Consider the following 1,140,644-nt stretch of genomic DNA (forward strand, 5'->3'; position numbering starts at 1 on the left):
AATAGCAATCTCTCACCTAAAAGAATAAGACAAAACAACAACAAATTCCTGTAGAAGGAAGGATATAATAAAGATTAGAACAGAAATAAATGAAAGAGACTAAAAACACAATAGAACAGATTAATGAAAGAAAAGATCAAGACAATTGGTAAACTGCTAGCTAGTCTTATCAAAAGAGGGAGGGAAGAAGAGAGGGACAGAAAGAGAAACTCAAAAATCAGAAAGGAAAGAGAAGAAATATCAATCAACACCACAGAAATACAAAGGATTATACAGAATGTTACAAAAAATTATATGCCACCAATCAGACAACCTAGAAGAAATGGATACATTCCCAGAAACATAACCTTCCAAAATTGAATCAGGAAAAAAATTTAACAAATTGCTCATTATCAATTTATTTGCGAGCCATCAAAAACTCCCAACAAACAAAAGTGCAGGACCAGATAGCTTCACAGATGAATTCTACTAAACATTTAAAGAAGAGTTAATACCTATTCTCCTCAAATTATTTAAAAAAAAAAAAAAAAGAGGAAGAAAATCTTCTAAACTCATCCTATGAGTCCAGCCATTACCCTGATGCCAAAACCAAATACCCTCCCCCCTCCCCCCCCCAAAAAATATATATGCCAATACCCCTAAGAACATAAGTGCAAAAATTCTCAACAAAGTATTTAGCAAATTGAGTCCAATTGTACATTAAACACATCATTCACCACATTCAAGTGGGATTTATTCCCAAGATGTAAGGGTTCAATATTTGCAAATCAACCAACGTGATACATCACATCAACCCCGAGAAAAGATAAAAACCATATGATCACTTCACATGCAGAAAAAAAAAAAATTGACAAAGTACAGCATCCATTCATGATAAAAACCCTCAACAAAGTAGGTTTAGAGGGAACATAGGGAACTCTTAGCCACAGTGCGCCTTAAGAAAGAACAGGAAATTGCCTGCATAGGCCATTTGAGAGATACTGAAAAGCCCTCCGGCTCCCATGAAACTGTAGCAAAAGCTTTGCTTTTTTTAATTTATGATGAGAATCCTTATAAACTAAATAATTCTGAGGGCCTAATACTCTCACCTGATAACTATTATTTGTAATTTGCATGAATCAAGTCTCTGAAAACAAATTTGCTTATCAAGGAAGGAGTAAGGGCTAATGTTTTAATTGAGTATTTGAGAGAAAAGTGAGGAATGTGAGGATGGGAAAGAACGTGGGTCAAAAACAAATACCAAAAATTTCATAACTTTATTCAGGGCTATCACTAACAGTTCATCTAAAATCAGTTACTTGTGGCAACCTACCAACCCTCTGCAGATGCCTGAGAATTCAAATCCAAAGCCTAAATACTGATGGAGCTAATATAGAGGATTTCCAGTCATGTTTTCAGTTTCACAGTCATGACACCATGAGAACATTCTCATCTGCCTGTGTCAAGAAGGGTGTCCTGTGGATATAGGATTTTGCCAGTGAGCAGCTGAGGTCCTGTGCTTCTGCCTCCTATATTAAGTCCAGGATTCCTGAACATTGCTTGGGGAGCACATTTGGAGGGGAGTCCCTATGAACTTAGATGTGTCAGCATGCCACTGAACACCAGTCTGTATGTGGAGCGGGACAAATTGTAGGTAATACAAATCTCTTAAGAACGATTTCTTGGGACGCCTGGGTGGCTCAGTGGGTTAAGCCACTGCCTTCGGCTCAGGTCATGATCTCAGGGTCCTGGGATCAAGTCCCACATCGGGCTCTCTGCTCAGCAGGGAGCCTGCTTCCTCCTCTCTCTCTGCCTGCCTCTCTGCCTACTTGTGATTTCTCTCTGTCAAATAAATAAATAAAATCTTTAAAAAAAAAAAAAAAGAACGATTTCTTAAATGGAAGAAAACTATCTGCTGAGTTAAAGTCACATTTCCCAATATATCACTGGTTTGTGGCCTTAGAAAAAACAGCTAGAATATGAAGGCAGAAAAGCTGCATAGTAGACACAGGAATACTTCCTTCACATGTAAGGAATGAACACTACAAAGGAGGTAGGAAAATACTTGGATATTTTTTTTTTAATTTTATAGAAATAATTACTGTTTAGAGGAACCTTAAGATATATCTAATCTGGTCCTGTTATTTTATACACTGGAAGTATAATTTATTCCCTAACCACTAAATCCCCAAATGGAGAGCAAAGCTATTTTTATCATTTAAAATTTAAGGAAAGCAATATAAAAATTATGAGGCAAGAAAAAATTTGATAAACCTGATTTTATTAAAATTAAAGCTTCTGTCCTGCATAAGACACTATTATAAAGTCAAAAGACAAGCAACAGCCTCGGAGAAAATATTTGCAGAACACATATCTGTTAAAAGACTTGTATCCAAAACAGACAGAGAACTCTTAAAAGACAAGAACAGAAAATCCAAAAAATCGATAAATTCAGTCAAAAGGTCTGAAAAAAGTACTTCTCAAAAAAATATGCATAGATCTCCAACACAGGAGCTGCTCAACATCATTTGTTATTAGGAAAATGGTCATTAAAACAATATGGTATCATAGGATACTTATTACAATGGCTAAAAAAAAAAAAAGGAAAAAAATAAACTGACAATACCAATTTCTGTTAAGGATGTGGAGCAATAAGTTCATAGCTGGGGTGAATGCAAAGTGCTACAACCACTTTGGAAGACAATTTAGTAGTTTCAGATAAGTTAAACAGCTTCACCATAGAGTCCAGAAACCGTGCTCCTTCATATTTAACCAACTGATTTTGAAACTATATAAGTACAAAAGCTGGCAGATCAATGTTTATAGAACCTTCTATAATAATCACCAAATCTGGGGGCAACCAACATGTCCTTCAATACAGGAACTGATAAATGATGGTATAATGATAAAATATGATATAAATATATGGATAATGGAATATATTCAGCAATAAAAAGAGTGACCTATCAAGTCACACAAAGATATGGAGGAAACCTAAAAACACATTGCTAACTAAAAGAAGGCAGTCTGAAAAGGCCACAGCCTGTTTGACTCCATTTATATGACATTTTAGGAAAGGCAAAATTATAGAGTTGGTACACAGATCAATGAATGCCAAGGCTTCTGGGAGTGTGGAGGGAGCAGGAATTGAATAGATGAAGTACGGGAGGTATTTTTAGTGTGCTGAAACTATTCTGCATGGCATTATGTCATGATTATAGGTCACTCTGCATTTGTCAAAACCCATAGAATTTACAATAAACAGAACAGGTCTTAATGCATGCAACTGAAAAAAGTATCATCTAGGAGGCTGGGAGATCTGCAGGATGGAATGTAACATATGACAAGATCCTCTAACTGTATTAGAAATACATGAAACTCTGAAGGGGTAGCAGTAAAAAGTTGCTGACTTAAATAACTTTCAAAATGAGTGGAGTCTGTAAGACTAAAAGCAAATGGAACTGACACAAACCCTGCTGTAGTTGATAAAGTGGTTTCCCATGGAAGTACAGGTTAATAATTCTGAAAATGCATTGCATGTGTACTAGAATTGAACAATTAAGAAGATGGCAAATGGTGGGAGCCTTTTCACTGTTGGAGTAGGAATTTACATAAAAGCAATGGGTGGAGACTACGAATTCCATGCAGTAGTGTATTGGAGTTGGAGACAAAAGTATTAACTCACCTTTAGCTTAATATTAATACAAATGGAGGTGCCTGGGTGGCTCAGTGGGTTAAAGCCTCTGCCTTTGGCTCAGGTCATGATCTCAGGGTCCTGGGATCGAGTCCTGTGTAGGGCTCTCTGCTCAGCAGGGAGCCTGCTTGCTTTCTCCTCTCTCTCTGCCTCTGCCTACTTGTGATGGCTCTCTCTGTCAAATAAATAAATAAAATCTTTAAAAAATTAATACAAATGGTTACAGGTAGAAATAGTTATAGATGTGTGTATATACATAGGTTAGCATACACATATGTATTTATTATGTCACCTGAGATAACTTAAAGAAATGATACTCCAGTAGCAAAGAGCACAGGTAGTGCCCAGATCTTGGTTTCCAATATCATTCTCTGCTCGAAGGAACTAAGATACTGACTTCCAGTTATGGATTGAATAAGTCATGGGAAAAAAAGGCACAGCATAGGGAATATAAGCAGTGGTATTTTAATAGTAATATATGGTGACAGTTGGTAGCTACACTTGTGGTGAGCACAGTATAATGCATAGAGATGTTGAATCACCATATTGTACATCTGAAACTAATGCAACATTGTGTGTCCACTATATTCAAATTTTTTAAATTATATTTTTTATTTATTTTTTTTAAGATTTTTTTTTATTTATTTGACAGAGACTACAAGCAGGCAGAGAGGCAGGCAGAGAGAGAGGAGGAAGCAGGCTCCCTGCTGAGCAGACAGCCCGATGTGGGGCTCAATCCCAGGACCCTGGGATCATAACCTGAGCTGAAGGCAGAGCCTTTAACCCACTGAGCCACCCAGGCAACCCAAAAATTAATTATTTTTTTAAAGGGAACCTCAACTCCTTAGAGAAATGGCTTATTCCAGTCCTGGGGCAGGGAATATGGAAGGTGAACTTGGAATATCTTGCAGTGCTAACAAGTAAGAAAGTGCTCAGAAAACAAAACAAAACAAACAAGAAAACTCGATCCACATGGGTAGAATGTCAACAGAAAAAGGAACCAGAAAAATTTGAGGAATAAAACATCTAAAGTAGTAGTGGATCATTCAAAACTTAGAGAAGGCAAAGATATTAAATAAATATCCACAAATTCATACTGATAGCAATTATTAAGTAAATAAATTGCAGTAGATAGACAAATCTCCTAGACAGAAGAATTCTTTGGAAATAGAAAAATAATTTATGTAGATATGCTATTCTCAAGGAGAAGGATCATAACTTCTCACTGTTAAAGTCTGGGTTGGACATAGTGACTTCCTTCTAAAGAATGCATACATGGTGTAGCTTCGCAGTGGAGAAATTGGACAAACACTCACTCAGCCATGGGATCCAAAGGATGGCATCCACAGCGACAAATTAGTTTGATAGTATATAACCTTGATGGCATGTGATGAGAGTGGCACCTTATCTCTATGATCTTTCTCCCAAAAATGAATAACCCAGTTCTAATCATGAGAAAGTCATCACACAAATTCCAATAGATGAGTATCCTACATTTACCTAGCCAGTACTCCTCAAAGCTGTTGCAGTCATCAAAAACAAGGAAGGTTATGACGGACTATTACAACCCAGGGGAGCCTAAAGAAACATGACAACTGAAGATAATGCCATATCCTGGAAGAGATTCTGGAACAAAAAGGACATTGAGAAAATACAAGAAATACTAATAAAGTATGGATCTTAGTTGATATTAATATATCAAGATAGGTTCATTAGTCGAGACAAGTGTACCATATTAATTAATGTAAGATGTTAATAATATAGAAAACTGGGATTAAACACATTGAATATTCTGTATTATTTTTGCTATTTTTTTGTGAATCTGAAGCCATTCCAAAATTGAAATTTTATTTAAAAATCAAACCTAGGAATGCCTGGGTGGCTTAGTCTGCCTTTTGCTCAGGTCACAATCCCAGGATCCTGAGATCCATCCCTGCATCAGGCTCCCTGCTCAGTGGGGACCCTGCTTCTTCCTCTCTCTTTCCGCCCCTCTGCTCTGCCCTTCCCCCAAACCCTAACCCCTGCTCTTGCCTTCTCTCTGTCTCTTTTTCTCAAATAAATAAATAAAGGAATAAAAAAATAAAAGAAAAATCAAACCTAGAAGATATTTTTATTGGGCAAGCATATGAATTCAAGACCCAAGTTTCTACATCTGTACATCTAGAATTTATATCAACATTTTATGATTACCTGGGTTACTCAAATTAATAATGATTTTTACTTTTAGTAAAAAAAAGATGGTGAAATATAATGATTTTGTTTTTAGAAATTAAAAATTTGCTCCCAAAGAATAAGAATATCACTAAATAACCTAGAACATTTTCCTTCCCATGTTTATAGTAACCTTTTTTCCAATTGTGATTAGAGTACCACCGGCAGAAGGATTACATAGGGTGCATGCTAGAAAGATTGATTCCCTGAGGCCAGCCTCAGAACTATTTAATAAGAATCTCAGGATAGGAAAGTATGGACAGCAGGGAAGAGGAGACCAATATAAATCTTTAACAAGATCTTCTATTTAGCCACTTGTCATCATGATTTCTGTGGTCAAACATTTAGTATGGAAGAAGTAAATTTTGAAGATCTCTTAGAACAGTGAAAGGTACATTTTGTTCATACATGAGCATCATAAATTAATTTTTCCTTCTTTTTTCCTTGAAGTATCACATAATTAATACAAAGCTTGTATTTGCAGGTAGGCATGTAAATTTTGATCAATATCGTCCTGCCAGCATACTATTTGCTAAATTAATTGATTTTGTTTTTCTAATTTGTTTTCTGTAAAGACATTCACTGAAATTGTTTTTAGGAGTTCTATACATTGGACTTCTTTTAAAAAAACCATTTTGTCACTTTCATGTGTTCATGCATCATATATATATATATTTTTTTTATTCAGGAAGGGTTTTAAATAGCAATTTTAGATAAATCCTAACAAACAAAACATGCATTACTCTATCAAACAATTAATTTTCGATAAGCTCCTATTTTGATAACAATTGGTAAATCACTTTTTTTGGTACGAGGGTGTGTGTTTCTTTTTAATTTAGAAATGTTTTCATTCACTGTTTCTTTGGCTGAATGGTATTCCATTCCTATTGAAAGTCTAGCAGAGGCTTGAAAGTCCTAAGCTCAGTTCTTGGTTCATTTTTTACTGGGTTTTTATTTCTCATATTTGTTTTTTATCGGGTTTTTTTCATCATGATAAGTATACTCTTTAATCCCCATCCCCTATTTCCTCCACCCTCCCACGTACCTCCCCTCTGGTAAGCATTTGCTTTTTATAGTTAAGAGTTGGTTTCTTGGTTTTTCTCTCTCTCTTTTTTGTCTTTGCTCATTTGTTTTGTTTCTTAAATTCCACATATGAGTGAGATTATATGGCATTTGTCTTTCTCTGACTGATGTATTTGGCTTAGCATTATTTTTACTAACTCCTATCCATGTTGTGATAAATGCAAGATTTCATTCTTTTTTTGGCCAAGTAATATTCCATTGTATTTGTGTGTGTGTGTGTGTGTTGTGTATATGTGTGTGTGTTTATGTATATATATACATATATAAATAATTTATATATTATATATATTCCATCTTCTTTATCCATTCATGTATTGATGAAAACTTGTTTTTACTCTTTTTATTTAGTTGTCTCTGATTTTTTTCTCCAACTAAATTTTCAACAATTCAGATGTGTTAAATATTTTATATTTTTAAAGCTTTTGTTTATTTATTTGACAGAAAGAGAGATATCACAAGTACAGAGAGGCAGGCAGAGAGGGAGGGGGAAGCAGGCTCCCCACTGAGCAGAGAGCCTGATAAGGGGCTCGATCCCAGGACCCTGAGACCATGACCTGAGCCGAAGGCAGAGGCTTAACCCACTGAGCCACCCAGGTGCTCCATGTTAAACATTTTAAATTACAACTCTACCCATATCTTAAAATGTCCTAGAATGAGAAATTATTCATTTTGTTCAGAAGCATATCATTATTAAATCAGCATCTTCTTTAGTTATACTTGAGTTATAAGGGCAGTAATATAAAGAGAGATTATTAACAAGTGGCACTAATCATGGAAGGTAAGTTTTTAGTATTGTGATACATAGAACTTTCTATTTCTCTTATGTATTGTTATAACTTCATAAAATATCATAATCACAATTTGAATTTTAGACAGAAATGAAAAGGTATATTTTTGAGGGTAAATGAAAAATAAAGCCAAGGCTAATGGGTGAGAGCTATGTAGAATTCAATATAAGAACCTTCAAAGAAGCTGAGAGCCACCCAAAGATGGCAAAACTATGTTACAAAGTGATGACACTTATCCCTGAAAGTGTAATCTGAAGTTGAACAATTAGGGCACCTGGGTGGCTCAGTGGGTTAAGCCTCTGCCTTCAGCTCAGATCGTGATCTCAGGATCCTGGGATTGAGCCCCACATTGGGCTCTCTGCTCACTGGGGAGCCTGCTTCCCCCTCTCTCTCTGCCTGCTGCTCTGCCTACTTGTGATCTGTCTCTCTCTCTCTGTCAAATAAATAAATGAAATCTTTAAAAAAAAAAGAAGTTGAACAATTACTTGGTGCAGTTAAGAGAGTGATTGAAATGAATGTTCTAAGACCTAATTTAGCTATAGCTCTATCTTGTATTAAGCCACCTAAGAAAAAAAGAGAGAGAACATTAATATAATACTTTAGTGCATTTGTTATGACATATGGATTTTTAAGTTTTTACTATGTAGATATAATGATTTATATATAGATTTGCGTAGAGAATATTTGTATATGGAATCTATGCATAGAATTATATATAGAATTTATATATAGAATGTGGCTTATAAGCCAAATTTAGAGTCTTAAAAAAGACATTTTATTTTGAGCATGAATTTATGGATTAGGAATGTGGGAAGGACACAGCCAGGAGGTTCTTCCTTTGTGATTTTTCATGCAGGGAGATCATGGCTGGGGCTGCAGTCATCTGAAGGTGAAATGGGGTAGACATCCAAGATGGCTCACTCACATGACTGATGGCCATTGGCTGGGAGTTCTGCTGGGTTGTCAACTTGAGCATCCATTTGACCTCTCCAGTGTGGTGGTCTCAGATTATTCAGATCTGTGTTTCACTGTTCCAAATATAAGTATCCATTTTTAAAAAAAGGCATAAATTACAACATTTTTTATGACCCAGCTTCTCAAATTACATAACATCACTCTTCTTCTACTGGTTTCAAGCAGGTCACAAGTTACATGATAATTAGAGTTGAAGATGCATTGAGCCAGATTCCTTTAGCCAATTTGGATTGGGAACCTTAACAGATAAAGGTAGTTGACATCTCTTGACCATGTTCTTGAGTAGTTACCACTTTTTAACTCCCATGTTAGAGCTCAGCCTTTATCTGAAGAATAGGTTTATAGTTGTTGCCTACTCTTCTAATAGAATATAGAGTCACAGAGTCACATGGAAGATGTTCATTTTCTATTTTAGTCATAAAAATGCCAAATGGTACAATGACCTTGTTGCACTCACCCATACAAATAGAACTCTGTTAAATTTTGCCCTACTGCTTGGTATATGATTTGAATCTGCTGGCTGAGATGGAGATAATGCAGTATAGATGTGTCCCTGAAATTTATCAATATTACAGAACAAAGTTATATGGTTTTATTTATAAGTAAAAATAGTTTTCTCATTAAACAGAAAATCTATCCTTAAAAATGCAAAATTTGGACAAATATGTATCCATAGGGCATTATTCATATTTAAAAAAAAAAATCAGAAACATCTTAAATGTCCAAAGTTAGAGAGGTCCCCTGAAGAATGTAAGCAAATAAGTACATTTTGAGGCATCTTTAAATCACAGGGGACACCATATGATAAAATGCCTACAAAACTGCTTTTCAGTAAGTCAGAATACAAAATTACATATGCTGATTTCAATTGTAAATAGAAATATAGAAAAAGCAAAAAAATTAGAGTCTAAGACAATTTATATAGAGCTTTAAAAAGTGTGTTTTATTTTTACTGTGTATACATTTTCTTTTGATGATCAAGGAGACCTAAAGCAGTGTTTTTTTAATTACTGAATGTTAAAAAATAGAATGTATTTTCATATCTTCTATACATATCCCTTCAGACAATAAAGGACTTACTATTTCCTTCTTTCATTTACTTGTACTAAAGCATTATCTGACTCATCTTCTAATGATATCAAGGCCATATGAAGTATTATTTCTTTTTGTTGCTTTCTCTGATATACCTCAACAAAATTCTATACTCATAAAATTGTGTTCACATAAGACATTTTTAGAAATTAAGATTCAACTTAAAATAATAAAATTATCCTATCAAAGCATACAGTTTAGCGTACTTTGCTATATACTTTAGTAAACTATTTCAGTAGTTTTTAGTGTATTCATAAAGTTGTGCTATTATTACCAGTATCTTAATTTCAGAACATTTCCCTCACTTTCTGAGGAATCCCTGTACCTCATACCTCATTTGTACCTCCCCCACAGACCCTAACAATGACTAATCTACTTTATGTCTCTATGAGTTTACCTATCATGGACACTTCATAGAAGTGGAATCATATAATATGTGGCCTTTCATATCTGGCTTCTTTCATGTGGTATAATGTTATGAAGATCCATCTCTGTTGTAGCATCTATCATCACTCTATCCATTTTCATGGCTGAATAATATTCCATTTCACAAGTATACCACATTTGCTTATATTTTCATTGATCAGTGGGTATTTGGATTGTTTCCATTTTTTTTAACATTATGATTAATGTTTCTTTGTATATTTTTGTACAAGTTTTTATGTGAATATGTTTTCCATCCTCTTAGGTATAAAGCTAGGATTAGGTTTGCTGTGTCATGTAGTAAATCTGTTTAATTTTTTGAAGGACTACCAAACTGTTTATCAAAGTGAGAGCATAATTTTACATTCTCACCAGCCATATACAATGGTTCCTATTTGTTTACATCCTTGCCAACATGGAATAATTTGTCTTTTCAATTTTAGCCATCCTAGTAGGTATGAAATGGTACCCGATGGTTTTGAGTTGCATTTCTCTAATGACTAATGATCTTTGCATGTGTTTATTGGCCATTTGTATCTCTTCTTCAGAGAAATGTCTATTCAAATCCTTTGTCAATTTTTCAGTTGTGTTTTTTACCACTGAGTTCTAAGTGTTCTTTACACATTCTGAATATTAGAGGTTTATCATATATATTATTTTCAAATGTTTTTCTTCCAGTTCTGTGGGTTGTCTCTTCACTTCGTTGATAATGTCCTTTGAAGCACAGAGCTTTTTAGTTTTGATAAAGTCCTATTTTTTTCTTTGCTTTTGATGTTATATATGAAAAACTATTGCCTAGTTTAGATCCACACCTGTTTTTCCCTCTTTTACAGTTTTTAGTTCTTATCTATAGGTTTTTTATTCACGTTGTGTTAATTTTTTAGATGATGCACGAGGACTTTATAAAGATCTTCTTATTACACCTGACACAACATCATTCTCTACTGAATTTATTCTTTCCTCTCTTCCTCCAGATTTTGATCTCCTAGAATACTACACACAGTAACTGGTAATAACAGTTCCTGAAAAAAATAATTATTTTTTCAAATTGAATGGCTTTCCACAGATTAAACATTAGCATTGATGTGTTAACCCAAAGTATTTCATTTTGTTCATCAAAATAATTCTGAGTATCTGTGTCACTAATAGTTAATTTCAACTTCAAATTCACCTTATTATGATATTTGCCTTGTATGGAAGGTGGTACAAAATTCATCTGAGTTGAGATAATGATGCATTTTTATACTTTAGGTGATTTTTGTGGTTTTATTTTTGTGAATTTATATTTCAAGATTTAATCTTAATTAGTTAATATATAGTATAATGTTAGTTTCAGGAGTAGAATTTAGTGATTCATCACTTACATATAACACCCAGTGCTCATCACAAGTGTTCTCCTTTATACCCATCACTAATTTAGCTATTCCCTCACCCGCTTTCTCTCCAGCAACCCTCAGTTTGTTCTCCATAGTCAAGAGTCTCTTGTGGTTTGCCTCCCTCTCTTTTTCTTGTTTTTCCATTCCCCTGTGTTCATCTGTCTAGTTTCTTAAATTCCACATATGAGTGGGGGCACCTGGGTGGCTCAGTAGGTTGAGTATAAGACTCTTGATTTTGGCTCAAGTGATGATCTCGGGTCACATTTATGGAGTGCAAACCATATGCCATGTACCAGTCTCTCCTCTTATGCTATGATTGTCAACTGTGGCTGTGGGATCAAGCCCTGTGGTGAGCTCTGTGTTCAGCACAAAGTCTGCTCCAGATTCTCTCACCCTCTCCTACTCCCTTCACTCCCTCTCTCTTTCTCTTAAAAAAAAAAAAAAAAGAAAAGAAAAAAAAGTCCACATATGAGTGAAATCATCTGGTATTTGTCTTTCTCTGACTGACTTATTTTGCTTGGCATAATGATTTTAGTGGTTTTATTTGTTTAGTGGGTTCCTGTCTTCAAATCTTTCCTTTATCCCCAAAGATAACTCTAAACAGAACAAAATAAACATAACATTAATAATTTCTTTTTCTTGTATCAATGGTATTCTATGACTAACATATACATTTCAATGATTTAAAAAATTCTGCAAACTTCTAAGACCATGCCAGATACTTGTAAGTGGCTTTGCTCTCAAGAGAGTGAGAGATTGTTTTCCTTTAGCATCCGTAGTGATGGCATAAGAAGCACCAGAAGCTAGAAAGTGTGCATCAAAGCCATGGGGTAGATATGAAACTGCTCTGTATCTTCTGGTATGCAAATCAGAAGAAAGATTTTGATAGTGTTAAAGATTTGATGTCAGAGAAGGAATCTGGTCAGATAAATTACCAAACATTAGTTTGAGATTCATGGTGTTATTTTCTGTTAATCAGTTGTTGGGTATCAGTTGTTGGGTATCAGGAAGCCCAAATAAACTATTGTCATTCACTCCTTTCAACAGATAAGGAACTCAGTTAAAGTGCCAATGCAAGACGAACTACCAGAACTGAGGCCTGATGGAGTACGAGCCCCAATATGGGACTATTTTATGTGAAATGACCTATTTTATGTGAAAGGGAAGATGTTCTGGGAGGAGGAAAAAAGGAAAAAGACAGAGTAAAGTTCTCTAAGTGGTGATCCAAATAAGAACCTAGACTAGATGAAGAGGCATCTATAATCTCCCCCAGGAAGAACAAGGATTTGTAGGTAAGTGCTTGGAGTCAACCAGATGTTCAATGACAGGTTAGTAAAGAAGGGTCAGGTGTCTCAAGCATGCGTGAGAATGATTTTAAGTGGACAGGTATAAAAATAAACTTTTAGAAAATGGAGCACATCACAATTAAGTATTGAGAAGTATATAGGGTTTGTACTTTTTTGTTTTTTGTTTTGTTTTAGATACTCACTGATGGGGTATATTAAGCTGTTTATAGATAAAAAATAGAAATTATAGCTATATGTGCTTTTAAATTAATAAAGACATTTTTATGAAATCAAAAACAACTAATAAAAATATTTGCAATGCAAAGTAAATCATGAACCAATTGTAAGAAACAACACTTACCTTAATGGTTTCCATCAATTATATGTGTTGATAATTTCAGTTTCTAAAACAATCATTAACAACAATATACTTAATGGCATTAACTGTTGCTAAGAAAAGCCTGTGCTGTTGCTGGTAGCAATAATTTATGCATTCACTAACAGGGGAAGGAAGGGCATAACATCAATTTCCTTCTTTTTCTGTTGACAAAGTAAAATTTAATATCTATTCTCCATTCAAGCATTTGTTCATATGTATGCCTGCAATGTTAAAGAAATACAGGGCTTTTTTCAATAAAATATTCATTTATTAACACTTATGGAGTGCAAACCATATGCCATGTACCAGTCTCTCCTCTTATGCTATGATTGTCAACTGTGGCTGTGGGAATTTAAGATGAGAGCATGATAAAAAACAGGTTAGGTTCTTATAAGCACTTATTCACATGCATTTTGAGGAAAATTTTTATGTAGAGGCAGACCAAATCCGACTTTTTGAAAGGTACAGATTTCCAGAGATTGTTGAATGTGAAGGAATGGGTAAAGATGAAGAACATTGTATACAGGTGCTCATTTAACTAGTACTGGCAAGTACTGGTCAGATTTCCTTGGTTATTTAGAGCAGCCCCATTGGAGAGAATTACCCTGAAACTGGTGGCACTGGTCGTAAACCTGGGTAACTAGCTGTCACCCCTTCATCCCCTGCTTTCTCTCCTAGAGGTCTAAACAGCATTAAAACACAGGGTAGTCACAAGTGAGCTTACCTTCCCCTACTGCAGGGCCATTCTCTCACATTTTCAGTGTTAGCCATTGATGACAACAGTTACCTTGTCAGAGAATACAGAACTTGGGACTTAGCACAAACTGAACACTGGCTGTCTTTACACTTTAACTTTCTGTCGTGATAAACCTCTACCCATGGTTGAGTCAAACTCTTTAATAACCCAGTCACCCATCCCTTTGTTCAACCTTTAGTATGACAACCCTTGTCTTCCCATTTTGGACTGGAATCATGGGGTTTCCTAATCTCCAAGCTTCATTGCTTTCAAGTATCTTTTACCAGAATAAAATTACATCAAATTACAAACCTTCCTATTACTCTCTCACTTAAATTTCCCCACAGCTAAAATCTCACAGAATTACGTCTCTAAGGCCTACCTTAATTGGACTCCTTTGTATTTCCCCAACTGTTTCTCCAGCTTCTTCCACAATATCAAATGACTTGTCTTTTTCTAAGCATAATAGGTTTTATTTTATTGGGACTTCTCTCTCCCGACTTCCCTCATTCTTCATATCTCCCTTGCTAAGTCTTATTCATCCTACAGTCCTTCAGTTCCATGTTCAAGTATATCTCTGTTCAAATAGTGATCGATTTTGTGTAACTGGAGAATATGGTCATGTGTGATGGGCAGTGGCAGAATTTATTGGGGTCAGATTATAAAGGATCTTATATGACAAGTGGAAGAGGCTCATAAACTAGTTAGAAAGTCAGAGCCTGACCTTCGCAATGGCAGATTGGAGGACACAGTTCTTGCCCTCAGAAAAGCTTTTGATATTCCCTCCAATCTGCCACTGCTTAGGTCAAGTTTGAAATTGAGAAACTGGGTAGATAGTGACACTATTACTTGAGATAAAGAATACAGGATGTTAACCAAAATGAGGAGTTTTTTTTCTAGGTAGAGGATTTCAGATATTTTTGAAGGGTATAGAATATGGCTCTTAGTCTCATACATGTGAAGGTTGAGTATGTTAGGACATTACTACCAGTGACATAATCTGAATTTAGAATTAGACAAATTTCACTCAAAGATTAGGGTGAACTCCCTGTATACCAGAAGGAATTTTGAAAAGCAGTAGCTATATTGCCTCCTCTGTCCTAATATCACCCTTATTTACTTTCTTAAAAAACATCGACATAAAGAAAACATGATCTGAAAGGCAGCTAGCACGACAGCAACATATTGCCCCTCTCTCTGTATCATCAGGAGACCAAGACTTGTGCTGAACAAGAGAAGGAATGAAATTAATGTGCTTTTGTGGAAGCTCCTGGGAATCACTTAGACTAGAGTCATTGTTACCAAATAGTTAACTAAAAGATATAAACACCAAACAAAATCATGAAAATCCAAATACCAGACAAGTACCTTTATTTTAGTTGAAGACCAATCTGTTAACTCTGAATAATCCTCTGTGGAAAAGGATACAGCTATTCATGATTTCATTTATCCAAGAGGCTTACTCACTGAAATTGTTTCTTAAAAAAGGGTGGGGCACTTTTTTCTAAGGTCTGACTTATTTTTAGTGTCATAAGACAAAAGAAATAATGTTCCAACCAATCACAAAAAAGCAGGTCTCAAATCAAGATGAGGAGTAAAAAACCATGAGATGTACTTATATGTCAAAATTTTAAAAATCCTCTTTATCTTAAAGAAAGGTAAAAGCTCTTAGACGTACCTCTGTTTTATATGCAACACATTCAATCTTTCCGTAAACATTTGCTGACAACTCTGCTGGGCACTTAAAATACAAAACAAACAAGTCCTCTGTCTTCTGGACTAATTGCTCCTGTGATTTTCTTTCTTTCTCTTATAATATGGGTTCCAGTCCTGGCGTCATTCTGCTTGCACTACTCTGAACATATTTCAGTCTCTTACCAAACAATCTGAAATATAACTAGCAGACTGAATTCTAACCATTCAGCTATTGACTGAGATAAGCTAGAAACAGGAGAAGCACAACTCCCCAGATCAGAAAGCTAGTATGTCTACTAATGAAATTGCATCTTATATTCAATTTTAAAGGAGACGTGCTTACTTTTGGTTCATACTGAGCTTATTAAGCTTTGGGGTTTTTGCATAAATTGTCAGTTTGTCAATGTAGTGTGGTGTGATTCCTCGGAGTGCCATGCATTATCGGCTTTAATCAGCTTGGGTTCTTTATTCAATCTAGTGACAAAATTTTAAAAAAGGACACAGGAGAACTCTGTTCTATACCACTATTGATTTTTCTGCTTGTCATCCTCAGTGACAGACACAGTGCATTAATCAACAGTTCCAGGATAAAATTGTTCAAATAAATGATTTCAACTAATTGGACTATAATATAGTTCTCATTTTTCAATCTTGGCTGCTGGATATGAGTGACTTATTTACATAGATTTACATGATATCTTCCCATATTTTTAAGCCTCTGGTCTAGTCAATAATCCTATCTTGTTACAAGTTAACCTATGAGAACTTATTTCTTATATTTGTATATTTATTTGTAACAGTGACCAGTTTCTTGGTTTGAGACATTTATTGAATTGTCTTTTTCATAAAAAGTTCTTGAAGAACTTTTTTGGGAACTAATAGATTTGGCAATATTTAATATCAGAGTTTTTCTATAGTTCCTTTTGAAAAATATATTGAGATTGGTATAACTAAAGTCACTCCTCTCCATAACCAGGATTTTTTTAAGCTTATTTGCAATATTTCCTTAATTATATCTGCAGTTTCACTCAGTACATTTTACTGTAAGTACATTTTACGTACCTAAGACTGTCACACTGTATCTCACCTCCCTAGGGCTTCAGGTCTCTCTTGGGTTTTAAAACTTCTCTACATTACAGAACTTTCTCTCTGATTAAAAAAAAATAGTAACAATAAAAAGGACACTGAAAATAAGTCAAGTCGTTTGGTAGCATTTTGCCATCTAAGCATGGTGCTTAGACTGTCTTTGGTCTTATTCCAATTCTGTTTTATAAAGTCCTATGCTTTATACTAAAATCTTTTAAGTCCTTTTCTTTACACTAGAATCATAAGAAGGGAGGTTGGTCATGTTTTCAGAGATATCCTTGGTTCTAGGTTTTTTCTTTCAATATTTGAAATTGTGATTTTCAAAACTGGAGCTTTTTGAACATCATTTTATTATTTTTTAATTTAAATTCAATTTAATTAACATATAGTGTATTATTTATTTTAGGGGCAGAATTTAGAGATTCATCAGTTGCATACAACACCCAGTGCTTATTACATCATGTGCCCTCCCCAATGTCCATCATCCAGTTACCCCAACCCCCTCACTTCCCCTGCAGCAACCTTCAGCTGGTTCCCTATAGTTAAGTCTCATGGTTTGCCTCCCTCACTGTTTCATATTTTTTTTTCCTTCCCTTCCCCTGTTTCATCTGTTTTGTTTCTTAAATTTCACATATGTGTGAAATCATATGATATTTGTTTTTTCTCTGACTTATTTCACTTAGCATGTTACCCTCTAATTTAATCCACATCATTGCAAATGGCAAGTTTCATTCTTTTTGATGGCTGAGTAATATTCCTCTGTGTGTCTGTGTGTGTGTGACATCTTCTTTATCTGTCATTTTGTTTTTTCAGAAGATTTACTCCCTGTCAATTTAGAATAATTGTGACTGTACTAACTTTTATAATTTTTTTAAGATTTTATTTATTTAACATAGAGAGAGAGAGATCACAGGCAGAGAGACAGGCAGAGAGAGAAAGAGGGAAGCAGGCTCCCCACTGAGCAGAGAGCCTGATGCAGGGCTCGATCCCAAGACCCTGAAATCATGACCTGAGCCAAAGGCAGAGGCTCAACTCACTGAGCCACCCAGGTGCCCCTGTACTAATTTTATAATGTTTAATTCCAGTTGAATATCATTCCATTTGAGAGCTTCTCACTATCAGATCATATCTGTAATCTCTATGCATTTTGGGAGTAAGAGAGCAATGTCTGATTGTACTTAATATCTTTTCTATCATTATAATTCTTCCTATGTCATTTTTATTTAAAGAATTCCAGTTTTGTTTCTTGTTTCGCTTATTTGTATCAAAGTAACACATGCACATAGTAAAAATTAAGTAGCATTAAATAATATATGGTATTCATTTCATTCCTTACCACCTCCAGCCTTTCTACTGAGAAGCAAGCATTTTTAGAAGTTGTTACAGTGATTCTTCTCTTACTTAAAAGTATAACTTTAAAAAATATTTATTTATTTATTTATTTTAGAAACAGAGAGTGGAAGGGTGAGAGAGTGTGAGAAGGGTGAGGGGCAGAGGAACAGGGAGAGAAGTCTCAAGTAAACCCCCTGTTGATCAAGGAGACTGCCATGGGCAGTCCCACAATTCTGTGATCATGACCTGAACCAAACCAAGAGTTAGATGCTCAACCAGCTGTGCCAACCAGGTACCCCAAAACTGTAGCTCTTAATAATATGTAGATATTACTTGATTTATCAAACACATTTTTGATTCTTCTATGAAAGGTTAAGAATTAACTCATTTCAAATATCTCCATCTGGCTGCCTTGTAATGTTCTCAGTTTTATTCACTATATTATTATTTTAGTTCAGTTATTATTCAGTTTTATAAATTTAAATATCTGTATTTATATAAATATTTTTAGATGTCTACATAGATATAGATATATTTATACAGAATATGATATATATTTGTATTAATACAAATATACATTTTAATTGAGATATGATTAACATATTATCAGTTTTGGGTATACAGTATAATGATTTGATATCTGTATATATTGAGAAATGATTACCGCAAGTCTATTAACATCTGTCATTCATACATAGGTAATTTTTTTTTCTTTATTAAGATTTATTGTCTTAGCAACTTTCAAATACACAATACAGTGTTATTAACTATAGTGATCATGCTGTACTTTACATCCCAAGAATTTACTTATTTGGAACTCAAAGTTTTCATCTTTTGATCACCAATTTTGCCTATCCCCTACCCTTATCTGGCAATGACCAGTTTGTTCCCTGTATCTAAGTTTGATGCTAAGTAACTTAATGCTAAGTAAGTTTGAGCATTTTTAGATTCCACATGTAAGGGAGATTATATGATAATTGTCTTTTGTTGTCTGATTTATTTCTCTTAACAAAATGCCCTCACAGTCCATCCATGATGTTGCAAATGGAAATATTTACTTATTTTTTATGACTGAGTAATATTCCATCATATACATACTATATTTTTTTATATATTCATCCACCAATGGATACAGGTTACTTCCATATCTTGTGTATTGCAAATAATGCTGCAGTGAACTTGGAAATGCCTGTATCTTTTTGAGTTGGGGTTTTCATTTACTTCTGATGAATATCCAGAGGTAGATTTGCCAGATCATTTTATTTTTAATTTTTTTAAAGATTTATTTATTTGACAGAGACACAGCAAGAGAGGGAGCACAGCAACGGGAGTGGGGGAGGGAAAATCAGGCTTCCTACAGAGCAGGGAGCCCAATGCAGGGCTTGATCCCAGGAGCTTGGGATCATGACCTGAGGTGACTGAGGTCATGAGGTGACTGAGCCAACCAGGTACTCCTAGTTTTAATTTTTTGAGAAAACTTCATACTGTTTTCCAAAGTGGCTACTCCAATTTCATTCCTACCAACTGTGCAAGGATTCCCTTTCACCTACATCCTTGGCAACACTGGTTACTTCTTATGTTTTTGTTACTAGCCATCCCAACAGGTGCGAGGTGATATTTCATAGTGGTTTGTATATGCATCTCCCTAATGATATTGGGTACCTTTTCATGTAACTGTTAGCCATCTGTATGTTTTTTGGGGAAAAGTGTCTATCCAGATCCTCTATCCATTTTTAAATTGGATTGTTCCTTTTTTTTCTATTGAGTTGTATGAGTTCTTTATATATTTTGAATATTATCTTCTTATTGGATATATGCTTTGCAAAATTTTCTTCCAATTAGTGAGTTGCTTTTTTACTTTCTGAATGGCTTCTTTTGCTGTGAAGAAAGAAGCTTTTTATTTTGATTTAGTCCTCTTGTTTATTTTTGGCTGTGGTTGCCTTTGCTATTGGTGTCATATCCAGAAACTCATGTGCACTTGAAGAGAATGTGTCTTCTGTTCCATTTAGATGGAATTTTCTATATATTATCTGGTAAGTTCATCTAGTCTAACATGTTATTTAAGATCAATGTTTCCTTATTGATTTTCCGTCTGGATGTTCTATCCACTGGTGAAAGTCAGGTATTGAAGTTTCCTACTATTATTATATTACTGTCTGTTTCTCCTTTTCGTCTGTTTATATTTGTTTTATGTATATTGGGTACTTAGATATTTACAAATGTTACATCCTCTTGTTGGATTGATCCCTTTAACATTAAGCATTCTTTAATTTAAACTCTATTTTGCCTGAGGTAAATATAGCTATCTTAGCATTCTTTTGACTTTTTGCATGGAATATTCTACATATCTTGATTCAGCAATTTGAGACAGTCCATCCTTTAGTTGAAGATATTAGCTTTCCAACTTTCCTTCCTTATCTCCCTCACATCTGCCCTCCAAATTCTGTCAGGTATAGCTTTTTCTTTAAAATAGCAATAGTGATAACATCTTATGTTCTTCTGTAGCAATAACAAAATATTATATATGTTGATTCTTAAAATTCAGTAAAGAGTATTATCCAGTTATAGCTGTGTACCAAAAAGAACAACATGCTTGTTTAAGATAGTATTTTAATCTCTGCATGCCCCATGTCACATACACAGGATCCATTTGAGAAGAATGTTGCTTAAATGTATTTTCTGTATACTTCTCAGTTGTAGGAAATGGTGCTTTACTCCATTTTGTTTCATCAACTCACCATAGGTTTTTATTAAAGTTCCTTACTTTTCCTAGGATTTCTCATTTTTCATACATTTTCTGTCTGAGAGAATAAATATATGCAATCCTCGATATAACACTAAGAATCTCCAGTTCCCTATTTATTTCACATATTATTTGGAATTTATCCCATTCTTTTTAAAGATGTGTAACATTCTGCATTCCTTCTTAGAGTCCATTAACTTTGAGATCTAATTTGAACCAAGGACTTTCTAGCCTTATACAGATGAGCCATCCCAGGATCTGTTCCATTACATTCCTAACTCTGCTGCACTATTCCTCTTTCTTGATTATTATCCTTGTTTTGCTGGAGTACAATCTCAAAAAATTTCTTCAGAAAGGTTCCATCAAAAGTAAGCTTTCTTGGGGTGCCTGGGTGGATCAATCAACTAAGCGACCAATTCTTGATTTCAGCTCGGATCATGATCTCAGGGTCGTGAGAGGGAGCCCTGTGTCAGGATCTGTGATGGGTATGAGGCCTGCTCAAGATTCCCTTTCCTTCTTTCTTTCCCCTCCCCTGTTCTCTCTTGCTGAAAAAAAAAAATAAGAATAAGAATAATAAAAAATAAATAAATCCATTTTTTCTTAAAGTAAACTTTTTTATTGCTGCAAGAATTACATTGGCTTTATTTTGCACCTATAACTAGGTATAGAATTTGATCAGGTATAGAATTGTATATTAAGTGTTTATAAATTTGCTGTGAGATTTTGAATTTTCTTTTAAGATTTTATTTATTTATTTGACAGAGAAATCACAAGTAGACAGAGAGGCAGGCAGAGAGAGTGGGGGAAGCAGGCTCCCCATTGAACAGAGAGCCCAATGCGGGGCTTGATTCGAGGACTCTGAGATCATAACCTGAGCTGAAGGCAGAGGCTAAACCCACTGAGCCACCCAGGCACCCCCTCACTGTTTATACATATCGTATCTTTTTTTAAAACTTGTTTTGACTCATTTTTTAAGGTTTATATTTAAATTCCAATTAGTTAACATATAGTGTTACATTGCTTCAGATATACAACATAGTGGTTCAACACTTCATGCATCACTGGGTGCTTATCACAAGTGCCCTCCTTAATCTCCACCAGCTATATACCCATGTCAGCCCCTACCCTCCCCCTCACCTCTGGCAACTGTCAGTTCTGTTATGAGTCTGTTTCTTTATTTCTCTCTCTCTTTTTCCCCTTTGCTCATTTGTTTTGCTTCTTAAATCCCATATATGAGTGCAATCATATGGTGCTTGTCCTTGACTGACTTATTTTGCTTAACATTATACTTTCTAGCTCCATCCATGTTGCTGCAAATGGCATATTTTCATTCTTTTCCATGGCTGAATAATATTCCTATCTCTATCTATATATCTATATCTATATCTATATCCTTCTTTATCCATTCATCAGTCAATGGACACTTGGGCTGTTTCCATAATTTGGGTATTATAAATAATGCTACTATAAACATAAGGATACATGTATACATTTTCATTAGTTTATTGAATCTTTATTGAATCCAATACCTAGTAGTGTAATTGCTGGATCATAAGGTAGTTCTATTTTTAAGTTTTTGAGGAAGTGCCATACTGTTTTCTAAAGTGGCTGCACCAGTTTGCATTTCCACCAACAGTGCATGAGGGTTCCTTTTCCTTCACATCTTTGCAACATCTGTTGTTCCTTGTGTTGTTTATTTTAGCCATTCTGATAAGTGTAAGGTGATATCTCATTGTAGTTTTGATTTGTGTTTCCCTGATGGTAAATGATGATGGACACTTTTTCATGTGTCTGGTAGCCATCTGGATGTCTTCTATGAAGAAATATCTGATCATGTCCTCTGCCCATTTTTTAATTGGATTTCTGTTTTTGGATGTGAGTTTTATAAGTTCTTTATGTATTTTGGATATATCATATTTTTTTATCCATTTGTCATTGATAGACATTTAGGCTGTTTCTATATCTTGATTATAATGAATAATGCTGTGATAAACATGGATGTGCATATATCTCCTTAAATCCCTGTTTTAATTTCCTTTGGGTATACACTCAAAAGTGAAGTTGCAGGTTCATATGATAAATTTATTTTTAATTTTTTGAAGAACCTCCATACTATTTTTCCATAGTGGTTGGACTAACTTACATTCTCACCAACAGTGTATGAGGGCTCCATTTTCACCATATCCTTACCAGTACTTGTCTTTTGTCTTCTTGATAATAGCCATTCTAACATGTAAAGTAATATCTCATTGTGGTTTTAACTTGCATCTTTCTGATGATCGGCGATGTTCAACATCTTGTCATATGTCTGCTGGCCATTTTGATATCTTCTTAAGAAAAATGTCTACTTAGTTTTTTGCCCCCTTTTTTTAAAACATTTTTTATTTTTTATAAACATATATTTTTATCCCCAGGGGTACAGGTCTGTGAATCACCAGGTTTACACACTTCACAGCACTCACCAAAGCACATGCCCTCCCCAATGTCCATAATCCCACCCCCTTCTTCTAACCCCCCTCCCCCCAGCAACCCTCAGTTTGTTTTGTGAGATTAAGAGTCACTTATGGTTTGTCTCCCTCCCAATTCCATCTTGTTTCATTGATTCTTCTTCTACCCACTTAAGCCCCTATGTTGCATCACCACTTCCTCATATCAGGGAGATCATATGATAGTTGTCTTTCTCTGCTTGACTTATTTCACTAAGCATGATACGCTCTAGTTCCATCCATGTTGTCGCAAATGGCAAGATTTCATTTCTTTTGATGGCTGAATAGTATTCCATTGTGTATATATACCACATCTTCTTGATCCATTCATCTGTTGATGGACATCTAGGTTCTTTCCATAGTTTGGCTATTGTGGACATTGCTGCTATAAACATTTGGGTGCATGTGCCCCTTTGGATCACTACGTTTGTATCTTTAGGGAAAATACCCAGTAGTGCAATTGCTGGGTCATAGTGCAGTTCTATTTTCAACATTTTGAGGAACCTCCATGCTGTTTTCCAGAGTTTTTGCCCACTTTTTAATCAGATTTTTTATATATTTTGGATATTAACCTCTTATCCAATATATGATTTGCAAAAATTTTCTCCCATTCTGTAGATTGATATTTTATTTTGTTAATTGTTTATTTTGCTGCGCAAAACCTTTTGAATTTGATGTAGTTCCATTTGCTGATTTTTGCTTTTGTTATTTGTGCTTTTGGTGTCATGGCCAAAAAAATCATTGCCAAGACCAGTGTCAATGAGCTTCTTCCCTATGTTTTCTTCTAGGAGCTTTATGATAACAAGTCTATGTTTAAGTATTTGATCCATTTTGAGTTAATTTCTGTTATTGGTTTGAGATAAGAATCCAATTACGCTGTTTTGCACATGTCTCTCCAGTTTTGCCAGCACCATTTGTTGAAGATAACATCCTTCCTGCATCTTGGCTCCCTTGTGAAATATTAGTGGCCCATATGTGCCATTTAATCCTAGGCTCTCATTTCTGTTCCATTGGTCTGTGTGTCTATTTTTGTAATCATACCAAACTTATTACTATGGTTTGCGGTAGAGTTTGAAAGCAGGAAGTGTAATACTTTTGACTTTTTTCCTTTTCTTAGGATTGCTTTGGCTATTTGGAGTTCTTTTGTGGTTCCACACAAATTTTAGAATTGTTTTTTATATATCTGTGGAGAATGACTTTGGTATTTTGATGGGGACTGCATTGAATCAATAGATGGCTTTAGGTAATATGTCCATTTGATAATATTTATTCTTTTGATCCATGAACACAGATATCTTTCCACTTATTTGTATCTTTCAGCATAGTCTTGTAGTTTTTATCATGCATATCTTTTACTTTCTTGGTTAAATTTATTATTAAGTACTTTATTGTTCTTGATGTTGTTGGGATTGAGATAGCTTCCTTTTTTCTCCCTTTTCTCTTTTTTTCTTTCTTTCTTTCTTTCTTTCTTTCTTTCTCTCTCTCTCTCTCTCTTTCTTTGCTTCATTATTAATGTAAAAGAATGCCTCTGGTTTCTGTAAGTAGATTTTGTAACCTGCTATTTTATTAAAATCATTAATTAATTCCAAAAAATTTTGTATTGACTCTTTGAGATTTTATTGTCAACAAATTACAACAGTTTTACTTTCTCCTCCATGATTTGGATGCCTTTTATTTCTTTGTTTTGACTAGTTGCTCTAGATGGGATTTCCACTACTACACAGAATAGGAGTGGTGAGTATAGACAGACTTGTCTCTTATTCCTGATCTCAAAGGAAACCATTTTGACTTTTCTCCATTGAGTATAATGTTGACTGTGAGTTTGTCATTTATGGCCTTTATTATGTTGAAGTATGTTGCTTCTATACTAATCTGTTCAGTGTTTTTATCATTAAAGAATGTTGTATCTTGTCAACTGCTTTTTCGGTGTCTATTGAAATGATCAGATAATTTTTATCTTTCGTTTATTGATGTAATGAGTTGCATTTATTGATTTGCATATGTTGAACCATCATAAATCTTACTTGGTCATGGTGCAAAATCCTTTCAATGTCTTCTTGAATACAATTTGGTAATATTTCATTGAGAATTTTTGCATTTACATTCATCAGGGGTGTTGGGCTATAATTTTCTTGTGGTATTCTTATCTGGCTTTGGTATCAAGGTAATGCTGACTTCACAGAATAAGTTTGAAATAGGTGAAGTGTTCACTTATCCTGATGAGCACTGAACAATATATGGAATTGTTGAATCACTATATTATATACCTGAAACTAATGTAACACTGTTTGTTAACTACATTGGAATTAAAATGAAAGAAGGAAAGAAGGGAAGGGGGAAGGGGAAGGAAAAAAGGGTCAGTTTCCTCTTCCTTGATGCTATGGAAGAGGTTGAGGAGGATTGGTGTTAATTCTTCTTTAAACATTTAGTAGAATTCCCAGTGAAGCTATCTAACCCTGAAGTTTTCTGTGATGAGAAATTTTGACTAGTGACTCAATTTCTTAATTCATTATTGGCCTACTCAGATTTTCTGTTTCTTCCTGATTCAGTCTTGTGGGTTTGTGTTTGTAGAAATGTATCTGTTTTTTTCTAGGTTATATAATTTGTTGGTATATAATTGTTCATAGTAGTCTCATAATTTTCTGTATTTCTGTAGTATCTGTTGTAATTCTCCTCTTTCACTTCTAAATTTGAGTCTTCTCTTTTTCTTAGTTTAGATGAAAGTTTCTCAATTTGATTTATCTTTTCAAAGAAGCATCTTTTAGTTTTATTGATTCTATTGTTTTTCTGGTTTCTATTTCATTTCTTTATTTTATTTTAAGATTTTATTTATTTATTTGACAGACAGAGATCACAAGTAGGCAGAGAAGTAGGCAGAGAGAGAAAGGGAAGCAGGTTTCCTGCTGAGCAGAGAGCCTGATGTGGGGTTCGATCCCAGGACCCTGGTATCATGACCCATGCCGAAGGCAGAGGCTTTAACCCACTGAGCCACCCAGGCACCCCTCTATTTCATTTATTTCTACTTTGATTCTTTTTTTCTTTCCTTCTGCTAACTTTGGGGGTTTTTTTTTGTTTGTTTTTTTGCTCTTTTAATGTCCTTAAGGTGTAAACATGTAAATATTGGTTGCTTATTTGAAATCCATCTAATTTCTTAATATATTCTTTATTGCTATGAACTTTCCTCTGAAAGCTGCTTTTGCTACATCCCACAAAATTTGATATGTTGTATTTTCATTTTATTTGTTTTGAGATAATGTTTTAAATTCTCTTTTGGTTTCTTTTTTGACCCATTGATTACTTACAAATATGTTTTTAAATTTCCACATATTTGAAGATCTGCTCTCTTTCTTCTTTTTGATTTGTTATTTCTCACCATTGCAGTCAAAGAAAACAGTTGGTATGATTTAAATCTCAAATTTGCAGGGGCCTGGGTGGCTTAGTCATTAAGCATCTACCTTGGGCTAAGGTCATGATCCCAGGGTCCTGGAATCCAGCCCTGCGTCCCCATGTCAGGCTCCCTGCTCAGTGGGAGGCCTGCTTCTTCCTCTCCTTCTGCCTGCTGCTTCCCCTACTTGTGCTCATTCTTTCTCTGTCAAATAAATAAATAAAATCTTTAAAAGAAATCTCAAATTTGCTAACATTAGTTCTATAGGTCAAGATATGATCTGTCCTGGAGAATGTTCCATGTGCCCTTGAAAATAATGTATATTCTCTGGCGGTTGGATGGTATGTTCCATATGTGTCTGTTAAGTCCATTTGTTCTAAAGTATGGCTTCAGTTTAAAGTTTCCTTGCTGATTTTCTGTATGAACAATCTATCCATTTCAGACAGTGGGGTAATGAAGTCCCCTATTATTATCATATTGTTGTCTGTTTCTTCCTTAAGATCTGTTAGTATTTGCTTGATATATTTTAGTGCTCAGATGTTGAGAGCATATATATTTATGATTGTTATATCTTCTTGATGTATTGACCCCTTTTTTATTATATAATATATAGCCATTTTTGGCTTGAGGGTCTATTTTGGTTGGCTTAAGTATGGCTTACATCTGCTTTCTTTTGGTTACCATTTGAGTATCATTTTCCACCTTGTCACTTTGAGTGCCTGTCTTTGCAGCCAAGATGAGTTTTCTGAAGGCAGCATATAGTTGGGTTTTCTTTTTTAGTCCATACAGCCACTCTGTGCCTTTCAATTGGTGAATTCAGTTTAGTGCATTTGATATACATTTAGTGCAATTGATATATAGGGATTTACCATTGCCATTTATCTTTTGTTTTCTGATTGTTTTGTATCTCCATTGTTTCTTTCCCTCTGTGTTTCTCTTTGCCTTTTTAGATTGGTGGTTTGCTATGATGATTTGCTCAGTTTCCTCCTTTTCATATTTTGTCTTCTTTTGCTCTAAATTTTTGTGGTTACCATGAGGTTTGTATAAACTTCTCTTAGATAAAATCATCCTTTTTCTGCTGATAAACATTTGCCTTCATTTGCCTATATAACTTCTATCATTTATCCCTCCCCTTTCATGTTTTTATTGTACCAATTATTCCTTTCTATGCTACGAGTTCATTACCAAACTGTAGTATCATTAGTTATATTAATGCTATCTTTATCCATTATGCTGTAATTGTTTAATACCTTTTTCTAAAATAGTGTTAAGATTTTCTGATTATATTTATGACCTTAGTCAAAGTTTTATGTACTTCGTCTTTTTGTTTCAAACAGAAGAACTCCTCTCAACATTTTTTGTAAGGCAGGTCTAGTGGTCATATATTTCCTCATTTTTGTCTCAGAAACCTTTATTTATCCTTCACATCTGAGGATATCCATTGCAGGATAGAGTATTCTTGTCACATAATTTTTATCTTTCAGTACTTCAATACATCATTCCACTGTCTCCTGGTATATAGAGTTTCTGCTGGGAAATTTGCTGATCGTCTAATGGGAGTTCTTTTTAGGACTTTCTTTTTTCCCCTGGCTGCCCTTAAGATTCTTTCTTTGTCATTGGCTTTTAACAGCTTCATTATCATGTCTTGGAGAGGGTCTTTTTGCATTGAGATGGTAAGGTAATCTATTAGCTTTTAAGGAATTAGATGTTTAGTTATTTCCCCAGGTTTGAGATGTTCTCAGCAATTACTTCTTTAAATAACCTCTCTACCCTTCTCCTCTTCTTTTGGTATACTCATTATTCTTTTTTTTTTTTTTTAAGATTTTATTTATTTATTTGACAGACAGAGATTACAAGTAGGCAGAGAAGCAGGCAGAGAGAGAGGAAGGGAGGCAGGCTCCCTGCTGAGCAGAGAGCCAATGTGGGGCTCGATCCCAGGACCCTGGATCATGACCTGAGCTGAAGGCAGAGGCTTTAACCCACTGAGCCACCCAGGTGCCCCAGTATACTCATTATTCTTATGTTGGCTTTCCTAATATAGTCTGATAGCTCTTGTAGGGTTTCTTCAGGTTTTTTGTTGTTGTTGTTGTTTGTTTTTTAATAATCTCCATGGTCATCAAGAAACCCAGTGTGAGGTTTGAACTCATGACCTTGAGATCAAGAACTGAGCTGAGAGAGAGTTAGATACTTAACCAACTGATCCACCCAAGTGCCTCAGGGCTTTTTCACTTTTTGAAAAATATTAGTTCTCCTCTTCCATCTGAATCATTTCTAGATTCCTATCCTCCAGGTTACTTATTCTCTCTTCCATCTGATCTGTTCCATTTCCAAGCATTCTTCATCTTATTTTCTTCTACTCCAGAATTTCTCTTTTTTTCAGAATTTCAGAAAATTTGGTAAAATACTCCTTTGTTAATTAATTTCTTTTTTAAAGATTTTATTTATATATTTGAGAGAGACAGCATGCAACTAAACATGAGCAGGGGGAAGGGCAGAGGTAGAGGGAGAAGCATGCTCCCTGCTGAGCAGGAAGCCTGACATCCATCAGACTTGATCCCAGGACCCTGAGATCATGACCTGAGCTGAAGGCAGATGCTTAACTGACTGAGCCATCCATTAATTTCATTCCAGAGTTCATCTTTTTCCTCTCCTTGGGCCTCCCTATTCTCTGGCACATAGTATTGAAATTAAGTCAGCTAATAATCCTACAATGGATTCTATGTTCATATGAAAGGAAGAGTTACACATCTCTTACTTTAAATCAAAAGCTGGAAAGGATTAACCTTGGCAGGGAAGGTATGTTGGAGGTTGAGATAGACTGAAAGGTATGTTGGAAGCTGAGATAGACACTAGAGTGCCAAACAGTTAGCCAAGCCGTCAATGCAAAGGGAAAGTTCGTAAAGGAAATTAAAAGTGCTATTCTAATGAACATATGAATGATAAGAAAGCCAAATAACCTCATGGCTGTGTGGAGAAAGTTTTAGTGGTTTGGATAGAGGATGAAATAATATTTGATCAACAGAAGATCAAACAATATTCCCTTAAACCGAAGCCTAATCCAGAGCAAGGCCCTGACTCTTTTCAATTCTGTGAAGACTGGGAGGTGAGAAAGATGTAGGAGATAGGTTTGAGAACAGCAGAGATTTAAGGAAAGAAGCCATCTCCATGACGTCAAAGTGCAAGGAGAAGAAAGAAGTTATCCAGAAGATATAGCTAAGATAATTGATGAAGGTGGCTGCACTAAACAAGATTTTCAGTGTAGATGAGAAAGTCTTCTACTGGACAATGTTGTCTAGTCTTTTCATAGTTAGAGAGGAGAAGTCAATGCCTGGCTTCAAAACTTCAAAGAACAGACCAAAAATCTTGTTAGAAACTAATGCTGCTGGTGGCTTTAGGTTGAAACCAATGGTCATTTACCATTCCTAAAATCCTAGGGCCGTTAAGAACTATGTTAAATTTATTCTTCCTGTGCTCTGTAAATGGAACAACAAAGCGTGGATGACAGCACATCTGTTTACAACATGGTTTACTGAATATCTTTAGCCCACTTTTGAGACCTGCTTAGAAAAAAGATTCCTTGCAAAATATTACTGCTCATTGACAGTGCACCTGGCCACCCAAGAGCATTGATGGAAATGTATAGTATAATGATTGTTTTCATGCCTGCTAACAAGAACAACCATTCTACAGCCCCTGGATTAAAGAGTCATTTAAACTGGCAGGTCTTATGATTTAAGAAGTACACTCTATAAGTCTGTAGCTGCCATACAGTGATTCCTCTGATAGATCTGGGTAAATTCAGTTGAAAACCTTCTGGAAAGGCATCATTCTAGATGCAATTATGAATATTCAAAACAAGATCACCTGAGTGGTTCAGTTGGTTAAGCCTCTAGCTCTTCTTGGGGTCCTGGGATTGGGCCCCACGTTAGGCTCTGTGCTCAGCAGGAAGTCTGCTTCTCTCCTTCTCCCTCTGCCTCCCCCCTGCTTGTGCCCTCTCTCTCTCAAATAAATAAATATTTAAAAAAAATATTCAAGACAAACAAAAATTGGAAGTATCACAATTACAGACTTCAAGTTATATTACAAAGCTATTATATTCAAATAGTATGGCACTGACACAAAAATAGACACATAGGTCAATGGAGCCGCACAGAAAACCAAGAAATAAACCCACAATTATATGATAAATTAATCTTCAACAAAAGAGAAAGAATATACAATGGGAAAAATACAATCTCTTCAACAAATGGTGTTGGGATAACTGAATAGCTACATGAAAAAGAATGAAGCTGGATTATTTTCTTTCACCATACATAAAAATAAACTCAAAATGGATTAAAGACTTCAGTGTGAGACCCCAAATGATAAAAATCCTACAAAAGAGTAAAGGCAGTAATTTCCCTTACGTTGGTCCTTGCAACATTTTCTAGATAGGTTTCCTGAGGCAAGGGAAATAAAAGCAAAAATAAACTATTGAAACTACATCAACATAAAAGCCTACACAATGAAGAAAACAGTCAACAAAACAAAAAGGCAACCTACAGAATGGGAGAAGATATTTGCAAATGACATATCTGATAATGGGTTAGCATCTAAAATATTTAAAGAACTGATACAATTCAATATTCAAAATTGAATATTTGAATGGTATTGATACAATTCAATATTCAAAAACCAAATAATCCAATTTAAAAATGGGCAGAAGACATGAACGGGTGTTTCTCCAAAGATAGCTAACAGACATATGAAAATATGCTCATCATCACTTATCATTGAGAAAAATGCAAATCAAACCAGCAATTAGATATCACCTCATACCTGTCAATTTCTATATGTAGAAAAGTTTATATCCATACCTGATGGTAACTATATATATCAAAAACCACTACCAAACATATGAAAAATGAAGAAAAGGAAATCCAAATATACCACTAAAGAAAATCAGCAAAGCATGAAAGAGAAAGATAAGGAAAGATCAGAAAAAGTCTCCAGAAACAACCACAAAACAAGAAACAGAATGGCAATAAATATATATCTATCAAAAATTACCTTGAATGTAAATGGACTAAATGTTCCAATCAAAAGATGTAGGGTATCGGAATGAATTTAAAAAAAAAACAAGATCTACCTATATGCTGTCTACAAGGCATTCATTTTAGACCTAAAGACACCTGCATATTGAAAGTGAGGGCATGAATAAACATTATCATGTGAATGAATGTCAAAAGAAACCCAGAGTAGTGATACTTATATTAGGCAAACTAGATTTTAAAATGAGACTATAACAAAAGACAAAGAAGGGCATTAAATAATAATAAAGGGAACAATGCAACAAGAAGATATAACAATTGTATATATGCACCCAACATGGGAGCACCCAAATATATAAAAGAGTAATAAACATAAAATAACTCATTAATGATAATACAATAATAATAGAGGATCTTAACATTACTTACATCAATCGACAAATCATCTAAACAGAAAATCAACAAGGAAAGTATGGCTTGGAGTAACACACTGGACCAGATGGTTGAGCCTCCAGCTCTTCTTGGGGTCCTGGGATTGGGCCCCATGTTAGGCTCTGTGCTCAGCAGGAAGTCTGCTTCTCTCCTTCTCCCTCTGCCTCCCCCCTGCTTGTGCCCTCTCTCTCTCAAGATACACAAGATACATTCAGAGCATTCTATTCTAAAACAGCAGAATACATATTCTTTTCCATTGCACGTGGAACATTCTTCAGAGTAGATCACATATTAGGCCACAAAACAAGCCTCAACAAATTCAAAAAGATCAAATTCATATTATGCACCTTTCCTGATCATAATGATATGAAACTAGAAGTCAAGCATAAGGAAAACTCTGAAAAGACCACAAATACATGGAGGTTAAACAGTATGCTACTAAAGAGTGAATGAGTCAACCAGAAAATAAAAGAATAAATTTAAAAAAATAGAAACCAATGAAAATGAAAACACAATGGTCCAAACCCTTCAGAAGAAGGAAGTATAGAGCAATACATGCCTTTCTCAAGAAACAAGAAAAATCTCTAATAAACAACCTAACCTAACACCTAAAGGAGCTAGAAAAAGTACAACAAATGAAGTGTAGGGCCAGCTGAAGGAAGGAAATAATAAAAATTAGAGCAGAAATAAAAGATAGAGAAACTGAAAAGACAATATAACAGATCAATGAAATCAGGAGATGGTTCTTTGAAAAATTAATCAAATTGATAAAACTTTAGCCAGAAAAAGAGTCCCAAATAAATCAAATCATAAATGAGGGAGGAGAAATAACAACCAACATCATAGAAATACAAACAATTATAAATAAATGATAGGAAAAAACTTTGTCAACAAATTGGACAACCTGGAAGAAGTACCTAAATACCTAGAAACATATAAATTACAAAAACTGAAACAGGAAGAGATAGAAAATGAACAGACTGATAATCAGAAAAAAAAAACATTGAATCGTAATTTTAAAAATAACTCCTCCCAAAATACAAAATCCAGGACCTGATGCCTTCAAAAGCAAATTCTACCAAACATTTAAGGAAGATTTAATACCTTTTCTTTTCAAACTAATCCAAAAAACAGAGAAGGAAAGGAAATTTCCCAATTTATTCTATGAGACCAGCATTACTCTGATATCAATACCAGATATAAAGACACAACAAAGAGAACTCCAAGCCAATATCTCTGATGAACAGAGATGCAAAAATTTTTAACAAAATATTAGCAAATTGAATCCAACAATACATTAAAAAACAGCATTCACCACAATCAAGTGGAATTTATCCCTGAGTTGCGAGCCTGGTTCAATGTTTACAAATCAATCACTATGATATATCACATTAATAAAAGAAAGGATAAGAACCTTATGATCATTTCAATAGGTACAGAAAAAACATTTGACAAAGTGTAACATCCTTTCATGATAAAGACCCTCGAAACTCTGAAAAACAATCTGAGGGGTTTGAAGTGGCGGGGGGGGGGTGGGTGGGAGGTTGTGGTACCAGGTGGTGGTTATTATAGAGGGCACAGATTGCATGGAGCACTGGGTGTGGTGAAAAAATAATGAACACTGTTATGCTGAAAATAAATTAATTTAAAAAACTAAAATTAAAAAAAAAAAAAGGACCCTCGAGAAAGCAGGGTTAAAGGGAACATACCTCAACATAATAAAGGCCTTATATGAAAAACCCAGAGCTAGTATCATCCTCAGTGGGAAAAAACTGAGACCTTTTCCTCTATGGTCAGGAACAAGATAGGGATGTCCACTTTCACTGTTGTTATTTAACATGGTACTGGTAGTCCTAGCCACAGAAATCAGACAACAGAAAGAAAGAAAAGGCATCCAAATCATCAAGGAAGAAGTGAAACTTTCACTGTATGCAGATGACATGACACTATATATAAAAAACCCTAAATACTTCACCAAGAAACTGGTAAAACTGATACACAAATTCACCAAGTCATAAAATACAAAATAATCCTAAAATTTGTATGGAACCACAAAGACCCTGAATAGACACAGCAGTTTTGAAAGGAAGAGCAACACTGGAGGCATCATAATTCCAGACTTCAAATTACATTACAGAGCTTTCATAATCAAAACAGTATGCTACTGGCACAAAAATAGATCAGTAGAACAAAATAGAAAACCCAGAAAAGAACCCATAATTATATGTTCAATTAAACTTCGACAAAGCAGGAAAGACTATGCAATGGATAAAAGACAGTCTCTTTAACAAATGGTGTTGAGAAAACTGGACAGCAAATTACAAAAGAATGAAACTGGGCCATTCTCTTTCTTTCTTTTTTTTTTTTTAATTAAAGATTATTTATTATTTATTTGACAGAGAGAGATGACAAGCAGGCAGAGAGGCAGGCAGAGAGAGGGGAGGAAGCAGGCTCCCTGCTGAGCAGAGAGCCCAATGCGGGGCTCGATCCCATAACCCTGGGATCATGACCTGAGCCGAAGGCAGCGGCTTAACCCACTGAGCCACCCAGGCACCCTGGGCCATTCTCTTTCACCAGACACAAAAATAAACTCAAAATGTATTGAAGATCTAAATGTGAGATCTAAAATCATGAAAGTCCTGAAGAAAGCACATGCAGCAATTTATCTGACATAGACCATACCAACCTCTTTCTAAATATGTCTCCTGAGATAAGAGAAACAAAAGCAAAAGTAAACTATTGGGATTTCACCAAAATAAAAAACTTCTGCACAGCAAAGGAAACAGTGATCAAAACTAAAAGGCAACCTACAGAATGGGAGAAGATTTGCAAATGATGTATGTGATTAAAAGTTAGTATCCACAATATATAAACAAAAACTTATAAAATTCAACTCCCCAAGAAAAATTAAATAAAAAATGAAAAGAAGCCACGAGTAGACATTTTTCCGAAAAAGACATCTAGATGACCAGCAGACACATGAAATCATCAGGGAAATGCAATTCACAACTACAATGAGATATCACTTCCCACTGTCAGAATGGCTAAAATCAGCAACACAAGAAACAACAGGTATTGGCAAGGGTGTGGAGAAAGGGCAACCCCCTTGGCAGTGTTGGTGGAAATGCAAACTGGTGCCACAACTGTGGAAAACATTGTGGAGGTTCCTCAAAGAGTTAAAAAAAGATCTACCCTACAATCCAGCAGTTGCACTACTAGATATTTACTCAAAGAATACCCAAGGAATGCATGCCCCCTGATGTTTATAGAAATATTCTCTACAATAGCCAAATTATGGAAAGGGCCCAAATGTCCACTGATTGATGGATGGATAAAGAAGATGTGATATAGGGGCGCCTGGGTGGCTCAGTTGGTTAAAGCCTCTGCCTTCGGCTCAGGTCATGATCCTGGGGTCCTGGGATCAAGCCCCGCATCGGGCTCTCTGCTCAGCAGGAAGCCTGCTTCCTCCTCTCTCTCTCTCTCTCTTTCTCTCTCTCTGCCTGCCTCTCTGCCTACTTGTTATCTCTGTCAAATAAACAAATAAAACCTTTAAAAAAAAAAAAGAAGATGTGATATATATGTCACACACACACACACACACACACATACACACACATGCACACACAAGCACAATGGAATATTACACATGGAAAGAGCCCAAATGTCCACTGACTGATGAATGGATGAAGATGTGATATATATGTATGCACACATACATACACACAATGGAATATTGCTCAGCCATAAGAATGAAATCTCACCCATTGCAGAAGTTCTTGGAACTAGAGAGTGTTTTACTAAGTGAGATAAGGAATTTAGAGACAGACAAATGCTCTATGATTTCACTCATATGTGGAATTTAAGAAACAAAACAAATGAGGAAAGGGAATTTTAAAAATGCACAGAAAGAGAGGCAAATCAAGAAACAGACTCTTTTTAAAAAATATTTGATTTATGTATTTGACAGGGAGACACAGCAAGAGCGAGAGAGAGAGCACACAAGCAGAGGGAGTGGGAGGGGAAGAGGGAGAAGAAATCTTTGGGCTGAGCAGGGAGCCCAATGTGGGACTCAATCCCAGGACCTCAGGATCATGACACAAGCCGAGGGTAGATGCTTAACAACTAAGCCACACAGGCACCCCAAGAAACAGACTCTTAACTATAGAGAACAAACTGATGATTACTAGAAGGGAGGTGGGTGGAGGGGCTGGGTTAAATAGGTGATGGGGATTAAAGTGTGCACTTGTGATGAGCACTGGGTAATGTATGGATTGAATCACTGTATTGTACATCCCCCATATTAATTGTAATTGTACACATATTATACCATATGTCAACTATCTACAATTTAAATGAAAACTTAAAGTAAAAAAGAAATTGACACAGCCACCTCAACCTTTAGCCATCACCACGATGATCAGTCAGCATCCATCAATGTGGAGGCAAGAACCTCCACCAACAAAAAATTAGAACTCGCTGAAAGCTCAGATGATGGTTAGCATATTTTAGCAATGAAGTGTCTTTAATTAAGGTATGTACATTTATTTAGACATAATGCTCTTGCACACTTAGTAGACAAGTATATAGTGTACATGTAATTCTTTTTAAGATTTTATTTATTTATTTGACAGAGATCACAAGTAGGCAGAGAGGCAGGCAGAGAGAGGGGGAAGCAGGCTCCCCACCGAGCAGAGAGCCCATGCGGGGCTCAATCCTAGGACCTTAAATCACGACCTGAGCTGAAGGCAGAGGCTAACCCACTGAGCCACCCAGGTGCCCCTGTACGTGTAATGTTTATATGCACTGGAAACCAAACAATTCATTTGACTTGCTTTATTGTAATATTCACTTTATTGCTGTGATCTGGAACTGAACCCAGAACACTTCTGTATCTGATGCAAAGCATATTTCAGACTTCTGTTATTTTTTTGGACACATGAGTATCAATATTAATTCCTTTAGTGGGACTCATTTGAGAGTCAATGTTTCATTGTCTTCTTGCTTCAAGGGCTGCTATTTTAGAAGGGTTAACACTATTTGTAGGCTAAGACATGTTTATTCTTTAGAGAATAGTGAGATCTTTCTCTTTATCAGAAATTTCGATATTTCAAAATTTTATGAAGATATTCTCTAGTTGTTTTAAAATGTTTTGATGATATACCCTAGTTTGAGACTTTTAATTTAATGAGCTAGATACTTGGTTGGGGACAGCAATGGAGAAGATATTTCAAGAAAACCGTGTTGGCAGGTGAAACGGATTCCAAGATGCTCTGGGCCAGCACATCCAAGGTATGGGTAGGAGTGAAGGAGTTAGAAGAAGAATAAACAAGAGAGATGAAAATAGGATGGATGAAAAGCCTGGCACTTGGAGTAGATGCTTTAGATAATAAGCTTCCCAGAAGAAATTTCCTAGGCTCTTTTCAAAAGAATTGAGCCTCATTCTCTGGGAGAACTGGAGCAGTTTATTATCTTCTTATTAGGGGTCAGGGCTCCTCACATAGTACTCTGCAGAGTGGGGCAGAGTTTTGTGCAGAACCCGATCGAATGGTCAGTTCTTGACCATCCTAAGTTCTCGAAATCTGCAGATGCAGCTGTAGGATGGAGAGAAAATAATAGACTAGGTAGATATAGTGGGATAATTGGACAGCAATAAGAACCAGTTTGGTTTAGAGATCTTTTTTAAAAAAATATTCTTATTTATTTATTTGACAGACAGAGATCACAAGTAGGCAGAGAGGCAGAGAGAGAGAGGGGGCGGAGCAGGCTCCCTGCTGAGCAGAGAGCCTGATGCAGGGCTTGATCCCAGGACCCTGGGATCACAGCCAGAGCCAAAGGCAGAGGCTTTAACCCACTGGGCCAACCAGGCGCCCCTGAGATCTTTTTTTAAAGCAAGATAGAGCAACAAGGCTGTGTTTGCATGTCCAGCCACATTCATCTGCCCAGTGTGAGTACATTACAGGTGGAGAGTGGGAGTCTTGCTCAGTACAATTACCTATATTAAGTTCTGAAATCTCATAATCATCCATTGCAACTATCTACTTTGTTCTCATCACAAAACTTTCACTCCAGTTGTTACCCAATCTCTATTTTAGGATTTTCCCAAACCTAGTCTTTATTTCAGGGTTTTCTAGAACGCTCCACAAATGAATAGCCCTCTCATCTGTTCATGATTTTGCCTCCTGTGTTCTTATTCCCCACCCCCACCGGCTTTTCTTTTATTTTGTCATTAATTTTGGCTCTTTTTTAAATTTAATTTTATTATTTAAATTTAATTATTATTATGTTACGTTAGGTACCATACAGTACATCATTAGTTCTTGATTATTTTTTTAGGTAGTGGAGCCCTTTCTGAGGGGAAAGGAAAAGAAAGGAAAATAGCCACTGGTTGAAGGGGAAGGCTGCTTCCCAGACAGATCTTGTTGGACCCACTCCAATAAGAAAACTGGAAAACTGTTCAAGATGAGGTCTCCAGCAGTATCTAAAACACACCAGCCTTGATGCTAGAGAGCAAGTTGCTGGAAGGAGCCAACTCAGTCCCTCACTTGACAAGGGAAGTGAGATGAATGACTGATTATCTGAGGAGGGGTAGGGCTGGGGGGGGGGACTGGTAGGTTCTGGATAAGTGGCATCAAATACCCCACTGAATGCCTGAGAGCCATTTGAAGAATACTAAAAACAGAGGGGCGCCTGGGTGACTCAGTCATTAAGTATCTACCTTCAGCTCAAGTCATGATGCCTGGGTCCTGAGATCGAGCCCCACATCGAGCTCACTGCTCTTTAGGAAGCCTGCTTCTCCCTCTTCCATTCCCTCTGCTCCTCTGCTTGTGTTTCCTCTCTCGCTGTGTCTCTCTCTGTCAAAGAAATAAAATCTTAAAAAAAAAAAAAAAAAAAAAAAAAACAACAAAAGACAAAGATAGACTAGAGCCTGAATGATATTCCAGAAGCATGCTCTCCTTTGCACTTTAGTGGATCACTTGACCTACTATATGTATATGACTAACCTTTTGACCCCTGTGCTCCTGATCAACTTCTCTAAGAAGTCTGTGAACTGGAGCTGGTCTGCAGAATATCTGATGCTGGTTCGTTGCAGGGAATAAGAACCAAAAGTAAGGAAGCGTTAAGAAAACAAGTATGAGTTTGATACTGCTGTGACATTCAAACACATTTTATATTTTATAAATTTATTGGTTCTTGACAGATTAGGATTTTTTAAATTAAATCTGTTCTGTTTACTAGAGCCCTGTTTGGGGGGGAAGTGCATTTTTCAGGCTATTTTAAAGTTTAAAATGATTTTCTATTATACTTTCTTAAAAGGCAGAAAAAGGAAAAAAGAGAAAATATTCTGCCAAAATGACATAAACTCATTGTTTTAAGGACCAACCTCATTCAGTTTTTCCTTAACTAAGGCCAGCCCAGGTGTGACTATCAGTTAGAAATGGATTTGCCACTGGTTGGTGTTTTGTTTTTTTGTTTTTTTGTTTTCAGTCCTACCAGAATTCTCTCAGGAGTGAGAAGGTCTCCAACAACCCTTTTTCTGATTTGATTTTTTTAATTCTCTATTTTGTATCTCCTTGCATTTTCCTATTATTGATGAAAGGAGCAAGCAAGTTGAACATTTTTGGGGACCTTCTTTGGATGGAAACAAATTCTAAAGAATGTCCCTTTTTAAAAATTTGACTTCTCAGGATGCCTGAGTGGCTCAGTTGGTTGAAACATGGACTCTTGGTTTCAGCTCAGGTCATGATCTCAGGATCGTGAGAGCAAGCCCCCTTGTCCCTCTCCCTGCCCCTCTGCTCCTCCTCCCTCCCCCCAACTTGGGCTAGCTCTCTCTCCCTTTCTCTCTCAAATAAATAAATAAAATCTTTATTTTTTTCATTAAAAATATTAAAGTTTGATTTCTCTCGTCTCTTGGTGCTGCCATCAGTAATACCTGATTTTTTCAGTGTCCCTCACTGCCAGCGAAAATACTTCAGCAACTCCCTATTGCCAGCTACATCAAAGCTTAATGTATCTTGCTTAAGGAGGCTGAGACTGTGGCTTTCCTAACTCTGGTGAGTGTGTGTATGTGTACCACAGAGACAGATAGCACTCTGGCACCTCTGTTACTTGACCCTCTTGTTTCCCAGAGGTAGCGGTGAGTGAACAGAGTTGAGAGCCATGTGGCAGCGAAGTCAAAGGTGTGATGTTGCAAAATAAAACCTCAGGAATTGAGCTTTGAAACATAAAATATTCACACTTCCACCTGAAACCTTTTCCCCAGCACCTGTACAGTATTGGAATGTCTAACTCAGAACCGCACAAAGTCTAAATTCCCTGAATTACTTTTTTTGTGACCACTTCATTATTCTTACCTTGGGTATTATCAACCAATAAGGAAAAAAAAAAAGGAGAAAGGAATTGGCTGAAATATCAGGAGGGTTCATTTTAATTAAATATCTTTGAAGAGCTGAAATCTTTGCTACTAGATGCAGACTTGACTAGAATGGGCACCTGAGATTCTAAAACCGAAGAATCAAGGAGACAGGCAAGCAGCATGTAAGGGGTAGGAGATGCTTTAAAAGTGGAACATGCTTATCTCATTGGTCTTTTTTTTTTTAAATTTATTTGACAGACAGAGATCACAAGTAGACAGAGAAGCAGGCAGAGAGAGAGAGAGGGAAGCAGGCTCCCCACTGAGCAGAGAGCCCAATGCGGGGCTCGATCCCAGGACCCTGGGATCATGACCTGAACTGAAGGCAGAGGCTCTAACTGAGCCACCCAGGCACCCTTGTTCATTGGTCTTTTTAAGCAGAATCTTTCCTTTGGGGAAAGAGTCCTCCATTTATCACAAGACTAATTAAATGAAAATTACCGTATTTCCAGTAGAGTAGCAACATTTATCTAGTACCTACTTTGAACAGATTATCATCCTAGCACTCAGAAGGATGCATCTCTATTAAGTTTAATTACTCCCACTTGCCAAAGCAATGCTTCTATAGATTGAACATACATATGTATATATACATACATAAATATGTGTGTGTATATATATATATATATATATATATATATATATATAATTCTATCTTATATTATCTGCTCCTATTTTTTATTTCTCACTAGGCTGCAAATTGTTTGAGGGCAAAAGATTAAGTTTTACATGTCTCTGTAATCCCTCAGCATCTATCACAATGCCTTCTATATACAAGATGCTCAAATAATATTTGCTCAAATGAAATATTGGAGGAATAATGCTCTAGTGCTGTGGGGTTCAGATGGAGGACGTGACTATAGTTGAGAGGCAGGGTTAGTTATTAATTAACTCATTTAGTTCCAGTATTTATCTTGTACCTACTATGCACTAGCACACTTAGATGCAAGAGCTATAGCTACAGAAAAGGGTACAGATCATGCAGTCAATGCTCCCATGGAGTTTAGACTTGATTTGGAGCCCAGACCTAAATGGCTTGACTTCCTGTGTTGTGCCTGATGTAACTGTGTCACAGGTATTTATGCTTCTCTCCATCTCACCCCTGATCCCTGACATGTTAATCCTGCACCCAGGATTCCTAGAATTCTTCTTTGGTTTCTGACAGATGTGAAGGTAAGAGTACCTGATTACCATTCTCTCTATACCCTGATAAAATAAAGGCCCAAAATTTTTCAGAACTATATCACTCTTCCTGGTGTCGGGTTTCCTCCAAGATTTGTTGGTTTATACAGGACCACTAGCACACAAACACAGACCAGAGTCAGCACCCCGGAGGAAGGCCCCAGCATTCAGTAGAGGGCAGTGCAGAAGAGTCATGGAATATAGAGAATGGGGATCTGGGTTCAGATTTTGACCACAATGCGTATTAGCTATGTGTCCTGCCAGTCTCTGGGCTTTTTTGAGCTGCAAGTTTCTTAGTTGTGCCTAGAAAATAAAGATGCTCATAACAAAACTAATTATGAACATGATAGAATGGAAATGGTATAATTTTGAGTATCAGAATTAACTCAAAGTGAATCATAAGCTGAAATAGAAAACCTAAAACTCTGTGACTTCTTAAATAAAACAAAGGGGGTTCAATGCACAGAAATCAGTTGCATTTCTCTACACCAACAGCAAGACAGAAGAAAGAGATATTAAGGAGTCAATCCCATTTACAATTGCATCCAAAACCATAAGATACCTAGGAATAAACCTAACCAAAGAGACACAGAATCTATACTCAGAAAACTATAAAGTACTCATGAAAGAAATTGAGGAAGACACAAAGAAATGGAAAAATGCTCCATGCTCCTGGATTGGAAGAATAAATATTGTGAAAATGTCTATGCTACCTAAAGCAATCTACACATTTAATGCAATTCCTATCAAAGTACCATCCATCTTTTTCAAAGAAATGGAACAAATAATTCTAAAATTTATATGGAACCAGAAAAGACCTCGAATAGCCAAAGGGATATTGAAAAAGAAAGCCAACGTTGGTGGCATCACAATTCCGGACTTCAAGCTCTATTAAAAAGCTGTCATCATCAAGACAGCATGGTACTGGCACAAAAACAGACACATAGATCAATGGAACAGAATAGAGAGCCCAGAAATAGACCCTCAAATCTATGGTCAACTAATCTTCGACAAAGCAGGAAAGAATGTCCAATGGAAAAAAGACAGCCTTTTCAATAAATGGTGCTGGGGAAAATTGGACAGCCACATGCAGAAAAATGAAATTGGACCATTTCCTTACACCACACACAAAAATAGACTCAAAATGGATGAAGGACCTCAATGTACGAAAGGAATCCATCAAAATCCTTGAGGAGAACACGGGCAGCAACCTCTTCGACCTCTGCCGCAGCAACATCTTCCTAGGAACAACGCAAAAGGCAAGGGAAGCAAGGGAAAAAATGAACTACTGGGATTTCATCAAGATCAAAAGCTTTTGCACAGCAAAGGAAACAGTTAACAAAATCAAAAGACAACTGACAGAATGGGAGAAGATATTTGCAAACGACATATCAGATAAAGGACTAGTGTCCAGAATCTATAAAGAACTTAGCAAACTCAATACCCAAAGAACAAATAATCCAATCAAGAAATGGGCAGAAGACATGAACAGACATTTCTGCAAAGAAGACATCCAGATGTTGGTGGGAATGCAAGCTGGTGCAGCCACTCTGGAAAACAGCATGGAGGTTCCTCAAAATGTTGAAAATAGAACTGCCCTATGACCCAGCAATTGCACTATTGGGTATTTACCCTAAAGATACAAATGTAGTGATCCAAAGGGACACATGCACCCGAATGTTTATAGCAGCAATGTCCACAATAGCCAAACTATGGAAAGAACCTAGATGTCCATCAACAGATGAATGGATCAAGAAGATGTGGTATATATACACAATGGAATACTATGCAGCCATCAAAAGAAATGAAATCTTGCCATTTGCAACAACATGGATGGAACTAGAGCGTATCATGCTTAGCGAAATAAGTCAAGCAGAGAAAGACAACTATCATATGATCTCCCTGATATGAGGAAGTGGTGATGCAACATGGAGGCTTAAGTGGGTAGAAGAAGAATAAATGAAACAAGATGGGATTGGGAGGGAGACAAACCATAAGTGACTCTTAATCTCACAAAACAAACTGAGGGTTGCCGGGGGGAGGGGGTTTGGGAGAAGGGGGTGGGATTATGGACATTGGGGAGGGTATGTGATTTGGTGAGTGCTGTGAAGTGTGTAAACCTGGTGATTCACAGACCTGTACCCCTGGGGATAAAAATATATGTTTATAAAAAATAAAAAATTTAAAAAAAAAAAAAAATAAAAAATAAAACAAAGGGGGAAAAAAGGCTGTGTGACCTTGGTTTAAGCAAAGTTTTCTTAGATACAACGCCAACTGTATGGCTCATAATAAATAAAATAATGAACTGGATTTCATAGGAATTAAGAATTTCGGCTCTTGGAAAGACAACTGTTTAGAAAAATGAAAAGACAAACCACAGTCTGAGAGAAGAGCTTTGCAAGTAACATATCTTATAAAGAACGTCTACCCAATATCTATAAAGAACTCTCAAAATTCAATAATAATAAGACAGACAAATTAGACAAATTTATAACAAATAATAAAATAATAAATATATATAATACATATAAATATATATTTTATATAAATTATACATATTTATATATAATATAAAATTATAACAAATAATAAAAATAATACAATAGACAAATTAGACAAATAAAATAGACAAATAATTTTAAGAAATTTTACTAAAGAAGATACATGAATGGCAAATGGGCACATGACAAACATGTCCAAGATCATTAGTTTGTAGGTAAATGCAAATTAAAGCACCAAGGTAATACCTTTAAAATGTCTAAAATTAGGAAGATTAAGCCCACTGAATATTAGTGAGGATATGGAGGAATTTCCATTCTTATCCACTGATGGCAAGGATGCAAAATGATACAAACATTTGGAAGACAGTATGGCAGCTTCTTAAATATTAAACATACACTTACCATATGACCAAAGTGATTACTCTCCTGTGTATTTTTCCAAAGCATATGTCCGTACAAAGACTTGCTCATAAATGTTTATAAAAGTTTATTTTGTAACAGTCAAAACCTGGAGAAAAAAATAGCCATCAATATGTGAGTGGATAAACAAATCGTGTATGGACTCACCAGGCAAAACCGCTCAGCATAAAAAAGAGTGAATTATTATTATCAGTACACACAGCAGCTCACATGACTCTCAGATACACTATATTGATGAAATAAGCCAGAGGGGGGAAAAAGTACATGTTATGTGATTCCTAGAAAGGAATGTATGGTGTCAAGCGGGGGAATAGAGTTTGCAGGGAAAGAGTGGGTATTGGGAAGGGTGGGAGGCAATCAAGTGACAGAGGAAAATTTTGGCGATGATGCCTATATATGTTCATTATCTTGATTCTGATAGTGGTTTTATGAAGATTTTACATATATACCACACACACACACACAGATGAAAACTGATCAAATTGTACAATTTAACTTGAGGTTTATCATCTATCACTTCTATTTCAACAAAGCTGTTCATAAAACTGCATAGTCCTCTGCCATCTTAAACATGTAAAATTTCCTGGGGCACCTGGGTGGCTCAGTTGGTGAAACATCTGCCTTCAGCTCAGGTCATGACCTCTTGAGTCCTGGGACTGAGCCCCGAAGGGGCTCCCTGCTCAGTGGGGAGTCTGCTTCTCTCTCTCTCTCTCTCTCTCTCCCTCCTTACTTCTGCCCCTCCCCACTGCTCATTCTCCCTCTCTCTCTCAAATAAATAAACAAAATCTCTTAAAAATAAAATTTCCTTCTTTGTTCCAACTTGGGAAAATTATTGGGTATATTAACCTTATTTTAGGACAGTAGTAGACAGGTAATGTCAGTATCTCTTTTTTTTTTTTTTTTTAAAGATTTTATTTATTTGTCAGAGAGAGCGTGAGCGAGAGCGAGCACAGGCAGACAGAGTGGAAGGCAGAGTCAGACGGAGAAGCAGGCTCCCTGAGGAGCAAGGAGCCTGATATGGGACTTGATCCCAGGACGCCGGGATCATGACCCGAGCCGAAGGCAGCTGCTTAACCAACTGAGCCACCCAGGCATCCCAGTATCTCTAAAGCAAATTAGACCCATTCACCCACACAAACGGTCCTGAGCCTCTATAGTTAGTGAATTTTTTTTCAGTTTTATATGTTATATATTGTCTATATGTTATTTTATATGTTATATGTCATATGTTATATGTTATTTATTGTCTATGATTTCAGATACCAGAATTACTATTTTTCTGTTTTATAGCCTTAACCTGTCATAAAAATGGAACCCTGATCATGCAGTTGTCAAAAGTCAGCCGAGGAGTCTAAGGATGTGTTGCAGAAAATACAGTCTTTGAGGTCAGTAAATGCAAGTTCAAGTTCTTACTCTGCAACATAGTGGCTGAGGATCCCAGGGAAGTTATTTAATTCAAGCCTCAGGTTCCCTGTCATATAATGGGACTCTTTTGGCTAATTCATAGGATCAGTTGGGAGAATAAATAAAGTAGTGTGTATGCAAGCTCTAGTACACAGTAGACACTCTAAAAACTTTCCACTCCTTATCTCACTATTTTATTAGATGAATTAACACTAGCTCTGCAACTGATAAACCTCCAAACCTCAGTGGCTAAATGCAATAGAAATTTCCTCCCCTTTCATAGAATATCCAATTGGTAACAAAAGAACTCCCACCTGGGAGTTCTTTGAGGCCTGAGGGGGTGGGGGGTGTCTGCCATTTTCACCACAAGGTGAATATCTTGTTATTCATGTGTTAATATCCAGCCGGCCATGCTGCGTGAGGTACTGGAAGATATTATAAGACATTTCTATGGACCAGCTTTGGAAGTAGCATCCGTCATTTCTACCAGTATTCACTTGCCCAGAATGCAGTCGTATGGTCATAACTATAGGGTGGTCTGGGAAAGGCAGATGAGCTCTGTGACCAGGAAGAAGTGGGAATCAAGTTTTGATGAATAGCTAGCACGTTCTGCCACATTCCTCCTAAAGATTAAGAATGAATGAGGAACACTCAAATGAGCTTTAGGATATAGCCTTAGAAATACCCATTTGTTATGCAGAGCTTATGTTAAGGTATGTCTCAGGCAATTCTGGTTGCTGGAATGTGACTTCTAATGCAATGTGTTCTGACTCTAAACATTAATGCTTACAAAACTGTAGTAACAATAGTCATTGTGCTGATCATCAGCTACCATTTCTTTAAAGCCAACTTTCCATCAAGATCGCTCTATGTATTTTATCAGTTATATTTCTGCTTTAGAATGAAGAATTCTTAAGGACTGAGACATACCTTGTTTTGTTTTATTTTGTTTTGCTGCAAGTCTCCTGATGTTGAACAGAGTAAAAACAGACTGTAACATTTTTTTTAAAGATTTTTAAAAATTTATTTATTTGACAGAGAGATCACAAGCAGGCAGAGAGGCAGGCAGAGAGAGAGGGGGAAGCAGGTTCCCCACCGAGCAGAGAGCCTGATCCAGGACTGGATCCCAGGACCCTGAGATCATGATCTGAGCTGAAGGCAGAGGCTTAACCCACTCAGCACCTCAGGTGCCCCAGACTATAACATTTTTTGAAAGAAAGAATATCAGAAACAGAATCTTAACCCTTAGGAACTCTACCTCAGTCATTCTAGCTTCCCAGACAGGAATGTACACTACCCAGTTTTAAATTTATCTTAAAATTTCTTAGAATGGGGAGATATTCTATGCACTATTCAATATTAATAGTGCATGTCTGGAGGTTATGCCTCTGGGGATTCAATAAATTATATCTTATGAAAAAATTGTATCAGAAGAAACTGATTCATAAGAGAATATGACTTATTCACAGGATTTTTTGTGTTTAACTTACCCAACTATTCATGCAATCACTGGAAATTCACTGCTGACAGCTTTCCCTAAATTACACCTTCTTTTGCAGGAAAAGGAAGATGTTTTCCTTCTAAACCTGCTGCACACAATAGTAAAAGCAAAATAAAACTCTATACTAAATATGTGCATACTTATTGTTTTAGTTACTAGTTTATGTTAATTTCAGGTCATTCCAGTTTTATTAATTATTCTTTACTCTAGATTCTAACAAGGGTTATGTTTAAGTAGCATTTTCCTCCAGAGAAAAAAACCCCATATCTATCTTTATATGAAAAGATGAAATATGAACTGGTTTGAGAGAGTCAAATTAAGGGTAATGCAAAGACAAAATATTGAAATTAATAATGTAATTATTTACTCTTTCAGTTGGCTGGATATATTGCATATAAAAGTAAAGGTCAAACTCTAGTCCCATTATTTGTTTTTTAAACAATTTTACTTAATGTAGTCTGTCAAGAACATTTATGTTTCTGGAGAAATGAGACTACTACATAATTATGAGCAATTTTTTGAAAGGGTAAAATGTCTTGCTCAATTAAAATACTTTAAAGGAGAACTCTTTTTTCCAGCTTTACTAAGGTATAATCGACAAAAATAAAATTGCAAGACATTTAGAGTGTGCAAGGACTCCTCTCTTCTGGTTAATTAACACATCCACCGCTTCCCATATTTTCTTACTTTTCTCCCTCCCTCCCTCCTTTTCTCTCTCTTTTTTTTTTTTCTTTCTGGTGAAAACATTTAAGTTCTATACTAGCAAATTTCAATTTTAGAAAACAGTGTTATCAATTAGAACCACCCGGTTTTTTTTAATATTCTTTTTTTTTTAATTATTATTAACATAGAATGTGTTATTTGTTTTGGGACCACTGGGTTTTACATTAGCTCTTCCCATCCTCCAGTCTTATTCACTGTATAACTGAAAGTTTGTAGCCTTTTACTAACCTTATCTTATTCCGTCATTCCCCACACCCTAATTTTTTTTTTCTGTTCCTGTGAGTTCACTTCTTTGTAGATTCCACATATTACTGATGCCATCATGTAGTATTGTTCTCTGTCTGGCTTACTTCACTTAATAACACAATACCTGCCCATTTCATCCGTACTGTCACAAATGGAAGGATATCTTTTACAAAGGCTGAATGATATCCTATTGTATATATACACCATATTTTCTTTATCCATTTATCTAGGATGAACACCTCGGTTGTTTCTGTGCGCTGCCTATTGTGAATAATGATGCCATCAAACTGACCCAAGCTCTCAGTTGTCTCTCAAACTTTTGTGAGTGTCCAGGCTTCCTTCTTTGTTCTTAGTGGCTCCCAGTTAGTTGAGTGTGTGAAAGACCTCTGTGTCCCAAAGGGGAAAATTATAGTCAGCACCTAAATGCAGGTTGTTTGGAAGTTGGACCCTCAGACAGCATCTGGGATCATATATAGATAAGTCCCTTTCAGGGGGTAAATGGGAGATGGGGATTTTACCTGCTTCCTCTGTGCTGGGCCAAAGTATCTAGCTACAGAAGGGGTTTGCTGCACTTGTTAAGAACTGTTTGTTGTTAGAGTCCTGGCAGACTCATGAATACAAGCCCCATTGACTCTTAGGGTCAGGAAATCTGAGGCCCTCACTGGATAGCAGCTGCAAAAGCTGGGGTTGCAGATTCCTGTAAAGACTCCTTCCAGGGAGATAACTGGAACCTTGGTGTGGTTGTTGGAATGGCTGGAGGGAGGAGGTGGGGAGGAATCCACCAGCTTCTCTGGTCTCTGAGGAAGATCACAACCAGTCCCTTGTGCCTGCTAAGTTAGAAACCTGACCATCAGACAGTGGTATCTATTTTTGTTAAGATTTGATTGATTGATTGATTGATTGATTCGGGGGTGTAGGAGAGAGAGAGAGTGGGGCAGGGACACAGGGAGAGGGAGAAGCAGACACCCCGCTGAGTAGGGACTCCAAGCACACATGGCTCCATGGACGGATGGATGTAGGACTCTATCCCAAGACCCTGGGATCATGGCCTTATCTGAAGACAGGGAGTTAACTGACTGAACCACCCAGGTGCCCCAGGCAGCATTTTTTAAAGTATGTAGGGAAACCTCTTTTAAGGAAAGACTGGGAAATAGAAGATAGAGGCCAAGTGAGAGCTCATGCCCATTAAAAATTGGGTTGGTTTTTTGTTTGTTTGTTTGTTTGTTTGTTTTGGTTTGCTGTAATCTTGTGAATCTCATGGATGTAATCCCATTGGCCTTCAGAGCTAGGCAATTTGGGAGCCCTTCCTCTGATGGGTGTCTTAAAAGTTGGAGTACCAGCTGTGGGGTTCCACCCTTCATTTCACAGGGAGAAGCTTGGAGCTGGGGGTTCCTTCTTGATGGTGTGCTGGAGTGCCAGGCATGGGGTTTATTGTAAGACGAAGTCTCAGCTCTTCCTACCCATTTTGATGTGGACATTTTCTCATTCATCCCGTGTATAGGAATCACTCATCTGATTTCTGGCTTCTTCTCAAAGAAGATTGCTCTGCACATAGCTGTATACTCAGTCTATCTATGGGTGAAGGGAGGCTCAGGAACCTCCTATGTCACCAACTTGGTTGACTCTTTCAATCTATGCCTTATTTTCTGTTTTAAATTTCTTGTTGCTCCTCCATACTGTTTTCTTTAATAGCTGTACCAGTTTGCATTCCTACCAACAGTGTAAAAGGGATTCCTTTATCCGTAACCATATGAATTCCTCGTATATATTGGATATCAACCTCTTGTCAGATATGTCGTTTGCAAATATTTTCTCCCATTTCATAGGTTGCCTTTTCATCTTGTTGATGGTTTCCTTTATGGCATGGAAGCTTTTTAGGTTGATGTCATCTCACCTGTTCTTTGATTTTTTTGCCTTTACTCTTGGTGTCAAATCCAAATAAAATCACTCCTAAGTCCAATGTCAGCTCACTCCCTGTGGCTTCTTCCAGAAGTTTTACAGTTTCAGACTTAACATTCAAGGCTTCAGTCCATTTTGAGTTGATATTTGTGTATGATTTGATAATGGTCCACTTTATTTCTTTTCCATGTACCTTTCCAGTTTTCCCAGCACTGTTCATAGAGAAGACTATCCTTTCCCCATTGTGTATTATTGGTACTTTTGTCAAGGATGAGTTTACCATAATGTGTGGTGGGGGTTTTTTGTTTTTGTTTTTCTGTTCCACTGATCCGTATGTCTGTTTTTATGCCAGTGCCATACTTTTTTGATTACTTTGGCTTTGTCATATAGTGTGACACTCGCCCCACCCTGGGGCATCAGACTTTATTCTTTCTAGAGATTGCTTTGACTATTCAGGATCTTTTATACTTCCATACAAATTTTATTTTATTTTATTTTTTTAGATTTTATTTATTTATTTGACAGAGAGAGATCACAAGTAGACAGAGAGGCAGGCAGAGAGAGGGAGGGAAGCAGGCTCCCTGCTGAGCAGAGAGCCCAATGCAGGACTCGATTCCAGGACCCAGAGATCACGACCTGAGCCAAAGGCAGAGGTTTAACCCAGGCACCCTCTGTACAAATTTTAGAATTGTTTTCTCCACTTCCGGGAAAAATTCTGTTGGAATTTTGAAAGACATTATATTGAATATGTAGATTATTTGGGGTACTATGGACATTTTAACAATATTAATTGTACAATCCATGAGCATGGAATATTTTTCATTTATTTGTGTTTTGTTCAATTTTTTTTTTCTATATAATTTTTTATTTTTTTATAAACATATATTTTTATCCCCAGGGGTACAGGTCTGTGAATCACCAGGTTTACACACTTCACAGCACTCACCAAAGCACATACCCTCCCCAATGTCCATAATCCCACCCCCTTCTCCCAAACCCCCTCCCCCCAGCAACCCTCAGTTTGTTTTGTGAGATTAAGAGTCACTTATGGTTTGTCTCCCTCCCAATCCCATTTTCTATCATTTATTCTTCTCGTACCCACTTAAGCCCCCATGTTGCATCACCACATCCTCATATCAGGGAGATCATATGATAGTTGTCTTTCTCCGCTTGACTTATTTCGCTAAGCATGATACGCTCTAGTTCCATCCATGTTGTCGCAAATGGCAAGATTTCATTTCTTTTGATGGCTGCATAGTATTCCATTGTGTATATATACCACATCTTCTTGATCCATTCATCTGTTGATGGACATCTAGGTTCTTTCCATAGTTTGGCTATTGTGGACTCTAAGCCCAGCAGGAGAAGAGAAATCATAAAGATCAGAGCAGAAATCAATGAAATAGAAACCAAAAAAACAATAGAACAAATCAACGAAAGTAGGAGCTGGTTCTTTGAAAGAATTAATAAAATTGATAAACCCCTGGCCCGACTTATCAAAAAGAAAAGAGAAAGGACCCAAATAAGTAAAATCATGAATGAAAGAGGAGAGATCACAACTAACACCAAAGAAATACAAACTATTATAAGAACATACGGCAATAAATTTGACAATCTGGAAGAAATGGATGCATTCCTAGAAACATATAAACTACCACAACTGAACCAGGAAGAAATAGAAAGCCTGAGCAGACCCATAACCAGTAAGGAGATTGAAACAGTCATTAAAAATCTCCAAACAAACAAAAGCCCAGGGCCAGACGGCTTCCCGGGGGAATTCTACCAAACATTTAAAGAAGAACTAATTCCTATTCTCCTAAAACTGTTCCAAAAAATAGAAATGGAAGGAAAACTTCCAAACTCATTTTATGAGGCCAGCATCACCTTGATCCCAAAACCAGACAAGGATCCCACCAAAAAAGAGAGCTATAGACCAATATCCTTGATGAACACAGATGCGAAAATACTCAACAAAATACTAGCCAATAGGATTCAACAGTACTTTAAAAAGATTATTCACCACGACCAAGTGGGATTTATTCCCGGGCTGCAAGGTTGGTTCAACATCCGCAAATCGGTCAATGTGATACAACACATCAATAAAAGAAAGAACAAGAACCATATGATACTCTCAATTTTTTTTCATCAGTGTTTTATAGTTTCAGTGTACAGATTTCTCAACTTTTTGGTTGCATTTATTCTTAAATATTTTATTCTTTCTGATGCTACTATGAATAGGATTATTTTATATTTTTAAATTTTTTTATTTATTTGACAGAGAGAGAGATCACAAGTAGGCAGAGAGACAGGCAGAGAGAGAAGGGGAAGCAGGCTCCCCACTGAACAGAGAGCCCAATGTGGGGCTCGATCTGAGAACCCTGAGTGAATAGGACTATTTTAAAAAGAACTCTTAAATATACTACTTCCAGGCCAAAAAAAAATTCTGGAGTTTTTTCTCAAAATGTATACAGTAATACATTGACTTATTTTTGTGATCAGGATGTTCTAATTCTTTTTCTCCCATTTACTACTCTGCTGATAGGTAGTTGGCCCAGGATCAGCTACTATTAGCAGTCTCTACTATATATGGGTAAATGTATGGACTTCATTGTATTTCTTGTTTTAAGACTGATTTATATTTATTTTTAACTATGAGCTATTTTCAACCTGTTAAAACTATTTAAAAAAAACATTTTAGGGGCACCTGGGTGGCTCAGTGGGTTAAAGCTTCTGCCTTTGGCTCAGGTCATGATCTCAGGGTCCTGGGATCGAGCCCTGCATCAGGCTTTCTGCTCAGCAGGGAGTCTGCTTCCTCCTGCCTCTTTGCCTACTTGTGATCTCTGTCTGTCAAATAAATAAATAAAATCTTTAAAAAAATTTTTAAAATCCAGACTGAAAAGTCAACCTACTCAGGTTGATTATTTTGACAATTTAATGAAGAATCAGATTATGAATGGTTTTTCATGCCTTATCTGAAGTTTTAGATTTTACCTTGAAGGTCAAGAGAATGTTCTGAAAAATTCTCAACTTTATAGTGAAATAGATAGCTTATTGTTTTAGGAATTTGATAAAACTTGATGACTAATTAGATGTAGTAGATAAGGTGGGAGGAAGAGTCTCAGAGTGCCTTCTATATTTCTGGCTTCAGTATCTGGGTACATGGTGAAAGGGATTGTCAGTGGGAAGGCTGTGTGAAAAAGTGGTAACACAGAATGGAAGATGGCCCATTTGGTTTGCATCTACTGAATTTGTGAGATCTATACATTTCTTGCAGGTGGACATGTTATGTGTGTAGAAATGCTAGTTTGAAACCTAGCATCCAACAGTCTTATCTCCTAAAATTCTTTCATTCTTCCGTTTCCATAGAACTTCTGCATTCACAGCTCTGCTCCTCTGGGTTTCCTTCCACTATGATGTTGGGCTTTTCTACCTTTACCCGTGGGTATAGCAGAGACCCTCCAGGGTTTTGAAGGAGAGCCCTATCTCTTGAGATTTTACCTTCCCCAGTGGCCTCAGCTACCATATTGGGGGCATGATAATTGGAGCTTAGGAGAGATGTTGAGAAAGCTTGGGGACTGAGAGCTAGAAGGAAAGCCAGGTGACCGTCAAGTAATGGAAGTTTCTAGTGGGAAATTTGAAAAATCACTTATTTGCAGTATAATACTGTAATAGAGATCAAGGAAAGGAACTGCAGAGGGTCTTTTGTTGGGAAAATTAGGCCACCTTTATCAGAACAAAGTCACATTGCAGTGCACAGTACTCTTACCACATTGCAATGGGTGAGGGCGGGGGTGTGGGGGAGGTGACAAGAAGAGAAGATAGTGTACACAGATTAATTTGTGAACAAAAATAAAAGAAGGTTTGGGGCAGAATCTAAAGAAATTATATTCCAGCATTTATATCTTTAATACGAATGTAAAGCATAATGCAAAAATGTTCATTGAAAAGCATTCGAGGGTGTGTCTGGGTGGCTCAGTGGGTTAAGTGGCTGCCTTTAGCTAAGGTCATGATCCCAGGGTCCTGGGATCCAGCCCCTGCATCAGGCTCTCTGCTCTGCAGGAAGCCTGCTTCTCCCTCTCTCACTCCCCTGCTTGTGTTCCCTCTCTCTCTGTCAAATAAATAAATAAAATCTTAAAAAAAAATAAAAGAAAGAAAGAAAGAAGAAAAGCATTTGAGAATGACACACTATTTTATTTCACTGCATTAAAAAGAAAAAAATAGTTGTAATGTCTTCATATATCTCTCTTCAGTATTTTTTGTTGTAGTTTAGCATGGAAAAGATACCTTTCCATTTTTTAAACTTGGTTAATGATGGGTTTTCTTTCTTTTTTTTTTTAAAGATTTTATTTATTTATTTGACACAGAGAGATCACAAGTAGATGGAGAGGCAGGCAGAGAGAGAGAGAGAGAGAGAGGAGGAAGCAGGCTCCCTGCTGAGCAGAGAGCCTGATGTGGGACTCCATCCCAGGACCCTGAGACCATGACCTGAGCCGAAGGCAGCCGCTTTAACCCACTGAGCCACCCAGGCGCCCCTAATGATGGGTTTTCAAAGATGGCTACAGGTTATATTATATCACATGCAGGCTTCCACTAAATTATATTAAGATATATATACTGATATCACAAAACATTCTCAAAGCAATTCAGGTTAATTCAGTCCCACAAATATGTACTGATTTCTATTGAGAGAAGTATGCTGGGTAAGGGGATCTGAACTGGGATAACTACAGTCCCCAAAATACAATGCAGATAACCTGAAATTTTTAATATAATGTGGCAAAAACCAAGAGAGTAGTAGGTACTATGAGCACTGGCAACAGTTAATCCAACCTAATGATTCGAGCATGAGGAATGCTGAAGCAAATCTTGAAGAAGAAGTAAGTATTAGCCAGCAAGAGCAGAGAGAGGGCATTCAAGGCAGAGTATAATATGAGAAAAATACAGATATACTCCAGAGTATGTTACATGAATGGTGTTACAAGCAGAGTCTGATTTACTGAAGCATAATGTGTAAATCATGGAGTAAAATCTGAAGAAATAGATAAAAGCAAGTTTATGGAAGGTTTGTACGTTATTATAAGAGGCTAAATTTTATAACATATAAGGAATAAACTGTAGGTAGAACACTGGAGAAACATGGTTGGAGTTATGTTTTTAGAAGACCACTTCTGTTACAATGAAGAGCAGGAAAGATGATATGGTGGGAGTTAGGAAAGACATTAGGAGGATAATAACCCAGGGGTGAAATGACAAAGCCTCAGGGGTGTGTGGTAGAAATGGAAATGTAGGAAGGATTCAGGGTGAATTCAGATGGTAAGCAGAGTCAAGAGTGTTTGGTGATGGCTGAGAGGTGATAGGTAAGTGCAGAAGTCCAGAATAATTTACAGGTTTCTCACAGGAGTGATTTAGTGGAACACAGTGCTGTGAGCCCCTATAGGATAACAGGAAAAGAAAGAAAATCTGAATGGAGGGAAAGGGCAGAACGTGATGAGTTTACTTTGGACTTCTTGAGTTTGGGATACCAGTGGAAGTTTCAGGTGGATTTGTCTTTAGATTCACAAATATGAAACATTCACAAATATGAAACTTAGCCTAGAAGTCAAGGCTGAAGATACAGATCTGAGATCACCATTTAAATGCTATTTAAAACCATGCGAATGAGTGAGAGTGCTTTATTATTGCAGAAGAAACTTCCATGTCTTTCAAACTTAACCATTCATTTTCCCATCCAGTTCTTTTTTCTTCAACAACTCTACTTCATTTTAATGGACTTTTACCTGTTTGACCATGTTGTGGTCTAGGAGGAATGCACCCATTTTGATTTAGCCAAAGACATGGAAACTTCTGAATAGGAATCCTATCTCTCCATGATATCTACTATTCCATTCTTACCAGCATATTACTGACTCGGCCTCCTTTAAGTTATCTATTCCAAAAGTAACTATACCTTTCTGTGTTTCTTCTATAGCCGCGGCTCTCATGCTGCCTGCTACCATCTCCCATCGGGGAGGATGCTATCTGCATTAGTTTTCTGTGGCTGCTGCTGTTACTAATTACTCAAAACTTGGTGACTTAAAGCAACATGCATTTATTATTTTACAGTCCTGGAGATCAGAAGTCTGAAATCAGTTTAACTGGACTAAAATCAAGATGTTAGATTCTTTCAGAAAGCTCTAGGTGAGAATCATTGCTTTACCTTTTCTAGCTTCTAGAGACTATGTATTTCGTTGCTCATGGCGTCCTTCCTCCATCTAAGTGTGGCAGTCAACCCAACCACCTTTGCTTCCAGCATCCCATCTTTTTCTTCTGTCTTTGACTTTCTTGTTTCCCTCTCGTAAGGGCCCTTGTGATTACATCTGGCCCTTCAAGGTAATAGAGGATGACCTTTCCATCTCCAGATCCTTAACATAATCACACCTGCAAATTGTCATGTAGGATAAAATTTCCGGTTCCAGAGATTAGGATGTGGGCATTTCTCCAGGGCTTCTATTTAGCTACTACACTGCCTATGACTAGAAATGAACACAGTCGCTAGCCCTGGACTACAGTAGTACTTAGAGGCACTATAAATATAAAAAGAGTAACTAGTCATACATATATTTAAGTAGCATTCCTTAATTTAAAAGAAACATATGTACAATAACTATAAAATAATTGCTCTCAGTTTTATTTGTACAGTATCACTGTTTATTTCAAAGTAATTCTAAAAATTACATGAATTTTGTAGCCTTTCAATATAACAGACATTTTTCTTCCTTTCCTCCCTCCCTCCCTTCCTCCCTTCCCTTTTTTTTTGGGGGGGGGGTGGATCTCAGCATAAAATTCTCTTTCTTTATAGCTCCCTGAAATTGCACTTGCCGGTTATGTGTCCTTATAGAAGGGTGATAAATCCAGGTACCTGCCTTCCATTCTGGAAGTCAAAGAATCAAATGTTTTCTCTCCATCTCCTGGTACAGCCAGGGAGTTACTGCCTGACTGAAGTTTGGCCTGTCAATTGTTCTACCCTGTGACTTGAATCTTGATCAAGTAACGTGAGGTCAGAAAAAACAGTTGGCATTTACTCATGTTGCCCTTGTAGCACCAAACCAGATGGCTTCTGTCTTTCAGACCTCCTAGACCTCCTGTATTGCCTTAAATCCTGCCTGATTCTCAGACTGCTTTCCAGCCCTCCCCTCCATTCTGGAAACTTCTAGTATCTTTCCAATGAATTACTTTCTCCTAAGTTAGCCAAATTTGGTTCTGTCGCTTATGGTTAGAAAATCCTAGTAATTGTAGTGGTTCATAGATATTATCATTGCTGGGTTCAATCTACCATAAGAATTTTGTAAGAAAATTGATTTTCCGCTTCAAGTAATTTTACTCGCTAATGTCACATAGTCTGATTTAAGGAATTCTTATTTATGTGACCTCATTAAAATTCTATGGATTAAACATCTTTACAGATCTGGAAAGGCAACATAGCTGCTTTTTCCAGATCAGGAAAGCTATTTTTTTTACTTTGCCTTTTCATGGAATCTTAGTTGAAGTGTTAAGCGCCTCTATATAACCATTCTTGAATGGCTGGGGAGTATCTTTTAAAGTTTTGTTAAAACATTGGTGATCATGGTACTACAATGCTGAGGATTTACCTCCATTTCTTTGGCTGTTTTGTGGTTTAAAGATTTTTTTCTTTAATGGAAAATCACTCAAGTGAAATTGCGGAAAAGCGAATATTTATCTGAGTCATATTTTTTATGGAAACCGTTTTTCACTTCTCTGCATTTTTAGAAGTGTTTCTTTAAAAAGGATATTCTATTAATATTTATAATTAGATATCACACAAAGCAGATGCTAAATCTTATGCTATCACTTTATGGGTAAAATTACATAAAGAAGATTATATAGTCTTTGACATAATGTTCTCTCTGGGAGCTGTAGAACAAAGGATATTCTCCATGAAGACGCCTTTTTTTTCTTTTTCTTTTTTTTTTTTTTTTTTAGTAGAGAAAAACAGGAAGACGGTGATTAACTACGATTATTTTAACTAGATTATCTTAACTATTATCCAGAACATTAGTAGTTAACTGGGTAGATCAGGAGCTCAATAAATAATTGACTTTTTTCTCTTTGATCCACATCTCAATTCACCTATTCACACTATCTCTATTCTTACTTTGAAGCCACGTGGATTCTTCCTATTTTCAGAGCACGTTAGAGGTGGGGTCCGCCTGTGTGAACCCCCTGGCTTCCAAAGATACATGGGGGGGGGTGCGGTTAGTGGGGAGTTTACTGAGGTCAGAGGCCAGATGGGAGGAAAAAAGGGATTCCTTTTTCTGATTACCGTTACGTCAGTGCCAAGAGAAACCAATGGAATTAATATTGTGCAATTTAATCCACACAGCCACCCAAGAGCCATCTTTGTACAGATGGGGAAACTGAGGTTCCGAGGAATAAATGTTTGAAAGTAATGGCATGGGCTTTGCACGTCGGTTCTCTGAGTCTAGCCTCTTTCCACTACCCCGTGTCTTCCCTGGCAATTACTTCAACAATTCTAGTAGGGACCCCGAGGATGGAGAAGAGAGGAGCAAACCCTCTGGCCGCCAACTTGATCTCCTGTGATCATAACTGTTAGATGAGTTCTGATTCCCTCTCTTAAAAAGACAAGGTTAGGACAACGGCTGGCAAGATAAAAGGCAAGCTTCATTTCTCCGGAGACACTGCACCAGGGAACGGATGGGGCACGCCCACTAATGGGTGGCCGCCTTTCGAGCCCATCCCAGGGATTCGGGGCTTTCCCCTCGGTCCAGGTTGAGTGTGTGTGAGTGCACTTGCCACCGGAAGCCTGAACGGGCAGAACCCGCAGGCCTAGAGCAAGCTCGGGGAGACGCCGGGCGCCTCCCCGCGGCCTCGGCGCACGTGCCTGGGCTGGGGCCAGGGCTAGTGGCCGCGCCGTAGTAGCTGGGGCGGGTGGGAGAGGCTGGCTCCCGGCCGCGGCCGCCGCCCGCCCGCCGGCTCCGGTGGTTGGGCGGAGGAAGCGCGGGACTCCTCCTCCCCACCGTATTAACATGCACCCAGGGGCGGGTGACCAGCCCAGCCTAGCCGCCCCAGCTCGCCGCGTCCCGGCGCTCAGCCTCCGCGCCAGAGGCGAGCGCTGCGCTCCGAGCGCCGCAATCCCGAGGACACGGCCTTTCCGACACCTCCAGTCTCGGAGAGTAGGCAGCATCATCGGCGGGAGCGGCCGCGGCCGCCTCGGCTCCTCTCTCGAGTCCTTCCCATCACCTTGTTGAGACCCTGTCCCGGCCGCGGGGACACCCCTTTTCGTCCTCCCCCCGAGGCTCGCGGGACCGACGGACGGACGCAGGGATCCAGGGCCGGACTGCGGGCAGCGGCAAGGTAACGCCGGGCTGCGCTGCGGGGCTGGGGCGTGCGCTCTCGGCGGCGGCAATCGAAGCCCGGGCCGCCACCACCACCGCGATCCCGGAGCGCTGGGTGTCTCTTGCCCGTCGCTCGGTCGCCGCTCCTCTCGCCCGCGGAGGGACGATGGGCTGGGTTCCCCGGCAGCTTCTCCTTCGCCATCCGCCGCCTGCGGCGCACTCCCAGATCCCTTGGGGACCCCGGGCACACGGGGGCCAGCGCGCCCCTCTCGGGGCTTGCGGTCCTGGTAGCTCCCCATTGGGGCCCTGGGAGGGGACAGATTTCTAATTGCGACAGGGTCCTGGAAGGGGGAGGGGAGAAGAACACTAGTTCCCATCATCTCCACCGGCCAAATTCACATCTCCCCTGCCCCCAACCCCCGTTACACCTTGTAGGGGAGGAGGGGACTGCTCACTGCAGGGGAGTTCTCGACAGGCACCTGGGTCGTTTGCAAAGCAAGTTGTTGCACTTGCTTTTTAGGTGACATTTTGGTTGTGGAGAGAGCCTTCTCCCGTGTGTGTGTGTGTGTGTGTGTGCGCGCGCGCGCGTAAGAGAGAAAGCCAGAGAAAGAGAGACACAAAGAGAGACAGAAGCACGCAGGGGGAGATCGAGATACAGAAAGAGAGACACACACAGAAGACGGGATTCAAGGGGGAGGTCACTGTAGAGTCGCCCCCCGCCCGCGGCGGGGGCCAATTCCTGGCGAATCGCGTGGCCAACCTTGAGACGCGGTATTCAGTGAATTGAATGAGCGGGTCTGGAGCCGAGACCAAACGGGGACTTCTCCTCGGGGCTGGGAGAGATAACAAATTGCACTTTCATTGAGGGGCGGCTGCAGCTGCGGGAGGGACCTTCGGAGGGCCGCGTGGAGATGAAGACCCTGCATTCAGGACTCCGGCTGCTGAGCTCTTCGAGGAAGGCGCGTTGTCCCGGCTTCACCCGGTGGCCCCCGGGAGGCCGTGGGAAGGGGCGACCCTCGCCGGAGACACTGAGTGCCTGTGCCCGAGTGCGGCTCCCGCCCGCGGCTCCCGGGCTCGCCTTCCTCTCGGCCAGTGGCGCTGCGGAATTTTCTATTTGAAAACCGGGGGTCGTGCGGAGGGGAGGGGTTTGAAGTGGCCGGAGGGCCGGGACAGGGACAGGGACGCGGGTGGGTAGATGTTATTTCTTTTATGGACTCAGGCAAGACTACATTTACACTCCTGACACAGGGAGCCTGGCTTGAGTTCGTGAGAGATCGATGCTTCCGGTCTCCCTTGTCATAACCTGTAAAGTTATGGAATTACAAGAATGAACGATATATAATAAAAGTAACAATTAAAAACATCTTTATCTTTTATAGTCTTCATGAATGGCTCTGTAAAGTGGTGATGGATCAGTCTGAGTTGTAGTCAGACACCGCGATGAAGAATGTTTGGAACTAGGAAACCGATTTTAGGACCGAACTCAGAAACATCTTGCAAATTATTTTTACCAGGAAGAAGCTAACTGCCTTTTGACTGTTATTTATAGCAGAATTTCAATTTCAGGAAGCAACTTTCTATTGGCCAATGTAATTTTGCATATATAGCAATAGTCGTTCTTCCAACTTCGACGGAAATGACATGGAGGCAAGAAATGTTATAAGTATCCCAATTTCTGTAATGAGAAAAGGATAAAGTGTTTTTTTGCTTAAATTTTTACAAAGGAAATTCAAAGGCACAAAAACACTGAATATGTATTTATGCAAAATATGTGAAATTTAAATGTCCATTCAGGTCATAAAAATTACTCGGTTCAGAAAAATCTATATTCTGGCATAAATAGGAAGTCAAAAATTCAGAAATCTTATGTCAGTAGCTATGTTATTAATGTCATTTGGATTTATCACTTCAGGTTAAAGTTGCAGCAGGGGAAGTCATTGCTTTGAAATATTACAAGTTTCAGATCTAAAATTCCATAACTGCTTTTGAAAAAAAAAAAAAAACCCAAAACCAGAAAAACAACACTCACTTAAGAGAAAATGTTGCTTGAATGAAAAAAGACTTGAGCACATTTGCAAATATAGGATATTTAAAAAAGCCTGACCTATCTCTGTTTCTCTGTTTCTATCAAGGTTCCTATTCAGAGATTAGTTTGCCAAATAAATTATCTCAAATATTATATGCAATATTGGAAACTCAACTGATTAAGAGATTCCTTAAAAAGTTGTGAAGGAATTTTCTGACAAGACTCTTCAAATAACACTGGAGCACTTGTGCTTTTGAGAGATAATGTGTGCGTGAGTTTTCCCTGTGGGGAATTCTCATGGGTTAGTATCTTTAATTTCTCCTTCACCATAATTTTTTTTCTGCCAGGACTAAAACCTTGATGAAACGTATCAGTAATAATTGAAAGCAAGATCTTCTTAAAATATTATGGAGCCCATATAGAGAAATAGCCTAAAATGAAGTGGTCTACTTTCTAAATCTTTCTAAGCTTAAGTCTCCTATTGAATTCAACTTGAAAATATAAATTGCACACACTTTGATTTAACTCTTTTAGATGTCTGTGTCTTTGTTCCATATAGCCACCTAGATTCATTATTATTTTTTAAATCTAAAATTAAAACTGGAAGGGAACTGAATTTTTACTAACTCCTCATTTAGAGATATGTAGCATAGTAATAGTTTCAGCTACAACTTAATTGTGGCAAGTACCATATTTGTATAGAAACTTCTAGAAACAAAAAAAAATCAGCATTCTGATTTTGATTTCAAATAGTATTTTGAATTGGGAAAGAGTAGTAAAATGCTATCTAAATGTATGTTTTTATAGTGAAGTTTATATGATGGAGTCCAGTTCCTCTTCTGGTGTCTTCTTCATCCTTCCCAGAAGTTGCTCCGCCCTTTATCAGATCCATTGTGCTCCCTGCAGAAGTTTTCTGTTCCTTTCTGGAAGCACTGAACTGGAGAATTTTTATGAAGATTGCATCTCTATAGAAACCGCACTTGCCTCTCTTTGCTTAATTTCAGGAAACAATGTAGTTGTAAATTCTTTTGTTTCTTTTCTCTTTTTCTTTGGTAATTATTTCTAGCTGGTAGAGGAGCAGCACCATTAAAGCAGAAAGACTCCAAGGACTTTTCAAAAATCTCAACACTTTGCTCCACCCCTTACCTCTCACATTTACAATCTTTGCCTTACCTCTGTGGGATGTTGTTTTCTTAACAGATTTTCATTTTAAAGAAATACAATCACAAGAAGGCCCTTTTCTAGCATTCCAAAAATTTTTGTGCTGCTGAGATGCCTGGAACTTCAAAAGCACCTGTGTCTTATGCTGTCTTTTACTTCCAGAAGATGCTAAGGGCTTATAATTCTCCATTTTCAAAGAGAAGAATCTTTTCACTGGCCCCCAAATTACTTTCTCCTCCCTATACACCCTTTTAAAATCATGGTGAATTTGTAGCCTGATTCCTGTTACTGCCTAATAAAGGTGTCTGTGGATGTGTGGTGTATTAGAAATTGCTAGAGCTGCTGTTCCTTCTTCTACCACAGAGCAGGATTTAGAACTAGTCTTAAGGCATGTACTTTAATTTATTAAACATCCACTGATAATTCATTGTATGAGATTCTGCGTACCAGTTGGTTTTCTTTTAACACATATTTTGTTTATGCAAAATAATAACAAATATCCCATTAATACATAAAGCATTAAACCATTTATGCATATTTGCTACACACACCACCCCCAGAAGTTGGTATTGCGTGTGCAATGTGTTGACCCACCATTTTTACCTTCTTCATTCTAATAAATGTCAGGGACTAGACAAGTGGTGTACAGGTGAGAAGCTAGCTTTATTCTATTTATCGGCTTGAAGGTTGGTGTGTATTGTTTTCTACCTCCTGTAGGAGTTTAGGATTGCAAGGTAAGTGGATCCCACTTCAGAAGACCAACTCATACACAGGAAGCCCTCTGGACATACAGCTGTAGATCTTTGGCCCAGATTCCTGAATCTTTTCTTGGGTAGCTGAGAACCAGTAAAACTGGGATATGAATGCCCTACTTGGGGTTGTTGTGAATGAGATATCAGTGCTTTGGGATCTGCCGTGAAGATGCAAACCCACTTTCCTCCTGGAATTTGCCCAAAACTCAACTGTTTGTTTTTATATTTACTTATCATCGTTTGCTCACCTGTTGTCATTGATAATTCCTAGATCTCTCAACATTTTGTGAGATTTGTAAGCAGCAACACAAAAGCAAGCCACGAAGACTGTGGTTGGGCAGTGTGTTAACTCTCCAATCCAGCCAGATTTTCTTAGTGTTCAAGAGAGTAGGGGCTTGGTGAAACCCTGGCTAAGCAATTAGGAGAGGCAGGTTTGTGGTAGGGCAGGTTGTCGCCCCAGCTCCTGTGTCCCTGGCTGCTTGGGGAGGGCTCAGAGGCATTGAATTGGCTCCTTCAGGCGGCCTGTGGGGAGGTCTCTCTCTCTCTCTCTGGGCATGTTTCCAGCCCTGCCGCTTTACTCCGTGTGTGACATGGTTTTGGCTAATTTGAAAACTTCTGCTAGAGTAACTTCCCTTTTAATTCTACTACTGGAGAACATTCATTAGTATATGATAGGATACTCTGACCTCAAGATCATACTCTTTCTCTGGAGACCCTCTCTTGGTTTCAGTTTCAGTGGAAACTCAGAGTGTGGTCTATTTCTGGACTAGAACTTTCCCTGCTAGATATCACTGAGATTTCTTTACAAAACACATGCTGCAGTTTCAGAGACAAATGGCATTTTGATCTTGTCTCAGACTTTGCAAACAACCATTCTGTGATATGATTCATCCTACTACTCTAGTAAAAAGGCAAGGTAGAGTCACTCCCTTGGAAGCTTCTTTCCCAGGCATTAACCTGGCATTAACCCAGAAGGCTAAGGAACAATTTCATTGTTTCAAACAAGGATGCCTTCCCCCCGCCCCCATTAGAGCCTCAGGGTGAGTCGGGTGGGAGGGGTGGGAGTGGGGACAGGATCTTGAAGCAGTAGACACATTCGGTAGTTGTGTGAATCTTGCCTAGGCAATTTAGAGGATACTCACCTGATTCTACAGCTTCTGTGAAGCAGGATAAGATGTCTTACCCGGCTTTCCCTGCAACACTGTTTCTTACTTTATTTCCTCTTCCCTAGATCTCAGCTGAAAAGTAATTTAATCAGTGAGGCTTGCCAGTTGAATGCAGTTTTAGTGCTTTATACTTTTTTTCATGGGCCTTTCACAGTAAATAACGATGCTCTTTTGACTTTTGTGATTATCCTATCAGCTGTCTTCCCCACTGAACTGCGTATTCCATGAGATCAAGAACTAAATATAGCCTGTTGACCAGATATCAACAATGCTGAGCACGGCCCCAGGCACTTAGTAAGGGGTCAGTAAACGTTGGTTAAGTGAATGAGTTAATAAACAAATGAGTGAACGCAAATCTGTATTCAAACGGTGTAAGGACCTTAACTCTGAGGGTAGTATGCTGTGGCTTTTATAGCCCATCTCCCCTGCTCCTTGAAATTTTTTTTTTAAGATTTTATTTATTTATTTGACAGATAGAGACTACAGGTAGGCAGAGAGGCAGGCAGAGAGAGAGGAGGAAGCAGGTTCCCTGCTGAGTAGAGAGCCCGATGCGGGACTCAATCCCAGGACCCTGGGATCATGACCTGAGCCAAAGGCAGAGGCTTTAACCCACTGAGCCACCCAGGTGCCCCTGCTCCTTGCAATCTTAAATTCTGTATTTTCTACTCCAATAATACTTGGGAAACACAGGGCTGATCTCAGGGTGGCCAACGTGTGAGAGGGTAGGTTTTGCTACATTTACCAACTAGGGAAACTGCAATCCACTGGAAAACCAGAGGAAGTTTCCGAAATAAGAATTTTAAAAATGGTTCACAGACCTGTACCCCTGGGGATAAAAATATATGTTTATAAAAAAAAAAAAAAAAAAAAAATGGAATAAAAACAAACAGAAAAGTCTCCTGTCCCTTCCTCTTCCTCCTCTTTTTTTACTCAAAAGAAGCATATGAATAACTTAATCAGTCCACCTGCCAGTTTATGGTTCATGGAGTGTCCCCCTCCCCAGGTTTAGCACTGGCTCCTTTCTTACTCTCCAGCCCGAAGGATTGAGCACTCCTGCCTACGGTTCCATGGAATCTGATACATATTTATTTCTTAGTTTTGTATTTTATTTTCTGTTTATGTGCCTACTTCTGTGACACCCTAAGCTCAGAGATAATGGCTAGCATAGGACTCACGTATGGAAGGGATACAGATGTTCAAAGGACAGTGAAAGATTGAATCAGCTCACAAGGATAAGAGACAACTCACCAGGGATGGAAAGAAGTTGATACAACTGACTTGGTTGCTTGAGGCTGATTTCTGTTATAAGTACTTAGAACCTACGTGGGATGGCTCTCACTCATAAGCCATGTTAGAATCTGCCATTTAACATTATATGGAATCACAGCCTTCTAAGAAGTTCCGTGATTTTTTTTTTTGTATTAGTTTCTGGACAGGCATGTATATATTCTATCCCGCTCTGTGCTTCTGAGATACTTGAATGGTGCAGTGACGTGAGCTTAACCTGCCACTTGGCACCCTGCTTTAGTTGCTGGATCCACTATTCAGCCTTCAGTGAAGGAAAGTAAGACTCAATGTGGACATTGCTCATGTTATTATAAATTCTGATGTGTTATAATTTATCTAGATTTGCTTTTCTTTTATTGGTAATTTAAAATATCTTGCTTTGATGGTAAGAATCCTAAGGGACGTAGATGATTGATGTAGATATTGGCATGATGTCACCCCCAAAGATGAGCAAACAGGCAAATAAAATTGTTATCTCCTGTGTACTCATTAGCGTGGAGAATACAGAAATGCAAACATTGTTCAGATCCTTGGGTGGCTTAAAATCTAATCCAAAGGATAAGATTAAAATGTAGAAAATAATTAGTAAGAACATGTTACAGAATAAATGTAAGGGCTCAAGTATTGGGACCTGTAATACTTACTCCGGGCTTTTATGGAGTGGCAGAGCTCCACAAAAAATAGGATCATTGTGGAACCTTCCCGAGAGAGGAAGAAAGTTTTAGACTGGTCTTCCCGGATGGGTAGGAGTTAAATGGAAGAAGCGATAAGGCAGAACATTTACAAAGACATGGAAACACAAATCAAATCGGTTTGGCATATTCCTGGTTCAAGGAGATAGTCATCAGCTCTGGTTCCTCTAGTGCATTTTCCTTAGACCTGGACATGAATTTGATTGAGAAGGGTGGAGAATGTTTTAGCGTTGATAGGAACATTGAAGGATTTTGAATAGACAGTGATACAGAGAAGTGGTCTCTTCGGCTGATGGAAGTGGATCTACCAGACTGGAACAGAGAGAAGCATTAGGGGCTTTTCATTAATTGAGGCATAAATGATGAGAACCAGGTCTAAGGAAGTAAAAATTGGGGGAAAAGAAGACAAGAAATATTTTGGAAAAATTTTCAAGTAATATTTGACCCCTTCCTTTCTCTTTTACTTAGACCTGTGTCGCAAACTATTTTTTAACTCTTTATTATTAATTAAAAATTATTGTAAACTATTTCAGTAACACCAAAACATTAAATATTAAAACACATGCCTGTGTATCCACTCTTCAGATTATGAAATAAGTCATTACACGTACTGTTAATACTCCCATAGTACTCTTTTTCCAAGCATATCTCCCCTCATGGTACCCTCTCTAGAGGCAGACTTCAGAGATAGTCCAAGTTCATTGCAATAAAGTGAGTTGAAGGAATGTTTTGATTTCCCAGTGCATTTAAGTTATGTTTACACTATACTGTATTCTATTAAGAGTGTAATAGAATTATTTCTAAAATAAATGTATGTGTATAAGCCTTAATGAAAAAATACTTTATTGCTACAATATACTAGCCATTTTCTGAGCTTCCAGCAAGTTGTCATCTTTTTGCTGAGGGAGGTTCTTGCCTCCTTGTGGCCGCTGAGTAATCAATCAAGGCGGTGGTTGCTGAAGGTTGGGTAGCTGTGTCAATTTCTTTTTTTTTCTTATATATTTATGTTCATTTTACACAGTTTAAAAATATTTCATTTATTTATTTGAGAGAGAGAGCGAGTATGTCAGAGATCATGAGCACGGGGAAGGGGTAGAAGGAGACGCAGACTCCCCGCTGAGCAAGGAACCCAATGCAGGACTCATTTCCAGAATCCTGACCTGAGCTGACCACAGACACTTAACTCACTGAGCCACCCAAGTGCCCTGTGGCAGTTTCTTAAAAGAAGGTAGTTGATGGGGTGCCTGGGTGGCTCAGTGGGTTAAAGCCTCTGCCTTTGGCTCAGGTCATGATCCTGGGATAGAGCCCTGCATCGGGCTCTCTGCTCAGCAGGGAGCCTGCTTCCTCCTCTCTCTCTGCCTGCCTCTGTCTATTTGTGATCTTTGTCAAATAAATAAATAAAATCTTTAAAAAAAAATAAGAGGAAGGTAGCTGATGAAATTGGCCACATTGATGGACTCTTCCTTTCACTGGACGGCTTAGAGGTCATTGTTAGGTTATTAACTTTCCTCATTTCAATATTTTCTTCTTGTCTCAGGGAATAGGGGGGCTGGAGGAGAGAGAGAGAAAGACAGGGAATGGCTGGTCAGCCGAGCAGTCAAAATGCATGTAACATTTACAGATTAAGTTTGCCATCTTTTATGTGTATGGTCCTGGCACCCCAAAACAATTGCAGAGTAACAGCAGAGATCAGTGATCACAGGTCACCATTACAGATATACTACTAATAATAATGAAGAGTTTGAAATATGGCGAGAATTACCAAAATGTGATAGAGAGACATGAAGTGAACAAATGCTATTGGAAAAATGCTGCTGATAGTCTTGCTTAATGGAAGGTTGCCCCAGACATTGTTTGTTAAAAAATTCAATAAAGTAGAGTGCCTGTACTAAATTCTCTGTTTATATTCCCATGCATTTCATTGTGCTTTGCTATGTATTTATGTGTGCTTAAGCAAGATAGTCTAATTTTGCTCTTTTTAAACTATTTAAATAGTAACATGCTCTGTAGTCTTTTTCACCTTACTTTAATTGATTAGTATTCTGTTGATATATGTAGATCCTTTCTAGTCATTTCTACTGCAATATGGTATTCCATTGCATAATATATCATGATTAATGTACCAGTCATCTGTTGGTGGACAGTCAGGGTATTTTCCAACAAGGCTGCTATGAACATTTATATGCATATTTCCTCTTTACGAGTGGAATTACAGGAGAGCGGGATTTGTACCTTTACATGTAGCAGATAATACCAAATTACCAAAAAAGCAGACTACCTCTTTATACTCCCACCAGCAATCTAGAGGAGCCCCACTTTTTTTCCCATATCTTTGCCAATACTTGGTGATACATTTTATTTTTTGCCAGTCTTATGAATACAACATGATAGCTTTTTTAGTTTAAATGTGTTGTTCCGGGGCACCTGGGTGGCTCAGTGGGTTAAGCCGCTGCCTTCGGCTCAGGTCATGATCTCGGGGTCCTGGGATCGAGTCCTGCATCGGGCTCTCTGCTCAGCAGGGAGCCTGCTTCCCTCCCTCTCTCTGCCTTCCTCTCTGTCTACTGTGATCTCTCTCGTCAAATAAATAAATAAAATCTTTAAAAAAAAAAATAAAAATAAATGTGTTGTTCCCTGACTGACTGCTAGTAACGTTGATTATTCTTTTCCTCTCTTAATTAACGTTCAGGTCTCTTTGGAATGCTTATTCATATGTGTTGTCCACTCTCCCATAGTTTTAAAAAAAGTTATTGATTTAAAAAAAAATTTTTTATAAAAGATTTTACTTACTTACTTGACAGAGAAAGACACAGCAAGAGGGGAACATAAGCAGGGAGAGTGGGCAAGGGAGAAGCAGGCTTCCCGCGGAGCTGGGAGCCCAATGTGGGCCTTGATCCCAGAACCCTGGGATCATGACCTGAGCTGAAGGCAGATGCCTAACAACTGAGCCACCCAGGCACTCCAAAGTTATTGATTTGTAGGAGTTACTTATATATTCTGAATACCAGAGTTTTTTCTGTAATATGCATTTCAATGATCTTTTCCCAACTGGTGGCTTGTCTTTTAATTTTTATGATGTCTCTGGGTGAAAAGATTACTTTATTTTGAATTCGAATATAATTAGCATACAGTGTTATAGTAATTTTAATATAACATTTAATATGCTATTAATATTTTATATAATTAATAATCATTATGATTCATTAATAATGTAAATATATTATAATATGAATATATAATATAATATACATAATATAATGAAATATAATTAAATATTAATAATATTTAATAAATATAAATTTATTAATTCACAAAATATAGTGATTCCACAATTCTATACATACTCGTTGTTCATCACAGTAAGTGCACTCAATCCTCATCACCTATTTCACCTATCCCTCTGCATGCCTCCCTTCTGGCAACCTCCAGTTTGTGTTCTGTATTTTTTTTGGAGTCTTTTTTTCTTTGTTTTGTTTCTTAAATTCTATGTATGGGTGAAACCATATGGTATTTGTCTTTCTCTGGCTGACTTATTTCACTTAGCTTTATACCCTCTGAATCCATCCATGTTGTTGCAAACCGCAAGATCTCATCCTTTTTTATGGCTGACTAATATTTCACTGTGTATATACACTGCTTCCTTATCCATTCATCTATGGATGGCCACTTGGCTGCTTCCATTTCTTAGTCATTGTAAATAGTACTGCAATAAACATAGGGCTGCATATATCTTTTAAATTAGTGTTTTTGTATTCTTTGGGTAATACCTAGAAGTGTGATTGCTGGATCATAAGGTAATTCTATTTTTAAGTTTTTTTTTTTTTTTTAAGATTTTATTTATTTATTTATTTAACAGAGGGAGACATAGTGAAAGAGGGAACACACACGGGGGGAGTGGAGGAGGGAGGAGCAGGCTCCCTGCTAAGTAGGGAGCCTTATACGGTGCTTGATCCCAGGACCCCAGGATCATGATCTGAGCTGAAAGCAGAAGCATAACGACTGTGCCACCCAGGTGCCCCCTATTTTTAAGTTTTTAAGGAACCTCAGTACTGTCTTCCACAGTGGCTGCACCAGTTTGTGTTCCCCCCCAACAGTGCACAGGGGCTCCTTTTCCTCCACATTCTTGTCAAGTGTTGTTGTCTTCTTGATATTAGCCATTCTGGCCCTTTCAAGGTGATATCTCACTGTGGTTTTGATTTGCCTTTCTCTGATGGTCAGTGATGTTGAGCATATTTTCAGGTGTCTGTTGGCCATCTGCATGTCTTTGGAGAAATGTCTATTCATGCCTTCTGCCCATTTTAAAATCAGAGTATTTGGTTTTCTTGGTTTTGACTTATGTAAGTCCTTTTCATGTCCTTCTAGATAGTTTGAATGCTTTACAACAAGCAAGAATTTCTTTTAAAATGACTATTTCAGAGCCTTCTCTATCCTGGGAGGCTGATCAAATCTCATCTCATAGGAAGTATCTTATGAATACTCTAGGCCAGGGTAAACTCTTTTCTGAATTCTAGTTGCATTTTTCTGGTTCATTTACTCTGTGGTTTACATTTTAAACCTTTTATGTGACTACTCCTAGATTTTAAGCTCCTTTAAGGGATTCATTGGCTTAGGTACTGCTCTCTTTCTCCAAGGACTAAGCACAAGAGCCAGAAGAGTGGGTTTTCAAAGGGTCACAGTTGCTTTCCTGATGATTGGTAATTAGTTACTGGAGATGACATTGGCTGAGTGGGGATTTGGAATGGGACATTGGGATTAGTGACAGTGCTGGAACACACAAGAATTTGGGATAGGGAGCTAATTCCTAGTAAATAAATTGAACTCTATTTTGTTTATATTAACTTTTGAGACAATATTGGACATGTCTCATCAGCAACTTGGAAAATATTAAAACCAAGTTTTAGAAAATGACAAAATTTGAGGTGTTGACTAGGGAGTTAACTGCTGGCAGGTGATCAGTACATTCATGGTGCTAACAGCTATTTCTGTGTTACAGATAAGGATGTTTCCCCAACTCCAGTTTTTTTTCTATTTTATTTTATTTTATTTCTTTTTAGTGTTCCAGCATTCTTTGTTTATGCACCACACCCAGTGCTCCATGCAATACGTGCCCTCCATAATACCCACCACCAGGCTCACCCAATCCTCCACCTCCACCCCTCCAAACCCCTCAGTTTGTTTCTCAGAGTCCACAGTCTCTCATGGTTTGTCTCCCCCTCTGATTTCCCCCAGCTTCTTCTATCCATCTCGCAATGTCCTCTGTGTTATTCCTTATGCTCCACAAGTAAGTGAAACCATATGATACTTGACTCTCTTTGCTTGACTTATTTCACTCAGCATAATCTCCTCCAGTCCCATCCATGTTTATACAAAAGTTGGGTATTCGTCCTTTCTGATGGCGGCATAATACTCCATTGTATATATGGACCATATCTTCTTTATCCGTTCATCCATTGAAGGGCATCTTGGTTCTTTCCACAGTTTGGCTACTGTTGCCATTGCTTCTATGAGCATCCGCCAATGTCCATCTTGATTCTACTCTCTTGAGTCATCTAACTAGATAGATGACTTTGTCAAGTTACTTAATTTTTCTGAGCCTGCTTTTCTCACCTGAGAAATGAGCATAATGATATTTTCATAACAGTTTTTGAAAGGATTAAATGAGCCAACCTATGTGAAGTAATTCAATGGTGGTCAACTATTAAATGCTGTTATTAACACCATATTTTATCCAGGGGTGCCTGGGTGGCTCAGTTGGTTAAGAATCTGCCTTTGGCTCGGGTCATGATCCCTGGGTCATGGGATTGAGCCCCACACCGACTTCCTGCTCAGCGAGGAGCCTGGTTCTCCCTCTCCCTGCTCCGCCCCACTCCTGCTCTCTCTGATGATATCTTTCTCTCAAATAAATAAATAAAATCTTTTTTAAAAAAAGATTTTTAAAAATTTATTTGACAAAGAGAGAGCATAAGTAGGCAGAGTGGCAGACAGAGGGAGAGGGAGAAGCAGACTCTCCACTGAGCAGGGAACCCGAGTGGGGCTCAATCCCAGGACCCTGGGATCATGACCTGAGCTGAAGGCAGCTGCTTAACCGACTGAGCCACCCAGGTGCCCCAATAAATAAAATCCTAAAAAACAAACAAACAAACAAAACAATATATTTTATCTGTAAGAACTAATCTGCCAGTCATTTCTTTTACATCAAAATAGCATCAAGAATTTAAAAAATACTTGTCTACTCATGAAATATTTCTTCTCCTATAGAAAATTTCTACATATTATTTCATGTTCCTGTATTTTCTGACACTGGTGACAGCAATTTGCTGAACAAGTTCAGTAATAACTAGTATTTATTGAGCACACACTGGTCTTGGGGTCTTGCAGGATACAACTTTCACTATTGCCTGCATGCTCCCTGTGCTGCATCTGTAGGGAAAGAAGCCTCACCCCTTATAGTCCAGCCTCGTCTGATAAATCAGTCATCCCTTTCTTCCCAAGGAAGGAGACTGTGAAACAATTCCGTTGTGAAACAATTCAGTGCCTTTAAAGCTACATTCAAAATGTGAATTTTAATCTACTCTGGTCAGAATATATGATTTGCTTAGGCATATTACTAGGACAAGGAAAAAAAAAATCTGAAGGCTAACCAGAAAGAGGAAGTTGCACTGGCTCCTTAAAGACAAGCACCTCCTAAAGGTCCTGGGGAGCCCTAAGGTCATTGTACATTGAAGGGTAGGGCACACGTGTCTTCTGGTTGCATCCACCTTCCCTGCTCTGTGGGGTGTATTGTCTGCCTCCCTGGCACAGTTTCTCCTAGAAATGGCTCATCAAGGGTGTCTGGGTGGCTCAGTGGGTTAAGCCTCTGCCTTCGGCGCAGGTCATGATCTCAGGATCCTGGGATCGAGCCCCGAATCAGGCTCTCTGCTTAGCAGGGAGCCTGCTTCCCCCTCTCTCTCTGCCTACTGCTCTGCCTACTTGTGATCTCTCTCTCTGTCAAATAAATAAATAAAATCTTTGAAAAAGAAAAAGAAGAAAGGGCTCAGCAGATGAAAATCGTACAAATCAGGATTAGAAATTTTCTCATTGATTAGGTGGGAAAGTTCCATTGTTTTTTCATTAAAGGACATGTTTCTAGGCAGTTAGATCTAGATGATTGGGGTTTTATAATTTTTTACTCCAATACATAACACAATATTTCTTGTCTTTGTGATTTAGGTTTAAAACCTCACAGAACATCATACAAAATACTTTCTCTCAGGTCTTTATTCTTTCAGGAATTCCTTTTGGGTAGAAATGTTGGCACACATGAAATGGTTTGGTATGCTCCATAGAGAGATGATAAAGTCACTTTAAATGTAATTTAAATGTTGGCAATACTAATTTACAGATAAGGTGTGTTCCAAAGATGTGCTGATAAGATGAATATTTTTGGACACCAAACAGGATTACCTCACAAAAGTTGTGCTGTCTGACGGTGGCTGGCTTCTAAATGTAAATTTCTAAGGTATTTTTTTAAATTTTTAAATTTTTTTTTTAGTGTTTTTGGCCCATTTTCTACAAACAGTATTACTCTAATGAATACCACATCTATCTAAAATTCAGGACTCTGTATCTATTAAAAAAGTAATTCTAAATTTTTTTAAAGATTTTTATTTTTAAGTAATGTTCTGCCCACTAAGCCAGCCACAAGGAATTCTGTATTTTGACTAGGGCCATACATTCCTCCTTCTACCCCAGAATTAGGAACTCCCTGCTTCTGCTAGTGGTTAGAGGCTGGATGAAGCTCAGGCAATATTCACAGTGCTATGGTTTCCATTGAGCCAGGATGGGAATGCAGTGAGGGCATAAGAGAACCAAAAGTTCTTACTCATTCACACTAATAATTCTTAATGGTCTACATTTATATAAACTATTTACTTAAATTTGAATAAAGGAAGAAAACTCTAGAATAGATCAGGACATGTATGTTATTTATAAGTTAGATGTCAGTAGGTTAGGAGTAATGAGTAGAACTGTATTTCTTTGTACGTAGGTCATTTTTTAAAAAAGATTTTATTTATTTTTTTGACAGAGATCACAAGTGGGCAGAGAGGCAGGCAGAGAAATAGGAGGAATTAGGCTCCCCACTGAGCCACCTAAGTGCCCCTGTATGTAGGTCATTTTTGCCAGACTTTTTCCCCTATGCATTTCAGATCCTGAAGATGGCCACTGTTGGATGATGGGAATTACCAATTAATTTATTCACTCATTTAGTCAACAATAATTTTTTGAATAATTAGTGTATGCTAGGCACTCTTCTAGGTGCTTTGAATTTGGTCCTGCACAGCACAGACGAAAGAGGCGTGACACTGAGGAATTTGCAATTGAGGAGGAGGAAACAGACAATAAACAATAAGCATAATAAATATTTCATTTACAATGTTAGAAGAATTAACAGCTATAAAAAAGATTGAATCAGTTGAAAGAGATCATTGAAGTACTGTTCTTCAATAGATTTCTGGTATAGAAGGAAATGAGGTTTTTGTTTGTTTTTTTAATTCAGACCTTCACTTGAAATGTTCTAGTTCTAGGATTTGACAAGTCTCTAAGAGAGATGTATGATTACCTTCACCGTTGAGTCATTCTTTTATCCTTTCTATTTTAACAGTTGTGTGTATATGCCACAGATACAGTATCTCCCGTTTTGCAGTATAGTTGTGTTTTTTAATCTCCCACTAGACTATGAATTATAACTTAAAGCATGTTTCTTACAAACTTACCTTCCTGCAATAAGAGTGCTAATAATAATAATAGTGATTCTATATTTTACTGAATGCTTGCTATGTACTAACACACTGAGTGCATTCTGCCAGCATTATGTGGAAAGTGATATGCTTTATAGAATATCTTCTTTTTTATTTTTTAAAGATTTTATTTATTTATTTGACAGAGAGAGACAAAGCGAGAGCGGGAACACAAGCAGGGGAGTGGGAGAGGGAGAAACAGGCTTCCCTCAGAGCAGAGAGCCCGATGGGGGGCTCGATCCCAGACCCTGGGATCATGGGTTCATGACCTGAGCCAAAGGCAGACAACTGAACCACCCAGGTACCCCTAGAATATCTTCTTAGGACACAGAACTACTGTGGGTAGAGCTGATAATTGAGCTGAAGTCTGTTAGCACTAAGTTCTTTTTGGTTTTGTTTTTGTTTGGTTTTTTGTTAGCACGAAGTTCTATACTCCCCTGGTGCCTAACCCAGTTCCTGGCACTTGGTTGGCATCCAAGAAATGTAGAGTGAAGTGGAAATCAAATATGCCACAATCCGGGGCACCTGGGTGGCTCAGTGGGTTAAAGCCTCTGCCTTCGGCTCAGGTCATGATCCCAGAGTCCTGGGATCAAGCCCTACATCAGGCTCTCTGCTCTGCGGGGAGCCTGCTTCCTCCTCTCTGTCTGCCTGCCTCTCTGCCTACTTGCGATCTCTCCCTCTCTTTGTCAAATAAATAAAATCTTAAAAAAGAATATGCCATAATCCTATGAAACTCCTAAATCTCACAAATATGTCTCCAATTGCCTGCAAGTTATACCTTCCTTTTTTTTTTTTTTTTAAATGGTTTGACTTCAAGGCCTTGCTGACGTAAGAGGTGGTTATTTGGAAACTTCTTGAAGTGACACTGCTTATTTTTCTTTAATTTCTTCCTCCTGCTTCCATATAGCTCAGATATGGAGAACACAATAGAAATAGAATTGCTTCTGTTGGAATCATTGCCCTGTAGTTTGAAGGCAGAAATACTTTGCCCTATAATGTCTGTTGTGATGAAGAATCTCCATAGATCCTTTTTTCTTCTCTCAGTTTTACCTTGATTTTTGCTAGTATCTGCTTCAGTGGGTTCTTTCAAGATGCAGGCATTTTAATGGCATCAAGAACCAAGTGCATAAACAGGTTGTGTTTGGCTTGATATTTGCTCTCTACCTGTTTCTTCCTACTCGTCAGAGAAATTTTGTGTGACAGAGGTGAATCTCACTGGGACCTTCTAGGGGTGTGACCATCTGCTTGTTCTGAGGAAAATCAGTCCCTTCTTTCCAGGAAAGGGTCTGTTGGCTGCAAGAGAAACTTGAGCTGTCTGCTTCCCATTGAGTAATCTATTTGAAAAGATAGATGAGAACATTCCTCAAAGACAAAGAAGCACAAACACAGATGAGGTCTTCCATAAGGAACACAGTTTAGAGAACACAATTAACAAACTTGACACATCTTTTGCAAGGTTCAGATTAGGACTTTGGTGGCAAGGGGAAACAAATCTGTTAGATCATCTCCTACGATATCCCTGAGAGAAAGAGCCTCTTGCTTCTTTCTTAGGATTCTCTGCAATCCAGCATGATGGAATTAAAAAACTTCCAACTGCTTAAAGACACATTGCTAAATCAACATTATTATAACTTTAACTATAAGGTGATTCAAGTGACCTGCAAAGCAGCAGAATGTTCCTATAGTTTTTTAGTTTTTGTTTTTTTTAGCTTTAATTTTTTAAGAAAAAGTCATGTTGATTGTGTAAGTATCTCTGCCTCAGATAGATAAATGTTGATACAGGGCATTTAGCTCAGGTGAATTAAAAAAAAAAACTGAAATGAAGAAAAGTGTAGATAAAACTGAGTGCCTTTTATGAAGTCCTTGCAGTTGTGATAGTGTTACAGATAACAAATGCATTTTGTAAAGGAAATATCTTAAATCTTTCTTCCCATGTTTCTATATAGATTATTTCTAATGCTTTTATTCAGAAATTACATTCTTGACCCTAAATGAATTTGAATGTCTAATTGACATAGAACATAAACTTAGTAGAATTCTAGACAGGTACTAGATTTTTGTTTGTTTAAGATTTTATCTATTTGACAAGAGAGTAAGAGAGGGAACACAAGCAGGGGTGAGGGGGGAGAGGGAGAAGCAGGCTTCCCACTGAGCAGGGAGCCCGATGGTGGGCTTGATCCCAGGACCCTGGGATCATGACCTGAGCTGAAGGCAGACACCACCCAGGTGCCCCCTAGACAGGTACTAGTAAAAGTAATGTACTAATAGTAATCACGGAGTTGTTGAAGGAGAAAATAAATGGCCAAAGGCTGGGCTATTTTTCAATCTACAAGTGTCCTACATTGAAATTCAAAATTCAAATTCTATTTATATTACATGTTCTTAAAATTAATTCGTATATACACGTATGGAATATACATGAATCAAAACACTTTATTAGAAATTCTGTAATTGAGGGGCACCTGGATGGTTCAGTGGGTTAAGCTCTGCCTTTGACTCAGGTCATGATCTCAGGGACCGAGGATCCAGCACCACATCAGGCTCTCTGTTCAGAAGGGAGCCTGCTTCCCCCTTTCTCTCTGCCTGTCTCTCTGCCTACTTGTAATCTTTCTCTCTCTGTCAAATAAATAAGTAAAATCTTTTTTAAAAATTCTGTAACTGAAATTGAGAAATTCACATTACACAGTCACATATGTTCAGGTAAAGGTATAAGAATAACAAATATTTTCTAAGATATTTGTTCCATCTGTCTGGAATTTTGCCCCGTTCCTACTCGCAACTCCTTTTCTCAGGACTGCTTTTTGTCCCCCTCCTTGATGCCACTCATGACTACCATTTGAAAAATGCTTCAGCCTGTTCCCATTATTCTCTTTCTCAGCATCCAACCATAGAGTTTCTCAACAAGTATTTGCCAAATATTGGTTCTTAATAAAAGTTTTTCCAGAGAATGAATATGAAGTAACAAATTCTCAGTAATTAAAATTTCTTGCTGGTAAGACCATGGCATGTTTGAACACAAAATTTCAGTCATTATTAGTTGAAGACATGGAGTTAAAGTTTTGGTTTTAAGTCTGAGGCCAACGAATATGTCAACTCCTTATATGTGTTTGGAACTCATCACAGCAATAGACTCATTCCTATCTCAGACAGGCTAATGAGAAAGAAGGTCAGAGTCAGATCAATCTGCTGAGGTTAGTAGGATGATGGGGTGTTATAGAATGCTGAGATAGGACAGAGAAGGGTCACTAATGCAGCAGGTGAGTACCAGGGAAGGAGGGTTTCTCAGAGCCGAGGATCAGTGATGCAAAGGAAGGGATGGAGTAGTTCTTGTAGTTCTTGACCAAGCCTTTTAAAGCAGCTCACAGGAAGCTCCTTCTCTTCCTACCATAACCTTGCCAACAGAAGTGCTCTGTGGCATGTAACGCACCTCTCTCAAAGTTTGTTTATCCTTGTGTCAGCTGACAGGGATGATTATGTGATTTTGAGGTTCTTTTAAAATACTTATATTCTATGCACTATAATTTCAGATGAAACTGGTGTTCCATGGAAGTTTCAGTGAAATATGAAATACATACTAAAGTTGAATGACAAACCATGGGATTATAATGATGAATAGGCTAGGTACCCAGCAGTTTAATTTTGAAACACCAGGAAACCTGTGGAGGAAGATTGAGTATGTTTTATGTAAACTAGGTAGGTAGTAAGTGTAACAAAGGAAGCTGAAGAACTAAATGTCTGTAGGGAACTATTGGATATAGTTTTGAACAGGGAGACTGATAAATGTGATGAAGGGAAAGTGGGAGAATGAGGGAAATGGGGTGATGTTGGGGCTAAGTATTGGGGTAGTGTTGGGGGTAAGTAATGGGGTGGTGTTTGAGGGATAAGTAATGGGGTGATGTTGTGGGTAAATGAGCAGTGGTGTTGGGAGTAAGTGAGCACTGAGAGGGAGCATGAGATATTTTAAACAGTTGTGTGGGTTGAAAATCTTGGGAATAAAATGCCTTACGAAGGATTTATAGAGGGGTGCCTGGCTCAGTGGGTTAAGCCTCTTCCTTCAGGTCAAGTCATGATCTCAGGGTCCTGGGATCGAGCTCCCCCCTCCCCCACCTATTTGTGATCTCTCTCTCTGTCAAATAAATAAATAAAATTTTTTAAAAAAGGATTTGTAGAAGTTTTCTATGTCATACACTATGTAAACATCCTACAGAAAGATTCACATTATTCTTCATAATTTCTGGAATCATTTTTTAATTCATCAGATGGAGTCAAGTCATTATAACTGTGTATATACTAAGAAGAATGAATAAATAAAGGCTGTGTACTTTTAAGGATCATAGACTGAAACATGATGGCTAGAATTGTTTCAAATAGGGAATTAAAGTAATATGGGACCTATTAGGTGCTAGCATCAGTCTAGTATTTCAAAAACCTTTATTGGTGATTTCTTTGCCATGTACTATGTATGGTACTGGAGTAGAAAAGTACCAGGTCATGGAGGGATCAGCATATAAGCAAAATTCAGCAATATGTTGTAATAAAGTACAAAAAAGAGATACTGGCAGAGCCCAGGGGAAGTGTTATGTAAATCTTCCAAAGGAAGTACGTAAGCTCTTCAGTTGTTTTCTGAAGGGAACAGTCCATTATTTTGATGACAAAAATTAGCCCTAGTAAAAGGAAATAAATACCCTTTCTCTGGTAATTCCCATTTCTCTACTTCAAAATATCTTCCAACTCTGTGCAGTGGGCAATTCGAAGGTTGTAAGAAGCAAGTGGAAATGCCATTTCAGTATATAATTGTTTTAAAACCATATTTACTGTGCAAGAAAGAGAAATTGGTCAACAAAACTATGATTATAACAGCATAGTATTATTTTAGCTCTTGTTAATTGATCAATTACTAGTGATTCTGAAAAATGCAAAGAGGTTGCAAATGTTATCCCTAGATTCAAGCATCTCCCCTAGTTTGCATGTTAGAAGGGACTTGATTATTTTCCCTCTTCTCTAAAGTTGCATTAAAAAATCTTTGTCAATGTTTCAGTCAGTCGATATTCTTCATAAAATTTCAAAAATGAAGTAGCCCATCTGTTCCTAGAGCACTGTCATTTCTCGGCAACTTTATTGGATTTTCCTCTTGGCTGCTTTATTGTTGTTTTGGAAAAATTGTTTTTCTTCTATATCTTGGAGACATGGATGGAGAAAACCAAAGTCTTCCTTCCATTATTAGAGATTATTCCTGTGTTTTCTAAAGATAAATTGAACATTTTATAGTGGTTTATAAATTATTGATGATATTCCCTAAATACTTTATGGGCATAAATTGGACTTTGAATGAACAGGAACTGTTAGTAAAGTGCTTTTGGTAAACATAACCATTATTAGATCTCATGAATTTAAACCTATGGGCCTAAAGAAAGAAACTAGCTCCCCTTCAGAAAGTTGCCTTACTGAATCCAAATTAAGAACTAATTTGTCATCATGTAACTCTATATGTACATGTATCAGTAATCCTTGACCTTATCTAGATACTGGAATTATGTACATGCCTTAAAGGAAAAAAAAAAAAAGTCTGATCTCAGGTTCTATCCTAGACCACCTCAATCTCCATGTCTAGGTTCAGGTATGAGCATTTACCAAGCTTGTCTAAGCACATGAGTCTGGAGCACATACGTCTAGGGATAAAAACAGATGACCAATAGCAGCGGTTCTCACAATTCAGTCTCTGAGCCAGCAGCATGACATCATCTGCAAGTTGTTAGAAATGCAAATGCTGGCCCAACTCAGACTTCATGAATCAGAAACAGAGCCATGAGACTCCGACCCCAGCCAGGTGCTGCTATTTGTATGTCTCTCCCGGCAAGTCTCAGACAAGCATGCTTGGGAATTGGCTCTTTTGATAAGAGGAAAAGGCGTAAAAGATTGCTGCTGGAACCAAGAGCTGTTTAGCAGTCTCCCTGGACTTGGGCCTGTTGATCTGTTCTCAGATGACTTCCCTGCTTACGTCAGAAATACTTCTCTGAGCTCCTGACCTTCTCTTTGCTACCAAAATAATCTTTCCCCTTTTGAGTTTCTTTGCTGATTGTACTGGCCATCTTTGGTATAGTCTACTCATTTCAAAACACCAAAATTATGATACCTGCATGTACATCGACTTGACTTTAAGCCACTGAGCACCCCTTCAGCTCTTCATGAACTCACAACCTGTCCTCAGCTCCCGTGCCCATCCCTCCTGAATCTGTGACCTGTTGCTACCCTGGCTGTGGGATCTATGCAGTTTAATCTTTTTATGTACTGGAGAGGGGAGTTAAAAAAAATTTTTTTTAGAAATTAGGCAGTTTCCATCTCTTCAGAAGTACATTTTTGTAAAGGGATTTTATTACTGTGATTAAAGACATGAGTTTGTAGAACATCTGGAGCAATTGCATTCAAATAGACCAGAACCCTTTCCAGAGTTAAATTATGGATGCAGCTAAATCGTGGTAACTTTGCATCAGTCCCCTCCCTCCAGTGGTGTGGGGGCTGACAGATAATTGAACAGTGCTGGCTCTTCGTTGACCCTTTTAATTTCTCTACTTGTACTCTTTCCACTTCTACCTTATGCAGTGTATTCTGGGATGGTAGGAGTTACCCTTCCTGAGCCCTATTCTCTCTCTTTGCTTTGTACCATACTACCTCTCCATTACTTAAAATGTTTTGCCAGTACTTTTATGTGACTGTATTTTATGTTTCACGTACATTATACATCGAGTTGCACAGGCTGGAAGTCTGAGGCAGTTTCTGAGGTCGCCTTCAAGTAAGTCAAAAGTGAGGTAGCCTGCACTTCCACTTCCTCACATTCACTCACCAAATTCTACCAACTACCCACCTTTCTCTCAAATAAACATCTGCCCACAACACACACAACCCAGGAACCTCCGCCTACTTCATCACCTTCATCACTTTTTTTCTCTGCTAATCTAAGAGCCTCCTTATTGCCCATTCTATGTTTCCTCCCACATTCCTCCAAACGGCCCTCTAGTAATACTAGATAAATCATTTTATAATGTTTTTATTTAGCTAAGTTTCCCAATTAAATCATTTGATGTCTTGTCCTGGAACCAAGAGCTGGAACCCTTCAGCTCTTCATGAACTCACAACCTGTCCTCAGCTCCCATGCCCATCCCTCCATGACCTGTAAGATAGAGTTGCAACTTGGGGTGGCATTTAAACTCTATTATGACCTGGTAAGTGTTATTTTCTGGTCTTAACTCCAACACCTGCCTATGTCATGTGGTTTTATGCCTCAGACTGTCTTCTTCGTCTTTTCCTAAATGACATCATGTTTCATCATGTTTCTCTTTAAGTCTTGCCCCTGTGGTTTCTTTCCCTTGGGATATCCTTGCTTCCTTTCCTGCATGGCAGACCTTTTACCATTGTTCAGGAGAGCCTGAGGCTTTGGCAGCTCACCTTGGAAGGTTTACATTTCCTCTCACTCCAGCAGTAGCTCATGTGTATGTATTACAATATGTTGCAGAAAATTTTGCCACCATGCTAGTTTCCCGTGATCTGGTTGAAGAACTAACTTCTTATAGTATGAGAAGAAGGAAATGTTATTTCCCTCCAGAAAGTTTAGGAGTTGGGAACACAACAGGATACTGTGGGAACAAACAGTAAGTTTGGAGGACTCAAGGCGGGTGAACTGGGTGATGGAGTCCAAGGTGCATGAGAGGAGGAAAGAGAATAATCTGTCGACTGTTTCTATCATTTGGGCAGATTCAAGAAGAAAAAAGATTTATGGGGAAAGTTCAGAAAACAGGGTATAGCTCAAAAAAAGCAAGAGAAAGGAAAATGTAGAGAAAGTTAGTGTATCAGTTATCTCCGGTTGCTTAAACAGTTACTACAAAACTTAGTGATGCAAAACAACTATTTTATGGCATTTGCAGATTCTGTGGGGCAAGAATTCAGGCAGAGCATAACATTCTTGTTGGAGACACATATGGGGATGACCATCTGTGATACAGAGCAGCAGAGGAAAATGCCGTTGTGTAGGGCCACAATGCTTTGGGGGTAAGAAACAGGTTTTAATTCATAAAATATAAAATAGGATGGAGAAGACTTTATGAAAGAGTTACTTTTGTGATTGGCTTTGAAGGAGAAGTTACATTGCCAGGCTCAAGCTCAAGATCTGAGTGAGTACCAAAAGGGCTAAATATGTTTAGGCAGGTGCATAATTTGTGGTGGCTGAAACATAGGGTGTGTGGCCGGATATAGATCCTAGAGAACCTTGGGGACATAAACTAAAGAGTTTAATTTTATTAGTCTCGCAGCAAAAAAATCATTGATTTTTAAATCTCATTAATTAGCAGTATTGTCTCTTCTAGAGCCCAACCAGATTTCAATACTAGCATATTCTGGAAATGACTGAATAGGAAATAGACTCAAGTCAAATAGATGTATACTGGGGTTTATGTTCCCAAATCCCTAATAGTTAAAATGCTTTAAGGTTCTGGGGATGAGTTTATGGAGTAAATGTTCAAACGGATGAAGAGTATCCTTGTTCTACTCTCCAGTAGTCTTTCAGAATAGTTACTTGCTTGGTTGGGACAGGAATCTAACCTTGGTGAGGGCTGCTCTATTTATAGTAGTGAGAACTGTGGCCAGTGTATTACACGTGAATTAGAGATTTTTTTTTAATGTGTCTCCATCAGTATGGAGGTTAACACGTGAATTAGAGAATTTTTTTTATGTGTCCCCATCAGTATGTACCCATTTCCCTTTAACCTCTTCAAAATCAAGATATTCCGGTAGAACTATGTGGTTTTGGAAAGTTTGGTTTTGGTAGCTGAGAGCTATAAGCTATTTGAATGCTTTTTGTTAACAGTTAATTATTAAGTCAAAATAGTTTCCAAGAGCAAACTGAAATTATGTAGAATTACACTATGCTGGAACAGAAAATGTTTCCAGAGAGCTTTAGTCCGTTTCCAGCACCTTATTACAGATGAGTAAATTGAGACCTAGAAATGTTAAATGACTTCACCACAGTTACCCGACTAGTAAATGTCAAAGCCAAGGTTAGGAGTAGGCTTCTAATATGCAGTCTGGTGTTATTTTGATTCCATAAAGCTGTATATCCCTTTGATTTAAAAGTCAAATCTTAGCTTGAACTGTATGAGAAAAAAATCTCCATCTGGTTTTGCTGAATTTCCAGAAGGAGAAGCCACCTCATGTGGCTGTTGAAAAATTTAAATCTTAGGGTGGAGGAACTCAGGAGAGGAGAGGAAATTAGCAGTATGGTATAGTAAAATAACTTCTGTTTGAAAAGGCCCATGAGGATGCTTGTACATTTGATTAACTTCTTCTGGGCTTGTTTTCCAGAATTGAATTCAGGTCGATTGGATTTTGTCTAGAGTAGAAGGCTCAATGACTTATAGAATTATAAATATAATAGATACCCTAATGTGTTTTCTTTTTTAATATAAATTCAATTAGCCATGTATAGTACATCACTAGTTTTTGATATAATGTGAAATGATTCGTTAGTTGCACATAACACCCAGCGTTCACCACATCACGTGCCCTCCTTAATGCCCATCACCCAGTTAACCCATCCCCCCCCACCTCCCTTTCCACAATCCATAGTTTGTTTCCAAGTCGAGTCTCGTATGGTTTGTCTCCCTCTCTGATTTCGTCCCTTTCAGTTTTCCCTCCCTTCCCCTATTGTCCTCTGCACTATTCCTTATGTTCTGCCTATGAGTGAAACCATAATTGTCTTTCTCTGATTGACTTATTTAACTTAGCATAATTCCCTCCAGTTCCATCCATGTCAATGTAAATGATAAATAGTCATCTTTTCTGATGGCTGAGTAATATTCCATTGTATATATGAACCACATCTTCTTTATCCATTCATCTGTTGAAGGACATCAGGTTGCTTCCACAGTTTGGCTATTGTGGACATTGCTGCTATGAATATTAGGGTGCATGTACCTCTTTTCACTACATCTGTATCTTTGGGGTAAATAACCAGTAGTGCAATTGCTGGGTCATAGGGTAACTCTGTTTTTAATGTCTTGAGGAACCTCTGTACTGTTTTCCAGAGTGGCTGTATAAGCTTGCATTCCCACGAAAGAGGGTTCCCCTTTCTCCACATCCTTGCTAACATTTGTTGTCCCTGTCTTGTTATTTAAGTCATTCTAACTGGTGTAAGGTGGTATCTCATTTTCCAAAGAATATAAAATATGCTCTCTAGAAAAGACCTATTCATAGCAGCAATGTCCACAATGTCCACAATATGCTACCTAGGACCTGTATTTTCAAGTTGGAAAAAGATTCCCAAAGAGATTAAGAAACAGGTCCAAGGTTACAAAACTATTAATGAGGTATCAGAACTGGAAACCAGAACTCTTAATTTGGAAAAAGTAAGTACTGCTTTTCAGGTATAAAATGCACATCCTTAAAGGAAATATTTGGGTTTAAGATGATGCATTCAAAAAAAATTTTTTTTTAATTTCTTTAAGATTTTATTTATTTATTTTATGGGGGGGGGCACACATGTCAGAGAGGAGCAAAGGGGGAGGGAGAGGGACAAGAAGACTCCTGGCTGAGTAAGGAGTCTGACATGGGGAACCCATCCCATGACCCCAAGCTCACGACCCAAGCCTAAACCAAGAGTCAGATGCCTAACTGACTGAGCCACCAAAGCACCCCTAAAACTATTTTAACTTTCTGATATCCATTTATGATACGAAACATAACAATTAAACAAATACCACCAAGCATGCTGCCCATAGATGATAGAACATCATTACCAGCCATGAAGTACTCCATGTGCTGATTTCTTAATGTTTGGTCCCCTTTCATTTTCTGCAATGAACTGTTCTTCAGAACTTCACTTGTTGTTATGCTCTCATTGTTTATTCTTATATCATTATATGCCTTATTCCTAAACAATCTGTTTCTTTGTCTTGCTTTTGAACTTTGTCAAAATGGCAACAAAATATTTGAATTCTTCTGTAAGTTGCTTTTTTTGTTTAACAGTATGCTTCAAGGGGGGGGCACCTGAGTGGCTCAGTCCGTTAAGCATCTGCCTTGACCTCAGGTCATGATCCCTGGGTCCTGGGATCGGGCCCCACATCAGGCTCTCCGCTCAGGGGAGAGCCTGCTTCCCCCTCTCCTTCTGTCTCCCAGTTTGTGCTCTCACTCTCTCTGTCAAATAAATACATAAAATCTTAAAAAAAAAAAAAAAAGAAACCAAAACAGTATGCTTCAAAGATTTGTTTGTGCTGATGTACAGTTAATATATTCTCAGTGTTGTACAAATTCTAGCTTATGACTATTCTGTTATTTGTCCATCCATTTCTGTGTATTTGGTTTGTTAGACAGTTGTTTTTGTTTGTATGTTTGTTTGTTTTTGCTAGTACCAACCAGTCTGCCACATACATTGTTATGCACGTCTCATGACAAATCTATGCTAGAGACTGGGCTATGCAGTGTCCCAGTTTCTCAACATAATGCCCAACTGTTTCATCCCATGGCAGCGCCAATTTGGAATCCCACAAATGGTGCATCCAAGTCCCCAGGGTTCTCAGTCTTTGCCAGTACTTAGTCTCACCAATCTTCTTAAGTTTTGCCAATCTGCTGGGTGAATATTAGCATTCACATGTTATTTTTTAATTGTGATTTGTGGTCTATGATATTTGCATAAGAAATACACATATATACAAAACTACCAGGGATTCAAAAAGAAGACATTTTATAAATACTTACTTGAGACAAAATGGTTAAGGAAGACACAACACATTTACATGAAGAAAATCTATATTGTTTGTGTTAGAGGGAAGATATTTTCACAAATTCAGAGTGATGGTTGTTGACAAATTCAGCAGTAACACCTTCATGTTCATCAATATTTAGTGGTAATCTTGAACTAATTAAAGAAGTTCAATTTATTCATAGTTATTCATCTTATCCTGTTTTAAATCATCCTGGAAAAGAATATAGCAAGATATAACAAAAATAAAAGAATATATATGAATATATGAATATAGTAAGAATATACATATAAATTGTATATATGTGTATATATATACATATATATATATATGACTCAGGATGAAGTCATATATTGACTAAATAGATTATGTTGCAGGTTGTAGAAGTAATAACACTACTTCTAAAAGCCATTGGAGAATTTTGCAATTTAATCTTTTGAAAACCCTCTTAGGTCCTTGGTTGAAAATGCTCTGGCTATACTCATTACATGACATTTAATGACTGTAGTGATGTGATGCAGGCTTTCCGATCTCAAGTTATAGGTTGGGATTTGATATTGTGGCACCAACTTCCTATTTAAATGCTGTGGTGAAGCATTGGAAACCATAATACCCACTCCCACCCTCTGCTGAGTCAAGTAAGGCACCTTTGCTATAATAACTTGTTACCAAAAATAGAGGAATATACTCAGAGAAATGGAGCAGATGAAGAAGACCTGGTAAGTGCCCAAAGTTAAATGAGATTTAATAAATACCTCCCTCTGATCACACATCTGTACAATATACATTCAGGGTTGGCAGATAAGGTTGTGTTTGTAGTATAGAATTATTTTGTAATGAGATGCTAAACGTTGGCCCAACAGGGTCATGTCATGCACTACTCTTGCCATCAGGATTAGGGATGGTTGCATATCAATAACCAGAAGGGATGGAATTAGAAGACCAAGTTTACTTTAGGATCCACTGGAAGCTCAGCATTTCCTCTCTAACTTACAGTTCAAACCTATGAGCATCCCAGAACATCTCGTAACAGTGGATGACAGCAGCAAATGTTTTTTTCTCACTGAAGCTGGCTTGAACAGGCCTAGTCACTCTTGTTTCCTGTCCACCCCTCCTACACTCTCTAGGTGGGTTCCAGCCTTTGGTGACAGCAAGGATCATGATCTAAAGTTCAAACTGAAGATAGTCAGAAGCCAAGTCAAATTTGTCAAAAGCTCCCAAAAGAAAATCTCCACTAGTCCAGATGTCCCTCATTGCATTATGAGGCCCAGTAGAAAAGCTCAGGTTATGTGGAGTCCCAGCCACATGTTTTATTTGTATTGACAGATTTGTAGGACTTAAGAATTGACAAGTTCATAGCCAAGGATGTCCCTTCAGGTCCCACCCTTTGTTCATTATATAACCCCCTTCCCTACTCTACCTCCAAACTTCACCCAAGGTAGCCCTAACCCATTTGCTTGTTGCTCTGTCCCATTTATTTTTCACTTCCTCTGCATGTGGTTTTTGCTCAATATGATATCACTAGTATGGGAAAGCAGTCTCTCTGCTCCATTTGGTTAATTAACCTCCGACTGTGTCTATGGCTCACCTTGTTCTTATGTTTGCAAGATTATAAGAACTCTGAAACTTTCCCTTCTTAGTTTTCTTTATATATCACACCAAATTATAACTTCCAAATTCCACTGCCTTAAGGTCTTCTATTTCTACTGACTCAGAATATATAATACCTCAAACATTAATAATGTCACAATCATATTAATAAATGATCTCCTGAAACAAATACATTTCATATACTTCTGGGGTTTTTTTTTTAAAGATTTTAATTATTTTTATTTAGTTGAGAGAGAGAGAGCTCATGAGCGGAGGGAGGGGCACAGGGAGGAAGAAGCAGTCTACCTGATGAGAGTCCATCCCAGCACCCTGGGTCATGATCTGAGTTGAAGACAAATGCTTAACCAACTAAGCCACCCAGACACCTGCTTACTTCTGTTTTTTGAGATAATAATAATGGACCACTTTTACTAAATAGCCAGACATTGTCCCCAACATTTTACATCAGTTAAGTCCATTACCATATCTCCAAGCTGTGGGTGTGAAAACTGAAAGAAGTTGAGTAAGTTGCATTGACAGACTATTCTTTTCGAAGTGTAGTGCAAAGGAAGAGAAGGTACAAGAAATGGATATGGAGAAGGTGGGTTTAGTTTATCATTCAACTGAATTCTTATCTGAACCCTGTCCTCTTTTCTGGAGAAGAAGGTGGCTGTGTGCCTGGCCCAGTGTTGGGGAAACACTGGAGAGGAATAAGAGGTGAAAATGGTAGCTTCCAGAACACTGGGTGGTTCAGTCCATTAAGCAGCTGCCTTTCTCTCAGGTCATAATCCCAGTGGCCTGGGATTGAGTCCTGCATCCGGCTCCTTGCTCCACGGGAAGCCTGCTTCTCCCTCTGCCTCTGCCTGCCGCTCTGCCTGCCTGTGTTCTCTCTCTCTCTCTCTCTCTCTAACTCTAACAAATAAATAAATAAAATCTTTAAAAAAAAAAGAGAGAGAAAGAAAATGGCAGCTTCCCTAACTTGGAGATGCTTATGGACTAGTTGATGAAGCAAGAAATAAACACTTAGAAAAATAGAGTTAAGATGGTGCTTTTAAAGCTGAGTTGTGAGGAAGTTGGAACGTGGAATACATTTTATGTCAGGAACTTGCTAACAATAGGTATTTTTATAGCTACATCTATAAATCCAATCTGTCCCTTGACACAGCTGAAATGCTATGTGTTTGTTATGAAAATTGGTATGAGAAATAATGTGGTACTAATAATTCAATGAAATGAACAGTTGAATTATTACAGTTGAATAAGACACAGGTTTTAATACCGGTATGTGAAGAGAAGCTGACCTAATTAGGAGTGGGATAAGGTAAGCGAAGCCTTCAGTGGAGATTTCTGAATAGGACTTTGGTGCTTTCAAAGATTTTTGAGGAGTCTGTATGGGTTCTTTATCATGTTTAGTTTTACTCTAAAGCTTTTGGCTCTTTGTTCTTTAACTTGGTTAGATCCACACTACTCTTAACACTCATCAACCATTACTGGAACTTTAGGTTGAATCATGAATGGAACAAAATAGAAAATCCTAAAGTCACCATAGATCTTTGACTCCCTAGGAAGCTTTTCACCTCCAACACACCTGGCCCTTAGTTTTCATCTGGCTTGTTTCTACAATACAAGGAACGAGTCCCATATCTTCCCCAGTTTCTGCTTTGTTGTTTCCCCCCTCCAGACTTCCTTTACTCCATGCAGAGCTCTGGGGTGCCTTCTACACATTTTTATACCCAGCCTCTGCCCTCTCTTATACGGTCCCCAAGTGCAGCCCAACATTGACCATAAGATGATTGCTGCTCCCATTTTCCTTCAGGTAGCAGTATTTGTATCTGTCACGTCCCACTCTTACCCATTTTTAAAAAATGGGTATCTAATTGACATAAAACATTATATTAGTTTCAGGTGTATTTCATAATGATTTGATAGTTGTTTATTTTGCTGAATGATCACCGCAATAAGTCTAGCTGATGGGTGGGGATGTCATTGTTTGTTTGTTTATTTATTCATGTAAGTAAGCTCTATACCCAACATGGGACTCAAACACATGACCCTAAGATCAGGAGTGACATAATCTTCTAACTGAGCCAGCCAGGTATCCCCAATATCTTTTTGTTTTGATTTGCATTTCTCTGATGATTAGTGATACTGAGAGCCTTCTCAAATACCAAATCAAATACTTTTTTTTTTTTTTTTAGTAGGTTCCATACACACTGTGGAGCCCAGCATGGGGCCTGAACTCAAGGCCCTGAGATCAAGAGTTGCTTAACCAACTAAGCCACCACGTGCTCCACCAATTTCATTTACTATTTTTTTCTTTTTTTAAAAAAGATTTTATTTATTTATTTGACAGAGAGAGAGCCATCATAAGTAGGCAGAGAGGCAGGCAGAGAGAGAAGGGGAAGCAGGCTCCCTGCTGAGAAGAGAGCTTGATGTGGGGCTTGACACCAGGACCTTGAGATCATGTCCTGAGCTGAAGGCAGAGGCTTAACCCACTGAGCCACCCAGGTGCCCCAATTTCATACACTTTAACTTAACCTAATATACTTCCTCTTTCATTGCAATGTGTTTCCTTTCTGATTAATGCTACTCAGTATTTTTGAAGGTACCCAGTCACATTTTTGTTGATTTTACATGATTTCAGAACTAACTGAGTAGATTTGTATATAACTAAAACATAATAATTTAATATTATCTAGAATATATTAATATCTTATCTTGGCCTGGGCAGATGGTACTGTGCTAAGTATGTTCTTTGTATTCTCCTTTAATTCTTGCCATGTGTGATATAGTAGTAATATTATCCTCATTTTATAGATATGGAAACTAAGTCACAGAATTGTCCATGGTTACAGAGGAAGTAACTTATGCACCCCATAGAGAGAGAATGTAGACACAGGAAGTCTGGCTGTAGACCCAGCATACTTCATCACTAGTTTCCACTTTTTTATCAATATACATATTTCATCCTCTCTAAATCCTTCCTGAATAGGATGGGTTTTTAAATATTTTTACTATTATTATTGTTTAAGATCTTATTTTTAAGTAATCTCTGTACCCACCATGGTGCTTAAACTCACAGTCCTGAGATCAAGAGTCACATCCCCCACTGACTGAGCCAGCCAGGTGTCCCAAGATGCTTTTAAAACATTTTAAAATTTATTTTAGGGAGGAGGGGCAGAGGGAATGAGAATTTTGGGCTTCTGGGATATGGCACCTTGCATGTTGTTAACTCAGTTGTTTTTTGGAATCAAGTAAAATTAGAAGTTTGCTGAGGTACCCTTCCAACCTCCTTGGATCTCACTGCATCCTTCCAACAAGTCTCTTCACCAACCTCCCCCAAGTGCATAGTAAATTTGAATGGCTTCGAATTCCCTGCCCTCTTCTTCCTTCTCTCAGGAGAGAATTTCCAGAGCCCTACATGGGGCTCAATCCATAACCCTGAGATCACAACCCAAGTCAAAATCATGAGTTGAACTCCTAACCAACTGAGCCACCCATCTGCCGCTCAAGATGGGTTTTTTTTTAAATACATACATCTTTTTCTTGTTCTAAGAGTATGGGCAGATGGTAGTACAAAAATTCAAGAGCCAAAGGAATCACAACCAATATTTTTGTTTACAAAGAAAGAGACTTTGTGGACTTAAAGACATGAATGGGATAGGACCTTTAAATGATATATCAAGACTATTTGGGGAGAGATTTTTAAGGAGAGGACATCTGCTTCTACAGTGGCCTCAAGCCAGGCCAAACTGATTTCCTAAATGCACTGAAGGTGTGGAGATGGGAGTCAGGGTGGTGAGGGGACCAGAAGTGATGGGCAGCTGATGTGCACGTGGAATGTCAGTTGCATTGTTACATGACTAACACAACCATCACACAGGCACCCTGATCCATTGAGAAGTTTTACCATATCTGTGTTTCAGGGTTCTGTAACTTCCCTTTGCTATTGCATTTTCCTGGAAGATAATACTATTTTGTAGGAAAAATGTTTCAATGGGAACAACTAGGCAATTAGGTGTTCTAGGAGGCCATAGAAATTTCTGTGATGTAGGGTTCCTGCCCTTAAGGAATTTGTTATCATGTCAGAGAGAAAATACTAGTGCAACCAAACTCGCCAGGGGGAAAAATTAGTGGAAGACTTTATGGAAGTAACTATCAAACCATTATAATGTGATGATGTTATGGGGCTTGCAGATGCAGAGAGGAAAGGAGTAGAGTTGTCCCTTTGCCTTCCAACCTCCCCTCGGTGAATCTTGTTGTTTAGATTACATGAAGGGAATGATCATGTCTACCTTGGTCATGACAGTGTCTTCATTACCTGGCATAATGCCTAGTCTTGTAGCAGATGTTCAATAAATGTTTGAATGCATGAATGAAGAAGCATGTGATGGTTGAAAATATGGGGGTAAGTTTTCTGCATGCCTGAAAGAAGTGTTTATAGAGAATTGACTATACTTTGTGTCTTTTTGTTGTTGTTGGTTTGTTTTGTTTTTTTAATTCTCTGATAGTCACATTTTAAAATTAACATATAATGTATTATTTGTTTCTGGAGTAAAGGTGTATGAATCATCAGTCTTACACAATTCACAGCACATACCCTCCCCAGTGTCCATCACCCAGCCACCCTATCCCTCTTACCCCCCTCCTCTCTGTATACTTTGTGTCATTAAGTAGATGGGTAAGCATCCTTGGCACAGGTTCAATTCTACTTGCAAGGTTGTGTTAAGTATGCCCTGTCTTAGCTGCTGTGCCATCGAGCCAGTCTCTAGGAAGCAGAGCTGACACCTTCTTTCACCTTAACTTCAGCAATGGGACAGAAGTTGGCTCAAATTAAGAGCATGAACTTGAGCAGTCACTGGTGTCCAGCTTCAGTACTTGTGGCCAAATATTAAACAGTTTTACAGGTGAATTTCAAAAACAGTGTACAATGTATTGTTATGCTCAAATATGACTTAACTGTGTTGCTAATGCTCTTTTAGTAATGATTTGTGAAACCATTTATTTTTTTTAAACTTAATACTTGTGCTGGTTTTGAAAGAGTTTCCTAGAGTTAGAGCTTGAAAGAGTAACACCAAAATGAAATACAATGCCAGTGAAGAATATGTAGTTATCTTTCATTTCCCTGGATACTTGCACAGAGTTTGCTATATATTATGCATTACAAATGTGTGGGGGTGTATGGGTAGATGGACATAACTATATTTTAGATTCAAAAGTTTTTTCCAGTAGAATAAACAATAGCAGTAAATGTTAAATCCATGCTGCTAGGGTAATCTACCAATAAATTGATTTGGGGAAAGTATGTGGAGAATAAGGTGAATATTTTGTTGTCAATTTCAGCAGCTCTTATATTTCACTTTCCAAAAATAAAAAGGAAAGAAAGAAAAAGGAAAAAACAAAGTCTTCCAAGAAATAAATACTTAAGCAAAACTGCTGTTTCTTTTTTTCTTTTTTTTTTTTTTGTAAAGATTTTATTTATTTATCCGACAGAGAGAGGGATCACAAGTAGGCAGAGAGGCAGGCAGAGAGAGAGAGGAGGAAGCAGGCTCCCTGCTGAGCAGAGAGCCCGATGCGGGACTCGATCCCAGGACCCTGAGATCATGACCTGAGCCGAAGGCAGCGGCTTAACCCACTGAGCCACCCAGGCGCCCCAAAACTGCTGTTTCTTTTACTTTTTTCCAATTGGTGATGAATAACTTTGCACTTTCAGATATGCAGTGAATTGAATCAGAGTCTCACAGAGAACAGTATGCTCAATATTTGGTCACAGTTTGAAGGCATTCCCAGATGGCTTTAGAGAAAAACTAATTTTAAGGGAATGCAGTATAAATGACTAATTTTATCCTTGAAATTATTAAAGGTCCCTTTATCTCAATGACTTTAGTTACCTGGTATTATCTTCATATGAAATGTAGATGAATTTAAATTTGTGTTAAAGAATTTAGATAATAATAAAACTGGGAAGATGGTATTACAACAAGAAACAGAAGAGATGGATAGTAGCAAATGTTTATTAACATTTTAAACTTTCTCCAAACTGGAATGAAGATTTTGGGCTTCTGGTATACAGCACCCTGCATGTTGTTGACTCTGTTGTTTTTCTGGAATCAAGTAAAATTAAGCAGAAGTTTGCTTAGGTACCCTTCCAACCTACATGGATCTTACTGCATCCTTTTAATAAGACTCTTCACCAGCCTCCCTCAAGTGCATAGTAAATTCAAATGGCTTCAAATTCTCTGCCCTCTTCTTTTCCTAGGCATTGGTAAGATCTTTTCTGAACCCTTCCCACTTGCTACTGTCCCACTCCCTCAGGGGCCTGTGGTGTATCACCTTTCCCAGGATATCTATAGATGTTTCTGGGGTGAACAATTTTTTTTTTAAGATTTTATTTATTTATTTGACAGAAAAAGATCACAAGTAGGCAGAGAGGCAAACAGAGAGAGAGAGAGAGAGGAGGAAGGAGGCTCCCTGTCGAGCAGAGAGCCTGATGCAGGACTTGATCCCAGGATCCTGAGATCATGACCTGAGCGGAAGGCAGAGGCTTTAACCCACTGAGCCACCCAGGCACCCCAGGTGAACAATGTTTTTAAGAATCCTATGAACTGAAACAATGAAATAGAGATTTCATGATTAGCTTTTGTGTTAGAAGAGGCTCATTTAAGAAGCACCGATTTCTCTCAATGACAAACAGAGAAGTGAATGAACATTTCTACCCACATTTTCTATCAGACCTTAGAATTATCTAGCAACTTCTATTGATGAAATATGAATTTGGAAAAAATTTCTGTTAGGTAATTTATGATGTGAACAAAGTTGAATTATTTATGATAATAAATAATGTATTTTATTTTTTGTTTGTTGTAGAAGGTTGAGAATAACCAACCTACAGTAACAATTTAGGCTAACCATTCTGATAGCTTGATGTGAAATGCTTTGCATTTAGTAGGCAAACAGATAGTCCTAGAGTGAATTAAAAAAAATTAACAACCTAATCATTTTCAGTTGTTAGATGAACTGTGCACTACTTCTTACCTTAGTATTAATGCGAATGTTCTACTAGTAAACACTGCGCAATTTCCATTATTCATTTTATGGAGAGCTGCATAAAGTTCTCCATAAAGCCTTAAGAGGACATTTTTTGATTAATCCATTTTCCAGATGAGGAAGCAAATACCAGTGGAAGTGAATATTTATTGGTTTTGGAAGAATTGGTGGATCACATTTAATGATAGCAAAAGAGCAATTTCATGATTTTAGGTTTGAGCTATAAAATATACTCTGTACTAGTAGTATATAAAAATGATTCTTTTATGAGTTAAATATAAATCAAATTAAATCTTGAAAAATCGATTTTGTGGGCAACCATATCAATAATCATGACACTTAATAAGATTAGAGCCTCTTCCAAAACAATTAAGTTTCATAATTTATGTGTATAATTTCAGTTTATAGATATAATTCATTCACAGTTTCATTTACCATACATACATATATAATTGGCTTTTAAATGGCTTGTAGAGTATATTTACAACTATAGGCTAGTTTTTCTTAAATAAGGAATTTATTTATTTATATACTCAGGAGTAAAAGCTTTATGCCTTCTTTGTTATGACACAAAGATAATATTAATATTTTTACATAGGTGGTTCAAATTGTTTTGACATTTAGACTCTATAATATTTAGAAAACAGATATTTGGTTTTTTATGAATTCATTTGTAAGTATATATAGTTTTCTTTTTTATCTATCAGTAGATAATTTATGGCTAAATTACTTTGAAATACCTGAAGGTTTAAGAAGGATTATATATGGGCGCCTGGGTGGCTCAGTGGGTTGGGCCGCTGCCTTCGGCTCAGGTCATGATCTCGGGGTCCTGGGATCGAGTCCCGCATCGGGCTCTCTGCTCAGCAGGGAGCCTGCTTCCCTCTCTCTCTCTGCCTGCCTCTCCATCTACTTGTGATTTCTCTCTGTCAAATAAATAAATTAATAAAATCTTTAAAAAAAAAAAAAAAAGGATTATATATATATACATTTTTAATTTTATTTTATTTTTTCAGTGCTCAAGATTCATTGTTTATGCACCACACCCAGAGCTCCATACGATATGTGCCCTCCTTGATAATCACCACCATGCTTTTGAAGAAAAATTAATACATGTCTTAACAAATAAATTTACATTTTGGTGGCTTACAAAAATATTGTAAATAAGGTAATTGAAGAAATAAATTTAAAGCATAGATAAAAATGAATAAAATTGCATTGATCTTACTAACATTAATATATGTATGATCAACTCATCCAGATTTCTTTTCAAATTTTATTTATTCATTTATTTAGAGATTTATTTATTTATTTATTTTTATAGAGGGAGAGAGGGTGCATGAGCAGAGGTAGGGGTTGAGGAAGAGGGAGAGAATATTATGCATGCTCCACAAGCACAGAGACCAACACGGGAATCCATCTCAACCCTAAGATCATGACCTGAGCCAAAGTCAGGAGTCAGACGCTTAACTGACTGAGCCACCCAGGTGCGCCTAAAAGATTTTATTTTTAAGTAATCTCTACACCCTGGGTGGAACTTGAACTCACAACCCTGAGATCAAGTCACAATGCTCTACCTACTGAGCCAGCCAGTCACCCCTCATCTAGATTCTTTTAGATGTACCTTTACACTAAAATGTGTTCCTACTATATATACTGTTTTATAATCTTTTAATTTGATGATATTGTGAGTCCTTTTACATGCTATAAACATGGAATTATACTACCAATTTTAATGGCTACACATGATGTCATTGTATGAATCGAATACATGAATGTATGTATTACATACATTATGTATATGTGTGCACATATATGTATACATGTATATATTTCTATATGTTTACATACATATATAAAAATATAATTAAAACCCATTCTAACCCCTATTGTTGGGCTTTTTAGGTTAGCTCCAGCTTTTCTTTTCGAATATTAAAAAGATTTTTTTGAACACACTTGCATGTTCATGTATGATCAAATATCTTCTTGGGATAGACTTCTAAAGTTATAATTACTAAATTAAAGGCAATATGCACATTTGTAAAGACTTTTTCCTGATCTTGCTGAATTGCCCTCCAGAAAGATCATGCCAGTTTGTCAATAGTGTATGAATACCCTTTTTCTCAGACCTCTCCTTTTTCTTTCTTTTTCTGTTTTAAAGCTTTTATTTATTCGTCTAGGAGAGGAAGAGAGAGAGAGAGTATGAGCAAGGAGGAGGCAGAGGGAGAAGCAGACTCCCCACTGAATAGGGAGCCAGATGTAGGACTCCATCCCAGGACCTGGAGCTCATGACCTGGGCTGAATGCAGATGCTTAACCATCTGAACCACCCAGGCATCCTTCCTTCAGACCTTTCTAACAGTGATTTTTGTTATTTTAAAGTTTTGACAAAGCACTTGAAGTAAACTGAATAGTGGTCTCTGAAAACACGAGTCTACATGCTAAACCTAGTGCCTGTCAATATCATGTCATATGGCAAAAGAGTGAATGTGTCCTTAAGTTGATGCTCTAAGAGGAGTTTATCTTAGATTATGTGAACTCTTAAAAAAAAAACCCTACAATCACATATATCTTTATAGGAGAGAGGCAGAGGAAGTGTTGAAATAGATACTTAGGAGGGGAAAGGTAATATGAAGGCAGAGAAGAGAGAGATGCAGCAATAAGTTGATGAATGTTGACAATCCATCACTAGAAGCTGGAAGAGCAAGGAATGGATTCTCTCCTTGAACCTCTGGAGGGAATGTGGCCCTTTAGACACCTGCCTGGCCTTCAGAACTGTAAGAGAATAAATTCTTATTGCTTTAAATCATTTACTTATGGTAATTTGCTACAACAGACCCAGGAAGTTAATACAGCGCCATGCAGAGCTCACTATTTATGAAGAGACATTGTTACAGATTGAAGGGAAATTTTCTGACCCAAATTCTTAAGTATCATCAATACCTAGTCAAGTTCTCACTTTGTCTTTAATATCTGTTTATAATTCTTTCTTCTTATCACCTCAGTTGCCCCCGGCAAGTCCCAGAGCTTTGGGTTACCTCATTGGCTCTTTCCCGGGTGAGTTCTCCTCCCTCGGAAAGCCTTGTTCGTGGTCAAGGTTTGAGTGACTACTGTGCACTGTTAAGTCTCAAATTCTGATTTCTGCTTCACCTCTCATGGGTCATATGTAGACACTAGACAGTTACTTTCTGGACCCCTTATTAGTACCTCAAACCAAGCAAATCTATTGCTAAACTGCACATCTTACTCCACTCTATTTACTACCTACTAAGGTGATTCCTGTCTCCCTGCACTTACTTGTTTAAGCCAGAATCGTGCATCTTCTCATGTATAGCCTCCATGTGAAGTCATTCCCGAGGCGTTCTTGGAATGACCAGGGAGGTCTTTGAACCTCTTATTCCTGCCTGCATACCCATCTGCCATGCTGGCTTTGGAAAACTGTGCTCTAGTATCGGAACCAGTAGCAGCTTTCCAGTTCTCGTGTGCTCTCATAGGTTCCTGCTTTCCACAAACCGTTCTCTTCCTGGATGTTTCCTTTAACTTAGATTAACTACTAATTCTTTAAATCTTAATGAGAGGCCTACTGTATCTGAGAAACTTGTTTAATTCTCTCATTCTCTCAGTCTGGCACAAGGAGCTATTCTCCGTGGTCTCCATTTTATGTTGAGTACTAATTTTTGTAAATCCTCATTAGACTATGAGGTTTTTAAGGGTAAGGACAGTTTGTCCTCCTTATTTCCAGTTCCTACAAAAATGTTTACTAATTATTGGAAATTAACAAGAAGCTTAGATGAGATTTATTCGATATTTAACATATGCCAGGCATTGTGCTAAGAGTTCTACATAATTCTAATCTAATCTAATTATAATTTTTACTATACCCCTAGGAAGTAAGAATTATTGTTGTCTTCATGTTAGGAATTAGGAATTTGATCCACTGAGAAATTAAGCAAATTGCCCAAGAACATATCTTTAGTATGAAGTGAGCCCATATTTGAATACTGACAGTCTGACTTGAGAATCATTATTTTTTCTGATATAATCTTTTTAATACTGTACTTTTCTTTCGAGAGTTGCTTTAGCTGCATCCCACAAATATTGCCTTCTTGTATAAACTGAGTTTTTTATATTTCCATTTATCTCTTATAAACTTGCTATTTGTTAATCTGTATTAATATTTAGTGTTTACCCTGTGATACCCTCCCAGAGAGGGAGGGAGGAAGCAGGATCCCTGCAGAGCAGAGAGCCTGATGCGGGGCTCGATCCCAGGACCTGGGATCATGAGGTGTACACCTCTTAATTAGAGCCTACTTGCAGAGATCTTTATATCACTTTATGTACCATGTAAGGACCTTCTATATATTCTCAATGCTTCCCCCTCTCTCTTGCACTATTGTTGTTACAAATTTTACATTCTTTTTAAAGTCTATTTATTTTTAAGTAGTCTCTATATGCACCATGCGTCTCAAACTGACAACTCATGATTAAGCATCGCATCCTCTTTTGACTAAGCCAGCTAGGCACCCCTTTACATTTTACTTCCACATACGCTTTAAACACATTAACATGTTGCTACTGATTTGCTTTTGACTGTCAGTTAAATATTTAATCAATTCAAAATAGGGAAAAAAGAATTTTATTTTATATTCATTGGTTCCATCTTCAGTGTTCTTTTTCTTTTTTTTCGACCATGTGAGAGAAGTTTCTCTTGCTCTTGCTTTATTTTTCTACAGACCCTTTACAACTTTGTATATTAATTCAAGTTTTTTCTTCTACTTTCCCCTTTCTCGTTCTGGAACAACATTGACTGATTTCAGATTGCAAAAGATGATCTTATTAAAGCATGGAGACAGAACCCGTGAGTGGAAAGAGCTATTGCCCATTCTAGAACAACATTTAAGTAATCTCTGAACAACTACTTTAGGATTAAACTATTATTTTTCCTCCTTTATAAAAACATATTCTACATTTCTTAAATACTTTTTTTAAAGATTTTATTTATTTGTCAGAGAGAGAAAGAGCCAAGCAGAAGTTGTGGGAACATCAAGCTCCCCTCTGAGCAAGGGCCCAGCGTGGAACTCTGATCCTAGTACCTTGGGATCATGACCTGTGCTGAACAGACTGAGCCACCCGTGTGCCCCAATACTTTTGGTGTGTGTGTGTTTGTATGTGTGTGTGACCTTCAATTTTCTTTTTTTTAAATTTAAATTCAATTAATTGACATAGTGTATTATTAGTTTCAGAGGTAGAGTTCAGTCATCCATCAGTCCTATATAATATGCAGTGCTCATCGTGTGATCTTCATAATGCCCATCACCCTGTTACCCCATCCCCCACCCCAGGCCCCTCTAGCAACTCTCAGGTTGTTTCCTATGATTAAGAGTCTCTTTTGGTGTGTCTCCCTCTCTGACTTCATCTTGTTTTGTTTTTCTCTTCCTTCCCTTACAATCCTGTTTTGTTTCTTAAATTCCACATATGAGTGAGATCATATGATAATTGTCTTTGACTGATTGACTTATTTCACTTAGCAGAATACCTTCTAGTTCCACCCATGTTCTTGCAAATGGCAATGTTTTATATTTTTTTATGACATTTTCAGCATTTGTCATTTCTTTGTGTAGATGCAAGTTTCTGTTTGTTGTCATATTCCTTCTGCCTAAAGAACTTCCTTTGCCATTTTTTGTAAGGTAGTCTGCTGACAATGAATTATCTCAGTTTTTTTGTTGTTTGTTTGTTTTTTTAAGAATATCTTTACTTCTTTATTTTTGCAAATATTTTAACTGGGTATAAAATTCTGAGTTCATTTTTTTTTCTTTTAGCATTCCATTGTCTTCTTGCTACAAGTCCACTATAAGTTTTGTCTTTATATCTCAGCACATAATGTGTCTTTTGTAGCTGCTTGCAATTTCTCCTCTTTCCTATTTTTTTTTCCTTCAAAGTTTGAATTTGATATTGCTAGGTGGATTTTGTTAGTTTTTTTTTTTCTTTTTTTCTTTTTTTCCCCTGCCTCATGTTCTCTGAAGTTCTTGAATTTGTGCCTGGGTGCCTGTTTTTACTTTTGGAAAATCCTCAGCCATTATTTCTTTAGATATTTGTTCTGTCCTTTCTTTTTCTTCTCCTAAGATTTTAGTTACATATATGTTAGAGCATTTAATATTGTTCCACTGATCTTGGATATTCTGTTGTGTTTTTCTTTTTTTCTTCACTCACTTTCCTTTTGTATTTTAGTTTGAGTAGTTCTATTGATGTATTTCAAGTTTCTTGAGTCTTTGACTATGTTGAGTCTACTAATAAACAAGTTGAAAGCATTCTTTGTGTATTTTACTGTGGATTTTTTTTTAAGATTTTATTTATTTATTTGACAGACAGATCACAAGTAGGCAGAGAGGCAGGCAGGATCTGGGATCATGATCTGAGCTGAAGGCAGAGGCTTTAACCCACTAAGCCACTCAGGCGCCCCTGTGGATTTTTTTTTTTTTTTTTTAATTCGAGCACCTTCATTCGATTCATAATCGTTTCTGTCTTTCTGGTGAACTTTTCAATCTGATTTTATATGCATCTTCTTTTAACATTAGAATCTTTAATACATTAATCATAGATATTTCAAATCCCTGTCAGTTCCAACATTGGTGTCATAGTTGAGTCTGGTTTTGCTAATGGCTTTGTTTATGGGGAGTGTTATCTTTCCATGTACCTTGTGTTTTTTGTTGTTGTTGTTGAAATTGGACATCGGTGTAATTCAATAGAGATTGAGATAAGCAGTTTTTATGCTTAGAAATGAGCATGCTGTTACTTTTTCTGGTTCTTCAGTGCAGTGGTTTGAGCAAGTCTAGTTAGGACTGGGGTTAGCTTTGAAGTATGCTGTCACTGTCATTAACCTCAGTGGACTATATGCTTCAAATCCCTCTAGTGATATCTTGGGCTTAGGATTGGGTCTGGGTTTTCTGAGGTTTTTTTTTTTTTCCTCTCAAATATCTGCTTCATTTTTAGTAGTAGGTCTTCCTTTTGTGCTGAACCTCGGAGAAGCTATCCTCCCACAGTTTTGTTCCTCTCTGAGCAGTGTTTTATACACATGTAACTTGAGATGTATTAGCATGACAGCAAGATGTGGTGACAGTGTGTTTTCTGTTGTATTCATCTACCCTTACCGTTGGGCAGATACTATATTGTTGGGAATTCAAGGTGTGGCTTCCTCAGTTCTCTGGCTCCTTCCCTATCTATAATTCTGAACCTAGCATATATATTTTCCCCCTTTCTGAGTAGGTTGTTCATTGTTTTGTTTCTATTTTCTTCCCATAGCTGCAGTGGGCTTTTTTCCAGTGCCCTAGGGTGTAAGTATTAGTTGCCTTTTCCCCAACAGATTAGAGCTTTAATTCTGGGAAGAAGGTTCTGGATGGAGTTCTGTGACCCTTTCCTGCTGTTCCCCTTCCGCAGGTCTTTTCTCATCTCTCCTTAGATGTTGGGATAGTTGTTTGCACAACCCACAACCTCAGTTGTCCAGTGGATAGAAGTTCATGAATTTTCAACTTGTCTGGTTTTTCATCTAAGTTTAGGAGTGATCTCTTCCCAGCTTTCCATGTACCTAGGTGAAAGTTGGAAGTCTCCAGAGGTCTTATTTTTTACTAAATTTTACAATGAGGTAGGTATTCAGGACCCCTTTACACAAAATTTATTGAAAACTTGAAAGATCTTTTGTTTGTGTAGGTTATATATATTAGAAATTAAAGCTAAGATATTTTTAAATACTGTATTAATTCATTTAAATACTGTATTAATCCATTTAAAAATAAAAAATAAGGGGTACCTGGGTGATTTAGTCGGTTTAATGTCTGACTCTTGGTTTCTACTCAGGTCATGATCTTGTGGTCATGAGGTTGAGTGCGGCATCGGGCTCTGTGCTCATCTTGGAGTCTGCTTGGATTCTCTCTCATTTTGCCCCTCCCCCAGCTTGTGTAGCTGTCCTCTTTCTCTCTCTCAAATAAATAAATAAATAAAATATTTTTTAAAACTTATGTTAATATGTAATGGACTTACCTTTTTAAAAAGATTTTATTTATTTATTTATTTATTTTTGAGAGAGGGAGTGTGTGCACACAAGACAGAGCAGGAGCCAGGGGGAGAGGTGGAGTGAGGAGCCTGATGTTGGGGTTTCATCCCATGACCTGAGCCAAAGGCAGATGCCTAACCAGCTAAGCCATCCAGACACCCAGTATTAACATAACTTTTTTGAAAATTAAATATATTTTATAGAACAAAATATATTTAGTTATATTTTTCAATTGCTTTATAGTTTTCCTAATCTATTTACTGTCTGGTTTAAGACATAATGCAGCTGGAGTCTCATATCTCCTTTCTGTATTTGGTGGATTGCAATGTCATATAATATAACCTCTGGAAAATTCCACTGTACACTCATGAGAGAATGAGAATAGAAGGTGGAAATAATGTCTTATTTCTTAGTATTATTATGAAAATAGTTTTGGTCTTGCAGACCTCCTGAACAAAACAATGGTTGAGCACCTCCAATGGGTATAGGATCACTGAAATAAGTAATAAATGCAATTATGCCCTTGACTTCTGACCCTCACACTGGTGAGTATAAATCAAGTCCCAGGGTGTTAGGAAGTTTTAGTTTTCTTATACTATACTACACTTTTGAAGTTTTGAGAAGAGAAACATATAAAGGCAAAACTAGGTCTAGTAAGTGACTGATCTCATGTTTGAACCCAGGGAAACCTGACTGTAAATCCTGTGTCTGTCTCTCATGCCATTATATTTTGGATGGATTGAAAGGCAAATCAAAATGTACTTTGCAATTAGTGCATATTTCCTATAGCATCTTATATTGGTCTTCCAAAAACTGATAACACTATCTCTTACCTTCTATAGTTTTAAATAAATACTAAGAAGATTATTGGATCTTAAAGAAAGTTAAGTAATGAGCATTACTTTTAGGCATTTAGAGTTACATAGATGTATGTGTATATAGGTAGTTTGTAGACTTCTTTATGTTTCAGATATTAACCAAACATGTTTAATATTTTTCCAAAGGTCACATTTTATGTTCCCCAAATGTCTTCTGGTAAAATTCTTACTTGAATTAGAAATGGCTCATATCAATAAGTAATTCTTTACATTTCATGAATGCAAGTGTAGATGAAATGTCTCTATTCCAATATTCCCTTTTATGTAGTATAACTCAAATTAGCAGCCTATTAACAGTCCTACCTTGGTATTAGCTCATCTGTGGAATTTGAAATTATAATTTATCCACAAAGGACACAATTGCCAGGACACCTGACAATAAATAATGACAGGATAGACAATATTTTGTGATGAAGTGTGAACACATGCTTTGTTCTTTCTTAAAGGCCACTGCATCTTTGTAGACTTTCATGATGTATTAATATGTCCCTACACATTTAGGTTCTGAAGCATAAAATATATTCTAGCCAGAATGCTTGCCAAGATACTAGTGCCAGCATTGAATACTGTAATGTGTTTATTGAACGGCATAAACATAATGAATAGGATTGCAGGTTTGTATTTTACTGTGAAACCTCAAAGCAATTAGAAGAGAAAGAACTGACAAGTTCTATAAAAACTAAAACTAAATCAATTCTCAGGGACTCAGCAATAATATAATTTGTAATGCAACACTCATGATACAAAACCTCCCTTTATTAAATTCCTACTGCATTTCAGTGTGTTTGAATTTGCTTCTTTTTTCACAACTACCCTTGGAGGCAGGTTCTACTTCCATTTATAGATGAAGAAACTGAGGCTCAGATAGATAAGAAACTTAGCTTAAGACAGAGAGCTAGTAAGAAACAAAACTTATATTTGAGCCTGTGTCAGCTGAAGGGCAAAATTTATACATATCATTTACATTCCACCACACTTAATTTTGCGAAAGTAGAGTAAAGGTAAACCAAATTTATAGTATAAAAATAAAATTACTGGGGCGCCTGGGTGCCTCAGTGGGTTAAAGCCTCTGCCTTTGGCTTGGGTCAGAATTCTGGGGTCCTGGGATCGAGCCCCATGTCAGGCCCCCTGCTTGGTTGGGGGGGGGGCAGAGCCTGCTTCCTCCTCTCTCTCTCTGCCTGCCTCTCTGCCTACTTGTGATCTCTGTCAAATAAAGTCTTAAAAAAATAAAAAATTAAAATTAAATTACTATTTGTTCTTGTAATATTGAGTTGTTATTCCTTTGTTAAAAGACATTTCAGTATGTAGGATTACATTGTAATGAACTTTACAAATTGGTAACCTAATTTATTACACACGTTTTCTTTTTTTTAAGATTTTATTTATTTATTTGACAGAGAGAGAGAGATCTCAAGTAGGCAGAGAGGCAGACAGAGAGGAGGGAACAGGCTCCCTGCTGAGCAGAGAGCCCGATGCGGGGCTCAATCCCAGGACCTTGGGATCGTGACCTGAGCTGAAGGCAGAGGCTTTAATCTACTGAGCCACCCAGGTGCCCCTACACACAAGTTTTCTGATTTTAAAAAATGTAATATTAATGCAAGTAATAAAATAAATTTCAGTATTACAAAATAATTGTCACATTATTGCATTTAAAAATCAATTTCATAATTCAACTTGTAAAACACTAATTGGGAAAGTTGTTCAGAACATGATACTGTGGTCTAATTATGGATTCCATTTCCATGCAATTTTTATCTCATCCATTATAAACATTAGGTAATATATTATTACAAGTCTCTGTGCTGCTGGATACTAAGGTTTATACTGAATATGAAACATGATACTTAATTTAAAATTTTTTTGGGAAGTATTTATTGGTGAAAGTTTCTTCCTCTAATATCTGCAACCATCATGTAAACATGTCCCTTGACCATAAGTGGGAATAAGAAGGAGACCCATTACAATCAACCCAGTGTTCTAAGTGCAATGTTGTCTTATATAATATTACAGAAAATCCCATAGAGTGATCATCATCATCTTTTTGTTTTATTTATTTATTTATTTATTTATTTTTTTAATTTTTTATTTTTTATAAACATATATTTTTATCCCCAGGGGTACAGGTCTGTGAATCACCAGGTTTACACACTTCACAGCACTCACCAAATCACATACCCTCCCCAATGTCCATAATCCCACCCCCTTCTCCCAAACCCCCTCCCCCCGGCAACCCTCAGTGTTTATAGCAGCAATGTGTACAATAGCCAAACTATGGAAAGAACCTATATGTCCATCAACAGATGAATGGATCAAGAAGATGTGGTATATATACACAATGGAATACTATGCAGCCATCAAAAGAAATGAAATCTTGCCATTTGCAACAACATGGATGGAACTAGAGCGTATCATGCTTAGCGAAATAAGTCAAGCAGAGAAAGACAACTATCATATGATCTCCCTGATATGAGGAAGTGGTGATGCAACATGGAGGCTTAAGTGGGTAGAAGAATAAATGAAACAAGATGGGATTGGGAGGGAGACAAACCATTGTTTTATTTATTTTTGAAGATTTTACTTATTTACTTGAGAGAGACTAGGAGAGAGAGCACATAAGCAGGTGGAGGCGCAGAGGGAGAGGGAGAAGCTGACTCCACACTGAGCAGGGAGAGCCTGATGTGGGGCTCCATCTCAGGACCCTTGAGAACATGACCTGAGCCAAAGGCAAATGCTTAACCAACTGAGCCAATCAAGTGCCCCTCATCTTTACTTTAGAGTTGAAGAACTATAGATTCAGAAGAGAAACAACTTGTGCAGACTATTGCAGCTAGTAATTGGCAAAGTTAGAATTTGAAAATGAGAATATCAAATTCTATAGCCTATGTTTATTGGATAATATAAAGATGACATTGACTCTCATTTTGCTGAGAGAGAATATAGTCTGTCTGTTACCACAATTCCTGTAATGGACTAAATAGATGTCATAGTAACAATGATTATTTATAAACTGAGCACCACAAATATAACTCTTCAGTGTACTCTCAATCAGGTAATTTCTATTTATTTTTTTATGGCTAAAACAAAACAAACTATCTCATATTTATTTTGAAAAGCAATTTCCAGGACATGTATTAGAAATAGTTTAGACACATTTTAATCCCTTTATAAAAAGGGACCATGATTATTGACATGTTACTAAAAGTTTACTATATTCTTCATCGTCTGTTCTTTAAAGGAATCATCTTTAGGAATTCACAACAATTCCATGCAGTACTATTTTCATTCATAGGAGAGATGATAAAACAGGGTTAACAGAGTTCAAAATCCAACCAGTTCTACATGCTTAGTGAGTATCTAAGTCTGGCATTGAATACAGATTGTTGAATTCAGAGCTTAAGGATGAAGGGTGATAATTAATATTTTCTTGATCATCTTATGGCAGAAATGAATTCATTTCTGAATTGTCAAGGATTGTGAAGTGTGGCTTTCTAAAAAACAGTATCTTGAAGTATAGAATATAAATAAAATGTTAGCAATCATAATTTCCTAGCTTGATGAGTTTTCAGTAACCATATCCATGTCATTAGCCCCCAGTTAGAAATAAAATCTTATCAGTTCTTCAAGAGCCTCTTATCTCCTCTTGGAGCCATTGCTGCTCTTAAAAGGAAACCACTGCCCTGAATACTAACACTGTATTTTATTTTTGCCTGTGTTTGAGCTTTGTATAAATATGGTTATACTATGTATATTCTTCTGTGTTTGGTTTCTGCTTTTTATTAGCTTCCCTAGAAACTGAGATGGAGAATGATATGCAGGAAGTTTACTGGGGAGTCCTCTTGGCAATATTACCTGTGAGGGAGTTGGGAAATTGGGGGTTCAGTAGAGAAGGAAGTTGAATTGAGATGCTGTTGCACCAAAGGACTCCAGAGCTAGGTGACCCAGATAAGCAAAGGGACCAAGCCCTTGTTCCCCTGACCTTGATCATCTTCTTGTAAAGGAGATTGAAGAGGTGCACTTGGTATCTACTGATACACACACTGGACCAATGAGATTCACTTCATTCATTTAATCTTATAGGGGAATTGTTCTTCCAGGGTTTTAGTTGGTCTATTTCCCTGGGAAACCTTGCAAGAAGAGGGCTAGTCAGGTGAAATAAAGCCCTGCTACAGCAGCTGGTCTCTGGGTCACAGTTAACACTCATCATCTTTCCTACTAGGGTTCCCTCATTCTCAGTACCTCTGCTTGTCTAGGTCTATTAGCATGTAAAATGATCCAGATCATCTTCTCTAAGGAGTCTGAGCTCCTGAACACCTTGGATTTCTCAGGTTTCTGCACTTCACTGATTATCATCAGTCAGGAGGTTATCAAAAATGCCCTAGTGAGTTACCTGAGTATTAAACATGACCTTCACTGCCCCCTCATGACACATCAGGCTTATCTCCTCCTGATGATCAGAATTCCTGCCAGAATTGTGATTTCTTCTTTGTTGGTCTGTTGATACAAGATGCTCAGAGTCACTGGGTGGCAGCTTTAGTTTAAAATTTCATTTTCCTTGGGGTTCCTGGGTGGGTCAGCTGGTTAAGTGTCTGCCTTTGACTCAGGTCATGATCTCAAGGTCCTGGAATTGAGCTCTGAGTCGGGCTTTCTGTCCAGCAGGGAGTTTCCTTCTCCCTCTCCCTCTCTCTCAAATAGATAAATCTTTTTAAAAAATTCATTTTTCCTGATGTATCCTCTTCGAAAGTGTTTCCCCTCTAGGAACCAGACTTTTAGACCTTCAAGACCTAGGGTTTTGAGTATGGGAAGAATATTTTTCCTACATGGATCATTGGGAAAAATGGTAAATGAACCACTCTTATATTTGCCCTTGGCTCTTAAACAATCTTGGTGTATACTGTATCTTAGAAATAACGTACCCCATGAAGGCAAAGTATCACTCTGAGTGGGCACCTCAGTTGTGAATTCAAAAGGCCATACCATCACTGTTAGGCTAGCGGTTTGGGGTGGTGTGACCTGTGATAGCAATGGTGATCCTCATAGTCATATGTCCACCCCCATACTTCATTTGATGTAGATGGTGCCTTGGTTCAATGCAATGTTCATTGGACCCTATGCCAATAGGTTAAGCACTTTGTAAATCTTTGGACAGTGGTGCTGGCTATGATCCTTTGGGCAGCAAAAGCAAACTCATACTTGGAATATGTATCAATTCTGGTTGAGATGAATCAATGCCTCTTCCAGGGTGGAAGTTTTCCAGTTATTTCGGCTTGCCAAGTGTCTGGTTGTTCTCCCTGAGGAATGGTGCCAAATCAGGATATTAGTGTTTGTTTCTGTAGCTGGCAAATATGACATGTGGCCTGGGCAGGAGGTAGATCAGTCCTAACAAGCTGGAGCCATATGTTGGACTTATTCATAGCATCTGGTTTTCCTACCACAGCCACTTTGTTCATGCAACCATTGTGCTTGCTACCACTAGAGTGGTCAATGGAGGGCTGGCTAATATCAGCTGACTAATCTGTCTCTCTGATTATGTCTGCCTTTTCTGTGGTGGCTGCTCTATGGTAGTCTCCAACATGGGATAAAACGTTCTTCAAGCTTTTCATACGTCATACTCCCAGAAGTTTTTCCAGCTCTCTCTTCCTTTAACCTCCTTCCTCTCAATCTTCCATTCATTCTTTCTCTCCGGGACTTTGACTAACCAGGCAAATCATGCACTTCTGCCTTTAATTTTTGTATACTATGTTCAGCAGTCCTTTACATGTGTTTATTCCTCTTTTCCTAGTTTGTGGATACTTAAATAAGTGTCTGTAAGCAACTTTGCAGGACTGTGGGAAACATTAACACATACGTGTGATGAACTTCTGGGTCCTTCTTCATGGGAAACCTGGTTTTGTTGTTGTTTGTTTTGTTTTAGTTTGTAGGCTTGGTACCTAAAAACTGGCTCAAGTTCAGAAATTAGGCAAGAGATCAGGAATTTTTATTGAGGCAGCTCTTCTCAACTTCATGACCATTCTCTTTTGATTTGTTTTGAGCATATAACTGGGAATAATACCCTTTTGGCTGCCCATCTATCTCTGCAAAGAATGCTGAGTTTTATTAACCATCTCCATTAACCTATATGGGTCAACAGTCTGGGGCCACCATTCTGACTTCCATTCTTGATAATAACTGTGTTCATCACTGCTGTCATAAGTATTGCTCTGTAATAGCATCTCCTATGATCAGCCCTCGCCTTGGAGGACAGCACCACTGAGGATATCAATGTAATTCATGCTTATTTAGTACATTTCTTATGACTTTGGCAAGTCATGTCCTCTGGGATCTCCCAGAAAAATGGTAACCTAGTGGGTTTTTTTCACCTTAGTGTATCCTGGAATATATACTATACCATACTTACTTTTCCGCACCATTCTTTTTTTTTTTTTTTTTTTTTAAAGGAAGCTCTATGCCCAACCTGGGGCTTTAATTCACAACCCTGAGATCAAGAGTAGCCTGCTCTATCGACTGTGCCAGCCAGGCACACCACTTTTCTGTACCTTTTAAACTTGTTTTGTTGTTGTTGTTGTTTGTTTGTTTTTTTACTGTCTGCCCTGGTGTACACATTGCTCCCTCCAAATTTCCAGAAACCATCTTAGCAACATGTTAGCGCTATCTTCCAGGGTTTTTTTCAGGGAGTTAAAGCCTATATTTTGTAGGTGATTACTCTCATATCAGTAAGCTGACCCTTATTAAACTTTATGTTCCTCTCCACTTGGTCCGAGATCCTCAGGATCCAAAGTGAACCCATTCTCTCAGCTCTGGCCATGCATGTTAGCTTGGTCCCACACTTCTTTCAGTAAACAGGCCTTCTACTCCTTAGTACTCAGCTAGGTTGTGTTGTGACTTGACCTAGTAATTTTTCTGGCAGGTCAGAGGAGAAATGGGCTATATTCCAAAGGTGACATTGTTTTGCATCATCTTTCCTTTTTTAAGAATTAATTAATTAAGCAAGCTTATGTATTTATTAATTTTTACAAAAGAGAGAGAGGGAGAGAGAGAATGTGTGGGGGGAATGGGGCAAAGGGAGAGGGAGAAGCAGACTCCCCACTGAGCAGAGAGCCTCCTGCAGGGCTAGCTGCCAACACCCTGAGATCATGACCTGAGCTGAAGGCAGATGTTTAGCTGACTGAGCCACCCAGGTGCCACTTGCACCATCTTTATACAGGGAGTGGTACCACCCTTAGAAGAATGGAGTGAGCCACTTGCTTAGGCCCAGGAGCGTCAGGGCAATCTAATGATAAAAGATTTTCAAGTGTATCAGTGAAGATATTTATCCTTCCCAACAAAGAACCTAGTCTTAGTACACCAGACCTGCTGGGGGTGGCCAGGAAGTCAAATTTCCCATTGTATTTAAGCTCAGAAGCTCATCATTAGCCTTTTCTGCTGGCTACAGGCCAGCATGATACCAAAACTTTTTTAACCAATTTCTACTATAATAATTTATGAGTTTCATTATACAGTTTCATATTCCATTTTAATTTTTGGAAATATACTTTATACATGTTATGTACTTTATGTATGCATACATATGGATATTCTTATAATTCTCAATTAGAATGCTATATTATTTAGAAATATTTACAATGCATTAAATTTCAAAAAATAAATTACTTTTATTTGGTTGTTATGATTATGTAGTATTGAAAATCTAGCTGGATTTACTGAATTTTTCAACTTAATTAATTTTTAGATTATATTTATTTATTTGAGATAGATAGAGCATTAGCAAGGTGAGGGGCAAAGGGAGAGGGACAAGCAGACTCCCCACTGAGGCGGGGCTTCTTCCCAGAACCCTGGAATCATGACCTGAGCTGAAGTCAGAAGCTTAACCAACTGAGCCACCCAGGTGCTCATCAACCAATTTAATTTTTACCTCCTCAAAGCTTGAGCATAAAAAACTGGTGGATTTGTTTTTCCTTTCAATAATGTTAATTTTATATCTTATGATCCCTTCAAAGGGAGATAAATCTGTTGTAATGTTTTCCAGATTTGATGGAGGTAGGACAACCAAAAAGTTATTATTTCCCAACATGACATGTTTCTGTGAGGTGCCTAAATTCATGGATATCGCTCTGTGGTCGATTACCTTCCACTTGTGAACTTTTCTACAGATTTTAATTTACTTGAAAAGAAAGGATTATGGAAACTAAAGAGGAAAGAAACAAATAAGAAATATCATCTTTTTCAGCATTTTTTTTTTTTAAGGAATACTCTCAGTAACCACATTTCCTCACCTACGTTTTATTATGGTTATTTTCTTTGTAAAAAAAAAAAAAAGCCTGTATCCTCATTTAAGTTATTGTATATATTCTGTGATATAGATATATCATTATTTAAGTGCATTATTACTGGACATTAGGGTTGTTTTCAGTTTTTCTGCTCTTTTCAAAAAGCTAACGTACAGCTTTTCATAGTAGTTTGACTTGTTGCCTAAACTTAAATTCTAGAAGGAATTGCTAGGTGGGGTTAAAGAGTTTTACTAGATATTGTCAAATTACTTCCCTTAATATTTTTATTTGATAATGTCTACCTTCACTGTTGAGTATACAGTTTTCTTACACTTTTGCTGACAGTATTAACAGTGGGTCATCTTTGACAATCTGATTTATGAATAATATGCTATTGCTTTAATTTTATTTCTTGTTTACTAGCGAAACAGTACTTTAGCACAGGTATTTTGCTATTTCATTTGTCAGTTGTCTCTCATCCCTTTTTAATTGCTCATCTTTTATAAGTTACTATCCAAAATGAACTCTTTGCTATCCCATATGTTAATATGTCCTATAAGCCATATCCCACATGTGAATGTCATGTTTATATCTTGCCCTTTCTTTTCAGCTCTTACTGTAATTTTGACAAATACTCTTTTTGTTTATGGTTTCTGTTTTGGCTTTATGCTGATACAGACCTTTCTAAAGCTCCTCTCTTTCCCTGATTTAGGTCTTAAGTTGGACCTGTCAGTCATAGTGGACTGCTTACTTTTCTATTTCTGTGCTCCTTCGTGGTATTTTTCATGCCTAGTAGAGTGCCACCACACTAGTCCCATACATATTAATACACACACCATTATCACAACTACCAAGAATATGCACCTGGTAAATACGGACCCTTTCGTGAAGACTTAGACCAAGGACAACCTTTTCTTTGGCGACTTTTCCGAGTGTCCTCCTCTCATCCCTCTGTAAAGTTCGTTGCTCTTTTTCTTATCCTTCCTCTGCCAGTCCAAAGTAGCCATCCTAATACCTCCAACACTTTAAGGCTGTAACTTGGTAGGATTTGTATGTTTTTATTGAACTGTAAGTTCTTTGGACAAAATTCATATTATGTTCTCCAAACCCCCAGCAGTGTAGTGTAGTTACACACCGATGTCTGTTGGTACCCGTTGGGTACATTCAGATACACAATTGAAGGAAGTGATTTGGCCAGGCTCAAGCTCAGAGAGCTGCCAAGAAGGCCAGCCGAGCTTAATCCTAACACTCTATTCTTTTGACTGCACTGTTGCAGTAGTAGACTGTTTGACTGCACTGTTGCAGTTGTAGACTGTTTGTCTACCTGTAAAGTAATAAGGACCAGTAATGGATATCTTTGTGCAGATACTTAATCCAGAAAGTTCAGATTCAGGTTTCCTCTTTCTCTTATCTAGTTTTTATCCAGCTGGAACTTATTTAATTTACTTGTATACAGAGGACATCTCTTTCTCTTATATAAGGGGAAAACTTGAGCAGCCAAATTGTACTTTGGGGTGGTTTAATGGAAGGCTATTCCATTTTCTTTAGAATTAAATTTCTTCCCACCCCCAATTTTCTTGTTTCTTGCTGCAAATGTTACTCCCCCCACCACCCCCAACTAAATTGTGTTTTGCCCATTCTTTTTTCTGGTTGGTAAAATTTGTATTGCTGAAGTGAGATTAAACTTAACGGTTATTGTTTTGTGGCTAGAATTGCATGGAATAAGCCCCTTCTTACATAAAGTAAATGGATTTCATGCTTCAGCAACTAACACAAAACTAATTTAATGTGACAGGAGAACACAGTTTTAAAAAGTAAAGATCCAAATGATCGTATCATCGACCTCTTTTGAGTTGGAAGCAACCAACAAAAATGGTTGGCTCTGTAAATCACCAAAGTCAACACCTTAAGAAAGATTAACCCAGTTTCGGACTAAATCATCCTCTTTTCCCTTTCTCAAAGGCCACTTATTTCATATAGTTCTAGTCATTAATGGGTTTCTTTCTATTTCAAGTTTTGTTGGCCCCCTTATCTCTCCATTAAGTACCTGTTTGGGCATGTCCTCAGTGGCTCTCATGCTTGTACTGTTGCAGTCCTCTTTTGACCAGTGTGCTTGTTCCCATGTAATTCACCCTGTCCCACAATGACTTCCAATCCATATTCCACATGAACTGCAGTGTGTTTGGGGTGCAAAAGGACACCTGTTTACCAATGACTTTCTTCCCAATTAGTGCAAAGGTATTGCCCTCTTCCAGGCGCTGTGACCTTGGACATTTATTGAACTTCTGTTAACCTCAGTATTCTCAGTTAGGAAGGATGAAAATAACTCTGTCACCTCACAGAGTGGTTTCACTGGTTAAATGGCATGTTCAAAAATCACCACTATAACTAAACAGACTTTATGGTAAATAGCACAATGTCCCAGAGTTCTAAGTCTGTTCGAGGGAACTGTCATCAGAAATGTTTAATCCTGCCTTAACATTGTCTTGTGAATGTTAGAGACCCACTTGTGTGTCTAAGTTCTTCCCCTTATGGACTCTGTCTGAGTTCAGTGTCCACAGTCTGTTCACTGCTCCTATTCATGTGCTACTTACTGATACTATAGTTGTTCTTGTTTATGCTCCTTGAGAGCTGTACATTTTGGTTCAATCCCCTATTCTTTCCAAACTCTCAGGACAGTGTCTTTCATGGGGGAAGTCTTGGGTTGGCAGCCAGTCTATTCTTTTTTTTTCTTTAAAGGTTTTATTTATTTATTTGAAAGAGAGGGATCACAAGTAGGCAGAGAGGCAGGCAAAGAGAGAGAGAGGAGGAAGCAGGCTCCCTGCGGAGCAGAGAGCCCGATGCGGAACTCGATCCCAGATCCCCGGGATCATGACCTTAGCTAAAGGCAGAGGCTTTAACCCACTGAGCCACCCAGGGGCCCCGGCAGCCAGTCTATTCTTTAAAGCCAATTCAGGTTCCCAGTGAGTGACACCATTGATTCTGCTGCTGTAAGTGAAGTCACTGTACCCAGTCTCTGTCCTGAGAGAAAATCTTCTGAACACACGACATAAACCAATAAGGTAAGAAACTATAAAAGCCACTTTGTATTACCTGTGAGGGTGTGAAAGGTCAGCTGTGAGAACTATCATGCTCCCTTTCTACCATTTCTTTTTGTTGTTTTGTTTTGTTTTTTGTTTTGTTTTGTTTTGTTTTTAAATTCTCAGAAGGCAAACAATTTTCTGAGAAAAAGAGAGAGAGTGGCATTTTGGAAAATTATTTATTTTATTGTTTTTTGAATAGTGCTGGACCAGTGCTAGCCTTGAGGAAATATGAGGTCTTATCCCTTCCTTCCTCTCAGAGTAATGGTGGCCATTTCTATGTGGTGTCCAGATTACAGGGAGTATGCAGAGAAAATGATCTCGTACATGCTGCTGAACCTACCACCTATGTTGTCCACCAGTGGGAAATGGACCAGGAATTTGTACTGTGGTTTGGATCCCGTCAAGAAATAGCTGTGACATTAACACTGCTGCTTTGTGACAGCTCCTTTCTGGGCACTGATGTCAATCCACTTTCAAGTTGTAGTTAGTAACTGCATGGAAACCCCCTTTTCTTTTCCAGCCAGTAACTCTGCCAATGGCTGGAACCTCACTTATGAATGTGAACATTTTTCCACCTGTGTATAACTGGATATATTTAATCATAAGCAGATCTCTGCTATTCTTGTTCTTTTTCTTTGCAGTGAAGGTACCATTCTCTACCCCACTTATTCTCTGTTTCAGCAATTGGTTCAAAAACCTGGTAGATTATAGGTGTTTCTATTTTTAGCTTTTATTTCAAGATTATAGGAAGGAATGGGGAACAGTCCCTTTTTAATCATACCGTGGATACCCTACATCATGTCCTCTGTAAACCACGCAGGGATGTTTCCTTCTCCTGACGAGTCTCCTATGGCCTTGTTGTGTTTGCAGTCCCTTTTATGTTTTCACATATTATGCATCCTCTGACTTACCAGGATTTGGTATTTATATTGCTGTTTTTCCTTTGAGGGAATTTGAAAATAAATAGACATATGACAAAATTATGTAGAATAAGAAAATATAGAGTCCATTCCAACTCATTAGATTTATTTGAAGCCAGAAAGTTACATCCCAGGGAGTGTATGTGAAAGTAAATTATGGTTTATCTATATGTTATATTTTATGTAGTAGTCAACCAATCATATTTATACTTAGATTATCCACCTTGTGTACTACCTGTGACAGGTATATAAGTGTATAAGCTATATTTTAACTTCTTCCTCCTACTTGCCACATTTTCTTAGTACCTCACAGAGCAGTTGATATGTGCTCAATAAATCCAAACTCACAATAATTTTTAGGAAAGAACAGCCTTACAGGAAAAAAGATCAAAGTGTATTTCAAACTAAGCTAGAATTGAATTTTGGTTTATCTTATGCTATTAAATGATATTTCATTTGCTTACATTCCTAAGTGCATATCTTCAAGAGTTGTGTATTCTTTTCAAATAAAATGTAGTAAAAACACTCAGGTGCATGTAGAGACAAGGATGTGGGGCATCTGGGTGGCTCAGTTGGTTGAGCGACTGCCTTCAGCTCAGGTCATGATCCTGGACTCCTTGGAGAGTCCTGCATCGGACTCCCAGCTCCATGGGGAGTCTGCTTCTCCCTCTGACCTTCTCCCTTCTCATGATCTCTCTCACTCTCTCTTTCTCTCAAATAAATAAATAAAATAAAATAAAATAAAATAAAGAAAAGAAACAAGGATATATTAGATATGGAACATTTTCTCCACCATCTCCAAACCTTTTCCCGTTCCTTCCTCTGGAGTTCTGACTTTGGTGTTTGGCATAAAGCCTCCCTCATCCAACACTGGCCATCTGTGGGATCTCTACAGGCCCTGAACCTGAAAGCCTTTAGTAGAGGTGGAGTTTTGACTGGGATTGAGACACTTCAAGGTTGATGACTGGATAGTGTGGGAAGGAACAGCAGGATGGAACAAGTGGCTGCAGAAGGGAGCTCGAGAGAAAAAATAAAAGCAAGATTGGATTCTCTTTAATATTGTGAAGCCTAATAGACACACAAAATCTTCTGCAGAATCACATCCATCCTACGAACAATCCATAGATTCTCCTCCACTAGAGTTTGGCAAGAAAAAAGAGAAAGGGAGGAAGGAGGGTGAGGAGAGGAGAAAAGGCTATTTCCATTTCAAGAGACAATCTCTGCCCCTTGAGTAACTTCTGCTTGAACATGAGAAGGTTCCTCATTTTACAATCTAATAAAACATTGATTTGCATAACTGAAACACTTCTTAAAACATAATTTAGAATTTGGCAGAGATATAGACTTAATGGGGGAGGGAAATTTTATCATCAGAATTTTTGTATTTTACAGCGTGGTGTATTTTGTATTTTACAATGTACTCCTCATTTAAGAAATTGTTCTCTTAGGAGAATTTTCAGCTAAAGACATTGATTTTTCTTTTCCTTTTACAACATGATAGTATTAAACATCATTATTATAATACTGAGTTGAAGAGATGGAAAGAATTAAATAATTAGAATTGTTAATGTCCTGATCAAATTACATTACATTTTCTGAATTTAAAAGAATTCAACCTGTATGTTCCGGGTATATTGCAGCTGATCATGGAGAAATGGGCTTTTTTGGCAAAACTTAAGTACTTTGTTTAAAGACCAAATGACCATTACATGCTCTTAATTCCCCCATAGTGACTGACAGCTCATACATTACAATGGAGACTTTTAAACTGCAGTAGGGCTTATGATTAAAGCTAAATTATAATGTACCAACTTTAAGATTTGCTGACATTTCCAAATCAGTACTAATTGTACCTTATGTGAATTTATTTAGGAAAGAAACCTGTGGTTTGCAATATTATTTAGTAAAAAAGAAAAACAAGTGGTATCGATTCCTTTTATTCTGATATAGGCCGAGGCCTGTCTCTACCATAACTGATACATTGAGCCATTACCTTTTGCAGTATGATTTTAAGTGAGGATTTCAAGGTATGCAGTAATGTTGGAGTTAAGAATGTCTAAATTCACATAGTCACTGTCAAAGCTGGCTTGACCTGGCATTTGATTTGGCATTTCAAATAATTTCTCTGGGGGGATGAAAGAGATAGAGACAAAGACAGAAAGACAGAGAGACAGAGAGATGTTCATGGGGACTGTGGTGAAAATAAGCCAGGCCACATTTTCTGCCGCCCTGACTTTTCCTTATGGCTTCTAGCAGTCCTTTTCACTTTCTTCTTTTTCCTTTCTCTAATACTGCTTGTGAAACTTTGCCTAGGGCAAACCACTTCAAAATAGAAGTATTGCATAGAGGAGGAGTAAAGTGAAAAGTGAGTATAATTTACAATATATAAAAGACCTATCTGACCCACAAACATACGTACAAAAGGGCTTCTAGGTCTTTAAGGGTGAACTTTCTCTAGGCAAGTATATGACTGAAAATAATTATAATTATAATTATTGTAGAAAGATTAATCCTTTTACAAAGCAACTTTTTACCAATTCAGTGCTTTTAAATAATACCAAATAGTATAGTGGTGAAGTCTTAAGATCAGAAAAGTTGGCTTTGGGGTCTGATTCTCAGGTTCCTGGGCAAACTGACCTTGGAAATGTCATTTTAATCTATCTAACTTTTTATCCTCTATAAAATAGAACTAACAGTGTTGGTCCTCCCATAAGTTCTTAAAAAACAAATAAGGTAATACTTATTGTTATTTAGAAGATAGCTGCTTTAAATCAATGAGGTAATTATGATATTAGGTCCGAACATTAATAAGGTAAGTGGAAATATCTGTTTCTGATTAACCTGTTTTGTTCCTCAATGTAAAAATAATTTCCTCAGTTTTAGCGGATTTAGTAAAACATTGTAATCACATAATTGTGAGTGCAATTGTGATCCCTCATTCATCTTAATATCCTCAACAAATATTCAACAGTTAGATAACACAATTATTGTAGCTGGATAACACAAAATAATTAATTTCTATGTAGGTTCTTATTGGTGTAGAGTAGCAACTTCAGCTATTGATCTGTGGATGATAAATCTTACTGTTCTCTCAAAGCAACAGTCAGTGGCCCCTTGCTAGTGAGCTGTGTAAGTCTGTGGTTACTTTCTTTCAAGGGGTTCTGGGCACATTACTCTTTCTTGTCTTCACCCCTCGGTCCGATACTTAAATCACCTGGGCTCTCGTTAAAATACAGATTCCAGGGCCCTTTCACCAGTAAGGTTTTGGGATTATTAGTGTAGAATAAGACCTCCAGGTGCTACCGATGAACACGAATGATTATGCATCTCTATTTTTTCTGATCACTAAATTCTGAGTGTCTGACAAATTAGTAATTATAATTATTCTAAACTATATACAGGGAAAACTCAGGGGGAGAAAATCTTTATCATGCCTAATATAATGACCAGTATTTTTGTTTTAGACCTTCTTAACCACCACTGATGTCTAATCATTCTGGTTCCATTCAGGATGAGTGGCCTTTTTTGGGGAAAAAACTGCAAATATGAGGTTTAAAGATTCAAACTCCTTCGGCCCCTTTTGTTCGACGACAGCCTGTTAGTGTTCACTGCGAAATTACAGAGCCCATTTTGGCAGAAGATTTTTGTATTGTCAACTGTAACAGGCATTGATTCGGTTCAAGGTACAGCTGGAGTAAATGGTTGAAACTTGTCATCTGACCTATGAGCATGTGGGAATTCTTCCCCTGCCCTGACCGACAGGGTGGGACTTGAGTTCCTGCCTTTTTACATGACTAATCCACCCTGATATTATTCTAGCTATCCCGATGCTGTCTAGACTTCAAAGTAATTTGGAAAATTTTGCCATTTTTCAGTTACTCCAGTGCAGAGTTAACTTGTGGTACGTGCAGGGCAAAGGGACATCTGGTGTTTTCATGAGTAGTAAACTCGGTAGGAGGAGGTAGATGGGGGTTGGGGGAAAGGGCTGGTTGTTCTATGGGAGTGATTCTTCTAGTGTTTGCACTAACCAGGAGGATCCCCCGGACACACTGGAGCTTGTCAAACATGCAGAGGTTCCGGCTTCACCCCAGAGATACTTAGTCCAAGACTCTGGGTGGCAGGGGAAGGGGGAGTGCTGGCCGTCTGTGGTTCTTCTACAGGCTAAAGCCTGAGAACTGCGTCTCTACAGCATGGTTCCTGAGCCCTGAGGGGCAGTCCAACTACACACCCTTTCTATATTCCCAACCTAAAAACAGCTCCCAGTAGTCAGGTATGAAGCCAGTCGCACAAACATATGCATGCAGGGCACCTAGGTGGCTCAGTCGTTAAGCATCTGCCTTCAACTCAGTGATGGTCCTGTGATCGAGCCCACATAGGGCTCTGTGCTCCCTGGGAGACCTGCTTCTCCCTCCCCCACTCCCCTTGCTTGTGTTCCTTCTCTCACTGTGTCTCTCTCTGTCAAATAAATAAATAAAATCTTAAAAAAAAAAAAAAAGGTATGCATGTGACTCAGGAAGCCCTGTCCTCATGGTTTAACTCAACTGATTCGAGTCAGTGCAGCTGTGGTCCGACCTTCTCAGAAGCTCACGGCATCCCCTGTCACGAGCAGATGCTGTAGCAGCAGGTTAGAGAGCTCTGCCCATCCTTTCTCTGTTCAGAGCGACAGCAGGGGAATTGTCCTTTGTGATACCCATAGGGCCAAACTTGCAGGATTTTACTGAATAATCCAGGTCAGTTTGTCTCTCGCCAAAATCAAACCCAATCAACCACCTGTTAACATCTGGTCAAAAATCTTTGGTGGTCTCCAGTCCTAAAAGCCACCCCTCCCTCATGGGATAGGTCCTGGATTTGTTGGCAACCCAGGATCTTTCCTCGTTATGAAAGTGATTCCCTCACGGCCATCCTAAGACTGGACATATCTAGCTTTCTGTCCAAATCAAGTTACTTTTAACTATGCAAAGTAAGTCGGCTGTAGGTATGCACACAATTATGGAAGGAGAGAATGCGGGTCTTTGGAAACCCAAGCTACACACGACCTGAGGGTTTCTTCCTCTTTTCCTTTTTTTCCCTTTCTCATAGCTGGCTCTTTCTATGCCTACCTGCATTTCCACCCGCCTCTCTTAATAAATGAATCCTGCCTTTGTAGTTTGTAAGAAAGTAGTTAAGCATCACATAATTTGGGACTAATAGCACTGAGTCAGAATGCTGGCTTTACCCTCAACAACCTCAACAAAGAATTTCTGAGATGGGGATAGAGCTTTCCTAAACACAAAACAAAACCAAGCATTCAACATCAGTTATTAGGTTTACATTTTTGTTTCTCTGTGCATTAGCTGTTTAAGTTTAGGCAAATAGTTTGCTGACCCTGTTTCACCACCTGTAAAATAATACTTTTACAGGATTTTTTGTGCCTCCTATAATTAATATAAAGTATATGCACATAAATGATGCTTAAAACCTGGTAGCTGTCATTTGTTCCTGTTGTTATGGTTAGAATTTCCTGTTGGTATCAAAAGATTATTTGCAATGCAGAAAAATGCTAGTTTAGAAAATAGAAGTACATTCTTTCTTTTTAACAATTTGACATTGAAATGAGTTATCAAAAAGATGTTTTGAAATCATCTTCCCTGAAGGTCTTTAAAATAGGTCACATATGATGTAGAATCCTCCGGCTTGTTTTCAGTGACTAAAGTCTAAAACTTCTTCCCCATTCTGAGGTTTAGTGATGTTTGCCTGGCCTAATGGACACACAGAAAATTGATTTAAGTGACACAGATGAAAGCAAAGGGATAACAGTTGCTCTCAATTTACCAATTTCCAGTGTTTGTGAAGTGGTTCCTATATTTATCTTTTTGTAGCAGCAATAATGCTTTCAACTTTCATCCCCATAATCACCTCCTATCAGTTTCAAAACATTTTCAGTAATAGCTGTTCAGATAATAGACATTTCAGACTTGGTAAATAATTTTTCCAGGATAGAGAGGGGCCAGGCATCTCTAATTTCAGGCTAGATCATTGACAACATATTCACTGAACATAAATGCAGTTTCCCCTTTTACTCTATTTGACTTTAATATTTAAGATAATTGAAAAATGTGAAAAATATTTCTAATGAAACAAATTTGATTTAAAGGTCTTCCCCCCCCCCCCCAGTATTCCTGCAGAAAAGCTGAGTGGGCTGTGTTATAATCAGAAATATATATTTGGTCTTGATTCCAGTTTCTGGCATAGAGTTCCTTTTCCAATTCTCCAAGTGATGAAAGCAATAAAAGTGGTTTTCGTATGTTACTCAGGTGATTTGGAAAGTACTGAAGGATGGGGGGCTGGTTGCAGGTGGAGCCAACCAGAGTTCGGGGGCATGGAACTTTCAGCCCCACCCCTTGACCTCCAGGGAGCTGAGGCTGCGTTCAATTGCCAGCGACTGATTAAATTACAGTGGTTGGTAATTTAATCAATCAGGCCTATGGAATGAAGCCTCCATAAAAACCGACTTGGGCGGAGTTTGGAGAGTTTCTGGGTGTTTGTGGTAGAGGGCTTGCTCGAAGCACATGGAAACTCCTTGCCCTTTCTCCATACCTTGCCCTGTGCGTCTCTTCTGTCTGACCGTTCCTGAGTTATATCCACGGTAATAAGTGGTAAGTAAAATGTTTCTTAGAGTTCTGAGAGTTATCCTGGCCAATTAATCAAACCTGAAGAAGGGGTTGTGGGAACCTCCAATCTATAGTTTGTCCTTCAGAAGCACCGGTGTGAATCTGGATGTGAGATTGGTGTCTGAAAGGGGGGAGCAGTCCTGTAGAACTGAGTCCTTATTCTGTGTAGTCTGACGCTATTTCCTGCTACATGGCGTCAGAATTGAATTTTAGGACATCCAGCTGGTATTGAATGAAGAATTGCTTGGTATGGGATTGGAATTAGGGTGCAGAATCTTAGGGACAAATTGGAAAGTTTAGGTTGCTGTCTACTGTTAAAACAAAATTCAGCTTAAGTGAATTTTAGAAATCCTATTGGTCTTAGTCAGTGATTCATGAATCGGGCAGTATCCAATCTTGCAGACTAAAAAGGAGCTCTGAGGACCTGTACAAAACAAGAGACATTTATAGGTAAAAGGGAAAAGGAACAAGGAAGTTACATACCAGGCAAATATGCAGGTTGGTTTTTTGCAAAGTTACTTTTCTGTAGGGACTGGCTGGGGTCTGTCATACAGACTACCTCCCTAGTGCTAGTCGGGTGATTCCTGACTGCTCTAAGGTTCCTGTTCTGGGGCAGCCAGAAATTATAACTGAGTTAAGCTTTGGTTTGGTGATGTGGGGGGTTGGCACAGTGATGCCAATTTTTGGCCTGTTTACTTGTATTTAACACAAATGTGTTTAAATGCTGAAACATATGCTGTTTTTTTTCCCACTACTTGCATCACATGAGTATACCTTATTTCCCAATATGATTTTATATGCCCCATGGTTCTGAACACATAGTGAAAATTTACAAGTATTTGCTGACTTTAAATTACTATTAAGTATCTAGTGATATTTCTAAAAAATTATATATGGCAGAAACAACACAAATTTTGGTGCATATACCATAACAGATACCGTGGTGTAGGCTCCGTTCTTTGTTGAGAATTGATGCCTTAGGAATCATTAAACCTTAAAAATAAAAGCACACACTAAATTAGAGTAACATATTGATGAATAATCTATAAAACAGACGTGTCTGCTCATAAACCCAGCTTAATGGCCAGATAAATATGTTCCGAAAAAGTAGAATTAAGAAAATCTTTACCTTGAGCTGATTAATTTAAAATTTTAAATACCACTGGCTCTTAGATGGGAGAGGATTGAACTACAAAATTACAATTTAGTTTATCCCCATGCATCCTACCCTTCTATTAAATACAAATTAAAGGTGAAATTTACTGAATAATTCCAGATCTGTGACAGTTTTACCCCCACTAAAAGCTGTGAGTTTGGGGCATTATGGTGGCTCACCTGGTTGAGCATGCGACTCTTGATTATGGCTCAGGTCATGATCTCGGGGTGCTAGGATCAAGCCCCACATTGGGCTCCCCACTCAGTGGGGGGGGTCTGCTTTCTCTTCCTCTGCCCCCCAACTCTCAAAAAATAAACTTAACAACAAAAAAACCCCATGGGTTTTGTGGTATACTACTTAGGGAGCAAAGGGCTTGGTACTTTTGGAAACGTAATCAAGAACAAAAGTTTTTGAGAAAAAGTATTTGGGGACTTTTTAACCTATTCTTTTATAATAAATAAATGGATATTGATAATTTCAAGTGAATGTTCTCTGTTCAAGGATGGTGAGTATAGGACCCAAGAAGTACTATGATGTAAGTAAAGTGTGGTTTCTAAATATACAGAGAAACAAAATTTCTAAAAGTTATATGAACTTTTGTAATACAAAACAGTCTGTTTTAGGATTGGTGCTCACTCTTTGACATTGAACAACCGCCCCAGACAGAAATCGGTCTCCTGAAACTGAGGAAATCTAGCCTTCTGATGACTTACAAATCATGGTTATTGAGAAAACTACTGCTAATGATGATTATAACAACCTGTTAGCCTTGGTGCTTATTAGGTATTATGCTGAGCCCTTGAAGTGTTGATGTCCTCACAAGCACACTAAGGTGGAATACTTAACCACACTCACTTAATGGGTCAAGTCATAGACCCTTTGTGTTTAAGTGACCTGCTTTGGTCACACAGCTAGTTAATAGCAGTGGGATTTGAACTTGATTGTGTCTGGTTCTGGATCCCATATTGGTACTGTTTGGCTCAAAATTTTATGGCAGCTTTACCTCTTTGCTGTAGTTCTTTCCCCCACTTGGAAGTATTGTACAGATGACATTCTAAATAGTTAAGGGAGCAAATTAGTGCAGGTTATGCAATTGAAGTTTTGGAAACAATGAGCGAAACCTAGGCAGGACTCCTTAATTCAATGAACCACAAACCCTGTGCTCCAGCCCACTGGCCCTCTTCACTGGTCTATAAGATTTATTCCTTCTGATTTAGGGAACGAGAAGATGAAGGACATGTTGCTCTGCTGATCTTCCTGTTGGGCCTCTTTTGGCCACACAGCCCGCAGCATGAGTTCCTGTCTCCCCAAAGGAACCAGCCAAATTGTTCTTGGAAGGAGAGCATGCTTAGATTTCTGTCAGAGATCCCCGATACCAGTGCTACTGTCTGCTCCAGTAGCACTGGAGTGGTTGGCTATATGGGAAACCTACTTTGTTCTTTGGTTCTCGGTAAAGTCTTTTTCTTGGTGTCCTTGGACCTCAGAATGACAGAAGAACATAATTACTAAGAATAACCCTCTTTAATTTTGCTACTCTGGAAAAATGCTTGGTCCTCCCTATCATGAAGGTCCCTGCCCTTGGGGTGGCAATGGAATTCCACAGTCTCAGTCTCTTTCACAAAGTGAGGAAGATGGGCCTTCAGATGATATATCCCTATGTGTATCTCAGGATTATCCTCTTTGTGTCTTTGTAAAACAAACTTAGTATTACGGAAGTTTCAGTTTTCTTTCCTTACTGTTTTTCTTTATATTTGGAATCAAGTGTTAAATTTTTATTTCTTTTTGGGAGTAGCTGAGACCAAATTCTCTATTCCAGACAAACTCAGCGTGTTTCATATATTTACAACCAATCACTCTAGCTCTCTCTTTGCCTGAGAACTATGGAGTGGAACTCTGCTAATCTTGGTTAAGCTTAGGATGGCACTCAGTATGTCTGTTTTATAAGATTCATGTTTCTTGAATAGAAAAAGCCTAAGTTTGACTCCTATGATCTGTCACTTTTCCTATAGTCTAGGGTCAAAGTGCAAGTGATTGTCAATTTGTCTTTATCCTGGGGCTTAGAAACATTGTGGTAATTTCGACTCACATTCGGTGTTAGCTGGGCTATCAACTGAGTGATTTTTGCAATTTTTGGTATTCAAGAGAAGCTGTAAAAGCATCCTTGCCTTGTTACAAATTGGAAGGCTTATAATTCAATGGGTATTGACTTAAGCAGTTTGTTATAAACTCTTAGGGTATTAAAAAATCGTTAGGCTGTAAAAAAATGCCATTTGGCCTTCAGAGTATGCATTGTATTTCTCTATATTTGCCAGAATAATTCACCTTTTAATCTTTCCTGCATCTGTCTCCATCCTTACACTTTAATTAATGGCAGATACTTTTAGTGTACCTACTTTATGCCCATTAGAATTAGTAAGTTAAGGAATCCTCATCAGCTTGGAGATCATGCCATGAGTTCTTTCACTGACACAGTAAAAATAGGAATCTTTAAAATAAGACAAAATTTATATTTTAAACTTGCTACTTGACTTCAAATGTATTTATTTTGATTTCAACCCAGGAGATGGCAATACTTGCCTCCCTAATTTTCTAAAGACCATCACAGCGGTATAAAAAGAAAAAAGGTAAGATTAAATAAGTTAGTGCTCATTTAGAATTTCATTTTATCCTTCTCCATAATTCCTATGGCAAGACAGGAAAAATAGCTCAGATAGGAAATTGCAAATGCAATATGCTATCTCTCTTAGAACATGTGTTTTGTGTTGGAACACTTCGGGGTTAAATATAAAACTCAAATGAAAGACTGAATCAGAAACTGGAAAATTAATATTGTTCCTTGGTAAGTAACACTCAACTTTTTTGACACTACTGAATACTATTCTAAGATTTTACTTGGACTAGTGGATTATTTTCAGCATACATGATCCTAAAGATGGTATTCCCCATGTTTATCTCAAGACTATTGTTACCAACTGCGAGCTGAAACCCCTGTAAATCCATTTATGAAATCCTTTATGATAAAAGAAATGTTAAAATGTCACTGTTGACATCAGAACCTTAGTAATTTTTCTCATCAATCTTGATTGCCAAAAATAGATTTGTTCCCACCTGCTTAAAACTATTTGGTTCACTGGGAGAAGAATTTAAATTACAAAGAAGAGATATTTTAACAATAAAACTGAAACTTTTATTTAGGAGCTCTAGTTTCATGAATAACTACTTTGAAAAAACAATTTAGGACAGATTTGGGGGCTTTCTGTTTTGGAGTTTTGTTTGTTTGCTTGTTTTTTCCCAAGAGAATCTTTCCATTTACAAGTGCATTTTTCTGTGCTTAGATTGATATTGCCATGCTTCGACTGAAGTTAGTTACTTACAAATGCCAATGAAATAGTGAAGAAAAAGGAAATTTCAATTCTCACACTTTCAGTAGCTCCTTGTTTCTTCCTGATTGAAGAAATCTTCCTGATTAAAGAGATGTGATAATACTTCTGAAAATTTCAAAATTTTTTTATGAATTCATATCCTTTAGTAAATGGATACTTGAGGATCATGAGTCTCAGTGGGCCTTACTGTGGCTTTCTCCTTTTTCCACATACATGAAGAAAGTCAAACCTTATTGTCCCATTATTAAATTCAGCCTTGTAGCCACTTTTGTGTTCAGTGTTCATTTCACACTTTTCTATGTGTGTTATACTAGGTTATACTAGGGGATATGACTCATGGGCAAGTGAAACACTGTGCTTACCCCCAGAGTTCATGAGCCAGCAAGCGAGACAAAAACCAATAGAGACGAAAATGTTAGTAAAAATTGGGTCCTCAAGTAAGCAAGCTGTAGATGGAGGTGAAGAATGGGGATAGATGGTACTATTCAAATACATGGGGTAAGAATGCCCTCTTTAAAGAAATGACATTTGAGAGGGGACTTAAATGGTGAGAAGGAATCAACCACATGAAAATAAGAGCTACAGTATATTCTAGCTATGTGCAAATACATGCAAAGGCAATGGGTGGTAAAGATGGGCATGCTCAAGAAACAAGGAGCAAAAGGACTGCTGAGACTGAAGTGTAGTGAGAGCAGGGCATGAAATAGGATAGAAAAGTCTAGCTATACAAATAGGAGTCTAGGTATAATTTTCAAAGGCCACAGTAAGGGGTTAGAATTCTAAGTGTGAAAGGCACACAAGAGAATGGAAGGACACAAATGACAATCTCATTCATGTCTCAAGACTCTTCCTATTACTTCAAGGAAACCCCATCTCCTGGGAGTTTGAGAATCATTGTGGGATCTGCTCTTAGCCACTTGCTAAAATGGGTCCCAAAGTATACAGTCATCGACTGAAAGGGAGGGGAGGGGCCAAGGGCAGCTCAGATGTTTCTGGTCCATATAATTACTTCCTGTTGCTTTATCAGAAGAGGGAGATGTTTAGGACACGAAATAAATGAAGGTCAGGCCATTCTAAGTTTGAAACCTTTTTCAAACACCTAAGATGTCAAAGAGGCAGCTTGAAATATTCAGCTGAATCTCCGAAGTGAGACTTGGCCTGAGGATGAAAATGTGGGAATCATAAAATATAAAGACATTTAAATCCATGGGTCTGGGTGAGATCACTTGAGACTATACAGTTATTTTAGAGAGATCAGTAGCTCATAAAACTTCCTATCTTAGCCTTTAAGACTTAAGCAGGTTGATCAAGTAGGTGATCAGCCAAGATAACACCTCAGCAGTCTCTTTTATTAGTTGTCCTCAGGAAGGCATTTTAAGTATAATATGATACGCAGCCAAATTCCTTTTCTTCCTGGAGCATCAGAAACTTGGCTGTAGTCTCAGTATAAATGACAGTCTAGTAAGTGGTCTATTTTGAGGAACTAATCCCTTGATACCTGAGCCAAACAGTTAAGTTTCTTTTGTGTTTGTAACCAAACTCCACAACAAATCCGTAACAATAACAAAACCAACTATCTCACTCTCCATTGATATATAAGCTTTTTTTTTTTTTTTAATTTCTTTAGATCAGTTTAAAGAGGACCTGGTATCAAAACCACACACAAATGTGGTGAGATCGAGATCAGAATACTTGTCCATTTCTGTGAACTACTGTCTGGAATGTTGAGAAACCCCTTTGGCCCCAGGGAGCTGATTGATCAGCCTGACATCTGTTTCTGGGTGCAGACTTTAATAAATCTGCTTCTCTGTGAAACAACCTAAGGGTCCCTAGTTCTACTTCAGCAACTCTGCAAGTTGTTGCTGTGGGGAAAAACTAGTTAACTTAAGTTGGAAGCTATGATTCAAAGGGGCCACTGTTGGCTATGTGATTGTTCTGTCAATTGCCTTCAAGCTGAGGGGCTTTTCATCAGTCAATGCTGTAGAAGTCCTCACATAGGTGAGACTATTGCCATAGCCTGCTATTGGTTGGGACCATCATCACTCATCATTTAAAGTTTGCAAAGTTGCAAAGAAACAACTGATGGCAACTGTAGAAGATGGTGTAACAGATAAATGAGACTTAATTGCACAAGGAATTGAGACTCTTGAAATGTAAGATGGTAGCTCAAGTTGGCCAAAGGCAAAAGTACAATTAAAGAAAGCAAATTTCTGAGTGCATACTTAGCAACTGAACTCTGTCTTTCTTAAATGAAAGAATGGGGAAAATAAGCTAGGTAAATTTCCCTAGTTGAAGTCTCCTGCCCCTTGTTGTTGGGGTGGGGGTTGGGGGGAATAAGTGTCTGTGTTTCAGAAAGTGAACACAGGAGGAACAGACTTCTCTAGGAAATAGTTCTGTGGCATAGAGAAACTGAACATGTTTCTCTCATAGAGAAACTGAACATGAACCATTTGAAGATGGTGTATATCTAGTTTAAAACAAACTTGTACACAAACTTGACCAACTGTATCAGTTGGGATAGGCTGAATTAGTTTGAGGTGACAAATATTGCTATTGAGGTGTGCATTCTGCACTATGTTGTCCTGCACCCAGCTTCTTTGTGCCTGGATGTATTCAGGCTAATGGAACTGGCCCAATGTAGACCACTTAGGGATCAGAGCAAAAAGAACCTGGAGGCACCACGAGAGAGGTCTTACAGATTGGCTTGAAAGTGCCTGTACACTAGGACAGCTTTATTCCTAATTGGCAAAACGTGGAAGTAAACAAGATGTCCTTTAGTAGGTGTGGATAAATAAATTGTAGTATGTCCAGACAATGGAATATTATTAGTAAGAAAAAATGAGCTATAAAGTTATGAAAAGTCATGGAAGATACTTAAATGCATATCACTAAGTGAAAGCTATTCCAAAGAAACTACATATTTTATGATTCCTGCTATAGAACATTCTGGAAAGGGCAAAACTATGGAGACAGGAAAAAAGAATTAGTGATTGCCAGGGGTTATGAGGGAGGGAGAGATGAATAGGTCAAACACAGAAATTCTAGGGCAGTGAAGCTGTTGTGTATGATACCACAACGGCAGTTACAACTCATTATACATCTGTCAAAACCCATACAGTGTATAACACTGAGAATGAACCGATATGTAAAATATGGACTTTGGGTGCTAATGATGTGTTACTGCAAATCCATGAATTGTAACAAGTGTACCACTCTGGTGGGGGGTGCTGTTAATAGGGTACATATGAATGTGTGGGGGCAGGGAGCTTATGGGAAATTTCTGTACCTGCTTCTCTATTTTGCTGTGAGCCTAAAACTGCCCCAAAAGAACGGTTTGTTGTAAAAAGGGGTTTCTTGTTTTCCCAACCAAAATGGTGCAGAGAAGTCCATTTCCTCCATAAGGAAAAACAATATTCTAAAGAATAATACAGTCTATTACAACCTACTCTTCAAGATCAAAAGCTCTGTGATTTATCCCTGTGTCCACCATAGTAATTGACATTGTACCTTCTGTGTAGATGGTGTTCAGTCAAGTAAAATTGAATTCTCCTTGTAGAAGTATCTTAAAAATAGGAAAGAAATAGACTTCTAGGTTAAATAATGACTATTCACCAGTAATATTTAAATTATCCATCATTGATTATAGGTTGTAGTAATTGTGCATCTTAGTGGGTAGTCATTGTGTGCCATCAGCGGACTCATGATAGAGTATATTTCATAATTCAGTTGATCAGAAGGCATATTGAAGAAACTTTTTCAATATGCATGTATTAGGTGGTCTGGACTTATTGATTGTAATAGTCTCTGTTTTGATTATAAAAGATAAACATCCCTTTGTAGTAATTTTGAGTAATACATGGGAACCCATGATAATCATTTAATTCAATCAATAAACGTTATAGTTTGTCAATCCTTTTTACTATCACCATTTAGTTGTTTGAAAAAGTTATGGCAAAATACATATAAAACTTACCATCTTAAATTTTTTTTTAAAAATTAAAGATTAAAAAAATTTTTAAATGATTTTTTTAAAAGTAATCTCTAGGGGCGCCTGGGTGGCTCAGTGGGTTAAGCCGCTGCCTTCGGCTCAGGTCATGATCTCAGGGTCCTGGGATCGAGTCCCGCATCAGACTCTCTGCTCCGCAGGGAGCCTGCTTCCTCCTCTCTCTCTCTGCCTGCCTCTCTGCCAAATAAATAAATAAAATCTTTAAAAAAAAAAAAAAAGTAATCTCTATATCCAACATGGGGATCAAACTTAAAACCCTGAAATTTAAGAGTTGCATGCTTTACCGACTGAACCAGCCAGATGCCTTCATCTTAACCATTTATAGGTGTTTGGTTCAGTAGTGTTAAGTACATTCAATTACCCAATCTTCAGGAATTTTTCATGTTTCAAAACAAACTTTGTACCCATTAGAAAACTTACCACTTCCTTCTCTCCCCAGCCCCCGGTAACGACCATTGTACTTTGTTTCTATGAATTTGATTACTCCAGCTGACTTATGTAAGTGCGAGTCACTTACATAAGTGTAAGTGTATTTGTTCCTTTGTAATTGGCTTATTTGTCCTTTTTACAAGTATTTGTCCTTTTGTGATTGGCCTGTTTCACTTGGTATACTGTTCTTGAGGTTCCTCTGTGTTATGGCGTGTGTCAGAATTTCCTTCTGGTTTAACAATAAATACTCCGTTGTTGGTGTATACCACATTTTGTCATCTGTCGATGGGCACTTGAGGTTCTCTCACCTTTGGCTGATGTGAAAAATGTAGCTATGAATGTATGTGTATAAATACCTCAAGAACTTGATTTCAATTTTTTTAGATATATACCCAGAAGCGGAATTGCTCTATCATACAGTAATTCTATTTTTAATTCCTTGAAGAACTGTTTCGCAAAGTGGCTATCCCATTTTACATTCCCACCAATAGTGCACAAATGTTCCAATTTCTCTATATCCTTGCCAATGCTTATTTTCTGTGTGTTTGTTTGTTGTTGTTGTTGTTATTGTTTTTATGGTAGCCTTCTGGTTGGTTCATTTGCATTTTTGATGCATTTTTGAGATCTATTTTTTTCTTCCAAATTTTATTTAAATTCTAGGAAGTCTGTTTTGATATAGTTGTATGAAATAACTTTATAAAGCTTTATTGATTAAAATGTCTTTGGCTATAAGTAAAGTATAACTTTACCTCAGATTTACTGAAACAGAAGTGTTGAAGGTAACTACTTTGGGGAAATCCCACATTATGGTTTTGAGAAATTCTGCATTAAAGGTCTACTTTACCCCAGATAATAAGAACATCTATGGAAGAGATGTTTCAGGTAATACACATAAATGCTCTTAAAGGCAGCAGAATGGTTTGCAGAATTAGGACATCAGGATTCAAATCCCAGTTTTATCTCTCAAAAGCTGAATGGCCCACAGATCCATTGACTTTATTAGACCATGAAATATTTCTGCAGTAGACAAATTACAGTTATCTAAAGTCGAACTGAAATGTCTTTATCGCTGTCCATTATTCCTGTTTTTGGACTTTATTTTGTTTTTTCTAAGATTTTATTTGTCAGAGAAAGTGCATGGGTGAGCAAGTGCACACAAGCAGGGGGAGCCTCAGGCAAAGGGGGAAGCAGGCTTTCTGATGAGGAAGGAACCCAATGCAGTACTCGCTCCCAGGGCCCTGGGATCATGACCTGACCCAAAGGCAGATGCTTTACTGACTCAGCCCCTTGAGAGTCCCTGTTCCTGATTCATAAATATATTCATCACTGAGTTCTGATTCAGGCACCATTCCTGTGATATTTGCTAGCTATCACTCTCTGCTATCTACTCTGAAATACCTTATCATGTTCTTAAAACTTCCTAATGTTTAAGTCGTCCTTGTGTTGTCTGCTGCTCACAGGATGACTAATGACTAAAGAAACGTGTTTTGTGGGAACAGTCTATAATGCTGTTATCAGATGAGAATGGAGAAGACATGAAGTCGGGGAGGCTAGTAAGGAAAGAACCAGGAAAGGAAGGGTCTCTCGTGCCAAGCTTGGGAGATTAGACATTTTTCTATAGGGTTTGAGGGCTTACGTGGGAAGTATTGGGGTATACTGTATGGAGCGTGGATCAGAGACTAGCTATAAACAACAAGATAAGTTCAGAGATCTTTGCAATGTTTGGAGAGAAATTAAGGTGTATATTCAGGTAAGAACAATACTAAAGAGCCATTAAGAAGGGGAATAGAGAGGACATAGTAAAGTAAGGTATGGGGAAGGAGAATGACTTTGGAATTTGTGATCGGGAGATAGTGGAGCTAATGACTAAAGAAGGTTTTGAGGAAAAGAAAAAGTCTTCCATTTTGGACATGTATGCATGAAACATCTAATTTAGAGATACATAGGAGTATATGGGTATGCAGTTAGAGAGCCCAGGAGACCTGGACGTAGAAAGCTCTGGAGTCTTCAGTGATATGGCAGTGATTGGACCCATGGGAATGAGGGGAAAGGATGAACTTGCCTCGTGAGAGCATGTAACTCAGGAAGAAAACTGTGGTCAGTAGCATGCCAGGGATGGACAAAGGCAGAGAAGACAATGAAGCATATTAGGGAGGTGTAATGAAATAGTGAACTACAGCAGACAAAGATGACTGTGTTTTTCTTAAGGGAAGTCTTTATTAACATCAGATACCACATTAGCAAGGAAAAAATTAATTTCTCCAAACTTCTTTTAATTGTAACTCAAAAATTGTATGGATTTGACACTCTGGATGCCTTCTCTATATCTGGTTGTAATAAGAGGTAATATAAAACACAAATGTTATATAAGATATATTAAAGATGTAATATATATATATAAGATGTAATATAAAACCCAAATCTTGAGAAGAACTCAAAAAATTGATGCAGAAGAGTAACCGTGAGATGTGGTAGAAAGACCTTGAGAGAGTTGAAGACCTGGGAGTGCTAGTTGAAATTTTGGCACTGAATAGCTATGTGATCTTGAACATCTAATTTAACTTACCAGAAACTCGGTTTTATCATCTGAAAATTTGATGTTTTCTTCATTTCCTTCCTGCTCTAAAATTCTATTTTATTACTTTAGAGAGAGCATGTGTGTGAGCAGGGGTGAGGAGGGGCAGAGGGAGAGGGAGACAGATTCTTAAGTAGGCCCAATGGGGGGCTTGATCTCATGACCCTGAGATCATGACCTGAGCTGATTGATATCAAGAGTCAGACACCTAAACCAACTGAGCCACCCAGGCAAAAAAAAAAAAAAAAAAAAAAAAAACACTTTATTTTAAAATAAAAGCCATAAATTGTTTTTATTCAAGGTCAGAGAAATGTGCCCTAGAAGAAATGATATATTAACTAAAATTTCCACTAAGGAAATGTTCATCAGTTATTTTCTATAATTTTTTTTTAAATCTACTTAAGCACTAAAAAGCAGTTCAGCCTTTTTCCCACCCTCCAGCCCCATCTGACAACCACTAATCTGTACTCTGTATCTGTGAGGTCCTATTTTATATATATATACACACAAACACACACATGCATATATGTATATATATTAATGTGTGTTTATATAAACCATATGTAAGAGATCATACAATATTTGGTTTTTATTTTCACTTAGCATAATGCCCTCAAGGTCCATATATCTAGCAGATAGCAAGATTTTATTCTTTTTAATGACTGAATAATGTGTGTGTGTGTGTGTGTGTGTGTAGGTGTGTGTAGTCACCTTTATTCATTCATTGATGGACACGTAGGTTGTTTCCATATCTTGGTTATTATAAAGCTACAGTGAACAGTGCAGTGCAGTTTGTTTTTTATTTGTGGGTTTTTTTGTTTTTGTTTTTGTTTTGAGTAAGTGTTTTGTTTTCTTCAAATACTGAGAAGTGGAATTACTGATCATATGGTAGTTCTTTTTTGATTTTTTAAAAATTTATTATTTATCTAATTAGGAAAATCCATGCTGTTTACCATAGCGGCTGCTTCAATTTACATTCCCTCAGCAGTGCATAAGGATTTCCTTTTTTCCCGTATCTCTGCTGACATTTGTTATTTCTCTTGTTTTTGACAATAGCCATTCCAGCAAGTATAAGGTGAGAGATTACTGTAGGTTTTCGATTTGCATTTCCCTGATAACTGAGGTTGAAAATTTTTTCATGTACCTGTTGGCCACATGTAGGTCTCCTTTGAAAAAATATCTAATCACATCTCTTTTTTTTCTTAAGACTGAAACTCCAAGAACAATGGCTTAGGTTGGAGTAGGGGCTTTATGACCTCATCAAGGACCCAAACTTTGTCTGCTTCGCTCTTTGGCCTTTCCAGCTGTGGTCCTTCTCTCCTTTTCCAGCACTCCGTGGTGCTGTTCTCTTGTCATCTAGAAGAGTGGTTCTCAAGTTGGCTATACACAAAGCACACCTAGAAGACTTAGAAAACAACAAACTCAACACCTGCGCTACATCCCAGAACAACTGAATCAAAACCTTGGGCGTTAAGGGGAAGGCAGGGTGGGACCCAGGCATTCTGCCTATTCTAAAGCTAAACAATTTTACTTACCCACCATGGTTTTGTTTCTAATGTCACATTTTTCTTTATCATTTGTATCCCTTAACTAATTTTGTAATCAGTCAATTTTATTTTTTTTCTCTTAGCCTTCATCCTAGTTTTATAGGTGATTAATCCACTACCTTTGTACTTATGGTTCCAGTGAGGTTTATTCTTTAGTATGTATTAGTGATTACTTTATATTTTTAAGGTTTTATTTTAACTCCAGTTTTAGCGATAAATTTAAAATCACCATCAGGTCAATGATATGACCTTGCTTTAATATCTGTCACATATTTTTATAAATGTAATTTTTTTTTCACTCATATGTCTATTATTTCCCTATTTGGCTACTTTATTTACTTACTTTTAAAGATTTTATTTATTTGAGAGAGGGAGAGTGAGAGAATGGTGGGGGAAGTGGGGAGGGACAGAAGGAAAAGCAGACTCTGCTGAGCAGGAGCCCAAGGCAGGGCTCTATCCCAGAACCCCGAGATTCTGACCTGAGATGAAGGCAGTGGCTTAACTGACTAAGCCACCCAGGCCCCCCTCTGTTAAAGCACTTCATTCTCTTCTACTCCCCAGAGAGGCTAATAACATGCCTAGTTGACCTGTTTGTAATAAAGGCCTAATAAATGTCTTGTAACTGTTTGATATCACCCACCTTTCCATTCAACCTTGCCCCATCATTTCTCTTTTCCACCTTTTTCATCTATTCCCATGGCTTTTATTACCATTCCAATGAGGATTTGAGTAGTTAGAGCACTGTGGGTGTTCCATAAATATTAAAGAAGACTGGCACACTTCCCATTCTAATTTAAATCGTGTTTCATTTACAAGACAAGTTAGAATCGGTCCTTTTACTCTTGCTTATCTGAGTATTACAGAGGCAACACTTATACCCCAAATACTCTTTCTCCATAGATTTTTATCCCCTGATTATACCTATTATGCATCTTTGGTGCTTCACTTTTTTTTTTTTTTTTTTGGCCTCATTTCCTTTGTTTTAACTGGCATCTCCTCTATTCTAAGGATAGCCTTACCTGATGCTTGTTTTCATTCTTGAATTCTAATTCTTACCATGTTGGTCTCCCAGTTAGTGATCTTCTAAAGTTCTCTAAAATTGTGTCCACTACTCAACTTCCTCACAAATGCTATTCATACAAGATCCTTTTTATTAATACAGGGATCCAGAGGTCTTTTGCCCATCCTTTTTCATTCCCACCCATATGAACTTTTAACCACCTCTTTGACCTTGGGGAAGTCTACCTGTCTGGGTATGGCTACCTGGGTATGGTTAAGTTCAGAAGGTGTGACGACTGTAAGGCCTGCTTCTCCATATTGCCAGTGCAGCATTCACCATGATGAACTGCAGTTATAGTTGGTAATTTGCCATATGCAGTGAACTATAAACTCCTCAAGGGATGTTTCAGTTCCCAGAGGAGGTCAAAGCTATCATTGTAATCACCCTGCAGCTCAGCTCTGGTCATAAATGTGCTTAAATATTTAAGTAAATGACCCCTTTAAGACACTTCATCAGCCCATATCAGCCCATTTCCTAAATCCTCGGGGCAGTGTTTAAAGTTTGTGATTCGTATTTTATATGTTCCTTTGTGCTTTTCTATGCTTGGAAAGCTTTCATAAGCTTTCCTCTAAAGACCTACAAAAACTTTATATTCTCTACAAAAACGATTTGAGTAACAATATGACATTACTGTCAGTTGAGGGGCATATTTGCCGCAATTCTCTTCCACATTGCTCCACAATTAATATGGGATTATTCATGACTTAAGTGATGAAAGTAAAATATGAAATAAATCAACTATTATCTGTATGTTTCTCTGTATGTTTGCTGTATATATTTTGTATGTATGTTATTTGTATATATTTTAGAAGTCCTCAGATGGCAAGAACCCTGAATATGCAGATTTTTACTGGAACAGCCTGTCAATTCCAGGATACCCTGTAATTTTTTAAAGGTCCATATGCTAATTCCCATGGTTATTATTTTATTATATAATATGGTAAATGATTCCTTGCAGCAACAAGCAATCTGCATCTCTTAAATCAGATGCTGCTTGATATCACCTGGGAGTACATATATGAAAAGAGTGAATAAAGGAAAGGGAAATCTAGTGGTCTAATGGCTCGATAAGGGAGTAGTTGTTAGTGACAGTAACACAGTTCTATTTCTGGCTCTACTTTCCTTTCCTGGCTATAGTACAGGCTGCCAAAGCTCTCATTATTACTTACTTTATTGTATTGTATTGTTTTTTCAAGTGGTTATTTCCATGGCAACAAGGCACAGTTCCAGGCATCAGGGAGGCATGACAGCAACAGTGGAGTTGGGAACCAGCAAAGATAAAGGGGGTGGAGGAGAAAGGAGTGGGGGTATAAAGAACTTTGAGGGCAAAGATGTAGGATGGATCTGGCAAAACACCAAAGATGTCCTAATTTGAAATGTCATTTAATGGAAAATTTTGGTTTCTTCATGTTTACTAAGTCTAGTGAGTAACCTAGCTGTTTTTATTTTTCTAATAGTAAAAAAATAATAGAAGACTACCCTTAGATGATATTGCTGATGCAATTATAAGGTCACATTTCTAGACAATAGTGGTTAGTCTTTCTTGATCTAGATATCATTCTTTTTATGAGTGTCCCAATGATCAATGATAATGGGATAATTTTAGCTATGTCAGAATGAGGGAATATATAGAGTACTTGAACTAGAGGCAGACTTGATGTGTTTAGAAGGGGAGGGAAAAAAAAAAAACCAAGCACCTCGCATTGTTGCCATTGAGGTTCAACCTGTTTTCCCAAGGTGAAGGCATAAAACTCTTCTGATCAATAAGACGTGGTATATGAAGATGGATAAATCCCCGCCATTGCATTCTGACATCAGAGTGAACTGTGGTGGTTCCCCAGAAAGACAAAAATAATTAACAAATCAGTGAGAATAGTAAAGATCTCAACTTCTTGAGCCTACTAAGATCTAAGCACTGGTCTAATCAATTTAAATGCATTAACTTAGTAAATTCTTTGATAAGAAGGCTATATTCTGAAATCTTAGTGTGTGCAGTTAGCTTCATAATGAAAACTTAGTTCTTAAATGTCCTCACTGAACCCCAGGAAACCTAGATAAAGATATTAGCTAGGTTAGATATTTCTTATGATTTGGCAGAATATCAAATCATACATTTGATTCCATCATTAGTACCCACCTTAGGAAACATGTACTAAGACCCTGTTGACAAGAAGAATTGCTTCAAGGAATTTTCTGTTTTAAGGTACTATTGTAGAACATTAGTGTTTAAAAGTTTTTGAGGGGCACCTGGGTGGCTCAGTTGGTTGGGCGGCTGCCTTCAGCTCAGGTCATGATCCTAGGATCTGGGATGGAGCCCCACATCAGGATCCTTGCTCAGCCAGGACCCTGCTTCTCTCTCTGCCTGCCACTCCCCCTGCTTGTGATTTCTCTCTCTCTCTCTGACAAAGAAACAAAATCTTAAAAAAAAAAAAAAAAAAAAAAAAAAACTCTAAAAGTTTTTTGAACTTTTGTATGTCATATTGGCAGAGTGAAAGGGCATTTTGTACTAATCTTATCCTATTCACTGAATTCCAGAAAAATGATCCAGACTTAATTTACTAGATTGAGTCACTGAAATGATTATCAGTGAACCTTATTTGCAGACTTGCAGATTGTATGTACAGGCACTGCAGGTTCAAATGGAAATGGCAGGATTTAGTTTCTTCCCTTTACTATGGGGTTTCTCCATTTGGTTACTTAAAAAGGATACGTGGACCGGGGCACCTGGGTGGCTCAGTAGGTTAAAACCTCTGCCTTCGGCTCAGGTCATGATCCCAGGGTCCTGGGATCGAGCCCCACATTGGGCTCTCTGCTCAGCAGGGAGCCTGCTTTCCCCTCTCTCTGACTGCCTCTCTGCCTACTTGTGATCTCTGTCTGTCAAATAAATAAATTAAAAAAAAAAAGGATACGTGGATTAAAAAAAATAATAATCCATTATATTTGAGTACTTTTAATTGTATTTAGTATAGTCCCAAAACAATTCTACTTGATCCTCATGGGTAAATGTTCCTTTGAAATATTCCTTGTTTTATGAATTGGGGTAGAAGGGTGACATTTTCTGCAAATCCATACATAGTTCAGTAAATGACTAATCCATTTAGAACCCAAGTCTCTTACGTCCCAGTCTAGTGTTAATTCTAGCACAGCTTTCTGCTGCTGAATCAGAGATATCTTATATCCTGATTTTATTAAGATTATATTTTCAAAATTTAATTAGATAGAAAAAAATGAATGCTAATAAAAACCATGATAATCTCGTTAGTACACTGACTATTTGGGGTTCAAGTACATAATCTTTTACTGGTTAATAAATATGCTTACACAGTAGTTGAATTTTAAAAGTTAAAATTCCAAAGATAACCTTTCAATTAGATGAATATTAGAACATTATTCCCCAGGTGATGTTATAATGTTTTGTTTGTACTTTGGTACTACTGAAAAGATAATTCAGTAATTCTTAATACATTCAGCCTTTCTAAGAAGGAGTGAGGCTAATTAACATGTGATTTCATTGCTAAATTCTGTTAGAAGGCATATCAGTTACTTGATCTCTATTAGGCAAAATATGTGGTGGAAGGACATAGCCAGGAATCCTGTTAATTTTATTTTATTTATTTATTTTTAAAGATTTTTTTCATTTATTTGACAGATGGACAGCGAGAAAGAACAGAAGGAGGTGGAGTAGAAGAGAGAGAAGCAGGCTTCCCACCACATAGGCTTGATCCCAGGATTCTGGGATCATGACCTGAGCCAAAGGCAGATTCTTTATGATTGAGCCATCCACAAACCCCAAATCCTATTACTTTTAAATACTGTTGCTGAAGTATCAGCTAGACCTATACATGTTACTGGTTTCCAGGTTATTTGGTCACCTTGGTTTTGAAAACTTCATCAAATTGCCATTTAACCTACATTGCTAGAAGGTAGTGTCAAATTCATATTATATTTAAAGAACTTTAGGAGTTCCATTTAACAATATTTATTACCTTGTTGGATTTTAAAGACTGCTGAAGTGAAAATTGTACACGTGAGATAAGGTGCTTCTATAATATTTTATGTTAAGTGCCCATCATTAGATGAATGGATAAAGAAAAGGTGGGGTATGTGTGTGTGCGTGTGTAATGGAGAATTACCTAGCTGTTAAAATCTTGTCATTTGTGACAACATGGATAGAGCTAGAGATTATCATGCTAGGTAAAATAAGTCCAAGACAAATAGCGCATGATTTCACTTAGATGTGGAATCTAAAAAGTAAAAACAATAGTTAATTTTTATTACCCTTGCTGTAGGAGATCTATCTAGAAAAGTGTTGCTACAGCCAATGTCAGACATTTTTTATTTTTTTTTAAAGATTTTATTTATTTATTTGAGAGAGAGACAGTGAGAGAGAGCATGAGCGAGGAGAAGGTCAGAGAGAGAAGCAGACTCCCCGTGGAGCTGGGAGCCCGATGTGGGACTTGATCCTGGGACTCCAGGACCATGACCTGAGCTGAAGGCAGTCGTCCAACCAACCGAGCCACCCAGGCGTCCCAATGTCAGACATTTCTGATTGTGCTCCCTTCTAGGACTTCATGTCTCACATTTGGTCTTTCATCCATTTTACTTTTTGGATAGTGAAATAGAATGGTCCAGTTTCATTCTTTTGCCCATAGTTGACAAGTTTTGTTTGAAACTTCAAACCATTTGTTTGAAGAGATTGTGTTTTCCCATCGGATAGTCTTTCCTCCTTTGTCAAAGATTAATTGACCATATAGTTGTAGGTTCATTCGGGGTTTTCTATTCTGTTCTGTTCTCTTTTTGTGTCAGTACCATACGGTCTTGATTCCTACAGCTTTGTAATACAACTTGGACTCCAGAATTGTGATGCTTACAGCTTTGCTTTGCTTTTTCATGATTGCTCTGGCTATTTGGGGTCTTCTGTGGTTCCATACAAATTTTAGGATTATCTGTCCTAGTTTTATGAAAAATGCTGTTGGTATTTTTGCATTAAATGTGTCAATTGCTGTGGGTAATATAAGCATTTTAATATTTGTTCCTCCATGGGCCTGGAGTGTCTTTCCATTTCTTTCTTTGTGTTGTCTTCAATTTCTTTTACTAGTGTTTTTATAGTTTTCAGAGTATAGGTCTTTAATCTCTTTGGTTAGGTTTATTCATAGGTATCTTAGTTTTGGGTGCAATTGTAAATGGGATTTTTTTTTCCTTTTTCTTAAGATTTTACTTTTAAGTAATCTGTACACCCAACATGGAGCTTGAATTTACAACTCCGAGATCAAGAGTCATATCCCCTATGGACTGAGCCAGCCAGATGTCCCAGGATTGTTTCCTTAGTTTCTCTTTTTGCTCTTTCTTCATTAGTATGTAGAAGTAGAAATGGAACCTATGTCAGCATATAGATTTTTTGTAAATACATAGAATTGTTGATTCACCATGTTGGATATCCGAAGGTAATAACATTTATGTCACCTATACTTGAATTTTTAAAAAATGTAGAAAAGATCTCATTTTTCGTACAGACTCTTCAAAAAAAAAATCAGCATTCCTATATTTGAGGGTTAACAAGTAAACATTTTATTTAAACATGGGAGCCACCAACAGAAATTACAAAATAGGATTTTTGAAAAGTTGTAAAATAATTGACTCTCCATCAAATTGTTAGTACAGTTTTAGTCATCCTAGATGGAGGAACTTTAGAAAATAATTTTATAAAAAGAAGTAATATATTTTTTGTATTTTTTTTTGTTTTTGTTTTTAATTTTTATTTTTTATAAATATATATTTTTATCCCCAGGGGTACAGGTCTGTGAATCTCCAGGTTTACACACTTTTCAGCACACACCATAGCACATACCCTCCCCAATATACCCCTCTTTTCCCAACCCCCCTCCCCCCAGCAACCCTCAGTTTGTTAGATTAAGAGTCACTTATGGTTTGTTTCCCTCCCAATCCCATCTTGTTTCATTTATTCCTCTCCCGCCCCTTTGACCCCCCCATGTTGCATCTCCATTTCCTCATATCAGGGAGATCATATGATAGTTGTCCTTCTCCGATTGACTTATTTTGCTAAGTATGATACCCTCCAGCTCCATCTAATTCATCGCAAATGGCAAGATTTCATTTCTTTTGATGGTTGCGTAGTATTCCATTATGTATATATACCACATCTTCTTGATCCATTCGTCTGTTGATGGACATCTAGGTTCTTTCCATAGTTTGGCTATTGTAGACATTGCTGCTATAAACATTCGGGTGCACGTGCCCCTTTAGATCACTACGTTTGTATCTTTAGGGTAAATACCCAGTAGTGCAATTGCTGGGTCATAGGGTAGTTCTGTTTTCAACATTTTGAGGAACCTCCATGCTGTTTTCCAGAGTGGTTGCACCAGCTTGCATTCCCACCAACAGTGTAGGAGTGTTCCCCTTTCTCCGCATCCTCGCCAGCATCTGTCATTTCCTGACTAAAGCTGTCATCATCAAGACAGTACAGTACTGGCACAAAAACAGATACAGATCAATGGAACAGAATAGAGAGCCCAGAAATAGACCCTCAACTCTATGGTCAACTAATCTTTGACAAAGCAGGAAAGAATGTCCAATGGAAAAGGGACAGCCTCTTCAATAAATGGTGTTGGGAAAATTGGACAACCACATGCAGAAAAATGAAATTGGACCATTTCCTTACACCACACACAAAAAGAGACTCAAAATGGATGAAGGACCTCAATGTGAGAAAGGGATCCATCAAAATCCTTGAGGAGAACACAGGCAGCAATCTCTTTGACCTCAGCTGCAGCAACATCTTCCTAGGAACATCGCCAAAGGCAACAGAAGCAAGGGCAAAAATGAACTATTGGGATTTTATCAAGATCAAAAGCTTTTTCACAGCAAAGGAAACAGTTAAAACCAAAAGACAACGGACAGAATGGGAGAAGATATTTGCAAACAACCTATCAGATAAAGGGCTAGTGTCCAAAATTTATAAAGAACTTAGCAAACTCAACACCCAAAGAACAAATAATCCAATCAAGAAATGGGCAGAAGACATGAACAGACATTTCTGCAAAGAAGACATCCAGATGGCCAACAGACACATGAAAAAGTGCTCCATATCACTCGGCGTCAAGGAAATACAAATCAAAACCACAATGAGATATCACCTCACACCAGTCAGACGTAATACCTTTTAAAAAAAAGTATTATGCTATATTTTTATTGTCCCCAAGTTAATTATTTCAATATTTTGAAATTTTGCCTATAGGGGAATCTATTAACTGACCATGAGAAAATTATTTTGCATTAGTTTCATTATCTAGTAATAGCAAACCTTAACTGAATACTTAAAAATTTGAAAGGGCTGCAAATCTGAGAGGTAATTCCTATGATTTCCTATAAAAGATTACTCAGGTAGGCTGTAAAATGGAATCCAAATGAACTTGACTACAGAGCTTGGGCTTAGTCACTGCATTCTACTATGTGAGATGTGAACAATTAGAAAGTTAAACAAAGCCCGAGAAAGTTTGGAATAGAAAGAGCTGCTCTCATTACGGAAGGACTCCAGAATGATCTCATAAAAATGGCAGTGCTTTAGTGGGGTTTTGGAGGGTGAATAAGATTTGAATATTCACATGTTAGTGTTAAAAATCAGATTGATCACAATTATAATAAGAGTTTGTTGTGCATAGAAGAACAGTTTATGGACTGGGAGTCTTTACACTGAAAGTAAGATGAAGCTTAAAGATGTGTTGTCACAGGGCCTCTTAGAAATATGGAAGCTATGTAATCTTTAAAGTGAGTGGTTTTAGCAGTGGAGGTTTTCAAATGGCAGAGATATGGGTAGAGTGCTTATCTTAGACCATTTTAGAAAATGATTTAAATCTTGTTAGGTTATTTCTTATAAATGCCTCTAATAAAGAAATGTTTGCTTGTTTTGTAGAATATACTATATTAGGTTGTGCTTATGTGGGTTAACTGGCTAGGTCCGTGTGGTAGATTGTAAAGCCCAGTGTCCACTTTAATTTAACACAGTGAATGTAGATTAAATGCCAAAGGAGTACGAAATAGGGTTCACCTACCCAAGTGGCTTTTATCTGTTACAATGTAATGAAGAGTAAGACAAAGGTAAGAAGCACATTGTGGAGGTATGTAATAATAGGAAGGCCTAATAGTGCCTCCAATGTGGGAAACTTTGACTTTACTCCTTTGGAGATTATTTTGGAAGATTCAAAGAAAATCAGATTGATCAAATATTACCTGTGGGGGCGCCTGGGTGGCCCAGTTGGCTAAGTGTCTGCTTTCGGCTCGGGTCATGATCCCAGGATCCTGGGTTCGAGTCCCACGTAGGGCTCCCTGCTTGGCAGGGAGTCTGCTTCTCTCTCTCCCCCTGCCCCTCCACTTCAGTCGTGCGTGTGCTCTCTCTCTCTCTCTCTCTCTCAAATAAATAAATAAAATATTTAAAAAAAAATATTACCTGTGGACTGACATTTTTAAAAATATGTTCCTTACAGCTTATAGATTGGTTATCATTGTGATCCTATTTTATGGTATAAATACAAATCCCAACTATTTGATATTTCATTTTTGTATGTCTATATCTGAGAACAATTATAGGCCTAGATAAAAGAATGACCATAGAAGGTCTTAAAACTTCTAGGTCTTAGCAGAAGCACAATGATATTAAAATGAGAAAACCAGTAAACCATAGGTCAACCATTTCAAATAGTATCTATAAATATAAGAAAACAGGTATAACCTTTGAGTAGTATTTACCATCTGAGAAATGCTACATGGCAGGCTGGCAGAAACTAATGAATATTTATGGAGAAATTAAATAAATTAGTATTCTCGATTGTTGGCTAGCCCTCCTTAAATCTCACAAGTCAGCAGTGAGGATGTTGGGAAGTTGTATGTATATGTATAGCAGAGTAGAATTTAACTGGTATCTGCATCCTTTGCCTTCTAGAGTATATCTTGAGAGGCTGAGTCTTGATGCCAGAACAATGGATTAAAGACAAAGACCTATCTCATCAGTCCCATGTCCAAGGAAAAAAGATGGGTCACCTATACACATGGAGTGAGATGAGATCCTGTAAAATGAGAATGGATCAGACAAATAGGGAGTCAGAGTTTGGGTAAAATGAAGAGCTAGTTTATCGTGAATATCTGCTAGATTATATTCTGTTTTTAGTGATACTTCTTTATACTCATTTCAGTGTGCTTCCTGGGATTGGGAGCAGGTCTATAAAGGGATCAACTTGCACATACATCATCATTAGTGATAGAAAGAAGGACTGGTTTGGGAGAAAAAAATAGAGATAAGTTAATATACATCTTACTTTTTTTATTTCTCTTTGCGCTCCATTTGTATTCTATTGGTAGGCTGACTTTCTCCACTTAAGGCAAATGCTTGTCCTCCTGTTGAGCTTGTGGAATTGTCAGGCATTTAAAAGTCATTGTGATTTTTTTTTTAAGATTTTATTTATTTATTTGATAGACAGAGATCACAAGTAGGCAGAAAGGCAGGCAGAGAGAGAGGAGGAGGCAGGCTCCACGCTGAGCAGACAGCCCGATGCGGGACTCGATCCCAAGACCCTGAGATCATGACCTGAGCTGAAGGCAGAGGCTCAACCCTCTGAGCCACCCAGGTGCCCCAAGTCATTGTGATTTTGTAGGGTTGGTTATTAAGTTAAGAAAACTAGAACAAGAATAATTTTCAAGATATAAGTATATCCCTTTTATTTTGTAACGTATTTGAAAAATCTTCAAGGACTATATGTTTGGGATGTATTCTATTATCCACCTGATAGGACTCCCTTTAATAATCATGAATGTAATTTTACTTAAAAAAATCTATCTTATTTATTCTATTCCTGGAAGAATACTTGTGTGTAAGGTTTATAACACACCAACAGCAATATTTTATTTCCATTCTTCTTCCATGAGGTTGCATCTGGGTTTTGAATATGAAATTGGTGCTTATTACTTGTACTTTAAAAGTGTAAGCAGGGATGCCTGGGTGGCTCAGTGGGTTAAAGCCTCTGCCTTCGGCTCAGGTCATGATCCCAGGGTCCTGGGATCAAGCCCCGCATTTGGCTCTCTGTTCAGCAGGGAGCCTGCTTCCCATCCTCTCTCTCTCTCTGCCTACCTCTCTGCCTACTTGTGTTCTCTGTCAAATAAATAAAATCTTTTTTAAAAAAGTGTAATCAGTGTATATTGGCTTAATTATTTTTTCAAAATTGCCATTTTCTGGTATATAAAATTTCTTTAGAGACTTCCCCTTTCATTTAAATATTTTATTAGCTCTCAATTGTAGAATATACTCTTTAATTATTAATCTTGAGTGAGCTTCAGTTATATTTTTTAAATATAGGCTCAGCAACTTGGTTCACCTATTTGGCAAATACCTACTGAGTGGTCAATATACAGAAAGTATATTGGTGGTCAGTATACAGAAAGAAATGGAGGAGTTTACTTCTGTTATAAAGAAGGTTTCAATTTAGCTACTCATAACCTGAATGTCATTGCATCAGAGGTGGATATTGGTCCCATCTAGGCTTACTTGTAAGGCACAGACTGTGTGGTATATTCAGGGAAGGTATAATCCGTATAAATTGAAATTGTGTTCTTATCCATTCATGTGATTCAAGAAAGAATTTAAGCCTTGAAAGATAGGTGGGTAGATTTGGAAATGATTCAGGGATAATTGAAGGGACATTATTTATCAGCTATCTAAAATAAGACCCTGTCATGTCGGCTTCACTAACATATTTATTAAATTTACAGTGGTAGGCAGTGAAACCAAAAGAAATGAACTATTGGGTTTTCTCAGGGTACAGCTAAAAAACCCTTGGGAAGAAAGTAGCTGTGTTTGTCCCTTTCTCTGGTCCTCTCCTTCTCCCTCCACTCTTGTTTTTGCTGTCCTCATTTGGTTCTTTTTCTGCTTCTACGTGCCTGCGATCTGAATCGCCTGCATATTAATAAGCACAAATCGCCCCAAGGGCTGCCATGGCTCCTGAGTCTGCATGATTTCCAGCTACAAGATCAACTAGTAGTTGATTGGGTCTTGGTGGCTATATTGCTATTTTGGTGAAATTCTTCAGAGAGGATGTAATTGATACAGATGATGGGTAGAGAGAGGTTGGACTCGGTCCAAAAATTGTGATGGTACAGGATAGGAGATCACATGCTATGAATATGAAATTAGGGACCCTCCCTCTGGGAGGGAAATTGTGGATGTGGAGTTGTCCAAGAACTTTCAGAAAAAGGAATGTTAACTGATGAGGTAACCCAAGTACATTAAATACAGAGAGTTACATGGTAAGAACAGCATACTGTTGATGGAATTGTGAGACAACCAAGTCTTGAGGAGATGAGGTCTGTCTTTGGGAAGAGTAGGAAATAAAAGTGGAAAGATGGGTTCAAATTAAACGACAATTTAAAGCTCACAAGAAGACAGGATACTAGCACTTATGGAATGCTTATTATGGAGACTGTTAGGTGCTTCCATATTGTGTAGACTGCTTCCTCACCTCCTACTAAGCCCACAAGCACATGAGGAGCTGCTTTTAATTTTGTTTTTTCTTTTGAAATAAAACTCAGAGTACGGATTCATAGTAAATAACTGTTGGTTTTTGTCCCAAGCTGTCAGACTAACTTACCAATACTATAGGACTACCACTCCTTTCAGGTTGGGTGTTAATTCTGTTTTCTCAGCATACTTCATAGACGTTTATGTTGAATTGTAACTGTATGATTTTGTGATTAGAAAGTTAGAGTTTATTGCATGGCTCCTGAGAACTTGTCCTTTAAACTTTGAAGAAAGACAGGATCCATATTTGTTGTAAAACATTGAAACAATACAAAAGGCTAAATGTGAAATACAAAATGTAAAATGTGAAAGTTCCTTTTCTTACCTATTTCCTGGCCTCCACATTCCCCACTCCTCCTATTCTACTGTCTTCACTACAGATAACCATAGTTTGTAGTATCCTTTAAAGCTTGCTTCTAACATGCACACACAAACACATAAGTTTAGGCAGATAAATTGATAGTCTTAGTTTTTACATAAATGAGATCATGCTGAATATGTTCCTTGGTAACTTGGCCTTAGATTCTTTCTTTCTTTAAAATTTTTTAAAAGATTTTATTTATTTATTTGACAACAAAGATCACAAGTAGGCAGAGAGGCAGGCAGAGAGGAGGAAGCAGGCTCCCTGTCGAGCAGAGAGCCCGATGTGGGGCTCAATCCCAAGACCCTGAGATCATGAACTGAGCTGAAGGCAGAGGCTTTAACCCACTGAGCCACCCAGGTTCCCCTTGGCCTTAGAGTTCTTTTTTTTTTTTTTTTTAAGATTTTATTTATTTATTTGACAGAGTGAGAGACACAAGCAGGCAGAGCAGCAGAGGGAGAGGGAGAAGCAGGCTCCCCACTGAGCAGGAGCCCGATGCAGGGCTTGATCCCAGGACCCTGGGATCATGACCCGAGCCAAAGGCAGTCGCTTAAACTGACTGAGCCACCCATTCGCCCCTTGGCCTTAGATTCTTAATTGAACAATGCATCTTGAATATCTTTCTCTGTCAGTAATATGACTCTACTTCATTTTATTCAACTGCTTCATCCTCCTAAATTCATTACCCATAAAAGCTAAGAAATTATTCTATTAGTATTAATGCAGTGATATATCTTCATATATTTTGCATATGTCGTTATGTTGTTTTGTGCCTCCATAATGGATGATGGATTCCAAACTGTAGAATTTTGGGATCAAAGTATATATACTCCTTAAATTTTGATATAGCCAAGTTGCCTTCCCAAAATGCTATACTATCATAAGCTCCCACTAACAGTGCATGAGATTACCTGTTTTCTGTACCCTCAACAGTTCTACAGAGAATATTTTCTTGGTATCCTTTCAAAGGAATCATGATTGTATGCATTAATACCTTCGTGTGTGGGTTATACTATATTTTATAAGAAAGTGATATATATGTCACCATATAAGGACAATGTCACATAACTTTAAGTAATTGAAGGTGAAGTTAACTTAAAAATTCTAAAGAATGTAATCTCTCAAATGAACTTGTTTATCCATCAGAAAGAAATATTTATTACAACAAACTCCATGAGAATGAAATAGACTTCATTTTTTATTAAACATGAAAAAGGTATCTAATGACTAAAGATTTTAACCTTTATAAATAAACATTTTTGAGCAATACATTTGCATAAGAAAAATTAGCTATAAGAAAAATTAGCTCAGAGTCTAGAAATAATGAACTTAGGGTAATATGCCAGTTAACTTCTATTCTAAACTTGAATTTTCTTGACACCTAGAGTGGTAGTAAATGCTCTCTCCAATTGCAGAAAGCAGAATATATCATTCACCAAAATATCCTCTTCTGTATTCAGATGTGGAAGAAGCATCATCTACAAATGCAGTCATTTGCCAAAACTGTGTGTGTGTGTGTGTGTGTGTGTGTGTGTGTGTGTGTAGCAATGGCAATAGGATAACAAATGTAGTCCTCTGAAATCCTGAACATACATGGCATCCATAGCAAAGTCCAGACCTTCGAAGATCCCTTATGTTGGAAAGGGAACAGTTCTTCCCTGGATTCACTAGATGGAGTCAGAATTTATGGGATCAGAAGGTTCTGGCAAAGTCCAAATGACCTAATCTGTAAATAATCTATATAACCATTGCCAAGGAAATTATATATTAAGTGTGCTCTGGATGGTTCTGGATGAATCCTATCGTGCCCCAATGGACAGTGCCAAATTCCAAACACTTGAAAATCTAGGGTGCTACTTTGTTTCCAATAAATGTTTAATTAATCTGTTAAATAAAATTTGTTTCACCTCTAGGATGAAAGGAGAGAAATATTGCCAGCTAAGAGTCACTGACCAAGTGCTCAGAATCCTTCTTCAGATAAACCCTGACTTTGTTGTAATATTGTCGCTTTAAGACTAAGAACCATTTATTCTCCTGCCTGAGAAGGTTTCATGTTGACACTAGTTATATCTTAGCTAGAGCTAATATTTCCTAAATCAGTCAGTTTCCTTCATAAGAAGTGACAAAGATTACAATCCTCAGATAGGAATAGTGGAGTTCCTATCAGTTGAGATTGTGGTAAAGATACATCACTTTGGTTTCCAATGAAATGTAATAACCATTTATATGAAATAAAGCAGAAGGAAAAAGGATACAGAAATTGGCCATATGAGTGGATTCCAATAAGGGAGTTGCAATTTTTACATCATGGAAAGTGCAATCAGATTGAAAGCTCTCGATATAAAAGAGAACACGTTATAGAAATGGAGTATATTCCAGAATTAATTACTGGATACACTGAAAAATAATTTTAGTATGTTATGTAGGAGAGTATAATGACATTAACAGCTATTTATTGCCTTAACCGTATACAGTATTTGAAAAAATGCCATTATATATGCCAACTGTTGTTTATGCTTATGGTAACTTTAGGGAGCTATTTTATATATTTTGTGATCGAATATGATCCAGTGTTTTCAGTTTGTTTTCCTACTCCTCTGAAAGTTTTTCTTATTTTAGAATCTACAGATTTTCCTTTTCATATACATAAATATAAGTGCATTATAAACTAAAGCTACCCATTCCTGCCAAATTTCACTATATTAACATTTATAAATGAGTTTAACCTGATAAAAAGTTGTCTTTGTATAATTATAAACAATGGGATGGTCTTAAATACTAAAAATAAGACTTGCTCTTTGAAGAAAGTGTTTATTCTGTACGATAAATTCAACTCTCAAGTTATAATTAAAGGATTCTATTGTGTTGCTGTTTATTCAATGTAGGCCTTTGCACACAAACATACTGAGATTTCATTTCATGCCAGGTGCTGTCCTCAGTGCTAGGGTGGGCATGAAGAGTCCCAAACCTTGTCCTCATGGCATGTTCAGACTAGAATGATGCCCAAAGCATATGACAAAGACCGTAAAATAACATTGCTTATTTTAATTATAATATTGAATTAAATTGACCTTGGGGACCCTTATAAATAATGCTTAGAAAAGCATTTGCTTAAGAAAGAAGAATGCAGCTTTGGTCTAATGTTGATTTCAGTTTTAAATACCAAAATCTATCTATCAGAAGGAGAAAACTGGCTCCTAGGACAGTATATTGTTGTGGAAGGGTCCTGAGCCAATGCCGAATTCATATGTTTGGTTGACTAACATCTGACTGAATGCTGGCAATAAAATGTCTTGATGACGTTCAAATGGGGTGAAAGTATTGTGAAGATTTAAGTTTTTAGACTAATTTAATCCACTTAACCCAAATACTGATATTGACCTTAGAATGCTGTACTCTCATTTCACTTGGTTCCTTATCAGCATCTATTTATATTTCTTTAAAAATCATATTTAAGACTCTTTGGCCAGTGGGAAATATTAAGAGTACACTGACAAGATTATATCTGACAAAAAAGAAATAAGAACTCATAGTCAAGGAACACCCAAACACAAATTAATTTCTGGATTTTCTCCCCGAATTATGTGAATCAAATTTCTTTTTTTGTGAACTATGCATAAATTGTTTGAAAAGTCCTCCATTACTAGAAGAAAAGTGATATTTTAATCTTTTCTGATGTGTTTTATTACTAAAGTCATGTATTTTTTTTTTACCAGTCCAGTAGTTAAACTACAGATTTACGAATTACTAATAGTTATATCACGCTGAACAGTATTTTTAACTCTCTAATATGATGAATGTGGAAATCACTGCATTTTCAATTTTTTTTAGGTTCATTAATGTTTACCTTTTTACTGGTAAAAACACTTTAAACCATCATTGTTCAATTTAAATGATCTGTTGTATTCCTGAGCTCTAAAGCAAAGAAAATGAGAATCTTTTGACAGAATTTTCAGACCATTTTTTAACTTCCCCTCTGAATTTTGGTGACAGAATTTGCATTCTCTTCTATTACCATAATCCAGAATTCATTTTAGCCTTAGTTTGTATGGTTGAACAGATTTAATGCCCGTTGGTAATCATCAGTTGTACTTTTTCCATTCATCTCTTGGATGGCTCTAATAGTTTTGATTATAAATGTTCGTGGAAAGATGTTAATAAATACTTTTGCTTATTAAAACATACAGGTATGGGTGTGCCTGGATGGCTCAGTGGGTTAAAAGTCTGAGTTCAGCTCAGGTCATGATATCTGGGTCCTGGGAAGGAGACTCACACTGGGCTCCAGGCTCAGCAGGGAGTCTTCTCCCTCTCTGCTCATGTGCGTGCTCTCTCTCTCTTTCTCAAAACAACAACAACAAAACAAAAAACCCATAGTGGTTTTTTTGTTTTAGTTTTGTTTTACCCACATGCTACTTGGCAACACTCCTGTTTTCTTTTTTGTGTGTACGTATGTTTAATGAATCTGGCAAGCATTTTTACATCATCGTTTAGACTATGATCTGAAGTAGCCCGTGACCAGCCACCTCATTTTTTCCCCTTAATATTCCTTCCTGTGTATCTTACCAAATACTCTTTTCTATTTTTACAGTATTAGCTATCATGCTCTGTCTCAGTGTTGACTATTTTCCTGAGTTATTTTCCTAGAAAACAATTTGCTCTTTGAACCTATAGAGTAAAAGATATTTTCTTTCAATATCCTTGAATTACGTTGCTAAATATTTTCTGGTTCTTCTTGTTTATTTTTTAGGAACTCCAGTTACTGCCCTTTCTGAAACAAGACTCCCAAACAAAAATAGTTAACTTTTCTCATATACTTGCTCTTTGTGACAAGATATTTGTTTAAATATTTGTTTAAATATTAAGTCAGGTATTTATACTGATCTCTCTTCTCTCCAGACATGGAAGAAATGCAGATCTAGGGGGGAATCTGTTCTTTAGATGAGTGGAGTGATGGGAGACACATTGAAGAAAAAAGCCTAATAACTCTAAGAAAAGGATAACCAGAAAGCCATAGGAGCATTGAAAGGGAGAAGATAGCAAAGAGGAACAATGGGAGACTGATGGGCATGTGTGTGCGTGTGTCTGTGCAGTGAGGGGCAAGGCTTCCCAGAGAGGGGCACTGTGTACAAGCAGTGGATGCAGTAGATGCCTAGTTAACATTTAGTATTTGGATTCTCTTTTTTGCATCCAAGTTAGAACTCAGGGAATCTGCTTGAATTCTTCCCATTTCCTCACCTCCACTGCCCTATGAATAAGCATCTATTTTCTGTTGTTTCCGTTTCTGATCTGGCCTTTCCTGTTAATTACCCCTACTTGTCTTTAGTTCCTACCTTAGTTAGGCCTTCATCCTTTACCCTTAGGTTGTTGCTGGGGCCATTTTATTTTTTCTTCCTCTATAATCAATTTTTAACACTATTATTAGAGTGATCTTGCTGAAATTCAAATGCACCTTTCTCCCTATTAAGTTTTCTCAGCAGCTCCCTACAATCTATACTAAAGAGGATAAAGCCCAAGCACTTTGGCATGGCATGCGACCTGACTTTAGGTTCTTTTTTAACCATCTCCCACACACTCCCTATGCTGTAGCCATACACAGTTGTAGGTGTTATTTTCCTACTTTATATATTTGTTCTTTCTTTGATCTGTACCTTTTCAGATGTTTTCCTCTGCCTCTCCCTCCCTCTGGCCTCCTGTTTCTTTAACACTCAGCTTTAGCAGCTCCTGAAGCTTTCCTTCATGTTGGCACAAATAGCTACCACCAAGGACATCCAGTGTGGGGTAGATGACCCTCCTAGTCCTCTTTATACCAGACCTGTATCTCCACCATGTACAGTTTTGAACTCATTCCTGGAAATCTTCATTGAGTATCAGTACCATCTGATGACCCAACGGAATCTTTCAGAAGGTCCTTGGCTCTCCCCACACTACTGCTTTCCATAGCATATAGTAAGTGATGGATATGTAGTAAAGGCTTATTAAATGAGGTAGTGATTAGGAAGTACTTGTGTTTATTTACATGTGAATAATGTAAATATTAATATGTAATGTTAGCTAGAAAGAAACCATATATTCTTACCCTTAAACTAGATCTACCCCCATCTCATAACATTTTGTTAAGTACATTGAAATTACATGGTCTTTCAGTATATTGCTGATATACAATTTGGACTGCTGCTCGAAGTCTGTGCTGTACTCTGATTTAAAGGAAGAGATTATTTTCTGTACCTGAGAACAGCAACCTGATCTTAATAATACGCTTTAGACAGATGGAATATTTCAGGTTAAAAATGTCCTCCTTCGTGATAAGAAATGAAAACAACAGCACTTTTTTTTTTTTTTTTTTTTTTAAGATTTGTTTTTAGAGAAAGACCATGAGTAGGGTGAAGAGCAGAGGGAGAGAGAGAGCGGGATAGATGCTGACTTCCCATTGAGCCCAGAGCCTGAGGTAGGGCTTGATCTCATGACCCTGACATCATAAACTGAGCCAAAACCAAGAGCAGATGCCTAACCAACTGAGCCACCAAGGCACCCTAAAACAATAGTACCTTGATCAGAATTATATCATTAAAGTCTTGGGACAGTATTGAGTACACTGAGAGGTCCTACTGAAAAGGACAGAAAGGGGGATGATATATCAGAGACATATTTTATTTCTGGTTAATAACAGACCAAATATTTACTCTGTGCCAATCCCGCCTATATTTGTAGTCTTCCTGCATTTTCTATTCCTTATTGTAATAGAGGCACAAAGCCTGATTTTAATAGACAATGACTGAAGACTCAATAATTAAAACAAGAAGTTGCAAGGGTAACTAAAAAGGTTTAGGGCAGTGATGAAATAGAGTGGGAGAAGATAACAACATTTGAAGTGAAGCTGGGTTTGAGTAATCTAAGTCTTTGTGGGTTAAGAGGGTTGTCTGTTTAAATCACAAATGCATGGGATAGAATCTGCCCTACTAAATGATACATGGATAAGTGAACAAAAGGCAAGTTTTAAAGGCAAGATGCTTAAACACAGGATGTCATAGTGCTTTGGCACAACAGAGCTAATGGAGTTTTCTTTGGCTTCTTTTCAATTACCTCCCTCCCCTGGCCTTGCTCTTGGCCATATACGTTGTACTTAAGTAGGCAATTACAATAGAATCTGTTTGCAATACTAGACTGTAAATTCCTTAAGGATATTGTCGCTCTTATCCACACATCTCTGTATCTAGCAATGTACCTAATACAACAAGATGGGTTCTTAAGGGTTTTTGTTTGGTTTGGTTTGGTTTTTGTATTTTAAGATTTTATTATATTTGAGAGAGAGAATGAACACAAGCAGGGGGAGTGGCAGACAAAGGGAAAGAAAGAAGCAGATTCCCTGCTGAGCGGGGAGCCCCACAGGAGGGTCGATCCCAGGATGCTGGGATCATGACCTGAGCTGCAGACAGACACTCAACCAACTGAGACACCCAGGAGCCCCAGGAATTTTAAGTTTTAACATACAGCATATTATTAGCGTGAGGTGTACAATACATAGTGATTCAACACTTCCATATAACACCAGGTGCTCATCACAAGTGCCTTCCTTAATCCTTACCCACCTCCCCTCTGGTAACCCTCAGCTGGTTCTCTATAGTTAAGAGTCTGTTTTTTGGTTTGTCTTTTTTTGTTGTTGTTTCTTAAATCCCACACAGGAGTGAAATTATATGGTCTTTGTCTTTAAGTTTTTTCATTTTGCATCAAACTTTCTAGCTCCATCCATGTTCTTGCAAATGGCAAGCTGTCATTCTTTTTTATGGGAGATTAATAGTCTGTTGTATAAGATAAATAACATCTTTTTAAATCTGTTCATTAATCGATGGGTGCTTGGGCTGCTTGCATAATTTGGGAGTTGTAAATAATGCTGCAATAAAGATAGGTATATATATATTCCTTCAATTAGTGTTTTTGTATCTTTTTTGTGGTAAATACCTAGTTGTGTGATTGCTGGATTGTAGGGTAGTTCTAGTTTTATCTTTTTGAGGAATTTATGTAAAAATAGATGCATAGATCAATAGAACAGAATATAAAACTCAGAAATCCATAACTATATGGTCAACTTATCTTCAACAAAGGACAGAAAATACAACAGGAAAAATATATCTCAGCAGATGTTGTTGGGGAAACTGGACAGCTACATGCAAGGCAATGATACTAGATCATTTTTCATCATCCACACAAATAAACTCAAAATGGATGAGACCTGAATGTGAGACCTAAAACCTTAAAAATCTTAAGATGGAGCACAGGCAGTAATTTCTCTGATACTGGCCCTAGCAACATTTTTCTCAATATGTCTCCTGAGACAAAGGAAACAAAAGGAAAAATAAACTATAGGGACTACATCAAATTAAAAACCTTCTGGACAGCAAAGTAAACAATCAACAAACTAAAAGGCAGCCTATTGAAAAGGAAAAGTTATTTGCAAATGACGTATCTGATCCAAAATATATTAAAGAACTGACACAACTCAGCAACCAACAAATAATGCAACTTAAAAAAAAAAAAAATGGGCAGAATCCATGAACAGTCACTTATCCACAAAAGCACACAGATTTTTAAAATTCTAGGCCTTAAATCCCTCTGGCTGTATGAATTCAGGAAATTTGGCCCCTTTCACTTTCAAAGCGGAATGTTATGGGGATTGGTCTTTCCCTTGTGGGCTCTCTGGCATTATAGTCTGTTTCTCACCCTTCTCCATAACTCAGCTCCTTCCCAATGGCACATAGTCAAGGTCTATTCCACTCCCAGATCTCATCTCTGCCCTTCTGACCTTCTATGTGACCTCCTCACTACCTTTAGTTCTGCCAGTCTCCCGGTTGGTTTTTAGGTTTTTATGCTGATGTGACTTTTCTAGTTGTGTCTATGGACAAGGTAAGCTCAGGGTTCTCCTACTTTGCCATCTTCCCAGTGTCTTCCTAGATTCTGTTATTTTAAACTAAAAATAAACAGTTGACCCTGGAACAACCCAGGGTTTAGGGGCATCACCACCTTGAAATGTCAAAACTCGATCTATGACTTTTGTCTTCAAGGTCCACCTGTGCACTGTGCTGACTGTTGTGGAATTATCTGTTAAATAGTTTGTTGATTACTTCAGATGAAGAATGCAGAGGCAGATTAGCATTCTTTTTTCTTTTTTTTTGTATTGTTTTCCACAGATATCACAAGCATGCCTTAGTTTTGAAAAACATCAAAAATACATATGCATATACACATACAAAAGAATTAGCGAATAGAGAAACACAATGGGAATAAGAAAACAACACTGTACTTAGTGCTACGGTTTCACCTTTCTGTCTGAGGTTCCTAGCAACGTTCCTCTAAGGGAGACAGAATCCAAGCTCTGTTTCCATTCTCTGGCCAGAGACGTGAAATTGAAATTAGCTATTGGTGCCATTAAGTCCTAAAATAAGAGACACTCCATAAGAAGCAAATTTTTAAAAAGATTTATTTATCTTAGAGTGTGACTGTGGACAAGTTGGGGTGGTAGGCAGAGGAAGAGGGAGAGAGTTTCAAGCAGACTCTCTACTGAGCATAAAGCCCCACAAAGGGCTTGATCTCATGATCCTGAGATAAGGACCTGAGCCAAAATCCGGAGTTGGATGCACAACAAACTGTACCACCCAAGTGCCCCCCCCACCCCAATTTCTCTTAAAAATGGTGCTTTGGCTGAGTGATCTCATTAAGTACTATAATTTTAACTACATGTTTACCTTTGGTGCTCCATCTTCTGTTTCCACCATGACTTTCATGAGTTCCAGGCCTCTTATTCAGTAGATAAGTGAACAAACTAATGTGGCTATTCCACAGGAACTTTGGATTCATAATGTCATGGCCCCCTCTTTCCTCCCCACTCCAGATTTGTTTTTCTGTCTACCTTCTCAAGCTCAGTTCAAATCTTTATATCATTCTTCACCCCAGCCCTTTCTCCTCCACACTTGAGACATTTTGTACATCCTGCCAATTTTGTAATTTGACGTTATTTTTCAAATCCAGTCCCTCCTTCCAGTCTGACTACCATAGTCCTGAGTTTCCAGTTAGTTTTTCAGCCTCTGGTTGTGTTCCCTGTCCAGTCCTGTAACAGCAATTGTGACAACCATGCCTTCCTGACTTTATCACTCCGACTAATAAGTCATCCCAACTCCATCTCATGCCCAGTCCTTTGCATGTCCACATCCCTGGATTATTCTAGTTCATCACCTCAGCACCATTCTTTTTTTCCTTTCACTAAGGCAAGAGTGGAGCCAGTTTTTATTTCCTCTGAGAAGTCTTCCCTGATACCATTTGCCAGACCCCCAGCTCCATCTATACACTTCTCCCTTTCACTCTGGGCAAAACTTCTGTCCTGTTCCCCTCTTGGGCAAAATTCTCTGTCACTAACTATGGTGCTGAAGTGAAGCATTTGTTCCTCTTCCAGCTTGGTACCTGGCTGTTCAGTAGGTATTTTAATTTTACCACAAAAAATATAAGATAGTGTCCTTAGATGGGGACCTTAATTCTAGGATAATCAAACAGTATTAATTTACTTGAATTACAATAAGAAATAAATATGGTAGGTAACTAAAGGATTGGTAATGATTCTAGTTTTTTTTCTTTAAAGATTGTATTTATTTATTTTAAAAAGGATTTTATTTATTTGACAGAGATCACAAGTAGGAAGAGAGGCAGGCAGAGAGCGAGAGGAGGAAGCACGCTCCTTGCTAAGCAGAGAGACCAATGCGGGGCTCAATCCCAGGACCCTGAGATCATGACCTGAGCCGAAGGCAGAGACTTAACTCACTGAGCCACCCAGGCGCCCCTAAAAGATTTTATTTATTGAGCGAGAGCAAGAAAACACAGAGGGAGAAGGAGAAGAAAACTCCCCACTAAGCAGGGAGCCCAAAGTGGGGCTCTATCCCAGGACCCTGAGATTATGACCTGAGCTTGTGGCAGGTTCTTAACCAACTGAGCCACCCAGGTGCTCCTGATTCTAGTTATTGATTATTATAATAACAGCAACATCCAGAAGTTAAGACTGGGGAGCTCTTGTCAGCCAGGGACAAGGTATAACAACAGTATTTGGTTTCTCAGTAAAATATACACATGCACATACACAGAGATGCACACACATACACAAAATTAGGAAGAATTATTGCAGCTGAAGAATACATCTCCAATATAGGGAGAGGCAGTTCTATTTCTGGCTCTCAGATCAGATGATTTTGCTGACCTTACAGATCTGTTTGCTTATCTGAACCTGTTTCCTTCTCTTGGAAAAACAGCTTCCCATCTCTGTGTTTTCTTATCAACTCCCCTTTCCACAGAGAAATGCACATTTTAATAGCAGTTGTATTTCAAATAACATTTCACGTAATGAATTTTTAACTAATCTCAACCTGTCAGTAGTATTTATGCTATCCTTAAAAATGAAGGAAGCATTATAAACCTGTAGCAGTCAAGATTTTCCAAAGAAACAGAATTACTAGGATACAGGGTATATGTGTGTGTATGGAGAGTGAGAAATTGATTTTAAGGACTTGGCTGATGATTGCAGAGACTGGCAAGTCCAAAATCTGGAAAACAGAGCAGCCATCTGGAGACTTACAGAAGAGGTGATGTTGCAGATGGAGTTCAAGGCTGTCTGCTGATAGAATTCCCTCTTTCTTGGCCTTTTATGTAAGGTCTTTTATGTGAAGTCTTCAGCTGATTGGGTGAGGGATATCTACATTATTGAAAGTAATTTGCTTTGGTTGATGGTCTCATCTAAAAATCTCTTCACAGCAACATCCAGGCATGTTTGTCTAAATGTCTGGGTATCATGGCTCAGCCAAGTTAACATGAAATTAACCCTCATGATATCTAAATCATAAAATTTAAATACCATTGGCAAAATTGGGAGAGAAAATGTCATGGGTAGGAAGGACAGTTTTGTTAGAAAATTCCTAAAATTAACAGTCGAAAATTTAACTATGATGGTTTACCATCATTTAAACTATGCCTTAGGTCCTACATTTAAACTTTTTTCTCATGAGAATCAGGAATTTTCCCCTTTGTGGTTGTATTGTTTCTTGCTCTGATTTAAAGGTTATTAAAATGAAGCCATTGCTTATGTTCTTTGTACAAATACAGGTTGATAAAACAATATTGATTATTTTTTTTTAGCCTTTTGAGCAAAATATGTGATCAACTAAATACTAAAGTAGTACCTTTTTTTAAAAACCCACTTACGATTCCTGAAGAAACTGATTTACTATTTCTGAATATTCCTTCTGTTTCTGTAAATCTTTTTTTTTTCTTTTTTTAGTATAACATTTGGTAGAATTGCTGAATTTCCTAAGGAATAATTTGACTTCTTAGGACTTCTGAAAGAACTGCATACATTTAACATAATTTGGAAGCTTTGCAAACTTTTATTATAAGAGAAAACTTGGTAAAATGAAAGCAATTTGAAGCTGAAATTAGCAAAGTGATCATAATGGATACATTGTTGAATCTAAAAATATTGAATGAAATAATTGGGTTTATTTTTCAAATAGTTCTGAAAGCAATATGCCAACTAATTCTTCTGAAATTGTACTACACTGGTTTGTCTAATGTATCTACATTGTGACTTCTGAATAAATATAGGATGTGTTTAGATGTAATTAGTGCTTAAAATTAGTTTGCCTGATGGTCTTGAAGTCAGTCCTTTGTAATTTAGGTCAGCTAAGAAATGCCAGTGTACTAGATTAGCACAGTTCTTCCTGTTTTTGTTCAACAGCTGCATGGTAAGAAAACTGAATACAAGATAGCGCTGTATACCAAATAAGTATTATAGAATTTACATATTATGAAAGTAAAGAGTAAAAAAAATCAATTTTTTCCATGAGAATATTGGGCTGTCTGTCTATATTGTGTTCGACTTATGGCATGAACTATCAGAAATACATTGACATTTTTAAATAACCTCTAGAAATATGCACAACAAGTGTTTTTGCATTCGTAATGTTATTTCACATTGTTAGGTAAAAAGAGTTCACTTTTATATGGATATCAGACAGGCACTTAACTGTAATGAAATGTTTTAAAAAATGGAGGGGAGAGCCAAATAAATTATTTGGAAACTATCTGTTCTTTTCATCATTGCTCCAATCTTGTATAAATATTTTTTTTTCTAATTAGTGTCCCATGAAACTTTAATATCACAGATACATGTATCCTATTGATGTTCTCTGGTTCTTGAAACAAAAACCATAGTAACATCTAAGATTTCTCACTGTCCATGAGAAACAGACCCCTTGTTGAAAATATAGGATTTAACCCTTTTAGCACTTCTCCATCAGATTCAGAAATAGACTTTTAAAGGGATTCAGATTTTTTTTACCTCAGAACTCTTAAGTTGTTATGAAAAACTCAATTTCCTCAAAATCCCTTAAGATGGTTCAAATTTTTCAGTTCTGTTACTTATATCTGAAAGCAGCACATGAGATTGTTGAGTAATTATGACCTAGATAGACTGTTTTCAGAGTTTCAGAATGATACAGAATCATTTGATAACTAGAATTTTGGTTGGTGAAATCCGTATTTAGAGCAATTTTATTGGAGAATGTCGCCCCTGATTATATCAAATAAATGAGTCATTTTGATGGTATCTATATATGTCTATAAATGTTTGGCCAACATTAGGATGATTTGTTACAATTAAATATAATTCCACTTGAAAAATCAGACTTTCTTGCTAAAGATGAGAAATAAGATATATTAATACTGATAGGCAAGGGTTTTGTTGTTGTTTCTTTTTTCCCCAAATAGCCAAGCTATTCACATCATTGTGAGAACAAAGACCTAGCTTTTGACTTAATATTTTAGAGGTAAATAAAATTGAGTTTTTAAATAGAAATTTTAACTTGAAAATTTAAGACAATGCCCAAATAGTTTTATCCACTAAAAATGAAATACTTAACCTATGAGGGTATTTTATTGGCTATAAAACTATAAAGAGCAGGATTAAATAAATCTCATTTTTAAGATTTTTTTACACATTTGTATATTTACAAATACAAATTTACAAATACATTCGTATTTACACATCTGCATATTTTCCACTGCTGATTAGGACAATTATTTTTTATTAGCTTTACTGAAGTAGAAACTGAAGTAGAAATGTAGTAAACTATTGAATTATACAACTGCAATTATACAACTCCAGTCCAGTTTTAGGACATTTTTCTATCACCTTAAAAAGATCCTTCTATACTGTTCGCAGGCAGTTGTTGCTCCCAATTCTAAGCAACAGGCAACCACTGTTCTGCTTTCCATTATCTATAGATGGGCCTTTCTGAACTTTTCATAATGAGTCCAGGGGCACCTGGGTGGCTCAGTCGGTTAAACATCTGTCTTTGGTTCAGGTCATGATCTCAGGATCCTGGGATAGAGTCCTGTGTTGGGCCTCCTGCTCAGCAGAGAATCTGCTTCTCACTCTTTTTGCTGCTCCCCCTGCTTGAGCTCGTTCTCTCTCCTTCTCTCTCTTGTCAAATAAATAAATAAAATCTTAAAAAAGGAGTCAGTTTGCTTTGGGGGTATGTTTGCCTTTTTTCTAGTTTCTTTAAGGTGGGAATTTAGGGTACTGATTTAAGATTCTTTTCTAATACTGGTGAACGAAGGTATAAATTTCCTTCTTAATCTTGATGTAGCAGCATCCAATAAATTTTGGTATGTTATGCCTTTGTTTTTATTCAGTTTACAATATGTTCTGGGGCACCAGGGTGGCTCAGTTGATTAAGCGTTCGCCTTCAGCTCAGGTCATCATCTAGGGTCCCGGGATTGACCCCTGCATTGGGCTCCCTGTTCAGCAGAGAGCCTGCTTCTCCCTCACACTCTGCCTACTGCTCTGCCTACTTGTGTTCTCTCTCTGTCAAATAAATAAATAAAATCTTTAAAATATATGTATATTCTAATTTTCCTCATATTTTCCTCTTTGACATTCAGAATTCTTTAGTTATACTTGCAAGTATTTGGGGATTTCTCAGATTTCCTTCAGTTGTGATTGTAGACCATACTGTATAATTGTTGTTCTTCTAAATTTAAATTTATCAAGATTAATTTATGGCCTAGAATATTGTCTATCCTGGAATACGTTCCATGTGAGCTTGAAAAGAATGTCTGTTGTTATTAGCAGGTGGGGTAATCTATAATAAACAGTTATTTGATGTTGACTGTATTTGAATCTTAATGAGCTTGATTTTTCTGTCTAGTATCAGAGGAAGCTGAAAATAGATGTAGTTGCTTCCAACCAGCTGTATTTCATGCTGCTCTCAGGCTATGGAATCCCCAGGGATAAGAGAGCAAATAGGCTTTGCCCTCCAAGGGGGCTCTGTTTGTTATTGAGTGGACAGGTCTGTGACTGTGAAGCATTTGGTCATCTGACTGCCAGATCTTGGAGAGATGAGGTGATGTCTGCTGTGCTTGCCAGGGCTATCAGGCATAGAGCACATGGGATTCTCTGTAGTCCTTCAGGTCTTCAAGAATTCTTACAGTCCATGCTATTCCAAATACTGCAGGTTTCTTCCTATTTGGAAGTAGAGGATTATTTGGATAATTACTTAAAAAATTAATCCTGTGACAGTTGAGCCTTATGTGTTCCAGACATGCCTTAGACAATGGCAATAAACAAGTGTAAAAATGGACAAAAACACAAATTCTATAGAGTTTGTTTTCTAGTGAGAATCCACAGATGACAAGGAAATGAATGGAAGATCATATGATGATAGAAGAGGTGGTAATTTCTATGGAGTACAATAAGGCATGGAGTGATAAGGATCCATCTTAAAGGTAACATGTGAGTACCTGAACTGGGAAGAGAGAATGGCTTCCCATGTTGTAGAACAGCAAATTCAGAGGCTCTGCAGCTGTGTACTTGGTATGTACTAGAAAAAAACAAGAAGGCCAGTGAACTAGAGCAGAGTAAACAAAGGGTCTAATAGTAAGGCATGAGGTCTAGAAAGTATGGGTCTTTGGGGGCCAGATGGGTGTCTTGAACTAACTATAATTTAAAAGGATTACTTGGGTCATTGCACTGAGTATATACTATAGAGATCACGGCCAGAGTAGTGATTTAGAAAACCATTCGAAGAATCCAGTGCAAATATAATAGTGCACTCAAATAGATGGTAACAGTGAAAGCTGTGGGAAGTGCTTAGTTTCAGGGTATATTGTGAAGGTAGAGGCAATGGTGGTTTTGATTGGCTATGATGTATGAGACAATGAAGGAAGAAAATAATGGGATCAGATGGGCTTGGTTTCCCCTCAAAAACCACTTGTATCCCTATAGTACAATATTAAAACTAAGAAATGGATACTGGTACATCCAAAAGTTAAGGTTTCATCAGTTACACATGTACTGTGTGTGTGTGTGTGTGTGCGCACGCGCACGCACACGTTAGAGTTTCATCAGATGTGTAGCCACTAGAACAATCAAGATCCAGAACTTTGCATAATCATGTGGTTCCCTTGTGCTACTACTTTAAAGCTATATATCTTTCATCCCTGACCCATTGCATCCACTGTTCTCTACTTCTATAATTTTGTTATTTCGAGAATATTACGTAAATAGAATCATGCAGTATTTAACCTTTGGGATCGACTCTTTACACTCAGCATAATTCTCTTGAGAATCATACAAGCTGTTTTGCCTAATGGTACTGAATACCTTTTTATTGCTGAATGGTGTTCCATGGCCTTTTATACCCATTGAGGAATATTTAGGCTTTTCCTGTTTGGGGTTCTTATGACAAAATCACTATGAAAATTGTGTAGGGCTTTTTTTGTTTGTTTGTTTGTGTGAAATATGCTTATTTTAGAAACAATGAGCGCAAGCAGGGAGGTGGGACAGAGGAGAGGGAAATAGTCTTAGGCAGAATCTGTGCAGAGCATGAGCCCATCACAGGGCTCCATTTCATGATCCTGATACCATGACTGGAGCTGAAATCAGGAGTCAGATCCTTAACCAGCTGAGCCACTCAGTTACCCCAACTGTGCACAGGTTTTTAGGTGAACCTAGCTTTTCATTTCTCTGAGACAAATGCCCAAGAGTGCAATTGCTGGTTTTTGTGTTAAGTGCATGTTGAGTGTATGTAGTCGTATATGTATGGTTTCATTTTAAAATTTATATTCTAATTAGATAACATAGAGTGTAGGATTAGTTTCAGGAATAGAATTTGGTGATTCATCACTTACAGATAAAACCCAATACTCATCACAACAAGTGCCGTCCTTAATGCCCATCACCCATGTTGAGTTTGATGAGATACTGCCAGATCATATTGAGAGTGGCTATGTAATTTTACATTCCCACTGGCAACCTATGAGTGACCCAGGTTCTCTATACCCTGGCCTGCATTTTGTGTTGTCACTGATTTTAGCCACTCTGATGAATGCATTAGGAGACATTTCTTTTTTTCTTTTTTTTAATATATTTTTATATTTTTTATAAATGTATAATATATTATTAGCCCCAGGGACACAGGTCTGTGAATCGCCAGGTTTACACACTTCACAGCATTCACCATAGCACATACCCTCCCCAATGTCCAAAACCCCACCTCCCTTTCCTTCCCCCCTCCCCCTAGCCACCCTCAGTTTGTTTTGTGAGTTTAAGAGTCTCTTATGGTTTGTCTCCCTCTTGATCCCATCTTGTTTCATTTATTCTTTTCCTATCCCCCAAAGCCCACTTCTCATATCAGGAGGTTGCATCTCCACTTCCTCATATCAGGGAGCTCATATGATAGTTGTCTTTCTCCGATTGAATTATTTCACTAAGCATGATACCCTCTAGTTCCATCCACGTCGTTGCAAATGGCAGGATTTCATTTCTTTTGATGGCTGCATAGTATTCCATTGTGTGTATATATACAACATCATCTTTATCCATTCATCTGTTGATGGACATCTAGGTTCTTTCCATAGTTTGGCTATTGTGGAAATTGCTGCTATAAACATTTGGGTGCTCGTGCCCCTTCGGACCACTACATTTGTATCTTTAGGGTAAATACCCAGTAGTGCAATTGCTGGGTCATAGGGTAGTTCTATTTTCAACTTTTTGAGGAACCTCCATGCTCTTTTCCAGAGTGGTTGCACCAGCTTGAATTCCTACCAACAGCGTAGGAGGGTTCCCCTTTCTCCGCATCCTCACCAGCATCTGTCATTTCCTGACTTGTTAATTTTAGCCATTCTGACTGGTGTGAGGTGGTATCTCATTGTGGTTTTGATTTGTATTTCCCTGATGCTGAGTGATGTGGAGCACTTTTTCATGTGTCTTTTGGCCATCTGGCTGGAGACATTTCTTTTTAAGGACCGTAATTGCAGAGTTGGGAGCCCACCTATATCTCCAGACTCTTCTTAGGTAACATGAATATTATTAAAACCTAGCCCATATTTTGAAGTTTTGAGTACGTATGCAAATAGATGTGATGTTGGTTTTAAGAAAGGTTATGCTTAATAGATAAGGACGTATGGAGATCTTTTTGCTCTGTGACATGAAGACCAGTGAGCTAATGCTTTGTGCAGAGCCTCCACACTTGTCACCAGTGGGAGCAATAGAGAGTGAATGTTTCTATTTCCTTGCCTGAAAACTTAATACATTTGAGTAATACACATCTGGGCACTAAAACTGCTCAAACTCTATGTAGGGTGAAATGTGTGATATTTGGCAACAACCTAAGAATTACAAATTGGAGTTCATGTATTTTAAGATTTATTATTTGAGATGGGTGGGCAGGGTCAGAGGGAGAGAAAAAATCTTAAGCAGTCCCCACACCCAGTGTGGAACCGGATGTGGGGCTCCATCTCACAACCCTAAGATCATGACCTGAGCCAAAATCAAGAGTCGGATGCGTAACCAACTGAGCCACCCAAGCACCCCGAGTTAATGTGAAAATTTTTTAATCTATAGATCTTTTTGTCACAGGGACAGAGAATATATAACTTCAGAGTGCCTATACATTGATAGAAGCTCATTAAAAACTGGTGAGCCCACCACTAAACTGCATGACAAAAAAAAAAAAAAAACTTGAAAAACATAGTAGGGAAAAAAGATTTAAGTACATAAACTGTATTAATATATAAATATCTAAATATAAATTTAAAATACAAAGTTTCAAGGTTTCCACATCTTAGGACATAAAATGTTTTTCATTTTTTGTCTGAAAATAGGTTTCTTTAAGCCAAATTTGTTCATCATAAAAAAAAGGGGGGGGGTGCAAAAAGCTGCAGAGAGAGCCTTTCACAATGAAGAGGGGATTTCCCTTTCTCCTAGTGATGGAGAAAGGGAAATCTGACAAGTGCCAGTAGCTGGATCCTGCAGCCTCTTGGAGAACCTGAAGGAGGCTGTGCTGTGGTTTTTTTGCTCCACAAGAGGGGCTCCCTCTTGATGTTTCTTGTAATAACTTGACTGAACAGATGTAGCCACTTCAGGTCATTTGAAACATGTCAGCTCCGCAAGGAAGGTTGATCAATGAGGCATTGTGACTTGTTGCCCCCTGCTCCAGGGGAAGCCTATATTGAGCCATTGCAACCTCTGAGACCTAAAGAAAGGAAAAACAAGACAAAACAAAGCAAAACAAAATAGGAGATGAGCAGCCAAGTGTTCTGGAAGTAGAGAGCAAACAGTTAAAAACCAGAAAGCTTTGGTGTGTGATGATTTATAATTTAAATACTATCAACTCCTGATTTATAATAGAACATTTAAAAACAGAGTTTTCTGAGAGTGCAGATTGTTATTCAAATATTTACTTTCTTGCAGTTCCTTCCCCTGTTCTTGATACACGGCCTTTAGTTGTGCTCAGAACACTTAACAGGAATGAGTAAAGGAACATCTCTAATTCCAGGCAGATAATCCTCATAATCACAGAGGACATTAATGTTTAATTGTGCCAAGGACTAAAAAAGTCACAAGGAGCCCCTCTTCATGAATCTACAACCACCTATACAAAAATAATGGAGAGTGACATACAGAGCATCATTGATAAGGAAACATAAAATCAAGTAAGAAGATGGGCTTAGACATTTCCATGAAATACTGGTCATGAGCATATGTTTTCAGGGAAAAGGCAAGAGTGTCCACAGAATTCTAGGTGGTGGTTATTGGGGAAAGGGAATTTTGATTTCTCTTAATTCAAATGGAAATCTTAAGGAAAAGAGAGATGTCCTGTGTAGGTAAGTGGATGTTTGACTGCCAGGAGACTTCTCAGGCATCAGGGGCTACTTTATAAAACAGGAATCACAGGGCATTTTTCTTTGTTTAAAGGAAGCTGCCCTGTGATCTGTGTGTATGTGTGTTCATCACAGCCATTTAAGAGCGGTGACTTTGACTTAGCAGATGCTAACTGAATGGCATTAGCTTGATCAATAGGACTTCTAGAAGGCAGAAAGGATGGCTTTCCAAGGCATGGTAAGAGAAAGAAATGTTGAGAGAGACTAACTTTGCACAAACAGGAGGGTAAGGTGCTGAGGAAATGGAGAAATATGGAAACACTTTTCTCTGAAGGCCACTGTGTTTGGCATGCATATTAAAATGGGCCTGGAATATTGCAGAAAGAGCCTGGAAGCATAAGATTCTCCTTTTAAAAGTTCCATGAGAGAACAGCCAAAGTCGGGTAAGAAAGAAATCTGGCAGGAGACAAGAGGTGTGTCTTCATTTTGATGAAGTTGGCAAATGCCTCTGAGTGATTAAATATGTGGTTTGATGTTATTGAAAAAGTTGGGCAAATTTTTCTAGAAGCAGCACTATAAATATTTTTCTTCATTGGTGATCATACTGTGTGCACCTTTCAGGACTTCATAGGTTTTTTGTTTTGTTTTGTTTTGTTTGTTTTGTTTTTTAGAGAGTGTGCAAGTGTGGGGAGGGGCAGAGGGAGAGAGAGAATCTTGTTTGTTTGTTTATTTATTTGTTTGTTTGTTTTTGAGTGAGAGAGAGAGAATCTTAAACACGTTCCACACTTAGTGTGGAGCCCAATGTGAGACTGGCTTGCACAACCCAGAGATCATGACCTGAGGCAGAAACCAAGAGTCAGCAGCTTAGCTGAGTGAGCCAATCAGGCTCCTCTAGGTTTTCTTTAAGATTTTATTTATTTGCTAGAGTGAATAAATGAGAGTGAGCTTGTGCAAGAGACCGGTGGAGAGGGATAGGGGAGAGGGAGAAGCAGACTCCCCACTGAGCAGACAGCCTAACACAGGGCTCCATTCCAGGACCCAGGGATCATGACCTGTACTGAAGACAGACACTTAAATGACTGAGCCACCCACGCACCCCAGGACCTCATAGTTTTATTTAGGATTTGTGAGTAAGTGCAGCAATTGGTGATATATGATTCTACTTAAAATAGAATGAAATAAAGAACATTTCAAATATGCTGACACAAACTAAAGGATAATTAGTTTTAAATCTTACCATAGTCAAAAGAAATGCATAAAATAAAATTTGAATCTAGTATCTAACAGTTCCATTTGTACATTAAATCTAGGTTATTCAGAATGAGATTCATATTTTGATATACAATTAGCTGCTCAGATTTGTCATTATTTAAAGGAAATCAGAATAAACTGGAGCAGAAATGCATGATTTTAGATACATATTTTTCTTCAGTTTATTTTCAGTTGGTATGGATTTTTAAGTATTTTGCAGTACTGTATGTATATGTATCTTTTAAAGCTAGAAACCAGTCTATTTACCTAAGCGACAATTAGCTAGATTTTAAGTGAGAATGACCTAAGATTTTAATTTTAGCATGTGTAATAAAATTAAATTTATCTCAGAGCTACTAAGAACTTACAAATGTGACCCTGGAATGAATAAGTATGGCTATTTTTGTAAATTCTTACAAACAGAAAACTCCTCCCCCAAATGTGTCAAGCTTAATTTTCTGCTCTGTGGAGCACAGCTAGTAGGGTAGCAAAGCCCAGTGACATTTCCCACAGTGTGAGTTGCCAACCACTAGAAGCCTGTGGCAGTGTTTAAATCTACAGCAAACAAGCTAACAACTGGTTGAAGAATGGATTATGTAATTCTTCAATATTTCTTTGTGTTGTGTGTACATCACTCTCAGAATCCTGAGGCTAGAGCTTGTGACTATCTGCTGAGGTAGAATTTTAATATAGTTACGAACCAGTGTAATCTTTTGTTTTTGCACAGGCAATTTCGGTTATCTTCCCCGTCTTTTGCTAAAATCCTACTAAGAGAAATGGGTATATGAGTGTGTTCACTTAAGTGTGTATTAGGGCTGTGATTTCAGTGGTCGTTTTTTCTGTAGCATGGTCAATACTAATTTCTAAATCTCTTGAAGAGCATTAGTTAGTAAGATAATATGGCTCTATTTGGGTTCTGATCATGCTTCAGTAGTTAGATGAAACCTACAAATTGAAACTTTGGTAATAGCAATGGGAAGAGTTAAATTCAGAGGAACGGAGAATATTTATTGTATGATTAGAATTAAACAAAAGTCAAAAAGGTCCTGTACCGTATAATGGACAAAAAAATACTTGTACGTCATAAAACTTTATTAAGGTTCTAAAAGAAATATGACTATGGTCCTATTGCAGTACCTCTTTTTTTTCCCTTGATCTGTAAATGTCATTGTATGCATGTGCAGTAATACCTCATTTACTTAGAAATGGTGTTAAACAGAAAGGTGGTACATGAGGACATTCTCTAGATAATTGGAACATATCCCAATTGCCAGATTTAATTTATATCATTTTGCTTTTTAAAATTGAATATATATGTATTTTCCAGCTTTCTCTTAACACAAGGTATTGTCATAATTAACATTTTTCCTTTGGCTTTAAGGGTGTTACCTTTAGAATTTAGAAAAACAATATATTGATAACTGGCCATACAGGTATTATAGGCCCTGTGGGCAGTGTAGTGGCTAATGGAGATCCTAAACATCTGACATTCTATCTGTAGAAATCAGTACTTGTATGGCTAGTACTCATGTTTCATATGTCAATTATGATTTAGTTATAATTGTCTTTCAGAACAGGATATGAAATCATTAAAGGATGGTATGTTCATTGTTTTTTAAATGGGACTTTCAGGGAAAATTATGGATGATGGCAGTTGAGATTTCAAACTCACTATTGCTAGTTGATTTTGTTAGAGATGGAAAATTCTAGAAATTCTATCATTATTGAAGGAAAATGTTATTGTCATTGCAATTTGATGTTGAGGAAAATGGAAATACATGGTTTTGCATTAGCACCTTTGTATAGCTAAGCTGGAAGTATATTGTTAGTTTAGAAAAATACAATGCCTCATTAAAATGTTTTCAAAACAATCAGTTTGGTACACAGAAATTAAAAATATTTTTCTAAGCTAGTGCTAAGTCTGCAGTATTTACCAGTATCTAATATCTCCTGCCATTTTTGAGAAGAAATAAACACTTTGTAACAGAATAGTCAGCATTTATAGTAAAAATCAGGATATTATCTTTTCTTGCTCTACAAAGTAGTAAACGGATAACTAAAACATCCATTTTCAGCAGAGGGGTTGAAAGATAGAAAATAGTGCTTTTCCTTTCTTCTGTTATTTTATGGAAGAATGTATTCTCATAAATTAATACTTGGTTTTAATTGCCTCCTTTGGAAAGCTCTGTCTGAGAATATAGCATGTTTAATCTATGAAAATTGAGATAAAAGGATACATTCAGGACAAAGAAATTCACTGAATTATTACCTACACAAAGTAAACCACATGAATCTTAAGTGTACAGCCTAGTGAAGATGATGGCTGCTACCCAGCCATACTTTGATACCATAGAGAGGTACAAAATATTATCTCTAGCCCAAAGAACTCCTGTGTCATACTTCCTAATTAACGTCCCTGGAGGTAATCACTATAAGACATTTTCCCACTAAAAAATTGGTATCACCAGTTTTTTGAATTTTATATAGATGTAATACTCTATGCTCAAATTTTTTTTAAGATTTATTTATTTATTTGACAGACAGATCACAAGTAGGCAGAGAGACAGGCAGAGAGGAGGCAAAGAGGAGGAAACAGGCCCCCTGCCAAGCAGAGAGCCCGACATGGGGCTCAATCCCAGGACCCTGAGATCATGACCTGAGCCGAAGGCAGAGGATTAACCCACTGAGCCATCCAGGCGCCCCTCAATTTTTGTTTTTGTTGTTACTGAATATTATCTCTGTAGGATTGATGGTGTTATAGGCAGCAATATTTTAATTCCCTTTGTCTAGAGAGCAGTTTTCCAAATGGAGCATAATATATTAATCAGTTCTATTATTGATGAAAATTTGCTTTGTTGGTGGTTTTTGGCTTTCAGGAGTCAAAAAGCTATGAAGATTTTTTTTTAGAAAATTTTTATTTATTTATTTATTTATTCACTCATTACTTTTTTTTTTTATTTTTTTTTTTTTTTTTTTTTTTAAAGTACATTTACTTACTCCTTTTTTTTTTTAAAGATTTTATTTATTTATCAGAGAGAGAGAGGGCGAGAGCAAGCACAGGCAGACAGAATAGCAGGCAGAGGGAGAAGCAGGCTCCCTGCTGAGCAAGGAGCCCGATGCGGGACTCGATCCCAGGACGCTGGGATCATGACCTGAGCCGAAGGCAGCTGCTTAACCAACTGAGCCACCCAGGCGTCCCTTAATTTATTTTTTTATAAACATATATATATATATTTTTTGTTTGTTTTAGAATCTTTATGATATAATATGTGCCATTAGCATAGTGTTTGATAAAAGTAAATATTACATCGATACTGCATTTAAGTCATGAAAGTATGTTAGGACATAAGGCAATCTTATAAACATATATTTTTATCCCCAGGGGTACAGGTCTGTGAATCACCAGGTTTACACACTTCACAGCACTCACCAAAGCACATACCCTCCCCAATGTCCATAATCCCACCCCCTTCTCCCAAACCCCCTCCCCCCAGCAACCCTCAGTTTGTTTTGTGAGATTAAGAGTCACTTATGGTTTGTCTCCCTCCCAATTCCATCTTGTTTCATTGATTCTTATTCTACCCACTTAAGCCCCCATGTTGCATCACCACTTCCTCATATCAGGGAGATCATATGATAGTTGTCTTTCTCTGCTTGACTTATTTCACTAAGCATGATAACTGTGAATATTTTGATTCACATCTTTTGGTGTGCACATTCCCTAGAATGTACATAGGGGTGCAGTAGCTGATCAAAGACTCTGCATTTGTTCCCCTTTACCTACACAATGTTTTAAAGAAAGTGAACCAGTTTAAACTGGACCAGTCACATGTGAATTTCGTTTCCTGTATCTGCTAACGCTAGGGTTTAATTTGAGCCATTTTTCTAGAAGCTATCTCATTTTACCTTTCGTATTAGTCTATAATCCATCTGGAATTATTTTTATGTTTTGGGTAAAGCATGAGAAAATGGTCAAGACCCATTTCTTTTCCCATATGCATTTTCAACTTATCAAGTTATTTATTGAAAAGATCCAGTTCGTTGTTTTTCCCATTCACTGAGATGTCATCTTTGTTATAAATTAGGTAGCTGTATATGTGTGGGTGTTTTTCCCGAGTTTTTTCAGTTTTGTAACTTACTGTCCTGAAGGTTTTTTTCCTGATATTTATTGCAGAGATGCCCTTATTTTCATGTGATACTGCTAAATTTCTCTTTTCCTAATGTCTTAAGAATTTCTAGAAAGTTTTTTTTTTTTCATTATAAACCTGGTTTCAACTCAATTGACTTTTGTATTCATTTTTATTCATTCTTTTTTTAATCTATTATCTTTGATAATATCTTTGACTAAAGACTAGTTTGCTAGTCTTTTTTCTAGATGCTTCTAGGATGTCTTGAAACATTCATTTCGAAGTAAGTTGAATTTCAGAACCTTACGCAAAGTATTACTAAGAGTTCTTATAAACCCATCACCCAGGTTCACTAAGTGTCAACATCTTATATAACAACTGTGGTACAATTATAAAATTGTGAAATTGATATTGATGCAATTCATAAGCCTTTTCAAATTTTGCCAGTTGTGCTATAAATATCCTTTTCCTAGTTGAGGATCAAATCCAAGATTATACATTGAGTTTAGCTGTTGTATCTATTCTCCCTTGAGGTGGGGAATTTACACTTCATGTATCTTCATAACCTTGACATTTTTGAGGAGGGCTGACCATTCAATTTGGGGAATTTCTCTGAATTTATGTTTGTCTAACATTTGTTCATGATTAAATTAAGGTTCCTGATTTTTTTTTTTTTTTAAGATTTATTTAGAGGGAGACCGTGTGATTGGGGGAGGGGAGGGGCAAAAAGAAATGGAGATAACCAGACTCCTTCCAGAGTGAGGAGCCCCATGCAGGGCTCTGTCTTAGGAGTTAGAAATCAAGACCTGAGCCAAAGCCAAGTTGGTCACTTAACTGATTGAGCCACCCAGGTGACCCTTAGGTTCCTCCTTTTGGCAGGAATACCAGAAATGATGAGATAATCTCAGTGCCTCATATCAGGAGGTATATAATGTTGACATGTTTCATTCCTTGTGATACCAAGGTTGATTACCTAATTGAGGTGGAATCTGTCAGTTTTCCCCACTGACATATATATATATATATATATATATATATATATATATATATATATGATTTTTATAGTTAATAAGTATATTGTGAAGAGACCGTTTTAGACTATGTTAAGTATCCTGTGTTCTCACAGACTTTCCCCAGTAACATTAGCCTCTATCAGTGATTCTTGCTTCTATAATAGTTACTACTCTTTCGTGAGATGATTTTTTTTTTTACTTGCATCATTCCTTCTATATTCATTTGAAATCTACTCAATAAGTTGCCTCATCCTTATTTATTCACGTAATTACTGATTTATAGTATAGACTCAAATATATTTATTTATTCCAGGAGATCAAATTCACTCTAGTTATTTCACTTTATTCTAGGTTTGGCCATTGGAAACTCCTTTAGACTGGGTCCTTTATTCTTTTGACCTATCATCAAATGTTGAGCATTTGCTTTCTTTCTGTAATTACAAGATTTTGCTGGCTGCTCTTGCCCCATTCTGTTATTCTTCTCTCTGCATCATTCCTGAAATCAACCATTTCTCCAAGGATTTTTGGTTCATTTTATTGAAGTAGGGTATTGAGAAACCAAGATCTGGGTGCTGAGTGTGCTCATTGAACTTCATCATTTCTTCTAGGGCCTCTCACCTAACTGAGCTAGGACATATGTACATCTATGCAAACAAGCATATACACACATGTGTTGTTTTTATACCTATTTATGTCTATACATAAAATCCAAATATGATTTCATTGATATATCTGACTCCATTCCAAAAATCACAGGGTTCATTCTGGCAAATCCCTCCATTACCAGTGATTTTTAACAGTGAGAAACCTCACTCTCATTATCATCAATAGATTTCATTATTTGTCTGTAAATACACATAAAGTACTTCAAATTGCAATTTCATACCACTATGAAAAACAAATCTCAGGACGCCTGGGTGGCTCAGTTGGTTAAGCACCTGCCTTCAGCTCAAGTCATGACCCCAGGGTCCTGGGATTGAGTCCTACATCAGGCTCCTTGCTCGGCAGGGAGCCTGCTTCTCCCTCTGCCTCTGCCTGCCTCTTTGTCTGCCTGTGCTCGCTCTCTCTCCCTCTGTCTCTGGCAAATAAATAAATAAAATCTTTAAAAAACAAAAAAACAAAAATACCTCTTACTACAATAAAGCATGTGCATAACCTTACAGTAAGCAAGCAAAACACTTGTTTAACAGTTACTTAGGTTAACTTTCTTTCCTTTCCCTTTCTGTTTGGTTATATTATCAATTTATAATGCAATATATGTGAAAGGTATCTGAATACTAATTTCATATTCTATCACTTACTAAATCTATTTATTGAGGTACTACTGTTACTGATTCTTAAGCATTTTCCAGATGTCACATCATTCGTAAGTAAAGTTTCACCCTCCTTACCAATTCTTATAACTTTAATTGATTTTGTGTAAGTTCTTTTGCTGGTACTTTTCATTACAATAGTGAGTAATGACCTCCTATACATTCTCACCTTATTTAAGGTCTGAGTATAAATGCTTCTAGGGTCACCTGAGTGACTCAGTCGGTTAAGCATTGACTCTTGTTTTCGCCTCAGGCTCTGTGATCAGTGGGGAGTCTGCTTGAAGTTCTCTCCTCACTTCAACATTACACTGGCATAATAACAAATTTTCTTTTGCTTCAAATTTATAGTGTTTGAAACTATGGGGGCAATTTATAATGTTGGGACTATTTGGTCTTTGAATGCTTTTTAGATTTCAACTGTGACATTGTCTGCCTGGTTGTTTTTGGAGATTGACTTTTAATAACTTCCTCTTTAGTCTCTTTAACCTTTGGTAGTACATCCTTCCCAGAAAATTGTCCTTTTTATCTATATTTTAAAACTTAAAGCAAAGATGTTTTTTTATAAGATATCTTTTATAAGACTACACTGTAAAGTAGTCCCTCCTTATTTTTCGCCTTTTTTCAATAGTTAATTCATCCCTGTCATTCCTTAATTTGCACAATTTTGCTTTTATATATATGTGTGTGTGTGTGTGTGTGTGTGTGTGTACACACACATATATATGAAATAAAAGACTCCTTTATGGATGATATAAAGAAACTCAACAACTAAAATAACTTTAAAGTGGACAACCTATTAAAAAGTTATAAACTTTGCATTGGAAATTTAAAATAGGGAACATCCACATAGTCAACAAATTTAAAAACTTCACTAGTTATGGAGAAAATGCAAATTGAAACCACAGTGTAATGCTGTGATATGTCGGTGATATGTCTCCTAGAAAAGTGAAAAAGACTAGGCACCTGGGTGGCTCACTTGATTAAGCATCTGCCTGCAGTTCAGGTCATGAACTCAGGGTCCTGGGATTGAATCCCACATTGGGCTCCCTGCTCAGTGGATAGCCTGCTTTTCGCTCTCCCCCTACTCCTGCATGTGTTCTCTCTCAAATAAATAAAATCTTAAAAAAATAAATAAAAACAAATAAAATGAAAAAGACCGAAAATCCCATGTAGTGGTGATGACGTGATGAAATGGTGTTTTATATACTTCTGGAATGATACATTTCATACATACTTTCACACACACGCCAAATACTCATGCAGGGCTGGCTGAAAAACAATTGAATTGGTTCTCATCTCCAGCTTATGTTGCTAGATTTTTTTTTTTTTTTTTGAAGAGGATTTGAAAGAGAAATTGCTTTGGCTTTTCATTCTCTCTAAAGCCAAAGGTTGGCAGAGGTGATGAGAAAGTACCAGAGGGTTGGAGTGTTAGATGAATTCTTCACATAATGATCAAAATTTATTCCCTCAGTCAACAATGAAAAATGCCTGTGATTGTGGTAGGTGACCAGAATGAGCAAAACATTAGAAAGCTCAAAGGCATGACCTTCATGGGCTGGAGTCATTGAAAGGCCCAATTGTTGGAGATGTGGGATGTTTCTGACTCAGGAGAAGCTGCAATGGAAGAAAAGAGGGACAGATAAGGGGCATCGGGGCAGCGATGGTTGGAAATCAGGCCATTCCAGGTTGTTTGGGCTTTGAAAGAAGAGCTCTTCCAGATGCACAGGCCTCAGAATTACCAAGGTTCTCCCACAGGTGTAAAACAGCCAAGGCAGATGAGTATACCGACCAGTCCCAAGCAGGACCATGCAGGTGCGCATAAGGAACAGGAAGATACCAGTAGACAGTAAGTAGTATGTCTAACTAGGGAAAGGGTGTGCAAAGATAATTGAAAGAAAAAACAAACATGATAACAAAAATATGCAAACATTTTCATCATCACGGTCACAAAAGCAAGTCAAAATCAAAGCCAACCATAAAGTTAATTTTCTTCACCTGCAAAGTATGAAAAAATTGAGAATGAATCACAACCAATGACAGCAATGAAATCAAACTGCTTGTTCTGTGTCATGACTGGCACAAATATTCTAAGAAGACAGCCTATCCATACACATTGAGATCTTAAACATGTTGATGTCTTGGTTCTACTTCTGAGAGTGAAGCCAGTGTCTAGGAATGTTGCCTTGGGATGCAGGTGCTGGAGTCAGGCTGTCTGGATTCAGGCTGCCGGTCTGTTATTTCCTATCCATGTGAATCAAGCAAGTTACTGAGGCTCCTTGTGCCTCAGTCTCCTCTGTCTCCTCAGTTTCCTCTCATCTGTAAGAGGATATTCATGATGGTATCTACCAGAACACTCCAGTGGCTCAGTCATTTAAGCGTCTGCCTTCAGCTCAGGTCATGATCCCAGGGTCCTGGGATCGAGGCCCCCATTGGGCTCCCTGCTCCCTCTCTTTCCAGTCCTGTGTTCTCTCTCTCTCAAATAAAATCTTAAGAAGGGGCGCCTGGGTGGCTCAGTGGGTTACGCCGCTGCCTTTGGCTCAGGTCATGATCTCGGGATCGAGCCCCGCATCGGGCTCTCTGCTCCGCAGGGAGCCGAGCCTGCTTCTCTCTCTCTCTCTCTCTGCCTACTTCTCTCTCTCTCTCTCTCTTTGCCTACTGTCAAATAAATAAATAAAATCTTTGAAAAAAAAATCTTAAGAAAAAAAATATATATCTAAAAGCTACCTTGTTTTGGGAGGATGTTAGGAGGCTTATTATATGTAAAGCAGTTAAAATAATATGTCTGGCAAGTGCTAAGCACCACATGAGACCCTGTTACTATTTTAGGTCCATAACTGCTCATCAAAAATTCTAAAGTTTTCGGAAATCAGACCTTGTTAGATTTTAGAAAAGTAACAGGAGGTTATTTAGGCTATATTACATAATGCCCTCCCCCCATAGCCAAGGTTTTCTGGGGTAGGACCCCAGAGTTAAACCCATTCATAACTTCATTGTGAATTATAAGAATATTCATATTGAGCATTCTAAATAATAAGTGGCTTCATATCAGTTCAGATCAGATTTTCCTACCAAATGAGAAACAAAAAAATCCTTAAAAGAATTTTTGGAGTTTGGTATTGTCATAAGGGATTATAGTTTTACATTCCATAATTTTAAAAAATGAAATTTATCTAAAATGTACAATGCATTTTTTAAAAGATTTATTTAAAAAATAATACCTTATATACTTTAGATAAATTTCACTTTTTTAAAAAATTTATTTTAGAGAGTATATGCATATATGCACGCAGGGTGAATGAGCAGAGGGAAAGAATCTCAAGCAGATTCCCTGCTGAGCACAGAACCCAACTTGGGGCTCAATCTCACAACCCTGAGATCATGACCTGAGCCAAAATCAAGTCAGACGCTTAACCAACTGAACCACCCAGATGTCCCTGTAGTGCTATTTAATAAAATAAATAAATAAATGTTTATTAAATAAACATTTAATAAAATGTTTACAAACAAAACTTTGAACTGCTTGTTATAATGTTAAATAAATAAACAGAATATAGTATCGTTATATATCTAGGAAAAATCTCAGCATAGAGAAATAGTCCGGAAAAGATAACCGTATTATTAGTGATGGCAATGATGATGTGCTGGGAATATGACTAAATATTTTTCTGTTGGCAGATTTTTAGAAAAGATACTATTATAATGAAAATCTATCAAATGGTCCTTAGTACACAGCTTTAATTCTTCTGTAATTTTGACTATAGGAATTTGAACAAGTTGTCTTTCATCAGTTATCTTTCCATGGTAGTAATCGTCAGTATAAATCAATCTTTCATGTTAGAGTTAAATAGAAAAATTACTTTGAGGGGGTGCCTGGGTGGCTCGGTCAGTTAAACATCTGACTCTTGGCTTCAGCTCAGGTAATGATCTCGGGGTCATGGGATCGAGCTCTAGGCTCAGCACAAGTTTGGGTTCTCTCCCTTTTCCTCTCCATCCCTCTTCTGCCCTTATCCCTACTGGAGCACACAAGTGGACAAGGGCACACTTGCTGTCTCTCTAAAATAAATAAAATCTTGAAAAAAAATTTCTTTAAATGTTCTAATGTGTTTCATGTGCTAAATTTCATTGGCTAATTTTAGTTGCATTCAATCTACTAAAACTCAGTGTAAGTAAACTTAAGGGAAGTTTATAAAAAATAGTATTTTATATGAAAACAATAGTAAGAGTTAAATTTCATACTTTTGCTGTTTTGCTCTGGATAGCATCAAAATACTCCAAATGAGCCCTCCAATATGGGGGTTCAGCAAAGACTTTGGAAATCAGACAGACCTAGTTTAAGTCCCAATTATACTGTTTTCTTGTTGTCTAACATGGATAGATTACTAATTCCCCAGATCTTGGTTTCCTTATTTGCAAAACAGATTTAATAGCATGTCATCTGAAGATGAAGTGAGATAATTTCTATAAAGTACCACCCACTGCTTTATATTATGTGTTCAATAAATGGGTGTTCTGTTTTCCTTTCACTGAGAACAGTGAAAAAAGGGGGGGGGGATAAAATAACTACTCTTTACTGAGCCCCTGTTAAAAGCACTTGTATTAATTTGTCCTTTTCACAGTCTTCTGCAGAGGGTGTCCATAGCTTGCCCAAGAGGCAGATGGGTGGCTGAGGTGTAACGTGAGGTCTTGGTGTTGGACCCAGAGCTCACATTCTTGATGACTAGAGTAGCCTGCCAATGAACTGTTGTTTTGAAGATAGGATGAGGCTGAGGCTGTTGTGCATGTGGTTTAACGTATGTATGTTTAATACTGAAAAAAGTAACTAAGTAACTGTGCAGCTCTGTTAACAGATTTGTGCTTGTTTTCTGTTTCCCTCTGTTTCAGTACTTTGTGAATTGGTACTCTGGAGCACTTTCAGTGACTGCTACTGATATCTCTTCCTGGGACCCGCAAACGTCTGGTTTCCTCAGATATAAGCTCCGATTAATGGAGTTGGGGAACAGATTACGCTCGTCTCACTAAGATCAGGTAAGACTTTCAGAATAATTTACTCTTTGCTGATGATATCTGACATGACCTGCTTAGAAGTATTTCTGCCTTGGAAGGTTATAACTAAAGAGACACATGGTGGAGGGGAAAAAATAGGCTCCCACAAAAAGGCATTGGTATATGGACTGAAATGTTTATTATTAGCTAAGCATATGCTGATGTATTTAGAGATATTTTTATTACTTGCGTAAAGTATAGGGACTTATCATTTAGTATAAGGGGAGTTTCATGACAAGCATTCTTCTTGTAAAATAGAACTGCAGTACGGTTTTATGAAACCTGTAATTGCTACAATCTACATTATTTTTATTGCTGTAAAATAACTGTGAAATGGAGAACGCTATCCCCTGGAAATGGGTTATGATGAAAATGTACCTATTGTGATTATCTTTATGCAGATCCTTCCCTAACTGTGAGCTTCCCTTACCTGTACTTCAAATGCATGTAAATTTGCTTCTGATATCTTTTCCTCAATGTCAAAATTTTCTGCTCCAATATATGAAATTGCCAGTCATTCCAGTTGGGATTAATTAGAAAAATAGAACTGGGATTGTAAGAAGAGAGTAAAGTTGAATCAGAAGGCAAAATTGAAGTAGTTACTGCAGGAAATCAATCCCAGAGGGGGTTAAGTGAGCATAGGTGACGTGCCATCTCTTAGAAGCTCCAGTAGCTGCCATGAAGACACAAGCTAAGTGATGAAATGGTGCTTTGGCCATGATGTGAATTTATCTTGGGTAGATAGGTGTTGAGAAATACAGGTCATCCAAAGGTTTTGCTTCTCAAGCGTTCAGGTTACTCTGAATCTCACATATCTGAGACTCCAGGTAAGTTAGTACCTCTTAGACATAAATGGAAAGATGTTGCATATTTAGATGGAGGATTTAGACCCTTCGATTTCTTGGAATGTGTGTTCACCTTCAACCTGTAACAACTTTTCAAGTATCTTACGCTCAGTGCAGGGAAGGGATAGCCCCAAAGTTTCCTAGTGAACAAAACCTGGTAAATGGAAACTGGGAAGACCGAAGCATGTAAACGCCCCATGATCATAGCATTGTGGCAGAGAATATGGGCTGTAGGAACAATAATCTGTGGCTAGAACTTGGACTGTGCCAACTTTTGGCCATGACTTCGGCCAAAGAGCTTATTTACAAAAAGAACTTAGTACTAGACTTAAATAGAAGTTGTTCAATAAATGACTATACTTAAGTGATTGTGCAAACATTTTTAAGGGTTTTTATAGATTCGCTAGTCCTTGATACTATTTTCTCTGAGGATTTACATTTCTCATCTGTAATTTCTCCTACCTTAAATTTTCCTTATCTTATCTAGTCAACCCTAGGAAGACATTACTATGATTTTTCAAGAGTAGAATTTTTTTTTAACATCTGGCATGTATTATATTTTTGAAGATTCTTGGTATTTTAAACTATGATTTCACATCTGCCACTTTTGTAGCATTTTGATATTGAGTAATTTACCTTCCAAATATTTTCATCTTTGAAATGAGAATAATAGAATATCTACAATAATTTTTGTGAGTATTAAATGATGTCTACTATATGATACAGAAATAACCAATGCATGTGAACTATTACCAATACCTCTACTGTTAGTATTGTAATTATTCTTCGTAAATACTTTCTCATCTACCTCTGGTGTGCTTGCTGCTGTTGTCTTTAACTGGTGGACCTTGAAGCAGAATGTTCTATGGAGTTACTAATAAAATATTAATATATGCAAATTCTCAGGTCATGGTTTAATTCTTGGACATAATTCATTATGTTTATCATTTTATACCCATAAAATATATAAATTTAGTTTAAATGCAAATCTTATTTCATGATGTTACTAAATTACCTCCAGGACAACCACTTCTAAAATTCCCAAAGTTGATTCTTTCCAGAGGAATCTACATAGCGTCTATTTTAAATTGCTTCACATTTTGGTGATTCCTAATATCAGAGATTGCCATTTCAACTGGAATTTGTGTTTTAAACTGCTGACCAAACCTTCTGAATCTGTGAAATTGTAAAATACTAGGTAATAAGGATACCATGACTTTCTACTAGGTACTCCACCTGAACTTCGAACTTCATATGCAGGCTTATCTCTAGGGCTAGGGAGTGCTTAGAAGTTAATTCCTTAATCCAATCTTTTTTCCATCATCCAATCTTAATGCTCAATTCTGACTCTGATATTATTCACCATAGTATAGTACTGGGTTTCGAATGACCAGTGAGATTTAGGAAGAGGAAAACTTGGGCTGTGTCTCATGTGGAGACTTGATACTGACCATGGAAAACTATGTTCTAGGCATGATGATGTTCTTAATGAATTGTTGAAAACAAGAAAATGAAAACTTTTTTAGTTTTTTCTATCCATTTGATTGTCTTCACTTTTTTTCCCCAAGGTGTTTTAAAATAAGTTAATTGTTAAACAAAAAAAAATCAAGAATAAAAAAAGATCTTTCAATATGCATATAAAGATTTATGGCATATATAGGATTAACCAGTAAAGTAAATTATTAATATATCTAATATACCTTTTTATATGATCAGGGCTTAAGCCAGACTTTTTTTTTATAAGAACAGTATAGTTATTTTGCTGAAACATTTGCAACTATGTATACCATAATGTATTTCAGAGAGAGCAACAAGGCAATATTAGACCTTAGAACATATTTTGTAACTTCGTTTTTCTAGTCACTTATAGTTTCTAGCAGACTAAAAAGTACTTACGTAATTTTGCAAGAGTTAGAAACTATGAGTAGAGAAAGCAAAAGTTTAAAACCATTTAGCCTTAGTGGTGTAAAATATTTCTTCAGTATTTAAAATGTAAGATCTTTGAGAGTATCCAAATATTTAATGCATTTTTCTATTTATAATCCTTGAACATAATCTTGTATAGTGCAAAAATATATATAACAGACCCAGAAATCCCATTGCCTATCATTAGAATTTAAGCATTATCAAGTTCAGGGACTCTGTTTTAGGTGACTTCTGTGTTACTAGAAATAAATACTCTGTGTTAATGTAAACACTCCACTGCCACAGTTGGTGCATAGAGGAGACTATGGCTTTTGGAATACTGTGCATTACCAGATACTTAAACTTGTGGCTTTTAAGACTTGTGTGCTGGGAAGGGGAAGTAATATTTATTGTTCACCACATGCTAAGAAATTTATCCAAATTCTGGAGATGATCTTGTGAGATGAGTCTAGATATTCCTGTTTTATTTATAGATAAAATGAAGGTCAAGGAATTAAGTAACTTGCTCAAAGTCATACCCCCAAGAAATGCACAGAGGCGTCATTGGAGTAAGCATAGAGACTAATCTGTATCCATTTAAATTCAAAACTACCTTCCATTTTATCATGTTTTCCATGTTATTATTTTATCAAAGACTCTTAGAGAAAAAGTTGCCTTCAGAATTAGGAGCAAAAATCTGTTTTTTGTCTGACAGAAATATGCAATGTCAAGAACATTAATAACACTTTTTAGAAGTTCCTAGATTATCCTATTTCTCCTATAGTTTCTGAGGACTACTTCAATTCTTGGGCAGGAGTAGAACCCAGGAGTAGATGTGTAGAATGGTGAAGTCATAAGGGGGAACTTCAGGTGTCTGATTACATACATCTAATGTATTCCAGGTGAATTCCTGAGAAGAAAAATGCCATTCTCCAATGCTCTAAAGGAATCTAAGCATTTGTTTGCTATTAGTGATTAATAGAAATTTAAAGCCAACTTTAATTGCTATGACCTTTCATTAAGTCAATACCTAATCCTATTTGGTATTATTTACTGCTGTGTTCAATAATAATATAATTGTCTTGTTTAAATTTTGTGGGAAATCTGCAGAGATAAAAAGCTCTTAGTACAAATGATATTTTTTGTTTTTCAAAGTATATAATACATTATTTGTACTTAGTGTACATTCTTAATCTTATTTCTACTTTATAAGAAAACTGAAACTTCTCTTTCTTATTCACCTTTTCCTCATATTATTTGCATATACTCATCCTGAAAATATGAATAATAGCAATAATTCACAATTCCTGTATGAATTGACAGGAAGGAGCATAGACTTTCATACAGGTCTAGAATTAACTAGATTATAATTAGGACACATTTAGATGCACCTGCTCTTAAATAGTGTTGAAACTCCACTTCAGTATTTTAGAGATATTTTTATAGAAGAGTCATATTAGAGATATTTTTCTAGAAGAGTCATTTCATACATAATCTTATTTAGGTTCACTTCTATAATATGATTTCAAGAAGACTGTGGTCTAATGAATTTTCCTACCCTCCCCTTTTTAAAATAAAAGTCACTTTTATCTAGAAACAGCAAAATGTTTAGTGTGTTTCTTGGCAAATTTACTAAGAACTACATGGGTATTTTGAAAACCTGACAATATAATTAAAAAGGATGGTTGTCAGGCAAAGAATAAAGTGGGTACACAAATACCTTCTACCTCTTTATATTTACATTAAAACTAAGTGTGTGAAAGAAAGTGCACATAAAGTTAGACGACAAGGAGACTTCACTTACTGTGAATTGTGGCTACTTTCTTGTCATCTTGAGATTTATTTTTTTGTTTGTTTGTTTCTTTATTCTAGGGAAAAAACAAACTTTGTTGAGTTGTGAGAATTGAATGAGATACTGTTTGGAAATATTCTAGAATTTTAAGACTCTATAAAAATGGTACATGTGAATGTTGCTATTGCCATTGGTGTAACATGGAAACTTTAAATGTAAGAATTTTAAATGTAAAAGTATTTCAAATCTTGTTCAAAAAATTCCGAAGCTAAGCATTTTTAGTGGACTTGTGATCACACTTAGAGTATTTACTTTGTCAAATCATGTCTCCCTTAGCATGCAATATTGTTTTATTTTTAATTGACAGAACATGTGTCTTTTGAATAAATACTCAATATTGACATTCGGTATTTTATTTTTGTTAAATAATAAACCCTTGTTGGATTATTGAGTCATGAAGTTTTGGAGGTCCTTGGTACTGGTGTCAGAGAAATTTTATGCAAGGAATAATTATGACTATAATTTTAGCAGTTCTGATGAAGTAAGTTAGAATTATGTATATTCCATAACATAAATTGGAAACTGGAGTGAATTCATTAGTAAGTGTGATTAGGAAAGATAATTTATAATAAGCATCCCTTTCCCCCTCTAGGCTGTATTTTTTTACTGTAGTTATGGACTTGTCTATGTCTCCTTTTGGTTCTAACAAATTTTGCTTCTCGTGATATGAGGCCCTGTTAATATGTACAGACCTACTAAGGGTTGATGAATTGACCTCTTTATCATTATGAAATGTCTCTTTTTTCCCTGGTTATATTCCTTGTTCTAAAATCTTATTTGACCTTACTACAGCTTTTTTGGCTTTCTTTTTATTAGTGTCTGCATAGAATACAGAATTTCTATCTTTTTACTTTTAATGTTTTACTTAAAAACTACCACATGGTTGTGTTTTCACCACTCTTCCTCTAATGCACCCCCTCCCATTTATAGACTGTGTGCCTATGAATGGAACAACATATACTCAGTTGCTCAGGACAGAAACCAGGGAAATAGCTCAATTCCCCTTTGATCTGTCAGATGTATCCTAATGAATCTCAAGAAAATATGACACATTCATCCACTTTTCTCCCTTTCTACAACATGAACCTAAAGAGGTCAAAATTTCACTCCTCTAGATTTCCTGACTTCACCCCTAGCTGTCACCACCTGCTTTCACTCCATGGCTTGCACAGCGGCAAGAAGTGATCTTTGCATGCATTATATCATATCAAACCCCGTATAAACCCTCCAGTCTCTCCCATTGGACTTAGAATGAACTCCAAACCCTTTAGAAGGCCCTGTGTAATTGATGTCCTAACTCCTTCTTGAAACATATCTCATCTTGTGGATTACCCCGCTTTGATCCACCTGGGTCTTTCTGTTTCTTGATCCTTGAATCTTTTTTCTGTTTGGGACCTCAGCTGTTGCATCTCCCTGGAATAAATTGACTTCAGCAGTTTGCATTACTAACATTTAAACTGAGACCTCATGCATGCAAAAGAAAGATCTCTTCATTAATTCATCCTTTCAACAAATACTGGTTCAGTGCATGCTAGATGCCAGACACTGAGCTCCATGCAGAGAATAAATTTGGAAGTCTAAAGATACTTGGTCTTTGCACTCAAGGAGTTTACAAATCCGTGAAGAAGACAGACATCATTCAGTGCAAGTGCAAATATTCCCTGACAGAAGTCCCATAAAGCGAACACAGCTCTATGAAACCCATAGTAAAACTGAAATAGACTGAAGTTGTAAATAGGCTCCCTTGCCGTATTCTTTAACAGTGAGCTGAAGGGGGAGTAAGAGTGAAATGGCACTTTGTAAATTCAGTAGAAATGAAAAACACATTAATTGAAATTGCAGCTCATATACAGAACTGTTAGCATGTACATTATGATCATTTTTGATTGGACACATCATGATTAGTAATTAGTTACAAGCCTCAAGTTGGCACAATCTGATCCTGTATCTAAAGCAAAGTTACAGGTTTATTATTTCAAATGGAGAACAATGATATTTTGTGCAGCATGAGATAGAAAAGGTAAGAAAAGAGTAATGGCTTAACATACACTTTGGATTTCTTTTTGTAAACTTAATAAAATAAAAATGATTTACATGACTGTAGAGATTATTTTGATGAAAGCAAATGCTTCCTTTTCCAAAAGCACATTCAAATACCTGAATATAATTCAACTCTTTCTTTGACCTGGTCTTAAACCTAGATGCATAAAGGACCAATATAAAGGACAGGACCATCAGAGTGTTTTGGTTTTATTTCTGCTTCTGTCACTTCTTTGTCCTGGGTTGAAAGTAAAGCCAGTAATCTACTTAGAGGTATGACATTTCATATATTCTGTCAAATTGACTGAAATGTAAGAACTTGCTCATAAGTTCCATTTTCCTTCTGTTCTTTCAGCTGTGCTGACATTAATATTCTCATCTACAGAGTTTTTTCTGCTTACCTCTATTTACCCAAATTTTATTTATTTTTATTTTTCAAAGTTAAGCTTTAAACTTCCTCAGCATCTGCCAACTTTATAGAAGTTTCTCTGCCAGCAAATTCTGGTAATCTAAGCTTCATAATATTGAGCCATATTACCCTGCTTTCCTATGAAACTGTTTTAAAAGCCTCATTATTTTCCCATCATGTGTCTGTTAACCCTTGAAGTTTACTAAACCACCCAAATTAAATGGCTGAATACAACAGCCATTTATGTGACTGCAAATTCTGCTGTTCTGAGTAAGGTTCTGCTGATCTCTTAGGTTAGCTCTTGGACTTGAGATCAGTTTGAGATTCAGCTGGGAGTGAGTCCTGGACGGCCTCACTAATAGATCTGGCAGTTGGCTGATAATTTGTGCTTCTCATCTCTAGCAAGGTGACCTCTGCCTTTTCTTGGGGATATCAGGTGTTAAAAGCATCCAGAGGGAAGGCTCCACTGTGTAAGCATTCTTCAAGACTTTGTTCACATCACTTATGCTAATGTTGCATTGACCAAAGCAACAGACTTCTAGAAGGTTGAGAGGATCTGTAACATCACTATTAACACAGAGAGGGGAAGAATTTTTGGTCATTTTTATAACTACCATATCTTCCAATTAAACAACAAACAAAAACATGTTCTTTGAATCCTTCAACCAATGCTACCCATTTATGAAAAATAATTTCCAACTGAATATCTAAATTGTCACAGATGAAGCTATTAAATTCACTTAAGTATCAATTGACATTTTTAGTGTTAGCACATTGATGCCATTTCCATACAAGTTGAGAAGAAGTGGGATAAGACAAGTTCTTGATTGAGCAACTTGAAACCTATGAATTTCCTTTGATTTCTGAGCCTGATTTGTTGCTGCAAAAGCATCTCTCTTACTGTATGTGGCCAAGGAGTCCTGCTGTCATGATGGCAGGAAGCTTCTTGACTTCTGTGCAGAAGTGTTTGCAAAAAGGCCCTAGTCTGAGTTTAGAGATGAGTGTACAGTCTCAGGTCTTAGATTTCATCTGTAAATTGCATTCCACAAGGGATCAACTCTATAGGATTACAAAATGCAAGAGAGTGCTGAGGTTTTCATTTGCTTAGGGCACGGTGGAAAGATGTTTGAAACTACTGCAATTACAGCCACTAATATACCATTTCTCCCTTTCACATCTGCATCTGAGTCAGAATCTTAGGAATGCTTTTTTTAAAAAGGCATGTTCCTTTGATTTTTCATTTTGTCTAAATTATGGGAAGTTTGCAGTAGTCATAGTGATACTCCAGATCTTTAGGAAAAATCGAAGGACCAGTAAAGAATTCCATGAGAACTTCAAAAGCTCTGTAGTGTTTGACTTTGAATAATTAAAAATTGAACACAAATTATATATTTAATGTAATAGGTGGATTGAAATTCTAATACTATTAAAAACAAATTGGCTCAAGAATCTCTCTCCAAAATTGTTTGAGGGTTGCTGAAAGAGGGATATAAGGGTGGGTAAATGAGTGAATGGGGCCAAAAGGTACAAATTTCCAATTAAAATAAGTCAGGGGATGTAATGGAGATATAATGTGTAGCATGGCACCTATGGTTAATCATACTCAGCTGCATGTTTGAACGCTGCTTAGAGAGTAGATCTTAAAAGTTCTCATCACAAGAAAATTAATTTGCCGTCAAATATTTAACAGAATCCATAACAAACTCGAAGCAAATACAAGGGAACCACTTCAGCCTGAAAAATGACATTGTCAGAAAACTTGTGGTTAATGTCAGATTTAACAGTGAAAAATAATAGTTTCTCTCTAACATCAGAAACAAGGCATAGATATCTAATCTCCCCTTTACTCAGTATTTTACTTGAGGATGTTGGCAGTGCAATAATGCAGGGGGAAAAAAATTGTGAGTTTGAAAAGGAAGTGAAACTGTTGTAATCAGATGATTCAGTGTTCTTTGTAGGAACCTCTAGGAATGTGCAAAAAAAAAGCCTTTTTAAGTTCAGGAAGTTTTCAGGAAACACAAAAATTCATTGTATTTCTCTATACTGATAAACAATTGGAAATTGAAAATTTAAAAACAACATACTTTATAATAGCATAAAAAACATTACTTGGGAATAAATTGAGCACAATAAATTCAATATCCGCAGGCTGAAAACTACGAACCATAACCAGGAATTTTAAAAAGTAAACCGAGAAGTAGTCTCTTTTCATAGATTAGAAAACCAATATTAATATTATTTACAAAGTGATCCATAGTTTCAATGTAATCACAGAGGAGAACCCATAAAATATCTTAGTAGAATGACCAGGTTATTGTAAGACCAATGAGAGATCAAAGGAAAAGAATAATTAAAACAATTTTTAAAGAAAACAAAGTTGAAAAGCTTACAGTATTTGATATCAACTCTTACCATATACTACTTTTGAAAACTATAATACATTAAGACAGTGTGGTGGTCAAGTATATTTATATAGATCAATGAAAAAAAAGTCTGAATATGGTGCACTGACTTTTGATAGAAGAACCAAAGTAATTGGATACGGAAATGCTACTTTTTTCAATAAACATGCTGGAAGAATTACATATCCTTATGGAAAAAAATAATTCTCAATCATTACATCACCTGTAAAGAAAAGTAATTCAATCTGGAGTATAGACTTCTAAATTATAAACTATATCACATAAAAGAAAACAAAGGAGATTATTTTTGTGACTTGAGGTGAAAAGTATTTTTCATAAAAGGAAAATGATAAATTGGACTTTGTAAAATTAAGATATATTGCTCTTCATAACATACTACTTAGAAAACATTTGTAAAACAGATAATAAAAATTGCACCTAATAGATATAAGGGCTCTACAACTTAAGCTAATTATTTGAATAGACATTTCACCTTAGAATATATAAGGAATGGCAGGTGAGCTCATGAATAGATGCTCAACATCATTAGATACATGTAAATGAAAATCACAAATGAAATCATACCCAGCAGGATGAGTAAAATGAAAGCCTGACAATAACACATTCTGGCAAGGATGTAGGGCAACTAGAAATCTCATACACTGCAAATAGAAATGCACAATGGTCCAGCTGCTTTGTAAAATAGTTTCTCACCAAGAAGGCAAGCCCTTTCCTGTGGCTTATAACTCCAACACTAGGTAGCTCTCCAAAAGGAATGAAAACACAAGTTTATACAAAGACTTGGTTTCAAATGTTTTGGAAGATTTATAATAAAAGCTGGAACTACCCCCACCACCACCACCAAGTGTCCATCAACTGGTAGAGACATAAACTGAACAATAGAGATAGAATGGAATGCTGTCAGCATTTAGAAACAGATTATTAATTCATACAACTTGGATACATCTCAACATCATTTTCAAAGTGAAAGAAGCCAAACACAAAACTTTGCATAATGTACAATTCTACTGATAGAAAATTCTGAAGAAAGTAAGCTAACAGTGACAAAGCAGAACAATGGTTTTTAGCAACTGGGAGTGGAATGGGAGTATCAACTACCATGGGCACAAGGGAACTTTCTGGGGTGTAAAGAATATTCTTCATCCTGATCTAAGTGGTGTTTATGCAAGGGTATATAATTTACAAATACTAAGTTATGTATGGTTTTATTGTATGTGGCTTATATTTTAATGAAGTGCAGATAGAAATATTTGATTTTCTATAGAGAACATAAGCATGATTCATATTTACAATCTGGAGTAACTTCTGTTACTGGGTTTCTGGATTGAGTCAAAAATTACAGATTTTAAAAGTTTTTGATTACTTAAAACTTTGAAGTGTGAAAAACATTGGATAAATAGAATTGCCAAAAGAAATTGGGTTTCCTGCATAAAAATATTCATTAAAAAGTGTTTCAAGGTATATTTAGGGGGTATAGCTCAGTGGTAGAGCATTTGACTGCAAAGTATATTTAATTCCCTGCTACATCTTCATTTTTATTGCATAATACCTAGAATCAAGAGATGTCCTAACTGGTAAAATATAGGATGTTCTTATAACAGTTTTCAGATTCTCATTATTTTTTCCAATTATTGAACTGACTTAATATTTTCCCCAGATGACCTATTGTTCTGCTCTGGCTTTTCTTGGAGAGCTCAAAAGCTATGTTCTGTGTTCAGATGGATGCTATCAAATTTGGAAATCATTAGTGTCCTTTCTTAGAGTTTGATTTTAAAGTGAGTGTGATCTGTGAGGTAGAAGCTACTTTTGCTTGGAAGTTTCTAGTGATAAACTCTCAGTATCGTATGAAGGAGCCCTGTTATTCACCGAAATTAAAAGGTCACTGACAAATGACTCCCATCTCTAGACCTGGAGCTGCTGAGTGTTTTGCCATAGTTGCTTCTTATGTTATCAGTCTATAACGCTTCTTATGGCTAACACAAATTGACCCTGTGTAAAGTATTTCTACCAACTTATTTTATGTTAGTTAATATTTATATTCTATAAGATTGTAGCAAATATAAATGTCAACAATATGATGTGAACATGATTGACACAATATGTCAATTGCTTCTGCCCATTGAAAATGACTTATGTATTCAACTGTGTAGTCCTCAAACTGAGATAAAGACATTAATGATACTGCTGTTTAAAATATCTTCTTTTATAAATGATGACAAAGTTAATAACCATGTTTTTTAACTGTATCTAGTGCTGCTTGTTCAAAAAGGGCTACTTTTCTATCCTAAAGTTCTGCAATTAAAAGTGTTATAAAGGTTATTTTAATGTTAGCACTCAAAACAACTTCATTAATTTCATAATACATAATAGATCTAAGGAGAGGAATGGTCTTGGTAATTTTCACTTCTTTTAAACAACACCTGAGAATTATTTTTCTGTCATCAGTCTTCTATTTCAATCTTAGGCGTTCGGTTTTTTTGCAGTAGTATTTGTGTGTGTGTGTAAAATTAAGGTTTCCATCACAGATTTTTTTTTCTTAAAACTTAAAAAGGGCAACTTTAATTCATTACAAATACAAACAACAATGAATTAAAATCATAGCTGTTGATGGTGTTTACAGGAGAGAAAATGGAGGGGTCTTAGACCCATTGATTATCAAGTCCCACATTTGACAGAGCTCCTGCTGGCATTATGTATTTGCCTCCTACTCTCTTTTGTTACTGCTTTGGCTAAGAAGAGAGTCAGAATGTATTGTGGGGGTGTGTTCAAGAGAACAAAAGAATTTTAAGATTCTCTAGACTGTGACAATATATCATTTATTGAGCTATAATAAAAGAATATATATATTTAATTCAAATAACCTTTAAAAATTAGGTCCAGTTTAGCTGTTCAGTTTTAATGCATCTAGAAAGAAAACAGAGCTTATCAAATAGTCATCTTCTTCCATATTTGAAGTTGTTATGGTCGCTTCCCCTAACCCAGCTAAAATGATTCAAGCAGCTCTAAAATTGTGGGAGGGACAAACACTGGATATATGAGCAATACTATACTACCTCAGTTTCTCATAACTGCCTCTTTTCAAATCATGCTCTGTTTAGGGGGGAAATGCCCCTAGGGCTTTCAACTGTGCTCCATTATTTTTTTGAAAGTGTTTCTTCCGGAATTGAATTACTATTTGATAATGACATTCTTACCAGGCAATGTTAATGGCAAAGACAAGATTGAAAGTAGAGGGAGAAGAGACCAGAGATGGGTCAAGTTCCCTTTGTGGATTCACAGACTGAGATCTGATCAGGCGTGGATGGATTGGCCTCAAAATTGGAAGAAAAGAAGGCAAAGATACGAATGGATGAGTGGGAAGTGTTGAAAGTTTCTCCATCTGCTGCCAAGTTTTGTTTCTAGAGTTCAAGTGTAATTTTCCTACTTGGAAACTTTCAGTGGCTACTGTCTATAGTATATAAATCAGATGGGGATTTAAGGGCACAAATGGCCAACGATCTCCTCTCTTATCAACTTGTCCTCCTTCTTGTTTTAATCCTGTCCATTAAAATGCTGTATCCTGAGTGCACCCAAGTATATTTGAGGCTTTTCAAAATCTCTTTCCTTACCATGTGTTCCTGTTGATTTTTCACAAAATATTCAGACTTAGTTGAAGTACTTCCACCTTTCTCTAATACTCTGTGATGACTACTGGTAAGAGGTAAAATTAATTTCTTCTCCTCGGACCTTTGTGTGATTTATTAACATACCCACAGTAGGGCTCGTTTCATGCACTAGGTTTATTTGTTTGGGTTTCCAAATAGAATAATGCACTACTTTGTCTTCTTAGTCTTCACATTTGTAACCTTTGTCATATAGCAAAATTACATACCTACCAAATGGCTAAATTTGATTACACAGAAGAAGAAAACTTAAGATGATACAGCACCACGTTGAGAAAAAAAAAAAAAAAAACCACAGAGCCTTAAGGGCTCTGTAAAATCAAATACTATTACTGTTCGCTGTTCCACTGATGATGCATTTAGAACTTTAAACTTTTATAGCAGAGGTAACTATTAGTAAAACAAGCAGATGCTAGTAATTTGTTAAAACACAAACCAAAAAGACTCTTGGATATATCTTGATGAAAAATTCTGTATTAATCAGAAGTTCTGTAAAGTACTTTGAATATTAATAATAAAGTACTTGGATATTAATAATAAATATAAGATATTTTAAGAACTAAATTATGGTATAATGCTCTTATTTAGGCAGGTAAATAAACTGAGCTTTTTTGTTATTATTATTATTATTAAAATACGGTGACTTAAAGTGGCCATTCCTAATGAACTTGCAAATTAAAAATTACATTTTTGAAAAACGGAGACCTTGCTCTTCCCAGTTTTCTTGGCCTCAAGATGGAACTCTAGTGTTTTCTTCAAGAAAGCCTTGGTAAGTATATTCTACTGATACTCTTGGAAAGCAACTGTACTCTGCAATAAGACTCTCCTTGAGAATTGGCTTAAGGCCTTGTTTTAAGTTTTGCCTGCACTCGAATTGGGCTTGATTTTAATATGTTAACAACTTTCAGATTTCCTCCTGTCTTCCACACAGCACAGTTCTATGGCTCAACAGTACATGTCTTAGTAACTCTTATTCTCCATAAAGATTAGGAAATTTTGCTATGTGAAGCAATAGATATGACCTGAATTTTCCTTTAAATGAAGAATGGAAAAGCTATAAGAGAGAAGTTGCTTTAATGATATATGGAATACAATGAATCCTGAGAGGTATTTGAGCCATTCGTTATGTCAGGATGCTGTGATAGGTCTTCTTTCTAATGAGGTCTTTCCTTTTTAGTACCACTCGCTCATAAGCAGAGACCTATTCCTTTTAAAAAGACACCTTAAAAAAATGATTTTATTTATTTATTTGACAGAGATCACAAGTAGGCAGAGAGGCAGGCAGAGAGCGAGGAGGAAGCAGGCTCCCTGCTGAGCAGAGAGCCCGATGTGGGACTTGATCCCAGGACCCTGGGATCATGACCTGAACCAAAGGCAGAGGCTTTAACCCACTGAGCCACCCTGATGCCCCTAAAAAGATACCTTTTAGTTCTTTTTTATATATTTTAGTCACTGTTCTATATGTTTGCAACTACAACAGCTGTTAAAATCCGTGTGTGATCATTTGTGGGATCAAATTATAATTACTCTTTAGCTTCTTCCCTTCTATCCTATAATCGCTCTTGAGTCTCTAGGGGGGAAAAGGGGTACTTAAGGAAAAACACAATCATGGGTGAGTAGGGAATATACAACTCACTTTGGGGGAGCTTGTTAATTTGTCAAGTTTTTAGTATCAGTAAGTACAGTGCAAGAATTATTCATGAAATACTGACCTTGGAGCCCTGGAAAACATTTTTCCCTCCAATTCTTTTGATCTCAACTTGAGGAGCATAAAATAGAGCAAGAAATAGACTCCTTTATTGCTAGAGTATATAGGAAACTCCATTGAGTACATTTTCAAAGGAAATTACATGCCATGGTATCTTCAAAAAATATATGGCAATCGTTTTAAAGCAGTAGTATATCTGTTTCTATGTGATGTTATGGTCGGGCATGGCCTGTACAATGTTATTAGAGCAGAGGAAACGTGGTGATAAGCCCAGTGAGCAGACGCTATGATTCAGAAAAGATGGTACCAGCTGAAGATTGTGAAGCTTGTGAAGGTGTCAGTGATAGAGATCCAACAGCAAGTCTTGAGCGGGCATTCTAACTGTTGGTAGAGCAAAGCAGCAAGAAATCTCAGACTCATATCATGTGTATGAAACAGAAATGTGTGAGGACTGATCTCTATTTCCTATGCTCTTTCAAATTTTGTATGGAAATGGTAAAGCCTGAGCAGATTTTAAAGTAGACAAGTGTCCTCTCCACTTTGGGTATCTCCTCTCTTGGGTTTGTAAGTGTGGACCTTGCCAGTAGGCTTGGGTGTAGGGCCTGCTATGAGATCAGTAGGGTAAGAGGGGAATTGGTAGTAGAAAATGCCCCTCCCCGCCCTATCTATAATTTTTTAAACCCACTAATCCCTAGAAGGGGGTGGTGATAATTAATAAGACCCCTGTCCTAAATAAACAGGAAGCTTAGCAGGGATATGGGCATGGGGAAATTCATGAATCTAAGGACCAAATTGTGGCACGGGGAAACCAACAGGGCTCAGAGAAGGTTGATCCTGATCATTTAATCATAACTTGGGCACAGAGTAGAGCCTTAACTTGAGAGAGCTCAAATGCCTTGAGTCCTTCCTAACGTAGTCAGGACACAATTGCAACCATGTAGACAGCAGTGACAGAGGACTGCACAGAGGCTGACACCATTCATCATTGGTTGCTGTCTTTGTTGTCAGTTGTGCTGGGAGATCCCTCTGCGAATCCACGGTGCTCTGGGGCACAGCGGTAGTGGGGGACGATAAGTACAGTTTCTAGGATGTCCCTGAGGAGGACTGTGGCAGTTAAAACAAGGTTGCTACTTAGATCTCTCCTAGCTCTGACTGATTCCTGTCTTCTCCAAACACCCTGAAATAGCATTTTACCACAGGAATACGTAGAGGCCAGAGGCAGGCTGCTTTTCTGTATCCTACACCTGTGCATAGTACATAGAACCTGAGGTATTTTTATACCAATATAGAGTTTAAATACTACATAGTTATTTATTATGATACTCACGTGAGATTGTTATTATGTTCAGAGTGCCCTGTACTATATAATACATGGACAAACACTGGCTACCCAAACTTGATGAAGAATATTTAGATGAGAATATCAATATGATGGGTTCATTTGGGCACAGGAAATATGTTGCTTCTGATTTCCCTTTAATCATATTTTCAACTAGTAGCAAAAGAAGTCCTAGATAGTGATGGAAAAAGATTTTTAATTTTTTTTTTCCTGGATCACTTCTACATTTTTCCTTCTATTCTTATGCCCAGTACCTATGTTGCGGTTATTGGTAATATGTTTAGTAGTGACAGATCCTAATCATTCTACAAGCTACTTAGCCCATCACATATGAAATATCATCAGTTCAGCCATTTATTCATTCAATCAATATTTATTGGTCAGTTACCATGTGCCTAATACTGTATGGCTTAATTCATTCCTACTTCAGAGTAAAAATATTACAATCTATCATATACATATTAGAGACACTGAGTATTTATGAATTCTGTTTAAAAGGTTTGTGTGTTTTATTCCTTTTTAATATCTGGTAACTGGGCTGAATTCAGTTTCATTAATTTAACTTTGAAAATCACTTTGTTTTAAAGTTAATTGATTGTCAGCTTGATTTAAAAGGTATAATTACAATTAATTTGGTAATTATAAGCTTATTAATAGTATTCAGTGCATAATACCAGAAGATTATAACTTTTCATTTGTCTACTTAGACAAGGAATTTGAGGAAATGTACTGTTATAAAGTGCCTCTAAAAAAGATGTATCAAAAGCTCATTAAGAGGAGAAAGAGAGACTTGCCAAGTACCAGGTATATTTGTTGGGGGCAAGGAAGCCTTTAATTCATTATAACATGTTTAGAAAGTAACATGGTAGTAGGTAGAGTCGATATCATCAAAAGTATATAGATAACAAAAACAATAATGTATATCCAACTTACCTTATGCCATGTCCTCTGTAAGCACTTCACATACATAACTACATTCTTACTATTATCCCTATTTTGCAGGTGAGGAAATTGAAATTGAATGACTTGTCCATTTAACAAGGGACAGAACTGGGAGGCCACCCAAATGGTCTGATTCCGTGTTTGAGGCTCATAAGCCCTCCCTCAAATTATTAAGTTAATGCCTCTATTATGGATAATTTAAATCACAGAGAATATATTTTAATTTAATTCTCCAAATTTAGTTTTTGGGGATAAATACAGATACCATTCTTCACGTAAATGTTTCCTATATTGTCCCTCTGTAAACCATGAAAGAAGAATAATGTTTTCAATTATTGAGATCAGTACATTTTCTTTATTTCTACTGACATCAGGTCTTTTGTTACCTCCTGCCAACTATTTTATTTTTTTTCTCTTGACCAAGCTCCTGTGTACATCTTACTAAAATAATTGGCTACATTTTATGTCATAATCACTCTGAGGCTCTGTTTTGTGAATGCCCTCATTTACTCATTTGAGGAGCATTTATGGTGTTCTTGTTTTATCCAGATACTAGGCTAGGTGCTGGCAAAATAATGGGAAATAATTCCAACAAACCTTGGTTCTTGGCCCAAATGAAGCTTTTATCTTAGAAGGAGACACATGCTGTAAATCACTCTTACATAATTACTAATTCCATTACAGTTCTAGAAATCTTATGAAATTGTAAAGCCAGGCAAGTTTATAGTAGATTTGGAAAGACTTCTTTGAGGAAGTAGTAATTTGAGTTGAGAAATAATACAAATTTAGGAGCTGGCTTCTGAAACCACGATCTGATCCCTGGCCCCTGGTGGGGGAAGATGTTCTCTGTCTGGGCTCCAGACACTGCTGTCCTCAACTGCATTTCTCTAACAGATCCGACTTTGTCCATCATGGAAGTCTTGCTGAGTACTGCTCCCAGCAAGTTCTAGTCACTTCTTTGTTTTCAGTTTCTTTACTGCCTGTCCCCGCAGCATGCTCTCTAGCCATTTGTAAGAACTAACCTTTGGTGAAGTTCTATTTGTTATCTAATTTTATTCAAGTTATTTTAATAGTAAATGGCATCAATTCAGGAGCCCACCTGCTGAGGGTCTTCTTATTCTTATGGTTCCCAATGATTTCTCTTTTGGTTCAGAGAGAAGCCTGGTGAATTTCTTACCTTAGATATGCTACTAGCCAGTGCCCATTTGCAGAAACGAAATGATTACCATCTTGGGTGCTTGAATGATCAACCTAGTTTTTTACAATGGAAATTTTCTCTAACAAAGATAAGATTGTACAATCAGTTTTAAGGAACAAAAATATCCTTGACTGACCAAGATGCTCTTCCCTCCTATTGCTGCATGGTTGACTCCTCCTCTTTCAAGTCATCTTTCTCAAGGGTACCTGCTTGGGCCACCCTCTTCAGTGTTCCAGGTTACATCAACTTTCATTGTCCAGTACTTTCTGTCAACCAACCCCGTCTATTTTTTTATTCCTTATTCCATGGCACATGTCACTTTCCAAACTACTAGAGAATTTACTTATTCATTTTATCTATTGTTTGTTGTCTGTCTTCTGATACCAGAGTGTAATCTCCATGTGGAAATTGTTTTATCTTAACTGATTTATGCCAAGCATTAGGAAGGTTGCAATTAACAAGTAGTCACTGGATGATTGAATACAATATACAGAAAACACTACAAACAATTCTTCTGCTAAAGAATAAGGGGTCATTTTTTTAAAAACCTTTAAAAGGCTAGGAAGGAAGTGAAGTAAAATGTGGAAAAGCAAAACTTAAATGAGTTTGTGTGTGCATGGACAGGAGTGCATGCTTGTCTGGTTAATACCAAGACATTGCTATGAAGATTTAGTTAATAAATTCTTTTTTATTTTTTCCCTAAACAAGTTTTCCAAGGACATTATTGTACATTAAAATCACTTACCCATACATGGGTTAACAAAGTTTTTCAAAATGGCAAAATTCTGTATGTTGGTATGGAATTTATTATGTTATAAAATTAAGCAGGAGGTTGGTAATGAAAAGTGTTGAAATAGAACTGAAAGATAAATCTAAGCCTATAAATACTACAATTAAGTTTAATAGTTTTGATAGGAATTTAATGATTTAACTCCATTTCTCAAAATTGAATTACCTCCTCACTTAGTGTAGAATAAACTTCGTATAGAATGTATTGGTTTGGACTCTACAGTCTGGAATCAATGTGTTCAATTCCTAGATTTGCATCTTCTTTAGTTATGAAAATATGGCTTGATTTTGTGTGTGTGTGTGTGTGTGTCATTTAAAACAATACCTAACAGGGGCGCCTGGGTGGCTCAGTCAGTTAAACATCTTCCTTCAGCTCAGGTCATAATCCCAGGGTCCTGAGATGCAGTCACACATTGTGTTCCCTGTTCAGTGGGTTACGTGCTTTTCCCTCTGTCTCTTCCCTGCTTTGTGCTCTCTCTCTCAAATAAACAACAATTTTTAAAAATACCTGATAATCTGTAAGTACAAAGAATACTCTTACTACTGAGCTAGCCCTTAGAAAAAATTTTTTTGTGAAGTTATTGGCATTGGATCTAGAGAAAACCATATATATGATTCAAATGTAGGATTAAGTACCAGTCATACACTTTTGAAAATGTTCGAGAAAATTCTAAATGATACACCAATGGCCTATAATTTCTCATGTTGGAATCAATATAGATATCTCAAGAAGAAAATAAACAGAACTTGACTCTAATGCAGCCCCTAGACTATTCTAAGGATTTGTTACAAAAAGACATTAAGAACCTAGTATTAATATTTCACAAATGTTCATATAGATTGTATTCAGTGCTATAGATAGAAATTGCAAAGACATTCCTGGCCTTTGGGCTTATTATCTAAATAAAGCAGACAGAAGTGAAATAACCACTGTAATTATCCCAGTGGGCACTCCAAAAAAGTATGGCTGATGTGTAAATTAGGAGGTTTTATGAATTAGAGGGTAAAAAGATTTTGCCTTTGTCAAAGTATAGCTGTATGCAATAAAATGCTGAATGGTTCCGCTCAAGTTGGTACCCAGGAGCGCTGCTACAGATGGATTTTACCCAAAGGGAGAACACTTCCTTATTAAATAGGATGCTTGGTCCCTACGCACTGGAATTGTACTTTGACTCATACCGAGGCTTCCTTTGTTTAATGCGGAGGATCTTCGGAGTTGTTTTCTCTTTAGACTTAAACTTTAAAGGAAGAAATAAGTCAGCATTGTTTACATGCAAGCATAGGGTAAATGTGCATTTAATGAGTGAAGTAAAGAACTTGAAAGAATTGAATCCACGAAAGAATTGCTAAGATGGTTTGTGGGGCAGAGGATTGGAGAAAGCTTACATGAATTAAGAACTGGGACAGGGAGGTGCTTAAATTTGAGAATAAGTTGCGGAAGCATTGAAGCAAGAATGAATGAAACCTTTTGTTTGATACATGGAATAATATTTAGTATTTAAATGCTAATGTTGCAAAGGGTGATGTTTTTGTGACTTCTAGATAAGCATCTTATGTCCTTATCTACTGAGCACCTCATTGCATGCCAACTAAACCCAGGATACAAAGAAGAGAATCAGGTGGTTCCTGCCCTCAAAGAACTTACTGCCTGGTGCAGGAATCAATATACAAACACTATCCTGGGGTACACACAACACTAAAGACCTGTTCAAAGTATTAAGGAATCACATAAAAAGGGACATTAATCTAATTAGAGGAGTAGAATGGGTTGGGGAAGCCTTGAAGATGGGGCAGATGAACTGATCAGAAAGAATGAGATGGGAACTTTGCTGGGTAAGACGGCAGATGAAAATTGATGGCAGATTTTCAACTTGGAAAACACCAGATTAACTAAATACACATGTGTACTCATAAACATGAACACACATAATAGTGTTAGAGAATGAAAACAAAAAATGTATCATTGAATGCAATTTAGAAAAGAAATGACAGCCAAGGAAATGAAGACCAAATGAAGACTCATTCTTCTGAATGAGAACCAACCAAATGGTTGACTCTGGGCAAACCAGACCTGGTGTGGACTTGGAGCGAGGTGTCTCACAAGTGAGAACAGGGTCCCAGGAATTCTAACAGGGACAGCAAAATGCCTCAACTGACGCTTTCCCACTTCTCCTGTCATTTAACAGATTACAACAAATATGAATATGTCACAAAATATTTAGCCCTCAAGTATAACTTGGGGTGAGGGGAAGGGGGCCAAATCTGATTTCACATATCTGACAAATGTCCAAGAAACCACTCCTACCGTCTCAGAGCCAATACTCAGGTCCTCCTTCTCTAGACTTTGAGAAGGGCACAAGAAGAAAAGGAGCTGAGCATTACTGTAAAAATTTCATTTTCAAAAAGGCTATGAATGGAGTCTTAGTGCCCCAACCTTACAGATAAGAAAACTTACCTAGAGGTTTAGAAATGCTAAATAAGTTGCCCTAGGTCATAAAAGTAAGAAAGTTCCTGAATGAGAATGGGCCTTCATTCCTTGTGAGCCAAAGCTGTTGATTTTTCTGATACGACCTTGCCTCTTCTCTCCTCCACTAATCTTGAAGGTATTGGGTAAGGAAATTAAGACATGGTCAACCAATATTGTTTAATTTTTAATTTGGTGTCTCTCAGTTCTGTGATTCAAGTTTTGGAGAAGTCAGAGGCTAATTTTTAGAATAAAGTGCTTAGTTCAGTCTGAGTCTTAACCTTTCAGAGTTCACCCACTCATCCATGCCTGCTCTTAGACTTTCACATCCCATCAGAACCGCTAACCTCAGTGCAAATTCTCTCATTCCTCTTGCCTTTGAAATGTACGTCAGCATTTTAAAACTTCTCTCCTCTGACCCACGAAATTCAGCGCTGGCTTATCCTCTCCCATATTTTTAATAATTCTTCCTGCAGACATTATTTTCTTTTCCCTAAGTGGTTTAAAGGCCCATAAAGTATATATATGGTTAGGCTGTAACTTTCTCCTTGAGCGCTCAAAGCCCAGTGCTGAGCAAACCGCATTCTTAGTGAATGCAGTCGTCAGAGAGCATACTGGTCACCAGGTCCTGTGTTGAGAATGAAACCATGCATATTGCCTCTTTTGGCTCCCTACGTCTGACCTGATCACTGTACATGTCTGTGGCTTGTGGAATGTTGCTGTGCGCATTATTTTACCTTACATGGCATCACGCATATTTCTATGACTTAGTCTTAATGATCCAGAGGTGTTTACTTTTTGAGTCACCTGCTAATGAGTGAAGCAATTACACTTGTTCTTCTGGCCTCTGTGTCATTAAAAGGCTTGAATTTCACATGTCTTACTGTTTAATAACTTATTTTACATTTTAGCTTAGTTGGAGCTTTTAAAAAGTGAAGTTCATTTTGTTTGGCAAAGAGTGTGATTGCCGCTCTTTTGCCTGGGTCTTTGTTTGGTTAATTCAGTTTGTGCTCTTTTTTCACAGAGAAATGGAAGCTGTCCCTTAACTGTGCACCTCCTTTTTTCTTTCCTTACCTGAGGTTCAGTAATAGATCAGTTACTATCTGTACAAACTTAAGCCTTTTAATTTGTAAACACAGCCTGATCTTACTTTTGTAATTTTTTGTTGAGTACTCTCAAGGTCGGTCCCTACATTTTTGTTCATCTGATGGAAAGATTTTATGATTTTCCCAAACCTGAAAAAAAGAGTAAGATGTTTAAAGTTATACATAGGGCAGAAAAGTAGATTATTCTCTCCTTACTTAGGGTTTTCTAGTTTGATTTACCTTCCATAAAATTGGAAACATCACTGGAGGTAACTATTACAGTTATGGTGTGCAAATTCCTTTACAGAGCAGATATAGTCATTTTAATCACTATTTCACGCTTTGGGTGTAGTTATTAGCTACTTTTTATGTTGTTTCAAATACATATGTAAAAAAATACATAAAGTATGTAGGATATTGTGTAGTATTTAGTAAGACTTATATGGTAGACTCTTAGATCACGTGTGTATAAGAAGCAACGTATTTGCCAAATGAATGCATTGATGCATTTCAGTGGTGGAAACTGGAGATGGTGCTGCAGAGAAACACTTGCAGACTGGAAAGTCTGTCCTTGAAGTGACATGAAAGAGAAGTAGGAGTTTGCTGCCTGGCAGTGGCTATCCCAGTGGTGGGGGAGGGGAGGGGAGGGTATGGTAGGTGGGGACATCTGGAATATTTCAAACACTTGTGTCTCTTTACTCTGCAACATGGAGGAAGATTCAGTTCCACTGTGTTAAGTTTGTCTGTAGGGATGCATTCTTTCCAGGACTGACATTCTGAAAGCATTCTGGTGCTCAAAGAGAGGCCTCCTGCGTCGGATCTAAAATTACCAATTTATTAATTTGGGTGGTTTTACTGATTAGCATGGCTCTGAAATGGCTCTATATTTGCATCTCTTGTGATTCTGTCATGAAGTCAGCTGGTATGCCTTTTCAGATTAAAATTACAAGTTACTGCAAGAGAAAAACAAACAGCTCCCTCATTCTCTAAAGAATCCTTTGCCTATAGTATAAGAACATAAATAATCTGCTTCTCTAAAATAAAATTTAACAAACTTAAAGTCTCATGTAAATTATTTAAATTGCCTTCAGGTAGATAACTCACATCCTAGGTTTTATAGTAACATGCAATTTGAAACAAACATACCAAATCCCCAAAAGAGGCTGAGAAGAGAATTTCGGTAAATTAAACAACTAAAAATAGTCAAGTCCCTAACTCCTCTATCGTTTAGGAAACTCATTATAAAGTAATTATAAAGACGCAATAAGTTATAGCACCCTTTACATTTAATATTTAATTTTTTCAAAGCTATTTAAGGAAATAAAGCCAAATAGTTTTATAAGACTTCCATTTTTCCCTCCTCTTCACCTCTCCTTTGCACCACCCCCATCTTCTTTCTCTTTTTAAAATGTGCTTATAATATTACATCAAGATTTTTGGAATGACAGGAGCCTGATTGTTTGGAAGGAAACTAACTGTTGGTCTCCCCGCTTCCTACACAGGCTTTCTGTCAATCACTCTACTTGGAGCTCTCCTAGGAATCTGGCTAGATCTGACATGTGAATCATTGTGCCACTAAACTACCTACCTACCTAACTTTCTTTCTTTCTTTCAGATTTATTTATTTATGAGAGAGAGAGAGAGAGAGAGAGAGAGAGAGAGCAGGTGGTGGGAGGGGCAAAAGGGAGAGAGGGAATCTTAAGCAGGCTCTGACTGAGTGTGGAGCCTGATATGGGGCTTGATCCCAAGACTCTGAGATCATGATTTGAGCCAAAAGCAAGAGTTGGACACTTAACTGACTGAGCCACCCAGGTGTCCCACCACTAAGCTTTCTTAACATGGAGTTGAGGCAGTCACTTTCTTCCAATCTGATAATGCTATCACCCATTGTCCGTCAGTTTTCCAGATTCAAAATCTTGTTGCTTTTCTTTCGTCTTCTGTAACTCTCTCTCCATGGTGTTTCAGAAGTGGCACACTAATGAGTCTGATATTATTGTACTCAATACCTTGCCCCAAAGGAAAACCTAAAATTTATCTGACAAATAAATAATGGTCATGCCAAGTTTTACAGTACTCTCCCAGTTTCCACATGCTGTCTTATTTCTATTGTATTTTTTTTTTTTAGTTAATTTTTTTTTTTAGAGAGAGAGAGCTCCAGCAAGAGCGAGTGCCAAGGGTGGGGTGTGGGTAGGGGCATGGGAATGTGCAGAGGGAAAGAGAGTCTAAAGCAGACTCTTTACGAAGCATGGAGCCCAACACGGGGCCTGAGATCATGACCTGAGCTGAAATCAAGAGTTGGACGCTTAACCAACTGAGCCTCCCTGTGTCCCTCTGTTGGACATTTTTGTTGGTTTTCTTTCAGTATTGAAAGTGATACGTATTACTAAAAAATGATTAAAAACACGGGCTTTGTAGTCAAAAAAGTCTGGAAATGGTTATGTACTTCAGATTACCAACTCTTTGATTCAGAGAATAGTATGGAACCTGTCTGCACAAGACTTGATCATCTGTAAAGTTGGGACAACAACAGTACTTAGAAAATTGCTAGGAGCATCAGGTGGGACAGCATAGACAGGGTATGCCGTGATGAACTCAGTGTGACCTGTGCTGTTTCTTGTTACTGTTTCTTCTTGGACATTTGCTGTCTCCCTTCCCTCTTCTATCTCTGTTCGCCCTGTACACCCTTGCACCCCACCCCAGACATGCTCACCCAGATCATGAGCTTCTTGGATTCAGGGTCTCTCCTGTGTCCCCACCACAGGGCCTAGCATAGGAGAAGAATAGAAATATTTGTTGAATTAATTGAATAAATAAATGCAGAGATTCAATAATGTGAAGGCTGCAAGGAATGGGTGAGGAGAGAAGTCTGTAATGTTACAAAGAACTTTGGATGAGTTATGGTAGCAAATAAACAATGACTACACATAGCAAGATAGTGATTTTAGAATATGTTTGCTTAAAGAAGCTTTTGCAATATTAATGGGAAAACAAAATATGGAATACCCAGAAATGGAGTTGCTGCATCATATGGTAAATTCTACATTCAATTGTTTGAGGACTCACCATACTATTTTTCCACAGCAGCTGCACCTGCAATCCATAATTGTTTCAGTTTCTCCACATCCTTGACAGCAGTTATTATTTTGTTTTTTTGATAGTGGCCATCCTAATGGGTGTGAAGTGGTATCACACTGTAATTTTGATTTGCATTTCTATAATGAGAAGAGATGTTGATTATCTTCTCATGTATTCTTTGGCCACTTGTATATCTTCTTTGAAGAAATGTCTGTTCAAGTCCTTTGCTCATTTTTGCATTAGGAATTCTTCATACACACTGGAAATTGAGTTGGGTTTTTTTTCTGATATATGCTCATTCTATTGACAGTACATTTATGAGATGAATACAACTTTAAAATCCTCAAAATTGGGGCGCCTGGGTGGCTCAGTGGGTTAAGCCGCTGCCTTCGGCTCAGGTCATGATCTCGGGGTCCTGGGATCGAGTCCCGCATCGGGCTCTCTGCTCAGCAGAGAGCCTGCTTCCCTCTCTCTCTCTGCCTGCCTCTCCGACTACTTGTGATTTCTCTCTGTCAAATAAATAAATAAAATCTTTAAAAAAAAAAAAAAATCCTCAAAATTAAAAGTATGTATATATTTGTGTATGTGTACACACTTACATACACTTATGCATACATACATACTCTGTCCTCTCTTCTAGACAAATTACTGACATATATTGGAGTGTGATTTATATATAAGTATATGGGTGTGAGTGTGTGTTTCTGTGTCTATACACACACATATATATGATAGGCCAGCATTGCATGCTGATGTTAATAGAGTTGATATTATAGACCTGATCATTAGCAACTAACTAGCCCATTCTTAGTACACAATTACAACATAAATTGCAGTTGACATTATCATAATCAGTTTCTCAATTCTGTGAATTCAAAACTAAAGATTGTAAGGTTAATAGCTGCTTGCCACAAAAATGTTTGAACGAGGAAAATTTGCATTCTCAATTGGAAAATAGTTAAAATACTTATAATTTTGCTGAGAAATAGCATATGGGTGTTCCTTTCATCTTGCTATTATTTAACTCATCTTCTCTTGTAGACTTTCAAACCAAATGCTAATATCCCACCAAGAATGTCATTCAAAATAAGTCAGAATTCCCAGGACTCAGGGGGTATCCTCAGCCCATTTGACTTTGTACCTCTCCTAATGTACTTCAGAATAGACTCTACTAAAATAATGAGGAACATTTCTTTAACAGGCATGGAAACATGAGAGCATTCTACTTTACATAATTCTGTATAGTTCTAGCAGAAATGGAATGGTATGCCACACCAGTGTCCTTTCTCTACGTAGATTTAATTGGGGAATAAGCGGGGTCCTATTTTTATTATTCAATTAACATTAGCTGGTTTGGAGAAAAAACTGGAATTCCAGAAGCCTAAGCTCTCACTGTTCTAAAAGATGAAAAGCTGACCAGAGACCAGAAGAGGTTTCTGCCCAGGCCACTCTCAGCTATGGGCTGTCAGTACAGACATAGGCAAATATCCTACTCTGATGCATGGAGCTCCATACTTGGAGCTGTGTGGACCTCTGCTTCTGGTTTGGTTTCTTCTCTATGTTCCCCTGGACTCCCAAAGTTACTAATGAAAATACAGAACAAAACCTTTCTCTTCTTTTGGCTCAGACAAAAAGAAATGAATATAAGCCATTCAACTGAGCTGCCAAGGTTGGACTAACTAGACCCATTGATTCATTCTTTGGGTCTATGGACCAGAAACTATTCTGAGACCTAGGAATCTAGTCAGCAGAAGAGGTTCCAGCTCTTAAATTCTAGGATGAAATAAACTGTAAACAATTACATGGATGAGATCATTTCACTCTGTGGAAGGTGCCATGAAGAAAATTAAACAGGATAAAATGATTGAGTCAAATAAATATCTTTGGATTGGGTGGCCAGCAAAGAAGGTGACCTTGGATCTGAGAATTGAATACCAAAAAAAAAAAAAAAAAAAAAAAAAAAAAAAAAAAGCCTAACTTTGGCAGTGGGAGTTGAGAAAGAGGGGTATGTTCTCAAAAGAGAACAGTACAGAGACCCTAATGTACAAAAATAAAGAATTCATACAGATCAAGAATAAACCTATCATTTGGGGGGATGACAAAAGAAAACATGTTTTGACATGTCAGGACTCAGCGCATATAACATTTACATAGATAATACCATAAATCACACATCTGAAGAACTATTTCACCTGATCTAAACATTCCCTGAAAGGGAAGACATTTTAGAGCAGAAATAGCGGTGAGCAGTAGTAGTGTTAGAGGTCAGAATCAAGAATAAGCCGGTATTTCAGCATCTATTGAGAGTATCATATGGTTCTTGTTCTTTCTTTTATTGATGTGTTGTATCACATTGACTGATTTGCGGATGTTGAACCAACCTTGCAGCCCTGGAATAAATCCCACTTGGTCGTGGTGAATAATCTTTTTAATGTACTGTTGAATCCTATTGGCTAGTATTTTGTTGAGTATTTTCGCATCTGTGTTCATCAAGGATATCGGTCTATAGCTCTCTTTTTTGGTGGGATCCTTGTCTGGTTTGACAAAGTACAACATCCCTTCCTGATCAAAACTCTTCAAAGTGTAGGGATAGAGGGCACATACCTCAATATCATCAAAGCCATCTATGAAAAACCCACCGCAAATATCATTCTCAATGGAGAAAAACTGAAAGCTTTTCCGCTAAGGTCAGGAACATGGCAGGGATGTCCATTATCACCACTGCTATTCAACATTGTACTAGAGGTCCTAGCCTCAGCAATCAGACAACAAAAGGAAATTAAAGGCATCCAAATCGGCAAAGAAGAAGTCAAATTATCACTCTTCGCAGATGATATGATACTATATGTGGAAAACCCAAAAGACTCCACTCCAAAACTGCTAGAACTTATACGGGAATTCAGTAAAGTGTCAGGATATAAAATCAATGCACAGAAATCAGTTGCATTTCTCTACACCAACAGCAAGACAGAAGAAAGAGATATTAAGGAGTCAATCCCATTTACAATTGCATCCAAAACCATAAGATACCTAGGAATAAACCTAACCAAAGAGACACAGAATCTATACTCAGAAAACTATAAAGTACTCATGAAAGAAATTGAGGAAGACACAAAGAAATGGAAAAATGTTCCATGCTCCTGGATTGGAAGAATAAATATTGTGAAAATGTCTATGCTACCTAAAGCAATCTACACATTTAATGCAATTCCTATCAAAGTACCATCCATCTTTTTCAAAGAAATGGAACAAATAATTCTAAAATTTATATGGAACCAGAAAAGACCTCGAATAGCCAAAGGGATATTGAAAAAGAAAGCCAACGTTGGTGGCATCACAATTCCGGACTTCAAGCTCTATTACAAAGCTGTCATCATCAAGACAGCATGGTACTGGCACAAAAACAGACACATAGATCAATGGAACAGAATAGAGAGCCCAGAAATAGACCCTCAAATCTATGGTCAACTAATCTTCGACAAAGCAGGAAAGAATGTCCAATGGAAAAAAGACAGCCTTTTCAATAAATGGTGCTGGGAAAATTGGACAGCCACATGCAGAAAAATGAAATTGGACCATTTCCTTACACCACACACAAATAGACTCAAAATGGATGAAGGACCTCAATGTACGAAAGGAATCCATCAAAATCCTTGAGGAGAACACGGGCAGCAACCTCTTCGACCTCTGCTGCAGCAACATCTTCCTAGGAACAACGCAAAAGGCAAGGGAAGCAAGGGAAAAAATGAACTACTGGGATTTCATCAAGATCAAAAGCTTTTGCACAGCAAAGGAAACAGTTAACAAAATCAAAAGACAACTGACAGAATGGGAGAAGATATTTGCAAACGACATATCAGATAAAGGACTAGTGTCCAGAATCTATAAAGAACTTAGCAAACTCAACACCCAAAGAACAAATAATCCAATCAAGAAATGGGCAGAAGACATGAACAGACATTTCTGCAAAGAAGACATCCAGATGGCGAACAGACACATGAAAAAGTGCTCCATATCACTCGGCATCAGGGAAATACAAATCAAAACCACAATGAGATATCACCTCACACCAGTCAGAATGGCTAAAATCCACAAGTCAGGAAATGACAGATGCTGGCGAGGATGCGGAGAAAGGGGAACCCTCCTACACTGTTGGTGGGAATGCAAGCTGGTGCAGCCACTCTGGAAAACAGCATGGAGGTTCCTCAAAATGTTGAAAATAGAACTGCCCTATGACCCAGCAATTGCACTATTGGGTATTTACCCTAAAGATACAAATGTAGTGATCCAAAGGGACACATGCACCCGAATGTTTATAGCAGCAATGTCCACAATAGCCAAACTATGGAAAGAACCTAGATGTCCATCAGCAGATGAATGGATCAAGAAGATGTGGTATATATACACAATGGAATACTATGCAGCCATCAAAAGAAATGAAATCTTGCCATTTGCAACAACATGGATGGAACTAGAGCGTATCATGCTTAGCGAAATAAGTCAAGCAGAGAAAGACAACTATCATATGATCTCCCTGATATGAGGAAGTGGTGATGCAACATGGAGGCTTAAGTGGGTAGAAGAAGAATAAATGAAACAAGATGGGATTGGGAGGGAGACAAACCATAAGTGACTCTTAATCTCACAAAACAAACTGAGGGTTGCCGGGGGGAGGGGGTTTGGAGAAGGGGGTGGGATTATGGACATTGGGGAGGGTATGTGATTTGGTGAGTGCTGTGAAGTGTGTAAACCTGGTGATTCACAGACCTGTACCCCTGGGGATAAAAATATATGTTTATAAAAAATAAAATAAAGTAGAAAATAGAATTAAATAATAAATGAATAATAAAAAATAAAAAAATAAAAGTAAAAAAAAAAAAAAGAATAAGCCAGTATTATTTTTAATGTGGGTATGAAGTTTTTGCTTTTTATTTAAGGTTTGTTTATTAGAGGGAGGAAGGAGGAAGGAGCGCTGACTCTGTGCAGAGCATGGAGCTGAAGCAGGGCTCGGTCTCACCACCCTGAGATCATGACCAGAGCTGAAACCATGAGTTGGGTGCTTAACTGACTGTGCCACCCAGGAGCCCTATGGGTGTGAAGTTTAATGCAACTTAAAAAAAGCATTTATGGAGAAAAAATACAAGATTTTTAAAACTGTATAGTCAGGAGGGGTATGGAGGCGTGTGTATGTGTGGGCATATTTGTGTGTGGGGTGGGAAGATGTGTGAAGAAAGCAATGTATAAAATGCTACTCAAAATTTTATCTTACATGTAATATTGATAGCTTTTTAATTTATAGATAAATCATAGTAGAATATAACTGGTATGCATAATTTATAAGTGGCTGAGGAATTTTTTTAACTTATTATTTTAGCAAAATAAATCAAAAAGTGATGTGCTAATAACAAAGTCATAAATAAGATGAAGACCAGTTATTGTCATTTTTGTGAATGCAATCCCCCTATTAAAAGACAAACCCTCTTTAGAATGAACCAAAAAGCAATACTTATATGCTTTGTATAAAAGGTTCATCTGAGGGGCGCCTGGGTGGCTCAGTGGGTTAAGCCGCTGCCTTCGGCTCAGGTCATGATCTTAGAGTCCTGGGATCGGGTCCCACATCAGGCTCTCTGCTCAGCAGGGAGCCTGCTTCCTCCTCTCTCTCTGCCTGCCTCTCTGCCTAACTTGTGATCTCTCTCTCTGTCAAATAAATAAATAAATCTTAAAAAAAAAAAGGCTCATCTGAAACAAAGAACACACTTTTTGCAAATGAAGACATAGGCAAAGCTTTATCACGCAAAGGAAAAAAAAATTGCTGTTACAGATGAGGTCATTTTTCTTTTGAATGGTCTGAGAGGATTTTGTTGGTACATAGGAAAGCTGTTGGTTATTGGTAATTAAACATTTACTGATCTATTATTAGTTTCAATAATTTTCAAGCTGAATTTATCCTAAGGAATTACTTACACCACTCTGTAATGTATTTTGCAATAAAAAGTTTAAAAAAAAAAGTTTAAAAAATATAAACTATCGTGTATAATAGAGGATGGATTAGTTATAAACAAATTATAGTTTATAAGAATATTATATAACTATTAAAACCTGATATCTGATATTATCCCAAAGTAACTTCTTTTTTTTTTGTAAAAACATTCTGGAAGAATACAGATGTTAATAGTTTTTTTTTTTCATTCTTTTTTGACATACTGCATTTTTTATGATTAATCACAACTAAAAAGTTACCTTTTTAAAATCAAGACAATTCAACTTAAAGCCAATATGACAAAATATGATTTTCATTTTCATAGATGCTCAGTATATATTATTAACTGGATCAATTGAGTGATATAGTTGAGGAAACTCTTCTGAGTAGTGCTAAATCATGGCATGAATGTAGAGTTTGCACTATGTTAGAGAATTAATAAAAACTCAAAACACATAGGAATGATTTCTTCTAAGAAATCCAAAATGTTTTAGAGATCTCTTGGGTGATCTTTCAAAATGAATTTGTTAACAGGACACTGTCAAATGGAATGGTCATAACTGGAAATAAAGTATATTTCAGTGATTCATAAATTTTATTGTGTGTCAGAATTACCCAAAAGGCGTATTAAAGAGTAAATTGCTGAGCTCCAGCCCCAGTGTTGCTGATTCAGTACATCTGGGCAACATCCAATAGTTTGCTTCTCTAACAAGTTCCCTTGTGGCGCTAAGGCAGCTGATCCAGGAACCCACTTTGAGAACCTCTTGTATTCTGAAGCTAGGAAGGCTCTCAAATTACCTTGCTTGCAAGTGAGCAAGTCAGCCTGACAGCTTTATGCACATACAATAAAAGAGGACAATAGTCTCTACGTTAGAGGTGCATGGTTTGCATGAAAGCTTCAGCCAGAGCTCTATCTTGGCTCTGGTTCCTGTTTCCCATGGCTCAGGCTCCACAGAAAGATGCCGTAAGGTCACATGTTTACCTGCCTTTGCAGCTGGTTTGCATAATAGAAGAGAAATACTAAGATTAGGAGACTCTAAGCTTTCATTGACTGCTACACATCATCTTCCCCCCATTATCCTGGAATGTAAGCAAGTCTCTTCCAGGAAATTAGGAAGGAGATGGCTTGGTCTCCACATCCCTCCAGTGCTCTCTATTCTAATGGAGCCTCTGTGTGTAGCTTTGAAAGCTGTCTGTTATGCAAAGACCCTTCCAGCACTCTGCTCAGAAGGCTGGGGATCATATGGAAATGTGAGAATAACCAGCGATCATGATTTCTCAATGATGGGTTTAGAGGATAGGCTAAAATGACAGCTATCTTACAGTCCAACTAAGTAACATTTTCATTTTTCTCTTCATGACTTTAATTTTCCCATATGTATATTATACTTCAATAACTTTTTGCCCGTGGCACAGGGCTTCCTCAGCACCACTAGGCAATGGTATATTTCCTTCAGGTCACAAGGCTGCATGGTGGAAAGACAGGGGATTGTCAAAATTGGATTCACCTACATAGATTCCCTTCATTGCTCCTTGTTAAATCTTACCTTCATGCTAACCCTTACTGAACCTCTCCGAGTGTGTTTCCTCACTTAGAAAGTTGGCACGCTTTCCTCATTCTATTGTTAGAAGATAAAAAATATGTAATGCTTTGTCTAGCACCTACTCCAGAACAAGTCTTCACAAATTGTAATTATGATCAGGTGTGCCATAGCCAAGCATCCCCTGTAATCCAGAGTCCTGCAGAGGCCTGTTCCATGCCTAAGTTGGGAAAGTACGAGTGTCATTACCAGGAAGATACATCCAGATGATGCACCATTTATGGTGAAGTGCTGCTTGGTGATTAAAGATGGTGGGAAGGTAAATCCATCCTCTGAGCAGGAAGCAACTACTTCGCCAGGTAAAGGAGAGCTGCTGGAACAGATGCCGCCTGTTCTACCAATAAGTTCCCAGGTGATGGGAGAAGATAGGAAAATAAGGTTTCCAGTGGTGTTAGCCTGGTGTCAGGAATGCCAGTCCAGGTGGTTGTTGAAGTTCTGGAAGCTGAGGTTGCCAATATATAGAGGTAAAGAATTGCTTTTGGAACACAAAATGTTTCGTCCAGCAGAGAATGCAGACATTACGGAGCTATTAATTAAAGCATCCAAGCAGAAAGTGGCATTAACTGCAGGATTTAGGAGAGAAGAGAACTGGAGTGAAGCTATAAAATGATGCAAGATTGGAGGTTGAAGGAAGATAAACCAACAGAATGACAGATTTTAGGAATTCTGAATGTGTGTCTGCATTCTGTTGGGGGTGGTCTAGTTTATCTGCTCATTGCTGATGTTTCAGAGGCTAGCCTTTCCCTTAATCTGCTGTGCCCTCTCCACCTTGACCTGAAGGCAGTTTGTCACCTTCCCTACATTTGTGTGTTCTGACTCTGTGTGTGTGTGTGTGTGTGTGTGTGTATACACTCCAATTTTGAGCTATGAGAACTAGCAAGGTGAATGACACGATCTTGGTCCTGAGTGACTTCACAGTTGACTAGAAAAGTAAAGGAAACGATAAGGCAAAGTCTAGCCAAATCCAGACTCAGGGAGACTGGGTCATAATGCATGGCTGTCTTCAGAGAAATTGGTTTGAGGTTTGCCTGTTTGGTAAGAGCCTAGATAATGAAGTGAGAATCTCGGTGTTTTTTTTTTTTTCTCCCTGATTAATCTTTAGACTCTTACTGTACTATTTTAACTTGTGTTTTCCTTGCAACACTATATACATTCCTTTCTCCTTCCCCCCCTTTCTTTCCTCTGTGTATGCACTTGTTATCTCTCCATTCCTTCCTCCTTCCTCCCTCCCTGCCTTCCTTCCTTTCTGCCCTCTATGTATGTATCTGTTACCTATCTATTCTATTATTCTGTCCCCACACTTGCACACTGCTAAAAAAATCAATCTTCTGGTTATCTACAACTATCTATTCCTACTAAATGCTAGACATGGTCCTCTGGGGAGTGAGAGACAATCCCTGCTTTGGAGACACAATACAATGCAATGGCAAAAAAAATGTTTATCGAGACCCATCTAAGATCAGGCAGTGAGGCCACCATTAGTCTATGGGGGAAGCCAGACATAAAACCAGGTCATCACAATACAGTGTGGTAAATGCTTGTCAGTGGGGTGAACATAGATTCCTTTGGAACCACAGGGACGGAAGAGTACAGAAATGGAAATGTTTTAATACCTGTACAGTGTTGGATGCTGCATATACCTCATCTCGTTCACTCCTCACACCCAGCTCTGGAAGACCACGGAGGACCAGTGTGGTCTTTACACAGAACACTGACTCTTAAGCTGTGGAAACAAGGATACTGCCAGGGAGGTTGGGACATTGGAGCTGTGTCTTCTAGACACATCTTAGCTGGGAATATAAACTAACAACTATGGTTTGTCTGGGAAGAAGGCAGTTTGGTCTGATTAAAAAATAAGTATTTTTCAAAGGATGAGCAGAAAGTGAGATGGGGAAAATTTAGAATAAATTGATGAAAGGCTTTGAATGTCATGCTGGGGAAGGCTCTTGATTCGCTAGTGAAAAACAAAAGCATGTCCCACCGGATAAAAAATTATGGATATGAGATACTCCAGTGTTTGTCTCAATTTAAAACCTTAGGATTTATAATTCACTGATGTCTCATGCATCTGATGTACTCTGATTTTATTTTATTTTTTTTAAAGATTATTTATTTATTTGACAGAAATCGCAAGTAGGCAGAGAGGCAGGCAGAGAGAAAGAGTGAGGAAGCAGGCTTCCTGCTGAGCAGAGAACCCAATGCAGGGCTCTATCCCAGGGCAGAGGCTTAACCCACTGAGCCACTCAGGCGCCACAGGATGTACTCTTATTTTAGACAGTTGGTAGAAAAGGAGTATAATTATATCATTTTTAAGTATATGGGGATTTTTTTCAATAAGTGTTTCTAAAGTGGGTTAGGCTTTAAGTAAGTTTGTATTTGATTTGTCTTTTTGAAAATGGACTCAAGGTTTTGCAGTTTGACCCACTCTAGTAAAAACTTTTCTGCATTAATCTGTTGGTCTGCTCTTTCCTGGGAATTTAGGAAAGTCCTCTAGACTTGGATTAAATTTAGGAAGTAAAGTGGAATGTATTACTTTAAAGTGATCCATCTTATTCTTAAAACCTTGGATTTTCTCCTTGGTAGGATGGAGGGTGAAGGATTGAGGGGGCTATAACTGGACTGCAGAGAAACATTAAAATGCTTTTAAAAGCAGTAAGGGTTTCTCTGACCTGAAGTGTTTTTGTCATTATGATATTGATTTTAGTATTCGGTAAAACACATGCAAACATAACCTCTTTAACAAATGCCGAATGGTCTTGTACATATCGGAATAAAAATGAGTATTACGAGTGACATGTGGTCTAGAGAATTTGGTATCCTGTGACCTGTGTGTTTTGTATTTGTGTGCAGAATCCTGCAAGAGGTCACTGCACTTTTAAATGAGTCAGTATTGTTTCGGAGCCTAGTTTAATCTGATTTTGCCAGCAGCAGTGTTCTTATTTTAGTCATTGCAACTATGATCGCTCTTTAATACAATTGAATTTCACATAGAGACTAGATCTTACCTATTCTTTCACCTAGAAATTAGGAGATTAGTTTCTGAGTCAGAGTTGGATCTATCTAATAGACTCTATCACTGACATTTTTCAGAGGTTATTATTGCAGGAAATGTTTTCTGTATTCCTGCGTGGCCTGTGTGTAATAATTGCATGCCTTGTAATTGGAGCCAGTCCCTACCTCTGCACATTTGTTTTGACCATCTTGCGCTATGCAGAGAGAAGAAATTTCTGTAGAATCTTCCAAACGTTAGAATCATCATGAACTTCATCTTTCAGCAGCATCTTGACATGCCTTGGATTCTGTCTTTATTTCCCTTTGTTCTTTGGAATAATACTGTGTATACTGTAATCACAGCTTCGTCCAATTGACCAAGTAGTAATGCTAGGATTTCCAAGTGTGTATATCCGCAGGGGGCCAATACAGCTCTGTGCTCACTCCTGCTGCTGGCACTCGCTAGCAACACAAGGACAGAGTTCCGCTGATGCTCCCAAGCAGCTCTGAACCTCTTCTACAAGGGGTTCGGTCCATGTCATGCCATCCCTCACTGTTTTTCTAGCCTGATTCTCCCTTCTGCGACCTCTAGTTCCCACTGGAGGAGAAAGATTGTCCTTGAAATACTCTCTGGCCTAATTTTTACTTGCTCTTAAGAAGATGTAATATATAAGTGTGTGTGTATGTGTGTGTGTGTGTGTGTATTTAACCTCTAAGCCATTTTTTGGAAAATATATTAAGAGACATAAGAAAAAAATTATCCTAAGCACCTACTCAAAGAGCAATATTTTAATGGATATTTTCTTCTAATTTGTTTAAATAATGAGAAACTAGGAAGGTGTATGATAGACAAACATCATAAAATGTAGCAAAACATCATCTGACAACATACAAAATGATCATATCTTGCTACATAAAAAACTCACTAAAATACTGTTTAATGATCTGATTTTAAAATAGGTATATGAATAATATATGTGTATATATGTGTATGTATATCATTATATATATCATATATATATATATACTCAAACATTAAAAAGAATACTTTCACAACATTGACAATTGCTGAACATTTTGGTGATGGGTGATTATTTAGACTTCTTGTTTTTATTTTTTCCAAAACAACTTAGTCATATATTTTCTATATCATTCAAAAAAATTAGAAATGAGAAAATTTGATTTCCATAAGCAGGATCAGTTTCTCATTGCTCTGACCCACTTTTATGATTGCTAGATCTGCTTAAGGACAATTCCATGTTATTTAAGCTATTCTGCTTTGAACATTGAGTATTAATGATAGAAAATACATTTTAAAAAACTGTTCATACTGTTGTAGATGGAAGCCATCTAGCAATGATTTCTATATATTGCTGGGGTTCTGATAAAAATATTTATCAGTCACCTACTGAATCAGTCTGTATGTGAGTCTCTGACAAATGTCTTTTAAACAGTGCCCCAAGCAGTGCCTGGATGGCTCAGACAGCTGAGCGTCTGCCTTTGGCTCAGGTCATGATCTCAAGATCCTGGGATCGAGTCCCACATTGGGCTCCTCACTCAGCGGGGAGTCTGCTTCTCCCTCTGCCATTCCTCTCACTTGTTCTCTCAGTCCACCTCTCTTTCTCAAATTAATAATAAACAGTGCTCCAAATTATTCTGATGTACAGCCCCAATTTGGGAACTATTAGTTAGAGGCAGCTTTGACAAAATACTTTTTCTAATTTTAATTTTATGCAGTTTAAACCATTTTGCTTTTGTGGTCGTCTTCCTTCAAGATCAGCGCTTTATAATTTTTCTCAGATCTACAATTACCAATATTCATTAAAGTTCTGAGTGTGTATAGGGCTAGTACCTTTTAAGGCTTCCTTTGCCAAGTGAAATTTTAATAACAAACCTCAATAAAAATTACCAGTGAGACCTGCAGTATTACATAGCATCATATTTGTGTTTCTCATGGTAGCTAGAACTGTACCTACATTATTGTAATAATGGAAATCTTTTGGTGGCATTAAATATGTGATTGTATATGAAATAATTTACAGTTCTTTTTAAGGAAAAAATACATATATTCACACCTTGAAATAACTGGAAGTTGGAAAGCCAGTTTTTAGTTTTAGATCACTGGGTCATCTAGTTGTGGAAAGTTCTAAACAATGTGCCTACATATGATAAGGACCACACTTATATGCACAATGCCAAGCAGAGAAAGTCCCAGCGTTACCCGCTCCCTTGGACAGAACTAGAGAAATGGAAAAAGCTCTGTAGTTAGTTGCACAAAGACCTTTCCTTCCCTTCTAATGAATCTTGGCATCTTCTCAGTCTGTGTTTTGATTTCCTTTTATATTTATCTGAACTGGACCGAGGGCAGGAAGCCTGATGTCCTCATCACTACCATCACATGTAATGTAAACATTTGAATTCGATTCCTTGTATTTTCCAAGTCTGACATCCTGGCTTGGGCTCAGAGCAAATATTTGTTTTAAAATGAAACCTTGATTCCCACATCTTCCTATTTCTCCACTTACTATGCTTTTGGTTTTTCAAAAGATTAATTATATATATAACTGCATTTTAGTTTCTCATTTCAAATGTTCATTTTGTTATTAACAGAAATAAAAAATACCAAAACATATTGACAACTCCCAGTATAGCTATTTTAAGGCCTTGAAAGTGCATCATAGATCAAATTGTTAATAAGATACACCACATATATGGTTTTCTTTTCACGTTTCCTTAGAAATCTTCGTTTGGCCCTTCCCTTTTAATATTCATTTTTTCGTTGTAAAAAGTTTATGGGGGGAAGCTGCCTGGGTGGCTCAGTTTGTTAAGCAGTTAAGCATCTGCTTTAGGCTCAGGTCATGATCTCAGGGTTCTGGAACTGAGTCTCAGGTTAGGCTCCCTGCTCAGCAGAGAGTCTGCTTCTCCCTCTCCCTTTGCCCCTCCCCCCACTCATGCATTCTTTCTCTCTCTAAAATTAATAAATATAATCTTTTTTAAAAAATCATGGGATTAGGAATGTTAACCTTAAAAATCTGGGTGATTACTGATTAGAAGCTCAAGTAATGGCTTTCTGTTCATTTTACTTATCTTGGATTTTCATTTGCAATTTACATCTTCACCATTGGAAAACCTAAGGTATGACTTAACCTGGCTGTCTTGAATAAATTCTAAGAGGTAGCTCGAGAGGAACAGAGAGCTTCACTCGTGCCTGCTGTATGATGACACTCAGAGGAACTGCCTTCTTTGTCAGTGGGTGCCTGTGCCTTTGATCTCCAGAGATACTGTGTTTCTGTAAGAAAGAAGGGCTGGTGGTTAGATTTCATAGATTATCTCAACTAAAAACCAAGGTTTATATAATGGCCAATTCTCTGTTTTACACTTACATTCGATAAATTTCACCCTCAGAATACTTTTTTATTTCAGTTTTTAATAATATATATTTCTCCTAATACCATGTTTGTCCATTGGTTTTAGATATTGTAAACCTGTAGTATATAAATATTACCTGGTATGTAATACAATAATGACATAGTCCCTAGTAGAGAAATAAGAATGAATAGCGATATTTTTTTTGTAAGATTTGAAATGATCATCATTCCTCTTTCTTTGTTACAAGAGCAGAGACAGTAGGTCAAGCCGTTGTATTTGGAAAGCCTAACTTTGGTAGGATGAAATATAATGGTTTACCTAGTAGAATAGCACTTTTTCTCAATAATGCCTGACTTTCTTTCCATCTTACATTTAAAAAAATGTATGAGAACAATTTAAGGAGAATAGAATCCGTCTTGCATATTTTCTGTCACCTTCCCTAGAATGGAAGTCCTATAAAAGCCAAGTTTTCTGTAGGCTTTGTTCTTTCCTGTATCCTTAATATCACAAATAGTGATGTTCACTGACCTCACTAAATATTTCTAAATGAGCAACTGAAGTGTGAATTGCCAAATCCTGCTCTTCGGTCTCATCCCATCACCTGAAAGATCCTACAACAATTTTTAGGTAAATGCCCACATCAGATTCTTTTTCCTGCCCTGGATTCTGGGAGCCCAAGAATCCTGTCTCTTGGGGTGGCTTCTTCCTACACCTACCTTTGGGGTCATTTATGATGCCTTCACTGAGTTACTACTAGTGGATCTTTTTCACAGCCTATGCCCTGAGGGACTTTGGACACCTTGTTCTCAGAATTATACAGGCTTTGAGGAATAGTCCTTTTTGCCCTATTTCCACTTGCAGTGAAGTTTCAGCTTCTGGTGTTCTGTTGCCTTTCAAATAGGCTCACCTGGCCTTGCTTGGTTGCTTTTAGGTTGGTTGTTTTGTTTTTAAAACTGCTTATTTTTTCCCGTTTCTCCTCTATCATACAACACTGTTTCGCCTCAAGAAATAGAAGACTTTGTTTGATGGATCCTGAAATTGTTGTTGTCAACATTTTTCTTCAGACTCTAACCCTTGAAGTGTCTGTCAGGAAGAAGTATAAATAATATAATATATATTATATTATATATATTATATTATATTATATTATTATATCATAATAATATAATATATATTATATTCTTATATCATAATAATATAATATATATTATATTCTGGGTTGACCAAAACATCATTTTTTTTAAATCAATTTTGTCCACATTTCTTTATCTGAGCAGAGTGGTTTTACCCTCAGTCCAGGATCAAGCTACTTTAGAAGTCAACGGGATGTACTAGTTGCTTTCTCCCTAAAGTCTGTCAGAACTGCCCTGTATGTTCTTAACATTGTATTAATTTCTCTTGCCCTTCTACCAACATTGTATCTTCTTTTCAATTTGCTTCCTTGCCTCTATTCTTCCTTTAGCCTTTTGTTTTTAACTTGTCCATTTCTCTTGGAGTTTCCTTGGGGTTCAGGATCAGAAAGATACCTATAGCATGAGAGCTTTTGATTTATTTCTGAGCTTCAAGTCTGTAATAACTGCACTGAATTTTTCATTGTGTAGGGTTACATGGTAAAAAACAAAAACAAACAAACAAACAAACAAAACATTGATGTGATGCCTCCTCACCCTACTTTGTTCTTTAGCATTTGGGTCCACCACTCACAGTCTGGGACCCTGGGAACCAAATGATCAAGGCTTAGAACAACCAGGGTTACTGGAGGACCTCAAAGCCATTTCTTTCAAAAGCCCCGTAGATCTAAACTGTGTCCTTTAGGAAAAGGGCACTGATACTTCTGACACTGAAGGGCTTTTCTCAACTTGGATGGCCACATGGAATCTTTAACTGGACATGACCTGTGGCCAAAGCTTTTGAATCCCATCCATATGTTCTTATGTGTTTCCTTTAGGAAGAGGATCATCTGTGTTTATTTCCACATTCAAGCCCTTGAACTTTAAATCTTTTGGCCTGCGAGGAACCTGGGTACTGGGTTTCTTGGGTCATACAAAAGCATGTTGATACTTTGGTTTGATATAATTATATTCTGCTTGAAATTCAAGTTTGTTAGAAATAGTACTTTTTTTTCTTACTTGTTAATTTCATTGACTAAAACCTTGTGCCAGTATGTAGATGACTTCTTGTCAAAGTCTGTTTACTAATTATTTCTCCATTGTCATGGTTAGTATGTTTGAAAAGATTCTTTACTTCAAAACTACTTTTTTGGGCACTTGGGTGGCTCCGTGGGTTAAGCCTCTGACTTCAGCTCAGGTCATGATCTCAGGGTCCTAGGATCAAACCCTGCATTGGGCTCTCTGCTCAGCAGGGAGCCTGCTTCCCACTCTCTCTCTGTCTGCCTCTCTGCATACTTGTGATCCTTCTGTCAAATAAGTAAATAAATAAACTCTTAAAAAAAAAAACTGCTTTATCTTTTCCAAAACTTATAAACTCTACCACTGATAACACGTTTCACAGTCTGCTATTTAATGTGCACAAAAGTTTTCTTGAGAAAGTAAAAAGACATATAGAGTGAAACATAACAAAATTACTTTTGCCAGAGTTGACAATCCCATGTATTATTATGTTTATTTTTTAATTTATTTTTCAGTACTATTTACCCTTTGGTGGCAACTAATATCTTTAGGTGTTGGTACTAGTTTCAGGAAATCAAAATAACTAATCCCTCTGCTCTCATCTCAAAAATATTTCTCTGTCTCATTTTACATATTAAGCATCCTCATTTTCCTTATTACTCATATTGGCAAATTTCACGAGCCTTTTCTTCATTTTCAAAGCACTTTAACTCATCAGTGTTTCTTTTGAAAAGTGATTCCCAGAAATAAGCAGCTTGTATATATCAGGTGGGTAGGATTTGTGCAAAGACCCGTGAGATTATAATTTCTTTATTCTACTTCAGTTCTGCAACCTAGTATTTTATTAGCTTCCTTTAATAGCCATGTATATAAGAGAGAAATATTAAGCCTGCAGTGCCACCTTCCTATTGCTTGTCCCATTCATTTTGTCATTTTCCACATGACCCAGTGTCAAAACAAATTTTCCCCATCCCGTCTGGCTAAAGTTGACACAATGAACAAGCTCATTACTATTTTTGAAACTACTTATTATAAAATGATGTGACTGAGACAAAACAGTCCAGACAGTTTGTTATAGTGTCTGCTGATGTCTGACATATTTCCTGTAATTATTTGCTATCATCCTATGCATAGTCTATACAATTTCACTTTAACTTGGGGGCATGCTGTCATGGCGTAACTGAAAAATATGTTCCTTTCTTTCAATGCTGGCCATGTTCTTTGATCACAGAACATGTTGTTTCTACTTTTTAAATACATAAGTTTAACAAGACTTTCCTTTCTTAGCAAATTTAGTTAAGGATTTGCTAATGGTTTATGGCATTAATCCCTTCCACAGCAAACCCTATTTTATAGGTCTAAAACATTTCACTATGGTCTGAAATGATACATCGAATGTGCTACTTTACTTGGATGGAAATGCAAACTGACAGATTTAGTTAATAATAGTTTATGGCTTTGTATGTATTTTCAGTTCTGCAAGGGATTAATTTATTAGAATACATGTTGTCATCAGGTACCTTATCTGTACCAGCTCAACATTTTGTCTCGCCATTAGAAAAATCTATTGTATTTATTCTTTTTATCTGTATGTATTTATAGCAATTAGGGATACTAATCATGTGGATTATTTCTATTATTTTAATTTTAATTAACATAAATTAACATATAATGTATTATTTATTTCAGGGATGCAGGTCTGTGATTCATCAGTCTTACGCAATTCACAGCGCTCACCATAGCCCATACCCTCCCCAACGTCCATTACCCAGTATGGGGGATTATTATTAAAAAGCATTAGACATTTCTTAGTGACTCAAGTACTCATAAAGTGTAGAATGATTCTTAGAGTTTACTAAATCACTACCCTTATAAGGAGTTTCACTCAGAAAATCTCTATGATACGTGGAATCATAAATATAGGACATACATATATTTATTTGTATGTATTGTGAATGTCTGTAAGTAAACCAAAGGAAATTAAGAATTGAGTTCAATATTGTGTTTTCCAGGAATCCATGAATATTTACCTTAGAGAAAAATAACTGTAATTCTCTTCAGTTAGTGATAAAACGACAAGCAGTGTATAGGAGGAGTGTGTGGAAGCTAATTATAATAATACAACCGACATCAGTGGAAGCTTTGTAGATGGATCACATTTTAAAATATTTGAAAACAACAACAAAAAAAAACAAAAAGTATGCAACTGTAAGACACTGACATTTCCCTAGCTTTTCCTTACCTCAAAAGTAGCTGTCTTCAGGTCATTGGCCTAAAATGGATATGTGTTAGTGCTCAAAGGTACCATTATTTTATAGGAATTTCAAAGAATGAAACCTGAAAATAGAACAAATTCAGGCAGATAGTTTATTCCAGAATTAGCAAGCATCATTTGTGTATTTCTTATAGGATATCTCAATATCTAACCAAAGATAATACAGGGTTAGAGAGAAATATTTTTGCTAAGGCCATAAAAATAAAAATAGGTGCATTTTGGGAGGAGATATGAAGGATGGAATTAGTAACAATAGGACAACCATTTTCTCAGAATTCTTTATCAGAAGTCATCAGTTCCTGAGTATTTCATAACAGTTCTCTGCCCAGTATTGTCAGACTCACAAGTTATAAAATATGATGATTGCTTATGTCGTAATTGGGAAGATAAGAGACATGGAGGCCTCTCCATAGAAAGGTATCACAAAGGGAAAAGTGTCACTGTAAATGATATAAATTGGATTGTTTCTAATCAGACTGTAGAAGAGTCTAATGCCAACATTTGGTAAATTACTGTTTAAAACTTACTATGAACCAATGACGGGATGGTGGGGTAGGAAGTGGAGGGACAGGCTGTGGAACTAGGGAAATAGGCCTCGAGCCAAAGACAGAAGACATGGATTTTCAGCCCAGATCTACCGTTAACTAGGTAAGCGATGATTTGAAGGCAGGAAGTAAATACTTAAAAATATGCCAGTCGTAGGCTTTTAAGCAAGTAATTCACTCATGCTAGACCTCAGTTTCTTCATTCGTTTCACACAAGAACTTGAAGACGGGGGTTTTATCTGTTGTGTTCATTGATGTATTCTAAGCACTAAGAACAGTGTCTGGCAGGATTTTTTCAATACGTATTTGTTGGAAAGATGAATGAATGAATAATTAATTTTTACCTTGAAGGGTTGGCAGGACTTACACACATGAGAAAAAAATTCTCAAAACTCACTTGTATAATGAAATCGTCATACAATTATTGAACATCAGGAATGCAAAACACATGTTGAAGCTAACTAACAGCCAAAAACTAGGGTTGTGCCATATTTGATAAACTAGAGAAATTTTAACCATGTTATAAGAAAATAACCTTAAAATGACAGTTTCTTTCATTCTAACTGAAAAGAAATTGGGAAGATAATGACATAATGACCTTTTTATGAATAAATCAAATTTTTGGTTAAATTTTGGTTAAATAGTCATGAATATCTTGATAATTTTCATGGTAGTAATAAGAAAGAACATCAATAAAATTACCTGGCATGGTTAGTGGAGTGCATACAGTTAATGAAAACCATGGTGTTGAGATGATATGGCTAAATTTTACTAATCTTCAAACAGTTGAAAATTATTGTTTTAATACCAGTAAATTTGATAAAAAAAATATTTCTGATTTATAAGAAATATTTAGTTAAGAACAAAGCAAAATATTTAGAATCCTTTTAATATTTAGAATGTGAAACATATTTAAATCATTTTTTAATTAAAAATATTAGCACTCTGTGAAGTGTGTAAACTTGGCGATTTACAGACCTGTACCCCTGGGGCTAATAATACATTATATGTTTATTAAAAAAATTTTTAAAAATCAGCACTCAAGTGTTTGTTAAACTGTATGATGATTTGTTTACCTACAGTTACGTATGAATTTTATCTCTCAAAACTTTTGCCAGTAGGTCCAAGATTCAGTCGATGTTTTTCAAGTTATTTTTAAAGACCATTTAGTCTTTGCCAAATAAGAAGGCCCTTTGACTATTACCTTACACCTACTCTAAATACTCACAGCATTTTTTCGTTCACTAACCTTGTTATGGTAGACATTTTGCAACATACACATATATCACTTTGTACACCTTAAACTTACACCATCTCCTATGGCACTTATCTCAATAAATCTGGGAAAAAATAATAAATACAAAAAAATAAAACAAAAACAAATTGATGAATACAGCCTCTTATAATCACTATACATACACATGACTTGCTGTATCTTAAATGCCCAAGACAAGGGATCCTGGCCAAATAAAAATTAGTAAATGCCAGGGCTACTTTTGTTCTTAATCTGAAGTTCAGAAAAATGTATGGATGTTTAAAGTTTTCCATTTAAAATATATTTTCATGAACGTTATTAAGATTACTCTGTGAAATGTTATTGTTCCTATTTCATTGAAGAAGAGACACAGACAATGTCAGTGACCTAAGTGCAGTTACTACACAGCTATAAAGAACTTTTAAGGCCTTAAATCCTGCTGTTTCCTACTTGAAGGCTTGTTCTTGTCACTGTCACCCATGTCACTACGGCTCACAGCATCATTGCCTTCGTTAGGATTCGAGCTCATTTGAGCCAGCAGGTGTTGATCAAAGATAGTGGTGTTACAATGCTGTCCCCCATTAAGTAATACTTTTTGTTTTGGGGAGAAGAGATGATAGGACTTTTTTCTTATTGTTTGCTTAAGAGGATTATAACACTCTTTCAGATGATCATTCTGAGACTAGAAGTTGTATATCAATATAAAAATGGCCTTTCCATATGCATATATAACCGACTGAGCATACCAGATTTTAAAAACTACAGATCTGCGCTGAGAACATTGTTACCAAATATTAAACAACAACAACAAAAGAATAATAAAGAGCCAAAAGTATGGGAGGGCCTTTTTTCTCTCCTGAGTCAATGTGGACATGTCCAGGAGTTCCCAAAATACAGAGCTGTCTCCCACTATCATGCCTCCTAATTAAAGTGTTCTGTCACAGTAGGTTTTAAGAAAAAGTAGGTAGCAAAAGAGGCTTTTAGAGGAGTGGGAACAAAGTGAGGACAGAAATTCTATTTCCACCAACTGAAACTCCATGAAGAATAGGATTGAATGCCAATATTCTTGCTATTTGGGCAAATAAAAATTCAGCAGCCCAAATACATAATGTGAGAATAGACAATAGCTTTGTGCAATCCCTGCTGCGCTCCATCTCAGTGGTAACTCTGGAAACTGTCTGGGTTACAGTAATATGTGATAACCACCCACAAAAAATAATTTGCACTAAATCACCCCCCAAAAAGATAGTTATAGCAAGTGCAGTTACAATTTATACACACACACACACACACACACACACACACACAGCTACTTCTGGGCATGTTCCTTTTAAGATGCAAAACAGTCTGTGGTCCCCATACTAATCTACTAGATATCCTTAAGAAACGTGTGACCTACAACTCCCCTCACATACAACCCATACCCACTATTCTTACTTTCTGAATACTAGCTCACCTTGGGTTCAATGTCACATGACAGCCTAAAGTGATCAGAACTGGAGTTACAGCTCAACAGTGCATGCTGGCTTATATACACACACAGACTCAGACATATACACATAAATTTCCCTTTTGTGAAATGGGATTGCATATAAAAATGAAAGAGTTCTGTAAATAAGCTTTAAATAATATCGTGTAATTCCATGTGTTTATTAAGCTTCTTTCTGATGGAAGAAACTCATAGCATTATTGGATCCTGAAATCTCCACTGCTCATGATCTGCAGTTGGAGTGTCTATTTTTCCCATCCTCTGTGTCACCTGCATGCACAGGAAGATGATCAAAAGGCTACTACTTTGGGAAGGGAAAGTACTTCTCCTATTCTGGTGACAACATTTTATTTCAACTCTTTCTCTTTTTTGAAAAATCAGCATGAACCAAGTTACTAAGGAAACATATACTTGAGTTAGAATCTACAGTCACTAAAGTCTAACAATCAACTGAAATGTGAAATGAATCAGTAGCCAATATTCATGTACATTTAATAATGAACTTGAGATTCACATTCCTTTAATATAGATGCATTTATATTTATGCATCCATACATAGCAGTGGCCAGATACACAGGAATTGTATTTCTTATTTAAGTCTGACTTTTAGGTTTAAGGTATCACATAGAATTTAGGGTGCCAGATATTCATTACTCAAGTTTCTCTGACTATAAAATTTAAAAACACATTTTTAAATTTTTAAATGCTATGCATATGAAAATTACCTATGGTAGTATCATACTGTAAAACATATTGTACTTGTATCATGAAACTCTCTTAAATATGGGAAAATACTGTTACCATTTATTTTAACCTCTGCATACAATTAGAAACTCTGAACTGATCCCAGAAGGTCAACAGCTCATTATAATTCCGCAAGCTATAACCAAAATAATCTGACGATAGCATAATTATGATCATACCTGTTATGTTTCCTTCCTTCCATCCTCTTTCCAGAAAACCCCTGTCCGTGGTTTCCATTTGTCCTAGATAATGAGCAAAGCCATCATAGAGGGCTTGACTGTGCAAGTTCTTCCTACCCTCCTGCAAACACGTGAACTCCTCTTGCTATGTTCCTGCAGCCTGCAGGATATTTGCACATGCTCTTTCCTTGTAAAAATCTCCTCTTTACTCTTTCCTTGGATACTCATACTTATAGTTCATATCTCAGTTCAAAAATAATTTTCTGAAATTTGAACAAAGGCTTTCCTAACCAATGAATTCTATCTCCAAATATAGAAGTTGTTTCTTCATCATCTTTCCATAGGAAATTTTTTTATCCTTCAGAATACTTATGTATCTCAATTGACAGTTTGTTAGGGGTGAATATTGATTAATATACATTTCCCCCACTCAAAGGTAATGACCGCCAGAAGAGAGAACAGGTATGTTTTTACACACAATGTAATAATTTGATTAGTACACTGGGTAGCATGTAGTAAATGCTCAGTAAATATTTCTTGTGAGAATGAGCACTGTTGTGGCACTTAATAATATTCAAGAGAACAAGAACAGCTAAAATCCCTGCTTCCTTAGGATTTACATTCCAGCAAGGGGAGAAAGATAAAAATAGATATAATACGGAAGTAAATGATAGAGTCTGCTAGAAAATTATAAGTGCTAAGCAATATAGAAAATTTATAGGAATAAGGAGATGAAGAGTTCCAGGGTAAAGACACATATGGAGGCAGGCTGAAATTTTAAATAGAACTTTTAATAGATACTCCTCTTGAAAAGGTGACATTGACACCTTAAAAAAAAAAGTGACATTTGAGAAGAGGTTGAAGGAAGTGACAAAATTCACCAAGTGGATCTCTGAGCATTCCTGGGAGAGGAAACACCCAGGGCGAAGGTTTAGAGGGCTGCTGGAATAGCAATGTGGCCTGTGTGACAGGAGTAGAATGAGCAAGTTGACCGTAGTGGTCAAAAACATTAGAGAAATTATGGGGGCCAGACACATTAATAGGAATAATGAAAGGTTTAAGACTTTAAAATGCATTTAGATTCTATCTCATTATTACTATCCACAATTTGTAATACTGAGTATAATCTGTTACCGGATAGAGATAGGTTTCTTATATCTTTCCAGATGAATTCCCCAACTGCCCAAATTAGAAGTCAGTCTTATTTCAGACAAATTCTTTGGAAGAAATTTATCTTAAATTTTGGAACTATTACTCAGTTGGATGACTCCAATGTGTTCATCTTGAATGATCAGTGGAATCTAATTTATCTTGGAATGTTCATGTTAGGAACTGGCTTTATCATTTCTGCTTGCTAGGCACTGAGATCTCTGTTTAAATACTCAGTAGTAGTTGGGGTTTCCTGAGTTATAGCTGTAAGAATGAAGATTATATTGAATTGCAACATTTGCTGGGTCCTACACTGATTTAAAATAAAGGAAGCCTGCAAGAATGGGTTGTCTATGTCTACCTTTAAAAGTTTTAAAAGTTTCCTTTTAATTTGAGTAAATACAGCCCAATCTTAATTCCAAAGACTCTTTCATATCCCAATAATCAGTTTCAAATTACTTGTTTTAATTTACATGAAAAATGTTAAGTAACTATTGGACTTTCCAAAGTTACAGGGAAATGGAACATTTTCTGGGATAATATAAGCTAGGCCATAAATCAAACCTCAGTAATTTCAAAGGGTAGAAATAATGTTTACTAAGCTCTCTGAACTCGATGGAAATGAGAAATCAATAGCAGTAAAGATTTGGAGAACTCACAAATCTATGGAAATTATATAACCTATTTCTAAATACCAATGAGCCAAAGAAGAAATGAAAAGGAGGGGTGCCTGGATGGCTTAGCCAGTGGAACATGTGACTCTTGATCTTGGGGTTGTGGGTTCAAGTCCCACATCAGGCATAGAGATTGCTTAAAAATAAAATCTTAAATGAAAAGGAAAATTAGAACATAGTTTAACTTGAATAAAAACGAAGACACAACATATTAAAATTGGTGGAAGGGAGATAATGCATTACTGGAAAATATGTAGCTATAAATTCTAACTTCAGAAGGAAAAAGGAGTTTAAATCAATAACCTAACCTTCCACTTCAAGATACTGGGAAAATAAAGAATGAATGAAATCTAAAGCAAGGAGGGAGAAGAAATGAAACAATTAAGATTCAAGCGGAAATTAAGGGAAAAGAGAATAGAAAACAACAGAGAAAAATAAACTAAAAGCTGGTTGTTTGAAAGATAAACAAAATGGACAGACCTATAGCTATACTGCCTAAAAAGAAGGGGAAAAGGCTGAAATTGCTAAAATCAAAAATGACATTGGGATGTTACTGCTGCCTTTACAGAAATAAAAAACATTGTAAGAGAATCCTATGAATAACTGTACACCCACAAATTGGATGTGGTAGGATCTTTATTTCATATCATATATATAATTAAAACGCATCATCGTTCTAAATTTTAAAAGCTAAAACTGTGAAACTCCTAGAAGAAAACATTAAAGTAAATTGTCATGACATTGGATTTGGCAAAGGATTCTTAGATATGACATCAAAAACATGAAATTGCCAACATTACAGGAAAAAGTTGCAACAACAACAGAAATAGGTAAATGACACTTTATCAAAACTAAAATACTTTGTCCTTCAAAGAACACCATAATTTTCTTATGTTTGTTACCATACAGTACATCATTAGTTTTTGATGTAGTGTTTCATGATTCATTGTTTGCATATAATACCCAGTGCTCCATGCAATACATGCCTTTCTTAATACCCATCACCAGGCTCACTCATCTCCCCTCCCAAAACCCTCTGATTCCTAGAGTCCATAGTCTCTCATGGTTCATCTCCCGCTCTGATTTCCCCTCCTTCATTTTCCCCTTCCCTCTTCTGATGTCCTCCATGGCATTCCTTATGTTCCACAAGTAAGTGAAACTATATGATAATTGTCTTTCTCTGTTTTACTCATTTCACTTAGCATAATCTCCTCCAGTTCCATCCATGTTGATGCAAATATTCAGTATTCATCCTTTCTGATGGCTGAGTGATAGTCCATTATAGTCCACATCTTTATCCATTCATCTGTTGAAGGACATCTCGACTCCTTCCACAGTTTGGCTATTGTGAACATTGCTGCTATGAACATTGGGGTACATGTGGCCCTTCTTTTCACTACATCTGTATCTTTGGGGTAAATGGTAGTGCGATTGCTGGGATATAGGGTGACTCTATTTTTAAATTTTAGAGGAACTCCATACTGTTTTCCAAAGTGGCTGCACCAACTTGAAATCCCACCAACAATGAAAGAACGTTCCCCATTCTCCACAACCTCTCCAGCATTAGCTGTTACTTGTCTTGTAAATTTTTGTCATTCTCTTGTAAGGTGGTATCTCAATGTGATTTTGATTTGAATTTCACTGATGGCTAATGATGCTGAACATTTTTTCATGGATCTGTTAGTCATTTGTATGTCTTCTTTGAAGAAGAGTCTGTGTTCTGCCCATTTTTTGACTTGATGTTCTACATGTGTTCTTCCCATTTTTTGACTTGATTGTTTTTTGGGGGTTGAGTTTGAGAATATTTTTTATAGATCTTTGACTAGCCCTTTATCTGTGGTGTCATTTGCAAATATCTTCTCCCATTCCCTGGGTTGTCCCTTTGTTTTGTTGATTGTTTCCTTTGTTGTGCAGAAACTTTTTATCTTAAGTTCCAAAAGTTCATTTTCACTTTTGTTTCCTTTGCCTTGGAGATGTGTTTTGAAAGAAGTTGCTGTGGTCAGTGTTGAAGAGGTTACTGGCAATGTTCTCCTCTAGGATTCTGATGGATTCCTGTCTCACACTGAGGTCTTTCTTCCATTTAGATTTTATCTTTGTGAATGGTATGAGAGAATGGTCGAGTTTCATTCTTCTGTACATAGCTGTCCAATTTTCCCAGCACAATTTATTGAAGACTTTTTTTTCCATTAGATATTGTTTCCTACTTTGCCAAAGATTAGTTGATCCTGGAGTTGAGGGTCCATATCTGGGCTCTCCATTCTGTTCCACTGATCTGTGTGTCTGTTTTTGTGCCAGTACCATGGTGTCTTGGTGATCACAGCTTTGTAATACAGCTTAAAATCAGGCAATGTGATGCCCCCAACTTTGTTTTTCTTTTTTAACATTCCCTTGGCAATTCGGGGTCTTTTCTGGTTCCATACAAATTTTAGGATTGTTTGTTCCAGCACTTTGAAAAATGCCATTGATATTTTGATCAGGATGGCATTGAAAGTATAGATTGCTCTGGACAGCATAAATATTTTAAGAATGTTTATTCTTCCAATTTGTGAACATGGAATGTTTTTCCATCTTTTTGTGTCTTCATCAGTTTCTTTCGTGAGTGTTCTATAGTTTCTAGAGTATAGATCCTTTACCTTTTTGGTTAGGTTTATTTCAAGGTATCTTAAGTTTTTTGGCGCTATTGTAAGTGGAACTAACTCCTTAATTTCTCTTTCTGTAGTTACTTTGTTAGGGTATAGGAAAGCTACTGATTTCTGTGCATTGATTTTGTATCCTGACACATTACTGAATTGCTGTATGAGTTCTAGTAATTTGGGGGTGGAGTCCTTTGGGTTTTCCACATAAAGTATCGTGTCTCCTGCAAAGAGAGTTTGACTTCTTCTTTGCAAATCTGAATACCTTTTATTTCTTTTTGTTGTCTGATTGCTGTTGCTAGAACTTCTAGTACTTTGTTGAATGATAGTGGTGAGAGTGGGCATCCTTGTCATGTTCCTGATCTTTTTTTTTAATTTTTTATTTTTTATTAACACATAATGTATTATTAGCCCCAGGGGTACAGGTCTGTGAATTGCCAGGTTTACACACTTCACAGCACTCACCATAGCACATAGTTTCCCCAATGTCTATAACCCAACTTCCCCTCCCTAATCCCCTCTCTCCTTAACCCTCAGTTTGTTTTGTGAGATTAAGAGTCTCTTATGCTTTGTCTCCCTACCGATCCCATCTTGTTTCATTTTTTCCTTCCCTACCCCCCAAATCCCCGACTTTGCCTCTCAACTTCCTCATATCAGGGAGATCATATGATAATTGTCTTTCTCTGATTGCATGTTCCTGATCTTAAGGGAAAGGCTTTCAGATCTTCCCCATTGAGAATGATATTCACTGTGGCTTTTCATGGATGGTTTTCGTGAATTGGGAAATGTTTTCCTTTATCCCTAAGCTCTGAAGAGTGTAGAGTTATGTGTCCCACAGTAGCACTCTCAGCTCTCACTTACAGGTGCGGGCACATCACTGTCCTTTGTGCTTCTAAAACCACCAGCTGCCCCTGGTTTGCACGTGTACCTCCAAAGCCCCAGGTCTCAGTTTGGGGGCTGCTCTAAAGTCCTTTCCCCGAGCTACTGGTCTGTGAGTCTGTGCCTGAGCTCCAGCATGGGAGGCTTTGCATGCTCTTGTGATATTTCCACTTCCCAGCTCAGGTGCTTATGGCAGCACCCTCATGTTTCCATTTATCTTCTGGTATCTATCTGCAGAATCACGGCTCCCCACTGCATATCTCTCGACCAGCCACTGGAGAGATTCTCTTTGTGGAGATCTTCTTACACCTCAGGCTGATTCCGTGGGTGTTAAGAATGGTCTCGTAGATATCTAGTTTAATTCAGGGGACCAGTTGAAAGAGGGTTCCCTTCTCTTCCACCATCTTTTTCCTCCACCCAAAGGACACCATAAATTAAGTGAAAAGACAAACTGTAGACTAGAAAAAAAAATTGCAAATCATATATTTGATAAAGGGCTTATACCTAGGAATATAAAGAACTCTTACAGCTCAGTAAATAAAAAGATCATCCAACTAAAATTGGACAATGGAGATTTCCAAGACAGGTGTATAAATGAGCAATAAGCACATGAAAAGATGCTTAATACCATTAGTCATCAGGGAAATGTAAATGAAAAAGTGTAATGAGATATGACTTCCCATCTGCTAGGATGTTGGTACATAACATTACAAGTCAGATAACAACAAGCGTTAGCTAGTATCTAGAGAAATCTAAACCCTCATAAACAAATTGTGGGAATCTAAAATGGTAAAGCTGCTTTGGAAAATAGTCTGACAGTCCCTCAAATGATTAAACATATGACCCAGCTAGTTTACTCTATTTATGTATCTAAGAGAAGTGAAAACATATGTCCATACAAAAATTTGCACACTTAATGTTTATAGTGGCATTATTTCTTAGAGCCAAAAGGTAGGAAAAACTCATGTTGGTTAGCTGACAAGTGGATAAAGAACAAAATGAGTCCTATCCATAAAAGAAAATATTAGTTGGCAATGAAAAAGAGCAAACCACTGCTACATGATACTGTACCATGAACTTTATAAACAATATGCTAAATGGGGTGTCAGGGTGGCTCAGTTGGTTAAGCATCTGCCTTTGGCTCAGATCATGACCTCAGAGTCCTGGAATCAAGCCCTGCATTAGGTTCCCTGCTCAGCAGGAAGCCTGCTTCTCCCTCTCTCTCTGCCTGCCACTCCCCCTGTTTGTGCAAGATATCTCTCTCTCATTCTGTTAAATAAATAAAATCTTTTTTTAAAAAACTACACTAAATGAAGGAAGCCAGACAGAATGGACTATACATTATATGGCTCCTTCATATGCAATGTTCAGAATAGAGAAATCTATACAAATCTACACAAACAGAAGGTAAATGGCTGCTTAGGGCTGGGAGGCACAGTGATGAGAGGGGGTGGGATAGGGAAGGTGTGAGCTCAAAGGGTACAAGGTCTTTAAAGAAATGATGAAAATATCCTAAAATTGATGGTAGTGACAATTGCACATATTTTGGACACACTAAAAACCACTGAATTGTACAATTTAAGTGAGTGAATTGCATGTTATTTGAATTATCTTTTAAGAAAGCTGTTTTTTTTTTTAAGTCATAGGAACAGGGATTAGCATAGATAATTGGACTCACAAAATCACAATAGCTTTAAATCTCAGTTTAACCAATAAGATAACTACCCTAATATTATACTGGGGGCTATTGGTAAAATTAATGTGTCTGGGTTTCCTTCCTTAGAAGAGAATCCAATGAATAAAGAGGAAAAAATTAACCAGTAGACAGACAAAGAGGAAAGTCTACCAATCCCCATCCATGTGGTGTAACTATTAGCGAATCAGTATACTAATAAAGGCCTGGCATGCTCTGATCAGTCAGGACCACTTGGTCTTGCAGAAGACATTCCTTGTAGTGAATCAATGCTACTGACCAACTGGTAATTCAAGGCCAATCTCAGTTCGACTGCATAAATGTGTGAGTGTCTTAGCTAAGCCTCTACTGAGTTTTAACTTTTTTCTATTGGAATATATTCTTAATAGTTGTTGCCAGAAATTTGGGCATAAATGCTGTCTAGAAGATCCACTGTCCTATAAGAATATCCTTATACAGTGTAGAACCAGGTATGCCTTGGAGGATAGTTTGTGTTCCATCCCACAATGGTAGACAGTCTTTTCCTGAGTAGTGGCCATTCTGGGAAAACTAAAAATGTTTATTGGTAGCACTTCTCTTTATATTTATTTAAAATTGCAAAATACAGAATTTGCAGTCAGACTTACATAAGATTTTATTATCACGAAAGCACTTCTTTTTCTGGGGGGAAAAAGATACCATAAAATCTAACTATAGTCTGCAGATAGGATTGTGATGCTCTATATCTGAAAATATGTCAGGTAATAACTGGTGGTGTTGGGTCAAGTGTTGTAGGGACTTCCTGGCAAACCAAGACTGGGAAGAGAAAAGTGAGCCCCAAGAACAGACCCGTGGATACTAGGGAGACAAGAGGGGGCAAACTGGGTTGGAATGGATGGTTAAAGAGATCAAATCCTTTCCCAACATGGTAGGAGGTTAACCAGTGATCATTTTCTTTCTCTATTCCCCAACTTGTTAGAATGGAACATACTCATTTTGGTGCTTTCTTAGTTTCCCAGGACTAATATAACAAATTGCCACAAACTTAGGGGCTTAGAACAACAGAAATATATTCTTTCACAGTTCTGGAGGCTAGAGATCCAAGCCCAAGTTGTTGGCAGGTGTTGGCACCTCTCTCTGTCTCTCTTGCTTTCTTCCCTCTTCCTAGCTTCTGGTGGCTCTTGACAATCCTTAATATTCCTTGCCTTGCAACTTTAATGTCTGCTTTTGTCATTACATGCCCATCTCTGTGTATCCTGTTATCTATAAGGACATCAGTCACTGGATTTAGGGGCTACCCCAATCCAATACGATCTCATAACTAATTATATCAATAAGACCCTAACCGTGAATGAGGTCACATTCACAGGTACCAGAGGTTAACATATCCTTCTGCGGGCATAATTCAACCCACTCCAAATGCTTTCTTTGGAGAAGGGTTGGGATAAGCAGGGAACCCTTTTATGTATACTGAATCAGTGTCACTCTCACTCTTTACCTCATTTGCTGTTGGAATGAGTACCAACCTGTCAAGAGTTATATCACACCTTGGGCTACTGATAGCAGAAGAGTAGCCTTGAATTACAAATAGTAACTTGAGTACTGAGGGAGGAACCAAGTGGGGTTATTTGCTTAACTTTAACATTTTTAGATGTTTTGTAGATGAAATGACTTCACAGGACATATAATGATACTAGATAGAACCCTATAGACCGTGGGTGCTGTGTTTCTCTGTATGTTTATAAAGAATTTTGCCACATGGATACTATTTTGTGAAGATATAGAGTCAGGTCATATTGCATATATATTTCACATATAAAAACCTCTACTGGCTTTAATGCAAGCCACACAAAAATGTAGAATGCACTGAATCACTCTACACTGTGACTTTTTGGTGGATCCGTCTAAAAGGCTCCAGATGATGAAACCTTATATAAGCTAACAAGTGAGAGTTTTTCAGGGGTGCCTGGGTGGTGCAGTTTATTAAGCAGCTGTCTTTAGCTCAAGTTATGATCCCAGGGTCCTGAGATTGAGTCCCACATCAGGCTTCTTGATCACTGGGGAGACTGCTTCTCCCTCTGCTTACCACTCCCCCTGCTTGTGCTCTATTTCTCTGGCAAATAAATAAAACATAAAAAGAAAAATAAAAAGGAATGAAAAGGAATTACAAAAAGAAAATTGGTAATAGTGTTCACATGCTTTCCTTTGCAGGAGAACAGACATCACTCTGTTCTTACAGCAGAGCCTACTGATCATGAATTACATGCATCATTGAAGTATTGATTTAATAAGCATGATTACCTGGTCTTTCAGGCTTTCAGGTCTCCTCAAGTTACATTCAGCCATTTCAGCATAATCAATATTGGCATTATTAGATTAGAAGCAGGAAGGGCAAAAGCAAAAGGAAATGGGTGGGTGAGGTCAGCCAGTTAAAGATACTAAGAAGTAATCATTGAGAGTAATGGATGACAAGAATCATTACTTCCCAAACTTTTGAAACTGGGACCATTTAGTGGAGATATCTAAACATCACAGAGATAAGATGGCACAACCATAGATGCCTATAATGATGACATTGAACCATCAAGAAAATATCAAAGGACATTTAGTACATTTTCTCCAGGCCAAGGAATTACATAGTATTTATTTAAAAGATTTCTAACAAAAGTGTTTAAATTTTTACTATCTCGGCATTGAAACACCAGATTTCTGTTATCTGTAGAATTCTTTCATTCGTAATAATTGTTCCCCAAGGGTAGCAGATAAATGATGTGTTTCTCTAGGATTGCCTTATTTCCCGTCAACTGATATATGTGAAATTATATACTATTTTAAAAGGCAGGATCACCACGGTAATGTCTTTGTAAATCTCATTTTTGCTAGAAGTTTGCAACTATGGTTGCATATTAGAAACACCTGGGGGGCTTTAAAATACTGCCCACCCCCTTCCCGACTCCAGACCAATTAAATCAGGATCTCTAAGCATTGGGTCAGGGCTTGAGTTCGTTCTTTCTTTCTTTCTTTCTTTTCTTTCTTTTTAAAAAACACTTTATTTATTTGACAGAGACAGCAAAAGAGGGAACGCAAGCAGGGGGAGTCAGAAAGGCAGAAGCAGGCTTCCCACTTATTAGGAAGCCTGACTCAGGGCTTGATCCCAGGACCCTGAGATCATGACCTGAGCCAAAAGCAGATGCTTAACAACTGAGCCACAAAGGCACCCCAGGGCTTGAGTTTTTTGTAAAATTTTTCCAAATGATTCTAATATGCAACTAGTTTGTAGAAGTTCTGTTCTAAATGAATAAAAATCTTACCATACCCCAGGAATCTCAGATCACTTTCTAAATTGGGAAGATCCCCAATTAATGGATGGAGTTTGGAGACAGCTAGTCTTTATACCTTCTGGAATGAGTCAGGAAGAGAGCTGCCTCTGAAACCCTGTGTCTATGCTTAAGAAAATAATCCACAGGGAAGGGAAGATTCTCTTATGAAAACTGTTACTTCATAAATGTTAGAGGGATCAGATCAAACAGTAAAAGGACATGGCGAATAAGGAGTGTTATTCACTGTGAAAACTTTAAGGTCTAAGTCAACATCTGAGGACAACATCTGAGACCAACCGAATTAAATGCATGACAACCATTCTACAGAAAACTGTTCTCGGAACTTTACTTTTGGAAAAGTAAAACTTACAAATAAAACATCTGATGACTGAGTAAAAAACCCTAGCCAACTACTACTAGCCACTGAATTCTCCTCAGAGAGTTTCAAAGCTCAGTTTGGGGGAAGGAGGCAGGCAGATGTAACAAATAATCTGAAAGGTATTTCTTTTATTAGCAAGGAAAAATACTGATTCCCTTTGTCCTTCATTTTCAGTAAGAACTCCTCTGAAGAAAAACCTATTACAAATCTTTTAAAAAGTGTTACTTTTGTGGGGCAACTGGGTGGCTCAGTCCTTAAGTATCTGACTTCAGCTCAGGTCATGATCCCAGGTTCCTAGGACTGAGCCCCACATCGTCTGCTTCTCCCTGTCCTTCTTTCTCTGCCCTTCCTCTGCTCATCCTCTCTCTCTCTCTCTCAAATCAATAAATAACATCTTTTTAAAAATGTTACTTTTGTGTGATAAAACTACCAAAATATTTCATTTTGGTAGAATATTAATTTATCACAAGATTCATTGTTATAAAAAATAATCCCGGAAGGTTTTTTTTTTTTTTTTAAGATTTTGTTTGTTTATTTGTCAGACAGAAAGCATAAGCAAGAGGAGTGGCAGGCAGAGGGAGAAGCCGGCTCCCCGCTGAGCAAGGATGCAGGACTCAATCCCAGGATCCTGGGATCATGACCTGAGCTGAAGGCAGATATTTAACTGACTGAGCGACCGAGGCGTCCCTTCCCTGCAGTTTTAAAGATTTTTTTTAAATATTTATTTAACAGATAGAGATCACAAGTGGGCAGATAGGCAGGCAGAGAGAGAGGAAGAAGCAGGCTCCCTGCCAAGCAGAGAGCCCGATGCAGGGCTTGATCTGGGATCATGACCTGAGCCGAAGGCAGAGGCTTAACCCGCTGAGCCACCCAGGTGCCCCTTCCCTGTAGTTTTAAATTTCAGATCATTTATCCTATGTTACATATTTTGTACTCCCTTGAAACGGTGCCGTTTGAGATGTTGAGACACACACATGACACTGGAGCTTCAAGGAGGAAACCGTTTCTGAGAATAGATGTGTCCCTCCAGATGTCTCCAGGATACTAGCAGAATGAGGTTTTGCTTTGCATCTTACTTCACCTAGGCTGTAGCCATGAAGAGGACAAAAAGAAATAACCACTGCAAATAGTCTACCAGGAGAGGTGCCGCATGTTAATGGATCTGTCCAGCATTAGTCACTCAGTAATGCTTGTTCAATACAGCAGCGTGTCCCATCTGCAAAACTGATTTCCTCACTGAGTGACATCTGGTTCCACTGGTGAGAGAAATGTTGACCTTTTTGTCTAAGACTAAATTTTAACACAGAGCTTTTGAGCAGTTAAAATTGTATTATAAGATGTGAAGGGTTCTATCATGAATAACATATTTGTATTTTAATCATGATCTTGCTAACATGAAATTAGCTGCAATAGGGAAGCCAAAATTTCAAAGGAAGAGCTGGAAAGAAAACATTAGAAACAATTTAAATAGAAGTTAGTTCAGAATATGATTATTTCAGAAGCCAGGTTTTCCATCTGGTCCTCGAGTTTAACCTAGAATGTTCCAGATAGATGAATGCTTTTGTAGAATATCCCTGATGTTCAATACCTTGACTTATAACTTGGCATTCTTCCTTCATAACTGAGGCAGTAATTCTAGACTTTGTCAATGCTCTGTTCTAATGTTTCTATTTCTGGGTGAAAATAAAATACTAGAACATGAATGGCATTTTTTTTAAAGATTTTTATTTATTTATTTGACAGAGAGAGATCACAAGTAGGCTGAGAGGCAGGCAGAGAGAGAGGAAGGGAAGCAGGCTCCCCGCTGAGCAGAGAGCCCGATGCGGGACTCGATCCCAGGACCCTGAGATCATGACCTGAGCCGAAGGCAGCGGCGGCTTAACCCACTGAGCCACCCAGGTGCCCCATGAATGGCATTTTTTAAAAAAAATTTATTGTGTTATGTTAGTTACCATAAAATAGATCATTAGTTTTTGATACAATGTACCAAGATTCATTGTTCATGTACAACACCCAGTGCTCCATGCAATATGTGCTCTTCTTAATATCTACCACTAGGTTCACCCATCTCCCTACCCTCCTCCCCTCTAAAACCCTCAGTTTATTTCTCAGAGTCCACAGTCTCTCATGGTTCATCTCCCCCTCCAATTCCCCCTCCCTTCACTTTTCCTTTCCTTCTCCTAATGTCCTCCATGTTATTCCTTATGCTCCACAAGTAAGTGAAACCATATGATAATTGACTTTCTCTGCTTGACTTATTTCACTCAGCATTGTCTCCTCCAATCCCATCCATGTTGATACAGAAGTTGGGTATTCATCCTTTCTGATGGCTGAGTAATATTCTGTTGTGTATATAAACCACATCTTTATCCATTCATCTGTTGAAGGACATCTCGGCTCTTTCCACAGTTTGGCTATTGTGGACTTTGCTGCTATGAGCATTGGGGTATCTATGGCCCATCTCTTCACTACATCTGTATCTTTGGGGTAAATACCCAACAGTGCAACTGCTAATGAATGGCATTTTGTTTCCCAAAGGGAAATTTTTTCTACTATCAACGTGTTCACATGATAGTTAATATCACATGAAAATTAAATAGGCATGTGGAAAGGTCAAGCTGGTATTTCTTGGATACCCTTAGTAAGGCATCTTACTGCAATTTACTATGCAGTATATTAGCAATAGACTTATAAAAAGAATTTACTAATATAATCATTAATATTTATTATGACTACAATTTACCAATTTTTAATCATTTATCAATCTTATATGTTTTTAGCATTGCTGAAAACCTTGTTCAAATTATCTCCAAATAACTGGCAATCACTAAGCAAGACAAAAAATTCATATAACCCAACACTAATGAAAGAACTCTTTAAAAATCATTACTTGTATCATGATCTTATTTTTCAGTGACCTCTCTAATGTTTAATTTCTTAATAATTGTCTTAATATTTAATATCTCAAAAATACTAACAGATACTAAACAATTTTGCCATATTTGGGTACAAATGGAGATGGAACTGTACTCCCAGCACAGGAGAATGAATCTGACTCCAACCATTACTGCTAACACTAGAAATGGAAGGTTAATCCATACTGTGAGAAGAGAAAGGGGGAGAGGTGAACTGTGGTCAGTGTGGCAAGCATAGTGGGCTAAATTCTTATCTTAACACCCAGTTCAGCATCGAATAAGGATTTACTTCTCTGTACATCCATCTGTCTCTCTCCTTCATTAGTTATGTCTTCTTCCCTGGTATATTTTCTATTTAGCCATGTTATGGGGTAAAACTATTCAGGGCATTTGGGTGGCTCAGTCAGTTGAGCTGCCCCAACTCTTGATTTCAGCTTGTGTCATGATCTCGGGGTCATCTCAGAGTCCCTTCATAGCTCCATGATCTACACGGAGTCTCTTTGAGATCCTCTCCCAAATAAGTAAGTCTTTTAAAAATAGAATAAAATGATCTAAAAATTCTGTGTTCCCTTCTAAGAGTTTCAAAATCAGCAAATTAAAACTTTGTATTCTAATAATTATATATAATTATCATATAATTAATCATATGAATAATAGTCTTAATATATAATTATATATTTATAATTGTGATATATATTCTATATTATGATTATAATAATTATATATGTTTATAAGCAATTAAAATCAAGTGAATTATACTTACTTCTGTCTCTCCAACTCTTAGGAAGGTGAATTTTGGTCTCTGAAGTATTTGTCTAACAGTTTTATCTGTACAAAAATGGAACAGACTGCCCTATAGAGGTGGTAATCATCTTGTCAGAAGTTGAACAAACATTTGTGGTAGCGAGCTTCCAAGATAGCCTTTATGTCACAGGAGCTGTCACAGGAGAGTTCCATATACAGAACAATTGAGTGTTGATTCTACTAACTGGTTTGAGGCTTTGCAAGCATCTTAACTCTTTAAGAGAGAATCTTAACTGAGGCAGAGGGAGAAGGAAGAGGAATGCGAGTATTTCTATGGAAGTATTTATTGTACACCCAGCAGAGTTTTGGAAAGCAAGTGAAAAGCTCAAAGGGAAATCCAAAGGTGAGATTGGAAGATTCCATAGACAAATTCTGCCCTCTTCATGGTTTTACCTGGGGCCATGATCACAGCTGGTGAACCTGGAGAAAACCCTACCATCTGCTGCCTTCCTGTAGCTTCCAGCTTGCCTGTGCTGGAGGTGAGCTTCCAGAAGCAGTTGGGAAGACGAAGAACCTTAGGTTCTCTTAATTCAGCTCAAGGTCCCCAAGGACTAACATAATTGAATCTAGATTTAGCAGATTGGCCTACATTTCCCTATATATTTCTACTCTTCACTTCTAAGAGTTGAAGGAAAAAGAGCAAGTGAAAGAAATGAGTCATACTGGGGTTTGGCTCAAGGCAGGGATTATGAGCAGCCAGGTGGCAGACAACATGGGCAGAAGTCCAGACTTGGGGGAGGCAGGGGCAAGGTGGAAGTAGATGCTGAGGTGAAGTGTAAATGCAGGTGGGAAATGAGTCTTAGGAACCAGTTACCAATGCAAAGGCAGTAATCTAGCTTCTGAGAGGGAGAACATCTAGGACCAAGAGCAAGGCTTATACAGTCCTTCCCGGGAAACATTGAAATTGGGCTTCCTTCCATTTGTTGGACTGGATCTCAAAATATGAGCTCATTGTGGAGTACAGACATGGGATGGCATAGAGGGGCTCTGAGAATGGAAATGAGAAAACAGACGATTGCCCTGGAATGATTTCAGCATGTGGATGTACTCCCCACCTCTTCTTTTTTCCTCTATTTTTAGTTCAATGTACTAGGATTTCCCTGGCTCCAGAGAATCCTCACAGCTTTTCCTGAAAACACAAGAATCTGCCAGACAAACTTTATGGATTTTCCACTTTATAATTCATTTTGCCTACAATAACCATGGCCCTCCAGAAAGTAATTTAACAAGGCATATATGACCCATTTATAAGAAGTTGTGGGAAAACATCTTCGTGTGTGCTGCTTGGAGAAACTTTGCTTTGTAAATGAGTGTTCACTTTCATTATGATGTACTATGTCTTAGGCAGTTCTGCAACAATAGGACCATAGACAGAGTGGCTTAAAAACACCCACCCAAACTTATCTCTCAATAGCTGTGGAGATTCAGAAATCCAAGGGTAGGATGTTAGCCAATATCATGCCTGGTGAGGACCTGCTTTCTAGTTCAGTGGCAGCCATCTTCTCACGGTGTCCTCATATGGAGGCAAGAGAGCTCTGTGGGGTTTCTCTTAAAAGGGGACAAATTTGATTCATGAAAGCTCTACCGTCATGACCTTATCACCTTCCAAAAGCTTTCCCTCCTAATACCATAACACTGGGGATAACGTTGCACCATAGGAATTTGGGGCAGACACAAATGCAAACATCTAGGCTGTAGCATCACAATTGATTCAATATTAACCATGCTATTTTTAGTAAGTAGTTATTTTATTTGTAAATCATTTTCTGTGGTTTATATAGTTGAATGTTGTGAAGTAGCTACAGTCTATTTAAAGGAAACAAATCATTAAAAGAATATGAAAGGTAGTGTACAAAGAACACCTTCCAAATATGGTAGCAAATCATTGTCATAGGACATGTTGAGATAAACCATGATTGATTCATTTGTAAATATTTAAGTTCAAGGCACCAGGTACCAAGATAAAACGAGGAAGATCAGCAACAATCCTGCCTTTATTGAACTTAGAATTCCAATGGAAATGAAAGTATTTTTCACCTAAAACTTTTTCTCTTCTTTAGCCATGCATTTTGCAGTCATTCGAATTTTAGAACCATTTACAGAATCTTTGTCTTTCTTTAGTTTTGCACTTTACTTAATATTTAAGCATTATTTAAATATAATACTTAAAATAATTTTTAACAAGAATGCACACTAAAGAAAGACTACTAATCCTCCAATAAGGTGTAATTGCATATCAGATAATTAAAAGCAATGCAAAAAGATGCCTGCTCTGTTCCTTTTCTGTGTTTACTATAATAAATTACCACAAACTTAGTGGCAACACAAAGTATCATGCAGTTCAAAAGACTGGAAGTCTGATGTGAGTCTCGTTGGGCTAAAATAGAAGTGTCAGCAGGGCTTCACACCTTTGTGGAAACAGTAAGGGAGAATCCATTTCCATGCCTTTTCCAGTTTTCTAGAGGCTGCCCTCACAGCTTTGCTGGCGGCCCCTTCCTCCTTCCATGAAGCCCGTGGTGGCTGGCTGAGTTCTTGTCATGCTGCCATCTCTCTTGATAGTCTTCTGCCTTTCTCTTCCACTTTTCAGGACCCTTGTGATTACACTCGTTCATACTAGATCACCCAGGATAATCTCCCTATGTTAATATCAGCTAATTAATAGGTTTAATTCTGTTTGCAACCTTAATTTGCCTTTGCCACATAATGCAATGTAGTCACAGGTTCTGGGCCTGAGGACCTGAGCAACTTTGGAGCTTTTATTCCACCTCCCATAGCTACTAATTTTCTGTAAGTGCAAGAAATGACCACCCAGACTAGTCCATACCTGTTCCCTTCAGGAGGACAGTCCATCACCTGTTTGAGTTACTTGCTTCCATTTGTATTAATATTTTTCCAGTTCCCCTGTGCTTAATCTGAAGTCTACCTTGGACTATTTGAGGCCTTTCACTTTTCCCTACAGCTCTGGGAGTTACTAGGCATTATTCTTCTCCATTCGGAAACAGTTAATCCTAACAACCTAAATGTCCATGTGTATCTCACATCTTTTATAACGATAAGGAGATGTGAGATACACATACACACACATTAGTGGAATATTACGCAGCCATACAAAAGATGAGGTCTTCCCACTTGCAGCAACATGGGTGAGTCTAGAGGATATTATGCTAAGTAAAATAAGTCTGACTGAGAAAGACAAATACTGTATGCTTTCACTTGTATGTGGACTCTAAAAAACCAAAAGCAGAATCAGACCTAAAAATACAAAGACCAAACTGATGTTTGCCAGAGGGAAGGATAAGAAGGGTGGGCAAAATGGGTGAAGGAGAGTGGGAGGTACAGGCTTCCAGTAATGTAAGTCAGTGGTAGTCAGTGATATTGTAATTGTGTTGCATGAGGACAGAAGGCAGCCACACTTGTGGTGAGCACAGCATAACTACAGACAAGCTGAATCACTATGTTGTATACCAGAAACTAATGTAATATACTCAAGTAAAAAATTTTAAAAATAACTTGCTGCTTTAAAATCCAAAAAATAAAACCCTTTCACAGTTTAAAAAAAGAAAGAAAATAATTCATCTTTAACAACTATCATGCAGTCAACTTAGTTACTGACATGTGGTAGAGATGAACAAGATTGGCTTTATGTACAATATTAAATATGTTTCTCTTACAGCTTTGATAAGTGGGAATAATAATAATGATAGCAGCTGAACTCTGTCATTATTAATTCATTCAATTATCTTAACAATGCTGTGAGGTAGGTACTTGCCCTAGGAACGAAAAGCTTGATGGGAAGGAAGGAAATTTCCCGTATGTCTACCAATCATGATTCCATAGCCTTTATATCCAGCCCTGCAGATAAAAGCTATTAAGTATTAACAATTTCCTTTTTATTGATAACTGTGGAGCCAGTTGGTATGAAATTGTGTCCTGGTATAATTATTCCAGCTAATATTTGTGCATACTTAACTGTGAGCCAACGCTGGTCTGAGCACTTCAAGGGCACATCTCTTCCAGTGCTCCTCACAGATTTGTTAGGCAAGTGACACTGTCCTCATTTTACAGATACAGGAACTGAGGCACACTGAATTGAAGTAAGTTGTCCAGGAACAAGCAGGAACAGATTACCAGTCCTTGCCCCAGGAAGCTAGGGACAGAACGCTCGCTTCTTAACCGCTCTACTGGGCTGCCCACACATTGCCTTCATATTGCTATGTCTGTGAGACTTTTAAAATCCATTCCTTTTCTTGTCTGCACCCTGGATCAGTAGCTCATTTGAACAGTTTTATTCTTGTTACCTTGCATGCTGTTAAATGCTAACAATTACTCAGTTTTGCTGTGCTTAGTATAAAATGCATTCGTTACTTTTGTTCTTAAGTGGGGTCACTGTTCCATGATATTGCAAGACTACAGTGTGAGTATTCAGTGGTTTTTCTTCATTAATTTCTGTTAATAGAACCCAATTAGGTAAATATACACCCTCCTGTCTGTGCGATTGCACGTGTGTGCACATGAACACAGAGAGTGCACAGGAAATACTTTCACTTCATTAGTTAAGGAAAGGAGAAGGGCTGAGGACCAGTTCACATTTTCACAGTTTTTCTGGCTGTGTGCTGCTAGTCTGTGCAAAAACTTTCTTGGAATTGCTTGAATTTTAACTAAATGCAGAACTACATAGCTATTGATGTATAACTTAAAGATAAAAATGGATACATTTTTCTCACCTAGGGCAAGGAAAAGAGCTAGAAGAGAAGAGAAGATAGAATCTTAATGTTGGAAGGGATCTTAGACAGTACTTAATGATCTAATACATCCTCCCTAGTCATTAGTTAGCGTCATTGGTATTTGTAATAATGGTGGACAAACGTCTTTATTCATTCCATCCTAATTATAAGCAGATCTAGTTACTAGAAAGTTGTTCAACTACTGAGACGAGTTTCTGCCCACTTGTTTCTTCTTAGTATTGGATAACTTAGCACACTGCTTCACTGCTTGGCCCTTAATAGGAGTTCAGTATATATTTATTCAATGTATCCTTGTTCATTCAGCTTCTAACACAATGGACATTCAGGTCAATTTAGTAAAAGTCTGTTCACAGCCACTAGCAATTAGATAGACTCTCTTTTTCCTAATTCACCTGCTGCAAGAGACCAAGTCACTTAAATTAAACATATATTAAAAAATATGCAAAGGATGCCTCGAGATTACACAAGAAGAATTTTGGATGGGCCAGGGAGGTGGAAAAGAGAGGAGGTGGGTCACAAAATGTTTTCTGGAATAAATCAGTTTGAGCTGAGTTTTAAAGATGAGGAAGATTTACCCCTGATGGAGGAAAGCAGAGGTGACAGGACCCTTTAAGAAGAGGATAGAAACAAAAGAGCAAGGAGACGTCATGGTGTCAGAACAACAGAGGAAACTCCATGATGCAGGAGTATATAGATTAAAGCAGAGAGCACACCGTAGGCTGGAAGGGTGGTTGAAGCCAAGCCATTGAAGGCCATGAGGACTGTGGTCACTTTCTGGTTGTGACAGGTGGTTATCAAGAGAGGTACAGGGACACACATGCACAATTATCCTCTTTTACTTAATTTGACTTCTTTTCAAGCAAAGCAGCTAATCCCTTGACCCCTCATTGTCTAGGATATATTTTCAGTCCTGTTCCCATCATGGGCATTGTTGAAATATCTCCTAGATACTATGTACTACTCGAAATGGGGAGCCCGAAACTGAACTGAACATTCTGGTTGTTTCCTAACAAAATCAGAGTATAGAGAAATTCATGTGTTTGTGTGTGTATGTGTGTGTGTGTGTGTGTACTCTAATCCCATTAACCACAACCTATTTGCATTAATTTTTTGGTTACCCATGTCATGCTGTTGATTCATTTGAGTGTGTAGCCAATTAAAATGCTAGGTCTTTTTCAGATGGCCTGCTTTGTAGGTAGGACTTTCTAATCCTTTCTTGATGTCTTTTTATTTTATTTAACCTTTGTGCATTTCTCTGCATTATTAAATTTTATCCAACCCACCATGCCTTATCTTTTTGATGAGATCATTGGAATCCAATCTATGTGTCCTATATAATCACAGATTTCGCTTTTTGCCATTAACCTATCTGATAAGCATGCTTTGATATCTTGGGGCAAAGCAGCATAGATCTATTTGTTCCTAAGAATTGGGTGCTTTGTAAAAGGAATGAGAAAGATTCTCACTCATCTTGCCCCACATAAAATATATATGTAACATTTTTTTAGAAATATGAGTTGTTTCTTAAATTTTTTATTTCTTTTCAGCATAATAGTAGAAATGAGTATTAAGTATCAAGTGTTTTAACCATATGAGATATTCATTTATACTTCATAAATCCATACATAACAAAATAAACTGAAACACATGCCCCTAAAGAAGATCATGCTCCTTTGTTTTCTTTCCTGTTTCAGACAAAGGTAGAGACATTATTAAATATTTAACCATAAAATAAATGATCCTTGTTTCAAACTTACATGACCCTAAATTTATATGTACTCATTCCTTGATTTTTAAGATCCATGTCCTCTTTATTATATGGAATGGTTTTCATTTTCAAGAGTTCTTGTCCTTAACATTATAGACTGGAAAGTATACAAAGTAACAGATAATTTATTACATAAAATAGAAAGCATCCTCCACACCTGCATTCTGTTTGTTCTGTGATCATTTTCATTTCAGAGTATGCACTAAGATAATGGAGGTATTGCTGTAATGAAGTATCAGTTGGGAAATTATTCAAATGAAGCCAATTAAATTTTATTAATTTTTTCCAAGTGATATTACAATTCAGTTGCTTTAATACACATATATGTTTCAATATACATGTATATTATTTTAATATATATTAATATACATATATTTTACATATAGATATATTTAATATATATGCATATATTATGTTTTAATAGACATGTACATTTTTAATATATATTATTTTCAGTTTTCCCACTTAATTTTGGTATTCACATTATTCTTCCCTTTGGAGAAGAAAAGGAAAAAGTCATGGTTGATAAGTCTTTCTGGCCGAGGAATGAAAAATAAAACAATGTGAATCTATCTAGTCCTTCGAAAATGGAATCCTTAGACAGAGTAATCTATCAACAGATAATCTTGACAGTTATTTTGAAAATGGAAGCCTTTACGGGCATCTGGGTGGCTCAGTCAGTTAAGCAACTGCCTTCAGCTCAGGTCATAATCTCGGGATCCTGGGGTCAAGCCCCATTTTGGGCTCCTTGCTGAGCAGGGAGTCTGCTTCTCCCTCTCCCTCTATCCTTCTCCTCTCGCTCATGTGTGCTCTCTCTGATAAATAAATTGTTTAAAAAAAGAAAAAAAATGAAAATGGAGTCTTCATTTTGTCTAAATATATATTTAATTCTTCTGGAGAATATTCTCAAGGCTAATCCTAGCCCTGAATTTGGGGCGATAACATGGATTGGGTGAGTCATGTGCTTCTCCAGTGGGGGGGGGGGAGTCCTCTCATTTAGCTGACAGACCTTGACAGTTTTTTTTTTTTTAATATATGTATAGCTCCTGTCACATTCCATAATAATTGCTTAATAAGGAAATGGAAAATGAAGTGGCTGATTTATAATTTGCTATAATTCCCTTTCATGTTGACAATCATATTAATTCCTAAGGGTTTACCTATTGCTGGATTAGTTTATCTTCTGGAGGGAGGGAAGCCAGTGGGTATCTTAGTAACACAAAATCCTGAAAGTAAATCAATCAAGGAGAGTAATAGAGCTTTGGGTCTTTAAACTAGAGTATATAAATATTCTAGGAGACAGCTCATTAAAAGAAGCAAATGATTTGACTGTCAAGTTTCTTTGATGAATATGGTTTTAAAGCAAGTTCTGTTTTAACAATTCTGAAATGCAGCCATTTCCATGTTAAACTCTAACAATGTAGCAAGATGTTGCCAAGGAACGGGCTCTATATGTTAATGTATGACAAACTCCAAGTTGCAGGTTTAACAACCTAACAACTTGACATCGGACTCTATTTTCCCAACCAAAGAGACTTTAGCTGAGTGCCCTCCTCTAGCTCCTAAGTCAGATAAGGGTCCCTCTTGCCATGTTGATGACTTTGGCATCCCACATACTACTTGGATGTTTTGCTCAACGTTTCTTTCATTTTCTTATTACGGATCATGACACCCTTCTTATGCTGGCAGTTCAGTATCCTACACTTACAAGGTTTTTGAAGTGTCAACATGACCAACCCCTATACTCTGCTTTCTGCAGGCTTCTTTCCTTGAAGAGTAAGTACATACACAATCAGGGTCCTTGGCAGCATGTTATTTCTGCTCTGTTAGCTGGTCAATGCCCAACAGCACCTTGTGGGAGCTTTAAGAGTGCTCTTCCTACCCACTCTGTCCTGGGGAAAGGACCCACACATTGCAATACTGCTCCTCCTTTCTGGCCATCCTCATTCTTTCTTTTGGTCAAGACTCATTTCTTTGTGTCTTCGCGCTGCCAAGGAAGCTTTGCTTTATTGAGCAAGAATAGTCCAGTTGTCTCTGTAGCACACTGTTTTTTTAAGGAGTATACTTTTTTTAATGATTTCTACAGTTTTAGTACTTAAAGTTCTCTCTGGAGAGAATAAAAGCCAGAATATTGGTATAATCCAAAATACTTCTTCAGGGCTTTTACCATAAAAGACACTCATATAATAATAAAATGAAAACAGTGGTTCATCATGATATATGTATGAATACATACACACACACACATGCACAGGCCCACAGGCATATTATTCCCCTAAGGATTCTAAGTTGAGTAGGTCAGAGTAAATGTTAAAAACATGTTGGAGTAAAACTAATTTTCTTTTGAAGAAGCTAAAGTTGTGTACTAAAGTATGATTTTTATTCCTGGTAATGCTTTTTACCAGGTGTTGCTGCAGGGCTGGCCAGAAGAACAGCACATCAAGTCATTTGCTTGTAGTAACACAGACAGTCAGTGGTCCAGCTTGGCTTAGCATCTGTGTGCCTGCTTGTTGCCTTGAGTGGTCAGAACGCTCCACCTCACACCAGTTCTTATTCTGTAATGTGCATATTAAATAAATCATCGGGTGGGACATTAACATCTGATCTCTATTAATTCTATTGCTAAAGAAACCAAAGAAAAATTACTGACACTGAATTACCTTGGGATTAGTTGAAATTTTCTAGGTCAAAAGTCCATAGTATTTTATATTAAACATGGTTGCCTCTGTAGCTTTATATTTAGCTTATTTGGGGTAAAGTTTAAATTATGTCACCTTGATAGAGGCTAAAGGAGTAGTGCCTCTCAGCCTTAGTTTTAGAGCTGAGGCATGTAGGAATGACTTATAAAAAAAAATAACCCAAACTTCAGGATAGGTCTAACTGTGGCAGAAAGATGCTGGGTTTCATTGGGAGGGCTCTTTCTCCCATGCCCAGAGCTGGCACTTTGCTGAATATGGTAAATAGTTGTCGCTAATGGGTATAGTTAAATACATACACACACAAGAATAAATAAAGTCAGCTTGAAAGAACCCAGAGCAAAAGGTGAGGAAAGACAATTTCCTTGGCAAGATGGTAGAGAGGTGATATTCTGTTGAATAAAGGCTTGAGTCGAGAGCCCAGAAACCTGCAATTTAGGACTGCTAAAAGGCAAGTTTTCATAGTCATTTGTCAGCCCTCTTTTTTTGACCTCCACTTCCTAAACAGGTTCAGTAAATTGAGGCAAAAGGCAATTTAAAGGATAAATGACCTTGAATGTGTACTCTGTCCATAATGCATTGAGTCTAAACCTCTGTGCAGGGGCTTTAAGCTGGCATGTCTGACTCTAATTCCCACAGTATCTCCCACTATGCCCCAGCACCTCTTCTCTGCTTTGACCAGGTTGGTTTGATTTCTTCACTGTTCCAAGTGAAGGCTGTGCCTTTGTTTGTGGTTTCTCTCTCTGCCTCTTAAAGTCCCTGCATGTCTTCCTAGATTTTGTTCCACTGAATTCCATGTGCTTCCTCAGAGTGTAGGACTTGATTCATCCTTCTGTATGTTCATCTTTCTTCTTCACGTAAGCTGCTTCAGGTTATGGCTGACTCATTTGTGTTTTTACACCCATCAAAGTACCAAGGGTCACTGCAGAACAGTCCTTGATTAAGAGATAGAGTCAGATGAGAAGAAAATGTATGCACTTCAACCTTTCCTCAGTGTTCGTAAACTGGGACAGGCCAAGATACATGTATTTATGTTAAAAAGATGATAAAATTTTGATGCCTTTTTAGTGACCTTAGAATGTGGCCTGCTTGTCTGCTGGAAAACATGAACAATGTGTTTGGAAGCATTATTTTTTTGATTCTGGATGTGCTTGCAGGACTAGAGATGGGAGTGATGTGTTAGATGAGTCAAGATGGAGTCTAATAAAACCTAGATATTAGACCTGCCTCAGTTACCAGTGGATAGGCACCTCTAACATCTCGAGTTACTGATTTTCTTTCAACAAGCTGGGTGACCATGGTCATGGTATTTTTATTTAATCGGAAGCATAACAATTTTAGAAAGAGATTGACGGGGGACTGGCTCAGAGGTGGTAGATGGAGGGCCAAACCTGAGAGCAAGGGGAGATGGAAACAAAAGACCAGTACAGATGTAGATGGAGGAGACTGCGTGAATTTCACTGAATTCCAAAGGAGTTTAGTCTTGTCTTGAGCACAGTCCACCAGAGATTGGATAGCTTTTTATACTTTTTATACTTATTCTGGCCCAAAGCTATTAGTATCTTTACCAGCCTAAATTGCGATCACCTCAAAAGTAGGAATAATGTCTTTTGATAGTAATAACCCTCTGTCTTGTTTGCCATGTTCATATATCTTGGAACATTAGTTTCTTGTTCTCATTGAAACTTACCTTTGAGGTAAATCATACTCATGCTGCTTATTCTTTTGTAACTTCAAGATGAGCTGCAAAAGGTCAGTGAGGGCTGAATAAATGGACTCGATTGGCCACAAAATCGTAGTGCGTAGAGCGTTCATGTATTTCCTGGGATTTTTTTCCTTCAAGTGACTTTGCTGAGTTAATGAAGGATCCCTTGCTACTTGCCCAGAAGCAGAGCATGCCAGGGAATAGCTGATCTGTCACTCCCTGCTGTTCACACTGCAGCCATCGCCTACTTCGTCGTCTTCCAGGGATTCCAAATGCCAGCCTACTGGTAACAATCCATAACAGCGACAGTCCTTGGAATCTGAAGATCAATCTCCATGTATCTTAAAAGTATTCAGCTTCAGAAATCCTTGAAAGTGAGAAAGATGTGACTTTGTTTCAGAAAGAAGAGTGACCCATGATTCGTGGCACAGCCGTTGTGATAGATAAATCGGTTTCTGATGTTCAGCTCTGTGGTGATGAACAGCCCTGACAGCTGGGGCAATGTTCTCTTGTCTCATCAGCAGCAAAGGTTTTATCCTCAATGGCTGCATTTGAATTTGGAAAACAACAACAACAAAAAAAACTATTATTTTTGGATTTGAAAGTAAACCTAACTGCTCTGTTTTGTTTTGAATGTGTAGCTTTCCCTTTCTTAGCTATTAGATTAAACGAAAAGCACAAACGCTTTTAAAAGCCCATTGCTGGGAGAGAGTTTGGAGTGCTCTTTTGTCCAAAACAAAGGAGTCTACAATTCAGTGTTTCATAGGAATGTTGCCAGTTTTTCTTTTTTCCTTTCTCACTCGTCAGTATAAGTGAGCTCAGCTTATTTCCAGTGGATACAATGCAGCCGTTGCCAACCCCAACTTTAATTATCTTTCCCAGATCCCCCTGTTGATACTGACACGGTCAATATTTCAGAACCTACTCCCTCCAAACTGCCCTTGTGTCAGCCTCCATTTACAGTGGTCTAAATGAATAGAATTGTGAATGGCCCATTCACAATAACAGAATGACAAAGATGAGGCAAAACAGACTTGAGACCCACTCAGAATTCCACAGCACGCCTTCCTCTCTGTTGAATGTGAAGGTGTCGCACTCCACGGGACGGTCTCCAACTTGGTTACTAAGAAAAACATGGAGGGCAAAATAAGGACCCCCCCTTGGTCCCCTCTCACGTGACCATGACTTAGTGTGTCCCCTCTGGGCTTAGTGCTCCCTTCTATAAGGTCGAGTTCCCAAACTAAATGAAATTGACAGACTTCCCACTTGAAAAGTTATACAGTCCCACACCTAGAAACCTTTTTTGGTAGGATTTATGTCTATGAGGTTTCTAAAAAGAAAGTCAAATATCCGTCCCTCTCGTTCTATCTTTCAATGCACCTAAATGTGTTTTCCAGGAGGCTGGGGCCCTCTTAAAGTCCCTTTCGTGTCTGTATTTTTAGAAAATATTTAGTACTCTAACGATCCAGTTGAATTTGGTTGCCTGGGGCTATATAGATTTTACTTGGGTAACTTGTACCCATGGTTTTGTGTGATCTCTTTCAACCAGAAGTGGTGCAAGATGGGGGCTGGGGTGGGGGACAACTTGTGTTTTTATTTTTGTGTGTAGGTGTTTTGAGTTTTTTTTTTTTTTTTTCAGGATTTTTTTTCAGGATTGAATATATTGGATATGGTAGCTGGCACAACTTGTATAGTTAGATTCTTCCTAAACCCATGCTTTTAGGATTTTGTTGTATTTTTTCAGTATGACATGGATCTGCTTTTTAAAAAAAATTATTGCAACAATCAACTGTTTTTTAGCTCAGGTCTACATGGGGAGTCTGTATGATAGAAGTGACATGTTGCCACTCCCCTTCATAGTGGTAGTTATATTGAACCAGTACAAAGACTTGGCTTTTCTCCTTATTTAAATGAAGTTTCTCATTAAAAACGCAGCTTCTGAATGATGGTGACAGGCACAAGAAGGTGCAATGCCACTAAAAGTGAACATAAAACTATGGGGAACAAATATTTCTGGGCTGAAAAAAAAAATCAGCTCCTCAGCAATTTCATGAAACAAATTAAAAAGAGCAAAGTATTCTTGAATGGCGATCTCCAAAATCGTTGGCATCAGGACTTTCTCAGGTACAGAGAAACAGTGTGACACTGCAGATGACAAGTTTATTTTCTGCTCCTCTGAACTGTTCAGGGAGGTGACAGCTATGAGTGTTGTACCTAATAGCAGGTGTGAGCTCACCACAAATTACAAATATCTGAGGTTAACCTAGTGATAGGTTCTCCCACCTAAATATTGTGTCCTCTCAAATAACAAAATCTTCTGTTCCTTCTAAAGTGTAACTTTTTCTTTTGAAACTGCTATGTGGGCCAAGGGCAAAGAAAGCCTCTTGGAGTAGAAGGGAAAAGAGCAATTTCCCCCGGACACCTGCAGATACTGCCTCTACCGGGATTGAAACTCCAGAGGAGTTTCTGCCAGATTTGGATGTGCAGTTTGCTTTTTCTCTCCAAAGAGCCCAAGCAGGTAAAGTTTCCCGCCCACAGGCATGTGGCTGAAGGATATCAGCTTAGAGACTTTAGATGCAACTATGGACGATAGACTAGAAGGACGAGATAAGGAATGTTTGCAGATGTCCTGTGGATACGGGGAGATTGAAAGTTGAAAACCAAATACTAAAATCCCTCACAACTGACAGCTACTGACTAGACTTACACAGGCTCCCCGTGTTGCCTGACTCCTTTGGGCAAGGACATCTAGAACCAGTATTCACTGTTACTTATCTTTGCCACAACATCCAGCCACATCAGGCCATGAACTTGAGAGTCTCCTTAGTGCTCCCAAGTGGTCAGGAGCACATCATTTGTCTGTTTTCCTTATTTTACAAAATGAAATTCCATTTGTACTTCGTTCATTCACTCCTTTATTCATCGATTCAAGAAACACACATGGAGCATTTACTATGTGCCAGGTGGTATTCTGTGCATTGGAAAGAGAATGTCGACAAAATGGATCAAGACTTCTCCTCATGCCCTTGACACTGTAGAGTAGGGAGCAAACAACAAGGAAAAGAGTAAGTTCTGACAGCACAAACAGTGTCTGATACGGTGATAGGGGCCCTGGAGGGAAATAAAGCAGGTGGGACAGAGTTGGAATCAACAGTACCAGAGTACAGGAAAGAAAGCCTTGCCAAGCAGGTCATATTTGTGCAAATATAGGAAGTAGACAGGTGCTCTGTGGACATCTGGATGTTCCAGATGGAGACAGTGCCCAGGGCCCTAAGTGGGAGGCTGTCTGGCAAATCTGAGTGTGCTGACACAGCAGGGTGCTGGGGAAGGCTGGGCTCAGAGGGTACAAACATCATGCAGACTTGGAGCCCACCATGAAAATTTCAGCTTTACTCTGAGGGGGGCAAGGAACCTACTTGGTAGGCTTTGAGAAAGGAGTGACATGATTTCACTGACATCTTTTTTTTTTCCCCTTGAGGTATAACTGACAGAAAATTTATATTAGTTTCAAGTGTAATTGACTGATTTTGTAAGAGTCTCATTCTAGCTGCTGTGTTGAGAAAAGGCTGAGAGGGAGGAACGAGGGGGGTCATTTGTAAGCTTGGGAAGGATAATAGGCATCCAGGTGGAGATGAAGGACAGCTTGATATATGAGTCAGGAGTTCAGGGGAGCTCTCCGTTGATATTTCTAGCTCTCCTTTTTCTACATTCATGGTAATAATGTGTCTCAATGTCTCCCCTCTTCCCCCTTGAATAATTAAATAGATTCAGCAGTTTCTGTAAGAAAATGATATAAATGGCAGTTAATTAAAGTAGAAAGTAGAGAGCCATTTGTGAGCCTGATTTGCGGGAAAATAATAGAGAAGAAAAGAAAGTTTTACTTCAGGATAAAATAAATCCTTATGCAGCGAAATATTGACAAATATTGCAGACTCCAAGGAGTAAATATCCTTAAGGAATTGAAAATACAGTTAGGGCTCCTGGGCTGTGTTCTTCAATTCACTGTGAAGGTCATTGTTAATTGTTTCCTTTGAGTTTTAAAGTCAACACTGATGCTTGTTTCTTCGGTTGTTGCTGGGTTTTTTTTTTTTTTTTTTCTTCCCCCTGCTAGGCTAATTAATGCAGTTATATAGGAATCCAGGACAGGCTTGTGGAGAGTCAGCATGAGCCTGCAGCTGGAGCCCCTGTGTGAAGGGCAAGGAAGCCAGGAGTGCCCTAACTCTGACATTTGAGGGTGACTTTGATTAAAGTCACCAAGGCTTTATTCATCTCTCTTTCCCCTGGTGCCAAGTTAATACCCCAGGAATTAAAGTAGTTTTGCTCTGTTTGTCACTGGACTATTCAATTTTGAGACCTCTGTATATATTGAATTCTCAGATAATAGGGATTTAATTATACAGTAGAAATAAAAGTGAAAACTCTGTTGATACTCCCACAATTATCTCTGAGGGACCTTGGAAGAGGCATTTTATCCTCTTCACTGCAGTATCTTTATCTTTAAAAACTTTGCTAAGAAAAAATTAGCAGGATGACATTTCTGAGGATGCTTTCACAGGAATGGGGCATAGAAATGAGGTAGGAGGATCACAGTCATTAAAAGCCCGAAAGCTGAGTCTAGACTCTCTGGTTCCAGTTTTGGTTCTATTCCTTACTAGCTAGGTGAATTTGGCCAAGTTTTTAAACTGCTGTGTGCTTTAGTTTTGTCATTTGAAAAATGAGACTGATAGTATAATGTCTCATTTAACAGGCAATTCTGAAGATTAAATGCCTTAATCCATACAGAATGCTTACAACGTGCCAAACACACAAGAGTGCTCAGTAATGGTTTGCAATGACTATTCCTACAGTGGCTGCTGCTATGTTCCTCTTCCTCTACCCACCCCCAGAACTATTATAGGTAAACTTCTAAACATAACCAAAGCTTTGTAGAGGGTACTGGAATCCCAACACATAATTTTTGGAAGAAGAGACTTCATCTCATTGGGCTTCACAGCTTTGAAAGAATTGGTATTTCTCTCTTGCTCTTTTTTTTTTCTTTTTTTCTTGTCCCCCTTGAATGGAGAAATAAAGTTCCTATAAGTTGAACAAATGCCATGGGGAGTTGAAAAGAAACCTAACTAACCTGGAGCCTTCTCACTGCAAATCAGTGAAGAGACTTGACCATCTATTTTACAGGTTGCAGTAATTCTTAGACACTCTTGGTTGCGTGTTCCTCTTTTTCATCCTGTGATGAACTAGAAGAATCTTGTTTTCTCTTCCAAATAATGACTTTAAAGACTGAAATCCTGACTTACAAGAAGGAGATGTGGTGTAGGCAAAGGGCAGATGTGCAGGGACAAGTGCTGTGGACTATGGGACCAGTCCCACCAGTGTGGGACCCACGCTGGTCAGCTCCTCACTGGAGCAAGAGACTGGCTGGGTTTACTGTCTGCTGCATCCTTGGCACCAGATTTATGAAGCATGGAGCAGACATACTCACTGCAGGAAAATGGGAATTAGAGGTTTGGTGACATCCTAGGTACTGCTTTAACATCTCACTGATGGAAATGTTCTCAAGCTGTCTGTTCTGAGCAAACAGACCACTTTAAAACAAAGGTTTAAAAGCAAAAAGCACCCTGAAGCAGAACAAGGGTAATAGGGACATTCTAAGTCAGTGAGTAACAAAAAACAAGGGTGGAATGGTTTGAAATAATAGATACATAGTACTTCCTTAAAATTAAACATATATATAATGGGGTGGGCTGTGTACATACAAGAGCTAACAACACAATTAGTGTGTACTTTTCTGTTACTGCCAAATCATCTGGTTGTTTCTCTTCTGAAACTGTTATACATAAATGCTTTGTCCTAAAAATTCTGATTAAAATGCCTTTGGCCTTCTAAAATAAAACCTGCTGTGACAGGTTTTCCTTCTTTTTTTAAAGAAGGAAAGTAAAAAAAAAAATCATTTAGAACATTTTCTTCCCATTGTTAAAAAAACTCAACTGAGTAAATTTTAGAGATCTTATTGGCTTTATTCAATGATTCATGAATTGGGCACCATCCAATCCAACAGACAGAAAAGAACACAGAGGAGCTGTACAAAATGAAAGAAGATTTTTATAGACAGAAGGTGTAACAACCAATGTGAGTTCGCTCCTTGGTGAGTCAGAAACCGTACCAGCTTAAGCTGTCATGCACAGAAAACTTCCCTTTGCAGCAAATAAGTACATCTTCAGGAATGCCTTCCAAAGCTATGACTCTCCAAGCAAGGGTGAATGGGGGTGCCTTTGGTTTACGGTTAGGATGCCTTGTCCTCATACCTAGAGGCAGCCCTAAGGCTGTGCACATGCCTTGAAGAAACATGCTTTACATATATTATGTGTTATGTGAATGAGGCTTGTGCTTCTCCTTAGGTAGAGATTTTAGTATTACAATGAGGTAAAGATGATTGTAGGTCATTCTAGAGGTCACTCCAAGCTCCATTTGTGGAAGGGTTTAGCTCCAAAGGTATGGGTGACCTGGCAGCGGGAGGTCTCCTCAGAGCCCCTACCATCGCCTGAGGAATGGTTTTGGGTTTCATTTGCCTGAGTTAAGAGGTAAAACTGAAAGAAGAGCCTAAGGAAAAAATGTAAGACAAAGGTTAGCATGAAGCAGGTGAGCAGTACAGGTCAGGTCTTGGGGTCTAGCTTGCAACAGAGGGAGGCGGAATAAGGAAGTTATACTAGCAAAAAGCAGGTTGGTTGTAGCAAGGTCACTTTCCTTTTAAGCAGGTTCTCTCTCTAGTGCTGGTCAGGTGATCCCTGATTGACTGCTTTAAGATTTCATTTCTGGGAGAGCTAAAACTGTAATTAAGTCTAGCTTTGGTGTATGGGACTTAGCATAAATGACTCCATTTTGAAACTGTTGTCCTCTTTTAAACAAATATCTGTGTTTAGAACTTCATAAAAACCTAATGATGCCTTATTACATTTTATAATTTTGTCATGCTCTGCTCTTTCTGGGGAACATCAGGTAAATATCCTCTAGATACACATACACACAAACACACTATCACACACACACACACACACACACACACACAAAAACTCATAAACTCTTTGGGGCGCCTCAGTGGCTCAGTGTGTTAAAGCCTCTGCCTTCGGCTCAGGTCATGATCCCAGGGTTCTGGGATTGAGCCCCGCATCGGGCTCTCTGCTCAGGGGGAAGCCTGCTTCCTCTTCTCTCTCTGCCTGCCTCTCTGCCTACTTGTGATCTCTGCCTATCAAATAAATAAATAAAATCTTAAAAAAAAAAAACTCATAAACTTTTCAATAATAAGAACTAAGACAACAAAATACAGGGGAGAGGTTTTCTTCCTCTTCCTCAAGTGATGCTAAAATTGCAGGTTTTCAGTGGAAATGTCTGTATGTGTATTTAAGGCTCTGGATTTTATGAAAACGTTCTTCCATTCCATAAGGATGACTTAAAGGGAAGTTTTGCATATGAAAAACTGGATGAATCTGACCCTGCCCCCAATCTGGCTTTCTTTTCAGTAGGTAGGTGTGATCATGTTAGGTGAATAAAAGAGCATGTTTGCATTTCATTGATATAAACGCTCTCGGGCTCTCTAGAAATAGCAGCAAAATCAAATCTTACTTAAAAAGGAAGCCTAATGCTTCTTGGCAAAGTGATACTGCCCAAGCGGATTCTGATGATGCATCATTATTCCCTGCTGTAAGGTCAATGAATTGCTCTGGGACTCTGTGTTATCTCTGTGCTGCTGTTCTCCGGAACTTGCTGCTCATTTTGAAATCTAGGCCTATTGCTTATAAAGAAAAATAGCTTTGCTAGGATTAAGACTTTAAAGCCATTGGAATGTTTGTTTTATTGCATTTAAAAAAAAAAAAAACACCCAAAGCAATAAAGCTGCAAAAACAGCAAGCTTTGCTTTTCTTTTTTTTTTTTTTCTTTCCTAAAATCCCTTACTTTACAAAGAAATGTGCTGGAAAAAATCTCTTCGTGATATTAGCTCTTGAATGAGAACATATGTCTTTTGTGGGTTTCAGGTGACATTTGTAACTCATCACAATAGACGTCTCCATCATACTGTTGGGAGGAGGGGTGTGCATCAAATGTTGGAGCACCACCAGAAATTAATATGGAAATATTTGGACTTGTCAAAATTAATGGCCACAGTCCTAGCCCTCATGAATGCCATGTGCCAAGTATTCTCCTAAGCATGTGTAGGAGCATACCCAGTTTGAATACTGTGGTGATATTGTGAGTAATAACAGCAGTTAAAATAGTAGTAGACTGCAGCTATCACAATTGCCAGGTTGTACCAGAGGAAATTGCTAATATTAGATCACTTTTAACCTATGAAGTGGTAATTGCTTATAATTTAACATGACTGTACTTAGAAAAACGAAGAACTGGATGTTTACTGAATCTTACAAACTGTTGAGAACGTGTATTCCAGACACTTGCCACATCATAACAAAAGCTCTAGCGCTTTGTACTGTTGTCCCAGTGTGCTTGGCTGAGACCCATTCCGTTATACTGGAATACAGCAGAAAGGGAGATGCAAATAGCTGGAATTTACATTGTGCCCTTTGGCCTGGGAAATGAAAGCAATTTCACCCTACATTCTTTATCTTCCTAATATCCTCTGGTATGGATAGTGATAGGATCCTTTTCGGTTTATGGTTGGAGGAAATGATGGAGAGATCAAGTAACCTACCTTGAATCACTCAAATGTATTGGCTTGGGAGGGTGGACAACATTTGATACAGAATCAACAAAGAGTGAGCAGTGATATTTGTTGTACTGTCATGACCATTTCTCTTCTCACTAACTTGGTGACTCATAGCAATATGATTATTCTGTCATGTTTAAAACAGTATTTACTCCCAAAGCGGTACCACATGATTTTTACCACATGATTTTCTATTAGGTATATTGTGTATATTAGGTAGTTTTAATTTTTTTAAAAGGTTAATTTATTTCAGAGACAGAGTGAATGAGAGAGAGCAAGGGGAGGGGCAGAGAGAGAGCAAATTTCAAGCAAACTACTCCCTGAGCACAGATCCCTAAACGGGGCTCAATCTCACAATCCCAAGATCATGACCTGAGCTGAAATCAAGAGTCAGATGCTTTACTGAATGAACCACCCATGCACCCAAGTTAGTTTTTATTTTTCAGAGATTGATTTAATGTTATGGTGATGTTGAAAATCTCAAATATCAACATCTAGGAAAAAGGATATTATCTGATGTATATTTTTTTAATTAAAAAACTAAAGTTGGGGTGCCTGGCTCAGTGGCTTAAAGCTCCTGCCTTTGGCTCAGGTCATGATCTCAGGGTCCTGGGATCGAGCCCCATATTGAGCTCTCTGCTAAGCAGGGAGCCTGCTTCCCTTCTCTCTCTGCCTGCCTCTCTGCCCACTTGTGATCTCTGTCTGTCAAATAAATAAATAAAATCTTCAAAAAAAAAAAGAAAGAAAACTGAAGTTACTTGTTGAATTCTTAAGAAGTGGCATATTAATCTGATGAAAGCAGGTTCATCTTAAGAATTATCTCTACCTACAGAGTCTTGTTAGCCAGACTTCTGCTGGCATTCTTGCCTATAAAAATACATTTCAATTTATGGTCCTAACTGCATATTAGATAATATTAGTGTATTAAAATGGCATTTTTAAAAAATTTATTTAATCTCTACACCCAGTACGGGGCTTGAACTCATGTCCCTGAGATTAAGAGTTGTATGCTCTTCCAACTAAGCCAGCCAGGCACTCCTCAAAATGACATTTTGGATATACTTCAGACAGTATGATTATGTAGGAGAATGTCTTAGTTCTTAAGATATGATGCTGACATATTTAAGGATAAAATGTCATGATGTCTGCAATATAGCAAAAAAGAAAAAGATAGCAAGAATGAGCAAAATAATAATTGGTTAAATGAGATAATGGGTACAAAGGTATTATATTACTAACTTTTCTGAAGATATGAACAATTGGGAAATATCAATATAGAGAGAAAACATTCCAAAATATAGATGTCCTAATTTAAAGAAAAATTTTTTTTTTTACTTATTTGACAGAGAGAGAAAGATCACAAGTAGTCAGAAAGGCAGGCAGAGAGAAAGGGGGATGCAGACTCTCTGCTGGGCAGAGAGCCCGATGTGGGACTCGATCCCAGGACCTTGAGATCATGACCTTGAGCTGAAGGCAGAGGCTTAACCCACTGAGCCACTCAGATGCCCCTATAGATGGCGTAATTTTTAAAGTTCATTTGCATGTTGCTGACCTTTAAACCACAGTGTAGGGTAGCCCATCTAAGAAAAACAAAAACAAACAAACAAACAAAAACACAAGATAACCGGGATTTCTTTTCCCAAAAAATGAAAACTACATACCTGAATGTGATATCTCACTTTGCTTATTTTAAAAATGGTAAATATTTCTGATACCAAGGGAAAATCCCCAAGTGATAACATTTATCATCTAAGTGAATAGACTTAAACATAAACATTGTGAGATGTGGGGGTATCGTGGAGAGCACATTGCTGTGGAATTATGTTTGGTATTTAAATTTGTGTTATCATGGGTTTTACAATGAAATCTAAACATGTAATCATGTAATATAAAGTGACCTTGAATTACCTCTCAATCTGACAAGATCAGGGATGAAGAATATCTTCACCCATGGGGATGGATTCTCTTCTTCTCATGATGCCCCCACAATGCTGGGACTTGGGAGAACCTGGCAGTAAGTTGACTGAAGCAAAAAACAAGGGACAGCACTGCCCTAGTGTTCTGTGCCCATCAGTTATCAATTGCCTTCCCAGCCCTGAGAGATGATCCCAATAATGCTACTAATTGCTTCTGCTATTGTAATTTAAGGAACACTTACTATACACCAGGCACTTCCTACTGGGAAGGAGCTATTACTAGATTCATTTTACAAATGGGGAAATTAAAACAGAAAAATTTTAAATAATGAAGTCCAAGAAACTGTTTAATTGTTTTAGACAGACTTTGAATGCATGTGGGTATGTGTCCAGAACTACCCACTTGGCCATTACACCGAGTGCATGAGCTTCACAAAGTGTTGCCTCGTGGCAATTTCATCAACAAAATTAGTTCTGGGTTTGGGGCAGCCGGGAGGGCAGATGTGTTGGCAGGTGTGTGCATATTTTCCCTTTTTGCTCTTATGTCTTGTTACCATGCTCTCACGCTCTGCAGCAGCTGAGCTGCTCACAGGCACATCGCATCAGTGCGTCTCTAACATTGTGTATACTCCATCGTGATTGCAGGTGGCTACCTGATTCCTAATGTTACTGCCTATCCTTCTCCCTTTGTTTTCAGCCAAGGTGTCCTAATGTTTCCGAAAAGAGTGCTGGAATGGTCATGATAGCAAGCTATTTGCTCTGCTATTTCTCAAAGGAATTCATGACTTGTTTCTAAAGTAGAAATGTTTCTTTAAGTTTGGACTTCCAAGACCAGATCTACCCTCAGACTCCCCCAAATGTCTAGCTACTTTCATTCTCTTTCATTTCAAGTCTCTCTCCCAGAATGCGGGGCATGCTTGCCAATACATGCTGGAGCAATCAGCTGTGACAAGGGATAATGTCCTTGAAAGGGTGATCCATGAGCAAAGTTAATTCCTGCGGATTAAAAAAAATAGAATGCATAAAATATTTCCAGATGAATCTTGATAAACTTGTCATATTGGAGAATACTCCGTTGGCCTCTAAAAATACTGGGAAGGAAGCTGGAATCTTCCACAAACAATGAAAGAGAGTGCACTTTATAATTATGGGAAGACATATTCTGCAAAAAATCAGAATCAAGCATGAATAGGTCAAAGGCTGTGATGAGGGGGAGCCGCTTTGGAATAGCAGGTGTGTCTGGCATGTGATGGTTTCCATGACGAAACTAAGATAATAATGCATCATTTTTCTATATAATGACAGATGACCATCTCACAAAAATAACTATAAGGGAGAAAATGTCAAGATAGTGTCACTGGCGACTAAATATACAAACAGAATCATTGGTGGGTTTCTTTCCAAAATATTCAGGAGCATAGCAATGTAGGACAATATAATGGCAGTTTTCAAAACCCATGTTTTTGTGGGTTTTTAAAGATTTTATTTATTTATTTATTTATTTACTTACTTACTTACTTACTTGAGAGAGAGAGCATTAGAGGAGAGAAGTCAGTGGGAGAAACAGATGAAACAGACTCCCTCCTGAGCAGGGAGTCAGATGCAGGACTCAATCCTGGGACTCCAGGATCTTGACCTAAGTCGAAGGCAATCCCTTAACCAACTGAGCCACCCAGGCACCCCAAAACCCTTGGTTTTTAAAAAAGGAATAAAGTAGGAAGATGGAGCTTCATACTTTCTGCTGGAAGCATCCAATGTCTAATAGGCAGGACTTGGGGATTTCACATTTATACTTGTTTAAGATGGGTGGCAAATTTTCCACACACATCCATTCAACAAAGATTTACCTCTTTGGAGGCACTGTGTAACTTCCTTTTTTAAAAAATTACTTATTTTGTTTTGGGGGGCTGCTTGTGTAATTTCTATCATATATTCGTATTTCATATGAAACCATTCTTTCAAAGGTTGTTTTCTTCTTCTTCTTTTTTTTTTTTTTGGTTTTGGTTTTGAGATTTTTTTTTAATTTTTATTAACATATAATGTATTATTGGCCCCAGGGGTGCAGGTCTGTGAATGGTCAGGCATACACACTTCAGAGCATTCACCATAGCACATACCCTCCCCAATGTCCATAACCCAACCACCCCTCTGCCAGCAACCCTCAGTTTGTTTTGTGAGATTAAGAGTCTCTTATGCTTTGTCTTCCTCCCAATCCCAATCCCACAATCCCATTTTGTTTCATTTTTTCCTTCCCTACTCCTCAGATCCCCTATATTGCCTCTCAAATTCCTCGTATCAAGGAGATCATATGATAATGGTCTTTCTCTGATTGACTTATTTCGCTCAACCTAATACCCTCTAGTTCCATCCACTTCATTGCAAATGGCAAGATTTCATTTCTTTTCATGTCTGTATAGTATTCCATTGTATATATATACCACTTCTTTTTATCCATTCATGTGTTGATGGACATCTAGGTTCTTTCCATAGTTTGGCTATTGTTAGACATTGCTGCTACAAACATTTGGGTGCATGTGCCCCTTTAGATCACATTTGTGTCTTTAGAGTAAATACCCAGTAGTATGATTGCTGGGTTGTAGGGTAGCTCTATTTCTATCTTTTTGAGGAAACTCCATGCTGTTTTCCAGAGTGGTTGCACCAGCTTGCATTACCACCACAGTATAGAAGGGTTGCCCTTTCTCCGCATCCTCACCAGCATCTGTCATTTCCTGACTTGTTAATTTTAGCCACCCTGACTGGTGTGAGGTGGTATTTCATTGTGGTTTTGATTTGTATTTCCCTGATGCTGAGCAATGTGGAACACTTTTTCATGTGTCTGTTGGCCATCTAGACATCGTCTTTGCAGAAATGTCTGTTCATGTCCTCTGCTCATTTCTTGATTGGATTATTTGTTCTTCAGGGTTTGAGTTTGATGAAGTTCTTTATAGATTTTGGATACTAGCCCTTTATCTGATATGTTGATTGCAAATATCTCCTCTCATTGTCTCAGTTGTCTTTTGGTTTTGTTGACTATTTCTTTGCTGTGCAAAAGCTTTTGATCTTAATGAAGTCCCAGTAGTTCATTTTTGCCCTTGCTTCCCTTGCCTTTGGCAATGTTTCTAGGAAGAAGTTGCTGCAGCTGAGGTCGATGAGGTTGCTGCCTGTGTTCTCCAAGATTTTGATGGATTCCTGTCTCATATTGAGGTCTTGCATCCATTTGAAGTCTATTTTTGTGTGTGGTATACGGAAATGGTCCAGTTTCATTTTTCTGCATGTGGCTGTCCAATTATCCCAACATCATTTGTTGAAGAGACTGTCTTTTTTCCATTGGACATTCTTTCCTGCTTTGTCAAAGATTAGTTGACCATAGAGTTAAAGGTCTATTTCTGGGCTCTCTATTCTGTTCCACTGATCTCTGTGTCTGTTTTTGTGCTAGTACCATACTGTCCAGATGATGACAGCTTTGTAATAGAGCTTGAAGTCTGGAATTGTGATTCCACCAACTTTCGCTTTCTTTTTCAACATTTCTCTGGCTGTTTGAGGTCTTTTCTGGTTACATATACATTTTAGGATTATTTGTTCCATTGTTTTAAAAAAAAAAAAAAGGATGGTATTTTGATAGGGATTGCATTAAATGTGTAGATTGCTTTAGGTAGCATTGACATTTTCACAATATTTGTTCTTCCAATCCATGAGCATGGAACATTTTTCCATTTCTTTGTGTCTTCCTCAATTTCTTTTGTGAATACTTTATAGTTTTCTGAGTACCAATTCTTTGCCTCTTTAGTTAGGTTTATTCTTAGGTATCTTATGGTTTTGGGTACAATTATAAATGGGATTGACTCCTTAGTTTCTCTTTCTTCTGTCTTGTTGGTGTATAGAAATGCAACTGATTTCTGTGCATTGATTTTATATCCTGACACTTTACTGAACAAGTTCTAGCAGATTTGGAATGGAGTCTTTTGGGTTTTTCATATAAAGTATCATATCATCTGCAAAGAGTGAGAGTTTGACTTCTTCTTTGCCAATTTGGATGCCTTTAATTTCTTTTTGTTGTATAATTGATGAGGCTAGGACTTCTAGTACTATGTTGAATAGCAGTGGTGATAATGGACATCCTTGCCATGTTCCTGACCTTAGCGGAAAAGCTCTCAGTTTTTCCCCATTGAGAATGATATTTGTTGTGGCTTTTTCATAGATGGCTTTGAAGATATTGAGGTATGTACACGCTCTCCCTATGCTTTGAACAGTTTTGATCAAGAATGGATGCTGTACTTTGTCAAATGCTTTTTCAGTACCTATTGAGAGTATCATATGGTTCTTATTCTTTCTTTTATTAACTTTTTTTATCACACTGATGGATTTGCTGATGTTGAACCAACCTTACAGCCCTGGAATGAATCCCACTTGGTCGTGGTGAATAATCCTTTTAATGTACTGTTGGATCCTGTTGGCTAGTATTTTGGTGAGAGTTTTCACACCTGTGTTCATCAAGGATATTCGTCTGTAATTGTCCTTTTTGATGGGGATTTGTCTGGTTTGGGGATCAAGGTAATTCTGGTCTCGTAAAATGAGTTTGGAAATTTTCCTACCATTTCTGGTTTATTTTTTTGGAAAAGTTTCAGGAAAGTAGATATTAATTCTTTAAATGCTTGGTAGAATTCCCCTGGGAAGCTGTCTGGCCCTGGGCTCTTGTTTGTTGGGAGATTTTTGATGAGTGCTTCAATCTCCTTACTGGTTATGGATCTGTTTAGGTTTTCTATTTCTTCCTGGTTCAGCTGTGGTAGTTTATACGTATCTAGGAATGCATCCATTTCTTCCATATTGTCAAATTTGCTGGCGTATATTGCTCATAATATGTTCTTACAATTGTTTGCATTTCTTTGGTGTTGGTTATGATCTCCCCTCTTTCATTCATGATTTTATTAATTTGGGTCCTTTCTCTTTTCTTTTTGATGAGTCTGGCATCAATCTTAGTAATTCTTTCAAAGAACCAGCTCCTAATTTCATTGATTTGTTCTACTGGTTTTTTGCTTTCTATTTCATTGATTTCTGCTCTGATCTTTATGATTTCTCTTCTCCAGCTGGGTTTAGGCTTTCTTTGCTGTTCTTTCTCCAGCTCCTTTAAGTATAGGGTTAGGTTGTGTATTTGAGACCTTTCTTGTTTCTTGAGAAAGGCTTGTATGGGTATATATTTTCCTCTCAGGACTGCCTTTGCTGTTCCCCACAGATTGTGAGCAGTTATATTTTCATTATCATTTATTTCGATGAATTTTTTCAATTCTTCTTTAATTTCCTGGTTGACCCATTCATTCTTTAGTAGGATGCTCTTTAGCCTCCATGTATTTTGGTTCTTTCCAACTTTCCTCTTGTGGTTGAGTTCTAGCTTTGGAGTATTGTGGTTTGAAAATATGCAGGGAGTGATCCCAATCTTTTGGTACTGGTTGAGACCTGATTTGTGACCCAGGATGTGATCTATTCTGGAGAATGTTCCATGTGCACCAGAGAAGAATGTGTAATCTGATACTTTGGGATGGAATGTTCTGAATAGAATCTGTGATGTCTGTCTGGTCCAGTGTGTCATTTAAGGTCTTTATTTGATCTTTTGCTTGGGTAATCTGTCTATTTCAGTGAGGAGGGTGTGAAAGTCCCCTACTATTATTGTATTATTGTCAATGTATATCTTTGATTTTGTTATTAATTGGTTTATATAGTTGGCTGCTCCCATGTGAGGGGCATAGATATTTAAAATTGTTAGATCTTCCTGTTGGACAGACCTTTTGAGTATGATATAGTTTCCTTCCTCATTTCTTATTATCATCTTTGGCTTAAAATCTAATTTATCTGATATAAGGTTTGCTACCCCACCTTTCTTTTGATGTCCATTAGCATGGTACATTATTTTCCACCTCCTCATTTTAAATCTGAAGGTGTCTTTGGTTCTAAAATGAGTTTCTTGTATACAGCATTTTGATGGGGTTTGTTTTTTATCCATTCTGATACCCTGTGTCTTTTGATTGGGGGCATTTAGCCCATTTACATTCAGGTAACTATTGAAAGATATGAATTTAGTGTCATTGTATTGCAAGGTCACTGTTACAGTATAGTGTCTCTGTTGCTTTCTGATCTACTACTTTTAGGCTCTCTCTTTGCTTAGAAGACCCCTTTCAACATTTACTGTAGGACTTATTTGGTGTTTACAAATTCTTTTAGTTTTTGTTTGTCCTGGATGCTTTTTATCTCTCCTTCTATTTTCAGCGATAGCCTAGTTGGATATTGTATTCTTGGCTGCATGTTTTTCTCATTTAGTGTTCTGAATATATCAGGCCAGCTCTTTCTGGCCTGCCAGGTCTCTGTGGATAAGTATGTTGCCAGTCTAATATTTTTACCATTGTATGTTACAGACTTCTTGTCCCAGGCTGCTTTCAGGGTTTTCTCTTTGTCATTAAGACTTGTATGTTTTACTATTAGATGGCAAGGTGTGGACCTATTTTTATTGATTTTTAGGGGGGTTCTGTGTGCCTTCTGGAATTTGATGCTTGTTCCCTTCACCAAATTAGAGAAATTCTTCACAATAATTTGCTCCAATATACCTTCTTCTCCTTTCTATCTTTCTTCTTCTTCTTCAATCCCAATTATTCTAATATTGTTTCATCTTATGGTATCACTTATCTCTCAAATTCTCCCCTCCTGGTTCAATAGTTGTTGGTCTCTTTTGCTCACCTTCTTTATTCTCCATCATTTGGTCTTCTATATCACTAATTCTCTCTTCTGCTTCATTTATCCTAGCAGTAAGAGCCTCCATTTTTATTGCACTTCATTAGTAGCTTTTTTGATTTCAGCTTGGATAGATTTTAGTTCTTTTATTTCTCCAAAAAGGGCTTTTATTTCTCCAGACAGGGTTTCTTTAATATCTTCCATGCCCAGTTTTCGAGCCCAGCTAGCAACTTGAGAATTGTTATTCTGAGCCCTAGATCTGACATATTACCAATGTTCGTATTGATTAGATCCCTAGCCTTCGGTACTGCCTCTTGTTCTTTTTTTTGTGTGTGGTGAGTTTTTCCACCTTGTCATTTTGTCCAGATAAGAATATATGAATGAGAGAATAAAATAGTATAAGGGTGACAAAGGTCCCAAAAAAATGTATGCTAACCAAATCAGAAGAGACCCCAAATCGCAGGGAGAAGAAAGGGGATAAAAAGAAGTTTAAAAAAAATTAAAATATATATATTAGACTGGTGAATAGAATAGAGGCACCCACTTAATTTTGGTGTATTTGGGTCTCTTAGAAGAAACTACCTCCCAAAATTTTAAAGAAAGAAAAACGTTTGTACACACACACACACACACACACACAAATAAGGCTAAACATGATGAAGGGATGGAATATGATTGTGAAGATGAAAATTTTTTTAAAATTTTCTAAAAAAGGAATTGATAAGATAAGTTGGTTGGAAAAAGAAAGTGGAGAGAACTTGCTCAGCCTGGAGACTGGAACAAAGCTCTGTGCTAGATTTAGGGTATATTTTGATCTATTAGAAGAAATCGTATCCCAAAAATTTTTTAGAAGAAAAAATCCTATATGTATACAAAAAATAAAGTTAGATACAATGAAGGATAAAATATGACTATAATGATGAAGGTTTAAAAAGATTTTTTTAAGAAAGGTATTGTTAAGATAAAGTATTTAAAAAATGTTAAAAGAGGAAAGAGGAAAATTTTAAAAAATTAGAATATGAAAAAATAAAATAAAAAAAAATTAACTTTGCAAGACTAAAGAATAATAGGGAGAAAGCCAAGAATTCCATGCTTTGCTTTCCCCTTCTCTGGAATTCCACTGTTCTCCTTGATCAGTGAGCTTGGTCTTGGCTGGATGTTCTTGCTGATCTTTTGGGTGGGGCCTATTGTAATGATTCTCAAATGTCTTTGCCTGAGGCCTGGCTAAGAAATCTGCTTGGTTTTGCTCTTGGGAGCTTCTGTTCCCTGAAAGCTTTCCATAGAGCTCTGGAGGATGTGAATGAAAATGCTGGCCTCTCAATTTCCAGCCTGGAGGAGCTGAGAGCTTGGGCCCCCACTCCTCAGTTCGCCCTTGGAGAAAAGTGCTCAATCACTGCTGTTTCCCTGGTCTCTGGCCATGCTTCGAGCTCACCTGGCCTGTGATCAAGCATATCTGTCTCTGGCACACAGTCCCCTTTGGAGTTTACAAAGCCAGCATATTCTTGCTGTTCTGCTCTTCCAGCAGATGAAGTTGGGTCTCCCTGGATCTGCCACTTGTGAGGTCCCTGCTCAAAGAGTAGTGGTCCGATTGTGCCATGGATCACAGTTTAAGGTAACCCCAAGCTGAGCACTCACTCTTTGGCTCCATCTCTGTAACTGGCTTCCCCACTCTGATACCTGCGAGCTCTGATACACTCAGACAGACACCCCCCATCCTTCTGTGACCCTGTGGGACTGATACCAAACTGTCCCTCCAAGGCCTCCACCCCCGCTTAGCCTCTAGAGTGATGTCCCTCAGTGGAGCAGACTTTCAAAAGTTCGAATTTTGTGTTCCGTTGCTCCACCGCGTGCCAGGAGCCGAACCCTCCCCCTGTAGTCTATCTTCTGGTCACTTCGGATTCACTTCTCCACATGTCCTACCGTTCAGAAAGTGGTCGATTTTCTGTTTCTAGAATTGCTGCTCTTCTTCTCTTCGATCTTCTGTTGGGTTTGTAGGTATTCGGAATGTTTTGATAACTATCTAGCTGAATTCCTGCAACCCGATGTCATCTCAGTCTGATACTCCTCCACCATCTTGACTCCTCCAATTTTTCAAAGAGTTGTTTTCTAAGCTGATACTGTGTATTTTGGTCTAATTTTCTTTAATTTTGGTGAGATTTTATCATAATGACATAATGGAAGTGAAAGGCAGTCTATGAATATTCAGAGATTGATTCACTCACAGATGCCATAACCAGAGTGCAGTTCCCAAGTCGTAGGATTCGCCTCACCTGGAAACCTGTTAGAAATGCGCATTGAGGGCCTGACCCTAGATCCATCGAACTAGGCATCAGCAGTCAGTATTTGAAGAAACACCATGCATCAGAATCCGCTAGAGATTTCCTCCATCGCAAAATACTGAGCCCTACCCCTGCAAATCCTAACAGAAAGAGCCAGGAACAGAGGAAATTTTGAACAGTGATGAAAGACATGACCCAAGGCCTGATAACTCATTGCTTTGGCTTTTAATAGACCAAAAATGAATTGCTCAAGTTAACCAAGAGAAGAAATGAAAGGCCATTGTTTTTGTTTGCTTTACTTCTTGGCATCTTCATTAAAACAGAGCAAAGTGATAGTGAATGATGGGCCCATTAACCGTGAGATCAAAGGACATATGTATCTTCTTTATACCCAGTATCCATCATCATTGAGCGAATATGAAATTGTGTAAGTTTGTATGATTGCATGGAAACCACATGGTACTTACAAGAAACCCATCAACTGTTGATCTTTTCAACAGAAACACAGCATGCCATAAAACAGATCTGAGAATTTTGCCAATTTCTAATAAAAGGATTTTATATTCCATTGTTCTCAGCAGCTCAGTTCATGTAGATGTAGAAATGTTGGGGTTCAGAGCCAATGGCCAAGAAAGAATTCCTGAGATGTCTTCGGTACAAAAAGGTGGTTTTATCAAAGCACAGGGATAGGTCCCCTGGGCAGAAGAAGCTGCACTGGGGTGAGGAGTGGCCAATTATATATTTTCAAGTTGGAAGGAGGTTAGGGATTGCCTAAGCCTCCAAGGAATTTTGGAAGCAAGGTTTCCTGGGCCTTGAGGGGGCTAGCTATTTTTAGGAAAAAGTCATTTATTACTGCTTAGTAAAAACTCAGTCAGGAGACCTTTCAGATGTCTTCAGTGGGTCATATGCTTGGAAGATGATTGCCAACATATAACTTGGGGTGTAGAGATAAAGGAAGTTTCCAAAGGAATTTCTATTTGTTAAAGTGGACTGAAAGTATCCTGGGGTAGGGGAGTCAGACTAAGATGGCCTTTTGCCCTTAGCTATGTGTCAGCATTGAGGCAGCTCAGTAACTAGCAAAAGGTCACTCTACCTGTTTCAAGGACTTGTCAATGGACTCTAGCAGTAAGGAAATTCAGGTTTTTTTCTTTTATCTTTTTTCCCACATGAACATCATAAAAGATAGAGTTATTCCTACGGAGCATAATGAGAATTACCCAGAAGGCTCTTTTTTTTTTTTTTTAAGATTTTATTTATTTATCGGGGGGGGGAGGAGAGCGAGCACAGGCAGACAGAATGGCAGACAGAATGGCAGGCAGAGGCAGAGGGAGAAGCAAGCTCCCTGCTGAGCAAGGAGCCTGATGTGGGACTCGATCCCAGGACGCTGGGATCATGACCTGAGCCGAAGGCAGCTGCCTAACCAACTGAGCCACCCAGGCGTCCCACCCAGAAGGGTCTTATTATGTGAGTCATGTTAGGACACTTATGATTCTATTCTATTGGTTTCATTTTCATACTTCTCTATATATAGGAAGAGAAAATTATTATACAGCTTAATCATCTTTTTTTTTTTTTAGGTTTTCAATCTGATTTTAAGTAATTTCTACTTTACCAGACAATTTTATTTCTAAGAGATTACTGTTAATCTGATATTATCTAGGAACTTCCTATCATCAAAAAGGGTTATTTGGTGAGGATCCTATATCCTTTTTCTCTCAACTTTCATTTTTTCTAAGATAAGTTTATTTTTCTATAATAGTGTATTTAAATACAACTTTTAAATTTAGTAACACTTAAATAATAATAGTATATTTATAGAAGTATATAATGAAGTTACCGCATCATGGGGCTCATTCTAACTGAAAAAATACACCAGCTAGATTTTGATGCCTTGATACATGTCATCATATACATTGCCAAGGCTATAAGAAAAAGAAAGTGCACATTTTTTTTTCCTAAAAAAATACATATAAATACTGTGGAAATCAAGTAAACAGGAATCATTCACTGGGATTTCCTTGCCTATTGAAAACAACTCCTATCCAATAACTGATACTGCATTTCATAAAGAACTATGTGGTTACTTAAGAATTTCTAACATAAGTAAAATACAGAATATAGGAAACGTCTCTTTAGAGGGCAAACTTGACATGCTTGAAGGAATAAGAAGATGAAAGAAGATATGTAAATAGAGTATGGAAAAATGATAAAAGATATGGGTGAGGAAATGATATTAAGGCAGTCTTAATGGATTCATTGTTGATTTGCTGAACCACATCCAAAATTGAAAAATATGCTCTTGAAATTGTATCAGCTTGGGTGATCGGCACTGGGGAAGGTGATGATTTCACTTTTTAACCTTCTGGAACAATAACATTTTAGATTCTATTACTGCAAATATTCATGAACATGCTGATAACTATGAAGACTCATATAGTTTGCTTTTATTTATTTATTTTTTAAGATTTTATTTGCGAGAGAGAGAACACACACACATAAGCAAGAGGAGCAGCAGGCAGAGGGAGAGGGAGAGAAGCAGGCTCCCCACTGAGCAGGGAGCCGGATACAGGGTTCCATCACAGGACCCTGGCATCATGACCTGGGCCGGAGGCAGATGTGTAGCCCACTGAGCCACCCAGGTGCCCCTTGTATAGTTTGTTTTTAAATTGAAGACACTTTGCTTAACATTTGATTTGAGAGAATTGGTGTTGACATGCTACAATTCTGATTGTCTCTTGCTGCAAGCCCTCACTCTGATTATCACTCAACTATATACCATTGGCTAATTTTTATAATGTGAGAATATTTTCTAAAGAATAAAATCAGGTTTTGGTACTATTTCCAAGAAAGAAATGGACTTTTTAAAGAGGTGTTTTTTTGTTTTTGTTTTTGTTTTTCCTTCAGGGATGTTCTAAGTGTATACTAAATAACTACAGACCAAAGACTGATAATTCTCATTAGGACTTTTTCTTCTGTAGTTCCTTGGTTTAAAAACCTAGACTCCCATCAAATAAATGATGGAACAAATAGAATTTTTCAAAGATTTTAATAATTTATGTATTATTTAAGGCATAGATCAAAATATAACTCGTCGTACATCTCATATTTAAGGACGTTGATAACAGGCTTTGAAAGGTACCAATGGAATGGATTCTCTCAGTCACTCTTTCAGTAACTACTCCTTGGTAGCTGGAAGATATGAATTAAGTCTTGCAATCAGAACTGCTGAACTTAGACTGTGACATCAACAACACCCTCCAAAGTTGTCCAGTGTACAACTCCAGCGTCACATAGTTACCTTACTTTTCCTTCTGTCTGCTCAGTGATAATGTCTACCTAAGCTATTGTTCTCAAATTTTGATGTTCATGAAAATACATGGAACATGTGTTATCAGTGTTCTTTTTTCTTAATGCCTTAAGAAATTATAATTCAGTAAATTGGAGGGATGAAGGAATTTCACAAATCCACTCTATTAAACTGTTGCTCCTAGTAGTAATTTGGATGTAGGTGGTCCATAGATTACTCTTGGAGAGATCTTTGCCTAAGGTTACACATTTCCAACAATGTAAAATCATTAAACAGCCCCCATTGTTGACTCGTTTGCTTACAGCATCTTGAAAGGACAGTTACATATTATGATTAGAATTAATGGTGCCACTATTAATGTATAATCCCTTATTATCTTGTATCATCATGTTCTTTTTTTTACTGAATAAATCAGCTCAATAGTTACTGAATACATTTTTTGAAGGACAGATACCAAAAATGAAGAGTGACAAAGGATGTAATTTTTCAAACCTCTACTCTATATTTACATAGTAGAAAAAAAATTTTTTTCTCAACACTAAGAATGCTTTTCTGCTTCTATTTAATTAAAAGAAAACAGTTTAGCAAAATGTTGTCAGAAAGTTGTCAAATTGGCTTACATTAAAAAGCTAGATTTATTCTTTTATGTGTTCCAAATGACTTCAGATTTCAGTCCCTTTTTCCTACTTAACAAAGGCGTAAACTTAACCTTTGGTTATCAATAGAACATAGTTTAGAATTGCATTTAGATTTAGGTCATAACTTATGGAAAGTCTTTGGACAACTTTTATAGCTATAATCTCATTTCACTCATGATACTATAAGAAGATGGCATTCTCTTTCACAAATGAAACAAAATGAGAGGAAATCTACCTTCTGCAAATAGAGGCACATACCCGAATACTTTACATGGTAGGTGCCATTTATAGATTGTTTCTGTAGGTAAGGAACCCTAGTGAGTTCTTCATTTTGCATGTATAACAATCTTACATCACATATTTTTATTACAACTTTACAACTCACAACAACTTGACACTAGTTATGATCAGTGATGTGAAGTAATATAAAGAGATTGATGTCAACTCAGTTTAAGAATTCATGTGTTAATGCATTTGTACATAATGGGTTTCATCTACACAAGTCAGGTCACAGTTTCTTCCTTTATTTCCCATTTCCAAATGGTATCTATTATTGCTGTGAACAGAAACTAACTCTGTGTAACACAGACATATCAGTAAATTATTAGGAGGATCTTGGGGAAACTAAGAAATTTGAGAGGAAGGTGACAGATCCAGTCTTAGAAAAGGCAGGAACTGAGACATGGATACATGGTGGCAGGAACAGTGTGACGATGTACCCAAGTACTCACCTTGAAGCCAGACAGTAACTCTAACCAGGCCTTCTGTCTTTGGTTTCTCCACTCAGTTCAAATTCCTAACAGAAGAATGCTCCGGGGACCCCTCTAGCTTCCAGAACTTGTCTCCCCCAAGAGTATACCTCTTGGAGAAAAGGGATTTCTACAAAATGAACTACGTTTAGTTTTGAGAAGGGTGATGCGTATTAGCTGACAAAAAAACTGCAAGAGAGCAAATCACTGTCAGTTTGGGGGGAACAGTAATGATGTGGTTCAGAGCCCATTGCTAAGAAAGAATTCTTGATGTGTTTTTGGTGCTTGGGCAGGACCTATAGGCAGAAAAATCTGCCCTGAGGTTGTGAGGAGCAATTGATTATATACTTTAGAGCTGAGAAAGGGAAAGAAAAAGTGAAGTTTCCAAACAGATTTTCTTTCTCTCTTTCTTTTTTAAGATTTATTAATTTCAGAGGTGGGGGTGGTGGGTAGGGTGGAGGGGCAGAAAGAGAGGGGAACTGCAACCTCCCTGCTGAGCAAGGGGCTGATGCAGGGCTTGATCTCCTGAGTGGAGATTATGACCAGAGTGGAAACCAGGAGTCCCACACTCAATCCCTTCACCTACTGAGTCACCCAGGGTGCTTCTCCAAAAGGCCTGGCTATTGTCATGTTAAGGTTGTTTTCCCCTCTAGCAACTCACCTACATTAAGAGACATTTAGATTGGGAGTTCCTGGAGGAATGTCATACTCTGCCTGCCTCCAGTATTTGTCAGTGTGCTGCAGGTTATAAGGAAATTTAATTTTAAGTACATCTCTTTCTGCCTTTGTTCCCCACATCAGTGATACACCATTTCCCTACTTTTCCTGAACTCAGTCATTCACTCATGTATGCATATATACCCATGCACACACATACACAAACACCTATAAACAGAACAAGAGATAGTAGAGATGTCACTTCTTTAAGTCACAGTCGGACTGGAGAGTGGGGTGTTAGAATTGCATCCGTTTGGGTTTGTCAGACTTGACCTCTTCCTGAGACAGGCTCATACACACAGGACTGGTACAGCTGGGGCCTCTGTTTCCCCTGGGGGAGGCCCCTGACCAAATGGCAGCCTGCAGTCCCGCATGTGGTGTTTTCCCTGACGGGCAAATCCCTGAGAAAGATTCTGACCTGAATAGGCTCCATTCTTTCTATCTCATCACCCACTAACTTGCCTTGGCAGGGGAATAAAAAGACCAGATTCTAGCATAAATGTCTTCCTAAAAACACAAGGTAGGTGAGTTCAGAGCCATCCACCAAACAATGTCCATTATAGCTTTAATTTTTGTATCATAAAGGTAACTCTTACACAGTATAAAAATCCAGTCAATAAAGAAAGGTGTAAGTAAAAAAGTTAAATTTCCTAGCACCCCCACAAAACCTGTGTTATTGTTTGATGCTCATGGTTCTTTCATTCCAGACATTTATGTACATATGCAAATCTATATACTTTTACTTATATTTTAACACATACATCTTAACTCCCATGTCTTAATACACACACTTAAGAATGAATTCTTTTTTTAAAAAGATTTATTTATTTATTTAAAGAGAGAATGTGCATGCTGAGACAGCAGAGGGAGAGAATCTCAAGCAGACTCCCCACGGAGTGCAGAGTCTGACATGGGTCTTGGGACTCGATCTTTCCACCCTGGCATCATGACCTGAGCTGAAATCAAGAATTGGTTGGTGCTTAAGTGACTGAGCCCCTAAGTGCCCCAAGAAGGAATTTCTTTTTAAGATTTTATTTATTTGACAGAGAGAGATCACAAGTAGTAAGAGAGGCATGCAGAGAGAGAGAGAGAGAGAGAGAGAGAGAGAAGGAAGCAGGCCCCCTGCCAGGCAGAGCCCGATGTGGGACTTGATCCCAGGACCCTGAGATCATGACCTGAGCCAAAGGCAGAGGCTTAACCCATTGAGCCACCCAGGTGCTCCCCAAGAGGGAATTTTTAACTAAACTTTGTGTATGGCTTTTTGGAGAACATTTAATGACCGTATTTTACCCTTTGTTCAAGATGCTGGTGGTATAGATATCCAGAGAGAAACACCCAGAGGGTTTCCAAGAATGATTACTGAGTTCCTGTAGAATTCCTATAGTCTGGCAGGACTATGACATTATACTGGAATTCATTCCACACATTTCTGAATGTGGAAAAATGAAGAAGAGAAACCTTGATTCCTTACTCCTATCTGGAAGAGATATCTAGCTGCTAGTAATAAGTCAAGAAATGCTAGTCATTGTTATGCTTTACATTTATGATATTATTTGTCTTTCTTATAAGTCAACAAATTAGAACATATAATCATCTGGAGCAAAGAGATTAAGAAATTTCCTAAGGATGAACAACTAGAGAATTCAAGAGCTGTGCTAGAGTCTCCCAACTTTGCCTCTCAGCTCTACTGGTAAAGTGATGTTTCAAAGCAGATGCTTCAGCAACTTATTGATTTTAATATAAATTGAAAGACTTTCCAGTACAGGAACTATAAGCATCTTGTCTTATAGTTAACAAAGTGGTGAGGATCATAGCCTAATTTGGTCCTTGATTGGTGCAATCAGGAGCAATAACAAAGCATGTTCCTCACTAGGGCTTCCTCTATCTCAAGACCAAGCCACTCACTTGACTGTGTCTTCTGGGAAGTTTAGTGGAGTTTGCATAGTCTTGTCTCGCTTCATGTAGGGTAAATATGTTTGGACCAGGAGGAGAAGTGGACATGATTGACTGAGTTTTCAAGGATAGGAACACTACTTATATTTTGGACTCTCATGCTAAATTGCACCACAAAGCAAATCTCTGGGAACTTCTCAATACATGTTTGCTAAATAAAAACGAGGAGAAAAGAATAAGGGACTCGTATCCAAAAAGTTGATTATTCAGTATTTTAGAGAGGGGTAGGAACATAAATCTTACATGTTTATAAATTGTTTAGAACAGAAATTGCCTAGATAGTGGTATTTTCTTTCATGTAGTAAAAATCATTTCCTCAAAATAACTCAACATTGGAAAGAAACAATATTGTTTTTAAGTGTTAAGATAATTCATTTTAGGGTATGTGAGGGGGTGCTACAATTTATTTCTAAAACATAGAGGTTCAGAGCTATAAAGTACAGTCTGAGAATCATGGAGTCATTTTTGACTGGTTTTTAAAAATATTTGCTATGTACAGCCAACAATTTCTTGGGCATCACTAGGAAAAGATATAAAAACTCAAGTGAATATATTATAACACTCTTACATCATTCCAAGCTTTGCCATTCTATGTGCACTTTGTATACTGTCCCTCCAGGAGACCTCATGGACATGAGGATTCGAGAAAGGAAAGTTTCAGTGGCTAAAGGCAATATGGCATTTTTACAAAAATAATTATATTAATTGTATCCAGCACTGCCTTAGTCCTTACTTGTATGCCGGTCCAAGGTTGGCGGGAGGGTGGGGCTTTACATGTATTTATGGATTGGATCCTCGCAAAATCCTATGGGGCAGGTAAAAGTATTTTCTTCCATTTTACAGATAAGGTTACTCATGATCACAGAATGTCAGTGACTCACCCAAGTCTTCCAACTCGTAGTAAGTGGCTGAAGGAAGATTTGAATCCAGGGAAGCCTGGTCCTAAAGTCCATGCTTATAACCATGACACTAAAGGGAAGGTCATGGATTCTGTTATGGGAAGAGGAAGGCAGAGAAAAGACATTATGGATATTTATAAAACAGTAAACCATGCCGACAGACTAAACTTGGATGTGTCCTGTATCTATCAAAACACTGAAAATCAGTTATATTTTCAGACAAATTAGAGTGTTCATTTAGACAGTGCAGACAAAAACAAACAAAAACTTTAACACATTATTCTAAATAATGCTAGGAATAAAATACCAGCAAGTTCAAAAAGGACTTCAATAGTTTCATGGATTACACATCCATAGACAGAATAACTGCTATTTCACCAACAAACATTAAAAAAATTTTCATGTATTCCACATGATGGGAATGTCATGATGTCACTCCTGGCCCCCTATTTGAGGGAGGAGAAATGCACAAGTTCAGAGCCTTGTGTTGCTCTTCTCCCTTCTTAATGGGTGACTATCATGGGCAATAATGTCATTTACTTTCCCTTCACTCCTACCTCATTTTAACAATTTTTTCATACTGGTGCGTCTTGAACCTTTCATTACACAACTCCGTGTGTGAAATTGCTAATTGACAGTAAATCATTCTTTTTTTTTTTTAGATATTTTTTATTTATTTGACAGAGAGAGAGAGAGAGACATGTCACAAGTAGGCAGAGAGGCAGGCAGAGAGAGAGGAGGAAGAAGGCTCCCGGCTGAGCAGAGAGCCCGATGGGGGGCTCCATCCCAGGACCCTGGGATCATGACCTGAGCTGAAGGCAGAGGCTTTAACCCACTGAGCCACCCAGGTACCCCGACAGTAAGTCATTCTTATATTAATGTTCTTCTTTATTCTTATTGTCCCTCATCTTTTGAAAATCTGAGTTCCCCATCCCCGTTACTCAAATCTTTTTTTTTTTTTTTTTCTGGACTCCTAGTCTCTGAAATTATCTCTGGATAATTTCATTCATTACCTTGATTGGTCAGTCATTTCATTATGATTTGCATCAGTACCTTCAATTCCTTTACCCCAGTCACTGAACTCACTATGCTGGATCCCAGCCTTAAATCCAATCAAAATTTCTCTTCTGCTTCTGCTTTTAGCCAGCTAGAGAATATCCAACAAAATATAGTTTCTAATATTTGACATGGAGATATTAAATATACGGTAAATCAGTTAATAAACGCATGAGACATTGAACATCTCTTCTAAGTAGCTGTCATGCATTTGTGATTTCCAACCCCAGATGGTTCATTAATACCCATTGGCAACTAGCACTTCCAGCCCTTTACAGTATCACATACTGGTTGAGAAACTGACACCGGAGCTATAATCTTGAGCGACTTAACATCTCTAAACCTCAATTTCTGCATCTGTAAATGGGGATAACAATAGTGCCCACCTTTTTTTCTTATTGTGTTTCCTTGGTTTTCTTTATTGGATCTATATAATTTTGAATTTTTAAAAGAAATTTTTAAGATTTTTAAAAGAAAATATGTTTTCAAAATTTAACAAATATTTAATGGATGTCTACTGCGTTTTAGAGCCTATGAGGGTACAAGATGAATGTGCTCTGCCTTCTGTGGTTCCAAGGTCAGCTTCATCATGTGGCAGAAGATGATGTGCTTCTAGTGAAAATAGTCTTATGTAGGATAAGTGTTACAAGAGAGGGACAAAAAATGTTCTGGGTGAAGTCTATAAAGGGAACAATATTGACCTGGGCAGAGGTCAGGAAATTGTTTACAAATGAGGTTTAAAAAAAGGCTCTAAAATTGTCTTTTCTAGGGCTCCTGGATGGCTCAGTTGGTTAAGCGTCTGTCTTTGTTTCAGGTCATGATCTCAGGGTCCTGGGAATCAAGCCCTGTGTTGGGCTCCCTGCTTATCAGGGTATCTGCTTCTTCCTCTCCCTCTAACCCTCCTCCTGGCTTGTGCATGCTCTATCTCTCTCTTTAAGTCTCAAATAAAGGAATAAAATCTTTAAAATAAATCAAAAAATAAGATTATCTTTCTCATCCTATTTTAAGAAAAAAAAGTTAAAAAAATAAGTTTTAGTGTTACCATGCTTTTTTGTTACTTCTTCAGTAAACATCTTAACTCTTTCTGATTTATTTTTGTGAGTCAGAAAAGAGGCAAAGATTGTCTAGATCTATCCATATTGCCATGAGTAGAAAGGGATGTAGTGAGACTGGAGGCTAAGGCTGTTTCTCCCTCTTATATAACTACTAGTTATCAGAACAGCGCTAAATTTGCTCACCTATCATAATTCTTCTAAAGGAATACATATTTGCTAAAATATGATTCAGAGAAGTGCTACTGTTTTGATAATTTATAGAACAAAAGAACTGGATTATATAAAGTATTTTCCACTTGATATATTCTCTCAATCAAGGTTAAAAACCTTAAAGATACCTTCTGAAGGAAATTATTGTTCTCGGAAGGCAGAGTGGAAGAGTTTATGATTTGGAAATTAAATTGGCTAGGTGAATAAGAACAAACTGGAAACTTACAGCACTTGAACTGGGTGGTGTTATCATACCAAGTCACACGTTTTCCTTAGATACTGTCAAATGGAAATAGAAATTAAAATTAAACAGAGCTTATTAAGAATTGTTAGTCTGAAGAGCACTTCATCAGTTCTGAAGTATATGTGAGTGTCATGGCCAATTAAAATTGAATTTTAGTGCTACTAATATAATCTGCAATCTTAAGAGTCTGCTATCTGGGAACTTATCCAGTATTTTGTCAAAATGTTCTTGGTACCATTATTAGTATTCATTGGAGACCATTATAGTTATATCTAGTTGACCTTCCATCCAAAAAACTCCATAACAAACCAAAATATGAAGCTTCACATACCTTGTGTATAGAGAACAGATTTTTGGTTTAACTGTAGATATTTGGAATTCTCAAAGTGAATTGGGGTAAGATTGAAATATTTAGGCTTTTTTTTTTTAAAGATTTTATTTATTTTTTGACAGAGAGAAATCACAAGTAGATGGAGAGGCAGGCAGAGAGAGAGAGAGGGAAGCAGGCTCCCTGCCGAGCAGAGAGCCCGATGCGGGACTCGATCCCAGGACCCTGAGATCATGACCTGAGCCGAAGGCAGAGGCTTAACCCACTGAGCCACCCAGGCGCCCCAATATTTAGGCTTTTAAACCATACTTATCAAAACCTTTTTTAAAATTTTGATGTTGTACATTTATGACAGAAGGAAAATGTAAGTTATGTGGATTATTTTTACTTGTATTAAATATAGGAATAAAGAAATAGTGACAGACTTAAGAGTATTCCGAAGGAGAAATATTTTGAAACAAAAATACTTTCTCAGATGTCCTCTGCAATTCTTTATTTCTATCAAAAAACTATCTTCTATCTCTAATCATTAACTATCTGAGCACTGTGGTGAGTTTCTTTTCTTTTCTTTTATCTTTTCTTCTTTCTTTCTTTCTTTCTTTCTTTCTTTCTGAGTCAGAACTGAGGGTGTGTGAGTTGGAGGGGCAGGCAGAGGGAGAGACACTTAAACAAACTCTGCATTGAGCCCAGAGCCCAACACAGGGCTCAATCTAACAACCCTGAGATCATGATCTGAGCCAAAATCAAGAGTCGGACACTTAACCAACTGAGACACCCAGGTTCCCCCGCTGTAGTGGGGTTAATATATATGCACAAATTCTTTGATAGTATTCCCTCTAGGTGGTGGATCTTAACTCCTCTCACCTTGAATGTGGGCAGCACTTAAAGACTTGTGTCTAACAAATAGAATATGCAAAGGAAAAACTGGTAACTGTAGTAGAGAAAAATGGCATGCATCATTTTAACCAGGTTAACCACACTACTGATAATTCATGTCAGTATATGTCATGATGTGATAGGTGATAAGGGCATTTCACCTTCTTCTAAACTCATACTTCCCATCTGCTTGTGAGAAAAATACCAGAAAATTCCAAATGGAGAGGTATTTTATGAAATACTTGATCAGTACTCTTAGATATTTTTAAGGTCCTTAAAAACAAAGAAAAATAGAGTAGAGGAGACCAAGGAGAAAAGACAACAAAATCCAATGTGCTTTTTCTGGCATAGATCAGGACCAGAAATAGAACATTAATGGAAAAACAAGAAATCCAATTAAAGTCTCTAGTTTAGGGACTAGACTATTGTACCAGTGTTTCTTAGTTGTTAATTGTGCTGCAGTTATGTAGGATAGCTTCAAGAAAACTACATGAAGGGTACAGGAACTCCTGCACTAACTTTTCAACTCTTTTGTAAACCTAAAATCATTTCATAATAAAAATTTTTAAAAACAACTAATTCATGGGGCACCTGGGTGGCTCAACCAGTTAAGCATCTGCCTTTGGCTCTCATCACAATCCCAGAGTTGGAGGATTGAGCCCTGTGGCCAGCTACCTGCTCAGCAAGAGTCTCCATCTCCCTCTTCTCCTCCCCCCACTCATGCTCACTCTGTCTCTTTCTCACTCACTCTCTCAAATAAATAAAATCTTCTTAAAAAAAAATAACAAATTCATGAGACATCATGGTTCTTGTAATTAGTAACTCTGGTAGACATGTTCCAAGATGGTTCCCTATAATCCTTGCCTTCTGCATTATCACACTTGTGTATGTCGCTTTCATACTGAATCAGGACTGACCTGTGTACCAGAATACCGCAAAAGGGATCTTCTGTTATTACTGAGGCTGGATCATGAAAGGTGTTGTGGCATTCACCTTGTTCTCTTAGGTCACCCAGTCTGGGGCAAGTGAACCTCCATGCTTTGAGAACTCACTTGAGGACCAAGTGAGTGGATAATCCCATGTAGGTGGGAATAAGATCTACTAACAGCTAACCACACCTACAAAGCATGTGTGTGGACCACCTAAGAAATGGATTTTCCAGCCCCAGTAAGGCCTCCAGATGGCCATAGCCCAGTCAACATCTGACTTTACTATCTTGCACCAAAAATACCCAACTGATGATCATTGTTATTTTAAACTACTGAGCTTTGGAGTTAAGCTTTGGTTATACATCAATAGATGATCAATAAAATAATTTAAATGATAATATGAAAGTTCATCAAATACCATTCTGATCAAGGGGGTAATGCTAAATATTATAGACAACTATTGTACCTATTTCATGTTACTTAGAATGTTTTACTTACATCAGATGATCAGCAATAATATTAGCTGGGGAATTTGGAGTTTAATGAAACATGTCCTTTTTTTCAAGATATCAGTAAGAGTAAGCCAAAGAATGCAAAAATTTACAAAACTGAAGGATGATTAAATTGAATTTTAAATATTCATATTCCTTATATTTGCCCCCTCCTTGAAACTACTATTTTTTTCTTTACTATGAATGAGATACAATTCCATTTTTGGAACATTTAAATTTGACTTATTCTAAGACTCTAGATCTTCTCTAGACCCAGCTTCTGAAGAAAACTCCTAATAGTTTTACACATCATCAATTATATTTAGTGTCATTTGGGAGGTGACCTATATTTATTGACTGCCATATATTTTTTTCCAATGAACTATATCAGAAATTTATCTTTGACCTTTTCCTTGCATTTAGTTACTCTCCAAAAACCAAAAATTGCTCAATGTCTAATATTTGTCATGCTGGAACTTTGTTTTCCTATTCTAAATATCTGAATTTTAAAGTTGATGGTAAATTCCAGACTTTTGATGTTATCTCTGCAAACCTGGCCTTTATAACAGCCTTGTCTATTAGTTCTCTTGCACTATTATAATCTTTATGCCTTCATAAAGTGGAACAACCAGCAGACTCCTTCAGGTTGCTGATGTATTGTAAGAAGAGAATCATTGAGAAAACAAGTTTAACCCTTTCTAAATCATCTCTCCTATATGTCCTGGCCCATCAATTAGTGTATTTGCATCTCCTGAGCAAGTATGCATACCTTCAGTCACATTTAAATTTAGTTTTAGTTGCTTTCAAGTATAAAGTGTACTTTCAGATTTTTTAATTACCTAGCAATAGAGCAAGATAATTTTTCTGTAACTAATGTTGCATTCCTGACCAATGGTATCTGGCTTTGTGTTGGGTGAAATTCTGGGGGTAGTTTTTGGGTTTTATGCTTAGTTTTTCTGAGAAACTGATGTATAAAATTAATAGGTCCAGGTATGACTAAAGGAATCCTTGATTTTAGTAATAACTTATTCTGAAAACATGAGGTGACATCTTGGTAAATTCCACATTTTAAAAATATTCATTAATACCACCTGTTGTTAAAGGACACAATGGGCTATCATGGAAAAGTAGCTACATAGTTCATCTACAATGCTTATACCTTATCCTCTGTTAACTTCTATATTTTATGGACATTTAATGTCTACTTCTTGTCTACTTATATTCTGTCTTGTCAGTTGAATATTTTAGTTATGGCTCAAAAACTTTTTTTGTCATTGTGTCATGTGTCATTCATGGTCCTGGCAGGAAATAAGTTGCAGTCAGATGCTTTCAATGAAGAGACTCTTCTTAAGAAGAGGTTTACTTACTAGCAGTACTAGCAGGACTAAAACACAAATTAAAACTAGAAAACAAATTAAAAGTTGTTGAATAACCCAGAGAATAGCAATGGTAAGGAAAAGTTATTTCCATTAAAAACCAAGGAACAGGGCGCCTGGGTGGCTCAGTGGGTTAAGCCGCTGCCTTCGGCTCAGGTCATGATCTCAGAGTCCTGGGATCGAGTCCCACATCAGGCTCTCTGCTCAGCAGGGGGCCTGCTTCCCTTCCTCTCTCTCTGTGATCTCTTCCCTTCCTCTCTCCTACTGTGATCTCTCTCTGTCAAATAAATAAATAAACTCTTTAAAAACAACAACAACAACAACAACAAAAAAAACAAAAACCCAAGGAACAAGGGAATAAGCCCAGAGAGGACTGGAGCCCTAAAAGGGAGATCATTCAATGGAAATTAGAGTCTTCAAAAGTTAAAATGGTTCCTGATAATTTTGCCAAAACAATAAAGACTGGGAGAAAAATATCTCAGTATCTATCATCCTACTTTGCTGATCTCCTGCTTTCCTGAAGATGTTTCCTGTAGACAAAATCGAATCAAAAGCCTATTTGACAACATGTCCTAGAGATTAGCCACAAAGGTCTGCAGAACAGGGCAGAGCAGTATAGAGAAGTGATCTTGGAGAGGTAACAATGGAGAAAAAACAACGTATCTACATAATATAAATTAAAATAATTACAGTATTCCTGAATATGACAGGGCTCTTCTTCTAAAATAACATATCTGACAATAAGTATGGAATAAAAAGGACCTGGTTGGGGCACCTGGGTGGCTCAGTGGGTTAAAACCTCTGCCTTTGGCTCAGGTCATGATCCCAGGGTCCTGGGATTGAGCCCCACATTGGGCTCTCAGCTCAACAGGGAGCCTGCTTCCCGCTCCCCCCCCCCCCGCGCCTACCTCTCTGCCTACTTGTCTCTCTGTCAAATAAATAAATAAAAATCTTTAAAAGAAAAAAAAAAAGGACCTGGTAGATAATCTCGAAATTAATTTGTGCAAGTACAGACCATTTAATGAAACAAACACTAGTAGGTGACTTCTTCAGGACCATGGACAGATTTCCCCACTGTTGTTTTCATGATATACTGTTTTCAACAATATATTCTGCTTTTCCTACTTCTCTAGATAAAATCTCCTACTTCTCTAGCTAGAATTTCCTAAGTTATATTGAAAGCTATGTATTGAAGCAATTATGTTACTGATCCTATAAATATCATATGAGATTACAGCTAAAAAACTTAGTTAAAATAATTAGGCTCTTTCATTCATATAGCAGCCCTTATGAGCATCTCTGCCACAATGATGCTCTTAAGACTAATTCTCTGTCCTCTCTGTGGGATGGGGAAGGATGACGTTTTATGTTACAGAACTAGATGCTGAAAACAGTGAGTCTCTCACTACTATGGCTTTAAGAAAATTTCCATTTCTGGCACAGAAAAGAATAATCGAGTAGCTTTTAGAATTACAGTAATACCTTTAGATATCTATTGACCTTCAACTGTTGTTACATAATCTTGAAACTTATTAAGATCATTACAGATAGTGAAATTCCAGATGATCTCACAAGCCACATTTCTTCAGCTATGTCAACTAGATCATTTCCTTAAAACAGAATCCATAGTACTGTGGGTTTCGGATTTTTTTTTGTTTTGTTTTGTTTTGTTTTTGTTTTTTTGCTTCTTCTTTTTTGGGGGGAGGGTGCTTTTTGTGTTTTTTTTTGTTCTTGTTTCTGTTTTGTTTTGTTGCACTTAATACATCTTGTTCATATGTCAGAAGCCCCCACTGATACCTCAGACTGTTACATAAAAGGCTATATCTTTTTTGGTGCTGAATCACAGATTAAGCCACTACACAGCATATCCACTAAACATGGTTCTTGGAATGGTTCTACAATTTAGGATATGTGAGGAACAATATACTAGGCCAATCTTATTCTCTAACAAATTATAAATTTTACTTCTTCATAAACCTGTTTCATGCTCAGCTGGAGATAAGAAAATACATATTTATATTTTTATTAAATATTATTTAAAAGAAGGCAATACTTGTAAAGCGTTTGTAAAGTGTAAAGAAAATTAATACACTGAGCACCTAACTTACAGTTTTAAAGGAAAATGGTAACAGTATGCTGAATGTGTATTATCCCCTTCATGTTCTTTTTGTTTCTCTTGAATTATGTCCTTTTATTTTCCTTCTACATTTTAACTTCTTGAAATTAGACATTCTGGTTTTATTCAGTGAATGTTGTATAAGTTTACCCACATATTTTCTACTTTCTTGTCCCTTACTATTCTTGAATATCAGACTTCCATCTGTTGTCATTTTCCTTCTGCCTAAATTATATCTTATGGAATTCCCTTTAGAAAGGAGCCATAGCACTACACACTCATTATTTTTAATATGTATGAAAAAGTTATTCTGTTTTGTTCTCGAAAGATATTTTTACTAATACACATTTATAAGTTACTAGAATTTTCTTACAGCCTCTTAATGTATTATTTCAATAACCTCTGGCTTCCAATGCCAGTTCTGAGCATTGATTATAATACTATAGTCAATGCTTAAACTACAAACTACCTTTTCTTTTAACTTTCAAATTCACATCTTTATCTGTAGTTTCACCCTAATATGTGTAATTATTTTTATTTATTTATTTACTTATGTATCTATCTATCATACTTGGAATTTTGGTACTTTCTAACAAGTACTGTAAGAATCAGAAACGGGCCCAGGCTATGTGTAATAAAGCTTTATATGGGGGTGAGAGAAAATGAAACAAACACCAGAAACAAGGCAGGTTTGGAGCAAAGGGTTGTGCATTACATTTTGGATATTTTGAATATGAAGTGTCTTTAAGAAATTTAAGGAAAGACACAAAGTAGACAATTTGACTATCTATGTCAGTATCTCAAAGAAGTCAGTATCTCAACTGAAGATATAAGTTTAAACATCACATAAGTGAAGGAAGAAAATAAAATTACAGATTCATTGGAATTTCCTAAGATTAGACTGTAGAATGAGAAGAGATGAGGTCTTAGGATAGAGTCTTGAGAAACTCCAGTATTTAACGACCAAGGAATACTGGTTTTTAAAACTATCACTACTTACTATCAGAAATAGTAGGTTCACAGATTGCAATAGGATCTTTAAAAGAAAAAGTTCCCCAAAAAAGAGAATGGTCACCTATTTGAAATGCTGCTTGGAGGGAACTTAATTAAGATAGTACTGAAAAATGGCCACTTAAGTTATTGCCATATAGAAATGAAGAGATAGCGCTGAAGTCAGATTAGAATGGGTTGAGAAGTAATGGACAGGGAGAAAATGCAGGCAAGAAGTCACGTACAAGTCACTGTGAGTTAGAATGTGAAGTGGTAACAACCTGAAAACTCCAAAGGTAACATTATCAGAGAGGCTGATTTTGTGCTTAAACTATTTTCCACTGTGGATTGACATCCGCTCTGCTGATGCGGTATACCATTTAGGACTAAAGGAATTGCAGCCAGTATCTGACACATGAGAGGTTCTTAAAGGCAAAAAAAAAAAAAAAAAGTGGCAGGACCATGCAGTTACTCTAAAAGCTGATACTTGAAAGTGACATGATCATTTCACATATATTTCACTAACTAAAGAAAAGTCATGTGACCAAACCTAATGTGAATGACACAGCATATAGGGAGGAAATATTTTAATTAAATATATAATCTATCATTTGTATAGAGAGCTTTTTTCATTGTTTTTACTGTAAATGACAAGAATTGGAAATGAGAGAGTGGACAGATTAGTTGATTTTTTTAAGGGAGATAAACTATAAAAGGGAGACAACTATAAAAGAATTATTGAATATATTGGGGAAAAGGTTGATTGATATTTTGAGGTTTCTAAGAAATAGAATCCAAATCATGAGAGGTGGACCTAGCACTACATAGGAAGAAATTCTCCCTCATTAATGAAATAAAAGTTTAAAAAAATATATAAGAGCTTATCTAAATAGATTTATACTAAATGGAATTCCAATATCTATGAAGGCTTCTTTTTGTGAAGTAGAACACAGGAAATCCATTAAGATGAAAAAATTAAGACATTTTTCAAAGGTCAAGGAAAGAAGCTTTGAAACATTCCATGTGGTGAAGAGAGGGTGGAACAAAAAAATATAGTCAAGTTCCTTAGTAATCCTGAGGGTCAATTTTATTTTGCTGATTATAAAGTTACAGCATCACCATCTGCCCTCTTGTGAATTCTCCAGCTGTATTTGCTCAGATGCAGGCAAAATAAAACAGTTAAGTTGGATTCATCCATCATTTCAGTTTTGCCCAGTGGAAATGAAGAAATAAGGACAAAGATAATAAGTTGTAGGCAAAAGTGTAACTGAAGTTCTGAACCATGAAAATTAAGGAGAAAAAAAGAATGAAATGAAGATGAGAAAGGTCTGTTTTACTGGAGTAAAGGTAGATCAAATTGGAGATCTTGATGAGGGAGAAGAGGAAGTCATTGCACACAGAAGGCTCCAAGGAGACGAAGTATAGGGAGTGAGTGCTTTTAGAGTTAGTTACGTGGGATTTGAAGAGCTTAAGGTGTGACAGGTTTGGGAATATGAATGTGGAAGTAGAAAAGGGTAGATTAGGTAGCTTGGAGAAGGTGGCTGAGAGGTTGGATGGGTTTTCTACTTGTGTGCTGAAGAAACCTTTTGTCATAGAAGGAGAGAGAGACTACATGTTGGGGCCAACAGCTCTGATAAATAACCACTGATCTGATTATATGTAGCTTCTGGAGACAAGAGCAACAGATGGAGGCCTACCAAAATATGATCCTCAATGAATATCCTTTCTTTTTTTCTCCAAGAAGGTAGGAATAGTAGAGGTAGATAAAAATGGGGAATAAATAAATCTAATCATCAGGAAAATCATTTGATGAAAACCAACACTCATTTCTGATAAAAATTTTCAACAAACTAGGAATGTAGAGAATCTCTTCAACTTGGTAAGCAACATCTGTAAACATCTTACTATTAACAATAGACTTAATGGTTAGAAAGAAGAAGATTTCCCAAGGATGTCCCATCTTGCCACTTTCGTTCAATATGGAACTGGAAGTCCTAGCTAATGCAGTAAAACCAAAAAAGAAAGAAAAGATAGAGGCAATTGATATGTTCATAGATGTCATGATTATCTATGTAGAAAATCACAAAAGAATTAACAAAAATAGTACGGAAACTAATAAGTAATTATAGCAAATTTACAGGATATAAAAACACAATAGCATTTATATCAGCACAAAAAAAAAAAAACCTAAAATACTTCCATGTAAATCTGTAATAAAATATACAGGATTTATATCAGGAAAACTATAAATCTGATGAAAGAAATCAAAGGTCTAAATATAGGGATATTCCATGTCCATAACTAGGAATAGTCAATATCATTAAGATGCCAGTTCTTCCTAATTTGATCAATAGATATAGCACAATCTCAATAAAAATCCCAGCAACTTTTTTAGTGAGTACCACAAACTGATTCTAATGTTTATATGGAATGGCAAAAGACTCAGAATAGCCAATACAATGCTATAAAAGAATAACAAAGTCAGAGGACTGACTACTATACTACTTGACTTTAAGACCTAATACAATGCTACAGTAATTAAGATGGGATGATGTTAGTGAAAAAATAGAAAAAAAATAGTTCCATGGAACAAAATAGAGACATACTCATACATTTATCATCAACTAATCATTGACAAAGGAGCAAAGGCAATTCAGTGGAGAAAGGATAGACTTCTCAACAAATGGTGCTTAGAACATTGGACATCCATTCTCTCTTTTTTTTTTTTTTTTTTTGTTAAGATTTTATTTATTTATTTGACTGAGAGAGATCACAAGCAGGCAGAAAGGCAAATGAGAGAGAGGGGAAAGCAGGCTCCTCGCTGAGCAGAGAGCCCTGATGCAGGCGATCCCAGGACCCTGAGACAGTGACCTGAGCCAAAGGCAGAGGCTTAAGCACTGAGCCACTCAGGAGCCCTGAACATTGGATTGGACATTCTTAGATAAAAATAATTTTTGAAGCCACTACACTTCTCACAAAAATTAAATCAAATGGATCATAGACCAAAATGTAAATCACAAAACTATAAAACCTCTACAAAATAACATAGAAGAAAAAATATAGGTGGCCTTGGGTTTGATGATGAATTTTTAGATATAATACCAAAAGCACCATCCATGAAAGAAAATACTAAGTTAGGGCTTATTAAAATTAAAAACTCCTGGTCTGTGGAAGGCACTGTCAAGACAAAAATAGCCACAGACTGGGAGAAAATACATGCAAAAGACAAATCTGCTAAAGGACTTAACCAAAATATAAAAACTCTTAAAACTCAACAGTAAAAAAACAAACAAATTTTTAAAATGAGCAAAAGACTTGAACAGATACTTCATGAAAGAAGATGTACAGATGGCAATTATAATATGAAAAGATGCTCCACATCAGCTATCATTAGGGAAATGCAAATTAAAACAACAATGAGATTCCATTACAAACCTATTAAAATGGCCCAAACCCAAAACACTGACAACACCAAATGCTGGCAAGGATGTAGAGCAATAGGAAAAATCCTACATTGCTGATGGGAATGCAAAGTGGTATGGCCACATTGGAAGACAGCTGGGCAATTTCTTACCAAACTGAACACATTCTTATCATATGATCCAGCAACATGCTTTTTGATTTATCCAAATGAGTAGAAGACTTACATTTATCCAAAAACCTGCCCACAGATATCTAAGCACCTTTCTTCATAATTGTCAAAACCTGGAAGCAACCAGGATAAGCAACCTGGATAAACTGTGGTACATCTAGACAATAGGATAATATTTAGCACTAAAAACAAGTGAGCTATCAAACCATGACAAAACATGAGCAAACCTTAAATGCCATATTATTATGTGAAAGAAGCCAATCTTAAAAGGCTGCATATCGTATAATTCCAACTATATGCCATTCTGGAAGAGGTAAATCTATGGGGAGAGTAAAAGATTAATGTTTTCCAGGGATTCCTGGGGAGGGAGGGAAGGATGAATGCGTAGAGCATAGAGAATATTTAAGACAGTGAAACTATTCTGTATGATACTCTAAAGGTGGATGTATAGGTTTACATGTTTGTCACAACCCATAGAACTGTACAACACAAAGAGTCTGTCCTAATATACACTGTGATTTTGGTTAATAATATGTCAGTATTGGTTCATCAGTTACAACAAATGGACCTTCCTGATGCAAGACATTAAAGTAAGGGAAACTGGAGTGAGGAATGATAAGAGTATATGAGGGCTTTTTATATCCTCATTTTTTTTCTGTAAACCTAAAACTGCTCTAAAAACAAAGTCTAATAATTCAAAGAAATTTTGTATTAACCTAATTCTTTAACCCTCCTCTGTGGAGGATTCAGATAGATGTTATCTGTTTAAGCATCCTGTGCTTATCTTGATAATTGGATCTCACGATGATAGATGCAAGGTAAATCCACAGACTCCTTCATTGTATAGATATAATACCAAATGTTTATTAATTATTAATATGTTTATTAATTCTTGGCAAAATGTGAATGTGTCTATATATGCGTGTGTACGGCATGCACACATTTTTCCTAAGCATTCAAAATAGTATTTAAAAAATTTGACTATGAACACGGATCAAAGTTAATAAGGAAGAAAATTAAAGAGAATAAGTCAGAATCAGTTGGTAAGAGGTGGTAAATTTAAAGGCTGCAACATGTTTGTGTATTCTAAAATTTCTTCATGTTTCTTCCATTTCGTCTCTGCTTCTTCAGTGCAAATGTTGACTTGTTCCCATAAATTTCCAACATCATCTTCCTTCCGAAAAGCATTCCTGCTCACATTTTCAGCAAGGTCTATCCACTGCCAGCAGTGTGTTGGTCTACGCTTGCTATGAAAACTGTATTACCGATTGTTTTAAAAACACACTAAACCATTACTTGAGTGTCCAATATCTGCCAATGTCCACGGCAGAGAGTATGGTCCAAATTAATGCTGATCCTCCTACATTTGGTCAGTAAGTGAACCAATCTGTTTTAATGAAAGGAGGAAAAATGTCCTTTTTACTTGTCACCTATACCCCCAAAAATGGTTGCTGTGTTTCCAATAGTATTTATTTTTAAAGTTCATTTGGTAAGTCAGTTCAATAAAAACATAGCAGTGAGACACTGAGACCTGGATCATATGAAAGTACTAATCAAAGAATGAAACTCTGTTTGCTCCTTTTAAGTATCTGTTAATCTGTTCCCTCTTTCTCTTGAGACTCTTGGAAATTGGGTGAGCCTGTCTTTAAATACAGACATGTCATTCATTGGTAGCAACATAAATGCTACATGAAATAGCATTTTATCACACATAACATTTATTTTAACATATTTCATTGTAGTATCTCCCACTTAATGTACATCTAGATAAACCCACTGTGTTTTCACCCTGAAGAAGTTTTTAAATAATCAAGGATGCTATTTGAAATATAAAATAAAAATGATTTATGCAAATGGGAGAAAGATTTTTTATTCAAGATTTATTTGAAAAAGAGCACACAAGAGCAGGGGGAGGGACAGAGAAAGAGGGAGATAATCTGAAGCAGATTCTCCACTGAGCATGGAACCCAACAAGGGGTGACTCGATTTTAGGACCCTAAGATCATGACCTGACCTGAAACCAAGAGTCAGACATTCTACCCAGGTGCCCCCAAAGTATTTTAGAGTTTATCACATTCTTTATTAGGTATGTAGAATACGAGTGGTACCAGAGTATCTTGCATTTTATATAAAGGGAAGTTGTTACAAAATAAAATGAAATAAATAAGAATAAAATAAGAGTAAAAAAAATAAAGTTAAGAATAAAAAAAAAAACTTTGGTATTAGAATAAAATATATCTTAGCTTCCCTTATAAATTAGACCATATTTTTCATTTATTGTTTTCCCTATTTACAGAAAAAAATGCCATCTTCATTTTATGGTGCATTTTCTGATCAGAGGAAGGACACAATATATCAAAACTTAGATTATAATCCTAATAATTAAGGTAAAAGTTTTGGTGTTTATATGTTTTGTTCTGTAGGGGTTCTTTCCCTAAATGAACCAGTTAATTAATCATGTTTCCCGGAGTGGAAAATTGGCCTAATTAGACCAAGGTCAGAATGTAATTCACTGCTAAGGTTAATTAATTCTGGTCTCTTGGCTCAGATTAATAACTAATCTAGCCATCTAATGGTCAGTTTATGAGATTGTATTTTACAATTATATGAGAGTAGGTAGACTATTTTAATATGGGCTTTCACATCTAAGAGAAAGGTATACATGATTTTGCTGTACCCATTGCAAGCTACAAATAATTGCTAAGATTATCACAGGTTGCCTTGGAGTTAGAAATGTCCATGTGCACCGTCTGCCTCCACCCCACTCCTAAAGCAGTGAGTTTCTTGAGATGGAGACCTTGTCTGATTCACCATTAAAACCTCTGTGTGCCTAACTCAGTGTCTGAACAAGGTAGACCTTTGATAAATCTTATTAAATGAATAGGAAAAATGGGCCATTCTGGGAAGGAAGTCACAGTCACGTAAGCGGTTTTATATGCTTCCCCAAATAAAACAATAATATGTTGGACAACTCTGCCTCCTTAGCTTGTAACTGTATGCTCTGGTTTATCTGTGATCCAGTACCCGATTCCCATCTCCATCCACCCCTTCATCAGTTTCCCTCACTTTCCTTTCAATCTCAAAATCACCTTTTGACCCTTTATCTGTTGTCATGCTTTTTCATAGTCTTTACAGTTAGGTTTCTTGGAGGCCAGAGTATCTTGCTTCACTTAATGTCTTACTTTTCTTATCTTCTGTGGCAACTACTCATTTCAGGGCTCTCTGGCGCACAATGAAAATTCTTTGGCCAAGGTCTTCTCTTTGCTGCTAGATCAAGATGTCTTCCTACCTGGACTCTTCTGAAAGAGCTGATGCCCTCTGCTATGTTTTCTTTCTTTGCCTTTGGTTTCCAGGACGTAGATACCACTCACTACTTTGATTTTCCTCCTGCTGGTGTAATTTCCAGTCTCATCAGGATTTTCATTACCTAACTCTTAGGAGCCCAGGGCTTATTCTTACCTTTGTCTGGTTACTCTCAAAAACATTCCCTGGGATGGAGGAATGGGTCCCCTATGGTTTTCTATGGTTGTTAGATGCTGTCGATGCCTTTATCTATGTGCTCTCACTTAAAAATATTCCCTGAGCTTCAAGGGGAAACCATTCCTATTAGAATTTCCCATTGACATTTTCAGTATAAAATACCCAAAATGTATCACATAACTTCCCTGTTATTAAACCTGCTGTTCTTTCTGTGTCATATCTCTGTTAGTGACAACATCATCTCTCCAGAGACCCAAATTAAGGCTTGGGTATAACCTCCCCCATCATTAGTCCTCAAACTATTGGATTTTATGGTCTTAATGTCTCTCCAGTGCATTTCCTTCTCTCTCTTCTTCCCAGTGACTCTGTGTTGGTTCAGGGGCCTACCTGGTTTTCTTTCTTGCCTGAATTACTTCAATGGCCATTTAGCTGGTCCCTTCCTATCATTTCCCATACCAATCTAAATGCAAATCTGGTCAGATCATTTCCCTCCTCCACACCTGTTGATAGTTCTCTGCTGCCCTCAGTGTAAAAATGAAACCCCTAGGATTGACACTCATGTTTCAGCCCTATTTACCCTGGAATCAGCTTCAAAGAAGAGCAGAGATTATGTCTCATTAATTTTTATACCCTCAAAAATCTACCTTAGTGGCTTATACCTAATTACTGCCCAAAATGTATTTGTTCAATACATAAGCAAACAGATGAAAATACAAATAAGTGCTATCATTATGCTTTAAGACATGAGAGAGAAAGTACCTTATGAAATAACATAAGTGTAATTTATTTGCCACTTTATCACCCATAGGTTTCCTATAACCTGGCTTCCCTCATGATAAATATAAATATTTATGTTAATGCTGATTATTGGCAAAAAAAAAAACAAAAAACCTTCCTGAAAAACATTTCGAATGATTAGAAATTAATGAAGTTATATTAATTTCCACGATACTGCATTTTTTATACTCATGAAAAAGTAATGATTCATGGATGATATATTGACACACTATTAACATAAATATTTGTATCATTAATGATATTATTAAGATCATGTGACACATCCATTAGGCTACTTAATTTTCATAAAGGTCTTATGATGAGGTGTGATTGTCCCTGTTGTAAGGCACTGTGTTCCATTCCCTTCTCTTACTTTTTTAGATTAATAGAATCAGTCAGTTTGGGAGTTTTGGAGAGAGCTGATGTATTTTAAGGACTCAACTCTGGCAGCATCCTATGATCCAGCAAGACCATCTCAAAGTCATCCTGTTTGATGACATGAGCTCATTGTCCTTTGCCCTTTTGTCAGTACCATTCATTAGACACAAGCTGCCTGCCTTCCTGTCACAGAATTAAGTGATGTACACTTGGAGGTTTGCAGATTCTAATACTCCAGGGAAAAATGCCTTCCTGTTGGGAATAGCTGCTCTTACAAAAAGAAACCCAGGAAAGAAGCAGTATATATAAAATGCAGTAAATGAGCATGATTTTAAAAATGTATACAAAACATGTATATGTTTATATTTTTGAAGAAACTTAGAACTGCTGAAACCAGAAAACATGCTTGTACTCTCTTTTTCTTAACTGGGTGAGTGAGCTGTGAATGATCAAAATAAGAGAAAGGATAGGAAGGAAAGCTGAAATAGAATGGAGAAAAGCCTCATTAAAACAGTAACTTATGTTACCATCACAAAAATAGCATCCCTACACTCACCTGAAGTAATACAGTCATTTTATATGGTGATTCATTGCTTCATCTTGTCTGGAGACATTAAAGGAAGATCTTGACCATTGTTTTTCTGCAGAAGCATATTGAGTGATTGCTGATATTTCTAGGTAAAATGAAGAGAAAAATGATTTATCACCAAATCTTTCAAGCAGGATTTATGCCAACGGATACCAGTTCTGTTGGGGGCTGTCTAGGATATTCACTGAGGAAGCACTTGAAAGGACAGAAATCTTACTAGGCTCTAATGAGACATCAACTCGCATTACCCTTTGCCATTTGCAATGAATAAGCCCTGCACCCAAAAACTCTCATTAAGCAATGTCTTTTGATAACTCTAATAATAAAAGAGTTAATGCATACTTAGGACAAAGTCTGTAACACTGTAATGTTGGTCCATCTTTTTTCTTCTCTGGATGAATTGTGAGGAAAAGATGTTTATCATTCTCTATAAGCTGCTCATGAATAATGCCATTAGTAACTCACCACCACCACCACCACCACCACCACCATGACCCCCCTGCCCCCCACCATAAAGCCCCCTGCCGTCTGCAGGCCCATTGTCATCACAAATTTAGAAAATGGGTGAGATTCAATGTTATCTTGATTCACTAAGCAAAGTGGCTACACCAGACAGCATGGGCCCTTTCTCACTCTTTTACCTCAGTGCTCCAGTGGAAAAAACTAGTGTCTACCTTTAACTTCCAAAATGTGTTATTATAAGAGGATTAAGCTACATTAGCCCCATCGAATTTTATTGTTCCAACTTCTGGCCAATTCTTGTGCTTCTTTGTTAATTCTAACTAATTCTAGTTATTAATGCTGTGAGTTCTGGCCTCCAGGTCAAGAAGTTGGATTTGTGGTCTTAGTTTGGCCATTACTGGCCTGAGCAATGCCAACAAGTCTCTCTTGGGGTCAGTTTCCTTATTTGTAAATGAAAGAGTTGACTCCATCAGAGTTTTTCTTTGCATCTAAATACTTACCCAATACATTTTAATTACGTACACTTGATAGGGAAATTAATTCAATGGTAACCCTAACTGAAATGGTGCTAGTTCTCAGGGAATTAATAGGTTTATGAGCTATACAAACAGATAATGACTTGACATGTAAAAAATGTGTGTACGGAGTGGTAGAGGTCATAGGGGCATGCCGTGGGAAACACGTAGGAGGATTAACTTACCCAGTCCACATGGTTAGGAACAGTTTTCAAAGGAAGCAAATTTTAAACCCAGGCAGAGCTGCCAAAGAGAATTTAATCTGAAGGAGGACATGCTCAAGTCCAATGAAAAATTACCCATGAAGACTCAGAATTTTAATGGGGTAAAGCTGAAAGCAAATGGCAATAAATAGAACAGTAGGTGGAGGGCTAGGAAGCATAGATATTGGATATTTTGTCCTTTCTGTTCCTGTCAATCTCCCCTCTCATCGCCTCAGTAATAGGCTGACTACATGGTAGTGGTCAAGTGCTTCGAATCTATCTTCCCCAGCTACGAAACTATGAGCTCTTTGAAGGCAAAGGTGATCTTATTGTTTGTATCTTCAACCTCTTAGTGCAGTACATAGAGTAACTATGCAAAGTTGCCTTCGGAATGCAGCCTCCCTCTGTCTCTGCCTCCATCTTGGCTTCTCTTCTGCCACCGCCCTTGTGCACACTGTGTTACCACACATCTTTCAGTTATCTTGACCCCAAACCTGTCCTCCTACCTTCCATTCTTCTACTTTATAACAGAAACAAGTTCCTTTTTTTTTTTTTAAAGATAAATATATTATGTCTGGTGTAAACCCTTCAGAACAGAGATTTCCCACATGGATTTTCTCCCATGCTTTCTGTATCTGGCTTCTTCACACTTTTTACATCATCGTGTTTTCCACAGCAAGTATAGGAATGCCTTCCTTCAAACTTCCCTACACAATGAAAAAATCACCATCTCACAAGTCAAATTATAGAAATAGAATGGTTTCTAGGCTCCACATACCAGGGTTCCAGCTTCACTTCTTTGTAAAGAGTCTGGCTCAGCCTTCCTCAATGTAATTCTTCATCCCTAGTCTGGTAACAAAATGGCTGTAGGAACAGGTCCAAGTGTCCAGTTCCAACTTGACCATGTCCAGAAGAAAAAGCAGGACTTCTGTATCTCTTACGCCTTTCATATGATTTTTCCAGGGAAAGCCCAGTGATTTACTCTCATGCTTATAATTCCAAAATGAGAAAAATGGAAATTACTACCATGATTGATGTGGTTTAATTGGGTTGTACCTGCTGGTCTGGGGCTGAAGTCATCTTCTCTTGAGCCAGGAGGGGCGGATGTGTGACTGAGGTTAGGGTTCTGTTGGCAGCCAGACATGGACAATTATTGCTGGATAAACATCTATCACTGAAAATTTCCCTCAGTGCTTTCCTGAACTCCCCCACACCACTTCTTCTCCCAGGAATAAGGCACTCTCAATAACCCAAGTATCCTAGTGCTATCTGGAAGTTTCTTCCCTACTTCCTCTTTGCCTTCCCTTGGCTAACTCCAGGCTATTTTTAGACATATTCTTCTCTCAAAAAATGATTTCAATTTGATATGTCACCATCATAAATATATTTAAATATGAAGCATGCAATTTTTCTTAACTTTACTAAGTCAAAACAGAGAAGTGTACATTTCAAATGTCTGATGGCTGAATTGGTATAAATTATTCAAGTGTAAGACTTAATAAAAAGAAGAGTACTTTGAAACAATCAAAGCAAATATGTTTGTCAAATATTCAGGATTAAAAAGGAAGCATGTGCACACCTGGCTACAGTTCTTTAAATGAAAATGTTGCTGGGGTGCCTGGATGGCTCAGTTTGTTAAGCATCTGCCTCTTGATTTCAGCTCAGGCCATGATCTCAAGGTCATGAGATCTAGCCCTATGTCTAGCTCTGAACTTAACATCGATTCTGTTTGAGATTCTCTCTCCCTCTCCCTCCCCCTGTTCTCCCTCTCTAATAAATAAAAAAAATCTTTAAAAATAACAACACAAAAAATAAAATGTTGTTTCCTTTTGTGACCCTCCTATTGTCTAGCAAGAACACTTTAGTTTGCCTGTTTTGGCCTCTTTTTATGGCTCCAGTTCCTTCTTTCTAGCAACTCCCAGGTTACCCTGTGATAATTCACCACAGCGATGACCCTAATCCTCCTTCCATGGGCACCACGGCCCAAGGAGCCTCATGTCTCCTGCCTTCTGTTGCTGGTGACTGTAGGAGCACCATCATACTCATCAGCTTACTTCAGTGTCTGCGCAGTGATTCTTAACCCTTTCCTCTCCCCTTTGAAGGAGGCAACAGATTTTGTTCCCCCGTGTTCTTTTCCCTGTTTTGTTTTGTTTTTTTCCTCCGTTAGAGAATAGTTACTATTGTTTATTTTTCTTCCCACTACAAGCAACAGATTCCCTGACTGTTATGGCTGCCATTTTGGCTTCCACTGAGTATATGTTTGGATAACTGGCTTGTTCTCACAGCTGTCATTCATATTCTTTCTCTCTCTTTTATCTACCTCTCCCTCCCTTTCTCCTTTCCTCCCTTCCTCCTCTCTTCTACCATTGGCCTTTTTGTGAGAGAGGAGCCATCTTGATTACTTGGGATCTAAAGGTATTGGAAATCAAAATTTCTTCCCTCATTGCCACATTCCTCCTAAATTCCAATAACATGTTAGATTACTGCATAATGAAAATAGACTAAAATGAGCCCCCAGCTCCACCTGAGGCTAAGACTCCAGAGTTAAATTAGTCAAGCAAGTCAACAGTGGGCTTTGCATTGCTTCGGAAAGTATTTAAATGTGTGTAAAAGGAAAACAAACCATGATTCCATATGCTATTTTCTATTATTTCATGCAAACTTGTGATATTTCAAGTGTATTGTGTCTCATATTTGCTTTTGAGTTAGAGTGGAAACCTAATTACAATTTGTAATATTTTTACTGTAGGAATTAGAATCTATATTTCAAGCACACAGTTTATAAAGTGAACTTCCAATCACAGCCTGCAACTAAGGTGGAGATAGCTTCTGCAGGAAATGGTAATGGCAGAGATGTAATCTCTTATTTCCTCTTTGATTGTTTCAAGAATAAGAGCAATTTCTATTTTAAAGTTTGTGTAATAAAATGTCTCTATGTAGCTAAGTGTTTACTGAAAATTATGAAGAATATTTCACAGATACAGATCCCCATGGTCAATTAAAATTCTAAGTATTTGAACTGAAGCGGATACCTGGAATCATCATTTGAACTAGAAAAGTAGCATGATCAGTCCTGCAAAATATGTTCATGACTTCTGGTTAGGAACTTAAAATTTGGGGCATCCATTCTGCTCTACACTTACCAATGATTTAAAACAAATAATGAAAAAAGGAAAGCTTAAAAGACAGAGTTAGGATTCCAACCCAGATAAATACATCCCTGGGCAGAAAATGAAATACTAATCTGGGATCGGGTCCAAAAAACAGGTATTGGTGGGTGACAATTTGCTCTTTTGGGGTTACAAAGATTGACACGTTCCGTGTAGAGGAAGGCATGGACCAAGGCTGTGTGTTTGGTATCTCTCAAAGCCAAGAAGCTGCTCCTGAGCTCTCCCAGAAACCATAATATTTATGGAGCCTTCCATCTGTAGGAAGGCTTGGTGACTACCCCTAATGGATAATTCCTTTGAAATCTTTAGGATTCAGGTTAGATGTTTTCCCAGGGTCTGCATTCTTGCCTCCTTTTCTTCTGTGATGACAGAAGGGCTGTCCTTCTTCCACTTCAGTGCTCACCCGCCCCCTGTGCTTTGATCCCATCTACCCCACCTTTGTAGGAGATCACATCAGAGAGTCTTTCTCTTCCGTATCTTCAGCTCCTGGGTCTTTGAAGCCTCTTTGACATAAACATTTAAACATATTCAGTTGACCGTCATCCTAAAGAAATTATTTCTTATCTACATGTCTCCCTCTTTTGTTAATCAATGCCTTCTGTGGATCTTCTTATAAATCAGCAAATAGGAATGCCTTGTGATGAAATAATCAGGAAAGTTATTGAAAGGAAGGAAGGTAGGAGTAACATTGGAGTTGGGATATTCCTCTTTTGTAAAGTAGGTGGCTTATTCAATAGGTAAAAATAAAGAGAATGGAAAAGAGAATTTGGGGTATGGTGGCACGGCACGAAGAACTAAAAATTACAATACTGGTGCTTTGAACAGTGGTTCACAAAGGATAACCTTATCCGATAGTAGAAAGACTCAAAGGTCTTATCTGGAGCCTATCCAGGCTCCAGGTGGCTATTAAGGGCTGGTGGTCACAGTTTCTCTCCTCTGATCCTAGGAGCCCCTCAGATATGTGGGCATCACCGATCCTCAGACCTTAACAAGGGTGACACTGGGGAGCAGAAGCTATTTCCTCCTACCCTCAGCTGGTGTGTATCTTTTATGCTGCTTACATAGTAAAATAAAGTGCAGAAACCCTGAAACTAACCTATGTCATAATATTTATTTTATTTATTTATTGCCAATTTGAGTCTCAACTCTCCTTTCTTATTTAACCTACTTAGCAAAGCTGAAGAGTCACGTGAAAGCTGAGAATGCCTATTTTAGGCAATTGTGAAAGGAAGTCCATTGTAAAGGAAAAATAGTGAGAAATTACTTCTCAGATACCTATTGACCCAAACCTTCTAAGTCCCCAGGTGTCTACAACTTGACAGGTCAAAAAATTAACTATTCTCTGCTCTCTAGCCCACTATCATTTCCTCTGGTATGTTCCAGTTAAGGTGTCACCTTCCTTCCAGGCACCCACACTAGGAATTTAGCCCACGGCTCTTGGTTCAGACTCCTGAAATAGGCAGCTTCCTTCACATTCCCACAGCTACAGTTCTAGTTTTGTCTCTCAAAAAGTTCCTTCTTATCGGCACTCGGCATCCAGTCCCATCATCCCTATGGCTATCCTTCCCACTGTATGAGTTACCTGTTCAATCAAGTGCAGTTTTATTCAGGTCAGTCTCTTGGTTTAAAATTCACAGTTGGTTGTGGTTTCTTCTTCTTTCAGGCTGCGCTGTCCCCTAGTACTTTCGGGGATACAGAAACATTCTGGATCTGTGCTGTATAGTATGGTGGCTGTGAGTTACATGTGGTGATTGAGCGCTTGAAATGCAGCTGGCACAACTGGGGGATTGAATTTAATTTAATTTAAATGTAAACAGCCACACAAGGTTAGTGACTATCATATTGGGCAGTGAAAGTCTAAAGGATGAAATCCAAAGTCTTCAGCATGGTAAGATCCTCCAAGGAACAACCACAGCTTTGGTGGCTTCCCTTTCCCCTCCCATTCACTCGGCACCTGTGTTGCAGACTCACACAGCTGCTTATCGCCTCAGAACGGGAAAAGGACCTCATGTTCTGAATTATTCTTTGTATATGTTGGTTTGTGTACATTTTGTCTGATACATTCTTTTTCTTCTTAGCCTCCATTGAACAGCTATAAATCCCATGAGACTATGCTCAGACAGCATCAAGCACAAATTGACTTCCTTTTCAGGGTTCCCATCCCAACTTATATGTTCTCTAATAAAACATTTAATATACAGCCTGGCAATTATTTGTTTCCTTGTCTATTATCCTAAGTCTCATTTTTCCCCTTAAGTGGTCAATTAGAAAAGAAATTTCAAAATTTATGACCTATGATAGATAACTAATATATTGGGGGGAAAAGAGTAAATTTCAAGGGAATTATGAGAGAGAAGAATGAGAAATAGAGTGGGACTAGGCTCACCATGGTCACCATCACTATATACTTCAATGCATATAGGTCTTTGGAAGGAATTTAAGAGAAAGAGTCGACTTTGACCTTCACAGAACATCTAACATTTTCCTTTACAATTCTAAGCTGTATTCTTTTACCTCTTACTTGGTCTATATTTCAAATGTGTCTATTTAATCTCTTCAAACTAACTAAATGATAAATTTTCCATTGAGCACACCATGTATCTTTCAAGGTTAAGCAAGAGTAAAACACTTTTCCTGGATTTTCCATTGTGAAATTGACTGGAGGGAGGGAGTGATATTTTTGAAGTGATGCACTATGGTAGGGGAAAAAAAAAACAATTGTCAGTTGAAGCTGCTAAATACAGCCAGTCTTATAAATGTTTTATAATCATTATAAAAAATCAAAGTGAATTAATGATATTTTTGAAATTTCCTGGGAAAATAACTTCCTGCTCATTGAAATATCTTGGCAACATTCCCATGTTTTGAGCTCACTGGAGGGTGAAGAGAATAGCATCTTTCTTGTCCTGATTTTATGGAAGGCAAAGCAATCTGCTATGTTTTTGAGGATGATATTACCATTTTTTTAAAGTGATTATTTAAAAGAGTCTGCTCCAAATTATTTTGGTTTCATTGACACTATTATGTGCAGACAGTTGAAAGAATTATGGCTATTAGACGAGTTTAATGTTATAGGAAATGAATACATAATGACTGGGTTTCTGTTACTTTCTATTTTTACTATGAAGTGTTTTATAGTCAACCAGATTTAAAACTATAAACCATGAGTTATTTGACAGTCAAATCTAGAAATGCTCATAATCCTAAGCCCCTTGTTTTTTGGGGAATGGTATCAGGAAAGAATTTTGAGAGTGCCTAAACGTTAACGCAGCTACCTCCTCTGTTTATTCCTTTCTGACCTCCTGAGGCTGAGGAGGTCAGCCTCTGTGTACATGTACATTTATCACTTAATTTACCAGGTTACATTGCAATTAAATGTGTATATTTCTGCATCCCCACTGGCCTGAACTCATTGAAGCTAAGTACCATGTACTATGGTACTCATCATCATCTTAATATCTAAATATTAAGATACTTAATATCTAACTTCATTTTATAAAACCTATTCTGAAACATCTTAGCCTGTATATCTCTTCAAGCAAAAGAATGGGATGAAACTTTCTGGTCAGAAATGATAAAATCTGACTTTAAAACTATTGTTATCTTTGTTCTGCAAAACAGAAATCGATATCTGAAACATGATGAATTGTGTTAAACATTGGTAAAGCCATCGGGATTGAAAAAATTTTAAGAATGAATACTTGCCAGCATTGGTGTGATGTTGCATTTTCCACTTTTGTCATTATCAAGTACAAATTCGTACTTATTTTTTTTCTTGTAATCTTTTAGAAATATTTTCTAACTTTTTCCTGGCTTGCCATCATGTGTTGTTCTTATCACTATTGGTTTTAGCAGGATTTTCTTTTTCTAGTGGATATGGTCTTTCTAATCTAATTTTACTCACAAAGTCTAATAGAATTGAGCAGAGCAGATTGTCATTACAAAGTCATCATGATAATAATGAAATGACCCCAATTTTCCTAAGACCTTCATATTTCCTGCTTTTCCTACCTCTGTAGCATTCTGAAATAAATCCTTTTGAAAGTGTAGCTAATGAAATGGTAACACTATTGTGGGAATCGTAGCCAATCACTTGCCTCACACATAGCAACAATTAATTAAGGCAACAAATGCCCTCCCTTCAATATACAGATTCCCTCCCCACCCATCCAAAAGTTGATGTTCCAATGAGACCTTTCTTAAGACAAAATGGTATAAAGACGCAATTACCATTAATTAATGTGAAAAAATTTCTAAGAATTCCCAGACCAAAAAGTAACTTCTTTTAGGCTTTTCTGATACTTTGGGGGCACATCTTGCTAATAGATACACAAAATCAAATCATGTTAAGCACAGATGATGGCAGACACAGTTCAAAGCTATGATGGCTTGATGCGGAAATGCTGGGTGTAGTTTCTGGGGATGGACCTTGGCAGGGGCCACCCTTGTTGCTTGAGGACCTGCTACTTCTCTAACAGCTCATTGAAAGACAAACACTGAAAGCTGTTTTCACTTTTTTGCTAAACTCCCTTTCAGATTTCTTTCAGTTGGCAAAAATAGGTAATAATGTAGGTCTTTCATAAAACTGAAGTGTCTGAATGTGAACTTTCAAAAATAGGAGATATCTGTATACTAAAGTTAGCCAATTATAAGTTACCTATGATCTACTGGAGGCATTTGTCTTAAAATAATTACAATAATAGTGTCTAATATTACCATAATTATCTAATAGTGTTTTGAAAATTCTGACTAAAGCAATACAAAAAAGAGAGATCTGTAAATATTAGAAATAGTATAATAGTGATTCTTATTCTTTATAATTCATATATTTTTTTAAGATTTTATTTATTTATTTATTTATTTTTATGGCAGACAGAGATAGATACAAGTAGGCAGAGAGGCAGGCAGAGAAAGAAGAGGAAGCAGACTTCCTGCTATGTAGAGAGCCCAATGCGGGGCGGGATCCCAGGACCCTGGGATCATGACCTGAGCCGAAGACAGTGGCTTTAACCCACTGAGCCACCCAGGCACCCCTATAAGTCATATTCTTAAATATCTTTTAGGTCAAGAAGAATCAATTGAAGAAAATTCATAAAATGTTGGTAACTTGGCAAGATAGGAGATTCTGTAATCAATTTTTCTGAACCTCTCGAATTGGAAATATCTCATTTATCTTGGCAAATTTTATGATATAGTTAGTAATCACTTAAATAAGAATTACATATAATCCATGTAAATGAATTATAAGAAACAATATATTTCTAAAAGAGAATGTTACATTTATTGCAAGCCTAACAAAAACATCTTTTTAAAAAAACTTTAAATATTTTTAAAGTTTTCCAGAAATATTGAGGAAGAAATAAAACATAAAAATGAGTAAGGAGGTCACAAGTCAACATTGAAAGACATTTGTCCAACAGTAATTAACATCATGTGTTATCTTGAGAATGGACAGAGGGATTTGTTAGCCCAGAAATAGATGCTGACATATATAGAAATTTAATGTATTATTAGAATGATCATAAATCTGTGAAGAAGAGAAAAATTTTTCAATACTTAATATTGGAATACTTGGCTAACAAGAGAATGAAATGGGTATAAAACCTCATTTAATAGAATGCAGAAAAATAAGTCCCTAAGAATAAAAAAGTTATTTTTTAAAAGAGCACTTGAAGAAAGTTTGATGTAATAGTTATCAAATGTGTGAATGGTAAAAAAAAAAATCTTATGCTTTCAAAACATATAAAAGTAATAGAAGAATATTTAATATAAAATTTATTCAGTTTCTGGGTATCAAAAATCTACCTATAAAAAAGGCGTAATAGAATTTTGCATATTTATTATGCAAAATGATCATAACAATTGAGTGAGAAGACTAAAGTAACTCAATATGTAAACGGACACAGGCATGGATTCACAAAACAGGATCAAATATGTAAGAAGTTATTCAGCCTTACAATTAACAAAAGAAATGCAATTTGGCTTAATTTCTCATCTATTTAAAAAAAAAAAGCCCACAATAAAAGTAAAGCCATTCATCATCACTAACTAGAGTACTGTGCAAATAGAATCTATATTATTATATTTAGTATACAAATAACTAATATACTTATTCTACAAAAACCATAATAAAATGTATACCCATTGATGTCCTTAATCTTATTGTTTATACTCTGCCTGAAGAAATCTTTCACAATACATCATCCTTATAGCTTTATATTTCCAAATTCTGGAAATAGTAGGGAAAACCACTATAAATTACAGTACGTTCATTTAAGAAACTATTATGCAGCCATTAAAGAAGACAGTTAATAAAGGCTGGAGAGCACTCAGAAAATACTTGTAATCCTATTGTAACCAAATAGGCACAAGATACAAAATTGCATATACTTACAGTATAGAATATGGTTATTAAAAATAGAAGAAAATGCATCCATAATATTAACAGCTGTGTTTGGGTAATGAGACTCTGAATTTATAACCTGGACAATTATAAATATATTGAAATTCAGGGCCTTTCGAAGAAGGAAATTATTTATCTAGATAATCAAGCTTTCACTATGCTGCTAAATTCCATGTAAAACTCTTAGGGAGATGTTTTTCCAACCACAGTGAGACCATCACATCCTCATTTTGATATCAAGGATGCCAACACCCTCAGGAGGAAGAACTACAATTGGATGGGGGGAACCTTGCCTCCCCATCTTTTCCATGGTCTTAAAGCTAACTCATTAAAACAGTCTTCTTGTAGTTTTCCAGAAATGACTTGATACCTAACGGCAAATCCAGAAATCAGAGATTGTCCATGTATACGTGCTGATTATTTTTAGGCAATGATTATATGGGAGAACATTTCCTCCCAGTTCAGACATATCAGATGATATTAACATGCTCAAACTCCTGAGCCACTCAGATGCCCCCGAAGTTATCACAATTCACCAAATCTGACACCAGTTGTAAAATACACTGTGTGTACCACTGAGTCATAAAAAATATATATATATCTAAGTTCATAAACTATGATGTGCCATTGACTATAAGAAACAGCCTTGTCTCGGGGCACCTGGGTGGCTAACTGGATTAAGCCTCTGCCTTCGGCTCAGGTCATGATCTCAGGGTCCTGGGATCAAGCCCCGCATCAGACTCTCTGCTCAGTGGGGAGCCTGCTTTCTCCTCTCTGTCTGCCTCTCTGCCTACTTGTGATCTCTCTCTCTGTCAAATAAGTAAATAAAATCTTCAAAAAAAAAAAAAAAAAAGAAAGAAACAGCTGTGTCTCATAGATGTTAATATTTTTAAATGCATTTTAAAATTGATGAAAATAATGATGCCAACATGCTTGCAACCACTTCTCCTTTATCCTAATCAGGAAAAAATGTCTGACAGCAAGAAGAGACAAGGCTGTTGACCTCCAGGGTGGGTAGGAGGTCTGAGCAGGTGATCAGGTGCCTCTGTGCTGCTTCCATGAGCAGCTTGCACACGGGCTCAGTCTGGGTTTCCGTTCCCCCCTTTCCTGGTTACAAAAGCTCATTACCATTCACTGCCAATAAACAAGAAGGCAGGTATATGGTAGGACTCTGATTTAGAGCACCACCCAGGTATATGTGTGCCTACAACTCTGCTTGGGATGATGAGGACTTGAGCCAGAACATGCCTCTTACTGACCTTCTGCCATTGAATTTCCTGTTCCTCCTCCCTGAGCTTGCTTTTTGCTTGAGCCGCAAGATGCTGTGGTATGTGTGCACCATTCCAGTGCAAGTGAGAATGGCATTGTTATAAGGATGCTATCAAATGTATCTTTTTTTAAGATGTATTTATTTGTGTGAGAGAGAGATTGGAGAGGGAGGCAGAGGGAGAGGGAGAGAATCCTCAAGTAGACTCTGAGCTGAGTGGGGAGCCTGACACAGGGCTCAATCCCAGGATCCTGTGATCATGACCTAAGCCAAAACCAAAAGTCAGATGCTTAACTAAATAAGCCACTCAGGCATCCCAGTATTGTATGTATCTTAATTTATTTTAAGTATATCATTGAAAAGTTGAAGTGTGCAACAAACCATTTGATACACACCAAGGAGTTTGGGGGAAAAGGTTATTTGCAGATTGAAGTCAAATACCATAAAAATCCTGTCCTTATTCATGTTAAAATTCTAGCAAAGTACAGCATGTTAAAGATATAATTTAAAAAAAAAAAAAAACAAAAAAACAAACAAAAAAAACTTCCCAGGGACTCCTGGGTGGCTTAGTTAAGCGGCTGACTTCAGCTCAGTGAGGAGTCTGCTTCTTCCTCTCCCTTTGCCTCTCCCCCTGCTCATGCTCTCTCGCTCTCTAATAAATAAAATCTTTACATAAACAAACTGCATAATGGGAAACTTTACTACAATATGGTAACTTGACTCTAACCATTTGCTGATATTTTTGGCAACTCTTTCATCCTATTAAAATTGATGGACTTCATACTTGAATTTAGAGAGTTGTTATGCTATTATCAATGACAATCCTCATATATTTTTAGAGGATTGGAAAGGATGGTATTTGTCTGAGGTGTTATTTAAATATGGATTATTCAAATATATTCTTGAATGATATCTACTAATTGTTTACCAGCCACATTACAGTACTGACAAGAAGAAAAATACACATTGTCATGGCATTTATGTGGGTAGAAGCTTCTGGCTTTCATTGCTAGAACACTGATTCGAATTGCCCTGGAGCCTGGTTTCTTTCCCAGATGTGAGTTATGTCTAAAATAAGTCATGACCCTCTCTTAGAAATACAAGAATTGATTTCAGCTACTTTCTCCTCAAAGCTTTTCAGATGGCCACATACTGCCAAAACCTGTGAGGCCTTGAAAATAAGAGCTGGCTCCCTGCTCTTCTTAGGCATTGTGTCTTCAGTATTTTAGAGGCTTCACCTGACACCTGAACGTAAATGATCTCCAAATCTTTGCATCCTCTCTTCTCTTAGAAATTCCAGTCCTATATACTCTGCTGGTAGCTTGAACCCTACATGTCTAAGGTAGAACCCATCATCCCCCCTCCAGGCCTGTCCTTAGTCTCTTTTGTATCTCATATAACACATTGGGAACCTCCTTAACTTGTTGCCCTACCCGCCCCCCCATATTCAATTCATCACAAGTCTTATCCATGTCCTCATGCTGTGCCGCTTCACCCTGCTGCCAGAATTATCTTCCTCAAATACAGTCTTGATCATCGCTGCCCTGACACTGCCAGAGATTCACACCTGAACTCCTAGAATTCTACCATGTGGGTTCCTCTGCATTTTGAGAGCAACCTATTTCTGCACTGTATCCTCCCAAGAGCCTTATAATCCACTTTGCCAGCAAGTCCTCCTTCCCCACATCTTCTATATTTCCAGTCTCTCTGCCTCCTTCCATATTTGGAAGTTCTTCCAGTTCTTCCAGAGTTCTTCCAGTCTGGAAAGCCTCACTCTGGAAGGGGTGCAACTTCTGTTTTACTTCTTGTTTCCCCCTAATTTTCTCCTAATATCCATTTACTTGGGACTCTCCTTGTGAAAAGCTTTAAGATGGCTCGCAAAAAATGCATGTATTTGCAATACTGTGAAATTACATAAAATGGAAGTCATGAGGGGTGCCTGAGTGGCTCAGTTGGTTAAGCATCTGACTCTCGGTTCCAGCTCAGGTAGTGATCCTCATGGGTGGGGAGATCATGCCCCAGGACAGGCTCTGAGCTCAGCAAGGAGTCTGCTTGAAGATTCTCTTTGTCTCCCACCACCCCTCCCCAGACTCGCTCTCACTCTCTCTCAAATAAATAAATCTTAAAAAAAAAAAAAAAAAAAGATGTCATCAGAAAAATGACATAAAAGTAGGCACCTAACACAAAATCAGAAACCAGTTTATTTTTTTTTAAGATTTTATTTATTTGACAGACAGAGATCAGAAGTAGGCAGAGAGGCAGGCAGAGAGAGAGGAGGAAGCAGGCTCCCTGCTGAGCAGAGAGCCCGATGTGGGGACTCAATCCCAGGATCCTGGGATCATGACCTGAGCCGAAGGCAGAGGCTTTAACCCACTGAGCCACCCAGGTGCCCCAGAAACCAGTTTAGTTTAAAATTTTTTTAAATGACAGTAGATCCCAGAGGCAGCTTCATCACTAGGACAGCCTTACTTGTGCTCCGTCTGGTTCTTTCTTATTTCTTTCTCACATTCAACACATTCTACCTTGTACATTGTAATACGTCTTTTTGTCCAAGTAATAAATCAGCACATTGGAAGTAGAAGTTCTGTCACATGCATATTTGTATTACCGACAATCTGTAGGCACTACTCATGTAGGAAATGTTGTGTTTTTATAAATGAAAAACAAATAGTTCTCAAATAAGATCCAGATGGCAAGTAGGATTGTTCTTTCTCTTCTTCTCAAGTTGGGAACAAAGAACTTTCATTTTACTCCTTAAACACATCATCCATAGAAGCTTCGCCTGTAACAAGGTAGGTTTGCTGTTTTCCCTATTTCTCTTTTTCTTCCCTTTCTTTTACAGACCATTTCTTCATGGCTCTTTTCCAGTTTGTACTAATTTACACATTAGCATGACCCTTGATAGCTGTCTCCTTTACTGTAAGGTTCGTAAGAAGAGACTCCTGAGGGCACCTGCGTGGCTTAGTCAGTTGAGCGTCTGCCTTCGAATCAGGTCACAATCTCAGTGTCCTGGGATTGAGTCCCCATGTCAGTCTCTTTGCTCAGTAAAGTCTGCTTCTCCCTCATTTCTCTGACGCTTCTGTCTGTCTCAAATTAAAAAAACAAAAATCTTAAAAAAAGAATGGACTCCTGACTGTTCCTTTGCCGGACGCTTGCTAGGTGACATCGAGTACTGCATCATTGGATATCGAACAAAGCACTGAAAGGCACTGGCTGCACATTGCCATCACGGCCCTCTTTTTTTGTTTCCTCCCAGTTTTTTTTGGCTTTTTGTTTTTTGTTTTTTTGTTTTTTAATGAAGGACAGTTGGTGCACAATGTTAAATTAGTTTCAGGTGAACAACATAGTGATTTGAAAACTCTGTACATTATGCTATGCTCACAACAAGTGTAGCTCCCATCTATCACCATACAAAGCTATCAAAATACCATTGACTTTATTCCCTATGCTGTGACTTTTACCCCTGAAAGTTATTTATTCCATAACTGGATATCTGTACCTCCTACTCCTCTTCACCCATTTTGCCCATCTCTCCATGGCAATCATCAAGTTGTTTTCTGGATTTACAGCTTTGTTTCTGCTTTTATTTGTTTTGTTTTGTTTTGTTTTGTAGGGGCCACATAAAAGTGAGAACATATGGTATTTTTCTTTCTCTGTCTGACTTTTTTCACTTAGCATAATACCCTCTAGGTCCATGCATATGGTCATAAATGACAAGATCTCATGCTCCCCATGGCTGAGTAATATTCCACTGTAAATGTATACACCATATCTTCTTTTTCTACTCAAATATTAGTTGGCACAGTTTGCTTCCATATCTTGGCTATTGCAAATAATAATAATGCTGTAGTAAACACAGGGTAGCATGTAGCTTTTTTATTAGTGTCTTCAGTTTCTTTGGGTAATTACTCAGTAGTGGAATTATTGGATCTCATGCTACTTTTACTTTTAATTTATTGAGGAGCCTCCTTTGTCACATTCTTTGCTGCCCTAACAGTAAACCAACAACCTGTTAAGGCTGATCTGTTCTGCCTGTGTCATGGGGCTTGAAGGACAACCCACCAGTGGATAATGGCAATAACAAAGATGCAGGCCGAGTACAGGTTTTCTGTGTTCTCATTTTCTTATTCCTAAGGTTCATCTTCTGTTTGCAAACTGGCTCACTCATCTTTGAGTGTGACATCCGCTGTACAGAATAGGGTTGTCCTTATAAAACCAGTCTTCTATGAAAAAAAAAAAAAACACTTCTATCTGATCTTATAATGATTGAAAAATAAAGTCCTCGGAGGTAGCACACAACTTTCCCTCTTTCATCATTTTTAGAATGATGCAAACGTAATGGGGGCAACAAGCACAACATATTTAAAGCTTCTGCTTACTGCTGGCTGTAGGTTTAGGAGTTGGTAAAGATGCATTTGGTCCCTCCAATGCCTTGTTTTTTTCATGGGGTTGTTGTTCATGAGGTAAAAAGGATTTTTATACCCTTATATTCTATGTCTCATGAATCTTGGATGGAAATTGCTTAATTTAAGAACTTTCAAATGCACAATAGATTATCTGTGATAAAACTTTGCTACATTTCTATACCATATTATTGTTCCTCTAAAAAGTTAATCATTAGTGATGGGGGCAATTTTTTAAAAATTTTTTTCTTCAAATGATCTTTGTGAGTTAAGTAAAGTAACCCTATAAATTGTTACATAATAGAAGCCATCCTAAATTCTTAAAACTGGCATATAAATGAATTTTATTAAATATAAAGGCAGAGTTACAATTTTTTTAAAAGATTTTATTTATTTACTTGACAGAGACAAGTAGGCAGAGAGGCAGGCAGAGAGAGAGAGGAGGAAGCAGGCTCCCCGCAGAGCAGAGTGCCTGATGTGGGGCTTGATCCCAGGATTCTGGGATCATGACCTGAGCTGAAGGCAGAGGCTTAACCCACTGAGCCACCCAGGTGCCCCAAGGCAGAGTTACAATTTAAAATGGCTAGACATGGAGATTTTCATTGCTAGATGTTGACTCAGAGATAATATAAATCTAGATAATATCAAGTAAAATGCTAGGACATGTTTTATATATATTTAAGAAAAAAATATATATATATGGCCTTTGGTATCAGTTCTAAACAATGTTAAGATTGTATGGGCTTGAATTTACAATTCCAATTTGATAAAATTTTTTATATGCAGCAAAGCTAATGGTTTAGTGATTGAAAATCACACACACACACACACACACACACACACACATACACGTATCTTAATCCTTTCATTTTCTATATTTTTCACCATTAGGAGCTTTTTCCAAAACTTCAGCTTCAGTTTCCATCTTTGAAAAGTAGAAACCAAGCAAAACTCCTTAAAACAATAGTTGCTGAAAATTAAGCTCCTCTACATTTGTATTATTCTATTAAATTTCCAGACTTTCACATTCACTTTTGGTCCCGAGCCATCGAAAATTCTTTTTATTGATGGGGATGTTTTTGAGTTTGCCTGGACTTCATAAATGCGCTAAAAACAAAAGTCAAGGAACCAGTATAGAAGAGAATATACAAGACTCTGGCTTTCAGCTTTGTTTCAAACAAATTTCCCTCCTCACATTCACTCATTCTTTACTTAACCAGTATTTATAAAACAGTAGCAGAAGAACATCTTCAAATATCATCAAAACATCCATTTATAAAATCCTACAAATATAGTTATTGCTATAATCATGTCCTTTTTTTTTAAATGAAAAACTGTATAGCTATTTAATTTTATTGTTGTCAAATTAATCTCTTCTTAGATTCTAGGACTGAAATTGGTGTTAGTCCAGTGTTTGAGTCTTTTTTTTTTCCCCCAAAGCTCTTGTTTCTGGGCAGTTTCACAGTCATAATATTGGCTCTACTCTAGTACAAGTACAAACCCTCCCTAAGCCTTTATATTTGGATGGAACAGATTGAAGAGGTGAGTTATTAACGTATCTCGACTGATGTTTTCATTTTTGACCTAGTTCTGATAATGTACGCATGATTTGGAAAACATGGAAAAAATGAGATAAAAATGAATCTACCCAGAGCTGGCGGGGCCCCAATACTGAAATCCAGGCCAGCCTGCATCCAGCTCAGGCTGTTCTATGCAGTGTGCCCCCAAGAAGCCATATTGTCAGAGCGGAGAGCATGGCGACCACGGAGCCCTCAGCACTTCTCCCTGGATTCTGACGATGCTGTTCCCTGACTGGCTCATCAGTGCAGGCAGTAACCTGCACAAATGCCACACAGAAATTCAAAGTGAGCATCCTAGGGGGAAATGTGAAAATCTCCTGTACTTTATAGCTTTATATCAGCTTTCAAGGGTGAGCTGATTAAGAAGTTTTTTCCTGGAATTGGATCATTAGTGCCTTTCTTCAGTGAGAAGTTGTTTCCTGTCTCTGCCTTTCTTCTCACATGCAGCTCATTAACAAGTTCAGTCCACTCTTAGTCCAGAATATAGTCTGAATTCCTCCCAAGCCTATAGGACCCATGATCTGGTGTCTGCAACACCTTTAACCCCGTCTCAGTTTACAGCAGCTACATTGGCCTCATTTAGTTCTCTTTTCTCACTTTAGGGAACCCTGGCTTTTCCCTTCACCAGCAGCTTGTGTTCTCCAGATCTTCCCTTGGCTGCCTTCCCTTGGCTTCAAGGTTACTTCCTCTCAGGGGCACATAAAATGTTATAGGATCATAGAAATAGGGAAGATCCACAGCTTCTCTTTTTACAAAGTCTTTTCCATCTGTGTCCTTCTAATAGGATGCAATGCTTTAAGGAGCAGTGTCAGAGAACAAACTTCAAATTTGTTGGGGTTACAGGGTAAATGTGTTCCCATGTGCTTATAAGGATTAAATTTCTTAATGTTACTCTGTTACCGTATCTAAGAGCTGGCTGTTTAGGGGAGAAGAACATGTTGCAGTTGTTTTCAAATGGTATGTTTCTAAAATCCGCATTCCTTCTCTGAGTGGCACACTTGAGTGATCCGTGAGTGTTCAGGCTGAGGACCACTCTGCTTTCTCTCAATCCACTGACTCATCAGGCACTTTAGAATGAAGAGAAATTCAAACCAAATCTTGTGGGTATTTTAATGTCCCCTTTCCCCCAGACAGTAGGAGATGGATTATGACACAGAACGCCCCTCCCTCCCATGTAGGAAATATGATGAGAGCTTTTTAACTTTCAGAGAAACAATGCCCCAAACTAAATATGTTGTTGAAGTTAATTTAGTTACCTAAAGTTGATTATTCCTCCCCCTCTGTCTTTATGATGAATTCCTGTTTTACTTTTTGTTTGGTGATGATTTAGAAATATCATCAATAAGTAAATTTAAAAAATACTGAGCATCTGTGTGCTGTGCCCTGAGCTAAGATTGGGGATAGATACAAACTTGAGGCATCCATGGAGCTTGCTTTCCATTGTAAGAGGTGAAAAGCAGATGGGTAATACCATAGATTACTGTACCACTGTTGGCTAAGTGCTCTAGAGGAAATGTGGAACATCGTCATCTTAGCAGAGTGTAAGAGGTATCCTAACCTACTCTGCAGACCTCACAATGTGCTTCCCTAAGCAAGTATCATATAAGCTGAATCCTGAAGAATGAAAAACAAAAAGGGGAGAATAAAGTAAACTTTGTGTTTGGAGCCTTTGAAGGATTTTAAGCACACATGTGACGTGATCACATTGCACTTATGGACGATTGCTATGGGGACTCTGTGGAGAGTGGATTAGAAAGGGGGAAAATGAAAGCAGAGAGAATAGCTAGGAAGCTATTAAAGTTGCCTGGGAAGGATAGAGTGGTGGTTTAGATAAGGTAAGGGCATTGGAGATGGAGAGAGCAGATATATTTTCTAGTTATAATTAAATCTGATGGAAGTACTATATGGGGACTTGCAGAATCCTGATTAATAGTGTATCTTTGGTTTTCATCATTTAGCATTCAGGCTCTATTTAAAGTTAAATTTGTATAAAAACTTCTTTGATATGAATTGTTAGGTTGAACATTTAGAAATACGCTTCAGTTATTGGGTCTCATGGAGGAATCATGGGATTCATGATGCAATCATGAAAGGCACAGAAGTAAATGTAAAACTGAGGGAAAATATCATTTTCCATCTGTCATGGCATGTGTATTTTGATGTACTAAGTGTAAAAAAAAAATAGTTGTTTAAAGAAAAATAATTCCAAATACACCTCCATTAGGTTAAAAAAAAAAAAACAGAACATTTGTAACTATTGATAAGAAGGTATATGATAAGTAGATTCTTTGTAGATATTTCCTCTTTCCAAATTAAGAGAATAAAAAGATTTTTATACACTATTAGTTTCTTATTTAATGTTTTTCACATAAGATTAATGTGCTTTGAAACACTTCAAGTGAAAATAGTTATTCTCAAATAATTTTCTCTATTCCAAGGATAATTTAGCATTATTTCTAGAAAAAAAATTTAAAACTTTACTTGTATTTTATTTTATCATTTTTTTAAAAGATTTTATTTATTTATTTGACAGAGATCACAAGTAGGCAGAGAGGCAGGCAGAGAGAGGAGGAAGCAGGCTCCCTGCTGAGCAAAGAGCCTGATGCAGGGCTTGATTTCAGGACCCTGGGATCATGACCTGAGCGGAAGGCAGAGGCTTTAACCCACTGAGCCACCCAGGCACACCACTTTATTTATATTTTAAAGAGAAGAAAACTTGATTCCTTAGAACTTCTGTGATAGCAAACTGACTGCTCTTTCTTCATAGCTCCACATCTGGAGACAAATTTCACTGAAATTTGTTTCACTGAAAATTCATAACCTATGAAGTAAGCAACAATTTTTTTTAGTTTTTTTTAAGTTTTTATTTAAATTCAGCTAACATACAGTTTAGTATTTACTTTTTACATATATTTTGCTTTTTTAGAATAGTTTTAGACTGGCAGAAAGCACAGAAAGTTTCCATACAGCCTCTGTTCCAAACACAGGTTATCTTTTTATTAACATCTTGCATTAATGTGGTACATTTTTTCACAATTGATAGCCTTTTTTGATACATTAATATTAATTAAAGTCCATAGTTTACACTAGCGTTCACTCTGTGTTGTACGTTATGAGTTTTGACAAATGTGTAATGTCACATATCCACTGTTATAGAATCATACAGAATAGTTCCACTGCCCTAAATATCCCCTGCATTCCATGTACTCATCCCTTACTCTTTCCCCCTGAACTCTTGGCAACCACCAGTCATTTTACTGTCACTATTCATTCTGCCTCTTCCAGAATGCCATATAACTAAAATCATAGTGGCTTTTTAAGACTGGCTTCTTTCATTTAGAGATATATATGTAAAGTTCCTCCATGTCATTTTTGTAGCTTCACCACTCATTTCTTTTCATTGCTGAGTAATACTCCACTGTATGGATGTACCACAGTTTGTTTATCCATTCACCTGCTAAAGGACACCTTGGTTGCTTCTAGTTTTAGCACTCATGATCTTCTGTGAAGGTTTTTGTGTGGACATTACTCTTCCGCTAATTTGGGTGGATACCTAGGAGTACAGTTGCTGTGATGTTTTGTGAGACTATGTTAAGTTTTGTAAAGAATTGTTAGACTTTGTTCCTTTTTAAGGAGTGGCCAGTCTGCATTCTGTTCAGTAATGAATGAGAATTCTTGTTATTTCATAAGGTCTGTGTCTAGATACATTTTTTTGTGCATGGATGACCAGTTGTCTCAGCACCATTTGTTTAGAAGTCTGTCCTTTCTCCATTGAATTGTCTGTGGTCTTTGTCAAAAATCAGTAGACTACCTTTGTGCAGGTCTGTTTCTGACTCTGTTCTGTTCTATTCAACTGTTTATCTCCTCTTTCAGGACTACCACGCTGCTTTGATGCCTGTAGTTTTATAGTAAGTCTTCAAGTCAGTTAGTGTCATTTCTTCAATTTTGTTTCTCCTTCAAAATTGTGCTTTCTGTGTATTTTGCATTTCTATATAAACTTCAGAATCAGCTTGTCACCATCCATAAAATAATTTCTTAGGATTTTGATTGGGATTCTGTCAAATCAATAGATGAGACTGGGGAAAACTTAACACCTTAATATTTTCAGTCTCTTATTTATTTAGCTCTTCTTTGATTTCTTGCATCAGTTTTATAGTTTTAATGTTTATATTTTAGATGATGTATTACAGAAGTTAAAATTCCTCAACCTAAAAATGATAGAACTTTATTAAGACATACTTTTAAACTACTACTATTTTTTTTTAAGTACTACTCTCCAATAATCAAAACAAAGTCAAAAGAACTAGTTGAAGTATCTGGGGAGGTCTAATGGTTAACAAGAATTAGCAAAAACAGTTTCAGTAATTTTTATGCATGAAATACTCCTTAATTGATGGCAAAAAGTCTAGTTGTGTAGCATTCATTATATGAAGATGTCTTTCAGAAATAATGCAATTTTTTATTTTTGGTAATAAGATTCCTGAATATTTATAATATGTGATCCCCTACAAGGTGGAAAGGGACCCAAAATAGAAAGAAAAAGTAATAGTTCATAATTTTTGAGAATCTTTATAATGAGATAAACTTTAATATAACTAAATTTGAAATAGCAAATCATTGACAGCATTGTCATTTAAAAAATATCTGCAAAGATATTATTTCTGCCAAAGAAATTCAGTGACTAAAAGGTCTACCAAGTGAATTTATTTGATTTAACTTACCCTGTCAACGACTTTAAATGATGTTTTTGCACTGTTGCAAAAAGAATCTGAAGTAACCTATATGAATAAATCCAGTTGGAAAATACTGCCTAACATAGGTTGGTTTTGGATAATTTTTTTAAATTGAATGAAAGACTGTATTTTGAATTAACAAGTAAATGAAGACAAAAGAAAGTAATGACAGTTTTAAAATGAAAAAGATTAACATATGGAAATAAGAACTAAAAAATGCATACCATATTTTTCTGAAAAATTACCAGAATTATCTTTTTATTGATCAGAACAAGGAAGATCATTGATCAGAACAATGTCCTTTAGATGTGAAGCCTAGTTACATAATTTATTCTAAAACACAACTAAATTGTTGATTTAATTTAAAAGTAACTTTAGTTATTTCATAAGAAGGGTTAGTCTCTTCTTTCAAATTTTAAGGAAAATAATTGTGCATTAGCCCAAATTTCAGAGCAACTATATAGAAAATGAATGGTGAGAATTATACTTTACTTCTCATCTAACTGAATTCATATATTCATATGAATATATATGTATGTATTGTGTGCATATTTAAACACAGTTTTCTATACATCATAAGTTATAAATTACATATATATTTATACATATAACATGTATGTTTTGTATACACACATTAACATACTGAGACTTAAAAAGGGGAATTTCTCTAAAAATAGTTCTAATTCTTAGTACTCAGCACCTAACATCTCCTTATAAAACATAAAGTAAGACACTTTCAAGAGAAATAAAACTTTGAACATAAATACTTGTTTGGTTACATATATGGGAGCATTTGCAGGATGCAAATATATATATGAGGGGTGAGTGAATGCTCACCCCTCATATATATATTCATTAAATATTGAAATAATAGTATCCAAAAGACACTGTTCAGGGCCCTGGGAATAAAAAGATAAATAGGGAAAGGATGTCTAGGAGAATATACAATCTAGTGGGAAGACAGAAATATACACAGATCATCAAAATAAACTGTGAAAATAAATTGAGTGATCTGATATGCATATGTTCACAGAACATCAAAGGAACCAGGGAGTTGTCTGTAGGGAAAAATCTGTGAGTGACGGTACTGGAGTGGACTTTGAGCACACATGTTCAGGTCTCAAAATATCCCTGACTTTTGCAGGGTACTTAGAATTACACCATTAAAGCTGCATATACATGATAGCTTGCATTAAAGCGTGATGGGACCCCAGGAAGAGAGATCTCTGTGGCAAAATAGGTAGATGCCACTCCTAACATTAAAAGGGGGCACTTAGGTGGTACTTAGGTGACTCAGTCATTGGGTGTCTGCCTTTAGCTTGGGTTTTGATCCTAGAGTCCTGAGATCGAGCCCCACATTGGGCTCCCTGCTCAGCAGGAAGCCTGCTTCTCCCTCTCCTACTCCCCCTGGTTGTTTCCTGCTCTCACTGTGTCTCTCTCTGTCAAACAAATAAATAAAATCTTTAAAAAAAAAACGCAGGTGGTTTCCCTTTTATATTAAAAAAGAAATGACAGAGGACTCTTGATACTTAGCAACATCACCATTGAACAAAATCATCATGTCTGTTGTTGAGGGTTAAGTATGATCCCAATTTATGTGAATCCCAATTCATTGTTTGCATTGAGAGGTTTGTCTTCTCTAGGTAAAGTAAAATTATGGCCTGCCAGAGTCCAGTGGGAGAAATCTTGTCTTCTGAAAAAAAGTCTTATTTTCGTGTGCCATGAACCAGTAAAGACAGTTATCTGGTCTTCCCCTCCCGCCTCAATAAGATCCTCGTCTCCATATTAACAAATATAAATACTTATTCTGCCATTTGGTACTGTTAGGATGGCTGTGAATTTTCTTCCCCCAGGGTTTTGCTTCCGGTGTTTCATGTTGCACTATAAACTATGCAGAAGCAAATTTATGTCTTGATCAATATGAACAATTAAAAAGTCTTTGTAAAGTGGCTAAGCCTTTGAGTTCATTTAATTATTTTAGATTAGATCCAATGGGAAAAAAGAAGTTACTTTTTCTCAAACTGTAGCCAGAATTATTTCAAACACTTGAAGGAATTTGTTCTTTTTGCTGTACAGATTTGCTTTGCGTAAACCAGTTCTATTAGCCTAAAAATAGATTTTTTGTAGAATATTATTAACTCTTCTGTGTGGGCACCTATGCACATTCTGTACTGTCACTCCCTGCAACAAGATGAGAAAGTACCTCTGTCTCTTTTTTGCTGTGAAAGCTTTCTGGAAAAATAAAATTATGACTCCTCAGACCATATTTGATTTGATGAAAACTAAAGTGTTTTCAGAATACTAGTAGTAGACTAAGAGGCAGAATGAATTTTCACATATGACTAACACTTAGCATTATTAAAGAAATGATTCTAGGTGAAACACATGTAAAGATTATTTGACTGACTTCCAAGGAAACCTATATGGAACTTAGTTCTTCTTGGATTCTAGAAGAAAGGATGAAATCCATGAATCTTACATTTTTTAAGGAATGAGGATGTGGACTACCTAAGGTAGCCATGGAATTTAAAAATAATGGTTTACAAAACTAAAAAAACAAGACAAAAAGCTCAAGAAAGTGAAATGACAGTGCAAAAGGTATTGGAGACTTAGGGTGATAATATGGCTTTTACCTTGAAATAATTTTTTGTTTCTCTAAACTGCCTACTTTGGGTAAATATGTACATACATATACATACACAAATATATAAAATATATATAAATATATATCCTATAAGAACATATAAAATATAAGTACATGCATAGTATGAATAATGGATAAGGGAATCTTTTCTTTGATCTGTCTGTTCTCATACATCTATGAAACCTTGATAAGGCCCTCTTCATTCTAATTTTTTTTTTTAAAGATTTTATTTATTTATTTGACAGAGAGAAATCACAAGTAGATGGAGAGGCAGGCAGAGAGAGAGAGAGGGGGAAGCAGGCTCCCCGCTGAGCAGGGAGCCCGATGCGGGACTCGATCTCAGGACTCTGAGATCATGACCTGAGCCGAAGGCAGCGGCTTAACCCACTGAGCCACCCAGGCGCCCTGCCCTCTTCATTCTAAATACATACTTCTTCAGTTAGCTTTTCACATTAAATCAATTAACAGTCATTCAACTTTCTGCTTCAGTTAAAGTTGTCTATTAAAAAAAACAATTAGGAAAAATCATTTGCTTGGTAAACACTAAGTTATTTACAAAAGGAACTGATGGCTTTCAGCATGGCGTGTATTCAATATTCTTGCCTAATCAGCTAGCCGAGAATTTGATTTAGTGTATATCTATCTTGCAGTTTGTGTTTCTGTAACCATTAGCCGTTAGTATGTCTGTGAAGTAGTAGAGATTTGTTTATAGCTGCTCTAAGGACCCCAACCTTGATCATCTTGATTTGAAAAATCCCTTTCTCCAAACATTGTTCTCTTCCTCTTACTCTTTATGGCATGCATTCGGTGTTAACTCTTGACAGGTAACAGCTTATTGACAGAAAATAGCTCAACACTCTTATTTTCTCAATGCCCTCCCTGTTGTGATCCAGTATTCATAAAGCCAGAATCATAACCCAAAGATCTTGTGCAGGCAGTGATTTGCTGGTAATGTTTCCTAACCAACTTTCTGAATACTATGTATGGTATTTGCCTGCATCTGTGGTGTGTTACTTTGTCCCTGGTCATCTTCAAGCTACACAGATCCCTGCTCTGGAAAGAGAAGAACATAATCTCTCTAACCACTACCAGCAGGTCCCAGACCAACCCTAGAAAATAATTTCAAGCAGGAGGTTCTGCAAATCCCTACATCATCTCTTGAACTGGCTCTGCTTAGAACCACATATTGCGATATATGTGTTGTTCTTGGCGTTTCTTCTAAAGGAGGAAAAGAACCCCAGTGTTATTATCACTACTCTCATCACAGTAAGAACTCCCCTGATCTCTTTCTTTGGAGCAAACAGGACAATATCTCCCAAACTGGCCACTGTAGATGTGTTTGTTTGTTAGAAGAACACATCAATAAGGCCCATGTGAGAAGGAAGAGTGCCAAAATACCAGATACTTAAAAAGGAGGAAAAATTCCAAAGAGATTCTAACAAGGGACCAATAAACTAAATTAAAGGGTTTTTTTGTTTTGTTTTGTGTGTGTGTGTGTGTGTGTGTGTGTGTGTGTGTTTGTTTTTTGTCCAGATACAATAGCAAAGATGCTGAGTGGACCCTTAAAGTTCTATAAGAAGATGATATAGAGGAGCTTTGGAGTTTGTTATGCATAAAAATGTTTTTGACCAAGATGATAGTGCTGCTTCTTGTTTGTTGATATACATTCTTACGTCCCAGATAGCCGTTACTGAATTTTCTCCTTTATACTGTGGTAGTATATTTTTCACCCAACTGTGAAATTAAAAAATTCTCCCTGTAGCAGTTGGATACAGTTTGTTAGTTTGTATCTTATCAAAAACTGCTTAAATGTACCTCTGGTGGCATTTCAATGATAATTAAAAGCAGAATTCCAATGTTTCAGGAGTGAAGAATACATTCAGTTACTTCTTAACTCATCTGGTGAAAAACTTGTCCATCACACAAAGTAACAGAAATCTTGTTCTTTCCATGGTCTTTAATTTTGTCCCACCATTTGTAAATAACCAAGGTGAGAGAATGGATTTGATAAATGGGGTCTGTATTTTTTTTTTAGAGGTGAAGAATCTAAATCATCTTATTAAGTTAGGTCAAACAGTCAAGAAAAAGGCACTGTTATCTGACTTGGGCAGTAAAAGAATATTATTTCATTTTTACTCAAGCCCACCAGTAGCTTCTGTCCATCAGCAAAGGCTCTTGGTGCAAGCACCACTGGGCACCCTGCAGAATATTCTCTATCTCCAGACTTTTCTTCTTTCTAGACTTCATTGCACACCCTTGCAGTTGCCTCCTAAAGCAGAGGTCAGAACATTTAACTTCCCCGTAACTATCTGCATAAAACCGGTCCCTTCATTACTACTTTCTGGTTAGAGTGATTTCTCCTGTCTCTGAATATACCTAGACTCTGTTAATTAAAAAATTAAAAAAAAATCACCATGTAAAAAAATATATATGTGTGAGAGAGAGGAAGGGAGGGAACACAAATGATAAAGCAAAGGCAGACCTTTATACAGGTGAACCTGGGTTAAAATGTATGAGTATTCTTAGTACTATTTGTATTCTTGCAACTTTTTTTGGATTTAAATTTTATTTCCAAGTAAAAAGAGTTAAAAAACAAAACAAAACAAAAAAATCCCTTGAGTACTTGATCCCAGTCCAATGAATTCAGTCATAATTCTCCTCTGGGTGCCATCTGCTCCATTTACACCACGTGACCCAGATGATGGTGATGTTGTGTTTGGGTTAAGCCTTGCAAGGTGTCCACCTCTGGATAGAGCAATGCAGGGGAAAAAGCCAAATATGTGGGGATTTGAGAAAGTGTGAGTCCTCTGAGGTAGGTTGACCAACTTTTCTAGTTCCTTTGGGACAGAAGGGTTTCCCAGACAGAAGAATTTCAGGGCTAATCCCAGGTAAATTGGAATGAGTTGGTCATCTACCTTACTTTGGGGGGACTCTGAAGAGATGAGTTTAGCTGATGCCAAGAACAAGTTTCAGGAATGCTGGGAATTGAGGCTTGAGCCAAACCTTGAATTCCAAATGAAGGCATTTCAGCTTCATTCCATGCATAATGGGAAACCAGAGAAGTACACTGAATTCTGACAGAACAGAGTTGTATCACAGAAAATCTAAGTTGTGTTAAAAGAAAATTAATCATTGATACACATGTGACTGTTCAGACAGGAAGACTATGTCAGAGATCTGTGTGGCTTTGTCGTTCAAAGATTCCCATTGTCTATTTAGTGAAGTCCCAATTCCTCAGCTCAGAATGAAAGAGTTATTTATAGTAACTATTGTATATCCAGGGCTGTATTATTGAGTCTCCCAATAATTTGTAAAGTTTGTGTTATCATGTTTAGTTTGCATATATGGGAACTGAAGATCACAGAGATAGTATTTTCCCCAAGGGCACTCAGCAGCGTGTGGCAGAATTGGAAATCACACCAATATCTGCCTCCAGATTCTTGCTGTTCTATCTTGGTTAATCAGCCACAGCCTCGCCATAGAAGGCCATGTCCTCCAGCCCCATAGCTCTCACCCCACCTGATTGGATCCAGCCTCTCCTCTGGTGGGTGTGTTATCCTGAGGCTCCACCCATCTCAACCCTATCCATCCTTCAGTGATATTCCCTCCTTGCAAATTCCTTGATATTAATCCAGATAGAATTTATTTATCTCAGCCTCTGGACACCTGGCATTGTACCATTCATGTAGCCCTTACTTCTGGACATTAGGTCAAAAACAGTGTATTGGGTTACAAAGTATAGCTCCTGTTTTCAGACAAGACCTAAGTTAAATTACTGATCTACCCCTTTCGTAGGTAGTATATAATCTTGGTCTGTGACCCTGTGCTATTTGAGCTTCAGCTTCCTCCTGTATAAAATCAATATAAAATTACATTATTTATAGGATTACCATAACAATTAACAATAGAAGTGTCTGCAAGATGACTTAATGTAACATCTGACCATTGTCACCAATTAAATTTTAAAGCTACTAAAGGCAAAATTCCCCTTGCATTTTTTTTGTTTGATTCCAAGCCCTATGTTTTAAATATATAAAGTACTCAATAGGAGTGCCTGGGTGGCTCAGTGGGTTGAGCCTCTGCTTTGAGCTCAGGTCATGATCCCAGGGTCCTAGCATCGAGCCCCGCATGGGGCTCTCTGCTCAGCAGGGAGCCTGCTTCCTCCTCTCTCTCTGCCTGCCTCTCTGCCTACCTGTGATCTCTGTCTGTCAAATAAATAAGTAAAATCTTAAAAAAAAGTAAAGTACTCATTAAAGTGTTTATTTAATAAGTAAAATAAGGGTTTTTTATATAGGGTGCTAGCATTGGAATGGAAATGATTTTTCAGGAAGAATATTGGAAATAAAATTTAAATATGAAAATGTTACAAGAATATGAATAGTAAAAAGAATACTCACATACTTTTTATCCATATTTACCTAGATAAATGTTACTATATTTCACCCCCTTGCTTTATCATTTGTGTCCTTTCTCTCTCCTTGTCACACATAATATTTTTTTTTTTACACAGTGAAGGTTTAAAAGAATTAACAGTACAGATATGTTCAGAGGCAGGAGAAATCACTTCTAACTAGAAAGAAATGATGGAAGACCTGGACTTAAGAGATTTTATAAATGGTTTGATATGTATTTGATGCGGCAGCTAGGGAAAGAATGAAACACCTGAAGTCTTGATTCTAGGAGTTATGTACTAAAAGGAACTGTTACTCTTGATTTTATTAAACATAAAATTATCAAGCTTTTAAAGCCAGATCAGAGAGGGTGAGGCTTCTAAATGTCAGAACTTGGCCTGCATGTCAGTCTGAGCCAAAGTGCTGGTCATAAGAGCAGTGTGACTTCAAATAAATAACCCTGGACCTCTGTTGCCTCATCTCTCCTAGAATGATTCCTATAATGAATGTAAAACATTTACCACCGTACCTGCTGTGCAGTCAACACCAAATCAGTAAGAACAACAAAAAAAGTTAGGACTACTTTAACATTAAAGGGAAATGGTCTAGGAGTTGGCAGAGAACCGCCTAGGAAGTTTTAGCCCTGGAGCACTTGGCCTTGAGTGTTATAGTCAAAGTGGCTTTTACCCAACACCAAAGCATTTGCAGCTGCTAAGGAATCGTATCATTTAACACATGCACTCTTCTAGGCTTTTTTGTTGAAGGAAAATGTCATATTTGACTTTAACATGGATTACACTTTTTTCCAAGAATATTTCTTCTAATTTGTCTGTGGTGAAGCAGCTGCTGTTGCCATGCCATCAGCTCTGTTGCTATGGGGAATGCCTTGGGTGTTTGCCAGATTAGGATTGGTTATTTCAGCTCCCTTATGTTCACAGTTGACATTTTTCTATGTTGAATCATGCTGTTTTATCTTAATTCGATGGGTAGGCTCAATAATGGTGATCAGCTCTGAAAGAACTGAAATTAGTTATAAAAGAATCAGACCATGTCTCTCCATGGAAAACTTAGATTAACAATTCAAGTGGTACGTATAGGACACATGCACTTACACACGTACGTGCGAGACTCAATGGGGAAATATTGAGAAGCTTGCCTCTGTTTAAGACAGGTGACTCTCAAGTCATGAAATTCTGAGAAATCAAAAGGGATTATACACTGGCACTTAAGGAGTTACCGTGAACAGAGGAATTACTTCCAATTGGAGGTGACCACATCTTATCAACTTCATTGACAATGGTCAGGATTCACATTAACTGCCATCTGGGAGTCATTCTCCATAAGAGTAGTTCTCTGCATATGCTTTCAGGATATTTGTCTTTGGTGAAGCTTCACTGCCATCAGATCAACTTTCTAGTGAGCTGTCCTTGCCTCTGTAACATGGTGATGTCGATTGACTAGTTCAGACAGTCGCCAAACTTCAAATTGCCAAAATTTGAAACTCTTTGAAAAGAAAAAAGAAAGTCATTACTGCGATGATTGTCTCCCTTCTTGATCTTTATCTCAAATGCAAGGAGAAGTAATCTTTGGAAAATAAGATCTAGGAGCTTCTGTACCCGAGTCACTTAGTCACTAGTCTATTTAAACAGGACAAAACATGCATTTGTAATTTTTCCAAATATACGTTCACAAATGGGCTTGTAAAAGGGATATAAGTTGGTTTAATACTGGAAATCAATATTTTGCTATTTAGAAGCATATAATGAGCATATTTTGTAATATTTTACGGCACTCATCAATGTTAGAAAACACTGAAAGCTGGGTTCATGAACGAATTTGACATTTTCACAATAAAATTTATTTTAACAAATAACTTTGAATTATTTCCTGAAAGAGCTTATTCTCAACTGCTGAGTGGAATTGACTGAGGTATCAATTGTTTATCTCAATAATTTGGTTATTGATTATATTGATTATCTCAATAATTCCTCTCCTAAAAAATACTGTCTTTACTCTTAACTCTAGAGAACAAACTGATATTTACTAAAGGGAGGTGGGTGAGAGAATGGGTGAAACGAGCAATCAGGATTAAGGAGGGCACTTGTGGTGAGCACCGGGTGATATATGGAAGTGTTGAATCATTCTATAGTACACTTGAAACTAATATACTGTCTGTTAACTATACTGGAATTTAAAACTTAAACTTAAAAAAAATACTGCCCCTCTGTGAGTAGGGGCACCTGGATAGTTCAGTCATTAAGAGTCTGCCTTTGGCTCAGGTCATGACCCCAGGCCCCCGTTGAGCTGGGCTCCCTGCTCAGTGGGGATCCTTCCTCTCCTTCTTCCCCTGTTTGTGTTCCTTCTTTCGCTGTGTCTCTCTCTGTCAAATAAATAAATAAAATCTTCAAAAAAGAAAAAAAAAAAAGAAAGGTGAGTGTAAGGTACAGTGGGTAGATTTTTTTCACATTTGAAAGGTAAGGACTCTGAGACACCAGGAGTTTGACTGTGCATAATAGAATGAGGATTTGCTCTATTCCTAAACTCATGTTCTGTTCACGTATGACAACTGAGGCCTGTAAGGAGTTAAGAGGCATGTTTACAAGGACTACCTATATGGGAAGGCCAAGGACTGGAACTTGAGGTAGTGTGCTGCCCATCCAAGAATTGCATAATTCATGCAGTGAAACAAACACTAAGGATGCATTTATTTTGACTAATGGCTTTTTAAAATAAAAATATGCCTGGGAGTTCAGCAAATTGAGCTTTAGTTAATTCTCTAGGGAAACATAAACCTTTCTTTTGAGAACTGAAATTAGGTCATTGAGAAAACTGAAATTTTTTAATGTATTTTCACAACAAACAGTACATGTTAATAACAGATGCAACAACAGTAGATACATTGAATTTTATATATATATACACATATATATTTTAAAGATTTATTTATTTATTTGACAGAGATCACAAGAAGGCAGACAGAGACAGAGCAGGCTCCCCGCAGAGCAGAAAGCCCGATGCAGGGCTCGATCCCAGGACCCTGAGATCATGACCTGAGCCAAAGGCAGAGGCTTAACCCACTGAGCCACCAGGCACCCTTCCATATATATATTTTTAGGGTTATCTTCCTTGAGTGTGACTCATATGCAGACATGTATTCCATTAGATTCAGTGGGTTTAATGTAAGTGACTCCATATTGGCCTGTTTTTTTTTTAATTTTTAACAACTGAAAAAAAAAGTGCATTATTTATGCATTCTTTATTTGTTCAGAATGCCTGTAAGACATTCAGAGCTGTCTTAAAATATATTAATAGAAAACTTGAGTTCTAGTAAGACCAACAGATCAGATGATCACCATTGAAAATATAGCTTGTTTTTTTTTTTTTTTAAGATTTTTTTAAAAATTTATTTATTTGACAGACAGAGATCACAAGTAGGCAGAGAGGCAGGCAGAGAGAGAGGAAGGGAAGCAGGCTCCCCACTGAGCACAGAGCCCGATGCAGGCCTCGATCCCAGGACCCTGGGATCATGACCCGAGCTGAAAGCAGAAGCTTTAACCCACTGAGCCACTCAGGCGCCCAAATATAATTTGTTTTTTATGGTACCCAAGAGAAATTTATGGTACCCAAGAGAAAGGGTTGTGCCATGGGTGAGAGCATACAAGAAAGCACCCAGATATGTCAGGAGGCAGAGATAGAGAGGAAGTGTAGACAAGAAACTTTACTGTGATTTCTAAATGAAGTATTGAAAACAGGACAAAATGGAGTCACAAGATGGTACCAGGCCCCATGTCACCAACCAAAACTTAATTGCAGTTTTGTCTTTACCAGAGGTGGAATCTTAAACCAGTTAATCAGGAATCACCGGTCACTGCTGGTGAGATAATCTGCTTTATAGATTCCTGCCATCCCTTGGGGAAAGTGACCTTGCTTACACCAATCCACTTTTGCTAGGATAACTTCCTTGTTCCTATTTCCTTTGGACTACAAATGGCTCCTTCATTGTACAACTCCTGGGAGTTACTTTCTATCTCTAGATAGGATGCTAATTGGCTTGATGAATTGTTGAATAAGACCAATAAGATCTTAAAAAAAAAAGATTTAAAGTAATTTATTTTTCTAATCATAAAGGGTAGAATAGGTTGTCCTCTTTTAATACTTAAATAAAAAAATTATTGGCCACAGTAGGGAAATGCAAATCCATACCATAGTGATGGATCACTTCAAACCCATTAAGTCAGTGGTTATTTTGTTGTTCTTGTTTAAGGAATATAACAAATGTTGGTGAGGATGTGAGGAAATTGGAAATCTTTTCTATTGTTCGTGGGAATTTGAATGGTGCAACCACTATGGAACGTCATATGGTTGTTTCTTAAAAAGTTAAACACACTTAGCATAATCTCCTCCAGTCCTTGTGAAATAAGTCAAGCAGAGAAAGAAAATTATCATTATGGTTTCACTTATTTGTGGAACATAAGGATAGCATGGAGGACATTAGGAGAAGGAAGGGAAAAATGAAGGGGAGGAAATCAGAGGGGAGACGAACCATGAAAGACTATGGATTCCAAGAAACAAATCGAGGGTTTTAAAGGGGAGGGATATGGGGGGTGGGTAAGGCCAGTGATGGGTATTAAGGAGGGCACATATTACCTGGAGCACTGGGTATTATATGCGAACAATGAATCATGGAACTACCTCAAAAATTAATGAGGTACTCTATGGTGACTACCATAACATAATAAATAAATAAAACAATTGTATATACAAAAAAAAAGTTAAACACAAAATTAACATATGATACAGCAATTCCACTCTAGGTATATACCCAAAAGAATTGAAAGCAGAAACTCAAACAGATACTTGTATACAAACATTCATACCAGCAACTCTCCATAACAGCCTGATGGTGGAAACAACCCATGTGTCCATGAACAGATGGATGACTGAAAAAAAAAAAAAGTGGTTTATGCATATATAGGAATATTATTTAGCTTTGAAAGGAGCTGAAAGTTTGATACATGCTATTTAGCATGGATGATCCTTTAAAAAAATACCATGCCAAGTGAAATAAACCAGACATAAGAGGGCAAATACTGTATGTTTCCACTTATCAGGGTATCTAAACTGGTTAAATTCATTAAGACCATAGTGAAATAGTGGTTATTAGGTACTGAGGAGATGTAGGAATATGGATTAAAATTTATAGGTAGAGAATTTCCATTTGAGATGATGAAAGTGTTGTGGAAATGGATAGTGGTGATAGACAACATTGCAAGTCTGCTAAATAACCATGAATTATACACTTAAAAATCATTATAATGATACTTTTATGTTACATATACTTTACCACCATGAAAGGTATGATTCAAGAAAGAAATTAAAATGGAAATCAGAAACAGTGGCTTCACGATGAGCTTCTTACATACTGTATTAGAAATACAAATTGTTGTATGTTTTGCTGTCTTTTGTGAATATTACGATTTTCATTTCACCTTAAATTTACTAACAAGTTAATGTGTTTTAATTGAACATCTTCTTGAGATTATTATAGATGCACATACAGCATTAGAAAATAATACAGAGCGATAACCACACATGTTTTACCCAGTTTCCTCCAACAGTTCAAAAACCTGTAGTATAATATCACAACCAGGATATTGACATTTATAAAATCCACCAATTTTAAGACTTCCACAATTTTACTTATATTCATTTGGAGTGTACATGTCTATATACTTAGTTCTATGCAATTTTATTACAGGTATTTAGGTTCATGTATCGACCATTACAGTCAAGATACTGAACAGTTCCATCTCAGAAGGATCCATGGCTTGACCCTTCTGTAGGCACACCCACGTCCTCCAGAACCTTCTCTCTCTGCTTATCCATTCCCATACCCATCCCTAAACTCTGGCCAAGCATTAATCTGTTCTCTGTTTCAGTAATTTGACTTTCAAAAATGTTACATAAGTGAAATCATTTATAAATGAGGTGCAATTTTTTCAGGATTCGCTTTTACCACTCACACAATTCCCTAGAATTTCATCCAAGTTGTTGTTTGTATTAATGTGCATTCCTTTTTATTGCAAAATAGTTTTTCATTGTGTGACTGTTTATTCACCTCTTGAAGGACAAAAGGTCTTTTTCCAGCTTTTGGCTACTTTGACAAAGCTGCTATAAACATATTTTGAATTTTTGTGTGACCATGTTTTTATATTTTTGTGGAATAAGTGTGTAATTGCTGAGTCATGTTATAATTGCATGTTAGTTTTATAAGAACCTGTCAAACTGTTTTCTAAAGTCCTGATGTCATTTTACCTTCCCACCAGCCATATGTGAGTGATTCATTTTCTTGGCATCCTCTTCAGCATGTGGTGTGGTCACTAGCACTTAATTTAGCCATTCATTTATTAAACAGTATTATTATTTTAATTTGCACTTCTGTGACCAATGATTTGAGTATTTGCTTATGCACTTATTGCCATCAGTATACACTTATTGGTAAAATACTTATTCAAAGCTTTGCACCATTTTCTAATAGAATTGTTTTACTACTGTTAAATTTGAGTTATTTCTTTATTCTAGGTACCAAGCCTTTGTTGGATATGTGATTTGCAAATATTTCCTCTTAATAGCTTTTCATCCTATTCACACGGATGTTCACAGAGCAGTAATTTTTAACTTAAACCGTATCAGTTTGTCAGGGTTTTTTTTTCCTTTTATGGCTCATGCATTTAGTATGAAGTCTAAAAACTATTTAGTCCTAGATCCCAAATATTTTTTCTTTTTTTTTTTGAAAGTTTTATGTTTTGACACTTATTTGAGTTCATGATCCATTTTGAGTTTAATTTTGTTTCAAGTGTGAGATTTAGGTCAAGTTGTTTTTTGTTTTTGTTTTTGTTTTGTATTGTTTTTTAATTTTTTTTTATGTTTTACCGATGTCATCCACTTGTTTCAACACTTACTTATTGAAAGCTATCCGTTCACCATTGAATCAGTTCTTCACCTTCATCAAAAAAATAGCTCACCATATTTGTGTGCATCTATTTTGGGGCTCTTGTGTTCTATAGAATTGTCTCTTTACTGAAATTATATACTAAGGTTAGTATGAGTAGATTGATTTCTCATTTTTATCCTTTGTCACAATTATTTTAGCTGTTATAGGGTCTAGTCTAGTCCCTTCTATATAAATTCTAGAAAAACTTTCTTTATGTCTATAAAAGACACTGTCAAGATTTTGATAGGAATTGCACTAAGCCTATAGGTCAATTTGAGAAGAATTGACATCTTTACTGTATTGAGTCTTTCAATACATGAATGCAATCAGTGTCTTTCCACTTACTCTGATCTTTTTTGATGTCTCAGTATTTTGTCATTTGCAGTATATAGATTCTGTATATGCTTTCCTAATTGTTTCATTTTCTTAGCTATAGTTTTACATCTTTTTTATTTGCAGGTTGTTCATTGTTAGTGTATAATAATGTAATTGGTCTTTGTATGTTGATCTTGTATCCTGCAGAATTTCAGAGATCACTTATTAGTTCTAGGAGTATTTTTGTAAATTATTTACATAATCGTCTCCATATAGAGACCATTTGATTTCATCTTTTCCAGTTTATATCTACTTATCTCTTTTTTCTGGCTTCATATAGTAGCTAAAACTTCCAATACTATGTTGAAGAGAGAGTGGTGAGGACAGACATCCTTGCCTTGTTTCTGGTTTCAAGGAAAGCAGCCAATATTTAAGTATAACCCTGAAGCATGATATTAGCTGTAGATTTTTTTTTTCTGGATATTCTTTATCAAGTTGAGGTGATTTCCTTCTACTCCTAGCTTTCTAAGAGTTGTTTTCATAAATCTATATTGGATTTTGTAAAAAAAAAAAAAAAAAAAAAAAATTTCTCTCTAAAGTTGATAGAATCATGTGATATTTTCTTCTTTAGCTTTTCATACATTGATTCACTGATTTGATTTGATCTTTTTTAAAGATTTTATTTGTAAGTAATCTCTGTCCCCAACATCGAGCTCAAACTCAGAACCCCAGGATCAAGAGTCACACATTCCAGTGACTGAGCCAGCCAGATAGCCCACACTGACTCTTCTTAGAATGTTGAACCAACTTTGCACAACTGGTTATGGCATATACTTTTGTTTATGTGTTGTTAGATTTAATTTACCAATATTGTGTTGAGCATTTTTGCATTTAAATTCATGGGGGCTATTGGTCTTTAGCTTTGTTATTTTGGGTTTCTGTCAGGTTTTGGTTTCCTAAAATGAGTTGAGAATTGCTCAATTCTATTTTCTAGAAAAGGTTATGAAAAATAGTGACAATACTTCCTTAAATGTTGAGTAGAATTCTCTTGTAAAACCACCTGAATTGGAAGATTTTTTTCAGGACTTTTTAAATTGTCAGTTCATGTTCTTTGATAGTTATAGGGCTATTCTAATTATCTATCAGACCCTGGATGAGTTTTGGTAGTTTGCGGTTTTTGAGGAATTGGTCCATTTTTCCTACATTGTCAAATTTTTGAGCATGAAGTCTTTTTTGTAATGTCCCCTTATTATCTTTTTAACAGGCAGCACAAGATCTATAATTATGTTCCTTATTTGGTTTCTGCAATTGTGATATGCATCTTTTCTCTTCTTAAAGATTTTGTTCATCATCTCCTCCTTACTTTAGGTAGGAATGGAAATTATTGATTGGAGATATTTCCTCATTTATAATGCTATAAGTTTCTTTCTTACCATGGATTTAACTGCATCCCATGTATTTTGAGTTTTCATTTTCATTGCTCTTTGACCCATGGATTATTTTAAAGTCTATATCTTAATATCCACATATTTGGAAATTTTCTTGTTAACTTTCTGTTACTCATTTCCGGTTAGATTCCATATGGTTGGAGAACACATTATGTTTGATTTCAATACTTTTCTTTTTGTTGAGGTTTGTTTTTGGCCAAAGAACTATCTTGGTAAAGGTTCAGTGGGTATTTGGGGGAAAAAAAAAAAAAATATATATATATATATATATATTCTGCTATTGTTGGGTATGATGTTCTGCATATATCACTTAGAGTCTGTTGATTGTCTTCTATGTCTTTGCTGACTTTCTATCTAGTTGTTCTATCAGTTTTTAAGAGGAAGGTGTTGGATTCTCTAATTGTGGATTTTCTACTTCTCCTTGAAACTTGGTCAGTTTCTGATTCATGTATTTTGAGGCTCTATTTGTATACATCTTTAGGATTAGTATTGTTGTCTTCTCAGCATACTGATCCTCATATCCTTGTTATGTCTCTCCCTTTTCTCTAGTTACATTTCTCGTTTTGATAACTATTCTTAATCTGTTATCAATACAGTCACCCCTGTTTTCTAAAAATTACTGTTTGCATGATTTTTTTTTCTGTGAAGTTGAAATAATTTTGTTCTAAACATATTTGGGGCCATGCTTTATTTCATGTCACCAATCTCTATGTTTTAATTCATGCAATTAGGCCACTTATATTTAAGGTAATTATTGAAATGAAGATGACTACTTTATTATTTGTTTTCTGTTTGTTTTCTCTAACCCTTTTTTTTCTGTTTCTCTTTTCTCACCTTTCTATGGGTTACTTGAACAGTATGAGGGAGTCTGTGTTGATTTGTTTTTGATGCTTTTTATCACAGTATAATACACATAACTAAACATGCCATTTTAACTATTTTTAGTGTACACAGTTCAGTGGCATTAAGTACATTTTCAGTGTTGTGCAGCTATCATCACTGTCACCTCCAGAACTTTTTCATCATTCTAAACTGAAACTTAACAGTAATTCCTCATTCCTAGTTCCCAGTAACCACTATTTTGCTTTCATTCTATACGAATTTGTTTATTCTAGGAACTTCATTTAAGTGGAATCTTGCAATATTTTTCATTTTGTATCTGGCTTATTTCATTAGCATAATGTCATCCGGGTTCACCCATCTTATGGCATGTATCAAAATTCAAAGGTTGAATAATATTCCATTGTATAAATACTATGTTTTGTTTATCCATTAATCGGTCAGTGAGCATTTGAGTTGTCCCCCCCTTTTGGCTATTGTGAATAATGCTGCTATGAACATGGGTGTACAAATATCTCTTTGAGTCCCTGCTTCCAAATACTTTGGCTATACACCAGAAATGGAATTGCTAGATCATATGGTAATTTTATATTTAGTTGTTGAGGAAGCACCATGCAATTTTTCATAGTAGCTCTGTCATTTTATATTATTTATTGTATTTTTTGTATTTTTTTCTAGATTTGTTGAGATAAAATTGATATGTAATATTGTATAAATTTAAGAAGTACAGCAAGTTGATTTGATGCTTATATATTGCAAAATGATTACCACTGTAGTGTTAGCTAACATCTCCATCACATCACATAATTACCATTCTTTTTTTGTGTGTGTGTGAGAACATTTAAAATCTACTCTTTCAGCAACTTTCAAACATACCATATAGTATTGTTAACTATAATAATATTTTACATTTTATTCATCTTATAACTGTAAGCTTATACTCTTGTACCAACATTTCCCCATCCCTTTCATCCCCGGGCCTTGGTAATATATAAGTTTTTTATAAGTTAGGCTTTTTTACATTCCACCTATGAGTGATATCAAATAGTATTTGTCTTTCACTTTCTGACTTCTTTTACGTAGCCCTTAAGTTCCATCCATGTTGTTACAAGTAGGATTTTCTTCTTGTAGCCACATATATTCTGTTGTGTTTGTATTTGTATGTTTGTGTATCACATACATACCATTTCATCATTCAGCCATTGATGAACACTTAGGTTATTTTCATTTTTTTGTTTATTGTGAATAAACAGAATTGTTTGTGCATTGTGAATAGTGCTGCAATAAACCTAGGATATCTCAAAGATACCTTCCTGAGATCCTATTTTCATTTCCTTTGGATATACAGCCAGAACTAGGATTAGTGGATCACATAGACATTCCATGACTAACTTTTTGAGAAACTTCCATACTATTTTCCATAGTGGCTGTGCCAATTTACATTCCCACCAACAGTGCACAAGGGCTCCTTTTTTTCCCAATTCTCAACAACACGTTTTCTCGTATTTTTGATGATTGCCATTCTAACAGGTGTGAGATGATATCTCATTGTGGTTTTGATTTGCATTTCCCTAATGCTTAGTGATGTTGAACATCTTTTCATGTACCTGTTGACTATTTGTATGTCTTCTTTGGAAAAATGTCTATTCAGTGCCTCTGCCTCTTCCTAATTGGATTGTTTGTTTTTGTTGTTGAGCTATACCAACAATGCACAATAATTCCAGCCCTTCCACCTCATCATGGACACATTATTTTCTATTTTATTTGTTTTATAATGGGAAACCTAATGGATATGAAATTATATCTCATTGTGGCTTTGTTTTGCATATCCCTAATGATTAGTGATTCTGATCATCTTTTCATGTGTGTTTGGCCATTTGTATATATTCTTTGGAAAAATGTGTATTTGAATCTTTTGCCCATTTTTTAATTGGTTCATTTGATTTTGTAACTATTCATTTCTAGGCATTCTTTCTTTTTTCTGGATATCAATCCCTTATCAGATACATGATTGGAAAGTATTTTCTCTACAGTGATTTGGAGTATACCTGTTTGCATGGTTTTCATAGTGGTTGCTGTAAGTATTACAATATATATGTGACTTATCACAGTTTGCTGGTACCAACATTTTACCACTTAAAGTATGGAAACCTCACTTATGTTTTAAGTCCTTTAACTTCCACACTTTAAGATATAATTTTCTTAAGTATCACATTGCTGTTCTATTTCTTTCTCAATCATCAGATTAACTTATGAAACTCATAAGTAAAAGGATTGTATATATCTGGGTATCGGTTCTTTTCCTTATTCCTTCTTTCCTTATGTGCTACGATTTTTCTTTTTAATTTCCTTTATGTTTGAAGATTTTTCTTGAGACAGCCTTTAAGGATAGGTTTACTAGTGGCAAATTCTTTTAATTTTTCTTTGTACAAGAATGCCTTTATTTCCTCTTCTTTCCTAAAAGACAGTTGTTTTTTTTTTAATACAGACAGAATTTGCAGTTGACATTTCTTATCCTTCATCATTTGCAAAAAAAATGCTTTGCCACTTCTTTCTGGACTCTGTGGTTTCAAATGAGAAATTTGCTGTTATTCTTCAAGTTGGTGTTTAAATACTTTGAAATGCTTATTTCTCTCTCATTGCCTTCAAATATTTTCTTTCTCTTTCATTTTCAGAAGTTCAGTTATAAGGTGGATAGGTATGTATTTCTATGGCTTGTATCTGTTAGGAGATTTCTCAGTTCTTTTGATCTGTGGTGGTGTCTGTTTTACCAAATCTGAGAAGTATTCAGCAACTATTTTTCTCATCTCATTCAGAGACTCCAGTGATAAAAATGTTGTAATTTTTGTTATTGTCCTACAAGCATCTGAAGTTTCTGTTCATTTTAAAAATACCCTATTTTCTCCCTGTTCAGACTGGGTGGATTCAATGGATCTGTGCTCTGTCCTCTTCACTCTTCTTTTGAATTTATCACCAAATTGGTTGTTTTTATTTATATTATTATCATCATCATCATTTCTGTTGTATTATTTTTCAGTTCTCCATTTTCCATTTGGTTCTTTTTATAACTTCCAGTTCTTTGCTGAAATTTTCTATTTTTTCTTATATTCCAAAAGATTTTGTAATTGATTGTTGAAACAGCTATATTGTGGCTGTTAAAAATCCTTGTCAGATGTTGGAACCATCTCAATGCGAACATCAGTTGATTATCTTTCTCATTTAAGTTGAGATTTTTCTTGATTTTTTTGGGATAGCTAGTGATCTCTTATTGTATCCTGGACATTTTGTCTGTTAAGTTAGGAGACTCAGGGTCCTGTTTAAATTTTTTCATTCTTGTAGGCAGTCACAGATTTAGAATGGCTACTTTTGTGGGCCGTGATTCCAATGGCAGTTTATTTTTCACTGCCTGTCCCTTGTTATTTTGGTTGGCTAGGTTTACCTAATGCCACTAGGCTTTTTCACTGGGCCCTGCTGGCACTGCCTAAGAGAGCTGAATGGATTAGTATAGGCAAGGCTTTACATGCCTCCCAGGGAGGGAGAAGTGGGGAATCTGCAGGGACAAAGAGACTTTCTGGGCTGGGCCACTTACTGCCAAGTGTTAGAGTTTTAATGAAGGGAACTTGCATAACAATATCTGAAAAAAGATATAAAAATGGAAAGTAAGTGCGGGGGGAAGGGGGGGGAAGGCACAAGGTGCTGAAAACCAAATGAGTGTCCTTCACAGCATTTTCTAGGGATGGCCCTATGTAATTCCCATCCATGATGGGCGTGAAGGAAATAACAGAGGGTCCCTCCCGTGTTTCTGTTCATTGATTTTCTGGAATAGACTGTCTCACCTAATTATCATGACAACTAGCATTATTGCGCTGTATTTTAGCAGACATTATTGTGATGGCATTCCCTATGGGGAGGATAAGCACAATTTAGTTCTACTGAAGTAACCAAAGAAGAAACCAAAGAAATTAAGTTACCACAAATGGCATTATTTGGGTTGTTCTGTACTGTTCATGGCATACTTTCATGTAGGTTAGCTAACCTTCCCAGGTGAAACATGTTTTCTTCACTGGGTCTTGTAAGGGCACCATGAGAGGGGTTTCTGTGTGGCTCAATCAGTTAAGCCTCTGCGTTAACTAACACTTCCACTTTAGTCATGATCCCAAGGTCCTGGGATTGAGCCCATTTAGGCTCCATCTCAGCTTGGAGTCTGCTTCTCCCTCTGCCTCTGCCCTTCCCTTAACTTGAGCTCTCTCTTTCTCTCTCTCTCAAATAAATAAATAAAACCTTAAAGAAAAATAAAGGCACCATCAAGAATGTAGGTATGAATAGTAAAAGTAGTAGTTCACCTAATTATTAACCCTTTAGATTTTTGTCCAACACTTGTCATTCAGAGTATTTTCTGAGTGTGAGTTCTTATGTATTTTCCTCTCAGAAGTTATGAATGGTGGATATATACATATTAGCAGATGCATCTTTAACAGTTCAGCATTTAAATACGTATATGAGCAAAGATGGTTATAAATGTGTAATGGTAAATCATATTTTGGGTTCTTAGGTCTTCCTATAGCTGGATTTTCATTAAGCAAAGTCTTCAGGAGACATGATATCATCTACATCTACTTGACATACTTATTAAGTGAGAGAGTCAGAATGAAGCATTTAATATCTTGGACAACACTAAAGCATAGTTTGTTATCAGCTCAAAGCATTTTTAAGTATTTTTTTAAAATGCTGGTTATTGCAGATAATGGTGTGTATTGAAAAATATTATAATTGAAGAATAGGCTTAGTATAGTACTTTGAACTGCACTGCTCTGTGTTTTCCATTATGAAATAGCTTTAGGGTGACTCTTTCCATTCAGACTAAAAGCAAATGCAGCCAGCCTTTGTGACCAAGAGCTCAATTTCATTACTTCATTATAATAATTATTGACAAGAGGATGCAGATGTATATTGATTTAGAGACAACTTACATTTTATTATTGTTATTTCTCTGTCACTGGATAAGTTGACACAGACTATGGTATGCATCATTTAAAGAAAGACTGGGAAAAGATCAATTTCAGAAAAGTTAACCAGGGTTTGGGAATTTCAGAATATTCATTTAATTATAGTTTTAATTCTTAGCTATAGAGAATGATTTTTAAGTGTCACACAGTAAAAGACAGTTTTTCAAACGTTATGGAATTTGCTTAAAGAAGTTTAAATTGAGGGGAAATCATTCCCCTCATTTACATGACTCATAATATCTCAAGCCTAAGCTGTTGGGAGCCTGGACCTTCCTCACTTTCTCCATCTTTCCATGGGTACCACAAAACCCATGCCACCCCTATTAACAGAATGACTGGGCTTTGATCATATGTATAAACTGGTATATGTAATAATAAGCTCTTCTATGAGGCATTATAGTTTTGGATCATCCATATTTTAAGCCAGTGATTCTTAAATAGCCAATTTTTTACTAGTGATTAAATTTAAAGTAACTCAAATTCATATGACATTTTTCTCATTTAAAACTTCAGGACATTTTACCATCACAGTGCCAGCTCGTAAAGCTCCATGAAGGTAGCAATTTTTTTGTTTGTTTACTGCATTTTCCCTAGCAACCTAGAGTAATGTCTGGGATACAGTAGCCACCCAATATCTGTTGAAAGTATGAACACTATTTTTTTCTTAAGATTTTATTTATTTGACAAAGAGGGAGCACAAGCAAGGGGAGCAGCAGGCAGAGGGAGGGGAAGAGGGAGAAGCAGGCTCCCCGCCAAGCAAGAAGCCTGATGTAGGACTTGCTTCCGGGACTCCAGATCATGACCTGAGCTGAAGGCAGACACCTAACCAACTGAGCCACCTACGCATTCCTGAACACGTTTTTTAAGACACTGAAAAAAGGAGCCATTATAGGTAGTCATTGTTGATGGGATGAAGACCTCAGATTTAGTGTCAGGTAATCTAAATAACTGTCCTAGTTTTACTATTGATTTTCTGTGTGATCTCAGGTAGTCTACCAAAACTCTCTGTACTTTTTATCTATGAAATGAAGCAATGAGATTTGATGAATGATGAAATGCAATCCATATTTAAATGTGAGTAATTCAGGGATTCACGTTTAGCAGCATGCAGTTGGGAAGGGGCTGGCTGGAAGCAAAGTTACAGTTTGTGGCCATGGAACCACTGTTGCCAACTGGCATATCAACTTGGAACTGAAACTCTGATCTCTGGCTACTGAAATTTGGCTCCACCATTGAACTCATCCCCAACATCATCATCATCATCATCATCATAATGCTTTTCTATTCTTTGGCATAGAAAATTTACTTTTAGGAATGAGCAAAATGAGATCTGACACAGAAGAGTGAAATGTAACATAATGATAAAAAGAACTAGACTTAAATTCTGGATCCAAAATTTTCTGAGATTCTAGCCAAGTAATTTAAATCTCTTTGTGTCTCAATTTTGGCATCTGTAAAAGGGGATAATGATAATATCTAAATGAAGCAACTTATTTCAAGTTCCTAGGACGTGGTAAGCTTTGGAAGCCTTAGAGACTAGCTGATATAAATGAATTAGATAGGTGAGGGAAATGAATTCATGAAAAATAAATCTGTGTTTTTGGCTTTAAACAACCTTGAAGAGATGAGCAAGCTGGAGAGTATAGGGCAGAGACAGACTGCGGGCTATGTCATGGCGCCCCCTACCGACCAGTTATCATAATTTGGTCCATCTCTTATCTCTGCATCTCATTCTTGTCATCTGTAAAATGTTGATGATAATATCATCTACCTCATAGAATTATTGAGAATTTTAAGTGAAACAATCTTAGAACAATGATGGCATACAGTAAGCACTCAATTAATGTGGCCACTGTTAACTGTGTTTCGTTAAGTTCATCCAGGGGAGTTAGGGCTGGAACTGAAAGAGATGTGGAAGACTCTCAGCCCAATGAGTGAAGAGAACACAGTGTGAATTCACTAGAACCAAATAGGTTAGGATAGTCTACCTTGACTTGAGCTGAGATCAAGAGTCTGTTGCTTAACTGACTCAGTCACCCAGGCACACCTCTACTGTAATTTTTTTTAAGAAAATTATTTTAAAACATATTAGAGCTTTGAGATTATTGGAAAGAAAGGCTATACAGATGCAAGATGTCGAAAGTCCCCACTTTAGTCATTGACAAAAAATAACGTGGTCCCTAGTTTATTCTCTGACAATGAGTCTTCCTTTTAACCAAAAAGATACGCCCAAGAGAACAGGTCTTTTAGTCTCCTGCCACATGAATTAGAAGATATTTCTATATAGTGGTCTCAACGTTGTAAATAGATTGTCAATCTTTTTGTACCAGGGCAACAGCTGTGATATCTCAATGAGTCACTACCCACCTTCTGTTCATCTGGAAGCCCAAAATCATCTTGTCTGTAGAAAAGTGAGTTGATGTGTGTTGGGGCAGGGCGGGAGGTAATGCCTTAAAATTTCTGCACAGTCTTTTAGCTAAATTCCTGAAACAGCAAATTCACCACAGGCAGACTAATATAAGACAGAATTGGGAAAACAGAGGTCAAATTCACAAAGACAATGAAAGGAAGGCTGTCTCTACTATATGTTTCAAAGTTCATTTCTTTTTAGTGAGCTATAAAGAGAAATGAAATAAGCCTATATAGTTCACAATTGCGAAGTCTTTTTTAATTGGGAATACCTTGGTACATAAGACTATAAGATAGCTCATTTAAAAAAATCATGTGTGGTTGTTGAAAAATAGAACATAACCCTTTCTTTCAAGTGCACTGAGGTCTGATGGCCCTCTTACCAGAGAGGAATGGAAGTTTTCTCTTTAGAAGCATTGTTTCTTACACACTAAGGTCATTTAGACTGAACTAAGTGCTTCTTTAAAATCTAAATATCCCCCAAAAGTGTCAGTTGGCTTTATTACTCATACTTTAAAGTATATTACTTTTTTCTCCAACTTTTCTCTCTTCATCAACTGCGGATTTGACCTTGAAGTTAGTGGAATTTCAAATGGAAGATTAAATTAAATTAGAAATTAAATCAAAAATTGAGGGACTTCTGAGGTAGGTTAGCTCAAATTAGGAACTTTGGTCAGATGTCCAAGGAGTCATTTGGGAAGGAAGGAGAAGACATTAGGAGATTTGATGAGAACAGAGACTAGATTAATTTAGTTTGTAATTATACTAAGATTTTCAGAAGTAGATTGTCCATTTCCAAGAATCCTATGTATTATATTTAAACTGTAAATAAATAATGCTTGAAGCTGTTTCTAAAGTCTGTGCTAGTTAATTACAACACAGGGTGAATGTTAATGACTACAGATTTAGCAGGGCTCAGAGCAAAATGAAAATTCAGGCCTCTTGTTCAGAAAGCAGGACAGAAGAATTGTTAAATGTATTAAGTATAAAACTACTCTTTTTCTGACATCTCTCAACTGATCATAGTGGTTTTTATTTACTATTTAATATAGTTCCAAAAAAAGAAAAAAGGTTTAAATTATTAGCGTTCATTTTACTGTTCATCTTTATATTATATTACACAAATATAGTAATATTTAACTTAAATGTAGAATTGCCAAAATTATAGTAAAATTTAAATGTCATAGATCATGTTATTCTTACCAAAACAGCAGCAACACCACACAAACCTTCTCTACCATTTTTATTTCACTTCTTAATATATGCACAGTGTACCAACACACTCTCCCTCTGGCTCATTGATGAGTAAGGAAGGACTACAGCAAAAAGAACTATGGCATTCCCTTTCTTTCTCTTTTTATGTCTTTATTTTCACCATCAGCAACCTGGTAATTCAAAGGAAGAAATGCAAAAAATAAAGTATCTGATAGGATTTCTTGTGTTGGGGAGGATAATTTTTTCTTCTTTCTATTCTAGGTTCTTTGGTCTAATAATTAAATCAACATAAGACAGAGTAGCAGGAGAAAAACAAGTTTAATTTCATACAAATAAGAGCCTATAAACATATGAGCCTCAAAGAAGAAACAAAACCAGGCAGCTTTTATGTTTTAGACAAACAATAAGTTTGTGAAAAATTGACCAAAAAAAGTTCAGGCTTTGAGTAGTAAATTAGTGAAGAAATAACAGGGCTTTGTGATATAGCCTTCTCTGAATCCCCCGTCTCTAATGGTAAGGTCATCTCTTTACCTCCTGTACGGGACAGGTATCATTCACATGGGAGATTTACTTCCTGCTTTCAGGGGACAGAAGAGCTTCAGAGAGTTCTTGTACTGGCTGCTTCCCAAGTAACTTTAATTCAAGATAATATGCCAAAGTGGCATATTTTGGAGTGGCCATCCTTGAACCCCATCAGTTGTCATCCATGTTTCTTAGAGTTAAATTGCCTTCTTGTGAAGTTCAAAGCAAATTCTGCTTCCATGGAAAGCATGGCCTCTTGGGTTGTCAGCTTCCCCGCTTAGCCATAGACAGAGCATACTTAACCTCACTCATACCAAATCTCACTGAACTCCCAGGAATTGTGGGTCTACCAGAATTCACCATTATATGCACATTATATGCAGATGAGGCCATAAGCGATGGCTGGGGCATGCATGTGGTACAGATACCTCTTCTCACTCACATGTTCCACTACCCCATTGGATTTAACCCACAAAAACACTGGTTGAAATTATAAAAGAATTAAAGCAAGGGGCTATGCTGAGCATGCGCTCCTGGGCAGTTGCCCAGGTTGCAGACTCATGCATCCAGCCCTGCCTTGAAGTTTTGTATAGTTTTGTATTTTTTTTTTAATTACACAAATGACATAATTTGTAAAAGTGGAAAATGACTAGTCCTCCTTTTTTATGTGCACTCACACTGTCTCAGACATATAGAAAGTCAGGATAAATTCAGACCTTGTTCTGAAATTCTTTCTTCATCATCTGTAGGAAGGAGGAGCCCAGGAGGCAGATAGATAGTTTAACTTTGTCTTCAAACAAACACAATGTTTTATGGACTATAACATTTCAGTAAAATGTTAAGATAAGACATGAGACTTCAGAGAAACAATACTACTTATTAGTGAGTGGAAAGACAGCTATACTTAGATTTAGGGGTTATAGGTCTAGTCCTGGCCTTGCTATTGGCTAGCTGTGGCCTCAGGCATGCCACTTCACCTCCTTAGTCCTTAACCTCATCCATAAAAAGGTTCACACTCTGATGGTTTCTAGGTTAAAACTGTTCAACTGAAGACACATTTATAGAGGCAACTGGGTGGCTCAGTTGGTTAAGTGTCTGCCTTTGGTCATGATCCCAGGGTCCTGGGATTGAGCCCCACTTCAGTATCTCTGCTTGGCAGGGAATCTGCTTCTCCCTCTGCCTCTGCCTCGTGTCCTCTCCCTCTCTCACTTTCTGTCAAATAAATAAATAAAATCTTTAAAAATAAAAAAAAAAATGAGGATACATTTATAAATTAGGAAACCTACTTTAAAGATAAGCTTTTAGACTTTAGAGAATTCTTTCCAGAATTTTCAGAGGTCCCCAGATGTGCCACATGGGCTTCCTCAGATGTATGCTAGGGCCTGCAGTTTGAATAATCACTTTTCCCACATTTCTGCATCTTCTCTATCCTGAAGAACTGTTAATCATTGTCAAAAATCCAGAGAGATTTGGGAGACATTGAAGGACTTATAAGTCCTTAGATTATTTCAGTCCTGTTTTCATTAGATCTTTTAGCTCATGCCCAAATCAAGATTTACCTTGCTAACTGAAAGTTCCACTTCATGACTTATTGAGTAGTGTTATTAATATTTTATTATAAGATTATTTTGATATATTTTTAAAAGGAGTTCCAAAATATAAAATATAATTTTTATTATGTCTTGTGGAAAATTGACTTTTTTCACAGAAAAATAGTCTCAATGCTATAGCCAATAGAGAACTAAATATTTGGGAATAAAGGTGGGAGACAGAAGGGAATTATAGTATGTTGAGTTCCTGTTATGGACCAGGCATTCTGCTTTCTGTATATTATTTTGTTTAACTCCTTCATAATCACTACGGTAGATGGCAATAAGAATATCAGTCATCATCTATGCTAGACCAGAAAGTCTTCTAGAAGCTTTTAAGACAAACTCCAGCCACACTTCTCTTCCACATTCCAGTACTGCCTGACCAACTACCTGCATGGCAAGCCCACTGGGCATTGACCTTTCAGAATCAATATGGCCAAAGTAAGTTCATCCTCTTTCCCCAAAACCCTTTTTGTAGCCATGGCCCTTCTCATCTCAAATGATGGTGAAGGTTCTCTTCCAGTTTCTTTGGCTGGAGCCTTGGGGCCTTCCTTCTCTCCCTCTTTTCTCTCCATGCAGTACGTCTGGAGATCCTGTTGCTCTCACTTCAAAATAAGGGTAGCCTGAATCTGACTGAGCACTCCTCACCAGCTCCTCCTGAGTTTGAGCCAACATGGTCTCTCTCTACAAGCTTTCCTCCTGCCTCTATCCAGACCTCCCCTGTGGTCTGTTTCCAACTCACGGCCAGGAGGAACCTGTTAGAACATGTCTCATTCTGAGTTCAAACTTCTATAGTGGCCCCCATTTCACACAGAATGAAAGCCAAGAAGCTGAGCCACCCTTGGTCCATCCCTCCCTCTACCTCCCCACAGCATTCTCCACTGCACTGCCTTTTTCTCCTCTACTAATCTCCCCTTTCTTGTTTCACTCCATCCCCACTGATCTCAGAATTCCAAGATCAATCTCACACACTCCCACCTTCCGGCCTTAACCTTGATGGTTCTGTCTGCTTGGAACACCTTCCTCTTGCACATGACTTAGTCCCTCACATCTTCCACGTGTTTGGTTACATATACTTTCTTAGTGAGGTCCCCTCACCTCCTAATGGCTTCCAATCCGTGTCCTCTCAATACCCCTTAACTTGATCTATTTTTCTTATCTTTCTTACATCAGTATCATGTTTCATGTTCTAAGATACTCTATGCTTTATTCCTTCAGCATGGTTATTGTTTATTTTACACTTACTCACCTTCACTGAAATGAAATGTTCGTTATTCTAAGCACCAAACATACTGCTTGACACATGATAAATGCTCAAAAAAAATCTTTGGGACGTGAGTGAGTGAGTGAGTGAATACACAAATGGTCTCATTTATTCCTCATAATAACCCTGATTAAGGTTTCCTTGCCTCCATTTTAGAATGAGAAAATTGAAACACAAAGAGGCTAGGTAACTTTCACAAACCAGAAGTTCTATAAAAGGAAGAGCTGAGATTAAGAGAGGACTCTCTGATTTGGACTTTTCCCCCTTATTTATCACACTGTAAAACATGTACTTTATGAAAATATCAGTATTCCATAAAATGTGATGCATTTACAGTCTCTATCTCCCTTTCTCCACACTCTCAGCCAATATTTTTTCAAATGAACCTCTTAAAAGAGTGTAACTAAAGTGACGGGCTTATAAAATAACTTACATGACAAGAGTGATAGGAGATGGATTAGTTAGGACTCTGGCTGCAGAGTCATAGAAGCAAACCACTTGAGCTAGTGTGAGGTAAAAAATTAAAACTAAATGACTTGAAAAATATCAAGTAGAATGTGTCATAAGTCTATATGAGCTCATGAAAGCTACAAGAAAAAATAAAGAAGCAAGAGCAGGAAGCAGATGAGTTTGGAGAGCTCTCACTCCACTTTCCATAAGTGTCTTTTTCACTTTTCTTTTCCACAGATTACCAGTATGTGCTCCCTCTGTCTATAAGGGACAAGGTGACCATGCTCCAGACATAGGTCTTTCACCTAAATGAGACTATAGTCTCCTAGTCCCAGATCAGAAGCTTACCCTAGGTGAGGTCCCCCTCCCTTTCCAAGCAACAATGGCCAGGGATCAGGACTCACTAACAAGTGACGAGGACAGAGGATGTCTTTGGAAGTTGGGGAATGTAGAGAAAGGGGCTGAGTAGACACTCCATGAGCAGATGAATGTAGCACCCATTGGAACCTCGGAAAGCACACTGTGGAATTAAACAGTTTAAGTTCGAATTCCCGTTTTGGCTTTTTGTTGATTTTGTTTCTTTGTGTTTACTTTCACTCTTGTTCTTGGGTGTAGGGAGTAAATATTGGTTACTTGGTGATAGGAAAAAGGACGAAGAAAAAGAAAAGAAAAAAAAAACCCTTGGAGTAAAGGAAAGCAAGAAAATAAAAATAAAATAAAATACTAGAGAATTCAGAAATTCTGCATTCTAACTTCAGTTCTGCAACCAAAGAGTAAATGCCTTGGGCAAGTCATTCCCTGGTCTCAGTTTCCTTATCCGTATAAATAAGAAGATGAGCAAGAATCAGTAGGTTTATAAAACAAACTTGATCAGCAGAATGAACCTGTTCAAAACGCAGATTACCCTGACTCTACTAATGAATATTCTGATTTAATTGATCTTGCATGACATTCTATAATTTGTATTTTCCAGCAGCTTTCCAGACAATTGTGATGATCAACCATACTTGGGAACCACTAGACTAGATGATATTTGAAACACCTCCCAGTGTTTCAATATTTGTTTACATTAAGATTATCTAACTTACAAAACATTGCAATTGTAATAAAATTGATTGCTTATTGTATATCTGGGTGTGTTTGTGAGAAATTCCATAATCTTTTCATTTTGTTTCTGTAGAAAATTAACAATATCCAGCACAAAATAGATTCTCAATAAATAATATGAACAAATAAATAGTTCTCTGTTTTAAAAATCAAAAGTTTTTTGTTATTTATTTAAGTAATCTACTTCTCATACATGTAGGGGAAAAAATCAGAATTCATTCAGTTTACCAGGATATTAAAAAATATTTAATAAAACAATCATATATAAACCAGGGCTCATACCTAAAAGCTCTTGATAATAGAGTTTCATTTTTGTCTTTTGTAATGTGGATAAAGAGATATATATATAAATGTAATATCCCCAACATGTTTTATGTGCTATGAAAATGCATATTGTTGTGTTATTGTAGTTCTTCCATTTTACCACCCATAGCTTCTTATTCTCAACCTATCAACTTTGCCAGAGTCAAAATATTGCTCAGACAAGTTCTGCAGAGAATTTTATTAGCCCTGATCTTTTTGAATGCCAGGTATCCTTTTTGGAAACAAATACAGTGTTATGGGTTTCTAAAGGGGTTGAACTCAAGGCAGGGATTCTGGAATGTCATTCTGCCTTTGTGCCTATTAGCTGAATAAAAGTGGGCAAAACACATCATCCCTTTGGGTCTCCAATTCCTCTTCTGTGAAATGAATTCCATATTAATTCAGGCACTGTAATTTCTAAAAATAATTAGGAGGTAAGAAAAATTACTCACACCAGTGTCCTTAATTCTGAATGTTACTCTAACTCTGCTTAATACTTAGATCTACTGTTTTTCTCATCCCCTATCGATGCTCTGTTAATATGCTACCTAGGGCCACAAAATGATATTGCTTAAGCAGAATTCTGCTGATACCTACACTTTCCAACACCAGATAATTTTTGTGTGTGACACAAGTCCCTTTCCATGTGAACTTTCAGAAGAGAAAAATCACAGCTCAGCAAAAAACATGTGATAGGATTGGAAAAGTTACCTCCCATGACTCTGGGCCTAGTTACAATTCCATGTTGTTAATTTCTTCAGAAAGCATCAATAATGAAGGGTTATGGTTTGTTTTGAACATCAGCAAGCCTCTGGTACTGTGCTTGGGAAGATTGTGCCCTGATTTGTGTCCTCCTGTGATGGTAGAAAAACCACCCGGTAAAGAATGATACCTTTCAGCCCTTTATTTACAGCTGCTTAGTTGCAGTGATGATAAAAGAATGAATCACAGGAAATGGATACTGTCTTGTGTGTGGAGTGTATACTACAAAATCAAAACACCATGCATGAGTTTTATTGATTTTTAAAGAAGATAAAATCATTACTATTACAAAAGTATATTTGAATATACTTTTGAATATGTTTTGGATATATTTTGAATATGTAGAATATCAAACCTATTTATTGTGATGACATTACTTTTCTTGTGGTAGGTTTTATTTTCTGGAAAGCATAAAAATATAAAATGTAACATATGCAAGAACACATTCATGTAAATTTTCTATGGAACTCCCTTCTCACATCACTGAATTTAATGTTTGTCAGAGTAGTTCCTAAGAGATCTTAAGTATCTTTTTCTTTCAGGCTAGTTTTTACATCTAATTATTATGTTTTGTTATGTTTCAGAACAGCTGAGCATCACATACCAAGAGTGACACCCAGTTTAAAAAAAAGAAAAAAAGGCTGCAAGGTTTGGATCTTTTCCTGCCTTAAAAGCAAGAAAAATGGAAAATTGATCATCAAAGGTAAAATTGTGTCATTTCTCCTTATATAACACAACCCTACAGCTTCTTTTCCAGCTATGTTATGCAAAACAATTTCTTTTTTTTATAGCATGGTATATTCAAGTATAAATATTTCTGGCTTGTAATTCCAGTCATATTAAGAGGCTGCTGAGTTTAGTCTGTGAGTTTTAACTCCCTAGTTGCTTGTTACAGAATGTGGATGAGATGCGTTTTATATGCTCAATCTGAATTCTTGCTATTAGCCTAGAATGGCAGATGAGGCAAATGCCATTTTCCTGACTGTGGACCAAAATAGTATACTTTACGGTAAGCATAGGATTATGAAAGTGGATGGCATTGCATCAGTTTTAAATTTTTTTTTGTGTTGAACAGGTTTGAACTTATCTGGGGAATGTGTTCAGCAAGATCTACATGCTTTAAGATAGGCAGAGGAAATGCAATGCTGTGATCTCCACTCCTTTCCTATCATTATGGAGTTTTGAGAAGGGAAAAATGGAGGGTCTTAATGATGTCCAAGTCTGAAACCCCACATATGGGGTGTCTGATCAGAAGGGGGTTAATGTTGCTCAATATATGAATAAGCTGTCATCTTTCTTGGGGTCGCTTGCTTGAGACAATGATTTGGGTGTGGTTTTTAACTGGGAAGCTCATCCCAAGGGTGGGAGCGTGAACTGGGGAAGAAGTCACGTGCAAAATAAGGGGGGGGAGTAGACAAGTCCTCGGTGTGGACTATAGGAGCACGATTCCCTGGGATCTAGAGGAGAGTGGGAGACTTCCCAGAATTTCTGCCTGTAAGACATGTGGCAAGAGGTTTATCTACTGGCTTTCCCCTGTTGGATTGCCCCCCAGGGGCACTGATTTCCCCCTGTAATGAATGCTGGGTTGTTCTGGCCCTGCATGGGGCTGGAAGACACTCAGTGGTCACTTGGGGCTGGACACTAGAAAGGTGAAGAGAACCCAAGTTGGTACAGAACCGTCTGTCTGTGCTGATGTGGCTGAAACCACAGGTAGACCAAGGGGCGTGATGCAGGGAACCAGAGGCATCTCTTATACATTCTTTTACTTTATTTTAAATCCTAAAATAAATCACATCTTCCTCCTCAATGAACTGTCTCCGGAAGGAAAATGTTTTGTTTTAAAGACACCGAAAAGTTACCTCCAAGTGTCATGGAATCAGAAGGAACTCTGTTTCAGAACTAATTTCTTCATCATAATTTGTCTATGTTCAAAGTGAGACATATCTCTTGGTCAACAGGTACATTTGAGACATTACGTATAGAAATTTGAAGTATGACCCAAATGTTGGAATAGTTAAAGACAATAGCATTTCATTTTATCTGTCCTGACTATGCACCGTTGATGGTTTTATGTACAAGAAGGTGTCTGATACACAGAAAAACAATTATCGTCTTCTCTGTTTGGAAACCACCGAGTTAGCAGTGTCATCGCTTGTGTGAAAGGGGTCACTTAAATTATGCATGTCTGAGCATCATGGTACAAGGATCTTCAGCCTGTGAAATAGATTTAACACATGAAAGTGAACCCAGGGGGGTTTGACAGATTTAAGGAAAGTCAGGTGAAGGCTGCTGTTCTGTTGTGACCTCATAGATCCTGTGTTCAGAGGAGGAGTGCCATGTGTGAGCTCTCTAAGTAGCTCTACAGATAACCAGCAGCAAAAATTTAAATCAATGTGTGCATTTGCATGCAAATCCCTAGTGAAGGAGAAGAAATGTGGGAGAAGAGGAGAAAGAGCAGCAGAGAGACTTCAGGCAGGGGAATGAGGGAAGTAGTGGCAGATGGCAAGGCAGAAATAACCAAGGGTAGACTGTGTCAGACTACAGGATCAAGAGGGCCCTGTGGTAGTGGAGAGAGATCTCTGAGAACCACATCCTGAGCCCAGAAGGCAAACTGAGTGAACTGAGTGACTATTTGAGGCTGACACATTGGGTGAGTCATCAAAGATAAGTTACTTTGTCTTCTCACCTGAACAATGTACTTGCCTCTCTGTGGTCTCATTAGGCTCTAAAATCTTCCAAAATCAAAGCTCTGATCATGCCTGTGCTTTGCTCAGAAAATATTCGGTAATTCACCAATCTGCCATCGTCCAAACTTGTTAACGAAACCTATAAAAGATGCCACTCTTAAGTTCTCTGACTTACTTCTTCTTCCTTGGCTTCCCTCACCAGTGTTCTAGAGCATTGTGGAGTCATGCAGATTCTGTAATTTATCAAGTCTTCCAAGTGGTAGTGACATACTTTGGCTCTCAAACAGACTGGCCAGGTACGAGACCAAAAATTTGCTTTTCTAATAAGTTCCCAGGTGATGGTACTGGTCCGGAGACCTTACTTTGTGAGCCACTCTGTAAAAACAAACAATCTAGGCTGGCCACCACTAATTCCTATATGGCAGTTTGAGTCAAAGACAGATTACAGGACAAGGGCTCACTTGTCATCATCACCATTGTGGGAAGGTGCTCTAGTTTAAGAACAGAGCCTGAGTCTTCCAGTCAAATATTATCATCATGTCCTAACATTCCCAATAAAAGCTTTGTGATACATTTTTATTTCCCCTCCTGGGTCATACAGACATTGTAGAACTATACATACTGGATGGATGGATGGATGGATGAATGGATGGATGGAAAGAAGGAAGAAAGGAAGGACAGATGGATAGGTCTGGTAGCCAAGGGTTGGTTTCAGCAAGAAATTTATCTCCTTATCTCCTTTCAAAGAAATTGCATATGCCATTAGGGAAGGACGAATTTCCTTCTCATGAAAACCTTCTTATCGTGTAAGACTGTACTCAGTATATAAAACATTTAATTAGTGGATTAACTCTATGTCTTCGAGCCTGAGTGTCTGGCATCAATCGTATTGTGCTTCTTAATAAGCAGAGTCTTTCACAAAAGACTTTTTTTGCTATTTGATTGAGTCCAACAGGGGGCAAATGTCATTTATATCAAGGAAAATTGTACATTTTACTTTATAAAAGAACCACTGGGTGTGTGAAACCAGGAAATCACATCTATTTAATAAAATTCTTTGCAAATGTCTCTTCCTTGAGTTTAAATTTTGCAGCTGCAACATAATTTGAGTGTTTATTCACATGTAGGACAATTGTGTTTTCTGGGTCTTGTTTTCTCGCATTCAAATGTGTTCATGTATCAGCATTGCACTTTTTCCCTCCGTGTCTCTTATCTGCGCACATCATCCCATCATTGGCTTAGTAAATTTATCCTACTTTTCTTGCTAAAATAACTGTTCCTGCTGTCTGTTTTCTGCCTACTCTTTGATTTATTCCAGAAATTGGGCTCAATGCCGACTTTTATAGCTCAGTGTGAAATTTATTCTGTATGTTTTTAAACCAAGTTCCCACATATTTTTTTTCTGTTATGTGTTCTATAGCGGTGTCAACTTTGAAATGCACCCTTGAAAAAGCATATTAGGACTATATGTTAGCATAAATAAGAACAATAAATGATGACAAATTTTGAAAATTTCTTTTTGAGGATTTTTTTCTTAATTCACTTTAAGAGTAGAAAATTCAAATTTTCATGTCATGTTATGGCATGCCTAATGTGAAGCTTAAAGGAAAAGTCTAGTTTCAATTTTATTACTTTGGTGCATGTCCTTGGCTGAGTCCTGACACTCATTTACCTCCATTTTAAAAAGAAAGATTTACGATTACCATCCCTGGGATGGACTCCAATGTCTTACCTTGCAATGTCAGGATGCAGATCATATGAAATGCTACTTAAAATCAGGCCCAGAAGTACAAAGGAGTCAGTCAATCAATTTGCAGCACGTATGTGGCAATGAGGTTGAAGGACCAGGATTTTGGATATGGAAAGATCTGAGTTCAAAACCTAACTCTCTCCCTTATTACCAATATGAGCTGGAGAATTTCCTGAACCCCTCTACGTACCTTAGAATTATCATCTGTGAAACAAGGGCAGACATAGCAGTACCTGCAAGGTTGCAGTCAAGGTTAGAGATAATCCAAAAAATATCTATCACTTATATGCTGAACACGCATAGCTCTAAGGATCTGGGCAGGCCTCTAAGCTGGCCAGAGCCCAGACCATGGTCTTAAAGGTTAACAGAAGATCACATTCTTTTTCTCCAATATAATTCAGCCAGGCTAAGAAATTTTATTTGTGACTGAAAAAATAAGTGGAGTTTAGAGAAGTGTATCCATAATTTAATCACCTGAGACTGACAACACTAATGGGAAATTTCAACATAGCTTTGCATCTAGCCAAGATACCTGGTTCTATACACTGAGAATAATTACACACAGCAAGCAAGCCCCTTGTCATCAAGAGTGACCTCTTCAGGGTCAAAACATGAAGTCTGCAAGTTGCATTCTGTCTCCTGTCTTGTTATCTAGACACATTTTGGGCAGAAACTAAAATAAAGATTCTTCAAGACATAGGTTTAGGCTGAAGGAATAAATGTTCACACACTCTTGATTTATAACTGATTCCGGTAAGTTAAAAGGTATTCCTTTTTTTTCCTTTCTTGTCCTCTAAAAAAGAATTTTTATACCCAATTTGCATGATGCAGCCTTTAACACAGAAACAAAAAAAATCAAATTTTAGTCTACAGTTGATTCATTTACTACAGGAGTCATGCAAATATTAAATATTTTTCTGTTCTTTGTGTTTTTGAGTTTGAGTTGTCATTTTGATGTTGATGAGCCACTGTGATTTCTCAGCAGTAATTCAGATCTGCCTACTTAATAGGAGTAGATCAATAAAATTTGGGGGAAGTATTTCATCAATCTTAGAGAAGACCTAATCCTATTATTGTTTTTCTCTATTTCAATACTCTGTAATTCCTGTGCAAGCTGATGCATTTTGAGATAAATCTTACTATTTACTCTTGTATACTTTTTATGTCAGAATAATTTAAGAGCTAAGATCTATTGGTACTATTTGAGTAACCTGATGATTTCAGACGTCTTTAAGATAACAAAAATCTAATTGTGGAATGTTGTATTTATTTGTCATATCTTAGAGACATGTCATAGTCAAGATGAAAATCATCATACTGATGAGGCTGTTTCAAGCCTAGGAAGGAGAGAGTAAAAGAGAAAAAGAGAGAGACCACACACACACACACACAGTACGTGGTGATCGTGGTGGTGGTGATGATACTGTTTACTTAGATACTCTGGTCCTTTCATGGTAGTATAGTTATATATACTAGCTATAATTAGTTATTAAATATATTGCATATACTTTATGTTAATACATAATTATATAATAATATTAAATGTTAGTATTATGATTAATAATGTTAATATTATGATTAATAATATATTTCTCTATAAACCAATTATTACTGAAGACATGTTTAATGAAATGACCTATTAAGTACTCTTGGAAATACATATAAATATTCTTTGCTTTATGATAGAATAACTTCAAATAGAATGTAATAGAGTTTATCACAACTCATATTTTTGGATATTTGTTGACCCTGTAAGAAAACCCAAGGACAGTGCTTGCTATGCAGTAAAATGATACAGCTTGACAAGAATTATTTTAAAGAAAAAAAGAGGAAAGTCATATAGGCTGAATTTATTTGACTCTTGTTGTATTATCCTCATATGCTAGAAGTTTTCACCTAAAATATCTTATTTATTTAAAATCTAAGTTTTGGGAATAGATAATCCTATTTGAAACGACCCAGCATGAGCAATGGGATCCTTTTATCCTCCTCTATAAGCTAGGAGCTGTAACTCAAATAAGGTACAGATTTGAGAAAATAATCATGATGGCGATGCACACTGCCCATTTCTCTAGCAATTCTAATAATTGAGGCCATTCTTGGTATTTCTTTATGATTAAAAACATAATAGCAAGTGTAGATTAAATACTTACGTATGTGCCAGTGTGGGGAGAGGCATAATTTTATCTCATCCCTCTGAAGGTCTTCCCTTGGGTCTGAGAACTAAATTGATATAAAATGGATTAACAGGAGAAAAGCACTCCAATTTATTTATATTTAATGTGACATGGGAACCTTCAGAGGGAAAAGAAGAGCCAAAGAAGCAGCAAGACCTCAACGCTTTTAACCGTAGTTTGAACAAAGAGAGATAGTTGTGGAAACGTTACTAAAGTGTATGGGGAGGTAAAAGGAAGATAAGAGGTACTTTAGCAAGGTCTGTTTGTACAGAATTCTTTCTGCCTCCACTCCCTGCTTTGGTGATAAGAACGTTTCTCCTGGTGCAGGAAGGACATCTTTCACATGGGCGTTGTATCTTGTATTTGAAGAAGCAAAGAGGAGGTCAGAATGCAGGATGTACTTCTCGTATCTGTTTTTCAAGTGCCTTTGGTTCCAAGTAATCCTTATGCCAAGGTGGCAGGGTTGGGGGCAGCATGTTCTGCCCCCCTTCACCAGGTATTGTTTTAAACTTTACCTGTGTTACTTCAATTAATCCTTACTACAATCCTGTTGGGGAAAATTGTGCACAACCATAGGAAGAAATCAACAAATCCACCACCATAGAACCGATACCAGGATGCTTTTCTCCATGATCGATGAAGCTCTCAGAAGATTCCCTAGCGGCAGTGAGGTGTTCACATATCCTCTCTATCACGTAGAGGATATGAACAACACACTAAGTGTCATTTAGTGATTATGTACAGGCATCTTCATTTGACAGCTGGAGAATACCATTTCTTCCCAAGTGAATGTGTCATATTTAAAAATTCTGTACCAAGCCATGAATCAATTCTAAAATGTACTTTCCATGTCACATGAAGACACTGAGATATGGAGGGACTAATTAACGTGGCAAAGAACACAGAGCTAGTACGCAGCAGAGCAGGACACAGACCCAGTCTGCCTCAGAGTGACTCAGCTCTAGTATTATCTGTCCCTGCTCGTTGTCACACAGGTAGAAGACAGGGAGCTGATCTTTAGGACATAACTTAAATATCAGGAGAAGAAAGGCAGAGAGTAAACCCAATTCATTATGTAATGTTTTGAAGCAAGGATGTTGTCAATTTGGAATTAACCAATTAGAATGTGATGCCACGTAGGAAGCTAGACTTAAAACAATCCAAACCATATATTAAAAGTAGATTTTAAAAGTTGCTAAATGTTCAAAAGCTAAAGCAAAGCAAAAATGGCACAATTTAAGTTATTACCTGAAGTTGATATCTTCAGAACTCAGACCTGAATTATTGATCATGTTTAGGGCCTATGTAGGAAATGTGAGGGCATCCACTGGTGTTTTCACGATCACATCAAATCCATGATGACCTCCTTTTACTACCCTCCCCCTTACCCACAGGGCATACATCCCAGGACCCCCAGTGAATGCACGAACCACAGATGGTACCGAATCCTATCTCCACTATGTTTTTTTTCCTTAAATATACACACCTATGATAAAGTTTAACTTATAAATTAGGCACGAAAAGAGATGAGCAATAATAACTAGAAATAAAATAGAACACATATAACAATCTAATATAATAAAAGTTATGTGGATGTGGTCTCTCTCTGTCAAAATATCTTATTGTGCTGTACTCACCCTTCTTCTTATGATGCTGGGAGGTGGTAAAATGCCTACGTGATGAGATGAAGAGAGGTGAATAACCGTAGGCATTGGGGCACAGCGTTAGACTACTATTGACTTTCTGACAGTAGGGCAGGAGGATCGTTTGCTTCCAGACCACAGTTGACCATGGGGAACTGAAACCACAGAAAGCAAAACTGTGGATAAAGGGGACTCCTGGATTTCCAAAACTGAACTCACATACGCCCCCTCCCATCTGCTCCTCCCTCTTGTGCTATTCTCCGGCCCATCTATGGTGCCACCACCCACATACCCAACTGCTTAAGTTAGAAACCCGGGAGTCATCTATGAAATCTCTTTGCCCCCCCCCAACCCTTGGTAAATTTGAATGAATTTATTGAATGAAATTCCGTATTTTCCATCTAATATTTTAATGCCCAAGGCATCAGATGTTGACCTTCAGAGAGAGTGTAGGGATGAGACTTGAGGCTGTTCTGATGGTTTCTAATGTGTTTTGGTTTTCCTACCCACACTCTTCAAGTCTCCCATGTGGGGACTTTTTGGGTTTTGAGAGGTTTCTTTGCATTTTGGTGGTGGTGGTGGTACAGCTGTTGAGTGAAAGCACATTCATGGAGGATCCACGACAGAGCAGCTGAGATGTTTTGTCTTCTCCATGAAGTATTGTGTCTGTTGATAAATTATAGCACTTTGCCTTTGGCATGCACATGCTCTCAGTGGTATTGCCCTCTTTAATTGTGTCTCCTGGGGGAAAAATCAGTTGCCTGGCAAGGCAGCTTTCCTAATCAAAGACTTCCTGGGTCTTAAGTAATAAGAAACCTTAATGTTTCCAACTGAAACTTACACTGGGGCTTAATTGGGCATGTATTTTTATCTCCTTTGGGGATGAAAAAACTTTAAATGTTACCTATTTAGAAAATATTTCATGGGGGACACAAGGAAGCTTTCCCCCATTTTGATTCGTTTTTATTTAAGAGAAGTTTCTGGTAAATAATGTATGCATTTTTTTAAAAGCTTGAATAAATTACCTCTTTCTTGACTTTTAAATGACTGCTTTCCAGATAATTTTATTATCATTTTTCACTTGAACGTGTGTCTAAGTATGGAAAATTTTGCATTGATCGAATATGAAGGAAGGTGCCCTGGGCAGGTAAAGTGGAGACCTGAGTTCCAATTGGAATTTAACAGTAAGGTGAACCCTGCCCCTCATCCTTCAGGAAGAAGGAATTAGCTAGGAAGTCCAAAGAAAATCAGAGCTTAACAATAGTGAAATGGTTACAGACAGATTCTACTCAGGGCTATAGCAATAGGGGAAAAGAGACCCCAATAGAGAACAGGGTTCAATTCCAGATATACCACAGACAAGTAGGGATTCATAGCCAGAGTGTGTAGTATGGGTCAGAGGATAGAAATGACTAAGGGGAAACATCAGGAATAAGAGAGGATACTGGTGAATCAGACCTAACAGGATCCTTGCTAAAGGCAAATCAGGATGATCAGATATCAAGGATAGAGAGTAAAGAATTTGATCAGAATTGAGAGTGACCAGTAATGGAGGGTTAGGGGCTCTCTCTAAACTGATTTAAAATTCTTGCTACAACTAGGCAATGCAAGCCCAGCAAGGACAGACACAGAGCCTGAGATGGAGGCCCAGAGGGTCTCAGAGGAGCCTGAGAAAACTTCGTCCAGGAGACAGTCTGTCAGAAGGACACACGGCCAGGAGAACAGGGTTGGGTTTTGTCATGAAGGCTAAATACAAAGTTCTAAGATTCAGACTAGCAAATTTAATTTAAAAGGCTCATATCGTAATTTTTCTTTCACCTCTGACATCCGTTTGATAAGTTCTTAGGATTATAATTTGTAAAATTATCAAGTCAGTCATCCCACCTCACCTCTCTAAATTCTCTTCCTTTTAAAAATAGGACCAACATTACCTTAGTGTCAAAATCTTGGTGTCATCTTTGTCTCTTCTCTCATCCCATTCTTACAAATGCAGCCCTTCCTAGGTCTTGGTGGTTTTCCCCGGCTGCCTTCAGAGCCTTCCCTTCCCAGCATCCCCTCCACCACCCTGGGTCAGGCCCTCACTGCCTCACAACCCAATGGCTACAGAAGCACCCCCAGCAATGTTTGTGCCTCACACTAACCCCATTCCACAATTCCATTCCACAAGCCATCCTTAGATTAACCTCCCTAAAATGCCATTTCTAATATATTTGTAACAATTAGTGTTTGTTGAGGCCTTATAGACCAGACACTATGCTAAGTGTGCTATTTCATTTAATTCCTAGAATCCACTTTTGCTTGTTTGTTTTTGGAGAAAGAGAGAGAGCATGGGGGTAGGGGGCAGAGGAGAAGAGGAGAGAGAGTCTCAAGAAGGCTCCACGCCCAGCACAGAGTCTGACTCAGGGCTTGATCTCACAATCCTGAGATCATGACCTGAGCCAAAACCGGGAGTCGGATGCTTAACTGACTGAGCCACCCAAGCACCCTTAGAATCAATTTTAAACAATAGGTTTTATTATTTTTACTTAGCAAATGAGCAATAATCTTTAGAGAGTTTGAATAACTTACCTAACTTTGCAGCAGTTAAGTAGAAATTCTGTCTTACTCCAAAACCTGAGCCCTTAACCATTGTCACACAGTACATTCCATGGCCACGTGTAGAAGGAATGCTGGCCACTCCGGGGAGAAACAGCTAGGTGAATTACAGTTAGATTGGGAGCAATCCCCTTGCTCTCACCAAATGGACAAAAGCTATTCAAGATCCGTAAGCAGGGGATGGGAGGAACACATTGAGATGGTGAATGGATTAGAGCATTTAGAACCTGAGGAGTGAATCTCTACCCACCATAAGCCCTGTCATGAGCCCTGGCCTCAAAGCATGTGCTGTCCACTCTGCATGGGATGTTCTTACTGAATTTCTCTGCCTCACAAATCTGCTAGACATTCCTCTAAGGTCCCCTTCCTGAAGACACAGTGTGTCTCTCCTCCGTACCCCATAGCCTTTACCCAAAGCACTTGGAGTGTAGGGAGCCTATTGTGTTGCAGACCATTGTGCAGTGATTCACATTTGAGTCTCCCAATCTTATCAGCATGTTTCTACCGTTATTTCCTAGGTGAAGAAAGTAAGGCTCATGGATTTTACATGACTTGCCTTCTGAGATTGTGTCTAAATCATCTTTGTGTTACCAACCCCTTGTACCAAGTAAATGCTCAATAAATGTGTAAGGAGTACATCAGTTACCTTTATCTGTTTATATATTTTATTTTATTTAAAATACTTGAAACTCCTTGATAATAGGACTTATCTTTTCCATGCTTTTGTATTCCTCATAATACTTGGCTATGTATAGTGCACAGAGCAAATATAAGCACTTCATTTATTTATCTAGGCAGGTCTTCATTTTTCATTATTCCTATAATTTGATTTTTGGATGCAACACACTTTGGAATAGGGTTTTAGGTGAATACTGTTTTGTCAGAAATTAGTATAATGTCAGGTTCCCTTGGTAGGCCATTTCTGCCCTAGAATTACATAATGTTTTTATGCTAGGTAACTACTATACCCAGTAGATTGGAAGCAGAGGTAGAAATATTACCAACTTTTATTGAAACTTGACTGTGTAACAGGCCATTCACTTGCCATACAATATATCATTTTATTCTAGTGAAACCCTATGGAGTAGATACTATTTTTAGCCCCACTTTATCAATGGGCAAGGAAGACACAGAAGGTTAAGTCATTTCCTCAAGGTCACACAGCTCATAAGCTGCAGACTGGAATTAGAACCCAGGCACCATGGCTCAGAGTCAATATTAACTCAATTAATAAGTATATTTGTACTTTCATATATAGCAGTCTTGATTTTAGTCTCTAATAGATGGTCAGTGAATGTGTATTTGATTATATGAGGTCTAGCAAGGGCATTCACTGACTGATGTGTGAAAGTAGAATTATTTTTTAGTGGTCTATGACTCATTTCAGTGAAAAAATTTTTTGCCTAAAGCATCCATTATTAGTTTTCACATTTTACATGCTGTACCAATTCATCCTCAATTAAAAGAAAGCACTTGCAAAGTGACTAGGAAATAGTCAATTATTGTTTCAGCTGCCAAGCTTCAGGAATTAGCATCCTAGAATTTGCACAAATATTAAGCCAGGAAAAAGAAGTCCTAAAACACCATTTCAACTGCTTTTGAAATTCTGTCAGATATTGGTAATTGTATTATAATTTAAATTTTGGAATCATAGAATTTTAGAGTTGGATGGGAACTTTGAGATCATCTGTGCCAACTTTCTACTTAATGCCAGAAGTGTTCACACTCATTTGGAAAATAAGACATTTGATAAATGTTCCTCTAACATTTGCGTAGAGTTGATGGAAACAATCCAGGGAACTTTTTTACACTATTATATAACTTTGTGCCTTTGGCTAGTAAACTACTACAATATTTAGGCAATCCAGTACAGCAGGGGCTCTTGCCACTCTTTTCTGGGCCTGTCCCATCCTTACACCTGGCCCTGAGAAAACGCTTGCCAGCCTCTGCTCTGAAGTACGGGCAGTCTTTATGTTTTATTTTTAAATCTTACTTCTCATTTCATCCATCATGTGGAATAAAATGATTGACAGAATAAACAACGCAAACACAAAGAACCTCCACATGGCTTGACTTTCTTCCCACTCTGTCTCATGAGTAATTGTTCTTTCTCACTCCCTCTCCTACCTCCAACCCGCCCCCCATCTCCCTCTCTCATACACCCACTTTTTTCTGAAGCTGATTAACTGGGCACAGTCATGGTCTTTCTTTTTGTGACATTCAGCCTGAATGTCATCAGTTGCTCTAGGATACAAATGACATTGTTGCATAATATATTTCTAAAAAGACATAGTAATGCTGATTATGATCATTTAAAGATATAATTTATTGGTATCACGTGTGTATGAGACGATGGTTTTTTTTTTTTTTTTTTAAATAGAATTAGGTGCAAGTAGGCACCCGTTTTCAGTAAATCCTTCTCCATGTTGCCCTGCCCTCTTGCTTTTTCATGATCCTTCCCACTGCCTATCTTCTCATCAACCAAGGCAGACAGCTTTTTGACAGGTTTTACAAAAGGCCACCTCTCACTACTCCTTCTTCTCTCTCTCTGGTCTTTCTCCTGCTTCCAAAGCCCTCCTTGAGGTCTTTGTTACAATGTCATCATCTCCACGTGGCCTTCAGTGACACTCTTTAATGCCTGCCTCAAGCTCCTTGTTTGTGACATTCACGACCTTCATTATAATATGTAGTTTTCTCATTGTTTACATTTGGGTTACATGTGCGCATGTGCATGTCTGTGAGGTAGTACCAGCCCTCTCTACTGGAATGTAACATTCACAAGGTCAAGGACTGGATCTGTCTTGTTCACTATTGTTTTTCTAGTACCTAATATAGCACTCAATATATAAATGTCAAATAAATGTCCTAAAGTTATGTATCAAATTGATAAGAGATACTAATGCATATCCAAGTGTCATTGAGACTTTTACCCGATTTTGCTAATGCCATTTTTTGCATTTTTTAACTAATAGGTTATTTATCACTGAATGGTCATTATTCTACATACTATATACATATATCCCTTTCTTCTTCACCAGCAGTAAGGTGGGTATATTTGCCTCAGTGATGCCTCTGGAATTTACATATTCATAACATTTGGGAAATTGGAAATAGTCATCTGTCTATATAACTGAGAAGCGTTTCTTTGATTACACAGAATTTCAAGAACAGCCTGAAAAACCAACAGGAAGGGAAGGTATTTAATATTTTTATAATGAATTTGACTGTAATAGTTTTTATCAGAGTGTTCAGGAAGGCTTATAGTAGAAAAGCAGTCAAAAAGACTGTGATTAAGCTTTTCTAAGAAAATATGGTGAGACATCAGTTCAGCACGCCCTGGACAGTGTCTAGAATGTCCTATTCACATATATAATAAGTAGTTCGGAATGGTACTGATTATGTAATTGTTGGAAATAATTGTTTACCTGGCAGTTAAAACTCTTAGGAACATTATTTTACAGATTCTTACATCATTCCTTCCAATCACTATTTTGCAAAGAGGAGATTATTTGCCTTATGAATCATAACTGTTTATTGAATTGCTAGAAACTGAGTTCTGTAGTTGTAGTGCTCATAAGAAAGCCTTTGCCAAAGTTGGCATTGGGTTGACTACTCATTGGGTGGAGTGGTCAAAGGCATTTTCAAGGACTCCACAACTTCCCATTTATCCTTCCTTACCTCCCTGTAAACCAAAGAGAAGGCTGCAGCATTCTTTGTAGTCATGGAGAACTAGATCTCTGAGAATACAGATGGACCTCTGAGAATGATGGACCAGTGTACCTGACAACTCTCATTCCAGGAAGCACCCCTATTTCCCAGCCTCTTCTTCATGATTGGGGAACAGTAGGAGATGTGTGATGTGACCTGACAGGATTTTTATATGAGGGACAAAAGACTAAGATACTTACGATAAGTATCCTTGGTCAGATGCTTGTTTGCCCAACTTATAATATATGTAATATTCTCATCTAGACTGGAAATCACAAGGTCTTCATGGGTTCCTCTTAAACATACAGAAATGTTAAAGGCTCTTTTTTTTAATTGAGGTATAATTGACATACAGTGTTATATTAGTTACAGGTATACATCATAGTGATTTGATATTTTTCTACACTAAAAAATGATCTCCACAGTTAATGGAGTTACTGTGAGTTATTACAAAGTTGTTGACTATGTTTCCTGTGCTGTACTTTCCATCCCTGTGATTTATTTTATGACTGAAAATTTGGGCCCCTTATTCCCTTCACTGGAATTGAGATATTACTCATTCTTCCCAACTCCTCCCCCTTCTGGTAACCAACTGTTAATTTCTTGGGTCTATGAATATGTTTCTGTTTTATTCTGTTCATTCGTTTTGTTTTTCAGATTCCACATACAAGTGAATTCATGTGGCATTTGTCTTTTTTTTACTTATTTCACTTTGCATAGTACCTTATAGGCCTATCCGTGGTGTTGCAAATGGCAAGATTTTACTCTTTCTATGGCTGAGTAATATTCCATTGTGTGTGCGTGTGTGTGTATGTGTATACCATGTCTTTTTATTTGTGTACTTTGTGAAATAGTCACCACAATAAGTCTAGTTACAATCTGTCACCTTACAAAATTAATACGATATTATTGACTGTATTCTCTATGCTGTACATTAAATCCTTATGACTTATTTATTTTATAACTGGAAGTTCGTACTTCTTAATTCCTGTTACCCCTTTCACCCTTCCCATGACCTTCCTCTGGCAACCACCAGTTCTCTATATTTATGAGTCTAGGTTTTGACTGTTTTATTTTTCAGATCCCACATGTAAGTGAAATCTTGGGGTATTTGTCTTTCTCTATCTGACTTATTTTACTGAGCATAATACCCTCAAGGTCCATCCATGTTGTCCCAAATGGTAAGATTTCACTCACTTTTATGGATGATAATATTCCTTTGTATCTATAAAATACATCTTCTTTACCTTATTCATCCACTGATGGACACTTAGGTTGTTTCCATATTGGGTATTATAAATAATGCCACAATGAGCAAAAGGATCCATCTGTCTTTTCAAATTAGTATATTTATTTCTTAAGAAATACTACACCCAGTAGTAGAATTGCTGGATAATATGGTAGGTCTATTTTTAATGTTTTAAGGAAACTTAATACTGTTTCCAATCCTGTATGCACCAATTTATGTTCCCACCAGTGTATGCAAAGATTTCCTTTTCTCCACATCCTTGACGACACTTGTTATTTGTTGTCTTATTGATAATAGTCATTATGAAAGGTGTTTTGATTTTGATTTGCATTTTCCTGATTAGTGATATTGAGCATCTGTTCATGTGTTTGTTGGCTATCTGTTTGTCTTTGGAAAAATGTCTATTCAGATCCTCTATCCATTTTTTTTTAAGATTTTATTTATTTATTTGACAGAGAGAGATCACAAGTAGGCAGAGGGGCAGGCAGAGAGAGAGGAGGAAGCAGGCCCCCTGCTGAGCAGAGAGCCCGATGCGGGACTCGATCCCAGGACCCCGAGATCATGACCTGAGCCGAAGGCAGCGGCTTAACCCACTGAGCCACCCAGGCGCCCCCCTCTACCCATTTTTTAATTGGATTGTTTGATTCTTGTTATTGAGTTATATGAGTTCTTTATATATTTTATATTAACCTCTTATTGGATATATGATTTACAGATGTCTTCTCCCATTCATTAGGTTTTCTTTTCATTTTGTTAATGATTTCCTTTACCATGCAGAATGTTTTTAGTTTGATGCAGTGCCATCTGTTCTGGCTTTTGTTGCCCTCACCTGAGGAGTCTGATCCAACAAAAGCATTGCTAAAACCAATGTCAAAGTGCTTACCATTTGTATTTTCTTCTAGGAGTTTTTTTGGTTCCAGGTCTTATTTTCAAGTCTTTAGCTCTTTTGAGTTACTTTTTGTATATGGTATAAAATAGTGGCCCAGTTTTATTCCTTTGCATACAGCTGTCCACCTTCCCAGGATTATTTAATGAAGAGATGTCCTTTTCCTGTTTTGTATTCTTACTCGCCTTGTCATGAATTAATTGGCCATATATGTGTATTTTTTTTTTTCTGGACTCTATTCTCTTCTGTTGATCTGTGTGTTTGCTTTTATGCCAATACCATACAGTTTCAATTACTACAGGTTTATAGGGTAGTTTGAAACAGGAAACATGATACTTCTGGCTTTGTTCTTTTTTTCCCCAAATTGCTTTGGCTATTCAGGCTTTATTTGGTTCCATAGAAATTTTAGAATAATTTGTTATAGTTCTGTGAAAAATGTCATTGGAATTTTCATAGGCATTATATTAAGGGGTACCTGCGTGGCTCAGTCTTGATTTTGGCTGAGGTCATGAACTCAGGATCATGAGATTGAGCCCCATGCCAGGGGTCGTGCTGGGTGTAGAGCCTGCTTAAGAGTCTCCCTCTCTTACTCTTCCTCTGTCCCTCTCCCCACTGCTCACACTCTCTCTTAAAAAGAAAAAATATATATATATATATGTGTGTGTGTGTGTGTGTGTGTGTGTGCACATTAAATAAATAAAGATTGCTTTCAGAAGTATGGACATTTTGGGCCGCCTGGGTGGCTCAGTGGGTTAAGCCTTTGCCTTTGGCTCAGGTCATGATCCCAGGGTCCTGGGATTGAGCCCTGCATCGGGCTCTCTGCTCAGCAGGGAGCCTGCTTCCCCTTCTCTCTCTGCCTGCCTCTCTGCCTCCTTGTGATCTCACTCTCTGTCAAATAAATAAATAAAATCTTAAAAAAAAAGAAGTATGGAAATTTTAACAATATTATTTTTTCCAATCCACAGCATGGAATATCTTTCCATTTATTTATTTATGTCTTCAATTTCTGTCATCTGTGTTTTATACTCTTTCACCTCCTTGGTTAAATTTATTCCTAGGTATTTTATTCTTTTTGATGCAATAGTAAATTGGGTTATTTTCTCAATATCTTTCTGATACTTTGTTATTACTGTATATAAATGCAGTAGATTTTACCTATTAATTTTGTATCCTGAAACTTTACTAAGTTGATTTATTAGTTCTAACAGGTTTTGGTGTGTGTGTATAGGAGTCTTTGGACTTTCTATATTAGTTTTATGATATTTACAAATAAAAAAACTTTCTATATGTAGTTTTATGATATTTACAAATAGTTTTATTTTTTCCTTTTCAATTTGGATGCTTTTTCTTGCATAATTGCTGTGGCTAGGATTTTCAGCATTGTTGAATAAACTTAGAGATAGTGGGCATCCTTATTTTATTCCTGATCTTAAAGCTTTTAGCTTTACCCAACTGCTTTTGATCATAGCTCTGTGTCATAAGGCCTTTATCATGTTGAGGTATGTTCTGTCTGTACCCATTTTTTTGAGAATCATTATCATAATTGAATATTGAATTCTATCAAATTATTTTTTCTGCATCTATTGAGATGAACATAGGAGTCTTATGTTTCATTTTATTAATAAGGTATGTCACAGTAATTCTTTTTGCAAATGTTGAACCATCATTGTATCCCTGGAATAAATGCCACTTGATCATAACGTATGATCCTTTATTGTATTGTTAAATTCAGCTTGCTGATATTTAGTTGAGGATTTTTGCAGCTATATTCATCATATTGGTGCTTTTATTTTATATTATTTTATTTTATTTTATTATCTTTGCTTGCCTGGTTTTGGTATCAAGGTAATCTGGATTAAAGGAGTTTAGAATAAAACTCCTTTGGAATAAAATAAAAGGAGTTTGGAAGCTGTTTCTCCCCTTCAGTTTTTGGAAGAGTTTGAAAAGTATAGGTACTAACTGTTCTTCGAATGTTTAGTAGAATTCACCAGTAAAGCATATGGTCTTGGACTTTTACTTGTTGGGAGATTTTGATTACTGATTCAATCTCTTTACTATCAATTTGTCTATTCATATTTTCTATTTCTTCATGATACAATCTTGGAAGACTGTGAATTTCTAAGAATTTATCCATTTCTTCTAGGCTTTCTGATTTATTAGTGAATTAGTGTTCGTTGTAGTCTCTTATCATCCTTTGTATTTCTGTGTAGTTGTAACTCCTCTTTTATTTCTGATTGCATTTGATCCCTTTATCTTTTTTCTTGATGAGTCTAGCTAAAATGCTGTCAGTTTTTTTAATCTTTGTAAAGAACCAACTCTTAATTTCACCGATCTTTTCTGTTGCCTCTTTGGTATCTGTTTCATTTATTTCCACTCTGATGTTTATCACTTCTCTACTGACTTTGGGGTTTTTTGTTATTCTTTTTTCAAGTTTTTTAAGGTGTAAAGTTAAATTGTTTATTTGAGACTTTTCTTGTTCCTTGAGGGTAGACCTGTGCCACCACAAACTTCCCTCTTAGAACCACTTTTGCTGCATCCCATAGATTTTGGTATGTTGTATTTGTTTTCATTTTCCTGTATTTTTTAAAATTTCTTCTTTGAAATGACCCAGTAGTTGTTCACTAACATGTTGTTTAATCTCCACATATCTGTAGTTTTTCCAGTTTTCTTCTTGTAATTGATTTCTACTTTCATACCATTGTGGTCAGAAAAGATGCTTGATATGACTTCCACCTCCTTGAACTTATTGAGATTTGTTCTGTCGCCTCACATTTGATCTGTCCTGGAGAATGCTCCATGTGCACATGATAGAATGTGTATTCTGCTTTTGGATGAAATACACACACACACACACACACACACACATATAATGTCCATCTGGTCTAATGTCCTGTTAACGCTAATAGATTCCTTATTTTCTGTCTGGATGATCTATCCACTGATGTAAGAGGGTGTTGAAATTCTCTACCATTATTGGTTTACTATAAATTTCTCCCCTTAGGTCTGTTTATATTTGCTTTATATATTTTGGTGTTCCAATGCTGGGGGCATATATATTTACAAATGTTATATCTTCTTGCTGCACTGACACTTTTATCATTATGTAATACCCCTTTTTGTCTTTTATTACACTGTTTTAAAGTCTTTTTGTCTGATATGAACATGACTACCCCAGCTTCTTTTCATTTCCATTTACATGGAATATATTTCTTTATCCCTTTACTTTCATTTGTGTATGTCCTTCTTAAGTGTCTTACAGGCAGCATATAGATTTTTTTTTAATTCAATCAGTCATTCTGTCGTCTTTTGATCAAAGAATTTAGTCCATTCATACCTAAGGTAATTTTTGGTAAGTATATACTTATTGCCATTTTATTCATTGTTTTCTGGCTGTTTTTATAGTTTCTCTGTGTCCCTTCTTTTCTTTATTTCTTACCTTGTGATTTGGTAACTTTCCTTAATGTTGTATTTACATTGCTTTCTCATTTTTTTCCATATTTACTGTATTTTGTTGTTACCATGAGGCTCACATAAATCATCCTAAGTATATAACAGTCTATTTTTAAGTTGATAAGTTAAATTAGAACACATTTCAAAATTCTACATTTTTATTCCCATTTTTTACGCTTTTTATGTTTTTGATGTCACTTTTTAATCTTTTAATTTTATGTATCCCATGACAAATTATTGCCATTTTAGTAATTTTGCTACTTTTGTCTTTTATAGCTTTGTTTTGTAGCTTTATAAGTGATTAATCAACTGCTTTTACTATATGCTTACATTTGTCAGTGAAATTTTTACTTTCATATGTTTTCTTTCTATAAGTTAGTTCCCTTTCTTTTCAACTTAAAGAGATTCCTTTCATATTTCTTGTACCACAGGTTTAATAGTGATGAACTCCTTTATCTTTTGTTTGTCTGTGAAACTCTTTATCTCTCCTTCCCTCTGAAAGATAACCATACTGGGTAGAGTATTTTTGGTTGTAGGTTGTTTTCCTTTCAGCATTTTGAATACGTCATGCTACTTTCTTCTAACTTGCAGTTTTTCCTGATAAACCTGCTTAAAGTCTCACAGGGATTCCCTTGTATGTAACAAGTGATTTTTTTTTTCTTGCTGCTTTTTAAGATTCTCTTTTTTTCCTTAACTTATGACATAGTAATTGTGATACTTCTTTGTGTCAATGTGTTAAGGTTTGTCTTGTTTGGAACTCTCTGAGCTCCCTGGACCTGGATGTCTTTTTCCTTTATTAGGTTAGGGAAATTTACATCCATTATTTCTTCAAATAAGTTTTCTGCTCCTTTCTCTGTCTCCCCTCCTTCTGGGGCTCTTAAAATGCAAATGTTACTGTATCTCATATTGTCTCAGTGCTTTTTTAAGTTATCTTCTTTTTTTTTTAATTCCTTTTTCTTTTTGCTGCTTTCTCTTGGTGAGTTTCATTGCTTTATCCTCCAGTTCATTGATCCATTCTCCCATGTCATCTAATCTACTGTGGAACTCTTCTAGTGTGTTTTCAGTTTGGTTATTATGTTCTCCAGGTCAATAACTTCTCTTTGGTATTTTCCTATGTTTCTGTCTCTTTCATTAAATTTCTCATAGTTTTCATCCCTTCTTCTCCTGAGGTTAGTGAACATCTATATAACCATTTGAATTTTTCATTAAGTGTATTAACTCTTTCCATATCATTAATACACTTTTCTGAGGTTTTGTCATATTCTTTTGTTTGGAACTTATTTCTCTATTTCCTCATTTTGCTTCACTCTCCATGTTTGTTTGTACATATGAGACATAACAGCTACCTTTCTCAGTCTTGAAGAAGTGCCCTTGTATAGGTGATGCTTCTCATTCAGCCCTGCCCCAGCTCTGGTTGTTTCTCAAGCAGTGATTACCTAAGCTGCCTGATTAAATCTTTATAGGTCCCCGTTTTTGAGAGTATGCCAGACCTGTCAGTGATCCAATAGGAGGAATCTCATTTAGTACCTAGTTTCAGGCTGATGGAAGCCAGAACCTAAGGCAGCAGCTTTTAAAGTGTGCAAAAATATGCAGTCCTGTGGGGCTAAACTTGTAATTCCTGCAGGCCCCTAAACCAGGAGATCTGAAGGTACCCCTCCAGATCACAAGTGCAAAATCTACATGAGTGTATAAATTACTTTCTGGGAAATTTCATCAAGCTATAGCAAGGCCAAGGGGTATGTCCAAGGATAGTGTGCCCCTATTAACATTCCCTGGGTAAGTCTGCTTAGCCTCTAGATGTGTGGGAAGCCTGAAGCCTGTCCCTCAGGCTGAAGCTTCAGGCTATGTAAATAGACCTTTTTCACAGGAGGACTGGAGTTGGTTTCCTTCTGCTATTCATGCAGTGCCCTGGGTGTGATGTCATGCCAAATACTGTCTTTCTGATCATTATAGATCCATGTATATCTGGAAAAGCAGCCCCCTTGACCACAAGGGCCAGGCAATCTCAGAGACATCCTTGTGTAGAATGTGCATACCCAGGGGCTTTAGCTAGGCAGCTGGAGAATGTAAGGGGTGGGGCACTCTCGCTGGCCTCAGTAAGGCAGCAGAAAAATGTATTGGCTGATATCTATGGCCTTCTACAATGCAGTATGAGAGCCTTGTCAGTGCAATCACTCTGTCTTTAGGCTGGGACTGGCAGAATACCACAACCACTCATGCTCACCAGCTCTAGTCAGGGAGTAGGGGAGTATCCCAACTACCAGTGCTGGCAGACTTTAGCAAGCCAGCAGAAGAATGCTGTGGCATTTCTTGCTCACTTGCCCCAGAAGCACAATAATCACAGGTCCTCTCCAGGGTCACCCAATCCCAGGAGCACTTGCCTTCACCCATTCTAGCAAGCTGAGGGAGGATGCCCCATCTGAGCTTGTCCACCTGTGCTAACAGACTATGTGGAGAGTATAACAATGGCACCCACTAGGCCTCAGTCTCTAGGGAATATCTCAACTCTCCCCTACCCTCCAGCCAGTGCCCCCACATCAACAAATGAATCTCCCCACATGTAATCCAGGTGATTTTCAAAGCACTATTTTTTCACTGGGTCTTGAGTGAGCAAGACCATATGTAAGCCCTGTGAGAGAGGAAATTTAATTTCCTTTAGCACTTTGGGACTTCTGAACATCAGCTTCGGTGCTTTTCCAAACAGGCATTCTGGCTTGTCCTCTCAGTGTATTTCCCAAGGGCCAGGGTATCCCATGTGGAACACCAACCCTTCACTCCTCCAGGAGAAGCACCTTTCTGGTGAGCTCCCTCCCTATTATGTATACTGTCCTGCGGATAGGATTTTCTGTAAGACCATATTTCTTCCTCTCCTATTCATTTTGATATGGTCATTTTATCCTTTTTTGTGGGGGGTAGTTCATCGAGTTTCCAGATCTTTTTCAGAGCAAAATTATACATATGATACATGAGTTCAGGATCTCCCAATGCCACATTTTGGAGCACCTTCTGGGTTAAATATCTTTAAAACCTATCTTTCACATCTTGATTTTTTAGGTGGAGGAGGGGTAACAGGACAGAAAGAATCTTAAGCAGGCTCTATACCCAGTGCCAGGCTCAGAGCTCAATCTCATGACCCTGAGATCAAGACCTGAGCCAAGATCATGACCTGAGCGGAAATAAAGAATTGGACTTAACCAACTGAACCACCCACCCAGATGCCCCTCACATCTTATTTTCTAATTTGCCACCATGTTAGAAGAGAAATTAGCAATAAAATAGTATTTTATTTTAAAGATTTTATTTATTTGTCAGAGAGAGAGAGAGAAAGAGAACAGAAGCAGATGGGGAGGGAGGGGGGAAAGCAGTCTCTCTGTTGAGCAGGAAACCTGATGTGGGACTCCTTCCCAGGACCTTGGGGTCATGACCTGAGCTGAAGGCAGACACTTAATCAACTGAGGCACCCAGGCATCCTGGCAGTAAAATAGTATTTTAATATCTTCTTTCTAGTTTTGTAGCAAATATGTGATTCTTACAGTTGTACTTAATTGTGCTGTATAGACAATACATTTTTCTCTGAAACTCCATTATCAAATCAATTCCTAATGAGTACATAAGTCTAGTAGTACCAACTTCGCTTCTTTTTAAAAAATATTATTTATTTATTTATTTATTTGAGAGAGAGCAAGCACAAGTGGAGGGGAGGGGCAGAAGGAGAAGGAGATGCAGACTCCCCACCAAGCTGGGACTCAGTCCCAGGACCCTAGGATCATGACCTGAGCCAAAGGCAGATGTTTAACCAACTCAGCCACTCAGGTGCCCCCCCCCCGCCAAATTTTGCTTCTTGATGTCAATAGACATTTTTTTGTTTCATCATTGAATCAATTATATAAATGTTACCAAGTGTTTTGTCAATTCTCGTTCCTATGAATCTGAGATCTTCCTTTTACTTACTTTTTTATCTCCCTCTTTCCCTGTTACACTTCTTTGTTCCTCCATTTTTGCAGTAAAATTTGGGTGTCAATAGTCAACACCTTGATATATCAGGAAGAAGAGATTAAATGATGTTTCTTTTTATTTTTGACAAATACCCTTTTGAAAATATACTACTAGCTTCTTATCTATTTTCTCAGCTATAAATTACCACCTCCTACTTTGCAAAGAGTGAATGTCATAGGTAGGTATATAGCTTTGGAATAGTCTTGAGGATGCATGGTAGCCTATGTTGTCAAAAATTTCACCTTATTTATATGTTTGGATTAGATGGTTCCTTTTTGTTCCTCTTCCAAAATGAGTGTTCCTAGAAATTTCAACTAATAGTACAGTATTCGGAGTCAAATGACTAGAAATACTAAAGTTTTGTTATGCAAATATGTGTCTTTGAAATGGAACCAGAAGGCTACGCTGTAAATGGACAGAAAATGCATGTGAAGGAAATTCATCTTCTGGACATACTGTTATGCTACCTTTTGCTATTTCCTGTAGGATGTTCCTATTTTCCCTTGAGAGGAAAAAAAAAATGTTTTCATTAATCTGGGACAGCTATCTGTAGAGGTTTTATCCATTCTAGGTGTTGTCTTTGAAGTTTCTTTGATATCTATATATTTGGGTTTCTGTGATTTAAAAATAAAAACTCTTTCAACACCATATGCAACCACTGTTAGAGTATGGGGTTGCTGCTGTGAAATTGCAGAACAGACTAGTGGCAGGTCAGGGGAAGAAAAAGCCATTTCAGGGTGTTAAGTATCTTGTATATCCTTAAAAGTATCTTTCAAGAAGAGGAAGTGTCCCTATTTTTTTAGAACTATATATAAATGCATGGCTGGAATATATAGATGCATATAAACATATGACATGTTTATACTATATGTATATGTATATGTATGTGTATGTGTATATGTCTATATTTACATATACATGTATATATATATATACATAGATATAAATGCACACACACATATATTACATTTGGCAACTAGATAGTTGAAGCAAATAGCTATGGAGATGTTTAAAACTATGCTATGTAAGTACTTTAACCTATGCACTTGAGCTTGGTAGTTAACGGGTTCACCTGAGGCTAGGTCTTTTGCAAGCTTTGTATTTTACAGAGATTATTCTAGAAGTCATCCCTTTGTAATTGTTGAGCAAATGAGTTTGTGCACACACAGCTGAGATCCATACTGCCATCTCTGCACGCGCACGCAGTGCAAAGTCAGCTCAGAGACAAAATATTTAATAATGGAAGAGAGATCCATGATATCCATCTTGGCAATAGACTTCATTTATTTTTTTAATATGCTGCTCCTCCCCTACCCATGAGAGGATTCACTTACGAAAAGCTACAGCTGTGTCCCTGCTCTGTGTGCACTGTCTTAGCCAGGTGCTTCTAATTGCAAGCTTCCGTCTGGGAGCCTGAGCCCAGCTGTGCTGGGATTGATTCCTGCCACACAGGAAACTAAAGAGAAAGCCTGAACTAGGTCAGAAAACTGCCTCACTCATCAAGTCTCACCAACACTGCTTGTGCCTTTATTTCCTTGTGTGAGGCTGCCTTGGACATTGGTCTCTGTGGTTCCCTGGTCTTCTGGCTCTGAAAAACTTAGAGCATCCGCCTGTGGACCCAGCTCTGTGCTCTGACTTTGGGGCAAGTTCTCGGGCCCCAGAACAAGACATGAAAAGCCATACATCTCTGGCCAAGAAACAAGTCCCTCTGTATCTAGTCTCACTGTTTTGTCAACTTGAATCTAGTTTCTTCAGTGCTCCTCAGTTTTCCCTGTGATTAGACTTCATGGCCTGATATGGCTGACTCCTTTCTATTTTTGATTTTTGAGTCCACAGCTTAACCTTCCTGGGGTTACCGTACTGCCCTAGTCCTGACCATGAATGATGTTTGCCTGCTGCTTGAATCTTCATTATTTCCACGCCGTTAGATATAGGGTCTGAGTCTTCTTCTGATATTGTTTGGGTCTCTACAATGTATTGCAACACAGTTTGAGACCATTCTGTCATCCCTAATGACTGAATTCTCCTTTCTGTGCTCTCAATTGCTCTGCACCTCTTATGACTCAGCTCAGGTAACAGTTCATGAAGTCTTCTTTGGCCTCACTCTATACCCCCCACAGTCTCATTGTTAGGCGGGGCTAAATATCCTTTCACAGCAATCTCCTAATGGCTTGGGCATATTTCAAATATATACATTAATTTATATTTATAATAATCCATTTACATATCTTTTACCTCTTCCTATCCCTGGACTAGGAGTCTACTGATGCCTGGCACTGTATGTGCCTTTTCAGTGTTTCTTGGATGAATGAATGAATCTTCAGATTTATGTTCCTTTGTGATACATGTACACATGGTAGCCCCCCCAAAACTTGTCTGAGGGGGATATGTTCCAAGCCCCCCAGGGGATGCCTGAAACTGTAGATAGTATGAAACCCTATGAATGTTGTGCTTTTTCATATACATACCTACCTATGATAAAGCTTAATATATAAGTTAGGCACAGTAAGAGATTAACAACAATACCAATAAAAAAGAACAGTTACAACAATACTATAATACAAGTTACGTGAATGTGGTCTTTCTCTCTCAAAAAATTTATACTATACTTACCCATCCTCTTATGAGATGTGAGATGATGGAGTGCATCCATGATGAGGTGAAGTGAGGTGAATGATATAGGCATGTGACATAGGCTACTGTTGACCTTCTGACAATACATCAGAAGTAGGATCACCCATTTCTGGACCATGGTTGACCAAGGGTAACTGGAACTGCAGTCAGTGAGACCACAGATGAGGAGGGATAACTGTATGATTGTAACCCTTTGTCTTGCTACTTGCTACTTGCTAGAGGTTAATATATTAACCTGTAAAGCTTCATCTAACTATCACAAACCTTCACTGGCCATTGTCTGTTCTTAAGCTATACTGTTCAACCTCTGTCCTAGACCACATGCTTGCTTGCCTGGTGCCTTATAACCTGATTCTCATGGGCCTTGTCATGCTCATTAAGTGGATGGTCTCCAGGAAGGTCCACTGAAGTATCTAATGTTATTGACAATGACTACAAGCTTAGGTAGGATAGATGTGTTCTCTTTCTCAAGCTGGGAAATAATCTATGTCATGATAATGTGGTTCTTGGGAACTCTGAACCTTTGAAAGAATATGCCAACCTCTAGAACTTTCTTCTTAAAAAGAAAATAATAAGTATTGAATAAATCACCTTTAACACCTTTCATGATGATTAACAGGATTTCAAAGTATTTTATGGTGAAGGGTTTCTAAAAATTCAAGGCCATTGTTTCAGTGTGAGTGCATGGTGTCTGCTGAGACCCTAACTCTGTCTGAAATCAAAAGCTGGTTTGGACCTTGTGAACCAGAAGCTCTTTTCTTCATTGTGTCAAGTTATGGGAGATCTTGGAATGCTGGATTTCTTTTTTTCTTCAACCTACCAAAATTCAATATTCTAAACTATATTTGGTGAGGGATGTGGCTATTTTAGAGACAGTATTCAAAGATTTTTTTTTTCCCCAATAGTACTATATTTTGATAATATCCATTTGGGGGATAAAAATCATCCCATACATTATCACCAGAAATCTGTCTTATACACAGCATTCTTTTGGGATTTTGCTCAAAATGGTTGTGAGAAATTGTGCTTAGATTAAGACGATAAGGAAGAGCGAGAGAGAGGTCTTCCCTTTTGATATCCATAAAGCAGTGGCTGACATGGGTCTGTGGCCAAGGGTCCATGGTCATCTCATAACTTTTAGATCATAATCTGTTGAGTTAGTGACTACAGTTATTTCCTTCAAGATTAAAGAGCAGAATCAGCATTTCTAATTGCTCCACCCCCCTGGGCATTTAGGATCATTTGATGTTGTTAAATAGGCATTACTTAAGATTATCATTTTTTGATACATTCGTGGCAGAACATTGTTTCTCTCTCACCTTCTGAGTATAAATCTGCCTATGTTTTTGTCAGTCCCTTTCAGGGATTTTGGTCTTGATGTTTCCTAGCCTATAATGTTCTCATAGGCAATGCCTTCTAACTCTCTAGTTTCAGATGTACATCTTCAAAAAACATTCCCTAATGGCCCTCTCTAAAGTGTCCCCAGTGTTCACTCCACCTCACCCCACCCCACCCCTGTTATAGGCACATTCTGTCATATCAGCCTGTTATTTCTTACCACATTGTAGCCTGAAATCATCCTGTGTTTACTTGTCTATTTGCATCTCTTCCAACAACCACCATTAGAATGTGAGTGTTGAGGATGGGGACTGTGTTTATCTTGTTCTCTGCTCTATCCCCAGTTTCTTTCAAACTTCCCAGCCTATCATAGACATTAGTACATATTTGTTCAATGAATAAAAGAAAGAAAAATAAGAATGGATGGATAAAAGAAGGAGGGAGATAGGAAATAGAAAACAGAGATGAAGGAAGAAAGGAGTGAAGGAAGGTAGCCAGACATGATGAATGATTTGTTTGTGTGATCAAGTACTTTAAATTCGAAAGAAAAGGAACCTGTGGAAATGGTGACCAATTACTCTGCCATTTTTTGATCTCTCCTTCTATCAGGAGACACGTTCATACCTCTCTCGCTGCTCTGAGCACAGACTTCATCCTTACCTATCTATCATTGCTCAACTGACACTGCAGATTTTATAATTACCAGTTATCTCTTATGAGTCACTTCAAGATTAAACTGTGGACAATGGTTATGAAAAGTCAAGAATGGTGTGAAATTCACCTTTTCATATTGGATTTCTGTCATGACATGAATTACATACAGAACTCCTATTGTCTGATTATTTCCTTTGCAATGAAGGCTTTTCACCAGTCAGTGACGCCATCTGATGACCTGTAAAAATTTAATTGGGCACTCTGATATATTTAGTAGCAGCTCACTGCTCTTTTAAACAGTTGCTAACATTATGTGAACCACTGGGTGCTTAATTTTATGGGTGTTTTTGAAACAAATGATGGGTTTTTTAATGGTCTCTTAAAAATAGTATTATAATTAATCTTCATTAGTTTTCAGTCAAGATAAATATTCATGTTAAAAACAGTGATTGTGCTGAAGAGAATCTGTTAGACTGAAATGTAATCCAGTGCATTCTTCTTTATTAATTCAGCCAGCCCCCTCTGCTGTTAAAAGGTATTTCATTTTTATTTTTTATTTTTTTTTTTTAATTTTATTTATTTATCAGAGAGAGAGAGGGGGAGAGAGCAAGCACAGGCAGACAGAATGGCAGGCAGAGGCAGAGGGAGAAGCAGGCTCCCCGCTGAGCAAGGAGCCCGATGTGGGACTCGATCCCAGGACGCTGGGATCATGACCTGAGCCGAAGGCAGCTGCTTAACCAACTGAGCCACCCAGGCGTCCCAGGTATTTCATTTTTAATAGCTTTTTTTTAACCTCAAAGAGATACTTAAAATTCAGTCATTGTATCAAATAAAGAATAACTGCGTATGTCAAGTAATTTCACCAGTGAGAATATTTATATATCCAAATGATGTCTCATTTCATAGGAAATCTTAGCAAAAGCACAAGTTTCATCACATTGTTACTGAATTAAAATATGGTAAGAGAAAATTTCCAGTTTAATAATGATCTAGATCTTTGTGGGTAGATAAGCTACTCATCCAAATGGAAAATAAACAGACTTTTTTAAAAGGTACTTTTTTTAATGAAAAGAGTAAGAGTTGGAATTCAGAAAGAAAAAAAAAAATCTGGATTCCAGTGTAGCTCTGCTACCAATCACTTGTGTGCCTTTGGGCAATTATTTTCATTATAATGCCCTTGTTGATAAGAATGTCGCAGCAACCTTCCAATGAGTACAGTGTTTTACAATCTTAGCATTGTGAAACAAAAAAATGCAATTTAAATGTAAAGCAATTTCAGAGGGTATAAGCTTCTCCCTGTCCTAGAGTATATTAATTATTGGTGGGTCTATCATTTAAAATACTAACATAAAATTATTGGCATTTAAAAACACGTATAGGGGCACATGGGTGGCTCAGTGGGTTAAAGCCTCTGCCTTCGGCTCAGGTCATGATCCCAGTGTCCTGGGATCCAGCCTGACATCGGGCTCTCTGCTCAGCGGGGAGCCTGCTTCCTCTATCTCTCTGCCTGCCTCTCCACCTACTTGTGATCTCTGTCTGTCAAATAACTAAATAAATAAATCTCTTAAAATAAAATAAATAAAATAAAAAATAAAAACATGTATAGAAGTAATAAAAGTTACCGCTTTGGTCATTTAATTTAAAAAAAAAAAAAAAAAAAGGTTATCCCAAAGAAGGTATCAGTATTTGCATTTGCATCATTTACAATGCAAAAGGAAAAGGTGTTTTCCAGAATGGATTAATGCAGATTCTCTTCCCAATAAGCAATCACTTAATTGGATAGAATTACATTTTTAAATAATTATTTAAAAATTATTTAAAGAGAATTGTCCTAAGGACATGTAGTAAATAGAGAAGTGTCCATTCATTTTCTCACTTCTTGTACTAAATCTCCTTTAAGGCAGGAGTCTGTAGCATTTTGACTGTGACCCTACCTCCCACCCCAAGATTAAACTGTGCTCTGATCCAGGTAAATTCAACTACGACCATGAGGCTCTTCCATCCCCCAGCTCCCATTCTGGGACCACAGTTTCATCTTGGAAAAAACAGCCTGCCAGTGTTCTCATTTCTTCCATTTTTTCAAAAGTTTTGTCCTAGGCAGGTATGTCTAAGAGGTCCAGGGCTCTTTTCCTGTGCTTAACCACTATTTGAAGACAGAAATTCTGTTCTAGGCATAGCAAATGAAGAATACTAGTGCCCTGGTCACTCTCAACACAGCTCACTTTTAAGGCCAAGGTTCCGCATGGCAGAAAAGCAAACCAAGAAAATGGGTACCACCTCTGCTACCATCCATTGGTGAGCAGGGTATCACTCTGAGAAAAGTGAGTCACAGTGTTCTGCCCCCAGCTCTTAGTGGTGGTACAGAGGTTATGCCAGGAGAAGAAGTAGGTCTCCAGGGATGATGACATCTACAGCTCTGCCTGAAGGAGCTGACTTTATTTGGAACAGAGCATGGAGAATTCTATACCTAAGGACATTGTGAAAAACAATGAACATCTTGGTATAGTACAATTAGGAAGGCACTCATAGCTTCATGATACAAGCAACAACAGGCAAAGTGGCAGAGCAATCAGAAATTTAACAAGAGAAATAATGGAAAGAGACAGCCAAGTCGATCATGGTGGTCAGGAAGACTATGTGCAAATTCTAGGCTGTACTTACCCAAGAGCAATCAGAGCTGGATGTGGACAGACTTGAAAATACCTCCTAAGCCATACCAGATCAGTAAACACGAGCAGAAGCCTTACTGGCACTAGGGGTTTTATCAAAAAACTGGGTGAACAACAACCTGCCTTAACCCAGAGGCAACTCCTAGGAAAGGAGGCTTAAGAATGAAATCAGACCTGTCCTTGGCAGTGGGAAAGACTGTGTACATGCCTACAACTCTTGCATTTCAGACAGAAAACAAATCACACCGGAGTACGATTTGAATATACATGAAAAATAAAGTGCTAACAAAGGCAATTATGTAGGTAAATATAAAAGACAGTATAATTGAATGTTTATTCCCTTTTTTTCTCTAAACTGATTTAAGAACAATTAAATAAAACTATGCATAACATGCTATTGTTGGATTTAAAATATAGAAATTTAATATATTTGATAATAGCACAGAAGGTGGATAGAAGCAACGCTGCAGTGGAATAAGAAGTGTCACGGATGGTGGTTCAAATCCACAGAAAGAAATGAAGAGAATTACAAATGATATTGAAGAAGGTTAATATAACAAACCATATAAAAATACAATTGCTGGGACGCCTGGGTGGCTCAGTTGGTTGGACGACTGCCTTCGGCTCAGGTCATGATCCTGGAGTCCCGGGATCGAGTCCTGCATCAGGCTCCCAGCTCCATGGGGAGTCTGCTTCTCCCTCTGACCTTCTCCTCGTTCATGCTCTCTCTCACTGTCTCTCTCTCAAGTAAATAAATAAAAAAAAAAATCTTAAAAAAAAAATAATAATAATAAAAATACAATTGCTTTCCTTTTCTGAATTAGTTTCTTTAAAAAGTATAACATATAAAGTAATAATTATAACAATAGAATTGTTTGGGTATTTTTACCTATATGTAGAGATACACACACACACACACACACACACATACACACACACACATGCATACTGGAATTAAGTTTGTATAAGTCTGAAGTAGATTTTGGTAAGTTAAAATGTACTTTGGAAGCACTAGATCAATCACTAAGAAAATGATACAAATATATGCAGAGAAATAAAAATTATTAAAATGAGTAAAATATTACACTTAAGATATCAATTTAATACAAAATAAAACTGAAGGAAACTGGAAGAACAAAACAAATATGAGACATATAAAAAAATAAAATGGCAGATAAAAATCCAAACATTACAATAAAAATATATAGACTGTCTTTAATTACATTTTGATTTCTTAGTTTTTCTTCCCATGAATGAAGAATTTTTTTTTTTTTTTTTTTAACCAGGGTAGGGGATAGTAGAGGGAGAGAAGGAGAGAGACTCTTAAGCAGGCTCCACACCTAGCATGGAGCCTGAAGCAGGATTCATTCTCACAACCCTGAGATTGTGACCTGAGCTGAAATCAAGAATCAGATGCTTAGCTGACTGAGCAACCCAGGTGCCCTGAAAACTTTTGCTCTATATTTACCATTGGGACTTAACACATAATCATAGTAATACAGATTCTATATTTAGATGTGAAAATTGAATGGAATTAAGGTAGTAGGTGGTTTGTGTTTGATAAAATACTATCTACTCAAATTATGCTCTTAGTGTGATCATAGTATAAACAGAAGACTTAGCAAAATTTATGAAAATACTAAACAGTTTTGTGTTTAGTGTTTTTATTTTGCTCACATGGACAGTTTTCTCTGCCATGGAGCCAGAGGATTTTGTCACTGACATATCATCAATACATATATAATTAAATGATTAGTTCTGGAAACGACACTTGGGATAAACTAGAAAAATTTAAATATAAACAAGATAGTCAAAAGGTGGAAATTATTAGATTAGATAAAAGGATAGTTCCAACTCTACACTCTAAGAGACACAGTTTACATTCCAAGGTTCAAGTAAGTTGAAGATGAGTGATAGAAAAGGAAATGCCATGCAAACATCAACCTTAAGAGACCTGGAGTGGCAATATTAATATAAGACAAAATAAATAGGCTTTCAAACAAAAATGTCAATAGAGATAATAAGGGAAATTTTATAATGATAAAAATATCAGTCCACAAGGAGGATATAACAATCATAAACATATATGCAACTAACAACAACAGATCCCCAAAATACAAACAGAACTGACAAAATTGAAGGGAAAAATAGAAAACTCAGTAAATAGTTGAATACTTCAGTACTCTACTTTCAGTAATGTTTAGAACACCTAAACAAGTGATAAACAAAAAAGCAAAGACTTTACCAACAATATAAACCAACTAAACCTAACAGGTATCTATCAAACACTCCAGCCAAAAGCAGCAGAATAAACATTCCTCTGAAGTGCACATAAAACATTCTCAGAGATGGACAATGTGGCCCATAAAGCAGACTTTAGTAAATTTAGAGGATTTAAAATATGCAAACTATTTTCTCTGACCATAGTGTAATTAAATTAGAAATCAACTACAGAAGTAAGTTTGAGGAATTCATAAATATATGTCATTAAACAAATATCCTAAATAATTAATGGGTCAAAGAAGAAAAATCACAAATTAGAAAGGAATGAAAACTGAAATAAACGAGAACTTATAGGATGCAGTTAAAACAGTGCTCAGAGATAAATTTATAGCTGCAAATGCTATATTAAAAAAAAAAACAATCTCAAATCAAAAACCTAAACTTTCACCTTATGACACTGAACAAGGAAAAACAAACTAAATCCAAAACAAATAGAAGGCAATAATAAACACTACAGCAGAAATAGGAAAATAGAAAATAATAAAGAAAAATCAATGGAATCAAAAGTTGATTTTTTGCAAAGATCAATAAAATTGGTATCAAAAACTAGACTGACTAAATGAAGAGAGAAAACTCAAATTGCCAAAATAAAAAATAAAAAACAAAAACATCAGTACCGATTTTACAAAAATAAAAAAGAAATATAAGAAAACAATATAAATAATGTATGCCAACAAATTAGATAACTTAGATAAAATGACCAATGTCTAGGAAAACACAAACTACTGAACCTGACTTAAAAAAAAAATAGAAAATCTAAATAGACTTATAATAGATTGAATTATTAAATTTTAAATGTTCCCATAAAGAAAATCCCTGCCCAGATCCTTTCACTCTTGAATTCTACTAAACATTTTATGAAGAACCAATAGCAATCACTTATAAGCTCCTCCAAATGATTGGGATAAAAGTAAATTAAAGAAATATACAGAGAGTGTTTGAAAGGTATCAAAAACTTTTTCAAAATATTCCCTCAAATAACTCAACTAAAAGGAAAAGAGGAGACAATTTTATTTTCCTTCTCTCCTTCCTCACATTCTCAAGGTCCTGATTACTTGTACTATTACTACTATAATTTAGTTTCAACTGTGGGCTACATAAATCTGTAGGATACCTGGACATCTAACCACCATGATATATTATATTCCCCCCAAATATAGTATCTCTGGGACTGGTCACTAAACAACTGACTGAAATGAACTTTGGGGACCCGACATGATTTTAATTTGGAGACTGCTTGTGTATAATTTTTTAAGATGATTTGTTTTCCTAATTATTGTTTATTAAGCTTACTTCTACAGTCAGTTTCCAGTCCCTGAATATACATTGGGGAAATAATTGATAGTAACCACCGTAGGCAAATACACACACACCCACACACAGAGTACCTTTTTTTTTTTTTCCTGGACACAATAGAAATCTTCTAAATATGTGAAATATGCAGTTGACCCTCAAACAACATGAGTTTGATCTGTATGGGGCCACTTAAGTACAGATTTTAAAAATAATACAGTGCAGTACTGTAAATATGTTTTCTCTTCCTTGTGGTTTTCTTAACATTGTCTTTTCTATAGTTTCCTTTGTTGTAAAAATACAGTATATAATACATATATGAAATTTATGATGATTGCTTGTGTTATCAGTAAGGCTTCTGATCAATGGTAGGCTGTTAGTAAGTTTGGGGGGAGTCACAAGTTGTACATGGATTTTCAACTGTGCCATAGAGGCAGCTTCCCTAATTCCTATGTTGGTCAAGGGTCAACTTTGTGTATTTAACATTCCAATGCTTGAATGATTCCCTCCAAAAACACAATCTAGGAAAGTAAAAAAGGAATTAAAGGGTAAGAGCTTAAGAAGAAAAATAATTTTCAGAGGGGTCTGAGTTAAGATTAATGGTAGTTAGATTCATTTGAATTGGATTAGTCCTGAACTTGCTGTAGGCTGGGCATTTAGACAGGATTCCAGGAGTGAATCTAGGGAGGTGAGAAATGATTTCAAGAGTAGCCAGCTGCTCAGGAGATTCTCTACTGGCTTCTGACTAGCAACTGTGTCATTAAGTTGGAGAGGGCCTTCTTCTGTTGTTCAGGAAAAAACAATGTAAGTAGCCAAGTAGCAAAGCGGGGGTGGGGGGGTTGTCTAAGGTCAGTTGGCATTTTAGCCTTCTCTGAACATTACAGTAACCATGGAATATTTTAACCCCAGGTATCTTGTGATAGGCAGATTCCTGTGCATGACCCCCCCCATGAACCCTGATCTTGTGTAATGTCTTTCCCTGTGGATGTGCCTGGGACCTGTGAGGCTAAGAAATACTGCCCCTTATGTGGCAAAAGGGATATGATTTCGGTTGACCTGGTCTAATCACATGAGCCTTTGAAAAGCAATCCTCAGTGTGATCTGGCAAGATGGTCCAAGCCCCAACTCGTAGCTCAGTCCATCCACATCCATGGCCATATTTTCAAAAGCGCACCCTCTTAACATTGTGGATGGGGCAGGAGGTTTTCCAGCTGTGAGTCACAAACCAGGCCTGGAATTACCATATCCCTTTTCACAACATAATCAGTGATGCTGAATCCAAGTCATAAAAGCAGACTTCTCCAATACGAGCTCACTAATGAGGTAACTCACCCCCCTTTGGACAGTTCCAAACAACACAGAGTTCTTAAACAAGTCCCTCCATAATTCATACCTGTTATACCATTTGTACAACAGATACGATTTTGTACTCTAAGAGCTATGTTACTTGACAGCCCTTCAGTTACTGAAGATAGTTCTCCATAGGTTTCTCCGTGGGCTTTTCCTCTTTCCTCTGGAAGTGCTCCAGGCTACAGTATTTAAGGCCGAACACAAAGTCCCAGATATGTTGACCAGTATCAAATAGAGGACCATTTCCTTCTCAGTCTTAGCACTTTTCTGTAAGAAATGCTGCCTAAAATTGCTTTAAAGTACTTTGCTGTTGCATCACATGGGAAACTCATTTTCCTCTAGTAGGAAGGTTTCTCCAGCCCTGTTTTGCACAGAGACACATAATGAAGACGTCAGTTAAAGAAAGTTCTAATATAAAACAAATACAAGATATTGTTGGATCCTTTCTTGGATTGTGTAATATGTTTTCAATTCTTTGTAAGTAAAGGGGGGGAAAAGCCTAACTTTTAATCAGAACAGAAGCACTAAAAGGAAAATCCTGATAGACAAACACATATATTTATACCACATGGAGATACAACAACATGGAAAGGAAAGAGAATTCAACAGCTAAATTATGTTCCTCTGACCCTCATTTTCATTGAAAGGCAAAAGAGGTCAAACATAGCTATCTGCCATTCTTATTATTATTTTTCACCGGCAAGATAAGAGAAATCCCTTTTTTAAAAAAATTTATTTGAGAGAGAGAGAGCGCGCACCCGCTCATGAGTTGGGGGAGAGGCAAAGGGAGCAGCAGAGGGAAGGAATCTCAAGCGAACTCCATGCAGAGCACAGAGCCAGGTGCAGGGCTCAATCTCACAACCTAAGATCATGACCTGATCCAAAATCAAGAGATGGACACTTAACAGACCGAATCACACAGGCACCCCAAGAAAAATCTTTTCATTTTTTAAAATATTTTATTTATTTGACAGAGATCAGAAGTAGGCAGAGAGGCAGGTCAGAGAGAGGGGGGAAAGCAGACTCCCTGCCAAGCAGAGAGCCCAATGTGGGGCCCGATCCCAGGACCCCGAGATCATGACCTGAGCCGAAGGCAGAGGCTTAACCCACTGAGCCACCCAGGCACCCCAAAAAATCCTTTTTTCAACAGCTTTATTAAGAATTAATGCACATACCACACTACTCACCCACTTAAGAGGTACCTTTCAAAGTTTTTAGTATATCCATTCACACTGTACAACCATCACCATCACCTGTGTCCCCCAACCCCTCTGCACTGGAAACAAACCCTGAAATCCCTTTATTTGTAATGGTGAGGAAGAAGACGCTGCCATCCATTTGGGGTTGTGGAAACATATAAACTGGAAAAAGGGAAGGGATGAAAGGGGGCGAGGGAGGCATCGAGGAATGTCTGTCCTCTCTGCAGGTCTGGACTCCAGGGCCTCTGCTAGAAGGCAGGCATCTTCAAATCCCTTTTCCCTGGTAACAACAGCTTGTAGAACATTCCCTGTGTGATTCCATTTAAACCTAATGGGAGTGTCAGGGCTTATAGAAAGGCTGAATCGTGAATTACATTCCATTCCCCACTACTGGGCTCTCCCTTTCCTTTCAGAAGGGGTTCAGGCTGAAGTCGACTCTAAGTGCAGTGTGTGTTTTGCTTCAGCAAAGAGGCAATTGTAATCGAGTGGGGCCGTGTTTTAGGCAGGCAGTTTTAAAACAAGTACTGGCATTGGGTTGCTTTTAATAAAGCCTATGTGATTTTCTTTCTAAGTTTCAGGGGCAGGAGTGTTAGAGGAAATCTAGAGCATCTTATTTTGAATTACTAGAACGTGACTGGAATATGCATTAAAAACAAACAGCGATCACAAAATGCACAAATCTTGTTCTTCCTGAGAGCTATGAACTCTGAATCCATCTACAAATTGACTCACATTTGAACCTTGGCCACACACATTGGCCCCTCCTTTTAGACCCAGTTTGGGTCTGTCTGGAAGTCTTTACATCAGAAATATCAAGTCCTGAATTAGATCCGTTTGTTCTGATAGCATAAGCCCTGGGAAATGTCTTTCTTCAAAAATGTTATTTTTCTAGGTCTATTTTTTTAAAGAAATGAAGGAAAATAAGGAGTTCATTTTGGGTTTTTGTCTGTGAGGATAAGCAATGCATCCCTAGATCTGTGAAATTCTGTTCTTCTCTTCCCTCTGCCGGCTGAAGAGAAGTATTGCTGGTCCTTCATGTTTTCTTCCTGTAAGAGTGGGAGCACACTTCTGGCCAGCATGATTCAAAGAGCTAAAGGAAATGCAATGGTCCGTTGTAAGATTTCCAGAGACAAACGAGATTTCCTGGTCTCTTTTCCTGGTTTCTTACGACAGCCTCAGGATATAGAAAGTTGACACATGCAGGACTTGGGGACACCACAGCTGAGAAGACGACTGATTTCTTCCAACAGGACGTTCAGAGAATGGCTGTAAAAAGAAGTGAATTCAGAGGAGGACGGTGTGTGTGTGTGTGTGTGTGTGTGTGTGTGTGTGTGTTGGGAGGGGGAGGGTGGCTCTCAGGAAGTTTCACCATTCTGTACAACCTATAATTATGTCAGTAATTTTTTAATATTGTAGCTACCTGGGCACCGAATAGGCTCATCTCTGTGTTGACATAAGGAATCTATTTCTTTTTTCTGTCTTATGCTACCACTATTCTTGCTTTAAAAAAAAAAAAAAACTTTGAATTTTTTTTTTAAGTTAAGCATGTTTTTTGGTTTAATTACTGCTTTTAAATCTTCCATTACCTTGATGTTTGAATATTGGGGTTAGAGAGGCAATGAACATAATAAGAAATAGGTTGTATTTAAATTATTTTAAGTATCGATAACTTTCTGTCATCTGCGTGTTTCTTTGGGTGAAACCAAAAGTTCAAAACTAAATCCAAATTGCTGAGTTGAATTAAATACATTGCACTCACAAATTCAATAATAAATGACTATAATTGACTTTAGGAAGCGTGGCTAAAAGTCTTGGAAGTAATTTAAAACTCAAGATTTAATTTACAGTTTAATTTAAACGGCCTTTCTACTTCTGAAACCACAGGCTTTTATTTCATATCATCTATTCTTAAGCATTATTGGTTCCCCTGTCCCCCAAGAAGTGGTATCTAAAATTCACAAGCATATGTGACACTGGGGACTCATCATTAGCATTTAGGATTTACCCTGCCTCCCTTACTGTGTCATGTTAAAGCCAGATGAAGGGTGCACTACACATGGTTATGAACTAAGGCCGTGTGCCTGAGCACCATTTCTATGCTTGGTACTTGTTTCTTCCACCTTTTCCATTGCTTGGTTCCTCAGGACTATAGTGGTGCTTCCTGAGTACCTGTCCCCTGATAGCTCGTCTTGGTTTTAGGACACTGAGTATACCCCTTCACTGAAAGCAGAGTCTCAGAACATTCTGCCCATGTGTGTTCTTCTCCACCACCCCAGCGGAGGCTCCTTTTATGGAAGGGCTTTGTTTCAGTTGCTTGCAAGTCCCCCAGCACCCAGTGCAGTGCTAGCTCTCAGGATGTGTGTGTGTATATGTATTTCGACCGTTGTTCACTGAATGAGTAAATGTCCAAGAGCTAGATAAGTTGATAGTCTGTGTTATGATTTCTTTGTTGGGAGTTAAAGCAAAGGAAGGGAAGAAGATTGGACAAATCTAATAGAAATAATTGTAATCACTAGGAAGACTTGCACCTTAAGCTATTTTACGTAAACAAGAGAAGGGAAGGGGTGCCTGGGTGGCTCAGAGGATTAAGCCTCTGCCTTCCACTCGGGTCATGATCTCAGGGTTCTGGGATGGAGTCCTGCATTGGGCTCTCTGCTCGGCAGGGAGCCTGCTTCCTCCTCCTCTCTCTCTTTCTGCTTGCCTCTCTGCCTACTTGTGATCTCTCTCTGTCAAATAAATAAAATCTCTAAAAAAAAAAAAAAAAAAAGAGAAGGGAAAAAGATCAGTTGAGTCATCAAGACTAAGCTCTCATAATTATATTCTTATTTTCTACTATATATTCTGAGATAACTAGACAGAGTAGATACGAATAATATATATAATCTGCGATCTAAAAACAGAATGTATCAGAAAAATAATGTTACCATAAAGTCAGTATATTTGAAGAATTTTCAAAACTAAAAAGCAGAGGAGATAGCAATGATCAGAACAGAAAAATGAACAATAATAGATTTGGAACAATAAAACAAGCCTGGTTCCTTAAAATGCCCAGTAAAAGTGAAACCCTTGCAAGGCTGATCAAAAAGAAAAGGGAAACTCTAAAAATAAATTATGTTAGAAATAAAAATAGGGATGGTGCCTGGGTGGCTCAGTCAGTTAAGCTTCTTACTCTTGATTTTTGGCTTAGGTGATGATTGCGGGGTCATGAGATGGAGCTCTTGGACTCTGTGCTCCCTACTCATGCACAATAAATAAATCTAAAAGATTAAAATAAAGATGTAAATATTTGGGGGGTGGATTGAAGAAAGCATAAAAAATTACCTTGTATACATTGGACAATTTTGGATGCAATTATTATTTTTCTAAAATAATAAATAAATAAATAAATAAATAATAAATAATCAATGTTAATATAATATAATATTGGTAATATATATATATATATATGATGTTTATATAATTATGTTTATATAATACAAATAATAGATGTTTATAAGTTATTTCTGATATAAAACCATATCTAGATAATAGAAAAAGATTGCAAATATCTTGGCTAGTTAGGAAGAGCAAGCAAAACTCTATACCAAACTAGAGGAGAGAAGACACATTCAAAAAGAAAAACTGTAATCCAATCTTGTTCATAAACACTGACACAGGAGCGCCTGGCTGACTCAGTCAGAAGAGCATGTGACTCTTAGTCTTGGGGTCGTGAGTTCGAGCCCGACATTGGGTGTAGAGATTATTCGAGTAAATAAATAAACTTTAAAAAATATATATGGATATTAAACTCTTAAATAAGCTATTAGTAATTAAAATATAGCAATGCACCTAAAGAATTAGATATGTTAAAAAAAGAATTGAGTATGTTGACAAAGTGTAGTTTATATTAATTATTCTAAGGTAGTTTGATTTAGATATCTATTGTTATTTCTCATGTTAACAAAGAAAGGAAGAAAAAAATGTATGGTTGTTGCTTAAAAAAAAAATTAATATAAAACCCACTGCTGATTTTGAAAGAAATAGTGAACAAAGAATAGAGAAAATGTTACCTAACTTGCTGGAGCAAGCATCATTATCAACGGTAGGACTTAAACTGCATATCAGTGAAAATTATTAACACCAGGATGTATTGGCAATTAATCCAAGAAGTGTAGTGGGATGAGAGGAATGAACTTTGATTACTTAAGATAATATTATTGTATTTGTGAAAATCAAAGGTTAATAGAAAACTAAGAATTAAAACTAATAAAAGACTTAATCACATTGGCCAGACTAGAAATCAATAAGCAAACAGTAGTTTTCCTATACACCTTCTAACCTCAATTAGAAAAAATTTCTTAAATTCCCTTCACCATGGTAATCAGTATCCTAAAATAACCTAGGAATAGATATACAAAGACTCATAAAACTCATTGAAGAAAATTATTACGCATTTGGGAAGTACATAGACACCCTGAGTAAATAAATATGTGAAGCTCCTGGCTAGGAAAACTCTATTTAGGACACCAGTTCTTCTAATGCTACTCTTTAATTTAACACCCTACAATCCCAATAAAAGGCCCAGGAGGAGGTCTTGGGTTTTTTTTTTATTAAGTTTTATTTTATTATTTGAGAGAGAGTGAGCACAAGTGGGAGGAGGGCCAGAGGGAGGGCAGGAAGTAGACTCCATGCTGAGCAGCCTAGGACCCTGGGACTATAACCTGAGCCAAAGGCAGATGCTTAACCAACTGAGCCACCCAGGCACCCTCTAGAAGTTTTTGTCAGTTCTGAAAAATTGGCCTGAAAATTTTTCTAAAAGAGGAAATGGGCAAGAAGAGCTAAGAAAATTGGAGGGAGAAGTAGGAAAAAAAAAAAAAAAAAGAAAGAAAGGAAGGAAGGAAGGAAGGATACTTTCTCTACCAATTCCCAAAACACACTGTAGATGGTTTTCAACACCAACCCCCAGGCATCTTTCCTAATTGTGAAACAATTGTGAATAAATTCATGAGCTGGTTAAGAATTAAAATACAATTTCCTTCACTGGCAATAAACCCAGAATGAAGAATGCAGCCTGGGCTTCCTGGTTCTTCCCTCAAATTTAACTTACCCACTGGGTCACAGGCAGAACAACTGGGGAAAGTGCATCGCGGTGTCTGCAGAGCTGGAAAGCATTACCAGGACTCTTACCTCGGAAGGTAGCTGAGAGAGAGGTCACCTGCTTGCAGACTCTGCAAGTTCCAGACACAGAGACAAGAGCTTCATTTGATCAATCAAATAAATCCCTTCTCTTCCCAAAGGAAGTGGTAAGTTAGTATAAAGAGAGAGGAGCGGGAATCCGTGTTAGGAAACATGGGACTGAGTAAGAGTTTCCTAACATGAAGGATAAAGCACTGAAACTGAAGCCATTTAATGTTGACACAAGAATGGACACAGTACTTGCAGGAACAAAAATGAGTACCAAACACACTCAGGTATATGTCAATGTGCATTATATGATGAAAATAGCTATGTCAGTTGTGATCATTTCAGCTGCAAGTAACAGAAAATCTAATTCATATTAGCTTAAAATGTAGAAGAAATTTTTTGGCTTGTGTAACTGAAAAATTGAAGGGAAAATGAAGGCTACAAGTAGGACTGAAAAATAAAAAATTAAAAAATTAAAAATGGAACTACCATAGGATCCAGTAATTCCACCCACTTCTAAGTATATATTTGAAGGAAATGAAATTATTGTCTTAAAGAGATATCTGTACCCCCGAGTTCATTGCAGCATTATTTATAATAGCCAAGACTTGGGGAAAATACCTAAGTGTGTATTGACAGATGAATGAATAAAGAAGTGTGAAGTGTTATCCAGTGAAATATTATTCAGTCATAAAAAGACAAGAAATGCTGACATTTGCAACAACATGGATGGACGTTGAGGGAATTATGCTAAGTTAAATAAGTCAAACAGAAAATGACAAATACTATATGATCTCACTTATGTGTAGAATCTCAAAAAAAAATCTACAGAAAGTAGATCTGTGGTTGTCAAGGGACAAAGAGAGGCCGAGCAATAGGTCAGTGTGGTCTAAGGGTACCAGCTTCCAGTTATAAACCAAATGAGTTCTGGGGAAGCATTATACAGTGGGGTGACTATATTTATAATACTGTACTGTATATCTGAACATTGCTAAGAGAGTACATCTAAAATGTTCCCAACACACACACACACAAAAATTGTAACTGGGTGGATTGATGGATATATTAGCTAACCTTATTGTCCCTATTGTAGCCATTGTGTTTTGCAGTATATACATACATGAATTCATAACACAGTGCACCTTAAACTTACACAATATTATATGTCATCTACATTTCAACAAAGCTGGAATAGAAAAACCACACTACTAAATAACAGTTGGTCAAAGAAAATGTCCCTGGGGCAATTTAAAATCAGTTTGAATTGAATGAGAATAAAAACCCAACACATCAAAACTTGTGAAACACAGTTAAAGCCATACTTACAGGAAAATGTATAGCACTAAAATGCTTATATTAATTGAATGATTAAGTTACTGGTTAATTCAACTAAGTTAATTAGTAACATCATTTTTTTTTAATTTTTAATTTTTTATAAACATATATTTTTATTCCCAGGGGTACAGGTCTGTGAATCACCAGGTTTACACACTTCATAGCACTCACCAAAGCACATACCCTCCCCAAGTAACATCATTTTTACTTAACATTTTAGAGTGTAGAGAACAGTTTTACTCACACTTTGTTATTTGGGCTTTGCTCTAAAGAGACAGACAGCAGTTGAATGGAGAAATCAAACCTGATTAGGTGGATGGCAGACAGCCTATATTCTTCAATGCGCCGTGTTCATTGGAAACCTCTCTGCCTTCTTATCCTAAGCTACATGCAGCAGCTTCCGCACCCCACCACAGGGCATCACATAGTGTCCTTGCACTGTTTCACAGTTCAGATGGCCCCCAGCAGGGAAAAGGAGGGTGAGGCATTCTCCAATCTCTACCTTTCAAAAATAAACAAAAGGCAATTATTTAGCACAAATGGCCTTCTTTTCCGGTTTCTGCCCAATGTAGGTTTCGTTTAGGTTACCAAATTATTCGATCAAACCAAGCTCATAGCAAAGTCTGTAATCACTTTCAAAAGAAATTCCTTCAGTAAGCACAATAGAGCTAATCGAGAATTCAAAAGGGAATGGAAATAAGAAAGAAGAGGGGATCAGATCAGAATAAATTGCAAGACTTAATTTCAGGTTGTTTGACTGGACCAGGTAATTATGGTCTGAGGTCATCTGAGAAAAATCCCTCTGTCTTTAAATGGAAAAATCCATTTTGTTTTCTTTTGGGACAGGGACTGAGATGAAGCATGGTGAATTCCGAGGAGGAAGCCCCATGATATAAAAGAAACAGCAAAGTAACACAGCTTGTAAAGTTTGTAAAATAGAAATTGACAGAAGGCTTTGCTCTCAAATGATTTCCTATGTTATTAAATTTATGTGTATGGATGGAATTCTAGATCTAGACTAAGTATAAACAGAGAGTCTTGTCCTAAGTGTAAAGAAGTTTCTTCTCTGATAAGGAGAGGATCAAGGTTTTCTGAGTACCAAGCTTCTGATGTAAGCTGGTTTTGCTGAATTAAACAAAGGAAGCAGATTCTTCAATGAAGATAAAGCCTCTAATTAGCATGTAAGTGAATTGGATGCTGATGCATATAATCACTGCTTGGGGAAAATAATCAAACCTCAAGAACACCCATATTTTTTTTTTCTGCCTTGGTGACTTGTCTGTGCAGTAAATAATTAGCTTCTTGATTTTTAAAGAGGCTGACATTTGGAAAGATTCTGCAAGTAGTATTTTCCTTCTCTTTTCTTCATTTGCCCATTTAATTCTACCATGCAGTTATACCAAGACTGCCTGGACTGCCACAGTAATTTTCTTCTGGTATATATAGAACGATATAGAACGATCTTCTATATTTGCCTCCTGTGAGTACAGAAAACCCTCTAGATTTGTAGACGTGTAACCTACAGTTTTGAGTGTGCGTTGTGTTTGTTGGGTCAATGGTCAAAGGAGCGAGACTGATAGAAAGCGAAGGTCAAGCAAAGCTTTATTTCGCGCCAAGCATCAAGAATCAAACTGACCGGCCAGGGCCGTCTCTTGCAAAGAGGCGACCCCTCCCAGTCTCACAGACTCACTTTTATAGAGTAAAGGCCATGTGGTTGAGCCTGGTCACACACAGGTGGCCAATTGAATTACAATTGACCCTATAGTAGTTATTTGAACTAGCCTATTACTCTGGTCAGAATTGGTGCCCAAAAGGCAGGGCCCACATTCTTGGATGGCTAGGGAGGTATTTTCCTGATTGGATGTGGCTCATCCTTGTATTCTGGGCTCTGTCACCTCCCCCTGACATGACACGTCCTGGTATATGGGCTCTGTTATCAGGGGCTGGTCAGTCATATTTTACTGGTTTCCCAGACTTGTTTCTAAGTAAGTTCCTCTGGGGGGGAGGGGGCAGGGTCAATCTAAGTTTACTGCATAAACAACATAATGGCTCGCTCTGGCTAAGTAGGCCCTTACAGTGTTCTCCATTAACCATCCTGATACTTGCCCCTTGCCTTGATAGTCAATTATATAAAAACAAGTTTTAAAAAGAACAGAACATACCTAATTTTAGCAAAGGAGAGATCGTTAAACAGGCTCTTGTGAAGAATCATTTTTCCCATAAAGAAAATCTTTAGGATAAATTAAATGAAAAAAAGAAAACACCTGGATTCAAATTCAAATCATGAATACTGTGATTGCAAAGACATGATAGGTTTGGGAGAATCCTAAATGGAAGCAGGCCATGGAAGGGAAGCGAGTGATCTGATTTGCAGGGCCTGGTGCAAAATGAAAATGAGGGGCCCCTTCCTCCAAAAGGACTAAAAATTTCCAGGCATCTACAGCAGAGCAAGAGCCCGAGCGTGGGGGCCCTTCCAAGTGTGTGGCCCCTGGGGAGCCTGTGAAGCCAGCCCCAGATAAAGTATATGCTCCTGGAACCAGGCAGTCTCCATGGGAATCTTGTTCTGATGCCATCTGCCTAACTGTCCCAAGCCACTAAATCTGTCAGAACCTCAGTTCCCCCATGTGCAAAGCTGGAGGCAGTCTACAGAGGTCTTACATGTGAAATCTAGTGCCATGCCTACTGTCAAGATAAACAAAACTAGACACTAGCTAACACGGTAAGGATAGACTTTATTCAGGAATATGGTATTGCAATCAGGAAAAGAGTCCCGTGTAACTGAACTCAGCTTCAGTTTGTACCAAGCTGCCTGGTCATTTTAAAGGAAGAATGAGGGGGTAAGGAGAGGGTAAGGAGGGTTGTGTACTCAGGGAAGTGAGAACTTATAAGAGGTTGGTCCATGTGACACCTTGTGGTTTGCTGATACTTATCAACGTTAAGGTGCTTCTGTCCTCCAGAGGCTAGGACACTGGGGCCCTGTCTTCAGGTGTCACTGGAACAAGCCGTCAGTTCTTTGGGTGGTCTTGAGTTTTCTCAGGCAGGCACTCTCCGGCGTTCTGATCACTTTGGGAGGCAGGCTTGAACAGTTAGAAACCATCCATGTTTGTTCAAGTCTTTATAGGCCAAGGTTGATGCCTACGGGGGAAAGGATTCAAGGGAACCTGGCTGGAGTTTGGACAATCTCTGTCACTTTCTACTTCTCCAAACATACATTTCCTCCATCATATCAAAAGACCGAAAACCAGAAAAATAGCCATCTGGAGAAGTCCTGCTCATTTCCTTCATTTATGTTTTACTTTAAATAATTCCAGTTATCTTTAATAAGAAACTTCACAAAGAGCAACAGTGTGGCACAGTGAAGTGGGATTTAAAATTAAATCCAGGTTCCTCAAAAGCAAATTTTATAGAGGAAAGTATTGCAATATGTCTATTATTAGGCATAAAGAACTTGGAGTCTATTGTTCCTGGGAAATAGGAATGTAGTTCTTTGACTAAACGTCATAAAGCATTTCTCATAGAACCAAATCAAATCAGAAATTTTCCTTAAAACTGTAATTAAAGGGGAAAACAAATGACTCTTCATGCAGCTTAAGGTACTCACTTTATTTTTGTCTTGTTTCTTAACGTTTTTAACAAAGAAGAATTTGATGAGCATTTAATTAAACTATGACAGGAACTTCATATGAGAGGTACATCTGCTGGTTGGTGGTTGATTTGGGCCCCTGTTTTTTCAAAATGTTTAAGGCGCCCTCAATGGAGATTGTTTAAATCATAGATTCCTGGCTCCACTCAGATTTACAGAATTGGAGACCTTGGCGGTGAGTTTCAGAAATCTCATTGTTAATAAGCTAGTGAATCTCATCTACTTCAAAGTTGGACAAACACATTCAATTTACTTCCGATTCATGTGGAAGTAGATGATAGATGAAATTTAGTAAGGACTTCAACATGTAAAACTCAGAAGGGCAGCTTTCTTTCTGGTTGTTTCCTCCCCCTGGCTAGAGCTGTCTACCTCTGCTCCTACCACTTCACCACATATGCAGGATTTTTCTTCTTTAAGGACCAGATCCTAGAGCCGGGAGCAGGGGTGGGGAAGAAAGAAACCCAAAAGTGACCCCGTGGCTCATATCTGCGGAAAGCATTCCAACACACACACACCTGCCACCAAAGTTCTCTCTCTTCTAGATCCCTTCTGTCCAAAAGTCACCAGAGGCTAGATGGTGAGCATATGCCTGAGGAGGCAAAGAGCTCAAATCTACCCCTTCCACCTTTGGTTTGCCTTGAATTTACATAGGTAATGGATGCTTCTAATTGGTCCCCACAAGTACAGCTCTATTTCTGGTGCCTTCATGCAGTGATGATGGTCTTTTCACTTACCAAATCATATTCCAATACCTAAGCTTTATGAACAAAATGACTTCTGCAAAACAGCCGAAGTTTAGGAATATAATGTGTGGCCATAAAATAAAGAACTGCTAACCTGTCCACAAAGGGATGGAATTGGGGGTCTTTGTCACGTTCTCACAGGCCTCTAAACCTGGGCTTGGCAGACTGGTGTTCCATAAGGGTCCTCAGGATGTAAGGAAACACATATCCATACTTCCATCCCCATCTCCACCTTCCTCCCTTAAACCTCCATTCCTCCTGTCAGCAAGCATCACTGAATACGAGGTCACCAGCTCATGTAAAAGTACTTCCGAGGAAGTTAGAGAGACTATCTTTGTCTTTTAAAATTGTGACATAGGTACCACCAAATTGATTATATAACCTCCTTGGTGCACCATTTTTCCACCTGAAAAATGGAGATTCAGAGGAATCAGATCCAGTCTGTGAAACATGACTAGCTTTACTTCACCTTGACACTTTCAGCTACACTGGAGATGGTCAACCTAGGTTGCTCATGAGTCTTCGTGGGGAGAGATTGAAAATACCAAACCATGGGCCCCTCCTCAGAGATTCAGAGTGTGCTTCATGACCACTGGTCTTAAACTGGGCTAGCTATTCAACTGATTTTTTTTACATATAAATGAGTGTAACTTGGCAAGTGTGTCCTTCGGAGCTTCGTTAATGCTGTCCCTTCTTGCCTCAGTTATTGATTGGAGGAGTTTCAGTCTCTCAACATTGCAGTGTTAAATTGCATTACTTATACAGAATAACCTTTCTGGAAGGATCTGTGTGAGGGTAGTAAAGATTAGATTTCACTGTAACAGTCAAGTCTCAAGCTTTTGATAACTTATTTCCCTGAAAAAAAATCATTCAGCTTCCCTTAAACTTAGAAACCTAAAAAGCACCCAGGGAAGTATATTGTTTTCAATGCATAGGAAAACTTCCAGTGTTGAAAACCCTATGACCCATTTCACAGCCGTCACACCATCGCCCTCAGTGTCTAGCAGTAATCCACCATGGGCGGCTTCTCATTCTGTGTGTTTGTATGGCCTGTTTAAACTGGGATTAGGTAAACTTACCACTTCTTACAGTTCAGAGCTCTTGACCAAATGCTTTCCTTCACAGAATCCCTAAATGACCTGCAAAATTGATCTAATAGCTAACTTAAATTTCCATATGGCTTTGGCATCTATATACTCCTAAATAGCTTGCTTTTCCTGGTATCATCTATAAAATCTAGGGAGTTAAACATCAATGGGAATGTTGATTTCAATCATGGCTCTTCTCTACTTAGAATTGAACACCTTTTAAATAAGTGTTACAGAAATATCACTGGCTACTTAACTGATTTATTTAATTCATTCCCTTGACATATTTGCATTAGTTATGCATTTAGATGATAAAATACCTAAGGGAAAAAATCTCACTCTTTTTTAAAAAGATTTTTATTTATTTGATGGAGAGAGAAAGCACAAACAGGGAGAGTGGGAGACAGGGAGAGAGAGGGAGAAGCAGGCAGGGAGCCGGTTGTGGGACTTGATCCCAGGAATCTGGGATCATGACCAGAGCCGAAGGCAGTCACCCAACCAACTGAACCACCCAGGTGCTCTCATTCTTTTTTAAAATATTATTCTATTTCCTTAAGTAGTCTCTACACCCAATATAGGGTTCAAACTCATGACCCCACAATCAATCAATCGTCTTGGGCTCCACTGACTAAGTCAGCCTGGTACCATGGGACCAAATCTCATTCTTTAACCATGGCTCTTTGGGTAGCAGAGCATAAAAGTAATCCATTCATACATTAATTCAACCAATATCTACGGGAGATCTGAACTGAGCAGAACCAGTTCCTGCCCTCACACCCTCCTTCAGGAAACGGACATCAGCAAACAAGCACTCGCTATATAATAACAAATTGTGATAAACACTATGAAGAAATAAAGAGGACAAAAGCGTGTGAGAGAGGAAAATGGGCAGATGATGTAATATAAATGCAGAGAGCAGAGTATTTACGTAAGGGTACAAGATTTTAGAAATGACACCTTAAGATTATGAAAGACCTGTGTTTTCCAAAACTTAGCTCTTTCACTTTAGGATTTTTTTTCTTTTGTTTTTCTTCATCATGTTAATTCCTCATTTTGCGTCTATTCTACACATGAAAATACAGTTTTAACACTTGCAAGGTATAAATTAGGTTTTAAATACCTTGGTAGATGAGGTCTTTATTGTACCATTGTTAACTTTCAGTTCTGGCAAGTTTATGCCTGATCCAGTCAAATGTACCAACTACAGTGAGCTCTCTTCATTACACATAATTAAAAAAAAAAAAAAAATACAAGGTGATGTTGAAGGCAACAAGAAAAACAGCATATTTGGGGGAATTTCACGGAGCTAAGAAACAAAAATGAAGGTTTGGCTCTGTCTTCTGTACCTCCAGACCTGTGTCTTCACTGCAGTGAGTCCTCCACTCACGTCTGAATGCAAGAAGAGGAAGAGGGGAGGGACCAAGAGAGAAGAGCCTGGGTGGCTCAGTTGTTAGGCATCTGCCTTCTGCTGGGGTCATGGTCCCAAGGTCCTGGGATTGAGCCCTGCATCGGGCCCCCTGCTCGGCAGGAAGCCTGCTTCTCCCTCTCTCACTCCCCTACTTATGTTCCCTCTCTCTATGTATCTCTCTTTGTCAAGTAAATAAATAAAATCTTTTAAAAAGAGAGAGAAGAGAATCTCTGGAATGCAAGAGTCTTAGAAATTAAGGAGGCACTGACGGCAAGGAGCACTGGGTGTTTACGCAAACAGTGAATCATGGAACACTACATCAAAAACTAATGCCGTACTGTATGGTGACTTACATAACAATAATTTAAAAAAATGCAGTAGCTCTGTCAGGGAAAGGGAGAGGAAGAGGAGGAGAAAAGGGAGGAGGAGGGAGAAGCAAAGAAGAGATAGTGGAAGGAATCTTAGGGCTATGGTGTGTTCGGATCTATCAGTAAGCTCCATTATTAGATACAGATTGCAGGTTCTCTTTAAAAAAAAAAAAAATACCCTTTAGATTGTTTTTAGATAATCAACATATGTCTTATAAGGCATTATAAACTCATGTTTCATTTAAATACAACCGAACAAAGAACAGCTCTATAACGAGAAACAGTGCTTGACTTGTTGCTGTTGGAAAGAAATAATCAAAGTTAAATCTGTTGTCTCACTTAATGAAATTATTAATACTTAGGCCCTAAATAATAAATAGCATTCTAAGCTTGCTGTTGTTTTCCAGTCGAATGATGACAGACCGATCAAGCTGCCTCTGCTTTCATTCCATGAGATCCTTGTCATTCATTATTAACTGTACACATTTTAGAAACCGATGAAATAAACTAATGCCAATGAAATAAACTAATCGGGGGGCCCAATCACATTCTTCACATGTGACAGTAGCCATAAGGAAACGCAGGTGCCTTCAAATGGTGTACAGTTGCTAAAATTCTCTCTAGCTGTTAGAGAGTCAGGTCATTTTCTATTCCAGTTGGTTGAGTGTTTTTTATTTTGTTGTATTTGTTAAGAAAAGAAGAAAAAAGAAAGTGTTTTCATTTCCTAGTTATTTCTTATTACACAGTAAGAAAAAAAAATAGAAATTTGACCCAGTCACAGCCCAGAAGCCTAGAACTAGGAATCTTATTAAAATGTTTGGAGATTTCTTGATATTATGCATTAGCACCATATGGTATTGAAATTAGAAAGCCTATCTGGAGAAACCATTGCCATTGATTTTTTTTTTTTTAATGTAATGATGTTGGGAAAGCTGTTTAATAGCAAGTGGCCACCCCCGTGAAGTAAACAAGAGGAAAATTCCCACTGGTGAAATGTGGGGAATCTGAAGTGGAAAAGCTTTAAAGTCCTTTTACTGTCAAGAAAACTAATGGAACTAGGATTTACTTTTAAAAGTTTAGACGACGGAAAAAGGAGAAAAATGTTCTGAGTAAGAGACAACGTCTCTAACAGAATCTGGAAATTTTAATAGCCTGATGTGTCCTGTGTGTGTTAGGTGTGGTGACTCATCAATTTATTCAGGAAACATTTTCTGAATGCCAACAGTGTCCCGAAAAAAGATGTGCTCAATGAAAACTAATGTTTGCACTGACAGGACAAGAAAGGATAAGCTTGATGACACGAATGGTTTTTATCGGAGGTTTTCAGAAACCTGCATGTTACACTGGTTCAATCAGGAGTTTATGATATTGGTTAAGCTTGGTGAACATAGATTAGCTGTGATTGGATACTTTTGATAAAATGCTAAACATAATTGCTTGCCTATGGGGGGAGAAGACATTTGGCATAATAATGTAAGTAGCCAAACTATTTTTAAGTAAAATATTAACTTTTTTAGATGTTTTGTAATCGATTTGCCTTCCAAAATTAAGACTAACATTAACTCATTAACCTGAGTTTCTGAGGGTCATGCTGAAATTCTAGGAACTTCGCAGTGATGGAACTTTAAATTTATTTCTGTGAAAGCAGGTTCTCCCTCCCTTCCTTCTAAATAGGGCAGACAGCCATTTTTATGGAAATTTTAGTGATTAAAAACTTGCTGAACAGTGTGTTTAGCTGGAGTATTAGAGGTAGAAAGAACTACTCAACGATCTGACCTACCAAGAGATGACTACCTATGTCAGTTTGGGCATATAATAGAACTAGATCTAGAATACTATCTATTAGCTCCTACTTCAAGGATTATTATTTCACATGAACCATTTTCTTCTTAGCTTCTGCATGCATATCTCTTCATAAGTATTTCAAGTTTTGTAAGTATTTGATTGTAGGGAAAAGATGAATTTCATTTATTTTCTTCAAAATAATCTGTTCCTATAAATAAAGTTATTGTCTCATAAATAAGTTCTAAAGAATGCCCTTTAGGGACAGCTGGGTGGCTCAGTCGTTAAACTGGTGCCTTTGGCTCAGGTCATGATCTCAGGGTCCTGGGATTGGCCCCTGCATCGTGCTCGCTACTCAGCAGAAAACCTGCTTCTCCCTCTCCCTCTGCCTGCCGTTCTGCCACTTGTGCTCTCTATCTCTCTGTCAAATAAATAAATGAAATCTTTAAAAAAAAAAATGAATGCTCTTTAATGTCTTTATTATCACCTTTTTGTTGAAGACTGTTGAAGTTTTCATCTCCAAAAAATGTCTTATTGGATTGTTGTATTTAACCTCTGGAAGCTGTGAACTAAGAAAATCTTTGCTATAAATAACCTGGTTTTAGTTGACTCATTTGATAGGAAGTCTAAAATCGGGTGATAGCTAGTATCTAAATGTCATTGCCTCTTAGGGTCAGAGATTTTTTTTCTATTTCTAATGAAGCAGCTGATGTTGAAAGAAAATCATTCATGGGACATTACTAGAATTTCTGTCCACTTAGTTTTCTATGTGTTAAGAATCTCTTCGCTTATTTATTTTGTTTCTGGCTCACATTAAAATAAGGTCACTTTGATTTATGCATTAAAACACTTGTGTCAGAATTTTTAGATTTGCTTCTTCCCCACCCCCCTCTTCATTATCCTCAGATAGCCCTGCCTGAAGGTGACTTTCTTGATTTGAAAGTGTAAAGTTGGAGGATTAAAATGAATAAATCTTCTCCCTGGAAAAACATGCTATCTCAGTGATGACAGGATATTTTAATATCTTCGTTCTCTGCCACCAAAGTGTGAACTCTTAATTCCATTTTCCTCTCAGATAAATAGCTGTGTCCTCTCAGGTCTCTATGGTTTACCCTGGAGTCCACCTTGTGTCAGAAACTGGCATTCACCAAACCCTGCTCTTTATTTTTGTAATTTGGTTATGTGTTAAGAACCTGGTAACTTCGACATCTGTGGGTAACAGAATGTGTAGAAAAAGCACTTATGCCATCCAGTTTGCCCAGTCTTGCCTCTTTCTACTTGATATTTCCCTTCCTTCCCCTCCCATATTAATCTTCACGGTGCATGTCCATTATTATGCATGCTTTTAAGGATGAGGGAACGAAGATGCAGGGACGTTAAGAAACCTGCCTTCAGTCCCACTGTTTGTAGTGGGGAAGCCGGATTTCAAATACAAGTGGACTTACTCCAAGTAAGTTCTGAGCCCAAGTTCTGACTCCACCTTTACTAACTCTGTGAAGATGCCAACTCCCTTAAATGTCCTTGCCTTAGTCTGATCTGTCAATTCATGGTGTAATAATAATAATACCTCCCTCATGGGGTTGAGAGAGTTAAGAGAGTTAACACTTACATGTAACTCATAATGATAAAAATAACTACAAAGAAAATGAAAATTATGAAAATGATGTTGATGATGACAGTGAAGGTGAAGAACATTGATTTCTAATGTGATTAATATGTTGATGACTTAGGACTGATCACATCTTAGAGAGGCCAATCTCTGTCTGCGCAGGGGGAGGTTTTCATCTTACCAATGAAGTCAGATTTCAGTTAAAAATACAGTAAGGACTTCTTTCTTGCTTTGTGCTCCTAAAATATCTTGGCTCAAGAGAATTGTTCTAAAGAAAAAGTCTGCAGAAAAACATTGATTTGGCATCTTTGTTCCATGACGCTGAATGTCTACACAGGACCAATGTACCTGTTTAATATTCATCATCTGTTCTTCTGGGGCGTGTAAGCCAGACAGGCAGAGCATATGCCCTCAGTCTTTCCAAGACAGCTGTAGGAACTGAGAGATAATGAAAATTTAGACACAGGTGTGTGAACACACCCTTAAAAGCATATAGGACCTTAAGTCAAACTGAAACTCTTCTCTTGCATTGCAGGTCAGGGCTCCAGTATACTTAGGAACTATGGAAATTTTGAATTCCTAAGTTGACCATTCTTCCTGTAACATGAATAGCTATTTGAATGGAGAGAAATCATAATGACAGCCTGCAAGTGAGAAGGCAGTCATTGCCTCTTGGTCTTCACCTCCACCTCCAAGATAGCTCCGATAAGCAGTCCCATCTTTCGGACCTATTATGATGTCAGAAAAAAAAAAATTCTTGTAGAAGGGATTTTGAAGTAGTGTTATCATTATACATTATGAAATAGTAATCACTAATATGATGAGACTATTATTAGAGGTATTATTAGAAACTATTATTAGAAGTCATTATTACAGGTACCTTAGAATGTGTTGGCAGCCAAGTCATTTTCCTGAAATAGTGCCGATGGATATTTCTTGGGGGTTCTGGGAATGAGAGCCCTGCTGGTAGTCCCAGATTTGGATGGTTGTGCTTCACATCATTAAATTATAAAGGATTTGAAATAGCAAATGGGTAACTGACCGGGAGAAATTTAAATAGTAATAAGATTTATCAATTTATCATTTAGATGTGCATATTATTCTCTCCTTTTTTTTTTTTTAAGTAATCTTTACAATCATCATGGGGCTTGAACTCACAACTCTGAGATCAACAGTTACATGTTGCACTGACTGAGCCAATCAGGCACCTCTGTTATATTCTTATGGGAAAATGTTTATATTGATATTTAATTGTCTCAAAGAAATACTCAAATAGGAACTAAGGATTTTTCAATAATTTTGCTTTTCCAAGAAATATTTTAATCAGGTGTTTGAGTATATATATCACATGTATGTGTGGATGCATATATATATATGAACACTAGATATATAATATATATACACTCAAACATACCCATGTGTATATGTGTATATTTAGAGTTTTCAAATTAATACTTTTCCATTTCTAAAAATCATTCCTGGAAAAAAAGTCAAATATTTATGTTCATAGTTAAGTAATTAGGCATAACAGTAAATTTTGAAGTATCTAAAATAGATAAAAATAATCACTCTCCCACCTTAACTTAAAAAATCACATTCCTGATAAATTATTAGGGGTCCCCAAGGAAGCACATCTTGATTGAGTAGAGATAAGAATAAAGATTATGTAAGACTAGTTTCTTAGGATCTTATAGTCACTAAAATCTGAGAAACAGTGCTTTTATTCTTACTTTAAAAAAATTTTTACGTCACTTTTTAGATAGATTTTGAGAAGCATGCATTTAGGGTAACCCAACAGGATTTTTGACTCCTTATACCTATTATTTTTGCTTTATGTATTTAAAAAGCTCTATTGTTCTTTTTATGATTATTATACCATCTTGGTGCTTTAAACCTTTTTGTCTATACAGATGTATCTCTTTTAGTTTTGTTCCGTGCTCTTTGTCATGCATTGTTTTATCTCATATAGTTTCCTTGCCTTCATTCTTGTTATTATTAGTCTGGTTTCCTTTTTTTTTTTTCTTTTTTTTTAAGATTTTATTTATTCATTTGAGAGAAAAACAGAGAGTGAGCCAAGAGAGGGTCAGAGGGAGAGGGAGAAGCAGACTCCCTGCTGAGCAGGGAACCCAATGCAGGGCTCTATCCCAAGACCCTGTGATCATGACCTAAGCCGAAGACAGCCAACAAACAGACTGAGCTACCCAGGTGCCGCTAGTCTGGTTTACTTTTTAAATCCACTTATTATAAACATTTCTGTTATCTTGTTTTAGATATGTCAGTTGTAACCTGATGTTTTGTTGTTTTTTTTTCTTTTCTTTTATAGTTTTCATCAATTTTCTTTTATTTTCTTTTTTTTTTCCTCCTAATGTTCAAGCATGTTAGTTCCAGCCTTTGAGGAGTTGTGTTTAAATCTTTAGCATACTGATCGATATATTGATTTGTCAGTATCTATATTCCTCCACAATTTAAGATAAGAATATTAACATGTTTTCACTTTCTTCCGACAACCTTCTTCACTCCCCCTGCCTGCTTGATCCCACACTGAGATCATCTGGGAATCTCACCTCAATGACCCTCTTGTTTTACATTGTATGCCGATTACTCATAGTTATGTATATTTAAATACTTGTCACTATTTTCCAGAGTTTAATGCTTATTTTAATTTTATTTTTCATAGGTACATGTCTTGCTTCACCAGAATACAGATCCTGGCCTCTTTCAAGATAAAGGTTGCTTTAGCTGGCATAAAATCATAGTTTCAGTGACAGTTTCAATCTGAATTTTGAAGATACTGTTCCCTGTCAGTTAGGACCCTTAAGAAGGAAATCCTATAGAACTGATTGTCCTTCTTAAGTCAGAAGCCTACCAGAGTGCATGTTATCCTTACTTCCTGAAACATCAAATGAAATATGTCATTTCAGACCCTTTGGTCCCTCTTTTTGACACTTAGAAGATACTCTTGGACTAAACCCCCTTAAATGACTCGTAAGTTCTGGATATGCTGATTAAATTCTTTACTCTCCCACTCTCCTCTTTTATATGATTTTATAAAAAAGATATTGGAGCTTGAAGAACTATTTGCAATTCTCTTATCTTTTCTCTTACACTTTTTATCTTACTGTTTATTAATGTTATCTTTGGGGACATTTCCTCCCCTTTATCTCCTGTCTCATTAATACACTACTTCTCTTTCATCTCAGTTATAAGACCTACTGTACAATAATGTTTATCCACACTATTGATTCTTTTTGATACTCATGATTTAAATGTCTACGATTTCTGTATTTATTTGTCTAGTCAATGTATTCTTGTGTAGTGCATGTAATATTCTAATGTGTATAAAGATACTAGTCATTTACTATAGCCTTTCCTTTGCTCTTTTACACTTGTCTTTTAGGGTATTCTCTTTATTGTGGAATTTTGTCTTTCTCTTTTGATGGTGCTGATTTTTAGCAATGGCTTGATTATTCTCTGTGGTCTGCTCTCATTTGCATTTTTCCAGTGTCTGTTTCTACACCTAAGGGTACAAATTCTGATTATGAGATCTGGCTTATGGGAGACACTCAGGCTCCTTAGAATCAGGTGTGCCTGCCCTCTTGCTTCCTAGCAAACACTAGCTACCAGGGGCCTTTCTATTCCCAGAACCTACATTCACTACTTTATCCTGGAGGCTAAACATGCTTACATTGAACCTCTCAGCCACTGCATAAATAGTTGCCCAGTTGATCGGTCTGGAGAATTTCCTTCATGATTCCTTGTTGATCCTGCCTCTATTAACATAGGAAACCCTCATTCTCATTTCTCTCAGCTATGGGATGTATTTATCCAGCCTGTTTCCTTCCCTTTCTAATGACTTATGCTTTATAGCTCTCAGAGATTTGGTAAATTAACTGTTTTCTGCTAGTGGTAGTCTTTCCTTCCTTTTCTCTTCATTTTCTTTTTTTTCCTTTTTTTGGTGATTTTAGTGGAGGCTTTAAAAAATATATTGTTTCCAAAACTTACATACACACACACGCATGTGTATATACATATACACACATACATGTGTACATGTATACATATACATGTATGTGCATATACGTGCACATATACATGTATATACTTATACATGTGCGTACATGTGTACATGTATGTGTGTGTGTATAAAAATGATGTTTCCATAATTTTCCAGGGCTTGAAGCAAAAGAGATTGTAGATGAATATGACAAGTTTACCATCAATACCAATTTCCTGTCCATCCTTGACAATTTGCTTTAAAGGGTATAAATTCTAATTTTAAAACCCTAATAATATAAAATTCTTTTCCAGCTGTCCATTTCTCATTTTATAAGCAGTCTTCTGCTTACTCTGTTCTTAAATACGTCATCAAATTTAATTTTAGAATCCATAAGGAACCCACAGAATAGATCACAAGATAATATTACTCATAACAAAAGAAATAAGATTAGAGAGGGACAAATCTTGTATCTAAGATGCTTACAGATATTCTGTCACCATTCACTGCCATCCTCACTGTCTTCTTGCTGTTAATGACCACAAGTGTTTTAACACCTGTATTGTTACTCACTAATTACTAGAGATTAGTTGATTTTTCTAACTGGGCTCTTAGCTTAGAGTTTGGAAAATGAGGAAGGGTTTCATAAACCATCTTTATAAGTAACTTAGTTTTATAAGTAACTTTCATATAACTTCTCAGTATCCAAATCACATAATTTTCCAAGACTAAAAGTCTTCTTTCAGAATTATGAGTCATCGTAAACATATGGTTTCTGTGGAGGTACTAAACAAGTCTGATATTTAGCTGTTGTGAAAGAATTCGGGGTGGAAAATGGGGAATTAAGCATTTGCCTGTAAACTCTGTTTGAATCAAAAAGTAGTCAATATGAATATTCTGAAATAGAACTAGAAATTATGAAACACACATTCACAGGTTAGGGCACTTCATAAAAAGCAAATGAAGAGATAAATTGGTCAGTATAACTTGTACTTCACAACAAAAATTAATCATTCCCAATATATGATTTCCAGTGTAATTTGTAATGAGATTTGACATCTCCCTCTTTCTTTTATTCAAGAAATATTTTTTAAAATATTTATTAAGTACCTATTATGAACCAAGTACTTCAGACACTATCTCACTGGGAATTTGAAGACAAAATACCTTTGCCATGGACAAGCTTACATGCAAGCAAGATAATAATTTTTTTTTTTGAGAGAGAGAGAGAGAAAGGGAGTATGCATGCACAGTGGGGAGGGGCAGAGGGAAAGAGAAAAGGTCTTAAGCTGACTCCGCCCAAAGTGTTGAGCCCAATGCAGGGCTTGACTTGGGAATGGATCTCACAACCCTGAAATAAGATCTGAGCCAAAACCAAGATCAGGTGCTTAACTGACTGAGCCCCCAAATGCTCCAATAATAATTACTGTTTTGTAAGCACAGCAGTCATGTGTATGGCAGGTGATATAGATATCCTATATCTATCACATTTAATTCTCATGTAAATCATATAATGTAAATATTATTAACCTCAAAAGACATTAAGACTTAGAAAGACTAAGTAACCTGCCAAAGGCCATGTAGCCAAAATGCTAAACTAAGTCTAACTCCAGAACTAGTTTTTGCCACTGAACAGCACTCCCTGCTCTTCTAATAACAAAATAAACAACAGATTTGCAAGTCACTGAGTTTCTCCTGTCTTTTTTTTTTCTCAGCTTTACATATGAAAGTTGATTTCAGGTGGTCTCTAGGGTCTTTCCCAGTTGTCCGGTTTTAGACATTTGAGATGTTCGCTGTTGTGTTACCAACACAACAGCAGATGGCAGTAGAGAGTAAAGACCAACTAATCCAGTTCTCTCTATTTAGGCTTCTCTGATTCCAAGGATTCTTTTTCATTTCTGTTACTAGATATTCCACAGAAACTAGAACTGTAAAAATACTCTTATCCTATAGTGTATACTGTGAGGAATATTTTATCGTATGTGTTAAAAACACATAGTTGCTCATCATAGTTATCAATATCTGCAAATAACCCAAACAGCTAAATCAGTCTCTGTTACCCATATTTTATATGTCTGGAAATTCAAAGACTAAAGTAATGGTTTCAAAATGTAAACACACGTGAAAAAATATATATAGTATATCATACATAGGATATGCATATAAACGTGAACATGGAACACATTAGTATGTATGATTTAAAATTTATACCAGAACACAAAAGTATATGATGCACTAATTCACTCAATATTTATTAAGCAGCTGTTAAATAGGGCACTATTAGAAGCCTAGAGATGAAGTGGTAAACACATACAACTAATCAGACCCTGGCCAAGCCTGTGTTACTTTGAAGAGTCAGCAGACAGTTACATAAAAAGAGAGGATGCTAACATATATAGTGTATCAGATGGTAATAAATGCAAAGGAGAAAAAAAATCAGGGAAGAATATGATTATGGGTGGAGGGAGGGTGTGTGTGTATATGTACCTATACTGATTCGAAAGTGTAAAAAAATACAAAATACTATCTTTTACTCCTGGTGGGAATCAGTTGGTGAGAAAACCAAGGTAGAACATAGATACCAGAGGTGTGGTGTGAAAACATCAGATCAAGGGCAGCAGGGCTGTGAAATGCTGATGCTAACCCTTAAAAGAAAGGGTAAATGTTAGGTTCCTAAAGGTGTTCCAAGTGGGTGAGATTACATGACAAATGCTTGAATTCGACAAGGAATACAAAAATCCTCTCTCTTCTGCCCCTTATTTATTCAGATAAATAAAAGAGAATTCTCTCCTATGCAACATTGTGTTACCCAGGTTTATATACAGGTAGTCTTCCAAATCTTTGGACTTGAGATATGCAGTGCATATCCTGCATGGCAAAGCCAAAAACCATCCCCTTGTAGCTTGTACAAAAATCCAATCCTAAAAACTGGTGGGGGGGGGTGAATGGAGTATTGCGTCAATGATGTTACTCCATTTTCTGTATAAGCCATCGGTTCCTCCATGACAGCAATTCTGCTCTTGTTTCTATCACCAAGAAACTTCTGTGTGCATATCACATGTTCTTAATGTACAGACTCTGACTCCCTAATTTTCTATTTTTATTTTCTAGAGGTTTGGGGGTTGATTTATTTTTCTACACTTAGAGAAGCATTTAGTAGGGGCACTTGGCTGGCTCAGTTGGTAGAGCATGCAACTCTTGGTTGGATGTGACTGTAGGACTTGCTTTGGCCATTAAATAAGAACAGAAGTACCATGTCACTGCTAAGAAGAAACTTTAGGAGCGGTGTGATGTGGTTTTGGAATATAGGTGGGGTTCACTGGGGTGAGGTCCCCAGCTGAAGACCAAGAAAGAATTCTTGAGACATCTTTGGTGCAAAATGCTGGTTTATTAAAGCCCAGGATAGGGCTTTAATAAGCTGCTGCCCTGGGGTCTTGAGGAGTGACTGATTATATACTCAAGAGTTGAGGAGGTAAGGAAAAAGGGAGGTTTTGAAAGAACGTTTATGTATTAAAGAAGACACACAGGGGGCGCCTGGGTGGCTCAGTGGGTTAAAGCCTCTGCCTTCGGCTCAGGTCATGACCTCAGGGTCCTGGGATCAAGCCCCGCATCGGGCTCTCTGCTCAGCAGGGAGCCTGCTTCCTCCCCTCCTCTCTCTACCTGCCTCTCTGCCTACTTGTGATCTCTATCTGTCAAATAAATAAATAAAATCTTTAAAAAAAAAAAAAAAAAAGAAGAAGACACACAGGATCCTGGAGGCTTTGCTATTTTGTCAAGTTAAGGTTGTTTATCCCTCTGGTAAGGCATTAACACTAAGGTAGTTAGTTGGGAGCTTCCTGGAGGAAGGTTACATTTCTCCTATCATGCATCCTTATCAACAGGCTGCAGGTTTAAAAAAGAAATTTAATTTTATTTACATTTCCTTCTGCCTCAGCCTCCCTCAATTTTATGGAGGGGAGGGTGATGTTAGGGCCTCAGGAAACTGAGTTATGGGTCTCTGGAAGTTAGGCTATTGATAAGAAAGCTTTTTCCTTGTGAATCACTAGGACATTTATAAACAGGGAGACTCCGGTCTTGCAGGATTGTGATCTCTATAAGTTAACTATTTGTTTTTCCTTTAGGACAGCCAGGAGTGCCTGAGGAATGTCACATATATCCCATGGGGGGAGGGGGCGGTGTCAGCCTCTGCTTTACCCTCAGTTAACCTTCTGCTCCCTCATCAAGTGTGTGGTCCCCAGTCTTTTCCCACTATGCTCTGGTGAACTTGGAAGCAGGTGTCTAGACGAAGTCCTGGTCAGCCTGTGCCCCTCAGTGACTACTGGAAACAGAGGGCCTTCTGTCAACCTCACTGGTCATGTTGTGTGAGCAAGAAACAAGCTTGTGGTGTGTTAAATCACTGGATTTTAACAATTATTTTGGAGTTATTGTTTCCATAACATACACTGACACAAACCTCTTCCTCAAGGACTAAAAACTCCTTGAGAACAAAAAGCATCCTTATCAACTTTTTGGTCCCAAAGCACATAAATAATACTTGATGATAAATAATTATTGAAATAATGTTTAAACCATAAAATCCAATCTGCACTTAATTTAAGGTTTTGGTAGCTAACCCTTAAATATGAAAGTTTTCCTTTAGCCATTTGAGGAGTAGGCATTTCCAAAGCCAATGCTCAATATGAAAACAATATTCGTTTTCTTTGAGTAAAATGTTATTAAAGAAGAGATGTTGTGAAGGATTTGATACTGTGGCTGAAAATTGAGCTAAATTTTGCATGTTACCAAATATGAACCATCCCCACTCAGACTGGCACCATCTTGCAGGATCGTCTTGGGTGTGTTTGGGTCTTCTACTTTTAGAGTGATAGTTGAGACAAAGAAAAGAATAAAGTTACATAAGACTTTCAGTCAATTAAATTCATGCTAATACTTCAACCAGTGTTTGTTTCTCCTTCTAAAGGAATGATACATCCCTGTGTCTGGGTGTATTATTGTATAGTTGTGATTTATACTTGTTGATTTCCTGTAGTGATTTACATGGAGCTATTACATGAACTGATCAAATCTATACAGAATAGAGATTCTTCTCAACCCCAAAGAAATCGCAGTTTCAAAGATAGACGAACAGCTTACTTTGCCAGCCTGAGACGACCTTTGATTAAATCCCTTGAAGAAAATTTAATTTTAAAAGAGCCATATCATAGGAGATAGTAGCGTTTTTTTTTCTCTCTCCCTTTCAACACAGTATCCCCGACAGGGCTTCATAGGTAACAAGTTTATATACTATCCCTCAGAAAATCTTCAGAGAATGAATATTTATACCTAGGGGATCAGAGAGCAAGTGAGAACCATCAGGAGAAAGTGCTCCATGCTATAAAACCAAGCGTCAGGATCACCTGAGGAAAAATGGCAAAGAAGAAGCAGGGTGACAGTCATGATTCCCTTGGACCTCACCCCAAAGGCTGCACTCTGCTCAAAAGAACTGAAGAGTTATGAAATGGCTTTTTAAATTTTTATAATACTTTTGGTTCAAAGTGATCCTGATGCCATAAAATCACTTTTCAGGTTTATCTGCAAATGCAGAATCTACATGAAAGTGAAAAATCCCATATTTTATTTATTTTTTTAAGTTTCATTTTTTTTTAAGATTTTATTATTTATTTATTTGACAGACAGAGATCATAAGAGGCAAGCAGAGAGGGAAGCAGACTTCCTGCTGAGCCGAGAGCCCAATGTGGGGTGAAAAATCCCATATTTTAAATATATTTTTAAGTATACAATGCTGAATACCAGACTTTTCTTGTCATTCCAGAAATAAGGCAAATAGAAAACTAGATTAGCCAAGATGTGGTAGTGTAGGACACCTTTGAATGTTTCCCCGTAGCTTGGCATCATAAAATCTTACAGACTGTGGTGAACTCAAGGAAGCTGACCCTTTTAGGAAATTCTTAACTGCAGTTTCAAGGACACGGGCTGTTTGGAGAAATAAAAGTCATGCTGGTATATGAATTTTAAAAAAGAACCAAACCACATATAACAACATATTCTCATGACTCTAATTAAATATGATAACAGATGAGAAAGAGATGAGTCTTTGCCATGAAGGGTGGCAAGAGGAAAATGCCACAGTACAGCTTTAGCCATGAATCAAAGTTTCCAAGTGTTCCTTGGAACGTTTCAAGAGCTACCTGCTGTTTTTGTGAGGGTTCAGTAATGATCTCACATCTTTCAAAGACAAGAGACAAATGATTTCATCTCTCTACCTCCCTATTTGGGTTCATAGATTAAAGTAATAAACATTTAATGGAAGATAGATCAATACTTTAGAGTTCGGTGTGTTATTTTTTGTCACTTTTTCAGAACAGGTGACATCCAAGGCTAACCTCTGGGCATTTAGCTGTTTCAAAATGTAGGTAATAAAACCTGGACCTGGCATTACTGAGATGTTAGAAACTGTCCCAGTCTCCATTGGATTATTAATAAAGTAGATAGTGTTTCAAATTAGCATTTAAAAGGCTTGTTTTTAGTGTCAGCTTTAAACTTTGCTAAAGCTGCCTTAACTTCTATGAACCTTAGTTTCTTTTCCATAAATGTAAGAGAAAATAATAAATTCATACCCTGCCTGCACCTGAAGATGGAGTAAGATCTGTAATTGAAAGAATTGGTATGTGGCAAAACACCTTATAAATCTGAAGGCTTATTATACTAATATGAATATAATATTAGTGCTTGCTTTTCTGATGTGAAATGATATTTTCTCCCCGAATCTTTCAGTAATAGAACCAGAAATATTAGCCTCTTTGACCTCAGCAGGGTTTAGCTATATGCCCACAGAGACACAGGGCCATAAAGAATGTATGAGAACTTGGCATTTGACCCACCTGCTCAGGTAGGTGTGTAGAGAGCCACTTATCCCACTTCACTATACATGTTTAATTATCTGTCTCCCCGGCTGGAACAGGGGTAATGCCTGTCTTAGGAATCACTGGGTCTCTAGCACTAGGCATAGGGCCCAGCATAGAGTAAGCCCCTAATAAGTAATAATGAATACATGAATACAATGATGGATGGATGGATGGATGGATTGATGGATGGATGGATGGATAATCCCAGAAACAATTATGACTACACTCAGAAAAAAAGCCAAAACTTAGTCCAAACCCATGGTTACAGTAGGGTATCCTAGAAGAGAACAGGGTTGGCATTCCCCATGTGGGCCGTCTGTCCTTGGGTAATATGCCGAAGATGGAGACTGACCAAGAGCAAGGCAAGGCCTCTGACAGAATACAGGTTAGCAAAGTCAAACTCAGAAATAGGACTAAGGCAGATAGCCAGCTCCCAGAAGGGAGTTGGAATGCTTATCAGTTTACCAGAAAAGGATTTCCATAATTGGACTCGGGCAAAATCCCAGACTAAGGAATGAAAGCCATCGGGGAGCTCAGGTTTGGGCCAAGCAAATAATTTTGAAAAGAGGGAGATGATGGAAGACTGGAACAGGAGAATCGTTGCAGGAGCATATGCCCTAGATAAGACAACTGGCCTGGGTAAATTGGCCAAACAGCAGGAGGTGACCTGCAGCCAGCCTGCCAGGACTGACTTGGGAATTAGAATGGCACTGGTACGGTATGCCAGCAGCATCAGTGAGCCCAGTGACACTGAACTAAATATAGCCCAGGCACTGGCTGTCTTCTGTGTAGCATGATCATCCATCCCCATGTGCATCAAGTTTTTAATTTCTGTATGAGACTAAAGCTTACATGTGGACTAATGCTTGCAAAGAAACATTTTAAAGAACTCTGTATACAAGTAGTTCTTAGAGTCTACTCAGAAAGGTGTTGCTATAGAGAAACAGGGACAAATGTCAGTTCTTTTTCAATTCCCTGGCAGTTTTTATACCTGCTTTTGTCTTGACAATTAATACTCAGATTTTCCATAATTGTTGGCATTTACCGTCAGAATGGTCCCCTCACCCTACCCTGGTTTGGTGCAGGATTGGCCTAGCAGAGACCATTCATCTATCACAGTTTCCAGTTTCTATCCATCCACCCACATTCTAGAATTTGTGTGACTGCCAAAGGAAGAAAAGAATAAAATTATCCAAGTCCCCCTTAAATCTTAGATTTTTTATACAATATGGGTGAGCAGGTACTGCTTGAATGATGGGACACATCAATATCAATGCTACTTCTGAGCAAAAAAAGATTTGCCAAACTGCACGCTTCATGCTTTGTCATGCTGTGAAAAACTCCCAAGTAATTTAGAATCAATATGGTACAAGATAAGTATAAAAGGCAAAATTTGAATTTCATTACTTTAAAATGTCAGAAATGGGCTCTGTTGGCTTAGATTAATGTTGCAATTCTTCCTCCTAAATGTGAGTAATCACATTTCTTCAAAGACTAACACATTTCTTGAAAATGGCTGAATAAGAACTTTTGAATATCTTTGGTATGAAGAAATTCACCAACTTTCCTTTCTGTTTTTCCTAATAATCTATCCAGCCGCATGTGGGATAGGTGGGATGGACTGTGCCCTTCTGATTCAAATAGGGGTTTTGGTTCCTCGTCAAATCTCAGTGATGTAATGGAAAAGCTATTCTATAGGTGATAAGCAGATGCATGCAATTGTAATGACTCAATTCTTGATTCAGATGAAGGTGATGGACCACCATTTTTTTCTCCAGGTAATGTGTGTCTTCAGACATGATACAAATGGACTAAAAGTAACTTTGACATCCACCCCTAGCTACTACGCCGAAGCCATGTTGGACTTGATTTCTAGTCTGTCAGCGAACCCTGATCCCAGGGTCAGATCAAGCCCTGTGTTGGGCTCCCTGCTCAATGGGGAGTCTGCTTCTCCCTCTCTACCCCCCAGTTGTGCTAGCTCTCTCCGTCTCTCTCTCTCTCTCTCAATTAAATAAAATCTTTAAACAACAACAAGAAGTATGCTTGGTAGCTAGTCTTCGTCTCATAAATAGGGTCTGATCTGTTTCTTTGTATTGCTAATGGCTTCCTATTCATACGTAGAGCTTGATCACGATGTAAGCAAACAAACACAGATTGGGGATATAAACTAAGTGGTGACGTTATATTCACCTTGGTAGTATTTATAAAATATCTTTCTAAATAAAAAAAGGGGCGCCTGGGTAGCTCAGTTGGTTGAGCATCTGCCTTTGGCTCAGGTCATGATCCCGGGGTTCTGGGATTGAGCCCCACATTGGACTCCCTGATCAGTGGGAAGTCTGCTTTCCCTCTGCCTGCCCCTCCCCCTGCTTGTGTGTGATTGCGTGTGCGCACACACACATGCTTGCACACGCTCTCTCTCTCTGTCTCTGACAGATCAGTAAGTAAAATCTTTTTAAAAAATGTTCATATAATCTGCAATCTCTTATTCTGCTATTATCCATATGCAGATTAATATGCTAATTGTGCATATGTTATGATAAAGTAAGCTATTTTATTTCCCTGTAAGATTGCATGAGCATTTCTTATAAAGACAGGGAGCTCTTGGAGAATTTAGAAATGGTTACATTACAACAAAAATATTCATTCTGCTTTACTTCAGAAGAACTTAAGGAAGATTTGACTTTAATTTTCTCTTGAAAATCAAACATCGGAATAAGTTGCTAGAATAGGCTAGAAAATATCCTTTATAGCCAAGCATCCCTTGTCCCAGGATCAGGTACCTGGAGTAAAAACTAAGGGTCATCAGAATCTCCGTCTGGTCATACCTCTGAACTCTGGCCTTCTGGACCTGCTTAGCTTAGAGACCAAAGGTGAAGGCACTGTTGTTCCCAGACTCATATATCAAAATGTCTTCATCTGTATGTTCCACAGATACTTAAACTCTCTGTCTCTTCAAGAAGGGACTTTGTATCAACCTCATATCCTACAAGGCTCTATAGTCCCAGTACACTCTTTTGATTACTACTGATCTAAAATAATTTTATCAGTCATTTTTATATTATTTTTCTTTCAAGAAAGATTTACTGAGAATACTTCAGGTACTGTGCTAAATGCTAGCTAGGGATACAAATAGGTAATGTTTTGATACACCTAATTAAGCATTTCCTTTACTTCAATCCCAGCATGGTACACAGACCTATTTTTTAACCATTTATAATTATGTTAATCTGCATGATTTCTCATGAGGCTCTGAACCCCCTGGCAAATTTAAAAATTTCATTTTTAAATGTTCCAAGAATTATTCAACCAACATTTATTGGATGCCAAGATGATATGGAAAGACACCCAGTTTTGCTAGGCTGGGAACAGTAGGTCTGATGAATCATTTATAAGCATACTTACCCCAATTGATCTTGCTCACTTCGGGTCTATGATTAGGTAAATATTGTTATTGAGATTTGGGCAGTAGTTCATGTGCAATCTTTAGGTGCTCTACCAGTAAGTCAACAATTGTACAACCAACCACAAGGAGTAAAGTTTACAAAATTCCATGTATGATTTTATTCATCAGAATTGAAAATAATCAGCTTACCGGTCAGTTCTGTTGTGGTTAGTGCCTTTGTACAGTCAGTAGTCAAATGTCAGAAGGAGACATACAGATTGAAGGTAAGTGGAAGTTCTGTGTGGAATCTTCTGGTGTTAGTGCTCTAAGGTCAGTATGGTTCCTATGAGGTCACCACCATTCTTAATAACTGAAGTTGTGTCTGTTTACATATATGTTTAAAAAGTCTCAAAGATTCTGAAAGAATACTAAAGGATTAACCTTTTTAAACAGAGAATACTAAAATGCTTAAATGTTATAGGAGGCATGATCAAGAACAAAGCATTCTAGTTAACCTATTCATTGATTTAAATAGTACGTAGGAGATATAGTTATCAGATTATGAAACTGGGAAGCCTGGGTGGCTCAGTTGGTTAAGTGTTGGATGCCTAGGTGGCTCAGTTAGTTAAGTGTCTGCCTTTGGCTCAGGTCATGATCTCATGTCATTTGGTTAAACATCTTCCTTCAAGCTCAGGTCATGATCTAGGGTCTTGGGATCAAGTCCTACATCGGCTTCTTGCTCAGTGGGGAGCCCGCTTCTCCTCCTCCCTCTGCTGCTGCCTGCTTATGCTCTCTCATTCTCTCTGTCAAATAAATAAAATCTCAAAAAAAAAAAAAAGAAAAAAAGGTTATGAAACCAAAAATATTGTTCTTAATTATGCAGTATTTGCTACAATCTGATCTCTACTTCCTAGAAACTCAAAATATAGGTAACTCTAAAAACTGGAATTCAGTTATCAAGAATTGTTGAAAGGAGTTTGTTCCCTTTTTCTTTTATTTTAGATACATATAAAACTAATGGTTTTTTTTTTTTTCCAGTGGTGGGGGGGAGATGATTATAAGACAGTTTTATGGAGAGTGACTAAGTGGCTAAGCCTTGTAGTGAAGGGGGACAAGGTAGGTACCTGAGTGAGGTAGGGCTGTTAAGTCAAGAGATGAATATGCCATTCTGGAGTACTGGTACCCAGTACAGTAGACCCATCCCTTAGAAGGGATAAAAATACAGTGTCGACTTAGGAAATCAATTTGTGTTATTATAACACTTTCATTATTTACTCATCTCTTGTGGATACTGTTTTTGTTTTGTTTTGTTTTGTTTTTTTACTTATAATGGTGTTTACTGCTGTTTTTTTCTTTGTGAGGAGAGGAGGGGTCACCGTGCAGAGTTTCCCCAGAACTGCCCCATGATAAGAGGCAACAGGACCCTTTCCTAAAGAGCACTACAATCACTACAAGAGACACTCTTCATTTTACATGAGGTTGAGACTTGGAATTTGCATTTTTGTCCAGTGTGACTGCTGACTCTCAACATTGGACTATCTGGGGAAATGTCAGCTTGCTTAATTGTGTGCCCATTGATTGCAGTGTTCAAAAATAGGGGTGTGTAGATATGTTTCCCATGGCTTTTGTCTATTGGAAGTTACACCCTTTTGTGGGGCCCTAACCAACATTTAGAAAGAGCCCATTCACTCTTGGGTGTCTCGACCATGAATATCCCAAATAACAGGAATTGAGTGAATTGATTGACCTCTGTAGGAAAAAAAAAATCAAGCTTTAGTAGACTCTGTGTAAGAAATACCATGAGTCCTTTGTACTTTGCCCTTTTCTCTTATAAGAAATTTGTTGTCCTTTGATTTTTAGTTGTTTGAAAAATTCTGGTTTGCCAAAGATGAACTTTGCATTCTTTTTCTCATTTCTCATCACTTATTTGTATTCACTGACAGTGCCTGCTACATACCTCGCTAATTATCTGTGAAGTTTCTGCATTTAATGTACAGAAGAGGTATTCTCTATTACTTGGTTTATGTCTTGTGCTACTTTTAAATACTTTATTAAAATATATAGTTGTGACATTTTTTAGTCTTCTGTACTCCCTGATAAGACAGGGTTTAAGTGTCATCTCAATTAATCCCCACTTAATTGTTGTTGTTGTTGTTGTTGTTTTCATTTACTAACACTTAAGAAATAATAACTTAAAATCTCACCACCAAGTTTCTGATCTAGCTCTTTTTTCTCCCCTCAGAAAGTTTCGCCAGAGATTTACTAATCCTGTTGCTCCAATGTATCCTTGAAAGATACATACAAAGGGAAAAAACAAATTGCTTTTCTGAATACTAAAAATCAGAGTAGTGGTCCATAAAAGCTTAGTGCAATTGACTGCTTTAACTTATTCCATAAAGCTGGGGATGTTTTAGTATAAACTAGAAAATGTGTCTGCTTTTCCAAGACAGTCTTCAGAAATGAAAGGTACAAAATAAGATGTAGGTTACATCTAAACTGATCAGACTTTTGAAATCTTCCCCATAGAGAATATTCTCCACCTGGGGATTTTACATGACTGAGCTAAATATAAGATATGGTCTGTTGGAGGATTTTAATATCAATAAATGCCAGCTTCATCAGAACACAGAAAGGGATCTGCCCAAGAACCATGGAATTAGATACTGTTATGACTCATACATTTCTGCCTTGACAAATTTCTGTTTTAATGTCAGAGGTTTGGTGATTAATTCCAGGTTTGTCATTTTCTATATTTGCTTAAGGTCCAGCCAGAGTGACTATGCAAATGCTTTTCTTTAATTGAATTTGACTGTATTGCCTATACTGGTGTAAAAAGTATATTTATAGTAAATATTTCCAGTAGAAATTAAGTATCTGCAAATATTACTGCAGTAATGAAAATTGTATGAGTAAGTCTACCTGTTCCTTCTGCTTCTAAAGACAAAAGATCAGGAGAAAAACCCAAGTTAAAGTCTAGATTTTTGGTAGAGATATATATACGTATACATATATATGTGTGGTTAGAATATAAAATGCTACATTTTGTGTCAAATTATTTCAGATGTTTTGAATAAATCTTTCAGAAGGAAAAAATGATTCTCTGTTCTGCCATGAACTATTAAACTTTGAATATTTTATGATATTTCTTTTATCCAGTAGTCCAAAAGCTATTAAAAATTAGAAAACATAATACTGTTTTTCTGAAAATAAATTAATTAAAAAAAAAATTAGAAGAAGTGCTGGGGTACCTGGGTGGCTAAGTTGGTTAAGCATCTGACTCTTGGCTTCAGCTCAGGTCATGTACTCAGGGTCATGGTATCGAGCCCCACTTTGGGCTCTGCACTCAGCGCAGAGTCTACTTGGGATTCTTTCCCTGTCCCTCTCCCTTCTACCCTGTTCCTACCCACCCCCTGCCGCTAGTTCTCTCTCACGCTGTCTGTCTCAAATAAGATAAATAAATAAAACCTTAAAATTTTTTTCAGTATAAAAAATTAAAAGAAGTTTTTACATTGTTGTTTTGAACCATATTTTTAAATGAATTAACTGATAATCATAGGGGTATCAGGACCTATCTTAGTTTTGTTTTGTTTTGTTTTTAATCATGGCATAACAAATTACCACAAACTTAGTGGCTTAAAATAATACCAGTTATTTCAGAGTTCCATAGAAGTCCAGGTAGATTTGGCTGGGTTCTCTGCCTTGGATACCACAAGACTAATACTGAGATAATATCAAGGTATCACCTAGCCTCGGCTTATATGTGGATGACATGGAACAAAAATCTGATTCCAGGCTCATTTACATCATTGGCATAATTTGGTTCCATACAATTATAGGACTGAGGTTTCCACTTCCTTGCTAGCTGCCGCCTGGGGCTGTTTTCAGCCTCTAGAAGACATGCACATTCCTTCGCCCATGGCCACTTCTATCTCAAAACTAACATTGGCATGTAAGATCTTTCTCGAGCTTCCAGTCTCCCTTGCTTTCCCTTCTGCCTTTTTCTCCTGCCTTTTAAAAGGACCATGTGATTCGATCAAGTTTAGATGATAATGCCCATAGCTTAAGATCACCCTCATTGGGACTTTAATTACAACTGCAAAATTCCTTCATGGCAGCACCTACATTAGTACTTGACTGAATAACCTAGGAACCTGGGGGCCATCTTTAGAATTGTGCCTACCACAGAACTATTGTAACACAGCTCGCTGAAGGCCATCTTCATCTTGGTGACAAACTGCCTGTGAATTCTAGTCTTGCAGATATAAACATCATTACATTTCAGCAACTATCATGCAGTACAACATTAAAAAGGAATTTAGAAGAGTTTGAAATGTTTTCTTGAGGCACAAATGTGAACTAGGTTACATTTTATGGAGTAATGATGAGAATATTACTCACCTTAACTACGACTTTTAAGGCATTTGACTTTTTTTCCAAGTGACATCAGTGATTACAATAGTACACTATGAAACTCACTAATCCAAAACTGTCACCTGTATTGTAGTACTATGGGAAGAATGGCAAATCTGTTTTAAAAATCAAAAAACAAACAAACAAAAAGATACCAAAAAATCCCACAGAAAATGCACATCAATTATAAATGGAATAGCTATTTTATCTTTCATCAAAGAGACACATGATTGTTAGAAATATAGGTCTTATCAAGACATTTATACAACACAGTGGAATTAAATATATTATTTTCCATTAAAAATCAGCTCATTTTATTGATGCTATTTGACATACCTACTCAAGGCCACAATTAGATCAATCTGTATTTCTAATACTTTTATTTGAAAGAGACTATTCACAAAATAAGATTTCAGGGGTGCCTGGGTGGCTGAATAGGTTAAGCCTCTGCCTTTGGCTCAGGTCATGATCTCAGGGTCCTGGGATAGAGCCCTGCATCCGGCTCTCTGCCTGCTGCTCTGCCTACTTGTGATCTATCTCTCTCTGTGTCAAATAAATAAATATCTCTTAAAAAAAAAAATAACAAGATTTTAAACCCTTTTTGTCAACCCCTTTGTACTTAAATGCCCTTTAATAAGTTGAGAAATTATTATTTAAATCCCTGATAGAGATGAAGAGCAATTAGTCATCCTTTGTAGGAGGGCCCTAAAACGAAAACAATTCTTCCCCATGAATAGAACCACAAGATAATGGAACTAGTAGACTCCCTGCTGTTAATGGTACTGGTGGAATTGTGGGATATTAAAGAAGGGAAGGCGGCAAGACTGAGAGGTCAGTACAGCCCCAACCTTTTTCTTTCATTGTTTTGTCATAATAGCTATGCTAATATAATAATGCCAGCGGGGGTGGGGGTGTTAATGTAAAAATACAGAAGATACTTTCAAGTTAGAAATAGGATAATTGTAAAAGAATATTGCTCAAACAAAAAACGGACCATTAGATAAAAAGACACCCTGGCTGGGGATTCCATAAGGATGCCACATTTTGACACCAAGAATGTTTGTTAATCTTGTAATTATTTGACCTCTGTACCTCTAGTCCCATTCTTTCCCACCTATGTTCTTCATCTACACAAAGTTCCAAGGACTGATATGACAAACCTTCTGTAGAAGAATTAACCTTCATCCTCCAGATGAAAGAGGCTTAGTAAATACCATGTAACATTACGATGACTCTGAATGTGGATAAGGATTGGATAAGGATCTTAAAACCCATTGGATGTGTCCCTTTATAGTCTTTGAATCAGCCAACTAGAGGGAAATCAAATATATTTTACACTGCCATCTTCCCCCAGTTTGATTGTAAAGGCAGATTTCCATAAATTTGGGGACACCCTTTGGGTGCTCCATTTGCTCTGTTCTATTGCTGTTTCCCCCCTGCAGTTCATGAGTAGGCACCCACAGTGGGGGAAAGGGAGACCCTGTGTCTATTTGGCCATACCTTTAAAAGCTCCTCTCCGGGCTTCTGTACTGTGGAATGAGACATATGGGGTTTGATTAAGTGAAGGTGTGGAGCTCTGAGAATGACAGCTATCTCACTATTAACATCAAGTCTCATGGGAGCAGACCTATGGCAGGTCACTCACTGGTGAGCATGTGTGGCTACTTTTAATCACAATAAGTAAGCTGCCCCTTGTTACAGGGAACCGAGCAGCTCTTTATCTTGATGAAACTTGTCTAAAAAAATTGTTCAAATCCGAAGCCCATCAGATTCCAGTTCTGTGCTATAGCCCCCTGCCATATTCTCATGTTGGCTTCTCAAATAATAGACATTTTCTTCTTGAACTTCATCTCCCAAATGATCAGCTGGTAGAGCTCTGTATTATTTCCAATCTGTGATATCTTGCTGAAACCAGTCAAGTCACACAGATTTTTTATGTCATGTCAGGATACGTATGAGAGGGACTAAAGAGAAAAGAAGCTATACTTAGAGTTTACTTGGTACATTTTTGCCCCATTGTGAAAATGGGGGATTTCTTTTTTCCCTTTCTTTGAGTACAGATAAAAATCTCTCTGCTCTTAAATGAATTCCTAGATTTTTTTTATAGATAAAGTGTTTTGAGAATTGTAGAAGAAAAAGCTATCCTCTGAGCTGAATTAAACTCCATTTATATTGTATGCATTATAAGTATTTTTTTCAACAACAAAATCCCAACTTTATCTTTTTAAAATTTCATTGTGATAGAACACCTAACTTGAAATCTATCCTCTTAGTAAGTTTTAAATGTACAATACTTTTTTGTTGATGATAGGTACACTGTTACACAGCACATCTCTAGAGTGTGTCCTGTATCTCTAGAGCATGAACCTGTATTGCCTCTTAACTGAGAACTCTGTATTTCTTCTTCCCTAACCCCTGGTAACCAACTTCCAGCCCTCTGACTTTGTGAATTTAACTATTTAGGTACCTCACGGTAAGTGGAATCATACAATACAGCACTTTCCTTTCTGTGTCTGGTTATTTCATTTAGCATGGTAGCCTCGAGGTTCATCTGTGTTGTCATAATTATAGAATTTCCTTCTCTTCTAAAGCTGAATAGTATTTCATTGTATGTATATATCATATTTTCCTTATTCATTCATCTGTCATTGGGCATTTAGGTTGTTTTCACATATTGGCTCTTGTAAATAGTGCTACAATGAACATAGAGTGCTAATATCTCTTCACGATCCTCATGTCCATTTTTTTGGATATTCGCCCAGAAGTGGGATTGCTAGATCAGATGGTGGGTCCATTTTTAATTCTTTGAGGAACTTGCATACTGTTTTCCAGAGTGGCTACACACATTTACATTTCTACCAACAGTGCACAAGAGTTCTCTTCCACATCCTCGCCAACACTTGTCTTTTTTCTATTATCCATTCTGACAGGTGTGCGGTAACATTTCATTGTAGTTTTGATTTTCACTTTCCTGATGATTAGTGATGATGACTACACACACACACACACACCTGATGGCCATTTGTGTGTCATCTTTGGAGAAATGTCTATTCAATTCCTTAGCCCATTTTTTAATTGGGTTATTAGGAGGTTTTTGTTAGTGGTTTTAGTACTGAGTTGTATGAGTTCCTCACATATTTTGGAGATTAACCCCCAGCCAGATTCATGCAAATATTTTCTGCCATTCTATAGGTTGCCTTTTCACTCTGATGGTTGTTTCTTTTCCTGTGCAGAAGCTTTTCAGTTCAATACAGTACCCCTTGTTTTTGCTTTTGTTTCTTGTGCTTTTGATGTCCTATCCATGAAGTCATTGCTAAGACTTGAAACTTCCCTCCCCCCACTCCGCTGTTTTCTCCTAAGAGTTTTATAGTTTCAGGTCTCAGGTTTAAGTCTTTCTTCCATTTTGAGTTGATTTTTGTGTATGGTGTAAGAAAGGGGTCCAATTTTTTCTGTTATATATGAATATCCACTTTTCCCAACATCATTTGTTGAAGAGATTATCCTTTCCCCATTATGTATTCTTGGCACCTTTGTTGGAGATTAGTTGATTACATGTAAAATCCAAGTTCAGTTTATAACGACTATAATTACGGTAGCCAATATCTAGTGACTGCTTATTGGCACACTGGTCTAGGCTCTTTATATATACTAACTTACTTAATCCTTACAATCACATATGAGAATATTACTGCCAACAATTGATAGATGAGGAAACTGAGGCACACAGAGGTTAAGGCACTTGTTCAAGGTCACACAGATGGCTAGTAGTAGCTTGCAGTTTGAGCCCAGAGAGTATGAGCTGTTATCCATTATGCTATAGTTGTTATGAAAGGCATATTATTCTAAAAGGTCTTTAGGAAACAGTTATGGGTACTCACTTGCCCCAGCCAAGAGTTCTTAAATATAAAGCTCTTGTCTAGATGGGTGGAAAGGAGCTAAGATGAAGGAAGACATTTTTCCAAATCTTTTTTATGTCACAACATGTGAATTTATTATGCTAACTCAAAACTAGTCTATTTCTAATAATAATTACAATTAATGTTTGTAGCATTATACAAAGAGATTTCAGGTACAGTTTAATTCTAAGGTTGAAATATCAAATGCATGAAAAATAGCATGTGGTTAATATAGTGGTTCCTACTATTTTGTCATTGCTTCTCTTGTTATTATTTAGCTATCTTGACAAATAAGTAATTAGTATTATTGCCATTACTACTTTACATTTGAAGAGTTATACTCCAGGTAGTTAAAAGACTCGTGCATGTTTGTCATACCTTCAATGGTAGGAAGGCAAAGGAGGAAGAAAAATGAATGTTCAAGAGGAAAAACAATGCATAAAATATTTTGAAAATATCTCCTGTATGTGTCTTGATGATTCAGTCAATATTAGTTACTATTTGTGGACCATCTAGACCCTTAAGTATTCCTTTCCTCTCTTTTCACACTCATTTTCTGGGTCAATTTTAATGCTCATTAAAGAGTATGAGAAGATGAAAAGATTAAACAAACCTACTTTATAAAATAGAAGATTCAAAATGGAGGAAAAGAAAATTTTAAACAGAACTATCTGTAAGTTTTCTTCATTCTTCCTCTACTGTTATGCTTTTATAAGCTTCTACAATTGACTGTGAAATACGAAATGAATTATTCATAAGCCACATACATGGCTGACGGCCCATACATATGCTGTCAAAGGTGTGTGTTTATGTGAGTACATATGAAAGTCAGTTAGTCAAAGTTACCAACACCGACTGAAAAAAGTGACATAAACCAGCATTTAAAAAAAAGAAAAGAAAAGCATTCTAGTGTCCAAAAGTCCAAGTGATAAACAGGTATATATTTGGAGCTCAAGTAGGACAACCTGATATTGAATCACAACCAAACTATCTTCCAAAGGGAATTTAGTAAGCCAGCAAGGATTCAGGAACTCAAAGACTACTGATAGTGAAAACAGCCAAATCGAAACCAGGTGACATGAGAAGACAGAGACATAGCAGCTCGTCCTAGGTAATGACTTCAGGAAGCATGCTGCAGTTCCCCCATCCTTCTGCACCATATATGAGATGTGTCCATCAATGCCTAAGGCAACAACCAAAATTAGCTGAATGAGTATGCATCATAAATTGGAGTTAATCCATGTTTAGATCATTATTTAATGTTGATTGAAATTTGTTATCGAGTCTCTTGTCCTGATTTGCTTCTTTATAATTGTAGAATTTAGAATTCAGAAATCCTTTAGGTCTATGGGGAATTATGCTTAAGTTGCTTAATTATGCATCTAGAGTTATCAGAATGAGAAAATTTAACAATGAAAGACTTTCAGGAGAAACTGAGGGATGTGATAGCCATGTTTTTGTCTCTCCCATGAAAGGGTAAATTCAGTCTTCTGTTCTCTGTATCTGAAAAGCTCTGTCTAAAGTTTCGGACATCTGTTAAACCTTATCCTTGCTACATAGCCTTCAAGAGAGAGAAGGAATGGCTAAATGCAGAATAAAAGAAAAAGTTGGCTTAGTGATGAGCTTCTGCCTTTCCAAAAGTCATGTTCATATTTGGTGCAGTGATACAATATGTTGCAGCTAGTGTGGCTTTCACCAAGTCTAAGAAGTTTAAAAGGGAAGTCTCCATAAAATGCATACAAATGAAAATTAAATTCCTTCATTCTGGAAATGAACTGAAACAATGGAAACCACCCTCACTGCCTTTTTTTTTTTTTTTTTCCCACATGCTGACCATTATTCTAACATAGACTCTATATCTATAGATCCATATTAAGAATATACATTATAGGGGCACCTGGGTGGCTCAGTGGGTTAAGCATCTGCCTTTGGCTCATGTCAGGATCCCAGGGTCCTGAGATCTAGCCCAACGATGAGCTCCCTGCTCAGTGGGGAGCCTGCTTCTTCATCTCCCTCACTGCTCATCTCTATCTCTCTCACTGTCCCCCCAATAAATAAATAAAATCTTAAAAAGAAAAAAAAAGAATATATATTTTAAAATGTCTGTAACCACAATTGGAGAAATTTACTTTTCAAATTGACCCTAAAACATTGTTTCAGATCCCTCTAACCAGGTGGATGTAATATTTTACAAATGACACCTTGTTGCCTTTTTCCTCAGTTATTGTTCTCTTCTCAAGTACAATTTTGCCTTCTAGTATTTTAATACCAGCCAATGATGAGTTCTCACAATTCAGTAAACAAGGAGAGTTTGTGGCCCTGTACTGTGTGCAATCTGTTAGTAATGAACTGACAGAAATCGTGATTATATTTCCAGGATTCCCAAAGGAAGTTATCAGGAAAAAGCAGTTTCATACAACTGCCCATATTAACAGGGAAAATGTGACCAGAGTTTGTAGGGTAGAATATACTGAAGAAAAAATAATGCCACTTTTGTTTTAGTGACTACTTATATAGAGCTTTATTTTGGTACTGAGTTTCATTTTGATTTTTTCCCCCCCCTGTCTCATCCTAAAGCATAAGAAATTTACAACTCCCTCTGTTCTGGGGAGGGGGGTGCGGATTTTAAATCATAATGGATTGAATGGTACCCAGCTGAGGCTTTAAATGTGTAATCTGTATTGAGAGAGTAAGCACACTGTTTGTGTTAATGTGACAATCTTAGATTCCTCTTGGAAAAAAGTATTTAGAACAAAGATGTGCAGTGATGCAAATCACATTTGGGGAGGGTGGAGGTAAAGAGTCTATGAGATGGCATCCCTCTAGTTTCTAAGGGTTCTTGACAAGGAAATACTGATGTGGAAATAAAAAATATCTACTCAAGTTCAATGAACTGTAAAATTTGAGGGAGAGGCCACTATAGCAATTTTTTTTTTTCTCCCTGTGTCTCATGTCAAGACTCATGTTAGCTTGTTCATTTGCATAAGGGAGAACTGAAGTTAAACTCTGGGTAGGGTCTGTCCACACTCCTGCAATTCCAAGTGCAGTGCTCTTGTGCCAAGATTAATTTGCATGTTCTCCTTGCACCTGCTTTGAGTTTTAACACATCTGCTTTTAAAAGACACCTAAACTGATAACCAGCTGTGTTCCTTCCAGCATTACCTCATATCAAGGACTTGATGTGTACCATGGTATCTAATCAGCTTTATTATTATATTAAATTTTTTTAAGCTGTCAAAGAAAGCTACTAGCTTTAAAGGTATCTGGCCTACTTTTCCATGACTGAAAGATAAACAAACCTTTTCCAAGTGACATATGCATAATGCCTTTAGGTTTTCCAGGTAATATGAGTCGAAAAGTGGACATGAATTGTTAAACTATGGAAAACATTGGATCAGTTGTCACCCAAATTAGGCTGATCCTATGCTTAAGAATTTTCGAGACAACAGAGCTGAGGGCTGCATTTTAGAAATCAGATTAGCTAGTGGACTGTAATGGGTTTGGAAAGAGGTGATCCCTTGGAGATGAAGACAATCAAATCCTTAGGCAGAAACCATTAGCTGATTCAGTGTCAACTGAGTAGGTGGCTCTATGGCAGCAGGAAGGCTTTTGAAGTGTCTAAGTGGCAATTTCCTGTTGTTCTCAGTGCTACAGATTTATTTCTGGAACATTCCTAAAGCCCAGAACCTAGTGAGATAGAGGTACATGATCTCCCCTCATCTAATATGAGATATTATTTTCTGTGGAGTAAATGACCACTCTTTGTGTCTTTCCATCCCCTGAAGATTTTTATTTTTTAATCATTTTTTTTTCCATCATGAGCCTTAAAACCTGAAATAGACCCCCCAAAACAGCCCTTGGCTTACATTCTTCCACTTAATGGCATTTCAGTATCTTTACCACTATCTTTTACCTGTAATTTAATAGGTATTCTTTTCTCTGTAATTGCAAAGAAAGTAAATTTTAATTCAGCGGAGTAAGACAGCTAAATGGAAATTCGTGTAGAAAACAGAAATAGTCTCATCCCCATTACAATTATAAGCACAATATTTGTCTCCAGGTAGACTGGGGCTCCAACCCCCATCCCAGGCCCTAAGGCCTCCACCCCACACTCCCTGGGACATCCCTGGAGGCTCCTGGTCTTGTAAGAAAGAGTTCAAGGACAGACCAGATGCAATGGTTGATCTTGCAAGTAGGAAAGTTTATTGAAGTGAGAGTCCATGCTTGAGGTCAGAGAGGAGGCCTACTCAAACAAAAGCTGTGCACCCTGGGGTTTAGGCCTCTATCTTTTATTGACGGTTGTTAACGAGGGGGTGGCGTATTTATTATTTGGGAAAGGGATTGGGAAGCAGAGTTTGTGCCTTTTTTCCCTTACTTGGTCAGGGTTTCTGACCTTCTTGGTCTTGCTCCAGCTTCTCTAGGCTTTGACTGGGAGTGCAACTGTCCCATGCCTAATAGCTAGCCCTGAGGCCGCCTGGCCTCTGGGTGCACTGGGAAAGCCTAACTAACTGCCTACTGCAACATATTGAGGTGATATGGGGTATTTAGGAAAGAATACCATAAGGATGTAAGATAAGCTCCATACAAAGACAAATGGGAAATAATGGTAGAGTATAAATACTGCTAATAGAAGTTCAACTTAAAAACTGGCTTCTAAAAGCCAACATATTTCACAATCTGCAAATAGCAAATATTATGTAACCATGTGACTAGTAGGTAAAAAATAATGGTTTGTGTTATTCAAGTATGTATCTCTGATCATGCTGAAAGTGCCCGAGTAAGGACTAGGATTAATAGAGTCTAAAGACATGTAATATTCTTTCTAGTGGCTTTCATCTCAAATATAGTAAGGCTGTTTCTCTCTGATAATTTCTGTTTTTAAGCTTCTTCAAGTCACTTTGCTTTATTTAAGTGCTGATGAAAACTGTTCAGAATTTTACAGATTCCTATCAAAACCTAATACGAGTCACAAATTCTCCAAGTGGGTACAAAGGCGTAGTATCAGATGGCGGAGGCTGTGTTAGCTCCCAGCCTGGCTCCTTCCTCTTTCATTTTTACCCGCACTCTATTCTTTTATTTACCTAATGACTTTTCGCCTCCTTTGAAGCTATTCCCCTGCTTTCAATGCTTAAGTTTTCCTTTTGTCTCTTGTCAAGATTTAAAAAAAAAATTATATTCAAAGTCAATCTTTGAAACCAGGAAGATTCTTTAATTCTGTAGGCTTCTGCACCTTTTATGTAAAATGGAGAGTTTTGTAAAATAAATGCCATAAAGAGGCTATAGACCTTCTCCTCAGGATAGTTGTGTTGCTAGCTCCACCATCCTGTCCTGTGATTCTCCTTGACAGCAAACTGGTGGGTTGCCACAGGCTGGGGTCTTTAGGAGCTATGCCTGAGTGGAGAATTGGACAACACTGGTCCCACTGTAACCCAAAAGGAATCCAGAATCCTGTCCTTAGTAAAGCAACCTAGTAGAGAAAGGATTACTAGAATTTCAAGTCTACCAGGAGGGTGAGGAATAAAATCTGGTAATGAGGAGAGAGTATGAAAAGATGCTAAGGTTAGAATGATTGAGTTGTTGCAGAGGAAGACCTTCTTCTCCCCTTCAAGGTCCTTCTAGCTGGAGTTAGAATCAAGTTGACATGGGACAGATTAGTAGGAGAAAAACAAATTTAATAGGTGTACATACAAGGAATCCATATTGACATAAAATTCCGAAGACGAGGCAACAGGAAGCTTATATGAGTGAAGGAGATGGGTCTAGTCTGAAGATACAAAGTAGAGGAAGGCTATAGCAGGAAAGTAAAAGGAATTGTTTTTAAAAACAAAGGTTGCTTATTATGCAGATAAGTTTCTCAGGTAAAGGAGAGCCTCCATTACTAACTGCCTTCTTGGTACAGGCTCTCCTTTGCAATGTAAATTCAGGCAGTTGAGGATCTGGAAGCGAGCTTTTCCTGCAGCTCTTAACTCCAAGTGGTGCATCTTGGGGCATCCTGCCCTTGGCCCCTACAGAATAGACAGGAAAGGTAAAGCTTGGAGAGACCTGAGAGGCATTTGCGTAGGTCAAAGGCAGAAGTCTTCCAAAGAACCCTGTAACTGAGTGTCTGTGAGAAAGAGGAAGGAGACATGAAGCTGTTGAGTCAATTTTGACACCTTAAGCTGAGTCTTTCAGGATATTGTACCAGTAAGTCCTTTGTGTCCTCAACCTTTTGGATTTTAGAACATAAAAATCTCCGTAGACTTTTGTCCAGCCTTTAGCTGACACTGAATGAGTATAGGGTCTATAGCAAACAAATATAAATAAATGGAACAGGCCAGGTGAGGCTTAGGTGAACTGAGATGTCCATACTCCATACGTGGACAGGTGTGCTGGTGGTTAAAATGTAGGACCCATGGACTCATGGTGCCAAATAACTCAGGACTTCAAGAAATACTTGCAATATTTATTTTCATATAAAAACCTCTAAAATAAATCTTAATTTTGGAAGACAATTCAAGGAAATTGAGATTGCATCTCTTAGTCTAGCCAAAGTCATTGTTTTACTCAATGAGACACAAAAGTACAGAAAAACAATCACATAAATTCTATCAGTGACACACAGATATTTAGTGTCAGAGCCCTGATAGGAACACAATCTCATGATTCTCAGTAAAAGCTTTTCTTCACATGATTAAGAAATTCAGGAAGGTTTTTTTTTTTTTGTGAGTGATGGAGATTGAAAGAATTTCAAGTTAAATCACACAGTAAAATACAGTTTTCCAAAAATACCTTAAGACAATTTTTCCTCAATCTGAAATTATCTCATTTATTTTCCTCAAATCAGTGAATGAGTGATATCCAGTAAATTTTTCTTATGCTTTACTAATTGAAAGTTACTTTGACAGAAAATAAAAAGGAAAATGAACTACTTCAGAGTCTAAGCATTAGGTTGGCATACAATGGAATTTGCATTCTCCTTGTTAATGATCTTTTACTGAAAAGCAAACCCATTTCTTTAAAAAAAAAAAAAGGATTGTTCATGCTGAATATAGTTTGAGAATAATTAAGAAGAGCTGTAAGTTTCTTTCTGTATCCCTTTTCTTACCTTACTAATCCATTTTCCAAAAAGTTGAGTTCAAAAAATATTCAACAGTATGTCATGGGATTGCTATTGAGGGTGTGTGTGTTTGTGGGTGTGGGTATGGTGTATATTTAAAGTACTCTAACTAATGTCTTTGTCTCCGGTAGTTCTTTTACCTAAGCACTGTCTGTACCATTTAGTTTTTCTTATAAAAAAGAGAAATTTTTACATGCCATTATCATCAGATAACCCAATGGATAATTTTTTATCATTTGATCACCCATAGTCTTTCCTGCTTGTCATTGTGAGTATGCTACCTCGTGGCATAAGAAGATTCTGTCATTTCTTTATTCTTTTCTTTTTTTTATCCCCAAATGATGGCAGAATTAGAGTTTAGTGTGGGGGAAATAAGACCAGCTTGTTAAATCCATTACAATTATAATACATTTGTTGCTGTGTAGCTAACACTGTGTTAGCTGCAAAGGCTACAGAATTATAAAAATGTCTGTCCTCAGGAAGCTACTGTTAGTGAAGGACATTACAAAGCACAAAAAGTGATGTTTCCTTGAAGTAAGAACTGTTTGTCCAGAAAAGTGACCACCTCGGTTATAAATGTGGTGACCATTGCAGCCCCCTGCTGAAGGAGATTATAAAACACGTAATGCTACAGATCTTTTGGGGAGCCACATGAAGATCAGACAATTGTATGTCCGTGACTAATTCAAAGGTACAGTTTCGCTTCCAATAATTTGTAACAAGGCTAGATAATTCAGAGCAATGACCCGTTTGGGATTGTCTTTTTATTTTTCTTATTTTTAAAAAAGATTTTACTTTTCATTTATTTGAGAGAGAGAGAGAGAGCACAGAGGGGAGAGGAAGAAGCAGATGTAGGCTCCATCCCAAGACCCTGGGATCATGACATGAGCCAAAGGCAGATGCTTAACCCACGGAGCCACCCAGGCATCTCTGTTCTATCTTTTTTTAGACTGGCTAAAATTAATCCAGTGACAAATACTACATGGAAGTTGCTAATCTTCAGTACTGATCAGGAAAGGACAAAATATGATACCATTTTTTCACTGAAATAATTAGAAACAAATTAAATTTGATAATAAAAATATTTTGGTACAAAGGAAAAAATATTTTGGCACAAATACAGAAAATACATATGCTTGACATTGCTGGTAGGAATGTAGATTTGGTGAGCATTTTTTTGGTTGACAATTTGCCAGTATTTCTGTCTTAAAGTTTATGATTAAACAGTTTTGTTTCTCAATATCTGATCTAGGACGGAAGGATGTTTGTTGCTGTATTTCTCATATAATAGTAAATCTTGGTCACATCCTAAATGTCTGCCAGTAGGGGGAAATTAAATTTCTTATGTTATAGCCATTTTATGGAACACTCTGCAGTTACTGAAAACAATTTTAAGTAATCCATATTTTTCTAAAATAGACCTCAAAAAAAACCATGATCTTCTGTGCTCAACCAACTATAAGGTCTCCATACTAGCTGTTGATAGTTAGGAGAGGAGTTAGCTTTTTTTATTTTTTTTTATTTTTTTTTCCCCCAGTGGTAACAAAGTTTAATTTCCTATCCTGAACATGGATCACTTTTGCAATAAAAATGCAAATCTAGGAAAATATTTCAAAAGTATGTCATGTTATTGTAGGCAATTTGGAAAATATGAAAGGTACATTTAAAAATTAAATCATCTGAATTCCCACCATGAAAATAACTATCGTTAATATTTTCATTTTCTTTCATATGTATATGTGAGTTAGCTTTTTTTAAAATGTCTAAATGTTTTACAATATCCAGTATTATGAAATTAAAAATAAATATGAATTTTAAACTAATCACAGTGAACAGTGATCCAATGGTTAGAAAATTATTAAGGTTATAAAGGGAAAGGTTGAAAATTATTCTTCTAGTACTTTCTAATCTGGAAATGTAGGAAATATAGAAAGGTGATTTAGAACCTTTTATTGAAGAGCTACCCTTGGAAATAATTTGAGTTCATTGGTTCCAACATTCTGTAGAGCACAAGAACATTCAATCATTCATTCATTCATTCACTCTTTCTCTTAATTCAGTGTGCATTAATTCAGCACCAATTGTGGTTACAAAGGTGATAATAATAGTTGCTGTCATCAAGCAGCTTACTGAGAAAGGCAGAGAGAGGGGCAAGCAAAAGGAGGGAGGGAAGAACCTCTTGGGAGCAATCCCTAAGAAAATTAATAACCCAGTACCTGGGTTCTGGAAACTTCCTAGTAGTTCCTAACTCCATTCTATAATCCCTAAGACGTGGGCTCATCTCCCTATGCAATGGACTCAGGCCTGCGATAAAGGTCTTTATGGACAGACTTTAATTTAGCTGCTTCTATTTTTTTTTTAAAGATTTTATTTTTTTTAAGTAAGCTCTGTGCCCAGTGCGTGGCTCAAACCTACAACCTCGAGATCAAGAGTTACATATTCTACCAACTGAGCCAGGCAGCTTCTATTTTTGGCGAGAAGTTTCCTTTTTACCTCCTGATTCAGCAGTTAGACGCACGGTTTGTCTCCCTCAGACAGCTTTCCGAGATAAAGCAACTTGGACCCGGTTACTCAACTTTTTTTTTTTTTTCCCCTTGATTTCCTCTATTTTTCCTTAGGCTCAAAGCTTCACTATAGAAAAACCAAGATAGCTCTGTAGAACAGTGGTCTTTCTCAGGATATCCATTGGTGGACTAGGAAAAAATGGCACTTGGTCAAATAATTTGGGTAAAAAATAAAGTGTAATTGAACTGTTTATTTTACTACAGAAATTTTTAGAGCCTCAAATTATTGTATCATAAAGCTTCAATAGGAGCAAATCTTGTTTAACCTCACGTTCCTTTTTGTGGGGGGGGATGGCACAGCTATTACTATCTGGAAAAGCATGAAGACATAATTTGGGAAATCCCTTTTGAATGTTAGTCTGAAAACATCAGTAATTGCCTCCCATCTGAACTGACTTTTCCTTAGTTACCGCAGGTAAACTGCTATCACTTTTGCTCAATAGTCAATACATGATTTTATGAGTTATAACATGATGTTTCAAACCTGGGAAAAGAGAGAAAATAAGTTATTTTGCTTATTACTCATAATGCCACACTCGTTTGTCCACACACATAGTTTTACATGGTCTCAGTCACCACATGTGGTTTCTGACATGGGAAGAATCGAGTAGTATTTCCTAAACTTTTCTAAGTTGCTCTGTGTTCTCAGAGTCAACTTTTTCACTGAAACAACATCTTCCATTCAGCAGTTTACTTATTTCCTTACTGTTAAACCTTAGGTTCCTGCCAATTACCTCTTACTATAAAGCTGCAGAGAACTTCTTAACATTCATTATAATTTTCATCATTTTTAGACAGAGTCCTCAAAGACTCACCTGTCTTTGAAATTCACTGTTGTGAAGCTCTTTGATGTACCCTACTGAAGAGAACGCTTTAAACTCCCCAGCTACCTTGAGGGGTTTTATTAATGGTTCTAAGACACTGCTGTTGACTTCCCATCAACTAGCTTTAACATGAGCTCCCTGGAGGACAAGCAAGGCCACTTTGGGACAGAATGACCAAGCACCAGCTAGGTACACTTAGGGTCTTCATAAGTAGGTCATTGTTTTAAAGATTTTATTTATTTATTTGATGGTGGCGGTGGGGTGGGGGGGTGGGTTGTGGTGGGTGGCGGGGAGGGCAGGAGCATGACCAGGGGGAGGAGGGGGGAACAGGGAGCCTGATGCAGGGCGGGATCCCATGACCCTGAGATCATGACCTGAACTGAAGGCAGATGCTTAACCAACTGAGCCACCCAGGCGCCCCAGTAGATAGGACATCATCGTAGTTCAATATTTAGTTTTCACTGGTGCTACAGTCATCGATGCCTTCAAAAGTTTGGTACAAATACATTTGTAAGTGCAATGTATATTTTATTATATCATCTATAAAGGAATCAACTTTATGCTACAGATTAACCAGCTAAAACTCAACATTATGTGTTGTTTCTTAACCAGAGGACTTACTTTAACAAGTAATTTTTTTTTTTAAGAATTTATTTATTTATTTGACAGAGATCACAAGTAGGCAGAGAGGCAGGCAGAGAGAGAGGAGGAGGAAACAGGCTCCTTGCTGAGCAGAGAGCCTGATTCGGAACTCGATCCCAGGACCCTGGGATCATGACCTGAGCCAAAGGCAGTGTCTTAACCCACTAAGCCACCCAGGCGCCCCAACAAGTAATTTTTTAACCTTCTCTACCAACATCGAAACAGGCCAGAAATACCCATGTTATTAACATGATAGCACCTGGCTTATTCAGAAATCAAACTTCTGTGGAGTTTAATCATCCAGACCAGTGATTTCTTTAATGAATATTCACCAAGCCCCTATTATTTGCTAGGCACTGTTTTACCACTGGGGATACAGTCATGACCAAAACAGACAAGAAACTTTTCTTCACAGAGTCTGTATTCTAGTGTGAGGAGAAAGACAATGACGAAAATTAAGTAGACCCCATGTAAGTAAGGTTAAAAGGTGATAGATGCAACAGAGAAAAAATAAATAAATCAGAAAAAGTGAGAGCAATGCCAGGCAGATGGAGGGTTACACGTTTCAATAGGGCCATGAGTGAGGAACTTACTGAAAAGGGGACAGTTGGGTAAAACCTTAAATAGGTGATAGAATGAGGCATGTGTGAATCTAAGGGAAGAAATGCATAGCAAGGGAAGTGACAAGTGCCAACAGAAATGGGAATGACCTTGTGCAAGAAAGAGCAATGAAACTCCAGTTTAGCCTAGATTTTAAGGTGAGCCCTTGTGGAATGTATCTAGGTGTCTGTTAGCAAGTCACTCAGCATCTTGAAGTTCAGGTATAAAATATGGCATGAGCCTGGGGAATGAAATCATGTCTGAGTTTCTTACGTACTCTATTTGCTAATAACGGAGTCCTTAAGAGGTTAGATGGCATTTGGTATATTTATTCCATGAGGCATAAAAATACACAGTGCATTCAAGAAAACTCTCCTTCACAAACGCTTACAGTAAAAGGGTTCAGTCCTTAAATGTTAAACCTCAGTAATCTGGAAAACAAATTTACACCCAATATCTCATTCCCTGAAACTGATCGATGGGAATGATACGAGCGAGAAGTGTGAAGGGGTGCTACAGTAAAAAATTTCACTTTTCATATACTAGAGCCACCAACAATTTCACTGAAGTTCCTATTTAGTTTGATATGATGCATCATTTCAACACGTGTTGTGGTGTGCTCTGCCTGCATTTTTTTTTTTTAAGATTTTATTTATCTGAGAGAAAGCAAGAGAGAGAACTTGGACGTGCACATGAACAGAGGAGGGAAGGGGCAGAGAGAGAGAAGCAGACTTTCCAGTGAGCAGGGAGCCTGATGTGGGGCTCAGTCCCAGGACTCGGGGATCATGACCTGAGCCAAAGGCAGATGCTAAACCGACTGAGCCACCCCGGCGCCCCACTGTCCATGCATTTTTTTTAAAACTCTGCAAGATCTGATCGTAATTTATTTGCTGCCAATTGAAATAGGAGGTTGAATTCAAGTAGGAGACTGACATTCCATAGAAGAGAGCAAGGTAATATGTTCACTGTGTTAAATTTATGATTTGCCATGGGCTTTTTTTTTACATTTCCTTAAAAAAAAAACCTGCATAGAAACACAAAAGGAATAGATATGTATGTCAACACAAAGAGATGGTTTCCTGTATATTTACTTGCTTTGGGTGAACTCTGGTGGTGTCACAGAGGAAAAATTTCCTCTGCCCTTCAAGCTGGAATTAAATTGATATGAGACACATTACAAGAGAAAAGCAAACCTAATGCTGTAGGTACGGGGAATCCACAGAGACATGGAAATTCCAAAGACAGACTATATGAGAGAAGTAGGAGTCTGAGGATACAAGGCGGAGAATGACCAGGAGCAAGGAGGTATGTGGAAAATAAAAGTTGTCCTATTACTTAGAGTTCTTAGGTAAAGTAGAATCTCTGTTGTTAGCTCTCTTTCTGATATAAGTAGGCAGTTGGGGGGGGAGGTAGAGAGCTTTTCCTGAATCTGCTGGGGTTTAATTGCTTTTCGGTGACAATAATGTTCATGCCAAAGTGGCCTGTGTTGAGGTGGCCTGCCCTGAGCTCCCACAATGGTTAAAAATCCACAGGCCTTAGACAGTCTGCATGGATAGCATTTCATAAGGGAAAGGAAGAGCTATATTTTTAGAATCTTCTCAGCTGCTTTGGGTTAATTTCTAAATTTTTATATTTGGTTCCAGTTTACAGCTGTTTCTAGGAAAGAGGCACACTTTCTTCTTCTCCAGATGGAAATGACTTTTTTTTCCATTTTTATTGAACCAGATCAGACTGAAACAGATTAGCTTATCAAGAACCATTTAGGGAAGGCATGGTCATCACGTGCTACTACGTAAGCAAAAGCATTAGGAAGGCACCACAAAGAATAGTTTGCAAGTTCAGCTCTAAGTGAAATGAATGAGATCCAAGGTCATTTATTGCTCATGCTCTGCCCAATGCTGCTAACCTGGAAAGTAAATTACTTTTGTCACCGTAAACTGAGGTGTGTTTTGTATTTTGCCAGGTGTTTTCCCAACAATGATAGGCTAAGTTGATCTCAAATCAATTAAAATTTTATATAACAAGTGAATCTGTATTAACACAAACTGTACGACTTACCTCCTCCTATTTAACTGAACTAATGTGGTTTCATTCCTTGGTGAGTCACAGGTAGAAACTACATCAGATGAGTGTCACATAAAGGAAAGTTTATTTGCAGCAAAGAAGGAAATCACATGGAGTTACTTCCAAAGCTGTGACTCCCTTTTATTTAGGGTTAGAATGAATATTTAACATTAAGCTTGATTTTCTCCTGTAATGTGTCTCATATCAATTTAATTCCAGCTTGAAGGGCAGAGGAAATTTTTCCTCTGTGACACCACCAGAGTTCACCCAAAGCAAGTATATATACAGGAAACCATCTCTTGGTCACCATTTGTAGAGGGACCCGTAAGGTCACACAGGTAACTTAGGGAAACATGGCTGTATATACACTGTACCTTATGGAAATGAGGCTTGTGTTCCTCCTTGAAAGGGGGGGTGAGCGTTTCACTCTCATAATGAGGTCAGGTAAATGTCGGTCACTCCATGGGTCACTCTGTGGTCTGTGCAGGCATGAGTGCCAACTGGTCTGGGTGGTCTGGGCCACCGAACTCTTTGTCTAGACCATCCTTCTTGCTTGAGGGGTCGTTTTGGTTTCCATCATGGGATGCTATGCTGTTGGATCTTTTGCCTGAGTTAAGAGATAAACTGGAAAAAAGATCTTAAGGAAAAATATGGGACAAAAGTCTGTGAGTGCAAACAGGGGGGCAGTAAAGATCAGGTCTTAGAGTCCTGCTGATGACCCCATGGAGAAGGGAGGGAGTATGAGGGAACTAACTCTTTTGAATACTTACTGTGCTCCATATTCTGGGCTACAAAGTTAAATACATCATTTCTTCCGTTTTTTTTTTTTTCTTTTTAGATTGTATTTATTTATTTGTCAGAGAGCACAAGTAGGAGGAGTTGCAGGCAGAGGGAGAATCGGGCTCCTCACTGAGCAGGGAACCTGGACCCTGGGACCATTCCTGACCAAAGGCAGGCACTCAACCAACTGAGCCATCCAGGAATCCTAAAATATCCATTTCATTTAACCTTAATACAGTATATTGTTATTCTTATATTTAAACAGGGAACTCAGCCTCAGAGAAGTCATACAGTCAATGCATAGTAAAATCTTCATACCTCGCCCAAAGAGAGCATTCTGACTTCCCTTATCTAGCCAGATGGCACTGATATAATATGCCTTTGGTGTTAAACCCAAGAGTAACAGTGAGGTTGCAGTAGAATTGGGATGGACCCAGGAAACAGGGTCCTGTTTCCACACTGCTTAGGCAGCAAGCTATTTCAGGCTGAGTCTCCCTGTGGCTGAGCCACCCCTACAATTCATATCTTAATGACAGTTATTATTATTAATAATGATGCCCTGGGAAGTAACAAAATTCTCAGACTCCTGAGACCAAATGCGAAGTGATACATGTATTTTGTGGGCTATTCTAGGACTAAGATCAAGGAAAAGATGTTTGCATCCCTTTCCTAAGAGATAGTTTCACTGACTGGTCTGTATCATATCCCAGAAAGTCACTCTGTAACCACAGAATCAGAAATAGGGCAATAGGCACTTCTAATTGGATAACAGTTGAATTAGAAGAGTATGGTATGATCTCCTGGTGCTTTTTCCATCTGAACCACCAGAAAATCAGAGCTCCTTCCTCTAGATGATGTATAGACTCAGAAATTCTTATTCTCTCAACTATTCTCTTTCATTTTTTTTTAACCTTCTGGTAATACTCAACCCCTAAGTATTTATTACCCAGTAGATTAAGTATTTTACCCTGAAAAACTCAAAAACTTGCAAACTCAGGAAAGTAGATTTGGCTTCATTATTTTCTTGGTGTGGCACACTTAATCTTCTTTACTTCCTGTTCAGAATGGCTTGTGAGAATCTGGACACCTCAAAGTGAGATGGCTAGGGCCGTTGTGTAACTCTTTTAGCCAAAAGCCACCAACTCACCCCTAGAATATTTTTCAACAATTTAGAAGCCTTACCCTAGCATTTGTTAGGCAGAATTCATCTTAAGCTAATTGATGTGTGTACATCTTTTTGTGGGGCGGAGGGTGATAGAGGTCAAGAGGAATCACTTTGAGAACCATCTTTGCCTTTTATAAAACAGAAGCACTGTTGAAGCCACACGGACCTGACAGTGAGTTTGTTGTTGCTGTTGTTTGGGTTTTTTTTTAAGATTTTATTTATTTGACAGAGATCACAAGTAGGCAGAGAGGCAGGCAGAGAGAGGAGGAAGCAGGCTCCCTGCTGAGCAGAGAGCCGGATGTGAGGCTCAATCCCAGGACCCTGAGATCATGACCTGAGCCTAAGGCAGAGGCTTTAACGCACTGAGCCACCCAGGAGCCCCCTGACAATGAGTTTTGACCTAACCTTGTCACTGCAGAAAGTCTGGAAGAGCAAGCACTCTCTTGACACTAAGACTCACTTCCCACAACAAGGAAGCAGATTCAGAGTTACTCATCTTGTGGCTGCCTGTATTGGGCTATTTTAGGGATGGGACTGCTTGAATCATAGCAAGAGGTTGTTTCAAATCAAAGTAACAGTTTTCTAAAAATACTACTGATTTCCTTGGTAACTGAAAATGTCAGTTTGAAGAGTTTTAGTGGTCATGTAAAGAATCCAAGGACTATCCTATATGTATAAGCGAATGAATGAATGGACGCCTGCATGCATGCATGAATGAATAAGGTTAGGGTTAGATTAATGTTCTATATATAGTTGTGTTCATTTGTAATTGCCAGCTCTAAATTGGACGTGGGTGCAAAATGCCATCGGTAGAAAGTAAAGATTTAAATTCAGGAAGCTTTTAATTTTGATATTTGTGTTCTGTTGGGAATGACCATGTCACAGTCTAAAAGTAAAGTGAAAAGGGCCTCTGGAGTCAGAGAACCAAGACCTGAACTAATTATGTGACCGTAGTCCAGTCACTTTACCCTCTGTGGAACTGTTATCACATTGGTAACAACAGCAATACTCACCCAAGTTCCTGCATGTATCAAATGAGATGTGTGGATAAAATGCCCAGTGCCATGTAGAGGGCACACACTTGACTTTGGATGGGGTCATCACTGTCTCCCCATACATACTCCAGGCCTCAGATGTCTTTTCTGTCATTTTCCCTCTGGTTGTCTTATTCACTGCTAAGTCTCTAAACCCTAGAATTGTACTGCTTATTAGTGCACAAGAAGTAATTGTGGAGCACAGGAAAGCAGGTGGGTTAGGTGGTGATCTCATCCAGTTTGCCCAGTGTTTGTGTGTGTCTCTCTCTCTGCCTGGTCCTTTCACATTGATAACTCAGTAGCACTGAATACCCCTCTCTTGGTTTCTGTTTTATTCCTGGATTATAGTCTCATGGCTCAGCCGTCTGGGTCTCAGACACTAGAGCCCCCAGTCAAACCCATCACCTTCTTCCATATCCAGATCTGCCCTGCGTGCTCCATGATAAGGCACAGCTGTACTCTGTGAGGACGGAGGACACTGTCATCCTCAAACCACCAATGGTGAGAATTTCAGAGTGTGATCATCAGTGGTGTACTCTTGATCAAATTCTAGTCTCCCCTTTCCAGTACACAAAGTATTTTACTCCTCTAGCTGCCCTGAGTTAGCTGTGGCCACATGAGATGATTTGGCCAAGGACATGTGAACATGATGGCTGTGTGGCTTCTGTGCCAAGCATTCAGAGCCAGAGAAGAGTTGGACAAATTCCTTTTCTCATCTCGGTGAATACAGAAGCAAATAGCTTAGTGAGAAACCTTAATGTCGCCATTGCCAGGGGTGATATTCACTTGATCCAGTCTGAAATAGTGGAAGCCCGCCCAGCTGTGTTGTTTCCTGTCTGCTCCAGCCTTATCAGAGAAGCTGGGGCTCCACAGGGACAGGAAGTCAGGGCTCCATCATCGGAAGCTCCAGACTCAACCCCAACTTTCCCTTCCAGTCCTAAAATTGAGCAAGAATCTTCCCGATGCAGATATTTAATCTAGAAAAGGAGTAATCTGTGTGTGATTTAAGAACAAAGCCAACACCCAAATAAGTACCAAATAGGATGATATTTGTATATACGGACTATCTCAGAGATAACCAAAGAGAGGAATTTAAATCTAACTTCCCAAATAAATAAATACAACTTCCAAAGCATGACTTGTAATTTTACATTTCTAGATTAGATTTAAAATTTGTAAAAAGCTTTTGAAAGATGGTAGAGGTACAAGATCAGAAACCTCAGCACAATTACATAGAGATAAATGCCAAAAGGTAAAAAAAAAAAAAAAAAAACTCACCAGTTTTACAAAATACACACTTTCACAAATCTGTACATACACATGAACGTTTGTCCCTATTTTTTCACCTTTTCTATTAAGCATAAAAAGCAAAATAATTTAAAAAAATAATTTGATAAATGAAAACCACATGCGGTGCTAGGCTTTTCCTGTTTTGTCCCTACCAGTACAGCCTTAACAATGTCAGATGACTCTACCATCCTCTCTCTCCTACCTAAAATGGGTGTTGGATCCAGATGCTCTCCAGAGCCTTATAATTCTAATAGCCTCTTGTCATTCCACGTGAGTCAGAACATACTCTGTCATAGGACGGATAACAATTAAATCAGTACATTTTTCAAAAATAAATGTATTGATTAACTTCTGCCTGACTCTTTCAAGACATTTTTTTGAGTTAGGTTATGACAAGAAACAAAGAAGGCAATAACACTGAAATAAACTGGGTACAAAGAAAATACGAGAATACAAGTACACTCACTGAAAGGATATAGGAAGCTGTGACTACATATTAAGTGGCTAAAAGCCATGGCAAAAAGTTCACGAGGAGAGTTGTATAGCTTTCCTAGTATTAAAGTCTTAAAGAAAAAATTTTCTACGTAACACATTTTAAAAAGGAAAAATTGGATAATATTCTTGGTAGACGCCATTATGTCAGTCTTCCTCCTACAAAGTGAGAAAAAGCAAAATGGTAAATGGGCAATGTTTCTGAATAGGCACTTCACGGTAAGAAAACCTTAAAAGGGTAATAATTATTAAGGGACGGTCAAACTGTATAGAAATCAAGAAAATACTAATTAAGCCACCAGTAAAATGCTGATCTATAATCATAACACTGATGGAAACTAAAAAGTCATGCAATACCAAATGCTGGTGAAGATAAAGAAAAATGGGAGACCCTAATGAAGTTATTTGGGAAAAGAATTTCACTGAATTTATTGAAATTAAGTATGTACACTTCTAACAATCATGCACACACAAGCAATTGTGCTTTGGGATAGTTTTTCAATTAATCAGGTACTCAAGGAAAAAGTTTAGTGATACTCCTGACAGCTGCTATCATTGGTAAAGTTACCAGTGTACAAATAGGCTGGCATATTATGGAGTATAAAGCCAGTAACTTAGATGTTGCAGTAACATGAGAAGATCTCTAAAAACCACATTAAGTGGAAAAACTTTGAAAGATATTTATACCACAGTATCATTTATGGAAATTAAACATACTCTGTGCCAAAATTGTTCAGAGCTTCTGTGTGTGTGTGTGTGTGTAAAAGTAGAAGAAAAGAACATACTTTAAATATATCAAAAAATGGTCTAAGTGGGAAGGGGGTGTGATTAGTGACCACCGATAATAGAGAAAGAAGTTGAACTGCAGGGAAATATATAAAAGGGCATTTTGTGGATTGGTCATGTTGTAAATTCAAGTCTATGACCATCTTAAACTCGCTTATCCAAGGTGCATATTTTAAAAAATTAAAACTTTAAAAGTTGAGAAAAACAAAATTAAGAACATTTGAAAAACAACAATAGAAACACCAGCTCTATTCAAGAGCCTTCATGAAAGCTGGGCTTGAACCTCACACACACAGTCAAGTTCCCATGGTTTCAAGGGTTGGGCATTCTCATTTGGGGAAAGCAAAGGCCATAAAAACTGGCTGTAGCCACAGTAGTTGAGGATCGACAGTGTACCTACTTCATGCCAGGGTCCCCTGCCCCAGCACAGGATGGGGCATGACACCATAGGCAAGTGTGTAGAATGAACAAACTCATACTTTCAAAAGAAGTAATATTCTTGTGGTGAAGCCTTGGGACAAATCTGAACACGAGAGAGGTTTTTCCATTAAGTAAACAGTGAGGGTTGTATCAGTAGCACTCAGTCCTGCAGATAAGGGGCTCATCATCACCATCCCTGCAACTGGTGACCAGTGCTATTGTTTGGGCCCTGATTTATATTACCTTTAAAATCTTTCAGTCTAGGAATCCAGGTTCTTTTCTTCCTTTAGACTGAAGCTGGACTCAGAGCAAGGTTTAGCCACACAATAACTCCATTAATGCTGAAAAAGAAAAAGAAAAAAAAAAAAGGAATGGGCCTATTTTAAGACTTTATCATTCTCGCACTTGAAAATAGAGTGCAGATTACTGGCAGTAATAGGAAAGGTAAAAAAATCAACAAAATTGTGAAGTGAAGTCACATTGCTGTATCAACAATTATCTTTTATCCCTAGCTTAAAAAAAAATTGTATTGTGTGCTTTGTCTGTCTGTAAAAAATAATGTTAAGTTTTCCATTATTACTTTTGCATTACTTTGGATTATTCTAAATTTCTTTCAGGGCTGATTCATGCATCAGACCTGTGTCTTGGCAAAATTAAGCACTTCTTTCCTCTAATGCAGGAAACAGACCTATTACTGTGCCTCTGCCTTCCCCCATCACTTTAATGATACCCTGTTTAGGAATATTTTAACAGGGACCATGAGAAGAGCTAATCTTAAAAACAAGTGGTATATAATTTACTTTGGCAGAAAGTCAGGCTTTGGGGGAGAGGCACATGCATGTTGGTGGGTGTGCAGGTGGGTTCCCGTGGGTCTCCTGTCCTAGATAATCAGGGATCCTGGCTACCTGGTCAGTCCTGCAAGACAGAAGCATCTTCTTTAATCACACATATATAGTGTAAAAATGCCAGGAAGAGACCTGATTATCCTTTAAGCTAATATAAACTAATTCATGAGGCAGCCAAAAAGTTAGGTTTGTACTTGTAGACAGAATATTCTTCCCCAAATATTTTGAACTGAAGAGTTAAACAGGCATGTCTGAAAAATACCCATTTTACATAATAAAATTAAAAGCATTTCTTATTTGAAGAAACGAGTTGCTCTCACACAGAAATCAGTTCTAAATATATTTAATATGTTTATATTTTTTAAAAATAGCTTATTTGAAATATTGGGATTCTTTTAAAATACTTGGAGATGCCAGGAGCTTGGTGGATCTCCATAAAAATGATTTAATCTTCATAGGAACAGATTGGTGAGTCATAATTGAAAATTTTTAGTTAGCACATTGAACTTATGCATTTGGGGGAGTGTCATGATAGCTTAAAGATAGTTAATAAATTGTATTTAAGTCATTCACTGGATAAATCTTGAGCCACAGAAATGCTTGTGGACTGTTAAACAATCTGCTTTAGTTTGAAGACTCCTGAGAAAAGGTGAAGCATCTTTGCAGTTACCATGTAAGTCCGTGGATAAAACTTCAGTGCAAGCATCTTATTTTCATCCCTTTTTTCTTTTTCTTTTTCTAAGGTGGATGTTGGGTAAAGTAAGGGGCATTATCTAATGCAGGAATGTGTCATGTTGGGGAAATGTCTTGGTGATTAAATTGCTGGCTGCAGGGTGAGGGGGTCCTGACACTCAGAGGAAGGTGCTAGATCATTAGATTGTGCTCAAAAATGACCTTCAAAAGGAACTTTAGGTGATGATTATGTTAGTTGAAAAGGGCTCCACGCAAAAAGAGTCATTAATTTTGGAAAGATTCAATGATGCTTTTCACTTCACTCTGCTGCTTCAAAAAGACTGAATTTTAAAGGTGGGGAGGTAGGGATTGGGTGGCTGAGTAATGGACATTGGGGAGGGTATGTGCTATGATGAGTGCTGGGAAATGCGTAAACCTGATGATTCACAGACATGTACCCCTGAGGCAAATAATACATTATATGTTAATTTTTTAAAAAGACTGGATTTTAAAGATGTGAAATTTCCTATCAGACTCACATAGTGGAATAATCGTTATTTTACAGTATGGCAGAGGGGGGCTCACTTAAACCTTGATTCTCTACATCAGAGTCCCTTTTGGAACTCTTCCTTCTACTTTCCCCCCAAGGGAATCATTTTAACGATTTAATGAAGTGACAGAGTCACAATACAGATATCTGAGCTAGAAGTTCTTCGGGTTTCTACATGGTCTGTTATAATTCTGTATTTTCCTGTAGCCTTGTTTAACTCCCTTCTGATGAAATTTAAATCCATTGCTTATCATTCTTCCCTCATAATAACCACTCTTCATTCAACAAATATTTATTAAGTGTCCCTTACATACAAATTATGTCAATTACTCTTTCTTAAATATATTGTTAAACTTGCCAGTTTTAAATAAAAATAGACAAACTTGCTAGTTTTAATGGATGCTATAATGAGCCATCCAAATACCCCTTTAGAACCAAGGTCTTTATTCCACTCCATGGTGGGAGTGTTGGCATGATGCCTCTCAGCCACATCCCTCTGGGGAATCGCCTTTGACTGAAAGCACCAGCCTCATTGCCCTCCTTTCCAGGGCAGTCCACATCCAATGCCTGGTCAGTGATGGGGATACGAAGGCCCAGCCCCTTTCCTTAATTGCGGAAAATTCCAAAAGGCCATCCCACTCCAAAGTTCAGCATTTTCCTTCCTCACCCAATCCTTCTTCCCTGGCTACTTCAGTGGTGGTTTTCCCCAGTGCACCCCCCCCCCCACCAACTCTCCAGTTCTCAAATACCCATCTCAGAGTCTGTCTCCAGAGAACCCAACCTAAGACAAGAAAAGCCATAGGGATTCACCTATCAACCATTCTTCACAGTCCTCTCTTGTTTCCATCATCTGTGTTAGTAGCCAGAGCAGTACTGTATTTCTGGTTACCAGAATTTCCACTGCTTATCAGATGCTCGCTGTTAAGCAGTCATATTGCTGCTGCTTCATTATCAGCACTTGCATCGTTATTCCTACAAATAAACATGAATTCACATTATCTTTTTGTTATTGATGTCTAGTGTTGGTAATTCAGATTGTCAGTGTGTTGTATTATATAAGACAATATTGAGTAGGTACTGACATATTCATCTTTTAAGCAGATGATATAACATGGTATCAGTAAATATAGGATAGTACTGTAAATATAGTTTCTCTCCTTTCTGATTTTCTCTTCACTACTTTATTGTAAGAATAGAATATATAACAGCTCTACAAAATATGTGTTAATAGATTATTGATGTTATTGGTGAGTTTTCTGGTAGGCTATTTTGGGGAGTCTACAGTTAAATGCAGATTTTCCACTGCACATAGAGCTGATGCTCCTAATCCTTACATTGTTCAGGGCTCAACTGTACAAATAATCCTACTGAAAACATAATGTGCTACACCAGAAAGCTGAGTCGTTAGATGAGCCAACTGAAAATACTCTGCTGGACCAGTTAATGAGTGTTTGCTTTATTTTTTTTAAGATTCTATTTATTTATTTGAGAGAGAGTGCACAGTGGGAGAGTGAGAGGGAGAAGCAGACACCCCACTGAGCAGAGTGGCCGATGCAGGACTCGATCCCAGGACCATGAGATCATGACCTGAGCTGAAGGCAGATCCTTAACCAATTGAGCCACCCAGGTGTCCAATGATTGTTTGCTTAAAACAAACAAACAAAAAATAACCTAGCATAGAGAATCGCTCTTTTCACCCTCTTTAAGTATAATGTGGACATACTGGCATGCCACCAGTTAGACTGCACAGTAAAATCCAGTAACTTCATTGTTGTTTTATGGCTAGTATCTGAGAAGCAGTACAAATTTTGGTAACTAGAAATACAGTGCTGCTCTGGCTACTAACAGAGATGATGGAAACAACAGAGAGGACTTGCAAGAATGGTAGACAGGTGATGCCCTATGGTTTGAGGGATTCTCTTCTAGAAAACTGACCATGCTTTTCATAGAGTATTGTGTGTAATAAGACTTAGAAGTCCTTAAGACTGCTCTAGAGGCTAAATTAGAGATGTGTTTGAGGGCACATAGACCACTTGACACCTTCAGTGTTGAACTCATGGAGGCTCTGACCGGGCATTGTGTTGTCCAAGATCAAAAATACTTTAAAAGACAGTATTTTTTGAAACAAGATGGGATCTGGAGGGAGACAAACCATCAGAGACTCTTAATCTCACAAAACAAAATGGGGGTTGCGGGGGGAAGGGGGGTGGAGGGGAAAGGTTGGCTGGGTTATGGACATTGGGGAAGGTATGTGCTATGGTGAGTGCTGTGAAGTGTGTAAACCTGGTGATTGAGAGACCTATGCCCCTGGGGCTAATAATACATTATTTGTTAATAAAAAAAATTTTTTTTTAGTATTTTTTTTACTGGCAAGGTACTTTCTGACTTCAGAAGATAGCACTGATGGATCCATTTCCAAAAAGGGTTCTCATTGTCTACAACTTCTTGTTGTACAACCAAAACTCTGGCAGTTGGTGTTTATCTTTTCCCGTCAAGGCTGGAAAGTTAGCAACTTTAGAGATTAGGGCAGTACTGGTCATAAACCCAACTGCATTTACGCAAAGCAGTAGAGGTTGCCTATCCATTTCTTGCCTTAAAACTGGTGCTTACTTCTCTCCCTTACCAATAAATCTTTTGTGTGTGGCTTTTTTTTTTTTTTCTTTCAGAACAGAGTACTTTTGTCTGCCTTGAAAATCTGTTTAAGCAGATATCCTTTCTTGTCAATGGTTTTCTTCATGGCATCTGGGAACTCATCTGCTGTCTCTTGGTTGGCAGAAGCTGCCTCTCCTGTTTTCTTGACTTTTTTTTAAGCCAATCCTTTCTCTAAAGTTTTCAAACCATCCACTGCTGGCATTAGATTCTCCAGCTTTAGATCCTTCGCTTTCCTTTTGCTTTAAGGGATGCCTTTCTTAGAACAATCCTGCATTTAAAAATAAATGAGCTGCAATTTAGGTCAAAAAGGTATTTCACAAAAAGTGCAAGGTTTTCACTCCTGCTGGTATAGCTACAACAGCTTCTGAATTTTCTTTTCTTAAAACGGTCCTGGGGCTCCTGGATGGCTCACTCAGCCAGGTGGCGGACTCTTGGTTTTGATTCAGGTCATAATCTCAGGGTCCTGGATGGAGCCCTGCCTTGAGACTTCATGCTCAGCTGCGGAGTCGGCTTCCTCCTCTCTCTCCCTCTGCTCCTCCCCCCAACAACACGCACACATTTTCTCCCCCGTGGACTTTCTAAGATAAATCAGTCTTTAAAGAAAGACTGGAGGGCAACCACAGCTGCAGACCTTGATCTAGAGTACCTATCAAACTACTCAAGTTTTTCTTGTAATGTCAGGATTTCTCTGCGCTTCCTGGGAGCACTTCCGGCATCACTAGTGGCATCTCATAGGAGTCCTGTGTGGTAATTCAAGGTTTTTGGTATTACACTAAATGTGATGAACAATACATGAGAACCAGGAGACATCCCTTTTTACTGTGATACTTAATTTACTAGCCAGACTAACTGCTCCTCTGGAGAGGATTAGCGCCCTACGGTGTTTTAAGCAGATACTCACAGCACTAGAGCTCACAAAGGCAACTGGAAGGGGCCACGAAATTGTTATAGTAGTACAGTATGGACTACGTTAATTTTAGGCAGTTACTAACTTACTACTGCATTTTTACATTCGATTCCATCTCTCTTGACTGCAGATGGTACCATATAGGGTCTGTATGTTTATAAGTTTTGATAAATTCTAACTTTTTATATTTTATGCATTCGTGACATACCTTTTTCTCAATCTTTTTTTATATTTCTAGGCTATACAGTTCATCTGCAGGGCTTTGTTTTTGTTCTTTTTCAAATTGTCACAAACCTGAAAAAAATTCCAATACATTTATTCAGAAAAATCTGCATATAAATAGACCTGTGAACCTGTGCAAAAGTGTAGAGTGTTTCACCAATCAGCAGAGCAAATACTCAGTACAAGCAACTCAGTTCCCCTGAGCACCTGTGTTTACAATGTAGAAGATCTGCTTTGGTGATGCCTCAGACACCGTGCCTTATACTTAACTCCAAGCTGGTTCACGAGAGTACAAGAGTCCTCCTAACTGAGGAGAGAACAGTTTCTGCAAGGCCACTCCTGGCTTGATCTATAACATCTGGTTACACTGGGGTTGCAGAAGCAGCCTATAGGTGTCTGGAAAATTAAAGACTATCTTCTGTTGCTTGGTAGAAATAATTATTTTTGTCCTTGGACCCCAGGGAAAACAATATTCAATTCCAGAATCTTCCTATCTTCTTTCTCACTATTCAGTTATATTTATCAAATATTTATTAAACATCATTAACTCCTATGAGCATCCTGGGATACGTACTTGGGATAGATCAGTGAAGAAGATGGGCACAACTCATGCCCCTAAGTTAGTACCTTTGTTCATGCTCTTGAACCTACTGCCTACCTAGAGGAAGAGAAAGAGAAGCTGGGAAAGGATGTGGTGGATGATATGTAACATATTTTCAGGTTTGCTGCACACACAGGCCTTCTTTTAATTCTCTTTTCAGAGCATGTGGCTCATTCATTTGCCTATATTATATGGCCATTTTTAGTTTAACTACCAAAATGTGATTTTTGGATGAGATTCAAACTGAAAATTGTTAGCTCTTTTTCATCATCTGTAAATATTCCTGGAGTGATGAGGGGCTGGGAAGATGAAGGGAGGAAATACTTACTGAGCATTTAGTACACTCCCTGGGCATGATATAGAAGATAGGGCACTGAATCCACAAAATGATTCTGGCAGTTGGATACGGTGTTTATCTTTATTTAGTGTATGAGAAAATAGAATTTGCAAAACTTCCTAAAGATCACACTAATAGTAAGTGACTGACCAGAACTGAATCTGCATTTACCTGCCTCGTCCCAACCACGCTGATTCTGCAGGTAGAAACAGCACACAAAGGCCTACTTAACCTATCATTATACCCAGAGCTGAAGAAGCAGTTTCCCTAATTCAGTAAACATTTTAAATATTTTGGAATGAATGCATTTAAGACAAATTTGAGCAATAGAGTTTGGTGGGTGTAAGAAACTCTGAAAAAAAGTATTGTGAAGATTGCTGTAGGGGCACTGGCTGGCTTAGTTGTTAGAGCATGTAACTCTTGATCTCGGGGTTGTGTATTCAAGCTCCACACTGGGCATAGAGACTGGTGTAACACTTGAGGCCTTCTCCATGGAGAATGCCACACGTCAGCTCACAGGTCATCTTTAAGTATGAACTCTGGCTATATTTCCTCACACATGTGCTCATCTCAGATTCTTCACACAGAAGCTTCTCCAAGAGAACTACAGAGAAGTTTCTGTGTAACCTGTTCCTCCATCCACCTCTGTCTCATATATCTTTGAGATGGGAATCATTGCATACTTAAATATCAGTCGAGGGGGCTCGGGCAAAGATTGAAGACTCCAAGAAAGCCAGATCGTTGCCAGCCATCTTTGTAGACCTGTGACTCTTGTTTTGGAGAAGTTATTTGAACCAGTGATTTGTTTCTATTAAGAAGAAACAAAATCTGAAAACCACTGTAAATTTACACTGGTTTTCTTTAAAAAAAAAATTATGTTCTGTGTATATATTTAAGCATTTATAAAATTAAAGTCTTAAAGTGCTGGTTTCAGCCTGTCAGTAACAAATGTGGTTGGACCAGCCCTTGTGGTTCCTACTATGATTGCACGGTGTCCTTCAGTGAAACCATCAGGAAACTATTAAAAAATAGAGGTTCGGGTGCCTGGGTGGCTCAGTGGGTTAAGCCGCTGCCTTCGGCTCAGGTCATGATCTCAGGGTCCTGGGATCGAGTCCCGCATGGGGCTCTCTGCTCGGCAGGGAGCCTGCTTCCCCCTCTCTCTCTCTCTGCCTCTCCAACTACTTGTGATTTCTCTCTGTCAAATAAATGAATGAAATCTTTAAAAAAAAAAATAGAGGTTCATTACTTAAAAGACCTGGCAATTACACAGCATACCTGCGGCTACAGGTTTGCAGATAAAGGGAGAACATGCAGAAGGTGGGGGTTCTGCTTTTATTGGGGCCGAGGGGCGGGGCCTACAGTTTTAGGGGCTCACTCTTCATTGGTGAATTTAAAGCACGAGACAAGATCAGTTATCAAATCAACCAAAATCTCTAAAACAGAGGAGCGTCAGTGAGGCGAGGCAGCCTGGCTCTATCTAGCCCTTTGGCTGATGTGTGCTTATTGGAGATCATCATCTTTGAAGTGGATGCTGTAGTAATTAAAGCTTTAAATCAGGCACTTGCATAAGGGAAGAAAGAAAGAAAGAAGAATTGTCAGGGCTTTATAATACAATCTACCCTGTAGTGCCTAGGTAGTTGATAAACTCAAAGTCAGGGGTAGGGCATGTTGTAACTCAGAAAGTAAGGATAGATCAAAGTAGGATTATAGGAACAAATCCTATAATAATTACATAAGCAGTAGTCTGAAATCCACTCAGTAGCTATTGTCCCAACCTTGAAGGGTCCCACAATGAAATGAAGACAGTGACTTTGGAGGCCCTAGGAATCTGGGCCAAAGTTTGGGTAATACTGTGAAATATTTTAACATCCTGGGATGTCTGGTGTAGGTAGATAGGATTCTGTCCTGACTTGGTAGATCCTCACCTATCTAAAACAGTTTCTTTGTCCTCAGAATAGGTCAGTTCAGGGAAAGGTTGTGTTTCATTTCAGGAGACTTCCAAAGTTATGCCTATGTGGAACAAGTATTTGCATCAGGCATTTAATAAGAGACATTTCTGTGGAACAAAAAGCAAAAGTAATGATTGTAGCAGATTATAATCCCAGTTTCTGAGTTCTGAAAGCCACCAGTCGAAATTTTGAGACTTCAGGCTGAAAGCGTCCTCAGATGGAGGACAGATGGCGGCATTCTGATAGAATCTGTTGATTTGCAGTTTGAAAGTCTCTGGTGATCTTCCTGAGGGTCTGCCCAGCAACAGGCATGAAGACCATCTGTATATGAGTTAGGGTGATTTCTCTGATGTCTGTAGCATGTTCTCCCCCTTTACATGGCTTTGGGTAAAGGGTAGTTTTAGTTCTTAATGTTGCAAGTCAGAAGTGGGAGGAAATTGGAAATGTTTAGAGAGTTGTAGCCAAATATTGGAGGAAACTAGTAGAATGCACCATCCAGTCCAGTTTACAGGTAGAAAATAAAACCTCAGACAGTTAAGAGCACTGGAATCTAATATACACATGTGTGTAATTATTTCTCCTGAAACACAATTTTTCCTCTCTACAGTTACCCCTATTTCTGTCAAAGATAACCACAGTAAAACTAATTTGTGTGCAAATTTAGTCTAGGTTCAATGAACTTGACCTAATTGTTTACATTAGCACAGTAAGAATAGCAGCTGACCATACAGAATTATTTATTTTGTATTATTATATTTTAAATTTTTTCAGTGTTCCAAGATTCATTGTATATGCCCCATGCTCCATGCAATATGTGCCCCCCTCCTTAATGCCCACCACCAGGTTCACCCAACCCCCCACTTCCTTCCCCTCTAAAACCCTCATTTGATTCTCAAGAGTCCAGAATCTCTTGTGGTTCATCTCTCTCCACCCACCAATTTCCCCCAATGCACTTTTCCTTTCCAATGTCCTCCATGTTATTCTTTATGTTCCACAAATAAGTGAAACCATATAATAATTGACTTTCTCTGCTTGACTTATTTTGCTTAGCATAATCTCCTCCATTCCCATCCATGTTGATATAGAAGTTGGGTATTCATCCTTTCTGATGGCTGAGTAATATTCCATTGCACATATGGACCACATCTTTTATCCATTCATCTGTTGAAGGGCATCTTGGCTCTTTCCACAGTTTGGCGACTGTGGCCATTGCTGCTATAAACAATGGGGTACAGATGGCTCTTCTTTTCACTACATCTGTATCTTTGAGGTAAATACCCAGTAGTGCAATTGCAGGGCCATAGAGTAGCTCTATTTTTAATTTTTTGAGGAATCTCCACACTGTTTTCCAAAGTGGCTGCACCAACTTGCATTCCCACCAACAGTATAAGAGGGTTCCCCTTCCTCCACATCCTCTCCAACACTTGTTGTTTCCTGTCTTGTTGATTTTGGCCATTCTAACTGATGTAAGGTGGTATTTCAATGTGGTTTTGACTTAAATCTCCCTGATGGCTAATGATGATGATTTTTTCACATGTCTGTTAGCCATTTGTATGTCTTCTTTGGAGAAGTGTCTGTTCATGTCTTCTGCCCATTTTTTGATGTGATTATCTGTTTTTTGGGTGTTGAGTTTAAGGAGATCTTTATTGATCTTGGATATTAACCCTTTGTCTATATGTCATTTGTGAATATCTTTTCCCAGTCTGTGGGTTGCCTCTTTGTTTTGTTGACTGTTTCCTTTGCTGTGCAGAAGCTTTTTATCTTGATGAAGTCCCAATTCATTTTCACTTTTGTTTCTTTTGCCTTTGGAGACATGTCTTGAAAGAAGTTGCTGTGGCCAATGTCGAAGACTTTACTGCCTATGTTCTCCTCTAGGATTTTGATGGATTCCCCCTCATGTTCAGGTCTTTTATCCATTTTAAGTTTATCTCTGTGTATGGTATAAGAGAATGGTCAAGCCTCATTCTTCTATATATAGATGTCCAATTTCCCCAGCATCATTTATTGAAGAGACTTTTTTCCACTGGATATTTGTTCTGTTTTGTCGAGGATAATTTGACCATAGAGTTCTGGCCCCATTTCTGGGCTCTCTACACTTCCACTGGTCTATGTGTCTGTTTTTGTGCCAGTACCATGCTGTCTTGGTTATGACAGCTTTGTAATAAAGCTTGAAATCAGACAACGTGATGCCCCCAGCTTTGTTTATCTTTTTCAACATTTCCTTTGCAATTCAGGGTCTTTTCTGGTTCCATAGATATTTTAGGTTTGTTCCACACTTTGAAAAATGCCAGTGGAGTTTTGATCAGGATGGCATTGAAAGTATAGATTGCTCTGGACAGTATAGACATTTTAACAATGTTTATTCTTCTGATCTATGAGCACTTTTTGTGTCTTCTCCAATTTCTTTCATGAGTGTTCTGTAGTTCCTCAAGTACAGATCCTTTACCTCTTTGGTTAGGTTTATTCGCAGGTATCTTATGGTCCTTGGTGCTATAGTAAATGGAATCGATTCTCTAATTTCCCTTTCTATAGTTTCTTTGTTAGTATATAAGAAAGCAACTGATTTCTATGCATTGACTTTGTATCCTGCCACATTACTGAATTGTTATATGAATTCTAGTAATTTCAGGGTGGAGTCTTTTGGGTTTTCCACATAAAGTATCATGTCACCTATGAAGAAAGAGGGTTTGACTTCTTCTTTACCAATTTGAATACCTTTATTTCTTTTTGTTGTCTGATTGCTATTGCTAGGTCTTCTAGTACTATGTTGAACCAATTGCAAGAGTGGGCATCCTTTTCATGTTCCTGATCTCAGTGGGAAGGCTCTCAGCTTTTCCCCATTGAGAATGATATTCATTGTGGGTTTTTCATAGATAGATGTTATGAAGTTGAGGAAAGTTCCCTCTATCCGTATACTTTGAAGAGTTTTAATCAGAAATGATGCTGTATTTTGTCAAATGCTTTTTCTGCATCAATTGAGAGGACCATGTGGTTCTTCTCTCTTCTTTTATTGATTTGTTCTATCACATTGATTGATTTGCGAATGTTGAACCACACTTGCATCCCAGGGATAAATCCCACCTGGTCATGGTGGATAATCTTTTTAATGTATTGTTGGATCCTATTAGCTAGGATCTTGTTAAGAATCATGGCATCCATATTCATCAGGAATAATGGTCTGAAATCCTCCCTTTTGATGGGGTCTTTGCCTGGTTTGGGGATCAAGGTAGCTGGCTTCATAGAAAGAGTCTGGAAGCTTTTGTTCTGTTTCTATTTTTGAAACCGCTTCAGGAGAATAGGTATTATTTCTTCTTTGAATGTTTCATAGAGTTCCCCAGGGAATCTGTCCTGGACTCTTGTTTTACTGGATATTGGTCTATTCAGGTTGTCAATTTTTTCCTGTTGCAGACTTGGAAGTATATAGGTTTCCAGGAATGCATCCATTTCATCTAGGTTGCTTAACTTATTGGCATATAACTGTTAATAATAATTTCTGATGATTGTTTCTATCTCCTTGGTGTTAGTCATGATCTCTCCCCTTTCATTCATAACTTTTTTTTTTTTTTTAGAGTTTATTTACCCATTTGACAGAGAGAGAGATCACAACTACGCAGAGAGGCAGGCAGAGAGAGGGGGAAGCAGGCTCCCTGCTGAGCAGAGAACTGGATGTGGGGCTTGATCCCAGGACTTGAGATCATGACCTGAGCCAAAGGCAGAGACTTAACCCTCTGAGCCACCCAGGCGCCCCTCATTCATAACTTTTTTGTGTTCTCTCTCTTTTCTCTTGGATTAGTTTGGCCAGTGGTTTATCAATCTTAATTTTTTCAGAGAACCACCTTCTAATTTTGTTGATATGTTCTACTATATCTCTAGTTTCTAACTCATTGATCTCTGCTCTAATCTTATTTCCCTTCTTGTGCATGGGGTTGGCTTAACTTGTTGATTTTCCGGTTTTTTAAGGTGTAAAGAGAGTTGGTGTATTCGGGATTTTTCAATTGTTTTGAGTGAGGCTTGGATGGATACGTATATCCCCCTTAGGCCCACCTTGGCTGTATCCCATAGGTTTTGGACTGGTGTGTCTTCATTCTCATTGGTTTCCATGAATTGTTTAAGTTCTTCTTGATTTCCTTTGATCTAAACATTCTTGAGCAGGATGGTCTTTACTTCCAGGTGTTTGAATTCCTTCCAAAGTTTTTCTTGTGCTTGAGTTCCAGTTTCAAGACACTGTGGTCTGAGAATATGAGGGAATAATCTCAATCTTTGGGTATCAGTTGAGCCCTGATTTGTGACCCAGTATATGGTCTATTCTGGAGAAAGTTCCATGTTCAGAATGAGTATTCTGTTGTTTTAGGGTGGAATGTTCTGTATATATCTATGAGGTCCATCTGGTCCAATGTGTCACTCAATGCTCTTGTTTCTTTATTGATCTTCTGCTTTGATGATCTATTGCTGAGAATGGCATGTTAAGATCTCCTACAATTAATGTATTCTTATCACTATGACTCTTTACTTTGATTAACATTTGGCTTATGTAGTTGGCTGCTCCCATTTTGAGGGCATAAATATTTACAATTATTAGATCTTCTTGGTGGGTAGACCATTTAAGAATAATGTAGTATCCTTCTGTATCTCTGACTCCAGTCCTTAGCATAAAATCTAATTTATCCAATATGAGAATTGCTACCCCAGCTTTCTTTTGAGGCCCATTGGCATGAAAGATGCTTCTCCATCTCCTCACTTTCAGTCTGGATGTATTAGGCTCAAAATGTGTCTCTTGTAGACAGCATATGGACAGGTACTTTCATTTTATCCAGTCTGCAACCCTGTGCTATTTTAAGGGAGCATTTACATGTTGAGAGTGATTATTGAAAGATAAGCTTTTATTGACATCACATTGCCTGTGAAGTCGTTGTTTCTATAGATTGTCTCTGTAAATTTATGTTCTATGTCACTCTCGGGTTCTTTCTCCTTTTACAGAACCCCCACCCTTAATATTTCTTGTAGGGCCAGCTTGGTGGTCACATGTTCTTTTAAACCTTGCCATTGACGGTACAGAATTTATAATCTGCTTTGCTGGTATTTTCATAAGGAATCTCAGATTGAACTTGTATCAGACTTGCCTGAAATACCTATAGACTTGGCTCAATTCCTCTCTTTTTGAGGTCCCCAAAATATCCTGAGGTTCCTGCACCTGCCAGGAAAGAACCTTCTTTACTTAATGGGTAAAGCTGCTGGAAACCCGGTAAGCAAGGTGTCAGGTCAGTACTTACCCAGTGTCAGGGCTGGCTTCTAGCAATTCAATCTTAGTCCTGAAATCGTGTGGTTATACCTGAGTCTATGTATGTCTCTGTGAGATAAGACCAAGGTCAAAGCCTTTGTGGATGGTACCCATCTTTCCAATTCTGTCCTGTTTAAAGGACAACTGATTCTTATTGGACTTAAATAAATTGCCATAAAAATAAAAATACTGTTTCTGAATTCTGGAGAGATCAGGTAAGCGGAAAAGATAACTTTTAATTCTGCTTGGAAAGGTATAGTTTACCAAATTACTATGAGAGTTAGCCTATTTTCCTTATATCTGGAAAACAAAATATTAAAGAATGAGAAAAAAAGGTATAAAAAGGCATAAAAATTATAATCTTCCTCCTCCATTTATTCAGTCCCATGTAACTGATTCTTGTGCTGCTTGAATTCAGTTTTTCCATTACTTTTGGAATTTTTTTCCCAGTTCAGTTTTATGATCCTAAAGTTATCAGAAACCTGTATTCTAGGGTCTTTTTCAAGAATCTCCTTAAAGATGATAGATTTTTGCAGAACTCTTCTGTAAAAGAATCTGAGTCAAAAAATAGCTGTCTGTAAATGATTAAAAAACTTGAAAATGGCATGGTTAAAGGTCAGAACAGAGTCCATTACAATCCAGTTGATCAAAGGAAGTTTTGTTATTTCTGTGACATACAACATTTTTTTAAAGTTTTTGTTTAAATTCCAGTTCACACACTGTATGATATTAGTTTCAGGTGTACAATAGAGCGATTCAACACTTCTGTACATGACCCGGAGCTCATCACAAGTGTCCTCCTTACTCCCCATCCCCTAGTTCACCTATCACCCTCTCTGGTAACCATTAGTTTGTTCTCTATAGTTAAGACTGTTCCTTGGTTTGTTTGGTTTCTTCAATTCCACATGTGAGTGAGATCATATGGTATTTGTCTTTCTCTGACTTATTCTGCTTAGCATTATACTCTCTAGCTCCAGCCAAGTCATTGCAAATGTCTTTTTTTTTTTAATGACTGAATAATATTGTATTGTGGGTGGATATACATACACACACACACACACACATACACACTTTATCCATTCACCATTGGACATTTGGACTGTTTCTATAATTTGGTTATTCTTGGTAATGCTGCCATAAACATTGGGGTGCTTGTGCTCTTTCAAATCTAGCATTTTTGTATCCTTTGGGTAAATAGCTGGTAGTATAATTGTTGGATGAAGGGCATGTCCATTGTTTAACTTTTTGAGGAGCCCCCAAAATGTTTTCCAATGGAGCAGCAGGTTTTCCCTTTCTTCATATCTTAACACTTGTTGTTTCCTTTATTTTATTTTATTTTTTTTATTTCTTTTCAGTGTAACAGAATTGTTTATTCTTATGTTGTTCATTATAACCATTCAGACAGGTGTGAGGTGATATCTCATTGTAGTTTTGATTTGAATTTCCCTGATGATCAGTGGTGTTGGCCATCTGTATGTCTTCTTTGGAGAACTGTCTGTTCCATGTCTTTTGCCAGTTTTTTAATTGGATTATTAATTTTAAGATACTAATTACAAGTGGTAACATACAGGGACATATTAGGTTGCTAGGAGTTTCATAGAGTTCCTAGAATATTTTAATACCCTATATCCAGATACATGTAATCTAACAAAGTTTGGCATCTCCTGTTTGATGATGCTTCCCATATAATTTGACATACATACCAAATAAGCTTAAGGTCTAACAAGTCTTTCAAGATGATCCAGGAACCCTCTGGAATATCCTAAAGGTCTCCTGATCCCCAGATCTAAAATACTTCATTTGGAATTTGGGGAAGTTTGTCAAAATACCAAAAAGGTTTTAAAACCGTTAAATAGAATCATAGATCACTATGAAACAATACTTTGTTATCTGTTTAACCAAAGTGACACGGACTTCACAGGCAAATAATGAAGGTTACATACTTCTATGCTAAACTCAAGTCTTTCAATATCAAGAAGACTGGGGTTATTTTAGTAATCAAAGACATGATCAAACAAAGCAAATTATTTTGATAAAACACAGCATCACAGAATCCTTTTTTTTTTTTAGGCAGATAATTTTTAGAGATTAAAAAAAAACCCTTTATAATCTCTTATCAAGAGCAGACCAATAATTCAAGAAAACTTTGTCCTTTTAACAAAGAAAAAAACCTAATTTCATATTTGCATCAATGTACTTTCAGTATTAAAACTAATTTACTTAATCAAATTTATTCCACTCTTAGCCAGTCCTGACCACACATAAAATTCCTTCCCAAAGATTCCTTTTCCATAAATCTTCAACAGTTTTCTTTTTTACATTCAGATTTTGTTCTGTGTTTTCCCTCTTTCCTTGCCTCACTGTAACACAATATTACTTTTCCCTCAGGAAGAATACATGTCCATTCCTCAGACCATCTTTTACCAAAAATATATACCTTACTTTGCTTGCATACAGCAAAGTTTCCCTTAACCACTTACATTAATTAGAATTCTTAATTCTTAGGAAGCTTAACTACGAAATACAGAATTATGAACTTTTTACATTAGTGTTCTGTGAGTTGGCAAACCGAGAAATATTTTGTACTATAAGAAAGCACGTATTTCTAGAATTCAGTCTTTCAATAAAGCATGGAACATGTGCTAACAGACCCAAATTTTATCTTTAGCTTCTCTAAAAGTAGAATAAAACACCAAAAGTAAATAAACCTATGTACAGTAATTAATGTTCATTATTCTATCTTACTTGGAAATGATCTCGATATTCAGTAAATTTAACTCATCATTTAACTTAACAAACTTAGCTTTAAGGCTTCAGATTACAAAAAAACTTTGAGACATTAAAAAAGTATACCATTATTCTAAATTTGCCTGACCCATTTTGCAGCAGAGATAACATGAATTCAACTAGTAAACCCATATAGTTACTAATCTGCCTTATATTTAATACTGATAATTTTGAAAACATGTCTGTTATAATCAAACCCACAACCTTAAATTAGCTTTGCTACCAAATGTTTTCCCAGATCATAAGACTCTGAAATTCATTTGCATTGTTTTCATTTTATTTTTGAGAATTTTTATGAATACTAAATTTACAGATGTACTTAGTTTTCTTAAAGCCAATTAAATAGAGCTCTTTTACAATATAATTTTGGTAATATCATTCAGAGGTAGAAAAATACCATACATCTACAATGCATGAACACACAGGCAGATGCATACAGAGATCTTATAGTTATGGCTTTTTAAAATGTTTAGCCATGGGGTGCCTGGGTGGTTCAGTGGTTAAGCCACTGCCTTCGGCTCAGGTCATGATCCCAGGGTCCTGGGATCAAGTCCCGCATCTGGCTCTCTGCTCAGCAGGGAAGCCTGCTCCCCCACCCCCTCTCTGCCTGCCTCTCTGCCTACTTGTGATCTCTGTCTGTCAAATAAATAAATAAATAAAGTCTTTTAAAAAAATAACATAAAATGTTTAGCCATGAGACGGATACAATAATGTCCAGCTCACTAGTTTACAAAAGAACAGTTGGACTCCAACTGTTTTTCTGGAATAAGTTAAACTTACCTGTTCATGTGGCTAACCTCTTTCTCTATTTGTAGAGAAGACTTTTACCATTTGTATTTGTCCCTGGAAGTAATCTTAAGGAGACAGTGATCAAGAGTCTGGGCAAAAGAGTCTTTTTTGCAGCTTGTATCTTTCTTTTCCTTTCTTTCCTTCTCTTCCTTCCTCTCTCCCTCCCTCTTAGGACAGTGTGGGCGTCATTTTAGAGACCTCCTGGGCATTTACATTTCAAAGACATGGTAAGACTTACATCTTCAAGGGGCAGAGAAGAGTGCAGGTTTTCTCTTAGGAGTTTGAGTGCTTTTCGGAGAGTTTTGGCAGCCCCAGTTAAAATGTGGTTGTGCGGTCTTGTAATTAGGTGGTGTGCTCTGTAAAGAATAATTCTCTGAACTCAAGGTCCAATAGGGCCTCTTCTGGATTGGAAATGATGATGTGGCCTTGGGGGGTCACTGTGGTCTGGGAAATGATAAACTCTTTGAATTCTGCCAGTTTTGCACAGGAGGAGAGGAGCCTCGTCTTAATGTTTTCTACCCACTGGGAGCCTTAGCCATGATCACTGTGATAGAAGGAAATGAGCATTTGCCTAGATGGATCTTTAAGAAAGTTACAGATTTCAGAGTCTTTGGAGACACCTACCAACCAGTTGACCCATTTTGGCAGCTGTGAATAAGAATCCAGAGCCCTTTTAATCAAAAAAGAAAACTGACAGGAGCCATTTAGTTCCCCTCTCTCCTGCCTGTTGTATATTATCTTTAAGAAATGGTTGAATTTCAGTTAGGATATGTTTACTTTCAGTTTTTGTTCTTACCTTAATCTGGGGTGTTGTTACTGGAAACTTTTAGATGACATCACTACGAGGCCTCTTCACAGGTAGCTGCTTTTCTTTCCCAGGTCCCAGGAGAACCCCTCTGGGATTGGGCTCTGCCTCTGCCAGTAATGAGAAAGCCACTGGGCCGCTAGAGTTTAATGGCAGGGTCTTAGCATGCTGGTGTGCCTGACATTGAAAAATACCCAGGAAGCATCCCTGAGGCTTTGCATTTACTGAGCAGCTGCTAGACCTCCTCAGGATCCTTAGGATTAGATGTCCACAACATTTATAGTTCTCCATCAATTTTTCTAACTTAGGACACTGGTAATTGGACCCCTAATATTCTATTGGATCAAGGGATGAAGAGTGACAGCAGTGAGTGAAGTGGTGACCCAGAAACCATGGCCTCTGTTGTGCTTTCCCTCTGGTGGTGTCATTGGTTTCTTACTGCAATAATGGGCTTGCAATCCAATCTGTCCTTCTTAGCTCTCTTTGGCCTTAAGGTGGGGTAGACCCTTTCTCATGTTAGTCAATATATCTCGTCAGACCATATGACCTTGATCACACTGCTTGGGGAAAACTGTTCATGATCATATCATGATTCTTTGGGTTGGATACTGCAGGTCACATATTGCAGGGGCAATACATCAGAGTACATAGCAGTGCCACAGACCCCCAGCAAACCCCCCATAGGGGGTTACCCTGAGTTAGGCAGCAGGTAAGCAAATTACAGGTAAAGGGCATTCCCCTTAGTTAATTTCAAGAGCAACCCGCAATCCTGCTGACTGCTACATCCATTGTTTTGTGCAAATCTCGGCCTATCGATAACTAGTCTTGTAGTTGGACTGGCCCTTCTGGTTCTTATGATTGCAAGATGCCCTTTGGCAACAATCATCAGGACACTTTGGGAAAACAGAGGTTTATTACTTACAAGACTTGGAAATTAGAGTGAAAGCATGCACGGGCTAGAGGTTCTGCTTTTACTGGGGTGGAAAGTGGGGGCCTCGTGTTTCATGGGCTCACTCTTTAGTGGGGGATTTTACAAACATGGGAAGAGAAAGGCAAGTGCCCAAAGGGTCAGTTATTGAAGTCAAGATCTCTCCACAAAGGAGCCTCAACGGGGTGAGGTGGCCTGGCTCTATCTCTGTGGCTGACCACGTAATAATTGGAGATTGCCATCTTTGATTCCTTGGCAACTAAAGTCAGGCACATGCATTATTAAAAAAAGAAAGAAAAATGTCAGGGCCTCGCACTAGAGTCTGTCTCTAGAAAAAAACTTCAGTCATACTGGAGGGAACAGGAGACAGAAAGAAGACCCTAACTGTATACTTGTTACTTAGAGGGATATAATAATCTATTAATCACATGTGTTTACTATTCTTTGGTCTGAACACTGTAAAATTAATGATCTGAAGCTAAAAGAGGAGTGCTGTTTATTTTTCAATATCCTCTTTTGTTCCACCAATGATTTGAAGTGGCCTATAAGGATAGTTAGATCCACGGAGAGAGATGGATAGATCTAGATAGATCAGTAAAAAATACTATTATTGTTGCTGAATTTAGGCCCATGGATGATGACTGACACTGGGCTGATATTTCTAAAAGCTGAAGCAAAAAGGAACTATTATGTCACTGGTCTATATTCATGGTCGTGAAAGATAGCATTCTCCAGTGAATCAAAGATTTTCCTGACACCTCAGTTTGACAAGGACTTCTTATCTGACGTATAGTGGCCAGTATGTTTTTATGACATGCTGACAACAAAAGTTTAGTTTTAAGCAGGGCCTCACAGGAAACTTTAGTTTTGAGGGGTTTTATTCCCCTTTAATATATGATGAGGGCATAACGCCCAAATCCAACTCAGTGGAAGCAGTTTGCTGGAGAAATGGGAAAGCCTGTGGACAACATCCACAGCTTGCTGCCCATATCCTTTTGTTGCCAGAAAAAGGCCACCACAAGCATAGTTCATTACTGGCCCCAGTGCTTGCCTCACCACACATCGTGTGTGCACAGCTAGGTCATCCAAGTCTTTTCTGCTAAGACCCAAGTGGGCTGAGGTTTTTGAAACAAGTGCTCTTGGCTATCACTACGCATTTATTAGAACTGACAAAACTGAAGCCTATTTGTCATCAAGGGCTGGACTTTCTAGGGTCAAATATGTGCTTCAGAGAGTAGTATTATAGACACCATTTTCTGTATGTTTCTTTAAGTGTATTTTTCTAGGGAATGACTTCAGAGCTTTCAATCCATGAAAGGGTCGCAGTCAGGAATGCATTGACCACAGGTCCTTTAAACACTCGTCCTTCAATATTTCTGTCAAGAGCTTTCAATAAAGGTCAGCAGCAGACCGTTCAAAGGCCTACTCTCTGGCAAGGACCTGGGGCCCGTGTTCAGCACTGCTGATTAAAGGCAGAGCCATGAGCACTAATGATCAAAACCACAGTCGGCCACGCAGTCTGTGAGAACTAAGAGCCTCGCCCACCTGGTACTGCCACTCACCTGGACACTGAAAAGGTGAGGCAGAGCCTGTCAAAAATATTTGAGTGTCAGCTGTATGTCAGAAAATGAGGACACAGTGTTGAACAGCTTCCTGTCCGTATTGTGCTTATTCTAATGGTTAGACAATAACTAATTACTATTTTTCTTATTTGCTGTAAAGGACAGGAGGGCTAAAATTGTCCTTAAAAAATGAGCTGAGGGGCACCTGGGTGGCTCTTAAGCCTCTGCCTTCAGCTCAGGTCATGATCTCAGGGTCCTGGGATCGAGCCCCGCATTGGGCTGTCTGCTCGACAGCGAGCCTGCTTCCCCTCTCTCTCTGCTTACTTAATAAATAAAATCTTTAAAAAAAAAAATGAGCTGAGTATTTTCTAGAACACCAAAGAGAAAATGTGTCTCAGAGTCTCACCAAGCATAGGCAAGGATGGAGTATTTATTTTCAGAGTTTTTTACAGATCTAAACTTATCACAGGAATTTAGGGATATAGAAAATCTTATAATTGGGCCTAAATTCATTTTGTTAGCTTAAGACTATAGACATACTGTTTAGAACTTTGACCATAATATAGGTTACGCAGACAATAATTACAAGTAGCTTCATTAAATCTGTGTACATATTTAATGTCCACCCTAAAATGAAGCCACATATTGACACCTTTTTTTTGAGGGAGGGAGAGAGAGAACCTTAAGCAAGCTCCATGCCCAGCACGGTGCTCCATTTCACAACCCTGAGGGCATAACCTGAGCGGATTTTTTTTTTTAATATACGATAACTTCTAACGATTCTCTTCTTGATTTTGTGATCCGTTACCAGTATTCTGTAGAATTGTACAGTGGCTCCCATCAGAGGGCTTCTCTTTTTCCATGAACTCTGAGGAAACTGCATGGAGAATGGAAAAGGAGAAATGTCACAGTAGAGCACACTAAAAATTATTGTGGTTTGAGCTCACTACACAAAAGCAGAAGAAACCTCTACAGACTACCTAAATTAATCAACATAATGCTTATTTTTAACCAGGAACAGATATCCAAAATGCATTATACATGTGAAAAGTAGTATACCCTCAGATTTGCAGCTCAGAATGTCAGGATTCAAAACTCGTGAACTAGCTGTGTGATCTTGAACAAGTAAATTAGCACTTTGTGCCTCAGTTTCCTCATCTGTTAATAGGACCTACCTTAGAAAGGTGTTTTAAATAAATGACAGATATATGTAAATGCTTATGATACCTGATACATAGTAAGCAGATGTTAAGAATAATTATTAAAGGAAAACCCCTAGCACAAGACAGTAAGGCTCAAATGAACATTAAGCACAAATGACCCTAATGGAAATGAATTTTTAAAAATTAAAATTAAGAGTACCTGAGTGGCTCAGTGGGTTAAACCTCTGCCTTTGGCTCAGGTCATGATCTCCGGGTCCTGGAATCGAGCCCCGCATTGGGCTCTCTGCTCAGTGGGGAGCCTGCTTTCCCCGACTCTCTCTGCCTATCTCTGTGCCTACTTGTGGTCTCTGTCAAATAAATAAATAAAATCTTTTTTAAAATTTTTCAAATTAAGAACAAATCCAGAAATTAGAATTTAATATTACTAAATTAGTATTTTCAAAAACAGTTATGATTATGAAATAGGAGCAAAGATAATTTATAGCGTAAAAAGTAAAAAGACAATGCTGAAAAAGATTTGTAAGGCAGATTTCTTGCTGCTCAGCCAAACTGTCTTTCTCTTCCTCATATGCTCCAGCCCCCTTTGCAGTTTGGTGTGGCTGAAGGGGTGAGTTCCGATGTGTGTCCCTCCCAGCCAGCACATAATCAATTCCCTGGCACGGTCTCTGTGCTGTGAGACATGGCCAGTATTTCACCGTGTTGGTGTGTGTCCCTAGCAACACAGGGGCTGAGAAAGTGGACAGAGATATTAAGAACCATCTATACTGTGATAAGGAATTTGAGCTTTTTCATGGAAGCTATAGGATCTCCAGAAGTGTCTGTATTGTATAATCAGGTAAGTCACTCCTTTGGCTGGGTAGAGGATAGACTCTGGAGGGCAGGAGAGGTGGGCTGGGGGCCAAGACTAGAAAGCAGTTAAGAGACTTGCATAACCGCCCCTGTGGGATGGAAGGAGGCGATGGACTTCAAAGGAAATTGTGGAGGGACAGTCAACAATTATATCGGGTGTGGGAAGCTGAGATACCAGGGTAAGAAATAAAGGTAGATAGAGATGGGGGTGGGGGGGCGATGGTTATGCCTCTTGATCTCTGTGTTGTCTGAGAGGTGAGAAAATCTTCATTAGCAGTTTCTACTGTCACATCTTATACAATCTGTCCTTCTCAAACTATGTGCTGGTGGCTTCACTCATCCCAGTCCTTTCCAGTGCTGGGCTCTGCCTGGAAGACAGTCTAGAAAGCTTCTGAACTATATTCTCCCCACATCCAGCAATACCTCTTCTCTGAAGGCTTCTCTTCCTCCTCAAGATATGCTTGGTTGTTCCTCCTTTGTGCCTCTCTCCCCTTGAGCACTTAGGAGAATGTGCTCGACATGCCCACTTGACATCTTTGCAATGATGTCGGAAGGACACTGATGGGAAAGATCTATTTTTTATCATGGTTTTTCTTATTACTAGCAGAAGGCCAGATATAATGGGTTCTCGATAGATGTTTAATGAATGAGCTAATGGCTTGAGAATAAGAGGACAGGGGGAAAAGTAGGGATCTTAAAATAGCACACCCCTTACCTTCATTCCCTTAAGAATCCAGGAGGCTGCACAGCAACACCTGTGTGGACCGACAGCATTGAAAAAGATTGTAGTTAAGGTTGAAGGAGAAAACCCAAGCAGTCCACACAGTGGTAGGACTCTTGTTCCTTTAGGACCAATTTATCCATTTATGAGAAAACTCCCCTAAGAAGGAGCATGTAAACACACTTGCATGTGCAGCATAGAGGAAGGAAAAATTATACCCACACTTTTCTAACCCAGCATTTTCCAGAATTGTACAGATAAAGCATACTCAAGTGACCATCACCCTCTCCTTTACACAGTGAAATGAATGATGGGTACTTTCTACTCTTAATTGTATACAGTTTTCCACAGGTTGTGGAGTTGAGACTTCTAGTTGTTTGCCTAATATAATCTCTCCCTTTTTCTTAGTATCAGAATTCCAGTTTTATTTTAAGTAGCAGTCTGGCAAGCTGAGAAAGCCCACATCTACCAGCCTGCAAGCTAGTGACATATAACCATTTAAATAAATTCTGGTTATTATTAGGGAAGGGTAGTATGGAACATTACCTGGCTTTTCAAAAAGTTGACTCTGGGGGCACCTGGATGGCTCAGGCATTAGGCGTCTGCCTTCGGCTCAGGTCATGATCCTGGGGTCCTGGGATCGAGCCCCACATTGGGCTTCCTGCTCGGCGGGAGGCCTGCTTCTTCCTCTCCCACTCCTCCTGCTGTGTTCCCTCTCTTGCTGTGTCTCTCTGTGTCAAATAAATAAATACAATCTTTAAAAAAAAAAGTTGACTCTGCTGGGAGATTTGCCCCTTTACCTCCTAATTACCTTCCTCTGGTCTTGTGGCTAAGCACTGGCACTCCAGCAGCTATTTTGGAACATGAGGTGGCCTTAAATTTGGAGGTAACTCTAGAAAGAAGAACATAAAAATAGTAAGCATTGGAGTCCCTTACTACCAAAGAATCGAAATACCAGCACTGAAATACTCAGCTCTGAATTGTTTTTCTTGAAAAAATTTACATCTCTATGTTTACAATAGAAAATCCGGTGATGTCCTTAAATAAACAAACAAACAAAAACAACAACCAAACCTTATATTGCGCACTGGGGCTTAACTTCTCGTAACTAACGTAGTGCACTAATGATTCTTAATCTAATTTTACTATGATTGCCACATAGTTTACTGCAGTGTAGGCTCAAGTGGTTACACGTTTGTTTTACCTCCATGAAAAAGCTAGAGAAATGGTGTAAGTCTGCATCGTGTTCTGCAATGTCTGAAAGAGCCTGCAGGTCAAAGATAGCAGAGTCATACTCCCTGAATATCACAGACAAGCACACATTCTGGGATGTGGTGTAGATCATTTGCCTTTTGTACATCTTCAGTCTTTAGAGAGTCAGTCTGACATGGGAGTCCAGAAATCCTTTGGTCTCTTGTAGTGCTTCTCTTCTTTTCCACCACCCTGGCCTCCCTACCTGCTACAACTTCTTGAGGTGTCATGGGGATACTCATGTGCCCAATGGCTCCTGTTCTTGGGAGGCCAACAGTGGATCTTGGCATGTTTTCCCCCAGCTGTACTGACATATGAATAACCTATAACACTCTAAGTTTAAGGTCTATAGCATGATTATTTGATATATGTGTACACTGCAAAATGATGCCACAATATTTTATCTTAAATATTCTCACTAAACACACACACACACGTTATTTATATGGGGGGGGGGTAGAGGTGTAAATATTGTGGTAACTTTCAACTATATAATGCAGTGTTTCTGACTAGTCACCATGCTGTACACAGCAGGCACACCTTAGAGATCTTGCAGGTTTTGTTCCAGACTACTACAGTAGAGTGGGTACCTCAAAAAGGCTACCAAAATGAATTGTTTTGGTTTCTCAGTGCATAGAAAAGTTAATGTTTACACTATAGTCTATTAAGTGCAATAGCATCATGTCTAAAAACCAGTATACATCCTTACCAAAAAAAAAAAAAAAAAAGTTAACCATCATCTAAGCTTTTAGCAGGTCTTCATCTTTTTGCTGGTGGAGAGTCTTGCCTTCATGTTGGTGGCTGCGGCAATTTCTTAAGACAACAATGGAGTTTGCCATGTCAATGGACTCTGATAGCATTTTACCCACAGTAGAACTTTTTTCAAAACTTGGGTCAGTCCTCTCTGACCCTGTCACTACTTTCTCAAGTTCAAGGAGTATTCTAAATCCTTTGTTGTCAGCCATCTCACACAACCACTTTCTTTGCTCCTCCATAAGAAGCAACTCCTCATGCATTCAAGCGTTATCTTGAGTTTGCAGCAATTTACTCACATCTTCTAGCTCCACTCCTTATTCTAGTTGTCCTGCTATTTCCACCACCTCTGCAGTGACTTCTTCCACTGAAGTCTTGAACCCTCCAAGACATCCGTGAGGGTTGGAATCAACTTCTCCCAAACTCCTGGTAATGTTGGTATTTTGACTTCTTGCCATGAATCATGAATGTTCTTACTGGCATCTAGAATAGCGAATCCTTTCCAAAAGATTTTCACTTGACTTTGCCAGAGCTATCAGAGGAATCACTATCAAGGGCAGTTATAACCTAATTACATGTATTTCTTTAATATTAAGACTTGAGAGTCAAAATTACTTCTTGATCCACGGGCTGAAATGTGCAATACCCACATTCAGCTCATTATGCTTTTCTGTCAGAGCTCTTGGGTGACCAGGTGCATTGTCAGTGAGCAGTGATATTTTGAAAATCTTTTTTTCTGAGTAGCTGATCTCAACAATGGGTTTAAAATTTTCAGTAAACCATATTGTAAACAGATGTGCTGCCCTCCAGGCTTTGTTGTTTCATTCATAAAGAAAAGGAAGAGTAGATTTAACATAATTCTTAAGCACCCTAGCATTGGCTTCAACTTAAATTCACCAGCTGCTTTAGCCTCTAACTAGAGAGTTGGCCTGTCCTTTGAAGCTAGGCATTGACTTCTCTCTAGCTGTGAAAGTCCTAGATGGCATCTTTTTCCCATAGAAATCTGTTTTGTCTACATTCAAAATCTGTTGTTTACTGTAGCCACCTTCATAAATTATCTAAGCTAGATCTCTTGAATCACTTGCTGCAGCTTCTACATCAGAACTTGCTGCTTTACCTTGCATGCTGATGTTAGAGAGATGGCTTCTTCCTTAAACCTCGTGACACAACCTCTGCTAACCTCAAGCATTTCTTTAATATCTTCCTCACCTCTCTCAGCCTTCATAGAATTGAAGAGAGTTAAGGCTTTGCTCCTGATCAGGTTTTGGCTTATGGGAATTTGGGTGCTGGTTTGATGTCCTTTCTAAACCACTAAAACTTTCTCTATATCAGCAATAAAGCTGTTTCACCTTCTTATCACTGTATACTCACTTGAGTAGCATTTTTAATTTCCTTCAAGAACTTTTTCTTTGGCACAAGAGGCCTAGCTTTCAGCCTATCTTAGCTTTCAACATAACTTCCTCACTAAGCTTAATTATTTCTAGCTTTTGATTTAAACAGAGGTGTGGAACTCTCACTTTCACTTAGGCCAATTAATAACTCTACAATGACCTCTAATACTGTTGTGTCTCAGGGAATAGGAGAAGGGGGAGAGGTGGGCAGCAGTCAGAACACACACAACATTTAAGTTCGCTGTCTTAATATGGGCACAGTTTCTGGCCCCCCAAAACAGTTACCATAGTTACATCAAAGATCACCATAGCAAATATGATAATGAAGAACAGATTTGAAATGAGAATCAACAATATGTGACCCAGAGACATGTAGTGAGCACATAATGTTGGGAAAATCTGAAAGACTTGCTCAACAGAGGGTTGCCACAAACCTTTTCATAAAACACACAGTTATCTGTAAGGGGCAATAAAGCGGAGCATAAGAAAACAAGGTATGCCTGTACACCCTCGAACTTACTCATGTTATAACCAGAAGTTTTCACCCTCTGACCAACATTTCCCCACTCCTCTCACCCTCTGGAGCACAACTGTACTCTGTCACATACAGTTCATCTTTTCTAAATTTCCCCTGTAAGTAAGTAGTTGTCTTTCTCTGATTTATTTCCCTTAGGATGACTCTCAAGATCCATCAATATTGTTGCAAATGACAGGACTTTTGGGGTTTTTTTTAATGGCTGAAAATATGCCATTTTGTATATGTATTTATGTCACATTCTCTTTATCCATGAATTTGTTGATGGGCACTTTGGTTTTTCTATGTCTTAGGTATTATAAATATTGCTGCAGTGCACTTGGAGGTGCAGATATCTTTTTAAGATCATAATTTCATTTCCTTCAAATATATACCTAGAAATAGAATTGCTGTATCTTAAAGTAGTTCTTTTTTTTTGAGTAACTGCCATACTGTTTTCCATTATGACTTAACCAGTCTACATTCCCACCAATAGACACTGTCTTTAAATGGGAATAACTATTGGCCAGTCCCATTTCTATCATGAGAACATTACACACATTCATAGTATAACTTACATATGCTGTTATACAACAGTTTTCCATTCTTAAGAGTGAAGAGAAGAAAAGAGATGAACAAAAAGTGAACCCTATTCAGCCCTGGGCATGTTATTATTTGTATCTTTCATTAGGCCTTAAATTCCTTGAGGGAAAGTACTCCTCTTTATGTTCAATATCAAGCATAATGATGGGCACATTTTAACTGTTTTGTCATTTATTTGTTGAATGAGTGAGTGTGTGATAACTAGGCAAATGTTTACTGCTGGAATGGTGGCTGTCCTAGCATCAGCTGCAACACAGAAGGAATAATGGATGGCAATGAATCCTTGCTCTGCTTAATGCAGTTCAAAAAAGATTACTAATGCCAGAGAGTAAAATAGGGTCCTGGCCATCTGCATCCACACATTCATGGAAGGGGTCAAAGTGGGGGTGGAGCATAAGTGGAGTTAAAAGAGAATAGGTGGGGCACCTGGGTGCTCAGGGGGTTAAGCCTCTGTCCTTGGCTCAGGCCATGATCTCAGGGTCCTGGGATCGAGGCCCACATCGGGCCTACATAGGGCTCTCTGCTCGCCTCTCTGCCTACTTGTGACCTTTCTCTCTCTCTCAAATAAATGAAGTCTTAAAAAATTCAAAATAGAATAAAATAAAATCTTTAAAAAATTTTGGTGGCTAGCACTCCATTCCCATTTCTGACAGAAGGCTTCATCACCATTTGTTCTTTTAAATAACCCAGCTTCCCATTTTGTAGCATTGGCTCAAAAGTCAGAAAAGTTAAATAGAATCATAAAAAGCAGCATATTGAACACTCATGCTATCTGAATGAAAAACATATGGTAATGATATAGAAACTGTGATCATTATTTTTCCCCATCACTAGTTTTGGTTTGTCTGCCTTTCACAATGTAAGAATGAAACACTTTTACAGAACAATTCAGAAAGTTAGAAGATGCTGGGTATGAAAAATGACTTTCATTTTTGGGCAGATGTGATATATCTTCAAGAATCTATTTATATCTGACAGCTGTCCCTGTCTTTGAAAAACTTTATTTAAAAAAAAAATGTAGCATGATGAAAGACTCTACAGGTTTCTGCACAGAATCTTTGGTAAGACTTTTGCTGCTTGGATTTACAGATAGTAACTAAGAGAACAACCAAACACTTTGTAAAGATAGCTATTTTTATTTATTTAACTATACTTGAAAAAATATAATTAGGTGTGTGATTTTGTAAAGAGATGACAAGTTACTATCTTCATTTCACCCAAAAGCTGGACATTTGTACTTATTCGATCATAAAGTTCTCCTGAAAAATCCTAATGAGTGGCCCAGATAGAGGAAACTGTGTAGGATTTATTAATAACTCCACTTTTAAAAATGGTTTGGGTGACAGTTAAGCAAGTGAATAGTCAAATTTTCAAAATTTGGATTCTTACCATTAACAGAATGAGCAACAGTTAAAAAAAAAAAAAAGGAACCATAGAAGTAATGGTTAAGCAAACTTAAAACAATCTAAAATTAAAGATAGAAAATAATTTCAAAGAATTCAACCTAAGTGAACATTGACTCAGATTGGTATAATTTATATATGTGTATTCCATACGTCCTTGAAATAAGTCTGTAATGACAGAATAGCAAACCAACACATAATCACAAAATATATTACTATGATGAAAATAATAATAATGTGCTATTGTGATTATTTTTATATTGAGTACATGCATAAGCCAGGTGCCATGCTGAATGTTTAACACGTCATTCCATTTATTCCTCAATAAAGCCCTATTTCCATACAGTAATTGCATGTTTTTCTAATTGAATTAAACATTGCCACTACCTATATTTCATAGAAGAGGGAAGAGCAGGGTGGTTCTAGTTCAAGGTGAGCATATAGGAGGATCCTGGACATACAGCTACATATGGAACATTTTTCTTAAGCAAGAAAATACTAGCTGAGCAACTTCTACACCATGGACATATGGGCGGGGGGAGCAGGTAGGAAAGACTCAGACAAAATCTCACTGTAAACTCAACCCTAGCTCAGTGACATGCAATCAGGAAGGAACTCACCCTGATTTTCTCCTTGCGGAGCAAATGGTTTGAACTGAACATCTGGCACCCTAACTTTTAAGACCTGCACTTGAGAGACAAAGCATCCATCTTTGAAAGCCACAAGGACTTGCATCCACAAGATTCACAAGGTAATCACAAACTGAGAAATCCAAAGAGATTTTTTCAGACTCAACATTCCAAGACTCAGTGCACAGACAGCCCAGTCTTCTGTGAAAGAAACCTTCTTGCTTATCTTAAAGCTTCAGCTGGAGAAACAGGTATCTAATTTAACAGACATCTAGAAACCTACTGAAAGAGGACAGGAGTCCCCACTGCCTCATGCCAGCTGCCTGGTATCTCTTGGAAAGGAGCTGTACACTCATCTGGCACTCCCAATTTTTTCCACTCCAATCCAAGGGATACTTCTAAATCACCTGGCTTTGGTGAAAAGTGGGTCTTGCACATGAAGGTCCTTCAGTGCTGTTACAAATGGAGAAACACTTCTTAACTGGCTTCCCCACCAAACGCACAGCAGAGACAGCAGACTTAAACAGATCTAGGGGCTGACTACAATCCTCTCCAGAAGCCTCAGAAGGTGGGCACCATCTTAACACTATGCCACTGCCCTGGCCCACACGGTTGATATCTCCATAAAAGGAGCCTGTGGCTGGTGGCCAGCCAGGCTTGTGTTCAAGGGTTCAATGGATAGTAGCAAAGAAAGAGTTCCTAACTGGTTATCAGCCAGGGCTCAGTGCAGAGGGAACAGACTAATGTCTATCTCCCAGTTTTCTCCTGAATCAAGTATGTGTGCCTACATTAAAAGATGCTGACTTCCAGTCAGCCTGAAACTAGTTGCTGACTGAGAGCTTCCTATTTGGAACTCTGACAGGACTTAACACAATCTCAACTACTGGGAGCCACTGAAAACAAAGTAGATTGCTTTTATAATCAAAAAGGTCTGAAAGACAATGGAAAGCTAGCAGCTGAATGGTAAACTCCTACACAAAGCCAGTTCTCAGAACTGGGAGGAATGGCTATTGTATCTAATGCATAGAAACTAAATAGAGAATCAAGGAAAATATAAAACATCAGAAAAAGTCCTAAATGAAATGGAGATAAGTGATTTCCTGATAAAGATTTCAAAATAGTGGTTATAAAGATGCTCACTAAACTCAGGAGATGAATGAATATGGTGAGAACTTCAACAAAGACATAAAAAATATCTAAGAGCACCAAAAAGAACTAACAGAGCTGAAGAAATACAAAAACTTAACCAAAAAGTACAATAGTCGGGATCAATGACCTTAAAGATGGGTCAGTAAAACTCATCCACCAAGAGAAGAAAAAGTTTTTACAAAGGATGAAAAAGAGTGAAGACAACTTAAGAGATATATGGGAAAATAGCACCTAAGCCAGCATTCATTTTATAGTGGTTCCAAAAGGAGAAAAGAGGATATAAAACTTCATTGAAATAATGGCTGAAAACTTCCTTAACCCAGGGAAGGAGACATCCAGGTCCAGGAAGCCCAAAGAATCCCCAGTAAGATTACTCAAAGAGACCCACAAGACAGATTATACTTAAAATGGCAAAATTAGAGGCAAGAGAAAAGCAACTTGTTACACACAAGGGACATCCCCCTCCCTAATAAGATAGAAACGTTGCAGGTCAGAAGAGAGGGCATAATATATTCAAAGGGCTGGAAGGAAAAAAAAAAAGTACCAAACAAGAGAACCCAGCAATGATGTCCTTTACAATTGAAGGTCTGAAAGACAGACCTCGCTTGAAAGAGCTTGTTTTCCAGACAAGCAAAAGCTAAAGGAGTTGATCACCCACTAGACTGGCTTTATAAGAAATGTTAATGCTAATTAGTAACATGAAAGCATAAAAATGTAAGTTTCATGGCTAAAGGTAGAATATACAGGAAAATTCAAATTAATCTTATGATGTAAGGTTGTTAGATTAATCACTTATAAACTGTTATGAGGATTAAAATTAGTAAATGTAACTATAATAAAAAATAATTTGTTAAGGGACACATAAGACAGAAAGATGTAAATTGTGATATCTGTAGTAAAAATATTGAGCTTTAAATACATTTAGACTTAAGTTGCTATCAATTTAAAACAGAATGTTATCAGTAAGTTACTTATGTAACTTTTGGGAACCACAAAATAAAATCCCATAGTAAATATGCAAAAGTTAAAGAGAAAGAAATCTAAGCACGTCATTTATAAAGATCCATCTTAGGAAGAAATCTTACCATGCCACTTAGAAAGAAACCATCAAATCGTAAAGGAAGAGAGCAAAAGAGGGAGCAAAGAAACTTAAGACAGCCAGAAAATAATTCACAAAACAGCAATAAGGACATATTTATCAATAATTACTTTCAATGTAAATGGACTAAATTCTTTAATCAAAAACACATTGAGTGACCAAATAGATAAAGACAACACCCAACTGTCTATAAGAGACTCACTTCAGATATAAAGATACACACAAACTGAAAGCAAAGGAGGGAAAAAGATAGTCCATGCAAACTGAATACCAAACGAAAGCTAGGTAGCTACCCTTACATCAGATAAAATAGGCATTATGACAAAGATTTGTAATATGATAAAAGAAGGTCAATCCAGCAAGAGGATATACTGTTTATTAATAATTGTGCAACCAACATAGGAGCATCTATATGTAAAGAGTAAATACTAACAGACATAAAGGGAGAAATAAAAAGCAGTATAATAATAGTAGGGGACTTTAATCCCTCACTTTCATCAAGAGCTAAATCATTCAGACAGAAAAACAATAAGAAAACTTTGATCTTAAGTGATATATTGGACCAGATGGGCTTATGAGACATATAGAATATCCCATCCCAAAACAACAGGACATGCATACCACTCAAGCACACATGGCACTTTCTCCAGAATATTTGCAGGTACAAAAGAAGTCTTAATAAATGTAAGAATACTGAAATCATGTCAAGCATCTATTCTGACCACAATGGGAAGCAGCTAGTTAGAAGAAAACTGGAAAGTTAAAAAGTACATGGAGATTAAACAGCATGCTAGTGAACAATGAATTGGTCAAAAAAGAAAAATTTTTAAATTACCTTGAGACAAATGGAAATACAACATACCAAAACTTATGGGATGCAGAAAACAGTTCTAAGAAAGAAGTTCATTTCAGTGAATGCCTATATCAAAAACAAAGACCCTGGGTTTATGCCTCAAGGAACCAGAAAAAGAAGAACAAAGTTCAAAGTTGGTCAAAGGAAAGAACAAAAATCAGTGCAGAAATAAATGAAATAGAGACTAAAAAGACAATAGAAAACATCAATGAAGCTAAGAGCTGGTTCTTTGAAAAGCAAACAAAATAGACAAACCTTCAGGTAGACTCACCAATTTAAAAAAAAAAAAAAAAGAGGACTCAAATATTTTCAAAAATGAAAAAGGAGATGTTAACTGATATCAAAGACACACAAAGGCTCATAATAGACTACTAGGAAAAATTATAAATCAATGAAAAGGACAACCTAGAAGACATGCTTGAATTTTTAGAAACATACAACTTACCAAGACTGAGTCATACAGAAATATAAAATCTGAACAGACTGATTTTTAGTGAGGATATTAAATCAATAATCAAAAATCTCCCAAGGAACAAAATTCTAGGATCACATAGTTTTAACAGTGAATTCTACCAAACATTTAAAAAGAGAGAGAGAGAGAGAAAGAAAAGAAAGGAATTACTGGCAAACTGTTCCCAAAACAGAGGAAGCAAGAACACCTCCAAAGAGTTTTTATGAGGCCAGCCTTACTCTGATACCAGTACCTGACAAGAACACCATCAAAGAAGAAAATTATAGGCCAACATCCCAGATGGACATAGATGCAAAAATCTTCAACAAAATATTAGTAAGCCAAATTCAGTGATACATTACAGGTAGCCCCTGCTTTCCAGAAGTTCATGTTACACCACCTCACTTTTACAGAAGACCTACATTAGCACCTATTTTATTTTAAAAGCCATTAACATAGTAATATAGGTCTTTCATAAAGTCAAAGTGGCTTAACACAATATTTTGGAAAGCATGAAATTCTCCATTTTACTCCATTTCAGCTTATGAAAGGTTTTATAGGAACGCTCTTTTAGAGAGTGGAAGAAACCTATAAAAGGATCATATACCCTCATCAAGTGGTATGTATTCCGGGTTGCAGGGTTGGCTCAACATTTGCAAATCAGGGTGATATAACACATTAAAAAAGAAAGGTTAAAAAGGTTAAAAATCTTATGGTCATCTCAATAGATGCAGAAAAAACCCTTGCAAAATTCAACATCTACTGATGATGAACTCTAAACAAAACTTTCAAAACTTAAAAAATTTTTGTAAGTTACATAAGTAAGCCCATAGCTAATTCATACTGTGGTCAACAGGTGAAAGTTTTGACTCTAAGATCAGAACAAAACAAGTATGCCCACTCTTGCCACTTCTATTCAACATAATATTGGAAATTCTAGTCAGTGCAATTAGGCAAGAAAAATAAAAGGCAAGGTTCCTTCTTAAATTGGAAAGAAACAAGTAAAATTCTCACTATTTGCAGATGACATCATATATATAAGAAACCCTAAAGTCCACCAAAAAAGATAACTGTTAGAACCAAAACAAACTAAATAAAACTGCAGAACACAAAACCAATATACAAAAATTGGCTGCATTTTGTACACTAATAAACTAATTATCAGAAAAGGTGAATTAAACAATCCCATTCACAGTCATATCAAAAATTCCTAGAAAATACCAAGGAATTTAACCAAGGAAGTAAGAGATCTGTACACCAAAAACTAAGAAACTGATTAAAGAAATTGAACAGGATATCAGTAAATGTAAATATATTCTGTGCTTATGATGAATTAAAGTCATTAAAATGTCTGGAAAACATTGGGGAAGTTATGTGCTATGGTCAGTGCTGTGAAGTGTGTAAACCTGGCGATTCACACACCTGTACCCCTGGGGCTAATAATACATTATATGTTTATAAAAAAATAAAATAAATTTTTAAAAATGTCTGTGCAACCCAAAGCAATCTAAAGATTCAATGCAATCAAAATTCTAAATTTTATCACAATAACAGTGGCATTTTTTTACAGAAATAGAACAATCCTAAAATAGGTATGAAATCACAAAAATGCCCCAAATAGGTAAAGCAACCTGAAGAAAGAAAGAAAAAACTAGAGGCATTATGCTTCCAGATTTCAAACTATATTACAAAACTGTAGTAATCCAAATAGTATGGTATTGGTGTATTAGACACATAGATTAATGGAACAACAGAGCCCAGAAATAAACCCATGTTTATATGGTCAAATAATTTATGACAAAGGAACCAAGAATATATAAATGAGAAAAGACATTTTCTTCACTAAATGGTGTTAGGAAAACTGGACATATATATACAATAAAACTGGACCACTCTCTTACACCATACAGAAAAATTAACTCAAAATAGACTAAAGAATATAGATGGTAAGCAGCTTGATAATGAGCTTGGCCATGATTTTTTGGATTTGTTACTAAAAGCAAAAATAATCAAGTGGGATTACATCAAACTAAAGAGCTTCTGCACAGCAAAGGAAATGAACAAAATGGAAAAGCAGCCTACAGAATGGGAGAAAGTATTTGTAAATCATATATCTGATAAATGGTTGATATCCAAAATATATAAAGAATTCCTACAACTCAACAACAAATATCCCAAACAATCCATTAAAATATGAGGAGAGGATTTAAATAGACATTTTTCTGAAGATATGTAGATGGTCAGCAAGTACACTAAAAGGTATTCAACATCACCAACCATCGAGAACCACATCAAAGCATTCAGCAAATCAAAACCACATTGAAATCATCTCACACTGGTTAGAATGACAATCATCAAAAAATACAAAAATGCTGGCAGTGATGTAGAGAAAAGAGAATGCTTGTGCACCACTGGTGGGAATGCAAATTGATGCAGCCTCCATTGGAAAACAGTATGGAGGGTCCTCAAAAAATTAAAAATAGAACTATTGTCCAATCTGTGATTCCATTTCTGGGTAAATGAAAATGAAGGTAGGTTGAGATCACAGTTGTGAAGCTGGAAAATCCTGAGCTCATCTCCTCCCATGGAAACATCAAAACTACAACTACATATGTTTCTCTCTGGAAATGACATATAAACTAACAAAACAGTTCTTCCACAACTGAATGTATAAAGATGAAGCCACACCGAGATAGGTAGGAGGGGCAGAGAGGCATGCTGTTTAGAATCCACTCCTCCAGCATAGGAACTCACAAGTGGAACCAGATATCACAAGTACAGAGGTCCACCCTGAGGAGACAAGGGTTGAAGGCTCACATCAGGCATTCCTATCCTGGGAACCTGCATCAAGAAGATCAGCCTATAATTTTTGAAAATTAGTGGGGCTTAACTATGGGAGAGCCAGAGGGCTACGGAAAACAGAGATTCTGCTCTTAAAGGACCCATGCACAAACCCAATCCTAGACTCAGCACAGAACCCTCGGTTTATAAAGTGCCAGGGCCTTATATGAAGGAGATAGACTAATTTTTAGAGTGTGTTCTGGAGGGGTAGATCTTTTCCCAGGAGCAGAAGCACAGACTGATACCATTTTTCTTAATCTCCTTCTATCTACCTGGCCCAGCACTAGCAGACACCATTTCTGACACTCTCCATTTACCTTACTAGTACCATTCACTCTGCCCACCAGGATCCTGCAGCTTTTTTTACAGTAAGGCATCACAGCCAGCCAGATTGGGGCCAACCTCACCCACCAACATGCCTTGGGCATATGCAGCCCAAAGAGGACACCACTGGAACCCCTGGTTCTGGTGACCAAAGGGAATTACATGACTGGACCCTACAGGACACCTTCTATATAAGGCCAGTCCTTCAAAACTGGGAAATATAGCTGATCTACCTAACACAGAGAAACAACCATATAATGTCAGGCAAAATGAGGAGGCAGGGGAATATGTTCCAAATGATAAAACAAGACAAAACCTTTTTAAAAAACTAAATGAAATGGAGAAAAGCAATGTACCCAATAGAGTTCATAGTAGTAGTCAAAAAGATACCCAACTCAGAAGAAAGGGTGAACCCAAAAAGAACTTCAAAAGAGAGAATGTTAAAAAAAAAAAAATTAGACCTGGGGTACCGGTGTGGATCAGTTGGTTAAGCATCGAACTCCTGGTTTCAGCTCAAGTCGCTGTCAGGATTGTGAGATTAAGCCCCACATTGGGCTCAGAATGGAATCTGCTTGAGATTCTTTCCCTCTCCCTCCTCCTCTGCTCCTCTCCTCCACTTACATATTCACTCTCTCTCAAATAAGTAAGTCAATAAAATCTTTTTAAAAATTAGAAACCAGACCTGAGGAAAACAATGACTGAAATGAAAAATACACTAGAAGGAATCAACAGCAGATTTCATGATCCAGAACACACACATTAGCAATCTGGAAGACTGAGTAACGGAAATCACCCAAGCTGAACAACAAAAAGAAAAAAAGAAATTTAAAAGTTGAGGGTAGTTCAAGGGAACACTTGGGACAAAGTCAAACCAACATTTGCATCTTAGGAGTTTCAGAAGAAGAGAAAGGGACAGTAAAGTTGTTTGAAAAAGTAATAGCTGGAAATTTTTCTAACCTAGGGAAGGAAACAGACACCTGGGTCTAGGAAGCATAAACATTCCCAAACAAGATGAACCCAGATCCATACCAAGACACATGATAATTAAAATGTCAAAAATTAAACATGAAAGGAGAATCATAAGTCAGCAAAAGAAGAGCAATTAGTTAACACAATTAGTTAATACAAGGGGACCCCCATAAGGCTATTTCAGTTGCTTTTTCAGTAGAAACTGAATATCTAAGGTGACTTCCTTCTAGCCTACAAAGTGTTGAAAAGGAAAAACCTACAATCAAGAACACTCTATCAGGAAAGATTATCATTCAAATTTGAAGGAAAAACAGAGCTTCCCAGACAGAAGTTAAGAGTTCATCCCACTACATCAGACTTACAAGAAATGCTAGAGAGACTTCTTTGAGCATAAAAGAAAAAAAGAGACGTTCTTACTGGTAAAAGCAGAATGTGGGGGCACTTGGGTGTCTCACTTGGTTAAGGATCTTTTTTCAAAGATTTTATTTATTTATTTGATAGAAGGAGCACATGAGTAGGGGGCTGGAGAGAGAGAGAAGCAGACTCCCCATGGATTAGAGAGCCCAACATAGGAATGTGACCCAAGGACCCTGGGACCATGACCCAAGCTGAAGAGATACTTAGCTGACAAAACTACCCAGGTGCCCAAATATCTAACTCTTGAATTCTGGGTTCAGGTCACGATCTCAGGGTTGTGAGATCAAGCCCTGCATTGGGCTCTGTACTAGGTGAGGAACCTGCTTAAGATTTTCTGTCTTCTACTTTTCCTTCTATTTCCCCACCCCTCCTATCTTAAAAAAAAAAAAAATGCAAAATATGGCAAAGGTAGTGGATCAACCACTTATGAAGCTAGTATAAAAGTTAAAAGACAAAATAAAATCAACTATATCTACAATAAGTAAGGGATGCAAAGAATTAATATATGTAAAACATGATGTCAAATATATACACTATAGGGGTGGAAGAGTAATAATGTAGTTATTTTTTTTATTAAATTTATTTTTCAGAAAAACAGTATTCATTATTTTTCCACCATACCCAGTGCTCCATGCAATCTGTGCCCTCTATAATACCCACCACCTGGTACCCCAACCTCCCAAACCCGCACCACTTCAAACCCCTGAGATTGTTATTTTTTTAATCTGTTCAAACTTGAGTGATCAACAACTTAAAATAGACTGCTATATCCACAGGGTGTTATATATGGACCTCATAGTAACCACAAACCTATAATAGATACACAACATATAAAAATAAAGTAATCCAAACATACCACGAAAGAAAGTCCTCAAATCACCAGAGAAGAGAGCCAGTGAAGAAAGGAATAGAAAGAACTACAAAAACAACCAGAAGCAATTAACAAATTGGCAATGAATACATACCTATAAATAACTACTATAAATGTAAGTGGGATAAATTCTCTAAGCAAAGGATATAGGGTAGCTGAATGGATTGAAAAAACAAGACCTGCATCTATGCTGCCTATAAAAGACTTGCATCAGACCTAAAGACACATACAGACTGAAAATGAAGGGATGGAAGAAGATATTCCATGCTAATGGAAACAAACAAAAGTAATACTATATGAAACAAAATAGACTTTAAAACAAAGACTGTCCAAGAAAGACAAATACCATACAATTTCATGCATAGGTGGAATTTAAGAAAGAAACCACCAAAGTGGGGAGAGAAAGAGAGAGAGAGAGGCAAACCAAGAAACAGACTCTTAACTATAGAGAACATACTAATGGTTACCAGAGGAGAGGTGAGTAGAGCCATGGGTTGGATAGGTGATGGGAATTAATGAGTGTACTTGCTGTGAGCACAAGATGATTTGTGGAAGTGGTGACTCACTGTGTTTTGCACCTGAAGCTAATATTACACTATGTGTTGACTACCTGGAATTTAAATAAAAACTTTTTGAAAAAGATAAATGAAACAAAGATTGCAATAAGAGAAAAAGAGCATTACATACTGATAAAGTGATCACTCCAACACAATATAAACAATTATAAATATGTATGCATCCAACATAAGAGCACCTAAATATATAAAGCAAATGTTAAAAGACATACAGAAACTGGCAGTAATACAATAATAGGAGGGAATTTTAACACACCTCTTATATCAGTGGAGAGATCATCTAGACAGAAAATCGATAGGGAAACATTGGCCTGGAATGACACATTAAATGTACAAATACAGAACATTCCATTTAAAACAGCAGACTATTCATCCTTTTCAAGTGCACATGGAACATTCTCCAGGCTAGATCACACGTCAGACCATAAAACGCATCTCATAAATTTATGATAGAAATAATATCAAGCATCTTTTATAATCTCAGTAATATGAAAGCCAAAATTAATTATAAGGAAAAAAATAGGAAAAAAAACACAAACGTGGAGGCTGAACCAAATTAAACAATACATTGAAAGGATCATACACCATAATCAAGGAAGATTGTTCCAATATCCACAAATCCATTAACGTGATACACCACTTTAACAAAATAAAAGATAGGGATGCCTAGGTGGCTCAGTTGGTTAAGCAGCTGCCTTCGGCTCAGGTCATGATCCCAGCGTCCTGGGATCGAGTCCCACATCGGGACTTGCTCGGCAGGGAGCCTGCTTCTCCCTCTGCCTCTGCCTGCCATTCTGTCCGCCTGTGCTCGCTCTCTCTCTCCCTCACTCTCTGACAAATAAATAAATAAAATCTTAAAAAAAAAATAAAAAAATAAAAGATGAAAATCTTAAGATCATCTCAACGATGCACCAAAAGCATTTAACAAAATTCAGCATCCATTTATGATTAAACAACAACAAAAAAAAACTCATAATTGCTCTCTGTTTCTTGGTTTGCTAATATTACACTATGTGTTGACTACCTGGGCGTAGTGGGAACATTCTTCAACATAATAAAGGCCACGTATGACAAAAACCACAGCTAACATCATACACTATGAAAAGTTCAAAGCTCTTTTCTAAAATGAGGATCAAGACATGATGCCCACTCTCACCACTACTATTTAACATAGTCCTGGAAGTCCTACCCATATCAATCAGACAAGAAAAAGAAACAAAATTAGAATAGAAATAGAATTCCTTACCCAACTGGTAAGGAACAAGTGAAACTGTCACTATTTGCAGAGGACATGATCCTATATATAGAAAACTCTGAAGACTCCCCCCCCCAAAAAACTATTAAATTTAATAAATGGATTCAGTGAAACTGCAGGATACAAAATGGCTATATATATATATATAAATGTATTGTTTCTATACACTAACAATCAGGAAAAGAAATTAAAACAATGTCATTTACAATTGCATCGAAAAGAATAAAATACCTACAAGCAAATTTAACCAAGGAAATGAATGGAACTTGAGGGCATTATTCTAAGTGAAATTAGATAAAGGCAAATACTTTGTGTCATTTATAGGTGGAATTAGAAAAAAGAATTCATAAAACAGACTGGTGTTGCCAGAGACAGTGGGTTGGGGAGGTGAGTGAAATGTACAAAGTTCTCATTCTAAAATAAGTCCTCAAGATCATATACAACACAGTGACTATAGTTAATAATACTATATTGTATTTTGAAAGTTGCTAGAACAGTAAATTCTGAAAAATCTCATCCCAAGGGGAAAAAACTGTAACTATGTATGGTAATGGACATGAACTAGACTTACTGGGATAATCATTTTATAATATACACAAATATCAAATCATTATATAGTACACCTGAAACTAAATGTATTATATTTCAATTATATCTCAATTTTTAAAAACCACAAGGAGGTAACAGAGGCACTAATCTTTCAGGGCATATAATTTGAGAGGGTTGATAGGTTAAAATGTTGATAATTACAACTACTCCTTCAGTAAATATTAAAATATTTATTAATATTTTAACATATAATTAAATTAATATATATATGTAAATATATATTAATTTCTATAAATATTATATATTTATATATAATATATAGCTATGTATATATAATTTATAGGTGGAATTAGAAAAAGAATTCATAGAACAGACTGGTGTTGCCAGAGACAGTGGGTCTGGCAATATATATATATATATATAATATATATAATTTATATATTTATATATAATTTATATTTAATATATTATATATAGCTATATATAAATATATAAATTTATTATATAAATTAATATATATTATATATAATAAATATAATATTTATATATAATATATAGCTATATATAGTTATATAATAAAAATATATAATATATAGCTATATATTATATATATTTATTGCTTTATTATATATTTTAATATTTAAAATATTTTAAAAAATTCAGCTAGAGTAGCATTCTCCCAGTGTACTCCCATTCTCATTAAGGAACTGTATTAACTTTATGCAACTGGGTGGGACTAGGGTAGTATTTTTCTTGGGGGTGAAGGAGAGAATGTGAAGAAATCACAACTGATCAGGGTCATTCCCATGGAGAGAAAGGAATATTGGAATTCAGGTACTTCTCAGACATTCTGTCATAGAATATTGGAATAACTCATTTTCTGTCTTTTAAAGTACATTTTAGCCCTGCTCTTGCCCTAGAAGACAAAGAGGGTGCGGGAGCTTTGTTAGGCCCTAATAGTTGCTATTTCCCCTTTCTCTGAAAGGGCAAGACACCAATACTTGATAAAAAGAAAATGCCTAAGAATTCCCTCTGTATCATTAGGCATTAAAGATAGGGCAAAAGGAATCAGTAGTAATCACACACAGGTGAGTCAGGTAACATTTCTTGGCCCCGTGGGGTTTTCTCAGTCTAGCTGAGGGGTCAGAGTTGTCCAGGAATAGTGGTGTAAGCAGGGAAGCTAAGCATGTCGGACAACAGACACACAGTGAAGCCAACCATTGTCTAGGAGCCCAGGGAAGATAACATTCAGAGATTACATGGGAACCAACCCAAAAAGATGAAGGAAGCTTTTCTGGATGAAAAAGGTGGCAAAGTATGTTCTAGAAGGAGTTACTTGAAGGGCACACAGATGTGAGAGAGGCAAGGCTCATTCTCAGAGCCTTCAAGTGCTCATAAGTGGTGGGAGCATCTGCTGCTCAGAAAGAAATGATGGGAGAGGATAGAGAAACAAAAGACGGGACCCAGATTTTGAAGCGCTTTGTGCATCATGTTAATCGTTCTTTAATTGTGGTCACTGGGTACTATTGAAGGCTTCTAAGTGGAGCTCTGATACACTGTTTTACAAAAATTAACACAGGCTGTAGAAGGAAGACAGACTGAAAAGAGAAGAATGGGGTCCTGTGCTGAGGGAGGAGGGGTGCAAGCACAGCACAGCACAGCCGGGGGAGGGGTGCTGCTACGGAGTATTTGCTACAGGAGAAGCAGTGCTGGTCCTGTGTTCGATGCCTACCAAACCACAGGCCTGAAAACCACATGTCAGGCACACACCCTAGAGCTCTGTCTCTTCCAGGCCATCATGCTAGAATCTCGAGCTGCAGAGCCCAAGATTATCTGAGATATTACCCTGTTCTAGCTGCAGATACTCGAGCTGGGCTATCCTGAGAAACCACTTAGACTCTACAAACCCCAGCATTTTTTCAATCTATAAAATAGGAAATATCATATCTCTTGGCCCTTTGGAGAACTAAGTAACATTTATGAATTTCTTTTACAAGTTATAAAATGGATTCCATTCCAAATATAGTGTAGGCCTATTACATAGGGATTTCCACAAGAACCATGACTTTAAAGGATACTCTGGAGACAGGGACTCAGTTCCTGAATTTTAGGAAGAAGGACCAGGCAAGGGGGTTAAAGGCACAAACTCTGATACCAGCCTACTGAGTTGAAGCCTGTCTCTGACCTGCACATGCCCAGGAGCCCAAACCAATTAACTGGATTCTCTGTGCCTTCCTCTCATCTATAAAATGAGGTTTAAAAATACCTCCCCTGCCCAGGGTTCCTAATAAGGTTAAATGACTTCATATAGTTAAGAACTATGGCTGGCCAAGAGCAACTTCTTGGTAAGGGGTAGCTATCACTGTTCTGCTGTGATTGAAATTTAGGACTTGAAATTTTAGGATTTAGGAGTTCAGTCATTATCTTTACTATCATGGATACACAGTATGCAAAGTAAGGGCTGTCCACAGACACCAAGTCCTTATCCCCAGAACCTGTGAATATGGGACGTTACATGACAAAAAGCCATGTAGAGGTTACAGATGGAATTAAGGTTCCTAATCAGGTGACTTTAACATAGGGAGATTACTCTGGATTTTCTTGGTGAGCCCAGTTTCATCACATGACTCCTTTAAAACAGGATTTGACAAGTGGGTAACAGAGGAGATGTAGAAAGATTTGGCCTGCCATTACTAGCCTTTCAAGTGGAGGAAAGGGGCCCAGAACTCAGTGAGACTCTTGGGTGCCATGTAAACTCTGATGTGCAAGGGAGCAAGAAACTAAAAGGTGTTCCCTATTCCCAGTGAATATACAAAATTAAAGTGTAATAGAAAATAAAGTAACAAGGGAACTTAAACTGATTCCTTGAGGGGTTCATTTAAATATGAACTTACTTGTTCAGATAAGGGTGAGGCTTCTAAAGACTTTAAAACCTGAAGTATGAAGACTTGAAGCATTAAGGAGAAGGTGGGATTTAAGCAGAGCCATGCATCTGTGGGGTAGCGGGGAATAACTGTCAACTCTCCTAGGTTCAGTAGCTGGGCCTATGAAATAAACTTACAACAGGCAGATTAGCGAAGATGTTTACTATTACAGTCAGGCGGCATTACAGGGGGAAAAAATGAATACCCTGAAAAGATGTGCAATTTGAGAACTTAGAGAATATAAGGCAGGGAGATGAGGGAGGTATAGGCCATGTAAGGGACTGTAAATGATTTTTAGGAAAGAAGAATGGGCTCTCAGAAGAGTAGACGGGAGGTCTGATAATGTGTGCCCAAGTTTATCTTGGTATAGCATCTACTTCTAATCTCCTCTTCTGTGGCAAGAGTCAGTTTCCCTATGATAAAACTCTAGGGAAAGGATGGAGGACAATAGAGTTCCTTTTTGAAAGACCTGTCTTTAGGCAGGTAAGGAAAGTTGGGAGAGAGTCTCTCCCTGTATCTGCTGTTTTTCAAATGGCTTCAGCTCAGAATAATTCTTACACAAAAGAAGAATCATTTAGGATGGTATATTTCTCCACCTTTCACCTTCAATAAGTAGTTCTTAATCCCTCCAGGAGTCAGAGATGGATATGGTGTGGTGTCTGCCCTTGGCACTGGAAGGAAGAGTTGAGAGCTTTGAAAAGAGAAGCACTAGCTGCTGAGTGGAGCACAGAGGCAGGGGTGTTGTGGCATTTGTGATGAATAGTAATTGTGGATATGACCAGGTTGCACGAGGTGAAGGTTCACACAAGCTGACTGATAAGACACTATGTCAGTCTTTTCAAATCTGGCTGCACGTCGGAAACCCCAAAGGGAACTTTACAGAATCATCTGCTGTACAAGTGGTTCCTAGATAGCTCTGTTAAGAACAAACTGACCAAATACAATTACCAATGGATCTTGCCACACAACCAGAGTTGAGAACAACTGGAACAGGTCACACAGTGGACACTGGATTATAGACGCTCCAAATATCAGATGACCTGAAGCCAGTGAGTGGTAGAGTGCTGTGGACCAGGCAAAATGGAGGGGCTCCCTATCCAAGTGGCTAAGTATCATGGAAAGTAAGACATGCTTTCATGTGCTGACATAGTCATGGTGAAGGGGTAGGAAGGAAAGAGTATGCAAACAGGGACTAGCTAAATTGTCAACCCCTGAGGACATGCCGATACTCACTGCCTCACCCCGGGGTACCCAGAACCTCACCTCACGCAACGTAAGAATGGACAGGTATTTGTTGAATAAATATATGGAAAAAAATCTAGAAAAGTGGAAGCTGCAGAATATGGTATAACCAGTTTCACAATATGGAAACTCAAGAGGATAAATGTTTAGAGAAAAAGTGTGAATTCAGTTTTAGACTTACTAAGTTCAAGGAAACCGATGTGATAATAAGGGTTCCAACAGTTGACAAGCCTATCTGGTATATAACGGGAAGTCCTCGGGCTCCTGAGTTTCTGTAAGTTTGTCACCCCCTTCATTTCATTTGGATGTGACCAGGGGACTAAAATATGCATTATACTGCTAAAAGGCTAACTCTACCCTGAGATCCACTGAGTGCCACTAGAGGGTATGACGTCTGCTACAGAGAATTGCTGACTGACAAAGACACTAAGAATAGTCACAATGGAGAAGCAACATGGAAACCACGGAGCCTATGCTGTGCAGCCATCCTAAATTGAAATAGGACAAGATTAAGGCTATAGGGAATGTATATAAATTTCAAAGCAATATGCCTCCTCAATCCAGCATATCCCACCCAACAAAACACATACCCCTAAAGGCAATCATGGGTCCAAAGAGCCTGTGTAGTTCATTCCTGACTTTTGTGGGAACCATAATATCATATGCCAAAGGGAAGATGTCGATGCAAAGTCAGAAATCAACACTATCTCTGATTTCTCGGAGTTCAACACTAACATTTTAACTTAAAAAGTGTTCTCTATTATTGGGACGCCTGGGTGGCTCAGCAGGTTGAGCATCTGATTCTTGATTTTGGCTCAAGTCATGATCTCATGGTTGTGGGAGCCAGTCCACACACGGCTCCGCACTTTGTGAGAGGCTTGCTTAGGATTCTCTTTCTCCTCTCCCTCTCCCTCTGCTCCTCTCCCCACTCTTGTGTACATATGATCTCTAAGATAAATAAACATTTAATAAATAAAATGAAAATGTTCCCCATTATTTATAGCTTGATTTTTTTAGTGATTTCCTATAGATTATTTCGATGAAAGCTGAAAATCTTGGTTATTCTATACTATGTAGCTAAAATTAATAAAATAGACCCTCTCTTTAGTGAGTCATCGATTTTCCTTTCATGGTCCCCACGCAATCTGGATCAGTTAGTAGTCCGGTGGTCTAAGGCGTGTGCGTGTCAGGGCTAAAAACAGAACCTTAACACTGACTGAAGGGAGGGCCGGCCAATGCTACCATCTAGGTGAAGAACAACAGGTTAATTAACAAGGCAAGAAGGGAGAAATGGGACTATGGAGAGGGAAGAGAGAAGTCGACCCAGCTTTTCAGTACTTAACCCACCTGCCCCATTCATCATATTCAGGAAATGAGGAAAATAAATATTAATACCATAGAGAGGAGAACGGATTTTCAGTTACCTCCTAACCTATGATCCCTCTTTACCTTTGGAAGAAAAAGCATCTGAAGCTGAGAAAACAAAAGTGACTCAGACCTATAAAGCTACTTATCCTTCTGAAGTCAAAATGATCCATAGTCTCACTTACAAAAAAGTCTACTTACTACTTTATGAACCATTTTTATGAATTATTTTATGAACCATTTTTATAACCTTAAGTTACTGATGTTCCCTGGGAACTGTAGATACAGAATTCCTCAAAATCTATCCTGAACATTCTATGTGATTATCCTCTTAATTCATCCACCAGAACTTGCCAGGCCATCAGTTCTTTTACCCTTCTGTTCCTTCAAACCCTGTTACCAAATACATGGTGATCTTCCTTCCTAGAACCAGAAGCACTACCAGCCCTGGCATCCATCCAAATGATTAATGTGCCCACACAACACTTCTGTTTGTGCAAATGAAGATAAACACATTTATGAAGTTGTCAGGACGTATGGCCCTTTCCATTGTCTGTTTGCTGATCCCTGAGCTTGTCTTGGGAACTTTCTTCATACTTCTGATATCCTTCTCCCAATCTTTCTGTTTCCCTGTATTCTCTCCCTCTGTTAAAACAGGAACCGATCTGCTGTCATCAGTCTGTCTTTGATAGAAACACTTTGAGACAAAATGCCACCTCTTTTAAATTATCCCATTCAATGCCTGTATGAACCAATCTCTACCTGTGTAACAAAGAGTTTTGTTTTCTGTTTAGAGTTGAAAGAGTTTCTCAGCTGAATATTTAAAAGGGATGACTTTAAATGCTTTGAAGATTGATTAAATAAATAAATGCCCAGAAGATAAATATGCTTCAGATGTTAAGCTGCCTGAAGAAAAGAAGAAAGCACCCCCCTAAAGCAATTAGATCTTTGGACCACAACCTTTTCTTTCTTTTACCCCATCTCTTAACCTCATTTTCATTCTATTGCTCTGCCCACAGCTGCCTCTATGGTCTAGGGCCACAGCCAGTTCTCATGGTGCCCTCTGTCACACCAAGAGCAGAGAGCCCAAGTACAACCCTATTAACTATCTATTAGAATCTCTCAGGAGGCTCTTTATCAAACTGCTACTTCCTTCTGGTGTGTTTCCTCTTCATTTTTCTACATTCCCACTGGCACCATGCTGCTCTAAGCCTTATCTTCTACCACCCCAGTTAAGAATCAGTGCTAATACCCCGTTGGAGGAAGAAAGGAAGAAGGGATGTTTATGACCATTCCCCATCCTGGTGACCATGCAGGAGCACTTCGGAAGAGCAATCGTGTTAGCATCCGGAATGCTCAGGACTGTATTGAGAAGGAGGTGGTCAAGAGATTCTGCATGGACTGAGGACAGGGAGCTTGCAGCCTGGCAGTGTGAAAAGGCATCGATCTCTGACCCACCGAGATACTCATCACTGGGAATTCAGGTGTTAATACACACGGACACCAATACAACCAGCATGATTAGAGTACATCAGAAAAACTGCCAACATACACAGAGGCATACACGTGCTTCCTAATGAAGCAAAACTGTTTAAAAGTTTTGGATGTTTAAAAGTAACCTGAGTGGGCCCTGGGTGGCTTGATCGGTTAAGCTTCTGACTCTTGGTTTTTGGCTCAGGTCAACATCTCAGGGTTGTGAGATGGAGCCCCCGCTTTGGGTTTGTGCTCAGCAGGAGTCCTCCCTTTCACTCCCCCTCTGCTCCTGCCCCCACTCATGCTCTCGCTCGTACTCTCTGTCGCTCTAAATAAAAAATAAAAAGTAACCTGAAAAATGGTGACAAGGTGGCATCATTTTTGACTTCTCCAAATCACCGCCTAGGAACAGAGCAGCTAGACAGCAAAAGCAAACTCCCACAAACATTTTCATTAAAGTGGTAGGAAAACATATCCGTACGAACCCCGAAATATGTGTGGGTTGCACTCAAGTACTGATGATACTAAAAATCTTCATGGTATCAGCAAACGTGTTAGAGGAAACAGAAAGAGATAAGTGCCCTTCTGGTGGCCCTGAGAGGCCGGGAGTCTGGCCGGCTCCCTCTTGAGTGGGTAAACACAAGAAAGAGAACCAGTTAGGTCAGATTGTACTTGAACTGCCTGAGGTCATGGGCCCTGAAGAGAGACCCTGAACAGACAGAACTGACCTTTGTCTCCAAGACAAAGCCCCTCATTGAGAATAAACAGCTGCAAACAGAATCCAAAGGAGCAGAGAAGAGACCAGGGGCAAAGAAAAGAGAAGATCCAGATAAAAGTGGGAAGGGCAAAGAGGCAGCAGATCTCACACATGATCTGTCCTATTCTGAACACTTTCCAAGCCATAGATGCAGTTGCTACCGAGCAGGGATGCTGAGACTATCCTGGCCCACCCTTCCTCTCTCAGTGCACAAGAGAGCTCTTCCCCCTCCAACATTAGTAAAGAAAAAGCCACATAGCTGTTATAAGGACAAAAGGCCTGAGAGACACAATAATGTCTCTGCAGACACTAAACACCTGCCAGAAAGACATGCCAACCAAATTGTAATCTAATACTTGAAATAAAAAAAAAATGGAAAACAGTGATAGGAGCTTTGGGGGGGGGGGGGGGACACCAGCACCATCCAAGTTTTAGAAAAAGTCAAAGGGAAGCTAACTGGAGAACACAAAGACTTAAAAAGGGAGTTTGTAGAATTTAAGAAACTATTTGAGGAGAAAAATTCATCTTAAAATTTCAGACTACACAGGAAACAAAACCATGAATGAAAAACCACAGAAAATGCCTTTAAAAAAACAGATGAGGAATCTTTTAAACAAAAATATTGATATATAAATTATAAATACATTTATATAAAATATATAATACATAGTACATAAATACATATATTACTTATATAAATAAAAACATTTTATATGTATAAAAGACAACGAGATCCAGGATAGACATAAAAGAAATCCCTTAAACAAACAAGAACAAATACTATCAAATATAATTCAAAACCCCTTTTCTGAGATTAAAATAAAAACTTGTACTACATATTAAAAGACACACGTGGTAAAATTGACCCAGAATGGCCTACACCTAAACATAGTCAACTACAAGTACCTATTTTTAAATAAAAACTTCTCTTAGGAGATGCCTGGGTGGCTCAGTGGGTTAAGCCTCTGCCTTCCACTCAGGTCATGATCTCAGGATCCTGGGATGGACCACAGGGAGCCTGCTTCCCCTCCCCTCTCTGCCCACCTCTCTGCCTACTTGTGATCTCTCGCTTTGTCAAATAAATAAATAAATAAATAGAATCTTAAAAAACAAATTCCTCTTGGCACACAATTAAAAGGTCAATATCCTTTACAAAAGAAAATGAGATTGTCATCATACTTTTATATAGCACTGCACTGTGCCAAAAGACAATGGGGGTAGCAAATTTAAGAAATATGAGGAAAATGAATGTCAGCTAAGGATTTTTTATGCAGCTATAATGATCTGTAAATACAAATGGTCATAATTTTTACACATATAAGAACTCAGGGTGTATTGTTCTGACGAGATTTCCTCAGAAAATTACTGGAGAACAAGTTCAAAAAACAAAATGATTAAAAAGACCTGACAGTAGAACTGGTAGTAAACATTAAATACGTATTTATTTGTATCACCCAGAACAACTGTATATTCTAAGGGAGAGATTATAAAATGTAATAGTAATTTGCTATGTATACATTGAATTAAATTATCTAAAAATAAAGGAAGGAAGATTAGAAAAAGAAGACAGAAAGTAGATATTTTCTGATTGTCTCCAAGGTGTCAATGGGGGCTAAAAGATACTAGTTGAAAATAGATTCTGGGATCTGGGGGACAAGGTGAAGAATGGGTCACTTAGCCAATCTCAATTTTATTCAGAGGATGCTAAGAGAAAGTACTTAAAAGGAAATTCAAGTCATCATGTAGATATTAATAAAATCATAAATCATAGCTCTTATAAAGAAATAAAAAGCCACCAGAACAAAGAATCATCAACTTTTCTCAATACAAAAAAGTTATGCAGAATAGAGTACAAGCAAATAACAGAGACAGGGGGTGGGGGGCGGGGGGTGGTCGGAGAGACAAGTTTTTCACTTTTCCAGTCAATTGCACCTTAGTTTTTGGCAAAGTACAAAAATCACATGCTTGGATTTGTCATGCTTAGTGGCATGGCAAACTAAATATTTTCAAATGTTTTCTTTCACTTTCTGCCCATATACTATGGCTTGGTAACAAGCAGTTCATGGACAAGCACTGGTTTAGACTACACAGTGAAAAAATAGGAGTGTAAGAGCAATATAGACACAAATAAATAGATGTGTGTGTGTGTGTGTACATACACATACTTATATATAAATGGAAATGTGTGTAACAAATATAACAAAACTAATTTAAATAAATAAGCAGGTCATTAGACTGAGTAACTAATTCCATAGTGGCCTATGTAAGCCAACCAAAATCTAAGCCTGTAAATATCTCAAGGTTACAAAATTGAAACCTAAAGACAACTAATCTGCCAATCAGCAGTTTCCTTACTTTGCTTCCATCTTTACTGTGTGACAGTCTCTCTTCATGGTCCTCCTGAAGGCTCTTAACCTCTTCCACCTGGGGGCTGCCAACTTAGAATCAATTGTTGCTCAAGTAAACTCTTAAAATGTTCAATCTGCCTTAAGTTCATCTTTTAACACATCAACCATTTAGAGCCTATCAAAATATGTAAAAGAGCTTAATTCACCTATTTTTTAAAAAGGATTTTCAGGTTACCTAACAAAGCAAAATCCAAAACTCCAGGCTATTCAACATATTTATATTTTATTTTTATGTTTTTATATATTTTCTATAATTATATATATTAGCTTATATGTATTTGTTTTTGCTTGGAATAATATATGTAATTGTTTCAAGTGGAGAGAAGTCTACAAATCATGTTACCATTTATCTAATAAAGAAGAGGAGAGATATTAATTTTATATACTTATATATAAGCATATATTAAAATATTGTTACAGAATTCCTTTTCCTTCAGCGCCCAGGGTTCTTGGGCATGCTGCTTCAAAGAACGAAGAGGTAGATCAGATGAAGAGTGGTGGGCAGCAAAGCAGTTTACTGAGTGGTAGTACGAAGTTCCTGAACAGGGAGGGGACCCAAGAGGGTTCCCACCAGCGTTTCTTAGTCTAGGGGTTTTTACAGGCTTGTTGGTGGGCTGTTTAAACCTGATTAACCCTCCATGAGTCTGTCACCCAATCAGATTTTTGTCATCTACCTATCACATGGGAAAGGGTGGAGGGCTCCTTGCAGGGTGGTGTGAAATCCTTCTAAGAGTGGTTTCCTCTTGGGGCAGGCAAACTGGGGGTGGTCCTGGTCCCTGCCTGCCTTTCATCCAACTATCATTCATTAATATAAATCAAAGAAGAAATCACAGCATTTAAAAAACAAAATAGGGGCGCCCGAGTTGCTCAGTGGGTTAAGCCTCTGCCTTCGACTCGGGTCATGATCCCAGGGTCCTGGGATTGAGCGCTTCTCTGCTTCCCCCTCCCTCTCTCTGCCTGCCTCTCTGCCTACTTGTCATCTCTGTCGGTCCAATAAATACATTTTTTAAAAATCTTAAAAATATATATATATATATAAAACAAAATACTTGCCTAAAGGTAGAGACAGGAAATAGGACAGAGGGGACAGGAAAAGAAACTAGATTTATGTTGTAAATTTGACTTTAGAGTCATATAAAACTGTGCATAATTATAAAACAAGATTAAATTTTAAATGAACCACTCCCTAAATATCAAAAGCCAAAGGCAACGTGGGAGGCTTAGGGAGTAAGAAAGAAATAAATGAAACAAGATGGGATCGGGAGGGAGACAAACCATAAGAGACTCTTAATCTCACAAAACAAACTGAGGGTTGCTGAGGGTAGCGGGTTGGAAGAGGGTGTGGGGTTATGGACATTAGGGAGGGTATGTGCTATGGTGAGTGCTGTGAAGTGTGTAACCTGGTGATTCACAGACCTGTACCAAGGGGATAAAAAATCATTATATGTTTATTAAAAAATTAAAAATAAATAAAAATGAAGTCATAAAAATTAAAAAAAAAAAAAGCCAAATGAAATGACTGTGTATCCAGTAGGTGGCGTAACAACACTAAGAGGACTATTCCAAGTGACTAAAACACAGTGATTTGACTCTTCTTAAATGGAATGTTATCAGAAGGACAAAATAACTGCAAAGAAACTTCAACTTTTTAAATTACTTTTTTGATGGTAGCCTTAACTATTGAGACTGTTGTTAAGTGTGTACTATGAATCAAGTGAGTGAGTAGTTACACCTGTGATGTGAAAAGCTTTAGTGTTTAACCTGGAAGAAGGACATTAAAAAAAATTCCCTTACACCTAGAAAGAACCAAGGGCTTCTTGAAGAAATAGTTGATTACAGATCTGTGGCAGGAAATGTACAAGATAATCTAGAATATCAAAGGCTGTTTTGGTAATACCAAGTTAAAAACTCTCCCAGGGGCCAAAGATGGGAAAACTTAAATAATAAATATAATAACTACAGTAGATCAAAACACACCAGATGGGTTAAAATTCATGAATTCCTAATGATACCATGAAAATAAAATACTAGTGATTATCCTTGGAAAATCATTATTTTACAAGCTAGCAAATAAAGGGATGAGATCATTTATTCCGCCTTCTCTATACAGACTATTCCAAGCAACCAAGTAGTTGATGAGAAGTTTCTCCAATAGAAGTATTCCATATAATAAACGAAGGAGTTTTTAAATTCCAATATCACCATTTTACAATCTTGAATTACTAGATCTAGACAATGATAATCAACAACAGTATCACAAAATATCACACACACAAAATCACAAAAAGCCACCAGACAGGTACTTCTGGAGGGAGGTATACACTATCTACCACCTATGGCATATTTGTGCCAAAAATTGAACCTCAATCTGAGGACATCCCTAGAATTGTCCAACACTAACCACATGTGGCTACTGAAAATGTGAAATGTGACCCATTCACATCAAGGCGTGCTGTGAGTGTAAAATACATACCAAATTGCAAAAACTTAATGTATATTTAAAAAAATGTAAACTACCTCAATTTTTAATATTGACTACATACTGAAGTAATACTTAGATATAGTAGTTTAAAAGTTATCAATAGAACTAATGCCATCTACTTTTTCTTTTTTAAGATGTCTTATTTTAAAACACTCATGGTTCATATTCAATTTCTGTTTGGACAATAAGTCCTGCTCTAGTTCTAACTATGATTTCTAGGAAACACCTTGGACAGAAGAACATGGTGGATGACACCAGAAGAAAGGAAACAGAAAGAATGCAGGCTTTCAGAAACTCTGCAATTTGTATTTCTCATTTGTTTTAATGAGAGAGTCAAAGTAACTAAAAATGTCTGAGGCAGAGCACTGTGGTTCATGTGTAAGGTAGTTTTAAATATTAATATCTATGGAATCATGGATTTGTGGTTACATTTTCTCCATTACTTCTAACAATAACTGCATGGCAATTAAAAACATGTATCTTAGCATTGCATAAAGTAATTTAATCATCTATGGCATGTGCACTGCATTGTGGAAAATAAATACATGGTTATTTCTTACATTAGAAAACCTTTGTTTAATATTTCCTGTATTCTAAAACTCTAAATCTCACTTCTACCTCTCATGAGAATGAACTTACTTTAATTTTCTTGGTTAAAATCTAATAAAAAAACAACTTGGATATGTAAAATTTTTAAGTCCTCCCTGGTCTCTCTTCTATCTTGACTATTTCCCCCAAATTAGAGATTAAGTTGATAATTGTTTTATACAATTTTGGAAACTGCGAAAGTTAAAATTAAGTTTACCCAGATTTCAGTTTTTTTTTTTTTTTTTTTTTTTTTTTAATTTATTTATCAGAGAGAGGGGGGGGGAGAGAGCGAGCACAGGCAGACAGAATGGCAGGCAGAGGCAGAGGGAGAAGCAGGCTCCCTGCCAAGCAAGGTGCCCGATGTGGGACTCGATCCGAGGACGCTGGGATCATGACCTGAGCCGAAGGCAGCTGCTTAACCAACTGAGCCACCCAGGCGTCCCAGATTTCAGTTTTAATATGGTATTTCTTACATACCTAACATAATAGACACCCAGAAATCTTAGATATTTGTCTCTCCGTTCATTGAATTAGAAATTACATAATGGTACCTCAATTTTTACTTCTATTTTTACTCTTTTGTAAAATTATGTGACTTTAGCATGCTTTAACTGTTTATCCGCACAAATATAATAAAACATCTAATTAACCCACAGAAAGATATATTACACATCCACCTAGCAATACACTAATACATATATATATATACATATAGAGTGTGTGTGTGTGTGTGTGTATAGAAAATAAATCTTAAGAACTTGTTTCCCCTTTACTCACATTGCATGAAAGCGAGAGAACACTAGGGGGCAGTGCTGTTAGCTCAACCATCTCCCCTGGGACTGGAAAGAACAGTTCACATCAAATTACCAATCACTACTGTGATAAATGGGGTGTAATGGCAACAGACCATTTTGTTTAACCTTACTTTTTTAAAGTTATATGGACTATAATACACACACAAATTAAATATTCTTTTGGAAGAGACACTTTACTTGAACCCTGAGCCCATTAGCATGGTGACAATCATTATAACATTACCAGTTCAACTCAATTGAATTCCAAGTCAAGAAAAGTGTATTAAGAAATTAATCTCTGGGGCGCCTGGGTGGCTCAGTGGGCTAAAGCCTCTGCCTTCAGCTCAGGTCATGATCTCAGAGTCCTCGGATTGAGCCCCGGCTCTCTGTTTGGCAGGGAGCCTGCTTCCCCCCACCCCTTCTCTGCCTGCCTCTCTGCCTACTTGTGATCTCTGTCAAATAAGTAAATAAATAAAATCTTTTTTTAAAAAATCCATAATGCCACCTACTACCTACAAGACAACTAGGGTCAAAATTAAAAGATCAAAACTGAAAAAAAAAAATCAAAATCTATGAATGCCTTTTTATGTTTTCTAAAATTAAAATTTTTTTAAGGGCATAAAATCCTTGTGAACAGTGACTTAACAGTAATTTTGTGGCGTATTGGGCAGAGTCTACAGATGCTAATATATGGTAATAAGATAAACATTTACATGCCAGACTTAGAGGAGATAGCAAGTCTCAATGCCTTTTTAATATATAGTGAATTTTCTAATAAGCAAAAAATCCTTTTTTTTTTTAAATATTGGAATCTATGAGTGCTATATGAGCTATACTCTGAAGAGTGGGTTTGATCTACTTAAATTTTTACAAATCATTCTACAGAAAGCACATTATTTAGTTTTGAACAATTCCTGAAGCCTGTTTGGAATATACAATCTAGCAGCAGGTGGTTCAGGTGATTATAAAAGTGCATGCTTAATATAATTAATACTAGTTGATTCTGATTCATTTCTTCAGATCTTTTTGACTTTGAAAATTGTACCTGGAATTTCTATAGCCTATTTATTTTGGGATTTTATGAACAATAAATGGCTCACCCTCTTTTATACAGTGGCAATCATCTAGCTTTTGCAACTAGAAATTACAGCTCGTTGTTGTTTCTACCAGATTTGAGGTATTTTTAGTCTCTTATCAGTCAGAATCCCATGGGAAAGAGACCTCACTTCAAAGCGTTGAAATGAGAATTTAGAGAAACGGCTATTTACAGAACTGTGGGCAGGGTGAAAGAAAGCAGCCACAGAGGTTGAGCTACCCAGAAAAAAGCCCAGTGGGAAGTGGGTCCAGCCCTAGGCCTGAAGGGAGAGAAGAGGGGAGAATACTGTTTCCTGAGCCTGTACTAACTGGAGTTGTAGGGAAAGCTACTACTGCAGAAACACTGGTGATGGGAGGAAGTGGGCCAGAAAGACCCAGACCCGTGTGCCCCTCACCCTCTGTGCCTCAGCCAGTACCTCACTGGACCACCCAGGGCTGGGCAGGGACGTGTGGCCAACTTGGGAGTGGGAGTGGCCACAGCAAATGAAGAATCACAGGACGGCTCCACGTGCTGACTTAGTAATACAGTTTTCTTACCCAGGTTGTCTAACACGATTTCTTCCTTAGCTTTTTATGTCACTCACCACGTTCTTACCAAACAAAAGAGAAAACATTATTTTAAGGAAATTCTTCTTACAGATATCAAGCTTCTTGATGGAACTCTGTATTCCCTACCTCATGTATCTTGACTTTTGTGTCATTCAAGAGGAAGCACTTACCAGGATATAAAAATCTAGAACTTTTTTTTTCTCATCATCTCAGTATGACAAGCTTTTGAATGGATTCAGAGAAGTCTCTGTTCCCTGAGTTTGGAGCGTTGAGGCAGTGATCCAGCAAGAAGGGAGACTGGATTCATCCTCTCCTGTATCTAAGGAGTTCCTGTTAAAACCCCAGCTACCTTAATCACCCCCGGCCTCAACTACTGGAATCTCACCTTCTTGTGTGGCTAATTTGTAGCTTTTCCTTCCTTCTTATCATCCATTTTAAACTTTAGCAGAAAAAAAAAATCAAATGCAAAACATGTTGTCACTTTCATAAAATATTGCCTCCCCACCTCCCTTTCCTGATTTTTTTACTGAAAGGATAAAATGAAAGGAAATCTTGGTGGTTTTGTTCTAATTACACTAAAAATTATTAAGGGACTGTGATTTTTGGCCCAGATGTATAGACAAAGCTCTTGAAGAAAGTAGCTGATTAAAGCCAACGACTTTCCTCTCAAAACAATTTCCCCCGTAATTTAATCAGTGAATGAAAATTTATACTGTTATTCTTCTCTTTCCTGAGAGTCCTCTACATTATTCAGAGAGCCTTGTCTTATTTTGTTCCCAAGGCTCCCTTCCCTTTTCTTTCCCCTGCACTGTTGATTCCTATCTTCTTCCCACTTGCAATACTGGTACACTGAGTGGGTCCTGGGCGTGTGGGCTTTGCACATGTAATCTTTGCTTCTTCACCTACTTGCTTTTGAAGATAAATCCTTCACAGAAATTCAAAACAAATGGCTTTGTACATTTTTGCCAGGGGTGAGGCTATTTTGCAATATTTTACAGCCTTCCCTATATGCCACTGAATCACAAAACTGACTTCATTATCTTCTGACTGTTCTGACCAAAATTAAAAATGAGATTCCGTTACCTGCATTGACTCAGATTTTAATATTGCCCAATCCTCTTGCGATTACCAGGGTACACTTCCTCACAGCATTTACAAATAGGTCTTAAAGGCCTCTCAGGGACCACTTGTTAGCTAAATAATCTTAAGAGTTATTACAAAGAAACTTTAATTTTTAAAAAATGTGTGCAATTACCAATGCCAATGTTTATAGTTCAGCTTATTTGTACAGGTTGTATAAGTTACGAACAATAAGACCTAATTTAAATAAAGTGGCAGCTTTTAACTGAATTTTTATTTTTGGAAAGAATGGAAAAAAAAAAGCTAACAGATCTGTGCCTTAAAACCAATCCCTGTAACCTCAGTTTTAAGGAGCAAGGATTGTAACCAGATTTCCCTCTTTTGCAATAGAGTTACTTGGCCATGGATCTTCCAAGCAAGAAAGCATTTGAAAAGAGATTTTAAATCACTATAATAGGAGAAACAAGTCTAAGGAGATAAACCAAAAAAAAGTGGGAACTTTAATGAACATTTTTAAGGCATATAGTAATTGCAAAAAAATAAATGGATTTTTTGGGGGCACATATTGTCTTACTAAACCAGATTTATCCTATTAATTTTGGAACTACATGACTGAATTGGCCATCAGGGAGAGAAGTACTCTGTGATACAGAAGCCTAGTATCTAATTTTTATTATAAAAATTAATATTAATATTTTAGAAATATTAATATTTTGATTCTAATATTTTAATATGAATAATAAAAATAAATATTTTTGGAAATATCACAAAGAAATGCAGTTTTCCATAGTCTTCAGTAGAGTGATATGTTAAGGCGGGGGGGAACGGGACGTTAAAATGGCTAGTTATAATGAGATAATCAACCACTGTTCTAAAAAAAATCTATATGTAATACAGTGTTTTTTTGTGGGGGAAAGAGTAGATCTTAGAACCTATTCTGGAAGTTAAGTGTAATTTTATCATGTTAAGCAGGAATATGCTAAAACATGTGCTGTGTATGGTCGGCTGTCTGAGCCCAGATGAAACTAGATGTGGGGAGAAGGGAGAAAGACAAAGCCAACCAGAAGGTATCTCCCAGATTCTCTAGGGTGCTCTGTCTGTAGCCTCCAGGAGAGACCCTCATAGGGGTCTAGGTGCCCCAGGCACTGACTATGGGAGTAGACAGGGCCGCTCACTGCTTCTACTGTGTGGTTTCAAGGATCCTGGCCCCTAGATTCCCATGGCCCCCAATGCTGGAAATTCCCCGGACAAAAGCTTTCTCGTTAGCTTAAGGCTTTGACTCCTAATATAAACCAACAATGCCTCTTATCCCTTCTTTTCAACTCTACCCCATCACTGAAAATACAGAAGGAGACGTACCAAAACAAGTGTCTAAGAGTCTGATTTAATTCTGGTCATTTGGATATTTATTGCAAAAACCTGAGCAAGCTCTCCAGGTAAAATTCGTGAAGTCTCAGAATGGACTGATGCTTTAGAGATTCAGGAAATGAGGTTTTTAATCTAAAACCAGGACTATGATAAGTCAATGCATACTTTGGGGATTAGTGGGACAGAATAATGGAAGTTGGGAGGGATGGTGAATGCTGTGTAAGGCGCATCTGGTCCATGCACACATCCTATTTAAATTCATTTATCATCTTGGGCAAGCTTTCATACGGCCTGTGTGGCTAAGTCCGGCGGCCAGCATTCTCTTCATCCAGTGACATCCAGCTGCTTCTCAGCTTCATTCCTGCCTGTAGGAGCTGCAAGAATCCATGTGGTTCCTCTCCTGTGTGTCCCACCACTTCACCAAAATACAAGAGCCCCTGGAACCTTCTCCTCACCCTGACCAGCTGTAGTTTCCAGTGGCCTCCTGTGCGGGACTCAGAAAAGTCCATGCTGACTGCCAGCATGGGCCTGAGCAGCCCTGATGGTAGAAACCACAGCCAGACTCCATCCCTCCCAGCCAGAAGCTGATGTGGATGGAGCCATTGGAAAGAGAAGCACAAGAAGATACAGAGCACCCAGGGACCTAAAAAGCGCTACAGTGGAGGGTAGAGGGGGTGAGCGGCGGGTCCAAAGTCTCTTCCATCAATTCAGGGGGAAAGGGCAGCAAAGAACTTCATACCAAGGTTTGCATCCAGTCATTTACCCCAAGTACATAGTGAGAGACCAGAATTGGTGCTCAGGAAATTCCCAAGCACATTAAGAGCTCCCCCAACCCATGTCCACGGACTGTCATTAAAAATGGTTGAAAGGGAAGGAACACTGTACAAGCTATAAGGAAAGTACATGCGCAGTTGCTAGTCTGTTAGTCTAATGATATCCATGAGTTAAAGACAAAATGTTCTTTAAAATGCATCTAGAAAATAAATAAATAAATAGATAGATAAAATGCATCTAGAAACCTGTAGAGAACATAAAGACATTATCATGATTTATTTTTCATTAGATGGTCATTGTAGGATTTTTACCTTTGAATAAATTATGATTTGAAATGTATCTAAGGAAATTATAAAAGTGAAAATAGATACATTGGAATATACTTTTTAAACTTTAATAGTTATAATAATAATTATAACACTAGCTCATATTGTTGTTCTGTGGATTAAGTGAGTTTAAATATGTAAAGTACTTGGAACAATGCCTGGCCCAGTGGAGGGCCAATGTATGTACTTGCTATTATTAGGCAGACATAATTTTTAATAGTTTTGGTTATAATTGGATTTTAGAAATGTAAAATAGGATGAAAGATTAGAAAGATTACTATTCATTTGAATCAGTGGCTTCTGTTTCTTTTTTTTAGTAACAAAAGCCATTTTTCAAAAAACCCTTTCTTTTTTAAAAATTTTTTTAAAGATTTTATTTATTTATTTGACAGAGAGAGATCACAAGTAGGCAGAGAGGCAGGCAGAGAGAGAGGGGGAAGAAGGCTCCCCGCTGAGCAGGGAGCCCGATACAGGGTCGATCCCAGGACCCTGAGATCATGACCTGAGCCAAAGGCAGAGGCTTAACCCAATGAGCCACCCAGGTGCCCCCAAAAATCCCTTTCTTGTGAACAAAGAAAGCAGAGTTGGATCCCTATGAGTAGGCCAGATACAGAGGAGCCTTCTCTGCTTGAAGTGGAGCCCAGATCTCTTATCAGCAGTCTCCCCATCAGGCAATTCCTGGAACCCAGTCTGAAAACTAAGCCAGGGTACCCTACCATTTCACAGATGAGGGAAGTAAACCGTAGGGAGGAAAGTGCCCTCAGTCTCAAAGCTAGCACATGTGGAATGCTTTCCAGAAAATAAATAATACTTCATCCACCTGGAAACAAATGCTCTTTGCAGGACAATACTCAAAATTTCTAACCAGTAACCAGTAAGAATATCTCTGCCTCCCACCAGCCTGGTGCTGTCCCAACACTCTGGTGTCAGGCATTAACACTTTTGTTGCCAAATTAGAGGGCATTTTTATGGGAGACAGGCTGTTACAGTGGAAGGGATGGGCATACAGGAGGCTTAGGACAGTAGTAGACAACTGACACTAGTCTTCATACCCAATGATTTTAACATGTAGCATAATACTGAATCCCAGCTCTGGGGGTTTGAGATGTCTTCTGCAGGCTGGAAAAAAGCTACGTTGGATTGGAACCCTATTGAGTAAAGCTGTACTATAAATGGAAACTGTGGAGAATGGTATCTATTTCCTCTCATTTGCTCTTTCTAGAAATTAAAGTTCTGTTCTCCTCTTCCAAAACATTTAGGCATGTATTGTCTTCCAAAAGAAGGAAGTCCTAATGCTGTTCACCATTTTTTAAATAAAAGTAACAGTATAGATCACCTCTCTTCAATGGGACAGAATAATGTAAACCAAGTATCCATTGCCATAAATGAATTTGTACTGAAGAAGCATTGTTAAGTTAAAATAAAATTCTTAAGCCAGGTCTTTGCAGGCAGTTGAACACTAGTTGTCTGGGATAGAAATTGTAAATGATTCCTCTGTGCTTATCAGCCAAAGTAAGTTGAAGAAGCCAAAGTGATAGCTGAAAGCTACTAATTATAAGAGTTGATTTATAGCTCTTTTTTAAAAAAATTATAAAAGTATATGTCATTTCCTTATACTTATTGAAATGATGACTTCTGCTGGTGGTTCTTGACACAGACCACCTCACTCAGGTGAGGGGCGCCTGAGTGGCTCAGTTGGTTAAGCAACTGCCTTCAGCTTAGGTCATAATCCCAGAGTCCTGGGATCAACTCCTGCCTCAGGCTCCTTGCTCAGTGAGAAACCTGCTTCTCCCTCTGACCCTTCCCCCTCATGCTCTCTCTCAAATAAATAAAATCTTTTTTTTCAAATAAATAAAATCTTTAAAAAATAATAATAATAGGCAGGTGATAGTGATGGGAGAAAATAAGAACAAAGACCCTGCAAGTGTCCCAAAGGAAGGAATGGGTAGGTTCAATGTGAATGAGAAGGAGGATGTTCCAGAAGGGAGTTTCTTGGGGAGAGAGGAGAAAGGGGAGACTTAGCAATGTATGTGTTAGTGGGACAATCAAATTATACACAAAGACCTTATAAATTTGAGCTAGATAGCTTCCTTGCCACCTCATGAAGTTTAGACTTCCCCATATCAAAGGCAGGTCTGTACCTCTTTACTATTCCAGAAAAATGTCTGTACATTACTTTCTGGCTCCTGGGGGAAGGAGAAAGGCATGGGAGAAAATTCATTTAAGTGTATGACTTAAAATGAAGAGCATTTGGCTAATGAGTAAGCAGCTGTTGGGTGAAGCAAATGACTCATCCTGGGATATTTATGGAGCACAACTATTTTTCAAGCCTGTAAAAATGTGAAGTAAAAAAAAGTCTCCCTAAGATCCAAAAACAGATGTTTTTGCCTTTATGAAAAAAGTACTACTGAACAGTAAGCCCTTCCATCAGGTTTGTCAACTTATCTATGAAAACATGGGAGTGTTCTTAAGAAGCACTACATTTATTTTTGCGGAACAGAGAACATTTACAGTTTGATTATTTTAAGCCAAGCATTATTATAAATGAATGAATAAGACAAAAGTCCCCTTAAGGAGTAAAGTCTTATAGGAAAATTATATATCCCCAAAATATAATAATGAAAAGTGATTTTTTAAAAACACCAAAAAATGAAAATGACAGCATATATGGCCATAGGCTATAATTGACCTAACATTTTCTTTGCTTATAATATATATATATATATATATATGTTATATAATTACATATTATATAAAATTATTATATATTAGTTATATGTAGTTAAATCTATATTAATATTTAACTGTGTATATTAATATAATAATATAGTTATTAATCACTCATAATTAATACTTGATATTTACTGAGAGGTTACCATGAGCCAAGCCTTGTGCATCTGAGGCCTTCTGTTAGAAAAGCATATGTTGGGGCACAGGGGTGCCTCAGTAGGTTGAATATCTGACTCTTGGTTGTGACGCAAGTCACAATCTCATCGGTCATGGAGTTGGGCCCCACGTCTGTCTCCATGCTCAGTGTGGAGTCTTCTTGAGATACGCTCTTGCCCTCTCTCTACCCCTCCCCATACACACTCTCTCTCAAATAAATAAATAAATCCTTAAAAAAGAAAAAAGAAAAGCATGTGTTCCAGGGCACCTGGCTGGCACAGCTGGAAAAGTGAAACTCTTTACCTCGGAATCATTAAGTTCAAACTCCACTTTGGGTATAGAGATTACTTAAATAAAACTAAAAAGAAAAAGAAAAGCATGCATTCCAAAGGAAGTTTAAAATTGAACTGAAAGAAACAGAAATCACATCGAGGAGAGAAGTGCAACTATAGCCTGAGATAAGAGATGGCTCTTGGGATGGAGCCTTGTATTTGGCTCAGAGGTACTTGCTAATCAAGATAGAAAAGGAAACAGGATATGTTACAGAAGATCAAACGGGCAGATCATCTAGCTGGTATCTTTGAATAAAGGTCCACATAGGAATTAGATCTGAAATTGCCTTTGAAGAATGGGTAATATTTGAAAAGTAGACAGGATCTTTTAGGAAGAGAAAAATGGCTTGAGCAAAAACAGTGAGGCAGAGGGCACCTGGGTGGTTCAGTAAGTTAAGCATCTGACTCTTGGTCTCAGCTCAGGTCTTGATCTCAGGATTGTGAGTTTGAGCCCGGTGCTGGACGTGGAGCTTACTTTAAAAAAGAAGATAAAAGTATGGGGTGTGGGGAGAAATTCCCCACATGTGGGGAATAAGGGTAGCAAGAGTAGTTAGGAATCAGAGGCTGCAGGGCAGGAGAAAGGCTCAAAGACAAATGGAAAGGTGACAGGAAGATTATCCTGGTTGAGCACAGTGTGCATGGCTACATGATTAAGTCTGGAAGTTAGATTCTGGTTAGGAGCTTACAGTAGATGGGCCTGGGGAAAAGGTGCCACAGAGCTCACCAAGGTTGAGAAAGATAGAATGACGATGATTGCTATGCTGTGAGATGCACTGGAAGAAAACAAAGATGTTTTAGTGTCTGAAGCCTTGGTGAGCAGATGGACATGATAGGAGTATATCTGTCTCATTGGACAACCATTATTTCAGACATGGAACTCAGAGAGCCAGATAGTGCTGGACACATCAAACAGTCTCTCAGGCATCTAAAATATGTGGAACTGCACCTCAGTAGCTACATGGAGGCCTGGGATACCTGAAGTGATGAGGTATCTGAGAAATGTTGAGAAAAAAGCCCATTGACTTGAGGGGGACTGAAAAATTACCTGCACTTAAGAGACATAGCACTTTTCTAAGCCTGCTGTAACCAGGAACCATAAAATAAATGGCCTAAACAACATCAATAGATTTTCTCACAGTTCTTGAGGCTGGAAGTCCAAGATCATGACATTGTTTCTCCTCAGCCCTCTCCTCTCTTGGCTTGTCGTCACATGGCCTTCCCTCTATACTTGTCTGTGGCCCAATCTCCTCTTACAAGAACACAAGTCATTTGATATTCGGGCCCACCCATATGACCTCATTTCAAACCTAATAACTATTTAAAAGCCTTTCTCCAAATACAGTCATATTCTGAGGTACTAGGGGTAAGGATTTCAATATATGAATTTTAAAGGGACACAATTCAACTTGGGAGGTAAGAGAATTTCTAAATGGGGAAAAGAAGGAGCATTAAAGATTTAACAGAAGGAAAGGACCAGAGAAATGCACACTCCTCTTTTTGTTTGTATTTTAAGTGGTACCAGAACTGGCATTCTCTGAGATCTTGCCCAATTAAACATCTCTCATTATATAATAACATTGCTAAGTTAATTTTTAACATCACGTTTTTTCTCAGTTCTGCATGCCATGCTACAGAGTGCTTACATTGAGCCAAGAATGACCTAAATAGACTGGCATGGAAAGATGGCAGAGTAGGAGGATCCTGAGCAAACCTCCTCTCACAGACACGTCAAAGCTTCAACTACATGTAGTACAAGTCAGTCTGAAAATGACCAAAACACTAGGAGAACAGCTCTTCCACAGCTAAAGATATAAAGAAAAAGCCACATTGAAAAAGGTAAGAGGCGCAGAGACACAGTGGGGAACTAAACCCCTAGTACAGCAGTCCACAGGTGTGGATATACTACCTGAGGATTAGGGGTATCACCCTCCCCTGGAGATCTATGCCAGGAACATAAGCCTCTATGATATCTGGCTTCAATAATCAGTGGACCAGGAGAGCCTCAGGACTGTGAAACTGAGAAACTGCTCTTAAAGGGCTAATGTATAATAGAACACACTCCAGGATTCAGCACAGAGGCACAGTTTGAAAAGTTTGTTATATGAGAAAGAGACATAAGAAAGATTTAATTAGTTTTAGGACATGTCCTGGAGGGACAGTGATCCATGGGAGTTGTGCATAGGAATGCAAGTGTTGACAGGTGCCATTTTTCTTGCCCTCTTTTAGCCTAGCTGTCCCAATGCTGGTGGAAGCCAGTTCTGATACTCTCCATCTACCCTGCTAGCACCATTTGCCTCATCTTGGATAGTCCCTGTGGACTTAACTCCCACCTACACAGTGGGCAGACTTGGTAGAGACCAACTATCCCCCAAAGAAACTACCAGCCCATTATATGGGGCAGGCAGCATTGGCTAAGACTACCATAGTGTTTCCTATCCTAGCGAGGGTAGGGGCTGGCCCTGCCCATCAGCAGGCCCACATAGTTGTGGCCAGGCCTCTCATCCAGCTGCACTGCTGGATGTTAACTGGATGTACTCTTAACCCCATCCACCAGTATTTCAGCAACAACTGCAGCTGGACCTTTCAGCCAGCCCTACCCACCAGTGGCATTGGTCACAGCTGGCCATTGCTGAGAGCTGGGCTGGGGGCCAGCTTTACCTACAGTGCTTGCAGTCATGGTCCAGTCACAACAGAAAGGTGCACACAGCCCACACAGAGGATACCACCAGAGCACCTGATTCTGACTACTGGGGGATGCACTAGAGGGCCCAAAAGAAAGACCTTCATATTAGGTCACTTATTTTAACACCAGGAGACCTACCTGACCTACATAATACATAGAAACAAACAAAGAGAGACAAAATGAGAAGACAGAGTAATCTGTTCTGTATGAAAGAACATGACAGAACATCAGAAAAAGAACTAGATGAAATGGAGATAAGCAATATATCTGGAAAAAAATCCAAATTAATAGTCATAAAGATGCTCACCTAATTTGAGAAAAGAGTGGAAGAACTAAGACTTCAAAAGGAGAAATATTTTAAAAGAACATATCAGAGCTAAAGAATACAAAAACTGAAATGAAAAACACACTAGATGGGATCAATAGCAGATTAGAGAATGAAGAAGAATGGATCAACCATCTGGAAGATGGAGTAGTGGAAATCATTCAAGATGAACAACAAAAAGAAAAAAGAACTTGAAAAATGAGGTTAGGTTAAGGGACCGCTAGGACAACATCAAGTGTATTAACATTTGCATTCTAGATGGTCCAGAAGGAAAAGAGGGAGAGAAAGGGGCAGAAAACTTACACCAAGAGATAATTGAAAGAAACAAAACTAATTTGGGGAAGAAAACGCATCGAGGTCCAGGAAGCAAAGAGAGCTCCAAAAAGATGAAATCCCCACGAAGATACATAATAATAGAATAGCAAAAATTAAAAATAAAAAGGGAACCTTAAAGGCACGAAAGAAAAGTAACTGTTACATACAAGAAAATGCCTATAGATTATCAGCTGATTTTTTTTTTAGGAGAAATTTTGCAGGCCAGATGATATAGTAAAAGTGTTGAAAGGAAAAACCTACAACAAAGAACTCTATTTGGCAAGTTTATCTTTCAGAATTACAGGAAAGATAGTTCCTCACACAAATAAAACTTAAAGGAATTCATCACCACTAAGCTGTCCTTATGAGAAATGTTAAAGGGACTTTTTTAAACAGAAAAGGCCACAAGTAGAAGAAAATGATGAAAGAAACAATTTCACTAGCAAAAGCAAAAATAGATAAAGGTAGTAGGTCAATCATTAATTAAGCTAATATGAAGGTTAAAAGACAAAAGTAGTAAAATCAACTTTATAATAACCAAGATATATAGAATAAAAAGCTGTAAAATAGCATATAAAATATGTCATATACATAAAAGGTGAACAGGGGATAAAAATGTAGTGTTTCTTAATGTGTTCAAATGTCAGCAACTATCAACTTAAAATAGACTATTATTACAGGATGTCATATGGTGTCATATGGTCATGGTGACCACAAACCAAAACACCATAAAGTTACACAAAAAAATAAAGAGGAAAGTATCCAAACATAACACTAGGGTAAGTAATCAGGTCACCAGGGAAAAGAGCAAAAGAAGAAAAAAGGAATGGAGAAGAACTACAAAAAAAACAAAAACAAAAACAAAAACAGCCAGAAAACAATTAACAAAATTGCAGTAAGTACCTACCTATTAATAATTACTTTAAATGTAAATGGACTAAATGCTCCAATGAAAAGACATAGGGATACTGAAAAACACACACACACACACACACACACACAAGACCCACCCCTAGGTACAAGAAACTCACTTCAGACCTAAAGATAAGCACTGAAAGTGAAGTGATAGAAAACAATATTCAAAATAAGGGGTAGCAATACTGAGAGCAGACAAAATAGTCTTTAAAACAAAGACTGTAACAAGAGAGAAAGAAGGATATTACATAATGATAAAGAGATCATTCCAACCAAAGGATATAATAGTCTTAAATATCAAAGCACCCAACATAGAGCACCTAAATATAAAAAGCAAATATTAACAGACATATAAAGGGAGAAATTGACAATAATGCAATAATACTATGGGGCTCTTACATCCCATTTGCATCAACAGAAAGATTGTCCTGACAGAAAATCAATGAGGAAACAGTGGCTTTGAATACCATATCAGACTAGATGGACACAGCAGATATATACAGAACATTCCATCCAAAAATAACAGAATACACATTGTTTTCAAGTGCACATGGAACATTGTTCAGGATAGAGTACAAGATAGGCCGCAAAGCAAATCTTAACAAATTTAAGTACATTAAAATCACATCAAGCATCATTTTCCAACCACAACTGCATGAAACTAGAAATTACAAGATAGAAACTGGGGAACAAAACCACAAACACTTGGATGCTAAACAACATGCTACTAAACAAGGAATATGTCAACAAAGATAACATGGAGGAAATAAAAAAAAAGAATCTTGAGACAAATGAAAATAGAAACCCAACAGTTTAAAATCTTAGGACACAACAAAAGTAATTCTAAGAATGACAGTTATAGCAATACAGATCTACCACAAGAAACAAGGAAAATATCAAATAGTGAATCCTTAGATCTTAAGAAATTAGGAAAAGAAAAAAAAAACAGATTTAATAGAACAAAGGAAATAATAAAGATCAGAATAAAAATAAATGAAGCAAGGACAAAAAAACCCCAGAAATGATCAATGAAACAAAGTGCTGGTTTTTTTTTTTTAAAGATAAGCAAAACTAATAAGGCTTTAGCTAGTCTTATCAAGGAAAAAAGGGGAGAAAGTGGACTCAAATTCAGAAATGAAAGAAAAGAGGTTACAACCAACACCCCAGAAATAGGAAACATTATGAGAAACTACTAAAATAAATTATATGCCAACAAACTGGACAACCTAGAAAAAAAAAAACAGATAAGTTTTTAGAAACATCCAATCTTTCTAAACTGCATCAGGTAGAAATAGAAAATCCGAACAATTACTAGTAATAAAATTGAACTAGTTATTAAAAAAAAGAATCTCAAAAAATGAATGTCCAAGAACAGATGGTTTCACATATGAATTCCACCAAATATTCAAAGAAGACAATACCTATCCTTCTCAAATTATTCCAAGAAATGAAGAGGAAAGAATGTTTCCAAATTCATTTTGCAAGGCCAGAATTACTCTGATACCAAAACCAAACAAGGACACTACAAAAAAAGAGAAAGTATAAGGCAACATACCTGTGAACATAAATGCAAAAATCCTGAACAAAATATTAGCAAACCAAACTCAGTAATACATTAAAAGCATTATTCAACATGATCAAGTGGGATTTATTCCAGGGATGCAAAGATGGTTCAACAACCACAAATCACAAGATAAAATTAACAAAGGATAAAAATTATATGATCATCTCATTAACAAAGGATAAAAATCATACTCAATAGATGCAAAAAAGTATTTGACAAAATTCAACATCGATTTATGGTTAAAAACTCTCAACATAGTGGGTTTAGAGGGAACATACTTCAACATAATAAAGGCCATATATGGAAAACCCAGAGCTAAAATCATACTCCAAGATAAAAGCTGAAGCTCGTTCTTTAATAACAGGAACAAGAAAAGGTATACCCACCCTCACCACTTTTATTCAAACTTCTACCAGAAGTTTTCTAGCCACAGGGTTTAGAAATAAAAAGAGAGAAAAGTCATCCAGATTGGTAAGGAAGAAGTAAAACTGCATCAGTTTATAGATCACATGGCACTATCCATAGAAAATCCTAAAAAGTCCCTCAAAAAACTATTAGAAGTAATAAATGAATTCAATAACGTTGCAGGAAATAAAATTAACATGCAGAAATCACTTGCATTTCTATACACTAACAACAAATATGCAGAAAGAGAAATTAGGACAATTTCAATTATAATTGCACCCAAAAGAATAAAATAACTAGGAATAAACTTAACCAAGGAGGTGAAAGACCTGCACTCTGAAAAATATGAAACTTTTATTCTTATTATGTTATGTCAGTCACAATACAGTACATCATTAGTTTTTGATGTAGTATTCCATGATTCATTGTTTGAATATAACACCCAGTGCTCCATGCAATCTGTGCCCTCCTTAATACCCACCACCAGGCTTACCCATCCCCCACCCTGTCCCTCCTAAAACCCTCAGTTTGTTTCCCAGAGTCCATAGTCTCTCATGGTTCATCTCCCCCTATTCCCCCCCCCCTTTATTTTTCCCTTCCTTCTCCTAATGTCCTCCATGCTACTGCTTATGTTCCACAAATAAGTGAAACCATATGATAATTGACTTTCTCTGCTTATTTCACTTAGCATACTCTCCTCCATTTTCATCCATGTTGATGCAAAATTTGGTTATTCATCCTTTTTGATGGCTGAGTAATATTCATATATATATATATATATATATATATATATATATATATATATGGACCACATCTTCTTTAACAATAGCCAAACTGTGAAAAGAGCCAAGATGCCTTTCAACAGACAAATGGATGAAACACTGATTTAAAAAACTGAAGATAACATGAACAAATGGAAAGATATTCCATGCTCATAGATTGGAAGGATAACATTGCTACAATATCCATACTACCCAAAGAAATCTACAGATTCAGCACAATTCCTAATAAAATACCAATAGCATTTTTCACAGAAGTAGAACAAATTTGTATGCAACTACCAAAGACTCCATGTGGCCAATGTAATCTTGCTAAAGAACAAAGCTGGAGGTATCAAAATTCTAGATTTCAGGATATACTACAAAACTTCAGTAATCACAATAGTATGGTACTGGCATAAAAAAAAATAGATAAATGTAACAGAATAGAGAGCCCAGAAACTGACCCACACTTATATGGTCAGTTAATCTCTGGCAAAGAAATGAAATGGCCCTTTCTTACACCAGACACAAAAATAAACTCAGAATGGATTAAAGACTGAAATGTGAGACCTGAAACCATAACTCTCCCAGAAGAGAACACAGTCAGTTATTTCTTTGACATCAGCCACAGCATCATTTTTCTAGATAGGTCTCCTAAAGGAAGGGAAACAAAAGCAAAACTAAACTTTTGAGACGACAACAAAACAGAAAGCTTTTGCAGAGGAAAGAAAATCAACAAAATGGAAAGACAACCTACTGAATGGGAGAAGATACTTACAAATGATATATAAATATCTGAAATAATGGGTTAATACCCAAAATATATAAGGAACTCCTACAACACCAATAAAACAATCTGACATAAAAAATTAAGTAGGGCACAGAAACCTGAATGATATTTTTTCAAAGAAGACATATCCAGATGGCACATGGAAAGATGCTCAACATCACTACCACAACGAGCTATCTATTACCCTACAGGTGTCAGAGTGGCTAGTTGCAAAAAGACAAGAAATAGCAAATACTGACAAGGGTGTGGGAAAAAAGTAACGCGCATGCACCGTTATCAGAAATGTAAGTTAGGGCAGCCTCTGTGGAAAACAGTATGGAGATTCCTCAGAAAGTTAAAAATAAATGATCATATGATCCAGTAATTTTGCTTTTGGGGATTTACCCAAATAAAATGAAAACACTAATTGGAAAATATAGATATATTCACTCCTATGTTTATTGCAGCATTATTTACAATAGCCAAGATATGGAAGCAACCTAAGTGTCCATCAGTATTTGAATGGATAAAGAAGTGGTTTATCTATTTCAATGGAATACTATTCAGCCATAAGAAAGATGGGATCTTGCCCTCTGCAAAAACATGATGGACCTAGCAGGTATTATGCTAAGTAAAATAGTACAGAAAGATAAACACTGTATGGTTTCACTTAAATGTGGAATCTAAAAAACAAGTGAAGAAACAAAAATAAAAATATAGGAAACAAACTTACTAGAGAGGGGAGGAAACTGGGCAAAATAGGTGAAGGAGATTAAGAGATACATATCTCCTGTTATAAAATAAGTCGTGGGAATATAATGTACTACATAGGGACCATAGTCAGTAATACTGAAATAACTTTGTACAGTGACAAACTAGACTTGTGGGAATCATTTTGTAATGTTTAAGAATATGTCATCACGATGATGTACACCTAAAGCTAATAGGATATTTTATGTCAATTATATTTCAGTAAAAAGAAGAATGAGGAGTGTGTGTTTCAAGAACTGAAAGGGGGGAAGCATCATTGGATTGGGATGAATAAGGAAATTCTTGTGAAATATAACCTGTCACTCTATCATATCTATATATGGTATCGTATCATTACATATATCATATGATAGATATATCATATCTATATATGGTATAAATTCTCCATTCACCCTAGGAAAACCAGACAGTATTCAATCAGTTCCTTATTTCAATTTCAAGTTCTTTATTCCGGCCCATACAAAATCTGAAGGGCGCTAAAGATTTAGAATAAGCTTTTCTTACCTAGTCACTTCATTCTCTATGCTCTTTTCCAGGCTCTTGCTCTTAGCTCTTGGAACTTCTGGAGCATGACAGGCCACCCCCAAGCATGGGGTGGAGAACATTCCCAGGGAATGTTCCCTTGTGGTTCCTTAATCCTTTTGCAACTCTTTTAATTCCCTCATGCCAAAGCCCTGCCTCTTCCTGTAGAGCGTTCCAGTGTGGGCTGTCATCTCAGCCACGTCTGAGTTATGCTAGCATGTTCATTTCCCTGCTAGCTTTGAGTCATATCGCAAAAAGTGACAGAGGAGGAGGAGGTGGGGAGGAAAACCAAGACTTCTCCGTAAACAACTGTGATCCGAGTCTTTTAAAAAAGTGTTCCAGGTTAATAAAGTACATTTTGCCTACAGGGACAAATGGCCTACACTTGGCCTATCCAGAAATATGGGGCTCTTGAGGCAGGGATTTCTCATTTTTAATCTTCTTATATTTTGAAATTTCACAGCTTCCAATCTGGACATCTTTTTTTAAAAATGGGAATATATATATAAAAGTGAACTAAAATCTTATCTTTTAAAAATAACCTCAGAAAATGAGTAGTGAACATAGGGATTTATTATCTGGACTCTAGAGCAAGAACAATCCAATGAAAATTGCAGAGACTTTTTTTTTTCTCCCTCAGAGAGGAATAAGAAAGACAGTGGCAGTAACACCTGCACATCTAAGGCAAAGCTCAATTATTCTACTAGAAATCAGTAAAATATCTTTCCTTTTGCAAACACAATTTAAATCACATTTAACAAAATCGTGATGGGCCCAGATGAAAATCCTATCTCATTTTAGACAGAAATTATTAAGACGTAAGCACTTTCTGCTCCTGCTCATCAGGCTGTACTCCAGAATCCGCCATCTCCAATTTGGCGAAGTCTTTCTTATCTAACTGAGGTTCCTGTTAAAGCTGGGTCCTTTCTCTCAGGTCTTGTTGCCTCCGATTAGCCAAGACCCGTTTGAGGTGGTGTGTACCACCCCTGGGTGGGCTGTGATGCAGCAGATCAGCTGCTTTTGCTCATTCCTCTTCTCTCTTCTCTTCTCATCATTTGTACCTCTCATTTTATCTTCAATACTCAGTGCAATTACCCCACCCAGACAAGCGCATTTACGTTCCACATATCCTCCATTTGAATCTACTATTAAAATTCTCCTGTGCTGTTCCCCCAGTTAATATGCCCTCCCTTGCCTCCCTGCCCATCACAATCTGTCCTTCATGTATCACAGTAAATTCCAAATGGAAGAGGAATTCAGGGTGTAAAACTAAACCCTAAGAAAACCAGAGGGAAACGAATAAAATGGTCTTCAAAAGTTCTCAAGTGGAAAGAACTTTTCATTTTTGGAGAAGAAACCATAATGGATAACAGGACATTTTAATATCATCTTTTAAAATAAATTGTTAATAAAAAGTTAATAATAAAGTGTTCATAAAAAGCTATGTAAAAATATCAATACACATCAAGACAACTTTTTTTTTTTCACCTTATAAAATATTTATTAATCAGGAGGAAAAGGGAGCTTTACTGTGGAGAAACCTAGCAGACACTACCTTAATCAAGTGACCAAAGCTCAGCACTACCAGTAGTTGGACAAATTGTTAGAGCACAATGAGCAGAGCAAAGGATCACTTTTGTGACACTGTAAAAAAGGCATAAATTGGGTATACTAATGAGGAACCACTGGGCCCAAATTGAGGGACATACATGACAGGCCTGTTATCTTAAAAAATACCAAGTTTGGGGCACCTGCGTGGCTCAGTTAGTTAAGAGTCCGCCTTCAGGGACCTGGGATCACGCCCCTGCATTGTACCCCCCCACTCAGCAGGGAGACCACTTTTCCCCCTCCCTTTCCCCCTGCTTGTGTGCTTTCTCTTTCTGTCAAACAAACAAAATCTTGAAAACAAAACAAAACAAAACCCCAAAAACAACATCATGAAAGGCAAGGGAAAGATCAAACTAGAGAGACATGAGAATCAGGTCTATGGTGTGATCCTGTACTGGATCCTTCTGCTACGAAGAACATCATTGGGACAAGTGAAGAAATTCACATCAAGACAACTTTAAGGAGAAAAAAATATAGATATTAAAGGGTAATATATGAACATATTAATGTTCAGTGTCACTAGTAATTTAAAGAAATATAGGCTTAGGGGCACCTGGGTGGCTCAGTGGGTTAAAGCCTCTGCCTTCAGCTCAGGTTGTGATCTCAGGGTCCTGGGATTGAGCCCTCTGCTCAGCAGGGAGCCTGCTTCCCCCTCTCTCTCTGCCTGCCTCTCTGCCTACTTGTGATCTCCCTCTCTGTGTCAAATAAATAAATAAAATATTTTTAATTTTTTTTAAAATTATAAAAGAAAATGGAGGGAAAAAAATGTGATACACGCACACACCCCAATGGAATATTATTCAAATATATAAAGGGAAATCCTGCCATTTGCAACAACATGAATGGACTTTGAGGGCATTATGCTAAACAAAATAAATCATATGCAGAAAAACAAATGTATGATCTTGATTATGTGTGGAATCTTTAAAAAAATGAGCTCACATGGGTAGATCTTGAAGACATTATTTTAAGAGAGATGTGTCAGACAAAGAAATACTGAATGGTATTACTCACATGTGGAATTTAAAAAGCCAAACTCTAAAAAAAAAACATAAAATGGTAGTTAGAAGGGAAGAGGGGTGTGAAGAGAGGTAAGTCAGATGTTGTTTAAAGGTATAAGCCTGCAATAAATAGCAAGCAAGTCCTAGAGATCTAATACACCATATAGTAAATATAAGCAGTATTGTATTATAATTATCAAACTTACTAGAAGAATAGAACTTAATCATTCCAACCCCTAAGAGGACATAATTATGTAATATGAAGAGCTGCTAATGATTGCTTCAGCGGCAATCATTATTATATGTAAATGTATCAAATTAACATGTTGTACCCCTTAGACATTTATACAATGCTGTATGTCAACTGTATTTCAACTTTAAAAAAAAATAAAAAACACTGAACTCATAGATACAGAAAGATTGGTGGTTGTCAGAGGTGTGGGATGGGCAAAATGGGTGATGGTGGTCAAACTGGGAGTTCATGAGATAAGTCCAGGGGACACAATGTACAGCATGGCAACTATAATTGACAATACTATAGTATATACACATGCTATATTACTTAAGTGCTTTTACACTTTTTATTTATAAATTTTGGAATCCTACCCAGCTATATAAATCTCATACTGACCTCTCCTCTGTTTCAACGATTTATACCCCCTTTTCTATAGTAGGCCTTTTGACATTGAATTTATTCAGTGTCATGCTCTCATTTACCCACTTAATAGAAAGGTCTTAACATCTCACCTTTAAACCAAAGCAGGAGCTCAAGGACAAGGACAATCAGCCCAAGAAGAAAACAACTGTGATCATGCTGGAAAAGAAACAAACCCCTGTAGCTCCTGACCCCTGACCCAGACCATAAAAGCTCTTTGCCCTAGCTCCCTCTCCTAAAAGAGAGATCGATCCCCAAACCAGGCTATTTGATCACTGGTAAAAGGGGCACAAAGGTAACATAGCTCTTCCTAAGGGAGAAGAATCACAGCTTCCAGGAGTGAAGTAGCCAGTAGCGCATTACTTGTCAGTGGTCCCAGCAAAATCTTACAGCCTAATTAAAAACAAATTTATTGCCAACTTTTTACAAAGGGCAATGTGACGGTTAATGCTATGTGTGAACTTGACTAGACCACAGTTTCTAGGTCATTCCTAGCCTAAATAACATTGGATATATTTTTTAGGTGAGATTGACATTTAAATTCAGTAGACTTGGAGTAAAGTAGATTATCCTCTATAATGTGGAGGGGCCTCACCTAAGCAGTTGAAGTCCTTAAAAGAAGAAAGATGTAGCTCCCCAAAGATGAGGGAATTCTGTCTCCAGATTGCTTTCACACTCAGGCAACATTCCCCAGATCTCCTCTCCTGCAGATTTGGGACTTGTCACAGCCTCCACAAACACAAGCCATTTCCTTAAGATAAATCTCTATGGATGAATGTGTATATACATACTCACTCATTCACTCACTCACTGATTCTATTTCTGTGGAGACTTCTAATATAGGAAAGAAAAACCTGGTCATTCTTTTTGCTGTGTCTATTCTCTTCTACTGAAAATTCCTTTTTCCAAACTGGATATAAGCATTTAAAGGCAGGACCCAGTAATCATGTTTCTCTGTGTTCTTTACAGAATCAAGAAAGGACTTTGAATGTAGTCAGTATTTAATAAATATTTGATTACTCTATTTAAATGAAGAGCCTTAAGTCTTCCTGGGCAGTAATTTGTTGAGGTTTTTTTCTTTTTTCTTTTTTCTTTTTTTTAATTAACTGTTAGATGTGACAAGATGGCTTACTTCAGTACATGGTTCATTGTTATCCTTTTAGAGCACCAAACTTAATTAATGTCAAGGCCCAGCGTCTGGTTGAAATTTTGGGTCATTGCTACAAACTGAAACCTGGGTAAGGAAAAGCAACTCAAAGAAAGAAGGTGGGTGAAGGTAGCTTGCTACTGAAAGAAGGTGGGTGAAGGTAGCTTTTCTTTAGTCACAATACCTGGAGCAGCTGTGGGGTACAACAGGAGGTCAGATGTGGGTCAAAGGCTAATGCAGCCATCCCAGTGCTTGTTTAGGCCTGAAGCCTGTATTCCAGCTTTCCTAGATATGAGGAAACAATGTACAGTTTGACCAAAGAGTAGAATGGAAGCTAACCCCATAGGTCCAGAGTACAGGACTTCTGCAGGTCCTCTGACCAAGGGAACAGGCTTATATTTACTTTCTGAATCTTAATTTGAAGTGAATTTTAGTCACATTGGGAAAAAATCTTTTGCATATTTTAATGTTAATATTACTACCGAGATACCGCTAATAGAATAAAATACCCTTGCTTCTAAATTGCATACCTGTTTGAGGGTTAACAAATTAAAAACAGACTAAAAATTGTAGTAATACTGTCAGATTGAAAACAGGCCAAGATATTTATTTCCTCCTTTGCTTCCCTTAAGATTTTCTAAAAGGTATACCACTTAATGTGTTTCATTGATTAACCTAGTACTTCTTCCTCATCATCCATATGTTTGCCCAACATATTTGCTGTAATCTCTAGCAACAACATTTGTGTAAAACAGCTTTTAGCAGTTGTACCTGAGTTAAAGTACGAAGTACGTTTATTATCAAGGTGGTCCTTCTCAGGAGGACTTTTTATTGTTACTGCTACATAATCGCATCTAATGGCTCCAATAAGAACACTAAGTTGAAGTCTTTCTGTAGTTACCACAATTTTCCTGGAGCCCCAGGACTTGAAAAATGCAAACAAATGATCTCATATTTTCCCTGTGAGATTTGAAACTAAAGTGCTGATCATTTAGCCAAAATAAAATTCAGTGAAATCATATTTTATGTGAAAGAAGGGAAGGTTAAATTGCATAAGTACAATAGCATTCAACTCATCTTAAATACTGCATTTCCATTTGTGTAATATGTTTGCTTCTTCCTGCTCAGAAAAACTGTGCTTTCTTCCTATAATGACAAACATTAATCAAACTTGCCATTATTACCTAGCACTGATTAAACGCCCACATCCCAACACAACAAATCTGCCTGCTTCTCTACATGTGCTTTCCATCTTAATGCATATACAAACAGACTTCAGGGGACCTTTTATCAGAGATATTTACCCCTAGAGCCTTCCTCTACATATTCTCCACATGAAATCCCCTTTATATGAAGCGCCTGTCATTGATTTAATGGAACAGAATGTGCAGCAGGATACTTTATAAAAAAACAATGGTCACTATATAAATGGGACACCTCATTATACTTCTCCACCATTTGGTCTTCACAAAGGGGTCATTAAAGACTATTTCTTTCTTAGGTGAGAATTATTGGATGTTTTGACCAATAATAAGGACATTTCTAATATAGCTCCATAATATTACGATACGGTAAAATTTGGTGCATGGAAATTAAAATATTTAATTTAATTTAATAACTGGAGAGTTAAACCACCTTAATGATCAATGTTTCCTCTAAACCCTTTCATACTAACAAAATGATTATTTTCTTTGAATATTATCAGAAAAAATAGTATTTCTCTTTCAGAACATATTCATATTCCCAATGCTATCCATCACTTCTTTCTCCTTGTCTCACTGCAACACAGATCTCTTAAAAGTTGAACCTGGGGCACCTGGGTGGCTCATTGGGTTAAGCCTCTGCCTTCGGCTCAGGTCATGATCCCAGGGTCCTGATATCGAGCCCCACATCGGGCTCTCTGCTCAGCAGGGAGCCTGCTCTCCACCCCCACCCCCACCCCCGCCTGCCGCTCTGCCTGCTTGTGCTCTCTCCGTGTCAAATAAATAAATAAAATCTTTTTTTAAAAAAAAAGTTGAACCTGAAAGTGGTTCTTAAAAAAAAAAAAAATCAGTTGTTTTATTACTAGTTCCTGTTCATTACTTGTCTTCTTGATGCAAAATGTTATCTAAGTATTAGCTCAATAAAGTTGGGCAAGGAAAATAATTTTTTTTAAAACTTCCTTTACATGGTATTACTTATTAGCTGTCCCAGTAAAGGTTTGATTAGGCGCAATGATGTAAAGTTTTAAGGAAAGGTATTTTCTTTGAATTTCAATTATCTCTTTTTCTATATAGTATTTGCCCAAGTAATTGAATACCAGTTCTAAATCATCCTCCAAACATTATTCTGCTCTTTTCAAAACTTCAGGAAATTGTTTTGTGTCTTTTGAAGACCAGGAACATAAAGCTGTTAACTGCCTAAAACTTCCATGACGGCTTTATTGAGGTAAAGAGATGACAAAGGATGTTTGGGGGAAACTTTCTCTATTTTCAAGTTTTAGGGTGCATATTGAGCCATTTTAGTCAGTAAATAGTTGACTGCCCACCATTGACCAAAATGACAGGGATACCCAGGTGCTAGAAATTTTACTGCACAAAATAAAAGACTGAGATCAACAGTTTGAAAATGATATAAAGTTAAGACAAGATTTGGTTTTTCCTTTAATAAGAGCCCCTCACATGTTTAAATCCTTAACAAAAGATGACTGATGGGGGTGCTTGGGTGGCTCAGTGGGTTAAAGCCTCTGCCTTCGGCTCAGGTTATGATCTCAGGGTCCTGGGATCGAGCCCCACATTGGGCTCTCTGCTCAGCAGGGAACCTGCTTCCCCCCACCTCTCTCTCTGCCTACTTGTGATCTCTGTCTGTCAAATAAATAAATACATAAAATCTTAAAAAAAAAAAAAAAGATGACTGATGGACAGTGAAGGATTTAGGATTACAGGAGAAGGAAGAGGTGGAGGCCTTGCAAACTTGTGCTCCCATCTAGAGCAGTTCCAGCTCCTTCATGGAAATGTTGTCAAAGAAGGAAAGATGTATAGGAGTTAGGTAAATTTCCAGGATTAGTGCAGGAACTTTCTCTAGTAAGTCATTTTACCTGTGAGGAATAAAAGGTGTGCTCATTAGCTGGGAATGAAAAGCAAATAGGCAAATGGAATGTTCAAAACAGCTACTGGGCAAACAGGTGGAAGGCTTGATGAGGAAAACTTGGGGCTCCTTCTTGGCCTCTAGTGTCCAGGGCCATTGAAAGCCATACATTCATCCTGAAACCAATTGGCACAATTGGATGATTTTCTCAGAAGGGCTCAGTTTTACTTACACAATGGAAACAAGTAAACCCCCAATTTTTAAATAGCTCCACATAGTCTGAAGCCAAAAGTAGACTCAAACATGCCTTAAGCCAAAATAAGTACAGGTGTCAGAAATGGAACAGAGAGTGAGAAGTACCACCACTACCCCTATATGTGTTAGCTTCTCTGGAAACACTATAATTTTTAAGTGGAGCTTAAAGGAGCAAACCCTCTCCTTACCAGTAGTTCTCAAAATTAAGGATGCATTGGAAGCCTCTGAGGAGCTTGTTGAAACAGATTGCTGATTTGGTTTGTGATTCAGTGGGTCTGGGGTAGGGCCCTAGAATTTGCATTTCTAGTAAGTTCCTAGGTTCTGTTGAGGCTGTTGGTCAGATGCCATGGCTCTCAGTCAACCTCTAACACCAGGATGAATATGTGCAATTGTTCGAGTCACTGAAGCTCCTAGGTTCTAGATCTCTTCTTCATTCATTGCTGATTCTGCCCGTGCCTGTCACAGTGCCTGGCATATAACTGGCACCCAGTAACTCTTCGGAGAAGGAAGGTAAACCAGCTTTTCCTGAATGCCCTCTCTGAATGTGGCAGGCACAATTCCATGAACGCAGAGAGGCACTTCCATAGACATGAAGATGTTAACTGGTTGATACCTCTCCGTGCCAAAGGTATAAAATGGTAAATTACTGATATACCCAAAACTCAACTCATGGCATTGGCTTCAGATTATAATCTTAGTGCTAGATAAAGATAATAAAAATCACAACTAAAAATGTCAATCTATGGAAACCATACAGTTTCAAAAAGTGTATTATTTGCTCCCATAACCAGGGCATTATCTTTAGTAGGATCCCCATTTTAGGGAAAATCTTAAGTAATGTATGCATGGCTACTAAGACTAGGACCACAGTCTCTTAATTCTCATCAAGTCACCATGACCTATGTCTTGCCAAGTCCCTGTGACAGTTTTCTGTGACTTATACAGTCATTCAGCACTTCTGAGCCAGCTGATTAGCCCTTCTTTTTTCTCAGGCCACTTTCTTGAGGCTCTGTGCCACCTTCCCTCCTACTCTCCCTTCTGCTTCTTTTAGAAACCCTTGCTATCTCCCCCTCACCTGGACCTTGAAACACTGGAATGCCCCAGGGAGCTCATTTCCTGGCTGCCTCCTCCTCTCTCCCTGGATGATCTCATAGATCCAGGGCTATAGATAACACCAGCATGCTGATATCGCCCAAATCTGCATCTCCAGCCTGGACTCAGCTCCACGCTCATCTATCTAACTGCCAACTGAGCATCGCCACTGGAATACTTAATGAGCATCTCAAATGGAACAGGTCCAAAACAGAATCTTTAGTTGCCTTGAACCTCCTTCTCATTTTAGTAGATGTGATCCCCAAATATCATTTGTTCGGGACGAAATCTCACGAGTCATCTTGGATTTCTTTCATGTGCTAAGTCTCCACCAACCCCTTGGACCAGTTTTTGCACCCAAGTGGTTTCTGGACCAATTCCTTTGTACCATCTCTCCTGTTGCCTGCCACAGTTGAAGCTGCCTTGTCTCTTCCCCTAATTCATGGCCATGGCTTCATCTCGCAGTTCCCACTGTCCCCTCCATCACTTCATTGTCCCACGGAGCAGGTGGAGTGATCTGGCTTTACAGTGAATCAGACCTCGGGAATTCTCTTACTATAACCTGCCAGACGCTTCTCTCCACAAATAGGACAGAGTCCAACCTTTAACCATAGGATGTCTAGAGGGCCCTACTTATCTACCGCGTCATCTTCTACCACTCCCCTACCCAGCCACTCATACCTTATTTCTCCCTCTTGGCTATAACAAGCCTCTCAAGCCCCTCTTTATAGCTGCTGTTCCCTTGGCCTCCAGTGTCCTCTACTAACCCAGGCCTTTCTTAACCGAAGTGTTTATGGTTCCCCACCATTGCACTCTCTATCCCCTATTGATTTCCTTCACAGTACTTATTTGAAATTGTTTATATAGTTTTTTTTTAATTTATTGATTTGACAGACCGAGATCACAAGTAGACAGAGAGGCAGGTACAGAGAGGGGGGGGGGGGAGCAGGCTCCCTGAGTTATATAGTTTTTTTTAATGGTTATCTATATCTGGCAACTAGAATGTAAACTCCAAGCAGGTGGGGATTTTGTATTCTTCACTGCAAGATTATTTAGAACAGTATTTAGAACATAGCACATCACACAAGCATGTTTACTTGGTGAACTTTAAATCTGTTGTTCTACTACACCACATTGACGCCTCCTCAGATACCACTTTGTAATCTGATCAGAACCTACTCCAATGTCTGCACAATGGATTGTTCTAATCAGTGACAAGTACATAACTCAGATCTGTTATTCTTGAATCCCAGAAGCTATAATTCCAAAGACAGATGCTTGGGCTGCTTAAAAGAAGTCTCATGCCATGGCCCTGATGTTGTCCTAGGTATTTAATTTTAATCCAGATCACAGACTTTGCTTTTCATGCAACATGAACTCCTTGTGGCTAGTATTTTCCAAAATACTACAAGCAAGGTCAAGTTTTTCAATTCCTCTAGAATATTTTAGATAGACTTCCACTTAAGAAGTAGTGGAAGTTTCGGGTACCTGGATTGCTCATTGGTTCAATGCCCAACTCTTGATTTCAGCTCGGTTCATGGTCTCAGGGTCATGAGACTGAGCCCCATGTCAGGCTCTGTGCTCTGCAGGGAGTCTGCTTGAGATTCTTTCCCTTTCCCTCTCCCCCACTCCCTCCCCCCAGTTGTGTGTGTGTGTGTGTGTGTGTGTGTGTGTGCGCGCGCGCGCGCGCGCGCATGCGCGTGCACACACACTCTCTCAAATAAATAAATATTTGGGGAAAAATTTAGTGGAAGTTTCCATATTGACCCACAGCCTCCATTCAAATGTATTTGAGAGTGTTTATGTACTTTGTGGTGGTGTTCAGCATTTTGTGTACCAAATATAGGCCACAGGAAAGAAATAAAGAGAATCCATGCCTCAAGCTGTTTACAAACTTGTTTTTCCCCCATGTTTAAATTCTGTTACTGTAACTTTAAAAACCACAGGATTCTCTGCTTGGCCAGGGACTAAGGATTTGAAACATCATTGTACTCTGCTTCAGTTTGGAGTTAACTTAGTTTTGTCACATTTCCTGCCAGGTCCAGCTAATTTGTAAACATGCAGAAATAGGAGCAAGATCCATTCTTCCTCTAATCTAAACTAAAAAGAGACTCCCTCGTTTCCATGGCAAACACCCTGTGTTCATAGGTTTGCACTTCCTTCTCATATTTATATGCCATCTCTTAAAAGCCCTGGACTGGTACAAGCTTCCACAGGTTAAGCTTCCACACTGTACTAACTCCTGAAACACCAAGTATATTGAAAGCTACTACTGGTACCTTAGAAGTTCAATTACACAAGTGACTACCAGAAGCCTACTTTGTACCATCACTATGCTAGATTGTGGAGGATACAAATGTATCGAGGTTCCTCTTGCCAATACCCCCTCTTCCTCATCAGTCCACTTGTAAATGGTGGGTTTTCCAAAGCACCACCATTGATGTGAATACCGCTGGGTGATTTTACCCACCACAATGACCACCTCCATCTACTTATCCCTACCCTCACATTCCTTTCCCAGCATTGCTCCTGCTCCCATCTACTGGACAAGAGGATAGCCCAGCAATGCCTCAAACACCACAAATCCAAAACCAAACCTGTTAACTTCATACCTCCACTGACGTATCTGCTCAAACTCCTTTCTTCCTGTTTGAAGGTCCCAATTCACAGCATTAACAGGACCATTACTGATCCATTTCCCCAAACTGGAAACATTTCTTTCCTGAGCTCTCTACCCAAAAGAAACTGACTTCTAAATCATAAACCGTAGTAAAGAATATACCTCTGGTCTGACTTCTCTTTCCATCCACACTTTCCCTTTAGGGACATAATTTATCTCACTCTTTTGGTGTTTGTGAGATCTTGAGCATGGATGGGTCATCTATATACTTATTCAGTTCATCAGCTTGGCCCACTCCTCCAGATTTTATGTTAGGAATGGCTCCTGCAGCGGTAAGCAGCACTGTCCAGTAGAAATGTAACATGGGATATGTGCAATTTTACATTTTTCTAGTGACGTTATATACGTAAGAGAAAAGTGAAATTAACTTGAAGACTATTTAAGCCAGTACATATAAAATATTAGCATTTCAAACTGTAAATAATATGAAAATGTTTAATAATGGATATTTTACATTTCTTTTTCTTTGTACAAAGTCTTCAAAATCAAGTGCTAGTGCCCCCATTTGGCTATGAAAAGGCTCAATCCATGACTACACTGAAAAATAGGAAAGGGAGCTATTAACAGATAACTTATAAAGCACTCAGAACCAAGTTGGGGATAAAACCACAGCCCAAAGTGGGGAGATTTTTAAGGGTACAAACTTGCAACTACCAGAAGCATGAGTTCCCGAGATCTAATACACACCATAAAGATTATAGTCGATACAATAATATATACTTCAAAATTGCTAACAGACTAGATCTTAAATGTTCTCATCACAGAAAAGAAATGGTAGTTATGTTACCCGATAAAGGTTTTAGGTAATGCTACAGTGGTATTCATGTTGCAATATATGTGTATCACATTAACATGTTGCACACCTGAAACTAACACAATGGTATATACCAATTACATCTCAATATTTAAAACAAACAAGCAAACAAATAAAAATTACACATACAGCTCAAAATACAAAGAGAATGCACCTTCACAGGTAAAGTAAAAAATAAATAAATCCCATTCGAGAAGCTCAGCCACCCAAACACAATCAAGGGCTCAGGGGCAAGGGCATCAGTAATTCAGAAATGGCCCTCAGAAAAGGTAAGTAAGGCACCTTATCCTCATGCACTCAGGTCCCCACGCAGCTGTGATCCTTTCCTCCAGGTCAATGGCCTAAGAATTATTTGCTCGACAAAGGGAAGGGTCCTCTGCTGGTTTGTCTTGGAGAGAAGCAGATAAGAACATATGGGGGGGGGCGGGGGAGAGGCAGAGAGAGAGAATTGGTTCCCAGGGTAGGGCCCTAAGTATGTATTCTGAAGTGGAGACTCCAACAAGAGAAGCTCCCAGGGCTATGCTGCAGGTAAGGAAACATTCCCTCTTCTCTACCTCCCAAAACAAGGCAGCTCCACTCATCCTGTCTTCCTCACAACTGTGGCAGCAGACTGCAGAGATCAGAACCCACATTAATAGAAAATTTAATAGGGTTTCTGATTTGAGCTGACAAGATTCAGTCTTCAATCCAGTCTTTTAACATAAGTGTGAACAGACAGCCAAGAATTGCCAAACTTTGAAAGAAAAATCAACACCTTCAAAGAGAAACATCAAATTCAACCAACTGGAAACCTAACCCCCAAAAAACACTGTTAATAGAAAAAACTAAGACAACTTAATATATAAAAATATGTCATTCTTATCCTCAAATATTCAGTACTTAATAGGAAGATAATTTTCTTTTTAATTCTCAGGAGTTAACCATACGACCAGGAAACAAACACACGCTTTCAGTCTAAAGACTGAACAGCAGAATGAACCCAGGTAAAAGAATGAATGTTCTAGAAAAATTCTCTAAAATACCATGTAAACAAAGAGAAGGATGGAAACCATGAGAAGATCAAGATGTAGGAACACAGAATAGAGCCAAATCTCAAACATCTGTCTGATAGGAGTTCTAGAAGAACAAAAACTGAAGGAAAGAAAATACTGAACAAATTAAAAGAAAATTTTCCGGGACGCCTGGGTGGCTCAGTTGGTTAAGCAGCTGCCTTCGGCTCAGGTCATGATCCCAGCGTCCTGGGATCGAGTCCCACATCGGGCTCCTTGCTCCGCAGGGAGCCTGCTTCTCCCTCTGACTCTGCCTTCCACTCTGTCTGCCTATGCTCGCTCTCGCTCGCTCTCTCTCTGACAAATAAATAAATAAAATCTTTAAAAAAAAAAAAAAAAAAAAAAAAAAAAAAAAAAAAAAAAAAAAAAAAAAAAAATTTTCCTGAAGGACACAGCATGTGTCCAGAACATTCAGACATAAAAAACATGTGAATATATAAAAAGTTCCAGGTTGGGGGAGAAGGGTGAACACAGATTACATACAAAGGAGTGCAGAACAAGTAAGCCAGACATTTCAGTGATTCTTTGCACAGCAGATGTGAGATCCATTTGCCAAACTGCTGATGGAAATTGAACACTAGCTTGTATATAATTCATACTTATATTTAATATGGGAAGAGAAAGGATCCTTTGAACCAAGTTTACCAGATGAAGTCCTTTCTGAAAAGATAACCAGGAAATTTCAGCAAAGGAATCCAAGGAAGAAGAAAGAGTAAGATACTAGAAATGATACTAAAAGAAAAATCTTACCACTAAGTTTCAATGCCTAATTGCATATAAAACAATAAAAAATAACATCTCAAAAATTCAGATATTTTCAAAAAAGCAATACACTAGGGCATTATCTCATCCCAAAGAAGGATCAAGGTATCATACATGGCCTGTTACTATATAGCCATGGAAACCTTCACTCTATGTGATTCAGTCTAAGAATCCACTCAATCATATTAGCATGGCTCATTCTGTTCTAAGACCTAAACAACTGGGGTCCCAACCCTGGGGACCCTGCTTTCAAAGGCCCACTGTGGCCCTTCTCTGACCATGCCCCTCATAGCAGCATGACGCTGGAGTTCCCCATCAAGTACCCTGAGCCCACTTCCAATGCCTGCCTGGCTCCTTCCCGAGTCTGCAGAAAGCTCCTGTCTTTCTACTGCCTGCCCTCCTGAGGCTGACCAGGCATCAATCAATGTGCGGATACTCCTCAGATGAAGGAAGGCCAAGGGGTGTGGCTTGCATGGAGTTGGGGGTTATGGCAGAGCTCGGATACCATCCAGGTATCTAGGTGCACGCTGCTTGTGGCATGGCACAATCCAGATGTGGAAGGAGAAATGGGTAAGGCCACACAAGCTAGGACCCTTCGGTTGTGTTCCCGACCTAAACCTCAAAAATATTAGAGACGGACTTGTCCTCATCTTTGATAGTAGAAAGACAGGAATGGAAGAGAGAATTCAGTAAATAAAGAAGTGGGGTCAAAAGCTGACTAAAGAATAGCACCCAACCATGGGGCGCCTGGGTGGCTCAGTGGGTTAAAGCCTCTGCTTTCGGCTCAGGTCATGATCCTAGGGTCCTGGGATCGAGCCCCGCGTCGGGCTCTCTGCTCGGTGGGGAGCCTGCTTCCTCCTCTCTCTCTGCCTGCCTCTCTGCCTACTTGTGATCTCTGTCAAATAAATAAAATCTTAAAAAAAAAAAAAAAAAAAAAGAATAGCACCCAACCAAACATAGCAACTGGTGAGAGAAGAAAGGAAACCTCTGAGAGAGAATGTCCTGGGGTTTCTGCACTAAGTGACAGAAAACTCAGTTAAAAGTGGCCTCAATGATTATTGCTCATATCTCAGAAGGAAGGCCTCAGAAAGGCTTCAGTGAAATCTCAATAACCTGTCTCCTTTCCATCTTTCATTCCTACGTCCATGGTCAGTGCGCAGCTTGGTCTCTTTGGCCATTCCCCTCAGGGGCTCAGGATGAGGACCATCGTTCTGAGGGAGGCACCTAGTCAGTGGTGTCCAGAAGCAGGAAAAGAGCAAGCCTATCTTGTATCCTTTTTATAGAATATGAAAAGCCCCTGAAAACTCCTCTATCCCCTTCCTCCCAGGTCTCATCTTCTAGAACCCCTCACTGGTTAGAGGAAGTGCATTTACCATCAGCCAGGATGGACTCAGGCTGATACAATGTCAATACTGACACCTCTAAGGGCCAGCCAAACCTGAACCAAACATGGACTCTGTCGGCCAGAAGAGGGGGCGTGGCTGTTGAGCAGACACCTTTGCAGAGAAAGGCTAGAGCGCCAAGGACTGAAACTTAGAATAGTGTTCCTCAAAGTTGGGTCCCCAGACCAGGAAATTTATTAGAAAGGCAAATTCTCTGGAAGTAAGGCCCAGGATTTAGTGTTCCAACAAGTCCTCCATGAGGCTCCAAAGCATCCTGAAGTTTGATAACCACTGCTTGTCCTTGATTCTCCTAATAGATGAATCCACAAAGGAGAAGCCAGGAGGGGAACAAGTAGATAGCTGTGAAAGCAACCCTGGGTGGAGAAAGAAAGAGTTGACAGCAGTGTCTAATGTACTAAAGAGGTCCTAGGTTTTATTTAAAGGGCTTCTCAGAGATAGGAAACGGGGAAATAGAACTTAAAGCAGTTACAATTTGAGTGAAGAGCTTTCAGGGGAAGCCTGAACAATTTAAAGGCAGAGGGGTAAAAATCCAGTGGAAAGCAGAAGCTACTGGAAATAAAGTAATACTCAGGGGAGGAGTTTCCCTGAGGACTATCAAGAGAGATTAGACCACACTTGCCAGTATGTGACCCACCTGTCGTGTGTGGCTCTGAGCACTTGGAATGAGGCTTCATCTAAATTGAAACATGCTGTGGATGGAAAAGACACACTGGATTCCAGGCCTTAGCATTAAAATAAAGGACAGATGATAATCCAGTAATTATTTCACATTGATTACATATCAAAGTACTTTTTGATATATGGGGTTAAATAAAGTATTAAAATTAATTTCACTTTTTCATGCAGCCACTAAAACTTTTAAATTACACTTATGGCTTTTAATTACACACTCTATTTCTGAAGGAGAATTCTGGTATACAGCAAAAGAAAGTCTAATAGGTTTGGAGAAAAAGTAAGTGAAAGAGTTAAGAAGTTTCGGGTCCATGTAAGGGCCTGAGGAAAACACCACATGCGATTCTTCCAAGATTCTTCTCATGTTAAATTGGGTCTTAAAAGAGTGAGTGAAAAGATTTCTGCCCCTTGGGGGGAAAAAACTCAGGAAATTATAAAGATACAAGTTAGCCTGTAAAAGACGGACTACAAATTTAAAACTGACAAGAATAATTGAGTTCACGGAGTGAGGATATGATTTGGTGCTGAAATTTCTCAGTCTGAAAGAAGTCTTCAGTAGGTTGTACTGAACTTTTGGTGGGTGAAGGAAGAAAAAGGACCAAACGTCATCCCTTGCTTTTTTGGTCTCGTGCTTGAAAGGAAAAGGTCAAGGTATAAGAATAAGATGTTGAGGTCTCCCTTGCGATATGATTTCAGAAATGCATCAAATATCTAAACCCAGAACTTGTCTAGGAAGAATCTGGTACTAATGACTAAAGCAAACAGGAGGAGAGTGCTCAATGGAGACTTTCAAAAAAGGCCTCATGTTACCTCCTGAGAAGCTGTCACTCAAAAAACTCTCAATGCTTGGAGCAGTACAGGTGAGGGAAATACTGCTGAAAATCCTATTTATAACTCCATATTCTTAAATTCCACAAAACCTGCCACAAAGGCATCTTTCCTAAAGAAGATTAAACTGCCTCAGACCTTCTATTTCTAAAATTGTAAGTGCTCTTAATTGCCTTTTTTTAATCTTCATTTGGTTTTTTTTGGCCAATCTTAAGTACTTGTTCTAGCTATGAAGACTTCTTGTTCATTCTTTTTGCCTCCCCCAGATTGCATCCTCTTAACAATAGCATTAAAATCCCAGCTACAAAACCGACTGCCCCCACTCTCCCACTTCCTCTACCTACTCTTCCCATATAACACCATCTTCCTTATGGTCTAAAAAACAAAAAACAAAACAAAACAAAAACAAAAACAAACCAAAAACGTGAAAGGGGCAAGAATATAACAATGACTTCACTGGAGAATGTGCTCCCATCAAATACAGATTTTAATATCATCCTACCAGATTCCACATGATTTAGTATGAAGAAGATGAATGACTATGCTAGCAAGAAGGAAATTCCTTTCATTAGAACTATGAATTTAACTGCTTTGCTTATAATGGCAAAAAGTGTTCAAGAGTCAGATTTCAAATTTTCAAGTAATCAGCATCCAAGAGAACTTGGAACCAAAATACATTGAATACATTTTCAAGGTTAACCAAACAGAAAGGAATTATCAATGTGCTTATAAATGAATAGGTAAAGGTTTTGGAAATACCTGACATATGTAAAACTTACCTGGTTAGTCAATTACAACACAAATGTCATCCCCTGAACATAAACACATTAATTTCTTATTGCTGCTATAACAGATTACCACAAATTTAGTGGCTTAAAACATCACAAATCTGTTATCCTACATTTGTTCCGAACTCCAAAATGGGTCTCACGTCAAGGTGTTAGTTGGGCTGTTTCTGCTGGAGGCTCTAGAGGAAAGTCCTCTCTCCTGCTTTTTCCAACTTCTAGAGGTTAGCTTCATGCTTTGGCTCATGGTCCCCTCCATCTGCAAATCAATCTTTCTGTTTCCCTTTTACTTATAAGGATACTTCTAATTACACTGGGCCCATTAGTAATCCAGGATAATCTCCTAATCTCAAGATTTTTATCTTAATCCCTCCTGCAAAGTCCCTTTCACCATGTAAGGTAAACCAAATGTTTGTGTCCCCCCCCCCAATTCATATGCTGAAATTCTGACCCCTAATGTGATAGTATTAGGCAGTGGGGCCTTTGGAAGGATGGGATTTGTGCCCTTATAAAAGAAACTCCACATAGCTCTCTAGGTCTCCTTCTGCCATGTGAGAATACAGTGATTAGTTAATAATCTACAACTTGAAAGAGAGCTCTCACCAGAACCCAACCATCCTGATCTCAGACTTCCATTTTCCAGAGCTGTAAGAAATGTTTTTTATTTAAGCTCCTAAACTATGATATTTTTGTTACACTAGCCTGAACTGACAGTAAAATTCTCAGATTCTGGGGATTAGGACATGGCTATCTCTGGGGGCCATTACTGTCTATATGGTAGGGTTCTAACAATTTTACTTGCTAGAAAAGAAATCAGTAAATAAATATTAGAAGAATTCCTTTAGGGTGAAACATCTTTATTTAACCTTCACTTTTGAAAGTTATTTTCTGTGGGTATAGATTTCTAAGTCGATAATATTTTTCCCCTTTCAGTACTTTGAAGATCTCAGTTACATTGCTTCCATGAGAAATCTGCTGTCATTTTATCTTCATTCTTCTGGGTATCGTGTCTGCTTTCTTTGGCTGCTTTTAAGATTTCCTCTATTACTGGCTTTATATGATTTGATTATCACGTGCCTTGATATAGTTTTCCTATTTCTCATGTTTATAATATTTCTCATGTTCATTGAGTTTAGTGTTATCGTTTTCATTAATTTCAGCCATAAGTTCTTCAATAGCGCCTTCAGGGATTCCAATTACACATATATTAGTCTGCCTATAATCCCAACTTGCCAATTCTAGTTTTTGAGGGATTCTTTGTTCTCTATAGGTTTAATTTTAATAGTTTCTATTTCTAGGTCTTCAAATTCACCAATCTTTTCTTCTGCTACATCTGACATTAATCCCATCCAGTGTATTTTTCACCTAACACAGTTTTGTCTCCAGAAATTCAGTTTGAGTCTCTCTTATATTTTCCGTGTCATTAACTTTTTTTTTTCAACCAGTTTGCTTCCTTTATTTCTCGGATGCATTTCTACTTATTAAAATACATTTTTAAGTCTTGGTTAATTAGCGAGGTCATGGAAATATTACAACAAAAGATATAATCAATTTCAGAAAAGTCCTACAAAGCCCACTAATTTAGTCAATAAGCTTTTTACATTAACTTTTTGATGTGATTTTATCTTGTTGGGTGATAGATTTTTTTATTTTTATTTTTTGTTCCTATAGTACTCCTGAGCTTTGCTCCCTGAAACAGTTAAATCACTTTGAAACAGCTTGATCTTCTTTGGGTCTTACTCTTATGATTTGTTAGGCAAGTCCAGAGCAGTGCTCAATGTCAGGCCAGTTATTCCCACTACTGAAGCAAGACCTTCCTGACTCTACCCAATGTCCCATGAATTCTCAATTTTTCCATTCTGAGAGGTGTGAATAGGTACTACTCCCAGCACTGAATGAGGACCATCTACCGTTTGCTCATCTTTTTTGCTGTGTTTCCTCTAGCCTTGGGTAGTTACTTCACATACATTTACTGGTCAGACTCTTTGCAGATCTTTGGGATTCTCTGTGTAGCTCTCTCCTCCTAGAGACTCTGTCCTGAGATCTCCATCTGTCTTGGTCTCCCTTGACTCTCTCTCCTAAACTTGGATTTGTCTGGGCTCTGCCTGGATTCTTCTCCCTGCACCAGAACATGGAAACCTCTTTGGAGTAAGTGGAGCAACTGGCAAGCTCACTTCCTTTCTTTCCCATCTCTCAGGGATCACTGTCCTTCCTTGCCTGATGGTAATGCTCTGAAATCTGTTTCCTATATTTTATCCAGTGTTTTTGGTTGTTTCCAGAAGGAAATAAATCTGGTCCCTTGTGACTCTACCTTGGGCAGAAGTACCTCATTCCTTCAGCCAGTTGTGGTCTCTGAGAAGATGCTTAACTTACATGTATTATTATCTCAAAAAGCTCCTTCACATGTATTTTATAGGCAGTTGAGAACTTCCATTTATTTGAACCCAACACTGTGGCACTAGAGATAATTATTCTAAAGCAAAAATTTATTTGACTTAAGTATGACTGGAACTTTCTAGTGTGAAATAGTTTATTATACTTATTAGTAAAAATATTAACTTTTATTGAAGTACATTCACTGTTTGATCCTCCACTCATCCTATTACCATATTCAAATGTGTCAACTAAAATAAAATATGTTCACACCATTTAACATCAAAAGTTGTATTTTGACAGTTTAGAATCAGAGACTTCTGAATGGAGACAGTGCCCAACAGAGACTTTCATTTTCATCTCTTGAGTGGCATCATATAAACATGGTTCTAATTTATGGGAAATGGGAAATGTTATTAAGGTATCTGTTTAGGAAGATAACTTTATCCTAAAATATATTTGATCTTTTAATTCTGTAAGTCTTTATCTTTTCTACATTAAACCACTTTCTTCCTTCAAATATTTGTTTATTTACAAATGATAAACAACTGCCTATAGCTTTTACATATTGAAAAAACAAATATCAGTATTTAAACAATACTAAGGACAGAAGATGAAGTATCCTCTAATAATAATGTTAAAACTAATTTTCCTTCTTCAGTACAATCTGACAATGGTAGAGATAAAAAGTTTCAAGCAAAAAGCCCTGGATGAAATAACTTCATCCAAACCATTGAGTTCCCTTGGTTATTTTTTTTTCCCCATCTGACTAGAGCCTAATTTATCAGAATTCCCAAGAGATGACTGTAGGGTTCTAGACCCAATTTCAATATGGATGGGTCGTGGGAAATGGAGGTATCCCAACAGACCAAGCAATTCTCTGACAGCTGGGTGTCCTACACGTTTGCTCAATTCTGACACCATTAATGTAGAGATAGCATCAGACCCCACAAGGACTCAGTCCTACAAGACTACCCGCCTTCTTCCCATGTTTCGGATATCAATTCCTAGCTACCTGTACTTCTTTCTGACTAATTGGCTATAAATCAGAGGTTCCCACAACCCCCTTCTTGAGTTCGAACATGGAACTCAGGAAACCAGTTTACTCACTAGATTACCAGTTTATTATAAATGATATTAAATGGAGCCCAATAGGCAGATAAAGTGATACACAGAGCAAGGTATGAGGAAAGGGTGCAGAGATTCCATGCCCTATCCCAGTACTCTCATTCTCCCCAAACAGCCATCCTGTCCTTTTGGGTTTCACGAAGGTTTCATTACAATGGCACGATTGATTAGATCATTGCGCACTGATGATTCAACTCAATCTCCAACCCCTCTCTCCTCCTTGGAGGTCAAAGGTAAGTCTGAAATTTCCAACCCTCCAACCATGTGGTTAGTTCTTCTGTCAACCAGCCCCCATCCTTAGGTGCTTTCCAAAAGTCACCTCATTAACATAACAAAAGACAGCTTTATAACTCTCATCACTTAGGAAATTCCAAGGGCTTTATGAGCTCTGCCAGGAACAAAAACCAAATATATATTTCTTACTGTAAATCACAGTATTACAATGACATAAAAGTTTACTGTGTGTTTTATAGTGATTGAAATATCAGACACATTACTATCATTTAAACACTAATATTTCAATGGTTAAAATGTTTCCATTTGGAAAACACAGAATAGAACACTAAGGATTGTTTATTCAAAAATCTGAGATAAAGCAATTTTTTAAAGATTTTGAGAGAGAGAGCACACACAGCCACAGAGGCAGGGGTAGGGGAGAGAATCTCAAGCAGACTCCAGATGGGGACTTGGTCTCATGACCCTGAGATTATGACCTGAGCTAAAATCAAGAGTCTGATGCTTAATCAACCAAGCCACCCAGGCGCCCCAAGCAATGTCTTAGGACAATTAACTGAAAAAAAATTTAGCTTATTTTCTAGGCTGTGTATTTGGTTTACAACTAAGACTTGGAGGAGAGGACCTTCATTCTTCTAATGGCTGAACACAGAGCCTAACCTGTATGTAGATAAATCTTTTCATGGTTAAGTAGGTCAGTGCCCTGAAGATCAAAAGAGCAACATGTTGCAATCTGTCCTGAATGGTTTAAAGAGATTTCAAGTATTTACTTACTATAAACTCTGTCCTGAGTTTAATTTTATTCCATTGGTTATGATTCTGTGGCAATCAAGACAAATTGCTCAGTATCCTGCAAAATCTTTCATATATTTAAAGGAGTGATTATTGATTTACCTGATAGCCATCTTTATGTAAGATATCTCACTGAAGTTTGATAAATGATGCTATGTTTACTTAAATAATCAACATTAATTTATCCTCTTCTTTGTAAACATTTTAAGTTTTTTGGGTTTGATTTGTTTTGTTTTGTTTTTTGAGTTTTGTTTTGTTTGTTTGTTTCTATTTTAAGCACACTCTTGCATACCTCTCAACTCAGTTGAAACACAAGACTGATGAGGTCCAACGTCAGCCAGTTCACTCAAGTGAAAAATCAGCCCCCTGAAGTGGTCGTAGGGCTGCCAGTTACCTCCATTCAAGTTCCTGGTTATAAGTAACAAGGGAGACTAGACACAGTGTGGAATTAACTGAGAACAGCCTTTGCCACCAAAGGGAAAACCTGCTCTAAAGGTGTAGAATTGGTCACAAGGCCAAAGCAACATTATTTGACACATCATGGTAAAAAAAAAAAACAAAAAAAAAAGAGCAGAGCTTAAAAGAAACTTCCTTGATATTTTCCCATCTGGCATTAAAAAATAAAAGCAAGAAAAAAATTCTCAGGGATAATGTAATTCCTAGAAAATTATGATCTGAGTCAGTATTAGTTGACTTCAATCAAAACCTCCACACATGGCACTGGAATCCATCCTCAAAGTCAACTAATCATTAACAAAAATGTAATATATCATTGGAAACCGTCTCACTGTAGTATACCAATTTCCCTATGTTTTTCTACCATCCTGGATTTCCTATAAAAGATCTCAATTCTAATCATCTCAATCTTCAAGAAAATTCACACTCCATTAATAAGTTTCTTCTTTGTAAACCAGAGATTTTTGGAATTACAAAAGATTTAAGTGAAGACATCTGAAATTAAATTCAGTTGCAGAGTTGGACTAAATGATAAATCAACAAATGAAGAATATTTAAAATGAAGGACCTGTACACCAATTTCAAGTTAAACAACTACGCTCCAAAAATTTTCTAATATATTTGTCATGAGGCACATTTTACCCTAACATTTAAAAACCAACCATTTAAAAATTATAAAATGCCAACCTAAGTGTATAGATGTCCATTTCCACTGCATTATACTGATTTCCTCCCCCCTTGAAATATTTTCATATGTATTTGTACATGTGTGCAATTTGATGCTTTTTAATACCAAAAATGCTGAACCACTGCAAAACCACAGTCAATCACATTTTAATTCACTTGTTTTGTTCTAACTGGAACATTAATGCTTGAATAAAATCCAGATAAATTGCATTTGTCTGATAGCATGGGGCACATATGTGGGAACTCTGAGCTTTCTTCTGTCGAGGGTCTGAAAACACTTGATTTTTTTAAATGAAGGGAAGATAAGGCAACTTACTTGAATAATTATTTGCCTTCATGTGCTGCTGTTTAAGGAATACTTTTTTTTTAACCTTTTCTTCCAGGTTTGGAGTCCTTACCAACCTTTCCATTTCTCAGACATAGAGAGCTGTCATCCCATGTAATTCACCACATTGATATCTATTTTTTTTAATATTGGCTTACCAAAATTCTTTCAGTTTTAATACTACAACTGGAAAACACAGGGAACAAACAGACCCTTTTGAGGACTGGTAGGAAGAAAATCCATCTTTTCCAAGTGAATTTGTCTCAGGCTAGCATAAAAGAAAGCAGTGTTAAGCAGACCCATCTGAAGCCTCAAGTAGAAGTTGGGGTCAGTTTCAGTGCCATCACTACTTCCTAAGCATGAGAAGTTCTGTGCCTATTCTTTGTTCATTCACTCATTCGTTTGGTCGGCATTAAGCATAACTATGTGCTATTCACTAGAACAATAAGCATACACAACATTAGAAACAGCCCCTGCCCTCACAGAGCTTCCTGTGTAGTGGGAAAGAGAGAGGTTTCTGAAAATTCAGCAAACAAGTATAGTGTGATGTTTGCTACTGAGGGCAGGCACAGTCTGTGAGGGGATTTGACTCCATGAAGTGGTACCAAGTGACTGTAGATTTAAAGGATGAGAGGAGTTAACTAGGCAGAAGTCAGAACATCATTCCAGGATAGTGAGCTTACCCCTTAATTTGGGACCAACAAAGATGGGCACATGACTTTCCACAAATGATGAAGTAAGTGGCCTCTGTCTCATTTTTGGAGTGTTTGCCCTGTAGGATTTAGTAACTAGTCCTATAATGTCTTTTAGGGATGCTCAAGCAATTGTGTTTGAAGTGGTAAATCTAATAGGCAAAAAGCCCCCATCAGCTTGTTCCTGAACATGAAAATATTTCATTAGTAGCATAAAAAATAGGAGTAATGTGGGATTCACATCTCACTGTGCCTTCAGATCTCAGATATTGTTATAAAGCTGCATTTATTCTAATGTTTTTCCTAGCATATACCATCTGTTTAAGATTTAAATAAATGAATTTGTTTCCCTTAAAGAAACAAAATATCATGTGGACTACAAAACATGCAGACAGGTGTTCTTCAGTAAGATACGTTTTTCCCTAATGTGATTTATGCTTACTATTTAGTCTAATTATTACTAACACCTCACCCATCTTATGAATAATCTTTTTAGAAAGGTAAAAAATAACAGCTTTCTTTTTGAGAAAAAAGAATAAACTAGTATTTATGCCAACTGATTTATCTATGTGATATTAAATGCAAGCAATTAAATGTTATATTGGGCAGCTGGTGGCTCGGTAAGTTAAGCCTCTGCCTTCGGCTCAGGTCATGGTCTCGGGGCCCTAAGATCAAGCCCCACATCAGGCTCTCTGCTCAGTGGGGAGCCTGCTTCCCCTTCTCTCTGCCTGCCTCTTTGCATACTTGTGCTCTCTGTCAAATAAATAAATAATCTTTTTTAAAAATGTTAAATTGGGTCAACCACACACATCAATTCAACCCTACGTAACTCAGGAGGTGATGCTGTCCTATATTTAAAAGAAAGAGAGAGAGAGAGAGATTACCTAATAAAATACAAGAAAACATGTTCTGACCAGTAAAATTCTCCAGAGTAAGACAATGGAGAGATACAGCCGCAGTCCTATGGGGCACCTGGATGGCTCAGTGGTTTTAAAGCCTCTGCCTTTGGCTCAGGTCATGATCCCAGGGTCCTGGGATGGAGCCCCGCATCAGGCTCTCAAGTGGGAGGCCTGCTCCCCCCACTCCACCTGCCTCTCTGCCTACTTGTGATCTCTGTCTGTCAAATGGATAAATAAAATCTTTAAAAAAAGAAAGAAAGAAAGAAAGAAAAGAAAAGAAAGCCGAACCCCAACACATGACTCAATGGAGGTAATTTAATATATAGAATTGGTTACAAAGATGGTGGTAAGAGTTGAAAAACAGTAGCAGGAGGAAGCCTCAGCATAAGAGAAGGAAACAGAGGAAAGGGAGAAGGAAACATAACCCAAAGCCACAACTGGATTCCTCAGCCACTGAAGTCCCTTGAAACAAAAAGGAGAAATACCCTGGCTTCTTCCTTGCTCCTGCCCTTCAATTTCCCACTGATTCAACCTACCTCAAGCCCATTGTAAGGGAGACTCAGAAATAGAGTTTGAAACCAGCCCCATGATGCAGAGCAGGGGAAAAGCAAGAAACGAACCTGAAGGCAGACAGATGACTGGCACAGAGCCAGAAACCAATGCTGAATGGCACCAGCATAGAGATGCGGGGTCCTACGACCATTGGTGCTTCTGTTCTTAAACTTTTCTTCAAAACAAACTTTCCTCAGAGCTATTGTTAACTGTTCCTTATTGAATGTTTTATTTTTCCTTCTACACTTTCACCAATGTCAGACATTCATATTTGGCTATTCCCCTATAAAAGATACCACACTAATAAACTCCACTAACCCAGTGCTTGAGAAGCCAGGCTGTAGGCAACATACACAACCACATACCATCTGTATGTGCAAAGAAAGAGTTCTGGGAAACTAACAGCAAGATGGAGGGTGGGGAGGATGACCTAGGAAATCAACATCTTACCTATAATAAAATATATACCTTCCCAAAGTGTGTAGACTAGAGTGCAATGGTTGGCATGGGAGAAAGAATGGTGGGACAGTGGGTTTAGGCACTGGGGGTGGGGGGAAGCGGATGACCAACCTAGAGGCATCTCTCCTACCCTCCAGTCTTCCTTATTATTGAAGATCACCTGGTGACTCAGTGAGTTAAACACCCGGCTTCGGCTGAGGTCTGATCCCAGGGTTCTGGAATCAAGTCCTAAATCCGTCTCTTTCCTCAGTGGGGAGCTTGTTTCTCCCTCTGCCTGCCACTCCCCCTGCTTATGTTTTTGTTCTCTAATAAATAAATTCTTTTAAAAAAGAAAAACAAAGAACAAACAAGTAGCTTTATCCCATTCATGACATAAGACTGATTTCTAACACTATCAAGAACTTAGTATGAAAACCTTATCTTCAAAATTAAAGAAGTCCAAAAGCATGTCAGGGTTTAAATAAAATAAGACAAATGGGATTCTTTTTTTCAATCAAAATTTGGTGTTAATTTTAGCAGTGACTCAGCTCATCGCTGGCATCCTTTATTAGCAACAAATCAGAACCATCCATTACGAATAACTTCAGTACACAAAGAAAACGATAGGATTTTTCCAAAGAGGTTTTCATCAGTTAGAGACCAAATCATCCTAATGCTTGAGAGTTTTTTCTTATTAACATATATTATTTGTTTCAGGAGTACAGGTCTATGAATCATCAGTCTTACACAATTCACAGCACTCACCATAGCACATACCCACCCCAAGGTCCATCACCCAGCCACCCCAACCCTCCTACCTCCCTCCACTCCAGCAACCCTCAGTTCATTTCCTGAGATTAAGAGTCTCTCATGGTTTTGGACAATTTTCTTCAATAGAGAAAATATTCATAAGATTTTTGTCTGTTTGCTCGTTTTAGATCTGGTAAATTCCCAGGGAAAAAAAGCTCTCTGCCGATATAATAATGTAAATAATTTGAAATTTGACCAGGCAATAAAGCACATATAAAATTGATCAATCTGTTTTGATTTGGCATGGGAAATGATCTAATTTCTTAATGTTTGGCTTTATATGTAAGATTCTGATTTCCTTTTCATTGATTCCTGTTGCTTGTGGAAACCAAACAAGTGACACATTAGTTAAAGCCCTGGACTAATCTGGTTTAGTGACTATTATGAAGTGTGGTGAACAAATGAGCCAAGCCAGAGTTTTAATTCATATCTACCCACGACATTGTTAGACTGGGCCATTCCACTGGTCAGAGAAAATCCAGCTACCCTGCCATCTAAAACAGCAGTGGAGAATCAAGAGGCTTTTGTAAGAGAAGATCATTACTTTTCATTCTTTTTAAGTCATTGGTGCAACCAAAATATTGAAGGAAAAACAAGGGAATAAAATAACCTAAGCTTTGAAATCCCTCATCAGACACATGACATGTTACAACCTTGTACCATTACCCAGCATTGTTAAGATTCAAATTTTGAGTCCCATTTCCTAGAGAAGGAGGTTGCTGATAGTACTGTCCTTGGTCTTGGCTCATCTGATAATTTTCATCTACAGAGATTATAAATAGGTAGCCTTCAAAGTATCCTCAGCATCCATTCTTGAAACTGTGTTAATATATTCATTATACATGAAGGAAACCTCATTATTTGAAGCCAGTGCTTTGGAGAACATATTAACTCTTGAAATTCCGTAAGATGCTATTGTCTTTCTTTTGTATAAAAGATCCTAACCAAGTATATTTAAGAACTCTTGGAAATGTTTTTTTTTTTTATTCCCTTTAACCCTTTGATCTTTTTTATTTCTATTTCTGTATTATAAATTTTAGAACCAAACCTAGTGCTCAGTGATACTTCCAAGGCTTGGATCCTGCTCCAAACAAAACAATTCTTATAATCGTATATATTCCCAGTGAGATATACAGAGATCAAAGAGTGGTATAGATTTGTTGCTTCAAGTTTGCTTCTGTAAGATGGCTCATACTTTTGCTGGTGAGTTCTCTTTTCTTCTTAAAGCACACTATTTAATTCAATTGAACATGTTCTCTCTGAAGTAATGTTAGTCAACTCACATTTCAGGGACTGTTCTAAGGAAGTTATCTGTATTAACTCATTTAATCATATCAATCTGATGGTGTAAATATTATTATTCTCATTTTAGAGACAGGCAAACCAAAAACATAGATTAGTTAAGAGCATGTGGGTCAGACCCATTCAGACCCATGCTCTCTCCCTGCACAGCCTGGCCTTCAATAGCTAGAGAAATGCCTAAGACTGAGATTCTTACCCTAGATACAAGGAATTCAAAGTATTCTTGAAATGAAAACAAAGTTAACAAAAGGCCACCCAATTGCATATTAAAAGCAACCAAACTTGGTTATTAGAGCACAAGCCACATTCACCATTTTCTCCAGGGATACCATGGATAGGTTTCCAATCCCACCTCATCAGGGTAGAAGGCTTGGCAGGTCCCTCTGTCCACCCCAAAGACCCAAGAAGCACAGCAGAACCTTCTCAATGAAAAGAGGATTCTTAACTTCTTGATGCCTTCACACCCTTCTAAGGGGAATGACACTTTCTTCAGTAGCTGTGTTCATTACAGACAATAATTCTTAAACCACAGATGCCCAGAGTCTCTGGAAGTGGCATCTGTCATCTCTCCGTCTTATGCAGCCTTGGTGTCAGCTCACACCATCAGCAGAAAGTTGGCTGGGGCAACTAGCTTTTGAAGGTCAGCATTAGAAATGTTCTTAGGGAAGGGAGCACTCTAGCTACCAAAATCTATTTTTTTCTTATTTGCAGTTTGGGGTTGGGGGTACTAAGCAGGAAGAAAGGTAAAGACCTGTTTGTTCCATCTTCTTCAATCTGTGTGTGTGTGTGTGTGTGTGTGAGAGAGAGAGAGAGAGAGAGAGACACAGACAGACAGACAGACAGAAGTGACGAAATATGCATGGTAGACTATTAGTTGGCTGGGGCTGCCAAAACAAAGTACCACAGACTGACTTAACAGAAATTCATTCTCTCACAACTCTGGAAGCTACAAGTCCAAGATCAGGTTGCTAGTAGCAACCTTGGTTTGTAGATGGTCATCTTCTCCTCTGTCTCAAACGTGGTCCCATGTGGTGGTCTGTGCCCTAGACCCATCTTCTTATAAGGACATTAGTTATATCAAATGAGGTCCCCCTTCATGACCTCATTTTATTGTAATGACCCTTGAAGGACTATTTCCAAATACAGCCCCTTCTGAGGTACTAGGGGTGAGGACTTCCAACATGTGAATTTGGGAGGAATCCAGTTTGGTCCACACCAGACACCTCAATCCAAGCACTGTGATACTGAGGCCATAGGAACAACACCTATAAGTTTGAGATAATTATACACTATCACTTTATTATATTAAATGGGATCACTTAGAAGAAAATTGGGATATTGGTTGTTATTTGAATTGAGGTTTATTTTTAATGTCAGTTTTTTTCTTAAGTACAGGTTGCAGTTGGAGTTATCTCCCCTTTGCAATGGTTGAACAGTCATACTGATTGGCAAATTCACAAAGGGAATAATCCTATGGTAGGCCCAAACTGTTTCCTGGCAGCAATGTCCTTTTGCTCATGCCAGGGGGAAAAAAAAAAAGTCTTTCACAGTAGATAATCCTCCATCTTTGTAGTATATCACCTTTAAAACTTTAACATGAATAAGTTATTTGATGAGCCCAAAAATCAAAATAGCATTTCATAATTAAGTTAGAAAAGCCTGACCATCTATGAAGCCAAGCCTCCCAACATCCAAGTCAAGCTTGTTTTTCCTTTTTTTCCTTCCTTCTTAAATTTGTATTCATTACTTTAACCTCTTTCATCCTTGGAAAATGAGGGGGTCAGGTGGTCAAACAAGGTGGTCAGAGTCAGAAATGGGAAAGGATAGGACTCAGTGAATTAAGACAGAAGATTGATCCCAGAGAACTAAATAACCAGAAAAGAGATGTGGAATAGAAACCTGACTAGAGAGCAAGAAAAATGCTAACTGACTTTCCTTGAAAGTGACTGGTAAACAAAGTTGAAAATGAAATCCCCTCCCCTTATTTTTAATAGCAGTATCAAGAAGTCTTAGGTAGAAAAAGCCCAAGGGAAGCCTGGGTGGCTCAGTTGGTTAAGCTGCTGCCTTCGGCTCAGGCCATGATCCCAGGGTCCTGGGATGGAGTCCCACATCGGGCTCCTTGCTCAGCAGGGAGCCTGCTTCTCGGTCTGCTTCTGCCTGCTGCTCTACCTGCTTGTGTTCTCTCTCTCTCTCTCTCTGACTGATAGATAAATAAATAAATAAATAAAATCTTTAAAAAAAGAAAAAGCCCAAGAATGTGACCAGTCTCCCGTCATTCTCATCCTTAGGCTGAATCACTCCTGCTTAGGGGCCACATCTCCCAATTTTTACCCAAACTGCACCAGCCTCATCCAATCCATAGAGAGTATTTTAAGTGTAGAAAAAATTTCCTCATAGTTTGGACAAAACAAAGAACTTCATTCAAATTTTGAGAATAACACATTTCCATTCAAGAGATGTTAATGATCTGCTACATGTTAGATACTGTATAAAATGAACTTCTGCCCTCCAGGAGAAAAGAGGTCCCAAACAGATAAGGTTTCTGGCTTGTCTTCACTCTGGCTGCAGACCATCCTGGTCCGCCATGGGGGTTGCTGGTACCCCTTCCTCCTCTTCAGGAAGGAGGTGACCCACAGAGTCCCCAGCACTTTCTTTAGGCAGACTTGGTGATCACAGTTTCAGATCGAATACATTTGTTCCATTCTCATTCTCCAAGAACTCAAGTCTGAATAGGAAAATTCCAAGTCTGAGGAATATTTTTCCCAGATATCTTTTCTGTCTTCAAGTCCTGTAATACTTAGTATTCCCTGTAGCTTTCCCATCCAGGGCAGGGCATCTAACTGATACTGAGAGTTCAGTCAGATGCCTTTGAACATGTGCGCTTCTAGTTCGGAGTCATTGGGCAAGTGACTTAGCTGCTGCTCTTTTAGTCTCCGTTTCCTCCCTCACAAACTGGGAAGATAACACTCAGAGGGTTGCTGTCAGAATCCAACACAGACGTGTGAGCAGATCCCTGGAAAAAGAGCCTGGCTCCTGTTACTATTAAATGGATGGATGATCCCTGATGACTCTGCTCGTGGGTAAAGAAGGTATTTCTCTCTCTGAACCTCCAGAGTCTTCCAGGCTTCTGATCTTACAGCTCTCCCCTTCACCCTTTCTAGAATTGTCTCTAGATTCTGGGGATTCTGGGGATCAACCTTGTGTCTTAATCTGCTTCCCTGCAGCCTGCTGCATTTATCATCCAATTGTGAAGACTCCTTCCACCTCTGCTCAGTTTGGCTCCTGCCCCCAGGCTCTCAGCCAGCATCTCCATTTAGGCCAAGGGGCCCCATGGGAGGAGTAACACATCCCTGGAGCCTGAGCTTAGTACAGAAGCCAGGGCACACCCCTCACCCTTGTCTCACTAGGCTCCCTTTCCATTTTGAGCCTAGTGTTCTCCACCATGTTCCATGTCTGACAAGTGCAAATCAGTAGAAATCACTGGCAAATTCTAAGTTCAGTCCAAGCTAAAGGATTTTACCCCAGGTTACAAGTTCCATTTATATCTTCATCTCTGATTTACTAGAATTTAATCATAGATTTGTCTTCACTGTACATTTGACGTGTTATGGTGAACAAGTAGATAACATTTCCAACAAGGGAAGAAAATGCTCTTCCCACTCCATAGCCTGTGGCTTTCTCCATTGTTCCTGACAAGTTCCTTAATAGACTAAAGGAATCTTATATACACTGTTCTGTCATTCTCCTCTCTCTCTTGCTCTGTGGGAAATTTTTAAGTCCTTACTAAAAGTCAGGAAATGCAAAATTATTTCACTCATTCAAGTGCATCTGTTTATTGTGTTCTATATATCTGTCTTAAAAAGCTCTATAAAGAGAACAAACAGAAGACGTTTCAAAGCCAGGTGAGGATTTGTCCGAAATCTGGATAAAGAAGAGGAAGCTTTAATGAAAACAACTGTGTAATTTTAGGATTAGTTTGTCTGTTTAAAGATACTAAAGTTGACTGCAATGCCCAACACTTCATTTATAGAGAACGATATTATAGAACTTGATTGAAACACATAGTTTTGTTTTGTTTACTTAAGTTATTGCTTTTATAGGTGGGAAGGAGGGGATGGCGAGAAGCAATCAATCCATCCCAAGCTACATGTGATTTTTACTCCTTAGCAACTCTTTCTTTTTTAAGATTATTTATTTATTTATTTGACAGACAGAGATCACAAGTAGGCAGAGAGGCAGGCAGAAAGAGAGGAAGGGAAGCAGGCTCCCTGCTGAGTGGAGAGCCTGATGCGGGGCTCGATCCCTGGATCCTGGGATCATGATTTGAGCCAAAGGCAGAGGCTTTAACCCACTGAGCCACCCAGGGACCCCTACTCCTTAGCAACTCTTCTTAAGACAGTTCTCAATGAAAGTTCAAGGTACTGACTAAAATAGGATCAGTCAATTTAACCTATCGTTGTATAACAAATTACCCCAAAAGTTAGCAACTTACAATAACAATAGCCATTCAGTGTCTACATAGTTCCTGGGGACTAGGAATTCCAGGAGTGTTTTACCTGGACATTCTGGCTCAGTCTCTGTCAAGGTTGCATTCAAGGTATTAGCGCATATAAGTCATCCCTTAACTTCACAGGGACAGCGGGATTTGATGCCAAATCAAATCATGTGACCATCAAGTTCTTTCTGATTATTGGCAGAAGGCTTCAGTTACTGGCCATGTGAACCTCTCCATGGAGCTGCTTGAGTGTCCTTATGATAGCCAGCTTCCCCTAAATCAAGTGATCGAAGCGAGCAAGGCACAAGCCCAAATGTTGTTGATCACCTAGCCTCAGAGTCAGATCAGGCCATTCACCCGATCCCCGCCCCCAGCAGCCTCCTATTTTTCTTAGAGCCATGCCAAAGTTCCTGCGATGGAGCAGAGGGCCTTACGTGCTCTGAACCCTATTTTGTGGACTTTCTCCTCACTTCTGATATGCCGAGTACATTGAATACCTTACATTCATTTATTCATTACAGATCATTAATGCATCAAATAGTACGTGCACAACATTGTCCTCCTAGGTCTCTGGGATAGAGCAGTGCACAACACAAACAGGCCTGCCTCGTGGAACTTCCGTTCCAATGTCTGAACACCCACCAGGCACACCAAGACTCCCTGCCTCGCACCCACTATTCCCTCTGCCTGGAATGTTCTGCTCCAGATTTTCAGTCACTTTCTCACATCATTTAGGTCTCAGCCCAAGTTCTCCTCAGAGAGGCTTTCTCTGATCCCCTCACCACTTTCTCTACACTCCACTTTGTTTTCCCTCAAACCACTTATCATACCTGACATTCTACCATCATTTACTCAAAGTCCAGCTCCCCTGGTCATACTGAAAGATCCAAGAAGACAGGGCACTTTTTCATCTTTTCCAGTTTGGGGGCCAATAGCCCAAAGCATTGACCTTTTTAAGGTGTGGGTTTTGTTTGTTGCCCACGTTGCTGCCAAGACCTCAGCTGACTGCTCTCAACACACCTGCCTTAGTACCACCATCTCATTTCCTGCTTCTACTCCACTCTGAGCTTAGATGCTAGAAAAGCACCCATTACAACCAGTGCCTGTCCCACTCTTCATTCCCACAACAATCCTACCTGTTGGGGGTCTATTATTCTTTTCCATTGAAGAGTTCAGGAAACTGAGGCACAGAATGTAAGTACCTGCCACATGGTGATCCAGGTACTACATGTCAGAGCCAGACTAGAATGAACGCAATCTGACTTGAATGTCCTCACCCTTCGCCACATTAATACCTGCCTGTCCTTTTCTAGAATTGCATGGAAGACAAGGCTAAACTAGCTCCACGTGTCTGAGGGGACCTCCTAGGAGTGAAGGGCATAAATGCTGATGCATGGATTTGGGGATATACCTGTTTTGGTTCCTTCGGATCTAGCACTGCATCTCAAAGAGATGGAAGTGTTAGGTGGCTAAAATCCAGATATGCAAATCGTTAACATATTCTATAAGCCGGGATTACAACAAAACGCACACAACTAACTTGAAAGCATATGTACAGCGCAGTCTAGATCATACGCTTCACTCCCTCGGCACATTATTTCAGAAGCTGGCCTCTCCAGGGCATACCCACCTTTCAACCTCCGTTCACAGCTCGTTTGTGCATTCTTTTCATTCAGAGCTCATAAGCCCTCCATGTGCTCCCTCCATGACTTCCCTGCAAGCTTGTTTTTATTAAGAGTGGAGGCCTGTAGCTCACATGTCAGAGCTGACAGACTTCAGATGCCCATGCAAAATCAATTCCCTCCCACCCCCACCCCACAACCACCTTCCACCTTCGCTGGCTTTTAACATGCAGATTAGGACTCTCAGTCAGGGGTCGTCATTCCTGTTTCTCCGTTCTTGGATAATCTAACAATTGCCACATCACCCCCTACAGGTCTCCAAATTGTGAATCATTTTATACATAGTGAACAGTGGTTCACAAAGGTCTCAACATTCCAAGAGTGTCTTATTCACTCACTCACTCACACATATTTAAATTCTTACTGCAGACCAGAAATTTCACAAGGGTTATCAGACAACAGGGCCTTTTCTCAAGGAATTCACAATCTAACAGAATGTACCCAGATTTCAGTACACTATTGGGGAAAGAATGGCAAAATGCATATGGAATCCTGGAGACATCAGAGGGAACAAGAACCTCTCCTGGGACAAGGGGAGTTCGGCGAGTGAAAAGAAATGGGATAAGAAAGCAAAGGCCCACCACCAGCCGGAAATAACCACAGCTGACATGCCCCCAGGGGGAAAACTACAGAACAAGAACGGGGATGAAGTGGAGAAAGGCATAGGTCAGATCCTAGACGCCTTCACGCAGGGAAGGCACATGGACCTGAAGGCTCTCGGCACATTCACATCAGGAGGAGATCAGGGGTTGAAACGTGGTCTAAAGTCTGTGTGGACTTGCAAAGGGAAATTGATAGGAGGAACCCAGGGAGGGTCAGCGGTGCAGGCTCTGAGCCCATCAGGGAGCCCTCTAAGGCAGTGGCTTGACCTCTAGAGGATGAGTCCAGGAGAACCCCAAGCAGAGAACTATGTATTGTGGGCTGGTTGTGTCTCTCATCGAAGTACTTACTGAAGCTAATATTGAATATTTGATTCTGGCATAAGGTTTGTATGGATAAAACCTCTTCTTTGGCTTTGAAGACAACCTCCTAAACCCTGCTGAAGAAAATGGCAGAATAGAAAAGTCTTGGACTTTAGATTGAGCGCTGGGCTCAAATCTGTGTTCTAACACTAGCTGTGTGACCCTAGAGAAGGTCTCTCTTGGATCACGGCAATCCTCCTCAGTTACGTTTTGCCATATATGCACAGTTCTAATACGCTGTTGGTACTCAGACGTGCAGTTACCATGTCATTTGTGTTACTGTTATTGTCACCACTGTTACTTTGCAAAGAAGGGGTAGGCAGGAGCAGCAGATGGACAACTGTACCTGTCTTGTTGATAAGAGGAAATGTCCAATTGTGTCATCTGCCCATCCTTTGGTGTGGTAACCCGTTATTCTATAAGCAACAACAAACACCAAGATGCTTGCTTGAGTCATTCTTGAATGAGTGCTTACTGCCCGATTAACCTCTCCCAAATACTGCTATTCCATTTCGGTTTTAGAATGTTCACTGATATCTTATTGCCTATAGAATTAAAACCCCAGCATCCTGGGCGCCTTGGGTGGCTCAGTCAGTTAAGCACCTGCCAGTGGCTCAGGACATGATCCCAGGATCCTGGAATCAAGCCCCGCATCAGGCTCCCTGCTCAGTGGGGAGCCCGCTTCTCCTCTCCCTCTTCTGCTCCCCCTGCTTGTGCTTTCTCTCACTCTCTCCCGCTTTCTCAAATAAATTTTAAAAATCTTAAAAAAACCAAAACAAAACAAAAAAAATAACAACATCTCAACTACTCCTCAAGTCTATGTTTGAGCTAACCATGGCATATGGTTGCATTTCTATTTCCCTAAGGAGCCGTGGCATAGTAGAAATCTCATAGGACCTATACAGTAAGGGTATTTGTACCTGCTTTTTCCACCTCACACAGCTTGTGTTAAGGATCACATGAGACAGTATCTATGGAGTGTTTTATAAACTGTTAAAAAAAATATATATAGCACTTGCAGAGGGCCTACCAAATGCCAGGCAAGTATGTTTTCTTATAGTCATTATAGTAACTCTTAGGGTATTTTTTTTTTTTGTCCCATTTTCAAAGATTAAAAATAATCTGAGGCTGAATGAGATTAAGTCCCTTGGGTAAAGATGCCTGGCTCTCAGGAATGAAATGGCGGTTTGAATTCAGAATGGGTTGTTTTTTTATTATTATTATTCCTTATTTGGTTTCATGCGTTCAAAAAAGAAGACCCCCTTTCACTCTAGCTGGACGAATCTAGTTACTGCTTCATGAATGCGTGTTCTCTTTGCCGTTTTATCCCAATTATACCCTGTCCTCATGGTTCTGCTTTGGACCTGTGCTGGCTGGACCCCAAACAACCAGTCATGTCCGCTTTGCCTCCCTCTTTAGCACGAACTCCTAAAATGGACAGCACGAGCGATCTTTTTTACTACTGTTTTTAATTACTTAATTCTAAAAAGCTTATTTTACTCTCTATATAATCTTATATCATCAGTAAGTCTCTAAGCTTTTTGAAGGCAGAGAAAAGACCTTTATCTAGAATATCTAGTGGTTCGAACTACTGATCCATTCATCTTCACCCAACATACGGCCCATGCCTTAGACACTGACACAGGTACTGAATGAACAGAGGAATGAAGGAATTGGTGACATGAGTTTCAATAACCTGGTCTTTGTAAGCCTCCTCTGGAAGGCCTTCTCTTTCCAGGGAGCCTATTAGCTCTTCTCCTGTATATAGGCCTTGAAGGCATTCTGTTCAGGCTGGGAACCTTTGGGAACTTCACACAGCTACAATCTGCTTTTACAAGGTCCCAGGCATGCTGCTAATTCAAAAGAATGAACTGCAACAGAAATGCCCATACTTTGTCACTTCCTCCTTTTTTAGTAAATGCAGTTCCATTTTTAAGTGACCAAATAAAGTTGCTCAATAAAAGTAACACTTAGCTAGCCTATGTAGCCCAGAGAGACTGTCCCTCCCACACAGCTGCTCCCTGCCTGGGACAAATCCTGGATCATAACCATAACTTAGTGTTTAAAAGCAGTCTAATGGCCTCTTAATGACTTCAAATGACCAAGATTCAGCAACCTGTTGTCTTCAGATCAATGGATCTATGGGAGACAGCTTTGGAATCCTGTGCAAGATTTTTTTAAGGTTTTATTTATTTGACAGAGAGAGACAGAACAACAGAGGGAACACAAGCAGGGGGAGTGGGAGAGGGAGAAACAGGCTTCCTGCCAAGCAGGGAGCCCAATGTGGGGCTCAATCCCAAGACTCTGGGATCATGACTTGAGCTGAGGCAGACGCCTAACAACTGAGCCACCCAGTTGCCCCGGAAGATATGATTTTTTAAGATTTTATTTATTTTTTGGAGAAAGAAATAAAACAGAGCACTTGTACAAGTAGGGGGAGGGGCAGCAGGAGAAGCCAACTCCCTGCTAAGCAGGGAGCTCCATGCAGGACTCCATCCTAGGACCTGGAGATCATGACCTGAGCTGGAGATGCTTAACTGAGTGAGCCACCCAGGTGTCCCTGACACAACCTCTTTTTAAGAGACTCATGTGAGGAGTCTCCCAGTTTTTCTGTATAATTGTGGCCCCTGCGAAACATTATACTGGGTCCTCTCCTTCTAGCCTACCTGCTTCACATGTCTCTTGATTCTGTCTGAATAAGAGAAAAGGTTCCAAACCAACCGAGTTATGAGAAAGGAAGCACTCACACCAGGTTTTCAGTTCCTCTCTCAGGGGGGCTGGACACAGAATGAGCAGGCTGTGATGAAGGCCAGTAGCCAAGGACCAGGAGGTCCAGCTCTCAGAAAGAGCATGGTAAGCAGGTGGACGGAATAAGCTCCAGGTCAGAGCCGTACTCTGGCATCAACTTCTCTGCTCCCAGAAGCAAAGGAAGATTGGGGGAGATCTTTTCCACTGAAAGAGTAGAGTTTAAACTTTGAATTCAACTTGATTTCTAAATTAACTAGGAAATTACCAAAAAGGTTGTGAAAAAGACTCCAACTCCTTAGAGGAAACGGGGTCTTGAGAACAAATGGAGTCCAGGTATGGAAAAACAACATGGCATTTCTGCCACCAAAATTGTGGCTGCACTGCATGTATTTAGTGATTTTATGCATGTCCATGTCCCTCAGCAGACTATTGGCTACAAAGATGACAAAGGCCATTGTATTTTCCTCTCATTTTATCCTCCACTCTGAGCTCACTGAATGCTCTCCAGAGTAACAAGAGACAGAGTGATAAAGATTACAGTCTCTGAAGATGGAGACTGGAGTCTTAGAATATTTGTTGCATAAATGAATGAATTCCCAAGTACAATGCATCACCCAGTGATCTATCTTGAACCCATGCCAACTCCCAAGGTCAAATGTTTCCCATTCATCATCTATATGTAGTAGAGCCCAACCCACACAGCATGCTGAACCCCTAATCTGTCCTACCCCCAATCCTCATCACCTGCCTGCCTTTCAAATGTTCCAGAAGAAATCAGGCTGAGGCCCGGCTTACTTTACCTGACTTCCACACTGTGTCCTGGGTGCATGTTCTTGAAACTGGGTCTTTTTTCCTAGTGTCCTATACCACTGATTTAAGTATTTTCTATTTCTGGCCAGTAAGTGCATAGCATCAAGTGGTCAAATGGATATGGAACAAGAATTTAGGGATAGTCATAGCCAATGCTAAAGTGATTTTGTTCAGTGGCCCTACTCCTGTTCCAGTTATGCCCTGGATTCCATTTTTCTGAACAGAGAGGACACATTCCCCCAAATGTGTCTCGGTCCCTGCTACCCCTGTCACCGCCCATACTGTAACTTCATTGTCAGTCATATCCTTTATGCCCGCTCAGGGATCCCAGGGGATGCAGATTTGCCAATTGCCAGGGAGCAGAGCCTGAGCTCTTCCCAAGGCTATTTCTGTGTCATTCCATCTTAGAGGTGGATACCACAGCTTCAGTCTGGCCTAAACCCTTGGGAGATGGTGGGTTGCTCCCACCTGCAACTGAGCATATGAAGAGATACTTTTTGGAGATACTTGTTGTTGTTTTTGGCTAGATCTACAGGGGAGGGAACGGGGAGGCAAAAATGCATATGATGACTTTTTGACCCACAGTCTGTAGGAGGTGGGATGTTGTGAATTCTTTGGTCTAGGCTGTATCCATTCATTCACCTACCCACCTTGAGGTACTAGGACAATCTCCATCTGCCCAATAGCTTTTTTTTTTTTTAAGATTTTATTTATTTCTTTAATAGAGAAATATACAACGAGAGAAAGAACACACGCAGGGGAAGTGGGAGAGGGAGAAGCAGGCTTCCCGCCGAGCAGGGAGCCCGATGTGGGGCCTGATCCCAGGACCCTGAGCCGAAGGCAGATGCTCAGTGACTGAGCCACCCAGGCGCCCCTGCCCAATAGCTTTCAAATGGCCCTTGCCAAAGGGACAGGGAGATGCCAGATCCATTTAGATTTAACCATGTGGGAGTTAGGAAGGAGCCTTATTAGGCCGTTTAAGTGCATTCTGGATACTCTGATGCAACCTTTCTACATCTATGACTGGGCCCGTGGGTGTTTGGGGTCTGCCATAGCAGTTCTCATTAAGAGTGAAGTGCACATAAGGAAGCTGTCTGAGCAGCAAGATGGAAGGGAACGCTCAGAGACCAGGGCACGCTCCCAAGGGCACCTAAGCTAGAGGGCGGCACATAAATCCACTCTGCCATTGTTGGAAGAGGAAATGAGTCACAGGGAAGGCCAAGATAACATATGAGGCAAAATGTGAACTCCTAAATGACTTCCTGACTTCCTGTATGTTGCATTTATAGTCTATCCCTCCAAAAAAACAAACCAAAAAAAAATATTTTTTTAAGTGCAATTATTGCCATAATCACTTTATATTTTGAAAGACAATCCTTTATCCAAAAGTAACACTAAACTGCTGTTAAGATTTGTGGGAAGAAGACATTCAAAGCGATGCATGTCTAGATTGCTTTGGGTAGGATGAATGAATGTTCCATTCTGCCTCCACTCTTTGCTTCCCAAATTCCAGACGTGCTATATTGGAATTACCTGGGAATGATTAAATTACAAACACAAGACTCCCAGGCCCTACCCTTTTCTATGCAATAAAAGGGTAATAGGGCACAGAAATCTAGATTTTAATAGGTATCCTATTCATTCTGCATCACATCTACACTTGACAACTAATAGGTGGCCACAGTCCAGCCCTGCCTCTCACTTCCAGTCCCTGGGGAAGACACGTGCCTAGAGAGGAAGCTGGTGGCTCATTTCCAGGTTTAGACTGAATGAATGGGGCAGGACTGCAGGAGGAGCACATTTTGAGTTCCATCCACCCATGGAGCCAGAGCCAAAGTAGACAGAAGAATTGCTATTGTCTATTTCAACCCCAACCCCTAAGCCCAAAGCTTGCACTTGCCTCTCTGTGCAAGGAAAGGCAGTATCTACCAGTAAGATGCTGGCATGTGTCTGAAGGGAGCACAGGGAAGAGTGATTTTGCCACCAAGTCAGGCCTCAGTGAGTGAGTGGGGAGTGCAATTCATGGGACTGGTCCAATCTTTAGCTTGGCCCAGTGTCTGTACCCTGAAGCCATGTTGTGTTCTTAGGTCTTTCTTAGGGGGAGATAGGGCAGACAGTAGAGAAAATGGTGAACGCAGTTGTTAGGCCCCTTCCAAGAAGCTTACAGAGGGGCCATTTCAGATAAGCTTTCACATAACCATGACAACAGGGTGGACAGTCTCCAAAACCACAAAAAGGAAGCATCTATCTCGTGATATTTCAAGGGCCCATGGTCATTGCTGTTCTTCCTACAAGTGCTGGGATAAAAGGTTAAGAGCTCCCTAAACCATTCTTCTCCCCATTTTAGTGTCCCTGAAAAGTGGCATCATGATCACCTCATCACACCTGCTGTGATTGTGTCCCTTTGGGATCCATGGGATGTGCACCAAGTGTGGAGGACCTAATTTTAAGGTTACTGCCAAGAGTCCCAGGCCACAGCATCTGGGGCAATGACCACATGTGCACCCTGTCGTGCCAGGGCCTTTCTAATGAAAGACTTGTTTGCAGCTGCAAAAAACTCAGGGGCAGCCTACACAAGCTCTGTGCCTCAGTCCCCCACTCAAGATGTTAAATGCTAAAAATGAACAAACGCAGACTTCTAAAACAGGCTGCTCCAAAAACTGCCTCAAGAAATGGGAGTCATGATTTCATTAGAGTATTTTAAAATCTGAGCTTCCTGGGAAAACGTTGCTGTGCTGTGGACTCAGCACAGTGCCAGGCACAAAGTAACTACTTGAAAATTTCTATTATTTCTGCCCTTAAAATAAAGCTTTCCACAAGTCAATAGAAACACAGGAAAAGGGTGTTCATGGCAGACCATTCACAGAAGATGTGGCCACAAAGCATAGGACTCAGCCTCATTCAAAATCAGATAGAAGTTGAAATAATAAAACACATTTCCCCACACATTGAATTGGCAAATTTGGCTTTCTGTCCAGCGTTGGCCAGAGGATCAGCCAACCTTTCCACAGTATCATCTGCCAATTCATCTTACAAGATTGCAAACTTCAGAAATGCTCGTGTATACATTGATACAGTAATTCCACTGCGAGGGGATTCAGTCTAAGAAAAATATAGAACACACACAAATATTTATCTATAGAACGTTCCTCACACTGTTTATAAAAGCAAAAAAATAATTAAATATGCAACAATAGAGATTTGACTAAAAATATTATTGTACAAGATAGTAGATCTACTTACATTGTCTAAATAGACATTCTTGGGAAAAGGAGCTTACAAAAGTGTGAATTAAGGTGTAAGAAAAGGTAACACATAGTAACTGTTTATTCTTGGTAAAGTTAGAAATTTATTGTTTTGTTCTGCTTAACAGCATTTTCTAATTTTTCTGTTGTCCATTATACTGCTTTTGTATTAAGAAAGCGATAAATAATTTTGCCTTTTAAGACTTTAGGACATAGTCCCAGACTTAAATGCATGTCTGAATTAGCCTGCTACTTTCATCCCACTAGTATTTAGAGTACTTATATATGCTCAACTCTGTGCTGGCACTAGAAATAGAAGAATACATGTTAGCTCTTAACTGCTGGCTTAGTACTTGTTTTACCAAGTGTAAGTACTTAGTACTTGTTTTACTTAGTACTTAGTAATTAACTTAAATAATTAACATCATTTGCTTTTGTGCTAGCATTAAGATAAATAGTACTATTATTAACGTAGTGACTATAAATATATAAACAGGTCATTGCAGCATAATAGTTCAAGCACAGGGATATATGAGGGAGTCACTAACCCAGACTTCAGGGGCCAGCAAAGGAAGGGCTTCCCAGAGGAAGGAATAATTGGATGTTTAAGCCAAGGAGTGGCTAAAGGAAGGAAAAGAGAAGGAGCAATGTTGCTGCCAAAAGGAAGAGCACATGTAGACGAGTCAGTAACTGAGCTATGGGACAGTAAAGAACCAAAGTTTTTAGCTCAGCTTGGATGCTGAGAGTTATGAAGGGAAGGAACTGGAGATGGGGCAGGAGGACTTGTCACCCATGTTAGGGACTCTGAACTTGACTCAGAGTTCTTGGAGAAGATCTGCTCTATAGACATGGTCCTTGCCATGTGAAGGAGGAGCTTGAGGGCAACAGGACTGGAGTCATGGAGGCTGATCTCTCATCTTCTCCCTTCTACTCTGCCATGTGCCATAGGTTCCTCATCTACACATACGTGGTCCACCGAAGACGTTAGTCTTTGTCAGTTCAAGGTACCACTGTTGCTGTTCCATTCTACTTCAAACTGTCTAAAGAACCCAGTACTACAGTTGAATTCAGATAACACTGCCCTGCCCAGATTCACTGTTATTTCCCTTAAAATTCCTTCCCACTTCTCTGGGGAGAGATCTTATTACTGAGCCCATGGGAAGTATTCCAACTCATTAGAAGCTGCATGATTCAGGTCTCTCCTCTACTATTCTGTGCCATGTTACTGCTGGCTCTCCCAGTCTATTTCTTTTATGGTTGTTTTTTTTTTTTTAATATTTTATTTATTTATTTGACAGACAGAGATCACAAGTAGGCAGAGAGGCAGGCAGAGAGAGAGGAGGAAGCAGGCTCCCTGCTGAGCAGAGAGCCCGATGCGGGGCTCGATCCCAGGACCCTAGGATCATGATCTGAGCCAAAGGCAGAGGCCCTAACCCACTGAGCCACCCAGGCGCCCCTCTTTTATGGTTTTAAACCAATGTTACACTCTAGACTCTTGCTGGGCCTTCCTTACCATCAGCTAAACACTTTCCCTTTGCAAAAGAAACTTTGATAAACACAATAAGGCAATTTTGCTCGGGGTAGACAACAAAAATCCACAGCATAGAATTTAAAGTTCAGAGAAAAGTAGTTTGGTCCATATTACTGTTTCTTCTGCTAAAATACATCATAGTGGTAGAAAATGTTTATGTGGATTCATCTGTCCCAGGGATAAATCTAGGGAATCTTTTCTCAGCACACAACTGGAGACTGTGCAATTCTGGGAGATGGCCTCCAAGTGACACACAGCAAGGCCCCTCACAGTCTCTAAACATCTTAAATGGACAAAAAAATGATTATGAGAGCAGTTCCTAACGTTGCCATCAGTTTTTGCCCTTAACTAGATTTGTGGGTTTCTGCTTTGATTTAGGTGAACCACACATCTTTGCCCAATGGCAGCGGCGGGCGGGGGCGGGGGGGGTTATCCTCTCTTATGAAACAGATGTAGTGACCCTAAGCCATTGTTGGAATGATCAGGACTGTGGGATATGTTTTGTCAGCTTACTTCAAATTCATTTATGAATCCATGGGAATAATAGGCTATGCCTTAATAGTCCCAGACTGCCATGTCTGGCTTAGAGTGATTAGATTAAGTGAGCAAGATCACTTTACTCTGAAGTTCCTTCTATTTAAAAATGAAATCATATACAAAAACAACCACAAAACAGTTAACATAATGGCCATAAGTGTGTACCTATCGATAAATACTTTCAATGGAAATGGTCTAAATGCTCAATCCAAAGACATAGGGTGACAGAGTGGATTAAGAAAAAAAAAAAAAGGCCCATCTATATGTACAACAGACTTATTTCAGAACTGAAGACACATACAGACTGAAAATGAATGATGGAAAAAGATGTTCCATGCAAAGGAAGCTGGGCAGCTGGGCGGGGTGTGTGTGTGTGTGTGTGTGTGTGTGTGCTGCAGAAGCCAGAATAGTAATACTTGTATCAGACAAAATATATTATAAAATAGGACTGTAACAAGAGACAAAGAAGGATATTTCATAGTGATAAAGGGACCAATACAAAATGAGGATTTAACAATTATAGATGCCTATATACCTAACATGGGAGCACTTTAATAAAGCAGATATTGGGGACGCCTGGATGGTTCAGTTGGTTAAGCAGCTGCCTTCGGCTCAGGTCATGATCCCAGCGTCCTGGGATGGAGTCCCACATCAGGCTCCTTGCTCAGCAGGTAGCCTGCTACTTCCTCTGCCTGCCACTCTGTCTGCCTGTGCTCACTCTCTCTGACAAATAAATAAATAAATCTTTTTTAAAAAAGAAAAATAATAAAGCAGATATTGAACATAAAGAGAGAAATTCCAAGTAATAATGGTAGACTTCAACACCCCACTTGTATCAGTAGATAGATCATCCAGGCAGACAACCTATAAGGAAACAGTGTATTTGAACAGCACATTAGGCCAGATGGACTTAAATATATACAGAGATATACAGAGCACTTCATCCAAAAACAGAACACACATTATTTTCAAGTGTGCATGGAACGTTTTCCAGAATAGACCACATGCTGGGCCACAAAACAAGTCAAGAAATTTAAGGTTGAAACTGTATCAAGTGTCCTTTCCCATCACAATGGTATGAAGCTAGAAATCAATTAGAAGGAAAAAAAAAAAAAAACGGGAAAGAAATCACACAACCCATGGAGACTAAAACAACATGCTATTAAACCACCATTGGGTCAATAAAGAAATCAAAAAGAACTTTTTTTTAATGTGGAGACAGATAAAAATGAAAACACAACAGTCCAAAATCTTTGGGATGCAGCAAAAACTGTTCTAAAAGGCAAGTTTAGAGCAATACAGGCTCCCCCAAAAAAACAAGAAAAATCCCAAGCAATATAACCTTACACATAAAGGAACAAGAAAAAGAACCATCACCAAGACCCAAAGCAAATGGAAGGAAATAAAAGATTAGAGAAGAAAATAAAGAGAAAAGAAAATAGAAAAGAATAATGAAATCAAGAGCTAGTTCTTTGAAGAGGTAAATAAAATTAATAAACCTTTAGAAAGACTCCAAGAAAAAGAGGACCCAAATAAATATGATCAGAAATTAAAGAGACATGATAGTCCTTTGTATCTGTGTGGTGTCAGCATACAATTTTTCATTGTCTCTTACAACGAAGAAATTGGACAACCTAGAAAAGAAATGGATAAATTCCTAGAAATGTGCAATCTTCCAAAAGTATATCAGAAAGAAATCGAAAATCTGAATTACTAGTAACAAAATTAAACTGGTAATCAAAATATTCCCAACAAAGAGAAGTTTAGGACCAGATGGCTTCTCAGGTGAATTCTACCAAACATCTGAAGAAGAGTTAAGAGCCATTCTCCTCCAACTGTTCCAAAAACTACAATATGAAGAAAAGCTTTCAAGTAAGTTCTACAAGACCAGAATTACCCTGATACTAAAACCAGACAAAAACATTTCAGAAAAGAGAGAGAGAGAGAAATTTGGGCCAATGTCCCTGATGGACATAGATGCAAAAATTCTCAAAATATTAGCAAACCACATTAAACAATACGGGCACCAGCATCATTCACCATGATCAAGTGGGATTTATTTGGAGATGCAAGGATGGTTCGATATCATTATCAATGCAACACAATAACCAAATGAAGGATAAAAATCCTATGTTCATCTCAATAGATGCAGAAAAAGCATTTAACAAATTCAACATCTCTTCATGATTAAAATTTCCAACAAAGCTGGTTGAAAGGGAAAGAGAGATGTTTGCAAAGCATAGATATGACAAGAGGTTAATACCCAAAATGTAGAGAAAGAACTAATATGTCTCAACACCAACAAAACAATCCAATTAAAAGATGTACCATGGACCTAAACAGACATTTTTCCAAAGAAGACACAGAAACACAAAAACATGTTAAATATCTAGTTGTCATGGATATGCAAATCAAAACCACAATAAGATATTACCAAACATTAGTCAGAATGGCTAATACAAAAAAAAAAAGAAAGAAAGAAAGAAAGAAAGAAATAGGGTTTGGTAAGAATGTGAAGAAAAAGAACACTCGCACCTGCTAGTAGGAACAGAAATTGGCACAGCCACTGAAGAAAACAGAATGGAAGCTCCTCAAAAAATTAAAAATACAAAAATTATACAATCCAGTAGTTCCACTACTGGGTATTTGCCCAGTGAAAAGAAAAACACTAATTTGGAAAAACACATGCACCCTTATATTTATAGCAGCCTTATTTACAATAACCAAGATATGGAAGCCAGTCAAGTGTCCATCAAAAGATGAATGAATAAAAAAAAAAGTAGTATAAAGATACACAGGGGAATATTATGCAGCCATAAAAAGGAGATCTTGCCATATATGACAACCTGAATGGACCTAGAGAGTATTACACTAAGTGAAATAAGTCACAGAAAGACAAGTATCATATGATTTCACTTCCATTTATAGTCAAAAGAAACTGAAACATATGAAACTGACCCATCAATACAGAGAACAAACTGGTGGTTGCTGGAAGGGAGGTGGGAATGGACAGAATGAGTGATGGGGAGTGGGAGGTACAGGCTTCCAGTTATGGAGTGAGTAAGTTACAGGGATGAAAGTCACAGCACAGGAAATATAGTCAATGGTATCTTAAGAGCCTTGTGATTTGACAGATGGCAGCTACATTTGTGGTGAACATAGCATACGCACATAGAAAGTCTCTATGCTATAAACCTAAAATTAATATTGGGTGTCAACCATACTTCAGTTAAAAAAAGGGGGGAATAAAAATGAAGTCCTTCAGAAGAGCAAGAAAAAAAACTGCATGGAAATCATAACATAATTTGAGAGACTTTAGAGCCAGATGCTTGTATTTAATCAAGGTTCCATGACTTAAAAACTTTTGTTCTTGAGAAACGTTACTTCTCATAGCTCAGTGTCTTCATCTGCAGTGGGAGATAATTGTACCTACTTCGCGGCACTGTGGAGGTGACATGAGCTTAATGAATCTCAAGTAGTTAGTTCCATGTCTGGCATATAGGAAGGTCTCTATAAAAAGCAATTCTCACCCTCCTCCTCAAGTTATCTGTAATAGATGTCTTTATTTCTCTTTTCATTTTTTATAAGGTCATAAGTTAGAGTACTTAATTCCAACCTCCTTTCCTGTCTCTTTAGGAATATTTTTAAGGTACACAATGAACTTTCAGCATAATGACTGAAGAAACACTTCTCTACACTTAAATGCTCCTCCAAGAAGAAATGCTTAAGTACATCAACATGGCAACAATTTCAATGTCATGGGGGTTGTCAAAAGGTCTTGTTCCCAAAACTAGACACTCAGCTCAACAATGAAAAACTCCAAGTGTGTCCTTACCATCAGATTTGTTCAACAAACCTCTTGAGCAGCAGATGCTGTGCAAGATACAAACACAGACAGAAGATGGGGCAGATAGGCATCGGGAAGAAGAAATGCAAATGGAGGATAGAATGAAGTGATGTGGATGGGGGTAGAAGGAAGGGAAGATCCAAAACATTCACCCAGAGGAAGAGGAGCTGCTAAATTAGAATATAGGGAAACGGTCACTGGCAGGCATGTCAATCTGCAAGGTCCTTCTGCTTTACGCGACTGGTTTGTAAGTCAGATCATCCCAGCTTTTTGAAAACATTATAATAGGGAAGAATGTTCTCATTGGTGTACAAGTCAGCAAAAATCAAATTATTCTAACATTACATTTTTAAAAATATAATCATACTGCTTAATGATGTGAGGTACAATGTACATTTATAATGTGTATTAATTAATTGCAGTTGCTGGTATTCCCTATCAATTATTTCAGTGGACTTCATATTAAAAGACCGAGTACAAAGTAATTCCAATTTGCCTTCCTTATCACATTATCAGAAATGATTTTCAGGGTGCCTGGGTGGCTCAGTCTGTTAAGCAACTGCCTTTGGCTCAAGTCATGATCCTGGAGTCCTGGGATTGAGTCCCACATCGGGCTCCTTGCTTGGTGGGGAGTCTGCTTCTCCTGCTGACATCTCTACTCTCATGTTCTCTCTCTCTCTCTCTCTCTCAAATAAATAAATAAAATCTTAAAAAAAAAGAAAAGAAAAGAAATGCTTTTCAGTATCAAAACTAAATCATACATGTAAGCTAGAAGCCTAGCATTTAAACTTCCATGCTAATGTGAGGAAAATTATTTAGGCTAAAAAAAAAAAAAAACACACACACACACAACTGGCTGCTTCCCTCATATGTGACAATGGCACATTTTTTAAATTCCTACATTGACGCAACAACTATATGTCATACTTAATGCGGATGCATCATTCATTCAACAAGTATTTATGTGGCCAGACACTGATGCCAAATGTAATTATATATGCTCATTTGAATCTGGAATACACCGTAATTTAGAGTTCTTTCAACGTTTCAATAAAATCATTTACACAAGAATTCACTTACATGCAATCACAACCAATCAAGCCATCAGTTTTCCAAAAATTTTAAGATGAAAATATAGTGTTACACCGTTACTCACCTACTTCTGTCCACTAGTTTTAGCAGCCATTAATTATTCTTGCCTGAATCATGACCAGCTTTTGTGGTTTTCAAACAGAAGAATCAGCATCACTTTTAGATTAATTCATGGATTCCACCAAAAAAAAAAAAAAAAAAAAAAGCTTTCTCTTTAGTATAAACTGTGTATTCTTATTTTACTCTACCATTTTGTTGCTCTGATTTTCTGAATCTGTTACCCCAGATTTAGTCTGAGGAAACACCTTCAAGCAAGCTGTTTTGATAGGTCCAACATTTTTTTGAGCTTTCTCTTACTTTTTCATATAACAAGATGTTCCAGGATCAACTTGTATTTTCCCAGCCCCAGACCTGGACATTTTTCCAAGGAGCCAGGATTCCTTTTAGTCAAGAATAGTAGTTTTAACCCAAGACCTGCATGTTAGATGTACTCACTGCTCCTACTGATCATTGCTCCCAAGTCTTCTCAATAGAACTAGGAAATACATATATGTGCACATATCTCCATACATACACATACATCTGTATCTCAAAAACCATCATCTTAGACAAACCATCCTCTACCATGGAGATTTTGGTCTTGGAGGACATTTAGCCATTTCCGAAAAGATTTCTAGTTGTCAGAGCTGGGGAGGGTACTATTCACATCTGGTAAGTCGAAACCAGAGATACTACTAAATATCCTACAAAGCACAGGAAAGCCTTCCCCAAATGTCAGTAGTGAAGTTGAGAAATCCTGGTTTATATGGTTACCTCCAATTTCAATCCAGCACCACAACATTTGGCTCTTGCATTTCCTTCCATGACCATGACAAATATGGCCTCCTGTGTGCTTATTTATATGATCAATCCCCAAGCACACAGAGAATGCTTTCTGATTTTGTCCCTTGCCTCTGCAGAAAAACAAACCAACTTACTGAAACTATTTGTTTAAATGGATTTTTTGTTGTTGTTGTTGTCTTTGTGTATTTGTCTTTTTTTGCTCTTTAAAATAGCTTATTCAAATGTTACTTGGGTTGTCCACTCCCCCACTGCCCCAAATCTAATTTTTTTTTTTAAGATTTATTTTAGTGAAAAAGAATACAAGAGAGCACTGGAATGGGGGGGGGGGGGAGTGCAGAGGGAGAGAGTGAATCCCAAGCAGACTCCCCACTGAGCATGGAGCCCAACACAGGGCTTGATCTCACAACCCAGGGATCATGACTTGAGTCAAAAATCAAGAATTGAGGGGCACCTGGGTGGCTCAGTGGGTTAAGCCGCTGCCTTCGGCTCAGGTCATGATCTCAGAGTCCTGGGATCGAGTCCCGCATCGGGCTCTCTGCTCAGCAGAGAGCCTGCTTCCCTCTCTCTCTCTCTGCCTGCCTCTCCATCTACTTGTGATTTCTCTCTGTCAAATAAATAAATAAAAATCTTTAAAAAAAAAAAAATCAAGAATTGAATGCTTAACCACCTAAGCCACCCAGTCACCCCACCCCCTCCTGAATCTAATTAATGCTTGAGATCAATTTGACCTTTATTGGTTCCCTCTTCTCTATATGTGTAGCTTTAAAAATAAATTAGGTTTTACCACCAGGTCTTTATTCCTGGAGTATGGAGAGCCTTCTAGAACTATAGCCCTATTGGCCTATTCTCTGGTTTAACTTCTTATATGAAGGGAAGTTATTTTCCTAATATTATTCTTTCCTCATACATTTGCCTTAGAAGAGCAGGTTAAAATTTGATTCATGACAAATTATACGTACACCAAAACTATAACAGGCAGAGCTAGGGGTCCTGGGGCTGAGCCTAAAAGTGACAACTTGGGGTTAAAAACCAGTGATCAGCCTTCATGTGTAAGTTAGAGGTAGATGGGCCCTCCTTAGCATAGACATGCTACTCTTAGGGCTACTGGAGAGGAGGTACATAATAAAATTTCCCCATTTGCAGATGACCTGGTTTGGGGGATCTTAGTTTTTTAAAAAATACCACAAATCCTATTAAATAGAAATGTAACAGAAGAAATGTAAAGTGATGCTGCGGGCCACTTTCCTCAGGAATGATGTACTTTGAACTCTCATTTACAACCCAAGATTTTAGATCACATCCGGAGTGGGACCAAAAGCAGAGAAAGCAAGCAAACAATAAAAAAAATAAAAGCAAGATTTATTTCTAAACCTAGATTTCTCAATGGACCACTCTACTAAACTCCAGAACCTCAAATCTAACTCTATGCTGGATATTTTCACCAAGGACCCCAAGTCACCTACCCTCACCAAAGTAGATTGTGGTAGAGTTGACTCCAACTTACTGTCAGGACATGTGGTTACAATGCTAACTCAGAAGACTAGAACACGTTCATCTCCATAGCAGGGCTCAGAAATTAGGTAAGGAGGTACTGAGTATCACTTATTTAATTCACTAGCAACATGTGTTGATGTGCTCATGACCCTCAATAAAGACCTACATGGGTTTTTCTATTTATTCTGACATTTACATATTCACAGTTAACGGTGTGGACTGACAAACATTTGGTACTGGTCTCTGCAAAAATCCATCTAGTCCCTTGTCCACCTCCTTTTTAAACAACAACAACAATAAACAAACAAACAAACAAAACACCTCATTAAGTTTAACAGAATTTGCAGATTCACACAGACAGAAATTTGAGAGAATCTAACTTCAAACATGTTTCTCCTGGCTTGGAAGTCCACATTCTTTCCAGCACATCTGCTTTCTGAAGTCGTGCTTGCAATATCCACACAGTGAAGTTTCCCTGGTGGTTATTTTACCATTCTGCATGGAGAAACAGTGCTTGTGTACACACACGTATCTACGGTTTTTCTCAGATTCTTACAACACTCGATAGTCATCCTGTTTTATAATCAGGGACACTGATTCCAATAGTGAATTATCTTGCTCATATACCACAGTTAGAATATGACAAAACCAGAACAACAAATAAGATATTACAATTCCTACTTCAATTTTCTTTCTTTACATTTGTGGCTTATGAAAAAATAAATAAATAAATAAATGCTTTCTGGTATTTCTCTTGGGCTGTACAATCATCCCAGATTGCATCAGGATACTGGGAAATCAAATCTTCCCTTTCGCCACATAGTGATTACAAATGTAGCACTACAGTTTTAGAAAACAAGTTAAATTTTTGATGGTTAGAGCCATTGTTGAAAATGCAAAAAAAAAAAATCTTAATAATCCTTTCTAGCAGTTATCAGCCCTGGAAGTTTAACTTTCACCAGAGGAAATAAAGTGACCTATTCTTTCTTACATGAATCAGAATGTAGCACTCAGTGTTTAGTCAGATTCTTGGAAAGGGGAAGAAATGGACAAGAAGTGATTTCCTCCTTTAAACAGGATGTGGCTATTGACTGTTATCTGGTCAACAAGATCTTTTACATCAGTAGACATTTTTCCTTGTGTACCTGGCCATGGATTCTTGGGTGGGGTGGAATGGGACAGGAGAGTGCTATGCTCGGAAATGCCAATACAATACAAACATTGATCTCAGAGCTATCAGAGAGAAATTCAGGAGTGAGATATGTGGCCACAGGCAGCACTAAATATACCCTGGAGAAGAAATGGGGTTTTAACTGGACATGCCAAGTGGCATCAGTGGGAAAGCACAAGAATTCAAAGAAATGCACTATGATTTTCACAAGCTTAATGGTAGCCTTGCTTATAATGCATCAGAGAAATAAAGCAACCAGCATGATAGATCTACTCCATCCTACTAGCTCTGCCTCAAAGCATTTGTAAAAGATTAAAAAAAAAAAAAAAAAAAAAAAAGATTTCTTGTCTCTGGCCATTAACCTCTACAGCAAAACCATCTCCTCTCCTGGGCAGCTTTAATCTGTATGCCCTCCACTCCACAGTGCTTCCTGCACTAGCTCTTCTTTATCAAGGTCATATTCTTGTTTACTGGTGAAGAGCACAGGTGTGAAGTCGGACAGGTCTTTGTCACTTACTAGCCATGCAGCCTTAGGCAAGTACCCTAAGTTTTCTGAGTCTGTTTATTCTTCCATATAATGTGCGATGAACTTGTAACATTACTATGAGGATTCAGTGAGAGAATACAGTTTAACCACTATAGTACAGTGCCTGGTGTGTCAGAACATTCAATCACCGCTATTATACTCTATCACCTTAGATCTAGCACATTTCAGCCAGTTTCTACTTGATAGCAGGACTCAAGAAACCTACCACGTTTCCACCACTGCCTTATTAGCTTGCTAAAGGAACACCATAACTATGGTATTCTCCTGTGCAAAACCCATCGATAGCTTCTCCCTTCTCAATCCCGTGAATTCACTATTTAAACTCATTCACAACCTAGCCTGCCAGGAAGCTCTATGATCTGTATCTGATAGAAGTGTGCAACTTTCAAACAAAGCTAAGTCTGGCAGATGTGTGAATTACAGGTCTTTCCAAGTGCCTACCAGGGAGACCAAAATTATTCAAGATGCCTACAAAACTCAGTACCAGAGGAAGGTCAAGGCCTTCATCCGTCTTTCTTGTCAATCAACTTTATGTCCAGGATTCTTCAATAAGGCATGTAGATTATTTTGGCCAAACTCTCATTGAGCTGGGCAGGTCACAGATTACCCAAATTTGTGGAAGGGTGTGGAGAATTAGCCAGTCCTTGTGGGAGGGAGTGTTATGGAGAAGAGGGTGGGAGGGGCAGGAAGAAAGAGCAAGAGAGGTCAAGGCTTTCATCCCTTTGCATCTCTAAACGGTTCATAATTCTGGAGAACCCTGTACACTGCCTACACTGGTTGGCTACACTGCATACAGGTTCCTGAGCTGTCCACTGCCAGTGTTTGCAACTTCCTTTCTGAGCCTGGCCTTTCTCCTAATTCAGCATCACAATATTTCTTCCATCTCCCCTTCCCTTCCAGTCCTCCCCTCTTGGCTGGCCTAGTTCAAGGCCTCATCACTAATAACTACTAATTGTAGTCATTTGCAATAGACAACCACCCGTTCCCCCACTCCTTTCAATTTTTCCTATTATCCCCATCCCCCAGGAAGGGTGGTTTCTGCTCAGAATGCCAGTTTCTGGAATAAGCTACAACATAGGTGGAAAGCACTCTTTCAGAGAAAACTTGTAGAGCAAGGTCTCAGAGACACCTATCCAGTGCTCTTCCCAGAGTGCACCTCTGGTGCCTGAGCCCAGAGCTCTATGATCCAGTGCACTGGGCAGCATTTTCTCATTTAATCCCCTTTCATGCCTGCGTTTGGTTGGTTAGTATATGCTGGTCATCTCTTCCCAGCTAATGGTGAGAGACTAAAGAGAACCTGGGACACAAATCTGAAGAAACAGGCTCAGAGAGGCAAAAGGACTTATTTGGCATATATTCACTCAAAACTAGAATTATGTTCTGTGTTGGTTTCTATTGTATGCAGCTTGTGTATTTCAAATCTGAGTCAGGCTGTGCTTTGTTTTCATCACAACAGACACGATATTAGAACAACAGCAACAAAGCCCACAGCTAAGTCCATGAGCCTGATAATAACAGGTATGGTATGTCTCACAACTCAGCTTGAATAGAGATGATTGGGAAGAGCCAAAGGAATGCAAATGTATAAGCAGCCTCCTTGTCCTCCAGAATGTTAATATCCCAGCACTTCCGACTCTATCCTATCCTTTAGCTTGTTGTCAGAGAGGAGGAAACTGGGACCACTGTTTCCTTCTGGTACTGACTTTTCTATATAGACAATTTTTACAAAATTTGTAGGATCATTATTCCTCTAGCAGAATATTTGCTACGTATTCTTACATATATAAGGCTGCATTAAGAACCACCCTAAGTATGCTTCTTTGTCAAGCCAAAGTCTTACTTTACTTATGCTGTCCAGTAGCAAATGACAGGTCAACGGGGCAGAGCCTGGATATTGGCCAGATGGGTCTGCCTAAAGTCTTAACAAACTCTATAAGTACTGGTCTAGCTCCCTCTTCCGTAACATGATGTAAAATAATATATATCCTGCTTTAGAAGATGCTCCCAGAAAAGAGGACATCCAGTAAAACAATACCAGTAAAACAATACAACTAACAAATAGATATTTGACAATTTGGACCGAACTCCAGGGCCTCCCCCATCTTCTCCATTGGTACAAGGGGTGAATGCTGCTGGCCCCTGTCTATGGGCCCCCAGCCTCTAATGCAAACCCCTTGTTCTCGTAAGACACCACAGCCCTTCTGTGGGAAATTCACTATAGTGTGTAAGAAACAGGGAACATGTAGCTGTAGATCCTGTGCTTTCTTACTACCCTTCCCACCCTCTTCTCCAACCAGGATCCCTCCTACAGGGAGCAACAAGTTTCCCACCCTTCCACAAATGTGGCTCCTCCATCAGGGGTAGACAGTGATGCCTAATGGTTTTAAGACTCCAGAGCCCGCTTTTCTTCACTGGCATCCTGACCCTCCACTTACTGTCTGCATTACTTGGGACAAGCTCCTTTACTTCTTTGTGCCACGATTTCCTCATCTGTAAAAAGGGGGAAATTAATAGTACCTATACCATAGAATTGTTATTGGGATTTGAGAGATTCTGCTATGTAAGTAATAACAGGTCATTTGAAACAAATGTAGTCTTTTAGGGTATTCTGCTTAAGAACTGGACTTTGAAAAATAAATAGCTCAGAGGAGTTTCAGAGTGCATAATGATTAATTTAGACAAGATTTTAATAGAAACCATCACCATAACCTCATTGGGCCATCTATGACCATCTCCTCTCAAGTTAACTGTAGGTGTTTATATGTTTCACTTGGTCATTTATAGATGCCGGTCCAAATCAGAAGAATGGGTAGGATTTTCAGGTAGATAAAGGGCGGTGCTGGAAAAGTCAGGAATCTTTTGTTCCTAATTAATAACAACAAAACACAAAAACCTCCCACTGTCATTTTTCTACTTTACTCGTTGGATCCCAGCAGAAATGGAAGAGAGTGATACAGTGGGTCTCAATTTCACTAAGAAGGAAATCACACTGTGCAAGTTTTTAGAAGTTAAATGGGAGTTACTAGACAGCAGCTCTGTCAATGTGATTATAATTTACAACAATCATATAGCAAGTGAATGAGTGTCCAAGTTCTGTACACATTGAGCAGTGGGTATGCTTTTGTCTCCCCTCAAAGTCCTATAGTTTGACCCACAAGAGCTTTGGGGAAGATCTGAGAGGCGAACAGGGTTGTTTCTGTTGTGTGGCTTCTTCCCATCTGAAAGCTGTTCTTATCAGAGGCCAGCAGACCCTTCACTGTGAAAAATTGCTATCTCCCAAGCCTTGGTGCCAATTGGGATTGCATGTGCCATCCTGCCCACTCTTGACAGATGGCAAGGAGCCCAAGCCTTCCATATGTTCCTCTGTTCCCTGGGAAGGCACGGGCGCACGAACAGATTTGGCTGGTGCAGCTGTGACCGTGGGTGTCTCTCAAGCAGTGTCCCTGTCCTTAGGTTATTTAGCACCAGACGAGGCTCTAGCAATCTGAACATATTCTGTGGTTGATGGCAGAGAAAGAATGAAGTTCTCAGATGTTTGGCTACAAGTCTACAGATCTCTCCAGGGGAGTTAATTAGCTCCCTAGAGCAAGGGCTATAAGGGTTTACGGTAGCATCCCTTCCTACAGAATTTTTTTGGGCATCTTGCTATAGTGGACTGTAGGGAATTTTCTGTTCTCACCAGCCTATTCTCACGTAAGATCTAAGTCTTGTCAGAACTCCCTATTCCTTCACAATGGCAGTAAAAGGTCTTCAGAAGACGACATTCTCCCAACAGAGAACTTTGCAAACTTTGGATCTAAATGATATTTCAGAAATAGTCTGTTCTGGGCTTGGTATGCTGTTTTCCTTGATTTATCTTTTCATCCTCTTTGTGATCATTATTTTCAAAACCCTAAAGCTTAATTGAGTTTGAAACTCTCCAAGTTTACAAAAGAATTCCCAGGAACAGATCAATCACACGTTGTGTTGTTGTGTTTGTGATTCAGTTCTACAATGCCTTTTTCAGTTGCAATTAGCAGTTTCAATTCTTTGTTCTTTTTTCCTTTCCAGTTTTGTTCCTTTTTAATCTTTTTGATTACCTCCTTAGGTTCGGAACTGGGCTACTCATTCCTTAAGCTGTGGCGCTGTGAATTGCCATTTTATTCATGGGGTCACCCACTACTTTACATGAGGTTCACTTCAAAAGGCCCCTGACTGGGGCTCAGTTAGTGGGCTTTAAGCATTCTCAGTTATCCTGGCACATAATTGCCATAGCTGAGCTTATTACACTCTGCTTATCAAACTACTAAAATCCTTTTAAAAGCAGCCATAGTGACCACTGGAAGGGTTCTTAATTAAAGCAGAGTTGGTAAGTTGCTATCCAACAAAGTATGAGGGTTTCAGTCCAAACTAGTTCTGCATTTCCCATTGGTCATTTGAGTACTATTCCCTTTGTTTCTGTTTGGGGAGAAAAAAAAATCTTTTATTGTAATGTTTTTAAACTATCAAGATATATGTTAAATTAGGGGGAAAAAACTAATTTCAGTCATTATATATTCATGACTAGACTTGAGTAGAATTTAGTTTAACAATAAGACCTTGAACTTGAAGACTTTTTTCAGTTGGGATTCTGATCTATTTTAAAATTTCTGTCCACATCCATAATGGTCTGTGTTTCAAGTCTGCCACTGAGAAAGTGTTCTGTTCTTAAATTGTGACAGAAAGTAGAAAAGGTAACTACACGCCTCTTAACGTGGATCTGGAGTTTTCTTTTTCTATCCCATTGAGTGATAAATAGGAGGTGTGTTTAATAGAAATACCATTTCACCCTGATATTCCATTGTAACTTCTGGCAAACTATTGAAGATACCTCATGCTCCCCATGAATCCTCCCAGGACGTAAGAAGTAGAGGCCATGGAACCATAGAGGGCTGGAATAAACCTGAGATCATCTAGTTCAGAAATCGGTTTTTTTCCTTCAGCTGTGGAAGCCCTTTTTCAAACAAAAAGTTAAATGGAGGCCTGATACATAAACAGAGAAAGAATGGGCTTTTCCGAACCATAAGGCACAGAGTTTCCCCAGTTTGGCTCCCTCCAATCCCCAACCCTGTAAAGTCAGCAAGGGGCTTTTTCAAATCCCAGTTCTTGCCCCGACCTCAGGCTATTTTAGAAGGGGTGGGTTGCACAGCAAAGGCACAGAAAGGGGACTGGCTTGGATTTGGGCAAACTTGCCTGCCCACCACGGGGCTGAGGCTTTCCAGTCTGGTCATGCCCTTGTAGGCTCCCAGAGCATATGTGGTTCTATTTAAGGCTCAGCCCCATTCCCTCCCTGGCTCTGCCTTTCTCCATTCATGTTATGCATTTGTAAGTTTAATTACCCTCCCCACCTAGACAGTAAGGCCCTGGAAGGAGAGAACTGGCGTTACTTATGTTTGCTTTATATAGAGCAGGTGCTCAGGCCAGTTCTTGGTGTGAATTGAAATGATAGTCTCTGCGATGAAATAGCACTAGACTTGCTAGGAATGCATGAAGTTGAGTTTAGTTGGTTCAAGTTTAGATATCCATACAGAACAGATTAATAGATAACACTCATTCTCAAAATAAAAGTGGCCCTAAGAAGAATAATCCCTAGTCATTAATTGAGTGTTAAATATCCTAGATCATTGGTTTCAAGATATTAGCAGGTATCTGGGGCACCTCAGAGGCTCAATCAGTTAAGTGCCCGACTCTTAGTTTGGGCTCAGGTCATGAGCTCAGGATCCTGAGACCCAGCCTGTCTTGGGCTCTGCTTGTCCCTCTCCCTCTGCTCTCCCCCCAACCTCACTTGCACTCTCTTGCCCTCATGCATGTGTGCTCTCACCCCCTAAAGTAAATATCTTTAAAGTATTAGCAGGTATCAGAATCACCTGGAGCACTTACTAAGAGTTTCTGATTCAATAGGCCTGAGGTGAGGTTTTTCATTCTAAGAAGTTTCCGGGTGATGCTGAAAGTCCGGTGATCCCCTCTGAGAACCAACCAGCACGGACTTAACATTGAGAACAGTTTCAACCTCTGCAACATGCGGAGTCTGTTACAGCTAAGTAGAGGTTATCAATTAACCTCTTTGGCAGTCCAGTTACAAAAGGAGAAAAGAAAAGTACTGAGATTTAGTAAAAGGAATCAAGACTTCTTTCAATTCCTCTAAAAATTTCACAGAGGAGCCATCAGTCAGTTCATTAAGAAACGAACCTGAGCTGCTGTTCTGCAGGGCTGAAAAGGTAGGTCATTTCCTTGCTAGGTGATTCAGTAAGCTGTAACACATAATCGCTTTATATACCCCACCATGCCTGATACTTCGGTCATTGAACTTGCAAATTACAACACCTTGCTAGCTGTCTAACTCTTCTAATCCTCGTACCAACAGAGCCTCTAGAATACGTGCCTCCTGATAACCGTAAAATGAAGGGAAAAGAAAAGCTTGCTTTCAGCAAGGATTCAATCTTGACCTTCTTTGCGTGCTTACTACAGGTCATCCCCTACACCATCAAAACAAAAACAAAAACATGTTCTTTCCTATTCAGGAGTTAATTTATGCAAAAATCAGTTCAGTGTGTACTGACAAGTCAATCACTGTGCCAAGAATCCTCCAATACGTGGAAGATCTAGCCTTCATACTGAAGGTCTACCCAGTACATGTAAAGATATGAATTTATCCCCAGCATGACTCAAAGTAGGTGCCCCATAAATTCGTCTTCAGAGAGAAAGCAAATTTACCTGATATTTACCATCCACAACTTCCTAATGGGAGTGACGCATTTATTCTCTTTGTCCTCCTCTAATTAAGCTGGGTCTCTCAGCTCCCAGGTAGAAGAAATACAACTCCAGAGGGTTTAACTGTCTATCCTCCAACCATTTGTGGGCTAAAACCGGGATTAGAACTATGACTCCTGATTCCCAGCAAGCAATCATCCTGGCTGGTTTTGTAGAAATTCGCCCACTTCCTTTTTGTTAGCACTGATTTTTTTTAGACGCTACTAATGACATCAGAAAGATTCCTATTCCAATTTTCTTCAATATTTTCATATATTTAGAAAATGAGGTATCCCTTCTCCATCCCTTATTTCCACCCAGGAGAGGAGGTGAGTCACCCCATGAAGCTTGCTGCAAATACACATCCCTAGCCACCAGCCCCCGGACCGCAAAGGCAGCACTGGCAGACAGCAATGATTCCTAATCACCAGTTGCACCCTTATGACAAGCAGACAGTTCTAGAGTTTTAATTGCTCCAGAGTCCACTGAGAAGATGGTACAACTTGACTCCACCTGTAGTTACTTACCCCAGCGTTTTATGTTGTTCTATCTACCTGGCTACCCAATTTGAATTCGGCCCGTAGGAAGCAGCAGATTTTAATGGATGAATTTTGGTCTAAAACTACCTGATTTAAAACAAAGAAAAACAAAAAACAAACCCCAGTCTGCATGCCTTTTCTTCAATCACTACATTTCTCTCAGTTTCCTCTCATTCGCCAGTGGATAACACCACAGAAGCTGCAAGTAAATGTATTAACATTTTCACTTCTTTGAAGATGGGGGTGACAGGGGAGAGCTCTCCTGTGGACAGAAGATAACCTCCCCGTGTTACTCCTTTCGTGACTCTAGCATTTGCCTAAGGGTACAATCCCCACGCTCACTGGAAACATGTTTTAAGTATTTCTTATTAACTAGGAATACTAGATAGCAGACACCAGGCACTCAGTTTTATAGTCCAACTTGTAGAAGTTTTTAAACCATGAGAAGAAAAAAATAGCAAAGAATTACTTCATCTATGCCACTGAAAGTGAGCTCCCAGACCCTCCAATTGAACCCATCAGAAAATAATGCTAAATCATGAAAGCCGCATGAATAAGCCTTGAAGCAAAGTGGACTTAAAATAAGCGGGGGGGAGAGAGGGGTGCCTGGGTGGCTCAGTGGGTTAAAGCCTCCGCCTTAGGCTCAGGTCATGGTCCCAGGGTCCTGGGATTGAGCCCCTTATCCGGCTTTCTGCTCAGCAGGGAGCCGGCTTCCTCCTCTCTGCTACTTGTGATCTCTTGGTCTCTCTCTGTCAAATAAATAAATAAAATCTTAAATAAAAAAAAAATAGAGAGGTGCATCTGGTGGCTCTTGGTTTCAGATGGGGTTGTAATCTCGGGGCCCTGGGACCCAGCCTTGTGTTGAACTCTGTGGTGGGGAGGGGGCCTCTGCTGGAGAGTCTCTTTCTTTCTCTCCCTTGCTTCTCCTCCGCACTCTCTCAAATACATAAATACATAAAACCTTAAAAAAAAAAAAAAAGAAAAGAAAATCAGTTGAATATACAACAGCTATCCAGGTGAAAGAAAATCCTGTATAGAGTATCTACCTCTAGTAGAGAATTTTTAGTGTTCTGGTAAAGAGAAAGGCAAAATTACAAAGAAAGTGTCTTTCAAGGCAGGCAGTCAACAAAAACTGAACACCTTCTGTTTGCAGTACACCAGAGAGACGCCAAACACAGAGCATATGTAAGGTCCCAGCTGTTCAAGGAGTTTCCTATTAGCACTGTTTACCAGAAGAACCAAGGGAAAGAGAAGTCTCTCAATTTTTACAGTTCCCACTGTTTTTCTTTTTTATGCAAACCCTGGCAGAGAAATAGAATAATCACTAAAGAAAAATCAAAAGCAAGAAAAAGTTCACAGTCAGGAATAACAGACTAGTGTCCTGGATTCATGGGGGTCACCACTAGAAAGTCCGTCCCTTTACGATTCAGTCTGAGACTACGACAAGCTGCAGTTCCTGGTTCATCGAGGGGGTGTGGCCAACCAATGACAGTAACTTGACCCCACAATGTGGATGCACTTTGTCACTGAAACCTCAATTTCCATCCAGTCATTTGGGTCTTAAGAGAGTGTAGGTGCAGACCTCAGCCAACCAGTGTCCTCTGCACCCAAGGGGCTGGGGCACATGCCCCAGAATGCACACTTCAAGGTCCAGACTCAGACTTGCCGCTCTGAGTCACCATTCAGAAATCAGGATACGTCCTGATTTAGGAGGATATTGTAACATTCTCTCTATGGCAGGAAAGTGAAATCAATTGCTTCTCTACCCAGAGCAGAATTCTGCCTTTTGGAGACAGATAGATGGTTAGATCCTGAGAACAACACCTATTTGGAGAACACAGTGAAACTGGCACTCATTAAAAGTGTTTCAGTTTGTTTCTCAGAGTCCACAAACCCTCATGGTTCGTCAAACTGAGGATTTTAGGGGGGAATGGGGGTGGGGGGATGGGTTGGCCCTGTGGTGGGTATTAAGGAGGGCACATATTGCATGGAGCACTGGGTGTTATATGCAAACAATGAGTCTTGGAACAGTACATCAAAAACTAATGATGTACTATATGGTGACTAACATAACATAATAAAAATAATTTATTTTTTTTAAGTGAAAAAAAAAAAAAAGAGAGAGAGAGAGAGAGCATGTAGGCTCTGTAAATTTGTAAGCCAGGACTCCAGCAAGTCATTCCTGCTGATGGCCAAAAACCTTGCTTGCTAAACACCTTAAGCAATTGGTTTCAGCTGTTTCAGACAGGACCTGCTTCACCACATTTCACCTTCAACAGCAAAAGGCTGTCAGGCGAGGAACTCCCAGGTGGTTTTAAGTATAGAATTATCCCGTGGAGAGAAAAGTTCATTTGTGACTTGTGCTCCCAGATACCACCACATTTTGAGAAAATATGCTTGGTACTGTCTGGTTTCAGCAATTCATGCCAGGATGACCTAAGCAAGCTCTATCTTGCCCCCTGAACTCTGAAAAACGGGAGGCTTCCCGTTACTGGGGGGTTAAGCCTCTTTAACACTGAAAAACACAAATCTTTGCCACAGAGCAGTCACTCAAGATTTAGGAGTGGGCTCCCCCTAAGCATAGGCTTTGGACACGTTTTTCTGAGTTTATTATTTTTCAGTTCATTAAAGTAAGTTCTAATTAAGGCAGAATTGGGAGGTCATGTGAGATTTAAGCATGTTTTCTCACAGAGAAATTTTTGTGAGCTAACCTAAATGATTTTTCCTAAGGATGCCACCAAAGATCATCAGACACAGAGAATCTATACAAAACACCTATAGCTTTCTATGGCAATGGCTACTCCCAGTTGGCGCTTCCGGGCAGAATCACCAAGGGAACATTCTGAAAATACAGATGGCCCAGCAAAACCCCAGGTTTTCAGGAGGGGGGGGGCAGAAATCTTTTTCTGGAGTGTGGCAGCTGATTCTGAATCACAGCCAGCCAGAACTGCCCCCCACTATGTCACATGTTTAATCAAGGCCTTAGGAGGGCACAATTTTCATCCCGTAATGATCTCTAAATAACACATATTATTTATACTTCCTAAACATGCACTTTCATAAGCATGCATATGTCCCTTCCCCCATCCCCGGCGCTTCGTATAGTGTGCTCTTCCCATTTTTGTCTGTGAGCCAAGTGAACAGAGAATTATGTCTGATTCAGTGTTCAGTACAGTGTCTAGAACATTGGCACCGAATGCGTGTTAAAAAAAGAGAACCAATAAGAACTACATGTTGCTTTCATACACCATTCTTCCAATGCAGGTTTTTCAGGTTTAAAATACACTGTCAACAGATCATATGTTCAGAAACAAAACTTATTATTTTCCACAAGTAAGTTAAGCTTACCTCGTGAGACCCCAACTCCAGTCAAGACCGAGAACGTGTATTACGGGAGTCGAGAAGGGAACAGTCGCTCCGTGAGAGGTTTGCTCTTTGAAGCGGATATTTGGTCAAACGAAACAGTCTTTCACCCAGCCAAGAGGCTCACCTGGCGTCTGGGTCAACACTGTCTCCTCCCAGCCCAGCCTTGCGTCTTTTAGCTACAGCTTATCCCTCCTCATCATTGGTGTCCGCTGAGAAACAGGCACACGTGCCTCATGTCCCCTGTGCTGCAATTGTTGCCGACACCTGTGGTCTCTTCCACAGCCTTCGGTCAGGAAAGCGGTGCACCTGTGTCCTCCACACCCCAACTTCAAGCTTCTCATTCCTTTAGCACCTCTGCAACTGTTTGGGACGGTCGCCTCTTTCTCCCTCCCTGAGCTAAGGGAGTGAGGGGTCTCTGAGGTCACTTGTCCAACAAGTCAGCCCTCTCCCTTACCCTCTAGGCTCTCTCTCTCAAATAAATAAATAAAATCTTAAAAAATACTTTCCTCAAACTTTTAGTTTTAACTTAAAATATGTACATGTATATTCGTTCACTAACATTTTCATGAAGTACCAAGGCCTTTTTTTTTTTTTTTTGAAAGTGAAACTATTGGTTGGAGTTCTAAGTTGTCTTTCTTGCATGAGCCACATTCCAACTATGTATCTATAAATTCAAGCTTCCGTTTTCTTTAGATTTGGACATGCAAAACAATCTGAAGGCAGACCCTTCGAAGTTGTCGTGACTCTTCTCCTTACTTACACTTGTCTCCCTCACAACTCCTTTGGCCGCCATTTTTACCATCCCTGTCTATTCAATCTTCACAAAACTTTCTAAATGCAAAGAGGAACACCTCCTTTTAAAAGAGATTTTAGAGAAATGACTCTTCTGCCCTCAGCCTATGGTGTTCTGTAATATTTAATGAAATGACATCATTGTAATTCCAAGTTTGGTTAAAATAAATAGATATAAGGAAAAGTCTCGGAGAGTTCTAGAGTTAGCTTCAGAGTGTGAGGATTCTTTGGGCTGCCGTGAGCAGCCTGGCTGTGTTGACAGAGAGAGCAATGGTGTCCGTGAAGCTGGGGCGTGGGTTAGGTGGAGTTTTGTTAAAAGGGCCTCCACTGTACTGAGAAAAAAAAAAAAAAAAAAGGCCCGACATCAGGTAAAGCAAAATGCAAGGTAAAATAATTTCAGAAAAATGCACTCATATAATGGAAAGAGCACTTTTTTGATGGGGAAGGAAAAGGCAGAAGTGAGGAAATTCTAGATTCTAGACAAAGACACTGCTAATTGGGGACTCTGGGTAAATCAATTATATTTCCTGGAGTTCATCTTTTTTCTTTTATAGAGGTAGGCTAAGCTGTCTTCAGCTTCAAAGCCTTTTATCCATACTTCCCCACGGTTCCTGTGGGTAAGTAATGGGGTAGGTGAGAGTGACAGTAAATCACGCTTAACTTCCTCATCTGTAAAATGAGGGAGGAACTTAAGCATCAATCAGCAATTCCTCAGCTATGTTCTTCAGAGAGGCCCTCCTCAGAAAGGGCAAGAGATAGTCTTCAAAAAGCTCAGTATCAGACAGTTTTACAAAATGCTAGGGTACAAATATTAAAGAAGGTTTCTTTACTGCAAAACTTCACAATCTTTAATAGGTGAAAGAGTATTGTGACTCTCTAAGGAGAAAATATGACAGCCAGCTTCCACAAAATATATTGCACCAAATCTCTCTCTCTTCTCTCTTTCTTCTCTGTCTCCTTCTTGCTCTCTCTCTGTCCCCCATAAAATCTCTCCTAGGACTAGAGATCCACAGAACACACTTTGGGGAAATTCTAGCCCAGCTATTTCTTTGGTCCTTTCTAGCTCCAAATTCACATTTTGCTGGGGCCTGCATCATTGACTCACTGAGACTTAACAAACAAGGTGTTGGAAATGACCAGAGAGATAATGGAGTCATTTTTAAAAGACAAATCTTTGAACAAGGTCAGGAAGGGGAAAGCTACCAGAACCTTCTTTTGATGTTTTCCTTGGCACCAAGTAATCATGACCACTAAACTATGTCATTATAAAGAAATCTCTGTACAGCACTGGTATATGATGGAGGTGACTTTCAAATTATCTTTATGCATGCTTTGGTCCCTCCCTTTATGCACATACATTTCAACTCAACTGATTTATTTTTCTACTATCAGTGAAGGGACTATATACAGAAAATACAGCAGAAAGTAAAGATAGTAATAATGAATAATAATAATGAATAAGAGAGTTGGGCCTTTCTATCAAGAAACCTTGCTGCAAATTCATGCACCTTCAGTGTACTTACCTGTGCCAAATGCTCTTTTTCATTCAATTTATATTTTATGTACAACGTCTAAGTGGGCAAGAACAAAAGTGTATCTCAAAAGACTGAACTATCTTGAGACTGCTTAGGGAGTGAATAACATGTTAGTACTTCATCAGCTAAGAACTGTATAAATTATACTCATAAAAGTGACCCACCTCCCTGAGAGATCATGCAAATAAAGGTCCACTGAGGCCAGTTGCCTGCCACAGGTTTGTCTCTTTTGTTTTTGTGTGTGTGTGTGTGCGTGTGTTGTTGTTGTTGTTTTGGTTGGTTTTTTGTTGTTGTTGTTGTTTTTTGCTGACTACTGCTGGACATATTAATGTTACTAACATTACTGTCTTTACTAATGTCACAACATTTCATTATTGCCATTTTACTAATGAGGCATCTGGTATGAAACAAAATAAGTTCAAAGTTAGAGGCAGCTATTGTAGAAGGATCTTCTCTGAAATGTGTTCCATGGTAATATCACTTCACCCTGGAAGGGATGGTCAACGTGAATAGCCTCCCGACAGCTTTCTCCATCGTTTCTCTAACAGCCAACATATATTAGACCCAGTGGAGTGGACTACGTACTACAAATATGGCTCTTGTTTATGGTTGTATCTGAAATTTAGAGAATTTTAAAGGGTGTAGTTCCTCTGAGGTTTGAACCATATGCTGCAAAGAACCAAAGGACTGTTTTTACCCATGCATATTTGCAGTGTGAACATAGCGCTGGTCACGTATAAATTTATATATGTCTATGCATTATATTTGTAGGGTTAACTCCATTTTCTTGCCTCTACGGTGGAAGGATTTGGACTAGACTGTAAATAATATTAAGTTGAAAAGTCATTTTTAAAATTATTACAGATCATTTTTTTTAAAGGACATAGGTTTCCACACATCGGGTGAATTACCACATTCAAATTCCCAATGAGCTTACCATTCTGTGAGTTTGCAGTCCATTTCTTCAGCTGAAATAGCGTTTGTAAGCAGTGCACTGGCTTCCTACATTTCTTTCCTGCAGAATATCCCCAAATATCTCCACTCATATATTAATTCAGACAGTAGGTATTTAGCCAATAAAAATAGAATGGGGATAGAAAGATGTCTAAGAATTGGTTCTTGCCTTCCCGGAGCCTGCAATCTGAAAGAGAAAACAGGACACTTATAAAAATACTGAAGGAATGCCTTCAATATAATATACACATGATGAATATTTTCCCACAGTCGAAGTGCTGCTGTAGCTCTAAGGAGAGACACATCACCCCCAGATGGAATGAACAAAGCAGCCTTCATGGAGGGAGGAGGATTTGAATAAGACTTGCAAGAGATGAGTAGGATTCTGAGGGCTTTCCACGTAAGTCCTGGAGCCAAAAAGAAACCAGGTATTGCCTAGGATTCATACATGTCCACGTGGTCTATGCAGTGGAACTTGGGCTGATACGTTTGGAAGGACAGATCTGAGCCAGCTTCTGGGGAATTTGAACCAGCTTTTGACGAATGTCCAAAGTCAGCGCTGGCTTGCTAGGAGAGAAGGAACCATGGCACATTTATGAGTAGGTCGTGCTAGTGCGTGGGGGAGCTGGGCGGAAGGTAGAGGCAGGAAGATAGCTCCAGAATATGAGATAATTGCAGTAATACAAACTGGAGGCAAAGCCAGACCAGTGTGGCAGTTAGAGAAGCCAAAAGAAGGGAGAAGATAAAAGAGACGTTCACTTATCCATTAAATTAACATTGATTGAGTCACTGTTTCCCAAACATCCTTCATTTATATACGACCGTCGTGACTTTTGCCACATCTGGCTCTCCTGGTATCATTTTTTTTTTTTAAATCTAATGCTTTTCTAACAAATAGACTCATTTTTTATTTAAACGCATTCAGTTAGAAAACAACAACTTGGGATCCCTTCCATTTGCCTTGCCTCCGGTTGACATTAATCACAAAAACACGAACAAGGAAAACAAAACTAGTCGCTCAGGTAGATGTTATGCCTGTTGAATCCTGCTTACGAGGGAGGAAAAGCAAAAAGGGGTGTTAACATCATATCGTCAAGAAAACAGGGAGCTTTCCTCTTTGATTAAACTAAATGGGTTGGAAGAGAATTGAAATGGAAGGAACTTTCTTGCTGTGCTATTCAAGGCAGCCACAGCTTGGGGACTTCGCTCCCGGCCAGCTACCGGGCGGGGCTCCGGGAACGCGGAGGTGAACTCGGCGTACCCGCTGCCCCCCAAGAGCCTGGCTCATAGGGAAGGTGGGCATCACACCGACGCCTACTGCAAAGCGGCAGAAGAAAAATCTAGTGCGCCTCGGACACCTTTGGGATACTGCTGGCCCCTTGAAAACTTTCTCTCGGACGTCTCCCAGCTCATTATTATTTGGAAATTAAATTCTTGTTGTAGGGTTTAATTTCATTCTGACTCTGTATGTGCAGGCTGTTTCCCCCTAGCTGCCTAGAACAAGCATAATAGCCTACCTTTATTTTCGGAGAAAACAAAAGGGAGAGATTTCTTAGGCGAAGCAGACGTGTTCGGGTACATTGGGAAGACTTCGATGGAGACAGTAAAATATCGCTCCTGCTGAGGATCTAGGAGGATGACGGTCAGGTGTCAGAGGCATCTGGGTCGGAGACCTACCCGAGATGAATCGACCTCCTTGAAAGGTCCAGGATCATGTCTCTGATAGCTGCAAACATGGCGGCCACTGTCCCTAGGCAACCAGCTCCTAAGTTCCTTCATGAGCTTTGGCATTTATGGTTTTAGGAGACTGTAAATCTTATTATTGATGAACAGCAGCCTGGAGGGTAACTAGAAGTGTATCGGCCTTAAGTGTACCCATGACTGCCTCCCAGCACAAGGGATCACTGGAGAGGAGGAAGATGGCAGAGCTTCGTTGGAGGTGATGCGTGAAAGGTGAAGGGGACACCGTGCCGTTGCCAGAGCAACAGCATTTTGAAGGACGAGGAGGAATCACGTGGCCGTGAGGGGCATTCTCCCAGCAGAGGAAGTCATAAAGAATGGGGGGGGGGGCGGGTGGGCAGCAGGTGGATGAGGAACCTGCAAGTGACCTAGTGGCTGTAGCCTGGGATTTGAGGTGAGAAGAGAAAGAGGTGAGGCGGGAGGGGAGCTGCAGCAAGGCCAGCAGGGACTGCACAGGCTGTGCAAGGAGCAGGATTTTATTTTTAAGGAACTGGAGAATATTGAGCAGGGAAGGGGTGTGATCAGATGAGGAGGTTAGAGAGTCGTGGAGTATCCACTCAGAACATTTATGGGACATGCAAGTGAGCCAGCAAGCTGATGGGGCTTTTTTCCTCCTTTTTTCTTATGCATTTAACATTTAACTCGGTGCCTGGCATTGGGCTAGGTGCTGAGCAATCGAGTCCCTGAAGGAGCTCACATTTGGAAGGAAGACAGACTAGTGTGCAGCTTAACTACTCTTCAGTGAGTTAATGCTTAAAAAGTGCTACAAATGCTGTTCTTTCCAAAGGGCCATGAATGCCCAGATCTGGGAAACCGTGGTGGACGGGGGAGAGACAGCAAGGGATCCTGAGCTGGGATCCACGGCTTCAGTTGAAGAGTAACAAGGTCCTATAAATTACCTTAAACTGGTAAATTACCTCACACTTGTGGCCTCCCACAGGCAGGATGAACTATGGCACCCGTAAGGAATTGCCTCTCTATCTCCCTTTCCGGTTCTGTTATCCTGCAGAAGTGCAGAAGTAGATCCCCCCAGCTTGGCCCTCCACAACCCATGGAGCCATCCTTACACTGGGTTCCAACCCTGCGTGTGGAGGTCATGCTTGTGCTTAGAAACGTTTTTCTCTCCCATTTATTTTTTCAGGGTTTTTCTGCCTACATTCAGGGACCCCGAGTAATTCTCGGAGTCTAAAAGTGAAAAAGAAATCTTGATAGGAAAGCTTAAGTTAAACAATTCTAAAGGGATTTCCTCATCCAAAGGACACAAAACGCTGATTTGCTTAAACCGGGATGTAGCTGGCAGTCACATGCCAAAGACCTTTGCAGGAGAACACTTGCACTTCATGAAGCCAATTTTTCCTTAAAGAGCATCTCAAAAGGAGAGAGAGGGAGAAAAAGAAAGAGAAGGAACAACATATTTCAAAGACCACACAACCCGACACCTGGGTGGCTCAGTGGTTTAAAGTCTCTGCCTTCGGCTGAGATCATGATCTCAGGGTCCTGAGATGGAGCCCCGCATTGGGCTCTCTGCTCAGCGGGGAGCCTGCTTCCCCTCCTTCTCTCCCTGCCTGCCTCTCTACCTGCTTGTGATCTCTGTCTGTCAAATACATAAATAAAATCTTAAAAAAAAAAAAAGACCACTCAACCAATAAGTGGGATCGTTAAGGGAAGATGCCCATTTCTAGTTAAAGATGCTGAGAGCTAGATGGAAGATGGGCTGAAGCTCGAGGCGTCGGGAAGGACATTTGCTGAAATCCGATCAAGCCTGGGCATCTTGTCGACAGAGAATAAGAAATAGGGCTGATGCATCCTGGCTTTGAATCCCACCTCCTAAGTAAGAATCCAAAAGTTTTCTTCAAATCTCAGGTGAACTGTTTCCCTACAGCCAACATTCCTTTAACATTCCTGCCCTGTTTGAAGCCACTTGTCCTCCATCTTACACCCTGAACTCACACTCACCACCGGTTGCTCCTGCCTGGATCTGCTCCACTGGGATTTTAGGCTGCCCATGTACTTTGGCTGGGAAATGACACTTATAACGCCAATTACGTGGAACTGTCTTGATACAGATTTGGGAAAAGGAAACAATAATGCTCAGTAGTCAGAAGAAATCTGCCATGGACAGTGGTCCCAATAGGAAGGGCAGACTGTTCAATGGATGCCCTCCTGGTGAAGTCTTTATTGTGGCTTCTCTCCCCACACGTCTTTCTTTCATTGGCTTCAGGTCCTTACTTAGCACTGTAGCAGAAGATGGTTCTCTGAATGGTGTGAATTACCCCACAGTCCATGCCAGCATTAGCAGATGGTGAGGAGAAGGGACTGTGGGGAAATTGAAAATGTCCAGGTTCAGTTCAGAGAGGTGGAGAGGTGAAAGAAAACAAAAACGCGTTTTGTATGGAGGGGTTCCTAAATTCTTCTAGGTTTCTAGCATGCTCCCCTTTAAACAGCCTACCTAAATGTATAGCTGAGGCTATGAATACATGTCTATGTCCCTGAAATATGTCATTTCAATTATGGTTTTATTAGGTAATAGTAATATAATAACAGGCGAATAATCCTATTTCAATTTGATGTCAGAATGCATGGTTTTTCTCCAGTGTCTTCTTTGTAATTTGGCTGATATTAACTGTTTGAAATGGAAATACCTTCCTTTTGACCCCTCAGTAACAGCAAAGCAACAGAGCCGCTGCCCCACCGGTCAGCTTGCCCCCTGCAGTTGTGCTTGTGCACAGTCTAGGCAGTCATATGCCACAGCCTTGCTGGTATCTCATCAAGAGGGTGAGTGACAAAGACAAACTTTGTCATTGATAGTGTAGCAGTGCCTAGGTCGAGCTCTGGGGTCGGACTTCCCAGATTAACTCTGAGCAAAGTGTTTAACCTCCCTCTGCCTTGTTTTTCCTCCTCTGGGAAATGCAGATAAGAAGTACCTACGTCATAGGGCCGCCATGATAATTGGGTGGGAAAATACATATAAAACGCCAAGGATAGGGCCTGGCATGCAGACATATTTTACCTAATACTTGCTGAAATATACTAACAGCTACACACTTTACAAAACTACCTCTTTGGGCACCCAGATGGCTCAATCAGTTAAGTGTCTGGCTCTTGAGTTCGGCTCAGATAATGAAGCCCTACATCAGGCTCCACACTCAGGGAAAAGTCTGCTTAAGATGCTCTCCATCTGCCCCTCTCCCAACCTTGCTTACATGCTCTCTCTTAAAAAAATTTTTTTCCTAATTAAAAATAAAATAAACTACCTCTTTAATAAATGAGTCAGTATTTTTTTTTATAATTTTCAATGTGTCTAAGTCAGCAAAGAATTTATAAAAGACTAGTTAACAAAAGACATTCTATATGCCATCACCTGGCCGATTATATGATACAGTCACCATCATTTTAGACATTATATATTGGTTTGCTGTGTCCCCACACAAGAATGTACTTGCCATGAAGGCATGGAATTTTTGAGTTGTATACCTGTCATTTGGTAGATACTTAGTAAATATTTGTTGGGAAAACAGGAATCCATAAATGTTAGCTCCTTTGTAGATAACTGGGAGGTGACAGTCTACCTTGGCTCACTGCTATTTTGAGGCTAAAAACACTATACACATTTTACATAAAGGCCTATGTGGTAGGAAGAAAAGCATAGGCATATCTACAATCTTCAGCTGAGCAGCATTTATAGGCCAACATCTTTGACGTGTACAATGTCAGAGTTATAAACAAGCTCTCAGGGTCACCTATGCATACCTAAGGACATGCATTCCCAGGAAGCACTCTGCTTGGCAGCTTATTAAACACTTAGGCTGGGGGTGTCTTCCTCTATCAAAAAGAGGTAGTACAGGGCACCTGAGTAGCTTAGTCAGTTAAGCATCTGCCTCTGGCTCAGGTCATAATCCCTGGAATCAAGTCCCATGTTCTACCTCTCCTCCTGGCTCACGCTCTCTTTCTCAATACCTCTCTCTCTTTCTCTCTGTCTCTCTCAAATAAATAAAGTTTAAAAAAAAAAAAAAGGTGATGTGGCTAAGTATGGTGATATTATCCTTTGGGTTTTTTTTTCCCCCATTTTTTCTTTTAACAGCTAAAATTTTTTTCAAAGGAAAGTCCAAAAGCTGTGGATTGGAGGGTGGTCCTTGCTGGGCTGCCTCCCAGCATTCTGAAGTTTCTTGGAGCTACTGATGGGGCAGGAAGAACATGTGCTTTAAGTCTTACAGACCCTTCAAATTCTAGCTTACCTGCTACACACTGTGCTCCTTGGGCAAGATATTCAACTTCTGTGGACCCTAGTTTCCTTATCTGTGCAAAGAGAAGAGAGCATGCCACACTTGCAAGGGTTCCAAAGAGTGTATATTGAGTTCCTGACCCATAATAGGCAAACCTTGTATTTCACTGGATTCAAAAATACCACTGAGCTAATGCCAGAGCCTAGCAAGAGCCCTAGAGACCACTGCAGAAAGAGAAAACATCCTTCCTTCATGACATCAGTTTATTGGCAGCCAGGTTCCAACGAAAAAGCCTCCCTGTCTTCAGAGATGTGCCAAGAATTTGACCCGGAGTCATCTTTGGTTCTACAAATCATTGCCACCACTGCTTGAGAGACTCTAGTTGCTGAGAAGCCTTTAAGAGAGATAAATGGGCCGCAGGACAGATGCAACCTGTGAGCTGTGGATGAGACAACAAAGCAGGCTTCCTTCAGCAAGCTCCATTTGGCACCACTCAGCTCCTTACCCAGGAGCACAGTGCCTATGCTGAAGAGGCATTATTCCTGGGATAAAGATAGTCATATTATTTCTTCAAATTACCACATTTACTCCATGAAAATACCACGTTTCCCAGGCAGGAGACTTCCCATCCGTGTATTTATTTGGCTACCATTCATCAAGTGTGTACTCTCTATCAGGGACCTTCCCAAGAGATGGTAAGATGAAAACGAGAGAGGCGGTCTCCTGGGACAGGGAGGCATGTGACACAATACATTACAGCAAGCCCTTCCAGTGCCCAGTGGGGTTACGAATAATGTGCTGCAAGAACACATAAGACGGTCGTTAACTCTCCCAACTGGGTTCCATAAAGGTTTCTCCCCAAAAGTGACAGCAGAGCTGGGGTGTGAAGGAAAAGTATGAGTTTAAACCTAATGGAGGGAAGGAAGAGGTACATTCTGGGAAGAATCATAAGCATAAGAAATAGACAGTCCAGTTCAGTAGTTCTCAAAATGTGGTTGTTGCGTCCGCATGACAATTGCCAGGGAATCTGTCAGAAATACAGATTACTGGGAATCACCCCAGAAATTCTGAAGACGGTATCCACGAGTCTGGGTCTTGGCAAGCCCTCCAGCTGATTCTTAGGCTCACTCAGCTTGAAGAACCATTGTTACGGTCAAGTGATGGTATCGAGTAAAAGAAGAACTACATTAACAAAGTATTTATCTTTACATGATACAGAGCTATCTCGGTAGACATAGATTTTCCACCCCTACTCCAACTTTTCCACAAAGGATGAGTTAATAAGATTATGTAGCTCACAAAAGGACAAAAAGGATATAGCCAAGGGAAACATAGCAGAAGTAGAATAAAACCATTATCATTTTGTCATACATTTCCCAACAAATGTCCTAATACTCAAAGCAGGTGTGGAAACACGTTTGTCTTCCAAGGGTCACAGTACCTGCAAGATTAGACGGCAGCTGTTAAACACACAGCTTTGTGAATGTGAAGCCCGGAGAGGCGTCCCTGCCACAGCCCCTCATTCAGAAGCTTCATATCAAATGGAAGAAACTCAGACAGCAGCCTGAATATTGAGGCCATGCTTGCTATTCTCAGGCAATCCAACTCACATCTGGATAGTATCATCAAAGACAAAAGAGAGCGGAGGCAGAAGAGCCAGAGGGGAGATGAAATAGTCAGATTTGAACAACAACAACAACAAAAAACAGAGTAAGCATTATACATCACCCTGAGAACCTCATCTTGGAAGGAGGGGCTTCCCCAGACTGCCTGAACCTCCTAGGCTGAGATGGCTTCACACTCCTTACGTCTAGCAACTTCTACATGTGTTTTTTTCCAAGAGCTTTTTCCTTGGTGCATTACAGGTGCAACACGTCTCACGCCATCTAGGGCTTGATTAGCATGTGACTTGTATTCTTTTCTGACTGTTCACGCTTACATCGTTTATCTCCTCAACTAGGTCAGAAATTAGAAGAAGGTCTCTCACTTCCATGCTTCCTTTAGCACAGGGAAGATTTTAAGAGGAGGCTGTCTTTGTAGCTCTTCTGGAAGGAGGAATGAGAATTGGCTCCATGAGCAGAGATGAGTGTTTGAGAGAACACAAGACACAAGGACCCTGGAAAGCGAGGCATGTGGGGAAGTGTGTGTGGAGCCCAGGGCTGCTGGCGTAAGGGCCGGGGGTGGGGGGAATAGAAGACAAGGCCGTCTGGTAGTAAAAGTATAGATCATGAAAATCTCCCATATGCAAAGGTTTAGATTATATTATAAAAGTGTAGGAAGTATGGAAAGAACGTAAAGTGAAAAATGGCCTGATGAGTTAACAAATCATACTGTTAGGATTATGCTACATGCTGCTGGGGCGGGGGGGCGGGGTGTGTGTGCAAGCTGTGCATGCGCATGCGCTAGAGGGGGTGGGAACAAAGTCATTATGGCTTCGTGTTACCAGCAGAGTAGGTTTAAATTTTACTAGCTCTATTATCTCAGAAACTTGTTTAATCTTCAATAGCCTGTCTTCTTATCCAGAGAATAATCTCTATCACATATTGTTTGAGGATGAACTGAGCTAACTCATTTAAAGTCCCCAACATGTGCCTGGAATACAGGAGCTCAAAAATGTTTCTAATGATTGTGGTTATTAGAGGCAGAAGGACCACTCCTTTTTTATTCACTTAGCATTTGTTGGTTACTGTCTTTGTTTTTCCAACCAAGTCCAGATGAGACAAGAGAAAGGGAGTCAAGGGCTTGGAAGAGCAGCAACAGAGGCAGGAGCCCTGCCATGTTCTTCCCATCCAGCTTTGAGATTGGAGGAGAGTTTGGACCCTGGGAACTTGGCATGGCACCAGTCCCATCCCCAGTGACATTCAGCAGCCCCTGTATGGAAGAACAGAACAATGGTGGTGTCACACCTTGGTTTTATGTTGTTCAGAATAGATGAGGCAGAAAGAAGAATCGTAGAGCAAGGGGCAGAAGGTGCTTACAAAAGAACCTTTGACGTGATATGTCTCTCGGGCCAGCAAGGGAAGAAGTGAGACTCTGGGTGCTGACAGAAATAGAGAAATGGAAGTCGTTGAAGAACCGGATAACAGAAGAAACTATCCAAGAGCCATCAGAGAGCCACAGGGGAGAGAAGGGAAGGAAGAAACGTGAGACATAGGAGGTGGGGTTGGGAATAATAAGAACCCTTAATTCTTTTTATAGTGCCCAGGGCACTTCATGTAAACGACAGTTATTCAATAAATAGACATCGAATTAAATTCATATGCCTACATGTAATTTGACTCCGCGCCCAGTACATTGAAAGAATATAGTCTGCGGTCTTACAGGCTAACACCCTTACCTGTCAAAACTAAGAGATTTTCATCCAGGCACCATGATTGTCATCATGTTTTCTTCTCTGTCACAGCAACAGTGTTTCAGAAATCTCTGTGGAGAAGGATTTGTTTGTTTAAAGTTTAAGATCTGGTGTAGAAATCCAGAGGGGAAGGAACAACTGGTTCTGAAATAAACAAATAATGATAATAAATGAAAAAGAGTCTCATTGCTATATATGTGAAGAGTAAGAATAAGGTCCTTTAAAAACTATGTGAACAGGGAAGCAGCAGGTGTTTGAGAAATTTCTAATCTCATGCCCATCAACAGCAGCCATCACGGGGGCTGGGGGGGGGGGCAGGGAGGGGCGGAGAATGGAGACCCACCTGCAGAAAACACTCCAGACACATGGCATTGACAATGGTTAGCTGCAGAGGCTACCTATCTCCCCCTCTGGGTGCTGACCACCTCACTCTTGTGCAGGCAGGAGCTGATGGTAGCACTGAAAGAAGGAAGGCGAGATCTGAATGCGTTTCCGTAGGCTGTTGAAGCCAATACGTACTTACAGTGGTCAAAGCCATTTAAAGATGCCTTAGCAGTTCTGAATGGGCCACTTCTGAGCCTCACATCTGGGGCCTGTGGGACACAGGACACTTCGGTGGTGCTTCTCTTATGCTTGCCGTTGGCCCAGCTGGGCAGGAGGGTCTCTTTCCTTGCATAAGGATGCTTTGGGGGGCCTGCCATGGTTCTACCACAGACCGCTGGGCCCTGGCCATTCTGGGCAGGAAGCTGGCCTGGGCTAGATGTGGAAGGTTGCTGGGCAGCTTCTCTGTTTCTTCCCCTGGGGCTACGTGGACCTGCTTCTCTCTGCCTGTTTACTCCTCTCCCCTCCCCTTCCATGTTTCTTCTGCAGCGCCCTGGTCTCTGAGGCCCCACCATTTCAAATAGCACTTGACTTTCCCTTCTGAGGTGCCAACACTGGCCTTTCCTCTCCTCCACTTTGCAGATAAGCTCATGAGGGTTCAGGGACTCTAGGAACGTTTCCATTTGAATTTCTGAGAGCCAGCATCTGATTTAGTCAGGTAGGCCTATGCATGGCCCTGAGTTGGGTCTTCAATCCCGGTGCAATGAGCTCAGAGGAGGGAGTAATCGCCTTCAACATTCCTGGCCAGGACAGCAGCAACAGAAACTGTGGGCAGAGGGAAAAACTTCCCCAAAGCAGGTGTCAGCTGAAAAGGCTCCCACAGAAAGGACCAATGGAGGTCCTTTTGGCGCCTCAGTGCTCAGTAGATTTGTATAGCAAACTTGGGAAGAAAAGCAAGCAGCATATGAAAGAAGGAAATATATTGATTCAGGTAAAAAAATATACATATAGTCTGGCTCTGAAGCAAGTTGTCTAGAATGTGCCAGAACGTGTTCACGGGACTATTTAGCTGGCTATGAGAGATGTAGACAGAAATAACCCATTCTCATCAGGGGCGATTTCCGCTACTTCTTTTCAAGTTGTGCTGTGCTGTTTTGATTGTCACCGGCTTTGCATTTTCCCGTTCTCCACCAGGGCTGTCTTTATAGCCCATGGAAGAGTTTTATTCTGTCATCATTCCTGTTTCTCCTACATAGATCAGCGGCTTGCATATCTTTCCCAGCATTGTTTTGTTTTGTTTTGTTTTGAATAGACACTGATGGTCATTGCTCTTTTCTGTGAAAATTCGGCAGACATGTGTTTTTGCCCATAAGACTGGGTCTCCCCCTGCCACCATGCCTCCCTAAGAACTATTGGCCATGGCAGGTCAAGGCAAGCACGTTCTCTCCCAGGGGAATCCATCTGTAGGCATAGCTGAGGTGACCAGACCCTCTCCTAGAAATGCCAATGAGATCAGTTCCACAGAGAGCACATCTCCAAGGAGTCAGATAGTCAGATAGTCACATAGAGTCAGAATTGTCACCTTCCAAAAATCACCAGTCCAAAATAATGCTGTGAGGTTTTTATAATATACTAAATACTGCCTCAATTATCTCCACAATGAAAATCCCCTCCTAAGTTCTATGAGATTTACTCAACTGGCAATAAGTGTATACCAATATTAATGAGGACTTATTGTTTCTCAAGAAATATCACTGTCCACCTTTTTACGCTTAAAAGTCAAAATGAAGCCCCTTTTTGAAAGCTTTATCTGAAGACAAAGGCAGTTGGAATTGTGCTACCTACTGGGACCAAACTGGAGGAGGTATGGGTTGTTGCTTTTGTGTTTTGTGTTTTGTATTTTTTTTTTTTTGGTACAATATCATATCTTTTGAAAGGAAATGCTTGAAAGGGACTTATTTGTAGAAGCAGACTGACTGAAGGAGTTATTCACAAATAAAATCCAACTGCAGATGATTAGGATAGCAATAATGTTAATGAAAAGGCAGAATACATTCTGGGTATGTAATACGGCTTAGCAGTGTATTCTGAATAATGTAACTGGTGTGTTTCAGACTGTGTTTGTTTAAAGGTGCTCTAACGGTATTTGTATGACTTCAAATACAGAATACATGAAAATCGTTGAGTAGGGAAATCTGAAAAACTGAAAGAGAATGGCATTCAGCCATCTGAAAAGTGGGCCCTTAACTTTGGGCAACATTAACTCACACCCTGACTTCCTCTAGGTTTTCTGTTTACTTTTATCCTAAAATGGCATAGCTTTGTTTTTCAGTAGTATATTAGTGAGAATCGTTCCTCTGCTTTTTATTTAAAATCACAAGCCCATTAAACATTCATAAAGTTCTTCCTTCTTGATCCCCATAGAATTGGGTTTTATTACTGAGAGTAAAAAATTGCTGATAGAAAACCTGCATCCATTTGTTTATTTAAATTCAGTTATTTAACATATAATGTATCATTAGTTTCAGAAGTAGAGGTCAGTGATTCACCAGTCTTATATAACACCCTGTGCTCATTGTATCATGTGCCCTTCTCAATGTCCATCACCCAGTTACCCCATACCTCCACCCACCGCTCCTCCAGCAATCCTGTTTATTTCCTATGATTAAGACTCTTTTATGGTTTGTCTCCCTCTCTGATTTTGTCTTGTTTTATTTTTTCCTCTCTTCCCCTATGATCCTCTGTTTTGTTTCTTAAATCCCACATATGAGTGAGATCATATGATAACTGACTTTCTCTGATTGACTTATTTCTCCCCTTATAATGCCCTCTAGCCCCATCCATGGTGTTGCAAATGGCAAGATTTGAGGGGCTTCTTTGATGACTGAATTGTTGTTCCTCGTATATATACACCGCATCTTCTTTATCCATTCATTTGCGAATGGACATCTGGGCTCTTTTCCTAGTTTGGCTATTGTGGACATGGCTGCTATAAACATTGGGGAACCTGCATCCATACTCCATAGAGTTTTGTTCTGTGCAGAAAAAGTGCCCTATGTATTTAGACAATTAGTGGAAACACACGTGTGTGAGCAGAGAGGCCTGCAAAAGGAGGCACCGCCCTACTGGGCCACATTCTCACCTTCCTTGGAGGTACTCTTTCCTCCTTTTCAGTGTCCTCCTGAACAGCCCAAGCAAGAAATGATTGCTTCTTTTAGATTCCCTTGCCTCTCTCCTCCCCTAGATCCAGTCTGTAGCTATAGCCAGGGAAATCTTGAGTACGTGGATGGCCATGTCACTGTGTCTTTTAAATCACTCTCACAGAGTACCACCACCTGCAAAGCCAAGTCCTGGGTACTAGGATAGCTTACGAAAGTTCCTGGGGATTTGGCCTTGACTGACCATCCTGCTTAAGCATCTCGCTTAAGGTTCAGAGGCAAGCATCAGAAAACAAAATAACAGTGGCATAGGCAAAAATAAAGGTCTGTTTCCTCCGGCATAGGCAGGATGCAGAGCTGGGCTGCCATGCTCCTCCACTTTGGCCAGCTTCTTCATCTTGTGCCACTCCAACAAGGAGTAAAGAAGGATGTGCTTTGCACTTTAGAGACATTTCCCAGAAATTGCACATGCCATTTCCAATCATATTCCATTAGCCAGAATTAGTCACCTGTGCACATCTAGGGAGACTGGGAAACATAGTCATTATTCTGAAACTACTTTATAGTCTTTAATAAGGGAATCCTTTCTCTCTCTATTTCATTGAATGTTACAATCTGACATGGGCAGGTTGCATGAAGGAAAGCCAAAAAGGCCACTTGACCCTGAAACGACTTGCGGAGATTTCTTCATCCCAATGTGCCCCCAAATCAGAGCACAGTGCTCCCTGTTCTCCTGGACAAGGTCCCTTGCGTTGTCTTTCTAAAGCAAGTCATGATGGTCTGGTTGTCAGTCTTCACTGAATGAGAGAGTAGAAGCCCTTCATTTGGTTCTTCTATCTGCATGTAAAGAAAAATCATGAACAGTAGCTCTAAATAAAGACATGCAGAGAAATCAAAGTGAAATAAGGACTTGCCAGCTTTGCAAGACTATTTTCCCCTTGTCAGCATCTTCTAATATATGGTTGGGTTGTTTTTCCCTCAGGTCTAATAAATTACCTACCTTGAGAAGTTCCTTTACAGTGCTGGATCGTTCTTGCTTTAGTCATCATTGGTACAGCAATGCTTTTGCTCCAGGTGTGGGAACTCTAAAAACCAGGCACATCTCAGGTACCTGAGTGGCCCAGTCAGTTAATCCTCCAACTCTTCGCCTCTGCTCAGGTCATGATATTGGGGTTGTGGGATCAAGCCGCACATTGGGCTCTATGCCCAGCATAGAGTCTGCTTAATATAGTCTCTCTCTCCCTTTGCCCCTTCCCCACACTCCTGCACTCTTTCTCTCTCTCAAAAATAAATAAATAAGTCTTTTTTTTTTTTATCAGATGTTTTGGGGGGGAAAAAAAAAACAGATGCTTTCACACCTCAGAGCTCATCTCATGGTGACCAATATAGTCAAGAAATTTTCCAAGCCAAAAATCAGAATGTATGGTCTGAGAGTAAAATCGAACTTAAGAGGACAACAAAACACAATTTTGAAGTCATAGTGAAGAAAAATATCAGAGATAATCGCCATAGTCATAGAAACCCTTATGAAGGCATGTTGACCCACACTTCCCACTCCTGTTCAAAAAAGGAAGGCATGAAAGGCAATTTCCCTTTCCATTTTGAGAAATCTTTTATGGCCACTTAAAATCTAATTCAGGGGCTAACAGCTTCCTTTCCCAAAAATACAGAAGATAACAGGAATTGTTATTCCTCTTTTTTCTTGACTAGGTCATGTCTCTCTGAGCACATTATAAGTCTTTGGCCATTACAGATTTGCTATATGCATTTGGTTGCCCAAGGTATTAAGTTGTTTATTTGGCCTGGACCAGAAAGACAGATTGAGCATTTAGAAATGTTTATGATTGTTTATTGCCATTTTTTCATGACCCTGTTTGCCCACATCCTAGAGAAAAGGGAATAAGATCTCAGTATCCTTTTACAAATATTAAGAAAAAGGAAAACTAAGTTATTTATCCTTGCTGCGATGTATTACCCTCTAAGAAAATGTAAGCGCTTGACTCTGTGCTGAAAATCATCCACTTATATTTTAGTAAAACTTACGCTGTGTCTGCTACAAAAATTATCATTTAACTAATTCACCACAAATGGCTTTGTAAAAGCTCTTCATTTGCTCTGCTAGTCCTCAGGTAATATTGTTTTATGTCAAATGCTGTTGTTGTAGTAAAGATAACTAAATACTGAACAGTGAGTCAGTTTTGTTCATTTTGGGGTAAATATGTATAATTCATGTTTTCAGCTCTTGCCAGTTTCACATTTTACTTTGTAGAAAGTAGCTACCTGAGACCCGGGTACTTCAGAAGGAAAATTTTGAAGTATCATATCATTATTTCACAGAGATTCTAATATGTGTAATCCTAAGACTTTTTCTGTGACTATAACCCTATTGGGTTGTTATTTTTTGTGGGGTTTCTTTTTTTCCTTTTAAGTCCATATTTAAAAGCCAAAAATGTCGGGCGCCTGGGTGGCTCAGTGGGTTAAAGCCTCTGCCTTCAGCTCAGGTCATGATCCCAGGGTCCTGGGATACAGCCCCGCATAAGGCTCTCTGCTCAGCGGGGAGCCTGCTTCCCTTCCTCTCTCTCTCTGCCTGCCTTTTTGCCTACTTGTGATCTCTGTCTGTCAAATAAATAATAAAAAATCTTAAAAAAAAAAAAAAAGCCAAAAATGTCTTCAATGGGACCGGTTTTATATAGAGAGATTCCCTCATGCAATGGATTTTTCCATCTAAATTAGTTTGTGCCACAGTTTTGCCAAAAACATGTTTTTAACCCTCTTAAATCCTGCCCTCCCACAAACTAATCACAGGATCATAATGTCATGCAAAGCAGTCCCAAAGTATTTTTGCAAAAATCTCCTTCCTCATTAGTCTCTGTTCAGTGGGAAAGTTTTGATTTACCTGACCCACAGATATCATGAGTCCTTCTTGCCTTTTTATCTCTTCAGGTGTCAGTTTCTTTCTGTCCTTCAGAACAGACTGTCTTCTGTCTAGACATCCTATAGTCAGTAGGGCAGGCAAGCTCCTCTAGACTTTAAGTTCAATACAGGTAGAGAACATCAAAAGGTAGTCCCTTCCTTGCACACGCCCCTTCTCTTGTCACACAGTCATCTTTTCACTCAATACACTTCACTCAAATCACAGTCTGGACCACACTGGGAATTTTTGCATTGATGCATTAATTCATTGAATAAATATCTTACCCAGTTTGCACCATCATCCAAGCATTTGCTGGGTACTGGATGGGTAAAACATAGTCCATACCCTCAAGGAACTCATAATTTAGTAAACTAACCAATTTCAAAAGACTCCAGTGATTAAACTGCCTTGATAAGTTTTGCTGATCCATTAATGCAGACGCTGAGAGACTAAGAGAAAAACAGAAAGTCATAAAATCTGGATAGGGATTTTCAACATTGTCAGGAACTCCCTTATACAGTACAGCCCATGGAATAGAAAGACCTGACCTCTCAAAAGTATGCAGTTTTCTTCATTAGGCCATGTATGTGTGTTTTATTGTGTTGTGGTTGTTTTTAAAATAAACCATTTATCTCTCCCTCTCTGAATATCTGAAATGACATTAGTGATATTTTGGACAGTAATGTTGGCTTTTCAGGACAATTCTTATTATGACAATTTTTGTTATGGGAAGCTTTCAAAATAAATCAGACTGTTAACAGGATCTCAGTCAGTTCCCAAAGAAGTTAGAGTCGAAAGAAGATACTCTGCCCTGAGGAACAGCAGCCTCTGCTACTAAAGCACAGGGAAGACCTGTGCTTGGAATGAGCTGAGTTCCCACAGGTGGATCTGTTGGGGTCACTTCTCTCTGAGGCAGATCTGCTCTCAGGCCCAGGCCCTCTGTGTCCTCAGGAACATTCCCAGGGCCTTTCCTTTGGCCATCTTTCTATCACTTTTGAACCTTTAACTAGAAACCTTTAAACCAGGAAGTGAGATACCACGATATTCAAACTAGTTAATTCAAGCTCATCCTTCAACCACTCTCCATTTGTTAAGGAAGAAACTCTTGGTGCTCCTGGGTGGCTCAGTCAGTTAAGAGTCTAACTCTTGGTTTTGGCTCAGGTCATGATCTCAGGGTTGTGAGATGGAGCCCTGGGTCAGGCTCCACACTCAGCTTGGCATCTGCTTGAGATTCCCTCCCTCTTCCTCTGCCCCTTCCCCCCATTCTCACCTCCACATTTGTCTCTCTCTCTCTCTCTCGAATAACTACATCTTTAAAAAAAAAAAAAAAAAGGAGAAGGAGAAGAAGAAGAAGAAGCAGCTTTTTATCCCTTTAATGACAGAAAACAGGGGCAGATTTTCTCTACAGCTCTGATTTATTTGCCACCATCACTATTTTCCATTCTAATTACTATGGTGCTGGGGTGGGGGGTAGTTATTTGCGAGCTGTAATTGTTACTACAGAATTCTAATGGGAAGGCATGTGACAGAAGATAGAAAGATAGATCCTGAAGTTATAAGGAGCCAGTTACTTCTCTCGGTTTTTTTCCACCCACGTTTATTTTATTTACATTAATGGAGTACTTTCTGTGTGTTTACCTAACTGGCCTGGAGCTAGCTAGAGAGATAGAAAGGTGACTAAGAGGTAAGCCCACCTACAAGAGATGAACGAAACTAGCCAGGGAATGCCTGAGACAAACAATTCCATAGGAGCTGAGAGACTGTGCGGCAGATGCCATAGAAACACAGAGGGGAACTTATTCTCTCTGCAAGCAGGGATCAGCAGAGATTTCCCAGAGAAACTGAGCCCTAAGGGTGTGCATGCTTTACTTTGTTATTAACAGACAATTAAGACTAAAACCAGAGAAGCAAGGGAAAGAGCCATCCATTTTACTGGAATCCTAGAGGGAGGGGGTTTGCTTTCAGGTAATGTTGAAACAATTTAGCATTTTATGGTGAGTGCTATGAATTGTGTAAGACTGATGATTCACAGACCTGTACCCCTGAAACAAATAATACATTATAAGTTAATTAAAAAAAAAAAAAAAGAATTGCCTGGAAAAAAAAAAACTATTTAGCATTTTTATAGTTTCCTTTTCCGGGTTCACTAGCTTTCACCCCTACCATCTCGGGGTATCTGACTGGAGTGGGCTTTCCCACCTACAGAGGGGATAGAGCTTATCCAATAACTATTAAAACTGCTTTCAAGGACCCTGATGAGTTCTTCTGCCAGAAAGGGAACATAGTAGTAGACACTCAAAAGTGCAACATCTATTTACCAAGTGTTAACCATCATCTCTCTCTTATTCTTCGTTACCCCCAGGTCTTTGCAGAAGACGGGTCTGGAACCTAACCACGGGGTGTCCATGACCCCCGAGGTTGCCGCCCATCAGCAATGAAAGGGTTATCGGGCAGCCGCAGCCACCACCACGGAGTCACCTGTGATTCGGCCTGTGACTCGCTGTCGCACCACTCCGACCGCAAGCCCTACCTGCTGAGCCCGGTGGAACACCACCCCGCGGATCACCCCTACTACACTCAGCGGAACTCCTTTCAGGCAGAGTGCGTGGGCCCCTTCAGCGACCCGCTGGCCAGCAGCACCTTCCCGCGCAGGCACTACACGTCGCAGCAGGAGCTGAAAGACGAGTGCGCCCTGGTGCCGCGCACTCTGGCCACCAAGGCCAACCGCATCCCCGCCAACCTCCTGGACCAGTTTGAGAGGCAGCTGCCGCTCAACCGGGATGGCTATCACACGCTGCAGTACAAGCGCACCGCCGTGGAGCACCGCAGTGACAGCCCCGGCCGCATCCGGCACCTGGTCCACTCGGTCCAGAAGCTCTTCACCAAGTCGCACTCCCTGGAGGGCCCATCCAAGGGCAGCGTCAACGGGGGCAAAGCCAGCCCTGACGAGACGCAGACCGTGCGGTATGGCAAGCGCAGCAAGAGCAAGGAACGCCGCGCGGACCCCAAGGCCCGGCCCAACACCTCCCCGGGCTGGTGGAGCTCCGATGACAACCTCGACGGCGACATGTGCATCTACCACGCGCCATCGGGAGTGATGACCATGGGCAGGTGCCCTGACCGCTCGGCCTCGCAGTACTTCATGGAGGCCTACAACACTATCAGCGAGCAGGCGGTCAAGGCCTCCCGGAGTAACAACGATGTCAAGTGCTCCACCTGCGCCAACCTGCCTGTCAACCTGGACACGCCGCTCCTGAAGAAGAGCGCGTGGTCCTCCACTCTGACGGTCAGCCGTGCCAGGGAGGTTTACCAGAAAGCCTCGGTTAACATGGACCAGGCCATGGTGAAGTCAGAGTCTTGTCAACAAGAACGCTCCTGCCAGTACCTTCAGGTACCATTTATGTCAAGTGATGGATGCTTAGAAATCATACCTGCTCATTGTGTGGTGTTTTCTCCTGAGTCCTAGTCTTGGCTTGGCTGTGAATTGCCTGCATGAACCTGAGAAAATTATTTAGCATTTCTCTGGCCAATTGCTCCTATCAGGAAACAAACCGGCTACCCAACTCCATCCAGTTATCTTGAGATACTAGATATAAAAGTGCTTTGAAAAGCACGCCTACATAAAGCCAAGGAGTTATTAATGTTTAGTATTCCTCTTTTGTCTGCGGGAACATGGGATAGGGAGGCAAGAAAAGGGGAGTCAACACAGAATTTTAAAATAAATCAATTTTTTTTCCACAAAAGTCAACAATGATCTTTTGAATTTTGGAAGGAGTTTAATTAGATCTATCCAGAGGGTTTTTGTTTTTATTATAAAATTCTGCCTTAAACTATTTGTTTGGAAAACTTGATCTATATCCTCACCATTGCAATTGTTATCACCACCTCCAACACCAACCATACTCCCACCTGAACCCCCAACCCCCAGGACACAGGGAATTGGAATAATGCCCTGGGCCCTGAGGAGGTGGAGATCAAGCCAGTTTGGTGACCTGACAAGCACAGCTGCAGAGACCCAGGACAACAGAGAAGAGGAGGAAAAGCAGGGGGGAAGCATCCATGCAATAAAATGCAATTAATGTCAGCGTGTAAATCCCACACACGTATAGACCCAAGGCAAGCTGCTCCTCCTCTTCCAGTCTCCTCATGTCTCTCCCTAATGCCCTTCCATTCACTGAACCTAGATTCCCCTAGATAAAAATGTCAGCAGCAGAGTCTTTTTTCTTCTCCCTCTCCTCACCACCCCCACCCCCACCCCCCCACCCCCGCCTGGGGCCAATTCCTCTATCTGGTAATTGTCATCTTCCCCAAGATATAACCATCCCTTAAAAGTACCTTCATATTTTTCCTGTTCATGGTGTCTTTTTTTTCTCTCTTCTCTCCTGGTACACCCAACCTTTTTTTTTTTTTTTTTTTCTGTTGGACTATAAAGGCATGACATAACCATTTCACACTCCCATCCTAAGAAGAAGTACAAGAAAAAAGTCTTCCACTGAGAATTCAACTTTTTGCTCTCTGAATTACTCCTGACAAACCTGGTTCCCTTGAAAATGCCTATACCTGGCCCTGAGAATATGCCGGGCTGGCAGTCACTGGGCAAGGACAGTGTCAGAGTCCATCCGAGGGTTCAGAAGAAGCCACCAATATGTGGATAGTTTTCACAAATAGCACACAATTCCATGGTCAGTTTTTCCCACTCAGAGTGGTACTATAAGGTTGCTAGAGGAGTGAAGCCATCAAGAATTTTTAATGGAATTTTTAGAGCTAAAGAGTACATTTATTCCAACCTCCTCATTTAGCATATTAAAAAACTAGCCTCTGCCTTCGGCTCAGGTCATGATCTCAGGGTCCTGGAATCGAGTCCCGCATCGGGCTCTCTGCTCAGGGGGGAGACTGCTTCTTCCTCTCTCTCTCTCTGCCTGCCTCTCTGCCTACTTGTGATCTCTGTCTGTCAAATAAATAAATAAAATCTTTAAAAAAACAAAAACAAAAAACTAGCCTCTAAGAAAGGTAAAGGCTTAGTGGGTTATACTGTTGTACTGTTAGTATAGAGGGAGGAGAGAATCCAAGTCACTTAATTTATAGAAATGACCATAACAAGGGTTACAATTGAAGGCTTTAGAAATTCTTTAAGCATATCAATCTTACCCGCCACCTAGAATAAAGTATTTTAATTAGAATGTCTGTCCCAGGGGTACCTGGGTGGCTCAGTGGGTTAAATCCTCTGCCTTTGGCTCAGGTCATGATCCCAAGGTCCTGGGATCGAGCCCCGCATCAGGCTCTCTGCTCAGCAGGGAGCCTGCTTTCCTTCCCCTCTCTCTGCCTGCCTCTCTGCCTACTTGTGATCTGTCTGTCAAAAAAAAAAGGGAATGTCTGTCCTGAAGAAAGGATGGGTAATAAGATAGGAGCCCTAGAACAGGATAGTTTAACTATGAAAGTTCTGAAATGTGTAGAAAAACAAACAAAAAAACAAAAACAAAAAGCAAAAAACCCCCACACAACAATAACAACAAAAAACCCACAATGAATTTAAAAAAAAAAAAAAACTGGACTTTAATAAGTAGTGATAAGATTAGATGAGAAATATCAGATTAAAGATGAAAACTCTGCAAGGATCCAGAACTAGCCTTTGTTGTGACAAAATTAGTATCTTTTAACCTTTTTATGCTTGCATGATTGCCTACGTTCTTCCTACCTCAAATTCATTTTTCTTTCTTTTTTATGCCTTTTTGCAGTAAAAGGCTCAAGTAGTGGAGAAAAGTGGAAGGATAAGGAAAGAAAGAAGGAAACTGCTATTGACTGAAAAGCTACAATGTATCAGAAGCTGTAGCAAATGTTTTCACATTTGTTATTCCATTTAATTTTCAAGATAATCCTGACAGCTTGATACAATAATACTCTGATTTTACAAGAAAGGAAACTGAGATGAGAAATGTCAAGTGATTTTATTTATTCTTTATTTTTTTAAAGATTTTATTTATTTATTTGAGAGAGAGAGAGACAGAGTGAGAGAGCATGAGAGGGGAGGTCAGAGGGAGAAGCAGACTCCCCATGGAGCTGGGAGCCTGATGTGGAACTTGATCCCAGGACTCCGGGACCATGACCTGAGCCACCCAGGTGCCCTATCAAGTGATTTTAAAGCCACGCAGCCAAAAAGTTGAAGAACTAAGAATTAGACTTACATCTATTTGAGACAAAATAGCTCTTTCCACTACATCTCATCACAGCCCTGGAATCAAGGGCATGAAAATACTGAACAAGAGGAAAAAAATCTGTAGAGTAAACATATTATTATTAAAAGCGTTTCAGTAAAATGAGAAAGAAAGCGTGAAAATTTAAGTATGAGATTTAGTATCGTAGCATTATTACAGCTCATATTCAAAGGTTTGGGAATTCTATTTTTAAGTTATTTAACTTCTTTTAAGCCAGTTTTTTAATGAAATATTTGAGGCTTACAGAGAAGTATAAAGGAAAATAATAATAAAACAAATACCCAGTTATATGTAACCCAACTGGAGAAATAACACATTAACTACAATAGATCGCATATATGCCTTCCCAATCCTATTTCTTTTTTTTTTTTAATTTAAAGATTATTTATTTATTTATTTATTTGACAGAGAGAGAGAGATCATAGGTAGGCAGAGAAGCATGCAGAGAGAGAGGGAAGCAGGTTCCCTGCTGAGCAGAGAGCCCAATGTGGGGCTCGATCCCAGGACCCTGAGATCATGACCTGAGCCGAAGGCAGAGGCTCAACCCACTGAGCCACCCAGGCGCCCCCCCCAATCCTATTTCTGTCCATTCCTCCCCAGAGTAACAGTTAATCTGACTCACTACCCAAAGGATCTTTGTTTTTAATTCTGAAGTTATTGAAAGATTGAAAGAAATTAATATTTTTTATCCTACAATAACTGCAATAATTAACACTGCACCAAGCTAGTTAAACCCTTTAAATATAAACTGAGCTCAAAGGAACACCTTCTTTAATAAATATTGACATTTATTGAGCTCCTATTCTGTGCAAGTCTTTCACACTGGGGGAAAATATTCTGTATTTCAGTGTGAGAAGGTAGTGTGTCTAGCAGATAAACCAAATGTAGAACAGTGGGTTCTTCCCACCCACTGTGCAGAGATTAAAGTGCCCCTGGTAGGAAGGGAAAGAAGGAGCCGGACACTCGCAGGGGTGGGAAGAGAACAGGAAACTCCTGAACCGGGACATTCTCTCCAGCTCTGTTCTTTCTTTAGAAGAAAGAGAGACTCCACCATTCTGCCAAAGCTCCTCTCAGGAAGACAGGTGTAGCCAGCCCCTGCCAACTCCCATGGAATGATTTCATTTATAAGCTCATTCTTAGAAGCATATTTGGGGAAATGAAAAAAGAATTTTTTTTCCGGTTCTATTATCTTAATTACCAGTAGTGAAACTGGATTTACAAATGTGTTTGACCTCAGCCTCACAAAGTTTACTGGATAAAGCATTGAACTTCAAAGGAGGAAGTCTGTGTTCCAGCCCCTGTTTTCCACTAATGTGTTAACTGTCACTCATTAACCAGTGACCATCATCTCAGCTCTCTGGGTCTCCTTCCTCTGCTATAAGATGAGGCATTTGGCCTAGAGGACCTGTGATCTGAGTTCACATTTTTAAACTCCTTATATACATATGAGGTGTACTAATTAGAGCAATTTTTGAGAGTTGCAAGGCCTGGAAACTCTCATTTAATACATGTCTACCAAGAGTACATGTTTTTCCAGTGTTTCTAATTTGCTCTGTAAAACTCTGTGAGGTATTTTACAAGTGAAGAAACTGAGATTTAGTAAATTAGGTTAAGTAACTTGCCTAAGAGCACACAGTCAGTAAGTGGCAACAGAGCTGTCCACCTTGAAAGTCTGGATTTTTCTATCTACCATGTCCAATCCCAACCCCTTCCAAATATAAAACAGAGGGAGGGAGTGGCACGTAGCAAATACCTGCTATGTGCCAGAAAACACACAGTATCTTATTTAGTACCTGAAATAACATTGTAAAGTGTTATGTTTACTCCAGTTTTGCAGGTGACTAAACTAAGGCAAAAAAGATTAAATCACTTCCCAAGGAAGGCATATAGTAAGTAAAAGAGCTAAGATTTGATCCTAGATCCGTCTGAGTAAAAAATGTGCTCCATAAATGGAAATAAGTGCTTTTTACTTTCATTTTATTACCTGTTTTATTCTGTAGCAGATGTATGTGTTCCTTTGACCTCCTCTCTGTGAATGTAGCTAAGAATGCATGTATATGAAATGTGACCTATCTTAGACAAGCCATGAAGGATCCATCTGTCCCTAGTTTGATTCAAGACTGCACAAAGGTTAAATTAATATTCACCAATAATAGAATCTCACTACTAGCAAAGTTCTGATTCTCTCTTTGGAGAATTGCCACTTGGAATTAATTTAACTTAAGCCATTGCCATTTCTGTTACACAGAAAAGGAGAAGTCTGTAGGTATTTGGCCTCTGTCTGACATTGACTTAGAAATAAAATACTGTAGCTTGAAATTATGGCAAGATCCAGCTAATACATCAATTGTGATCTGTGCTCACTCACAAGCTGTTTGTAGTTAATAATGATTAAAAAAAAAAAAGACTCCCTTTTTCTCCCAATATTGTTATTTTTAAATGTCAAGAATCAGATGTCTGCTGTTTAGAATCTTGTACCACTGCCAGTGACTGTAACAGGGTTTGGAGCAGGGACATGGATTTGAAGACTTTAAAACTGTTTAATTCTCAGTTGAGATGTGGTTGGCTTTTATACATTTGGAATAGAGCATTTATGGCACATCTCCGGGTAAGTGCTAATAGTCAAGTAAATAAAATAGGAATGGGCTCGAAGGAGTAAAAGGAGTTTTTGTTGTTGTTTTGGTTTGCTTTAAAAAAGCAGGATTTTTGGTTCTGTATATGCCTCTTTATGTGAACGTTATGTGTTGAGTGACTAGCATATAAAGCCATTCAGAGGAGCAAGATTTTAGATTTCCAACTGTTAACCTGAAAAAAAAATCCCTTCAATCATGTATTTTGCATTCATCCAGCAGCAGAAACAGGAAAAGGGAAACAAAACGCTCTCTCCGGTAGAAGTAGAGACACACACAGGGAGAGAGAGAGAGGGAGAGAGAGAGAGAGAGCAAGACAGAGACGGAGAAAGAAAGCCACTCTCAGAGATGAAATTTTAGGAGAGCGAAATGATCGACCTTTTTAAGGCTGAGTGGGTTTCTTCAGTTTGTGTGCAAGTTTCAAGAAATGGAAGGACTGACCAGGTTTGGGTACAACTCTTTTATTACTTTGTATTTGGTGATAGTGTGTTGTTGTTTTGAGTGGGGTTTTCTTTGGGGGGGGAGGGATCATTTTTGTTATTTTATGTCTTCTCTAAATAATAGCTAGTGAGACTGAAAGATCTAATAAACTAATGTATGTGCAGATGGTGAGTAAACAGGTTGAGACACTGGAAACACTGGATACCTACAAATCAGTGTCTCCACAGAGGCTTCCTAAAATCTTTCATTGACACATTTGATCTAAGGAGCAGGGTGCTATTCGAGGATATTGTGTGGCTAGTGATTGAAATGTGATCAGTTGTTTCCCATGACAAGGATCCTGAAAGCTTCCTCAATGCTTACGTTCCTTTGCAAATTAAAATTTCTGGACAGCTGGGGTTGGTTTTTTTTTTTTTCCCCTTTTGCTTCCTTTTCCTTCCTTTCTTCCTTCCTTCCTTCTTTCCTCCTTCCTTCCTTCCTCCTTCCTTTCTGGGGTTTTTTTTGTTTTGTTTTGTTTTTTTGGTTTATTGGTTAAATTAGACTCCACAAAAGATCACTGAAGAATCATTCATAACAAGCATGAACCCAGGATTTTTTTTTCCCAGTGCAAGTACAACTATTTTTCAAAATTTTGTTCAAGATTATTTCAGTCTTTGCCTAGTGGGAGTTTCTCCTTCCCTGGCCAAGGTTTTCTTTCCTCTTGTTTTAGAACAATTTAAATTATATTAAATCAATGAAAACTACTTTATGTGAAATGTGTGACAATGCTGAGCAATTCTGCGAGTGACTTTGGTTACTTGGTTACTGCAATGCTTGCTTGCTGCCTTTAAAAAAAAAAACATCGGCCACATTAATTAATAATTTTCTTTATTTTTAATTTAAATTGTTTTGATAATCCATTAAGGAGTGTCAAGATTCTTGAATGTATTTCCTTCATGGCTTGCACAATCTTCTATTTTTTTTTCACTGATCTTAGTAAATATACCCTCTGTTGGTAGAAAAATGAGGTTACTACTGTCTGATCCTAACTTTGAAGGTAGAATCAAGTGCACAGCTAACAGAATCCTGGTAATTCTCTCTCTGATTCTAATTCTCACTATTGCCCAAATAGTAGTGAAGATGTGGGGAAAACCATTGGCAAAAGATTGTCAGAAAGCTGGGGTCCGGAAAGAGTCAGTGGTAGCCAAAGGAAGCTCGAAAAAAAAAAAAAAATAGGAAATCCTTCTTGAAATCTGTTGAAGAAACTTTACGATTCTTGGTCTGCAATTTCATTATTCTAAAGTACTTGGCTAGCCACAATCAAAGGTTTCATAACCTGTTTTCTGATCAGACCGAGTTCAATCTACTAAAGGAAGGTATAGCACTGGTTAGCACAGAAGAGAAAAAAACCAGCCTTGGATCTCTTCGTGGACAGTGGCCTTTATTTCCTCTTTCTCTGTCCTCCTTAGAAAACAGGTTGCTTCGTTGCAAATTAAAGGCAAAAGCTCCAGGTAATCCTTCACATTCTCTGGAGAAATAGTTACTCATAATCTCTTGTCCACTTGGGATCACAGCTTTACCCAACTTTACATGAACAGTGACTCGTGAATGCTAGGACACACTGGTCTTTTGTTTGAGACGTTATAGGGGCTGCTAAAATATACGTACAATATTACCAAGTTGGCTTTGATTTGGTGATTAGGTTTTCACCATTTTGTTTTAGTTTCAAAGGCAACAACCTCTCTTATTAGGTTAGTGTGCTCCCCGGTATGCTGTTGAATCATGGGGAAATTCCATCTTTCAGGTCTAAACAGTTGAAACCAGAACTTTACTTTTCAAATCATAATACTCCCTGGTCCGATTTTTTTCCTGTCATTTGCCAGCTTGGTAGAGAAAAATGAAAATTGGCCTTTTCAGGTAAAACCAGGTTACTAATGATATCCACAAAGAATTATGCGACCTCACTGATTTGTATTACTCATTTGAAACTTTGAACACATAACTTTTCCCACTGGATAAAAATAACATGTGTGTATAACTTCCCATCCAGGGCTCACTTACCTGATTCTCATATCTCTGATTCTCATCTTGCCTATCTCCTATCATTCCATTTTGTCCTTAGTAACTGACATCTGGAACACTTATGGCATGGGGAGATTTCTTTTACTTAATTTTTATAAATGCATATTTAAATGTTTTTATAAATTCTTAGACAGAAACAACAGTGGGGGTGGAGGGGTGTCCCTTAATTTTTTTTTTTCTCCTTCAACCCAGTGAATGATTTTTTTCTCCTTCAACCCAGCCCCCTCTCTAGCTAAAAGGTAAATATAAAAAGAATAAATTCATTGTTGTTATACAATTAGCAAAGGTAAAGGAGGGAATAGAGTGTAAGGAGAAGCATGTCATCTCACTCCTTCTGTTGCTTTTGACCAGTTTTTAATTTCTGTTATTTTTGAACTCTTTTCTCTCTTGGAGAACATTTGTATGACCAAGGAAATTCTGATTCTTCGGTCTTTTAAGTATAAGACTATATAAAACTATCTTTAAAAATGGTTGTTTTTTTATTTCCTCAAGTTAAGCAATATACCCTAGTCTGTTTCCACTTCCAAGATAAAGAAACTTCTAATTACATTTGCAAAATGAGTTGTCTAGACAAGTAGATTTTTCTCTTTCATGCACATTAAGTCACTATTCTCTATCAGTTGAAGTTTCTACTCACTGTTCTCACAAAAATAGGAAATTTCCTACAAATTCAGTCTTGTGATATCACAGAATTGTCTATGAAGCAGAATCATGTGGATTCCAGAGTTACCACACATAGTATGCATGTGTACAGGTCCGTCTCTACTCATTACATCTGCATAGACATCCCCGCACCCATACTTCAAAATTTGCATTTATATGTACGCTTTCTTTGATCTCTGATTCATGACATAAGATCCCACACAATTTCATAATGTCCATGGAAGAAGAATGACTATAAAGTGGGGAATCACATTTTTTGGAGATCTCACTAGAAAACTCATTGCTTTGCCTTTACACTGATTTTATTGAACTTCATCTTAGACCATTAGTATAAACCATTTAGGGGTACCTGTGCCCTACTTCCCTGGTGTGAGGAGAAATCCCTTTCATACAAAGAGACATACAACAAAAATGAAAGGAAATGACTTCTGCTCCACTTGCTTTTTAAATCTGTGTAAAGAATCAAGCAGGTTTTGTTTTTTTGTTTTCAGAAAAATGATAGTGTTAGCATTTTAGAACCACCTCATTGGAAGGCCATCTGCTATACCTTCTCACAAATTTCTCCTTGCAAGGTGGATATAGCAACTTCCTGCCTACCTAATTCTCATCTAATAATCATCTTATGGAAGAATTCTTTGAGATTATTTAGTCCAACCCCCTCTTTCTAAAAATGACAAAAATAAACCCTAGGGAGACACCTTGGCTGATACCAGATCAGTCATCTTGTCGGTAGCAGGCTGAAACCAGCATACTCACTGTCCCTGTTCTTTTTCCCATTATGTCTCACACATCTATGCAAACCTTTAAGGGTCTTTCCAAAGACTAGCTTACCCATCCTCAGCACATCCTTTTAAGGCAGTGGGGTCAAGGCACAAGGAGGCAAAGGGAGGAAAAAACTGATCTCAAAGTTAGATTCGAAGCATGTTTGTGGCTTAAAAGATTCACAAGAGATGAAAACAGTTATTAACTAAACGATTACCTGCAATTTGTAATTCTGTGGTTACTAATGGCAGAGTAGTAAATTTTTAACTTCTGAAAAATAGAAATAGGTATATTTCTCCTATTGTCCCTGTCAGTCCCTCCTGCATCTCAGTGGTCTCATTATGAATAAACCATGTACCAAAGGGGGACAAATGGAGCAGAAATACTCAGAGCCCTAGGACTGGACTCTGAGGACCATCTACTTTCTCTAGATCTTACACTATCTTGGTAGCCACCTCCCCACACCTCTCATCTTACTTTTCTGGGATAAAAATTGCTAACATAGTTGTGATACAAATCTTTTTATTTTTTTTAAATTCATTTTTATGTGTAGCTACCTGCTCTGGAATATTTAGGACAATGATTCCTTAACTTTGTGTGCACAAGAATCACCTTGAAACTGGCTAAAAAATGAGGATTTCTAGATATTAATCCAAAAGATTCTGAATCTGTAGTTCTGGGGTGATTGCAACCCAGAAACCAATCTAAGAGCCACACTGTAACCCAAGTCTAGGGAACGGTAAGATTACATTTATCAACTTATTTACTGAAGGGGGCAGTAGAGTCTAACAGATGAAAACAAGGGCTTCAGGCACTCCATTAACTTTACTATCACTGCTGACTTCTAACATGATTTAGGCCTCCCTTCATTTAGTAATTCCATTTCTGTACCTGTAAAATGGGCTTGATGATATATGACTCTTTTGTTTGTTCATGTCTTGGAAAAAAAATAATTTCTGATTCAGGAAATAAATTAAAAAACAGTGTGAAATGTTTGAGGTTTACAAATCTTCAGACATCAAAATGCTTCACTGCTTCTTCATGTGTTCCACGTACCCTAACACTTCCTTATATTTTGTTTGACCAACTTTCATTAAACCAGGGTTACATTGAGCATATCCGATCCCCTTATAAAGGAAAGCCCAGCATTGGATGCCAGTTGGTCTTCATCCCTGTGTAGGTTTAAGGCTCCCTCGCACATGTCCCAACGAAACACCCCAGGGTTTCATCCTCAGATGAAGAGATCACAAAAGGTAGATCTTTTGTTAGCTCACCACCAAGGGTCAGGTTTTCCCATGGCTTATATTTCTTTGCCCACGAAACACAATTCTTCTGGCCTCTTAAAGTTTTAGTTTGTTCACGGAAGACCTGCTTTTGCTTTCACAACCTAAGTTGGCCAAGGCTGACTTATTCCAGGCACATTTGATAAGTCAACAGGACAAGTGTAATCAACAGCTCCAGAACTTGTCTACAAGGCGACTCTATTTGCCTCCCATAATGACTCATCCAGGTTTTCTGAGGAGTATTTCCTGCAGGATGACTTTAATGGGTGGGAGGTCTTCCGCCTCTGTTAGCAGATGACAACAAGCCCTTGTCAGTCTCTCTTTTTCGCTCGGGCCCAAAGTCCCAGATGAATCACCTCCATCCCTAAGCCAGCTACAGATAGGCTGCCTGGCAGTGCTGGTCTGACTGGGGTCCCTCCAGCAATAAATAGGACAGAGAGAGGTGTGCCTTTCGAGTCCCTTTACAAACCCCAACTACTTTTAACCTTTGGAGAATTCATGTCTTTTTTTTTCCTTTCTCTCTCCTTAACTAGTATAAGTTTAGCTGGCTTTTCGGTAACTCAGGGGGTGTCAGTGAAAGTAACTGTCATTTGTTTGCAAATGAAACCTGAGCTTTCTGAAAATGATTCCCATGTAAAATCTTTCCCCCATAACACTCCTCCAGCCTTCTAGTTGATTTTAGATAGTTTCCTGTTCTCCCACCTCTTGGAAGTATTCCATGGCACGCTGAGCAGACACTTTTCGTCAAAAAGGCCTATAAATAGCTGATTTTCCTGCTTGCTGCCTTCACTCTAAGGCTTTCACAAAGGAGGTGAAACAAATCCACCAAAAACAAGAACCCTCTGTGAGGGGTGTGTGGTGAGGCTGATGAAAAATCAGATCCATAGGCCGAAAATTGTCGTGTAGGTCGCTTTGCCATATTTGGCTTATGCAATCACTGCACAGAAAAGGAAACATTTTATTTCATGCCAGATGATCTCATGAACTGAACAATCAATCAAAAATGTCTCCTGTGAGTTTTCATGCTTCTTTAAAGATATACATATTTTGACTTTTCATGCTGCCAACTGTTATTTATTAGATTCCATTGGTAAATCTACATAACCAATTCCTGCGGCCGTTCTGTGGTAGGAAATTGGAAACCACACCCTTGTTTCTCCTCCAAACGGACCTTGCTTGCCTTCTTTTTGTTCTCTGCGCCCACCAATCAGTAATACTGCCCCATATCCCAGAGTGGTATTATAGAACTCCCTGGACACTGCATGTATGCTGGACAAGGCCTTAATAATGCCCTTCACTGGTCTCGCTGCAATGACCCTCAGAAATCAGATATGTGACGTTAATTATACTGCTTCTTACTTCTACTTCCCCATCCCCTGCACCCTACTAAGCACCAGAGAATTGGGCTTAGCTGTGCTTTCTCCTGTTCCTTTCTTCCTCGTCTCTCTTCTTCCCTGTCTAGGTAGCGACTTTATTAAATAATTGGGAATGGAAGACTAGCCCAGAACCATACTTACAAGGAAGAAACTGAGGCCTGGAGAAAGTAACTGGCATGCCCTTGGTTGCTCAGGTGTAGAGAGCAGTGCAGAAGCATGCCCAGCAGGAAATCTTTCCCAGTTCCTCTTACCCCAGCGTAGCACGCCACAATCATGTAGCATGAGGCATTCATTTATCTTGGTATTCTGTAAGCTCAAGAAATTCCGCTGCCTGACTCACCCCTGCTTCTCCCATGCCATTCACTGACTGGGTCTGATTTGGTTGTGGTTTAGTCCATGGCTAGAGTCTCTGGAGAGTGCATCTCTTTGTCTTTCTTCTTTACGAACCCCCAGCGAGCATGCATCGTCAATAGAGCTAGGTGTCAGAAAGAACTTCAAAGGCCTGTTAGAGCAATGCTTTTTACACCTTTGAACCACAGAATTCCGTATTCAGAGGAGCCAACTTTACAGAAAAAAAAAATTTTTAAACAGAAACAAGAGTAGGAGGATTCAAATCCAAATCCGTCCCCCTCCATCCACTGCCCTGCTAAAACCTTGACCAAAGTCCAAAACGTGTGAGGTAGCTATCCCAAGTTTGGTAAGTTTAATTAGCAGCAACGCCTCTCCCCGCTGCAGTCCTGGGGGCCCATCCATGAAAACAGCTGATCAACGGGGCACCCAGAGTTCGGACTGAGCCACTATAAAATCACTTATTGGCTTTGGCAGGCAAATTCTTACATCACCTCATACCTTCTTGCTCGCCTGTGACCCCGAGAGAGGAACTGACATTTGGAGAATGCCCAGGGCCCTCGATTCCTTTCCACAGCACCATACTGAGCATCTTCTCATCTCCATTATGGCCAGATGCTCCTCCATGTGATAACGAATGATGGCAATGAGAAAAAGGTGGCAGAGGAAAGGAAAAAAGGGAACATAATGTATTGAGAAAGGCTTATGGGCCTATGCATCATATATATTGTCCTTATTTCTGAGAGTTAGCAGGGTAACTGTTCATACACAAAACGGGGTAACTAATTTGCTCGAGATTATACTGCCTGGATGTGACATAATGGAGATTTAAACTCTGCTCTGATTCCAAAACCTGTTCACTTTCCTGCATATGATGCTGCCTCTACTTTGGAAATATTCCCATTGTTCTTTTCCTGAAGGGTTGTTTCTCGATGAGAATCTATTTTAATAAGAGTTTTGAAAATGATTAGCTATGGTGAGGGGCACCTGGGTGGCTCGGTTAAGTGTCTGCCTTGGGGTCAGGTCGTGATCTTCGGGTCCTGGGATCGAGCCCTATGTCAGGCTCCAGGGAGCTTGCTTCTCCCTTTGCCACACACACACACACACACACACACACTCTCTCTCTCTCTCTCAAATAAATAAATAAAACCTTAAAATTAAAAAGAAGATCAACTCTGGTGAAAAAACAGAACTTGCCTTTATGACTGGCTATAAATTTAAATCTAGTTTGAAAAGTAGCTAAGTTAGAAAGAAAGGAACATGTGAGATTTGTTTACAGAGTCAGATATACAAATCATTAAATTGTAGTAGTACAATGTTATTTCATGTAACTGGACAATTAGACCTCAATCTATGAAACAACCATCTCTCAAGGCTGTTTTGATTATTCATTTGTTTCAGTGGGAAACAACATTATTGACCCCTTGAGATTGCCAACCTGATTGTAGTTATGATGTTGTTAATAACACTGTAAAGTTACATCCAAAGAAATGTGGTATTAAATGCCCATTTGATATCATTTGCTTGGTGCCAGGGATGTTTGCTTCCAGGAGAAGTAATTTCACTGAAATGATGAGGAAATGAACTAGGAATCCCCAAACTCAATTCCTCTATAAGTCACTGTGACTTTATATTTTGTCCTTTTGGGAGACCAGAGTGTTATTTCTCAGGCATATTGTGAGTCAGAATTCTCCTCGGTGCACGAGCTCCATATATCCCAGGTTATTAACTAAATATTTAAGACGTTCAAACAGCTTTACTATTTGTTAAATTATTACTCTAGCTCTTAAGGAAAAGATAAGTTTCCCCATAGGTCTACCATCAGAATGCTTCTTAATTACCTATAAATGTATAACTTAACTGAGTCACAGAACATACAGTACAGAGCACTCGTACAGAGCACCTTAGAGGTGGCTGTATATATCCAATAAATATACGCTGTTCAGTGGATATTAGTTGAGTTTAAACTAAATTCTTATAATAGGTAACAATATGGAATGTCCAGACTTCAGAAATGCATCACAATGGGGGATCTGGGTGGCTTGGTCAGTTAAACCTCTGCCTTCAGCTCAAGTCATGATCCCAGCGTCCTGGGATTGAGTCCAGCATCAAGCTTCCTGCTCAGCAGGGGAGGATGCTTCTCCCTCTCCTTCTCCCAGTCCCCTTTATGAGATCTCTATCTCTGTTAAACAAATAAAATCCTTTAAAAAGAAAAAAAAAAGAAAGAAATGCATCAGGATGAAAGAACTGATCAATTGCAGTTAAGTGATGAACTTGGAAGTCAGTGTAATCTGTGTTATCCCACTTCTCAACTCATTTGGGATTTTTCCGCATGTACATGTATCTCACTGCCAGTAATTCAATGTTCTAGCAAGCCCTTACTTAATGCACTCCCCTCTTTGTTTAAACCCAGATGAAGTTCATTTGAAGTAATGGATACAATCTTAATATATCCTAAAGCCTCCACCTTCTCTTGGTTCAGTATTTTATAAAATACCCCCAGGCATAAGAATGAAATGTTAAGAGTTCACTAAAATTAAAGCACGCCAATTTAACCTCATTTAATTAGATTAATGGATGAATAGAATATAGCATTGTATTTCTTAGCTTCAACCAGGGATGAATCCATCCAACTATCAAAATATGTAGTCCCTTTACATTATCTAGATCATGAGTGTATAATAAAAATTTTTGTTAAATGGCTTAATAGCATTGCCATTCTCGACAAGCCTCATTCCACCAAGATTTATTTAGTGATTGTGTGACCCAGACTGAAATCTGGGAAAGGTGACGAGATAAACGTGAGAAGGGAAAGACCAGTTTGGGAAAAGGAACACAACAGATAAGGTAGCCGCCCGCCCAGCTGGTGAAAATAAGGAAACGCAGAGGACAGGATTTGGTTTTTAGTTGACAAAATGATATAGAATTTTTTTTTTCTAAAACACTCAAATTTCCCAAAGATGAAGGACATGGTTTAGCCTGGAGACCAAACCCAAACAATTTAACTCTCTGGGCAGTATTTCTAAGGAGGAGCAATGATTGAAGGGAAGAAAGAACAGGGAAGGACTCCCCAGAGAGGCCTAGGAGGCATCAGATATTAACCAGGCTGAGCCCAACTACCAGGCCCCTGGCCCCAGAACCAGTTGGGGCTTCCTAGGCTCTAGAGAAGAAATCTAGGCAGAGAGCAGAGCACTGGTGGTGAGGGAAGGCATTCTCCCCTTCATTCCGCAGCTAGCACTCAGCTCAGCCCTAGGCCAGCATGGTCAGATGACAGGATTCCGTGGATGGCCTACAGTGCCGTGCACCGAGAGAATGGAGACACAAATGGGGCTGATATTGGAGACCTAAAAGTTCACAGGAACAAGAGAAGCCCTGAGAGAGCATATCAAGGGATAGCCCCAGGGAAAAATGAATGGGTTTATTATGCCAAAACAAAACTGTATCCCCAGATCATACATTTGAAGGTGCCATTGTTAGATTAGGAAGAGTTCTTCCTAACAAAGACATCAGATCCTAAGATAGGAGGAGAGCTTCATAAACGTGTGTAATGAGAGCCTGGATGAACATGTCAGGGACAGAGCAAAGGAAATTTGGGCAGATGGCCCTTAGAGTTCCTTTTAAAGCAAACAATCGCGTTCTGTGCTGTCCAATATGGCAGCCACTAGCCACAAGCAACTATTGAAATTTACATTAAGTTAAATAAGAACACAAACTTCAATGTCTCTGTCACAATAGCCACATTGCTAGTGCTCAGCAGTCATGGGTGGCTCATGTTTACCCTATGGGACAAACAGAAAACATTCCCATTGTTACAGAAAATTCTATTGGATAGCACTAATATAATGACTTCTAGTAGTTGTTCTCAATATTACAACTTCTACTAGATTTGGACTTTGCCAAGAGAAGGTAACATCCTGTTGGGATGGCTTCATGCTGAGAGGTGTCAGAACCAGCCAATCCTTTTCCACACACACACACACACACACACAGACCCAGAGAGGCCCAATGAGCAAGGGCTGTCCAGTGTGAATGCTGTCCTCCACTCACTCACTATGTGGCATTAAGTCAGTCACTTCCACTCATCCTCTAGCCCCTCTTTTGCAAAATACTTATCTTGGGAGTTACTTTGAGGAGTAAATTCTATAAGGGAGCTAGTTTTCAATAAGTAAAAGCAAATTTTCACTAGAAACATGACGACAACTTGGGATTTGCCCAGATTTCAGCTCCTATGTATCCATCAGTCACTGTGCGCAGGACATTGTGCTGGGCACCTCACGCCATTTTCTTTGCTCTTCCCCTCTGCCTGGCACTGTCCTGCCCAGGGAACCTTGCTCTGCCCCTACTCTGCATTTTGGGGTTTTGTTTGTTTGTTTGTTTGTTTGTTTTTAAAGATTTATTTATTTGACAGACAGAGATCACAAGTAGGCAGAGAGGCAGGCAGAAAGAGAGAGGGGAAAGCAGGTTTCCCGCTGAGCAGGGAGCCCGATGCGGGGCTCAATCCCAGAACCCTGTGATCATGACCTGAGCTAAAGGCAGAGGCCCACTGAGCCCCAGTGGGTACCCCACTCTGCATTTTGTACCTGACTTGCCATCAACCTACCAGGCAGTACCTAGAATATTTCCACTCATGCTCAGCTTTGAGCTGAAACTCTGTCCTAGACAAGGCAAAATGATTCTCCTACTCACATTTATTTGTAAATTATGATCTGCTGGCACCTCTAGGAGCTGCATCCGGGTGCAAAGGGATCCAGAAGTTGGTGATGCATAGTAATGTGTGCCACAGCCATTCATACGGCTGGTGCCACTCAGCTCCTCTCCCACCAACAAGTATGGTTGGCATCATAGTTACACCTGAGCCACTCCTGGCCGCCTCACATTCTTCCGCCTTTGGTCAAAGAGCAAGAGCTTTCTGGAGAGGCCCATGGAGTCTTCACTATGGGTTATTAGGGCAGTGTTTAATTTAACCCTATTCACTGAGATGAGTGAATCTCACACCTTCCCATGGCACACTAAAAAATTAATGTACTGATCTCTGGATGTCAGTGTGAGACTTTTGCACACCATTCTGAAATATAAATAATAATTACCCATTTGGATACTACACAGTAGCTCATGGAATGATAACCATGATAAAGTAGGCTTCTGTTTTAAGGGAACTGGAATTACCAAAAACGAGCTGTCTGGCCTCATTTGTTTATTTGACAAACTTGAAAAGCCCTATTTTCTCATACTGCTTTCTGAGAACAAGTGTTCTTTGGCCATCTTTGAGGCCTCAAAAGAAAGAAATCATTTCAGCCCAGCAGGCCAGAAAAATGCCATTGGTGGCAGGCCATTTGGAAAGCTTACTTTCCAGAAAAGGCCTTTCTAGAAGAGCTTCCTAAGGCAGAACTCCTTGATGCAGACCCTCAGAGGAAGAGAGGTCCCAGGCCTGGAGCATCTGTGGGGAGGTTGTTCATGGGGCCTAGGCTGTCCAGAAGCAGAACCGAGGAATAGCTTAACTGATGGCCAAATTAATGCTACCTTGAGAAGATCCCTTAGTGGGCAGGATGGAGGGGGGTATAATGAGGACTCAGATGAAGAAAAGCAGAGCATACTTATCCCCCTACTTCGTGTTCTAGCTTGGGACTGTGGACATTTAGACTATTCAAGAGTATACTCTATGGGGTCAGTGAACTCCAGAATTTCAAAAGCCAAGGAGAAAGGGTGTTTGTGTTCATCCTGCTAGGGAGAAAAGTCCACAGATTTTTATCATGTCCCCAAAAGAGATTAAGATAAAAAGCCATTAACAGGGGCAGCTGGTTGGTTCAGTCAAGTATCTGCCTTCAGTTTGGGTCATCATCCCAGAATTCTGGGATTGAGTCCTGCATTGGGCTCCCTGCTTAGCACGGAGTCTGCTTCTTCCTCTGGCTGCCGCTCTCCTGCTTGTGCTGTCTCTCTCTCTCTCAAATAAATAAATAAGTTTTGGTTTTATTTTTTTAAAGCCACTAATGAGTTTAAGTTTTGGTATCACTAAAATTTGATTTTTTTTCCTTAAAAACTTAAAATAGATTATTTCCTTTTTTCCTTATAATAATTCATTAGAGAAATCTTTTGGGTTATAATTTGGGTTAGACTGACTTGAGGAATGTTGTTATTGTGAGTACATATTACCTGAAGTAAGTAAGTCCTCTTTTGGAATTTGGAGATCCTATTAAAAAGTCAAGTTTGTAATGAGATTTATTTGGAAAGAGCTTTTCCTGAGTAATCAAGTGACAAAAAAATGAGGATTTCCCTTCTCTAAGGGTTGAAGATGAGAGGAGAGGGGAATTCAAAAATTTTTTAAATCAATTCCTACTCTCAGAGCCTAGTAGAACTAGGTCGTTAGATACATATAATGCAAAATGAAGTAAGAAAAAGCATAGATACTTGAACACAGAATATGGGGGCTTAATAGGAAGAAGGATTTGGAGCTGGGGTTTAGAAAGAAAGGGTAGAAAAGAAAGGCTTCCCCATTTGAAATGCTCTATCTCTGAAGCTTTGGAGCCAGGCAGCTATGTTCAAATCCTGTATTTACCGATCATGCAACTTCGAATGAGTTACTTAACCTCTCCCGTCCTCTGGAATATGAAGATAATACCTATCACATAGGGAGTTTGAGAGGATTAAACAAGTTAATGTAGTGTAAAAGGTGTGGAACAACACTTGGAAAAGAGACGTTATGTAATGCCTCAATAAATGGTATTATTTGTATTAAGCCTTGAAACATGGTGTAGCAAAGTAAACTGAAACAAGAAACCAGATTAAAAGGCACCGCAGAACTCTTACCATAAGAGACCACAACAACATTTAGTCAGGCTTTTGATGAAATCCTAAGTGTCTGTGTTAGTTTCCTATTGCTGCTCTAACACGTTGCTGCAAACCTAGTGGCTAAAAAAAAAAAAAAAAAAAAAAAAAACCAAAAAAAAAACGCGCTTAGTCCTGGAGACCAGAAGTCTGAGATGGATCTCACTGAGCTAAAATCAGAAGGTCACCAGAGTTGTGTTCCTTCTGGAGGTTCTGGAGGTTCTAGGGGAGAATCCATTTGCTGCCTTTTCCAGCTTGCCCACATTCTTTAGTCCCAGTTACTTCTGCGACCTTCAAAGCCAGCAGTGACATCACTGTGTCTGTGCTCAGGGCTCAGGGCTCCTTCTCTGATTCTCCTTGCTTCCCTCTTTCCTTTATGAAGATCCATATAATGATGTTAGGACCACCCAGTAAACCAAGGATAATATCCCCATCTCAAGATCATTACCTTGATCACATCTGCAAAGCCCCTTGCACTGTGGAAGGTCACATCTTCACAAGTTCCATGGATTAAGATGTGAGCATCTTCCAGGAGCCCCTTTTCTGCTTGCCACACAATCTACCACCTGATACGTGATATACTTCTTAAACCTAACCATTTTGTAAACTTTGTGTGAAAAGTACATGAAATCACCCATCCAGGGCATAGCAGCTAAATAAGACCACTGTACGTATGCAGCGCTCCCTGAAGACTTCTTTTATGTGGAGATGGTATTTTCCATTTTTTGTATCTGTTAGATTCTTTTAAACTATATCTTTGGAATATAAAACAATGTTAGTCTATTTTAAACTATCTAAACTATTTTTAACTGTTGGGTCTAGCTTCTTCCCCTTTGCCTATGAATTCCATATTTGCCACTCTCTTTTCATTTAAAACATTTATTATTCACTTCACTTTACAGTAAAATGCCAATTCTTTATATACTTGAAATCCCCTTCCAATATCCATAAATGTAAACAAGTACTTCTTACACATTTACAATCAATGTGTTATATATATTGTAGCCTTTTTGGGTACATAATGCAAATTTTTAATTCATACACTTGTAAGCACTAACTCTAACTTAGGCACTCTCTGAAGGACCAGGGATACAAAGTTGAAAAAGTATGACTCTTGTCCTCAAGAAGCTCTTACTATAGTGGAAGGGGAAGGGATGCTGATATAAGAATTTTTAAAAAGGAGAAAACATTTTAAAAATATATAGAATTACCTAGACTTGGACATTGGATGACCGAGGTGTCAGGAAAGAAAGAGTAAACGTGATATCATCTATGGTTTGAAAAACTGGGGACAGGTCAGCACATCCAGTTCAAAGAGATAATATGGGAGGAAAAATAAATTTGGATGGGGAAGATGGTTTAGTTCTAGACCTTATGAATCTGATGTGCCTTCAGAATATTCAGCTGAAGATGTCCCACAGGCAAGCTTTTATTCGTTCAAATATAACTTGGAAGGTTCTTACAATAATCCAGACAAGAGATGACTGTGATTCAGACTAGGGGAGAAGAAATAAAGACAGACAGAATTCAAGATAATCTTTCTACTTGACCTTAAAGGTGTCAGATCAGCCAAAACTCCTCAGGTGAGGAAGACAGAGTGGAGGCAGTTGAATCTATGATTCCCGAGTTCAGGATGATGTCAGCACTGGAGAAACGTGTGTCGGGGTTATCACGTGGCAGACAGAGTCAAGATTGAGAGTGAATGATATCACACTGGGGTGTGTGTAAGTTAGAAGATGAGGCAGTACAGGCCAGTTTCCTGGGCTACACAGATGTTAAGGCACAGACAGGAAGCAAAGAGAAGCTGTAATGAAGAGCTAGAAAGATAGAAAGATAGGAAGGAAAACAAAACAGCATGGAAGTGAACGAAGAAGAGGATTTCAAGAAAGAAAGTTCAGGAAGGTCAACTACCAAAGAGTGGTCAAGTTGGACAAGGAATAAAAAGTCTATTGATGAATCTGGCAATTAGGAAGTAACTACCAGATGTGCCAATAGTTTTCCTAAAGTGATAGAGTAAAAGTCATTCTATATTCATTTGTATGTATACATATGCTTATCATTTTAAAAAATACTTATTTATTTTAATGCCTATAACTTTAAAGAAAAGAGGCATAGCTATTGAAGTATGATGATATGCCAGGGTCAGAATATTCATTTCTCAATTGTTTAACATTTGAATTTTTTAAATTTTTTACCACTATGAATAATGTCACAAATATCTCTTTTAATAAAATGTAGAAACCTTCTTTCTGGTATTTCCAAATGTTATGCACTATTCAATTTTTTTAAAAAGTAGAAGTAAATCTTAGTATCTCAAAATAACTTAACTATTCTAATTTGGAATAATTACTCTGCAGAGACGTTTTTGCTGTCATTTTCAGATGGAGATAATCACAAATGTCTTGGCTACTGTCTAACCTCAAGTGCACACTTCTAAAACCAGCATCTCCGCAGCAACTACATGCTGAAACCCTCTCAATGTAGCAGTATAACATATAATAATCTGTGCACGAATCCATTTTCTTTCTTGTTACAGTTTAACACCCATTTGTAATAGGTTTCTTCACTTTCAAATGACTAAAGTAATTTCCCACCTATTAGCTATTTTTGTTGACCTCACTTCACTAGAGATCCTCAATCTGAGTTTTATTTTAGCAATCACAATTCTCTCATCTAATTATCAAAAAAATTGGGCCATTGCCTCGGTGGCCTGCATTCAACCTTATTTTGACTGGCAATTTTCTAATAATACCTCACTGTCCTTCCCACCCCCACCTTTAGAATAGTAGTTTCTGTTTTGTGGCACTTACCCTCTCTGCCCCCATTCGATCTCTCTCTCTCTCTTTGCCTTTCCTCTTCTTTATCTAGTAACCTATCAAACCTTTTACTGTGGCAAATGCCTCAAGAAGTATCAAATTATTTATTCAGTAGAAATTCCTAGAATTAGATCAGCCCAGCCAATGGGTGTGCAAAATGTGAAGGATTTTTGCTCATATTACCAACTGACCTCGAGAAAGACTGAATTTTTACCCAGTACCGGTTTCCACTCTTGGCACCTTTTGAGAAGATTCTTCTCTATTGTAATACAAATCCACCTCTCTTTAACTTGGATGTAGGTACCATGTGAAGTAAATCAATTACTCCTTCACAGGGCCATCTGTCATATGCTTGATGATTTATTTTTCACCCCTAAGTCTTCATTGTTCCAACCTCCAAAGACCTACTTCTTCCAGCAATTCTTTAGCATTCTAGAACTAGACTTTAAGCACTTCCAGCATCCCAAATGACAAATCATATCTCGTTCCAAGAAAAGCAACATCCCTCTTAACTTGTGATATAATTGTGTGAACAATATTTCGGGTGGACTTGACAACGTCCGTTGAAAATCTCTGGACATGAACGGTGTTCTTCTGTCAGTGCACTAGCTTGTCTGGCAGTCATGCTAGACCCAGTGCTGCACTCAGGTAAAATCTGTATGCCATTTTTTCTTGGGAAATCACATTAACAGGTTTCTCCCACCCTGAGCTGTGCACTTAAATGGTTTGACATAATGTAAAATATCATATTTATCTTTATTAAATGTCACCTTGTAGATATGAATGTGTGTTTCTAGCTCAGGGACAGCCCTTACTGTTGTGTAGGTTGTGCACTAGCTAACTCCAGGGAACACCATTTATATTAGTAGCTATCTTCGCATTATTTATTACTACAATTTTCCAGCAAATGGCAGTAGAATCTTGAGGAAGGGACAGCTTGCGTCCAATTCACCCAACTAAAAGTGCCATTTAGACTACCAAAAAGAATGTTTTCGCTGTCGAACTTGGAGAATATGAAATTGAAATACAATATTTTAAATATTTTCCCAAGATGTATTATACTATAAATCTCATAATAGCACCAATATATCATCATCAAAGTTGATAATTAAAAGAATGTTCAGAACAGAGCCAAAAACAGAGTCTTATGCATTCAACTACAGACTATTATACAGTTTTTCATGAAACTATTTATATACCATATCGGGAAAGTCATTCAAGTTATGAATCTCCTATCCAGTCTATACTTCTTTATTATGTTTAAAAGTTTTTCATTTTATTAAATGAAACTAATCTGTTCATTGTACTGGTGAGCTCATTTCTCTTTTAAAAATCAAGTATTGGGGGACACCTGGGTGGCTCAGTGGGTTAAGCCTCTGCCTTCAGCTCAGGTCATGATCCCAGGGTCCTGGGATCGAGCCCCAAATCTGGCTCTCTGCTCAGCAGGGAGCCTGCTACCCCCTCTCTCTCTGCCTGCCTCTCTGCCTACTTGTGATCTCTCTGTCAAATGAATAAAATCTTAAAAAAAAAATCAAGTATTGGGATGCCTGTATGGCTCAGTCGATTAAGCCTCTGCCTTCAGCTCAGATCATGATCTTGGGGTCCTGGGACCAAGCCCTGCACTGGGTTCCCTACTGAGCGGGGAGTCTGCTTCTCCCTCTCCCTCTGCCCCTCCCCATCCCCACCTGTGCTCAATCTCTCTCTGTCTCTCAAATGAATAAATAAAATCTTTTTTAAAAATCAAGTACTATTGGGCAGGTTCATACAGCTGGTACGCATTTTGGGGGGAGTTGTTTTTTTTTTTTTTTAGACTACATAAGAAAATAAAGAAGACCGTAAAAATCACCCAGAGATAATCACTGTGAATATTTTTGTGTTGTGGCTGTTCTTTAAAAATACCCATAATATTGAGCAACCTCTAAATAAACTCACCAAGCAGAAAAAAAGAAAGCATCACACAAACACTAATAGGAATGTAGAAAAGAACAAGGACAAATATACAGTAGATATTAAAGCTATCACATGAATAGAAGAGAAACAGACTTCATACCAATGTATGAAAAACTTAAGTGATTAATTTCTTAGAATATTAAATTCTTCAAAATGTGATAGAAACAAACCATTAGGTATATAAATATGAAAGTTACCCTGTGCATTTCTTAACTCCATCAAAACGCAAATGATAGTTTAAAGTAAAAATTATAACATTTTATTGTGGGGCTTATGATATATTTAGAGGTAAAATATATGATAATAGCATAAAGGATGGGGTATAAATGGAATTACATTGCTCAAGGTTCTCACGGTTTGCATGAAAAGATAGGATATTAAATTTAAGTAGACATTGATATGTGAAATCTTTAATCAATTTTGAATTGATTTTTGTATATGTTGTAAGACAATGGTTCAATGTCATTCTTTTGCATGCGGCTGTCCAGTTCTCTCCATGTCATTTCTTAAAGAGACCATCCTTTTCCCTGGTATAAAAAACAAAGAAGGAAGGAAGGAGAGACAGAAAGAGAGAGGGAGGGAGGGACGGACAGAGGAAGAAAGGGAGGAAAGGAAGAAGGAAATAAACCGTACCCATGACAATTTAAGAAATTGACGCATTCAGTTAGAATTTACCCACCATTTGCTTTGAAGTAGATGGAACTGGAGGGGATTATGCTAAATGAAGTAAGTCAAGCAGAGAAAGACAATTATTACATAGTTTCACTCATATGTAAAACACATACAATCGCATGAAGGACCGTAGGGGAAGTAAGGGAAATCTGAAGGGGTAGAAATCAGGGAGGGAGGGGCGCCTGGGTGGCTCAGTGGGTTAAGCCTCTGCCTGCAGCTCAGGTCATGATCTCAAGTCCCGGGATCAAGCCCTGCATTGGGCTCTCTGCTCAGGAAGGAGAGAGGGAAGACAGAAATCAATCAATCAGCGAGGGAGATGAACCATGAGGGACTATGGACTCTGGGAAACAATCTGAGGGTTTCAGAGGGGAGGAGGGTCGAGCAGAAGAGGTAACAGGTGATGGGTATTGAGGAAGGCACAGGCTGTGATGAGCACTGGGTGTTATATGTAACTAATGAATCATTGAACACTACATCAAAAACTAATGATACATCATGCAGTGGCTAACTGAACATAAATAAATAAATAAATAAATAAATAAATAAATAAAACTTACTCAGAAAATATACTAGACTCAAAGAGTTCTAGGAAATTTGCAAGGAAGATGTATCTCTGACATACAAAAGTTCTTTTAGAGATCTGAACAAAAAAGATGCCAAATTCACTTAGGATTTATATAACCTTAGACAAGGGCAGTTTGGAAAAGGAAAATTTTAATGCATTTTTTCCACAAATCTGATGCAAAAGTTCTTTTATTTTTAGAAAAATTTTAAAGATTCATTTATTCATTTGACAGAGAGAGAGTGGGGGTTGGGGGCAGAGGAGAGGGAGAGAATCTCCAAGCAGACTCTCCACTGAGCACAGAGCTGGACACAGGGCTCGATCCCATGACCCATGAGATCATGACCTGAGCCAAAACCAAGAGTCAGACATCTGCTTAACCAACTGAGCCACCTAGGTACCCCTAATGCAAAAATTCTTAGTAAGTATATCAATAAAATTAAATAATTGTAAATAATTTAAAATAACATGGCCAGATGGGATTTATTTCATAATGAAAGGAAGGCATAACATTATTAAAGATACATAATTCACAGCATTAGAAAACTAAAGGAGAAAATCCATGACTATCTTAACAACATACATAAGAAAGATATTTTGTAATACTGAACAGCTATGAATGATTTAATTAAAAATCGTGACAAATTAGAAATAGAAAAGAACTCTTAAAGTGTATCTAACAGATATGTAGCTCAGAGGAACTTTGTGAAATGTTGGATCAATCCTTTTAAATCCATAAAGAAGATGATAAACCTCTTCTAAAATGTATTAAACTATGTTCGGCCAGTTAATATTATATGATTATGCATAATTGACATTTAACACTAAATTTGTTTCAGGTATAAGACATAACAATTTGATATTTTTAAAAATTTTTTTAAATTTTTATTTATTTATTTGACAGACAGAGATCACAAGTAGGCAGAGAGGCAGGCAGAGAGAGAGGAAGGGAAGCAGGCTTCCCACTGAGCAGAGAGCCCGATGCGGGGATCGATACCAGGACCCTGGGATCATGACCTGAGCTGAAGGCAGAGGCTTTAATCACCCAGGTGCCCCAACAATTTGATATTTATATATATTATGAAATGATCACCCCAATAAGTCTGATTAACATTCATCACCATACGTGATTACAAAAAAATTTTTTTCTTGTGATGAGCAAGAGTTCTTAGCAACTTTTTAAAAGTTCTTAACTTTCAAATATGCAATGCAGTATTATTAACTATGGTTACCATGCTGTACCTTACATCCCCAGGGCTTATTTACTTTATAACTGGAAGTTTGTGCATTTGATCTTCTACAGTTGCATCCACCCCCAATTCTCCACCTCTGGCAACTGCCAATCTGTTCTCTGTATCCACGAGCTTGCTTATGTTCTATGGGGTTTTTAGATTCCACATATAAGTGAGATCATGCAGTGTTTGCCGTTCTCTGTCTGACTTATTTCACTTAGCATAATGCCTCAAAATCCATCCATACTGTCACAAATGCAAGATTTTTATGCCTTTTAAAATGGCAATTTATTTTTATGCCAAATAATATTACATTGTATATGTACCTCATCTTCTTCCATCCATCCATCAATGGACATTTGGGTTGTTTCCATATGTTGGCAATTGTAGATAATGCTGCAATGAACATGGGAGTGTTGGCCACTGGTTCTTTGCTGACATTTTTCTGTTTGCATCAAGCCTGTATATAGCTTGACCTCTATTATTTTCCTCTAGAAAGGTTCATTTGAGCAATATAACCCAACTTTTCACATGTTCAAAGCTATCTTTTTACTTGACTCTTTAAACTTGAAGGAGAGCTTAACTAGATAGAAAATCCTTGACTCCCCCTCTCTGGGCTTGGTATCTCAAAGGTGTTGCTCTGCTGTGTGCTGAGGTTAGGAGTTTCTGTGGTTATCTGATGTCAACCTCATTTTCTCTCCCTTAACCTGATTTTAGCTTTTTGCCAAAGGGTTCTTTCCAATAGTTTTTCTAAGCCATGTCTTTGTGTTTGACCATTCTGATGGCTTTTCACTAATAAAATGGGTAACTTTTCATTAAATAGATTTGGGCCTTTTTTAATTTCAGAAAAGCTTTATTGAATTGTTTTAAGAAATTATTCTACACTATAGCTTTGATTTTCTCCTTCAGAATCACAGCTATGCTTATGTTGGATATAATTCCTTGTTTCCCTCATCCTTCTCTTTTTCTCTCTGCACCATTTATTTCTTTGCTCTTTTTCATTTTCATCTTTTATGTCCTTGCCTTCCCTTCCTTTCCTTCAAGTCTGCCAGTTCCTACTTCTCGTCCTCCAGCTGCCGACCAACAACCTTTTGTTGTGTTCTCACTTCTTTCCTGAGTTCTTATCATTCTTCTTCGTGATCTTTTTAATAGCTGTAACTGCTTCATTAATTATTGTTTTGATTTGGGGTTAAGCTTTATGGCACACATTTTCCCAGTGCATGTTTACTATTTACAAGATACCTGCGGCTACCCTTTCTTATATTCTTTAAAGTACCTGTATGTGTATTCCTTTTATGTTACTCCTAATTGAGTGAGTTGTATTTTTCTGGAGAATCAGAAGGTTCCTGTGGAGAGAATGGTGGGCAGTAGTTTCCCAAGAATCAAGGGCTTCCTTTCCTGTTGCTACAGTTACAAATTGTTTCTTTATAATCTGATGAATCTACATAGTCCCATATCCTCTGACTCTCAGACCAAACCTAGTTCTTTTCTCCCTCAATTACTTCATGGATAACCTCCCAGGCTGCCTGTCACATGGGGAACACAAATGATACAGTCATTTTTTAGAAAGAATTGTTTTGGCCCTTAATGAGATTTGCCTACTTGCTCTCCACCACCAACATTAGTCCCAGACTTTTCCACAGCTCTTCCCTTCCAGACTGAGGTCCTTACTACGGGAGACTGTTTGTTTGACAGAACTTCCTGAGCTCTGTTACAGGTAGGTCCCCTCTGTACCTCTTATTTACCTACCACATTATTATAACTTCCCTCCTTGGCTTTTTGCTGGACTCTAACTTTGGAGTTTGTGGATTTTCTGCTGGTTTTGCTGAAAATGTGATCTGTGGGCTTGTCTTCATTTTGTTGTATTTTTTTGTTGATGCCAGGAGGAAAAGGGAAAAAATTCAATTTCTGTGAAAACCAGTCCTGTTAAAACTAAGAAATATTTTCCCTCTCTTTTCTTCCTGCAAAGATACCTTTGCATAAGAAAGCTCAAAGCATGTGTTTACTTATCAACCAAGTTGATTTTCTAAACTAAAAACAAAAACAAGGGTTCCTGGGTGGCTCAGTCCCTTAAAGTGTCTGCATTCCACTTAGGTCATGATTCTGGAGTGGCAGAATTGAGCCCCATGCTGGCTCCCTGCTCAGTGGGGAGTCCGCTTCTCCCTCTCCTTCTGCCCACCCCAGCTTGTGTTCTCTCTCTCTCCCTCTCACTCTCTCTTGCTCACTCCCTAATAAATCAATAAAATGTTTTCAAAAATAAAAATAAATAAAAACAAAGCACAGTGAGTCTAGCATCCTACCTCTTCATAATCCCAGGCTGCTTTTCCTTGTGCTCGGAGGCCTTCGATTTAACAGCCTATTCTAGGATGATGCTGCATTATAAATTCATTATAAATTCAAGCCTATCAAGCTGTTATCTTTCGGATAATTCAAAAGCCTCGTCCGTCTTTGTCTTTTGCTACTGTATTTCCCTTAACAATCTTTTAGATTAGCCACCTTGATTATGGAATCCTACCAAAAGTTCCTTGAGTACATAAAAATATCATTTGTGGGGCGCCTGGGTGGCTCAGTGGGTTAAGCCTCTGCCTTCGGCTCAGGTCATGATCCCAGGGTCCTGGGATCGAGCCCCACATCGGGCTCTCTGCTCAGTGGGGAGCCTGCTTCCCCCTCTCTCTTTCTGCCTGCCTCTCTGCCTACTTGTGATCTCTATCAAATAAATAAATAAAATCTTTAAAGATATATATATATATATATCATTTGTGTGGGCACAAAAACTTAAGCTTAGTGTTTATAGGTGTGTCCTTTTTAAAAAAGTAAGTGATTTTATTGATAAAATTAATTAATCTTTTAATTTATCAATCTAATAAATCTTATGATATCTTAAATTAACATCCTGCATGCTAATTTTCTAAGCAAAATGTATGTGTTAGACTAATAGTGGAGCTACCATGTAGGAGTGCCAGGACAGACATTTGACCAGGGAAAGAGAGAATGGTCAGATTTTATAAACAAGAATAGCCCTGACTCCCAACACAGAGCACATGCTTCAAATTATTTTGCTAGTAGCAATTATACTGTCATTACCCTCTCACCACAGCCTGCCAATTTCAGAGCTTTTTCCTTCACTCATTCCAAAAAAAAATATATGTTTATTAAATGGCTACTATTGCTAGGCCCTGTATAGTTGCAAAGGGTACAATGATGATCAGAAACAAACATGATTCGTCCTTTCATGCTCCTTATTTTCTGTCAGTGGGACGTAAATATTACTAAAATAATAAACTGAAATTTACTAACATGGTGAGGGCTATTATTGAACTGGTGGGAGCTCTCCCTTGTCTGCCATCAGGGCTGTCCTTTTCTTTACTGGGAGGAATTGGCTGAATTCAGCTCCCTGCAGGACTAGAGCCACTATGAATTCTAGGGAATGGGCAACTGTATTTCTTAATCCTGTATAAACGTCTTGCACCTAAGATCAGACTGCTGGGCCCCTGAGCCCAGAATATTTATTCCCTGCCTTTCCTCCATACAGTGCATTCTCCATACTTGCCTTATTAGAAGAGTGACCAATGGAGAGGCAGGTCTCTCCATAGTTCATTTAACTAACAGACTCAACCCAGGCAGGTCTCTTCAAAGGTGCCAAGCGTGTAGTGGCCCTCACACCTTCCAAGCCTACTGTTCACGAGTACAAAACTATCCCAAGTGACCACTTTGCTCAATACCTATGAAGAAGATTATGACACTCTAATAACATATTAACTTAAGAAGTTCAAGGAAGCATTTCCTAGGAAGTAATGGTTGAGATTAAGTCTGAAGGAAGGGCAAGAGTAAATGAGACAATGAGCCAAGGGAATCATGCAAGGGCAAGAAAAAACAAAGGGTCAGAGAAAAATCTAGTGTGGCTTCATCACGAAGATGGTGCAAGATGAGTCTGAGAAGAGAGGCAGGACTAGATCACTCAGGGCCTTAGGGGTCAGGTTTAAAATCTGGATCTTCATATCCTTGCTTTTGTGTGTAGGGGGTAGATATAGGGAAAACTGATATCCACTTTGCCTTCTGAAAATATCCCTTTCAATGGAGTGAAAAGACAAAGTAAAGCAGAAGAAGAAACAAAAGGTAAATAGGGTGTTCCAGATGCAAGACAATGGTGGATGGACTAGGGTGGTGATGGTGCTATTGAGGCAGATGGGATAGTGTCCAGAGATTCCAGATCTGCAGGACTTGCTGATGCAGAGCGAGAGGGAAGTGTCCAGGGTGAGACCTATGTTTCTGACTTGCATGAAGGATGGGGCTTCCATTCACTGAAGTGGGGAGCTCTGGAAGAGCCGCAGTCAGGAGTGGGCAGGGGAGGAGGGAGAAAGAAAGTGAACTTGATTTGGTGGGCGCTGCTCTAGAGGAAGTGCTGTGAGGTATCTAAGGGAAGTTGTCAAGTACCTGAAGCTCCTGTGGGCAATCTGGAATGAAAATATAATGTTATGAGTTGTCCGCATACAAGAGATTTTTCTAGAATCCAAACTCTCTTCACCATGTTTCTTCTTCTACACTTTCCATCTTGTAGATCATTTTCTTTGATAGAGAAAATGAGAGCATTTCAGAGCTTAGTGTTTTGTCCTCTTCCCTCTCCCCTACCCCCCCACTGCCCCTCCTCCCCTTCCTCCTCCTTCATCATCATCTGTTACACCGTTATACCATCTGGACCAAGCCTTGGGATTATCCTTGTTCTTCTATTTGTTCCAATTTACATCTTTTTAAAAGGACTCTTTTTTAAACTGTCCTTGGCTATTTTTTTTATTCCTTTTAATGTTTTTTTTTCTTTTCTTTCTTTTTTTTTTCAACTTATGAACTTCGCTTTATTTTTGCTTTAGCCCTCTTGCTGCAATTCTTACAGACACTCATCACTTGCCTGTATTCGTCCTTGATGGTGAACCCATCTCTCATGTCTGTAACAAGCTCCTTTAATATGAATGCTTTAAAACCATCCTTGTACAAGCTCTCGATTTGTTTAAAGGCTTTCTTATTTTTATTCTCAACTAGATCATTCGATATTATATCAACAGAATTAAGGTTTGTGATCCTACTTTCTCTCTTCAATCATCTGCCCTTAGCAATCAAAAACAAGCCTGCCCCTTATTATTTTTTTCTCTTTCTTCTCTTTCTCCTTCTCTTCCTTGATTGTCATTCCCCTTTGTGTTTTCCTCCTGTTCTCACTCTGTCTGATTTGGGTTTGGGTTTTTTTTTTTTTTTTCTTTATTGAGCACCAACTATGACTAAACACCAGCACAAAGGGCTCTTTTGAATGTGTCTGTGGCTCATGGGTCCCCAAGGGTTTCCCATGTTTGGTATCATCCTCACACTCTCCAAGATCCTCCCTATCTACCTTCTGCAGAATTTATTTTATATAACTGATTTTTATCATTACAAACACTACATGGGAGTGTTCCCATGACAAGTTAATAATTTTATTAATATGTGTATTGGAGATATAATTTACCAACCATAAGATTCCCTTATCTAAAATACACAATTAAATGGTTTCAGTATATTCACAGAATTGTGCAAACATCACTACAACTAACATGACCATTTTCATCATCTCAGTAAGAAACTTTTTATTCATTAGCATTCTCACTGCTACCCTGTGCCCAGGGTAACCTCTAACCTCCTTGCTATCTCCATAGATTCTGCCTATTCTGGGCATTTCATATCAATGGTATCAGACAATATGTGATCTTTGGTCACTGACTTTTTCAAGGAGCATGCTGTTTTCAAGATTCATGCATGTTATAGCAGGTATCGATACTTTATTTATTTTTTAAATTTTTTTATTTTTATTTTTTTAATTTATTTTTTATTTACTTTCAGCATAACAGTATTCATTATTTTTCACCACACCCAGTGCTCCATGCAATCCGTGCCCTCTATAATACCCACCACGTGGTACCCCAACCTTCCACCACCCCCCCCCGCCACTTCAAAACCCTCAGATTCTTTTTCAGAGTCCATAGTCTCTCATGGTTCACCTCCCCTTCCAATTTCCCCCAACTTCCTTCTCCTCTTTAACTCTCCATGTCCTCCATGCTATTTGTTATGCTCCACAAATAAGTGAAACCATATGATAATTGACTCTCTCTGCTTGACTTATTTCACTCAGCATAATCTCTTCCAGTCCCATCCATGTTGCTACAAAAGTTGGGTATTCGTCCTTTCTGATGGAGGCATAATACTCTATAGTGTATATTAATTTATTTTCAATGCCAAATAATATTCCATTGTATGGATATTCCATATTTTTTAAGACTTATTTATTTTAGAAAGAGAGAGAGCGTATGTGCAAGCACAGAGGGGAGGGGCAGAGGAAAAGAGAGAATCTCGAGCAGATTCCCCACTGAGCACAGACCTAGACACAATGCACGGCTGAGTCCCAAAACCCTGAGATCATGACCTCAGCCAAAACCAACAGTCAGATGCTTAACCCACTGTACCATCCAGGCACTCTGGATAAACTGGATTTTTACAACCATTAATCATCTGATGGAAAGTAGGGTTGTTTCCATTTCTTGGCTATTGTGAATAATGGTGTACAAGGCTTTCTGTGGATATATGTTTTTATTTCTCCTGGATATATGAGTAAGAGTGGAATTGCTGAGTCATATAGTAGCTCTATTTAACATTTTGAAGCAAATCAATCACTTAATATTGCTTTTTCTTTATACTTTTTCATTGGAGGAAGCCATGTTCTTATTAATTGAGGAGAGGAAAGTTTTAGGGTCTGGCCTTGCAATGTGACAAAAACCAGAAAGGTTTAAAAGATCTTAAGCTAAAATATCTTTGCTCAGTCACAAGGTCCTTGTCTGTTGATAATATTGGACTTATCTCATTGTTATGACTGCACATTTTACTTGGTAAAGGTGGATTTCAATAAATGCTGCCTGCTCAAATTCCGTAAGTGAAACACCTGGGAGAGGACATCATGCTTGAACTAAATGAGATTTTTCTGGGATGTTTTCTACGGAACTCATTTTTTAAGAAAGAAAAAGTGTTTGCCCAAAGGTTTCTAAAACAAGCTTACTTCGTTTAAAGAAAATAAATGGATTATTAAAGAACATGACTTATTTTTTAATAATTTATCTGACAGAGATCACAAGTAAGCAGAGAGGCAGGCAGGGGTGGGAGGGTGGGGGGGCAGGCCCCCTGCTGAGCAGAGAGCCCGATTGAGGGGCTCAATCCCAGGACCTTGGGATCATGACCTGAGCCGAAGGCAGAGGCTTTAACCCACTGAGCCACCCAGGTGCCCCAGAACATGACTTATTTTTTAAGTGAATTTGATATCCAGAGGACAGATGCCTATTGTTATTTTCTATTTTTTTTTCTATTTTCTATTTTTTCTATTATTTTCCTATTGGAACCCTAAAGGGAACCCTAAAGTCTCTCTCTCCATTAGCTACTAGAATGTTGTATCCAATTTATGTGTAGCTGCACACTTATCATCAAAACCGTAAAATGCATCTGTCTTTCCATCTCTAGTCAGACAACCAGGTATTCTTTTTTAGAAAATTGCAGAGATCACTCCCCCACGTGTATCTCCCCTTGACAGAACATACATTATCCAGCGTGTGTACTGCAAAGTCAATCAATAGCCTAAGAATCTACTGAGCTAATGAAAGAGAGCAATGTAATTTTGCTGGAACAGTGAGGATGCAAGACTCTAACTACAACAGTGATGCAAAACTGCATGGGCTTTAAAAAAACCTGCACTATTTCCTTCAGTGTTCTTCTGCAGTTATAAGATCCGATTTCATTAAGTATCTTCCTATGAATGAAAATGTAAAGTTGCAAGTCTAGAGTTGTGAGCCATGGCCAACCACTCCCCACCTCCCAAGTTCTGTGTTTACTGCCTTACTCACCCACTTTGCTTCGGCAAATCATAGAGAGAAGCTAAATGCTCTCAGCTGCACTATACCAAATCAAAGCTGAGATGAATAATGAACTTAATTTTCCATAAAGACATTCTGTTTGGCATTTCAGCTAATAAGGTAAGCTAATGGCAATTCTGGGCGATGGAAAAGAAAATGAATAGTCTCTCTTTGTGTTTGATTTCTGTGCTAATCTGTAATTTTTCTTTTAACGTGCTGGAGTTAATTTCATGTTTCACGATGTATGTGGATTTGGGATGAACAGTTTTAGGAAGAGTACCCCCAATGCACCTTTTTTTTTTTTTTTTAATTAGGCTGCTTGTGGTACTGAGGGGCTAAGGGAGAAATCCAGCTTTTCGTAAGAGTGGCATCTCTGTAATAATATTTTTATCATCTATAATGCAAAAGGAATTTACTTAAATGGCAGAATATTTAGATGCAGCAAAGACCGACAAAATTATTTAAGCACAGCTTATTGAATATATTTGGCATGATATATTGTAAATTGATGTTGAATGTGCTCTAGAGAAAGCAGCATACATACATCATGTTGGTTTCTGAGTCATTTTGTTTCTAAGTACATGTTATTCTTGAGAAGGTAGTAATTTTCAATTGCTAAAATTATTCCACAGCTTTGGGTTAGGTGGGTTTTATTTTGTAAGATTGTATTTTTAAAACAGCAGTATACCGGTAATGTGAATTTTCATTATTATTACTTTCTTGATTTACCATGGCTTCGGTGATTTGGGTCATGTGGAAATGTACTTGTTTGTCCACTAAAGTTCAGGGGACTACAAACCGTCAGACCTTTCTGAGACTTTCATTGCTACCCTGGCTACCATGTAGCAAAAATAAGGAATAAAACAATTATTGGTTGGCTTAGCTCTTTGTGATACAGTTTTTCAGTGTTTAACACAGGGATTTTTATTTTATTCAGTTCACAGCAGAAACTAGGAAAAACTTATGGCAAGATGGGGAAGAAACACTCTTTTCTTTATTATAAGAATAACAAAAATGAAAAATGCGATTAAGATTTATGTTTCCTGGGCTCCCTGCCATGTCACCTGAAAAATCCACGACTCTATTCTCTCAAAGTAGGTGACCTCAAAAGAGATTTCAGAAGTTCTATGCAAAACAGCCAAGTATGTGGGAAATTTTGGAGAAATGAAAAGGAAGTGTTTCTTATTATTCCTACTGTCTAATCTTCCCGTTCTGTTTTTACGCGTGGGAAATGAGCTGTGGGCACCGGATATTTTTGTTTCGTGGAAATCTTTAAACATCACAATCAGACTTTTATAGAAAATAAAGAGCTTTTGGGGCACCTGGGTGGCTCAGTGGGTTAAGCCTCTGCCTTGAGCTCAGGTCATGATCTCAGGGTTCTGGGACTGAGTCCCGCATTGGGCTCTGTGCTTGGCAGGGGACCTGCTTCCCCACCCTCTCTCTCTGCCTGCTTCTCTGCCTACTTGTGATCTCTTTCTCTTTCAAATAAGTAAATAAAATCTTTTAAAGAAAAGAAGAAAAGAAAAGAAAATGAAGAACTTTCATCCTTCCTCCCTTTAGAATGTGCCCAGTGTCTGTTCTCCCTTGAAGTTTAACAGGATGCTAAGTTCGAGCATGATTTTCTGGCTACTACTCATGGCTTAGTTCCCCTTACTGATCACCCGTCTTTCACCTACAAATTTGAGGCATTTCTTTTGAAAAGCCTCAAATTTGGTAAACCTAGGAGGAGTAGGAATGTGGCATTTTGGTCTATCACAGTTCATTTTTAAGATCACCAAGACAGACATAGGTTACTCTTTACCCTTCAAAGTTATAAAATACGTTTTCAATTTCATGGTTATTCTCTGCAGAACTCTGTTGGAAGCTCAAATATGGTGGATTTGGGGGGGATTCTTAAGGTGTTCATTTTCTCTTCCTCTTTTCCCCCTTTCCCCCTCACACAGGCCATTTTTGACTGCTTCATGCACTGTTTTGCTTCCTTAATTCTGGTATGTTCCCCATTCCCCTTCTCGTCAGTTATCACTGGCCCAGAACCTAGGCATTGCACCATATCTCTTTTAAAGCTGGAAGAAACAAACCAGAAAGCAAACGTTTGCAACCACCAAGTTGTTTTTTCCTATCCCCTGTTATTCGTAAACTATAAAAACTTTTATACCAGCACACCTTTTTATCCACAATTGCTATCTAAAACCAACCTGGCGATGAAACGGCGCAAGGCTGACCGGCATCCTTTTTGTGATTCTTCTTCTACAGTGGTCAACCCACTGGTGCTTCTAGATGAGATGCAAAGTTGTTAGTCCTTTCAGACATTCTTAGCGATGCCAACTGCAAGGCATGTGTTATTTACAGACTCACATGCTATCTCTATGTGCTTGTGAATTTATTAGGGAGAAAATCTAGTGAAAACAGCACCACCACCTTCCCCAGGCATGCACACACACACACCTATGCACTTAGCAAAGAACACAGAGCAGCCACCTACTGGGGACGCTTGCAACCGAGCAGCAGCCTTGTCGCAGATGGCCCACCATCATGAGAAGTTCTTGGCACTGTGGCAAGGAAGGCTGAGCAGGAGGCAGCCAACAGATTTGTTCCCAAATACACATGAAACCCATTCTTGGGGACAATCCGGATTAAGTGGAGGAGGAGCAAAGATGAGCGAGGACTAAAATATCAACAGACTTGGTTATTAATCGTTAACATTACCTCATTTATGCTCACTGCCTGGGGGACCCCAGGATAGCTGTGTTATAAAAATAAAAGCATTACTCCAAACCCATTATCTCTAAAACTGGGCTCAATGTCTTTCCTACAAGCCTCCTGACTCTGTGTTTCCTACCCTTGTAAAAAGCACCTCTCGTTATTTTCAACCCAGAAACACAGGGGAAAACTGATTTTTCTCCCTACCTCACCATCATATCTCCAAGGTAGACTCACAAAAGTTGGTTGAATGAATGAACGGATGGATGGATGGATGGATGGATGGATCCCCAAGTCCTAGAAATTTTATTTCTATTCACTTCTCTCCATTCTCTCTGCCACTCTCCTAGTGAAGCCTAATAGTTTCTCACCTAGATGCTTACAAATATCTCCTAAGGGGTCTCCCTGCCTCTAGTTTTCCCTTCATTCATTCATTTATATATTCTAGATCAAACCATCTTTCTAAAATACAAAGTGAATCACTAAATCTTCTGCTTATAGATCCTTCAATGGCCCCTCCTTACCTGTGGGCCAAAATCCAAACTCCTTACCAGGACTTACAGGGTTGGACAGAATTGGGGAACTTTTTCCTTCATAGCCTTGCTTCTTCATATACCCTCTGTTGACTCTGCACTTCAGCCATACTGATCTACTTTTACCTTTCTCATAGGGGCTGTGTTCTCCTGACCAGGGCCTTTGCATGAGCTGCTTCCTCTTTTGTCTCTTCTGTCCATCCAGCTCAAACTTCTTTCTTCTCTATTAGCACCTTTTCAACTTTCTTATCTGGTCTGAGATGACACCTCCTCCAGGAAGCCCTTCCTGACTGGCCAAATTTGAGCCCCATCCCCTCTCCCAATAATTCTCTTAGCACCCATTATTTCCCTATCATGCTTCTACTGTTTTATGTAGGATTGCCTATTCCACTAGCCTATCAGTTCTGTGAAGGTGGATATCCAGCCTCGTTGTCACAGCTGTGGCCATGAACAAGTGCAAAGTCAATTCCATCTGAATGCATGAATAGATCCTTGGGCTCCTTAACAAGCTTCATTACCTTTTGTTCCGATGAGGTTGCAGAAACCAACTGCAATGATTCTTTATGTTCCTCATTCCCACAAAGCACTGTGCTAACGCAGTTCTCATAAATTCTTCAGTCTTCTTGTTCTTATTCCCATTTCATAAATAAGACCACCAAGGCTCCAATTGTCATAAATGAGTCCGATATTAAGGTGCAGGCCCCTCACTCTGATCCTAGGGGCCAGCTTTTTCTATTCTGCACACAGTCAACTGCCTGCTTCAAGTGAGAAAACATTTTAAGCTTAGAAATGAATTATGGATTGTTCATTGGCTTTCCAACCTCCAGTAGTCTGCTCTGAATGTACTTTTTCCTTATTGTTAATCTGAAAGTAACTTTCTTTGCACCATATTCTTTATTCTCCAGCTTTTTTCTACAGGCTCTATGTCTGCAGGGTTTTCTGCCTTTCTTACTCTCTCCATAATGAGAATAACTGGGCTTCTTATTTCTGTTTCATTTCCATTGTCCTTTTCTGGGGGGCTTTTTTTTTTTTTTTTTTTTTTAGGGAGAGAGGAAAAGTATGGGGAGGGGCAGAAGGGGAGAGAGAATCCAAAGCAGGCTTCACACCCAGCACAGAGTCCCATGCGGGGCTCAATCTCTCGACCTGGAGATCATGATGTGAGCCAAAATCAAGAGTCAGACCCTTAGCTGACAAAGCCACCCAGGTGCCCCATTTTGGGCTATTTTAATGTTTTTATTACAGGCCATAAAAATATTCAGAAAGATAAATAAATGTGATGCAATGAGCTATATCCTAATGTGAAGAACTTTGTTTCAATGCATTATTTTTCTTCACAGTAGTCCCTTGTCCTTTTCAACATGGACGTTTTTCTGGTCCGGCTCCATGATTACTCTTCTGATGGAGCTTTTTCCTGAGCTCAGTTGTGCCTTAATGCTTGTCCCTGAAAGCCTGATGGCAGACTACTTAGGGGGCTTCTGCTGGTCCTTCATGGGAAAAGCCCATTTCTTCTCGTTACTGCTCAGCTGCTTAATTAGCAGTACTCTCTGTGGAAGAAATATCCAGAAGCATAGCTCGAGAGAGAACATATCAGTATCTGGGAAACAATCCATTTTGTGGTGGTTTGGGATCCAAACCACCACACGGACACACACAGTCCCAAAATGGGAGAGGTGATTCAATATTGTGTGTACAGCAAATGCCTTCAGATTGGGCAGGCTTGGGTTTGAACCCGCTTCCTACCATGTCTCTATCTGTGTGTCCTGGGCCTTTCTGGGCCTCAATTTCTTCATCTGTAAAACACAGATAATAATGGTACCTCACGGGGTGCCTGGGTGGTTCAGTGGGTTAAGCCTCTGCCTTCAACTCAGGTCATGGTCTCAGGGTCCTGGGATCAAGCCCCACATCGGGCTCTCTGCTCAGCAGGGAGCCTGCTTCCTCCTCTCTCTCTCTCTGCCTGCCTCTCTGCCTACTGTGATCTCTCTGTCAAATAAATAAATAAAATCTTAAAAAAATAATAATAATGGTGCCTCGCTTACCAGAGTAAGTACTCAATGTGATGACAATGTCAGTGGTTGAGGTATCTGGGCAAAACAGCCCAAATATGGCTATATCTCAATCCCAGAAAGTTATGAATGTTACCTTCTATGACAGATGTGGCTTTGCAGATGTGATTAGTCAAGGGAGTTGGGAAGCGGAGATCATCCTAGCATATCTGGGTAGGCCCTAATGTAATCGTAAGTATCCTTATAGGAGGGAGGAAAGAGAGACCTGACCACAGAAGAAGGCCACACGACCACAGAAGCAGAAGAGAGATTTGAAGGTGCTATGCTGCTGGTTTTAAGGACAGAGGAGAGGGCATTGAGCTGAGTAATGCAAAGATTGCATTTCTAGAAGGTGGAAAGGCAATGAAATGGGTTCTCCCCTGGAGCTTCCAGAGGGAGCTCAGCCCTGCCAAGAACCTGGTCTCAGCTCAGTGAACCAATTTTGGACTTCTGGCTCCAGAACTGGGAGAGAATAAGTGTGAGTTGTTCTAAGCCACTAAGTTTGTGGTCATTGAAGCAGCAGCCTTAGGAAGCTAACACAAGGTGATATTTGGGAAATGAAAGATGACTCCTAATGAGCTGGTAACATAAGGAGAAGGACATTACCAAGGCTCACATGTGGGGTGGAGAGACCCTCTGAGTATTCAATGTGTGGTGGGAGGTACCGCAGTGCCGTGTGTCCGAGAGGGGCCAGAAGGAAGAGGGCAAAGGGTGAAGCCATGTGTGGGGAGCTTAGACGTGGACAGAAGTGAGGTCTTGTGGAGAAGGGAGTGACGGCCGGTGGCTGAGGGGGGTATGCGCTAGTGGAGGGCGGCAGGGCAGATGGTGGAATGGCCTGTTCAGGCAAGAGTGATCACTTATGAAGAAAGGCTGATGCGGGGACTTTCTCTGGGCTACCAGACACACTGAGGGAGGGAGGAAATGTGGATCTGGGAAAGAAAACCTGTGTCCCTGAAACAAAACAAAAGGAGCCATTTTCTAGTGTTCTCCATGCCATATTCCTGATCCAAAATGACAATCCCAGGAAAGGAATTCTGAAAAGGATTTGTTGTGTTTGAAGCCAAGTCAAGACTATTAGCAGGCAACCGAGGGCCTTCCGCTTCCTCTGTTTCTAGCCATGCCCAGAGAGATGTAGGCTGGAGTGAAGTGAGTTCATTTGGAACCTCCACGTGTTGTACATAATTTGGTATTTCCTACAGAACACACTGTGCCTTTTCACACAGCCATGGCTGCCCATATGCCATCCCTCCTCTCCTGTAAGATTCTGCCTCTGGGCCCCACAGGCAACATCTTGCCCATCATTCAAGTCTCAAGTGAAGTTTGACCTCCTTGAACCAGCTTCCACATTAATTGCCCTATCTAGTATGTATTTGCTAACGATTTCCACGCTTCAGTGTAACCACACTTAAATGATTATGGCTTCTCTCTCCCCACCCACTGATTCCACCTTCCCCTCCATAGACAGAAAGATCCCTGGGGGGCATATACCAGTCTGTTGATTCCACATCTTCTGCTCCCACAGAGCTTGACAGGTAGGAAGCATTCAGTAAATATGAATGGTTGCTAAGAAAGTAGATCTTAAATATTCCCCCACCCCCAAAAAAGGGGGAGGGCTTATTTAATTCATGGGATGAGGTGTTCGATAAAGCTAGGTGCTCATCATGTGGCAATATAGAATGTATCAAACCAATATGTTATATATCTTAAACCTATACTATATCATATATCAATTATATCTCAGTAAAGGTGGAAACAAGGAAAAAAAGATTTGAGGGGCTTCAAGAACAAAAATATATATATATATGAATGAATGGATGGATGAATTGATTCACTAAATGTGCCCTACAGGCAGAGTTATCATGAGATAAAGAAAATAATGTAATTTACGAACCCCAGGGTCAGTGTCTAAAGGAAGGAAGGCCTTCCACCCAGCTCTCTTGAAAGTGAGAAATTATAGAAGTAGGTAACACCAGAACTTCTCTGTGCATGATGTAGGTATTAATTCCTCTATTATCCATTATATATTCAAATGACAACTCAATATCTGATCTAAAATTTAAGAACAGATTGTCTCTATCATCCAGACTGAATTTGTCATCTCCTTTATGACATGATTTTTTTTTTTAAATCAAAGCAGACTACAAAAGGAAAATAAAATATCGTGTTAAATGGAACCTGATTAATAAAACCACAGGTTGATTTTTTACCTATTGCCTTTCACATTCAAGGGCAAACTGTCTAAAATTCACAATTGTTTTTCTTTTTTAATTTTATTTTATTTATTCGTCAGAGAGAGAGCACATGCAAGGGGAGCAGCAGGCAGAGGGAGAAGCAGACTCCCGCTGAGCAAGGAATAGATGAGGGGCTTGATCCCAGGACCTCAGGATCAATGACCTGAGCTGAAGGCAGGCGATTTACCAACTGAGCCACCCACAAGGGTTTTCTTAAAAAAAGATAACATTATCATGTGCAATGGATGCTACTATTCCTTATGGTTGCTACTCTTATCTTTTTATTACAAACGTAAATAACAAGAGCGGTAGTAAAACATGTCGCATTCACATTCTGTTCTTTTACCCATTCACTGAAGATTTCTTACTGCAGATGGGTGGCTATGCTCTCTGCCCTCTGCCTCTCTCCCTCCCCAGTTTTAATTCCATGGCTCCATCCTAATCTACATTATTTTTAAATTGCTAAGATATGAGATGTCATCAACTAGTACCAATGCTGGGTAAAAAAAAAAAAAGAAATGTCTCTTTTCCAAACTATCATGGAATCTAGAAAGAGAAAAAAGTGGTTAGTACTTGCTGCATTCCTCACTGCATATGACTTGATAATCTGGGATATTTTGCTTTCTTAAAACAAAACTATAAGGGTCCCCAGGTGGCTCAGTTGCTTAAGTGTCTGCCTTTGGCTCCGGTCAAGATCTCAGGGTCCTGGGATTGAGCCCCACAATGGGGAGTGCGGAGACTTCTTTGACCTCTCCCACTCCCCCTGCTTGTGCTCGCTCGCTCGCTCTCTCTGTCAAAGAAATAAAATCTTAAAAAAAAAAATTATAAATTAATGTTTTTAAAAGTTTGGTGTTTTTGAAAGTTTTGTTTACAAAGAGTTTATATAAAGTATAAGATTAATAATGTCCTTGATTGCCAAAATTAATATCTTCATATTAGTAGGTGAGTCAAAAATCACCTACAAATAGAGTGGAAAACAGTCATAAAAGGGGATATACCTAAATTTCACCATATGTCTAAGTGCTTCATTTTTATAGAAAAGAAATAAATACTCAAAGTTATTGAGGAGGGAGAGTTAATTCATTATAGTGGAGGTTTAAACATAAAAGGAAGAAAACAACATATGCTTGGATTCCAAAATCCTGTTACATCATAACACCCCAAATGGGAAAGAAGATGGAAAATATATCTTGAAAGCCTAGTCCACATGCTTGACACCCCCTCACAAAACCCCTGTGCCATTTTATTAACACACTTTTTCACATGTAGCAGCTGGATCTAATGAGAGGCTAAATCTTGCCTTTGTGGTAGAAATTGATTTATCCCCCCCACCCCACACCGCATTCTGAATTCTCCTATAGCCAGCCCCAGGGCTTCGAGAGCCTACTTTCTCATTCATCATTAGTATTTATCACTTCTACAGAATGCCAGGGGGCACTCAGAATTAACTATACCATGCTATTCAAAAGAAAACACAAAAATCCCTGCTCTGGTGAGGTGGGAGTGGGGGAAACCATTAAAAGCATTCACAGAGTCTAAGAAAAGGAAAATACAATAGTGATGAAACAACGTGTCCAGTAGGAGAGCTACTTAGTCTACCTCTGAGAGGTAGATTGCAAGGGGAGATGAAAGAATGTATGCTTGAGGACTCTTTCTCCTTCTAACCTGATCACCCCCCAGGATGACGTCAGGTTAGTGTGCTACCTGGGAGGAGGAGCAGGTGGCAAGCCCCAAATGGAGAAGGCCAGGTATTCGAGTCACGTTAACAGGAGGGGTGAAAAAGTGCAGTGCCTCCTTGCTGGGCAGATACCATTCACCTGCCATCTGTGTGACAGCTTTCAGAGTCAGGAAGATGCTTGAGAAGTGAAGAAAGAGAATCGAATCCCATTACCTTTTATGAGTACTCAGAGAAAACATCTATAAAAACTAAGGATAAAAATGTTTTATGGTAATAATATGCACCCATGCTCTCACACAGACCTGATTTCCTCTTTCTTTCTTTCTTCCTTTTTTTTTTTTTAAAGATTTTGTTTATTTATTTGACAGAGAGAAATCACAAGTAGATGGAGAGGCAGGCAGAGAGAGAGGGAGGGGGAAAGAGGCTCCCTGCTGAGCAGAGAGCCTGATGCGGGACTCGATCCCAGGACCCTGAGATCATGACCTGAGCCGAAGGCAGCAGCTTAACCCACTGAGCCACCCAGGCGCCCTCCTCTTTCATATTACCTAATAAATGCCATTTCCTCCTCCCATGTATTTTTTTTAAATAAAGAAAATCTCTAGAACTCTACGACAGGTGTATTTTTCTGGGTGGGAAAGTGATGTATTTGGTTTCATTTCCTCCTGGTGGCATAATTCTTAGCCATCAGCAATTCTACCAAGATTGGAACACTGATTTTAATATTTCATACCTTAATTGACTATAGTTCTCCTGTACATGTATTCAGTTTGAAATTTTGGATGACAGTATATTTTCAGCTCAACCTATTTTAATTCTTACTCTAGACCCTGTGAAATCATATGACAGCAGGTTTAAGGCTGATATTAACCACTTCCTATTTTTGGCAGGTTGGTATAAACATTATTAAATAGGTCTATAAAGTCAGGTAAAATGTAGTCAAAATCACCTTGATATGCATTTTCATAACCACAGTGGCTGCCTCAAGGCTGATTCAGAAGAGATAGCCGCTGAAAGAATGATGGGGGGAAATACATAAAATAGAAGGGTGAACTGAGAGACAAGTCTCCATCTGCAATTCTAAGAAACTCCTTCCGTCCATGTTTGGACTTCTGTTAAATTAATTACAGTCACCGAAAAGTAAAACGCAGATGAGATGCCCTTCTGTATCCAGTGATGGTGACGGGCTCCAAAAGTGCTAGAGTTTATATGTTAGAAAGGAGAATAATTCATGTAAGTTCCTCCTAACATAAAACTTGTCTTTCTTATATAACATAAATGGTAAATGTGGCATTAGAGTTCTGCTTCTTTCTCCAAAGGGTATTTTTTTTTTTAAAAACACCCACAAATGTCATCCCATCTATTTTTAAGCAGAATGCTGCTGGGTAACCAGCTGAGTCGTCTAAACCCAATGGGAAAATTCTACGTTTAAATAAGCTGTTTTATCTCATTGAAAATAAGTGCCACAGACGGACACTGAACATACGGATTTCTGCATACAATAACATGTAAATTTTCTTAACTTTGAATATAAAACTCTAGCCCAAGCTGAAAAGCTAGGAAAGCAAAATATATTCCTTAGTAATGGCTCTTTAACGATTCCAGTTTCTGATCTGCTCCCCCCCACCAACACACACACACTTTTATCGATTTCCGGTGAAAACCCTATTCTTTGGGTTTTCTTTGAAGGTGATGAAGTAATATTTGTAGATTGAGATACTGAAAGACAACACAAATTCTAAAAAACAGACCGAAATGACTTGTAAATTATGGGGTATTTAATAGATTTCATTTCTTAAAATGGACTTGGGGTTTTTCCACAGAACTTATTTTTCAATAAAAGTTTTATTTGTTAATTCTGAAAAAAAATACTGACAGTACAGAATGAACTTTTTACTTTTACTTTTAAAAGTAAAAGCCCTCTGCTTCCCAGTTCCCCTTTTCTACTTCCAAAAGGGAACCACCACCATTATCATTTGAACATTTTCCTTCTAATATGTTATGCATGTAGTCAAATACAATATGCATGCGCACTGCCTTTCTTTCTTTTTAACAACCTGGTATCATACAGTAAGGTACTGTTCAGCACTTGGCCCTTTTAAACTTTATAATATGTTTGATCTTCTTTTCATGGTAGTACATACAGATCACCCCATTCTTTTTAATAACTGGAAAATGCTTTATTATAGGGGAGTGTTCATTTCTTTAGCAAATGCTCAATGCTCACAGACCATGTGCCAGGCACATTTCCAGACACTAAGAATACAGAACTGAATAAAACAAAATCCCTGCTTCACAAAGACCACAATCTACTACATTTTAACATTTGAGGGATTGGCATATTAACAATACATCACGAGCAATGTTATTCACTATCATGGTTTTAGCTATTCCAAACAATGCCATAAGAAATCACCCGGTAAATAAATTTTTATACTCATTGGTCAGTTGAATAAATTATTGTTATTCATTCAGTCTTTCAGTCAGTTCTTTGTTCATATCATCAACTTCTCTAGGAATGGATTGTGAATGTTTTGATGTTAATTAAATTCATGCAATAATAGCATTTTTACACTTAGGTACCCGACCTTTATAAATCTACCTCCTCGAGTACTGAAATTCATCTGAATTGAATCCTTCTCAACCAGCCTATGATAACACTCCAAAGAGGAATTAGGTCAGATGAGCCAGTTTCTGTCCACTTTTACTGATCCCATGTGCTGAAAACTTCTGATTTAAATATTTCATGATAGGGGTGCCTGGGTAGCTCAGAGGGTTAAAGCCTCTGCCTTCAGCTCAGGTCATGATCCCAGGTCCTGGGATCGAGCTCCACATTGGGCTCTCTGCTCAGCAGGGAGCCTGCTTCCCCCCCACCCCCTGCCTCTCTGCCTACTTGTGATCGCTGTCTGTCAAATAAATAAAATCTTAAAAAAAATTTTTTTCATGATAACCAAATGCCTTCCAGACACAACTTTTATGTCTCCTTTTGGTTTCTGTGTGGCATAAGAACAAAGGAAAGATGTTGTGAAATTAAAACAAAATGAATAAATGTATCTCTCCATTCATAGAAAATTCAAGGAAAATATGCCTTCACAAAATTGGGCAAAAAAAAAAAAAAAATCAATTGTTACTTAGGTGATTGTCATTCAAAACCCATCCCTCAGAAACCCCAGAGAGGAAAAATCACTTGGGTTTTCATTGTCTTTATCCCCCATATATTTCTTACAACTGAAATCAGCTCAAAATTTATATCTAGGAGCGCCTTAACAAATCTAGAGAAGGAATCCAAGTTGCCAGATGGGGGGTGTACCAGGGAGAAAGTAGTGTTACTCTCTCTACCTCAGTGGTTTGGGGAGGGGTCTCCCTTTCCTGCCTCCTACTCCCATCCCCAGAAAGTATTCTCTATGTTTCAGACTTCCGGTGATACCAGGAACCTTCGACTGATTTGAGGTAGAAAGTAAGAAGCCGCTTAAAAATTTTTTTTTTCCTAATTTAAGAACTATGTCCTCGGAGGGAAACGTTCCCTGTAGACATTCTGACACAAAACTGTTCTGTTTTGTTTCGTTTTGTTTTCTGGCAGTTGTCCAAATCTGTTTCAGGAAAACAAAAATAACATTTTTGTCAAATGGGATATCATAACTGGAGCTTAATTTAATATTTTGCTATTAATTCAAAATTTTTTACTCTGCACAACTGCCAACTTGAGTGGGAGGTTAAGGGCTCACTCGACCAGCAATAGTGAGGGGTGTGTGAACAGCAGAGAGCCAGCATTGTAACTAGGGGAGGCATGAACATCTGAAGAACCTGAATCAGGTCAGTTTGACTTATTATCAAAAAGGTAAAGAAAGAAAAAAAAGGCAAAAAAAATTTAAAAAGCCCTTCTCAAAAGAAATATATCTGCATTGTTACTATGTGTAGGTAATCTGCAACCTCTGTCATAGGATAAATATCCTCCCTGAGTATGAATTCTGCCTGTGTGTTCATGGATGTGTGAGAGACGAAACACTGAAGACTGGATTGCAGTCAGTGTTTGACAAAAGAAGGGATAATGGGTATGCGTGCCATTGAAGAGATTTTTTTTTTTTTTGAAGAGATTTTTTATATCCAAAGATAATCATTTACCATCTTGAGAAGACATTTTTACCTCATTACAGTTTTTACTACAAAAAATTGGTTGGCATGATCTAGGTTTATGATAGAAAATGCAAGCCGTATGACGCATACCTATCCTTATAGATCAGTGCCACATTCATTCTCTGTTACTGTCTTTCATCTGCACAGATTTCTGGAGTGAAAGAGATGACATAGACTTGATATAAAGTGTAAGCTCCCACAGCCTGGGTCTGGTTATGGTTCTTCCCTTCCACACATGGAGACCACCCTCCATTTGTCCTCTCTATATCCAGAGAGGGAGATCCAAACCATTTTACAAACTGTGAAAAGCACTCATTTAGCTTAACCATTTTTTTTTTCATTTTGTTGAGTCCAGGGGATAGATAAGTAATTGCAATGTAATGGAGCTGAAACCCAGGCCCAAGAGAGAAGAGATCTGAATTCTATCCCAATTCTGCCACTTAATTAGCCATATAAACAGTAATTTACATTCTGGGTGTCAGTTTCTTCACATATAAATGATGACATTTATTAAAACATGATGTGAACGATCTTCAGCTGAAGAAAAGGCATAGAATTTGAGAAACTAGTGACATAATCAGGTTTCTTTATTGGCAGACATCCTGTGATCTTTATGATGCTGATATGGACAGCAGCTCTCTAAGAGAACAATGCCATACAGAGCACCTCCCAAACCTCTTCCATCTTGGAACCCTCTCCCATGAAGCATTTCTTTGGATGAGTGAACCATGAAGTGTGTTGTAGCATACCCTGGGGGAGATGACAGTTTTAGGATTGACTGGTCCTGCCACGGTCAGGTGATGGGTCTGTGTGGGCCTAGTAGAGTTCCATCAACCTTGCTGTGGAATGCGGCTGCGGTGCCCTGGAGACCTTCACAGAAACATCCAACTTCAGCTCCCTGGAGGCCACCACAGCTTCTCCTGTGGATGCTGGTTATATGTCCACCCCTCTGCCCCACCAAACCCACTGCAGTTACTACACCCAACCACCCAGCCTCTTCACAGACAGGTCCCCGTACAACCTGCTCCGCTGGGGGCCCTCCTACTTGCCAGCATTGGATGGCACATTTCTTCCCCACCGTTGGTGGAGAAAAATCCAGGACTAAAGATTTTCACACTTACTTCTCAACTATTCAATATGTCAGGAATATCTCAGGTGATAGAATAAAAGATTTCATGAGCACTTTTCTTTTATCTTATTCTCTTATGTCTTATTTGATACTCTGCTTGGAACTGGGTATGTGGATGGGAACAAGACGTGGTTTCTGCCAGACAAATGAGATCCTCCTCCCTCTCAAACGGCTTACAGATTGGTGGGTGAACCAGATTTGTAAACAAATGGTCTGAAAATATTATGATAGTGTCCTATTAGTAGTATATGCAGGTTGTTAAAGTAAATCTTTATCTTTTTAGGTTAGCTCTATATTTGTTTCATTAAAGCAGGTCATTATGGAATTCCTGGTCTCTAAGAATGCAGAAGGGCTTAAATAAAGGATCTGAAGCTCCTATTTATTTCACGTGGTGCAATGGTTCAGGTGACTTGATTTTCCTGTTCATCAGGCAGCAAAAACCAAACATTTTGTAAATGGCTTCCCTGTTCCTAAAAGCCTGTCAATTAAATTGAGAATGACTTATTTTGTCTTATTAAACGAATGCACCTTTCAGGCACTCTGCTCCACACAGCATTTCTTTGCTTCGATGGCCTATGTGGACCTTCTGAACAGCTGATTCAGACTTTGGTACTTACACTTAGGTCTCTGGCCCCAACTAACTCCTCAGAGGAATGAACAGAACATATACAGCTCACAGCTGAAGAGAACCTGTACAACAGTGAGCACTGGAGTTCCACTACCCTGGAGGCTGCCACTTGAGTCTCCATCTGTGATGGGTCATTCTGTGTGGCTGCCTGGCTAGACTAGAGTCCCCAGTTATTTAATCAAACACAAATCTAGATGTCACTATGAAGGAAGTTTGTAAATATGGCTAATATCAACAATCAGTTGCCTCTAAGGAAAGATTATCCCCGATAATGTGGGTGGGGCTCATCCAATCAGTTGAAAGGCCTGAGAACAAAGCTGAGGCTTCCTCAGCTTTGAGCAGAAGAAATGCTGCCTCAAAACTCACTCGGCTCCCGCCTAAGTTTGCAGACCACCACCCGTCCCTACAGATTTCACACTTGCTGCCCACTGTAACCATGTGAGCAAGTTCTTTAAAACAAATCTCTTTTTTTTCTGTTCTCTGAGAACACCTTTTGATCCACTATCCCTTACACACCAGCCTCTGGAGATTTTCTCAAGTGCACTGACTGATCTTTTCCATCCCAAGCCCCTTTCCACCCCAAAGCTGAAAGAGCCTTGAAACCTTTTCGTACTCCTCCATCATGGTCCAGCTCTGTTATGAATTAAACAGGCAGCAGGGGTTGGCCCCATGAGGGAATCTAATCAACATGGATGACATGATTTCTACATGAAAATACCTTCTGAATTCCAAAAAAACAAGCTTTTATCTAATAGGAATTTTATATGCATTTTTACATCATTTATGTCATTGGAGTTAGTTCCTGATATATGTGTTACTATCCTCATCTTGTTTGAGAGCATGGAGGTTAAAAGATGTGACGGTCACTGGACCAAAATTCACACATCTGGGAAGTAGTAGAGTCAAATTTGAATCCACGTTTACCTGATTCCAAACACTATCCTATATTCCTTGCACCATGCTCTTTCCCTATAAGTGGAAAAACTACCTGGGTAAGAATTACCTGGTAGAAAAATATTCCATTTTTTTTTTCTGTGACACTTCTGTTGGAGTATTGTATGCAGAAGCACTGAAACATTACCTAAATGACATCTGTTTCATATGGACATCAAATACTGCATCCATTCGAATAAAAAAGCTGGATTGTTCTAAGGTGAATGAAAGACTTTTTAAAAAATATTTATTTTTGTGTTTTGAATCCCACTGCTCCTGGCCCTCAGAGGCTGATATACCAAAAACATGCAAAGGCATTTCAACCCTGAGGCTGCCTTGAGCTGACTTCGCAGGGTTTGTCCTAACCCAACCGAGGGACTCCCTCCATCGGCTTAGGCATCCCCACCCCTGGCTAGTGCCTTCTCTGACTGTCAGCTACACAGGGGCCTGTTCAAAAAGGATGCTCCTATTGTCCTCATCCTGAAGTTGAAGAGCTGTTAAGAAATATTCTTCTACATAATTTCAATCAGCGAAAATAAAAGTGACAAAGAGCCAGAGAGCTCAATTCTGGAAGTATTGTTTTAGGGTCTCAAAGCTATTCATTATTCAACAAGCACATATTAAACATTTACTGTACAGGAGGTTCTCTGGGAAAAACAAAGATGAATCACATTGTCCTCTGATTAATAATGAACGTGGCCGTGCTCTGTGCCAGATGCTCTAAAAACAGTGCTTTTCAAGCCAATGATAGCAACCAATTAGTGGTTCATGAAATCAATTCAGTGGGTCGCAAACAACATCATTTTTAATTAAATAGAACACAATAGAAGAGAATAGAAAAGAAGATAGAGTACATGGCCTCAGAGAGGTTAAGTCTGTCTTTCTTTCTTTCAGTTGTATATGCACATATAATGGTTTCCAGAAGAAACCGTTACCGTGAAACAGAGTCAAAAACCTGTTTAAAAGCTACTGTTCTAGGGAGAGTGAAAGAAGAAAACAAAAGCTTTGCTCTCAAGAAGCTTGTATCTTACTGGGAAGATAAAGCTAATTAATGAACAGCAGAACCCTTTGTATGAAGCAGCTAATGACTAAAGGGTCAATGAATGTTGCTGATTTAGTGCCCCACGAGACTGAGACCAGGGAAAAATCCCTGTGGCAGTTCATTACTCCCTCCTCCTTGAAAAATTTCTCACTTGGCTTCTAGGACAACACACCTCACTGATCCTTCTCAGAATCCCTCACTCATTCCTCCTTAGCTCCCCATCTCCTGTGGTTGGGTCAATGCCAAATGGGCACAGTTCTTGGGCCACTTTTCTCTCCTACCAGTACCTATTCCTTAGGTCACCTCAGTCATTTTCTGAGCTGTAAATACCATGGGAGGGCCCGCGCTTGCTTTTGCAGCCCAGACAGCCTGAACTCCCAGCCTTGCATCACCAGGGCCTAGTGAATCTCTCTACTTAGATGTCTCGTGGACATCTCAAACGTAATCTGTCCCAAACTGAACTCGTCTTTGTCACGCCAGCCCACACCTCCCTTAGGGTCTCTCATCTCAGCTACGGGGAATTCAATCCCTCCAGCCGGTCATGCCAAAACTCGTGGTGTCGTTCTGGACTTTTTTCCACTCTACTCTCAACTCCTGTGTCCAAATCATCGTGGAAAAGCCCACGGGCTCTATCTTCTCCCCACCTCTTCTGCTACCACCATTCCTCACCTTCAACTCCAGTCTGGATAAGTGTGTGAGCCTCCAGACTCTTCCCCAGATTCTACCGTATCCCTTCTAGCAACCTCAACTCAGCAAGCCAAGTGATCCTTTTAAACTATGATTGGTCACGTCTCTCATCAGAACCTCTGAGCTATTCCTGTTTCTCCGAGGAAAAGTCACAGCCCTTCCAATGGCCAGTGAGGCCCAGTGACCTAGACCCCATGCCCACCCATCACCACTCTGTGCTCCCCTTCTGTCTGCTCTCACTCCCCTGCCCTGCTGGGCCTCTGCAAGGTAGCATGGCAGGCCTATCTTCCCAGCAGGACTTTCTTACTCTTCTGCTCCAGGCACTTGCCCTACAGATCTCCTGGCTGATCCCCTCCCCCACTGGATCTTTACTCAAGGTTACTTCCTCAGTGAGGCTTCCAGGGACCATGCTCTGCAGCACTGCAAATCCCTTCACCTTCCCTCTTCCATGGGTACACTCTGCTCCTCTCTCCTGCTTTCCTTTTCTCAGTGGTACAGCTCACCATCTAACATATACTTTACTTGTTCCTGCCCGTCTTCCTCCTTCTGCATTGTACCTTCTGTATCCCCAGTACCTAAAGCAGCACCTGTTTCACAATAATAAGCTCAATAATAAATAGGCATTGAATAAATGAATACATGCTTTTAAAGTGAAAGAGACAAAGAAATGATACTTTTAACCCCACCTTAGCCAGTAAGGAAAGGAAGGGGATACCATAATGAAGTTTGGTCTAAGAAACCTCACCTCTGGAAAACAGAATGGAGGTTCCTCAAAAGGTTGAAAATAGAGCTACCCTATGACCCAGCAATCACACTACTGGGTATTTACCTTAAAGATACAAATGTAGTGATCCAAAGGGGCACATGTACCTGAATGTTCATAGCAGCAATGTCCACAATAGCCAAACTATGAAAGAACCTAGATGTCCATCAACAGATGAATAGATAAAGAAGATGTGGTATATGAACTACTATGCAGCCATCAAAAGAAATGAAATCTTGTCATTTGCAATGACTGTAGATGGAACTAGAGGGTATTATGCTGAGTGAAATAAGTCAATCAGAGAAAGACAATCACCATATGATCTCTCTGATATGAGGAATTTGAGAGGCAGGGCAGAGGATTGTGGGGGATAGGGAAGGAAAAAATGAAACAAGATGGGATCAGGAGGGACACAAACCATAAGAGACTCTTAATCTCATGAAACAAACTGAGGGTTGCTGGGGGGAGTTGGGGGTATGGCGAGGGTGGTTGAGTTATGGACATTGTGGAGGGTATGTGCTATGGTGAGTGCTGTGAAATGTGTAAGCCTGATGATTCACAGACCTGTACCCTTGGGGCAAATAATGCATTGTATATCAATAAAAAATAATAAATTTTAAAAAATAAAATTTAAATTTAAAAAAAGAAACCTCACCTTAAACTCTATAATGAATACTTCAGTTGGGACATTTCCTTTCAAGGGATCCTGAGCTAGTTTGGAAATACTGGTTCGGATAGCTACTGAATGTACCATACTCATTGTGCACATGTTTGTGTGACAACTCCCATTGGTTCTGTATCATGTTGCCCAGCAGAAGTGGGTTGAAGTATAGCCTGAAAGTACAAATCCTAAAAAGCCATTTCCCCATTTGGTAACTATGAAAGTGGAATTTTGTATTACACATGTGCATAAAGACACCCAAAATATTATTCCATTCTTTCTAGATGTCAAGAACTACATCCACATAATTTGAAAAACGATAGTTTCATTGAGTGAGAATGAACAGTATTCATGAAGAAGAGATTCTGTTCTGACCCATTTGAGTACAGTACACTTTTAGGTGTCCTGAATGTGACTTGGAGTAAAAAGTCCAAACAGCACCAAGGCAGGCAAAAAAAGGCAAGAAATTTTGAGGTGTATCTCTTCTTAAATCTTTTTTTTTTTTCTAATAGACACCAAATAGCTAAGTTAACGGTTCACAAGTGTAATAATTTATGGCCCATTTGAGAAACTTAGTAACCCTAAACTTAATGGCAAACGAAAGGAAAGTATTTGCTGAAATCTATTTCAAAATTTGTAATTTGGGTGGCACCTGAGTGGCTCAGTTGGCTAAGTGTCTGCCCTTCGGCTCAGGTCATGATCCCAGAATCCTGAGATCAAACCCCAAATTGGGTTCCCTGCTCAGTGGGGAATCTGCTTCTCCCTCTCCCTCTGCCCTTCCCCCTGCTCATGCTCTTTCTCTCTCTAATATATAATATCTTTTAAAATTCTTATAATTTTGAAATTAAGTATTAATACTAGAGATGACTGATTTGATATAAACTAGCTGTTCCAAGATCAACAGACTGTAAGCTCTAAGGGAAAAGATCCATACTCAAAAACATTGACAAGTAGTGGGGTCTCAGAACTGCTGAAAGATTTAGAAGATTTTAGCCAATACCAAAATTTAGTATTGATGAATCGTATTTCTACATCTGGGCTTCTGTAGACTTCAGGAAGATCCCTAACTATCTACCTGCATCTCTGCTTTTGAGCACCAGACACAGAATTCATACTTGCCTCAGGGAATTCAATTTTTGGAATCATAACTATAAATCACCAGGAATACAGTGGGCAGGTGCCACCACACATGACTGCATCACTGATGGCTCACCCAGCCAATGCAAGCCAACAGATATGCCTCCACTTAGCCAGAAAGACATGTGAGAAATGAACAGTTGCATTAAAAAATAAGAAAGGGCTCTAAATTAGCTTATCCCCTATATGGTCAATGGAAATAAATGTAAGATACAACAGACCTAACCCTCTGACGTTTTTAATCTTGCTATCTTTTAGGATGTTTATGTTCTTGCTTATATTTCACTAAACCTTGTAGCCAACTGCAACTGCTGGATGGTGGGTGTTCTGTGGTTCTTTCAAGCACCTAAACCTCCCTCCTTGTTACAGTTGTCAAAACGTTACAGCATTGTGGCTCCCAGTAACTTAATGCTTGAGTTTCATGTTTAATGGAAAATTGCTAAGCTTTGAAACTTACAGACCGCAGAATAATATGATGAAAAGAACATAGAAATTTGAAACAAACTTGCCCTTTGATTCCGAATATGATTTACTAGCTGTACAATTTAGTGTAAGTTATTTAATAGCACGAACTCTCAGTTTTCTCATCTTTGCAATGGGGTTAATAACAACTAGGGTTTTGTATCATATGAGATAAAGTTTGTGTGTTGGGATTGTAAATGGCTACCAGCAAGTCCTAAGGCTAATTTCTTTACTGTGGGTGTACTGAATGTGAGAGGAAGTATCTTCAACGCAGCATTCCAAGCAAAGGTTGAGATGCTTGCTTACTGAGCAGGCTTAGATCACACACTTAGCCCTGAGCCAGGCAAGGCAACTGGGGAACGTGATGTGTTGACTGACTGAGCCAACTGCTGTGCTACTCCTGAGACACATGGACCTCAAGTGTGTTTCCTTCTGGGGAGGAAGGGTTCTCCAGAGCAAAATCATGGAGATGTGACTACAAGAACCAGAATTAGAACCAGGGTCGCAAAACCCACTGTTGTCCACTACAGTCAAAATGCGGGGTGGACAGTGAGGAAAATTAAGTTTTCTCCCCTGTCCTCACATTATACCAGAATGTGGTATCTTAGTTACTGCTTCTTAATGTGGAATCACAAAGCATCTTCACGACAGACAGCAGCCCCTTTGGTGTCAGCTGTCACCTCACTAACATTTTCTACCAGCCCCCAAAGGCTCATGGACCACTTTGAGGGGTCACAGACCTTGCCTCTCACATTTCTCCCACAATGCCTTTTCTCAGTGGCATCCATTAACTTCACACATAGACATTCAACTCCTAAAGAATGGTTTAACCACCAGGGAAGAAGATTTTTGAAGAACAAAGTACAAACCCAGTAGGTGAATCAAAGGTACTGAAATACTTCACTCAGCTTGACTTGTTTTAAAGCTATTTTTTCCATTTTCCTTCATCTATCTCCCAGATTTGCCCAATCACTTAAAACTTACAACCCCCTTTGACACCAGAGACTGTGTTTTATAAAATACTTTTGGTATGTTTACCCAGCACCTACTATGGTGCTAAGTACCCTGTAGACACCTATAAATGTTGGTGGGTGAGAGTAATTCCATAGGATTATGGAATAATAAAAGCAATAGAATCACTGTTACATAGTACTGTTTACAAAGTTTTGTTTAAGAATGCTGAAACATTTTTATTTGGAAGGAGATATAGCGAAGGGTCTATTTAAAAAGAGGTAGGTATTTACTCTTGTCCTTAAAAGGTCATTTTTAAGCAATCTGAAGCAAATTAAGCTTTGCACCCCCTTCGGGCTTTGTGGGGAGTTAGAAAGGGCGGTTGCCAGGGAAATCTGATTGGAAAACACCAATCAGACCTTGGGATCTGCACGTCGCGTAATTGTAATTTTCCTATTCTTGCTCTTTTTTTCTGCTTTTGCTATGAGAAGAGCAAGCTTAAAAGGCTACAGGGACATTTATGCCAAGTCGCATTTGTCAAGTTGAAAGCTGTGTGGAGCAGAAAAGCAGTTCTCCCCGCTGTAAAGAAGATGCAAAGGAGCCGAGTGAGTAGGGAATCTGAGAGCTCACTAAAAGTGCTTAGAAGGCAGAGACATTCACGCCATTTCTGTAACGAGTTGTAGGCAGGCACTTGAAATCCAGGGGGAAGCCTCCTTACCACTGGGATGCATGCAGCCCCCCACAGCCATCCTTGAAAGACTTGGTTGTCCTTCAAGTTTTCTAGCTCCACCCCCCAACTGTCCGACAACAGCAGTTGCTAAGGGCACCAGGAAATACTGAGAGAGCAAATGCTGTTTTGCTTCTTATTACCTTAAACCCTCTTCAACAGTGCTGGCAAATTAGTGACAAGATAATATTTATGCTGATTTCAATAGTTGCATTTTATGCTTATTTTAGAAATAAAGTACAGTGGAATGGGAGCATGCTCTCCCTTCCCCCACCCCCATTTATTTTGTTCAGTCACTTAATCAATGTACATTCCTCAGAGGCAGGGTGACATTAAAGTTTTGATGTCAGACAAAGCCAGACTCCTACTCATTATTATGACCTGGAGAGTCATTTCTGCTTTTTGAGTCTAAGTTTTGTAGCAGTAAAATGGACAGTGTTAATGCCCAGCTCATCAGACTGCTGGAAGTATTCATGTAACATGGATATCTCTTCCAGCCCTCTGAGGTTACCCCAGAAATGTCAGATTATTCTGTAAATATCAGATCCCTAGCTTTCCTTTCATACATACAGTTCTTCCTCCTTGTATTTAGCCTTCTTCATCGAGCTCAGGTAAGACCAAATCTGTTGATCTCCTCAGCCATAGTCAAGCGCCCTCATCTACCCGGTTGCTTTAAGAGAAACACTCAATTGTTGAAGAGATCGACAGCTGCCAAGGAATAGCCTTGCAAAGATCAACCTCTTATCGATGGCCACCATTTTAATCACTGCTGTAACTTGCTATGTTGTCTTTATTCCCATCTCATCGATAAAATGCCTACCTTTTTTTTTTTTTTCTCCCTGCTTCTCTGGTTCCTGACAAATTAGAACTTTAAGTCCCACCTCAGCCTTAGAGGTTTTCCTCCCTAAACCTCTGCCATCCAGAACCGCTCACAGAAGTGCACTGGCCTCCCCTGGTATATTTCAGGATATACGCTCCATTTCAGCTGTCCCAGCTTTCTAAGGGTCTGCATTCCTTTTGTGGCTCTCAGATTTCCCAAAATCTCACGCATTTTCATCCCTCCAAACCTCACCATCCAACCTCCCATCTCAAGATAATCCGCTGTCCAGGACTCCCTCACACATGGCTTCATCTCCCAGCCATCATCTCTCAGACCATCATTGGCACAAAATGTCTGACTTCTCTCTACATGTAGTTACACTCTACTGACAGCAGCCCAGCAAAAGTGGGGGACTGAAACCCCAAATCCCGTGGAAGAGCCTTTTAAAAGTAAGCCTTCTCATGTCTGAAATAGTATTTCTTATAACTTCTACTTAAAGGCTTGTAATCCTTCCTTTGTTTTATTAACATTTTTTTCCTCCAGACAGATATTAAAACCATAGGGAGGTGTTTTTTTTTTCCTTACCTGAAATATGTATTCTTTAGGTTACCATAAAATAACAACTGTGACTCAAAAGACAGCCAAGATCTGAACTCAGGGGGACCAGGGGAATCACTATCTGTGAAGAGTAGACCCTATTTTGGGTATAGTGTCACCCTATACCAAATACTAAGCTCTCTGGACCTCAATTTCTATATTTGACAAGTTAAGATTATAATAATTCTTCTTATCCTTCAAGGTAGTTGTAAGGATGATAAGACAATATGTGAGCTTATGTTTTTTGCAAAAGCGTGGCACAGATGAATGCTAATTATTATTAAGTTGGTCACTATTAAATAGGAATATTAAGTTCTATGCTTTCTACCCTAGAATATATCCATTTATTTTTATTTTCACACATGTTCTTTAAAAGGTATTTGGTTTTAAGATGTATGTTTCTCATTTTAGCATCTTTGATATTGGAATGAACCATATAATTTAGGAAGAGTCAGAGTTTAGTTGATGGCATTGATTTCTCAGGGGCACAAAAAAATATTGAAGGTTTTGCATTGGTAGCTTAGATTCAGGATAATGTGGCATTTGCATACTAGAGGAAGGCTTCAGGTAGGTCAAAGGAAGGGTAGTCTGTCTATTCAAAATGGAAACTTTGTTAACCAAGTGGGGATAACCCCCCCCCCCCAAAAAATCAGCAAAATATTTGAGACCCTCAGAACAGAAGGTATTATCTTGGATCATATAACTTTTAAGAGTTCCCCAAGGGAAAGATTTTCAAGGGTCTCTAGCTTATCATAGCTTTTGCTCATGGATCAACCAGAATGAGTGTGATCCTCTTTCAGCTGACTTTGGAGAAACCTGAAGGGGGAAAATATTTGGCAGCACCAGAAGACAGTTTACTTTCAAAGATCCTAAAAGAGACAGAAGCACATTTCTGTGTTTGAAATTTTTGTATTTTTATATAGGATAACATATATATTCCATCTGCTTATATTCTTATACTAGAACATCTGCTTTAATGAGTAGAAGATGGTCAGCTAAAATGCCACTGCTTTTTTAATCCCCAAGTTATTTATGGCTGGCTATACTTTAAAAGTAGCCATGAAGAGACAGATTTCTTTTGTTTTCCTCAGATTTTAGTGGTCCTTGGAAGTTCACAAACTATATTCACACACATAATTTCTATTCATTGTATATCTATTATCATCTTCATTTTAGAGATGGAAAAATTGAATCAAGGAGATAAAGTGACTTATCCAAGGTCATCCACATTGAGTGAAAGTAAAGCTCGAATTGGAATTCATTCATTCACTTAGGATCATATTTACCCAGAAACCTATTCCTTTTCTGGCAATGTACTAGGCCCTAGAAATAGCCAGATAAACAGTAAGAAGCTTGCCCCACCCCTTACCTTTTCAGCCTCTTCCGCGCCTCTGTAACTCAGAGCTGCACAAAGCAGAAACTTCATACAGCCCAGAGGTTCCCTAACTCCAACTCTTGGTCTGGACAGTTCTCATACATCTGGGTTTTAAAACAAACAAACAAACAAAAAAACCATTTAAATACAAACACAGTTCCCAGGGAGGCTTTTTTCCCCCTAGGTTTTCTTCTTTGTGAACCAAAAGGAGGCATTTGGGATTCAATCCCTGGGAAGTCAGGCAAGATTCTGGTGACCTAAAGGCTATAGGCTCCCTGTCTTGGTCCTGCAGAATAGAGATGATACCCCAGGACAGACAGCTGGGAGTACTTCCTGATGGGAACTGTCACTTAAGAATGATGGAAGTTGATAGTCTACTAGGATTTTATGTTTTTACTTACTATATTTCAATTATTGCTGCTCCTCCTTTGAGGAGGAATATTGGAAGCAGGCATCTGAGTCTTCTTGGAAAGCTAATGTCATCCATCATGAGGGAGTGCCCAAGTGCTATACCAGTAGGGCAGAGCTCCCCTCAAAGACCTTTACTGAGCATTCCCTCTGCACTTGTAGGCATTACCCCATTTAATACATGCCTAACTCTCTATGGGGTAGGAAACAGACAAGAAAATTGAGGCATATGCCTAGTTTCTGACACAGCAGGATCTTAGACCTCGGTAGTCTAGATGCAGAGCTCACATCTTTGAGCCCCCAGCAATACTGCCCCCCCCCGTTTCAGTGAGCTTACCAAGTAATTAGAGAGATGACACAAAGACACATAAAACAAGTAGTGCCTATAAATGCCATTGTGTGATTAGGCACATTAAGTACGCAGAAGGACGATGTGGATTAGGCTTGGGGCCATAGAGTGTCCAACCCGACTATATAACTCGGCCCTTGTAACTTGACACCAGTCATAGTCAGTGCATAATGAATGGGCAGGGTTGTGTGCCAATAAAACTTCATCTAGAAATACAGATGGCAAGCTGGATTTAGTCTGTAACCTGCAGTTTGCTGACCCCTCATGTAGAGATACATGCTATAGATTTCATTAAAAAGATCAGTTTACTCTGGAGCAGTCGGAGGGAGCTTTATAGTTGCTGAGTTCAGCCTGGCAGGAAGATTTGAGACAGATGTATAAGACCCTACATGACCTGGCCCTGCACCCCTGGCCTCCTTGTATCACTTTCCCCTTGCTGGGTACTCTCCAGTCATTCTGGCATTTTCACTCACACGCTTATTCTGTTTTTGTTTTTGTTTTTGTTTTCTTAGATTTTATTTATTTATTTGACAAACAGAGATCGCAAGTAGGCAGAGAGGCAGGCAGAGAGAGGTGGGGGAAAGCAGGCTCCCTACTGAGCAGAGAGCCTGATAGGGGATGGGGGCTGGATCCCAGGATCCTGAGATCATGACCTGAGCCGAAGGCAGAGGCTTTAACCCACTGAGCCACCCAGGACCCCTCCCAAGCTTAGTCTTATTCTAGAGACTCTGCACTGGCTGATCCTTTTGCCTGGGAGCTCTTCCCAGCTCTCCTCCAGGCTGGCTCCTTTGGTCAACAGATCTCCTCAGGAATATTATCGCTTTCCTAGTGGCTTTTCCAGGAACAGGCTAAAGGAGTCCCCTTCCAGCCACATTGTTACATTAGCCCATCTTATTTTCCTAGTTCCATTTATGCTGAAATTATCTTGTTCATTGATTTGCATGCTTGACTATTATCTGTCTCTTCCTGCACTGCTTCTAGAATGTTTGCTCCACAGCATGAGATCCATGTTTGTACTGTTCACTGCCATATATTCCTGGCACCCACTCCATGACTGGAAAAGAAACAAGCAAAAAATACTTGCAGATGTGAGGGAAGAAGGAGAGAGGCAAAGAGAGATGCATAAGGAGACTGAGAAAATGCAAGCATGTCCCACTGGATCATATTTCATTATCTCCTGTTCTGTAACTGAATAGACTACAGCTGTGATTAGAATGACCCATCATTCTGTGTCCATGAACTCTTTCAATTAAGAAAACATCCTCATCCTGTAAATAGAGGGCGCTAGCTCTTGGTTATGGTCATTCTTTGGTCAGAAGCAAGCCTTCCGTAATTCTGAACTATGACATGTAGTCTAAGTTATAGACTGGTTATTCCTGAAATAGAAAAATGCACTCTAGTCATCATTTTGTTTGATCAAAAATAAAGCTATTGGAATTTAATGCTTAAACATATGCATTAAAAAGCAAATAATCCTTTTTTCTCTAATTCATAACCACTGTTAAATCTAACACTTATTACATTGATTTTATTATTGTTTCTTTAAAAATTTTGCGTCCAACCACCTCCAGGGTTGGTGCAGATAAGCAGGACATCTGGCTGGCCTACGACCAACAAGTATCTATTTGCACCAGCTTCCTCTCCTTAATAAGACTTCTATTCCCTCAAACTCCCAGGACCAGTAATACTGAAGACTTTCTCAGACAGCCATAAGGTTAATTGTTTCTTTGGATTTCCCCAAATTTTCTTCTTTCAGTGCAACTGGGGCAGATAGACACATCAACTTTTGACTAGATCACAATAGTAGCTGTGCCCCATGATTTTCTGCTCTTTCCAATTAAAAGGCAGTAACATTTCACACTCAGGCCCCTTACAAATTGGCGTGCCTTCTTAGAAAACTATGCACCTGGTCACTGTCTCCCCTTTTGCTTTAGAGTTTAAAAGGGTCAGAATAAAAATTTTGGCTCAGTCATAGGAACTTCAGAGACACTATTTTTCTTCTCCAAGATCTTGATTTTCTGTTTCTTTACATTTTTCCTAGAACTGATTTCTGTATTATTGTATAGGTAATCTTGTTGTAGGCTACCTTTAGGTGTATGAATAATGCATTAATTTTTAAATCCCATTCCATACAACTTCTTAGCTTCTATCATTTGAAAACAGTTTCATTGAGAGGTATACAGATTAAATACTTTACAGTTGGTTCCCTTAGCAACAGTTGCAACCCATTGTTAGTGCAAGCCCAAGTTCCTACCATAAACTAACTTTGGGAAAAACATCCAAACAGAAATTTGCTATGTTTCATTTCATAATTGATATGACCTCATACAAGTTTGTCCTTAGTCTCTGACATATTCCAGAGACCAATGTTTATTTATGAACTGTGAATCAGTACCAAGAAATGGCCAAGTGCTACGTGCATCATCTGTGACCCTCAGCTGTACCAACGTAATTTATAAAATGTAATCGCTAAGCCAATAATGAGGTTCTGAACATGATCATATTTTTCAGTGAGTCACCTTCCAACTGAAGGAAAACAAGGCTGTTCTAAACATCTATGATTTCACTAAGAATCTTCCTTGTTGCTATAGTGATTTTTTGATGCTTTTTAGCTAAAAAAGTAAAAACTCTGCATTGTTATTACCATGATCAACAAACAGCAAATGGATCAGATGTAATGGATTACAAGGTGGCATGGGACTATGGCTCTTTGGTTCTATAGGTACCCCAGATCATAGCCCAGAAAGAGAGAAATAGTATCACATAGTGGTCAAGAGAACCAGGTTAGAACTCTGTACCTTCGCAGCTGAGACTTATGTGTCCCCATATGGGGCTTGACCTCATGACCCTGAGATCATGACCTGAGTCAAAATCAAGAGTTGGATGCTTAACCGATGCTGAGCCACCCACCAACCCCTTTATTCTGTTTTTAGGGAAACATCTATTCTCACTTTCTGGAATCTATAACATTTAGGAACCTGTGTCCCATATGTGTATGTGTCATTGTGAACAATTCTATGAATGCTTCTGAGTTAAAAATTCATATATTATTAATCATAAAATTTAGGTTAAGTAAATTCTAACCTTTGGAGCCAAACCAAAATGCTTTGAATGCCAGTGCCATTATGTGTTCTTTTATTAGTTGTGTGTTCTTTGGCAAATTCTTTAAGTTCTCTGAGTTCTTGTTCCTTATCTGAGAAATACAGAGAAAAATTATGCAGAGTTGTTACGTTGATAAAAAAAAAAAAAAAAAAGATCCTGTAAGCAAATCCCTTCGCATAGTTAAATGTTAATGATGAAAGAATATATTATTTGCTGGATAATCACTAAGTAGTTAGCATCAGAATATTAAATACCTATTAACCTTCTCATTGAAAGTTGGACAGTTCCCAGGAGCCCTTCCTGGCTACTCCTTCCCCATCACCATTACTGATAACTCCTACTTCTAGTCTCTCTTTGGTGCATGTTCATTTATGGCACCATTTCTTAAACTTCCTGACAGGTTGATTTGGAACTGTTCACAAATGTGTTTATGCTCTGTCTTCTCATTGCTGTTAAATCATATTAAGGACAAAACCCAGCCTTCTTTGTTTTTTGGTTTCTTTTTTTTTTAAGCCCTGTGCAGTGTTCTATGCACCGTGGACTGTTTGTTGCTTCTTAATGGATAAAAAGAGTGGTCATTATGCATTTCTTTTACTAAATGGAGGAGTTATGAAATCCTAGGTTGAGTCCATGTTGAAGTGGAAAATCTAAGTGGAACTGAAGAGAAAATCTTAAAGAAGCCCTCTATAGCATAGTGTAGTGTTCCGCTGAATTCAAAGGAAATGATTGTAGAAAAAGAAGGAGCAGTGTACTAAGAACATTATCTTATATGCTATCCCCCAAGTGGGGACTTAGAATAGGATCCAGCAAAGCAAGAGGAAAAGAACAATTCAGATAAGTAGCTGTAACAGGTAAGTAGAGAAACTCTTCAGGGGTGGGGTGTGCGTGTGTGTGTGTGTATACAGAGGCAAGGAAAATTTAAATTAAGAAAAGGCCACTTGCTTTCATGAGATCACTGGAAACCTTTAAAGACTGCTTTAAGCAGATCTATGGAAGATGAATACAAATTAAGAGGGGTTTAGAAAGAATAGGTTATTGAGAAGTCCATGTACCTGGTTTAGGAAGAAGAGAGATTCTATACAAGACAGTACAGATGGAAGGTGTGAGGAGGATAAAAGTGAAAGATTCTTACATTTTAAATGACAGTTGACAACAAATAATTGAAAAGTTCAAATAAAACTGTTCTCCTTTCCAATGGTATTCTTATTCAAATTATCTCTTGAAATTCTTATTCTTATTAGCATGCAAAAAAATCAGAAGTAAATCAAAGCCAATGGTTTTAATTTTTCCTAATACACAGGATGTTTTAAAGATTAGGACATGGATTTTCAAGGATTAAAATGTTTTTAAACCAATTGCAGTAAAACACCGTTATTGAGAAATGAATCTTGAAGTTTTAGATAATTTATCTATATTACCCATATTCAGGGTCAACCAAAAAAAGAACAAAAGGAAAGGAAAGTATAAGATTTTATTAAAGATGAATTATCTGTTTTCTATGTGAACAGGTTCCTCAGGATGACTGGACAGGGTACACCCCTCGAGGTAAAGACGACGAAATTCCATGCCGAAGAATGCGGAGTGGCAGCTACATCAAGGCCATGGGGGATGAAGACAGTGGTGACTCTGACACAAGTCCCAAGCCTTCTCCCAAAGTTGCTGCACGAAGAGAAAGCTATCTCAAAGCTACTCAGCCATCCCTTACAGAACTTACCACACTCAAGTAAGTGTTTCTAATGCTCTACTTCCAGTGGTCCAGCTCCTTACTCTAGCACCTAGAAGCAGATGGTGTGACTCCTAGAGTAATCAGGGCAGAGTACAACCTACAGATGGAGCAGTGCTATGTACTGAATGGTCTATTGATTTTGACCTGGGGTCTGACATCTGTATCCAGTGCCTCAAAGACACGGGCATCCAGGTGCATTCTGCAGAAATCATAAACTGAACCCCAAAACCCAAGAAGAAGAGTTTGAAACAATCCAGAATGGCTTTTGAAATGAAGACTTCTGATCAATGAAAAGATCCATGTCTTTCAACTCTCAGATGTTTCCTTAACCACTAAATTTTCAGGGCAACTCTTCCTTCTAAGACCCTTCAGTTTTTCAGATAATTGAGTAATATAATAGGGCAGATGATCTTGGAGAGACTTGTAGAAAGTAGCTATGCTTAAAAATTGAGTCATATGTGCAGGTTCTTGATACAGGTTTTTAATTTGGACACTAAATACATAGAATTTTTAAGACCTTGAAAATGATTTTGGGGGGGCTCCTGGCTGGCTCAGTCAGTGGAACATATGACTTTTTTTTTTAATATTTTATTTATTTATTTGACAGAGAGAGAAATCACAAGTAGGCAGAGAGGCTGTCAGAGAGAGAGAGAGGAGGAAGCAGGCTCTCTGCTGAGCAGAGAGTCCGATGTGGAACTCGATTCCAGGCCCCTGAGCTGAAGGCATAGTCTTTAACCCACTGATTCACCCAGGTGACCCAGTACATGTGACTCTTAATCTCAAGGTTATAAATCTGAACCTCACATTTGGTGTGGAGATTACTTAAAAATAAAATATTTTAAAAAATTATTTTTGGTTTTGAAAAATACAGTTATAAGTAGTCCTCACTTCCTTTGTGCTATTTGTAAATTGAAAACATCATTACAGAAGAAACTACTGAAATTGATTATTTTAAACAAGACCCGATTAAATTTTAATATTATGTATGGAGAGTAAACCAGAACCTTGGAATATATCAGGGCTTGGATCATCATTTGAAAAATAGGAGTAATTGGCATTTTTTAAAAAGTGCCTTTTCCCATATTTTGAGGGAATACATACTACCATTCATGCAGTCATATTATGCTATAAAATAAAATATGAAAAGACAAAATAAATAGGAAAAGGCCAAAGATATCAGGCTAAAGAAAATAAACTAGATTATTAACAGAGAACACTGAAAAACTATAATCTTTTACGATGAAAACATTTAAATAGCAAAATGCACTACATCTTAAATAAGTGGACAAAGGGAGTCCCCTCACAAATTTTTTTTTCAAGGTAGCAGTGGAATCTCTCCAGATCATTTCAGTAAAAAATTACTACCAATGGCATTAATGAACCAACCCAACAAAGTAGCTCTTCTTTCTTTCCTTCGGCTTCCAGTTGCCCTTTCTCTTTGTCTTGATTACTCAGGTATTGGTTTTCTAGGGCTGCATCCCCAAGTCCCGCAAACTGAGTGGCTTGAAACAACACACACTTGTAATGTCACAGTTCTGGAAGCTAGAAGTCTGACATCCAGGTATGAGCTGGGCCGTGATCCTTGAGAAACTTGGTAAGGACAACCCTTCCTGGCCTCTTCCCAGCTTCTGGTTGGGGCTGGCAATCGTTGGCATTCTTTGGCTTCCGGTTGCTGTACTTCAATTTCTGCCTCTGTCATCACATGGCCTTCTCCCTTCTGGGTCTTCCCACAGCTGTCTTAGGACACCACTCATATTGGATTAGAACCCTCCCTAATGACCTCATCTTAACTTGATTAAATCAGCAAACCCCAAGTAAGGTCATGTTCACAGATACTAGGAGTTAGGACTTTGATCTATGTGGGGAATGTAAGTCAACCCATAACACTGCCACACAAGGTCAAAGTAGATCAAGGATATGAGAAATAGAAATAGGTTTTTGTTGTACTTTGGCACACTTCACAGAGGCTCAGAAAATTAAATATATATCCAGTCTGAAAAAAAATTTTTTTTTTAAAAACTGGATTTGTAATAAAGGCAGTCTGCCAAGGTGGTTTAAAATCAGGGTGGCCAAGGATAACTTCTGGCAAACATCATCTATGGACTTTAAAATATCTCTCCACTAGAGACAATAATAGGCAGACACAGCCATGGTGTTAATTAACATCCTCCAGAAGAAGCAAAAGAGGGAATGCTTTGGGCAAGAAAGTCATTTAGACCTTCAAGAGCTCAGTTCCTCAACAAGCAGTGGGACTCTGCAACCTTCAGAGTCCCTTCTGCCACTTTTGTATCCTGTTAGTTGATCTATCAAGATGCATTTGTCACGTCAGCTGAATGACATGTTAGGTCTCAGGTGTGAGACACAGGGCTTGCGGCTGCTCACGGTAATACCCAGGAGCGAGGAGCACAGAAAGGAGTGGAGCTCTGACGATGCTGAGGACTGGGGTAGGTGCAGAAGTCACCTCTCACAATTATGCCTTGGGCTACTCCCCTCACAGCTTCAGGCCTGGAGGTGATCTGCTCTGAAGTCATTAGAACTCTTTCCTTTTCATATTGCTTCCTATATAGTATCATCTTCCTTTCAAGCCTAGGCCCTATTTTTACAATCATCATATATTTCTTTGCTCCAAAGTTTTAAGAGCAGCAGTTTTTTTTTTTTTTTTTAAGATTTTATTTATTTATCGGGGGGGGGGGGGAGAGCGAGCACAGGCAGACAGAATGGCAGGCAGAGGCAGAGGGAGAAGCAGGCTCCCTGCCGAGCAAGGAGCCCGATGTGGGACTCGATCCCAGGACGCTGGGATCATGACCTGAGCCGAAGGCAGCTGCTTAACCCACTGAGCCACCCAGGCGTCCCAAGAGCAGCAGTTTTTACAAGTTTTAAGAAAAAGACAAACACAGATAGTCGCCAAGCTGTTGGTAGAGAAGGCCAGCTACTTCAGATACTGAAAACAGTCATAGAGCTGAGTTGAGTTAGTGACTATTTTCTTCCTCCAAACCTACGGAAATTCAAAATGGCAACCACTTTACTGGGGGATCCCTATAAATTGAGAAACTTTTTTTCTTATTCGAGAAGGAATTTCACCAAACCATCTCTATTCTTTAGCAAATAAGACCACATCTGACCGTCATTCAAATATACCTTTATTTTCTCAGCTACCATCCTATTCCCCAGGCTTACTTTCCATAGTTTTGTTTGTCTCCATTTATTCCTCCTTGACCTGGTTTAGGGATTCCATTCCTCTCTACAGTCTACCTATTACGCTTCCATCACACTCAACTACAGATGATTCCTAGTGAGTTCTAGTTTAATGGTATTTAAGGAGGCACGTAAGAAGACAAGGGAAATATACTACGGAGGCAAAAAATTCAAACAATGACATGACTTATAATCACTGCTGTCTTTTGTTCCTTAATGATGTTTTGACTCAAGACCATTATTTCTCTAGAAGTTTGAAGCATTCAGTCCCTCATGAGAAAAAAAGAAAGATCCCATATCCTGGAATTCTAGTTCCCCAAAAAAGAAAACTATATTTTTGTTCTTACTTCTTTGACATTTAAGTCAATTTTTTTTCCTCCTTCCTCCTCAGCAATTCACAGCTTTAGGGATGAATCATAGCCATGAACTAAGATAACTAAAATTAGCCAAGTGAGATTGGGGCAACATTTTGTTTGAGGTTTTCAACTCCCATCTTCTGTCAGAAATGCTGGAGAGAAAGCACTCCTGTTCTTTCTTACATTGTTTTTCTCTTTTCTATTTTTATAAAGGCATCTTGAGGGTTTATTTACATCACCTACGTCATTTATTTATTACGTCCTAAGGTCAAACATTCTAGAGTCAGGAGCAGGCTTCAGACAGTGAACTCCATCTTTGGGCCACAAAATTTCTGTAGCTACTCACTGAGAACCATTATATCTTTCATTTCCTTGTTTCCCTTCACAGCTGGTAACCAATCCTTTCACCCACCACTAGCTTTGCTTTCTTCCTTTGGTATTAACCAACAATGAACTTGAAATGAATTATCACTCAAGAATATTAGTATTTTCAAATAATAACTCCTAGATGCTTAATAGTAAATTCTCAGGCAAGTCAAGGGGAGATTTGGGGGCCAGAATTCCCCTAAACCTCTCTATACCTTGACTCTGATGAATTTACGTCTTAGTTGGATTTGTTATGGTTTGCTATTTATTCTAGCATTGAGACTACCGCCTGCAACTCTGATTAGCTAAAACCATGTCTAAATCCCATCTTGGACTTTTCCCTCCCAATATTCTGCAGAAAGCTCTTTTTAAAAAGTGAGCTGGCATTTAAAAGATTCTAAAGTTAATTTCAACTATCCATTAATCCTAGGCAAATAACACTTTAAAATTTCTTCATACATCTTTATCTCTTCATCCAAGTACTAAGAAAAACCTCCTCCTGGAAGAAATAGTCTCTAACATTATAGACTTTGAAAGGTCTCTGGAATTGGCAAGGAGGGCCCCAGGTTTCTATGGACGTTTGGCTTTGGGGGTGACAAGTTAGACGGAGCTCTAGCAATTTGATAAACTACCTAACAAAAGGTTTCAAGAAGGTTCACATTCAGTCCTTAATGTCTTGAAGGTAGATAGTTTTCTGTTTTCTGGATGGCTAATCCTCTTAATCTTCGTTCTTTTCCTGATCCTGAACACTTTTTTCTTTTTCTTTTTTTTTTCTTAACATAAATTGTGGAATAGTGAATAGATGTGTGACGTTGGCAACTGGCTTAATGTCTCTCAGCCCTACACCCAACCCACACCTAAACTAAATGAGAGGCTCAGGGTCTTAGCATGGATGGTACCACTGAGACAACTCCCATCATAAAACCCCTCACACTAACCCCCAACTTCTAGGCCTGTGGCAGACAGCATCAGCCAATCCTTGCATTAATTAAGGATGCCAGTGCCCTTCCCACTGAACACAGATCTGGTTTCAGAACGCTTCTCAACACAATTCTCTAGCCCTCCCTTCTCACTGACTGGCCATGCCACCGGGTACTGTCTCCCATCCACGTGGTCTCTGAGAGAACTTGCAGCACTACGGTATGCCATTGTAAGAATGAGGCACAGAAGATCTGGGAGTTCGCAGTGTAAAGACAAAAGGAGCGATATTGGTAAATAAAATAACTTGAGAAGAGAGAGATGGGGTATTCTCCTACAACTTTTAAGTCTGGAAATTTAAGAATGAATCCATTTTTTATCAGGAACCCAAAACACGCTTCTTGATAGAATCTCTGTTTTTGGTTATCTGTGTATAAACTTCTTGTTCCCTTTTTTCTCTCTAGACACGTTGTGTCCTCTGCCGGTTCCTCACATTCCACAGGCTCCTCCTGCCCACCTATAATTCCTCAGTTCCTTCTCTCCCCAGAAAAAGGGGAACTGGGATATATGAACATGAGAACATTGACATCTTTTTCCTAAGAATATAAACCATGTTTAAGAACACGCCCATATAGATCATCCCATCTTTGTCCTAAGTGGTATGAAATGTCTCTATTTTCCTTTGTTGTCATTTTCCCCAAATGCTTTGACACTCCTCTCCTACCTGACCCTCTGTATAATTTTACATAGAACAGCAGACGCTCTTTACAGTGGAAGAAAGAACAGAATAACACAACCTGACACCACAATATTGTGACTATAATTCAGCGATATAAGCTCAAGATAGGTTCCCATCCCTTCCCCACCACAGTACTTTCTTCTATTACATTCTATCTTCACAACTCCCCACCCCCAGCTTCCAAAATGGAAAGAAATGGAAAACATTTAAAACTAAAACTCATTCACTTGCTCATAGAGAAATTATCTAAATATGTTTCAACCCCTTGCTAGAAATAAGCCTCATTGAAAAACAAAACAAACAGTAACTGGTATAAGAAATTGCCAGTTATATTCAGCTCAGATCACCATTCCCAGCTTAAGAAAAACCAATTCCTCTTTGGGGTATGAATGCCCTCCTCCAAATGAGATGGGCGTGTGTGAGCTCTGTAGTCTGTACCATATCCTGGTTTCTTGTGATATAATCTTAAGAAAAGCCTCTTTGGGAAGGAAACTTGCATAGATTGGCCTGTCCCTACAAGGATCATGACCCCGGAGGAAAGAACTTGTGTCTTTTGTCTCTGTGAGGGAGGTGAAAGAATGAAGAGAAATTCTGACACATTTTAGAGAAAGGAAGGAGATTTTAAAACACTGAAGAGAGATTTAAGTTTTAATGTTCTAAATGCCTGAGTGCTAAGGGCTCTACATTCCTTTTTTTTTTTTTTTTTTTTTTTTTAATCACCATAACTCTAAAAATGAAATTTTCCCTGCTTTACAAATGAAGAATCTACATCTCAGGGAGATTAAATAGCTTGTCCAAGGTTATATGTCAACTAACCATCAAAGGTAAGATTGGAGGCCAGGCATTGAAAGCAGAAAGGATAAGAAGCTGAAACATGGCATGATCGGTTTCCCCAGACCACAGAGAGGAGGTACATCAGAGGGCTCAGCACAGAGGAGAAAAGGAAGGTCTCCCGGATATGGACACTTGCCAAGTGGCACCCAGGAAAAGAGCTGAGAAAGCAGATTAGATGGGGGGGGGGGCAGGGCGTGGTGTCAGAGGCTTCAGTGAGGTACATCCTGGCCCTGAAGGTCCTGCAGGCTCACAGGCAGCCCAAACACCAAGGACTTTGAAAACATTTTGATCTGGGCTTGCCCTGGGGTGAAAGAAGGAAGGACCAAAAGACCAATGGATCAGAGATAAAGGAGGCATTGGCTGATGGAAGTTACAGGGAGAAGTGATAGGCTCTTAGAAGCCTGGGTCCAGCTCCTTCTGGACTATGGGACTATGTAATAACAAACCTTGTCCCTATATCTGTTCCATGGCTGTATGGTATATAACCTGAACTATCTTCTCAGGACCCAGCAACTCCCCAAAGACTGGAGAAATGTGAGCAGGGGAAAACCCCCAAAGAAAGTTCTGGAAATGAAGACTCCCCAGTCCCCTCAGATGATACTGATCAAAAATGCTACCCACTGGCCTGCCAGGAAGACTTGTGTTTGCAGGAAGCTTTAAAATAACTTTATGTTGCCTATCTACTGGCTCCCATCCCTTCAATTTAATATCTACATTCACTATTAAAGTGCAGATAACCAGGTAACAGAGAACACCCTGATTGTAATCAGAAATGGTATTCATGTAAACACTCACTCATTTATTCAATACCTTTAATACTGAAGTACTGTGGAAGACATTTGTACTTGGTTTCAGTAAATTTATTAAATGATTTGTTAAAATCTGGTTTCCACAGTCAAGTGGAAAATAGAGCTATAGATATGTTTTTATATAGACAGATTTTATTTTTATATCTGTATTTTATATAAATAGATTTTATATAGGCATATATTTATACATCAACATATTATATTTCCACATATTTATATAGAAATACATATATTTTTAGAGATATAAATATACCCTAAAAGATACTCTAGAGTATAGAGGTGTGCTTTAAAATTTAAGAATGGTGGAAGAAGGCACTACATAGAAGAAATAAACTTAAAATTCAGAGGGTGAAGCTATTAAAGTTTATTATTTTGTCCAGAATTTTTTTCTGGTCAGAAAAAATCCACTTTACTTTCTATGGAGACAGTGTTTTCTTTTCCTTTTTTTTTTTTCACTGTAAATTACTATTGTCAGCATAGTCCATGTTACTAGTTTTGTTTTCATTTTGTATCATTAAAGCAATCCTCCTCGTGCCCCTCAGGTGGTAGCACACTCTGAAGGAAAGAGAAAAGCTACTTTAAAGGAAGCCTAAGCAGACATATTAGGAGCTGCCTCTAATCCTTCTTGAAGGCAGGCTGTGTATGAATCCTAAACAAATGTACCTTTACAGAAAACTCTTATAGCAAAACCACTGACATTCTTACATATAAATGAGAGGAAATGAGATAAAAACTACCACCCAAGGATTTAGATCAGCTGTAAGAAGAAACTTCTAATCACGAAGTTATTAATCATGAAATTAATTTGGGAATTTGGAGAGAAATTTTTCCAGGCACTTTTGAAAACAACCTGGATTGTGCCTCTGTGAGAGCTTTGATAATTCTGCTGGGTGACTTGGGTGGAGTTGAACAGAATCTCTGTGTGGGATTTTCCCGACCTATGGGATCTAAGATTTCAGCTGAAGACCAGCGCCACGTCTTCTTATCATGTACATTCATCCTGCATTTTTAAGTGAAACATGCAGGAAGATGAGATTTCTAGGCACCCATTAATCCCTGAGAATATCACTGCTCTTCCTGATTCTTCCCCTCTATCACCCGAATTACCATTTTCCTAAATTCAGTCTTAAAACACTTCAGCTCAAACTCTCACCTCTTCAGGTTTTAGGGCTTCACGCCTCATTTGAATGATGAAAAGGACCAATCTCTCTTGCTGTGACCAACCCGTCTCTGTAATAACTCCTTCCATAGACTTTCTACCTGGTTACTGAGACATCATCTCTGACTCTGACTGTGTCTCTGAACATAGTCCCCAACAGCATTCAGTGTCCCAGTAAGACTCCATTCTTGTTGGAGGTCTTCTTTTCTGCTGTTCCCTTACACATAAAACTGAGCTACTAATTGATCTTAGGATCTACTGTGATGGCTTCAGACCCATGCTGGTCAGGATAGGTTAGATTACACTAGGAGTGAAACACAGCTCCTAAATCACAGAGGCTTCCAACAACAAAAATGTATTTCTTGCTCATGCTACATGTCCATCTTGGGTCAATGGGGAGCTCTGGTCACTGATCAGTCAGGGACCAAGTTTGGAAAGATTTCCAAAGTCATAAAGGCAGGACAAGAGCACAGCATCTTAATGCTGCCATCCTCAAGTGAGAAAAATCACCTTCATTCCCATTTCATAGGCAAAAGCTAGTGGCATGGTGATGTCTATTTTCAAAGAGGGCAGAGAAGGCAATCTTACCATGTGCCCAGAACACGGACACATGAAACAGTATTTGACAAGCAGCACTAATGACTACTGAAGTCTACACTTCTGAGACCAAATATTTGGCTCTCTCCTTCTCCTGCAGACAAATTATATTCTTGCCCCATCACCACCATCAAAGGGAGAAAAACCAAATCCCAGTCCTATCCTGAACCTCAAAATTTATGATCTGTGGGTGATGAATGATAATCTGTAGAGCAGAGAATAATACATAGTCATATCTACATCTGGTTCAGATGTAGCTCCTTTACACCTGGAGATTATCAGACTCTAACAGAAAATGACTTGCCCCCTACATACCCATTTACCATGATGGAACAAGGACAAAACATCCACAATAAGGACTTCCATCCAAAAAGAAGATGATGGAGGACAACAGTAGTCATTGGTCCATAGCAATTCTGCAATACCATTAGAGAAGATGTTTCTTGATTGGGCTACAATTCTGCTCCCTAGGAGCAACTTCCTTACACTGTTCTGTCTCCTAGCTCCCTGCTCTGGAAAAGTCTTCAATTTCTATTATTCTCCTTGACCATAGCCAAAGTACACATCTGGAAATGTGTGCTTTGGACCCCAGGAGACATTTTAGGACTCCCTTTGTTACTCCACCTTCTAATGTAGCCTTTTGGTTCTTCTAGCTGTATGGCTCTCTCACAACTGTAGCTTCTTACCTATGAATTCTGATGAGTTCCCTTTAAAAGTCAGCACACTTATAGAACCCTCCCAGATACAATGATCGTCTTTGCTTTATTTGTTTACCCTCCCACCCCCATACCTCTAAGATACTCATCAACTTATTAGCTGCTTCCCTCTGAATCATTTCGTCTAATCAAGGTATTTATCTAATTGCATCTTCATTCTAAATTATCTGACTCCATTCAGATAATCTATTTGAACAATAGTGTGAGATAGTCACATCCTTGACTTGAACCTTGCCACCAGCACTAGTTTTCATCATACCTTCATCACTCAAAGCACATCCTTGGGTTTACCTTTTACAAACTGGGTTGAAATCAGTTGTTTCTTCCAAATCCTTCAAGTCTTCAAATGTCTAGCCTCCCCTTACTCCCCTTCCTTGCTATTTACAATCTAACCATTTTTTTCTGAATTATTTCAAACTGTATAATACCTTGTTGAAGGCTGTCAACAGCAACCAACACATGCCATTAACATTGTGTTTTGCAACTACCTCCCCTACAGTTATCAGTTCACTTATTACATCATCTACCTTCCGAGTTGTTGAGAGTAACAGTTTACCAAATGATTCACCACTGCATAACCTAGATCAGTATATTTCCAGCCTCTAATAATTGCCTTGCTATTTGTTACCAATTTCTGAAGCTATACCCATATATTTTAGGGTATTTTGTGGTTGTTATTCCATGAGTACCCCATTTCTGGTACTAATTTATGTACTAGTTAGGCTAGACGAGGTTACGCTCTGTTGATCCACAACCCCCAAATCTCAAGAGTTTATTCCTTGCTCACAATATGTGTCCACTGTGAATTGTCAGGAGACTCTGATCGTTGCAGTCACTCAGACACCCAGAAAGACAGACAGTATATCTCAACAGGTGTGTCCATGATCACCAAATCAGAAAAAGGGAATGTGGAGAATTGAGCACTGTTTCCTGGAAATGATGCATGTCATTTCCTCACGTTGCTCACATTTCATTACTAAAACCATCCACATGACCACACTAATTTCAGAGAGACAGAGAAGTGCAATACTACTATGTGCCCAGAAAATGGAGAGCTGGGTATATTTGGTGAAGAGCAGTAATGGTATCTCATGGTCTTTGCTTACACGGTTGTCCACCCTATCCCCCAGGAAAGCCATCTCCTCTTCATGTGTTCATTCAATTGAAACTAACTACCACATACAGCTAGAGTGCAGGCTCTGAGAGGAGATTACCTAGGCTCCAAATCATAGCTCTGTTGCCCCTAGATGTGCTACTGTCGGAAAAACCATTTAACCATTCTGTGCCTCAAGAGTAGGAGAAAAACTCTGCATTCTTTTCCATCTTCCTCTCAAATGTAACCTCTCCCTGTTGGCTAGTATTTCTTCCTCCTAAGAATTCCCTACGCACTGTCTTCAAACATTTCTCAAGGTAGCTGTAGCTTTCTTACATATGCTTCTATTTTCTCTGTCCCCACATCAAATGCTGTCTGAAGTAGTGTTTGCAAAGCACCAGGCAGAGGGTCAACCCCAAGGAGTCTAGATGAATGTGAACTTACTACTAAACAATCCCTATGTACCTCGGGTGGCTTAAAAAGCAGCTTCGCGGAGTAGCTCTAACCCATAGTTGTTGAGTTGAACTTCCATCTAATATCTGCCCGCCACTGTTTGGCTGTGTCTGTGCTTGCTCAGACTCTTTACCCTCCCCGTGCTTCTGAATCTGTGGTTTTCTGCAAAGCTCCCTGTTCCTTCTCAACCTTTCTTAGCATCACCAGCCCACCTGGAGGCTGGGAGCTCAGTCTGGCAGGTACACATTAGCATGTTAAAAATATCTATGCAGCCAGCCCGAGTATTGTCATCCCCTCTGCCCATTAGCATATTTCTGTTAGTTCATCTGGGGAATCCCTGTTCATTCGAGTTCTCTTAGGAGGAGGGGAGAGGCCCAAGACCAACATTAACTAGTCCTTTTAGAGTTCGAGAAGGATTCTCTGCATTGATCACATTAACTGCTTAGCTTTCTTTCAAGTTGATTTGCTACTCAAATAAACCACTGAGGAAGAAATAGATTTGATCATCTAGCCTGATAACAAGTAATAGTTTAATTTTCTTTCAAGCCTACTTTTCAAGCTAAAATTACACATCATAATTTAACAAGTGTTTTCAGTCTATTTCATTTGATCCTCCCAATGGTCGCAGAAGGAATTTAGAATTGATTTTTACTAACACTTAACCAATAAACCAAGGGCTCCACATGATTATGAGCCTCGGGAGGTAGAGCCCAGCTTGGTCTTGGGTCTTAGGCTCCAGCCATCTGCTTTCCACTCTAACTTTCATCCTTCCACTGCCTCGTGGAGCTCTGGGAACTTTTTCCACGTAAGACTATCTTCACCATCTGGACATTGTTCCGAGCTTCCAGCTCAGAAACTTCTTTTAGTTCTTTGGACCACTTCTCTTTCCCAGAAGAAGCAGAGCTGAGAGCTCTAGGCATAGATCCAGGTTACCACCTGCATATGAAGTTGCCACCACCTCAGTAGCATCATCCCTGGGCCAAATCTTAAGAAAAGTAGATGCTATACTGTGGGTTTGGGATCCTGAGGATACTGGGCTGATCCTAGAGCTCATGTCTGGAGAGCCTGAAATTAAATAGCCAAGAAAGAACCACTTTCTTGTATTGTTTCGCCTGCTTCCTTTCACCTAGCAAAGAAAGGTAATGTCAGGGTTTCGGAGTAGGAGAAGCTGAGAATTAAAGTAGCCAAACTAAAAGACCAAAAAGAAATAAAATAAAGTAACATAGAATAAAATAGCCACATTCTGCACCTATCATCATTGAAAGAAACCACTCGGCGATGTTGGCTGGTCCAGTCTGCCAGTGAGAGCCAGTGGTGTGCACCTCTCCTCAAATCCAACTCGCCCTTGTCACCCTGGTAACTGGCCATTGGCCATGATGGGACTGTTGACACCACAGAAATCAACAGACCCTACAAATCAGAGATTTTTTTCCTTCCCAGAGAGCCAGTTTTTAAGCATTTACCTATATACCACTGCACAGTATCTTCATGTAACCATCCTTCAGGGAAAGGATAAAAGGCATCTTAAGAGCAAAACCCAGAGGAACCTCAGAGATCATTCCAACCCAGTTATATTACAAATGAGGAAGTAGAGGCCCAGAGAAGAGCAAGGACTTGCTTAAACTACTTGACAAATTTTAGGATCCAAGTCTTCTCACTTACAATTAAGAATTCTTTCCAGAGAAATCAAAGTTTTTGGGCTGCTACATTCCCTGAGGGAGACAAGAGAAAGATAAGGCTCTGCCTCCTCTACACATATATGTTTAAGTGCTACCAAAACGAATAAAACAATTTTGTATAATTATTTGTAAGTTTCAAAATAACATTATGCATGTTGTCTCAGACTAAAAGTTCTGTAATTGTTCAGAAAATAGAAAGTTGAGGTGCCTAGGTGACTTAGTCCTTAAGCATCTACCTTTGGCTCAGGTCATGATCCCAGAGTCCTGGGATCGAGCCCTGCATCGGGCTCTCTGCTTGGTGGGAAGCCTTGCTTCTCCCTCTCCCACTCCTCCTGCTTGTGTTCCCTCTCTCACCATCTCTCTCTGTCTCTCCCTGTCAAGTAAATAAATAAAATAATAGAAAGAAAGAAAAAGAAAGAAAGAAAGAAAGAAAGAAAGAAAGAAAGAATGAATCCAGCCTGGAATTTAAATAATTACCCACAGATAAGAGACTGGGGAGAGAATGTGTCTGAATATAAAGGAAGCAAGCTGACTGACGCAGGATAAGGGGTATTTAAAACTGGGAAGCTATCTTAGGAGAGACAGTGAAGACTTCTACAAGCAAGATACTTAAATTAGAGAACTCGTTTTGCTTGAATCCAGTTAGTGATAGAGAATCGTTGATGGCAGAGGAAGAAAATAATGTCAGTGTTGTTTTAGAACAATGGCCTACATGGCATGGAATTTTAAAAAGTCAATTACAGGAGAACTTTTCTCCCATCTAGATAATGTTCTATGTTATTTATATGGGGATCTACATCTGGAAGGATGTTTTCTAACATCTCAGTAGTCATTCTCCCTGTGAAGAGACTTTATGGCTGATTTTTCACCCCCGTCTTTTGCTTTTCTCTCTTATTTTTCTTTTTGTTTCTTCCTTTCATTACTGTATAGCTAATTTGAACAACAAAAATCACCTCAAAGGATAATGGCTAACACCAACTAACAACAACACCAGTACATAAAGTAATTCTAATTCCTAATTCTAATTCCTCAAGACAGGAATTATTATCACCTTGAATTATACAATGAGGAAACTGAGACACAGGAGGTGAATGGATTTGCCAAAGGTCAGAGAGCTAGACATCCATAGTCAGGACTAAAATCCAGAGTCCACACCACTAACCACTATTCTACACTGCCTCTGGATGTCAGAGACACAGGCAGACAGTGTGAAATCAAGTAAATGAGCCCAAAGAAAGTTGCAGAGATCCAGGCATGAGGAAACCCTAGAAGTATAATACCAGAAAGGCCTGTTATGCAGAATTACACAGATAAAGATACTAAAAATCAAAAGCCAACCAAGAATGGGTCATTTCCCTTGTCATTTTCCCTTATATGTTGTGGCGATACTCTACACCACAACAGATTTTATGCCTACACACATCTCTTTTCTGTTTAGGAGTAATGAAAAGATTTCCATTTTTATTATTATAAAACTGCTCATAAGAATTTCAACAGCACCAATGAGTATTCTAATAATATGTAAAAGTCTTCCTTCCTCTCCATCCCTTTTTACTTCTTAGAGGTAAGAATTTTAACCAATTTTTGTGCATCCTTTTAGAAACATTCTAGGCAGACATTATATAAACATATGTCCATACTTTCTTGATATGCATGGTTCTGCAATTTGCCCTTTTTGCTTAAAATTATTTCTGAACCACTGTTTTATATACATGCATGTAGATTCGTTTTTTAAGAAATTCTTTTTGACAACTGCAAAGTATTCCATTGTATGGGTATACAATAACTTAGGCAACCACTTCCCTTTTTGCATGGAGAATAATTTTTTTAGTGTTTTTTTTTTAATTTTTATTTATTTTTTAAATTTCTTTTCAGTGTGCCAGAATTCATTGTTTATGCATCACACCCAGCATGCAGAATATTCTTTATGCAAAGCCAAAGAAGGCAGAAAGGCTTAGTCATAAGAAAAAGAGATATTTACAACATATCAAAATGATCATTAGATTCTATCTCTTGGGTAAGAGAGCAGGAATGAGTAAGAATTTTAAAGTAATTTCCATAAACATGAAGGCTTAGGATCTCAAAGCACTTGATCATTTGAAGAGAATGAAGATAAACAAAAAGCATGATGTAAAGTGAAATGTTCCCAGCCATCAAATCAAAGAATATAATCACAAAGGCTGCCTTTTCAATTCCTTGCAGGCAGGACTGGGTCCTAAGACTTTGCTACTCAGGAGGTGAAGATAAACAATTTACCACTGCAAAAACAATCCAGGGGGCCATTGTAAAAATAAGTTAATTTTTGTTTGTTTTTTGTTTTTGTGACTTACAGTCATGGTGGTATTTGATCAATAGCTAGAAATTTCCAGTTTATTTTCCTTTTTTAATATTTTGAGATCTGCTGAGCTGTTTAGAAAACAGATTAAAATCTTCTTATTCTTCTTTCTCAGGCTGTCTCACACACACACACACACACACACACACGCAAAAAAGCAATCATCTTCGGTAAAGGAAAGTCTTAGTATTAGCAGGAAGGAAAAGTGACCCTTGGGGAGAAAAAAATCTAGGTTTTCTCCTTTTGTTTTGATTTCTCAAAATAAGGTAAATCCATTAGATGCCTATGCTGCCTGACCCCCCTGGACCATCCTTGAGTTTATTTAAGTAGTTACTATGGCAACCACCCACGCTTTAAGTAGCTGAGCTGAGCATTGTGGAAAACAGCTTGGTGAGCCTGTCTGGCTCCCATGTTCATTTCCTGTACCCTGGTGGTAACTACATTAAATCTAAATGGCAATTTAAATACATTAATAATGGTTTTTGTTCTCCTTTATTATTCTTTAAAGATGTATTTATTTATTTGAGAGAGAGCAGGGGGAGGGGCAGAGGAAAAGGGAGAGAGAGATAAGCAGACTCCCCAAGGAGCACAGAGCCCAACTTGGGGGGAGATGAGGGGGAGGCACTTGATCTCATCAACCTATGACTGACCGAGCTGCCCAGGCACCCCTGTTCTCCTTTATTCAAAGAAAAGAAACACACTACTTTTTAAATGACATGATAAAATAATGAAAATATAACATTGCCATTTGAGTCTGCTGGCTGCCCTCAACACTGTGAGAGATGGAATAATTTCAGGAACCAGAGGAAAGCAGTGAAGAAACCCCAGCAGGAACAGGTCGCTTGCCCACCACCCCTATGCCCCACCTCCTTCCCTTTGCCATCATCACAGTGCCCATTCCTCAAGCACCAACCAACCATATTAGACAGATCACAGAGCGCTGGTGCAGAGGCAGCCCAAAGTCATAGGAAAACGCATCCCTTGAGGCTCCTTTGTGGTTCAATCGGTTAAGCGTCTGCCTTCGGCTAAAGTTATGATCTCTGGGTTCTGGGATTGAGCCCTGCCTGGGGCTCAGTGGGGAGCCTGCTTCTCCCTCTCCCTCTGCTTCTCCCCCGCCTGGGCTCTCTTGTGCTCGCTCTCTCTCTCTCTCTCTCAAATAAATAAATAACATCTTTTTTAAAAAGAAAAGAAAAGGCAGCTCTGAGGACAGATCTGGACTTTACCGCTTCGCAATCTTAGACAAGTTACTTAACTTTTCAAGGCATAGCTTTTGTTGTTGTTGCTATGTGGGCTTTGGGGGGAGGGTTCTCATTTTTTAAATAGTTCTGATTTTTTATAACAGATATTATATTAATTTATAATATAATTATAATTTATAATATTATAAATAAATATTGTGAGAATTCAGTGAGCTAACAAAGATTGAGCACCTCATCTGAGATGTTTTAGTCAGTAAGCATATCTTTAGTGTTTCCTATGCACAAGATACAAATTTTACTTAAAAATAAACAAACCTAGAAGAAAAAAGACAATTGGAAAACCATAAAAACGGATACATTTACACAGACTAGGTTACTCACACACATGCAATGGGCCAAGCCAATTATGTAGACCCCAGCCAGGCTCTGTGAGATTCTTCCTCCTTCCCAAGTCAGTCCTGGACTCTGTTTTTCTTCTATTTTGTATCTGCCCTTGGCCTTTGATCCCTGTAGGCACGTCCCTGGTCTTGGGCTCCAAATGGAAGATACTTCCCTGACTGACCTGAAGGCTCCCTGGCTGAAGGATCAATCTGCTTCTACCGAGCCCTCCCCATGTAGACTTTCATGGCTGAGAACATATATGCCTTCCCTAGAAATCCTCTCTCTGTCCTTTACCCACTTCTCACCAAGGCATCTCCTTTGTTGGAAGACTTCACTGGCAAAAGTAGCAGAGACTGATCTGTGGTTTGGTAACGTTAAGTGTTTGACTTACTGTTCTAAATGAGTACCTATGCCTATGTTTCCAGAAAATCTCTGTTTGAGGAGTAGGTCTTAGAGTGAATCAGATCCTTTGGCTTAGTACCTCATGATGCATTGATCCCTTGACTCACTTGACCAACCTGGGTAAAAGTTACCCCTCTGATATTGTACTGAACAACTTTTTTGACCCACCACCAAAAATGTTAAGAATATCCCGTTTCCATGCTCACTGGCCTTAAATATTTTTTTTAATCTTTCTTTCTTCTTTTATTGTTCATATTTTCATCCTCTGATCTATACTGTCAAGTAGATTCATTACCTGCTTCTGAGAACAGTAGTTAAAGAAATTGTGCTGTTGCGCCACTGGAAGAAGAAACTACTGAAAAATGCATTTTTTAATTATTAAAAATGAATTCTGGTGATTATTTTTACCAACAAGGCACCCGTGGCTAGAATTTGCTTGAACAGCATGATGAGAACACACCCACTCCCATCTTCAAGGTGACTTTAGCTCTTAGCTTAGTGGCTGAAAGCTTGTGACTAATTGGTCCATACCATGTTCATGGACCAAGCTCAGGTGACCAATTTTGGTCTTCTCCCAGGATCTCCTGGACGGATTGTCACTCAGTCATATTTTCTCTCTTCCAGGCTCCTCAAGAAAACACACTACTTAAATCCTTTCAGTGGAGTGCTGTAACTATCATAAATATTTTTCTTTTGCAATAACTATAAGAATATTTCATTTTTAGGTAGTTTCTACAGTTTTAAAAGTTTGTTATTTATGGTCTCATTTGATAATTAAAAAGCCTCCCTTCTCTGCAAAGAGAATCCACTCTGCAATCTTCTCTTTGCAGAGAATACATTCTTCTCTGCAAAGAGAATCCACTCTAAGAATCCATGATCACTTACAGGTCATGAACACAACTGCGACTTAGCTCAGGTCTTCTTACTCTTCAGCCAGAATATTTTCTAAAATATTCAATGCCAATGAGAAGCAAGTAAGGGACAGCATTTTTAGGAAGACAAAAGCATTGTTTCCTCCAAATCTTCACTATGAGTAAGTTCCCAAGATGACCTTGAGTCTAGAGTTCTAAGTGCTGTGCCTATCTTAATCACAAATTAACTTACCTCTCTCAATCTCTACCCCGGAACCCAGGATAGATGCAAAGGAAGGACATGAGTGGTCAACCTCAGGGAACATATTTGCCTGAGTTTGTTGGGGAAACCCAGCTGCAAGTGGCAATAGCCCAATAGTCCAGGAGTATTACCTCCTTAATCATGTTAAGCCTTTTATCACGAGATGAGGTCTCTCTATCCTTGACCTAGTCCCGTATCCCTGTGCATTCCACTTGTTCAGCCTCTTAGCATTACTACATGCCTCAAGAGATCATATAAGGAAAGAATAATGAATTTGGTTGTAGGTTTGGATTAGTATATTCAAAGAGAACACGTGTGTTACATTGGAGTAATTTGCATTCAACAGGCCATGCAACTCTGAGAGGTATAAATAAGGATGAACATATTTTTTAAAGATATCTAAGTTTGCCCCCAGTAAGAAAATTCCTGTCTGTTTCAAGGGATTTGGGGATTTCTGAACTTCTCACGACATCCAGCTTCCTGTCACTTAGGACACTCTGTAAGTGGCTCTGTGACCCTCCTGACCCAGGTCAGTTACACACATCCAGAGAGCATTAAGGGTGACAATTCAGAAATAAGTGTGTAACTCAAGAGGAATGAAGTTGGCTGAAGTTACTTCCTCCTTACCAATAAAGAAGTTTTCACTAGATCGTTCTACAGTCTCTACGATATTCTGTCTTCTTCAAGACACGTTATCCCATCACAAGGAATGAACAGACAGGCCTCCCAGTGGGACCCAAAGAGACAGCAACTTTGCAGAAGTCAGCCATGGTGGGAGAGGAAACTAGTGACGCACTTTCTCTCCACCATATGTTATCAAATTAGCCAGATCCTGTGTGCTCAGAATTGGCAGAGCCTCCTCTGCTGCTGGATACATTGGACTATAGCTCCCAGATATGCAGCTACCTTGATAATTAGGTAGCGTCCCTGCCAACTTTTGCAATCTGCCCTCTAGGAGGCAGCCCGCCAAAGCATGCCTCTGTGGCCATGTGTGAGCCCATGTGGAGGCTCCCACCCCATTGTTCTAGGTGAGCCTTTCCTGCCCCACACAAAATCCGCAAGTGCAAGAAGCTCTCTTCACATTAGCAGATCCTTCCAACATAGTGGAAGTGCCAAATGGGGAACATCCTGGGTTGGTTACTCGTGGGCTCCTCTTCAGGCATCAATTCCCACTGCCATAGTCATGTTCAGTAAGGTATTAGAAGCATAGTTCTTAACAGAGAGTTCTGAAGTCAGAAAAAAAAAAATACCAGGGCCTATAGCTGAGATGAGCTTCAGACATACATCACAATAATTGTCAACTACATGGAGTCTCTATCTATGTTATGGCCTGTCTTATTGTGGGTCCCTGAACTGCCTCCCATGCTGTCATGGTTAGAGAAGGATTAAAGGAGGAGCAGACAGAGGCGGGTATGAGGGCAAGCAGTAATAATAGACCACCTGGGACCTAGCCACTCACACCCACAGAGAAAGGATGAAATGTGTACAGTTGGGAGTGAAACACTCAAATGTGGGGGATGCCTTTATCCATTTATTCATCTATTCAACAAATACTTAATACTTGCTGGATACCAGACACTCTCCTAGGTGCTGCAGATACTGCAGGAGGCAACACAGAAAGTAACCCATGGAGCTTGTATTCTAGCAGGGTAGACAAAAATAAGTAACATAGGTAAGTACAGGGCAGTTTAGGTAGGGATAAGTGCTAGGAAGGAAAAAAATAAGCAGGGGAGGTGCCTTTCAGACAGAGTGACCCTGGAAGGCCACACTGAGAAAAGATATTTGGGAGTAAGGTCTGCCACTGTCCAAGGGAGAAGGATTAAGGCAGGGGACAGTAGCTGCAAAGTCCCTGGTGTGTTTGAGGTACAGCACTGGGGCCTCTGTGGCCAGAGCATGGTGACAGGTCCCAAAGGGAAAAGAGCAAACTGATGACGGCCTGATGGCACTTTGGACTTTATTGAGGGAGATGGAGAGATATTAGAAGGCTTGCAGGAGAAGGGCCTTTTTAGAGAACTTCTCTGGCTGTGTGTGTGTTTTTTTGTTTGTTTTGAGAAGAAACTAAAGGGGACCAAGGCTAGAAACAGGGGAAAGTGATGGTAGTATACCAGAGGGGGGGCAGTCACTAGGGCTTGGATGGGTGGCAGCATCAGGAGACAGCGGACAGACGCTGCCTCTCTTCTGAAGGCAGAACCAGTGGGGATCAGATAGGGATCCAAAGAAAGAGCCAAGACAACGTTCTGGCCTTGGGGGTTGGGGCAAGGGTGAGAGGAGCAGATGTGGGAGAAAAGGATGGAAGGAGCTTCTTTCTGCCTAGTAAGTGTATAAAGCCAATCAGAAATTAAAAAAAAAAAAAAAAAAAAAAAAAAACCATTTACCGGCATCCTTGTTAAAGGCCTTGCACTTTGCCATGACTTAGGCCAGGGGAGATGATGAGGATGAGCAATGCCTCCCATTGGGTATCCCACTTGTAGTACCAGGGATTCCCCGAAGCCCACAGGGGGCATACAGAGCCAAAGACATCCCCACTGCTAGCAGAGAGTGGGGACAGTCCCCCAAAGAGGGAATTTTTTTAAAGATAGATAGATTTATTTATTTATTTATTTATTTGAGAGACTGTGTGTGTGCAGCAGGGAGGGGCAGAAGGAGAGAGAGAGAGAATCCTCAAGCAGACTCCTCGCTGAGTGAGAGCCTGATGCAGGGCTCGATCCCACAACCCCGAGATCATGACCTGACCGGAAACCAAGAGTCCAATGCTTAACTGACTATGCCACCCAGTTGCCCTTCCAAATAGGGTTTTAATGGGGTTTCCTTTATGCCTTTCTTCCATAAAACTGCCCACACAGTATATAAGAAAAACATAGCAACTTTTAAAAACATGAACCGATATTTAAGAAAATTATAAATGCTGTAATAATTTCTTCCAAAATAGTTCCTCATCCAAAATCACGGCTGTGCATCACCTTTTCTTGCTCTCATGGGAGGAGAGCAAGATCAAGCTAACCCAAGGTCAAGCTAACCCAAGGTCAAGCTCCTCTACGAGGATGCTACCAGCTCAGCACTCCTAAGAGGACATATTCTGTTTGGGGCTGCTCAACATTAGAAATATCAAGCCAAAACCTTATTCTGCTTAGTCCAGTCCCCACAGAACATGACCTTGGAGAATAATTACCAACATATCTGAGAATCTGCCCATTTTTACCATGACCAACTTGGCCACACTTGTGAAACAGGCTGGAACCACCACCCCTCACCACACCCAGAGACCAGCAGGGATCAGAGAAGTTCCAAATGTGTCGAGCCAAGCCTGGGTCAGCTGGTCCTTCTGCAAGGCCATCTTGCTGACTAAACCACATTGTCTGTCTCAACCCGGTCCCCCAGAAATGGAACCTGAGGTAATGCTTCCACATGTTCCACCGAGGAAGGGAGGTATGAAGCTGGGAAGAAGGCTGAGACACAAGGTGAGACAGTATCAGGCTGGCCAGAGCTTTGTGGGAAAACCTAACTGTTTACGTGGTTCCCTGGGACATCTCTAGGGAGGAGATACAGAAGCCTGTCATACAGGAACAGTCCATCAGAGAGAGAAAAGCGTGCAGTGTATCTGCTAGTTCCTTCCAGTTCTGGTCTCTCATTAGTCAAAACTTGCTCCACAGAGTATTAACTGGGCCACGCTTTTTTTTTTTTTTTAAGATTTTTTTATTTATTTGAGAGCGAGAGAGAGAGAGCAAGTGAGAGAGCACAAGTGGGTGGGGAGAGGGAGAAGCAGATGCCCCACTGAGCATGGAGCCTGACTCAGGGACTCAATCCCAGGACCCTGAGATCATGACGTGAGCCCAAGGCAGACCTTAACCAACTGAGCCACACAGGCGCCCCATGGGTCACACTTCTGAGTTGCACCATTTGGCCCCTCCAGTCACCCAGTAAGGAAGACTGAGTGTCCACAGGCCCAGTGGTTAGTTTCCTAGGACCTGAGGCCAAGGAGTCAGGCAGGGCCAAAAGGACTTGGGAAGAGCATCAGCTGTACCCAGGACATTATCCTAGCAGTTCCACTAACTCAGGCTCAATGTGGGCTACCACCAGTGCCCACAAAAGCCAGTCTGCACGCCAAGGTGTGGCAGGAGCCCCTGCAGGCCATGGGGACACATGCCGTCAAGACGTCACCCTGTTCCTTTGGGTCTGCAATGGAGGCTGGGCCAGGAAGTGAGTAACAGAGCTCAGCGTCCCACTTCCAGGGTGGAAGGGGTTGAGAGGAGGGAGGTGAGAGGGTCAAATCTCCATCACAGAGATCAGTATGACATCAGGGCAGAGCGTCCCATTGCAGGGACACCTGGGTGGCTCAGTCAGTTAAGCATCTGCCTTCAGCTCAGGTGAGGATCTCAGGATCCCAAGATAGAGTCCTGCATCAGGCTCCCTGCTTAGCAAGGAGTCTGCTTCTCCTTCTCCCTCTGCCCCTCCCCCCAACTTGTGGTCCATCTCAAATAAATAAATAAAATCTTTAACAATAGAAATAAAAAGAATGTCCCATCTTAATATCCTAAGGACACACAGCTCAGTGGCAGGAAGAAGACTGCTGCTCTGCAGACCTGTGAGTACCCGGGCCAGCCCGTCATGCAGCTGGGCCATGGCTCCTGGATAAGATACCGCCACAGTAGTATGGCTTGAGTTAGAGCTCTAGCCGGCTAAAAGTAGACAGTTCTCCGTGCAGAGGTGGGAGCAGTTAGGAACTGACACATTGCTTTGCCATTAAAAATGATAAATTGCCTGTTTTCCATTTTAATCGTGCTTCATTTTAATGCTCACCCAGAGCAATAGGCTTTAAGACGCTGAGATTGTTATACTTTCTAGGCAAATAGATTTTAATTCATATAAAACACATGGCCATGTATGTATAATACAGGATATTACATAATGATGATCATTGACCCCTATGTCAGTAGTCTGTGTGTTTGTGCATGAAGAAGGTTTCTATCAATATCCACCACCACCTCCCACTTCACACACAAATATGTACACACATATATCATCTTGTTTCAATAAATGGAATCCTGCAACACAGACTAAATGTGACAGCTCTGGATTCAAGCCAGTGTTAGGAGTCCAGAGCCCACTGTTCCTATGACCTACTTTGTGTTTTCTGAGCCCATTGTAGTAACAAATGTGCATGAAAAAAATATGAGGGAAAAATGCTATTTTTCACAGCTTCCCCATCTATGCTGACTTCTAGTGAGTACCACTGTGCTATACCAAGCCAATTTTGATTAGTAATTATCATCATGCCCTGCAAAGTTGCTAGAAGATAAGGTGCTTGTCAAGTATATTATTACAATGCCTGTACCTCCTTTTCCAAGGGATATCATTTTTCATATCCTGATGAGTTGCCACCAATTCCCTACCTGTTCTCCAGAAACATCATCATCGTTGACAGATCTTTATTGCCTCATCCCAAAAGCCATGCCCATGGCAGACCATGGAGGTGAACCTGCACTAATTGATTCTGTCATTTCTAAGAGGCAGAAACCACATCTGCAGGAGCCTGGTTGGTTCTTTGTTTTAATGAAGCACACGTAGCTTCCTGGTTTGTCTGTGCCTGTCTGCAAAGTGACAGTGATTTATCTCATGCTAAAAGCAAGTTCAGGGGCCTCCTTGAGAAGCACATAAATCTACCAGCCCCCCGTGACAGAGGCTGAAGCCCAGCCAGATACCCTCATGGTGACTCCTTCAGAGGAAAACTTGCTCACCTCCCAAAGCCAGAAACTTTGTGCCATATTCGTGATCCCTCTTTTCTCCCCAAATTCTTTTGACAGAGAGAGTCATGAGAGAGGGAATACAAAAGCAGGGAGAGTGGGAGAGGGAGAAGCAGGCTGACCACAAAGCAGGGCTCATCCCAGGACCCTGGGATCATGACCTGAGCGATGGCAGATGCTTAATGACTGAGCCACCCAGGCACCCCTCCCCCAGATACTCTTTCCAAATTTGGTTATGGACACATCATGTTTAAAAGAAAGGCAAACAAATGTACTTCATTCAGTTCAATCTAGTGTCTGCCTCCTGCTTTCCCTGAAGCAGCTAGATAATAACCACAATCGAATCCAAGGTCCTCATTTTAGAGACTAGAGAACCAAAGACTAAGGGAGATGTTGAAATTGTCCATCAGAGAAGTGGTACCCTTCACCTAAGCGCCTGCTTGCTCTACCACTAAACAGAGAAAAGGAAGTTCATTCTAAAATCCCCTCAGAGATTAAGAATTTTTAATTTTTCTGCTGATTCTACCATATCATTTGGGAGCCAATAGGCATTTCCCCAAACTAAAACAAACCATACTTAGTTAGCATTTAAAAGCCATGAGGGACTTATCAACACTTGCTTACATTGGACTAAAAGAATCTTCTTTGACTCTGAAATAACTTATGTACTAGACTTACTGCTTATAATAGCTTTCAAAGTATAACTTCTGACGAAAATATTATCGCCAGTTACCTTAGTATGATACCTAAATTCTGATATTTCCTCCTTATTTTTTTATTCATTCAAACCTACTTTTTTCTCAGTGTGACACTGTATGTCACTTCTTTTGATTTGTCATTAATTCTTTGATCCTAATCACTCTTGAGATCACTCATACATTCCCAAATGCTACAGGCAAGGAACATTCCCGAGTCTCAACTTTTTTGACTAATCTCTATATATTTTACACTACTGGCCATGATCTTGAAACTCTTCTGCTGGCTTAAGTGACACACCTCTGTCTTTTCTATCCTAAACATCACACGATTCCTTCTCAGTATCTTCTAGAGGCTCCCTTCCTTCCCCGTCCCTTCAACTACTGCCATGCCCCATGCTTCTCCCTCAATCACTGCCTCCTCTCATGCAATGCCCTCTTTATTTTTTTTTAAAGATTTATTTATTTTAGAGAAAAAACAAAAGGGAGAGCACACACATGAGCTGGGGGAAGGGCAGAGGGAGAGTGAGATAGAGAATCCCAAGCAGGCTTCCTCGTTGAGCACGGCCCCTGACAGAAGGACTACCACGGGGCTCAACCCTGAGATCATGACTTGAGCCAAAACCAAGAGTCAGCCACATAACCAACGGAGCCACCAGATGTCCCAGTGCACTCCTTAGACAATCTTAGTTACATCTGCAGATTCGCCCATTGTCTTCGGTTTTCATTCTCAAGACCACCTCTTCAGCCCAGTCTGCCCTGAGTGGCACAATTTTTAGAAGTTTCCAGCTTCCTCTGAAGTACTCACTGGCAATTCAGTATTGAAAGTTCCCACAACTGAGCTCTTGACTCTCGCAGAATCCTACCTGTCCCCTCTTCTCTGCTTCCTACCTCCATGAATGACATGTCCATCCCAAGCCTGCCTGAGTTACACACCCAGGCTCCTGTTCACCACCTCCCTTCTTTCTTCTAGTTTCTATTTCAGTAGGTCATGAAGTTCTGTGAATTATGACTCCTAAATATTCCTCTAGTAAATTCTCTTCTTCATAAGATTCTTCTTCAAAGCTGTTGCTACAGGATTTATCTCACTGTGTTGTGACTATTTGTCTACATGTCCCTCTCCCCTACTAGACAAGGAGCTAGGACAAACGTAGCCAGGAAGATGTCCTTTCCATCTGTTTCTTCAGGTACTAGCATGTAGGTGCTGGCCCACAGTAGATACTAAATTAATTCTTGTGTGAATGAATGAAAAAATAAATGTATCATCAATCATATTAAAAGATTTTGAAAATGGGAAAAATTAATTATAACACCACCACAAACGGGGTGGCTTTGTTGTTCTTTGTTATCAGGTCTTCTCCATGTTTTGTCTGTAGGTGCACATTTTTTCATAGTTATAATAATAACAGACTTAATTCTGTGTTCTGTTTTTCACTGAAACATTGGTTTATAACCATTTCTCTGTGTGCTTATATGGGCTTTATAGTTATCTTCGGTAATGGCTACATTACACAGCAGAAGTAATTCTAGAATGATAGTGACAGGATTGCCAAACCAACCCATAAGGATTATATCTGACAAACAAAGCTGAGTGCCAGAGGAGCCTGCCAGAGGATAATGACTTTGAAAAACTATGTTATCTCAAAGCCCAAATTTTCTCATTTGCCAAATAAACCTAATCACAGTTGTTTGCAACCCTCAAAAGGTGCCATATAAGTAGAAATTATTTTTAGTATCTTACAGGTTTCAAATAGGTTTGCAGGAAAGAAGTAAGTCATTTTTCCTTTGTCTCTGCGTTTGAAGGCATAGAGGGTAGTGCTAAGCTACCTTCCCAGTGCAGCAAGGATTGAGAGGATTAAGTGGAGAAGGCCAGGCAGAAACATTTAATTTCCTTTGCTGTTGTAGAATCATTTTCATCTTTTAAAAGTTTTCTCCCTGCCTTCCCCTGTGATATTACCATCTTTGCCTGAAATGATCCAGTTTTAGCAAGGAGTTACCCCTAGTCCAATTCTCATAGTTCAGATGAAGACAGAGAGTTTTGGAAACTCTAAGTGATAGAACAGTCCACACATATTTCCCCTCCATGCCCCTTCCAGAGTGGCTTATTTATGGCAAAATTTGGAAGTAAAAAAAATCCAACCTTGAGTGATCTTCCATGAACTCTTCAGGAGAAATGAAGACTGGTAAGAGTGGAAAAACCTCTCAGAAGAGAGTGAAGTCCCCACTGTCCTCATAACAATATTATATTCTTTTATGAAAACAAGATTTTATTTATTTGAGAGAGAGGGAGTGAGAGAGAGCATGAGAGGGGAGAAGGTCAGAGGGAGAAGCAGACTCCCCAAGGAGCTGGAAGCCTGATGCAAAACTCGATCCTGGGACCCTGGGATCATGACCTGAACAGAAGGCAGTTGCCTAACCAACTGAGCCACCCAGGTGCCCAACAATACTACACTCTTATGACGCATCTGTTAAGTAATATGAAGGTCAGTGAAATTACAAGGAAATCCACCATGTTAATATAAGCTCATTTTCCTGTTGGTTATTGAATGAGACAATATATCCCTGCCAGAAAAGACAAAGCCATTTTGTGATGTCCCTGCCCTGATTACTGTTAGTTTTTCCTAAAGTTTGTTTAGGAACCCTAAATTGTCTCTCAATGCTCATTACCTCTGTTTGTTGCATAAACAACCAGGCTTAATTCTCTAATTTTTGTCTCAAAGTCTACTCTATTCTAAATAGCCATTTTCATTTATGACAATGTTTGAGTGCAAATGATACACTCTATGAAATCTCTTAAGTTTTTTTCCCCATTGAAATACACTTATTTGCCACTCTTTTTTTTAATGAGGATTGTATATATTTAAGGCAGACAACATGATGATTTGATATATATATACACAGGGAAAAGACTCCGACAGTCAAGCTAATGAACATATCACCTCCTAGTGACCATTATTATGTAGTGAGAACACCTAAAATCTACTCTTAGCATATTTCCGGTATTCAAGACACTGTTTTTAACCATAATCACAGTTAGAGCTGTGCACTAGCTCTCTAGACCTATTCATCCCACATAACTGCAAATTTGTACCCTTTCAATAACAACTCTCCATTTCCCTCACCCACAGCTACTCTGCTTCCAGGAATTGACTTTAGATCCCACATGTAAGAGAGATCATGCAGTATTTGTCTTTCTGTGCCTGTTTTGTCACTATACTTTAACCTTAAGCTATGAGCCAGAGTTCATCATTAATAGCAAGTTCTTGGTAACTATACAAGACATCACCTAAAAACTACTCAAGCTCAAATGCCTTGTTTTACGCAAACCATGCAGTGCCTACAATTTACAAATGAAAATTGTGTTTTAATTTACTCACATTGTCCATTAGCTTAGCTTATTTTTGAAGGACATCTAAAAGGCTTGGTCTCAGGACGCCCGGAGGCTCAGTCAGTTAAGCGTCTGCCTTCGGCTCTGGTCATTATCCCAGGGTCCTTTCTCAGCAGGGATCCTGCTTCTCCCTCAGCCTCTTCCCCTTTCTCCTGCTCTCTCTCTGACAAATAAATAAATAAAATCTTTTTAAAAATAACATAAAATAAAATAAAAGACTTGGTCTCTGTTCAAGTAGGGCCTCAAGTTCTCACCAGTGACGGAAGATGATTACTCTAATGCTGATACTTTCTCGTTAGACTCAGGCACTGTTACAGTCTGCAGATTTCCTGCTGGCATGCAGCTCAGTTTGTCCAAACCTTTCCTTAAAAAATTTCTCCAGTTGGACACTTGGGTGGCTCAGGGGGTTAAGCCTCTGCCTTCGGCTCAGGTCATGATCTCAGGGTTCTGGGATCGAGTCCCTCATCAGGCACTCTGCTCAGCGGGGAGCCTGCTTCCCCACTCCCCGGCTCTCAGCCACCTCTCTGCCTACTTGTGATCTCTGTCTGTCAAATAAATAAATAAAATCTTTTAAAAAAATTTTTTTCTCCAGTTGGATGGCACCCAAACCACTGGTGGTCTTCTGCACTGAGGACACCTCTCTGTATCAGAAAGAGATTTACTTGCTGAACCACATCTACCTCTTCATAATTTTAACTCATTTGTTCTCATTAGATATTTTAGCATATTTTAACACACACACACACAAAACATACTAAGATCTTCTAGCAAATGAGTAACCTTTATGCTCTACTTTTCTCTTTTTTCTTTTTAAAGATTTTTGTATATTTGACAGAGAGAGAGAGAGAGATCACAAGCAGGCAGAGAAGCAGGCAGTTAGAGAGGGGGAAGCAGGCTCCCCGCTGAACAGAAAGCCTGATGCAGGGCTCGATCCCAGGACCCTGAGACCATGACCTGAGCCAAACGCAGAGGCTTAACCCACTGAGCCACCCAGGTGCCCCTATGCTCTACTTTTCTATAAGATCAAGTTTTATATAACATATCAGATATCAGTGATTTGGGCTTTTATTTGTCCCATAAAAACCTATCAGACAGATACAAGTAAATTTTCCTGTATCTGGGAATCAGTACTGAGGTATATTATTAATATTTCTTCTGGGTTTGTTTCTATTATCTGTAGCTACATTTTTTTCCTAGTATTAAGTATGTGACTACATAGTTATCATCATAAAAGTCAGATGGCAGCATTCGACTAAAAATAATGCACTGGAACCATCTCAGTCATTAACCTCTGTGGAAGGCAGTATCACAACCCCCCAAAGATGTCCTTGTCCTAATCCCCAGATCCTGTGACTGTGACCTTACATGGCAAAGGGGACTTCGCAAATGGGTTTAAGTTATGGATCTTGAGATGGAAATGTCATCACAAGAGGTCTTTAAAAAGGGAGGTAGGAGGGCCTCCTGGGTGGTTCAGTTGGTTGGGCATCTGCCTTCAGCTTGGGTTGTGATCACAGGGTCCTGGAATTGAGCTCTTCTTTGGGCTCCTTGCTTGGCAGGAGACTACACACCCGCCCCCCACTTGTGCTCTCTCACTCTGACAAACAAATAAAATCTTTAAAAAGTGGGGAGGGGCAGGAGGGGCAGAGTCAAAGAAGAAGATGTCAACAGAAGCAGAGGTTAGAGAGAGAAAGAGGGATTGACTACTACCTGGCTGGCTTTGAAGATTAAGAAAGAGGTCACAGGTCAAGGAACACAGGCTGCCTCTAGAGAGAAAAGACAAGGGACCAGATTTCCCTCTACAGCATCCATAGGCGACAGACAACTCAGTCCTGTTGATTCCTTGATTGTGGCCTCGAAGACCCACTTTGGACTTCCCACCTCTAGAACTATAAGATAGTAAGTTTGTCGGATAGTTTTAAGGTCACTTACATCTAATGCAATTATTGACATGATGGGACATAGGTTTATAATGTTATTATGATTTTGTTTTTCTCTGACTTCCTGTTCTTCTTTCTTTCCTGCCTTCCTTTGACTTATCTGAATATCACTAGTATTCAATTTGTCTCTTGGCTCTTTACTCCATTTGTATAGAGAATATAAAAGGATTACAAGATTATTAAATATACTGAACTTTCTATATTCTACTTAATATTAATTAATATTTCCCCCAACAATATGACACTTGACTCTATCCCCTTTTTGTTAGAATCATCATGTATATTACATTTTCACACACTAAAAATCCCAACTTCATACATCAAAAACCATAAATCATTCTACATTTGCTTTCACAACATATGTATTTTGAAGATCCCAAGAGGTAAAAACAATGGTCTCTTTAGCCAGATAGTCTCCATTTTAGTTGTTCCTCCTGAATTCTTTGTGTTCCAATTTTCCCTCCGGGTATCAGTATCTTTCCCTCTGAAAACCCCCCATTAGCACTTTTTTTTTCCTTAAAGCAGATCTACTAGGGATGCATTCTAAATTTGTGGCTTTTGAAGCCACTAAGTCTGTGTTGATTTGTTACAGCAGCCACTCAAAACTAATACAAGCTCTCACTCAGAAGGACTTACATCAACAGACACAAATAAAATGAATACACAATTGCCACACAGACTATGAAGAACATGAGAAGGGAAGTGGCCATTATTTCCTCAGTTCATAAAGTGAGGTGGATATTTAAAAAGGGAGGCAGGGGATTGGGATTCACTTTATAAATCTAGAAAAGGCCTTGAGGCAGGAGTGCAGTCATCCCCTACAAGGAATTGCAAGGAGACAGAGGTGGAAGGAAGCCAGGAGGGCCAATGATTGGCCATGAGACCAAGGAGGCTGGCAGAGCCCCCATTATGGGCAGTTTACAGGCTTTGCCGAGAACCTGGAATTCTAGAACACTTCTAGAGCTCGTTGTCTTCTTGACTTAGTTTTTCACAAGACAAGATTTACAGAATGGCCCTCCCCTAGCTCTGGCACAGTGCTCGGCTCCAGGTCTGGGCCCAGCTCTGCACATTTTCCTTGTCAGTTGCAGCCCTGTGTGGGCGCCCTGAAGCACAACGTGGGGGTGGTAGAGCTGGGCAGGAATGGGGCCCGTCATTAGAGTCCTAATCACGGAACACACTGACACTGTGGGTGGCTTGCTGTTGATTGGAAGAAAATATCTTCATCGTTTGGACACCTGAACAGATGAGTAAAAATAGAATCTCCAGGATTTTTTTAAAAAATAAAACACACACAGAGAGAACAGATCCAAATCTCTCCTGAGACTGTAACAGCTTGAGAAAAAAAAGAGGAAGAAAATGGAGAACAAACACTGATAGAAAGCTAGGGGAGAGGATCATAATTCCGCAGAACCGAGATTGCTGCTGGGGTTGGGGGAGTTAGAGGGGTACTAAAGGAGGAAGCCTCCTAGGTAGACATCTTGTTTTGCTACCTTAAATGCGGAATGAGCCACTTTCAGGAATCCCAGGGGCTGGTGCCCAGAGACACAATATGGTTTGGAGGCCTGGTACTTCTCCCTTAATCTATCTCCTCACATACGTGTGTGCAAAAATACATACATAGTTGGTTTCTTTCCACTCTAGTCTTTGGAGATGACGCCCATGGTGGATAAGAACCCCACTTGTGTTGGACACTCAAGATCTATTTACAGAAAGAAATGAGCCCACCAGGCCGGGAGCTAAGGCAGGAACAACCTTACTTCAGTGCTCGAATCATCCATTTTACATAAGGGAACACATGGTATTCCCACCTCTACCATCATCACCAGTCCTTCCAGAAAATGCTTTGGGATCCACAGGAAGGGAAAAGCCTATGTCAATACAAGCATGTATGTGAATACAAGTAAGCAACTTCAAAAAGATATTACTTTAAAAGAAAAAAAGATTTATTTATGAAAGAGAGAGAGAGAGAGCACATCCGCACATGAGTCAGGGGGAGGGGCAGAGGGAGATAGACTTTCTCAAGCATACTCTCCAGTGAGCTCACAACCCTGAGATCATGACCTGAACTGAAATCAGGACACATGCTTGACTGACTGAGACACCCAGGCACCCCCAAAAGATACTACTTTTCTTATAACAGTTATATTGAGGTTAAATGTATATATGTACAACTTGCCCATTTCAAATGCACAATGCAGTGGTTTTTAGTACATTCACAGTTGTGCCACCAGCACCGTGATCAATTTTAGAACATTTTTATTATCCCAAAACCCCATGCCTATTAGCAATCATAGCTCATTTCCCAATTCTTTCTCCAGCCCTATACAACCCCCAATTTACCCTCTGTCTCTGTGGATTGGTCTATTCTGGATACTTTTGTATATGTGGTCCTTTGTGACTGACTTCTTTCATTTAGCATATTCTCAAGGTTAATCCATGTTGTAGAATATATTAGAATGTCATTTCTTTTTACTGCTCAATATTATCCCACTGTTTGAACATACCACATTTGATTTATGCATTCATCAGTTATAGACATTTAGACTGTTTTCATGTTTTGCTTCACTATGAGTAATGCTACTATGAACATTAGTGTATAGGTTTTTATATAGACATGTGTTTTCATTTCTCTTGTCTGTATACCTAGGAGTAGAATTGCTGGGTCATAGAGTAACTTCATGCTTAATTTTTGAGGAATCACCAAACTGTTTTCTAAAATGGTTGTGCCATTCGACATTCCCACTGGGTGTGTACGAAGGTTCTAATTTCTGTACATCCTGGCCAGCACTTGTTACTATCTATATTATTGATTATAGCCATCCTAGTAAAGTGGTATTTCACTGTGGTTTTGAATTGCATTGCCCTGATAACTAATCATGTTGAGCATCTTTTCATGGGTTTATGGGTCACTTCTATATCTTCTTTGGAGAAATGTCTTTACAGAACTTTTATTCATTTTTAATTGGGTTATTTGTCGTTTTATTATTCAGTTGTACCAGTTCCTTATGTATTCTAGATACAAGTCTCTTGGCAGAGATATGACATACAAAAGTTTTTATCCCATTCTGTGGGTTGCCTTTTCATTTTCTTTATGGCATCCTTAAAACTGCAAAAGTTTTTAATTTTTATGAAGTCTATTTTATCTATATTTCCTTTGATTACTATCTCCATTACTGTAGATTTGTAGCAAGTTTTGAAACTGGGAAGTGATTTCCCCCAAGTCTGTTCTTTTCCAAGACTGTGTTGTCTGTTCCAGATCCCTTGAATTTCCATAGGAATATTAGGATTGGCTTATCCATTTCTGCAAAGAAACCATCTTGGATTTTGATAGGGATTGCACTGAATCTGTAGATCAATTTGTGGACCTATACCATCTTAACAATATTAAGTCTCCAATCCACGGACACAGGATGTCTTTCCATTTATTTAGGCCTTCTTTAGCTTAACAGTTTTGTAGTTTTGTGATTTCAGAGTATAAGTTTTGCACTTCTTTTGTTAAATACAGTACTAAGTACTTTATTCTTCTTAATGCCATTGTAAATAGATTTTTCTTAATTTAATTTTTGTTTGCTCATTGCTACTATCTAGATATCTAACTGATTTGTATATATTGATCTTATATTTTGCAAAATTTCTGAATAAAGGGATACCACTTTTGAACTGGAATTAAAATACATGATTTTTTTAAAAACAAGAAAAGTCACAGCAAATGAGATCAAATACACTTAAAGACAAATTTAAATAGAAGTTTGAAAAAGAAGTGAAATCATGTTCTTGTCATAAGAACAAAAGGAAGATCTATAAAGATAGGGATAATAGTTTATCCCTAGAATAAAATATTACCAATATTTGTGTTGAGATTTTAACTTGTAGATTATTTAAAATAAAGTTCTCTTGGTTCTGAAGGGATTCACTTCCTTGTCACCTCAAAACCTGTACAAGAGGGGCACCTGGGTGGCTCAGTGGGTTAAGCCACTGCCTTTGGCTCAGGTCATGATCTCAGGGTCCTGGGATCGAGTCCCGCATCAGGCTTTCTGCTCAGCAGGGAGCCTGCTTCCCCCGCTCTCTCTCTGCCTGCCTCTGCCTACTTGTGATCTCTCTCTCTCTCTGCCAAATAAATAAATAATCTTTAAAACAAAACAAAACCTGTACAACATAAGCCAAGTTTCCAGACTTGTTTAGCATCCTAGGTTGGAGGCCACCTTACAATGGCATAGTTGCTACATAATTAACTTAACAAAAACACGAGGAGCAAGATTTGCTGAACCTTCATGAATCACTGACAATGCTTCATTCTTTCATAAAAACCAATTAAGCCATTCAGAAGGCATTCTGAGTCTTTGCCTATATTCTCCCCAAGCTAGCCTGATGCCTGTGCTATATGTACTAGCAAAGTCCCTCCTTGATGACTAGTCTAGTGCAACCGGATTGACCTAATGTTTCCTACTTAAAATCTTGGAGCAAAATTGCACCTGAATGACCACGGAGGCATCCTTTGCACCTTCAGACCAAGACAGTTATCAGGGACAGTTTGGGATACATAGATTCCAACCAGAAATCTCTTACACCATTTGTAAACAAGCAAGCAAGCAACAGGAACAACAGGGATAGGTGTGCTATAATTGTATCAAGGTACGCAAATGCATATCTTCCACACAGATTAGTAGTTGAATCAATTAAGTCTAAAAAAGAAAAGATGTGAATTTACTGAATTTATAAGACTTTGAACAGCAAACAATCTGTTTTAAAATTTTGATTTTATTTAATGATAGGTAATGGGTAAGTACATTTGAAAACTTTAAAAATACACATATATCCTTTGCTCCCAGCAGGTCCACTCATGGATATCTATGCTATAGATAGTCTTATCTAAGGGCACAAATATTCAAAGATAAAAAACTGAAAGCTGCTTATATGTCCTTTAATAGGATAATGTTTCAATAAACTATGAAACATTTATTCCATGGGATACTATGCAACCTTAAAAACTAGTGATGCCCTCTATATGAACAGACATAAAAGTATATAAGATAATTAGAATATATATATACATATATATATGCACATATGCATGGTATCTGATACTTCTTAAAATCATATATTAAAAAATTAATATCTCAGGCGCCTGGGTGGCTCAGTGGGTTAAGCCTCTGCCTTCAGCTCAGGTCATGATCTCAGGGTCCTGGGATCGAGTCCCAAATCAGGCTCTCTGCTCTGCAGGGAGCCTGCTTCCTTCTCTCTCTCTCTACCTGCTGCTCTGCCTACTTATGATCTCTCTCTCTTATTATAAATAAATAATCTTTTAAAAAACTAATACCTCTCCATAAAGATATTGATATACGGTTATAAATTGGAAAAAAATATATGAAAGGATCTTGTGGTAAGCAGAGCAAGAGCCCCCAAAAATGTCCATATCATAATCCCAAAACCTGTGACTATGTTACTATATGGCAAGGGAGAAATTAGGTTATCAATAACTGACCTTAAAATAGAGAGATTTTCCTCGATTATCTGGCTAGGCCCAGTTTATGTATGCATAAGGGTCCTTAATAAGCAAAAGAGGCAACAGGAGGGTCAGCATTAGAATCAGAGTGATGGAGTCTGCAAGAGACTCAACCTGCCACTGCTGGCTTTGAAGACGGAGGAGGGGGTGAGTCAAAGAATGAAGCTGCCCCTAGAAGCTAGACAAGGGAACAGAGTCTCCAGTAGAGCTTCTAGAAAGAAACTATCCTGCTGATACCTTGATCTTAGTCCAGTGAGATGTGTTTCATACGTCTGACCTCCACAACTCTAAGGTAATATATTTGTGTTGTTTTAATCCACTAAACCGGTACTAATTTGTTACAGCAGCAATAGGAAGTGAATACAGATGCATAATAAATAAGAAGTTATCTTTAAAGGGGTAGCTTTAAAGTGTAAAAGAGAAGATACTCTCGGTTTCTATACTGTACAGTTATTTTGTCTTTCTATGAACATATATACCCTTTGAGATTTAAAAGATTTGCTCAAGCCCTTGGGGTTGCCCGAGAGAAGAATGTCCTACAACTCTAAAAAAGAAAGTGTGCCCTCACTGCTCTAAGTAATAGCCTACTAAGAATGTTGGAGGGAGAAAAGGTAACTTCATTTCAGTTGCATCAACGCAGGCTCCCTGCAGAAGTGGGACTTAAACTGGGTCTAAAGAATAGATGGAATATTGACAAGCAAAGACAGAAGACATCAAAATGAAGGGACAGTGTAAAAAAAGGATACACCAGGCACTTTGAAAGACCACCAGGTTTCATTCTCATGCTATATTGCAAAACAGTAGGACTGAAAGCCTGTGAGAGGGTAGGGGCTTCATTTGCAAGTCCCACAAACCAGGGACTGTTTTGGTGTGGTGGGAAAGATTGATTGCAATATATTTCTTTAAGATTTTATTTATTTAATTTATTTATTTGACAGAGATCAGAAGTAGGCAGAGAGGCGGGGAGGGGAAACAAGTTCCTCACTGAGCAGAGAGCCCGATGCGGGGCTCGATTCCAGGACCCTGAGATCATGACCTGAGCTGAAGGCAGAGGCTTAACCCACTGAGCCACCCAGGTGCCCCTGATTGCATTACTTTTTAAGATGAATCCTTCAGTATGGAGAGATAAAAGGAGACTGGACAGGAAACCCCCCCCCCACCAGAGTCTAGGTCTTGGGATAAGGACAAAATGAGAGGGGGGCAATGGCTAGATATTTGGGAGACACTGTGGAAGCCAGGTCTGGAAGGCTTAGTCATGCACCGGCTGTGCGCTGGCAAGAGAAAGAAGCAAATACAAAATGTGCGCATGACAGCAGGTTGGAATATATTGAGTTTTTGGTGCCAGGAGAGGCTACTGTGTAGATGCCATGTGGATGCTGGGAGAAGGGTGACTGATAAAGCTCTGGCACTGGGCGGGCCACAGCCAAAACCTGGACAGCACCCAGCTGCATCTCTGCGGCAAGAATCATCTCTCTACCACATCCTTGCCCCTTCTCTTGGCCCAGATGCTTCCCCTGCCTGCTAACCCAGTGAATTTTCATCCCTACTATGGTGGTCATTTGTTCTTCTTATACCTGTGCTTAGCATTTCTATTTCATGGATGGAGCGGCTCTGCAGTCTCGTACACAGGAACATTCTGAAGGGTGCGTGTCTCTCTCCATGTGTGGGGGTCTCTCCCTGAGCATCCCAGCTAGAAATTCCCCAGCAGCCCCCAGCAGCCTGCGTTCACAGCCTGTACTGTTAGGAAAACTGTTTTTATTCCTCACTAGATCCTTCCATCAGAAAGACCTTTTCTTCCCTACGTCTGCTAAAAAGAGAGGCATGACCTGCTTTTTATGCGCCTCCTTAAAGGGAATTAGTTCAAGACTCCAATATGCACAATTAAATTATTTCTTTTTTTGGACATTATGTCTTTAATCTGAAAGCCTTCTCAAATCTCATTGACAACAGTGCTAAGTGAGGGACTGGCAAAAAGGAGAAATAAAAAAAAAATGGACAGGGCAGAAGGCTTACTTTGGGAAGAATCACTCATTTGAGTTTTGCAGACACGTGCACACCAGTAGTGTCCCCCTGATCTCAGAAGAGAATCTCCCACTCCAAGACTCTTACATCAAATCTGAAAAACCTGTTTCTCATAAACCTTTTCCTCTTTGTACAGCTGGAACAAGGGGCCAATTATAATTAGCTTAATTGTGTTATTGTACTGAAAGAAGTATTTTATATCAAAATGCATGACACTTGGGGCGCCTGGGTGGATTAAGCCGCTGCCTTCGGCTCAGGTCATGATCTCAGGGTCCTGGGATCGAGTCCCGCATCGGGCTCTCTGCTCAGCAGGGAACCTGCTTCCCTCTCTCTCTCTCTCTGGCTGACTCTCTGTCTACTTGTGATTTCTCTCTGTCAAATAAATAAATTAAAAAAAAATGCATGACACTTTTCTGACCATATCTTGCTGATCCATTCAGACTCATCACTGATCTGGAACACCTTTCAGAATCAAACATGCTCAATGTCTACCCCCAGCCAACCTTGGAACGACATTTTCATCTCTTAACTTTTACAAGAGGAGAGGACCATACCAATATTGCATTAAAAATTCCAAATAAAAAGGCTGAGAATGGCCTTCTTTCCCTTGCTTTCAATATTTATATGAAATAATAACCAATTGGGACTCTAGGAAATGTGAAGTTTCATAACCCCTGCTAGCCTCTCTACTCAGCTCTGAATACATATTCCTCCATCATCTCCAGCTCTATGAAATTATCCCTTTTTTATCTTCAATATTTTCCCTTCAGGTTATTCTCTGGATGAACACTTTGGATAACATGGGCTGATACTGAAATGTCCCCTCCCTGGTAAGGATACATTTCATCATGGAGCTCCTGGTCACTGCAGAATATTTCTGAATTTCCCTCTAAAGTCCATGGATGCCCTGTTCCCTGCTCTCTGCCAAAATACCCAAAACACATTTATGAATGTGTATTTAAAGGGAAACTGAACTATAACTGAAATACAGGTTTTTAAAATGTGTAGGTCCTTACTAACTATATTAAAGCTAGCATGTTTACCTTTTCAAAAAATAAAATAAAATAAAATAAAAATAAAGTGCATAGGGCCTTGAAGTTGATTTCATGAGCTTAACATACAAAATAGTTTTCCCAAGGAACTCTTGAATCAGTTTCTTGAAATGGCAACTGAGCAAATGCGACATAATTTCCCCTTCATCACCTTCAGGGTTCGAGAAATACTGTGATGTCCCCAAAGAAACATGCTGGCATGGGGGTGGAGGGGAGTGAATAGGAAAAGCATTTTCACTTTTAGGTTATAATGGAGAGTCAGCAGAGCCCCAAGAGTGGCCAAGGTCCCTAAGCAAAGAAGCCAAGAACTGGGTCGAGATGCAAAGTGAATGCATTTGTTCCTCCCAGAGGTCAGTCTCTTGGATCTAGGTTGAGGCCACAAGAGCACGATGAAATGACAAAACATGACAGGTGGCTGACTTCTTGGGACTCATCGGAGTTCCACAAACACACAGAAATATACCCTCCTGACCTTCTAGAGCTGCTTCCCTTGGAGACAGCAAGCTCTACATGATGATTATGAGACGGGTAACCTTTAAAATCCAAAATTAATTTTTCCTTTAAAATTAGCCACATGTACTCTTCTAGCTTTCCAAAGACTTCTATTCCTTCTCAGAATCCACTTTTTTTTTTCTGAGTGCAATTTTATATTCGGGGTCCAGGCTATGTTTCAATAAGTGTAAGAATGAACACAAACCGCCCATTCCCCTCCCCCCTCTCTTTTCTTTCTGTCTGGTCCCTGGCCATTCTACTGCTCTTTCAGTCACATGCCAGCAGGGGAAATCAGACAAGCTGACAGGGGGCGGTGAGGGCTGAGGTGTCTTTTGGCAAAATGTACACCAAAGTGAGTACCAGTTCGGGATTAAGAGGATGTAGTTTCAAGCTGTGCCTCCATCACTTACCAGATTAGACAACAAACGGGATGGCTGCCCTGCTCTTGGGCTTGGAGGTCACACTCAGCCTGGACTGAAACCTCAGCCCTACTGCTTATCGCTGCTCTCACTGCAGGCAGAGGGACTCACTGGAACTCAAGTCCGTTTGCTGATCTAGACATTGGGAATGATGATGATATCTAACTTACAGTATACAGTATCGTAAGAAAACAGTTTACATAAAAAGCGCCAAATGGGGGCACCTGGGTAGCTCGGTGGGTTAAAGCCTCTGCCTTCGGCTCAGGTCATGATCCCGGGGTCCTGGGATCAAGCCCCACATCGGGCTCTCCGCTCAGCGAGAAGCCTGCTTCCTCCTCTCTCTCTGCCTGCCTCTCTGCCTACCTGTGATCTCTGTCTGTCAAATAAATAAATAAAATCTTTAAAAAAAAAAAAAAGGTGCCAAATGCAGGGGATGATATGCAAGGGGTGCCTCATTATCACCATCCTATAGAGTCAAAATGCATCCCTTAACCCTCTGTCTTCAGGGCCCTATTCTGTGAAATAATGCCTACTTCACAGAACTGTGAGAATTATCCTATTTGAGAATATAAAAGTATCGTGCATGTAATAGCCAATAAAGTACTAGGTTTAGCAACTTCTAAAACATTTGGGAAGAACAGTAAGAAGTCTCATACCCTACTTTGGGGAAGCTATTTAGCACTATGTACTGCTGCTGGGCAAGCACTGTCAGAAAAGAAGCCCGACCTCATCAAGGACAGAAAGGAGCAGTAAGGTCCCAAAGGAGATGTCTGGGTGGCTCAGTTGATTAAGTGTCTGCCTTTGGCTCAGGTCCCGCATCAGGCTCTCTGCTCAACAGGAGCCTGCTTCTCCCTCTCCCTGCTGCTCCCCTTGCTTGTTCTTGTTTGTTCTCTCTCTCTCTCTCTCTCTCTCTCTCTCTGTGTCAAATAGATAAATAAAATCTTAGGTGAAAAAAAAAAAAAGAAAAGACTCCAAATCCGAAGGAGACTCCTGGACAAAAAAGCAGGTTGGCCTGCCACAACTCCATAAATTGCCAAAAAGTGGGCTCTGAGATGGAATAAATCAGAGCAAGGCAGTTTATTAGTCACAGCACAGCAAACACTAGGGACATTAGATGGTTGTGCTGGTTCCCTTGCCTCCCAAACCCACTGGACAACATGATGGGCCTACATGGAAGCCATGCACGCAGGGGTTTGCACCAGAGCTGAGGAACACAGGGCCCAGGGCTCAGCACCTTTTGTAGCAAGCAGCAAATCAGCCAGGACCACCACTGATGGTAATGCGTGAGCAGCAGTCACACTGTGGGTGCTGTGGCCAACAGTTTCCACAGGACCAGCGACAGGAGCTGCTCAGTAGCAGGCATGGATATGGCTTGAAGTTCAGCACAGCAAGCAAAGATGTGCAGGATTACTTAGGGCCCACAGTGGACTGTCTCCCCAAAATACACTGCTTATAAAGCAGTAATACCATTCCTCGCTATATATACAATGCAAATGCATGCACATGGACACCCAAAGATGCATGAAATATTCATAGCAGTATTATTTTTAACAGTCCCAAACTGAAACTGACGACACGTCCCCCAACAAAACAGAATGGATAAAAATTTTTTTTAATTTTTTTTTATTCATTTGACAGAGAGGGATCACAAGTAGACAGAGAGGCAGGCAGAGAGAGAGGGGGAAGCAGGCTCCCCACTGAGCAGAGAGCCTGAAGTGGGGCTCGATCCCAGGACCCTGGGATCATGACCCAAGCTGAAGGCAGAGGCTTAACCCACTGAGCCACCCATGCGCCCCCAGAATGGATAAATTTTTAAAAGTATATGCTTACAACAGAATCCTTATACCAGCAAGGAACATACAGCTACACCAAACAACCAGGTGAATCTCATAAACATTATGCCGAATGAAAGGAGCCAGACACAAGAATACATACTTTACAATTCACGTATCTAGAGTTAAATGCAAGCCAAACAAATCTACAGTGTTAGAAGCCAGGAAAGCAGTGACCTTTGTGGGGAGGAGGAGGTCATGACTGGTGGAGAGCCTCTGGGACACTATGAATATGCTCTTTCTTGACTGAGAGTTGGTTTCAGAGGGTTTTCATTTTATGACAATGCACTGAGCTACAAACTTATAACTTAGGTACATATACATTATATTTGCATGTACATTATATTTCAATAGTAACAACATAACAATTTTTTAAAAGAAGTTGGACCGAGCAGAGAAAATAGAATGATCAGGCCCATGGCCACCATCACAAGGAGCCTTTCCTGGCAGCAGCAAGAGAGAAAGCAGCACTTAGCAAGCCAGCCCTTCTGGCAAGATAAAGCCACCTCCTTTCCATTCCAATAACTCCAGCAATCAGAAATGGAACTCCCTCAAAGATCCCCAACAGGACTCTAGTAAAAGAGCATTAAAAAAGGACATCACCAACACTCCATGACATTTCAGATAATAATCATACCATACATGACTTCTCCGAACTCTTGCTTCTAGATTCCCCAGTTACTATAAGTGCTCCCATCACTGACCATTACCTATTCTTCCTAATTACCTTGTCACTGGAAGGAAAGGGATAATGACAGAGGCAAGCCATTGACCGGACCTTTATTAAGGCTTAAACAGGAGATCTGTGCGTCTTGTATCCTGGCACTCACCAAGAGGAAAATTCTGGCACTGAGATATTTGAAAAGTTTCTGGATGCTACCAAAACCCAGAAGTTGGCAATTGCTGCAAAACTTTCTTCAGACAGCTGCTGAAAATTGTTTCTAGTAAGTAGGAGGATGGAGGTGGGGTACCAGCTGCTGGGAGATAGTGGGGGAGGTGAGCAACCTAATTTGGGGGTTGGAGACTAGGCAAAGAAATCTTATTTCTCAGCTTGGATTCCCAATAACAAATACACACACACACACACACACACACACACACACTATTTCTGTTACTTTTTGGCAACTTATAACTTGGCAGTTTATAACATCTAACATCTAACATCTGACTGTCAAGCTGCAGGGACATATTAGCAGAGTCTAAATCTATTTCCTCTCTAATAGGCTTAAGTTAATGTAGCACAAGTCTTTAGGGCTCCCAGAACACAGTATGTTTACTAGTATGTAGCATATAAAATCAGTTTAAGAGAAATAACATTTAGCAATCAATCACAATTAATTTCACTAAATTTTTATCGGTAGGGCAAGAAATTATTCAAGAGACCTGTGTAGTTTGTTACCCCAGAATTTGGTCTACCAGTTCTCACCTTCATCTCCAGAAGACCAATAATCATCTTACCTAAAAACAAACAGGATAGCTAGAATCATCAGTCCACACTGGTATTACAGAATTATACTAGAAACCCAGTTTAACAATGTCTCATCGAAATTTTTATCCAGGTATTTATCATCCAGTATTTTTATGGTCCGTTTTCTTGTCTGTTCCCTCTGATGACTCCAGGCTTCCTAATGCCAGAGATTTCTTAACATATCATAAGCTCTAGCGTAGTATCTGGCACACAGCTGGTAGTCAACACATTCTGCTGAATGAACAAATTCACTTGCATGGCTAGTAGCATGGAGAGCGAGAACAGAAGTGCTGACTGAATCAGCTCAGCCCACATGACCAAACTTTTCTCACCAGCTAGTTTTGATCATCGCTGCTGTCCACCAAGGCTTGGAACACAATGACCCCAATTTTTCCCAGACTTTCTCATCCTTTCTCCATTTTTAAAAAACAGACTTTATTTTCTTAGAGCTGTTTGGGACTCATGGCAAAATCGGGCAGAAAGTACAGAGTCTCCGCCAACCCCTGTCCCCTCCACACACATGCAGAGCCTCTCCCATAAGGGACATCCTGTTCCACGGTAGAACATTTGGTACAATCAGTGAAGCTGCACCAACACATCATTATCACCCAAAGTCCATGGTTCCCTTTGTGTTGTACATTCTGCGGGGTTTGAGAAATGTATAAAAATCCACCACTGTAGCACCTCTACCCTGAACATTTTCTGTGCTCTGCCCTACTCATCCTTTCCTGTAACCCAACCCCCAGAAACCATTGATATTTTTTATTGTCTCCATAGTTGTGCCTTCTCCAAATGTCATACGGTTGGAATCAAATAGTATGTAGCCTTTTCAGATTGGCTTTTTCACTTTTCATGGCTTGCTAAGTACTTCTTTATACTACTTCTCATTCTTTCTGGAGGGGAATCTACAAATTCATTGCCTTAATCCTGATTGCAACTAAAATAGTCTGGGCAGATTTTATAGACACAGATGCCCAGGTACATGCTAAAGGTTTACTTAATCAGTTTGGGGGTGGGGAGGTCCAGGCATCAGTATAATGTACTACCTCCCCAAGAGATGCTCCACAAGTGCTATGACTAGAGTTGAGGACCACTGCTATAATTAGTGCCTTTGTTCTAAACACCTCAGAGATTATGAGTGTTTCTAATAAACGAGGCTGTGACACCATCTACCATGTGCTCCACGAATAATACCTTATTTTAAAATAATCACCAAAGTTATTGTCTCATATCATCTCTAGCACTGCCATTTTTTTCTTCACCTCTGCCAGCTGTAGCTTCATTAAAAGTGTAGATAACTTGGGGTACTTGGAGTGCTGAGTTGGTTGAGTGTCCAACTTTTTTTTTTTTTTAAGATTTTATTTATTCATTTGACAGACAGAGATCACAAGTAGGCAGAGAGGCAGGCAGAGAGAGAGAGGAGGAAGCAGGCCCTCCGCAGAGTGGAGAGCCCGATGTGGGGCTCGATCCCATGACCCCGGGATCATGACCCGAGCTGAAGGCAGAGGCTTTAACCCCCTGAGTCACCCAGGTGCCCCCTTGAGTGTCCAACTTTTGATTTCACCTCAGGTAATGATATCAGGGTCAAGAAACTGAGCCCACATCAGGCTCTGCACTAAGTGGAGAGATTCTCTCCCCTCTGCCCCTTCCCCTGCTCTCTCTCTCAAATAAATAAATCTTTAAAAAAAAAAAAAAAAAAAGAGTGTGGGGCACCTGGGTGGTTCAGTCAGTTAAGTGTCTGCCTTCTACTCAGGTCATGATCCCAGGGTCCATGGACTGAGCCCCACATTGGGCTCCCTGCTCACTCTCCCACTCCCCCTGCCACTTAGAAACAAGAGAGCAAGGCACAGGGGAAGAACTATCATCTGGCATCTGAGGTGGGAGCCTTGACATCTACAGGGAGGTACCAAAAGCTAGATTAGAAGCTTGATACAGCAACTTCTTTTGGAACTCAGGCCCTGACAGGCAGGAAATTGTCCTCTACTGCCTTTTCAAAAGCTAGAGCATTTGAAGCCAGCCTGCATAAAACCATTCTCTACTTGGAATAGATTCTTTGCCTTTCAAGGTGACTTCATGGGCTTAATAAGGTCTTCTCATTGTCTGTATCATCTGACAGGAAAATACCTGTTCCTGATAGAAGGATTTAGTAGAAACTGGATGTTTTGAGAATTTTAAGTCTGTGTTAAAAAGCAACTAATGTCTTCACAATTCTAACTCAAAACTTTAGGACAAATGGACAAACTAAATGGACAGGTAGTTTTTATCCTAAGAGATGAATCATAAAATGCTTCCACAAGAGGTCTCTGTCTCTCTCTCTCCGCCTTTCCATGGCCCTCCCTCCTTTTCTCCCCCTTCTTTCCAGCATTTGTAATTACTATATATACATTTGTGAAGAAACTTAGAGTTGCATTAATCTTAACAAATTCATAGAGCAAGGACAGCAGCTTCTTTTTATAAAACTCTTCTAGATAAATCTATTTTCATGGATATTTTATATGCAATCCAAAGATGTTGCACTTTTGCTTGTTGAGAAAGTCCGTATTTTTTCAGCTTTTTGATTTAGCAGTTGGAAATAGCAATCCACTGTCCTCATTTATGGCATATGGTAGACGCCCAATCCTTCATATGGCATGTTCATAACTTCATGGAGAAACTGTAGTCCTGATCACGTCAATTCGCAGTTGACCTGAGTGGGAAGTCTCACAGTTTTATCACATGGCTCGGGTCCAGAATACCTACCCAGATACCGCCATGTTATATGAGAAGATCTACAAAGCCACTCATCGCAAGTGTTTACATGGAGAAATGTCTGTGAATAAGCTTCTCTGCCCAAAACTCACCTTTGGCTGAACCTCATTCTTCACATACACACTTCTAATTCACATTCATTTCTTCATCGACCTTCATCATAAAAATATTTCTAACACAACATTAAAACAATCATCACAAAAGATCTTAATTAATAGCTAAATGCCATCACCATTACAGATATGTTTTCCTGGTACCATAACATTCCTGTGTTGAATACGAGCATTCAAAATGTTACTTATGCATAGTTGTACACCAGGTTCTCTAAACTTCAGAACAAGACACAGGCGACCTTCTTTCCATCATTACCTGCAATGACCCTGAAAATGGGGGCACTTAGTGTGCCACACCTGGGTACTGCTGTGGTGTATGGGCTGGTGGTAAGTGGCTGTGTGGGCTCCCCTACCCCACCAGAACAAGGTCTCCCAAATGAGGGGTCTGGCAGAGGCAGCCTTCCAGGAGACTGGCAAGCAAGGATTTGAATTAGTTCTGGAAGATCTCAATCTACTATTTGGAAACTTCTGGACAGATAATCTCTGAGGTTTCCAGGGCTAGCTTGCTCTGACTTGAATAAAGGATGGGTCAAAACACTGCTAAAATTTACTCTTTTAAGCATGCCAACATTTACTTTATAAATTTTCTTAGCACAGAATAAACACACAAACATGAGTAAGAAATCCTTCAACTTGGGGCGCCTGGGTGGCTCAGTGGGTTAAGCCACTGCCTTCGGCTCAGGTCATGATCCCAGAGTGCTGGGATCGAGCCCCGCATCAGGCTCTCTACTCAGCCCGGAGCCTGCTTCCTTCTCTCTCTCTCTGCCTGCCTCTCTGCTTGTGATCTCTCTCTGTCAAATAAATAAATAAAATCTTTAAAAAAAAAAAAAAAGAAAAGAAATCCTTCAACTTAACAGCTCTATTACTTAGGAAGTCATTTGTCCACAGAACTGGTAATTCTCTAGAAATATGTGAAGTAAAGGGATATATGATTTTATGTATGGAATAGGGTCATCAGAACAACTTAATCAAAGATGTTCTTCTACCTACCCCCTTGCCCCAATAGCAATGCAATATTAACTATTTTAGTTAATTAGGAAAAGATTTTGATCTAAGACAATAGTTTGTACAGAGTGGGTACTCAGTAAATATTTATCTACTATTACTATTGTTGAGGATAACTGGGTGCCTCTTACATGGAAACACAGTTTTATATTAGATGAAGGAAGGAAACAAAACAATGAAAAGATAAGGTCTCTGAGAATACAGGCTTATTACCAAGCATTCTTATATTCTGGGAACTGACAGAGTTCACGTGCTTTTTGGGGTGCTCTCTTGGATTCCTGGCCCCAATTCCCATGTGTGACGGGGAGGCTTCTCCACACCAATGAGCAATTCTTTGAACGTGACCACAGTGTCCTACCATTCAACTCAATTCTGACACTATCTACTCAGTCATAGCATCAGATCCCACAGGGGGAGGGATCAGTCCTGCAAGACTCCCTCAACCTACCCTCGCACCCACTTCAGACCCCGGTCATAAGTCCAGGTTTTCAACTGTGCTTCTGATGATCTGCCTATAGGTTAGAGGTTCCAATGACTGCTTCCTTTCCTGGGTTCGATTAATTTGCTGGAGAGACTCATAGAACTCAGAAACAGTTTACAGTACTTAACTAGATTACTGGTTTGTGATAAAAGGGTATAACTCAGGAAGAACCAGATGGAGGAGATGCACAGAGCAAAGTATGTGAGAAGGGGCAGAGCTTACACTCCTTTTCTGAGTACACCACTGTCCCCACACCTCCAGATGTTTACTGACACAGAGGTTCTCCAAACCTAGTCCCTGGGGTTTTCACAGAGGCTTCAATACATAGACATGATTGATTAAATTACTGGCCATTAGTTATGATTCACCCTCCAGCCTCTCCCTCCTCCCTGGATGTCAGACCTGGTGAGACTGAAAAGTTCCAACCCTCTAATCTAACTAAGATTGGTTGCCCTGGCAACTAGCCCCCAACCAGGGGTGGGGTCCAAAAGTCATCTTATGAAAATAGGAAATGACACCTCTATTGCTCTCCCCAGTTAGGAAATTCCAAGGGTTTTAAAAGCTCTGCCAGAAATGGGGATCATGAGCAAATATATATTTATTACAAATCACAATTTCACAAGCTCCTAACTTCTTACCAATGAGTAAGAGAGCACTGGGAATGAAGCCCACTGAGAAACTGGGGTGTGTGTGTGTGTTTCCAGCTCCCATGAGCTTTATATTCAAACTTTCAAACCTTCCTTGTATATGTATCATCGTGCTCTTTCACATAAAAAAAAGTTCTATGGAATTCATTAAGAACTCGTTTACTCCAGGAATTTTGCTTTCAGCCTGATTTTAAAGCAGAATAATGCTTTCTTTAAATGGGCGATGTTTAAATTCATTTTGGGGAGGAACACCCAAGTAGGAACTAGAAGCCTACTTCAACACAGGGAATGAGTAGCGGAAGTCCTCTGCCACTTGATACTGGAGTTAGAGAGGCTCCCAGTTATTCTTTTCAGACCTTAAGGCAGGTAAGAATCACCTGGAAATCCAGTTAAAAGGCAAATACTCAGTACGCCCAAATGGGACGGTGAGTCCACATTTCTAACAAGCTCCCAAGTGATGCCCTTGCTGGTCCTACGACCAAATTTTTGAGTAGCTTGCTTTTAGATAAACCCTGAAAGCCTAAATTAATTGTTCTGGGTGGGGTCCAGAAATAGAGGAGGGGGGTGAAAATTAAAATAAAATTCCCAAAATGCTCATATGAATGTGTAGCTCACCAGAAACAAACAAACAAAAAACAAAAAACAAAACAAAACAAATTTTTAAAAACCCTCCTTGTTTCTAAATATACTTAAAGACAATAGGAAGATACTTCTTGGGTGGTGGCAGGGGTGGGAGGGTAGTTTATTTTTATTTATTTAATTTTTTTTTTGAAGATTTTATTTATTTGACAGACAGAGATCACAAGTAGGCAGAGAGGCAAGCAGAGAGAGAGAGGAGGAAGTAGGCTCCTTGCCGAGCAGAGAGCCCGAAGCGCGACTCAATCCCAGAACCCTGAGATCATGACCCCAGCCCAAGGCAGAGCCTTAACCCACTGAGCCACCCAGGCTCCCGGGGTGGGGGCATAGTTTATTAACTGTCTTTACTATTAGAGCCTATGGCTATTCTAAAATAATCAGATCTTGCAATATATTCACAATTCTTATTTCAAATTTGTTCTTGTTTTCCCTAAGGAGCTTCACTACTTTCAGCTTAAATCCTAAAAGTGGTAATCAGAAGGGAGGAATGTTCTTTTAGCATTAGATATTTATCCTCTAAATAAAAGCCCACGGCAGGGGGCGGGAGGGCGGGGGGTACCTGCAGGCGTGGAGGGGGAACAGGCTATTAATAGAGGTCAATTCCAGTTAGCTTCGCCTAACTAACCAGCCCACGAGCTCTTGGGAACCCCCATTCCTCATCTGTAAAAGGAGAGCCTTAGAAAGAGGACCACATCCACGCAGACCTCTGACACCCTTTGATTCTTCGATTAAGAATCGTCACCAATGGCAAACATTTAACAACTTAATCTGCGCGAATTATCTTGTCCTTGAAGGTACCTTTCCTCCAGACTTGCATCTGCCTGTGCTACAGGAGATGCACTGTCCTGGACAGCCCGAGCCTCTGTTCATTCTTCAGTGTCGACCGCCCCCTGCAGGCGCTCCCCGGGACTGACTCTTCTCGTTGTCAGGGCTCATCTCCCTGGAAACAGACTTGCTTTCCTTCATTTAGACTATTGGGCACAGGAAAGATTAGGACAGAGCATAAGTGCCTTTTTCATTAGAAGAAAGACAAAGGCCAATTAATAAGGACCCAAAGAAGAGGAAGGGCACTCAGGGTTAGAAGAGGGAAGGAAATGAGGCAAGTCTGAGCTGTCCAGGCAGCAGCCTCTGAAAGAGGAGCTTTGTTTGTTTTGTCTAATCCCCTAGCCCCCTCCTTCCTGTTTCATAGACGTTGCTTATCAGAATCTTGGGATTTTTCACAGCAGAATATGTATATTCTATTATATTGCTACCATAATACATTCTGACCAGAAAAGCTTTCATCCCTTTTTATGTGTTAATAACTGAATGTTCAGTGCTTCTCTATGGAAAAGTTAAACCATCCCCAATAGGGAGAATATTATCTTTCCATTCCCTTTCCTTCAAAGCATAAGAAATTACTACGATTTACCACAGTGCAAAGGTTAAAAAAAAAAAAAAAAAAGTGGTAGAAGTCATCTTTTCAACATCTAAGCATGTATCCGGAAAAGCTACTGACTGCCAACAGTCCTAATTATTACTTTGTACCTAATTGGTTTAATCAGAGCACCTGTGGTCATTTGAATACTATTTGCTGCTGGCAATAATGGATTGGTAGGGCATGTTTCCACTTTGCTCACAAGTGCTTTAAAATATGTGTCTGCCTTATATCCTGGACGATTGTACTTTCTGCTCAGAATTCTGTGAAGTTAATGATTCTTCCCATTTCCTGGAAAACCTTTTCTCCTTTTTGCTTGGATGAATGAGTAGTTACTTTCTCTAGATCTAAGTTTCAGAAGTGGTGCATTTCTACATCCAAGGCTGACGTAACACATAACTAATGAATGTACATTCATGTGTGTTGCATGGCACATCAATGTTGTGGTTTTTTAATTTTTTTTTTAAGATTTTATTTATTTATTTGACAGAGATCACAAGTAGGCAGAGATACAGGCAGAGAGAGAGAATGGAGGAAGCAGGCTTCCTGCTGAGCAGAGAGCCTGATGCAGGGCTCGATCCCAGGGTCCTGGGATCATGACCTGAGCCGAAGGCAGAGGCTTTAACCCACTAAGCCACCCAGGCGCCCCCAATGTTGTGTTTTAAATGCCTTTTCCTATGGTCACCTCCAGGCTTTTTATGCCTTAACTAAAGCATCAGGGTGGCTGGCTGTATAAAATTGTAGTAGCCAGTGATGGGCTGGAAAGGCATGGGGCAATATTCAGAAGAGTCTAGCCATTACAAACTACCTGAGCCTCCCAGAGCAGCAGAAAACAACCAGAATGCTGCATTCAGGGGTTCCTCAGTGGCTCAGTCAGTTAAGTGTCTGCCTTCAGCTTGGGTGTCCTGGGATTAAGTCCGGATCTGGCTTCCTGCTCATCGGGGTACCTGCTTCTCCCTCTCCCTCTCCCTCTTCCCCTGCTTCTGCACTCGCTCTCTCTCTCTCTCTCTCTCTCTCACTCTCTCTCTGTGTCAAATAAATGAATAAAATCTTTTTCTAAAAATGTTGCATTCAGAGAATAACATGAGTCCCACCACCTCCCTTGGCTCTTGCCTGCCTTCCTTCCTCTCCAGTGACGACAGCGCTGACCCCGTAGGGCAGGGAAATGGAATATACCAGAGCTTCAAACACAGTGATAGCTACCCATGTTCTTGAGCCATGAGTGCATTCTTAAAGTGTGCTTTTTTTTCCCCCCTCAGTGCCACAAACAGTTGCTGGTTTATTGTGGCAGAAGTTCTAAAATTTGGAGGTTAAACTGGCTCTGCTTACTCTTAGGTATAAACTCAGTTCCAAACATCTAACTTCAGACTAGGTGAGGGACCATATTGATTAGGTTTTTGTTTTTTTTTTAACCCAGTTTTTATCTAATTCATTCACTGTCTGGGATGGAATTATTTATTAAAGTTTCATTTTGATATAATTGTAGATTCACATGTAATTGTAAAAATAATACAGAGAGATCTCATGTATCTTTTACCCAGTCTCCCCCACATTGGTAATATCTTACAAAACTATAGTATAATGTCACAAGCAAGATACTGATAGAGCCAAGATACAAAAGCTTTCCATCACCACAAATAGCCTCATGTTGCCTTTTTATAGCTACCTTACTTCCCTCCCACCCCCACTTCTTTCTTTACCCCCAGCAACCACTAATCTCTTCTCCATCACTATGAATTTATTATTCCAAGAACATTCTATAAGCAGAATCATATAGCATGTAACCTTTTGAAAATTACTTATTTTCACTTAGCGTAATTCTCCAGAGATCCTCGCAGACTGAGTAGAGTTCCATGGCATAGATGCACCACAGTTTAATCTTTTACCCATTGACACACAACTGGATGGTTTCCAGCTAGAGACTATGATGAACAAAGCTGCTGTAACGTTCCTATATAGGCTTTCTGGATGAACACAGGCTTAGTTTCTCAAAGATAAATTCCCAGGAATACAGTTCCTGGGTCATAGGTAGTTGTGGTTTCATTTTGTAAGAAACAGCCACACTTTTTAGAGTGGCTGCACCGTTTTACATTCTTACCAGCAATGTATGAGGGATTCTGGTTCTCTAAATCCCATCAACATTTGCTGTCGCTATATTTTTAATTTAGCCATTCTGAGAGGTATGTAGAACTAGCTCGTTGTGGATTTTATTTGCGTTCCCTAATGGTTAATGATGTTCATCGTCCTTTCGTGTGCTTATTTGTAAAATGTCTTTTCAGGCCTTTTGCCTGTTTTCTAATTAGACTTTTTTTCTGTTGGATTTCAAGAGTACTCTGTTTATAGCAGCTATGAGTCCTTCATCAGATATGTGATATTTAAAATCTTCTCGTACCTAACTTATCTTTTCATCTTCTTCATAGAGTCAAAGAGCCAACGCTTTTAATTTTGATAACATCCAATTTATAAAGTTTTCTCCTTATGCATTATTTTGTTAATGTCAAATCTAAGAACACCTTGCCCAGCTTAGAATCCCAAAGATTTTCTCTGTTTTTTCCATATTTTTTATTTAAGACTATGATCCATTTTGACTTATTTTTTAATAAGGCATGAGACTTAGTCTAACATTTTATTTTTGTGTGGGGTTCACCTATAAAGGTCCAGTTACTCCAGCTCCATTTGGAAAAGGCTATCTTTCCTCCATTAAATTGCTCTTGCAATTGCGATAATCACTTGGGCATATATGTGTGGGTTTATTTCTAGATTCCCCACTTTGTGCCATTGATCTACATGTCTATCCCCCACCCAGTACCAAACAGTCTTGATTACTGAAGCTATACAGAAAGTCTTTAAATTGAGTAACATGAAAATATATAAATAAGTAGATAGATAGATACTGAAAAGAGTGAATCCTACCTTATTCCTCAAAATTATTTTAGGGGCACCTGTTTAGGCATGGGGCAATATTCAGAAGAAGAGTCTAGCTATTATAAACTACCTCAGTCAGTTAAGCGTCTAACTCTTCACTTCAGCTCAGGTCATGATCTCAGGGTTGTGGAATTGAGCCCCATGTCGGGCTTGGCGCTCAACGCAGACTCTGCTTGTCCCTCTCCCTGCCTCTCTCTCACCCCTACTTCACCCCACGTGTGCGAACACTTTCTCTCTATAAATAAAATCTTTAAAAATACCATTTTAGCTATTCTAGTTCCTCTAACTTTCCCTGTACATTTTTAAATAATCTTGTCTATATCTAAAAACATGGAATTTTGATAGGAAATGCATTAAACCTACATGTCAATTTGGAGAGAATGTACATTTTTACTATGAGCATCTCCACTGATCTAATCTTCTTTGATTTTTTTAAAGTTTCTTTTTTTGTTTTTAAAATTTTATTTATTTATTTGACAGAGATCTCAAGTACATAGAGAGGCAGGCAGAGAGATAGGTAAACACCTCTCCACTAAGCACAAAGCCTGATGTGGGGCTCGATCCCAGCATCCTGGGATCATGACCTGAGCTGAAGGCAGAGGCTTTAACCCACTGAGCCACCCAGGCGCCCCTTCTTTGATTTTTTTTAATCTTCTTTCATTGGCATTGCGTAGTTTTTAGTACACAAGTCTTGATGCTTGGTTAGACTTACACCTAAGCATTGAATTTTTTTTAAACAGTTGTAAATGGTATTATATTTCTAATTTTGGTGTCCATGTGTTCATTCTAGTATTTTAAAATACAATTATTTTTATATGTTGATCTTATTTTCCATTACTTGGCTGAATTTACTTCTTAGTTCAGGATTCTTTTTATTTTATTATTTATTTATTTTTAGATTCCTTGGGATTCTCTATGTTGGCAATTATGTCAACTGCAAATAAGAACAGTTTTATTTCTTCCTTTCCAATTTGTATGCTTTTAATTTCCTTACTACACTGACTAGAACTTCCAGCACTATGCTAAATAAGTGTGAGATTGAACATCCTTCCCTTGTTCATAATCTTAGAGGAAAAAATTCAGTCTTTTGCTATTAAATATAATCTTAGCTGTACACATTGTGTATTATTTCAATTCTTTTAAATTGGTTGAGGCTTCACTTTATGGCCCAGAATATGGTCTTTCTTTACATATTTTCTATGGGTACTTGGAAAGAATGTGTATTCTGCTGTTCTTGGGTAGAATGCTTTTTAAGTTTGAGAATACTCTTTAAGTTTAAGCCCTTTAAATGCTCTTTGATTCTACTGGTTGATACAGTTTGGAGCTCTTCTAGATCCTCCTTTATTTTCTGTCTCGTTGCTCTAACAATTGTGGAGAAGTGGTTGTTGAATCTCCAACTGTAATTATGGATTTTCTATCTCTTCCCATTCTATCAGTTTTTGCTTCATTTGTTTTGAGATATTTAAGATTGCTTTGTGTTCTTAATGGATTAATTCTTTAGTTATTATGTAATGTCCTCTTCTGGGTATTTTTCTTTACCAATAACCTTTAGTAATAAAATTTCTTTATCTGATGTTAATAGAGCCACTTCTGTTTTCCATTGTCTATTTACACAATACAATACAATTTTTTCTATCCTTTTATTTTCAATTTATTTACATCATTATACTTGAAGTGAGTTTCTGGGAGACAATTAATAGCTGGGTCATGTTTTTAAATCCAGTCTGCAAATCTCTGTCTTTTAAGTAATGCATTGAGACTATATATTTAATGACTATCATCTTAGGATTTAAGTCTCCCATTAGATTTTTTTGTTTTCTATTTGTTCTGTTTTTTGTTTCTCTGGGTTTTCTTCCTGCTTTCTTATGGGAAACTTGAATATTTTTTGGAATTCTATTTGGATTTATCTGTAGTGTTTTTGAATATGTCTTTTTGATATAGCTTTTTTAATGGTAGACTTAGGAATTACAGTTTATCACAATTTTTTTTTTAAGATTTTATTTATTTACTTGAGAGAGAGACAGTGAGAGAGAGCATGAACGAGGAGAAGGTCAGACAGAGAAGCAGACTCCCCATGGAGCTGGGAGTCCGATGCGGGACTCGATCCCGGGACTCCAGGATCATGACCTGAGCCGAAGGCAGTCGTCCAACCAACTGAGCCACCCAGGCGTCCCCAGTTTATCACAATTTAATGGTATCATTTTAGTGGTTTGAATTAAATATAGAAATAAAGAAAGATAAATACCATATAATTTCACTCATATGTGGAATTTAAGAAACAAAAAGAGGAAAGTATTGGGGTGAGGGCGGGAACTAAAAAGAGAAAGGGAAACAAACCGGAGACTCAATCACAGAGAACAAACTGAGGGTTGATAGAGGAAGATGGGCGGGGGGAGGGGGAGGCTAGAGGTGTGATAGGGATTAAGAAGGCACTTGTCATGATGAGTACTGGGTAGTGTATATAAGTGAAAAATCACTGAATTCTACATGAAACCAAAATTGCACCATATGTTAACTAATTCGAATTTAAATAAAAATTTGAAAAGAAAAAATAAAATAAGTGTTCTGTCTTAGACTCATAAATACAGAGAACGAACTGGTGGTGGCAGAGGGGCAGAGATGGGGTAAGGGGGTGGGCAAAATAGAAGTGAAGTGGATTAAGAGGAACAAATCTCCAGTTATGAAATAAATAAGCCATGGGGATGAGAAGTAAAGCATAGGAAATATAGTCATTAATATTGTAATAGCATAGGAAATATAGTCATTAATATTGTAATAACACTGTACGGTAGCAAATGGTAACCATACTTACTATGGTCAGCACTGTGTAATGTATATAACTGCTGAATCACTTATGTGAAACACCTGAGACTAACACAAGATTGTCAACATTTTGGTTCTGGGTTGGGCTTACGTCGTTGGCCATATTTTTATGTAGACCAAAACCAGGTAACTGCCACACATAAGAAAACCTGGAAAGCCAGGAAAAACTTAGTTTCGATCTGAAGAAACTCAGATCTAATTGTAGAACCACAACTGGTAATATTTTAGGGACCATGGGAAAAGTACCAGGAAAAAAAATACTATCTCTATTTTCAAAAAAGAAGATTCCAAAAGTTACAAATAGTTAATCTAATGTGAGTCCTTGGAAACATTCCAGAAAGAATTTTTAAACAGATGGTTTGTGATGATTTAGAAAATAAGAACTACCAAGATTTACTAACAAGGCATATATAAGACTACTTATAGCTCCCTCTTTGAAATGCTTGAGACAGACACATCAGAGGAATGTAATTGCATTTAGAATAGTACTTGAAACAGTAGATCACTATAGGCTTGCATGAAAGAATAAAAGTCAGAAAAGAAATAAAAATACACAAACATCAGAGAAATGTGGGCTGAGTGGTAGGGAAATGTGTGAAATAACCTTAGAGCAAAAACTATATTATTGATGAATTGAGTCATCTTGGAAGATCACTGATTCACCCAATCCCAGGCAATAACTTGACAAGTAACTGGGTAAGCAAATAGGTGGCATCATTATGGGGAAGGTACGAGAAGATTAAGACTATAGAAGTTTTACAGATCTAGCCTTTGTTTCGGAGTTTACAAACTTGTCAGCCTCTGCTTCCTTATTTGTAAAATAGAGGTGATAAGGCTTCACAATTACTATAATAATATAGAATATTGCTGTAATAGGTAAGATATTGTAGGTAAAGCCCTTACATGCATAGGACCTTGTAATACTCACTGATTTGGGGTATTGCTATGTTTGCTTCTGTTATCTCATATGCTGGTGACACCTAACTGGCAAGAACAGGATTAATCTTTGATTTCAATTTATTTTTTTTTTAAGATTTTATTTATTTCTTTGACAGACAGAGATCACAAGTAGGCAGGCAGAGAAAAAGGAAGAAGTAGGCTCCCCGCGGAGCAGAGAGCCCAATGGAGGGCTCAATCCCAGGACCTGAGCAGACGCTTTAACTCACCGAGCCACCCAGGTGCCCCGTCAACTTATTTTTTAAAAGAGTTCATTTATTTACTTGAGAGAGAGAGAGAACACAAGCAGGGGCAGTAGGAAGGGAAGAAGCACCTTCCCACTGAGCAGGGAGCCTGTTGCAGGGCTCCATCCTAGGCCCCTAGGATCATGACCTGAGCCACCCAGCCACCCCCTTTGATTTCATTTTAATACAAACTAAAGTGTCAAAAATTGGAATGACTTAACATCAATTGACATGAAGATCTAAACATTGTCCAAAGGGAGCTTACCAGAAATTAGGAGTGTGCTTAGAGGCCAAACAATCCAGAGCTCTCGCAGGCGATATCATAGAAGGATTTTCTATAAAATAAATGATTATAGCCATTCTGTATTCTGCACTTGTCAGCCCACATTTGGAAGTTTGAGTTTGGTTCTGGGTGTTTTGCTGTCAAAGAGAAACTAACAAATCGGACCACCTTTAGAGATAAGTCATCAAGGTAATGGACAGCCTGAAGTCTTGACATAAGAGGACAAGATAAAGGGGGCATGTCAGCTAGAGAAGAGAAGGCTTAGTGGGGATGGAAAACTGTATTCAAAACAACTGAGGACTATTACATGGAAGAGATGTCTTCTTTGTGACCTTTTGGCATGCCAGTAGTGAGTGTAGACACAGAGCATTTGACAAAGGAGATTAGAAGAAAACCAACATTATAAGAATTATTTAACAGTCTGTCTTTGGTTGCTTTTTGCTCTTCCCAAAGTGAAGTCAGACTATGAAACCCTTTGTGAAAAATCTATCAAAACTCTTTTACACGGGTTTTAACTGCTCCAATTTGTCAATGTCAACTTACATCTATGGAAGTAGATCTGCTCTGCCCTGACACTTTTTAAATTGAAGGAAACACTGTAGGTCAGCTCAAAGCAGCATTTAGGTCACTATCCCCCACCTCCCCTCCTAAGCATCACCACCATGGGCTTTCCACTAACAAGTGCAGTTAAACTATCATCACAGCTTTCTTAGTGATGACATTATGTCTTTCCTTACTGGTTCATAAACGGACACTATTGGCAACAGCCTTTCTGCAATCTCTAAGTGCTTATGGAATTACTTTTTTGGATGTCTTAATTATTTCAATGCAGTTTGTTCTCATAATACTGTATCAAGGGGCGCCTGGGTGGCTCAGTGGGTTAAGCCTTCGGCTCAGGTCATGATCTCAGGGTCCTGGGATCGAGCCCCACATCGGGCTCTCTGCTCAGCGGGAAGCCTGCTTCCCCCTCTCTCTCTGCCTGCTGCTCTGCCTACTTGTGATCTCTGTCTGTCAAATAAATAAATAAAATCTTTTAAAAATAATAATAATAATACTGTATCAAGTTTTAATTATATCACTGTTTTGTAAATACTAGAGCAGTAAAATTATACTCTTTTTTTTTTTTACTGTACTTTCCACCAAATAACAGAAGTATCCTTTTTCCCTTTTCAACTACAGCAATAATAGTCCCTGAAATACTACTCTTATTATTTAGTGTGCTTAAAACTAACCCTGAATGATCAATAGTATACCTTTCCAGAGGGAGGCAGTAAGTGACAGTTTCTTTTTATTATGTTGATGCCCAAATTTGTTGGGAGTTTAATTGCCAAGAAATGAAACAGGGAAGATTAAGTACTTCTGTTAAAGAGAGATTTTTTAACTTCTGCCTCTATTCCCCCAAGAACCAGAAGCAGGAACTCAAACAGATATTTGTATACCCGTGTTTACAGCTACTTTATTCACACTAGCAAAAAGTGGAAGGAACCCAAGTGTCTGTGAGTAGATGAGGGAATCAACAAAATGTAATCTAGACATACAGTGGAAACTTATTCAGCCTTAAAGGATTCAGCTGCATTATGGATGAACCATGAAGACCTTATACTAAGTGAAACAAGCTGGGTAAATACTATATAATTTCACTTGTATAAGATCGACCTACAGTAGCCAAACTCCGAGATACATAAAGTAGAATGGTGGTTGCCAGCAGCTGAGGCGTAAGACCACTTAAGATATACTCTCAGACAAATACCATATGATCTCCCTTACATGGAGACTCTAAACAAACAAAAACTGAGCTTATAAACACAGAGAACAGGTTGGTGGTTGCCAAAGGCAATGGCTGGGGGTAGGAGAAATGAATGAAGGGTGTCCAAAGGTACAAGCTTCCAGTTTATAAAATGAAGAAGTCCTGTGGATGTAATGTACAGCATGGAGACCATAGGTAACAATACTATATATTTGAAAGTGTTGGCATCTGGGTGGCTCAGTCAGTTAAGCGTCTGCCTTTGGCTCAGGTCAGGATCCCAGGGTCCTGGAATTGAGTCCCACATTGGGCTCCCTGCTCCGTGGGGAGCCTGCTTCTCCCTCTGCCCTTCCCTCTTGTTCTGTCTCTCTGTCAAATACATAAATAAAATCTTTTTAAAAAAATATGTTGAGGGGTGCCTGGGTGGCTCAGTGGGTTAAAGCCTCTGCTTTCGGCTCAGGTCATGATCCCAGGGTCTTGGCATCGAGCCCCACATTGGGTTCTCTGCTCAGTGGGGAGCCTGCTTCCTCCTCTCTCTCTGTCTGCTGCTCTGCCTACTTATGATCTCTGTCTGTCAAATAAATAAATAAAATCTTTTATAAAAAAAGTATTGAGAGTAAATCTTAGAACTTCTCATCACAAGAAAAAATCATGTGGTGCTAGATACTAACTCGAGTTATTAGGGTGATCATTTAGCAATACTCCCAGTGAATCATTATGTCATATATCTGAAACTAGTAGGTCAATCTTCTATCTCAATTTTTTTTAAAAACATCTACTCTCTTTGCACATTTCAAGCACACTGCACCCCATGATTAGCTATGATCACTACGCTGCCCATCACATCCCTAGAGTTTAATTCATCTGATGAAGTTATACTTTCAGTACTCTATTACAAAGTTAATCATTTTCACTTCAAGGACACTGGTTTAAAACTTTGCAGTCTGAGTATTATTGCATTTTCTCTTCTTTGGCAACTTTACTGATACTGGGCCAAGCTTGTGTACCTGACCAACGTAAGGGTGTCCTATCTTTGTGTGCATTTTTAAGATTTTTGTTTATTTGAGAAAGAGAGAGCACAAGCAGGGGGAGCAGCAGAGGGAGAGAGAGAAGCAGACTCCCCTCTGAGCAAGGAGCCCAATGCAGGACTCGATCCCAGGGCCCTGGGATCGTGACCTGAGCCACAGACGCTTAACCAACTGAGGCACCCAGGTGCCCCTCTTTGCGTGCACTTAAAGGACATGACAATGAATAGAACTCAACCAGGCCAAAATCTCAGTTCTGATAAGCCACAAAACATTAACTGGGCCTATTTAGGGAGAAAAGTAGAGATGCATGTCATGTGAATAGGCCAACATGGAAAAATAATTCATCTAACATGAGAACTAATATTTCTGAATATGCACATGCCCTTTCTCCTTGGCAAATCACCTTTCTTTTAAGGTGAAATGAAGTAATCAGTACACTATTTCCTGCCATTTCTTTAGTGTTTCTACACCAGCAGCACGTATCTATACTGGGCATTTTATACTGAGAGCTGTGGGCTCCACTAAGCAGACAAGATAAGAATTCATTTCCTTATATTTAGCGTATGATTAAATATGTGTTGTTTTATCAGAAATGACTCACCAAAGAAGAACTATTCAATCCTTTCTGAGTGATTTTTCACTTAGAAATTTGGGAATTATGCCTGATTTCATAACAAGTGACCAGGCTGAATGATTGTTGCAATGATGCCTCATTTCCCCATCTCAGCCGGTAGACACTCATTTTTCAAAGCACTGGACTTTCGCTTCTTCTTTTGAATATACACCATTTATGAAACAGTCACAACCCCCATTGCTGCCCCCATAACTATTTGGCACAGTATCATCATTTATGGTGGCAATATCATCACCCGGGGTCATGTTACAAAAGAGCCAAAGAAACACATTTGTCATCTAATTCTCAAAATCTAAGGGGAAGTGAACTTTAGCTTATAAATGTTTCCAGCTAAGCCTTTTTTTTTTCTTTTTTTAAATTTTATTTATTTATTTGACAGAGATCGAAACTAGTCAGAGAGGCAGGGCGAGACAGAGAGGGGAAGCAGGCTCCCTGCCGAGCAGAGAGCCCAATGCGGGACTGGATCCCAGGACCCTGAGATCATGACCTGAGCTGAAGGCAGAGGCTTTAACCCACTAAGTCTCTCTTTTCTTAAAAGAGATCTTTCTTTTCTTTTTTTTTTTTTTTTTAAAGATTTTGTTTGACAGAAAGAGAGACACTGAGAGAGTGGGAGTGGGAGAGAGAGAAGGAGGCTTCCCACTGAGCAGGGAGCTCAACGTGGGGCTCAACCCCAGGCCCCTGGGATCATGACCTGAGCCAAAGGCAGACACTTAACCACTGAGCCATCCAGGTGCCCCCTTAAAAGAAATCTTAAGGGGGAAATAAATTCTTCAGTTGGTTGGTTGGTTATTTGGTTGGTTGGGATTGGTGCCATGAGTGTTTCTAAAGTAACCCCTTGTGAATTATCATAATAGCACATAACACATGGCAAATATTTATCTGAGTTGGCAGAACAAATAGCCAATGTTTGATAGCTACTTGTAGGATCCATAGAGAACAGTTTCCCTTTTACAATAATGATGTAGGAGGTTAACTTTCATGGTTAAATTCTAGATCTGTTTTAATTTAGTTCCTTTGGTAGCTGCTCATCAAATTCCCAGGCTTTGGTATTACTGAGTCTTACTTGACTATTGTGTTTAAGTAATTCCACACAAACCTCAAGAATGAGTGCACTCATATACTGCAAAGAGGACATTTGGATTTTGGAGATTATCTTTGCCATCTGCAGACGTGGACCTGGGTGTGCCTGGATCTGATGTGCAAATGGTGTTTATATTTATCAACATTTCTCTAATTTACTGAATCTCTGTCCATTTTTTGAGTTATTTGCATTATTCTTTAATTTGCTAAGTCCACTTTAAATGTTACAGGGGTGAACCCTCTTCATTATCTCGTGTGATATTGCAAATATGTTTCCTACCCAGTGACTATTATTCTTAACTTTGCTTATACTGCCTTTTTTGAACAAAAGTTTTAAATTTTTATGTAGTACTATTCTTAAGTAGATTCTTATCCATCTTTTTTTTAATGGCTTTTAATTTCAACATCCTGTTTCTTTTTTCTTTTTTTTAAGATTTCATTTATTTATTTGACAGAGAGATCACAAGTGGGCCGAGAGGCAGGCAGAGAGAGAAGAGGAAGCAAGCTCCCTGACAGCAGAGAGCCCGATGTGGGGCTCAATCCCAGGATCCCGAGATCACGACCTGAGTTGAAGGCTTAACCCACTGAGCCACCCAGGCGCCCCAACATTCTGTTTCTAAAAATCTTTTTCCACCACTTTCTTTTCATTTCTTAGGCTTACTTCATTGTCTTCCATAAGGTCTTATAGTTTATTTCCATAAAATCCTGATAATTTTTAAAAGTTTTTAGGTATAGACATTAAGATTATACGGGGCGCCTAGTTAGCTTAGAGCACACGACTCTTGATCTCGGAGTTGTACGTTTGAGGCCAAAAATGCATGTAAAAATTACTTAAAAATGAAAACTTTAAAAAAAAAAATTCAGGGATGCCTGGGTGGCTCAGTTGGTTGAGCATCTGCCTTTGGCTAAGCTATGATCCCCAGGGTCCTGGGATCGAGCCCCACACTAGGGCTCTTGATTTTTAATCTTTTAATAATATGGATAGTAGGAATCCTTTTCTTTTTTCCCCATGTGGACTCACAGCTCATCTAACACCATTACTAAGTAATTTATCTCTTCTCTGCTTATTTAAATTGCCACCTTTGCAAGATAGTAAGTTTAGATAGACACTCAGTTCTGTTTCTGGAGTCCTTACTTTATATTTTTTTTTAACTTTTTTTTTTTAAGATTTTATTTATTTATTTGACAGAGAGAGATTACAAGTAGACAGAGAGGCAGGCAGAGAGAGAGAGAGAGAGGGAAGCAGGCTCCCTGCTGAGCGGAGAGCCCGATGCAGGACTCGATCCCAGGACCCTGAGATCATGACCTGAGCCGAAGGCAGCGGCTTAACCCACTGAGCCACCCAGGCGCCCCTGGAGTCCTTACTTTATTACACAGATTTGTCTATTCCTTCGCTATACCACGCTGTTTTCCTCTTTGTCATTATAAAGTATATTTGAGATCTGATAGGATATTTATCTCCTGTTTAATTTATTTTTATTTTCTGGCTGGTTTTAGACCCCCTACTCTTACTCATCTTCCGTGTTTAATCTTCACATGGGCTCTTAAACCCATCTGCTGAAGTTCAGCAGCTACTTAACTCAGTCCTATCACTAGTTCTTTAAATTATCACCATATTGCAACCCCTTCCCTGGTGTTCCTTCTCTCACTGTGCCAATCACAGTCTATTCTCTGAATGCCTTCCGTTAGGAAATCTGATTATTTTGAGGCCTCATATAATTTTTAAAACAGCTTTATGGATCTATAATGTACATAGCAAACAATTTACTCATTGCTTTACACATTGACCATGTGCGATGCAATGGTCTCTAGCATATTCAGATTTGTGCAACCGCCACCACAATCCATTTTAGAGTGTTTTTCGCCACCCCAAAGAAAAAGATCATACCTTTTAGATATCAACTCCCAGCCTTGCCATCTTCCTCCTCCTCCTAGACATCCCAGTCTAGGCAGCCACTAACCTACCTTCTGTATTTAGAAATTTTTTATTCTGGAACTTTATATAAGTAGAATCATATAATCCATAACTGGCCTCTTCTACTTACCATGATGTTTACAAAATTCATCCATGTCGTCGCATATATCAGTTCTAAACACTTCCTCACAGCCAACTAATATTCCCCCGTATGGATATATCACATTTACCCATTCCTCAGCTGACAGACATTTGGGTTGCCCTACTTTTTGGCTCTTATGAATAATGCTGCTATGAACCTCAAAGAAACTCTCTAGTAACAGCCAATGGGTATACATCTGTAACCGTGTCAGTATCTCAAAGTACCTCAAAGAACCTCAAAGAAAATCTCTTGTTACACTCAAAAAAAAAAAAAAAAAAAAAGACAAGAATTTTTATTACAATGGCATTAGATTTGTAGCTTAATTTAGGAAAATTTTAATTTTTTCTTACAATATTACTTCCACCAAGGAAAATTATCTTCCTTTACATCTATTTAGGCCCATGGGGTGCCCGAGTGGCTCAGTCCGTTAAGCAGCTGCCTTCAACTAAGGTCATGATTCCAGAGTCCTGAGATCCAGCCCTGCATCGGGCTCCCTGTTGAGGAGGAAGCCTGCTTTTCCTCTCCCTCTCCCTTTCCCACTCCCCTGCTTGTGTTCCCTCTCTCACTGTGTCCTTCTCTAATAAATATATAAAATCTTTAAAAAAAAATTTACATCTATTTAGGCCTTGTTTATTGCCTTCCACAAAGTTTTATAGTTTTCTTCATAAAATCCTGTTGCTTCTTCTTATGATTTGTACTTATTTTATAACATTTACCATTTTAAATAGGATTTTTTTTAATTAAAATTTCTATTTGGTGGTGGCAGTATATAGAAAAGCTATTAATTTTTGTATTTTTTAACCCTGTATCTAGCTATCCTGTGGATCTCTCTTATGCATTCCGATAGCGTCTCAGTTCTTTTTTTTTTTTAAGATTTTATTTATTTACTTGACAGACAGAGATCACAAGTAGGCAGAGAGGCAGGCAGAGAGAGGAAGGGAAGCAGGCTCCCCAAAGAGCAGAGAGCCTGATGCGGGACTCGATCCCAGGACCCTGAGATCATGACCTGAGCCGAAGGCAGAGGCTTAACTCACTGAGCCACCCAGATGCCCCACTTCTTAGTTTTTTTATCTTCTAGATAATTATATAATGTGAATACATGAAACTTATCTCTTACTTCAGAATATTTATATTCCCTGTATCTTTTTATTTTCTAATTCATTGGTTTTGATCTCCAGAATGACAAATAATAGCAATAATACCGGGCATACATCTTTCTTATCAGCTTTAACTTTTGCTGGAAGCAACATTTCAGCAAAAATAAAAGAAATTTACCAATGAAAGAAAACTCACCCTGAATCCCATGTGAAAGCAAGCTTGAAAAATTACTGAAAATAAATTGGTTATATATCTATAGAAAGGCAGGAACATGGGCACCTTGTGGCTCAGTCAGTTAAGCAACCGCCTTTGGCTAAGGTCATGATCCCAGGGTCCTGGGATCAAGCCCCACATTGGGCTGCCTACTTAGCAGGGAGTCTGTTTGTCCCCTGCCCCTGCTCATGCTCTCACTTTCTCTCCCTCTCTCTCTCTTTCAAATACATAAATAAATAAATAAAATCTTAAAAAAAAAGAAAGAAAGAAAGAGAGAGAGAAAGACAGGAAAGATATACACCAGACTGCTACACAGGTAGTTCTTTTAAGGGTGTAGAATTCTGTGGCAGAAACAGGGGTGGAGAGAGAGACCCACTTTCTGCTTTATGCACTCCTGTGTAGCTTGGCAATGAGCCTTTCCTACTTTTATAATTTTAAAATGTATCTTGAAAGAAAATACAGAGTACAAAGTGTGTAAAGACTTTCTTTACATATCAAGATTTAAAGATGTATGCATTGTTAATGGCTAAAACTGAAGTTGTGTTTACTAAATTCAATCTCAACTAAATGATACAAAGATTAGACAGACAAGTAGAAGAGAGAAAGATTGGTAGAGACACTGACACGGTTACAGATGTATACCCATTGGCTGTTACTAGACGGTCCGAAAACAAAAAGATGGCCACAGAAAGGAAGTGGGTAAAAGAAAATGCTTATAGACCACATAGGAAGGATTCTGGGGCACGGGGTCAAAGCTATTATCTCCCTCCTCCAGACGCCTGAGAAAATGTGAATGGCGAAATTACTTCATGGGCTGAAGAGAATTTTAATTGCTCTCTAAGGTCATCAGAACTTAATGATTTCCTGCCAGAACTTTTTCCTTCTGAGACACCATGGGGGAGTCTAATATCATAGGAAGCCATCTATATTTTTCATCCCAGTATTTAGGGTGCCACATCAATGGTAGTGCACCCACATCTTATTACTGCTTACATCTTAGACTATGACTAAATGTGCCCCTTCTCTTATTCCCTTTCAGGATTTCCAATGAACACTCCCCCAAACTCCAGATCCGGAGTCATAGTTACCTGAGGGCTGTAAGTGAAGTCTCCATCAACCGAAGCTTGGACAGCCTTGACCCTGCTGGCCTGCTCACGTCACCAAAGTTCCGCTCTAGGAATGAGAGCTACATGCGAGCCATGAGCACCATCAGCCAGGTGAGCACCATGGCTACGGGCCATTACCTACATAAGGGTTAGTGGACACAGGGCATGAAAGGAGTAAACCACTGATGGGTCAGCCTGATCTACATGCTACACATGTTCAACAACTACTAGGGAAGGATAAAGGACACCAGAAATTCACCAGTAGTCAGTCAGCACCAGCACACTTGCCATCGGGAAGTTGACAGATGAGGTGATTAAAGATGCTTGTGGGACAGAAGGACATGGTAGACGTCACTGGCAAAAACCATAGCACTGTCTGATCATAAGAGTAGAAGTATTGAGCAGGTCATCAAGACAGAGACCCAGGGACAAGAAGGGAGATACGTCCTACTTATCTCACCTGGGTCCCAGGTAAATATTATATCTTGGCAATGAGACAAAAGCCACTTCTAAGAACCAGTATGTTGGACCAGGGATTAAGACTCCATAAAGGCAAATTAATTCTATGTCCAAAATACTCAGTCTATCCCCCCAAAGGTCTCAGAGTGTGGGAGATGGCTGTTTTACCTAAGATCGGGGATTAAGAAGACCTGGGACTCTTGGAGGACCTGATCCTGCAGCTTTTGGGGGGCCATGAGAGGAACCAAAGATACTACAGGGGCTGACTTCCTCTGGGAGCACAAGAAGGATATTTTTTAAATGAAGTGTAAGAACTCTGAATTTAAATTTCTATTAAAAAAAAATAACTACTATACAATTAATTCAGCTAGTACCTACTGAGCAGAACACTGGACCAGATTATAGAAGTTACTCATTGATGAACAGTACAAAATCACTTGCCCTGCCTTGGATATAAACATTTTTAAAAATATTTATTTATTTATTTATTTGAGAGAGAGCAGAGTGAGTGAGAGAGAGAACAGGAGCAGGGGAAGGAGGAAGAGAGAGAAGGAAAAGCAGGCCCTCATCTGAACAGAGAGCCTGATACTGGGCTCGATCCCAGGACCCTGGGATCATGACCTGAGCCGAAGGCAGACGCTTAACCTACTAAGCCACCCAGGTGCTCCTCCCTGGATATACTTGTTAATGCATAGCCTTGCATGCCAGGCCCAGGAGACCGGACTTCACTTGTTAGGGATGGGATTGATTAAAGATTAATTGAAACCTCAGCTTTTAAACAGGCAAGAGATATGATCAGAACTTTGATGTGAAATAATTCGTATGGAAAAAATAGAGAAAAGATGAGAGAGGATGAATGGTTAGAAGGAAAGAAGCTAGTCTGGAAGACATTGTGATCACCAAGGTAAAAATTAATGCTACTAGCAGTGCAGCTACAAATGGTGGTAGCAGTGGTGAGGGTGGTGGTGGTTAAGGTAGTGGTGATGAGGATGGTGATGGTGACAGTGGTGATGAGGAAGAGGTTGGTAGTGAGGGTGTGGTGATGGGGATGGTGACTGTGGTGATGAAGAGGAGTGTGGTAATGATGGTGGCTAGCCAAACACGGTAGGCTGAGAACTGAAGCATCTCTAATCTACCAAAGTGAGACCCTGAAATAGGACCATGGTTCTTGCTTTGTCCCTACCAACAAAATAGAGCTCTTTACTCTAACTGCATTCTTGAAGAGCAAAGGCAAGAACCATAGCAAGGCCCTGAGAGCAGGGCAGGGTGGTAATCGGGGAAATCTGGCATGGGGGATCCCCACATCTGCCCACTGCACATTTCCTTACTTGAAAGAATCCTGCAAGAATATGCATGCCCACCTGTGCTAGCTGATATGTCCAATGATACTCACTATCCCAACTCCCAGGAATATAGTTGGTGCCTCATTTGCTGAAATTTTGACTTGCCTCCCCTTACTTTTTTTACAATAAGCAATATAATATTTAAAATTTCTTGGGGCACTAGGGTGGCTCAGTTGTTGGGTGTCTGCCTTCAGCTTGGGTCATGACCTCAGGGTCCTGGGATTGAGCCCTGCATTGGGCTCCTGCTCAGTGGGGAGCCTGCTTCTCCCTCTCACACTCCCTCTGCTTGCGTTTCCTCTCTGTCTCTTTGTCAAATAAATAAATAAAATATTTTTTTAAAAAATAATAAAAGTAATAATAAAATAAAAGTTATTTAAGCTTTTGTATATTCCAGATGGCCTCATGGTCACATAGGCTTCTGGAAAGGTAGTCTATAAATCTAGCTGTCATACATATAGATTACATTGAATACATCAGTGGATTTTTTTTAAAAATTGTTGGAAAATATTTATACCCATTCACTGCTTTCATAATTCTAAATGTTTAAATTTTATTTCTTACGAAGATTTTATTTATTTGCCAGAGAGAGAGAGAGAGAGAGCACAAGCAGAGGGAATGGTAGTGTAAGAGGAAGAAGCAGACTTCCCATTGAGCAAGGAGCCTGATGCAGGACTCGATCCCAGGACCCTGGGATCATGACCTGAGCCGAAGGCAGATCTTAACGAACTAAGCCACCCAGGCAACTCTAGATTTTTAAATTTTATATGTTCAAGACAGGAGAAACATGTCACTTCCCCCATCAGGACACTGAATCTACATAGCTGCCTGGCTTGAGTCCCTGTGCCACGGATCTGACCTTCCTGAGACACCATCACATCCTAGTGACAGCCGAGTAACTCATCAACAAAAAAGAGGCACATGTGGGCCCTGATGCTACAGCAGGTTGTGCTCTGTAATCTGGTGGTATAATCATTTAGCCTTAAGTAAAATACAGAAAGAATAGCCATCCTAAATGGATTCCTAATGATACATCATTTTTCTAGTTTCATACTCACTTTTCAAGTAACACAATATTTCTAAGGATAATTTCAAACTATTGCAGTCCCAATAGTGTCATTATTCAAAGGAGAATAGTTTCTTCTTCAAAGTAATATTACCATATATATTCTAGACTTTCCAAAAAGTGGCCAGCTTTTCTGATGTTAGGGATATTCTCGCTCATAGATCTTTAGTAGCAGCTGTAATTGTATAGAATTTAAATGCATTATATCCTATTCCCTTTTAAAACCTGGCATATTATTCATCAAAGCCTCCTAGAAAGATCAAAGTAAAATGTTATAAGCCAAAATATTGGTCTAGAATAACTAAATTGTTTATTTATGCCATTCATACCTCAAAGAAATAAAATACCTCTAAAAACAGATTGTGCATGCATGGTAGAGAAAAATTGAATTTTTTTATATTTAGTCCCTTTCTATATTTTGTACTACACATACATCTAATAAAAATGGGGGTTTTTATAAAGTAAAGCTTGAGAATAAAGAATTTTTAAAAGTCACATTTAAAATATATATATGTATTTGGTATAATAACAGTCATTCCCAAATTAGCCTAATTAATTCATAATAAATAAATTATGTCTTCATTTATTTCAAGTCAAATTCTCAAATATCTTCATCTGGAGTGGTAAACCAGAAGCCCACAGATATTTCTGGCTGGCAATGTATTGGATTTCTACATCATTTTTTTAAAAAGTGAATAAGCAGCTATTACGCTCAGTGGTAATACCAGCAGTTTAGCTATGACTTGTGACCTAGATCATCCCTTTATTGCATGCATTCAAAGAAACAAAAACTCAGATGAATTAAAGGTCTACGTATACAGCCAGTACAGAACCTAGAAATCCAAGTATCCTGACTCCTCACTGATACGTTTCTCCAGTACCTACTGGTATGGAGATATTGATGGCAACAATATTGCTAATAATAGGAGTAATAATGGAAATGATAACAGCAGAATAGTTATCATGTATTGCTTACCTGATACATATAAGACACTTTTCATATTCTCTCATTAATTTCATATCAACTACAAAAAAAGATCATTTCTTACTTTATGAAATTCAGTTTAGACATTTGTAGTAAATTGATTCATTCTTCCCACTACACTGTCTCACAGAATAACAGCCACTATTTGTGGAGTATCTACAATGTGCCTAGAAACATAATATGCATTTTGAATATTTTATTTTTATCCTTAAAGCATCCATAGGAAATAGACATCATTGTACCCATTTTACAGATGAGGAAAGTGAGGCTCAGAGAATTCAAGCAAATTGCCCACGATAGAATAGAAAGAGCATTAAACTATACCTGGGGTAGGGGGCACCTGGGTGGCTCAGTGGGTTAAAGCCTCTGCCTTCAGCTCAGGTCATGATCTCAGGGTCCTGCGATCAAGCCCTGCATTGGGCTCTCTGTCAGCAGAGAGCCTGCTTCCCCCTCTCTCTCTCTCTGCCTGCCTCTCTGCTTACTTGTGATCTCTGTCTGTCAAATAAATAAATAAAATCTTTTAAAAATAAATAAATAAATAAACTATACCTGGGGCATCTGGGTGGCTCAGTCAGTTGAGCCTCCAACTCTTGATTTCTTTTTTTTTTTTTAAGATTCTTATTTATTTATTTGATAGAGAGAGATCACAAGTAGGCAGAGAGGCAGGCAGAGAGAGAGGAGGAAGCAGGTTCCCCACCCAGCAGAGAGCCCGATGCGGGGTTCAATCCCAGGACCCCAGAATCATGACCTGAGCCAAAGGCAGATGCTTTAATCCCCTGAGCCACCCAGGCACCCACAACTCTTGTTTTCTTAATAACATTCTTTTCTCTAACTTACCTTATTATAAAAACATAGTGCATCATGTTTATAAGACATAAATATGTGTTAATCAGCAATGGTGTTAGTAAGGATTCTTACTTATAATAGGTTATTAATAGTTACATTTTTGTGGAGTCAAATTAGTATGTGGATTTTCTTTTTTTTAGGATTCTAATTTATTAGAGAGAGAAAGAGAAAAGCATTTGCTGGGGGACAAGAGCAGGGAAGGGGGAGAAAGAAGCAGACTCCCCCCTGAGTGCAGAGCCTTACATGGGGCTCAGTCCCAGGACCCCAAGATCATGACATGAGCCAAAACCAAGAGTCAGACGCTTCACTGACTGAGCCACCCAAGCACCGCTGTATGTAGATTTTCAACTGCATGGGGGGAGTCGATGCCCCAACCCCCTTGTTGTTTGTTCAGGGTCAACTGTATTTTAAAAGGCACTAAACAAGGGATTCCTGATTGGCTCAGTCCCTTGAGCATCTGCCTTTGGCTCAGGTCATGATCCCAGAGTCCTGGGATCGAGTCCCCATTGCATCTGGCTTTTTGCTCAGCAGGGAGCCTATTTCTCCCTCTGCCTGCCACTGCTTGTGCTCGCTCTAACAAATAAATAAATAAAACCTTTAAAAAAATAAAATAAAATGCACTAAATGACATTAAGAACATGATATAAGACATGAAAGAAAAAGATACATCTGAATTTCAAAACCTTAAAAATCACAAAACTCAGGAAAAAATCAGAAGTAAAAGAAAAATCACTTCAGCAATGAAGATTAGACTAGAAGGAATACAGGAGCAAGTGAACGAGATATTTCATACACTAAGAAAAATAGAATCTAAAGAGGAGGGACATATTTGAAATCAGAAAGAAATGAAGAGGTAAAAAGGATTCAAGAGACACTAATAAATATTTTGGACAAAGATCGTACACATAGATAATAGAAGTCTCCAAAGAAGAAAATGAAAGCAAAGAATGAGAATGAATAATAAAAATAATAATTAAAGAAAACTTTAATAAAAACAAAAAGATTTTTCAAAAGTATATATTGCATACCTGAGATTGACCCAAAATAATTAAGACATAGTCTAGTAAAATGAAAGCACTCTGATTTCAAACAAAACAAAATAAAACAAAGCTCCTTGGACTTCTAGACAGAAGAGCAAATGACCTAGAAAAGAAAAAAAATAGATGAATCACTTCTACTCCTGAAATCAATATTATACTATATGTTAACTAACTAGAATTTAAATAAAAATTTGAAGGAAAGAAAATTAAATTCTCATCAGCCTCTTTAACAATAGTTTATGACAAAGGAAAACTGAGTGATGTTATGATATTCAAGGAGGTAAAATGTAAACAAAGATTTTATACCCCCATAAACTGACTTTCATATAAAAGGCACAGACAAACTATTATAAACATGAATGGATATAGGAAACATCATTTCCATGAGCCCATCCTGAGGAATCAACTAGACAATGAGATTTGGACAACCCCAATGACCAGAAATAAGAACTAGTGGTGAATAGGTGTAGAGACTCATTTCTGGACTCTTGATTCCATTCCATTGGTCTATATGTGCCAATTATTGTGGCTTTGATTATTGTGGCTTTGCCATCTAAGTTTTGAGATCAGGAAGTATGAGTCCTCCAGCTTTGTTCTTTTACCAGGATTGCTTTGGAAATTATGATGTATCAATATATTTTTCGGTGTGGGTTTTTTTTTCCCCCTTGGAATTCTTTGAGTTTTCTTGGATTCTGACATCTGACTAGTGGGAGTTCCACAAATAAATAAATAAAAGTAAGGCAATTACTAATGAAATAATTCAAGAAATGGTCCCAAAACTGAAAGACATGATTCTGTAAATTGAGAGGGACCCATCAGTACCCACCACAATTGATAGAGAAATATCCACATAGGGAACATCATGGTAAAATGTTAGCTCATTTGGGCCAAGATCCTAAAGGGCTTTCAAAAGAGGGTGAGAAAAAACAGTTTATACGGAAAGGCTCAGGAATGAGAAAGGCATCTATTTTTCCAGACTCTAGCGTGTATGGAGACTAAGAGACAAGGAGCAAAGCCTGAAAACAATGGAAAGAAGAAAGAATGCAGGCTAGAATCCTGAATGCAAGCATACTCTCTCTTAACAGTGGTGATGGAATATAGACTTTTCCATCAATGCCAGGTGGCCAGCTTGTCCAGAAAAGCACCGGAAGATGTTTTCCACCAAAAGGAGGGAATAAAACAAGGAAGAGGAAACAGGGACTCCATCACCATTGAGATAATCAAGAGCACCCCCACAGTGATAGGGAAGAGAGAACCCAGGATAGCTGGGGGCTTGGCAGCCATAGATTGCAATAAGAGAACAGAGGCTTCGAGGCTAATGCTTTAAGGGCAGGAAGGAAATCAATAGGTTACCTGAGGTCTACAAATGTATCAACAGGCTCAATTCACATAAGCAACTTTTTGGAAATACAGATGCAAATACCGTAAGATCCAACTGGAAGAATTGAAAGTGATTGCCTCTTTCGGGGGGAGAATCTGGGGTGGGGGGAGTAAGTGGGTTAGGGGTTTGCTCTTTTTCTTTATAAGCCATCTAGAACTTTTTAACCTGGATCTGTAGAATTTTGATAAGGAACAATCTTTTTACATGAAAAAACCGTAGTGGCAAGCATTAAATATACAGTTATTTATGAGAGACTAAATGAGGGCTAAAGCGAGGAAGAACATGTAGGTTATATGCTCTGCAGTGTAAGAATAGCACAACTACTTTAAATGAGAAAAGAATAGAGAGTGAATACACAAAAAATAAAAGGAATTGTTAACTTCTCAATAATGACATGGATATGGTATTATTAGTATGCCATTCTGAGATGGTTGTGCATATATTACAGAAGAAACACATGAATAATTGTAGACTATCCCAATTCTATCATCTCCTTTGCCCCCTGAGAACCAGGACTTTTAGTATGGAATCAAGGTATAAGTATCGATATAATATAGAACAGTCTCAATTTTAGTTGGAGATATTCACTAGATCTGCCTACCAAAAGACCTAGTTTTGCCCACTAAACGATGACCAACTCAGTAGCAATGACAACAAGGCTTCCTGGGGCCCAGACTGTGTTCTTGAGATATCATTTCCCATTAAAAGAAGAAGGACCTTTAGAAAAAAAATACTGATGCCAGGACTGAGCAGGAAAGGTAGAAGATGAGTTTGGAATACCTTGACATAGCTGATACCAAGGAAGTTATCAAAGACTACTCATTTCATGTCAAAAGGATTCAGGAGCCAACCTAAGAAGCTCCCACCAGTTAAAGATCAGTGAGTTCAAATTTGAAGTGAACTTAAAACCATCAATTTTTTTTTTTCAAGGTCAAGCAAAGCTTTATTTTGAGACAAGCATCAAGAATCAAACTGCCCAGTCAGGACTGTCTCTCTCTTTTTTTTTTTTTTTTTTAAACCATCAAATATTTTTAAACTGTGAATTCATCTTGGTATTTTTAAAAGTTAATTGATCGCTTTTGATAGATAAGAGGGAACAGATTTATTATCTTGAAAATAAGAAGGGGGAAAAAAACCGAACACTTTTTCTGCCATTCCTATATGACCTAAACCACTGAATAACCAAATAATGTGAGAGGAAGCATTTATTTATAAAAAATGCTCCAACTAGTAACTGCAAAAGTAATGATGGAATTAGAATATCACAGTTTTACAACTCCCAGTGAATTAATGGATCTAGGCGTTGAGCACCAATGACTCCTAACAACAAAAAAGAGAAACAAAGCAGATATAATGTGTCTCCTGATAAAAGAACACATGACCCGTAGTCCTGCCAAAGGAATTGAACCAGAATCTTATAAAGCTCCTGCACCTAGCTTACAATTTTCAGGAAATACAAAACACGGAGGAACATGCTAAATCCTACCATGAGAATGAAATCAGCAAATTCAGACTGTGGGAAGCTTTACAGGTCAAACAACCCAGATGCTTCCATAAATAAATTGCAGTTTAAAAACTATAGGAGGAGGGTGCCTGGGTAGCTCAGTGGGTTGGGCCTCTGCCTTCGGCTTAGGTCATGGTCCCGGGGTCCTGGGATTGAGCCCCACATCGGGCTCTTCAGCAGGAACCCTGCTTCCCCCTCTCTCTGCCTCTCTGTCTGCTTGTGATCTCTCTCAGGTAAATAAATAAAATCTTTAAAAAAAAAAAAATTATAGGAGGAAGGCCTATATGTTAAAAGTGAATTGAAAGATATATTGAAATTTTTAAAAATGGGTATAACTAAACTGTAAGGTCCAAGGATGCACATAAGTGAAAAAACCCAAGCAATTCCTTGTGAAAATAATTCTTGGGGCCCCTGGGTAGCTCAGTGGGTTAAGCCTCTGCCTTTGGCCCAGGTCATGATCTCAGGGTCCTGGGATGGAGCCCCACGTTGGGCTCTCTGCTCAGCGGGGAGCCTGCTTCCCCCTCTCTCTCTGCCTGCCTCTCTGCCTACTTGTGATCTCTCTTCGTCAAATAAATAAATAAATCTTTAAAAAAAAAGAAAAGAATCTTTGTAATTATTTATATAATTTATAGTTTATAAAAACTCTAATTCCTACAAATTCCTACAAATAAATTTTTTATCTTTATAAAGATAAAACTCAAAGTAGCAGCTACTTTTGGAGGGATGACGGGGATTATAGTTAGGATGGGGCATAGAGAGGGGTTTCTGGGGTGCCTGGAAAAATCTGTCTTTCTTTTTTTTTTAAAGACTTTATTTATTTTTTATTTTTTATAAACTTATAATATATTTTTATCCCCAGGGGTACAGGTCTGTGAATTGCCAGATTTACACACTTCATAGCACTCACCAAAGCACATACCCTCCCCAATGTCCATAACCCCACCCCCCTTCTCCCAAAAAATCTGTCTTTCTTTACCTGGGTAGTGGTTACAAGGGTGTTTGCCTGATTATAATTCATTAAGTTACACATTCTCTTTGTGTGGTTTTCTTTTTTTTTTAACAGCTTTATTTTATTTTATTTTTGAAGATTTTATCTATTTATTTGACAGAGAGAGAGAGATCACAAGTAGGCAGAGAGAGAGGGGGAAGCAGGCTCCCTGCTGAGCAGAGAGCCCAATACGGGGCTCGATCCCAGGACCCTGGGATCATTTCCGTGCCAAAGGCAGAGTCTTTAACCCACTGAGCCAACCAGGTGCCCCCACTTTGTGTGGTTTTCTGTATCTGTATATAATAAAAACAAAAGGTTAAAAGAGAATGAAGGAGAATCCTGTTAAGAAAGAAGTCTAATAAAGAAGGTTAAGTGGAGGGCGCCTGGGTGGCTCAGTGGGTTAAGCCGCTGCCTTTGGCTCAGGTCATGATCTCAGGGTCCTGGGATCGAGTCCTGCATCAGGCTCTCTGCTCAGCAGGGAGCCTGCTTCCCTTCCTCTCTCTCTACCTGCCTCTCCATCTACTTGTGATTTCTCTCTGTCAAATAAATAAATAAAATCTTTAGAAATAAAAAAAAAAAAGAAGGTTAAGTGGGAAAAAAAACAGAATGCAGAATTATATTTACTCTATGGTCCAATTTTTTATGAAAAGTAGGTAGGGAAGTGGGCATATATACCCTCTGAACAGTCAACCAAGTTTAATAGTTATTACCTTAACAGGGATAGATATTTTATAATTTCTTTGCAGTGTTTGACATATTAATAGGGGAAAATCTAATAAATGATATATACATTGATATATATATGCACACATACACACATGCAAATACAGTTTTACTTTTTACTCTGAAATTATTTCAAGTTCACAAAAGCGTTTCTTGTAAAATATAAAGAAATCCTTTACATCCTTGACCCAGATTCATATTCATAATCCTTTTGGCTCATTTGCTCACTTTCTCTATTTGATAATTAGTTACAAATATCATGTCCCTTTACCTGTGAAAGCACTTCCAAATATTTCCTAAAAATCAATGCTATATATACGTACTTAATTTTTTAATATGGAGTGAATATATAAGTATTAGTCTTGAAAACATGCAGGGATTTTATGTCAAATTAGATAAAGTGTGTGAAAATGTTATTTTAAGCTGCAAAGAATCATTACAAAAAAAAGGATGTCTTGGGGCACCTGGGTGGCTCAGTGGGTTAAGCCTCTGCCTTAGGCTCAGGTCATGATCTCAGGGTCCTGGGATTGAGCCCCGCATCGGGCTCTCTGCTTAGCAGGGAGCCTGCTTCCTTGCTCTCTCTCTCTCTCTCTCTTTCTCTCTCTCTGCCTGCCTCTCTGCCTACCTGCTATCTCTGTCAAATGAATTTAAAAAAAAATTTTTTTTTTAATGGATGTCTTTTCCACTTGATATGCCTTAAGGTAATTGGTTGCTTCTATCTGAAGTTTAAAGAAATGTACCATTATCAGAGTATATCCTCCAATAACACAACAATGAAGAAACAGCCAAAAATTGCAATCATTTTCAGTATTTACTCTAAGCTTACTTGTAGTTTAATCTTAAATTCTTTTTTTTAAACTGCTAAATTCTTACTTACTCATTAATTTAATATTAGGGAAATCAGACATGAAGTTCTAGAGGGTGGAAGAACTTTGAAGAATGCTCCCATGTTTCTATCAAATCAGCTACAATGTGAGAAATTAACAGGAGCACCTGGCCTGGGTTTTGTTTTTGTTTTTTCTTTTCTTTCTTAGAGGTGCTCAAACCCAATGCGTTATGTACAGAGGGATATAAGTAAATAAAATCCGGTTTCCTAAAACACACACATACACACACACACTCACACACACACACACACACACACCCCAAAGACTTCATTTGGAAGATTTTGAAACACAATTTGTGGACTCTATCAGCTTTTTATAAAGAAGAACGAAACCTTCTTTAGATAGTATGTGCATATTCAAAATCCCCATAGTGCTTTTCAAGATTTTGACATATCTGGGTTTGGTCTATTTTTGTGCAGAATGAGAGTATCTTGCCAGAAAATATAGGGCCTGTTTCCATACTTTGTACTAAATTAAGCTGCACTGCACACTGAAATTATTTGACAAGTCAGTCAATTCTAAAAGCACTGTAATGAAAATACTAGTTTCAAAAAGTTTAGACAAAAAACTGTCGCCCTGAAACACCTGAACTCTGACCAGGGACTGAAAAAATTGTTCCCTGGGTTTGCATTTATAAATCAGAAGAATTAGCTCCTGGGCAGGCACTGGAAGACGACTTCCCGATGCCACCCTTCTTTCATTGTGAAAATAAAGCTCTTTTTCTTTAGAATTGACTGTTTGGGATTGCAGACAAGACGCAGTTCTGTTACGGACTGGAACACAGAGGGAATGAGATGCGCGGGAGTTTCGTGGAATCCGAGGGGGCTCCCTTGCGGAAGGATGGGAAGTGAAGTTCAGGGATGCTTAAGGGGGGGGGGGGTGCTTCTCCACTAGGTAGAAGCAGTCATGGTACCCTCGTCTGCCCGCAGGTGAGCGAGATGGAAGTGAACGGGCAGTTTGAGTCGGTGTGCGAATCGGTGTTCAGCGAGCTGGAGTCGCAGGCGGTGGAGGCGCTGGACCTGCCGGTGCCCGGCTGTTTCCGCATGCGGAGCCACAGCTACGTGCGGGCCATAGAGAAGGGCTGCTCCCAGGATGATGAGTGCGTGTCCCTGCGGTCCTCCTCCCCACCGCGCACCACCACCACCGTGAGGACCATTCAGAGCAGCACCGGTGAGTGAGCAGAGCGCCTATCCCCACCCTGGGGCTGCCATGAGCCTGGCCTCCCAGGCCCAGGCTACAGAATGTCCCAAAAGACTCCACACGGTGTCCTCCTCGCTGTTATCACACAATCGCCAGGAACATAATGCCACCCGTGCCCTACAAAGAACGGTTGTGCCTCCCTGCCTGCCTCTGTCCCCTGGCTTTGGCCACATGCACAGTCCTCTCAGCCTCCATCTCTGGCATGAACAGAGAAACTTCAACTACAGAACCAAAGAGGGGAGGGTCTTTCCCTCCCCACACGACATACTAGCAGCCAGCAAACTCATCCCATCAGCTCCTCCTGGCCACAGTCAGGCTCTTTTGGGGGTTATCCTTAGACAAGTGGGTTCCCCTAACTACTGAGTATCACACCGTGAGAATTTTTTTTTTTTTCAATTCCAAGATATCCACAAAATGACTATCCCAAAAGACCAGAAATATCACTGTTAAGAAAATAGGGAAGAAACAGATGATCCAGATAGATTAATTGAACATCTTATGAGTTTTCTTTCATTATAACAAAGACAGATTTCATTATTTTAAAACCTTCTCTCATATGTATAGAGCACCTCCTTTTCCCTCTAAAGTGCAATCAGGTTTATGCAGTTAAACTGTATTTTTATCAGATTTTAAGCAGAGAGGCACAGAAGAGCTTCACTAGTTTACATGACACTGAAACCTGCACGGGAATATAGCCATGGGTTAGATATGACAATGTGTGTGTTGGCGGGGTTTTTTTCCATATTTATAACATTTGGGTCCAAGAAGAAAATCTCCTCCATCTTAACTAGGCCTAACTGTATGATTGATTTCAGTGTAACCCCAATAAAGAGTAGTTCTACAAGAAGATCATCAAACCTCGAGTCATGGTAAATAAATCAATCAGAAGGAAAAGCCTGTGCCAGAATACCAGTGTTCAATGTTACTTCTAGGGCCTCAAATGCCAGAAATGATCCTTCTGCCTAGAACTTTTACAGCCATGAGAAGTAATAGGTCCTCAAATCGGAGTTAAAATCCTACTAACTAGAGATACGGAATTGAGGTAGCAATTTGTAAGAAACCATGAGAGGTTAAACATGAGGAGTTCACCTCTGACCAATGCAAAGAAAGGTATCAGGATCAGCGAGAAGGATGCTTCTAGAGAGCCCACAGGCTCCGCGGCTCTGCAGGGAGCTCAACCATACAGTGGATGCCCACTCTGGCTCACCAAGAAATTCCGCAAGAACACCCACAGATGAAGTTAACAAGTAAGGTTGACTTCTATAAGGAAAAACAAATTTTCAATCATCCATGGGCATATTTCTGTGTGTGTTTATGTTCATGCAGTGATTGTAATTTGAAGACCTGCCCTGTGCCTACAGCACATCACTGTGTCTCTTATTGTTCCCCATTTGCACCATGCCCACCCCGCCCTTCCCCAGTGTCTAGTCTACTGCTCGCTCTAACAGTCTTGCCACCTGCCAGCTGTTTTCCTGTGCTGAAATTGCTCGTTACATACACAGTATGTGCATCCTTGCCTAGGAGCGTGAGGGGAAGGAAAAGGGCCAATGGCTGACTCCTTCCCCCTCAAGGAGCAATGCTGGGGATAAAGTGGCAGGAGACTCCAGAAGGCTTTTTTTCTGCTCACCTCTCAGAGGATTTGTGCTTTTGTCAGTGGAGACAATTTACTTACACCTCCCACATCCGTCCTCACCCTTGGGCTGTGCTCTTCACCCCACACAACAGGATGTCTGACCTTTCTGAGACCTTTCCCAGATACTCAGAGAGGTTCCTGGAGTTCAAACAACAGGACTGCTAGAGAAAACTCAGGGTGCCTGTTAAATCTGAATTTCAGATAGTCAATAATTTTGTAGTGGGAGTGTATCTCAAAGTTGCATGGGGCATACTTATGCTAGAAAGTGAGTTGTCTTGTTTGGAGTATTTGCTAAATCAGACAAGCCTACCAGCGAAGGGAAGTAGAATCTGAGAGGGTGTGCTGATTATACATTGACTGGAGGGTCTTCAGCTGGGGACCTTATGAGGGAGAATACCACAAAACAGAGAGAGGCAAATGAAAATACCAGAGGTGATTACATCATTCCTTCTTGGGCTCCATGTGGTTCATCATAAGTACTGGGCTGCATCCACCTGCCGGCAGCTCTCAGGGTGGGAAGGCTCCATGCTTGGCTGTAGCTGCAGGGGCTCAGAGGCAGGGAGATGTGACCTGCTCCTCCCCCCAGGAGTGGGAAAGCATAAAATACCAGATTTTTGCACAGGACAACTGGTGACGTCACCCTTCATCACACTAAACATTATGATTGATGATCTCTACAGTCACAGAAAAATTAACAAGTTAAGGACTAAACTATGATACTAGCTTCTAAGTAAGCCCAACAGACATTTTACACATGTGACCTTAAGAATTCTAATATCACCTTGCAGTTTCTCTATGCCACAGATTTGTTCTTCTAAAAAGTCATCATTTTATGATATAATAAGGTTCTCCATTCATTCTACCCCTCCGATTACTCCTGTGTGCTCTTCTCCCTTTCACACACACACACTTCCTTTTCTCTCCCATGATCTCAGTACTATCATATTAATTTTCTTCTACTGGTTTCCTTCTTACACTGAATCAAATAGAATTTCCTGTAGAAAACACAGAAAATCTACTTTCTCATGGGACCTACTAATTTTTGAAAGGATGTGCTCATTTGGGGAAATCAGGAAACTACTTTGCTCTAATTTTAACCATTTCCCCCATGTACACAGGTCAGATCTGCACCCGTGTTCAGTAGGATGTGATGTCGATTCCTCCTTCTCCTTCTTTTCCTGTGCTCATTATTCTCGGATTCTCACCACAATTCTTTTTCCTAAACTTCCTTTTGCCTGGAAAAAGTTCTTCGGTTCTGTCAACTGCGATTATTAGCTGTAATTTTTTTCTCACAACAATGCACATGCTGAGTCTTTGATTTTTGTGTCAGTCCGTTCTAACTATTCAGATTTGCAACACAATATATTGAGTTTTTCTCTTCCAGCCTTGTCCATTCTCCATATTAACAAGATGAAATCACAAACAAAAGTCCACAAGTATCTTACCATGTGAGATCGGCATGAGGATGGGCTCAGCCCTAAGTGGCCCTAACGATCCCTGAGCGACCTGAGCAAGAATGGTGACTCGTCCCAGAAAATCAGGGCAAAGTAGGAACTGAGTTAGAGAGTGACTTACAGTTATGCTTCTTTTGCTTTAATGACCTGTTAGCTTATGTAACCATCATAGAATCTTATATTCTCTCAGCCTGTAATCTGCTCCCAGCACTCAAGATCTCCCCATCTAATATGCGACAAGCTTTTATATAAAGCCACTGTACCCAAGACTATTAAGCTAGGATTAGAGATACTGTAGGAAAATACAATTTAGCAGTAGAGCAATTAACCTTGGACTGGGAGAAAACAAGCACACTTACCTCAGTTGCCTGAATATTTTAGATAAAAGTAGAACTAGGTGCTGAAAATAAAGCCACACATCTACCTCAGGGTAGTGGATTAAACTTGCCTCGTGTGGAATATACCAACCCAACTGTTTGTGTTAAAGAAGAATTTTTTTTTTTTTTTTTTTTTACTTCCTACACTGAGCATCTTAGACCTATCAAAATCTTTACCACATTGTAGCTAAGACAGACAGACTTGTACTTGGTGAACAAGCAAAAACATTGTATAATAATCATCAGTGGAGACAACCAAACAGATACAGACACACATTTGGTCAGAAAGACAAAAAATAAACTGTTTGTAGTGGTTACCCAGCAAGTAGTAGGTGAAAGAATCAGTAGGGGAAGAGGAAAGTATTTTAAATAGGCATTGCTTTTTATGATTTTAAAAGCCAATGTTTGGTTAAAATAACACTCAATTATTGTATGGTTTCACTTATTTGTGGAACATAAGGAATAACACAGAGGACATTAGGAGAAGGAAAGGAAAAGTGAAGGGAGGGAAATCAGAGGGGGAGACGAACCACGAGAGACTGTGGACTCTGAGAAACAAACTGAGGATTTAGAGTGGAGGGGAGTTGGGGGATGGGTGAACCCAGTGGTGGGTATTAAGGAGGGCACAGATTGCTTGGAGCACTGGGTGTTATACGCAAACAATGAATCATGGAACACTATATCAGAAACTAATGATGTACTGTATGGTGACTAACGTAACACAATAAAAATTTTTTTAAAATAAAATACTCTGACAGAAATAGGCAAACTATCATGATATAGAATTCTGGCTTTTTAAGAAAAGCATTTTGAAATTACATGCTTTTCAAAGCAGCTTTATGTAACAATAACATAAATTGATAGAAGAGTAAGTAGGTTCATTTGCCACACTGTGGCTCTTAAAGTTTGGTGTATGTGCTCTGCTTTTTTTTTTTTTTTTTTTTTTTTTTTCAAATTAGGGAAAGCCTTAAAAGTTGATGGAGTTGAACTGATTTTTTGCTTCAAGAAGCCCCCAGAGGGGCACTTGGGTGGCTCAGTCTGTTGAGCAGATGCTTTTGGCTCCGTTCGTGATCCCAGGGTCCAGGGATTGAGCCTCACATAAGGCTCCTTGCTCGGCAGAGAGTCTGCTTCTCCCTTTGCCTCTCCCCCTGCTTGTGCTTGTTCTCTCCCCCCCTATGTCAAATAAGTAAATAAAATCTGGAGGGAGGAGAGAGGGAGAGAGGGAGGGAGGGAGGGAGAGAAGGAAGGAAGGGAATTATAAACAAAAAAGTTTAAAAAAATTATTTTTTTAAAGCCTCCAGAAAGGTCAGTGAGGCCATGATAAAGCATCCCCCCAGGCCAACAGCGAGTGTCCCCCAGCCAGGGAATCAGCACAGTGTGCCCTCCTGGGTGTGGCCTGGGGCCACAGTGAAACCAATATTTATACTTTTTTGAATGAGATTATATTTTCTCTTAAATTGAGACATGCTCTTCTATAATCCTACTTCACAGTCTATCATTGCTGTCAACTCTGACCCACCCACTCAAGTTCTTGCTCAGTTTAGCAAAAGCAGGTACCCTTTGATCAGCTGAGGTCGGGGCTCAGGTTCCAAGAGTTCTTCCACTGGCTTGAGTCTTCACCCCCCATCACCCACCCCATCCAGGATACCCCGTCCGGGTACCTTCATGCCCTTTCAGTCCCATATACCCTGCTTCCCATCCACCCCCAATAACAACAAAAATCCTTAACACACAAGATCGTGAGCAAAATAACATTAAGGCAATAATTTATATTTGCAATACGCATAGTAGGGATTCAGTAATGGAGAAAGAAAGGGGAGAGGAAATGCAAAAAAAACTTGCTTTTATTACGATATAACTGACATATTACATTGTGTATGTTTAAGATGTGCTACCTGTCGATTTGACACGTTTCTATATTGGGATGTGATTATCACCATCGCATTAGCTAACACCTCAAGTCACTTAATTATCATTTGTCTTTTGTGGTGAAAACATTTAAGATCTAGTCTTTTAGCAACTTTGAAGTATCTAATACAGTATTGTAGACTATAATCACGATGCTATGCATCAGATCTCCACAACTTATTCATCTTCTAACTGCAAATTTATGCTTTTGATGAATATCTCAATTCCCCTACCCCTTAGACCCTGTAACCACTATTCTACATTTACCACTAGTTCAGCTTTTTCAGACTCCACATATACATGATATCATATAGTATTTGTCTTTATGTGACTTATTTGACTTAGCATAATGTCCTCAAGGTCCCATCCATGTTGTCAAAATGCCAGGATTTCTTTCTTTCTCGTGGCTGAATAATATGCTACTATAATATATAAACCACATCTTCTTCATCCATTGATGGACTTAGGTTGCTTCCATGCCATGGCTACTATTAATAACAAACAGCAGAAAAATACTTATATACCTCACAAACTGCATGCTTCATGATTGGATAATCAAGATAACTTTCCTAGGAAATAGCATCGCTATTAAAACAAGCTGAATCATAAAACATTAGCAGAAAAAACTTCTATATCATCTAGTCCAGAGGTCTGCAAACTACCATCTATGAGCCAAATCCAGCCCTCCACCTATTTTTATAAAATTTTATTGGCACAAAGCCACTCTCATTAGTTTACACATGGCCTGTGGCTGCTTTCACTCTTTAACAGTAGACCTGAGCAGTTGTTGCAGAAAGCCAAAAAGATTTACTATCTGACCCTTTACTGAAAAAGGTTACCACCCCTGATCTAATCCCCTGTCCCCCATTTTAAGATAAGAAAACTAAGGTGAGCTTCTGTCTGGACGCAAAGTCAGAATAAAACCCCCGATCCCCCAGCCATAGACTTTTGCTTGTTTGGGTCCCAGCTCTTGAAGTTGTTTATTGCATGATTGTAAGGTTAATCTGAACTCATTTTCTTTACATGTGAAATGAAATTAGAGTGCTGCTTCTCTTGCCAGTGTTAATGACTACTTTTGGAGCATCCTTAGAGTTCAGAGAAAGCACACTTCTATTACAAGGCACTAATTCAATTAATAGGTTGTTTTTATAAAGCAGTGAGAGAAAGGTTCAGAAGTCCAAGGGGACAGACAACAGCCAGAAGTGTTTTGAACAAAGGGCCTTTCTTTTCTAGTCAAGATAAGATCAAGTAGTAAATATTCAGATATTGCCTTGTTCCTCTGCTAATGAGTTTCCCTTCCTTGAATTTCTCCAACCATCCAAATAAAACTGTAGACCAGCCACTTACCCTCATCTGAGGAGGCTTTAAAAGGAAAAAAAAAAAAAAAAAAAAAGACTTGATTTGTAGCACAACTTATGCCTTTTATGAGGTTACTTGTCCGGTTTTTATATCTGAGAAAACAGACAGTGGTAACTTTCCAAAGCGTTTTGGCTATAACCTTCCTATCTTCTGTGGGAAGATTCCAACTTGAGTTGGAATTCCTCTGTATTCTAGTAGAAATATTATGAAATCATAAGATGCAAAAGTCTTATTAGATAGAGAAAGAAATAAAGTCTGAAGAACTTGGGCTTTCATCTCCTCTATTTGTTTCACTATACATAGAAATCACCTCTCAGGGGCGCCTGGCAGGCTCAGTGGGTTAAGCAGCTGCCTTCAGCTCAGATCATGATCTGTGGGTCCTGGGATCAAGCTCTGCATGTAGAGAGGAGTCAGGAGTTGTCTTCCTCTTCTCCCTCTGCCCCTCCCCCTGCTTGTGTACTCTCTTGCGCCCTTTCTCTCTCAAATAAATAAAATCTTTGTTTAAAAAATCACCTCTCAGGAATAGAGTGGCAAACTTCAAGATCCTGTGCCCTGTAGACAGTCCTGAAGGCCACCTTTGCCCATGTGAGGGGTTGTCACATGACCAATCATGAAGGGGCTCCAAGGTTTTCTCGCCATAAGGGTTAATGTGAAGTTCGAATCAATAAGGAAGTAATAAATCAATAAGGATTATTATGAAATCATCAATAAGTATTATGTAAATTATACACTGAAATGCCTCTATCCTGGCTTTGATTTTAGATCTCTCAATCTGGCTTACTTCATTAACAATGATAACAGCTAACCTTTCAGCACTTACTATTTGATAAGCATTTTGAACCAGCTGCATAGACTCTCTTGTGTAATCTTAATGAATATTCTAGGACACATAGGTAATACATTATCATTCTCATCATACAAAAAAAAATTGAGGCTTAATGAAGTTTACACAACTTAAGGCCATACTGCTAGTAAATTACAGAGGAGACTCTGAAATTCTCTTTACTGATCATGAATGTTTAGTATAGTATATCTTGAAATAATTTCATACAAACCTGTCTGATCTAGAAGCTCTTTTTTTTTCTTTTATTTTTCCTTTTTTTAATTAACATATAATGTATTATTTGTTTTAGGGGTACAGGTCTGTGATTTGTCAGTCTTACACAATTTGCAGCACTCATCAGAGCACATACCCTCCCCAATGTCCATCACCCAGCCATCCTATCCCTACCTCCCACCCCCCCAGCAGTCCTTCAGTTTGTTTCCTGAGATTAAGAGTCCCTTACGGTTTGTCTCCCTTTCTGGTTTCATCTTACTGCACTTTTCCGTCCCTTCCCCTATGATCCTCTGTCTTATTTCTCAAATTCCTCATATCAGTGAGATCATATGATAATTGTCTTTCTCTGATCGACTTATTTCACTCAGCATAATACCCTCTAGTTCCATCCATGTCACTGCAAATGACAAGATTTTGTTTTGATGGCTGCATAGTATTCCATTATATATATATACATACACACATACATACACACACACACATACCACATATATATATTCATATATATCTTGCATCTTCTTTATTCATTCATCTGTTAAGGGACACCTGGGCTCTCTCCATAGTTTGGCTATTGTGGACATCGTTGCTCTGAACATTGGGGTGCATGTGCCCCTTCAGATCACTACATCTGTATCTTTGGGGTAAACACTCAGTAGTGCAATTACTGGGTCATAGGGTAGCTCTATTTTCAATTTTTTGAGGAACCCCCATACTGTTTTCCAGAGTAGCTGCACCAGCTGGCATTCCCACAAACAGTATAGGAGGGTTCCCCTTTTCTCCACATCCTTGCCATACCTGTCGGTTCCTGACTTGTTAATTTTAGCCATTCTGACTGGTGTGAGGTGGTATCTCACTGTGGTTTTGTTTTGTATAAGAAGCTCTCTTGGGGCGCCTGGGTGGCTCAGTGGGTTAAGCCTCTGCCTTCGGCTCAGGTCATGATCTCAGGGTCCTGGGATCGAGCCCCGCATCGGGCTCCCTGCTCAGCGGGGGAGCCTGCTTCTCCCTCTCTCTCTCTGCCTGCCTCTCTGCCTGCTTGTGATCTCTCTCTCCATCAAATAAATAAATAAAATCTTTAAAAAAAAAAAAAAATAAAAAAAAAAAAGAAGCTCTCTTCTTTCATGCTTTCTTCCCACACATTTTTATTTAGCTTCTGCCATGTTTGAAACCTATGTTTTCCTTAGATTTTTCTTTAAAAAAAAAAATCCCTTTAAAAAAAAGTCTTGTTCATGTACTATTGACATGGTTTTTTTACTGAACAAACAATGGGTCACAGAAATCAAAGAAAAAATTTTAAAATCCCATGAAATAAATGAAAATGAAAATACATTCCAAAAGCTATGGGATACAGCAAAAGCAGTTTTAAGAGGCAAGTTCATAGTAATTTAGGCCTACCTCAAGAAACAAGAAAAATCTCAAACGAACAATCTAGCTTTATACCTAAACAGAACTAGAAAAACAAATAAATGCAAAAATAGTAGAAGGAAGGAAATAATTTTTAAAAACTGAGTCTTTTCTAAAAAGACAATAGAAGAAAAACCACAATGAAATTAAGAGCTAGTTCTTTGAAAAGAATTTTAAAAAATCAGGAAGTCTTTAACTAGACTAAGAATAGAAGTGAGAATACTCAAATAAATAAAATCAGAAATGAAAGAAAAGTTGCAACTCACACCAAAGAAATACAAAGGATCATAAGAGACTACTGTGAACAATTATACACCAAACTGGACAATCTAAAAGAAATGGATAGGGCACCTGGGTGGCTCAGTGGGTTAAAGCCTCTGCCTTCAGGTCAGGTCATGATTCCAGGGTCCTGGGATCGAGCCCCACATCAGGCTCTCTGCTCAGCAGGGAGCCTGTCTCGCCCTCTCTCTCTGCCTGCCTCTCTGCCTACTTGTGATCTCTGTCTAATAAATAAATAAAATCTTCAAAAAAATAAAAAATAAAAGAAATGGACAATTCCTAGAAACTTACAGTCTTCTGAGACTGAATCATGAAAACAACAGAAAATGTGATAAAGCAATTACTAATAAGGATATTAAATCCATTAAAAAAAAAAAAAAACAACTCTCAACAAATGAAAGTCCAGGACCCAACAACTTCACTGGTGAATTCTACCAAACTTTCAAAGAAGATTTAATACCTATCCTGATCAAACTCTAAAAAACTGAAGAGGAGGCACCCCTTCCAAACTCATTCTATGAGGCTAGCATTATCTTGACATGAAAACCAGATAAGGACACCACAAAAAAAGAATGTTATAGGCCACTACTCATAATGAATATAAATGCAAAAATCCTCAGCAAAATATTAGCAAACCAAATTCAGTATGATCAAATGGGTTTTATTTCAGGGATGCAAAGATCGTTCAGTATCCACAAGTTAATCATCATGTACACCACATTAACAAAATGAAGGATAAAAAATCATATCATCTCAAATACAGAAAAAGCATTTGACAAAATTCAACATTCATTTATGATTAAAGAAAAAAAAACTTTCAACAATGAGGGTAGAGAAGGAACATACCTCACATAATAAAGGCTATATATGACAAGCTTAAAGCTAACATCATATCCAATGGGTATGATGAAAAAGCTGAAACTTTTCCCTTAAGATCAGGAACAAGTCAAGGATGCCCACTCTTGCCACTTCTTTCAATATAGTAGTGGAAGTCCTAGCCCAAGCAATTAAGCAGAAGGGGGAAAGGCATCCATTTTGGAAAGAAAGAAGTAAAACTGTCACTATTTGCAGACAATATGATTTTACATATAGAGAAGTAACCCTAAGGGAGCCTGGGTGGCTCAGTCAGTTAAGCATCTGCCTTCAACTCAGGTCATGATCCCAGAGTCCTGGGATGGAGCTCCACATCAGGCTCTCTGCTGAGCAGGGAGCCCGCTTCTCCCTTTCTCTCTGCCTGCCCCACCCCTACTTGTGCGCTTTTGTGTTCCCTCTCTCTTTCTCTCCCTCTGTGAAATAAATAAATAAGATCTTTAAAAAAAAAAAATCCTAAAGTAGTCCTAAAGACTCCACCAAAAAATGAAAAATGGATTCAGTTAGTTGGAGAATATAAAAATCAATATACAAAAATAGGTTGCACTTGTGTACACTAACAAACTATTACTAACAATTGTAATTTTTATAATTATATCAAAAAGAATAAAATGCCTAGGAATAAAGTTAACCAAGATGAAAGCCCTGGACTCTGAAAACTATAAGACACTGATGAAAGCAACTGAAGAAGATACAAATAACAGGAGATATTCCAGGCTAATGGATTGCAAGAATTAATATTGTTAAAGTGTCCCTATTACCCAAAGCAATCTATAGATTTAGTGCAATCCATATGGAATTTCCAACGGCATTTTTCACAGAAACAGAACAATCCTAAAATTTGTATGGAACAACAAGAGATCCCAAATAGCCAAAGTAATCTTAAGAAAGAAGAACAAAGCTGGAGGCGTCATGCTACCCGATTTCAAACTATACTACAAAGCTATGGTAATTAAAACAGTATGGTATCAGCGTTGGAACAGAATAGAGAGCCCAGAAATAAATCCATGTATATGTAGACAGTTAATGTATTATATTCATATAGTTTAACAAAAGAGGCAAGAACATACAGTGGGGAAAGGACAGACACTAATAATGGTGCTGGGAAAATTGAACAGCCACATGTAAAAGAATGAAACTATACTACTATCTTATACCATATGCAAATATTAATTCAAAATGTATTAAAGACTCAAATGCAAGATGAGAAATCATGAAACACCTAGAAGATAAGCTCTCTGACCTCAGTTGTAGTAATATCTTTCAGGATCGGATTCTAGAAACAGTAACAAAAGCAAAAATGAACAAATGGGACTATCAAGTTTAAAAAAAGTTTCTGTACAACTAAGGAAACCATCAACAAAATAAAAAGGCAACCTACTGAATGGGAGAAAATATTTGCAAATCACATATCTAAATAAATGGTTAATTTCCAAAATATGTTTTAAAAACTCATCTAATTCAGTAACAAGGGGAAAAATCCAGTTTAAAAATGAGCAAATAATCTGAATAGACTGTTTCCTAAAGAAGACATAAAGACAGCCAACAGGTATATGAAAAGATGTTCACCATCACTAATTTTCAGGGAAATTCAAATCAAAACCACAATGAGCTATCACCTCACACCTATCAGAATGGCTATTATTAATAAGACAACAAGTGTTGGCAGGATGTGGAGGAAAGGAACCATTGTGTACTGTTGGTAGGAAAGTAAGTTGATGCAACTACCTTGAAAAAGAGTAGAGAGGTTCCCCCTAAGTTAAAAATAAAACTACTATACCATTCAACAATTCTACTTCTAAGTATTTATCTAAAGAAAACAAAAATAGTAATTTGAAAAGATATATGCACCTCTGAGTTCATTGCAGCATTATTTATAATGAACCACATATGTGCACACAGACAATGGAACACTTCTCAGCTATAAAAAAATGAATTAAAGTTTGCCATTTGCAACAACATGAATGGACCTTGAGAGTATTACACTAAGTGAAATAAGCCAGAAAGAAAAAGACAAATATGATTTCACCTGTAACTGAAATTAAAAAAAAAAATAGCAAAACAAAACTGTTGGATACAGAGAACAGATTGGTGGTTGCCCGGGGGCAGGAAGACTGGTGCGTCAATGAATGGGTGAAAGAGAGTAACATGTACAAGCTCCCAGTTGTAAGTCAGGAGGTAATATACAGCATAGGGACTATAATCAATAACACTGTGTCGCAAATTCGAAAAGTTACTGAGAAAGTAAATCTTGAAAGTTCTCATCACAAGACAAAAAAAAAAAAAAAGGGCGCCTGGGTGGCTCAGTGGATTAAGCCACTGCCTTCGGCTCAGGTCATGATCTCAGGGTCCTGGGATCGAGTCCCGCATCGGGCTCTCTGCTCAGCAGGGAGCCTGCTTCCTCCTCTCTCTCTGCCTGCCTCTCTGCCTACTTGCGATCTCTCTCTGTCAAATAAATAAAATCTTAAAAAAAAAGAAAAGATGTAAAGGAAGTAGCAATTAAAATGGATAATGTCCAACTCTTGATTTCAGTTCAGGACATGATCTCAGAGGGTTGGGAGATGGAGCTCCATGTCGGGATGGGTGTGAAGCCTGCTTAAGATTCGTCTTCTTTCTACCCTCTGTCCTTCTCCTCTTCCCTCTCTAAAAATGAATGAATGAATGAATGAATGAATGAATGAAATGGATAGAGAAAAAGCCTAAGAAAAATCTTCTGGGTTAAAAATCCCATATTATGCTTTGTCATTTTTACATTATGACAGATTTAGAAGATCAAATATTCAATCTCTTGATCTAATTCTAGTGTTGTCAGACAGCACTGAATAGAAGAAAGAACTTTTGCCAACTTGTGTAAACTGCTCTACGAACTGAGTAGGTGGTAAATTCTGTGCTGAAGCTGATAAAATGAGAAGAGATAGTATTTTTTCTGCTTAGCCTAACAGTTATATGTCAATTTTATCTCAGTAAAGCTGGACAGAAGTACTACAACAATGTAATCCTGATCCAACTGGTCTTTTGAATGAATTGTCATTATTGGTAACTCAGTTACAAAAGGCAGTCAGAAAACACAATTTAGAAAATTGGATTCCTCTAAAATGAGTATTTATGAAATGGGAAATTTCTCAAAAATACTAATGACACAACAATGTAGAACGTAACAATGCACTTCTTTATCTTTAGTTATAAAACAGTGCCCATGGAGGTATATTAATGAAATTGCCATTTTTAAAAGCCTTTATAATAGTCCAGAGTTTTCTGATCCAATTCATATTAAACTTTAACAAATATAGCAACATAGTAGCCATTGAAAACCTTATTGTAATTAATGCTGACAGCCGGATGACTTACACATTTTGGTGGCATTATTTAGCTCCAGGTGGTAAATCTAAGAGCAGAGGGGGTTTTTTTTGTTGTTGTTTGTTTGTTTGTTTGTTTGACAGAGAAAGAGAGATCACAAGTAGGCAGAGAGGCAGACAAAGAGAGAAGAAAAGAAACAGGCTCCCTGCTCAGCAGAGTGCCTGAGGCAGGGCTCCATCCCAGGACCCTGAGAACAGGACCTGGGCAGAAGGCAGAGGCTTAACCCACTGAGCCACTCGGGTGCCCCCAGGAGCAGAGGTTTATGTTTCTCTATTACTCTTGCTACTGCAATTCAGTCAAGCTTTCAGTACAACTTGTATATGCTACCAAGTGTCTTTATTTAGAAACAGATCAAAATGAATAGTACCATGACTTTACTGTATTGGCAAATAAGAAACAATCTTATATACATTGTAATGATGAGCCAATGATTTTGTACCTATTAGCATTCTGAAAGCTCTCTTTGCCATCTGCTGGTGTCTTACGACAAATTCTACCAACACGTAAGTAACTGGTAGAAAAAAAAAATGCAAAAAAGAAAAATTATCAGTGTTTGAGAATTCTAATAACCTTTCATTTAACTTAAAGAAGAAACTAACTAGTCTAAATTATCTCAAAGAGTGTGTTATGGTCTTATGGTTTCAGGGGATACATAATTACTAAAATTAACTTTGCTTAGCCAATTTCATACATTACATACACTGACAAGAGCTGTGACCAACACAGAAATTCATTAATTTCTGGATAGGACTGTCATCCTGTCTCTTAAAGGCCAACGTTGAATTTCTTTTCTAGGTGATATTCTTATTCTGTCACATATTATTCCCACAATTTTTAAAATTTAAGGAAAATTGATGTGTCATCTGCTACTTTGCTTCTGAAAAACTTCTCTCTTCTGAAATGTTGATTATGGCCAAATAATCATAATGAGACAGTTCGCATCATTTTCAAAGAACTTCTTTCTATCAGCATTTTTAACTTTTCATAGATTTACAAGAAATTACAAAAGTAGTACAAAGAAGTATTTTATATACTCCTCACTCAGTTTCTCCCCAACAGTTACATCTTATATATCTATAATACTAGATCAAAACCAGGAAACTGCCCATGGTGCAATAATGGATAGTTCATATTTTATTCACCGGTAGATTCCTGCCATCACTGTAAAAGACACAGAACTATTCCACAACCACCAAGATCTACAGTTGTTTACGTTTTATCAGTTTAAGGAATAAAAACTTTACTCCCTTCTGGTACCTTTGCCCTCTCCCATTTATAATATAATCATCTTAAATAGTTTACCCACAGACATTGTGAGTCATATCCCACAATGTTATACTTTGTGCTTCAAATGTCAAACATAATTTAGGAAATTTCAGAGGAGAGGGAAAGTCAATTGTAGTTACCCTATTATTTTGTCAAACTGCCCAATTTGAGAAATTGTCAGCCATTATTTATGACTGTTTTTTTCACCCCCGCCTCCCTTCTCCCATTTTTCTGGGACTGCAGGACACAGTAGCCATGACTCCAATGAGTGATCTGAGCAGGGTGGTTTCCTTAGAAGAGGATGTGGGTAGGCAGGTATGGTTACACAAAAACAATTGTGTGTGTGTGTTGCCCCACCTAATGTGACCCAACTTTCACAAACAGGAGACAACCCAAAGTTACATTTAGCTACTACATCCTGTATATAGTGCCTCTTATCAGTATCAGAGTCCATTATCTTCTTTCCTAATCCTGTCCAAGTATTATTTCTCACCACTCAGCAATTTACAGGCTAAATTTTATACTCCTTTAAAATACCTGAGTACTCAAAACAAAAACTCAACAATCTTGATTTAGAAAAGGAAAAAAACAAAGAATCCTCAAGGACATCCGTACCCATTGTCCTTCAAATAATCTAGGATGACTTCATTGGCAGATCAAGTCACAGATGACCTTTAATATAGTACAACTTGTCTTAAATAATGCTAATACCAGACATTCTGTTTTTAGAGCTTATGGAATTGCCTTGTGTTTGTCAGATGGCTGCCATATCAAGTTTTACTGATGACGCATTTATCATATTCCATTAAATAAAAAGAATGTTGATAAATCCAGGTAAAATTTACACAAAATAACTTTCTTTTAAAAAAAAAATTACTTTTAGAGAGAAAGAGAGAACAAGCAGGAAGAAAGGCAGAAGAAAGGGAGAGAATCTCAAGCAGACTCCCTCCTAAGTGTGTTGCCCAAAGCAGACTCGATCTCAACCACTGAGATCATGAACTAAGCCAAAACCGAGGTCATGACTGAGCCACCCAGGCTCCCCAAAAAGTAACCTTCTTTTCACTTAAGAATTAGTTACTTGAAATACAACTATCAGAAAAAGAAACTCAAAGCCCTTAATATTTCTTAAATTGCTTACATCAAAATGAATGAAAGCTCTTGACTTCAGCCAAGTAGCTATCTTGAAGTCTCTACTACTCTTATACAAGATCTGTGAGTACCTTAAGTGACGCAAACAATGGGTTAAAGAGAGTTTAAATGCCACTTAATTTATAGCTTTGCAATGTTTTGGCCATTCGCCATTGAAACACAAACCTCCAGTTCTCACACAGGAAGAACTGTGTCGTGAATATTTGTTGATAAATGATTGATAGATGAGAATGCTGGATTGCCTCGGGAAATTTTCTGCCTCAATTAATGCTTAAATTTCTGGGATGATTCTAACACCTCCACAGAAGCAGAAAGTTCTTTTCTTTTTTCTCATCCACCTGAAAATAAACCACTTCATTTTACAGAGAGTGGGACAGTCACATGTCTCCCCGATACCATCTTGAGAAATGAAGTTTCAATAATTTCTTATTTGAGGAAAGGCAGTAAGAATCAAGGATGGTGATAAACATTAACTTCTACAAGTAAAGGCCTCCACTTTATTCTCTGACTGTTCATCCCACCTTGTGTTCTTTCTCCCCGCACCTTCCAGCCAAAGTCGCACAGAGGTTACATCCCTACCTTTCCCTTCTCGTGTCTGTAAATGAGGAAATCATGCTAATTGTCTTGACGTGGTCTCAGGGCTCTGTTTAATCTGTGAATATCTGAGTAAGAGGACTTTAAGGACTGCTTATCACATTTCTGCCATGACTATTATAACACGAGAAAACTTAGGATATATATCAAAATTTGGTGGTCTTTGGGGCTTGTTTTGCTTTGTTTTGTTGGGGGGGGGTTGCTTTCTCCTAAAATGCATCATAAAAAAAAAAAAATCCATCATATTCTTCATCTCCAGAATCACTAGAGTATTATGAAAGGCCAGAAAAAATACTGACAAGTTCTTAAGCTGCTGGAAACCAGGATCCCTTCCTATTTTGAATCTCCATTTAAGACCCAAAACAGCAGAACTCTTTTCCTTGAACCCATCCAACTGTGTGTTGACATGTCTACAAACATTTCAAATGTTCTTTTCTTTTTCTTTTTTTACTTCTAATTCCCTTCCATGAAACTGTTCCTCAGAAATAACCTGAGGCAGAAAAGCTTACAAACAAAGATGGGGCCCGTAGCGTTAATTAGGATGGTGAAGGAGTTCACCTACCTTTGTGGGTGCTGAGTGTCTGTGGGTAGAGGGAAGGTCAAATGGCGGAGCCTCCACTTCAATGGAATTCTTGAGCTAACTGTAAAAATTGTATTTAGAAAGAGTTTAAAATAATACAGAGGGAGAGAACTTCTGATACTATATTAAGCTAAAAAAATCTATGGCACCTTGAAGCCCTCTTCAAAATTGTATATGTGTATATGTACACCCAAACATATACACATTATCTAGAACTATGTCAAGAAATTGTTCCCGGGTCGGGGGGTGGGGCGGTGCACGGAACTGAAGGGAAATTTAGCAGAACGTTACATGGTAGTTCTCATTGGCACTGAAACCAAGATCTGGTTTTGGTTTTTCTTTGTACCCTTTTTTCCCAAACATTCTGTAGTGAACTTGTTTTATTATAATAAAAGAAACGTTATTTAAAAAAAACAAAAACAAACACAAAAAAAAAAACAACTAACATTTCATGGTGAGGGTCCTAATTGGAAACAATAATATATCTAACAACAGCAGATCTCACTGATGTCCCCCTCTGCCTTTTTGTTTTCGTGATTAAATGAAGTCTCTTGGGTTCTGTAGTTAGGTCGAATAACTAAAGATGATCTCCGAAAAGATGCTGCTTTGTGATTGTTGTTATTTATCAAAGCATGTAATATCTCCTAGAAAGGAATTCGAAAACAATAAAGTTTTTTTTTTTAATCTGAAAAAAGCTTTAAAAGAAGATCTTCGTTTTTGCTGACTCTCTTGTGGTAGCAGGTGAGGTTTCTGTAGATTTTGCAGGCTTTTCTTTTCTCCTTTCAGATGTCAGAAGCAGTTAATTTGCTAACGACAGTTGCAGGTGGTGTTCAAGGAGAAGGGAGCAGAGGACAAAGGAATAAAGCTACCTAAAACCAGCTTATGGCATCTTTAAAAACATAAATCCATGCCTTTGGAGCTCTTACTCTGACAGAGCTCACCTCTCAGAGGCACACTTTCAGCTTTTACTTGTGTTCCAGCCAGAAAAGCTCCCCAAGCAATTACAGAGACAGAAAAGATTTGTGCTGCAGCCACAATCTAATATGATAGTGTAGGCAGCCCACCTGTATTGTTAGGAGGGGAAGAACCCTGTGGAAGGTAGACAAAGCGAAGTGCTGAATGGGACTGCAGAGTCATGGAAAATATTCATCATCGTTCATGGAGAAAGAAAGTGATGTTGACAAACTTGGACTAAAAAAGTCTGAGGAGCTCTCGCTTCACGAGAAGTGCTAAAACAACAAAACAAAGATAGTGCCTTTTGGGGATTCTTGCAAACTTTTTGCACAGCCCTCTGGTGGAAATGAAGGTTGACCACCTTAACCGGCTGCATCTGCCTTTCCTGCCTTTTCTGTGTTTCCCCTTTCCTTTCCCTTCTTTTCCAGAGAGAACTCGAAGGCACCTAATCATTTCTCACCTATTCTCACAAGAGCTCTAGGGGAAGCATTAGGAAGGGCACAGAGGCAAGCTAACGGATTCTTTCTTGCTCATGTATGTTCTTCTGAAACCAGACAGCACACAGCATGAATGAGAGCCCAGAAACAAGTGACTGGGCTCCTTCATTCATACGGTCACACTGCATGGACCAGAATACTGTAGCTGGCGTTTTCCAGCCATGGTCTTGGAGGACACATACTTCAGGAGCATTATGAAGCCTTCATCTAAGGAATGAAAGAAAACATCCATCTGCTTTGTTGTCTGCTCCATTTTAAAACCCACACACATTGGACTCTTGATTTCAGCTCAGGTCATGATCTCAGGATCCTGCATCAGGCTCTGAGCTCAGCGGGGAGTCAGCTTCCCTCTCTCTCTTTCTCTCTCTTTCTGTCCCTCCCTTCCCCCACCCACTCTCTAAAATAAATAAATCTCTTAAAAATAAAATAAAACCCACCTCCATTAGTTAATACCATTATACCTGTTTGTAGAGCTGTGGCATTCCAACTGAGTATGTGTAACAGGAGGATGTCGACCAAGAGATGCTAAGCAAACCAAAGCTTATTTCCTCCCTTGTGCATCAGGGGTTTGCCATTAACCGTAATGGTAATTATACGAGGTAATTCAGAGCCTGCCTTCCAGGGTTGTATCTCCATCCAATCATACACAACCTCTGATTCTGTTTGGAAAACAATGGACTGTTTGAACCTGCGCGAGTAGTTTGTAATGATCTTTCCAAAGAGAACTCCTTTGGTTTTTAATTCCACAATGGGGAGGCCTTTAACTATCTTAGAAAATCATGCATGGCTTTGTTTTGCTTCCAAAAAAGACTTAACAGGATTATATTACTAAATAGGACACCCACACTTCTCTCCCCTCAAATTGGTTCTGAATCAAAATGGGGTTTTTTAAGGGGATTAAGAAACTTGTGCTTCTCAGATAAAGTTCTCCCTTAATTAAGGAGCTATTTCTGATGTTAACACACCTCCAGAAGCATTTGGGCGTTTCAGAATAGGGCAGAATCTTGATAGTGTCCCCACTTGCTCGCTTGTGTTTTCCTATATAACTTGAAATGGTAAGTCCTCCTCAAAACCTTTTATTTTTGGATTTCCCCATATGTTAGCTTCTCTCTTTGCACACAAGCTAACGAAGAGGCCCAAGCAAATAGGTGAAGCATTAATGAAATGGGCAGATGGATCAATGCTACTTCCTGGCACTTCTTCTGAAGGGGCCAGAAGCAAATATGGGTCCTCTGAACTGCACGTCCATCCAACCTTGGGTGTCCACTGAACGCCCAAGGCTGCTGGGTTCTTCTGCGTGCTCTATTTCACAACCAGAGTGGTTTGGTATCACTCCCATGTCACACTGCCTATCTGGGAAAGGACCCCCAAATACTTATGAAGGTTATGATGAAAACAAACTCTGAGTTTTGAGAATAGAACTCTAAGTGAACGCATAATTCATCAATTCGCTCACTCTCCCTCCACCAAGCATGCTTCTATCCCCTACCACATGCCTTCAGCTCATCCTAAAAGGCAATTAGCACATACTCCTATTTCTAATTGCTAACAAGCTACTGAGAAGTTTACTCATCTTCCCTTTTCAACCAAAGCCTCCTCCAACTTGACATATCTTTCCAATTACTGCATAAACCTCAATTATCTAAGTTATGCGTCCACAGGCTTCCAACCTCATTCATCTTGGATTTACCCTGTCCTCATCCTTATCATTCCTTGCTCCTGATCTTTTCGCTTGCCTGGTTGGTATCAGCTTTTGTAAGTTTAGGTACCTAGTAAATGATCTGGAAAAGGTGATGGGGAGTTCAATCAGTTGCAGCTGTGCAAACTCAAGCTCAGCTGATAAAGCCTCGTACGGGTAGGGAAAGAAGCAGGCAGCAGAGAAATGGGAGCATCGCCTTGATTCAAAATTAACCCTGATTGTACTTGGTGGCAGTTTGGGTTCTGCCCCGTATAGAGTTCTTCCAATGGCCGATGTCCAATTTTGCAAGAAATCCTGTTGTATGAGTGTTAATTAAAGATCATTAACAGTCTGAAATGCTAATAATGGATTTTTTGCAAGTATTCACTATATCCTCGCCCTGCTCTGTCAACCCACCCCCACACCCATCCATCTGAGCACATCTAAAGGATAACTCCACAAGGAAAAGATTATCAATAGGACTACTTCACGATCTTACAAATTTGGCTTTTAAACTAGTGGACTGATTGAGAGATAATTAGTTCATTTAGACAGAATTGCTTCTATCTTGGTGTGTCTGCTTCAGCTTATTGTTCTGCAAGCTGCCAACAGTGGTAACATAAGCACTTGAACTCAAACTTGTTATCATCACCTCCTTCGCCTTCCCATTGTCTCTGCTGGAAACCCCTATGATTTCAACTACAGTGGATAAAGGAGTGATTAGAGGGGCAGTTTTGTGACGTGAGGAGCCCTTGCCAGTAGTCAGCTGGGCCACTCACCTGCCCCGTGACACCCAGTTTGGTTCCCTTTAACAGACCTGCTTAAAAGCAGAGCCTGTTCATTACTTGGAGAAAGTAATCAGCTCTTAATAACAGAACCAAATAGAGTGGTCAGATGTTAGTTATGCTTGAACAAAAAATAAATAGCGTGGTCAAATGTTTCTCTAAGAAGAGCCCTGGGGAGGTGACTAGGTACAGGGGAGAGCCAGGAGCCCCACCTAACACTTCCCAGGGGGAAGCCTGGGTCTGTCGGGAGACTGAGGCCCTACCCCAGGCGAATCAGAGACCAGTGCATGAGCCCCACACCCTACACTTTGGGGTCCACAAAGTCCAGCCTCCTGGAGACTACAAGAGGCTGCGAATCCGACCCCTGCTGCAGTCCATGCTGTCACCCACCCTGCCCCCGCAGAACAGTCAAGAGATGAAGGTGGGGGGGGGGGTTCTCCAGAGGGGCTGGGGGCGGGGGCAATAATCACAGTGAGAGTCCCCATTTAGTAAACATTCCTTCTGGGTTTGCAAGCTCAGCCTTGAGGACAGCAGAATGAAAACCAAAACTTCTAGCCAGAAACCCACAGCTCTGCCCACGTCCCCCCACACACACACCCAGGCCCAGTGTGAACTTACCAAAAGGCCTCCAACCATCCCCACAGATTATCCCCAGACTACATAACCGCAGTGAGATAATTTATGTCTTATTCCTGACCACACTCAACACGGCTGCTCATCTGTGGAGATGACTTGAACCACTCCTCAGGGGCCTGGTTCATCAGAGTCTCACCTGAGTAGCTATTTCTCTTTTCTGTTTCCCTTTACATTTTTGTTCCAATAGATGAATTGGGCATAAACATTTCAAGAACAGGCCAATTCACCCAGTTACTTTTTAACTTGATTTTCATAATTCATAGAGATATGATCTGACTCACTTTTATAATCAAAAAAAGTGGGGGGGCACCTGGGTGGCTCAGTGGGTTAAAGCCTCTGCCTCCCGCTCAGGTCATGATCCCAGGGTCCTGGGATGGAGCCCTGCATCAGGGTCTCTGCTCAGCAGGGAGCCTGCTTCCTCCTTTCCCTCTGCCTGCCTCTCTGCCTACTTGTGATCTCTGCCTGTCAAGTAAATAAATAAAATCTTAAAAAAAAAAAAAAAAATCACCGGAATCATTGTGTGAAGCAAGAGGCTGTAGTAGCGTTTATCATCCTAGTCATGTGGCTTTTACCATATTTTAGTGCCTTAAACAACTCCGGGTAGGCTTTTGTACTTACTTTTGTATTGCCTTCTTACACCCCAGGGGCCGAGATCACCAAATATACAGCACAGGCCTTGCGGGGTGTGGCCCCTCCCACGTCTCAGATTTCTGCGTTCTTCCGGAACTCTCCAGGGACTTCTTGTTACCACTTTCTCAGCCTTACTCCATCAAAGCTACCCCGGCCCTGCCCTCAGGACTCAGCTCTAGGTCACATGATTGGGCCTAATCTGGGTAGGAAGACGGCCCTGGATTCCCGCACCGCTTGCTTCTGATGTCTGTATTAACAAAGCATGGCAGGCAGTGGGAAGGAGAAAAAAAAAAAAATCGAGTAGCGTCGAATTCTTCAGTTCAGCAAACACTGAACACCTCTAGGCCAAACCCAAGTTTGGGGCTAGGAACACCAACAGGATAAGAAATCATCTCTGCTCTGAGGAGCTCACAGCCTAGCATGGAACACAACACTTTCAGTTTTTACAGTGTTTGCTCGATTCTCAATTTTTTTTTAAACTCTTATTTTTAATTTTTTTATGTTACTTATTTATTTGACAAAGAGAGATCACAAGTGGGCAGAGAGGCAGGCAGAGATAGAGGGGAAAGCAGGCTCCCTGCTGAACAGAAAGCCCGATGCTGTGGGGCTCGATCCCAGGACCCTGAGACCATGCCCTGAGCCAAAGGCAGAGGCTTAAACCACTAGCCACCCCTGTGCCCCATACCGCAATTTTCTAATTTTATTTGGGTTGAGACTTGGATTTGAGTTGACTTATATGTCGTTTTCCTGTATAGCAATTACCATCATTTGTAAATGTGTATTTCAGTGGGCCCCTTGAGGTGAGATGCTTTGTCTGCATTCCCATTATTTTATACCCCGTGGCTAACATATAATAAGGGCTTAAAAGATATCTGTTGAGCAATTAACTAAAGCAGATGGACTTTGTAAGTTTCCTGTATCCCATTCTCTTCAGTAAGTAGATTCAAACAGAACCACCTCGAAGACAGGGATCTCACTTCTGTACTAAAAGAAACCTGGTTCCTCTCTCCTTTCTTCCATGTGATGATAAGCAGAAAGGGAAGCTTGAGAAGGCTGCATCTGAGTTACTGCTGAGCGGCCAGGGTGAGCCCCTCTCCGAGTCCTGTCAGGAGCGCTCTTGAGATTTTTTTCTTCTCCAAGGAAAGTTCATCCAAGTCCTTTTGTATCCTTTTGTTTCATCACCATTCCTAAGCTTTGGATTACCTCATCGCGTACATTCTTATTGGACAGTAGGCAGCAAAACTCAAAGCCACATGAGTCCAGATGCCCACCTCGAAGAGGTCCCATTGCCCTCTGCCCTTCCTGAATGTGCACTGGGGGAGAGGTCCTCCACTTCAGTGCCGCAGCGCCAAGGATCCTGGCAGTGGGGCAGAATCCCGAGTGCTGGATGACAAGCCATGGCTCGCCCACTCCCCCATGCTCCTCACACAAAATAGGTGAGGACCACCCCGTATAATCCTCAAGCTGATGCTCTAAAGACCTTGCTCTACAGTGTCAGATCCATACTGTCTCTCAGGTGGGAAGCACAAAGAAAGAGTAGTGTCTCTGCTACTCTCACAGAGGGAACAAGGTCATTCAGCATTTCAAAGGAGACCACCCCCCTGGAGGTTCCTCTGCCTTGAGCACCATCTCACGAAGTGGCTGAAGTGGCCGTCCACATTGATGCTTTTGAAGGACTTGATTCCTGGGCCTCTTTTACATGACCAAAAGACTTGAAGGGGACCTTTTCAGTGAGACAAACATAGCCCTTGCCTTCACATAAAACACGATTCTCACCTTCCAAAAACACACAACCCGTGCAGTAGAACAGACAATTATGTCAGTGATGACAACGCGTCGTTACAAGCACAAAGCGAAGAGAGGGTCCATTTTCTTTGCCTCCATCAAAAGCAAAAGCAAACTCTTCCAAAGATGGAAACCCACACACCAGTCTCTCTCCTTTCCTTCTCCCAGACTGACACATGGTTATGGCAAAAGAACTTGCAAAGTCATGAAATACTGAGACAAAAACCGTCTTCAGATAGGAAGACTTACATGGGTAGATAAATCATAAGCAGACAGATGCTAGATCTTGGCTTACTAATTAATGAGGATTTTAACAACCTGTTTCTCCATTTTATTCCCACATATAAGCCACAGTGTCTCCTGCAATCCCTGGTGACAGTCAGCTCTCCCTTCCTGAGCTCAAGTCTTCTCTTAAATTTCATCTCAGAATGCCTTTTTCCCCTCCATTTCCTAACTCAGTGGTCCCAACTTCCCCTGGATTCTTCTAAATACCTATCCACCAACTTCTCACTGAGGGAACTTTTCTTCTGCAGGGACACATGACTTTAGTGTTGCCTCATTTCCCACCATTTCTTGCTTCTTTGTCCCTGGCCAAGAAAGTCAGCATCATCCTCTGACACGAGAACCAGCTCTGGGATCTCCATCAAACCACTGCATCCTCTCTTCCATTCTCCTCTGCACCTGTGTCCTGACATTACCTGACAAGTCCCCTGATGTCCCTCGTACACCCTTCTATCGGGCCTTCCCTTCAACGTTCGGCACTAACATGTACATTTTCAGAGCCCAGCTAGGTCCTTATACCTGCAAGCACTTTGGGTAAGAGAATGATGATCATGTTTTCCATCATCTTCAGTCTTTGCCCCAGGGCTTGTTGGTGTGTGAACTTCCCAGGAAGGATGAAGGGAAAGGATGCAACCTGTGCCCACTGGGTACATCAGTGCTGTGCTGTTCCTGCACACGGAGAAGGAATGTCCCAATGTGTGCACCGTCCAGCGTGTTTAGGGGCTGGTATTAAATGCGGGGGGCATTTAATTCATCGTTCAAACAGGGTCACTTTGGAGAATGGAAAAGGCACCATTAATAATTACACTGGGATATATGGTCCCCCTGCTGAAATGGCATTTGGAATCTGGGATTAGGTGTTCTGATGCCCCTTTCCTAATAGATCAGGCAGAGCAGGTTCTCACAAAGGAAGACACAATGGCTACCAAGGTGTGATACATCCAAGAGACAAACACAAAAACTCATTCCAGCTGCAATGGCATAGGAGTAAAATACTGGTGTACAGGAAGTGTACAGAGCTGAACAAAACTGCCTTTACCCCAGCCCTTGAAGTTTCCGGAGAAGCAGTCTGAAAAGTTTCAATGTTTCTTTCCAAAAAATAAACTGAAATAACCCCTTCATTTATTTTAGATTCCTTTCAGATAGCCTTGCAGATGGTTTGCTGAAATCACCACGCCAACAAAATCTGTTTGGCTCAAAAAATTAAAATAACCCTACCAAATTATCTGCATTTCTCTGTAATAAAAAACAGAATTTCTTACTTCTGTCTATGAAACTTATTCCCACTCTGCATTTTGTGAACTGAACTACATAAGTAATTTCTTAAAGGCCCACACATTTGTCCTTTATTACCCAGTTCTGGAACCTGAAGTAGAGTATTATCGACACTCACTTTTTCCCAGTTTGCTTTTCCATGTATTCATGTACTTTCTCTTTACATGAGCCTCCTGTCAAAAATACCCCAAAGACATTAAAGACCAATATTAGTAAATCCTAGAGGTGTTGTTCTTTCTTCCTGTAATGACATGCATCTCAGCTGGTCTCCATGACATCAGCTCCGTAACAGACAGATAAAGCTCAAATTAAAACTATGTCCCTCCAGGCAAGACACCAATGACCCAGTGGGCCACTGGGTTGAAGAACAAGGGCATGAGTCACTGTTCTCTCAGAGGTTTTAATTCAAAGTTGTTTTGAGATGGGTTTTTTTTTTTTTTTAAGATTTTAAAGTAATCGCACCCAATGTGAGGCTTGAACTCGCGACCCAGAGATTGAGAGTCGCACCCTCCACCAGCTGAGCCAGCCAGGTGGCCCTGTCCTGAAAAGTCCACCTAGCAGTGGACTCTCAAAATGACTATTTCTCTTTTAGTCATGAAATAATAATGTTTTGTTTAGCAAGACACAGAATTGCCTCCCCAGGCCCTAGGGAGCCTGGTGTCTGTGCAAAGCCACTCTTGCCAGCCTTCTGGGTCCCTCGCACCCAGCACACAGCCCTCTCGGGCGCCTCTGCGGAGCCACGGCCCCACGAAGAGGCGATGCGGAGATACGCAGTGAGGTGACTCAGCTCCCATAATCCTAACTGCTGTCACTGCGGTCTTGTGGTTACATTTTTTTAAAGCATCTGTTCCTGGGTGCTTACGCTTTTACAAAGCAGCCGTAATGTTCCCAGTGGTATAATTGCCCAGATATAGCCATGCCTGCTGCTCTGAGAACTGTCAGGATGAGAGGCTCGGCCCGTGAAGGCGAACTCGGGAGTTGGTCTGGCGCGGCGCGCGTGGACTCCCCAGGGAGGTCTCTCTCCTCGAAGCCGGTGGGTAGAGTCTCCCCCTGGCGGCTGCCGAGATAAATTCACGGGGGAGAGAAAACACGGGCTGTGCTGTGTTTGCTGGAACGCATTGTCGCCGCTACATTTCAAGAAAACCGGGATTTACCCAAATGAAAAACTGCCCTTCACGGTCCTCTGAACATGTGTCTCCCCCACACGTCCACTTCTTCAGCGGATTTCAGGACATCTTCTCGCACTTAAAGCCGTTCTGGCAATTTCTATCTCGTTTTCTGTGGAAAATTCCCTACCAGTCCCACTTCTTTGTCTTTTAAAATATTCTCGTGTTTTCTGCTCTTCTCGTCTATGTCCCCAAACTATAACCTTACAAACGTCCCAAGTATTTGAAGAGAATGTGATAAAACTCCAAGCCCGTGAATCAAAGGCTCTCACTGACAGAGTTCTGATTCCTTGTCAGGACACCTCCAAACATGCACCCCGGGGACTGGCCATTTCTAGGGATCCTGAGCCACAGCCTCCACACCATTCCAAAGACCAGGAAGCTGGTATAAGAGATTTCTCATCCTGTAATGTGCCTGAACTCCTATCCTCCTTCGTAATCCTTCTCTTCCCCCAAAAGGTCATTGGACCAGTTGGCATCATCAGACTTTGCCCATTCAGAAGCTGGGGTTGAGTCTACCTTTGCAGAATTTTGGACACCAAATGACCCTTACTTCCCTTTGTCCATTTATTTCTAAAACCAAATTCCCATCTAGTTCTCTTTTCTAAGACTTGGGTCCCTGTCCTCTGTCTTCTTACCCTGTTGCTGCTTACTGTCCAGGTGAGCTGCCTGGATCCTGAGTGGCTACAGGAGGGAGAGACTACTTTTCTCTTGCCTGTCCTTCCTCTCAACCCCAGTGGCAAGGGCCCCGAGGACAGGCTTTTCAGTAAGTTCCTGTTCCCAATCCAGCAGGTTTGTCCTTCTGGGTCTGGGACCCCTGGCTGCCCGTGGAGCTTTACTTAAATTCTTCCAGTTGTGTGAACTGCTCAGACCCCAGCTCCCTGTTGAGGCCAGATGGTTCTAGGATGGTGTATGTAGGACCCCACAGGCTGCCTCCCTCCACTGGCTATCAAATCCAGCAAGTGAGTTCAGGAAGAGACTCAGCATCTCCCGAGGACCTCTGCACAGAAGCTCCATTCCCCCTACCAGGCTCCACTCTAGGGGACCACCATGCTTCTCTCTCGGGAACTTTGTCCTGCCATCCCATAGGAAACAGGAAGAGGGTGGGAACTTGTGCACCCCCGGTTTTGACTTCTGGGGCAAACTTTCCCAGCCCTGTCTATGACAATGACGTACTCACAGTTGAGCACCGTAAAGCACTCCTGCTTGTTTTAAAATTCAAGTCCATCTCAGGATACTCATCTATAGAGAACGATACAAATGCACACATCTCAATATCGCCCTGGTACCTTGACACGCATTTAAGATGTTCAACCATCATTTGCAGGAACTCTCAGTGTCTCTCGGTCTCTCTCACACACGACGGCCCACCCCACAACTCCTCTTGAGATCATACTGAGTTACCTCCTTCTCCATCTACCTGTCAGCTCCTGGCTACATTATTTCCATTTCTCCTAGAGAAACAGATTCCTGTTTGCTCCGGGCCCAACATATATCAACACAGCTTTGGATGGAATCTTCCCTCTTCTTCATCATCCTCAGTCCAAACTATCCCCTGGACTCAGCCCCCTGAGCTTCTCTGCATCAGCTGCTTCCCTTCTCTGGGCCTCAGTGGCCAACCACAATGAGCCTGCCACTCCAGCCCCTCACCTCCCTAGCTCCACGGACTGGCATGTCTAGAGTCCTACTTCCAGCTTCCCCCTATTTTGTTTGACGTGATGGCACAATCATTTTCCTAATTGTGTATTATGACTTAACATTCTTTAGAAAGCAGAGTCCTCATCCATTCGTGGGGAGGGTGTGATTGCTTCATGAGGCCCCCACACAGGACCCCCTACCCCCTTCTTCTCACCACAGACATTACAGAATGAAGAGTGCCAGAAGAATCCTTCATCCTGGGAGCCATGAGGCCAGTCTGGTCATCTCTCCCTACTTCCTGTGGTAGCTTGCCCCTCCGAGGAGATCAGACAGTTTGTAAGCCATCGGCAGCTCACACTGGCCGCTGACACAGGCAGTACGGTACGGACCCTGGGCGCCAACCAGTCGAGAGGCAAAGAGGAAGCGCTCCTCCTAACAGCCTCCTCGCCCAACAATTATTCCCTTTTGTCCTTTTCAGATAAACAAGTTTTCAGTGGAGGAAATATTTCTGTCTTAAATGTATTGGGACACTTCAGCTGTGAAATCACAGATATTTCATGACCCTGAGTACAAGCATGTACCAAATCACCCAGAGTCCTGTGCCCTGGATATCTGACTTGCCCTTTCTCTTTCTCGAATCATATTCAGCAAGCAGCCACACCACTCATCTCACTGACACGCACCTATGCAGTGATTGCCTTCATATAATAGGTTTGCTGACAAGTTTCTGCCTGTGCACAGTATAATGAAATATTTTGTATTTCTTCAACATGCAAATTAGTGTATGTAGGAAAGAAAAAAATCAGGTGGTGTTAAAAACTACAGTTTGCCTCGTGTTTGCTCCTTGGGATTGGCTGTGCACATAAATATAATGGCTTTTATATTGAGAAACCCAGATGCCCAAACCAAACAGTGGAAGAGCTCTGAAAATGATCTGGGGTCCTGGCTTCATCCCGGCATGCTGCCGGCCTGTCATTAAAAGAGCCCCTCCACAGTCACTAACCTAGGTCCTAGCTCCACATTGCCAGCACGCTGGTCACATCTGCTAGTTCTCCAGCACTAGAAAAACCAGTTGGATTTCCAGGGACACAGTTTCTTGATTTCCTAATGGAGGAGAAAAGTTAATAAAGAAGGTTGGTTGATGATAGTAATTCAGCATTAATGTCCATCTCTCCCTGACTCTAAGAAAGGAACTCAACCACAGAGAGAGTTTTGAAGCTTTAAAGTGCTGAATAGTTAGTAAACAGCTGCCACATGCAGATCTCAGCTGGCTTGGGCTTGATCCTCTGGCCTGGGCTCAGAAACAGGGGGGGCTGCCTTTCCTAGGCCCCAACCACTGCCAACATGAATAAAGGCAGATAGGTACTGAGTGACCTTGAAGAGCTAATGTCTCCCTATTCCACTGTAAATCGGGGGTGTGGGGGGGCGGCAGTGTGATGCCTGGTAAAAGAATAAATTGCTAATTAAAATGATAAAATTGCATTTGAACTCTGGAGACCATGAGAACTTTATAATTGACTCTTACAATGTGCTTTGGTTGCCCGTATGCAACTATTTATGGTTTGTAGGGAGGGGTGGGGAGTCCATTTCATTTTGTATTAACAATAAAAACACTCCAAAAAATACACATAATGGAAGTGATTACTTCTCTCCTCTAGTGAGAGACACTTAACCTTTGATCTCAAGCTAAATTACATTACCAGAGACAGCTCATAAACAGCCAGGAATTTGTTTCTTTTGGTATTCTTTTGATGATACATTAATATGATTAGTAAATTTTTCAGAGTTCTCCTAAGGATAGTTCCTCATACATTAAGATGAACTAAAAAGCAAAAAACCTTGATTTGGGCAAATACATAGAAAAATACGGGCTACCATTATGTCCCGTTGGCAGGAATTTCTTCCTATCATTCCTTACATGAAATCCCTCCACCTTTTTTAAAAAATACTATGGCACAGTGGAATTATGGAATTATCATTAAATTACTAAAATAATAAATAGAAATACAGGCCAACAAATTCAAAGAGTTAAAAAAAAAATGTTTACTTGTTTAAAGTCATACTCATGTTAATTTAACCTGAGTAATTTCTGTTCATCTGACTCATGTTTTTTTCAAATTAGTGTAGTAACTATGGGAATCATCTGGCCCAAATATTATAAGGAGTTTCCTTTTTTAGGAATGGTCTTTATGTGGGTGCTTTTGAGGGTCCCTACTAAACCAGACCCTCATGCATGCCTTGCATCTAGACCAAGCCGTGTTTGGTGCAGCATGCCAATGTGGCTCCATGTTCCCAATTTATACTTTTCCTTACATAATTAGAAGCCAGCCACTCTGCAAAAGATGAATTTACTGAACTCTACATCTGAAACTAAGGGTATACTAGATGTTGGCTAATTGAATTTAAATACATATATATATACATACATACATACATATCACTCTACATACTCCTGAACCATAAGTCTTGGTCTCAGTGAATCATGGTATGAGATGTAGAGCTTAATTCTGTTGGTGGTGGTACAAAAACTAATAAATTAAGGAACTTGGAGGGGGAAAAAGGGAAAACTATAAAAGAACAAACATTATAAGAAAATTCCCTTAAAAAGAAACACTTGAGGATAAAAATGGGAAAACCAAAAGATTAATCATTTCCCTCCCTCGTTGCTTCTTGAAACTTCCTTCTTCTCTAATGAGCTCCTACCAGCTGGCATATCCTCTAGAAACCCACTTCATCTCATACCACACCTGCAGAGACCTTGCACCAAATAGGCCATTCCAGGCCACTCACAGCTTGGTGCTACAGCTTCAAAGGTCCCAAGGCCATCTGGAATCCCCAAACATTTTTCCAAGAGCTAAACCGAGGCCAAGTAAATCTCTCCTTATTTGGCACTGCCCATTCAAATCCTGACCTAGCCCTAGAGATACTACTAAGAATTCTGGAGTTGAGAAATTCTCAACAATGTTTAGGAACTTCACAAAAAAAGCAGGCAGGGGTGAGGCTTGTCTGCATTTCTCAAACTGTATTCCAGAATTTTATGAGCTGTTGTAGAAAAAAAATTTTAAAAACAAAAAAATATATAGCTCTCCTACTGAGATATATCTGGATATACCTCACATGCTATAAACCTCTTAGGAAGTATCAGTGCTTATTACCATATCGAAGACTCCAAGAAACCCTACAGTAAAGGAATGTCCTCGATTCTAATCGATCCAGGGGTACCTGGGTGGGTCAGTCATTAAGTGTCTGCCTTTGGCTTGGGTCATGATCCCAGGGTCCCAGAATCCAGCCCTACATTAGACTCCCTTCTTGGCAGGAAACCTGCTTCTCCCTCTACCAATCCCTCTGCTTGTGTTCCCCTCCACCCCCCATCAAATAAATAAATAAAAATCTTTTTTAAAAAATCATAATTCTAATTGATCAAGAATTCTCCAAATTGATTGAATCACAAAATCTCGGGGTTTTTGCTCAAAACATATTTTTATCTCTCTTAGAAATGGTCTTCTAATGCTTACAATCTGGAAGATATTTGAACAACTATGCCACACTGACCTAGGTGTATTTCTGTAGGTCCAAACTCTAGACACAGGAAAATGTTAATCTTTAAATCCATCCCCTGTGTTTTGGTTTGCTGAGGTGGGTAGCAACTCTACATATATCTGCTTCCCACCGAAATGGTTGACTACCTCCTCTTCTTAGCGATGATGTTTAGAGGAGGAAAAGGACAGGCCCACTGAAAGGGGCACAAGATCCATGTTTTCTGGAACACACAAGGACAGAGCTTGTTTTTCAGGCATTCAGAGTACCTTCAAAATGAGGGCAACCTGACCCTGACTGATGGAAAATCCTACAATTACATTTCTAACACTTATTAAAGGTCAAGTGGGGAATAGAGCTTATTTGGCCACTAGGTTTTTAACTTTGTTGATGGGGCTGATGAAAAGGTTTGTTGTTTCAAGATATCAATTATAGTCTATGATTTGAGAGCATTTGGACCATTTAACATGAGCAGGGATAAATTAACTTAATTTCTGCCAGAAAACACTGATCCTGCTTTGTAAATAATATAATAATACAAAAACAGTACAAAGAATTTTCTTCAAAGATTCTTTTTTAATTTAGTAAACATTTGTTTAGTGCTATCGTCTGCAAAAAAACTATGCTGGGAGGAAACAGAACACGGGTAGGACCTTAAATCTTTCTCAGGAGACATACAGGCAAGGGAGGGGCTGGGGCACTGACCCCCCACAGTCAAAAATCCTCTAACCTGGGACTCCTGGGTGGCTCAGTTGGTTAAGCGGCTGCCTTCGGCTCAGGTTATGATCCCAGCGTCCTGGGATGGAGTCCCACATCGGGCTCCTTGCTCTGACTTCTCCCTCTGACTCTGCCTGCCACTCTGTCTGCCTGTGCTCGCTGTCTCTCTCTCTGACAAATAAATAAATAAAATCTTTAAAAAAAAAAAATCCTCTAACCTTTGCCTTTCTGAAAACTTAACTACTAATAGATTACCGTTGATTGGAAGCCTCACCAATAACATAAGCAATCAATTAGTATATATGCTATATTTATTATATACTGTATTCTTATAATCAAGCAAGCTACAGAATAGAAAATGTTTTTAAGAAAATCGTAAGAGGAGGTGCCTGGGTGGCTCAGTCAGTTAAGTGTCTGCCTTCGGCTCAGGTCATGATCTCAGGGTCCTGGGATCGAGTCCCTGCATCTGACTCCTTGCTCAGCAGGAAATCTGCTTCTCCCTCTGCCTCTGATCCTCCTCCCTGCTTGTGCTCTCTCTCTGCCTCAAATAAATAAAATCTTTTTAAAAAGGGGGGGGGGAGAAAATCATAAGAGAAAACACATTTACAATGCTGTCCTGGAAAAACTCTGGACAAAGTGCACTCAACAGTTCATACCCATGTTGTTCAAAGGTCCACTATATGCATATATACACAACCAAGGGCAAAGCAGAGCTGAAGCTGTGCTGGGCATGAGTGAGTTCAACTCGGGCTTCTAAACTGCTGCTTGACTTTATCAGATAAGCTAGCAGACAACGCTGCCTTCTCTTACTGTTTTGGTTGCAATGTTACCAGCTAATCATGACCTTGTATGTATGGGTGTAGTTCAAGGGAGTGGGTGTATCAGAAATCACGGTTCTCTATGCAATTGCCTCTGATTTTCTCATCCTGCTTCCATTAGAATCTCAGCAACTTTTGCCTAGTATCTCTCAGAAAAGGCCTCCAGCTGCCCCCCCCCAGTCCCACCCCCACCTTTGCCTTTCCTTTCTTAAGCTTCTCACAATTAGTTGCTCTGTCAGATCATAGAATCTTGGGTGGATAACTTTTCCTGTATGAATGAGAATGAGAAAAGGATTCGTCAAAGTGGAGGATCCCAACTTGCAAGAAAATTATGGCTTAAATAAAAATGCCTTTCTCGTGGTATTTCAGCGAGCTGTCACAGGTCCTGGAGAACATCTTTCATGTCAATGATAGAATACCCTTGGTTGACCAGCTGGATCAAACATCACCTTAACTAACAACAGGCACCGACTATTGACCCCTTTTATGTTTCAGAAACATCCCTATGCGCCTTACATTTGTTACCTTACTTAATCATTGTGTCCCTCTAGCGATGGAGATAGAACTTGCTCCATTTTACAGAGGAAAAAACTAAGAATCTTGAAGAACAAATAATTTGCCAAAGAACATACACCTAGTAAGAAACCACAATACCATGCTCCTTCCCAAACACTGAGTTATTTCATTCACTTTTTCTTATCATCGCTTCTCAACAATACGGCTAACAAGGTTTGCCTTTTATAGTCTCACAAGTGCTCTCTGAGAGGATTTAATACTCCTTAATTATTTGCTTCATGCCTCATTTACCCTCTATGATGATAACCCTTTGTCTGATCCTCATTATTGCTATACATCCTTCATAGGGGCAAAGCTGCGACTATGTTTATTTCTAGCCTCTTAAGCACTTTTTATTTCATCCTTCGCTTTTACTTGGGCCTCTAGAAGTGAAATGTATCATTTATCATCCTAAATAGAGATGGGAGAAAAAAAAAATACTTCTCTCCTAACAAATTTGGAGGCTTTCTAGTGTAACCTTTCCTTCATAAAACCTCAGGCTAGGTTTCAATAAAGCTATTTCTTTTTATAAGGTTGTATCAGAGCAGTTCTTGTTTATAGATTGTTGATATTTTTAGCTTGAGCTATTTATTATGGAGAGAAATTAAATTGATCTCTTGAGGCTTTCTATATATTTGGTCTTTTCTTGTCCGACTTCAGCTAACATCAGCATCTTCTCTGTATTTTATCAGAACACTCAATAAGAAACAGACGTTCAATGTATTTTTTGTCAGGGGTTTGGACACTACTCTTCAATTATATAATGCTGAGTAGAGAATACACCTAGGAGTTCCATGTTAAGAGAGCTTCTCCTAGAATCCCAGTATGAAATCCTATGTTTCAACATTTTACTGGTCCTCAGAGAATGAGAATCCAAATTCGACAGCTGAAAGGGACTTTTGAGTTCCTCTGGAGAAGCTGCCTCATTACAGATGAGCCAACAAAGATGACATAACTTGATGGTAGTCAAACACCTTGTTAGAGAAGAATCAGGATTCAAATCCAGGCCTTCTGACTCATAAAATAATAACATCTTTTTAAAAATTAGAAACATGGAGACGATTTGGCCCAACTTCTTCTACTCCTGTTATTTCCTTTACTATGTATCTAAAACTTGGTCAGCCAGCCTTGGGCTTTAAATCTAGAGCTTTTTCCAGGAAATCAGGGCCTTCTCATCAGAACATATTGGCTTTTCGAGGCAGGAAGGATATAAATATGAACCCAAGAAAAGGAATCTGCAATTTATCCAGCAGTATCAATTGATGTAAATACTTTATATGCCATTCTCAGCGAAGGCAAATAAGCATTTCATTTAGTCATTATCTTCTATCATGTAAAATAACTAGAGATCAGAGTTCTTTGAGAAAGATGGTTATTAAAAAAAAAATCTTGAATTTTAAAATACCTCCCCTTTTTATCAGCATCACATGGTAAATATGTGTCACTCTGTGGAACTAGAAATAAAGTTTTCTCCATGAAGATCCTGGCAAGAGAAATTCTTTCCTACTGAAGCTCCTGGTCACAAATTAATTTGAGAAATGCCCTTCGATTAATCCCTTAAGACGTCATTTTATCTCTGATCCTAAAAAACCAGCTGAAGAATATGAGAAGAGAGTGTTGTTTTCAAGTCCACTTAAACCTCTTGAAACTTCTCTAGAGAAATGCCAATTCCTGGGGCACCTGGGTGGTTCAGCTGAGTGTCTGCCTGCAGCTCAGGTAATGATCCCAGAGTCCTGGGATCGAGTCCCACGTCGGGCACCCACTTCTACCTCTCCCTCTGCCTGCTGCTCCCCCTATTTGTGCCACCCAATAAAAAATCTCTATTAAAAAAAGAAATAAAGAAATGCCAGTTCCTAGTTCCCACGCTGCAGCTGGAAATGGCAGTTACATTGAACACTGATGAGCCTCCATTTTATGTTAAGAATGTTTGCTCTTGTAAATGAGTTAAAATCATCCCTCTTCTTTCACCAAGACAGCTAGTTCCACACTTTCTTAGGTCCCACCAGATCCCCTGTGATTCCAGTCTTGTCTCATCCCACTAGGACTAGATCATCTTTGTTTGCTCTGCTCATCTTTCAGTAGGGTTATGGAATCAAGAGCCAGTAGCACAGGTTCAGCAAAGACCTTCTCCATTCTTTCCAGGCCCACGTTTGTGAATGGTAGCATTTCTTCATGGAGAAAATGACCATGGGTAAACAATATTTTTTTCTCCTGGATTTTCAATGACTAATCTTTGAGGATGAAAGAAAATAACACATCCGACAACTGAGTAGAATATTTAAAATCAAGACTTTCTGAGAATAGTTAAACTCTGTGATCACTATACCAACCTGTAAAGCTTTCTTCTGCCCTCGAGCCTATGACATCAGTGCCATCCTTTCTGAATCATACATTGCTGTGCCTTGAAGGCAGAGGTTACAGCTGGTCATCTTGTGGTTTCCTTCATTTAACCCTAAGCAATTTGTGATGTTTTGATTTTATTTTGCTCCCAGTTCTGCTGTCACAATCATAGAGAGATAACAAATGGGGATCTCCAGCCCATCTGTCCTGTCATGTAATGGCATGCCTCTGCCAGAGAACATGAATATTTCACCACCAGCTAGAGCTAGGAAAGCCACAAATATTACACAACCTCAACCAGGATGTCTTGTGAGGGACTGCTCTGTTCTTCTGTTGGAGAATAGTTCATAGTGTATGCTATTCTCCTGGAAAACAGCTCCCTATTAGATCCCTAATGGAAGTCAGAAAATTATAATGGTGCCTCATGTCCTGAAGTTGGTTTTCTTAGCCAAAGCAGCATTGAGCTCATAGGCTTTATCATATACTCCCATATACTCTATATATGTCTCCCATATACTCTATAATGCCCACTGCACATGCGTCTTAAGTGATCAGTAAGGGACTGAGCTGTGAGGAATGATAAAAACTGTAGATGGTCATCACATGCTCTTTCCCAGTGATTCATAGTCAGGTGAGACTCCATGTGTCAAGTATCTCAGTCCAGAGCTGTGTTTTCCTGGAAGTTAAAGATGATATTAACTCTTTAACAAAAAGAATGATAAGGTTGAGTCGCCTCTATGATTACAGAGACCTTACTCTTTTTTAAGTTAGGAAGAACATCTGGTACAGAATTAAGAAATAATATAGGAGAATAGGGGTCAACAGAGCTTCTGTGAAAAAGTAAAAATCCACTGGAGGGAAAAACATTCTCTACAAAAATATGGGGGCCTTGGTGATCAAGAACACAAGGGTCACAATTTAAGCACAGACCACCAATGATGGTGATAGCTCTTCTTGTTCACTGACCATCCACTCTAAGCTAGGCATTGTCCCCCAACATACAGAAACACAGGACACATGCCACGCATGCATGTGTCATCCAAATATCCAACACACTGTGATGTATAGCAGAAATAAGTGCTTACATTTCCTCTACTGGACTCTTGTTGGCTATCTAGGTAGAACGAGAACAATTTCTAAGACAGCTGGAGTAGGGAAAAATCCTATTCTGTTCTCTATAAATTTGGGAATGAAGTTGAGTAGTAGAGTAAGCTGTCAGAACATTGTAATATTGATTCTGCCCTGTTTTAATTCCAGATCCTTGCTAGTTCTTATGAAGAAAAAATTAAAATATATTCTATCCAAATGTATAAAGCAATTATTTAATGTTGTAGGGACTACAAGGATTAAAGCAAGAGTCTTCAAGAAGTTCAGTTTATTAGGATGATAAGACACAAAAATAACAATCATATTAAACACAGCGTGCTTTGTTTTATGAAAGATGTAAATTCACACAAGAACTTTGAGAATTTCTAGAAGATGAGGGGAAAGGAGAGAAGGTGTGGTGGAGGTGCCATTTGAGCTGGGCCTATGGGACTTTCAGAGGCAGAGATATGAAGATAAATCCATTAACAGATTAAGTATAAGGAGTCATCAAACAAACGCTCTGAAGGTAGGAAAGCCCAGGGTACGTTCAAACAAAAGTAAGGAGTTGAGTATTACAGAAGGATTGGATCCATGAGGTGGACAGTTACAGACACACTGGAAATATGGACCTCCCCAGCTCATGAAAATCACTTGCTGTTTAGCTGAGAATTCTGGATTTAAACCCTGGGGAACCACTGAAGGTTTTTAAGCACAGAAATATCTTCATAACTGCCCCAGGAATATATAGATGATGAGTCATGTTGGAATAGATATAAGTGATAGTTGGGCAAGAAGATGGAAAATTCTCTTGTTGAATTAGGGTCCAGGCCAAGGATGAAAACACATGAAACCTGTAGAAAGCTGCTCACTGGGGAAAAACACAGAAGTGCCAGAGTTCACAGATGGCCCTTGGGGAGAGAGTCTGCTGCACAGAAGTGATGAAGGTGTAAGATTAAAAGATTGTGGCCAAAGGAGTACTTTTACTCCCAATCACTTAGGGCTGAAATTGCTCTGAGAAATGCTGATATCTGACGTATCGCTGGTCTGATGGTTGAAGAGCCAGAGTAGAGATAAAGATCCCTAAAGTTCGGGAAGTTTTGTGAGGCTATAAACATGAGTATTGACATCTTGGAGGACAGGATGCAAAGGTCAATAAAACAGAAGCTAAAATCACTGTGTAAGATGAGGCATATTGTGGAAGTTAATAGATGTAGACAGAGAAAATGGTATAAGTAGTTTACCCTCAAAACAAGAGAGTCTATAGAGTGGTAGTAACAGAAAAATGATCTATAAATGACAGTGGGAAGTATGATGATGAACAACAACAACAAAAAACTGAGAACATTGATAACATCTAGGGAGAGAAACCTGTTGACTGGGAACCGGGAGAGGAAAGAGACTTCACTGGCTACCTGCTGAATCTTGAGGTTTAAACCATAAAAAGGTGCTACCTTTTCTGTTTAATTAATGTATTTTATGTGTACGTTGACCTTAGCATTTCTTCTCATGAAAGGGTAAGGAGAAGTGGCTTCAAACTGGCAAGGGCTTGAGGGTAATGGGATTAACAAGGTTAATCCTTGAGGCAGAGATATGGAAGGAGGGAATGACTCATGGTGAAAAGGGCCCCCATAGGTTCCATGGTGCATACTGGTACATACTGGAGCTCATATTGGTTCATAAGAACAACTGCGAAATTTTCAAGTGAGTTGATGTCAAGTTGGTGGCTTCCAAATAGCCGTGTGGTAGAGTTTACACTTTGGAAATCAGCAAGTATGACAAATTAGAAGCCCCCTCTCCCTTCATTCAAAGAGCCTACTGTTCAACCTTAGAGCCCACCTCTGCACAGGCATCACGGAAATCCCTATTAGCCAGTAAACGGTGGAGTGAGTCCAAAGGAGCTGGGAATAGGCAGTTAACTGCAGTATCTTCTTAGTAGCGGGGAGGATAAGATTTATTCACCCAAGTTCTCACTGAAATGCTGGTATTCTGACCCAGCCCCTGCAAACTGACCTTTCGAATGTAAAACTGTGTCTGTCCATGGCTTGCAGCTTGGTGATATGCAGGTGATAAAGCTGTTCTTTGCAATGGATTTTCTCACAAGATATGGAAGTGAAAACAAAAGCATGCAAGACTCCTTTTGCATAAATCTGTCCAATTTCTTGAACATTAGATGACATGTACAGGACACATTTTTTCCTGTCAACTCCTTTCTTCTTTTTGACCTTCTCCTCATAGTCTTCTTTTGTAATCACATTTTCAGATGTAGACATAGGCATCTCCAGTGGGAACTGAGATTACACTTTCCCTTGCCTTGCTAGCATAAACCAAAAATTCCATGCCTTGAATTCACTGTGAGGAGCAACATGGACTAAAACCAGGTTCCTGGTTTTGAAATGGAGATTTTATGAGAATATCCAAACCAATTATTTATGGTATGATAGGTCTTTTTCATTAAAACCATGCAAACTCAGGGGCGCCTGGGTGGCTCAGTGGGTTAAACCGCTGCCTTCGGCTCAGGTCATGATCTCAGGGTCCTGGGATCGAGGCCCGCATCGGGCTCTCTGCTCAGCAGGGAGCCTGCTTCCCTCTCTCTCTCTCTCTGCCTGCCTCTCCATCTACTTGTGATTTCTCTCTGTCAAGTAAATAAATAAAATCTTTAAAAAAAAAAAAAAAAAACATGCAAACTCAGCAAGCTAGATAAGTAGGCTACCAACTTTTCCAACCAGTATTGAATTGAATTCCAACCAGTGAAAAGCACTGAAAGAAGTTAAAAAGTAAAGATGTAAAAAAGAAAGGAAGTTAAAAAAAGAAGTGCAAAAGGAAGTCAAATGCATAGCCTTCAGTCCCCAAGGAATTTGGAAGGTCAGGGACATTTTGCCTGGAAATGAAGGGACTCAGACTCAGGTCAGAGAACCCCAAACTCTTCTGCCTGGAACTGTCATTACAGAATGCTCCTAATCTCTCTGGACTTCAGTGTTCTCATTGTCTGAGTCAGTTCAGGCTGCTATAACAAAATACCACAGACTGAGTAACCTGTGAGCAAGAGAAATTTGTTTCTTAGAGTTCTAGAGGCTGGAGGTCCAGATCAGAGTGCCTGTATGGTCAAGTTCTAGGTCTGGTGAGGTCCTGCATCCCAGTTCATCCACAGCATCCCATATAACCTCACCTGGCAGAGGAACCAAGCAAGTTCCTTCTGGCCACTTTCCTATGGCACTAATCCCATTCATGAGGGCTTCACCTTCACTACCTAATAGGCTCCTAAGGGCCTCATCTCCAAAACTACCAAACTGCATATTAGGATTCCAACATGTAAATTTTAGGAGGACACAAACATTCAGAACACAGCACTCATTTTGTTCAGATTGTGGAAGTGCAAGGAGATCACACACACACACACAAGTCAATCCAGTGCGTGGTATATGGCAGTTGCTCAATAAATCCAGTGGGAGAGGGGTGACAGTGGTGGAGTTGGCAGAAATGATGAAAGTGATGGAAGTTAGGGGAGGTGAGAGAGGTGCAGGTCATGGGGTGATAGTGTAGAGATGGTGGTGAAGATAGGAATGGGGTGGGTAGTGATAGCAGAGATGATGATGGCAACGGTGATAGTGGGGGCAGTGCTAGTGGATGGAGGTGGACATGGTAGAGGTGGTGATGCTGGAAGAGATGATGGTGAGGCGGGAGGGGTGACGGCAGCAGCCTTCACTATGACAGTCATCCTCCTCTCATAATTCACGTACCAACCACGGCTACTACAGTAGTATTTTACCAGAATGGTTACTTATGAGTATCCTATCAACAGGGATGTTCTATCCACTAGCACTTCTAAAGAGCAATAGTATAAGATACAGGAACAGTGCTCTAATGGAATGCAGAGGTCACTAAGTGCAACTGAAATGCAAATAACGAAAATGCTGTGGACTGAGGGCCAGAACAGAGACAGCAGAATGCTAAAGGAAGGCCAGAGAGGAATCGATTGTGCCTGAAAAGGTTGGGAAGGCTCCACTGTGAAAGGCAGTGAGTTGATTCCGGAAAGTGGCAAGAAACTGTTTGCATGGAAAATGGTTTCCAGGCAAAAAGGCAGCACATGCAGAGGAGTGGAAGCACAGAAGTCTGTGGTGTGTGAAGGAAAGAGTTAAGCCAAAGACTAGGTAGGGTACATGGAGGAAGTAATGGAAGAAGAGGCCGGATCTACACTGAGAGGGGCCTTGAATTTGATGCTTTGAGCAACAGAGCCGTTAACTGTTTTTTAGGTAAGGAAGTCACATTTAGGGAGAAAGAATTAAAGAGGGAAAAGACTGAAGACAGGCCAGTTGGAACACAAAAGAAAGGGTCCAGACTAGAGGACAGAAGGGCTTGCCCAGCCTGGCACTGAGGGCAGGGAGAGGAGAACAGGTGTGAGGACAGGAACTATAGGAAAAGGAGTGAGCTTGGATAAAGTTCTTCCCAGCTTCTCTGCATTTAATGTGCCCTGATGTAAGTGATGTGCTTGCCACAGTATCCGTAAGCAGCTGAAATTGAGCCAAGAATGACAAAGAATACAGTGACATTAAAGGAAGACAGAATAAGAATTAGAACTTGGTAGCAAGTGGTCTCTAAGAGTCTTAAACTCTCCCTAATTCTCATTAACCTTTAAAGAAGAGAAATGAAGAAAAAGAAATGTCAAATTCTTTCTAGTGTGTGTGTTTCTCCAATCAGCAATTGAATAACTAAAGATTAGTGACCATGTTTCCCATTAAAAAAAACAAAACAAACTCTGAAAAAAATCTGGAATCCTCATAACTGATTTTTAATGGGGAGAAAAAATGGAACGTTAACTTTCCAAAGCTACTTTCTGAATGTCACGGTTCTCTTTTCAATAATGCTTTTATTTTTCCTGATCAAAAATGTGTCTCATTGTAGAAAATTCTTTAGAAAAAATGTCATGAAATTCATAAATAACATGAATTATGCAGGACCTGTTGGCAATTGAAAGGATCTGGCTTCTCTTCTAAATGAAATGGGAACCATTTCTAAGTTTTAGTGAATGGGTTACATGATCTTGGTTTTTAAAGAATTATTCATGTTGCTCTGTTGGGATTAGACTATATGAGGACAAAGGTTAAATCACCTATGATTATTTCTTTAAAGTAGATTTTTAAAGGGACGCCTGGGTGGCTCAGTAAGTTAAGCAGCTCCCTTTGGCTCTGGTTGTGATCCCAGGGTCCTGGGATCCAGGGCCATGTTGGGGTCCCCACTTAATGGGCAGTCTACTTCTCCCTCTCCCTCTGCCCCTCCTCATCTTGTGCACACATGTGCACGTTCTCTCTCTCAAATAAGTAAATAAAATCTTAAGAAAAAAAAAAAAAAAACAGAATTTTAACGAGGCACCTGGATGGCTCAGTCAGTTAAGCCTCTGCCTTCCACTCAGGTCAAAATCTCAGCAGCCTGAGATGAAGCCCCACATTGGGCTCCCCACTAAGTCTGCTTCTCCCTCCCAAGTGCTCTTGCACTCTTGTGTGCTCCCTCCCGCTCTCTCTCTCACTCTCAAATAAATAAATAAAATCTTTTAAAAATAAAAACAACAGATTTTTTTTTTTACTGAAAAGTGGTGGGGTGCTTGGCTGGCTCCATTGGTGGATCATGCGACTCTCGATCTCAGAGTTGTGAGTTTGAGCCCCACATTGGATGTAGAGATTACTCAGAAATAAAATCTTTTTAAAAAATAGATAGATATAAATAAATCAACAAATTAAAATGGAAAGTGGAACCACTTCATCAAGATAGTATTTGCTTAGAATTTCCTACAAAGAATATTCCCATCAGTTATGCATGAGTATGTGTGGGAGAAAATAACTGTTGAGAAAGTTAGCTCCTGGGAGGCCAAGTTCAAAATCTGTTTTCTACCTCTATTAAAAAAAAAAACAAAAACAAAAACAAAAAACTGGCTTTATTTCAGACTTAAATAATCAACTTTCAAAAAATGGTTACCGTTTCTGCTCAAGTACAGCCACAAAGCAGGAAATCATCAACTGCCAATTTAAGAGTGAAGAGAATCAAGAATCCCTTTCCTTATTTAGCAAGGCATTTACTGAGTACCTACTGTATGCCAAGCCTGGGCACTGTCCCTGAGGACATAGCAGGAACACTAACCCAGGCTCTGCCCTAACTTCAAGGAGCAGAGAACTGAGACTTATTTTTTGAACACTTATGCATATAATTGTCTATCATGGTTACAAGTGCTATAAAGAGAGAAATAAGGGTGTGTGAGGATCCTAGGGAAGCCATGAAATAGGCAAACAGGGAAAATACATTGCCCCTTCCCTAAGGAACTCTTTCTTTAACTCCTGATAAGGGAATGGCAAAGCACAACGACCAGAAGAATGAGAAGGAAAAGTTAACTGAAAGAAGTTAGTGTGGTTGCAGCAGCAGAGTTTGGCGAGAGGGAGAGGGAGGCGCAGGGCGTGGGAGTGGTCTATGACAAAACAAGAAGTAATAAGTGTCCAGGTAGCCCAAAAAGCTATATGCCATAGGAAGGGTTTTGAAAATTTTGCAACAGAAGGCTGTTAAATGGTCTCAGCCAAAGGTCAAGCCGCTTAACCTATTCAAATGCTCTTTTTCTTCTTTAAGTAAAATTGACATAAGACAGTATATTAGTTTCAGGTACACATTGTAATGATTCAATATTTGTATATATGGCAAAATGATCACCACAGTAAGTCTAGTTAACATCTGTCATCATACAAAGATATTCTTAATAAAGTAAGCTAAAATAAAACTAATAGATGGAATTTGATTTCAATGTGCTTAGTAATGGAAAAGTTAACATTAGATGACTTATCAACCAAATATCAACCATTTCACTTACCTGATAGGTGTCAAGTGTTAATTTCAGGATATGGCTAATACAAGCATGGATAATCAGAACTGTTATTTACATTTAGAGACACTGAAATAGAAATTACTTAGAAATTTCTCAGAAATATAACACAATGATAGGCTTGATTGCATTTGTAAAAAATAACCTTGCATTTTTGCTTTAGACTTAAAGAATGACAATCAACATTTTTGAGAATCATTTTCCAAATGAAAAGGAAAACTCTGACATGAATTTGCTTCTGCAGGGTGGATACTGCACTCACGTAAAGATTTAGCTGACAACTAGCAAGAAGAATTTGGGAAATAAATGGGAGAAACAGCTGTCCAGGAAGGTATCAGTTGCCAGGTTTGTTTGGAATGCAGTGGAATTCCCAGGCCTAAGTGTGCTCTGCCAGCTTCATTTAGCTCATTGATGATTGCACGCCTTTTGAAAACCACATTAGAGCACCCCATTTTCTAAGTCTCATCTCCTCTTGAAAAGGAATATATATTTCCGGGCTCCCACAGGATGCATAATTTTGTACCATTGTTAGTGATTATTACCACCATTTATTTTCCTAGTCATCCACCCATTCCACTTAGTGTAAGTCTAAATATGCCTCGCACACCTTTAAAAACGCCATTTCTGGTTATACTTCAAAAGGCAGAAGTTGGTCAAAATAGTCTCACTCCAATGATCTTTTCCAACAATAAAAAGTTTTTAGCTTCTTAACAGTGTTTACTTCTTACATCATCATCATATATATATATATATATATATATATATATATATATAGTTACGAAAATGCTGTGAGAAATAAAATAAATATAGGGGCACCTGGGTGACTCAGTGAGTAAAGCCTCTGCCTTCAGCTCAGGTCATGATCTCAGGGTCCTGGGATCGAGCCCCGCATCGGGCTTTCTGCTCAGCAGAGAGCCTGCTTCCCCCTTCTCTCTGCCTGCTTCTGCCTACTTGTGATCTCTCTCTCTCTGTCAAATAAGTAAATAAAAATCTTTAAAAAAAAAAAAGAAAGAAAGAAAGAAAATAAATATATAAAGATTGGGGTTGTACAAGACAGTGAATATTTTTATTTAGCAAATACTTATCTAGCACCTATATTTGAGCTATTGTTCAAAGATGCTTTACAAATATGAACACAACAAATATTATACAGGGTATTCTATTTCTGATTTATGAAAGACTTAAATTTACCCTCAACTCCTTAAAACTGAAGATATTCTGTTATAAGGCACCAAGCTAGTTCTATAGACCTGAATAGAGATATAGCACAGTAGAGTCCAATATTTGGTCAAAGCCATGTTGGAATGTGTTGAGGAGGAAGAATTTTTTTCCCTACCCTCTTGTGTTTCTTTACTGAGGCCTGCAAATTAAATTTACAAAAGGTAGATAAACAAGAGAAAAGACAGATATTTATTCATATACATGTTTGTAGAAAAATATGACTCAAGGAGGCAGTTAGAATTTGAGGCTTATATACTATCTTAATAGGAGAAGGAAGGCTCTTACAAATGACCTTTTTTTTTTTTTTAGAGAGACCACACACCCAAATGTGCACTCAGGGTGGGGAGGGGCAGAGAGTGAGGGAGAGAGATTAAGCAGACTCCAGGATCAACATGGGGTGGATGCGGGCTATATCTTACAACCCTGAGATGATCACCTGAGCCAAATCAAGAGTTGGATGCTTAACTGACTGAGCCACAAAGGCACCCCCACAAATGACTTAAGAAAGATAAATGAGCTCTTAGGAGACTAGTGAGGCATGTGATAGTTTCATGATAATGTCTGCTTAAATATGGTGACACTCCTCCTCTCTAGTGACAAGAATCAATCCTTCCTGGTTGCAGAAACTCCTGGGAAATGGATTTGTGACCATTGAGTTCTTTTAGGGGTCTCTGCTTTTAGGCAGGTAAGGAAATTCAGGGGGGGGAGCCTATTTCCAAATGCTATCAGCTTAAAATAATTATATGCCACTTTGTAGTATTCTGGACACCTTTAAAAGGAAGTTAGGGCCAAAGAAGACTGTCTTTGATCCCCCTTGCTGGTAGACATTCAGGCTCTGGGCTAGCCCTGAGGATAGAGCTCTCCATGGGAATAGGACAAGGATGAACGCTTTCAGGTTCCAACAGACTCTCAGGGGTCTGAAGTGTCAGAGATATGCTTAATTCCAACTATGCACTGAGGCTAGCCTCAGAGACAAGACGAGCACTAGAGAAGTCCCACTACCTAGAACATTTCCTCATATATAGGGATTTTTTAGTAATGTCTCACAGAATAGACTTGACCAAATAGACCGGCTTAATCTCTACACCCCACCCCACCATAGTGGGAAACTCATATGGTCCTCCTCAACAACAAACACACTTTACCAGATACCAGACACTACATACTATTAATGGCATCCTCATTTTGAGAAAACAAACACACAACAAAGTATAGTAAGTTTTCCAAGGTCAAACAGCTGGTTGGTGGCTCAGCTGATATTTGTACCTATTCAATTTGACTCCAAAATTCAAACTCTTAACAACCAAGTTCTACTGCACTAGCCTTCTTCCTCAAAAAGTTTTATTTGGGGTGCCTGGGTGGCTCAGTGGGTTAAGCCACTGCCTTTGGCTCAGATCATGATCTCGGGGTCCTGGGATCAAGTCCCGCATGGGGCTCTCTGCTCGGCAGGGGGCCTGCTTCCCTTCATCTCTCTCTGCCTGCCTCTCTGCCTGCTTATGATCTCTCTCTGTCAAATAAATAAATAAAATCTTTAAAAAAAAAAAAAGTTTTATTTTAACTGAACTAAAGTATAACAAATGGCTTGAAGAAGCTTTTATTTAAAGTATTAATGTGACAATATCATAACCTAAAAACTGCTAACAATACCAACCTCCTGACACATCCTAGTGCAATAGAGTCTTCAGATCTGGCCATTTCTCCTGACATGAAATACTATCTAAAGCAGAGTAACATTGTGTGCATTATACATAGGGGAGCCTGACACCTGACTCACAGTGTCAGCTTCTTCAGGGTCGGCCCCTCCCTCAATACACGTAATCTGCCCCAGACCCCAGTGCTTCTGGCTCATTGTCACTTGGCTCAGGGTTGATGGACTTGGCCAATATGCCACAGTATCATCAAGCACAGCACTCTGAAGCTTGACACTTTCCTAAAAATATCTGCCCCAGTGAAATCTGTAAGTACAGTGGTAATAACTGATACACTCATGATTTCTCTAGAGTAGAGCTTCATTTGGGGAAGAGATGGAAGTTAAAGTTTGAATAGTTTTAGAACAGATTAGATAGAATAGAATACTATAGATTCCTAGAACTAGATACTCCCAGCTTTAGGTTATTCTTACCACTCTCCCCCATAGTTGGATGTGGCACCTGCACAGTTTCAGGGGCTTCGGACACTCCAAGTCCCATCTAGGGACCATGTTCTCCTGCCTTGGGTTCTGTTACCACACTGACTATCAGTTGCTATTGATTTAGCAGTGTATTCCATCCCTTTGTGAACAGCATTGTTAGAGGCAAAGCAGAACATTTTTATGGACACATGCTGTCTGCCAGGCACCACCTTAGTCATAGTGGATACAAAAATAAGTGAGGTCTAATTCTCACTTTCAAGTTTCCATCAGAGAGAGAAGCATGAAGGCAGAGAGGCATGACATTTGAGGTGTGGCCAGTATGCCAAGGAGAAGTCAGGAAAGGCTTTATAGCACAGCAAATATTTGCGTTGTTTCTGGAGAAAGGGTAGGTGTAAAGCAGCCTGCTCACAGGACCATTTGTGTACTAAAATCGGCAGATTTGGATGTGATCAATTTCTTTAAAGGGCTACCGAAAACCTCTGGAGATTCCACTGAGGGTGGAGAAGAAAAGAGCCTTATTTTCACATGTTCACTCCACGTCTGTCAAACCATGTCTACATCTGAGGGTTAAAACTCTATTCTCCGACCCGAGATAAGCCTGGAAGCCTCATCCTGCCACAGACCGACCGCGTTCTCCGGGCTTTCCCTGCAATGACGCACTAGCGCGCGCAAACGCCAGGGGGCAATGCAGTTTCACCAAAACTCCTAGGAACGGGTCCAGGTTTTGTTTTTGTTTTTGTTTTTTTCAGGTTTCGTTTTGACTAAGAAAGTTTACAGCATCCTGATGCAAAGGTGGAAACCCTTACTAAAAACAGTTCTACTAAGAAAATAAAAAGTTTATATATCCTTACTTTAAAAGATTCCCGAATTGCCATCCAAATCGCCTTTCAGCATTTGTCCACAGCTGAACGTCTGGCAATATTATTTGCAACAGAATTACTTTCATTTTTTTTCTCAGTATAGCTGTCTGGTTTTCCCAGTCCTCTGCGTAAGAAACGGTTACTCTAGCCATCCCCTTGCTAGCCGGAGTCACACTGTTCGGACTCCGTTTTGCCCTCTGCCCAACCGTGGGCTCTACTCCCTCCGCGCCCATTCAGCGCATCCAGCTGCCTCTTTGGCTGGCGCTGCGGCTCCCTTTAAGGTAATTCCAGTCCGGGCCTGTGTTTTGTTTCCAGCTCCGCAGCCGCCAGGTGTCTGCCCTCCCTTAACCCCCAAGGATGAGAGATCAAAGGTGTGCCTACATCTGCCTCCTGACCAGCTCTTTAATCTGTTACATGTTCAAAAGGGACAAGCGCTGCATTATGCACTTAGGGAGGGAGGACGAATCAGAGAAGTGGAAAGGGGCAGAGTCCCAGAGTGTGTGAACTCAGTAAGAGGATGTGGAACATGTCTGTCTACATTGTAGCCCTGCCATGTGGGAATGTTTTCTTTTAAAAAGAGCAAAAATATCACGGGCAAATGGAGACCCCTGTTTCCCTGACTGGAGCCCTACTAAACCTGTTTAATGATAGTACACAGACCCATGTGGAGACCAGCATTAAAAGAAATCTAACAGGGGCGCCTGGGTGGCTCAGTGGGTTAAGGCCTCTGCCTTTGGCTCAGGTCCTGGTCCCGGGGTCCTGGGATCGAGCCCCGTGTCGGGCTCTCTGCTTGTTGGGGAGCCTGCTTCCTCCTCTCTCTCTGCCTGCCTCTCTACCTGCTTGACATCTCTGTCTGTCAAATAAATAAAAATTTAAAAAAAAAGAAAAAAGAAAAAGAAAAATCTAACAAGGCAAAGGAAAATACTTTTTAAATTATGAAATGGAAATTATACGGACATTTATAGCAACTTGGGCTTATTTCACGTCAGCAAAAAAGGACAGACTAAACACTTAAAAGAGATAAACTGAAAAATTTTGAGAAAGATTATTTCCAATAGATCTTCTACTTTCCACACCCACAGGAGTAAACAAGCAGGGAAATGCATTTTTTTAAACAGGAGAAAGCAAATTCAGTATTAAGGAAACAATTCTGGGGGCGTCTGAGTGGCTCAGTGGGTTGGGCCTCTGCCTTCCGCCCAGGTCATGCTCTCAGGGTCCCCGAAGAGTCCCGCATCAGGCTCTCTGCTTGGCAAGGAGCCCGCTTCCTCCTCTCTCTCTCTCTGCCTGCCTCTCTACCTGCTTGTGATCTCTGTCAAATAAATAAATAAAATCTTAAAAAAACAAACAAACAAACAAACAAACAATTTGGGAGCGCTGGTTATGGAGGGATAGGGCTCTTACCTCTTACCTAGACACGCAAGCTCACGCACGCAGGCGTTCCTTCGCCCAGGGTTTTGGTGTCAGGACAATCTAGTAAGAATTATGTCTGAACTTAAACTTGGGAATAATGTAGCTAACTGGAGCACCCAGCTTTCTTTAAATTCGGAATGAGTTTCCACCAAGGACATAGAAGCGAGCAGGCACGTGTGGGTTCTCTCTCTCTGTACGCCTGTGCCGCGCATGCCCAGAAGCAACCTTCCGCTCTTCCGCTTTTCCTTGCCCCGGGCTTCCAAAAGCAACTGCAGCTGCTTGGGTTATGCCGAAATGCCTTCACAGATAGTCGCGAGGTAGTGGTGACTTAATAGTAAGTCACACTGTCCTTCCCCAGTTACAATGTCTTTGAATCAAATTTGTTCACAGTACGTGAGAGGGAAGAAAAGTGGCACAGGTATTAATGGCTAAGGGAAGCAGGGAGTCCTTATCAGCAGCATCAAATGTTTCATTCATCTACTTAGCAAATATTTGCTCAGCACTGCCTCCGGTCACACTGCTGGACTCCGGGAAATCAGTGATGATCAAAGAGTCTTGCTTTCTTTCTGTTCATAGAGTTTACTGTCTAGAGGTAGACAGTATAAATGAAATGAATGGCATAAATGAAATACTCTCCGAGATCACTGCTCTCAAAGAAAGAAACACAGTTCTTGTGGGAGAGTCTGCTTTAACAATGGAACTAATCTAGGGGGTCAGGGAGAACTTCTCTGAGAAAATCCTCATAAGCTAAGACCTGAGAGATCAAGAAGGGTGAGGGGGGACACATGTCACTATTCAGAGAGCTGAGAAAGTGGGGTGGCTGGTGGGTAGCTGCGGAACACAAAGCTCAGGACGCAATACAGAGTAAGCTCAGAGGATTGAGGCACCTGTAACTGTTTCCTGCTCATAACATATTACCTCAACACACAGCATAACAGCTTAAAAACAGCTACTTTATTATACCCAAGATCTTATGGATCAAACCTCCTTCAGCTGGAGGTTGGCTGGTCTAGGCCCTCCAGGCTAGCATTATTCATACACCTGGCACCTTGGCTTCTGTGGCTTGAAGTGTGGGCTCAGCTGAGACAGCTGACAAAACACCTATAGGGGGCACCTCCAGCACTGCAGCTTTAAGACTTCTTACATCACAGTTCAGAGCCCCCAGGGATAGTATCCAAGAGATAGGAAGTCTTAAATCCTGGGCCCAGACACTAGCAGAGCATCCTTTTCACCATCTTCTATTAGTTGAAGCAGTCACAGAGCACCCCGCCCCCAGATCAAAGAAAATGACAGAGATGTCACCTCTCAATAGGAAGCATTTCAAATAATTTGTGGACATTTTTAGTCAGCTACAGTCCATCCTCTGGACACAAATTATTTAGACTCTTCTGTAAGGCAAAACAGACTCCTTCCAAAGCCCTCCAGAAATCGCATTATGGCATGAAGTTCAAGTTTGAGGTGCGGGTTCTTACCACTGAAATAAGGTTCAGGTGTTGCTGAGGATCCTTTGATCCTGTTCTCTAGTATACTTTTATCAATATGAAGACTTGTAAATGAAAATAAAAAGCTATCTGCTCCACGCACACCAGCATATACTGACGACACAGAGATGAGATCAGTGTAATGACTTCTCCCAGTCAGGAGTGGAAGAAGGAGGGGCATGGAGTAATCTACTGGTCCAGAGCAATTCTGAAGTCCATATGTTGCCAGTTCCTTCACTGGGGGCCTGGTCCTGTTGCCCAGGGATGAATCTTTGCAGTTCTTATCTCCTCCTCCAAACTCTTAATTGCACCTTCCGAGTCATCTATCCTGTTTCCTTAACGTCTAGGTCAGCTCAGGTATTTTGCTGTAACAAAATACCATAGACTGGGTGGCTCGAACAACAGATATTTATTCCTCACAGTTCTAGAGGCTGGAAAGTCTGAGATCAGGGTGCCAGCATGGTCAGGTTCTGGTAAGAACTTTCTTCCTATCCTGAAGATAGCCTCCCAAAGGCCCCATTGCCAAACCCCATCACACTGAGGATTAGTTAGGGATTCGACATATGAATTTGGGGCAGGGGACAGGAATAGGGGACAAGACTCAGTCTATAGCACATAAGATGTCATTTGCAACTGATTAATTTTATCAATCTAATCCCTGCCCATAGATGCTTGGAGGCTTTAAAGATTCTCACTCTGAACTACCTCTGCCCATTTTTGTCCACACTGATGATGTATCCGCTAAACACTTCCCTTGATATCTTCATGGGCTTCCTATGAATCCTATTAGACATCACTCTATTAGACCAAACACATGCAGTTTTCCTCCAGACAGGCACTTCTCTGGCCTGGTGCTGTGGAACCACCTTTTTAGAAGACCTTTCATCTCTTCATAAGTTTTTGAGGCACATGCTTAAATCTTTCTACAGTCATAAAAATGGGTCTTACAGCTATACCCCTGAGATTGTCCTCATCCTCAGTAAGTTTCATACTTTGGGAGCTTTTGTCATTGGAAAGGCTAAGAATATGAAACCCTGTTATCTTTAAAAAAAAAAAAAAAAAACCAACAAGTCCTAGATCTATATTTCCTCTAAATTTTGCCTGAAAACTGAAGTCCCTTTCTTTGTTTAACACACATTTTTTTACCTGTACCTGTACTCTTGGAAAAAACTAACTAGCACTCTACATGTTTTTTCCTGGAAATCTTACTAAAAATCTACAAACTCATTAGGTATATGAGTTTACATATATCTAAATATGTTATTTATTTTAGGTATGTTTTCTGTTTTTCCATGTTACTATAGGTCATAATGTTGCCAAACATCCCACCACTACATCAGATGACTTGACTTTCCTTCCAGTCTCCAAGGATACTGTTTTCCCTATCCTCCCAGCTTCCACCAACAGTTTCCCCAGGGCATTCTAGCAACTTCCCTCATCTTACATTGTTTGTCAGAATGTCTACCATGGCCTCCATGCTCAGGACTTGTAACATGGTGTCTCAGGGTTCTCAGAGGGAGTGATCCAAGAGACAGGAAGAGACTGCCAGGTTCATGGGCCTGGGCACAGACAGAGAGAAACACAGTGAGAAAGGAAACACAAGCAGGGGGAGTGAGAAAGGGACAGGCAGGCTTCCCTCTGAACAAGGAGCCCGATGCAGGGCTCCATGAAGGGCCCAGTGTGGGGCTTGATGCAGGGCTCGATCCCAGGACCCTGGGATCATGACCTGAACCGAAGACAGACACATAACAACTGAGCCACCCAGGCAGTCTCATTTCCACTTTATTTTAAAGGTCACAGTAGTCACAGAGTTTGCCCAAATTCAAGAATAAGTGGGACACAACTTCTATTCCTCTGTGGGAGGTGAACGGAAGAATTTGTGGGCATTTTTATTCTGCCACGAGTAACCTCATGAAGGACTATGCAAGTCCTGTTAGGGCTTTCAATCTTGGACTGAAGAATAATGAAAAGTGGGGCACCTGGGTGGTTCAGTGGGTTAATGCCTCTGCCTTTGGCTCAGGTCATGATCCCAGTGTCCTGGGACTGAACCCCGAATCAGGCTCTCTGCTCAGCAGGGAGCCGCTTCCCTTCCTCTCTCTCTGCCTGCCTCTCTGCCTCTTGTGATCTCCGTTAAATAAATAAAATCTTTAAAAAAAAAAAAAAAGAATGAAAAGGCATTTAAGAATTTTAAAGGGTGAGGGGTATGACATAATTGGACTTGCCTTTGAAAAGACCACTCCAGCTACAGTATGAGAATGCATCGGAAAGAGGACATAAAAAACTGAATGGTCCTTTCTTGGTTCCTCTTTCTCGATCCCTATCATATTATCATATTATACAGGTTCGTGTGAGCATTGCTATGGCAGTTTGCCCTAAGGTGATGACAGTAGAGATAAAAGAACTGCAAATTCTTGAGGTATTTGGATATAAAATCAATTAGTTGATATTTCCTGAAGACCATTTACAGCATAACCTTGACTCCAATTCGTTGATAAAATGACTTCTTGGGAATCTATTTAACAGTATAATCCTGAAACCTAAATATTACTGTAATTTATGTATATTTACGCCACATGGCAATGTTCACTGGCCTCCACGAAGACCAGCCTCCAAGTAGAAATAGACAGTGGTCAATATAGTGAAATCTGAGCATTCTGCTCAACAGTATCCACAATTAAGACAACATGTTTGAGTTACATTTGCAGGGATTGATAAAATTCTCTTTTTAGGATCTCAGGAAACACTTGGGAATGACCACTTATTCAATAGATAAATACTTGAGTATTTGCTCTATGCCAGGCATGGTTCTAGTCACGGGAGTTAAAGCAGCAAGCAAGACAAACCAGGTCTCTGCTCTCATTCTGCTTACACTGTAATGAGGCAGAGAGATATAAACAAGGAACTGAGTGATAAATCAGTGACATAATCCCAAGTAGGAATAACTGGCATAGAAGAAATAAGTAAGAGAGAGGGTCTACAGAGTTCTTACTGGGTCTGCTCTAAATACAAGAATCAAGGAAGGGCTCTCTGAGGGAGGGACAACTTGAAGTAAAATCTGAAGAGAAGGGGCTGCGTAGCAAGATCTAGCAGGTCAGGAGAAAGCACTCACCGCAGAGGGAGGCACCCCATGGGCAGAAAGGAATTAGCACTGCAGGGCACTAGGCACCAGGGAAAAGACCAAAGTGGCTAATGAATCTTGGAAAAGGGAGAAAGTCAGATGACATAACAAAATCAGTAGGAATATATGACATAGGGCATTGACAGGTTTAAAAATTTTATTACTAATCCAACAACAATGAGGTGTCACTGGAAGATTTGAGCGAGCCCTTGTCATTCACACTTCAGCATGGATTATTCTAACTTGACTCTCAAAAATTATTTTAAATCAACTGAAATTAGTAATTAGGTGAATTAGGTGAGAGAGGTAAGAAAGAGGGTGGAACAACTTCGGAATTGGGGAAGTGTTACTGAAAGCTTACCCGGGTAGTGATTCGCTCTGACTTGCAGGAAAACAATAGACAGGGTCTGCACAAATCACCCACAAGATTAGGAATTTTGCTACATTAAAATGTCAAGTTGAGGTGTCTTTTCCTTCTCTCTCTTTTTTTACATTTTATTTTCTAACACTTGCAGATGATGAAACTTTAAAGGGAGGGCTAGGGAGGAGTAGGATCCACTGTGTGTCTATATACATATATGTATGTGTTATGGCTTATCCTGAATTCCAGGCAATGTCAATGTCAGCCAGTCACCAGATAACGTCTATCGTGTGTCCTGGAAGTCAACAGTGCTACATGTAGCTTTTCAGCATCGACATCAACCATTTCTTAAATATTCAAATTTTTTAAAATATTTGTATTTTAAAATAAAATGTCTTCCCCTCATTCTACAATTTCTGTATAATATTAAAAGTAGCTATCTAATTAGATTTAGCTAATTCTATATTTTCACTACAACACAGTTATTTTGCAATATCTTTATAAAGGCCTGTCCTACTATAGGAAACAGCTTCATTTGGGGTTTAAAAAAAAAAACAGGAGACGTCTATATGGAGTTGATAAATCACTAATGTTTTTAAGATAATGTTAATAATTAGAGCTCTAAAATCAGATGTTAATTTTTTTTAACTTACCTTTTTCTCCTTATTCAATAAAAGTATTACTGGGCTCTGGTCCACCACCACCCACAAATCCCATAAAAATTTGTTTTGATTTTCTTGTTCTACCAGCATAAAGCCTGATCAGAGCACCTTGATTAGAGCACACTGTTGTCCTTTTATCTCAATGGCAGTTGCTGACACCATGGTTATACACAAAAATAAATATGGCTAAAAAAAATCACTATCATGAACTGATTTCCTGTATAAGAATCCTCCAGTTAAAAAAAAAAAAAAAAAGACAGGCTCATTGTTTAATAAGCCAGTGACTCATACCTCTTGGCATAAGTGGGCTTGCCAAGTCCATTTAGGTTATGTTCGTGGTTGACTGTCAGTGACTGTTATTTCCCGGGTGACCTATGGACAGTATGTATGACAGTTTTAAAAGATTTGAAATTACTGGAAAAATAATGGCAAATGCTAAGCTTACTTACATGTACTTCGTTCTGTTAAATTATTACCCCTTTTATGAATAGCTCAGGAAGTATTCTGAAGATCAAGATTTTCTTCTGTGGGCCTGAGTGGAAAGGAACATCAGTGGTGACGTTATGCTAGATTTGGTTCATACCAACTTGCAAGAGCAAATTCTTTTATTTTGGGGTGTTCCGTGAACCCATTATCAAACACAGCCATTGTTATAAAAGATATAAACTTATAATTAAATAAATTATATTAAAAACAAAGGTAATAAATACTTAAAACTCTTTCCTTTCTCATCATTTGACTACAGTTTACTTTCCATACTCTTGAGGTTGTTTATAACAACTGTACTTGCATGGTCAAAATACTACCTAATGGTATTGTTCCTTGCCCATCTCTTTTCAACACCACATTCCCTGACATCAGGCTGGTCGCCTGAAATAGGCCACAGTGGAAGTACTTACCTAGTGATGAAGTTGAAAGAGTTTTAATGTAATGAAAATAATTTATATGACAGCGTGAAAAATAGTTCAGCAGTAAGCCACAGAAAAGATGTAGTGATAATTAAATTTATTGGGAAAAGAGCAGAGTGGGATGAAACACAATGCGTGATTTTGTCCAATAGTGATTGCCTTGCTAGATAGGAATACAAGAGTTGGACCAAACTCAACAAAAGCATTCTGCATGAATCAATTGATTATACAGAACCTGAAGTAAAGAGCATTGTGTATTTTATTATTTTTTTAGATTATGTATCATACATCATTTATATCAGTAAAAATCAGGAAAAACACACCTACATTTATATGCATACTTTTTGCCCTGGAGAGTCCTTTGTTAAACATTGACCAGACACTACTGGTTCTGCAGGAAAGATGAAATTCGATAGGTAACTTAAAAGGAACTTTTTCAGAAAGCTGTAGTGGAGAGCAAGTTTGTCTCTTTGTTAACAATCTGTTAAAATCAGTGCGTGTTCATGCTCATACTAATTTGGCTTATCGATTTTGAAGAGGGTTTTGTTTCCACTTTTAATTTGAGACTCCTCTGGTTGGAAAGAGAACCAGAATGTCAATGACATGAAACTGTAAATAGATATTGTTGTTCAGCCTAAAGTATCATGGCTATCACATAGGGTTTGGGGAATATTATTTATAACTATGACATACCAAAAAAGGGAATTTTTAATCAAATCATAGGACCCAGTCTAATTTACCTCAATTAAGTGTTTAAATTCACTGAATTTAAATTTAAAGTCTTTAAATTCACTGAAAAGGCACATGAATATCCAGTCAAGAGTAATGTCTACTTGCTTCATGAACAATTTGACACGCTCAAGAAGCCCTTTTACTGACCTGCAGGGAGCGGGATCGCTGAACACATCTGACCAGTAAATGGCCTGTGACCCAACCAGCTCAGAGAAGGAAGCTGCCAGATCACACCATGGTTTTTAACCACTTGTTATATATTTTGACAGCAACCCTGCTCCAACATGTATCAAACAATCTCTATACATAACATTAAATAGAAAGTACTAGCCACTGGTGTCCCATTGTGTGAAGTTTCATCAATTCACTATCCAGCATGATTTATTTACAGAAAGTCATTCAGACAGACTTGGCCTTTGTTTTACCCAAAAACGTGTCAGATGGCTTATTCAGCAAAAAACTCCCCCAAATGGTTTTAGTGGGATTAATGAAGACATCATTTAGTCTAACAATGGACTGAAAATTACTTTATTCTCAAAGTTGATGTTTGTTTAGTTAAATCCTCAAAATACCAGCAAAAACTCTAGATCCGAAGCATGTGTGTGTTTTGAGAAGACGAGAAGAGGTCATTTGGGGCCATTATATAACTGCCACTTTTTGTTTTTATTCAAGGTGTCATAAAACTGAGTTCTGCAGTTGAAGGTACGTTTTCACAACCACAAAATCAATACTGTTTTGCTTAAAGGTTGCCTAGCGTGGCTTTGTAGCCAGAAAGCGTCTGTGGCAGCAGTGTGTGGTGCCTGTTCTAATTGCCAGCTGTCACCATTCCATCTGTGTCTCTCCTCGTTCTGGTCATTCAATGCCATGAGTCTCTCGGGCCTCCACCCGTGGCATGAACACTGACCCAAGAGGGCAGTCTTTAGGGGCGCGAACGTGTCTCGTTCTGTTTCCTGATGTGATTGCCTCAGATCCAAGGCTCTTTCCAGATCCCCTTGCTCTCTCCAGCAGCCTTATTTGAGGCTGGATGTAAAGTCTTGCCAGAAACCTTGCCCCCCATTCTTTCGGCAGGGCCTTCTCTACAGTGTTTTGGTCCCTCATCCCAACGTAGCCAACATGCTTGCCCAAGTCGGTGGGCATGGAGTTGTTCAAGCTCCCTGACGAGAACCCTAAGTGGTGAAGGCACTGACTGGCCTCAGATGCAGCTTTTTCCAAGGCAGTGTGATCCACCAGCACCCAGGAGGCACTGGGAGGACCAGCTTCTGTCGACGGTATTTGCATCATCCGTATCTAGCAAGTGGCAATTCCCTTTAGCCATGCATGCAGGAAGTGAAGAAGAAAGGGAAAAGGGGTTTAAGGAAAGAGGAGGATTGGTGTGGGAGAGGACAGCAGGATTTTGCTAACCCCCAGGAATGCTGAAAATACCCCATCGTCTGAAATGATTAATTGGTTATTGGTATAATGTTGATCTCCTTATCCTCATAGAAGCACAAAGCACAAGTAGCGAATGTGTAATTTTCCCTTCTTGTGAGTCTCTGTGTTTGTTTTGGGTGTGTGTGTTCTCATTTATCGGGAGTCTGTCAGTCATGCTTCGAAGGTTCCTTCATCCCTACTTAATCAGGGGAGGCTCCTTGGAAGAGGTGGTGGGCTTTCAGGTGAGTCTTCACATTTAAAGGGAGATGTGGCCTGATGAATGAGCAATGCATGGAGGTGGGAAGTGGAAAAATGCCAGGGGATAGGAGTGATGAGACCTTCTGCTTAATTCAAGCACAGGGATTGGATGGGCTGGAGTCTGAAGACTGGGAGATGAGGGAGGAGCTCAGTCATGTACCCACAGGATTGGCAAACGCAAAATGGGGAACTCTGTGCCTTCTGTAGACTTAGTACCATCCTATTTCACAAAGCAAAGTTGAAAAGGCAGCATTTCTGACATTCACAGTGGAAAGCATGCTGCTCTTTTCAAGTAAGCGAGGGACCAGGAAAAGGTGCAGGCAGTGGTGTTTCCAGGTCAAGAAAGAGGAGCAAAATGATGTCACATTAAGCACAAGAGAGGGTTCCATGCCAGTTCCAGGCCTCTATGAGGCCAAGCAGGAGTCAAGTTTCCTCTGCATGGGAACACGGAGTCTTATCCTGAGACTATCCAAACTTCTCCCAGCCTAACAAAACAGAGGAAACAGCAACAAAATCAAGCAGGTCCATGAGAATGGCCTTGTCTGCAGAAACTCCCAGTGGCAAATGAGCCACCGAGTTTCAGTTAATTATCTGTAGAATTCCAGATAACAGTTGGTCCACCCTGGGCAGTTTTGATGTTTAATCAAAGAATGGCTTTGAAGTCAGAGCTTTACATTGCCTATTTGGCTAAAGCACTGTATTCCACTTGCAAAAAAGGATGGAAAGACAAAATAAATGTTTTAAAAAGCCAGGAGCCCATGAGAACATTAGATGATTTAAACTCTTGATCCGCTGGAACTACTGTTCCATTCATCGTTTTGTTAGTGACTACTGCCACTACTGGGTAGCATGGCCTAGCCTAACCCCTCGAACAGGTTTGTGTTGTCCAGAGAATGAAGAGAGTCAGGAAAAACAAGAGCAAGAAGCAGAATGACTGCTTAGGGCTTTTTCAGGAGCCTCCTTATCTCTGGGCCTCCCCTGAGCCCCTGGGGCTCATGGGAAGTTCGCTGGGGCAGCTGTGGGTATGAGAGGTCAGGCCCCCTTCGATTGCAGCTTGAGCATCTTTGGTGCAGCTTCTTGGCTGAGGGCTGTGGAAGCTTGAAGGCTTGGAAGCATGCTCTGTTTTAACTGTGTTAGGACACGTGTGCTCAGGGGGGCTGTCTGAAGCGCAGTCTTGGGTGGGGGGTGGGGTGCGCGTGTGCTCAACGCATGCATTCTTGGTGCATCTGGAATGTGAGATTTTTGACCAGCATGCTTAGTGGAATGCGTGTGAGACTATCTCTTGGTCCGACATCAAACCTCAGACAGCAGTCCTTATGAATGCTTAGCTGATTACTGTACTTGCTATTTTCCATCTGGGGTATGAACTCGAGGCAGCTTCCTCCCGCTAATCATGTCAAGGAGTACGTAAATCAGTGGAGGGGATCCATGGCCAGAAATGAAACCTACCTTTTCTTTAAAAATGACTCTGTTTGGGGATTATCATAGAACTCTAAAAATAGCATTATTTTAGGTAGCTTATCTTTTCTCTTCTTTTTAAGGAAAAACAATTCTCAAAGTTGTAAGAGAAAAATCAACAAAGATTGCCTGTGCTACTTTCCACCAAATATTTTCGTCATGCAATTTTCTGCTTTCTCTTTCTCTGAAGCAGGGGTGCCCCCTTCAGCATTTTGCAGCTTCACGTAAGCTTTTTAAATCAGCAAAAAGAAAAAAGCTATTTATACCGCATTAATGGTAAGGTTAAAAGTCAAATGTGCTTTCATGTTTTAAAGACCTAAAATTATGCTTACACAGTAACACACATCAATGCTGTCCCGACTTTGCAATGAAGAAAAATATCTGACCAGGAAAAAAAACTTCAAAATCAATAGTTACAAAGTTTTATTGATAATGCTGATGGATTCTGAGCTCTAACTTTTGATTGATAATCCCACTGGAATAAAATCAGGGTAAGAGAGAAACATCCAGAAGCAAATTGGGAGAATGGGAAGGTGGGAGGTGGTTGGGGCATAGTAACTGGAGAAAAACTCTTTCATCTAATGGGAGCAAAACCATTCTGTACCAGGAAGTCCATGATGTAATCTTCTAAATATGCCTCTTAGAAGGGATTTTCCCTCTTGAAATTGAAGCAGGGAGCCGGGCACATATTTCCACAAGTGGGGCCAGCACACCAGGCTCATCAAGGAGAAACGAGAATGCAGGTCACAAAGAAATGAGTCAGGCCTGAGTGAGGCTGCCTGCCCTGACATTCTATACAGGCTGCTCTTTCTTTCCATGGAGGAAGGGTCCAGCCCCAGGCAGCCGCTCTTTATCCACCAGATCCGTGGTATGTTCAGACATGTGGCAAAGGGAGCATTGGGAAGGAGGCATCCAGCCTGGAGGGACAAGATGAGACAGCAGAGGCTGGTGACAGGCCCTGGTGACTGATAACCTGGGTGTGTTCCATGAGGAGAATCTGCCTCAAAAGTGATTTGTTTAGACCTTATAGGTAGCTGAGAATCCAAAATACCAAAATGGCATCAAACTCTTTAGAAAGCCTATACAATGAAGTTTGGCTTTTTTGGAAAAGTTCCACGTCTTCAAAAATGGGAACAGATGAGCCACTATGAAAATATCGAACAGATGAGATGGTTCTTCAAGTCCTGGCCCACAGTTGTGTCCTGTATAGGCATGCCATGGGGCTTCAGTGAGCCACAGAGGTGAAACCTGTGTGAACAGTAAATTTCCTGTGTCTCCACGACCAGCTTCCATTTCATCAACAAAACCTCCCTTGGCCATGTGGAGCTTTTGTTTTCCTTTTTTCTTCTTGTCACTTCATTTTATTTAGGTAGGTTTTAAGTATCTTAATTCTCCATGGTAATGGCTGGTGAGCCACAATCCCCTTCGGGCGGGGAGGACTTAAGAATTTTGTCATATCTGAGGTGATGCTTTCTATGGCCTCACAGCCTCTGACCCAGAAAATGAAATGACTCCTCAGGCATAGAGGAAAAAAAGTAAAATCTTTATTCAATCTTTGGTCCCCATATGCAAAATTCATAATACCCACAGCATAATGCCTGTATGGTAAATCTATAAAAAACGGAGCTGTTCTTCCGATTCAAAACTATGATCTGGTTTTACTTGCATGCTGAATACGGAAATACTCCATTTCTCTGCTTAAGAAATACTGTTCTCCAGACAAACCATAAGTGACTCTTGATCTCACAAAACAAACTGAGGTTGCCGGGGGGAGGGGGTTTGGGAGAAGGGGGTGGGATTATGGACATTGGGGAGGGTATGTGATTTGGTGAGTGCTGTGAAGTGTGTAAGCCTGGTGATTCACAGACCTGTACCCCAGGGGATAAAAATATATGTTTATAAAAAATAAAAAATTAAAAAAAAAAAAAATTTACAAAAAGACTTTTACAACTTAAAAAAAAAAAAAAAGAAATACTGTTCTCCATAATATGACATGCAGTGCATCTCAAATACCCCTGTCAGGGTTTGTTTGGGCTGCTGCAACAAATTATGGTAGATTGGTGGCTTACACAACAGATTTACTGCTAACCGTTGAGAGGACTAGAAATCCAAGATTGGTGTCTGCTGCGCTCCCTCTTCTGCTAAGTTTTCACTGTGTCCTCCCGTGGTGGAAGTGGGAAGGAGCTCTCTGGGATCCCTTTTATATGGGCCCTGATCCCATTCATGATGGTTCCATCTTCTTGTGTTATTCACCTCCCAAAAGCCCCACCTCCTAATAGCATCACCTTGGGGGGTGTAAGTTTTCAACACGTGAATTTTGAGGGGACACGAATAGTCATACCATAACAACCCCAAATGGATTTAACATTTAAAAAATACTCCAAATTTATTAATGTCATTTCCTCCCTAGCTGAATTTTGTCCTTGTCATTTTGTCTTTCTACTTTTTGAGCAAAGCCCATATGCTCAGACGTCAAGCTAGACTGCGGTAAATCCATTAACAAATAGATAGCTGATGGACCTATTCCCAGAAATAAATTTAGAATGAGGTCTCAACGTTTTTACCATGAGAAATCAAAACGAAACATCTTTTCCGACCTTTAAGTCAGATAGCTACAGAGATTGGGAAGGGCTGCCTGGGGGAAGGAGTTCCTCTTGGTTCCACCAGAGTGAAAAGCAGTAAGCAGTGTGTCAGGAAGCTAAAAACAGAATACTGTAGAAACTGAAGTCAATACTTAGAGAGTTGTTTCTGCAAAGAAACGCAAACCTCCTGCTTCCAAGGCTAACTTGGAAACTGGATCACCGACTGAGCAAATAAATGATCTCTTCTCAAAGGTTCAGACTTACAATACTTTGGGTGAAATTTTCCTATTACAAAGCAATGTCTCTGGGCAGGATAAGCATTAAGTCGAGAATCTACCAAACAGTTTCTAAAAACTAGGCTCCTCCTAAAATGGCATAGATGACCCAGTGTGACCCAGAAGCTGGAAGATGAGTCAAGGTGTGCCTAGTTTCCAGTCTTTCTTGGGGTTACCCTCACTTCAGATAGCATTAACGTCTAATAACCACTGGCAAAGGTTCAGAGCTCTCTCACATTCATCTTTTTTTTTTTTTAAGTTTTTCTTTCTCCTCTCCTTCTCTTCCCTCTCCTTCCTCCTCTACTCCAACTACATTTCTTTTTCCCTGTGACAGAAAGTGAACAGGGTGCCCCTTCAGGCAAGAGAAAGCCATCCACTAACTGGATGGGTTTGGCCGCTAACCAACATTTGCCTTGCTCTCCAATAAAATGGAGATCTCTATTTCTCAGAGCAACTATAAAGACCAAACAGTATGGTATACATAAAGGATTTAACAATGTACAGAATACAGTAGGTGCTCAATAGGCTCTTGTTCTCTTCTTTACTTTTCCCCATTCTCTGCAGTGTTCCCAAGGCTTCCTATAGCACCCCTCTTCCCAGTGTCCAAAGATCTTGCAAACAAATAATCACTTCCACTAGGATTATATCGTAGCCTGCTGCTGAAAGTCAGCTTGATTTGGGGCAAAGCCACAGACAAACCACCAGCCTCAACCCTTGCTTTCCCACTTTGAGAGAACTTAAGAGAGAAGCAACTAGGAATAGGGTTCCCTGATCACCTCACCAGGAGCCATGACATCTCTGTGGAGAGGGAGCAGCTCCCCGAGTGAACAGTGCCAGGAACCAACCCGAAACGGGGGGTGTTCTCATCAGATGGGACTGTGCCCTTACCTGCTCTTCTAGTCCTGGGGCTGGGAAGAAAGGAAAGGTTTTTCAGGCTGGTTCAAGAAAGCGTTAAAGACCAAAAAAAAAAAAAAAAAAAATAGGAAAAGTGTTAAAGACTAATTTCATCAATATTAATAATATTTTCTGTGAAGTAGTTTATGAACTCGGGCTTCCTGAGTGTGCCATTTGTCAACACTGGAAGTTTTTTTTAATAAGGAGGACTAAAGTGATTACAAGCACAGCTATCCAGAGAGCAGCCTCCTGTAAATCTTTGAACTTCTGTAGCCAGAAACTATTCTCTGCTGAATAAGAAGCTTTGAGCCCCTGGCAACAAATTAGCATAACCCAGAAGACCACCTGCCTCCAAAGAGCCATAACCTACCCTCCACCACTCTCTCTGGGGTAGGAAATAGAAATTTATAAGTCAAAAACAAGCTGTATGGGAAAATCTACCAATTTTAGACAATGGCTTCTTTTCTTTCTCTTCTTCTTGTCTTAAAGAGTGTTAAGTTTCGATATCTATGTGTTTGTTTTTATTACTTTTAGCCATCTACCAGAAGTTGTCAATGTAAACAAAGCTCCCCCTTTAAAAGAATAACTCTCTTAATCTATGTAAGAAGGCAGCTTTCATGGCTAGCGGTCTCATCAGTTTTTGAAGGAAATTATACAGGGATATCAGAGCCATTTCCACTATTTTGATCCTGAATTTAGAAAACGGCTTTTACATTTTACATCCACACTTACAGTCTGAACTTACTGTTCATTTTGGAGCATACCATAATTCAGACAACTGCTAAAATCACCTGATGGCAGGGTCTGGAGTTTGACCTTGGAAATCACACCCTCTTAAATTATCCATCACACCCATTAAAATTAACTGTAAAATCAACTTGAAGATGATCCCATGTACATTTGGTATTTAACTAAGATGTTCACATCTCTAAATATTGCTGCAGGTGCACATACAACAGTTCTGTTGAAATCATGAATGCTTTAAGTTCAAAGAGCACCCGTACAACTTTTGGTTTGGTTTTGATGACAAAAAAGCCAAAGCATTTTTGCAGTAATTCAGTGAAATGCAAAATCAGGGGCCAATCCCAAAGCCTTACAGATCGGAAATGTTTTGGAGATAGGTATGGATGTTCAGGTGTTTCCTAATTTTAAACAACACATATCCTTACGTGAACACAGGAAGCTACCAGATCTGTGGCTGGTGGTTCAGTATGTGGCTCTGTGGTTCAATATATGCCCTCCAGGAAATAGAGGCTAGTTAAATTTCTTTTCAAGGACTGATTTTATAGATGGCCTTCTCAAATATGAGCTCCTACCACGAGTTTCGACAACACTCTATTGGAACAAAGTATAGGATAGTAAAAAAGACATTCCTCGTTTCAAACTTTATAGCCATGACTTCTTGACTGTGTTGTGATCAGAAGCGAGTAACTGAGCCACACTTGCCTTATCTGTAAAATGGGGTGAGAGCTACTTAGCACTCCAGATGGGTAAAGGTTTAAATACAAGGAGATCATGTTGAAGTATATAGTACAGTATTTGGCCTACAGACACTCAATATATTTTAGGTGTTTATTTATGTTGTTTTGTTTTTACTTTTATGACATTGGCTCAAAACTCCTAGAAGTTGAGAGGGGGCCTGGCTGGCTCAGTTGGTGGAGCATGTAACTTCTGACCTAGGGGCTGTGAGTCTGAGCTCCACATTGGGTGTAGAGATTATTTAAAAATAAAAAATGCTTGGGGTACCTGGGTGGCTCAGTGGGTTAAAGCCTCTGCCTTCAGCTCAGATCATGATCCCAGGATCCTGGGATTGAGCCCCTCATGAGGCTCTCCGCTCCGCAGGAAACCTGCTTCCTGCTCTCTCTCTGCCTGCCTCTCTGCCTACTAGTGATCTCTGTCTGTCAAATAAATAAATAAAATCTTAAAAAAAAAAAAAAAAAGCTTAAAAAACAAAAACAACCCTCCTAGAGGTTGAACTGCCAAGTCAAGGGTAAATGCATACATATTTGTACTAGATATTGCCATATACCCCTTCATAGGGGCTGTGCCTTCACTATTCGACCAGCAATACATAATGTTGAAAATGCCTATCTCCTGGGTATGCTTTTTAAGTCCTGGACAAAGAGCTAGACTACTGATAAGAAATGAAAGCAAGTAATAATACAAAGAGCTGACTCGTTGAGCACTTTATAAACTGTTCATAGTTAGAGCAAGCAGAGAGAACACATACATTATCTCACTGAAACTTCACAGTAACTCAGTTTTTTTTTTTTTTAAGATTTCATTTATTTATTTGAGAAAGAGAGAGAATGAGAGGGGAGAAGGTCAGAAGGAGAAGCATACTCCCCATGGGGCTGGGAGCCCGATGTGGGACTCAATCCCGGAACTCCGAGATCATGACCTGAGCTGAAGGCAGTTGCTTAACCAACTGAGCCACCCAGGCAGCCCCAATTCAGTAGGTTTTATTATTATCATCTGGTTTTAGAAAGGAAGAAACCGAGGCATGGTGACATTACTAACTCGAGGTCACAGAATTTTTCAAACCCAGGACTTGAAACCCTTGTAACCCTTGAAATCACCTGCCACACTACCCTCCTTTTCTGAATGCCTGTGTCTCCAGATAGGTTAAAAGTGGTTTCATCTCAGTTTGTTATAAACTGTCCAAGGGATACGGCACACCATGAAATCTCCAAGTTCACTTTTAGTTCCCACTGCTGCCAGGCACAGTCTCACAAGACTCGGTGAGGGAGCAGCCGGTTAGTTCTTGTAAATAATTACAGTGGAGCATATGTAAGTGAACATAACCCAGAATGTGTGTCTATCAGTGGCAGGCACTGGTTTGGCAGGTCCTGAAGGGGATCTAGACGTTGAAGGAGACTGCTCCCCGGAGACCCTGAACAGAAAGACCACCACAGCCCAGAGACAAGGTCTGAGCTCGACCTCCATACTTAACTACCCACTTACCTTGGGCAAATCAGCTCTCATCCTGCATGGTGGTAATTGGGTGACTTTAGGAGCTTCACAGGCTCAGAACTTGGCTTCTTCCAGAAAATCCACCCTGTAGGGGCTCCTGGCTGGCTCAGCTGGTAGTGCATGTGACTCCTGATCTCAGGGTTGTGAATTCAAGCCCCTACCCTGGGCATGGAACCTAATTAGTAAATGAATGAATGAATGAGAAAACAAGGGAGATTAATGGGGCACCTGAGTGGTGCGCGTGGTTAAGCAGTCAAGGTTTGGGCTCAAGTTCTGATCTCTGGCTCGTAGGCTGGAGCCCTGTGTCAGGCTCCATGCTCAGTGCACCCTGCCTAAGACTCTCTGCCCCTCCCCTGCCCCTCTACAATAAATAAGTAAGAAAATCCACCCTGTACATTCAAACCTTTTTACAATGATTCCCATTCCCATTGATGAGCTTCCTGTAATCATTTGAAAGTTTTTATTTACAATCAAAATTACATATGTAAAACTCATTTTGCTTATGATTAGCTGATTCTTTGGCAAACGTACATACTTCAGAATTTTTCACAAAATGAAAAAAACCTAATCCACAAAGTATTTTCAAATGTAATGGAAGTTTGTTAACAGTACGTGTAACAATTAGTGATGCTGACATAATGGTAGTTTAGAACAGTATTTCACTGAATTTTTACTAATTTTGATTTTGCAGTTTTTATTCATGGTTTAGCGCCACTCTTTTTTCAAGATTCAAATATTTTATATCTTCTTGAAATTCTCACAAGCTGGCCTGCCACCTGCAGCACACAGGACCTAATAGGAATACCTATCCTATGTCCTTATGGGATTGCTATAGGGTTACGTGCGGTTAGGGGCTAGAAGTAACCTCCCATCTCTAGAGTGAAGGGTGAATATTTACTATTATGAATTTGTTGCTATGTGTAGAAAAACCAACCTACTGCTGATACCGCAGAGGACCACTGTTGATCCTCGAACAGTGTGGGGTTTTGGGGCACCGACTTCCTGCATAGTCAAAAAGCTAAATATAACTTTTGACTCCCCCAAAACTTATAGCCCACTGTTCACTGGAAGTCTTACCAATAACATAAACAGATAATTAATACATATTTTACATATTATATATATATATATATATATACACATATACATATTATATACGGTATTCTTACAATTAAGTAAGCTAGAGAAAAGCAAATGTTATTAGGAAAGTCATCAAGGGGGTGCCTGGGTGGCTCAGTTGGTTAAGCAACTGCCTTCAGCTCAGGTCATGATCTCAGGATCCTGGGATTGAGTCTTGGGTAGTTGGGCTCCCTGTTCAGCCGGGAGCCTGCTTCCTGCTTTTGCTTGCACTCTCTCTCTCTCTGTCAAATAAACAAATAATCTAAATAATAATAAAAATAAAGAAGAAGGTCATCAAGAAGAGAAAATACATTTCCAGTATTGTACTGTATTTATCCAAAAAATTCACGTGCAGGGCACCTCCCATGTAAGGTTAAGGGTCCAACTCTTTTTTTTTTTTAAAGATTTTTTTTACTTATTTGACAGAGAGATAGTGAGAGAGGGAACACAAACTGGGGGAGACAGATAGGGAGAAACAGGCTTCCCTCTGAGCAAGGAGCCCGACACAGGGCTCAATTCCAGAACCCTGGGATCATGACCCGAGCAAAAGGCAGATGCCTAATGACTGAGACACCCAGGTACCCCTAAGTGTCCAAGTCTTTTTTTTTTTTAAGATATTATTTTATTTATTTGTCAGAAAGAGAGCACAAGCAGGGGAAGGAGCCAAGGTAGAAAGAAACAGGGGAGCAAGGAGCCTGATGCGGAACTTGATCCCAGGACCCTGGGATCATGACTTGAGCTGAAGGCAGCCACTTAACTGACAGAGCCACCCAGGCAACCCAAGGGGACACCTCTCAATCTCATTTCTTGATCTCGGGGTTATGACTTCAAACCCCATGTTGGGCTTCACGATGGGCAAGGAGTCTGCTTTTAAAAAAAAGAAAATACACCAGTAAGTGGGCCTGCACAGTTCAAACCCTTGTTATTCAAGGGTCAATTATATATATATATATAGAGAGAGAGAGAGTACATTATCTTATTTTTATAAAACTGCCTCTAGAATCTTTAGTAATATATATTAATAGCTATTTATTAATATGTGATATATTTCCTTATATAAATAATATCTATAAAGAATATAGATATAAATGCACAGAGTAGTATTATATAGAAACATGTTGTCTTACTTTCATAGAGCACACACACACAGCTGTGTGACTGTGGGCAAATTAACTAACTTCTCTGGGCTGCTCTTTCCTCACTCACAGCTGAAATGACAGTAGTTAATATACAGCAAGTTGCATACACTCAACAAATGATGACCATAGTAGTAATAGTAACAGCAGATCTATTAGGAAAAAGGGGCTGAATATGATTCTGGATATAAGGGTTTGCTACAAAGCAAAGGAAGCTGTGAGTTTGCTCTGCTTTGAGCTGGATTCATGACTTGGCTCTCAGCTGAGAAAGGTCTTTTAAATCTACACATCAGTGTAGGAAGAAGGCAAGCATGGGCGCCAGTTTGGCTTCCCTCAACCCTGTGTCTTCAGTGTAGAATGTCGCATGAGGAATATGATTGAGTCTGACTAACCAACCTCTCTGTGCTCTGGGTTTCTCTACAGTTTGGGAGCTTTGTCCGTTTCCATTACTTGTTCAACCAAGGATTCATTTCAGACCCCAGTCAAGGGGCCCCCTGCTCTGTTTCTTGCCATGGCAAGTCCTAACTTTCCTGGTTACTTTGAAGTGCTTTTGAAGAGCCTATCCTATTATTGCACATTAGAAAGAAATCTGGTTCTGATCATGGGAGTGGGCCATTTTGCATTGCTTGGCCCAGAAATCAGGGATTTTGGAGGAAGGCTTGGAGGGAGCCCCTTGGCTTTAAGAACAGGGCAGCATGGCTCTTAGCCCAGAGCAGGCCTTACACAGGACTTTCATGCCAAGTTACTCCGTTTCTTTCTCTATGTCTATTTTTTTTTCAACAAATATTTATTAAGAATCTATTGTACACAAGACATTATTAACCTAAGAGCTATAAGGGATACAAAAAAGAAAAATCATCATGTAACCTATCTCATTAGGCTAATCAACCTGGGGCGACTTTGTGAATTGCAACAGTGCAATTATGTCAAATGGTATATTTCTTATCTTCATCAAACTGATGCTTCATCATCACACAGATCCAAAAATTTAAGAGTGACCCTCACCTGAGCCACTATGGTAGACATTATGCCAAGCTGACTCTTCAGCAACCTCACCTGTAAGCAAATTTTAGGCAAAGGGGCTGTGCTCCCTACACAAAATTCTAGTCCTGTGATAGTCCTTGACCTTGGGCAATATCCACAAGACAGCACATTCATGATCTTCCTGTGCTTTTGTACCAGTGCTTCTGGACACAGCTGAGCATACCCAGGCCATGGACCACAGCTTAGGGACTTCTCTATTTGAAACCAGTGGCAGTTAAGAAAGAAAGAAAGAAAGAAAGAAAGAAAGAAAGAAAGGAAGGAAGGAAACCAGCAGTTTCAACAGCAGTTGAAAGCTGTACTAGGGAAACAAAGGTCTAGTATCAGTTTTTACGTTCTTATGGGATACAGAGGTATTCTAAATATGGAGATGGAATAGATCAAATGAATGAGACATTATACAACCACTGCTGCCTAGTGAATATCCTCTACCATGAACAGATGTTGACAATTATAGCATCTCGGCCAACTTTATTCTATAATGAGACTCGCTTAGAGCTCTTCTCTTGATAATATAGGAATCAAATACTGAGAGTGTCAAGTACTGATGGAATAGAATGTTTTGCTGATGTTAAAAAACAGCAAATACCCAATGCCTCAAGAGCTTGATAGTAATTCTTTAAGTTCTCCCATTCCTAAAAATGTAAGATCAACAGAAGAGTCACTGGGACCTTTATAAAGTACATTAACATGATGACATTCAGAGTAGTGAAATGCACATCAATGTGACTAAAAGAAAAAAAAAACAGAAATATGAGATCATAAAACAGAAGAGGGGTGAAAAGCTGTATAGCAGAAAAACAAAATGGGTAGTGACCAGCTGATTTGGAATGCCTGGGTGGCTCAGTTGGTTAAGTGACTGCCTGTGGCTCAGGTCATGATCCTAAAGTCCTGTTATCAAGTCCCGAATAAGACTTCCTGCTCAACAGGGAGTCTGCTTCTCCCTCTGACCCCCCTCCCCTTCTTGTGCTCTCTCTTTCTCTCTCTCTCTCATTCTCTCTCTCAAATAAAATCTTCAAAAAAAAAAAAAAAGAAAGAAAGAATGAAAGAAACACCAACTGATTTGAGTTGAAAATATTTAAGCACAACATAAGGATCAGATGGGTCAGTCTTTCTAACCACTGCAACTGCTCTTTACCTACTCTACTCTGCTCTTTACTCTACTATTCTAACATAATTTTTCAAAAGATTTACTTATTTTATAGAGAGAGAGTGGAGAGAGAGAGAGAGAAGCAGACTCCCTGATGAGCACAGAGCCCAACACAGGAATCAATCTCAGGACACTGAGATCATGACCCAAGCTGAAGTCAAGAGTCAGACATTCACTGAATGAGCCACCTAGGCACCCCATGTTAATGTATTTTTTCAAGAATAGGAAAAACATTTTTAAAAGAGTAATCAAAATCATAGATATGAGACCATGGCCCCAGAAGAGATGTGGCTACCTCTACCCAAGAAAACAAACATATTTCTGTAAGACAGAGAAGAGGAAAGATTTGGATGGAGAATTTTCTAGAATCTCCAGTGTGTCCACTTTTTTTTTAATTTAAATTTATTTAACAGACAGAGATCACAAGTAGGCAGAGAGGCAGGCGGGGTGGGGGGAGCAGGCTCCCCGTTCAGCAGAGAGCCCGATGCGGGGCCCGATCCCAGGACCTGGGACCATGACCTGAGCCGAAGGCAGAGGCTTAACCCACTGAGCCACCCAGGCGCCCCCAGTGTGTCCATTTTATATTAGTGGAGTAGGGGGCTTAAAATTAGGAAGAAGTAAAATTCCTTGATTAGCCTTTGCCTCTTTCTTACTTTATAACTATTCCTATGAATATCCATAAACTATCAAATTATAAAATAACAATGAGGACAGGGTATCCCAGCTGGCCATTAGGTAATCAGGCTCATTCTGAAGTTCATTTTGTGATAGTCCAGTTTTGTTCTTTTTTTTTTTTAAGATTTTATTTATTTTTAGAGAGAAAGAGATAGAGCATGAGTGGGGAGGAAAGGTAGAAGACAACTGCCCCCTAAGTAAGGAGCCCGATGTGGGACTTGATCCCAAGACCCCAGGATCATGACCTGAGCCAAAGGCAGACACTTAACCAACTGAGCCACCCAGGCACCTCAGTCTAGTTTTCTTCTTAAGGAAAGATCAATCACCTCAGAAAGACATATGAACTGGTTTCAGATACGCAACATATAACTGAAAAAAAAAAACCAAAAAACAAAAAACTGTATTGAGCCAGGCAGGCACTGTGGAGGTACTGGATTCAGAGTTGGTTAAGACACAGGGTCTACTCTCTTGGAGAGACAGAAGTCTATAATTACAGTACAGTGATAAAAGATACGAGAGGCACCTTCTAAAAGTTAAGAGAGGACAGGGACAGGGTAAGTAATTCAGGAAGTTTTTACAGGAGGGGTGATAACAGATATGAGATTTAAAAGATGAGTAGGAGTTTGCCAAGTAAAGAAAGAGGACAAAAATTACAGGCAGAAGGAATAGCATGTGGTCAAGATACAAGCAGGAAAATAAGTAAGAGAAAGTAGCAAAAGGTGTGTAGGAAGAGAATAGTAAGAAGCAGAAGAGAATGCATTAAATTATAAAAATGCCAACACAGAGTTTGGACTTTATTCTTAGGAATTGAAGAGCCATTGAAGATCTTTAACCTAGGGAATGCAATGACCAAGTCTGTCTCTTTAACAGATAATTCAGAAGACAGTGTAGGAAATGAATAAGGGTTTTGACTGGAGGGATAGAATCCTGTGATTATTATGGAAGACCGTGTCAAGACCAAGGCAATCCATGGGATGAAAGTGATTAGATTCATGGAACTGATGACAATTTAAACATGGATATGAGGAAGAGGAATGTGGGGTTACAAATTGGATATTACCAATTTCTTTATTTTTGAAAGTTAGAATTAAATGTAAGGAGGGTCTATTAAATCAGAAAGAGTTCAGTTCAACAGAAGGAAGTTGTCAGCAAATAACCAACTACAAGACAGAGATGCTGGCCATCTGTTGAAGGGAATCCCCATTACGGTACATTTCAGGAAGCTTCTCACATCTAGGCTGAGGGGGAGGTTACTCTCAGCCAATTATCTACCCTCAGCGCAGAAGAGGCCACACCCACTGCTCACATGTGAATGAATCAATTGGCTGCATCCGTGGTATAAGTTTGAAAACTTCCAAGGAGATGGAGCCATATTCACTGACAAAAATGAGAGAGACAACCAGACTCCTGACTAGTTAGTATATGACACTTTCTGTGATCAACGAATAGTTGGACTTTCTGTTGTAGTAATATCTGTAATTATTAAACCAATTTCTTGACTTCATTCTAAACCCCACTCTAACTGAAGCCAGGAAAAGTGTCTCTTTTCTACTGTTACCCAAAATGCCTCATTTTAGAAAATTAGCTCTGCTTAAAAAAAATAAGGACATAATTAAATGGAAATAGCAGGTGAGAAATTTAGTATCTGGTAGGGATTAGCATTAATAAATCTAACCATGCAAGTATATAACAGATCAATATTTTGAGACAAACATTTGAGACAAAGATCATCATGTAAGAACTTGGCAGCTTTCTAATTACCTCATTTCATGTAGTTCACTATAACAGCATAATTTGAGCTAGCAATCCATGGAATGTTTTACATAAAAATCATAAATGTATGACTTAGTAGCTGATGAAATAAGAGAATTCATGTAGAAATTCAAGCAATATTTCAATATAACTTATATATGCCTGGATTTCATTCACATAATGCATTACATACAAACAAGAAATTGAAAACCTGAAGAGAAGCAAAAGCAAGATAACTGGACAATGATAGTCAAGTCAAGAAGGAAAGTCCAAAAATGTCTTTTAACCTTTTAGAAAACAAAAAAGGGAAAAGAGGTAAAAATTTTCAATTAGAGGAAAGGATCTCATTTGGATAGCAATAAATAGCTATAGCAATAAATACCTGTGATTTTTCCTTTGGAGTAGATTATAAAGACTATAAAACACTGTATTTTAGAAGAATGATTTTTTAACTCAATTTTCTTCATAATACATACAAGAAATACAAGCTTAAGATGGAAAGTCCAAATCTTACTTGGTTTAAGAAAAAAGTCTCCATAATACTCATCCAGTCACAATGTCAAGTTTTTCTATATCCCTGCAGATATTTTCTACTGTACACAAACAGAATTATAATTACATAGTGTATACACAGACAAAAATCATTCTCATTTGTTCTACAACTTTTTACACTTGACATTGTATCTTTTCTTTCTTTCTTTCTTTTCGGAATTATTCTTTTTTTCTTAAGGTTTTATTTATTTATTTATTAGACAGCGATCACAAGTAGGCAGAGAGGCAGACAGAGAGAGAGGAGGAAGTAGGCTTTCCACTGAGCAGAGAGCCTGATACGGGGCTCGATCCCAGGACCCTGGTATCATGACCTGAGCTGAAAGCAGAGGCTTTAACCCACTGAGCCACCCAGGCGCCCTATTCTTTTTTTTTTTATTTTTTTAAGATTTTATTTATTTATTTGAGAGAGAGAGAGATCACAAGTAGGCAGAGAGGCAGGCAGAGGGAGAGGGAGAAACAGGCTCCCTGCTGAGCAGAGAGCCAGATACGGGGCTTGATCCCAGGACCCTGAGATCATGACCTGAACCTAAGGCAGAGGCTTAACCCACTGAACCACCCAGACGCCCCTTGACATTATATCTTTAGCATCTGTCTACTTAGTATACATAGAGTTGCTTTCTTTCTTTTTTTTAAGTAAACTCTATGCTGAACATGGGGCTTGAACTCACAACCCCAAGATCAAGAGTCACATGTTCTACTGACTGAGTCAGTCAGGCACCCCAAGTTATTTCCTTTTTAATATCTGCATACAATTCTAATTTTATGGATGGCCATAGGTTACTTAACCTATTCATTTATAGAAATTAAACTAGTATTTACTATTTTAAGAGCTGAAGTTCTTTTTTTTCTTAAGATCTTATTTATTTATTTGACAGACCGAGATCACAAGTAGGCAGAGAGGCAGGCAGAGAGAGAGGAGGAAGCAGGCTCTTCGCCAAGCAGAGAGCCCGATGTGGGGCTCGATCCCAGGACCCTGGGATCATGACCTGAGCCCAAGGCAGAGACTTTAACCCACTGAGCCACCCAGGCACCCGAAGAGCTGAAGTTCTTAATCTAGATCAATGAATGGACTTTAGATGGTCCCTTCGATCATCTGAAATTATAATCTCAATTTGTATAAGTGTACATGTGTGAATTATTTTGGGAGAAGAGCATCTATAGCTTTCAATAGATGAAAGACCCAAAATGTAAAGACCCAAAATGTAAAAGGGCGTCTTCATTCCAGAATTTGTAGAACTGCAACTTCAATGAAGTTTTAGAAAATAGGACTGATTATAGAATCGTGTTTCTAAACTTTTAAAAAATCCAAACCCCCTTTTGATATACCTTACATACATACATACATATACATAACCATCTTTAGCATAAATCGCCTCTTCCCACTCAGAAATTCTAATAAACTTCCCCAAAGGAAGTATACAAAGCATTCCCCTTTCCCTATTCTGTTTTGTCCCCCACCCTCAGTCACAAGAAGTCATAGTACCTCCAGCCAAAAAGATGTACCCAGGCTTGACTTTTAGTCACTGTAATATAAAAACCAATAAAGGGGCGCCTCCATGGCTCAGCGGGTTAAAACCTCTGCCTTCCACTTAGGTCATGATCCCAGGGTTCTGGGATCAGCAGGGAGCCTGCTTCCTCCTCTCTCTCTCTCTGCCTACTTGTAATCTCTGTCTGTCAAATAAATTTTTTTTAAATAAAATAAAAACCAATAAATATTTCATCTTACAAATTTGAAGTTATGTTCTCATAGGGTTTCACCTGCAGTAATATGGCAGGATCCATACATCTCTAAGTATACATATAGATCCTTCAAAACATCCAAGATCCAGTGAGTTAATAAGGAGTTACTGGAAAGCAGGAAGTTAGAGAGGTAACTAAAATAGTAAAGGTGCTTCTGCACTGAGGGCGTTTACTGAATCAGGATGATCACAAGTTTAGGTTTTGATAATATCCTAGAGTAGGAAGAAGTGGGCAGATGTTAAAGCCCCAGTCCTCCCAAGGAAACATCTAATAAGAAAACTACCCCACAAAGCTTGCACTCCTAAAGATTACACTCTATACATTAGCATGAACCAGAAGACAGGTATATCCCTATGACCCACTTCCCCTTCCCCCGACTCCAAATAAAACAAAGCAAAATAAAACACAGATACACCAAGAAAACTCCTATCTTGACACTAAAGGGGGTAGCCATTCATGAGACGCTGTAACCACGTGGCCTTCTTTCACATCCTGGGTTAAAGTTACATCAGCTGAGTGGTTCAAAGAACCTCAAGCTATGAATATTTCCATGATAATCCTTTACAGAAAACGGAATATTTTTCTAGGCCACAAATAACTTTGCAAAATAATTTTGCAAGGAACGTGATCTTCTTGCTGTCTAACATAACTAAGCACACAAGGAAGCAAGGCACCATGAAGGAGAAGAGAACAGATGTACCAATGATTAAGATGTTAAATTATTAGAATTAAAATAAATAGGCTTTTGGCATCTGGGTGGCTCAGCCAGTTAAGCATCTGCCTTCGGCTTAGGTTATGATCCCAGGGTCTTGGGATCGAGCCCCATGTAGGGCTCCCTGTTTAATGGGGTTATGTCTGCTTCTCCCTCTGCCTCTGTTGCCCCCATCCCCGCTTGAGCACACTCACACATGCTCTCTCTCTAATAAAATCTTTAAACAAAAATTTAAGCAAATAAAATAGGCTTTTTCTTTCTAAGAAAAGCAAATCTTAAAGTCCATGGGATTCAGATGTTATAAATATAGTTATAATATACATACCCTGGCTATGTGTAAATAAATAAAAGATAAGCTTTAGAAGATCTATAGGTAAAGAAACTAAAAATGATTGGATTTGTAAAAGTAGTTACTTCTGGGGAAAGGAGAGGTGGTTTAGACTGGGGAAAAGATGTAGAGGGGGCTGGGAGCTGGGTGCTTTTAGGGTGCTGAGTCCATTCCAAATCATGATCCTGGGTGGTGTAATATTCTTTAAGAATATTACATAGAGAAGAAAAAAAAAAAAAGAATATTACATAGAGAAAGAAAAAGCCCCTTGATAAAATAATAAAATAAATTCATTATAAGGCAACCTATCCTTTTTTTTTTTTTTTTTTTTTAAAGATTTTACTGGGCGCCTGGGTGGCTCAGTGGGTTAAGCCGCTGCCTTTGGCTCAGGTCATGATCTCAGGGTCCTGGGATCGAGTCCCGCATCGGGCTCTCTGCTCAGCAGGGAGCCTGCTTCCTCCTCTCTCTCTCTGCCTGCCTGTCTGCCTACTTGTAATCTCTCTCTGTCAAATAAATAAATAAAATCTTTAAAAAAAAAAAAAAAGATTTTACTTATTTGCGAGAGAGAGTGCACATAGGCAAGTAGATGTCTAGGGGCTGCGGGGAGAGCAGAGGAGGAGGGAGAAGAAGAGGGTTAAGAATCCCGAACAGACTCCACACTGAGCAGTGAGGCCAAGGTGGGACTTGGAGCTGGGTCCCACGACCCTGAGATCATGACCTAAGCTGAAACCAAGAGTCCCAAGTTCAACCGACTGACTCACCCAAACACCTCCAGGCTTTACAGAAACTACTCCATGATCCATGTTTCTCCCTGAAGAGCTTGTTATACCCTCCTGCTGGAGAATCAGCAGGTGGTGTTTCTGGCTGTAGAGAACAGGGGATGACTCCAGAGAAAAGGTAGGAGGAATCACACATGCTCAGACAGCTCCTTCTACCCCACGGATCTGTAATGGGGGAGAACATAGAGAAAGACTAAAGAACACTCAGACTGGACAAATCCACTCCCTGCGTTTTTGTGCTTGGGACCTGGTCCTTGTCTGAAACCCTACAACTTCTGCAGTCTGTTTGTCCCAGGAACATACATAACCTAAAGTCATCACACATAGAAATAATTGGTTACTAATTAGTTACTAATGCTAATAAAATATCAGGACTCTTTTTATAGATGATGTAATTCTCTCAGAATTAAATGTTTAGCACCTTGAGATGGAATTCACATACCATACCATCCATTTAAAGTATGTAATTAGATGTTTGGGGTTTTTCTTAGTATATTCACACAGTTGTGCAGTCATCACCCACAACTTAAGTTTGGAACATTTTCATCACCCCAATTAGTCACCCTTCACTCCCAGCCCCAAACCTAGGCAACCACTAATCTACTTTCTGCCCCTCAGAATTCAAATTTATGCTTCTGGTTTAACTGCCTTAAAGCAAATTATTTTGTATCACAAATCCTTGGAACTGTTCCAATTCTTATCTCCTGGAACTAATTGCTAATTTGGCCTCTGACAGTTTCACTTGGGGCATTTGCGTGGCATCGCCTTGAGGAACATTACACATGGCAAATGCTTCACCTGAAGGTGGTCTCCCCACCACCATGACCCACTCAGGCCCAAACACACACGCAGCCCCTAACGACGTGTGAGGGCAGAAAATGCCAGCACGGCAGCATATAGGTCTCTATATAGGTCTCTTTAGGCCACTAAAGCTAATAGATGGAATAAGTCCATTCCTAAGATAACCCCACAAATAGCTGTAGAATTTTGCAGGCATGCAATCATAGGCATATCATGAACTAGAGCTAGATTTCCACGGAGGAGGAAGTGAAGCGTGCTTGGTAGAGAAAATGGAGAACCATCTCCTTTAGGAAGCAGGCCAGTAATGACCACTTTCAAGAACCCTGGCTAGGTGGCAGGAGAGGCTCTGTAAGGTGGGCAGTGGGTATATCCAAGGGCTTCTTGCTTTGGTTCTTCCTTCTCGCACATTCTATGCATGTGGTGGGTCGACTTTCTTCTACGAGCATCTGTGAAAGACCATGATTTTGTCTTCTGGGATGGGAGGAGCATCCAGTGAGAACTGCCTAGGTCTTTGTAGTCTATTTCTTGGAGTTGAGATTATTTTGCTCCAAGACACTATCTCTGCCTTTGGGGGCTGCTAGAACAAAATATCACAGTCTGGGTGGCTTCACAACAGATATTTGTTTCTCATTGTTCTGGAGTCTAGAAAGTCCACGATCTAAGTGCCAGTGGAGTCAAGGTCTAGTGAGACCTTGTTTCTTGAGTTGCTGATAGTAGGCTTTTTTGCTGTGTCCTCACATGACCTTTACATGTGGCAAGAGAGAAGGAGAAAAACTGGCATCTCTTCTTAGAAGGGCACTAATCCTATCATGAGGACCCCTATCCTCAGGACCTCATTTAAACCTAATCACCTTCCAATGGCCTCACCTCCCAACACCATCATTTTAGGGGTGAGAGCTTCAACATATGAATTTAGAAAGGACACAAATATTCAGCCCATAACAGACATGCTTAGGTGCATATGGCCTAAATCAGATGAAATAATAGGACAATCCCTCCCTTGACTTACACAAAATAAATAGAATAAACCTGAATTAAAAGGGAGCAGGATATTTTCATCTGTTCGTTTTACCCGTTCTTGTAATTAGTCTTTATCATGTCCTTTGGGGACATCTTGAATCTTTAAAAATTAAACTGTTTCTGTGGAGGTAAAATCAACAGGCTTTTCCCTTCTAAGAAAGGTAAAACTTCAAATCTGTGGGATTCAGGTGTAAGTGTGTGAGCCACAATGTAGTGCCCTAGAGCTCAGAGTAAAGGACAAGGTAGAAATGAGTGGGCAGCTATGCCAGGCTGTTCCCCTTGAAATTCTAGAGGCTCCCTGAGCCCCTCTGGTTTCCTGGAATGCTGTCACTTGGCTGCCTGTGAAAAACCCAGCAGACCCCTCAGGGAGCTGGTACAATGCCTCATCTGCCGTCTGGGGACAGATCCCCAAAGTGATGCCCTCAGAGCCTGCATGCATTCAGGGGCCCCCTCAACCACAAAGTGGCCTGTCATACTGGCAGCGTGTCTGCCAGCAAGACCCCCACTCACAAAGGGACCGTTCATACCCAGGTCACCAGTGGCCACTGTGTTCATGGAAAAGGCTGGCGCGACCCGATCAAGCAGACGGACATGGGTTGGGCCCCTTTTCTGTGTCACAAGAAAGGAGGAGCAGAGATGACAGGGGGAAAGCCTGGGTTGCCCTAAGCACAGCATTTGATTCATTTCATCTCAAGGCTGTCATTCACCTAGAAAGGTCCTGAAGGCACCTCACTTCTGCTTCTGAAGCAGCAGGATGTGGAAGCAGCTGTCTGGGTGCTCTGGAGGCCAGCCCCAGGAGGAGGAAGGGAAAATACCGGAGCCACTTGGACCAGACGGTGAGGGAGGCAGGGAACAGCCACGTCTGTCCTCCGGCTGCTGCGAAAAGTTCCAGCAGCTGGGAAGCGCTGAGAAACTGGACTAACATTACAGGTGGCGTTTCCTTATCAGAGAGCCTTGAACCTCCAAGAGAGGTGTTGTTAGCAGAACTTAAAATGGGCTGAATCCCTTGTAAGAACGAATTTGTGCTCTGATCCCTAATACAAGTTAAAGCCTGGAAACAGACTAAATCAGGGCTGGAGTAAATAATAACGATTCGTTGCAATTAACAGGAACTATATTTAATGACCATAAGTAACAACAGCACTGAGCATTTACTTTGTTGTGGGCCCCGCCCTAGGACCTTTGCATACATTATTTCACAAATCTCTCATCACCTCTATCCGAGAAGTACTTGTGCATCGCTGTTTAGAGACTCCGGAGAGATTCAGAGCCTAAAATCACCCAGCTAATAGGAGGCAGAAGCAGAACTGAAATCGGTTGTCTGCATGATTCCAAAACTTTAGGCTGTGGCTGGAAGGGATGACCTCGCTCAGGCCTTCAGAAGCCAGTACTTTCCCAATTAGCCAGCTCAGGACTGAGCAAGGAGTTGACAGGAACTAGCTACCCCTTCTGCCACACCAGGCTGGGCCATGGGTAAGTGGCCGGGTGAGGCTCTGCCACCACGATCTAGCCTTATTCTTGGGCTTTCCCACAGGCACAGGCTATGTGAAAGGGATGGGGACCTGTAGGGACATGGAGACTGAACTCTGGGCTCCCCCTCATCCCACACTCCCCCTGAAAACCCCATCTTGGGGTTGAAAACTTTGTCCATCCCTCCCAGATTCCAAGCCGAGGATAAATCATGAAATAACTAATCTAAGTGTAGATTTAACAGGACCACACCCACTTTTGAGGGTACCCAGGTACCCGTCACTTCTGAAGAACCAGCCCAGGTCACTTACTTTGCGTGAAACTTCTTGTGCATTGGAGCCACCTGAAGTACTCACAGGGCCCACCTGGAGGGGCTTTCTGGGGTGTGGCTGGAGAGTCTGAACCACAGTTTCCAGGTAGGTTGGGAGACCACCTAGAGAATCACTTTAGGGGATGAAAATGATTTAGGGGATGGAAGCTTTAGCTTTGTCTGTCATTTCACCACGGGGCACTTACCACTGCCCGTTTATACGTGATAGCCACTCTTGCCAAGGACTTTCATCCCCATCACGTGGACTGGTTTCCTGTGGTAACAAGTTACCACAAACTTGTGACTTAACACTGATCGTCTTACAGCTTTACAGTCAAAAGTCTAAAATGGGTGGGCACGGCTGCCCACTGTGGAAGCTGTAGGGGAGAGTCCACTTCCTTGCCTCTTCCAGCTTCTAGAAGCTGCTTGGCTGCTGGTATTCCTGGCCTTGGGCCTGATGCATCTCCAAAGCCAGCAGGATGTCCACCAACACACCTTCTTCCCTGACCCTGACCCTGACCCTCCTGCCTCCTGCTTATAAGGACCCTTGTGATTACAATGGGGCCACCTAGATAATCCAGGATTCTTTGCCATTTTAAGATACTTTTTTTTTTTTTAAAGATTTTATTTATTTATTTAGTTGTCAGAAAGAGAGAAAGCACACAAGCAGGCAGAGAGGCAGGCAGAGGCGGAGAGAGAGGCAGACGCCCCGCCAAGCAAGGAGCCCAACTCAGGACTCCATCCCAGGACCCCAGGATCATGACCTGAGCCAAAGGCAATGGCCTAACCCACTAAGCCACCTAGGCGTCCCCTATTTTAAGATCCTTAATTTAATCACGTCGCCCAAGTCCCCACTGCTGTGTAAGGTAATGCATTCACAGATTTCAAAAAGATTCAGAATTTGGAGACAATTATTCTATCTCCCCATCCACCCTACCACCTGTCTAGACAGCAGGTGTCCCTCCCATCCCATATCACCATTCCCCAAAAAGACCACTAAAACAGTATCAGGATTTGTGTGATGCAATCCTTCTTACTTTCCCGGTAATCAAGGACAAGAGGGAAGGAGTTAGTGAAGTGCCCGTCAAGATGAGCCTCTTAAGACCATGCCCCAAACACCAGCTAGGTCTCCCCATACTTGCCAGATGTTCTAGAATCTACAGCCACAGTGCCTCCTCTTCTGAGCCAGGACTCCAGTGGCCCCACTGTCTTGTTCACCCCAGGCTCAGTCACCAGCACCACCTTCCAAACCTGCTCGCAAACCACTTATGAAAGATGAAGAAAGAGGAACTAAATTAAAAAGCTTTATTGCCTTTTGAATTTCTGATTATTACCTTCAGAATTTCTGGGCTGAGGTCCCAACCTCAAGACTCTGAAATTTCTGTTGCTGCTGGTGTATTAATTTGCTGAAACTGCAAAGTACCACAGATGGGGTGGCTTAAACAGAAATCTATTTTCTAGCAGTTCTGGAGGCTGGAAGTCCAAGGTCAAGGTGGGGGCAGGTTGCTTCTTCAGAGGTCCCTCTCTTTAGCTTGCAGATGGCTCCCTTTTCCCTGTGGCCCCACATGGTCCTTCCTCTGTGAACATGTGCCCCTAGTGCTTCTTTTTTTTTTAAGATTTTATTTATTTGAGAAAGAGAGTGAGTGAGAGAGCACAAGCAGGGGACCCAGCAGAGGGAGGGGCAGAAGCAGGCTCCCCACTTAGCAGGGAACCCCATGCGGGGCTCAATCCCAGGATCCTGGGATCATGACCTGAGCCAAAGACAGACGCTTAACCCACTGAGCCACTCAGGTGGCCCTACTTCTCTCTCTTCTTATAAGGACACCAGTCTTATTGAACTCAGACCCACCCTAATGACCTCATTGTAACTTAGTCACCCCTTTAAAGACCCTGTCTCCAAATACAGTTGTTCTGATGTCCTGAGAGTTAGGACTTCTCACTTGGGGGTGGGAATGAGAGACACAGTTCAGCCCGCAACAGTGGGCTGGGACCCTGGGAGATTCCACAAGTTTACTAGGTGGGCGTTAGGGTCAGGGAGAGGCAAGCTAGGTTGTTGACTCTAAGAAAGTGCACCTCAGCCCAGAACTGCCTTTTGGTCTTAGATTAGGGATGGGAGGAAGGCAGAGTGGGTCAAAGTAGCCCCCAAAGGGACTAGTCTTAGTCTGTGTAAGCAAGCAGCAGCATTTAAGGCCCACCTACCTTCCCCAGAGCCAACTCGCTGCAAAAGGTTTTTTGCTTGATACATAATTTACAGTTAATCACAAAAAGTCCACCCAGTCCCTACACACCACTGACACAGAGGAAATCAATGAAGAGACACAGAGTGTGTGTGTTTGGTGCTCTGAAAGAGCTGTGTCAGAGAAAGGGATTTCATTCTCAAGGCTGGATCTGAGAGGGAAGGCAAACCCAGCACAAGTTGAAACAAACCGAACAGCCTTATCTTATTCTTGATTCCCAGATTCCTCTTCCTTCTTAAAAGCCATTTAGAGGGTGCCTGGGTGGCTCAGTGGTTAAATCCTCTGCCTTCGGCTCTGGTCATTATCAGGGTCCTGGGATTGAGCCCCACATCGGGCTCTCCGCTCAGCGTGGAACCTTCTTCCTCCTCTCTCTCTGCCTGCCTCTCTGCCTACTTGTGATCTCTGCCTGTCAAATAAATAAATAAAATATTAAAAAAAAAAAAAAAGCCATTTAGAGGCAGGGAACTGTGAACTGTCATTGTTAAGAGTAAGTGCCCTTGTGAGGTCCTTCCTGGGACATGTTGGGTATGTGACTTACAGGACCTGGAATCTCTCACATTTCTCCTTGACAAACCTTAGTTGCTGGTCAGACTCCCTAACCAACATAGGCTTAAAATATATAAATATATAAGGACACACACATAGGCTCGTAAGGAAATAAGCCAGTCCCAAAAGAGACAAATACTGTATCATTCCACTTACACGAAGGACCTAGAATGGTCAAATTCACTAGACAGAAAGTATAATGGCAGTTGCCAGGGGCTGGGGGAGAGGGAAGGATGGGAAGTTGTTGGTTTATTACAGAGCTTCAGTTTGGAGACATGACAAGAGTTCTGGAGACTGCTTGCACAACAATGTGAATATACTTATTGAACTGTACACTTAAAAATAGTTAACATGGTAAACTGTGTGTAATATATATTTTAGCACAGCTTTTCTTCCCCCCCCTTTCAAAAAGGCCTCTGAAGCAATCATGTAATGGAAAAAAACACATGGCTGGGGTCAGGCTAACCTAGGTTAACCCCTTATCTGCCACTCTCTAGTTTGGGGGCAATTTTTTGTTTATTTCCATGTAACGTATCACCCAAAAACTTAGTACCTTAAAACAACAGCAATCATCTTGTCAGTCCTATTTGTAAGGGCCAGGAATCTGGGAAGACCTCCTGCTGGGTAGTTCTGGTTCAGGGGCTCTCCCAGGCTTGCAGTCTGTTGGGGGGCTACAACAACTGGGGGATTTTTGGAATTCTTCCAAAAATCCAATGCATTTATCAGACTCAATAAGAGTTTCACCCTTCTTAAAAGAAGGGTGAAAGAGAATCTGGAAAATGTGGAATTGAGTGAGTGGGGAAGAGCGGGTAGCAGCACATCTCCCTTTAGCTATGGAGAGAAAGACAGGAAATTTTACCTACTTCATACATTTGTGCTCAGAGATGCCTCTTCCTCAGAAAGCAAAGAAAAATGTTTTCCTGGCCTCCCCTTACCCAACACCTCCCTTTCCCTTTGCTGGGACTAGCTAGCTCCACTCCAACTGCCTACCACCTACCAAGGTCTCCCTTGGATTTTTTCTCTCCTCACCTGGCTATTGCCAAGTCCATTTCCCCAACAACTCCCCTCAAAGATTATCTGCTCAGAGACTCAGCTCTCCTCCTTGCTCCAAATTCACAAAGGGGCATCCTAGAGCCTTTTATTGGGTGCCTCTGGATTCTACCTATTCTATAGAAGCAAGTTTCTATTCAAGAAACTAGAGACCCCCAACTAGCATTTACCATGGTAACATTAGACCCACCAGTCCCAACTCTTTTACTCATTTATTCAAAACCACCAAAGCTATCAACTCTATGCAGCATATGAAAAATTATTTTCTATCTCCTCTCCAAGTTTTGTTTGATTCCCATCACTTTTAAAATCCACTTTATCCTATCCTATCAATACTGGAAGAACTATTTCTTTTTCATGCAGCTATTTGTTGCCATGTTATTTTTATATCAAATATTATGAGTGTTTTGGGGTGGGTGGGAGAGGAAGTATGCAATTTGATGACTAGAGCCCATTCCTTTTGGCCCTCCTAATTTTTATGGCATTTCCCCCCTCCTATTTGCCTGAATTTGCAATTTCATGCAAATTTTATAAAATTATCCCCAGAACCCCAACTCAACATTAGCCAAAGGCGAACTCAATTTATGCTGCTCCAGAAGAGTTGTGGTTTGGAAAATTTACTCAACTGGCTCCCAAAAAAGTGACAATCATTAGGACTACTGCTGTTGTTCCTACTACAACATCTGCAGAGCACTTTGCAATTTACACAGGGCTTTCACACCTGCTGCCTTTCATGTTTACTGTAACAACTATCTTATAGTTATGGTCCCATTCTACAGATTATTATAAAATGCTACAGAATGCACTCTACAGTTTGTTATAAATGAAGCACAGAACACTTAAGTGCATTGCCTGAGATCACAAGACTTTTACTTTATCCAGGCATTCTGTCATTTATATACTTTAAAAAAAAATTTTATTTTTGTTTTTTAAAGATTTCACATATTTATTTGACAGAGAGACAGCAAGAGAGGGAACACAAGCAGGGGGAGTGGAAGGAGGAGGAGGAGGCCTCCAGCCAAGCAGGGAGCCAGATGCAGGGCATGACTGGAAATCATGACCTGAGCCAGAGGCAGCCACTTAACGACGGAGGCACCCGGGAGCCCTATAAATTCATACTTTTTAATATTTTTTTAAAGATTTATTTATTTATTTGGCACAGAATGAGAGAGCTAGAGAGATCACAAGTAGGCAGAGAGGCAGGCAGAGAGAGAGAGTGAAGCCGGCTCCCCGCTGAGCTGAGAGCGGGACACGGGGCTTGATCCCAGGACCCTGAGATCATGACCTGAGCCTACGACAGAGGCTTAACCCACTGAGCCACACAGGCACTCCTAAAGTAAACCTTTTTTTTTTTTTTTTTAAAGATTTTATTTATTTATTTGACAGAGAGAAATCACAAGTAGATGGAGAGGCAGGCAGATAGAGAGAGAGAGGGAAGCAGGCTCCCTGCTGAGCAGAGAGCCCGACGCGGGACTCGATCCCAGTACCCTGAGATCATGACCTGAGCCGAAGGCAGCGACCCAACCCACTGAGCCACCCAGGAGCCCTAAAGTAAACCTTTTTTATAAGAACTATGAATTTGGGTCACCTGGGTGGCTCAGTGGGTTAAGCCTCTGCCTTAGGCTCAGGTCATGATCTCAGGGTCCTGGGATCGAGGCCTGTGTCTGGCTCTTTGGGAGCCTGCTTCCCCCTCTCCCTCTCTCTGCCTACTTGTGATCTCTCCTTCTCTCTCTGTCAAATTAATTAATTAACAAATTAATTTTTTTTAAAAAAAAGGTTTATTTTAGAGAGTGAAAGAGAGAGTATGGGGTGGGGAGGGAGAGAGAGACTTCCAAAGACTCAGCACTGAGCATGGAGACTGACATGGGGCTCTATCCCATGACCCTGAGCCCAAATCAAGAGTCAGCCACTTAACTGACTGTACCACCCAAGCACCCCATAAATCCATTCTTTCTAAGTGCCCTGGGCATAGGACCCCTTCAACCAACATTGTTCCTTTTACTCCTTTCTCTAGAATGCCAACCCTTTTTTTCCTGAGAAAGTTTAGGTTGGTTTTGTTTCTTTTTTTAGTTTTTTATTTACTAATTTGAGAAACAGAGAGCATGAGCAGGGGGGGAGGCAAAGGAAGAGGGAGAAGCAGGCTCCCCACTGAGCAGGGATCCCCATGCAGGGCTCAATTCTAGTACCCTGAGATTATGACCTGAGCCAAAGTCAGAGTCTCAACTAACTGAGTCACCCAGATGCCCCGGTTTGATTTTATATCCAAGACCACTTATAGGATAGAGTGCTACGCACACTTCACTTAAGCTCAAATTTTTTTTCTCAACAATCTTTTCTAATCTAATCTTCCTTTGTTAGTAATAGCAAAATGGACTAAATGGCAGACATTGAGGTATCTTTGGCTTTAGTTTGTCCTTGGGAAATAACTAAAAATGAAAATATGTCTGAGATAGTCCGTGTTTCAGAAGTACTTCTATGACTGAAACTATGAATTTAAAGGTCACATGAAGGAGTGTCTGGGTGGCTCAGTGGGTTAAGCCTTTGCCTCCCACTCAGGTCATGATCTCAGGATCCTGGGATCAAGCCCCACATCGGACTCTCTGCTAGGCAGGGAGCCTGCTTTCCCCTCTCTCTCTGCCTGCCTCTCTGCCTACTTGTGATTTCTCTCTCTGTCCAATAAATAAAGAAATAAATAAAATCTTTAAAAGTAAATAAAGGCCACATGAAATCCAAAGTTTGAGGGCATCCCTGGCAGGGGTACTGCTAGTGAATATACTGAATGACAGTTTTAGCCTGAGGTTCAGTTTTGTCTCATCACATACCACCCATCTGGCACTGGACAAAATAAATGAGAAGCGTGGTTGTCATAGAGATGGATGGCATAATCTGACTACCTTCACATGGAACTATTGCTTTGGCGTGTCACAGGCCCTTTGCATAGGATGCACCTGGCTCAGTAGCTGCTAAGAGAAAAGGAAGGGATTTCTCTTATGAAATTGTTGACATTATTGTTGCTGTTAATGTATACACTTATTGAGCACTTACTATGTGTCAGGGAATGTGCTGAGCATTTCTCATATATTACTTCATTTTATCCTTCCAACAACCTTTTCAGGAAGGTATTCTAGTCCTCCTTTTACACAATAAGAAACTGATATTCAAAGAAAGTAAACAACCTTCCCTAGGTGACACACTTTTAAATCAACGTCTGCCTCTAAAACTTACATTTTGAAACATCATGCAAAATTGTCTCTCAGGTACGGAAAGCAGAGAAGTGGTTGTTTAATAGAATTGTAGTAATTGAAGCGGATAATTTGGGGGCTGGTAGTCTACCTTATGACTATAGTGAACTAAGGAAATCTAGTTGACAAGCTTTAAACAGAGCTTGGATAGGGTCTGAAACTTTAAATTTTCAAGTATTTGAACTTAGAGTGAGCAGGTGCCATTCATATCCTGCCCTCCCCTCCTCATCATCATCCCAGGGTCCTGGGCCTCACTTTGGGCTCCCTGCTCAGCTAGAAGTCTGCTTCTCCCACTCCCTCTGCCTCTCCCCTGCTTGTGCTATCTCTCTCAAATGAATAAATAAAATCTTTTTAAAAAGAAAAAAAGAATCATTTAATCCAACAAGTAAACAGTAGTAAACAAAGATCTGCCTGATCACTAACTTTCCTCGTTCTCATACAAGAGCATTGGAGAAGTGCTGTAACAAGCAAAGTCTGATAAGTTTTTTGGGTTTTTGTTTTGTTTTGAGAGAGTTTGCCAGAGCACAGGGAGGATGGGGGGGGGGGCAGAGGGAGGGAGAGAGTCCTAAGCAGGCTCTGCACCCAGCACAGAGCCCAATGCAGGGCTCAATCTCGTGACCCTGAGCTCATGACCTGAGCTGAAATCAAGAGCCAGATGCCTAACCAACTGAGCCACTCATGCACCCCTGTGGTGTGTTTTACGATAAAGATATGTAGGAGGTACTAATGGAACACAAATAAAGTGAATCTTGATGAATGAACAGGAGTGTTCGTGCAAGCATGACGCTTAGCATATATAAATTCATCTGCATAAGCCCAAGCCAAATAAATAAATAAGCAAATAAAATTTTATAAATAAAATCAAAGTGACTTAGATGGGAAAGGCATTCATTTTCTCAAATAACAGCAAATCTAGAGGTTAGGCAGCCATTGAATATATCCAAACCAGCTTCCTACCATCTTTCCACCTGTCATCCTCCGTACGGGTTTGTCTGCTCAGGCAGACCCTGCCACAGGGTCCCCAGATGGCAGTCACACTTCAGGGTATCTCTTGCTGATGACAACGTCCAGAGGAGCAAAAACAATGTCCTTGCCTTGTGTTGCTTTGACTAGAGAGGGAAACCTTCCCAGAATCACTACGATCACACTTCGGTTCAATGAAGATTCAGACTCCGTATCTAGGGGAGGGACTGACTTCCCAAAAAGTCATGGCTGCTTGGAAAAGTTAACAGCACTGAGGCCTGTTGGCAAGGAGGGTGGTGATGAGAGAGCAAACAGCAGTGTGTCCCACAGGCAATTAGACATGTAAGAAGATGGCATTCTGGAAACGATAAGATGTTAGGTGTGAAAACATCAGTGCAGTGCCAGTGTTCAGTGTTTATGGGTCAATGTTCCTTAAGTTCTTAAAGACAGTGAAATATCAAATAATATTAAGAGGCTTTCATTATTATTATTTTTTTTTAATGTGGGATTCATTTAAATTTAATTCAAAACCGGGGCACATGGATGGCTCATTCGGTTAAGAAGCTGCCTCCAGCTCAGGTCATAAATCCTGGGATTGAGCCCCTCATTGGGGCTCCTTGCTCAGCAGGGAGTCTGCTTCTGCCTCTCTTTTGAGAAGCCCAAGGAATAAAGTTAAAATCCTCCATAAGCACACGTGCTCTAACTGCTTGATGTCAGAGTACATAGTAGTTTTGTGCAGAATCACAGCAGTGACTTAGAGAGCACATTCACATTCACATTCTTAGAGTAAGTTTCTGTCCTATTTTCTGCCAAACAAAGGCAAGCTACTGCTAATCAGTTTAAGAAAAAAAAAGCAGCACACTGGCTTCTAAATTACAGAATTTAAAATTGCTGTTTTTCTTTCTTTTTTTTTTTTCCCCTAAAAAGGTGAATTTCTGGGGGCGCCTGGCTGGCTCAGTGGGTTAAGCCGCTGCCTTCAGTTCAGGTCATGATCTCAGGGTCCTGGGATCAAGCCCCACATCGGGCTTTCTGCTCAGCAGGTAGCCTGCTTCCCTCCTCTCTCTCTGCCCGCCTCTCTGCCTACTTGTGATCTCTCACTGTCAAATAAATAAATAAATAAATAAAATTAAAAAAAAAAAAAAAGGTGAATTTCTGTAGCCCTTCCACTTAATGGAGCAGGTTCTCTAGACCCAGACTCCATAACATAAGTAAGTTTAAGGCACCCAGCGAAAAAACAGGGACTTCTTTTAGTGCGGTTCAGGCACGGGATTTTGGGGGAGGAGTTGCAAGAACTGGGGCCACCTCTCTTCCCAGCAAGATGCAGAGCGGTGGCAGGGCCCCAACACTAAGGAAGGGATAAGGATGTGCTTGCTGGCAACTTCAGGAAGGTTGTGTCTGTCTCATGGGCTTTCGTGAAATGACCACTATCAGGGATGGTCGGCATGTGCAGATTTCTTTACTTTTTCATTTCCAATATAAAAAGGAAAGCTTAACATCTCTCCATATGATAGCAAACAACAGCAAGACTATTCCTTTAAATGTCTGGACTTGCCTGGGCAGGAATCCATTATGGAGGCTGTTTTATTTTCTAAGTCCCTTTAACTTTCCCGTGAACTTGATGGTTTTAATAATGAAGAGTAGAAGCAGTCAGGATGCAGAGTTCCAAGGCCCTTCTGAAAAGTGAGCAGGAGCCCAGTTACTCAGACTCTCCAAAGCCCGAGACTCTCCTGTGGGCAGACCTGTCGTTTGGAGTGACAGCTTCTGTTCAGTGTCTTCAACCCTTGCTCCAAGTGTATCCAGCAGTGAAGCAGGCTCCTGAAGCAGGCATCAGGCAGACCCAGTGAGAGCAATCAGAAAAGTATTTCTCAGAATATCGTGGCAAACAAAATCCGTTTTTACCTGTTGCCCAGAACGTACAGAGATCCAGATGCAAACACAAACTGAAACAAATCTCACAAAACAGTACTTTTTCCTTTGTCTGATGCAATCTCACATTTTCTAATCTACTTCATTTTTTTAAGTGGTGAAACTGCATGACCCGCCTCAATTGGTTTCATGACCCCTGAATAAGTCACAACTGGTGGTTAGAGAAACCGTGAGTTAGGAAGTTGCTGTGATCCTCAGGAGGGGAGTATTGTAATGGCATCTAGGAAAGCAGAAAGCTGGTTTGCAGGAGGTAGAAGGATTCCAGACGGATTTAAGAGGGGATTGGACTCAAAGGAATTAGAGATAATGCCCAGTGTGGGCTTGAGCTCTGGGTAGATAAAGGGATCATTTGCAGAGATAGGTAAGGTTAACTGCAAGACGTATTACAAGGGTCAAGATAAGGAGCAGATGAAGAGGGCCCCTTTTGGGGGGTAAACACAAATATATCCCTGAATTTGAAGCATAGTGAAGAACAACTATCTAAGGACATTACATAACTCCAGAGAGTGTTCAACTTTTACTAAAAGAGGGAGCAAAACGGGGCGATGAAAAAGAAAGAAATCATTAACAGGGAGGAGTGGGCTCTGAGCCTGGAAATTCTACTTGGAAAGGACAGTCCAGCTCTAATTCCCAGGGCAACAGCCCAGATCAAAGACTCACCTGGTGCTCTGCTATTGGTGCTAACAGGGCTTTTGTAGGGCTGAGAATAGGGTAAGTATAGCCTATGGCATTTCATTTAGCAAACCCGTTGGCAGGGGTTCACTTCTTATACACACAAAGTTGGCGTTGAATTTAGAATTCCCCATCCCCAGTTCAGAAACTTAACAGGCATTTCTTAGGCACTTCTTATAAAAATGGAAATCCATTAACTTTATTCTTCATGCACGCTCTCTGACAGCATCGGGTCAAAGGACTTTTTTCCTTCCTCTTTTCAGAGCTTCCACAGTGGCAATCTTTCTCCTTCTAAATCTTTTCTTTTACAAAACAATAGGGAGTGGTGGTAGCCTGTGGCTAGTTGAAGATTTCGAACAATAGGTGTTTCTGAGCCGGGTTTATTGAAATGGTCTTGTCTGTGTCCTGGGGGAGATTGTAAATGAGATGTCAACAGGAGCTCTTTTGTGCAGATGGCATTCAGCCTGAAAGAGAGGAATTTCCTTACTGTGCTAGTATTTAAAGTAGATTTGTTGCTGCTTTTGCTAAAACTTTTTATCCAACTGCCTGAGCTAACAGCACTGAATGAGTCACTCGGTGTGATTGTGACTTCCTTCCCTCCTTAGCAAAGCACGGACTCAGTCATTTACATTTAGAAAGGAAGACTCCTAAGAAGATTTCTTGGATTTTCATCAGCTTGAGCCTCTTTTCTAGACCATCACGTGGACCTGAGTTGTCAGCAATCCTGTTACCCCCAGGAGAGGGCAGCCTGGCCAGGCTGTTTTTTCTCACTCCCAGGAAAACTCCTGGCTGTTTTGCTTGCTTTTTAAAATCCAAAGAGGGTGACAGTTTCCTGCCTTAAGCCTCTTCCTTTCGCCCTCTTTTTTTTTTGGGGGGGGGGCGGTAAATGACAGGCAATTTCAGTTTACTATAATTACCACCGAGGTTTGACCAACTCCACCCTTAGGAGATAAGGCAACTGTTTTATTACCTCTCAGCCAGGTGCCTGAGGGTGACAAGACTTGCCTTTATCTGGAGACCTGACAAGGTATCAGCAACTGCAAACCGGCTGAATCTTTGAGCAGCGGCTATCCAAATGCTTCCCCTCTCTGTGATCCATTTCCCTGTCTTTATTGGTAGTTACTTTCAATCCGAACACTGGCGCTGGTTTCCTCTAGTTTTTCCGCATTCCTGCACCTTGCCAGCTCCGCAGTTGTACTGCTATGTCAATTACAACCGGTGTAAATTACAAACCCCCAGACCCAGGCACATCACACAGACTGTATTAACATCTGCTTGGTAGGTTTGCTGTGGGTGTAGTTGCCTCTTCAAAGAACTGAGACTTGGCTAAATCTTTCATCTACGATCAGAAATCGAGAAACCAAATCATTCTGTCTTTACTTTCTCCGGTTCTTTTTGAAAAGAACATTACCTACATCAGCCGGCGGTGGGGTGCTTTAGATCCTGAAATTTTCTAGTGCTTCATCTATATCTATCTGTCTGTTCGCTAACATACCTAACTGCCCCTCAGTTTATTCTTTAACTCAAGCTCTTACATGGATTATCTCCTCTCTCCGGAGTTGGAAATGCAGTGTAAAATGTGCATTTTGAAAATGATTTTGGGAGCGCCTGGGCAGCGCAGTCGGTTAAAGCAGCTGCCTTCAGCTCAGGTCATGATCCCAGGGTCCTTGGATGGAGCCCCCATGTCGGCTACCTGCTCAGCAGGGAATCTGCTTCTGCCTCTCCCTCTGCCCTGCTTGTGTTCTCTAATAAATAAGTAAAATTTAAAAATAAAAAATAATTTTTAAACTGTGTATACTAGGTAGGGCTCCAGCGAATCAAGAGTGCTTTTGCAGAGAAACTTTTAGGGGAGTGTCCTAAGCTGCCCGTACTTAGCATGGCGCCCAGCCTGAACCTCGCATAGAGCCACCCTCCTGTGAGTATAAATTATGGTGGGTCAAGGAGAAGAATGTTGGTTTTATTTATTTTATGGGGAAGCAACTATAGCCTGAGGGCAGGGGGTCATAATGAGGATGGAAAAGATGAATGAAAACACATCCACACAACCTTGCAAATATGAGGTGTTTCTCTTCCAAGAACACGTAAGACTACCCCACTCTGTAGTTTATGTACACATCACTCCACCTTGTGGGGAAAGGTTACTTGAAAGCCCCCCTACGAACACCCCAATTACCATTTTCACAAAAACCAGAACAAGATGTTTCTGAATACAGTGTGTGAAACCAATGAACACCCAGAACTCCAACACAAAGAGAGACATCAGGAGTAGCATCATACCTAACCTTGGATTTCTCTCTTCCTTAAACATATGAAAATAGAGTCTGCTACCACCCCTCCCCAGCCATCCCCCACCCCCCCACACCCGCCCCAATCCTCTCTGTAGGCTTGGTTAGGACACAACTCCCGGCAGGGCCGTAGATGCCTCTGAAGGAGAAAGTCCTATGGCTCCAAGGCTTCCAAAGGAGCAGGGAAACATCATTCCTTCATCTGCTATTCTGAAAGCCATTGGCCAAAACCTGACCTTGGAACTTCCTGCAGTGCGGCTGTGCTACCTCTTTCTGAATACAAACAGGTTAGAGTCCATCATCAAGAGGCGCTGCCATAGACCCCCTAGACTCCCTCGACCCCTAGGGCACTGCCCTAGACCCCCAGGGAATGTCAGGTATATTAGCTTTCTACGATCCTCAAAAGTTCTGAATTCCAAAGACATCCAACCAAGAGAGTCAAATAAGGGCTTTTAAAATTCAGCTAAGGTTCTTCTAAGAGTTCAAAGTAGAATCTTAATGACAAAAGGCAACTCTTTCTAATCTAAGTGGAGGTTTGGAGGGGAAGAAGTCAAGGCTCCAGTCAGACCCCTCCCTGGAGAACCTGGGCAGCCCACTCTCCAGTCCCCTCGTCACTTGTGGAATTGGGATTCCAGGATCAGTGCCTGGCTCTCTTGAACACAGTGAAGGTGGACATTGGTGGGGGCAGGTAGAGTAAACTGATACCGTTTTAGTGCGGGCCTCTTCAGTTTCCTAGATTATTTTTATTACATTTTTGCCAACTGACAAAAACCCAACTGTAAAATAGAGTTTATAATGCAGTCTTTAAGGGGCCCTTTTCCTACCAACTGTAAACACTGATTGGTGGACCGAAGTCCTGTCTAAAGTTTGGTATGGACAGAGAGGCCTGGGGACACGTGGACAGGTCCTTCTCTAGATCTGTGTCCTCATCTGTCAAGGACACAGCTGGATAAGGAGGTGTCATTTTAAGCGCTGATTCAGTTATCTGAGACTCAGTAGTGGGCAGGTCTCCTTCCTGGGCTGAGTGGGCTAACAGAAACTGTGTTCTACAGATTAACCCAGTCAGTTTTCCTGTTTTTCCTTTGAAAAGGGGGGTTTCAGAGAGGAAAGAGGAATGGAGTGGGATGAATAATTAACTGCCTAACTACACACACCAGGGCGTCCTGTGGCCTCCCACATGCCCTGCTCTCCAGACCCGGATAATTATTCCTCATCATGCTGAAACCAACAGGAAGGAATGGTGGATGGGTTTTCTTTCTTCTTCACTTCCCCACACATCCTGTTTTCCCGGGTTGGGGGGATTTGAGCTTGCCTTGTGCAAAGCTTCTGCTCCAGGCCAAGCCCTCCCTGCAGACCCCCAGTCCATAAGGGCGGCAGAAGCAGGCAGCTTTGATAGCGCTGCCCTCTCTCCAAAGCCCAGAACAGTCTAGCAGTGAGTGGGGGCTACCAACACATCCAGCTGGAAGTTTCAGTTAGGACTTAGCCTGACTGGACTCGTGACATACGCTGGTTTGCGCACAGGTCACTGGCTACACAGCCAACTCGCTTTCTCAAGCAGGACAAGCTGGCAATCTGTGCCTGATAACCCCTCTCCCATTGACCGTCAGCTACTCCAAACAGACCCGGGGTTAGGTAGGCTTGAGTTCTACTTTGTTTACCAGTCACCAAATAACCTGGCAGAAGAGTCCTGTTTGGTTGTGTGGCTCCATTCCAGATTTTTCCCTGTATTCCAGGCTCCAGGTCCCATTGTGTAGGTGCCACTAATTTCCATGAAGTAAGATGAAGAGGTAAAGAAAGTTCTTGGCTCTCAGATATCCATCTTTTGCAAGCAGAGAATAGCAGAATAATAAGCAGGCAAAGCAAGGCAGATGCACGGCAAATGGGCAGTTAGCATCACAGGCCCCTCACTTGGCCATTTGCCCAGGGCCCGTGGGTAAAGCCAAACAGAAGTTGGAGGAAGTTAGCTGAATAATCCATAGGACCAACCAGTCAGGTGATATTAGTTTGTGCTTTTGCATACTAGCTCATGGCGAAAGCTGGCCAATCACAATTGCACTTGGCCAGCCCTTGGCCAATGCCAAACAGAAGTGGGCACTGGTGATAGGAGATTCGAATGCAATATCCAATGTCACAGAGAATGGCTTTGCTGAGTATTCATTTCACTTCTACCCTGGTGACTCCCTTTCCAGATTAGTGATCCTTTTTTCTTTTTCTCCAGGAAATATCTTCTCAACCCTGTTCATTCCTTCATTTTAACAAGTATTTTACTAGGGGAAACCTCCTACACTGTTGGGAATGCAAGCTGGTGCAGCCATTCTAGAAAACAGTATGGAGGTTCCTCAAAAAGTTGAAAATAGAGCTATGACCCAGCACTTGCATTACTGGGTATTTACCCCAAAGATACAAATGTAGTGATTCGAAGGGACACATGCACCCCAATGTTTATAACAGCAATGTCCACAATAACCAAACTACAGAAAGAGCCCCAATATCCATCAACAGATGAATGGAAAAAGAAGATGTGGTATATATATATATATATATATCCATCAAAAAAACCTGAAATCTTGCCATTTGCAACGAGGTGGTTGAACTACAGGGTATTATGCTAAGCGAAATAAGTCAATGGGAGAAAGACAATTATCATATGATCTTGCTGATAGGAGGAATCTGATAAACAAGAGGATCATAGGGGAAGGGGGGAAAATGCAACAAGACAAAACCAGAGAGGGAGACAAACCACAAGAGACTCTTAATCTCAGGAAACAAACTGAGGTTTGCTGGAGTGGAGGGGCAGTGGGAGGGAGGAGATGGCTGGGTGATGGACACTGGGGAGGGTATGTGCTATGGTGAGAACTGCCAATTGTGTAAGATTGATGAATCACAAACCTGTACCCCTGAAACAAGTAATACATTATATATATATATATATATATATATATTTTAAGATTTTATTTATTTATTTATTTGACAGAGAGAAATCACAAGTAGACGGAGAGGCAGGCAGAGAGAGAGAAAGAGGGAAGCAGGCTCCCTGCTGAGCAGAGAGCCCAATGCGGGACTCTGAGACCATGACCTGAGCTGAAGGCAGCGGCTTAACCCACTGAGCCACCCAGGCGTCCAATACATTATATATTAATTAAAAAAAAAATACTTTACTGTGGTAGTCCCATGTGCCACACCCATTCCAGGCACTGTGGTCATCGTGAACAGAAGGGACCACAATGCCTGACCTACTGGTTCCTACATCCTTAACTAAATTCCTCTCTCAGAATTCCCAGTCAGGGGAAAAAAAAAAATCACCTACAGAGAACTATAGGAAAGTATTAATGTGAAGTGACATCTGACAAGAAATGAAAGCTAGCTGATGAGAAGCTTAAAAGAAAAATTTCCTTCCCTGCTCCTGGCACCATCCTTACTCCCAGGCCTTGTAGGCATGATGTCCTTTGGCAAGCCCCAGTCTGCACTAACCTGAGGGGTTGGTAGACCAACTGCCCAAACAGGAAACCTTATATAATTTGGTAACCCTGACCTTGGGCCCGGAATCTTCCCCTCCTGTAAACAATCCATTCAATCCAGGAAAACCTGCAGACTGGCTGGGACAAATTTTGAAAAACACACACAATGTTACAAACATTAAAAAAAAATCCCTAAGTCCTAGAGGAAGTGACATATCTGACTCAATGGTAGAAATCACTTCATAAAGTGATGGAACAAGTGGAAATTTAATCCTAACAGATGAAACAGCCAGGGCAGTCACTTCTGTACATGGATGACTCAACAGCACCTGCTGGAAAGACCAGGAAAATGAACCGTGAAATCCTGATCACATTCCCTTCTGGAAGCAATAGCCCTGCCTTGCAAATTAGTAAGCCCAATGTTCTCAACATCCTGACTTCAATATTTGTGCCTAGTTCTTAAGAAGGCTATGACTCACCGTGGCTACTGGTCAAATGATTCTTACTCAGAGCCATGGGCTTTTTATCTTTAGTATTAAATGGTCTAGGCAAACACTAGCCAAATGTCTGTCTACTTTCAAGATGTTCCTTTGAAATGATTGATTTCAGGCAACAACTGGTTTTCCATATGGTAACCCTCAATTTCTAATAGTATTTAACTTGCTGCCAAGCTTCATTAAAAGTCCACATTAGAAGTTTCAGACCTCAGTCCCTGGACCTGGGCCTTCTAAAATGACTTTCCTCCAAACATCATTTAACTTCCTTTAATTTAGTTAATTAATGGAACTTTCTGAAGAGCACAGTTACTTTGATCTAAACCTCTTGCTTAGTTTCCAGTTAACATTTCCAGAGAAGGAGAAAGAACGGATGCCCTCGTAACTGGCTGGAGCTACCAGCAGCGACCAACCATAGCCTTCCCTCCAAATCAGAGACATCAGAAGGGGGAGTACCTGAGAGAAAGACTAGTTGCAAATAGTGCCCTTGGCATTTCTGTGGGTGTTTGCCCCACACAGAGATAAAAGCTAAACTGGTACTGCAGGCCCTACTCTCTGGGAAGGCCCACAGTCTGGGAAATCTCAATAATCCTTGCAAGTAGACTAACTGGAAGCCAGAAATACGAATTAGAAATGCTTCTGCCCCAGAGAAAGATTTCCGCATACAAGTTACATTTACATATACAAAATCACATAAAAATTAAAAATAGAAAATGCACGTCCCACCCAACAGGAATCCTCAGTTTCTTGGCTATTGGTCCTTGCTGCCACTCACCTAACCACGCGGCTACAGCAGTTCTTGCTTTTCAACTCGCAGTCATAAAAAAATGTTACCCTAGCTGCTGTTAAAACACAACAACAAAAAAACACAACTTCAACCCAGAGACCTTATGCTGCAACAGGGGTAAAATTTTTGTTAAGGCGATACGTTTAAAAAAAGGGGGGGGGGCGGTCAAGGCATTCTGAATCTTGACTAGCGCTCTTGATGGGCTTTTTTGGAAGACAAATCTAGCAAAGATGTCCAGCCCTTTTCCTAGCGTGACTTACCTCGAGCTGAGCCGCGGGTTTCAGGGTACTTCGGTGATATTCTGAGCTTAGCCACAAGGCGGCACTCGAGAGCAGGGCTGCCAGGAGGCAGTGCCTTTTTCTCAGCTCCTTGGCGGGCGGGGGGTGGGGAGGCGAAGTATGGAGGTGGCAGGGGGAGATGAAGCTGGCTTTAAAAAAGAAAATCCATTTGTTCTCTCAAATGATGCCACTTGCCAGTTTATAAAGCAAAGGTTGCCACGTTACCTGTTGCCAGGTTCCTGGGAGGGCTTGGGGAAAATGTGGGCGAGAAAGGTACAGCACAAAACCCTCCAGCTTGCTGCCTTTCAAGCTCTTTGGACGGGGCTGGCGCTGACATTTGGAGAGCAGCTGCCGTGGACTGCCTGAGCATTGTTTGGTTGTAGTTCTAACAGAGGAGTGGCTGCCTGTTACATCATTTCCAGGCATGAAGTGCCTGGGGCTTTTTTTTTTTCTTCCCTTTTTAATGACTAACTCTGACCCCTCCCTCCCTGGATTTTGGTACAGTGCAGGCACTGTGCGCCACAGCCTCACCTCAGGAAGACCAAGTTTTGTAGCAACTTGTTAAAACAACTAGGGTGCCTCTTAGAAAAGAAAAAAAAAAAAAAGTTGTGACTCTGAAACAAACCTTCCCATTCTTCCCGCGGAGAACAATGTTGTGTTTGATTAGCGGCGGAGCGCGGCTGCCCAGAGATCTGTCTCCCGCAAGAGCCGGGCTGCTATCGGATGAATAGATCTCCGAGCCAGACATGCCGAGGCTTGGGGCATTTGTCTGGCATTAGGAAGTGTCTGGAATACTAGTAACTACCAACTGGCAAGTCTTATGACTAAAGAGTTATTACACCACCCCTCCCTCTCTGTCCACATTCCCTGCCCTTCCCCTACACGCTCACACAAGCGTGCTTTTTTCTACCTCGACAGAGGAAAGGTTACCTAGTCTCTGTGGTTTCCGTGGAGGACGGCTTCAGTGGAAACCGTTCTCATGGCCACGTCCCCGGAGCCAACACTAACCGGGAGGGCAGGCGAGAAGCCGGCTCCCTCTTCCAGGACCCCCGCGCCGCACCCCACGGCCCTCCCCACCGGCCCTCTCACCATGCAGCCGGCTCTGCATGGACCACTGACCGCCACACTTTGGGTGGCCTGGAGATGTTCAGCTGTAAATATTTTGAAACAAGGGAGCAATTTTTCCATGTATATTTTGTTTTGTGGAGTTCTTCCCTTTTAAGTATTTTCATTTTCATTTTATTTTGAGAGAGCGAGTGCGCAATAGAGCATTTACAGGATGGGAAGGGCAGAGAGAGAGAGCATCTTAAGCAGGCTCCGTGCCCAGCTCCGAGCCCGACTTCGGCAGTATTTTTATTTTTCAAAGATTTTATTTATTTGACAGACAGAGATCACAAATAGGCAGAAAAGTGGGGGGGGGGGGCAGGCTCCCCGCTGAGCAGAGAGCCCAACACGGGGATTGAGGCCTCCAAGTTATGCAAACTCCAGTACTCAGTAGCTGGATAAGACAGAGATCTGTTACCTGCTCTGGGCCTCAGTCTTACCACCAAACAAGTGGGGGTAGCCAGAGCTGCTTCTGTCATAAGATTATGTCTATTAAATTCTTAGCACATTACAGAGTAAGGATTCACTCTCTGGTGACTCAGTTGATCTAATGGCACATGGAGAATCCAAATTAAAGGGGCCCCTGACTGGCTGGCTCAGTTGGTGGAGGACACAACTCTTGATCCTCAGGGTCATGAGTTTAAGCCTCATGTTGCGGGGAGCACTTTAAAAGAAAAAAAAAAAAGAGCCTGGGCTAATGTTCCATCTTATCATCTTTGTTTTCACCTGGTTTATGCTCTTACCCCGTGAAGGACTCAAGCCAGGACGCTGGTTTATCTGGGACTTGGTGGGTGAGGAGTCCAGCCTGTGTAGCGAATCACCGCGGGGAGCTCGACCTCTGGTTCATTATCAGTTCAGCACTTCTCGGCCTACTTGATGCAAAACAGCAGCAGCAAATTTCTCTTATTAGCAGCTTTGCCCTCATCTATGCCAAAATGCATTCCCAGGACGCCTGAACACTGGTCATTGCTACCCAACATCCGCGTTGGTAATGCTCCCTCACCTCTTCTCTTCGGCTTTTTCACCTCACTCTCAATGGGTCTCTACTTCTCAAATTCTTTTCTACCTCTGATTAATATTCAGAAAACCGCGGGAGCTCCAGTGTGAAAGAAATCTTGTCACCTACTTCAGGCTCCCATCCCTTGTACCATGGTGGTACAATTTTAACAACTTCCCAGCCAAAGGATGAGCTGGCCTGTGCTTACCACCTCCACAGACCAAGAAGCTCACTATACAGCAAAAGCCCCATATTCCTCCTTTGAACAACTGACTACTACGGAATTATTCTTAGTGCCTCTCTGAGCTCTCACCTTGGTGGTTTCCCGCAATGTCTTAGACAGAATTAGTCCGTGCCAACACACAAGAGCTTTTGAAATCATTGGAAATTCTCCTGTCTTCCTTCTCTTGCAAACTAAACATCCTCTCTCATTAATCCACTCCTCGTAAGATATGGTTTTTCTTTCCGTGGAGCACTCAGCAATGTCCCCTTAAAGAGAAAAGCCTGGAATAAAACGCACATCACAATCCCCCCGTTGTTCTAGATGTCACACTTGTACCCAGAAACACCCTCTTAGAAGTAGGCAGCTTACCTGATGCTAAAGCCACCAACTTGTATTTGTGCACTGGTCCCTTTAAATTTACATCCTTCCACATTTCTTTTTTTTCTTTTGGCCTCTTCACATCCTTTTGCTTTCTAAACTAGCCTGTAGTTTCAAGTTACCTCCCTCATATGTTCTTAATCCCACAGGCACTACCTCTGCCTTGTCCACTGGATTTGCAAATGTTTCCTGTTAGTGCTTCTCAAACTGTCTCTGGAGATGGGCTAGTTTGTTGTTTGATGTCCGGTCTGTTACAGATCAATATTTTGGTAAAAATGCAATAAATTAAATCACTAGATAAAGGAAATTTTAAAAACGAGGCACCCAAAACCAAGACCCAGTCTTCTTATTGTTAGATTCAATCAATGAAATGGTCTTTAGAATTGCTGTAAAAGTTTCTAGAAGTTTACTCTCAATTTTCATGGCGTATCTTACTATATGTTCATCAAATAGTTTGTGACTCGACACCTGTCTGTGGACCACACTCTGACCAGTGCCATGCTATGCACACAGGTGTGCTGGAAATGCTTCATGATTTGCTCTCTGAGGCAGGGGTACTATTTCCCAATTTCCATTGTGTTAACATTGACACCAAGGTCAGTTTCAAGCTATCATTGAAATGTCACTATACAGAGACTGTGGAGGAGATTTGCACAATTATCTAGCAAGCTGATAAGAACCAGTTCTAGCACCCCCACTGCTAACCCCATTTGATTTTTTTTTTTTTTTAAGATTTTTCTTTATTTGACAGACAAAGATCACAAGTAGGCGGAGAGGCAGGCAGAGAGAGAGGAGGAAGTAGGGTCTCTGCTGAGCAGAGAGCCCCATGCGGGACTCAATCCCAGGACCCCGGGACCATGACCCGAGCCGAAGGCAGAGGCTTTAACCCACTGAGCCACCCAGGAGCCCCGCATTTGATTTTTTTAAATCTTCTTTTGAGGGCTTGTTAAACTGTTGTTGGCTGGACCAAATCAAGAGACCTTTGCCCTCCACAGATAGTGGGTTGAGGCAGGCCTTCTCTCTTCGGTGGTCTTCAACTCAGTAAGTTCAGACCATCTGATACAACTCAGCAAATCCAGGACTGCTTTGACCATGACTTCCCTGTAGAAACCAGCCCCTACTAAAAGCAGATCAAATCACAGCTTGATCACAGCTTGCGTTATGGTTAATAACGTCTGAGGATAACTTGTTTATATCAAAAAGATGTTGTTTGGCTACTAGAAAACTCTATGTATATGTATACTTTGGAATTCTTTTGTTGTCCTTTTATGGTTTTGATCTGTAGTTCTTATGGGCTTCTACTTGAAAGAGTTTCTAAAAAGTAACAAGGAAGTGCTAAGTAATTCCTCAACATAGCCTTATGGTATATGACACATTAGCTTAACCCGTCAGAAGTTTTTTTTTTTTTTTTTTTAAGATTTCATTTATTTATTTTAAAGAGAAAGCACCAGCTCAAGCAAGGGGAGAAGTAGAGGGAGAGGGACAAGCAGACTCCACACTGAGCTCAGTTGGTTGAGCATCCGACTGACGCCCCAGCCAGAATTAAGAATATACAACACGTGGTTTGAGCCTACATCTGTTTTGTGGCCACCTGACACATGTACTCTTGATCACAGAAGATAACCAGAGTGATAAGAAAGTCTAGATTTTTTTTTTTCCAGAAAAACTTCACCACTACAGAAAAAAAATAATTCCTGGCACAGGCCTTCTGAGGCTTTCAACACTAGCATTATCTTTCCATGCAAATAGAGACAATATTGAATTCTGGGCTAGAAGCTGAAATAGGATAGGAATTTGTTCTTTTTTTTTTTTTTTTACTTCTTTTCTATCTTTTCCTCTTCCCCTCCTCCACCTCTCCCTCCTCCTCTTCCTTCTTGCATCACTTAAAAGCCGGGTCTCTGGTCTCTACACTCTGCAAAGGATCCTCTGAATGAAAGTGATGTCATCAAAATGTGTAACTCTGCTCTTGCTGACTCTTATAAATAGGAGTTCTTTTTCCAACTTTGAGCTGGGGTAGTAAATTATCAGGATCCAAATAAAGAAAAAACATCAGTTTAATTGAAATGAACAAAGAAATACGTCAGGCAAAGGAAAGTAATAAAAATGGTTAAAGTACCCTATTTTTTCTCTTTTTAAGTTCCAACTGAATAAAAGGAGCACTTGTATTTTTTTAATCACTGTTTTGAGAATGTTACTCTCAAACAAGAGAAGTATTTCACTGATGATATAGAAGTCACTTACTTTCTCTTTCTGTCCAGACCAGGCAAGTTTTATTTACTTGTGTTTCATCTCCTTGAACCTCATTCTACTACATCCCTCTTGTCACTCAGACTCCAGTGGATTCTAAATTATTCATGGTGCTGAATCATGAGAGTAGAATTAGGAGGAAAAAATATCTTAAGAGAGAAGAAAGAATTTAGCCTGCAAAACCAGGAAAGAGAGATGCTGAGAAAAATTGAGAATGTGGATGTCTGAGTTTCTGGAGCAGGCTTGTATGTGAAAGAACTGGGGCATGAGAAGGAAGGGGGTTGTAGGAAGTATGAGTCATCTTGGATCTCCTTTCTTCTCTGGCAGAGGGCATTCTTAAAGATTGGAATTCCTTTTAAATTTCTATCTAATAATTGATGGGTGGTGCTTCTTTGAGTGTAAGTCTGATAACTGTGGCAGAGTTGTGCCAAGCCCCACACTGCCGTGAAACTTCATGATGAAGTCCCTCGAATACAACACCAAAGCACATGATTACTGTCTTCTGTTCAGCTTCCTTCTTTGAGGTGAGGCAATCTCAGAATCTTACCTCTTTTGGGCACTGGAGCTGGGCCAGCCTATTGGGAAAGCTATGTCCCCTGGATTCTCCCTGTCCAATCTAACCCTAGTGGATTTCTAGCATTGCTGCTGTCTTGCTGGTCCCCATTGATCAAAGGACACAGTTATCCCTAGTCATGCGGGAGGGGAGCTGACAACAGCCACCAGATGGCACCAAATTGCAGTTGGCCCCGGGGAGTGCCCCCAAACCCCCATCATTACGCTGGAAATAAGGTGACACCCTTCTTTCTATAGTCCCCACATCACACATCACATCTTGACAAAATTTCTGCTGTAAATCACATCAGAAGAAATATTACTGTACTTGGCTGCACTGTGCACTTTGGATTTTCCACACCAAAAGAGGAAACAGGGTAACTAACAACAAGCTATAACCAAGCCCAAGGATCAGACATTTCTTTGTTAGAATGTGGCATTTCATTTCTTTGGAATACAAGTGGGCTGAATGTCCTGAGCACCATTTTCAACAAAATAATGAGTTCACAGTGTAACGACTTAAAAGAAGTAATAAAAATGATCTGGTTTCACTAGATTTGAAGAGACTGACCCCATCCCACTTAGGGTCACTCCCTCTGGCATCCAGGCTGGTCTTCCAGTGAAATAGCTGGGCCTCTTCCTAAGCAGGGTTATCCCTTCAAACCTTCCTGGGCAGTGGAAGGTAGCTCCTCAGTAGGTATGGTCCATAACATGGAACTGAACTGGGGGAGGTGAAAAAGTCAGCGGGACCATGTTGGCACTACTGTAGCCAGGTGGGTAAACTGAGCCCCGAGCCCCATCTGGCTCTGATCCGGGCTCGGCCCCTTGCAGGCGGGCACTGTGAGCCTCCACCGGTTCCACTACCTCTGAGGCACCTTTGCTGAAAACTGTAGATGTTGGGCTGGGAGCTGCTGAGCTGTTCCAGTTAAAGGATGCATATGTGGTCCTTGCACTAAGTTAGGTAGAAGGTTTCCTGGGTAAGCCATGGGCAGTCATTCATCCTGGGTAACTGGGCGGTGGCTACATTTATATTGTTTACATTACCCCCTACCAGCGTATATATATTCCATCAGGTAATCCCTAGGAAACAGCAAAATACTTCTGCCCCTATCTCTTTTACTGTTAAGGAAATTACTCCAAATCACAAGCCAGTAGAACCACAGGACAGCATTAACAGGATTCTTCTGTTTATTGTTCCTTATAGGACACTTCCTTTGAGTGGCCTCAGGAAACATCCCAAATATTATAGCAAGTATTTCATTTAGTGAGATGGCCCCGGTTGCAGCTCATATGAGAGTTGGGATCCTGTGGTCAGAAGTAGCTGATTTGGTGTAACAAGGACCGCCCACTGTGAGCGGGCAAGGCCTGGGGGGGGGGTGCGGGATGTGACTGAAACACAATAGTTTGAATCGTTTTTTTTTAAGAGGACTTAACAAAAGTCTTTAGAAAGCTGGTTCAGGAATTGTTCTTTTCTGGCGGGAAGTTCACTTGAAAACTGAATAATTCTTTTTGATCCGTATTTTATACATCATGCTCCACAAATAGAGAGTTGAAAACCAGTTCGTAAAGCTTTTTCATATAACCACAGAGTTATGATCAGGTAGCTGGAGAGAAGAGCAAAGGCTACTTCATCCAGAGCCTTGGGGAGGATTTTGACTAAACTGTACAGGTCCAGGAAGGACACCTTTCTGTACAGACCGACGCCCCTGAGTTGATTAGGTTGGCTTGAAGGGCAGCATTTTAGGGAGGAGGCTCATACAAGCCATCCCCCCCACCCACCATCACAGATTTAGAAACCAGGGAGACTACACTGGTATACTTTTGTGTAATGCAGTCCTTCTTAGAGGACAATTTTGCTCAGAAATAACAACAAAGATTCAGAACACAAGCTTATATAGTGAGCATCTATCCAGAGGAAGGAAGGAGGAAAGGTAGAGGTAGAGGGGGGGAGAGGAAGAGGGCTGGAGGGAGTGGGGGAGACCAAGACGGGAAGAAAGAGAGGGAGGGAAAAGAAGGAGGGAGGAAGAAAGGAAAAACCTGAGCCCAGGAAGCTTGGAGGGCTCTGTGCCCCAGGCGCACCCCAAGGGCACTTCCCACTGTGGTTAGGATTAAACCACACTTGCTCACAATCTCTTTGCTTTGTTTCCACCACTGCAATCTTCTCCAGAGTCACCTTGTTTAACATTAGCTATATTTTGTATTTTCCTGAGCAGGTCGAGACTACCCTGGGCTTATCTCCATGTATATACGTTCTCCCTCAGGGCGCACTATTGCCTGGGAAGATTTCTACAGATGGCTATCTTATGTTGATTCATATTAACTTCCATTTCAGAAACGTCCATCTCAGAGGGTGGTGTTTTTCCAGTCTTTTTTCCCCCCAGTCTTGTGGGAGCATCACCTCAGAGGAGGCTCAACTATCCTCCCGAAGCAGGGATCTCACTTACTCTATCAACGGACTTGTTTCCATGCTCAATGTCTTTGTGTGTTTCATGTGCCCTGATTTCCAGTGGTTGTTAGTTACAATATAGAAATTAAAACCCACACAGAAATCACAGTGTCTCTGTTTTCACTGTCTTCCAGTGTCATCTTGCATTACAACATATAAGAAGACACCACCTCCAGTCCCACCCAGAACTACCACGAAACCTTTCATTTCTATCACAGCCCAGAGTAGCACAGAGTCTGCCCAGGATGCCTACATGGATGGACAGGGCCAGCGAGGAGATATTATCAGCCAGTCTGGACTGAGCAACTCCACGGAGAGCCTGGACAGTATGAAGGCTCTGACAGCCGCCATCGAAGCTGCAAATGCCCAGATCCATGGCCCTGCGAGTCAACACATGAGCAACAACCCTGCCACAGTCACTACCACGACCACCATAGCCACTGTCACTACGGAGGACAGGAAGAAGGATCACTTTAAGAAAAACCGCTGTCTCTCTATTGGGATACAGGTAACAGCCTCCCTTTCTGTCCTTTGAAATAGGGACCCCAAAACTCAAGAAATGACGCACTTTTATTTTTCCAGAAGATTTTGCCATCTGGACATTGTGGGTGATAGGGCCATGTGTGGGACCAGATTTTCAAACACTTGGCTCTGAAATTCCTACATTGTTGACCGTGACTTAAAAAATTATGAAGATATTTTGTCTGCAGGCATTATTAGAGGCTGTTATTTTTGTCCTCTAAATTAAATGTGTGACTCAAAGCATCAGAATAGCTAAACAAACATGAACACAATCACACACAAAGTGCACTCAATAGCTAATGCACATTTTTGATTCTCAAAAAAGGAGTGGACATCCAAGAATAACTTGGGTTACTGGGTTGTGTTATAGTACGTTCAACACTATTGAGTAACCATCTGAGAACAAAAACGTGAATCACTTCTCATACATGTGGGAGTGAGGGAGAGCAAGACCAAAGTGACTAGTAGTGTAGAAAGCAATCACTCACATCGCAGCTTCATGAGCAAAGAATGTGCAGTAGTTTCAGCATAATTGCTGGTTATTTAATCATGCATTTCAAAAAGTGGTAGATAATTCAGCAGGCTCCTCAGTTCAGCCCAGTGTTTTCTGCTGCTCAAAGATAAGATCAAACTGATTCTTGTTTTTCACATCTGTTCAGCTTGGCTTACCCTGCTAGAAACTTCCTTCTCTCAATGGAGAAGAGTCATGCCTTTCTCCCTTTTTTGTTGTGCCATATCATGCAGGTGCCCTTTGAATAATAACTTCCTGACGTGACAGCCAATAAATCTATTTACAATGAACCAACTCTAAGGCACATCTAAAAGCCAGGCGTGGGGTAGGTTTTCACAACGATGATGTATTTTCATAGTGCATTCTGTACAGTGCACTTCTAAAGGACAATTAAATTTTGTCTAGTAGCAATGAGTCAAATGGTTACATATATATAAATATATATTCATATATATATGTATATGCGTGTGTGTGTGTGTGTGTGTATATGTATATATATATATATATATATATATATATATATATATATAGTCTACAAGCTTCCATAACACAAGCTGTCAAGTTCCTAAAAGAACTTGTGGCATTGGTGCCTGGTACTAGAAGACACAGCAGAAGGCACATGCGCAAAGCCAGCCTCCACACCCATGCCTACTCCTACCTCCCCTAGAAGCTAACTGGTCTCCCACCAGCCCAAGGGATTTGAAGGAGCAGAGAAGAGCAGAGGTTGGTCCTTCCTGCTGTCCCAGGTAAATGATGCCATCTTCCTGAGCCTGTTTCCTTAACCATCTCTCACAGAATTATTTTGAGATTGAGTTTAAAAATTCCAGCTTTCTAGGATGGTACAGAATTTAAGTTTGGGATGATGAAAAAATTCTAGACATGAAATGGTGATCTAGCACAACATTGTGAATGTACTCAATGACGGATGTAACTATACACCTAGCAGGAGTTAAGATGAATTTTGTGATATGATTAAATGATTAAAAAAAAAAAACTACCATCCTTATCTAGCACATAGCTGGCACCCAGCCATGTTAGCATTCTTCTACTTCCTTAATGTTCATTCTTCTTTATTTTACATTATTTTTCAATAGATAATATATTTCTCTGGCTCAAAATTCTAAAGTTCTAAGAAGGTACTCAGTGACTAGTCTCCCTCCCATTCTTATTTAATAGACTGTCAGTTCTCCTTGCTGGAGGAAATATAACCAACATTTGCATCTCTGTACAGAGATACTTTGTGGATATTCAAGCAAATACATATTTTAATTTATTGTCCCTTTTTTACCCAGATGTTAACATATACCTCACACTATTCTATATCTTGCCTTTTGTATTTAATAATAGCATACTTTTTTTTGAAAGATTTTATTTATTTATTTGACAGAGAGAGAGAGAGAGACAGGGAGAGAGGGAATACAAGTAGGGGAAGAGGGAGAGGGAGAAGCAAGCTTCCTGCTGAGCAGGGAGCCTGATGTGGGGCTCAATCCCAGGATGCTGGGATCATGACCTGAGCTGAAGGCAGGTGCTTAATGCCTGAGCTACCCAGGCACCCAATAATAGCATACTTTAAAGATAGTTGTTTGTCTGTCTTACTGTTCATTTTATTTAAAAGCTTCTGTATAGGGGTGCCTGATTGGCTCAGTTGTTGGGCATCTGCCTTTGGCTCAGGTCATGATCCCAGGGACCTGGGCTAGAGCCCCACATTGGGCTCCCTGCTTGGCAGGAAGCTTGCTTCTCCCTCTTCCACTCTCCCTGCTTGTGTTCTCTCTCTCTCGCTGTTTCCCTCTGTCAAATAAATAAATGAGATCTTTAAAAAAAAAAAAAAAAGCTTCTATATATCCATCTTAATCACCTCCCAGGTCTGCCAGTTGGTCTCATAAGTTCTGCTCTAAGTAATTCTTTCTTTCTTTCTTTCTTTCTTTTTTTTTAAGATTTATTTTTTCTTTTTAAGTAATCTCTACACCCACTGTGGGGCTCAAACCTACAACCCAAAGATCAAGAATCACATGCTCTACTGACTGAGCCAGCCAGGCACCCCTTCGCCACATAATTCTTACTCAGAATAAAGCATTCATATACATGAAATCTACCTTATATTATTGTCATTTTCACCCAGTAAGATGGAACTACTCTGAAATCCACATACAATATTGGGGAGAAAATTTTATTACAGATATCATCTTGCCACTTAAATATATGAATATTTTAGTGAGCAGAAAACTTGCTCTAACTCTTCCTCCAATCGCTGTTCATTACTGTAGAAACTATATGGAAGAACTGAGTACTTTATGTGGTTGTCTCATTTAGCCCCTACAAAAACCCTATGGCATAGGGGGTATGATTATCTCTACCCTATAGATGAGAACACAGAGAGGTTGAGTAACTTGCCCAAGGCCACACATTCTACATTAACAGAGCCTATACTGTACCTTGATGCTTAATGTGACCATGCCACACCTCTTCTTTGATGAAGAATAATAAGTAAAAATTCAAAATGCAAAATAGTCATCAAATTTTATTACACTGTAACCTAATTTAAATCCTAATCCCGAAAATAGATAATACTAGGATCCTGGACTCTTTCCCAACCTTTACCTCTTTAGGGTCAGAGTTTCCAACCCTTCCCCTACATTTTTAATTTAATCCATGCCTAACAACTAACATTATAATCATTTGCTTTATACCCTGTGTGAGTTTAGGCCAATTACTTAATGATTCCAGTTTCCTCACCTGAAAATTGAGAATAACAGTTGCTATCCCACAGGGTATTTATCCCACAGGTATAGTAAAAATAGGCTGTTACATGGGGCATGTGGGTAGCTCAGTCAGTTAGGCATCTGCCTTCTGTTCAGGTTGTGATCTCAATGTCCTAGGATCAAGCCCCACATTTGGGCTCCATGCTTAGCAGGGAGTTTGCTTCTCCCTCTCCCCGTGCCTCCCCCCATCTCTGCTCATTCTCTCTCTCTCAAATGAATAAATAAAATGTTTTTAAAAACTTGATTGAGGGGCACCTGGGTGGCTCAGTTGGTTGGGCAACTGCTTTCAGCTTGGGTCATGATCCCAGGGTCCTGGGATCAAGCCCCACATCAGGCTGATCTGCTCTGGGGGGAGCCTGCTTCTGCCTCTCCCTCTGCCTGCTGCACCCCTGCTTGTGCTCTCTCTCTGTCAAATAAATAGGATCTTTAAAAAAAAAAAAAATTGACTGATACAATATATGTAAGATTCTAAGTGTAGTGAGCTCACTCAATATCAGATCTAGCTGTTATTATTACCTTCCTTTAAAATAATAGCCAATCTTGCTGAAATTTTATCTGCTAAGGGTTTTCTTAATTTTTTTTCAGGACAGAGATGTAATTACTATTCAATTACTTGAAGCATTTTGAAAGTCACTTCACAAATTTAAATAGATTACCCTAAGTACTATGTAAGAGTGGTGACATTTGTGCATTTTTGTAAGGGGGTAAAAGTCACTAAGATAAATTTACATACAATAGCTGAAGCTTGGAAGATGACAACACTTGGATGCAAATCATCTGTAGGTTTACATGGGTGGGGTGGGGCTCAAACAGAGAGCACAATGTCCTCAATTCATAGAGTACAATGTCCTCCATCCTTGTCATTGAGACCCCTGGATCCTTTCTTTCTCCCTTTCTCTATGCATTGAGGATCATGGTTCTTAAGGGACTTAAGATACTTATCATGCATCATTGGGCAAAGTTTCATTGGGTAATTTTGCTACTGTCCTATACTGTAAAGCTGCAATATCCTCCTTTGGCTAACTCTCTAAGCCTTCTTCATCGACATGAGTGTAGCTGCATGGAACCAGTTAAAATCCCATTCAGGAAAACAGAAACCATGCTCAGTTCTCAAACAGAGGCAGTTTGATACACAATATTGGTTCTACAGTTATGGGAAGATTGAGAGAGCAATAATGTGATGCACTAAGCAATTACCACTTCTAGGACTAAGGGAGCAAAAAGGGAAAGGTGAGGTTCCCAGAATTAAGGACTTCAGGGGAGAGTCCCTAGTGCAGCCAGCCTTGCACCACCATGGCAGGTGTGGTCAGCTGGTGCTGGGACATCCAAGGGAGAAGCACATCTGGTACATGGGTCAAAGGGGCTGAAACCACAGCTGCCCTCGCATGCTGGAGCAATGCCCACAGAAGGTGGAAACAGAAAGAAAGTCCCTTCCCTCCTCCGACCTTCCTTTGTTAGAATAAAACTGGAAGCTGGCCAGCAGCAAAGCCTGGGAAATGTAGTTGGCAGAGTCCTGGCCCCTGCCACAGACCAGATGGGTATAGAATATGGGCCTGGAGCTGATAGATAATAAGCAAGTCACCAGAAAACGGCACTTTGTCCAATAAATAAACCATAAGCATATGTATTAAAAAGCTTGAGATGGGTAGGGTGAATTTGTAGTCTTAATTCACTTAGCTCTTAAGTCTTAGAATAGTTACTTGGCATACTAGTGGGAACATTTCATGGCACTAATTATGATTCTATAATATCTTAAACCATGTATTCTGTTTATAATATAGTTCAAAATTCAAGTCAACTACTTTATCTGGTGGCTTCCTCTGGTGGTCTAGTGCTGGGCGGGTCACAGGGAAGGTAACTGGTTGCTTCCAATTTAGAGCTAAGTTGTATGTCCTTCTAAAAAGTCAGTGGTCACATTAAGGGTAATTTGTTTCTCTTAAAATTACAAAAATAAGTAGTATATGGATACGGTATTGTTATAAAGGATTCATACAGTATGAAAGGATATAGAACAAAATACGAAATGCCCCCATCTTTCTACTTCTGACTCCTACTCCCTTCCCCAAAGGTAACGCGGTTATACCATCTTTTAGTCTCTCAAGAGTAATTGCACATATAGTTTCATGTAGTAGCTTTATATCTTAACCTCTCTACCTCCAGATATTAGATTGTGACTTCCCTCCATGGTCATTGAACTCATGTTGTAGAGCAACCTAAAAGAGCTTTAAGCTTAATCTTCACATCACTTTGAACATGTGGTTTGCTTTCTCATCCTTTGAATTAAAAAGAAAATTAAGTTATCTGAGATTGCACTCCTAAGATTTACTTATTTCTTTTAATGCCTGTCCAAGAGTACAGAGATACATTATGCCCCATGTGAAGAGATGAGTCCAACTGCCATGTTGAGTGAACTAGTCCATAGATTGAGACAAACGAAGTGAGCTGTTACTATTAATTAAAAGAGGGCCTTGAGAAATAAAAAAGTCACATCATCAATGATTCATAATCAATGGACGTACACCAATGAAGGCAAGCAGTGGAGGTAGTATTGATAACAAGACTCTCCTTGGCCAGACTCTAGTCAGGCTGCTCTGAATTCACTTCCTGACTAGGCCCTGACTCTTGTATTTGTGTGTCCATCTTTGCGTCGCCCAATTTTAGTGAGAATCCTGCTAAGTCAGTTTAGCCAGAATGCCCCAGGGCTGGTGTCCAGTTTCTCATCTGATCATGTTCTCCATCCTCCATCGCCCCCAGATGATGCCTGATCACCCTGGCCTGCCTTCAGCAAGGATGCTGTGAGGTCCCCTCTTATCCCTGATGTCTCCTCTTTATAAATTTCTACGCACTGACACCCTGCTCCTTGGCTATAAATTCCTACTTTTTCTTGTTGCATTTGGAGTTGAATCCAAGCCTACTGTGGTCCCTGTGCCTATCACAATAGTCCCCCCTGAATAAAGTGTACCTTGCCAATTCTTTAAAAAGTGTCATGAATAGTTTTTCTGTGACAGTACTCAGTACATTCAGACTTTGTAAATTTTATTTTTACATTCTTGAAATCAGAATTGATGCATATTCAGGAAGAGATTTTTTTTTTTAAGATTTTATTTATATGGCAGACAGAAATCACAAGTAGGCAGAGAGGCAGGCAGAGAGAGAGAGAGGAGGAAGCAGGCTCCCTGCTGAGCAGAGAGCCCAATGTGAGGCTCGAGCCTAGGACCCTGAGATCATGACCTGAGCTGAAGGCAGAGGCCCAGCCCACTGAGCCTCCCAGGCGTCCCAGGAAGAGATTTTTTAAGGGGACTTATCTCAAGTCAAAATTCCAGAGATAATCTTAATGGATTCCAAAAAAGAAGAGATATTACATGGTTTCCAATGGTTTCCAACCATCACAAATTAAAACTAGAAAGTAATGCTAAGCAGATAACAAAAACTACCATCTAAATATATTAAAAAGTATTCTAAATAACATTTGGATGAAGGAGGAAATCCAAGAGTATTATGAAATAAATGACGAGAATCCTAAAAATCATCACTATGGGTTGTGGCCCTAGCTATGATCTCAGAAGAATTCATAGCCCTAAGTTCTTTCACAGTTATGCAAAAAAATCACAATATAAACAAAACACTCAATTCACAAAACTATAAAAGAACAGTAAATTGGAAGGAAATTATTAATGATGAAAGTAGAAATAAATGCATTGGAAAACAAAAACTGACCAACAGCAAGAAAAACTAAAATAGAATTGATATATGAAACCAAAGTCAGTTCTCTGGGAAAAAAATATAAAGTTTGACTGAAAGGGAAAACACAAATTAACAATATTAGAAATTAGAAATCCTTTTTAAAAATTACAAAAAATTCTTGTTCACAACTTTATGCTGGTAAATTTTAAGGTCAAAATAAAATAGAAAAACATATAAATTAGTAATATTACTGTAAGAGGAAGTATAAAATCTGGGAGGGATGAGTGGGTGGCTCAGTTGGTTAAGCATCTGCCGTTGGCTCAGGTCAGGATCCCAGGGTCCTCGGATCAAGTCCTGCATCAGGCTCCCTGCTCAGCAGGGAGTCTGCTTCTCCCTCTGCCTCCCACTCCCCCTCTTGTACTCTCTCTCTCTCTCTGACAAATAAATAACAAATAAATAAATAAAATCTTAAAAAATAAAAAATAAAATCTGGGAGAGGAAATCTAATAACCATAGAACCTCTATGTGTTTGTCACAAAAGCTATCATTTAAATATAGACACATTTGCTTTCTTTTTTTTTTTTTAATTAACAACTAATGTATTATTTGCTTCACGGGTACAGGCCTGTGAATCTTCAGTCTTACACACTTCACAGCACTCACCATAGCACATACCCTTCCCAATATCCATAATCCAGCCACCCTATCCCTCCCCTTCCACCTCCCAGCAACCCCCAGTTTGTTTCCTGAGATTGAGTCTCTCATGGTTTGTTTCCCTCCCAATCCCATCATTTCATTTTTTCCCTCCCTATCCCCCATGACACCCTGCCCTGCCTCTCAAATTCCTCATATCAGAGGGATCATATGATAATTGTCTTTCTCTGACTGACTTATTTCACTCAGCATAATACTCTCTAGTTCTACCCACGTCATTGCAAATGGCAAGACTTTGGTTTTCTGATGGCTGCACAGTATTCCATTGTGTATATATATGTGTATGTGTGTGTGTGTGTGTGTATAAAACACATCTTCTTTAGCCATTCATCTGTTGATAGACATCTAGGTTCTTTCCATAGTTTGGCTATTGTGGACATTGCTGCTGTAAATACTGGGGTGCACGTGCCCCTTCAGATCACTACATTTTTATCTTTAGAGTAAATACCTAGTAGTGCGATTGCTGGGTTACAGGGTAGGTCTATTTTCAACTTTTTAAAGAACCTCCATACGGTTTTCCAGAGTGGCTGCACCAGCTTGCATTCCCACCAACAGTGTAGGAAGGTTCCCTTTCCTCTGCATCCTCACCAACATCTGTCATTTCCTGACTTGTTAATATTAGCCATTCTGACTGGTGTGAGGTGGTATCTCACTGTGGTTTTGATTTGTATTTTCCTGATGCTGAGTGATATTGAGCACTTCTTCATGTGTCTGTTGACCATTTGGATGTCTTCTTTGCCGAAATGTCTATTCATGTCTTCTGCCCATTTCCTGACTGGATTATTTGTTCTTTGGGTGTTGAGTTTGATAAGTTCTTTACAGATTTTGGATAATAACCCTTTATTGATATTTGCAAATATCTTCTCCCAATCTGGCAGTTGTCTTTTGGTTTTGTTGACTGTTTCCTTTGCTGTGCAAAAGCTTTTGACCTTGATGAAGTCCCAATAGACACATTTTCTATGTGAGCTGCAGTCTACATAGCTACTTAGGAATCATGGCATGATATTCAAAGTCAATTTCTTAGTTTAAGGGGGAAAAAATGAAGATACCATATAGTTTATCTTTAAAAGTTAGTACTTAAATCTCAATATCAACCATTCTAACTATAGTAAATAAAATTTCTTCCTTCTTTTGTATTTTGTTATCTGCAAATTCACAACTTCTAAGAACCATTTCCATGCAGTGTTCCTTTCTAATATAGTGCATTCACAGGTAAGCACATACTCACAAATCGGTGGAGACTGTGGATTCTGAGAAACAAACTGAGGGTTTTGGAGGGGACAGGGGTGGAGGGGGTTGGGTGAGCCTGGTGGTGGGTATTAAGGAGGGCACATATTGCATGGAGCACTGGATGTGGTACATAAACAATGAATCTTAGAACACTGAAAAAATAAAATAAAATAAAAAAAACAAATCTATGGGGCAATCATAGACATTTAAGAGCAAATAAAATTTCATTTTACTAAGATCAGCAGAGTCAAAGCACATGCTAACAGTGTAGTGATGGCCCTCATCAAATACACAAATATTGAACAAATAGCCTACAAATCACAAAATATTCCAGTAGTACTGCAGAGGTTTCTGATAAAATGTGACATTTGTTTTTCAGGCAAGATTACTAAAATAGGGCATCTCTGCCTGTTTGATTATTTCTTCAGGTGGATGATGCTGAAGAGACTGATAAAACAGGGGAAAATAAAGCACCCAGTAAGTTCCAGTCCGTAGGAGTGCAAGTAGAAGAAGAGAAGTGGTGAGTCTATTGGCATTTGTCATCTTTCATCTTGATATTGGCAAGTATGGTACCAGTATTTCCCCCTGACATAAACCTACAAGATTCAGTGATATTTTCCATTAACTTTGGAAGCATTTAGCTGATTCCTTCCTCTACTTTAATACTGGAAACCACTCAAGTTTTTGCTAGAATATTAGAGTAACCACATCATATTCACATATACATAAATACTCTGTGCAGTACTGTTGTGTTGCCAAACCATTCCTCTTCAAAAAAATCTTCCCATTTTGGACTGTAGACTTTTTAAAAGAAGAGGATTTATCTTATTCCTATTTTTATTCCTAGCACTTAATTGTGTCTGGTGTTTAGTATGCACTCGATGATGAAAAGGGAAGAACGGAAGGAAGGAAAAAAAGAGAAGATCTATCATTATCTTGAATCACCAGTTCCTTTAGATTATTCCTTAAAATAATCTTACTCAAGAATATGAATATCTAGGGGCGCCTGGGTGGCTCGGAGGGTTAAGCCTCTGCCTTCGGCTCAGGTCATGATCTCGGGGTCCTGGGATCGAGTCCCGCATCGGGCTCTCTGCTCAGCAGGGAGACTGCTTCTTCCTCTCTCTCTCTCTGCCTGCCTCTCTGCCTACTTGTGATCTGTCTGTCAAATAAATAAATAAAATCTTTAAAAAAAAAAAAAAAAAAAAAAAAAAAAAGAATATGAATATCTAGAACTGGAAATTAAGAGTTTCAGAAACTAGAAGGAATTTCTGAGATCACTACATTCATTTTATGAATGAGAACTTAATCCAGAGAGATATATGAGTTTCTCAATCAAACTGTAAGGTACATGATGGGTAGAACTATATTTTATTAATAGTAGTACCCCCAGCTTCTAGAACTGTTTTTTCACATACTAAGCATACAATATATATTGGTGAACGAAGTAGAACTGCAGTTATAGTGTGAGAAATAGCTCTATATCATAGATCAGTGTATCATCTCAACTTTGTCACTAACTTTCTGTGTGTTGATTAGAAGGAATCAGTTGGAGGTCATCCAGCTATCCGACTATCTATCCATCCAATAAGTATCTACAGAGTGCGTCCCAAATGCAAGGCTATATGCAACATAAACCGAGTATCTGGGAAAAGGTTATCTGGGAAAAATGGCTTAAAAATCAGTTTATAGGGTGCCTGGGTGACTCAGTGGGTTAAGCCGCTGCCTTCGGCTCAGGTCATGATCTCAGGGTCCTGGGATCGAGTTCCGCATTGGGCTCTCTGCTCAGCGGGGAGCCTGCTTCCTCCTCTCTCTCTGCCTTCCTCTCTGCCTACTTGTGATCTCTCTCTGTCGAATAAATAAATAAAATCTTTAAAAAAAAAAATCAGTTTATAGAAGGGGTGTAATTTCAGGGCCTTGTGGTATTAACACTGCACTTGTATCTAGGAGGTTTTCATATATGTATATATAATATTTTTTAGAATTTCATGTAATTAAATAATCTTGAACCCCAGAAAATCAATACAACCATATGGAAACTAATATGACAGCAATATATGGTGAGTGCTGTGAAATGCAGAAGCCTGATGATTCAATGACCTGTACCCCTGGGGCAAATAATACATTATATGTTAATAAAAAAATATTTTTTTAAAAAGATCAGCAATAGTTATATATGTATCCATACCCACTGATCCAGTAAACATATTCATTGAGCTATCCTGAATGAAATCACTCAAAGGATGGGAACCAACTGCAGAATATTATCTATCATTGTAAAAGAAAAATAATAACTATCAAATGTCAATATTAAGAGAATATACCAGAGCATTCTAAACAAGGTCTGCCCTCAGGAGAAACTATTTTACCAGAGCCTAACCTGCTGGAGTCTTATCAGAGACCAAACCACCCAGGGGAAGGGAAATACCCAACTCCAGCTCCCTCTAGCCTTACATGTGGAAGAAGCACAACATCCAACCCTCCCCCCTCTAGCCATTCTGTCTTTACACAAGATGGAGAGAAACTGGAAAGTACTGTTGAAGTTCATGGTCCAGGGGTGCAGGTTTACCAAAAGATCTCCTAATCAATCAGCATGCTTCCCCTCCCCCACACCTGTCACATTACTAAGGGCCTATTCACCATAGTTCCTTTTACCCAGGACACCATGCCTATTCTTCAATAATAATTTATAAAGCATACTAAAAGGTAAAAAGCCCAGTTTAGAGTGACTGAACAAGCATTAGAACCAGTCAGATATGGCAGGACTATTGGAATTATCAAACCGGAAAAAGTAAACAGCATGTAAGAACAGATGAAAAATGGAAGCAAAGGTATGGAAATTCTAAGAAAGAATAAATAAGATTTGCTAGGGATCAAACACACTGTAACAGAAAGGACGATGGCCTTTGATGGGCTCATCAGTAGAATAGACACAGAGGAGCAAAGAATTTCTGAGCTTGAGGGTAAAATAATAGAAACTCTCAAAACTAAAAGCAAAGAGAAACAAACTGAGGGGAAAAAAAAACCCCAAAACCCAAAAACCAGGATTTCCAAAAACTGTAGGACAATTATAGAAGAAACATGCATAATGGGAATAACAGAAAGAAAAGAAAGAAAGGAAATAGTAACTGAGAATTTCTCCAAATTAATGTCTGACACCAAACCACAGATCCAGGTCTCAGAAAAGATATAGCAGAATAAATGCCCAAAACAGTACACCTAGAGATACCATATTCAAGGAAAATCAAAAGGAAAAAGTCCTGAAAGGAACAAAAGAAAAAAAAAAAAAAAGAGAGGGAGAAAGTGAAAAAAAAAAAAAAACACCTTTCTATAGTGGGGCAAAGATAAGAATGACATGCAACTTTTCTTTAAAAAAAGCATGCAAGTAAGAAAAGAGTGGAGTGAAATATTAAATATTTGAAGGGGAAAAGCCCACCAACCTAGAATTCTGTACTCTAAAATTATCCTTGAAAAGTGAAAGAGAAATAAAGTCGTTCTCAGACAAATAGAAATTGAAGAAATTTGTTGTCAGTAGAACTGCCTTGTGAGAAATATTAAAAAGTTTTCAGGAGCGCCTGCCTGACTCAGTTGGAGAGCACACAACTCTTCATCTTGGGGTCATGAGTTCAAGTCCCATGTTGGACACAGAGATTACAAAAGAAGAAAAGAAGGAAAGAAAGAAAGAGAGGAAGGGAGGAAGGGAAAGAAAAGGAAAGAGAGGGAAGGAGGGAGGGAAAGAAACTTAAAAAAAAAAAAAAGATCCTCAGACAAAAGGAAGATGATAAAGGCTAGAAACAAATCCACATAAAGAAAGAGTATCTAAAAGAAGAAAAAGACGAAGAAGAAGAGCATCTGAGAAAGAATGAGTGAAGGCAGAATAAAGAGTTTTTCTTTTTTTTCCATTGGTGTCTTTTATCTCATAAGCTTCCCAACAAACCAGTGAGAACTCTCAACTCAAACACAGAGCTTGTCTAAAACCAAAGAGTTACTAAGACAGAGAAGCCGGACTTGGAATCCCAGTGTCCACACCCACGCTCTTACATGTTTGTGATCCCCCCCTTAGAAGAGGCCTAAGTCATATGAGTGACTTGATCCAGAGAATGTGTTCTATCAAGTTCAAATGATAGAGACATCTGGAGATTCTAAAGGTGTCTTATAGTTCATCTTTTTTTAGCCTGAAAGCCTATGGGAACTACTTGAACTAATATAGCCTTTCTTTAAAAGCTAATCATCAAGGGTGCCTGGGTGGCTCAGTGGGTCAAGCTTCTGCCTTCAGCTCAGGTCATGATCTCAGCATCCTGGGATCAAGTCCCGCATGGAGCTCTCTGCTCAGTGGGGAGCCTGCTTCCCTCTCTCTCTGCCTGCCTCTCTGCATACTTGTGATCTCTCTGTCAAATAAATAACTAAAATCTTAAAAAAATAAAAAGCTAATCATCATTAGCTCATGAGAAATGAGTTAATTGTAACTAAGTTCTCATTAGTGTACAATTAAGAGGCTTGCCATTCCGTAACTAGCTAATAACCAGAAATCAATGAGACCATAGCTGATGAGCCTTACCAAACCTCCAGAGTCCAAACCTCTATCTGAACCTTCTCAAAATGCTCTAGGAACCTGGTCCATAGTTTTTTCCAAAAACAACAATGGAGCACTTTGCATGTCTGTGAATGCAGCCTGTTTTCAAAGCATCAGAAACCTATTAAGAACTCAGAGAGCACTTTTGCTAGTACAGACTTCAAGATAATTGGAAGCCCGAGAGGACTGCAGCCTAAGCTGGTCCTTAAACACCATCTTATCCCTCAGGCTCACAGAGAAGTGTCTTGCCCTGAATTATAGAGCACCCTGGTATTGAAACTAGGAGCCAGCTCCAGGCTTCACATTTCAAGTCTCATACCCTGTCTGCTCCATTCTGCTAACATTCATAGGTACTGTCTGAAGTCAAAGGAGATAGATATATATATATAGATAGATAGATAGATAGATAGATATAGATATATCTATCTATCTATCTATCTATCTATATATATCTCAGCAATGATACAAAGAATGGGAGGGAAGAATTAGGATTATTTAATTACATAGTACTTGCACCACTCCCGAAGTGGTAGAGTGTTATTTGAAAGCACACTTGGGTGAGTTGTAAAATTTATGCTGCAATCTCTAGGGCAACTATTAAAAAGAGTAAAAAAGGAAGCACAGTTGACCTTTGAACAACATGGGTTTGAACTGTGCAGGTCCACTTACACACAGATTTTTTACAGTATAGTATTGTTAAATGTCTTTTCTCTTCCTGGTGATTTTCTTAATAACAGTTTCTTTTTTCTAGTTTATTTGACTGTAAGAATAGAGTATATAATAGTTATAACATACAAAATATAGACATAATCCATGAAAAAAAAGTAATTGATAAACTCTGGACCTCATTAAAATTGAAAGCTTCTGCTCTTGAAAGACAGAGTCATGAGAATGAGAAGGCAAGCCACACACTGGGAGAAAATATCTGCAAAAGACACAACTAATAAAGGGCTGCTATCCAAAATATACAAATAACTCTTGAAACTCAATAATAAGAAGGCAAACAACCTGATTTTTTAAATGGGCAAAAGATTTTAACAGGTACCTCCCCTAAGATACACAAATGGCAAGTAAGCATATAAAAAAATTTCCCACATCATATATCATTAGGGAACTGAAAATTAAAATAATGAAATACCACTAATCACATATTAGAACGGCCAAAATCCAAAACACTGACAATACTAAATGGTGGTAAGGCACCATTAAGTCTTGTTCATTTTTGGCGGGAATGCAAAATGGTTCAGCCACTTTGGAAAACAGTTCAGCAATTTCTTACAAAACTAAACATTGCCATAAAATCCAGCAATTGCAGTCCTTGGTAACTACCAAAAGAGTTGAAAATGTATGTTCACACAAAAACTTGCACGTAAATATTGATAGCAGCTTTATTCATAATTGCAAAACTTGGAAGCAACCAAGACATCCTTCTGTAAGTGAAAGAGTAAAGAGCCAGAGGATGGAATCTTATTCAGCATTAAAAAAGAAATAAGCTCTTTAGCCATAAAAAGATGTGCAGGAAACCTAAATGCATATTACTAAGCAAAAGAAGCCAATCTGAAAAGACTACGTACTGTGTGATTCCAACTACCTTCTGGCAAGGGCAAAACTGAGATAGTAAAAATAGTGATTAAAAGAGGGAGAGGAATGCATAGCTGAGCACAGAGGAGTTTTAGGCCAGTGAAACCACTCTGTATACTACTACGATGGTGGATGCATGTCATTACTCATCCATCCAAACCTGAAGAACATACCCCACCAAGAGTGAACCCTAATGTAAACTATGAATTTTGGATGGTACTGATGTGTCAATATAGGTTCAGGTTGTATCAAATATACCACTCTGGTGGAGGATGTTGATAAAGGGGAGGTCCGGGGCTGGGGGAAGGGGCAGAGGGGATATAAGAAATCACTGTACTTTGTGTTCTATTTTGCTGTGAATCTAAAACTGCTTTAAAAAACAAAGTTTAGGGGTGCCTGCGTGGCTCAGTGGGTTAAAGCCTCTGCCTTCAGCTCAGGTCATGATCCCAGGATCCTGGGATGGAGCCCCACATCTGGCTCTCTGTTCTGTGGGGAGCCTGCTTCCTCCTCTCTCTCTGCTTGCTTCTCTGCCTACTTGTGATCTCTGTCTGTCCAATAAATAAATAAAATCGTAAAAAAAAAAAAAGTTTAGGGGTACCTGGGTGGCTCAGTGGGTTAAAGCCTCTGCCTTCGACTCGGGGTCATGATCCCTGGGTTTGGGGATCGAGCCCCACATCGGGCTCTCTGCTCAGCAGTCTGCTTCTCCCACCCCTGCCTGCCTCTCTGCCTACTTGTGATCGCTGTCCATAAAATAAATAAATAAAATCTTTTCTAAAAAGTTTATTAATTAAAAAGAAGAGGAATAGTAGATAATAGTGTTAACCTCAGAGTGTTGTCTTAGGGTATATGGTTTAATGTATGTATGTAAAACTTTTAGAAAAATACCTGACATATAGGAAACACCATATAAATGTTTCCTACTCTATTATGTACCCAAATGGAATCTCCCTAAAGATTAAAGTCTCAAGAAAGTAATTATACCACTTTTTCTGAAGCAATAAGAGAAAATTATCTCAATTTTAAAATTGAGATATTTCAAACATTTCCCCTGCAGTCAACTATTCTGTTTTATCAAATAAATACCCTAATATGTATCTATCTATGATAATGCTAAATACTGCATTCTTTGGACACACCTAATAACAACCCCAAAACTTGGAATGAGCCACTTTTACCATGTTTTGAAAAAGTTGAACATTTACTGAATTACTGAACTTTGTAGGATGGTCAGTTTCTCAGTACTTTGAATGGTTTATTTCAGAGTCATCTCCCAAAAGGACTGGCAATCTCAATTTTCCTGTTTAATTTTTCAAAACATACCCTTCCTCAAAGGTCACTTTATAGTTAACCGATGTAAAATAAACAAATTGATGTTAATGATTGTTTTCAACCTCTCCAAAAGAAATCCACTGTCAAACAGGGATTACTTACAACTTCTGTCTCTGATTAGGATTCTTTTTTACAATTCTGCTAGTAGTAATTAATTGAGATAGGATCTTAAAAAGCAAAATTGGGCAGATGAGATTATCTAAGGACAGCTAAGGGAATTTTTTTTTAATTATCTAGTGATAAATTGTTACAGTGTTGAATGGCTAGTATAATCCATCTCTTTATTTCTGAGATAGACTGATAAACAACTGTAACCTAACAAAAAGTGAAAGAATAGAAATAGAGCCAGAGAAAGAAAGAGATCATACAAAGAGAGGAAGATTAACTAAGACTTTTAAGAGGCCAAGAAACTCATTATCACCTTTTTTTAAAAAAAGACTTTATTTGACAGAGAAAGAGAGATCACAAGTAGGTGGGAGGGGGGGGGGGGGGGACAAGCTCCCTGCTGAGCAGAGAGCCCAGTGGGGAGCTCAATCCTAGGACCCTGAGATCATGACCTGACCTTCAGAGGCTTAACCCACTGAACCACCTAGGCACTCCTCATTATCATCTTTTGAATCCATCACAATTTAGGAACCAAAACTAATTCACCCAAGTCCACCTGGCTGATTTGTCTATGAAGGGGTAGACTTTAAATCTAGGTGTTCTGCAGTGCTACAAATTAAAACAGAAGGAATAAGTTAATAACTCATTAGTAAAATGTACTAAGTAACCAATCTGCTCCAAAAAGAGGAATCTAAATGGAGTATTCTAAAAATCTCCCTGGTGTACTTGCAGATGGCCATTATGACCTCAAAATGCCATCCATAGTAGATGTGCCACATCCCTTCTCCAGAGCTACCTCATGGTGGGGACCATGCCTTAAGAATGCTGTCTAAAGGTCTTTGGTTTAAATGCCACGGCAGTGCCAAATGAGAGATAACAAATGCATGCAACAAGACTGCTTCTCTTAAGCCAGGGAAGAAATTCCTCATCTCCATCAAACATTAGCTGTCTTTCCCCAACTCCTGTTTCAAGGATCAGCTAGCTGACCTGTTGGATAGGATCCACACAGCATACAGTATTTATTGTTATGAGGGACTGAATGATCTCAAGCAAAGACGGCAAACCTTGGCAACACCTCCTGCTCTGCCTCTGCTCTGTATCCCAATGCCTCCTAGCATCCTGTCCCCATCTCATTCTTCTGACTGCTCCCCTAGGAATTTGCATGAGGTCTTCTTGTCTTTTGAGCTAATAATTAGCAAATCCAGTAAACCAATCCTTCCTATTTACTACAGTGAGAAAGCAAAGGGGCTCCCACAGATCTCCCCTGTCCTTCCAAGTAATAATCGAGTATTAACCATGGTTCATACAAGGCTTTTTTTTTAAGACTTTCTTACATGATCCCACTAATGACTCTAAAACTCTAACAGTGGATACAAAAAGAAGAAGAATATATTTATTTTCATTATAAGAGTGGTATATAAATTTACATGGAGGAAAACATAAAGCAGTATGTGGGCAATTTATACCTCTCTGATGGGATTTCTGAACAATGAAAAAACTGTGTGTATGTGTGTCTTAAGTATCATCTATCACTTCCATAATTATGTATTATTAAATCTAATTAATGATTTAAAAGTAAGATACTATTTATACATTATGAAAATTTATAAATTACAGAAGTAAAATTCCCCATTTCACTCACTAACCATGAATTAATAAAGGGGTTTACTTTTTACCCATACTTTTTCCATAAACATGTTAAGTTACTAAAATTGTTCAATGTTACAAAATTTAGTGGATTGCCTGGGTGGCTTAATCGGTTGGGCAGCTGCATTCAGCTCAGGCCATGATCTCAGCATCCCAGTCAGGCTCCCTACTCAGCAGAGAGTCTTCTCCCTCTCCCTCTCCTCTGCCACTCCACCCCTGCTTGTGTTTTCTCTCTCTCTCCATCTCAAATAAATAAATAAAATCTTCAAGAAAATAAAATAAAATTTAGTAATAATTTGGGATACCTGGCTGGCTCAGTCAGAAAAGGATATGACTCTTGGTGTGATCATGAGTTTGAGTCCCACACTGGGTATAGAGATTACTAAAGAAAAGAAAAAAAAAAGCAAAACTTTAAACAAAAATAAAAATAAAATCAACTGTTATAACAAAAGTTTTCTCATCATAAAAAATTCACAACAGATAATTCTTTTGATGGTTATACAATATTCAGGAATAAGTATAAACCATAATTTGCTTCCCCTGTCTCCCACTGTTAAATATCTCCATTATTTCTAGATTGACTTCTGGTTAAAAACAGTGAAAAAGGGGTGCCCGGGTGGCTCAGTGGGTTAAAGCCTCTGCCTTCGGCTCAGGTCATGATCCCAGGGTACTGGGCTCAAGCCCGCATTGGGCTCTCTGCTCAGCGGGGAGCCTGCTTCCTCCTCTCTCTCCGCCTGCCTCTCTACCTACTTGTGATCTCTGTCAAATAAATAAATTAAAAAAAAAAAACAGTGAAAAAAATACATAAACCATCTTTGAGGCCTTCTGAAACTAAATGGCAGTAAAAGGATTTTTTGCTTCTTTGGGCATTAATTGCCAAGGATGATGAGAACAGGAGAGAGAAAAAGAACAGTGACATTCTGGAAACTGGAAGGCAGACAAGTGATGCTGACTCAACTGACCAGAAAAAGCAGAATCCTAATAAAGCCGGTGATGCAAAAACTGAAGATGCAATTCAATTTAAACTTCAGAACCCACAAAAGGCATGGGGCCTATCAGCACTGGGAGCTCTGAGAAGTAGGGATGAAGGAGCTAAGAACTCTTTATACCTGCAGAGCCCAGTGACAGCCCTTCCGCACTCTGGCAGAAGACTGGAAGTTTCTTTTGTTCAGTTGCTAAAGCAAAGGATCTCAGAGATGGCGGACAGCAGCACAGTTGAAGGCACCCTTATGAGCCTGAAAATAGGAAGATAAGTGAAAATTAACAAACAGAATGCTAAGGCACCCCGCCCTAAGCCTCCTTATGCTCACACTGCTTCCAGAATCCTGGCAGCCAGATTTATTCCCTCTAAGCAGAAGTATGAAACAATCTATTGTGGGGGAACTGACCAGTGTGAGCCCAAAGACCCAAAGACACACTGACATCAGAGATTTTGCAAGGTGAGAGCCCAGTAAGATAACTAACAGTGAGGATCACAGGGGGTAAGCTCCTCCCTACTGTAGAGACTTCTGAGGAGGCTTTTACTGTGCCTTTCAAGCATGCGCAGACAGCTAAAATCAGCAAACTCAGATCAGAGTTGTAAGAAAAGAACCAAAAGTTTTAAGGAATGTTCAGAAAATTAAAAATTATTTTTATTTTATTTATTTCTTTTTTTGAGAGTTCTCAGGAAGATCATGGACTACCAGCCTCCAAAACTCTGAGAAAATAAATATCTGCTGTTTAAGCTACTCAGTCCATGATACTTTATTAGGACAGCCTTAGAAGACTAATATAAGGGGAAAAGCAGTATATTTGTAACATTAGCTGTGACTAAAAGGGACATTCATTCATATTGCAAATGCATTCAAAGACTGGGATTCTGTGTTGGTTTTGTGAGCAGTAGCACGTCATGAAGCTTCTCGATTTGATTTCTTCAAATGATTGAGTTCTAAAATTTGTAAGACTTTTTAACTTGTAAAAAGTCTAGAGATCTAGGATCAAACATTTAACTGATTTTTTTTTTTCTGCCCATGGTATAGGATTTTGACCAAAAGAATAGACTTGAAATAGGGAGTCAGTGGGATTTGCAAGTGTCATTGTAACATTTTTCAGCTTTGTTTTAGACCAGTAATATAAAGAAGCAAACTATCACATTTCGGAAAGTGTATCTGTTTTCCTGGGGAAAAATTATTTTTAAGAGAAAAGAAGGGACACGTGGGCAAGGAAAATTCCATGACAGAAGTGAAAATTGAGGGGCACCTGGGTGGCTCAGTGGGTTAAAGCCTCTGCTTTCAGCTCAGGTCACAATCCCAGAGTCCTGGGATCAAGTCAAGCATCAGGCTCTCTGCTTCAGTAGGGAGCCTGCTTCCCCTTCTCTCTTTCTGCCTGCCTCTGTGCCTACTTGTGATCTCTGTCTGTCAAATAAATAAAATCTTTAAAAAAAAAAAAAAGAAGAAGTGAAAATTGATAGTGTCTCTGGGGTGTCTGGCATCCCCAGTCTTTAAATGTTGGACTCTCAATTTTGGCTCAGGTCATAATCTCAGGGTTGTACATTGAACCCCACATGGGGCTCTGAGCTCAGCGTGCAGTTTGCTTGTCCCTCTCCCTCTGCTCCTCCCCTGCTCATGTTCTCTTTCTCTCTCTCTCTCAAATAAATAAATCTTTTTAAAAAAGAAAAAGAAAATTGATACGGTTTCTTACGGAGCATCTTATCCCCTTGGGGGGGCAGAAAAAAGTGCTCTTAGAAATTAAAAACTTGGGGCGCCTGGGTGGCTCAGTGGGTTAAGCCACTGCCTTCGGCTCAGGTCATGATCTCAGAGTCCTGGGATCGAGTCCCGCATCGGGCTCTCTGCTCAGCGGAGAGCCTGCTTCCCTCTCTCTCTCTGCCTGCCTCTCCATCTACTTGTGATTTCCCTCTGTCAAATAAATAAATAAAATCTTAAAAAAAAAAAAAAAAAGAAATTAAAAACTTAATAGCAAAACAGAAGAGCTGGAAGATAAATTGAAGAAATTTCTAGAAAAAGTACAAAAGGGGAAAAGCAAAGAAGTAATCCATGAAACAAGTAATCTAACTCAAGAAAGGGTGGAAAGGAGACCTCAAGATGATAGAGAAGAGAAATCTCCAGACAACAGTTGTACAGCAGGTCTAGGGAGTGACCAGCTGTGATGGAGCAGGTCAGAAGCTCTGTGAAAGACTAATTCAAGAAGACTTGCAGCATAACTATGTATTTGTTTCAGTGCATGCAGAGAAAACTACACATCTGGGAGAATTTTGAGAATTGAGTTAGTGTTAAGTACATAAAAAATAAAGCAAATTTTTAAAAAGGAAAAAAATAAAAAGGAAAAAATGTGTAGAATGTAGAATATAATATGGCATACTAGTTTGCTAGAGCTTCTATAGCGAAACATCACTGACTGGGTGGCTTAAACAACAGAAATTTATTTCCTCACAGTTCTGGAAGCTATAAGTCCAAATCAAGGTGTTGGTAGGGTTGGTTTCTTCTTCGGCTTTTAGCTTATAGATAACTGTCTTCTCCCTGTGTCTTCAGAAGCTTTTCTCTCCCTGTGTCCCAATTTCCTCTTCTTATAGGGGTATCCATCTCATTGGATTAGGGCCCACTCACGTGCTTTTAATCACTTCTTTAAAGTCCAGTCTCCAAAAACAATCACATTCTGAGTTACCAGAGGTTAGGACTTCCACATCTGAATTTGTTGAGGGAGAAGTGCACAATTGGTAACACACAGTCAGCTAGATACACTATTTCCTGCTCATAATAATGTAGTCATAAAAAGCAAGTTCTGAATATTGATTCAAATTTACAATGTAACTATATCAGGAGAATGGAAAAAAATACTGGACCAGACCAGAAGTGCACATGTGCACACGCACACACGTACAGAGACAGAGACAGACAGATGGACACACAGAGAGACACTGAGACAGGGACAGAGACGGAGACAGAGAGAGAATGACGAGAAGGAGTGAATGAAGATGAGGTGAGAGAAATCTAAAGGTTCATCTTTCCTAAAGACAAAAACTAAATTATTAACAAATAGTAACGTTTGTTATTTAGAAGTAGTATTTAAAAGTGGCTGCCAGCAGAACAGAAAATTACTACACCAGTGGACCAGGAATTACTATTTTTCATGCCAGACTTGCAGAACCACTTGATATTTTAAAATTCTGTGCATGTATAACTTCGCTAAAAATCAAAAGCAACTGATCAAAATAATGATATATAATATTGTGATAAATATCTTTGTGCACTATATATTTTTGCTATTTCAGATTATTCTATTTCTGGGCTTAAGAATTCAAACATTTTTAAAATGTTCTTGATACCCATTTGCAAATAGCTCCTGAAAAAATCTGCACCACTTTATTCTCAGAGAGAGGCATTTGAGTGCATAGATACTTGTCCTCTTCATATCCCCTCATTGTTTTAACAGCTTTATTGAAATTGACATATAATAAACTATACATATAAATTATATAATTTGATAGATTTGTATGTATTTGTCAGAAATATATATGTATGTATGTATGTATGTATGTATGTATATAAATAATGGAACTATTACCACCATGGAAATAAAGAACACATCCACCACCTCCAAAGGTTTCCACTTACCCTTACACAGTCAGCCCCTCCTGCCCTCCCACCTCTTCTCCCCTACCCCTTTCCCCACTTGTTGACACTTGTGTGCATTTTCTAGAATTTTTTAAAGATAGAATATCCTTTTAAAATATTTATTGATATATGTGTATGGACTGGTTTTTGCATTCTCCATGCTGTTCCATTGAACTAATTGCCTATCTTCATGCTAAAACTACACTATTCTAACTATTGTAGCTTTAGAGTAAGTCTTGAAGTTAGATACTGTATGTCCTTCAATTCCTTTTTGTCAGTTTATTTTTTTCCCTTGCAATTCTAGGTCCTCTGCCTTTCCATAATGAGTTTTAGAGTTTGTTGTTAATATCCATTAAACACCTACCAGATTTTGATTGACACTGCATTGAATCTATACATCACAGAAGATTTCACATCTTAACAATCTTTCTTCATTCGTTTATTTTAAAAGATTTTATTTATTTGACAGACAGAGTTCACAAGCAGGCAGAGAGGTAGGCAGAGAGAGGTGGGGGGAAGCAGGCTCCCTGCTGAGTAGAGAGCCTGATGCGTGGCTCTGGGTCCTGGGATCGAGCTCCTGCGATCATGACCAGAGCTAAAGGCAGAGGCTTTAACCCACTGAGCCACTCAGGTGCCCCTTGTTTATTTTAAAAGATTTATTTATTTATTTGAAAGAAAGAGAGAGCATGTGAGCAGGGGGAGGGGCAGAGGGAGAGAGAGAGAAGCAGACTCCCCACTGAGCTCAGTCTCACAACCCTGAGATCATAACCTGAGCCAAAACCAAGAATTGGATACTTAACCAAAAGCAACCCCTCTCTCTTCTGTTATTTAGCAATATTATGTAATTTACAGTGTACATGTCTTGCACATATTTTGTCAGATTTGCCCATAGATACTTCTTTTTGTCCCTGATCCTATAAATGGTATTTTTTACTTTATTTACCAACTATCTATTGTTAGATCATAGAAATACCATCGATTTGTGTGTGTTGATCTTCTATCCTATAATGTTCTTAAACCAGCCTACTAGTTTCGGTGTCTTTTTTGTAAAGTTCATGTGATATTCTAGACTACCAAGTTATCTACAAAAAAGGGCAGATTTATTTCTTTTCACCTGGATGCATCCTTTTTCTTGTTTTATTACACTGGCTAAAAACTCCAATACAATTTTGAATAAAAGTCATGAGTATCGTCACCCTTGCCTTATTTCTGATCTTTTGTAAACATATTCAATCTTTCATCATTAAATATTATGTGAGCTTTATGTTTTTTGTAGAAGCGCTTTACTGAATAGAGGAAGTTCCTCTCTACAACTAGTTTGTTGAGAATTATGATCAGGAACGGATGTTGGATTTTTGTCAATTTCTTTTTTTTTTTTTTTGTAACTAAAGAGATATGACAAGATTTTTCATTTTAAACTATGAATATAATAAATTGCACTAATTTTTTAAATATTTTATTTATTTATTTGAGAAAGAGATAGAGTGAGAGAGCATAAGCAGGGGGAGAGGGAGAGGGAGAAGAAGGCTCCCCACTGAGCTGGAAGCCCAATTCGGGGCTTGATCACAGGACCCTGGGATCACGACCTGAGCCAAAGGCAAACATTTAACAAACCGAGCCACCCAGGTGCCCCTTGATTGATTTTTTAAATTATGGTAAAATACATATAAAACAAATCTTACCATTTTAACTATTTTACATGTACAATTCAGTGGCATTAAGTCATTTGCAATGTTGTACAACCATTACCACTATCTAGCTCTAAAATATTTTCATCACTTCAAACAAAAATCTGATAACCATTAAGCAGTCACTGTCTATTTACCCTTCCTCCCAGCCTTTTGAAACTGCTAATCTGTTTTCTGTCTTTATGGATTTGCCTACTGGATATTTCTTATAAGTGGAATCATATAATATGTAGCCTTTTGTGTTTGGTTTGATATTCATCCATGTTGTAGCATGTATCAGTATGTCATTATTTTTTATGGCTGAATAGGCATTATATAGTTATATTACATTGTTCATTCATCTGTTCATGGCCATGTTTTCTCTTTTGGCTATTAAGAATATAGCTACTACAAATATTTGTGTACAAGTTTTTGTTTAAACATCTGTTTTTAATTCTTTTTGGTATTTACCTAGAAGTAGAATTGCTGGGTCACATGGTAATTCTATGCTTAGGATTCCTTTCTGAGGAAGCACCAAATTATATTCCACAGCAATTATACCATTTTACATTCCCACCAACAGTGTATGAGCATTCCAATTTCTCCGCATTTTGGCCAACACTTGTTATTTTCCATTTTTAAAAATTATGACCATCTTAGCGGATATGAAGTGGTATCTCATTATGGCTTAGATTTTGCATTTCCCTAATGATTACTGATATTGATTCTTTTCATAAGCTTATTGGCCATTTATCTCTTTGGAGATATACCTATCAAGTCTTTTGCCCATTTTCAATTAATTTTTTTGAGAGACTTTGTTTATTTGAGAGAGAGAACAACAACATGTGAGCCAGGGGGAGGAGCAGAGGAATAGGGACAAGCAGACTCCATGCTGAGTACAGAGCCTGATGCAGGGCTCCATCTCATGACCCTGAGATCATTACTTTAGCTGAAATCAAGAGTCAGATGCTTAACCAACTGAGCCACACAGGTGCCCCAAAGTTTGCCCATTTTTAATATTAGGTTGTTTTTCTTGATGAGTGCTGTATGTGTTCTTTATATATTTTGGATACCAGACCATTATCAGATATGTGATTTACATATATTTTCTCCCCTTCTTTGAGTTGTCTTTTTACCTCATTGATAGTGGGTTTTGATGCACAAAATTTTTAATTTTAATGAATTCCAATTTTTCTCATCACTTAAGCTTTCAATGTCATATTTAAGAAATCACTGCCAAAGCCAAAATAATGCAGATTTGCCCCTATGTTTTAAGAATTACATAGTTTTAACTCCTAAATTAAGGCTTTTGACCTATTTTAAGCTAACTTTTCTGTGTGGTGCGAGGTAGGGATTCAGCTTCTTTCTTTTACATGTGGTATTTATTCAGTTGTCTGAAATTGACTGATTTTTTTAATGTTAACCCAACTTTGCATTCCTGGGATAAGCTCAATTTGATCATCATGCATAATCCTCCTTATATGTTTTTGGATTTGATTTGCTAATATTTGTATCTGTATTCATGAGAAATATTGTTCTGTAGTTTTCTTGTATTGTCTTTGTTGTCTTTGGTGTTAGAATAAGGCCTAATAGAAAGATCTAGGAGGCATTTTTCCTCCTCAATCTCCTAAAAGTGTTTGTGTGAATTATTCTAATTTTTCATTAGATATTTAATTGAGTTAGCCAGTGAAACTGTGTGGATCTGGAGTTTACTTTGTGGGAAAGTTTTTTTTCCTAAAAATTTAATTCCTTTAATAGGTATAAGGCTATTTAAGTCATTGATTTCTTACTTGATCCCTAGTAGTTCATCTCTCAAGAATTTGTCTATTTCATCTAAGTTATCCAATTTATTGGCATAAAGTTGTTCAGAATGTTCCTTTCTAACAATTTTAATAGCTATAGAATCTGTAGTGATGTCACCTGTCTCATTTCTGATATTGGCAATGTATGTCTTTTCTTTCTTTTCCTCATCAGCCTGGCTAGAGGATTACTAAATTTATCAATTTTTTTAAAAGAAAAAGCTTTGATTTCACTGATATTTCTGTTTTCCTGTCTTCTATTTCATTGATTTTTTTTTTGCTTTTATCTTTTCATTTCTTTTATTCTACTTACCACAGATTGCATTTGCTTTATTTTTTAATTTCTTAAAGTAGCAGCTGAAGATTGAATTGAGACCTTTATTTTTCTGTACTTGGTGTCTAATGCTATAAATGTCCCTTTAAGTACTGTTAAAACCGCATCCCACAAATTCTGATTATTGTGTTTTTATTTTCATTCAGTTCAAAATACTTCCTAATCTTGTTTTTTTTCTTTAACCCATAGTCTATATCTAGCTCACAAATATTTGGGGACTTGGTAAACATCATTTAGTTATTGATTTCTATTTAATTCCATTATGGCCAGACACCATACTTTATGTCTTGAATCCTTTAAAATTCATTGAGATTTGTTCTATGGGCCAATATACTATCTTGCTAAATAGTCTGTATGCACATGAAAAAAAATGTATATTCTGCTATTTTTGAATGGAGTGTTCTATAAAGGCCAATTAAGTCTGGTTAGTTTTTTAATTACTCTATAAATTTCTGATCGTCTGTCTACATATTCTATCAGTTATTGAGAAAGCAATGTTGAAGCCTTTGACTATAATTATGAATTTATCTATTTTTCCTTATTGTTCTATCAACTTCTGCTTCATGCATTTTGAAGCTTTCTTATTAGGTGCAAAAACATCTAAGATTGTTATGTCCTCTTCATGAATTGGCCCCTTTATGATTATGAAATCCCTATTTCTCCCTAAGATTTTTTGTTATGAAATCTACCTTGTATGATATTAAGAGAGCCAATTAAGCTTTCTTTTTTTTCTTTCTTTTTTTTTTTAAGTAAGCTCTATGCCCAACGTGGGGCTTGGCCTCATGACTCCAAGATCAAGCATCACATATTCCACCAACTCAGCTAGCCAGGTGCCCCTGAACTTTCTTTTCATTAGTGTAAGCACGAGGTAGTCGTTTTCGTTCTTTCACTTTTAAATTATTTATGTTTTTATATTTAAAATATCTTTTTATGGGTAGCATTTAGTTGGTCTTGCTTTTTAACCCAATCATACAACCTCCTCCTTTTAATTGGGATACTTAGACCACTTACATTTAATGTAATTGTTGATGTGTTTGGGTTTAGGCTGCCAGTTTGTATTTGTTTGTTATTTGTATCTCCTCTTTGTCCTATTTTTTATTTTTTCTAGCTTCCTTTGGATTATCTTTTTATGATTCTATTTTAGTCCCTTTATTGTCTTATTAGCTGTACCTCTTCATTGTATTTTTAATGGTTGCAACAGGGATTATAATGTATATCTTTAATTATATTATACCTACATTGAAATTAGATCATTTCATATGTAAAAAACTTACTGTTTCCATCCCTCTACTACCAAAAATTGGCTACTGTTATCAAACATTTTATTTCTATGCATATTACAGATCCATAATAGTGTTAGTATTTTTGCTTTAAAAGTCAATTATCTTTAAAATGATTTAAATAGGGGCACCTGGGTGGCTCAGTTGTTAACCATCTGCCTTTGGCTCAGGTTATGATCCCAGGGTCCTGGGATCAAGCTGGGTGTTGGGCTCCCTGCTCTGTGGGAGGCTTGCTTCTCCCTCTCCCATTCCCCCTGCTTGTGTTCCCTCTCTGTCTGTCAAATATATAAATAAAATCTTAAAAAAAAAAAAAATGATTTACACAGAGACACCTGACTGGCTCAGTCAGAAGAGGATGCAACTCTTGACCTCAGGGTCCTGAGTTTGGGCTCCATGTTTGGTGTAAAGATTATTTAAAAATAAAATTTAAAATTAATTAATTAGTCAAATGATTTAAATGAAAGGGGAAAAAGTCCTATTCATCCACAAATTTATGATTTCCAGTGTTATTCATTTCTTTGTGTAGATCCATATTTCTATCTAACGTCATTTTTCTTCCTCTTAAAAGACTTTTTGAAAAATATATATTTATTTATTTATTCGACAGAGAATGAGAGAGAGAGATCACACGTAGGCAGAGAAGCAGGCTCCCTGCTGAGCAGAGAGCCCAATACTGGGCTGGATCCCAGGACCCTGAGATCATAACCTGAGCCAAAGGCAGAGGGTCTAAACCACTGAGCCAGCTAGGTGTCCGTAAAAGACTTCTTTTAACCTTCCTTATCGTACATGTCTGCTCATGATGAAGGCTTTCTGCTTTGTATATCAAAAGAGTCAATATATATTTTTTTAAAGATGTGGGTTTTTTCCAAGAGGAACAAAGATACCCCAGCTGTGCACAGGTTTCTTACCCCGTGTGCTAAATGTTGATAAATACTCTATTAGGATCCTAAAATGCGAAAGTGTTGGGACACTTTTAACGCTAAGGGGGAAAACGCTGGTGTCAAAATGTAGTTGTGAATGACACCTGCCATTTCCGCACATTTGTGAATGCACACACCAGAGTCACAGGTGCTGAAGGCCCCCCTTCAAGCTATTATCAAAATTGCTCCCCATTTCTGGAAACAAATGCCTCTGTGAATAAGGATAACTAGACTATTGTTTTTTCACCAACATTATCTCTATTTCCAAAAAATTCTAAGTTTTAAAATTTTTCCTTGCTTCACACATTAAAGCTCAGGGCTTTATAACTTGGCATAACAAACATGTGCAAAGCTAGCATTGTTTTCTCTTTTAGCATAACATCAACTACTATAAGAGATCTTTTTTCTGATCATAAATGACCTAAATACATAAACATTTGGGCTTGTAGTGAATTGTGCCTTTTCAACTAAGTAAGATGTGAAAACAAGAAGCCAAAATTGAGGGGCACCTGGGTGGCTCACTGTGTTAAGCCTCTGCCTTCGGCTCAGGTTATGATCTCAGGGTCCTGGGATCTAGCCCCATATCCAGCTCTCTGCTCAGCTGGGAGCCTGCTTCCCCCTCTCTCTGCCTGCCTCTCTGCCTACTAACTCACTCTGCGAACTAACTCTCTCTGTGAAATAAATAAATAAATAAATAAATAAAATCTTTAAAAGAGAAAAAGAAGAAGCAGCAGCAGCAGCAACCAAAATTGAGGCAACTTCTGGCAGCCAGTTCAGGGACCACAGAGTTAGAAAGACCACTGGCAATCAAAAACATCCCCCCTTTGCCAACCTTGGAAGCTTTGGATCAATTCCCACTCCTTACAGCTTTCTTGGGAGTACTGTATAGCCTAGGACCCACCCTCAATATTACATTTGGCAAATAACTTCTTTTCTTTGCCAAGTTAACAATACCATGACCTAGCCAAATAATCCTTACAATACACCTGAGTTTTAAAGGTGTGGCATTCATGCATTTCAAACTGTAAAAGCCTGAAACTTGGCATAATTCCTGATATGCCTCATACATTTTTTCCTCCTTTCCTTCCTCCTTTCCTTTTTTCTTCTCTCTGTCCCCCTCCCTCTCTCTACTTTCATCTCTCCCACGCTCTTTCCTTCCATCCTTACTTCTGTCTCTTCAGCTTCTCTCCCTCCCTCTTTCTCTCTTCCCTTTCACGTTTTTTACAGATAACTTAGTTTGCAAAAGAATAATGATCTTCCAACTCACAAGCCTCTGGCCTCCACTTGACCCCAAAATAAAACAATAAAAATGAATTATAGGTGAGACCTCTCAGGCTTTTGTTACCTGGGGTCAACAGTCAAGGAGTGACCTAATGCTCTGGTTGCTGGGTCACTGTCAGTTCAAAGATGTTTTGCTGAGACTCCTAACCAAGATTCCTATTGTGATACCCCATCAAGGATACTAGCACCTACCCAGAGGGCCTAAGGAAGCTGGCCACATGTCGGGCCCTCTCCTAAGGGATCCAAGGAGAACAAGCCCACTGTCATCAATGTCTGCTCCTTCCCTTTCTTTAATTGGCAATTGCATTACAATTACCTAGAACAGAGTCTTTATGTAGAAAATTTATTCCTTTTTCCTTTGCTTAAAGAGATCTTCAGGTAAAAGAAGGATGAACCTGATGGCTTTTGAATAATGAGTGGAAGCTTGTTTGAAGATCGTTTTACAATCTGTTGCAAGGACCGTGCAGACAATATAGGAATGGGGAGCAGGAGAGCCCCTTCCCCCTGCATTTGGGACCAAGGTTGCATCCCACCTAGGTTCCTCCATTCATTATTCTCACTGCGAAGCTAATCTGACAAGAACAAGAGAATCTTTCTTAGAAAGTTTTCATTCTGGATCTCAATCTCCTCTCACCCCCACACCTTGCTTTTGATCTATCTTTTATATAATGAAATGTCTTGGGTTTTTGCATCAGTTAAAGGGTGCCATTTCATAAAATACCCAGATGGTTGCACTTTTTGAAGAGTAGCATTTTCAGATCCCACATCTAGTCAGCCTTGACAGCAGGCTTACTGAAGAATGTCTAAAGCCTCCTACAAAGAAAAAGAGCACAGCACAGAACTAGTGTTTCTCCCTTTGAAACCACTGTTAGCCCTGAAAAGCAACCATTATTATGTGAATAAGAGGGATGAAGAAGATAACCAGGGGCTGGAGGATTCAGTAACAGAATGACCAAGTTCATCTCCTCAAGATAAGTTTATGCCTTGGGTCTCACACAGCTGAATGCCTTGCAAAGCCAAAGCATGGGCATTATAAACATACTGACTGGACTTTGTTTTTTTTTGCTCATGCTTTAACTTTGTTTAAATGCAGCCCCATCAGACAAGGGGAAAGAGAAGGGCCTCTGTGATTAACCATCTATGTGTTGGATTTCTAATGCCCTCTACAGAAAAGTCGTGGAGGGATGTGTGAGGCGGGCAGAAAATCCTCTAATTACACATACAAACTTGTTTCACAGAAGAGGCACATGGGGCACATAGCTGGCTCACTGGTAGAGCATGCAACTCTTAATCTCAGGGCCGTGAGTTCAAGCCCCACATTGGGCACAGAGCCTACACAAAATGAAATTTTAAATTAAAACAAAACAAAACAGGAGCACAAAGCAACAGCAGAGGTAAATGCTACCAAATGACTCTCCTCTTGCTGTTCAAAACAGAAAGGGTATGGTATCCCATACTGGTTGATCCAGTCTTTATAAAGTTTCATGGTTTTCTGCTCCTTAGGCCAGAATATTGTCCTGTCCTTTTCAGAAGTTGTAATTATTACCCATTGTGCCTTCAGGGCATGAAGTACCAAAGAAGCTTCAACCCTGGGGATTGTGGATTTGGAAAAGGCAAGCCACTGGGTTCAGTTTATAGGTTTATACCATCTACCAGCAACTGATCTATTCTTTTTAAAAATACAGAAAGCAATCCAATGATTCCTTTTGTGTTCCTATCAGAGTTTTAAAACAGCAATAACAACTTGATTGTACTCTTCACTCAGAGCGAACTTTGCACTTGAAAGACATAAAGTGTTTTGTAGAGCAGAACATTCTTTGAAAGCTCTGGGTGGAAGAAAGCACTTGCTTAAGGAATTTAATTGAGAGAAACAGCGCAGCCTGGACAGGGCTGCCTGAGTTCAAAGGCACCGCTTTTAATCCCAAACCTTTTTAATTTTACTTAACTTTTATTTCTTTCTGGGTGACTAAACTGCAAACTTCTATTAATCTACTGCCAAGTAATTTTTCTTAAGAAGGTGGGTACTTTACAAGATTCATAGCCAGGAGCCCTCTGTCAGGAATGCTGGTGGTACAGTTTTGCATAGGTAAAAACAGAGGCCCAGGAGAGGTCACTCTGTTTTGTGTGTGGAACAGACTCTATCTCTGGCAAGTCCACTGCAATTGAAAATAAGGCACTCCTTTCAGTCTGGAAAATGTAACGCCCCTGGCAATATATGATCTTGGAGAGTGAAGTCTAGTGTTTTCATAGTTGAGATTTTGTGTTAGTAGAACAGCCAAAATGTCAACTGTTGCAGGGAGAGTCATCCAATTCACACATATGTGTCTGGAAAGAAAGCTGAGCTTCTGAAGATGACATTTAACATTTGGAGGGGGGTGGGCGGAGAATGAGAAGGACACAGGAAAGGCCTACTGCCGCCAAGCAGTAAGGGGCTATTGGAAGAATCACATTAGCAAAATTGTTCTTTCTTTTGCTCTGGTACAAGACATTTGTAACATGGCTTTCAGGCTTTCATACTGTGTGATTTTTTTTAAATTTTTAATTAATTAATTTTTTTGTATGGCCCATTCTAGAGTTAAAGAGCTTATAAAATGACCAGGTAAAACACCCTCAACAAAAGTAATTTCTTGAAAAGAGCGAACGATAAAATGGGCCAGGGAATTTTTGGCTGGTCTATCTTCATGAAATGAGTGACCAGAATCATACTATATTTGCTTATTTTGATCATCCTAAGAACTAATACAGATCAAGAGTGCAGCCACCTTTTTTCTTGATATTTATTTTCTAGGGAAAAAAAAGGATTTATTGTGATGATTGTACTCTCACCTTTTTGTAACTTCTAGTATTTCTACAGTCTTACAAGTAACTACTTATCTGTATTGTTCTGGTTACTTTTTCTTTTTCATGGACTAAAGCATTAGTATTAATTGGCGTTAATAAGTGTCCCAGGAGAATTAAGAGAAAAGACATAATCTGGCTTATTAAATGTTGTCTGACATTGTTTAGAGCAATGTCCTGGAAGACTGGCACTATTGAATACAAAACAATTGAAAATCAATTGGCAGGGGCACCTGGGTGGCTCAGTGGGTTTAAAGCCTCTGCCTTCGGCTCGGGTCATGGTCTCAGGGTCCTGGGATCCAGTCTTGCATCACACCTTCTGCTCAACAGGGAGCCTGCTTCCTCCTCTCTCTGCCTGCCTCTTTGCCCGCTTGTGATCTCTGTCCGTCAAATAAATAAATAAAATCTTTTAAAAAAGAAAAGAAAAGAAAATCAACTGGCAAATCAACCAACTTAACATGGCATGATGACGAGCCAGTAAAGAAAACATACCACCTCATACACATTAGGATGGTTACTACCAAAAAGTAAAAAAATAAGTGTTGGCAAGAATGTGGAAAAATTCAAACATTTGTGCATTGCAGATGGGAATGTAAAATGGTATGGCCGGTATGGAAAACAGTAGGGTAGACCCTCAACAAATTAAAAATAGAATTACCATATGATACAGTAATTTCTCTTCAGCATTTCCACCCAAAAGAATGGAAGATAGGGGGGTACTGAGTGGCTCAGTCAGTGAAGCATCTGCCTTTGGCTCAAGTCATGATCCCAGGGTCCTGGGATGGAGCACCACATCAGGCTCCCTAATGGGAGCCTGCTTTTCCCTCTGCCAGTCTGCACACCCCTGCTTGTGTTCTCTCTGTCTCAAATAAAAACTTTAAAAAAAGAATGGAATACAGGGTCTCAACAAGATACCTGCACACCCATGTGCAAAGAAGCATTATTCAAAATAGCCAAAACGTGGAAGAAACCCAAGTATCCATCTGCACACAAATGGATAAACAAAATGTGGTATATACATAAAATGGAGTATTATTCAGTGTTAAAAAGGAAGGAAATTCTGACACATGCTACAACATGAAAGAAGCTTAAAGACATTATACTAGGTGAAATAAGCTGATCAAGAAAGGACAAATACGGGGCACCTGGGTGGCTCAGTAGGTCAAGCCATTGCCTTTGGCTCAGGTCATGATCTCGGGTCCTGGGATCGAGTCCTACCATGGGGCTCTCTGCTCAGCAGGCAGCCTGCTTCCCTCTCACTCTCTCTGCCTGCCTCTCTGCCTACTTATGATCTCTGTCAAATAAATAAATAAAATCTTTAAAAAAAAAAAAAGAAAGAAAGAAAGAAGAAAGAAAGAAAGAAAGGACAAATACCATGATGCCACCTCTATGAGAGACCTAGAGAAGTCAAATTCCCTAGAGACAGAAAGTAGAGTGGTGACTGCCACAGGCTGGGAGGAAGGGGACAAACTGTTGAATGTGTACAGACTTTCAACTGAGAAAGATGAGAAAGTTCTGGAGATGGGTGGTGGTGGTAGTAGTTGCACAATACTGTGAATGTACTTTTATGTACATTTTATGTCATGTATATTTTTTCACAAGGAAAAATAAGTAAAATATTAGATCAGGACGTTAGTTACCTTTTTAAAAAAAGTACAGAGTAGAGTAACAGGCACATGATGCCTCCTTCAGTGGACTTACATTCTCTATCATTGTTGCCTCCCTGCTGTAGGAGCCAATGAAGTTTTTTGTGTGAGTTTTAAATTACTTCAGGCCCACACCTTTCCCTTGCCCTTTGTCTGAGGAAGAATTCACCACTCCTCTGTTCTTCCCCACCCCTCCCACCTTCCATATACCCTCACTTTCATTATAGGGGTCAACCAGACATGTATAGAGCCATCTGGTTAAGAAACATGGATTACATGGGGCGCCTGCGTGGCTCAGTGGGTTAAAGCCTCTGCCTTCAGCTCAGGTCAAGATCCCAGGGTTCTGGGATCGAGCCCCACATCGGGCTCTCTGCTCTGCAGAGAGCCTGCTTTCTCCTCTCTCTCTGCCTGCCTCTCTGCCTACTTGTGATCTGTGAAATAAATAAATAAAATCTAAAAAAAAAAAAAGAAACATGGATTACGTGAATATCCTTACAAAATTTTCAAACTGAATCTGTGAATAAGCTGTCTTTTATTACCTTGGTACAAGAACTGTGGGAAGAGAAATTAAAGGTGCAGAGGAGAATGGTACCAGAGAACTCTACAACCGTGAACTGTTTTGCCCCAGAGGCTTTGTACCAAATGATAACAATGACCTATTCGATCAGAATTATTACGGGGGCAAGGTGTTTTAATTTCAAGAGGAACCTGAAAGACAGATTTATAAGGCATTCCACATTTCCTGAACTCTTCAGACAGGATTTTGCCAAGGGATCCATGAAGTTCTGTTTAAACTGTTGTGTCAGAATGGTGTAAGTTCCTCCTTTAGTCTGGGGATGGCAGGGCGCTTTGCCTAGAGAGGGAACTTCAATGGGATCAACTGTGAAGAGAACTGTGCCGCATGCCTACTTGAAAAAGGGCATCAGAGATACCAGAGGTGTTAATTGAACTGATTATTTATAATATACATGTAAATGCACAAAGTTGGACAGATATAGAAATAAATAATAATGGTTGCTGATAAGAATCATCCATGGATGCTAAAATTAATGGTGAAAGTATAATGAAGAGCTAGATATTTGCAAAGTTTGAAAGTCCCTCTCCAGAAGATTCTTATTAATTACAAAGAGGAAAATAGTAACTTTACAGAAGAGTAATCTGGCAAGCACCCCCTTAGACAAATAATCTGCTAATATCACCAATGATATGAACAAACCTTATATCTCTTAATATATTCTTTGGTTAAAAAAAAGAAAAAGAGGGGCGCCTGGGTGGCTCAGTGGGTTAAGCTCTGCCTTAGGCTCAGGTCATGATCTCAGGGTCCTGGGATGGAGCCTGGCATCGGGCTCTCTGCGGGGAGCCTGCTTCCCCTTCTCTCTCTGCCTGCCTCTCTGCCTACTGTGATCTATCTCTCTCTGTGTCAAATAAATAAATAAAATCTTAACCAAAAAAAAAAAAAAAAGAAAAGAAAAGAAAAGTAAAAGAGGAACCTCATGACATTTAGTCTGCTTTCAGAAAGTCTTACTTCGTAAGAGCTGTCCCTGGAAAAAAATGTGATCATGCAGGACTTACATATGGCTTGGGCCAGGTTGGGTTGGTTTTGTTTCTCCAATTTCTAAGCAAATTATGCTGACTAAGATAGAATTGAATTGGTTTCCTTACCACCTCAGCAACCTGACTACCACACTTCACGCCACCCCGGACTTGAGAAGGAGGCTGGATATGGAACGGTTGGATATGGGACATAATATTAGCTTCAATAGTTGTACACATTGTTCTGCTTCTAAAATCTGCCTAAATATGCTTTAATATGGCATTGAATAAAGATGAGAGATCTGTATTCTGCATATTAAAGCTAAGGCAACTGATAAGTTTGTATCAAGGGCCTACCTCCCCAGGCTGAGAGGATGAGGCTGCCTATGGTCACACTCACCAGGAAAAGTAGCAATGCTTTTGCTTCGAGAAACAGCCTTGAACTAACTCTGCTTTCTCTATTCCTCCAAGCTTCCGCAGGTTCACTCGATCCAACAGTGTGACAACAGCAGTACAGGCCGACCTGGACTTCCACGATAATCTGGAAAACTCTCTGGAGTCTATAGAGGACAATTCGTGCCCCGGCCCAATGGCCAGACAGTTCTCCCGGGACGCCAGCACCTCCACGGTCAGCATTCAGGGCTCAGGAAACCACTACCACGCCTGCGCTGCCGACGATGACTTTGATGCGGATTTTGACCCTTCGATTCTGCCTCCCCCGGATCCCTGGATTGACTCGATCACTGAAGATCCCCTGGAGGCTGTCCAAAGGTCAGTGTGCCACCGGGACGGCCACTGGTTTCTGAAGCTTCTCCAGGCCGAGCGGGACCGCATGGAAGGGTGGTGCCAGCAGATGGAGAGAGAAGAGCGGGAAAACAACCTGCCGGAAGACAGTAAGTAATGGCCGCCGTGCACGCCTGCGTACACGGCGCTTCCGGGCTGGGCTGGCGCGGCATCTGTAGACGTCGTGGTTCCTTTCCTGCCAGGTTCGCTGGTCTAGCTGCGGTTCCACACCCCCTGCGGCGACTGGGGGTGCGGACCGCGGGGCTGTTCCGGCTGCGCGACCATCCGCCCCCTGCGCCGCCCAGGGAAGGAGAACCACTGGGCAGAGCGTTAGCTAGCTCTAGCCCGGTGCCTGCTAGCTCTAGATCCTTTCTTCTTTGAAGAGGACCAAGCTCAACGTGAGGATAGCCCCACCGTTCTACAGCGGTTCCTCTTTCCGGAGAGGTTTCTGAAGGGTTGATGATTCCCAGGGAATTAAATGCCCCATGCACCGGTCCAAGTAGTAGAACAAGGCCAATAACGCATAGGCCAGTAGAGACCACGGTTATTAAAATTCACAAACCCGTTTTTAGCATGCAGTTTCTCTCCTGGGTTTCAGGGAGGCAAACCCTCAGCCACTAAATGAATTAACACAAATTTCAACTTGGCGGGGTTAAAATAAGTGATAAAATATGATGAATAAGTAAGATAAATAACTGAGGCCTGGCTCACCGTTATTGAAAATAACTGCTTTTTAACACAACAATAATTCCTATTAACAACTGACAACAATAGGTAGCAGACTGGCTGGCAGACTGTTGGCTGCCTGGCTTAGTTGGTGGAGGTTGGGACTCTTGATCTCAGGGTTGTGAGTTCAAGCCCCAGATTGGATATAGAGCTTCCTTTAAAAATGAATAAATAAAGTCATTGACAACAACATGACCAGGTTACCTCAATTCTGAGGCATGTTTTTCACATTTTCAACAATTCTGAAATTGGGATATAGTTTGTAATCAGTGTGTATTTTAATGCTGTGTATTTGTTTTCTCTGAAAAACCTTTAAAAAAAAAAAAGATTTTATTTATTTATTTATTTGAGAGAGAGATCACAAGTAGGCAGAGAGGCAGGCAGAGAGATAGGGGGAAGCAGTCTCCCTGCTGAGCAGAGAGCCAGATGTGGAGCTTGATCCCAGAACCCCCAGACCATGACCTGAGCCAAAGGCAGAGGTTTAGCCCACTGAGCCCCCTAGGCGCCCCATCTGAAAAACTATTATTAAATGAATGGTGGATCTTCCAACTGATGACATTTTTGAATCAAAGAAATTTAGGTATTTAGGGGTAGGCATTTAAGCCTGTCTTCATTTTTGCATGGGAACCACCTAGAAGAGTATTGTCATGATGCGGCTTTTGGGGCCTATTTTTAACATTTTTAAAAATTTTTTTAATTTTTATTTTATTATTTTTTTAAGATTTTATGTATTTATTTGACAGAGAGAGACATAGCAAGAGAGAGAGAACATAGCGGGGGAGTGGGAGAAGGAGAAAGCAGGCTTTTTGCAGAGCAGGGAGCCCAACTCAGAGTTTGACCCCTGGACATTGGGATCATGACCTTAGCCGAAGGCAGATGCTTAAGGAGGAAGCTACCCAGGCACCCCAAGGGGCCTATTTTTAGATCATTTAACTTTTTCTCATAAAAAATTTAAAACACGCACAAAAGTATAGGGTTTAGTACAGTGAACCTCCATGTACCTGTCACCCATCACAACTGGCCAGTCTCCTTTTCTTATCTTCCGTCTCCTGTCATTTTTGCCACATTATCTTGAAGAAAGTCCAAGGTATGCATCATGGCACTTTACTATGTATCCACTGTTAAGGATTATTTTTTAACATAATCATCATATATCATCATCCCTAATAAAAATATTAATAATTTCTTAATAATTATGGAGCACCTGGGTGACTCAGATGGTTAAGTGTCTGCCTTGGGCCCAGGTCATGATCTCTGGGTCCTGGGATTGAGCTCCCTGCTCAGCGGGGAGTCTGCTTTTCCCTTCCTCTCTCCTGCTCTCCCTGCTTGTGCTCTCTCTCTCTCTCTGTCAAATAAGTAAAATTTAAAAAAAATAAAAATTTAAGGGGCGCCTGGGTGGCTCAGTGGGTTAAAGCCCCTGCCTTCAGCTCACGTCATGATCCCAGAGTCCTGGGATTGAGCCCCACATCAGGCTCTCTGCTCCACAGGAAGCCTGCTTCCTCCTCTCTGCCTGCCTCTCTGCCTGCCTCTCTGCCTACTTGTGATCTCTATCTGTCAAATAAATAAATAAAATCTTTTTTAAAATAAATAAATAAATAAATATTTAAAAAATAATAATTTCCTAATAATTAGACCCTGCACCTATGTTAAATGATGTTAAATAGACTTACTAAATGAACCAAACCAAGTATGTCAAGGGGCAGTGAGTTTTCCATAAAGGAAGTATTTTTATGAAAACTGAGTCTGGGAAAAAAATTAGCAGGTTGTGGAATTTCCTTGCTGTGTCTTGAGCTCAGCTCTCCTGTGCATTCATTCCTCCTGACTGAACCCTATCGACTAGCCAGTGTTATGTGTTGTCTTTATGAACAGGTCAGAAAATCCATAAGTAGGTTTCTGTAACGTTCCTTTTGTCCTTTCATGTTATAAATGCAAACAATTTAGCAGTGGAAAAGTAAATCTCCTTGACACTTGCCCCTAAGAATTGGTGCCACTACAAGGTCACCTAAGTGTTAATCCACAAGCAGAATTAGCTTTTGCCCTGGTGACAGGTGAAGGAGGCACCACCCAGCAGCAACAGATAGGGTAATTTTCAGTAAGAAGTCTTAGCAGTTACATCTTCTTATTTTCCTTTCTTCTTGTGGGTATACCCAAAGCTTATTAGATTTTCCTAGAAAAAATGCATGTCTAAGAAGCAGCAGCCTCTGCTCAACAGAACAAGCTAATTTTCAGATTCCAATAACTTCAACTCAGTAATTTGGGACTCATTCTAGGTTCCTGGTTGGCTTCCAATAGGATCCAGGAAAGCTGCTCATCTGTTTTCTTTTAATCTATTGGGTGTTTTGGTTTTTTTCCCCCCATCTAAGACTATATCTACTTCTCTCAACTCAGCTTTACAATGATGTATGAAGATAGTTATTGTATAAAGATTTAGGAAAATCTTCTGGGATGCTAAAGGAGCTATGAAAACAAGTTAATGTGTTTTGACACAAACACGTGTATTTGAAAGGTGAAAATTTTGTCAGAAAATTGGGTTCTCATCTTGTGCTTGGGATGGGAGAGAAGTATTTTTGTATTTTGAAATTACACTATTAGAAAAGTTGCAAGGTAATGAACATGAAGGAGCAACCCATTCATTCACAGCTATGGAATTTTACTTCACATGTTACTTAAAATATTGATTTATGAAGAGGACTTAACAAATATATCCCACATGAAGGTATTTTGCTATAACAAGATTTGTTCTAAAGAATAATAACTGCTGTCTTTGTACATGAAGTTTCCACTATTAATAAGCTATACACCTGAAGAACATTTTCTTCAGAGTAGTGATACATTTTCTCAGATCTACCACTTTATTTTACAGGGTTGTTGCCTGCAGGGGGAGGTGCAATGGTCATGGCTGAAGAACAGGCAAAGATAACTAGGGGTGGGAGTATTTTTTAGTACTTTGCTTTAAAAGTACTGAACTAAATAAATCAGTCTTAGATGGCAAGTATGCAATGAAACCTGCTTCACTGGGGCTTTGGTCTTACTTTGTAGTTTGAAACATATATATATATTTTTAAGATTTTATTTATTTATTTGACACAGAGAGATCACAAGTAGGCAGAGAGGCAGGCAGAGAGAGAGAGGAGGAAGCAGGCTCCCTGCTGAGCAGAGAGCCCGATGAGGGGCTCGATCCCAGGACCCTGAGATCACGACCCGAGCCGAAAGCAGCGGCTTAACCCCCTGAGCCATCCAGGTGCCCCTGAAACATATTTTAATATCAGAACCCTCTTTTCTAATTAAAAATAATTTACACACAACACCAATAAATATAACAAAAAGAACAGTGAAGGGGCGCCTGGGTGGCTCAGTCGTGAGCGGCTGCCTTCGGCTCAGGTCATGATCCCAGGGTCCTGGGATTGAGCCCTGCATCTGGCTCCTGCCCTGTGGGAAGCCTGCTTCTCCCTTTCCCACTCTGCCTGCTTGTATCTCCCTGCCCCTCTCTCTGTTAAATAAATAAATAAAATCTAGGAAGGAAGGAAGGGAGGAAGGAAGAACCGTGAAGCTGTCTTGTCTGAGTTCTGTCTGCTCAGCCTCTAATGCCCCTAATAACCTCCCCCATCCTCTCCCCTGACCTCAGAAAAGATCCTAGGGTTTCTACGATACAGTTTAAAACCCAGTGGTTTGTAGTGAAAAGTTCAAATTAATTTTTTCAAATAACTATAGATCAAACAGCTAACACAAAGTTTAGATGTAAATGCTCTTTATGTATGCTTTTTTAAATGTACAAAACTGATTCAAATTAGTAACATCTATTCATATACACCCATCCAGCCTAGAAAATATGACTCTTCCTTCAAGTCTCAGCTTGGGCCTCACCTTCCGGAAGTTTGCAGAATGCCTCCCCCCAGGCTGAATTGGGTGTGTCTCCCTGGTGATTCCATAATAGCCTGTACATTTGTCTATCAACTATTTCCAACATAATTTTATAGTAGTCTATGTATCTCTGTCTTCCACTGAAAAATGAGCTCTCTGAGGACAGAAATTATTCTTACCTCACTCATCTTTATATCCACTGCCCCTCTGATGGTTCCTGGTACATAGCAGGGGATCAGTGAATATATATTTGAGTACTGGAAATATTTTGGAAATTCTATTTTACAAAAGTATTTCATCTTGCAAAATGTTTCCTCTTCAGGAGCTACAGAATACTCAATAAGTAACTAGCAGTTGTTGTCAAAAGTAGAAAGGGGGCTTCCCTGGTTTGGTGATGAGCTCTTCTGAAGCAAGGATGTGACAGAGACATGAGCACCTGCCACAGAAATGGTAGAAAGGACTTCTGTGTCGGTCAGCCGAATAATCTAGATGACCCTTCTATGTCCCATTCAGCTCTTGGGACATGATTCCATTCAACAAGCACTTGAAAGCTTTATCCTTCATCCCCAAGAGCTTCAATCTACCAGCATTCCAGAATTCTAAATAGCACAGAGGTAACTTCCCAGCCCAAACTTTCCAGGGCCAAGAGTTGCCAGTTTCAAATGAGGCAAACTCAGATCAGTGAAGGTTTGACCAGAGAGCCGTAGCCACCCTGAACGGGAAGAAGGGAGACTAGAAGCACATGAGAGAATATTTATCTTGTCCTTACAATACCCCCGGCAGTGGGCTGGAGAGTTTGACAGGTGTTTTATTTGCCCTCAAAACAGCTCTCTGGCAGTATCTTGTCCAAGGTCACAGAACACAGAAGTGTCTGATGGAACAGATACAACATGAATAACAGTTGACAAGATAATAATACTCTGTGTGTCACTTGGTGCTGTCCTCTAAAGCTCTCCATACATATCTGTCCCTGGCTCCTTGGCAACCACAATTCTGTTCTGATAACTGGGCCTGGAGCTGTAGAGGGCCTTTGTTTTATTCATTCTCTAATTTAGCCTTTTCTTTTTTTTTTTATTTAAAAAAAAGGGAGGGGCAATCCTGTCTGGTAGGCACTGCCAACGTCTGAGTAACCAGCTTAAAAAAAAAAAATATGTACACCAGAAACACTCCTTGACAGATCCCTTCCAGGATAGATAGTCTTCAAAATCCTTAGGGAAGGAAAAGTAGTTTAGAGTGAGAGAAAGGAAAAAAAAAATTTTAAGATTTTATTTATTTAAGAGAGAGTTTGCAAGAGAGAGCACGAGCAGGGTGGGCAGTGAGAGGCAGAGGGAGAGGGACAATCGACTCTCCGCTGAGCAGGGAGCCCGATGCAGGACTCCATCCCAGGACTCTGGGATTATAACCTGAGCAGAAAGCTGAGACCACCTGTGCCACCCAGGCACCCTGAGAAAGGAAGATTCGGACTATACTTGCTTTATTTATTTTGGGGGGGAGAGACACTAGAACTATCCCAGTTCTTAAATATTCAAAAATGTTGAATGCACTCAATGCCTCTGAAATGTACACTTCAACCTGGTTGAAATGGTAGATCCTGATATCTATTTTACCACAGGCGAAAAATCCTGCCCCCCTCTAAAAAAACCCTCTGCAGCGGCTGAAAGTAGTGGAACGAACGTTCTAACACTCTAGGATCTTGTTCATAGTTATTTATCATGCTTATAAGAATGTAAGGTATTCTGCTCACTGTCTTCCTGATTTTGAAATACACAGTATTGGTGGGGGATTAAAAAAAGAAGCTAGGAACAGAACCTATGCGCTCAGTGGGAGCTTGAGGTCCATATTTAGGGTGTGGGACGGTTGCAGTCATCTTTCTTATCTAGAGCGTTAAAAAGGAAAGGAGCCATCCAATTTTAAATAATTATTAGGTTATCAACTATTGTATGATACCATTGCCCTGACTCTGATAGCTGCTTCCTAGGAATATTGTTTTTGGCACTCTGGGACTGGAAGACACTTTCCGGGTTTACCTGAAGCTGTTAAATGTGCGGAACAAGGGACAGAACGAGAAGGGCATTTGTGGTCGCCTGGTAACATTGCGTGATCTTTGCAAAGTGTAACTATACATTCTCTGGGTGTGTGGAGCTATTATGCGCCCTGATAAAATAAAAGTGAGACAAGGGCTTCAGTTCTTGTTTTAAATGTTCATCCCTAACAGTCGTTAGGAGAGTTTTGGCTTGGTAACCAAATAATGAAAAGTCTGCAGTGAGTGAGGTTTCCTCCAAACCCTGGCGGTTGACAGAATGCTTGTTCCCCCAGCACTTGAAGTAAAATGATACAAGCTTTCCTCAGACAATGAAACCCTTGTATGAAACAGCTGTCTCGGGGAGATGGCTCAGTGCTATTTGACAGTGGCTTGTATGTTACATAGATACGTCTGGTATTATCTGACCGGGAATGAAACGGCCAGATGGAACCAAATGCTCCTAACTAGGAATGCAGTCTAGCAATGCGGGTGAAAAACAGAGGCTCAGGTTTCAGGGGCCCTAGGATGAAATACTGGTCGATTGTGCTGGGAAATGTATCTTTGCCTCCTGAATTGTGGACAACTTATATGCGGAATTTTCAGGCTTTATCTGAAATGAACTGATAAACCTAGAGCGTGTGCAGGAGGCAGATTAATTCCACTTTAATTTTGCCTGGTAATAGCATCCAAGTTAGTGAAACTTGGCCCTGGGTCCCCCAGAAGGCTTGTGAACCTTGGCAGCGAATGTGGGGCTGGTAATGAAACCTGAAATGGGGTTTGCCTGGTTTCAGGTTGAGTTACGGAAGCTGTGCACAGTCATCGTTGTGACTGTCTCTTGGTGAGATCGCCAGGGTTACTCTGCCCAGTGTTACCTGTGGCATGTCCCTGCAGCCTGTGGGTGGCAAGCAAAGGAGCTCTCTCTGATTTCTGCATTTCATCTGCCTCGAGCCTTGTGTATTTCTAAACAGGGTGGGCTGGGTACATCTTGGTTCCTTTCTATTTTATTCGCATCTTACTTTCGAAGTGATCTTCAAAAAGTCCCTCCCTGCCCTAGCCTCCCACCCCCGCAAGCACACGTGCGTGTACACACACACTGCTTAGTCTCTTTTTTAAGGTCTGGCCAACCTGAAATTAGTGACCACAGGGGAAGTTGCAGTAATGAAAAGGAAATCCGTGTATAATGTGCTTGATGTTTAACCTTCTGAAATGCTCAGTTTATTTTGCTCTGCACTGCACTGGGCAAAAAAAGGGGAAGGTTTTGATGCCAGATGTACATCACAGAGCATCCTTTCATGGGTGTGTTTCATTGGGAGTGGTCTCTAGGCTGAGGGGGCTGCAGAGGCACGGAGAGATGGAGAATGTGGCAAAGTGAAGGGCAGGCCAGCAATGGATCTCCTGTTGTCTAGGCCAGTGGTGTTCCTTTATTCCAGACTGCTTCTGCACTGCAGAGAGGGACTGGGGCAAGATCTCCGATGGTTTTCTCCTACAGTAACTATTTCTGTGGAATATAATTGCAATGGACTTCAAACACAGTTTTCAGTTTTCTTCTTCTGGATTACCAAGGGAAGTGTTATCTACTTTCATTTCATTCAGCTTTCAAAGGCTCAAGAACTGTATGTTACTATGTGTCGTGTATGTTATCATTTCATAGCTCGTGTAAACTGAGATATGCATTAAAGCATAACTACCTTTTATGAGTAAGACTCCTGGAGGATGGACTGGATGGACTCAGCTAATCTCAACTAGCTGAGATTTGGAAAACTTGCTCTTTACAAACAAGAAAGTATTTCCCCCCATGTTTTAACTGTGTGGAAGCTTTTAGTGTATAGTTAATTTCTACTTGAGAATTCTATTCTCTATTCTTTGGCCACTGAGTTTTGGCTAAAAAAAAAAAAAAAAAAAAAAAGCACTCTTGTAAAATGCAGAGCAACCACTGTCAGCCAGGAATGAAACAGACCCATGTTTTCTATGGAGACGCTTTGTTGACAGTAGGTCTGGATCACAAATGTGTTTGAGGAGCAGCTGGGCAGTTGGTTGGAGAAATTCTTTTCCATGAAGACACACTTGTAAATAAGAATGTCTCTACATGAATAATCCCAACTTGAAATCACACAGATTTGGTGTGGCAAATCCACATGAATTTAAAGTAAGTGGGTGGATCCTTTTTTTTTTTTTTTAATTCCTTTTCCCTCTTCACCCCTGTAGTCTACAACAGGGGTTGGGCAGGGGGAGGCCAAGGGAGTAAAAAGAAGTCAACCTACATCAGCCCAAATAGTATTATAAACAGAAACCCAAAAGGAATCATAACCCAGCTAAGACTATATTAGCTAATTAATTAGTCAGTACTGCAATTTACAAATTGAGGCTAGACATGGTAAAACCTCAAATAACCAGAATGCTTAAGGCCTGGAATGTTGTGGCTGATTTATTTTTCTGGTTAACATAAACTCTGTAGATGAAGTTTACAAAGTTTAGTTTCAAAGCCATTAGTTTCAAAGCCTACCCCTTCAGCAAGATACCTGGAGTTACATGGCCCATGTGTGCCGTTGAAGGGCTTGAGGTCTGGTAAGAAAGTCAGACATATAAATAGATCACAGCGGATCACACTGGAAAGAATGTGGAAAGGGCAGAGACAGCTTTATGCATAGGGAATTTGAGGAGCAATAGAGAGGGAGAGGGGAAAGGAGATAGGGATTTCTGGAAGAGGTACATCTGAGGAGGGAGATGGGCTAGTGGAGGCACGTAGACAGGAGGCATCTCCCAGCTTGGTGTTTAGCCAGAGCGAAGGCACTGAGAAGAGAGACAGCTTTTAGATTTGGGCAATTGGAAATCCAGAACACTGAGGGAGGTGGCAGATGTAAAGCTGAACAGGTTGGGCCTTGCCTGCAATCCATTGAAGAGAGTTTCCTGCTTACCCCATGGATGATAGGCAGTCAAGGAAGAGTCTTAATCTTGGGAATTATATGAGATAAAAAGACCCTCCAGTTTCCCTAAGAGATTGGCAAGGATTAGCAAGGGAGGGAGAACAGTTATACTGCGGATGGGGTGATGAAGCCTTGTCACCGTAATGGTAATCAACTAGGGAATCCTAAGGGAAATATAATTTGGAGAGACAAGAGGTTTCTGGTGGCTGTTTAGCTATGCAACACTGAAGCTTGAGGGATTGATATATGCTGGAGTTATAAACTTGGGAAACATCAACACATTTCCAAAATAGCTGAAACCGGAGAGCAATGAGTTCATTTGAGCAGAAGAAGGGAAGTGAGCTCCGGACTGAATTTTGTGTTCAGCATTTATGAGGTGAACGAGAGAGCCCTAAGGAACAAGGAATGCGGGGTCAGAGCCAGAGACTGGCGGTGGGGTGGGGGGGTGGGTGAGTTGGTGCCAAATGCAGATCCATCCAGCAGAGGAAAGAGAGGAAGGAGGGCCAGGCGGCAGAGGGTGGGGAGACTAATGGTGGCTGGGGAAGCAGAGGAGCAGAGGCTTTCCATCCTTTTGAGAGCATTCGCAGGAAGGTAGGACTCCACCAGGGCTGCTGTAACCAAGTACCACACACTGCTGGCCTGAACGACAGAAACACGTGTTTTCATTTTGGGAGGCTAGAAGTCTGAAATCAAGGTGCTGGTTTCTTCTGAGGCTTCCCCCCTTGGCTGGTGACAGGTCTTCCCTCTGTGTGTCTGTGCTCTGTTCTGTTCTTATAAGGACACAAGTTATATTGCATTAGGACCCTCACTAATGACCTCTTTTTAACTTAATTACCAAATCAAAGGCCCTGTCTCCAAATACAGTCAGCTTCTCAGGTATTGAGGGTTAGGACTTCAACATTTTTTTTTTTTTAAGATGTTATTCATTTATTTTGACACACAGAGAGAGATGGCAAATGGGGGGAGGGGGAGCAGACCCCCTGCTGAGGAGAGAGTGATGCAGGGCTCCATCCTAGGATCCTGAGAGCATGACCTGAGCTGAAGGCAGAGACTTAACCCACTGAGCCACCCAGGCACCCCAGGACTTCAACATTTGAATTTGGGGAGGACACAGTACAGCCCAGGACAAGGAAGAAGAGGCATTTTATATTAGGCAGAGGGGACCTTGAGAGTGGGGAGGATATCTCTCCCTCCCTCCGAATGGGAGGGTGCTCACAGGCATCCCCAGTAGTGTTAGAGCACAGAGAAGCAGAGACTATCCAGACAGACTTAGAGAACCCTAAAAGGGAATCAGGCCAACGACACAGGTAGATGGAAGGAGTGAACATAGATCCTGAAAGTCTTGTGAGAAGGGAAGACATGGTGAGGAGCCATCAATGGCAACCCCCAGGGTGGAGGAGAAAGGAAGAGAGAGCTATGCTCTCTCTTTCAGGATCCTCCTCCCCCTCTCCTCCACCCAGCAACCAGTTGGCCATTGTTCTCGCTCTTGCAGGTGGGGAACTATGACAAACCATTCGAGAAAGTCTGGGCCCCTGAATAATTGTGACGGATGCTTTAAACACACAGACCAAAGAAATTATTGACACTCACCTAAATCTACCTGAGTGAAAGCCACAAAAAAAAAAAAAAAGAGGACATTCAATCAGTCCACACTACTGAAGAGAGAGGCTGGATTATGAAGATTAGCAGAAGAAATAACTCCCTACTTCAGCCAAAGCCACCTTTTAATTTCCCAGGTAAATGCCCAAGAACTAACAAATGTCAATAGAATAGAGAGGTTACAATTTCTGCTACATTCTAACAACTTTTGTATATTATTTCATTAAATAATGTACAATCCTACGAAGATAGTATTATGATTATTTGACAGATAAAGGAAACAGAGTCTCAGAGTGCCATAAGCTCTCCCAAGATCAGCCTCTGGTAAGTGGCCTCCCTGACTTGCGTAATACTCAGACAGGAAGAGTTAGACTGGAAAAGGAGTATGCTAGGTGAATTCTGGTGTAGGTGACCGGGTTTGGGGAGCATCCTGCCCACTGTGTCCACTGGACATGAGGTGGGAAGCCTCCCCACTCACAGCCAGCCGCACACCTTGTACTGGTTTTAGTATTCAGGTTTCAGGGACATGCCATTGAGGGCATAGGAAATGTGTCTATCCTTCTCTGCTTCTGATGCCTAATGTGGGGGCCTGATGACTGTGAGGTTGGCCCTAAGAGACAAGAATCAGAAACAGGAAAACCACTGCTTCTGTCTTTTCAGTTTAGGGACTTAATTCTTCTTGGAATATTAAAAGATGCATATGGTAATGATGTGTAAGGACTCCTTTTTTCCAAATGAAAGTTCTCTCATGTTTATGACTGAGCCAACCTGCTAGGACAGGAACAGAAACAAATAGCAAAATCATTTTTCCCTAAACATATATCCAGCTGTCCAGATAGTGGTGATGCTTGTGACCTTGAAGCAGCTTAAAGCCATATGGGGTCTCGCGTGTGAGTCCTGATAGACCCAGCTGGATTCTTCTCCAACATCCTGTTGGAGTTGTATCTAATTTTACAGCCAGTTCTCATCTGAATCCACTGGGGGAACACTTCTTGGCCGGGAAGTACTCGATCCTGAAAGTCTTGTGAGAAGGGAAGACATGGTGAGGAGCCATCAATGGCAACCCCCAGGGTGGAGGAGAAAGGCAGAGAGAGCTATGCTCACAGATATGAGACGCTGATGTGGACACAGCAGAAAGTCAGTTCTACCCCCAAAGGAAACAGTCTTTGTTTTTTGCTGCTTCTTTTTTGCTTTGTTTTTTGCTTTTGAGCTTTGCCGTGGACCTACTTCCAGGATTAAAAGAAATTGCCATTCCCTTCACCCCTGTGCCATTTATACCACCCCCTTGTTCCCCAAATAAAAGTCATCACCCACAAGGGGGTTCAGTGGGAGGGAAGAGGTGTGCTCTTCTCTCAATGTCTGGGGTTTTATCTGCATGTGGCCAGATTTAAAATCAGAGTTTTCCTGAGACACCCATCTCACACTCCAAAATAGTCTTTCTCTACTTCTATTTGGATGTATAATCTTTAAAATCAAAACCCAGACTTAAACCTTACACCCACAAGCATCTCTTTCAAGGGATCCTTGGTTCCTACGTTCTTTTTACTTTGGAAATTTCTGTGTGCAATGATCACTTCGTGTACATGGGCTTTGTTCTTCCTTCTGGATGTGGGACAGAGAGGGTGTGTGCTGAACGTCCCCATTCTTCCATCAGCTTGCTACAGCTGCCCCCCTTCTGTCTAGTGACACTGTCTAGAGAGTGTTGATCAAGGAAAGAAATCACCCTCAGATGGCTTCATTAAGTAGATTCAGATCCAGTTTTCAATATGTGTTGAGAGAAAAGAGCACAACTGGATGGGGAGGGAGAAGACAGGGCCCTAGCCACCCTCAGGCCCCAGGAAAGGTACTTCTTACTTTAAGTCCAGATTTTCTCACAAGGAATAATGATATCTTCCCTGCCTCACAGGGTCCTGACGGGATCTGATTTAATGTGCATGCAAAATACAAGGCTATAATATGAATAGACAGATTTTCTCAAAAACCAGTGCTGACCTTCCAGAAGATCTTCTTGGCTTTATGTGGTAAACTAACCCAGGCCTGTGCTCTCTTTTCTGATCCCCCATAGCCATCAACTAAATGCAGGATGAGAAGTTTCTAGAAGTGTAAGTGGGGGAGTTAGTATGGAGGTGCCTACCTGTGAAATGGAAGGAATTTAGTTCGCCAGAGTTTTGGGTTGTCATTTTGTACTTCCACTGAGGAACAGTCTAACAGCAGGGGAGGAAAGGATAGGGTGAAAGGAATCTTAAAAATGAACCATCAGGGGTTTTATAAGACACCTAGGGAGACCAGCCTTATCGACATAAAAAGAGTGGCACAGCAGAACAAGGCCTATAATATGACTAAATATTACATGAATAAATGGTATAATCTTGGTTAAATGGCATGCCTGAGGAAATACAGCAGAGAAGCATGATTCCAGAAGACGAAATGAATGAGGGGAGATGGATGGTACCAACTGCAGACTGTGTTTGAGCTTAACAATCTGGAAAAGGTACATGGACCTGAGCGTGAAGGAAACCAGCTAAATGTAATCCCAGGAGCACATCGTCTTCATTATCTTTTTTCTTTCTCATAACAAATATGAAATGTTTTATACATAACAAATATGAAATTTACCTTCAGGAAAGGGGGTGATCTCATACACCAAGTGTATGTCTAATGAGAAAAGAGAACTTCATTAGAGCTTTTTTCTCTTTCTTTCTTTTTTTTTTAAAGATTTTATTTATTTATTTGAGAGAAAGAGCACAATTGGGGTGGAGAGAGAGAGAGTAAGAAGCAGACTCCTAGTTGAGCAGGGAGGCCAACAGGAAGCTCAGTCCCAGGATCCTGAGATCATAAGGCTGAAGGCAGATGCTTAACCAACTGAGCCACCCAAGCATCCCCATTTGAGCTTTCTTCTTAAAAATTAAAGTGAGTGGGGCACCTGGTTAGCTCAGTGGGTTAAGCCTCTGCTCAGCAGAAGCCTGCTTCCCCCTCTCTGTCTGCTTGCCTCTCCACCTGTGATCTCTCTCTCTGTCAAATAAATAAATAAAATCTTTAAAAAAAGATTAAAGTGAGTTTTTAGGAGGTGATTCTTGGTTTCACAACTGTGAGACCTTGACTCAAACCCTAAATTGGGCTCCACACTCAGTGGGAGTGTGCTTGAGATTCTCTCCCTCCCTCTCCCTCTGCCCCTACACACATACACACACTCTCTCTCTCTCTCAAATAAATAAATAAATCTTTTTTAAAAAACAAAGTGAGTTTTTAGTTCTCTAGTAACAAAAGTGTGGAGGACAAAGAGATAGGAATTACCGTCTGTTTGCCCCAAGCCCTCCTGTTGCGTGGTTTCACTAAAGGCCCACATCAGCATCTCCTTTCTCTCAGATTCTGGAAACACACACAAGCCAGTAGGGAATTTCCACTCAAGGAACATGATGGCAAAAACCTGGAAAACAGAAGGGACATGAGTCCACCCAGTTATTTTTGCTCCAAATCTATAGCTCTCACCAGACCATCCTGAATGAAGACAGATATCCCTTGTTCTACTTTCAAGAAGACATCTATCCAAGTTAACCCTTACCTACACAGTTGAGTATTACCTGAAAGATTGTTTGGAGCACTGCTTTCTTCTCATTTGAGAAACACTGTCTTACTCAGCTACTGTTGCTATGGTAGTCATACAGCTTGAGTATTTAGGTGTAATTGAAAATCTTTCGCTCACAGTTTTGAGGAATATCAGAATAGCTTGAGTTTCTGTGGGAGTTCCAGGAGTCATGCAAATTTCCCAGTCAGCAAATTGGAGACCCCTCAGTACTAGCTCTAAGCTCCCAGGATTCAATCTGAGATTTGCTGGTGTCACCATCCAATCCATCAGCAACATAATTCAGAATTTGCCTAAAGCCACATGGTCACTTAGGAAATGTCAGCTCAGAACTTCTCAGATTTGGGACAGGTCATCTGAAGCATATACCTGTCCCAGGCAACCAACCATGTTGGGTTACCTTTGAATAATCCAGACTTTGTTTTTTTTCTCCTCTCTTCCGGGCAGAGCAAGTGTGGGACACCCAGAGAGACAGAATAGTGTCCTGGCCTTAGGTCATAACATTTATTGGTCATTTGCTATGTATCAGACACTGTCCTAAGCATTTCCTACTATTACTGCTTTAAACTTTCCTGACAGTCCTATTACTAGGTACTGTAAGCCCCACTTCACAGATGAGAGAGCAGAGATTAAGTGACCGGTCCACGGCAGGGGCTGGGAAGTGTGGGAGCCAGAGCTCTCCACGGCTCAGGGCCTGAACCCTTAGCTGCGAGGATGCCCTGTGTCTCCACATGCTCCACATGCTCTTTCCTTTCTAATTCAGGGGTGTGCAAAAGGAAGAAGGGCCTCACACCACAGATGCATTGGTTAAGATGGTTAAAAGATAACCCCCCCCAAAAGAGGTTAAAAGCCGCCTGGAAAGATTAAATACTTAACTTGAGGAATTGCTGCCCTAATGCTGTCAGGGGAACCCCCAGCTATCACCAAGGATGTAATTTCTTCAGAGGGGTTGGGGGGAGCAGCTGTGACGGGTGACAGAGAGCACATGAATGCCCTGACTTCCATGTAAAGGGGGGGCGATGTCAAAATATCAGAGTCATTCCAATGTGTCATGTGCTTCATAAACCCTTATCTAGGCTGGCAGTATTTTGGATTTGGGGTTTTTTTGATTTTTGTTTTTGTTTTTGTTTTTGAGCCTAGCAGTTTTAAACAGAGGAGAAAATACTAGAAAATCCTGCAACAACATGAAGTTTCCTTTTCTTTTGTTTCCTTCTCAGACTTTATGGGGACTGAGGTCGAGAAAGGGAGACCTCATTCCGCCCTGGGTGTCAGGCTCTGTCAATTCACATCTGAACAACCGTGGAGCAAACACCGCTTCTATCTTAGGTCACATCCCCGCACAGATTTCCAGGCGGGGCAAGGGCCCTGCGGAGGAGTCTCCCTGTCTGGTTTTCTGTGTGGCCCAGGAAGGGGCGAGCAGGGTGCCTTCTCCCCTTCCTTCCCGACAGGGAGGGCGTGTTGAGAACTGCCCGGTGGCGCTGGAGCCCCGGTCCCCACCGGGTGGAGGGAGGGCTTTGGAACAATGCAGACTCGGGACAGCTCCACGCAGAGCCCTTCCGCCTGTCTCAGAGTCTCAGCACGCCCGTCCGTTGAAAGGTTCTCGCCGTACTTAGTCTGCACGGAAGACAAGAAGTAGCTTGCAAAGGAGATTTTCAGCACAGTGCATAGGGAATTAAACCTATATTAACAATAAAATTGGTCTGTGGAGTGGAAAAGCTGGAACGGTGCTGGCGTTCCCTAGGCAACAGGCTGAAAATGTTCATTCCTTAGAAAATCCTTCAACTGGCCAAGGCACTTTCCTGACAGTCCCGGTGGCTGGGCTCCGGAAAAATACTGAAAGCTATGGATAGGATATGGTGAGTGTGCCAAGAGATCCACCCCCTCCCCAGGTCAGGAATGCTTTTCTTGGGTTTGGGTTTGCATTGGAAAAGTGAGCTAGCAGACCATGATGGCTGACACAAATAAATCCATAACTATATTGATAAACTCTTGAAATTCATCCTTGCGGTAAAAGGGGGAGGAAGGGAAACTATTTGCCTCTTCTCTTGTAACCTCCAGCACTGTGATGGAAAACTCCATTATTCCTAAGAATACGCGGGATGAGCTTGTGGGTTTTTTTTTTTTTTTTCCAAGTCAATGTTATACTTTACTCTAGAAGTCTGTTGTTCCATAGACTAGCAGAGTAACAGCGGCAACTGCGCAGTGTGTGTGTGTGTGTGTGTGTGTGTGTGTATTCATGTGCTGTATGGGTGCTGTTTTCCCTAATTATTGCAGCACAATTTCCTCTTTGCTTTACCAGACTAAATCTCAACCATGAGACATAATGTGTAAACTTCTTGTATGTTTGCTTTTTTCAGTTCTAGGGAAAATCCGAACCGCAGTGGGCAGTGCCCAACTTCTCATGGCCCAGAAATTCTACCAGTTCAGAGAACTGTGTGAAGAAAACCTGGTAGGTAACATTCCCCATCACTACCACTTCCTAGTCAGGAGGAGAATGTGTTGCCAAGACTGGTACAACTAAAGTAAAACTGATTTTGAACCAAGTGAAGCCCCATTGGACTCTCTTACCTGCAATAGAATTTTCTGATGAATCTTATTTCCTACTCTTCTTAAAATTAGAACTGTTTATTTTATACTTAAATAATCTTAGGAGAAAAATCCAATCAAGTCGAAACTCCATTTCCTGTTTTGTTTTGGTTTTCGTAACAGAAATTTTTCCATTTTCCTGGCTTTCGCATGACAGCCCTGATTTCATTATTCTTACCAAAATACAGAACACCTGATATTTCAAAAATAAGAACCATTCTGGATAATGATTTTCCTTCTGAAATAGCCGTCTGTAACTATTTCATCATCAGGGGTTTCATTCAAGGCCAAGAGGTGGACGGCAGGCCAAAGTGTAGATTTGATCTCCTCGAGACGGATGAATCATTCATCCTTCTTGGACATACCAAAACCAAATAAGCAAAACGAAGAGAGAAAAACACCACTAGCATCAACAACATTTTTTAAATTGGCTGCAAAGTACAAGGACGAGAGCTTCCTCACATCTATACGCCTTTTTTAAAAAAAACTGCCTACTATGTCTGCAAGTGTCTTTCCACAGGAATAGCTTTTATTGGTCAATTGTTGGTCAAGCTTGCTCTAAAATAAATAACATGAAAAGCAACTTGTTTATCTTATACAGAGTAAAATTAGCATGATTATTTGCAATCTAATTGACTCTGATTTTAGGGTCTTAACCACATCTTCTTGTTAACAAGGACAAATATAGGCTGAATGGGATTTACCAAAATAAGGTTCAGTCAAGAGAAAACGGAAAGCATACAAAAGTTGGTGTTCTCTGTCCCTCTTCACCAGTCTTCTCTTTCCGAAACCTCCCTTTGGGATGATCCTTTTCCTTCTCCTCACACTCACCACCCACATCTGTAGTTTGTTTTCCCCTCCCTCAGCCAAAATTACCTGGCCCTTCCTCCACCTTCTCAGAAATTATAATCTGGATTATGAGACAATATAGGTTAGTAAATGCATTGATAAGTGAATTCAACAAATATTTTTTTGAGCTTCACCCTGTGCCATGAACAGAATTCCTGCTAATTTATAAACTTGCTAATGTGTCACAGATCTTAATTAACATGATCGTTGGCTCCTCAAATGTACAAAAGTACAGATAAAGCTATTTTTCTCAAACTGGCTAAAGGATACAGGGAAGCCACTCTAGGGCAAAGACAGCACACTTTTTAACAGTTGTACAATAAACAGGTGTATTATGAAGTAGAATGCAAACACTGTGCAGATTTTGAAGATGAAATCGCAGAGAAGACATTTGAAAACTTTACAGATTTCTAGGAAAGGTTAACACTGTTAAAGCCAGCTTTTGATGTTTCCCAGTCCCTGATGGTTTCACATGCCTTAGCAAGTAGAGGAAGTTAGTTGTAAACGTGGGTAGCATGTTAGAGGTAGGAAGCAGAACCGTACTTCCGGCAGAGGGCCACTAATGGCTGCTTCAAGACCTGCCCCAGAAGGCAAGAAGGAAAACCAATCATGTGCTGGTCGCCACTTTTAGTTATTTTGATCTGGTTAAAACCTCAGAGAGACCCTATGGAGCAGATAGTGACATTATTTTGATGACAGATTTACAGCTGAGCAAAACTGAGATGGAAAAGCTAAATAACTTGGCCAGGAATAAAAAAATAATAAATAAATCAATAAATAATTTGGCCAGGGTCACGGGGTAAGAGGCAGAGCCAAGATTCAAATTCCAATCTGTTTGACCTCTGTCCCTTTTGATTTCCTCTCGACCCCCAAGATTCCCAAGATCTGAGTTCTATTCCTCACCCTCCTAGAGGGACATGGGGCTCATCAGTCATCTCCAGCTCCTCTGCAGCAAGAAGCATGGTGGCCAGATGTTGGCCTTGCGTAGCTCTGTAAAGCTGCACAAAAGTCCAGCTAACATTGGCCACAAACAGACCCGGCTCTCCTTTCTTGCGTTCTTATTCTGAGGAAGAAAACACCTGAAAACACCTGCATCTTAACCCAGACTAGACTCTCAGGCACAGAGTAAATGCATGAGCATTACTTTATCCCAACAAAACTAAACTAAGGAACCCAGCCCCCCTCATCCTTCCACAACCTCCACCACCTCTGACCTACAGGTCTGGTTCAGGCTAAGGCAAGAGCTGCAACTCCTTGTGCATGGAATGTCACATGACCCACAGATTCTCTTTCTCTCTGCTTCCCCATCTTTCCCCTTGATGATACGGAGGCAAAGATATTCTTGGTGAAGAGGGAACAAATTGCCCATCATACAAAGTTAAACAAACTCTTTGGGCCTACCTAACATTTCATGCATTGTTGCACTAGAACAATTTTGCCATTAGGGCCTGTAACCTAAAACACTTCAGGTTTTTAGGCCTGTAACCTAAAACTCCAAAATGTGAAAAATTTAGTTCTTAGTTACTGGTGAGATAAAGAAGACCATAAAACTCCATTTGCGATGTACTTTGTTAAAGCTATTTTCCATCTATTCTGAACCTAGATGTTGAGTTAACTTACTAAATGAAAATACCACAGGGAGATTCTTTAGTTGAATTCACAAGTCAGTAGACTAGAGTTTAAACCAAATACTCAGAAATTACATCTTCCAATGAATCCAGAACTATGGGTAGTTTGAGAAGTGTAAGTTTATAAATATGTTTTTACTTATATTCATTTTGAAACCAGACCAATAATGTTAGTCCATCAAGGGCTAAAAAGTTCTTTCCAACCTATTAACTTTGATGAGCACTGACTTTGTACTTTCTGAAAGTTGGTTTTTAAAGTATAGAATGGCCTTAGGTTATTATATGGCATGGGGTTTCGTAGTATATCAGATTGCCTTGAATACCCACAAAACCAAAACTGACCCAGATGGAAGCCTCTGACATCTGGAGGCTCCCACCCACCTAACTATGAATACCTTTGGCTACCATTGGTGGTAGTGATTAACAATGAGCATGACCCCTTCAATTTCTTATATGTTTTGTCTGTTTTACATCATAAAAAATATATATATGATCATATATAAAACTATTATATGTATGTAATCATACATATAAATTATTATATGTAATCATATAAATTAAATGAGCCATACTTTGTAGTACCTGTCAGGGATATATGGATAGTGAAAAAAAAGTCAATCCTTAGACACTAAAGAATGTTTAATATTATCTAGAAAATGTGTCATTACAGACATCTATGTGTATGTATAGATATGTGTTCTCACATTTGCTATTTTATGATATGGTTGATTTAAAATGAATTCATTTCCAATGATTTTGCCAAAGTACTTGTATGATAAAATGACTTCTTATACTAGCAACATTGTGATTGCTAAAAACATAGTACTTTAAAAATCCAATATTTTATTACTCATCATTTGTTTACCTTATTGTTTTACTCAACACAATTGTTAAAACAAATCTTATTTTAGATTCTTTATCTGTTCTCTGAATAAGTGGGATGGTGTGGAGTCAATTCCAATCCTAATAATAATAATATATTGTATTTTTTCCCCAGGGACAGTATCTTCATTTAGATATATTTCCTTAAAGGTTTTATTTATTTATTTGACAGAGAGCAAGATCACAAGTAGGCAGAGAGGCAGGCAGAGAGAGAAGGGGAAGCACCCTCCCCGTTGAGCAGAGAGCCCGATGTGGGGCTCTATCCCAGAACGCTGAGATCATGACCTGAGCTGAAGGCAGAGACTTAACCTACTGAGCCACCCAGATGCCGCTAGATATGGTTTAAATGAATCTTGACATAGTTTTTTGAAAAGTTTGGACTCTCTTCCCCATACCACATTGATAGATGTATTACAAAAGAAGAGTTTTACAACCTTGACATTTGAGAATCACTGACTCAGACAGATGAGTGTATAAAATTACCATTTGAAACAGAATCTTTAAAAAAAAAAAAAAAAAGCATCAAACTCATTGAAAGAGAGAGTAGAAAAGTGGTTGCCAGGGGTTTTGGGGTGGAGGGGAAAGGGAGAGACTGGCAAAAAGATAGATTTTCAGTTACAAGATGAATAAGGTCTGAGGATTTAATGGGCAAGATGATGACTATAGCTGATAACACTGTATTGTATAACTGAAATTTGCTGAGAGTGGAACTTTAAATGCTCTCGCACACACACAAAGATAAATATGTGATGTGATGGAGGTGGTTATTAATTCTATGGGATGAGTCCTTACCCAGTGTGTGTAAATATCCAATCATCATGTCGTACACTTTAAATTACCTTACTGTTGTCAATTATTCCTTAATAAATCTTTATAGATAGATGGTACATAGGTAGATAGATAAGATTGCCATTTGTAGCCTCACTCTTTTTTTTTTTTTTTAAAGATTTTTTATTTGTTAGAGAGAGAGAGAGAGAGATACAGAGCGCAAGCACAGGCAGACAGAGTGGTAGGCTAGAGGCAGAGGGAGAAGCAGACTCCCTGCCGAGCAAGGAGCCCAATGTGGGACTCGATCCCAGGATGCTGGGATCATGACCTGAGCCGAAGGCAGCCGCTTAACCAACTGAGCCACCCAGGCGCCCCGTAGCCTCACTCTTATCTCCTATTTGAAAGCCGAAAGGAACTCATCCCCCGTACATTATTTAAAATATTTTAAAATAACCCTTTGGTCCTGCACTTATTATCACAGACTTTCTCTAAAGTGTGAATGTTTTTCTTTCTCTTGTACAGAATCCCAATGCTCATCCGAGGCCCACCTCACAGGATTTGGCCGGGTTCTGGGACATGCTGCAGTTGTCCATAGAAAATATTAGTATGAAATTTGATGAACTTCATCAGTTAAAGGCCAATAATTGGAAACAGATGGATCCTCTTGACAAGAAGGTAGAACAATGTAGATTTTGTATGGTTCATTTAAAAACCTGCACAAACACTGGACAGTCTAAATAGGCTTCTGCATTCAGTCTTGCTGTTTACAATGTGAAATGGAGCTGATATCATATTAATCTCATTGTAATGACAATGTTTACATAGTAATCATTTGGGATATTATCTGTAATATGTTTCAGGCATATTTTTAAAGAAAAACCTGTCTTTGTGAATTGGAAAATGGGAATGTGGCTTTTTTGTTAATTAAACTTTAAGTTAAATCACTTTAGTCACTGGAAGGAACTGCCTCCATTTTGCTTTTTAAACTAAAATAAATGACATCTTCAGTGCATGATTATATAGAGCAAGAGTTCAACTTCCTTACACCCGTAGGATGTGTTTCGGAGAAAAATAGGAAGCCCTGAAAAACTAACCGACTTTGATAATCATTTCATAAATATAGTAATAAAGAAACCACTGTTGTTCAAGTTTAAAAATATACTCCATAAAGCTTCACAGTAATCATAAATGTTGGGGGTTTTTTGTTTTTGTTTTTTGGGTTTTTTTAAGAGTTTTACTTTGGGTTGATTTGCCTTGGGGAATATTGCTCACTGGGATTCTCATTCAACAGTCTAGAAATAAAGACTCAAATTCTTTTACTTTAACAAATAAACTGCAATTTTCACATTTGATTATGGTGGCTCCACCGGGCTCACACAGGTATCCAGTATCTACCTCCCTAGGCCTCCTGTCATGCTTGACTTTTTTAACCCTTTGCTTTCCTAGGGCCTGAGGTCAAACAGTTCTGAGAGATTAAGCTTCTAAAAATTAGACTTGGCTATTCCCATGAAGCGTTGGCGGCCCTGCCCTTTTCAGATCTCCTTACCTCTCAGAGAGCTAACAGCAATCCAATCCATTCTGCTGCTCTCCATCATGTTATCTGAGTTCATAGGGTCAGTAGACTCCCAGGAGAAATCCAGTCCCCAGGGCCATGCCTAATTGACAGGAGGGTTATTGTCATTGTCCCTCATCTCCAATACTATCACCAACAACCTGGGAGCTTTTAGTGTTAAGCATGAAAGTACTATTGATATATGTGTGTCCTCTCACTTGGGAAGCCAGACATCTGCACTCAATCTAGTTTTCTTTAATCTGTGTTTAAAACTGTCTACTAAATAAGCTTTTAAATTGTTCTTATATAAGAAAACACTACGGATGTACATACATACTGGTAATTTAGTTTCTAGAGTTGATCTATCTAACTTCTCATTCATTGATTTTTTTTTCAAATATTACTTTTTTTTAAGTACAAGTAAAGGAGATATGACTAAAATGTTTCCAATATTCTCACTCTTCAAAAATATCAAGTTACCCAACAATGAAGATTTAAAATGTCCAAAAAATTGTGATGCTAAGAATTGACATATGTACCCTGTTGAGTCATTAGTGAACTGGATTTCTAAATTTTTATACACTTTGTCTATGCCTAGAGCTTTTCAGCACCCCACGAACTTGAGGGGAAGAACGAAGCACAATCAGAGTTGGCCAAATATCGTTTGCACTCTGTACTTTCCTTTTCTGTCCACCCAGACTCCACTTTAAATAGCCTGTGGGCAATTCTAATGTAATAAATTTATCCAGTCACTTCCCCCAGGCAAGCAAGGAGGATTTGAAGCAATGAGTGTGTGTTAAGAGACAAAGAGTGCCCCTTGGAGAATCACAGAATCCCTATTTTAAGATAACCTTCACAGTTGTGTCATGAGAATTGAAGGTATTTCACTAAAAATGAAAACAACAGATTCACACGGATCTTTTCCGGGCCTGAAAGATCACCAGCTTTAAAAATTCCTTCGTGGTATAAGTTTGCTTCTTTCCTACTATGTGTCCCCCCCCCACCTCCCCCGGGGACCCAAGTATTGAGTGGCTTTTGTCTGTGCAGTGGCATTTAAAAATTTCCGACCATTTCATAGTTTGCTGATGCTGAGGGAGAGCTTCTTTCAGTCCCGTGTTAAATTTTCACCACACAGTGTCTGTCCCTGTGACTGGAATTGCCTTCTGGGCCACCACAGCCATCCTGAGGCCCCTAAGGAGTGATATCCCAGCGGGATGTTTTAGAAGCTATCCGGGAACTGATTCCAGCCCCCCCATCCCCCCACTCCCGCTCCCAATATAGGAACTGTATCAGTGTCCTCACTCCAGGGTGACCCCGGAAAGAATATCGCTGTGTGTTTGTGTGTGATGTGCAAACGGGTATAATAACTCACTTTGACATCGACAAAGCTAAAGAACACAGCTTTATCATCTCTTCTTCTATTGGCCATCCAGGTTTGGGTGGGCCCCGGGAGAGGGCGGGGATGTTTTCAAACTCTGAACCAAGCTTTGAGCTTTACCCGTTGCCTCACCTCTTTAGTGGGGACGCAGAGTTCCTGGAGGCAGCCGCTGCCCCCCAACCCATCTCTGGCACCCGGAAGAGTCTGGAGCCTCCAGAGAGAACCACACTTAATGTGCTGGGAGCCGCAGCCTTTCAGAAAGGGGCATTTTAAATACCCACATCCTTCCCTTGGAAAGACTAGTTCTGCAATTCAGCCTTACCCTTGGCCTTAGGCTTACCCGTAATTGTTTTTTCCCCTGTAACTTTTGAATACCCAAGCCAGAATAATAAAGAAAATATATATATATATATATATATATATATATATATATATATGCATTTATTATATATTCACAGTGTGCAGATCAGAGCTAACCACCCTTAGGTTTTAAAAAAAAAAAAAAAAAAGGAAAAGGAAAAAGTGTGCGTGCTCTAACTACTGACCTATCCCAGTTTTTCCCAAGCTTGTCCTGAGAAGCTGTGTAATGTCCTGAACCTTCTGCTTTGATCAGGAGAGAAGGGCCCCTCCTCCAGTGCCAAAGAAGCCGGCGAAGGGCCCCGCGCCGCTGATCCGGGAGCGCTCGCTGGAGAGCTCGCAGCGCCAGGAGGCCCGCAAGCGCCTGATGGCCGCCAAGCGCGCCGCGTCCGTCCGCCAGAACTCGGCCACCGAGAGCGCCGAGAGCATCGAGATCTACATCCCCGAGGCGCAGACCCGGCTCTGAGCGCCCGGCCCCGCCGCGCCGCCTCCGCGCTCTGTCCTCCCTCCGCCCCCCTGCCCGCCCTCCGAGCCCGTCCGTTCCGGAGCTCAGTGACTTCCACTGTCGCGGTGTAGTTGTCGGTCTTGCAGGAGCCGTCCCCCAGTAGCCCCCGCAGCCCGGACCGGTTTGCCCATGTTCTCCACCGAGCTTCGCCACCCGTACCGACGCGTCACCCTGCCTCATCCGGAGAGCCGGCCCTTTCTTTTCTTGGCAGAACCGAACCCACCTGTGTAGAAATGGCCCCTTTAGGTCGCCCACCATCCTCAGTTCTCCCGAGTTAGTCTGTCCCTAGAGCTCAGCAATATAAAATCATAGGGTATTTCAGAAATCCAGTATCACAGGGTGATCCTTTGGGACTTAACCGTCTTCCACGTTGAAAGATACTAGGGCTCCGATTCCCTTTATTTCCCCTAAACGGTTATTATTTTGTAAAGCAGATGGAGCACTTTATTTCCAACCTCAGAAATCACGCCATCTCACCGGAATCGATGAGTGTCAAGCCAAGAGGGGACCAGGTTGGGCCGGGGGTGGGGGACCTGGATACGTAGTGGGGAAGGGGGAAGCGAAATCCGCAGGTGCTGGCGGTACCTGCTTCAATCACAGCTGCACAAAACTGCCTCACTGTTATTCCATCAATCACTGCTTCAAATGTTTCAATCAGCAGAAGATTGTAAATTCGATCTTTCAGGGAAATTAATCTATTCTGAAAGGCAATAACGTGAAGAAAGGCAAGGAAGCACTGATAGTTTCAGATATACTACATAAGGGGGATTTTTTTTTGTCCTATTATTAAGAAAATTTAGACCTGAAATGTTTTATCAACTTTTATTGTACTATGTGTATTATATTGTTGTTGTGGTGGGGGTCTTTAAAGGGGAAAGTGTCGGTCCTCTTATTTTGTTAGTGTCCATCCTGGGGGGCCCACCTAATTACACGTATAGAAGTACACATCCGCTTAAGAAGTGATGGAAATGGCAGCTAGGGTGTTTTCAGAGAGAAGTTTGGATTTTCCCATCATCCCTTTGAATGCTACACATCCATCTGTTGTAACCCAGTAGTTTGTAATGCAGACATATTTTCTCCTTTGGTCTTCTCTCACTACTACGTAGAGCCCTATCCCACCCCAGCATAAGGATCGTGTCCTACATCAAACCGATAAAATCAATTTTCTACCCAAGCAGATCGGCAGCCTCATTCCAAAGAGCTGCCCCTCATCTTGAGGTCCCAGGTAGTGAGAGAAGAAATTTGATTTGGAAGGTTCAGCAACCAACAGGAAGTGGGGGAAAAGTCATGATCCAGAAGCATTGAAAGAAACCCAGGCTTTTGGCGGAGAATGTGGATTTATGCTTTTAGTCATGACGGATGGGCAGTGTGCACTTTGCATCTAGCTGAAGTTATCTTTAAATGCCCTAACTCGTAGCAGTTTAAACATTTAGGAGGTGGTGATCTTAAAGAACACTGGCATCTTATGTCCAGCTCCCACCCCCAAAGCATTAGGAATTACCATTGAAAAATGACGGTTGAAAAATACACATTAAAGAAGCTTGCACCAGAGCTCTTTTAAAAAATACACTCTCGTAGCCAGGTGCTAATTTAATTTTATTTATGAAATTAAGAGAGGTGATGGGTTCTGGCAACAACTATTTTCACGGACATATTCTAAAACCACTAGGGAATTCGCTACCTCTCAGAGCCATTGATGCTTTGAGCTATCTTTATAAACAGGGCACAAATGTTTACTGCTGTGGTTTACAAGAAAAGGGCTACTAACTTATTTAAAAACCAACCAACCAACTTTTAACTAGAGTGATTAAAGCACCTTGAGTGCTTTGCACGATGGGAGCTTACCGAGATTTTGAACTTCAAATGTCCACTTCTGTTAAAAAGAGTATACCTTTTCTTTGCTTTGCAGCAGCAATGGAAGGTCACACAAAGTTTGCATCAAGTAAGGCCAACTGCCGCCTTGGGTAGCCTATAGTCACATTCAGTCTTGAAAATGACTTGGAACTCATAGACTAACTGAAGGAAGCGATATCCACTAGAAGACCCATGTTCCCAACTACAGCTCCATGCCCTGAAATAGAGATGAGATTGGGATTAGGAAATAGATTTCTAATACGATTCAAGATCATCCTACAGTATTTTCTTTGGAAACTGGTTTAGCCCAGGATATTTTAAAGAGAGACAAGAGAAGGCCTATTTATCTTGTCTACATGAATGGTATTTGTATATTCATAAGCTATTTTTGGTAAGAATTTTAAATCTTTTAGCTGACTGCCTACAGGCATCATGACCTCTGCCTTCCTTAAAAACACAAATTGTACAAACACTTTATAAAAAGCTAATTATGGATCTTAAAACATGACCCCACATAAAGCTGCTTGTTAACCACTTGCCCCCTTAAGCTGACATCCATGAGCATAACCTTTGTTACATTGTTCTTTTTGATGTATTTGTAGAAATGTTTTTTAGTTCATAATGGAAAATGTATGTACCCTGAAAAATTACTTATTTTGTTTAACTTTGGTATAAAGCTGTTTGGGCATTTTCTTGGGGAGGGGGGAATTACAAAAGAAGTTTGTCTCCCACATCAAAAAACGTTCAAAGAAATTAAGTATTTATTATATTTTTTGCAGATGTTTCCATACAATTCACATAACCTTTTTGTAAAGAGAGATGAAGAAATGGATTAAAGATTTTTAATATTTGAAATGGTAAATAGAACTAATTTATTTGTAATATATTTCTGTTATTTATAGGTGTTTCCTTAATGTTTTACTGTGCATTACCACTTTAATTTAAGCCTTATCCTTGTGAATTTACCATTTATTTTTTAAAACATGTCTAGATGCATATTTTAAATAACTGGAATGTAAATCACTAGCATATCTGAATTCCCGATGTAATTTTTAAAAATTATTTTGGTTTGGAAAAAAAGATTCATTAGAAAGCCTTCAGATGGAGGGGTGGGGAACATTTTTATGGCTTTATGAAGTGGAATTTCATAGGCTTATTTACCTAGATTGTGTGTGGACAAAAAAAAAATTGTAAATAGATGAATGTTTCCCATAATGTAAAAAGAAGAAATTAATAAAATAATAATGCACTGCTTTCAGGTCTGTGAGTTTTCACTACAAAGCCCTGCTTCTCCCAAAATAAAATTGTCTTTGGAGGGAGTAATTAAGTAATTAAGAAACACTATCATTCTAACTTTCATTGTGACAACACATATGCTAGCCACTGTTGAACAGGTGGGTAGACGTTGTATCCTATCTAAGGGATCAAAACACTGAAAACCAAAAGGCCTTTTACTGGGAGGATCACATGCATCTGAAAGGTTCAGGTCAGGAGCTGTATATTTCATGAAAGAAATTATTAGCCTCTCAAACACATGTAGATCTGTGTGTATTTTACCCACTTGTATCTCATCTCAAACATTTCATTCATTTTGTTTCCTACATAGCCTCTACCCTTGGAAGATCAGAATAATGCTTTGTGGTTTTTATTTCATCCCAAAGTAATGAAAAACTATCCTCACTGAGGCTTAGTGACTTGCCCAGTGGGATATAATTATCAAGTGACACATTTGGGTCCAAAATCTAAGCCTTTGTTCAGCTTCCTCTTCAGTGGGGTCTCTGTCCTTCTTCCCACATTTAAAATTGATAATTATTTGGCACTGTCCATTTCCTCTGGTTTTCATCGTGGTCATATTCATTAACCTTACTTTATACACGAAAATACAGACTTACCCCCAAACAGGTAAATTAGAATGTTTTATGAAGTGGCCTTACACATCTTTGAAAATGCCAAACTCTGAAACCTGTGTCCACAGTGGTTTTTCCCCACCAAGCTCTTGGGCAAACCCACCCATGTATATGCATAAAACGTGGAAATTAAGCAGATCAGCCACTTTTTATTATTTTTGTACATAATAACACAATGTATGTTTGAAACTTTTTAAAAAATATCTTATTTATTCATTTGAATACAGAGAGAGAGAGAGAGCACAAGCAGGGAGGTGGAGCAGCAGGCTTAGGGAGAAGAGAAGTAGATGCCCTGCTCAGCAGGGAGCCAGCTGCAGGGCTCCATCCCAGGACCCTGGGATCATGTCCTGAGCGGAAGGCAGACGCTTAACTGACTGAGCCACACTGGGGCCCCTTGAAACTGTTTCAAAAGAGGATTAATCAAGTGGCTCAGTCTCTGTGAAACTGCAAAGATCTCATTACTTGGTTTTGTGCACTAACTATTCACATAGCGTGACCAGCGATTATACTTCTTGCCTTTTACCTAGTTAATTCTTATATCTCACCGGGGCTTCTTAAACATTTTGGCCAATTCCAAAACAAAATGAGTTTCTTTTTTGCATGTAAAACTGACTTTCAATGAAGCAAATTTGACTTTCAATGAAGCAAAGTTGAAATTTGCTTCATTGAAATTTGTTTTTTATAGAAATTGAACAAAATTGTTTGCTCTAAACATGAAAGAAATTTTTAATATCTTTGAAAGCCACCCCTTGAAAATACAAATTGATTTTTGTTTAAATAAATGGCATGTTAAAAATCATAGCGTCTGAATGTGTTCATTCTCAAATGCCAGTGATATTGAAGGGTGTGAAATGTACCTGAGGTTTGCTCACTAGTCTGTTTGACTTTCAGCTGCTAAACCAAGATCAGATCAGCTCCTTTTGCAAACAGAAACTGGCAATAGTGTCTGAAAACCCTCTGTGGGTCCCAATTCATTTGCTATGAGTGTACAGACTAGGTCTTAAATTCTTCTGTAAGTCACTGATTATCTCCCCTAAAACAGAGAGAGGAAATAGTGTGCTACTTCCTGGTCCATATGCTTCCCTCCAGGCTTACTGCTGGCTTAGGGAGGCATCACCAGACAATCGCAGGAATGTGAAATCCCAGTACCAAGGATTCCTGATTCCTGGGTCTCCATTTAGCCTGCCAATGGATTATTTCATTATGTTTCTGTGTAAATGAGCACAAGCCTGAGTTTATAGAAAATGGCTGAAAGCAGGAAAGCCCTCTGATAAAAACCAAAAGTCAAGTTCTGCCATGTAGCTGATTCAACTCGCTATTCATTGCACGAATGTTTTCATCAGGGCGTTTGAAGACTGCCATTCTTCCTCCTCACACTTGGAGCCTTTTTCTTCCTTCCATATTACTTCATACACGAATCATTGTCACAGGGAGCTTCTATAGAGATCACGATAAAGAGATTTTCCAGTAGAAAAAATCACCTTTTAACTTTGGAAAGAGAGAAAGGGAAGCAAATTGTCGTAGTTTTCTTTTCTGCTACAAAGGAGGAAAATGCATTCTCCCTACTGACACTAAGGAAGGTGATATACAACAATTACAGGTTCTGGGCACCTGGGTGGCTCAGTGGGTTAAAGCCTCTCTGCCTTCGGCTCAGGTCATGATCTCAGGGTCCTGGGATAGAGCCCTACATTGGGCTCTCTGCTCAGCAGGGAGCCTGCTTCCTCCTCTCTCTTCCTGCCTCTCTGCATGGTTCTAATCTCTGTCTGTCAAATAAATAAATAAAATCTTAAAAAAAAAAAAACAATTACAGGTTCTGTAGTCTTAAGTCCTAGTGCTTTCACTGCTTCTGGGGGTCATGCTTGGAAATAGAAAATACTCCTCCTGCATAGCTACCCTTCTCTCATCAGTTGATGAGCCCTTCCTTCTTCCTAGGGCTTTCAAGTCCAATGCCTGCCAGCAATATCTATTATGAAAAATGAAGAGAAACATCTGGGGACCTAAATAATACTATACGGATGGCCCCATAAAGTGTATTGGGGGAAACATCTCTCCAGGGTAAAATAAAAACATTTTACTAACTTTAAAAGATGGCTCATTTGAAAGGATTTTTGGTCCTAGGAAATAACTCTTTCTATTGAAATGTTTATTTACTTCTGTAAATTAATTTTTTTTAAGTAACCTCTACACCCAAGGTGGGGCTTAAACGCACCACCCCGTGATCAAGAGTCCAACTGAGCCAGCCAGACACCCCCATAAAATGTCTTTTTAAAAATATCAGCTTTGGGGCGCCTGGGTGGCTCAGTGGGTTAAGCCACTGCCTTCGGCTCAGGTCATGATCTCAGGGTCCTGGGATCGAGTCCCGCGTCGGGCTCTCTGCTCAGCAGGGAGCCTGCTTCTCTCTCTCTCTCTCTCTCTCTCTGCCTGCCTCTCCGTCTACTTGTGATCTCTGTCTGTCAAATAAATAAAATCTTTAAAAAATATATATATATCAGCTTTGTCACCATTGTTTCCTTTCTAGAATAACCCCTAATGTACTTTGCAACCTTGGCCAATACAATGTCTGTCTGTAATTCCCAAGTATGAAAAGAAGCAGACCTCAAAGGCAGCACTTAAACAAAGGCAAGCAGGAGATAGTTTATATAATTTACTCTTAGATTCCTTTGCAGCTTGATTTAATGTAACACATTGATCAAGAGCCTCCCTTCTCCCCAGCACACTCAGTGAAGATACTTCTCTCATCTACAGCCTGGTCCCTGGCCAGAGCAGTACCTGGGAGATCTTGGTGAGCCTGGCATTTCCAGTGTTGAGCTGGACAAGCATGAAAGAGCAACTCAAGGGCTCCTGAATTATTTCCTACATTAGTCAAGCAAGGCAATGAGTCTGAAATGATTGAAGGACGATCCTTTCAAAAGAACTTGTGTCTTCGTGTGTAGGCTCGAGTGGGTATACCAAGGATTCCTTGGCTAGCAGACCGTTCAAAATGAAATCTTACAGAGAAAGGAAAAAACTGATTGATCGTTTGGAAAATTAGAACAGTGGAGAGATGTTGGTATGGGAAAATGTTTGTTTGTTTGTTTGTTTTTAACTGAATGTGAGTGAGTATTAAACACTTAGTAAATAGCGGTGAAATGAGGTATAATTATTCAGATAATTCTGAGTAATTCTGGAGACAGAGAAAGAAAGTAAAAAACCCTAACCAAGCAAGCCTGAGATGTCTCTGTGTTAGACTCTTCTGGACCTGTCAGTGGCTGAATTCATCATGTAGTTTTTCTCAAGGGCACTTCATTTTAAGATAGGTTAAGAGAAGGCCAAGGACTAGCTATTCTTCCAGCAAAGGCAACGCATTAGAATTGGGTTAAATATTCTACCGAGAGAACTTGAGTTAAATATTAAGGAAATGCTTACTGGAGGAAAGTATGAGGTCTTGACTACCTTGAGAACCTTGGTATATCATCCTGAGAGAAGTTATTGTGACAATGGTGTCACTTCAAGAAAGAAGGCGGTTCTTAGTATTTAAATTTGTTTATTAGGGCACCTGAGAGGCTCAGTTAGTTAAGCATCTGCCTTCAGCTCAGGTCATGATCCTAGGGTCCTGGGATTGAACCCGGTGTGGGGCTCTGTGTTCAGGGGGGAGCCTGCTTCTCCCTCTGCCTGCCGCTCTCCTGCTTGTGCGTGCTCTCTCTCTCTGTCAAATAAATAAATAAAATATTTTTTTAAATATATTTGTTTATTATATAATAAATACAGAAAAGAAAGGTCTCTTGCCCCCTCCACACCTCATAATCCCTGTTGGCTTCAGCCCAAAGTAATAATTTCCAAGCAGCGTTTCTGTCACTGACTACAGATTCACAAGCAGAGAGGATCCATCTGGGAGGAAACAAGGGCAGAGGGAAAGTCCCCACACCCTCCAGGGGAAAGACCCATGTGATATATATATATATTTCTAAAGATTTTATTTATTTATCAGAGGTGGGGAGAGAGCGAGCACAGGCAGACAGAGAGGCAAGCAGAGGCAGAGGGAGAAGCAGGCTCCCTGCTGAGCAAGGAGCCCGATGTGGGACTTGATCCTAGGACGCTGGGATCATGACCTGAGCCAAAAGCAGCTGCTTAACCAACTGAGCCACCCAGGCATCCCCCATGTGATATTTTGATTGTAATATTCTGACTTGGGGTTGGGTAGGAAAGAATTGCTATAGGCTTACAAATATTCCCAGTATTTCTCTCAGAAACTAGACTGACTCTCTGATCCTCTTCAGAACTGTGCCATGAGTGGGCCTGTCTGGCCAGCAGAAACAGCGCCATTCTGCAAGTGGGAAAGAGCTCAGGTTATGGCCAGACCGCCTGTGTTGGAATCCCAGTTAGACCACTGACAAGCTGTGTCTTTGGGGGCAAGTTATCTAACTTCTCTGTACCTCAGTTTTCCCACCTGTACAATTAGGATGGAAATGGTACTTACCTCATAAGGTTATTCTAAGGATTAAATAAATCAACACATGTAAAGCTCTTAATATGGTGCCTGGCACATGGTAAGCACACAAAGATTCATTCTCATTATTATCATCACCATTATTATTACACATTTGCATGTACATTTACTGGGAAAGTGCTTTGTGTCCTGACTATATTGTTTCATATGCAGCTCGTAGCTTAATTTTTACAGTAACCCACACTGAGATAGTCACTTACAGGTAACTTATAGGGAGCATCCCAAGGTCCCTGGGTAACTGACCGAGCTAGTCTTTCAATCCCATCTAACTCTAGATTCTTTGTTCATAGATGTACAATTTGTGCAAGCAAAGCCATTTATCTGTCGGTTTTTTACTGGTGATAAAGAAACACATATGAAAATTTCAAACAGAACAAAAGGGTGGACATTGAAAATAAGCCTATTTTTCTGCTCCAGTTCTGCAATATTCAACAGCTTTGAACAATTTATTGTTTTTCCTTTTGAAATTTGTCTATGCATACTGAAGCATATATATTTTTTATTTCCCCACAAACATGAAGCAGACTAGACACATTCCTTTATTATTTGCTTCCCTTCATTTAATGACGTATTGCATCACTTCAGAACGTTATGACCCACCTATTCTCTTTATTGGCTCCATAGCATGCCATTTTACGGGTGAACCATAATATATTATTTAGTCCCCGGGTTGATGAACATTTAGGCTATTTCCTCAGCACGCTATGACAAACAAAATCTGCAGTAAAAATCGTTTCACAGTGTATCCTCAGTACATGTGGAAGCTGTATCTACAGGTTTACTCCAAGACAAATAGACCAATTAGACGTGTACTTTGTTTCAAATATTGCTAATGACCTTTCCAAAAATACTACCTTGATTTTCAGTTCACCAAACATGGACGCATTTTAGCACCTACTTTTGCAAACAAGGAAACAGATCGTTCATAAAGTGAATTTCAAGGCATGTTTAGAACAGCAGCAACAACAACAACAACAACAACAACAAAACCCTGGAATCTTCCAGTTGGCTTTCAACAAGGAAGGAAAAAAAGTCTCTGGAGATGTGGAGGTGGTTCCCATGCAATCTTTGATGTAACTCTCAGAACAAAGGTACCAGAACTGAAGGAAAAAGTAAACACAGCGTCAACCATAGAGTGTGAACTCATCTGGGGAACTGGGTCTATTTGCATACACCTGAGATGATAGCCTGAGAGCCCAGCAGGCTCTGACACCGGGCGGGGGGGGGGGGGGGGGGGGGGGTGGGGGTTGTTGTCTAGGTGCCCCGGAGGGTTTGGGGTTGGCTGCACTGGGGCAGAGCACCTTAACGGTTAGTAGGTCTATACCACAGGACTATACCAAACTTCCATACAAGGAAGTTTGTTTTTTTCTTTAGTTGTTTTTTTTTTTTTAAGGTTTTTATTTATTTGACAGGTAGAGAATACAAATAGGCAGAGAGAGGCAGAGGTAGAGAGAGAAGCACACTCTCAATTGAGCAGGGAGCCCAACGCAGGACTCATTCTAGGACCCTAGGACCCTGGGATCCTGACCTGAGCCAAAGGCAGCCACTTAGGCACCCCTCTTTAGTTATTTGTTGCTTTTTTTTTTTTTTAAAGAAACTCCTAAAAAGGCTTTAAGATGATTTATGGAATGAAAACATAAAACTCCAAACAATTTTTTAAACAAAAGAAAGAAAGGAAAAATTGATGGATGACTTCACCAAGCTCTCAGGCCCCCAGGATCCCGAGTTGTCAAATGAATACTCCATTTCTTTCTAAGCTTCCAGACAGCCATGGCAAAGTGGTCAGCATTTTAAAGATTGTCCTGGGCAGCCTGGTGGGCTCAGTCCGAAGAGCAGGCAACTTTTGGTCTTGGGGTTGTCAGTTTGACCCCACGCTGGGTGTAGAGATGACTTAAAAATAAAATCTTGGGGCGCCTGGGTGGCACAGTGGGTTAAAGCCTCTGCCTTCAGCTCAGGTCATGATCCCAGGGTCCTGGGATCCAGCCCTACATCAGGATCTCTGCTCAGCAGGGAGACTGCTTCCTCCTCTCTCTCTGCCTGCCTCTCTGCCTACTTGTGATCTCTGTCAAATAAAAAAATAAAATCTTTTTAAAAAATTAAAATTAAAAAATATAAAAATAAAATAAAAACAAAATCTTAAAAATAAATAAATAAACAAAGTTGGTCTTCCTTCAGTTTGGAGACTCCAAAACTTTTAAAGTTCCTTCCATGCTGAAAGAGCTACCAGAACAATTTTGCATATGTCACAGACCCAGTGGTGTGAGTGCCACTGCCTTGCTAATCACAACACTGACAAATGTCCACGAAGAAGGAAGTACAACTACTACTGTGTCTTTTAAAATCAACCTTCTTTTATTTAACTGATTTGAGTGACTTCTGGTTCTTGGCAAACAAATAGTCCCATAAGAAGACAGAGTTAGTTCGGACATCCTTGTTGAGACTGACATCCTTTGGAGTTCAATCCAAGAATATGTCCTTCCCTCTAGGAAGTAAGCAATATTTTAGTGGGCAATTTTTTTTCTTTTCAAGCAGACCTCCTGACAAATAAGAAATCCTCCTTTTCCTGTTCAGACGGGACCATATCAGAGCGTGTGACTTTCAAGACCTATTTGTCTGTGAGCAGGAACTCTTCATTTCCCAAAAGCATCCCTTTGTCTCACTAAAGGTTGCAACCCTTTCTTCCCAGCAGGCTTGGCTGCTCTTGCTGGGCGGAAGTCGCTGCTGTCCCTCAGGGCTGTTACCACCTGACACCGGTGTTCACGCTGTGACCCAGAGGGCAGTTTCAGCCAAGTTTAGGCAAACAGCCCTGTGCCTTTTAACACACATTAGGACAGAGGACTCTTCTTCAGTGTGGGAAAGTCCACAGAGGACTTCAGACAGCAGCTAGGGTTCTAAAGTCTGGTTAATACTTCAGCCCCAGCCCTCGAAAGACTATGCTTGGATGTTGAATGTAAAAGACGATTACTTTATTAAGTGTAAAACTCTGGGCTGAGCTGTCCCTACCCTCTCACAGTCACATTCTACTGTATGGAAGCTGGGAGAAGGGAAGGGAAGGAATCACACTCTGCAAATGCAGAAGAAGAAAACTAGACGATAAGCTGAAGATAGACCAAAGCCTTCTGCCTTTGACAAAGTACATCAGGTGATTAACTGCAGCGAAGGAGGCAAAGATTTATGGAAGGTGGGGTTTGACTTGCAGACCTTTTTTTTTTTTTTAAGATTTTATTTATTTATTATACAGAGAGAGACATAGCAAGAGAGGGAACACAAGCAGGGGGAGTGGGAGAGGGAGAAGCAGGCTCCCCATGGTGCAAGGAGCCCAATGTAAGGCTGGATCCCAGGACCCTGAGATCATGACCTGAGCTGAAAGCAGATGCTTAACAACTGAGCCACCCCAATGCTCCTGGACACTTACTTTCTTTCTTTCTTTCTTTCTTTTTCTTTCTTTCTTTCTTTCTTTTTTAATATTCTATTTATTTATTTGACAGAGAGAGAGAGATCACAAGTAGGCAGAGAAGCAGGCAGAGAGAGAAGAGGAAGCAGGCCCCCTGCTGAGCAGAGAGCCGGATGTGGGGCTCGATCCTAGGACCCTGAGATCTTGACCTGAGCCAAAGGCAGAGGCTTTAACCCACTGAGCCACCCAGGCGCCCCTGGACACCTTATTTCAATCAACCTTCACAACAGCGAATTTCGTGGACAGTCAGATTTTTCTCTGGATATTTCATATAATAATGAAATTTGAATTATAGTTCACCCTTGAACAACACAGGTTTGAATTGCATGGATCCACTTATACACAACAATCTTTTTTTTTTTTATAAATACAGTACAGTACTGTAAATACATTTTCCTAATAACATTTTCTTTTACCTAGTTTACTTTATTGTAAGAATACTGTATATAATACACGTACATATAAAATATGTGTTAAAGGATTGTTTATCTTATTATTAAGGCTTCTGGCCAACAGTAGGTCATCAGTAGTTAAGTTTTGGGAAGTTGAAAGTTCTATGTGGCTTTCCAATGGTGTAGGGGGGTTGACATCCCAACCCCCGTGTTGTTCAAACACACAGGTCCTGAACTTTCCAGGACAATTTAGATACTACAGATTTTGTTTATAGTTGTTGATATTTATGTATATACAGATCAGGAAAGAAAACTCCTTTGCCAAACCAAGTGATTTAATATTTGGTTTAGAAACATATTGTTCTTGCCTTCATCAAATCACCACTATTCCTCCCTCACCCAAAAATCGGTGCAGTTTTCTACAGATTATAATTTGCAAATCTAAATGGCCTTTAGAGTCATCCTCTCTGTCCTCCTTGCTTTTAAAAGAGCTAAGGGGGGGGCACCTGGGTGGCTCAGTGGGTCAAGCCCTCTGCCTTTGGCTCAGGTCATGATCTCAGGGTCCTGGGATCGAGCCCCACATGGGGATCTCTGCTTAGCAGGGAGCCTGCCTCCCCCCCCCTGCCTACTTGTGATCTCTGTCAAATAAATAAATAAAATCTTTAAAAAAAAAAAAAAAGAGCTCTAAGGCCTGTTGGTCTTTTGTATATGTGTATGTGGTCAGTGATTATACCAGCTTTCCATGGCCCTTGAAATTATTTTGGACTATCCACTCTGTTCTCCCTCCTTCCCACTCCAATTCCCAAGATGTAGAAGTCTGAAGTACCTGGCCTAGATTTCTTTAAATTTTGAGGAAGGGGCTTAAAGTGTGCGGTTTTTGAAGCCTTTGGGTTCCTGTTTACAAATGCAATGCTTATATTTGGAATCATGTTGAATCAGCCGTGTATCAGTCCCTTTTTCCTTTTCCATACACATCTACACACCCACAATTCAAAAGGCTTCATGAATTCAAAATGTGGGCCATGAGAAGAGAAACTGAGTGTCAAAAGCACAAAAATAGTACTTGGCATAAAATGGTTCTTAAAGTATGGCAGGGTTCTCAAGGTATCCTTCAGCCATCTCTCCTTCATGGAAGCCTGCAACTTCCCAGCACTCACAGTAGAAGATGCATAAATAAAATGCTTTCTCTCCTTCTCCCAACTAAAATGTAACCCTCAGGACAGTAGGGATTTTTTTTTTTTTGGTCTGTTTTATTCCTTTCTATATTTCCAAGCAACCAAACAAAGGCCTAGCATATAGAAGGTACTCAATAAATATTATTCGAATGGATGACCCTTGAAGTTATGTCTTGCCTATTCTGTAATAATCTGTAACACATTATTCTGTAATATCTGTAATAAATTATTCTCATCTCCTCTGTAAAAAGTTGCTATTGTTTTTGTGTTCGTTTAGATAAAGAGGAATTATATCTAAAGTGCATGGGATGACTTGAGATGAGGAGAGGGTATTGAGTGTAGGAGGAAGGTGGGGGATGGGGAGGAGATACTAAGTATAGGAGGCAAGTGATATTCAGGTGAATCAGTAACTCAGATTAAAGGATGACAAGGAGTATTTAAGCCCTGGCTCCTCTTTTCTGAAGTTCTGACAAACGTTGGTTGGAGCAAATACAAAAGCCCCCTTCAGATGAGAGGGGAACTGTAGTACTTATTCATTTATATTTATTTGAAGTTGGCTCCACACCCAACATGGGGCTTGAACTCATGAGCCTGAGAACAAGAGTCACGTGCTCTACAGAAAGCCAGCCAGGAACCCCTGATCTAACTTTATAAGGTACATCACGAGCATTGGTTTTACCATTAATCAGTCTTGCCCTAGTTCAGGAGCTGGGGGACTTGCTTCTCCACCACCATTGAACCTGTCCTCTTTGGGAATGCAAGAGTTGGGGTGTCCATGCAGGGCCCAATTTATTTAGAGTTTTATCTGCAGGGTAAGCCACGGGCGCTGTGTCCTGGCAGCTGAGGGAACGGCTGTCCTGATGCCTCAACAGTACAAGAGGGTGATTTTCTCCACAGTGGAGCCTGCGGTCAGGTGCAAGTGGTGCGTCTCATGGGCTTGGCTTAGAGACTTCTGACTGCCTGACTTTTTCTCTTCCCCCTTCCTATTAGCACTTCTCATTGACAGCCCCGGCCATCTCCAAGGCCACAAATGCCCATCTCCCTTCCCCTTCCCATCACAGCTGTGATGGCACCTCACCTCATTACCTCATCTCACCACACCTACCAGCCCTTCGTCTGGTAATCCCTTGCTGATCTTCAACTGCTGGTAGAGCATAAACCCAATGCCTCCCTGTTCCTCTCTCTCTTTTGATTCTCAAAAGTATACTTTGAGGGGTGCCTGGGTGGCACAGTCAGTTGAACATCTCATTCTTGGTTTCCTACCCAGTGATGAACTCTGGGCTGTGGGGTCGAGCCCTGTGAAGAGCCCCCTGGAGTCTGCTTGAGACTTTCTCTCCCTCTGTCCCTCTGCCCTGCTCTCTTTCTCAAATAATAAATAAATCCCTTTTTTTAAAAAAGCATACTTTGAGAGTAAAACCAATCAACAACATGTATGTGTTTTTCTTTGCTTTTCTGCTATCATACTGTTCATGGTCCTCAAAGCCTGTGGATGCTTCAAGCTAAATGCAGAACAAGCGGCACAAAAAAGTGTGAAGAAGGAAAGCACACAAAGTCTTACTCTTTTTTCACACAGGTGAGTTTTGTTGCCTCAATTTACATATGAAGCACCAGTATGCAGACTCCTGACTTACACAAGATCAAAGCCAAACCATTCCATGCAACTGAACTGACCCTCACACATATAGGCAATGAGCATTTTAGTCCTCAAGGTGTTTGCTCAAAACACAAAAGCACGCTGAGGTTGGCTAATATATTCCATTTACATAACCCTAATTTTCCTGTCTACGTCCTGACAGAATGTCAGTAAGACTGAAGCAGCAGATGGAACAGGACAGAATAGTGGGCAAGAGCAGGCAGGGAGACCAGTCAGCTCAGAATTCAAACCCCACTTAGTCAGTTACCAACTCCATGACCTTGGCGAGCTCATTTTATAGCTTGTTAAGCCTCCATTTCCTTGACTGTCAAAACCAGATGATAATACCTATTTTACCTACTTTAGAGATTGTCATGAGGATTCAACTGGATGACGTGTTTCACAAAAAACATTCAACACAACAAGAAAAGGAGTGCTGGCGAGGATGTGTATCGCCCTCGGCTCACAAGACGCCCTGGTTCGGATGCATCTTCTCTCTCTTCTCTCTCTATTTCTGCAAGTCTACACACTTATATACGCTTACATGACCAATCAGCGAGCAGGGTACAGGAGGGAGCGAATCAGGCTGTGCACCTAAACGAACAACTTCGCTAGCAACCAATGCTATTTACTTCCTCTTTGGGCGTTCCGCTTAGTCTCACGAGGCAATCCTCACCTGGCAACTAGCCAGGCGCCATCTTTTAATGGCGGAGGCCGCCCTGGCCAGGGGCCTGCCTCCGACAGATGTGGAGGAAAAGGAACCTTGGTGCACTGTTGGTAGGAAGGCAAACTGGTACAGCCACTGTGGAGAACAGTATGGAGGTTTCTCAGAAAGTTAAAAATAGATACACAATCCTGTAATTGCACTACTGGGTATTTACCCAAAGAATAGAAAACACTAATTTGAAAGGATATGTGGGGACGCCTGGGTGGCTCAGTTGGTTGGGCGGCTGCCTTCGGCTCAGGCCATGATCCCAGAGTCTTGGGATCGAGTCCCACATCGGGCTCCTTACTCAGCAGGGAGCCTGCTTCTCCCTCTGCCTCTGCCTGCCATTCTGTCTGCCTGTGCTCGCTCTCTCCCCCTCTCTCCCTCTGATAAATAAATAAAATCTTAAAAAAAATAAAAAAGAAAGGATATATGCACCCCGTGTTTATAGCAACATTATTTATATCAGCCAAATATGGAAGCAGTCCAAGTGTCTGGATACATTATTATTCAGCCAAAAAAAATGAATAGAATCTTGCCATTTGCAACAACATGGATGGAGCTAGAGTATGATGCTAAGCGAAATAACTCAGTCAGAGAAAGACAAATACCATATGATTTCACTCTTGTGTGGAAATTAAGAAACAAAGCAAAGCACAAAAGATAAAAGAGAGAGAGGCAAACCAAGAAACAGACTCCTAACTATAGAGACAAACTGATAGTTACCAGAGGCCAGGTGGGGGTGGCAACGGGTGACAAAGGTGATGGAGATCAAGGAGTGCACTTGTAATGATAAGCATAGGCTGATATATAGAATTGTTGAATCACTGGGGGGCCTGGATGGCTCAGTTGGTGGAGCATGCAACTCTTGATCTCGGGGTTGTGGGTTCAAGGCCCACGTTGGGTGGGAAGATTACTTGAAAAAAAATAAAATCTTAAAAAAAAAGAATTGTTGAATCACTGTATCACACACCTGAATATTAAACTGTATGTTGACTATACTGGAATTAAAATTAAAAACTTGGGGGCGCCTGGGTGGCTCAGTGGGTTAAAGCCTCTGCCTTCGGCTCAGGTCATGATCTCAGGGTCCTGGGATAGAGCCCTACATTGGGCTCTTTGCTCAGCAGGGAGCCTGCTTCCTCCTCTCTCTCTGTCTACCTCTCTGCCTACTTGTGATCTCTGTCTGTCAAATAAATAAATAAAATATTTTTTAAAAAATTTAAAACTTGAAAAGAAAAAAGAAAACATGCAGCAGAGTCCTGGCACACATAGTAAGCATTCAGTAATTGGTACCTTAAAACTATTGCAATAGCAGAAGTTTTGACCTTTTGTTTCTTAAAAAAAGGCCTGAAACCTTTTAGTTACAACATCTTAGATTAGCTATTAAATCTAACAGCTTTTTAACCAGTTGAACAGGTTATTTCATGTTGTTCATTTTTTCTGCATTAGTCATGAAAACGGGAGGCCCAGTCACTCATCTTTTCCCCAACGTTTCCAAAGTAAAATTTCAAACGTGCAACTAACTGAAACACTTTTACAGTGAACACCCCAATATAGGCCCCCTACTGAGAACTTAGCACTAATACTTTACTGGACTTTCTGTATCACCTAGCTATCCATGATCCATTTGTTTCTCTACCCAGTGATCTTTCTTATATTTTATGCATTTCAAAGTAAATTACAGACACTTCCTTTTGAATACTTTAGCATATCCTCACTATCTCAAGTTTAGGGTTTGTTTACATTTTCTAATCATTGTATTATGATCTAGAAGCTACATTGGAGATCAGTCTGTCCTGATCCCTTTGCTCCACAAAGTGGAAGCTGAGGCAACACAAGAATCTCTGGAAATGGCCTTAGCTTTAAGAGTGGAGACACCAAAAAAACACACAGAGCCAGATTTTAAGAATTCCTCCATTTCCTTTTTTGTTTGTTTTGTTTTAGTTTATTTCTTTTCAGTGTTCCAGCATTCATTGTTTATGCACCACACCCAGTGCTCCATGCAATACATGCCATCCATAATACCCACCACCAGGCTCACCCAACCGCCCCCCCAATACCCTCAGTTTGTTTCTCAGAGTCCACAGTTTCTCATGGTTTGTCTAAAGTAGTCTTTGTTTCTTTTTTTTTTTAAGACTTTTTTTTTATCAGCAGTTTTTTTTTAATTTTTTTTTTTAAGTTTTTTAAATTTTATTTGACAGAGAAAGAAAAAGAGAGAGCACAAGTAGGAGGAGTGACAGGCAGAAGAAGAGAGAGAAGCAGGCTTCCTGTTGAGTGAGGAGTCATATGCAGGGCTCAATCCCAAGACCCTGGGATCAAGACCTGAGCCAAAAGCAGACGCTTAACCAACTGAGCCACCGAGGGGCCCATGAGCAGTTTTAGATTTGCAACAAAATTGCAAGGGAAGTACAGAGATTTCCCTTATACTCCCAGTCTCCTTATATGAATAACCTTCTCTATTAACAACATCACTTACCAGGATGATACATTTTTTACCAAGGATGAACCTACAATGACACATCATAATCACCCATAGTCTGTAGTTTACCTTAGGGTTCACTCTTGGTGTTGGACATTCTATGGGTTTAAAAAAATGTATAATGACATATATCCACTGTTATAATATCATATAAAGTATTTTCACTGACCTAAAAATCTACTGTGCTCTGCTCGTTCATCTCTCCTACTAACCCCGACCCTGGCAACCACTGATCTTTTTACTGTCTCCATAGTCTTGCCTTTTTCAGTATGTCATATCCTTGGAATCACAGTAGGTGACTTTTCAGATTGGCTTCTTTCACCTAGTGATACTCATTTAAGGTTATTCCATGTCTTTTGTGACTTGATAGCTTGTTTCTTCTTAGCACTGTATAATATCCCATTGTCTGCGTGTGCCACAATTTCTCCATTCACCTATTAAAGGGCATCTTTGTTGTTTCCTGGTTTTGGCAATTATGAATAAAGTTGCTATAAACATCCACATTCAGGTGTTCATGTGGATGTGTTTTCAACTTTTTATTTTTATTAATTTTTTATTTTTTAAAGATTTTATTTATTTATTTGACCCAGTGAGAGAGGGAGCACAAGCAGGGGGAGTGGAAGAGGAAAAAGCAGGCTTCCTGCTGAGCAGGGAGCCCAATGCAGGCTGGATCCAAGGACCCTAGGATCATGACCTGAGCTGAAGGCAGACGCTTAATGACTGAGCCACCCAGGTGCCCCTTCAACTCTTTTTAAATCAATACCATAGAGCACAATCACAGGATCGTAAGATAAGAGTATGTTTAGATTTGTAAGAACTGCCAAACCTCTTCCAAAGTGGCTGGACTATATTGTATTTCTACCAATAAATTAGAGTTCCATTGTTCTGCATCCTTGGCAGGACTCGGCGATATCAGCATTTCAAGTTTTTGCCATTCTGATAGGTGTGTAGTGTCATTTCATATTTGTTTGGATTTGCATCATTTGGTTTGTTGAAGTCTATCTCGAATACTTTTAGGTGGTGCCATGAACTGATCTGTGTTTCCCCAAAAGGTGTATGTTGAACTCATTCCCTCCATTGTGATGGTGACTTTGGGAGGTAATTGGGATTAGAAAAAGTCATGACAGTGGGGTCCTTGTGATTGGATTAGTGCTCTTATAAGGAGAGACACCAGGGACCATGTTTGCTCTCTCTCCTGTTTGAGGACACAACACAAAGGTGACCATCTGCAAGTTAGGAAGAGAGGTCTCACCAAAACCTGACCATGCTGGCATCATGATTTTGGACTTCTCAGCCTCCTGAACTGTAAGAAATAAATTTCTGTCTTTTAAGCCACCACCCATGCTGTTTTGTTATAGCAGCCGGAGCTAAGACCAATGCACTGTAGATATATTGAAACTATTGGCTCATCTTATCATAGATTATAAATTAGTGCCTTGCAGAAAAGACTAATGAAATCTTAGTTTGTTGAAAATGCGTTAGATAAAAAGTATAAATTAAAAAAATTATAAATAGGGGCACCTGGGTGGATCAGTGGGTTAAAGCCTCTGCCTTGGGCTCAAGTCATGGTACCAGGGTCCTGGGATCGAGCCCTACATCCGGCTTTCTGCTCAGCAGGGACCCTGCTTCCTCCTTTCTCTCTGCCTCTCTGCCTACTTATGACCTCTGTCTGTTAAATAAAAATAAAAAAAAAAAAACTTTTAAAAAAAGTTGTAAATTTAAAAATGCCATGTATTTGCAAATCATGTATCTAATAAGAGGTTAATATCCTTATATTATATAAAGAACTTCTTTATATATATATTTATATATATATAAAGAACTTCTACAATATAAAGAACTTCTACAACCTAACAACAAAAAACAAATAACCTAATTAAAAAGGAGCAAAGGTCTCGAACAGACATTTCTCCCAAGAAGATATGTAAAGGGCCAATAAGCACATGAAATGATGTTCAACATCACTAGTCATTAGGAAATACAAGTCCAAGCCACAAGACACCACTCTTGCCAATTAGGATGGCTATCAGCAAACAGAAACTAACAAATGTTCATGAGGGTGCTGGAGAAACTGGGACCCTTGTGCATTGCACACGGGAATATGGAATGCTATAGCCACTCAAAAACAGTGTGATAGGGCGCCTGGGTGGCTCAGTGGGTTAAGCCGCTGCCTTCGGCTCAGGTCATGATCTCAGGGTCCGGGGATCGAGTCCCACATCAGGCTCTCTGCTCAGCAGGGAGCCTGCTTCCTCCTCTCTCTCTGCCTACCTCACTGCCTATTTGTGATCTCTCTCTGTCAAATAAATAAAAAAAAATAAAAAAATAAAAAATAAATAAAAACAGTGTGATAGATCCTCAGAAAATTAAAACTGGAATTACCGTATGATATAGTAATTCCTCTTCTGGGTATATAGCCAAAGGACGGAAAATAGGGTCCCAAGAAGGTACTTGTGACACCACATCCATAGAAGCATTATTCTTAAATAACCAAAAGGTAGAAGCAACCCAGTTGCCATCAACAGGCAAACAAATGAACAAACTGTTCATTCAGCTTTTTAAAAAAGGAAGGAAATTCTGTCACATGCTACAACATGGAAGAATCTTGAAGACACAATGCTAAGTGAAATAAGCCAGTCATAGAAGGGACAAATATTGTATGATTCTGTCTAAGTGACTGACTGAGAGAACAGTCAAATTCATGGGGACAGAAAGTAAAATGCTGGCTCAAAGGGGCTGGAGCAGGGAGAATGGGAAGTTATTGCCTAATAGGGACAGAGTGTCTGTTTTGCAAGATGGGTTCTGGAGATGGATGATGGTGATAGTTGCGCAAGAGTGCAATCGTACGTATTTCCACAGAACTGCACACTGACAAATGGTTAACTGGATGGCTCAGTGGGTAAGTGTCCAACTCCTGATCTCAGCTCAGGTCTCAATATCAGGGTTGTGAGTTCAAGCCCCACATGAAGCTCTGTGCTGGGCATGGAGTCTAGTTTAAAAAAAAAAAAAAAAGGTTAAGATGGTAAATTTCATGTTATATGCATTTTACCACAATTCCCCTCAAAATAAAATATTATCACATAATAACTAAGTACTCTAAGATAGGAAAGAAAGGATGAGTGAGTTACTTTTTGGTGAGTGTCTACAGGCCTTTAAAAAATGTTCTACCAAATTAAAAAAATAAATAAACCAATAAATATTGCTTTACCAGTAATCCGCTGTGTCCATACAACGTCTATGGTTTAGGAAGCACATCAGCACCCACTATCTCAGTTATCCTTACAAAATCTCTGTGAGGCAGATAAAGTATGTTATTCCAACTTTATAAGAGAAGAGACTGAGGCTCAGACAAGTTCTTGGAGCCAGGAAACTACAGAATCAGCTATTAAGGGCTGGTCTCCTGTCTCTAAAATGGTAGCCAATACACTTTTAGAAGCCCTTAGCTGCTTCTAGAATCCTTTGTGGTAACTCACCCCAACATCTCCTGGAGCTTGTGGTGTGCCACAGCACGAGTGGTTTTAACTTGGTTGGTTTGTAAGCCTCGCCAACTGGCCAGTGTCACGGGTCTGCTTCCTGTAGAGCCCAGTTCACTTCACTGCACTCATGGTCAGAGACAGTGGGTCTAACTCTGGCCAAACATCTTTCAAATGGAGACGCCCTTCTCTTTTTATTAAGACTTTAGTTATTATTTGACAGAGAGAGACACAACAAGAGAGGGAACACAAGAAGGGGAGTGGGAGGGGGAGAAGCAGGCTTCCCGCTCAGCAGCGAGCCCGACCTGGGGTTTGATCCCAGGCCCCTGGAATCATGACCTGAGCTGAAGGGGGATACTTAACCGACTGAGCCACACAGGCGCCCCATCAAATGGATACTTTTTTATTTTATTTTATTTTATTTTAAAGATTTTATTTATTTATTTGACAGAGAGAAATCACAAGTAGATGGAGAGGCAGGCAGAGAGAGAGAGAGAGAGAGGGAAGCAGGCTCCCTGCTGAGCAGAGAGCCCGACGCGGGACTCGATCCCAGGACCCTAAGATCATGACCTGAGCCAAAGGCAGCGGCTTAACCCACTGAGCCACCCAGGTGCCCCAAATGGATACTTTTTTTTTTTTTTAAAGATTTTATTTATTTATTTGACAGAGAGAGAGATCACAAGAAGGCAGAGAGGCAGGCAGAGAGAGAGGAGGAAGCAGGCTCCCTGCTGAGCAGAGAGTCCGATGTGGGACTCGATCCCAGGACCCTGGGATCATGACCTGAGCCGAAGGCAGCGGCTTAACCCACTGAGCCACCCAGGCACCCCCAAATGGATACTTTTAACAACAATTCGGTATAGATAGAAATTTGGATTTTTCCTTACTGCTACTGAAAAACTCGAAGGGCTTGCTGGAGGTATATCAGTATTAGATGCGCAGGAGAATCGGAACCTGTTAGAGTGCAGCCAGTTACAATTAAGAGGAACGGTAACTAGACCTGGTTTAAACTACAAAATGATTTTGTTGGTTCCCATAAGTGCTAAGTTTAAAAACCATATAAGCCTCAGGTCTGGAATCATCTAGAAGTTTTTGAAGAATTGGGGTCTTGGACTCCTTTCACTTGCTGGACCCTCTTCCAAGCATTGACTTCCTCTTCCTGGCTTCTGTCATGATGGCTCACTGGACATAGTGGTGGTCTCACCTCCACACACATGGTGTACAGAAGAGGAGGGATTGCTTTGTCCCAGCATTCTAGGCATGAGTTTCATTTGATTGCACTGATGAAGGGCCATGCCCCACCCAGTCCCTGAGGCCTGGGGAAAAGGTTTACCAACTGACTTAGCTCATGTCCTGTGCTCACCTCTACAGGCCAGGGATAACCACTTCTCCCTCAATCCTCTGGAAATGGAAAATGTATGCCATTAGAAAGTAGAAATGGGTAATGACTTTCGGGAAGGATCCAACAGGTGTTACCTCAGCAGAGCTTCCCATGCTGGGTGCTGCAGCCTGTGGAGTGGTTAGGTACGGTACACTGAGTGCTCAGTAGGCCTTGGAGCCCCAGGCAAGGTTGGAGGCAGCTGGAGTTCCCATGGACGCTCTCTAGCCCTGAGCTGAGCCTAGCTGTATATGCTACACAATGTGACCGCTTTCTGTGTCCGCCGTGGGAAGAAAGGATTGAGAAATACTGTGCTACCAAGTCATTTGGATACTTCTCAATCCATGAAAGCAATTTATCAGTCATGTTAATAGACTTAGGCAATTTTCTCCTGAAAGCACTACCTTTGTGAACTGCAGTCTTATCTCAAATTTCCATTTCCAGAAAAGATGGTGCAAAAACTAGTTTGGATACTGCCTCATCTAGGTCTGGGTCTGAATATAGGGTAAAGTACACATTGGCTTTGAGAGCAGGAACAGAGTATTCTTCAACATTTCCTATATGTGGGGCTTAGGATTGATCTGGCTGAATTTGATTGTAAACAACAGTGGATCTAGAACAGGATTTCCTTAGTTGGGGTGTAATAGGTAAGCCCCTGACCTCAGCCTGGCTACTGTCATGGTCCTTTGACTTCCAAGAGTTGAAGGCAAAAAATGCATGGTGGGAGGAGGGATATATCCCTCACCAAAGCCACACGTGGTCCCACCTCTCTTCAATTCTTAGTGTTGCAAAATGTTGGTACCTCTTTGGAGCTTCTTCACTGCTGGTCTGTGGCTTAGTTGTGGTGAACACACACTGACAATGAGGACACGGAATAAAGGGGAACCTGGAATTCCCTTTGCCTCTTCACCCAGACCTTTAACAACTTTGATGGAACCTGACTCTTCTTCACTTCCCTCACCTTGCCTTCATTTTAGAGGCCCAGGCCAGAAAGTCTAGGGTGGGAAATGTGGACGTGGACATGCTCCATGCTCAGGAGAGCCCTGTGCTTGGTTTATTGCTTTTTTTATAACCATCTTAACATTCTTTTTTTTTTTTTTTTTTAAGATTTTATTTATTTATTTAAGAGAGACTGAGTGCAAGCAGGGGGAGTGGGAGAGGCAGAAGGAGAAGCAGGCTCTCTGCTGAGCAAGGAGCCCCATGCAGGGCAAGCTCCATCTCAGGACCCTGGGATCATGACCTGAGCCAAAGGCAGATGCTTAACTGACTGAGCCACCCAAGTGCCCCCCAACTTGAAATTCTTAACAATTATACCTTTGTATTTGTGTTTTGGAGGTGACGTCGGATGGGACAGCAGTGGATGTTCATAAGCTGAAGAGTTAGGTGTCACGTGTGTCCTTGCTGGCTCATTCTCATGGAGTGTGCCATCTCATGTCCCAGGAGCTCAGGATTTCAGTGGACTCACTGGAGATCCCCACTGGAGATAGCAAGAGACTGAGCAGACTCCAAATAGATGCCAGATAGGGTGCCAGGTCTACGACTGAGTAACTGGAGGGGTTCACCCCCAAGAAGTCATTCTTTCTCTTCCAGCCAGAAAGCAAGCAATGGCATTCTCAGAGTCATGAATGAATGAGGACTGCTACCACGTTTTCTCTTGCTCTCGTTACTTCCTTATAATAGCCAACCACTTGCTTCAAAGATTTTAGTTATTTGTTTTATTTTAGAGAGAGAGAAAGTGAGAGCACATCCAAGTGGGAGGAGGGGCAAAGGGAGAGGGAGAGAATCTCAAACAGACATGGCACTGTACCCAGAACCTGATGCAGGGCTGAGTTCGTGACTGGAGCTGAAACCAAGAGTCAGTCCCTCAGCCTACTGAGCCACCCAGGTGCCCCAGCCAACCACTTACTTCGAAGATGGTGATACAAAAGGAAAGGGAAAGGAAGGGAGATCCATAGTTCCTTCTCCTTTCAGTCCTTTCTTGCTCAGGAAGCCAAAGGTAGAGAAGGTCGGTAGGATGTGGGCATATTAAGAAGTGAAAAACAACAAAGAACGTTTGGCTATTTTAACGCCATGTTTCCACTATTCTCGCTACAACAAAATATATATGCATGTACAAACTACGAAACAGAAGCGGTGTGATTTGTGTGATTCTGCGTATGTTTCATGCTCTTATACGTCCATCTAAAGATGCCATTTGTGGGGCGCCTGGGAGGCTCCGTCAGTTAGAAGTCTGCCTTTGGATCAGGCCATGATCTCCAGGTCTTGGGATCAGGTTCCTTGCTCAGTGGGGAGCCTGCTTCTCCCTCTGCCTGCCGCTCCCCCACGACTTGTGTGAGCGTTCTCTCTCTGTGAAATAAAGAAATAACAGGTTTTAAAAAAGAAAGAAAGAAAAGTAAATAAAACTGGCATTTGTGATATAAAGATGAGTGGTAAAAATTCATGCTAATAATGTAAAATTGTAGTTTTTCCTTTACTTGAAACATTAAATAGCAAGTGGAAAACACCATGACAGGTGAACAGAAGGAAGAAACATTAGATTTTAGTAGCTTTCATGGTGCTTTTTTTCTTGTTCTTTGAAGGGGCCCCACATGTGTGTTTTGCTCTGGGTCCTCTAAGTTAATGGGGCTGGCCCTGGCTGGAGCCCAGATATCTGCATTTCAAAGCGCCCTGCCAGAAGATTCCAAAGCACAGCCTGAAGGTAGAACCTGGTATCTTTCTCCCTGGCTTCCCAGGGCTCTATTCCTGCCAGCCTGCTCCAGCACTCCCCCAGCACTGCCCCTCCACCTTCGTCTCCAGAGTCCTGAGCACAAAGTCAAGGTTCTCTGAGCTCCGGAGTTGTCTGCCCTGCACAGTGTGGCTCCCTTTCTCTCAAATAACACTGATGCTGTGCTTTAGATGCCTTAATGTGAAAGCATACGGTTGCCCAGCTACTCTGAAGGGACAGCTCAGTTTTAAAAGCATTACATCCTAACTTCCAAGCCTCCACATTTTTGCTCCCTGAAGTCATAAGGTTATTTCCTACCTGGTTTCCAAATGCCCCTCTGACCTCTCACTCAGTTTAGAATTTCAGTCATTTTCCTAATCGACTACAGGTTTTTCTGGAGGCCTGTAGTCTTCAGGAAATCCTTGAGAACCTCCCCACTTGTCTCCAGTGGAGACCAGACATGACAACTGGGCAGGCCTGGCACTCTGCCCGCCTCTGCTCACCTCCACCTCCCTCTCAGGGCAGTAGCCCATTCTGTCCTCTCTTCACTCTGCCGCCTGCCTCACGGCTACCTGAAACAAAACAAAACACTTGGCTTTTCCAATTTAATAGTTTATTATCTTTTTAAGAGTCTATTGATTTATTTGACAGAGAGAGACAGCGAGAGAGGGAGCACAAGCAGGGAGTGGGAGAGGGAGAAACAGTCTTCCCACAGAGCAGGGAGCCCGAGGCGGGACTTTGATCCCAGGACTCCGGGATCCTGACCTGAGCCAAAGCCAGACACTTAACCACTGAACCACCCAGGCGAATAGTTGAATGTAGGCTCTTCTCCTCCCTGAATGGAAGTATCATCCCCAAAGTTTACAATCCCCCTCTTGATAGTTTTGCCCAAGGAAGAGACATTTCCACTCGTAAACTTTTTACTTGCATTCTGTCACATCATCTTTTACTTAAACTTATGGTTATCAGTATTTTGTGGACCTTTTACTGATTTCAAAGAAACTACATTGTTATTAGATCAACAGGTATCATTGTTTATGTCCTTAGAAGTTAGTGCTCTCAGAGGCGGGCCCGATCCTTTATGTCACCCTATCCTCTGCTTTACTGGTGAGAAAACCAGCTTGGAGAAGCTAGTGTTATGGGGCCTGGTACAATACTTAGTTCTTCTGAAGTCGAGCTCAGTGTATCAAAGTCAGAAAAGGCAAGAAACCTGTAGGTTGGTGAAGACATCGGCGCACAGTGCGGGGCTGGGTGGGGAGCACCCTGCAGGGTGGGGGGACAGAAGATCCTTCACTCCCCTCACCCCTTCTGGACCTCAGCCATTACCCCTTCACCTGGTTGTTCATCTGTATCCTTCATGATGTCCTTTACGAGAAGCTGGCAAACAAAAAAGCGGGATAAAGAAAGAGAAAAGGAGAGCAAAGAGCAAAGAACAAAGAGTTGAAGGAGAGATACTATCCTTGAGTAACTGGGGAATGAAGCAAAAGCAAGACATCCAAGAATAGACAAATGAGATTCTATTCAACCAGTTATTTTTTCTAGTAAAGGACCGGCCGTGGTAACTTAAAAACATTCTCTAGAAGATAAATAAGGAGATGAGGGGACTCAGGCTTGGAGAGGTCACGTAACTTGAAAAGGTTAAGAGAGGAACCCAGTGTTCTCATCTCGCCTAAATGATCCAGTAAAGTCCTTCTGCCTCCAAGAAAATGAAAAAGTATACCTGTTTCTGTTCCACGGTCGTCCTAAGTTTTACATCTTTCATGAGAACAACAACAAAAAAGCACCAAAGGCAAAATGAGATCTTTTTGGAGTGCTTTTCTTTTTTTCTTTTTCTTTCTTTCTTTTTTTTTTTTTTTTTAAGATTTTATTTATTTACTTGACAGACAGAGATCTCAAGTAGGCAGAAAGGCAGGCATTTAGAGAGGGAAGCAGGCTCCCCGGATGAGCAGAGAGCCCGAGGTAGGACTCCATCCCAGGACCCCGAGCCAAAGGCAGAGGCTTTAACCCCCAGAACCACCCAGGCACCCCTCAGAGTGTTTTTCTTAAGGGAGCCCAGAGGGAGAAGAAAGCAAATCTCTCTGGGTGGTTCAGCCCCTTCGTAAGGAGGAATCGGTGTTACTTTGACTTCACAAGAGGGATGCCTGTGGTAAAAATTCAAACCGTTTTGAGAGAGAGAGAGAGAGAGAGAGAGAGAGGATTACCTCATCTTCAGTAGAAGGGCCACCACTCTCTCCAGGCTACAACCCATTTCTGAAGCTTTCACACAACTTCCTTGTATAACCAGAGAGAAGGAAGGAAGACAGCACACGAGGAGTGGGGGAAGGAAATGGACCGGCTGCTATTGTAAGACTGGGAGAAAGGCAGCCAGAAGGTGGGAAGAATAGGTGGGGTGGGGCCTGGCCACACAAGATCAAAGGCAGCAGTAGGATTAGGAGCATTTACCTGGCCTGAGGCATGTGGAAGCAGGACTCTGAACCCAGCCCAGGGAATGGTGGGTGTGTGGAGATAGGTCCCGTTTATCTAACATGCAACAACCACGTATCTTTGTAGGCCAACCTGTTTTGCTCTAAAACTTTTAAAGCGTTTCTGCTTTAGGTATTTATTTTTACCAAATTTCGAGGTGACATCCAGGTTTAGCGGGACACCAGCTAGCTTGCTTGGAGCTCCACAAGTTCAGTTGTTTTTCACTTACGGCCCCAGTTCTAAAACACCTCTCAATGTGGTGTCAAAAACAAACAACAACAACAACAACAACAACAAAAAACCAAGCGGGGAGACTGGGTGGGTCGCTCGTTAAGCATCTGCCTTAGGCTCTGGTTATGATCCCAGAGTGCTGGGATGGAGCCCCACACCGGGATCCCTGATTGGCAGGAAGCCTGCTTCTCCCTCTCACACTCCCCCTGCTTGTGTTCCCTGTCTCGCTGTGTCTCTCTCTCTGTCAAACAAATAAATAAAATCTTTTTTTTTTTTAAAAAGCATTTTTAAAAATCCAAATGCAGAGGCACAAAATCTTGGCAGCCAAAATTGTATGGGCTTTGAAAGAGAAATGGAGCCCAAGGACACGAATTGACTTGTTGAGTGCCAAAGGATGAGAGACCAATTTTTTAAAAAAGAGGAAGACTGGATGTTATCTGACCATTCACTTTCGAGCTGGTAATACACTTGGGATCCCTTGGTAAGGGACATTGCTGTTTATAACTTAGAATACCCAATCCACTGTCTGAGGCCCAGTTCATAATACCCAGACCTGTTGTCTGGATGTCGTCTTCATGAACAAAACATGTTGGACTTCCTAGCTGCTTTCCCGCTAACAGAATTCCCCTAAACCAAGGTGGATCTTCTGGTTACTTCCAGCACCAGGCCAGCAGGCATTGATTTACATCATCACATAAATGTCATCTCAAAAGAGCCCGGAGAACCCTCCTTGACTCTCCATTTGCAAAGATCGGGTTACAAAAAGCGCCGCCCCCCAATACCTGGATGCAGGTTTGACATTGTGACAGTCAGTATAATCGAGGAAAACGCCCTTCAAGGAAAACATGCTATTATGTGAACCCAGTGGGCAGACACAGAAACAGGAAGGCTGAGATTAGAGTCTGCTTTACAGTTCTTTTGATGTTTCCGGAGCCAACTCGGGAAGCCGGTGAGGCTCTCAGGGAGCTGATCAAAGGTACCTCGGCAGGTTCAAGTTAACACGGACTTGGCGAAAGCAGGGCAGCACCTGCCTGCGAATAGCAACACATTTCACCAAATAAAGTCGACCTTTGAGTCAAGCTTGGAGGTGACAGTCCATTATAAAAGTTGCACAGAGTTTTTTCCTGCTGTAGCTGAGGTCTCTGAAAGGGAAATAATGCTCTGCTTTGTTTTCTTTGCTTGGTGGTATTTATTTTAAAGCAGATCTTTGCCCCCTGGTGTATACCATTTAAGACCTCTGGCTCTAATCAGCTTACATGGACTTGTTTCCAAAAAAGGTGATATTTTGGGGTTGGAGGAGAGAAGAGTGGAAAGGCACTGTCATAAATCTTCACTTTCCTTTTTAAAGTGTTACTTCTTGAAGCGGTGTCTTCGGTCCAAGGGGGCCCCTCATCTGTATTTGGGAAAATACAGTTTCCCCCTAAAGACAATTTCTATACCGAGGAAATTAAAAGGAGCAGCACAGAGTAATGAGATATACTAGGATAAGTCTAAAGTTTCTCTGAGTCAAAAAACAAACCACCACTCCAGACATGCACTGAAAAAAGTAGTAGCCCCAAGGTTGCAGGCTCAGAAAGCTGATACTTAGAAAGGGAAATGAAATGCAGTGAATCAGAGATTAGGTGTTAAGACTCACACAGAGAAGCTACAAAACAGATTTCTTGGCATTGGAGAGTTCATGATTTCAGGCTCTGGCCAGCCATAGGATTTAGGAAATCAAGTCTCCCTGAGAAGCAGAGGTGGCCAAAGGGTAAACCAATGGGGGATGGCAGGGAGCTTGCTAGACAACAGAAAAATAGAGGTACTTAGAAAATAAAACTTGAATGTGATCATCTGCCAAAACAACCATCAAATCTTTTTTGATCAACAGCATGATAAAAATGGGACAGGTCCAAGTTATTTCATTTCAGGTATCGCGTGTGGAAGGAGAGGGAGTTTACAGAATCACCTAGTGAATGTGGGCTCTATTAGCCACTAACCACAGCCACCTTGAACTTGGATGAGCCTCAGGTTTCTTAGCTCCATAATGGGAATAACATCTCTCACTAGGGTTGTGAGGACTAAAGGAGACAGGTACAGAAACTGTTCGATAAATGTAATACTAATGAAATAAATCACATAAAGTGTTCAGTAAATATTGTTTCTTTTCCTTTTCTCAATGATCTCACATTTTTCATTGCAATATTGGGTTTATAGATGATACATTTATAGAAAACATTACAATTGGAGGACTGTTGATTAGAGAATTGGAAATAAGTAATGTTCCAGATTGTGGAGATTTACCATACACATAAGCTGGGGGTGGGGTGGGGTGGGGAGAAATGTTACCTAATGTGATACACATCACAGAATCAATGGAGTAAATCAAATTTCCAAAACAAAAATTGATCTTGAAACCCCTCCATGGTTTCATTTTCCTAACCTGTATGTTCGTCAGTTAAATGTCTGTCTATATAAGTTCTCTCTACGTCTGAGTAAATTCCCACCGTGGAATTTGATTTCATTTGCAAGTCAACCTTACAGCGCTTCAAAAGCTGTACATTCTATTGACGTCTATAAAACATTTCATTCAAAAACAATTTCCTTGACATTTGGTGAAAACCTTATAGTATTTTTTATTGTACTCATCACTTTTCATGCTTCCCTCATTTATTAGCTGTCCTCCTGTGACCACCAACCATAAATTGTTGCTCTTTTTTTCTTTAAGATTTTATTTATTTGTCAGAGAGAGAGAGAACACAAGCAGGGGAGCAGCAGCAAGCAGAGGGAGAAGCAGGCTCTCTACTGAACTAGGAGTCCAATGTAGGACTTGATCCCAGGACCCTGGGATCGTGACCTGAGCGGAAGTCCGACTCTTAACTGACTGGGCCACCCAGGCATCCCAAATTACTACTATTTCTTCAGCCACAAATTATTTATTATTTTTTCGGTCTTTAAATCATAAAACTCATCTCAGGGGTGCCGGTTAAACATCTGCCTTCAGCTCAGATCATGATCCCAGGGTCCTGGGATGGAGCCCATTGGTCTCAGTACTCAGCCGGGAGCCTGCTTCTCCCTCTCCTTCTGCCTGCCACTTCCCCTGCTTGAGTTCTCTGTCAAATAAGTAGATAAAATCTTGGGGTGCCTGGGTGGCTCAGTGGGTTAAGCCTCTGCCTTTGGCTCAGGTCATGATCCCAGGGTCTTGGGATGGAGCCCCACATCAGGCTCTTTGTTCAGCAGGGAGCCTGCTTCCCCATCTCTCTCTCTGCCTGCCTCTCTGCCTACTTATGATCTCTCTCTGTGTCAAATAAATAAATAAAGTCTTTAAAAATAAGTAAGTAAATAAATAAATAAATAAAATCTTAAAAAAAGAAAACACCCCTTATCTCAGTAGTCTGTTTTTAGGTAGAGGTCAAGATTTGATACATTCTTCTCTTAATGAGCTTAATGAGACCTAAAACCTGATTTCTGAAAGTTGCTTTTTACTCTCTGAACAAGTCTTCAGAGATAAACTGTATTTTTTCATTTGCTACAAATGCATGTTTATCTTCCTGAAGTATTAGGTCTATTGTTGCTGGTTTAGTTTGACAGGTTGCATGGACTGTACGGATGCTACATACGACCCCAGCGTCTGATACCAAATTTATGTTAAACTCTAATTGGCTAAGTTGACCTAGATGATAACTCTACATCCAATTACATTTATTTACTTATTTTTATTTCTTTAAAGATTTTTTTATTTGAGAGAGAGAGCAAGCAGGAGAGCACAAGCAGGGGGAGTGGCAGAGAGAGAGGGAGAAGCAGACTCCTTACTCAGCAGGGAGCCAGCTGCCAGGACCCTGGGATGGTGCCCTGAGCCAAAGGCAGATGCTTAATGATTGAGCCACCCAGGAGGCCTAAATTACATTTCTTACAAAAATTGTCTAATACCTCAACAAAAAGCGAAAGAACATTTTTTTTTTAAGGTACGGAAAGAGAACTCCTAGTGTTCTCCTTATGTAGAGAAACTACCTAATAAGCCAAGCCACAGGTTTTTCTCTTTTTTTTTTTTTAATTTTATTTATTTATTCATGAGAGAGAGAGAGAGAGAGAGAGAGGCAGAGTCAGAGGAAGAAGCAGGCTCCCAGGGAGCCCAATGTGGGATTTGGGATTTGATCCCAGGATCTTAATCATCTGAGCCACCTAGGTTCCCTGTTTTTTGTTTTTTTTTGTTTGTTTGTTTTAAGATTTTATTTATTTTTGAGAGAGAGGGTGAGAGAGGAGAAGAGGGAGAACGAAGTGGAAGAGTAAGAGGGATAAGCAGATTCCCCACTGAGCAGAGAACCCGATGTGGAACTCGATCCCAGGACCCGGAGATCATGATCTAAGCCAAAGACAGACACTAAACCAATTGTGCCTCCCAAGAGCTCCTGTTTTTGTTTTTTAAAGCCTTCCAGGTGATTCCAATTTGCAGATAAATGTAAGAACTCGTGATTTAGCATTTAAAAGTAACTATAGTAAAATTCTACTTTCTAGTAATGGCAGAGTCATTTCTTTTCAGACTAACTTTCCTACAGGTAATAACAACAAAATGTGAAAAAAAAATTAGACAAAAAGCTAATTGGAGGCCTGGAGAGTGAACAACAGAGGAAGAAACTGGAGGGTTGTTCACCTTTAAAATGAAGGAACTTCAAAGAATAAAATATCCAACTTGTGGCTTGATGCCTGAGGGCTCTCTTCCATCTTCAGTAGAGGTGGCAGAGAGCTGCAGCCTTAGTGACCTGAGATACTAAGGACAGAGTTGGAGTTGGCAGAGTAAATGGAAAGTTAGAAGAGGAATCCTGCAAAGGAGGGAGCAGCAGAAGGAGCAAACCTAACTCTGAATCCAAACTGTCCAAATCCTTGGTCCGCTTGTGCAGGGAGATCCTAGTGGGCCCACTGAAAGGCAACAGCTGGAAGCTGAAAAAATTGATCAGACATTTGAGCTACTATTTACCACAGGGAAGACAGATGTTGAAGTTTCAGTCCAGCCAAATGAACTGCCTGCTGGAACAAAGAACAGAAACAAAAAAACACTCTTTAGAGGAATGTAGCAGAATCCAGAATCCTTATTAAGGTATTATCTATAATGTCCAGCATACAGTAAAAAAAAAATCACTTGGCAAGCAAAAAAATAATGTGACCCTTTCTGAAATGAAGTGCAAACTGACTGATTTGACATGTAAATTAACAAATACTTTAAAACAACTATTATAAATAGCTTATACGAAAATATACTTGTGTGGTATCTAGGTGGCTCAGTGGGTTACACCTCTGCCTTTGACTCAGGTCATGATCCCAGAGTCCTGCAATTGAGTACCACACTGGGCTCTCTGCTCAGCAGGGGGCCTGCTTCCCGCTTCTCTCTCTGCCAGCTTGTGATGTGGCAGATAAATAAATAAAATCTTAAAAAAAAGAAAATATACTTCTGATTAATAAACTGATGGGAAATCTCAACAGAGAAACAGAAATAATAAAAAAAGAACCAGATGGGAATGATACATGTACAAAACATAATAACTTAGTGAAAATTCATTGGATGGGCTCAATAGCATATTAGGGATAGCAGAGGAGTTGGTGAATTAAAAATTACTTAATACAGGGGCACCTGGGTGGTTCAGTAAGTTAAATGTCTGCCTTTGGCTCAGGTCATGATCCCAGAGTCCTGGGATCAAGCCCCAAGTCAGGCTTCCAGCTCAAGAGTCTCCTTCTCCCTCTTCCTCTGACCCCCACCCTGCTTATGCTCTTTCTCTCAAGTAAATAAGCAAAATCTTTTAAAATTTTTTTTTAAAGATTTTACTTATTTGACAGGGAGAGAGATCACAAGTGGGCTGAAAGGCAGGCAGAGATGGGTAGGGGGAAGCAGGCTCCCTGCTGAGCAGAGAGCCTGATGCAGGGCCATCCCAGGACCCTGGGATCATGACCCGAGCCGAAGGCAGAGTTTTTAACCCACTGAGCCACCCAGGTGCCCCACAAAATCTTTTTTTTTTTTAAATTATTTAATACAGGCACGCCCGGGTGGCTCAGCATCTGCCTTCGGCTCAGGTCATGATCCCAGGGTCCTGGGATTGAGTCCCACAGTCCCGCATCATGCTCCACACAAAGCAGGAAGCCTGCTTCTCCCTCTCCCACTCCCCCTGCTTGTGTTCCCTCTCTCACAGTATGTCTTTCTCTGTCAAATAAATAAAATCCTAAAAAAAAAAATTACCTAATACAAATTATTCGATTTGAAAAATAAATAGAAACAAGACTGAAGAAAAACAGCCTGGAGAAATGTCAGGTGATCTAATATAAAGTTCTAGAGAGAAGACCGCAGAAAACAAAACTTTAAGTAATCGCCAAATTTTCTCAAATTCGGTGGAAAAACAAAACAAAACATCAACTTACAGATGCAGTAAGTTCAACCCCAAACAGAACAAATACAAAGAAAACCCTACCTAAGCACATCATAGTGGAACTACAAAAATCCAAAGATAAAAGAGCCAGAGAAAGACATGATATACAAGAGAACAATTAGACCATTGATGTCTCATCCCAAACAATAGAAACCAGAAAACAAATGCCTTTAAAGTGATGGAAAAAACAAAAAGCAAAAGCCATCAACCCAGAATTCGATCTTTAGTGAAACTGTCCTTCAAAGATGAAAGTAAAATAAGACATTTTCAATGAACAAAAACAGATGATTTGTCACTGGCAGGCCTGCGCAATTCTCAAGGAAATTCTTTACGCTGAAGAGAAATGATAACATGTCATTTGGATTCACAAGAAGGAATGAAGAGCACCAGAAGTGATAATATTTAACAAAAATACAAGACTATATATATCCTCTTTTCTCTGAATTTTTAAAGAGATATGGACCGGCCTAAAACAAAAATTATAGCATTGTAATTAATGTATTATGTATCTAACTCTACTATATATAAAAAATGAAGGAAGCATACTGTTGCAAGGTACCGTATTTTGTATGAAGTCATGTAATAATAACCCTAAATAGATTGTTGTAAATTTAAGATGTATTTTTTAATCCCTAGAACAACCATTAAAAAAAGTACAGCTCATAAGCCAATAGAAAAATTAAAAAGAAACACTAAAAATATTCAACTAACCTGAAAGAAGACAGAGGAACAGAGAAAAACCCAAAAGACACATAGCAAAAATTATATTAAATATATATAACACTGTATGTTAATTGGAATTAAAACTAAAAGTTAACAAAAAATTGTATTAAACATAAATCAAATATATACACCAAGTAAAAGGCAGAGATTGTTAGGCTAGATTAAAAAAGCAAGACCCAACAGTATCCTATCTAGGAGGGATGAACTTTAAACAGAAATACAAATAGCTAAAAGTAAATGAAAAGCGATTATATAAATACTAAGCACAAAATTCATTTCTATTCAGCTGCAATATGGATAGTTATATGGTCTTTTATATTTCACATTCCAATTATATTTACCTGTTTTTTAATGGTTTACATTTATTACAGACCAGTTATTATCAAACAGGATCTTTATGAACCTCAAGCAGAAAAGAAGTCAAATAAAACACAGGCAATTCTGGAGGACTCTGTCGTTTTTTTAAACTTTTGGGTTTCTTTTGACCTTAGACATTTTTCTTTTAAATCACTCATATGGCGCCTTCTCTCTCCCCTGCTAGTATGATTAATTAAACATCTTAACAAGGTAAGCCTTTCAGGATTTGCTGGTCTCCCTTATCTCTACTCAAAGAATTTCAGTCTTTGATCTAGCTATTAGAGCAGGTAATGAGTCTTAGTCATCTTTATCTCATTTATATTTGATATTTCCTTTTCTTCATTTATTTCTTTTTCTGGTTGTATCTACTTCTGCAACCCTGAGGTGGGGCCACCCCCTCATGGTCGAGGTTCCCTTCATTGCTGCACCCATCACAGGCTACCACACACCTTTTCCTCACTTGACTTCCACCTCTTTGCTTGACTTCTCAGTGTTGCTTTTCTATTTACAAGTCTGAGTTTAGCCCTTTCTATGGTAGCGACTTTAAGTTAAAGTTGACAAAATTAGACAAACTTAACTTTGAATTTTTCTACATTCTTTAAACAGTACTAAAGCTCTGATGTTACCTCAAACTCAAGCCAGTTCCTAGCTGGAGCAGGGCTGAAAAGAACAGGGCTGCAATAACAAAGAAACCTCATACTAAGCATGACAACAAAGAATGGTTTTGTGGCATGTGACAAATCTGGTCAACCATGTAAGTGAAAGGAACACCACCAATTCCCTTCTGGCTATCCTGGCCTCGTAAGTAATTGTCTATCCCAACAAACTCCACTTATGTATGGCACCAGTTTTCACCCACTGTGACCTTAGAAAATAAACCTAATACACAAACAGTCTCATGGCTGACAGAACCCCACTGTTTTAATCATTTTAGAAAATGTTTTCAGATGTTTTAAGAGGTGATTTCTGTACAGATTCACATCGTATTTGAATATAGGGGCCTAACCTAACTGTAGCACTTGATAAAGTTTAAAGAGTGACATGAAAGAGGGAAATACAGAGAGACCCCATAGGTTATTGTTTCCTTCTGAAAACTTCAGTCCTAATCAGGAGCTTTGAGACCTTTTTTCAACACTGGCCATGTCTCAAAATGTGAAGGACAGATCACCAAGGGCTTTAGTGGTTCGCTAAACACTGATGGAATGAATCATTTCAACTTGTCATGCAGTTTTAAGTCAAGATTTAAGGGACTGCTTATGCCTCCTATCAAGAGTAAATATCACACATCCTGTTTATACATACTGGCTTGTTGTCCACGGTTCTTCAAAGAGCTCGTGACACCCCCCTAACTCACACTCCACCCTACCCCCAACTTCCTGCTCATTGGGTGCTATATTCCTACTCATTTTTAAGAAGTGCTTCCCTCAACAAAATACTCTGTATTACAGTAAATTTTAAAGAAAATACTTTATTACATCATGAAAAAAAAAAAGGCATCAATCAACTAGATTCATACTTGTTTGGAAAAAAATGGAAAATTTATTAATTAGTCAGTATGTGGGCATCCTGTTCCACATGGGAATGAGAAGATGCTATAGGTTCTCTAAGTATTGCACAGTCTGGAGAAAAAAAAAAAAAAGAACAAAAAAAAGGGAAGGGAGAAAGAGGGGAAAAAAATAAATCACATGATCTTGGGAACCATCTCACATTATGAATAATCTACCAAGAAACATTTAAAAAAGAAAACCCTTTGTTTCTACAGTAGCTTTGAGTTTATAGTTCTTGGAATGACTGTATTCCATTGAAGACATCTCAGTAACAGGAAGCTTCACTTTAGCAATCCCATGTGCAAATATTAATAAAAAAATATATAAAATAATGCAGTTTGTCTCTTGCCATCATCCCGGCAATCATAATAACACCTGTGAAAACTTTTCTTCTTGAAAATGGGTTAAGCTGTAAGTTTAGCCTGAAGCTCCATCTCTGCAGCCCGTTTGAGTGCAACATCCACGAGAAGCTGAAATCCACTAAAATCCTGGTTGAGGTCCGGTGGAGTAGGGGGGGGAGTGTTGAAAAGACCGCTCTGTGGATTTGTACTTGGTCCGGATTTACATGTGTCCTCTGGGTACAGGAGGGAGGTGTCTGTGAAGCTGCTGGCTGCTATCTGCTGTGTATCTGTGTTTTGCCCCACACCAACTGGCTGGCAGAGAGAGAAAGGCACGTCTTTCAATGCAGTCACAGTGGTATGACAAATCACGGATGGACGAGCCAATATTGATCCTGGGGACGATGGCTTGGGGGATAGCGGCCTCCCTAGGGCTGGGTTTGGTCCAGCTGTACAGGAATGAAATGGGCTCTCCTCTAGAGTCGGTAGGAAGTTTTTGATACCAATGGCTGACTCCACAGAACTTGCCTCAGAAATCTTGGCCCCACGGCGGGAAATTGTGAACTGATTTGGATCTTTGCCATCTTTTCTCAGCATGTCTGGGAGGAGCCTGCGGCGGGCGTTGATGAACCAGTTACAGACCTGAAATCATAAAGGTATGCTTTAACACTCGGCAAACACGTTCTGAGAACCTTCTCTGGGATGCCTAATTGATCTCTCTCTTTGCAGTAAAGAAGGCATGAAAAGGCTTATCGGAACTTCCAAAGTTATTTCAAGGTATTTGAGCTCCGCCAAGAAAGAGAGCTATTTCCTGCCATAAACTTATTCCTCTTCTAATACAAATTCCCTTTTTAATCTCATCATCCTTAAGCCTTTTCAAGAGGAAGAAAAGGATAGAAATTCTCAAATGTCTGAAAATGAATTTAGGGAGGGAAGTTCACCCTTTAACACTCCCCCATATTAACCTATTACCCACTGCCCCAGCATTTAAGTTAATCAACTACAGGAAAACTTTTCCTGTATGAAAAGGGCCACTCCTCCCAGTTACTGATTTTTCCCAGTTCAAATGACTGTGTCAACAGACACAACATGAATTACTTCACTGAAGTCTGCCCTTGTTTAAATATCAAACCAGTTTCCTGGGCAATAGAGGAAGATTTAACCTCCTCTTTATGTTTGGTGCATAAAAGAAGGCCCTTTTAGGCATTAAAGGAAATGCTATTTGACAGATGACCGTCAAGTGTTTCTGCTTCTCTAAAGAGCCAGTTAGTACTATAAAGTTTACAATAGAAAAATATTCTTCTTCTTCTTTTTTTTTTTTTGGAGTGGGGAGGCATTTAATGATTTGATAAACAGGAATGCTATAAAAGGTCTTTGGAAAGGGAAAGAAACCAACCCCATGCATACACTTCATGTTCTTTTTCCTTACCTGTAGTGTAGACAGGTGTGTTTGTTGGGACAGTAATGCTTTTTCTTGTTCTGAGGGATAGGCATTGTATCGGTGCTCATACAGCCAATCGCGGAGAATCTGCACAGATTCCTTGGGAAGGTTGCCCCTTCGCCTTCTCTTGCTTGCACCAGCAGAGGAGGAGAGGTCCAGAGGGATGTCCATGTTGTCATCATCCTCCGTCTCACTGCCCGATGCCACAACAACACCTGGTCAAGGACAAAGGCCAGCGTCAACCATGTTTATCAGGGGAGCACCAACGCACAGCTTATCTCTTAGGGCCATTAGTGTGCAACCACACTGTCTTGACTCCTGAGAGCCAAGCGAAGTACCAATGTTTTCTCTCTTGACGTATCAGAGCACATGTCAAAGTCTCAACGGTAACCTGACCAGTGGTGGCATGTTAGAGATTCTCAACCAGTGGTCACGAGCCCTTTCATACCCACTTTCCTGTAGAATTTAACTTCTCACATTCCTTTTGAGTGATGCCCAGAAGTCTCGCGCAGCAGAGGAGGCAACGCTGCACCTGAAGTGAATAGTTGGGTCACATGCGAATAGGAAAGGCGCTACAGCAGATGGAATGTATCTAACAATCTTCTCCTTGAGGTCATTGCTAACTCAGGAAAAACAATCCAAGGGTCCATACATTTTTTCCCACTTACATAAGGAGGGGAAATCAAACACTTAACCCAGTATGTGTCTGTGTGTATATATATATACTTTTTAAAAAAGTGGGCTCCACAGAGGGGCTTGAACTCATGACCCTGAGATCAAGATCTGAGCTGCAATGAAGAGTCCTCATACTTAACCCACTGAGCCATCCAAGCGACCCCAACCCAGTTAGTAATTCTAAAGGTAAAATTTATTTCAATTTTTTCTGCCAACTCCATGGTCATTTCTTTTTCATTGCTACCTACATTTATTCAAAACTAGACACCTACTTTTAATGGAAAGCACTGGTCACCTTTTACTAAGTACAAACAGCCACTGAAGTTTTCAGTTTTGGCACACAAAAATATTGTTTTACTACTAGTACTTGAGTAAGAGCTCAAAAGATGCTACTACTGAATAAACTTTTAAAAATTTCTATAAATTTCAACTGACAGTTTAATCAGAATCTAGAATACTACATAGCAAGAAGTAGACATCAGTCTTAAAATATTACATGACAAAGACTGAATATGCACCCCCTAGAGGAAATGCTCTTTTGTCGGTAAGTACTTTAATCCTACCAGAAATTTTAAGAATTCACAGCCGTAGAGAATATTTACAACACATATAATAGACTGGGGTCAACAAAAATTCAGACTTGGCCCCTTTAACATTTAAACATAATTTTGAACTTTAAAAAATTTAAATTACAAATGCTATGGACCCTCCCCCCTTTCAAAAGGACAACTGGCAACTCTGAATGACTAAAGAAATAGATTATCTATTTTGAAGACAATCTAGAATGTTTAAAATGTAAATGAATTACAAACAATCGCATGCTCGAAAAATACCAGTAGTTCTATATAAAAAAATTAAAATAACATAAAATTGAAAGAAAACAGAACGTTCATAACTTTGTTGATGCAATTCAGAGTGGCTAACCTTGATAAAAAAATAAAAACAAATACTCCACCTCGTGATAAACCATTCGATGCATTATAAAAAATTTTAACCCGTCCTTTTAAAGCATTTTAACACTCAAAAAGCTTTGCATTCCAAGATTTGTTGACGAGCTAGTTCACAATTAAGTCTGACTTTTACTTGGGGACACATTTTTAGTTTTGGACTGCAGGGGGCAGATAGTGCTGGAGGGAGTGTCCACAGAAAAGAACCTTCCAAAGACCAAGTAAAGCAAGTTCTAACAAAAGAGTAGGATGATCTTGCAAATTCACTTCAGCTCAAGGCTTAACCAACAGCCATCAATAAACCGCACAGAAGAATCCTAAGTTTTAACCGCCACATATTTTATGTTCCCTTTTGCAGAGGATTTCATTAAACTGCTTTAAAACAAGTTTTTTTAAAAAAGAGGCACATTTAAAACTGAAACTGCTTTTACTGTAGAAAATTGGAAAAACTTTTAAAACCTGTATCGAAATTTGGGCCAAGAGCTACTAATAAAATACCTTAAGAAATTAGAAATGAGTTCCTGTTTTACATTTACTTTGATAAATAAAGAAATCTACCTTTTAAAAAATGTGTCAAGTAATTGAATGACTAAGGCAAATTTGAATAAAGCAATTTGTTTAAACTCTTCAACGTCTGAAAAGCCAGACATTCTTCTTGAGGCTATAATCCCTTTCCCCCCCTTTTAATCTAGAAAAGTGTGAAAATTTTCTCAGTGAACGGTGAATTCCCAACTGTATGTTGATAACAACAAAAGAGTTTGAGACAAACAAACAAAAAAACCCCTGAAGCCTGCCCTTTGATCTGCTTGCTTAGTTTGACAAGAAGCCTGATCTTTCAGAATAGGTTAGTGACACACAAAAAGCAGGTTTCAGTTAAGCAACACTAAACTGAAGTGTGACTTTACTCTGTTCTCAGTTCATTTAAATAAATGAATGCCAGGCCTCTGGACCTCTTAACAAATATTTCCAGTATGGGCACAAAAGCTGAAGTAACAGGAAGTTAAGACTTCAAGTTCCTTGGCCACACCAGCTGATACTTCACTGCAGCAAACCACGTTTGCTGCTGTCAGGACTGTTTTCATTAAAACCCTCCCTCCAGATTGTGGCTCAGCTTGGAAAAACAAAAAGACTTTTCCACGTTACTCATTTCCTATTGTAACAGAGCTTTCCCGGTTACCACTTTTTTCCAAAGGTCCTGCTCTGCTTACACTTTAAAAAATGTGGTGGTGGGGGAGGGGGCTCACAAGCCTTTTTTTACTCCATCCACATGCAAGGAAATGTTTAGAAAGCCACAAGATGGCCTATGGATCCCACCGCTGGGAAAATCAATCTTTTCTTAATAGGAACTGGGGCTGGGGGTGGAAGGGGAAGGCCAGAGATCACGGCTGTGAAGTTGGGACTTTAAAAAATACCTGGAAGAGGCTAGAAAGGGATCTAGAAGTTAGAATAATCGAAGGAAGAGTTTAAGTATACAAATAGGAAAAAGGAAGCCTAACCTAACAAGTTTTCTGATTAGAGTATCTCAGGAGATGCCACGGAAATCGTAGTTAACACCCCAGGCACAAACTCCAAGGTGAGCTTGGCTGGACCCAGCTGGAGAGCAGTTCTAAAGGAAGAACTCCAAACTGTCAGAGACTAGAAGCAAAAAGACGTCGGGGATCTTCTTCACTCAATCTTTGCTTGTTTTAAATCCATTTGCTGGGTGGGAACTTTCTGATATCCTCCGCTTCCTAAAGACGAGACACTATGATCACAAAACAGGCTTACCAAATCTTGGGCCTTTAAAGTGCTTTTGTTCTCAAGAAAACTTTTCAGATTTTCAGAGACTTTTATAAAACAGACAATAGTCCAACCCCACAAAAGCCAGGCAGGGCAGATTTCTTCCCGGGTCCTGGCTGAGCCGACCCGCAACCCGGCCCCCTCCGAGGTAGTTGGAGGAAAGGGGCTGGGAGGCAGGACGCAGGAGGACCACAGAGGGAGGAGCCCGGGAGGGAGGACAGCCAGGGAAGCTTTTGTTCTAGCGAGTTTCTCAGCCTCAACTGAAATCGCCCCTCCAACCGCACCGGCAGAGAGGACTTCAGGAGTTTCAGATTACAAGAAACTAGAAACGAGGCTGTGAATCTCAACATTCTGAGGGGTCTGCCCACCGTCAAGACGATTTGCCGGGAAAACCTAAAAAGGGAAAGAAACTGGGCAATCTCAGCAGTCTCGGCTCCCCCGCACAAGCTGTGAACCAGTCGCAAAGTTTCCCTTCCAACACGTCACCTTTCATTGTTTCCATGAGTCGGCGCTCGGTAGCAGGACCTCCTAACGCGGTGCGGCCGGGGCCGCTGACCCTGAATATTCGGGGTCCCAGCCTAGTTCCTTTGCTGGGAAGGGGGGACGTACTCGTGGGGGGCTCTGGGGAGGGCCGAGGAGTGCTGGCGGTGGGGAGGGGAGGGCACGACGACGACACGGGAGAGCCGCGGGGACAGCGAACGTACCCGAGGGGCTGCGGGGGAGGACCCGCGAGGCAGCTCTGCGCCTTCCCCACCCGAGCCCGAACAATGCGGGGAGCCCGCCCCCGGCGGAAACCTAGCTTTGCTGTAGGCTCCCAAGAACCGCTCTACATAAACAAACCCCCCAACTGATGCCCGTCAGTTCCACCAGGAGACCGAAAACGCCTTCCAGTAAGGAGCTAGACCCGTCAGTCGTCGGCGAGGTGACACACACAGCCTTCCAGACGCCACGCCGGGCGCTCCCCGCGCGCGTCTGTTACCGAGTCCCGTTAAACCTCCGAACCTCTAAGCCCTCAACGTTCTCACTGACCGTTGGGGAGGGTTCGCTGGGAGTCCTACGACCAACCACTATGAATACCCCGTGTTTTGGTATTTAATTTTACTCTCTCTGGGAAAGCCTGGGTTGAGAAGCTCCGCGTGTTCTGAAGCCACCGGCCCAGAATGAAAGGGACAGAACTCCCAGGTGAAAACGTGGCCGAAAGAACTCTCCTGGGTTGAAGGCTGCCCCGCTACCCACACTGGGTTTTGACCGTATCCGCCCGCGGAGTCTGAAAGAATGTGGAGTTACAAAAACTCCCGGACGCTCCCGGGCATGCGCAGCAGCCCCCCCCGCCGCCCCCGCGCTGGCTTCCCTGAGCGATTAACTTCTGTTTTGAACCACTCCACATAAATCACAACAGAAAAGCCAACTCTGGCTCACCACGGAACGTTCGGGGTACCTCCCAGTCAGGGACTCAAAAAAAAGTTAACTTCAGAAGGGAGTTAACATTCTTTGACCTTTCGTGGCGGTGGGTTTTTTTTTTCTTTTCTTTTCTTTCTGTGTATTTTGTTTTTAAACCAGACTGACGGCAAGTTTTAGTTGTAACGCTTCCAGAACGCTTCGTGGAAACAATGACAGACTCACTCTGTGCCCTTACAACCAAGCCTGCTTGTCACACTGGGACTCATTCTGACCACACGCCGCTTTAAGCTGCTCGCCCTCCGTCCTGACTCTTCATCGTGCCTCAAACTCATCGTGGGAAAACTTTTAGAGACTGGGAGTTTTAAAAAAGTCCAGCTTTCCAAGGCTACCGACACCCTAGGGCGGTTTGGAGGCCAGGGTCGCATTCCTTCGATTGTGAAAACACCCCATCCCCAGCGAAGAGAGTGCCCGGGCCCAACTGGGAGGGAGTGGGGGCCCGGGAGCCCAACTTTCAGACAAAGGCGCCGCGGCTCCGCGGTCCCGGCGGGGAGAATCGGGGTGGGGGGGTCCCCACGACCCGGCCCAAACCTCCACCCGCGAGAACAAGCGAGAAGCCACGCGGCGGCTCCGCGGAGCGTGGGGTGTCGGCTGAAACAATGAAACTTGGGAGGCGTACAAACAAGGCACTGAGCGTGTTTCTTGACAACGTGCCAGCAGCGTGGAGAGGCCCGTCTCCCCACAACAGCCCCTCGTGTTGTGTCTAGAAGGAAAACAGCAACTGCCATTTCAGACGCAGCTTCAACAAAGAGAACCGCCGCGGTTCCTGAGCGCCCCGGGCTGAAAAGTCCACTAAGTCACTCTTTCCCCAAGCCCGGCGGGGCCCAGCGAGCACGTTTCCCGGGGACCCGCGCCCACGGCGGGCACAGCCCGCCAAGCCTTACCTTTCTTGCTTTTCATTCTGGAGCACCCCTTCCAGAGCGAGGCGATGCGGGGGTCTCGAGGGGCCAGGAGTGGGGGCAAAGGGGGGCACGCGATTGTCCTCCTTCCCAGCCGACTCTCCCGTAACTTGCAGGACGCGCTCCGGCCGTTATTGCTAATCAAGTCGCTCGGATCCCAGGCTCCCGCTCCTTGGGTGGAATTCAAGTGACACTTGGGCTTCCTCCTGCCGGGATCTTCTGGCAGCCGGCTGAGGACTCTCCCTCTCCCAACTCACTCCCCTCCCCACTCCTCTCCTTTGTTCCCCGATCCTGCTCGGCGTACCTCGGCGCTGTCAGAGTGAGAGAGGCGAAGAGGGAAGGTACAGGAGGTCCTGCCTCCGCCCCCAGCTGCCCGCCCCGTCCCCCGCCCGCCCCGCCGCTCCTCCGCCCCTCCCCCGCACCTTCTAGTTGGGGAGGACGGCACCGAGCGCTCGGGCTGCACTGCCTCACTCTGCGCCTCTCTGCCCGCTGTCACCCGTCCCTCGTGGGGGCGGCTGAGCCCAGAAACCTGATCCTTCCTCGGTGCTGCGCGCACGCCGCCCGCATCCCTTGCTCGGCTGCGGCAGCGGCGGCGGCGACACCAGCCGGGCGTCTGGGTTTCTCTTTTGGGCCTTTCTTCCTCCGCCTGGCGAGGGTGCGTTTGGTTAGGAAATTGCAACAGATGGAAAAAGGCTGCCCCCTCCTCCACCCCAGGGAAGAAAAGGCTCCCCTCTCGTTTTTGACAGCTGCCCCAAACTCCACCGTTCCCGGCTCTAGCCGCAGGAGAAGACAGCTGCTTCTGATTCAAGGGGCGGGGCACCGCAGGAAAAGTATTCAGGACAAGAACCAACTTCTTCCAGAATGCGCGGCTGCCATTGACACGCGGGCGCGGCGCGTCGCACCCTGCTCCTCCCGGGGCTCTTCCTCCAGCGGTGGCGACGGCGGTGGGTGGGTGGGGGCGGTTGGGGGAGGAGAATGAGACACCGACACCCAGGCAAATGTCTGTTACCCCCGGCTAAAGCTGTGAGTTCCGGACTGGATTGCAAGGCAGTTTCAAAATCTAACTCGTTGCGGACAGACACTTGTCATGCTCACATGCTCTTTAAAAAGTCTCAGCCTGGGGACTGCCCGGGCGCGCGCCTGCCCCACGGCAAAAACTCGGCCTGAAACCTCTACCCTAGGACTCAGGAGGCTGCCGCCTTTAAGGAAAAGGGGCGACCACACTGGGGCTGGTCGTCTGTTTTGGTAAACAGTCTACTTTTAGAGCTTAAGCCCTGTTAGGGGACCCCTTCTCCCCTCGGGTATTTCAAACAGAAACTAGCCATTGAATAAACACATGTTCCTGTTGGTTTATTTTGGTTGAGAGGGCTCCAAAAGGAGTTCCTTGATGAGATATTACCCTTTTAAAAGACCAGATGCTGTTTTGCCGACTTCAAGAAAAGCCTGCCCCCTCCCCGCCCTCTCCGCTGGGTCTAGTTTTTGCGCGTGTGTGTCCTGTTGTTTTGTGGCAGAGGAACTGTCGCATGCCACTGTATGGCTTTCCCCATCACTAAAAAACAAACAACCCCCCCCCCAACAAAACAAAAAAAGCAACAAACCCAACAACAACAACGTAAATAAGACTACTAGAGACGTCAGCGCCGGAGTCTGCCTCCAGTTTCGGCTCTGTGCTGTTTTTGTTTTGTAACCTCGATGGAGAAGCCGGCAGGAAAAGCTCCGTGGAAATAAGGTTAAACCCGAGGACTAAGGCAGCCAAACGATGACTAACTAGACTTTGGAGCCTCTGTTTTAGGATTACACTGAAAATTAAAGCCAGCCTCCCACCCACTCGCCCTCCCAAAAAAAGACACCCCCGCCTCGAGAGTGAATTAAGGCCAGAGTTTACAAAGCTTGGGTGGTTTTACCAATTACAGGACTTAAAATGAATAAACAAGGAAAAAAGCGTCATTCTAAGAAGGCAGCAGCCTTACGATTTTTTTCTTCTGTGGTTTGCCGCCTGCTCGGCACCTAAGAGAACACACATCTAAAACGGCAAAGGGGGGGAAACATGGTCCTAGGGGAAACCACGAGGCTGGAAGCTACCCTGCAACTTGCTGGAGCACAGTTCCTTCCCCCGGCCTGGCTGGAGATGAATCAGCTGCTGCGCCCGAGTGCAGGACAGATGCGGGGCGGGGAGAGGGTGGGGGGCCGCCCGTTAGAGGGCCGCGGCGTTCTTGCATTTGAAGGGTTGTTTGTTGCTGGGATTGGTGGCTTGTATCCGTTGGGGAACTGGGAGGAGGGAGGAGCGAGGAGCGAGGGGAGACGCAGGGAGGAGGAGCCGGGGGCTGGCCGACGCGGCGACTCCGCGGTCTGAGTGGCAGGAGCTTCGTCTGGAACCGGGCGGTTACTGGGGAGACGCTTTGTTTGCTAACTTCGAAAGCTGCTTCGGCCGTTTTCGAAGCCACTCCACAAAACACGCCTTCGGGTCGGCTTAACCCTCCCCCTCCGCGTTTACAGAAGCGCGAGACAAAAATGTTTCCTTCTGCGTGGTTATCCTTGGCCACGCGGTGGCTCTCATTAGGTACACAAAGGTATCTTTTTCGTCTAAGCGAACTTGGCTAATTATTGCGATTCTCAGGCAACCGGCATGGAAACCAAGTATTGAAGCGACTTCATAGCTAGAAAACAAACTTTACAGGGGAAGAGGGAAGAGCGGGGAGAATTAAAAGCCTCTTTCAAATTGCGAGGAGGAAAACAGTCGAACTGAACACCTTCGCTGGAGGGCCGGCTTGATCCGGCCAATGCTCACCTTTTGCTCAAGCGAATCATATCAAAGCTGTTATTAAATCTGACGAGATGCACCAAAGAGGAACACCGGCATCATCTCGTGTGATGGCTGGTGTAGGGCTCTCCCCTACCCCCACCCCACCCCCACCCCCACCTCAGGCTGGTCTCAAACTTGTTTGGAGCTTTGGATTGTTGCATTCTGGGAAGAGAGTGCCTGGAGTCTGCATAACACAGGGAAGGAAAACAAGCCGACCGAGTGGGCTCAAAAAACCCGCAATTGCTTAGGATATTTTTTGTTTATTTGCTTTTCTCAAGGTGGAAAAACAAGTTTCAGTTCTGGCTCTGTCAGTCCCTTAATGTCCCAGGCCGGGCTTCTCGATTAAACTGATCCAATGACTTTTGAGTTTCCTTCCATTGCTAAAAGAAATGCTATAGATTCCCTTTTGCTACATATTACTTGCTGAATTCATATAAGCGTTAAATTGGAAAATTATGTGAGTAAAAGAAGGTGCTTGGTGCTGGAGAAGACCGCTGATACACGTTTTTCACCATTATTTATTTTTTCCCTCTAGGCACACAAAGTTCCATTTGGTGTCATCTTTTGAAGCCGCCTCAGGGCCAAGAAAGACAGTTGGGTAAGTTAATCCACAGCCTACAAACCCTTCCAACGCAAAAACTCAGCAAGAAACAGAAAGGCAAATAAGCCAGGAAAGTGCGTACAGTGTGCAGTTATATATATATATTCAGGTGATCAGAGAATGTGTTTATTTCCTCCATCTACTGGACAGCCATTGATAAAGAGTGATTTCCATCCAGCAAGGATGATGACTCACACAGTGGCTGGATGCCTTTTGCTTCTAGTCTCTGGAGAACAGATACTTTTATAAAATATGCAGACTGCTGGGCTCCAAATACTGCACCAGAATTCCATAATCAACTTTTGACATCTCAGGTCAGAGGTTCTTGGGCTGCTTTTGGAGAAGCTGGCCATTGTCTTTCCAAGGGCCTGGGCTATAACAATCATCTTGTGGTGATTTTATCCACCCCATCAGGATTACTCTCCCTGCTCTTAGTTGCATGAATAATGTAACTGGGGCTACAACTTCTGTTTGTAATCACTTTCCTCTTGGCCTGCACTTCCTTTCCCAGGCTTTCCCCCTCTTCAGTCCATTCTTCACCTTTCTTTACCTAGAGGGGGTTTGGAATCAAGGTAACAAAGCAAAAAGATTATTAGTTGAGCACAGCCTTTTCCCTTTTATTCTCAACAGCGTGTATCTATATTGTGTTTTCCAGTTTATGAAACACTTCCTTAAATTATCTCATTTAATACACAAACTGTAAGGTGGGTTATTCTTTCCCCCTTAAAGTCAAGATAAGTAACACATCATATACAACAAAACTAAAAGATATAAAACCAAGTATTGGACATAGATATCTGGCTTTAAATCAGGTGATCTCTGTCATTCTTTGGGGGAAGGTCCATTGGATGTAGAACGTGATGAAGAGCAGAGCCTAACCACAGATGATACACCAAGGCCTCCTGAACAGGTGGGGCATGCTCTAAGATCTCCCTCTCTGAAATCTACCTATAGTTTTACAAGAGGCTGTCTTCCATCTGTCTGCTTTTTATACTATCCCCTCCCCCATTTTTATTTATTTTATTTATTGTTTTTAGATTTTATTTATTATTTGACACAGAGAGAGCAGATAGCAGATAGAGCAGGAACACAGCAGCGGGAGAGGGAGAGAAGCGCTTCCAGTGGAGCAGGGAGCCCAGTGTAGGGCTCCTTGGGATCATGACCTGTGCTGAAGGTTGACGCTTAAGGACTGAGCCACCCAGCCCCCGGCCCCCATTTTTAAATTAAAAAAAAAAAAAAAGCTATTCTCTAAAATTCAACAAGACAGCTAAAATGTAAAGGCCTCCTAATTGCCCCCTTTACTCTCTGTGGGGGCATATGTATACTACACACTAATATAAGGAATTTTTCATTGTTATTTGTTGTTTTTAAGTCCTCTGTGCCCAGGTTGGACCCACACCACTTGCTGCAAGTCTGGCTCTTTTTCCCCAGTCAAAATTTGGCCTAAATGTCACCCCAGAGAAGTCTCTGACCTAAGTTCTGACCTTCTGACCTAAGTTCAGGTACCCCTCTCACCCCTCACTGTCACCACCTAGCTCAGGGTTTCTCAGCCATAACCCTGTTAACATTTGGGGCTGGCTAATTCTTTGTTGCAGGGGCTGTCCTGTGCGTGGTTTAGCAGCATTCCTGACTGCTAACCAATACTTGCCAGTAGTACCCTCCCTACCAAACATCTCTAGACATTGCCAGATGTCCTCCAGAGGGGATGGAAATGGTGGTGGTGGCATGGGGAGGTAGGAATTACGTCTGGCTGAGAACCACTGATCCAGCTCAACCCTTTCTTCATTTCTTCCATAACCACAATTTTTAATTATTTTGCTTATTTGACTGTTAACTTATTTTCCTTTGATCCCCTTCTAAAATGTATGATCATTATGAAAATTTTCATGCACTTAGCACAATGCCTCATACATCATAGATACTCAATAAATATTTATTAAACAAAATAATGTATGCAAATGAGACTGTAAGTGGGTAGACCTGGCTGGCTGTGGATAGACCATGTGACTCCTGATCTTAAGGTGGTGAGTTCAAGCCCCATGTTGAGTATAGAACTTTCTAGAAAGAAAGCAAAAGAAAGAAAGAAAGAAAGGAAGGAAAGGAAAGAAGATAAAATGAGAGTGTAAGAATCATTAATGAAAAGATTACAATAATTACAATCAACATTTATTGAATATAACATGCCAGCCAGTTTCCAAACATTTCACTTATTTAGTCTTATTTATTCCTGGAAAACAACCCTAAGAAGTATTCCTTGTTATTACCCCATCTGACAAATGAACTTGTTGGAGTCTGGGGAGGTTAAATAATTTGTCCTGTCACTCTGAATCCCTAGACAATGATCCAAACAATAATTATATTCTGTAGTTTGCTTTTTTCCACTTATGTAACAATTTGCTTAGTGATGAGTATTTAGATAGTTCTAGTTTGTAACTAAGCACAAAAAGATAGTCCAATTATATTTGAAATACTTGACAATTCAGAGAACATGGATGGGCTCACCATCCAAATCAAGGGAACGTCTCCTCACTGTAAACTAGTATCTCAACAGAATGTCAGCTCCTATACAGAGGTCTGGGGGCTTCAGTACATTTGTAGGGTCCCTGGGAAGTGGAATGGCTGGGTCAAAGGTATGTGTTTTTCATAGATCTTGCCAAATGGCCCTCTAAATCATCTTACGTATTTAAAAATCACACCAAAAGTATGTGAGAAAACCTCTTTCTCTACGCCTTTACATATTAACAATCAATTTCAGTTCGTCAGTCACCTGGGCAAATAAACGGCACCTAACTTTTGTAAGGTTCACATTTCTTTGTTTGAGAAGGTGAGCACATTTTAATGTATTTATTGGCAATTTTTAATTCTTCTTTTTCCTGATTCATAACTTTTGTAAAATATTTTATTATATTGGTTGTTTGCATGTTGTTCTTTCTTCTTTTTTTTTTAGAAAGGTAAGCAAGAAACAGTCTGCTTTTGTTCATCTGACAAAGAATTAAAAGGAGTGAATTAACATTGAGGGAACAAGGTTAGGTGAACCAGTAATGAATGCAGGGAGGCGATGTGTCCATTTTTTAAAATATGTATCATTTGGAATAAGTACCATATTTATGCAGCAAGAATAAGACTTTCAGAATATCATACCCGTTTGTTTTTAACTTATTCCCTTTCTCCTCCTTTCGTCAAGGGGTTAATTCATTCGCATGTTTCCATTTATCACCATTACCTCTTCCCAATGCTGTGGAGGACCCATTTATAATAGCAATAAAATGATGAAATATCTAGGAATAAATTTAACAAGAAATATGTGCGAGTTTTATGAAGGAAACTTTAAAACCCTACTGAGGGACATAAAGGAAGACTTAAGTAAAATAAAAGATATAATTTATTCTTTCTAGCAAGATTCAGTAGTGAAGGCATAAAGATGTTTATTTTCCCCAAATCAATCTTTAAATTTAAAGCAACTTCCATTAAAATACCAACAAGATTTCTAAAAATTGCCACAGTTCATCAAAATTAAAGAGTTCACTGTAGGCAGGGAAATTCTGAAAGAGAAGCACTGGGGATGAAAGAGGGCAGGGGAAGCCCCTCCAAGTATCAAAGTATATTATATTTTTAAAGGTTTTATTTTTAAGTTCTCTCTTACCCAACGTGGGGCTTGCACTTAACAGCAGGAGGTCAAGGGTCACATGTCCCACTGACTGAGTCAGCCAGATGCCCCTAAAGTATATTTAGAAGTTGATAATAATTAAAATGTAAAAGTTTTGTACCAAGAGAAAAAGGAAGAGAAAACAAAGAACAATGAGACACATTAGATTATATATGGAGATTTAGATTTTTGGCAGAGGTGTCTTTTCAGAGCAGGGGTAAATTGAATTGGGACAGTTGACTACTCATAGTTAAAAATAAAGCTGGGTCTCAATCTCACTTCTTTAACAGAAATAAAATTCACCTGAATCAAAGATTAAAATGCTGTGCCTGACTGACTCAGTCAATAGAGCATGTGATACTTGATCTCCGGGTTATGGGTTTGAGCCCTGTGTTGGCTGTGGAGATTACATAAAAACAAAAATCTTTAAAATAAATAAATAGATAGATAGATAGATAGATAGATAGAATAAAGATTAAAATGTTAAAGTAATTAAAAAGGCACTTATGCATGTTCTAAAACAGTGGTTGTCAAGGCATATGGACCCTATGCATATGGTGATTTTTCTTTACAGAGGACAATCTTCTGGAAACATGTTTGGTGAGCTTAACCTGAGAGGAGGGGGATGCTACTGGGCATCTAGTGGATAGGGGCTGGGGATGCCGCTGAGCGTTCTATCATGCCTAGGACGGACCACACAAAAATTATCCTGCCCACGGAGCCTATAGTGCCAAGGTTGACATAGCCTGTTCTGAAAGAAGACATAGATATGATCTTGGAGTGAGGGAGGCCTCTCTAATCAGCTCATAAAATCAAGAGACAATAAAAGATATAAACATTTATAAACATTTTGTGTCTTCAAAGAACTTTGAGGAAAAACACCATACATTTTCCAAAAGCAAAGAAAGTGGGAAAAAATACTTGCAGCATATGTGAGGTACAAGACCAATTTATCTAATTTATGAAGAACTCCTACAGACTATAAAAAAGAAGAGCTCTGTGTTTAAAAAGTTAGGCAAAGTCTGTAGGTAGGCAGTTCACCCCCCCCCCCCAAAAAAAGGAATCTGGATTTAAAAACCCATGAAAACCCATGTAGCAGTCATTAGAACAAAAATAGTAAATTAGGGTCACCTGGGTGACTCAGTCATTAAGCATCTGCCTTTGGCTCAGGTAGGGATCCCTGAGTGTTGGGATCCAGCCACACAAAGGGCTCCTTGCTCAGTGGGGAGCCTGCTTCTCCCTCAAGCACTCCCCCTGCTTGTGTTCCCTCTCCTGCTGTCTCTCTCTGTCAAATAAATAAAATGTTTAAAAAATTTAAAAAATAGTATATTAGACTAATTAATAATATATAATGATAAGGTTAATATATTAAAGATTAATTATATATTGATAAGGTCTTTTAAAGCAGGGTACAGAACAATTATCCCTTTTGTGTAAAATATTTTATGCCTATATTTTTGGGAATGAAACTCAAATATTAACTCAAGGAAATATTCACAATGGCTACTTTTGGAAGGAAGAAAAGGAAGGGAATAAGATGCACAATAAAGGGGCTTTTACTTTTTTTCATCTTGTACTTTTTTGTGCAAGTCTGAGAAGAGAGAGAGAGGTGAAATGGAGTTAGAGAGGCAAGTACCCCATTATAGGCTGGTGCAGGGGGCCTGCATCATTTTATTTTATCATCATTTACTCCTTCTGTGCTCTTCCTTTATGTAGGTCTGAGTTTCTGACCTGTGTTATTTCCCTTTTCTCTTAAGAACTTCTTTTAACATTTCTTGGAAACATGTCCATCATCATCATTTTTAATGACCAAATAATAGTCCATTACAACTGGGGATATAATTTATGTACCACTCCCCATTTATTGGACATTGAGGTTTTGTCCTGGCTTGAGTTTGAGGGGATTTTTAAAGCTCCTATATAAAAAATAAGCAGGGATCTAAAATAGAAGTATGAAGTTGTATTTGGGGCCTTTAAGTCTGGCTCTGCAGGCCAGGAGCCATGGGTGGTTAATCATTAGCAAGTGAGAATAACCCCCAGTGACACCCTGGGAGCTCATTATTCATTGCCTTTTTCAGGACACAATAACAAAGGCTGTCAAACCATTTACATTGTTGAACTAGATGACCAAATCTACAAAATTAGAAAGGTTAATCCCAATGCAGGTAATTTTTATAGAAAATTTGGCCAAGTATTCCAACATGTAAAAATAGGGCAAGATGCTTTCCCACAAAACAAATTCATACATGCTATCAGTGGAGGGAGGGAGTCAGCATATCCCCTGAAAGGCATGGAACATTTAAGTCAAGGCTTTCTCTTCTGGCATATTTGGGAACAAGGGAACAATCTGTTATCTCCTGAAGTGTTCAGCAGGCCTCCACAGGATGTCATGAAAAAGCCAAAACAACTCTCCCATATTACCATAAAAGGCAGGAAAATTTCATCCTCATGTCCAAGCTACTTGGATATACTTTATTTTTAAAACTTAGATATATTTTTATTTTATTTTTCCAACCCGTTTTGGGAGCTGTCCTCAGCAACACATTTACAGGGTAGATGATCAGGTCTCCTGTTCAAGGTGAAATAAATGTTTGAATCAGTCCCTGTTTTTCTCTCCCCTTCTGTTTGTGCTTGGCAACAGTCCACACTCAAGTGTACTAGTCCCGAATACAGTTTTTTAAAAGATCTTAAAAATAGCCAGGTGACCTCAGAAACAAAGACTCTTGTCATGCCTAGAATGTCTTTCTTTGTTTTGCTTTTTTACTTTTTATTACGGAAAAATTTAAATATCTAATATGGAGATCCTAGTATAATGAATCCTCACATCCCCATCACTTAGATGCAACAGTTATCAGCCCAAGGCCGCTCTGGCTTCATACTCACGTACTCCCTTCTCTCCTGTATTGTTTTGAAGCAAATACCAGACATCATATCATTTCTGGATAAGCTCTTACAGTTAATGTTCTGGCTGGTAACTCTTCATTCCCTAGTCTAAGTGGTTCGTGTACTAAGGGGGCTAAGAAGAAGTCCCAGAATGATGCCCTGTTGTACCTTCCTTTCTAGTTATTTCTTTTGCTATCATTAAACATTTTCTTCTTGCCAGGGAAAACAATTACATCTTATCTGTAGGTGGCATTTTAAGGCTGTTAGTTCTCCTCGCCTCTTTTAGGGCCATACTGAGGTAAATTTTCTTTTTTGGACAATTCTATCTTCAAATAGTTATTGCCATTTCTCCTAGTTGAACAGTCAGACCACGTGTCCTCTGATTTTTTTTTGGTTCAGGCAACATGTTCATCGAATCAGTATCTCACTTTGAGATCTCTAGAACTACTGTTTTACGGTACTGGCCGTAAAGAAATAAATTACGTTTAAAAAACTAATGGCTACAAAGGTGTTTAAGGCAATTATTTCCTCCCTGGGTGTGTCCTGTGTATGTGAGAGACAAGAATAGGGAGATGGGGGAGGAAAGTCTAGAAAGATTTGATACGTCTAGTGTGGAGTTGTTTTCAGCCAGTGCAGCCGGATGGTAACATGAAAACACACCCAGGCCTTATTCCACAGGGTAGAATCATGACAATCTGACCATAAAGTTTGAAAAAAGTAGAATTTCAAGTAGCTGAACTGTTTTTACGCCCCCCCCCTACCTTTCTCCTTTGCCTCCTTCCTTCTCTTTCTATCTGTCTCATAATTCTTGGACACATTATCCCTCGCTGGAAATCAGAAATTGGTGAGTTCTAAATATTTTGTACTTCACAAGAATCCCATTTATTTTTATTTTATTTTATTTATTTTTAAATTTTAAGTCGGCCCCACGCCCAGTGTGGGGGCTCAAACTCACAACCCTGGGATGAAGAGTCAGTCATGGCGCCCCTTAGTTTTAAAACTAAGTTTTAAAAACTAAACAAAACAACCGTTTCACAAAAGGGTCTAGATTTCTTGAGTTAGGTTCACTTTGTTTTCATCTAATAAAATCATATGTTCACCTACCAGCCTTTTTATGGGAGAGAATATAGGAAAAAGCCTACACAAACTTCTCCTTCATCAGTCACTTGTCACTTTGTATTTGTCTGATTACAAAGTGCATTTTCTAAACAGATTAATGATTCTGTAAGCACAGTGCTTTGCCTTCTGTCGACATTTTGTTGAGCCTCCAAGAATTCTTGAGACACCCCCCCTTTGCGCCACAGTCTGAGATACAGGCTTCTTTGTAGTTGAAATTCAATTCATAAAATAAAGTCTCTGTTTTTCATACTAATGATATTATTTAGGAAAAGTCTTCTCTCCAATAGAACTTAAATGTACACTTGCTTTTCCCATTTCTCCAAAATCTGTATTTTATTTTATAAATTGTAACTTGCATGAAAAACACAAAAAACTCTGATCCAGGGAGAATAATAACACAAATTTAGTTTGTGCAACTTCAAGCCGTGAAAAGAAAGTTTAATGAAGTTACTGTTAAAGAATCCTTATCTGGTAACAGGCTGTCTAAGCTGGGAAAAAAAAAAACCTTCAATGCTGGAATGGGAAGTTGACATTCATTCCTCATCGATTAGCTGATTAGCTGTAGGATTAGAGGCTTCCCCTCCATCCCCATGCCCGCCACTCACACAGAGCAGTTGTCCAAGCTGCAGATTGTTCTGAGAAATAAAGCCCAGAAAGCTTGGAGGACTTTCAGGAGTTTGTATTCTTTCTTCCAGGTCAAGGAAATTGGAGATTTATATTCTTTTAGCTGGGGTCCTCTAGATCTACACTCTAACCTTCATCCACTCCAGACACAATTTCAATGTCCACAGAAACAAAACAAAAATAAAATTGTATATGTCTAGAATTCAGCTTTATCTGTTGCCTTAAGTCCGTCACTCTCAATGTAAAATAGTGTCAGTGTCCAAGTTGTGAGATTATGCCTCCCCTCTCTCTTGCAGGTTTTATTTTCCTTCCTTCCTGACTTTATTCGAATATTTGAGAGTGACAGAGAGAGCAGGGGGAGGGCAAGCAGAAGGAGCCAGGAGCCCACTGCGGGGCTTATCCCAGGACCCTAGTAGGATCATGACCAAAGCCAAAGGCAGATGCTTAACCAACTGAGCCACCCAGGGGCCCTCTTGTAGCTTTTCCTGCAGTGAGCTTGGACTTATCTTTTATCATCACAAAAAATAGTAGGTGTTATTTTTTTTAGTTAAAGAAAAGACCTTGGCCTCAGGTTCTAGGTACAATGAGAGGTTATGCATGAATGAAATAGTGATATTAAGTCACTTGGCAAATATTGACAAATATTCTTGAGTGCTCACTATGTGTACAGTGTGAAGCTGGCTGTTGTGAAAATTAAGTAAGCAAAGAACAATAGACGAATGTGCCCAGGAGTTCAAAGGAGGAAAAAAGACGAGTTGTTTAGTGAATTCTAAAAGCTGAAGGAAGTAGAATTGGCAAGGTTTTGAAAAAAAGGAAATCTCGTGTTCAAAGCTGGTGAGAGAACAACTCACCAATGTATATTTAAAGTCTTGAAAATGGGTGTACTCTTTGGGGGATTCATTCTAAGGTTCAGTGGTCTAATTTGGCAGATACAAGGAAGGTAAACCTTAAAAGACATATTGAGGTCAAACTGCTAGGCTGAGGTGGGTGGGGTATGGGGCCTTCTTCTGTAGGGAATGGTGACTGTTTGGCAATACTTTTGGAGGACAAAGTTTGCCATTTTCTCCAGAATGAATTAGAGGCAAAGAGTCTGGTTAAAGGGGTTTTAAAAAATCGAAGGCTTGGGAAAAAATAAATAAATAAAGATGGAAGGCCTGAAATGTCACTGTAGCTGTGAAAAAGGGAAATGATTTTTTTCACATGGTACTCGAAGTTTCTAAAAAATAAGACAAGATTTATGGCACCTTGATATTTGATGCTGTACAGGCAACTACTACAAGTACTTCAAGTATGGAAGACACTTTACCACTGTTGATACTATAAAAGAATAATGAATAACCTAGATGAGAATGTGGGCCTACTTTGGGCCAAGCCAGTGCCAGAACTCAGACAAGTCAGCCGTTTCAATTCGCTTTAATTTTCCTTTTCATATGGCAGAGGTCAAAGGGTGCAACAGGCAAAGGCTTGCAGGATGCTTAGTTTTTTGGTCACCGCCCTTGGGATGCCTGCAGATGGGCTGTTGGCTCATTACTCCAGTGACTGAGATTACTTCCTGAGCCAGCTCTTAACTATTACTTAAATAGGCTATTTCTTACTGTGATTGTCAGGATGTTACAAGACCTCTGGTCTGGAAGGAGGCTGTTCCTTAAATGTTTTGTTGAAAGAATCTGCAGTTTGTAATCAGTTCTGGGGAAGCAGCGCTGGTATTGTAGGGTTAAAGTAGAAATCTGGGGCTGTCAACCTTCATTTACTTTTTTTTTGTATGTGTGGTAAATTATACATAATGCAAAATGGTACAGGGTACCCTTTTGAGTGTACAGTTCTGTGGCATTAAGCCCCTTTACTATGCTGGGCTACCATCTCCAGCACTAGAACCTTTCTCATGACCCTAAACTGAAAGTTTCTACCCACTGAACACTAACTCTCTGTTCCTCCTTCTCCCTAGCCCCTCACAACCTCTCTATTACTTTCTGTCTCTATGACTACTGCTATAGGTCCCTCAGATAAGTTAAATCATACAATATTTGTGCTTTTGAGACTTAATCTACAGAGTATAATGTCTTTAAGTTCCATCCATGTTAGAGCTTGTGTCTGAATATCCTTATTTTCTCATTTATTTTTGTTTTGTGATTTTTTTAAACATATTTTTGACTTTACAAAAAAGTGGTTAGAATAGTACAAATAACTCCCATATACGCTTCACCACCCAGATTCTTCAGGTTTGGTTCATTTTATACACACACACACACACACACACACACACAAAATCATTTCCCACAGATATGTCCCTTTTTTCTTTAATCAATTGAGAATAAGTTTCAGGTTGTGTTGCCCCCTTGAGCTCAAAGTACTTGCATGTTTATTTCTTCTTCTTTTTTTTTTTTAAAGATTATTTATTTATTTATTTGATAGAGAGAGAGAGATCGCAGGTAGACAGAGAGGCAGGCAGAGAGATGGGGGTGGGGGAGCAGGCTCCCCACTGAGCAGAGAGCCCAATGATGGACTTGATTCCAGGACCCTGGGATCATGATCCAAGCCGAAGGCAGAGGCTTTAACCCACTGAGCCACCCAGGCGCCCACGTGTTTATTTCTTTTCTTTTCTTTTTTTTTTTAGGTTTTATTTATTTATTTTACAGAGAAATTGAGATCACAGGTAGGCAGAGAGAGAAGGGAAAGCAGACTCCCTGCTGAGCAGAGAGTCCAATGTGGGGCTCGATCCCAGGACCCTGAGATCATGACCTGAGCCAAAGGCAGCGGCTTAACCCACTGAGCCACCCAGGCACCCCCCACGTGTTTATTTCTTAACAACAAGGACATCCCCTTACATGATGCAATGATCAAACTTAGGAAACTAATGGGACACCTGGGTGGCTCAGTCAGTTGGGTGGCCGGCTCTTGGTTTTGACTTGGGGTGTGATCTCAGGGTCCTGGGATTGAGCCCTACATCAGGCTCTGCACTTGATGGGAAATCTGCTTGAGGATTCTCTCTTCCTCCCCTCTCTCTCCCTCTACCTTGTCTCTTTCTCAAAGGAATAAATGGGTCTTTAAGAAAAAATGAGGGAACTAATATTGATAGAATGCTATTACCCTAAATACGGACCAGATTCATATTTTGCCAGTTGTCAAAGAATGTTTTTCATAAGAAGCAAAAATTTCTAGGCTAAGACCCAATCTAGAATTACACGTATGTTTACTCAGTATCCTTTCATCTGGAACAGATGGTTTTTGTCATTTATAACCTTGCCATTTTTGAAGAGTAAGTCCTGTTATTTTACAATAGCACACTCTGGCATTGCCTCACCTTTTTTCATAATTAGATAGCGCTGTGCATTTTTGATAGATATATCGCAAAAGTGACATTATGCCTTTCTCAGTACATTGTATTAGGTGATCAGGTGGCACTAGGATTTCAATATTGACTTGTCCCCTTACTGGTAATACTAATTTTAATTACTTGGTTAAGGTGGTGTCAATCCACTGTGATTCTAGCTTGAATCAAATATAACCATCATATTTACCAGCTTCTTCTTCTTCTTCTTTTTTTTTTTTTTTTTTAGATTTTATTGATTCATTTGAGAGGGAGATAGAGAGAGCACAAGCAGGGGGAGAGGCGGGGTGGGGAGGGAGAAGCAAACTCCCTGTTGAGCTGGGAGCCCAACATGGGGCTCAGTCCCAGGACCTGGAGCCGAAAGCAGACGCTGAACCATCTGAGCCACCCAGGCACCCCCTTATTTACCAGTTTCTAACACCATTTCTTTTGCATTTATTTGTTGGCATTCTATTAATATTAGCCTTCTACTACTGTTCTACTGAGAGCTGCTCCTTCCCCATTTGTTTGTTTGCTTGTGTATTTATATCAGTATAGGTTTGTGAAATCCTATTCAGTGGGTTATAACCAATCGCTGTTATCTTGATGCTCAAATGGTCTCATATTTGGCCAGTGGGAGCACCTCAAACTGACTCCCATATCCTTTTGACTTGACTCTGTCATTTTTTGAGGACTTTTCTTTTCTGGCATGGGAAAATGTTCCAGACTCATACGGATTTTCCTGTTCTAGCTTTGATACCAATTATTTCTCCAAGAAATGCTAATTACTTTCAGTAGAGAAGGTATTTAGAAACCAAGACCTATGCTCTAGGTGTGTTTATAACTACTGGAGTATCATTACTTTTAGGACCTGTCAGAGAGGGTAGAGGTGGACATGTGTGTACACACACACACCTGTAACCATATGCTGAAAACCATGAGTTCATGGTTTCAGTCCGATACCGCAAGACTCATTTCAGTCTTCCTGGTTTTCGTAGTTGTAACTCTCTTCTCTGACAGGGAGAAACTGTGTCACCTTACTCTTAAGCAATTATCACATGTTCAATTCTAGAATATATCAACCACACCTATGTAAAGAATAAACCTACTATTATAATTCATTTTTTTTCTATAGTCTGAGGGTATAAGGTCAAAATACTATGTTCAAAAATTACTTGAGTTAGTTCTTCATTCCATCCTGTTCAATGTGACTTATTCTTTTGAAATGCATTTAGGTTTATTTTTATATTCTATTTTATGGTTGCCCCATATTCTTTTGATTTTATCATAATTTTTTCGTATTTAAAACAGTAGCGTTGGGGCACCTGGGTGACTCAGTCAGTTAGACATCTGCCTTTGGTTCAGGTCATGAACCCAGAGGCCTGGGATTGAAACCTACGCAAGGCTCCCTACTCAGCAGCGAGTCTGCTTCTCTTTCTCCCTCTGCCACTCCTCCTACTTGTGTTCTCTCTCTCTGTCAAGATAAATAAAATCTTAAAAAGACACAAAAACAGTAGCGTGGTTCCAAAGTCAATACTAAGTATAAGATTTACCTAATGAAGGGTCAGTCCTGTAAGTTCCTCCCACCATGTAGGTAACTCCTCTAGGTAACCAAGACTATTAATTTCTAGTGTTTCCTTCCTGTGTTTCTTTTTGCAAAAAAATAAGTAGATATATGTATATTTCTTTATTATATGATAGTATACTATAGATAACCGGTTCTCAAACTTTTTAATATCAGGGTCTCTTTGCGTTATTAAAAATTATTGAAGAAGCAAAGAGCTTTTGTTTATGTGGGTAGTATCCATTATATTTACTACATCAGAAATTAAAATCTGGGAAATTATTAAAACATTTACTAGTTCAATTAAAATTAACAATAATAAGCTCCTGAAATGTAAACACATTACATTTTTGTGAAAAATTACTCCATGTTCTCAAATAAAAAAACAGAAAGAAGGTGGCATTGTTTTACCTTTTTTTTTTTTTTTTTGCAAATCTCTTTAATGTCTGCCTTAATAGAATACAGCTGAATTCTCTTTCTGCTTCTTCAAGTGATCTCCTGCAGTTATATTGTTTTGATAGAAGCATGAAAAGAAAAGCTAGCCTCAAATAGACATGTCTTTGGAAAAGGGAAGAGTATTTTAACAGTCTTTTCAAGTATTGTGCATGTTCTTTGATATTACTTTAAAACACAATAGTGATAGTTTCTTAAAAGTTAGTTGCCTTGTGGAATCTGAAGCCATTATCAGTGAACTTTTAAAAATCCTCTTACATTAAAAAAAAAATCCTCTTACCTTAAAATCTATGGATCTACTTTATACTTTGACAGAATTTTTTTTTAAGGCTTTTACTTATTTATATGACACAGAGAGGGCGAGCAAGAGAGACAGAGAGCAAGCATAAGGAGGTGAAATGTCAGGTAGGGGAGAAGCACACTTCCCCCTGAGCAAAGAGCCTGATGTTGAGCTTGATCCCAGGACCCTAGGATTATGACCTGAGCTGAAGGCAGCCACTTAACCGACTGAGCCACCCAGGTGCCCCAACAGTATTTTTTAACCATGCATGATTTTGTACCATCATGCTTTAGTCATTTGGAAAATTATGGTTCACTTAAATATATGGATCTCCCAAATGTTGATACATTGCATTGTATAGAATGAATAAAAAATTGTTTGATTTAATATCATCTCTGAATTCATCAGAAAAATCTTTAAGCTGAAATTAGTACGCTGAAAACCCCATGGTAGTGGGTGGGACTTTTTCAAAATTCTAATTTTGACTTGAGTTTGAATTTTACCACTAGTAATATATACTATCAGTTGTTTTGCTTGAAGAAATAAGTTCACTTCAGTCATTTCTGAGAAAACAAAACGAAACAAAACTATCAGATATCCATGTCTGAATAACAATAGTTTGTCTGTCATTTGTTCTTTCAAGTAGAAATAGTGTTCCATGAAAAAGTGGCTAGTTCAGCTTGTAACTCAGACAACAGCAGAAATACTTTTCCTTGAGATAACCATCACACTCTGTGTGCATCAGAAGTAATTCATGTATATTTCCCCTTTAGTCACACAAAATATTGAAAAGACATGTCCTTAGGGTCAAGTTTCAATAAAATTACCAATTTTAGGGGAACCTGAATTGGCTCAGTTGTTAAGTATCTGCCTTCAGCTCAGGTCGTGATCCCGGGGTCCTGAGATTGAGCTCTGCATCGGGCTCCCTGCTCAGCTGGAAGCTTGCTTCTCCCTCTCCCACTCTCCGGGCTTGTGTTCCCTTTCTCACTGTGTCTCTCTCTGTCAAATAAATAAGTAAAATCTTTAAAAAATAAAAATAAATAAAATTACCGAATTTTACTGCTTCATCAAGGTGAAATTGTCTCCCCCACCCCTGCCCAAGAGTATGTTGTAGTAAAGTGTCCTTGTCACAAGCTTGGTTTACAGCGGCCCCAGTAGTTTTACCCCGATTGTTTTTGTACCATCAGTGAGATGCCAACATAGTGAAAAAAGACAAGTGATGACTTTGTAAGTAATATGAGGAAAAGAGTTTGACTTCACAGAAAATCTCAGGGACTCTCAGGTTGTGGACTTCATTTCGTGGACTGCCATAGATATTTTTTGTATTTTCCTTTTTTCACTTAAGAAATATATTCTGGGGGCACCTGGGTGACTCAGTGGGTTAAAGCCTCTGTCTTCCGCTCAGGTCATGATCCCAGGGTCCTTGAATTGAGCCCCACATGGGGCTCTCTGCTCAGCAGGGAGCCTGCTTCCCCTTTTCTCTCTCTCTGCCTGCCTCTCTGCCTACTTGTGATCTGTCTGTCAAATAAATAAATAAAATCTTAAAAAAAAAAAAAAGAAATATGTTCTGGAAATCTCTCCATATCAGTTTATAGAGATCAACTTTATTTATTTATTTATTTTTTAATGGTTCCATAGTACTCCATAGTATGGATGCACCATACTTGAATTACTTTCTTATGTTTGGACATTTAGACTGCTGTTACAAACAACTTTGCAGTGAACAGGTTTTTTTTGTTGTTTGTTTGTTTGTTTGTTTGTTTTTTTGGTAGTGAACAGTCTTGTGCATATGTATTTTATATTTTCATAGTATTGAAGATGTTTCCCGAGGACAACTTCCTAGAAGTGCAGTTGCTGTGTCAAACACGTGTGGTTTTGTTAAATGTTGCCAAATTCCACTTCACAATGCAAATTTGCATTTCTACCAGTAATGAATAGGTGTTCCTATTTCTTTACAACTCACAACAAAATATAATGCAGAAGATAGAAACATAAATTAATTATATATTAGACCCATAGGTTATCTATGAAGCTGACACCAACCTTTTCTAAGAACTTTCTTCTCTAATACCAGTCTATAGGATGCCTGATTAAAGTAGACCCTAGCCAAAGCTGGGCCAGATTCCCTATCGTGGGAACTCTGGAATCAGAAAGGTGGTGTCATTCTGTCTCTGTTAGGAAATGAAGTAAAGTTGGAGCCAGTTCAATTATATTGGGTCATATACCAACCCATGTAGAGAAAATCTGCTCTATAGAAGCAGAGGTGAGAATAACCCCATTTTCCTGATATCTTCTCTAATTCCTGTTTTAGATCCTGCAAGGGTTGGTTGAACTTCCAGTCCTTGGATTAGAGTAAACTTGTTACATATTATTTCTCCCAGATACTCTTCATATTATTACTGATTGGCTACTTATAATAAAAAGAATTACAATTAAGAAAAAGAGGTACAATGTAATGAGATGATACCTGAACATAAACCTGCATTAATTAGGTTATAAGCTTTCATTGTTTTAACAAAGGCCCAAATAAATAAGAAAGAACTTTATTTCTCTCTGTGTCAGTCTGAATATAAGCATTTCAGGGGGGTAATATGGCAGCTCTGAGGTGCTGAGGGTCACCTCACTTAACCTTCTATTTTGTGGCTCCACCCTGGCTGCACTCTCGTTTTGTTTTTTTTTTTTCTTTTTTCTTTTAACAATGTATTTATTTATTTTAGAGAGAGAGCCCAAGAGGCCCTGAGCAGAGGGAGAGGGACAAAGAGAAATCTCCAGCAGACTCCCCACTAAGAAAGGAGCTGAACACAGAGCATGATCCCAGGACCCTGAGATCATCACCTGAGCCAAAATTAAGAGTCAACCAGCTGAGCCACCCAGGTACCCTGTGGCTGCTCTCTTGTAATCTGAGATGCTTGCTTTAGCTCTTGCCACCTATCACCTCTTCAGACCCTGGAGAGAGAGAAAGGAACAGGGCAAGCATGCCTATTTCTTTTAGTAGCTTAAGAATGTATGGTATGTATGAATTCTCACACCCCATGAACTAGAACCAAGTCACATAGTCAAACCCAGCTGCTAAGGAGGTTGAGAAATACAGCCTTTGGCTGACTGGCCATGTGCTAATCTAAAATTTGATAATTCTGTTGCTAGAGGAAGTGGGGGAAATGCATATAGCCCAGCCCCCTGATGAGCCAATTATACATGTTCAGCCTTCTTCCTATAGATAAAACACACTTGTCCCACATTCAAGTGAAACAATACAAAATCCCATCTGACCATTTCACTCAGTTCAAAATCTAGGATCTCTGTGACATACATTCCTCCATCAGGATACTCTGTGACTCTTTCATGTGAGCATCTTCTGAAAAACAAGTTATCTGTCCTCCCCACCTCCACTCACCAAAAACAGTGGTGAATTAGGAATGGGATCATAAGAATCCTCTTTCAGAAAAAGAGGGAAAGAAAAACAGCAATCATTGCCCTACGGCAATGGTGTAATGCATGCTAAGGTGAAAGGCTCCCTGCGCTGGCAGTAAAGTTTGTTTCCCGTTAGTTTGTTTCCCCATTCCCGCTCTGCTTTCGGCTCTGCCTCTGGAAGATTTTTCAATCAGTTATCCTTCATGACCACATCTGAAATGGTTTTGAAGTGTATGTTCCTGCCTAGGTTCAGTTGTGGGGGCCCTGGGGATTGCTTTAGGGGTTGAAGAATTATAAGTTCTTGAAGATCAGTCTTGTGGATTCTTAATATATTTCTGGTATATTTCCTTCCACTCAGCTCCTCGATCAAGTAACCACAACCACACATGGTGTCTGGAAGGCCTGAAGAGCCTCCTCTTTTACTCACTGGCTGGTACATGGCTCCTATCCACTCTCAAAATATTATGATGGATATCACCTGAAGCCATGTGAAGCAACTGGCTTAGGTAGGAAAGCAACCAAACTTTATTAATCTGGCCGGCTCCTGTTGACTGGTAAAGAGCACATGAGAAAGATTTTACTAAACATCCTTAGTGGAAATGTATTCCATTTTACTCTGCTTTCAGACCTAACTCTTGTCTGGACTCATCCCTCTCATAGGACTTAGCTAAAGACAGAAAAAGCAATCAGTATATCTACATATATAGATAGATAGATAGATACAGATATAGATATATATACATTGTGACTTTTCTCAAACACTCCTCCTAGAGCTATGAGCCTAATTGGCATGAGTCCTGCCTTCCAAGATATTGCAGGAGATATTTGTCTGAAACTAATATAGCTACTACCACTTTCTTTTGGTCAGTGTTAACATAGTAGATATTTCTCTGTCTCTTTACTTGTAATCTGTCTTCATATTCAATCTTGTAGACAGCATATTGCTGGGTCTTGTTGTATTTATTTATTTACTTACTTACTTTTAAAAGATTTTATTTATTTATTTGACAGAGATCACAAGGTGGCAGAGAGGCAGACGGGGGTGGGGTGCGGGGGAAGCAGGCTCCCTGCTGAGCAAGGAGCCCAGTGCAGGGCTCAATCCCAGAACCCTGGGTTCATGACCCAAGCCGAAGGCAGAGGCTTTAACCCACTGAGCGACCCAGGTGCCCCGGGTCTTGTTATTTTTATCTACTCTGATAGTCTCTCTCTTTTAATTGGTATATTTAGACCATTCACATTTAAAGTGATTATTGATATACTTGGATTAATATATGCCATATTTATGACTTTTTTATTCACTCTTCTTGTTCTTTGTTTTTGTGTGTGGGTTGGGTTTTTTTATTCTTTGTTTCCTTTGTTTTTTGGGTCTTCCACCCTTATTCTGCCTTCTCTGTTTTTAACTGAGCATTTTATATGATTCAGTTTTTCTCTCCTCTCTCAGTGTATCAGTTACACTTCTTTAAAACTTTTCAAGTCATTGCCTTAGAGTTTATAATATATACTTACAACTAATTTAAGTCCACTTTTGAATAACATTTTATCACTTCATGGGTAGTGCATGTACCATAGATTAGGGTATCTCTAATTCATCCTTCCCATCCCTTATGATATGGTTGTCATACAATTTACTTGTCCATAAACTAGAATTGTACTATATATCATTGCTGTTACTATTCTGAACTGTTATCTGTTAGATCAATTAAGAATAAAAAAATAAATTATTTTATTTTACCTTTATTTCTCAATGCTTCATTTCTCAGACTCTCTTTATGTAGATCAGATTTTCTGAACTTTATCATTTTCCTTCTCTTTAAAGAACTTCTTTTGACATTTCTTACAAGGCAGGTGCACTAGAGAAAAATTCTCTCAATTTTTGCTTGTCTGAAAAACTCTTTATTTCTCCTTCACTTTTTTTTTTTTAAAGATTTTATGTATATTTATTTGTCAAAGAGAAAGCACACACAAGCAGGGGCAGCAGCAGGCAGAGGGAGAAGCAGGCTCCCTGCTGAGCAGGGAGCTCAATATGGGACTCTGTCCCAGGACCCTGGGATCATGACCTGAGCCAAAGGCAGCAGCTTAGCTGACTGAGACACCCAGGTATCCCTCTCCTTCATATTTGAAAGATAATTTTATTGGATGTAGAATTCTGTTGCTGGATTTTTCTTTTAATGTTTTAAATATTTTACTCTCTTCTTGCTTGTATGGTTTCTGAAGAAAAGGCCAATGTAATTCTTATTCTTATTCCTTTATAGAGAAGGTGTTTTTTCTTTCCTTCTCTGGTTTCTTTCAAGATTGGCTCCTTGTCTTAGATTTTCTGAAGTTTGAATATAATATGCCTATGTGTACACTTTTTGTATTTATCCTGTGTGGTATTCTCTGAGCTTCCTGAATCTGTGGTTTTGTGTCTCACAAATTGTGGAAAATTCTCAGCTATGATTATTTTAAGTCTTTTTTTCTTTTCTTTTCTTTTCCTTCAGGTATTGCAGTCCTTATATGTTACACCCTTTGTAAGTGTCCCACAGTACTTGGATATTCTGTTTCATCTTGTTCATTCTTTCTTTTCTTCTCTTTGATTTTCAGCTTGGGAAGTTACTACTCTTTTATCTTCAAGCTCACTGATTCTTTTTTCATGTGTAGTCTATTGATGAGCCCATGATTTCTGCCACAGGTTTTGATTTCTAACGTTTTCTTTTGATTCTTAGAGTTTCCATCTCTCTGCTTTTATCATCCAGCTGTCCTTATGTTGTCTACCTTCTGCATTAGACTCCTTGACATATTATTCCTAGTTATTCAAAACTCCTAGTCTGAGAACTCCAAAATCTCTGCCAAATTTAGTACCCCTATTTTTAAAAAGTAAAAATAAAAAGAAATGGGTAAACTTTACTTTTTTTTGAGGGAGGAGGGGCAGAGGAAAAGAGAGAGATATTCTCAACCAGGCTTCACACCCAGTGTGCAGAGCCCAACTCTGGGCTTGATCTCTTGAACCTGAGATCATTACCTGAGTTGAAATCAAGAGTTGGATGCTTAACTGACTAGGCCACTCAGGCACCCCTAAAATTATCTTTAATAATGTATTATTTTAGGTACCTGAGTGGCTCAGTCAATTAAGCATCTGACTCTTGATTTTAGCTTAGGTCATGATCTCAGGGTCATGGGGTCAAGCCCTCTGTGGGGCTCCATGCTCAGTGGGGAGTCTGCTGGAGATGATCTCTCTCCCTCTCCATCTGCCCCTTCCCCCATTCATGCATTATCTCTAAAATAAATAAGTCTTCTAAATAATAATAATATTGTATTTTTATTTAACATAATATATCCAAAATGTTATCATTCAACATGTAATGAATATAAAAATCATTGGATATTTAATATTTTTTGTACTAGGTCTTTGAACCTCCATGTGTATTATTACTGTTATTTTTTTAAGATTTCATTTTTAGGCAATCTCTAAACCCAACATGAGGCTTGAACTCAAAACCCCAAGATCAATTCTCATGCTCTGTTGACTGAGCCAGCCAGGCATCCCATACCCTCAGTGTGTATTATTAAGTTATAGCACATCTCAATTAGGAATAGTCATTTTGAGTGCTCCATGGCCACATGTGGCTGGTGGCTACTATGTTGGATAGCTTAGCTATAAGAACTCTCTATTTCTGATTCTTACAATCTAAAACCACAAATTCTGTGAGGAGATTGATTTTTTTTTAATTATGGTAAAAAACATATACCACAGAAATTTACTATCTTAACCATTTTAAGTATATAGGTCAGTGGTGTTAAGTATACTACCATTGTGCAAGCAGTCTCCAGACCTCTTTTTGTGTTGCAAAACTGAAACTTTGTACCCATTAAATAACAACTCTGTTTCCCTCTTCCCCCAACCTCTGGTAACCACCACTCTACTTCCTGTTTCTATGAATTTGTCTACTTCAGATACCTCATATAAGTGGAGTCATACATTATGTGTCTCAGAAGTGGGATTGCTCGATCATATGGTGTTCTATTTTTATTAATTTTTTGAGGAACCGCCATACTGTTTCTCATAACAGCTGCATTTCCACCAACAGCCACAAAGTTTCCAATTCTCCATATCTTTACCAATACTTAATTTTCTAGGTTTTTAAAAATTATTTTATTTTATTTTTTAAAGATTTTATTCATTTATTTGATCCAGAAAGAGATCACAAGAAGTGAGGAGCAGCAGAGGGAGAGGGAGAAGCAGGCTCCCTGCTGGAGTCTGATGCGGGGCTCAATCCCAGGATCCTGAGACCATGACCCAAACTGAAGGCAGAGGCTTATCTAACTGAGTCACTCAGTTGCCCCTTGTTTTGTCTTTTAATTTTTAATAGTAGCCATCCTACTATCAGTGGGTAGAATGTGGTAAGAGGTGATATCTCCTTGTGATTTTCTATTATTATTTCTATTGTGATTATCTATTATTATTTCTTTTTTAAGTAGGTTCCATGCCTAATGTGGGGCTTGATTTCATGACACTGAGATTGTGAGTCACATGCTCTACCACATGATCTACCGACTGAGCCGGCTAGGTGTCCTTACCTTCTCTGATGATTAGTGATGTTAAGCAACTTTTCATACATTTGTTGGCCATTTGCATATCATCTTTAGAAAAATGTCTATTCTAGTCATTTGCTCTTTTTTTTAAAAGATTTTATTTATTTATTATTTTACAGAGATCACAAGTAGTCAGAGAGGCAGGCAGGGGGGTGGTGGGAAGCAGGCTCCCTGCTGAGCAGAGAGCCCAGTGCGGGGTTCGATCCCAAGTTCCTGAGATCACGACCTGAGCCGAAGGCAGAGGCTTAACCACTGAGCCACCCAGGTGCCCCTGCCCATTTTTTCAATAGAGTTTTTTGTTGTTGTTGAGTTGGAGACTTTTTATTTGCAGCAAATATAATCAGATGCATATAGGGTAGTCTCAGGTAGAAGTTGGAAGTCATGTAGTTTTATGCATTGTATTTAGCAACACATAAGGTTGACATAAAGGAAAAAAGAAAGGATACAAACCAACAACAGCAAAAAAAAAACAACAAAGTAGAAAGCACTCTTCTGACCCAGTACAAACATGGCCTTCTATGCGGCTGAATTGCAGTTCTGGTCAGTGAAGAGGTAATTAAACTCAATAAGGCCCAGAGATCTGTGGAATAGGGAACCAACTACAGAAGTACAATCTGGTCACCATTTGCATCAGTATTTCCCTATAGCACTTTAAGTATTTAAGACATCTGGAATATATTTTGGTATTTAATCTAATTTTGTTTTTTCCCAAATGGTTATCCAGTTCTCAACATCACTGATTGAATAATTCATTCTGTCATCCATCCTAATTTGAAAAGCTACTTTCTTTTTTAAAATATGTTTAAATCTTAAATGAATCTGAGACTGTTTCTCGTTTACCTGGTCTACTCTATTATTTTATTTATTCTTGTACCACAGAATTACATTATTTTAACTATTGTAGCTTTATAATATCTGGGGAAAGTGTCTATTAATTGATTCCCACTATTCAGTCCTACTTCTTCATTATAGTAATAATTCCTCATCCTCAGTTTTAGTGGAACATGTATCTGTGGCTGGGAGCTATAGATGACAGCTTGCCTGGCAGACTGGTGTGGTGACATGACCAGGATGAAGCCCACAGTCGATGGAAATTAAGTGCAGCTTCCAGGCCATCTCCTTATAGACAAATCTACTTGTCCTGGACTCTCCTGTGGCCTAGAATATGGACGTGGAGGTTAGCCAGCTTCTACCAAGTGGAAAAGGATATAAATCCAAATAATAGCAGCATAAGGTGAAAGAAATCTTCTGGTTCCTGAATAACTGGAGTACGCTTCATCATAACACTGAACCACTTACCTCAAGACAGTTTGGGGAGATTTAAGAACACTTCTATTTTAGACACGAACAGACATTTCTGCAAAGAAGATATCCAAATGGCCAACAGACACATGAAAAAGTCTTCAACATCATTCAGCATTAGGGAAATACAAATCAAAACTACAGTGAGATATCACCTCACACCCATCAGAATGGCTAAAATTAATAAGTCAGAAAACGGCAAGGTGTTGGCGAGGATGCTTAGAAAGGGAAATCCTCCTACACTATTGGTGGTAATGCAAGCTGGTGCAGCCACTCTGGAAAACAGTATGGAGGTTCCTCAAAAAGTTGAAAATAGAGCTATGGTATGACCCAGCAATTGCATCACTGGGTATTTACCTCAAAGATACAAATGTAGTGATCCATAGGGGCATGTGTACCCCAATGTTTATAGCAGCAATATCCACAATAGCCAAACTATGGAAAAAACCTAGATGTCCATCAACGGATGAATGGATAAAGATGTGGTATGTGTACACACACACACACACACACACACACACACACAAATACTATGCAGCCATCAGAAAAACCTAGATTTTCTCATTTGCAACAATGGGGTTGGAATTAGAGGGTATTTTGCTAAGCGAAATAAGTCAATCAGAGAAAAACAATTATTGTATGATCTTACTGATATGAGGAATTTGGAAACAAGATGGAGGATCATAGGGGAAGGGAGGGAAAGATGAAACAAGACAAAACCAGAGAGGGAGACAAACCATAAGAGACTCTTAATCTCAGGAAACAAACTGAGGGTTGCTGGAGGGGAGGGGGTTGGGAGGGATGGAGTGGTTGGGTGATGGACATTGGGGAGGGTATGTGCTATGGTGAGTGCTGTGAATTCTGTAAGACTGATGAATCACAGACCTGTACCCCTGAAACAAATAATACATTATATGTTAATTTAAAAAAACCTTCTATTGTATTTGAGCCCAATAGTGTGTGTCTCTTTGCCAAAACCTAATTAACAAATGGCTGTTAAGAGTGACTATTTTTCCTATTCCAAATGTAATGTACGTCAGCTGTAGAAAATTCAGAATTCAGTGAGCAAAAAAGAAGAAATACACAATATTTCTTCATAATTACACAATGATACAATTATTACAGAATTGAATATTTGGGGGTATGTATTTCTATTGTCTGTGGTGATTTCTATAGTGATATATAAATATACAGATAGACAATAGATATTTATAATCACATAGTTATGTAGAAATGAATGTATATTCATATAACATAAATGGATTACACTCCATATGTTGATTTTAATATATTTTTTGTACCTAACGGTGCATATGGTGAACTTTCCCATGTTATGAAATATTCCTCTGGATATAGTATAATTTATTTAACAAACCATTCATTGTTGGACATCTAGATTCTACAGATTTTTAACCATCATAAATAATGTTGAAATAAAGACTTTTGTAGAAATGTATTTGTGTTCATCCATGATGACAGGATAAATTCCAACATGTGAGATTTCTTGGTCAAGGAATATGTAAAATTCTATTATTGATTTTTTTTTTTGCAGGCACTGTCAAGTTGCCCTTTTGAAGGAATATGCAAGTTTTGAGTAGAAGAGTATCACTTCTCTTTAGTCTTTCTGACATTAGGTATGGTGAGTTTTTAATTAACAAAACAATCTCGCTAATTCCTCTTTTTTGCTGTTGTTTTCAGAGATATTTTAAAGGGAAGTTGGGAGAGACTTCGATGGTGTTATGTTGGTAAAAGGAAACTGGGGCGTTAAATAAGATGGGGTCTTGAGGCCTAAAGAAGACACAGAGAAAGGCCACCTCTTTATTTAATTTCATTGGTAGAGCCAAGAGACGATTATTGGAAGCAGTGTCGCAAGGAAGTGCCAAATAAGATCCCAGGGTAAACAGGATCACCAGTCCAACTGGGGCTTGAGTTGGAGATAAAGCTTGGCTACAAAGCCAGGAAACTGGTGGGAGATGGTAGAGGAAAAAGTCTGAAGCACGAGGATCATGCTAGAGTGGCATGGAACATGCTAGACCAGGTGAGAATAGTTCCTGAATTAGTATGGTTGAGAGCATCAAGTTTAGACTCAGACTGTCTTGGTGCACCGTGTAAGTGTCAGGGATTCTTGTTTCCGTTACTGCAGCTGACTATAGCATCTGTACCCATGTCCACTCAGGGTATGAGGCTGCAGGAACATTTAAGAGATATAATTATTTAACATCTTACTATTATATAACCAGTTCCGGGGCGCCTGGGTGGCTCAGTGGGTTAAAGCCTCTGCCTTCAGCTCAGGCCATGATCCCACGGTCCTGGGATTGAGCCTGGCATCGGGCTCTCTGCTTAGTGGGGAGCCTGCTTCCCTTCCTCTCTCTGCCTGCCTCTCTGCCTACTTGTGATTTCTGTCTGTCAAATAAATAGATAGTCTTAAAAACAAAAACAAAAAACCCTTTTATAATATGACCAGTTCAGTGCAGCATGAAACAAAAATAGGAGACAGAACTTTTGGAAGGGAGTAGATAAAATTCTCATTTTGTTTAAGTGATATGACTGTGTGTTTAGAAAACCTATTTGGCAACTGTTCAAAACTAGTATAATTTTATCATTTTTTATTGCTATTTTTATTATGGCAACTATAGGACAGATTTTTAGGTCAGTAACTTTCTGTATATCATCTGTAAACAGCTAAAATATGATGGAGAGATGTCTCTCTTATAGTAGGAAAAAAACTTATAAAATTCTTTACAGAAAATACACTAGATTCTATGAGGAAAACTCCAAAATGTACTCAGAGAAAAATAATAATTTGAGTAAATGAATGAAGCTACCATCTTCCTGAACAAGAAAACTCCGTATTCTAACAATCAGGTTTAACAAAATTCCAGTTAAATCTCAGTTCAAATTTTGGGACAGAATTTTACCTAATGATTCTAAACTTACCTCATTGTTAGAATGAGTGACAAACAAGATGAGCTTTGGGCAGTAGTTAGCAGACTTGATTGCATTAAGAGCCAGGTCTTGAAGAATAAAAATGTTCACCTGCCACATTTTTCTTTCTCTCTCTCTCTCTCTCTCTCTTTTTTTAAAGATTTTGTTTTTAAGTGATCTTGATACCCAAAGTGGGGCTGGAACTTAAAATCCTGAGATCAAGAGTCTCTTGTCTATGGACTGATCTAGCAAGGCACCCCCAGATTTTTCTCTTTCAACATGAAAATAGTTATACTGATTCCATGAAAAAAAAAAAAAATCTCTTACTCTGTCTACTCTGTTAAAGAATGCCAATAAGAAAATAAGTGTTTCTTTTTAGTCCTTTTTTTTTTTCTTTTTAGTCCTTATTACTTACCTTATTACCTTATTGCTATCTGGGGATATTGAAGAATTAGGGATTTTTTTTTTATTCCTACATTTCTGAGTTCACCAAGTGACATATAATACCATCTCTTTTTTCACACTCGGAAAAAACCTTGCGAGGGAGGTTTTATTTATTATCAGCTTTACTTTTTTTTTTTTTTTAAAGATTTTATTTATTTATTTGAGAGAGAGAGAGCACAAACAGGAGGAGTGGCAGAGGGAGAAGAAGAAGCCGACTCCCAGCAGGGAGCCCCACACTGGGTTGGATCCCAGGACCCTGGGATCATGAGTTGAGCTGAAGGCAGAGGCTTAATGGACTGAGCCACCCAGATGCCCCTATCAGCTCTGTAGAGGGAAAAACAGATTACTTACCCAAGAGAACTTGACAAAGCCAAAGAGTGAGTCAGTGGCAAAGTCCAGAGTTAGTCCACTCCATTGACTATAACATTCCCTGTGAATCTAATGAGCCAGATCCCATGCCAGGTAACAGGGACGCAGACCTCGCATACCTGGGTCCTTCCTGACCCGGGTTCCTCCTACCTCCTACCTCTGCTGGTAAGAGCAAGGTGAGCCCCATGCAACAACCTGAGCACCTTGCTCCCTTGGTGAAGGACGTTCTTTTCCACCAAGTCCTGGTCTTTCCCAGCTGAGGCAAATCCTTGTTGTCCTAGAGACTTCTTTCCCCCTTGTAACAGATAGAATGTTTTTTAATGATTCCTGGCTTGTGTTTCCTCACGATAAGCTGGTTTCTGTTTCCTGAACCCTTTCCACTCCGGGGGCAAGGGCAGGAGTCACCTCCGGAAGAAAGAGGATATGGTGAAGGGGAATGTTCTGTCAGACAGGAAGGGGAGGGGCAAAGTCTGCCCTTCTTCTTATGGTCATTGCAGACCAGAGTGGAGCTGGAGGTATGAGAGTGCCAGGTTAGGTGGGTTCCGATGTTCTTTTTGGGGTCCAAGACAAGGTCTTGGTTGGGACAGAGAATGAAGTATGTTTTCCTAAACCTCTGTTGATTCTCAAGAAGTGGTACCACACCCTCTTGCAGGTGAGTTTGATGGATTGGGGAAGATGCAGAAGGGGTTGATTTGAGGACTGGGAGCCTTGTGGGTCCCAAAGGGGCAAAAGTGGGAGGACCCGGCAGCAGAGGCTTGGGTGTACCCACTGGGCAAGGGCACAGTTCGAGGGTGAGGTATAGCTCAGAGGAGGTGACTATAGGAGAGAGAGCCCGCTGGACACTTGACCAAGCCCTAAACTACTCTAGCAGCAAACTTATAACAAACACACATGGGACCTTGCCTCTAAGGCCAGCAGCTGCCGGACAGTGCACCATCTAAGCACCTTTTATCTGAAAGACATCAAGAAGATACATAAATCCTGCCCATCTTCCCAGAGTAAAGAAGAAAGGGTGGATGAGACAACATTTACGAGTTGGAGTATTTTATCTAAAGGCATTTACTCAACCAAATAATTTTTTATCAGCCCTAACGGGAAGCTGAACTTTGGACCAGTTGCTTACACTGAAACAAACCTGCATAAATGGGAAAAAATAGAAATAATGTGAAGAAATCAAGCTTTCCTCTTGATACCTGAGAAATGAAGAGGGTGGAGTAGAGGAGGGATATCTGCTTGCAAATGAGCAATCAAAGGGAACAAACTTGAAATTGTTTTGGCACATTTGAATTGTATAATTTTACAACCTTGCTGCATTCTATATCCTCCATGTTCTAGGAACTGAAAGGTTGCATTTAAAATCAAGTGGGCCTTTGGGAGCCATGGATTTCAGAATGATTATCACTATCTCTAAAGAAATGAATTACAGCAAAATAGCAGTTACCATTGTGGCTACTGACAGATTTCTTCTGCGTATGCAATTTAATACAAATTGTGTTTTGGGGAGGGACATCTGGGTGGCTCAGTTGGTTGAGCATCTGATTTTTTACCTCAGCTTGGGTCTTGATCTCAGGGTTGTGATTTCAAGCTCCACCTGGGGATGGACACTACTTTAAAAAAAATTGAGGGGGAAAGGGAGTGCTCAAAAGGAAAAAAATAAATAAATAAATAAAGCTACTGCATCAGGATAACTGACCATAGCTTTCCGGGCTAATCTATAAAAATATGTCTGTGTCGTCCTCAGTCAATATTTAAGCAAATTAAATGAACTCTTTTGAGACTGTATTCTTCTCTATTCTAGACAATAAACCTTTGTGTTTTTATAATAGTCTAGAATTTACCTTTTCTATCTGATGCAAAAAGTTAATCTTGTGACACGGGGGGAGATGTACTACTATCTCCATTTTTCAAGTTTAGAAAATGTCCCTTGGCGTTGAATAATCCATAACTTGGGCCCCACGTTTGCCCCCACATCTTTACATTTTATGGATCCTATCAGATATTATAACAGTGCCCATGGAAAACAACCCCACGTTGGTGTTACATGGGTCTAAGATTCTAACCCAACTAAGAATCCTTTTGGAGGAAGCCTGTGTGTGGTGTTTTAATCTTCTAAAACCGATTGGAGCAAAAGGGAAAGAAACCCGTCCTAAAGCACCTAAACATAGAAACTTCTTTTGTATCCCAGGTGTGGCTTCCACCGCTTCCACAGACCAACCTGTATCCCAGGTGTGGCTTCTGTGGCTTCCACAGACCAACCTGTGATGCTGTATTGGTCTGACAGAACCTTCACTTCAATTGATGTCTGTCTGAAATGTCTCCAGATGATTTCTGTACTGTCAGATAAAGCCAAACTGTGGAAACAAACAAACAAAATGTCCTAGGATTGCTTATGGCTGTAGAGCCATCAAGCAGGTAAGAGAAATAATGTACAAACCCAGGCCTTCTGATCTTTAGTCCAGTGTTTATTTCATAGCACCAGTGATTTCCAGGGCGTTATTTCTGGAACCTTCTTCCTCCCAATACACGAGACAGAATAGGATCAACTACCCTGATTCAAGTGGGAATAAGGTGGAATCCTGGCCACTCCTTCCCAGTCCCTGGAGCACCTCCATGGAGGTGTCTCTGCAGCACCCCAGGACTCCACTTGAAAACCACTGCCCTGTGCCACGCTACTCCCAAACCACTTCAACCTCCCCCATTTCCAGCTATAATTACGTGGTGTTAAGAACAGAGAGCCTGACATCAGCTTGTGAGACAAGTAATTTTGGGCACAGAGTAAATCACAAAAATGACAGTATGGTGAGAAGAAACATGCCAACTGAATTTAAAGATATAGACGTGGTTTAATTGCTCCTCTTACAATATACCATCATTACTGTCTGCTCAAGTGCTTTGGGGCAATTGATTGCTGAGATATTGTGACTTTCCATGATGCAAACATTCAACTGCCCATTCAGAACTGAGATACATGAGGAGGAGTCTCCTATAGCAAACATCCGTTACCCATTAAGGCTGTGTGCCCCACATCTGAATGAGAAAGCGGTGGTGGTCAGGAGAGGAAATTCTGCAGAAGGTGGCAGTGGCAAGACCGCCAGCAGACCACTCTGAGCTGGTTCTCCTTCAGTCTGGCCGCATGTGAACTCTGTACAGCAGTCCAAAGGATGATGCCAATGAGGAGAGGGCCTTTTGTCAGAAACTCTGTCCTAATCCAGCCATTTTTAAAGCTCCCTCACAAGAAAGGAGAGACTTGGGGCTCTTCACACATTCTGGTGACCCCACGCCTGAACAAAAGAGTTTTGTAAAGGAACTCTTTGTAGGAGGACTCTGTCCCACCTTGTGTATAACCTCTGCAAACATACTTTTTAAGGTTTTCATCATTGGAACACATTCTGTAAGTTGGAAAAAAAAAAAAAGAAGAAGACGAATTGTAGAGAAGGGTTAATAACGAAAAGCAGTCCCCACTCTCAAGAGGGAAAATTATTTTTAACTCTTCTAGTCACTTCTGTTTTTATTCTTATGGTGATTGCCTCATGTCTTTAAATAATATGCTAGCATTGCTATTTCTTGATGTAGTATTTTCTGAAATTAACTGTTGAGTCCGTACTATGAAAGATGAAAATTTAGCTTTGCTCTACCTCTTCCCCAGCCTCTTTCCCAATAGATTTGTGTTCTTTTTTTTTTTTTAAAGTTTTTATTTTAGTTCCAGTTAGTTAACATACAGGGTTATATTAGTTTCAGGTGTAGAATCTAGTGATTCAGCAATTCTGTACATCACCTGTTGCTCATCATGACAAGTCATTCCTTAGTCTCCATCACCTGCTTTACCCTCTCCCTATTGCCCACCCCTCTGGTAACCACCAGTTTGTTCTCTGTAATTAAGAGCCTGTTTCTGAGTTCATCTCTCTCTTTCTCTTTGCTTATTTGTTTTCTTTCTTTCTTTTTTTAAGATTTTATGTATATATCAGAGAGAGAGAGTGAGAGAGAAAAGGAGGGAGCAGGGGAGAGGGAGGGAGAATCAGACTCCCCACTGAGCAGAATCCGCAGTGTGGTCAATCTTGAGCCCAAGGCAGGTGCTTGACCAACTGAGCCTCCCAAGTGTCCATTTGTTTTGTTTCTTAAATTCCACATATGAGTAAAATCATATGGCATTTGTCTTTCTCTGACTGACTTATTTCGCTTAGTATAAGACACGCTCCATCCGTGTTGTTACAAATGGCAAGATTTTGTTGCTTTTCAAAGATTTTATTCATTTATTTTAGAGAGAAAGAGCAAGAGCGAATGGGGGGAGGGGCAGAGGGAGAGAGAAAATCTGAAGCAGATTCTGCATGGAGCATGGAGCCTAACACAGGGCTCAGTCTCAAAGCCCTGAGGTCATGTCCTGAGCCAAAATAATGAGTTGTACACTTAACCTGACTGAGCCACCAGGTGCCCCATTTTATTCCTTTTTTTTTTTTAAACGACTGACTAATATTCCATTGTACACATATACCACTTCTTTATCCATTCCTCAGTTCATGGAAACTTGGGCTGCTTCCAATTTATGTTATTTTGAGCTCTTCTCTTGGTTACAGTTACAATTTTAAATAAACACCTTCATTTCTTGTTCTGTCAACTATTGACTTTATCTCTTTTCCCTCCTATTTTCTTTTACCTCTCTTTTTTTTTTTTTAGAGTTTTTTTTAGCCTGACATCCGGAAGAAGGATTTTTTTTTTAGTATTTTATTTATTTACTTCACAGACAAGAGATCACAAGCAGGCAGAGAGGCAGGCAGAGAGAGAGAGGAGGAAGCAGGCTCCCTGCTGAGCAAAGAGCCCGATGGGGTGCCCAATCCAAGGACCCCAGGCTCACAACCCGAGGCTTCAACCCACTGAGCCACCCAGGCACCCCTCACCTCTCCTCTTGATTTCTATCACTCAGTCTGTCATCCTTCTGTTGTCAATGGCCATGACCTTTACATTCTGCTATGAAACTGAAGTTGACCCTTGAACAATACAGATTTGAACAGTCCAGGTCCACTTATATGTGGATTTTTAAAAAAATAAATACAATACAGTACTACAAATGTGTTTTCTTTCCTTATTATTTTATTAACAACATTTTCTTTTCTATAGCTTGATTGTAAGAATATAGTATATAATATATAATCCACTGTTTATATTATTGGTGAAGTTTCCAGGTAACAATAGGCTGTTAGTAGTTAAGTTCTGGGGGAATCAAAATTTATTCAGGGATTTTTGACTATGTAGGGATTTGCATCCCTACGCCTTATATTGTTCAAGAATCAACTATATAACTAAATCTTTAGATTAATTCTAAGAATTGAAAATCAGGGGCACCTGGGTGGCTGTCATTAAGTGTCTGCCTTTGGCTCAGGCGATGGATGATCCCAGGGTCCTGGGATCCTCATTGGACTCCCTGCTCAGTGGGAAGGCTGCTCCCTCTCCCACTACCCCTGCTTGTGTTCCCTCTCTCTCTCTCTCTGTTAAATAAATAAATTAATAAAATTTAATAAAAATAAATAAATTAATAAAATCTTTTAAAAAAAGAAAAAGAATTGAAAGTTAATTAACTATGTTTATTATAATAATGGCACATGCTGTTGGTTGCCTACCTAGCATCTACCCTAACCTCATTTAACAAAATCTAACAAGACCCTGAGTTTTTCAGGTATTACCCTCAACCACTTAGCCAAAATTTTCTGGGCCAGACAAAGGATTCCAGATGGGCTATTCAGATTTCCTCAAATTTGGGTCTGCATCAGAATGACCTAGGAGGCTTATTAAAACAGACTGCTGAGCTACATTCACAGATATTCTGACTCTATAGATCTGGGGTGAGGTCGAAGAGTTTGCATTTCCAGCAAGCTTCTAAGTTAATGCTCATTTTGCTAGTTTGGGGTCTATGTGAAGTATGGCCATTGCAGTAACTGGGGTATTGCTCTGGCTGCTTTAATAGTGATCAGAATAAATGGACAGAATTTACTTCTCTATCACATAAAATTCAAAACTAGAAGTGTAAGAGGATTAGCTTGGTGAAAATACCTTGTATCCCAAGTTTCCTTCTATCTCTTGCTTTGTTATCTCCTTAGAAATTGCCCTCATCTTATTTTTAAAGCTGACTCACTACTACCAAACCTTCATACTAGCAAAAGGGAAAATGTGAGGCAGTGGAGAGCATATAACTTTTTTTTTAAAGATTTTATTTTGTAAATATTTTATTTATTTATTTTTGCAAGAGAGAGTGAATGGGAGCATGAGTGTGGGGGAGGGGCAGAGGGAGAAGCAGACTCGGCTCAATCCCAGAACCCTGGGTTCATGCCCTGAGGTGAAGGCAGACTTAACTGACTGAGCCATCCAGGCACCCTAAGATTATTTCATTTTTAAGTAATCTCCACACCCAATGTGGGACTCAAACTCACAACCCTGAGATCAACAGTTTCATGCTCCACTGACTGAGCCAGCTAGGTGACCCCATACTACTTCTTTTATTTATTTATTAATTATTTATTTTTCTTTAAAAATAATTTATTAGTTTTTGATCACAGAATGCAGGGGGAAGCACAAAGGCAGTGCCTGTGACCCCTTGGCTTCCCAGGCTATACATCTGGAACCACCTCTATACAAAATCAGTCTTGGCCATACTACTTCTTTTAAAGGAATAATCCAGAAATTGCCCACATCTCCAATCATATCCTAGTGGCCAGAATTTAGTCACAGGGTTACACTAGGAACAAGGGAAGCTGGGAAATGTAGTTCCTAGGTTGGTGATTATGTGTCCAGATAAAATTCAAGGTAGTTCTGTTATCGAAAGGGAGGAAGAAGAGAATGGATATCAAGTGGCAATTAGCAACCTGGGCATTCTGGTTCCATTCTCCTTTCCAGCAATTCTTTAGAGGAACACATGACACACCTTTAGCCAGTGAGACAGGAAAAGATGTCTGCTGAGGGTTTCTGAGAAAGTATCCTTTTCTCCAGGAGAGACATAGTATCTTCTTTGGGGTTCTATCATGCTGGATATGAACCTTAAAAAAGAACAAAAGAATAGCGGAAAGGCGCCTGGCTGGCTTGGTCAGAAGAGCATGTGACTCTTGATCTTGGGACTAGGTTGCAGCCCCATGTTAGATATAGAGATTACTTAAAAATAAAGTCTTTAAAAAAAAGCAGAGCAGCTGGTTTCTTAATACTATAAGAAGAGCTAGCCTGTAGACAAAGCTTACAAAGTAAAGCTGGCAGGGAGAAAATGGAAAGAACTTATGTGCTCAATGAAGACCCAGAACCACTGAGTTAAACAGTAACCCTGAAGCTTCCCTACCTGTAGTGCCCTTGATATGTCAGATAATAAGTTCCCTATTCTTTAAGCCACATTGGTTTTTTTCCTGTAGTTTGCAGCCAAATCATCCAAATGAATAAAGTGGCTTTCTAATTGTTTTTCTTTCTTTCTAGTTTTGCACTGTAGGCCTTTTTATATGGGCCTAAAATCTCAAAGTTAGTACGAGAGAGTAAACACCTTCCCTTTTTTCTTCTAGCCTCTTACTTGCTGGCTAGGTCTGCTGCATAGCTGTCACCCTGAGACTTCCCTGAACTACTTTCCTCGTTGGAAACCACCATTTCTTGCATGCCGGTGCTTTTCCTTGGTTTATTCCTTTGTCTTGCTGAGGCATACCGCCAAGTAATTTCCTAGGAAAAGATATGTGGGAAGTGAATTTTCAGAGTCCTTGCGTGTTGGGATCTGTAGGCAGATTGGCTTCCTTCTCAGGTATGGCCTCTCCATGCAGCCTTCAGACTGGAATTGCCTCCACTATGTTTTTTTTCTCTCTTTACCACTTTCTTCTTTGTCTTTTGGGAATTTATTGAAAGATTTAGATCACTGATGGCGCTTTTCTCATCTCTTGATTGCTCCTCAATTATACCTCTTTATTTCTTTATTGTCATTTTAATGAGGTCTTAGGAAGAAGATCACATAAATATGTCATTCCTCCATCTTGAACCAGAAGTTTTATCCCCTTTTAATAAGACTATTAAATAATTCAGACTTTGAAACTGAGTCATTAGATTGGATACTTTACATTTCAGTACTCTGTGAAAGAACATCTTACTATTTCTGAAAAAACAATTTTTTGTTTTATCTTGAAAACATTCAAGATAAAGTTAAGTGAACAAACTGTATTTGCTTGGGAATTTTCACCTTCTCGCTTTCCTGAATGTTCTTCAAACTACAATCAGGAACTAGAGTTTCTACTGTCTGTTTTCCATTAGTTATGAAAAATTCTTTTTTTTTTTTATCATTAACGCCAAAAATCTGACTAAGCATCCAGGCCAATAGAAATTTACGCTTCCAAAAGAAGTTTGGGGGTTGTTTTCCTAATAATTTTTCAATAATTCAGTTGAAATTCAGTAATTTTTTTCAATAATTAAATTGAAAAGAAAGAGTTCTTAATTTCCATAACCATATGAAGTAAACATAAAAATCCCATGTCAACAGGTACAATGGAAAGAGCATGTAAACAATAACATCAAAATGGCTGAAGGTTAATGGACCATTTAAATATGCTCAGATGTAATGAATGCAAATTAGCCTTTCTTGAGAGCCTACTCTGCGCCTTGTAACTTTCATATATGTGATAATTAATGCCCTTAATCTTGTAAGGATCTTATTTCTATCATATTGCTAAGGAAACAGACTGAAGTAATTACCTTGAGTGAAGTTACTGACAGGAAGGAATTGGCTGGGTTGGGGTTCAGTTCCACTTTTACTGAGCCCCAAAGCTTCTGCATTTTGCACCTCTTCATCATTCCACAAGATAGGTGGGTGCATCCTTTCCTATCTGTATTTATTTCCTTGTGCCTCTGTAACAAAGTGCCACAGCTGGGAGACTTTAAGCAACAGAAGTTCATTGTCGCAGCTTTGGAGTTTAGAAGCCGTAAATACAAGGTGTTGGCAGGGTCATGATCTCTGTTCCATGCCTTTCTTTTAACTTCTGTAGTCATAAGTGATCTGTGGTATAACTGGGCTTACAGCTGCCTCACTCGTCTTTTCCTCTGTGGTCACATGGCATTCTCTCTGTGTGTGTTTGTCTCACATAGTCATCTTCGTCGTCGTCTTTTTTTTTTTTTTTAAGATTTTATTTTTAGGGGCACCTGGGTGGCTCAGTGGGTTAAAGCCTCTGCCTGTAGCTCAGGTCATGATCCCAGGGTCCTGGGATCGAGCCCCACATCGGGCTCTCTCAGAGAGCCTGCTTCCTCCTCTCTCTCTGCCTGCCTCTCCACGTACTTGTGATCTCTGCCTGTCAAATAACTAAATAAAATCTTTAAAAAAAAAAAAAGATTTTATTTTTATTTTTTTTGGCAGAGAGAGAGAGAGAGTACAAGCAGGGCAAGTGGCAGGAAGAGGGAAAATCAGGCTTCCGATGAGCAGAAAGCCCAATGTGTAGTTCAATACCAGGACCCTGAAATCATGACCCGAGCTGAAGGCAGATGCCCAACAGACTGAGCCACCCAAGTGCCCCATCACATGGTCATCGTCTTATAAGGATATCAGTCATAATGGATTAGCACCCAGCCTCCCACCCTAGGTCAAGTATGACCTCATCTCAGCTAATTGCATTTTTAATGACCCTATTTCCAAAGAAGATCACATTCTTTTTTTTTTTTTTTTTTTTAAGATTATATTTGTTTATTTGTCAGAGAGAGAGAGCATGCACAAGCAGGCAGAGTGGCAGGAAGAGGCAGAGAGAGAAGCAGGCTCCCTGCCAAGCAAGGAGCCCGATGTAGGTCTTGATCCCAGGGTCCTGGGATCATGACCTGAGCCAAAGGCAGCAGCGTAACCAACTGAGCCACCCAGGTGTCCCAGAAAATCACATTCTTTAAAAAAAAAAAAAAAAAAAAGTCACATTTTGAGGCCTAGGGAGTTAAGATTTCAACATGTCTTTTTAGACACGGTTTTAACCTGTAACACCATCTAATTTAGGTTTCCTTCTCTATCAGAACTCTATTTCAACCATGTCCTGATGAATAAAAGTATTAGTATTGTTGAGGAAGAGAAGTTTTCTACAGCCCTTCAAAATTCTTTTGGCTGGGCTAAAAATTAAGTTGATATGAGACAGATTAACAGAAGCAAGTTGAATTTAATTACTTATATACTTGGGACTCTATAAGAATATGAGGTCCACAAGCAGTTAGATAAGTGAGGCTTATATTCCTTTCAGAGCTAATGAGAAGAAGGTAGGCACCTGGTACCTGAAAGGGAAGGAAGACAATTCACAAGAAGATTAGAAAAAAAAAAGACTAAATGGGGTGCCTGGGTGACTCAGTCAATTGAGTGTATGATTCTTGGTTTCAGCTCAGGTCATGATCTCAGGGTCATGAACTTGAACCCCATGTTGGGCTTCTCATTCAGCAAGGAATCTGCTTAAGTATTCTCTTCCTCTGCTCACCCCCACCACTCTCTCTCTCGCTCTCAAATAAATAAATCTTTAAAAAAAAAAAAAAAGAGTAGATGGAGTAGATGCTCAGGAAACAAATGTGGATGGGTCACACAAAAACAAATGGAACAGAGAACAGAATTTTAACAGACTTTGCTAAGCTCCTCCCTGTCTACCACACCTAGTTTATATCATACTGTAATTATCTATGGCGATAGCTCCTTTCCAGGAACAGGTCCACTAACTAAACTGTTTCAGGCAGTTAGGCAGAAGATCAAGGGGCCTTTGTTTTTTTATTTTTGTTATTTTATTTTGTTTTTTAAATAATCAGTCTAAAATAATCCATATACCAGAGACACACTTTGAGGTGGCACGATTGCTCTCCTACATTAAATAAAAGTTCTAACACAAAATTTGCTCACATAATACCATAAGTACGGTAAAATTATCATTGAAGGAAACTTGGTTTTTAAATCTTAAATCTATATTAGAATCATACTGTTGAAATATTTCAATGGATCATTTTTCTTTGTGTTAAATTTTTTCATACATTCAAATATACGCTGGAGGGCACCTGGGTGGCTCAGTTGGTTAAGCGACTGCCTTCAGCTTAGGTCGTGACCTTGGAGTCCCAGGATCAATTCCCACATTGGGCTCCCAGCTCCATGGGGAGTCTGCTTCTTCCTCTGATCTTCTTCCCTCTCATGCTCTCTTACTCTCTCTCTCAAATAAAGAAATGAAATCTTAAAATATACACTGGAGTTATATCACATTAGCAGTAATTGAACAACTAATTCCTCAAAAAAAATCTCACTAAAGTGATTTCAGGGTATTAACCAATGTATTGTGATGACAGTTAGGTCTTTTAGAATGTAAAGATTATCCTCAGAGAGTCGACTGCCCTTTTTGTAGACTCTGAAGCATGACTAAGATAAATTTGGAGCTCATTTCAATGCTAAGTCTAATTATTATCACTTAAATATTTATGGTGCTCTTGTTTCATTGCTGTTGGTTCTTCCAGAAACATCTAGCTGCCCATTAAGACTAGATGTACCTGCTGTGTACTAATGTTTTATTTATTTGAATAGAGAGTAGATTGGACCAAACATATAAATAGGAGTATTTCATAAATGTAAAAAAAATGAAGTTGTTTTTGGTGATTAAGATACCTTACTGTGTTCTTTATAAAAGGGAATGTGTACAGTCTTTGAATTCCCCTGGCTGGAACAGTGATCGATCGATTGATCGATCGATCTATCCAGACTATAGCATAGGGCCCCTTTCAGGTGTCTAAAATTATCAAGAGGGATGAAGTCCTGTTTGCAAAAGGTCACACATTTACATGTGCCTTGCATAAATCATTTTGCTCATGCTGCAGTTCTGTTACTTCTGTGGTTTCATTTCCCTTAACTTACAATCGATCATCAACCCCCATCTTCCAGAGAAACAGGTTTAGTGGGAGGCAATGCCATTTTCTGGTTATCCGTATTGTTCTTCTAAGATTCCAGACGTGGGGAAGTTCATTCCTTTAACAAAAGTAACCCAACTCCTCCCTAGACCCTCCAGCTTTTTAGTTTAGGAGTGTGTGTGACTAAGAATATGTCTATTTATACAAAATCTACACATACAGCATGAAGAACCCACCCTGCTTGTTTGCAAGTCCATTTCCTCTGCAACTATTTCAGAGTATCCTTGGGATAGAGGAGAAGTGCTTCTCCTTTCCATACTCCTATTCTGTTCCTCACTTTACCCCTCCCTCCCACCACCCTCTGGGCTTCTTTGTCATTCCTGTCTGCTCTTTCACAGACATTTCTCCACACCCTGTTCCTCTCTCTAATCTCTGCCCCTCTTACACCGTGTGCAGAGCCCTTTCTCATTTTTCCCAAAGGATATAAGGCAAGGCTGCCATGTTTAACATATTTTAAGTTTTGAAACTAACATAAGGTAACTATTTTTGCAGAAAGGGGAAATTTAAGGCTGGGTTACCTGTTATTACTGTCAGTGGCATCCATTGACCACACCCTTCAGTTGGGGTCTTCTGGGACCATCTGTCCTCTACTTCCCCCACCTCCCCCACCCCCTGGCCCTCCTCTGTGTTGTCTGGGCCCACTTGCTCCTTTTAAACTGCCTCATCTCATACCACATTCAGGTAAAGGAAACAGAAATTCCCTAATAATTAAACAAAAACAAAAACAAAAAACTGTGCTCCAAATGAAGACCCTTCTACATTCTTGAGAGGCACATTAATAATGGCATTACATTATCAAACAGCACCTACTGTCCCATCCTAGTCTGAAACACAGGCACCCCGATTACTCAGCGGCCAGCCTTCCCTGAGAACAATGGACAGAAAGGGCACTGGGAAGGTCCCTCCTGGAATAAAATAAAGGTCTCTTTCAAACTTTTATGCAGAATGCAGACACTGCTCCAGGGTTACATCAGCGTTTTAAAATTCTTCCTGCTACTGAAATGTGTCAACACTACCTTGTGAAGATATGTTCTGGGTTACGTATTACCATGTTAGTGATGGGAGAGGTCCCAAAGAACGGGGACTTTCCCTGGCCTCCAGACCATCTGTCTCATGGGGACCACTCACTCAAAATAGATTCTCCTCCTGGTTCTGTCACCTGTTAGCTCTGTGTCCTTGGATAAGTCACCTGAGCTCCCAGAACTTTCATAATCCCACCATCAGAATGGGGAAAATAGTACAAGCCGCGACATGGCTTTAGAACTTTGCAGGAAGTGAGAATATAAGAAAGTAAGTACTTATAAAATTGTATGCAAATGCCTACTGTTATGATTACTAAATCTTAGTCCATTGTAAGAGAGTCTTGTGATGAACAGATGCCCCAGAGAAAGTAGTTTTTGTGGATTCTGGGATGTTTCCAGAAGTTGGTTGGAAGCTGGAAGGAAAGGAACACATTTGAATATAGTCATTTATAATATCTAAAGTTATTATGCCAGGATTTTGGTGGACAGAGTTATTAAAATAAAATAACAATAAACAATTTTAAAATAAGGTAAAATAATAGTTAAATTCAAAAAGGAAGGCGAAGGAGTAAGCTCTGCAGGAGAGTGTGGTGCATGAAAATAGGAGCTCTAGCTAGGATAGAAGCCAGGTACCCTGGGTGCAAAATGTTCCACTAGCAGCAAGAACTTGATGGAGATACTTAGCCTTTCTTTGCCTCAATTTCTTCATCTATTAAAAAAAAAAAATGGCCTAACACAAGAAATATTAACCACTCTTATATCTGGATAGCCTAATGATGGTCTACCCCAGATTTAAGGAGACTTTTCTACTTAAGTTCAGAATGCTTAACTGAAACCTTTGAGTTTAAGAATTGTACTTTATGTGTCTGCTAGTGAATGATGTGAACTAACTCCCATCATCCTCCCCTTCTCACTCTACCTTGCAAGGTCCTTCAGTATACATACTTGTATGTTTATGAATTACCATTGCACTGCTATAAAACATCTTAGTTTTTATTCACTCTCTCCTGATTTGTGCACCAGATTTCACGCTATCACTGTGGCTCTCTTTGCCACAGTATTGTACTTGGTTCTTTCGGGGAAGGCGGGGAAGTGAGAAAGAGGTAGAACTGTCTTACAAACTGTGTTTGCATTGAACATTCTCAAATGCTGTGCCACACACATGTGAGCATGTGTGATGTGTGTTTCCTTTTGCATTGTTTACTCAGATCCAGCTGGTGGTCTGCTTTTCTTCCTGGACTTTCTTCCCTGCTTCCATCTGACAACAGTGGTTTCCCAGTTTGTGTGTTTATGGAATTCATTCGTTCCTTATCCACAAAAATCTACCTCCATGACCTCAAAATGTATGTGGGTGTGCCTGTCAGGGACAAACAGTAGAGGCGTTGTGTCTTGGAGCCAACCTACACTCTGTATAAAGAGATCCCAGGACAAGACCATTTACTTTGGGCCAAATGTCATTTACAGATAGAAAAAGCTGGTCCTTTAGTTGAATGATCTCAAAGCTCTCTGGGGTGAGGAAATGGGCAAGGTCGGTAGGCAGTTTCAGGCTGAACCTGTTTGGTTTCTTTTTGCTGCGGCAAGGTGACCACGGCTGAGGATTTTGCTTTCTCTGCTCTGAAGTTTCACAGCTTCCCTGGTGAGCTCCAAGGTGAATGAGGTAACTGTCTCACTTTATGCAAACAGGGGCTGCTTTGTAACCCAGACAGCCGGCCTAGTATTCTAGTGAGACAGGGGCATGTTCTCAAAGAGACAGCCGGACTTGCGAGAGCATCACCTTCCCTGCGCCAGAGTACCTGGTGAGCTTCAGAAGCATAAATCCACCATGTAAAGTGCCAACAAAGGGAGCTAACTCTGTGACTCAGTATTTATAACAGAAGGCAGGAACCTGTGATGTGTTTGTTTGCTCTGGGATCACGTGTCTCCCGATCTTTTGCAACAATGATGCTGAGAAGCACAGGCTTTCTTGCTCTCCTTTCTTGTTTCCAGAACTCCATCAACTGGCATTTTCCAGGACACCACCCCTTACCTTCTTTTCTTGGCTTTAGTTTTATTTAGTTTAGTTTAGTTAGTTATTTATTTAGTTTCATTTATTTTATTTTTTTTAAAAGATTTTATTTATTTGACAGGGAATGAGAGAGAGAGACCGGCAGAGGGATAGGGAGAAGCAGGCTCCCCACTGAGCAGGAAGCCCCACATAGGGTTCAATCCCAGGACCCCGGGATCATGAGCTGAGCTGAAGGCAGCCACTTAACAAACTGGGTCACCCAGGTGCCCCTTGTCTATAGTTTGAACTTTATTGTTCCTTTCTTTTCTTAAAAATTATTTTTATTAGCATATATTATTTGCCACAGAGATACAGGTCTGTGAATCATCAATCTTTTTTTTTTTTTTTTAAAGATTTTATTTATTTATTTGACAGACAGAGATCACAAGTAGGCAGAGAGGCAGGCAGAGAGAGAGAGAGAGAAAGAGGGAAGCAGGCTTCCTGCGGAGCAGAGAGCCCGATGCGGGGCTCGATCCCAGGACCCTGAGATCATGACCTGAGCCGAAGGCAGCAGCCCAGACCACTGAGCCACCCAGGCGCCCCTGTGAATCATCAATCTTAACATTTCACAGCATTCACCATAGCACATATCCTCCCCAGTGTCCATAGCCCTCCCATCCTCCAGCAGCCCTAAGTTTGTTTTGTGAGATTAAGAGTCTCTTATGGTTTGTCTCCCTCCCGATTCCATCTTGTTTCATTTTTTCCTTCCCTACCCTCCAGACACCCTGCCCTGCCTCTCAAATTCCTCATATCAGAGAGCTCATATAATAATTGTCTTTCTCTGATTGACTTATTTCACTCAGAATAATACCCTCTAGTTCCATCCACGTCATTGCAAATGACAAGATTTCATTTCTTTTGATGGCTACATAGTATTCCATTGAATATATATATATACCACATCTTCTATAATCCATTCTTCTGTTGATGGACATGTAGGTTCTTTCCGTAGTTTGTTGTGGACATTGCTGCTATAAACATTTGGATGCGCATGCCCCTTCAGATCACTATATTTGTATCTTTGAGGTAAATATCTAGTAGTGCAATTGCTGGGTCATAGGGTAGCTCCATTTTCAACTTTTTGAGGAATCACCATACTGGTTTCCAGAGTGACTGAGCCAGCTTGCATTCCCAACAACAGTGTAGGAGGGTTCCCCTTTCTCTGCATCCTTTCCAACATCTGTCATTTCCTGACTTGTTAATTTAGCCATTCTGACTGGGGTGAGGTGGTATCTCACTGTGGTTTTGATTTGTATTTCCCTGATGCCGAGTGATGTGGAGCACTTTTTCATGTATCTGTTGGCCATCTGGATGTCTTTTTTGCAGAAATGTTGTTCATGTCCTCTGCCCATTTCTTGATTAGATTATTTCTTCTTTGAATGTTGAGTTTGAGAAGTTCTTTATAGATTTTTGGATACTAGCCCTTTATCTGATATGTCATTTGCAAATAACTTCTCCCATTCTGTCAGTTGTCTTTTGGTTTTGTTGACTATTTCCTTTGCTGTGCAAAAGCTTTTGATCTTGATGAAGTCCCAGTAGTTCACTTTTGCCCTTGCTTCCCTTGCCTTTGGCGACATTTCTAGGAAGAAGTTGCTGCAGCTGAGGTCGACAAGGTTGCTGCCTGTGTTCTCCTCAAAGATTTTGGTGGATTCCTGTCTCACATTGATGTCTTTCATACATTTGGAGTCTATTTTTGTGTGTGATGTAAGGAAATGGTCCAGTTTCATTCTTTTGCATGTGGCTGTCCAATACTCCCAATACCATTTTTTGAAGAGACTTTTTTCCATTGGAAATTCTTTCCTGCTTTGTCAAAGATTAGTTAACCATAGAGTTGAGTTTCTATTTCTGGGCTCTCTATTCTGTTCCACTAATCTATGTGTCTGTTTTTGTGCCAGTATCATACTGTCTTGATGATGACAGCTTTGTAATAGAGCTTAAGGTCCGGAATGGTGATGCTACCAACTTTGGCTTTCTTTTTCAACATTCCTCTGGCTATTTGGGGTCTTTTCTGGTTCCATAAAAATTTTAGGATTATTTGTTCCATTTCTTCGAAAAAAATTGATGGTATTTTGATAGGGATTGCACTAAATGTGTAGATTGCTTTAGGTAGCATAGACATTTTCACAATATTTGTTCTTCCAATCTGTGAGCATCAAACATTTTTCCATTTCTTTGTATCTTCCTCAATTTCTTTCATGAGTACTTTCTAGTTTTCTGAGTACAGATTCTTTGCCTCTTTGGTTAGGTTTATTCCTAGATATCATACGGGTTTGGGTGCAATTGTAAATGGGATCAACTCCTTAATTTCTCTTTCTTCTGTCTTGTTGTTGGTGTATAGAAATGCAACTGATTTCTGTGTGTTGATTTTATATCCTGACACATTACTGAATTCCTTTACAAGTTCTAGCAGTTTTGGAGTGGAGTCTTTTGGATTTTCCACATAAAGTATCATATCATTTGCAAAGAGTGAGAGTTTGCTTTTTCTTTGCTGATTCGGTTGCCTTTAATTTCTTTTTGTTTTCTGATTGCTGAGGCTAGGTCTTCTAGTACTATGTTGAATAGCAGTGGTGATAATGGACATCCCTGCCATGTTCCTGACCTTCAGGGAAAAGCTCTCAGTTTTTCCTCATTGAGAATGATATTTGTAGTGGGATTTTCATAGATGGCTTTAATGATATTGAGGTATATACCCTCTATCCCTACATTTTGAAGAGTTTAACCAAGAAAGGATGCTGTACTTTGACAAATGCATTTTCAGCATGTATTGAGACTATCATATGGTTCCTGTTCTTTCTTTCATTAATGTATTGTATCACATTGATTGATTTGCTGATGTTGAACCAACCTTGCAGCCCAGAAATAAATCCCACTTGGTTGTGCTGAATAATCCTTTTAATGTACTGTTGGATCCTATTGGCTAATATTTTGGTGAGAATTTTTGCATCCATGTTCATCACAGATATATGTTCTGTAATTCTCCTTTTGGGTGGTGTCTTTGTCTGCTTTTGGGACCAAGGTAATCCTGTCCTCATAAAATGAGTTTGAATGTTTTCCTTCCATTTCTATTTTTTGGAACAGTTTCAGGAGAATAGGTATTAATTCTCCTTTAAATGTTTGGTAGAATTCCCCTGGGAAGCTGTCTGACCCTGAGCTCTTGTTTGTCGGGAGATTATTGATGACTGCTTCAATCTTTTTACTGGTTATGGGTATGTTCAGGTTTTCTATTTCTTCCTGGTTCAGTTTTGGTAGTTTATATGTCTCTAGGAATGCATCCATTTCTTCCAGATTGTCAAATTTGCTGATGTATAGTTGCTCATAATATGTTCTTATAATTGTTCGTATTTCTTTTGGTGTTGGTTGTGATCATCACTCCTCTTTCATTCATGATTTTATTTATCTGGGTCCTTTCTCTTTTCTTTGGTCAGGGGTTTATCAGTCTTATTAATTCTTTCAAAAAAACAGCTCCTAGTTTCGTTGATTTGTTCTACTGTTCTTTTGGTTTCTGTTTCATTGATTTCTGCTCTGATCTTCTCCTGCTGAGTTTAGGCTTTCTTTGCTGTTCTTTCTCCAGCTCCTTTCGGTGTAGGGTTAGGCTGTGTACTTGAGACCTTTCTTGTTTCTTGAGAAAGGCTTGTATGGCTATATACTTTCCTCTCAGGATCACCTTTGCTGTGTCCCAAAGATTTTGAATAGTTGTGCTTTCATTTTCATTTGCTTCCATGATTTTTTTTTTCCATTCTTCTTTAATTTCCTGGTTGACCCATTCATTCTTTAGTAGGATGTTCTTTAGCCTCCATGTATTTGAGTTCTTTCCAGCTTTCTTCTTGTAACTGAGTTCTAGCTTAAGAGCATTGTGGTCTGACAATATGCAGGGAATGGTCCCAATCTTTTAGTATTGGTTGAGACCTGATTTGTGACCCAGGATGTGATCTATTCTGGAGAATGTTCCATGTGCACTAGAGAAGAATGTGTATTCTGTTGGTTTGCTATGGAATGTTCTGAATATATCTGTGATGTCCATCTGGTCCAGTGTGGCATTTAAAGCCTTTATTTCCTTGATGATCTTTTGCTTGGATGATCTGTCCATTTCAGTGAGGGTGGTGTTAAATTCCCTTACTATTATTGTATTATTGTTGATGTTTTTCTTTGATTTTGTTATTAATTTGTTTATACAGTTGGCTGCTCCCATGTTAGAGGCATAGATATTTAAAATTGTTAGATCTTCTTGTTGGACAGACCCTTTAAATATGATACAGTGTCCTTCCTTATCTCTTATTATAGTCTTTGGCATAAAAATCTAATTTATCTGATATAAGGATTGCCACCCCAGCTTTCTTTTGATGTCCATTAGCATGGTATATTGTTTTCCACCCCCTCACTTTAAATCTGGAGGTGTCTTTGGGTCTAAAATGAGTTTCTTATAGACAGCATATCAATGGGTCTTGTTTTTTTTATTCATTCTGATACCTTGTGTCTTTTGCTTGGGGCATTTAGCCCATTTACATTCAGGGTAACTATCAAAAGATATGAATTTAGTGCCATTGTATTGCCTGTAAGGTGACTATTACTGTATATTGTCTCTGTTCCTTTCTGGTCTATTACTTTTCATCTCTCTCTTTGCTTAGAGGACCCCTTTCAATATTTCCTGTAGGGTTGGTTTGGTGTTTGCAAATTCTTTTAATTTTTGTTTGTCCTGGAAGCTTTTTATCTCTCCTTCTATTTTCAATGACAGCCTAGCTGATATAGTATTCTTGGCTGCATATTTTTCTAGTTTAGTGCTTTGAATATATCATTCCAGTTCTTTCTGGCCTGCCGGGTCTCCGTGGATAAGTCTGCTGCCAATCTAAATTTCTACCATTGTATGTTACAGACTTCTTGTCCCAAGCTGCTTTCAGGATTTTCTCTTTGTCACTAAGACTTGTAAGTTTTACTATTAGATAATGGGGTGTGGACCTATTTTTATTGATTTTGAGGGGGGTTCTCTATGCCTCCTGGATTTTGATGCTTGTTCCCTTTGCCATATGAGGGAGATTATCTATTGTAATTAGCTCCAATATACCTTCTGCCCCCCTCTCTCTTTCTTTTTCTTCTGGAATCCTAATTATTCTATACTGTTTTGTCTTATAGTATCACTTACCTCTCGAATTCTCCCCTCATGGTCTAGTAGTTGTTTGTCTCTCTTTTGCTCAGCTTCTTTATTCCCTGTCATTTGGTTGTCTTTATCACTAATTCTCTCTTCTGCTTCATTTATCCTAGCAGTAAGAGCCTCCATTTTTTTATTGCACCTCATTAATAGCTTTTTAAAATTTCAACTTGGTTAGAGTTTAGTTCTCTTATTTTTCCAGAAAGGGATTTTATTTCTCCAGAAAGAGATTCTTTAATATCTTCCATGTCTTTTGTGAGCCCGTGTATCACCTTGATAATCTTTGTTCTGAACTCTAATTCTATATTGATTAGGTCCCTAGCCTTCGATACTGCCTCTTGTTCTTTTTTTTTTGTGGTGAGTTTCTCTGCCTTGTCCTTTTATCCAGATATGAATATATGGACAAGAGAATAAAATACTAAAAGGGTGGCAAAGACCCCAGACAAATATACGCTGAGTAAATCAGAAGAGACCCGAAACTGGGGGAAGAAGAAAAGGGGGGAATATATATATATATATATATATATATATATATATATATATATACTGGTGAATGGAACAGAGCCACCCACTTGATTTTGGGTATATTCTGGACTCTTAGAAGTAATAACTCCCAAAATTTTAAAGAAAGAAAAACTTATTTATATACAAAAATAAGGGTAAACATGAGGAAGGGATGGAATATGGCTTCAAAAAGGTTCTCAAAAAGGAATTGATAAGTTGGTTGAAAAAAATAAAAAAAAAAAATAAACAGAAGAGAGAGTATGATCAGACTGGAGACTAGAACAAAGCCATATGCTAGATTTAGGGTATATTTTGATCTATTAGAAGCAATTGTATCCCACAATTTTAAATTTAAAAAAAAACCTATATGTATACAAAAAATAAGGTTAAATACAATGTAGGGATAAAATATGACTTTAACAATAAAAATTTAAAGATTTTTAAAAAAATGTATTGTTAAGATGAAATAGTTAAAAAAAAAACATTAAAAGACGAAAAGTTTAAAAAAAAATAGAATAATCAGGGCACCTGGGTGGCTCAGTGGGTTAAAGCCTCTGCTTCTGGCTCAGGTCATGATCCCAGGATCCTGGGATCAAGCCCCACATTGGGCTCTCTGCTCAGCAGGGGGCCTGCTTCCCCCTCTCTCTCTGCCTGCCTCTCTGCCTGCTTGTGATCTCTGTCTGTCAAATAAATAAATAAAATCTTTTTAAAAAATAGAATAAAAACAATAAAATTTAAGAAATCACTTTGCAGGACTAAAGGATCATGGGGAAAATGTCATGAATTCTATGAGTTGCTTTCCCCTAGCTCTGGATTTCAGAGTTCTCATTGATCCATGAACTTGGGCTTGGTTGGATGTTTTTGCTGATCTTCTGGGAGAAGGGCCTGTTGCAGTGATTTTCAAATGTCTTTGCCCGAGGTGGAATTGCACTGCCCTTGCTAGGGGCCAGGCTAAGTAATCTACTCGGGTTCACTCTCAAGAGTTTTTGTTCCATGAATGCTTTCCATACAGGTTTGGAAGATGGGAATGAAAATGGCGGCCTCCCAATCTCCGGCCCATAGGAACTGAGAGCTCCGGGCCCCACTCCTCAGTATGCTCTCAGAGAAAAGCAGTCAATCCCTCCCATCTCCCTGGTCTCCAGCCACACTCTGAGCTCACGTGGCCTTTGACCGAGTGTTTCTATCTCTGGCGCATGGCCCAGTTTGGAGTCTCCAAGCCCAGCGATTCCTGCTGCACTCTCCCTTGCTGCTCCTCCCAGAGGAGGAAGGAGGGGGGGCCTCCCTGGATCTTGCATTTGTGGGGTCCCTGCTTAAAGAGCAGTGGCCTGAATGTGCCTTGGATCATGGCTTAAGGTAACTCCCAGCTGAGAGCTCACTCCTCGGCTCCAGCTCCGTCTCTGTAGCCAGCTTCACCACTTCAATACTTGGCAGCTTTGCCACACTCAGACACCCCTGGTCTCTCTGTGACCTTGTGGGTCCTGAGACCACACTGTCCCCGTGAGGGCTCCAGCCCCCACTTAGCTTCTGGAACAACGTCCCTCAGTGGAGCAGACTTCTAAAAGTTCTGATTTTGTGCTCCACTGCTCTACCACTTGCCAGGACCTGGCCCTTCCCCCCGCAGTCTATCATCCCATCATTTCGGATTCATTTCTCCCTACGCTCTGCCTTCCAGAAAGTGGTCAATTTTCTGTTCCTAGAATTGCTGCTCTTCTTCTATTGTATCTCCTGTTGCATTTGTAGGTGTTTGGAATGATTTGATGACTATTTAGCTGAACTTCTGGGACCGAATCCTGTTTCAGTCTGCTACTCCTTCACCATCTTGCTTCCTCCTTCTATTGTTCCTTCTTAAAAAAAAATGTTTATTTATTTGAGGGAGAGAGAGTGCATGTGAAAACACCTAAGTGGGGGGAGGGGCATCTTAAGGGAGAGAGAATCTTTTTTTTTTTTTAAAGCTTTTATTTATTAATTTGACAGAGAGAAATCACAAGTAGACGGAGAGGCAGCCAGAGAGAGAGAGTGAGAGATAGGGAAGCAGGCTCCCTGCTGAGCAGAGAGCCTGATGCAGGACTCGATCCCAGGACCCTGAGATCATGACCTGAGCTGAAGGCAGCGGCTTAACCCACTGAGCCACCCAGGTGCCCCAAGGGAGAGAGAATCTTAAGCAGGTTCCCTAGTCAGCACAGAGCCTGACATGGGGCTCTATCTCACAACCCTTAGATCATGAACTGACCTAATCCAAAACCAGGAGTGGTATATACTTAATCGACTGAGCCACCCAGACAGCCCTATTGTTCCTCTTAATCATTTAAAATGGCACATTGTGTTCATACAATATGTTATGTATTTAGAAATTTTATTCTGCTTTTTAAAAAACTCAGTGTATTTTGAGCATTTCCCCCATGCTATTACATTCCTTTAGAAACATGAATCTTGATGATTATATAATATGACAATTTATGTCCTATGATTGCTTAACTATTACCTTTTTTTTTTTTGGATTGTCACTTTTCAGTATTGCACTTATTTCTGATGCTAGCCTTTCATCTGACTGGAATGCCTCTGGGCAAGTTCCCTCCTATGGTGACATAAAATTCAATTAAAATGATATTAAATAATCAATTAATAAAAGTGTGCCATTCAGGTATGCTTGCTGTAAGGAAAGAAAAAAATCTTTTCCCCCTATCTGTCTTACTTTTAGTGTCTGGGACCTGCAAATCAGACTGACAAATTGATTAACAGGAGAAAAACAGAGGTTTCTCATGGCCCGCATCATACATGTGTGGGGCTACTCCAGGATGAGTAACTCAAAGAGGGTTTAGGTAGCATCTTTATAAAAGAATAATGATATTGTAGAAGTATGACAAGACAAAAGCTTCTGGGGGTGGTACGTTATAAGAAGGCAAATGTGTGGGGAAATTAGGGAAGATCTGGGCACATTAATAAAGTTTGTTATGTAGATTCTTGGTGCCATCTTTAGGCTGGTAAGTCTAGAGTTGTCTCTGGTGGTTCATTTCTGTCCTTTCTGGTAGAGAGGGGAAGGGAGGGCACCTTTACAAACTTATGCCTTGGTTTTTGGCAAATGGGGAAGGAAGAGAACTTTTCTTGTATCTACTTTTCCTCAGTTGTGTTCACCTCAAAATAATCTTTATGCCCAAGTGGTGCATTTAAGGACACATCCTACTACCTTCTGCTGCCCTTCATGTCAGTCATCTTCACCGATGCCAGCATCCTCTTCTAAGGAGACTTCTGCCTCCAATGCAGATACCAACTTAGGGGGTCTTATCTGAACCCCCTGGGCCTTTCTGCATCAGTCACAACTGAGAGGACCAGGTGGATGCCAACCCAAGGGCAAGCTAGAGGCAATGCTGTGGGCCCATGGGAGAGGACAACCATGTCAAATTCAGAAGCTGTGAGATCAGAAGGCAGTTACCTGAGGTAGGGAAAGGGAGAAGATGCAGAAAGAAGCCTTGAGGGAGAAAACACAGTGAGAGACATACTGGAGATTTGAGTTTCGAAACTGACTCTGCCACTTGACCTTGAGAAATTTATTTAACTCCCGCAAACTTCACTATTCTCATCTGTAAATTGGATATCATCCCCTTTACCTCATAGCTTTTGGGGGAGGATTAGAGATAGAGTGTCTGTAAAGGGTATATAACAGAATAGGACCTCACCAAATGGTAGCTATTATTATGCATAAAAATATTTTTTAGAAAGGAAACAAATACAAGAGAATCTTCTAAAATTATCACTTATAATAAAGAATAAAGCATATGGAGGAAGTAAAGGATTTATATAACACAATAGCTAGATTTTAAGTTCTTAAGACACAGTCTGTTTTAATGACATGTTAATACTCTGTACTTAGTACCTTACAAATCTTAAGTGTTTGATGAATGTGTATTTCTTTCAATAAATAGCTTCAAAGCAAGATTTTTCTTTTGACTCTAGTACCACTCAGATACCTAGTTGGTTGAGCATTTTTACCAATGGAATCACCTTGCCAAGACTTGCCTCAGTGTAACTTCCTAAGAGCCTTGCATGTGGAATCATTGCAACAGTTTTTCCCTTTGAAAGTTGGGGTTTATGAGACCATTTCGTCCTTCAGTCTATTCTCTACTCCTTTTAATTTTCATTTGCTCTTTAGTTTCTACCATATTTCTCTGTTTTTACAGGCAGGCAAAACAGAGCAAACAAAAGACCTTTCATAAAAATAACTTCTTACTCTAACTTCTGTGCACGAAATCTGCTGAGAAGACAAATAACAATCACAAAAGGAAGGAAAACATAAACCAGGTTTGTTCCCCAAATCTTTCGTAGGGTACCAATGTTGATATTTAAGTGAAAAGTTTCTGCAAGATCCTGTAAGTAAGCCTGAACTCAAGGAAGACTGAGCCGGGGAGGGAAAAGGGGCATTTCCACACCCAAGAGGGCGAGTTGTGGTAGACACCTGCTGTTTTTGTCCTCTTGGGGCAACACTCCTGTGGGAGCTGGTCTTCCCAGAGCCCCCTGGAACAGCAATGAGGTTGGGTACTCCGTCCAGTCATGACTCCCCAGCCATTTAACACAATACATTTGGGCACTGACCCAAGCAAATCTGATCTTATTTCTTCCAAGGGATTTGATATATGAAATATCGGAAAGAGAGGGAGTCTCTTATTTTTAAACCAGGAATTATAAGGTTATACATATGACTGGCACTACTAGCCATATTTCCTACCACATATAAAGAATTTATTTACATCAGAAGAGAATTAGGTCACATAGGGGGAAAAATAAAAGCAGAGACAAACATAACCTGAGAGGAAGAGTAGGAAATATAATCTTGATGACATCATTTGCACACCTGAATGTACCTGTGACTAAAGCCTTTGTTCAGTACAGCAGATTATAAGAGTAGAAAATGAGTTCTCCTGTCCTCACCCCCCCCCCCCTGCAGTTCTAGCACCAGGGTTGGTAAATTGGTAAAAAGGTTTTAAAGAAAGAGGGAAGTTACTGGTATACAAACACAGGGAAGAATTTGGAACTGAACAGCCATCCAGGAGGAAGGGGATGAGGAGCAGAAGTAGAGGAAGAACATAGAGGGGATGATCCAGTCCTGTGATAGAACTGCTCCTCATAGCTTTTCAAATTTTAAACAAATTCAACTAAATATCACTAAATATTGATGTCAATCGATTTCTTGGGAAAAATCCATTTTTTTTAAAGGTATGTAGTTTTGTATGCTCATAGCTTTATATCAGTGACATAGAGAGATAAGAGAGACAAGATTCAGTTGATAGTGTGACATGTTTGGTCTTTTATAGGTCCCGAAGTGGGTTGTGGACTAAATCAGTTATTTCAATTTTCAAAGGACCAAGAAGCCTTAGCTAACATCTGAATTATAGATATGAAAACAAAAATAAAGAAGATTCAACACACACATAATAGGTGTTCCTAGAAAAGAAAACAAAACACAACAAAACAAAACAAAGACAAAAGGAAAAAAAATTATTTCAAGTTAAGACAAAGAACTTCTTCTCAAAGAAGAGATCTAAATATTCAGGTTAAACCGACATACCCAGGAAAAAAATAATAAGATCACAACAAGATCAAAAAGTGATCAAGATCCCAACAGAAAAGACTTGTCACCTTTAAATAAAAAATAATACATATCAGGCAGACCTTAGATGTCTATCCGCAGGGACACTAGCAATAAACATTGTTGAAAAGAAAAGATATGATAGAATTCTTAATCTAGCCAGGATATCTTCCAAATGTAAAGACGTGAGAAACACAATCTTATATATGTAAGAGCTTTGTAATTTTAGTAGTAATAAAATCTCTCTAAAAAAATCTACTTAATGGGGCGCCTGGGTGGCTCAGTGGGTTGAGCCGCTGCCTTCGGCTCAGGTCATGATCTCAGGATCCTGGGATCGAGTCCCGCATCGGGTTCTCTGCTCAGCGGGGAGCCTGCTTCCCTCTCTCTCTCTGTCTGCCTTTCCGTCTACTTGTGATTTCTCTCTGTCAAATAAATAAGTAAAATCTTTAAAAAAAAAAATCTACTTAAAAAAAATAACCCTGCTATCTGAAAGAATAATCAAATCTAGAATTTACAAGTTGAGAAATTGTGATAGAGATAGATTAGCAATAAATACCACAAAGCTAGAAGTATTCACGAAGACAGTAGAAGAGTTTACAGGGACAAAAATGGGAAGTGACACTACAACCCCAAATATCAGAAGTAAGAGAGATTTTTCTCAGGGAAGCACCTAGAAGTCTCTGTGCTCAGAGTTAAGAAACCCAGCATACTGGAGAGGGAGTGACATCATGCTACTTCCAGACCGAGCCCTTGAAGGGACTGGCAGCTTCTACTTTCCTTCCTCTTGGCGCTCTCGGAACCCAGCTACCTTTCAGAACCCAGAAGGCACTCTGTGAAAATCATGGGCCACATGGAAAGGTTAAGTGAAGGTGCTGCAGACAACAAGCCCAGCTGAGCTTCCAGCTTACAGGCATGTACCAAATGTGACCTCGAGAGTGAGCCATCTGAATAATGCAGCCTAGGAGGCTCAGAAGAATAGACCTCCGCCCATATCTCATGGAGCAGAAGTTGACCCACTCACTGGAGCCCAGTCAACCCACAGGGGCACTGGAAATTACAGAAGAGTATGTGCATGTTGAAAATACTGATAACAAAAGACAATACTATAATTAACAAATACTGAGAGCTGAAGAGGGAAAGGGATATAAAAGATAAAGTGTTTAAGTCTTCATTCTTAATGGAAGGAATCAAGACATAACAATATAATTTAAAGTGTTCATTATAACCAGAAGGACAAACCCAGAAAATCTTAAGTTGTTCTGGAAAGTGGGACTAAGGGTAGAAATAATTCAGAAGGAAGTTTGTATTTTTAATTTTAGACTCTTGTTTTCCTTTTTTACTTTTTTTTTGCCAAGTAAATCTACTTCCTTATTATTTTTAAGAAACCAGAAGGTTATATTTAGTGTGTAAAAATAAAGAAATATATAAAAATATTATCACTTCCATCAGGGAAATGTAGATTTTTTTGTTCTTTTTCCTTCCATTTTTTAAATTTTATCAACTTATATATATATTATATATACGATAAATATATTCAAATACAAAATATATTTTAAAATCATTTTATATACATAAAGACTGATTAGATGAAAATACAAAACCTAACCACATGTACAATGAAGATAAAAGACCTCGGAGAGACTGGAAATAAAAGAAAGAAGAAAAGTGGATTCAGATCGCTTCTCGGCCTTTTGGCTAAGATCAAGTGAAAAGTGGAGTCAGCTGGGGCACTTGGGTGGCTCAGTCAGTTAAGTAACAGACTCTTGAATTTGCCTGAGGTCATGAACTCAAGGTCATGAGATCAAGCCCTCATGTCAGGCTCCACGCTCAGCTCAGTGGGAAGTCTGCTTGAGAGTCCCTCTCCCTCTCTGTCAGCAACCTCCACATGCTCTCTCTAAAATAAATAAATAAATCTTTAAAAAAATATATATAGAGAGAGCAAATAAGCATGAGTGGGGGGGAAGGGCAGAGAAAATAAAATAAAATAATGATAGAAATAGTAATAATAACTTCCTGACCTCCAATACCTTCATTCTTTGTCAAGGAAAATGAAGAATTTTTTAAGTAAGTAAACAACTAACACAGTTGCTTAAAGAATGACAACAATATTCTTTAAAAAGTTGAGAGAGGGGCGCCTGGGTGGCTCAGTGGGTTAAAGCCTCTGCCTTCAGCTCGGGTCATGATCCCAGGGTCCTGGGATCGAGCCCTGCATCAGGCTCTCTGCTTGGCAGGGAGCCTGCTTCTCCCTCTCTCTCTGTCTGTCTTCTGCCTATTTGTGATCTCTCTCTGTCAAATAAATAAAAAAATAAAATCTTAAAAAAAAAAAATAAAACGTTGAGAGAAATAATAGCAATAACAGAAATTAACTGGAACACTTGTTAAATCACTCTAGCCAGTGTTTGGAACACAAGAACTAAAACACAAAATCTATCCTATAAAACGGAATTAATGCTAGCTGGGCTAGCATGAAAAAACTGGAGAAAGCATAAGTATACAGGAAATGAGGAAGGAGGAAAATCCAGACTGGCCCCACCGTTCCACCCCACTCATCTGTGATTCATGGTTAGGATTCCCATTTCTTCAGGCGTTTCATTTGTGAAAGCTAGTCCAGGAGACTCTGGAACTAACCATAACAGATGACAATTCTGAGAAACGGGTGGAGACTAAAACAACAATCATATTAATATGAAGTCCTCAGGGCAGAATGTTTCTACGGTTGTGCTTAAGATCAAGAGACACATGGGGCGCGTGGGTGGCTCAGTGGGTTTAAAGCCTTTGCCTTCGGCTCAGGTCATGACCCCAGAGTCCTGGGATCGAGTCCCGAATAGGGCTCTCTGCTCTGTGGGGAGCCTGCTTCCTCCCCTGTGTGTGTCTCTCTCTCTGCCTGCCTCTCTGCCTACCTGTGATCTCTGTCCATTGAATAATAAATAAAATCTTAAAAAAAAAAAAAAAAAGAGACACGGGACAGTTAGTAAAGGCAAGCTGACTTCAAGCAACAGGTTTTATCATGGAGAAAGTTCAGATCCTCATTTGACTGGCTGTCAGTCAACCAGACACCCAGGTACCATTTGAAATGGGGGATGAAGCTATAATTGAGGTGATCAGAGGTAGATAAGAGGGGTCTACTCAAAATCAAACAAACATAAAAAACCATACTACTTCTTTATTCTAGAATAGAATGTCATAATAGCATTCTCATGTTGGGAAAATATCATTTAATTCAGCCACATCTTGGCAGGTTTTTCTGAACATCACTTTTATTTCTCTATAGCAGATAAATTATCTGGCATATGCACATAAACAAAGTGCATTTCTTTTGTTTTTCTTTAATTAATTTCAATGGTCACAATGGTAAAGATCAGCAACAACAACAACAAAAATCCATTCTAGGAAAATGCTACTCTTTTCCATGGATAGCACGCTCATTTAACTTGTTGTAATTTCATTAAGGTTAACAACAAAATTTACCTGCCTTCTTCATGTGATAAAAATCAATATTTTCCCTATATCATTGTAAAACTAAGGTTCGATTCATAATTTGTGTGTATACATATTCGTAAAAACACTTGAGGAAAATGGACTCCAGAGTCTAGATAATCTTTCCTGTGTATTAACAACCTTCATGTGTAAGTACATTTCTAGTTTCAATTTCGGTTGTTTAGAATTTAAAATTTCGATACTAATTTTTTGTGTTACAGCATTGTGCTCAGAAAATGTACTCTGTATAATTTCTGCTCTTAAATTTCATCAGTAGTTTCTTTGTTGCCTGATCCTAATTCCATTGACTGGAGAAGCAGATTGTCCATGTGAAAGGTTTAACATTCGATATGCAGCTATTAAGGTAACTTTGTTCATTTTATTACCACAGCTTCCATAATCTAGTTTATTTGTTGCTTTTGTGATATGGGAAAGACTGAGAAAAGTATTTTAAAATATCCTGTATCTATCAGTATTATATATATATTCATTTCGTTTTTCGTTATTAGGTATTTTGACAGAATCTTATTCACAATTTAAGGGAATATGAGGTCTAACCTTTATTAACATATTTGATAGTGACATCCTTTCAGGAGTTGAACTAGGTTCACGGCCAGAGCAAATGCAAAATTAAACTTTTAATTTTATAATATTTTGTATTATCTCTGCTTCCCAACCTGTCCGTGTGTTGTTTCTATTTTTCAAAGGTAAAGAAATAAGCAAAATATAAAGTAAGACAGTCTTTTCTATCAGTGCTTTATTACTTCACCTCTACACTGTATGATATTGTTAGCATTATTCTTGCCTTATGTACTTATTTTTTGTTTAAGATTGCCTGATAACTATTTGGCCATCCTTTCTTTTAATTTCTATGAGAAACTATAAGGGATGCCTGGGTGGCTTAGTTGGTTAAGCAACTGACACTTGGTTTCAGCTCAGGTCTTGATTCCAGGGTCGTGAAATGGGGGTGGGGAGCATCATAGGACTTCCCACTTAGCAGGGAGTTTGCAGATTCTCTCTCTCCCTCTGCCCTCCCCCCTCACGTGTGTGTGCCCATGCGCACGTTCTCTCTCTGTCTCTCGGAGATAAAAATAAATAAAATCTTTATATCAGAAATTACAGGATTATCAACTACTAGAAAGTTTGTTAGTATAATATTATTAAACAAAACAAGGAGTTCATTAGCTTGATGCTCTGGCAGCCTTCATAAGCCAACGAAAACCAGCCAACTTGGAAATGTCTCAGGGTTACAAATTTTAAAACCTAAGGACAGCCAATCACAAACAGCCAAATAGGCTTTGCACTTTAATGATCAATGATTTCCTTTCCTTGCCTCTACACTCTATGTAAGTCTCTCCCTGAGTTCCTTAAGGAATGTCCCTAACCACTTAGTTGGTATTGCCTGATTTGAACTGATTTTTGCCCAATAAACTCTCAACATTTTTTATATACCTCAGTTTATCTTTAAGCAATATTAATAAGCTCAATAAGCCTTTTATTTGTTTTCAAAGGACCCCTTTATGGGGCGCCTGGGTGGCTCAGTGGGTTAAAGCCTCTGCCTTCCGCTCATGATCCCAGAGTTCTGGGATCGAGCCCCCCGTAGGGCTCTCTGCTCCGTGGGGAGCCTGCTTCCTCCTGTCTCTCTCTCTCTGCCTGCCTCTCTGCCTACCTGTGATCTCTGTCTGTTGAATAAATGGATAGAATCTTAAAAAAAAAAAAAAAAAAGGACCCCTTTAATTCCAAAGAATTATGACCTTTTCTTTTTTTTTTTTAAAGTAGGCTCCATACTCAATGTGGGGCTTGAACTCACAACCTTGAGGTCACAAGTCACAGGCTCTACTGACTGAGCCAGCCAGGTATCTCTCTGATAAGTCTTTAAAAAGCAGTATATGCTAGAAGGCATTCAATAAAATTCAACATCTGTATACCTAGTGCTAGAAAACTAGGAAAAAAAAGACACAGTGTGAATCATTTTACCTTTCCTCTTTTCTGTGACCTATTTTACAGGGCATCCCTAGAAATATCATCGATTGGATGGATGCTGTCTGAAAATTGATGGATTTGGTCTGAAAATTTTTGTCCTTTCGTAGGAAGTTTAATGTATTTATACTCATAATTAGAACAGGTATGGTGATCTTTCTTGTGTTATTTTGTTTCATAATTTATTTTTAAATTCTACTAGTGATTACCTTTAGGCTATTGCAACAAATCTGCATTTCTCTAAATGACAAAGCCAGAAGAGAAATGGAGCTCTCCTTAACTCTCCAGCTCCATTCAAGATAAAATGCATAGTTGACTTCTGCATTTCTTAAACCATGGGTTCCCTTGCCTTTGCTACTATTATAATACAGGTTACTGTTAGTTAAATATTTTTATATTATGTGTCTTTTATTTCAATATTTCCATGAATGCAAGTGCAAAAAGTCTTCATAGATCTTAACAAGAAGAATTCAACAGTTAAAAAAAGGATAACCTATCATCACGAAGATATGCAAAAGTGGCTTAACAGTAGGATTATGAATCAGTGTAACTTGCCCTATTAACAACAACACAAGGAGGAAAACTACTCTATGAACATTGCAAAAGATGCAAAAAAAAAAAAAAATAGCATGTTTCGGCTTGTGCCAAAGACCCACTTACCTGAGGTTCTGTTTTTTGTTTGTATATTTTAAGTCTGTTTCGTGTCCGCTCAGTTGGGTAATTTCATTTGTTCTCGCTTTAAATTCAGTTTTCAGGTCATCTTCATCCTACTATTGAGCTCATCGGTAAGTTTTTTCATTTTGGTTATTTGTATATTTCAGTGCTCGCCGGTGAAAATAACAGTACAGGCACGAAATGATGGCAACCAGCAGGGACAAAAGGAATAGGATGGGAGCCAGACCACAGGTATCCAGGAATGTTCCCAATGTAGGGACCTTAAAAAGGAGTTTTCATTACTTCAGCAGATAAGATGGATGCCGAGTCCGCGCCTGGCGGGGTACTGCACAATGTCAAGGATGAGTGGGATGATTTTCGTGATAGAAACTGAGAGGATCAGAACTCCAAAGCACCAGGTAAGGTCCTATTGAATATGGGTATCTTAAGCAGAGCCTGGAAAGTATGCTCATATGTACACCATTCGTTTCGGGGAAGTGATTCCAATGGCAGGAGGTACTGGAAAGGGGGAATAGGATGATAATTGCATTTTCAGTGGCTCACTGCTCTGGGGACCTGGAGTTTAATCTTGCTGGAAAGTTGGTGAGGAGCCATGTATAATTCATCTGAGAACTGTCCACCAGAAGGATAGAAGAAGAGACTAATAATTATCGAGTTCCCTACCCGGACGTCAAAGGTCATCCTCTGGTGTGTTACCTCTCTGTCCTGCTGGCTCCCATGGTATCCTAATGGCAAGGCAGCTAGCTCCCTGTAGGTCTGCTCCCTCACTGGTTGAGGCAGGTGTGAGGCACTTCAGGCAGAAACATGATGTATTCATAACCCTTAAGATCCCTTCTAGCCTTTAAAATTCTATGACCCCAGTTTCATCTTCCCATTGACCATCCAGCCATGGTCACCCTGGGCTGAATGTTTGCACTTTATTGGTAAATAATTTCCTTAGAAAATCTAGAATGTGAAACTTAGAATGATTCCTTTTCCCTTTTTTTTTTTTTTTACCAAAAGAATAATCTTCAGACAGAAATCTAACTGTACTTGTCTGTTACATGTGGTCCCAAATAGCAAGAATTTGAAGTTCTGAAAAGTAATTATGAGTCTGAATATAGACTCTTACACGACTAGGTTATAACAAACAACAACCCCGAGATCAAGAATCGAATCACCAGCCAGGTGTCCCCTAGAAAAGCTGCAGGAATAGCACAAAGAACTCCCTGGTACCCATTCTCTTGATATAACAAAGACAACACTAAGCAAAAATAAATGAAAGATGTGGTAAGGACCCTTTTAACGCAATTTCCCCCAAACTTTTTATTTTGAAAACTTTTAAACTTACAGAAAACTTAGAAGAATATTTCTTTTTTTTTTTTTTCTTTTAAGTAATCTCTTCACTCAGTGTGGGGCTCAAACTAACAAGCCCGAGATCAAGAATCGAATCACCAGCCAGGTGTCCCCTAGAAAAGCTGCAGGAATAGCACAAAGAACTCCCTGGTACCCATTCTCTTGATTCACAAATGCCCACTGTTTGGCCACTTTCACTTCCTCTCTTTCTCTTTTTCTGTCCCCTTCTTTAAATAATTGTCTCTGAATCATCTGGAAGTACCTCTCAGACATCATTGCACTTTATTTCAAACTACTTAATCCCTAACTTCTAAGATAAAGGACCATTTCCCACATATGCTGTGATCATATTCAAGAAGTTTAACATTGGTATATTATTTAATAATCATTTACTATTAAAATACTTAAAATAATGGCCATAAGGTAGAGTTTTCCTCTACCCCTCCTATGTTCTCCAGGTGGGGCCCTATAAATTAGACTGTCCAAACACAGATCAACAGGGGAAAAACAAACAGAAGTGTATTAACATGTATTCTGCACATGTCCACATGGGAGCACCCAGCGATGAGTAATCCAAAGGGGTGGTTAGAACTCCGGTTCCTGTTCGAACTTGGGCTAAACACAGGAACGGTGGCTTGGACTTTTGGCCTGGGGAGGCAAGTTCTGAGAAGGTGACCTAGAAAGTATGGTAAACTAAGGTTGTTTAGTAAGGCTTGTTTCACAGATTAAGGTCAGCACTTTCTCCTGGGATAAGTGGAAGAGACTTCCTCTTCCTTTGATCGGAGAGAGCAGTATCTTTACAAATGGAAATTTCCATTTCTTTTACAAAAGGAAAACTTGTACCTTATTTTTAGAGCTTTTCCTCCATGTCATTAGCTAAAATAATCCACTGGCCATCAGAGGCATATTTTTGGGTGGCTTAGTCACAGCCAAAAGTCCAATTTCCCCAATTGTCCCAATAATGTCCTTTATAGTTATTATTTTTTTTTTTTAGAGATTTTATTTATTTATTTGACAGAGAGATCACAAGTAGATGGAGAGGCAGGCAGAGAGAGAGAGAGAGAGAGGGAAGCAGGCTCCCCGCTGAGCAGAGAGCCCGATGTGGGACTCGATCCCAGGACCCTGAGACCATGACACGAGCCGAAGGCAGCGGCTTTAACCCACTGAGCCACCCAGGTGCACTATAGTTGTTTTTTTTTCTCTTTTTAATCCGGGACCCAATCTAACATATACTGCATTTAATTGTCATGTAGCTTTAGTTTCCCTTAATCTCAGCCTTTTCTCCCTACTTATAAGATACAATATGTGAGGCTCCTGGATGGTTCAGTTAGTTGGTTAAGTGTCTGCCTTCAACTCAGGGTCCTGGGATCGAGACCTGTGTTGGGCTCCCTGCTTACTGGAGAAGCTGCTGCTTCCTTTGCCCCTGCCCCCTGCTTGTGCTCTCTTTCTTTCTCAAATAAATATTTTTTTTAAGATTTTATTTATTTATTTATTTGACAGACAGAGATCACAAGTAGGCAGAGAGGCAGGAAGAGACAGAGGAGGAAGCAGGCTCCCTGCTGAGCAGAGAGCCCGATGCGGGGCTCCATCCCAAGACTCTGGGATCATGACCTGAGCCAAAGGCAGAGGCTTTAACCCACTGAGCCACTCAGACACCCCTCAAATAAATAAGTTTTTAAAAAAGGAAAGGTACCATATGCAAAGAGTCCCGGCCTACTGTCTTATACAATGTATCAGAATTAAATTCAGATTAATCACCTCAGCTGGACTGTTGTGTCCTCAGCATCTTTAGTAAGCTCCTATGCCTTATTAACTTGGTCCCATCCACTTTTAAACACTCTTACTTTCTGGATCAGTAAGATGACCATGATCTAGGCCCACCTTTTGCTTTTCCTATTCCAGACCTGAAATCAAACAGGGAGTCAGTTCCTTTCAGTGGGAATAGTTTTTTGATTGCTGTGATTTAATATACAGCATTTGTATGCTGTGGGAAAAAAGAGGAGTAGTCTTGGATAGGTTGGGGAACTGTGATAATGTATCCCATGATCTACTTTCTCCAGCAGATATCAATTACTTTATAGTTGCTAATTATGGAAATAATTTCTGACAATTGGTTTTTAAAAAGATTATCATCAGCTACATTAAATTAATTAAAACAAGGAGGCCACTAGACTGGGGTGGCTTTGATACCTTAGTAGCCTACGGAAGCAAACAAAACAGACACCGAAAATGCCTCAAGGTTAAGAAATCAAAAACCTAAGGACAACCAATCGCAAACAGAAACTGGACTATAAAACCCTAGCCGTAGCCGATCAAATGATCTCCTGGCTTTGCTTCTATCTTTATGAAAGTCTCAACCCAGTTCCGGGGGCGGCGGGGGGGAGAACCCCTTAGCGCTTCCAGTTTGGCACTGCCTGATTCAAATCAGTGGTTGCTCAAATAAACTTAAAATCTGTAATATGCTTCAGTTTCTCTCTCTTTCTCTTTTTTAAGATCTTATTTATTTATTTGACAGAGAGAGACACAGCAAGAGAGGGAATACAAGCAGGGGGAGTGGGAGAGGGAGAAGCAGGCTCCCCACTGAGCAGGGAGCCCAGTGTAGGGCTCCATCCCAGGACCCTGGAATCATGACCTGAGCCAAAGACAGATGCTTAATGCCTGAGCCACCCACGCACCCCTTCACTTTCTTTTTTAACAGCCATCTCTTGTCCTTGAAGTCATCTGTGGAACTTTGATAAAACGTTTGTTCACAGGTTTAAAATAGATTATTCAAAGTAATGAGATTCAGAGGACGTGGAAAAAAAGAATTTGTATTCCAGGTGAATAATCTGATTGCATGATCTTAAAAGTTTTCTTCTAAATCAATGTTACGTGATTTTGCAATGAATGACAGTGACCCCTACTGGGATTGGTCATGTAATGATTTACTTAATTGAATGATTCATTGGCTATGACACATGAGACAATTATTTCTGCTACTTTATGATATTGTCTGTCTAATGCCGTGACTGAGCTGTGCCCCATGCATGAGGAATCCTTAAGTGCTGAATCATGAGAGCAGTGGTACAAACTCTTGTAATTATTTTTAGTCTAAATATTTAAATATTAAATAATAACATTTCAGAAATTTGCCCTTTACCCATATCCCTTTTGTCTGTTGGGGGAAGGATGGCAAGCTATTAGTTTCTTAATGCTTGAAGAAATTAGGAAAAAAGAAACCATTATTATTATTTTTTTAAGATTATTTATTTATTTATTTATTTGACAGACAGAGATCACAAGTAGGCAGAGAAGCAGGCAGAGAGACAGAGGAAGGGAAGCAGGCTCCCCGCTGAGCAGAGAGCCCGATGTGGGGCTCGATTCCAGGATCTTGAGATCATGACCTGAGCCGAAGGCAGAGGCTTTAACCCACTGAGCCACCCAGGCACTCCACGAAACCATTAGTAAGAAAAGATTCTACGTTAATGATACCATCCCTGGATACACATATGATATCTTACCGGGATGAACATTTTTTAAGATTTTTAGAAAATTTGTGCTAGAGATGTTTATGAATCTAAAATCCTACTCTTTCCAAATCCACTTCAGCTTGAAAAGGTATGTTTTTGTTTGTTTTATTGTAAAAGAAACATAGCAAAATTTATCATTTTAACCATTTTCAGTTGTGCCGTTCGGTGGCATTAAGTACATTCATACCATTGTGCAAAGAAGAAGGTAGGTCCGTAAGTTGTGGCCTTGGTCTGATCAGATCTGTTTCGAATTCTGTCAGGCACAAGGGGAAGTTTGTTTGAGCGTATTTCCTCCTGGTTGATATACAGCAGAGACCGGAGTCGGGTGCGTAACATCCCATCCTAACGGACAGGCATGATTTTAATGAGAACAAACACTACATATAAAATAAGGAAACCTTAAATAGAATTCACTTTTTATTTTTATAAACTCACATAAAAGTAGACACCAGAAGAGGGGCCTGGCTGGCTCAGGTCTCCATCTCTGGGTCATGAATTCAAGCCCCATGTTAGGCTCCATGCCCAGTGGAAAAAGAAAAAAAGATAGACAACAAAATCTTTTTGACACTAATATATAAATGGATAAATGATGTAAACAATTCATAAGATATAATAAGAGTTGTAGTAATATAAATAACAAAAGAGCAAAAACTTATTATGCTTTATTATATATGTCAAGCACTGTTTTGGTCAAGAAGTGCTTCATTTCTGTTATGTTACTTAATCCTCATAACAACTCTATGAGGTGGACAGTTGTACATCAGAGAAGCTGTGCAGTGTTAAGAACACTGCTACTGGAACCAGAATTCATAACCTGGGCTTAAATCCTGGTCTGCCATTATGCTGTGTGGCCTGGGAGAGTTACTTAACCTCTCTGTGCCTTATTTTTCATTATTTAAAAAATAGGGCCTGTGCCAGTAATAGTACCTACCTTATAGAACTGTTGTGAAGATTAAATAAATCACGGGGCACCTGGGTGTCTCAGTGGGTTAAGGCTCTGCCTTCAGCTCAGGTCATGATCTCGGGGTCCTGGGATCGAGCCCCACATCGGGCTCTCTGCTCAGCGGAGAGCCTGCTTTCCCCTCTCTCTGCCTGCCTCTTTGCCTACTTGTGATCTCTCTTTCTGTCTTTTTCTCTCTCTTAAATAAATAAATAAAATCTTAAAAATAAATAAATAAATAAATCCCTATAAAGTGTCTGAAACCATGAACCAGAGCTGTCTGGTTTTTTTTTTTTTTTTAAGATTTTATTTATTTATTTGACAGAGATCACAAGGAGGCAGAGAAGCAGGCAGAGAGAGAGGAGGAAGCAGGCTCCCCACTGAGCAGAGAGCCTGATGCAGGGCTCAGTCCCAGGACTCTGAGATCATGACCCAAGCCAAAGGCACAGGCCTTAACCCACGGAGGCACCCAGGCACCCCAAGAATTCTCTGATTTCGGAGCTCTTAACTGTTCCATTAAGCTCTTCCATTCAGTCATTCCACAGATACTGCAATGCTAGGCCCCATCTAGGTGCTATGGATCCAGTAATGATTGTAAGAAAGCCCCCAATCTTTCCCATCCTAAAACTTACAGTATTAAAATTGTTTAGCCTCAATATAGTCAAAAAAGAAAAATGAAAACTGTTAAATGCTAAAGCCAGTAGCAACGTTAAGTTTACCGACGTAATATTCTCATGTAATATAAAGAAATGTGAAATTAGCAGTTATTTTAGCCAAAAAAATACAGGCATAGGCATTTTAAAAAATATTTTTATTTATTTATTTGACAGAGAGAGAGATCACAAGCAGGCAGAGAGGCAGGCAGAGAAAGAGAGGAGGAAGCAGGCTCCCTGATGAGCAGAGAGCCCGACGCGGGACTCGATCCCAGGACCCTGGGATCATGACCTGAGCCGAAGGCAGCGGCTTAACCCACTGAGCCACCCAGGCACCCCCAGGCATAGGCATTTAAAGTTCTAAAATTGTTGGCACCATTTATTCCATGAACCAGAATGAAAAAATCCAAAATATAAAACCATATTTATGAAGGTATTTGTTAGAGTATCATTTATGAAAGAAAAAGAAAAAAAAGTCCAAAGATTTTATCAACTGGGAAATCTTAAATAAATTATGATGCTACGTAGCCACTTACAGCATATGTGTATAAGGAAATTCTACAAAATAATTGTTTCAGGCAGCCGCATAGTGATTTCCCAAAGACAACCACATCTGATCCCCAGAATCTCTGACTATGTTAGGTTACGTGACAAGGGGTAGTTAAGGTGGCTAATCAGGGTACCATAAAATAGGGAATTATCCTGGATAGGTGGGCCTAATGTAACCACAAGGGTTATTAAAAGTGGAGGGGAGAGGGCAGAAGAGTCAGTGTTAGTCAGTGTCAGTGATATGTGGTGAGAAATATTTGATTGGCCATAACTGGCTTTGAAGATTGGAAAAGGGACCTTTAGCCAAGGAATGTGGGCAGCCTCTAAAAGCTAGAAAAGAGGAGGAAATGGATTCTGTACTCAGGCTTCTGGAAAGGAATGTAGTAGCCCTGACAATCTTTTGATTTTAGTCAAGTGATACCCATTTTGGGCTTTTGACCCCCAGAACTGTAAGATAATAAGTTTGTGTGTGTGTGTTTTTAAAAAATTTATTTATTTATTTGAGAGATAGAAATAGAAAGCACAGAGAGAGAGAGTGAGAGGGAGAAGGCGGCTCCCCACTGAGCAGGAAACCCAACATGGGACTCCATCCCAGGACCCTGAGACCACGATTGGAGCTGAAGGCAGATGCTTAACCAACTGAGCCACCCAGACACCCTAAATTTGTGTTGCTTTAAGCTAAAAAATTAGTGCAAATCGGTACAACAGCAATAAGAAGTTAATGTAATAATCTTGGGTGAGAAGGTGTCAAAAATTGCTCTGTGTTCCTAGGCTGTATCCCAACTGAGTTTTCTTTTCTAAGATTTTATTTATTTCAGAGAGAGTGCACGCGTATGCACATACATGAAAGCATGAGTATGTTAGGGGAGGAAGGGCAGAGGGAGAAGCAGACTCCCCACTGCACAAGGAGATTGACGCTGTGCTCAATTCTAACCCCAGATCCAGTGACCATGACCTCTGCTGAAGGCAGACACTTAAACTCACTGAGCCACAAAGGCACCTTCCGACTGACTTTTCGAAGGCGGTGCAATCATCCTCATCTAAGTTGTGAGTCTTTATAACAGATGCTTGGAAGGGGGGAGATGGGGGCATGAACACATCAGGCTCCTGGAACCCGTTTGTATTTTCTGATAAATCCTCTAGTTTCCTTCCTTTACAGATAACTATCCTTAGTTTGTGAGAAAATTTGGTTTTCAAATTCTGGCAGGCTTCAGACAACCAAATATATATACAACAATTTTGGATATCCTTCTGGAAACAGAAAGGACCTCTGTAAGGAAGGCTTTATGATTTCTTCCCCCTTTTCTTTCAGATGGCCCTCCTTCAGCTAAATCTGTCTTTACTGTAGCTCCTTTCCAAAGGCTAAAGATGTATCTAACAGCTTGAGTTTTTCCTACTAATGTCACAAATGCTGCAGTCCCAACATACAACAAACCTCAGTTTAACCAACAGTTCTGCTACCATGTGCCAAGAATGGCTAACTTCCCAGCCCAGAACGGTGGCGCCCTCAGCCCACCCTCAACTCAACCCCAATCAATTCCATATATAGGATCTGTCACCTGTCACACTCCATGCCAAATTCTGTATTGATTAGGATTAACTAAAAACATTAATTCAGGGGCACCTGGCAGTCTCAGTCAAAAGAGCATGTAACTTTTGATCTCGGGATTGTGACTTCCAGCCCCACACGAGGTGTAGAGATTACTTAAATTAAAAACAACAACAACAACAAAATAGTAATAAAAATAAAAACATGAACTCATACTACCTTAAAAAAAAAAGAACCTACATATTAAGGACCTTGATAATCATAGAGGTGACATTACAAATCAGTATGAGGAAGACTTTTTTCAACAGGATATTGATTTTTAGTAAATATCTTTAATAAATCCTACTAAGACAATTGATTAGCCACATGGGGATTTTAAAAAATCAAACAAAATAGGCCCTACCTCATAGCATATACAAAAAGTGAATTCTGGGTAACTAAAAAAACCTAAATGTAAAAAGCAAAATTTTAAAATTTTGAACAATATAGAGAAGAATTTTTTTTTTTAAAGATTTTATTTATTTATTTGACAGAGAAAAATCACAAGTAGATGGAGAGGCAGGCAGAGAGAGAGAGAGGGAAGCAGGCTCCCTGCTGAGCAGAGAGCCCGACTCGGGACTCGATTCCAGGACCCTGAGATCATGACCTGAGCTGAAGGCAGCGGCTTAACCCACTGAGCCACCCAGGCACCCTAGAGAAGAATTTCTTACTTAAGATGTAAAAATCATAAACTATAAGGGGAAAAAATGATACATTTAATTACATTAAAACTTTAAAATTCTGTTTAACAAAAAGATATATTTTTAAAGTAAAAAAAATAAAATGAGTCACATGAGATAAGATCAGTTCACTATATTTATTTCGCTTACAAAGAATCAGTACCTGGAATACATCGAAAAACAAACTCAGAAATCAATGAGAAAAAGACAAATAATGCAACAACAACAACAAATGAACAAAAGCCATGAATAAAGAATTCACAGATGGGAATGGAAGGAACCCAGCTGGGGACCCAGCCTCCTCAGTGCAGTGGCTGATGAGCTAACCCATTAACAGATGAGTTCAAGAAGCTTTCTTCCTATTGGACAAAGATGGCCATAACCCATTACAACAGAGGAACTTGGACCTGTCATGAGGTCACTGGGTCAGAACCCAGCAGAGGCTGATTTGCAGAATATGATCAGCAAAGTAGATGTTACCAATGGAGCATCTTCTGACTGTGTTTTTAATAAAAACTTCTGACCCATGACTTGGGGCCAGCAGATTAGGGTGTGGCTGTGGACTTCAGCACAAGCATCAACACTGCTGTTTAAAAAATTACAATTTACATCCATTCTAAATTGTAAATTCAAGTCTTTTTTTCCCCAATAAAAAGACTATTAACTTAAAAAAAAGAATTCACATGAGGAAAAACCTATATGACTGATAAACATGAGAAGATTCTTATTCTAATGGTAATCAGAGAAAGGCAAATTTAAAACACAAGATCCTGTTTTATGCTTATGGAATTGGCAACAGTTTCGGTTCTGACAATACCAACTGTGGGTGAGGATGTGGAGCCCCTAGAACTCTCATCTGCTCTGGGTACGAGTACAACTTTGTAAGACCAGAGTGTGGTAAGGGGGCCAGGCTGAGGTTGGGTATAAACTGTGGCAGGCACAGTGATTCTTAGCTTAGCTCAGCCTGGCTTCCCTCAGTGTTGTGACGTGAATGGTGGTAGAAACTGGGGTTTTGTGCTTTCATTTAAAAGTCAAATGGTAGGAGACGGTACCAAGAAGAGAAGACACCTCTCTTTTCCATTGTCTGTAAGTGTAGAGGTGAGCTCTGCCTGGCTCTGCTTGATCACATGCCTTCTCTAGGTATGTTCCCAAGGGCATGGAGTTATTATTTTAAGCTCAGTCAAGAGTCATGTACCTGCTCCTTTGAGTAGACAGGGCCAGGGCCTGGCATTATGCTTGACAGTTACATCCAGACCACCCAGACTCTGGGAGGGGCAGACTCCCAGAGGGGAAAGAGGGTTTAGGCAAATTCAAACCACAGATGTCCACTGTAAGATCAAACAGATCATGCTCTTTTGTGGCCTTTTATCCTTTACCCACAATTACTAATATTACGTAGACATTTCTCAGGGAGGGATTTATTTTTAATTTTTTAATTTTTTTAAATTGAGCTTGTCGAGAAGGAAAAACTTCCTCTACCCATTTAGGTTCAGTAAGTAGAGCCCTTTGATTTAAACCAACAAAAGACAGATTAATAGGGGCAAGGCGTCGACTTTTAATTAATACTCACATATACAGAAATAGACAGAAAATAGACAGAAAAACTCCAAAAAACAATTAGATACAGGATTTATATTCCCTTTTAAGAAAGGAGAGAGGTTTGGGCTTCTAGGGATGACAAATCGTGGGGAAATGACAAGCAAATATATGGGGCAAATAATGGAAGATATAGTTTACTTTTAGTAAAGGTGTGTTTACACAAACTCATCTCCTTGCCAGCCCCTCCTCTACAGTGATAAGAGTCACTCTCTTTCTGGTGGAGGGGAGGGGAGACACCTTCACAAAGGGAAATTTATGCCCTGTTTTAAGCAGATAAGGGGGCACAAGATCTCTTCCCGCATCTCTTGATACTCAGTTGCCTTTAGCTAAAAATAATTCTTATGCCAGAGTGGCATATTTTGGTATGGCGTAGTCTGATCCCTTTCAAGGTTTAATTTACAAATAATAGAATTCACCATTTCTGGTATTTAGTTCTGTGAGTTTGACAGACAGATTCGGTGGTAACCACAACCATAGTCAAAGCATAATTAGTTACATGATACAGTCTCATAGACTCAGCCAATCCAGGCTGATGTTTCCCTTGACAATCACCATTACCGGTGGCTGGGGTACCCCGACAGGAGTAAATCCCCACTCCTGGGGTCCCCTGGTGAGCAGCTAGGTGCTGGGACTAAGGGCCCCAGAATGAGTGCACCAAGTGAAAGGAAAAGGCTCCTTCAAAGGCAGGAATACTGGACAGGGCAAAGTTGCAGATTCAATGACAGTGTCCAAGGAAACAGATTTAATGTGAGTAAACTCAGGAACTTAACAGGGCCCTTGTGATCTCTGGGATCAGGGCCACCACAAGCATAACTCCTCTTGCTTCATAAGGGCCCTGAGCCTGGCCTGCATTCCACACCCCCAGAAGGTATGGTGATTCAGGAGTCCCATCATCATCCAACCCTCTGAGGGGTTGCTTTGCAAGGGTAAAGACAGCAACAGGAAAACCCCATAAGAAAGTTTAATTGTGGGACACCTGGGTGGCTTAGTTGGTTAGGTGTCTGCCTTCGGCTTGGGTCCTGGGATCCAGTCCTGAATCTGGCTCCCTGCTCAGTGGAGAGCCTGCTTCTCCCTTTGCCCCTCCCCCCACTCATACACTCTCACACACACACACACACACACACACTCTCTCTCTCTCTCTCTCTCTCTGTGTCACAAAACATAAATAAAAGTAAAATCTTAAAAAAAAAAAAAAGAAAGTTTAATTGCTGTGTCCCCAAGGAGGGCTTTGAGGGGTAAAGAGAGAGCCTGGACATGGACAGGTAGGCAGGCTCTTAGGTAGGCTAAGCTGTGGACAGCATGCTGATGGCAGTGACTGTGTAATGTGGATTAAAACTCAGTACAAAGTAGTGCCCAATTGGTCTAAAAAAGTTTCCTGGAAGTTAGATGTCCCATGGTGTGTCCAACTTTAGGCAATGTCATCAGGATGCCTTTTTTTTTTTTTTTCAATGCCTCCTGTTTGGGGCTCCTTTCTTCAGAGTCTCCTCATGTGGCTTGGAAGATGACTGTCCATATCCTCAGAATCTCTCTCTCACAGTCTGCAGACCATCAGCTAAGCCCGGTTCCAGCTAGCTTAAGTACCTTTCCCTGAATGAGGTCAGAGGGTCTAAATCAGACTGTGCTCAACACATGCAGTAGAAGGTGGTGGCTGAAACCAACACAAATTGAAGCAATAATCTAAAACAATAAGAGGCATTATTTGTAATTATTGAAATGGTTATTTTAGTAATACTAACAATAACTGAAAAAATGATTTCAATAATAGTAATACATTGAGTTCCTATTAAGCACCAAGTGCTATCCTTTACAAAGACTCTCTCATGTAATCACCACAGCCCATTAAGTAGGGACTATTCCCATTTCACAGATGGCAAAACTGTCCTCCCCCAGCCCCCCACCCCCCCGCCCAGTTTTGTACTCTAATACCCCGCCTGGTGTACAAACACCAGGCGGGAGGGGGTGGGGTGGGGGAGGACACCGGGGCTGTCTGGTGCAATGGCTCTCCCATTTGTGTGTGGCCATCAGTTCTTACTTTCCAATCCCATTTCTATCACTCAAGTGTCCATTTCACAATATATCCTGGCCGTTGTCTCTAGATCCAGAAGATACTCATCAGCAGCCTTCTCCCTAGGAGAGTTGCTTTGGTACCCAACTTAGGAGTTGACTTGTGAATTTTTGTTTCAGAGGCTGACCTTTTAATAACCTTGTCTTCCAACACTATACCTGTCAAGGAGCTGGTGCTGAAGATGAGTCAGACTGAGCCTTCTCCACAGAAGTGAGAGACAAGGACATCTCAACAAATGGCAATCCTGTAATGGACTGTAATGGAAGTGTGAGGCTCACGAAGGAAAGACCTCATTCTTCAGAGGAAATCAGAAAGGAGGACCCATTAAAGGTAGAGATTTGATCTGTTTGTTCATTGTGGTATACCCCACTCCTTAAACAGTGTCTACCATGTGGGAGAGATCTGTCAAAAAACTGAACAAAGCAAGTGGTATTTAACTTGACTCTTGACCAGTGAGGACGGTTCCAGGCAGGATCAGCATTTGCAAAGGCACAATAGGATGAAGACCTTTGGGATTTGCTGCTTTTGAGATATCTGCAGTGGTTCCTTCCTCCTTAGCCCCAAACACAAACATGTGCTGGGAGAAAATCCTGTGCTTGAAAGGTGATCTCGGGCAGTAGTATGGACTACAGAAGTGAGTTCTCCGGGGAATTAGTAAAAATCATTGTTGGAATAACTTCAGAAATACTCTCTGGTTTAGACTTTCATGATGTTCATCAAATATTTCTTGCATTCTACCTTTCAGACACATTATAGGATTACAATTCTTCACTCCCCCTGAAGTTTTGGTTTGGCCATGTGACTTTTTTGCCCCCGCAAAATGTTAAAAGGATGTAGTGGAAACTTTAAGAGGCTGTGCTCTGCTCAGTTGTTTTGTAGCCTAAGCAAGAAATGAGCCTTTGTGTTAAAAGCCCCCACTTTCACCTTCCATTGGTCTAGTGAATCCTCACCGAAGCCCTATGAGGGAGATACTGTTCCAATTTTCCAGATAAGGAAAAGGAGGGTTGTTCATAACCAACCTACCTCTGGACCTGTGTTCTCCACTGGGATGACAACCAGTGGTGGCCGTATGTTGTGGTGAGCACTTGAAACGTGGTTGGTCCAAACTGAGATGTGCTAGAAGTGTAAAATACATACCAGTTTCAAAATGGTATGAAAGAATGGAAAATGTCTCATTCATAGTTTATATGGGGTACATGATGAAATAATATTTTAATGTTTTTTCATCTATTTTTTTAAAGATTTTATTTATTTATTTGATAGACAGAGATCACAAGTAGGCAGAGAGGCAGGCAGAGAGAGAGGAGGAAGCAGGCTCCCTGCCGAGCAGAGAGTCCGATGTGGGGCTCGATCCCAGGACCCCAGGATCATGACCTGAGCCGAAGGCAAGGCTTTAACCCACTGAGCCACCCAGGCGCCCCTTTATCTATTTATTTTTAAGACATTTTATTTTCTTTCTTTTAAAGAATTTTTTATTTTATTTTTTTAGTGAGAGAGAGAGTGAGAAAGTACAGTTGAGGGAGGGGTAAAGGGAAAGGGAGAGAGAGAATCTTAAGTAGACTCCACACCCAGTGTGGAGCCTGATGCAGGGTTTGATCTCACAACCCTGCCCAAAATCCAGTCAGTTGCTTAACTAACTGAGCCACCCATGTGCCCCACGATTTTTTATTTTCAGTTAATCTCTACACCCAACATGGGGTTTAAACTCACAACCCCAAGATTAAGAGTTGCATGCTCTACCAACTGAGCCAGCCAGGTCCCCCTATGAAATAATATTTTAGGCACAGTGGGTTAAATAAAATATGTTATTAAAATTAGTTTCAGGGTGCCTGGGTAGCTTACTCATTAAGCCTCCGACCCTTGCTTGTGACTCAGGTCACAGTCTCAGGGTTGTGAGATCGAACCCCCCCATCAGGCTCCCAGCTCTTTGTGGAGTCTGCTCAAGATTCTACCCGCCCACCTGCTCCCCTTCCCCTCCACTTCTCCCCTTGCTCACCCTTACGCACTCTCTCTCTCTCAAATGAATAAATAATATATTTTAAGAAATTAGTTTCACCTTTTTATTTTTACTTTCTCCTCCAATTTTTTGTTTAAATTCCAGCTAGTTAACATAGAGTACAATAATAGTTTCTTTTTTGTTTTTACTTTTTAAAAATAGAGCTAGTGGGGGCACCTGGGTGGCTCAGTGGGTTAAGCCACTGCCTTCAGTTCTGGTCATGATCTCAGGGTCCTGGGATTGAGCCCTGCATCGGGCTCTCTGCTTGGCGGGGAACCTGCTTCCTCCTCTCTCTCTGCCTGCCTCTCTGCCTGCTTGTGATCTCTCTCTGTCAAATAAATAAATAAAATCTTAAAAAAAAAAATAGAGCTACTAAAAGATTTAAAACTACATAGATAGCTTGCGTTAGTAGCTTGTACTATATTTCTTTGGGATCCTACTGGTTCATAGTTACAGATTGAGGAAGCAAAGACTGGCTCTGGGGCTCTAAAGGCAGCACTCTCTCTGGTATACCTTCCGTCCCCTCCAGAGCTGTTTTATTTGGTGAAGCCGGTTTGACTGACAGCCATCTATGTGTATTTATTCATGGATTCATAGAACAAATATTTATTGAACAGTTACTGTATGCAAGGCATGTAAGAGAGTGGTATGATTTCACTCTGCCCAGAACTCCTAGTCCTGCTGTGGATAGCAGTCTTGTGCTTGGAAAACTGATAAATGGCCAAGTTGGAAGGTAAATGAGATGCGAAAATTGGAATGCTGTTCAGGGGGCGCCTGGGTGGCTCAGTGGGTTAAAGCCTTTGCCTTCGGCTCAGGTCATGATCTCAGGGTCCTGGGATAGAGCCCTGCATCAGGCTCTCTGCTCAGCGGGGAGCTTACTTCCCTCTCTCTCTGCCTGCCTCTCTGCCTACTTGTGATCTCTATCTGTCAAATAAATAAATAAAACTCTTTTAAAAAAGGAATGCTGTTCAGGAAGGGAAATATGAACTGGGTTGGAGTAATAAAAATTTTTTTAAAAAAGTAAAAAGACCTGGTTAAAGACCATCTTGCCCAGCTTTAAAGCCAATTTGCCCCATGAACTTCCCTAAATAGCCACAACCTAGGGAAACTGAGCAAGTCTGGTTATCACATTTCTTCTGGTCCTGTGCTTGTCGATACTTTAAAAAGAAACCAATCTGTGCACTTTATTTATTTATTATGTATTTTTATTATTGAAGTATAGTTGACATACTAGATATAGTTGACATATTAGTTGACATATTAGATTCAGGTGTACAACATAGCAATCCGAAAATCCTATACATTGCTTAATACTTCACAGTCTGTGCATTTGAGATGCAAGTCCTTACCATTGGGGGGAAAAGCCACTAAGAATTCTGCTTCATTTTGTCCCAATTTTTTTTTTTTTTTTAATTTGTCAGAGAGCGAGCAAGAGCGAGCACAGGCAGACAGAGTGGAAGGCAGAGTCAGAGGGAGAAGCAGGCTCCCCGCAGGGCAAGGAGCCCGATGTGGGACTCGATCCCAGGATGCTGGGATCATGACCTGAGCCGAAGGCAGATGCTTAACCAACTGAGCCACCCAGGCGTCCCTCATTTTGTCCCAATTAGACAGAGGGAGATAACAAGAGTGATGCCATATGTCATAAGTGAAAATAACTGGACAATTCTAAATTTTCATTCTTTCCTTTTTTTTTCTTTCTTTCTTTTTTTTTTCTTTTTCTTTTTTTTTTTTTTGTGAGAGAGAGAATGAATTTGAGCATGAGTGGGGCAGGGGGGCAGGGCTGAGGGAGAGCGAGAAGCAGGCCCCCTGCTCAGCAGGGATGTGATGTGGGATTCGATCCCAACACCCTGGGATCATAACCTGAGCTGAAGGCAGATGCTTAACCAACTGAGCCATCCACGTGCCTCCCAAATTTTCATTCTTAAATGATTGATTATTGGAAGGAATACTAAACCTAAAATGTAAGCCGATAAACATTTTTTCACTTCTTAGCAGTCCGTGCTCATGTCAAACCCTTTGATTTTTATATATCTTTTAACTCAACCTTGTGTAGAATAAGCCATTTTCTTTATCTTTTATAAGCCAAGTACCCTCTGCCAGTGATTTCCACAGGGTGATCTATAGTCAGTATCGTTAGTGTTGACATAGTCAGTATCCTCAATATTGGAGAGAACTTGCCTCAGCCCAGAGACGGAGTTTAGAGAGTATGGCCTGAGGATCTGTTTTTGTTCCAGGCCATTCCTATGCTCCCTAAAGTTGGGGAGGCCTATGAACCACTTGCCATCTTCCATTCTCCCCAGTAAGCTCAAAGGGCAGGAGGGTTGAAGGCTAGAAACATTTCGAAACACCTCTGACTGTCCGGGGGACTAGAGAGGATTATTCATAACCCCTTGGGGTGCAGAAATCGGGAACTTCCGAAGTTCTGGGCTCATGCATCTTGCATTAGTTATTTAGCATGCAGGAAACCCCTCCGCCCACGGTGCCAGTGGCACAAGGCTTCTTGGCACCCTTAAAGAAAACAAAGTTGGGAGTTTTTCAGGTTTCCCAAGGACCTCTGATTTCCTGCTCTGTTATCTGAAAATAAATAGAATGATTATATTCTTTTCCTTCTTCAAAGAGTGTGACTATACCTGATAATTTTTCTTAATGGCAGAAATAAAATAGTGGTTTGAGGGGCGCCTGGGTGGCTCAGTTGGTTGAGTGGCTGCCTTTGGCTCAGGTCATGATCCCAGAGTCCCAGGATCGAGTCCTGCATCAGGATCCCAACTCCATGGGGAATCTGCGTCTCTCTCTGACCCTCCCCCTTCTCATGCTCTCTCTTTCCTTCTCTCTCTCAAATAAACAAATACAATCTTTTAAAAAATAAATAAATAAAATAGTGGTTTGAGGAGACATACTGAACAAGTGGCCAGGAAGATGGATTTGGTGAAAGACCATTCCTTCTTGACAAGAACAGAGCAGCCTAGAAGGCCGTAGATACCTCATTTCCTTGTAAGAACAATCCTGTGTCCTCTTCGGGTTACAGCCTCCTTGCAGCCCAGATGGAGCTTGGGTTCCCTTTCTTCTGGGGCACTGATTGGGTCTGGATACTTTTATTTTTTCACTTTTTGTTCTGAATTAATTTTAGACTCACAAGAAGTTGCAAAAATAGTACAGCGAGTTCCTGTGTCCTCTTCATCCAGCTTCCCTCAGTGATAACATCTTACATAACCACGGAGTGTTATCAAAACCAGGAAACTGAAATTCATACAATGTTATTAATCATACTACAAACTTGGCCATTTTTGGTGTGTGGTTATCTAGTCAAGATGGCTCAGGAGTTACCTTTGGAAGCATCCTACAAGACACCCTGGATATGTACCCAGCACACAACGTGAAAGGCTAGCTTCACTTCAGACTCCACGAACATTCACGAGAACAGCCTAAGTGCCCTGTGGGAGGAAGCAACATTTTCTTTTTTGTAAGGATTAGCCGTGACATCCCTGCACAGCAGTGGTGTTTGGTTCAAGTTTTCTGAAGGCTGCAAACAAGTTCCAAAGAGCCAACTGTTTATTGGTATTTTTTTTTAAGTTTGATACTTTTTTTTTTTAAGATTTTATTTATTTATTTGTCAGAGACAGGACAAAGGAGAGCGGCATGCAGAGGGAGAAGCAGGCTCGATCCACCTGCGCCAGAGGCAGGCACTTAACCGACTGACCCAAGTGTCCCTGTTTATTGGTATTAACTGGTTTTCTTATGCTGCATTTTGCCTTGTGCACTTAATATATACAAGTCCTTACATGTCTATAGAGTTTTAGATCTATAAAACCTTTACACATAGCTTACTGTATTTATTTCTTGCAGTTAGGATTCTTACTATAATTTATATTTTATAGGTTAGGAAACTGAGTGTTGGAGAGATTAGAAGGCTTGGACCCATGCCTAGATTCTGGGGATCACCTCATTCTAATGCCTCTTTTATTTTTCCTTCTCTCCAAATATTTTGTTGTTGTTTTAATTTTAATTTTGTTGTTTGGAATTTTCTCTCCCCAACTGTTTTAACAACAACAAAATATTTGGGTTTTTTTTTTTTTGCTATGCCTTTTAATCTATCAAATAATTCTGTAAGGTTTATTGTAAAAAAAAAAGAGCAGGCCCAAGCACACAGCCCTGGTTAACAATCTCCAGAAGGAACCACTTGAACTTTTAGCTGCAACTTTTGGTCCTTATCTTCACATCTCTAATAACATGCTTATACTGCTATTTCTTGATTTTTCTTTCTCCACTTTTAAGCACTATCTACTGATTTCCCACATTGGAAGGTGAGGATTTTATTTTCTGTCATTACTTTTTCCCCTGCTCCCATCTCACAACACACTCAGGATATTTCACAGTTTGGGGTATGTTGGTGTTTGGGGGTTTCTTTATGTGACTAAAAATGCTTGTCACTGCTGACTAGTTGAGTCATATATATACTATGATTACTTATCAACTTTATATTTTCCCTGAAGTTAGTAACTGTCAAGATTTTTTTCTTTTGCTTAGTTTTTTAAGCAACTTACCCTGTCTAATATTTTTCTGTAATTTTCCCCATGGCCTGATCTCCTGTCAGTAACATGGATTTTCTGTCAGTTTCATCTGTTTGGAATTTTCTCTTCCCAACTGTTTTGACCTGCTTCTGGAGAGGCTGGTTACTCTCTAGGCTCAAAATAAAGCTGTCATCCTGGATTTCCTTCCCCTTTTTCCTGGAGACTCCTTTTGCAGCTCTCCTTTGTTGGATTCCCTGAATTCTTTCTAGGTTTATTCATTCATTTTGGTGGAGTCTCTTCTCAGATATCGTTCTCTAATATCTTCCAAGTGTAGTTGGAGATACCTTTTTTTGAAACTTTGCATATCTGGAGACTTCTTCATTCTACTCTCATATTTGAGTGATAATTTGGCAGGAGATAGAAATTTAAATCTAAATCTCATTTTCCTGAGAATTTTTACATTATTTTATTTTCTTTGCTTACAATGTAGTCATTAAGGTGTCTACCATCCTTTTAATACCTGCTTCTTTATGAGCAATCTGTTTTTTCCTTGTGGAAGTTTCTAAGGTTAGCCTTTCTCCCTCATTTCATGGTGACATGCCTTTGAATATTATAATTTTCATCCATTGTGCTGGGTACTTGGTGAGCCCTTTCCCTGCTTACTTTCTGAGAGATTTCTTAAATCTCCCATCTCCTCCAGGCAGTGTTATTATCTTTTATTTTAATGTTCTTCATTGATTCCAAGATGCACATTTTTTCACATTTTAAAACCTCTAAAATCAGGATTTAATTCATAGATAATGGCCCACTGCAATGACTGTTGTCCAGGCAGTAGTCATAACATCATTGTCACTGCCTATACCTTCACAAACTTGTCATCTCACATGAGCTATAAGCATTGTTGATACCACACATGTCAAGAAATGTAGTTGAAGGCAAGAAAAATGCCAGATGCCTTGGTGAAAGATCTTAAAAAGCAGCAAGGAGCTAGCATGACCAACTTGTAACTTGTGCAAGATTATCACTGAAGCATCAGATCTCAACTGGTCAGAATTTTCTGGTGACTTTGAAGAGAAGTGCTTGACATCCAATGATGTACAACTCAATTGAGAAAAGGTGAAACTACAAGGTAAGTCAAATAAAATAGTGCTAGATTTAAAATTTGAAAATTAGAAAAAACATCCCTAAGATTCTAGTGGAGTAATTGACTAAGAAATGATGCGTTATCTGAGGCACCTAGGTGGCACCGTGAGTTAAGCCTCCAACTCTTGGTTTCAGTTTAGGTCCTGATCTCAGAGTCATAAAATCTAGCCCCACATCTAGCCCCACATCAGGCTCTGCCCTCAGCACAGAATCAGCTTAGAGTTTCTCTCTGCCCCTTCCCCCCTCAAATAAATAAACAAATCTTAAAAAAAAAAAAAAAGATGCATAATTTATACTCTAATGGCATGAAGAAATTCAATGAAGGAGAAAAGATGTCAGTGATTCTGAGTTAGGAAGTGTTTTCAGAGGATTCATACTCTGAAAAAAAAAAGAAGAAGAAGATTTAGACTCTGAATGTGAAGATGTTTAGGAAGTAATACATTTTTCTTATATTTTCATGCACGCACACAATGGTGAGGTATAATGCATCTGTCTCTAAGCCATATTAAAAGTTCCTCGGTAGGTAAAAATAAAAATTATGCATTTTAAAAAATAGTACAAAAAATAATGATGTATCTTGTGGTTGATCCCATCTTCAGAGGGTGGGTATTTTTTATTTCTAAGAGTTAGGTTTTCTCTGAAAGTTCTTTTGGTGACATCCTGTTCTTGTTTCATGGATAAAATACTTTATCATCTCATGAGGACATTAATGACTGTTTTTATAAGTTTTCCTTTATATGTATAGTCTGGGTTTCTTCTGAATTGTTTTTTTCCCCTGTTTATTTAGCACCTCATTTTTCATATAAGTAATTCCCCCTCAGATGTCTTATAACAAAAATTTAGTACTAACAAGGTATTTGGACTCTCTGTAGACTAGAGTAAGTCTTAGGTTTTCCTGAAAGGAAAAGGACCTTTTCTTCAATAAGGACCATTCATTGCTTCAGAATTTTTTAGGTATTTTCTCTTGAGTTGTTTCCTGCCTGGGAGGTTCACGCCTGACAGTCAGCATCCAGGAAGAAACGTTGTTCCTCTGACAAGGTGGGGAAGGGGCTTAGGATGTAAGCTTCCAGTCTTCATTATCTCTTGTATTCTTGGACTGGGGCACCCATTTTCCTACTCTGGTGCTCTTCTTGGAAAACCAAGCTTCCTTTTATAGAGGACTAAGTCAGTTCACTCTTCTGCTTTCTGCCTTCCAAAATTTTGTGGCTATCATGTTCTCTCTTACTCTCTTTCTTCTGCAGGTTTATGGCTTTTGTTTGTCCCTTTTCTATAATTTCAGATGTATTTCAGGAAGAAGAAGCAGTAGATGTGTGTGTTCTGTCTTTAAACTGAATCTCTCCATATTCTCCTGCCTATTTGGAATATTTTCAGAATAAGTTATATAATTTTCTTTACTGTTAATATTTCTAGATGTTTCTTCCCTTTTTTTTTTTAACCTTCTTACTTTATACTCTAAAACCATGATCATTTTATTTTGTTTTGGTTTGGTCTGGTTTGTTTTATTTAGTGCAGAGAAAATAGTTTGATTTAGGAAAGAGGAGAAGGAAATGGAAGGGAACATGACTTTAAGTGGCATTTTATTTAATTCCCACAAAACCCAGCAAGACAGGCACAAGCATCCTGTTACATGGGAGAGAAAGGTCATGGAGATTACATACCTGCCTCAGAGTTTCATTAGGCAGATCCTGAAGTAACTCTTAAACTCTTGACTCTTATTCTCCTTGCTCTTCTGTCATTCTATGCTGAAAAAAGATGAGAACTGTTAGAAGCACCCTGTCAAATATCTCTGGTATCTGAGAAAATATTCTTCATGCCACATTCTAGATCCATCCATTCATTTCACAGCTATGGCAGAACATGTTCTCTTCTTCCTATACCCTCAACCAGAGGCAACTCACAGCATTTTACCAGCCCCTAGCTCCCTCTAACCCCTAACACCAAACAACTAGTTGTAGGTCACCAGTCTTAGTCAAGACTCTTTATGGTGGGAGGTGCCTGGGTGGCTCAGTGGTTAAGCCTCTGCCTTCGGCTCAGGTCATGATCTCAGGGTCCTGGGATCAAGCCCCACATTGGGTTCCCTGCTTGGCGGGGAGCCTGCTTCCGCCTCTCTTTCTCTCTGCCTGCCTGTCTGCCTGCTTGTGATCTCTCTGTCAAATAAATAAATAAGAATCTTTTTTAAAAATTTAAAAATTAAAAAAATAGACTCTATATGAAACATTTTTTGGGTTTTGTTTCCCAGCTGAGAAATGGAAGTGTTAATATATAGATGTTTCCAGGGATCAGCATAGGTGAAAGTCTGCCCTGACTATAAACCTAAAAGCGAGTCATTCATTCTGATTATCAGTGTCGAAGTGAGATGTGTCAGTGGGGCCTGGAACCAGACTATCCTCACAAGTCCAGCTGAGAGAAGAGTATGACAAAGGCTGGGCCTGAGGGACAGGGGTCAGCAGAAGATCTGAATGGGAAAGGGTTGCTGCTAAAGGCTTAAGGGGCAATCACCCAAAGGGGTCAATTAGACAAAGCAGTCTTTGAGGTGCCACTTTGTCAGGCTCTGGAGTGGGAAAAAGGGCTGTTGGTTTATTATGAGTAGAACAGGCCCAGCTGATAAGACACAGGGCGCTGAGTTTGATTTGAACTTCAGATAAACAACTGATCATTCTTAGTGTGAGGATGTCCCATACAATATATGGTACGTGCTTTTACAAAAATTATTTTGTTGTTTATCTGGAATTTGAATTTAATTGGATATCATGTATTTTCATTTACTAAACCTAGCAACCTTAAGTAGGGGGTGCATGTGAGTAGCCTCCAAGATACGCAAAACACCTTGAAGGCTGTCTTGCAAGAAAATCTTATAAGGAAGCCAAATACATGTAAAAGAGCAAAGAATCCACTCAAGTTGAAGCAGGGAGAGGGGGCCTCTCTCCCATGAGCCCTTTTTCCCATTCCCTCTTTCCTGCAGCCGCTTGAGGCACCACCACCGAAAGTGAGAATTGACTGGAGGACATGCATAACTTCTTCCATTTAGGGGGAGATAGGTTTCTTGGGTTATTTCTAGGAAAATACCACCATGTCTGTCAATGGAAGTGTTAGAGTAAGTGTTGACCAGTTTTGAAGGTAGTAAAGACCTTACTTGCGGGAGCTGATGGCATCAGTACCAGAGGGCAGGACTCTGTTCCCTGAGGAACGGGGCTCAGGTGGGCAGTACAGGTTTTCAGCTGGCTTCATGCTGAAAGAGGCCAATGTGGATGGTTTTACAGAGCTTCTCTGGTACCCAAGGGATCTGATACATGAGCCACTGAATGGGGTCTAGAGAATACCAGTATAATCTGGAGGGAAAGAAGTATATACTTTCCTAAAGTGGCACCATTTAATGGAGAACAGCATGGTATAGTTTAGTGCATGACATTTATTACTTCTGATACTTATACTTTTAAAAACCTTGTTGTAATATTTGCCAAAGACTCAAGATTAGTTCAAGACTCAAGGGAATAGGGAAAAAAAGGGAACTATATTTGAAATTCCTGAATGTGTTTATAGTAACACAAATTATGATCGCCTATCAGTGGATCTTATAGTCAGCGGGGAGGGGGGGGGATCACTAGAGCCCTGGATGATATATCTTGCCTTCAGCTGATATCTACTTAATGAGATTTTACAGCACTGAGAATATCTGTGACAGCAAACAAAATTTTGCACTGATAGGGCCAGGAAAGACAAGAAAGATGATCAATGTAAATGAAAAAAAAGCGCAAGGTGTATGATGAAACCGCACAAATGAGAAAGCTTTTTTCTTCTGCCCCAAGCAGAATGCTCTTCAATGCAAGACAGATGCAAAAAGAGCATCTAGCTGCTTAAAATGAGAGCAAGCCTGTTGGCTTAGATAAATGACACCCTAGAGTCCTGAGAGAAGTTGCAGATGTGATCACAGGGCAATCCGACCGGGAAGGATCAGGGAACAGAGAGACAGCAAAAGACCGGAGATGGGCAAATGAGTTCCAGATTTCCCAGCACAACAGGAATAGTGACTTATGGATCTGTGCACTGGTGAAGTTTAATGCTGAGCTTCAGCAAAACTCCAGAATGAATGATTAAAGGGGCTTTGTGTGTATTTATTAAAGAAAGTGGTGACTGCGAGGCACTCTCTTGAGTTCCCTGAAATCTGAGCTAAGGCCAACCAACCTTGTTTCCATTTTGTAGCACTTGACGGGAGGAACAGGAAAATATTATAGTCAGGAATGACTTGTGTTAGCAAGACATTTGCCAGGAGTCTTTCATGACATCCCTGCACACAGAGAAATGTGGACCCCTGATTCCAGGGTTCTCTGTATTCCAGAATTCACCACGTGCAACCTCAATAACAAGGGTGCAAGGAAAATAAAACAAGCATAACAGAAATACTTAAAAATGAACTTTCCTAAAACAGACAACTTTCTGAAGTAAGATAGACACACTAAAATATCTTTCCTCATTTGTGTTAGTTTGCCAGAACTGCCATAACAAAACACCACAGACTAAATGGCTTAAACAACAGGAATTTATTTTTTCACAGTTTGGGAGGCTGAAAGTCCAAGATCAAGGGGACAACCGGGTTGGTGTCTCCTTAGGCCCTTTTCCTCGGCTTGTAGAAGGCCGTTTCTCCCTGCATCTTCCCATGGTCTTTCCTCTGTGTCTGTCTGTGCCCTAATCTCCTCCTCTTCTTCTTCTTCTTTTTTTTTTTTTTAATATTTTATTTATTTATTTGACAGAGAGAAAGGGAACACAAGCAGAACGAGTGGGAGAGAGAGAAGTAGGCTTCCGGCAGAGCTCGATCCCAGGACCCTGGGATCATGACCTGAGCCGAAGGCAGACGCCTAACAACTGAACCACCCATGTGCCCCCTAATCTCCTCTTCTTATAAGGACACCTTAATGACTTGTTAAAGACCCTATCTCCAAAAATACAGTTTCTATCTGAGGTACTGGGGGTTAGGACTTCACCATATGAGTTCTAGGGGACACAATTTAGCTCATAACATCACTTTATACTAGCATCTGTGCCAGCCCAAACTGCCAACTTCTATGCTGAGAGCTTGCTGGTTTTCTCGTATAATACAATAATAAAGATAGGCACTATCATATTAAATGCTTACTATATGCCAGGTACTGTTTTACCTATATATACTCACTTAATACTAATAAAAATCCTATAAGGTAAATATTCTTCTTCTTCATTCATTTTAGAGAATGGAGGCTCTTGGTCAAGTAGGATTTCAAGCTGGATGAGCTGAATCCAGATCCATTTAAATGCTATCTTTTTTTTTTTTTTAAGATTTTCTTTATTTATTTGACAGAGAGACAGCGAGAAAGGGAACAGAAGCAGAGGGAATGGAAGCAGGAGAAGCAGGCGCTTAACAATTGAGCTGCTCAGGTGCCCCTAAAGGAATACAAAAAATTAAAAATTTAAAAAAATAAAGGAATTCAAATCAATTGCAAAGTGAAATTATAAATCTTGGAAAAGATACTGGGTTTCAAGAAGTCTTACAGAGAATTGTTTGAATGAAGTCCAAAATAGAAAACAAAGAAGAATCTGAAAGAGTCAGACTGTTAATTGAGGAAGAAGAAAATCATGAAGATATCAAAGGACCACAGAAGTGAAATATTTGCATATAAAAGGAAAAGTAGGGGTGCCTGGGCAGCTCAGCTGGTTAAGTATCTGCCTTCTTCTCAGGTCATGATCCCAGGGTCCTGGGATTGAGCCCCATGTCAGAGCCTACTTATCCCTTTCCCTCTACTTGTTGCTCTGCCTACTTATGCTCTCTCTCTGTCAAATAAACAAATAAATATTTTTTAAAAAGGAAAAGTAAGGACCTCAGGACAGTGAATCAAGCCTTCTAATATTTTTTGCAGAAATGACAGTCTTTACAATTATAATCTGCATGTCAAAAATAAAATGAAGATGATTGTACCTTGCTATCAGTTTTGTCAGAAAATCTCCTTCCTCCCATAAAATAACAGGGCTTGAGCATTCTATTTTTGTTTTCAGAACTGATGCACTATTGCCATCATAGCTGAAACCTTGTTAACTTGAAGGTAAATGAATTAATTTGCAAGATGTTTGGTTTTATTTTTAAGATTCATTCTAAGAAACACTATTTTCAATATTTAATTGATTTTTTTCCTGTCTTAAATGGTTTTAAGTGGAGTTTTTACAGGATTAATTATGCTTTGCTAATGACCTTCAATATTATTTCAGCTGATTAAACAATTGCACCCAGAAAGTATGTGACTAGTGTCAAGCTGCAGATAAGTTGTTTACAATGACGTACCTTGGGGATTCTTGTTTTATATATATGTGTGTGTGTGTGTGTGTGTATTTTTTTTGTTTGTTTAAGATGTAATTTATTTATTTGACAGACACAGTGAGAGAGGGAGTAAAAGCAGCAGCAGTGGGAGAGGAGAAGCAGGCTTCCTGTGGAGCAGGAAGCCCGATGCAGGTCTCGAACCCAGGACCCCGGGATTATGACCCAAGCCAAAGGCAGACACTTAATGACTGAGCCACCCAGGTGCCCCTATATTTTAATGTTTAATTTGGTGAAGAGCTATCAGACATGCTTATTTAATAAATTGGTTGAAAACCTGGGAGGGAGGGGCACCTGGGTGGCTCAGTCAGTTAAGCATCCTCTTGATTTCAGCCCAGGTCATGATCTCAGGGTCCTGGGATTAGGCCCTGCCTTGGGCCTAGCACAGGGTCTGCTTGGGATTCTCTCTCCCTTCACCTCTGCTCCTTCTGCTCATGATCTCTCTCTTAAATAAATTTGTTTATCTATTTCAGAGAGAGACAGAGCTGGCAAGAGAGAGCTGAGCAGGGAGGAGAGTGAGAAGCAGGCTTCCCACTGAGCAAGGAGCCTGATGTGGGGCTCCATCCGTGGACCCTGAGATCATGACCTGAGCTCACTTAACTGAATGAGCTACTCAGTGTCCTCTAAGTAAATCTTTAAAATGGGAAGGGACGGGAGAGAGAAAGAGAAAGGAAGGGAACCTAGGAGGAATAGCTTATATGGCAGATAACAGGAAGATCTGCAAGGATTTCCGGGTGAGAACATGAATTTTAACTAGAAAAAATGCATTTAGGTTAAACAGTGTCTATTTCATAAGTACAAAAGAGAAAAGAACTGGCTAGATTACAGACTCAAAAGAATTATTTAGATGTTTGATGACATTCCTAGATTAAGCTAAGTAATCCTAGTTTACCAGGTAAATACCTAGCTATTATCTAGGGTCTTGCAATCCCTCCTAGATATCATTAAAAACAACAACAACAACAAAACTGGTGTAAACCTGAGTATAACCAGGATATCAAGATATTGTAAAACAGTGTCCTATAAAAACAGTTGAAGAAAATATTATCCTTAGGAAATGATACAAAGAGATACATAGGAGTCATTTCCTCGTGTTTGTCAGCTGCTCTCAGGTATTTGGAATGTGGAAACGAAAGTGGCTTGTGCATTGCTCCAGGGAACCCTGGGTGAAATAGTCAAGAGGTGTATTTGGGTTTAACATATTAGAAGAGCCGGTAACACTTAAAGGAGGGCAATAAATGGGCAGAAAACTGACCTTCCTGTCTCGCAATCTCCTTCAGCCACGTTTTATGGTTTTCAGTGTCTTTTGCCTCCTTGGTTAAGTTGATTCGTAAGTATTTTATTCTTTTTGATGCTCTGGTCAATGGAAATATTTCCTTAATTTCTTTTTTGGGTTGTCACTTTTTCTCCACAAGAGATTAGCTTTGCCTGTTCTAGAATTTCACACAAATGCAAGCATACAGCATGAACTTTTAAAAAATATATATATTTTATCAGACAGAGAGAGAGAACACAAGCAAGGGGAGTGGCAGGCAGAGGAAGAAGCAGGCTCCCTACTGAGCAAGGAGCCCAGTGCAGGACTCGATCCCAGGACCCCGGAATTATGACCTGAGCTGAAGGCAGACACTTTCCCGACTGAGCCACCCAGGGCACCCCATACAGCATGAACTCTTGTGTAAGGCTTCTTTCAATATGCATAATTGCTTCGAGTTTTGTCCATACTGTTGAGTGTATCAGTAATTCATTGCTTTTTATTGCCCAGTGGCATTGCATTGAATGTCTAGCTTACCGTAGCTTGTTTAGCCAGGCCCATGTTGATGGAGGCATGGCTGTTTCTAGTTTGGGATCATTATGAATAAGGCTGCTATACACATTCTTATTCAAGGCTTTGTGTAGACAGATGTTTTCAGTTCTCTTGGGCAAGGACCTGGGAGTGGAATTGCTGGGTCATAGGGTAGGCATATGCTTAGTTTATAAAGACACGGTCAGACCTTTTCCCAAATCAGTGGAGGTAAATATATTTTTTAAATTTTAGTAATATTTTTCTTCTGTTTTATAGTGGGGGGGGTGTGTCTCTTAATGGTCACCGCCTGCCAGCCAGTGCCTGCTACGTGCTGGTGAGTGTTAGCCCCCTTGCCAGGAAAAGAAGCCACTTGCCTCTGGGCAATGAAGTTTGGGTGTAGCACCTCTCACAAAAGGAGGATTTTTGGTCACAAAAGTTTATTGCTTAGGCAACCCTAGGGGTGCTTCCAGGCTCATTCATATGGCTCTGCTCCCTACACTTTATCTTCCTTTTTATTTGTTCTGAATTGCCTTTAAAGCTCTCTTCTGTTCAAACACACATGTTCTGAAGGATTCAATGAAACCCTTTTCATTATGAATGTGATAGCAGACACAGCCTTGTGCACCATGACGTTCTACTTGACCCTTGTGAGCCAGGAAAAGGATATTTTTATGTTTCAGCTTTCAATCTTAAAGCGAAATACAATGTGACGCTCTAGTCTGTGTAAGTGACATTTTCCCACCCACTGAAGCACAAGGAGGTAGGTAGTTTGGGGCAATTGAGATACAGTGAGATTGTTTCTCTCTCAATGGGGCTGTTAAGCAACTGTGAGAGAGCTCCCTTCTCAGGGTTATTCAGTGAGTCAAAAGGGTCTTTGTGCATGTAGAACTTAGAACATTTCTAGAGGATAGACCACAGTAAGACAAGACATTGGAGAGGACATTGTCACAAAGCATTTTCCAAGGCTTTCCTGCCACAGACTGTGACTAATTTTGTTGAAGGCCAAAATCGTCTTATGAAAGGACACTGGGGGCGCCTGGGGGGCTCAGTGGGTTAAGCCGCTGCCTTCGGCTCAGGTCATGATCTCAGGGTCCTGGGATCGAGTCCCGCATCGGGCTCTCTGCTCAGCAGGGAGCCTGCTTCCCTCTCTCTCTCTCTCTCTGCCTGCCTCTCCATCTACTTGTGATTTCTCTCTGTCAAATAAATAAATAAAATCTTAAAAAAAAAAAAAAAAAAAAGAAAGGACATTGGTTAAGATTGGGCTCAGAAGGGGTGCCTGGGTGGCTCAGTGGGTTAAAGCCTCTGCCTTCGGCTCAGGTCATGATCCCAGAGTCCTGAGATCGAGCCCCACATCGGGCTCTCTGCTCAGTAGGAGCCTGCTTCCTCCTCTCTCTCTCTGTCTGCCTCTCTGCCTACTTGTGATCTCTGTCTGTCAAATAAATAAATAAAAATCTTAAAAAAAATGATTGGGCTCAGAAAAAGCTCAAAATATCAATAATGTAGACAAGACAGGAATCCATTTCTCTCTCACATAGGAGTCCAGAAGCCAGCAGTGGCCCAGGGCCATGACAGCTCCGTGATGGCACTCCATGGCTCATTCTGATAGACCAAGAAGGCCCAAAACACTTCCTCCCAGAGCTGCAGAGTAGAGAACTGAGTGTGCTCTCACTTTTTAAAAAAAATTCAAGTATAGATAAATATAGATGTTATATCAGTTTCACAAGTATAACAGAGTGATTTGGTGAGCCCATACATTATTTATTCTTGCTTTAAAAAAAAAAAAAGAAAAGTTTCTCCTAAGCCAGATGTCAAGCCCAGGTAGTGTTAACAATGAATACGTGTGTGCCTTTTCCCCGTAAGGTGACATCTTGGCAGTGCCAGCTCCTATTGCCTCCCTCTGTTGGCCTCAACTCTTGGTCACATGGCCACACTGAGCAGCAGGAGATCACAACATCTAGAACTTCAGAACTGGGGTGCTGGTAGGAAACTAAAAAGGGAGAATGAATTTTGGGAGGTTATGATCAAGCTCTGCCATTGCAGCACTGGGGCAGAATAAATAAATCAGTCTGCACATCTGCGCTACCCTAGATGGTAGCCTCCCACCCAATATGGCTGCTGAGCAATTGAAATGTGGCAGGTCCAGATTGGGATGTGCTGGAACTAGAAAATATAACAGGACTTCAAAAACCTGGTGTGAAGAAAGGAATGTAAGATATCTCTTTTTACATTTGTTACATATTAAAATGTTACTATTTTGGACATGCGTTAAAGAAAAATGTTAAAATTAATTTTACGTGTTTCTTTTTACATTTTTTAAAATGTGGCAACTAGAAAATATAAGATGATACATAGACCTCCCGTTTTATTTCTTTTTTACCCCTCATATTGTGTTTTTCACAGTTTATTTTATTTTATTATTTTATTTGATATTTGACAGAGAGAAATGGTGAGAGAGGGAATATAAGCAGGGGGAGCGGGAGAGGGAGAAACAGGCTTTCCGCCAAGGACGGAGCCCAGTGCTGGGCTCAATCCCGCAACCCTGGGATCATGACCTGAGCCAAAGGCAGCCACCTAATGACTGAGCCACCCAGGTGCCCCCCTCATATTCTATTTCTACTAGACAGTGCTGCTCTAGAAAAAAGCGGCTGAGGGTCTTCTGATGGCTCCTGGCTTGGGAAATGAGACTAACATGGGAAGTTTAGCAAGGACAGAAAGAGAGAACGAGAAAGCAGGGAGTTCACAAAGGAAAGCAGGAAGGAGGATGAGAGGGAGGGAGGGAAGAAGAAATGAAGGATTCAGTCATGGAAGAATTCGAGTTTCAAGGTTGATTTCCCTGATGGTGAGCTGGGGAAGAATTTGGGGATGCAGGAGAAGGACTGAAAAGTGGCTGCATGGAGGGAACCAAAGGAAAAACCATTTTTCTGATTTTTTTTTTTTTCTGGCCTGAGATGCAAAATGCTAAGCTTTGGGCAGCACAGTGACAATCCAGGACTGAAGCACTGGCATTCTAGAACCTTTTGGAATGATCCTGTATGTCTGTAATCTGTCTACTCCTCCTCCCTTCCTTAACCTTAGGCAGTGGCCGTGGGAGCCTGGCAGGAGGCATAGCTGTGCGCTCGCTGCTGTAGTTTGGTGCCTTCCCACAGACCCCTGATGTATCTCTACTGGAAGGTGCTGGTCAGCACGCTGGTAGGGCTAGGACTACTTCAGTAGTCAGGGCACCCCTGGGGGCAGTCACACATTAAGCCTGGTCCTCTGGGAAAACCTGGAAACAGCTTTAAAAAAGGCGCAAAATCTTCTTTTCTCTCCTAGAGACCCAGAGGAGAAAACTGAGCTTATTCTCTTTTTTAATAATAGTTTTATCCCAAGCCATATGTTAGGCACAGATAGAGTTGAAAAAGAATATAGAAGAACTGGCAAATACCTGGTGAATTTAAGCTGGATAGACAGCCATTCTAGATCTGCTTTGGAAACTAATTTATCTTGGTTACTTATCCATATTGATTCAAAAGGAAAATGGAGAAAGAAGATTTTCCGGTTTGTTTTGAGCACCAATCTAGAGCTAGAGAACCCCTAATTCTCTGTGTTACTTTATAAGTTTCACTATCCACAACAGATAGTGATCTGTTGTCACGAGGATGAGTAGAATATAGCATTTAGTAAGTACTTCAAGTTATTACAAACAAGGGATGATTTAAGGCCAAATTATTTTATAATATTAATAATAGTAATTATTATTATTAATGTAATTTTAAAGGCAATCCAGTTTTTCTAACTTGAAGTCTTTCATTTACAATTCAATAACTTTTAAAAAATGTTATTAAAATGTACTTTTCCGGGGCACCTGGGTGGCTCAGTGGGTTGGGCCTCTGCCTTCGGCTCAGGTCATGATCCCAGGGTCCTGGGATCGAGCCCCACATCGGGCTCTCTGTGCTGCAGGGAGCCTTCTTCCTCCTCTCTCTCTGCCTGCCTCTCTGCCTACTTGTGATCTCTGTCAGACAAATAAAGAAAAAATCTTTAAAAAAAAATAAATAAAATGTACTTTTCCAAGATTTAGACTTTTGAGACAAAAGTTTTAAGTTTAGGTGCGCCTGGCTGGTAGGCGGTAGGGCACGTGACTGTTGATCTTGGAGCTGTGAGTTTGAGTCCTATACTGGGTGCAGAGATTATTTAAAAAATAAAATATTTTTTAAGAGTTTTAAGGTTGGATTCTCAAAAACTTTGTATATACAATTCAACTGTATTTAGCTATACCTGGCCATATTTTTTTAAATTAACATATAATATATTATTAGCCCCAGGGGTACAGGTCTGTGAATTGCCAGGTTTACATTTAACAGCACTCATCATAGCACATACCTTCCCTGATGTCCATACCCCAACCACCCTCTTCCTACCCTCCCACTCCTCCCACCCCACAGCCCTCAGTTTGTTTTGTGAGATTAAGGGTCTCTTATGGTTTGTGTCCCTCCTGATGCCATACCTGGCTATATTTAAATAGCCATTGTTTTTATTTTACACGTAGTACAAAATCAATAGGAATGATAGGATTTTTTTCCAATTTCAGCCATTTACTAATAGATCTTGTTAATATTTAGAGTTAAATAATCAAGGTACAAAATATAAGTCTGGGTAAGGAAAGAATTACTACTTGCCTAAGAGACCGTCATGGGTTGGAGATGTAGGTTGCTTTTTTGATGGAAGCCTAGGGAATACTGTCATTGCTAAGCAAGTAGTAAGCAAGTTGGCACAATGACTGTGGAAGACTTTTCGCACCTGGGAAGTGGCCCAAGAAAGAAGTAATATCATAACACTCTGAACCTGCTTAGACAGGTAGAAGTGGAAATTTTATGATTATAGTTTCTCACTCCTTTCCCACTTGGAGTATGAATATGTTTGTGTCATAACTCAAAGGGGTTAATTTGCTTTTAGAAGGAGCATGGTGAACTAGGGCCTGGAGGCAACTACCTTTGAACAGCTGTTCCTTCGGCAAGTTTTGCTAGTGCAGGGGAATGAATGCCACTGTTATTTAATACAGATCCCCCCCGCCCCCCCCCGCCACCCAAAGTTCAGCCTTTTTCATTTGATGATAGTATTCAGTAGTCCAGCTGGAGCTTTTTTGTCCCTCAGCTGAAACCACCTAAGGAGTGGTATGAATACCCTTTTCTAAGGTATGAAATTCCTGCAGCCTACAAAAGCCCATTGAAGAGTTGTCACGTCAAAGAGTGCTAGAACAGGAAGAGACTTAGAGCTGTCATTCCAGCTCTGCTGTGTCACGCATGAAGAATGACCCTCAGAAAACAATCTGAAGCTGGGAACTGGGGCAGAGCTGGACTGACACCCATTTCAATCCAGCTCTCTCTTGAAGGACAGATATATATCATTTTTACGTTTCACTTAAACAACAGGCAGATATAACATGGATATAACAACTAAAATATCTCCTTATGTTAATATAATAGCTAAAATATCTTGTTATGTTAACAAAATGTGTGCTTTTAAATATGAAGTTAGAGTTTGTTCCCAGGCCGAAGTGACATAAACATACCCAAGTCCTTATGTCCCCACCTGTCTTCCTCCAGCCTCTACCACTAAGTGAGCACCTGCTGCCAAGGGAAAGAAACTCAGGGGAAAAACAACGGGAAAAAAACAAGGGAAAGAAACTTCCCAGGGTCTGAGTTCCGAAGGTGAGGAAAAGGGTTAGAGAGACGGAAGGACAAAACTGGACGGTTGGATCAGGTAGAGAGCTAGAACCCATTTCTCCAAATTCTCAGCCCGGTAGTGTACACAACTTGTAATTGTTGTTTTCACAAGGTAAGAACAATAATAAAATGTGCTTTACATCCTGGTACCCTGATTGGATTTGTATCAGACATGTTCGATTCCTTACACCATTTCACATACAGTTTTTTTCTTTAGAGAAAGAAGTTCAGGTCTATGGTATAATGGGACAGGAAATCTAAGGCATCTAAGAGAAGCTGTACTATGTACCTTTTCTTGTTTCTTTATTCTTTTTCCTTCCTTCTTTCCTTCCTTCCTACCTTCCTTCCTTCCTTGTTTTTGTTTTGTTTTGTTTTGTTTTTGGGGTAGGGATGCCAGATACAGGACGCCCAGTTAAATTTGAATTGATAACAGGGACACACTCATAAAAAACATTATTCATTGTTTATCTGCAATGCAAATTTGACTGGGCGTGCCGCATGTCTATTGGTTGTCTCTGGCAGCCCGTTGGGCGGCGCCCCACTGAGCTCCCCTCGGTGGAGCTGAGCTCAGCTTCCGGAAGCAGGTTATTTGCCAGACTTGCTGTGGGAGTTGGTTTGAAGTTATTTGGATTTGATGACCTTCTCCTTTACTCCTTTATGCAAGAATCCACTTACCAAGGCGACTAAAGGAAGCGGTAATCAGATACTGCTTTCTAGAAACTATTAAATAAGCAGTCGCCATCCCTTTTTCTCCACCTTCCTTCAGGCTTGGTGACGGGATCACTGGGATATAGTCACTCTAAATTCTGTTTTGCATACCCTTTATTGGAGTACCGTTTTTTAGAATGGCATTTATTTATTCAGTTATATTAAACCTGTAACTGATTTTTTCTTCTGGAACATGTGAGCAGGAGGTGAGGAGCAGTCTCTCTCTCCTAGCAGCTGGGATTTGGTTCATTTCTGCAGATAGAGACGGGCCTTCCTGGCTGTCTCCCTGAAGATGAACAGTAACAAGCACATGGCCTCCAGCGTCTGACGGCTCTGCCACCTGCTACCTGTGTAACCAAATGCCGTGACTTCACCTCTCCATGCCTCATTTTCACATCTGTAAAACGAGGATGTTATTATGAGGATGGCAGGACTTAATAAAGGCCGTTAGAACCTCGCTAAGGCCATTAGTGCTCGCTAAGTGTTAAATCAGTAGATCAGCCTCCTAGGCAGTTCCTGTTTTCTCTAGAAGCCACTAGTTAAGTGGTTATAACTGTTCCACCCAACCTATAAGATTCCTAAAGGAATGTCTTAATAACTCGGGAGGAGTACAGGTTTAGAGAATTTGGCCATTCTGTATGGGAAAAATATAAATTGTTATCATCAGGGATGGATCCTTTTTAAAAATCTGGGAAATTTTAAATCACAAAGAAGGACATGGGGGTGGCGGAAGTACCCTTTCCACTCCTGGGTAGCAGAGGGAAACAGGCAACTATTGGCATGGATGCAGAAAACAGGGAAACTTCTTGCACAGTTGTTTTCCATACTGGAAAACAGTATGGAGGTTACTCAAAAAGTTAAAAATAGAGCTACCCTATGACCCAGCATTTGTACTACTAGGTATGTAGCCAAAGGATACAAAAACAGTGATCTGAAGTGGCATCTGCATCCCAATGTTTATAGCAGCAATGTCCACAATAGCCAAAGTATGGATAAAGCCCAGATGTTGTCCATCAACAGATGAATGGATAAAGGAGATGCGGTAAACACACACACACACACACAAACACACACACACAGGAATATTACTCAGCCTTCAAAAAGAATGAAATCTTGCCATTTGCAACAACATGGATGAAGCTAGGGGCTATTATGCTGAGTGAAATAAGTCAGTCAGAGAAAAACAAATACCGTATTATTTCACTCAGATGTGAAATTAAGAAACACGATTAGATGAACATAGGGGAAAGACAGGAAAAAATAAAACAATAAAAATAGAGGGAGAGAGGTAAACCATCAGAGACTCAGCTATAGGAAACAAACTGAGGGTTGCTGGACGGGAAGTGGCTGGGGGGTTGGGGCAAATGGGTGATAGACATTAAGGAGAGCACTTGAAAGAATGAGCACTGGGTGTTCTGTGCAACTGATGAATCACTAAATTCTACCCCTGAAACTAATAATACACTATATGTTAACTAAACGGAATTTAAATAAAATTTTTTAACTAAAAAAATTAAAATTTGGGAAGTTTTAGATCACAAAGAAGGATATGGGGAAAGTGGAAGTACCCTTTGCACTCCTGGGTAACAGAGGGAAATAGGCTACTCCTCATTACTGACTCTGAGCTACTCTGAGTGAGTGACCCATGTGGCTGCTCTGAGGCAGAGCCTCAATGGATCCTGCTTCTCCTGCAGAGCTGATTACCCAGTCTCAGCCTTCCTCCCTTGCCTCCACGATATTATCACCAAACTGGCAAAGAGAGGATTTGATAACACATTCGAAAACTCAACAAGCACAGCACTAATAGAAGACCATTGATCATGTTGTTGTGTGCCAGCAGGTATGGAGAGAGAGGAGGAACAAGCTTCTTTATCGGGATAAATGAAATGTAGATAATGGCAAAAAGGATATAAAAATTTTTTAAAAATTGAAAACAAACAAACACTGCAGCACTAAATTATGAAAGGAGCTTCACCATAACACTTGGTGTAAATGTCTGCTTTGAACACTAGGAGTCATCACGTCTTAGGTCCTTCCAGTGGTGGTGGGTATCCAGTAGCAATAGAGTCTGAGCACGGAGTTTTGTTGTTGTTGTTTGCGGGGGTTTTCATTTGTTTGTTTTTAGAGAAAGAGGTGGCAAAGGGAGAGGGAAATTTTTTTTTTTAAGGTTTTATTTATTTACTTGCCAGAGAGAGAGAACACAGGCTCCCGCTGAGCAGGGAGCTGCTCACCGGGATCCCACCACCCTGGGATCAGGCCCTAAGCCAGAGGCAGTCATTCAACCCTGAAGGAGAGAGAATCTTAAGCAGGCTCCACGTGCAGCTCAATGTGGGACCCCACACGGGGCTCGATCTCACAACCCTGAGCCAAAGTGAAGAGTCAGACACTTAACCAACTGAGCCACCCAGGGCCCCTGGGCACATATAGTTTTAAAAAGCTCCAGGGGGTAGGCATAACCAAGTTGGCAAGTTCTAAATCCCTCACTTAACATTATTTAACATAATCCTAGCAAAAGTCCTACCTGTTAGTTTCTGTCTTTCTTAAATTGAGACCCAAGAAGGTTGAGAAGCTTGCTCAGGTCACACAGCTCACATGGGCAGGACCTCACTGTGATTCTAGGTCTGTGTGGCTCCAAAGGCCAGATTCTTACAGCAGACACGGTTAACCCCTCAGTGTTCCTAGCTGCTCAAAGAGAGTTCGAAGGTCTTTCTGCCCTGCTTTGGGGTTCTGCCTTTAAAAAAAAAAAGAAAGAAAGAAAGAAAGAAAGAAAGAAAGAAAGAAAAGAAAAAAGTTTTTGTTAACTGTTGTAAAATATACAAATAAAATTTTACCATTTTAACTATATATAGGATGCAATTCAGTGATATTAAGAACACTCACGATGTTATGTAGCCATCATCACTATCCCTTTTAGAACTTTATTTTTATCATCCCAAACAGAGGATTCTTCTTTTTTAATAGGAATTTTCTGGCCACAAATAATGAATCATGTGGTTGGATGCAAGAGGCTTTCTTTTTCTTATCTTTTTTTCATAAGTAGGCTCCACTCCCAACGTGGGGCTTGAACTCATGACCCTGAGATCAAGAGTTGCATGCTCCACTGACTGAGCCAGGCAGGCACCCCAAGAGGCTTAAAAAAATTTCTTTTTATTTATAAAACCCAGTGAAGAAACAAAACATGGCAAAAATAAATCACATCTTAGTGACATCTTTAGAATTGTAAGGTTAGATATACTTGAGAATTATTAGATAATTTTAAAAAAGCAGGATAATTTAGAAGAATCTCTGTTTGACTTGTGCTTCACGCAATTCTCAAACCTCTAATTCCACTCCACATCTGGCTACAATCTCTCCTCAGCCCCTGAGGCTGCTTGATCTGACTGTGGCAAGACTTCTAGGCAGAGCACAGCCTCACTGGCCCTGTCAGTTCCTCTCAAAACCCTCCCCACTCATCACGCAAATGTGAGTTATTGCATGCAACATCTACCAGTGGAGTCCTGCCCAGTGACTCCTTGTGAGACCTTGACATGAAATGCATGGGTTTCCCACTGTCTAGCCCAGTGTTGGCCCAGATGGGGGCCCAAGAAGGAAGATCGGGGTGCTGTGTACATGAGGCTCAGGGCTAGAGAGTAAATAAATACATCCCTCTATTTTAGCCAAAAGGGCCCCAGTAGTAAGCACAGAGGAAAGAATGAGACAGTTGGGGCTGGATGGTAGAGAAAGCCATTTATAGCTTGGACCCTAAATAGACAATCTTCCCCATATCATGAAGACTGTAGAAACTTCTGTCTTATTGTACTACGTGGGGAGGAGCCTCAGAGTGGCTGAGGGAGCTCAGAGAGAGGCCAAGAGGCAACGGGGCAGGAAACACAGTCTAGCTTCACAGTTAGTAGGCAGATAGTATTCTACAAAATCGTCTCCAGAGTAGTTTCTGAAAATCCCCATCTATTTTTTTTTTTTTTTTAAATAGGCTCCATGACTTGCGCTAAGATCAAGGGTTGGATGCTTAACAGACTGAGCCATCCAGGTTCCCCACTGAAACCTCCATCTTAAAATCTACACTATGAGCAGTTGTAAACAGAGATGGAAAATTGGTGACATAAAAGAACAGACTTCTAAGAGTGGACAGTAGGACACTGTTCCTGACACAGGGCTCCTGAACCTGGTAAGTTCCTAAGTGATAAGAAAACTAAGAGCATATTTTGTCCTAATCTTTGACCCTGGTTCCTGACATAAATTCCCTGGAATTTCCTGGATGATAGGAATGTCTTTTATTCTAATGAAGCAACTCTAGATGGGGTTCTGGGTGGCTTCTGGATGGGGGCTGGTCACTAGAAGGACCAAGCCAAGATTAGAAGCTTGGAACTTTCAGCCCCACCCGCCATCCTTCGGGAAGAGGAGTGGGCTGAAGATCAAGTTAATGATAGATCATGCCTACGTGATGCCTCCACAAAAACACCACAAGTATGGGAGGTGGGAGAGTTTCAGGTTGGTGAACGTGTTTATAGGCTTGGAGGGTGTTATACCCCAACTCCAAGGGGATAGGTCCTACCTTATACATCCCTTCATCTGGCTATTCATTTGAATCCTTTGAAATATCCTTTGTAATAAATTGGCAGTAGTAAGTAAACTGTTTTCCTCTGTTCTGTAAGCCATTCTAGCAAATTATTGAACCTGAGGACAGGGTCCTGAGCACTTCCAATTTGTAGCCAAGTCAGAGGTTGGGGTAACTTGAAGACCTACCACTTGCAACTGGTGTCTGAAGCGGGGGGCGGGGGGGCAGTCCTGGAAGTATAGGGTCTGGGCTAACTTATCTACTCTAGGAATTCAGTGAATCTGACACCCAGCTGGTGTCAGAGAATTGGGGAATGTGGGAAAACCCCACAAATAAGGAGACAAAACTATTGTGTAGGAGAGGAAATGAAAATATGTGTTTTTCCTAGACAGACACATAAAAATAGGTCAATGGAACTTTGACTACAGAAGGAAAAAAAAAAGGCTAAAGGATACTAGAACTGTAGTAGAATGAAGACAGCCTCCTAAAGCAGTTTAAGTGGAGACAAATTGGAAATTGGCACAAGAAAGTCACCCTGAATTATAGTATGTTTGGATGTTTATATATTAACAATAAGCTGTGGATTGCAGGTATTCCTTGGTGTGCATTCAGTCCTGATTAACTCTTCTTCTTCTTTTTTTTTTTTTTTAATTTTATTTATTTATTTGACAGAGAGATCACAAATAGGCAGAGAGGCAGGCAGAGAGAGAGAGGAGGAAGCAGGCTCCCTGCTGAGCAGAGAGCCCGATGCGGGACTCGATCCCAGGACCCTGAGATCATGACCCGAGCCGAAGGCAGCGGCCCAACCCATTGAGCCACCCAGGTGCCCCCTGATTAACTCTTCTGTTGCTTCAAATCAAGTCTGATTTAAAATTCTGTCTAGGGGCGGAGCCTAGGTGACTTAAGTGGCTAAGCATCTACCTTCTACTAAGGTCATGAACTCCCGGTCCTGAGATCCAGCCTCACGTTGGGCTCCCCGGACTGGGGAACTAGCTTCTCCCTCTCACTCTGCCTCTCCCCTCCGCTTGTTCTCTCTCTCAAATAAATAAATAAAATCTTAAAAACATATAAATTAAAGTTCCTTCTAGATATTGGATCTCAGTAATTCTCTGGATCAGATGGCTCCCTTTAACCATGAAAGCCAAGAAGGTAGTTTCACGAGTTGGGAGGTGAGCGCAGTTCCTTTTGTATTCTGTGTTAGCTGTGTTTTTTTCTTTCCAGCTGGACCATATGAGGTGCATGGTTGGAAGGATTGGTAGCCTTAGACGTGTGTCTGCAGAAGTTGGGACAAGTTCATGAGCATGCCTGGCATCATAGAGGTCAGGAACTCTCCAAAAGAAGATCACCATATTCAAGTATGAAAGCCATTGAGAGCTGAGCTGTTGGTGAGAAAGCTGGAAATTAAAGCCTTGTTCTTCCTGTTACTGAGCCAGTGACCCAAGGGCAAAAGCTTGGGGTAGATTAAGCTGTCAGAGCCACAGTTACAACATCACCCTTCCTAACTTCCTTAAGGAACAGGTGAGCCTGCGCACATTGGAAAACTGAAAAGCCCTATCTAAATGTACCACAATGCTTAATCAGCACCTGGGCATATTAATAGCTTGTCTAGGTTTAGCCAGGGCCCCTGAGTTGCATTTGTTACGTAGTTTCCAAGGGCAAGGACCATTCTGTATTACATGATGCAAATGTGTGCTATGATTCTTTAATTGTTAACCCCCAAGGACAGGTGCTGGAAGTAAACTTCCTAAAACAAACTTCAAGTCGGCCATCCCTATGAAACATTCTTATTTGGGCAAACGGAGAGATGCTTACAGAGGTTTACAAAGGATTTCACGATGCAGGCAGTGCCAGCATGCAGAAAGATCACTGTTGTCTTCATAAACTTCTGTGAGCATTACAGTCTCCCAAAGGAATAGTCCCCTTACACCATCAGGGAACTGGCTGCCCCCTGTCCAGTCCAGGCTCCATTTTTTGTAGAGTTATGTCATGGTCATAATTCTACAAAAGTTATGAACTTTAGACAAAAGGTCTAAGATGAACAGTTTCTCAGATTCTGATTCACACTAATCAAATTCACAAGAGGTAGGTGTATAAAATAGAATATCAACCAATATCAACTGATTAAATAAAGTATCAATTAATTGATGGAATATCAGTAGTACAGATACTCATGTTTGCTGAGTGGCATGTTCATTCCCTGAAGACAAAACTTTGAAGAAATTTAAGCCTCCCTGCAGAGCACAGAATCAGAACAAAGGAGGGTTAGGAAGTGCCTAGTGCCACTGCACCGAGCTCTCAGCCTGGGACATCATTTCTAGCTCAGGATGACCCCATCACATGCACCAGCGGGGACCCACTCCCTCCCTTTCCCCTCCCACCCTATGAGGTGGCTAAACAAGTATAGTAGGTCAGGGCCAGAAGGTTTTAAAAAAGAAAATATAAGATTAAAATGCCAGAACAAATTGTATCTAGCAAAAGCAAGATTTGTTTAATGAAATTTTTTTTGGAAATAGGAAGGAAGCAAAGAAGGAAGAAAGGGCAGGAAAAAAGAAAGAACTGGATCTTATGTGGGGAAAAAAATGTGATTACTTTCCCCAAAATGTATGCAAGTCGCTCCTATTGAGACCCTGACATCTTTTATTTATTTAATAAATATCTGTTGGGTGCCTTCTCTATACCAACAACTCCTCTCATAGAGATTACAGTGGGGGAAAGGATTCTGGGAGAGATTAGAAAAAAGGAAGAAATGAAGAGACAGGTGAGATAAGACAGGCACTAAATAAATAAAGTACCCATTGGGTCTCCCCTTTTTCTAGTCCCAGTATCTGGTGACAGCCACTCTTGTTCCAAGTACCGCTGTCGATGGGCTCATCCAGTTCCACCGTCCTGGCGATATGCCTGCCCACTGGCTCCCAGGAGCGTCCTTGCTAAGACAGATCCTTTGCAAAGCCACCGCCTGTCCAGTGTTCCTCTTCTACCTCTCTCAGCTCCTTGTGGTGCATATTACCCACCTACATTCTTGAAATAGCCCTGTGATTTTTTTTTTTATTCTCTAAAAAGTTATCTAAAGATAATCAGGCAAAATACCACCTAAATGTACATTTCAAGGGCCTGAAGGAAGAAAACTAGCAGAATGTGACATAGCTGGAAGAAGTCCTGGAGCCCATCTTCTCAATTCCCTTCTTTTCTTCTTCTTCTTCTTCTTTTTTTTTTCCTTTTTAAGCTTTTATTTACTGACAGAGAGAGACACAGCGAGAGAGGGAACACAAGTAGGAGAGAGGGAGAGGGAGAAGTAAGCTTCCCACCAAGCAGGGAGCCTGATGTGGGGCTCGATCCCAGGACCCTGGGATCATGATTTGAGCTGAAGGCAGACGCTCATTGACTGAGCCACCTAGGTGCCCCACAATTCCCTTATTTTCTGTTGGAGAAACTGAGATCTAAAAAATCCCAACTTGTTCATGGTCAAAGTCATTTGGTAACAGATCTAGCTCTAAAAACCTGGGACTTAGCCCCCCTGTCCAGTGCTCTATCACTCTGTCATATAGCCTGTTTGTTATCAACTGAATGATTATGTCCCCCTCTAAATTCATATGTCAATGCCCTAACACCTGATGTGATAGTGTTTGGAGGTGGGATTGGAAGTTCAGAGGGTAGAAGACTTCATGGAGAGTGGGACCCATTGTTGGCCAGTGGGATTATTGGCCTTATAAAACGAGAACGAGATTTCCCCACCTTCACGCAAACATGCGTGCACTATAGAAAGGTCATGTGAGGACACAGCAAAAAGAAGGTCATCTACAAGTCAGGGAGAGTGTTTTTATCAGCAACTAAGTAAGCCAGTACCTTATTCTTGGCCTTCTATCCTCCAGAATTATAAGGAATAAATTTGTTAAGACTCCCGGTCTATGGTATTTTGTTATGGCAGCCCAAGCAGACTCAGACACTGAACAAAACAACATCCCAAAGAGGACACAGAGACTACTTCTTTCTCGGGTTGCTGGATGCAGCCTTGTCTTGTTATTCTGTGGTTCTATAACATAGCAGGTGTGGCCCAAACCAATTAAAACATTTTCTTTTTTTTTTTTTTTAAAGATTTTTTTATTTATTTGCCAGAGACAGAGAGAGTACACACAAGCAAACAGAGAGGCAGGCAGAGGCAGCGAGAGAAGCAGGCTCCCTGCCGAGCAAGGAGCCCGATGCGGAACTCGATCCCAGGATCCTGGGATCACGACCTGAGCCGAAGGCAGCGGCTCAACCAACTGAGCCACCCAGGCGCCCCCAATTAAAACATTTTCATGATGAAAGAGTGAAGGAGTTCTATTATTCACTGGGGTAAAAAAAAAAAAAAATTAAGATTTATTTATTTACTTAATTTGTCAGAGAGATAAAGAGAGAGAGAGAGCACAAGCAGAGGGATTAGCAGGCAGAGGGAGAAGCAGGCTCTCCGCTGAGCAAGGAAACCGATATGGGACTCAATCCCAGGACCTTGGGATCATGATCTGAGCTGAAGGCAGACACTTAACCAACTGAGCCACCCAGGCATCCCTGGGGTAAAATTTTTAAAGCATTTTGTGCATAGTTTTAATAAAATCTCCAATCTAGTAACTGAATTTATTCATTCATTCATTCATTCATTCAACCAATAGGTACTGAGCCTTGCTATGAACCAGGCTGTGTTCTAAGTGATGTATCAGTGATTATTTGAGAGTAAGACCCTGCCCTCACACAGCTTCATAAAGGGGTGGGGGAATGGGTGATAGACACAAAGATGCCCCCTCTTGAAGGAAGAGCTTGCTGCCCAGCTGTGGGGAGTGATCAGCAGCGGACTCCAGCTGTTGGCTGTTTCAGGGTTGGTTCAGCTTCAGGCTGCTGTCTTGCCTACAGTCAGCCCCTCCCCAGGGCAGCCCATAACCAATGGCCGAGCAAGGCAGTGGTATGAAGGCCTTTTCACTGGCCATTTCAGCCCGATACAGGACCATTCTTCTTTTCTTTTCTTTTTTTAAGGTATTTATTTTAGGGGTCAGGAATGGACAGAGGAGGAGGGAGAGGGACAAGCAGACTCTGTGTTGATCCCATGGCCCTGAGATTATGACCTGGGCCAAAATCAAAGTTTGAACATTCAGATGGGCATACTTTTCTCTTGAATTTCCCACCAAATTGGCCAATAATTTTTTGTGCCTGCATCAAAATTTGATTTCACCATTTGCCCTCCTGCTTCTCCTAGATCTTCCTTTCACAACTGCTGATCTTTAGTAAACATCCTGCATCCCAAACTCTGGCTCAGTGTATGCCTCTAGACACTGCACCAGGGACTATTGCATGTAAGTGTGACTTTTGTGTAATTGTGGTGAAGGCTTTTTAAAATAAGGTAATATTTAAGCATCTCAGTAAAGACCTGGAGAATGTCAGGGAGCAAAGCCTGCAGAGATCAGAGGGAAGAGCATCTTAGACAGAGGGAACAGCTAGTGCAAAGACCCTGAGGCAGGAGGGCATTTGGCAGTTTGAGGAACAGCAAATGAGCCAGGGAGTTAGAGCAGATGAAGGGAAGGAGGAAACAAGATACAAAATTCGTTAGGAGTGAGGGTGAGGGGTGATTGAGTCCAGCATGTATGGAAGTTTCACCTACAAGGAGCTGAATAAGTTGCTGTGGAGAGAAGACTGGTTAGAAGTTGTAAGGTAAGAGAGGGAAAGAACATAGAGTAGATGGATAAGACAAAAAGAACAAATCAAAACACATTGCCTCATATTTTGTTGAATCTGTCCCTGAGTCCCGAGCATTTAACAAAAGGCATTCCTATTGAAACAAAAAGAAAAACAAAAGATCAATTGTTGGAGTCATCAATAAACCATGTTTTTGAGTTCAGAGTATAGCCAGTCAAGATTTCTAGACATTGTGCTAAAAGCACATTTAGATGGTAGAGGGAGGCAATCTGACAGATTTTACTCAAGTCACCCAGCTTCAGCTTGCAGGGTTTTGGGAAAAAGATAGCTGAAAGACAACTTAGAAGCACGAATAAAGATCTGGGCAGTTGGGAGCTGGGTTTTGGTGATGCCACATCAAGAAGGTGGGAAAGAAATTAGAAACATTAATTTGGAGGGCTATAACTTGGTACTGAAAGAAACTAGAAGAACTGAGATTTGGATAAGGACTGACAAAATGTCCAAGATGGCAAGATTGAATCTAGTTCACAGGTAGACAATAAACCTCCAAGGACTGGAATCTGATAACTTGTAAGAGTGGGTTAAAACCTAAAATTCACGGGACGCCGGGGTGGCTCAGTTGGTTGGACGACTGCCTTCAGCTCAGGTCATGATCCTAGATTCCTGGGATCGAGTCCCGCATCAGGCTCCCAGCTCCATGGGGAGTCTGCTTCTCTCTCTGACCTTCTCCTCGCTCATGCTCTCTCTCACTGTCTCTCTCTCAAATAAATAAATAAATAAATAAATAAATAAAATTCACCTCTAGAGTCACTCATACTTTTGATCAAAGATAATCAAAGAGAGATTATTTTTGCAAAATAAGTCTAGTCTCATCAAATTTGGCCTAATTATCTCTGTAAGTGCAACAACAATGGTAGCTGACCCCACAAACTTTTTTTTTTTTTTTTTTTAGTTTTTCTTTGCTGGAACTTTCCATAAAGAATCTCAGATTGGACTTTCCAAGCCTCTCAAGGGTAGGAAGTTAAGTCAAAAACTCACTACCAGACTCTACTTGCAGTATCTATAGATTTGGGTGAAATTCTCTCCTTGAGGTCCCCAAAATATCCTAAGTTTCCTGATCCTACCAGGTCACCCTAAGTGACCCTCCTTACCTACCTGTAAGATTGGGAACTCCATAAGCCAGGCTGGTTTTTCCAAGAGTAATTTGTAAGCATTGGATCCATGTCGTAAAACTGTCTGGACATACCTGATTCTATGTGTATCATTCTTAAATGACATTCCAGTAGAAGCCTTGGTTATCTAATCAGTGTTTCCAGTTGTGTTCTCTTATGGGGAGAAACAGTCTTTTTGAACTTAAACATTTTTGGCTTTAGGTGGTCACTTTTGGTAACTCTTTTGATTATGTTTGGTCCCTCAAGAGCTCCTGATCAGAGTTAGGGGCCTAAAGCCAGAGTGACTGTAGGTTGTTGAGCAGCTGGAGTATGAAGGGAAGGGTCTGGAAGTGGTGGGCAGAGGGCTGGAGAAGGTAACCATCTGAAGGGGAACATATCAAAGGGGCTGAAGGGAAAAATGGAAATTGGTAAGGGAAGAGGAAGGAGTGGAGATAATAAGAAAGGAAAGATCTTAGAGCTACCAATTTGGAGAGATCTTAAGTTTTTCAAAGGAGGCTCTGAAGTCTCAAATGATCTTTAGTAAAAATCACAGCAATAAGAATGGAAGAGGACAGTTAGAATAAGGTAAGAATGAAGTTTGCCTCGTTGGCAGACTCTTCCTTTCATGGGCAATTTCTCTGTAGCCTGCAATGTTGTTTGATAGCATTTTACATACAGTAGAACTTCTTTAAAAATTGGAGTTTATGCTCTCAAACCCTGCTGCTGCTTTATCAACTAAGTTGTTATGGAATATTCTAAATCCTTTGTTGTCGTTTCAACAGTCTTATGGCATCTTCACCGGGGTAGATTCCATCTCAAGAAATTCCTTTCTTTGCTCATCTATATGAAGCAGCTCCTCATCTGTTTAACATCATGAGATTACAGCAAACCAAATATAATAATGAAAAAGTTTGAACTATTGCCAGAATTACCAAAATGTGACACAGAGTCATGAGGTAAGGAAGTGCTATTGGAAAAATGGCTCCAGTGGACTTGCGTGATGGAGGGTTGCCATGAACCTTCAGTTGTAAAAAACAAACAAACAAACAAACAAACAAACAAAAACACCAGTATCTGTGAAGCCCAATAAAGGCAACAGCAATAAAATGAGGTTAGGTAGTTCTAACCAAAAAGTTTTCTCCTATAAATCTGAAGTTTGGAAAATCCCTTTTAGAAAACACAGATTAACAGGACAAAGACAAGGTTTACTTACAGGTGCACAGGAACAAGTACCATAGAGCAGAGAGGTAAAGGTTTACTTAACAAAAAGGGGGTGAATTTTGGTTTCAATGGGAAAATATGGGTTTCAATGGGAAAATATTAGTCTTTTTGATGCCAAGGGTAGCTGAATTTTCACTTCCTAGTGCTAATTGTCAAAAGGAAACCTCCCTCTGAGGGGGTCAAGGGCAGCTGTATTTTCAGGAGGCTTTGCTTAAGTTTAGATATTGTTTCCTTCTGTGCCTGCTGGTTGTTCAGCTGTTTGTTTATTTTTTATTTTTTAAAGATTTTATTTATTTGAGAGAAAGCAAGAGGACACAGGCAGGGGGAGCCTGATGCAGGGCTCAATCCCAGGACGCTGGGATCATGACCTGAGCAGATGCTTAACCAGTCGAGCCTCCCAGACGCCCCTGGATGTTTTAAGTTTACAGTGATTTTCATACCGCTTTGATGGGGTACTAATCCCTTCATTGGTTAGCTTTGGGAATTGGGCATAACTATTCTCTAACCTCCTGTAACAGAGTTTAGGCTGAAGAAAGCTTGCTTTAAGAGAAGAATACCCCCATAAAGTTGAGAACCCCAAAACAGGATTTCCAGGTAACTTGTCTAGCCTAAATCATGTCAATTGAATTACCTTGGAAGTTGCAAACCAATAGTCAGACAAGTACAGAATTCAAATGAACATCATTTTAATACCACAAAAGAATTATGAGGTCCTAAGAATAAAAAAGAATGTAGGAATTAAGCAAATTCCACGTTCTTTAGAGAGTCAAGGAAATTACAGTTATATATCTTCAAAACCAAAGAAATGCAAAACCTAATTAAGTGCTGTAGGGCGGGCAAGACTCCTCTAAGGCAAGAATCAGAGAGTCTTTGTCTTGGGTTATTTGATCCATGCTCTCCTGAAATTAAGGGTAATTGATACAGCAACGGCAAGTACGACTCAGTTCCTCACAAGTAAGAATTCAGTTAGCATCCTGGGTTAAATATTTGGTGTTTATGCAACCTCAAGCAATAATGACATGGGGAAATCGTAGTTTGTATGGAAGTACTTATGTCCCCAGAATGATTTGAGGGAACCAAATTTGTAGTATTTGTGTTTTTGGCTTAGGGTATGTGCACTTATTTGGTATCTTTTATACTTGCCATGTTCGCAGGTAATTGAAGTATTAAAGTAACTGCCTCGTCAATCCAATTTAAAATGTGCAAATACATAATTGATTTGGAAAGTGATTAAGTATATTTCCAGAACTGAATTATTTAAGAGAACTCCACATTCAACAAGTGATAAGTTTAATTTAACATATCAGATTTATAAGAATTATTTCATTTACCTGGCCATACAAAAGGATGAGATCACAACATTTGGACTGACCTAGAGGATATTATGCTAAATGCTAAATGAATTAACCCAAGACAAATAACATGATTTCACTTACAGGCGGGATCTAAAAAAACAAACAAACGAATGAATAAACAAACAAAAAGTAGCATTAGAATCAGACCTGTAAATACAGAAAATGAATTGATGGTTGCCAGAGGGGAAAGGGAGTGAGCAGATGGGCAAACTGGGTGAAGGGCAGGGGCAGTTACAGGCTTCTGGTTATGGAATGAGTAAGTGACAGATTTTAAAGGCATCGTATAGGAAATATAGTCAATGATATTGTAATAGTGACATAGGGGGACAGATGGCAGCTGTATTTGCTTTGAGCACAGCGTGACATGCAGGTTATATGCCCGAAACTATTGTAACATTGTGTGTCAGCTGGACTCAAAAATTTTTTTAAAGATTTTATTTATTTGGGAGAGACACAGCTAGAGAGAGAGAGTGTGTGCGCACCAGAGCAGCGGGAGTGGCAGCAGGAGAGGGAGAAGCAGACTCCCCGCTGAGCATGGAGCCAGATACTGGGCTCCATCCCAGGACCCCAAGATCAGGGACCTGAGCTGAAGGCAGAAACTTAACCGACTGAGTCACCCAGGCGTCCCAGCTATACTCAAATTTTTAAAAAAAGAATTATTTAGTGCTCAGGAATGTTTTATTTATTAAGTCAGATGATTATTTAATAAAATCAACATATATTAAATTTACAAGTGTAATTTCAAAGGTCCTAAAATATTTGATTATGTTTATAAATAGGACCATTTCGATGAAAGTTTTTTTAAAAGTCATTGCCAAACGTGTTAGAGTTGTAAAAATAGAATTTATAAGCTAGACTTAAAAGCCTGAGAAAGGATTAGATTGTGAGATTTGTATTTTAATATATTGAATTTTTTTTAAGATTTTATTTATTTATTGGACAGACAGAGATCACAACCATGCAGAGAGGCAGGAAGAAAGAGAGGAAGGGAAGCAGGCTCCCCGCTGAGCAGAGAGCCTGATGTGGGGCTCAATCCCAGGACCCTGGGATCATGACCTGAGCTGAAAGCAGAGGCTTTAACCCACTGAGCCACCCAGGTGCCCCTTTCATATATTGAATATTAAGATTAAAATTAATTTGGGGGGCATCGGGGACTCAGTATGTTAAGCATCTGTCTGACTTTCTGGGATGGACCCCACCTCAGTCTCTGCACTCAGCAGGGAGTCTGCTTTTCTCTTTCCTTTTCCCTCTGCCCCTCCCCTGCTCATGCTCTCTCTCAAGTAAATAAATAAAATCTTAAAAAAAAATTGGGGCGCCTGGGTGGCTCAGTGGGTTAAGCCGCTGCCTTCGGCTCAGGTCATGATCTCGGGGTCCTGGGATCGAGTCCCGCATCGGGCTCTCTGCTTGGCAGGGAGCCTGCTTCCCTCTCTCTCTCTGCCTGCCTCTCTGTCTACTTGTGATCTCTGTCAAATAAACAAATAAAATCTTTAAAAAAAAAAATTTTTTTCTGCACATAAAACCACCACCAAGGACAAACCCAAACTCACATTTGACGTAGATTGTTGTGAAGATCAAAAGCAATAACCACCACAAAACAATTCTGAAAGCTCAACATGCTCTGTAAATATAAGGGGTGAGGGAGGCCACCGTGGGCTTTCCAGCACCATTGAGCTCCTCCAGGAGCTCTTGGGGAGCCTGTTCCCTTGGAAATGATTGCTTAGGAGATAGCTATTGTTGTGTCTTCGTGTAATTCCCATGATATCAGTGACCATCTAGTGAGAAAACCCAGTCTCAGGGTGAAGCCCACACAAGGCAGAGGAAAGAGAAGAGAAAGGGGAGGATATGGGCGTAGCTATTAAGATCAGGCTATGGCTAATTAACCTCAAGATTTCACGTTGTAATAAACTTTGTTATTGTGTAAGTGGATCTGATTTATGGTTTTCTATTATTTGTAGCCTAAACTATTTCATGGACATCAGAGATTATTTTAAAATCCATAGGGCAGTGCTTCTCAAGCATTTAAATAGGTAAATAGCAGAGCTGAATTTGATTTCACTTACTAGCCTTGTGACTGCTCTGAGCAAGTTTGGCCTCTGAGCTTTACTTTCTTACAAGGTTGTTGCAAAGATGAAGTAAAATAAGTAAGGTTTTAGTGTCAATTTCTTCAGCTATAATATACAGTATTAGCAACAAATAACCCAACTTAAAAATGGGTAAACAAGGGGCGCCTGGGTGACTCAATCATTAACCATCTGCCTTCAGCTCATTTCATGATGCCAGGGTACTGGGATCCAGCTCTGCATCGGGCTCCCTGCTTGCCGGGAAGACTGTTTCTCCCTCCCCAACTCCCCCTGCTTTTGTTCACTCTCTTGTTGTGTCTCTCTGTCAAGTAAGTAAAATCTTTAAAAAAAAAAAAAAAAAAAGGAGTGAACGACCCGAATAGGTATTTCTTAAAAGAAGACACACAAATGGCCGATGAATATATGAAAAATTGCTTGACATCACTAACTATCAGGGAAATGCAAATCAAAACCACAATGGGATATCACCTCAGTCTGAGTGGTTATTATCAGTAAAACAAAAGACATGTTGTTGAAGATGTGGAGAAATTGGAACACTTGCACATAGTTGGTGGCACAGTTGCTATGGAAAATAGTATGAAGGTTCCTCAAAAATTTAAAAGTAGAGGGCACCTGACTGGCTCAGTAAGAAGAGTGTTGGACTTTTGATCTTGGGGTCATAGGTTCAAGCCCTACATGAGATCAGCAATCCCACTTCTGGGTACATACCCAAAAGAATGAAATGCAGCACTCCTTACAATAGCTTAAATATGGAAACAATCTAAATTTTCATACACACACACACACACACACACACACCATGGAATATTATTCACCCTTAAAAAAGGGAAATTCCGGGTGTTTGGGTTACAGACATTGGAGAGGGTATGTGCTATGGTGAGTGCTGTGAAGTGTGTAAGCCTGATGATTCACAGAGCTGTACCCCTGGGGCTAATAATACATTATATGTTAATTTAAAAAATAAAATAAATTAAAAAAACAAAAAAGGAAATTCTGTCATCTGAGTGAACATGGGTAAACCTGGAGAACATTATGCTGAGTGAAATAAGCCAAACACAGAAAGACAAATAGTGCCTGATCCATTATATGTGAAATCTAAAAAAAGTTAAATTCGCCATGTATACATATAACAAAATACCACATTGTACATCTTTTTTTAAAAAAATCTAATTAATTTGTTTAATTTAGAGTGAGATGGGCGGGCAGAGGGAAATGGAGAAAGAGAATCTCAAGCAGACTCCACTCTAAGCACAAAGCCCCACATTGGGCTCTATCTCACCACCCTGAGATCATGACTTGAGCCAAACTCAAGAGCCTGCAGCTTAACTGACTTTGCCACCCAGACACCCCCATCTTAAATATATATATAATTTTTGTGTATCAGTCACATTGGGGGGAAACAAGATCTCAGGACAGTGCCTGGTACATAGCTAGCGGTTACTATTACTGATATTTTAAAATACCAAAACTGACTGCAAAAACCCTCAAGAAATGTCTCCCAACAGCTGCGCCTAAAGGTGGATTTTTATAGCCTTGGACATTCCCTCCAACCTCTCCACTATCCCTTATCACCCCTGCCAGGTCTTCAGTGGAGCATTTGGAGAATTTATGGGTCTTTGGAAATATCCCCCCAAGCGATTCTGGAGGTTTAAACCAGAGAAGATGGAGTTCTCGTAGTAGTTTATGTCTGTCCCTCCTTTCCCTTAACGTGTTTATTGACACAGGGGATACAGAGATGAACCTCAACCCTGTAAACTCACAATCCAATGGAAGCAGAGACCAGTCTATGGAAAAAGTTCATTAACTCACGCCAGGTGCTGTGAGGGAACTCTGCAGAATGAGTAACGAGGCACAAAGGAGAGAGGATTTTCTTCCTGGGGAAGTCGGGGAATGACTCAGAGGTGAGGTGCTGGTGGGTTGCTGGTGGAACGTTGAGTAGAAGTTTGCTAGATGGATTCAAGAGGGAGGCGGGACAGGCGAAGAGCTTTTGCTGAGGAGGCAGTGGCTTTCAACCGTAGCTGCGCTTTAGAATCACCTGGGAAACTTCTAAAAAACAAAACAAAACAAAAAACAAAAAAAACCCCCAAACTGGTATTTAGACCTTTCCCCAGAACAGTTAAATTAGAAAATTAGAATCTCTAAGGGTGGGGGCAGGGGCGGGGAAGCAGAAAGAGGACAGGTAGTAAATGTTTAAAATTTTTTCACATGATTCTAATTTGCAGCCAACATTGAGAACCAATGACTTAAGACCAGGATTTCTATAAAGAAGGGGCCTGGGGCACCTGGGTGGCTCAGTCAATTGGGCCTTCAGCTGCGGTCATGTCCGTCCTGGGATCGAACCCCACATTAGGCTCCCAGCTCACTGCAGAACCTGTTTCTCCCTCTCCTCCCCACTGTGTGCTCTCTCTGTCTCTCCCTTGCTCTCTCTCAAGTAAGTAAAAAAAAAAAATTTAAAAAGGGGAAGCATGATGTGAGGTTGGGGAGCATTAAGGGGGAGATGGGTTTGAGTTGGCAAGATGGGCAGAAGTCACATATGGAAGATGGTTAAGTAGGCCATATAGGTAGTTTTGCTCCAGATTAAAAAAAAAAAAAGAAAAGAAAAGAAAAACCACTAGCTGCTAAGAGGCTACCTTCATGGAGATGTTACAATCGGCAGCTGTAGGAAACTCTTCAGCTTTATTTATTGAATGAGTAAGCCAGCAGCTCAGTCTTTAGAAATTAGACTACTTTCGAATCCTTACCAGTTTCTCTGTTCTTCCAATGTTCTAATCAAAAGTCTGGCCAGCTTGGCAGTGATAGTCATCAGTCAACGGTATTCAGAATTTTGCTAATTCTATCTAGAAAGACATTTTTTTCATCGGCCTTTGACCTTGGATGGAGCTATAGCTACTTCCAATGTCGGCAGTTCAGATTTCAAAGTATCTGAGTAACTAATATTTTCATTTTGTTAACATTCCCCAAATCTTTCTCTGTCTAGTATGTAATTTGAGGAAGCAGTTGGGCTTTTGAAGTACTTGGCAGCCCTCTCGTCTGGTGAATATTTTAGTACCTTCAGTAACCCTTCAAGACTGGCAATACTCTTTCTAAAGATTTATTCAAGTACATGTGATAATCTGAAATTAAAACGCTGCCAGATTTTGCATTTGCAAAAGTAACTTTGATAGCATGGGGCCAACAAATGGATTTTTGTCAACCATGAATGCAGCTGTTTTCTTTACTGATGGGAAGGACGGGAACAAAAATTATAGGGTAACCTATAGGCATATGACAAATTCTTTGACTCTTCTAAACGCTAATAAATTCATTATATTTTATTGGATTAGATAAAATACATTGCACTCTCTGGTAAAAGAAATAAAAAGTGTTAGAGTAGAGTTCTCCTAATAGCTTCCTAGAACAGTCAGTATAAGAAGTGTCTGAAGCTATTTAACAGATTCATTTAAAATCCCTATGGGGGGCACACCTGGCTGGCTCAGTTGGTAGAGCGTGCAGCTCTTGATCTCCAGGTCATGAGTTGAAGCCCCACGTTGGCTGTAGAGATTACTTAAAAATAAATAGATAAGATCCCTTATTGGTAAAAAGAAAAATCCATAGATCCCTGAAATTCTTACTTTAACAAAATCTTGAGGCATGTTCTGTTTTGGGTTTTTTGGGTGTTTTTTGTTTGTTTTGTTTTACTACCTATTCAATTCACACAAAAAAGAAAAATATTCTCAAAATATAATCTGTAAACCTACTGGGAAAATCTTTCCTAATTAGACATCAGATAGAAGATAAATTTCATGGCTGTTCCATAGTGCTTTCATTCATTGCTGCATAGTATTCTATTGTGTGAATATGTTGTACTCTCTTTATTCGAGTTTTGATAGAAATTGGGTAGACTGATTCCTTCTGCTTTCTCCCCCCTCCCAAATTTGTTTTAGCCATTATAGTTCCTTTGCCTTGTCTTATAAATTTTAGACTCATCTTGCCTGTATCTACAGAAAGTGTACGGAGATTTTGAAAAGAATTGTGTTAAACTCGTGTATCGATTTGGGAAGAACTACCATTGTGCGGTGTTGAGTAGCCAGCCCATGAACACAGGACAGGCTCTGGAGTGTTTGCCTATGCGGCTCCTCCCTGGGTCCTTGGACAAGAGAGAAGAGGCTTTTCTTGTTTTTGTTGTTTTGTCTGTGCCCGTCGGCCTTTCTGGGTTGGCGGCTTCTTCAGCCATAGGTGTTGGCTATCGGAGGCAAAAAGCAAGCCCAGGGCTTGCACTGATCTGCCTGCCTCTCTCCACTTCTCAGAGCTTTCTTTTGTATGTTTTACATACAATGTCCAGGGCTTGGGGTTGTATTTACTGGGAAAATAGGTAAAAGTACATGTGCTCAACATTTCCAGACACAAACAGCTCTCTCCCATATTTTTAGCACAGAAATGTTCTCTCACTGTCTTGGTGGTAATGTGATTTCCATTTTGCAGACCTAAAAATCCTGAGAGAACCTTTTAAATGGACACATGTGACCTTGTATGACTGATAAAATAAAATAGGCTGAATGGACACAAATCTGAAAATACTTCTACCCTTTCCCCATCGTCCTCCCCCCCCCCCCCCCCCCCCCCCCCCCGCAGAGGACTCTAACTCTAGCTCCTCCCTCACCACCTCCTCCTCTTTCTTTCCCATTTCCTCTCCTTTCTTCCCTTCCCTGCCCCTCCTCTATTCCTTTATCTCTTTTTCCCTGGGTTTCATTGTGATAATTTCAAAAACCGTGCCTGTGGCAAATATACTCTCATACACTTTTCAGAGGGCTTAAATAACAAACAATATTTATCGGTCACCTCTGGAGATTTGCTCAGGGCAGAGAGATGCTTATTTTTGTAGCTCAAAGGAAGGTCATAAAAACTCCTAGGGATTCTTAGGAATTCTTGTGGGAGTAGTGAAAGGTAGTTGTGGGTGATAATTCTTAGAGCAGTGAAGGGTTTCAAGTCTGAAATATATTTCAGGTGTGCCCCAACCTAATGACTGAATTCATCACTAATTATTATGGAGTGTCATTTTCCTCTCTGTAAATAGACTTGGTCCGACCAGCTGTGTTCAAGGAAGTCTGGGAAGCCAGATGCAAAATAATGTGGTTGATATTCGGCAGTTATATTTCTGCCTGAAGCAACATCAAGATAGGGTATTGTACTTTGCCTTCTTGAAGGATTAGCAGGTAGCTGTTAGGATGAGCTGTTAGCTGTTAGGCCTCCTAGATCAGAGAGAAAAATCTACATGACTTAACCAGGGAAAACTCTAAATGTTATGCAAAGCATAATGTCTTTCCTTTTAACCTGGTTGCTCTAGGAGCTGCCCTATCACTCACTGTTCAAGGCTCAGGGCACAATGTAGCCCGGGAAGTGTACATTGTGTTTTAATCTCTATCAGTTAAGTTGCAGAAGATGTGCCCATTAGGACATTTTTTTTTTCCCTGAAACTAAATGAGGGACTGAAACAGTGCAAATGTCAAGTGCTTCTTGATAGTTTTTACTACGGTAAGCAAATCTTGTTAATTGTTAAACTTCTGAAATGATCATAGGATAAAATGACAGGCTGATAAATGCAAAACACCAAACACTTAAAAGACGAAAGGGACCTCTCTGTGGCCAAATATGAGGAAGTACAGGAAGGCTGGTAATCTTACTTCATTTCATTCTGATCTTAAAATCTACCTCTTACCATATTTTTACATATAATTGACAAAAATGTAAAAGATTGGTAATGCCCAATGTTGGCAAGGGTGGGAGGAAATATATCCTCTAACGTGGTTGGTTGGAGGATAAATTGGTAAACCTTTAAAAAGGTAATTTAACACAGTCTACTAAAATTTAAAATCTGCTCGTCAGGGCACTGGCTGGCTCAGTCGGTAGAACCTGTGACTCTTGATCTCAGGGTCACGAGTTTGAGCCTCACACTGGGCGTGGAGCTTACTTATAAAAAAATGCACAGAAGCATGTTGGTAGCTTAGTCGGTTAAGCATCTGACTTCAGCTCAGGTCATGGTCTCTCGGGTCCTGGAATCAAATCCCACGTAGGTCTCCCTGATCAGTGGGGGGTCTGCTTGTCCCTTTCCTCTCCCTTTGTGCCGCTCCTCACTCGTGCTCTCTCTATCTCTCAAATAAATATTTTTTAAAATGTACTCATTGGGGCTCCTGGGTGGCTCAGTGGGTTGAAGCCTCTGCCTTTGGCTCAGGTCATGGTCTCAGGGTCCTGGGATCGAGCCCCGTGTCGGGATCTCTGCTCAGCAGGGAGCCTGCTTCCTCCTCTCTCTCTGCCAGCCTCTCTGCCTACTTGTGGTCTGTCAAATAAATAAAAATCTTAAAAAAAAAAAATGTACTCATCATTTGACCCAGTAATTCTACTACTGGAAATTATCAAATGGGATATGTTTGCAAAAGTATGCCCATTTAGAGGCATGGAGAGTTGTTCATTATAATATTAATCATAATGACAAAATCCAGGAAATAATGCAAACATCCATTGTAGGAGACCAATTAAATACATTATGATGCACAATGTTGAAGCCTGAGGTAACTTTGTATATTTCATGAGAAAGATCTGCAAAATATGTTATCATGTGGGGAAAAAAAAAAGCAAACTATAGACAGCATCTAGTATGAAGTCATTTGTGTAAACATTTTAAAGTCTACATACGTATTTGCATAAACATTTCTTAGAGGATAAGTAGTTACTGACACTAATTATATTTAGTCAGTATAGTCTAGGGGACTAGAATTTGTGTAAAAAAAAAAAGAAGTCATTTTATATCCTTCCATACTGTTTGAATTTGTTTCTATGTAATTTCTTATATTTTAAGACAGATTTATTTATTTATTTATTTATTTATTTGAGAGAGAGAGAGCACAAGCAGGGGGGATGGTGGGCAGAGGGAGAGGGAGAAGCAGACTCCCCACTGAGCAGGGAGCTACATGTGGGGCTCGATCCCAGGGCCCCGGGATCATGACCCAACCCAAAGACAGATGCTTAACTAACTGAGCCACCCAGGCGCCCCTGTAATTTCTTATTTTTTAAAAAAATCACCTCTCCCTTGGGGACAGATAACTATGCAATTCATCCACTCAAAGAGTCTACAAAATTCACATTTTTGTAGTCTCATAATTTTAGAGCTATGACTTCTTACCTCATAAATAAGAAAAGTGAGGCCCAGAGGGTTCAGGCAGCTTGGGCAAAGTGAGTAAGCTGGTGACAAGGCCAGGAGGAGCAGTCAAGTCCCTTAGGCCCTGGTCAAGTGACCAGCCATTGCACTTTGCTACGTTGCTGTGTCAGCTCTGGGAGGTTGCTCCAAATGCACCTGACATTTCACTCAATTTAGATCTCGTTGCTAAACAACCATTCCCTGAAAAATACCCTACTTCATATATGTTAAACAGTGACCTCATAATTCTTAAATGTTTTTCATTAAATAAGTTTGAAGTAGCCTAAATGCATTGAAATAAACAATCCCTTTCAAACTGAGGTGGCCAGACACCCACCCAATTCACTGGTACCTGGATCTGCTTGCAACATGCAGTATGTGAGCCCCGCATCGTACCCACCAAACACAGTGTGTGAGGGGTCAGGCAGCCCAGGCAGTGCACTGTGCTAAGGGGGCTAGAAATGCCCTTTGGAAGCTTAGGTCGATATTCACTAATTTTTAAATTCTTTTTCATGAAGATGTAACTTACATTTAGTAATGGGCCAAGTTGTAAGTGCTCAGCTTGATGAATTTCCACACACATACACACACCCTGTAGCCATCACCCAGTTCAGGCACCCAGCAGGCTTCCCGGATCACTTCCTGTCAATATCCCCAATAACCCCTATTCTGGCCTCTGTAACCAAGCATTAGTTTTTAAGCCTCCATTATTCAAACAAAACAAAACAAACAGAAAGCACAGCTGATGATATGGGGTAGTGAGCTGGATCAGGAAGCGGGGTCAAGAGTGCTTTAATCTATTCCATTTTTTTTTTTTAAGCATCTTGTTATCTTTTAACTTATCGTTCTTGCTCACAGTGTTCTTTTTTAAAAGTGGCGTGTGAAAGATCTTACACGGAATACATCTCTTTTAAAAAGACTTTCTAGGCCTCTTTTGTTGTAATTTATTTGTGCTTGAACTTTCACACGCTCTACAGATCAGAGAAAACAATGCGGAAGGACGAAAAGAATTACAGAGGGACATTGATTGTGTGTGTGTGTGTCTTAAGTTCTGTGTTTCATACCTGCTGTACTTCTCACTGCTTTTACTCAGAATCAGTGCCTCCCTCTACCTTCCCCAACATGTGGGTATATCTATTATGTTACATATTGTTTCTATTATATATAAACATCTATTATGTAACATCATCTATTGAAAGATTACTGTTTCTTATTTAACGGTTACGAATAACTTCAGTAAGACTGTAAAGTTTGATTATAAACACTAGGGAGAGAACAGGTCTTTAAATGGACTTTGAAGTTTGGAAGTAATTACTCGGGAGTCCCAAAGCATTGACTTAGATGATGCTGAAACTGGACCCCAGTCCAAAGGGAGTGTCTGGTGTGGGATACCAATGTGTTGGGGGTGGGGGAAACTCCCAGCTGAACACAGCACAGCTCAGAGTTTTGGTATCTGACCATCAGCTGACCTCATGTGATCTCACCTACCCAGTGCAGATCCCCTCGGGGGTTACAGGGACGCTGGGGTCAAGAAAACTCCAATACCCTTTCCCTTGTGTCAAAGGAAGCTAAGAAATACATTTCAGGAGAGATTGGAGAAGGCAGTGACAAAGACAGCTATGACTCTTGTAGATAGTGACACTTAAGGTCCGAGAGCTAGGATTTGAATAGAAAAGCTTTGAAAGCGACTGGTTACAAACTTCCTGTGGTGTTGTAGCAAAAGGCAAAGGTCAAATTCACCACTGATCTGGTGTATAACTATAAAGTCAGTTCTTCAGTATAAGTCTGAAATGTTGAAACAAAAATGATAATTGATACTTACTGAAAATCCTTAAAATCGATGGTTTCCACACCCTTTAAACTAATCTTTATAAATATCTTTTGCCATGTTTACCAACAAATACATTCTAGGAACGGCAAGAGAAAATCAGAATCCTGACGATGAAGAGTAAAACCTCAGACTGACACGAAATGATATTTTGCTCCAGAAATCGGAATCTGGAGATGAGAGGCTACAAGTCCCATTCTTGTGTCTGCTTTCACAGAGGGGTGAAGTCTCCCCAGATCGAGGCTTGATCGTTGCAAGAGCTCACATTAATGGCTGCCGTTCTTGCAAAGAGTTCTGATTCTATCCAATTTCCTGTAAGTTAGGATTTCTGAGCTTGGGGAAGAACAAAGACTACAATTCATGTCTCATGACCTGGGTGGGCATTCAAATGAAAACCAGAATCAGCAATACATTCCCCTGGGATTTACATTTTCTGGGGAAAAAAAAAAAGGAAAAGAAAAGTCTCTGCCTATCCAAGATGGATATAAAATGAAAGTACCCCCCACCCTCCCCTAAAAAAGCAAAGCTACTGAACAATGTTTGTTAAAAAAAAAAAAAATCTAATTGCCACAGTTACCAACCAACCTGAAGGACCCCGAAGGGTTAGTTAACATAATAGAAATAGAAACACATAGGGAAAATCCTCACAGGGACATGGGCTAAAGAGTGAGTCAGCAATATATGACAGCTTTCTAGATGCTGAGGCCAGTATTATCATGGCGGGGGTGGGGGTGCTGTTTACAACATTAAGTGTCCCATTAAAACAAGGAGAGCAAAGAAAGAAAGGAAAGTTTCACACTAAAGTGTAGGAATCTAATTTTGAGGTAAATACTGTATTTCTACTCCTGTGTAGCACTCAGCTGTGTTTAAGCAAAGATATTATTGGTAAGAGCTCAATAAATGTTATAGTTATTATATATTTATCATTATTATTCACTCTAATCAGGCCTTTTAAATGAGCCAGACTGTCGTTATAGACCAGTCTGGTTTTTTCAGAGACAGCTATCTAGGGAGAAAAATACTAAAGATGTGTCTCATGAAATAAAAATCTATCAGTAAGATAGTTTTTGAAGCTTCCCTTAGAATCCCTTTTTTTTTTTTAAGATTTTATTTATTTATCAGAGAGAGGGGAAGAGAGCGAGCACAGGCAGACAGAATGGCAGGCAGAGGCAGAGGGAGAAGCAGGCCCCAGGCTGAGCAAGGAGCCAGATGTGGGACTCGATCCCAGGACACTGGGATCATGACATGAGCCGAAGGCAGCTGCTTAACCAACTGAGCCACCCAGGCATCCCTTTTAGAGTCCCTTTTAAAGTGTCATAAAATGTCTTCATTTACGGAGTAAAAAGTATTTCTTGGGCTGCCCTAATCAATAGAGTTAGGAGCAAAAAAATAGCCTGCAGCACAGGAAAGGAGAATATTATTATTCTTGGTGAAATTTTAATTTTATAAGTAATCTAGTACTTAGTGTTCTATGAAAAATAGAAATGTGTATCTTTGGGTAAGTGAGAGTCATCACATGTCATTCTGGATTACTACAGTGTCCATGACAGGGACATAGGAGTCACTAAAGAGATGAGTTTTTCTTATTCTGATAAATTTATCCACTCAATTTAAAAATACATATTTTGTCTCCATCTAGGAATATTTGAAGAGGACTTTAGGATAAGATTTAAAAAACTGGTAAAGCTAGATCAGAGCATCTCCTAAAACGAAATGAAGGGAACAAAAAAAGAATGCACAGCAAGCTACATGTGAAACCCCTCCTTCCCCCTGCACACGGTTGAAACCCAGAGGCTTCATTTATCTTTTCTTTCCTCCGTTGGCAGGGGAGTGGTGTGGCTGCCAGGGAGCGGCAACTGGCAGGTGAAGCAGAGGGGAAGGGGAGGAAATAAATGCCTATATTTTTCCTTAATCAGAAACAAAGCCTTCATGGTTCTACTCTTAATTGGAGAGCCACTAGAGTCTAAGAGTATATATACTCTATCGATAAAGTGGGATGCATTTTAGGACAGTGGTTTTAACCCAAGTACAGCCAAAAGAGCAATGACCAGATCGCCCAACATGAGAGCCCATGGCCCGCACAAAGCTCTCCTCTCCTCCCTTCCCAAACCCCAAGCCTGGAGACACCAAGAGTTGTACCCACTGTCTGTTCTTCCCTTCCTCCTTACTTAAAAAAGCAAACATTTTTACTGGGCACAGGCACTCAGGAAAAAAAGATATTTCTATGCTACCCTTAGAGTGAGGTACTCATAGGTGTTAAGCTCTGGATAATGGGATATAAGCTGAAGCAACTGTGTAAACTTATGGGAAGGTAGTTAAATGGAATGGGTATTCCCATTTCCTCTTCCCTCTTCCTTTCTGGCTGTAAAGCAGCTGTGATGGTTAGAGCTAGTGTGACCTGGGACCACCTGGTGAACTTGAGTTTATGACCCTAACACTACAAAGTATCATATCAACTGGGAGGGTTTGCCATAGACTGCTAAGTGAGTGAGGAACAAACTTCTTTCTGGTTTAAGACACTGTTACTTAGAATTTTCTTTCCTGTAGACGAGTCTAATTCTCCCAATAAAGTCTCCCTTCAACCTGTCCTCAGGCTATGAGAGCAAAAACACAAAAGACTCAGTCTCAGACTGAATTTCTAAAAGGAAGAAAAACAGGTCTCAGAACGTTGTGAACAACATTGTAATAAGAATTCACCAGTGGGGCGCCTGGGTGGCTCAGTGGGTTAAAGCCTCTGCCTTCGGCTCAGGTCATGATCCCGGGGTCCTGGGATCAAGCCCCGCATCGGGCTCTCTGCTCCACGGGGAGCCTGCTAACTCCTCTCTCTCTGCCTGCCTCTTTGCCTACTTGTAATCTCTGTCAAATAAATAAATAAAATATTTAAAAAAAAAAAAGAATTCATCCATACCATATCTGTGAAAATAGGAAATCTGGATGCCCCCCCCCCCATGTTAAACGGTAAGATAAAAGGAAGATTGTACCAAGACAAGAAAAAAACACTATATGGAAAAAGAGCATGAACAAAAGATTAAATATATCTGGGAAGAAACATATATTCTACAAAACTCTAAGGCAAATGCCTTGTATTCTATGAAAAAAAAAATTAGAAAGTATATAAATTCAGTGAAACAAGAAATCAAAAGTGAGCTAAGGCAATAGAAGGCTAAGATTGCAATGTGTGATAGTTAATCTTATGTGTCAACTTGATGGGGCTCCAAGATGGCCAGGCATTTGGTCAAACATTGCTCTGGGTGTTCCTGTGAGCTGTTTCTGGATGAAATCAACATTTTAATCTGTAGACTGGGTAAAGCAGATTGCTCTCTCCAATGTGGGTGGGTCTTACCCAATCAGCAGAACACAGGAATAGAAGAACCAAAGGGCTGAATAAGAGGAGCTCCTCCTGCCTGACTTCTGGGACATTGTTCTTCTCAGGCCTTTGAACTCAAACAGAAATATTGGCTCCTATTGGGACTTGGGCCTACCAGCTTTCTGACTGGAACTTATGCCATCAGTGCTCCTGGTTCTTAGGCCTCAGGCTTGGACTGGAACCACAACATCAGATCTCCTGGGTCTCCAGCTTGCAGCCTGCAAACCTTGGGGTGTTTCAGCCTCCATAATCATATGAGCCAATTCCTTAAGTCTCTGTCTCCTAACCAACAGGATATACATAGATATAAATGCCTTGTGTGTGTATATATATATATATATATATATATATATATATATATATATATATATATATATCCCGTTGGGTCTCTTTTTCTGGAAATCCCTAACACAAAACAATAAATTTTTTAAAAAAAGAAAGAAACACAATAATGCATTGTTTTGTTTTTGTTTTTCACCAATGCATTGTTTAAAAAATTAAGAACAGCAAGAAATGGAACACACGTGGCTGAAAACTAATAACATGAAGGAGAGTTCTGCAGTAATCACAGAGAATGCAGAGGAAAAACACAAAGATTTTAACAATCTTAGGGAAGAAATTAGATGCAGCGTAGACAATAATAGTCTGACATCAGGATGGCTGGTATCCTGATTCAGAGACCACAATAAATGGAATAGAAATCATATTCAAAGATCCCATAGAAGAAAAAAATTGAAACAAAGAAATACAACTGCATGTGGAAAGTCTACTGGGTCCTAAGATGAATTGCTTAAGAAGGATCAACACTAAACAATATCTTAGCTAAGTTACTAGGTTTTAAAACAAAGAAAGAATTCTTCAAGCTTCAGGGCCACAAAATAAAATCTTTAAAAAAAAATCCAACAGGGCCGCCTGGGTGGCTCAGTGGGTTAAAGCGTCTGCCTTTGGTTCAGGTTGTGATCCCAGGGTCCTGGGATTGAGTCCCCCGCATCAGGCTCTCTGCTCAGCAGGGAGACTTCTTCCCTTCCTCTCTCTCTTTCTCTCTCTCTCTGCCTGCCTCTCTGCCTACCTGTGATCTCGGTCTGTCAAATAAATAAATAAAATCTTAAAAAAAAAAAAAACTAATGTTGGACAATAAGAATAAGCCTTTCAAATTACCGAAAAGAATGTACACTTTTTTTTTTTTTTTTTTTTTTTTTAAAGATTTTATTTATTTATCAGAGAGAGAGAGGGGGAGAGAGCGAGCACAGGCAGACAGAATGGCAGGCAGAGGCAGAGGGAGAAGCAGGCTCCCTGCTGAGCAAGGAGCCCAATGTGGGACTCGATCCCAGGACGCTGGGATCATGACCTGAGCCGAAGGCAGCTGCTTTACCAACTGAGCCACCCAGGCGTCCCTACACTTTTTTTTTTTAAAGATTTTATTTATTTATTTCACAGACAAAGATCACAAGTAGACAGAGAGGCAGGCAGAGAGGGGGAAGCGGGCTCCCTGCTGAGCAGAGAGCCCAATGCGGGGCTCAATCCCAGGACCCTGAGATCATGACCTGAGCCTAAGGCAGAGGCTTAACCCATTGAGCCAACCAGGCACCCCAGGAATATACACTTTAAAGCAAGAGAAATAGAAATCACAAAGTAAAACAAAGGGTGCATTAAAAATCTAAACTATATTATGACAACATTAAATATATAGCATATGAGCAACTATAAAAGTATTAAATACATATTTTAAAAGAATCAAATTGTTTAAAAAACAAATGCTGAAGAGAGTTATCAGAAACAAAGTTGTTCAGAAATATTGAAAGGGAAAGCTAAATCAATGCATCTCAGGGAAATGAATACCATAAAAACAGAGATAGCATTAAGATCAGTTAGGGATGAAGTCAGCAAAATAAAAAAAGTGAGAAAGGAAAAAGGGGGGAATTTTACAATGATAAAGCAGTAAGGATATAACTGTCATAAATCTGTACAGATCAGATTTTATATTATTGAACTACATGACAAAAAATTGCAAAGAGAATTGGGAAGAAGACAGTATTACTCGGAGACATTAACTCTTGGAAATTCATTTCCAATTCATCTTTGGAAAATAAATATACAAGAGTAGCCAGAAAACAGCAAGGAAAATAAATAAGAAAAAAAAAAAAAGCTAAAAAAGAAGAGAATTGAGGGAGACTAGTTTTACCAGATATAAAGCAATCAAATGCTAGGAGAAAATGTGGGAATATTTTAAATATATAATTTTGGAAAGGAACTTCTTTCTAAGCAGAGTATACCACCACAAGCCAAAAACAGAAAAGACATGGATTTAGGGGCACCTGGCTGGCCCAGTTGGTAGAGCATGCAACTCTTGATCTCGGGATTGTGAATTTAAGTCCCATGTTGGGTGTAGAGATTACTTAAAAATAATAAAATCTTTAAAAAAAGAAAAGACTAGCATTTAATTTTATAAAAATGTAAGATTTCTGTTTAACTAAAAATCACATCATACAGTTTTTTAAAAACAAGCAACAATATTGGGGAAATATTTGCCACATACAATACTGAGACGAGCTAATTTCAACAACAGATTTAAAAATTCTTACTAAAGGGGTGCTTGGGTGGCTCAGTGGGTTAAAACCTCTGCCTTCGGCTCAGGTCATGATCTCAGGGTCCTGGGATCAAGCCCCACATCAGGATCTCTGCTCAGCGGGGAGCCTGCTTCCTCCTCTCTCTCTGCCTGTCTCTCTGCCTACTTGTGATCTCTGTCTGTCAAATGAATAAATAAAAAACTCTTAAAAAAAATTCTTACTAAAAAAAAGTTTGGTTAAATTGAATTTGTGAAATGTATGAGTAAACATACTACCAACTCCTGAAAACTTTTGTTTTTTAATAGCTTTACTGAGAAGTGAATAGCTTTACTGAGTGAAGTGAAGTGAATTTGGTCAGATTTGACATAGGATAAACTATGGCCACATGAAAATAATTATCTGTCCCCTCGAAAGTTTTCTTGTATCCCTGTAATTTCTCCGTCCCTTGTTCCTCTTCCCCATCCTCAGTCTCCAGGTAACCAGTGATTTTCTTTTAATCCCTATAGATTAGTTTGAATTTTATAATTCCATATAAATGGAGTTATACAATATATACTCTTTTGTTGTCTGGCTTAAAGAAGCCAGAAGCATAAATATTTTGAGATTTATCTATGTTGTTGTATGTATCAATAGTTCATTCCTTTTTTTAATCATTGATTAGTATTCCATGACACTATATATTTTTAGATGATGTCTTATATTGTTGATTGGTATTCCATTTATAGATACAACTTGTTTAGCCATTCACCTGTTAATAGTCATTTGGGTTGTTTCCAGTTTGGGACTATTACAAATAGCTGCTATGAGCATCATGTGTAAGTGTGGTATGGACATATGCCTTTATTTCTTTTGGATAAATACCTGTAGGTGGTATATCCTGATCTGTAAGGTTATCCAAGATGTATTACTCATTATAGATTAAATATAACATGTATGCTTTGATCTCCTGCATGTACATTTTAAAAATATATACGCTTTTATATGTACTTCAGCACCAACTCCACAGTTTGACTGAATTCCAAATGGCTGGCTGTTAAAATCAATATACAGTTAAAACTAAGACTGAAACAGATGATACCACTACAGAATGAACTTCTGGGTTACTACAAGAATAAGGCTGAATTTTTATTGAAAATTTAAAAATTATGGGGTTCCTGGCTGGCTCCGTCAGAGGAGCATGAAACTCTTGATCTTTGGGCCATGAGTTTGAGCCCCATCTTGGCTGTAGAGATTACTAAAAAAAGATAAATAAATAAAAAAAAATAAACTTTGAGGTGTCTGGGTGGCTCTTTCATGCAGTGTCTACCTTCAGCTCAGGTTGTGATCCCAGGGTCTTGGGATCAGGCCCCATGTCGGGCTCTCTGCTCAGCGAGGAATCTACTTCTCCCTCTGCCTCTGTTCCTCCTCCTCCACCACCCCTGCTCCCTGCTCATGCTCTCTCTCAAATAAATAAACAAAATCTTTTAAAAAAATCAATCAATAAATAAACTTTAAAAATAAATAAATAAATAAAAATTCAAATATTAGTTAAATATTTAGTAGTCACATCTTTAAAGATTGCCATCATGGTTCAGGAACAGGGATTGCGCAGCGGGGTCAGTGGGTCAGCATGTCCTGTGTTCACAGCACTGCACATTTACGACAGGGAAGTCAGGTGTTCTCTTTCAACCGGCTCCTTTAATAACATCATGTGTGTGTATTCTAGAGAAGAATATAATTTAGGAAGTTGTTTTTCAGTAGCATGTTTTCTAGGAGGAACTTTGAACCTCAGATTTATAGATTGGGTAACTCTCCAGAATCTTTTTACTTCAATTATTGAAAATAGTTGACAGTCAATAGAAGTCATTTCAGCAGGATTCTGTTTATATATTTTAGCTCAATGGATTCAAAGCTATAACGCCATTGTCTTCTTGAAGTATTCTCATAGAATCTTTTTTTTTTTTTTCAATTGTGGTAAAATACACATGATATAGAATTTACTATCTTGGCCATTTGTAAGTGCACAGTTCAGTGGTGTTAAGTACTTTCACAATGTTGTGTAACCTTCACCACCATCCATCTTCAGAGCTTTTGTCATCTTGTAAAACTGAAGTCCTTGACCCATTAAACAGTAACTTACCATCTCTGTTCCCCAAGGCCCTGACAACCACCATTCCACTTTCCATCTGTATGAATCTAACTACTCCAGGTACCTCGTAAAAGTAGACTCACACAGTATTTGCCCTTTTGTGATTGGCTTATTTCACTGAGCATCGCCTCTTCAATAAATGGTGCTGGGAAAATTGGACAGCCACATGCAGAAAAATGGAATTGGACCATTTCCTTACACCACACACGAAAATAGACTCAAAATGAAGGACCTCAATGTGCGAAAGGAATCCATCACTGAGCATCATGTCCTCAAAGTTAAACCATGGTGCCGGGCATTTTGAAGTTAGAAGAGTGAAAACAAAATGTGTTTGAAGTACCTTCTTTTTCTCTATACCTCTATATAATCTTCATTATGTCTAAATGTGTCACAGTTGTCGTTACATGTGATGTTGGAGTTTTCCTTCTCTGGACAATCTAAAATGATAACAAAGCTGACATTCTGCATTTAATTCATCTTTAGAAGATGTGAGGAATTCTCAAATAGGATTTTTTTTCCCTTGAAATAATATGGCCTAATTGGAGTTAAATAGCAAATAATCAAAATTCTTAAGAGCTATTTTATTCACTCCCTTTATCAAACAAGTCTATAGATACTAGCCTTTTGATACTCTCTAATCTCACTTATTGTCCTTTGTATTAATGCTTAACTTTTTTTTATAAACATTTACAGACTCAAAAAGGACGTTTTATTCTTTCCTAAATTTCTAAAATTCTGTCTTACTTATTTGCATTATTCATTGTCAATCTATTGTCTTATTTAAACTCTGAAAATTCTCGGTGATGGCTTTTGTTTACAAACTTAACTTTTACTGCATTAATTATTAGAACACTTTATTTTTTACAGTGGTAAATACAAATTTATACTTTAACTGAAAGAATTTCAACATAAAACACTTGGGGGAGATATTTCTCTCCAAATTATATTTAGAATGCCTCCTGTGTTTACAAGTGACTTCAGATATTAGCACTCAATGTCTTGCCCTGTTTGGATTGTGGGTGTTTTCATGCTGATTAGCTGTGATGATAGCTATTTAGCCTAATCAGAATTCGCAGACCTTTTCCCTAAAAGGCTGGAAATGAAATACTTTCGGCTTTGCAGGCCAGTTTCTGTTGCAACTATTCAACCTTGCCACCTAGTGTGAAAGCAGTCATAGACAATTATATGAAGGAATGAGTGTGGTGGATTTCAATAAAACTTTATTTACAAAACAGAAGAGAGCCAGATTTGGCTGATAAATTGCAGACCCCCCCCACCCCCCCCACCCCTCGCCCCGCAATGATAAGTGATTGTGCACAAGACTCAGAGTGCCAGGACTAAAGGTGAATTGGCATTTAACTGACCATTTAGTCTTCCACAGGCCTAAGCTGAAGCCAAATAGTGATGCAGGACAGTTGGAAGAAAGGCAGGTGGGGATAAGAGGCCCTGCCCCCAAAGGAAATCACCCTTAACAGGATTTCACACCACCCCGGAAGGAGCCCTCCACCCTTCCCCAAGTGATAGGCTGATAACAAAAACCTGATTGGGTGACAGATGCAGGGAGGGTCAATGAGATTAAAACAGCCCACCGAAGAGCCCATAAAAGCCCCTAGATCTAGAAACTTTGGTGGCAACCTTCACGGGTCCCTTCCCTCTTCTGGTGCTTCGTACTATTGCCCAATAAACTTTGGCTTTGCTGCCCACCACTCCGTCTGGTCTACCTCTTCATTCTCCGAAGCGGGGTGACCAAGAACCCTAACACCGAAGGAGAAGAAATCCTGTAACAGTGGCAGGATTTGGCAGAACATTTAGGCCAAACTGATGTACAGAGCTTCTAGAATATATACCAGTATGAGCAAAAATAAATAATAGGCAGTCTTGGTTCCCTCTGGAGAGGAGATTGGGGTAGATAGACTTTCTTTTCTTTTTCCATCCTTGTTTACTCTATGAATTTTATATCATCTGCATTTTACTGCTTTAAAACAAGTCAAAGAACATCTCCTCACTAAATGACTTGGGGTACACAGAATGGGAGAGTGATGTTTTTGTATCAAATCCTTGCTGTTGTGGTATTTTCTTTTTAACTGAAAGATTAAAATTAGCAGACCTCCTGAAATTCCCTGATGCTGATAATATGTGGCAACTCTTACTTAGGATAATATGATTTAGTCTGTTTTCTGGCACACTGCCAGCACTGCAGACTCAACCTCGGGGTGGAGGTTGGAAGAGTGGGGGTTGTCAAAAGGTACAAACTTCCGGTTATAAAATAACTAAGTCATGGGGTTGACTATCGTGAATGATACTCCATTGCATATTTGAAAGTTGCCAAGAGAGTAGATCTTAAGGGTCCTCATCACAAGAAAAAAAAAAAGTGTACCTTTGTATGATGACAGACACTAATTAGACTTACTGTGTCCATCATTTCACAAGGTGTACAATATACAAATCTCAAATCATTATGTTGTACACCTGAAACTAATACAGTGTTACATGTCAAGTATACCTCAATAAAAAAGTAAAATAGAATTAAAAAAATCATAGAGTAAAAAAGAAAATCAACCTGGAATTCCAGTCCATGTGTTCAGAAGAGTGTAAGAAGCACAAATAAGGAACATATTGGACTAAATAAGATCGGAAGGTGAAACAGTTTATTTGGTTCCTTGATTATGTTTTTAGTCGTCTCTTAACACAGTGATCATATTATTAACATTTTTTTTTACCTAAAGTTATTTTATAATTCTTGATAATTCTGTGCTATAAATCAGAATATTTATCAACAAACCTTGGAGAAATATATTAATGACTGAAGTGTCTTGAATACTTGTAATGAGCCAGACATTATGATAAGTGCTTACCATGTATTATAATAAATGCTCATAACATCCCTCTGAAGTGGGTGCTAATGTTATCCTCATTTTACAGATGATCAAAAATTAGGCTTAAGGAGGTTAACAATTTTGTGCAAAACAAGACAGCTAATAAGTTCAACTAATAAGCTGGTAAGCACTGAGATTTGAACCTGCACAGCCTGAGTAGAGTCCTTCTTACTCTCAGTATTTGACCTGATGAGGGAGAGGATGGAGTGGATAATTCAGGAAGCCTTTCAGATTGGCTGTGGAATGCACTCGGTGACCTCCCAGAGCAGAAGGGGTGAGAACAGTTACAAGGGGCCCCAGAGTCACCTCCCTAAATGTTATTGACCGAGGACATTGACTACAGCTGGCATTCCATTTCTGACCAAATGTCATTTGGGCTCCAGGGAAAAACAGTACTTTTCATAGCATACTTAAAACTTGTTCAGGTTTTACAATTTATTGGTGTTAGTGGACCTGCTCACTGAAAAATGCTTGTAATAAAAAGAAATCAACATCACTGGTTCAATTCCTCCTTGAACCTAAAGGTTTTAATGCAGTGAAAACACTGCAGGGTTTCTCAAGATGCTTTGGAATGCCCATAAAGACAAACTCAGAAGCAGACTGAACTTGGGTGAGGGCCAAATGTGACAACAGAAAAGAAACAACAGGCAAGATCAGAAGGAAGTGATGAGTGCCGAAGCCAAGGCCGGAGGAGCCAGAAGATTATCTGCAGAGCATGAAGCAATGTGTGCCACTCGCATATGTGGCTGTAAAGAGGAAATAATGTAAACATTTTAACAAGGAGGCTCCCTCAAATCCTTGAAAGCCTGTGTTTACCCTCTGAATGACTGAAGCCCATATAAAGATAATATTCACAACCAAGTCAGTACTTTGCTGCAAACCAGGGCTGTGAGAGATAAGTCTGCCAAGGAGATGGGAAGGTCAAGGTCATGTGGATCGTGATGGCCCAGCAGGCTGTTACTGTTGTGCTTGAATGTTACTCTGTTTTTACTTTTTCTTCTTTTTTGCTGAAGTCTGGCTTTATAACTGAAAACAGAACACTGAAACTTATAAATGCTTTACAAATTTTATTTCTATTTTTCTTGTCCAAGCTCCAGTTCCTTCAGAGCCTGGCGACTCTATGGTCATCTAATTAATCTGAAAATCCAGCATAATTGGTCTGTGAATGGTGTCATGTATGAAAGTGTAAACACCACACTCCCCAGAGTTTAAATTCACTGGAGTGCTTAACCACTATGCTTTAATGTCCCGGCTGTTAAATGAAATAACACAGATCCAGATTACCCAGTGCCCACCAATAATAAAAGTACACTGCGAACCCCACAGTGACTGGGGTTCACTGTGGAAACGTAGGGCGCTGGATGTAGTTCAGTGGCTTCTACACCCACTTTACATCAGGATCTCCAGATGTTTCCTATGAAGCATATTCCTAGGCTGTTTGTTGAGAGATTCTGATTGGAGGGGTCAGAACAAGATACTGTTTTAACACCCCCCCCCACCCCCGCCCTTGTGCTTCTGAGGTTTGGGACTGGGTTTTGAGAATTGGTGTTAGCAAGTGATCTTCACAACCTCTGCCCCTATTTTTATCACCCAGGCCTTACCTTGCCTCATGCCCCTGCCCCAAGGCCCTTCCTTCTGGAGTCTTGTAGTTGTTTTTCTTCTGGTCTTCTGCCCAATCTAGGCCTTCTTCCCTGTCACACTGGCATGTCCTCCAACTTCACAACTACCAAATACACTCCCTCCGTCCTTAAAAAGTATTTTTACGGAACACCATTGGTATAAATTGAGCAAAAACTTTAAATGGAAGGGTTATAAGGATACCAGTAGAAAACTTCCAGAGTGCTTAAAATATGCCTTTTGGAAGGAATATTAAAAGTTAAACAAGAAGAAGTGATAATAATAAAAAAATAAAAATTACAGAGGAAGGTCGCTTTGTATATAAAGAGCCTCCACTTAATCCAAAAGATCTAACTACCAGTTGAGAGAGGACACAGGGTCAGAGTTATGACATCATGGGGTGAAATCATCAAAATCTAGACAGGAGAGAGCTCTAGAGTTTGCTAGTCTGAATGTGGTCTGTGGCCCAGTAGCATCAGCCTCACCTAGGAGCTTACTAGAAATGCGATCTTGGGCTCCCTGACCGATCTTTTTTTTTTTTTTTTAATATTTTAAAAAGATTTTATTTATTTGACAGACAGACATCACAAGCAGGCAGAGAGACAGGCAGAGAGAGAGGAGGAAGCAGCCTCCCCGCTGAGCAGGGAGCCCGATGTAGGGATCGATCCCACCCTGGGATCATGACCTGAGCTGAAGGCAGAGGCTTTAACCCACTGAGCCACCCAGGTGCCCCTAAAGCAGAATCTACTTTCAAAATGAGATCTCAGATTGATTTGCATGTAGTTTAAAAGTTTGAAAAGTATACTGTACTGAACGAGACACTCAGTATCTTCAACAAATAAATTGTGAGGGGAAAAAAGAGAGAAGGAAATGTATAGATTAAAAGAGATTAAGGAATTTATTCAACAAGATGCAATGTGGGGGTTTGTTTGGATCCTGATCTGTACAAACTAGCTGTAAAAAAAATTTTTTTTGAGATGCTTTCCCTTTTTTATTTTTTCAGGTTTTGAATTCCAGTATAGTAAACATAGTGTTATATTAGTTTTAGGTGTACAATATAGTGATTCAACAGTTCTATACAACTTTGTGCTCATCATGATAAGTGCACTCTTAATTCCTTCCAATCACCCATTTCACCCATCCCCCTGCCATAACCATCAGTTTGTTCTCTACAGTTAAGAGTCTGTTTCTTTATTTCTTTCTTTTTTTCCTTTGCTCATTTGTTTTGTTTCTTAAATTCTCCATATGAGTGAAAGGATATGGTATTTATCTTTCTCTAACTGACTTATTTCACTTAGCATTATATACTCTCTAGCTCCATCTATCTTGTTGCAAATGGCAAGATTTCAGTCTTTTTTATGGCTGAATCATATTCCATTATATATATATATATATATATATATATATATATATATATATTCCATTGTATACCTTCTTTATCCATTCATATATCAAAGGACACTTGGGCTGATTCTGTAGTTTAGCTATTATAAATAATGCTTGCAATGTAATTTTAACACTAAGTACCTTTTTAGGGTCTTTAGGTACTTAACACTAAGTATCTTTTTAGGTCAAATAACAGTGTAAAGCTCTAATCTCTCACAAGACTGGCCTCCGTTCAGACACCAGCCCTTGGGGCCCACTATAACCAGAAACATAAAACAAATGAAATTCTATAGAGAGTAGTTCAGTGTAGCCAAATTGGTGTATTACAAGGCCTCCACACCAATTAATAAGTGCCTGGAAATGATTATTTAAGGGCCAAACAACTGCATAAAGAAAGCCTAGACACACATGGCAAACCCAGCCCACACAGGAAACACATTTGCTTTGTCATGAATTATTCCTTCTTCCCTCCAGTATAAGAGCATGAGATCCCCCATCAATTCTCTCTGATCTGGATTCCATCTTTTTATGCTCTCCCAAGGATCATGCTTCATCAATTAACCTCACAAAAATGTTCTCACTAAGAGCACCCGTTACTTCTCTATTGTCAAGTCCAATGGACACCTGTTCTATTTCATTGATGCAAGAGACTTTGTTTCTTCTTTCTCGAGACTCTTTGCTCTTAGCTTCCACCACATCTCTTGCATTACTTAGATGCTTTCCAGAGTGAATGTGGCCCAGATGGCCATCAAGCACCTACCATTCAAAAAAGTTCAACTAACTCATCATCTTCTTCTTAGAACTCTTTCTTCCTGAACTCTCCACCTCTCACTATTGTACCCACCCAGCTACTCAAGCCAGGAAGTGGATGACCCTAGATTCCTCCCCACTCCCATAGATGTGTCCAACATTGGTTCCTTTAGGACTTCTAGAACAATCACCAGGAGCTGCGGGTGTCCCACAAAATCAGGCTACTGTGGTAACTACTTGCACTTTCTCCCTTCATGCTCTGCCCCTCCTGGGCTTAGTTCCCTCCTCTTGGTTAAGTTTGAACTACTTTCTTACTTAGTCTTTGATCTCACGTATGTTTTGATGCTGTCTGGTCACTTCTCCTAAACTCCTTTCAGTTCAGCCTGTAGTGATATCCTAACTCCTTGTTGTCAAGGAAGGAAAATCAGAGTTGTCCATACTATGGGTTTCATCTCTTTTCTTGCCTTTTCTGGCAACTGCTGCCTCACTTTACCATCTCATCCCTTCTCTGCCGAAATGCTGCAGAGGCCATTTACCTGGTCTCCTACCTCTAATGTTTCTACCCCTGATACATTCTCTCTGCTGCCTTCAGTTATCATTATAAAACACAAATCTTATTAAACCATGTGATTCTCCAGCTTCGGATCTACTCAAATGCCTTAGTTTGACATTTAAAGCCCTTTATCAGGCACCTGGGTAGCTCAGTTGGTTAAGCTCAGTTGATTAAGCCACTCTGGCTCAGGTCAAGATCCCAGAGTCCCACAACAGGCTTCTGTCTCTGCAGAGAGTCTGCTTCTCCCTCTAACCTTCTTCCCTCTCATGCTCTCTCTTACTCTCTCTCTCCCCATCTCAAATAAATAAATAAATAAATAAATAAATAAATAAAATCTTTAAAGCCCTTCATCTTTCCTTGATACTTCTGTCCTGTCTCAGATCTTATGTTTTCAATATGCTGGCAACTTGTAGTTCCTCATGAACCATGGTCATTTCTCATTTTATATACTATTACCTCTTTCTGAAATGCCCCACATTCTTCCCCACACCTGCTCTCTTGCCAGCAGTCAGCAACAGCACACACACCCGTCACCACCCCCCACATGGCCTGCTGGCACCCTCTCACATGCCCTTCCAGCCTCAACTTGATCATTTCTTTTATCAGCACAAACCTAGGCTGGTTTGAGTGCTCATGGAAGAGGCCCCTATGTTACCCTAGCTTAAGTTATATAAACACTAGATGATCAAAATCCTATACATTTAAAAAAAAGATTTTATTTACTTATTTGAGGCGGGGAGGGGCAGAGGGAGAGAGAGAGAGAATCTCAAGCAGACTCCACACTGGTTGAGGAGCCCGACGCGGGGCTCCATCTCACAACCCTGAGATCATGACCTGAGCTGAAATCAAGAGTTGGACGCTTAAGTGACTGAGCCACCCAGGGGCCCCTAATCATATACCCCACTAGATTGGGAACTTTTTCTAGTCCTACATCTCTAGAGCCTAACACAGCTTTTGGCCTATGGTAGGTTTTTCATACACATCTATTAAATGAATAACTAAGTAACCTAATAAGGTAAGCTACATGAGATATATGGCATCTACGTTCCATCCTTTGACCAGTCTCTTTGTTCTGGGCTGTGTGCAAGGAGGGAGAAGCGATCATGCTGGAGAATCTGAAAGGAACTGGAGAAAGCCCTGGATGCATGTTCAGGAAAAGTAGATGAGTGCCCGTCTCGTAGTGGCGGCAAGAAGTGAAGCAAGATGACATAACCAAAGGGTTATATGCAACTGGATATTCCACTTGCCTGGATGCCTGAGGAGCGGGGAGGAAAGAGGGTCTCCACATACTGCTTCTTCAGTATCTTCTAATTCATTCATGTTCTTAATTCCCCACTGCTCTAGCCTTATTTAGGTCGGGTCCTTCCAAGAATATGGAGCTTTCAGCAACAGGAGCAGAAAGGTGTCATCCAGGCTCAACCAATACAGACACCAAAGTCCTCAACGTCTTTTCCATAGCACTGTTATCAGGAGCCCCCCAAACTCATGGTATTCAAGAGTGTTTTGCCACGTGGTAACATATTTTTGGCAGATCTTAACCATTTCTGTAGTAAAACAATCGTGTTTTACTATTTGCTAAACATGCCACATTAATCCCTCTTTCATCTGAGGTAACAAGCAGGATTTTATCCCTTTTGTGCAAAAGGAAGAAGTGCTTTAGGGGACGACTATTAGATTGACCCTGCATTATAGAATATATTCTCTTGTTGATTATCAGAGTTTTAATTTTTAATGGGAAACGCAAGCATGAATTCCAAATTCTCAAAAAAGTATTTACAGTGAAATTAAGTCTCCCTCTCATCCTTGGCCCGTGGCTACCCAAGTCCCTCCTCAACGGCAACCATCTTCTTGTACGTCTTTCCAGAGACATTTGATGCATTTATGTTTACATGATTACACGTGTGTGTACCCACAGATCCATTCTGAATATGAATATGATTTCTCAATGTGGTATGAACTCTATCTGGACTCCACTTTAAATCGAGGCCACAGATTTCCATGTGGGTTTGCCACTCCTGGCCTCTATGACACAATGAAGCATGAAGGTTGGGGAAATGCACTGGACCTCTGCCTCTTCCACCCTGACCACCACTCCCCCACAGGTCAGTCTGTTGGTCAGAGGTAACTGCCACTGGTCAGAGGTAACCCATTCTGCTGCCTACTTCCAATTTAGCCCAGATGCAAAGAAAATAGGGTGACCTCTTTGTATTGTCTAAATCAAACATGTCTTTTCAAATAAAAGAAAAATGTGCCACAGAAGACTTTAAAAATGAGGTCTGTTTTGAAATACTCAAGTCAAGTAGCAAAGTGGTGAAGGTGACAGGCATCTGGAACACAGGTGGAAAAAGAAACAAAAATCCACCACAAAAACCATATGCACGCATACAAAGATGGATATATACTGAAGAGATAAGCAAAGATACTAACATTTTCAAACTCCACAATTGTGGAGGGATAGAAGTGCTTGTTTTTTGTCTCTTTGAAATGCTTTGGTCTGTTTCCACTTTGTATAAATTTGATTGCATCCATTTCCCCTCCATTTCACTTTATTCACTCAGTTCTTGGTCAGTCCTGCCAATTTGAAGGGCCAGCCTGGATTTGCACATCTTTCCAGTGTGACCATCTCAGACCGGTGACGGGTTTTTCTTCACCCACTTTCTGGGTAGTACACAATGGATTTGCTTCACATCAACCAGTCAACTACGAGTCATGGATCTCCCACTCTGCATGGCAAGGCTGTTTAAGGGAGGTTCCTGCTCTGGTTGGGTTGATGTTACAGAAGAGGTTGGGGCTCTTCTTTTATCAGGGAAATAGCCAGACTTGCAAACAGGGTATGTGTGTGTGTGTGGGGGGGGGAGTTCCATGAATGTGATATAGTTTAAGAAGGATTCTACAAAAAAACTCCCTGGTTCTCTTAGAGACCTGAAATGAGGGTAGGGTGAGAGATTGAGATACAAATCTTTTTTTTTCTTGGGAAGTTTTTAAAAATCACCGATTAAAATCTGACATTACAATTGTTCTCTGAGACTGCTCTGTTTATTCCCATGGATGCAGGCATTGTTCCCTGTTTGTGTCTCTGTTACCAGATTCTTCTCTTTGTATATCCTTTCAAGGCCCTTTCAAGGGCCCCAAAGGTGTAAAAACTCAGTGTGGGGAAAAGTGAGAGGGAGAGTGCTGAGCTCAGGAGCAATGTAAAAACAATGGGGAAAAGCTCTTGGGTTGGACACAGCAGCCAGTTCTGCCCAATAAACTGGGTGAGGGGGAGGAGGCCATGGGAAGCTAGGGAGAGCCCGGAGTAGGAGGCTAGTTCTGCCCACAACTGCCTATGATGTCTCCAGGAAGATTGGAGGGATCAGAGGCCTTAATCTTCTGACCTGAGAAGTGGGAGCTTCTCTCCAGATGCCTTTCCGCAAGCAGACCCACCTTCAGTGTTTATAACCTGGTAGGGACCTACCATAGAAAATATGTTGAATTTCTTTAACTCCAAAATAAGGAGATCTTGAATATTTTCCATATATTCAACTTTTTATTTATTTTTTTTTAAAGATTTATTTATTTATTTGACAGAGAGAGATCACAAGTAAGCAGAGAGGCAGGCAGAGAGAGAGAGAGGAGGAAGTAGGCTCCCCGCCGAGCAGAGAGCCCGATGTGGGACTCGATCCCAGGACCCTGAGATCATGACCTGAGCCGAAGGCAGCGGCTTAACCCACTGAGCCACCCAGGCGCCCCATCAACTTTTTAAATTAAGGTCTTAAACCTTGTTTTAGAGAGAGAAAGAGAGCACACAAGCAGGCAGAGGGAGACAGAGAAGCAGGATCCCCGCTAAGTGGGGAGCCTGAGGTAGGGCTTGATTCCAGGCCCTTGAGATCATGACTTGAGCTGAAAGCAGCCACTTAACTGACTTGAGCCACCTGTTTGCCTGAGCTCTTAGTTACCATTGTTTCCTGGTTTGAAAGCAAACAATGGGAGTGCTGGGAAAATAAGCATCATTGTTAGAGCATTTTATAAAAACCATCTTTGACCTCTTTGGTGAGCTGTTAGGCCATCAGCTGTAGTCCCAGCACAGCCACAGAGAACAGCTGTGTTTGGGGTTCTGGGAAAGGGAGAGAACTAACCTTTATTACAGGCATCCAGAGAGCTAAGCTGTCAGACACTTCCAGAAAGTAGGTTCAGAATCTCTGTTATCCACAGCACTCAGACATAATGTCCACTTCAGTAATTAAGAACCGAATAAATAGGTCACACTTAAGAAGATAACTTGAGAAAAAGTACAATGAGCATAACCTCCTAACATGAGCCATTGTTAATTTCCATTCAGATTATTACAAAACGTGAATCAAGTATTCACATTCAGTTTTGCTGTGCTGGTTAGCAACGTCCATGAGGAAATATGCTTCGTCATCATGTTCATTCAGAATGGGTGTCTGAAAGGCAGGATTGTACACTGGGAGCAAAATCAATTGCAGCATAAGCGAGACCAATAAAAGATTAGGCTGCCTTCCTGCAAGACCTGTTGAAACAATATTTATTCTTACACACACCCGTTCATACACACCCAACATACTCCTGGTATCCTTCTGCCAAAACACTTCAGATCTGTGAACTTCATTTTTGGTTCTGATGGTATTTTCTTTTCTTTCTTTCTTTTTTTTTTTTTAAAAAGATTTTATTTATTTGACAGAGAGAGAGACAGAGAGAGAGAGAAAGGGAACACAAGCAGGGGGAGTTGGAGAGGAAGAAGCAGGCTTCCCGCTTATCGGGGAGCCTGATGCTGGGCCAGGACCATGGGATCGTGACCTGAGAGCCAAAGGCTGACACTTAACGACTGAGCCACCCAGGTGCCCCTCTGATGGTATTTTTAAGAGGTTGAGGCAGGGAACACTAAGAAGCTGTCTTGTGGTCATTTGTGTTGGGGCTGATCTTATTTAGTAAGCTTAGCTGTGTGACTTAATAGAGTATATTATATAGAACTACTAATAGAAATGGCTCTCAACATTCTTCAAGCAGTAGTAATATTCATCCATAGAACATGATTTTACAAAGTATTTTCATACCCATCCACTGGCTCTGTGCCTTGGTCTTCTCATCTCTAAAACAGAAGTGATAATAATACTGACTTGCACAAGAGGACCCTGTCAATAAATGGAGGTCTCCGGGCTTATGAGAGCAAAGGCCATAATCTTACTTCCATCAAAATTCCTTACTTCAGTGTGAAAATAACGAGAGCGTTGCTGAGGTCTTGGCATCTTCCAGACAGTCAATAAGTATTTGTAAGTGAATGAATGATTGATTCATTGATTGAATGGATGAGTGAACGAATGATACAACGTTGTAAAAAGGAGTCTGAGAGATTGCTCCCTGAATTTGGGGGTTCACAAAATAGTATGAATTTCACTGCAATAGACTTTTTAAATTGATTCTTTCCCTTTAAGAAGCAATTTTGATAATGTCACAGCATTGTTGGGACTAATATTCTACATATTTATCCTTTTGCCTTATCACTCAAGTTCATTAAGGACTGTCAGGACTGTACCAAGAATAATAGTGCCATCTAGTGACACTTTTGATTATTGTCTCTAAAATTGTATATAACAAAAGGTGATGTATGCAATCTGTGATCCTCAGCATTTTTCTGTTCAAGAACTTTTCTCAGAATTTCAATGTGATAAATTTTCACATTCTCATTCATATTTCCCCATGATATATTCACAGAGCCTATTCATACAAGATTTTTCAGTAGTTTATGTTTGTATTTCAAAGACTGTTTCTTTTAAGATTTACTGGTTTTGAATGGCAATACTGATACAATTATTTTTCAGGATAAATAATATTATATATAGATAATAAAACATCCTGTTTTCAAAAACATTAAAATTTTTTTAGAAGATTATATTTATTTATTTGCCAGACAGAGTTCACAAGTAGGCAGGCAGAGAGAGGGGTCAGCAAGCTCCCTGCTGAGCAGAGATCCCAAGATGCTGGGCTCAATCCCAGAACCCTGAGATCATGACCTGAGCAGAAGGCAGAGGCTTAACCCAATGAGCCTCCTAGGTGCCCCTAAAATATTTTTTAAAAAGTCAATTTACAGTCAAGGAAATTTATTCACTATTTATTCACATATGGATTGCTGAATTTTAAAAATTTAGTTCTATGCAATTATTTTATTAGAAAAGATAATCCATTAGATGTATAATTAAATATAATTTTTTATAAATATTAATGGTTTTCATATATATGATATAGAGTATACATAAATTTACAAATTAGAAAAAACTTTGGTTAGGCTACAGATATTATTTAATTAGGAAACTACAGGTTCAATGAGAAGCCCTGTAGCTCTTAAAAAGCTTGAAAGCTAGTCTTGGTTCAGACACTGTCTAGTTATATCAAGCTGAGCAAGTCAGGGAAAGTCTGCAACTCAGTATTCTTAACTGTAAAATGGGTTAACAATACCTACCTTATCCACCTGCCAGAGTTTTGGAACTTCTTTCTGATGGTAAGAAACTAATAGTGTTATTTCCAATAATCATTTTCCTGGGAGGGCAGGTTCTGGAACTAGACTGGCTGAACTCAAGGTACAGCTGCATTGCCTCCCAGCTGTGTAACCTTGTAAGTCACCTCTCTGCTCCTCAGTGCTTCATTTGTAGAACAGGTGTAATAAAAATACCCACCTCAAAGGGCAGTGGGGTAACACGCTTAGTACATAGTAAATATTCAGTAGTACAGTTTTAACTATGAGATTGAACCACACATCCCAGTGTGATACCCAAAAGATGAACTGTCAACTTGAGGTCATCACTATGTGGTTCTCAAAAAAGGGAAAGCTACTAGAGTTTTCACCATCATCACCAGCACTTACTGAACACCAGAAAGGAACATGGTCCTAACTCAGGTGCCTTACAGTACTGGATCCCGCAACTCTCTTTAGAGATCCTATAGTCAAAATAGAAGGGGATAGGTCAGGTCAACGTAAGATATTAGAAACAACTGCATTTTTTATAATCTTGAAAATTTCTTCCCTTCCAGTCTTTTAAATCTGCCCTTAAGCGGAGCAACAGAATAAATCAAACTGATAGCAGCTGGAAGCATGTCCGACAGACAGCAGTCAGGCAGGGTTGGGGCAGAGGAAAGAGATAGGGAGAGGCTTTTTCTAGCTACCTCCTCTACTATTTCTAGAGTCCGAGCCACCCTTGCCTCTAACCTGGACGACAGTGATATTCTCCTAACTGGAAGCCTTCTTGCTTCTCATCTTGCCCCTCCTTTTTATACACAATGGCAAGGTTAAGTTTCCAAAACCCAAACTCATCCTTCTTCCCTCCCCAAACCCTAGGATCCCACACTTAAACTAAGCAGTAAATACCATCCTATGTCTTTGTCCAACGCTCTCCCCATGCTCCTGCCTCGTGGAAGGAAAAGTGACCTCTTCTTGTCATGCAGTTCTCTGCTTAATGTCACGTCTCAGAGGCCCTCTGCCACTCTTGCTCTATTCTTTGTCCTACAGTACTTGTGTCATATTTATGGCTCCCTGACCTGCCTCTCACCAGAGAATGTGAACTCCAGGAGGGCAGGCAGCATGTCTGTCCTGCCTCCCGGTTATCCCCAACGCTTACAACAGTGCCTAGCATAGATCAAGTGGCTGATCAGTCTTGGTTTAATGACGGTCAAGACTGTCACGGTAGATTTTTCCCCTTTCCTTAACGACATTCAGCGATCCTCCACCTGGTGTGACGCTGCGTGGTGACTTGAAGCTTGGACAGTTGCTTTAGATCTCACTAAAAAAGCAGGAATAACACTTGCCCTACCTACCTTGTGTGCTGTGAGGATTTGATAATAAAGGTGAAAGATCTTCTGAAGTGAGAGCACTCTACTAGACCGTGACAATGAAACTGCTCTCTCATTTGAAAGATGATGAAAAGGAACCCCTCAAATATTAAGTGGCAATATGTGGCCAGGATTTGCCTACCATACCAAGCTCTAAGTTACAAATATTAAATGATATGAAAATGCATTCATTTGCAGCAGATAAAATACCAATACAACACTTTTAAGAGAGGGAATAGATAGTTGAACAAGACTGGGAAAATTTTAATTTTTTTCCTTTTCTAGGTTTTCCTCTCTAACTTTGCACATGGCATGGCCTTGAGGATTTTCAATGAGCTCTGAAACAGCCACGTCTGTTTTCTAGTCCTTGCTATAGCCTATAGTCTATACACCACACGAACACCCTTCACACATAATCTTGCTTAAAATCGTTTGTCTTCTATTTTTTAACGTGATACTTCTCTGAAATTCTGTTCAAATAACCAATTTCCACAAATTAATTCAAATTTCAATGACTGAAAAATCATGTTAGAGTGTAAAGGAAATGTCTTGACCTTTTAGGCGTTTGGGGCTTTTCACAGAGAGCAGAGGGTTCCAGGACTATAAGCTCTGGAGTCAGGCCCCCAGGTTGTAATCCTCTTACTTACTCTAGTGACTCAATCACTCAATTCTGCAGAGCTCAGTACCCCCACCTGAAACACAGAAATAACAAATATCTGTCTCACAAGGTCACTGGGAAGATTCAGTGAAAAAAATCACCCACATGTGGTGCTTTATATACAGTAAATGTTAGTAATAACTATTCTTTTCTTCAGAATTTTGCCTCACCTTCTTAGGCTCTAAGATCCATAAAACGTTAAACGTTTTCTCAGACATATCCTATATATCATCCAATAGTTTAAACATCTGACTTACTATAAGTATGAAAAAAAGAAAGGCAATAAGTAGTTTTTACTGCATAATGTTAATTTGTACTTAGAAGTTCTGAAGAACACTGTCTCACATTAAGTGAAAAATCAGCTTTACCATGAAATTTGAATGTGAAGTTGAAAATCTGAAGAAAGAAAAAAAAAGACTACCCCCAATTACCACTTGTTTAACTTTCTATTATATTTCATTTGAGTCAGCATAATCTTTATTTCAAAATAATGTTTTTATTATATAAAAATGTAAAAATCCAGCAAAACCAGAAATACCGGATATATTTTCCTGGGCTTTCACATTTGTTGATTTTTATTCGCAATCTCTTTTTCAGCACAATTTACAACCTCAACCCCATTTGCAGTTTGATTATACAAGTGCTAAGTGGCAGAAAGGTCTAGAATAAATACATCAAAAAAAGAGGCCAAGCCGTGAAACTAAGTTGCATGCAACAGGTCTCTATGAGGGTGGGGGAAAGTGTCTAGGAAATAAAATGGAGTAAGACAAAGCAATTGGAAGGTTTTAGCTAAAGTTCTTTCAATCATCTTTGTCTTTTGCTCCATGTTTAAGGATGCGCGTGAATTCGATATAATTGAAATTTCCCTTTTTGTCGATAGGTGCTTCTCTGTACAGCTCATCCACCTCCTCGTCTGTAAACCGATCTCCCATGGTTGTCAGCAGCTCTCTCAGGTAATCTTCCTGGATGGTGCCTGGCAGGCAGGAGACAGAAGGAGTCACGAATACTTCCTGGCACTTTAATGGTTCATTTCTAAACTAGGTCAGTGTTGCAAAATACTTCAGAATATCCACATTTACATGAACAAAGTAAATTAGTACGCTAAGGCAGTATGTAACTATTTCATTATGTTTGCCTATTAATTTTGAGTTCTTTCATTTCAGAATTTAAAAAAAAAATTATTTATTTGAGAGAGAGTATGAGCAGGGGACGGGCAGAGGAAGAGGGAGCAAATCTCAAGCAGACTCTGCATCAAGCACAGAACCCAACATGGGGCTGAATCTCGGGACCCTGAGATCATGACCTGAGCTGAAACCAAGAGTCGGAAGTTTAACCAAGCTTAACCCAGGCGCCCCTAGAGTTCTTTCATTGTAAAAGCACAGTTAATACCTTATAATACTTACAAAATTAATTTGAAGCAAGTGTTTTCTAGAGGAGGAAAAAGAAAACCCTCTGTATTTCAGAGATGTAGACAGCTGCCCAGAAAAAAGACCAAATGTGCATGAGGGACAGTGCAGTTGTGACAGGTAGAGACAGGAAGTAGGAAGGAGGGTGCCAGGTGTATCTGAGGAAGTGTGCAGGTGGCTGAGGAGAGGGTTAAGAGAGAAGAAAAGGGGAAATGAGAGGAGTAAGAAATGTGAATAGCAAGGCTTTATACTCTTTAAAATGAGAAAAAAAAAAGATTTTAACTGTTCAAGTAACTTAATTATACTTTTTAGTGAGATTTACAGTCACTTAAAGAAGTTGTTTTCATTGTCTAAAAAAATACTATTTAACAGACAATTCCCCATGTGGCTTTCAGGCAGCTCCGAACCAAATTCAAAGATTAATATCATAAACTGGGCAGCTTTATGACCTATATGCCCGTGACTCCCATTCGTGGTCATATTATACTATTATAAATGGTAGTTTATTAATTTTTTTTAAAGTTTTATTTAAAAAAAATGAATAAACTATGCCTGGGTGGCTCAGTTGGTTGAGCGACTGCCTTCGGCTCAGGTCATGATCCAGGACTTCCGGGATCGAGTCCTGCATTAGGCTCCCAGCTCCTTGGGAAGTCTACTTTTCCCTCTGACCTTCTCTTCTCTCATACTCTCTCTCACTCATTCTCTCTCAAAATAAATAAATAAAATCTTTAAAAAAAAGTTATATTTTACTCATTTTTTTCATTTCCTAAAAAGTGTTTCATATAGTTTGGAATGAGGGTGGGCATGAACAAAAAAAGAGCACTCACCAGTTGCTTCTTCATCAAAGCATGCAAAAGCGTTTCTGATGACATCTTCTGGATCTGTGCCATTTAACTTCTCACCAAACATCGTGAGGAACATGGTAAAATTTATGGGCCCTGGAGCCTCATTCATCATGGCCTCAAGGTATGCATCGGTTGGATTCTTCCCTAGAAGATTTCACATTTTAATGTTGAAGGACAAAGAACTAATTTCAATACATAATTATTTTGCTACTGCCTTGCTCCCCAGTATATTTTTAAATTACATCATCATCACATGGAACTATTTTTTCAATTAACTTGCATTAAGAACGTTTTAAAAAGACAGTTTATAACAATGTAAAAAATCTTTGCTATATCATTATAAAAATGTATTGTGGGCACAGGTTGAATGTTTTTCATTCACGATACTTTCGGCAAGCTTTCTTTCACTATTTTCATCAAAAACAGGTACCTGAGGGACACCTGGAGTGGCTCGGTCAGTTAAGCGTCTGCCTCTGGCTCAGGTCATAATCTTGGGGTCCGGGATCAAGCCCCACATTAGGACCCTGTTCAGTGGAGAGCCTGCTTCTCCCTCCCCTTCTGCCTCTCCCCCGAGCTCATGCTCTCTCTCACAAATAAACAAACAAACAAAAATAGCCCCCCAAATACAGGCACCTGAAATGACACAGGTAATGACACATTTCTGCATCTTGAATGTCAATAATGTTAAAAGTCCATCATGGCACTTCGAAGCCCGTTGCTTAAAAAATTGAAATATTTGTATTTCCAATTGTGGCACAGTTGCCCATAACTGGTATGTGTCAAAAATTTTATTTAGTAAGCTGGTCATTTAAGCCAAAACTATTAGGTTGGTTTAGAACCGAGAGCTCACTTTGAACAATGTTATCTATTAGTCAGTTGCCAGACATCATTTACTCATATGGTGAAACTAGTTTAGTATTGCTCATAATGGGAAATCTTCACCTCAGTTTCAACGGAGACCAATTCTCCCTATGGAGGGAGAGTCCTGTGACCCTCTCTGTGAGGTCAGGAGAAAGTCCCCTGGACTGGCCAGTCTTGGCGGGAACAACAAAGCGCTTCTCTTGGTCCAGGCATTTTTGAGGCTCCCAAGGTGTAGGAAAAGCAGCTCTGAATAGAAGGTCTTGAATAGTGAGTTTGAATCCCAGTTCTGCCACTGACTGTGTGACCTGAGGAAAGGTGGCAGCTGTCTAGGATTTACTTTTTTTTTTTTAAATTTGTAAAATGGACTGGTTAAACTTGGTATCTGAAAAGCCCCTTCCAACATTAAGTTTGTAATGATTCTCCAGGAAAAGTACATCTTAAGTTAGACATTCATATCTGAGGAAGCATCTGAATGTTACATCTAGCTAAGTGCTAATGACAGTCAAATCAAGAATTATGCTTTATATGTAGTTTTCCTCCTGGGAATTTGAGTGAAATTTAAATGCCAAGTAGGTACCTGTCTTACTGTATATTACCTGTCTCACTCATTATACCTGTTCAACATAAAAATATAAAAATGAGGCTAAAATTAGTTTCAAGATTCACTGAATAAGCGAAAGGAACTAAAAAATATCCACTTTTCTACCTTCATATTTAATCCAACTCTATAGCCATAGTTTTGGGGGAAAAATGTCTAAACTAAAGGTGTCAAGAAAATCTGGGTACTGAAAAGATGCAGGGACTTAAAATGAATTGGTTTAGGTTAAGCACCTATGGGCCCAATTCAGGGCATCCGATATAATTTGTTGATTTGAAAGGTAAATGAATACATATCTTTAAAAAGCATGGGTTCCCCAAAATGGAAGACCCCAAAGTCAGTCTCTTCCTCTACTATCCCTCATTCACCCAACAAAAATAGAGCATCTACTATGAGCAGGGTACAGGCTTGAGTGTTCACTTTTTTTTTTTTGAAGATTTTATTTTTCTGAGAAAGAGAGAGAATGAGTAGGGATGGGGAAGATGGGGAAGAGGGAGAAGCAGGCTCTCCGCTGACCAAGGAGCCTAATATGAGGCTCAATCCCCAGACCCTGAGATCAAGACCTGGGCGGATACTTAACCAACTGACCCACCCAGGTGCCCTGAGTGTTCAGTATTTGTAATACAACTAAGTCCTTCAGTTTTACTCCACCACCTTTTTCATTAGTGACCTGCCCCAAAAGAGGACACTTAAGTTAAAACACTAGGGTCCAACCCACCTCCAAGTTAATAACTTAGTTCAATATCTTGATTTTACTCTCACTCTGAATTAAGAAAATGTAAAATGTTAAAAATTGGTGCATCTAGGTAAAAATGTATGCATTTCCATCACACTGTTCTTTCAACTTTTTGCAGGCTTAAAAGTTTTCAAAATAATATGTTAGAAAAAAGAAATAAAATAGAGGAACAAAACTGTGTTCTGGTTACTAAGCAGAGAAGAATAACAACCTCTCTCTTTGCCCTCTCACCTCTGAACTGTCATTTTTGGCTAATAGTCAAGAACAAGCAGAGAGCAGAGCCTAACTATAGGCTATCCCTGACCTGCACCCCTTCTTTCCCAGCAAGTCTACAGAGAACTAGGAGGCTCACCATTTCCAGCTGTAAAATCGCTGCTGACTTGGGGCAGAACGTGGAAGACCCTTCCTTCTCATCCTTCTTTTTAAGATTATACCAAACAAGAACAAAATCATACAAGGAATAATAAATTAACACCCATATAACCAGAATAACAAAGGGGCAGTTTGTTTGCTTTAAATCTTTTATCTTTATATTTTCTTTACCTTAATTGTAAGAAAATTATAAATAAAATCCTCTTGTGACTGGTCAGCCCCAACTTGGCACTTCCTACCTAGACATCTCTCACTAGGCCTTTGAGATAAGGAGAGAAAACTTACACATCACACAAAAAAATAATTCAAAAAACACTGAAATATTATTTTTGGGAGGTGGGCATATTAAGAATATAAAAGCCTACCTAGAGAAGCAAGCATATCATGCAAATCCTCCTTGTCAATGAAACCATCTCTGTTCTGATCAATCATGTTGAAGGCTTCTTTGAACTCCTGAATCTGTGACTGGTCAAACATGGCGAATACGTTGGATGTTGCGCGCTGGGGGCGCTTCTTAGTGGTCTTAGTCTTTGCCTTTTTGCTCGACATGGTGGCTGTTTAATTCTAGAGTTAAAAAGAAAAAACATGAAGCAAAAAAGAATGCATTACACATAAAACAAAACAAAAAAAGAACCTGTAACACCTCAAGTTAGTGAGTAAAAATTTCTTAATGTAGAATTATTACTTCAATTGTGTAGGAATACATTTCATTTTTATTTCCAATATCACAATTAAATGGTTAGGAAAAAGCAGTTTTGAAAAATTTAAGAAGCAGAATAGAAATCATTTAATAGCTTGCCTCCAAATTTCATGAGACTCATTTTTTTTAAGTGGAAATTAATTTAAAAATACACAGCAATAGCTAGCATTTATTGAGTAGCTTACTATGTGCCAAGTAGTGTTACGAGGATTTGGGGCTCCCTAAAGAGAAAGACTCCAAAGTTGATATTTCATTTAACTTTTTACAAGGATCATCCTATTGGATCCTCCTAATAATCCACTGCAATAGGTACTCTTTTTACTCCATTTTTTACCAGTATTGCATAACCTCTCTAAGCCTTGGTTTTTCAAAACACAGTAGGAAAACCAGGGAACCTCACACAACCCTCAGTTTTACAGCAAAACAGCCTCTATTTCAAAGCCAGTGAGACTTAAATGAGAAAACATTCACAAAGGAACTAGTATAGTCACTGTATGGTACATGTTCAAAAGGCTCTCATCTTAAAAAAATGATTAAAGCCTACTTTTTTTTTTTTTCTTAATGATCTCTATACCTGACATGGGGCTTGAACTCACATGGTGCTTGAACTCAGGACCCCAAGATCAAGTCACATGCTCTATCAACCGAAGTCAGCCATGCACCCCAAACCTACTCTTTAATCGTGCATCCCTTCTAGCTTCATCCTCATTTCCCCTTTCCTTTGACAAAATGTTTAGAATAGCATTCTGATACTCTCAACTGTCTCCATTTTCTCATCTTTCCAGTCACTCCTCAATTCTCTATAATATGGTGCCAATGGTAGCTTCCAATACTCTGATGAAAGCCACCAATAATTTAGATGTCAAATAGGAGGTGCCTGGGTGGCTCAGCCAGTTACAAGTCCTACTCTTGATCTCAGCTCAGATCTTTGATCTCAGGGTTGTGAGTTCAAGCCCCATGTTGGGCTCCACACTGGGCATGGAGCCTACTTTAAAAAAAAAAAAAAAAGTAAATGTCAAATAGCATGAACACATTTCATTCCATTTTTTATTTGCAGTTTTAAATAAACACAATGCAAAAATACTGTCAACTTTGGAATTAGAAAGTCCTAAATTCAAATCTCAGCTCCACCATTACTAGCTACTAGCTTGGAAAACCCAGAAAGACCAGATCAATTTTTCCATCCAATGTCTTCATAACTGCCCTATGAGATAGGTATTATCTAGGTTAAAATATAAAACCAATGGCCCTATGTAGTAAACAATTTTGCCCAAAGAGAGTCTTGGCCTTTGTCCTCTCTGCTTCTGGGAGGTAATCACTAAGCCTGTGGAGTGTCCTGCCTATATCTGGGGTCTTGGGTCACATCAGACAATCTAACAATGTAATTTATTATGGGAGTTATGGGTCATGTTACCAATTTGACCTCCCAAGGGGCTAGAGACTAAGGTCAGCCACAGAGTAGCTAACAGTATCTACGTGGTGGAGCCCCAGTAAAAACTATGGCTATCAAGGATCAAGTGAGCTTTCCTAGTTAACAATACTCCATGTATACTGTCATATCTTGTTGCCAGGAGGAGTAACACTGTCCCTGGAAGAGGACAACTGGAGCTCTGCATTTGGAACACTCCTGGACTCTGCACCACACATCTCTTTCCTTGGCTGATTTTAATCTGAATCCTTTTACTGCAATAAACCATAACCAAGGATATAACAGCTTTCAATGAATTCTGTGAATTCTAGCAAAATTATCAAACCTGAGGGTTGTCTTTGGGGGCCCAAACTTGCGATTGGCATCAGAAACGAGGGTGGAAGGGGCGCCTGGGTGGCTCAGTGGGTTAAGCCTCTGCCTTCGGCTCAGGTCATGATCCCAGGGTCCTGGGATCGAGTCCCGCATCCCGCTCTCTGCTCAGCGGGGAATCCTGCTTCCTCCTCTCTCTCTGCCTGCCTCTCTGCCTACTTGTGATCTCTGTCTGTCAAATAAATAAATAAACAAAATCTTTAAAAAGAAAGAAAGAAAGAAAGAAAGAAAGAAAGAAATGAGGGTGGTCTTGGGAACTGTTGTTTCACTCTGCAGCCCCATAGTATGAAAGTAAATGAATGGCTGGGCAGTGGCTGACCAAGGCAATTTTGGACTTTGGTCTCTAGGACTTTTAGTGTTGAATTTTCTTTTCTTTTCTTTCTTTCTCTCTCTCTCTCTTTTTTTTTTTTTTAAAGTAAACTCTATACCCTACATGGGGCTGGAACTCACAACCCCGAGATCAAGAGCTGCATGCTCTACCAACTGGGCCAACCAGGCACCCTAGTCTTGGGCTTTTAATCTACACTGTTTACTTCTCTTTCTTCAATTAAAAAAAAAAAACCCAAAACAAACAAACAAACAAAAAAAAACCACCCTCCACCCCAACCCCAACCCTGGGTATTCTGAAGCTTGGCTTAGTGGTGCAAGTTTGAAGTACACCAGCCTTAGAATTCTTATTCTAAACAAAAAGTTCATATTCCAACACCTTCTCTACCCCATGTAAGTGTTAGTTTTCTCCTCTGTCCTGTAACAGTTTGAGTTTAGTTATATTGAAGGTTAAATCAGAGACAGAATGTGGTCCACCAGCAAGGCACTTGTCTATGCTTTAATTCTTCTTCCTATTCCAAAACTAGTGATTACAACTTTTTTGTGCTAAAAATTCTGATTCTATTTAAGATATAATATGTACAAAAGACAGTAAATCTGAAGGCAAGTACTAGTTCTCTCAATATCTACAAATTATATTTGTAGTAGACTCATTTAGAAAAACATCCCAGAATAAATTTTTATTTTTATTAAAAATAGCCAATTGTGTCATGCTAACCCTACAGCTACCCCAAAAGTCTATAGTATTGAAACATTTCTGAAGCTTGGTTGGGGTTCTCCAAGAAGCTAATGCCAAGAAGGGATTAAATATGCAAAGGTTTTTATTAGGAGCAATTTCTGTGAGAGAACGGGAGGTAACCAGTAAGGCCAGAAATGTCACTAGATGGTAAGGCAAGTCTGACCCCAAAAGTGAAGGCAACAGGGAAGGAAGGTGACAAACAATCAAGGGCAATTCATCAACGGCCCTAATCAAAACAGATTACAGAACAGGTCATAAGCTCAATGTAATAACAGCATAATTTCTTCTAAAAAAGTTTTTCTCCCTGTACTTCACTTTAAGACAATACACATTTATATATATATATATATATATATATATATATATATATATATATATATGAGATACCTATATGCTATACACATACACACGTATCAGCTGAAAAGTGAGGTAAAGTTGTAGCAAAGCAATCAATCTGAAAGGAACTATCCCCTCAAAAGAAACTACCATCCTCTTTCCCCTTTCCATCTGAGATAAGGATCTTGGCTTTCTCTACTTTCTTGCTTCCCACTCACTTTCAACCCATCACAACCTGGCTTTTTTTTCCCCTCTACTGCAACTGCTTTCAAACTGCCAAATCCAGTCTAACTCCTTGGATCACTCTGCTGTGTTTGACATCATTTTATGCCTCTTTTCTTTTTCTTTCTTTTTTTTTTTTTAAGATTTTATTTATTTATTTGACAGACAGAGATCACAAGTAGGCAGAGAGGCAGGCAGAGAGAGAGAGAGGGAGAGAGAGAGAGGGAGAGAGAGAGGAGGAAGCAGGCTCCCTGCAGAGCAGAGAGCCCGATGTGGGGCTCGATCCCAGGACCCTGGGATCATGACCTGAGCCGAAGGCAGAGGCTTTAACCCACTGAGCCACCCAGGTGCCCCTATGCCTCTTTTCTTCAGAGCCTTAACAACTCTTGGCCTTGGTGACCTGTCCAAGACAAACCATAAGAGACTCTTAATATCACAAAACAAACTGGGGGGTGCTGGAGGGGAGGGGGCTGGGAAGGATGGGGTGGCTGGGTTATGGACATTGGGGAGGGTATATGCTATGGTGAGTGTGTAAAGTGTGAAGTGTGTAAGCCTGATGATTACAGACCTGTACCCCTGGGGCTAATAATACATTATCTGTTAATAAAAAATAAAAAAAATTCTAAAAAAAAAAAAAAAATTAAAGAAATGAACTGTCCAAAATGGAAAAGAGCAAGTTTCCCAACCTTGAAGACATTCCGTTATAACAAGGGAGACTTTTTAAAAAAAAGAAAAGAAAAAAAAATTATTTCGAGAGAGAGAGCACAAGCAGGGGCAAGAAGCAGAGGGACAGGGAGAAGCAGCAGGAAGCCGGACATGGGGCTTGATCCCAGGACTCCAGAATCATGATCTGAGCTGAAGGCAGACGCTTAAATGACTAAGCCATCCAGATGCCCCACAAGGGAGACTCCTAGTGATATTGGAAAGGTTGGCTTATGTACAATGCTACATTTGACTTGATGATACCAATTTACTCTTCTCTGTTCTACTTCTATGACTGGTTCTCCTCCATTTCTTGTTAGGCTTTTATCTTCACTCACCTACATATTCATGATTCCCAATATTCTAGCAGTCCATGGCTTATTAAAATTCTTTCCATCCTGCTTTCCTTGAATGATCTCATCAACTCTCACTGGTCTGACAACAATGATGACTACCAAGTCTGTATGTTCAGGCCTGACCTTTCCCTTGGGCTGCAGACTCCTTTTTTTTTTTTTTTAAAAAGATTTTATTTATTTATCTAACAGATAGAGATTACAAGTAGGAAAGAGAGCCAGGCAGGGAGAGAGAGGAGGAAGCAGGCTCCCCACTGAGCAGAGAGCCTGATGTGGGGCTCGATCCCAGGACCCTGGGATCATGACCTGAGCCAAGGGCAGAGGCTTTAAACCACTGAGCCACCCAGGCGCCCCTGGCTGCAGACTCTTAATACCCATTGCTTGTGCAAGGCACCCATCTGGACACCCTACAGACACTCATAATCAATGTGTTGAACACCGAATTCATTATCATCCTGTTTCTAAATTTTCTTAGCTTTCTGTCTTCTCTCAGTTAATGACACCATCATTTACGAATTCACCAAGCCATAAACCTAGAGTCATTCCCAACTCCTCCCTCTCCAGAGGCTTTAACCCACTTCAGCCACCCAGGCGCCCCTTACCACAAAATTTTTAAAAAAACTTTCAATACTGACCCTTTTAAAAAAAGATTTTATTTATTTATTTGAGAGAGAGAGAGAGTGTGTGCAAGAAGGTAGGGGGAGAAGGAGAGAGAACTTCAAGCATATTCCTCCCTGAGCAGGGAGCCCCGTGTGGGGGGGCTCAATCTCACAACTCTGAAATCATGACATGAGCCAAAATCAAGATGAAAACACTTAACTGGGGGCGCCTGGGTGGCTCAGTGGGTTAAAGCCTCTGCCTTCGGCTCAGGTCATGATCCCAGGATCCTGGGATCGAGTCCCTTATCAGGCTCTCTGCTCAGCAGGGAGCCTGCTTCCTCCTCTCTCTCTGCCTGCCTCTCTGTCTACTTGTGATCTCTGTCTGTCAAATAAATAAATAAAAATCTTAAAAAAAAAAAAAAAGAAAAGAAAAGAAAACACTTAACTGAGTCACCCAGGCATCCCTCCCCTCCTCTCTCCCAATGATTTCTGAGCAGTGACTTTCCTTTGAATTCAATTCCTTGAGTTTTCAAATAAATTCAGACAATAACTGGGGAAACCAATGTACAGAATAGAACTGCATAGTGGAATGGACTGTGTAATCTAGATTAATTTAAAGTGACAGTATTTCCTACCAGTCATGGCCCTGGTTTGACATCATAAACGCTTGAAACTTTTACCTTGGACTGTCAAATTAATGTTTAACCTATACATGTTAAAGAGAAAACAATAATCCAACCCTATCCATAAAACTATAATTACAGAAAAAAATGCATACAGACCAGCATATAATGTAATCAAGAGCTCTCAACAGCAGTAAAAATTTCTCATTTCCTCCTCAAAATTTTTATTTCATTATTTTGGTAAATTTCTCATATAGTGTGAACTAAAGGTTATATGTCCTGGTCACAGAGTTTACAAGAAGGGCGGGGATATAGGAATACTGGTATATGTGGCTGTGGTGTCAATGTATTTACATAATAATCTACATGTCTGCAAAACACTTGCAATACTGATGTATAAATCAAACCATGGGCACGATAATCACTAATAACAGAAACTGCTTATGAACTTCATCAGCCTATATGACTTTATTGGCTTTATGGGGCATATTCTGGCAGCTACCTAGGACATTCCTTTGAGGCTTCTTCCTTTAAGTGTTTTAAGTCAGTTGGTTGCTGTCGCCATATGGCAAGTAAAAATTCTCTCACGGCAGTTCACCTTCTGGTCTCAATCTTGGCTGCACATTAGAATCATCTTGGAAGTTTAAAAAAATTGATGCCTAGGTCCTAGTCTGCTCTAACCCAAACTGAGTGATGATGGGTGGGGCCCAGTGACTGCTATTTTAAAAAGTGCATTGGGCGATTCCATGCAGGAGGGTTGAGAATGAAAATTAACCATTTAGAAGGCGCTATTTATGTACTGAGTCCCTTCAGTTTTAAAAATTTGGTCATTATGTTTTAATGGAGATGTTAGAGACCTGGATACTAATGCCAGTTCTGTCATTCACAAGTTACATGACCTTGGGTCATTTTGGCTTTCCTAAGCCTCATTGTCCTCATCTATAAAATAAAAGAAGCAGATCAGAAGTCACAAACTGCAGCTACCAACTATATGCAATTTTCAGGGAGGTTCATTTAATTTTCCCAGGGGTGATTTTTTAAAATGCCTTTTTATTTTATTTTTTTAAAGATTTTATTTATTTATTTGACAGACATAGATCACAAGGAGGCAGAGAGTCAGGCACAGTGAGAGGAGGAAGCAGGCTCCCTGCTGAGCAGAGCCCAAAGTGGGACTCGATTCCAGGACCCTGGGATCATGACCTGAGCTACAGGCAGAGGCTTTAAGCCACTGAGCCACCCTGGCGCCCCTAAAATGCCTTTTTAAGTAACTGAATTAGTTTGCCAACATTTTAAAAAGCTGAATAGTTACTTTAATAAAAACAAATTTCAGACATCTTGAAAAACTGTATAAGGGGTCACTTGACCGGCATTCCCTTGTTCCTGTAATAAATGAGTATTCAGTAAGCAATTCCCACTACTCCCTACAGCTTCCTGTCACAGCTGGAATTTGTTTATGACTGAGAGCCTCTGAGAGCTCTGAACTTGTTCCTTGGCCTCCAAGAGCATCTGAACTTGTTCCTTGGCTCCAATGGTATCAAACTCCAAGATGGCCCTGTTGCCCTTGTGCAATCCCATCCAACAGTGAAAAGGGCTGACCTGTGTAGGGAGGTAAAATAATTTTCCTTCTACCCTTCTGACTTCTTGGCTGACACTTCTGTAATTATAGAGTCACAAGAGACAAATAGAAATTTACTAACATGTATATATATGGGAGATACCCAGGCAAAAGCCTATTCTGAAATGTAACTTAGAAGTCAGCTTAGACATCATCTCCAGCTAAAGACAAAGGGGGAAGTATGTGTGAGGGGAAGAGGCTAGTTGCAGAAGTTGCACAGTAAACAGGGTAAGGCTTGCCATGTAGACTAAAGTCAGGGTTTTCTCCACTGATAAAAGTCTAAAGTTGTCTCCAGAGGGTAATCTTTGTTCTTGGAGGGGAGGAAGGACACCGTTGTACATTTATGTCCTGCTTTTAGGCAACTAGGACAGAGAGCTTTTCTTTTGTCGGTTTCAACTGCCTTCAGCTCAAAACAATCTGTATGCCAAAGTAGCTTATTTTGGAGTGGCATATTCTGCTACTCTTCATAACCAATAGGATATTGCAAAAATGATGGTGTGTGATCTTGTAATATACCTTCTGCCTTGCTCTTCCTCAAACTACTCAATCTGGGGCAAGCCAGCACCAGGACACAAGGGCCCTACAGAGAGCCCTATGGAAAGGTCCATGTACAGGGAAGTGAGGCCCCCCGCCAGGAGTCAACACCAACTTGCAAGCCATGTGTGTCAGCCATCTTGGATGCTGCTCTTCTTTCAAATGATTGCAAATTCAGGTGACACCCAGACTACAACCTCACGAGACTCAAAACCACTAGCTAAGCTGCCTTGGAATTCCAGACCCTTGGAAACTGTTTATTGCTTTTTTAAGGTACTGAATTTGGGGTAATTGGTTATATAGTACTAGAAAACAAGTAAAGCCACTGTGTTTCTTTGGCCTCTTTAATATTTAAATAGGACAATGATTTATTTCAGAATTATGGCCACAGTCAAGTTTGTATTAGATAGGGAATTTTGATTCCAGGTTAGAAAATTTTAATTCCTTCTATTCTCCAAGTCTGTGGGCTCTTCTTTTTTAAAAAAGATTTTATTAATTTTTAAAGTCATCTCTACACCCAATAGGGGGCACAAACCTACAATCCTGAGACCAAGATTTGCATGCTCTACCAACTGAGCCAACCAGGCACCCCTCATTTTTACCATTTTAAAAAGATTTTTCTAGTAATTTATAACCATTCCATATAGGTTTTTAAATGTTAGGCCAGAGTTACTCATACTATTTAATTACTTTTTTTAAAAGTTTATTTATTTTTAAGTAATCTCTTCCCCAACGTGGGGCTCAAACTCATGATCTCCTGAGATCAAGAGCCGCATGCTCTGACTGAGCCAGCCAGGTGCCCCTTAGGTGGGTGCCTCTTTGAACTGCAACAGAGTCACCACTTCCTCAACATTCCCATCAACACTATCCTATTCTTCTGATGCCTATGCTGATTTTGCTAGTTCTTCCTGCTTCCTAATTGGAGTTTTTTTCCAAAGATCTACTTGAACTATAGTGCCTTTCTCAGGTGCTGGTTGAAAAATCAGGAGCATAAAGCTTCCTTTCAAAAATGAGATTGCTGGAGAGGGAAGGGGAGCTGATTTTGTGAGCAAAGTCATGATGAAGAGTTCAAGTTCCAGCCAAGCTCCAGCAGAATGGTAGTGGAGGCCCAGGGCCAGGATGCTTAGGGGATCTCCTCTAGCAAGGCCAATTTCTAAATAGAGGCACAAGGTGAGGCCTAACAGTAAATGAATGCAAAAAAGCACAGAGCGGTTCTGCTAAAAGTTAAGGTCATTTCTGATTTAGTTCTCATGCTCAGCATGGTCTGTCAGAAACTTTAGAAATTTCTCATGGATTCCCATGGTCATTATTGTAGTTAGGACTAATGTTAGTGCTAATTAGGAGGATCAAATGACTGGATATATGAGCAACAGTCTGAAAACAGCAATCATAAGGAGAATTTAGTATATAATCAAGCCAGAACAGTTCACAAAATTAACCTCATATACTTAATGACATATCACTGTTTTTATACTGCATATTTAGGCCAGTATGTAATCAGTTCAATAAATTATTATATATATTATTTCTTTTACAGAGCCAAACACAATTTTTACAGCTTTCCTCTTGGTACCAGCTAAGCTTTCCTCATAGTATATGTATTTTAATATTTACCACATACATTATAATGCTGTCATTTTTAAATTACAGGTTTTATGATCATCCCAGCTGGCAATAAACTTTCCATCCCCTGAACTCCCATATATTATTTTGTTCTATTGCAGTGAAATTTATATATGGTAAAATGTAGAGATCTTAAAAATGAGTTTTTATAAATGTGAACCCCCATGTAACCACCATCCCAATGAAGTTATAAATGTTAACATCACTCCAGAAAGTTCTTTCCCAAGTCAATGACCCTCTCCCATAGGCAACCATTGCTCAGATTTCTATAAATCAGAAATTTATTTTTTAAAACATTTGAAAAGATTTTATTTATTTATTTGACAGACGGAGATCACAAGTAGGCAGAGAGGCAGGCAGAGAGAGAGGAGGAAGCAGGTTCCCCGCTGAGCAGAGAGCCTGATGTGGGGCTCGATCCCAGGACCCTGGGATCATGACCTGAGCCAAAGGCAGAGGCTTTAACCCACTTCAGCCACCCAGGCACCCCTATAAATCAGAAATTTATTAACTATAAATTAGTTTTGTCTGCCTTTGACATTTTTTTAAAAAAGATTTTATTTATCCATTTGACAGATAGAGATCACAACAAGTAGGCAGAGAGAGAGACAGGCAGAGAAAGAGGAGAAAGCAGGCCCCCCTCCGAGCAGAGAGCAGGATGCAGGGCTTGATCCCAGGACCCTGGGCAGAGGGAGGGGTCAAGGCAGAGGCTTTAACCCACTGAGCCACTCAGCGCCCCTGTCTTTGATATTCTTATAAATGGAATTATATTCTTTATTCCTGACTTCTTTCACTCAATATAATATTTCTGAGATTCATTTATCTTGTTGCTTTTATCAGTGGTTTATTCTTTTTTTTACTGCCTAGTAATATTCTCTTGCCATGTCATTTGCTTACACATTTTTGTGACCTTTTTACCTAGGATTGTATGGTATAGTAGTGCCTTATACTCAGTAGGTACTCCATAAATATAAGTAAAGCAAATACATACATATGCCTCCTTCCTATCACAAACTGAGATACATATACATATATAAGGTAGATCCTGGATCTGACTCCCAAAATAATCTTTTCTCTATGGTCTATCCATAGTTCAGCATTAACTCTACTGGAGTCTTCCCCAAGAGATCCTCAACAAAACTTACAAGCTAACCCCTGTTCCATATCTGGAGGAAACAACGCAGATAACAGACAATAAATGAGTGCTAAATATGTGCTAGCTCTTGGTCTAAGCATTTCACATATATTAACATATTTAACCCTCTGAATTAATGATATAGGTGCTGTGATCTCCATTTCTCAAAATTAGGGCAAAGAGAATAAACAATTTGCCTACAGCCACACAGTTAGAAAATGATAGAGTTTATATTTTGTATCTGTAATCAGGAAGTCTAGCTCCAGAGCTTGTACCACTGGCCCTTAATATCCTATATATATAGACAGCTCAAATTCTCTATCATGAAAACATGGATAGCTGGTTGGGGGTACCAAGCAATGTTACCACACAGCTAAAATGCAGAATAAGGAAAATACGAAAGGTGCTGGCAATGAAACTCATCCCCAGATATCTGATGTCTTTGAATCCTAGAAAGGAGGGACAACCAGCCCTATTTATAGGCTCTTTTAGTTCCTAATACAATGACCTTCACCTGGGGATCTATCCTTCAGAAGTTTCAGTTCATCCTGTCCAAATTCAGTCTCATGAAAGCATAAATGAATATCAAGCCAGCCATTATAAAAGTTGTTTCATTTCAACAGAGCTGAACAAACAAAAAGCTGTGCACTTAGTTACGAGGTCCAGCGGGGTCCACCTAATGCTTACAGAGAAAATGGACGGCACATGTGAATCCTTCAAGTGACCTTGGGCAAATTATCTCACTTCTCTGGGTTTCAGTTTCCTCAACTATAAAATTAAAGATAATCTATAAAACAGATAATCTATTTCACAAGATAATCTGTAAAGTTCTTTTGAATTCAAAAATGTTATGATTCTTCTCTTATCAAAAGACCATTCTAAATCCATCTTAAACAAAGGCTGCCAAACTAATCCTCTGAACACCCCCTTTCTTCATATTACTCCCTTTCTAAAGAATCCAAAATGACTGCCTAATGCCTCTTACATAATCTCTTATTTCTCCGTCAAGTTTTCAGGACATCTGTAAAAACGCCTCACTTATTTACCTACCTACCCTTATATCCAGCTATTATTCATTATATTTCTTGTTCCATTCAAGCTAGTCTCTCCCCCGCGGCCTCTTTCTCACACAACACAATTCCCACTTTTTCAGCTTTTAGTCTTGTTACCTCCCACCACAGATCCTGCCAGAAATACTCAAGTTCTACCTCCTAGGGCTAAATCCAAGGTCTTCAATAAGGTCATAATTCTTTCTCCAGGAAATCTTTCTTGACTTTTGTTATTCGTCCTTTTCTTCAATCAACACGAACGAACTAAATCTTTACAAGATGCAAGACACAGTGAGAGTTACAACTCCTGCGGAAATCCTTACATTTTAGCCTGTACCAACCATGCACCCCGACACAGGTGCTCTAATAGTTTCCTCGGACACTTCATCTAAGGCAAGAAGCAGGCACCAGTAGACTCCTACCCACCAAAGCACCTAGCACCATGTCGGGACACAGAGCAGGTGCTCAACACCTTCATCGGTCGACTGGGCCCGCGAGGGCAAGGCGCTGGCAGCGGAGCCTCCGGGAGGTCGGAGGCACCAGGTGGGTGAAGTCAGCCGGGTGACGGAAGGGCTGGTCTACCCTCTGCTGGGGACCCAGCCACCTCTTCCGACAGGGCGTCTCCCCAGCCAGGCCTCATTTGCCCGGCCGCTGCCCCGCTTCTCAACTTCCAGACGGAGGCCGGGCCGCTGCCAAGACCTTCTCGCCCACCCTTCTCGCCCAACCTGACAGGTCCCGCAGTCCCCGGCCCCCTGCGCCCCGGCCCCTTGGGGCGGGGTCCGGCGGCGGGCGCTAGACCGGAAGGGAGGTGGGACGGACGCGGCCCGAGGGGTGTCGTGCGCGGGGGCAAGTGCCACTCACCGCCGCCAGACACCAGAACCCGGGCTGCCCTGCGCGAGACGAGGTGCGACGGCGACGATGGCTGGGCTGCGGCGCGACAGTGGCGGCGGCCGGCACTTCCTGCCTGGAGAGGTGGACCGGAAAGCGCACCGGAAGGCGCGGCTGGATCCAACTCGGGACGGGGGGGATGCGAGAGGTGTTCTCGCTCAAGACCGAGAGAAGCGCACTCTGTGGACCGCGGAGCCGGGCTAGGGCCGGCGAACACAGCCTGGCCTTTAGTTGTCTTCTGTGGCCTGTGGGATCTGCAGCTGCATCCCCCCTTTGCGTGCTGCTGCAGGCCCGCGGCCCGCCCTCCTCCCCCGCCCGGCACGGCGAGTTCCCGCGGCCCTTCCGCATTCCCCGGCTGCGGGGCGCCGGTCCGGTCCAGGAATTTGACCTGGTAGGGCAGGGCGGGGCTCGCTGCGATCCCTCAGGATTTGGGGGGTCCCCCGGCGCCAGAAGCCGCCCACCCTGGACTCTCAGAGTTAGCACGGGGAAGTAAAACTCGCGTAGTTCCATTTGAACTTGAGGTAAAACAAGAGATTGTTTAGGGTGCGTCCCACGTAATACGGAAGGTAAGAGGGCGGCGGCCGGGCGGACCCTGCCTGCTGGAAAACCCTTTCTTTTTCAACGGGGCTCCGACCGGAGCTTTTCTACCGTCACATTTTAAGGTTTACCGCCTTACAGACCACGGCCAGCCTATGACCGTTTCACTCCCCTTCCAACCACAAGAAAGTCTTATTCAAAATACTTGTTTTCCGTTGGGTCGATAGATGACAAAATTGCACACACACATACTTGCAAGCGCTCACACATTATAAAATGTTCTTCGTCAAAACAGGAAACCACGAAGCTACGTTATTCAAGGTTTGTTCTAAATAGTGTTTGTGCCCATAACCTTCAGTTCCCTCACTTGGAATAATAGAGATGAATAGCACTGTCTGGGTAATGGAGAGTAAGTCAACTCAATACCAAACCTTTATTGAGCACATGTGACTGAAAGTGTGACAGATGTTGGGGGGAGAGGAATAAAAATGCCTTTTATATTCTAGAAGTCTTTGATGAAAAATTCCTTGATAGTAGGAGCGATGGATTCAGTATTCTATAGTAGTTCTTAAACAACAGCCCTGCAAGCGATGGATTCAGTATTCTATAGTTCTTAAACAACAGCCCTGCAAGCAAAACCTGAAGGGCTTTGGAAGATTCTTGAGCCCCAACCCCAGATATTCAGATGTAGTAGGTCGAGGCTGGGGCCTTAATTTACATTTCTAATAAGCACCCTGGGGATGCTGATGCTGTGGTCCAGATCATTACAGACTGCATTTTTCTCATAATTCGAAAAGCAATTTATGAAGTCACACCTGGTTCTAAATATTTACTTTCCCTTGGCTTCAGTCTGCTCTTTGGTTTAATAGTGTCATTTTTAAATTCTACTCGGAATCAAAAGATTTTGGCTTCCTTTCCTTAGGTCTATGTCGTAGAGTTCTTCAAGAGGTTTATTACCATCCTATAGCCCTCATTTTGGCCACCTTAATTAAGACCCTGACTGTACTTTGACTTTTTGATCTCCATATTTCTTTATAGAATTGTGCTTTTCAGTATAATGGTCATTAACTACATGTGGCTATTTAAATTGAAATTAAAAACTCTATTCTTGGGGCACCTGGGTAGCTCAGGTGGGTTAAGCCGCTGCCTTCGGCTTGGGTCATGATCTCAGGGTCCTGGGATTGAGTCCTGCATCCCTGCATTGGGCTCTCTGCTCAGCAGGAAGCCTGCTTCCCTTCCTCTCTCTCTGCCTGCCTCTCTGCCTACTTGTGATCTCTGTCAAATAAATAAATAAAATCTTAAAAAAAAAAAACTCTATTCCTCAGTTTTATTAGATATATTTTATGTGCTCAATAGTCACATGTGGCTAGTATCCTTATTGGAAAGTACAGAGGGGATTTCTATCATCACAAAGTTCTACCGGAGAGGCCTGTTCTAAACCATAATTCTAGGGTATACTGTTTTCTAGATTCAAAAGAAAAATGTAATATTTATTAATGAAAAGCTGACTATCTTAATATCTAGCATTTAGGTAATGGCTAATTAAAGCATATCCTTGTCAAAGATAATTGTGGCCATTGAAAAGAATGGTTAAAAATAAAAATGGTGGCTTTACCAAAATATGAAAAGTAAGTTAAGGTGTATTAAACTAAAAAACAAACTGTATATTCATTACAACCATAAAATGTATGTGGATAAATAAGAGACGTTATGGCGTTATTTGAGTAGGCAGATAGAATCTAAGGTAAAAGGATACAGGGACTTGGACATTCAAGATCAAGTGGAAATGGGAGAAGTAGGATTGGGAAAACTGGGCATTTCTTCCATGTGATGAGTTCTGGCAATGCCTTCAAGGACAATAAAAAGCCATGTTTCAGGGAAATCAAGAAATTGTACACTTAAGGAAGACATAGAAAGATACAAGTCTACATATTGGATCTACCTAGGAAATCTAAAGTGAATTATTTGATCATCTAGTTAGTACCAGGAAACTAATAGGCTTTTTAATGTACTCTCATTCAATCCTGATTACAACCCTTTAGTATAATAAGATTCTAGTTTGAGCTAATTTAGTATCAAACAACTATGGACCTTTCTCCTAACCTCAGCCTTTTATTCCAACTACCATTAAACTCCCATCACCTATCCTTCCCTCTTTTAAGGGGAAGGAGTATTGATTTTTATTTCTCTCAAAGGATAATCCTACAACATGTGATCTAGGTTCTATTCCTTCCTGTCTCCTGGATATGATTCATTTTTGTGTCACTGATTGTTTCCTCTACATCTCCTCCGTCTAAAGACAGGTTTGAATCTCTAAAGATGAGCCCTTTGATCTTGCCGTTTCTTTAAGCTTCTCTTCATTGCCATGCTTCAGAACCTCCACTGGTAAACAAAACAATAATTTTTGAATACCTACTGTGTGCTTTAGTGTTTCTCATTTTCACAGCACACTTGGGAGGTTATCATCCCTGTTATATAGGTGATGAAACTGAAGAATGACCTGCCCAAGGATACAAAGCTAGCGTGAAGTAACAGGTGAAATTCACTCAATCAAGTCTGGTCCCATATTGCTCTTAGTCACAAAAAGTACTACTTCATATATTAATACATTATGTTCCTATTATGAACCAATAGCATTTCTTCCATTTTACAAATGAATAGGGGTCCAGGGAATTTAATTTATTTAAGGTTATGAAGCCATGTAGAAAAAATGGGATTAAAATGCAGATTGGCTTGATCCCTAAACTTAGGCACTGTCCGCCATTTCATGCTGCACTATGGATCCTGCATTCAAAACAATTACCTAGGGACACCTGGGTGGCTCAGTCAGTTAAGCATTTGCTTTCAGCTCAGGTGATGATCTCAGGGTCCTGGGATTGAGCCCTGCATTGGGCTCCCAGCTCAGCAGGAGCCTGTAGCCTGTTTCTCCCACTCCCTCTGCCCCTCCCCTACTTATGTTCTGCCTCTCAGATCAATCAAGTATTAAAAGAACAAAGACACAAAACAAAACAACCACCTCTACCTAATAGAGCTAGCAAAGGTGACCAATGACTTGTCAAATCTCGTGGCTCCATTTAAATTTTATCATATACTCAGCTTTTCTATGATTTAACACTGCTGATTAACCTCACTCTTAAAACGATTCACTTGATTTCCA

At 39.3% G+C, this 1,140,644-nt stretch overlaps 4 protein-coding genes and 5 long non-coding RNA genes across 33 annotated transcripts; 3 read left to right on the forward strand and 6 right to left on the reverse strand.

Annotated features, from left to right (window-relative positions):
• Window positions 1-59,323: 59,323 nt before the first annotated feature.
• Window positions 59,324-930,650, forward strand: DLGAP1 (DLG associated protein 1). Of its 9 annotated transcripts, none has more exons than XM_013051420.2 (14): window positions 59,324-59,869; window positions 182,804-182,947; window positions 357,558-357,676; window positions 612,538-613,566; window positions 678,513-678,727; window positions 744,776-744,953; window positions 756,991-757,231; window positions 815,337-815,366; window positions 865,203-865,492; window positions 874,833-874,924; window positions 902,016-902,437; window positions 919,401-919,492; window positions 924,279-924,431; window positions 927,300-930,650. In XM_013051420.2, the coding sequence occupies exons 4-14, from the start codon at window positions 612,610-612,612 to the stop codon at window positions 927,507-927,509; spliced, it is 2,880 nt and encodes a 959-aa protein (XP_012906874.1). In that variant the 5' UTR covers window positions 59,324-59,869; window positions 182,804-182,947; window positions 357,558-357,676; window positions 612,538-612,609; the 3' UTR covers window positions 927,510-930,650. The 9 variants fall into 9 exon arrangements, with proteins under 9 accessions (XP_012906874.1, XP_004742824.1, XP_004742825.1 ...); XM_004742767.3 differs by having other exon boundaries at window positions 59,325-59,869; window positions 865,119-865,492; XM_004742768.3 differs by lacking the exon at window positions 815,337-815,366 and having other exon boundaries at window positions 59,325-59,869; window positions 865,119-865,492.
• Window positions 476,363-478,316, reverse strand: LOC106004847. The gene is made up of 3 exons (XR_001177900.2): window positions 478,181-478,316; window positions 477,629-477,668; window positions 476,363-476,411 (listed from the first exon to the last, which is right to left on the reverse strand). It is a non-coding gene; the product is annotated as an uncharacterized LOC106004847 (long non-coding RNA).
• LOC123386922 lies at window positions 478,328-673,250 on the reverse strand. Its single transcript, XR_006602059.1, has 6 exons — window positions 673,140-673,250; window positions 604,126-608,098; window positions 603,768-603,926; window positions 594,451-594,654; window positions 478,446-478,526; window positions 478,328-478,365 (listed from the first exon to the last, which is right to left on the reverse strand). It is a non-coding gene; the product is annotated as an uncharacterized LOC123386922 (long non-coding RNA).
• On the reverse strand, window positions 818,197-857,858 carry LOC101682339. 17 transcript variants are annotated; one of them, XR_006602055.1, is made up of 6 exons: window positions 857,263-857,632; window positions 857,020-857,182; window positions 835,481-835,663; window positions 824,506-824,689; window positions 821,536-821,555; window positions 818,197-818,707 (listed from the first exon to the last, which is right to left on the reverse strand). XR_006602055.1 is itself a non-coding variant. In XM_013051425.2 (4 exons), exons 1-4 carry the CDS (start codon window positions 857,461-857,463, stop codon window positions 855,798-855,800), a joined length of 444 nt encoding a protein of 147 aa, XP_012906879.1. In that variant the 5' UTR covers window positions 857,464-857,632; the 3' UTR covers window positions 855,119-855,797. The 17 variants fall into 17 exon arrangements, 7 of the variants coding, with proteins under 7 accessions (XP_012906881.1, XP_012906878.1, XP_044921342.1 ...); XR_006602051.1 differs by having other exon boundaries at window positions 818,197-819,038; XR_006602053.1 differs by having other exon boundaries at window positions 821,536-821,582.
• Window positions 930,651-952,531: 21,881 nt separating the features above from the next.
• LOC123387668 lies at window positions 952,532-955,981 on the reverse strand. The gene is made up of 2 exons (XR_006602178.1): window positions 955,385-955,981; window positions 952,532-952,825 (listed from the first exon to the last, which is right to left on the reverse strand). It is a non-coding gene; the product is annotated as an uncharacterized LOC123387668 (long non-coding RNA).
• An 8,820-nt stretch (window positions 955,982-964,801) lies between these two features.
• On the reverse strand, window positions 964,802-972,980 carry TGIF1 (TGFB induced factor homeobox 1). The gene is made up of 4 exons (XM_004742777.3): window positions 972,856-972,980; window positions 972,419-972,604; window positions 966,664-966,890; window positions 964,802-965,876 (listed from the first exon to the last, which is right to left on the reverse strand). The coding sequence occupies exons 2-4, from the start codon at window positions 972,432-972,434 to the stop codon at window positions 965,301-965,303; spliced, it is 819 nt and encodes a 272-aa protein (XP_004742834.1). The 5' UTR covers window positions 972,435-972,604; window positions 972,856-972,980; the 3' UTR covers window positions 964,802-965,300.
• Window positions 972,981-1,032,000: 59,020 nt separating this feature from the next.
• LOC101686319 lies at window positions 1,032,001-1,035,524 on the forward strand. Its single transcript, XR_198736.3, has 3 exons — window positions 1,032,001-1,032,757; window positions 1,034,401-1,034,518; window positions 1,035,195-1,035,524. It is a non-coding gene; the product is annotated as an uncharacterized LOC101686319 (long non-coding RNA).
• Window positions 1,035,525-1,074,108: 38,584 nt separating this feature from the next.
• Window positions 1,074,109-1,084,552, forward strand: LOC106004850. The gene is made up of 3 exons (XR_001177903.2): window positions 1,074,109-1,074,311; window positions 1,075,923-1,076,219; window positions 1,082,296-1,084,552. It is a non-coding gene; the product is annotated as an uncharacterized LOC106004850 (long non-coding RNA).
• Window positions 1,084,553-1,119,368: 34,816 nt separating this feature from the next.
• LOC101686513 (myosin regulatory light chain 12B) lies at window positions 1,119,369-1,137,063 on the reverse strand. The gene is made up of 4 exons (XM_004742779.2): window positions 1,136,924-1,137,063; window positions 1,124,076-1,124,274; window positions 1,121,126-1,121,287; window positions 1,119,369-1,119,865 (listed from the first exon to the last, which is right to left on the reverse strand). Exons 2-4 carry the CDS (start codon window positions 1,124,257-1,124,259, stop codon window positions 1,119,693-1,119,695), a joined length of 519 nt encoding a protein of 172 aa, XP_004742836.2. The 5' UTR covers window positions 1,124,260-1,124,274; window positions 1,136,924-1,137,063; the 3' UTR covers window positions 1,119,369-1,119,692.
• Window positions 1,137,064-1,140,644: the final 3,581 nt, after the last annotated feature.

This window comes from Mustela putorius, unplaced genomic scaffold, assembly GCF_011764305.1.
Source record: "Mustela putorius furo isolate JIRA1106 unplaced genomic scaffold, ASM1176430v1.1 tig00003858_pilon_pilon_pilon, whole genome shotgun sequence".
Taxonomy (NCBI): Eukaryota; Metazoa; Chordata; class Mammalia; order Carnivora; family Mustelidae; genus Mustela; species Mustela putorius.

Bases quoted from the DNA above. Each gene is read 5' to 3' on its own strand.
- DLGAP1 (XM_004742767.3), top strand. From the start codon at position 612,610: ATGAAAGGGTTATCGGGCAGCCGCAGCCACCACCACGGAGTCACCTGT. The intron at 744,954-756,990 runs GTGAGCACCATG...GTCTGCCCGCAG, and splicing joins CCATGAGCACCATCAGCCAG to GTGAGCGAGATGGAAGTGAA. The intron at 874,925-902,015 runs GTGAGTCTATTG...TATTCCTCCAAG, and splicing joins CAAGTAGAAGAAGAGAAGTG to CTTCCGCAGGTTCACTCGAT.
- LOC101682339 (XM_004742766.3), bottom strand. From the start codon at position 857,407: ATGCTCAGGCAGTCCACGGCAGCTGCTCTCCAAATGTCAGCGCCAGCC. The intron at 857,187-857,262 runs GTAACGTGGCAA...TCTTTTTTAAAG, and splicing joins TCCCAGGAACCTGGCAACAG to CCAGCTTCATCTCCCCCTGC. The intron at 855,811-857,019 runs GTAAGTCACGCT...TGGTCTTTCCAG, and splicing joins AACCCGCGGCTCAGCTCGAG to CAGGTGCTGTTGAGTCATCC.
- TGIF1 (XM_004742777.3), bottom strand. The intron at 965,877-966,663 runs GTAAGGAAAAAG...TTATGATTTCAG, and splicing joins CACACCTGTCTACACTACAG to GTCTGTAACTGGTTCATCAA.
- LOC101686513 (XM_004742779.2), bottom strand. From the start codon at position 1,124,259: ATGTCGAGCAAAAAGGCAAAGACTAAGACCACTAAGAAGCGCCCCCAG. The intron at 1,121,288-1,124,075 runs GTAGGCTTTTAT...GAAATCTTCTAG, and splicing joins TGATATGCTTGCTTCTCTAG to GGAAGAATCCAACCGATGCA. The intron at 1,119,866-1,121,125 runs GTGAGTGCTCTT...CCTGCCTGCCAG, and splicing joins CTTTGATGAAGAAGCAACTG to GCACCATCCAGGAAGATTAC.